The 1,153,433-nt window shown below is 38.9% G+C and overlaps 7 protein-coding genes across 11 annotated transcripts; 4 read left to right on the top strand and 3 right to left on the bottom strand.

Moving 5' to 3' along the window:
• Positions 1 to 17,165: 17,165 nt before the first annotated feature.
• Positions 17,166 to 68,356, top strand: VIPR2 (vasoactive intestinal peptide receptor 2). The gene is made up of 13 exons (XM_059839808.1): positions 17,166 to 17,372; positions 20,188 to 20,290; positions 31,711 to 31,818; positions 35,490 to 35,587; positions 45,156 to 45,253; positions 48,771 to 48,912; positions 51,653 to 51,803; positions 52,744 to 52,804; positions 55,122 to 55,191; positions 58,174 to 58,265; positions 60,926 to 61,055; positions 61,142 to 61,183; positions 62,772 to 68,356. Exons 1-13 carry the CDS (start codon positions 17,322 to 17,324, stop codon positions 62,940 to 62,942), a joined length of 1,317 nt encoding a protein of 438 aa, XP_059695791.1. The 5' UTR covers positions 17,166 to 17,321; the 3' UTR covers positions 62,943 to 68,356.
• Positions 68,357 to 111,609: 43,253 nt separating this feature from the next.
• Positions 111,610 to 137,141, bottom strand: DYNC2I1 (dynein 2 intermediate chain 1). Its single transcript, XM_059839796.1, has 24 exons — positions 137,044 to 137,141; positions 134,715 to 134,768; positions 133,695 to 134,115; positions 133,146 to 133,198; positions 132,162 to 132,488; positions 130,767 to 130,825; positions 128,931 to 128,988; positions 127,333 to 127,410; positions 125,970 to 126,165; positions 124,278 to 124,380; positions 122,016 to 122,145; positions 121,368 to 121,479; positions 120,904 to 120,998; positions 120,452 to 120,578; positions 119,412 to 119,584; positions 118,715 to 118,877; positions 117,387 to 117,500; positions 116,278 to 116,339; positions 115,216 to 115,267; positions 113,939 to 113,999; positions 113,552 to 113,648; positions 113,155 to 113,286; positions 112,625 to 112,848; positions 111,610 to 112,046 (listed from the first exon to the last, which is right to left on the bottom strand). Exons 1-24 carry the CDS (start codon positions 137,056 to 137,058, stop codon positions 111,875 to 111,877), a joined length of 3,078 nt encoding a protein of 1,025 aa, XP_059695779.1. The 5' UTR covers positions 137,059 to 137,141; the 3' UTR covers positions 111,610 to 111,874.
• Positions 137,142 to 144,998: 7,857 nt separating this feature from the next.
• ESYT2 (extended synaptotagmin 2) lies at positions 144,999 to 225,454 on the top strand. 2 transcript variants are annotated; one of them, XM_059839774.1, is made up of 23 exons: positions 144,999 to 145,506; positions 175,247 to 175,288; positions 175,875 to 176,009; positions 177,760 to 177,836; positions 183,582 to 183,654; positions 184,483 to 184,572; positions 195,685 to 195,740; positions 200,462 to 200,582; positions 201,202 to 201,378; positions 201,823 to 201,905; positions 203,142 to 203,190; positions 203,817 to 203,906; positions 204,476 to 204,571; positions 211,846 to 211,908; positions 213,830 to 213,904; positions 214,558 to 214,644; positions 215,399 to 215,548; positions 216,570 to 216,958; positions 219,021 to 219,119; positions 219,655 to 219,786; positions 221,125 to 221,230; positions 222,131 to 222,180; positions 222,302 to 225,454. In XM_059839774.1, exons 1-23 carry the CDS (start codon positions 145,153 to 145,155, stop codon positions 222,345 to 222,347), a joined length of 2,640 nt encoding a protein of 879 aa, XP_059695757.1. In that variant the 5' UTR covers positions 144,999 to 145,152; the 3' UTR covers positions 222,348 to 225,454. The 2 variants fall into 2 exon arrangements, with proteins under 2 accessions (XP_059695757.1, XP_059695766.1); XM_059839783.1 differs by lacking the exon at positions 211,846 to 211,908.
• A 9,067-nt stretch (positions 225,455 to 234,521) lies between these two features.
• Positions 234,522 to 275,651, top strand: NCAPG2 (non-SMC condensin II complex subunit G2). Of its 2 annotated transcripts, none has more exons than XM_059839766.1 (28): positions 234,522 to 234,778; positions 235,470 to 235,561; positions 238,670 to 238,861; positions 239,866 to 239,980; positions 240,453 to 240,610; positions 241,348 to 241,482; positions 245,617 to 245,711; positions 246,565 to 246,634; positions 247,316 to 247,402; positions 249,537 to 249,632; positions 253,889 to 254,014; positions 254,875 to 255,054; positions 256,036 to 256,188; positions 257,775 to 257,997; positions 259,255 to 259,379; positions 259,851 to 260,024; positions 262,259 to 262,329; positions 262,581 to 262,734; positions 262,898 to 263,071; positions 263,579 to 263,689; positions 263,803 to 263,946; positions 264,715 to 264,814; positions 265,110 to 265,294; positions 266,076 to 266,219; positions 268,092 to 268,195; positions 271,128 to 271,225; positions 271,454 to 271,556; positions 275,404 to 275,651. In XM_059839766.1, the coding sequence occupies exons 2-28, from the start codon at positions 235,487 to 235,489 to the stop codon at positions 275,453 to 275,455; spliced, it is 3,444 nt and encodes a 1,147-aa protein (XP_059695749.1). In that variant the 5' UTR covers positions 234,522 to 234,778; positions 235,470 to 235,486; the 3' UTR covers positions 275,456 to 275,651. The 2 variants fall into 2 exon arrangements, with proteins under 2 accessions (XP_059695749.1, XP_059695739.1); XM_059839756.1 differs by having other exon boundaries at positions 235,467 to 235,561.
• A 16,547-nt stretch (positions 275,652 to 292,198) lies between these two features.
• On the top strand, positions 292,199 to 926,814 carry PTPRN2 (protein tyrosine phosphatase receptor type N2). The gene is made up of 23 exons (XM_059839742.1): positions 292,199 to 292,417; positions 359,024 to 359,074; positions 452,593 to 452,706; positions 513,385 to 513,502; positions 518,311 to 518,473; positions 531,022 to 531,490; positions 538,153 to 538,407; positions 539,757 to 539,797; positions 541,734 to 542,107; positions 561,096 to 561,182; positions 576,787 to 576,866; positions 690,631 to 690,695; positions 820,647 to 820,859; positions 841,062 to 841,256; positions 864,292 to 864,439; positions 871,881 to 871,954; positions 880,097 to 880,174; positions 892,202 to 892,321; positions 893,468 to 893,634; positions 899,220 to 899,273; positions 901,290 to 901,354; positions 917,331 to 917,404; positions 922,115 to 926,814. The coding sequence occupies exons 1-23, from the start codon at positions 292,285 to 292,287 to the stop codon at positions 922,184 to 922,186; spliced, it is 3,210 nt and encodes a 1,069-aa protein (XP_059695725.1). The 5' UTR covers positions 292,199 to 292,284; the 3' UTR covers positions 922,187 to 926,814.
• An 88,314-nt stretch (positions 926,815 to 1,015,128) lies between these two features.
• On the bottom strand, positions 1,015,129 to 1,073,073 carry DNAJB6 (DnaJ heat shock protein family (Hsp40) member B6). Of its 2 annotated transcripts, none has more exons than XM_059839720.1 (10): positions 1,072,939 to 1,073,073; positions 1,064,146 to 1,064,254; positions 1,063,323 to 1,063,432; positions 1,060,576 to 1,060,635; positions 1,060,059 to 1,060,163; positions 1,048,752 to 1,048,886; positions 1,047,837 to 1,047,981; positions 1,046,316 to 1,046,386; positions 1,024,602 to 1,024,835; positions 1,015,129 to 1,016,670 (listed from the first exon to the last, which is right to left on the bottom strand). In XM_059839720.1, exons 2-10 carry the CDS (start codon positions 1,064,208 to 1,064,210, stop codon positions 1,016,588 to 1,016,590), a joined length of 1,008 nt encoding a protein of 335 aa, XP_059695703.1. In that variant the 5' UTR covers positions 1,064,211 to 1,064,254; positions 1,072,939 to 1,073,073; the 3' UTR covers positions 1,015,129 to 1,016,587. The 2 variants fall into 2 exon arrangements, with proteins under 2 accessions (XP_059695703.1, XP_059695712.1); XM_059839729.1 differs by having other exon boundaries at positions 1,024,629 to 1,024,835.
• Positions 1,073,074 to 1,082,348: 9,275 nt separating this feature from the next.
• UBE3C (ubiquitin protein ligase E3C) lies at positions 1,082,349 to 1,153,049 on the bottom strand. 2 transcript variants are annotated; one of them, XM_059839703.1, is made up of 23 exons: positions 1,152,875 to 1,153,047; positions 1,142,516 to 1,142,569; positions 1,139,760 to 1,139,834; positions 1,138,974 to 1,139,120; positions 1,138,194 to 1,138,309; positions 1,136,608 to 1,136,765; positions 1,134,450 to 1,134,603; positions 1,133,446 to 1,133,666; positions 1,133,015 to 1,133,169; positions 1,131,030 to 1,131,217; positions 1,123,909 to 1,123,995; positions 1,123,130 to 1,123,287; positions 1,122,342 to 1,122,574; positions 1,118,466 to 1,118,570; positions 1,117,345 to 1,117,432; positions 1,113,927 to 1,114,024; positions 1,110,556 to 1,110,688; positions 1,109,548 to 1,109,795; positions 1,097,044 to 1,097,256; positions 1,089,365 to 1,089,553; positions 1,089,202 to 1,089,268; positions 1,088,247 to 1,088,377; positions 1,082,349 to 1,085,135 (listed from the first exon to the last, which is right to left on the bottom strand). In XM_059839703.1, the coding sequence occupies exons 1-23, from the start codon at positions 1,152,938 to 1,152,940 to the stop codon at positions 1,084,965 to 1,084,967; spliced, it is 3,255 nt and encodes a 1,084-aa protein (XP_059695686.1). In that variant the 5' UTR covers positions 1,152,941 to 1,153,047; the 3' UTR covers positions 1,082,349 to 1,084,964. The 2 variants fall into 2 exon arrangements, with proteins under 2 accessions (XP_059695686.1, XP_059695691.1); XM_059839708.1 differs by lacking the exons at positions 1,113,927 to 1,114,024; positions 1,117,345 to 1,117,432 and having other exon boundaries at positions 1,152,875 to 1,153,049.
• Positions 1,153,050 to 1,153,433: the final 384 nt, after the last annotated feature.

Here is a 1,153,433-nt window from a genome sequence, read left to right as displayed (position 1 = left end):
AAACATCTCGCTTCAGTCAGTCCCCCTGTGTTAGAGTTATAGGGGTCTCAGTCTCAGTCCTTGGGAGGGGGCTTCAATCTCTCTCCATCATGGTGGTCGTGAGGCAGATGAGGGATTTTCCGTGGGAGACCACCAAAGTTACCCCAGAAAGTTCATTTGGCCAAGAGGTAGAGAAATTCATGGGCTGTTGTGATGAGCGGGCATCAAGCCGCTCCTTGCCAGCCGCTGCCCGAAGCAGTGTGCCATGGTGGCACTGCAAACACAGCCCAAACAATCACTTGGTGAGCATCCACCTCAGCCAGGCCAGAGCTCCAGCCAGGGTCTTCAGGGTCTTGGTCTCTGTCTTTGTGATGGTTGTGAGGCAAATGAGGGAAACTTCAGTCTGTCTCCTACAGAGATATCGTGGGATTAAGTGGTACCACAGAAGCTGGAGCTCAGCCTGGCTTCCCTCTCTCCCAGCCTCTCCCAGCTGATCAGGTCAGAGGCAGGAGAGCAGGTCCCAGGCTGAGCAGTGTGGGGATGAGGAGGTAAGCCCTGAAGTTTGCAGCATGCCAGTGAGATAGGTGCCCTTCTGGGAGCTTCTGCCTGATGTTCAGTGTTGATTTCATTGGGCAGGCTGAAGCACTCTCACCAAAGTATCTTAAAATTGCAGTCTGTATTTTGCTGGAAAAGTACCATAGGAAGGCCTAAACAATTAGGCTGCAGGCATTTTGGCTTGGAACACAAAATTAGGTAGTCGCCTTTTGATCCTCATCTTTAGGTCCCTACAAAGGGCTAATAATGCACCACCTCATCTGGGTGCTGTGAAAATTAATCCATTCCATTTGTGAAGTATCCAAACACTCTGACACTGAGCATAGCAGAACAGCCATTGAGAAAATTGACAAATCTCTGTTCTAAGGAGGGTTTGGATAGCACAAATTAAGCAAGATGTCTAAGGTCACATACTGAATAAAATAAAAGAAATTATGCTATGTACATGAACTGAATGAGGGATGATAACTGGGGGGGAAATACCATCATGTAATGAAAGTCTGAATTGTAATGCACACACCCAGAAGGTCAACAGAAAGTTAGAGGTAACCTTTAGTCTTCCCTTCTGAAACTTTTAAATCCTTGGGTTTGCAGTTTTAATGCTCGGGAAATGCATTTCAAACACATTTTGTTTTCATTCTTTTCCGTGAGCCAGGTTGAATTGCAACTTCCAAGTTGCAATGTGGTCTTTATTCCTCTCAAAAGAAGCATAGCAGGTCATTGGAGAAAAAAGGGAAGTAATCAATCTCAAAGTAACTCATGTCTGGTTGTCAATATAGTGATTCTACCAAACCCAAAATATTTCCTATGTGAGTATTTTTATTCAAAATCATATGAAAACCACAAATATAGTAAAATATAGAAAACTGGATACAATAGGTAATATTTTACTATTTTTTATTTTATTGGGTTTTTTTCTATTTTATTCTTTTGTGTGTGTCTCACCCTCCCTATGAAAGCAGAATTATCAGCTGAGCTCTGAAAGCAAAGGCTATGCAGATTTGAAGTCATTACCATTGCCAGTATACAGGATCATACAACTAAGGCTGATGCTTAAATAAAACTAGACCCAAGGATGTATTCTTAGAACAGTATAAACCAATTTTATCACTTAAAAAAGCTATATCTAGAATAATATTTTGTTAAATTCAATTTTTTCTTTGTTTACAGTGGATTTTTGTATGCAGTATCAAGGGGAGTTTTTTGCATTCAAGTACAACTCCCAAAAAGCCAGACTATCCTATTACTGCAGAAACAGGGATCCTAAGTTGCCAGAAAATTTATGAAAATGGCTGAATCAAAAGGGAAGAATTCCATCAGTTTATCCATCCCCAGAGAAGAACTCAGTAGTAGTTCTGGCCTTGCTATGAAAAAGAGAATTCAGGGAATACAGAAATGTTAGAAATATTCTAAACACGGGGAAAATGTCAGTGGGAACTTTACCCTATTAGGCACTGATGAATGCATTCCTCCCTCAAGATTTTTCTTCCATGTGAGTTCCCTTCACCAATGTTCTCATTTAAAGCTAAACACACATCCTTTAAAATGCTGTTCTCTTCCATTTGTCCAGCAATTAATTTTTTTCCTAGTTGATCCTATTTGTATTTTAAGATTCTAGGAGCTTATTGATGTTTAGAACAAAAGTTTTGTACTTTGGAAAATTTTGTGGCAAGTTTTGGTGGCAAGTTTTTAAGTAATTTAATCAAATGTGTTAAATGCTTCTGGAAAACCTCAGCTCTTCCTTTATTTTCTTTGCTAGATAGCACAAGCTACAATAAAATTTCCTCTCTCAATAGTACATGGTGTTTAATGAGGATGCAGCTAGGAGGTTGCAGCTATCCCTTTTATTTATATGAGAAGACAGTAAAGGCTGTCTGAAAATATTAGTACAATAGTGACATATTGTACATCAGAAGTGACATCCTGAGATCAAAGGCAGTGAAACTGAAGCTATTCAGAACAGAAAGAATTTTCTCTCATACTAACTCTGGGTGTTCATGGCTTTTTATGTTTTGTTACTTAACTTCAGGAGGCCTTTTGAAAAATATTTGGCATCACATCTGAAAAAAAGTGTTAACAGATGATATCCTTTTTTTCAAAATAATAATTAAAGAAAACAAAGTAAGAGTTGATATTTATTGAGGTTTTTTAAAGTTAACAGGAAAAAAAACCCACCAAAAATAAACAATACTCCCCCAACAGTCTTCTCCTCAAATCCCTTTTTTTTATAAATGGTAGACAGCACATACATGCCAGCAGTGTCATCACAAAGGGCTCACAGCCTTAGAAAACCAGATACCATTTTTGCAGACCACCTTTAAGACAGGTCTTCAAATTTTCAATGTCCAAGAAACCCCTTTATGTTACTATGAGTTCATAAGACATGAGAAGTTTTCCTTTTAACAGACTGAGACCCCAGCTGACATATACAGTCTATAAATAAACAGACATTTCTCTCCATGTCCAGCGAATGACAAATATTGTAAAGAAATGTTTATAAAAATATGTGTCTAAAATGAAAATTTCAGGGTAATACTACAGAAATTTGAGCCTTGAAAACAATTTTTATTATTATTTTGAGGTCAGCTGCTGTGAAACTGAAATAACCTTAATCAAAATTGTGTTGACAGCATTTCAAAAGTTTCTGCCATCTTTTTTATCCAGTAATTTTATACAGCAGGACTTAATATTTTTATGCATTCAGGGCAGGAATTGGCAGAAGATATTTTACTGGCTGGGGAGGAAAGTGAAGGGCATCTAATATATCAAGTTTATTAACACATGTACTCGTGCATATACAACGGAGGCACGAAGGCAGTTCATGAGAGATACTAAAACCTCATTTTGGAAAGTGCTGAAAGAAATCTTAGTTCTTGTTTAATTAACAATTAAACACCAAAAAAATCCCCAGAAGAATTGTGTATTTTCTTCAATCCTGGTATTTTTGGAAATGCAGTAACTTTATTGGTTCAAACTTCCCTCAGTATTTTGAGAAGATGCTGCAATTTAATCTCAAGGAAATTTTAAGAAGAGCATCTTTTCATTTTCCAAAAGACCAAATGTTGCCTTCAGGCTCAAGAAAGTAAAATTCAGCTCCCAGCCCACAGACTGAGATCAGGAAAGCCATCTCTGAGGAACATTTCAAATGTTTGCAATACCCATTCTGGCAGAACTTAATTTAAAGCTGGAGAGTGCAGATCAGGTAGAAGGACATGAAAGCCATCCAATGTCCAATATTTGGTCTCATAATCAAGCATGATTACCAAAGCCTTCAAACAGAAAATCTGGGATAATTCACTTCTGGAATGAGGAACTGGAAACAGAGACCTGTGCCTGCATTCAGGAATGTATTTAATTGTCTTTGGCCTGATACCCAATTATATGTTTTAAAATCTCCATATTCTGTTTGTGAATGAAACTAACTTATAACTGTTTTATCTGATTTGTTTACAATTCAGTAGGCAGGATTTGGAGATTAGATTTATCTCCCAGAGAAAGTTATTACAGAGAAATGAAGCAGTTTGAAACAGAAATAATAAACAAGAATATGTATTCATCTCAGCAATACTGACCTTGCAGAAAATTATTTTTCTCTTTATATTACTCTTTCTGGGCAATTCCACAGGAAATGTTACTAAACAATACACAACTTTTTTTTACTGATATACATTTTTAATTATAAATATTTGAAGATAATTAAACAGTTTGAGCATTTGTATTGTGACTCAATCCAGCCTTGTGGTGTTAAAGCTGGTTAGTCTTCACCAGGCAGCACATTTTTAGGATGGGGTCCTAAAATCATAGCCAAAGTCCTGCAACACATTGACTCACACTTTTGGACATTAGAATCTTCCAGAAATATGAGCAGGATTTGGCAACTCTTCTCATCATGGTAGTCTGCAAGTACCAAGGCTGAGCTGGGAATTTTCTGAAATCCATTTTTCTTTTGCCCATTAGCAATAGATTTTTTGGCTTTTGGGATTGTTTCCATTTAAAACTTTCCTTTTGGCAATTCTTTGGGCAACATTTTTTAAACTTATGTTCTGCCATATTTTCCTTGATTCCAAAAAAATAAAAATTAACTGTGAGAGAGATCTGGATAGTCTTTAGAAATAAGACAGCCAAGGCCAGCCATACTGTCACCATATCCATATATGTCTCATGAGACTCAAGGAAGTAAATAGTCCTTTCTCTGTGCACAGAGTGTTTGCCAAGACACCCCATATCTATTTTGCTGTAGCAGCCCTACCAGCTCAAACTCCTAAACAATGTTAAAGTCCATGAAAAAGTGTCCCAGGTTTCCACAGCAGCATGGAAGCAATTGATTCTTTCTACCCAGTTACTCACCCAGCACTGGAGAAAACTACGTGCTCCCAAATCACCAATTGGTGCTGCTTGAATCAGTTGCTTCATTGACAAAAGCATCAACAAGAAGCTCTTCCAGGATGCTGTTCACCAACTGTCCAAAATCACCAGACACTCATATGAGGACAGCTTCCTTCAGGAGGTTTTTCAGTCTTAGCAGTGTCTGCAAAAGTCATTCTCCCCCTCTGTATTTGAGTTATGAGGAAGCCTTTTTCTCCCAAGCATGGTTTTACCTGTAGCATTATACCTGAGAGCATCATCCCTTTCTTCCACATGGCCCTTTGGAAAACTGAATACTGATTTTCCTTTAGAGAGGTGTACTGTCTCTTTTTGTATATTCTGGCTCATTTTGTTCCATCACTTTTTAATGTTCAGCCTGTGCAAGGAGTTGTGTTAAATGGACATTCCTTGCATTAGTTTGGCCTAGAAAAACATGATATACCACAGGAATATCAGGTTTGTGCTGCCAAGAGCTAATGAAGACCATCCTGGAAGATCTTTCAGTTCAGCCTCTGAGACAGGCCAGCCACGCTGCAGTAATAGGTTGCTAATACAAATTTTTGGGGGAGAGTAGAGAAATTCTGTGGGTCATTCCAGATATGCTGCAATTATTTGGGGCTCCAGTTGTGAATATTATTTTAAACTTCTAGCATGAGGGGATCCATAGACTGTATGAGGTATGTTGTACCTGAATAATTTATGGAATAAGTGGTATAAGAGTAAATTTATGTGCCAAATAAAATATCAATCGAAATAGATCTTTCTGTGCTTGCTAGTTTGGGAACAGAGTGTACAACAGTCTTGGCTAACACATATTTCTAGATGCTGTTTCTGCCCTGTAATAAACTCTTTTGAGGTTGGTATGATTTCAGTTTTCCATTTCCTTACAATTAAGTGGACACAAAAAGTGCTTATGCAAACTTTGGATGATAAATATATTATAATAAAAATATTAATAATTTTGCCTGTCAGCAAGAAATAAACATGCTCTTTAAACTAGTATTCACTAATGTGTATACAGTTACTGAAAGTGTATGAAAATCAAAAAGGGAAACTAAATCTAAAACTAGTGTGGAAAAAAACAAAACAAAAAGGCAGAGTTTTGACACTGTTCCCTTTCCTATAATTTGTTTCTTTATCTTTCAGTGTCTTCTTTCATATTGTGGGTAGAGATGAAGAAGAGTTAAATAAACAGGAATTGTTGGCCTCATTTGTTCATCTTCCAGGGAGTAACTTCTAATCCCAAATCCCTACTGGTTATTGAGGATGATTCTGGAGAAGGAATCTGCCCTCTTCCTATTAATTACCTGCAAAACAGCTAGAAAAAATTAATTTGCTTCATAAAACCATTGGAACATAAAAGCTAACACCACCAGGACTCCATACTAATCCAACACCTTGTCTCTGACAGCAGCAAACAGCAAATATGTGCAGAAGAGGGTTAAAATGGGACAGTTGAAAGTGTTTCCTAAGCCAGTGGTAATATCTTCATGCTTAACCCTCTGTGAGATTTCCTTCCATTAATTTATTCAATTTCTCTCCTGTATAAATTTTTAGCAACCAGCATCCTCTGGAAAGGTCTAATAATCTGTGCATTGTGTGAAAAAGCCAACTTGGGAGTTTAATTTCGTGTCCTAACTAATCTTTGTATTGAGAGTATCAGAAAACTTTCATTATTCATCTTCATGACATCCATACTCATTCCCTGGAATACCATTTAGAAGTTTGTATCATATGATCTCACTGCCAGCTTTCTGCACCAAAGATTTAAGTGAAACATCACACACTATTAGCAGCTCAGTTAACAGCTCAGTTCTTTCACTTGGAAATTCATCTAAAATCTTTTGGGAATATTGCCATATCTGGTAGTTACTGTTCTGCCTGTCTCTTTATTCCATAAACTTCTACAAAAATCTTGACTACAGACAGATTTTCCTGAAACATCACTCATGATCAATGTTCTGCCATGGTGAGCTCTCTATACTCTCTCCTTCACTGTGTACACAGGTGGAATGAATCCATTTGTGGTTTTTTCTAAGGCTTATCTTTTTAAAAATGTTGATGCATCTTGATCCTCTGTTTGCTATAATGATGCTCCAGCAGGCTTCCTGCTTCTGATGTGTGTGGAAAAGACTTTATTAGTGCTGATGCCACTTGGAAGTTCATCTCCTTCCTGTTCTGCTTCTTCATGTGTATTATATGGAGTTTTATGATTTTTCTAATTATTCTCTTTTGAGCTTTTGAAGGTTCTTACATCTATTAACATTCCCTACCCTTTCTGTTCAGCCATGCTGGATTTCTTTTTCTCTTTCTAAAATGGGATGCAGTTGGCCTGAATTCCCATATGGTGTCTTTGAAGAGCCTCTGCTGCTTGCCAGGGCTTTACCCTTTGGCTATCCCTTTAACTGAGCTTCCTCCCCTATATGTAATTCTTGTTTTTGAAAATAAGAGGCGTGGCATTCTTGTTTATGTACTTTCTTCCAAATTTGAAAGTTACATAATATTTAGGCCTTACACAGAGATATCATTTATTCTTTAACCCAGAGGTTCAGGGGCATCACACTCCATAGAAAGTGACAGACTGTTGAGTATCAACCTATAGCCCTTTCCATACTTTATCATTCCATGAACATTTATTGGATTGGAACATTCCACAATCAACTGACTATTTCTTCAACTTTGTATTACCTCCCTGAATTTGATTTTTCCCTTATTCATCATTTCTGCAGTGTCACATCTGCATCTTTCTTCCCTTCTGCATTAACATAATCAATGCACTCAGTCCTTGGCAGAATGGCAAGTCCTTCATATTTCAGAGTATCTACAAGAGAATAAAAAAAATACCATTAATTTTCAGAAACACTTAATTCAGAAATAACTGAAAGGCTCTTAGTTTCAAATTCAGCTAGGTAAGTGACCTCTATGAACAATATATTCAAAATGAAGTTGTACTGAATTTGCTGTGGCTACTGCATTCAAAATCATAGCCACTGGCTATTCTAAAATCCATAAATTGACCAAACACTGCACTTCCAAGATAAGTTATCATCACAGCTTGATGAGGGAGAGGTGGAAAATGACCTTAAGTGTTGAGGAAAAAAAGAGTGAAATTGCTACCAATGTTATCTAGTGTCCAGCCAGTACAAGGCAGATAGACAGCAGTGGAGAAAGGCCCATGTCAATAAACGTTGAGATAATCAAACACAACAAAAATTGAGAACATGAGTAGATGACACTTTGAGTCTGAAACCTGTAAATCATCACCAGTCTACAGCCAAAACACAAACCAGCAGCACAGAGTGATGACTAGCAGTGAAGGGACAGAACTTACAAAGACACAGGGTGAGAGTTTGGGGCTGTTTCAGTAACAGAGAAGGAGTATCAAGAATCATTAACATGGAAGCTTAGCACTGCATGAAAGCTGGTATCAGCATTTGACCTAACAACCTTTCCTGTCTTCCTGTGCCACTGTGGACTGAGATACTCGCAGTGAGCAGATGCAGTTAGTTCAAGCATAATGTAATTTGAAGCTCATTTACCATAGAGCAGCCCATGCAATCAAAGCTCTGTGATGAAAGCTGTTTTTCAAATAAAAAGCATCAGCATTAAAGGTTTGTTACCAATTGGCACATGCAAAAGCATTAAGAAAAAGCAGGGGAAAGTGGAATGACTAGCAAGGGAAAGCGTGCACTTTGGGTGCTCTTGCTATGCTCTGTTTGGACAGAATGTCAACATTTCAATCCTGCCTAAAAAGAAAAAAGAGTAAACCTTAAAATCCCTGTAGACAATTGCTCATAATAGTCTTCTAGGACATTCTGAGCTTGTTCCTTTGTTTTGTGTTCCTGTCTTTTTTTAACTGCTTTGTGCCCTGTGTCATTGCTAACAAGTGTGGAAGGAATATATAAAATACTACCAAATTTGGAAAATTAGCACATTATATCCACTCCAGTCATTTTTCTCCAATGTAAATCACTGCACAAGGCCCAAAATAATCAAGACTGAGCGCCATTGTTATTTCCATAGCCTGACCTTAATATTAAATCCTATGACTGGTGAGTCAGTTTCTGTCTGGTGTTTTGACATTTGCCTCTCACTAATCATTCTGCACAATTCCATTAAAAACAGTATATATTAAAGCAGAGAAATTACTTCTAGAATAAGTTTCTAGGTTCTCAGTCCAAAACAGCATTGCAACTGGGGAAAAGTTCAACTGGCATTTCAGTTGTGGAGACTGAGTTAGGTAATTAATTACTGGCATATTTAGTGCATATCATTCCTTGGTACATGAGATGCCCCACACTATAGCTGATGTAGGATGCTTAAAAAAGGAAGGGTCTGTGCCATCATTCCTCTGGTGATCAGAAGCCCAGCCTTGTGCTCACCTTGAAATGAGCAGCATGATTTGTGTAAATTTTAGGTTTGAGTAGAATTTACATGGCTTCACAGCCAAATGCTTGATTTTGTTCCCGGCTGGAGCTAATGGGACTCTTGCCATTGATCTCAAGGTGAACAGGACTGGGCCAAAAGTGAAGGATTAAGGCAATACCCAAGTTTCTCTTGAGGGTTCCTTGATTCCAATCTGAGCTTTCTCAATATCTAGTGCAGCTGCACAAACACAAGGACTCTCAACACCTCCCTAGGACCAGAGATAAAGAGATTTCAGAATAACATTTTCAGGGTTTAGTTAGCATTTGTTAAAAGAATGGTTGTGGCAATATGGGGCCTCATCCATGGACACCCATTTTCCAGCAAAATGCAAGCATCTAGGGCCTACAAGCACTTTTTTTCATCTGTTCAGAGACAAAATTGTTAATACCTATATTCTGTGTAATACCACAGCAATAAATGCTCTTTTCCAGAAAGTGGGAAATGTAGGCAATCCAGAGTTATGAATGGGAGGTCTGAGCACACAACTCCTGGCTGTCCAATCCACCAGGATCTCTGCTCAATGACATCCCCCCTGTGTCCCCCTGAAGCTGGGCCACTCTGCCACCATGGGTCTGGCTCTCATTTTCTATCCAGCCCTTTCAAACCAGGCAGCCTATCTCAATCCAGGACACAGTACCAAAGATGTAACCTAGTGAAGGACAAAGCACACCTCTGCTCCTAATACTGCATTTTCCAGAGAGACACCTGCTCACCTGAATGCCCATCTGTCTACACCCATTAATGCAGGCATCCCAAAGCCCAACTGCCCTGCCTTGTCCTGCCTCTCTGGTGTTTTCTGTTTGACTTGGGACCTGAAGTGGGTGGTGGTACAGATTCTCCCTATGGAACATTCCTGTGGATTTCAAGGGCTTGTTTTGCCAATATCGATTTCTTTTACCCTCCTGCTGCATGGGAAAATTCTTCATACAAGCCTCAGTAATCCTTTCCTGATCAGAGTGTCGTTCAGATCACGTTTCAATGGACAATTAGGCTTCACTTACAGTGTTGTTACTTTGCTACATGATGACTTTTTCTCTTAATGGAGACAGTAATTTTAGAGTGTTTAAAAGTTCGATTACATCAATGATGACATTTTTCCTTTCCTATCTCCTGGGTAGGCTTGAGCTAAGCAACAGAAACCAAGCCTCATATTGATAACTACACTGAAATCACATCTCTCCTCTTTCTAAAATTGTTGCTTTATTTATATCCATTATGCTCATGGTTAGTCAAAGTTTTTGACAGAATGATGTTCTTAATTTCAAAGGCATATCAGTCTTGTTCTTGAAGTGTCAAAAAAACCCCACCACAGTGTAAACAATGTTCTATCCTAAAGATACAAAAACTTGACAATCAAGACAACTTCAAACTGCAACTTACTCTGACTGAAAATTCACTATACGTTTAATTGGCTCTACTCCAAGATTTAAAATAATGCAAAATTAGCACCTAATCTTTTGACTACATAAAAGCAATTCTCCCCCTCTCCCTTTACCAAGACTAGTGATTGCTGGGATTCTTCATCTCTTTTGTCAAACATCCTTTAGTACAAATCTAAATGTTCTCCATTTCTGGAGAAGTGGCCAGTACAGGTTTCCTGATACAAATACTCCCACATTACCAACAAGTGAGGATCCAGATGAAGTTTTTGTAAATTTGCCTAAAATCTGCTCTGCTCCCAGAAAAGATTCCACTGAACAAGAAAACTTCAGAAAGTAGAGCCTAGTAGTGACTTCTGTTTCCCCTCTAGCAAAATTCATGCTTGTTTTGAAAAGGCCCAAATAGAAATATTTATCCAAAAGCTAAATATTTGTATTTCTGGCAGAAAATAAATTTTTGATGAAAAATAGAATTTTCCACAAAGGTGTGCGCTCTGTCTAGAAAGCTACTTTTTCTGTGTAAAAAGAAAAAAATTCCATCAATTGATTTTCTGTAGGACAGTGATTTTGACAGAAAATTTGGAGAAGGACTATTTATGACAATGTAGGATAGGGGCTTGGAAAAGGCCTAGAGAAAATCAGTCTATTGTTTGTGCACAGAGCCACAGAAAAATCCTTGCAACTGGCTGATCATGTTCCATCTTGAAAAAAAAAATTCTTTGCCTTCACTGTTAAAATATTTATCCAGAACAGGCACCTGGTTATGAATCTGCACATTTACTCTCACCTAGATTAATCCACCCATTTCTCTGCCAAATTTCCTTTCCTGATGACATATTTAATCTCAGTTTACATTTTCACAGGCAATTGAACCAAACATTCTCTAAAATCCTTAGGTCTTCATTAATGTATTCTTTATCTGCTGAATTAATCTTTCTTGACTGCAGATTGCTAAATTTATATGCAGTGCTCCAGATAAGACCTGGCCAGACCTCCGTGTGTGACCTGACCTCCTTCATTGCTTTTTAACTCTATAACAAGTCTCTGTCCATGTGTCCTGAGATCACATCTATTTTTCACAGCCATGTCACATTAATACTCATATTTGCCACACACTGACATGCATACAAAGGACTTCCTGCTATTGCCTTTTAGCTTATGGTGGTAACATTAATTTGTTGTTTTTAGCACATGATGTTCCATCTTGCTTTATTAAATTCCCAACTACTTTTTAGGACTTCATTTTCAGGTGATCCAGTTCTTTTGGATTACCTGAATATCCCTTACTACTGACAGCACCTTGAATAAGCAGCAGATTTTGTTACGTCAAAGATGAAAAAAATTACTGAAAGGAATAAAGCAGGACCCTGGCCTGATCTCCCCGGAACTTTACTGCTATTTCTTTTTTTCCTCCTGTTTCTATATCAGCATTATTAGCCAGGCTTATTTAATCACATTTTAACCAAATAGATGTTTCAATAAGCTCTATCAATTCAACTAGCAATTTCTATGGTAGCATATCAAACACATTACTGACAGCTACCTAGAACAAATCTAATGACTTTTCTTTGTATAGAAAGACATTTTCGTACTTTTTCTCAGTAAAGTATCATCTCATGCTAGTACTAACTCCCTTTGATAAACACTATTTGTATTTTATTTTATTTTTCATTTCTTCTGCACTTACTCCTGTCTATTCTTCAAAAGCCTTTTATACCACTTTATCAGTTAATTTTTTCTCTAGGTTTTTTTTTTGTTTTGTCTTTAGAGATTTTGGAAGATCTACCCTTTACTTTAAATTGTAAAAAAAATAATAATAAAACCAAACATACTAACTAACAATTACAAAACCCCTAAAATTAAATGGAAGAATTTTCTTCTCATTGTATCAGAAGAAGAAGATTTGATATTTTCATGTCCAGTAGACTCTCAAAAAAAGCACAGACCAGATCTGGAGCTTTGGAACAAATAAGAGGTAAATTGGCATTAGCCAAGTACTTTCCATTATGCCAAATACCCGACTTCTTTATTTTAAATTTAACTCATAAATTTAAAAGATCAAATTCTACTTCACCTACACATGTGAATGTAACTGAATGCCTATTAGTTTAATGAGTATAATAAGGATCTGAGGATAATGGAAACCAGAAAAATTGGATACCCTGGCCAAGAAATTGAAAGACTTCATTATACTAAAGGGATCTCTCTCGCTCTTTTGAAATTATGTGGAAGTCTTCTAAATTTGAAAGAGAGAAAGAACAAAATTGCATACTTTACACAGAGTACTGTAGACTACATTCTGTGTCTTCAGTGAAAAGCGTCCCTGTGCCATTTTCTGACTGAGGAGTTCACAGTTACAGACATCACTTTCAACAAGCTATTTAGCAGTCCTGAACTTAACAAACCAGACAGGAAAGTGTCTTTGTTTTCACTGAATTTCTTTGTATTTGTGATCTGCAGAAACATCTTTTTGTAGCCAAGCTACTCGTGCACAACACAAAGACAGCTCTGGAGGGTTCTCCACGTCACTGTCATTGGTTGGGAGTCTCTGCATTGGGGTGGAGTGGGTGTGCTGATATTGGCAACTGCCACTGCACAGGCCACTGCTAAAAAGTGTTTTGTGGAGCAGTTTGAGCCTCACCACTAGAAGATGCACCCTTAGCTACATCATAAAGTCACTCTTCATGGCCAGACACAGCAGGACACTGTTGGAGATGCTCAGAGGGAGGAGAATGAAAAAGCTGAGGTGACACACTTGAGGACAGCCTTTCCTTAGAAAACCCTCTGGCCGCGTGGTGCTGCTTCTCTGCCTAGAAAACATCAGATGGCTCAAGCGATTATGGGGACATAATATGATCAGTAATGGTGACAAAAAATTTTAGAACTCCTGGACACCATCTGGATCTTCAGATAAAACACAGAGAACCTGAATTTCCTTTTCTCATCTTACTGCAGCTACAGTATTTGATGCTGGAGAGTTGGATAGTAGCATCACTGTGCTCCTTCTCAAAGAATGGTGCTGCAGCCACACGTCCCCTGGAACGTGCCGAAGGTCTGAAATCCCAAGTCATGAGCAGGACACATACTCTTTGCCTCACTCAGATCTGGAGCCTTCTTTGTCGTATTCTATCTGATCATTGAGAGAGGCTTAGTAAGATCAAGTGTGTTAATAAAATTTTACAGAACTTTCATTTTCTCCAGCATAAAAGATCCAAACTGCATGTACATTAGTCACATTCTTTCTTTCCTGGAAACCCTTTCTAAAATCTATTTCCAAGGGTTAATGGAATCTTTCCTTAAATATTTGGGCTGCAGGAAAAAAACCCAAACAAACAACTGAACAAAATGCAGGATGACAGTAGAGAGTGCCTTTGGGAGATTTAGGAATATCTGATGAAAACCTAGTGTCTTTGAAAAGTGTGAACACCTAGGAAGAGCACTCCTTTGGCAATGAGATTTAGTGCAGCATTCCACATAAAATCCCTGTGGTCTGGAACGCAGGGCTCAAAACACATGAAACAGCTTGAGCAGCTCGAGAGAGAGACAGGCTTGCAAGAGGCACGTTGTTCAGGATGGCTTGTACACATGCTTGGAGGGAAACCCTTCAAAACTTTTCATGCAGTTTAGGTATTTCTGGCAACTCTGTGTTATGGATTGTGCAAGTAATAATTGTTACATGATTAAACAAAACAAAACTCATTTTAAACAATGAAACAATGGATCTGGAGACTTTATATGCAGAACACAAGGATTTGGGGGTAAAATATAAATTTTCAAAGCATCTTGAACTCCATCAACAATTTAAATAAGAATTGAGCTCAAAGAGGATTTGTGTCATTACTTCAGTATGGAAACTCTAATCAGCCACTTACTGCCAGCACTGTATTAGAGGATTCCAAACAGACAGATGGCCAGGCAGCAAGTAATTGTTACTTATAGCTCTACTGGCATGTACCTTTCCCCAGCAGGCAGACTCTTCCAACAACTGGAACTGAGGAAAAGCTTCTGGGTCCTGACTGTGTTGTGAGAGCAGAGAACTTGCCGTACCTTGGCACTTCCTGCCACTGTGAACTTTCTGTTTCCACTTTTAATGCCCACTGAGGAACACCCAGGCTCAGCTGATCCAAAATACTATTTATTTCAGTCAAAATGCATTTACTTCTCTATCACCTCTATTGTGATGAATTTCTGTCCATGTTTGGACTCCATTCTCTCTTTGCAGTCCTATGCCTCACGGATATCTTCACAAATATTTTTCCCTTTAATTTGACAATTCCTTCTCAGAAATGTCATCAAATCAACTCTGTCTAAATTTATATGACTCTTTTGTTCTTTTATAAACCTATCTGTTCTTTGCTGATTAGGAATATCAGTCTCATTTATATTTACCTCTATATGTCAACAGCTGTTCTAATTTCATTCTTGTTCTTTATTTCCCTTCTACATCCACTGTAGCAGAGCACAGAACCATGATATGTTTAAGTGAAAAGAACTTGAACCATGATTTTTGGACTTCACCCATCAATAACTTGTTATATTCTTAGGGAAAAAAAAGCCCTTAGCTATATATAAACAAAAATATTAGTATTTGATGCATCTCCTTCATCTGCTGTCTCTTTCATGTCAAAGAGTCACTGGGAACAGCAACAGACGAAAAGGGTTGAGAAATAACTGATGATATTTCTTTTCACCTGAAAATGTTGATTCATTGAAAACAGAACATCACAAAAATCTGACTGTGTACAATCTTCTGATAGAACAGATTCAGTTTCAAAATTTCTTTGCTAGTTCCAGTATATGTGGACTATTAATATTTGAGATATTAGTTTCCATCATTCCACAGAAGGAATAATGATGACAGTTCCCAAGACTGTTTCTACACAGAACGTTAACAGTAATTTGTTAATTGGTTTCCCAGGCTACTCAGCTTCAACAGCCTAATGAATTATTTGCTCGAAGAATTAAACACTGGGGTTTGGTGTCTGGCAACTCCTGTGTCCTCAGCTGCTGGGGCAGCCCAGCTGGGGCACAGCCTGCCTGGTGGCTCCTCTGCACAGGGACTGCCCTGGGGTTTATTGCTGATGAACCTGATGAGCCTTGGCATGTATTAATTCCACTCATGAGAACCACTGCTCTCTTAGCGGGATGCCAGTCATCACGAAGAGCAAGAAAGAACTTCTAAAGAGACAAGACAGGAAGGATTTTCCAAAGCCTTTCAGCTTCTCGTGAATGGTAAAGGAAATGCTTTTGAGACTGTTATTTTGGAAAGACTGATAGCTCTTAAGAAATTGATCCAGAATGCCTGTGTCAGCCAAGAGCCTGAAGAGGAATCTCAGACACCAGTCTCGGGAATCAGAGTGGCTGCACTGTGCAATTCTCCGTGTCCAGGAGTTTTGATCTGAGAGCTTGCCCGGGAATCTCAGAGCTAATGGCATAACCAGCCTCCTCTGCAAACCAGCTGTGCCAGTAGATGCAATCTGGCCTTTCAGTCCACCTGTCACATACAGATCAAAGTCAATCCAAAGGGGTATTCTTTTCTGCTACAACGAGAATATTTACATTGCCTGAAAATTTGCATATGCATTAAAAATTTTAAATTCTCTTTAGCTTTTCTCATAGAAATGTTCTTGCTTTGCTTGTAGCTGTTTTTTTGGAGGGATATTTAGGAGAGTTTTATGCTGCCTCCTCAGTCCCTTTTAGTACATAATACTTACATTACAACACATATTAAGTAAATGGAAAGGCAACTGTAATATATTCCCATTCTAAAAGCCAATATATAAACGCTTCTTTTTCTGTAACACAAGGCATGTGCTAACATGTCACTTAACTGTGTACTTTCTATGCCTTGTGAGGCAAAACCCAGATCCATGCCTGGAGTAAACTGCCCAGGGAATATAATGGAGTTGCCTTAAACTCCTGGTTCTCTATTGAGAACTCAAAAAAAAAAAAAGAGTTGTGGGGAAGAAAGATTTAGTAATACAGCTGTTGCTCTACACAGTGGTAAAACGGACCCTGCCAGGGATCACTTCACTCACCCCTCAACGTTTTTCGTGCGTGCCTGGCTTGAGGGGTCTGTGTTCGATGATCTTACTGGTTTCACCGGCAAAAGCCACCCCGGTGCGGGCACGAATGCGCTGCCGGGACGGGCACCCAGGCTGCCCGGGCATCTATCACGGGAAGGGGGGTTCTTGGGAGCCTGAGAGAGGGCAGCGAGGGCTAAGAAGCATCCAGTGCCCGGCAGCAGCCCGGGGGTGGCCGTGGGCACCTGCGGGACGCAGCGATGGGCGGGGGGTGCGCGGCTCAGGGCAGCGACTGGCACCTCTTATGGGGGGAGCGCCGGCGGCAGCGAGAGGGAGGAGGAGAAAAGGAAGGCGAGGAGAGGGGCTGGGGAGACACGGGCGGGCGGGCAGGAGCCGGGGGCTAGAGGAGGAGCTCCGCGCAGAGCGGCGGCGGCACGGCCGCGGTCGGGCCGGGAGCTGAGGCGCCGGAGCGGGGCAGGTGCGGGGGAGCCGGCAGCGGCCCCGGGCCCTATGGTGCCGGGCGGGACCCGGACCCCGCTCCCCGCCTTCCAACGGGGCCCGCGGAGCGCCTTCGGACGGGCACCGGGCGGGCATGAGGACCCTGCCGATCGTGCTGCTCTCGCTCTGCTGGAGCCTGGGGCCGGTAAGTGTGGGGCGCGCAGCCGGCCCTAGGCAGCGCTCCGGGCCGCGGGCCGGGCTGAGCGCACGGCGCTCACCTGAGGAGCCTGTGCGGAGCCCGCCGGGCTGTCCCTCAGCTCCGCCGGGCGGGGGCTCGGCGCGGCAGGTGCGGGGACAGCGCTGCCTCTCGCCTCTGGCTCCGGCTGTCCCCGGGCGGAGAAGGCGAGGGGAGAGGGCGCAGCCCCCGCCCGGACCCCCGGGCGCTCCCCCGGCGCTGCTGCCGCATCCCCGGGCGCTCCGCAGCGCCGGGACCGCTCCGCTCAGCCGGGCACGGTCCCATCCCCGCCGAGCCGCCACTTGAGCCCCGCAGTTTTCTCCGTAGCCGGTGGACACCGCTGGTTTGCGAAGAGTTTTCAAGGAGCGCTGCCCGGGAGCGGTCCAGAGGCCACTGGCCGTCGCCGTGGGGGGAAAAGCCCCACATCCACAACTGCTCTGTAATATGTGCGATGGGATTGCGAGGTACAAAGCAGTCAGAATATTGAAGTCTTCTCTAGAGCGCCTGCTTTTATCATCGTTATATTTTTAAGTGTTTCTTAAGCAGTTTGTAAAAGTCAGTTACATTGATGGAAATATGATACACAAACCCCCCTTTTTTTAAGCCTTTCAAATCTTTTGTTACTGTATAACACCAAAAGTCGGGAAACCATACTGAAGGTGAGTGCAAGCTGCTTGTCAGAGGAAATGTTTATTCATCAAATTGCTGGTGTAGATGCTTTAGAAATTCCTAAGCTGCTTAATATACAGGGATACTTCTGAGCTGGATTTCCAGCTTGGTGTGCACCTTTACATGTGGTTCTGTATTCACTGGTGACTAAGGATAACCTACTGTTGGTTAAGCAGAGGGAAACATGCATGAGCACAAGTCCTAAAAAGTGGTGAGAGCCCTCAAAATCTTGATGTGTTTCAGGAGGTAGTCAGAGCCACATAGTCTGGAACCCTCTAAATCTCTTTAGCTTTGTGAAGTCCATCTGAATGAACTGGATGTATTAGAACATAGCACAGTACAGTTTAGCATGCAGCTCAGCTGTGAAAAGTAACATTGTACCTTTGGGTAATAACAAATTTTTAACAAAACTTTACTATTAATCACTGATATTACCGAGGTACCAGAAAGAGAAATTGTTTATTCAGCAGGCTTCTTAATTGCAGTAGCTGGTTTGACTTATCCTTCATTTATTTAACATTTCTATCTAGTGAACCCTCCTTTCCGAGACCCAGTAATTGTAAAACTTCTTGATGAGTAGGAAATCCGCTGTCAAGTTAAAGAATGTTAGCACTTGGAAATGAAAAATAGCCAAAAATAAGTTTTGTGAAAGGAAAGTGCTACTAAAAACATTATATATACATGGGACTTTTATTTTACGCGGCTGCTATCTGCAAAAAAGATTATACATACCAAAATGTAGGTATTTTCAGTATAATGCTGAACTTTCAATTATAAATTCTAGAAATCCTAATTTATGTTAAATATGTGTCTTTGAAAGGAAAAGAATTCTGCATTTGAAATGTATATTTTCAATGCTCAACGTAGAGAAGAGACATGGAAAAGGAAATCAAGTTCTGATGTTGCAGACAGTGAAATGAGACATTTGGGGAAGAGAAAGATTTTTGTGAGTTTTCGTAACAGCCCCTGCTGTTATGCTCATGGCTCTTGCACTGTATTTTTAAAAGCTGTGCAAGTGGTTTGTCCACAAAGAGACTGCAGCATCACCAGGTTCTCAGTCCTAACTCTGGATCCGAGGCCCTGAGCCCAGATTCACAACTTAATTAATGATTAACTTTTTTTTTTTAATTGCTGTGTCATGCATCAGAGATCATTACCAGATTCTGTTATTAAATGTCTCTTAAGAGATGTGAAAGAAAAGACAGAAACTTGGAGAGAGACCACCTTTTTCTTGGTAATTACGAGTGTGAGATGTGAGGATGACTGAAATACTGCATATTCCCATTTTATTTATTTAAGATGTGATTTCATTTGAGCTAATCAAACTGTCCCATCAGCTCCACTGACATTTCCAGCTTTTCCATTTGCCACCTCCTGCAGTAATTTCTCCCATGCACTCTCTTTCAGACTCCATGTGTTTCTCTGTGAGGCTCTGACTGCCTCTCTGAATTCAGCTGACCCCAGCACAACTTTCCAGAGTTTTGTTTCTCTCTCCACTACTGCTGCATTCCTGTCTCTTCCTGTGGACATACATAAACTTTTCTGAGAACCAAAGAACTGAGGGCAGAGCTTTGAACCAGTAAAGGCATGAGTGCTTTAATTTTTAAGTAGTGGGGTTTTCTTCCTGTGTAGCATTTGCTTAAATCAAATAATCATGGTCTGGGGCCTTCAGGAGATAAAATATATATGGTGAAAAAGGGAAGAAAAGCAGAATTTACCATGTCAAAGAGAATGAAGTTTGATCAATTTTCATGTTCTGTGATTTGTATTAAACTGTCAGCTCTCTAACTTACTACAAAAGGGGAAAAGAGCAAATGTATCTACTCTCCTTTTTCAGTTTCAACTTTTCTGGAGAAAAAGATCTGGTGGCACAGTATTGAGGAATGCACTAGAAAGCTAAATGAATGCTACAGGAAGAAGCCAGTAGAGTGTTTCAACATTTTCTTCTGAAATGTCAATGTGTGAGAAGCTAAGATGGGCACTGAGTGTGTCTAGGATGTGCTTGGGTGAAACCTGTGCCAGTTAAAGTTGTTGCTTTCATTATTGGTAGCTGCATTCTTCATGAAGCATTTTCATTCTAGTTTCAAGACATAACCCATTTGTTAATTTGACACAGGTGAATGGTGTCCATCCAGAATGCAGATTTCAGCTGGAGATTCACAAGGAGGAAACCAGGTGCATGGAACTTCTAAAGAATGCAAAGACAGTGGATTACAAGGGTAAGAAAACTGTAATGTAGAGATAGCTGGAGTATTGAAGATTTTCTCTCTTTTCCTTCTTTACTGTTGTGATTGCACTTTCTGTAGTTGTCTGAACTGTGCCTGGGATTTTACAGTTTTTAGAATTTATGGAATTTTGCATTAAACGCACTGCTGCAGCAAGCATGTGGTGAGAGCTGTGCAGGTGCTAAGAGTGCCCTGGCTGGGACACCAGCTGGGAGCAAACACGCTCTCATGTGCTGAGATGTTGGAATATTTTTTATGTCTGGCAGACCAGCTGTGATGACAGGACTGGCAGGAAGAGCAAATCTGAGGGAAAGCTGAAAACCTTGGGTCCAAGCATCTCTCCCTAGCTATGGCTGAGAGCAAAGTGCTAGTGGCAGAAAATATCTCTGGGTTTCCCAAGAGGACAATGTTTCAGACTGAAGATCAGAGTCACACTTAGAGGATCATGGAGTCGTGCAAAGGGAAAACCAGACAGTCGTGTTATGCCCAAAACCCCAACTCTCTCTGTTATTTATTGTTTTATTTTCTTTCTGCATAGAAAGATAAATATATAGCAAGCCATAGATCAAACTGTAATTTAGTGAAAGGAAGAAGAATAGTAGATGTAGGGGTTTTGTTAGGTGTTTGGACTTGGGGTTTGTTTGGTTTGGGTGTTTTGGTGGGGTGGTGTGTTGGGGGGTTTTTTCCTGTTTTTTTTTTTTTTTTTGATTCTATTAGATTTCCTCCTTAACTTTTCATGGAAGGAGAAAAAAAGTTTATGGAAGAATAACATTTTTCCTGTAAGTTGAAGCTGCTGATAAAGCCATTTGTTCAGCAATAAAAAGGTGACAGATAAATTCAGATTGTCACTACGTGGTTTATTTGGGCTTTTTGTGTTCATTTTGTTTTGAATACACTCTGATGATGACTATGGGACCTCAGAGACCTGCCATCTGCAGTGCTTTTTGAGCATAAACATGAGTCTCAACTTATGATGCTTTTTCCACCTCTCCTCAATTTAAATGTGTACCTCTCTCAGTGCATATTCTAATACTAATTTGTATAAAAAAATTCAAAGGATCATCAACAGTTTGTATTATATTATAATGTCTCCATTTTATTAATCAAGATCAGTAATTTTAAAAATGCAAAATCTTATTGGAATAATTAATCTAGATTTAAGGCTTTTATTTATATATGAGTAGTGAAGAGAGATGGCTGTTACATAAATAATACTAGTGCGAAGCCAGATGGAGAAATAATTAGTAGGCCAGCTTAATGAATTAAATCATGAACCAATAAATTCCCTGTTAGCTGTTACATGGCTTTGAAAGTCAAGCTTTCCTCAAGACACACTTTTGTGATCCAGATGCTGAACTGCTCCAAGGGTATCTTTGTGATGCTCACCAATTTTATTTTGGGTTCCCTAGGGGAAGAAAGAAGTTTGCTGTCAGTATTTTCTTCTCAGCCTCTTTTCACTGGGAGAGGGGTGCCTCCTCTCCCAGTGAAAAGTAAAATGCTGTGAAAGAAAACTCATGTCTTGGGAGGACACAGGATGTCTGATGGTGTTGATTCAGCCCTGCAGACAGTGGCAGAACAGCAGTGAAAGGATTTAGACATTTTATTGAATACCCATCTGAAACTAAGGGAATATTCCATTTTGTTGGAGACTGGAATAAAGCCCCCCCTGCTTTATGATAACTGCATGTTTAATAGTATAAGAGAATTTGTTCTATGCTTTCTGTTACAGATACCCTCACCAAGAACCTCCTAGCCTATGTTAAATGTATGCATTTACATTTCCAAAAATAGACATTCTCTGCGTGTCCTTATTTTCCTAGTAAGCTCTCTGTAATCATACAAAGAAGTAAAAATTCTTTTGAACAGTAATACTCTGTCTGCTGAAAAAGTAGAATTACTAAAGAAAATTGACAAGCTGGAACTAGTCCAAACTGTAGCTCCACGTGTAACTTGTAATACATTTGAAACATAATTCTTTACAATAAATTCCCAAATACTATTCCACTTTTTCCTGAATGGGAAAGATGGATATACAGGCCTTGTCATACTTCTCTAGCTTTAGTATGTGCTACCTGACTTACAAAATCTGTTAATAAACTCTTGTGAAGGAACTGTCTTGATCTGGGAAATAAGGGCTCCCTGAGATTTTCCACAGAAGGCTTGGACCCCCATTATCAAAATCAGTGGGAATCTTTTCATTAATTTATTGGGCACCTGGGAAACCTTTGCACCTCTATGTCACATGGTCCAGAATTTGGCTGGCATGCACAGCTTCTGAATTCTCGAGGATCCAAAATGTGTGGGGCAAGTCATTTCTTCTTTGAACTAGATGACAATTATGTAATACATATCTTACCTTCCCAGCTCCCAGTTAGGGAGGTACAAAGGAAACATTTAAGGGTTACTTGGGTTTCTTTGACATGATAAATTGATCTTACACCTGAGCTGACTCAAGATATGGGCTGAAGAATTTTGCTGAGTAATTTTTGCATTGCACCTAAAATCACTGACTGTGAAGTGTATGAAGCTCTTCATGGCTTCAGTAGTGTGTTTCACACTGTAGTGTGTTTTCCAAAGAAATATTGTATAAAGACAGTGTAAGCATCCTTTGAACTATGCTAAGGATATGCTAAAACCAAGGGACCCAGCTGGTCTAAATTCTGCTCATTGGCCAATGTCAAACTGTGAGACACCCAAACATCTTGGTTTGCACCCTTTGGGGGGTTTTCAGGCATTGGCACATACTTTTCCATTAGTGGACAGCATTACACTCCATTTAGGAGAGAAGTCACTCTCCAAAGACCTGTGGCAGTGCTTTCCTCTCTGTAGTGCTCTTTAGAACATCTGGTTGTTTATTTTATGAAGCCTGCATTAGCTTCTATCCCCATTGGTTGTCTTCTTTCCTCCTGTAATTTGGCCCCTGAGATATGGATGAACCTAGCTGGAAGCCTAGGAGAGGTTCTTCTGTCTTTGGGAACATTTCTTTATTATTTCTTTATTTTTGAAGGGCAGATGAATTGCATTCTAACTAGCTCATAATAGCTACAGATTTTGAGGTCTTTATGGAAAAAAACTGATTTGTTTTTTATTTGCTACCAATGGCTTGTCTTTTAATTAAAAAAAAAAAAAAAGTAAGTTCCCAAGAAAAGTGATTGAAAATACATAAAAATTGTCCTGCAAATTTCTGCCTTTATTGAGTTTTTAGAATTTTTCCTTATAAAGTAATTGGCTCAATTCTCTTCACCTTCAAGTGAAAAAATGAGATCTTGTGGTCAAAAATGTTAAAACTCAGGGGGTTTTAACATGGTTCTACAACTAAAAGTTCTAAAAAAGATTTCATTATGAAAAGAATGAAGTTTAGGGACTTTTGATCCATCTTGGACTGAGTGGCTATACAGTTAAATGTGTCTTTTCAGATTTTGATTTCCAAAATATGTTTTTGTGAGACCCATACATCAGACAACATTTTTAATTTTAGATATGGCTTTTTAACTTTGAGGAAGGGATGTAGACAAAAAGAAAAATGGTTTTGGAAAGAATTTCATAAACGTCTCAAAGAGAAGCTTCATAATGCAGCCTGAAATAGGAAATTAAAAAAGACATCAAAATTATGCTCTTCATTATTTGTAAGTTTAAAGCAAGAGGGACCGATATTGCTGTGTAATCCAGTCTCCTGAATTGCACCATCAATAGAATTTTCCTCAGTGATTCCAGCACTGAGCTCATGATCTTGTGGATGAAACAGAGCTGTTCAGAACAGTGGGATGAGCATTCAAATGTCAGACCCATGGCAAGTTGCCCAGAAGTTAAATTTACCTGATCAGGTTACCTGTTAAGGTTGTTTTTCCAGGTAGAAAGGTGCATATTTTGCATTTACACAGACCCCACTCCTTTGTGTATAATACACGCACCTCTCTCTACAGCCACACCAATGCGATCACTCCGTCCTCCACGTTAGTAAATAGGAAACTGACACAAAGCCAGATGAGGCCTTTCTTTTGTTACATGAACAGGAATCTCCTCAATGTTTCCCCTTTCTTATGCTCCCTGTCTCATCAGGGTTTCGTTTAGTTTTGAAGCTCTTTTCTCTGTAAAATGGGTCAGTACTTCAGACTGCAATGGTGCTGACAGTCCTCTAAAGCAACATTCAAAGTAGACATAAATGAGATGGTGGGGTCATGGAACTTCTTCCATGCAGCACCAGTAACTCTTGGAACCACAACTTCAGCTTTCTTAAATCTCTGTGCTGCTGCTTTTCCAGGTATAGTACAGATATGTTGCTACTTTTTAGTTCACACTTTTTTTTTTTTACATGAAGGAAGCTAAAGGGGCTGCTTTGGATATTTTTATGTTTTGGCTTTCACTGATTGAAGTGTCATCATTAGTGACACCACATAAAACTGACCCTTATGGTATTGACAGTGTCTGGGCTTTGTGGAAGCTGTACTTAAATATTTGAGGGCAGAAAAGAGGCAGAGCTCTGTTTTTTAAGGAGGCTGGGTGAGAAAGGTGAGAAAGCACCTAGAATGAAATGAGTTGCCTACTGGAAAGTAACAAACTGTAAATAAAATGGTGAAGACCAAGAAAACATCCTGATCGGCCTCATTCAAAAATCTCACATAGTAAAATTTACTAAGAGTGACAACAACAAATCTTTTTGGAAGGAAGAGAAGCACCAGGTGCCCGCAATGATTTTGAAGATCTGAAATTTCTGCTCTACCCAAATGTAAATAGAAATTTAGTAGACGTTAATATATGGCATTTGTAGCCCTGAAGACTGAAAATGCACATCGATAAGTGAATTTATTGTGTTTTCCAGAAGATTCTGAAGGAAATACTGCCCTGCACAGTCTTGTACTTCAGTCCTGATAAAGACAGCTGTGGCCATGACAGTCTATTCTCCATGACATCCAAAGCTGAAATACCACAAGGAAGGAATTTTGGGTACCAAAACACTGAAGAAGCTTCAGCTAATGCAACAAATGGCACTTGGGTTAGATATAACACATACTAGCAGAAATATATGGTCCATTTCTTAATAGAGACTTTTAATATTTTGTGTTGGGGTTTATATGAACAGGAGATTAATTTTTATTGTTAATTTTCAAGAATGTACAGCATGCCAGAATTGGGCAACATAAAGATGAGAGTACCTCTTACAGCTTTGACTATATATACATTAATATATTTGCATAGGAATAGAAAATAATGTTCTGATGGTAAGATTAGCATGATGTTCAGTCATACAAAAATAAATGCTCTTGTCTCCACAGGACATTTTGAGTAACTGGAAAGCAGGATTTACCTGGAAAATTAGGATGAGAGTTTGTTTTCTTTTTTGAAGATATTTTTTTCAAAGTTATAGCTGGCAACTTCCATATTTCCCCACAGAACCCTAAAAGTATGTAAATTGTTTTAAGTGTAAAACTGGCCAATAGATTTTTGATTCTCCAAAGGGAAGCTGTTCTTCAAAAGGGAAACTAGACATTTCTTCTGGTGTGCTTAATTTCGTGAAAATCCAGAAATCCCTTAGAAATCTTGGAAACCATATTTTTGCCATTCCTAGTAATAGAAATGGCTTTTGAAAAACCTATGAACTGCAAATATTTTAGGTTAATATGAGATAAACTCTATTGGTTTCATCATTCTACCTAAACTAGTTAAAACTGATGTATACTGTGGAATTTCAAATTTCTGTTTGCTGTCTCCAAGTAGCGTTTGTTGACTGGAAATTAAAAGTTTTTCCATTGGCATTTCCTCCGTGCTTCTGAGTAATTGGAGCTGCTTCTAGACCATATTGTAGCCAGTGTTTGTACTGCCACAGGACTGCAAGCAGGCAGCTCCACTCAGAGGGGCTTTGAGCAGGCAGGGTCTGGCAGGTCCTACCCCCCCAGGACAAGGCAGGTGTCCCCAGGCAGGTGTCACCTCCCTGGGACAGGGACATCAGCCTGCAGAGGGGGGTCAGGGCCCAGCACAGGGCACCAGGGTTGGGCAGAGCCCTGGGATGGCTGGGCAGGGCCACAGGGCAGGGCAGGGGAGAGGAAGGCACAGGCTCTGAGTAGGATGAAGGCACAAGGCCATCACAGCCTGTTCATGCTCTCAGAGCCCTGACAAAAGCAGTGGGAAAAACCCTCAGTGGGGCAGCCTTTTTTGGGACTGTCTCATTCCTGTTCCCGCTCTGAGCAGTTCTGCTTTGCTTCCAGCTTGTGCAGCACCTCTTTTTCGTTTGTTTTTTATCCCTAGTGTGAAAATGCAGAAGGAATGTCAGTCCATATATGTTCATAATTCCCATACGACCTAAGTTCCATGCTGTGGCACACAGACCTGCAGTCTAGAAATCATTGCCCATAAGAGTGAGATAGCTCCTGCTCTGCCAAGTTAACTACAAAAATCAAAACATTGAAAAATAAACCCTGGGCTAGCTGTCGACTTTCTGACTCATTTTCAAAGCACTCTGTTGTTTTTTCATATTTTATGCACGCCTAGACAGTTTTGAAAAATGCTAAACCTCTCTTGGAAGTGACAATTTTTAAATCCAAATACAAAGGGCCACCTAGTGGTTATATATTTATAAAATGTGTCTATAAACAAAATTTTCGAGCACAAGCTCCAGTGTTTTATGTTTTTATAGACAAAGAAGCACACGTAGGTAAGTGAACTTGTTGCTCAGACTGGATCTCAAAAAGCAAGATGATGGATGGGGTGGCAGCACTTATGTAAGCTGAAGAAAATGGGAAACAAAATGTAGTTTATAGTCTGTTATGTTTCCTTTAATTATGAACTATCTGCAAGTGCATGACAAGCATTAAAGACCAAACATTCAAATAAAGTAAGTGATCTCATTGAAACTAGCTAACAATAGCATCTGCAGTGTCCTCTGGAGGAACAGGAGAAGAGACTTTGGGCTAGTCACTGAGCAAAGGATTTCAGGGAAGCTTGGTTGTTTCCTCGGATATTCTGTGAATGACACATCAGAGAAATAAATGGTGCAAATGAAGAGACTGAAAATGGATTGTTCTATGCAGGCTGCAGGAGTGTTCTTCTAGACACCACAGAATCAGGGATGAAGAACCTTTTTTCTTTTTGCCTTTGCTAGTTTTGTTAAGAGCTGGTAATGCTTAAAACCCAGAGACTGATCCAGCCCTGCACAGTCACTCAACCCCCCACCAGCAGGGTTGGGGAGAGAATTGGGAAGGTAAAAGGTGCAAAACTCTTGTATTGAGAAAAGGACAGTTTAATAGGTAAAGCAAAAACCCACTGCTGAGCACAAATCCAAACCAGCCCTGTATTAGCAGCTGTGAAGAAAATTATCTCAGCCAGAATCAGCCCAATAGTTAAATAAAAAGGTAAAGAATATAGTAGTAGACATTCAGAAACAGTTGAGGAGCTAACACAGATCTAAGCTGGACTGACTTTTTATGTGTGCATCAAAGTGAAAGGACAAAAACACTCAATGCTTGAGAATTTATTGAAACACAATGCAAACATGGAGACTAAATCCAATCATGAGCACAAAAGAAAAAAAGAGGTACAATAAAGTACAGCTGGGTACTTAGAATACTTTAAAAATAGTATAAATAAAAATTATAGACATTATATGAAATAAACATTGGAGAAATTAAAGTGGCTACAATGTTTACAATTGTAGTTTTGCCTTAAAAGTGAGCTACAGAAAGAAATAAAAAGCTAGCTATAGAAAGTATCATTTTACTGGTAAAATTGTTACCAGAACTAACATGTAGACCTTATTTAAACCTAAAAATATGAATATTTTTTTATCTGACTTGATCAATATCCTTCAGAGACAGCAGGAAACAGGGCTACATATGTGAGAGATGGTAAAACTTCCAGAAATTGAGACTTTAGATAATGATTTTATGAGTGATGTACTGATGGATGACACTCCAGAAATCCTAACACTCAATAAATTAATGGCTGGGCAGAGAGTTGTAGAGGGGGAGTTGAGAGGAGAATATTAAATTTGATCAAGTTAGATATTCTATGTAGGGAAGCAGAAACATTTAACATAGCATTTACCACACCTTCACTTCCCAACTGTGTGGTATTTAAAGCACTCTAGACTGCTTTGTGGTCACTGGAAAGAAGCAGGCAATTGTTGGGAGCAATTAACTTGGCCTAATTTCACGTCTTTTAAGATAAAGTCAAGTTAATTTTATCCCACCTCTGCATAAGGGTATGTTTTCCTAAGAGAAAAAGATAATATATAAATACAACACTGTTAAAAATCCATAGTGATTGGAAGAAGGGGGCAATGAGGCAAGGTGTGATTTGAAAGCCCAGAAGATGCATTGTGTTTAGCAGCTGCAGTTCTAGCAATAATTACACCAGTAATTATTACCATTTCAGCTTTCAGACTAGATTCAGATGCCCACTGTAGTCATTCAGTGACTATAAATGCCTCCAGGACATTTCAGGAGTTTTCTCAGATGTCCTGTACCATTATCAATAAGCCTGTAGATAATCATAAATTGAGGCTTAATATTCTTGGAGTTCTGGTGACAGCCACGCCAGTTTCACTCACATGATTTGTGATGCATTTGAATGTAGTCTACATGTAGGAAATACATCTTTGGTGTTACTTCATCCATTTGATTTGAGGAATCTGAAACACTTCTATTCTCTCCTGGGCCATCAATGCCTGTAAAGTCCTAAAATACTGAGGAAAAATAAAGGAAAAAAGCATATTCCAGAAACCATAAGTGACTTGTGATGTTTTGGACATCAAAAACTTGTATACTGAGTTCCTTGCAGCAAGCTTTGAGATTTGATGCAAATTGTGTTGATTAATTTTGGTAGGAATAGGACTTGAACTTCAATTTTCCTATATAGTATTTCATCCAATTGAGGCTTGAATAAGATTTTAAAGTGTTTTCTGTGGAAAACACAGCAATGGAGCTCTGAAGTCCATGCTGTTCAGCTGCCTGTTTGGCAAAACCTTAGCCCAGTCAATGTACAGTAGCATAGAAAAAAATTTACAAAGTCCTCTGAGCTGTTTGCAGATTACTGTAATAAGCCCACCATTTTACAGAGAGTGGATTAAACAAAAGGGAAAATTTGAGAAAGTCATCAGCTTACATCGGTGTGCATGAACAGCTTCATGACTCATCTCAGCTCTCACTGTTTGTGGAAATGGGGTTGAAATAAAAACGTCTGAGGTCTTACAAGATGATAATTATTCTTGTGTATTCCAGGGCTTGTTTATGCTGGCTCAGGGAGTCCATCAATCAAAGCCAAAAGAGTTTCATTTTGTCACTGTAGTTCTGAGTGCTGGCAGATGAAGAAAATAGTTTCTTTGTCTTTCTGATTACTTGTATGTCGTGTTATTGATGTTGTTTTTGGCTTAAAATCAATTGGGGAGGAAGCATGACCTGAATTGGTTCAGGTAAACATTCTTTTAGTTTGAGTGAGATCTGGTGCTGCATCATAGAGATTTGGACTTGATTTTGACCCAGAACTGCAACTCAGGAAGGACTTAAGCATGTTGAAATTCCATTTCAAAGGCTCTGAAGGTGACCTGCTCAGTGTAAATCTCTGAAATTGTGTACAGATGGCCAAGCCACTATCAGAGATCTCTCAGAGATACTGTTGGTAATGCCAAGAGAGGCTGATGCAGCACACAGGGCAGTGGAGGGTAAGGCATTACGTTATCTATGCATAGAGACAAACTTTGTGAAGTGTTCCCTTTAGTAATCCCTTATTTTTGGCATAATCTTCCTGAATATAGAACAGATGCTGCATTTAGAACTGTGCAATCTTAAGAGGAGGGAAAAAAGGCCCAATCCCCATAAGCAAGTGAATCCTCTGGAGAATTGTACTTCCTTGGGAAAGTGCATAAAGAGGACTCTGTGGAATTGGTGATCAAATGCAGAATTTCTCCCATAATCCTCCTCTCATCTTCATTTATCATCTCCAGACCTTGTTCTTGTGCCACTCAGAGGCTCCCTCACAGCTATCACATTTGGATGGATGTTTCCAAAGGGAAGCAAGGCCCATGGGAACACTGTGCCACTGGTTTTCCTTCGTGCTGCAGCTAGGACACAGCCCTGGGACAAATCCAGCTGCTGGTCCTGTTACACATTCTTTGGTTCCCTAGTTTACGTGTGTTTTAAAAGTAACTTAAACTTTGAAAGCAGGATGCTGCATATTTTAAGTCAACACAAGCTGTCCAAGTTTAATTGCACTAAAAAGTTTTTATACAAATATAGAACTTCTAAATATTCCTTTTCAAGTTTCATTTAACTCATGTGGCTTGATTTTGGGCATGACCTCACTAGCACAGAATAAATTAATAATGAATTGCTAATACTATAAATATTCTGAAGAATAATATGGCTGTGAGCAGTTCCCAACCCAAGTTTTATGTTCTCTACTGAAAGGAACAAACTGTCCCTTATACTGCTAATAATCTTATGGAGATAACACCAGTGGAATAATAGTTTGATTTCTGTCTTTAACATTAATTACAAAATGAAATTTTTAATTGCCTTATCTGAAGACATAAATGCCCAGAATTTGGCACGATTTTTTTTAATTTTTTTTTTTAACTTCAACTGAGATAATATGAGTAACATTTCCTTACTTCTTTGTCCTTGCAAGGCTTGTGCTGAAAAACTTTCATAGCTCTTTGCTTAGCTTAGAAGATATACATTATAAACAGACACCTTTAAACAGGGCATGATTGAGCCAAATGCCTATAGCAGCCATAGGAAGATTTTCACTCATGCACAAGATACAGCCTTTGAGCCACATTGATATGGATATCAACATGGGCAAAGCTCTAGCAAGTTGCTTTCTAATTGTGACAAGCATTTACTGCCACTATAAAATGTATCTATGAAATTTGAAGGCCACCTGCCCTTCCTGAAACCAATATATAGAAGCATTCTTTGGTTAAATATCTGGTTTTTAGTTTGAGAGGTTATTCTGTGTTTTCATGCCTATTGTTCCAAACACTCTCCAATCATAATGCATGCCTGTCATATGTGGTTCTGAGTCCAATGACCTACTTACATATTTATCTGTGATATTCAATCTGCTTGATAGAAAACTCCATTTTAACTGTGATTAGGAAATTCTCAAAATTTTGCAACTCTTAATAATCCATATCAATGCTCAGGAGTTACTTTTTAATCTTTCTTATTTTTTCTTAGCATTCTCACATCACAATGACATTGTTTTAATGAGACATTCTGCAGCCAATGTATTAACTGACCTCAAAATTGGCTGGTTAATCAGCAGACTATTATGATGCTTTTAAAGTTTTCATGGAAAATATCATATTTTCAGCTTTCTTGAAGGAGCCTAATATTTTTTGAACCACTTGTCCAAAGCTTTCACCAGGTCTTTATAAGCAAACCCAGCTTTCAAGGCTGCTAATGCTGTTTTTTTTTCAGGATGTGTTGGAGTTTGGGATAACATCACCTGTTGGCGTCCTGCGAAGATTGGAGAGACTGTCACTGTCCCTTGTCCAAAAGTATTTAGCCTTTTTTCTGGCAAACCAGGTATTTTACTTTAAGGTGTATTTTCACTGGCTTCTCTCTGGTATTCTGTAACATTATGTGCTAAAAATGGTTTATCTGGGGGTTTAATTTTCTTTGTAGATTAAAAATTCTAGTCAGAGCTGTTCAGGATATGCCATGAAAAGACTAAATTATCATCTTTGTGTTCTGTTTGGTGTTCTTTCAGTTAGATACTAAGTATATTTCTGATACAGTGACACTCACCAAAGCTGCTGACATTGCTTGCTCTTTTTTGACCTATTTTGTTAATTATTAGGGCAGCTGAGCCTGACTGACATCTCTAACAGTTGCCAGCAGGCCACATGTAGGTTGTTCCCTCTGTGTCTCAGGAGGGGAGCTCTGCCTTGCCATCATGAGAATAAAGAGCCCACATTAACAGATAATACCTAAAAATTACTGCAATTGCAATTTAAGGTAGTTATTGTGAAACCTTTTATTCTCCTTTTTAATGGAACTTGAAAAGAGCTCATCAGTGTCTCAGACTGCTGAAACATTTAACTGGTTTAAGTCTCCCATCTTCTGCACCATCTTTTCAATACATCAGATTTTGCCCTGTGGCATTTAAGTGGGGTTTTGAAAATAGATGATGTACACGGAGTATTTCACATGTATCTCAAAATGCTGCTGGAAAAATCTTATCCCCATTGCTCAGGTGGGAAATCATTGTCATGAAGAGCTGGTCAAAGATAAAAAAACTTACCACAGTTATGTAATTCTTTTTTGGGGGGGGGGAGGAGGGATTGGTGTCTCCGTGGAGAGCTTTAACAATATTACATTTAACTTAGAGGCTAATTTCGGGTATAAAATACTTTTAGACTCAAAACTGCTGAATAAGTCTTGTTCCAGTAAAAAATAGATAAGAAAAACAATCTACAGATGAGCAAAGGTTTTCATTCCTGGAACTGGTGAATCTGGATTAGTTTACTATGGATAGTCTAAACAGTTTGTAAAGGGGAAAGTATGTGTAATCATCACCAAATGTTGTGAAATCTATAAAAGTTTTCAAATTACTCAAACAAAGATAATAAAGTGTTGTCATGAGACAAGGCAAACTAATAAATATCAAAAATTCAAAATCTGAATTAAATCACACTGCTTCTGCCTATTTGCCAAAAGCTAGAGCATGCACACTCTCTCTGGAGTTTATTTCACAAACTTTAGTTATATTACAACAACATTTTCATATTACTATAAAACAACTGCAATAAATATTTAAGTCTGAAACCTTCACAGTGCATTACAACCCTATCTCACTTCACCATGGAGTCAGCAAGACTGAAATATTTCTTCATTTTATAGTTTGCTGTAATTTTTCCTGATCCAGCTTTTTTTCATAGCTACCTGTTTAATTCCTGCTTGTGGAACTTAACAGGGTTGATTTTTAGAGGTTCCTGTTCAATTAAGAGTGTTTTTTAAACCTTGTCTTTCTAAAATTTCAGAGAAGGAAGACAACAAACATTTTGCATGGTTGATTCAATTAAGAGCTAACTGAGCATCTTGGTACTTTCATAAGTTGATTATGCTCAGGCATATGTAGTTTATTTAATTCATACACAGCACATTACAAATTAACTTCATTCTTACAGTGGAAAATGATGAAAATACCTTCAAACAAGAAATTTCCCTCTTTTCATTTACCCAGATTTGTGATATGTATGTTTTAGCTTTTAGTGTTTAGGAGCAGTTAAAATTCTACTATAAGATGATCTAGACTACCTTATTTTTATGCAGATATTCCAAACTTCAAGTAGGCTTTTAAATGCCATCAGTTTCTTAAAGGATTTCCCAATTTAAATGGTGAATTTGAAAAAAGTAGTTTTCTTCTCATCTTTAGAACTTTTGGAGAGCTGGGTCTAAATTTCTTCTGTGGTGCTCTGTTGTAGTTTAAGCATACCACATGATTAATTCTGTATTGACTATTAGTAACTTTTGATTAAAAGAATTTTTACTGTAAAAGCAATCATATTATCCTATAATATTTTTCCTGTATTTTACAAGTTTATTAGTCTCGGAAAGTTATTCTGTAAAGTTTGTATTCAAATGTATATGTCAATTTAGAGGTTTTAAATAAGGTTGTCATCTGAAATACTTAATTGCATGAAGAGATGGTTTAGAAATAAACATTGCCTTCCATAGAACATTGCCCAACTCTCTTTAGGTTAGAAGGTATTACAGTATTTGAAGAAGAAAATACTTCAGTGTCTTGAGTACATTGAGTTTTTTCTTGCAAAACTGGCTTTGACGCAATTGTGGTTCTGTTAACACATTCCTCTGCTCTGCCTGGTCAGAGAATCTTGATGTGCTCTTAAAGTAAAGGCTCTTCACAGCATATAAATAGGTGACATTTTCTTTTAAAAATGTCATTTCTATGCCAAACGGCAAAAGTGGTCCCATTGTTTGAGGAGACTGTGGGTTCAGGTCAAGGCCTTTTATTAGCTGGAAAGATTTGGTTGTTGGCTGGCGAACCACTTATGGGATATTTACAACTTTCCACTGAAGACTTTATACAAAGAAGAAATTCCAGTAACCAATCAACAAAATAAAGATCACAAAAGCTTTAGTTTGGAGGGTATACAAACAAGTTTGGTTTTTCTTGACCAACACTGACCTATGGCACAGAAATTTATATTTCTATGGCGAAAACCAGGAGTCTTTAAGTCAGTTATAGATCAGTGGTAAACTCCAAACCAAGACAGTATATTATTATAGATTTCAAGTATCACAGATATACAAATTGCTCTAAGCAATGTGAGGGGAAGTTGGCTATGAAATAACCTTGTAAGAGTAAGTTATAATAAATGTGATGACTATTCTTTAGTCTGACATCAGGCTTTTCTGTTTTGCCCTCCTGAAGTTGTTCCATATTGCATGAAAATTAATTCATTTTAATTAGATTGAGAAGTAGAATCATGGATTGCCCCCATGTCATCTGTATGACTTCGTCTCCAGAAAGAGTCAACTTTTTCTGTCAGCTCCAAACAGAAACTTTCTGAAATTAATAAATCTTCAAAATTCCTTTCCAGCCATACTTCCTGTACCTTCCCTGTCCCACATTGTTTCAATACTGGTTCAAAGGGTGAAATTCAGCATGCATCTTTACCTCATTCTTCAGTCTGTGACATAACTTGTCCTTTGAACTTCATTACCAAACTTACCAACATTTGATGTAGCAGTAAGTCATCACCTAAAGTCTAAGAGCTTTTGTAAGTCTTCAGTAGATTCCTTGGTACTGGCTTCTCAAAAGCCTTAAATAGGAAGTTAGAATAACTCTCACTGAAATTAATTTCCTTTCAAATTACCTACAAATAGCTCCTTTACAGAGTGAAGTGTATGTCTCCCTTCTGAGTATTTTAAATAAAACAGCAGAACAGTTTAGGCTTTTGCAGATGTGTAACAGAAATAGCTACTCTACCAAAGGAAAAGTCTTGGGTTTACTTCTGGTTTTCTGTAGTGCAAAGGCAACTCCAAGCAAGAGTAAAAGCCAAAGGAATATGAATGAAAAGCCCATGAGAGGAAATGGCTGGGTTGAGTCCTAGGAAACAAAGGAAGAAGAGCTAGGTTGTGACCAGCTAATGACACAGATTGTCTAAGGAGGCATTGATGAGGATAGTCTTGAATCTTTCTAATTTAAACTCTCTAATTTTGCTTTACAGGAAACATTAGCAAAAATTGTACAAGTAATGGATGGTCAGATATATTTCCTGACATCTTCAGCACTTGTGGATATAATGACTATGAAGATGATTATAAGGTAGGAAAAATACTTTTTCTATTCATTTAGATTATGGTGTTCAGTACAGCTAACAGATATATTCTGCTTCTAAATAAATCCCATTTTACTCAGACTGAATAAAAATGAGATTTAATGAAAATCTGTAGTAATTTTTCATAGCATTGGTTGCAATATGCTTGGATTGCAATTGTCTAAAAAGATAAAATCAGGAATGTAGAACTCAGTAACTGTTTCAAACTCAAGGCTATAAACAGTTGGTAACTGCAGTGAAGCATCTGTATATCTAATATTGCAGTGCTACTCAGCTGGTGCACCATATGTTTTGCATGGTGTTATTTCTAGAAGTTTATTATTTCAAAAGATTATATTGAAAAAGTTATCTCAAAACCTAATACTAATAATCTGCTATAGTCTGTTAATATTACATGCACCACTTGGTTGATTCTATGTGTTAAAGTTATAAGTAAAATAGAATTGATTTAGGTCAGTGGAGTTACTGGCAGATTTATATTGGACTTGAAATTGTGCAAGCAGTTGTAAGTTATTCAGAAAGCTATCAAGGTATCCTAAATGCACTATGCATGGAAAAGTGAATTTCTTCACTTTGCAGATCCTATCTCTTTTTGTTAGGGAAGGGTTTTTACCATCATGTTTTATGTATTTTCTGTCTGCTTTCCTAAACTCTTGATCTGAGGCTAACAGATCAAGAGTTTGTTTACAAGGATGAGCTCATAGTGTCAGTAAAACTCTTGTTACCCAAAATGGATTGAGCCTTCTCATGAGGGCCAGTCGGGTTTTTTCCCTGGATTTTAGTATATGTGGAATAGCTGTAGCATATCAGGTCTGTTTGGCTTGCAGAGATGCACTGGTATTCCAGCTAAGCCAGGAAGTTTTTTGCATTTTTTTCTGTATTTAAAAGCCCTACTATATACTGTAGTTGAAAATAGAGAAAAATTGAGAGAATATATTGTTTTCCCAACTTTTCTGAAGACAAATTCTAAAACATCTGTGTCATCTGATAGCTTGGGAACACACATGTATTACTGCTTAAACAGCCACTCTAAACATTGTCACTCAACCCAAAAATTGCCATGTGGTGTGAAAATGGGTCAAAACATAAAAATTCAAATTAACAAAATATAATATTTCAAGTAGTGAAAACAGTTAGAAGATGAACTAGTATAATAGAAAAGCAATTCTTTTTTGACATATTCATTAGTAAGTTGAAGGAGGTGAATGAAATGCAAATTAAATGTACTTGCAGGAATTAACCTAGACAACTTGAAATAGGATATAGCAGAAACATTTGCAAAATCCTTGGTAAAAAGCAAATAATAAAAGTGTGAGGATGAAAATCAGGAGAGGAATGTGGAAAGCAGGTACTGGAAAATTATTGGCAAACATGCAATCAATATCATATATACAATATAAATCATAGAGAAAATAGAAAAATGCAAGTATCACGCAGTAGTGAGATTTCAGGAGGCATTTGAGGTTCTGCACCAGCTACTTCTTTTCACAGATGTTTCCTTGAATTCAGATCTTGGTGCTCAATGGTAGCCCCTCAAACCAAAATCTTTACTCATCATAAATCAGTATAGTTTGTTGGGTTTTTTTAAATCTAATATTTCAACTATGAGAGCTAAAAATAAAGTCCTAATATTTGGATACTGAGTGTTCTTGGCATAAAAATATCATGCAACAACATGATCTGCAGTATGGGGTATGAAGTATATGAGAGTGCCCTCAAGGTTACATTAACTAATATTTTAGGGAAGGTGGCAAAATAGCTTTCCTAGAGTGAGTCCTAAGTGTTCTTTTTTATGTTTTGTTTTGAAGACAGTGTTAGAGGAGTAGGTAGAAACTGTCCTTGGTGTAAGTTTGGTGCCTGCATCTTCCCTGCTGAATGAATTTCCATTATAAATCCAACTAAGTAGTTATTCCTTTGGTTTTTTTTTTTTTTTTCTGTTAAGATACAGACTTTTACCTCTAATTTCTGTACATATTCTACATGTTGTATATATACATGCACACACACAGGCATATATCTCTCTACAAATATGCATTTATTTCGGACAGCTTTGAATATTCTAGAGAAGGTTTAAATGATAAAGATCCATCAGCAAATACTGAATAATTTGTTAACAGGTACCAAATTGCTATGCTTAAAATGCACTGAAATGAGGAAGCTTTTTTAAAAATAACATAAACATGTCACCTCTTATTTCCTTACTGAAAGATCTTGCATGCTTCCACAGTTTGTATTGATTTTATGTTCAAATTAAAATGTTCCATTTTCATTCCATGCTAATGATATATTAGCAGGCTCTATAAAAATAAACTATTTGCCTAACATTTTGAAATTAACTCTAAGTGTCTGATACAAAACCCTTGGTTTATTCTATATTAGATCTTACTGCTCTTTACTGCTCTTGCCACTGTTTTGGGAGGATCAGTTTGATAAATATGAATGTCCTGGTTTCAGCTGGGATAGAGGTAATTTTTTTCCTAGTAGCTGGTACAAGGATGTGTTTTGATTTTAGTGTGAGAATAATGTTGATTATTTGGTATAATTTTATTGTAGTGGTGTTTTGCTGTTGGTAAGTAGTGCTTAGCCTAAGTCAAGGACTTCTCAGCTTGCCAGGCTCTGCCAGCAAGCAGGTGCACAAGGAGCTGGGAGGGAGCATGGCCAGGACAGCTGACCCCAGCTGACCAGAGGGACATAGCCCACCACAGAATGTCATGTCCAGTATACAAACCAGGAGGAATGGGCTGGGAGCTCTCAGCTGTGGCTCAGGGATGGGCTGGGCATCAGGCAGGGGCTGATGAGCAATGGAGTTGGGCATCACTCGTCTTCTTATCCCAACTCAGGTTTTCCCTTCTTCCCAGTTGTCCTCCCCACCCCACGGCAGGGGAGGTGGGAGGGAGTGGTTGTGTGATGTTTTGTTGCCACTGGGGTTAAAGAGCAACCATGATAGTGTCTGAACAAAATATTTGTATGTTGTTATGGCATCAAAGCGTAGATCTAAACTTTTATTATATACTTCCAGACCTTTTTCTGTAAGTAAACTAGTTACTGCTAACCTTGAAGGTCAAGTTTTATCTCAGGTATTCAGATAAGTATCCTTTTTTTCCATTTTATATTTCTGTGGAGCTCATGGCAGTACAACATGCAAACAGCAAAAAAAGCAAGCTTGATTTGACCATGCTAGAAACACACATCAAGGTGTGTTAACCAAACTCAAGCCTCACTGCAGTCTTTCCTTAACATTCTTTGACATCTTCTACCTAGACTGAACACGTTGGAGACGTGTCTTTGCTGTTGTCAGAAGGTATTAAACTCTGTCAGCATTATTAATATACAGCAAGATGTCTGGTGAATGTAAAGCACTGAAATGTGTTCACTTTATTTAAAACAATGGCTGAATCAGTTAATATAGCTTTGTCTGATCTTAGGCCCAGGCTTTATTAGATCACACAAAAGCCTGGCTACATACAAGTTTCAGGCTGTGTGATTTGAATGTGTAGTGTCATAGGAAGAGAAATTCCCGGAGAGAAAGATCCTCACGGCTATAAAGTGTGCTGATACTGGTTCAGCTTGCACCTTTAGTAGAAGCATCTGCTGTGGAGGACTGATGGTAAGGGCGCTGTGACCTTCCTGAGGAAGCATCCTGAGAAGGGCTCAGGGGCACAGGCACGTCCTGAGAAGGGCTCAGGAGCACAGGCACGTCCTGAGAAGGGCTCAGGGGCACAGACATGTCCTGAGAAGGGCTCAGGGGCACAGGCATGTCCTGAGAAGGGCTCAGGGGCACAGACATGTCCTGAGAAGGGCTCAGGGGCACAGACATGTCCTGAGAAGGGCTCAGGGGCACAGACATGTCCTGAGAAGGGCTCAGGGGCACAGGCACGTCCTGAGAAGGGCTCAGGGGCACAGGCACGTCCTGAGAAGGGCTCAGGGACACAGGCACGTCCTGAGAAGGGCTCAGGGACACAGGCACGTCCTGAGAAGGGCTCAGGGGCACAGGCACGTCCTGAGAAGGGCTCAGGGGCACAGGCACGTCCTGAGAAGGGCTCAGGGGCACAGGCACGTCCTTCTCAGCCCAGGGAGCAAGGTTCTGCTTCAGCTTTTTCTGGGCAACACAGAGGAAGAGACAGGAGCCTTGCCCAGCCCTGCACAGACTAATAGCCTTTACTGAGAGCAGGGCCCTCGGGGGAGGGTGCCAGGGCCAAAAATGCCAGGGAAAACAAGGGTTTATATGGGAAAAGGGAGGGGTGGGACAAAACTGTAGAACCAATAGGGTATGGGTGCAGGGGCGGAGCAAAGGGGAAGGGCCAATGGGGTGGGAGAAATCAGCATACGAGCGCAAAGGCCTCTGGGGGCGGGTGAGATTTCTGCTCCACCTAAGCCAAGGTTGTGGCTCCGGGCTGGCTCCTCAAGGGAGCACGGGGAGCTTGTCCCTGGCCCCAGTCGTTCATGGAAGCAGCATCCTCCATTTGCCCAATTCCTGGAGTGTTCCCATCACCCTGGGTGAGCAGCAGGAACACCTCCCCAGACAAGGGGAGCTGGGGCAGTGCGGGCAGTGACCCGAGCAGGGCCTGCTGCAGCTGCCTTCAGACAACAGATGCATTGCTGCTCTCCGTGGAGTGGGTCATTGCTCTGGAATAATGCATTGTTTGCACTGAGTCTAAACTGAGCCCTTGCCTCTCACCAAAATCTGACACCGGGCAGACACCTACCAGTGTTTTTCCTCATGCCTGTAAGTCATGCTAAATTTCTTTACGTCATGATGATTTTTTCATTAATAATTTTCCATGAGGTGTGATTAAGAGATCAGAATTCCTTAAAATAAGTGCAAAAATCTTCCATTGACTTCAAGTGAGGACTAGGACTGAATATTAGCTGATATTCTCTCTTGTAGAGTACAGAGGGAATTTGCTTTAATTGCAGAATATTAATAAACTGCTAAATTCCAATCCATAAGTGTTCACATTCACAGATACATCTGCTGATACACATTCACAGGAAAATGTGGAAGTTTGTGCATTTTTAAAGTTGTCATCTCTCTCACTATGGTTAGGGAGCTTCGAATAAGAAGGCATTCTGACTGGCATAATTAAAATTAATGATGCCACTATTACTAAGAGATACTTATGGCACTGCTGATCTCATCTTTTTTCTGGGTGGTGTTTGGGCTCAAAGTGAATTGAAGGACAAATTTCAGAAAAAGCATATCCTTAATTAATTGTATAAAGATTATTAAATACCATGAGGAATACCAATTTTATTACATGTCTTTTAGTAAATTTTATTCTTCTTTACATACATAATTTTAAAATGTGTAGGTGTCCTTTAAGAGAAAATTAAATTTTCCACAACATGTAATCCATCTCTTTATCTCAGTTTATATTTATTCTTGTATAAGTACAAGATTTTAAAAATGGCTACTGCCTTGTTGAAGTTAATTTTGCAGAAGGGAATAACTAGGGTTCCTTACTCCATTTCTATGTTCATTTGCTCATTTCAGTGTTTCTAAGGCACTGAACTCATTTGCTAGGCCCATTTCAAATTTTACATGGTACAGTTTAAGATTTTGTGATATGTTCGAGTATGAATATTCAAATATTATGAAATATTCAAATATTGACACATGAATAATGAAAATTTAGGATCACAAATTTTAATGCAGTTGTACTTAATTATATCTGTAAAGAGGAAACTCTTACATGCAGTATTACAGGATTATATTAGCCCACAGAATAAATAAAATGAAGAGTCAGTTGGTATGATAATGGTCATATATTCCTTAGCGATGATAAATTATATTTCTGAATGAAATTAATAAAAATTTGAGGGCTTTTCTTTTGCATTAAGGGTGATTTCTGGTCAACAGCAAAACTCCTTTGGATAAAGAATCAAGCCCTTAACATTCTCCAGCGTTTTCTCCTCCAGCACTGAGGTCCCTTCTCACCCCTAGAGGTCCTTCCAAACCAAGGCTGAGGTTGGCAGATCTGCCGGGTCACAGCTTTGCCTAGGAAGTGTCTCTGCTCTTCTGTGCTATTTCATAAATAAACAGAAGAATTCTGTCTCCTGAACTTAGTAAAAATAACACAAAACTAAATTTAAAGGAAACATTAGCAGAAGCAGGTGTCTTCTAAGAAAACAAAACACAAGTGTGCCTAAAAATAGACTTTACAAAAAGTTTATTGAACTTAAGTCAGGCAAACCTGTACTAATCTCATTTCATTTTATGTGTAGGGGTTTATGCCCTTTTAAAACCTATTAACATTAAGTAGCCACAAAAAAGAGGAAACATTTTAGGATTAGCTCTTTAGAAAACATTTACACTTCCTGTAACCATTTCCACTATTTTTTTGTGAAAATCATGAGCCACTGATTTTTTTTCTGTGCCTAACCACCTAATGACTTTGGTTTAGTGGTTGTAATTTTAGTATTTTCCTCAGAAGTTTAAAAAGAAATAGTTATATTCCAGTTTTGGAGTCAGCATAGATAAATAATTGTGTGAATGTTTTGCAGCGGCCAGCTGTTACTACTATGTTCTGATTTTGTTAGACCTGCAGAAAAGTTCATGTCATTTCAATTGCATAATGGGATTTCAATTTCATGTCTAAGACTTGAATCAGTTTTTCCTTTGAAAAGACCTATAAAATCTGAGGGGTTATAATATTTATTCTGTGTTAAAATATATTGAAAATATAATTTCTGAAATTCTCTTTTGGTCAATCCATGCCCTTGTTGCAGTCTTTTTATTCCCGACAATTTTGCAAATTTATATTTTAAATTTAGAGGTTTAATGTTACTTGAGACATGGGTAAATGTTTCTTGAGACATGGGTAAATATTTCTTGAGACATGGGTAATTATGGTTCACACAGAGCAGTAAGAAATAAATGAGATATCCCATTTTGTATAAAACTCCCTGGTTTTTGTGATATCAGATTTGGCATTGCTTTTCCTGTTTCTTTTGCACCAATGAAATACAAAGAGTTTGTTTCTAAAGGGTACTAGCTAAAATACAGATGAGTGACAAATATTTAATAGCTGTGACTAAATCAATATTGGTCTAATGAATTTCCTGGTTTTCAATTGCCACAGCACAATGTGCAATTTAATTCTTTGTCTTTATGGAGTTTGTGTGTTTAACTGACATATGATTTGAGAACACCATTTACTAATGGTGTTTTATTTTTGTGGAGTCACTAGGAGTTATAGAGGTCTTACAGGCAAATTAAGGCAGATCTTTTATGTTCATACAGGAAATGTGAGGAGCAGTATGACTACATCATCTTTGGTGCTGAGTCTGATAAAGTGCTTCATGCTAATAATCTAAAGCATTCTAATCATCTAATTTTTTTGGAAAATCAAAGCACATGAATTTCAATAATTGTAATTTTTGATGTAATGGATTAAAAATGATTTAGTGGTTACTTACCTTTGCAACAGTTTGAGATGCAGGATTAATTCTTGACCAGTGGAAAAATTTGTAGCATCTAAGATTTCTGTCCCTTATAAAACTAAACCACTAAAATGCCTGAGAAAAAGGGAAAGGTGTTCTTTTCTACCATTTCAAGTGTAGAATAAGGATAATTATTATCATATGATAAAATAATTTCAACTGTGTAATTATTTCTTATTTTCTCATGCCTAGCCTGAGTAAAATGAAAATCGTCATTATTGAGGTTATGTCCAAGCACTCTTGGCTGGTTAACTTCAATCCTGACATAGTTCCATGCATTTATTTCCCATTCATCTGTTTGGCCAAGGAATGGCCAGCAGAGAGACTCAGTCCTGCTGATGCTGACAGCTGTATGCTGGGCTAAATCTACACGGGGTTCTTCTTTTGGTTTTAGCCAGACTATTTGTTGTAGGGGTCATGAGTGTGTACAGAATGCCAGAAACATTACATGAAATAGTGTGGTTTTTTCTGGCAGAAGACAATCTCTTCTGCTCTCCCTAGCATCACAAAGTGACAGAGTCTCTTCAGGTGCAGCAGCCTGGCAGTTCCCGTCAAGCTCAGAGGACATGGCCAGAAGATAAATTCAAGGCAGTGTTACAGCACTGGGGGCTGGACAACTGATGCTTTTTCAGTAACTTCATGCAGGGTTTCCACCTTTTCTTCCTTCATTTAGGAATTCTGAAACCAATTTTAATTTCTAGTTCCAAGAGTCTCAGTCAGTGGAGTTTTCCTGAAATCAAAGCTGGACAGAATTTTCAAAATGGTGTGGAATTATGAAAAAATTAAACCAGTGCAGCTTTCTTGTTCGGCATGTCTCAATCATCCAAATGCAGTTTGAACAGCTACTTTATACCAAAGTACAAAGGACTCTCTTATTCTACAGTCTCATGGTTGAAATATATAACAACAAAAGAGTTGCTATGAATGCACTTAAGATCCATGGCAGTTGCTTCCCATATTTTTCCACTTTAACCAAATCTACAACAGAGCAGTTGCAAGAGTCTTCATTCATTTCAAATTTCATTTTGCCTTTTCCATATCTGTGTAATGTTTACAAAGGTATTGTTCAGCTAATTTCATCATGAATTGTGATTACTAAAATAACCTTCTTACTTGGCCTTTTGAGCGCTATAAAAATAAACACACTAATGTAATTTGAGATTCCTTTGGCTATGTTAGTTTACTTTAAAGTGTTGCTTCCTTGCTACTTTTTACCAGCCTCATTTGGGAAGGCAAATGATAACCACATGCACTAAATATTGAAATTCTGTCTCTTAGATGTAGCATGTTCTGTGTTGCTTTTAAAATCTTTAATTTCATAATGTAATAAAAAAACTTCACTGTCTTAATATTTTATTTAGCATGAGTGGAAACTAACGTCAGTCTAATGACTTCCTTTTTGGCATAAATGGAGAAGAAGTTTAATTCTGAAAATATTTGGCCCTATTTTTCCCTGATGTTGTTATTCAGAATAGGACTTAATGTAGTGTGTAGCTGGTGAGTTTACAGATATATCCAGTTAATCAGCAGACTGTGCATTTCAGCCTGCTTTTCCTCTGTTGAAAAACTTCCTTTCCAAGTCTTAGCAAGTAACTTTACTAACGAAAGGGTTTGTGTCACCATTTAATAAAGTATTTGAAAATTTAGAATGAGAAAATAATGAGACTTAAACATGTCTTTAAAATTAAATTCATGTATAGCTGCATTACAAAGTACTCTAGAGCAGAAAGACTGAGGGAAATTATCTCTTTTAGAGATAATCCAGTCTTTCAAACTGACTTGCTCTTACCAGTTTGATTGTGTTCATGGAAATTGATGAATCTGATACTTTATTTGACCTCATTGACATGGTATAATCAACTGGAATGGTACCAGACTGTGTGTCTAAGTTTTGGGTTCCTGAGGCTGAGTTTTCTACTGAAGTCAATTGTCTTGAGATGTTGCCTTGCAAAATGTGTTGGAATAGAGATATAACATTCTAATCATGTACTGTAGAGCAAAGAATGAAAATCATGCTATAGCTTTCAGAGCTATTTAATGGACAATTACATCATTTCACAGACAATTTGATGGATCAGTTATGAGTTTCTGCATTTATATTTTTCTGTGCAGGTCAACTTCTATGTGAGGGTGAAAGCAATTTATACCCTTGGACACAGTGTATCTCTGATTGCTCTTACAACAGGAAGTATAATTCTTTGCCTTTTCAGGTATGTGTTTTTCATGAGTAAATATTAACAATGATAAGACATCTTTAACTGTTGACTGATTGCTCATCTATTTAGAAAATGCATTGAGTTTACACTTTTTGCAGTTAAACAGCTGACAGTAATGTAATGCTGACTAGATTTTTACTAGCAACGATCATCTTATATAACAATTTTTTATCATTTTAAATAACAACTTTCAAAGCGTTTTACAAATTTTCAGGCATTACAGCCCATGTAAGAAAGAACAATAATTTAGGAATGATTACATAAAGCATTTTCTATTTGATTATTAAAATCAACACCTTGAACTGCTCTTGAGAATTACTTGGATGCTGATCTCACCACTGGAGTGTGGCATTCACTTTCTCTGAAAAAAATCCCTTTGCCCAGGATTTTTCTCCTCGGAAGCTGAGAAGCCTCAGAGAACAGGAAAACAATTCTTATCTCATTTGCTTCTTCTGTGTTTTGCTCCTTTGGAATGTGTTTGGAGATTGTTTACCCACAGGTGATTGTTTCATTGGACTCTGGTGTGAGTTGTTTTGACTCTTTCGCCAATTGGGGCCAAGCTCTGTCAAGACTCTTTAAAGAGTCAAGAGTTTTCATTATTATCTTTTTAGCATTCAGTAAGTATCCTTTCTGTAGTCTTTAGTATAGTATAGTATTTTTAATATAATATAGCATTATAAAGTAATAAATTAGCCTTCTGAGAACATGGAGTGGGATTCATCATTCCTGCCTTCATCAGGACATTTCCCAGCAAATACAAAACAGGAGTGCAGCCACGTTTTGCAGAAGCTTCCAAGCTTTCCAGGGGTACTGTAATCAAAGGCAATCACTAATTTGTCCAGCTGTAAATCCCAGAATCACCAAATCACTGAATCAGCAGGGCTGAAAGATCATCTACTCACTGCCATAATCATCACCCTTAAACCATGTCCCCAAGTGCTGCATCCAAACACCTTTTGAATAATTTCAAAAACAGTTGACTCCACTACCTCCCTGGGCAGCTCATTCCAATGCGTAACCACTCTTTCAGTGAATTTTTTTGTCTAATACCTAATCTGAACCTCTCTGATGCAACTAAAGGCCATTTCCTCTCATCCTTTCACTTGAATCATGGCAGAAGGCGCCAGCCCCCCCCTGGCTGCACCCTCCTTTCAGGTGGTTGTAGAGAGCAATGAGGGCTCCCCCGAGCCTCCTCTTCTCCAGACAAAACAATGCCAGTTCCCTCAGCTGCTCTGCACAAGACATGTTGGCAAGACCCTTCACCAGCTTCATTGCCCTTGTCTGGACACCCTCCAGCACCCTAAAAATGTCCTTTCTGAAATGAAGGGCCCAGAACTGAGCATGGTGCTCGAGGTACAAACCTCACCAGTTCCAAGCACAGTAGTAAAGGTGTGGATAATTGTGCTGGGTCTGCAATGTTTTTGTTAGGCAGTGTTAGGAAAGGCAGTACTGCCTGCTGATTTTGCCTAATTTCTGTGACTTTTCTCAGACTGAAGGCAATCCAACTAGTAAAATAACATTTAAATCTTCAACTAGTAAAAGAACTTTTTACTGGTCTTACCTGTATCACAGTTTTTCTCAATCCCTCCACCTTCATGCCTTTATGTATCACTTCCACCTGTCTAACAGAATAGCTTTTATATTCTCCATTATGAACTTCACACAGCTTTTCTGCTCCACTTAGGACCAAGAAAGACAAGAAAGTGCCTCTCACAGTTTTGGTAGAAAGGAAGTACAAATAATACATAATAACAGCATGTTGTTTGTCAGAGCCTCATGCCTCTCATGAAATATTCCTGTGGTGAGTTCTGTAAGACTTTCAGTCTGCCATCAAATTTTCTCAATATCTAAAATCTTCAGAGACCCTTCAGAGCAGATACATAACCCATAATTATGTTTGGAATACCTTTTAAAAAAACTAATTGAGCCAGTCATGGTTATACTCCTTCTACCAGCAAATACTCCAGGCAGATCCCAATGCAGAATATTGCAGTATCAAAACTGCTAAAAGCTAAAACCACATTTAATACAGAGAATTACAAACATGTGAATGTCACCCACCACCAGAAGTCAGGTGTAACTAACAAATCAAGCATTTAAAAAGTGTACTCAAAAATTTCAACTTGAATTTAAATATCCAGCTGGAGATATTTTTTTCCCCAGGCTTTCAGCTGAGTCAGGGAAAACCAGAATTTTTTTTCACGAGGCAACATATGTTCTTCTAAGCCCCCCTTCAAGAAGAATCTTTTGCAGGGAGTGTTGGGGCCTCCCAACATAGTGAGTTGAATTAAGAATTAATTTCTGCCTACTAACTCCAGAATATTAGTTTGACAGCCTTGTATATATTCAACATTCATCATTTGAGTTACTGAATGGGATGAATAACTAATCATCTACATGAGTTATTCAAGAAAAATAGTCTCCTCATATTTGCAGCTTGCATGTATTTCTGAATTCCACAGGAACACGTGATGCAGTTCAGCTTAATAATGGTATTTCAGCAAAGGATGTGCATGGCCACAGCAATCACTGCATTTTTTGACAGCTGTTTAAAATTCAGCCTGGTATTATGTCCTTTGCCAAATTCAGGGCTAGCATGGCAGATCTGTTCTTTATTTCCTTGCACTCACTGTAACTATCCTTGCTTCAGTAATTTCAGAATGGATTGTGTATGTTTGATAAAAATCACAACTGGAAGAATACTTGTAAATTGTCACTGCACGCTGCCATGACTCCTATTGCATCTTCATGTTTTCACTGCTTATGCTTGCTAAAATGCCTTGGCTTCTGGTCTGTTTCCAGATGCAGCTCAAGGTGCTGGTTGTGACCACAAAAATCTCTTAGCAGTTTGCTTTCTAGAGATTTTCTATAAAAAGAATATTTTAAACAGGAAAATCTTGAAGGAACAGTATTTTAAGGGAAAAGCCCTCAACTTCTAACTTGCTTCCCCTGAACACTCATTCACTTACATGGAATCTTTTATCTGTCATTTGTTTGTAAGGCTTTCACATGACTAAAGAAGTTTTGAATTCATTGGATAGAAAGGATGGGTGATCAAATGTTCTGAATGCATTTTTAATTGTTCCTGCATGTACCATCATCAGAGGATCAAAAGTCACTATATAGCAAACTAAAGGAGTTAAATAAAAGAATGAAACCAGAAACAAATAGGTGAGAGCACATCTGAAATATATCCAGGATAATCAAAGTTGTATTTGTAAGAAAAACAGTGGAATGAGTGCACACACAGAAGAACACAATGGCCTATGTTTATTGTCAGCTTATTATGTCAGTTTATTATGTGATGTTAAAATGTGAGAGAAATAATCTGTGATGCTGAACAGAAGCAAGAGATGAAAGAAAACAGCAAGGCAGCACTGACAAAATGACGGAAAAGAGTGTGCTCTTACTCAAGGTTCATATTGCTAAGAAATGTCCACAGAGTGATAGAAGTCTGTTCAACAGTTTCTGCCTCATAAACTAAAATGCTTCTTTTAAAATCTCTTTTTAGAAAACTTCATTGTACCCGGAACTACATCCATCTGAACCTGTTCCTCTCTTTCATTCTAAGAGCAATCTCTGTTTTAGTCAAGGATGATATTCTCTATTCCAGCTCCAACACAGCTCACTGTCCAGAGGATCAAACTTCATGGGTAATAAACCTCATTTTGCTACCTGGTATAACGGTTTTGTCACTGAATTTTCCTCTCTAATCCTTTTAAATATTTAGGAGTACCAAGATTTCAGTGTAGACAGTTCTGAAGACAATATAATGACTGGGAGAGTGGAGGCTTAGACATATCCAGATAAAGAAGGTTGCAGCACAAGTAGGAGACCTTAACATTGTTTGCAAGTCCATGAAGGACAACTTGTCATCAGCCAAGACAGTTATAACCAGATACAGCTCAGAATAAATATGGCCACTGTATTAATCTACTGGGAGGGTTGAAGACAAACAGGAGTGCCATCAGCTGGGAGTGATTAAAGGCAGATGCTCTGGAAGTGTTCCAGCAGCTTTATCAAGGGTGCAGGAATTGAGCAGGTATCAGTGGAGGGAGGGAGTAACTCAGGAAATTAAATATTTGCAGGAGCTGTCTTCATTAACTCCTCAGTACTTCTGGGCTATGACAGAAGTGTTATCATCTGCATTCTTGGCAAACTGATTTGTTTACTCCATTTTCATGTACAGAGTTTTAAAAAATCTCAAGTCTTGCTGTTAAAAAACTGACCTCTATACGATATGCCCCATTTGCTACCTTGTTGTTTTAGTCAAAAATCCCTTCTAATTTTAATTAACTACAGTTTAAACTTGTAAGAAAAAAAAGTAAAATATTTGTTTTTTGTATTGGTGAAGCCATATTGTCCCAAAACATGAAGTTCTTAGCAGTGAATACCAAGCTGTATATAGGAATTAATAATCTGGGATATTTCTAATGGAGAAAAACAGGAACTGAGTTAGTAGACCCCAATTAGGCAAAGTAGATAGCAGACAAATTGGCAGGGGTAAACAGAAGTTCTTAGGTCCTTGAAAGACTCTTCAGTGGACTCTCAAAATTCTACTTCGTTTCTGCAATTTCATTTATTCTGCAGTTATTCTTGCCTACTTTCCTTTTTAAATATGTCAGTTTTTGTGGACTGCTGGCTAATTTCTGTTGCATTGTACGTGGGATGATCTGGCACCAGCCTGACAAGGCCAGTCTGTCTGTCCAGCACTGGCTTGGTGCTGCCTTTCACACATAACAGCACGTGGGGTTTTCCCCTTTTTTCACGTGTGTGTGATGTTCCACAGTTCTGGTGCACTCACAGAGGTCTAAAACACACAGTTCATAAGCTCTGTGAGTAGGTCCTGGCTCTGGGTTACACAGAGAATTAATTTTGCCTAACTTTACTGATAGATACCTTCACTGTTCAGCATCTGCAAATACAGCTAATACAGGAGTACCTGCAGGAGGAAGGCAAAATACTTTGATGCAGGGTTCTGGTATGTAAATTAAGAATGTAATACAAGGGAATATTGGAATTTATAAAGGATTACAAAATTTTCACTGCTGATCTGATTGTAAGGAGTCCTAAGCAGAAAAGCAAATTTCAACTTGCTTGAAAATTTCAACTTTTCACACATTTTGAAATGCTTAATTTCATTCATATTTTATTTTCCTGGCCCATTGCTGATCTGCAGTGGATATCCCAAACTCTAGAGGTAACATCAGTCTTACCAAAGTTAGCAAGCTTTCAAACTTTGGTTGTAGGCAGATAAAATCAGGTGAAATGAATTCAAGCCTTTGGACTCTTCCTTAGTTTTCTATATAAGCATGTACACAGGCATGGATGTTACTTGGGAGGTATCTGAGACATCCTGGGGGACTGATGGATACAAAGAAGTCTCCCTGAGGATGTCTGTGCCCTTCTGGCTTAGCAGTTGGTGACTGCATCTCACTTCTAATTAAACATCTATGTTTAGAGAGAGGAATTAATAATTGAAAATGAGTAGGTTACCTGCTTAGGTACCTGGTGTACTTGGAACTTTAACAGAAAAATGCAGGTATGAAGGGGATTTAAAATGGAGAAGTGAGTAAAGCTGGTAGAAACTAGAGATTTTTTTTGGTCCAGTTTGTGTAGTCTGTTACATTCACCATATCATCACATTTCTTGGCACATTCTCAGTCCATATGAACATTTTCATATTCAATTCTCACATCCCAGATTCCTATTGGGAAGTACCAAAGTAGCAACAGCCAGCACCATGGAACATCAGCAGCACAGACATCTGAAAATTAATTCTGAAGAGCAGCACACAGACTATAAGCAACAATTTTTGATATATGTCTACGTGTTTTGTTACCTAAGAAATTCAAAAACATTTTCTAAAGGGAAAACATTATTTTTAAAAGTCCAGCCAACTTTTTCTTCCAAGTCTACTGACTTAATAAAATAAAGTTATATTTTTCACTGAGTTTCACATTTAGCTTTGGAAAAATCATGAAGTAGTTTCTTTGTTAACTTTTACTGCTTTAGGATGCCATGTGAGGTTTTATTACATTTATTAGACTCCTAGTAGAGTATAATTTAATTTTATAGCTATTCATTAACAAACTGCTGCAAAAGTGTGCATTTATTGATAACCACCATATTTTTCTATATTTATCCTATGAAGTTTCCAAACTTTTTGAGTGAATTAGCAATGAGAGACATCTAAATAATTTTTAATAATTCACTTTCTTTTAATATATACAGTAACATTTACAATGTTGCAATTTGCTTGACTGAAGATAAGAATTTCTACTGGACCTGGTTTATTGATGCTACAAAGACAGCTAAGATTTTTGGCTGTAGTAATAAAAATAATATGGCATCTTTCCTGTGATAAATTTGATCCTTCTTCTCATTTTTCAGGTGGGCTGCAAGGCAATTCTGGTGTTTTTTCAGTATGGTGTTATGGCAAACTTTTACTGGCTCTTAGTAGAAGGACTTTACCTCCACATTCTCCTTGTGCTAATATTCTCCCCCAACAGACACTTCACTATCTACCTGCTGATAGGATGGGGTAAGAACTTACACATCTCCCAGTAATGCTCTTTTTTCTGTGTGTGTGCTGGTCAGGTTCAGTGTTTTATACCGAGGTAGCTGAGCTGTCTCTGGTGGTGACTCCTCAGACTCACAGATTGCTCAGCTCAGCTCCAGCACAGGTTACAGCTGCTGCAGCATGGGAAAGAGCAGGGACAAAGCTGCTGGAGCAGTTCTTCACTGCTGGCTTGAGCCCTGGCACAGCTTTCACCTGTGCCATCTGCACCACACCCAGGGGTTGCTCTGGTGCAAGGGCTGCCACTGCAAAACATATGATTCAGGTGTCCTAATTTGTGAGGAAAATTAAAGCTTAACTTTAATAGCATAGCCATGAGCTATGCTATGCAATTTTCCTTTTTGAAAAGCCCAATAATATTGTCCATCTGGTTTTAAATACATATATTCCTTTCATTTTCAGAGAGTGCCATGATATTTATATGGAACACTTTAATACTTCCAATAATAGGGGGTCATAAAACATTCGGGTGTTGCTGGGAAATGGGAATAAACCAGTGTGTGGACAAGGTTCCTTATGAAATGATTTATACTTCTATTTTATATTGCAGTCCTTGGAGGTGCATTGGGAATGCATAAATTGTATCTATTTCCCTGTAGGACCCTCTGACACCTTGCAAGAAACCTAAGAAGGCGCTTTTTTCTTGTGTATTAGTAATTGTGGCTGCATTTCTATGAGAAATAAACTCACTTCCCTGCAGTCTTTGTAATACATTACTGATGTATACATGTAATCATGTAGCTGTCCATCATCAGATGGACCTCTCCTTCCATTCACTGAGCTGTTTAATATATGCTGTGTATTTGGGGAATAACTGCTTACTAGCAGGCTGAACTTTCTTTTCTTTCTTCCTGTGGACTTGCATTTTTGTGATCATTCTCTAAACATCTTTGGCATTTTTCAGGAATTCCTACAATATTCATTATTACATGGACAGTGACACGGATCATTCTAGAAGACACTGGGTGAGTGTTTGTGGGAGAGAAAGTTTAAATTCCCCCCATGCCTGTGCAATCCTTGCCTTGGGTGTGGTGTTGCTCACACGAAGGTGGTTTGCTGCTCTGGAGGGGACAAGCACAGAACAGAAATTTCAGAGATGGCAATAAAAGGGCAGGTGTTTGGGAGCTCTTCAGCTGTGCTTTATGCTTGATGTTTATTTGAACAACTCAGAGAGCAGGAGAGAGCAGGGATGAGTTATGACTACTGTTACCCCTTGGCACAGCCACATCTGGAGCTATCTGCTTGGGAGGTCAAAGTAATGTTTGGAACAGCAGTGGGGTCCTTGGGCTCAGTGCTGCAAGGTGTGCAGGAAGGCCCTGGCCATTCTAATTTGCTAACTGGGAACTCAGAAAATTGAAGTTCAGATAACCTGGGGAACATATAAATTACATTCCCAAAAGTGAAGTGATGAAAGATTGTGTCAGATGCACAAAGCCAGGTAAAGCTAAAGCTAACTAGAGCTAAGCCTGGCTCCTGGCATGTGAAGGGGAACTGAGACAAGAATTTTGTAGAAAAATCAGACTTGATCCTGCTGCTCCCAAGGAATGGGAAAACATCCTAACTAGGGGAAAAACAGTTTGCACAGTCCTCTTTTAACCTGTTTTTTTGATTATTTTTCAATTTTTTTTCTGTAGTTTAACTGAAAAATCATATCCTACATAATTTCAAGGCTTTCTTTGCAAGACCTCTAATAAGTAAACCAAAGGCAAACTCCTTTTTCCTTTGTCATTATGATTACAGAGGAAGTCTGAAGGGTAATTAATCTGTAATCTGACTGACCTTTCAGAGCACTTAAAAGTATTTGGATCAAAAGTACTGAGCCCAGGGTGAAAATTAAATATTCAGTTTTTCAGACAAAATTTCAGGTTCAGTCTCACATTTTCACAAACAGGTTCCAGGCTTGGAACCCACATATCCCACAAGAAATTGTGTCATTCCAATTTCACCTGTCAGTTGCTTTAGATCTTCCTGCTACCCAGAGGTCAGCATTAAGTGCACACTGGAGAAGTGTCCTTACACAAAGTGAAACTGAGCTTGGTTCCCACAAAGGTCAACATCCTCCGTGATGTCTAATGGATGTCTAATGCCCAGTGTGCCTGATGTTTTAGCTGATTTCATAGAATCATTGAGTGCATTGGGTTGGGAGTTGGTTCCAACCCTTCCTGCCATGGGCAGTGATGCCACACTCAGGTTACTCAGAGCCCCATCTGGTCCAGCCTTGAGCACTTCCAGGGATGGGACATCCACAGCTTCTTTGAGGCCACACCCTGAGACCTGTGTCCAGTTCTGGGCCATTCACTGCAGGAAAGACATTGAGGTGCTGGAGAGTGTCCAGAGAAGGGCAATGGAGCTGGGGAAGGGTCTGGAGCACAAGTCTGGTGAGGAGCAGCTGAGGGAGCTGGGGATGTTTAGTCTGAAGAAAAGGAGGCTCAGGGGAGACCTTGTCACTCCCTACAACTGCCTGCACAGAGGTTGTAGCCAGGTAGGGGTCATTCTCTTCTCCCAGGCAACCAGTGACAGGGCAAGAGGAAATGGCCTCAAGCTGTGCCAGGGGAGGTTCACTGTGGACATTGGGAATAATTGCTCCACTGAAAGGGTTGTAAAGCATTGGAATGGGCTGCCCACAGAGGTGGTGGAGTCAGCTTTCTTGGAGGTGCTCAGGAAATGACTGGATGTGGCACTCAGTGCCATGGTCTAGTGGTGCTTAGTCAAAGGTTGGACTCAATGATCTCAGAGGTCTTTTCCAACCTAAATGATTCTGTGACTTTCTGAGTGAAGAATTCCTTCCTGACATCTGAATCTCTCCTCTTTCGTTTTTAAACCATTCTCCCTTGTCCTATCACTACATACCCTGGCAAAATGTCATTTTCTCTCTTTTTTATAACCCCCTTTAAGTGCTGAAAGGTCACAATGATTTCTCCATGGAGCCTTGTATTCTCCAGGCTGAACAACCCCAACTCTGAGCCAGCCTTTGCAGGAGAGGTGCTTCAGCCCTCTGATCACCTTTGGGTGATCACCTCTGGACCTGTTCTAACAGGGCCACATCTTTCTTATGCTGAGGAGTCCACACCTGGCCACAGTGCTCCTGGTGGGGAAATCAAGTATGCATATTAAAACAAAGGGAATAAAATTAATAGCAGGAAAAGATTGAATGCCAAATTCTAGGGTAGAGCAGGCATTATTTTAGTGTGCTTTGACTTGTTTGTAAGAAATACTTCTCATAGGTCTTGCTTGCCAGATGATATTAATGTCAACATGATTTTCTCTCCTTTTTTTTTATAGCTGCTGGGATACAAATGAGCATGGTGGTCCCTGGTGGGTTATACGAATACCAATTTTAATTTCTATTATAGTAAGTAAAATCTGAAGCATGAATTATAGATCTGTTCAGCATTGTGCAGTGCATGTTGCCATTATTCTTTACTGCTAGTTACAGATATGCAAGAATTCTGTTTTAATGAAAAGAAATTGTGCTGCAGGAGAAATGTTAAACAGATGCCAAGGCCATTAAAATTTGTTGCCTTCAAAATTTATCTGCCTCCTATTAAATTAGCAGTTGCTTTTATTTGTGTGTTGTTCTTTCTTTAACATCTCTCCTGTTTATAAGCCTGGAGGAAGGAAAAATCAAATTATACCTCTCAATGAATTGCAGATTTGATTTTGTGTGTAAATAGGTAGTCTTGCAATTGAGAATTTGATATTAGTCATAAGAATTATGGCTGTGTATATCTTTCTTTAATTGGTAGCCTACTGAAATATATATTGAACATGAAGTATTTGCAAAATAATACCATTTGAGAATGTTTCACAGGGCTTCTCTTGTTTGGAACTCATTAGAATTACTGGAGTAGTGTAATAATATTCCTGTTCACTGTAATGATTGTGTAATTAACTTTGGGCATAATATACTATGGTTATATGTCCATTTCTGAAAATAGTCAGAGGGCAAATTAGTGTATTTTAGATATACTTGCTTCATTTTTAAAATTATAGGCAGAAGATCTAGGGCATTATTAGATTACACAAGATGTCAGGAGTTTGCATTAAGCTTGGGCTTGCCTTTCAATCTGTGCCTGCTGAAAATCATTTTGGGAGAAATTCCTGTCATCGCTATCAGAGTGAATTCTGCAGTTTGAAGAGAAAGAAGAGTAGGCCATATGTGTGAAAAGACATAAGGTAAGGGCTCAAAGATGTTTTATGTGATGAAGAAATGAGCATGCAAGAGAACTACAGCAGGAAGGGAATACTTGGACCTCAAAGAAGCTGGAGAATGGGGAACAATCCAGAGTTAATAAAATATGTTGGAAGATAAAAGCAAAACAAACCACCTGGTGTTTACAGGAAACTGTGTTCTTTGGATGCTCGGTTTGAACAGCTATCTGAGACTTCATGTGCCAGAAGGCAGTGCTCCTCCAAAGCAGTCCTGGAGCTGGAAATTGAAATTATCCCAGGGCATGCTGGCAGACCTGAACAGCAGCTGGATCTTAGTGAAGAGAAGTCAAATGGAGTACTGGTCAGGCAGCAAAGTCTGATCTATCCAACAGTATTGTGAGAGCAAGGAGCAAGTTCTGATACCATTTTGCACAGTGGGAATGGCTTCAGTTAATTCAGTGTGTCAGAAGCCTCCCTGGCATTTCCTCCTGGGAATTCTGGCATGAGAGAAGTCATTTGGCAGACGTTCCCACCTCATGCTGTACACACTGGAGTTGGATGAGACTGTTCCAGATGAATGTGCTGTTACCCCTATTCTCTCTTTGCCCATCAATACTGGCTCCAGTGTGTATGGCAAATTAATATCCCCTGCTGTGGGCACTCAGCTGCATAAAGTCTGCAGATAAAATCTGCACTAACAGATTTCTGTCTGTTACCTTTATAGGTAAGCCTCTAAGTAATCATCTGCCTGCAAAAAAAAAAAGCATGTTAAGTTCAGCAAAAGCCCATATTTTATTACATTTCTTTTTTATTCTTTTAAAAAAATATATTAGATATAATTTTCCTGAATTTTTATTTCATCCTTGTCAGTTCCTTTCACTACCTTTCACCTGTCATTTCAAACAAAATGTTAAAAACAAAGGGACATGCAGTTGCTATGACTTTTATTTATGAGTATCCCAAATTCTATAGGTTGTATTATAGAAGACACAGAAAGTAATTGAACTTGAAAAGCTTGGAGCCAAATTTTTAGGAGAAGGAAGGGTTCCACCAATACATGGAGACAGAGATTTATAGCAGTGAGACAGGCACTGTCTGGTTAGGTACCCCACCTCCTGATTTTGTGCTTTGGGGTGGGGTTAGTTTAAAACAACAAAATTCTCATTTTCACCGTGATACAAATTTTTCTCTAGGTTAATTTATTCTAAGATGTGTGCATTTGATGCAGCTGTTTATGTAGCTGAAGCTGCAGTTTTTAGCACACATTGTAGGTCTGAACTGTTCCCTTAGTTCAGCATGGACATGCTGTATTTAGTGTGCAGTTTTCTAGACCACACCAAAGAATCCAACTCCAGAAGGGATGGTGACCAGAGGAAGATGAAAGTCAAGCCTGAAGAAATAATGGGAGTGAGACTTAGGATATACTGAGTTTATACTTCAATTTTCTAGACTGATTAGGTTCTGATCATAATGATTTTTTATGCAAGTGCCTTTCTGAAAAATAAAACATGAAATAAAATACAAAATGAAATGCTACTCTTCTGTCTTAGAGGGCTGTCATGAGAATTAGGCTGCAGGGATTCAGATGGACTGGGTGATCTCCACAGGTCCCTTCCAACCCCAGCTGTTCTGTGATTACTTTGTTTGTAATGTCAGCATCCATATCCAAAACAATCAGACACTTGTGAGGGGCCCTTTTTGTGCTTAGTTGGAGTAGACAGATCAGCTGTGCAACAATCTTTTCTAACCCTAATTCAGACAGAAAATACTGAAAGTTGAGGTGAGGAGCAAGGGAGGGTCAGAACTGCCTCTGGGGTTCTGGTGGTGAATCCATGTGACAATTTAGGATGGTGCTTGATTGCAGAAAACCACATCCAACATCCCATCCTGCTGGGAAACCTGTCCCCAGCTGAAGTAGTGGAAGGAGGACATGTCTGAAAATTGGGGCTTTCAAAGACTTTTGCCAGCCAGAGCAGCAGTGGTGGGCTTGCAGAGATTGCTGGGCATGGCAAAAGTGGTGCTGCAGAACACAAAAGGTTTGGTACTGCAGAGCTGAGGGGTTCTGGAGGGAGGTGCACAACTGCCATGCTGACTTGCTCCTGTCTGACTTGATAAGAATTTATTTTTAATGCAGATTGAGTGGAGAATTCAGAAAACACCATTGTATTTGTTTTCTTTGCAGGTGAATTTTATACTTTTCATTAGCATTATAAGAATCTTACTGCAGAAGTTAAGATCTCCAGATGTTGGAGGAAATGACCAGTCACAGTACAAGTGAGTCATATTTATAGATATTATAGACAGAACCAAAATAATCTCTGTAAGATTTCATCTGCTGAAAATCAAAAACTGCTGTGTTACTATAATTACATATAATTTAGAACTACTCTTAGATATTGTATAATAAATAGGACCATGCTGAAAGGGAGATGAATATATTTTTTATCAAACACTAAATTCAATAAAAAATACTTAATATTAGAAAGACCAACAAGTTATTTTGAATCTGAGGTTAATCCATGAATGAGTATGCTGATACAAAATATATGGAAAGTAATATTTTCCTTTTGACATATAAACATTTAATTTTGACATAAGAATTTTTTTAAATCCTTTTAAATTATTTTCCTTCAACCTCCTTAAAACCTTTTTTTTAAACTTCTGAAATACTTTCATATATTTTAAGAGATTAAATTTTTATTTTTAACTAAAATTTAAAAATTAAATACAGTATTTTATACTGATTTAAAATAGCATCTTTACTTTTTTAGAGGAGAACAGTTGTTTCTGGCTTAGAACAACTTGATTTCTGTTCTGACTTTCCTCTTTTGTATTTTGGTGTGAGCATCAAATCCTAAAATATCTCTTGTTTCCCCAGCTTTAAAATCAAGGCATACTGGGGGACAATTCAAATGCATTGCTAAAATTGGGTTTGTTCTTTATTAGCATATCTGTTGTTATTGTTGTTTATTACAAGAGCTGCTGGATAAGTAATAATCTGCAATCAAGTCTGTTGTAGAAGGTTTTATTTTAAAGCCCAGACCAGACTCTGACAGTTCAGGGTGTCAATATGATACTTCAGTGAAAAACTTCACATGAACACTGAAAATCCAAAGCCATATGGGTGGCCTTTGAAACTGTGCTCCTGGATAAACTGTGCTTCCCTTCATTTAAAAAATAGTGAATCCCTGTTCTAATAGCTGACAAAACATGCTATGCAGAAATAAAAAATATTCTTAAAGGCAAGAGAAGCAGGATCTTATGTGTTCTGTAGACAATGTGACATGTTTGATGCAAGAAGTGAAAAATTCTGATGTGCCACAGAAAAGTCAACACAACTGGACTGACAAGCACGTTAGTTTTGCAGAGCTAGAGGGGTCTTGTTTTGTGTTTGCTGATTCAATTATCTAAACATGTGGGAGAGCTTGTTGATTCTAGATGAAACTGTGCAGTTGCCACATTATTATGTAGCACAATGGCCAACCTATGGGCAGGAAATCACCTCAAGTTTACTTCTTATGACATAAAGTTTTCTTTGCTTCCATGTGGTATTTATTTAATTTTTGAAAATTAGGCAGTCCCTTACTTTCAGTCCCACCATTTTCCACAGTTTACTGTAGCAGTTTATAATATGAAATATTCACATTAATAGCAACCTTGTCCTTCATTATTCAGCCCTGTAAATTCTTTGCTTTTAGCATTTGATTGCCTGATTAAGTTTGCATTTCTGGTCTTTAGCTGATACCCTTGGGAAAGTAGATTAACCTCCTCAAGAAACTGCATCTGCAGAGCAAATTAAAAGATCTGGGAGGCTCATTTATAAAATTGCAAATCCATTTTTTTAAATGCAGAGAAGAATAAGGCTGCTTTGTTTGTCCCTTTCTTTTACTAAAATGTAAGTGCAGTATAGAGAAAGTAGCATCAACTAAACAAAAATTACAAAGGCAAGCATGGAGTGAAAGTGAAATATGTATCTAAAATGAATACTACTTATACAAGACACCATTTTTATTCCCTTCCTCTGAACCTGCTTGTAGCTGGTTCCATCCTTTTAGTTGTTTATTTTACTCTTGCAGTGAACAAGGCTAAGTTCAAATAAAATCAGTTTTCCATTTCATTTGGGAAACCAGGAAATTTGCTGCCAGTGTCATCCCCTCCAGTTGTAAATTAATTTCTTCTGCTAAGGAATCCCTATTTTTCTGCTGCTGGTATCATCTTTAGATGTGAGGGATTTGCTATTTTTGAGAAGCTTTGCTGTCAGAAATTATTTTCACATAAATAGATGCAGCCCCTGTGCCATTATAAACAAAGCAAGGCCATGAAGACTGACACAGAAAAAATAAAACTACTTGAAATACCTTAACTTTACTGTTAAAATAGGTGAATTCACAACAGCATCCTTTCATTGTTGAATCAAGTTAGATTCATCAATACAGTGATGAATTATGGAACTCAACATTATAACTTCTCACATTTTATCTGATGCCAGACATCCAAAATTGTCCATGACTGACCCTGTATAATATATAAAACTGATGTTATTAGAGTGAAATAAATGACAGAAAAGGTAAAAGTAGCAATTTATCATTCCAGTAGTTTCATGAGCTTTTTGTCAGAGCAGTTCTGCTTAGTAATTTAAAGTTCTGTTTCCCTAACTTCAGTAAGTAGTGTCTTCTGCTAAATTTTATAATGTAATTGACAACATTGAAAATTATTTAATGTCATGTGCTTAACACCATCAGTAAAGCTATGAAGTTTTAGTATTTGAAGCTCATGAAAATCTCTTAGTTGAGATGATTCTGGATTACATTTCCTAGGTACTGTTTGCATACTGTGCATGTGCAATGTACAGACTAACCCTACAGTTAGACATTCATCTCAGTAAAACAAGAGCTCGTCATTAAATTGCAGCTTTGTCTCTTTCCTTTGCCCAGGAGACTTGCAAAATCTACCTTGCTGCTGATTCCTTTATTTGGAGTTCATTACACAGTGTTTGCTCTGTTTCCTGACCGCAGTTCCAACAATTATAAAATAATCTTTGAGTTGTGTTTGGGATCTTTTCAGGTAAATTTTAAGGTTTTTATTCCAAAGAAGTTTTAGTGACCAAGGTGGGTGCTGCCTACTAACTAAGGAATATTGTCTCTTTCCAGGGGTTGATTGTTGCAGTCCTGTATTGTTTTTTGAACAGTGAAGTAAGTCTCATCTTTCCTACTGAGAATGTTAAATATTGGCTTTAGTAAATGTATGAGTGCCCCCACAATTCTGCTCTGATACACAAAACTTTTTTAGAAGATGTCAGCATTCCTATTAGTGGAATATATTTGTGATAGTTTTTATACAACAGGAGCTGGGGGAAGAGTTTTAAGAGCTGTTTAAAATAGAATTCCTTGCAAACTGAGGTGTTAGTGTCTTCTGCTGATGTGATCTAATCTTTAACGTGATCTAATGTAGCTCTGTTGGAAGCAATGGGCAAGTGAGGTGCAACGTGTCTGAAAATTCATCTGGAACTTGAAATATCATTTAGTAAGTATTTAGGGGTAATGTTCTGTCAGTATCTAAACCTCAGAACAGCAACAGATTTTCAGAAGTGCTCAGCATGTCATAGTTTTCATAGTCTCAAGCGAGAAAGATGCAAAGAATTCCTTTTGATTTCAGCCACTATGCAGTGTCTGACAGAAGGAATCTGTTTGAAGAAGACACCTGCACAGACAATTAACATTTAGCTCTCCTGAGTGCTGTCCTGGTCTTTGATATTCATGAGCTGCCTGATTTTGGGCTAATTATTTGATTCTATGCCTTAAGTACATGAGATAAATAGCTCAAAACCAAAAACCTAATGTTGCAGCACAAGTGATACAAAACTGATTTTTGAAAGTGACCTTGGGGCACCTTTTCACACACAGTGGAGGCAGTCTTTGCCTCAGTTACATAACCTTTGTAAAAGAATCCTCCAGAGGGAAGGGATGCCATCCAGAGGGACCATGACAGGCTTGTGGGGAGGGGGGAAAGAACCTCAGGAGGTTCAACAGGGCCGAGTTCAAGGTCCTGCACCTGGGTCTGTGCAGGGCTGACTGAGGGATGGGTGGGTTGAGAGCCATCCAACAGAGAAGGACTTGGGGATGAAGGATGGACCATGAGCTGGCAATGTGCTCTTGTAGCCCAAAAAGCCACCTCTGTTCAGCATTAAAAGAAGCATGGCCAGCAGGTCAAGAGAGGTGAATTGTCACCAGTACAAGAAAGACGTGGATGTGTTAGATAGGTCCAGAGGAGGCCACAAAAATTATCAGAAGGCTGGAACACCTCTCCTGTGAAAACAGGCTGAGGGAGTAGGGATTGCTCAGGCTGGAAAGGAGAAGGATCTGGGGGGACTTTGTAACACCTTGGAGTATGCAAAGGGGGGATTATAAAGAAGATGGCAAAAAACTTCTTAGCAGGGCCTGTAGTGTCAGGACACTTTTAAACTGATATGTGGTAGATTTAGGAAGGAAGAAATCTTTTCTGTAAGGATGGTGGAGATACTGTAACAGGTTGTCCAGAGAAGCTGTGGTAGCCCCATCCCAAGGCCAGGCTGGATGGTGCTCTTAGAAACCTGGTCTGGTGGAAGGTGTCCCTGCCCATGGAAGGGGGTAGAACTACATAATCTTTAAAAGTTTGTACCAATGCAAACCATTCTATGATTCTGTTCCTAGAGATCCCCATGTGACAGCCAACAGATGTGGAAAATTTCCTCACATAAAAGAAAATGTTCAGCTCATATTGTGCATTTTCTTTTGAGCACAGGTGCAGGGGGAGCTGAAAAGAAAGTGGAGAAGCTTGTGCTGGAAGCAGACAGCAGGCAGAGACTACAGACTGCACTCGTCCATCTCCCGAAATGGATCAGAAAGTGTTTCCCAGCTCCACAGGAATTCAAGAGCTCACTCATTTATGCAGACAGAGACCACCATGATATAAATGAGCTAGGTCCCCCAAAACATGAAAAACTGTGGGATATATCATTGATTATGCAGCTTGATGTGATATTTTATAACATGTAGAGTTTAGTGCTTTGCTTTTCTACATGTTGGTATTTGGGGAATTGGTTTGTGCAGCCTGCCCATTATTAATGGAGAAGCCTGCCCCATGGATTTGTTTCAAATGGTATTCATATTAATTCTGATGTTCTCTTGGAGTTTGCTAGCCATAGCAATTCAAAAATTCATTTTCCATAAAGGACCCTTTACCTTCCAAAATGGCTACAAGATCTATGCAGGGAATCCTGCTCAATGCAGATTTATTGGGGACATGTAAGGGTTAAGATGGGAAGCAAGAAAATTTCTTACACTTTATTTATACTTAAGGAAACATTGCCTTAAGGATTAGGAAATTCTTTTCTAATTATGGAAAATAAAATTAAAAAAAAAAAACTAAGACCATAATTAACCACACTGGGAGTTCAGTGTGCTAATCCAGGAAATCATTAACATGATTTACAAGAGAGGGGGAAAGGTAGCACTTCTAGGCTAATGGTACACATTTCAGAGACTACTTTCTACAGAGTTTGATTCCAATCCTGTTGTTACTTTCAAAAGTGCCTGGTTTGATGTTTGGGTGCAGAGTGTGGGGCTACCTTCACAGGCCATACAGAAAAAGCTACTATATTACTTCTGAATCTAGTAGTTCTCAGTTGTTCTCTTCTGTTTAAAGTCAGAGGTTTGTGTTGATCTTTCATGGAGGAGTTTTCTTAAGAGATATGTTTTATTGCTAAAGCAGCCTGGCATAGGATAAACAGCCTTGGATAGCTCATTACACATTGAAAATACCATTTTTTGCAGTATTATCATTGAACTCTGTCTCTAGGAGCTACATACTTGACTGCAAAACACAAGGAATATTACAGTGAAGTTACAACTCAGATTTAACAAAAAATGTAAATTCTTTTAGGTTTATTCAGTTCTATATCTATTGAAATTATTTAAAATTTAGTCCTGACCATGACTCTAGGAAAAAAAATTAGACAGAAACCCTAAAAATTACCATAAAAGGCATAAAGAAGGAATTTTCAACAATGCCAAGTCTCTTATGCAGCCACGTTTAAAAAAAAAAAAGGCAGAGAACTGACAGTCTTATAAAAACATACATAACATTTCCTCTCTTTAAAGGAAATAAACCAGTGATGTTCTCTTCCCATGCCAACGTTTAACCATGTCCACCCTACATTACAAGTGGGAATAATATGTATTTGCATCAGTACATCCTTACAAGCCATTGTCCTCATATTTCAAAAAACAGATTTTATGGAGCCAGCAGAATCCAAGGTCCCTACTCTTGTCAGATAAAGGGAAGAACAGCAGCAAGGGCATCCCTTGGCAGGCATATTTGTACATCCTTGAAAGTATTACCAGTACTGGGAATATTGTCAGCAGCTGTCTAAGTGTATTACAGTTCTTGGTCTGATTTAATCCAGCTATTTATCAGTCAAACACAATTTGTTTTAATGGGATTGCCATGGAGTCACACAAAGTTTTGTCAGACCAAAGATAAAAGAGCCCCATGGTTCTCGTGCCTGCTGCAGAACATGGTGAATGTTACATGACACCAGCAGGTATCATTTGAGTTAAACAACAATCTCTCAAAGAATTGTTACTTACAAAAGTCGAATTTTAAGGAGCTATTGATCACTTCCAGACCATTCATAATGTTTTCTGTTTGGTAAAGTAACTGTGAGATTCTGGGTGGAAGTAGGCTGCCCAGGAACATTCCCATGGGGTCTAAAGATGTGCCCCTACACATGCATTTAAACTCAATATATTCCCAAAGACTTTAGACTGAAGAAACTCTGCTAAAATTTAGTGTTTTTCCTGGATCTCTGGAGAAACTTATCACAAGCTCTTAACTGCAAATATCTGAAGACCCACTGGAGCTGTGGGAGCTGCTTTTACACCTAAATTAAACACATCTGTGCACATTAGGATTCTTTGTCTGCAGTGGCATTGGGACTGCTCAGTTCCCTGAGATGAGAAGTGCAGGATGTTCTTTTTTTCCCCTTAATTTCTGGGGTAGAAAGGCACATGTGACAAGCATTCAAGTGTGCTCATCTTTGTGCTCAAATGAGGTTACGTGAGCGAGTTGACACACAGAATGATAGCACAGAAATAGATGTTTCAGGCAATCATTTCCATCAGTCTGTTCTGCATGATGCATCACCAATTATATGTGTTTGTAACACATTGTATCTTAGAGAAAACTGTCTTTGTTCTAATTAGGTGAGCATGAAAAAAATCTGCATTTTAATTATTTCTGGGTTATAAAAAAGAAAAGCCTTAATAAGAAAATACATTTTATACTGCAACAAAACAGCATTGTTTCCTTTAACAGGGTGCAGAGGCATTTGGGCTTGATTCTATTTTTCATGAGAATTTTGCAGTGGGAGAACACAGAGGTACCACTAAGTGTGTAAAAGACAATGTGGATATGCAAAGAATGGCACACAAGAGAGAGAGGTGCTGTACATATTTTTTTTCAAACCAGTGAAAAGTACAGTACTTTGGAGAACCTCATCCCTCTATTAATAATATAAATGCAGATAATCTAAATATGGCTTTGTGAGACAGTTTAACTTCATACTGCTTTGTTCAAGCATTATCATGGCAGTAAAGACACAGAGGGCACTATGCTCACTTGCTTTTACTTCCAGAAAACTTCTGATTTCCAAATAATTTTATGCAAAGTTACAACATCAGCCCTATCATTACCAGTTTGACAGCTGCCTTTTCATGTACAGATATTAAAATGTCAGTAAAAGGTGCAGAACAGTTTGACAAATCTAGAACTTGATCAGTGCTTTTCATCTTTACAACACTCATAACAAGACACCTTCTCAAGGCTTTGTCTCTCATGGCATTTTGCTGAGAAGCATGGGATTAAATGCTCTTGCTCTGTGGTGACTCTAAAGAGTCAAAAGAACACTGCAATGAAACATCATTTGGCCTTCTGTCATCCCTAATCCTAGTTCTCACTCAGTCCTAGCAGCAGCACGGGAGGAAGTAGAGGCTGCTAGACAAGTGTAACCTTCCCCTGCACCTCCCTTTCTTTATTCCTTTACTGCCTTTCCCCCTTTGGTTGCATCAGGGTCCAAACTGAGTTGTAAAGTCTTCAAGGCAGGAAACCTGGTTTTTATTGTCCATCCCCACTGAAAAGCCAGTAGCACAGCTTGTACTTATTGAACAAGAATGGTAATGCAGTTCACTCCCAGGACCATGGTTAATTGTTGTGCTTTACCTCCCCTTGAGGCACCATTAATTCTGAATGATTTCTGTCAGCATTACCTGCTGCTCATGCCTGAGGAACACAGTGACAGCTTGCTCTCCACTTACCAACCACAATTGAAAAATATATATGGACATTGACTTAAATTTTCCTCTGCAGAGTCAATTTCAGCTGGGTGCTTGATAAACTCAGGTGAAATTCATCTGCCCTGGTTTTGGTGTCTAAAAGTTGCATGTTTGTCTCTGAGTTAGAGACACTTTTAAGGTGCCTTCCACAGTCATCACAGAGAAATAGGCACCAGTTGAAGATGGCTCCTTCCATGTTCAGCTGGGCATGTGAGGCAGGTAAGCTGGATCTAGTTTTCTCTGTACTTACTATAAAATGAGCCTAGTTCTTATATTTCTTACTCCAGAGATAGAATAAGTAAGATGTATCCCCCCAGAAGAGATCATTAAACTGTCTGGGTAATACTACACAGATACTCCTTTTTAAGCCAATTACCTTGGATTGGCCAAAGTTATCCTCCAAGAAATGTGCAGTGTAATTGAAAAGGTCAGGCAGTGGAGGATCCCACAGCTCATTGGGTCAGGTGTCCCTGCCTGCCATGATAAAGCTCACAGGCTTATGTCCCATTTTGATTTGCCTGGCCTCAGCCTCCAAAAAATTTTTTGTTGTTTTGGGTAAGGTGTTTGGGTTTTGCCTTTTGTAGAAGGGGGCATAAGCCAAAAGAAAGGGCTTTACAGCACCCACAATTCTTTATGTTGTACTGCAGGTAGCCAGCTGAAGAATACCCAATCTAAGTTTGTGATGGAGTGTACTATAGCTGCAATAGACAATTGGTGGCAAATAGCATTACAAAACACTTTCTACAGTCAAGTTGGAGCCATCCTACCCCACTCTAGCATCTGCTTCATGTCCTGATTCACTGTAGGCTTCCCTCTGCTTTTAACATGCCAGAGGGGAAAGCAAAAAGCACAGACCCTCAGCAAACCAGAGACTCTGTCTGGGGCAGACTGATGACATAAGGCATTGCCAGGTGCATGTGTCACACAGTCCATGTGCAAAGACTAAGATGAATCATCTGCATCATTTGTCCTGTATTTTTCTAAAAATCATCTTCTGTTAACTGTGAATTTGCCCAGTTCAGCAAAGTGATTTGTGATAAAGTCCAGATTCAGTCTATTCAGATTTTTTCAGACATCCTTAAGGAAAAATCAAGCCCTAAATGTGTCTGACAAAAAGAAAGAACTGGCAAGTAACCTGCAGACTATGTGTCTGCTGCTATGTGTGTAAGGGTCATCATCTGAACAATTACTGTCTGTGCATAGTGATTCAGGAAATACCTTCACCAACAAAAGTACCTTCATGTTACCACGAGTGCCTATATCAGCTGTGGGCTGTCAGTGCTACCCTGACATGACCAAATACAGAAGTTAGGATGCAGTGCTATTCTGTTACTGAAAAAATAATAAAATTAAAAAGTGTTTGAACATGTAGGTTACAAGAGTACATCAGGATAACATTTAAAAGGAGCATTCTGTGATATGGTTTTACCACTCTGTTGAATCTGGTTCTGCCCAGTGATAGCAGGTTGTAGTTAAATCTAATTCAGGAACATTTCTATTGTCAGATTTTAAAAAGTGACTGAAATGTCCCAAATCCTTCTATTTCCCAAAGCACTGTAATAAGTTTATGATTACCTGCAGCTTTTTTTGTCCTGGCACAAAATATGTATGTATGAGTATTACTTCAAATTTCTCTTTTGTCATCTTTGTTATAACTTTATATCTGTCAAGTATGGTAAAAATTTAAGATGATGTAAAAGAATGTGATTATTTTTTACAAAATGTACAGATTATGATGTTGTATAGATTATTGTGTGTAAATAGATTTCATACTGTAATTCACTATAGTTTTTTTCTGGTTTTGCTCTTTTGTTCTTTTCTGGTTTCAGTTTTTAATGTCACAAACCTAACAGCTTTCTCTGAGATGTTATATATAAAGCTGTGAACAAATAAGTGTTTACATCTTTATGCTGTTACAGGTAATAGTAGTCAATAACACCATAATAGACTGAAGAGGAATCAGAGAATAAAAATTTTAAAAGTTTTGCACAAAAATTCCATTATTTATGTTTTTTAAAAATTGTGTACAATGATGCAGTTTTCTTACTGATTCAGTGGGTCACGGCCATGCTGAAGGATGTGGCTAAGTTAATATTTCCCTTTTTAATTCAGCAGCTGTTAGACACACATGTTAAAGAAAACCAGCCCCTAGCTTCACTGAGGAACATGTAGCTTTCTGTAACCTAGATGTGCTTACAGGAGCATGCTCATGGCACACAGCCAGAGCAGAACCAAGTGATCCCATATGTTGTGTGCAGCACTATCTCCATGGCCAGCTGCTATTTTTGATTTATCACAGCTTGCTCAAAACTTGATTGCCCAGTTATCTGTCAGAGGTACAGGTGTCTGTCTGGGGTACAATCTAATGCAGCGAGAGCAAAGGAAAGCTGTGATATCTCTCCTATAGAGGCAACACCTTCTGCCATGGTTTTTTCCCTAAAAGATATGTATTTGTTTCTATACCTGGAATGGGAATGGGCACAGGGAGGAGACTGGCAGTGGTGTGTTGCTGATGGGGCCAGAGAGAGAGGGGAGTACATGTTGGGGAGGAGGTGGCACCTCATGGAGCAATCCCTGCCCTGGCAGTGACACCGAGCTGGGACAGAGGATGGAGCCTTGTTTGGTGTCTGTCATGGACCAGAGTCCATCCCCTGCTCTGTGTGTCTCTGTGAATCACAGAAGCCACACCAAGAGGGCTCTTCTGAGCCTCTGGGAGACCTGAGCTCTCATCCTCTCCCACCTTATGTGAGTTCTTGTAGGAGCTGTGTCAGTCTGGACCCTTGGGCAACCAACAGCCTGTCTGCAAAGCACTTCAGTGTCCTCACCCACAGGCATGCCCTCTGTCCCTCAGAGCTAAAGGGGCAGCCCCACAGCCAGATCACCCTGGTGTCTGCATGAGCTGCTTTGGAGCTGCTGAGCATGAAGGACAGCCAGGGTGCAGATGAACAGGGACACTGGACCTGTTCCCACCAGTTCTGGCAAGAGCACCTGCAGGTTTCCATGGCAAGTCTCAGCCCTCTCAAATACAGAAGTGGATCTCTTGCAAAAGTTCTGGATAATTAGAGGAATGGTTATCTCAGAATACAAGCAGTGTACTGTGGAGGGGAAGAATAAGGGAGCCTGCACTTGAGAAGCAGCTTAAAGAAGGAAACTCTTGTCTGACAACTCCTGCTTGGTCCCACTGGGCAGTATCAGCTGCAGGGGTCTGTGAGCTCTGTACTTGTAGCACTGGCCCACAGGCAGCTGAATGCAGCACAAACTGCATGTGAACACACACACTCCCCTTCCTCTGAGTGCACCAAGGAGCTTCAAACTGGGACACTTGAAAAAGCAAAGGACATCACTGGATGGGAGGGTGGAAGAGTCAGAAAGAGCATCTGTCTTCATCTCTGTAAGAGAGCTGAACCAAAGAACGATGGCAGACAGAGGAAAGGTATTGCAAACTCTGTGTGTGTGTGTGTGTGTGTGTGTGTGTGTGTGTGTGTGTGTGTGTGTGTGTTCCAGTTTGGTGTGGGTTGTAGAATGAGGTTACTTTTGGAGAACACCTTGTTTTCCCCTAGCAGTGCATAAGCTAAATCCCAGTTATCTCCCAGCTCCAGTGCTATTCCCATCAGTGTTCCCAGTTCAGCTTGTACCAAGGCTGAGGTCGGCCCTTAGGTGGCAGAGTGACAATCTAAAAGGGGGTGACACAGACCATGAGGAGGAACAGGGTGCTCATGAGAGCCCATGCTCAAGAAAAGCAGCATCTCCCCCACACCCTGCTCTGCAGAGGCCAAATCTGTGGCCCCCCTGCAACACTGCCCTGTCTGTGGAGTCTGGGGGTGACTTTTTTTAAGCAGTCACTCTGGCAAGGTACAGGTCATTCCAGTTTGCAAATGGGCTCCCTGCACAATGTTAAAAAAGTCCTAAATAACCAAACCATATGTGTCCAACTGAATAAAATAAAATGCTACCTGTTAGTTAAGTTCTATTATTTACAATCAACTATATTTTAATACCCTTAACTTAACATCGACTGGGATATATTATGAGCTGGCTGACATGCAATTTAGGTTGAATGATTGTATCAAACCATTTAATAAATAAGGATACATTGCATCAAACCATTAAAAAACTTTGTGTGGCAACAAAATAGTTATAGATTTTTCACGCAGAATAAATAAATATTTTTCATGTAATATCCTACAAATTACCCTAGGATATTCCATTAAATATGGATATTGGATTTGGAAGGCAACAGAAATCGAAGTGAAGAGCTGTGCTTTATGCTGAAATCCTTCTGGATTTCTCAGTTGGTGCCTTTGTAATTGAGACTGCTTCTCAACACAATCCCATTAAGCTGTGAAATTCTCTGTTCAGAAAGGCTTTATTTAGTAATAGCCCTTGGCCACTGCTTATCCCTGCTTTCCTGCTTATATTCTTCACCTGCTTTTAATTAGTGCCTTGGGCTTTGCCTGCCTGTCTCTGTAGGATATGAAAAAATACTGAGGGAAATAATGAGGGAATTAGTAAGCAAGTTTATAACAGTATAATTAATAATGGACTCTGACTACAAGGGGACATTTTGTTACACAGAACTGCATTCACGAGAAGCAATTTGAAAATTAAAACATAATCTGGGTAATACACAAAATTGTGCTATGGAGGATGTTTGTGCCTTAGCCAGGTGATGAATTGGACAATTTAATCATTCCTGCAGATTATAGCTTCTGTTATTCAGATAAGTACCATAATCATATGGCCTGTTTCAAAAAACCCTTAACTTGACCTTATTACTCAACAACAAAAACATGAAGAAAAACAGTGTTTACCTCAAATACACAACATCTTTTAAAAATCATTTTCATTTTGCTTTTGAAGGCCATAACATCCTGTTTCTTGGGTTAGCATAATTTATCAGTTTAGACACTCAAAAGTACCTTTTTGTCATGAAACACATGGAATTATTATTTTTAATAAGTAAGGTTTTTTTAAACAAACCTTTTAAAAGCCCAGTGTATTCCTTGATCAATGTACAGCTCTGGTTGCTTGTCCTGATGCCCCAAACGTGAGCTGAGAGCAGCTTGAAAGACACAGGCAATATTGGGGTTTTTTATCATTGAGGCTTAGTGCATTTCTGTCTGACTTGAAACATCACAATTAAGGTTTCTATTTATAATTCCCCTTTTTGACTGAAAGCAAGGCTAAAAACCCAGCCCAAGCACTGCTCCTGTCTCTTGGAAATTTCATGCCTGCCCCAGAGGAGCCTGGTGCCTCCAAGGGGCTACCATGAGGAGTCCCATGTACCCACAGAGGGTTCAGCCAGGCTGCTGCTGCCCCTCACACAGAATTCCCCTCTCATTGCTATTCTGACAGGGCTGTGTCACTGTTATGGTAAAGTTTTCCCAGTCTTTCAGCAGCTTACAAATTCTGAATCTTAATTTAAACCATGAGATCCCTGATTTTATTGATCCACTCTCATGACATCCAGTAGGAAAATACTTTACAACCCTTTCTTGGCTTCACTGCAGTGAAATATTGAATTTAGAGCAATGTTTTCAAGCATAATAATGGATTGAAAAGATTAAAATTGAGTTACAACTGTTCTTGAATGCACAAAAATCAGCAGCAGGTGTTTTTTATGGTTCTAGTTCCTATGCAAATTTACATATAAGAATAAGTCAAATATTGATTGGCATCACATAAACTGAGGCTGGAAGCTTGAAAGTTGTTTGCAAAAAACTGAGGTTTTGAAAAAGCTTCATGGCATATCAGGAAAATTCCACTTTTAGGTTCCTTTTTATATGGCTTAGGGGGAGTCACATGTTAGGAGTCTAAAGAAACAGGGAATTAGACCTCCTGACCCATACACTTATACTGCCTCCACTCCCATCAGGCTATGGGATCTTAACTGCATTAATATATCCAAAGTTTTGGAAAGAAACAGGAAAAGATAGCAAAAGCATCATAAACTTATACAAATCAGAGAGTTAAGACAGATGAACAAGACACAAAAATCATTATGTTTTGATCTGTTGTCAACAGCTATTACAAAACTGACTATCAATGCCATTTGAGCTGTAGATTCAGTCTGGTGCTGCTCCATTGTGCCTGGATGAATGGAAGCTGCTGTGACGTGGATACTTTGTGAGCACTACAAAGAGACTTTTGGTCTCAGTTCATCTTCTCCCTCCATTGTGCTCTGCATTCATCACAAGCCTAGAAAAGTTCTTCCAATTTCCTATTCATATAATGATCCATGAATAGTGCAACTGTACTGCTATATATGTTCTCCAAATGTCTGGGCTGAATAGTTTATTTCCTCTGAGTTGTAATTATTCCTCTCAGCATTTGGCAATGTTTTCAAGTGGTTTTAACTTTCCTCATGCAATGTGTCATCAGGTTTCAAAAATAGTAGTTTCTTTGGACAATCTGGATACTGAAGTATTTGGTTGGCTCATAAGGTAGAAAATGGCTTCTGACCTTCACAACTAACTTGTGGTTGACTGGATTTTCACTGCTTTAGCACATTTGAAAAATTCATATTCGTGAAAAATGGTAAATTAGAAAAAAAATCAAGAAAAATGATGTAGAGTTGGGGAATAAACTGAGGTAAAAGCGAGGATCTAACTTTGAGGAAATATGTTATGCTCTAGGACAATGGAAGTGGAAAGGGAGGGCTGTTTTTGGGAGGCTACATGTAGAACAAAGTGAGGAAAAAAGGTTGTGATAGGAAGTGAGAAGTGGTGCTGAAGATCCCATTTGAGTCAATCACTACTTGAGGACAATTTTCATGAGGAAATGTGAATGATCTTGCTAAATATTTTCCATTGTGTATATGTGCAGCTAAAGTAGAACCTAAATTTTCAGAAACATGCACTGTATATAAAATGTCTCCAGTTTGGCTCCAGTTTGCAGCTAAGATATACAGCCTGAAAACCTCAGCTGTCCAGGTACAATCCACCTGTCCACTGATGGTCTACATTCCTGTCCTTTTACATAGAAGTTTTACATATTTTAGGTTACATGAAGGCCATTTTTTGGCTCTCTACATATGAAAAAAATGAAAAATTTTCTGAGTAAATAAGAGAACGGAAAGCACTGATTCCTCTTCTAAGACAGAAAAGGCAAAAACCTTTTACACCACCAGACCAAGAAAACGTTTTTGCACCAATAAGCTAATAAGCTAGTACATTTTGGGGCATTAAACACAAATCATGAATCTTGATTTCATTACCAAACTTAAACACTGTAGCATTAACTGTGTCAGCTGATGGATTACATGTGCTGTGATTTCCACTGCCAAAGTCACTAATGAAAAGAGAATATTCTCTATACTTTCATACGTCTTGAATATTTATTTTATGATTGTCTCAAACCAAAACACAATAATTTTGGCTTTCTCTCTTCCACTAGTATCCAGTTTGTACCTGTTAATTGTAAATGCTTCACTAAAGGTACAATCCCAGCAGCCAGCAGGCTGCCAACCATCAAAGCATAACTCAACACCAGCTAAGTAGGAAGTGGATTTTTGAGCATAACTGATTAATTTGCCCTTCCATTTTCTACTTGAAAATGGTTAGCATTTGGTTTTGTTATTAATACAGATTAAAGCCTGCCATCTGCCTTTGTAAAACGATGAATTTTGGGCATGTTGAGTCAAATTCCTGCAAGATGACCTGTGACCTGTCCCATCCTTAGCTACGTCTCTGCTATTCCTGATATATTTATTCAATCTGTACTTCAGCAACAGGCTGAGGGACATGAGCAATTTAAAAGGGCAGAAATCCTCTCAGGGAAGACATTTGTCACAAGCTTTGGCTGGACAAACACCTGTGCTTCATGCACAATTCTTCCTCCAATGACATCCACAGATGTCACTGCATGTAGCAGTCGTTTGAAGGGAATTAATTGCTGCTCTAAAATAAGTCTTCTGCAATGTGTTTTAGTTCATCTTCTGCAATGAGCCAAACTCAAAAGCAGCTGGATATCTGCTTACCATAAATTGTTATTGTTTTTAAGTATTCAAATTTTCAGCTACTGTATTATTGTTCTGTTAGGGGTACACAGTTGGCACCAGCTAGGAATATGTGCCCATTTCCTACAAAAGAACCACATTCTCTCTGGCTCATTCAGGTATCCAGCTGCACACATCTCAAGCACTTAAGTCCTGAAACATCACCAGAATTTAGGATGCTGATCTGGTGTTTTGCTGATCATAAGCACAGTTTAGAGCAAGAGTGCTTTCTCATCCCTGCCTATGCTTTATGATTTCCATTGTGTAAATAATATATGATCTTGAGAATCCTTTATCAATACTTACCCATCTTACAGCATATTTGTAACTCATCTTCTGCACTTCACCAGGGAAACAATTTCTTCTTTTTTGCAATATTGTGAATACCTTATGGTGTTGTACATATTTCCCTTTAATTTATATGGACTTGTTTGCTGACATTGTTCTCTGGATACAATATTTATCGTCTCTTGATGTTTTTTTCAGAATTGCTATGGCAGGAGGAAAACAAAATCACAGCTACAGCTGAGACAAGGCAGTCATGGCACCCTTCAGGGAAGAAGAGAGATTGGAGCACCAAGCCAAGAGTGCCAGGGCAGGGAGCTGGAAGAGCCAAGCAGCCTGTTAGTGTGCAGCAGGAATGAGCCTTGAGCCCCCATCCTGCCAGGGGCAGAGCCAAGGAGGTGCCACAGTGCCTCCCACAGAGGGGTCTGACACCTCCCCTGAGTGATCCTGGTGTTGACATAAATTGACAGCCCACAAGAAGAGCATCAGGGGAGAGCTTGGATCAGCTGCTGCAGTGCTAGGGGAGCTCTTGGAAGGCTTTAGCTGATTTTTTCAGTGGGTGATTAAAACACCCTGATCTTGTCTGGGGCCATTGGACAGCAGTGCAGACAGCCCCAGACTTGCAGCATGACCTCCCAGCTGTGGCTTGCATCAGGATCTCTGGCTCACACATCAGAAGGCTTCACTGTTGTTGCTCAAATTTTCTGTTTATTCTTTCAGATATCTCCTTGCAAATGTTTGTTTTAATTTCATGGCAGTTACTTGAATCAAAATGGCTTTTATAATAGTTAATTACTAAGAACTTGTACTTAGGAGATACTTTGAATACTCCTACCAGGCCTATGACTTTATTACTGTAGAAGAAGAGATATTGAGTAAATTAAAGGCAGTCTCAGAGTTTGAGGATACAGGACCAGCAAAGATGCAGACAGCCATTAGGCCCAATGTTGTTTCTTCTTTTCTTGGTGAATAATAACTTGAAGCAAGCTTCTAGGTGAATTTCAATTGACAGTAAGCAAGTAAACACTTAGACAAGTCCATCTAGATCACAGTATCACTCAGCATTTTTAAAAATCAGACACTATATTGTAGATGAGGAGTGCAAACAAATGGAGAGAGAAGCCCATTAGATTTTTCTTGCAACCTCCAATGCAAATCTACTTTTAAAACATTTCCATGTTATAGATGGACAATAAGAGCAGTAGTCTATAGCACTATTTGTATAGAGTGGTAATCCTGAATGACATTTATATTAATTTCTGCTTTTTTCTAAGCTTTATTTCCCATGGATAATATTTCTTTTGTCTTTTCTTGTGTCACTTCACTACCCCAGCAATATTTTTTGTGATTTATGACATGATGTTTTAGTATCATATTAACAAACCCCAGAGATGATGCTTGGACACTGAAAAATAGGATTTAAATCACTGACACAAGACACTGTAAATTAGTGCAGAAGTTTTTGTGCAATTAATGAGTGCACTTGAGAATGGTTGAGTGCATTTAAAGTACTCAAGGGTCTCCACTAAGTCACACAATCCAAATGCAATAATTGTTACTAAAGACATGTCTTGGACAGGGAAAATTAAGAAAGGTTGGACTTCACTTTCTCGAGTCAGCAGTGATGGAAATACATAGATTTTCTTACAGATAAAATTAGTGTTTCAGAAACAGACAATTTTATGGGCTTAAAAGTGAGGCTTTCTATTTATCTGTACAGTGTTCAGATTCTCATCAATTTACTTCAAATACCATTTTACCCTGAGAATCATTCAGCTGGGTTCTAAGAGATGTCCCTACAAAGAGAAATAATTGGTGTAAAATTAAGACTGCAACTGCCTGTTATAAATTGAATATAAACAGTGTGTGTGTCTGCAAGTTTTCAAGTGGGTTTTTGTCACTGTCATATTTTCTGAAAAATTCCTTCACCAGGATTTCTTCTCCTGGGAAGCTGAGAAGACTCAGAGAAAAATGAAAATAATAATTATCTGATTGCTTCTCCTGTGTTTTGCTGCTTTGGGATGTGGTTGGAGATTGTTTATCCTACAGGTGGTTGTTTGATTGGTTTCATGTGAATTGTTTCTACTGAATGACCAATCACAGCCAGCTGTGTAGAGACTCTGGAAGGAGCCACAAGTTTTCATGGTCATTCTTTGTCACCTTCTGTCTGTATCCTTTCTCTATACTTTAGTATAGTTTTTAGTATAGCATTCTTTAATATAATATAAGTACACAAAATAATAAATTAGCCTTCTAAGAACATGGAATCAGATTCATCAATTCCTCCTGTGTCCTGGGGAGCCAGCAAATACCACAGGTTTTCCTGTTTATTTCTCTTTCTGGACACATTTCTGCATGCATTGCTATACCATAGCTAGTACAGCATGCTGTATTAGATCAAATCAATGACCACACAGAGCAAAAGCTTCAGGGAAAACCCATCAAGATTTTTACTGTGCAACCTCTGCTTGGTCTCTTTCTAACCCAGAGGAGTTCCTGACTCACACCCAGGCACATGAGACACCTTTCAGCTCTTCCCTAACGCTCTCCTGAGACTGATTCCCTGCTTGCCAGCCCTACCCACTGTAGATTGTCCTTTCTGAAGGGTGACTTTCTTTCCAGCTCTGTTTGCTGAGCTGATCAGTGCATTCTCTAAGTTCAGTAGTTCCTTGCTGTACAATACAGTAGTTGCATTGGTTTGAGGTCTCCAAATTAAGGTATTGCATTTCCTTATTGAGTTCTGGGCTGAGGCATTTCCCTCTGCAGCTCCATGCTGCTCTCTTGCACACCAAGACATTTCCTTGCTATTGCTGATGGCTGGAAGGTGCCCTTTGCCCCTCCCCATCCCTAAGGATAGCAGTTCCCAGGCTGCTTATATAGCTGAAATCTATCCCATGTACTGATGATTGTGTTCAGGATTTCTACTCCCAGAAGAATAAAAAGCTTCATCACAAATCAAAAACCATCTCAGAAACCGTACAGGTTTGCAAGAACAAATAAAATTGCAAAATATCAACTAAATGTATTTAATTATAAAAGATTTCTTGGACTCCTTCCTCCCAATGTTAATGAAGGTGGAATTAACTTTGGAAGTTAAGATGAAGTTTTCAGACTCCTGCCTTCTCTAGCTTTTTGTCCTCTATAAAAACAGCACCAAAAGCCAGAATTTTCTTTCATTCATGCAAGCCTTGTTGTACCCCTTTGTCTGCTACAAAACCTTGCTTGTTTGTTTCTGGCTGTTGTCTTATGATGCTCATTTTCCCAATAAGGAAAATTTTCTCTTTGAAACTGTGTAATAGATCCCATTTTATGCTTTTACTCACCTTTTTTTTTTTTGCTTTCATATATCATGTCCCTTTGAAAATGGTTAGTAAAACCTTTTGTAGTATCATATGAATAATTTTCAAAGCACATTTTTTGCCAGATTCAAAGCTGTTTTCTGCCTGTGAGGCTGTAAAAAGATCTAAAGATACCACAGGTGGTGAAATTGAAACAAAGCTACTTAATTTGACTAATATTCCTTTCCCTAATACATGGTGCATAGGATTGCATTCATATCCTGTTCCATTCATGAATAAATCATGGGCAGGTTGGCTGTGGTTGTGGGTTGCAGCTCTCAGCATTTATTTCTGAGGGTGACATGCAGAATTCAAATAACGTGGCATACCCCAGATATTGGCAGCTCTGAGTGATTCTGTGGAAGGACCAGCTTACTTCTGGGGGGAGCTGGAAGGGACAATTGAACTGCTCTTGTTGGAAAGGAGCAAGACTGATCAGGCAGTTAATTAAGCAATCAAACTCTTTGGCTAATGATCCTGCAGGGGCTGTCAATTCTCATTCTGTGTGAGATCAGTTCCACTGAAGTGGAGCTGAAAGCTGAGGCTGGTTTCTGCCTCTCTCTCCAAAAGCAGGAGCAGGGAGGTGGTGCAGAGAAATCTTCACCAGACCCTGGGCCAGCAGGGGAGGGAAGAGAATGGCAGTGGGTTTTAGCACAGACACAAGAGCTGCTGCTGGCCAATTCACCTTCCCTCTGGTACCTTGGCCAAGGCAGCATTCTGTCTCTGCATGTCTATCCCAAAAGGAAATCACCTTGCAAAATGTGGGTTTTTTATCTTAGAGCATCTCCTGGCTCTGTTTCATCATGTTCCCCTGCAAATGGGTAATTTGGCACACTGGGAGCTGTCCACCAAGGAAAGGGGATGGAAAAAGGGGGCCAGAAGCTGCTGAAGACAAAAAGAAGGACTTGTCCCTCTGTGCCCATGTGTGAGAACAATATAAAGTCCTACCTGTGGCCTTTCAGGGGAGCTGCAAGTTGGACCTCCATGGAATAGAGGCAATTGGTAAAGTATGAATATAGGGAAAATTTAGTAGCTTCAAGAGAAAGGGCTGGAAAATGGATGATGAAGAGACAAATCAAAGAAAAATAATTTTACCAAGTGAGAGATAAGAATATACTAACATTTAATGGTAAAAATGTGGAGTGCATGATAATTTAGACTCCTGCCAAGAAAGAGAATATGTTCCAGGAGTAGACACCCTGATATGCACAGTGATGAAATATAATTTATATCCATTTTTGTGGCTCTATACTGTCTCAAACAAATATGTCAGAGTACTTGAAAAATATCAGTTAATAAATTCTCCCAGTTTATTACCTTGATAGAACTAAGAACATTTTTCCTAGGAGAAAACTGAGTGTTTATCATATGCTTGGATCATACAGGAAATCTGTGGCAGTCCAGGACATAATCCAGGTCTTCTGAATATCAGCCCTGTATTTAGCTTTAAATTCATCTTTCCTTAGACTTGACTTGAGTCATATTTTGTAATCCAAAAGAGATTCCTTCTCCTGCCTCCTTCCTACCACTGCAACAAAAAAAAAACAAAAACAAAACCAAAAAAAACCACAAATTAATTCAAAATAAGATTAACAGTATGAATTTTTGAAGCTATTGGTGAAAATTTGCATGGACATGACCCCAAATCTACCAGCAGATCATCTGGCCTGACACTGAAAAGGAAGAGAGAACACAGAAATTTCAAGAATTTCACAGACATTTTTGGTAGTTTTAAATGGACACGTTGCAAGGTTGCATGCGAACTGCACATGATGAGACATCATCTATTCCCTTTCTGATTGGCAAGGTCAAATCAGCCATTTGTCTGCTGCTTTTCACCTGTTCATGGAATATGTGCTAGTTTACTTAAACTTTTGTAGACTGACTTGGACTATTCTCATGAAATCTTTCTGGAGAAGAGAGATAGTCTCTGTAACCTGCTTTTCTTGAAAGGTGAAAATTTTTACTCTATTCCTTCCTTACCTGCCATCAGTTTATCAGCATGCTGGAATCTCTCAAATCCAAAATTATTCAGATCTTGGAAGAAAAGTAAAAACATAACATTGCAACTTATCCTACAGTCCAGACTGGAGTCATCCCAGAATGCCTTCTAAATTTGGTTTCTTGATATTTCACTTCTATCTTACTTTTTAAAAATATTACTTGTAAAAATTATTTTCCATTGAATCTTGAAATTTTGTTGAAAAACCCCCAAAATAGTTTTTGTTTTATGAAACTTTCATCAATTCAAAGATCTAGGCAGGTACATCCCAAATCCTGGCTGACTCCTAGTCCTATCCTGCCCTTTTACCACATTTTTCAGTTAAATTTCCTGAGCACATCACTACAGCAGCATAAAATGTCTCACTTATTTTCTGAAATCTCAGCTCAAGTGTTTGGACAGTGCTCTTGGGCACATGGTGTGCCTCTTGGGGCTGGTCTGTGCAGGGCCAGGAGCTGGACTCAAAGATCCTTGTGGCTCCTGCCAGCTCAGCAGATTCTGTGACTCTGATCAGCTGCTGATCAGAGCTGATCAAGGTACCCACCAAGCATCACCAGAACCTTCTGTGCCTTTCTGCTCCCAGTGCCCTTCTCTGCTGGTCACAGCTGCCCTTCCCAGCTGTGCTGGACTGAAGTGCAGTGCAGAAGGCTTGGCAAGCTGTCTGGGAGAGGGGTGCCCTCCACCCTTAGGAAAGCAGGAGTTTATCATTAAAGACTTCATAAATAATGATTTGCTCATAAAGAGCAAAAATGGAAGCAGAAACTCATGAACATGTGAAATGGCAGAAGCCATGCTACCAGCATCTGAATTACATTTAAATTGCTGTAAATGTTGAGGATCAAGGATCACTAAATTACATACTGGAAGAAAGCTAGTGATAAAAAAAGTAATGAAAAGAGCCAGAACTGAACATTAGTAATTTTCTTCATAAAAAGCAAGTTTCCATGACTCATTCATATACTATCAATTACATGTGTTTAGAGGCTGAATTTTAGGATTAAAATAGTCTACTAAATTTAACTGAGCCATTATCTTTATATTTTTGCAGCAATGTTTTCCCCTGGCAATTGCAGAGAGTAGCAAGGTGGTTGTGAGCTTGGGTTATGATAACATCCACCCATAACCTGCATTTGCTGCTTACATAAATGTGTGGATAACACTGAGGATTTTTCCATTCTTCTTAATATTTGCTTGCCAAGGTGACACTGTTTAATTCCCATCTCCAAAGAGCTTTAGTTTTACAGATGCATTTTCAGTCTTTTCATGGAGTTGTTATTAATGTGCAGTGTGAACTGAGCTTCCTAATGTCCTGGAGTGGGATGTTTTGAAGTGGTTGCAGCCACACCAGCACATACAAGCCATGATGATTTTCCATCCCTCAGTCTTGGTTTGTGCCCACCTGTTAAAAACTTTGTGGAGAATAAGAACAAAAATGCCATATTGTACTGACCCAGAGATCAGCCCAGGTGATTAGTCTGCCTCTGGCAGGAACTTGTGGTGGATGCAGGAGGAAAAAGAATGGGAAGAAAACTATGTATGAATGTATTGCTTCCTGAGTCCCTTCTCCCAGTTTCCAGCTTATTATAAGTCTGGAAGCATCCTGAATTAAAGTTGCATCCAGTGTTAGTCCTCAGTGTTAGACTTGTCCTCCATTACCTGAACTGAGCACAGTTACATCTTTCTGACTGCCACAGCATCCTCACAATCTGAGTACTACAATTCTGCTGTGGGTTGTCAGAAAAAGTAATTACTTTTATTTTAACACTGGAACTTAATTATCCAATTGTGTGTCCCTTCATTTCTCTGTTATGGGAAGTCATGAATAACACTTCCCTTGTTGCCCCACGCACGAGCTGGCTCCGGGGTGATGAGTGCCTCTCTTCTAAACCAGGTAGTGTCTGCAAGCTCTCCTGGGCTTGGCTGAGACTGAAATAATTCTCTTCATGGCAGTCTGTAGGGTGCTGCTTTGGATTTGTGACCAGAGCAGTGTTGACAACACAGGAATGTTTCAGCTGATGCTGAGCAGCCCATACACAGCATCAGGGCCCTCTCCAGTTCTCACACTGCCTCACCAGTGAGGGCTGGGAGTGCACTACAGGCTGGGATGGGACACAGCCAGGACAGGTGACCCCAGGTGACCTAAGGGATGTCCCACAGCACATGGTATCTCAGGATTAAAAGCTGAGGGCAGAAGGAGGAAGGGGATACATCTGGAATGATTGTCTTGCCAAGCCACTGCTATGTGTGATGGAACTCTGCTTTCTTGGGTATGGCTGAACACCTGCTGCCTGTGGGAAGGGGGGAATCAATTCCTTGGTTTACTTTGCTTGTGTAGGCTTTTATTCTGCCTGTTAAACTGCCTTTATCTGAACCCATGACTTTCCTCCCTTTCTGTCCCTTTCCTGCTGAGGGAGGTTCAGTGCCTGGCTGTGTGGGGCTGAGCTGCCTCTTGGGACCAATCCACAACAACTCTTTACATTCCAGTGCAGGAGATGCTCTGTCCCTCTGACCCTGCCCTTCTGCCCTCTTTGTATCATCTCCAGTTTTGCTGCATCTCCTTCCCAAAGGGAACCAGAGCTGCACATAGTGATAAAGAAATGGCTCCACCATTGATTCCTATGACTTAGTTATGATTACTGTTTGTTAAGGGATACATACTAAGGGATCTTAATTGAAGATCCTTATCTAATATTCTCTTTGACTTTTGAGCATACTGAGCAGCAAGAGAGCATTTTCACACAATTACCTAAAGGCACCTTTCTGAGTGAACCCTTCTGAGTGAAGACATTTGCTATATTTGTGACTCATTTCATGCCATGTAGACTTACAGCTGGGGGTTTTACTGCTCATCTTTTGACAGGCATACCTTCCAGAACAAAACTGACTCAAAGCAAAATGAACCTCAGAAAAGAATGCATCAGGACTCTCTGAATCTCATTCATAATGTGTTCAATTTCTTCTTTTCAGAACATGCTACCTTGGAAGCTTTACAGCACAGAAGTCCTGTGAATTTGCATGAAATATCTGAGCAAAAAAGAATGACTGAACATGAATCTGAATCTCTCTGTCAGTAGAATATTCTTTTCTTTAACATTTGGCTTCTCTTTCCATTGCATATCATAACAGAAGTATTTTGAGTTGACTGAGAAGTAATTTATAAGTGGAAAACAGAATGTAAAAAGTTGTATATAATATACATTTCTTTTTACACCCATCTTCCTCTGAGCCTCTAATTTTTTTTCTTAGGTGGTTTTGCCCCTGTCTTAGGAAATACTGCAATTACAGTGAAGTAAAGTCAATGCACCCCTTAATTAAAGTAATCCAATTCCTAAGGAAATAATAAAAAAAAACCCTCACAACCCACAATCCAAGGCAAAACAAAACCAAAACCAACAAAACCAAAAAAAACCCAGCTGAACAAACAAAAAAAACAACCCAAACCAAACCCAGTTACTGAAAACTTACTTCAACTACAGAGTTTTCGTGTGGTTTTATTTGCAGAGATTGCAACAGAAAGTCTTTTCCCTTAATAGAAATGGTTTTATTTCAATAAATAAAACCATAAATTCTCATTCTCAAACACTAGCCATAACTCCTACTCATTAGGAGCTCATTCATTACGATCAGAAATATTTAAGAGACCATGAGAAGAGTTTCAGTGAAAAGCAATTCATGCTTATTAGTTTATCATGGATTATCAGAATAGTTTAGAAATGGAAAAATATGTGCAGGAGAATAATCTCATAGAGTTCTTTTTAGTTAAATCAAAGTAATAAAAATATCTAATGAAGGACTTTTCCAGAGAGACACGTGGTCAGTGGTTGCTACGTGTTTTAAACCTGACAGAAACCCCACCATCTTTCTCTTTGCAAATACAGAATTATTAATAATAAATAAAAGGTAACATCTTATCTTCAGGAACATCTGAGAGCCTAAAGCAAGGCTTCCCAAACTCAGTTTAAGCTCAGAGTGCCATTATCACTTTGAAAAACGCTGTGGCAAATGAGTGTCTGTGGTTGCTTCCCCTCTCTGCCCAGTCCCAATGGTCTCGAGGCCCAGCTGCCTTTGGAGGCACTGACCTGCCAGAGCCAGCACAAGGTGGTGAGGAGATTCCTCTTTAATCACTGTTATTTTGACAATAAGCCACTATCCATCTTGCCAAGTCCTCCCAAAGTCTGCCTTAATCATGAAAACTCTGGGTTTTTCCACTCTGTTTTTGTCTTCACTTTTAATTCCATATTACAGGTTCTTTCCCTGCTATTTGTTTTTTTTTCCTTATATCTAAGGCTGATGATCTTTCCAACACACACTTCTATAGCTGTTCTGATTTTGGCTTTCTCAGAAGTGCAGTTCAGGTACAGTTATGGCACTTCATAATTTCAGAACTTGCAAGAAACCAACCTTGCACTAACGGAAAGGTCATTTTCTGCAGGAACAATGAGAAGCAGGAATACAGACTTTAATATTCCCTCTTGCTATAATTGGCTTAAAAATTCACATTATTTTATTTGGGGGCACTTCAGTCATTTGTTGCTGATGTTTAACTGGTTGTTGTGTATTTTGCCATTGCACTTACAATGATTCAACTTTTAAGAGGTTTTAGTACCATACACTCAAGTGTATTTAAATTCTCTTACATAAAAAAATTTATTTCTCCTTCTGTTCTTTTGTGCTTTTGTGCTCTTGCAATAAATATTTCTTGCAAAACCTTCACTTATGGAAATAATGGGCTACTTTTCTCTAGAGTATTTCCTATTACAGGAAGCATGACATTCAGATAAGCATTTCTCAGAAGAAGCAATCCAAACTATTGCCATGGAAGTGTCTGGCATCAGGCTCATGTCAGTGATAAATGATTTGTTACTTTTGATAAAGCAGGGTTGTGATTTTTCCACCTTCAGCTTTGTAATGAAAATCCTCAAATCACCCTTAAATTTGCAGTTTTAATTCATATCTTTTAGCCACTTGACTATCTGAGGTATTTCTCTCATTTCTGCAGGGTTTAACAGCAGTTGAGTTATTTGCAAAACAAATCTTAATACTCTACTAATACCTAAAATAAAATGTGGTGATCTGGAATTCCTCTGGCACTCTTAGTCTTTTCCATGGAATCAGAGGATGATAGAATATTGTGAGTTGGAAAGGACCCAAGGATCATTGGGTCCAACTCCTGGCCCTGCACAGGAGGGCCAGAGTCACACCGAGGTGTGACACAAGAGTCACAGCCTGTGCCTGAGAGCTCTGTCCAAAGGCTCCTTGAGCTCTGCCAGGCTGGTGCTGTGACCACTGCCCTGGGGAGCCTGTTCCTGCTCCCAGCCACCCTCTGGGGGAAGAACCTTTTTCTAACATCCAACCTGAACCTCCCCCGACACAACTTCAGATCCCAAATTCCCTTGGGTTCTGTCACTGTCACCACAGAGCAGAGATCGGTGCCTGCTCCTCCTCCTCCCCTCACAAGAGGCTGTGACTGCAGGGAGGTCTGCCCTCAGTCCCCTCTTCTCCAGCTGAACAGAACAAGTGCCCTCAGCCACTCCTTGTTTCTCCCTCAAGGCCCTTCCCATCTTCATGTCCTTCCTTTGGACAATTTCCAATTGCTTTTCCATCTTTTATTGGGCTGCCCAAAACTGCCCACGATGCTCCAGCTTAGGCCACAGCAGGGCAGAGCAGAGCAGGACAGTCCCCTCCTTGGGCAGCCAGGGGTTTTGTGCCTGTACTCCCAAGGTCTGTTTGGTCCTTTTGGCCAATTTGAATCTAATTCTTAAACAAAGTCTTCAAATCTTCACTGACTGCTCCTGTCTGCCCACGCAGGCTCTGTTTGCAGGCAGAGGGTCAGTGCCCTGCAGTCTGGCTCTCAGAGCCATGACAGCCTGTTCTTTCTGGATTTAGTAAGGATTATTCTTGAACAATGCCAGATAATAAATTTCCATCTTAATATGAATTTTTGTAGCCTTTTTCATTAAGAGCCCCTCACAGAACAAGGCTCATCCTCAGTTGCCCATTAATCATGTGTTATGCCATAGCAACAGCTCCCATGAGTGGGTTTGCTTCATGAAGGTTTCCATCAAAATGCAACTTGAGCATGTTTTTAGCAGACATTTATCTATAAATATTAGCACATGCTTACTCCAAAAGTAATCCATGAAATGCCTCATCTGCTGAGTACATCAATGAAGTAAACCAAGGCATAAGTTTCAAAGTAAATATATCTGTTCAGATAAATCCAAGTCTGCCTGCTCTGACAGTTTTTAAACAAAACCTGTAATTGTGCAATGTCTTGTGGTCTGCAGTTGTGTTTGCTGTGTGCAACTTGTAGAACAGGTAAATAAATTGCTTCTTGGACAGTCTCAAAATTTGCTCAATGAGTTTAAAGCAAAGCTTGGTTTTATAATAATTTCATATCTCAGCATTAAGAAGATTATTGTGAGATCAAACACCAAGGGAAGAAAAAACATAATTGATTTATTGAAATAATTTCATCCACTGCCCAAAGAAAACAAGTGGAATATTTGGACTGTCAATCTCTCATTCAGTAGCTCCAGTAAAAGACATCAGTTGGTAGGGACACTATGGAAAATCAATGAAGGATGATAAAGATATTTGCAATACCAGCTGAATTGCTGCTGGGTTACCAGAAAGATATCTAAGTTAATTTCATGGCACAATATGCATGGTTTAGAGTATTCAGTGAGTTAGTATTGAATTAGTTCAAGTTATAAGGAAGTGCCTCAGAAGCCAAGCAGCACAAAATAATTATCATTATGTGCTGACAGGATAATCTCTTTTTTTCCACAGACCTTGACTAAGCAAGTCACTCGTGCTTGCTTTGCTGGGAAAACACATTTGATTAAGAATCCCATGAACATGAAGCATGTGCCCAATATACAGTATCAGCAGTCATCACCTGATTTTTCAAGAGATTTAAATAGACTTTGGATCAAGTCCCAGACTGCAGAGGTCTACTTCCTTACAACAAACACTATCTTAACTAGCAAGAGCTCAAAAAGGTCCTGACATTTTATTTTATAAAAGCTACATAACTCAACAGAGTGAAGAGAGGGCATAAAACCCTCTGTATGGTTCACTATTAGAGCTCCTGAAAATAACATTATATACTGTTAAAGTGTTACCTTCTGTTGGCTTTATCTTCTAATTATTAGAGCTTGTGGTTTGACACTAAAAGCAACACCCAAGCCAAGGCTGAGGTGTTCATTGTGTGCAAATGTTCAGTGTACACCTCCAAGCTGGATTTTTTTCAAGCAAACTGGAAAAATCTGATAGCTATAACTCATAATTTCATGGGTGTTAGAGCACAGTTCAATTATGCAAATATTAATTTTCATTATTTACATGACTCAGTGGTGAAGGCCCTTGGAATCATCAGCTACATAGAGCCTAAAATGAAAGAAGTGTCAGAGGGACTTACAAAATGACATCAGTAACTTTTCACTCACAGTAACTGTGTATTGTATTTCTACCACAGCCAAATAACAGATGCAAAAACTGTTTCCTTTGTTATCCTTCATGTGAGACTTTCTGTGAACACAACACTGAGTGGATACATTTAAAAAATCAAGTCATTTCACACAGAGCAGTCATTTAAATGTTCATTTATTTAATCTTATTAAGAAGTACAACCCATATCCTTCCAGTGGTGAATTAAATTGATCTCTTTTGCCTGTTTATCTTGCTGCTTTTATGTTTGAGCTTTCTGACATCAAAGGGATGGATGTCTTTAGGCAAGAGACACTGTTTGGTGTTCTGCAGCTAAATAGCTGTGACTTACAAATGTGTCAGCACTAGCATAAGGATCACTGTACAAACAATACCAGAAGTTAATTTCCTCCAAATTTTGTTTAAAGAGTTATTTTTAAATGTTTGATACATGGCTGGTAAAGGCTTATATGTATGGAAAATTCTTCTTTAGTCAATTCTGGTCTTTTTTATGCTCTCTGTGAAGCTGTCAGCTCTCATTAACATCAACACTAAAGCTTTGTATGTCTTAGTTTTGAAGTTTAACAGTTTACAGGAAAGACAAACCTTTGACATTTGTTTCTACAGAATAGACTATAACAAAATGAGATGGGCAGTGGACTTTAATATAATACAGCTATATTCAGCCTTGAATGCCTTTTGGCTAATATGCTAACAAGCACTCCATGCAGTCTCAGAACCCTGAGAGAGGGAAGATACTTGTATCCATAGCAGCAATTCACAGTAACCAGTCTCTGTTTCTCCTTTACTCTCTATTGTGAGGAAACTGCATAAAATGATCAGCTCAGCAGGGAGGAAGGAAACTAGCATCCCATTTGCTGCTTTGTTAATAGGAAAGTGGAGAGATTAATCATTAAAGAACAAAATGCAATATATTTTGTGGGAACAGTGATGCTGTCAGAAAGAGCAACACAAAGGGCAACACAACAGTAACAAATCCATGTTAAACAGTGTTGGGGATTATGGCATTTGGGATAAAAGTCAAGATTGAATTCCTAGTAGTTTCCAGAACTATTAGCATGTTTCAAATTTCTATTGAAGTGTCTTGAGATACAAAAACATCTTCTACAACCTCTGCAATCAAGCTTTTAAATATTTTTAGGACTATGTATTCCCTCATTAAAAGAGTGATTTAACCCTACTGCCTCAATGTTCAAATATCCCAGGCTCCATCAAAAGAAATGTGACCTTTTGGGGCACGAGGGATGAAGCAGCCCTCCCATGGATGTGTGTTGAGAGAGCTGGGGTTGTTCAGCCTGGAGAAAAGAAGCCTCTGGAGAGACCTTGAAACACCTTACACTGCCTGCAGGGACTACTTGAGAGAACTGGAGAGGGACTTTTGACAAGGGCATGGAAGGATAGGGCAAGAGGCAATAGTTTTAAACTGAAAGGGAGTAGATTCAGATTAAATACTAGTAATAAATTCTTCTCTGTGAGGGTGGTGAGGCCCTGGCCCAGGCTGGCCAGAGAAGCTGTGGCTGCCCCATCCCTGGAAGGTCAAGGCCAGGTTGGATGGGGCTTTGACAAGCCTGGTCTAGTGGAAGGTGTCCCTGGCAGGGGGGTTGAAATGAGAGGGTTTGTAAGGTCCCTTCCATCCCAAACCGTTCTATGTTCAATCCTAGAAGAGTGTTTCAACACCCCACTGTGAATGCATCTTTCAGGTTTCCTCTCATGAGTTGTTTCCATCAGATCAGATGCTCTGTGGTTACTGCTACAGTGGCAGACCAAACACACAAAGCCAACAGACACTCAGAGAAGAAGCAGATGACATGCAGTAACTCAGAGCAAGGACCCAGGTTGTTAGTTCAGTACCTCAGGGTGGAATCATGATGATAAGCTAATGCTCCCTTATCCTTTGAACTGAACTGGAGGCTAGGATGTGATTCACCTCCTGAAAAGCTGCTCTCAAAAAAACATATAGAGAGGGGGAGATGCTTCTTTTCTCATTCTCTGCAAGAGAATTTTCTCACTTTCTTTTGCAAGGCACAAACATAGAAATGAGGTAATAAGATGGACACCAATGTCAGAGTGACAGGAATACTGTGACTCTGGGACTGTGGCCTTTTTCTTCTCCTCATGAGTACAGGAATCCCTGGACCTCTTTTTTCTTCATGGAGCATTATACATCTTCAAAAAAATTCTGAGCTTATAATAGCCACAGATTTAATATTAGTGAGAAATTCTTCCCTGTGAGGGTGGTGGGGCCCTGGCCCAGGCTGGCAGAGAAACTTTGGCTGGCCCATCCCTGGAAGTGTTCAAGGCCAGGTTGGATGGAGCTTCTTTTCTCAAAAAAAAAAAAAAAAAAAGAAGCCAGAGGCTTCTTTTCTCCAGGCTGAACAACCCCAGCTCTGAGTTTATAATATCCAACTCCAACCTCCAATTTTACTCTCGGGAGCACCAGCACCATGTCCTTGAGTACCAACATCTGAAGGATAGGACAAGTCACAGGGTTTAGATCAGGTTCAAGCTTGGCAAGGATTCTTCCTTTCCTAGAAACCATTGGCTCTGGAGTCTCCACAGCATGAGAACATCAGGGATATCTATTCACTACACTGCTCTGGTGCATGCTTAAGAGATGAGTTTAAATTATAGGAGCCTGGGAACTGCTCGTGTTATCTATCTGAAAAGACAGAGTAGTGGCAGTGAGTTTACAAAGGAACAGACATAGTTGTGATATTCTCTGGAAAAGCACTTCAAAGAGAGAATTCCTGGAAGAAGATCATGAAGTCACAGGCGATAAATCCAACTAATGTTTTTAAAATATGTGGTTTTGAAACTACTGAATGAAATATGCTCACAGAAAATCAAACACAAAGAAGACCTTTTGTTCTTGGCCTTAGGGTTGTTTGGCAGTCCAAATGGAGTGTGGGGTGAGGGACATTCCCACTGTACCAAGGGCAGGAGGTAAACATGTTGGTATGGCTGGGCTATGAAGAAAGAAGAAGATGTGGCAGTGAACAATCTGGTTTCTTTGCTGAGGTCCATAGCATTTCTCACCAGTCCTGAGTAACTCATTATGCACCAGATCCCTTCTGAAGATGCAGATATTCCCAAGGGTTTTCTGTTAATCAAAGTTCAGAGCAAAATTTTCCACATTGGGTCTAGCTGAGAACTGGGACATCACCCTCTGTCCCTGTGCAATTGTAGACTGAGACATGGCAGGTCCAAAGGTGCTGCTCAGTGACCCAAGGCTTGCTACAGATGAGAGGAGTGCTAAAACAGTTTTTTCTCTATTTTGTCAAAAATAGTCCTGTATTGGATGTATGGGACATGGGGGATTGGGGACATAACTGTAAGATACTGGCCAGGGGAAATGCTTTTCTTTGCAACCTCTTGTGGGGACCTTCTTCCTGAAGATCTTTTTATCTGTTGTTGACTCTGGGGATGTTAGGAAGTGGTCAGCTTTCAAAATCACTGTTGTTTGTAGGGGGATACAATATAAGAAATTAAAGGCAGTATAGAAAAATAATCTTACCCCTAAGGAGCTGCAGATGAGCCAATTATTAGAGATTAGGAACAGGCCTGACTTTATCAGGCCTCAGCTGTAGCCAAGAAGAAGAAGAGTGTTATGAAAGAGTGGATTGGTTGGTTAAGGGCGAGCTGGATTCAGTTAGCTGCTGTGAGAAGAAGAAAGAGTCAGTGCCTAGAGGAGCTGCCTATGAGAAACACCAAGGAGGTATGAAACTCTGGCAATATGGAACCTCTGCCATATAATAACAACAGTTGTTTATTTGTTTGGTTGGGTTTTAACTGTAAACACTTTCTGCTTGTTCATGAAAATAAAAAGTGAGTTTGGGCCCTACCAGGCAAGTCACATCTCCTGGTGAGAAGCTGTGCCTTCTCAGCAAGTCTAAACTGCCCCACTCCAATCCCTGCCACCTTTTTCCCAGAACACTCACCAGGTAAATCACTTGCCCTGCCTGAATCAGGAATCTCACTCTTAGCAAGGATGTTGCAGTGTAATCTCATTAGTGATGGGGCAAAGTCTGTTTTCAATTAAGGGCATGCAGATTTCTGAACACTGAAACAAAGTATTAATATATCAAATATAATTTCCATCATCAGCTACAGAAATCTCAGCTTTTAAGCTGCTGATACAGCATGCTTTACTGCTTTCCTTTGTATTCTGGATGTTGTATATTCACAATACACACTATCCACTACATTAACAATGGAAAAACACTACCTACATGCAACAGATGGTTTCTTAATTCTATTTTGTTTTGTTAGCAAAATATCTATGTAAGCAAAGAGTAAAGCCATAATTTCTTCAAGATAAAAAAAATTGCATGATAGCATCTATAAAGTAATGGAAATATTAATAAAATAAGGCAGCCTCACTAATGGCAGAAAAAGAATTGAACATAATAATCAATTGTAATTGAATGAAGATGAGCACATTCCGAGATTTTTGTCTTGGAAATAACTTTTGCATGAAAAAGAGAGTAAGTCAAGAAATCAGAAGAAAAATAAACACTACTTGGCTCACAATTCAAGAATATTTTCTGCAGGAATCAGTGATAAATACTTCTTCAGAGCTATTTCTGCCTGTAGGAGGCAAAAAATATCTAATGAAATACAAGTTTCTGCATAGAAAATTAATGAGTGAGTTCATTGAGTAAAGAACATGGCATATATAAAAATGAATCAGATACAGACAGATCAGCACTATGATATTTGCAGTATTGTTTAAATACAAGAAAAGAAAGAGAACTTATCAGTGATATACACACAAAACCTAAAAAAAGAAAAAAACAAGCCACAGAAAGAATATAAGAAAATTATTAGAAAATATATTCTAGTTATACAGACTTCTACCCTGTAATTTTTTAATCTTAATTTGACAGGATTTTTTAAAAAAAATCAGAGAATCAAGGAATCCTCAATCCTCTATAAATGACCTCATAAAAATAACTGACTTGCAACTCCTGCCCTCAAGGATCAGCTGAATCTATGCCATTAGTTCACCATTTTTGTGGAGTGAAGACTGAAGGACCTCTCCTGATAAACCTTATTAAACAATTTCTGAAACATAAAGGTTCTATATTAAAAATTTTCCATTAACAGAATCACTAGACAACATTCTTAGCAGCCTATTTCTTTTTATTTTGAAATATTCAATAACTTTCCAGTGAGTAGTCCCCTGATAAACTATTTTCTGCTCTAATGGATATAGCAGTTTACACTCAGAAGTGAATGTATGCCATTAAATTACTTTAGGGATCTAGTGTGCAGTTCATTTTTACTTCATTCTGAATTTTTTACAGGAATACCAAGTACCAACTGCAATGGAGATGGAAAGCCCCCCTTTAATCATGTCATATTATTATCCCATAATATTTCCCAGGACATTTTAGTTCTGCTCATTTTTAAAATCTCCACAGAAGAGGGGAAAACGGAAAAAATTATACCTTCTTAAATTTCTCACTGCTTAATTACTTTCACTGACATTTGCATGACAATACTTTCCCTATGTTTCTGTTTCTTCAGTGCAGGACTCTGAGAAAATCACTTAAACAATCATAAGATCAGTATTCCCATTCAGAGAGAAAGCATTTAAAATGTCATCACACCACTTATCCCATAAATAAAGCACTCCAAAACTGAGTACAGTTTTATGAGGGCCAAGCAGTATTCTGCAGTTAGTAACTTTTGTGACAATGAAATATAGAGGGGCAGCTCTGTAAGGGTCAGAGATAGGTTTGTGTTTTATGGGAATGAGATCTGTATCACTGCCTTAGCTTGACTATTGTCTAATTTAAACTAAACTAGTGCCTTGTTCTCTGTTTCTTGCATTTACAGCTTGCTCTTGGCTGCAGCATACATGTCATGTATCTCCCAGGACACCTGAAGGTGTGCCACTCTTCCTGGGCACTTTTCCAGAGGATTCTGTAGCCAGGAACCAAGAACAAGCACATTCTGTCTTTTTGTTTGCTTCCCTTTTGGGGGTTTCTCTACAGAGACAGAGCTCATCTAGTCAGGACAACCAACTCATCCACTGGCTTCTCCTGTCCCTGAAGTCACTCCATGCCTCTCCCTTGCTCATTATAATGGCATTTCACAGTAATCATCAACTCAGCAGGTTATGCAGTGAAAAATTTCTCTCATGGGCAGCCTTTACTGTCATTTTAAGGAATATTAAACACTAATTTCTACATTGTGAATGTTAAAGGGGACTGGGCTTTAGACCAGGTCTGGATACACATTTAACATGGTGTATAGAGGAAGAGGAGCAGAAAGTCTGCTAAGAGGGAATTTGACCATAATGTCAATAAGATGGTGCAGTTTGAAATGAGAAAACATTAAATAATTTTTTTTCAGACACCAAGTTATCCTCAAATGTTTTGACTTTTGTTTCCCTTCCATGTACCCAGGTGATAATTACTTGGGATGGCTGTCAGAAGTGCAACAGTGATTGCCTTTAGATAGTGCTCCTTTCTCAGCAAAGTAGCAGCATCCATCCCCAGAGCACACTGCATGTCATTTAGGACAAGGCTCATTGAGAAATGACTGCTCTGCTGAGTAGAAAATCTTCCATTTCCTTTGTTGTGCAGGCACTGTGGCCAAGGACTGTGTGTTCAGCCATGGACACACACTGCAGGCCTGCAGGAAGGGAAGATGCATAATTTATGCTGTGAGCCAGGACAGTGTCTCGCACACTTTAAAACAAACACTTCCTATTTCATGACTTTGGCCAATTCCACAGCTGGAGATGGCTTCTGTCCTACTGCACATAAGCCTCTTGTGCTTTTCAAAGTCTCAGTACTAGAGCAGAATTTCTATACTTCAATGGAAAGAAAAATTTCCTCCATACTATAATCCATCTCAAGCTAAATGTTTGTTTCTCTTTCAGGCAGCTGCAGAGAGAATAAGTGCCAGCCCAGAAAGGGAAGGATGCACCTCTTGGTCCAGGTAAAAATTCAGATAATTGGACAGAGTCTATTCTCATCTTCAGCACCAAATAATCTCATCTTCAAAAGCAAAGAACTTGATTTTCCTGGTTGCCCTGTTAGACCAGGTGTCACTCCTGCCCCAGCTGTGGCATGTGCAACCCTCCCTTGCCACCCAGTGAAGTTAGTCAGGACAGGAGCCTAATCACTCAGTGGAAGACATGCAGACAAGTGGCATTTCAATTTGTCTTTGCAAAGCCACAAAACTTGAAAGGTGCTGTCAGGATTTAGGGTAAGAAATAAATCAGGATTAAATGGTAGCCAGCATAACAGAAAAACTTGTCCATTTTTTCCTCTGCAGGAACCAAATGGCAACACCCAAACTGATGCCATGAAAGTGTCTTGATGGATGGGAGCGGTAAGAAAGCAGAGAAAAAGGACAAATATTTTTGAATTGTCTTTTAAATAGTAATGTATAAAGTGCTGCTGTATTACTGGCAGCAGGTCAATCAAGGACAGATTTGCTTTGCTCAGTGAGAATTGTGATAGAAATAGTTAATGGCTATTTGAAATAATTTTATTTTTTAGTGCAAGTCATTCTATATTTACATTCCCTTTAAACAGCTTTATTTATTTCACAGTGTTGTTGCTGTAATACAGCAATTTGCCCTGAATATTTCACTTAATATTCTAGAAAAAAGAGAAGCACTAGAGGAAAAAAATAAAAAACCATAAACATTTAACTGCAAACTGTCTGCTACAATTCCATTATTTTCAGCTGTGGGAACACAACCTGGCTTTAAACTAAATGAATAATCTGACTCTCTGTAGTCTGTAAAAGCTCATCTGACCGGACATGACAGCTGGGAACTATTTTCACTGCTTGATATAAGACATACTGGGCTTGTGCACCATACCTTCAGGTCCTTGTTTGGAATATAACCAAGCTGCCAATCTTTATTGGCAGTGGCTGCATTTGGAAAAACTTCAGAAAGTCAGTGGGAGCTAAAAGTCCCTGGAGATTCTCCTTAGTTCCCTTACTGGTCCTTAATATGCTCATTAAAATGGCAAAGCAGCCCTGTGCAGGTTTATATGCTCCTGTCATCCCTTCTCATTTCCCAGCTCTCCACTGCAGAGTCAGCCCTGCCAAATGGCCCAGCCTGGATCTCATCCACCCCACACACAGCAAGCACTGAGGGAGTGACACCAGGTGCCACCCCTGCCACCACCACAGCCCTGGTACCAGCACACCCCTGCCTGCCCTACCTGTGTGAGCTGGGGACACAGCCCGAGACAAAGGCAGTTTCCACCACTGAATATACATTTGTTTGGTCAGCCTTCAATACAAAACCTGCTCCCTGGAGCTAATTATGCCACTGGCCTTTAATTCTCTCTCTGGCAGTCTTTTCAGGATTTCACCCACCATTTTCCTTTCTTACCAGTCCCAGATGTCTCAAAGTTTGAAAACGAGTGGGATTGCCAAAATGTGCAGCTTGATCAAACTGGTTTGGAGACTAAAAAAAACTGTGGTATTCACCTCACTGGCTTCCTCACTGTCTTAAATTCTCCTGAGGATCTGGCATCACAAGCCATGTGTTCCCTTCAGTTGCCCTCAGCCAGTCAGGAAGTACCTACAAACCTCTCTTCATCCTCCCCAGCATGGTATAAAAAGCAATATTGGAAAAGCCTATTCTCTTCTATAAGACTCCTCAAGATGCTGTGAGGTGCTCAGAAGACAAATGTTTTCTTTCAGCATTCTTGGGTATGTTTTACTGACTCCTTTTCACTTTTAAACTTTTTATTGTCCTTTATATTCTGAGCTCCTGACTTCTGCCTAAACTGGTATGTCTGCACACAGTGGTGTAAACCTCAATTATTCTAACTTTCCATTACTTACTCTTGTGTATTAATACATTCATAGCCGCTGCATTATTCTCTTGAATAACTTTTTTTCAAGTCTACCTCCACTATTATTACTACAGATAATCTCACTAGAGTTATATGAAAGGGTTTTCCACACCTTATTTATGAATTTCTGTTCTAATAATTTGAGGTACAGACTCTTAACAAGGTAGGAGGTGCTATAATATATATAGCATATCGATGCTATAATAAATATGCAAATGGAAGCTTGGCTAAATAGTGACTTGATGACAGAAATTACTAAATAGAAATACTTTCAATCCAACATAGCAAGTTAAGATAAAATTGTGAATAGCTGTTTGGCATATAAAAATAACCATCCAGGCCTGTAGAAGATATGTCAACAGAAGAACAAAATAAGGTGAGCAGAAACTGAGCCAAGTTAATAGGAAAGTGTTGTCTGCATTTTAAAAATAGCCAAACAAAAGAATAGTGGGAAAAGGATTTTTTTATTTTATAAGTGGTTACTGCACTTTTGAATTATAAAATACTGGGGGAAAAAAAAGTCCTAGAGAAAGATATTGCAGGACACATAGGAGTTATGAGGTCACCTGGTTCTTAATCAAAACCTGTGAATTCCAGAAAATATGCAAACACATACAACAAAATTGAACTAGCTTTCCCATCTCTTTGCTGTGACAACAATTGAGTCAGTAGGAGGAAAAGTTGTCAAATTTGCACACCCAGGTGTTTCATATTTCTCTGCTTGGCTTTCCTTCATTATCCTCTGGGATGTTTTGTAACCATCAGAAACTGAGCTACTGCTGCTTGGCTCTCCATCCATCCCCACAGAACTGCTGAGCCAGCACTTGCTTCTTACTTACCTTAACTGCAAAGTGAAATGAGCTAGCTTATACCACCTGACTTGTCACAGCACCTCTGGGACAGTCCCAGATTCAGTAAACAATCAACTCCAGAAGCCGAAATTTGCTGTGCTGTCTGTAATGTGGCTTGTTCTGATGCAAGGACTGTCCACATACTCACATTGGTATCTTCTCATACTCATTTGACAAGAAGCAGATGCTTAGATTAATTTTTTATCTGAGCTCCTTTGCTTTGAACTCTCTGGCCCATCTGTGACAGTATTGTTTCTCCTGGGAACAGTCCACACAAATTGCCACCATGGTTATGAACAGTGAGCTAAAGAGAGGAAGCTTATCAGCAGACTTTAGCATGTGCAAAATTAGACAGTGAAAACTGGTCTGTTCTGTCATGGTGAGGCACAGCCAGTTTTGCAGCAAGACTCTGCCCTCCTCACTGTGCATGCCAAGTATGAGCTGGTTCACTTTCAGGCTCCTCCCTGACAGAGGTCAGATAGCTCCAGGTCATTCAGAGCTTTCCATTCTACATTCTCCAGGTCATTCAGAGGTTTCCATTCTACAAGTAGGATGTGTGTGAGTGGTGTCCAGTGTACAAGAGCAGTTATTCCCTCTTGAGCAGAGAAAAGGCCTAAAGCCACCTAGAAGAGACTGAGAGATCTGGTCAAGTTTTGTTTTTTTAGTAGAGACAAGCAATGATTCAGCCAGGCACTGCAGCTCATACTTGCTTTCAAGGGAGTTCTGAAATTCACCCTTAACCAACAAAGCCTGAGTTCACCAAGGGTTTGTCAAAGGGAGCTAACTTGGCTCTGAGGACTCAGAAGGAGCTAGAGAAAAATGTGCTCTCTCTTGCTTTAACCCAAATCAATTTTTGTGTACACTAATGAACTGTACTTTCAAAAAACAATTGAAGGGTTGTACAGAGCAATCCCAGCCAGGCACTGACTGTGAAAACAAACACTGATGTACAGATATTCAGGATTCAGTTTATATTTCAACTTGCAACAATGATCAGTGATGTTACAGAGCACAAGAAAAAAAACCCACTTGAAATGATCTCTGTGCAAATTGCACATAGAGCAGCCACACAAAACAAAGGCAGCTTAACTTCCCTCCCTGGCTCTGCAGTGAGTTCATCCTTAGTAATTGGTGCTGAGCTTTTCTAGTTTTTCTTTCTCATACCATATGACCAGTCTCCAAAGGCAGCTGATGGGATCTGGAACTTTGCTGGTGTGTTTGGGGTATTCTGCTCTGCCACAGGCACACACAGGATCTGGGACAGTTCCCAGCTCCTGGGGCTCTGTGGGCCAGAGGAAGACCATTTACAGAAGTTCAAACACCAGAATAAGCAGAGGCACCATGCTGTGCTCTAAGTAGCAAGTGTCCAAAGACATTTAAATGATACTTCATTACAGCTTGGACTGCAGGGTGGTGAAAAGCTGTGAGCTGGAAACAAGTGGGCTGACCTGTGTGTTATTTTTGCAGAGGGAAGAATTTCAGCACTCAGCAGAGCATCATGCAGCAGCTCTGTGTGATAGGTGGGTGCAGCACTATCATGGCCAAGAGGGGTGGTGGTGACATGCAAAATAAGTGCATTGATGACTTCAGGCTATCAACAAGTGCTATTCTCAGAGACAAGCAAAGGCCACATTTGCTGGCAGCAAATTGTGTACGTGCAAGCAGAGGTTACTCATCCCACTTAACCCCACTTCCCCAAAGGAAAAAACATTCCCGAGTTTCAATGGACCTGAATTAGGAGCCGTGATTAGCCTAGCTGATGAGGATTTAGGTGTGAGAAGTCAGATTAGCTGACTTCAGCCACCACACTCTAAATGGGAGCTCCTTTCCTGTGCCCAGTTCCAGACCTGCTTCCCCTTGAGCAGGGTCAGGTCCTACCCCTCACCATCCTCCGTCCCTCGGGCAGAACTCTCAGAGAAACAAACCAAATCACAATCTCACAGCTGGCAATCTCCCATGATGCTGATGGAAATATCTGGAATTTATTTCAAATTACACGCATGCATTTCAGAGGTCTTTCCAGTACTACTTACCATCACCTGTTTTGCTGTGTTTGTATGAAAACTGAAAAAGTCCTTCCTGTGGTTTCTCCCTTTATGTTGATGTTCACTTAAAGAGACTCTTATCAGTCCCATTTTCCAGGCTCTCTGAAGATATTACATAGCATTTTGTCAATTTAGGAACACGTCCTCATTCTTCTTTGTATTATCTTGGCATTTTAGTTTCCAGGAGGGTATTGAAAAATGAAAAGAAATGTCATTTTTTATTAAAATGTTCCCCATACTTTCACAGATGCAACCTGGCCTCTGGAGGAGACATTCTGTTTTCACCCTTCACCTGAGACAGAAGGCACAGGAACTTTTGATAGTCATCATGGGGACATGAGGGAACAGTTTATCCTATCTTAAAAGAGATGTTGAAGGATACCTCCTTCCTTCCTTGCTTGACTTAATAGGATCAGCACTTATGTGCTCTAAAAGTCTTTTTGTTTTGTTCCACCTGACACAGGATCTGCTCCAGGTGTATATTTTAGAATATTAGAGTTTACTTAAGATTATCACTGCTTTTGCATGCATTTACCCCCCTTATTTATAGGGATATCTTCAGGCCCAGCCCATATAATAGGCACCATTCTCTGGGATTTGGTTCAGCCTGGCATGCAGAGTCTCCCCTCTGGTTATGATGCTCAGAGCAAAGTCCTGTACCCCTCAGTCTCTGACACGTGAGACAAAAGGCTGGTGCAGGGATGATGCGGGTAAAGGAGAGCAAATCTCAGAATTGTCCTAAGTGACACCAGAAATCAGTTACTGGGTTTTTGTGTCTGGGATTTTTTTTTCCTATTTTGGCACTTCCTGTCTTTGCTGAAGGCTGAGGGATGCATGATTTCTCCCACTGAGCTTTGGGGCAAGGTGACTGCAACCGCTGGTGCTTTGCTAATGTCAGTAAACACCACAATCCCTGTGATTCCTCTTAGCAAACTTCCAGCCCTAAACTTCTTGTTCCAAATGCCAGACAGCTTTCACCACAAGACAGGTGCAGCCAAGACATCCCACAGCAACATTTGGTGTGCAAAAGTAAGTTCAATTAAAATCTTTGAAAGTGAACTTGAAGAGAAACCAGAAAGAGTAAGTTGTACAGGTCCAGTAGAAAATGTCACTGTCAGGTTATTGTTGGCAGCTTGACACCTCTCGTGATCTTCTAAGTATTGATGGCACCTTTAAAATGGCACAAAATTCACTGAAATGCTTTTGAAATTCCCACCTGCTTTTACCTGCCCACATCTTCTGCTTATCCACACTTAAGGAAAATGGGTTTTTTTCTATCTTTCTCCAATATTTCACTTTTTTTCAGTCTCAAGGTCATTAAATGTAGGATAGTTGTTTTAAATATTGAATTGCAAACATGTTCTGCTGTCTCTGCTGTCAACAGCTGCTCCAGAGTTGCACTCCGTGCTCTTGCTCAAACAGAAAGAGATGGCAATAATCCAAGAAAAGTCACTGCAGGAGGCACCACGGGGAGCTGGCATCCACCCATTCCCAGGGAATGGCTCCTCTGCCAGCAGGCATCATGCTGGCCTCTCCACCCGCTCCAAACACCTCCATTCTTGAGCATTCGAAAAAGCTATAATAAACATTAATGAGTACTGTCAACCAGCTTCCTTCCTCCTCAAGATCAGCTTGCACAGTATTGAAAATATTTTGAGGTAATTTCATTATAACAACACGTTTAATTACTTCAGACATTTCGGAGTGTGGGTTTCAGCACAATTCATTGCTTTACATTATTCCACTTATTCATGACAATGGCAGAATTTTTTGTGATAAAAGGTTCTTAATCACAATTACTTGGTGGGTAAGTGCAAAGGGAGAGCAGCTGTCATCAGAAAGTAAAGCAGCACAAATCCTGCCTGTCTGGGATTGCAGATGAAGGAAGCCACAAGTATGAAACCAGACCATGAAGTAGCCCCTCTCCACCTGCACATGCTGCTTCTTCCCCTGTGCTCCACCTGCAGAGGCTGGGAGGAGGAAACCACCCATCCCAAGGGAGTTTTCCTGCATGCAGCTCCTTCCCTGTGTGTTGTCTGATGGTTGAAGCAGTGCTGGCCCCAGGAGCTAAAGACAGGATTGTTGTGAGAGCAGATAATGGATAAAAGCATTCTTTAGCAATGCTGAAGTTAAAAGCAGGTTATGAGAACCAGGCTAAGCCAGGCCTGGTGCATGGAATAGATGGTGTCTTTTCTCTTCAGAACTCTTCATCCTGACCCTGGGAACTGCTCCTCAGCTCCATCTGAGCTGCCTCTATGGTCCCTTCTTGTCTTCTCTCCTGGCCCTCACTGGGCACAGACTCTGTCTCACACAGCAGCAGCAGCAGAGCCTCAGATGCTGCCCTCCATCCAAAGTGTGCACTTTTCCCACAACTCCAGGTTTCCCCATACTGCATACCAAGTCATCTTTCCAGGAACCATATTAGCTGGGACATAGAAGCACAAACTATTTTAATTAAGGATTGATGATTAGGCTTTCTTGACTCTTGATATATCCAGTAATGAATCAGATCCAAGCACATAGCCATGTGCCAGTTTTGATTTTAGTTTAGTTAGTGCCTGTAAGGACTCAGGTTTTCCTTACAAGTTTCATGTTCTCCCCAGCTGAACTTATTCCTTATGTTTTTCACTAGAATATTTATTTCCATCAGTTCACATCAGTAGTCTTTGACTGCTTCAATTACCAGTAAGGGTCCATCTCCTGGCCAAGATTGTGCATTTGCTCTGTGCTTATGGATTTTGCTGTTTCTTACAGATAGAAGGCTGAAGTGATCACCTTAGCCCAAACAAAACTGAAAAAGGAATGTGAAGTTAAATCCCTGTGAATGTCTCTTGTCCCTGAAAATCCTGCAGGGATACACAAGAAAGGATGGCTTGGAATTGGGGTCAAGTTAGTACCACAGGTATTTCCATCCCCTCATGGAAAGGGCACTGCCCCCCAAAACCTCATATCCTTTGCAGCAGCCCAGATGTGCAGCCAAAGCTGGCATGGTCCGCCATCCAAAGATGTCTGCATGGATAATGGATTACCAGTGGGTTCTTCTGTGCAAGCTGAGTGGAAAAAGTTCCAGGAGAGCTGCACTACTGATAACCCATTAGTTACAGGTATTCCAATGCTTCTGACCCTTTATTAGCGTTTTATAAATGGAAATAATGCAAACACAGAAAAACTCAGAGGTGAGAGACAGGGCTTTTTTAGCTGTGCTCTTTTATGGAACCAGCCCTTACTCCTGAAGTTATCTGTGTGTTATCCATAATGTATTTACCTCCTGAGGCTGCAGCACTGAGCTGGCAACAGCCAGTGTTTTGCAGGAGGTATCTATCACTTACTCTTTCCTGCTGAGGCTGAAGTATCCCAGCAGGAGCTTTCCCCTAGCAGAGCAGCAGCCCATGCCAGCCTTCACTCAGGGCTCTCCCATTTTTTTGGGAGAGAATGAACAGGATATATTGTGAATGTCCAACAAAAGTCTTGCTCAAGCTTCACTCCATATCCCAGATACAAAAGGCTGCCAGCACTGCTAGCCCAGAGATAAAGCTTCAGGCTTGAGGCAAAGTTAAATCTGCAGATCTGAGGAAGGACATCTCTTTCATTCCACAGGTGGAGGCTTCTGAGCTTGGGTGGATGCCTGAAAGTTAAATATCTGTAACCTGAGGGCAAAGCAAAAAGGCATTTAAAACCCTAACAGAGTAATATTTGGAAAATTCTGGATTTGCTGATGATGGAAAAGCACTGAATACCCATTATGGAATTCAGCAGCAGGCTGAAACACCAGCTTTTCATTGAGGGGAAAAGACCATCAATTTTCCATGTGCCATTTGCAAATCAGAATGGCAAATTCTGATTTACCTCACGAATGTTGCATCATCCAAATTCTCAGGAACACTTCTTATCTCTTTGGACAACTTAATTTATTCATCTACTTATTTTCATTGATGTGAAAGCAATGAGAACTAAAATAAGCAAGATTCAAAATGCTGAGAGGATAGATTGTAGTCACTGTGGCTGTATGGAAGGAGAGGGCAGATTATATCTTAGAGGGTTGTTGGCCCCACTGAGACTGCCTGTGAGGATGGTTGGAGGATGCTGTGGAAAGACAACTGACAGGTTTGGGACCAGCCTGACAGGAAACATTGTGGTACACAATGTGCTGGTGCAGGAAGGTGGGCAAGGGAGTAAAAGCTGGAATGAAGACAAAACAAGGAGGAAAAACCATGAGTGTGAACAAAGAAAACTGCTGTCTGGACAAGAGAATAATAGATACCAGAATATGCTGAGAAAATAGACAAAGAGCTGAATCCTGCCAAGCCCATAGGCCCTGATCTGTCGGTGCCCACCTTGTCATGGCCCTCGCATTGCTGCAGAATTATAGGAAGAGAGACTGGTAGAATTCTATGCTTATTTTCTACTTATTTGCAGCTATTTTATACTTATTTTTCACAGGTGTGTGAAAAATACTGTTACAGCAACACATTCATATTCCTCAAACACCTGTGCTTAATTATTTTCACAGGCTCACAACTTGGTGCTTGGAAAGATAGATTTAATGAGCAGGGATGACTGTGCTGTTCTGGATGAGGCTTTTGAGGCAGCTGTTTCCATGGTGTTTAAGCATTAAATACAGTGAGTGACATTCCTGAAGCTCCTTGCAGGGTGGCTGGGCTGTCACTGAAGTTAGGAGTTGAAAACATAAGAACTTTTATTCAGATGATGGTCAGAAGATTATCAGGCAGGTAGAAGACAAAGAATAGCAATTCCATGATGTCTTAATGCGTGATCCAGCACTGAAGTATTTTAGTTTATGTATCTGTCAACACACATGTCACTGAACTCTAAAACTCTCTGTGGGCAACATTTTATATTTGGATATATCTGCCTATCCTTGAAGAAACCTGGATTAAATATTTCCCCTTCCTTTCCTTCCTGCTGTTAATGATCTTATTCTGTGTTAGAGGCATTTTTTTAACTAGCAATAGTAGCAATGCTATTGCTACTACTGCAAATTGATAGTTGTGCTCTAATGCAAACAGCTTGTGAGACAATCCCTGCGCTTTCAACAACATTTTGAAGGCATCACAGTAATTGTTAACTAGTCTATTAGGGATGCTCTAATTCTTAAAATGTATTGATTTAAATTATGTATGTTAATGTACCTATCAACATTACAAATGTAGTTTGCAGCAAACTGCTCATAATATATGAATGATAAACCATAAATAATAACTGCTGCTGTAAATTAAATTACTTGATTAAGCTGCAAAGATGCACTCTAATTTGGAACAGAAAATTACTTTGAAGTGATTTCAGCAGCTGATAATTCTTTTAGAGTAGCTGAGTTTTATGAGCCATAGTCGTCTTCATGTCAGGCATCAAACTTTCTGATGGATTTTGCCCACTGACATGGTTAGTTGGGTATTGATACGCCTTGAATGCAATGGATGCAACAGACTGACAAAATAATGAGTGACAACTATTTTAGCCAAAACATGAAAGTGCTTGAAATCAAATACATTAATTCATTTCTGATAGAATGTGAATAACCTTGGGTTGGGTGTCAGCAAGAACAAAGCCCCTAGAAGAGCCTTAATTTTGAAAGACAGCAGAGCCAGCATATAAAAGAGTTGCAGTTACTTTGGAATTTTTTAACAGGCACAAATAAATAATGGTATTGTAAAAACCCCCCAAACCTTCAGCAGAATTTAATATGAAATACAAGCTGAGCAGAAATGCAATGCTGAACCTCTTCTCACAACATGTCTTACATTGCTGGTACAGTAGATTAGATTCTGGATGAGTTTCAATAGATAGAATAACTAAAAATAACTTACCAAACATGGACTTCTGTACCCAAAAGCTGCTTTGATAGCTTGCATGTATCTAAGTGGAGAGGGATGAAGTTGTGGGAAAGTACTGGAGAGCTTGTGTTCCAGGAGCAGATAGCCTTTTCTGCATATCCCAAGAGAAGTCCTGCATCTCCCTAGAACCACAGAGTAAAGCCTGGCACTGTTAAGGCACATGTCACTGCTCAAGGCTTGCTTGGAGCTCAGGGCAGTGGCAGCACTGCTGTGTATCCATAAGGAGACTCCTTCTCAAACCTTCTTTGCCCAGGGACACCCTAGACACTTGCTGGGGCACCTAGATTCCTTGGGGATTGTTACACAGTGCAATAGTGGGGTTTGAATTTGTGGGCTTCTCCTCTAGGGTCACCTTTAGCACACCCAAGGCAAGGGCACACCAGCAATGGTTCATCTGGGCTGCATGAGCAATCAGATTTCTCATTACCAAGTGACAACAAAAAGACACTGATAAATGAAATATATTTCATTTATATAAAACCAATATAAAACCAATTCAACTTTAAGACTGGTGGGTACTTCCAGTTGTCTGGGTGCATTTTTTTATAATCCAGTATTTCTAAATGTCCCAGCTATCTGAGGCTTGGGGTCCACCTCCTTCTTCTGAGCTCTTCCACTAGATCTCAGCTCATACATTTGTTGCTCTGAAAGCCAATTTTTAGGCACTTCAAGAGTGGGGGGTTTTTTGCCTTTAATAAATGCAAATAATGGGAGATGGTGTGATCATGCACCACAGGATGATGAAGGATTCAAAGTGTTTTCAGGTAAATGGGACTTGTTTGATCTCTCAACCTGATATTACAAATCATTCAACAGCAAGATTTGTTTTTTTAATTATAGTTTGATTTCTCCTCTGCTAGGTCTGCTTGGGCAGACGTGTCTAAGATGTAGGTACAGAGAAATATGTATTTATATTTATATTTTCAAGTAGCATTAATATTTAAAACTTCCATTGATTGATATAATTAGCTCAAGGTGAATTTCAACACACATCTACTTTCCTTATCTAAACGAGTGTTTTTGGAGCAGGGTCTGATGCAATTTACTGGTATTCCCAGGCATGACTGTTACAGGAAATACCTTTGTAGCTGAAAGTAAGATATTTGAGCCTAAATCATGGTTTAAATGCAATTCACCTCAACATAGAGGTGAATTTGGAAAAGTTTCTCTGTGAGAAAATCAGAATAGACTTTTTAAAAGCACATAAATAGACAGAAATAATAGGAGAAATAACAATATTCCTACTTATTTCCTGGTTACAATTTTCCTTTTCAGATCATGCAAGATGTAAGATGTAGTTAGTGAACTGATCAGCCAGCAGGCTTGAAACAGAAGTAGTTATTTACACAGTCTAATTATTTGGAGGAATATATTGCCACAAAATATTCTGAGGACAAAATAAAAATCGTTTTTAAAAGCTACTGGATGAATCACTGAGAAAAAAACTCCTCCCTTAAGCACAGTGATCTGCTACCATCTGAGTCAGAAAATTCCTCTGCCACCAAGGATTTGATCTCCAGATTGCCAGAAGCTTGGAAGACACACCATACTTGGAAGAAAAGTGTCACTGCATGTTCCTCTTGCTTCCCCTGTTACTCTGCCTTTTTCCTTCAGCATTTGCTCTTGGCCCCTGTGGATGGGGTAAGATCAACCTGTTGTCTGAATACAGCTATTTTCATGTATGGATAGATTTTTCAGAAAGGCCTTAAACCTCAGGGATTAGTAATGACATTAAAGAAATTAGGTATTTTTGTTTTAAAGACATGGATGCAATGATATGAATAAATGCAGTATATTGTGAAATCCTTATCTTTGTAAAGTATGAAAAGAATGCAAATCAGAACTTAAACAAATGTAAACTACACTGAATGTCTTTGAAGATTGTGGAGAGGTAGTTTTCCATTGGACCCCATGCAACACCCACATAATCAGTAAAGAATTTGCTTAATGCATCAAACTTACAGAACTGCCAAAATGCCAAGTATGCAGCAAGTAAAGCAAAAGCCTCAGGGAATTTAGGGAATCTACAGTATTGCAGTGCCTAACCTAGGTCCTGCATTCCACAGCACCAATGGAGGAATTTCCTTCCACTCAATGTGAATTTCATTATTTTGGGTGACTTAATCTTTAAATGAGGCCCTTTGATACTGTCTCATAATGTGAAAAATAGCTGGATATCTAAAGTAACTTAAGTTATTGTTAATTTTCTAAGTTAAGGTTAGAAGGGCAGTTTCACGTCCATTTTTTCCTTTATCCTACTTTTTTGGTATTAATCAGCCTGTCCTTTGGCTCAACTGCATGGGCATTAAGAGAATTCTATCACCATTGCAAATAAATAAAACAATTAAAAAAAAAAATCTTTTCCACCTACCTCATATAAGCTCTGTGAGACAAAGACTTTTCTTGGTCACTTATTTCAATAGTGCAAGAGAACCTGACTCCCAAATGATTGATAAAAGTTATTCTAGATGAGGAAAGTTTATTAAATTTTTCTCTTAATTTTTTGCCCTTAAGATATGGCATTAGAAATCTGGAGTTCTGACTGCAGTCAGGATAATGCACAACTTCACTTAACTCACTGTAAGGGTTCACAGACTCTACTATTTAAAAATTACAGCAAATGTCTGATTGTGGACTTATGGATTGTTCTCTAAAACTCTTGAAGAATTCCCCTATCTCCCTAAACAACACTTTTTAATCCAGATCTCTCATTTTCTCTTCCCCAAGAAGTACCAAGCAGATTAAAAATGTGGCTTTTAAACTATGTGCCAAATGAATTATTGTTATGCCTCTCTTTTTTCTATAAAAGAGAGAAAACATTGCAGTTGGAGTTTGAGGAAAGTTATGAAATCCCTGATGTGAAACAATTGTGGGGTGGATGAGTTGAATGGTTTTTCCTGGTCACAAGACAGACAACATAAAAGAGGAACAGCAGTGAAATAATCAGCTGGTGGAGCAGAACTTTTGGCTAAGAAAGACCTCTTAAGAACACTGTAGCACTTCAAAGCCTGACTAAAAAGACTAATAATATAGTCTACCTGCTTTTTATTTACTGTATTGAACTTATTCAGCAAAACCAGATTGTCTGACCTGTGCATGGGATTAGTTTCCAGTGGAGCTGTTATATTTCAGACTCCTAAAAGTAAAACCCACTTGACATCCTGGAGAAAAGGGCAGCAAATATATCACAAAATTTAATGAATCCAAGGGAAGCAAGGGTTCAACTAAAGGTGAAAAATAATAATGTTTTAAATGTCAATGGTTAGTATAGGCTATTACTGTATTGCTTTACTCCTGCTTTTAATAGGGCATCATTGCAATTTTCAAATGGGTTGCACCAGGGTAAAACTGAGAAACAGAGCCCTTAGGCTGATTTAATTTATAATACGATATAAATTATTTGGAGCTGAAATTCCATCAGTTCTGTGGTGTTAAAAAGTTTAAGCTACATTCGTGAAAAATACAGATTTTTCTAACTATGGGCAAATGTTAGTATTTGTGAGGCTGTATTTGACACTATGTCAATAACCAATATGAAGAAAAAAACAGAGATTTCCTTGAGCTCAAAATTGAGCCCATCAATGCTATCAAACAATTTGACTCTCATCTGCCTCCCTTCTCACAGCTGAGAAGGCTCAAAAACACAGACAAACAAGCAATTGTCTGTAAATAGAACCTAATAGAAGCTAATAATGAAAATATGTCTCATCAGCCATTTCCTCGTCCTGGTATCTTCACAACTTTTCCTGGTTTGCATTTCATGACTGATGGCCACACTCTGGTTACATCCTTTGTGAACTCTACATGGGCCTATTCCAACAGCCTCTGCAATTTAATTACACTTCAGTATTTGCTTTAGTCCTGCCAATTTCTACACCTAACACAAACCTAGATGGACTTTCCAACTTCTCAGAAGAAAGCTTCTATTTTTACAATTTAAATGTGTTCTGGTAAAAATATTCCAGGTTGCAGAATATTCCCTTCCTTTGGAGGCTACAAAGCACCTGTATCCTTCAATATGACTTAATTAAATGACAGCTATACTTAATTAAGGCAAAATTGGATTGGGTAGGATGGTCACCTTAAGTACAAATAAAAATAAATGTTCTGGGACTAAAGAAGAGTTATTTTATTCCTGTTCTCCCAAGGTCTGCTGGAAATACAGGCTGACAGGTTAATAGCAGCATTTCCAAACATTTGTAAGAAATCAGCCATCTGATTCAAGAATTCTGTTCCTTGGTTAACTTACTATTCAGCTACTGAAAACTTGATTTTCCCATCTGTGAGTTGACAAAATGGAATGAAAACAGCATTAATATTTATGTTCCAAATAGAAAAGGCTTTCAAAGCATGTTCATAAAGTGGAAAATAAAAGCAGCAGTTTATCCAAAACTTTCTGGCCTTTTACAAATTTAAAATTTATCAGCCTTGCTGCCATGTTTTGTTGGTTTAAGAGCAAGTAATCATATTTTATAGAAGCTATTAATATAGGTGAACTTCTATATCATTTGAATGTTCTCCATTATGTGGATCAGTTAATTTCAACTACAGTTCATACTGTAATGAGTGTTTATTCCAAAATTGCCCACAGGTGGGAAAAAGTGTTTACTGGGTCTGGTTGAAATGTTTTGTGATAGCAATGTTTATATTCTACATAAAGATCATTCAACTGAATGTGTGAGCATGTGAACCAGACATACCAGAAAAATTATATCCATATGAAAATGCAGTGAACTTTTTTTTTCTTTCACAAGAGTCTCATTTCTAATTAATCATGTTGCCTTCTTATGAATAAAATCCAGTATCTTATATAACTTGACAATCATTAGAAGTAGCTGATGGAAAATTAAATGTTTTGTTTGAAACAATTTCTTAAATCCTTGTGCATGGAATTGCTTTCCTTGTGCTGTGGCATGCCAATACTTCCCACTTTGCTGATATGTGCTCCAAAATGGTTTTCTCCAAATGTCCAACTGCTAAGGCTGCATGGCCTGCACTCTCATGATCTGCATTTACCCATGAGAGCATGCAAAAAAGGACAAATTTTTTTCCTCACATTCTTGCAACATCAACTGTCAGCCCAGGATACTTTTATTATTACTGGTATTCTTACATTAGTTTCCAGTTCAAGAGAGGAAAATCCTTTCGGCAAGAAGCACAGGCCCACTGCAGGAACTGACTCTCCGAGAAGTACAAGCATAAGATAATAAAACATGTTTGGATGTTTGAATTCAAGCATACCTAACAGCTGCTCAAAAGCAGTGACAGGTACTTTCGTGCAAAACCTGACTCTATTTCTTCCTTTTTGCATATTTAAAAAACCCACCCCAAATGCACACAGCACAAGGCATAAAAATCCCAACCCTTTGCTTACAGAATTGGCTACAGCAGAGAAAATTCAGGATGGGAAGTCCTGAAAGTCCTGAAAGATGAAATTATATTGGATTTCTTTCAGAAGATTGATCTGGGAGAAAGGAGTGGTGGAGTGTGTGTGTCTCACTTTGGGATGGAAAGAGTGAGAGATTTGGGTTTGACTGTTTTTATGATGGGTGTCAGGAGACATGCTCTGATGATACCTTACTGGAAAAACTACCTGCCCTTTCTTCATCTGGATTACTAGTTATTCTTATCTGACTTGTAATGTATTGCCGGCAATGAAGATAAGAAGGGTCACTTGTGTTTATGGACATTAAAAAGAAAGTTCATGACTAATCAAGGACCTAGGATTTGCAAAAATGGTCTCTGAAATATTAATTTCTCCATCAGTTCTTTGGGCTCTCTGGATTTGTGCAATGGACAACAGACTCACTGCCCAAGTGGTGGATGTTATTTTCATAAAGAACTCATTTTTTACTGCTGTGACTTGGCACCATCATGTGGCCACTTTGAGTTTTCTCAACTTAAGTAAAAATTTACATAGAAAAACGTTTGCAATTAATTAATTTAAGCTTAGACATATTTCAATCTATTTCAGAAGGAGAAGGTACATACCTTAAATATATCTGTTCACTAAATACTGAATACATTGTCTGTGAATTGTCCTGTTTCACCAAATCTGAGCTTGTTTAATCAAGGTTTTACTCAAGTTCTTTAAGCCAGCTTTTCTTAAGTTACAAAAGACATTTTCAGTTCTTCATCTTGGTCCAACTCTTACCAATAATATACAAAACTTGGCATATTATAGACAGCTGTCCTCTTCCTGGCTACAAGAGCTTTGGAAATTATTTGCAGAATTAAACAGGTACTTTCTGTTTTATATTAGAAATCCCAACAGATTTAGAATTTCAGTAAACCTCCCAGGCATATTGTTCACATAGATCAATCCAAACAAGGAGTGTACATCTCAGAACCTGAGTTAGTCAGGTATTCCTTTTGCACAGTTTCAGGGAGATATGTGTGATAAAATTTGTGGTTTGGTATGTTTGCATATGGTCTTCAGGTAGACACAAGGAAGTTTTAGCAAGCATTAATGTTGAGGCCCAGAGGTGGAAATCTACTCACATTCAGGTTGTACAGAAACACAACTTTATGTTTGCCAAAGAAATGCTGTGATTTCTTTCAGAGTCAAATAAGGAGAAACAGCAGTGCAATTTATAGGAATGGATTTTTGCTATTTTTTTTTAAATATATGTACATCTAGAGTACTTTCAATAATGAAACACAGCCATCATATTTTTGAGTGCAATAATGGTAAATTTGACTCTGTCATTTTTATGATAAAATATATTGTTTCAGTTGAAATATTGTATTGATAGTCTTTAAAATATAGACAAGTTATATACAAATTATATTAAAATTTTTAATTGAAATAAAAAATAAACTACACATTTTGCAATAAATTGTACAACTCTGTTTCTAAAAGGACTGCAATAAAATAGAATACAGTTTGTCAGATTCCTCAGGCTGAGGTAATGCCCACTTCTTCTTTACATACTGAATGTCTATCTGTCCAAATTCCTTGGCCAGTACAATGCCTAACAATCCATTTGCTTTTTCTGGCTCTCCCAGAAGAGTCATAGTTACAACCCTGAAATCAAAAGAACAGGGGAGTGTTTTTTAATTGAGGCAAAATAAATAGAAATCGGTGCTTTCAAACATGTTTGTGCCAGGTTACTTACAGTCAACTTAGTGATTCTTATTTTCTGCTCAAGCCCCAGCATGTTCTTTAGCTTTTCACCAGTTGCAACCATTTAATGCAAATATAACATGCAATTCTTCCCCTGTGCATTTTATCATCAATTTCTAAACATGGCTGTAAATTATCTCAAGCTTATAAAAATGAACAATGTTTGATTGCATTTTACAGTACAGTGTAATAAATTTTAAATTTAAAAAATTTAACATTTAAACAATTTTAAAATTGTAGGAATTTCTCCAAAAACTAGCAATGTGTTGCTACAGTTAACAAGAATACAAGGAAAACTTTTAGTTAGAGGGATATTCAGCCTAGGGAAGACAGTCAAAATTTAGCTCACTGTAGTTTGTTTCCACACCATCAGCAGTTCACAAAATAGAATTAGAAATGCAAATTATGATGACCATTTAAAATCAAGGCAAAAAAACTGCACAACAATTTTAATATTTTGTTAAAAAGAGAGCACATACCTCTCTGATGGCATAGTCTGCTTGGCCACAGGCAACAAATCATTTTCCAGAAGATCCCAAATGTAAATATTGGATGATGCATCCAGGGCAAAGAACACAGCAGGTCTTGTCAAAGCCCACTGCAGGGCAATAATTGGCTGGCCCTTAGTGCTGCCATTCCACTGCATGAGGGGATACTCTGATGTCATCTGGTGCAGTCTAATACTTCCATCTGAACAGCCAACCTACACCACAGATAAAAAGAAAATGCCTTCTGGAACAAAACAAACTAAGCAAGATGAAAGAAGTGGTGTTTAGGTACATGGCTTACCAGTGGACTTGGCAGTGATAGGTCAAAGGTTGGACTTAATGATCTTGGGGGTCTTTTCCAACCTAAATTATCCTATTATTCTATTATTTTTTTTGTCATCCTTCATGGCAGATCTGAGTTACTGAAATCTACTAACACATCTAGTTAAATACATCAAATTAGAAATACTCCCTCAGCAAGTTAGAAAAAAAATGAAACTTCTATTAAAACGTTTTCATACCAAAAATAGTGGCTTTCCAAAAGGGAAGAAATCAATTGCAGTGATGCTTATTGATCTCAGTCTGCTCTCCTGGGGCCTGAATAGCTTTGGAACAACTTTTAAATCGTGTCTTGTACCATGGCCTACCAGACCCTATGAACAACATAAAGAAAATTAATTAAACAAAACAACAAAAAAGTTGCATTACTGGTATTACAGGAAAGAGTTAAATAATTCATGAGCTGATACTTTAAAAGATCTTTAATAGCTAATAAATTTTAATAGCTAACAGATTTTAAGAATATAGGCTCAAATTATAAATTTTGTACAGTCTACTGGTAAAATTCCAACTAAATAAGACAGCTTACAAAAAAAAAAAAAAAACTAACAATGACATGATTTCCAGGACGATACTCACAATGTTTGTTCCAACAATGAAGTGATTGGGATTAGAAGACAGAAATTTAATAGTCAGTGTCTGTGGCATTCTCTGGCTAATATCCTTTGGGAAAAGGCTGAGGAAAATGGGAAATGCAAAAGAGGACATTAACACAGCTTTTGTCTCCTAAAGCTGTGCAAGTACATACAGAAACTCTTGATCTAAAATGTCTATGATTAGATCTAGGAAGAAATGTGTATTATAAAAAACCACACACAGAAAATAATGTATAAAGTATAAGATATATAAATGTATAATGTATAAGATATATAAATATATCTTATGTAACAGAAAATTAGTAAAGTATAGGAAAAATTAGCTTTGTGAGATAACATATGTAAAATTGTAATGCCCCAGTTTTCCTACCTGTTACTCAATTCCATAGTTGAGCTATGTACTAACTTCACTTTCCCTCCAGGAACTAAACCTAAAATTATAAAAAAAAAGTTCTTTTAACTGATTTAAGCACTTTTCATTTTAAAAAAATTCCAATCAATAAATTAAATTGTAAGGTAATAAGTAAAAGGATATTTCATAATTAGTTTACTGCGGATGCAGCCTTTGACATGTAAGAATCTTACATCATTCAGAACTATTTGCTTCAGAATTCAAATCTGAAGAGTTACAATCTTTGACAGAAATAGAAACATAGTTACACTTTTCTTTTTCAGCACTCTGTAAGACTCAATTCTAGAAATGGTTAAAATGCACATTTATGTTACTTGGATCTTTGACAATGAATTATAGGTATGAGATAATGCAATAATGGATCCACAAAGTTGGTCTATGTTACTTGTTAGCTGAGAAAAACATAAATCATGCAAATCCTTCAAAGACAATAATTTTTGAAGAGGAAATTTTTACTGCTGGTTGCAGTAAAAATGTGTCAACACATGACCACAGCTTTAAAATGTACCTTGCAACAGACACAATACCCAGCTTTAGCAGCTTAATATAGTCTGACATTGCACATGAGCTTATAGAAACTGATCCAAAATTCTAGTTTGCTGGCATTACTTCATAGTTTATGTATTTTCAAATGTAAAAGGATTTTAGTCACAGCCTTTTCCAGTTAGGTAAGCACGGAAGTGTAAATTTGTTTAAAGAACAAAGAACGTAATTTTCTCCATTCACATAACTCAAAAAGGGCTGAATGGACTTGGTTTTTCAGTGTTTCCACAGAAAACTTCTCATGCTAAATTAACTATCTTACCTAAAAAAGAGCTTTCAGGACATTTCTCAAAATGGAGAACAGGCAACAACAAAAGCACTATAACAGGTTTGGTTAAAACTAAAGTACAAAGAGGAGGTCCAAAGATATAGAATTACACATCCTTTGGGAAAAAAAAACAACTATTGACAACACAGAAAACTACTCTGACATTGTAAGAAATGTGGCTGTCCAGTGGCAATTACCAATACAGAATTAGCAGAAGAGATTTAGATAGCAGTGAAAATTATTCTCCTACCTAACCAATAACCCCAAACATCAGCTATAATTATTCAGAATAAATCTTTTCCTCAGTAATTTTGCCTTCTTCTAAACTACTTCTTGGCATCACTGACTCTTCCTCTCTCTTTTAACTTCATAGTCTCAAAACTGGAGCATTTTATTCTACCTCTAACAGTAGTACAGTACTCACCTAAGTCAGTTTGTGAACCAGCTAGATCTGCTTTCTGCAATTCAACAACTACCTGAAAAGTCAATATTTAACATTAATAAACAATCAATATTTAGAAGAATTCAAATTTGTAATAGTAAGTAATAACTCTAAAGGGCTGTTTGGAGAGGCAGGTCTAACATTACAATAATTACAGGTAGATTCTCTACTCCCTGTCAATGCCTGCAATTCTAAAAATAGCTTCACATGCCTGCTGGAGGTTCCTGATGGAAAGCACAATATGGAAAGCTACATTCTACACTTAATTGCTAGTTGGCATCTTGTTGCTTTTGTCAGTTACAAAAAAAACACCTTAAACAAGGAATTGTAACACATTCCCTGCGCTTTGCTATACATGAATAAAATTAACTATACATGAAATAAAAAGGGTAGATCATTTGGCCTGAATCTGTTGCTACTTAAGTTACTAAAGCAAGTTAAGGTTTTAAGGAACTTGATTACTGACACAGAAGTGAAATACTTTTATCCCTTATTATTTACAGGTTCAGCAGCTGAACCAAAGCTGCATCAAGTAAAAAAAACACTTAAAACATGTGATAGAGGAGTTATAAGGACAGTAATTAAGAGCAGCAGACCTAGTGCTTTCCTAATCAGCATATTTTAGGCAAGGAAATCTTATCATCTGATTTTCACTTTTTATCTCTTTAACATTTGTTTTATATAAATTAGGAATTTAATTTCTCCCCTACATTATCATCTCTGACACCACTGTGATTTTACAATTAAAGTAGGTGGGTGAAAGATGACTGAGGACTATTAATGGAGTACTGGACATACTTGAACATATTTCTATTAAGTAATACAATTTATTGCCTTTTTTCATGAATTCATGTACCTGTTAATACTTTTGCCAAAAGAAAACATTACAGGGTCAGATCAAAACTTTTAAGGAGAATTCCAACAGAATGGTTAGTGTTGCTAGACTTTTTAGGGAAGCAATTCTCCTAAGAAATTCTGAATTTGGGATGTTGTATTTGAAGTATTTCATTACATATTATACTCTCTCTTTTCATACCTACTCACCCACATATTGAGGATTCCATTTTCATCCATTGAAGCTATCTGAAATGGAGGGCTTGACATTTCTATGGAAGGAATGGCAACAATTTATATTCATACACTGACCTTCCTCCTGAACAACAGCAAAGGATTTGAAACATTTCCTGCATTAATACCTCCTCTGAAACTTCTACAATCCTCTCATTTGCATAAAAAGGGAAAGTGTCCCAATTCTACCAAAGGGAAAAAAAGGCATGAAACTTTCTTTACTGACAGGGTGGTCAAGTATTGGAGCAGGTTTCTCAGAGAGGTGGTCAATGCCCCAGGCCTGTCAGTGTTGAGGAGGCATTGTGCACAATGGCCTTAACACATTTTAACTTGGTCAGCCCCGAACTGATCAGGTAGTTGGACTGGATGATCCTTGTAGGTCCCTTCCAACTCAAACAGTCTGTTCTATACCTCTGTCTATTCCAGAAAGGCAGATGATCTCAGTCTGCATCTTTTTTAAAATGTCTGGATTCTGTGTGGACTTTGGAAGGGAACATAAAGTGAAACAGATGGAATCTTGTAAAACCTGCAATAGGCAGCACATTTCTTCAAACCACTATGGATTTCAAAGTACAAATCTGCAATGGAAGTGATAATGTCTTCCCTAGCACACTGTCTGAGAATTTGAGGATGTGAGGATTAGAGTTTCTTTGCAAAGGTTGGTCATAAAAAGAACAGGCAAAAGGCACAGGAAAAGCCACCAATTACAGCCACACATTTTAAGTGCTTTCAGATATAAGCAAGTTTCTACACTGACTCAGACAGGGATTTTTTTGGACATTAGAGAAGCACTAAGACTCTTCCAAACACAATTTTTGAGTGATAACTGGTTTTATCATGGAAATATGGTCTAGAAAGCAGAATTTATAACAAGCACACAGCCACATCTGACGTGAAGCTGCACTGAATGAACATTACATAAAAATGAGAGCAGAAAACAAACATGAATATTGCATGCAATTGATACTACAAACAACTTAAGAGGCAGACTGGGATTACAAACTGGATTTTGGCTATGATATATTTGTTTCACTAGATACCTAAAGAAAGACTCAGATTGATGCTTAGAAGAGCAGTTTACATACCCTCCTGATAAGAGAGGCTTGAGAGCCCATAACTGTGGTCACTGTTGAGAGAAGTTGAGACAGGTTCCACTGCCAATATGGGGGAGGTGTGGTTTACTGAGTTTAGGATGCCATCTGTAAATGAGAATAATGACAGTTAAACATAGTACTTTCCACAAAAAAACCCCAAAATCCTAATCACTTTCCAGCTTATAGGAGAGTGATGATTACAAAGAAAGAATGGCAAATAATGAACTTAGCACAAGTCCCAAATACAATACTGCAAACTGCTAAATTAACACAATACAACTAGATAAATCAGTGTTAAAATATTTCTATTTAATTCTCATTTTCCAAATGACTGATGCACCATTTATGCCACCGTACCAGACATTTCATTAAAATCTGCCATTTCAGGGTTAGCATGGAAAGAATTATTTCAAGCTCCATAAACAATAGGGACAGAAATAAATCACTGCTTACTATAAAAGAGGACAAAATTGAAGAAAAATTACTCTTAGTAGAAAGTATCCTGAAAAATCCTGAAACAGTATTCACCACAAGAAAATATGTATTTGCCCTTTAATAACATTTTAATGTGTGTTTAGAGTAATTTCAATGTGTGTTCTTTGTCAGATACTCATGATTTCTGGACTTGGCCTGTGCACTGAACTTAATCTCATTTAAGACTGAGGGCATTAAAGCTTGCTAAGTACCCAGCATTAAACCTGCCTGCTTACATAAGCAACTGCATGAAACTGTACACATCCATCTGACTACCAGCTTGCAACCCAAGACCAAGTATCTTTGACCTACTAAAAAAATTAAAAGTCTATCTATAACCAACTGTTTACTTTTACATGGCTGCTGCAATTAGAGACACTTGTGAAGAAAAGAGGATTTTGTAAATGTGTGCAGTGGGGTGTTTTAGAAAACTAATAGTACAACAGACAAAGTTAAATCAGAAAATCATAGCATGGTTTGGACTGGAAGGGATATAAAAGATCATCTCATTCCAACCACCAGCCATGGGCAGGGACACCTCGTGCTGGACCAGGTTGCTCAGAGACCCATCCAGCCTGGCCTAGAACACTTCCAGAGATGGGACATCCACAGCTTCTGTGGGCAACCTGTGCCACTGCCTCACCAATCCCACTGGAAAAAATGTCTTCCTAATAACTAACCTAAACCTACACTCCTAATAAAATTATTTACAAAACTATTGCTGTATGTTATCCTCACAAGAGTAAGGATAACATACAGCAATAGTCAATGTTCTTGCATGAAGATTACAGAAACATCAAGACTTAGGTGCACAAAGTGACTGACCAGGTTGCACAGATGCTCACCTGTGGAAAATGTGGGAACTCTAAATGTCCACTCAGATTCAGTGATCATCATACAAGGGTGCATTCTTGAGTCTTCTCGAAGATCCCACACCAACAATGAACCATCTGCTGTGCCAGCAAAGACTAATGTTGCTTTACTGGGACTAAAGCAGCAACACATCACCTGTAAAACAGTAAAAACATGCAGGGCTGATATTATGATAAAGATCAATGGTTTGATGAGCCTGAAATAGGTTTGTGAGCATGGGAACCCAGAAAATACAGATCACATGTGTTTATGGCAGAAGGGAAATCTATTTTAAAGGGGAAGTAGGATATAAGACCTTTAGCAGGCCTTCCCTTTTCAAAACAATCTGCTGTCACAAAGCTGAAAGAGGTGACTCAACTGAATGGGAATGATGAGTAGAGAGAAGTCCTAACAACATCTGAACTAGATGTTTACTTCCATTCACTCTTCAACCATGAAATAGGGTCAAAATTAAACAATCAAAACAACCAACAAAACACCATGATCATCACTACAATCTGGTTCTGGAGCACAGAATAGAACAAGAGCAGTCTTTGTTCACTAGGCTCAGATGTGTTTCTCAGAAGATAGCACATTTTGAAGCAACACCAAAAATGACCCCATGTAAAAAAAAATCTTTAAATAAAGTCTTGTAATGGATGGACAATATACAATGTTATTAAAACATACCTCTGAATCACATATTAGAACTTTCTGAGGACTGGAGGGCTGCCAGATGTTCCAAACACATATAAGGCTCTTTCTGCTCAGCAAACCTACACCTGCCTTTTCAGGTAACCCATGAGCAGAAAGTAGTGTCTGCCTCTGAACTTGGGAGACATACAAGCAGGGGATTTTTCGGCCTAAACCATTAAAAAAAAAAGCCAAGAAAGAAAAGCAATAAATGAAAAAGCATATTCAGCTGCTATAGCAACAAACAAACTAAGATGCAATTATGAAGAATATTTCTATTAACGCTGTGTTGCTTTTGAAACTATACAATAAAAAAGTAGGGACTAGAAAAGGAATTCAAAATACTAAAAGAAGGAAGCAAAAAGGAAGAGAGTAATGAAATTAATAGAAAAATTATTCTGGGCATAAGCAAGCCAATCTGATCTGATGTCAGTATATATACTGAAAATTAATCTGAGTCTCAAACAGGAAACAGCACAGGCCAGGCTTTTTTGGTTTTATCTCCATCTAACACGTTCATGTTAGATGGCATAGGGTTCTGTGTTATAATAGGCCTCCCTAACATAATAACAGAGGCTCTATTTTTCACTTTTCAACTGAACAGCTACTGTTTATATGGAGAAGATATAATTGCTTTACAAATATATCAGACTACACTGTCCCTGTTGAATAACCTGCCTTTATTTGTAACTTTGGCCCTACTGCCAGCATAAAGAGCCCAAACAAAATTACACCCCTTGGGATGGCCCTTCAACAACAGGAACAAGAAATTACACCCATCATGTTAATTGCTGGCTTTAGTTCTGGTAGGAATAGATGGAATATATTTCTTGTAAGATGCTCTGATGTTCCTTGTGTGAAACCAATCCGCACAGAGCTCCAGCAAGATTGGCACAATAAAAAGGAAAGTGGGGTTTACATCATATGTATATCCTGATATGTGCTGTTTGCACAATACTGACAAAGAACATGGCACTTGGCATAAGAAAGAAGAGATCACTCTGTACACTAAAAGGTGTAGAATAAAGTTCCCTTACCATGGAGGAATGGCTGGTTAGTATTTAACTGGAAACAGCTATCACTAATAGACAGACTGGTTTGTCGAGATCTTAGTTTCCTGGGTTGTGTTGCAACTTGATCTTCCTCTAGCAAAACAGCAATCACCTTTCAAACATAATTACATTTATAGAAATAAAAGGGTCATCTTATCTTCCAGCTTTGCTATTTGTAGCTTTCTAAAGTTACGTGGATTAATTTCATAAAACTTTTATCAACTGTCTTGTTAATTTTGTAACTTTGTAAATACAGCTTTACAGACATAAAAGTTGCACAGCTCTGATTCCATTCTTTTGCATAGAGATCTTTCTCTTTGACAACAAGTATTATTTAAGTAATTCATTTAAATTAGTCAGAACAAGAACGGTAAGTGATTTATCACACTGTATACTTATGCAACCAGCTCAAAAGGATATTAAGGATGTAAGTGTACCTGGCATGCAGACCGGAGAAAATTTGCTAATCTTTGTGAATCAATTTTAGGTGTCGGAGCTTCATTCGCTGATGTATTCTGGCTGTTTATGGGACCTATGAAAAACAGAAAAACAAAAAAAACCTGAGGCTTCAAAAGAGAATCAGTTAAGAAAAGCGTAAGGACAATTTAATTTTTAAGCAAGAGGAGAGTGGCAGGAATTAACTTATCTTCAGAAATAAGAGTGTTGAAGGACAAGATCTGTTGGAGACTCATTTCTGCCAATAGAAACATCAAGCCAGAAGGAAAAATGATTTCTGACACTTATTTTTCATACTTTCTACATGAGGATTCAGAGTGCCTATGTCAGCTTGCTATCAATGCAGCCTGCCACTCTACAGATTCTCACAAGTAATGGATACCAAAGAGAAAGTTTATATGACAGGCACTCATCTATGAGTGAGCAAGATTAAAATGTTCTTCACCTCCAGATACAAGAGCACTTTCTCCTGGATGCTGTGTCCATTTCTCCAGTGTCTCAACTTCCTCAGTCTGAATGTCTCTATCAAGATTGTCCTCATTACACTGAACATATGCCTAAAGTAGAAAGATTAAATTATCAATATATGGGGTGACACAATTAAGACTGACAGCACATAACTGAAAAGAACTCAGTACTTTTAAAAGTGAAATTTAAAGCTCAGCCTCTTCTATTTGTGAATTCAGATCTGAGCATACTGACACACTGTCACTACTTCATGCATGCACATTTTACCACATTTCACACCAGAGTGCTAAATAAATAATATTGCAAAAATACAGAATGTCTTCCTAGGCATGTAAACACCAAACCCAGCATATCTGGGGACACTGAGCCACAGACAGGCAAAAAGCCCTTAAGAAAAGGAAGAAAAATGAGAGAGTCATCTTCTAATACAGAAAGGAAATTGCCTGTCTGGCCAAAAGTTTTGAGATCATTGCTGTATAGTAATTGAGGCTTAGAGATCAATATTATTAATTTATTACCTTATGTGCTGGTAGATTTAGCAACTTTAATTTTTAAGGAAAATTCTTTTCCAGAAGGAAAATCAGCCCTTTGAGGATTGAAACATTACTAGGTATTTGTTACCCACCTGCTTAGTGTTCATTTTACCAAAATATCTGATATACATGTCGTACTCATTGACAGGGGGCAAATCCAGTAATGAAAAACTAACTGAGAAATCCAGGTCAATTAGTGGGAGAAGTTCTGAAGTCCGTTTTCTTCAGGATGAATTACAAGAGAGAAACACAAAAATGGTTAAGAACAATTATTTGGTATTCCTAAAGACAACCTGATTTTGTATCTAACAATCCTTTAATCTATGGGAATTGAAGTCATGCTGAAATTAATTAGCAGATAAAAATGTAACAATAGAAATACACAGACTATTGTTTAGAGTTTTCATTTAATGTTACATTGAGATAATGATCATGTTTGAAAACCCAGTACTAATTGCAAGTGTCAAATGGTTTATTATGAAAGCCAAACTATCAAAAGCTCAGCAGATCATCTTGCCTAAGTATTCCAAAGCTGTTCTGTGAGGTAACAGATGAATGTCTCTTTCTTCTATAGTTAGGACAGTGGCTAATTCTCCTAAACTCATTTTATTAACTCACATCACTCATATGTGTCCATGCTTTATAAAGATCTTCTATGATATCCTAGCTTTGTTACACATCTGCAGTCCTTGTCACAATTCACATAACTATCTACTTTAATGCCATAAAGCTGTTAGGAAATTTCATTTCTAAACTGAACTGCTTGAATTACACAAAGATGTCTGCTTACAAGTCAATTCCAGGCTCTTGCTGTAGTACAGTTTTTGATAATAAGACAATTTTTGCAGTCTTTCTCTCTCTTGCACTTGCAGGTTTTTAGTGTACTTAAAAGTGATACATAAATACAAATCAGATGAAATTATGGATCTATAGCAATTCCATATCTAAACACTCTTGCAGATGCATTTTCTAGTTACAGCTTCTTGCTGAGGCAAGCTGGTATTTGAAAAGGGAAAAGACTAGAGCAACAAGAGCTAGAATTTCATCAGTATTTTAAAGTGAATTTTTCTTTACTCATAAGGACAATTTTCACATCTCCTTTCTGCTACTTGATGACATCTATTGCATATTCTTACCCACATTTTAGTTTAACTTGCGCTTCCTAATGTATCATCTCTTCACAAACATGGGCATAGATTGCTGAGATATAACTCAAACATATGAAACTTGCTTACTAGTTTCTAAACTTAATGATACATGCAGATAAATCCTTAAAATAAACTAATGAGTTTGTATTTATGATTTACAACTCCCAAGTGCCACAACTTATTCATGGGATGCTTACAGTCTATTAATGGTAGTAATGTATTATCACAACATTAAATTCCACAACTCCTTCCTCTTCCCATGAAAATGCTCATTATCTTCAGGCTGTGTATGCTGTCAGTATACACACAGAGTTATAAACATAGTCATAATCAGTCATGGTACTTAATCAGCAGAGGCTGACAAACATTCCAGAAGGCAGTTCTCCAGAGATGCCTTTGTGAGTTTCTTAATCTGTCTCTACAGTCTAGAGAGGAAGCCTAGACAATGAACTTGTGTAAAATTTGAGTATATAGTTTAGGCAATGTAAATTAAATAACTTAGACAATAAAATCTCCCTTATGTGAAAATTAGCCACTGATGTGAAGCTATGAAACAGTGGAGTCTGGTATTAACAATAACATTTAATAACATTGCTTTATGCATCCAAACATTGTAACAGAAAACTGGAGATATATACGGCGCTTCAGACAAATCTGGAGCTTCTGTCAAGTTCCACAAAAAGCAGGCATCAATTTGTTTCTTTAAAATACAGAGATGTCTTAGGTATCTCAAATCCAGATCAATTTTAGATCAGCAATAACATGTTTTTTACAGAAAGTGATGTTATCCCTGAAAGGGAATGTGCTATATTTGGCAACTATATGCACCATATATTCTTGATTATTTCAATAAGTTACAGTTCTGCAGAGACCTGATGGTAGTTAAAAGGCTTGCTCTTTAGTACTTTAAGTTAATATCTAATTAAATGACTGAAGAATTACACAAAGAAATTACAATCCTGGCAACACATTCTGTAATAAAATTATGCATATAAACTGATATATAGATACATTTCTCTTACAAAATGACTTGAAGAAATACCTGTAAATTATATATACTTAAAAACTAATTACTGCTAGTCAATAAAGTATTTGATTCCATAAGACTCAAGTTTATAAAATTCACAAACTTCAAATATAATGAAAAAAAACTGCATCTCACATAGTGAGCTGCCATTTTTTGTGGATTATTTAAAATACACTTACTTCTGCTTACTGGCCACACTTCGGCTGTTTTGTCTTTGGTTTGCCATTTGGAAATCCATGAATATTCCAGAAAAAGAGCTTCTGACAGAACAATCTTGCCTTTCTGTGATATTGTAAAACACAGTGTTACAGTTCACACTTAAAAGTGCATGAAAATGTTAAGCAGTAAGTCTAAAAAGTAACAGATTTGTTACAACACAGCTACTGAAAGTTCCTGGTTCACATGTTACACAAAGTGCTCTATCACCATTTTTAGTAAAAAGAGTTTAACATCAGTAATGGGCCAGCATATGGTCCTTACAATGGTTCTTTATCAATCAATTCAAAATGACTGAGCAGTGAAATTTTTACTTTAGAAGACTTATGCAGAAAGTCTCTTTCTTTCTCCTTCCATCAGCAGGTGCCTTGTTCCCCTGTGTACAGTGTGATCAGTTCTAAAGATTGCATTCAAGTCACACAGACTTCACCATGTGCACACTACACCTCTGAGTAAGAGCTCAGGGCTCAGGGAGAGGAGAACCTCATCAACACAGGCTTAACTAACATCCTTAGATGAATAAGGAAAACATTGAAAACTTCCTTGAAAAGCCACGGTTAACAGATCAACTACAACAACTGATGGCACATCTATCTTACTCCCTTTCCTGGCTAGGTTGTAGCTAATTGAACTTAAGATCAAACTTCCTGCCAATGGTACTTCACTTTCTCAAAGGATGACTGCCTTTTTAGGCAATACTTGTAAAATGCTTTTTATCTTATAAAAATAATTGCCAGACTGATCAACCACCATTTTAAGCAAACGAGATCAAAAGTTCATCAAAAAAAGAATGTGTTGTGTAATTAAGAATAAACCACCAAGTGTTACAATTCTGAAATTTAAAAATCTTTATCGATTCTGTATTGTTCACTAGATAAATAATAATTGCATAAATCTTCTACAAGAAGAAATTCACCTTACAGTATGCTGGTTCCTGCTGCAATGAGCATTAACTGAAAATCCACTGACAGAGTCAGAGACTCTTCCAGGCTAGAAAAGACCTTTAAGGCATACTGTAAAGACTTACAGAAACTTCATGTTATTCTTCCTTTCTGTAATACCTTTGAACCAGACTAAAAAGCTATTTAATATTCTTTTGCACAATGATTCTATGTGGTTGTTCACTTCAGTGCAGACTTCAAAGGACAACCACAACTGTACTTAAACAAGCACCTCTGGAACTCACATGTGTCAGATCAACTGAATACCAGGCATTTCAGAAAGAGCTTGCATTTAAAAGTGATAAAGTGCTATATACTTGAGTAGTATTGATATTTTTCTTGCCTTCCCTCCAGAACAGTTGCTTCAACTTTGCTTAAAAGAAAAAGGTGAATTTAATGCCAGCGGAAGCCCCAGACTGTTCCAGCACTCCTCAAGTTTTCAAAATCCAGACTCTCATATGCTCCTCTTACCCAAAATAAGAAGTATTAAATGTCAGTCTGTACTTTTTATATTTCACAATTTAAATGATTAGTAATGCCTATGAATCATTTAGTAATGTGGATGTTACAGTGCTTACCACAATCTACATGATTCATCCTGAGGACCAGATTTTGGTCTTTAGGCAGACTGTTAGAAAAAGTGGCCAGCTGATTTGTAAGTTGTATGTGTTACTCATACATTTAATATAAAAAGGCTGGTATCTAGTCACATACCCATGACTGGCTCTTTTGCTTCATTTTCCAGTTTCTTTGGCAATGGATTAAAAATTCTATCATTTTCTGCAGTAATTGCTCTTTGAATTTCTTCAATGTCTGATGTTCTGGAAAATTGAACCTCTCTTAGATTTTCTTCTGCATCTCCTACTTCACCACTTTTGTCTTCATCACCTTCAAAATCCTCTTCATAGACCTTTGAAATCAACAGAACTTTCAATACCTGGTAAACACAGACTACAGATGCATTTTTCAAGATCTTTTACAGACATTATAAAATGTCAAAATAAAAACCTCATACAGATATCTATAAATCCTCTGATTGAAAGGCATTCTAAAATAACTGGAAAGAAAACAGCATCTCTTGATTCTGCAGTAATTTTAATCAAGAGAAGATAATCTCAATGTTGTTCTACAGTGCCCAAAATAGTCTTTTTATTTAGTATCCTAAAGCAGACACTGTAAGTTTAGGTGAATTATGTGTTCTTTAAAGAAATAAAATAACAGTGTTCAGTGGCATAAATGCTTCAGGGATGTATGAAGTTGTTTATTTGACAGTTTTAATTCAAGCTGTTCTTTAATGGCAGGCTCACATTTACTAAACTGCCACATTCCCTGTCTATGCCTAAGGGTCATCCTTTAACAAATTCTCAAACTAAGACAGCTCATGACATGCTAAAATAATCACCTAACACGTATGAACAAGTCTTAAATGTGCTAATTTCTCTTCACTGAATGGTAAAGGGCTACTGCAGTGACCAGTTCAACAGTGGAAATCATCACTCCTGCCATGAGGGGAGATGAATTCTACCCTCACTGAACAAAGATGATTCTAGTTCAGCTCACAATGAAAGCACATCCCACACACTTTTGTATCTCAATAACTTTAAAGTAGACAAAAGAGAGCTAAAAAAGGGAATTAAATTAAACAAATTAGTGAAGTGAATGCTATGTGTCAATACCTTTTTCCTATGATATTTTTTTCAATGATAAATGAACAGGCACTTTTTATTTTTTATCTGAAATTACTAGCTCTGATTATTTAAATAATTCAGCATTCTTCACAGAAAGTAATTTAAATAATCGAAATCCACAATGGCAGAGAAAATATTTTGTGAAAACTTCAACTGAAAAAACAAAAGTTGGTTCCCAATCTCTGACGAAAACTAACTAAATATATAGCAGAGAGTTTCTACATAACATTTTAATTACTCACTATCTACTGTTAGCCACATTAAGGTCACAGTCACCAAAGAAATAACTAAAAGCCATGAAACATCCTGTTTATTTCTGTGAAAAAAGTTATTCTTTATTTTGATACTTAAGAATTACTTCAGACAGACAGCTGTATACTTTTACTTACTTCAAAGTCATCTTCATAATTCAGTGAAAAATCTTTAAGTCCTGTGTCTGGATTAGAGATGTGTGTATCTTTCATTTCCTAAATCAGAAAAATAAATGAAACAATTAAATAATCTTCCCCCCAAAAAATCTCTTATCTGCCAAATCTTAGCATACAATAGATTAATAGTTGCTATTCTCAGATATTTCTACATTTTTCAAGCAAACATATAGCATATGTAGTTTATACAGATAAAGAAAATTATATTATCAAGCACTAATTACTGAATTAAACTAATAGTACAGGAAGAAAAACAGACCTCAGCCTCATCTTGGGAAGACCAACTGTTTTTCTAACAGTATTTTTATTGGAAAAGACATAAAAACTGCTGTGTTGCCTACAACTTCATTGATGGTTCTAACAACAAAATAAGATTGCCCTACCCTTTAGAGGACTAGACAAAATTATCCCTACACCTAAGTTATACTGGAGGACTCACTCTGTTAATAAAATAGTGCAAATGTTGAAACCAGGAAAGCAGAGACATGGATGTAACAGGAAGACAAGATAATTTTTATATGTAAACAATTTTGCTAACATTGAATCCTCTACTTTATTTATATGGAAAAAGATTTATGGTATCCCTGCAATAACTTCAAACACATTTCCTTTCTCTAGACTATTAACTTGATTAAAATAATGCCATTTATTTATGGCAACTTTCCTGGTTTCAACATTTGCAGTGTTTTATTAACAGACTGAATCCCCCAGTATAACTTAGGTTGTGAGAAATTTCTCTGATTTCTTCTGCCTGCAGGGTTGCAGATACTCAGCAGTAATTAATATAGTTTAATTCATATGATTTTTAAATAAATCCTTATTCCATTCAGACCCCTTTAGTAACACACTCAACAAAGGTGAGTGTTTATTAGCTTTTAGGCTACTTTGTAGTTTTTATTACCTATGATCATCTCAAAAAATGCCTACAAGGCTGTCAGCTTTATTAATAATGCAGATGCATCTGGTACAAATACGGTTTTTACACACTAAAAATCTCCACCTGTAAGTATTGTCTGGGTTCCTACTTTCAAGAATTTATAGAGAAAATCTATATATTGTCAATACAAAGCAGGATTAGGAAATTATGCTGGAGTATCTTGAAGGCTGTGGCACTCAGAGCAACAAAAAAAATCAACAACATAGAATGCAAATCCCTAGAATTTCAGTGTTCTTGTTGAGTAAGGTCTTAAGTAGGAATTTCTCCCTCCTGTGTTGCCTCCTATTGTCAATGAAGACAGAGAAGATAATGGAAAAGGAGACCAAATATAAGAGAACTGAACAGCCTATTTCTCTCCACAAACTAGAAATGAACTTTAGGTCCTCACCACAGAAATTTACACTTAAAGATGAGCTGAATCAATGAGTTGAAAATATCACAAAAGTTCTTAAAAATTTTATGGTAGAGCTGGGCTGTATCTGCACAGACTCTTCCAAATAAACCCAAGTCTATACAGCTTCAGACTTGCTAAAAATTTGGTTCTATCTGAACAGGTCCATTTAGAAATATTAAAATAAATAATTTCAAAATATAAAAATAATTCCCTCTTCCTTAGTTTTACCTCTTGTCTTGTGTCCATGTCCTCTGTTCCAAAGAGTTTTCCTTTATCTTTTACAGTTCTATTCAAAAAGAGAAAAACAATTTTATTGGCAAACTCATAAGAAAGCAGTTCTACTTCAGTTTTGTTTTCTGTGGATTTTGTTTGTTTTAGTAAAAACAACCCAAGGCTTTTTTCCTGAAAAAGAAAAAACAGTTAGAAATGTCCACTAAACTGAAATATTTCTACAAGTATTTTTACATATATCTATGATACAAAAAGATAATGAAACAACCAAGTGATTAACCAGTAAAGAATTGAGAAACTTTGTCCAAATTTGACACCTATAATTGCATCAAAAGGCAAGAAAAGTAGTGAGGAAAAAAATTCATAACTCCACACATTTATCACTTGTATTAATATCTGCAGCAAACCAGAGATCAAGATCAGATTGGTGCAATATGCTCAAAAGCTAAAAATCAAAGACTGATTTCAAACCTGTTTTTTCATTCAGGGGTCTTATTTATGGGGACAATACAATGAGGGTTGTATCAGAGAGCAGGAGCAAATCAACAACAAGTTTTGCTCCTCAAAAATCTATTTGATTGTTTTATACATAGAGAGTAAGTAGAGAGTATCAAACTTCAAGAAGAGAATATTTTTACTTCTTATGTGAGTACTTGCATATACTGCTGTTGGGATTGACCAACATAGGAAAAGGCAACAATAAAAATTAAAATTTGTCTGGATCATGTCATAACAAATTGGAGTGATTCAACATTAACAGTGCTTGAAGCTGAACCAGGGTTTCATGACATCTCACCAAACCATACTGCCTTCCCTGCCATCCAGGAATGGCTAAACTCTATGCACAAACAATGACTCAGCCACAGCCCCAGCAGCAACAGCTTCAAAACACTGCCTGAATATTCAACACTGCTGGCACAGCTGAGCACTGCTGCCAGGCAGCATCTCAACACGTGTATTCTGAAATATTTAATTTTTCAGTTTTGCATAGGTTCACACTTTCACAAATTCACTTCAGCCAAAGTGGTTTGTCCCATGCTTAACATTAACAATACTCAGCCACTGGTAGTGACCTCCCTGCCTGTGTCCCCAGAAGCAAACAGCTCAGACCTGTATTGAGCCAGGAAGCTAAACTGGGGTCTAAGAGTGAGAATTGCAACCAACCATGTACCCAAAGAATTAGACCTCAGAAAGTTGTGTAAGAATTTTATAAGCCTCGAGAATTAAAGAACTAAATACTAATATATACAGGAAACTTCTCTAAGATTTCTATTTGCTAGTAATAAAACTTAGAAACATAATGCCAAACTTGAACTGATCCTACTGAGGGTATCTGGAACTCTTCCTTTCATATTCAACTGCAAACTTGCTATATATATATAAATATAATATTTTAGATACCATCTAGGAGAGGAGCTGAATATTGATACTCTAATTAAACTAAACAACAAAATAGAGTCCTGTGTAGTTCATCATGAAACCTACATGTGTCCACATGACTACACAGTGAATTTCCAGGTGGTAAAATACAGCATTTCTATCTCCAAAACTAAGTGTCCAGATTAATATATATGTAGTTTACAAGGACTGAAAAAGATCTCTTGCTACCCTTATGAAGAAAAATAGTTAAAGGAATATAAATACATGCATTTTTTATCTGAATCATCTTAGAGGCAACACACAAATTTTTTGGTAACTGCTGTATTATTGGGCCTATGAAAAAACATTATCCCCAGATATGTGAGATTAAGAATTTATGCTTATTGGTTTGGTGGTGACTGAATCTTTGTAGACACCATCTAGTATGTAATTATTTTAAATCTCTGAATTTACCTTACAAGCTGATGGCTCATTTCTTCTTGAATCCTCTCCTCCTTTTTGTATTCACTATTCTGTAAAAGAAGTCACAATATTCATGAGTCAGAAATACTGGGAGGGAATATGTATATGACCCTGTATTAGTAGTACTTTCATCAAACAACAAAAAAGGTTGCTAATGAATTGTTTCAATTACAGACTATTTTTTATTTCAGTCATTGCTTGGAAGATGCTCTCAAAGTCTGGTAGGGCCTAAGGGCTGACCTTGGAAGGCTGTGGCCAGCCTGTTCCAAAAAATGAGACTTTAACAGTATGTACTACAATTCACACAAACTGGATGGAGGAACAAAGAACAGTCTCAGGCACTTTTAATCCCCAGTAAAGGGACTTGAATCTTAAATTCTGTATTATGAAGGTTTGCTTAAGTTTAGAAATGTATTCAATAGGTTGTTTAAGACAAAGGTCTTTGTCTCTATCAGACCAGAAACAGAAAACAAAATATAACTCTGGGACAGAAGCATCAGTGTGTGTGCTCTCTAACAGCAGCCTGAGTACATTTCCAAGGAAGTCAAACATTGAGCAAGCCCCTGATAGACTTTTGTTGTCTGCTACAGTCAGTCAGTTACAGGAATCACTCATGGAGGGCCCCTACACTGAAAATTACTCATATTGCCACTAGAAAATATATTTCTGAACTTTTACTTCAGAAGCTTGTACATCTTCACTCTTTAGGCAGCAGAAGAAACTACCCAAGACCATCTCAACTGTTGTATGTCTATATGTCTACAGAAAATTCATTTGATTTTAAGAGTTACAAATTACTAGAGATTCTTTCTCTCAGTCTTGTTGAATAAATACTTAAAAAAATCAGTAAAAAAAGAAAAATTATTGATTAAGTCTCTAGGATATAAAATCATGCTCTGTATTAGAAACTTAAAAGATATCCTATGGCTTCAGAAGTAGAGGCAAACCCCACAAATATAAAGGGTCTATATTCACTTGCCTACTTATGAGTTGGATAGATGAGCTCCCTTCAGAGGGAGCTACATAAAAGTAGAATCTATTAAAATCTTTTTTGCTATAAAGGCAGCCAATAAACTTTAATGGACCTCAAGCCTTAAGACATCTCCACTTTGAAATGTTTGCAAAAATTTCAAAAGTCATAACAAGAAAGAATTTTATGAACAGAAGATGTTTCTAACATATAGGCTTTTTTTTTGGTTCAAATTTTATGGAAGGAATCAATTCTGAATTAGCATACTTAAATGCAGATGTAGGGTTTTCATCTACCACTTTAGCCTCAAATTTCAGAAAATGCTGACTTAAAATCCTAGCATTTTTATCATTCCCCTATTGACAATATACTAATAATTAAAATAAGTGATAAGGTAATGTTTTAGCAAAACCTACCCTTAGATCATATTTCTTTCTTTCCTTTTCTCTACTTTTTACTCTCTCATCAGCTTCTGCTGCTGGCCTTTCTCTGTCTCCATGGGAAGATTTTTCTTTAGATCTCTTTGATTTATGTTTTTCTTCCTCTTCCCTTCCATAATGTTTATAACTTTTCTCTTTAGAAAGCCTCTCTTTTTCTGTCCCAGCAGAATGTTCTTTTTTTTCTCTGTGTTTTCTTTCTCTCTCTTTATCCAACTCTTGATGTTTCTCAAACTTGTGTACACGTTCACCTTCTTCAACTTTGTAGGCCAAAAATTTTTCAATTTGCTTTCTTAAATCATTATCCTGCAAAGAGGAAAAAAATATTTAATGTTTAAAAACTTCTTCAAGACTGTTCTATCTTCACAAATCTATCCAAATTTGACCATTAAAATGGTCAATTGACAATTAAAATTTGACCATGATTGAATTTTAAGTACCTAATCTTTGTGTCATATGGATCTTCCAGCCATTTTTTTCATTTCCTATGATAACAAGTTTCAAATTATGGCTGCACTTGAGATCCTGGTGCTTCTTCTAGGACACTGCACACTTTGCTACAGAAAATTCTTTGAATTATATGCTCTTCACACAAAAAATTGTCTATGAGGTGATCTAAAGTAGGACGTACACTCATCAATTACCCTTGCAATAAGGGCATAAATAGCAGATGGAAACTTTTGATGTAGCTGTACCAAAAGTAAGCATTTTTTGCTATGAAAATTTTATTTCATGTTTACTTAAAAAAAAGAGAATAAAATAAAAAAAGAGAATAAAAGAGAAAAAAAGAGAATTAAAATCGGGTAGCTGAGATATACTTTGTTTTTGTTTTGTACACTAGTCATCACCTTACTATCTATGCATCTCTTAGATTTCTTGGGAAACACAGTCTGATCCAATTTCTTCATTATTCTACAATTTTATCTTATCCTGTTATTTAAACACTTCTCTAATTTCCTTTACCTTCTGTGCTTTGTGTCTTCTTTCTCGCTCTTCAGTTCTTGCTTTTTCCTCCTCTAGAAAACAGATGTATAAATTAGGGAACAGATTTTATAATATTCCAACTCTGTAAATAATTAACTCTAGCATGTAGAAAATAGGATTTTAGCAATGTGTTTTTTCTTACATAAGATCTTTATAAAAAGGAATTCTGTTGAAATTCTCTCTCCAAAGCTGGTTACTCCTTCTTCTCTCCTAATGAATCCCTCCAGTCTTGTGTCATGGTAAGAGTAATGACACGTGCTACTGATTTCAGCAATCACCCTGCAAGTGAAGGGATCACTCAGGACAGAGTGTCTAGGCACTGACCAGCCAAACCAGTGACATCCATCCTCTCCTCAGAGGAAGGGAAACAAACATCTGAATTGTTTTACAAGCATCAAAATAAAACATGCCAGCAGGTACTCACACCAGCTTGTTTTATCCTCTCTGCACAGATGGGGTATGGTTTCAGAGTATTCCTATCTAATTATCAAATATTTCCAAGTACAACAGCAACCCAAAGTTACTTACCCAAACGATGCCTGATTTCTCTTCTTCTGTGATGTTCTGTATCTCTTCCTTCAAATGATTTCAGATAATTTAGTGGATCTATTATCTCATACGTCTTGTGCTTTTTGTCTCGTTCTCTGTCAGTGTCCCGGTCTTTATGTTTTAGTACACTGTGTCTCTCCTCCAACCACGACTCTTGAACCTTATCTTTGTGTCTCTCTCGGTCTTCTCTCTGGTGTTCTTTTCCCCTTTCTCTCTCTCTCCTTTTATCTCTGTCCCTTTCACTGGATTTAAACCTCTCTCTCTCTCTGGTTCTCTCCTTGCTCTTCTCTCTGCCTCTGTGTTCATATCTGTAAGGGTCTATGTCATGAACGCTCCTCTCTCTCTGCAGTTTCTTTTCTCTGTGTTTTTGATCTTCATTTTGACTATCTGGTAGTGCTGCCTGAAATAAAATTAAAAATTTATTGTTATAATTCAGTAATATATTTTGATAGGAGTATATTCATGTGGAAAAAATTTGCTGGATTACTAAATATGTATTTAATTTCCCAAATGGTATTAAAATGCTGATATAGTTCTAGGTTTACTTTGTAAATACTAACACTATGTCTGTGCTTATTGAGAAAAACCTAACAAACTGAATAACAATAACACATATCGGAAAACAGCTTTTAAAAAATACAACACAAATTTAATGTAAATATCAATGATGTAGCTGACTGCAGCCTGAATGCCTATTTGACATGGGGATAATGTAATTCACCAGTTTAAAACCACAAAACAAACATGACAGATGATGATAATAAATACAATAGATAATATACATTCTAGGAAAGTGAATAATATATATAAAGCAGAGCTGTCACTTGGATTTGACCAGCAAATCAGACCCCATTGACTGCTGTGTGATAATATAACAATGCACTCTTTCCATTTATCTAAGTTAGAACAAAGAGTAACTCTTTATCTTTAGACCACCAATAAATTCTAGTGCTGTAAGGCAGCTTAACATCAAGGCTAGCAGAAATAAAATATACCCACCTTCAGATGTTTCCTAAGTTCTTCTGCTTTCCAAGTATCTTCTTTGGTTCTTTTCTAGAACAGAAAAGCATAATCAAGTAAATAACCAAGTGGTTAAGTAACCAATTTGCAGAGAGAAGTAAATCATTTAACAATGAATCACATTTCCAAGGAAAGGATCAAAGTACAAGTGGCAAGTCTCACTGAAAGGATCATGCAAACAATAATTTAATTTAGCTCTAACACCTATTTGCAGTAAATCTCACCTTCCTGGACCTGGAAGAAGCCTGAAGCTCAGACTGCATGTGTAAGTTGACTGCACATGAAATATTAGTATGTAGCATTGAAGGTAAAAAGCAAAAAGATAATGAAACTAATCAAAGTACACGATTGTTTCACTAGAGTGCTCCCTAATAAAATAAGTTATATTTCTTCTATCTGCATTTGCAGAACTCCTCCACTTTGCTGCTTGACCACTGTTATAAAGACTTAATAAAAATTCATATTGTTTGAGATCACTAAGGGAAATGAGGAATTTTAATCTATTGAATATTTGAACTAGTTCATTGGAGGATGATGACCATATCCAAAGTGACATGATCAGGCTATCCTTATTCTCAAATTTAGACTTGGCAAAAGCTACTGAAGATTAACAAAATAATCATTGATAAATATGGTAATGATGAGCTGCACTGGTGGAAGAAAATAAACATAAGAATTTTCTTAAGTCAAGATTTAACAAAGCCTAAGAAACTCAACAGAACTTGTATGAATGTTAAGCTGGAAGGGAGGACATGGATGAGAATAAAGCAGAATGCTGTATTATAGTCCCAAACAGTAACCTATTTAAAATCATGTTTTGGATTTAGACAATATTTAGGTATGTATCAGCAAACAAAGATTGCTAATGATGTAAATAGCATAAACTCAGCATGAAAAACAGAGAACATCAGATGAGGCTGCTACAGATTTATTTCAAAGCTGAGGCAAAAAGCACACAGCACACATTCACAGGTGGTTCTCTGGCACCCAATAATATGCATCTGTCACTTTTCTGGGGCCTGCAGTTTTCACCTGCCCACCACAACCAGAAACTGTTGCTTTTTTCTATGATTTTCTACTTAAATCTCTGCTTTTGCAGAAGTATAATAAACAAACAGGGAAAATGAGATATTTTATAAAGGGTTGAGTCCTTTGTCCCTCTGTAAGTATATGTCCACACAATAATGTTTCAAACAAACTTTCAAAGGATTTATTAAACTTCCTCACCTGTCTGCTAATTTAGAAGTACTTATATACTCATTTAAATCCAGATTAAGATTTGTTACTTAAATGGCACTGGGGTTTAGCTTAATTCATAGACCTGAGAGCATTCAGCTCACATGAAATGCCACACATTTACTGAACTCAAAAAGTTCTATGAACGTTTTTACCAGTTAAGAATCTGACCTTCAATCTAAAGATAAAGCAGTCAGTGGAAAAAGAAAACTTGTTGCTTTAGATAAACTTTAAAAGAGATCGACAGGGGTTTGTTTCTTCACTCATAACTAGAAAGATAAGAGGTTTTCAGAACATGTTTTTAACCAATTTAAGAACTCAGATAATTGTGATTCTAAAGAAACAGAAGAATAGTAAGAAAAAACTCAGTCTTTCATTTTTAAGGCAGAGAAAAGTACTTTATTTTTTGCATGTAAACATTTATCTTTCTTATTTCCAGCACGAGCTGCCAATCTGAGAGCCCTCAAACAGGTAAGAGCACGGCTGATAGAAGCGGCAAAAGGAGGGTTCCTCACTCCGTGTGGCTGCTCCTGCCTCTGGCTCTTTAGCACTCCCACAGCGACACACCTGAGATATTTCAGATCAAAGCTGAACTTTTCCATCACAGCTCACCGCTTTGGCACGTCTGCTTTAGCCAGTGAAAACCTCACCCAGTAATTGATGCTAGCACGCGCATGTGGTTTTGTTTCCTTTATTCCGGAGTTCTACAAACCTTCAATAATTGAACACCTTAATGCAGGAGTTACGTGTGTTCCCGAAGAACTAAAGCCCGGCAATTAGCGGTTACAGGAGCATCAATTATTAAACACCCTTTTTTCTAGAAGGTGAAACAAGGGGTATTTCCGTAACCAGCCATCCCCTTCTGCAGGAGGATGAGGGGCTGGTACAACTCCCCCTCAGCCTCGGGATATGGATTCCCTCGCTACGCCTCTTGCAGGGGGATTCACCGCGTGCCGACCAAACAAAGCGACCCGGCCGGCCCCAGCAGAGCCGCGGGGGTTCTCGGGGGCAGCAGTCGAGGCTGCAGCGCTGTCCCCCGGCCCTGCCGCGCTCTCCCGGCGCTGCCGCTCACCTTGTCCCCGTCCATGGGGCCGGGAGGCCGCGTCCGCCGCCGCGGGCCGGGATCGGGCGCTGCGGGCGGGCCCGCCCCGGCAACCAGGGCCGGCAGCCGAGCGCCGAGCGATGGATGCGCCGGCTCAGCCTGCGGGGCGGCATGGCCGCGGGAGGGGCGTCCCGCTCCGGGCTGCCCGAGTGGCCAAGGACTAGGGAGTCCGGCCGTGCAGCAAGTCAGAGAGGTGATCCTGCTCCTCTCGTCGGCCCTGCTGAGGGATACCTGGGGTCTGTGTTCAGTTTTGGGCTCCTCTCAGTGCAAGGGAGACAAGGAGCTCCTGGAATGGGTGCAGCGGAGGGCAGCGAAGGAGATGAAGGAGCATCTCTCCTTCGAGAAAAGGCTGAGGGAGCTGGCTCTGCTCGGCCTCAAGAGGAGACAAGTGACAGGGGACCTCGTTAATGTGTATAGATATCTTGGGAGAGTGCCAAAGTGACAGGGGACCTCGTCAATGTGTATAGATATCTTGGGAGGGTGCCAAAAGGATGGACCAGGCTCAGGTGATGAGGCAATGGGCAGCAACTGAGGCACAGAAGCCCCACCTGAACATGAGGAAGAACTTTACTGGGCAGGTGACCGTGCACTGGAACAGCCTGCCCAGAGAAGCTCTGGAGGCTCCTCACTGGAGATATTCCAGAACCATCTGAACACAATCCTGTGCCATGTGCTCTGGGGTGACCCTGACTGAGCAGGGAGGTTGGACCAGATGACCCACTGGTCATATTCTAATTTCAATTACTTTAGGACATCTGATTGATGTACTCTTTGCTGAAAAGAGGTGAGTTAATGACTTGTGATGGAAAGAGCAGGTGACCCACTGTGCTCCCTTTCAGGCTGACCCATTCTGTGATTCTGAGCTGGTGCCCAGCTGGGTTTCTGCAGGTGAGGGCTCAGACCCTGTGAGCTATTCTAGGTGGAGTATGTCATGAAACCATTCCTCATCGTGGCTGACTCAATAAAGTTGTGCACAATTACTGCAGGGCAAAAAAACTGTAAAAGGGAGTTATGCTTAATCTGCCACTTATCCAGATGCTGGGAAGAAGTAGTTATGAAGAACAGTTGTATAAATAAACTAAAATGCTAATAATATACCCCCAGTGACAAGTACTAGAGCTGATTTCTGCAACAAAGCACAAGTGGCAGCTCCCCAAACACACCTGGAATGAGCTCTATGGTAGCCTGCAGGAAAGGTGTGTGCCATTTCACAGCAAATATTTACAACCCATTAACATGTTCAATTTAAAAGACCAAGTGAAAATTTCTCTGGGTTGTTTTAACTTTGTTGCCTCTTTTCAGAGTGTAAAAAAAAAAAAAGTTAATGTGTAGCTGCTACTGCTAATATTGATGAGTGTAGGAAATTGACTACTGGGGGTGGGAAGCGGGGCAAGCAAAGGAAGAGGCATTTTTGTATTTGAGAAACATTCTTGCCATAGTTCAATGGGAGTTTGTGGCTGAATTCAGAGATAAAATTTAACCGCTTATACTTGACTTAAATAGTCAGTTGACAAGTAGGTACAAACCAGTGATACCTTGCCTCATATTCATATCTCCAGAATAAATTTAAAATTTTGTAAAAGTTTCCACTTGTCCAAACTGTGAAATATTTTCCTCTATTATGTAGCAGAAAAGTAAATCAAGTATGCAGTTATGAGCAAAAAAAAAAATCCCATCTTGATTTTTTTTTTGGAAAAAACAAAACAAAAACACTCAAAACCAACTAACAAACACAAAAGCCCAAATACACCATTAAATGTAAGTATGACTTTTAAGGGCTAAATTATATCCACTAAATATAAACATCTATGGATACTAAAATATTTGTAAGGTTTCTAATGGATTATTTATCTGGTTTTGTTAGAACAACAATAATCTATAAGCACCTGGTTTGGGGAAAGCCCCAGATTCAATCCAGGTTATGGGATGGGCAGACTGGGAGCAGCCCTGCCCAGTAGGATTTGGGGGTGCTGGTGGGTGAGAGGCTGGGCATGACCCAGCCATGGCACTCACAGCCCAGAAACACAGATCTGTCCGGGGCTGCATCCAAAGCCCCGTGGGCAGCAGGGCAGGGAGAGATTCTGTCCCTCTACTCTGCTCTGGTGAGACCCCAACTGGAATATTGCATCCAGCTCTGGGGTGTCCAGAAAAAAGGCATGGACCTCTTGTAGCAAGTCCAAAGGAGGCCACCAAGATGATCAGAGGGATAGAGCACCTTTCCTACAAGGGAGAGGGTGAGAGAATTGGAATTGTTCATCCTGGAGAAGAGAAGGCTTTGGGGTGTCCTTACTGGACACCTTCCAGTACCTGAGGGGAGCCTGTAAGGAAGCTGGAGAGGGACTTTTTACAAGATCATGTGGGGACAGGACAAGGGGGAGTCCATGCAAACTAAAAGTAAGTTTAGATTAGATATTGGGAAAAAATTCTTTACAATGAGGGTGGTGAGGCACTGGCACAGGTTGCCCAGAGAAGCTGTGGATGGCTCATCCATGGCAGTGTTCAAGGCCAGGTTGGATGGAGCTCTGAGCCACCTGGACTAGGGGAAGATGTTCCTGCCCATGGCAAGAGACTTGGAACTAGATGATCTTAAAGGTCCCTTCCAACTCAAACTTTCCTATAATTCTATGATTTTATATTTTCTCCCCAGAACAAATAAAAATGGGCATAAAAGCTATCTTGAATTAACTCAAAGCCATAGTGTATAAACACATGGAACTAGGCATCTGCTTATAAAGGGATCTCTGCAGAAGGGCTGTCCTATGTATAGAGACTGAAGGACAAAACAACCTTTTAACTGGTTTTTATTTTTAACAATATAGCAAATACATATAACTAAATAAGCAAATGTGACAGCAATGCCAAAAACTGAAAAGAATAAGCAGCTTTTTTCCAAGTCCTGTTTCTCTTGGTTACTCTTTAGAACATGCATATGTATTTACTGAAAAAAAAAAAAACAAACCAGTTTTGGCAGCTAATAGCATTTCTTCTTAGCCCTATGATAGAATACTAGTCAGGCATCTCTAAGATGAGAAAAAATACAGATGTGGGAAAGTGCCACTAGAGGGTTTGGAAAGAACTTTTCAAACCTTAAATCTAGGGATCAAACTGAAGTTTAACTGCTGCATGAGAATACAAGGTAGAATAGCACCTTTGGAATAACAATACTAAAATTTGTGCATACTTAAATGTATCCACCCTGTGTTAAAATAAACTACAGTGTGTCACCAATGTAGTGGAGAAAATGAATACACCAGTGGTTTGACTGCTTTTATAAAATGTGTGTTAGACTCAAGTGAGTACAGGCAATAAAATGTTGTGAAAAGCCATCATAAAAGGATGCCCTAGATTTTCCTTCCAAGAAAAGTGTTGTAAAAAAGGGGGTTGGTAGCCCTGAGAATTTTATTACAATTTTAGCATCTACAGGTTTTTCTCTTGTCTGGCTTGGTACATATATCTCCTTCTCCACATGCATTGATATCTGAAAAACAAGAAGATAAAATAGCACAGCTTTTTATATTCTGTAGTAATAAACTTTTTTTGTTTGTTTGTTTGTATCTGCTGATGTTCCTCTAAGTCAGTGAAGCATTATTGCATTTTTCTTCACCTCTGTGGAGGTGAAGAAAAATACAATACATCACAGTATTATATCAAAAAGTTACTGGAAATACTACCCCTCAGAGGGACAGATGGATAAATGGCAACTTTCCACCAGGCATAAAAATCAAGACTCTTCTATTATTAGGAAAAACACCACCTTTTAAAAATTTTTTTAAAATTATTTTTATGAAGGAATTGTTAGGATCTAGGCTTTGTAGGGTTCAACACCCCCATCCTTTTTTAGCCACTTTTTGCTGAAGCCTTTTGAAGATTAGAAGAAAATTTAAATATTTCTATCAGCAGACATGCATAAATGATCTGCAAAGTATCAAAATGCTTTTGTTTCAGGTTCATAAATAGAAACAGCAAAAATGTGGATTACTGCAGTAAAGTTTGTGTCCTTGGTTTTGAACTTGCAAGAATCCAATGAGGGGGAAAAAAAGGAGGCTATAATTATTGTGAAAACTTGTTAAGAAACACATCTTAATGGAAAGTATTTCTGTCTTCAGAAACAATAAATATTTGAGGATCTTGTCATGAGAGTACAATTTATGCATTCAGTGAAACTGAAGCCAGCCTGGGTGATAGCAGGGATCAGACATATACAGTTTTTCTCCAACCAGAAGCTCAGGTATGTTAGAGTCTTTTTGCTCTTCTTTGTTCTATATATTAGATAAATTAAAGCAGGCAAAAAATATTTGTGGTCTACGCTAGATAACCTGGAGCGGGTTGTGACAGCTGCATAAAATCAAACACAGAAGTAGAGAGAATTCCATCATGAGAATCTACTAGGATAAAATTTCATGTAAATTATATTTTCATTAATAATTCAAATTTTTTAAGGATAATGTTCCTCAGCAAAAATTCTCAGATTTCTATTCAATAAAGATTTCTCTTCAATAGCAAAAAAGTCTAGAGAGAACCATTAGACTGAAATAATGCTGTTGGGTAAAATTAGGTGTAATACCACATATTGTCCTTCAGGGAAATAAACTGTTACTGAAAATGGTCGTGAAGTAACAATTAAAATTGCTTCCAAAACATGTTTTCTTGTGTGAACTCTAAAGAAGTTGGGAAAATTAGGTTTTCTTTTTTACCACAGAAAATGAATTTTCCCAATTTTTCTCCTGGTCAAAAATTATGTACAAACAAGATCTTTCAGGAAGTTATTTGGGTGAGTAGTGATGGTATTTACTGGAAAGCAAATCATCATGGCAATCTGATGGTGATGCAATGTAGAGGTAAACATAGGATGACCCTACTATGCAATGAAAGCTGTAGCATTTGAAAGAGCAAAAAGGAGAAGCAAACACATATGGCTAAGAATGAGTATAAAGGGATGTTGCTAACAAAAAGTATTAATAAAAAGTCTAATAATGCAACAGGCCTAAAAAAGGCAGGATGTGGAAAGAATAAGTATCATTTAAATGAAATAAATAAAATCAGCTGGGCAGCTGATACAATTGGTTAGGGGATATTTAGGAAGTAGCCAAAGCAATCTCTGGGCCATAAATTATTATCTTCAGGAGTTCATGATGCACAAAAGACTATCTTTTTAAACTACATATTTTTAAATTTTACACTTTTTTTTAATAATAAAGTATAGGAGCAGGAAATATGTGAATTAGCATTTCCAAGATTCTTGAGGAAATTATTAAACTCTTCATCTGCACCAAAAGATTTGAATAAACAAATAACTAGTGTTTATCTACAACATTTTATTATACATTTTATAATGAAGTACCTAACCCTAATTTATCACCTAGCAGCAGACTTTATATGTTGATTTTAACAAAACTCTTTTGTCTCTATACAACAATGTCTATGCTAATTTCATGCCACCCAGTTTCTTCATCAAAATATTGTGTGGGCCCAAGTCAGTTATCTACAAAGGTTCTTAGAAGTCAGTGGCAAACTCTTTATCAGAACTTCCTCTTGATGTTACAGATAAATGTTATCAAATTCATGCTATAAGACCTTACTTCTGTTTTCCTCTTTGATTGGAACATAATCACCCACTTTTAGTTCTGATTAATCAAACTTCCACAACAATTAATGAATTACTCTGTGCAGGATCAGTGCTAGGCTGCCTGGTCTACAATTATATTATGTTTGTCATCCTAAATGCTACTGCAAGATTAATTTTTATTTCCTGTTGTGTTTCTCCATTGTATTAAATTTGACTATATGGGGAACTTCTCTAAATTCTATATCCAGCTCATTTTCAATATACATGCTGGACATATATGAGAGTAGAATAATATGTAGCTTGTGGTAAAGTGTTACTTGCCAAATATCAAATTAATTCAATCACCTTTTTTCCCTCTCATTTTGAATTTTCATTTTAATTTGCAGTACAGTTGTTTTCTGACTCAAACACTGTGAGGCCGGATAGGGAAATAAAATGGACAATGGACTCCAAGGCTGAGAACAAAAGAGACTTGAAAAAACAAGAGAGTATTAATAGTGTTGGTTATAATGGAGGGAGCCAACATACAATGTGGCCATTTGTACTAGGTGTTACTGAAACTCAGGAGTGAGTGACATTAAAGTCACATTATAAGCAGAGTAAGTAATTAGAAGAGGAATTCAATAAATGCAAAAAATCTCTCAGATTTACTTTTGTTAATTTCATTGGTGTCTAAAGGGTTCACAGCATCATACTTGATACCCTCAGTTTAAGGTCACAAGCTTTCCTAGAGTCTTATGGTGCTCTTCATTCAGTTCCTTCACAGTTACAGCCTGCAGGTGTTTTGAGTTCTCTAGAACACCCAAAGCAAATTATAATTTCAAAGTATGGATTACCACCTAGTTGTAAATCACTGATTTTGTTACATCTTTTTGTATCATTTGGTTGTTCTGAATATTCATTCTGAGTAATCTAAATACACAACAGATGGGGAACATACAGTGTCAGTGGTAAAGACAAAGTTAAGAACAGCAGGAGTCTATGGCCAGAAATTGTTTTAGCTTTGAGTGGTCCATTGAGTCTGGTGGCAGGCATGGTGGAATTTTGGAAAGAGGAGAAAACAGAACACCACATTCACTTGTCAAAACATGGATTCTTTTTCCAATTCTGCTGCGCCACACTAAGCAAAGAACTTTTCCTTTGATGCCATTGCCTTTTTGTTGACTTTTCCTCTCTCTAGATAATTTAGATGAGGTTACTTTCACTTCCTAAGAAAATGAAGCTTTTATATAGCTTTTCTATTTGTCCACTTGTGTGTGTTTTCATAACTTTTCAACCTATTGGCTAAAGTGATTCTCCCCTCTTCACTGCCTGCAAATATGAAGTCTCAAAGTCCTACACATTTTGTGAAAATTGGCATCTGAAGAGAGGAGAAAGGATCCTTATTCCCACTAAGTGAAAGGTTAGCTATTTAAAGCCAAAAAAAAAAACAACCAAAAAACCCAAAACAAATAAAACCCACAAACTCCTGGTAAATGCTGAGTTTAATCTGTGTGTGCCAGCAGACTGATTAGGACTTAATAGCTAAGGACAAGCAACAGCTGCCTCTTACGAAACTCATCGCTACATCAAAGTTATTTGAAAAGGTAAAGAAATGATAGGAGGAATACTGCAACGACCAGGTGTTAAAGGGATACAGGACAAAAGCCTGTTATAAAATCAGCTTTTTCGGCTTAACAAATCCCAAGACAGTGGTGCCACCCTCGGTATTCGTGTGTGTTAACAAGATGACAGAGGAGGCAGCTTTATGTGAGAAGGTGTCAGCCAAACTCCAAGGAACACCTGTTGTAACTCAGGCGCGGAGTGACCAGAGTCTGGTTCCTCCGAAGCATCGATCAGTCTCTCCTTTAATTACATCCATCAACAGCGAACAAAGCGAGACACGAAGGTTTATCGGAGGGCGTAACAGGTAGTAAACCATCCAGCCGCCTAAGTGACTGACGAGAACGGGAGACGGTGTGTTTTGCCTATGAGGAAGCACACACACGCCTTGGCACGCTTGTTCTGGTCCTGCCACCCACCGAGAGCTCCTTTTCTGGCGGTGGCCCCCAGAGCCGCGCTCCTCTTCCCGCATTCCCGGCGGCCGCGCAGCGATGGCCATGGCCCCGAGCGCAGCGGGGCAGGGGCCCCGAGCGGCCGCGGGTCCCGGCGGCAGCGCGAACCGCGCTTCCCGGGCAGGCCTGCGAGGGAGGGATGAGCGAGCGGCGGAGGGGAGGGGAAGAGGCTGCCCGGGGCGGGGGAGGCGGCGAGCAGAGGCGTTCGTGCGGCGGCCGGGCGCCAATAGCGGCGGTCGGGGCCGAGCCACCTCCTCCCGGCGGCAGCGGCGGTCGGAGCTGGGCCAGCTGGGCCCGGAAGCGGCGGCGGGTGGTGCCGGAGCGCGGTGAGCGGGGCCGGGCGCGGGATGCGAGGAGGCGCCGCCGCCGCCCTGCCCCCTGCCCGCTCGCAGCCAGCGCCCCAGGAGGAGGAGCAGCGGGAGGAGCGGCAGCAGCAGTAGGAGCCGCCGCTGCGGTAGCATGAGCGGGGCAGCCGCTAAGCAGTCCCCCGGCGCGGGGTCCGCCGCGGAGCCCGCCGCAGAGAACGCGGCGGCTGCGGACCCTGTGCCGGAGTCGTCTCCACCGCTGCTGAGCGTGGACGTGACGGGATTGGTGTCGCAGTTTGCGAGGAGCTTCGTGCTGATCTTCCCCGTGTATGTGCTGGGCTACCTGGGGCTGAGCTTCAGCTGGGTGCTTATCGCCCTGTGCGGGCTCTTCTGGATCCGCAGGCACCGCGGCGGCAAGAGCTCCCGCCTGGGCCGGGCGCTCGCCTTCCTGGAGGACGAGGAGGAGGCGGTGCGGCTCAGCGTCTCCTCCGCGGATCTGCCTGCGTGGGTGAGTGGCCAACACCCTTCGGCGCTGCCGCGAGCACCCGCGCCCGGCGGGCCGGGGCCTGTAACCTCCCCGGGACCTGCGTGACACCCAGCCCCGCCGCGCTGCCCCCCGCCCCGGCATGGGAGCTGCGCCGCAGGCTGGAGCCCCAGAGCTGGCCTGGCGGGAGGGGTGGGGGCGTTGCATCTCCCGCGCCCCATGGCTGCTTGTCCCGGTCCGCCAGCCCCTTCCGAGACGGTGCAGCGGAGGGAGCGGGCGGGCAGCGTGTCCCTTCCCTGCCGTTCTTCTTCCGCCGGGGTGGCCTGTCCGTGTCCCCGCCGCCCGCTCCGCTGCGCCCGCGGCGCTGACGGCGGTGACAGCCTGAGCCTGCCGTGGCCGGGGTTCCCCTCGCAGAAATAAACTTTACTGCAGGGTTTGGGTTTCCTTCCCCTCAGGTGCCAGTGACGCGCACGGCTTGGTTGTAGCGCGGTCTCTGCAGAACGCGGATGTCGCGGCTTGGGCCGTTCCTTACAAAGTTGAGATGAGAGGGAAATAGAATCGGGCTCTTAATGCTGTTAGGTCTCTCAGTAGAGTGTTGTCAAACCCGGGATGAACCAGAGGTGAGGAGGTGTTTCTGAGGGGTTTCAGGGCTGTGACATGAGGACTAAGGGACAGGGAGTGCGGTGGCTTTATTTGTGTGTTGATATGGTGGGGTTTTTTAAAGGCTGTCTCCGAATCTTCCTTTGAAAGTTTTAGGCTTTCTACAAGGTCTTCAGAACTAAAGCTACTTACTTTTTTTGTTTTAGCTTAAATCCAGCTTCAAAGTTGAATACCTTTTGTTTGTAATTTCTCCTTTGGAGTATTAGTGATGTTTTTGATGCAGCTGCCAGTGTGCATCCAGGCCTGCCTGTGCCCCACTCATCCCCCGTGATGTGCTGGGCAGAGCTTGCTGCTCTCTCAGTGCCCATACCCGAAATCTTGAGGGTTTCTGCTGATTGTTTCCTTGTGATTCCTTTATTGGCTGCTCTCTGCTCCTGACCTACGGTCACCCACCTCTCCCCTAGGGACTCTTTGCAGTGACTGTGCATCCAGCAGTGCTGAGATGATAAGAGTCCAAGTAGCTGTTTTCATGTGATCAGATTGCAATACCTGATGTGACCTGTTCTAGCTCTACTAAGGAAGCTATAGGAGAGAATAGAGTGGGTAGGTGTGAGACTGGAGGCTTTTACTCCTCTTCCATCATATCTATTGCCAAAGTTCTGGTGGAAGATCATCATAAAAATGAGTGCAGTGTACAGGTGAGGTTAAATGTTTTTACCTCTTGAAGCAGAGGTGTGAGTCTCAAATAATGTAGTTAATAGCTCTTACATTACCTGTGTGTTGTGTTCGCTTTTTCCTGTAATCACACAGCAATAGAATGGAAATGTTCTGATGCTGCATTTTAAATGAATTAATTGAAGCTAGATTTGTAGTGAAGGCTTGTATATAGTAACAATCTGCTGGTAACTAAGCAGTAGATATTCAAGCTTAGAGCTGTGTGTAAGTTTTATTTTAAGTTGCAATTTGTTACCTTTGATAAAATGGCAATTAATTTCAGTGTGGAGTTGTCCAAATAACTAAAGATTTAGAAAGGGGCCTTCTGTTTGAAGTCAGAGGCAAAAAAAGAATGGAGTGCTGGCTGCAAGCACCTGCATATATCCCATGGCATTGTGAGAAAGCAGGGTCAATAAGCAGGGTGTTCCAAATTGATCAATAAGCAGGGTGTTCCAAAAGTGTCACCCTCTCAGACACCAGTTGGCAAATGGATGTAGATTTTTTTTTTTTGGCTGTAGGTTTTTTTTAAATTTTTTCTTCCTTCTTTATCCATGTTCTTAAATTTTAAAGGTCTTGGTTCTTTTCTTTCTGTTGCTGTATATGCTATGTTGTGGAAGCATCCTTTCAAATAAAAGTAGCTTCCAGAATAAATGTAATCTGGAAAAACGACTTCTGAAAACGGAAGACCTGCTTAAATCAAAAGTGGTCTTCAATGTCCACTGTCATAGTCCTTAACATTTATATGAATCTTTTGCCTCTTCCATAATGTGCCTTGAAAAACTGCTGTTCTTACTTCTGCATTATGTGTCTTTTCCTGGAGATTTGTGAATTTCAGTCATATTTGAAATAGCAGCTACTGGATGGAAGCTGACATCTCTGACAGGGATGAGCTTTATCCATCTCAGTATGAACTCCAAACTGAAGTATTTTCTGTTGGTTTCTGTTATGGAAATAAATTTTAAATTGATTGAGTGCTGTGTTTTAAATATAGAAAACTTTGTATTCTTCTGGGACTGACACTGAGGTGTAATAAACCATTTTTCAGCTAAAATTATATGGTATCTCAAAGTTTTATTTGACATGTGGTATCTTTCTATGCTCTTGATTGGAGAAGAGCTTTAGCTTTGTGTGTTAGGTATAATTCCCTTTTCCCACACACCTTGGTACTGTCTGTTGCTTTAGTGGTTCATATTAAGTACTCAGTAATACTGCATTGAGTTATTTATTTTAAAGAAACTGATTATTTCAAGAGAATGTTTTTCTGCTGGCAATATGCTCAGTTGCAGTTTGAAAATGATACAGTTGTGCCACCACACTAGATAAGTTTGTAATATTAATTATTAGTTTCCTAAATTAGACTTAGTTCTTCCATGAGCAGGAGGTTATATATCAGGACTGTTCTGTACTGTGCATGTAAAATGAATTAATTCAAGATGAATACAAGTTATAGTCCTTAAAATGTCAACAGAGAATTAACTACAAATAAGTATGCATTGAAAAATGCCCCATTTACTGTCTTAAAAAAAATAAGAGCTGTACTCATAGACTTGCTAACATGTAGTTAGAGCTGTGCTGCGTGTTTGAAAGGTGTCATGGATTATATGGGGTAGGAGGGAGCAGAGGTGGGTGCTTTTTCAAATAATTTAGAACTAGGCAGCAGAGCTTACAATGAGAAAGAACTGGAGATCAAAGTTGTCTTTAAATAGAGACATTTTAAGACATGAAAAAGTCTTTAGAGAAAGACATTTTCCCTTTATTTGCAGCATTTTTATGCACCAGATGTATTTTATACTGGAATGAATGTAATTTAGTCACAAACATGTATATAAGGAAAGTGGCAGTTTAAGTATCACTATGTAGAGGAGCAAAGGTAGGAAACTTAAAGGCAGAACTCTTGTTTTTAAAGGTCAGGTATCATGTTGCCTTTTATTTTAAAAATGGTAATGGAATTTAGACGAAAGTAAATTTGTTATTATTAGATTGCTTTCTCAGATCAGCCGAAAAAGTTAATCTAATTTTTCCATTTTAGCAGTGGTTCTTGTTGCTTAGTGCCACTTTCATAACATGCCAACATATCATGTTCAACATGTTTTGGATTAGTGAAACTTTGGCTCCTGTTTTCTTCAATATACAGATAAAAAGCCATGCTGAATTTGTTTTCCCCAGATTAAATGTAAATTTGGCCTGGTACCAGGAGCTGTATCTATGTGCAGTCTGTCAACAGTCAGCAGGTGACCAAAATAGGAACAAATCTGGCATTTTTAAAGAATTTATTCTGAAAACAGATTTAGACAACTTTTTGTAATTCTGAGTATGTATTATACATAAACTGAAATACTGTATGTGATTGTAGTAAATGTAGTGGCATGCTAGAACATTAATGACAAGTCTGCTGTGCCATTTTGGGTCATACACACTTGCTTAAGTTTCTGGTCTTGTTTGGAATGACTTTTATGTTCTTGGATTTTTCCCTCTTGTTTTATTTTCTCATCTACTTAAGAAAAAGGAAAAAAACCTTACTAAATCTAAATAGGTGTCATCACCTTTTAAATTAAATGTACTTGGAATACTCTTGTAAGGAAATCTGGTTGGTCTTCTCTCTCATGAGAAGCTGTATGACGTTTTTGCAGGTTGTGAGTATTGTGGGTCACCACTGAACTGCTGGACCACTGCTACACCTAGAGAAAGGAGATAATGTCTAATTATATGGTTAGAAGAGCAAAGACTTTGGGTTTTACTGGTATTGGAAAGGCAGAGACAGTGTTTGTAGAGGAAAAGTGGTTTGGTAGCTCTAACTGCAGAATCGCACCTGTGCAGAGTCATGTTTGCAGAGAAGGTTAAGGTGGTTCTGCTCTTGTGTGTATTTGATATGAAGATTTTTTGATGATGCAGAATCAAACTTGCCATCTAGATCTTAGATGGTTGATTCAGGACACGAATTTCCAAAGAATCCCTGCTGATGGATATTATATACTCAGTAAACCTGATAAACAGGTGGACTTCTGCAATACAATGTGTGTTATTTGCTATTAAAAAAAAAAAAAATGTTCCTCTTCTCTTCATTTGGTCACTGCTGCAGCTGTAGGAACTGTAGGAGGTTTTTTCTGCAGCTTATGAAATTTAAAGACACTGAGATATTGTGACACATTCTTCTAATTTGTTCTCCAGCTTAGCTGAGTATATTAGATGGAATTTAAGGGCGATTTGTAAGGAAAATGACTCCCATGTACAGTAACTGAGTGTTAAGCAGGATCTCATCAGTTTGGGTGGTGAGTACTGCAGGTTGCCATTGCTCTGGGCTGCCAGCCTGCATCTGGAAAGGGTGAAGAGGTGTGAGTAAGAATAGAGTAGTAACTTGTGAGTACTTAACAACTGAACTCTGTGTCCTTCTTCTGCCTGATTATTTTTCATATTAAACTGCATTCTGTTCTAGCTGATTTGTAGTATATGAATATGCACACCTGTGTATTGTGGGTTGTGTGTGTTTTTGTGGTTGGGCTTTCTTCTTAAAAGAAGTTTAATTTGTTTCAGTGTTCTTGAAATTTAGGTAACCTGAGTGACATCCTAAGAGTACCCCATAGTTAGGAGAAATGTAAATGATGGGTTTGGGAATGGAGAACCAAAGGGAAAAAAAAAAGATATTAGACAATTGATCCTCTCTTCCTGTTTCTCAGAGTTTTCAAATTGAGTGTGTTAAAGCTATGCTGAGATCATGTGTGTGCCAAAACACCTTCTCTCACCTAGAAATGTGGTGAGCCTCGCTAGGTGACTCATTTATAAAGATCCCTTTCCAAAATATTTATGGTAGAAACCCTCATGTTGAGTTGATGTTTATGAACGCGATATCAAACTACTAAAGAAAAACATCAGCCTGAAAGTATTAGTACACCTCTTGAACTCTTTGTAGGTGACACAGGCTTTATAAATATGTACTTATAATACAATCTTTTTTCATCTAACTAATTGTTATTATGTAGAAATTACTACTGCGGTTTGGGACTACTGTAAGTGTCATTTCAATATGCAGTTTGTCTGAATAACTCAGGAAAATGTGTACAGGTCTCTTTAGCTTTTTGTTTTCTCTTTTTTTTTTTTTTTTAATTTATTTTGCATTTTAGTCTACTGGTGTTGTTTCCATGCCTGAGTGCCTTTGCATATAAGGACTGGCCCATCTTCAATCATATTTGAGAATGGAGGAGTCAGAAAGATCTTGTGTGTAGAGACTGAGGTTTTGTGGAAGAGAAAGAAGCCTAGGATAACAGTCAACCTTTTCTGCCTCTTCTACAAGATTCTTCTCATTTAAATTACAACTGCTTTTTGAGATTGGTAGCATATCATAGTGTGGTGGGGTATTGTTAGCATATCATAGTGTGATGGGGTATGTAATCTAATACTTATTTATTTATTTATTTTTTAACATGAGAACTTTCTGGGAAATAATGTTGAATCAGGATTATTGTCAAAACATTTTGGTTGCAGTTTATAGTAATGAAAGCCTGTTTTATACATTTGAAGTGTTCAACACTATTCTTTGGTCCTGTTCTTTTTCTTCAAAATGAAAGAAGAGGTGGCATGAGGTTTCTGACAATATAAATTTCTGACTTAAACTTTAATATAAACCAATTTATTTATCTCCCATTTATCAATTCATCACTAGTTCTCTAGTTGCTGAAATTGCCTTTGGCATAACTTCCTTTGAGCTTTGCTGGCCATAAACCCATACTGAATCTGTTTGTTTTTAAAAAAAATTTCTTTTGAATAATAGCAAGTTTTAAAAGAACACTTATTTAAAAATATCCTCTTTAGGGTCTGAAATGAGTTTGTCAGAGTCTCATAACTGTATTTAAGGTTCTGAAAGCAAAAGCTAATGATTGTGAATTAATCTATACCACTGATTTGGTATGTTCTGATATGTAGATAAAAGGAAAACAGTAAAAGAATATTATTCTTCTGGACATACTACAGAAATAATCAATTTGGTGTGAGATACTGCTAGTTTAGATACAGAGTTGTTTGACCTGTGGTATCTTATCTTTGTCTTTGCTTTTCTCTCCTCTTGGGAAGTATAAATTAAATCTGATACTCCCCTTTCCTAAGGAAGTGGAGAGTGGACACCCCTCCAGCACCTTTGGAGATTTTCTGTGGCCTAGCAGGGCCAGCTTCTAAGAGTTATCTACCAAGCTTAAAAAGGGCAGCAGAATTTCAAATGTAGAGTGTGTAGGGCTGCTTTTGCACATTCAGGGTAAATACTGTGCCACTTCAAAGAAGAAAATTAAATCCTTATCTTTCGCTGCTGTTTGTGAACACTTAATGAAAATAAAGGCTATACAGAGTAGGGGTGTTCAACATAGAATGAGATGTGAATAACACTGGGGAAACAGTGTTTTGATAAGAGTAGGGAGAGAGTGGTTTTATTTGAAACAATTGTTTGAATTCAGTAAATTCTGAAACGGAACTGTTTAAAGAAGTCTGGCACTTTATCATTTGTATAGCTTTAAGATCATATGGTACTTTGATTCTGGGTAAGACTTTATTCAGTTGAATGAGGAGAGAGTTCTGTGAAGTTGAGAAAGAAAATGTTTGATAAGAAACAAGAGGGAGGAATTAAATCAAGAATTTGCTAAAAGTGTGTGAAATGGTTTAGCCCAGTTGCCAGATTTGGTTTTTTTCTGGCATATGCCACGTTTTCCCTGTTTCTGAGCTGGAAATAATGGATCATCAGGAGTGGAAAGAGAGGTTGTACAGACTTCCCCCATCAGCTAGGGACTTATCTGATAGTAGGCTTCTACTCCATTGACTGGAATTAATTCAAGTTTTACTTGCTTTGTAAGGACCTCATTACAAAAGCAAGGTTCAAGAATTAGGAGTAATTTCCTGGCTTTAGGAGCCTGTGTTAAACCAGCACACTAGCCTTGGGAAGTGTGTTCTATTTACCTCAGCTTTGCAAGATACTTTTTGATCCCTTCTGCCTTTATAAAGGCCTTAAAATTTCCATCCTAAGGTCAGGGTTCAGGTAAGAAGCTGCGTCCCATCTCTTCTTGAATTCCATTAATAGGGTGCCTGGAAAAAGGTGTTCCTAAGCCTTCTTGCACATCATTTGATCCCCATCCCCAGCCTACTTCTAGTGTTTTATTCCCAACAGCTTTACCAACCTTCATGTACCAGACTTTTAGGCTTTGTTACATTGTGGAATTTTTATTTCCTTTCATTTTAAATGGCATGGAGGTTTTTTTGGTTGGTTGGTTTGGTTTTGTTCTCTCTATATGCTTCCTTGATACAGTTAAATGTTAGAGCAACAGCAAGAATATTAAAACTTTTTTCAACTTAGTCCCTATTTAGGATAATTTGAATTTTATTTGTAGGCTCATTCATGTCAGAGAGGATTGGGGGGTTGTTAGTAAAAGGACTGATTCTGCAGTTTCAAAATGAAGTAAATGTGCACTTCTGATAAAAAGGATGTTCTGCATCCAACTGCACTTTCCCAGTGCCACCTTGTGCCAACATTAGAATTCACTTGGCCAACTAATTGTGAGTTTTCTGCCAAGCAGGGTGTTCAGCTGGATGAGCTTCATGAGTTTACTATGAGACCACTAAAGTGCCAGTGCCTACAGAAGGGAAGTGGCGGAAGCCTGTGCTCAGGTTTAAAGTGAGATGGAGTAATGGCCTGCACAAAGAAGCTGTTCTTAGAAAAAGGGTGGAAAATAATGCTGCTGAGGTATATTTGTGGGGAAGTAAAGTTTGAATGGGAGCTGTTTATAATGTCAATTTGCATATGTAACTTCTTTTATAACATTTATAACATTTTTTAACATTTTATCTAATTATCAGGGGTATAAACTCTCAATATTTTAATTCAGATTATAAGTGTTTTTAGTGCGTCATTAGATTGGATCAACTCCAGAAGTCTCTTCTTACCTGAATTATTCTATCATTTTCCTTTTTGTTTTAAGCTGTCATTTAATTTAGCTTTCGGTCTCCAGCTATGGATTACAAATGGTAAGAAATCTTTTCTGCATAAAATACAAGTATTTGCTTAAATATTAAGTGTACTAGCAAGAAAAAAAAAATTAAAAGAGGCTGTCTTTAGAAAGGTGTATCATTGGATGTAGTGGCACCTTTTAAAGCTTTGGATGCCTGTCTGCTAAGTAGATAGTATTAAAAGTTCTGTGCAACAAATGTTAAAACACACTATTTTTCAAATGGAACTCTTGTTACATAAATAACCTTTGTAAGACTGGTGTTCCCATATAATGAGTCATTGCACAAAGTTTTGTCTGCTACACCCTGATGTGACTACAGAATTTTCCTTAAGACCTGAAAATCTGAAACAGGACTAATGGTTTTCAGCTGAAGCAGCCTGGATTTATGTGCCATGGAGTTGTTACTATACTAGAAACACGAAACTAGTTTTACTTGGCTGAAAATAACTGTCATATGACAGACAAGAATTGCATTGTCATTTGGCTGTCCTTATCATATAGCAGCATGGGTCGAGTTTACATTAGTTCAGTTGCAGCACTTCTACCTGAGAGATTTACATTTGCAGTGTAAATTGCATAATTTTTGGCATCTGTTTCTGTGAAAACTTCAGTTGGAGTCTAGTACAGACTACACTATTGTTTTCACAACCTTTGTTTGCATTCCTTTAGTTAGATACTGGCTCAGTGAATTATCCAAGCAGACTGAAATAGTTTCCTCTGAGAAAAATTTGAAAGATGCAACACAGAATGTAAAATTAAATGTATTGATAATCCATTGTATTGTATTCTGTCATTGGCAGTCCTTAGTGGGAAGATGGGAAGAAGGTGAATGTCTAAGAATGCAGTGCCTTCCTGTTTCATTTTTAAAAGTGAACAAAGGCTATGCTGAAGCATGAAGGTAGCTGTAAAACCTTGCTTGCTCAGATTTGAATTAATTATGCAGTGTAATGATCCACAATTCTGCTCTTAAAGTTTGCAGGTAATCTTTTTAAAAATAGCTTGCTAAAAACAAATTAATTGTGTGGAGGAAAACTTTGCAGGGAGAGCTGAAATGGAACTTCACAGCTCAGAGAACTCACAGCTTGCTTTATTTGTAAGCATTATTTCTGCTTCTTTGTACTACATGGTTCTTCAGGCCTTATTCCAGATCTGCATAGCTTGATTGAAAAAACCCTGTGTGTCTGTGCTTTCTCAAATGCCCTTCTTCACTCAGCATACTCTGTAGACCAATGAGTAAGTTTACAGCTTCATATCCAAAAGCTCCACAAGAACTCCTTTGGTTTGTTTTTATTCTGCAGGGAAGAGCATGAGAACACATGCTCTGAGCTGTGACTTTTTCTGCAGACTTACAGGGCAAACTCTCAAGACTTCTTAGTATTTAGGATGTTTGAGCTCTCTGCATGTTTCAGGCTGACTGTTAATGTAATGAATGTAATGATACAAGTGATTCAAATGAGGAAATGTCTTCACTTCATTTGTTAGTATTTCCTAATGCAGTAAGCTTGCTGGTCCAGAATTTTGAAACATTGTAATTTGTTTTGAGGCAAGTCTTCCCTCCTCCCCCAGGCTGTTGATTCATCTTGCTAATTGTTGAACTAGAATGCTAAATTCTCTCGTGTGTGGCTAGGAAGTTGCCTTAGTCTAGTAATAAATTTTATGATGCAGACTAAATTTGTATCCTAAAATGTGGTGTTCCTCACTCAATGACTTTCTCCTAAAATACTTGAACTAGAAAAAGAATGCTTTTCCACCCACCCTCCCTCTGCCAGTTAAATATCAAATGGCAGCCAGGAAATGATAAGAGAGTGTTTCATGGGGGGAGCAGAAAACCAGTCCTCAGTCATCTGACTTGTATGTGTTAAAAGAATATTTAGTAGAGATTGATATTAGATTAAATTGTGGTAATTTCTTGTTTTCTATTTGTTCATGATAATCTTTATCTTGGTTTATATTTTAGGGGAGATACTTGGGCTTTTGAACGTGTTTGGGGTTTTTTTTCTTTTAAGGGTGTGCTAGGTATGAGTACAGTGTTGATATGAATGTGCCTAAACTGTCCATGTGCACTTGATAAAATCACTTATTTTATTATTTATTTATTCATGTTCATGTAAGTGTTTATAAAGGGAATTAATTTTCTGGTACATTTGGCTATGTATAAAGCTTTATAAGAAGTTGCATATAATACATGCTTTTTCTCAGATGGCTAATAACAGAGAACATATTTGCCAACAATTATTTCTCAGGTCCTTTGTGTTTTGAAACTTTTGCAATTATAGTTGATGTTTCTTTCCCTTGTGTCCTATCTTTTGTGCATTCGAGTGAATAACCAAAATGTTACCAATATGTTCTTTTTGTTACTTTTGATTAACTAAAAGAAAAGCTCTAATGAAGCTTTTTCTTGTTAGTTCATTAAGATGAGCCATTACACACAGAACCATAGTGACAGCCTGACAGTAGATCTGATTTGGAGGTTGCTTAGTTTACAAATAAAGTTCATTTAAGATTGTGTACTTTAATTTTGCTATTTGAGAGCTGAGGAATTAATTATAAGAGTGTTCTGTGATTTGCTTCCAGTGCACACAAGTTGTTACTGTTCTGCCTGCTGCCTTTGTGCTGAACTCCTTGGTTTTCTGGCACAGCCAGTGAGGAAGTCTGACAGAGTAAATCTGACAAGGTGCTTGAACCTCTGTTGGGACTGGGGAGAGGGTCTGCCCAGTGATGTTCTGGATACAATGCAGGAGTGGCAGACAATTGTAGGTGGTAGTTTGTGTTTGGGAGTAAGTGTAGACAGGTCCACCAAGGACTAATGGGTAATTTTAGATGATGTTAAAACATTTACCAAGGGGAATGGGCAATAGGAAGACTAGAAGGGATACTGGAAGGCAGTCTGTATTGGCTCTGGTGGAAGGCACCTAAACTTCCATCTTCATTCACTTTGAGTGAGTTTGGTATTTGGGATGCAGAATATTTAAAAGATATTTTGTAGAAAGGTTTTTAGTGTAAGTGGAGGTATTTGTGCTTGAAGTGAACTCTGCTAAAGGGGTGGAAGTGATTGGAGCTTTAAAGCATTTATCCTTGACTGAAATAAGATTGATTCACATCTCTGTCCTCAGGGAGCAAGCTGATAAACTTGTAAGCTGGTAGGTTCAGTTTATTGGAGAGTAGTAGAATGTATTCACTTGCCAGAGAGAGAAGATTAGTTCATCAGTGTTCCTAAAATTAATGGGTTTTAAGCTCTGACAAACCACTCTGGAATTTCCTTTGCTGTAAAGTTCTGAGTCTTGATTCCCATGAACCCAAGATTCTAGTTTAGTTTTAACATGTAAGAACTTACAAGGTCATTTGCTTTCTTACTGGTGACTTGCAGTGCTAGGGGAAATGGTGGGGTTTTTTTTGTCAACTCCAGTTGTCTGGAGGGTTTTCATTTTTTCTAGTTTTCTTTTCCAGCAAAGTTAAGAACTCCAGTTTTGCTTTCTGCTACTGTGGTGTTTGCATTGTCAGCCACATGGAAATAACATTCCTGTCTGTCGTGTCCCAGTGGAGAAGCCAATGTATAAGTAAAGCTCTTACATTGTGATCTCCCACTGAGTAAGTAAAATAGAAAAAGCTCTTGACTTGAAGCAGTCCAGGTTAGTCAATGACAAGGGATTTGAGATGTCACTACTTTAAAAGAACTAACTATATGAGCTTGTGAAATTGATATAAGTACATTTCCCAACATAGTTTACTAGTAAATTTCAGTTGTTGTGGTTTGACCCTGGCTGGATTCCAAATGCCCACCAAAGTTGTTCTGTCACTCCCCTCCTCACCTGGACAGGGAGCAAAGTACAGTGGAAAAGTTGGAGGATTGAGATAAGGACAAGCAGATACATCATTCACCATTACCAATATGGGCAAAACAGACTTGAATTGGAGATTTTTAGCAGTCAAATCAGAGTAGGATAATGAAAATAAAACAAATATTAGAAACACCTTCCCCCTACCCCTCTTTGTGAGCTTCACTTTCTTCCTGATTCACGACCTCCTCCTCAATGGCCTGCAGGGGAATCTCAGCTCTGGCACCTGAAGCACCCCTTCCCCTCCTTCACTGACCTTGGTGTCTGCAGAGTTGTTTCTCTCATGTTGTTACTTTTCCCTGGACAGAACTACTTTAGTGAAATATTTTTTTTTTCTTCTGAAGTAATCCCACAGTTGCTGCTGGGCTCTTCCTTGTCCAGCAGCAGGTCCGTCTTGGAGCTGGTTGGCATTGGCTCAGTTGGGAGGGAAATAGGGAAATAACTCTGTAGGGAAAGCTTCTGGCAACTTCCCACAGAAGCCACCCCAGTGGCCCTGACCCTCCATCCTCCGAAAATCTTACCACATGCACCCAGTACAATCTTAAACTGTTCAGTTAAAAGAGACCTCTTTAATGTATTTTTAAAAAATGAGAAGTTTGGCAGCTGAGTAGTCATGTTGTAGTGATTTCTCAAATATGTTGAGCAGTCAGGACTGTATCAGATAAGGCAAATCATATATGGCAACAAGGGCAGTGGACTTGACTTCAGCATCCCTTGATGTTCTAAAGAAATAAAATACTTGTGGTGGTTGTTTTTTTTTTTTTCCTCTGAGCCTAGCTGTACGTGGAAAAGACTTTATCAAATTCTTGAAATTACTTTTTGAGTTGAGAAGATATAGTTGTAAATTAGCTGCTATTTATGCAGATCTCTGAAAATAACTGTGGCATTTTACTCAAGGGGGTTGATTTCATTTTAACTGTCATCACTGCATTCTTCTAACTCAAGTGATGTCTTTTGCAAGAAAGTTATTACATGTGATTAAAAGCTGAGTACAGATCTAAGACTGCTGAAAATATCTGGTAGCTGTACAGGGCTGGGATTCAGGCCTGGAACAGCACAATGAACCGTGAAACCTGTAAGAGAATCTCTTGCCAGTTAGCACACACATTCACATTTCCTGTAGCAAACTGAAATTTAGATACCATACTTGGGCACCTCATTCCAGAGATGAAGGTCTCTCCCTGGAGCCTGCCTTTGATGAATGGGAAGGGGAGAACAGAGCTCTCTGCAGGAGGTCCCTTTTCTCTGTATAATAAGAACCTACAGTAATGAGGTCCTAACTATGCTGCTGCTTTTTACATGCTTAAATTTATCAAGGAATAATTTGGGCCACAACTGTTAGATTTTAATTAATACATGTAGTAAATACTCTGTGGTAGAACTTGTAAAAAAATTACTAGCATCTGTTACAAAATCTGCTGAGAGTTTCAGAGCTGACAGTGACTTGGCTGCACATATTTTTCCCTGCATGGGCACAAGTATTAACCTGTCCAAGAGAAAGTTAAAGGAAGGCTCTGCTTATGAGCAGTCAAATAAATTGGCATTGCCATGGGCAATATTTCTTGGAGCTAGATTTTAAACAACTGACTTACTGGGTGGTTGGTGGCAGTTCAGGCAGTAATCTTAGAATCGACAGAAATTTATTTTTATTTACAGACTTATTACTAAGTTGGGTTTTAGGCACTAGGTGTTTGGTTTCCCCTTAGAGCTAGAATCTGCTGAACTTAAATTTAACATATAGGTGCAAATTATTTAGAGTTTATGGTCAGTATAGACATTTCCAAAGAACTGTATTGACTATAAGGAAATCTTCAACACATCAGATACATCTCTTTATTTATCTTTTATTGATGAGGCCTTTATTTCTCTTTTACTGATGATAAAGCAGATGTAGAGTAACTTGTTTATTCTTGAACATATAAAAGAATTTTGAGAATTAGAGAAAAGTAATTCATCAGTTGCAATTGCCTACTGATTAACAATATTTGAATCTTAAAAACTGGAAATCATTGAAATTGCTGTGAAACCATATGTAGGTAAAAGGGTTGCTGAGATGTAAAAAGTGTTTTTCATCTTTTCTTTGTCATAAACTACAACCAAGATCTAGTGGGTATGATCTGTTTATCACAGTTCCAGCTATGGATTGTACAAGTACACAAAGTGAAACAGTAAATGCAGATTAAAGTGCTCAGTCCTAAAAGATTCTTAGATGTGTAATGTTCTGATTAATTGGAGGCAGTATCTGTATAACGTGACACGGCCTACTGCTGTCATTAATTAAAATGGTATTGATTTATGATGGCTATTTTTGCTGCTAAATAGCACAGTTGAGCCAGGAGTAAAGAATATTCAAGAGATCCCCAAACGCTTGGCTTGTCTTCAGAATTGATGATAATCAGTAATAGGAGAGATGACAGTTCTGTGTTGCATTTATAAGAGGGATAATGTATCCAATTCCTCTTTTTTCACTCTTGCTGCTTCTCCACCGTGTCTGTCAAACACCCAACAATTCTAATGCTGGAACATTCCTCCTCCTAGGCCAAGGAGATGTTGAATGTAAATCACTCAGCTACTTGCTACCCATTGTTTGTTTGAAGAGCAGAGGGTGTCTTTATGTAAGGGCTGGTTTCAGGTGTGGGTAAAACATCTTCATGCAAATGGTGCTGGCCATAGGCAGTGGCTGTGTATGGAAGCAAGGTTCTGTCATTCAGGTCAGCACTGCACACTTGACTGACCAATCTAGAGGTGAACTGATGGCATTATTGAAAACCTTAGGTATAGACTCAAGATAGTTTATCCACAGTTTGTGCTTCCACTGAAGGGCTGCTTTTGTAACTGCTTCTGTGAAAATCAGAGCATATTCTCCCAAAAAACCTCAGGAACTCCTCTACAAACATATGCAAATAAAATGAATGAATTTACGTTAGAAGCAGAGAAATTTAAATGGAGCGTGATTTAAAGCATATATGGCCAAATGTTAAACTTCCCAAAACACTGGAGAAAGCAGATTCTTTGGTTTCCAGTATTGTTTTAAAATGAGCTTAATTTAGAAAGAGGATTTACATTTTTTAGAATTTATGATCACTTACTTTGCTTGCTTTTTTAAGATGGAAAAACTTTTTAACAGAGTCTGAAGAATGTTTTGATGCAGAGCATTGCAAGACAGCTACGTCAAAAGACTGTATCAGTGGTGGTTTGCAGTCCTGACATGAGAGAAAGTGGCTGTGTCTGCTGGAAGCTGGAATCTTAGGAGATGGTTCCTGGAAGCAGGGCCTGGAGGAATTTTGGTAGGGTGAATGGGCACATTGCAAACTGACTAGACTTTTCATTTCTGTTTAGTGTTGTGTATTTTTGTGTTTACTACTGATGTATTGAAAGATTACACCATCTTGAAACTTCATCACTGTTTTTTCCTTTTTTTTCCCAAAAAGATGAAATGTTGGTTTCAAACTCTAGATTTCCTATATATTTGCAGTATTTCTTTTCCCTTGGCTTTATTGATTTGTAAAGACTTGTGTGGTTGGGGTAAGTGACTGGACAAATGTTGCTGTGTACACAAGTCAAAGGATCAACAGGACTGTCAAATATCCAGGCGTGCTTTAACTAAAATACTGAAACATGTAATACTGTGTTGTTGAAAAAAGGTACAGGCCAGCCTTGGGTGCTCATTTACTCATTTGCTGCCATTCCACTTGGGGGGCTTTATCTTCCTTTTTGCTCAGCGTGGACTTCAATATGTTGCAGACTGTGATGTGTCTGCCAGGTAGTGTCCATCTGTTTGTGGATGAACAAAAATCCCCTAGTGCTGTGGATGGTGTACTTGGGTATTAAATTCGCTTTCTGATGAAAATTATTGGACAGTTCTAGAAAGACATTGCAGGCCCAGGAGATTTGCAAGTTGCTGGATGTTCCACTGTGCAGATTCTCTATGTGCCAGCCCAGTAACACAAGCACATGAATTTTCCTTAGAGGATGCAGTTTCAGTAGCAGCCTGTCCTTGTGCAGGTTTGATTTAAGTACACTTACTCTGCTTTTTCTAAAATAGCTTCTTGGATAAGAGGTGCTAAGCTCAGTCATGGGATAGATACTTCAGCTGGAAGATAGGCTGTCCAAACATGATTTGTGTGAGTACAAGAATTAAAGGCTGTGGGTGCAAACTTAAAAATCTTTCTAGGTCTTTGTAAAATCTTTTCAATAAATAATGAAAATACTTTTTCTGTTTCAAAACTAAGTGGTATCACTGGGTGGGGATTTTTGTTTATGTTGAACATTACTTTCTATCATTTTTGAAGACTTTTTTTCCTCCAGAGTACTTTTTATTAACATATTGAGTCAAGACAGTAAGGCTGATATTTAAGGGTAATAGTTAATTTAGCTGGGGAGGCAGTCTGGGTTTTGATTCCACCTTGTAGCTCAAACATATGATGAAGCATTCCTAAGTTTAGAAACTTGATTTAGCAGGGAGTGCTTTCAGTGTTTTTCCTTAGCAACCCAGCCTACCAAAACACACCAGAGCTGCCCTTCCTGCTCTGTACTGAGGAACAGTAGCAAACTCCTTCGTTTTAAGGTGGAGTTTATAAACAAAAATAGGATAATGAGTCCTGCAATTGTAGGGGATTGAAATTCAGTGGTCAGAGTATTTTCCAATTATGTATTTTGTTGGTCTTGCATTTTCAGTATGATCCTATATGAGGTTAAGGGCTGCACTAAAACTCTAGAGCATCATTTTTGTTTTAAGTAAACTTACCTGAAGACTATTCATTAAATGGAATTGCTTGTTGGTTTTTTGGGGTTTTTTTGCTTGTTTTCTTTGGTAGGGGCTAAGCATGCTTCAGGATAGAAGGGATGCTGGAGGATGTCAGCAGCTGCTAAGGGTTACAGCCAGACTTTGTGGAAGCTGAGAGGGCTTTCAGGGAAGGATAACTCCATAGTACTGTTTTAGTTTTGATTTTTCCTTAGACATCACTTCTGATGCTGTATTAGCTGGATGTTTGATCTTTCTTAGTGCAGAAGTTGCCATGTAATGTGTTGCCAGTGAAATGGCAACAGTTCTTTTACAGAACTGTGCTATACACAGTGTTGAGGGGTGCTGATACACAGCCCATTGAAGGGGACAGAATTGGTCTAGAGAGAAGGGAGAACAAATCTTATAAACCTTAAAATTTTTAGCATCTACCTAATATTAGAAATACTAAGCTTTGTATATAAAGCTGGTATAAGAATTTGGTTAAATGCTTGAATGAAAGAGCCAGAAGGAGTTACACATGTAAGCTTGTCATTGGTACCTGGTGCTGTCAGGTTAGCTGGGGCTTTCCTCCCCACGTTTGTCACTGCATTAACTGAGACCCGATTGAAACACTGCAGCTCTTTTTGCTTTTGCTCTATTGCAATGCTCTGCTTTCTGTTACTTTGTCAGCAGCATTTTATGGTTTCAGAGAGGGGGTAATCACTAATTATTTAAAAGTTCCGTGAAACTCCCAGACTTGTTCTGCATTCTTCATACTGTCTGGATTTTACATAGTGGGTTTCTAGTGTTTTGACTAGAAATGAAACTGGGATTTTAAAATGCCTGTTATATCTTCTTGCATGATTTCTGATTAAATTTCAAAATTGTTTGAGCATTAAGAATAAGCTCTGACTGGATAGTACTGGATGCAGTGCAGTATGCAAAAATTAAACATCTTTGCTGGTTGGTGTTGGGTCATAGTCAGTCAAAACAAGCATTAGGTTTTAACTACTGAGTGTATTCTACAGACTTGTTTGACTTCTTAGGATTAACTTCTTAGGACTTCTAGGTTAACCTAGCTTGAATTTTTATGTCATGATGCTGCTTTTTTTTTGGATACTGCCAAAAACCAAAAAATCCACGTTCTCAATTTTGCTCTTTTGTATTTTCAAATACAGATTTGCAGTTTGCTCATTCCCAACCAATACAAAGCAAATTATACTTGTCATGGTTCACATTGATTTGTTTCAAATGTGTTGTGAATTATAGTTTACATTAGAAAGAATAGAAGGTTGGGCTTCAGTATATGGAGATGTTTCAGGCTAAATGAAGAGAAGAAGGTTTAATCTGCCTGAGAAAGAGAAGTCTAACAGAAGGTGATCATTGCTTCTTAACACTTGCCTTTTCTGAAAGCTGATGCCCATTTTAGCTCTCCCAGAACACCTGCATGGTTCTCTTGAGAGATAACTGTGCAATCTAGTGAGTGCTAAAGGAATGAGCTCTCCCTGCTGCAGGAACCTCAGTCTCTGGATCAGAGCTGACTGCAGGGTGAGGGAATCGGGCAGCAGGTCAGTGGAGTAAAAGGTGAAGAAACCTTCAGTGTTTTATTGTAGATACCGGCAACAAGGGTGGCTGGCAATTTGGTGCAGAGCCCAGCACTTCTTTTCACAGCTGTAGACAATTCAAAGAATAGTAAGTTGTGCTGTGACACTGGTTGTATAAGCTGTTTAGAAAGCTAATGTTTAGTAGTCCAGAGAGAAATATTTGTCTTCTGTTGACTGTCAAGAGAATAAGACACTCTGGCATGCAGTGGGGTGGGAACATGCCTGGGTTCTCAAGGGAACTGAAAAGGAATTTGTTGTAGAGACTTGGAAGTACAAAAGAGGTCGTGTTTTTGAAATGTGACAAACTGAAAATATCGTGCTAATGCTTTAATAATTTTATTTTAGAAAGCAAAAGCTTGAATTTCAAGGTATTAAGACTTTATTTGTAGAGGAGAAGAAGAAATTAAATTACTTCTGAGAATACAAGGATAAAGTCAATAATGTCAAAAAAGTACTGTGCAAGATTTTTTTGAGTGGTATAATTTGGTGAGTCCTGAGAGCTGTGGTTCATCCTATGCCTTTTAGCAGTTTAAACATTTAAAATCTGGGTCTTTGCTGTCAGTAATTGCAATGCTTTTGGGAATTTGGAGATGTGCTAATGCAGGCTTATGAAACATTAAATGTTTCATTTTGTAAACCTTGGTTGCACTACTTCTCTGTAACATGGTGTGAGAGCAAGACTTTGGTCAGTATAAATCCAGTTTTTCATATTTTGCTTGTATAGAGTCTTATGCTACTAATTTTTTTTAAACTGTGCTTGTCCTGGCCCTCTATTGGACATCAGCATTTGTAAAATACAATTGTTCTGCTGTAAATGCCTGTAGAGGTGAGATTGGAGAAGGGCATCCTGTTGTCTAAGAGCTCATGCTGGCTTCTGGTCTTCTGAATGAGGAAGTGGTATAGACAAAAACTGTTGTAAATGTGGATTGTAAACAGTCAAAATGTTATACCTAAATTCTTATGTTTCCTCACTTTTAAGATGTGCTCAACAGTGTGGTACATGTGTAAAATGTCCCTTTCTGTGTTAGGTTATCAGTCTGCTGTCAGAGATTCTGGATGGGGTTTCTGCAACCTATTCCCCCCATATGCCTTCTACTTCTTTATTATTTTTTTACTGTCCTGTCTCACTCCAAAACTTGCCTTTGTCCTTTTTGAGATGGAAAGTGAAAAAGAAATGTGAACATGGCAATCCAGGAAAAATTACAAGATATTAAACTGCAGTGAAAAAAAAGCAGTTTGGCCACAGAGTTGATGTCATCTGTATGTTGAAGCCTGAGTTATGATATATATTACTAATATATGAGTACTTGAGGATAATTCTGAAGTTAGGCTGTGCTAGAAGGCTCCAAGCTTTCTGTTCAGAAAGAGGTAACAGCTGAGCAAAGCAAACCCATGTGGTTCTCTCTGGCAGACATCCTGTGCTGTGTTTAGGGTAGATTCTGCACCCAGATAGCAGAGAAAACCATGCCAATGTACTTCCACTTATTTGGAAGGAAACTCTAACCTTTACTGGTGGAGAAGGAGATTTTTGTTTCATGTTGTTTGTGAGGTGATTAAGCCTGGATGCTTTTGGAAGTTAATGATGATTGGTTTTTAATTTCTAGGCTGAAGCTTTTGCTTCCAGTTGGGGCTGCAGAGGCTGAGTGTCAGGCTAGAAGCAGGATTTTCCAGTTCCCTTACTAGCAGACTTCTGTTCTGTCATTCTTCCAGAGCAGCTGCTTATAATGCCTATCCCGGAGGATTTTGTTAGAGCAAGCTGCTGCTAAGTAGGAGGTCTCTGAGTAACTTTCTATTATGGCATGCTTGCTCCATCTCTGCAAAAATAGCAGCACTTAGGCAAATTGTATCTAGTTTTGGTATTGGTGAGTTAAATTGCTGAAAAGTAATGCAGCTTTTGACAAGTCACACTGCCACTGTGAGTGAAGCATTTTTAATAGATGTTGAAGCAAAAGATGTGCTTAAAAAAATGAAACTGCTGTGCTTTGAAATGGCTCAGCATCCTTCACTTCTGAATTGCAGGACTTAGTTCTGGGCTGCTTTCTCAGTCATATCAGAACTCTGGAGCCTCCTTGTAGGCAGGGTTCATATTTTTCAAATACAGCATTATTTTGCATTGCCAAAGACATTATTTGCCATAGAAATTGGGGAGAATATCCAGGTGAGAATATTCTGGTGGTGTTGCAGGGCTGCATAAGGATGGATTCTGAGTCCTCAGCTGCCAAAACTATAAGCTGATTAGGCTTTTGATGGGCTGCTAGGAAAAATTGCAGGATTGTTGATTTTCTAAATGCTGTTCCAATGAATTCTGCAATGAGAAGGAAAACAGAGGGACAAGTCTCTCAATTACAGTCCTGTATATGTATTTAATATATAATGTATTTTAAAAAATAAGCACAGTGGCATGTTTGTATTATTTAAATGAGAAATACAGATACATTTCTGGTTCTTGGTAAAATGTAAAAAAGTCTTTTTATAGATTGAATTAATGGCATACTTTAATTTTAGCACAGCAGGAAGGTTGGATATGGGATTCCTGTGTGGAGTTTGGGCTCTAGTGAGGTTCAAAGGGTGTGTGTATGGGCAGTGGTGGCTCTTGGCAGTGTTTTGGGAAGGTCTGGTTTTTGCTAGTTTAGCCTGACTTTTTACAAGACAGCTTATGTGCTCCTAGTTGTTTTCCTTGTCTCCCAGATATGGTACTTGAATGAATATATATTAAGAAATAATGTCCTTCAGGCCATACTAGGATGCTGAAATGTCCTGTGTATGTGAACTGCTGTTTATTTCAGGTTTGAACTACTCTGTATGTCAGGCTTTTCTTTAGACCTTTAAGAAAGAGAAGAGGAACAGAGATAACAAGGAAGGTTGTAAGGAAATGAAAATTTCTATACCTTATAAAGAATGTCAATTTTATTACTTGAGGTGTATGAATTCCATTGTAGTAGCTTTCCTGTGTTAGCATTGAACCCTGGAGGTGTTGAAAAGCTGTTTGTTTCAATCTCTCTGAGCACCAGCTTGTTTTGTCTTTAACTGCTATGTTGTTGAAGAAATTACTTTTCACCCTAATGCTCACGGTGACTGAAGCAGATAGCTCAGGGTAGGGGGGAGTGCAGAGATCACCCTGGAAAACTTGTGCTGAACAGCTGTCTGTAATTTGTTGTGGCACCTCACAGGACTTGAACTGATAGAAGCAGCTCACGTGGGATGACAGTGTTTGTGCTGGTAGAGTGTTTTGGGAACATTTGGTGGGGTACCAAGTATGTGTTTCTAAAGCCACTCTTGTCTTATACGTGCAAATCTGACTCAAAGGCCATGTAATTGCTTCTTTCATAAAGGTTTATTTTGCTTTCCAATGTGTTGTCCAAGCACTTAAGTGGCTTATGTTCTAGTTTATAAATAAATACAGTCCTTAACCTTGCTTGATTACAGCTGTTTCTTTCATTTAAGTAGGTTTCCACTTTTTCTACTATTTCCATTTTACTTTGAGGTTTTATCATGATCATAGAGGCATGGCAAAAATTTAAGGGTCCTTCCCCACCTCCTTTATATCTTACTCTATGTGTGTACTCCCTGTGTGGAGGGGGGTCATTTTATTTTTTCCTCTACCCTTAATTCTCTTATGTTTGATTTTTTTAAAAAACATTTTCTTTGTTTGTTTATGGGCCATTATTGTCAAAACCTGTACTGCTTATTTTGTAACACGTTTAGGTTACTTGATACTGACTTCTGTGGGTCTCTCTAACTGTTACTCTGTGAAATATCCTATGGATATAAATAGTGTATTTGACAAAACTGATTTTCTATATTCAGTCTGCTTCTGGACCTTGCAGATGTTTCTGTTGAAAGATGTGGCACATGCAGCTCATCTGTGATGGTTCTCAGGGAAACTGTCTTGAGAGTCCTGGCTTAGTTCTCAAACTGCAAACACACACATTTGTAGTCCTGAGCATGAATTTTATTGTGCAAAGGCTAATCATTTTAATGTATTTAAAACTGCAAACACAAAATCCATCCCAAGGCATGCTAAACAGAAGCTGAATCAGATTAGTAGAAGTAATGGAAATAGCAGCTGATTGTTGGTTTAGTAACAAGGGCCTGCAGGATTTCTAAGGAACCTTCACTATTAGCATTTAACCTTTTCTTTCAGAAGTACTGCATCCTGCAGTTCTGCAACAGTAAATATTTTGTGGGATTTTCTTAGAAGAGGAGAGAGTCAGGATATTTCTGGTATTGATGGAAGTAAGGAGAATTGCTCAGTTAACCACAGAGCTGAATTTCTGAAGTGACAGAGCCTGGCTGCTCTGCTTTCCCTCCCAGCCCCCTTCTTTAGCTCCTGTCAGAAAGGAGGGGTCCTCCCTTCAGCCTGGGTGTGAGGAGAAAGCTCCTCAGGCTGTGTCAGGTGGCAGAAGTGGAAAGGAACAAATCATTCACCTATTGCTGCTCCTTGTTGCTTCAGAGACTGAGAGGGGATTGCTGGCTGGAATACATGGGATTAAGCTATTAGCCCTGCTGAGCTCTGTTTTACCTAAAATGTCCCTAGGCCAGCCTGCTTTACCAACTGGAAAACACTGGAGTGAATAGCTGTTAAATTGAGCTTGAATATCACTATATGACACGATTTATTCTATCCATGCTGGGCTGCTTCTTTTAGTAACTTTCTCTGGCCTTTTTGAGTTACAAGTGCAGTGAGTTTAGACAAACTGTCAGCTATAATTCAAAGGAAAATTTAATTTTAGTGTGTTTTGGTTTTTTGCCACGCCACGGCTTTAGGCTTAATGGTTAAATAACTGCTTATGCTGTACATTCAGAAGGTTTTAGAGCACCTAATTTGGGCTTCTGTCCTGAATCTCCTTCTGTGGTAAAGTCTCTCCCTACCCACAGATTATGTATGTAGAGACTATGAAAACTTGCTGTGATACCCTTATGCATTTTTACATTTAAACCAGACAAATGTACTTTAGACAGAGAGGAGGATGGAGGATTTTTATATGTAATTTTAGCTTTCCAAAATAAGCAGAAGGGACCAGTATCTAATAGAAGAGATATTTGTGAAATAGCTGGAAAAGTGCTCAAGAATATTTTGCTGCTTTGTAACTATATAAAGAAACTTGATTATATTGTGTGACCTTAAAGTGACTGGTATAGTTTCTTTAAGATTTACATCTGGAGCAACAAATAATCAGTGCAAAGGGAAGGAACTGAGCTTAAGTTAAGTGATGCTGCCTCAGATAAATCTGTTAAACATAGCTATGATAGTACATTATTTTTAACGTAGAATTTTCTACAGTGTGTGGAAGTGACTCAGCATTGTTGAGTCCAACTCCTGGCCCTATGGAGGGCACCCTAAGAATCACACCATCTGCCTGAGAGCATTGGAATTCTTACCTTTAATCTTGGAATATAAAATGGAAGAAACCCAAAATTTTACGGGGTTTTGTTTGTGGGTTTTTATTTGTTGCTGTTGTTTTTTGTTTTGTTGGTTTTTTTTTTCTTTCTTTAAATCTTATCTGCTTTTATTGATTCTGTTTCTTCCATTGCTGTAATACACAATTAATGAAAAGTGGTTGGTTTGTAGCAAATTACATTTTCCGTTTTTGGAATGCTCTGGTCAATACCTGTGGTTTTCTACTTTTAGTGTAGGTGTTATGTAGATAATATTTAGGGTCTATGTGTTAATAATAAATGTTACATTTAACTAGGGTTGCTGAATACATACCTTTAAGGATGGAAAAAGCTTTCAAAGATATTTTTTAAAAGAAAAATGTTTTACAGGGGATCAGTGAATAGTAACAGCTATTATGCAATTTATGTTTTAAAGTAGATTATTAGTACCTGTGACTTGTGTTGAGAGCAATTCAACATTACTTAGAGAAGGGTGTTGTCATGTCTTTCCTTCTGAATTTCTTGTCAATGCTTGCTTTTAGGAACATTTATGTAGATAAGTGAAACTTCTTTATGCGAATGAAAAATTATATTTAAGGCATTTATGTTATTATTTGCATTTTGAACCTCATTTCATGTTATTTGCTGATTGCTACTTGACTCTTCAAAATTTCCCACCAATCCTTAGTCCATGGCATTTGAGTGTAATAGTTATTATTCTGAGTCTAGCCTTGTTCCCTTGGAAAGATGCAGATGATAGCCTGACCAGAAAACTGAGTTAATTTAACCAGTATGAAGAGAGTTAAAAAAATAAAATAATAAGAAATGTTTCTGCTGTTTTTGCTGTTATTGTAAGTGGTTTTCTTTTGTCCCTTTTTTCTTTTATTGTCTTCCAGTACAATAGAACTGCATTACTTGGGCTCTTTCTGGTATTTTATTGATCATTACAAAAATTACTGTGTTCTGAATTGAGTTTTCGAAGGTGCAGGATCAGAAATAGAAAGTAAATGTGAAAGTTGTTGAGAGCTAAGCACAAGCAGTTGTGTGAGAAAGCCAGATAATGTCTTTAATGTGCAGAAATGCATATTTTGAACACTTCCAAGTATTTTGCAAGGTAACCTTTAATAATAGAACTTTCCTGGAACATGAAATAATATGATGTTTTTGATGTTGAGTGGTTGTTGGGGCATTTCTTGCATCAGTTCTCTCTTGTTATACTTTGCTTTGAAATGAATTGCTACACCAAGTGGTTGAAATGACACTACTTGCCAAACCTGCATGAGTAATTTACTAACAGAAGCCAAGAGGAAAATGCTTTTAGTCATTAACTGTCTTAGCTGAAATCTTGACTTCTGTCTCTTTCTGTTGTGCTTGTTTTTATACAAGAAATAACAGATTTTGCACATCACTTAGTCTGATTCTTGCATCTGGCCATAAAAGTGTTTGTGCAGTTGCTTCAATGTTCTTGTCTCAGTCCTGACTGATCCAGTGTACCAACTTCTATCCCTCAGGCTTTCTCCTGTTGTCTATGCATAGGATTGTATTTGAAGTCAAAAACTCTGGAAGCAAAACATAATTTTGCCATTAGTGTTGCAGTCTCATATAGCAGGCTGAAAATATATGGGATTAGTAGATGGATAAATATTTTATTCTTTGTTTTCAGACAACCTGGGTTTGGAGCATTTAAAGATTAAGCAAAGCCCAGCTTTTGATTCAAAGTTGGCTTGAGTGAAAATTGTAGTCTTCAAAATATAAGATTCTCTACCCTCTGTTTTGAGTGTCAGAATGAACCAAACTGAACTATATTAAAATTGGAGTGAGCGAGCAGAAAAGCAAGAATGGAAAAGGATGAGGAACAGGAATGGAAGATATTGTATTATTTGTTGCTTATTATCACGTGCAACTGCAGGAGTAAACTAGGCTTACATAATTGAGGGGCAGGCTTAGTGCCAACTCATGTAACTGTAGGAGCATGATAGGTGTGGCACACCAAAGGACAAGTAATTATTACATCTATGGAAATATTAAGAGTCATGTCCTGTACAGTAGATAAAATAAAAAATGAATAAATTAGCATATATGGGTAGATTTGAGTATCTGTGGCCTCTTGTTTGTTTCCCAACCTATCTCAAGTGTTTCTGCATAATTTGAGACTGAATGTGAGGAGTGCTTGATAGGTGCAAGAGAGATGCTTCCTCTTTTCCTCATTCCACAGAGGTGTACTGGATGTCAGCTGTGTGCATGGTGCAGGGCATGTGGCCTGTGCCTTCAGAAGTTTATGCTCTGAATCTGGGAAGCTGGATCACCCTTTGGAGGAAGGTGAATTTCATTTGGCCTGAGGTTATATTTAGAGCAGGAAGCCTCTCTCAAGTCTAGTGTGTCTTTTCTGTTGAATGTCAACTGGATACTTGTACAGAAGACTAAAAATGAATTGTGAACATGACAACTGTTATATCTTGCATTACTCACAGCAGACAGGTTTGCTTTTGGTATTTTCATGAATTTTCTTTTCCTTTCCTCATCTGCGTGTTTAGTTTGTTGTTTCTATTTATTTTATTTTGTTGCTGTTCATTGCAATGCCTGTAGAATCATAGAATTTAGGAAAAGACCTCTAAGATCGTCAAGTCCAACTATTAATCTGACACTGGCAGATCTACCAGTAAACTATGACCCTAAATGCCACAGCTGCAGTACATCCAGCACTGCTGACTCTACCACTTCTTTAGGCAGTCTGTTCCAATGCTTAAAAACTCTTTCCGTGAAAAAAAAATTCTTATATGCATTCTAAACCTCCCTGGTGCAACTTGAGACTATTTCCTCTTATCCTCTCTTTTTTTCACATGGGAGAAGAGAGTGACTCTCATCTGGCTACAACCTCCTTTCAGGTAATTGTAGGGAACAATAAGGTCTCCTCTGAGTTTCCTTTTCTCCAGGCTAAGCAACCTCAGCTCCATCAAGTGCTCCAGCTAAGCCTTGTGCTCCAGACCCTTCACCAGCTCCACTGCCCTTCTCTGGACACACTCCAGTACCTCAATGTCCTTCTTGTATTGAGGGGCCCAAAACTGAACACAGGATTCCAGGTGCAGCCTTGCCAGTGCCCAGGACAGGGGGACAATCACTGCCCTGGTCCTGCTGGCCACACCATTTCTGATACAGGCCAGGATGCCTTTGGCTTTCTTGGCCACCTGGGCACACCTGGCTCATGTTCAGCTGCTGTCAACCAGCACCCCCAGGTCCTTTCCCCACAGGGCCACTTTCCAGCCACTCTGTCCCCAGCCTGTAGCACTGCCTGGGATTCTTGTGACCCAAATGCAGGACCCAGCATTTGGCCTTTTTGAACCTCATACCACCGGCCTTGGTCCATCAATCCAGCCTGTCCAGATCCCTCTGCAGAGCCTTCCTGCCATCCAACAAATCAACACACCCACCCAACTTGGTGTCACCTGCAAATTGACTGAGGGTGCCGTTGATCCCTTCATACAGATCATTGATAATGGCAGTAAACAGGAGTGTCCCCAACACAGCCCTGTGGAACACACTTGTGACTGGCCAGAGTGACAATCATGGATGTAGCTCCATTCACCCTACCCTCTCTGGGCCTGGCCAACCAGCCAGTTTTTTACCCAGCTGGTTGTACACTGGTCCAAGCCATGAGGAGCCACTTTCTGCAAGAGAGTGCTGTGGGAAAATGTGTCAGGCTTCAATGAAGTCCAGGTCAGCACATGGACAGCCTTGTCCACGAAGTCATGCTGTCATAACAGGAGATCAGCTCCATGGCCTTTGCTGGCACCAAGGTCAGAGTGACAGGCCTGTAGCTCCCCAGGCCCCTGTGGATGGGGTTACATTTGCTGACCTCCAGTCACCTGGGACCTCTCCAGTTAGTCAGGACTGCTGGTGAATGATGGGGAAGTGGCTCTGTGAGCTCTTCTGCCAGCTGCCCCAGTACCACTCGGTGGATCCCTTCCAGGCACAGAGACTTGTACTTGTCTAAGTGGTGTAGAAGGTTGCTGACCATTTCCTCCTGGATTATGTTGGTGTCCCCTATGTGGAACAGCTCTGCAGTTCTCATCCTGTGAAACTGAACATCACTGATCTCTCCTACCTAAATCAGAATGAAACATGTTGATCCAACATCATGCACAAGTCATTGTTGAGAATTGGCGTTTTTTCTGTTTGCAGATTCAGAAGGCAAATATTTTAAAGGAAAGATCAAGATGTTGTTTATTAGTGTTGGGGTTAACAGTCTTCATTCTTTCTGTTCCTTTAAATTTTTAACTATTGGGAGCAACATGAGAACCCTGCAAGACAATAACTGGGTGTAAACTCTGTTCAGCTGTAGGTTCATATACATACTTGTAACTGCTTGTGTTGCAATATTAAAAAACAAATTAAGTATCTTTTGTTTTCAAAAAGTGGACACCATCTCCAACCCTCTTAAGTACAGAGTTATGACATTCTACCCAGCATAATTTTCTAGGAAATTAATTCTAAGTAAATAAAATAACATGGCTCCCAAATTGTTCCATCTGCTATTAATAATTCTAGTTTTTTAACTTTAGTAAAATAAATGATGTTGAATGTTTTTTTCTCAGTCAAACAGATCATGACACTTTCACACCACTTGTAAAGCTTTTGAGAGATGTGATATACTTGAAAAAGATGCTGAGAGCCTTTCTTGACAGTGGAAGACAGCAGCATTTGTAGTTCTTCAAGTATCTGTCGGAACATGGGCCTTACCTTTGTTATTGACCTGGGATTGTTGAAAAATAAACAGACTGGAGAGATAACTCTGAGACTGTTGATTATGCTGCTGAGGGGCAGCATAGCAAAAACTGCATAGCAAAACTTTGGGGGTTTAGATGAAATTAAGGACTGCTCTGAGGGTAGGTTGAGTGTATGAAGAATATGTTAATGCAAGAAGTGAATAAAAACTTAAAAAAGTCATGAATGGGGCTTGCTTTCAAATTCATCTTGTTGAAAATATGGTTTAAAGAGTAGGTCTTTCACTGACTGTTCACATCTGGGATATGTATAATAAAAATAACTGCTGTTGAAGCCGTGGTGCAATCTGTTATGCTATGAAGAGGTTAAGTCTTGGCAATTCAGTTAAGCAGAGACACTGCTTCACAAAAGTCACCATATGTAGGTCATGGTTTTTTAGTGTGTTCAAAGGCTCTTTGTGTTTGGGAAGGGTGATCTGCATCTTGTTCTACAGCCTGTGAGTTTCTAAGGAAAGTCTTGTTAGCTCTGCTTCTTCAGGGCTTTATTTTTGTTTGGAGGGGATTTTTGGTTGGGGTTTTTTTTGGTGTGTGTTTGTAAAAGGTAAAGCTACTACCTGTACTCTCCTATGTCTGGAAAACTGTGTCTGTTCATCCAGTATTTAATTGATGTTTTCCTCTTGCCACGGGTACTTTCTACCCTGTATATAAACTGTCACTCTGTCTCTGACTGGTTTCTGCAGTTGTTTAAAGAAAGAAATCACTAGAAATGTCTTTCAAAGGGCTCTTGGTTGAACTTAAATCCATATTCCTGAGCTTCAGCTTCACTAATTAAATATTTATAGCCATGATTTATTGACATTGAAGAAGATTTGGCATCAATGAAAGGAAGTAGAAGTGCAGACAGGACTCTGGCAGTCATGTGTGTCATGTTCATATTGGTTAGGTTGGCTATGCTTGTTTTTTAGTTTGTCCATGGTGTTACAGCAATGCTTTATTCCAGGTGCTACTACCAGAAACAAGTCCAAGCATATGTTTATGTAGTTCAGAAATGAGTTTGTGTTTTAATTTGCTCGTATTTTAATTGTCAGGAGTGTTGATTGCTCAGTATGTCTAGGGAGATCCCTAAGCTTTCTGGCATTATAAATGACTGGACACAATTAGCTAAAAAATGTTTTGTATTAATTTTTGTTTTGGTTTTTTTTAGGTGCATTTTCCAGACACAGAGAGAGCAGAATGGCTCAACAAGGTAAGAAGAAACATTGCTCCCAAATGGGAAGGGGCAGGAGGGAAGGCTGAGATGAAAATAGAAGGTGAGGCAAGAATCTGAAAACAGAGTAGTTTTAACTTTATGCTTTATACACTTTAAATCTTTACTTGTTGATCCAGTTAGTCACAAGAAAGATTAAATTTAGTTTCATGGTCTTGAAAATGTGAGTTTTATGAATGATTTAAAGTGGCATACAGTAATGACAGCTATAATTGCGTAGAAGTCATAGCAGCTGTAAACACAATCTTTAATTTTCTACTTGTCTGGGATACTTTCCAGTTACTGTAAGTTCCTGACCTACAATCTAAAAATAAATGAAATTTGCAGTTTTGATTTGTGCGTGTGATAATCTAAGATATAAATCTATGTAGCTTACTTTTTAAAACATATCTTTCATTCAAAGAGCATAGAACATGAGTTAATTGGAAAATAGTAGGGAAAAAAATGCAATATAGAATTTTCAGATAGAAAATTCAGATGCAGTAAAGTTCTGATTTTTACATTTATAACTTATTAATGTATTTTAGAACTGTATTTCCATGTAGATTTTTTTTTTCCTCCTTAGACTGTAAAACAGATGTGGCCTTTTATTTGTCAATTCATTGAGAAACTCTTCCGAGAAACCATAGAACCAGCAGTAAGAGGAGCAAACAACCACCTCAGTACCTTCAGTTTTACAAAGATTGACATTGGTCATCAGGTCAGTGTCTGGTGAGGTTTTTTTAAGAGAGCCTCTTTTACACAACATTTTCATGTAGCCTGTTCAAATCTGCACAGAAATATTTGTCTGTGACACTTGGTCGTAAGCTTGATTCTGATTTCTGTTGTAACATTAAAATAAAAATATGTGGGTTTTTTTAGCAGAGGCTTTATTGCATTTCCTGGGATCTATGCTTCACAAACTTGACTGAGAATTTGGAGATGACTCAGTGTAATGCCTGGTCACATGAAGAGCTCACAGCAATGTGGTTTTAATATTGTTCATGCAATGCTTTACATTAAGTGAGCAGGGGCCATTATCCTTTTGCCAGATGGTCCAAGTGCAGTTTTCTTGTCACAGATGCACTTCTAATCATAATATGTGGGGAGTCAATGACAAGGCTGCTGGCTTGGCTTTGCAAGGACTGCACAAAACACAGTATAAATTGGCATACAGGTGTTTGTCTTCAGTTCCATCCCATGAAAGAAGGGGTCTCATGCCTGCAGGAAGCTTGCTTGACCAGTGCAAGCTGAGAATGGTCCCCTCTGCTTGCAGCAAGTTCAGCACTACTTAATCATCCCTGCATTAACCAGAACTTTACTGCTTTGAGATGCAGTTTAACAGCTTTTGTTTGAAGTTGTCTTTTGTGTTTTTGTTGCTTGTCATAAATTGAATTTCAAACAAGGATTTAAAAATCAACACCCCCACACACCCTCATTGTTAGGAAACCTGAAATTAATTTTCAGGTGTGATAGAGGGGAATTGTTTTTCCTCTCTTTGTGACTCTATTTCATGTAGGTTAAGGTTCATTATGCTTTACAGCACCTTTTGTGTGCTGGGTTTATTATTTTTTTAAATTGTAAAACTTTTTACATGGGGCCTCTGCCCTAGATATATTTGTATTATAGACTGAAGCATTCCTTTTATGTAGGTTTTAGATTAGCTCCCAGACCTCTGTATGGTTCTGCAGCTGAATTGAGTAACCTTGGACATGACAAAGAGCTATTCTTACTTTATATTGCAGCCTTGATTGAGTTGATTGAGCTGCACAGCCCCAGCACAGCAGTGAGATTTTGATTTTACAGAAATTAACAAAAAAGGTGTAAATAGAAATATGAAAATTATTCAAGATAGGAAAAACTCAAAAGTGAGGTTGTTAGTCATCCTTTCCTGGCTAGTGTTTGATGAATGTTTGAGGCTTGAGTGTGTGACTGATGTGTGTTAATTCTGTGTGAGGCAGAGAGAGAGGGGAGTGTGAACACAACGATTTAGAGAGCACAGAGTGGTTGACACAACTTTTTATGGGAATTATGGATTCTTTTCCATCTATTCTCACTAAATTCCACATATGGCCATTGTCTTTTTGTGAGCTAAATTTAGCTTGTTGTTGTAGTTACACAATAAAAAATGCTTTGGGAGTGTTAGACATACACCTCTACAGAGAAATCAGGTGTTTATGCAGGGGAGAGGGAAACCTTGATTATTAAATATTTTGTAAATCTTGAAGTTTAGTGGTCCATACCCAGGGTACTTCCAGAAGGATTGCGGTTAACTGGATCCCAGTGAGGTAATTTTTACCCTTGAAATAAGAATTTGAACTAAAGTGATAGCCTTACTTAACACCTTTTAAAGTTTATAGTAGGTTCTTAACTTCAGGCATGAATATGTCTATATTCACCTTTAATTCAGAGTTAAGAGTTTAATATACTTCTGTAGAAGAATCCAACTTTTACTTGCTTCATTGTTCCAGCCTCTGAGGATAAATGGTGTAAAAGTGTACACTGAAAATGTGGACAAAAGGCAGATCATTTTGGACCTTCAAATCAGGTAAATGTTATTACTGTATTACAATGGGATTCCTGCTTTATAATCTGCACAATGTTTGATTTGGCAGTTACATTGGCCTGAAAGGGGAATTGCTTCATTATGCAAATCTAGTTAGTTCTAATTGTGTATGAATAGAGGAGGAAGCTGCATGCTGTAAACAGCATTTATCTGAGGGAAATGGAATATCAACTGTGTGGTTTCATCATTAAAATCATGTCTGTTAATAAAAAAATACTTTCCAGAGACAAAGCACTAATTTTGACCTTTTTCCTTAATGTGTTAATACTTTGCCATTAAATGCAGTCTGAAATCTAAGATGTAAGATTTTTTTGTGTATTTTACTTTTCTCAGTTACTTATTTTATAAACATAGTGTTATATTTATAAATATAATAAAATATTGTATATATAATATATTATGCTTAAAAATAATAATAGCTACAGAAGAAATTGTGCTTACTTTACCAGAGTAAATCTGTGTATTATAAAATGCCAGAATGACTGAGCTCCATTGCTTCAGCTTTCTTTGCTATTTCATCATGACTCCTTTTATATAGGTTTCTCAGTAGGTCTACCCTGCATTTACCCCAGTCATTCTCAACACAATCTGCAGTTGCAGAGTTTTTTGAAAGTTCAGTCAGTCAACCCAGCAGTGTTTTTATAACTGACCATCTTTGGTCTGTGTTACCTTGGCTACTTTTGCCTGTTTGTGGGTTATGGAAAGGCCATATTTGTCAGTCATTAACAGTCCAGCCAGGAGCAGCCTTCTGTGCTCCTCACTGCTTCCCTGGCAGCAGCCAGGAGGGTCATCAGACATCTCAGCTTCAGAGGCACTTCCAAAATTTGAACGTTGTTATTCTTAAATTTGAATTATTTGTCTAAAGCTCAGCTATGTTGAAGCCTTTGCTGCTTTGGCAGAGCTGGGCAGGCCCCAGAGTGATAAGAGAAAAGGCTGCTGTCTCTTTCCCTGGGTTCCAGAGCAGCTGGGGGCTACATCTGTGAGCAGAGCCCAGTCTGTATTGAATTGAATCTTTTTATTTCTGTAGGAAAATGACAGCTGTTCAAATCAGGGATTGGTGTTGGTGGAAAAAATACAGCAGGATTGGCTCTTGAGAGCTTATTTCACTGGATGAATGTGTCAGCCCTAATGGAGCAACTTCCTTCAGTTTTCTCTTTATTGCCACTTCTGACAGCAGCTGGGAGAGCAGCCTCACCTCTTCAGAGATAAGCCCTCGGGAAAACAATCTTGTCTGACCAAACAGTCCATAGAAGTTGTTTTTAAGAAGCTGTTTCTGTTCCAAATCCACTTCTTCCCTTTAAGGCAGAACTATTCTCAGGAAGACAGAGTAAATCTAGTTTGGTTTTTATTTTTTTTATTTCTGCTCATCCTCATGAAGTAGATAAAAGTAAAAAGGCCAGTAGGTATGTACAAAAATTTCAGGAATAATGTCCTGGAAGGAAATCTGTCTGATTGCATTACCTTGCAACCTGCCTTGATAAGTGGTAGACAGCTGCAATAGAATCCAGTCTAAAAGGCTGAAATAAATTCCTTGACGTGGTTTAGATAACAATAATAGAGCTGGGTCAGTTGGATGCTTGTTGAGCCCAACATCCTGTCCCTAATGCAGGTGGCACAGGCTTCCACCTGTGGAAAATGGAAATGAGAGCTCTGGAGTGGCTATCCCAGCTTCTAGGAATTAAGGCTTAGACAAAATCATCATCAAAGGAAGTCCTGTTTCATATTTAAGACTTGTCCTTTGCACCTCATTCAGAAAGGGCTGTTTTTCAAAGGTTTTTAGTATGCAATTTTAAGACAGAGAGCCCCCCTGGCCCCCTGTACCAGTTGTTACTGTTTGATGTTGTTGTTTGCTATTTAATAGTTTGATTTATATGTCCTCTGAGAGTCATGTCACTGGGATTGTCTCAGTCATAACAGGAAGAATAAGTGCCTCTTGATACATTTAGATACAGAGTTAAATACAGATACCAACTCTAAATTATGTCTTATATTGCAGTTTTGCAAGATTAAAAAGAGCAGTCTCACTGCTGGAGAAGAGTCCATCCTTTGGAGTATTTATCCCTGTAGATTTTAATCTCCAGTTAAATTAGTTTGTTATAACTTTAATTTATTTCTAAGTTTAAAGTTAGGAGCTTTCTATAAACCCTGCATTCTCTAAATACAGTTGAGAAGGACCTCTCAAACAATCTCTCTAAACATTCATAAGAATAGTTGTAGGAAGCCAAGCCCTGTGGGGTGTGTGGTGAGGGAAGGAAGGAAAGATTTTATTTATATATTTTTTTCAGTTTAAAGCACATTAATTCTTTTAAGAATCCCCTTTTATCCTGCAGTTCCACTATTGTGGCTTCTTTTAGCCCTTTCTGCTGTCAGTTGTTTGTGGTGGGGTGTGTGCATTTGCTTTGGACCTTCTATAGTGCATTTAAGTATTTCAACATCTCCAAAACTCTAGAGTGTTTTTTTGCATTATCCTTGAGGGTTTTTTTTCCGTCTGCTTTTAATTTTAATTACAAAAGGAGTGTGTTTTGGTTTAGTTTCTATTGTTTCTGCAAGGATACTGAGTGCATTATGATCATTGCTTCAGAGTATTTTTCAGAACTCTTCGGAGCAGGTTTTGTACATCACTCAGGGTCCAATTAAGAGCTTCACTCTAAGTAGCCTGAATAGCTAATCCACAAAGCACTCACTGGAGAATGTATTTAAAACTTCAGTTTGAGGACCATATTTGTGAAGGGAATGCTTTGCCTTTCTCTTACTGAGGAGTTTATGTTAAAAAAAATTATCAAAATTCATTGCAGTTTAAAAGTCTTGTTCTCGATGACAAATATGGGCAAGGGAAAAATTTCAGCCACTTAAGCAAATGAAGATAAAATCTAGAGAAATTGTTAATAAGAAATCTTATATTTGGTAAAGTGTGTGAATGTAGTAAATACTTGGGTAAAGGTTATGGATCAACAGAAAACAAGCTAAAGACAGTCAACTCAAATGTGAACTGTAGCAAAGAAAGCAAAGAAGATTGAGAGATTGAAGAAGTAGTTGTTAATGACCTGAGTTTTTTCAGCTTCTCATGTCACAAAAAAAAATGATGCACTGAAAGAGTTTTAGGCTGCAGATTGAAACACATGGCAGATTTTTTCAAATGTGGAATACTTGAATGGGAAGACTCACTGCATTATACTGGCAGAGGACAGATGCAAAAATAGGGCCTAAAGACTTTGTAAAAACAGTTAAGATAGTCCAGTGTACAGAACCACATATCACTGTAATATAGGAAATAATTTTGCTATAGCCTTTTATTTTTTCTTCTTCTGGTTATCTTCCATGGGCTACAATGAGCACATGCAGTACATCACACTTGTCTTTTGATTCAGTACAGCTGCTGTTAATATTCTTACAGGAGTGTCCTCATTAAACTGTGATCTATCTCAGTGTTCTGTGCCTTAAAGGGATCATAAATATTTCTGGGATATTATGATCTGAATGTATGGAATTTGCTTATAAATGAGCTTCCAAGTTCTATGGTGTATTACAGTGGAATTGTGTAGGCATCAACTGTTAATGGACCCAGCCAAATATCTTGGGGGATAAAACCATATTTATCTTTATTTTAAAGTTAAATGTTGTTGACTTAGTCCCCTCAAATGCAGTTTGTTACTATTTGTACTTCAGTTTGTCTCATGTTGTTATGGATTTTCAAACAAGCATATTGCTTCCCAGTCTTCATAACACAAATAGTTCTGGTGCTGCAGAGTGCTGAGATTGAGGTTTCAGTTGCAGGTTTTAATTGACCTTGCTTCTCTGTGCCATGTTGTTATGCAATTATATATATATGTGGGAGTGTATTTATATATATCTCTACTATCTCTATATATAGTTAGATAGGTTAAAAATAGAAATTACATCATTTTAAATTGTGTATTAAAAGTTACATACCTATTTTTAAACTGTACAGTCACACTACATTCTTTCCAAGGAAAGCAACTGTCACCTTCCTTTGACATAGACCCCATCATGTTGTTGTCTTCCAGTTCCCCAAACTGGCCATTAAACAAAAAAGATTCTACATAGTATTATCTTTTGAATAGTTGAAAATAAATTCCAGTGATGGATGTTTACAGGAAAGTCTTGGTACTATTGTTTATTTCTGTTTAAGGGATTAATAAGATTTGCATCTGTTGAAATCCCAAAGACAGCACCACCACACACAGAGCAGAGGAGGATACAGATGATTTGGCTAATGGATTTGTGGAATGCAGCAGCTCTCACCTTGTTTTTTCTTTTGGTAGTACTTTGTGCCCCTCAGGGGAAGGGAACAGCAATCCTGCTGTTCTGCTCTTACTGTAAGAGTAATTTATTCTATATTGACTTGAGTCTAGAATAGCCAATGAAGAGAGCAATTCCATTTGTTCACAATTCCTTAAATATTTTTGTAATAAAATTACTTCATACTCCCAAACCCAGGTAACAGTGTTTCACAGGCCAGGTCTGAGGAACTAATGTGCAGAAAGCTGAGCTCTGCTGCAGAATCTGGAACAGGATGCCCTGCAGAGGAAAAAATTTCCCTCTCCTTTCAGCAGTGTCTGGCTTTAATCTGGCTCATCTCCATCCCACTTGGCTCCTTCTTCCATTTTCTTTATCTGGGCAGTCTCTTCAGAAAGCTTTTCAGATTTCATTTGTGCTTCTGTTACAGCCTCTATCTTCTTAGAGAGTGTCCTAGTCCAGCTCATGTCTCCCTACCTAGAGCATGGCATTCAATGTTGGGTTTTTGCTTTTAGCTTTCCTTCTGCAGAATCATTGACCAATTCCGGGCTAAATCAGAGTCTCAAGCTTTCTTCCTGAATTCCTTGTTAAATCTGAAAATTAGTTTGTTTTCAGAACCAATGTGTCTCAGAGCAGTACCAGCTCTTGGAAAAAAAGATTGCTCAGCTCTGCTGCTACATGGTTGAGGGAAAGCAGTTATAAATCCAAGCCCGAGTTGTGTGTGAATAATCTTGTAGCCTTGTAGCATGGCAAAATAGATAGGATTTCTTTTTACCAGCTTTAACAAATCTGAAATACAGGGCAGCATCTGGAAAATTTCAACCATTTGACCTTAAATCCCCAAAAATGGAATGCAAGAACTGTTCAGGGAAAAATACGTGTAATTTTTAATATCTTCTCTAATTTGCTTCCTGCTTTCTCTCCCTTCAGAAAGGGCTCAACTGTTTTTGGCTTAGAACTTGCTTAGAAGATCATTCAGCTCAGCATGCCCTGCTTATTGAAATTCTAAATACGACTGGCTTTGCAAGTCTATGAATATTTCAGACAAGTTTCATTTTTAGCATAACTACCATCTCTGTCTAGTGCTTCTCATGATTATGCTAGATGAGAGTGGATTTGGGCACATTTACAATCAATGAGATCTGTGGAGAGCTTTCCTGAAATGGAGTATGAGTTCTGTGTCCATTATTTCCCAAAAGCAGGGCCTCTTGCTTCTTTCATATTATGCATCCTTCTGGAGGTGCAAACCTAGGTAGCAAACCTAGGTATTAATTTGAGTGATTTTGATGACAATGATGTTTTCAAAGGGATGTTTGAGCAAACTGGCATTGTTTTATGTTCCAATATTTCAACATGCATTTTTTGTGCATATACTGGGAGACAAAATCCATTGTCATGACACTGCAAAACAGAACTAACAGTTTATTGCAATTTAGTTCATAAAAGTGAAATGTATACTTTCTTTTTTAGTTTTGTTGGAAACTGTGAAATTGATTTGGAGATCAAGAGATATTTCTGCAGAGCTGGTGTGAAAAGTATACAGGTGAAATTCAGGTTTTTTTCTTTTGATTTTCATATCACTAAATCACTATTTTCTGATTAAATCTATAAGAAAGCAACAGTAATTGTGAAGTTTTCTAGCTCTTTCTTCTCATTTGAATAGTATTGATACTGCATTAGATTTTCAATAACATGTCTTAACATAAGAAAAAAATTCCTTTAATATGTAGAACAATATGTAGGTAACATTTACTACAGGAAAAGCTGGAGATAATTTCATATCAAGCTGATGTGATGTGTTCAAGTGATGTGTCGGTTTATAAAGGCACCATGGAGCTTAAAACTTTATTTCATGTAATACCTAAGCATCACATGGAATTACTGTTTTTGTTGCAATTACTATTAGTAGCCTTGCCTTCTGATGTTGTTTCTGAGATTGCCTGAACTTTCTGATAACAGATCCCTACCTAAGGAGCAGAATTAGCTCTTTTGCATGTGTGTCTTGACACACCTGTAAGAATTTACCTGCTTTTGCTCTGGTACCTGTGGTGCCACTGTGCTTCTTGTGTCACGTTTGTTTACGTGGACCTGTAGAAATAATCTACTTCACAGTTTCAAAAAATTACCACCAACATGACACTGCATGATACTGATGAATGTAGTGAATTTTTAAGCACAACTGTTAAGTGCTTGTATGATTTTTTTGGGGGTTTGGATGACATATAAAGAAAGAAATATATATATATATAATTCTTCCATAAGCAAAAATTTTATAAATTAGAAGTGTGAGCATTGCCAGCAAATAAATTTTAAATAAAATTTTACTAAAGTAAATTTCATTCTCTTTTTTTTTTTTTTTTCCCTTTCACAGATCCACGGCACCATGAGGGTTATCCTGGAACCATTAATTGGAGACATGCCCCTAATTGGAGCACTATCCCTTTTTTTCCTTAGGAAACCTGTAAGCACTTTTATCTCCCTTTCCAGTTTTTTTAGAGTGGTGATGATGGTAGTTAAAAATGATGGAACAAGAATTAAGCAGCAAAAGGAAAGAGTTTGGGAAATCACTGCTGTTTGCTTGAACTTTGACAGATAAGCACTGGAAAAATTTATGAATGCTAGCAGGAACCAAGACGGATAATAATTACCTTGGAATTTGGAAGTGTGTTTTGTGAAAGCTGTCAAACTTTTCTTACAAGTCCTCTGGGTAAGGAAAGATAACAGATGCCATCTAGATTGGTTGTAAAAAAGCTTTTGTTGCTGTTCTCATGATATTCTGTAGATCTAACTTAAAATGTCACAAAATCTCTGCAAGGTTGTTAAGAAGACCAGTGCTGGTGTTAGCACAAATTAAAATGGGAAATTACCCACCTGCTGGGAAGTTTTTTCCTAGATAGCAAGTGGGCAATTTCCATTACATTTACCAGTGACCCAAGTGTCAGGGTGGATGAAGCACATAGTGAGATGGAATTGGAATTCAAAATGATGATGATAGCAACAAAAGTGGAAAGCAGAGAGAAGATCACAGAGTTCAGCTGGGAAATGCACTAGGCCAAAGTGCATATTTGGGCAGGAGTAACAGTGAAACAAAGGTGGGCCAACAAGGTCTTGCTGGTATGAAAATGATACAGCCAAACTGGCATGTGTAAACAAGAGGACAGCTCTCAAATGCTTTCAGTTTTAGGCACAGCACTTCACCAAATCTCTTTTATAAAAGTATAAAGGATAACATAATACACATTTCACTTGGCTGGTGGAAAATTTTTTGATGTTGTTTGTGTGTGTGTGTGAGGCACTTTCAGCAATTTGAAGTTTGGTGCTACTTTTAATAAGTCTCCATAAGAGCCTAACAAAAAATGTGAACGATGTGGAAGTTCTTATGCTCCATACACTTCTTTAAAGAAATTAATTGTTTCCATCTCTTACTTGAAAGTATATTTTCCATTGGAAGCTTTCCTTGAAGATGTTCTAATTAAACATTAAAACTTCCTATGTCAAGGTTTACCAGTTTCAGACTGGCAGGTCACAAATTACAAGTGCATGGGTTTAGACACTTGGAAGCATCACAAAGTGATCAACTTGGTTTCATCAGCAGTCTGAAACTCTGAAAACTTGATCTAGGCTTGGGGGGTGAGAGTGAATTCCTCAACAGCTTTAGGAGGTATGTTGTTACTTTCTTCAAAGAAATCACATTCTTGTGATACAGTTCTTTTGAAGAAATGTCCCATGATAAATTTTGGCTACCATGTTGAAAAATAGGTTTGGCTTTAGATGTTTATGTGTGGCCTAGAAAAAACTTATGTCACTTGTGTATTTGTGTGGCTTGTTTCAACTGTCTTGGGAAACCATGTGTGCTTGGGTAGAAGGAATGGAGACTTAAATCTTGGCAAAATGTGCAAGAATTTGGAAATATTTTGGCCCCGATTTAGTCAGTGTTTTTGTAAAAGTGAATTAGTTCATGCAAAACTGGTAAAAGATCATTGCTCTTATTTGGAAATAGTTGAGGAAGTACATTGGAATGAACCAAATTTGAATTTCCACAGATTTCTTTGAAGTGAGCCTAAACACTAGGAGATGTCTGCTTAAGTTTCACCTCATTTTTAATCTGTGGCTGAGCCGTGAGTGTAGGACAACTGTTAATCTTCATGTTTATTCTAACAAAGTAAGCATGGCCCTGAAAAGGATTCAATGCTGTCTTATGCTGGTTTGCACTATGAAATTGTTAGCATACTTTCTGATATCATTTTGCTATTTAATTCTCTCCTAAGTCCCCAGCTCATTCCAGGGACCATCCAATAAACAAGTTAAATGCAAAAATTCTGGTTTAGAGGAGCAGGGAGAAAAGTGTAGTTGTGTGGACAGAGGTGCTGTCTCTTTTTCCCCTACAGGAAGAGCATTTTTCCATTGTGTAGATGTGGTTTGTGTTGTCTCGCTCAGTTCTGTTTTGTACAATCCTTCTGCAAAGTCATTCTTACACACTCTGTGCTGGAGCCATGACCTGACCCAGTATGTCTGGACTGCCCTGGGGTACCTCCTGCAGATGCTTCTGTTTGGTGCCTTCTGGGGGAGAGGTAGGAAAGCTGGCAGTGGTAGGAGGGAGAGATCAGCCCCAGGAATCCTTAGAAGCAGTTCCTGGTTCAGCTCTGCTTCCCAGAGGTAGGAGGTATCCAAACCTTCCACTTCTGGTACTCCCAGAGCCTTCTCCAGTAGATTTTAACTCTGGTAGCTGTGCCCACTCTTCTAAGTGTGATGCATCTGCAAACTGCTTAACTAGGACAGCTTGCACCTGAGAAAAGAAACTGAAAACATGTCAAGTGAAACACCCCTCATTTGGGGTCAGTTTGTGAACTTTGGGAAATCGTCTGTCCAGAGTAATTTTGTCTTTTCTCCTACCCCTGACACTTTATTAGTGGGACAAAAAAAGGATGGTAGAGCAGAGTATCAGCTTGGACTAAAAAGACAGGCCCTCCCCAAAAGTATTCAGTTACAAATATGCTAAAAGTGTTTTTCACCCTCCTTTCCTTTAACAACTAAGGCAGTGGTCAATGTCTGAGCAAACCTAAGGGTGAATGGTTCAAAAATTATCTAAGGTAAGCCATAACTTTGACAGTTTTCCATGGCTGTTCAGCTTTTTCCAAACAGACTTCTCTCCCCAATGCAGTGTGTTTTCTCAGTATTTATTTTTCTAACTTCGGTAGAAAAATGTAAAATAAAGCTTATTATAGCAAGAACCAAATTCTGTTCTCTTACTAGAGAGCAAATAGCTGCAGCCAAAGAAAGCTTTTCTTAAATATTTTTGTTAGAAGAGAAGAGGAATTAGCTGGCAGCTGGCATTAGATTTTGTTCTCATATTTTCCAGTCCAAAGTAACTGGCAACAATTCCTCTTGCTCTGTATCATCTGTTTGCTGGACTTAATGACTATATAAGGCAACATGGCCTATGAGTTTACCAGTCTCATATTTCTGAGTAATACATAAAGTTTTTGATCTTTCAAGAACTCTTACATCTTATGAAACTTTCTATATACTGTATTTTGTTGTTATTGTGAGGAAGGTGCTAAAAGTTTCATCAGCTTATTTTATAAATCCAGATATGTAGGACATATCAAGGAAGGGAAATATGTGCAATTCTAATGTTTGAAGTGGTCTTTTAAATCTCTGAGTGTCAGTGCTAGAGAGAAGGTGGCACTGGATTAACAGTCAGGATTTGTGAGATTCTTTGCATTTTCTCACTATATTAACATTATGTATATTTACCAGATAGTTGGATCTCAAAGTTTTAGTTATTGTTTTACTTTTAGCATGAATCAGTGCATAGTTATTTTGATTTGTTGTTCAGTATTAGAAGTTTATATGGCTTATAGTTGTGCTGTAAATGGGTAATTTTCAAAAGCTTGTTCAGTGGCATGCTCAGAATTGAGGGTGTGTCCTAACCCAACCATTTTCTCTTAATAAAAGCCAAAATCCTCCCAATAAGGGAAACACATAAAAATACTAATGTTCTAAAAAGAACAATGGCTGGAAAACAGGATGTCTTCCAGGAAAAATGGGCAGCTCTTCCAGAGCTCTCATTTTCAGATTTATAATTTTGTCTTCCACTTGCTGACTTGAGTACTACTCCCCTTCTACTCACTTTACAGGTTGGTGCTGTTCTGTAGTTTTGATTAATTTTTTATAAGGCTTAATTTCACTTAATATTGTCTGCCTTTGGAAAACTGGCTGGATGGGACTTGCAAAATTATAAGTCCTGATGAAAATTAGACTCAAAAATTAGTGCTTACAGCCATAATGAGTCCAGTGAAATGGCTGGAAATAAAAAAAAAGTGGTTCTGTAGAATGTATAGAATGCCTCTAGAACATGTGGAACTGTCAGGTTTGTGGAACCCCTGGATAAATGCTGAGGCACTGTTAGAATAATATTTCTTAAGAGTTAGTCTTGTTGCTTATGAAGTGAATGATTTTCACTGCTACTCAGCATGCTTAAAATTTGCTACAGCTTATATTTTTTTCTCAGTGATTTTAGATTTTGGTAGCTAATGGGATGTTTTAAGGGCTATAACAGTTGGTGTTTCCACAGTACCTTATTCTTTTCCCCCTGTGCCCTCCCCCATTCAACGCTGTTGTCTCTCTTACACCAGTTTTGAAACTTCTGCTGCTGGAGGAAGCTGGCTAAGGGGCATGAGCTGGCAGGATATTAAACACAATAAGAAATGCCCAGTTTCTTGTCCTTCAGATGTATTTTAGTTGCCTGAGCAGCTCACTAAAGTCAGGAGACTGGTGTGAGGGTGTGAACATTTAAATGCAGACTGTAGAAGGGTAGGAAGGAGTAGAGAAGGTGGAGAGGATTGGCTTGAATAAAGCTGTGAGTAGCTGATACTATGGAGAACAGCAGGTGCACTGCTGTTTGGATTTGTGCAAAGTCAACTGTGATCCTGCTTCTGGTCACTTCAGCTCACTTGCCTGGTGGGTCTTCTACCCCCTCCAGTATACATCTTACCTCTCTAGCAGTTGTCTCATTGGAACCTTCAGAGAGTTACAACTGAAAAACTTTAAACACCATTTCTGTGCAGAGATATGCCATGTTTGCTACAGCAGCCAGTGGGAGCACTACAGCACCTACTCTCTGCAGTGTTGTTTGAGGTTGAGTTTATTGTGTATTTCCTGGGAGATACACTGGATAACATTACATATTAAGTTATTACAACAATGCCAGCACTTCAGTGTTGTAGGTGGTGATGGGCTTTGCTCTAACAAACAAATTGTACCATATCTGGGTATGGCCTTTCACAAGTAACAGTAGAGGGAGGGCATGTTAGTCCCCTCCTTCTAAGACATTTCTGGGAAAAATCACACCTTACCCATGGAATTGCATCCTCAGGGCCTGTAGTAGAGCTTAAGTTTTCCTACAAAGGCCTTACACTTCCATAAGTCATTTAGCAGGAAGTTGTTAATCAGCATTTTAAAATATTCTGTGGCTTCTCTTCTGAGAATTAGTATTGTTTATGGCAGCCAAATCAAGCCACGAGGTTGACAGTGTTTAGAGGCTGCCTTTTGTACTTCTGTGAACTTTATTAATGGTCCTGTGTATTCTACATTCTAGCAGGTATTTTTCCCTTTGTAAAGGTTTCTAGGGTCTTGAGAGCACCCAATGTGTATAGAGATGCTCATTAGTTTTTAGCCTGTCTTTTCTTGTTGGCTGAAGGGAGTTATTTTCTAATCTGATTTTTTAACCTCTTCCGAATCTTCCGAAGTATGCCTTGTGTTAGTTCTCAGTACAGAGCTTTGGTAAGATGTGAATTTCTTGGCTTTCAGGCAGATAAGGAAATTTGTTTTCACCTCTCTGAGCAAAGGAAGAATTGTAAGAAGTTTGAGTCACAAGACACACAGACTACTTCATTGGAAAGTGAAACCGGTGTCTGGAATCCTGCCTTTGTGCAGTGAGCTGGTTGGTAGAGTCTGCAAGGAACATCACCTCTGTAGTTGCAGTGTGTTGTGGAACAATACCATCATTTCTGGCTTCTGGCAGAATTTCATTCACTTACAAATTCTGCACGCAGTTTTTCCAGTGTTCTGGAAAATTTTTCTGTTAGTTCTGCTGCAGAGAACCAGCTGGCATTCTCTGAATTTAGCTAAACTAAGAGAATTATGCATTGCTTAAAATGGTGACAGAGGAGGAAATCATATTGTTAAGCTGTTTTTTAAATATGGAAGGTTTTTAGGTTTGGGTCTTCATAAAAGATTCATTAGCTGGGAGTCCTTTGCTTGCTCCCTTTTTCTCCAAAGGACTCTTAAGTTAGTTATGATGGCAACATTGCTCTAAGAACCACAATTCTGTCAGAAACACATGTTAGGGAGTCCTGTTCTTCTCCAGCAAGTCATGGCATGGCAGTGCCCAAAAAATAGAATGAAAACCTCCTGTTATTTTGCTGGACTGTGGCTGGGGGCTCTCTCCTGCTTATGAAGAAATTTTCTGTCTCCTTTCTTTTCACTCTGCTGCGAGTGTGTCTGCTGTCAGTGTTATTTCTATACTTTTGCAGATAGAAAGATTTTTTTTTTCCTGAGTTGCCTTTTGGAAAACACTTAAGTTGCAAACAGTGTATCTATTGCAGGTTTGATAATTTTTGGAAACCAAGAGCAGACTTGAACCAACTTCATTGAAAGGAAAGGTGGGGTGAAGACAGGGAGAGATAGAACACTAAAAAATCTAGAAGAGTAGAAAACAAAACAAACATTTCTCCCTAATACCTGTAGACCAAGATTAGAGTGTGTTTTACTGCTGGGTGCTTCTGGTAGAACTGGAAAGGAAGCTCTGTGGGGGGCAAATGCAACAAACTTTATCTGACTGAGGAATTTACCTTTAAAGCCCAAACAGTGAAACCTTGATTTTGGCAGGAGTTTGAAGGCTCCTATTCCTTCCAAAACATTTAATGGCTTAAGACTTATTTGCAAATCTTTTAAAATAACCCTGTAAAGTTCTTAGCTGTAATAAAGTTTTTTTTTAATTTCTGAGCTTCAGCTTCAAATGGAAGAGGATTTTTTTTAACATTTCTGAAATTGGTCTTTGTCTTTATTCCTGTACATTAAGTGGATGAAGAGAATTTCTGGCATTATATGTATTTCTTTTCTAAATGACCACTCTTAATGGCACACATCTCGGGTTTTTGTGTAATTGCTTTTCCATGTTTCATGCTGTAAGGACTGATGATGGAATGAATGTCTAGGCTTGTTTTTCAGCAGAGGTGTGTAATAATCAAAATATTGACAGTGAAATTGTACCGTAGGCCCTGTTTTGTTTCATAGACTGTTTTGCAACCTTTTGAAATGCTTTTTAGTCACATCAATGCAGAGTGTCACTTCTCAGTGGCATCTCTTTGGTTGTTCTTGGCTTTCTTTTGGGCTATGGCAGTTAATACAGAAACCACTGTGATAAATGTTTCAGTCCTGTGCAGAAGATGTTTCCCAATGTTGAATTTCAACACGCATTGCTCAATGCATTTATTCAGTGAAGTCTGTTAGGAGACAGCACAGGACTTACTGTGTTAATTGCTGTATGTAGTACACTGAACAAAATATGAAAACAAGAGGAAATGCAAATCTTTTCTCATTTGCTATTTAATCTGAAAACATGGTTATGTACAACTGGTAAATACAGGATGCAGGTATGAGCACCTCAGCATAGGGACCACTTTTGGAAGGTATTTATGGCGTCCATTTCCTTCTATTTTGCTTCTGAATAAAGAAAACATAAATCATATAATAAACTGGATTCTTTGTCTTAAAACGGTATAAAATTAATTCTTCTAGAACCTTGGTAGACTGCATAGCTCTTTAAAGTGTCTCATAATGTACAGTCAAAACTTGTGATTAGAACAAGAGAATTAGTCTGAATACTCAATTTGTGGTTAGTCTTATCAGCTACTACCAAGCTACTTGTTTGCTATATTACTTAAACATCTGTGGGTTTGCATGATTGAGGAAGTAGTATAAAACTGAAATTATTCACACTAAGTTGGACTTTTCCTTCTTGTTCAATTATTTATTTCTTAACTTTTTTTTTTCAGATTTAAGATAAGGAGGAGATTTGAGAACATATACCAATAATTTGCACAATTAATTTTTAAAGTGAAATCTTAGTTTTCCTAAATGAAAATGTTCTGTGTTCTAGCTCCCAGTTTGTTTTTGTAGAACTGTACAACTAAGGATTGCATACCAGTGTAAAAGAATCCATTTTGCAACAAATTATTTTCCACAAGGGTTTTTTTACATTTAGAAATTAAAAACCTTCTAGCTTTAAATTGATAATCATGTAGAAAAAAAAAATTACAGTACCTCAAAGAAAAAAAAGACTGTTCAGTATACAGTATGGGTTGTAGCTAAGACCTTATTCTCTTCTGAAAGGTATTACTTCCATTTAGCCTTGCTAGTATTCCATAATAGATGAGCATTAACCTTTTCTCACTAAAAACCTGTTAGTACTCTAATAGAAAGTGGGCAAAAGTGGTTGTAAATGAGCTACTTTTAAAAGATATTGAATACAAAGTGGTCCTGCAGCTAGTGATAGCTTTGTGCCTTCACCTAAAGAAGGAATCAGTCAAGAAAGTCAGCAATCTCTGTAGAACTTCTGAAGAACTTTTTCCCTTTAGATTCTTACAGTCTGGTTTCATCCATGACAAATGTATATGATCAGGTAGATGGCTTAGTCTGAGTTTAGTTTCCCTCACACAGGGTGACTCTCTGTAGAGAGGGGATGTCTGAAACAGAATTTCTGACTTTCTGGAGAAACTACTGGGTGGAATTATTCCATGATGGGGAAAGATGGAAATTTTCTTCCCCAAGGAAGATGACTCCTACCCCATCTGCAGATTTGCAGCTGTGGAACAGATTTGGGGCCAGTGTAGCAGAGGACAGCCTGGGAGCATCCAAGCCAGCAGAGCTTGAACTGTACTGAAGCACCAGGAGAAAGCAGGAGGTGGTCACTTCTGAGAGACTCCTGGCCCCATGTGCCATCCTGAGCTGTTTTCTCTCGAGGTTTGTGCTTGCCTGGACCTCAGGTTCAGCATGTTGTTACAGCTTGTCTGGCCTCAGACCATTACCCACTGCTGCTCTTCCACGTGGGCATCAACACCACTTCAGGGGAGATCTGGAAAGCATGAAAGGTGACTGCAGCATGGCTCTGGAGGCAGGTCAAGGGCACAGGGGCTCAGGTGGTCAGCTCCCTGCTGCTGGTAAGGTTGAGGAGACAAGAAAGTGATTGGGAGTAGCCAGGAGGGAGTCATGAGCAGGAAATCATGAAACCAAATCAGTAACCCTCTGTGATCAGAAGGCTGGCTGGGTGGGTGAGGGAAGAACTATGGACACAGCTTGCCTTGACTTCAGTAAGGCTTTTGACACAGCCTTCTGGAACATCCTCACAGCTAAACTCTGCTAAGTACAGAGTAGATAAATGGGCAGCTTGGTTGAAAAGTGGCTAAACTCTTCAGGCTCAGTGAGTTGTGGTCAGCAACATGAAGTTTAGCTGGAGAACCATCAGTAGTGATGTACCCTGAGGTAAAAGCTGGGGCCAGCACAAATTCATGGCTGTCCTGGATGCTGGGACAGAGTGTGCTCTCAGCTTGCTTAAAACTGGAAGGAGTGCTTGATACACCTGATAGTTGTACTGCTGTTTCGAGGGGCTTTGACAAGCTGGAGAAATGTGCCAACAGGAATCTCATAAAGTTCCACAAATGGGAATGTAAAGTCTTGTGCCTAGAGAGGAGTAACCCTGTCTCCCATGTCAAGCTGGGGGCTGACTGTCTGGAAAGCAGCTTTGCTGAAGAAGATATGGGCTGTTCAGTTGGACAGAAAGGGGAAGAGAAGTCAGAAATGTGCACTTATGGCAAAGAAGGCCAACAGCATCCTGAGCTGCAGTAGGGGAAGCGTTGCCAGCTGGTTGAGGGAGATTTTTCCGTTCTCCACAGCGCTGGTGAGGCACATCTGGAGTGCAGTATGGGGTTCCCCAGTACAGCAGAGACAGGAACATCCTGGAATAAGTCCAGTGGAGGGCCACAAAAATAATGAAAATACAGGGCATCTCTCATGACATCATGCTCCAGTCCCTTAATCATCTTCATGAGGCCCAGGATAGCCTGAGCTCTGTTTGTGGCAAGGGCATGGTGCTCCTCTGGATTCTTGCAGTAGGTCCCATGAATTGTGTTGCCTTTTGTTCTGGAATATCTGGTTATTACATCTTACTTTTTTCCTTGAAAAGATAATGATTTCCTTTTTACCTGCTTAATTGTTTGTTACAGGTAGGCCTGTAACAATTTGTAATATTCATGGGTAACATTGTTGAAATATTTGCCACCATTTCAAAAGTATATTAAGTAACAATGCTCCTATATGAGTAAATCTGTTATGTGTTATCTTTACTGGAAGTATTTGCAAAGGAAATCACTAATTAAACTATTAATAGATCCTTTGTAAAGAATGGTATGTGCTATTTTTAAAAAAGAAAGTGAAGGTAGGATGATGATTCTTGTCTGTGAAAATATACATTTGTTCTTGTAGAGGTTTGTTGTTTTGTTTGAGCAATTAGCTGAACTACCTCAATTAGTTTATTAACTGAAGAATATCAAAATCCTTTTCTCATGCAGTTATACTTAGATTAGGGGAGTTGGATTTGGAAGCATGCTGGTAACTGGGTGGGTTTGGGTTTGTGTTGCTTAAATATTGTGGTAACTTCTGTGACATCAACTGAAATAATTCAGTGAAGAGAGAACTAAGGGAACTCAGGTCTATTGGTTTTGTTATCTAGAATTACAATATTATAGGATCAAAAAGGATGTTTTAAATTGGTTTTTAAAGTCAGCAGTCTTGAAACAGAATAGGTACCTGTATACAGCATAATATTCTGCAAAGATTTTTAGTGAAGAAAGTATGCATGACCTAGCAATGAGTTATCCCTTTTAATTATTTCTGAAGATTTTTCTCTCTTTGATACTTAATCCTGTTGATACCTTTCTTCTTTATCAGTGATAGAATGAACTTGTTCCTTGAAAACAGCCTTTTATGTTTACAAGCTGTTATCACATCTTCCTGCCCCCTTCTTAATCCCAATTCTTCATTCTTTCTGTTGGCTATGTCTTCGAGATCTCTTTTTTTTTTCCTGGTCTCACGTGGGATTCTTTCAGTTTATTATAATTTGCAAATTCATGTTAATGACTGTTCATCTCTAACAGGTCTATGGTGACTCCAGAAATATTTCTTCAGAAAACAGGGCCACATTTCATTATTCTAAATGGGTTGTACAGAGTAGATCCTGTGTATTTGTGTATATTGGGGGGTGTGTATTTGTATGAATGGTAGAAGAAAGGATAAGAGAATGATGAAACTTTTTATAACTTTAAAAAAAGTGTCTAAAAATTCTTAAGAATGGAAGAGGGTTGTTTGTTTGTTTAAGAAAATCCTGGAAACTGTTTAATTCTCCACTGATCAGAATCTGTAACAATTGTGTTTATTTCTTCAGTGTTACCAATTCTAAGCTGCTTTTCTTTTTTCCTTTTTCCCCCCTCTCTCTTTTCTCTGCAATTCACAGCTTTTGGAGATTAACTGGACTGGACTGACCAATCTTCTGGATGTTCCAGGACTGAAGTGAGTATACCTAAAGCACTGTTTGATATATCTGCACCCCAGTAAAGCCCAGAAAATCTCAAGACCATCAATTGAATAATTTCTAGGTTAGATGACTCTGAGCAGTTCTCTCCTAATGTAGAATTATATGAAATTGCTCAATTTGCAGAAGGTAGTGATTTCACCACAAGTCAAATTATGCCAAAAGAATATCTTGTGGGTCTTGTTAAAAATAATTTGAAAATATAATTTGTAATGTACTTCTTTTAGTGTTCTTAGCCTTTCCAGAATCTTGTGAATTTCCTATCTGCCATCTCCTATGAAAGACACAGAACCTTGCTTTCATGCAAGTGGGTTCATGACATCTTGGTTCTTGGCTTTGTGTGCCAATCCATCTCTATTTGATTGTGTAAAGGTAGTTAGAAGTACCTTAAGATTATTCAAACTAAATAAAGTTTCTAAAATCTTCAAGTGTTTACTTTTAAAGCTTTCAGTTTGTTATGTGAAGATGGAGTACCAAAATATTGACTGTATATAGCTATAAATAGCTTAGCTTATTCAGAGTTTTTCCTAATAAATACCACATGATAAAATCCCAAATTAAAAAGCATCAATAGAGGTGCAAATCAGGCTGCTTTCAATCATTACAACCTGATAAAGTTAAATCCATGAATATATTCATATTTATCGGGTTTTAATAGTTACCCAGGGGCTTTTTAATGTGGAGACAATGGCAAAGGAGATAATGGTAGATCTGATACACGCTTGGATTTTGTGACTACCCCTTTTATTAGATCCCATACTCTCAAGAGTTGGCTGACTCCAGAATTATTTTTCATTGTTTTAAAACAGGAGTTTGAATTTAGGTATTAAATTAATCCCTTAGTAATCAACTGCATGACTGAAGTGAGTTTTTCTTTCCTTAGACATGTGAAGCCATTGCATAGAATCCCAGCTGAACAGTTTGAAATTAGAACTTGTATTAAGTAGGTTAATGGCTCCAAGAATTGCTCGTGTTTCAAGCCTGTCTCTGAGGAAAGAGGTTTTCTCCATGAGTGAGAGAAAATGGCTTCCAAAACACAGCTCCTGAGTAATAATTCCCCTTTTTGTTATAACATGACTAAATTTACATTTAGTACTTAACTTTACTAGGCTCCTGAGACTCACATCCTGCTACATACTTGCCTGACTGCAAACACAAAACCTCAGATGTAAACAAAGTCTCCCAAATGTCTCAAGTTTATGGTTTCCAGAGCAACCAAACTTGGCCACATATGCACAAACCAGTGCCATCTAGACATGGTATAGTTTCTATAGTAACTGTAACTGGGGTGACTCACAGTCTGCCTTGCCAAGAGGTTTCTTTAGTGCTGGATTTGTTTTTCTTATCTGTATAGATAAGTTGTGTATTTTGGTCTGACTACTTGACATATTGTAGTTGTTGTAAACAACGATGAACAAGAGATTGCTGCCACCACAGGTACCTTTATAGCCCTATGACTTTTGGCTGCACACTGAACTGCTTATTTGTACTCTGTTTGCAAATGTCTTCTGCTAATTGAATTTCACCTTTAGCTGCTGGAAGCTTCCCTGTCAGCTGTTAACAATTTTTTCATTGCTTCTCCTATATGACTCCACAAGGAGAAGGACACACAAGTAATTCATATTTCCATCATTAGTTTAGCTTGTGGGGAAGTGGAATTAAAATCTCTGTGAGGAGGAGCCAGGCTGTGAGAATACTCAGGTGCTTTCAGGAGGGGATGTGGATGATGGAAAGATGTTTGGGTTGCTTGAGATACAGTGAAAACACTCAGTGCAGTCAGAAATTTGCTGTCTCTGCAGTATGAATAAAGATAGCACAGGAAAAATACACAGCTGATAAAAATTGATAATGATTAAGTAGAACTAAGAGCAATACAAAAGAGTAGGCAACTAACAATTATTTTTCTGCAATGAAACTGAATTTTTGAAGGCAGTCTAATAAACTATATGAAACATTGCACACTTCTTTCATTTTTTTGAACTGAAAAAATAATTGTACGTAGAATCATTGACTAAATTTTAATGATCTTAGGAAGCTGTTTTTTAATGATCCATCCACATAAGGGTTTATATTAACACATCTTTCTCTATTGCTTGCAGTGTTTGGTCTCTGTTTTCTACAGATCAGACCACTTACTTTAGATAACAAAAAATGCAAAAGATTGTCATTTTTGCCTTGCCTTCATGAGGAATACTTTGTATCCAGGTGCACCCCAGCTGGCTAATACTAGATGAGATTTAAACAGCTTGAAAGCATCATGTTGTTTTAGATTTAATTTAATTCATTAGTTAGTTGTGTACAATCTTCAGTGTTCTTTTTCAGCTCCATATTTAAAGTTAGGGTATCTACTACTTTCTAGGAATCCAGTTTCTCTGTGTAAAACTTGGTGAAACTTCATTAATGCTGCCTCATTTTTCTCAGGTGTTTTAGTGAAATTCAAGTTGTAGTGTAGGGATAAAATTATGAGACTGACCTCTGGAATCAGCTGGGATTTGGTTCTGGCATAAAGGATTGTGAGTCCTCCCAGTGCTTGGGCTGTGTTTCTTTCTCTTATTTAAGGAGATTTGCTGTAGCTCTATTTGAACATTAGTCAGTCTCTGGACCTTATGCTAGTCCAGAGTAGGTTTATTTATGCCTGTGATCACGTAAAGTTTGTGATCTTAAGGAAGCACTAGAGAAGAGCAGGGCAAGCTCTGGTACCATTGCTTTCCTTGCACAGCTCCTATGCTTTCTGTCAGTTGGTTTTCTCCATTAGTCATCTGTTCTTAAGGGACTGAGCATAAAGGCAGAGCTTTCTCTTTTTGCCAGTAGGGACACTAACAAAAGCAGGGACAAAAAAGCTTATCTGACCTCTATACTAGAGTTTTGTCATTAGACTTGAATTTTGAAACTTGTGATTGTTGCTTGTGTAGTTACCATCACTTCAACTTGGGTTTGGTTTTTCTTTTCCTTTTAATGTTAAGACTGGTTGAGATGTTTATCTTCAATTTTTTGTCACCTCTTGACAAAATAATGAATTCTATTTTCCTGGCTCATTTCAGAGAGCATAAATTGAAAGCGAGATGTTTGGCAAAATGAAACTTTAAAGTTTGAAAAGCAGTGTGTTAAAATGATAGCTAAGTGAAGCTACTCTTCAGATAACATGATTATCTTGTAGTATTTGTCTTAACATTTGCTGAAACTGAATTTCTAGGGTTCACATAGAATGACAACCTCTGTGAATTTGATTGGATAAGCTCTGAATGCAAGGGAGGGGAAGGAAGACTCTTTAGGGCACGTGTGAATTAACTCAGAAGTTTTTTCCTCTGAGCAGTATCTTAACATTATCCACTGCTTCTTCTTTCTAACCAGCAGCCTGCACAGACCTGTCCATTGATTTTGATGCAGCCTTGAGCTCCTTCTGTTCCTGTTGTTCTGAGTACCATTGCACAGTCAGCCCTGTTCCATCATGTGTTGTAGTTATCTGGATTTCTAGTGGAAGTGGGCAGCCAAGGGCTTGCAGGCTGCTCAGGTTTCAAATCTCTGGCATGAAAATCAGTGTGCATTTCTAGTGGGCCAGATTGTATTTAATGGGTTTGTTCTGTTGCCCATCTCTAGCATAATGTTAATTGCTCCCCACTACATTTTCTTTCCAAATGAAACTGTAACACATATCATGTTTCACTGCAGCTTTTGTGTTTTTATATGCTAGCTCCTGAGTCAGAGCTATTCCCAGCTTCAGATTCAGTCTTAGAAAACTTCACAAGGTGCTCACACAGAAGTGCTTCATCCAAAAAATGTTCAAAGTAATCAAACATTATCTGCATCTTGATTTCACAAAGACTGTAAAAAGGCAATCATGGTGTGTATTTAGGAGGAGAAATCACAGCTCCACCAGCCTTAGTGAGAATGTTCCTCTGCAGTTGAGAGTATCTCAAGTATTGTTGCAATGACCTCTCTGAACCTTTGTACATCCTCCTGGGATGCCCTGGGTGCTTGTGCTCTGTGTTCTGCCTTCTGCCTGTGTAGACAATGTGTGCAACCAGTGCTGTTGGCTTGACAATGAGTTGTTGTCAGTTCAGACCTGAGCTGGGTGACCTTGTAGCTTAGGAAATTGTTCTCTTCTCTGTGTTTGTGGAGGGGTGTGGGGTTGGTTTTTATGTGATTCATTACCAGTGTGGTTGCACTGCCACTCCCTTTTCACTGAACAGAACCAGTTTTGCTTCCCTAGGCTACATTTTACTATGGTTTACACATTGTGTTCTGTGTGTCTGTGGTTTAAGTGATGTTTCTCCCAGCTCAAGAGGACAAGTGGTTTCATAACAATACAGGAAGGGGTAGCCAAACTTGCAAGGACAGATAAATCATTATTGAAGTACAAAAGTAATTAAACAGTTACCATCTGCTCGGTTGTATGCACTAGAGGCAAGAGCACTTATGCAACAGCCTTTTGCCCAGGCTGCTTTTAAAAGGCAAGGGTGAGGGGGAAATCTGACTGTGGCAGGGAAATGGGAACTTGATATTCATCCCTGCCGATTCTGCTGTTCAGTGTCAGCTGCTTCCACCTGGTGGCCGTTTGGGCAAGAATCCTTTAGTCTAAGTTTACCAACCAGATGTGTCTTCTGCTCTCCCAGGAAGGCAAATATTTTCTCCATTTAGGTTGTTAAGCAGCAAAAGGAATATTATTTTGAAATAACTGAGGATTCTTTTTCTCCAACAGTGGCTTATCAGATACAATAATATTGGATATCATATCCAACTACTTGGTCCTTCCAAATAGAATTACAGTCCCCCTGGTCAGTGAAGTGCAGATTGCTCAGCTGAGGTTTCCTATACCAAAGGTAAGCAGGTTTCTGTTAACAGCAATAATTGGGCATTTAATTTCTTCTGCAGTAACTGTTCAAGGCAATCTGGAGGAATTTTGAAGCACAGTTACTTCAGTGGTACAAGTTGCTGTGAATTCAATCACTGATAATAAGTGATTTAATTTATAAACAATTTCTGTGAAGTTAATGTTTCAAAAGAACACCAAGAAAGATTTATTTATTAATTTTTTTTTTTTTTAATCTTAAGCTTATTACTTTTACAATCTCTAGATTGCCACAATCTAGTTTAACTGTATAGACAAAAATGTAGCATGTGTTTTATGTTTCATGGAAAATTACTATTAGTGTGCTTCACTAAACAGTTGTTGCTTTTTTTTGCTACTCACTTCCAGAAACCTGATATTTCTTGATGTAACTGGCATGTTTCTGATGGCTGATGACAGTTTTTCTTTTCAGGAGTCTCTTGAGTGCTAGGTCTGTTGAGTGTGTGGATCATCACTGATATCTTCTATTTACAGTATGTCCAAAATAAGTTTCATGTTAAGGAAATGGAAATTATAAAACATCTTTGTGTAAATTGTGATGACATGGAAGCTTTCAGATTATTATACAAACTCATCTTTTCTTTTTTCAGGGTGTTCTAAGGATACACTTTATTGAAGCTCAGGACCTAGAGGGTAAAGATACTTATCTAAAAGGGATTGTCAAAGGAAAGTCAGATCCTTATGGAATCATCCGTGTGGGCAACCAAATTTTCCAAAGCAAGGTCATCAAAGAAAATCTCAATCCAAAATGGAATGAAGTTTATGAGGTATAACCAATAAAAATACCTTGTATGTTCTTCTTTATGCAAGAAACAAATGAAGAAATATCCTCTTTCTTTCGTTAAAGAGATTATTTTGGGGGTGTCCTTAAGAAGCTTCTTGATGCTTGATGTCTTCCTCTAGAAGCCCAAAGTTCTGTAAAAAAACAGAAGTTCTCCCTTTATTTATATGCTTTTTTTTTTTTTTTTTTGGTCTAGACTGAGCATTGATAATTCTGAAAAAGTAGTTTGGGCTTTTAGAGCTAACATTGACCAATTTTATCTGAAAAGCTCTCAAAATTGCTCTACTCATTAAATTGCAATTTTTTAAAGCATTTTCTTACTAATGTATTTTATTGTACAAAGGTATTGCAGCTCAGTGTTTTACTGTTATTATGCCATTTAACCAAGCTGGTCAGTTTTACTGATGATGCCCTCTCAATGAACTTCCAGGCCTTAGTGTATGAACATCCAGGACAGGAGCTAGAGATTGAGCTGTTTGATGAAGATCCAGATAAAGATGACTTCCTGGGCAGGTAAATGTTATGGAGAATATGTTTGTAGGTATTGAAAGAGATTAAATATTGTAATTTTTCTTATTAGTTATTATTTTTATTTGATTGCAGTTGTTCTGCTCTCTAATTGTATTTATAAATCAATTATTGTGGTAGTAAGTAATTCCCTAACTACTTCATGTATGTAAATACACTTATATGCAAATGTGCTTGGGTGTGTATATACACATCTATATGTTTACATCTTTTCTGAAAAAAACAGGTGAGTATTGTGGGTACCCAGAATTGTGCCCTAGCTTCTTTCATGTCTGTGAGCTAGCACTGTCTTAATTCTTTCTTCAGGCAAAGTTAATATAGTTTTATAACTCTGTATCTTCTTCATCTTCATAGCTTCTAAATTACTGTCTCGAGTTTGTTTTTCCTCTGAAGAGCTGATCTTAACTATTTGATTAAAGAAAAAAACTTTACTGTAATGCTTTTACAAACATGACTCACTCTTTGACTCCATAGGCCATAGGTGTTTACTCACAAACATTTCAGGAGTTTAACCAGCTTCTTTCTCCAGTATTTTGTCACCTTTATTTCTTGCAGAGTTTTGGAACTTCCCATTGTTGCTTTCCATACAGAGTAGAGCTCCTTTGCTTTTCCAGCTCCTTCTCTCTTAACAGGAGCAACAGTACCTACTTCTCATTAAAATTAAGAAGTAGGCAGTACAAAGGCTTCTTTTTCTTTGCACTTCCCTTATCTTGCACTGAAGTGATGGGAGGAGAAAGTGACATAATGTGTACATCAGTGCTAATAAAATAAAAAGCCAGACAAATGTTCATGCACTGGCATGCAGATGTCTGCTCTGTTTAGTTTTTAGCAGATTCATTACCTGCTACATTTTTAGCTTGTGTGAACCTGAATTCTCCCAGACACTGCCAAAGCATGAATTTGGTCACAGGTGCTATTTCCAGTGGGTAGTTTGGATGTGCTCTGTTTTGAGAGTTAGGTCATACATATGTGAGTTATATTTTGCCAGTTGCCCTCTTGGTTACAAAATAGGCTCTAGTGTAGGCATTTTTCTGTTATCCTCCACTCATCTTTGCTCAGCTGTTTCATTCCCTGCTCCTTCTTTTCTTAGGTGCTAAAAGAATAGTATTCTGCTCTTTTGATCTCGGTGGATACTCAGCAAGCACAGGGTGGTGCTTGAGTTCTGTGCTAGATCTTTTGTTTCTTGGCTAAAATACTCCTTCTTTTTCTCTATTTTTCTAGTTTGATGATTGATTTAATTGAAGTTGAAAAGGAGCGTCTTCTAGACGAGGTAATCAAGTTCAGTCAGTTTTGGTTTAACAAGGCCCATGTGTTGTACATGTTGTTGTTCTTGGATTATTTTTTCCTGGGCACAGTTCCTGTATGTGCAAGAATAACCTTAGTGCTGTAGAAATACATGACCTGATGATCAGTACTGTGGTTTAAGAGATATCTAAACTGGTGAAATCTGAAAATAATGATGTTCTTTTTAGGTCTTGGGGTTTTAAGCAAATGCAAAAAATAGTAACTTAGATATCTGGTGAGAAGTTTTTTGCAAGAGAGCAGTTATTTGCTAGGCAGACCAGTTTTGTCCTATATGTAAAAGAGATTTTGTAGGAACGTTGTGCAGGTTGTTTTCCCAGAACATCTTTACAGAATTTTAAGAATTTTCTTGCTATTTTAAAGATGCTTTTATCATATAATGTATAATGTTTGGCTGGGTGGTTTTATCATTCTGTGTTGTAATACTTTATGCAAAATATGACATTTTAATGGATCAGATCTTTTCAGGTTATGTGGACTTCAGCTCTGAGAGGTCCTTAGCAGACTTTAGTGCTTCCTAAATGTCCTGAAGAACTAATTGCAATCATGTATTTGTTTGCCAGATTATTTCACATTACTTTGCTTAATTTTCAGTGGTTTACTTTGGATGAAGTGTCCAAAGGAAAGTTGCATTTAAAACTGGAATGGCTCACATTGATGCCAACTGCTGACAATCTAGACAAGGTATTAAAGGAACACATTACTTTCCTTCTAATCTTAATTGTTTTGGGGTGATTTTGTTGTGACTTTTTTGTTTATTTGTTAAGTATGTAACCAGATCTCTAGCTGCTGTGAATTTGGAGAAACAGCTTTATTCCAAGCTGTCTGTCTTTAGAAATATCAAACCTGTCATAAGTGTCAATGGTTTAAGTGAGATTTTCAAATGCTTTTGTGGTTCTCTTCTTTTCTCTTAATGTTACTGTTTGAGAATGTCTGCTAACATTTCATTAGTTGGGAGATAAAGCTGGATATCTGTCTGCTACAATCTGTCCAATCTAAAAAAAGTAAGTAGGAAATGGGGTGCAAGTTTCCATGCAAATGGTTTTGAAATGTCTGTATGAGTCTTGAAAACTTACTTTTTATGCTTCAGGCTCTGAATTTGTGAATGTTTGCTTTTTGGGAGATGGTTTTTTGGTGTTTTTTTTGGTTTTTTTTTTTTTTTTTGTTGTTGTTGTTTTTTTTTTTCTTTCAGAAATGAGACAGAAATAGTAATACTTGGTTTCCAGGAAAGCTTACAGTGTTTTTTGTTTTAGGTGCTAACAAGCATTAGAGCTGATAAAGACCAAGCTAATGATGGGCTTTCATCTGCGTTGCTTATTCTGTATTTGGACTCAGCAAGAAATCTGCCTGTAAGTTGTGTTCTCATGGATACCCTTGTGTCACAGAGTCTCTTGGGTACTCTCAGCATGTCTTGCTTGGTAGTGTGACACTGCTTTACTAACACACATTGTGCCATCTTCTCTATAATTCCTCTCCTTTCAAGACGTGTAATGTAAGGTCCACTTCTGTAGTAGCATAGTCTTTAGCTATATATTGAATAAAACATTATTCTTTAATCAGTGCGGTTTTTCTTTAAAGAATGCTCCTTTCCTGGACTTGAAAGGCTGCATGTTTGTATTCCATGATGTTTTCCATACATGGTATGGGATTAGCATGAGGAATTTTAAGGAACTAACTGGGGAACAACCCACTTCCATAAGTTCAGGTGAACTTGCTTGCTTTGGCTTAGGGTGCTGCTGGGGATTTGGAGGTACTGAAGTCCTCACCATGAAATCAATCCTGTGCAGTTGATGTCACAGTGCCAGAATACTTGTATGAGAGTTCTATCAGATTATTTTTGGAGGGTGGTTTATTTGCTCTTGCAAAATAAATCATGTTCTCTCTCTCTCCCTATGGATTTATCCTATGGGACTGTGAAATAACTTGTTTTGGAGTTTATTTCAGGTCAGTAAAGTACTGTTGCTGGTTGTAATTGATAGCAGTAATAAAGTTAACCCTACCATAAACAGATACATGAAACTTAACTGAGTTTTGCTGATTTTCAGCAGTGCTATTAGATGAGAGGTTCTGGAAGTGATGACTAAAATATAATCAGAGAATACAGTTTTCAAGCTTTGGGGTTTTTTGCATGCATTTTGCAGATTTGTCTGCTGAAATTTAGGTTAAAATTAAGTCATAGTGGTAACAAATGAAACTTTAGTAGCCCAAACAATTTACATGACTGACTAGTGATGTCATGTCTGTTCCAGGGTGTATAGAGCAGAGTTTGGAAGTAGTATTTCTGGGTTATTTTAAAAGCTAAAAAGACTCATGTGGAATAGATCCTCATGTTTCCTTTTTAACCTCACTGTATAGTGAATTCAGGCAAAATCTGTAACTTAGCAGAAAAAAAAAATTACTACAATACAGAGTAAGCAGGAACAGAACAGAATAGAATTAAGTGCTTAGCATCAGTTTCAGAGTACTGCAACAGATAGAAAAAGTCTGTCTGCCATCTGTTTTGTGTACTAGATTCAGTTGAACCAATTTATGTATCTTCATGTTCAACTACTGGATTTTACTGAAACAGCAACAAATTTAATGTTTGGTAAAATACACTAAAGCCTCTTATTAAAAATAAGTCATGTAAAGTTCTCTCCTGCACCAGTTCCACTCTTTTCCACATAGCTCTGATTCTCTGTTACATGCTCCAGCAAATACTGAGGCTTTGTCATAAATTAATTGTCATAAATTAATTTTTTTTGTTTTAAACAAACGTTCTCTAACATTGTCTCCCTCCTTTGGAAGGATGAGGTTGCAAGTCTCAACTTCTGCCGATTTTTGCAGACAGTATTTTAATTTCTGTGCATTTAATCAGTAGATCTCTAAACTCTAGGGCACAGAAAGGGGGAGTTCTTTGCACAAAGCAGACCAGGTGGGAGATTTAAGGACAGCATCTTGAATTTCCTATTGCTGCATCCTGAATTTCCTATTGCTGCATCTGATATTCTGTCTACAGTACAAGAATTGCCTGGGTGGGTTGAGAATGATGGTCATAGTGTGGGACCTGTTTAATCCTCTTACTTTTTTTCTTCCTCTACCAGCCCAGAAAAGCAGTTGCAACAAATGACTCAATATTTAACTTCAAGTTATTTTCTTTCCAGTGTTGTAATGGATATAATAGAAAGTAAGATAGAACAATTGCAAATTCCATGTACAAGTTTACTACAAAAGAATAATATGATACTGTGTTAAATCAAATTTTCCAAAACCCGAGACTGAAAGGCTTCACAGTTGTGTCAAATAAGGGGAAATGCCAGGGGAATACTTTTTTTATGCAGGAGAACTGAAAAGGTTCCTGTACATTCTAGAAAGACAATGTCATGGAGCTTCTACATGAGCTGCAGTTAATTGTAGTAAATAGAGCTTTTTTAATGGCCATAGGATTCTACTATGGAGCAACATTTACAAGACTAAACATGAAACTTGGTTTTTTCATGTCTTGCTCAAGTTCAGTGGTAGGGGTTATGTAGAGAACTAGCAAATTAATCTCTTGGATTGCTTGTATTTATGGAGAAGAGAGAATTCAAAGAGAATGGTTAAAATTACACTGAACCCTTATTAATAGCTTGAAGATTTTTGTGCACCACTTTAACGTTACAGTGAAATGTTTTCTACATGAATAATTACTTTTATTACCTTGAAAATTGCCTTAAGTGAATGCTTATCACTGGTACATTTTAGGTCATTGCCTTCAGCCTTGTTTTGTTGGAGTTACAGTGTTGAGTTACCACAAACACAGGCCTTTCTTTTGCATCACAGTTGTGAGTTTCTGGCACACTGGGATGATTGATCTGGAAAAGAATTAGAAATGGTGTAGAAGGCTGGTCTCTATGTTAGTAAACATTAGTTGGATCTGCCATATAAATCTGAACTACAAGAGTGAGCCTGGAAAGTGGGTTAATATATTTGAATAATTAATTAAAAAAAATACAAAAAGCATTCCACCTTGCTGTGCTACAGAAAGTCATTTAATGGATGAAGCTCTTTGTAATGAGAAATATTTACTTTTTGTTACCTGCTGTTTTCTCTGGAATCCTTTGACTATTTTCCTTAACTTTTCTGTGTAGTAAAGCTGCTTATGCATTCATTCTGCCACAATCCCATCACTCTGCTTTCTCCTTCCATTTCCATCTTCCTAAGAGTATCTACGAGGGAAACTTTGGGTGTGGATACTTAAAAGAGAGGAGAGCATCTGGACTAGTCTTTTGTGAAAACACTACCTCACTCTATAGAGCACTATTTGTGAGTTCTCTGGTATTGTTTGTATTGTACCTTTTCTCTGCCAGAGTGTGGATTAGTGCTACTAAAGCCACTCACTCTAGTGGAATGAGAGCATGCAATTTGTTTTCCTGCATGGTTTCAACAAGTGTGCATTGTTTTTGTGCTATTTTTATTGCATTTTAAAGGCTACTTAAATTTCATTGATCAGCATATCATTGGGTAAGTAATTAATCTTTTTTGATGAAACCCAAGATAAGTTTGTTGCAAAAGCTCTTTACATTTAACTTAAATTGCTGATTCATTGAGAAATAAAATGAATACTGTACTAGCACACTGCGTGCTGGTTAATTGTTGGCTTTTATTGCAAAGAAATTAAAATAATAAATATTGCAACCAATAGTTTCTTCAAAAGGTGACACACTCAATGTTTGTAAGAACTTGCAACCTCTCCACACTGGTTCAAGTTGTTTTAAAAATGGGTGCAGTTCTTTGTGCTTCCCAGACTATAAATTCCCTTGTAAATTCTATCTCACTCCATGATGCTCCTTGTTTTGCAAATTCCCAAGCTCCTTTTCTTTTTTGGAAATTAGTCTGTAGTTGGGAGAATCCAGGCTAGGGTGAGCTAACAAGTAATATTTTTTGATTGAATTTAATGTTACAAAACTATTAAAAACTGATGAGCCTCTAAGTCTCACACTTAAATCTCGAAGTATAGCCTTTGTATCCTCAAAAAGACTGAGAATCTCTTCAGAATAAGTATCTTTTTGCCAGAGAGAGGTGGATTTGTCTTTGGAGATTGTGCAGATAAATTTTAACTGGCTGGCCACATCATAATCCTTGATTTTAAAACATGTTTCCAAAGCCCAGCAAAATCCTGTTAGTTTCTCTGTAGAGGTTAATTTTAAAGTATCTAAAAAGTTATAACCATTCTATAATCTTGTTAAAAATTAATGAATGAGAGGGACAATTTATAACCTACAGTTCCATCATCTTGGTTAAAAATGTTAAGGAGTTGCTGTTTCTTTTAGTTACACCAATACCAGATATATATTTTAGGTAATTATTCTTAAAAAAAAAAACAACATCAAAAGGCTGGATTAAGGATGTAGCCCTGATGGTTTTTGTGGATTTTAGGATCTTTATGTTAAGACAGGTGGCCTGTATAGAGTATTTATTTAGAAATCAGACAAAACTTACCAATCCCTGAATCAATTTGTGAGGCAGAGTGGAACAGCAGCTGTTCAAAGAAAGCTGGGTCTGGATTCCCTTCTGCAGCACTGGGAACTGCCTGGCTCTGCAGTGTCCTGGGTGCTGATCTGGCTGCAAAGGTGCAAAGGAGGAGGGGTGTGGCTGAAGGCCAGGGGACAGGAGAGGTCTGAAGTAGCCCAGGGATAAAACCAGCTCCAGCAGCCCTAGAACTGCCCTTGTTCCCAGGGCATCCTAAAACATGGGCTGTTACACAAACATTCACACTGCAAGCTCAGTCTCTAACATGGAACATGAGTTACTGGGGAAGTGTTGAAATGGGAGCTCACTTCCCTTTTCAACTGGGGAGAGGAAAATTCTGAGTGATCTCTTTCCTTTCTGGATAGTTTATTCTCTGCAAATCTAGGTTTGTGACACCAAGACATTCACCTGTGTACATCTGATTTAACTGAAGTTAATGTATAAGAATTGTGTTAATTTCCAAAAGTAACTCAAGTTTTATGATAATCAATAGTTTATAACAGCTTTGGTGTCTGTGTAATTTATAAATTATCCATATTTAAATGAGCTCTTAGAGGTAGTGACTGTCTTGTGGTCCAGTGAGGATGCACTCAGAGATACCCCAAGCAACACTTTGTGAGTCTAAAGAAGCAATGAGTCATTCTCCAAAGCATATTGAATCAGGAGCTGGCTGAATAACAAACCACTTTGTTACTTGTATAATTTATGGGTTTGTTATGAGGATTTAATGCAAATGTCACTGACTGTTAGAGAATTCCATTGTGTCATTATCAGTGGATTTCTTGGGTAACCCATCCTCTTTTCCTGTTACTGCAGAGACACTCAGAACCATACCAAGACTATTTCATCACCCAAAGCAAGACCTCCCCTTTTTATATTGAGTATCCCCTTTCCTCCTCGGAGTCTCCTTCCTCCCAGCCTTTCAGCCACCACCTTCATGGACCTGCAGCTTCTTCCCTTGAACCCTGAGGCCTGGCTTAAACATATTTGCCCCAGCTGATGTCCTTCTTGGCCTATCATTGCTATGATTCCAGAGGAATTGAGATATGCTCAATATCCAGGAGTCAATGGTTGCCTGCCCTTATCTATGATCACATAGGTTTGGTTTTGACTTCTAAAATTCCTTGAAATAATAATATAGGAAGGGAAAGATTTGTATTGAATATGCAATTACAAATGGGAGGGAAAAATAGTCCAGTAAGTTTTGTTGCAGTTTAAGATTCAAAATAATTTTGGTGTACTGTAGATGCCATCTGAAAAAATGAGGTACTTCTCTGTAGAGGACAGTCATTGCATCCTTATAAATGTAGGATGGAAATAGAAAGAGATTTGAAAAGAGATCTTTCTACAGAAAGAGATTTGTAGTCATGCTGTGTCATATTGTTATGAGAGAAGACACTGTGTTCTGTGTAGAAAAGAGGAATGCAGCCTGTGAGAAGCGTGGCCTAATCCTTTTGTTCTCTTTGCCATTACCAAGGCCCTGATCTTGGCTGTAGCAATTGAAGGTCTGGAGCACAGCACTGATGATGGGAGAGACAGTAACCATAGCAGAGAAAGGAACTTCTGCCCTAGGAAATAAATCATAGAACCACAGAAGGGTTGGGTTTGAAGGGACCTTAAAGATCATCCCCATTCCACCCCCTCTGCCATGGGCAGGGAGACCTTGCACTAGATCAGGTTCCTCAAAAGCCCCATTCAACCAGGCCTTGAACATTTCCAGGGATGGGGAATCCACAATTGCTGCAAACAAAGTGACACTTCTATCTTTGTCAGAAAACAGGGAACGTGCTTCAACTCCAGCAAAGAATGTACCACTTGGGCATTTAAAAGTTTCCTAATGAAAACCAGTTAAGCATAAGTTTCAATGAGGAATAATTAGTTTCAATTAGTTTCAATTGGGGATAGTGTGCAGTCTCCATCTTTGAAGTTCTGTAAGTACAATACTAAGTTCCTAATGTATCAGATAAATAACTGTGGAAAATTCCTTGATTTTATTTTCAGAAATATAATGTTCAAGAAAAACACCCCAAAAAATAGTCAAACCTTATTTCTGGTTCTCTCAAGTTTAAGAGTTGGACTTGGTGTTCCTTGCTGGTAGATTGCTTCCAACTCAAAATATTCTGTGATTTTGTCCTGGATATTGTATGTTCATTCTGAAATAGAAATTTTCAAGCAGGATGCCAGGAATCTTTGGAATATTTTGGCTAACTGGAGTATATGACATCCCAAAAGAAACTGCAAAATAGTATTTCTGCATAAAGGTTAAATTTCTTCAAATTTTAGACACTCAGATTTTCATTTCAGAAAGGCATTTCTTTTGGCAAAGCATTAATACCAAATATTTCCAAATCTTACTTTCTGAAACTATTTCTTATGATTGAATGTAAATTTTTCTGGACATTATTGTGTCACTTAAAGAACAGTATATTAATCTTAAAATAAAATTCTGAAATTTCCATATTTAATGGAAAGCAGTCAGAGGTTTCGTCCTGCTTAGCCAGTTTGAATTCCTATTTTTAGTGTATTTACATGTCTTCATTCAGCTGAGTAAAGGAGCAGAGCTTCATTCTAGTTAGCATGCAGTGTTTGCATCACTTTTCTGAAGAGGCTTAAAGAACTGACTTTTATAATGATATAAATCCCTCTCAATTAGATGTTGTAGTTTCTCCCATAAAAGGACTCCTTTGCATAATTACTTGACTTATCATCAGAGAAGCTTCTGGGTTGTGAAAATATGCTCAAACAAATTCTAAAAAGGATCATTAAGAAGGCAGTTCATAGGGCATCAGGCATTAAATAAAAATATTTTGTGAATTATCTCTATTAGGGTAAAAAAAATGAGCAGAGAAATAGAAGCACAGATGGAAATTGGGTATATTAGTTTTGAAGCAGAATAAAAATATCCAGAGGAGAAGAGGAAAAAAAATTTGTCAGACTTTTTTGTTGTTGTGGTGGTCCTTCATTGTTTTGTTTTGTTTGAAAGATGTTGTGTTTTTTTGGATTTTTTTTTTAGGTTGATTTTTTCCCCCTGCTTTGTCCTATGTTGTCGTGTCATAATTAATTAACCTAGTGAAATTGCTTCATTGCATGTCTTATTAACCCTTCCTATGTTCATTCTCTCCTGACTTAAAAGAATAATCCATTAGAATTTAACCCTGATGGCTTGAAGAAGGCTGCTGTTCAGAAAGCCCTGAAGGTAACATTAATATAGTTGTCCATTTAAGGTCACAAAAGTAATTGGAAATGCACGAATGCCTGCAACACTCTGCTTCCAACACTGGATGGGATTTCTATTGCCAGATACATATTTAGTGTAATTCTGTTTCACTTGAATTTGATTTCTAGAGACCAGTGTCAGGATGTTGTTAAAATTCTGTGGTCTGTGGTAATGTGAACTCTAGAACAGATTAGTGGAGTACAGGCTGTTTGAGAAGACTGGGGAAAAGGGCTGGGAACTGATTTGTAGTAGTAACTAAAGAATGACGCTGACATGAAAGCTAAGACATCTTCCACATACTGAGTGATGCCTTATCACTCAGCTCTGAAGGATTGCTTTGGAATAATCCTGTTCCTGCTAGATGTTTTTAGTAGGTTTTACATCTTGTATATGACTGCTAAAGAAATTTAGGCCAGCTTTTTGGCAGGCAAACTTGGAAAGGGCTAATGTTCAGCTGGAGGAACTTGAGCAAGAGACAGACTTTATTAGGCTGTCAACAAGTCTGTCAGTACCTGGTGTTAGAAGTGCATTATATGTGTGTGCACATTGCTACCTGCTTAATTTGAATTAAAATTATTCCTGTTAACATGTCAGCATAAGTGACAGGGTCTTTTTGTCAACTCCTGTAATTTCATCATTTTATGAAGTAAGTTTCAGGCACCATTTTGTGGAAAAAGAAAAAATGATGATAATGTCACCTACAATTTTAAAACACCATCAGTTGCAGTGCAATATGGCTTTCTTTCTGTCCTGTAAACCTTTGCATTCAGCTTTATTTGAGAGCTTAATATTTTTTCTATTAAAAATCATAAAAAAGGAAAGGCAGCATTCATCCAAGAAAGGAGTGCTTTAGCTTTATTTCTAAAGGAAAGTATGGTTTTAAGCAGTATGTCACATTAAAGTTGAGAATTGTTAGTGGAAGTATGTTGTCCAAAATGTAAATTCAGATCGAAAAAGATATCTAAATGATGCACTTTCTTAATTTAAAAATACAAAATGTTTGAATCACGTGGCTGTAATTGTGACCTTACATGCATTAAGAAGATTTTAACTAACTTTCTGTTGATATACCTGATTTTCCTGCAGGTAGAACTCAAAGTAACCATGTATCCTACATTTTCTAGGCTTTTTAAACTGCATTAACACCCGCTTGAGATGATTAACTTTCATGTCTAAATTTTCTTTCTGAATTGAATTTTTGTTAGATTAAATTGAAATTCATGAAAGAAACATATAGTTGGAATGTTCCTTTGCATATATAATTTGTTTCTAAACTGATGTTTGTTTTCACAGTTTGATGTAATGCTATACAGCTGGTGAGCAAGGCTCAGATATGGCAGATGGTTGATTCTCTAATAAAGAGTATTTGGTAAACTGTAGAAATATCCCTCACATACATTGTAGTGCCTATTCTTTCTCTCCCAAACTGAAAAGTAGGGAACATCCGTGTTGGATACCACATCCAATTTAATAGTTCTACAGCACTGTATATAAAGTTCCTGAGTTTGTGCTTTCTTCATATCTTCCATCTGCATGCAGTATTCATTTTGCAGTTTTAACTATGCTTCATTAGCTTTGGGGATTGTAATGCTCATTAAAAGATGAGAATTTGCATCTTACCAGTTTCATTTAAAGAAAATGGAAATGAGTCTAAAAACTCCTGATTATTAGTAGCATTTTGCTTCAGCATATTCAGGTAGTTGGATGCCTTCATGTTGATGTGTTCACCAGCTACTCGCCCGTCTGCCATTCCAGCTGGCTGAATAAAACACTGAGAATAATAGAGAAGCATGTCGTAGAATGCATATGATTTGTATTTTTAAGATGCAAACATTTAAGTTTCAGAGGGGAGAGGTTTTGCTTTATTCTGAAGGCAAAGTTTTTGCTTTTTCTTTACCAGTCAGGAAAGAAAATAAACAGCAATCCCAACCCACTTGTTTTGCTCTCAGTTGGACACAAGGCGCAGGAGAGTAAGGTAGGTTCCTACTCCAGACTTGGCTCTGTCTCCACATCTTTGGTAGGTCTGTGAGCTTGGCATTTGGCTACCAAACCTTGGAGCATATACATAACACTAAGTTGCCACCAGAACTGAAATTGGCAAGAAGCAGCCAAGGATTACAATCTATGACCTAAAACCACCTTATCAACTAAACCGTGGCACAAAGGGCCACATCCAGTCTCTTCTTAAACACTTCCAGAGATGGTGGCCCCACCACCTCCCTGAAGAGCACATTCCAGTGCCCAGTTACTGTTTCTGTGAAGAATTTTTTTCTAATGTCTGGCCTAAACTTGCCCTGGTGCAGTTGAAGACTGTGTCCTCTTGTCCTGTTGCTGGTTGCCTGGGAGAAGAGGCTGACCCCCACCTGGCAACAGCCTCCTTTCAGGCAGCTTCCTGTCAGGGAGTTATGGAGAGCAATAAGGTTCCCCCTGAGCCTCCTCCAGACTAAACAACCCCAGCTCCCTCAGCTGTTCCTCATCAGACTTGTTCTCTAGATCCTTCCCGAGCCTTGCTGCCCTTCTCTGCACACAAATAAAATGGCAAAATGAAAAATGTGCTCATCTCTTGACACCACCTCTATTAGGCAAACTGTTTGATAATTTGTGTACTTCCTTTTTTCTTAACTTCAGATTAGATACAAGACCAATGAACCAGTATGGGAGGAAAATTTTACTTTCTTTGTACACAATCCCAAAAGACAAGATCTTGAAGTTGAGGTATGTGTCTCACTCTCTTTAGATACCTTTCTTTTCTAGATATTACAGCAGTAAAAGTCACACATTAAAGGCTGTTATGAAATGAACAAGAATAATAAATAACAATAAATACAATGTGAATATGATTAAAATTATAATTAAAGGATTTTTTTTAGACCAGGCAATGAAATGTTTATTTCCATTTACTACTAAAAGGAAGAAAGGCTATAACCAGGCTCTCACATGAATAACATAGTTAATGGCTGTCTTTTCTAATTTAAAAAAAATCCTAAAGTAAATTTGGTATACCAGTTTGGAACTAGGGATCTTTCCTCTCTCATACCAAAGAAGTATTCACTTTATCCAAATACTGTATCCCTTTACAATGTTGACATGTCCTTTACATAATGATAAGAGACTGAAGTGTAAATGAGGACTGTCTTAGTCACTCTTCCTCTTATAGCTGTGGGAATTAATTTTCACACACTTTGGAAACCCTGTAGTTATTTTGTTTAAAGGTCTGGTAGATGTAGATGTGGTGGTTACTCTTCTGTCTTATTTTTGCTATAGAAGGTAATGTTGAAGAAATGAGGCATTGAGTATATTTGTTTTTTCCTCCTTCAATGTAAAGTAATCTTAAAATCAGGGAAGCTTGGTTTAAGAACAAACTACTTTCAATATTGTTTGTATTTTTTGTTTTTAAATAAAAATATATTTTCTTTGAATTCTTACAAAGCAGATGATACAAACTGACTTAATTTGTGTGTTACTTCAGGTGAGGGATGAACAACACCAATGTTCTTTGGGGAACTTCAAGCTGCCTCTAAGCCAGTTGCTAGAGAGTGAAGATTTAACTATGCATCAGCGGTTCCACCTGAGCAACTCTGGTCCCAACAGCACTATAAACATGAAGATTGCACTCAGGGTACTCTACAACCTTTCCCACTGTAAACCTCTGAAAGCATATTCAGGGCTGTGGTGACTCCTGGTCTGCCAGCTTTTGAAGAAGCCAGTGCATTTCCTTTGATGTCACCTGCCAAGTGTCCTTGGTTGTGCAGAGCTATCAGTACACAGAGATAGCCTCTAATTTGAACATATTCCATTTGAAAACTGTACAATGCTCAAAATGAAACAATAGTCACCTGCATTAATTAAAAACAAGGTCCCCTGTGGTTTTCAGCTTGGAAATCATGTTTGGAATCTGAATACCTTCAAATCTCTTGAATCCAGTGGGCTACACATCAGTGAAAAAGCCTCTATCTAGAAATGGAACTGAGGTTTTGATGGTTTTAAAAAGTAAAGTGTATAAGGAAAGGAAGTACCTGCCTAGTACTGGAAAAATTCAAACCAGCCTTCAGACATGTTGCAGTTATGAAAACAAAACTTGAACCTGAAAGTTGGTTTGTCTTTATTCTCCATCTAAATTACTTGGTTTAATAAGGTACTATATCTCTTTGCAAACACTGTCACACTTCTGTTATTTTTCTTTCTAAAGAACTTTGTTGCTTATGTGTCATTAATAAATTAAAGCAACTTATAAAAGAGAAAGTAAGAACAATTAATGAGAGAAAATTGTGATTTAAAATTAAATTTCAAAAGAGTAGAAGAAAAAATTACAGAATATCTCTCCAGATGGCTAGAACTGCAAAGTAAATAGCATTTACACCAGAAGTGGGTAGAATATGGGAAGGGAATAATGAGGAGAATATTTCTTAATGGTTTGAGAATTTCATATTGTTTTTTAGTTATTGCAGTTGCCATGAAGAAGGTGGAGATGTGTTTTGTCATGTAAAGCATTTCATAGTGTAGAGTTAGCAATTGTGAATGGTTTTGGTCCTGCTTTAGTGTCTTAATTTAACAACTTGTCACCAAACAGTATTCTTGTAATTTGTTCCTGTTTCTTTTACTGCAAAATAGTAACGTTATGTGTATTTTCCTGTATCCAGGTCCTTTCTCTTGAAAAGCAGGCGAGATCTCCAGATCATCAACACTCAGCCCAAGTAAAAAGGCCGTCTGTCTCCAAAGATGCAAGAAAATCATCTTTTAAGCCTCAGGTTCCTGTCTCGCCAACATCTGATCCAAACAAGCCGGCTCCAGCATCCCCAGTGACTGACGGTGATAAAAAGACTGACACAGCTGATAAAAGTCAGCCTCCCAATGCCAGCCCGCAGTGGCCAACAGATCTGAGCCGCAGCTCCTCCAGCCTCCACGCCTCCAACTTCTCCTGCTCCCCCAGCCACCTGTCGGTGAAGGAGCCCACGCCCAGCATCGCCTCGGACATCTCGCTGCCCATCGCCACGCAGGAGCTGCGCCAGAGGCTCCGGCAGCTCGAGAAGTACGGGGGGCTGAGGGCTTCTGCTGCACATCCCAGCTCATTCACAGAGTGTCACCAAAGCAGGAGAGCTTAGTTCACATTTCAGAAATGTTCTTTACTGTTCAGCCATTGGGATTTTCTGGTTCTTCCTGGTGTCTCAGACAGAAGCTGCAATTACAAGTTCCTTACCATTGTGATCGTCTGCTAGATAAAGCCCCACTTCTCATAGCTGTGCTTTGTAGTTTCATGGCAGTAGTTGCCTGTTTCACCACTGAATCCTATTAGCATTAATTAAGCTGGAAATGGTTGGTCTTTTTAAATAACTCAGAGGGATATTAGGCTATAAAGAATGTTAAATGGGTAGTCAGTTACTATGCAGTCACTGAAGATTGCTGCAGACATCCTTTCTTAAATTCTTGAATTTTTTTTTACTTGCCTCAGTGGGCAGCTATGCTTACCAAGTACAGCCATCCTGCTCTGAATAAGGGACTGGAAACTATTCATTCCCTATTCATCAAGCTTTTCTGTGAATCTAAGTAAAAGGATGATTTTTTTATAATTTGCAAGGAATTGAACCAATTCATCTTTTTCTCTGTCAGAGTTCATAGAATCAACTGAGTCATAGAGGTTGGACAGAATCTCTGGTTGATCATCCCTTTGCTCAAAGCAAATCCCTCTTCAAAGTTAGATCAGGTTTCTTGGGCCTTGTCCAAACAACTTTTGGTTATCTCCAAGGATTGAGATGCCATAACTTGTTCAGCAACTCTAGTGCTTAACCACTCCACTTTTAAAATGTTTTTCCTTATTTCTATTGAAATTTATCTTGCTGCAGCTTGACTATGGTCTCTTATTATTTCACTGTGTACAGCCATGAGGATTCTGACTTGGTCTTCTCTAAAATGTCTGCTTTAGGCAGTGGAAGGGCTGCAGTTGAGTTTGTTGTTGGCTCTCTCTTCAATTTGTACAAATACACCACCTGCTTATGTGCTCCAGACCCCCATTTATCTTCATAGTCCCATGCTAACTTGTCTTCACTTTGTCAGGCTCTCTCCTGGTCCAAAACTGAGTTAGAGTTTGTTAATTGTGATAAAGATTGAAATACTACTCCTAATGCAATGCACAAATGTCATACTTTGTCATTTGGTAAGAGTGGTAAAGCTGTAGGTAATGAGGTCCTTTATTGCAGACCACATGCTTTTAGGTGCTTTGAGTATTATTTTTTTAAATTTCAACTAAGAAAATACAGAAATTAAATCTTCATTCTATTTTTTTAAAGTGAATGACTTGGGAATTTTAATGGATCAGTCACTTTGTAGTAGATATTCACAAAAGAGGCACATCCTTCAGGTGGCTGAGAAATGGCAAATATGGCTCATACAGTCCTGTGTGATATGGAAAATACAGTCAGTTCACACAAACTAAAATGAGTACTTCATGGAGATGGGGGAACTGCATATGCTGGCCATTCTGTAAAACACAAGTTCTTAAATAGGGTGCTTGCTTTTTATTTAAACATGACCTGTAAGTGTAAATTTTTTCTAATCTTCTTTTCATGGTGATATAAATTATAGAAAAGTAAAATGGTGGTATTTATACTGAGCTTTTACAACAGGAAGTAGATTTAAATGATCACTATTTTAATCCCAAGAATATCTACATTTCTATGATAAGAGAATTTAGAAAAGAATGAGCTGGTCTTCTAATTGGCTTCTGGCCTTAGGTAAGAGTGGCCCATGCCTGAGATTTTCATTGCAGTTAGCACTATTATTCTTTCCAATTTCCTAGATGCTGCTTTGATGTTTATTTTAGGGCAAGCAAGTTCTTTACTTGTAATGAATAAAGTCCCATATTCCTAATGACAAGAATACCTGGCCTATTTTGGAGAGCAGAGTTGTTGGCCAGGGAACTGAAGCACAAGGATCTGATGAGGATATGCTCACATACTTAGACATGTTCTCTTCTTTCCCATTGGTCTGGAGAAGTTAAATGGAGAATACATGATTTCTGGGAAAACTTCTCAGTTAAGTCTTAGTTCTAATGTGCATTTTAAAAACTAAGCATATTGTTCTGCTTTTTCCTGCAGTGGAACAACTCTGGGGCAGTCTCCATTAGGACAGATTCAGCTAACAATTCGTCACAGTTCACAAAGAAACAAACTGATTGTGGTGGTGCATTCCTGCAGGTGAGCATACAGTACACAATTTCATATCTGGGCATATTTCTTTATAAAGTGTGTCATATCCTGACTTACTCTTAAGTGGATTGGTTAATCTTTGTTATTTTTAAAACAACATGTGCATAAATACAAAAATATACAGAGCTGTACTCAGAATCAGGAAAAACTTGTGGAAGATTTTGCTCTGATTTTATATTTGTCTATTTTGCCACTGTCAGATTTTAAATGAAAATGACATTTTGATTTTTACCAGCAGTATCCGAAAGCTGTTTCTAAGAGACTGATATTTTTACGGAATGACCAAAACATGTGATTTCTAAAAAGCCATATCCAAACTTGAAATTAGAATTTAGGAAAGGTTTCATTCCCACCTCTGCTCTCTGCTTACTGGTCATCTGGTCTTGTACAAGTCATTCCACATCATATTTTGTGCAGGGGAACTGCTTTATGCACTGAATTAAGTGGTGGTAGTGTAGACATTTATATTCAGCAATGTCTTGTTGATTTTCTAAGTGCTTTTCCCTGGTTTTCACTTTCCCAGAAATCTGATAGCATTTTCTGAAGAAGGATCCGATCCCTATGTGCGAATGTATTTATTGCCTGATAAGAGACGGTCAGGAAGAAGAAAAACACATGTATCAAAGAAGACATTAAACCCAGTGTTTGATCAAATGTAGGTTCTAAACTATGTGTAGTAGTTTTGTATCATGTAATTACAAAGTTATCAAATCAAGATTTCTGTGCTTACTGAAGGGTGAGCTGTCGCAGTTCCTGGTTGTCAGCATTAGACTTGATCACACCTTTCTCTTCTGCTGTAATAGCTCTTCTATCCTTCTATTCCCTGTTATCACTACAGCCCTTCTTGCTGTTAGCAGCCACTTCTGTCTTTCCTGCCTTCCTACACCAATTCCATGTCCCTGTGCTGGTAGCTCAGCTGCAGGATTTGCTCTCCTGGCAGGTGGTGAGAACACGAGTGCCTTTAGCTGGCCAGTGCTGCTGATCTCCCTTCCTGCCAGAAAGCTTGGCTGGCTGAGTGCCTGGCTGATGCTGCCAGCCAGTGCCTGTGCATGGTCACATTGCTCAGTCACTCTGTGGCACTTCTCAGCATCCAGGGAGTCAGGAAATTTCCTTGTAGATTATATCCTGGCCCATATGTTGGAAGTTGTAACAGCTTGTGCAATATTATATTGCATAAAAATCCTTATCCTTGCACTCATCTTTTTGAAAGTAGTTTCCCTCACATGTTTGCCCCTTACTCTCCCACCCATTGCTTTTCAATAAAGACCTTTCTCTACTGACAGCAAATAAATTCAGGGAAAACACCACTTCAGTCCCTTCTGTCAAATCTGTAAATCATCAGTTAGAGGCTCCAGCAGATTTTCTTGGTAGTGCAGCTCTCTCCTGTTCATTGCAGGTAATAGATTTATTTCACTGTGCCTTTCCAAGGAAAATGTATTGCAAAGCAATAAAGCTGTTTAAGAACTGTAGTGACAAACAAATGGAGGTTGTGGTATAACCTTGTCCTGACTTTGTCTAAGTTTCAGCTCTAGCAAAGAGCTGTCTTTGATAGTTTTCTTTAGGCAGCCAGGAAAGAAAAGGAGCTCTGATTATCAAGTACCAAGGATCAGTAAGACTGACCAATCTTTTCCTTTTGGAAAATGCAAATACCGAGCTGTCAGTACAGTAGGATTCCACACTCTCTTTTCTCTAGAGTCAGTGCTTGAGCTTTGCCTCCTTTTGTCTTGTTCATGTGTTTGTTTTGTTTTACCAGTGGCCTCTAGAGGCCAAAGGTAACAGAAGTCTTAAACATTTGATGTTGATATTGATCACAGTTTTTAAGAAAAAAATTAGGCAAAACATTGGGATTTTTTTTCTTCATTTGTCTCAGACCTCATTTTTTAATTTGGGGAGGGAGATAGTTTGGTTTTGATTTGAATGGCTGTTTAGCTGTAGTAACTGAACTTGGACCTCTGGTACAGAATTCTCTCTAAAGCATCTCTTTGCCTCTCAGGTTTGATTTCAGTGTTTCCCTGCCTGAAGTACAGAGAAGAACACTAGATGTAGCAGTGAAGAACAGTGGTGGATTCTTGTCCAAAGATAAAGGGCTGCTTGGCAAAGTAAGTTGACAATAAGCAAATTCTGTCAATACAGCTTGTTATTATATAAAACAAAAATCCTCTTAACATATGAGTTAGTGTTGATTGAAGCCTGATTCAGGTATGAAGCTTTCAAAAATTACAGGTGCCTGAGATGTCAGGCTTCAGTAAGGTAAGGAACAAACTGCAGAACTAGACTTAAAAAGATGAGGCAGTAATCTCTTCTAGAGTGGTTAAGTTCACAGTAACAAAAGAAATGTGCTTGTCAGAACTTATTCATCATGCTATCAGATTAAGGAAAGAACCAGTAAAAACCAGGCAATATTTCAGAAAATGTTCAGACAAAACTGGAAAGACAAATGAGTACTTAGGGAAACACACAAGTAATTAAATTCCCAGTTTGTAAAATCCATGAGGAAGAGCTGCTAGTGGAGACATTCCCAATGCCAACACCAGCTGCTGTGTTTGTAACTTCAGTGTTCTATAGGCGCACGTTAAATCACCCGATTTGCTACGCACGTGATTTGGAGCATGAAAAAGGAATAGTAAATTCCTACACCCTTTCAAATTGCCATATTTGAGCTCTGTGAAGAAGATGAGAGATACAGAATCATGGTCAGTTCATGGTGAGCAGTGTCCTCAGTTGTCCTGTTCATTTGGAAGGCTTTTAGTATCTGCTAATTGCCATGCTGTGACGTGCTCTAGGACTCTGCCACCAAAGGGTGTGGATTTTAAGGTCAAAAACAGCACCTTGAAACTTTAGGCAGGCAGCAGAGAGCTGTGATGACAAGGATATAAAATACATCATTTACCAATGGCATTGCTTACACTGTAGTTGACAGGATTGTCAGATTTGATCTTTAATAGAAATAGAATGAAAGGCACACACAGTGCATTGATTGGTAATTTAACTTTCCACAGTTATTGATACCTCTGGCATCTGAAGAACTTGCTAAAGGCTGGACCCAGTGGTAAGTATAACATTTCTTTTATTAATAATAATACTACATACTAACAACTACTGTGTTTATAATAGTTTTAATAATACATGCTAAATGTTCAAAACCAATCCTTTGGTTTTTTCTTTTTCAGGTATGATTTGACAGAGGATGGTACAAGGCCACAGGGTGCAAGTTAGGCCCATGGACACCAGGAATTCCTCACACATAATTTGCCAACCTTTATATATTTTTAACGCGTTGTTTTCAGAGATGTACCAATGTTATTTTTATAGCTTTACAGATTTAGTTCTTAGACACATCCCCAATAATTTTATAACACTTTGTCATTTTATGTAGACGTAGCCATCCTCATTGTTAAACTTTATATTTTATTTTGCTAAACAGTTCTATGTGTTACTGTAATGTGCAATAGTACAGTAAAGTAACCTTTTGTGTTTAAATTGATCTTTATGATGGCTGTACCTATTAGAAAGTGAAAAGAACATGTTCTGCTGTTTTCCTGCCTTGTTTTATATCTCACCAAGGTATACTGTACCATGTAAATATATACTATTTTTTTATAATTCTTTCATGCTGGTTTGAATTCAGAAGAAAATTAGATAAAGGATACAGCTATTTTCTTCTAAATGCATGTTAATTTCTTCAGATGAATCTCTTTTGTCTTTGCAGCACAATGGTCTTAATCATTTTGTGATACTCTGCAAAAAGAAACTGCAGAAAAACATTTTTACTTTATTGTGTTTCTGGCCCATTGGGGCTAGCTTAAAATGTATAAAACATTAACATTTTAATATTTATATATAAATGTATTATTGGGAAATCATGCTATAGAATATTATAAATAAAAATGAGAATTCTATAAATATTGTATAAATAGAGGATGAGGTCCACAAATAACAGTTTCTAAATCTGAGTTTTCATTAAATGGTGTAAACATAACAAACAGTACAGTTTTATTATACAGGTTCAGTTGGATTTCGTTATTTATTCCTGTACTCTGGAGTACTAGACATGTGATCTTTTGAAGGTATGAGGACATGGATTTTTCTGTATTATAAAGATGTGTAACCACTTTAAACTGTCCCTACCACCATGTTTCACTGATTTATAAGTAGACAAATCAGCTTGCAAGTTAAGTTCATACAGTAGGCATATGTACAAGACATATGTTATTTTTATTACACAGTACTGTGCTAAAATAGTATGTTATGTGATACCTTCTGTAATCCTCAAATGAACACCAGTAGGTAAGAAAGTGGGGAACTGAGGTGAAATTGACTGTCTTTGACAGTTGCTTCATTGCTGCTTAGTATGTTTGGTGCATGAACAAACTGCACATCAGTGGTCCAGGCAGGTTTCTGAGCAATGTTGTCCTTCTCCTGAAGCACTGCTGTGGGCTGGGCAGGAGGCAGCAGTCAGCACAGACTGATCCAGGCAGGCAGGATCTGAAGGGAGACTATCAGCCCCATCAGCTGAGCTCATAACTCTAATTTTATGAATTATGGGACCTTTTTTTTTTTTGTATTCAGAACTGATTTTTCTTTTTCTGGTAAGTTTTTTCAGACTGTTAGAAAAATGTGCATTAAGAATCTAAGAGAACAGCTTGGCTTTTGCACAGCCAGTGTCCTCATCCTTGGAGAAGTATGCAATTAGACAAAGTATATTATTTAGCTAAGATTCTAGAATGATGTCTCAGCCAAGAAAGAATTTTAATGTGGAATGATAAACTCCTGAAATTAGCTTTATTGTAAGAAAACTGACAGAACCTTAACTCTAGATGTAGAATTTGCCTACATTACTAGATGTACCAAAGTGCCTACCATAGATGTAGCTTTTTGTCTTTTTCAAGTCTAAAAATTTAAGTTTGTCTAAATTCAATTTGACATGAACATTTGTTATGGTTATGTGTGACCTGCACCATACACTTCTATACAGTGATGGCCTTCTCATTGCCACGTTTTATACACGACAATTTTATCAAACAATCTTACATTGTAAATTGTACTGTAACTGCTGTTACTGGGCTGGGCAATAGAGATTCTCTGTAAGAAAACATTTCCATTTGAAGGCTTCCCTGTATATTGGGATGTATGAGTAGCTATATATTCACTCATCCATTAATATAAAATATATTATGAAATACATATTTTCTTTGCTAGTTCTCCATTAAGATGTTAAGAATGGAAAGACAGAGAATTGTTCTTAATGCAATGAAAATGCAGAAACCAAATGCTAATCTGAATAAATGAGGTCTAAGAGTGGCAGTTCAACATAATTGTCTTTTGCCTTTGTTCAGTCTGAGATGGAAGGATTTTTGCTCTACATCTTGGCCAGTGACTGTACAGAGTTTGATCTGCAGCCAAAAAATAGGGTGTTAAACTGATTCAGTGTTCCAAGTCTTAAGTGAAGTCTGGGGACAGAAAACCGCACTTGAACAAAAAACATTTCTGTCTTCTAAAATTTCAAGGTGGAAAATAATGCTGTGTTCAGGCAAATGTGAAAGGATAGCACAAAGTGAGTAATTGAATAAAGAATATAGGGCAGGTTTTCAAAATAGCCCACTACCTAAAATTAGGGATTGGTTCTTAGAGATCCCATTTTCCATTTAGGAATCTGAAATGAAGAGATTGAACTGTCACTGCAATTCAGAAACTAGAATTCCCAGAGTATATAATCAGTTCTGGATGCCAGATCTTCAGAAACATTCTCCTGAGTGAATTTGGATCAGACTGTGAGTGCCTAGATGAGATTGATTCTTTGGATTGTGGATGCAACTTTTGTATTACCAAATTCCAGTTGTTCCATTTATATGGAAGCAGGAAGGACAATTTTGCCTTGGGCAAAAATTGCACCTCATTATCAAGTCATTTATTCAATGTCAACTGATAGCTTTTCATGTAGTTCTTGTTTATCCTGTGCCTTAAAATATGAACATATGAAGATTAAGAAATGGTTAAAAAATAAGCTTTGTTACCTGTATGTACCAACACATGTTCTGTACTATTGAAACTGTTTTTAGAATTACTCTGCTTCACTGACAAGAAAACCAGCTTTCTTAACTATAGCAGTGGTGTAATTCAAACTCAAATCAGCATGCATATCACTTCGAGGTGGACTAAAAGAGTTTTAATTTTTTTGTCTTGAATCCTTTATCAGAGCTGCAGCAAATGGTGAGAGTTAAAATGAGAACAAAGGGTAATCAATTTTGTACAGATTGCCTTTTTTGCTCATGTAATTCTACATTATGATGCATGTATTTATTCAATAAATGGTTCGTATGGAAGTCGGTGTGTTGCTTCCCTCTGCACACACACACAGCCCCCCTCTCCTCTCTTGCATATCCCTGTTCTAGTTGGTAACACAATGAACTGAATTTTTAAAATAGTTCTGTAGCCAGACTCCTGGAACCTAGGGAGCCTTGCTGTAAGGTCTGTAGGCAGATTTTTGGATGTTATCTGAGAGAAAGTGGAGTGAGAAGTGCAGGACACTTCATGGGGATTTCTGTGCTTGCTGTTCTGGAACAGATTCACACGAAAGAATTGGTAGGTCCTTTGTTCAACTTCAGTGTCTAAATTTTATTTTTATCTTAAATTGATCAATTGAACAAATTGTCATAATTCTGGCACTTATTAATTAATTGTCTTTAATTATGCTTTCAAAAGGACCTAGAACTGTATTTAATTGCCTTAGATTTAGAATCAGCAGATTTCTACCCATGGCATTCTTTCCTATTCTTTCATTAGCTTGGTAAGGCTAATTGATGAAAAATATGATGATGTACTGCATGAATAAGAAAAAGGCTGTTATATCCTCTATCCATTCCAGAAAAACTGCCATAGAAATCATGCTCTTTGCATGAAACATTAATTTATAATTAGTTATAATTCTATAATTAATTATGATACCTCTTCCCATAAACAGCTATACCTTGTCTGAATTCATAATATTCAGTCAGTTTTCATCAGCCATAAATAAAAGCTGCAAAACTTCATCAACCAGTCACTATCCCACTTAGAATGGGCCCCACTGGATAATCTTTCATGCTACTGACTATAAAATTATGTTCCAGTTTGGTTTGGGTTTTTTTTTTCCTTAGAAGGAGATACATCCCTTTTTTAGCAGAATCAAAAGCATCTGCTAATCAATGGGAAGGCAGCTAAAGCCTAGGAAAAGCATGGCTGTCTCCACATTTCCCTCATGGCCAAGTGGTTCTGGATTGCACACTCCCTGGCAATGCCAGTATGATCAGGTGTCAGCATTTTCCTGACTTGGGTCAAGATCAAACCTTCCATTCAGTCCTGCAAGGCAGGTGGTACCTGGATCAGCACTGCCTGTGTAGTCACAGATCTTATTAGAGAGCAGAAATAACTGTGCAAGACACTCCTGCAGATGGCTTTGGTATTAATTTGATGGGCTCACCCCAGCCCAGGATTCTTAGTATTTGCTGTACTGTTTAAACTGGTTTGGGCTTTTAGTTCATCCAGCCCCCACCTAGGAGCAGTGTTTGCCAATAAAGTTACCAATGTGACTATTTTCAGTATTTTCTCAACTAAGAGCTGAATACAAGACTTGTTTCCTATGAAGTACCTCTTTTAATCAATTTAATTATTTATATTCTTCCCCAAACAAGCTCTGAATGTTGGATGGCAGCTTTGGTAGAGAGAACCAAAACTGCAGATTGTCCTGGACCCATTTGTGGTTGTAGCTGGCGGCTGAAGCAGTCAGATTATTTAATCCCAAATGGTGGCTTTATATATTCTAAAGTGTCCAACTGTTGTATGATTTCCTACTGATTTCTAAGGCAATCAGGCTCTCAACAATTTTCTCAGGCACCTTCTGAAATATCTTTTATGAGAAATGCAAAAATCCACTTGTATTTCTTTCAGTGTTATGCAGTAAATTTAGCTGCCAGAGTAGATGGCAGCTCTGGAGGAAAGTTCTCTCATCTGTATTCATGTGATAGAGGTGATACTCTCTGTTCTCACTGTCTGCAGAGAATACTGCTGCATGCCAGCCATCTACAGTGGAATCCAATTTGAGCAGGCTCCTGCATCTCGGTTTCCTCAGACACCACCAAATGAAGCCAGCCTGTCTTTCATGATAATCTTTGAGTCCTCAGTAGTTTATTTCCAGCCTGTCTTTCATGATAATCTTTGAGTCCTCAGTAGTTTATTTACAGCAAGGGAATTAAGACCTAACAATGATCATTCTTCCCTTTAAAATCCATATAGGAACATGTTTAAGGGCAGCCCAAAGCTAGGCAAGATTCCAGCCTTTCACACCTGGCAGTGGAAGGGCTGGTTCCAGCCCAGGGTGGTTTGTGGCCTGGAGACACATGGGTCATTCCTGCAGGGCTTGCTAACCCAACCCTCAGAACTGGACACCAACCACCTCAGCCTCTGTGCAAGAAATGACAGAAGAAAGTTGTGATATCCCTGCACCCAGCTGTGTCCTGTGAATTCACTCATCAGCTGTGTGGTAAGGATCTAATTGATGATCAATTTTATTTATTAATTATTTAAGCAAAGTAGCTCCTTTCTCTAGGATGTTGCACTAGATGACCTGGTGAGGTCCCTTCCAACCTTAATTCTTTGGCTCTTAAGTATAACATTAAGGTAAGCTCAGTAAATTGGAGCTCTGTGTACTCCTGGCCTGTGCTGTAGGTCTTCCTGGGTATTCTTCTTCCTGAGCCCAGGCTCTCAGGGATGGGCATGAAGCTACTGCAGCTGGGCAGAAACAAGGAGTCACATAGCTGGGAGCTGCAAGCTCTGCTGAGTCAGGATGAAAAAAAATTGAAAATAATTAAAAATACATTAATCTGTGCATAGAACTTGAGTTGTAACTTAGATAATGCCAGCAAAATGGTAATTGTAGGTACTGCATGAAGGTCAGTAATTTTACTCAATAACTGGGACAAGATCTCCAAACCCAAAAAGGGTACATACATTTAACAGAGGTTGTTTCCAGCATGAAATTTCAAACAAGTTTTTTTGCTCTTTTATTCTAGTTGAATTTGCAGGCTAGTGTGTTATTCTACAGACTCTGAGAGCCTGACAACTAGAGCTTACTAAGCATTTCACAATGATTAATAATTTAACACAGAATATTTTGCAAGACAGTTTCATGCAGACTTCCCATGGGAGAAATACTTCAACTGATAGGCTGAAATCCCTGATGTATTTTGCATGATTGTTGTTGCTGTCTCTTGGGTTAAGTTGAAGTTACTGTGTTGCAATGTTTTCCACCTACAATTTATAGGAAAGTTTATCTAGTTTTGCATGAATCATGAAATTCTCTGAGCTCAGGTAGCTATGATAGCCACTGAATGGGTGCTCTGTTGTAACTTTCAGCTCAGAGTTCTACTGGATACATTAGATAAATTGTAAACAGCATCCAAACAACGGACTTGGATTGTTCCCAGACTTGTCATTTATCCAGGTGATGACAACGAAATAAAGGTAAAAATGGGTTAATAGTAATGGATGTTTATGACTCATGAATAGTACTGATAGCAATGCAGGTTCTTTGTTTTATTTGGTAAGTCAGTAATTAATTTGCATGTAAAATAAGTTGGAATCAAAAGTTTAAAATATTAAGATTAGCTTTCTGACAAGTTTCAATCTTAGTTTCAGGCAACTATGTTCTAGGCTATATTTTTTTATTCAATATGCTTTTTCAAGTTCAGATTATTTAAGACAAAAAAATTGCTTAATTTCTAATATTTTTATGAAAACATTTTAGTTTTGCTTATCTTGTTTTTTGCATTGAGACATTAAAGTTTTTCCATGTATAGTCATTAGTGCTGTGTTTATTTCTGAAGGTACTGTTATATTCCACTAGATGGTAGTGCAGACCCTATTCTCAGAAACTTTTTTGCTGCCCATGTACTTTCTTGTACAATAAGGAAGTGGTCTGGATGAGAGGAATGTTTGGGAGTGCAGCCCCAAGTCACCCTGGCTTAGAAGGAGTGAAAAACAGGCATGGTGCTCTCTGTGCTCTGCTCTCCCCCTTTCCTCTGAGGCACCAGAGATCTTAAAATAATTGAGTTTCATAATAGGGGATTCAATTTGCCAAAATGGTTTTGTAGAGGTATTTAGTCATGAGGCACAGGGAAATTTAAAAAAATGATGTGAGGAAACATGAAACTTCTGGAAGATTAAGGTTCTCAGTTCACCAGAAATTCTGCATGCTTCTATCAGCAATCCATTGAAGGTGTTTCATGCCTTAGACACCAAATTAGATTTGATTCTAGAACTCCCTTGAGTTGCTGACACAACTTAATGAGATTAGGTGCAAAAAGCTGAAATTAATCAGAAGCAGGCAGAAGTGAAATTACAGTTCAGGACATGGAAAACAGCCAGCACATTTGAAACATCCCTGTGCTTTAAGTATTTATTGTTGATTCAAGTACGTGGCTAGAAACTTGAGATAGCTAACAATGAAATCCATCAGGCAGCAGTACAATCAACATGGGGGTAAGGGAAGACAGATAAAATCCTACTAGAAAAACTAAGTTAAGAATAAGCTTCCCTTTGTCTAAGGACATGATAAGAAAGTTTGCTAAAACACCAGGTCTTGTGATGATAAAGCTGTTTGATGCCCAGAACAGGAATAAATGACAAGTATGTCTAAATTCAGCGGAAATGGAAGCCCTCATGGGTGCCTGGCTCCACATTTCCCCCCAGGCTGACACTACACTACTGTCAGTTCTGCAGGAAGGCAGCAGGACATGCAGCCTGTAAAAAACCCCAGTGGGCTTTGGTCAGGTGCCTGGTCTGGATCACGAATATGGGGAACACCCCTGCTGACAAAGCCAACACAGATGTGAGAGACAAGTGAATGCTGGTATAATGCCCAAGCAATGTAAAGCAGTTTGTTGTGTGTTTGTGTGTGTTTATATATGCATAAACTAATATGGAGGAGCAAATCATGTTCATTCTGATATTTCTACTGTATTTTTATGTTTTGTACTAGACAGATGGAACAGAGATGGTGTCATAGCTAAGTGATGCATGTCTATCACAATGAAACCTCTAAGAGCACTTGTAAAATTAATAATAACAGTGATTTTGTACCTTAGAAACAATTTTTCTCTTAAAGACTAAAATAGAATGAGAGCTGCAAGGAGACAGGACACTTACAGGAGCAGTAAATCTCTATCAGAATGTAATTTAATAGGGTTAAAGTAATACAGACATAGCATTTGTAACTGGAGTGTTTTATATCTGAAACAAATTAACTGGCAAACTCATATTATAAGGTTACTCAATGATACATAGTATTCTGAAAGATGACAATGACTTTATACTAGAAAATGTTTGCTGCAGTTGTAATGAAAAATTCCACTTCCTTTTTTTTTACAGTGGGATGGATTCAGCTATGCAGATACAATTATTGTATTTCTTTTTGTGAGTATCTTATAACATTTCAGAAATCTTTCCATTTTCATGGTACTGATAGTGAGCAGAGAAAAATCACAGTGACTTGTAACACTGTTTATAAGAAACAAGTGATAACAGTAAGGGCAAATAACAATTATAGGACCAATAGAATGGTTTGGGTTGGAAGAGGCCCTAAACATCATCTATTTCCAACACCCCTGCCATGGGCAGGGATGCCTTCCACTAGACCAGGTTGCTCACAGCTCCAGCCAACTTTGCCTTGAACACTGCCAGGGATGGGGCATCCAGAGTCTCTCCAGACAACCTGTGCCAGTGCCTCACCACCCTCACAATAAAGAATTTCTTCCCAGTATTTAATCTAAACCTGCCCTCTGTCAGTTCAAAGCCATTCCCCCTTGTCCTGTCTCTCCATGCTCATATAAAAATTCCCTCTCCTCGCCTGTAAACCCTTTAGGCACTGAAAGATGCTCTAAAGTTTCTCCAGAGGCTTCAGGTCTCTGGGCTGAACACCCCCAGCTCTCCAAGCCTGTCTCCATGCTCCATCCCTCTTCATGATATAATAGCTAAGTATTTTGTCATAAAGCATCATAACAAAGCCACGAAAATGAAGTTGCTGCGTTTTGCCAGCCTAAATTGAGCTGGGTGTGGCTGCCTGCAGACCCCGCAGTAGCGGGGAGCTCCCGCAGGGCGGCAGTTCAGGACTTCGGTACCGTCGGCAGCGGCTCCAGGGAGTGGCTCTCCCGAACAGCTTTTGCATTTCCTCCGCGCAATTTATTTCCTTATTTTGGTGTGAGTTAACAAGGATAATTTTTTTTCTTCTGCAGTGTTTTTTTTTTCTACTTAATCTCTTAAACTCTAAAATTGATTCATGTTAATATTAATAATTTAAGGGAAATAAGCCTTTTCACGGTCTAATCACACCAGCATTGAGAAGTGACAGTTGCCTCTGAATAAAGGATGGCATGATTGGCAGGATTACCTTCAGGCAAGGGGAGATCTGGAGAACTGGAATAGTGTGAAACTTCATCTCTCTCCCATGCTGTTCGGATTATTTATCAAAGTATGTGAAGATCAAAAAAAAAAAAAAAATCAAGGGAAATGCATGCATGTAAATTATTAACAGCCTGCCTCAGAGGATGAGCAGATTTTGTTCATACTGTATTAACTATAACAAATTTTATTACATATTCAAAGAAAAAGAAATAGAAGTTACAACTCCGCCAGCATGGTAGTAGATAACGTGTGAAATAATCTCATAAGAAACTATTATCTACAAAATAACATTGTAAATAGAAGGAAATATTGTCAAGAAAACATCTGATGTTCAGGGAACTACTTGTTTATTTTTTGTTTATATTGTTGACTCTTATAGGTTGAAATGGAATGCTTGCTCTAGTCCAAACAAAGATATTCTGGTGTGAGCCATCTGTAACTGAGATCTCTAATGCAGGCCACCAACAAGAATAAAGACTGGTTCATGAAGCAGTAGCACAAAAGCAAATCTTTATTTGCTGTTGCTCAGCAACCATGTGCAAAAGGCCCATTTTTCATTTTTGCCTTAACTTGACAGGAAAATGATAATAAATATGAGATTATTATCACAGAGTATAGATTATTTTGAACAGATGAACAGATATGTCAAAGAGAAGCATGTAATTTGGTACTCTTGAAAAAGAGAATATTAGAGAAATTGAAAATAGAGTTGTTGGTTTATTACTGGCTTGCAGTTCATGCACAGTTCTTGAAAAAACCTAGAAAACATTATTCTGTCTCTCTGGTTTCTCTACATGGTCCTTTAAAATGAATCACTTGGTGTTATTCAGCCTGTTGTTATCTGTGTCAACTTCTAGTTTCAATACTATGAAAAAAAACCATTCTGTGGTTGCCATGCAACAGAAATTAAAAACTAAAATATGTTTTAGTTTGTTTGCTAAAATGATACGTGCCCAACTAAATAAACAGTAACCAGGTGACTAATGTAGCATCTAATTAAAAGATTAATCAAGGTATTATTGAAATATTCAGTATACATGAGTCATGATGAATAAATCCATCAGTTTGGATCTAAAATGGCAAAGATTTTTAATTTATGCAGAAAATTTTTAATACAGGAAGACATTAGCGTAATGTAAAAATGTTAGGTGTTATACTTTTTTATTTGTTTTTACAATTTTACAGGTATGCTGATTGCTCATGTAACTTACTCCAAGCAAACTGTTCCACAGGCTCCTTGCACTTAGCTGAATACATGACTTGGGATATAAAATCAGGTCCACAGGATCTGACACAACCCAGCTACTCGTAACAAATAAATGTGACAGAAAATGCAAAAAATCTTAATTTTTAATTAAGGCAGGAAAGGCAGGATCATTAGGGAAGATTCTATGTTAAAAATTAAAACAGCAGAAGATGTAAATGCAACTTTTAAAGGAGTGAATTTTTACATTTATGCTAAATAAAATCAGAATTACATAATATTTTTTAAAACTACAATCCTGAAAATTCTAACCAGATGTGAGAACTTCTATAGAAATTATAGTTGGTTTTCTGCTTGTTTGCACAGTAAAGCAGCACATGCTGTACTGCTTTTACAGACTGAAAGTAAATTACTTCAGTTATGCACCTCTCTCTTCTGAACAGCCAACAATGAGAAATGTTACGGAAAATGCCAAATGGAAAGATACAAACTAAGCCCTTAACAAGAGACTTTGACTGGTTTTGGTTTGCAGAAGAGCTCAAACAAATGGAATGGGGAATATTATAGAATTCAAAATCTGACTCTATTTCCAAATACTGCAAAGAAGAAACAGAAGATATAATTTCCTGATATATTAAAAAAAATTCCTTAGTTATCAAACTCTAAATATCATCTGGCTTACATAGTCTCCTATATATTCTGCCATATAGGCTGTTTAACTCGGTTGCTTTGGATGAAGTGTGCAAAGTACTCATATGGTTCACCAGGACTGTGAGTAAAAGCATAGCTGTCAGCAATAGTAACAATAACATTATTAGAGAAAAAAGCCACCAGCGTAATCAAATGCGTGATATTTTGTAAAAGCAGTTACGTCCACGTTACGAGAGATCCGTGCAAGAAGGAATACCGTTTCTTAAGCACGAACATGAATTTAACTGAGCATGTCTTCCCCCCATTTGGAAGCACTGACACTTTGCAGTAGGTACAGAAAGGGAACAGTGAGGGGGGCGGTGGGTTTGAACCGTGGCAGCTGCCTCTGGATAAGTGATGGACGTTCCCCCGGAACCAGCCGGGTCAGAAAGCAGCGGAGGAAGGAGCCTTGCAGCGCGGCCGAAGCTGCCGGGGCCGGGCCGGGCGCTGCGGGCACACACACATGGAGCCGGGCAGGGCTGGGGCACAAACCCACCGGCAGCGGCGGGGGAAGCGGGGGTCAGCCTGAAGAGGCTCAGGAGGGACCTTATCGCTCTCCACAGCTTCCCGAAAGGAGTGTGTAGCCAGGTGGGGGTCGGGCTCTTCTCCCGAGTAGCCAGCGACAGGACAGGACACAGCCTGAAGCTGCGCCAGACGAGGTTCAGATGCAACATTCGGAAGAATTTCTTTACAGAAAGGGTGACTGGAATGGGCCACGCAGGGAGGTGGTGGAGACGCCCTCCCGGAAGATGTCTAGGAAAGACTGGACGCAGCACTTAGTGCCATGGTCTAGGTGACCGGGTGATGTTCGGTCACAGGCTGGACTCGATGACCTCGGAAGCCTTTTCCAGCCCAGCTGACCCTGTGGCTCTCTAAGTTTTGAACACGATCCCCTGTCCCGAGTGGGTTTCCTAGGCTGCCTTCCCTCACCCCGCCCTCAGCGGGGCCGCGCGCGGGAAAGGGCGGGGGCGGTGACCGAGCTCTCGCGAGACGAGACGGGAGTTCCGCGGTGCGCGCTCAACGTCGGCCGCGGGAGGATTCGAAAAGTGGCGGGTGAGGGAGGGACCGGACCGGAGCGGGCGGGGGTTGGCGCCGTCCCGGAGTGTCCCCGAGCGTCCTCAGGTACCCCGAGCTGTCCACCGGTGTCTCCTCCGAGCGCCTCCGGTGTCGGTGTCTCCTCCGGTGGTGCTGCCGTGTGCCGTGGGCTCTTCTACGCGCGTGTCCGCTGGCTTCGTTCCGCTCCGCTGAGGCGGCGCCGCTGCGTTGGAAGCGCGTCCCGCGGGTCCATGAGGCTTCGGCCGCTCTGAGGGAGCCCGAGGTAAGCGGCCCGTCCGGCTCCCCTCTGCCTGCTCTGCCGAGGCCTGGCGGAGCCCCCGGGTGGCTCGGGACGGGGCCCAGGAGCGGCCCCTGCCCCGTTCTGTGATGTGGCTTCGCACACACTAAATGCCGTGTAAGTCGCTTTCCCACCTGGAAAAGCACGTCAGGAGACACCTAGGATGGAGGGTATGTTTACGTAAGCAAATAAGGCTCTTGGCGGCCTTGCCCATTTCCCATGGTTTTCATTTGATAGCCGAGAAAACAGACCATTTTACTACCCCTTAGTGCTTCTGATACAAATAAATAGTCTTGTTGGGAATTATGACTAGCTTAAATAGTGGGAGTGTGCTGGAGAATGCATTGTGCTTTTTAAAAATCAAAGTATCCGTTAACAACTTATTCTGCTTTAGGACTTACTTACTAAAAAAAACCCAGAAAAACAAAACCGAAAAAGAAAGCAAGCTCTGCAGCCCAGTGATGTTGTGAATCTAAATGCTGATTCAGATAACTAAAATATATTGGAGGGGAAAACTGCTTCAACTATGTAGTACATGTATAACTACTGTAATATATAACATATATAAGTATATATAAGTGCTAAGTATGTAACTGATACATGATTGCAACAGACAAAATGTTCTTGTTTTGATATACAGTACCTTCTCTAATGTTATGTCTTGCTTATAAAGTAGGGAAGACCAATTCCAGGATGAAACGCGAAGCATTTTTGCAAGTGGTGTCTAAACAGTCAATTGAAGACTTCCTTCGTTACACTCAGAATCCTGTAAGTGAGCCAATGTATACATTTATCACTTCTGGAGTCATAAGTCTGTTACAGGTGCAGAAATCAGGTGACAAAGGGGCAGAAACTATTTGTGGGAATAATTGCTGTAGAAAAGAAGTTCAAATGGCACTTGAAGGAGTATAGGCTGAAAGAGTTGTGGAATCTGAAATATGAATGTTTATAAGCCAGTTAAATTTTTGATATTTGGTTGTTCCACATGCCATTTTTAAAAAATAAATTATTAGTATTTGTGTAATTATAAACAAATGCTAATTTCATATTGCTGAAGTATTACATTGTTAAATTTCAACCCATGAACGAGTTCATTACTATATAATGAATAAGAGTTAATGTACAAACATAGAATTGTGTTTCACTAGTATTTGTTCATTCATTTGATAGTTTGGGCTGTCCACTTGTTCTTTAGTCCATTGTTAATTTTACTTGATTGCTCTATCACTGAATGCTCTAGAGAAGGGATAGATTGCTCTCTCTAAATGAAGTGTGGAGAGAACAAGGAGGAACAACAAAACAAATCCCCTGAAATCTACTGTAAGAGCTCACTATGTGTATATATTGCTAATTAATGAGAAATAGTAATTTGCATTGAGGTGTTTTCCACTCACCTTCAATCTATCTGGTGTTAAGATATACCTGAGCTTTTCTAAGCATCTTTTGCTTGCTGCCATAAATGATATTGTGAAGTTCATTTCTTAAGCTTTCTTATGGGTATTTTCCTGGTAGTACCTGTGGCAGGATAAAGTGGATCAGTTGACTTCCATGTGCACAGAGGCATGAACTGATTTAATGTAGTAACTGTATTAAACCCACAATCATCTTCTGTATAATAAGCCTACAAAGTTTGTCTCCCAAACATCCTTGAATCTTTCCCCAAGGAATTTACTATTTCTTTCATTTGTGTGCCTGTATGTAGTTATGGATGATAAATTTATTACCAGATTGCCTTTGCCTAAAGTCTCCTTCCCATTTTTCTCTAAATCTAAACACTTTAGCAAAAAACTATTCACTTTCAGTGTTTCCTTTTCAATTGATTTGGTTGTGTTGATTCTGCCATCTGCATTCAGTAATTTATTTTAATGAGCCATGGGCTATTTGGATTTAAAATGGTTGGGTTTTTTTTCATCCTTTTATTTTTCATCACCAATTCACAGGAGTTCTCTTGCAGCAGTGTTCAGCTGTTGCCAATACCTCTGGAAACTTTGTCACTAGCTGCAATGAGTATATTGATTGAAATTGTCTTTATGCCTTTGCAGCATAAGGGAACATGAATATCCACATGCCTTTTTGACTGTCCAAAATACTCCAATTATTTTAATAATTTCCTTTTGAAACCTGCAGTAATGGAGGATGTGTGACCATGTCTTGTCTTAGTATGAGGATCCTCCTTTTTGGATCTCCCTTGAAAAATTCTTGATTGCTTTTCTGGAGGAGGCTGTGGTTAAATAAATTGTCACTAAAGCTTCACTGCTTTCCTTAGTTTTTGTATTATATTTGCTACGTAGTTGGTTCTCTAGCCTTAGAATTTGCCTTTTGAACCCTCTTCAAAGTTCAGTTTTTAGCATCACTTTTTCTTTCAGTGTCTGTTTTCTACACACACCCCAAACTCTCTTTTACTTCCCCCTTGAATTTTTATTTTCCATACTTTCAATGTTTAGACTCATCTTGTCTTCTAAAATTCCAGGGCTTTGCTAGTTTTCCTTCAAGGTTTTTTGTGGGCTTTTCATTTTTTCTTTGTAATATTTAAAAAATGTCATTTTGTTGGGCTGTTCATTGAGATCTTCAGCAGGTGCTGTTGGTTTTTTCCACTAAATCCTATTCCAATTCAAGAAAATACATAATTTCTTAGACAGAAAAATAGGAATTACAGATAGGGTGACAGTGAATGATAATCCTTTCTCCTCATAGATTTTGGAGTAATTCTGTGTCATATCATCCCAAAGAAAAATCTAAAAGCTCTGATCTTATTGTGAGTTCATTCTTTCTGTTCAAAACGGTACAATCTTAAAATCCTGTCTTTTGGGTTTGTTTGAAGCACAGGGCTGCAGAACTCCCTGTGAGGCCTTCAGTTTATTGTATTTGTTTTCAGTTGCAGAATAGAATAGAAATTCTCTTATAAATATGTAACAGGATCTTTCTTCTCATACCCTTCTGGGAACTTTGTAATACTTACTGCTGCTTCTTTCATTCTTTTCAGTTTTTACCTTCGACTTTCTCTTTTTGATGCCTTGCAGTGTATCTGCAAACTAAAAATAGATTTATTTCAAGATCATAGAAATTCTCCTTCTTTCCTCTGAAGCGTTTTTGATCCAGTAAACTTTCACTTCCGTATTGCCAATTACATCTCAGAAATGATCTGCTCTTTCTCTTGGCTGGGCCTGGTCTTCTTTCTTATCTTCTCTCTGCGTATTGCTTTTCCTAGCAGGTTGCCTACCCTTCTTTGATGCCACACTCCTTGTGTCTCTGAGGTAAATTCTTCTAGCAAATTTCTTTCTAGGAAACAGTTCAGATCAGCCTCGTGATGCAGTCTCTACTGGAGACTGATGGTGGCTTCCCTGTCAGCAGGGTTTCAGCAGGAGGTGTGGGCTCAATGGGCTCAGGAGCTGGGTTTGATGAGGGACTTTAAACAATGCAGTGTGCAGAGCTCTGATGTGTGCAGATCATATCCCAAATCAGTGCTGTCCCTATGGCTCTACTGACTGCTGCGTTTCCAGTCCTTGCCTAAGGATTTTCTTTAAACAGCCATCATCAATTGATATTTAAGAGAGCAAAGACATAATCAGGGTCTTAAATTCTGTGCAGTTTTGAGCTTCTTAGCCAAGGGTATGGAATTGTCTTCATTGCTATCAAGGGCTAAAGAGTTCTGTCTTAAAGGCAGCACTCTTGCTTCATGATAAAGAGTTAACTAGCAGGAGTTTCTTATGCTATTTTAAAAAAATATAACTTCTAGAAGGTATTTTATCTCTAACTGCAGAGGAATATAAGTTAATCATTAATGTAAAAACCCAAATTAAATGTCAAAAATATGACAATGAAGTATAAGCCACTTTGCTGATGTGGGATTGTGTGGTATCTTCTGACCATTTATAGAAAAATACATGTGATCATTTTGACTTGAATGAACTACTTCAAGAGTTGTCAAGAAAGCAAAAAGAAGTGCTATGGCAGAGACTGACACAGCTATTGACAGAGAGCTTGATGGAGAACCCTGTGGAAACATGGCACAGGACTGGAGATGATAGGAGTGATGATGACATGGAAGTTGAGATAGTTCCAGAAATGGTAAGAATTTGTAAAATGAAAACATGTTGAGTCTTTTGTGTTTTTTGGGAAATAAAATGGAATATTTCCATAACATCTGAAAACTTGCAAGGGTTATGAAATAACACCAGTTCCAAATATCACCTTTCTGCCCATTTTTTAAATTACTTAATTTATGCTTGGGTTAAGCTGAACTTATGATTGAACTTATGCTCTAAAAGACTAGCTCTGCTGAGAATTTTAGTTATGAAAGATGTGACTTAGTTTTCTCAGTAGAGTTGAATGGGCTTTTTCTGTGTTTTATATTAGTAAACAAATGTTAATGTTGCACACGTTAAGTCTAAGTAGCTGGCATATAAGAAATTCACTACCTGATTTTTTTTCACTACCTCATTTTATTTGATAAACATCATGAAATCTAGATTTGACTGTGCCTTCCACAAATTTAGAATGTATAGAATTTTTCTGACTCAGACCCTTATATACTGCCTTCTGTGCTGTAGTCTATGTAGCCTTGAGATTACTGGGGGAAAAGGTTACTTAATTTTGGGGGGAAGAAAAGAAATGCAGTGGGAAAATAATTAGAGAAACCTAGAGGCTTGTAGAAAAATCAGACATCTGTTCTGAGGCCTGTAGAATCACACACTTGGAGTGAAATTCACCAGATGTACACATCTCTGTGTTACACATGACCCTGCTAGTTAGGGGCTTCTCAGCTCTAAAATGGATGTGTGTTTGAGTAGGTGTGTTGCAGATGAGGAATGGGTACACATGCACAGTCACAAAGTTATCTACTAGCTGGAGCTGAAAACCCTTTTCAAACGTTTTGAAAAGATGTACTTTAAAATCTATTATTTTGCCTCTTATTTGAAAGGTTTTGGGTGTCAGTATACTCGTTCTTCAGAAAGGAAGCATAATAACAATTCAGCTTTGCTTTCTGTTGCTAAGGTTCATTTCTTGTTTGACTTATTTTCTGAGTCTAAAACAAACTGCAGAAGTGTTTCCTCAGCATTGCTTTCTTTCAGAAACAAACTGTAGCAGTGATCCAAGGAGTGGCAGCTGTCGTTATTGCTTCCATACCTGCAGTGGATGAAAATGTAAACTACAAAGCTCTTGTAGAATGCGTTTTTATCCTAAACGGTGAGTCCTTCTCTTTGCAGAATGCAGCATTTTACAGAGGCTGTTTGATCTGACTGAAATCCAGCTGGCCTATGAAACAGAATTCACAGGAGAAAAGTTGGTACTGGTTTGAGTTCATATTTATGAGACAAAATTAAGGGAATGTTTACCTAGAAATGAGCTGTACAATTTAGAAGTTGGAATGTAAATAGTTTTCTTTCTCCCAGCTGTTCACCCAGTGGAAGGTAACTTTGATTATCCTGTGATTTTTGTTACTTTTTAGGGAAACTCAATATTCCATTATTACTGATCCAAAAGCTTGGGCCAAACCTTAGAGTTGCCTAAATACTGCAGTGAGCATAAGCCATGAAAGTGTGTAAGTGTGGCAGGAGCTAGCTGACACTGTGAGGTGTAGTTAGTGTGCTAACAGACTACTGTTTTACAGGAATGACTTGGTTCATTGCAGTAAATAATTATGTCACTACTCTTGTAGGTATCCTTCCTGCATTATCTACATCTGAAAAAATCCTACAGGATGCTATCCAACGTGTGTGTGAAATGTGGTGGGAGAAGGGACTGGAGGGGAAGGAGCAGCTGGGGAAGACTCTGTTTGTCATTCTGCTGAGAAAAAGCCTGAATAAAGCTGCTATGGTAGGCTGAAGCTATGTTGACTTTCAGGTTATTATTGAATATTTCAAGGAAGATAATCCCTCCTGTAAAACACCGCCTTCTCTAGAACAAATTTTAAAGGTTTTTGGCATCAGTTTCACAAGTGAACTGGATTTTAATTTTTTTTTTTTGCATTTCTTTTGATCTTTTCACTCTTTTGTCCAGTCCAATGGCCAAGGCTTTTATTGTAATTAACTTTTTGTCAACTCAGATATTAAGTACTGTGTTCAGCTAAGCATAGAAACAGCTTTTGTGGGAAGCTTAATTTTCTCTTGCTTTTTATCTTTCTACAAATAATTTTTCTTTCATTTTTCAAAATGTTTGAGTTACTTGGAGTGTTGTGATACACATCTTTTGCACTAACCCAATGGATATAGCCTTATTTCTTTCTCCTGTTTTTCCCTGTTAACTGCATGTATTTTTTGAAGTTTAAAAAGTGCAATGTTGTGGTTTTAACATACATGCATGGAATGGCAACTTTTTTTTCTTGAGCATTTCTTGAGCATATCTTCATTTGTTGGAAGTCAGAATTTCTGCAGGTACATATATTTTTTTCCCAATAATGTGATGAAATGAATATTCATAATTTCAGGATCTGTAACAATGCATTTCAAGTTCATTATTTAAAATCCTTTCAATGCAGCTTTGCATTAAATCAAAGCTTTTTGCATTAAAGCAAAGCTTCTCCACTCTAATGTGGGCTTTTTCTTTCCTGTCAGGGTGCAGATATAGTTCGTTTATGGAATCTACATCAGACATTACTTTGTTTTGATTATGATTCAGATGAGAGTAATGAAGTCAAAGATTTGTTGCTTCAGTGTTTTATGAGTGTAAAACACATTAAGAAAGAAGAGGTAAGCCAACTTTTATCTTACTGTGGTTTTGTGCCAGTGAGCTTTGGTTGCTTTTAATAGTTTTGCAGTTTGTCTTTTTTAATAGCACAGTAGGTAGCAACATGAGAGAAATCAGCTCTGACTGCAAGCTATAAATAGTTGATACGGTTTCATTTGGAAAACTTGTTTCTATTCCAGACTAAAGTGTGAAAGTTTATGTTTAAATCTTCAGTCCAGTTCTGAGGCAATAAGAATCAAGTGCTTTGCTTCCAGTGCATTTCCCTCAATACTTAAAATCATTCCCTGGTGTAATTCTTTTCTTTTATAGCAGTTTTTCTTTTATTCAAGACAAGTAACTGTAGCAAAATAATTTTCCTTCTAAATGATTTAATCTAGAACATTGTGTTGTCATATTCTGATTTAAAAGTAGCATGAAAAGACCCAAACTTTACAGAAAAATAAGAATTACTTTATTTAACTACATACATTTCTCCCAGTGAACAGTTGCTGTTTTGTTTGGATTGTGCCTGTGCACCAGAATTGTGGCATCCAAGCCTTTTTTCTGGTTAGGTGACCAGACCACATGATTTTGTCTCTGAAGTTCATACTCTTTCCTGTATATGTAAAATTGATATATTCCCAGGGATTTCTGGTTCTGGATGTTTTGTCACCTTTGCATCTTCAAAGGCCTGTCTCTTTCTAGGTATAGAGAGCACCTTACTGCACTCTCTGCTCTGTCTGATCATTAGTGGTTTAAATCCTTAATTCTGGATTCTTTGCTTTCTGGCTGGAAGCATTGACTGAAAACAGCAACTCCCAGCTGTAGCCAAAGGGCTCAGCCTTGGCCAGCAGTGAGTCTGCCTTGGAGCCCGCTGGCAATGGCTCTATCAGCATGGGGAAAGCTTCTGGCAGCTTCTCACAGAAACCACCTCTGCAGGCCTCCACCACCAAAACCTTGCCATGCCAGCCCAATGTACAAGTCACTTTACATCCTGAAGGATAACAGTTCAAGATAAAAGGAGAACCATAACCCATTCTGGAAAGATCCCAGGACAGGGTTCAGTTAAATTAAGTATCTGAAATAAATTTAGACATCTGTGCAGGAGCATAATCAGTACAGGTCCTGGGAAGGATTTGATTGCTTAAGTGAATGACCCATGCTACATTAAATGACCTAAGTTGCCCAGACATCCATGTGGGGCTGGCATGTAAAACACTATGATAGATCTCTGCCTTCTGGAAAACCATCTGGGCATGTAAAATTGCTCTGTGTTTAGGGTGTGCCATATTAACCCTAGTCAGCAGAGTCAACAGAACAATTCAGCTCCGTAAAACAATAACTAAACAGCTGATCACATAAAACACTCTTAAGACAATTAACTTTTCAGGGACTTGAACATCCAAATTCACATGTCTCAGTTTTTGAGCAGAACTTCACTATATGAACTTCCAGAACTTACCCAGAATGGTAACCGACTTGGATTTTCCTACCTCTGCAGACAGGAGATTCAAAGCATTTTCCTGTTGCTATGAGGCCATTGTACGTCAGTTGCAAGTCCTTTTGTTTGGTATTTGTGTGCTGTGGGAGTTCGGTTGTAGTGGTAACACACCTCATGTATGTTCTCTATTTTCCTTTCCTGGTTCATTTCACTAATGTTAGATTTCTTGTAGCAACAAGAAACCAACCAACGCTCCCCTCAGTATCTCTGCTGGACCTTTTGTTTGTCTCCTATATTGCTTCTAAAATGCTTGTAGTAATACCAAGTATCAACATGATGTATGAATTGCTTTGAGTTGAACGTGAGCTTCTGTATATCAGGCCTAATACTCCCTTTAATGCCTGCAGACTTGTTCTACAGTTCCTAAGAAAAGTAATCCTAGATTTTCAGAGTACATATCCCAGACACAGCACCATAGTAGCTTAAGCTGCTATAACTCCAGGTTGCAATGATCCTGTGTTGCCATGGACTAGCATTCCTCTTTTTGTTTTCACAGTGTAATGTTCAAGCAGCAATATTGTGGGTTGATTGAAGGAGGTAGCTGTTTTCTCCTAGTAAGATCATTTTTCAGACAGATTAACTGTCTGGAATGGTTCATCATATGCAAGACTGAAGGAAGGGAAGGGTCAGGAATGCAGTGTATCTGTTCTAAATCAGATTAAACCAATAGAGAACTGCACATTTATTACACCTTATTGCAAGATCAGGGAGTTCAGTGTTTCTGCCCTCCCAGGCTGTGCTGTTCAACACACTGTAATATTTCTCAGAGGCTTATCATCAGGCTGCATTAGTGGAGTGATCCTCTGAATTTATCTCTGTGATTTATGAAAACGTTCTTGTTCAGATGGGTTTTCCAGTCAAACAGCTGCAGAGCATGTTCCTGTGTTTTAGAGGTGGGTCTGTTGTGCTTTTTTCTTGCTCACCTTCTCTATGTATAGAACAAAGTCATGTGCTGCTCTGTGTCCACAAGCATAGCAGTACCAGACACCCAACACTGATACTGCATTACTCCCAAAGATGACAAGTTCACAGTCTCATTCACCTGTCACCAGGTTATCTCTCACAATAATGAGAATGTTGTTACCAATAATTATTGCAGATCCATTAATCACAAGCAGCAGATTAAGCTAGAGGCACTTATCATTTTCAGGAGCAGGCTCAATCTTTTAAAACCTAAGGCTAAAAAGAATTGGTTGAAAGCTATTTTTAGGCTTTTTATCATCTGTCTTGCTGCTGGAGTTGTAGAAGATGAGTTTGAGTTAGTCCTCATCCTTGCCTTGTTAAGGAAAGAACTGTAGGTCAAAACTCCCTTGACCTTTTGTTTTGTCAGGGTTGTTGATGTGTGACATGCCAAGTGGGAGTCCTCTATGTTTATATTAGGCCACCAAAGTTGGAGATAGAGACAACTCTTGTTGACAACAGGAAGGATTCCATCAGACCTGAAGCCAAAAATCTTGACATTGTATTAGCATTTAGGTCTTGATTTTTATGAGCTTCTGAGTTGTTTCTTCACCCAAAGGCATTTCAGCTATCAATTCACTACAGTGCAGTTTCTGACTATGTGCTTCCATCTCCCTCTCCTACTCTGTGAGATTCCAACTCCAAGTGTGTTTGGCATTGAATTTTCTGTGTTTGGTGTTAGGTGTGAACACAACTCTTAGTCCAGCCCTCAATGGAAGTGCCTCTGAACCTTTGCTGTTTATTCAGTGACCCTTTTACACTTCTGTCAGTGTGCTCTTTACTATTGCACTTCCTTTATTGATATTCTTAATTTATTTTTGGCTAGAAAGCTGAGAGATACAAAGGACCCTTACAAGTGGCTGACTCACCCTTTTGTGTGATCAGACATTTTGAAGTCTTACCTTCACCTGTAAGCTAAGTTAGAGTGAAGCTGCCTGTACAGATACTGTATAAGGCTCCAATTCCTTGGACAGATCTTGCTGATTCTGGGAGAGCATTGGCTTATTTCCTAAGGCCTTCCAGTGCCTTCTGTTACAAAATGCTATTGCTCATCCCATTTGTCATCATTGTTTCTGACTTGTTAAAATGGAAGAAAACTAATTTGGGAAAAATAGTTTCTGTTTTCATGAATGAAAGCAGCTTCAGGAAGTTCACAACATTACCTTTCATGTGGCAAGAGGAAAGGAATTGTCCTTGCTGATCAGAACATTTAATTTCCTCAGTGGCCCAGCTATTCTCTGTGGCTTTGTTAAAAATGTTTCTGCATCCAGTGCTGGTAGAGTTGTGGTGTTTTGTTGATGCCTTCACCATCATTCCAGTGTCATACTGGGGTGATACTGCGCTTGGCAGAGCTCAGTGCTCCGGCCTCGGTGAGGGTGCTGATTGCACAGTGTGCTGGCATTCTGGGATGCTGCTTGAAGGCACACCAAAACAGAAAGGACATTGAAAGAGTGGAGGCAGATATGTGACCCACGTGTTCATTTGTTCTGTTTTTTCTACAGTATGAATAAAAGTAGTGCTTGAATTCTGTTTAATAATTAAGAATCTTAAATAGTTTTTTCCATTTTGCCTATGCATTTTAAAATTAAATATGCTATTTCCTTTGTATTTGCTGATTTTTGAGGTAGCTCTTAAATTGGATATTCATCTGACCTTTGAGTTCCCTTTGTTTTTTCCTCTTTTCCCCTCCCCACAGGGAAGAAGACTCTTGAGTTTTTTGTTCAGCTGGAATGTAAACTTCATTAAAATGATACATGGAACTGTTAAAAACCAATTACAGTTCTTTCCAAGGTATGCATCCCAGTAAGACCACTTAATTAGTAAGAGCTTGTCTAAAATCTTGTTTATCTCACTCTAAAAATACCTAGTGTATTGAAAAAATATATCAATATCCAGAAACCCACTGATCTTCTGAATATTACTGCTATATTGTTTCAGCAACTTCATTTAATAGTAGCTCTGACATGCCTGGGTGTACAGTTATAGGAGCAGTAAATGTTTATTTGCCATTAGCTAAAGCAAATGACTTTGGTTAGAAATTGGACTGCATTATTTGCAGTTCTTCTGTGAGGGTTGCAAGTCTGTTTCTCCTTTTGTAGAGCGTTCCTATTTCTTCCTACAAGCAATTCCTAATTTAATTTTCTAGGTTTCTGTATAAGGCATTCTAATAAGAAGTGACTTGCAGGATAAATCATAGCCTGAGAACTTGGCTGATGGATGAAAAATAAGGAGATTTTTTTTCTTTGATTATTCAGTGAAGTATTGCTGAAGTAATTGTGTGTATTAAAATCAGAGGCTTTCTAAAGCTTTCATGTAGAAAGATATATTCCTGTACATGTCTATAAAGAATTTCAGGCATTCTTCATGACATAACTGGTAAAGTATCTTGCTGAATGTTTTGACTCTCCCACCATAGGAGATATTTCAAGTATCATGTAATAGCGCTTGTGTTCATTAATTAAGAGTTAACTTGGTAGTTATGGGTGTAGACTTGAAAAAGAGAATTTCTTCTAAAAAACAATTTGATGCACAGAATTAAGAACAATATTGGTTATTATACAAAACTTGATGTTTCACCTTGATGAATTGTACATAGATATGGTTTGCATGCTTTCTTGACAGTGTTTCCTATATGTTAATATAGATCCTTGGTGGAAAGCATTTCAGAAATTTACTTCAGGGCCTGGAAGAAGGTGTCAGGAGAATTCATAGAGGTAACACTATGCTTGAAATTTCATCTGGATAGTTTTGAATTTCAAGGTGGCAAAGACTGATGACTTTCCACCACAGAGAGATTCCTTTAACAAGCCTTAAAGAATTATTTCCCTAAGGAAAGGGCCTCTTCAGCATTGTCAAGGAGTAACTATATGTCATGCTTTGAATATTTTCCCGCTGAGATCAGCTTGGCTGCAGTTTAACACCTTTAATTCTGCTGCTGAAGTATTGGTTCACACAAATATGCATATGCACAATGTTTTTCATAAACATACCCATTAGCTGAATTACTGAAGCTTTCCTTCAGTATGAGCAAATCTGTATAGTTGATAGCTTAGGTATTTATCTAGTTTTTGTGGATTTCCATGGAAATGATTACAGGCATAATTACAGATCACAAGAATGCAAGAGCAAAATTTCAGTTACCAAAATATTCTTATTTACCCTGCTTTTAGCTTCTGATAATTTGATTAATTGTAGATTCTGAAATTTTGAAAATCAGTTGAGGCAGACTGAGACCCCCAGCATGGAAAAATTTGGGCAAGGTAGATGCCAAGTAAGAAATAGTAGCAGGTACTATTTTCAGTTGCTTGTTTTAGGGAAAAATGTAGTTGCTGAACAGCTACAGTACTTTTATTGTTTTATTGTGTTAACAGGAGCATGTGTGTGTTTTACTGTAGGTACTTGAATATACCTGCATTCAGGATTTCATGCATCATGGAATTCATCTTCCCAGAAGTTCTTCTGTTCATTCTAAAGTTAGAGAGGTAAGTTCCAGGAAAGCATGATATGAACTAGTAGCTTCAAAATGAGATCATTTGGTATGAAGTAGAAAATTTCCATTTCATACTAAAATACCATACCAGGTGTGGCTGGGATGGAAATACTTTCATTCATAGCAGGCTGTGTTCAGGGTGTGCTGGTGGCACAGCAGTGTTCTGGCTGCTGCTGAGCAGTGCCTGTGTAGTGTCAAGGCTTTCTCCTCCCCATGTTTTCCCTTGGCAGTGGGTTGGGCATGAGCAAGAATTTGGGAGGTCACAGCTGATATAGCTGACCCAGATTGACCAGAAGGATATTGCAGCCATACAACCAACATTCCCTCAGCAAACCGAGGGAAAATGGGTTTTGGGGAGGCAGCCATTGCTGGGAGGCTGGCTTGAGTATTGGTCTGCTTGTGGCAGGTAATGAATGTTTGCATCACTCCTTTGGGGATCTTTTTGGTCCTCTTTGCTTCATTTATTAAACTGTCCTTATTTTGACCCATGAACTTGCTTTTCTCTTCCAATTCTTTTTCTTCCCCACTGAGCATGGAAGTGTGTGCATGGCAGTGGGTGCTTAGCTGGTGACTAGGGCCAACCCACCACAAAGATTTAAAAAATAGCATATTCTGAGAAATAATGTTAGAACAAATTTTAGGAGGAACCTGCTTATAGTTTTGCACCAGATTTGTCTTTGCTGCTCAAAAGTAGAAGGGGATTTTCCAGAGTGGAGGCAGTAGTTTTTGCTGTCTGTTGTCTAAGCTTTCTTTACCTGTAGAATTGACCTTCCCATAGATGATCACAGGGATGAAAAGTCATAACCTTCTTGAGGCAAACTTAGTACATGGGTCTGAAATGAAACTTGGCTTTTTTCTTTTTACAGTATGTAGGGGATTTATAAAGGTTTATAGGGACAAGCTTTGACTGTGGTTCTCTGTCTGTGGTGTTCAGTCACAAGCAGAGCATTTGAAGCAGAATAAGTGCACAAGGCTTTTTAAGACATTTGTATTTGATCAATGCCCCTTTCCCTCCCATGCTTCCTCCCAAATACCCAGACTCTAGAGTGTATGCTGTGTGAAATAGACTGCTCAACGTAACAGTGCACAATACTAGAGTGGGTTTTTTGTTTGTTTTGGTTTGGAGTTTTTGAGGTTGGTTTTTTAGGTTAGTTTTGTTTTCTCATAGCTATAGGATTTCCTTGTCCTGTGATTCCTGATCGATGGAGCAGGCTTTTGACAGGGCATTTCATATTTTTCCACCTCTGGGGCTTATGATCTTGAAAGAGGACAGTGAATAAATATGTCATTGGGCTCCGGAAGAGTAGGTCTTGCAATAAATTTGAACTGACCACAAGAGGGTCAGCTTCTTTTAAATTTTGTGTAATCTTGTATTCTGTTTTCCAAGATCTTCAGGGAATTATCAGTGCCGTATTGATCAAGGCCAGAAATGTTCAGAGGATGATCTCGTCTCACTTTCTGATTAATTACCAACCTTAGAACACAGCTCAAACTGCTCACTGTTTCAAAGTGGAGAAATTCTTCATATCAAGTTACATTATGTCCTTGCTTATATTCTGCTCTGGTCTTCCACTTTCTCCTTCTTTTCTGCATAATTCAGATACAGAAAATAACAGGATTTTTAACTAATTAAGCAGTTTTGAGTCCCAAAGTGTGCTTTTCATCAATGCATAAAAAATGTATTAGGTTTGTACATGTGTATTTGGGTAACTCCACTTACCAGATAAATTCCTTTGTTCTTAACAGAGAAAAAGCTTATTTATCTGTAGTTCATAATTTTATGGTTTCAAAGTATTTCTGTCAGTAACTTTAAAAATAATTTTTAATAGTAACAAAAATGAAGTGTTGCTGTGAAATTCTCTAGCCATGTTTTTTTCTTAGTTGTAGATCTTTACATAAACTTAATGACTCTATAAAGGTATAAAATATTATATTTATTAGATTGTTTTAATTTTACTATTTTTGAGACTTCCTAATTAGATATAGGGTCAATTAACATGTTTAGTTTTATCATTTTCATAGTATGAAAACTCTGGTCTTACATAATTATGAAATGCATCAACCCCTTACCACTTTCTGAATGTAGAATGTTAAAATGGCTTTGGGGCCTATTTATTTTTTCTTAGGTGCTGAGTTATTTTCATAAACAAAGTAAAGTCCGTCAAGGAGTTGAAGAAATGCTCTATAGATTGTATCAGCCCATCCTCTGGAGAGCCCTAAAGGTAATTATCCTTTTTAGAAAATGTAAATGTCTTTCTCCAGCTATTAAATTTTGGGTCCCTTCCACATCTTCTGTTTTTATTATTTGCTTTTAAAATGAATGGCTACAAAAACCAAAATTGAGTGTTTAGCATCACAGATGTAGCTGAGTAACTTTTTAAGTTGTAATTAGGCATAGCATGCACAATAATTTTCTAATTTGTTAATATAATTTACTTGTAAAATTCACTTTTATTTACAGGTACCTAGAGTGCTTTCCACTCTAGGTGGAAAGCACTCTAGGTACCTGCAGTTGGCATTCTTATCTTCTCAATCTGAAAATTCTGTGTAATCTGGTATTATCTTTTCTAAGATCTTTAGGGAATTATCAGTGTTTCATTGATCAAAGCCAGAAGTGTTCAGAGGATGGTTTAGTCTCACCTGTTGATGAATTAACAGCCTTAGAGTACATCTCAATGAATTTATTGGAGTATTAATTTAGGAAAACTTTTATTCCAGTTGGATTGTATGGACATACATTAATGGTATGGATGTGCACCCAGAATGAAATTTCTTATTTGTAGTTCTTTCATGGAGTGTCTATGTCCTCCTCTGGATTGTATGCATGGACTAAAGGGGATCCACTGCAGTTTGTCTACTCAGTTACACTCTGTGATCAAGAGGAGCCAAGCTTCCTTCTTTGTTGACAGCTTTTATTTTGTCTGAAGTTATGAAATCCCTGTTTGTGAGAGCGTACACATACAGCCAAGTTCATTTCTGGCAAACACTTACAATTTCATTTACTGGTTGATCATAAGCATCTTCTTGAGAAGTGAGAAAGGCATTTGAAGTTCTCAAAGTTGAAAGTATTTACTATTAACTTCAAAAGTTGTTTACAATGGGTTTTATGAGTTACAGGAAAGAGTTGAGAGCTATTTGGTTTCAACAGAACCCTATGGTAGAGGTAGAAATATGATGAGAGTCATTGCTAGCCTAGTATCTTGTTTGGTCTTGCATTAAATGTTTCATCCCATCCTTTTAGAATTTATATAAACAAGGAACCCTCTGGATGAAACATTTATGTCCTAATGCCAGAGAATGATAGCTACAAAGCATGGCTTCCTTTAATTTCTACATTTCTGTCTCTATAAAGAATAGGGGTTTTAACTGATTTTTGGTAAGTTAACAAAATACAGTGTGCCATTCTTAAGGGAGTTGCTGCCTGTCAGTGGAGGGTCATAGTCACTTGCCAAAGCCCAGGACTCAAATGTGAGACTAGACTACTTTTTGGAGGAAGATTGTGTCAAACCTTATGAAATCTGCATGCATTTATTTGTAGAAAGGTAACAGAAAGTGTGTGATCTGGAAAAATAAGGTTACTGATTGATTTGCAGCAAGACAATTGGAGAATTCCAGATTCCACAAGTAGTTGAAATTTTTAACAGCTACTATTTATAATTTTCACATCACTAATGGTTCCATGGCTAGAACAAATCATGTAGCACTGCATGAAGTGTTTGGTGTTTTGAACTGTTGCTGTGACTCAGAATCACCAGTAGTTTAAAATACAGAACTAAGAAGGGAAGCTTATAACTTTTCTTAGAACTGTTACAGGTTTACTCCAAAGCTTGAAATGTCAGTTTAATTTTAGATAACTAGCTTGATACTCCTATTTTAGCCAAATCCCTAATTTAATATAGTGAAGAACAAATTCTGTTCTAGAATACTGTTTATGAAACAGAAAGGACACACAAGGCCTGTTTACTCCTCCTTCTTGCAGAGAGCAAAAATACTTCAGTTGCAAGAACACGAGTTCCAGAACTGTTGATGCTGAAACTACTTGATTTCATCTCTGAAATCTTTAAACTGAGAATGCACATTTTATAATGCAGTACTCTGTTTTTTCTTCAATTCCTTGTTTTGAAAGTAATTAGATTGCACAAGCTTCTGTTGGGGCTTTTACCAGCACATCTTTTATAAGCCTTTATGCAACTCTTAGTTTTTATAATATAAGCCCATATGTAACTTCTTCATCTTTTTTCCATGTTCTTATTATGAAAAGCAAGTATTGTACAAACATTAAAGAGGTGTGCAGTGATTGGTTGTTAGTATGAGAAGATATATGGATATAAATACGATTATTTAGTGTAGTAGTGATTAAGCTGTTTCTTATCAAGCTGAAAAAGTCAAGAACCACTCCTCCAGGAATTCAAGCTGTTGAAGGAAGTGACTCCTTTAAAGTGTTTGGTTGTCTTTTTTTATATTTTTTTTAACATCCCACACATTTAAACTAACATGTCGTGGGGAAGCAGTATTTTAAATCATTTGAAATTAATTTCAGAACCTGTAAGACCAGTTAAAATTTAAAAGGAAGCTGTGAAAATTAACAGAAGAAGAAAGTAAATTATGGTTTTAAAAGGTTCTGAAAACTCCTCAGAATAGTACAAGCATAATGGTAAAAGAAATATTAGTTATTTAAATTACTGCAGGCTCTGGCATGGAAAAGTCAGCATGGATTAAAACAGGCCATGAATTTAAACTCTTAGGTTCTACCTCTGTGAAGACATTGTACAAGCCTGAATATGCAAATACATTTGGGATAAATTCCAGTTAATTAAAGGCAGGCATTTGAACTGTGGGTACTCAGTTCAGAGTTAAAAGTGAGCTTAATGGAATTCAGTGTAATGCACTTTAAAAGTTTATGGAAATTAACTTTCTGGAATGGCTATGGTAGACAAGGTCTAGCTTATTGCACAAAACCACATTTGAATTAATTTTCACATGCAATGTTAGTGCAGAAGAGCTATTTCGCCCTGAATTCACATATTATCTTATGTGTTAATTCTTAAATATAGACAAGTTCAGAGTTGAAGGATTTTCTACAACTTTATAGTATAGAATTAAGAATATGATCTTTTTACCTTTAAACTGCATTATACATCATAAATAAAGGAAAACACAATCCCTAACTAAAGAATGTATGTATGTGCTTTGTTTGCTTTTGTAGTATCCAATTTAAAATTCCTAATAATTTAGTTGACTTGAAGAATTTGGCATGTCCTACTCCACCATATCAGGATTGGTCAAGAAGAGAAACCTAAAACAGATTGTAAATGAAATAATTGTTACTGTTGTGCTTTTCTGGTTTTATTTGTCATTAGTTTATTTAAGTCTAAATATTACATGGTTATTGCCATGTTTCTTTTCCCTGCTTTGATCTCAATGTGCTTTATGACAAGTGGTGAAGAAAATTAGACTATTAGCATAGTCAAGAATTTCCCTGAACTGTCTCATCTTGCTGTTGAAATTAGGCCTACTTTGCTTGTTATATTGAGAGCTTTTATTTTTTTTATTGGACACAAAATCTGGACAAAATTCTTCCTTCCAAGTCTTCTTTCCAAGAGAAGCCGATAGAGGCTCTTAATCACTGCACTGCTATCTTTGATAAATAAAATGTAGTTTGGTAATTGGATTTCAACTTTCTCCTTGAGATGCCTTGAATTTCTTTATGGTTTCATTGCCTGCTCTCTTTTTCTGTCCTTTAAGAGTCCACAGGGTCAGTTATCTTTCACTGAATAAGTGTCTAAATATGCACCTTTTTCTTTTTCATTTTTTGTGTTTGTGGCTCTACAACAAGTAAAATACATGGTGGAGTACACTGAAAATTGTTAAATATGGTGAGATGTTGTGAGGCTTCCCATAGATTTTTGATGAGCTGCCTGGAGCTCAGAACTTGGTCCTAATACTTATGTGCAGAGATGCAGAACTGAATATGTTTTTGCTGGATAAGTTATGCTCCAAGCTTTCTGGTACTTAGTTACTAAATACTGTTTTCTTGAAGAAACAGGCTTGAGCTTTTCAATTAAATCACCTGTCTCTTGACAAGCAAGTTAATTAATCTAGTCTGATTGAATTCAAGAGTCTTCTGTCCTGAAGAGGAGCTTTAAGGCCACCAAGAGAAATCCCAGCTGCTTTTAATTTATTCAGCATTACAGAAAGCAGAAGGGCTCTGACTGTGATTCCTCAGGGTCATTTCAAAGCACTGATGTGCTCTGAAAGCTGATTGTAACAATAACTCAGGTTTTTCTGAATGGGCAGAAAGTCACATTAAAACTCATATGTGACTTTAAGTTCTTCCATCCATTTGTAAATTCATCTTCCATCTACTTAATTAAAAACACTTGTTTAAATGTTTGAAGAACAGTATTTGACAGGATACGCCTTTGGAAATTAACAGTTGGTCCTTATTGAAAAAATATTATTTCCTCCATTGTAACAGGCTAGAAACTCAGAAGTTCGAGCAAATGCAGCATTTTTGTTTGTTGATGCTTTTCCTGTTCGTGATCCCAGTTTTACTGCTGAAGAGATGGACAGTGAAATTCAGAAACAGTTTGAAGAACTTTTTGTAAGTTTTAATGAAACTAAAATGTTAAAAATGAAACTTTTGTCAGAACTAACTAAAAAAAAATTTGTTGATGCAATTAAAATGTATGGAATTTCTGAATATTTGTGGGGAAATAGAGGTCTGTGGTGCAGAAAATACAAAAATATTATAAATTTCTATAGTGTATTTTCTGCAGTTGCTATACACCACTCTAAACTCTAAAAAGGAAATATTTTGATTTGTTATTCGTTAATCTGTGAATGAGAGATGCCTTTTAAAGATTAAATACATGAGTAATGATCCTTACTTAACCCAGGATTGTGGGGGAGAACTTCACAGTTACTATGGAAGCACTCAATCAAAGTTCAGTACTGTATTACTAAATACTTCTGAAATTAAGTATAATGGAGAGAACCTAAAAGTCTCCTTACCAGTCCAGATGGGTGAGAATGAGCATAGTATTTTCATTAAGAAAATGTTGGGGGATTCCTGAGTTGATATCAGATAATTGAATGAATTTCAAAGTTATGTTGTTCCATAGGAACAGTGATCAGTGTAGACACCTATAAATAGAAGTCCAAATGTTCTTAATTAAGTCACAAATGCAAGACTTGGTTTATTTAAAAAATATAAATCAAAATTCTAATGAAAAAAGTTGGCCAATAGTTAGCTTAATTTTGCTTCTGATATAAATTTCCTTGTTTTCTTCATAGAAAAATGCCTTGAGGGAATATTAATATTGCAGTTCTTTTATTGTATGACAGTTTTCATAATGATTAAAAGGTAATGGAATGCATTTTGTTGATGGTAGGCTCAGATCAAACAGCAGTAGAGTCACAATAATCCATATGCTCACGGTGTTATTCTTCTGTTTGTTTTAGAGTCTCTTAGAAGATCCTCATCCAGTTGTCCGCTCTACAGGGGTACTTGGAGTCACTCAGATCATATCTAAATACTGGGAGATGATTCCTCCAACAATTCTTGCTGATCTTTTAAAAAAGCTAACTGGAGATCTGGCATGTGATATAACATCTGCTGATGTTCGTTGTTCTGTTTTTAAAGTAAATGTTTTTTATCGTCATTTTTCTATTTTACTTGATATACAGGTTTCTAGTATAGGCCACTTTAAATCAAGGGAATTTCTTGTTCTTCAAAATGTCTTAGGCAATAGAATTCCTCCTACATTGAGGTTTTGCACGTTTCATAAAAGCCATGTCTTTGGAAAACACAGATGTCTTTTGAAATAGTAACTGATTGGCTTTCTGACTCTAAGGTTTTTCAATTCCAGTTGTACACAAACTGTTTGGACCCAATAGCTAATTTTTTTTAGTATTAGAAATCATGCTTAGACCTGAAAATAGATGTAGGCAGCTCCAGAATTTCTTACATCACTGACTTTAGGGCATCTCAAGACATGCCCAATTGGGATTTTGTATCCCACTTTGTGTGTCTGAGGTTTGGATGGATATAATTCCACAGTTGGTCTGGTGATGCCACCTCCCACGCATTGCTCACTATGTTAGAAATAGTTCATCTACATCTTTCTGGCATGTGAGAAATAACTGATAGCTTGGACAGAAAAATGAACTCCCTAATCAACATTTTCACTTGAAGATTTTGTCTGTGTCAGTTCATCCCTAAATTGAAGCTGTCATCCTATTAATCCTTACTTGCTCCACTACTGCTTCATGGGGAAGCTATCCTGGATAAGCAGAAAGTGCTGATTTAAAAATGAATTGGAAAAAAAAAAGTATTTCTAATTTGAAATCAGCATATTTTAGAGAGCTGTTGTGTGCTCAGGCAGAGGGCAGACCATGGTCTTAGTGCAGGTCTGAAGCTGAAGTGAGTTCACTGAACAGAGTTCACTGCAAATTTGAAGTAATCAAAGCAGATTTTACCAAAAAATATGACAAGAAGCACAACACATATACAGTGTCTGCCCCTGCTTTATTTTACATGAGAAGTGTCACGGTCCTCTTCAAAAATTTTTAGCTACAGATTTTTCAGCTTCACTCTCTCTGGATTTAATTTTTTTATTTTAGTGCCTACCAATAATTTTGGACAACAAACTAAGTCACCCACTCCTGGAACAGCTCCTGCCTGCAACCAAACACAGTCTACATGATAATTCTGAGAAGGTGCGAGTGGCTTTTGTGGAAATGCTGCTCAAAGTGAAGGCTACCAAGGCTGCCAAGGTAGGAGAATGACACTTGATACGTTGCAAGGAGAAAAAATCATGGCATTTATTTAAAAAAAAAAAAGTACATTTTGAGACTGCTGCAGTGTTCTTAAAAAAGAAATAACTTGCTTTGCTCAGGTAATACTCTTAATATCTGTGGTATCCCAAGTGCTCTGTGGGCCCTTGTTCTCTCTGGCTGGGCAGGGGAGAGCAGTGGGTTACAGCCACTTCCCTCAGCTGCCCAGCTCTTCTAAATGCCTAACACTTTAACCCAGTAGCTTTTTTGCTTTGATTCTCCTATTTTTATAATGTCTGTTTCTATTTTGTGGGCACAGCCTTCAGGATTTTGGTGTCTTTTTACAGTGATTTTTAATGTATTTTGTGTTCTGCTGTGGACTCTTATTTAGGGCAATACTGTCCAGCCACAGGCATTAGAGCATCTTTGAGCTCTTATTCCACTCTCTAATGTTAATAGTTTCCTAATTTCAATTTTATATTTTAATTTAACAATGGTTTTGTCTCTTGCTAAGCCTAATAAAGATATAAAACTATAAGAAAGCATCCAGAGGAGGGCTCTGGAGGTGGTGAAGGGTGTAAGAAGGGAAGCCATACAAGGAGTGGCTGAGATCACTTTGTGAATTATTCTGAGTTTGCTGCAATTAAAGACAGAAAAAAAGATAATTCTCAATGTCAGGGATTTTTTAGGGGAAGGAAAGATCAGGTTTACATAAAGAAAAAAAATCCTAGTAAGTATTAGATGTTTTTCAGTAACTCCCTATTGATTTAAAAACTGCGATGTGAATCTCTGGTAAGTCTTGGGATCACTTTAAACTTACTTTTTATGACCATTTTAATAGGTATATCCATAGTTCAAATTCACAGGGTAATTATCTGATACAAATATTTCTACTCAAGAGTAAAATAGATTTCTTGGCATTGAAAAGTAATTTTTTGTTTGTTTCTTTTAATTTGAAATTGTCCAGCATAATTAATTCAGAATCTTCGTACAAAAACTACAAATGTAGTGTTACAGCTGGCAAACAGCTGTGTAGTCTTTTTGAATTTCATAGCATTTGATTTTTGTGTTACAAATAAACTAGAGCTCTGCTAAGAATGGGATGCATTCATTATTTAGTAATGTAGGGTTTGGGATGGTTTTGTGAAGGGTGTTGATCCATACAGGTTTTTAAGGTGTATACAGTTCTTGTATAGTAGTTTGGTCCTACTTTGTCCTGTGAGGAGAATATGAAGCATGGCACATAATGACAATAATTGTATTTTATGGGGATATCCTTGTAGAGTAAATAGTTCTTCCTTGTATCTATGAAATTGCATTAGTATTGCAGGTGTATTGAAGTGGAATTGCTTGAACCACAATTTTAGCAGTGAGTCAGAGATACCAGGAGATTTAAAACATCAGCACAGCAGAATTTGAATTCCACAACACGTTGGTGTAAAAAATTAAAAATGCTCGTGTTTTCCAGGTTGATGTTCTTTATATTTGATTAGACTATTGTCATGGAAATCACTTAATGAAGGTGATGATTTTTTTCCTCTATTTTTGTTTCACTCCTTTGAATATCTTTTTCTCACTTCACAAAGTTCTGGAATATCTGTCCCATGGAGCATCTCCTGTCTCGCCTCGAAGCGGACTCTCGGCCAGTGTCACGGCGCATCGTGAACCTCCTGCTGAACTCCTTCTTCCCCAGTGCCCAGCCCGAGGATGTGTGGTGCGAGCGCTGTGTCACTCTGATCCAGATGAATCCTGCAGCAGCCAGGAAGTTCTATCAATATGCCTATGAATTCACTGCCCCCACCAATATAGGTAAAGCACAAAACCTTGTGAGCTTTTGGAATTACTGATATCATGCTATATAAATGTCTTTTTTTCTTATTTCTGTAACAGTGGTACATTGTTGCTAGTTTTTTTGGGAGGGTTTAGTATAATATTAGTTGGTAGTTTTGGAAATTCTTGACACCAGCAATAAGCACAGCTGGCAAAGTCATCAGCTTTTTCAACAGTGAGGAGATCAAAGCTTTTCATCTTTGTTCTTATGATGCTGTACTGTACACTCCAGCCCATGATGGTACCTGGCCCTTCTGGTCCCCTTTCTTCCCACACGTACCTTAAAATTATCTCAGTTGATACCTATTTCTCATGTAGAAACAGGGTAGCAAATACCCTGATGCCTTTAAGTGATTTGAGATCTTCATGTGGAAGATTATATAGAAACTGAAAAAATGTTTGCATCTGATAATCTTGGTGTCTGGGATTTGTGGATCAGTGTTTTCAGATTGCTCAGAGAATCTAAAAAGTCCTCCTTCAGAAAGCTTCTGAAAGTTCCAGTGAAGAAGGCATGTACTGCCTAGCATGTCACTGCTTTTTAGAAAACTTCTATTGAAACAAGTAAAATCAGGAAAATTTTGTTTCAGAGGAGTTCTGTTAAAACTCAGGTAATCAGCATGGAGTGACTTGGGTGAAATGCCCAAACCATTGCCTCTCGTTGATCATCTTGATAAGGTTATGAAATCACAATTATGAAATCAACTTGTTGTACTTCCACCAGAGTGGCATAACCCTTTCACTTTTTCTAGAGCTGAGCTCCTCGTTCAGGAGTGCAATGGTTGGGCTACATCTTTCCAAAGAATGGAAATTGACATAGGAGGGAACGGGAATTGACATAGGAATGAGCATTGACATCGGAGGGAATGTGTTCTTGAACGTGGGTCGTTAAGTTAACAGCTATGCCAGATTAGATGTAGGAGTTGTGGAAGCTTCCTCTGGTTCTGATTTGATAAGTGGTGGTTATTTGGGGATTTTTTAGTATACTGTTATAACAATAAAATTACAGAGCCTGATGATAATTTTGTCATTTCTTCTTCATACTTGAGGGTATAAAACATGTTCGCATTTTTTCCATTTCCTTTACAAGGAATTTTGCTCCATTTTTCCTAGCTGTATCTGGTTCTGTTGCCTACTTTTTCATACTGGCTTTTCCGGCATTGTAATTGGAAGCACTTATTACCAACATTCTTAGCAAATATTAAATGTCTCATTTATTCTTACTCCATTTAAATGTAGCTAAATTGATGCTCACTATTCGGCGCTGCTTGAATGCCTGCATCCAGAAAGCAAAGAAAGCCGCTCTTCATGATAGTGGGGATGATGATGATGATGAAGATGGAAGTGAAAAGGAGAACACCAGTGTAAGAAAGTCCACTCTATTCTAACTTCTGATAACTTCTTTTCAGTGGTGCTTAATGTGAGACAGAATATGGCAGAAAGTCTAAAGGAATGCCGTTGGGCATCTCTGGAGTTCAAAGGGGAGAGCTGCCATTATTGGATTTTCATGTCCTGCAGTAGCAGAAATCTGGTCAAGTACCTAGAAAAAGATAGAAGGAATATGAAACATGTTTTAAATTAATGGTTGCCTAATTCCAGTATTGATTATAAAGTGGCTTGGTTTTGCAGTTAAATTCTTTTAAAAAGTACTATTGCAAGGTATGTGAAGTTAGAGAGATAAAGACTGAATTGTGGAGTGCCTGTTCTATAGCAACCAGATTGTCTTTGTAAAAGGTCTGGAAAGATTTTTTTCTAGTGTCTTTAAAGCCTTATTTTAATTTAAATTTCTATTTGAAAATATAATTGGTAATATCATCTAAATGTTTGTATTTCAGGTGTTGGATAATGTGTTGTCAGTAAATGATGTGGCCAGCATGGCAAGTTTGTTGGAGATCACTGTAATACTCTGGAGAAGCATCCACAAAGCGTTAGATCATAATGAAGATGCCAAAGTATATGCTGTCAGGAAGTTTGCTTCTGTACTTCCCGAATATTTTAAAGTATTTCAGGTAAAGAAAGCCTAGATTTTCCTGTATTTTCTCAGTATTTTCTTTGTATGCTTTAATGTTTTATGTCTTTTATCTATTTTTATGGCATTAAGTATTCTTTTTCATTGTTGCTATAAACTATAAACAGCAGCAATTTTCTTGGAATCCCTCAAATGGGCAGAAACTATTCTCCAACTGCAGTGTCTGACTGATGAACTGTTATCTAAATAGTCAGTTCAAAAATACTTATGCAGAAAATTGCTCTCCTTGTAAGGTTTTTCTAGGGTTTTATTCTTTTGAATGTTTTAGAACTTCTGGAAAACAGTAAATACAAAAGAGCCATTGCAGAATTAATTCTCAGCGTACATTGGAGTCCACATGTTTTTCTACCCACTGTCCCCCAGACTCTTCCACTATCACCACTTCTTATAATTCAGCTGCAGCTGAAGCAGTTGAGGCTCTTTTTGCACTGAATATGAGCTGGCAGAGTGCATTTGCAGCCCAGAAAGCCAAACATGTACTGCTGACCTGCTGGAGTGAGTCCAAAGGAGGCCACCAAGAGAGGGATGGAGCACCTCTCCTAAATGGAAAGGCTTAAAGAATTGGGATTGTTAAGTGTGAAAAAGAGAAGGCTTTGGGATGACCTAATTGCAGCCTTCCAGTGCCTGAAGGGAGCCTGCAAGAAAGACAGAGAGGGACTTTTTATAGGGGAGTGTAATGACAGGACAAGGGGAATGGATTCAAACTAAAAGAAAATAGGTTTAGATTAAATATTAGGAAGAAATTATTTTTTGTGAGGGTGGTGAGACATTGGCACAGGTTTTCCAGAGAAGCTGTGGATGCCCCATCCCTGGCACTGTTCAAGGCCAGGTTGGATAGGGCTTGGAACAAACTGGTCCTAGTGGAAGGGGTCCCTGCCCAAGGTAGGGTGGTTGGAACAAGGTGATCTCTAAGGTCCCTTCCAACCCAAACCACTCTGTGATTCTGAGGTTTCTGCTAATTTAAATCTACTCTCTAATGCATTTATTTATTGTTTGGATTTGGCAGTTAATTAAAATCAGTCATTTTCAAATTGTCAGTCTCCTTGCTCTCATTGTTTTAGTGTTATTCTTGAGGAGGATGCCATCCTGAGAGTGGCCAATAGTGGCTGCTGCACCCATAGTGAATTTGGAAGGATTACATACTGGATATTCTTTTCTTAGTTTATGGCTTTTATGCTGAAGTATCCTGAAATATGGTGGCCACTCCACTGCAATTCTGCTTTAGATAATCAGGGAGTGATAAGCAGCTCATTGCTACATATTATTCTGCAGCACAGAGACACAAGTGCTCTCTACCCTGAAAGCATTTGGAAGTTGTCAAAGACATTCCAAACTTTTTTTCTTTCTGAAAGGGTCTGGCGAGCAGACAAGATATCCAGCTTTAGCAAGCAACCTCTTTGACTTTGACTTTGATATTCTTACATAGTGAGTATGCAGCTTGGATCTAAAAGGACCTGTCGTCAGAGGCTTAGTTCCTAAAAGGCTACAAACCTACTGAAGCTGCCTGTCTCTTTCCTGAGAAAGCTACAAATATATTTTAAAAGTTTTTTTAAAAATATGAGCTTTATAAAAGGTTTTAGATCTTGGAATGGCTAAGTAGATGATAATTTCATTTGGCTGTTTCATTGAAGCTTGGACATAGAGATAAACCATTTTTGAAGAGTTCTTAACATAGATTGGTTTCTGTATAACCTGAGTGAGATGATGTTGTGGCCTAGACCATGTATTATGACATGTTGTAATGAATAATAATGCATTAAACATTGCCATCCTTATGTAAGAACCTTTTTCTTTAGAGTCTTTTTGATAAGTTTGTCTTGTGAATGAATTTAAGGCACTTAGGGTTGAGAGGAGTTAGATGGTGTTATGGTTGTGCAATTAGACCTTAGTCTCTAGTGGAAAAAAAAGTGATGTGAAGCTGCTGTTTCTTTTGCAATGAGTGTTAACCTAATGGAGCCATGACTATTTATGGTAGTTATTCTGGCAGTCTGTCAGAAAGTGGAGGATATGATAATTGGTAATTGACCTCCAAAAACAGGAATCAGACATTTCAGATTGCAAGCCATATTGTTTTGAGCTCCTTTCAGCTCCATTTGTAGTGGAAAAGGGAAATCCTTAATTTGAGGAAGTGTAATCACAGTTTTTCAGTACTGTCTTTAGTTTTGCTTGCATGTGTGTACCTTTATGTCATACAGTGTAATTCTTTTATCCTAGGATGAGCGGTGCATGGCTCCACTGATTATTCTGGCATCCTTTATGCCCCCTGCTGCTATTCCTACATTCAGGTACTGTTTGGAAATCCAAAATGCAAATGACAAGAAGTTTCTTGCTGGCTGTATTCGTTCATTTTTTGCAATCTGATATATTAAATGCCCATTTGGGTAAATTAAGACATTGAAACTGTGCTAAGTCAGTAAAATTTGTGATGTTCAAGTCTGTTGAAGTCATTGGTGAATCCTTTGTATTATACTAATTATTTTCTGCACTTACGGGTGTGAAAATAATGTATCTCTTTTTCTGTCTGTTTTCTTTTAAGCTGTGGTGTGGTTTCCAGACTCAGAAATATTGACAGTGGAGCTGACCAAAACAAATATTCTATCCTGATCGACTGCCTGTGCCGCTGGGGTCAAGTGGGGCACATTATGGAATTAGCCTGTGATTGGCTGTCTGACTCACTCACCCCAACAAAGGTGTGCATGTGCATATGACAGGGAGAATAGGAATTGCCAGACTGCTTTAAGGCATCATGCTTTTTAAAATAGAATAAGAGTTTTTAAGTATTCTGCTTTGAAATCAGTTCTAAAGTCAGAAACTAACAGAGTTGTACTGGTTTTGTGCTTTCTTCCAATTCAGAATACTAAAACATCTGGGCGTCGAGTACGTATCCATGTAACACATGAATCAAAGCCAGACTTAGCAGTTGATTACATTGAGTATTTATTGACTCATCCTGTCAATTGTGGTTGCCTACTTTCTCTTCCCAAAAATAAACTGAAGAAGCTTTTGAAAATCCTCGGTGCTGCAAAGGTAGTTTTCTCCTTCTCATAGTGCTTATAAAATCAGTGCTTAACACCGTGTATTGCCTGAGTCAAACTAAAATGCCTGCAAGAACAAATAAATGAGGTTCATGATGCTCTCTCCCTTTGTAAAAAGATTTTTTTGTAAAACGATTTTCCTTTTGATTCTTATTTCCAACAAATACTCTAAACTAGAAGTATAGTAGTTCCGAATTTTTTATAGATGGCAGATTTTAACCAGCCTCTCAGTTTTAGGTGTCTCAAAATTTTTGTAATCTGGTGTTGAGTGTTTTTAAGGGACCTAACTTTTAGAATATGTGAATAAGGAATAGTCTGAAAATCAGTTACGGCATTGAAAAATACAAGTAATTAAAGTATGCTTGTTGCTTATTTGGGGTTGGTGCTTTGCTGTTTTTATGGGTTTGGGGTTTCTTTAACTTTTTGTTTAAAGCTGTTGAGTAAAGAAACATTTGAAAGGTTTTTCTGAAAAATATATATGTAAACGTTGATATTTCAGAGGGCTCTCGGCTCAATTCTGGAAGGAACAGATTCTGGTGGCTGGAATCAAGCAACCAGCCTAAGAGCCTTCAGCCTCTTTTGCAGATTGACTGTTCATCTTCAGCACAAGGTATGGTTTTAGCTTTCCAAAATAAGCTGGAGTTACAGTTGACAGTATAAGGAAGTTCCAAAACAACTGGAGAGACAATTGGTAAACTTGCCTTTGGGTTGTTTTTTTTTCAGTTTTCTGAAGAAGGAGAAGATCACCTTTCACTTCTGAAGAAGACAGGTGCTTGGATAGAAAGTCAAGTTGTACCTTTTATACTACCAAGTGATCAAGAGGATGGTATTTCAAAGCACAGTGATGTTTCTGAATTAATTATCCAGGTTAGATGATTCTTAAAATATAAGTCAAGTTGCTTTCAATTTGAGAAGTTGTAGGTGTAGCAATTTGTATGCAGACGAACTGCACTGGCATTTGTGTCATCACTTACAGTGTCCCTTACCCCTGATCTTGATTTGCCCTTCCAAGAAAACATTTGATGATCTAATGTGGGTGAGGTTTTAGCTAGTTCTGAGTTGTTTTCTGTTGCATTCTTCTGACATTTCATTTAACCCAAGGTGGATTTTAGCACTGAGCTTTTACCAGATTTTGGTGAAAAGAAAGATTTGGCTAACTTTGGTCCCAGTCAGTGTCTTTGAACAACCCGGCTCATATATACACAGACTGATTGAATGTTCTCACTCTGTCTATACTTCCATCTCATAATCTGTTTAGTGTGTAACAACTGTTTAGTGTGTAACAACTGAGGGAAAAGCTCTTTTTGTCTGCTGGTTTTAATTTTGCTATTAAAGCATATTTTGCCTCAGTATATGATAAGTATCAATGCCTTTGATCTGAGCCTGAGTTAAAAAGAGAGGATTTACTACTGCCTTTTGAGAAACCATTTACTATTGGGAAAGGGCTGTGGAAGCGTTGAAGGACTGGTTGGAATTCATGCTTTTCAACAGGTGTGAACTGAGTAACTGCAGTTAGGTACACCAGCTCTCAGGGCACCTTGGCTAAAAGTTTGTGGCTTTATTATTTTTGAGTTTTACTGAATGATTACTTTACATAAAGTTTGGGTTTCCTATAATTTTGCACCTCTCTTTTAGGCCTACCTGACAGTGTGTAAGGATGTCATAATGGTGGGCCTGGGAAATGTCACGTTTCAAGCACACCTTTTAGAACTGGCTCTTCAGATTATGCAAACAGGTACCTTATTTTGCCCTATTTTGTACTAACAGCATCATCTGCATTTATACTTGGCTGACTTTTCTTGCATTAGCAAGTTAGTTAATCTCTAACTTTTAAGAGTTGGAGGCAGCACTGGATTCATACTTAAAATGTTAATTGGACTGTATGAAAATTTCAGCTAAGTGTGCTCAGAAACTAAATGTATTGTCTACACTTGTAAACTATCATTATTTGTTGTATCTGAGTTTCATTCTAAGTTTGTACCTGATTAATATTACAACTTTTACATTATGATATTTATCTCTTTCTCTAGAGAGAGGTGGCTTTTGTGCTCCAGTGTTGCTGTGTACTCTAAAAGAAATGATTGAAGTTTCTTTAAATCAGAATACTGAGACAGAGGAAGTGACAAATCTTTTCCACACTCTACAGAATGTCTTTCAGAAAATTTTAGAATGTGTGGCACATAGACTTAAGAAAGAACAGGAAAAAGGAATTCAGGTATGATATTACAGTTCAAATTGCTACATAATTGATAATGTGTAGATGAATCCATAATTTTTATGCAAAGGGATATACTTAGACACTTTGAGGTTGTTACCTTGCTATTACCAACTTTTTGGGTAGACACATGATTAAATTTTCAGGTAAATTTTCCAAGTTTTCTTGTTATCAATTTTTTTTTTGGTCCATTTTGGTCTCATCGTGACAGAAGAACCAGTAAATTGCAGAACAAATGCGTTCTGTTACCAATGATTCTGGAATGTGGTGGTACTTCTAGGCTGTTAATCTTATCTGCAATTAGATGAACTTCTTCAATCCAGAGCAAAAGATTTGTTTATATATATTATGATCTTGGAGGGAGGAGAAATTTTCTATATTATTTATTTCTTTTAGTCTGAATGATACCAACTTCAAAATATGTATGATGTTCTAACATTCTTGAAAAATTTCACATCTTCACAGAAAAGTAGACTTGTATTTTAAAGCAGATACTAAATAGTAGTGAAATGGGTGGATCACTCTGGGAAATTGGCTGATCTACTTTTTACGACTTCTGAAAAACATTCAGTTCTTTTTTGTAAGAACCACTGCTTTGTTTGTTTCTCAAATGTATGAGTAGGCTTCGCAGTTGTTGCTGATTCCCCCTCTGATCTCAAGTGACTAGAATACCTCAAACCTTTCAAGGTGTGGTCTGCACTTCACAGAGAGGCTTGCTGGTATATATCACTTATACTCAAGCAGTCTGAAAAATCAGATGTGATTTTCTTTCTGGTTTTAGTTGATTCACTCTATTCAGATGCCTCTTGGAGAATTCATCCATGCACTGCAGTGCTGGCGTTCCACATTCCCAGCAGTTCACCAGGGTGTACTCTCCACTCTCCTGGCTGCAATAGTAGCAGAGATAAATTGTGTGCTACAGAAGGTAAAGTTAATCCTGATTTTCTTTTTTCTATTTAACACCTTCTGCTTTTTAAATGTTATGTTGGAACGACAGAGCTTTATTCAGAAAATTGATCTTTGTACTGCAGATAAGGATTTTGTGTGTGTTGGCATGGAACAAACAGGAAATTTTATTTGCTATAATTTCATATTAGAGTTCATCTCTCAGGTTTCTCACTACAGCTGTGTAGGAACAGACTTGTCCTGATACCTATTTCAGTATCTGCCTCTGAGGAGAATTTAGCACTAAGACAGCGTTGGGGATTAATAACACGGGTTCTGGGATATTCCCTCTGTGCTTTCGTACTGGGTCTGGCTGGGAAGGAGTCAGCTTTCCTCCCTGCAGTCCCTGTGCTGCTGTGGTTGGCATTCGTGGCCAAGACATTGTTCAGGACACACCAGTTTGTTTTGGCTGTTGCTGAGCAGTGCTTTACAGAGTGTCAATATTTCCCCGGTTCCTTCACCTTCGCTCTAAAAAAAAAAGTGAGGCTGTTGGTGGGCAAGAGGCTGAGAGGGAACATAGCTGAGACCATGGACCCAAACTGATCAAAGGCTTATGCCACACCATGCCATGTTGTGTTCAGCAATTGGAGCTCAGGGAGAGGCGGAGGACAGGGGCTTGTTCTAAACCTTCCTCACTTCATCCCACGCAGCATTAGGGAGTTTGGGAAGTGAACCACTGATGTGTGACTGATTCCCATTCCCTACTCTTGGAATGGTCCCATAAGGTTCTGTAGTCCTGTTTCAAAGCAGGCTGATGCCCTGCTTGGTACTGATCACTTGTGCATTCTCTGCTTCCATACAGAGACATTTCATATGCCATATCTTTTTTTTGGTTCCTTTAGTTTTTGTGCAGAGAATTTCCAAATATCTGATCTGCGTTGCTTTGGAAAGTAAAGGAAGAGTCTCTAATACTGAAAAGAATGTGTTGACAGAGGTTATTTCATGTTCTCAAAGTCACAGGAACCACAACTGTCCTTGAAGAAGGGCAACATTCCCACCCCATTTTTCTGATGCAGGTAGTGTTAGGAGCAAATATGATTAGTAAGATTGGAAACTTTGAGAACTAAAAAGGAAGAGCAGAGGCTCTTTAGTAGAGGCTGTACTTTTGCTGTGGGTTCTGGACGTGTCAGAAACAGAGCAAGAAACAGTTGCCAGAAGGAACCACAGAGCAGCTGCCAAGGTTCTGTTACAGGAGGCACTGAGGCAGTACCAGCTGTTTGCCTGCAGATACTGATGTATCAGCTGAGAGGCTGTGGTGTGACAGGTGCTCTTTACAGATGATGCAGAGGAAACACTTCTGGGCTTGAATATACTGGAGATTCATACTCATAGATTGAGTGTTCATTCCAGTCACTCATCTGAGCTGGGCTTTTCCCTGCCCCCAGGTTGTTATAAATCAAAATTCAGTTCTAAGTATTTGTCATCTATTCAGAACTTTACACCAAAAAGAGCAGGTATCCAAAAAATCACTGTCACTGAAGTTACATTTAGAAATCATGGATGCACACTTTTTAACTTGGAGGCACAGAGGGGACTCATTTGTGTTTAATAGGCTGTGCCTTTGTAAAGAGTGACCACCAGTGTAGTTAAATGAAACTTCTGGTGACAGCGACGGCAGAGAATATCTGCCTTGGAACAAATACTGTTTATCTGGTTTAGTTTCAGTCTTTCTAATTTAAATTAGTTTTGTTTATTTGGACACAACACAGTTGAATTAAAGCCACTCAAAAAATACTTGTGAATGTTCCAATTGTTTGAGGATAGGTCCTGGTTAGTGTAATTATTGAAATACAATATTCTGCATACATGTCTTTCTTGAGCTACAATGGTTGTTGACTTATTTCTATTTTAGGCTTCCAGTGAAAAAGACTTGACTGTGCCAAAGACTATTTCAGACCTTCCCCCTCTTTCAAGCAGTTTAATGGCTGTAATTATGAAGTCAGCTAATGTTGTCAGGTAAATGTTTCTATATTAATTTTTCCAAGATTTTTGCTAATATAGAACAGTTTATGTGTTGTCAATAAAATTTTAATTCCTAAATTCAAATAAATTTTGAAGAACTAGTTGCTTTCTAAATTTATCTGGACTATTTAATAATCCCTTTTTCTTGACATATTGCCTGTAGGTATTGTTTACTAGAGTTGAGTCCATTTTTTTAACCAAGAGTGCTTCTTATTTACAAGACTTAATCATTATGAGTTTTTTAATCATACATCTTGGCTTGCTTCTTTCATAAAATACTTATAAAGCTGAGCCCCCTCAACACAGAGATATTAAGATGAGATAAAATATTTGCCAGAAATATAATTAATCCTTTGATTGAACATCTGCAATGAAATGACATGTACCTGTGACTGTATTAAAGTCACAACATTCAAAATAGAAAGTATCTGAGTGCTGAAAGCCTCCAAAAGTGAGCTTATGTTATTTATTTTTTAAGACTTAAACTGGGACGGTATTTTCTCTATTTAGTGGGGGCCTAAATATCTTCTAAAATTGTCACAACTGAATTTCATTTTGCATAGTTTGTTCATATTCAATTTTTCTCACCATGACTCTACACACTAGATTTGTTTTAAATTATATAGGGGCTTAGAAGTCCTATTGCTGTCCCTGACTTGCCCCAATTAATTCCTCTTCTTTCCTTATCTGACAGGCACTGAATAGCTCTGTCTCTGCTGGTTCTTTTTCTTCTCAATCTTTATCTAATTCTAGTTGAACTTGCAAAACAAAAGACTCCAGAGACTCCAGCAATAGTCCAACTAATGCAAATCTTGCCATGAGGCAGCAGCTCAAGGTGTTCTCTTCTAGTGAAACAATTGTTTTAAACATCTTTCCTAAAGGGATGCAGAAAATCAGTTAATTCTTCTGAAACTTTTTCTTGTAGTAATCAAGGTGAATCTTGTCCATTCTTGGTGGAGAAAAGTGCAAGTTTGGGCCAAATTGTTTCTGTGTACTTGGGAAAAAATGTTACTTCTAGTATTTATCTTTTAGGGGCAAAGATTTGGAGATAATTTCCATCTGGTTCTGGTGCCTCAGAATTGAGACTACTTTTAAGGCTCTTTTATCAATCTGTATCGATAGGCCACAGCTGGAGTCCAGTAGTGAATGGTTCAGTATTTCAGACATCTTTATGTCAACATGAAAACCTTTGCCATTACGAAATCTAATGTGAGTTTCTGCTTTGTGAGCTCAGAATTATCTTGCTCTGAGTTCTGCAGAATCTGTTTTTTTTCAGTACTAACCAGTCTCTAGCACTGAATTTCAGTCTCCCTAGCAGTGATAATACTGGGAGGCTTGGCAATATCTGTCCAATTGTGTGAGTATCCTTCATTTTAGTTGGGAGCTATCTGTGTAGGAACCAATGACTTACCTCTGAACCTTATATGTATTTTTAAATAGCTTATTGTTCTGTTCTATTTTATCTTTGCCTGCAGGCTCATGTGACCCTTTTTCAGAGGGAGGTGGGGAAAGGCAGCTTCAGTGAGTCTTGTTACTGGTTAATGTAATTCCAGTGTTCCTTCATGGAGGTTAAGAGTGTGCTTAGTGACCCAAACAATAATAACAACAAAGTCAGGACTCTGATCCCAGTTCTGTCCATCAGCAAATTAAGAGCAAGGTGAAATAGAATCAATGCTTGGTCACACTAGTCCACAATGATACAATGAAACTGAAGCAATGCATGAGCAACTTCATAATGCTTATTTCTGAAGCTAAAGATTTTTCATCTTTCTCAGCTCTTAGAAGCTATATTTGAATTTCTGCAAAACATTTTTACTGAATTGGTTCTTAACTGCATATTTCATTTTGATATCTTAGCACAATAAAAGCCTGCAGAACAATTGAAGTTAGGACTGGCAATGTATAATGTTCAGTTTTCATAACAGATAATAATATTGCAAAAGGTTTTTTGAAATATGTTAGGGAAAGTTTCTGTAACATTGCTGCTCTCTGTTTCCTCTTCAGTTCTTCACAGAGCAGTTTGCTTTGTGCTCTGAGGAGTATCAGAACTATGGATCTCTTCCATCTCCTGTTTTATCCCTCTTGTTCTTTTATTTTTCTCTGGTTTTGAGAATTGCTTCCTAGTTAAATTTGGGTTTTTTCCCCAAACACTAATGACCAGTTCATTTCCATTCTGTGGTATTGACTTATTCCCTGCTGCAGTTTAGTTTGGTTGCTGGACCCCATCTGCGACTCTCATTTCATTTTTCTTACCTTGACATATAGCCCAAAACACCACTAGAATTTGCTGGTAATACTTTCATCTCTTGCTAGAAATCTCTTAAGACACATCATGAGTTAGTATTTTACAAGGAGCTGCTGTCTTGATTCTGTTACTCGGTCCATAGTTTCAGTAACTAAAATGTTGTTTGGACATGTTTCAGAGGATTGTTTAGTTATAAATGATCTTCACTGGGTTGTAATTGGAAAAACATCTATTTTAATATTTATGAGAAACACATTTAAGATCAAAATGTTAATTAAGCCTAAGTAGGTACTAGCAAACCAATGGAGTCATAGAATATATTTTTTAAAACTTCTGTAGAAATTTGAGTTAGAAATTTCAGTAAATTCTGGGAATTAAATTCCAGTAGAACCAGTAGTTTTTTCATGGATTGACTTTCCTAAAATGTACCACAAGCTCTTCACTTCTCTTAACAGCCACTTTTTCTGTTTGCAGACTTTTTTCTTCCCAAGCAATTTATCATGCTTTGATATTCTCAGATCCAGAGGCAGCACGTAGTTTTCAGTTACCCAGTCACACTGCTTTGTCCTGCATGGTATCTTTGAAGCTGTGGTGGCAGACTAGCATAATTACAAACATGTTCTGTTCTATTTTGAAAGAAATGTGATTTATAACATATTTTTTTCTTTTTTTTTTCCTTAGGTCAATTTTAAATGAGTTAATGGAGTGCATTCTCTCTGAAGAAATTGAAGGGATTTTTAGTCTAACAGCTACTGTCTGCATTGTGATTGTAATTAAAGGTCAGTTAAAACATATTTGTCCTATTTCCATCTTTCTTTTTGCTACTGCATTGAAATACACAGTATTTAATCCAGGACAGTGAAAATCCAATTTAATATCTAATCTTCTATTAAGCCATCTTTTATGTTTAAAGTTATTCATTAAAAATATGGAAGGGTGGGGTTGTGGGTTTTTTTTTTTTGGATAAATTATTATTTTTGTCCAACATTTCAACTCATTTCAAATAGGTAAGCACAAAACTTCACTTCTAAAGGATATTGCACCTGCCATTCAAAGGAAGCTGATGATATGCAAGGATGCTGCCACAGGAGAATCCAGAGGCACTGAAAGGTGGGTGTGCTGTAGGAAAGGAGCACTGAGCTCTCCTATCCCCTCTCTGCAATAATTGGCTCTGTTCTGTACTTACATAACACTGTTAGAGTGTTCTGAGTGATTGATTGCAAGGTTTAAAATACTGGGGGGGGAGGTGGGAAGTATGGAGCCCAGCACAGTATTAAATTTCCTGCCCTTATATCTGCTGTGATTGCAATCTTTACGTATTTAGCTTCAGGCTAGTTTGATTTAATTTGAATGTGTTATCACTTGATCCTGTATATTGCAGGATTCACTTCTGAAATCCAGGTCTGTTTGCAGCAGGGGTGGAACAAAGCAAATAGTCCACTTAGTAATTCTTATTACTAGGAGATTTTTCTCCCACTTTAGCAGTAGGCATATGAATCCAAACCTATGCAGGCAGTAAAAATTTAACTGAATAGAACAATGACTTTGAGACCTTTCCACAGGTGATTTTATTTTGCTCTTTTGGGCGGGGTGGGGGGGGGTGGATTTCAAGTGTCATATCTTGTGTATCTTTTGTGAAAAGTTTTTTGAAAGTGATTGGCTGCATTGTATTTGCAATCAGTTACCTCAGGCCTGTTGAGAGAATCATGATGAATGCTTTAGCCTTTAGAGTCTCAAACTTGCTTAAGTCTTAAAATTTGTGAACATGTGATTTCTGCCTACTTATTGAACTGTCCATGGAATCAAAAGTGTGCAAAGGAGACATTATAAGCACATATACAGAATGTGAAGAAACCAGACTGGGGTTATGGACAGTAATCTAAAATTTCTGAGAAAGTTTGCAATGCACCACAGAGGTCTGAACATGCAGAGGCCCTTGTAGTCTTTCATTCTTCAACTAGTGATCCTTACTATTGAGTCAAACAATGGATGTAGAGTAGACAGACTTTAAAATGAAAGAAGCCAAACCGGAGACTCCCAAACAAACCAAAAAGCCCATTGTATAGGAGCCTCATTGAATAGGAGCTTCATTTACTCAACAGTTTCTTGCACAGCTCTTCCCCAGTGTGCTCTTCTTGTGGATCCTTGGCCTGAGGCACTTTGTTCTCTGGCATTTAGTGACTTGACATAGATATTGGTGGCTGAGCTGTGCCTCCATCCAGAGGATGGTGCTCTGGGTCCCTTCCAGTACCCAAAAGAGACCTGCAGGAATGCTGGAGAGTTGCTTGGCTGTGAACAAAATGTCCTTTGGTCAGGAGCTAGCTTAGAAACAAAATCAAACATAATAAACAAAACCCCATTCTTTTTCCCTTGAAATTATTTTACAATGGGTTGCCAAGTGCCCTACTAGAATATTTTTAACAATAATAATAATAATAATAATAATTATGTAGAAAAGAAGGAGAGCAGCAGGATATCGTGTTTCAGTTTGCACTTCTAATCAAGACAGTAAAAAAAGCTGTGAAATTAAAGTGAATCTTAACATGATTAAATAAATAGGCACATTAAAGTGAATAATTGCTGCCACTTGAGAGCACTAGTGACTATAAATTTCAGTGAGAACACTGATAATTGCTTTATGAATCTATATGATTGTCTCTGCCCAGTGAACTGGGACAAATCAACCTGCATGTTGGGGCAGATGAAGAGTATAGGATGCTACACAGTGTTTTAATTTTGTGATATATGAGTGGCTACCTTTGCATATTACCAACCCAGGAGGCAGTTGCAGACAAAATTCAAGTGTTAGGGATATGAATGTGATAATGGGAAGACTTTTTTCTATGAGATCGGAATTGCACACCATGATAAAATTCAGAAGCTATTACACAGCTTTCCAGAATTTGGGGGGGGGGGGGGGTGGTTTCATATTTGTGCAGTTATGTTGGGGAATTTTTCTGTCCAGAAGGGTAAAATAATTGATGCTGGAAAGAGGTTTGGAAGAAGTTCTGGAGTGATCAGGTTTTGCACGATGAATTGAAGTGTGTTTGCAGTCTCACAGCTAAGACAGAACGTCAGACTGGGCTGGGCCTCTGGTGGCTTCTGATGTGCCATTTGTAGTCTCTGCTGCTTGTGTGCTAATGTAGCTAAAATGTGATTATATATGATCTAAAGCATGCCCTATTGTTTGTAAACTATTTTGTCATCCTACTCTTCTTACCAAACACCAAATTTTGTTATGGTATGCTGCAAGCTAGATCTCTGGTCATTAATTTGAAGACAGTCCTCTAACACAGACATTACTGTGCTGCTGCTGGCTAAAATATGTTACTGGGTTTTAACTCATTCTTAATAATATTACTGTTTTTTCTTCTGAATGCATTATCTCCTAATAACTCCTTGAGGGATTATTTTATTCAATACCCAGGTATAACAGGAAATGGTGACATTCTTTAATTTCCCAAGAGAACTGGCATTCTGTGCCAGCATCTTAACTTCAGACTTAGGAGTAATCTCTTACATATTAGCAATGAAAGTAAAAAAAAAAGTAAAAAAGCTGTCTGGTGTGGTAATTAAGGTGCTGCCCTTATACAAGGAATTGGTGCACTAATTCAGAAGCAGAACTTTTCACTGCAATTTACTCTTCCCTCTTCAGCTGAGCTAGTGGTTTCAGATGGTCCTGTGGGTCCATATTTTAAAAATGCTGTTCAGTGCATTTAAAAATTCTGGACAACATACTGTGTATTGAGAGAATTTCCTCAAGAGTAATGGCACACACATTAGTTTATAAAATACAAATATTTATGCTTAACAAAAAAATGCAGATAAAGCTGTCAGTGCAGTTGTTTAGAGGCTAGAGAAAAATGTCTCACATTCTGTAAAACCTAATGTGCTATAGGATAATAACTTTTACTTAATACTGTATATTTACTTTATTTAGCATTTTGGTATATGAATATTAGAATTTAAGTTTAGCTAATGGCTCTGCTGAAATATTTTTTTTTTAGTATTATCATTTAGCTAGCTCTCAGATTCTTAATTGCACTCTCATTGCATCTGTAAATTATTGCTCTTGAATTGTTTTGGTGTATAACTCTGGGTATGATTTCTCTGCCTCCCATCTTTAAACTCCCTAGGAAGGTACTTGGTAAAACTGACTTCAGCTTGTCTGTTTGGGAGGAGCAGAGTTAGCCCAAGTGATGGCTTTTGGCCAACGTGCCAGTGGTGCCACATCATAAATCCATTGATTCTTTTAGCCTTAAAATGTAAGGAAAAAAAAATTTGTCCAAAGCAGCATTGTGCCTAAACTCACAGAACATAACTAATTCTCCTAATTCTGTAGAACCTTGTAACACTAGCTTTAGTTGACACTGGAGTTTCATCCTGGCTTAAGGGCTGTGGCACTGCAGAGAGGAGTCTGAGATCAGAGTCAGAGCGGGGCTGAGAGGAGTGTGAGGGCAGCTGCTAATAAGGATAAGATTGAAAGCTCAGGCTTGGAAAAAAGTTGCCACAGGTGAGAAGAAAAATTATAAAGATTGAAGAGTGAGGGAGAAATGAAGAAAGTAAATGAATGAAAAGTGGTCTTAGAATGAATTACTTGTAAAGGATTTCACTGTTTTGTTTGAACAAAAGAGTAACAAGGCTGTGCAGAAAATGAGTGACTTCTTTAACTAGATGATGAAATATTAGAAAATGTGCTTGAATTGACATAGTAATTTAAACTGGTTTGCTGTTGGTTATTCTACAGACAGAGATGATCAGGAGAAAAATGGAAAAGTTGAAAGAAAAAGAATCCAGCTATTTCAAAAGTAATTTGTAAAGACATTTTAATAAACTAATATGGACTAACTGGTCAAAGAAATCATGTGCTAACTGTACTCTGACAATCAAATAGTTGAGGATTGATTTGGCATTTAGCATTTCTAATTCTGTTTTGCATTGTTTTACGGCATTTCAGATTCCTCTGTGATTCATCTCTGAAAATTTTGGATGAGATTTTGAATCCTTGACCATGCAGAAGCTTTTGTCATGAATTTTTGTTATGAAAATTGAGGGAACGTGTATTGCTTTGTAAAAAAACTTGCCTTGTAAACTTGTGAATTGCTTAAAATTATTTTCTTTTATTCTGTACATTTAAAGCAAGCAAAATGTATAAAAGTATGTATAGAAATTATGTAATAGTAAAGATTTTTCAACAGTTGCAAAGGGGTTTTTCTGTATAACAATGTCTTCTTGCGGGGGGGGGGGGGGGGGAGTGTAAAATCAGTATTTTTGTATCTGTGTTTTTGTAAAACAAATAATAATTGTATCATAGATACTCTTGAGACTGAGGCTGCATGTAGCCTCAGTTCCTGGAAGGACTGCAGCATATTCCTAGGGGTTATGGAAATGAGTCTTACTTTGAGATGTGTGAGGGTCAAAATGGTGATTGGGAGTAGTCATCATGGCTTTATCAGGGCAAGCTCTGCCTAACCAGCCTGACTTCCCTCCCTTTTCTAGAAGAAGAGAGAGCACAGCATGTCCTGTTTCCTATCATTAGCAAAGATTTTACACAGTCTTACACAGTATCCTTACAGCCAAACTGGAGAGAGATGGGATGGATGGGTAGGCTTGGAAGATGAGTGGAAAACTGGCTGGACCATCAGAGTGGAGGAATAATCTTCTAAAGGGTGACATTGGCAGCTGTGGCTGTGGCACTGCTGAGGGCAGGCCCTGCTGCCAGGGCTGATTGCTGACAGGGTCAGCAGCAGCCTCAGACTGATGGCCGATGACAGCAGCTGGGGCATCTCCTGATGTTCAGCAAAGACCAGGAGCTGATGGACAAATGCTGCACCACCCACACAGGCACCTGCACGAGGGCAGCTTCTTGCTGCCTGCAGGAGGGTAAAGGAAACACTTTCCCCAGAGATGGCTGGAGGAGAATATGAGGCTACAGAAACAGCTTGAGCAAGAGAATTTCTTGTTGGACATGAAAAACAATCATTATGCGAGGGAAATGGAACTGGAAGAGGTTGCTCAGAAAGCCTGTGGAATACCCATCCTTGGAGATGTGCAGAACTTGGCTGACAAGGAGGGAGGGCTCTGACCTTCCATGGTGTCATAGCTTTGGAGTTAGCCCTGCTGAGCTGGGGATTGATTCTCCCCTGAGCTTCCTCATGACTTGAATATTCAGGTGATTCAGTACCCAGTACACTGGGGGGAAATGTCTTAACTATTAAACATAGGCTTGAGTAATATATAAATTGTTTTATATTTAACTATTTTTTAAAATCGTAGCTATTTTGATCAGTTAGTACTAAGGATGCAGATAATGCAGGCATCTAAGCCACTTACTTAATTTTCTTCTTGTAACCAGATGCTCTCCCAATGATGCCTTGTGAAGGCTGACCTAGAATAGAGGCTAGACAGTGTTAAAGGAATAAAGTAAGTATTTATTAAGAGGTGTACTACACCTTGGGTAGTACAAGAGTCCAGCTAGGGCTATACCCAAGGTGAACCCAAAATGGTCACAAAATGGATGACCCATCACGGGGTCTCACACTTTTATAAGTTCTGCTCCATTTGCACATTAGAATTAATTGTCCAATTATAGCTTTAGCCCATGCAGTCCCACCCTTCTTGTTTTTCCCTCTTCAGTCCACATTGTTTATCAGGCTCTTGGGCCTGAGATTTGGATTGATTGTCCTTGGTCCCCTGCTAGAGAAGAAATGCTTTCATCTCCCTAGTCTGTGAAGAGAGCTCACCATCTCCTAATATGAAGCTCAGAACTACAAACTAAAGCAGTACAAAATCTGAAAAATAGAAAAGCTAAAACCTGAGGCATCACCCAGATTAAAAGAATGCTCATTGCCTGACGTTATTTTGCCTTAATGGAGATACCTGTAAATTACCTGGCTGAGCTCATGGGGTGATTCAAGCCCAGGCAGCAGCCAGGCACCACCCAGCTGCTCCCTCACTGCCTCCACCCCTTTAGACATGGGGGCAGGACTGAAAGGACACAAGTCAAAAAGAAACAGTTGAATAATTAAGAGAAAATAATAATACTTCTTCAAATTGTGAGGAAAAGAGATGGAGAAATAAAACCACCCAGCCAGTCCTTGGACAGTGCCCTTCGTGCAACCTCCCCCCCAGTTTATTGCTGAGCATGGTGCCAGATGGTGTGGGACATGCCTTTGGTCACCTGGGGTCCCCTGTCCCAGCTGTGTCCCCTCCACACTCCTGGTGCACTCCCAGCCTCCCTAGGGGTGGGGTGAGAAGCAGAGAGGCCATGATGCTGTGTCAGGCCTGCTCAGCAATAGCTGAAACATCCCTGTGTTATCAGCACTGTCTCCAGCACAAATCTGAAATACAGCCCTATGCCAGCTGCTGTGAAGGAATTTATCTCAGCCAGAACCACAGCTCCTGATGCTTTAGTTTTGTCTGGTTTAGGAGATTTAATAGGAATCTCCAGAAAACAATTCAGCCATAGGACCAGCATCACATCCTCCAGCTTAGACCTGGAGACCTGGACACAAAGCTCATGGTTATGTAAGGTAAGTGAAGTGCTTCTCAGGGTGGGCCTGTGCAAATGGTTATTAAGTCTCCAGTGTTACTGAGGGGCACTGACACTGAAGTTGTCCAATCTGGCCAAATTAAGACAGTCTCTTCATTCTTGATTAAGATTTGTGCAAAGCTGTACCTCCCATCTGTCTAAACAAGCATCTACTCTGCTGGTTTACTTTCCATGGTAAGAGACTGTAAGGGTTTTTCAATATCTGCTGTCAGAGCAAACATCAGACCCATACTTGACCTTGGTACATAAAACTTCCCTACTGGATAAAAGCTGTTTTTAGCTGGAATGTTGATATTTAAAAGCAGTGCAGTTGTTAATAAACAACTGGCAAGCTTTGCAACAGGATAGTCAGCGTGTGCATGGATTCATGAGTTCCAGATGCACCTCATCCACAACAGTGGCCTGACCAAAGGAACTAATGCTGCCCCAGCAGGTAGCTGCAAATCTGCCAACTGTTTATCTATCAACATCTTTATAAAAACTGTGTTCTTTGGCCTTCATTCTTCTACATCTGTTAACAGGCAGGTGTTCTGGTAATGACCTTTTAAATCTTCTGATTATACAAATTACTCAATGAATATGTAAATAAGTTTCTTTTTTCTGCTTTTCAGTCTCTCAGTATTTACTCATATCATTAGATTAGAAAAGAATCCAAATTTACTGCCTTGTTTTTCCTCGGTGTATAATTTTGTTTTATTCATGGAATTCATGGTACAGTTGCAATAGCCCTATCAGCTAGGAAGGAAATAAAGGTCATTCCATCAACATCAGAAATATGTGGATTTCCTTTGAAGAACTCAGAGGTGATACTGCTAGGAAGGGTAAAATATTTAAAGATAAACTTTTTTTTTCCTGGTGGCTGGTACTCAAGTGGTTCTTAAGAGGGTTGAAATAATTTTCTGTTAGTCCTGCAGCTGGTGAACATATTTCAGCTCAATTTCTAGTCTGACTCTACTAAACTGCTCTGCCATGAAAAAACATTGGCTTTCTGCAAGACAAATAATGGTGCTGGCATTCCTTGAGTCAAGGTCTGTCAGGGCTTTCTCCCTAGGCCTTTGTGGCAAATTTCACAAGAATATCAGAGGAGTTCTGTGTTTCACTTGCTGTACTCATTGCTAACTTTATTTGTACAAAAATTTAAATCTGCATTTTCCTTCTGTTTGGAAGAGACAAATAAATACGACATTTCTTAAGCTGTTATCTTTTGTAAACCTGTAAAACAGATTTGTTTCATCTTATTAATCAAAAGTGTTGTTGGGGAAGAGGTGGTGTTCTTTGGGTATGTTTGAAAACTTCCCTTAATCTTGAGACAGACTCTTTGAGATCTGTTCAGCTGTTTGAAGAACTTGAACCTGACTTTGATTAATAAAATTTCTTGAAAAATGAGCAAGAAAACACCAGTCTATGACACTCCTTTGGGCAACTGGCACTGGCAGATGCTGGTGATGAAGAGCTGCCTGCAGAAGAAATGTTCTGGACACATTTGTACCTGTGAGTGCCATATCTGGAGCTCTTCCCTTTGTGCATATGCATTCAGGATCAATGAGCCTGAAGAAAGCAATAACTTTAAACTACTTTCAGTAATCAACATTGTTTATAAGGACTTGGGCCCTTTTTGTAATGACAATGTTCATTTGCTTTGTTGTCTGGATGGGAAACAAAGCCCTGCATCTGCCACCTATCACAGCTTCAACTTGTGATCTAGGAAAACCCAGGATAAATTCTCAAGCTTTTTCCTTAGCAAATAAATGTCTTCAGCTACAGATCCAAGCACACAAACCTTCAGAATAGCCAAGGAAGTTAAAAAAAAAATCCATCTTGCACCTGTTGTTTATTCCATGAGAGCTGAAACTCACTTTATATTTAAACTCCCATGGGCTGCTCTCAAGTGTTCTGAGCTTTTTTGACTTTCAGAAGGAAATCGGACTAATTTTGACAAAATCTTTCACCTTACCCGAAGGATGCTTAGTGCAGGACACTCCTGATGACTGTGATGTGAAACCATGACACACAACAGTGAACTTCCTATATTCCTTCCTGATCTGCTCCAGTGTCTTGCAAACCAAGACCATTGCAGAGTCCAGCTGTGCCTGTGCCAGCAACCCCAGTTGTGGCCGCTGCCCGTGTCTGAGAGAGCATGGCTTAGTGCTGGCACCTGGATGAGCAGCTGGCCAAGGGCAGCTTTCAGGAGCAGCTGCAGAGTTTTCCACAGGAGACCAGCAGTTCTTCAGGTTCATTAAACCCTTGCAAATAGGCACAGACCTTGCCTAATTTGCTCTGGATGGGAGTTCTCCGTCCTGGGCTCTGTATGGCTGCTTGCCTGAGCATGACCTGAGGCACAGCCCCAGGCTTCCAGCAGTGCTGTAACTTTGGCTTTCATTTACTCAGCAGGCACTGGGGCGTTTTCACTTGGTTAGGGTGTTGAGCATAGATGTGTTCTGGGTCTTTTCTAATTAGAGTCCTTTGTCTCTCCAGTTCCTCATCATGGTTCTAGCAAAGTTGCAAAAAAGATATGCTGTGGCACTGAGGAAATTTCATTCTCCGTTGTATCTGTCACCACTGTTTGAAAACAGTGTGGCAGTAGGAGTTCTGTTACTTTTATTTTGTTACTGCTCATGACTAGTAAGCAGAAGCTGTTACCAATCTTTTTCTCTTGTGTCATTCTTTTTTAGCCAGAGGACCTCCTTTTTCTTAGCAAAATAACTTGGTTCTCAAACATGTGGTGTGGTAATTGTTTATTTCATTGCTTAAGACATCACTTTGCTAGATTCTTCCTATGTAAAATTCTAGTATTTTGTTTTATACTCTGTCAGCTTGTCCCAGTTTCAAATATATGTTCAAACTTCATTAGTTTATGCTTATTTTTTGTGCTGTCATTAATGAAAATATTAAATAAGATGCTGTTCCAAAACATCATTAGTAATTACTTTTCAGCCTAATCTAGTTCCCTCTTCCGTTCAGTTGGTTCCTTACCCATCTTACTATACCTACAATAAATCCTTGTCTTGGGTTAATGCATTTTTATTATGCTGCAGTAGCAGATGCTCTGCTGTGAAGCTTTACATTTTAAGCAGGTACATTTTAGCAGTTCTTGCTGGAGAGGTACCTGAATCCTGTGTGACCCCATGCCCACATCAAAGGACACAGAGGATAGAGCCAGCCCAGCCTCCTTCACAGTTCTCTGCAATGTGCAATGATGTGTGCTTCCTGCCTTTTGGGGTAATTATTAAACATTTAGATAAACTGTGTTAACTCAGCTTCCCTCTGAATAAAGGATATTGATTTGGCTTTTTTTTTTTTTTGGTGTTGTTTCCTACTTGTTGGCATCCTTACTTACTCACTGCCTAAAATGGTACCTGAGCACAAGCTTCTTACCAAGAAATTCAGGCTTTGTGCACAGACCTTTCTGAAATCTTGCAGTGGTTATTAAAAATAGGTGTTTGCAACTTTATTTTCTTAGAACAGCCTCTGAAGGAAAAATACAGCATCTGTAAGAGCCTACGAATTCAATTAGACAGTAGGACAGTACTTAGAAACAAAACAAAACAAAAACCCGAAGTAACTCTGCTTCCTGCTCTAGTTCTGGCTATTTAAGGACAGTGTGACTGTCCTACATTGAAGGAAAAGCTCAGAGACTGGATAGGCTCATTTTGCTGATCACACTGCCAAAAACTGTGTCCTTTCTTGCACCATCCTCTATGGTGGACATACCAATACATTACCAATACTTTTACTCTCAGTATTTTCCCAGTTCTGCACAGAGAATTTCTAAGGCTTGTTCTATATTTAAAAGTCGTCCTTTATTAAAAGGGATTGTCCTTCCTGACAAAACTCATTAGCTTTCTCTTCTGTCCCCAGTTTCCCTCTCGTGGGCTGCTCTCTTGGTCTGCAGGACAGTGGTTTTCATGGGTCTGTCCCCACACAGTGTGTAAAACACTTGTTTGCCAGTGCCTGAGCTGGTCACTGGGCACAGCAGATGAGTTTGCCTTGTGTCCAAGAGCTGCTGGGAAATGTGTAATGATCACAACAACCTATATTCAAACTCAAGGACAGTAGCAACAATCTCTGAGATGGACACTGCATGGTGCTCTCTATGCCCCAAGAATCTGATTTTTAAATGAAAGAACTTAAAGTGGGTTTACCATCTTTCAGATCAGATTTTTTTCTCCTTTTGGAGGTGTCTCCTATTGACAGAATTTTAAAAGTCAATGCTATGCTAGGGCTCAAAAAGGATATAAAACCAGTCTACCTGCCATGAAATTGAGAAGTGTTTGATGCAAGAAAGAGCTCGAGGGATCTGATTACAGCCTCCTGGTTCCCTGATTTGATCTACACTGGAATTGACAGCAAACTTTGGTTCCTAAGCCATCCATCACAGGTCAACCAGCCTCTGGGGGATTCTTATCTTCCCAGTTGAGATCACAGAGCCTTAAACTGCCTGAGTAGCACATAGAGATCAGGGAACCTGGCCTGCAGTTTTTAATTTATCAGTGGATCATGATGCATTGATTGAATGCTTAAAAGCAGGCCTGTTTCAGTGTGATCTAATATTAGAAAGCACTCTATCTGTGCTATCTGATAAAATTCTCGTGGGCAATTAGCACATCTGAACAGGTGTGATGCTTTTGACTCTGGAAATAAAATGACTGTGGAAAAAAATACATAGAACCTTTTTTTGTTGTTGGTTGGGGGGCTTTTTTGCTGGTTTGGTTGTTTGTTTTAATTATAGTGAGAGGGAAGCAAAGGATGTTTTTTTCATAAACCTATTTGTTAAGACCATCTTCATCCTGTTGACTCTCAAGCTTCCTATTGCAGTTCCAGTTTAGGACAGCTCTTTTATCTCTAATTTTATTCATCTGCTAATGAAAGAAAATGCCAGTTACAAGTTTATTTTTGTCTTGGTATTTTTTTAATTGTGTTTAATGTAATTCCTGCCAGTAGAATTTTGTGTCTTTACCATTTCTTCACCATAATTTTCCTTTCTTCATTGGCAATCTAGGAGGTGAAATGATAGAATATTAAGTACCCATCTCACACCTCAGAGCAAGAACCTTGTTCGTCTGTTTGTGTACCTCTTCGTCATGCACAGTAGAAGCTCTGTTATAGGGAGCAGAAAACTTCATGAGAAATTCCCAGCCTAGGAGGGAGATTCACTTGAGAAGCAAAGTAGGTATTTTTGTTTGGTTTTTGGTGCTCAGTTGGAGCACTCTGAACTATAACAGGGAGCAACAGGAAGGTTTTTAAAGTGGTGATTCAGAACAGAAAAAGAGCATTGTCTTTTCTATAATTCAACTTTTAATACCTTCTCCAAAACCCATGATTGTTCTCAACATAATCTTGTACTTGCAGAGACACATTATGTAATTTTGGGGTAGCCTAAACAATGTTCCTCTCCCCAGCTATCATTGCCATGAACTTTCCCTATCTTATTTTTTTTCCTGATCACAGCATACCCTCAAAAAGTGACCTTCCTTTAATACAAATGCATCATAGGCCCAAATAGTCTTATACTCTGAGATATCAGAATGCTTTCAGCAAGACTTGCTAATATTTTAAACTGGAAATTATGTGCTTGCTTTTATTTTTTATTCCTTTTCAGCTATTCATAATAACCCATGTCAAGAATCATTGTTATAAAACTGCAATGAAAAGGATCTGAGCTCAGTTGCTCCTGCTCCATTCTGAGTTGCTATCAAACATATTGGTCAATTCTACATTTCCTTTACAGTGTACCAGGAAGAAAATATCCTCCAGGATACTCCAAGCTTATAGACACAAAGCAGCTATAGCAAATATTCTAACTTCTGGGCAACCACCAGGTTTGCTTCTGGGTTTTACAGTAAGTAGGACAATAGAACATTAGAACTGGATACAACATTGAGGATGAGCTTACCCCCAAGGCAGATTGTCTCGAGTAACAGGCAGCCAAAGCGAGAGAGAGATGCTGGAGAAAATAATGGAGGGGAGCACAGGTAACTTCTTGACAGTTTGCTGTCCCACACTTCCTCTCACCAGCACAGCAAGGGGCTGAAAAATGCAAGAATCTGCACTTTGTGCTTTGTGAAACCAGAGCTTTCCTCATATGTTTTCAGGATGAGAGAAACTGCCTCAAGCAGTGCCAGGTGAGGTTTAGACTGGATATTAGGATGAATTTCTTTACTGAAATGGTGGTTAAGCATTAGAATAGGCTGCCCAGGGAAGGGATGAAATCACCATCCCTGAAAGTGTTCAAAAGTTCTGTGGATGTGTCACTTAGGGATATGGTTTTGTGGCAAACACTGGGTTGCAGGGTTAACAGTTGGATTCAATGATCTTGGAGGTCTTCACCAACCTTAAAGATTCTATGATTCTTTGAAACACATAAAGACATGGTTTAAGAGGGTTATTACAGCTGAAAAGTCAGGCACTCAAAAGTCAAGTGATATCAAAATGAAGACAAAATGCACAGCTTAAATATCTCCTGTGATTATGTGTCAAGTGACACGTCTTCAATCACATTAAGAGAAGTTACTCATTCCACACTAACTGTTCCTGTACCTGCTCTATGGATCATGCAGACCCCTTGCTGTTGATGGCACAGCAAATGGTCAGTGCTTTTATCCCCTCATGGTTCAGCACACAGCTCCACAATGAGCCTGCTGCCTGCTGTGCATACCCAGCTCCTTCTGTGGCACTACTGCAGTCCCAGAATTTCACAGTGATTCATGTCTCTTTTCATCTCCCTGTAGGTTTACTTATCACCGTCTTAAAAATGCTCAGTGACACTAAGGTAAAAAATTTCCATGGATTTTTTCCATGTTTGTCAGATTATAACACTTGTTGCCTTGAGCACCCATCTCCAGCTGGAACCAGGCTGCGGGTTCTGTGTCAGGTACAGCAAGTGGGGGACACATAACCAGAGCCTCCCAGCAGCTTCAATCAACTACAGGCCAATTCTTTCAGAATGACAAAGTGCAGTAATCTCATTCATCCTTTAATTGAGTACAAGAGGAGTGGGTATCCCAGGAGATTAGTTACCTCTTGTAAAATCCATTCACCAAGTATCAAGTCTTACAGATTAACAAAGCCAGATGAAAACAGAATTTTTAAACTGTTTTTGAACTCCGTCCCATTAAAAGAACCTAATTAATTTAAAAAATTTGCTCCCTATTGACATTTCAAATCAATTTTGATCAATGGCAACCAAATCTAATTATTCATTGCACACCTAAGGGTTTCAAGATGGTTTTGAAGAACAAGAACCTATTATCAAAAACATTACAATTGTCTAATCCTTTCACTTGGATATCCCATCATGGTGTGCTCAGATAGCAATTTTTTAAGCTATGCTGAGGCCTCCAAATGCCCATGAAAATATGAAGAAATTAATGTGGTTTTGTTTTAAAATCTGTCTCCAGAGACTACAAAACAGGCAAGTCCCAGTTCAGCCTGTGCTGGACTGAGGTGACAGTGGGTATTAGCAGGAAATTCAGCCTTTCTCAGTCAAAAGGGACCAGCTCCAGAGTACCTCAGTCCCCTGTGCTTGTTCTCACAGAGGCCATCCCTCTCCCAGGGAAGCCCAAATTCCCTTTTATAGCTTGACACCAGATATAAAGATGTCAGAATGGCCTCAGAGTTGGATTCACCAGTTACTGTAGCACTGCCTTGAGACACCAGGGGTTTGTTCTTCACAGGTTCTGGACATCCACACGTTGTTACTTGCTTCACTCCACCTTTGCCTTCTCTTCCAACTTCACACCAAACACAGCTTCAGCAACCTGTTTCCTGTAGGTATCACCAGCAGTGGTATTTGAACAAGTCAGCTAGAATTTTAGATGAGTCTTAAATGAATTTGGGTTCAATCCAGACCTGCAAATGCCTACATTAACAGAAGCTGCTCTCCCCAGCATCCCTAGCAAACCAGCAGGAGAGATTATGGAAATTTTCCTCACACATGCACACTGAAGTGGCTGGTCTGTTACCAAGGCTTCTTACAGCCTTGGAAGTCAGCCCTGAGCACTCATATGCAAAGATGTTTAGGTCTTCAGTTATTGTAAGTCACATCTCCTGCTATTCTCACTGGTAATTTTCTCTAGCTGCATTTCATCTCTTAGGCCTTGAACATTCCACTTTAGGCTCCTTTCCAGAAACACATAAAAACCATTATCATTCAGTTAGAGCACAGGGAATAAAAGACAGGCTCACATCTTAGCAGTCATAACTAAAACCAACCTACTTTTTTTTTTTCCTTTTAAAACTTCATCAGTCATGCATTTGCACAGTTCTCTAGGATTTTTCCTTCTAGCTCTGTATTGAACTTCTGTTCCTCAGTGATGCTGAAATATCTAGAGTAAAACTTTTAGTGTGCACCAGAGCAAAGCCTTTTTCTAACAAAATTTTGGAAACAAGAAAAAAAGCTTTAAAATAGCTGAGAACAGCCAGACAATATCATTCTTAGATATAACAGAATTGCTATGATATTCATAAAGTTAATCATACCATTATCTTCCATCAAACAGTCTGATATCTTCTACACTCTGCAAATACTTATTTTCAGGCTAAACTGTATTCTGTATGAATTCATTAAAAAATTTCTAAGGCTCTGCTAGTTTTATAGACATTAAATAAAAAATATTGAAAATTGGTAATTTCTGTATCAAATGCTAAAATCCTCTCAAATAATTTTAATTACACTATGAATTATTCAACAATTGAAAAAGACCACAATCACTGCTGATATAGCCTTGGACTATACGTTTTCACACCAGTTAAAGACTTTTCCCTTTAGGAACTTTCTATTCCTTTGTCCTATAACTTTGTCCCCAAATTCAGAATACAACCACCAAACTGAAATTTAAGTGAGTATTTGTACTGCTATGGAGAGAGTGGTATGACTTTTGATCTCAGTAATCCAAGCTTCTGTAGAGCTTCTCATGCTATAAACACTTATCTTCTCAGGCACTGGGTGGCTTTTTAGACATATTGTTTGTAACTATTGCAGAATAAAGTCTCTCCTTCTTAATTCCTTTAAAATATTACTATTTAAATTCTATATTTTAAAAAATGTTTACATGGAGTAAGTTATAAATTTTCTCTTATTGAAAAGATGAAATACACAAAGCTACCACACCTGTACTTCTCAATATACATGAGGAAAAGAAGTTATGGTTAAGTGCATAGGTCAAAATTTCTATTAAACTTTCTTGATATTTTTCATACCAAGGGCTATTACAGCTTCTGCAATATAGTTTCAATATCCCCCCCCCCCCACATAATTGGAATAGAAGTCTTGTGACTTTAAACTTTTCATCAACAACAGTGAATAAATGTAACTAAAATATACCAGGATATGAATGTGTGAACAGTTCTGCAGTCACTGTTTGAGTGTCTGCACGATCACCCTGAAGAGTGCCCAGTGCATGTCAGCTGCCAGAGCAGAGTTTATGACTGCTCACACCAACAACCTGCATAGTGCCAATTGGTGCTGCTCCTCTTGAAACCATGACACCCCAAGATGTGGCTCTAGAGATGGGTTTTGTGGCCTCATTTTTCACAGTCTTGTGCAAGAAATCCTCAAATCACACACAAGGTGAAGGAGGATCACTGCTGCTCAAGCAGCTCTTTCTGCCCTCAGAAAGGTGTGGTGAATGTTACATGTGCATCAGAGCCTTCAAAACTCTCTCAGTGTCTGTGGATACATCTACAGGCTTTGAATATTTTACCTACATCCTCTCAAGCCAGAAATGGAAATAATAAAACAATATAAATTCTGTCTTTTCTGGGCACAGATACACCACAAGCCTCTCTATCTCTTTCTCTCTTCTTTTACCCTTAATCCCCCCAATACATCTTAAAGCTCTGCCAAGATATCTAGGTTACTGAATCTGAGATAAACTGCCTGATAGGTGTTGTTCCTTGTGGACTTTGGACCCATTAGCAGGACAAATGATCTGCAACTAATATGCTCAGAAGTTTTGATTTGGGGAGCGGGGAGTGGAGGGGACAAGAGGATGAGAGGAAGAAAGAAAATGAAGAAGGTAATTTTAATGCTTTTTTTTATTTTCTCTAAGGGCTTGTTTGTCTGTGCAGGTAGAGTGTATTTAGCATGGCTGGAACTGACCTTTTGTTCAGACTCTTCTTTATACTTGGATGAACTGACGAATAGCTCCATGATCCTTGGATGAAATATGCAATTCTATCCAGTAAAAATATACAATTTTTACAATCACACAGGTGTACCTATGCTTATAAATACCATTCCCATTTGAAATTAGAAAACAGACCTGCAAAGGCTTTCAAACACGACCTCAGTAGCTAAGTACACAGTAAACCTCAGATTTTAGCTTTGTGTTGTAAGTTCTAATACTTAGCCTCTAACTATCCTGTATTACTTAAATTCTGTTTATAACATTTTATTCATATCACAATTATTTACAAATTGATAAGTAGCAAGAGTATTTTCCCTTTGTGTATCTTTATGCCTTACTTATTTTTTGGCAATGTTCTACTTTGATTGAATCCTGTGTTTCTTGTTTACACCCGGTCAATGTCTGGTTTGTGTAATTTTGGCACTTTTTGTTCTAACATCTCTAAAAAGTTCTACTATTAACTCAATTCCCAACTGATTAATTCACTACTCCTAATATTTAATTCTAAACAGAAGTAAACAAAAAAAATAAATCCTATAATGATTTTCTTGCCTCTCCCATGCTAAACTACTACCTACCAGGTCTTTTCTAGCAGGCCATTTTAATATAATCTTGAATGGCGCAGTGAAATTGAGAGGCTGACCTAAATATCCAGTGGTTAGTTCATGTCTTTGAATCAACCAGAGCAAAAATTTGAACCTTTAAATTACCACCAGGCCACACAGGTGTCCTGGATACTGGACTAATTAGCCATCCTGGGATCATTTCTGGCCCCCTCTGGATCTTTTTTCCTAGCCCTTACTAGTGAATTTTTGATTAAAACATGTCTATTTCCCATGAAAAGCCTTAGTCAGACAACACAGCATTTTCAAATAGAAAAGTGTTCCCTTGAAAAACTCCTGTTCAGCTGTGGTTGCCATGGATAAGGATGTAAATCTTTCACATGCATAAAATCATATAGATTATCCAGCTCTCCTTTTACTTTGCCTAGCATGTTTTTCACATCTAAATGGGCATCATAAAAAGACTTAGCTCCAGCAATTAAGGACATGATAAACCTCAGTGTGCTGGGCTGGATTTTTACTGGGCTGAATTTTTTGGTCCTGTATTTCCCAATTATATTCTTTCATGAAGCCTCACCCTCACCTCCAGACACACTAGCAAGGAGAGCTGATATTCTGCCCTACCATTCAATATCTTTAGAATCCCTTACCAAAAAGATTTAAATATGCCCTTAGAGAAATAATTTGCTGATACTGTTTTTTCAAAACTATCAAGTCCCATAGTTCTGTTTGAGCCTCACAACATCCCTGACTTCAAGAATGGAGTAATTTCTCTAGTCTTTCTAGACATTTTCACAAATGACTTCCACACTTTAGGATTTCTTTTTCCACAGTTCAGAAACTTATTGAAAACATGATAAGAAAAACCACAATCAAAACAACCTCACAAGGTTGGAAGACCTAAACATGGATGCTTAATTTATTATATGAACTATTGAAAACCTTGCCACTGATAATTGTCTTGATAAAATGACTGTGAACCAGCAAGGAAGATGCATGTGACACATTATTTACTCTGTGATACTGTTTTTCATCTAATTTGCACACAGACTCAAGCCTTGCAGTTTTTACACTTCATTAACAAAATTCATTATACCTAATACACATTACTTCAATCTGTCTGCTCCTGGGGCTTTAAGACAGATCTGTGTATCTTTGTTAGGTGAAGCCTACTACAAAACTGTAAAATACAGCCAGGCAGGGAATGCCTTGCACTTCCCAGTCCTGAGAATTGCTACTTGAGTTATCTCCAAATGCCTAATTCACCTACTGATTGACTCTTTACTCTTTCCTTGACACCTGACTCCTGTTTTTACTGGATTTGGATATTCAAGGATTTCTTCCTGTCCTGGATGAATGCCCTTTCTTGTCCTGATTTTTCATATTGCTTCAAAGGCTTTTGAACAAATGTCGTTATTTTGCTAATCTTCTGCACGGAGTGGCTATGAGAATTTTAATTTCCTTTTAAAATCTGCATAGTATTTGATCATAAATTCACAGGAACTATGCAAATCATTCCTTGCAGAGCTGCACTGATTCCCAGTAATATCACTGCTATTTTGTATTTTGACGTACAACTTGTTCTCTCACTGTGCCTGCCATTTGCTGCTTTCTTACCTTCAGTTGTTTTGCAGTTCTCTGCTAATTCTGATGACCTTTTTCCTTGTTCCCACTACTAGCTTTTAAAGCCAGATGGTTTGCATAACCCATGAGAATATACTAATTTATGTTTCAGCACTTTCATTTCTCATCTTGTCCTTTCCACAGAATGCTTTTCCCTCCTTTTTCGTTTCTCCTCTTATAGTGCTCAGATTTCTCTCAGTGTTGTCAAAATTGATTTTTCTCAGGTAAAGGGACCTTTTGGCTTAGTGAAGCCACTCTCCTGCAAGACATAAACAGTCATGTAAGAGACCTCAAGATCAGAAATGTTTGAAAAGACCATCCAGTATCAATACTTTTTTAAAATTTCAGTTTTCTGACTCAAGTATTGCCCTTTTTTGCATCTGAGTCACTAACCTTATCCACAAAGGAAAGGAGGTGACTTTGCACCAGTTCTAGAAGCAGTGATTTTTTTGTTTTCCAGCACAGAGGTTCATGGTTTTCCCACAGAGCAAAACTGAGAGGACAAGAGTTGTCTGCAGTTGTCTGTAAGTACCCCTTGTTCTCCCAATGAGCTCCCATCCAGTCCCCCTGCCCCAAGTCTTGGAAGTGAGCAAGGAGGAAGGTCTCTGCTCTTCCAGGGTTAGTCTGTTCTGTGGACTTTTGTTATTTGCTTTTCTGCTCTATGGCAAAGTCCCTTCATGTACTAAAATTGTTACTCTTTTTAAATACCTCGAGCATGTCTCAGTCTGGTTAAAGGCAGAGATGAAGCATGTCAGGTGTAGTTAGAGCTGTTTACCTGAAGGTCATGGGAATCTGAAACTTCAGGGAGGAAAAAAGTAGATGTTTAGGCGACAGAGGGGGCTGGGACCAACATCATATGGTGTGGCATGGAGCTGGCTGTCCTGGCCAAAAACACATCCCCCTGTATGGAGACATGGCACCTTGGTGGCTGTGATTAAAGGATGAGTATTTCTACAGTGAATTTCTGAGAAAAGAAGAGCCTGTGAACCAAGAGGGATTCCATGAACTTGAGACTCCTGATCCCTCCTGGCAGCCTGGACTGATGCTCCCACTTGCAGAGAGTGATTTGGGGACAGGAGGGAGAGGATAACATGTCGCACATGTGGGTGTCTCTCAGGAAAACTCACTGAGGTGTTTACCTGAAGGCTCTTTAAATCCTTTGGAATAGCCAGTAATTTTCTGCAGAGAAAGCATTGGTACACAACCAGCTGCTGAGGAGACCACAGGGAAGATCCACTCAGCTGGCACATATTTCAGGACAAAACTTTGATAGGGTGGACTGGTTTCACAGAATCCCAGAATTTTTAGGGTTGGATGTCCCTTCCAACATCTGGAGGGACATCTGGAGATCACCTTGTCCAACCTCCCTGCCAAAGCAGGGTTACCTGGAGCAGGTGACACAGGAACGTGTCCTGGAGAGTTTGGAATGTCTCCAAAGAGGGAGAGTCCGTGACCTCCGTGAGCAGCCTTTTCCAGTGCTCTGACACCCTCAACGTAAAGAAGTTCTCCCTCTTGTTGAGATGAAACTTCTGTGTTTCAGTTTATGGCCATTGCCCCTGAACGGCTCCATTGTCTCCCCGTACAGGTGTGTGAAACAAGCACATTAACTCCCTCCCCATGCCCAGCCATCTTTACGGGGGCTGCCGGCGGAGGTGGGCAGGATCCCGGTCTCCACCAGGGCCGGGGAGGGCCGGGGGAGCTCCATCGCTCCCCTTGCCCGGGGGATCCGCTTCCCCGGGGTCCCGGCGGGGCGGGCAGGGCGGAGCGGGCGGCGGGGAGCGCTCCCCCCTCACGGCTGCCGGGCGGGCCGGGGCGGGGCTGGGGGCGGGCGGCGCTGGTCGCTGTCCTGGGTGTTGAATCTGCTGCGGCTGCCGGAGCCGGGGAGCGGCCGCGGGAGGCACAGGGCGGGCGGGCGGCATGGAGTGAGGGCTGGCGGCGGCGGGCAGGGGAGCGGGGCATGCGATGGGCCAGGCATGATGGACACGCTGGGCTCCGTCCTTCCGCTGCTGCTGCTGCTGCTGCCGCCGCCGCCGCTGCCGCAGGTGCTCGCCGCCGCCCCGCGCATCCAGCAGCCCTCCGCGGGGGCCGCCGCCGAGGCGCGGATCGGTGAGTGGGGCCGGGGGCGGGGGGCGCGGGGCTAGCGGGGAGCGCACCCCGCACTGCTGCCCGGGAGCTTCCCCGCTGGCAGCTCGGCAGGGCCCCGGCGGCCGCGCCCGCTCGGCGGACGCCGAGGGGCCCGTCCGCCCGTCCCTCACCGCCGGCTCCGGAGCTCCGTCCTCTGGTCCCTCACCGCCGGCTCCGGAGCTCCGTCCTCTGGTCCCTCACCGCCGGCTCCGGATAAGCGGCCCCGTCCGCCGGTGCCTCCGCACCGCCTCCCGCTGCCCGAACCTGTCCCCGGGTCTGTCACGACCTGCTCCCGGCCCCTCGCACCTCCTGCCCCCGCTCTCCGCCCCTGCCCCTGCCCCAGCGGCGTGTCCCGTCTCGGGGGACCCCTCTGCGGAGCGGCTCTCACCCGCTGTCCCCGCATGCTGAAAACTTCCTCCAGGGCTCACGAGGCCCCTAAAATCGAGGTGCGCCAGTGGCGAGTCCCCGAAAATGCTTCCAGCCTCCACATATTTAACCCTTCTCCCGGTTTGCTGGATTCAGCCCACCGAATTGCCCTTCTGTTTGAGTGAGACCGGAAATCTCCGGGCCACAATCCCCCAGATGCAGCCTCTGGTGGAGTTCCCCCTCCAACTCGTGCTCCTGGAGATGGAAGTCAGCCCTGGCTCCGGGTTAGGGCTCTTTCAGAGCTGTCAGAAAATCCCTAGTGCTGCCCAGTGCGGACCATTAAACAGCTGCTTTGTGTTGAGACATTCTTGACCGACCCCTTCTTCATTTAGAAGGTACCATCAGCATCCCCACCTGGGAAGTGACCCACACGGGCATGAAGGGATCCTTCATTGCATCGATTTGAAACAAACTCTGTCTGTTTCAAATCGATGCAATTCTCCTGTGACACTCTCCCTGGCAGTTCTTTCCTTGCATTGAGACATTCAGCACTGTATGCTCACCTGAATTGTCTATTAATATTAATATCTATTTATAGAGTCAGTCTCATTTCACTTATAGTATCTTCCCAAAGCTCGCTTTAAGTCAAGAAGGTCATGACTAGGAGAATTTTGTATTTTTTTGCATTTTAAAATCTACCTAGGGTGGTTATGGAGATCAGAGTGAAAGCTAAACAAACTATCCCTAAGGAATCTTTTTCTAAGACAAAAAAATTAAATTTCTTTAAGAAACAAAGAAAGCCTTCCAGAGGAATATTGCTGCAGTTTTCCTCATGTACATTCTGTTTTTTAAGAAGGAATTAAAACCAGCTGACCATGTTTATAATGAGGCTTCAGTCAAGTGGCAATAAAAATGAGCTATTATGCTTGCTGTAGTGAAGGTAGTGATGCAAGGTTTTAAGGAGAAATGGCTTGGACTGGATTTATCCATCCCTCTTCACTCCTGGTTGCTATAGATATAGACTGTTTCTCCTAATCTGCTGAGGAGAAAGCTTGCGTAAAAATATTGCAAGTAACAGCTGTAAATTTAACCTCTAATAATGCAATAGCCTGCTCTGTGCTTTTGAAGTAGTCAGATTTTGATTCTCTCTCCCTAAACACAAACTGCAAATCAGTTTGGGTCGCAGAGTATTTTTTCAGTTTGTTGTAGCTGAAACACAAAAACAATGTGTGTGTTTGTTACTTCCCTCCAGCTTCCCTGTGCTCCTGCCTCGGCAAGGATCCCTGCCTGCCAGTTAAGGCTGTCCTTGCATGGAAGGGATTGGGGGAAGAGCAGCCTTGCTTTTACACAGTGAACCCACTGCTTTGGAGGTACAATTTGGAGGCATTTTAAAGGCAGCAAAACAAGCTGAGCCTCACTACTTCTTGCTGGGTTAGGGACCTCACTGATATGTCAGGGATCTCTGTGAAAGATGGGAAGGGATTGATTGTGTTGGACATGATGCAGGAAAATGTTTGCATTGCTTAAAGTGAAACAGTTTTAGCTGTCTCTTCCATTAGAATTCCTTTACTTCTTTTATTGACCAGTGTTTCAGATCTCATTAATCTTGAGTTTGAACTATTTATTATTATAGATTCTGTTTAGTTTTGGAGTACAGTTTTTAGACACAATCAGGGGACATAACTGTAATTGTACAAGGTATCCAATTTCTGGGATTATTTCTGGTTATATGTGAAAGCTACTAATTTGGTTTCTTCTTGTGCACAGTCCCATCTTCTTTAATTGAAAATTGAAGACAGACAGATGCACAATGAGTCCTCTAGAATGTGTGCTGAAAACTGCCTTAAAAGCAAAGTAATTACAGAAACATATTTTTATTGGGTTTTTTTCCCCTTTATTTCAGGAACTCTTCCTAAAAGTTGTTTGAGAAGCAGAAGTTCATGACCTTTGTCATTTCATGGAATGGATTAATCCAATTTCATTCTTTTCCTCTTTTTTATGGTCAACTTTTGTCTGCACTTTTCAGTATAGTGAGCATCTTTAAATGTTGACCCTTATTTTGCAACATAATTACAAAATTTTTTAAGAAATTAGAAGATTTAAAGTTGGAGTTAACTAAGACTCCTGCTTCTTCTGCCTCTATAATTCATGAAGCTTTGTAGATTCTTCCTGTGGTGAGGTGTTTTGTTAAGGTGCAATTACCAAGAGAAGCACATATTCTTCCATTTCTTGACATTTACCTTCATCATTCATCATTCAGTGATGATTTATAGTAACATTTTAAATGTAAACAAATAAGGAAAAGTAAAGTCTTTTTCCTCTCTCTTTTTCTTGCCTAGGTCTAGGCCAGGAGAGAGATTCTTCTCTTTTTCACAGAAAAAAAAAATCAACTGAGTACATAGTAGTATTCATTAGTCTTTAATGAAACACTGGGGTTGGGAGTTGAATATTCTAAAGAAACCTTTATTAATTTATGAGATACAGTTCATTTAAGATTATGGAACTTCTGTGTTTTACAAAGTAATCATCTGTGGAAAAATACATCCTGATCATGTTTGCTCAATTCCAAAGGTTTGGGTTATTCCATTCTTGTATTGATGGTCATAACACTAAGCAGTACCTTCAATAAAAACTGCAGCTCCAGCTACTGAAATATTTTCATTGTACTGCCTTTTAAGTAGACTAATTGATTCAGAAAGTTGCAGTGGTACTTTATTTTCATTTTAGGTAGGCTTGGTGAGGTAGAGAACTCAATAACAAGGTAAGCTGTGAGTAATCTTAATCACATGCTTTCATTAGTACTAAAACACTGCTACTTTATAGCAGAAGTTGTCCTCCTATGTTTCAGAAAAGAGTAAATGTGCTTGCTGCAGTGCCTTCACATTGACCTCTAATGTGTAAAATGATGCTTATAACCTTCAGTGAATATGATTTTGCAATATAATTTGATCTTTTGTGTTGTGTGCAATCCCATTTTTCAGTATGCATTTTCCTATTAAATGAGTACATTGATATGCTGTGGAAATTTCCAGAAACATTTGTTCCACACTGTACGTGAATTTGTTCCTTGCACTGTGTAAAAGTTCCTTCAGAGTTGTATTGAAGTAATCACAGGCAAAATTTTTGTCTGTCAAATGAGTGTGAAGAGAGTTACTTTTTAACTTGCTAACAAAAAGACAAGTCACATTTCAGCTTTAAATGAAATATACTCCTAAACCTTTAGCTGTGAGTTCCTGACACATACAGTGAGCAAAGACAGTGTCCTACATTTCTCTAGGATTTAAATGTAATTGAGGATAGAAACTTTACTCAAGGACTTAAAAAATGTTGCATGTTAAGTTTAGTACTTTCACAAAGTACTGTGTGCATATTTAACCACTGAAAAAATATTTTAGAGGTGGGTTAGGAGTTGCAAGTGGCTGAAGTTGATCACAATTAAGAAACTGCAACAGCAGGGACTTAAGTTACTGTTGGTGAAAAGCATTTCTCCAGTGTTGATTCTTAAATTGCAAGAGTGAAATAAAGAGTAGGACAGGGGAAAAAATTATTTATTTAGATTTTCTGCATTTTATTCAGTGTTTTGAACACTATCCAAAGGAGGCAGCAACAGAGAGCTTTCATCTATGGATGCCACATGGGGAATGGCAAAGAAGTGTATCTTGGTTTAGTTCTTGGTGGATGGATGTTACCTTAACAAAACTACCAGAGCTGTTGTTCTCAGCCGTCATTGTTAACTGCTCTGAAGATCCATGAGGACTGAAGTTTTCCTTCTTGCAGCAATTGAGCTGAAGCTCACTGAAGTCAATGTCAACCTTCCCACTGACCTCAGTAGCATTTGGATCAAAGTTCTGATTTGGGGCTTGTAGCAGACTGGCTGAGAAAGCAGGAGAATTAGAGTTTTACCATCTGTTCAATACAAAAAAATTGCCTGACTTTCCAGTTGCATTAATTTGGAACTTCTCATAGGCACTCTGGTTTTTTAATAATGTCTTTTTTTGATGTAATTATTGATGGTGGAGTGTAATTTATGATATATTAGAAAATAAAAGTAACAGCAAAATAATTCAAGACAAGACTGTGTGCTCAGAATGTGAAAGATTCAGTGTAGGAAACTGGATTCTTCCCTTCATCAAAAATATTTGTGCATATCCTAGAAATGTTTCTTAAGTTATCAGTTACATTAAAAAGCAGCTTTAAGGTAGATTGATATCAAGGCATGCCTATCTGTCAGTACCACTGAATTACAGGTAAGAACATGCATTAATATTATTGGCATCATGCCATGACTGTTCTACAATAGCTTTTTTACTGTAACTTGTTTGTGTTCAAAGTTGCAAGTGGACAGGAAGTGACCACTTTTCTATCAGTCAAAGGAAGCAGTTGCAGGGTGTCCATAGGATGGGATTTCTTGGGAGTTTTTCTGTGTTCTTGTTTGTCTTACTGACTAAGAGAAAACAGAGAAGTTTTTGGCAAGATAATCTTGTCTCTGCTTCCTACCTGAGCGTTCCCCAGCCCTTCTAAACCTCCCCACAGCGCACCATCATGGTGCCATGACGTCAGCCAGCCTGCTGAGGGGGAATTGTGCTCCTCCTTAGATCCCAGAACATTTGGGCAGCTCTGCTGAAACAGCCCAGGGCAGGTCATGTTGACACACTGCTGATAGACAGGCAGTGGCCTGTGTACTTTGTGACTGTGAGCACTGTGGGTTGCAGACAGCTCTGTGCTGAGCTGCCACGGAGAGGAAAGTGCAGCTGCAGTCCCTGGGGGTGTTGAGCTCATTGAGAAGCAGGAGCTGAGGTCCCCTGTGTCAGTCAGATTTCCACTGCCTGGAAAGAGAGCATAAGAACATGAGCTCAGATGTAGGTGGTTGCCATCATTCGTATGTGTCCAAATCCATAAGAAGACTTGTGCAAGTCAAAAGGCAGTGTATATTCCAGCTGTCTGAGAATGATACATATTTTAGTCTCATCCCACTGACAATGTAGCCTAAAATTTAGCTAAAATCTCTGCAGTTATTCTTACAAAATCAGTGTCTTGCTAAAACCTGTGTTGGTGTTTAGGCAACACAGGCAGATTTGGGAGGAATTTCAGTAACTGGAGGAAAGATTGATTTGCTTTTGGTCATAAATTTGGCCGAGGATGGAAAGTCACCAAGAGGCAAAGTTCACTGCTAGCTTCCATCACTGGAGTGCTGAGCTGGATGTGTATTTGGTTGGGCTCAGCATGGTCACTATTAATAATCCAGGAAGGCGATGAGTAATACTGTTGTTGGTCAAACAGTTTTATATTTGCAAATGAGGAGTAAGCAGGTGAAGATGCTGATGAAAAAGGGAAGCAAGCAGAAGAGAAGCCAAGGAATAGAGAGAAGCATGTTGGAATGTGGATGTTTAAAGGACAGAATGAGAAAATAAATCCTTAGAATAGGAGATCAGAAATGGAGATTAGTGAGTTATATATGATCTGTAAAGATGTAAATTTAATATTAAATGGAGTTACCTTTTCTCTTGGAAGAAATAGTCAATTGCAGCAGCAAACCTGAAATGTTCAGTTGAGGCATGAGAAAATGAAGGAAGGTGACTAGAAGGATAAGGGATTTGCAAAATAAAACTATTAACTCATTCTTTCAGACCAAAGCTGTGGCAAAAAAAATGGAGTTGAGAAATGCACATACACTATGAGAAACTGCTCTGGGAATAGAAAGGATTTATTTCTCTTAATGTAAGGGCTGGGAATAATCTAACTAAATGTAATTAATTGAGCTAATCACTCTAGGCTCCTTTTAACCTATTTCTAGTTTATAAATTTCAATTAATTTTACCCAACTGTACATATCCAACACAGGTCAGATAAATGTCTCCCTGAGTGCAGCTACTGCTTTTCACTTAGTATTATCTTAATTCATTTCCCAGGCTAGGACAAGTACCTGTAAATATCTACAAGGTAGGTACTGCACTTCAGCACTTCAAAAATCAGATGCTCAGGTTAAACTTGGGGAGAGCTAAACACATTTGGAGAGTGATTCACCTGTCTTTCCCCACTAGGTGAGACTAATGAAGTAGTTTAAACTAAAGTTAGGTTGCTTGAGGCTCACCAGCTAGATTTCTTCAAAACCTTTCTGAGATCTATAGGTCTTGCCAGTGAGCTCTTTAGGGAGGTTCTGTGAGTAGGCAAGCAGGTTTGTCACATAAGGGACTGAGGTGAGGTGGCTAATGGATAATTGTAATACTTGGAAGAAATTTCTCTGATAAAATCAGCCTCTGGTAGTTGCAAACAAGTGAAGAGGACCTCCAAATGAGACAGAGGAGAAATGGGCATAACAGAATGAGCTAGCATAGGGGAAAAAAGCAGGTAAATGTGTAGGAGGTCTGCAGGCAAGACAGAGAAAAAGGCAGGGGAGTCTAGCATTAGGGAGCTGAAGGAAGGGGACTATGAAGACCTGAGTTATGGACAGTCAAGGGAATCCGTGTTAATGTGTGCATAAATTAATGATCTTATGTGAGCTTTAGGGCCTTTATTTGTGAGGTGGTGGAAGGGTTCTATGTCTACCTCAACCATTCCACAGTGTCAATACATTACTGCATTCCCACTAAGAGTTTGCCATTCAGAACAGCTGTACTCATCCAACAGTTAGGGAGTTTTATTTCTTAAAAGATTAGAGGAACTTTATAGATTTTATTCTTTTTGAGAAGGAATTTCTTGAGAAGTATCTTAGTAAATTACCACTTCTTACTGTGTTTTTTTCCCTTATAGTTTGTTTCAGTAATGGTACTTAAATGCCACACCTAGTTTTTTGATACACATTGTCTCTGGACAGAGAGTTAGTGCTTACAATGCCTACCTATTTTGCTTCCAAGTAACACATTGATCAAACAAGCTGTTTTTACATGTAAAATGAGTAACTAGAAGTTTTATGGGAAGTACAGCTGGTTGTAGTGGGTGTAAGGTCTCTTCTTTCAGTCATAGCTTAGCAGCATGCAAAGATGGTTACATAAGCTTGAAATCACAGCCAGCAAGAACAAGGTAATGTGCAGAGATAGTTGTGCCTCCAAAATGTCACATACTTCCAGATGTCCTCATAGAAAACAATGCAGTGGGGACCAAACACACACTATGTATTGCAATGAACTTAACAAGTTCAACAAAACTCAGGAAATAGCCAGATGCACGTAAGTCCCCCTTTTTTACTCCCTCTTTGCCAATTAGTCTTTGATCTCTCAAGTCTGAGCCTCAACATATTCTACAAGGTACCTTATGAAAATCAGTTGTGGATGCTGAATGAGGTGTTTTGAATTTCTGGTGCACAGAAATTTTCTGCTCACATTATTCTGCAGAAGATAATTACCTGTCTGTTGCTGCCCTAAAAGGGGTAAAGATATTATAACCTCTTCTCTTCTTACTATTCTGCTCTGCACCAAGAGCAGAAGTTGTCTTTTTTCTACAAGTTTTTGGTTGGTTGATGCAATTCAGTTAAACTCAGAGCAGTTGTTTCAGGAAACAACTTTACTTCACCTGGAAGGTCATGCCTCATCTTCAGGCCTGAGGAAGAGTTTGTGTGTTAAGCAATTGTCTGTGTTTTTTCAACTACTACCAGCCTGGAGCTTTGCAGTACAGAATGGCAGTAACAAAATGTTATGCTATTCCTGACAGTGACTGTTGATCTTGCTTTTGTAAAGGGTATTGGTTTGGATGAAACAAAAAAAAGAGACTTAAACCACAGCCTTGCTCTGAAGCAGTGAAACCAGTGCTGGTATTGGTGCTGGTGTCCATGACATGGCAACAGGGAGATGGGTTTTGGGGGTAGGATTAGTTTATGTCACTATTTCTCTTAAGGTCTCAAAGGCATGAAATCTTGACTTGTGTCTGTGTAAAAGATAGCCTCCTATTAATCTGTCCTCTCTTACAGACTAGATTTATAAGTCAGACATTACATTGTATTTGCACTTTAGTGCTGAATTAAAAAAAAAGCATCAAAGATTATAGGCCTTGATTAATGTGGATAAATCACCACCAAATAATGTGAATGTCTATTCTATTTCTTTTAAGAATGCACACATTATTGTTTATTTCTCTTGGAAAAAATGGTTTGTTATAATTTTAATTTGCAGTGTGGAATACTTTATATATAAAATACTTACAGTTCAGCTTTATTTGATCTCTGTTGTGGTAGATGTTAACTATCAAATACCTTCAGTGAGCTATTACTCATGAAATCTTCCTTCCTGATCTAGATTTCAGCAAAGCTCAGTTGTCTCAGTATGTAGTCAGTCAATGCTTTACTCAAACTAGCAAAATCTACCACCAAGCCTCTTCTGAGACCTGGCCACACCTCCCAGGCCAGCTCCTTGGCTAAACACTCCCTCTTATCTTCATGACATCAATCTGTGGATTATGCAACTCTTTCCATTTGTTGGAGACGGCTTTTCTCACTGGTGACTATCCCAGTTCTTACTTTAACATCCTAAAGGAAGAAAAAAATGAGGGGAAAAGGAAATTTGGGAATTAGTCATCTGTCATGACTGTTTGGAGATAGCTGAATATTAATGAAAACAAGATACCAAGCTAAATATCATCAAGCATTTAGGTAGGTCACCTTGGAGGTAGTGACACAGTTGACAGACATAACTCCACCCCAAATATTCTTCAGTGACGAGTATTCATTAAATTTTGATTTTTGCTTGGTCTGTATTTAAGAAGTGTTTGTTTGGCTGTGCTTCTTTTATTTTTTTTTGTCCTCTTGAAAACTGGGGTGAGGTTCTGCAAATTTCTTGCCTCAATTTTAAAGCTGGTAAAATATTCTTGTTAGTACTACCTACCTGGAAATTTATTTTACTTAACTAGGTCAGCTCATAATTACGGTTTACCAACATATGTTAGATGCAGGGGATAAATTCCAAGGACAAAAACCAGCTGTAAAAATTGTATATCCAGAATAAATGTGACAAGAATGAAAACTGAAACTTTGAAGGAAAACCCAAAGTTAACTGAAGCTATCCATTGTAAGAGCAGCAGAAAATAAAACAATCATGTTCTTTGGAAGCAATCACACTTTCAGACAATAGAACATTTATAATGCTATAATCAAGTGGCATTTGAAAAGCAGAATGGGAAGGTTGTTTTAGTACTATATGTGCTGGGTTTTATGCTGCCCAGCAAAGATCTAGGGATGAGGGTGGGTTATTTTCTGTCCATTTGCTTTTGTTTCTCTGAGTAACACCTGCTCTAATGAGCTTGTAATCTGAAAGTAAATAACTGAGCGGGGAGGAGGAAATGGACACAACACACAGGCTTGAGAATAAACAGCTGTCAAATGGCTGCTGTTTCAGAAAGTGGAACACACAGGTTTGATGGAGAATCTGATTCAGCTTGAATGAAGGAACTGATCACACCCAGTTGTCAAACTTTCCTAATTGAAGAATTACTTGAGAGAATTGTAGAACAATATGTTATTCTCTTCAGATTAGGGAACTGTTTCCACAGTTTAGCAGGTAGGGAAGAGCTCTGAAAGGATCAGCTGCTCACTGGTGGTTGTAAAAGAAGTGTGGTTCTTCCTCTTGCAGTTTACGGAGGCTTATGCCAGAGAGTTTAAATTAAATAGTAGTGCATTAACAGGGGATGAGCTTCACCTAAGTCTGCATGAGACTGCCAGAATCTGAACTTATCTTACATATGTTTGGCTACCTAACACTCTTGTCATTCAGTGTCTTTCTTTTTGTCCATCTGGAATTAGAATAACATCAAGTTGCTTTCAGATGAAAGTTCCTCCCTGCACAAGGAGACTCTGCTATCAAGATAGGCATATAAAATGCAGCCTTCAATGAATAGTGTCACCAGTGTTCCTGACTTTGTTTCTGTGTTTGGTGTAAATTAGAGGGATTGCAGGTTCAGTTCCTTTTGTTGCCACTGGTATTAATCCAGGGTTCCTGGATGTAACGGATTTAAGACACCAAATATTTAAACAGGGCTTGCCTGATTTTACAGAGTATGTTTAGCTCTATTTGAGACAAAGCACTACCAAATAAATATTTGAACATTTTCTTTCTAGTCAGTTTTCTATTGTCTCTGTTGTAGTCTGAAGATAGACATGGCTCAGGAGCTCCCGTGTTTTCCTTCTCTTTGACAAAGATACTCTGCTTAATTCTCAGTGTGGAGAATTCTTCTTGCCAGAATATGGGCTTTGGTGGTTTGATGGAGTTCCATTTTACACCCCTGATCCCACAGAATGGGGTGTGAGTGTTGCCTTGTGTTGTCACTCTGGGAAACAGAGGGCAATGTTCTGCTGGCCACAACTAAGTCACTCCCCAAGCCTAGACAACATTCATGTTCAAATGAAAAGCAAATATTCTACTCTATGCAGATACAAAAGAATAGGTGCAGAGAAAGATCACATAGCATTCCATAACCAGTAATCTTTACCAGACTGTCAGAGTAAAGTAATTATCAGAATGGTTAATTAAGTTTCCCAGGGACAGATTATTTTTGGTGAAGTCTCATCCCCTAAAATGCATACTGACTTTTCATGAAGGACCTGCTTTTCTATGTGGTTTCTTTTGGGAGAAGGCTCATTCATACCTAGGATTTCTACCCCCCTTCCAGCCCTTCAGCTCCTCTCAGCTGTGCTAACAGAACTCTGACCAGCTTCATCATTGCCGCAGAACTTTTGGAAAGTCATTCCCAGTTGTACAGGTGTCAAATAAACACCACTTTGAGAAAAAAAAACAAAACCAAAAACAACCCCAAACCAAAAAAAGAATCCCCCAAACCATTTACACACTCTTCCAATACAACTCTTCCTGAGCACACATTATTAAGCTGGGAGTCAGAGTACTCTAATATTATCTGTTGTGTTGGAGTCAGTATGCAACAGTCGCTCTTTTTCCTAGTTTTTGTAAATAAAAGTTGAACTGGCAGCTCTGTTGGAAATAGGATAATTTCAGTAATCCAGTTTCTTACCGCTTCTTCCCACCACATTTTACATTATATTTATTCATAATTTATTTTTAGTCACCTTTCATTTGTGGATAATGTGTGTCAGTTATTATGATGATATTTTTTTCACTTCATAAATCAAAGAAGAGCTATTTATGTAATAGTTTATTACCTGAAAGGTGTGATTAAGTCTGTCTGTTTAATTTTGGTACTGATTGCCAATGCAAAGAGTGAAGCATGTGCCCAACTATAAGTAAATGCTGTTGTCACTTAGGAAACGTGAGCGTTCACCCTTTATGCTTTCAGCAAGGAAAAATATAGGTCACAGCAGTTTTGTTCTTTGAATTTTTGTAGAATCTGGACCTTTATTTCACTTATTTAGCTGGTAATTGAGCGGTTTAATGACATAAAAATTTTACATACTAGAAAAACTTATAATTCCAACTTCATAGTGCTGTCACTTGCATACATGTTCAAGGTTACTCAGAGAATTCATTGCATTTCCAAGTAAGATAGTTATAACAAGGTTTCTAAAATGAGACTAGATAGAAATTCCTAAAATTGCCTTGAATCTGCTGTTTGTAGTGCCTTGTGCAATAAAAAGACTGTGAATTTAACTTACTTTTTAAAATTTGATATGGCACAAATCTAGATGAGCTAGAAGGTTTGGTTTGCATTCTTCTCCAATGAGTAGGATGTCTGCTGACATCCAGGAAGAACTGTAAAAAGATGCAAATGAATATTTCTCTGAAATCAGATTGGTGCCAAAAATCCACTAACTGATGCTTTACAACTGCATGAAAACTGAAAGAAGTTATTCCTCCTTTTCCAAAGATGATTCTCAGTATGCATATTGCCCATACTTCCCCAGAAAAAAGAATGACTTGAGCTCTGGACCTTGAGACCAGTGAGATAATTGCATAGTTACAGAAAAAATAAATATAAATTCCTTTCAGAATCCCCAGGTGCCTCATGAATGAATTTTGTATTCACTCTGCAATTTCTCAGTTCATATATTATCTGTGTGTAGTTATTCTCCATATGTGACGAATTAGAAATAGCTTTTTTTTTTTTTTGGTTTCATCTCAGGAGGTGAAAACTTATTTCTGCAAATATATCTTTTTGCAAATGTAAGCTTTTTTTTTTTTTTAATGAAGATGATAAGTTGCTCTAGGATAAAAAATTATTAGGGAATTTTCCTTAGAGACCATTGAGAATTCTCTCCTCACAAGAGAGACTACTGGGTGGCTAAGGGGAAAGAAAGTAGGACAGACCTCAGCAAGTGAGAAGTCATTGTGGAAATAGATAAAAACTTTAGTTCACCTTTTCTGTTCCATCCTTACCCATGCTGAATATGAACTGGATTCCTCTGAAGAGCTTGACTGTGCTTTTTAACTTGACCTAGAACTCTCTTAAGACAGTGTTTAAATTTAAAGGGCTTGTTAGGAAGATGTTACTGTAGCAACATGAAAGTGGTATTTTTCAGATTTGATGAAAAAACTTTAGTGTCCTTCTTGACTGTATCTTACAGATTTCACAGTATGAATTTTTTTCAAAGTCACATATGGTATTTGTTGGATGAAATACCAAAAAATATTCAAGTAGTGCAAAGGCAAAAAGGATGATTTTGGATAGTGATTTTTAAAAATAATCTTACCTCCAGTAATATGTTGCCATTCCATTATATGAGGCTTTAAAATACTAATAAAGTGATGATTCCTGTTTTTTCATGGATCTGTTGAGGGACCCTCTGTTAGTGGATCAGCTCTCCAGGTTGCTATTGAGCCTGGCAGATCTGAGGAGATTCCACAGTGATGGATGGCTGGCAACTGGGAAGGTCACACCACTGTGAGTGTTATGATCTATTGCCCCTTTCTTGCCTTCTTCCCCTCAGCAAATGCTACTGATTTCTGTCAGAGAATGATTTTGGTTTAATCTGATTTGATTCTTTGTATTGTTTGCCCCTTTTGACAAGAGCAAACTGAGTAAGCACAAATAGCAGCCCTGAATAACGCTTGGGTCCCCTTACAGACTGATGGGGCCAGGAGGCTGCAGTGCTGAGGGCACTCTGAAGAATGATAGAACAATTCTCATGTGGACAAAGATTCTAGGTGTAGGAATTCAGAAAATTTCCTTAGAAGAAAAAGAAATAGATATATTCACAGTAATAGTGAGTCAAAATTTATGCTAGGATTTGCTCATCAAGCCATGAATAAGAAATATTTCATGAGATGTGGAAGGATAGAATGTAAGAAAATAAATGTAGTGCAGAAGGGAGTCTCACACCTGAGGAGTTGCAGCTGTACTAATCACCAAAGATTAGGAACAGGCCTGCCCTTAACAGGCCACAGCTCTGCCCAGTAAGAAGAGTGCTACAAAAGAGTGGGTTAGCTGGTTGAGGAGAAACTTGGGGTTTTTTGGTTGTGCTGTGAAGAGAGTTGGAGTTTGCTGGCTGTACTGTGAAGAAGAAGGAGGAGGCAGTGCTGTGAGGAGCTGCACATGAGAAATCACTAAGAAGGTATGGGACTTTTGCAATAAGATGACAACAATGAGAAACAAAATTCAATGGATTTTTGCTACTGAGCTGCTAATGCAGTGCTAAGTGTGGGCAGAAAATACAGTAGTTAAATGAGTTTATATAACTGTGTTCTGGCCAGAAGTCTCTATATTAAAGTGCTCCCACTGGGTTCCTGTAGCCATGGAAAGTATGTAACTGACTTTGGTGAGAGGAAAAGCCATATGTTTGCACTGTAAGTTGGGTGTCAGTCCAGGTGAGAGGGTGTGACTCGAAAAATGTCACATCAAGGCAGAACACATAGACTATTATGGTCTGCTGAGCTGGATCATTCTACCCAGCTGAGCCAGGCCTCCCCTGCATCCTTCTGCCTCTGCTTTCAGACTGGGTAGCAGCTCTGTATTCACCAGTGTGTGAGAACTGGTGAAAAACATGGACTTCGGAGTGTGCAAGTAGGATTTCAGTGTGGCCTTCAGCTAATTTATGTGCTCTAGGTGATGGGAAGGAACAGAACTAGGATTTGTTTTACTTCTTGGGTGTGAAATAATAAAAGTGCATCTTTGTGTATGACATCTGTGTGAGAGGGAAGATTGAATAGCAAGTGTGCTGAATTTTAAGAGAAAATAGCTCAATAGGGCACTCAGAAAAATAAGTAATTGAATACAGTAGGAAGAGGTACAGTAAGTGTGCTGATTTATCATGATTTTATATCAAATTGGTGGATATTATAACCACAGCTGAACCAGTTTTTTTTCATAGCCCTGGTTTACTTTCACAAATGAACAAAGTCTTAAAAAATATGTGTGGGGACAAACAAACCAAGGGTGATAATATTAATGAGAAAGGCAGTTCAGATTCAAGATCTTGTATGATTTTGTAGCCTTCAAGTCACAGAGTTTAAAGAAGCATAACTTTTGAAGGCTTCTTTAAAGGAGGAATGTGAAAGATTTTTTTTTAAAAATAAGACTGCTTTGCTTCTTTTAATAACTTCTACTTAGTTGAATATGCAGTTTAAAAAAACCACTTCCTTGAATTTTCCAGCTATCAGAACAGGTTTGTTGTAAAACAATCTTATAGGAATGTGTTTATCAGTTTCTTTAAAATTAAAATAGTGAAGGAAACATTTGACTCTTCCTCAAAAATTACTACAGTGACATAAAATGGCAGTTCCTCTAAATCTCTGGCTGTTGTATATAGGTTTATTTGAACAATGATTGTGAGTTTTTGCTTGAAGAGCAGGGGATCTCAAATTGCTCCCATGTGCAGTGTGGCTGTGTAGAGCTGCTGTATTTAACTTCTTGAGCCAGTGGTTTTGTGTGATCATTAGATTAAAACTCTTCAGTGTAGTACAGATGCTAACGTTTTGTTTTACGTGACCCAACAGAACAAGGAAATATATTATGTTTTGGAAAGGTTTTGCCTGGATAGTTTTTGTGGTTTTTTGCTTTCACTTCTTAATTGCAGCAGAGAGTATTCCTTGAAGAGGTTTTAGTTTTATCTGCTCAACATGTGGAATTTTTTCTTTATAGGAGCCTCCCATGTTTGAACATTTGTTTTTGCTCCATCTTGGGGCAAAAATAAAATAAAAAATTTAAAGTGTATTAATGGAGTAAACCACTTTAAAATATTACTTTTGCAGAAGGTAAAATACTGAAATATTTTAAAATGTGGGGGTTTTATGTTAACACTGAACTTTTTCAGCCTGAACTGCAAGGTTTGTCAGCCCAAGGGCAGAGTGAAGGATTTGCCAGTCCTCATCCTGGAAGCTGGATCCTCAGATCTCATGTGTCCGTGATGGGCAGGAGAAGCCAATCTTGTCACTGGGCCAGGCTTCCCTGCTTACCTGATCCAGGAGGCCATGCTCTGGAAGGGGCATTTGAAATACCCAAAAGTCATAAAATCAGAATAGAATCACAGAATGGTTTGGGTTGAAAGAGACATTTTTAAAGGTCACTTGGTCCAATCCCCCTTGCAATGACAAGGGACATCTTTAACCATATCAGGTTGCTCAGAGTCCTGCCCAACTTCTTTCCTTTATCTAAAGTCCCACCATTCATATCTGGCTCTGATGCATTGTAGTCTTAAATTTACCTCAAATTAAATATTTTGATTCTATTTTTTTTTCTGTTAGAACTATCTTGTAGAACCTCAATTTTCTGAAAACTACCTTTTACTTTGAAAAATCTGCTGACAGTCTCCATCAGCTTTGGTTTATATAAGGATCAGAATGTTCAGAGAAGTCAATTGGTTTTGTTAAAAAACCCAAACAAGCCAAAATAAAGCAATCTTCTAATTTGTCTTACACAAGAACAGAATGTGACTGAAATTTTCATGAAAATTGTGGGGTTTTTTTACTTCTGCTTCTTGAGGTGTCTGCCACCTGGTCTAGTTCTTTTTAACACTAGGAAAAAAAATCCTGTTTCTCCACTGTCTTCAAAGAATATGTTGATTTCACTAAAAACATTGTGTGCTTTTTACATGCTTTCAAAAGTTCCAGCTTTTACAAAGTATCACAAAATGTGTAGATATCTCTCCTCTAGTGAGAATTACAGCAAAATAGGTTCTGCACAATTTTTCAATTATTTTCTAATCCCAGACAGACTGGAAGCTACACCTGTTGACAAACCTCATTAGAAATAGCAACGTGTACCAAATTCCTTTTCAACTCTAGCAATTTAGTATTCTCTCAGAAATAAGACTGTGTTATATTAGATATTTAAAAAATCTGAGTTCTTTTTCTTAAGTTGCTTTTGATAAGAAACATTTCAACTTTTTTCTTTTGAGAAAACTTGCAGGATTGTTAGTTGTGTGTTGTGGGATTCATCTCACATCAGATCTCTGCAGCTGAGTCAGTCACTCTGTCCCATTTATAGTCACTGAAGGGGAAGAGGTGCTCATGGGGCGTATTTGATCTGACCTATTTTACGTGTGCGAGTCAGGAGGAGATGAGTGGAACTCCAGGAACATTTGGCAAACTGGCTAAATTTCCTTCAACTGCAGAAGCAGCAAAGTGTGAGCAAAGGCTGTATTAGAGAAATGTAGAGGAGTATGAGCTCTCATCCCAGCTTTATGAAATATCTCCATGAATTTTTTAAACTTCAGATCTGCATCTTAACTTCAAATGGGATAGTTTCCAAATCCTCTGTCTTATGAGTACTTTGTAGTGCTAAGGTTTATAATATTTAGTGGTGCCTTTGTTGCACTTAAAAAGATATCACATTGGAGGTAAATACGTTCTCATGCAAAGTTTTTAAAACCAAAAGAACCACAGGAACTCTGTAGAAGGATGGCACTGTCTTCCTTCTCTTAAAGCACATTTTGACTCTACAGTAATGGAATATCTTATGACTTGGGATTAAATGATATTTTTGAACAGTCAATTATTGTGACTTTTAAAAAAAGTAATGTTTGTAAATAAATTCTTAGTTTGAAATAAGCAATGAAAATATAATAAGCTATAAGCAATCATGAACTTTAAACTGAAAAGATGCAGTTAAATTCCAGTTTGTTTCTAAGCTCAAAATTTTTAGGCCATGGTATATAATCATGCAAATGCACCAGCACAAATACACTTGGCTGCAAATACATTCCTTCCTTCTTCTACAGTATAACAAGTTTCATGATTTTTGATGGTTATTTACTTTATCATGCTTTGCTCATGTTCGCCATAGTTTGATTTGTTTTTTTTCCCCCCAGTACTAACTTGTCTTGGGTTACTGAAAAAAGTTGAGATAAGTTTTAGGAATTTTTCTTTCACCTGTTCTTATTAGAAAATAGTCCTTTCTTAAAAAGCAGTCTACATCACATTTATTTAGAAATACTGAAGTTTTTCCAAATATCTATAGTAAACTATATAGTACTTATTTTATGTTGCCTCCTAATGTGTTGAAAATTTTAAAGCTCTTTGAAAAGATGCACTTCCAGCCTGAAGGGGTTGAAAAATTAGGTAGTATGTATAATTAATTCAAGGATTTAGAGGTTGCATAAATTAATAGTAGTGTCAAGATGATTAACAATATGCAGGTTATATTAACTTAATTTGACAGTGAATACTTTTCTGTACTGTAGTAAGAAGAAAAATATTTAACTCATTGAAGAAAGAGCAATATTGTAGTCGCTGTGGGCTGAAAACTCACCTTCACCAGGCCTGAGGGGCTGAAAAGTCCAGGGATATGGGTAAGGAAGGATTGAGAACTGGTCACACACAGGAACATTTTCTGTGCTGGCCCATGACAGCCCTGAGGGACTGGGTTTTAAGATGAGCATTAATGAATAGAGGAGAAGCTGTAACTTGGTTCAGATAGGGAACTCCAAATGTATTATCAGGAAGGCAACAGCAAATGAGAGTAAAATGAGTTGGAGGACTCAAGCTGTTTAACTGGAGAGGTGGGGATGCTGGGAGAAGAGAGAAATATTAGGAAGCAGATTATGAAGGGCTTTGAATGTCAAGTGGCCATACAACAGGGTTTGATTCCTGTTTCCTGCTATGTGACATTAGGCAAATCATGACATTTCTCTGGTTTTTGAGTCAAGAAGGTGGGTAATGCTTGCATACCAAGTAGTGAACTATGGTGGTAGCTCTGATCTTGGTGCAATGTAAATGAGATATTTAATTTACTAATTTTAAAAATTCCTAAATGAACATGGTGATGTAAAAGCATTAGATTCACACTTTCCTTGAACTTACTTTTTGTAGTACTCATTAACATGTTTTTCTGTAATCAAGACTTTGGCAGAGCTTGATTTCTGTATACAAAGCTTTTTATTTATGGAAAGCAAGTTTCTACCAGGTGATTTTTCTTTCTAAATCTGTAGCCACATTGAATAGCTAAAGAGGAAGTGTCCTTATCTTTGTACTTCATGATCCTAAGAATTTTTTTAAAATACGTAGATAGCAGATTAAACTGTTAAATTTAGTGTCCCTTTTCATTACATAGGAGAAAAAAGTGCAATACCATTGCCAGCTGCAGAAGCAATCTGTGCATGTATTGATTTTATTTTCTAAATAAGAACTTACCACATAAGATATGCTCAGAGTGGTACAGTTTGTAAAAGCAAAATACAGTACTGCGGAGAAACTACAATGGTCTGGTGGGAATGCTTGGTTTTACACAGGTATTCCTTTTCTTGAAGGTTAAAAAAAATACTAAGAATTGAATCTGTTTGAAGTTCAAGAATTGTTGTTATATCCATGATGATCTCACACAATATTATCTCTAAGAATTCCTGTGTTCCATGTCCAGCTGGCTCTAATACCATGTCTCATGCTGGTAGATGATGACCAAGGCTGGATTTTACATCCTTTCACTGCCTCTCATCTGGATTTCAGTAGGATAATACACTGTGGTTTAAAGTTACCCTTCTTTAGTAAAGGGTTGCTAATCCAGAAAAGGGCACTGGGAGAGTTCAGCAGCACAGGCAGAAGTGAGTTGGATTCTGTTTTGAACACTGGTTTCCTACAGATCAGGGTCAAAGCCTACACCCTTGTGTGTAAGAATACCACTGGAACTGAATGGGCAAGACTAAGAGAAATTCACACAGAAAGAGAGCAATAGAGAGAAAACTTCATAAAGTTACATATTAGTCGTGTCAATTGCACGTGTCACTGCACTGGAAAACAGTTGGATATGACAGCAATCCAAAACCACATAATGACAAGAAATTCTTTACAAAAATACCATGGAGCTTACTTTTGAAGATGGTAATAATTTTATTGACATTGGAGAACTTATCTTTTCTGAAGTTAACATTTTATGCAGAATGATTGAGAGATCTGGAGAAAAAATGACTCATTCAGACATAGGTTGTGGGTTGTTGAGTCAGTTGGTGGCTTAGGTAAATGAAAACAGTTTTTCTTTCTGTTGGTATTTGGATATTTCCCTCATATGCAGTAAGTAAACAATTTGCTGCTAATATCACTTGTATTTTTATTGAAATTATACTTTTGATTATGACTGGGGGAGCAAAGTGCTTCCCACTGTAGGTTAAGACCACCTAGGGAATCCGAACATGCATAACTTGATGGGATCTGATGAGATGCATCCTTGAGTCCTGAGGGATTTGGGTGATGCATTTGCCAAGCCACCCCCCATGATATTTGAAGAATCATGGCAGTCAGGTGAAGTCCCAGGTGACTGGAAAAAGGGAAATGTTGCACTCAGGTTAAAAAAGGATAAAAAGGTGGACCCTGGGAACTCTCAACCTGTGCCTGGGGAGATCATGGAGCAGATCCTCCTGGCAGATATGCTAAGGCACATGGGGGACAGGGAGGTGATTTGACATAACCAGCATAGCTTTGCCAAGGGCAAGTCCTGCATGACCAGTCTAGTGGCCTTTAATGATGGGGTGACTCCATCAGTGGGCAAGGGAAGGGCTGCAGATGTCACTTATTTGGACTTCCTTAAAGCCTTTGACGAAGTCCCTCACAACACCCTTTCCCTCTAAATTGTAGAGAAAAGGATTTCTCTCTCCAATGATGTGTGGACTGTCCAGTGAATAGGGAGTTAGTTGGATGGTTGCATCCAGAAGGTAGTGGTCAGTGGTTGAGATCCTGATGGACATCAGCAACAAGTTGTGCCCTCAGGAGTCTCTACTGGGCCAGTGTTATTTGATGTCTTCACCAATGCCACAGACAGTGAGACTAAGTGCACCCTCAGCACGTTTACAGATGGCACCAAGCTGAGTGGTGTGCTTGATGTGCCTGAGGGATGGGATCCATCCAGAGGCATCAGAACAAGCTCAAGAAGTGGCCCATGGGAATCTCATGAGGTTTAATAAGATCAAGGGCAAGGTGCTGCACCTGGGATGAGCAGATTGAGAGCAGCCCTGCCCAGAAGGATTTGGGGGTGCTGGTGGGTGAGAGGCTGGGCATGACCCAGCCATGGCACTCACAGCCCAGAAACACAGATGTGTCCTGGGCTGCATCCAAAGCCCCATGGGCAGCAGGGCAGGGAGAGGTTCTGTCCCTCTACTCTGCTCTGATGAGACCCCACCTGCAGTGCTGCACCCAGCTTTGGGGTCCCCAGAATAAGAAGAAAGTGGAGCTGTTGGAGGGAGTCTAGAGAACCAGAAAGATCTTCAGAGGGCTGAACCAGCTCTCCTATGAGGAAAGGCTGAAAAAGTTGGACGTGTTCAGCTTTGGGGTGACTTTATAGTGGCCTTCCTGTACCTGAAGCAGGGCCTGTAAGGAAACCGGAGAGAGACTTTTTACAAGGTCATATAGTGAGAGCAGAAGGGGGAATGGCTTTAAGATGAAGGGTGGGTTGAGATTAGATAATAGGAAAAAATTCTTTGCTATCATGGTGGTGAGACAAGGATCAGGTTGTCCAGAGAAGTTGATGTCCCATCCCTGGAAGTGTTCAAAGCCAGGCTGGATAGTGCTTTGAGCAAAGCTGATTTAGGGAAAGGTGTCCCTGTCCACAGCAGGGAGGTTGAAACTGGGTGATCTTTAAGGTCCCTTCCCACCCAAACCATTCAATTATTCTCTTATTCTATGACCCAAAACATATTTATAATGTCCAGTGTAATAAAATCTCTACTTACACAAAAAGTTGATTTTGAAACACAGAGATTTGTACTGACAAGACTTTGGAGAGTTTACTTGACAGCTGTAGTTCTGGTAAAGGAAAAACTTCACTAAATTTGTCAAGAAAAAAGTTGTAATAAGCGGTGGCAAATTAACCTGAAACTGAAAAAATTATTGCTAAAAGATGAGGGTTTTTTAATCACTGGGATAAGCCATCAAAATTATTCAAATAAGGCATATAATACTTTAATTCAAACAGAAATTTTGGACTAATTGCAGTGACCACCTGATGATGGTGATGACATTCTCTGATGTTTTCAATGTAGAATGTGCTCACCATGGTGTTTTCTGACCTTGAAATCTATCAATCACCCTCATATGACAGAGTGCATTACTGTGAAATGTATGCTGTACAGATTTTTTTTCTGCCTCAGTGTTCCTCTACTGTTCACACAGTGTGAATGGTAGTACCTATTAATTCTGGAGTAAAATGGTTTTATGGTGATTTTATTATTAAAAGAAAGCCATTTTTAATTATGTTAAATTATAAGGTCTAAGAAAATCTTGCCCATCTTACCAGAATACAAAGACAAAAATGCTTATCTGTTTAACTTAAAAATCTCATTTGATTGCAAAGTGTTGTTTTATTGAATGCATTTTGTAATGGGTTGACTATAGAAGTTGATGTGGATGGTAATTTTGTGTTCATCTTTTTGTCATTTATGGCTTGTAGTCATATAAGAAAGCATAGCTAAATGTTTCTTATTATTTTTGTACCAACTGTAGAAGGAAAGGATGGAGGTTCTTATATATAATAACAAAAGTGAAGTGGAAAATATTTTTTTTACCTTTTGTACTATTTTAAAATTGATTTTGAAGACTTGCTTGTGAAACACTGAAGTATTCAAAGAACAAAATCAAATCCCTGAATAGTAAACCAGAGAAATGATTTCTTAAATAAACTGCCATAAGACATAAGACATTTTTCTAGCTCTTGCTCTTCATCTGGGCAAATCTTGGAAAAGAGTTCATTTTTCCAAGGACAACTTCGCCCTTGAGAACAGTGGTTTTCAGCGCCACCAGAACTTTGAGGTTACTAACTCTTTTATTGTTGTTCTGTCTTAGTAACGTGGTGGCATTTCTAGTGGAGTTTCAACAGAGTAAAATTAGTCTGAGTTATTTACTCTCAAGATAGTACTCAAGTGAGAGCATTGAGTTGTTTTATGTTGAAATTCAGAATGAATGAGCATCACCTTGTAGCCCCCTATCACATGTCACTTGTAGTGCTCAGTCTAAGCTGATATATTTTTGGCTAGTGCAATCCTCAACGTGTGGCAGTTTTCCATAGATACGTGTGCATGTACCTGTATACATTATTAATATCAAATCAAGCCCAGAGTTCTCATGCTTTCATGTTGTGGTTGAGCAGGGCTCACTGCTAATCACTGTCCTTAGATACTGCTTTACAGACACCTCCACACTGAATTCTTCTTCAGAGTTCTGGTTGCAAATCACCGCCAGCATTACAAAGCATCAGAGCTACCTCTGGATTCTTCTGCACTTTTCTGTTCCCTCTGCAGTGTTTGAGGTCAGACAGTCCAAATGAGCCCAGCTGATTTTATGGTCACTATGAAGGAGGTTACACAGAGAAAAATCTGACTAATCTGAATTTAAAATATAGCAATAATAGCTTTTGACCCCAAAGCACTATATGAATTTTTATTCTTTTGATGGAAAAGGGGTTGTTATTGGTTTTGGCCTGATATTTTGCTGCAGTGCAGCTTTCTATGCCTTCTTCAGCTTTTTCTGTGGTGTTTCTCACTGAAGAAAGAGAATGAGAGAATGAGTCCTGTGACTTCAGGTCAGTACAGGATTGTGCCCCAGTGGGTACTGTATCACTGGCTCATACAGAGCTTCAGTCTCCTTACTCACTGCCAAACTCTACATCAAAGAGAAGGAAGGCAGCAGTTGTTCCCCATATTGCACGGGGGGGAAAGTATCTGAGCTTCTGTCTGTTCACATTCTGCAACTGCTGCAGAGGTTTCTGGGGAGCAAGAAGAGGCTGAAATACAGTCATCTTTCAGAAATGAACAGAAAGTCTTTCAGATAGTACTTTGTCCTCTTTTTTTTTATGATTAGACAATAAAATTTTATTATTTTTAAAAATTACTCCTCATGACTCACCCCCTACTGCTGGCTTTAAGTTTCCTACAAATTACATAAATAACTGGTAGGCAATACAGTAACAGAAAAAAAAATGGCCATGACCACAGAAGCATGGAGGGATCACCTGCCTTAGCTTGTTTGAAGTAGAATCTTAGATGTAACAACAAAAGCATACTTGGAAAAAAATAAACTGTGTTATTAAAAACATTTTCCTTGAAAATACAGGTGTTGTAGAGACAAATGGAATGTGAGTCATTAGGAGTTGAGGTTTGATTGACACTCAGCTCATGTTGTGTTTTGCAAAAATAAATTATACACTTTTCACTAGCACTAAACTTAAAATTTTCTTGTTGAGAGCAGTAGCAATTGGCTTGGATAATAAAACTGAAGATATAAAATGATTTCATTGTACTTTGCTTCCATTTTGTGGTGTAGAAATTTGTGTAACTTAAAATGTCAATAAGGAGATAAATTGCTGGCTTTCATTGTGAAAAAGTAATAGTATTATTTTCTTATGCCAAAAGCTACAGCACTTATCTGTTCAAAAGTAAGGCAAGAACAATTATTTTGAAGCAGCGGAGGTTTCTTTGATTCCATATTCTTGCACATAATTTTTTAGCTATTGAAATTTTTATGTTATAGCTGTTGAAGTAATGAAGCTACTGATACATTTCTGTCCTTTTAAGATTCTTAGAGATAAGTGTCATAGTTAGGAGGTGCTTCCAAATAATGTGCTGTGCTAGCACAGTGTCCTAAAGAAAGGCATGTCCTTCAGAGCCAGTCTTAATGTATGGGCAGCTCCAGCTGGGGTGAGCTCATGGTGCAAACGGGTCACAGCTGCTTTGCCAAATGACAGGAAACAAAAGAGAGCCAGAGAATGTTTGGATGGTGAAGGCAGCAAAGAGAATATATTCAGTGATCACTAAGGAAGGCTGTTGCTGATAAGTGCATGACTGGAGCTGCAGAGAATGCTGTTGTGTGGCTGGTGACATGGAGGACAGCTCTTGGTGATGGCCCCATGTCACCCAAATACTGACCTGCCTCTGCTACTCTTGATCAGACAACTTGCTGGTTGTTTTATGGGGAAGATTTTTATTTCACCTAGTAAGACTGCTTCTTTAGTTTATTTTATAATACTTATTTTATAAAATTTTCCCAGCAACATTAGAAATGCCGATATTTAGGAATGATTGCATGCCTTTTAGAAGGTCTTATGTTTTAGAAACTATCACGTATCTCAGAGCACTTGGTGCAACACAGGCTCGTGAAGCCAGATTTACTGGCAGTGTGTGTTGATTCTGGGTCTGAGAGTTACTGAAAAGAGTCAGGGAATTGCCTTGGTGGGAGTGAGATGATTCAGGAGTTGGGAGATTTCCCCTCAGAATCATGGAGTAGTTTTACTGAAATCTTGGCTGTGATGCAGAGCTCACCAAATGAAGGCTAAAAACATTATGGAGGGCAGTTTGGTGTAGGAAAAGAGAGAAAAGGATTTTTTTTAAAAAAAATGAATTATGGAAAACCTAAATTATAAAGCACGTATGTGTGGTTCTATCTACATAATTATGGACATTTGAAAACTTTCCATGTCTATTGGTTTAGTAAACACTAGTGAATGAAATCCAAGTTCTTACAAGATTTGTTTACCTACTTCCAGAGTAGAATGACCCTTGTGGTGCAACCACCTGTGATGGAAAGCCTACGTTCTGACAGAGGTGCCACTTTTTTCCAGAGGAGACATTTCTGCTTCTGGTAGTCAAAATTTGAGTGACTTAATACCATTTAAAGTTATCACTTTGTTTAGAACATGAGATCACTGGAGATACAAAGTAAAATGTGAGGGTGGGACACTGATAGAGTAGAATCCATAAATTTGAGATATAAAATTGCTTTAGCTGAAGCATAGTAAAAGGCAGTGTGACTAGAACAACATAAATTGCCGGGGACTGAATTGTGACAAATTTATGTCACCCTGAAATCAAATGCTTTGATTTTTAAACCTGCTTTGTTAGATGCACTTTGAGGAAAAAATGCAAACATTTTACAAGTAAGAACAAAAAGAAATTAAGAGCTTGACTATCGAGAGGCTTTAGGCATAATTTCCAAAAGAGTAAAGATAGTAAAGGTGCTGCTTTCTGCTTCTCTCACCAGACTCTTCAGCTGATCTATTTCATTCTGAGGTCTAAAGATACTCAAAGCTGAGCTGGTCCTCCTGAGTCTGTTCCCATGAACCAACCAGGGGTTAACCAGTGGAACTGCTGTGGGTTTGGGTTCTCAGTGGAAACTGGGGTGCAGGTCTTTTGTCTCAGTGAGGCTGCAAGGACATTTTCTCAAAATCCTGACATTTTCTTTGTAGACCTCACTGGTAAGGTGCAGCATAGCAGAAAGCCCCAAGCACATTGTGATTTCTCTGTCAGGGCTCTTTGTAATGTTCTGAAATTACTGAACTGGAGCTGGTCTCATGGAGCTGAGATTGGCTTGAAATAATATCTTTGGTGAATCAATATTCAGTGAAGCAATTAGCTGGATCTAGTATTTAAAACAAGGTGGAGATTGTTAATTTGGTCTTGGTTTTTTAACATTTTTTAAATTTTAAATTGAGGAATAAATCCATGCTTTTCATTCAGGCAATAATTCTGCCATGCAGCACTATGATGAGATTCTAGGAGTGTGGCATAGGAGTACTACTCATGTAAGACAGGAGCAGCCCATTTTTTTTTTTTCCAGGAAAGAGAACTACAAGCAGCTATCATTACTAGAAGCAGATATTTCCATTTTTTTTTTCACAGTAGAAGCAGTACCTATTTTTAATTGCTGATAGTTACCAACTCCATGGGAAAAGGAAAAAAACCTATAGCTAGTAATTGCAGCCTCTTCTCACCCTTCAGTCCTGGAGGATCCTGTCCTCTGCTAGCAATTATGAAATCTGGCACTCCTGGATCAGGCTGCATATTAGGTTAAACCTAAGTAGCTGTCAAGGAGGGGAGCTATCATACCCAAGACAGGCTACCAAAGGAGGGCTGCATTTCCAAAAAGTTTAAGAATTGCTGCTTTATGCAGTCCTAGAGGCACAGATTGGAACGAGCTGTCAAATATAATTTTTCACAGACTATTGTTGAGTTTATATAATGAGGAGGAACCTACCTGCAGAACAGGATGAAGAAAGAGAAGATTAAAAGAGACATTGAGCTCTACTGGGTGATCTCTAGGACAGTAAGAAAAAAACGGAATGAGATTTTTATACTTAGATGAAAACCCTGTATCTATTTATTTTACAGGCTGGAATAGTAAATGTCTGAGGCTTTAGTTTGAGTTTCTTTTCTTTTTCCGAAGCTTTTTGTGATAAAGGGAGTAACTCAATAAAGGTTTATTTTAGGTGGCCTTACAGAACAAATTCCACCTTCTGTAGGTACATGCAATTCTTTGAGCTGTAATGTGGACATCTCAATTTGAGTGTGATGTCTAAGATTAAGTATAGTTGGTTTATAATAGATTTAATATGAAGCAAGAATTTAATTGTATGAGAGTAGTATATACATTTTTCTCCAAGGATTTGTAAGACAAGCAAGATTTTGCTAGTCTTACAAATCCACACTCATGCTTAGCTGCAATGTTAATAGTGATTTGCCATCCCTGGTTCCAACAGAAGTCAGTTTTCCGAGTGTAAGCAGCTCAGGAGACACATATGAAGGAGACAAATATATGTACAGAGCATGGCTGGAGCAGTTATATCAGGTTGACTGATTTGTGAACATATGCTGAAAAAATTTAATATGTGGCAGTCTGAATCAGTGATTTGTGAGAGATGACACGTGGCCAGAAACACCTTACTGGCTGAGGACTGAACATGGTGTTTCTGACCATCTGAAAGTGTTGTAACAGATGTCAATGACAGGCTATGTTTCATTTCTGCTGCACATCTTTGTTCAGGCAGTGTGTACTTGTCAATTGTTCTGATTTGTTTAAACTGTAAGTGGCCATGTACAGGTTGGTTTCCCCTGCCTTCCTCTTCCTACAGGAAACACTTGTAATTCAAGTATTTCCTTTCATCTTGGAGTGAAGGACACTGATAAAATGTGGAAAGCCAGAACTGGCAGTTTGGACTATCCATTCTCTCTTGCCTAAGGAAGGAAATCTTTAGATGGATTTTGATGCAGCTTTGTGTTGATTTTTTCTTTTAAAAATAGAAAAAAGGTGTGAAATACAGCTTGTTGAGGTGTGAGACCTAATACAAAAGCAATGTGAGACAGACTTCTTTGCATAGAATTTAGATTCCCACTTGAAAGGCTAAAATACCCAGAAAGTCTCCCATGATTTAGTTTTAAATAGCTGGCAGATGTTGAATGATCTCAGGAGCTGTCTTTGTTGCTATTCCATAGTAAATATGTAGCAGACTGAGTGTTTATAATCCCTGTAATACGGGATTTGTCAGTCTTCCTTTATTACCTGTAAAATGGATTAGGAGAACAGTAAGATTGGACTGGTTCTCTAAGGAATGTAAGAGAGTTAAATGTCCATCCTTATTGGGGATTTTAATGAAAAATATGTCGTTAGTGATTATATGAGAAACAGCAAGACTGTCTCTGCTTCATCCTGCTCTATTTCTCCTTGTCCAACTAGATCTTAGTACTCTCGCAATTCCCACCCTCTCTAAAATTACTGGGAAATTACTTTTATCTTTGGAGAAAGTGCTGAGCATCTTACTAGAGCCAGTTTATGAATTAATGTCTGTTCTCAGTGATGCAGTAGTAATGAAGATGCAGATCTGGCTGGGCAGATAGAAAAGGTTTATTTTTCCACAGATGTAGGTTTTTCCATCTCTTATCTTTACATGTTTTTTTGTTTCAGGCTTTATTTGCAGTGGGTTGAAAAGATCAACATTGACATACGTGATGTGTCTGTGATCCCAAGCTGGAAACCATTTCTAGCTTTTTTGCTGGGGAAGCACAGCACTATTCAGCTGAAAAAGCCCTTCAAATATGTCCACTCAAATATGAAGCAGCAGTTGCATGAGAAAAGTGTGCATTTTAATGAATTGATTTTCAAACATCACATAGCAACTGAGAAAAAACACACAATTTAAAGTGAGAAAGAAAAGCTAAACTACAAAGAGCCATTAGGCTTGTCTGATCCATTAAAATGTACATATTGTGTTGGACCTAAAGTGTATACAAGTGAAAAAAATGAATGCAGTAAAAACAGCCCAATAGACCAGTGTGGATAAATCACATAGTTAATTATAAAAGATATTCAAGATTCAGGGTTTAATTTAATCAGTGTGAATAAATCATCCTGCAGTTCTCCTTTGGAATCCAAAACAGTTTGTCTTTCTTACCCACTACTGCTAATTTGAAAAAATGCTGCTCATGAGTTAATTTATATTAACTCATGGAGTTAATATATGGCTTAGTAAGAGAACAGAAGATAAAATCATTTATTAGAATTAGTATAATCTATTTTATTCTGAAAATAGAGTTCACAGTGAAACACCAGAGTGAAACCAGTGTTAAGATGCCAAACAAGTGAGGACAGCCTGATGAACTGTTTTGCTGAAGATATTCACAGATCCATTTCTTCCAAGGCATCAGCTGAATCCTACTGCTGGCCCATTGCTGCAGCAGTGTCTGGGAACACAAGCAATGGCTGACAGCCATGGGAGGTGGAACATAAAACTCGTTTATTTACTGAGGTATTAAGCAAACTTCAGCAATCATTGTTAATACTTTGGATGACATCCAAGGCAGAAGACCAGAGTCCTGTTGGCTCAGGAGTATAAGGAAGCTTTCTGGAAAATTGGAGCATTAATGAAAAGCTTATCTTATATACCAGGACTTGAGCAAAAGGCTAGAGCATCTGATAGAAGCAGCCTTCTTCTGAGAGATTTTATTTTTTCTGAGAGGGTCTGACTTCTTTTGGAATAAAACAGCAGGGGATTGGTCCACATCTGTATCTTTATACTTTAAAATCAGATGGCAGCTCTTAAGTATGTTTGCATGGCTGTATAAAAATCAATTGCAAATATACCTAAAAGAGAAATATACCACAGACATATCCCCAGCTTGGTCAACATTTTTCTTATAGTTCAAAGCAAATAGGGTTTGAGGATAAGGCAGGTAAATGTTGTATCCATAGTCAAGTGTGAGTGGCTGGAGGTTTTGTCAGTGATTTTCCACTTGAATAAAAAAAACCCCAAAAAACAAACTGCAAAACTCATATGAAAATCTTAGGAATCCCATACCTTTTCCAGGCAGCCTGGAATGCATGGAGACTTGGAAGAAAAGATGAGATTCATAGCTTTATATGCTGTAAAGTTGCACAAGTCATGGTGATGTGCAACTCATTGTGCAAAATGGTTATGTATGAATGCTGGATGGAAGGCAGCTCATAAACACAATTTTGTTGCTGCTTGTGTTGATGAATATTTCTCTGAAGTGTTTGTGTAGCACAGGGAGATCATATACTGCTGATCTAACTTATATATGGTTCAACATGGGTAAAAGGAACCGCATCTCCCCAGTAAAACTGGACTGCTTTGGAGTTTCATTTGGTTTTACCCAGCTTTATTATTTTTAAGAAGATTTTTGCTTCTTTTCTTCATGCTTTTGTTCGGTTGTTTCAATTATATTACATATGTTTTTCTGTTCAGGATTTTGGCACAGCTATCAGGTACAGTTTCCTTGAAGGGATGAGGGAATCTATACCTGCTATTAAATCCAGACACTTCTATGTCACATCCATCCAGATGGGCAGCTTCCTCATTCAGATGGGCTGTATCTGTTCCTGAATCTGAAAATGATATGGTTCTCTTATGTTGCTCTATTTCCATTAAAAATTTAATTTAGAGTGAAGGAAAGAAGAATTTTTTACTTGCAGTTGTTGCTGTGGATATTGACTGTGATTTAATCTCCGTATTTTGAGATTTTAGAAGGTTAACTGGCAACTCTCTGCATGTCATCCAGTTGGACTAGATGATTTTTGTTGGTCCCTACAAACTGAAATATTCTATTATAAACTGCTGAATGTATTTTTTTGAGAATGTTATCACATAAACGTTAAGTAAAGCAAGTTTTGAAAAGATTGATGAGGAAATCATGAGAGAGGGCAAGCCCAGATCACCAATAGTAAGAAGAGGAGTGTGAGGATAGGGGAAAAATAGACTGATAATAATTTACTAAAAAATTAACATTATGACAATACTAGAAACATATAGGAAAATCTGAAAGTATTTAAGAAGAGAAATGTTGATGTATTTTGTCACATCTCATCGAAATGGATAAGGAATATTTTTGCCTATGTGTTGCCTATTTTAGCAGTAATGTATTACTGACACATTTCCTTCAGATAGATGAGATACCATCTATTCTTAGCTGGAAGGCACAGTAATTTTTCTTTGACCATATTACTCTGTAGGCAAGCTATCTCCTGAGCAAAATAGATTATTCCTAATCACTGAAAATTAGCAAAGTTTTTGTTATTAAAATAGTTGTGGAAGTGAAGTTGGTGTCAAATGAAGTGCCTTTCTATGACCCCAGTGAGAATAGGAGAGCAATACTGCAGAAAGTGCTAATGGTAATTATCTGCTAATGATGAAATCCTGTGCAAAACCTGCAAGCCTGTGGAGTTATAGAAAAGCCAACACTCAGGAAAGGTCTCTTCTCTATCTCATTAAGTGAAAAACTAGAAGTGAACTGAGAAACTCGTTCTTGATTATGTGGCAAAACACAGTGATCAGAGTCTGCACTAATAAACCAACTGTCTGACCCATTGTCTGACCCACAGTGACACACTATAGACAATAAAATAGGATTTATTAACTTCTGTATTTCACAGAAACTGCCATTCTCATTTCTGAAAGTAGCCCAGATTGATCACTGCATTGTGGAACAAATCCAATATAAAATCAAACTCTGAATAATTTATGACAGTGCTTGTAAGCCTATATTAAAAAAACTTCTCAAATGCATAAGTGCTCCAAAGGCCAGAAAAGAGTAATGAGTTTATATTTGTCTTATTTCTGCAGTGTAGACAGGTTCTTCAGTGTATAGTGAGAGACTATTCATGACCTCAAATGCTGGAAATTACTTTTTTAAATAAAAAAATGCCAAACCCCTTTCTTACAACATTATGGTTTTTTCCTGATTTTATCATAATCTTTGGCTAAGACCAATGGCATTCCAGGTGTTTTCTTATTGTTATTGGCATATGTGGATTGAGAAGAAGTGTTTCATTGAAAACTTCACCAAAGTGTCCAGAACACCCCAATACAGGCAGAAGAGCCTACCCTTCCCAACACATCTAGGATATTTTAATCTCATTCTAGAATGGAGAGTCTAGCATTATAATAAGTTTCTAGGTTTTTTTACTGCCTAAATACAAAAAGCACAATAAAACCAGGACATAATACTAATTATACTAGTCAGACTGGCAGTACTGTTCTGGTTCAGAATATATTTCACTACTTATGTTGCCAGAAACATGTATGTACACTTATGCTGATTAAAAAAAAAACTGCTGTGAAGTTGGCAGCCAGGGCCATGATTCTCTTCATTATTCTCACCATATTATTTTGCAGGTGAGGTCCATGGCTACTTATTTAAGGCTTATTAAAAAGATGAATATGTTGCCAATAGGTTTTATAGCTTTCTTCACCCTTGGGGGGAAAAAAAATTACTCATTGTTTTGTTTTTCCACTCTCTGTGCTTCCCCCCAGCCCCCACCACCCCTATGTCAGTACATATTAAAACATTTGAGAGGCTGAGTCATCATTGTGGTGAGGCCACTAATTCTCATGATGAACATTTCTCTGTGCTTGCTGTGAATTATTGACAGAATTAAGTAAACTCAGGAGTCCTGCCTACTAATGCCCAGCTTCATTCTGAATGCCAAAAGCAATAAGAACATTAAGAGTAACCCTGTTCCCCTCCCCCTGCACAGAAGACCTCCAACATTTTGCTGCTCATGTTAGAATTTCTCCCAGTTCCTTCTCCCCTTCTTGTACTCAGAAAATAATATATAATCCCTGTTTGGAGCTCAGAAAGGGGAGGAAACCTGTTTGGTTTTATTTAGGGTTGTCCTCCTTTGTGTTCCCTTGGCCTGTATTTAATAGGCAGAACATGGTAGAAGGTTGGAATATCAGAATAAGGAGGCAGAAGAAGGGTAGAAAATGGAAAGAAGGTACTGTGTTCTCTGTTAGTTTTGCTCATCAAGAAAACTTCAAATTTGTCACCAGGTTTATTCATTGCTCTGAAAAGTAGATCAAGACTTTCAAATAACATCCCCTTTGAATATAATAATCATTTTGTGATCATAAGACTAACAGTTTCTAAACTGGGTCCCAACTGACTTCTCAAACTTAAACCCTTAAATTTCTCATGTCATTTGTCACCCTATTGATGAGTTTTGGGAGCTTGCTGTACTGCACACATTTAATGTCTCTTTTATGGTAATACAGATTATGAGCCAAAATGTAATATAGGCTTCTTAAATCTATTATTCAAAACTTACATTTCTGTTACTGCAGTAGATTTGTGGTGAGTAATTTCAGCATTTTGGAAAGTAGCCATCAACTGAATGACTCAGAGCAAAGGGTTTTACACAAATGCAGATTATGACGATATAAATTCTTTCATAAAAAGATTGAATCATTGACAGTAAATGTTCTTAATAAAGATGTGCTCTGAGGGCCCAATTAACACAGTCTTTGTTTTGCAACACAAAGGTTGCATAAAAAAAGAACTTGTTTTAAGAAAACTAAAATCACATGTACTTTGTAATTTAGTCTCATGTTTTGCATAGGTATCCTGCATTCTACATAATAAACTTGTGGTGAGAAGGAGAATAATGTGTTCCTGGACATGAAAGAACAGGAGAGCCTTTAGAGAACCATTGAGGCTTTCATGTGGAGTAAACAGGGAGATATTGGTACCTGATTGCCAACCACCTCCTGGGCTGCATTACCAGCTCCACGGGCAGCAGGTGAGGGAGAGGATTCTGCCCCTCTGCTCTGGTGGGGCCCCACCTGGAATATTGCATCCAGCTCTAGGGCATAAGAGAGACATGGACCTGCTGGAATGAGTCCAGAGGAGGCCACAAAGATGTTCAGAGGGCTGGAGCACTTCTGCTGTGAGGACAAACTGAGAGGGTTGAGGCTGTTCAGCCTGGAGAAGGCTCTGGGGTGACTTTATAGCACCTTCCAGTACCTAAAGGAGCTGCTAGAAACCTGGAGAGGATCTTTTTCAAGGGTATGGAGTGGTAGGACAAGGGGGAATGGTCTTAAGATGAGGGGGGTCAGGCTTGCATTAGGTACTAGGAAGAAATTCCTTACTGTGAGTTCACAGTAAGGGTGGTGAGGCACTGGCAAAAGGTTCCCAGAGAAGCTGTGGGTGCTCCATCCCTGGAAGGCTTCAAAGTCAGATTGGATGAGTCTTTGAGCAACCTGGTCTAGTGCAAGGTATCCCTGCCCATGGCAGGGGGATTGGAATTAGATGATCTTTAAGGTCCCTTCCAACCCAAACCATTCTGTGATTCTATGATTCCCTAATCTGATGTTTCATTTTTCAAATTAAAAATTAGATAAGAACAATAGGAGGGTGTGACAATGAAATAGCTTTTTCAACAAAGTAAGTTGTTGAACATATAGTCTTTTGTATGGATATTAAAGGGAGTAGAGGTTTTTGAAGGAGAATCAAAATGGTAAAAATATGAAAAAAAAGTAAAAAACCAAGAGATAGAAAAGTATCTATAACAATATTAAATAACTGAAGTTTCCTTGCAAGACCAGGCCTTATAGTACATCTTCACATTTGAATTATATGAGTGTAGGTGTATACAAAGTACCTTTTAAGTAGTTGTAAATACAGGTGACAACTGAAGAAAACTAGACTTTCCTAGTTTATGTTTGTATTCAACTATTTCTCTCCAGGGAGTTGATACCAGTAAGCAAGGAAGTAGTAATAAAGATAGTATCAAAAAACTGGAAAGGCATGTTTTTTGATTTAAGAATAGAAGCTGTAACATTGAGGAGGAAAGCCACTTTAGGAAAGGCATGTGAAAGAAGGAAAGCACTAGAAGGTGCTAAAAAGGAAATTGTTAGACTCAGGGGAGATGTCTATTAAAAAGGGAATAATCTCCATATTTCCTGAAGGATTACTTAAAGAGAAAAAGCAAACCTTCTGTCACCAAAGTACACTATCTAAATAAAGTATTTAAATCAAGAATAATGAAAGAAGCAAGAGATTTTTGTACGTATTTATCTCTCACATGGTAGAAGCCAAGAGCTATTTCAGCAGAAGTAAATGTCTGAATGAAAAATGACCCAGAAGAATCTGCCAGGCACCAGCAGAGGCAGTCTGCTCCCTGGGCAGCTGAGGATGGGAACAGGGCTGGCACAGCACAGGGAGCCAGTCCCACCACAGCTGAGCAAGGCAAGCAAGACAGACTGCTGACCCCACCCAGGTTTAGCTGAGGCTCTGGGCCACAGCGAGCCTGTGGTGATGAGGAAGGCCTGAGATCAGGCTGAGATATTAAATCTGAAGGTCTGGATCAAGAGGGGCATGCCAAGGCACTGATGTGGTGGCAGAAGAACTCCAGTGAAGTTCAGACCAGGGGAAAAGGTCTCAGCTCAACAGCTGCTCCCAAGAGATGGAGTGGGGAGTCCCCAGTTCCAGCTTTTTTTTCCATAACAGCTGAAAGCAGTGAACTGGCCTTGAGCTGTTTCTAGGAGGGGAGGGAACTCAGCCCTGTAAAATGGTGGTTTGCATAAGGATGAACTCACATATAAAAGATATGATTTGGATTTCTAGAAGAAGATTGAGTGAAGGATAAAATCAGAATATAATAAGGCAACAGATAACTTTTTTTTTACTGTATGGCAGGAGAGACAGATAACAGACCTGAGATAAGGAACATCTTTCTCCCAGAAAAGTTGTAGAAGGAAGAGGGGAAAGGAAGGGTGTGGACTAACACTGTATGTTGTTTAAGGAATGATTGATGGTTTCAAAATGAGAGAACTAAAACCAGAGAAATAAGAAGAGGCTGAGAATGACAATAGCACAGGAAAAGTGGAAAGTGGTATCAGGATTAGGCAAGAAAAGGCAGCAAAAATGTTGAGGTCCAGATCCAAAGAATTTGGTCACCGTTAGGACCACCTGTTCCAAGACATGCATACAAATTGTTTGGCTAAGCAATTTCAGTTTAGGCAACAGAGTTTTCCAAGCAAGGAACAGGAGTTAAGTGATATAAATGGGGTTCTTAGGAATGGAAATACACATCAGTAATTGGGGGCTGAAATGAAGCAGCACTCTAAACTCTCTCATCTGGATTTGACACCTGTCTCAGTTGTGGTTCAACTTCCATGTTGAGACTGCAAGCCTTCACCTTTAACTTCGACACTTACACTGTGATGGTGAATGAAACAGACATCTCTCAAAATATTTTTGTTAAGGGGTTTGTTAAGGCTGTTTTGTGGAACTCACACTGCCAGCCCTTGGCAGAGAGAGCCCACCACACTGAAGAGACAGCTAAGTAATTTTTGAGTCATTTCTCCATTTTCAGAGAATGTCATTGTGTCTTCAGGCTAAGAAAGGACAGAGAAAGCTACTTCCCCAGGGAAGAATATAATTGCTTTATAAAAAAATCCCCAAACTTCAGTGAAATGCACCCATCAAGAAGTCTACTTCTCCTTACAGTTCCAGGCAAAAAAAAAAAAAAAAAATCTAACTAAACTGCACCATCCTCTAGGAGAATGAGGTTATGTCTTTGTTAATAAACTAATCCTGGAAACACTTTGGGCCTGAGCATGGATACAAGATCATCCAAACTCCTGAACTGCCAGCATGGTCATGTCCATGGTGCAGTTTGGAGTGTTAAATAAGCACATTGGCAGACAATGCCCAGGCAAAGTCTGGGAATATATTATAGTCCAAGGATCCAGGGAGGTAGGATGCAGCTCTTTTATTTTGGAGAAAAAGGAGATAGAGTGAGAGAAGTCAGCCAAATGCATGTGAGCCATGCTGTGCTGATAAATACCGGGGTCAGAGAATTGTTGCTGGCCCATTTCATTTATTTTTAGGAGCAGCCTGAAAGGACAGGTAACAGCATCCCAGAGTTATCTTGACATTTGAAGTTATGTATTGAGAAATCATAAGGCTTGATAGCAAGATTGCAATGGTACAGGCACCAGCTTTGGTTGTGGTCAGGTAAGTAGCTCCTTGATTTAAAACCTGTCCTTTAAACCTTGCTTCGTGTCAGTGAGTAACTTCTGTCTGTATTGACTCAGGGCTGCAGAATGTGAAAGCTTATAGGAGCAAGATAAGAAGTTTCAAAAAGTTAAAAGCCCAGTTCCCAGGGACTTTTAATAAGACCTGAGAATCCCTTAGGTCTCTTTGAAAATCCTACCTGAAAATAAAAATGGGATGAAGTGTAGGATTTATTGGTTCTGACAAAAAAAAAAAAAAAAAAAAGGCAGCAGCAAGTTTTCAGACAAGCTGCAAACTGGAATAACAGAAGAGAAGTGATATGAATTTTCTAACAAGTCTTGTCAGTTTTCTTGTCCTTCTTAAGGAGAACAGAACATCTGCAAATGGGGTGAACATGATATTGAAAATAAGTCCTGAATCAATCAATTCAGCAAAGAACAATCTGTACACATGATTTTGGTTTTGGCAAATCATCAAACAGCTATTAACTGGAAAGCTAAATGGGGTCAGCAATTCAAGTCTGGCTGGAAGATAATAAAATCATAAAAGCATCATAATATGCATTACTTAAATGTGAATAGTCAAGGCACATTTGAATTAAGTGTGGCTAGTTGCAGCTTCAGATTATGACACCCATGTTTAGATGTGTCTGTGTAGGTGCCTATAATAAATGAGTTACCTAAGCTCCCATTGTAGTCAATATGGTCTGTCAAGGCCAGAGGCCTTTTCAGCTGATCAGATGTGGGGAGCTCACTCAGAGTGAGCTGGATAGCTGTGGACTTTGGTGACTACTGTGTCTGCTGGTCACCCAGCACAGCTGCTCCATTCGTTGTCAGAATATGCCCTTTTTTGTCAAATTCATCACAAGAAACTTTTGCAACACTTGGATTTCAAGCAAAGGGTTTAGAATGATCTCCAGCATGCCTTGGTTCCTCTATTGACTATTTCTTCTAATTAAAATACAAATCCCTTCACTACAAGATCTGTAGCCAGCTGATCATCTATATCCATGTGCTCTGTAGAAGTAGGACTTGGAATTGAATATCCCATGGAACTCATATAGCTATTTTTGGTTTATATTTATTTGGTTTAACCTTGGTTCTATTTTTAACTGTGGAACATCAGTGCTTACCAGTGAACCTGATAAAAGCAGGACCCACACCAACCATACATTCTCTCTTGCATTTAGCATTTACCTGTGGCATTAGAGGCCTGTAGCATTTACCTAAAGGAGTACAAAAGAATAGGGCAAGCACATATTCACATTTCTCTAGTTTACTTTTCCAGCCTTCAGAAATTTTCAGCTCAGGAAGTGCTAAATCAAAAATGATATCACAGTCTTGTTTATTTATTTCTAGAATTTTTTGAGTTCCTTTTTTAAAAAACTGTTCTTGTGTGTTGACAGGATGGTGAACTTATCTCTTCATGTTTATGTTTTCCATGCTACTCAGGAATTTTTAATTCTTTTTTACACACTCCCTCTTCCAGCTGGAGAGCAAGCTGCATTCTTTCACTGTTTTTTCTGGATTTACTTATTTGTCCATAACATGTTTTTTTGGAACCTAGCAGCACAAATCTAAGATTTTGTTCCCTAGTAATAATTCTAAAAGGAGAGGTGAATTTTTGTTTGTCTAACCGCTGTTTTGGCAAATACCATTTACATCCTAAATTTTGTTATTCTAATCTAGGTTTGCCACTAATGGCAAATAAACTACATAAAAAGCATGTTAATAAAAGCAATTTTTCACAATAGTGATAATTCTACCTTTTGGACTTTAATGATGTTAAGAAATATTTTGTGATTCTACTTTTTCTGAGGGGAAGAAAATTAAGGGTAACAGAGGTTTTCTAAATCAATAGGAAACAGATGTGATTCCCATGAAAACTCCTGCATTTAAGCTTCTTTATTATCTTGTTTATAATGCTTAAGTAAATCAGCTCTAGAATAAGTAGTGCTGTGGGGCAGAGGGCATTGATTAACTTCCTGAGTTTGGAGGGCAGTTTTACCCAAATCCAATTTCATAGGCATCAAGAGAAGTGGAAAATTTAAACTCATTTCAACACTAGGAAGACTTTTTAAGACCATTTATACAAATTGTACAAATTGAGCATGTTAGTCTGTTTTTTTTTAATTACTGCATTATAGTAATAACAAGATCAGTTTTTCATGAGATTACACTTAGATATTAATGGTAACTAAAGAGCGATGAATAGAACATAGAAAAATTACATTTTAAATTAATGAGATGATGCTCTGCCCTGAACTAGTGTTGTTCTAAGTCTCCAAAATTACTGATAACTGCAAAAAGTAGGAAACAGTAAGTGTCTGTTATTTGAGTAGAATTATATTAATTGATGTAGGTTGGAAAGGTTGGAAAATCTTAGTACAGACAAAATTGTGGAGATAAAAAAAGGCTTATATAATCTGTGAGGCTTTTGAATGGAAGCGAGTTGGAGTATAACTCTGGCAAAAGTTTGAAATTAAAAAACCTGGGGTTTTAAGTGTAAGGAAACACTGTCATCTTGAAGGGAAATTTTCCTTTGAAAATGATAATTCTTTTGTTTTGTCATGCTTATGATAAGATTAATGAAAATTTATTATTAATATGAATAATTCTAAAGTGAAACTCAATTATAGTTTTATTTTTCTACTTAAAAATGTAAAAAAATCTAGAAAAGTTTTAGACCAAACATGTAAATTCTTTCTTTTTGATTGCTTTGCCAGGATATTTTACTTGTCTTTTCATGATGGGATGTTAGGTTTAATTCATGTTATTTTTTCTTTTTGGGATTTTTTTTTTTTCATTTTTGCATATAGCCTGGAGCAGAGCTGCCAGCTTTGAAAACAGAGGTTTTAACTAAGATGATATATACCAGTTGCTTCTGAAGTGAGGTCATCTGGGATTTCTCACCTCTCATTTTGAGCTCTGGATGAAGCTCAGGATACCAGATGCTTTCAGTCCTCCTTACCTGTTCCATCCCAAAGGATTCAGTTTTGTGGTTTGCACTGTTCCCTTTCATCATCACAGGTCCAGTGACTGCTTTGATTTGCATTCTGCATAAAGTGTGTTGGGATTGAACTTGGCCAATTATATTCTTTTCCACTGAGCTACAATAGTAACTCTGCATGAGAGCTTAAGGAATAAACTGCACTAATTACAAAAGATTATAAATTTTGTATTTAGTAACTTTTTTTCAAAGTGGAGATACATCACAGTGACAAGTAAGAGCAGCTGAGATGTAGTAGTGTGGAATAACTGATTAGTTCTTGGCAGAAAGAGCAGTGATTTACTGGTGAGAAAATTTCTTCCTCTGTTCCTCTGACAATCACCAATAAATTACTGTGTCTTTTCCCCAACTTTAAATATTTACAAGCATCCCAGGAGAAAAATGTATTCTTCATTCTCTGAACATACTTTCTGTGTCTTGTATCATCACTTACCGAAGGTATTATGACACAGTGCTATTTAGTATCTCTCAGAATCACAGCTTTAAGCCATCTCTGTCTTCTGTTTGGCTGTATCTCAAATCAGGTGACATGTTTCTCTTTCCTTTAAATCTGTCCCGTGGATGTGTGATATTTAGTTGTTGAATTTACTGGAAATACAGGGATGAGTTAAACCACTGACCTCCTGCAGGAAGCAGCTATCATTCATCTTGCAGTTTGGGACTGTCACATTTGGTTACTGAGCAGCTTTTAAAGCAAACTGCTCCAGACTCTGAGGTGAATCAGAGGGGACAAAAAGTAATTTTTCCTGTCTGCACCCTGGAATTTTTGAGGTTTATAAATGTGGTAGTACTGCTACTCTCATTTGTTTACTTAGGTTTCTAAAATTGGAGTAGTGTTAAATCAAATTTTAAAATCATCCCACTAATGTCAAAATTAAACATTTTAGTAAAAACTGAGGCCTAGGCTGTAATTAATTCTGTCATTCCATTTCATTCAATGCTTGTCACTCTAAACTTGAATTCTTTTTATGTTGCTGTAGTTAGTTCAGGTCCTGTTACTTTTCCCATTGTTCATACAACTTTTAGTTTTTACATTTTAGAATGCCATTCAAATACATTCTTTACATTATAACCTACTTTTTAGTGAAATAATTTTTAATCACAAATTTCAAACAGAAATGGGATAGACACATGCTCTAATATGTTAGGAATTTATAAATTTCATTCAAATAAAAATGGAAGTAAAATGAGGTAACATGTTAAAATATTTAAATAGGATTGCAAATATTATAGACTCAGTATTGCAAAAATTGGAAATATTATGAGATGCTTCCTAAGTCAGGATCAATCTTGTAATGTAATCTAAATCACATTTTACAGATTTCTTCCATAATTTTGAGCAGTGGAAGCTTATTGTTGGAAACTAATACTGTGTTATTTATGTTGTATTTCATTGCTGGCAATTAAGTTTGATGAGTTGGCTGCACTAGTTATTGTGCTAGAGTTGTGGAATGGTTTGTATTGGAGGGGACCTTGAGGATCAGGTAGTTCCTACCCCCCTGCCATGGGGAGAAACATCTTTAACTTGTCCAGCTTGCTCAAAGCCTCATCCAGCCTGACCTTGAACACTTCCAGGGATGGGGCATCCACAGCTCCTCTGGGCACTCTGATCCTGTGTCTCACCACCCTCACAGTACAGAATTTCTTTGTAATATCTAGTCTTAACCTGCCCTTCCAGTTTGAAGTCATTCCTTCTTGTCTTGTCACTATATGGTCTTGTAAGAAGTCTCTCTCCATCTTCTGGTTTGTCCCAAAGCCTCCTTTGATAACTGTGAATTTTTGCCTGTGTAGTGCAGCTTAAAAGATTTTTATTTCTCAAAAAGTTTTCAGTTGGGAAACTTTCGACTAGTTACTGTTTGAGGAGTTTGCAGGGAATGTTAGACAAACTTTTTAAAGAAACTGGAAGCCAGATTTGTGCTCAGTTATTCATACAACATTACAGAGTATATGTCTGTTTCCTTTAACATGAATGCCTATATTCTTTATATGCAGTAGCAAACTTGACAGAACCACAGAGAGTAATGAAATTGCAAAGCAGCAGGAAGGCACGGGGCTTTCAGTGGAGAGGGTAATTTGCAGGGAATACAGCTTCAGTTTTAGTTTGGCCACAACCTGCAGTCAGGTACTTGGAATAGTGCATCTGAGTACCCATCCTGTGAAATCCCAAGGTTTTATGGGAAATGGAATACAGAACAAAATAGTACTCTTCAGTTCTGGCAACACAAGTATTAACAGTGCAGTGTAATGCACACTTTAAGGTAGCACAAAGTTCCCCTGATGCCAAAATAGCTGCCTCATGGATCTGCCTTCTCCTGAGCTGGCAATTAGTTCTGCTCCTGTGCTGCCCTCATGCTGCCCTGTCCTCTGCAGGCTGGGAGAACTAAACCCACCTAAAACCAGCCAGAGGTGAAAGGGGAAGGAATGAACAGTCAGGGCTGTGACCATGCCATTCTATGCCAGTATTAAATGCTCATGAAGTTGTTATTTTCCAGTGGTTTTTTTTTCCTTGTCTCTATCTCTGTAGATAATGATATCCTCTTTTTCCCTGAGACAGAGCCACAGTATAAGCTCCTCAAGGCTGCTCATCTTCAAGGAGATATTATATTCTTGTGTCATAGAAAGATTTGATCCAGGACAGGTATTTTTGTCTTAGAAATTGAAAGTAGCTGGAGGTGGTAAAGGGGCACAAATGACTCTATTAACTTGTCAGGTGTCAGGAGTTCTGGAGATCGTCAGATCACAGTTTCCACTGAACATTTTCTGCCAACAGTGTGTTTTTAAAATCTTTAATTATGTATTATCATTGTCTCAAACGATAAGGATTATTTTATTTTGCCCTCTGTCCTTTTATTTTTTGTTACTGCATTGTCCTGGTTAAGTTGCTCTGGTTTCTCCCACCTAGAAGGCTGGTTTCAGTTATTTGGATAATGCTCTCAGGCACACAGTGTGATTCATGTGCAGGGTGAGGAACTGGACTTCTGTGATTCTTGTGTGTCCCTTCCAGCTCAGGGTATTTGAAGGCAGAATGAGGGGGACAATCCTGCATGCATTACTTCAGCCCACTGTCCACACCTCTTTAAGAACATAGTCCTTCACTGCAGAGCAGGGATGCAGGGAAAGTGGCCTGAGAAAGCCAAAGAAACAATTGTTAAAATGGTCTCCTAGTGAGAAACACGGAGTCAATGAGCTCGGGTACCTCCTAAAAACATTTTTGTGTTGCAAGTAGAGCCATGCACTCCTGATGAATCATGCTGCATCTGTAGTACATCCACGTCCCAATGTGTCACATCAATAGGGAATTCAAAGGGAATGACAAGTAAGAGCAAGGAGTAACAGTGTGATGGAATGTAAGTAACATTAGTGTCTCTCTTTTTTTTTTTTTTTCCCAATCATGCTACTTAAAAGGTTTGTGCTTTGATGTATAATACAAAAGGGCAGTAGAGGAGGGAAACGGGAAGGATGGGTGGGTGTTAGTGATGTGCAAAATAGCAAGCTTGCCTTTAAATGGCTTGGCAAGGACCTAGCTGTGAAAAAAGGCACTGCTGACAACTTGGAATCCCCCTAAGTGTGATGTCCCTTCTCCTTCAGCAGTCTTAAAATTGAAGTAGTGACAGGCTTTTAGCTATGTACATCTGCCTTCTCAGTATTGAAAGGAAGTTGGGAAAATTTATATTAATTGATATAAAGAAAAGCTGAAGAATTGCTTTCACTTGGAAAATTGTTTCCATTTATAAATAATGAAGGTCTTTTATTGACATGTATACCCATTTAAAATAAAATAGATTAGCAAATAAGGAGTATTTATTGTGATTTTGTTTTATTCTTGCAACATTTACCTGCTTAATGTCTTTGCTGATGATCTCTTGCACTAGCTGGCACATGGCTTTCATTTTGCTTTAGTTAATTTTTTGTAAGTTATAGCTTCAGCTAGAAACTCCTTTTAAGTAATGTATGCAATCATGTGTTATTTGGTATTTTTAAAATGAAAGTACAGAACTGCTCTGGTCCTCCAATTTGTGGAATAATTATTCTGATGCAGTTAGAAATCTAATTAAACTTACACAGATGTTTTGTTCAGGAAGTGTTCTTTGCACTTTTATCTCCAATATGGAATAACACAATGAACCACCAAGTGTAACTGCACACCAGCTTTGCAATAACAATCCTTGAAGAAGTAAAGCTTAAAATTTTTTAAAGAACAATGAGAGAAAAGAAGGGATTCTTAAAAATAATTCCCAGCTCAAAGTCACCTTGAAGCAGTGCCAGGCTCTCAATCTTCTACTTCTCCTAGCAAAGGGTATAGTCCTATAGATTAAGTGGTAAGGGTCTCTTCAGCTGCTGATGCACAGGATCTGCAGCAGTTGCAGATAATTTGATTTCTTTTCCTTAAAAAAAAAAGTAAAGAAAACACATTCCCCAAATATGAAAATATTGCTGCTTAGGGTTTTTCTGCATGTGCCTACATAAACAAGATAACCTGAATCAAAAGTGTGAATTTAAAAAGGATTTGTTGTGCCACATTTGTTAAACACCCACAGTCTGTGTGGGCACCCAGAAGTAAAGTGATGTTCTTTGAGTTCAGCTTAACTGCTGACTTAGCCTTTTCTTCACAGTATGCTTGAGGTTGGCAGGGAGCTCTGGATGTCCTCATGTCCAACCCAGAGGCTCAGGCAGGGCCTCCTCAAGCCCAGGATTGTGTCCAGTTGGCTTTTGAGTACTTCTGACAGAGGAGATGTCCCAGTCTCTCTGTGCCACCTGTGCTGGTGCTGCTGTCCTTATGGTGAAAGTGTTTCCTGATGTTCAGGGGGAACCTCCTGTGTTTCTGTTTGTCCCCTTTGCCTCTGGTCCATCACTGGGCACCACTGAGAAGAGCCTGGCTCCATCTTTGCACTCTCCCTTCAGATATTTCTGCATAAGATCTCCCCCAGGTCTTCTCCAGGCTCACCAGTCTCAGCTGCGTCAGTTTTCCTCACAGGAGAGATTCTCCAGTCCCTTCATCATCCTTGTGGCCCTTCCTTGGGCTCTGTCCATGTGCAGCAGTCTGGGTGTGGTCTCACCAGTGCTGAGCAGAGGGGAAGGATCACCCCTTGAATCACTGCCCTGAAACACTCCTCCAATGTAGCACAGGACAACATGAGCCTCCTTTGTCATATGGACCAAATCTTTCATGGCAGCCTTTGGCACTTAAGTATGGAAAACATCTCTTTTTAAATTGCTCCCTTTGACTCATACACTGGGATAGGTTTTTAATTATGTACTTTAAGCCCATTTTCCCACATCTCTCTCTCTCAATGTCTCTTCAGTGACAAAAGACTTTATTTATATATGGTCATTTAGGATCATATATGGTCACATCTATCACTCTAGCTTTTAAAAGTTTGATTTAATAAATACCTGGAAATTAAATTTACACATTTATACATTTATGCTAATGTAAAATTGATACATATATCCTCTGAGACATTCTAGGAAGGGGCTCACTGTTAGTGTGTCCTTCTCTGTACTGGAATTTCTACACATTAATGGAAATTATGCCATGTTTTTCACAATACTTCCTTCATCTTTTCTGGCTTTGGGATTAGTCATCTGGTCTTTGGTCCAGTGCTGACTTGAGCCAGGTTGTGAGAACAGGAGAACTGAAGCTATTGCAGTTACCTGCACTGCTGATAATTCAGTGCAATTTACCTCTCTGTCTTTCCCAGACTGGTGCTCAGTAATACAGTAGCCATGGACCCAGGAGGCCTCGCAGTCTTGGATATGCTGTTATCTCTCTCAGATAGCACATTGACTCTCCTTCTTATAGATAAAAACTGTTATCATCAAATGCAGATATTACTGCCCAGCTTGAGATTTTGGAACAGTACGACTACATGCTAACAAAGTGCACAAGCTGGGGTAATTTATCAGAATTCCAGTACACAAAGAACCTATAAAGACATTCCTAACAAAGTATGATGGTGCTGTTGAATGACACATGGCAAACATGCCCCTACATACTTTTTTTCTAGAGGAAAAGATGTGTGCAGCCAGAGGCATTGCCACCTGGTAATTTAAGAACTTGCTAGGGTGACTGGTGAAGTTTTACTTAGGGTGTAAATATTTTAAGTAGCCTTGGATTCATTAAGCATTTCTTTCTCTGGCAGAGCAGAGAACTTATCTCTTTACATATTTATAAAGTAATTTTTCCTCTTGGCATGAAAAAGTAGTTGAATCTCTGGTACCTGGTTTCTTGCACACTAGAAAATTATATGGATTAATTGAATCAAGATGAGCTTTAAACATGTTGTTTACAAAGAAATTTACATTGCAACTTTTTCTTTCAAAAGTCTCCTTTCATGTCAGGATGACGGAGAAATGTATAGTGGAAATCCAGTTTAAGATAGAAGCCTCTGGTAGGACTCTTCCTGACTTGTACTTATACTATGTGTATTATTTATCATCCTCAGTGTTCTGTTCCTGCTATTCTTAGCATGTGGCTTTGCTTCATTCAAGCAGTATATTGACTGTGAGGACTGGTTAGGAGCAAACTGTACAAGGCAATGAAAATTTCTTTTATTTTAGAAGTTCATGAGGCAAATTGTAAGGTGTGAGCAATACCAGTACAAAATTCTTTGCATTTTGGCTATATATTAATGAAGAAAATAATTACTAGAAATAAGAGTTCAGGTAAAAATCTTCTATTTTCCTGTTGTGTGTTTATTTCAGTTTGCACAGATGATGTGTGCCTTGAAATGCATGCATTGTTCAGGAAAGTCTGGAGGTAACAGAGGTGCAAGATGGAGACAAGATCTTCAATGAAGTTTTTCATCTGATATTAAAATGAGTTTTGAATTTTTTTTTTTCAGTCAGTAAGAAATAAAAGCAAAGTAACTTTTTAAGCATTTCTTAAAAATCATAAAGATCTGCTGTAGTACATAGGCTTCCTACAGATTGGCAATTTGATTCTTGGTTTCAAATTCCTGGGTGCTTATCCTTTCTCCCAAAGCAGTGAATAATACTCCTGCTTTGATTTAGCACTCTCCAGACTACTCTTTTTGGATTGGCTAATTTCTACTTTTGTACAAAGTTTTCTGCTTTGCTTCTGGTCACCTGTGCAGAGTTATTACAGGGAAGGTAAACGTGAAGGGTTTGAGTCCTGCTTGTTCTGTAGAGCAGGGCTCTCTCATGGTCTGTTTTCTTTCCTGTGTTATGGCTGTCACCTTCAGTTTGCTCATGCTGTGCTTTCTGTTCCATTTCTTGTTTGGCCAGTGTCAGGAGCTTGGGCTTGTTACCCTGGTGGGGATCCATGCTGCTGATTAATAGCACAAGGGGCTAAGAATAGATGGAGTTCAAGCAGGAGACGTTTGCCGATAATAAAATGTTCTGCCTTTTATCCAAGGCTCTCAAATGTGATTCTAATCAGGTGACAGAATAGCCACTACTGCTCACAAAATGAAGGAACTGATGTGTCATTTTTTTTAAGTCATCCTCTGCAGAATGGAAACTTCTTTCGAGCAAAACAGAAGGCACAAGCATGTTAATCAGCTTAAATGTTATCTACAGCTATTTTTTTTGCCATGGATGAGAGGCTTCTGCTGAGGGAGGCTGTTGAGAGTGTTGTGAAGAGCATGTGACAAATATCTTTTATCCCTTTTCAAAGTGGGAGTCTTGTGTCCTTGTTTAACTGAATATAAAAGGTTTTGCTTGAATTTGAAATTCTGAAATCTATATAGCAATCATGGGTGTAATGAAGATGCCAGTCATTATTTTATTGCTTAGCTGGAAATACACCTTCAGATACTTTGGTGTTTTTTTCCTCTCAATCTGTATGTAAGTTGTAATTATTCTGGCAATAAAGTTTAATTATGGTTGTTATTGTCACATGGAAAGCTGAATACAAGCAACTTCAGGTAACTCTCATGCCCCTTGACATTTTTCATCAGTATTGCTACAGTTGGGTGCTCTGTGCTCTTGTATCAAGGATAAATATCAAGGATAAATTTATCAAGAATAAATTGTCTTTCCACAAAGTGATAGACCTGTAGTGCACAATTATAAACACTAGAAGTTATGTTATGAACATTAGAAGTTATACTCCACTGGCAGTATTAATTAATCCTCAGGTGTATTCAAAAGATTCTACACACCTAAAACTTGAGAAAAGTGAGCACTTTTATGGGAGAGCTAATGACACAGGTTATTTGGGGAGTTTGAAAGTGAGTTCTTGATCTCTTTTGTCATGTGCTAAACATTTCCAAAGGTTTCATCTCTAGAACTTAAACTAAAAGTTTTGTTCTTTCAAGAAAATTCATCTTCTTGGAAAAAAATGAACTGGCAAGTTCTTTGATATGCTTAAATTGGAAGTATGATATGTTTGCCCACTGGAAAGGAAAAGCCAGAAATTTTACAGTCATTCAAAGAAAAGTAAAACTTTGTGGTTTTTTTTTTTACATACTCAACTTGAAAATATTGTTTGTGTGTAAAGTAAGAAAATATCAGAAGCATGAAAAATGCTGCTGGTTGGCTATAACCTATATGTGTTTGCATTACTTTCCTCATTTGAGCACAAAATACCCTACCCTACCTAAAGCTCCTTGGCATTTAAATCCCAGAAGTCTTCCTTTCAATTAACTGAAAGTAAAAATTGTTGTTCAAAGTTAGAAAGATAAATACACTGAAACCTGATTTCCAGCCTAGCCAAAATTCTAGTATTTGGCTCTTTTAGACCTTAGAACTTACTTATGACTGAAGAGTAAGAAAATAATAAATTCACTTTACTGATGAAGTAATTGGAGTGTAGTGAAGATGGGCATGCCTTCTGGTGTGTAAAATAGTTCATCTTCTGGTCATGGTTTGAAAAAACTTCTATTTTATGGTGGAAAGGGAATGTACTGAGAAAGTAAGAGAAAAACAGGGAAGCATTTTGATCTAATGGGGTTGTATCAGATATTGGGAACCAGAGGCCTAATGCATTAAAATAGAGTAAAAAAGCAGTCAGTACTCCTATATTAAAAAAAAAACAAACCAGCAAACAACCAAAACTAAAAACTTTTCCAAGTGTCACGCTACACAGTTTTCTGTTCTGTTGGAGTATTTTATGCCATCTGTCTAGACAGTAAGATCTTTAAGGCAAAATGAGATACACAAGTGGCACATGGACCACTGCTAGTACTGTTAATTGCTTCATTTTCACAACATCTGCCACACATTATATAACACATTTTCTTCTGCCTGTTAAAAGCAGATAATATTTATTTACCTGCCTGTCACTAGGGCTTTGAAGAGTCTTATGGAAACCAAAGGAATAAATGAGCCCTGGAGGTGAATTGAAACTTTTCAGACACTGCAGTCCAGACACAGCCTCTAACTCTAGGTTTTTAAGCAGTGTCTTGCCTCTCACTGGAACAATTTTCTGATGCTCTCTCCCTGAACATCTGTTGATGGCCACTTTGATAGCCAGAATCCAGGGCCAGACAGAACTCCCCTGTTGCAAATGGCCAGCCTGATGTTCTTAAAATTTGCACACTGCCGTGGGACCCGTTAAGTTTCATGGTGGTGGTTTTATTGTGCCATCAGTGCCACCTCAGTTGACTGAATGGCAACAGTCATAAAAGGGGAAGAAAAACATTTTATCTTCTGTTGCCTGTGTTTCCTTCTACTGAACTGGGGAGATATAAAAGAGCCCTTGGAGTATCAGAATTGAAAAGGTCTCAGCTGGAAATGGTTGACAGCATTGCCTCCAACAGAACAGGAGAACAGGAAATAAAATGGGACCTAAAAGTTCACTGTGCAGGAATAGCATATACAGAGTTAAGCTTGAACTGGGTCACATAACAGGAATTTATTCTTTTTTTCCCCCCCTTTCTCATTATTTCTTCTGGCTTTGAACCATTTCTTTTAAAAATGAGACCTCTTCAGTTAGTCATCATAAATTAGTCATCCACCAGTGTTTGAGGTATTGGCCCCAAGTGAACTAGGCTGGTCTAGTAAAGTATAATTCAGCTCCTGTGTAGCCTTTCTTTGTGAACATGGCAAATGAGTTTGGATGTGGTCTCTGTTTCTTTGTGCTTGGATTCCAGCTGCTGTGACTGGGTATGGAGGGCTCCTGTGTGGCTGTTCTCTATTAGGACCTCACTGCAGAAAGGAACCTGCTGGTGCTGTGCTTACATCTCTCTGACTGCAGGAAACATCCAGATCCTATCTAGCCATATTTATCTGCATGAAGCTGCAGAAGCTAAAAGTCATCCCACGGTGTTTTAGCATATGCTGAAAAATGAAACACTGTCAAACTCCTACAGTACTTGAAATAGACTTGAAATAGCCTTCCAGTTTTGCTCCTTTACACTTTTTCTGTAGGGATCATTCAGGGATTCAGATGCAGTGGGGCACAGAAATAGAGAATGAATCTCTCACTTGTTGAAATGAAAATTAACCTTCTGAACTAAGATGGCTTTAGATAACTAGAATCCCCAGTTTCATGCCTACTTTTTGTGTTACACAGTGCACAATGAATAATTCAATAAGTGATACCCAAGTTTATAATTTGAAAAGAGAAATGTCTGGACATTTTCTATGAATGAGATCTTTGTCATTTCTTAAGTCTGATTGCTACCAGCATAGATATTTATCATTTTTTAAGCCTGATTGCTACCAGCATAGATCTTTGTCATTTTTTAAGCTTGATTGCTACCACCATAGATTATGGTCTAAAAATATGCTAACTATTGTTCATACCTATTCAGTGTAGCCAACATGGAAATTTCATGTTTTGATCAGCAGTATATATCTGCAAAATAACATTCTTGGTTCCAGTTGCAACAAGTAGGAATTTGCCATTAATTTTAAGGTGGCTGAATTTCATTCTTCTGTGTACAGTTAAAACAACTTTATAGATGGGAGAAGTATTGAACATCAGTGCCTTATCATACACAATTATGAAGCCATCCATCCTGATTTGAGAGTGGTGGGTGCTGTCCTGCTTGAATTTTGCAGGTTAATTACTTTTCCTGTTGTGTGTGTGTATGTGTGCTTGATGAGAGTCTTCTCCACAGACTCACTTCTTAGTCATTGTAAAATCATGGGGTAAGTAGTGATTCAAGGAAGATTAAAATGTTAATTTTCTTTTGTTCTCCTATTCTTTAAGAGGCCAGCATAGGTAGAGTGAACACTACTAAAATAATTTTGGTTCTAATATTAACTGCATAAGTACAGAATGAGATTCTACCTTCTCATTGAGTTGAAAGAAGAAAAGCCCCCAAGCTAAGCTTTCAAAATCATCATCTTACTCCCACAGATGATCATTTTCAAGTGGCAGATGATTATTTCTGGAATCAAGAACCTTACTTCCTGATGTGTCATTTTTTAATTTTTCTAAATTGTCTTTAAATACTGTTTAGGTATAGATATCACACATAACAAAAAATATAATCTCAAATGCCTAGGCTAGAGGTAAACCTGTGAGGAATGTTCTGGATTTTTTCATGTGTTCAATAATTATTTGAAACCATTCTTTTCTGTATCCAGGATGATTTTTAGGCTGCAGCTGTCTTGCTGAATATTCATTATGAAATGCTTGTATTTAAAAATAAACCCATTAGTTTTGTTTGTATCACACAACTTGTCTTTCAATATGTGCCAGTGACCTGGCATGGTGACTGCATCTCTGAACCTTAAGTCTCCATGGAAAATCTTCATATGTTAGATTTTTTTTTTTTTAATATTCAACAATATGTAGATAATGTCAAGTATTTTGAGGAATGGATCCCAAAAATATAATACAAAGTTATTTAGCTGTTTTATACCTTCTCCTTTAAAAGCCCATGTGGGGCTACTTTCTCTTGTCCTAGGCCCCCATCCCTACCCTCATACTTCCAGGATAAACTGTCTGCTTTCCAGCTTGGAGTTATTTCTGATTCACAGAATTGCTCATTTAATAACAGAAGGCATTCTCTGTGACTAGACTAAAATACTGGGGGGGGGGGGGAAGCATATTTCTCCTTTTTCAAGTAGAAGGATAGGTTAATTCACTTTTATATTCCTAATTTAGCTGAGGAACAGCATCTCGTCTATAATGTAGCAGAAGCATTTTCCCAGACTGCTTTAAGTCCTGTTCCTGTCCTGAACATTTAGGAACCAAACTTCTTATTTCAAAAATCAGTGAAGTCCTGTCAGTGCCTATACCAGGAACAAGATACTCCCTTGGTGACTGTTCCCCTCTCTATTGTGGAAATATGACCAGCTGCAACACTGGAAAACGAGGCACAGAGGAGCAGGCAAGCCAAGGTTACAATGCCCACAGAACTGCTATCAGGCAGAGACATTCAGCAAACCTGGAAACCTCATGAAGCAGTTCAGTGCAATGTACAGGGCCTCCTTTTTTAGTTCTTCCTTCCTCTTGAATCATTGTATTGCCTGAATCTGTATTTTTCAAAAGTATTCAAATGATTGAGTCTTGACAAAATTACCAGTTTTGAAGAGGTAGACTTTTGGTTTTCTGACATGTTAAGGAACACAGTAGAGAGGCCTCGTCTCAGGTAACTGCAAGATCACTACGAGAAACCTGCAAGACAAGTTGAAAAAAATAGAAATTGTATGGCATGGCTCACTTAGATTATTTTAGAAAAGAAGTCTGGGTTCAGTTGTCTGACAAAGGGCACCTTGTTTCAGGTGCTGTGGGTATTCTGCCTAATGTCTCTGACACTCCAGAAAGGACTGAGTCTCCTACCAGATCTCTCAGTGCTGTGTGGATGTCTCAGTCTGTGGTATCTCAGATGGCGGTAGAAGAAAATGTTTTGACAACAAATTCCAGCAGTGATAGCAGTAATAACAATAAACATGAATATGTTTTAAATACATCTATCCTATAGACATGCTTAATGTATTTGTATCTATACAGATATAATACAGCTTTATATACCTGTAGTTTGCAAAGACAAGCCCTGATACTGAGTTTTGTGGAGTGCTTGGTGCTGACTGGAGGTGGGAGAACAGAGGTGCAGCAGTTAGTGAGATTAGCAATCCTCTTTGATGTCTAATTGCAGCTGTGTGCTTCGTGCTTTTGTGTGCCGTGCCTCCCGCTGGGGCAGGCACTGCACACTCAGGAGCTTTGCAAGGGAAAACATAATGTACTTTATTATTCTCCAGAAAGGGGAGGGAGAAACCAAGCAAAAAATAACAAGAAACAAAAGCAAAGTACTTTTAGCTTCCCTTCATCATAAAGGAAAAAAAGAACACAGCAGGAAAATAGCTTCCATATTTTTAGGCATTTGTGAGTCACCCTAAATCTCTTAGGATATTTTAGTAAAAATTATATTAAAAAAGCTTCTATGAAGTAATGAACTCGTAAGTTTTTTTGTGCGACATATTTCATATTTCAGTTTAATGTTTCTTTTTAACTTCCTCAGGATACAGAATCAGTTATCCACCTGGGAAGGCAAATGTTGTGAAGTGAGCCATGTGGATTGTGAGAGGAAAAAAGACTGGGTAATCTTTTCTGAGGTTGGCTGTGGCATTCTGTAGTTCTACACTAGACTATCAGTAGCAGCAATAAAGGTGTTCACACCTCTGGGAAAGTAGGGGCTGGTGGGATAATCCATGGCCTAAGGTCACTGTCCTGCCCTTAAGGACTTTTTTGGCAACTGTAGGGTCTGGGTTTAGGCAGGTGTGGTGGAGATAGAGAATGGGTTAGAATAAAGTCATAGTGTTGTCAAAAAGCGGCAACAAGGGAATTGCATCCTTAGAGAAGGTTTTACCAAAAGTGTAGGTAAAGGCTTGGAAGATCTGGAATTATAAAAGTCTCCAGTACCCAGCTGTGATTTGGAAGCTTGTGAACACTTTCATATCCATTATAGAATTAAAGTATTACAACTAAAAGCAGCACTAAACTGAGCAGTGATTATATTTTTTATCTGTTCTACCTTTAACCCAGAATGACATGAATTGTGTGTTATTACATCAACAGATGTCAATGGGCAGAGCTGCTGAGTGTTAGGAAAGTGAGGTTTTTCTGAGAGGTGGGGAGGATACAGGTATGTCCACATACTGTCAGCCATGAGCAGCTTTCTCCCCCTTCCTCACAGTTGCTCCCTGTCCTCATATCTTGTTTAAATTGGGAAGTTGAATAGCTGGGTTACTCTGATGTAAGACTCCAGCAGACTTGGGCCACTTGAGGGCTGTTTTTACATTGAGCCTACGTGTTAACTTAATATTTTTAATTATGTAAAATTGCTAAAAATTGCTAAAAATTGTGGCATACTCAAGAAATGGCACAAAAGGTTTTTTGATTTTGTTGTTCTGCCATCACATGAATAGCCAAAGGCAAGTTAAATTGATAGCCAGAAAGTCTTAGCTGTGAAAACCCAGTCTCTCCTGAACCAAATTTTAGCCAAGTGTCTGCCAATGCACATTTTTGAGCAGCAGAATAACAATGCAGCTCATATTGCATGAGCACGATTTCCTCCCCATGTACCCTCTGTAAAAATGTTCCAGGAAGTTGTACCAAAGGAAGAGAACTGTAGATACGGAGATTCTTGTTCTGGTCCTTGACCTGATACTCTCCAACTGCTTGCAGAAAACTGAAGCCACCTTCTCAAAACAGGCCAGTGCTTGATGTGAATCTGATAGTTAAGTTTTATTTTTAACAAAGCTCAATGAAGAGAAGTAGATGAGTACTGCTTCCTTGTACAAAGTAGTGTGTAATAGCACATCACATTTTGCTTTTTTTGACATACCATTAACAAAACAATTTCAGGTCTTTCAGGAATTCTTGTCACAGTCCCATGTTGGTTTGAAAGAATACATCAAATGAGGTTGCACATTAAAAAAAAATTCATTTACTCATCTGGGCATAATTTTAATATTCTTGTGCCTTTACTTCTGGTGCATGATATATAGGTTGTAGAATAGAGAATAAAGGTAACAAAGCTTTGGATTTTTAGGGTGATTTATTTGTTGCTTTTTTTGGTGTCTGGTTTTTTTTAAGGTCTTATAATTAGGATATTTTGTAAACACTTCATTGATGTAAAAAGGATTGTATACACATTGTTCCTTGCTTTCTGTAGAGTATTGGATTCAGAAACAACACAAAATTAGATTTGTAATATATTCATCAAATAGAAAGTCTCCAAGTATAGTTTTAAACATTGTTATAATGTTTTGGCTGAAATTCAAATCCTGAAGGAAGAAAAATATTTTTTTGAATAATACTGGTTCATTAGAATAATTTAAGAATTTTTAAGAGGGCTCCCATATGAGGTGCCAGACTGATTCTAAACCTTGCTGAATGTCATGTCTCAGAGAATTATGCAAATGCTGGTCAACTGCAGACTGAAGACTCATGTGTGGAACTTCATGAAATATTAACATCAAGAATTTTTTGGAGGAAAAAATAAAATCAAGTCTTTAATTAATGAATCTTTGGAATCAACTTGCAAAACTATCAATGGGATTATTGTAAAACATCTTTGGTTCTCAGAATGCCTCCAAGAAATGAGAGAGTCCCTTTCTTCTAAATTCTCAGAAATCCCAAGACAGAGTCCTGTAAAGTCAGTGTAAGATGCTAGCAGGGAAATGCAGGGCTGTTCTTATCTCTGCCACTGGCTTATCTCTGCACCTTGGACTTTTTATCACTTTTAACACATCGTGCATTACAGACATTTCTGTGGAGATTATTCTCCTGCACTTCCTTTCTCAGACCCTCTTATTTTCTCCCATTTCCTCTTTTCTTGTAGATTTTTCTTCTTCAGTTGTTGCACAGTGAAGTGTTCACTATTACTTCTGTTCTCCCTCCAGTATTTTCTTCTGAGTTTGTACCTTTTACTGTTTCCATTTTTCTAAGTTTCCTTGATTCTCTATATTTCCATACAGGGGAAAAAAACCCCCAAAAAACAAATTAAAAAAAAACCCCCAAAAAACCCAACAAAACCCTCTGAAGTAAATTTTGTTAATTCCTTTATGAATTAATCAGTCTCATTCTTTTTTTCATTGTGTATGCTCTCGGCTAATTATTGTTACTAGGGAGAGGCTGGATTCAGGAGACAGAACCAGCTCTGGAGTTCAGAGCAGCTTGGTGGAGCAGTGGAGGAAGCTGGGAGGAAGTTCCTGATTGGTGAACAGAGATGTGAAAATCCCCCTTCCTTTCTCTTTTCCATTATGTGCCTCCTACCTGGTAACTCTCAGAAGCAAAGAATATCCAGGAGAGGATAGAGAATGAGCACAGAGAAGTCTGTAATATGGAAATAAAGTTTACAAAATAAAAAAGAGCAAAGACAAAAAAAAAAAAACTTAGAGAAAAAATAGGCATTTGGGCCCTAATTCCCTACTCAGATACTTCAATTCCATCAAAATCAACGGGCATTGGAGGCTAAGGTAATGAGAGCTGGTGTCTCTATGGCTACAGTGTAGCAAAGGCTTTTGCCTACTCTTAATGGGGAAAAGCACCTATATAAACTCCTGACAGCATCCAGCCTTCAGATGTTTTTTCTTCATAAATGGATTTGCTTAAGTGCAGTTTCTCCTTGGTGGTTAAAGGAGTGCAACAGATGGACTTCTAGAATCTGAGAGGTTTAGTCTTCTAATGATATTTTTTTCTTTTTTTCCAGACAGAGAAAAACAGTCTTTTGTGTACTTTTTAGGAAGGAAACAAGATGAATTCTGGTGCTACTCAGCATGAACACTATTTGTCATATTTCAGAATCATCTCTAATTTTCTTGGCTTCCTCCCCAAATTGCTTTAATCATTAGGCTTTTTCTTAACTACATCTCTGATGTGTGTCATTATTGTGGCTGCCTCTCAACAACTAGCCTAGGGAAAAAAAACATCTCACTGGTCTCACAGAGTAGGCAGAGCTGCTTCACAGACACAACAGCAGGATGTATTCTAGGACAGCTGGCTCTACTGCCAGCCTCAGAAACATCAGGGTGAGTCAGGAGTAATTAGAGCTCAATTACTGGTCAAAATCAAGACCATTCACTCTCAGTTCTTTTAAATAGGTGTAATTTTACAAAAGTAAGTGGAAGCAGATCATTTTACTCTGTGATAAATTTAAACATCTGTCTGCAATGGGTTTTGAATCAATACAGAATAGATTTAATTCTTTATCAGCATAGTAAAGCATTGTCCTAATTCTGTCCCTTGTCAGTGTGATGCCCATGTTGCAAACACAACAGCCCAACACGACTTGAACAAAGCCACAAGGTGCTGCACATGGATTGTTTGTCAAGAGATAATTTGTATTGATAGGGACAGCTGAGTTCTTGGTAGCTTTTAAAAAATATCTAGTAGAGAAACACTTTTACAATTCTTTGGGATTTTTTTTTTCCCTGGTGGAAAGGGAGTTTTGGGCATCTTAGTAAGAAGTGTTAACTTTGATGTGCTACCAATATCCCTGTGTGACCTGTTTCTCATAACTCTGCTCCATCCTAGAGGAGGCTGCAGCTTCATTCACAGTTCAAATTCCCAGGACAAATTGTATAGATAAATCTTGATGTCACAGTCCATTGAATTATACCTAATATTATTATTTTTTGCTCAAGAACTCCAAGAGACTATGACTTTCTTCATTGACTTCCATTATGTTTCTCCAGTGCATGAATAATTAATGTGGATGACTCTGGACTGTTTAAACTCTTTATTAAAGAAATTATCAAGTGTATATAATAGTGTCTCTTCCATTAGATGAACACAGGTGACTTCAACACTCTAAATTAACATTATATTGGGATTCAGAAACACATGATAAAGGCATGAAGCTGTTTTTCCAAACAGCGATTTTTGCTGTTTTCTACATCTGTCAGACCTCCAGATGGATACAGAGAAATAGACAGATTTAGACCAGTGTTTGAGTCCTGCCTTCCTTTTTTGGAGCTCTTCTCTAAGGATAGCTCTCACATCCATGGGTGCAGATTAGAATTACTTCGCTGCATTAAATGATTCTGAACTAGCCCCTTGCACTTCAGACTTCTTGGAGTTACATGTTTCTTTTTTCCTTCCAAGCTGCTTTCATCATGTCTGCATTGCAATTTTAACCAAATATTGTAACCCAGCTCAAATTAACTGTGAAGTAGAGATGAAGCAAAAAGGAGAGGGATTTTTTAAAAAGTCTGAGGAAGGAAAATAGAGGGGATCCTATGTGACACACACTTGCTCTTACTGCAGCTCTTAGTACAGGCATCTTTGATTGAAAGATGCTGTGCCGTTTTCTAAGTAAAACAGAACATAAAAGCCAATAACAGCAGAGAGGTCCTCTGCAAAAAATGGTTTCTGCCTTTGAAGTCTGCTTAAGATATTGTTGGGAGAGGAATATTTCCCCTAAATGTTGGGTAATTGCTTGGTTTTAGAGGCAATATAAGTGGATGAGAATTGCTGTAAATTCTGGTTATGTTTTTTTAAGCACCAAGATGATACTAATTAAGAATGTCTGCCAAGTAATGAAAAGAAAATTTTGGCACTAGTTAGAGGGAAATGATAAACATGTCTCCTTTCCTTCCTTTGATTATGGAAATAATGGGAGCTTTCCCAAAACAGAAGACACGACTTTAAAGAACCATTTTAAAAAACCCCTTCTGTCACTGAATCGGCTCTTGAAGACTGAGTACTTTCAGAGAATAGGACATAAGTTCCTTAACCATGTAAGTGTTTTGGATATTTTTCCTGAGAGAGTTATCTTTCAAAGCACATAACCTCCAGACAGAGGTCCTGTTTCCTCTAGCTAATGGTTCATTACTTCTTTGACCCAGCTTGTCTTAACCCTCACTGTGGAAGACATCTAGAATTGTGTTATAATTAGGATTTAGAATTCACTCCTGTACTGCAATTTTGTAAAACAAGTATGCTGGAATAGACTGGCAGTTAGTGATGGGCAAAATGAGGTTGACAGATATAATGATGGCAGCAGTTCTTTCACAGAATAAATATCACAGAGTCCTCTGCAGTGCAATGCTTGCTGGCTTGTGTGCAATGATACTGAAGAAGGCAGTGCTGGTAATGTCACACTCTGCTGGATGTAAGCTTCAGTGTTATATCTTTTGGCTATGAATACCAGAAGGTTTTGCTGCCAGCAGATTTTGTGGGCCAAGGATATTGTACAGGCAATTGCAGGTAAAAAAAATCAGGCTGCTTGATGTATTTAAACAGTGAAGTGGAATTTAGACTCAATGGTGTTCAGCCTTCAGAATCTCTGCCAGGCACAAAAGAAAGTTTTGCTTAGCTGCTGTTGGGATTTCAGTGGGCATTAGATGATTTAAGTTCCTGCCCAGAAATGAATTCAGTTTTAACAACAGGTGAGCAGAAGGTGTTTAATTGCATTTACTGAAGGCCTGCTCTGACCTTTATGATATTATGTCTACAGTTTGTGAGTACTCCAATTAACAATTTTTAATTTTGAAGGAAAAGATCCTACATTTGATGTTGTAAAGATGCTATTTTTTTCCCAATATGGGACACCAAAGTGGCAAAAATCTTTTGTTTGGGGCTGGGTTGCTCAGGTAAATCACATTTGACCCCTTCTGCAACAATTAAAGGTAAAAGATTTCAGTCATGATTGCAAGCGGTAATATTTGCAATGTTTTTAAATGATCATCTATTTATTCTACAATAATGGATTCATCTCCTTTTTTAACAATATAAATAGAGAGCATGTTAGTGTTCAGTATACTTAAGTATTAGTGGAGCTACTTTTTTGGCAGATTATATCTGTGCTCCCCATTTTCCTTTGAGTGAATGGTGGTCTTGCTAAAGAAACAGACAATGTAGCAGTGGGAGAATTGGAATTTTTCAGAGGAGGTAATGCAAGTTCTTTTAATGTTTACTGTGAAAAAATGACAAAATGGCTCATCAGATGGTGAATGAGCCACTTTCTGAGTGCTGGGCAAATGCAAATGCTGTTCTAAAGCTTTCTTAGTGATGGACTTTTCAATGTCTCTTCTCTTCGTGACCTGGTATTACTGCTCACATCTTCAATTATTCCTGGTAGTGACCTTTTCTCAGTGCTCCCCAGAAGAAAAGCCCTACATCATTGCAATCATGGCATTAGTAATCAGCTAAGCTAATAGTAGTCTCTCTACAAAACAATTCCTTTCTTTAGTGGTGAACATGCTCAGGCTACTTCTGTGCAAAGGAAAAGATCTATTTTTTTCCTCTAAATGCGGAAAGGACAAAGTACTGATTTACACAGTGAGAAGTAATAATAATAATAATAAACACAGCATGTCTTTTACTATGTTGCCTATTTGATGCACCAATCCATACATGGTGAAGGGCAAGTGATATAAAGGAGGTAACTGAGTGCTGCTATGTAATGTCATTGAGGCTTCAGGGGCAAGTCTTGGCTGTAGGTTTAGTACTGAAATTTTTCCTAAATGAATGAAAACTCTATTCCGTGATGAATTATTCTGGCTAGAGTCATATTTCAATATAAAAATCAGTGTGTATGAAAAATGATTGAAAGAAGGGGTAAATCTGAGATGAGGAAGTGTTAGCACCATATGGTAACACTTATGGGAAATCTTTCCTTACTTTACTTTGGAAACTTTTCATGTAAAAGATTGCACAGTCCTGCAGTTAACCACTGCAGGGATTTCTTTTGTCATCTTTATGTCTGTTAATTTGGATTAGAGTAAAGCCTGGTGTCTTCACCAGGGATGAGTGCTCCTTTGTATGAAGCTTTGTACATGCACATAATTAAAAAAGAAAAGGAAAAACGGTTCTCTCAAGAGTTTGCAGTATTACAAAAACATCAGGCACATATTAAACTCATAAAAGGTGGAGTGAAGAAAGAAGATCAAAGATCAGTATATTTTATGCTGACAATATTTTTCTCACTTTCCCTCTTGGGAAAAAGAACCCCTTTAGTATTATGTGCCACTTTAATATTATTCTTGACCACATTGATTTACTGTTGTTTCATCACTTAACTATTATCCAGGCAGTTGTTGATGAACCACCACAGGCTCCGAGGGCTTGATAAAATATCTTTTTCAGTGTAGAACATTCTGGATATTCTGAGAACTTGAGGAGACACCAGAATGTAACTGAACCTACACCTGCTCTGAAGAGCTCTGAATTGAGGTAGCAAGACAGAGCAAATTCTGCCCTTCTTTTACCTCCTGTCCCTTAGCTCTCTCCCAGTCACACACTGGAAGGAAGATAGATGGGGAATGGCTGAATGTGCTGGAAGGGACGTGGATGACTGTGGCATTCGCATTCTCTGAAAAAATTCCTTCACCCAGGATTTTTCTCCTGGGAAGCTGAGAGGCCTCAGAGAAAAGGAAAACAATTCTTATCTCATTTGCTTCTCCTGTGTTGTGCTTGTCCGGAATGTGTTTGGAGATGGTTTACCCACAGGTGATTGTTTCATTGGACTCTGGTGTGAGTTGTTTGGACTCTTTGACCAACTGGGGCCAAGCTGTGTCGAGACTCTGGAAAGAGTCACAAGTTTTCATTATTATCTTTTTAGCATTTAGTAAGTATCCTTTCTGTATTCTTTAGTATAGTATAGTATTCTTTAATATAATATAGTATAATAAAGTAATAAATTAGCCCTTTGAGAACATGGAGTCGGATGTATCATTTTCCTTCCTTCATCAGGGCACCCTGACTTTAGAACTAACAGAGGGCCCCTGTGGGCATGGATGGACTGGACTGCCAGAAATTGCCAGCAATCAACACTGATCAGGAGACAGAGCTGCTCACCTGCAGGAGTGAAAGGAGAGGGCACAGTATAATGGAGGCAGTGCCTGGGAATGGCATGCACGTGTTTGGGAGGGGCCAGGGAGGGGCAGCTGCATCCTGGTGGTGGGACGATGTTTTCTTGGAGAGGAGGATTTAAAAAAGAAACACTTCTCAGGAAGAGAATGGAGGAGTTTGGAACAGAAAAACAAGCAAGGGAGAAAGGGGATAAGAATGAAAATTTAAAAGGTAGGGCCAAGGAATATCCTGGGGTTTTATCGTAGTGAATGCCAAAATGAAACTAAAGTAAGGAAGGCAGTTAATCAGTTGATTTTTCACAGGCAATTGGTAAGTTTTGAGTAATGAGTATAGACTTACATTGCATGTGCCCATACCTATGTAACCCTAGGGTTTAGGAAACTGGGATGAAATTTGCTTAAAGCCTGTGATCAGTTTAAAGTACATTTTCCCCAGACATTCTTGCAATTTTTGGTAATTCTAGACTTGTTAAACACACATGTATGGCACACAGATGAGAATGTGTTGAATAGATCACAGCTTTAGCAGACTGGGCAAATTTATCTCTCACCTCTATTAGTGAGCAGAATATTTCTCTCTCAAACAGATGACTTCTATCAGTTTTCTGCAAGAAACCGTGTTTCATTCTTATCATTCATTATTGCTGGGCATCATCTTGGTTTTTTCAGTTAAAGCTATCACAGTCGTGTGAGTTGAGCACTTCTAAAATGAAATTATTGGACCATATTTATTAATCCTACTATAGGAAAATAAGCATGTGACTCACAATTTAGACTCTTCCACTGCTGGGGCTAAAGACCCAAGGAGGCATTGTCCTGCCCAGATGTTTCTTGTTTCTTACCCTCACCAGCAGTGATGAGCTCACCCTGCAAGGTCTCCTGACCACATCTTGCAGCCAAATGTGAAATAAACAGCCAAATGTGGGTTGCACTTTTATTCTGGACTATTAAAATGTTGAAGACTTGGCATATTTTGATTAAGGGAACTTACACTGGCTGAAATGTTGTGATGGGCCAGGGGTTGTTAAGGTCTGTAGATGTAAAGAGACATTAAGTTCTTCCATGAAAGTTGCAGTAAGAGAGTGAAAGGAAAAGGTAGAGATCCTTCAATAATACAAAAGACTTAAAAGGTATGTATTTTCCCAGTTTCAGAAGAAATGTAGCTGGTTTTGTCTGTTATTTGGCTTTTTGTTTTGATCATTATAAGACAATTTTTGATAAACAGGGTCTATGACCTACTTTTAAATTTTAATTTAGAAAAATGCTTACAGGATTGATGGCATTCTTGGGAGAGAGGTTTAGTTTAGGATTATCATGAATTGGTTAACAGGGGGAAAGGACAGAGAAATAAACATAATATGATCTATTTGAATCATCAGTCAATGTCAGTTTTTAAAAAAATATTTTCCTTGTAAGAGAATTTTTACAGTTTCTCCTAGAAGAAGTTCAAGTGACTTCATCTGCTGCCTTGACTGTCCTAACCTTCAGAGGCTCCTTGTATAAGTCAAAACAAACAATATGTTCCAGTGCAATTTAAACTTTTCTGTTTTTTTCTTTAGGAAAGCAGAACTGCTGTATGATGAAGAGAAGGAGATAGTTTTATTAGTTTTATTGGTGTCTCATGAGAAGAATAAGTTGAAAAAGCGAAACATAAACTTTTAGGTCCTGTACTTGCAGCAGTATTTTGTGATTATGTTTTCCTGCCTTTCTGAGAAACAGCACTGGAGATATAGAGGGGGGAGGAAAGGGAGGCAGAAAAATTTTCAAGGCCCTATGGAATCTCTTTTTGTGGCTATTTAATAACGCACTATGAAAATGTACTGTAGTGTACATTATATACAGTATATAAACCTGATTTGTCACTACTGAGATGTGGAGACCATGCAAGTGTTAATAAAGGGTTGAATTTCAATGCAAGTTAGGTAAGAAAACTCTTTAAATTCTGCATTTAGCAAGGCAAGGTATGCTGGATAATTATGTGGAGACTTTGTCATTTCAGAGCTGCTATGTGAAGTGAGATTGGGGCTTTAGGTTTGGTGTTTGAAAGTAATGCATCAACTGTTTATCTGTACTGGGAGGTTTTTTGTGTTGGGAGATTTTTTTTTTTTTTTTGATAGAAAATGCAATGTGATTTTGCTCCCATAAGGCCTGAATTAAATATATTTTGGAGATGATACCACTTCACTCTTCAGAGTTGACTTATTACCACCATTACTAATGGTGGGTAGATGGTATTTAAAATGAAATATGATACTTAGTGTTCCAGCAAATAGCAGGAGATAAATTAGTAGCTAAATTAGCATATTGACTGGTTGGGTGAAATATGCATAACCATCAGCTCTAGCAATAAATAACTTGAAACAAAATATTTTTCAAGGCATTTTGGAGTTCCTTGTCTATTTTAGAGTAATCCTACACGGATATAGTTTGCTATGCATTGACTTTTTTAATTTGCTCTTCAAGACATGGGTTTACAAGTCTGATTGCATCACATTCCTTGCTGCAGTGAACATCACATAAACAACAGTTATAAAAAGAGAAGCTAAAACATGATAATGCCAGTTTTGTTTTGTGCTTTTCATGGAAAATTTATTAGTCAATAAAGCAAAATCAGAATTCTGTATAGAAGTAGTGTGACTGTTGATTTCTTTGTACCTAATCAGGCTTGTTTTGTTCATTTTGTATCTGTATTTTTCAGCTTCTGAGAATATCAGTATTATTATAGGATGGCCTGTCTCTGACAGGTGGCTAAAGACAGCAGGTGGTTGTAATCCCAGCTCCCAGGTGCTTCAAATCAGTAGAGTCAGGTGAACCTGTCACTGTTCTAACGTGCCACTCCACTAGAAATATTCCTGGCTGCAACTTCTCATCTGACACCTTTTGGCTCTACAGCACTGCAGGATGAGAAATAACTACAAAACTGCCTGTCTTCCTTCCATCACAGGAAAAATTCAGCAGCATTTTGCTGGACACAGATATTTCAGGTTTCTGGTTTTAATTCTTTTTTTAATCTGTGAGGAAAAAAAGGAATACTGATTTTTCCTAGCCATAAAACCTTTTTTTTTTAGAAGAGTTAAGTTCAGATTTCTGGAAACAGGAACACTGAAGTATACATTTCCAAGTCTTGTTTATATTGGTGCTTGAAGTCTTTTTTTTTTTTTTTTTTCTGCAAGAATGCCTTTCTAAAGTGAGTATTGTTATTCTTTTAATTAGACTCTTGTGCTGTGAGCTCTGTGTGGATGTGTTCTCATTGTTCTTGTCTGATGCCCTTTATGAGTCAATGTACAGCTCAGGCATCCTCCTGCTTGGCTGGGTCAGTAGCAGGGCTGCAGTCAGGTGTCTTCAGTGAGTTTCTGTTTCAGGTCAAATGGTTCTTAGAGCAGACTTGTCTGGAGCAAAATCATCCACATCTCGAGAATATGTTACAAACCACACTTTGTGTACTGTGTGGGCACATGCCACTCTGCCATACTCTGTTGTGAAGAAGCTTTCCTGCTCTGAAACTTCCCTTTCAAAAGGTACCAAATGTATATCCACAGTTTACTGGGGCATGGGTAAAAGATGAGAGAAGTCTTTTATTTGTGTGCGTATTGTAGATCTGTGTAAGGTTATGTGTATGTGGTCTTTGCAGGCAGCTGTGGGATGGATCTGAAGGTCTCTCTTGGTTCTCCAACATGTCTTGAATTCACATAGCTGTGCTTGTCTAGCTCAGACCTAGCATGTGCTGCTAAATCCTGCTGAGACACACAGCATATTAGTTCAGGCTTAATGATGTGCTAATACAGTTGTCTGCTGAAAGGCTTTTTAGAAATTCCTAAGTCACTCTATCTCACCAAAACTTTTCTTTTAGCAGGATGAGGAGCCAGGTAATTCATGGTCAGAGAGTTCTGAGCCTTTCAGTTCTTTTTCTAAGGACATCTTACATAATCCACTGGACTCCCTGGTGATTAGAGGTGCTGTACTTTGTGCTTTCATGGAGATAGGCATGGCTGGGGAGAGAGGATTTGCTCATTTGTTTGGATCTGGTGTAGCTCCTGGCTGGTTTCTTGATGCAAGGTGTGGAAAAGTTCAATATTTTTTAATATCATTACTCTGTGTGGCCAGTTATAAATAGGATATTTTCCAGGAAAATGAAAAGTGTTAATTGTGAAAATGTGTTCACAGTGTTTGTGTCCAACATAGAGCTTCATTCCTCAGATTTGCTCCAGTCCTAGCCCTTTAGCTTTGTCAGAAAATAAAGAAACTATTGGTTGGGTAAACAAAGTGAGCACCCTTAGCAGTAGCAGGGTATTTCACATGAGCCTTTGAACCTGTCCCTGTGCCCCAGTGTGGAGTGACCAGAGCAGAGACACATCTTGCCCACTTTCCTGCTGCTTTCACAATTATCAGCAGGGACTAATTTTGGTTGAGGATAAAAGCAGGACTCACTATTGTCTCAATAGCTGGTTGGGTGACACCAAGGGAGCAGAACAGTTTGGTGACAAGGGAACAGAATACTTTATCCATGAAGATGTGTACAAGTGAAAGAGCTGGGATTACCAGCCTGGGTGATTCTGGTGGAGCTTGTGCTGTAGGGGCTCATCAAGCAGCAACTTCAGGATCAAATTTCCCATTTTAAATCAAAAAAAATCCAAGGATATTTTTCATGGACCTATATTGATTTGTCAGCTGTCTGTGAGGTATTAGGGTGTTGGTAGGGATGGCTTAATTTGGAAGCCTTTCTCCAAGGATTTAGGACTCCTGAAGTCTTAGGCATGGTCAGTGGTTGCAGTTACTAAACCCAAGCTTAATCTGAGCAATTTATAGGCTGATTTATAGTCTTGTCTCATTGCTGTGGCAATACTGTCAGGATGCTCTTGGTTTCTTGGTGTATATTCTTGCAATGTATTGCAGCATTACTGCACTATGGTGTGATAGCGTGCTCAAAATTAAGAGAACATAAATTACTTAATGAGAGAGACATGCATGGAAGCCTTCAGTAGAGGAATGAGGGGAGGAGAAACATCAATGGTTATTCTGGATATGGCCAGTTTGTAAGATGTGCTGTCTAATCAGACCTGTTCTGGACTTCCTCTGCTGCCCAGTATGAACTCCCAAGGCCAACCAAATGTCTGACTTTTCAGAGGATTTAACAAGTCTTCAATATGTACTAATTGTCCACAGTTTGAAACCTGTATTAATTTTTACCTTTTTTTTTGTGTTTTTAGGCTGCCTGTTTGAGGATGACCTTTGCAAGTCTTTTGAAGTCTGTGTAAATGGTAAGTCTTCCAGGTTTTCTTTGCTGCTTGATCTGTGCTCTCCTCTGTAATTGCTGTATGTTTGATTCAGTAAACCAAAAATGTATGTGAGCGAAAAGGAGGGGAAAAGAAAAGTACCAGGTATGACTATTCTGGTCAGCAGTTAGGAAAAATTTAATAGATTAAAAAAAAATTCTCTCAACCCTGAGCAAAACCGTTTACTTTTATGTGAAATAGAATTAAATTTAATGAAGTGCACTGAAATATGCCAGCATTTAGTTTGTCTTAATATGGGTGAAAATAACTATTTTGTTGCCTTCAGTATATTCCTCTTTTAAGAGGATGATGTTGAGTAATTATCAGTGTCCTCTTCTTCAAAAGATTATTTTATACAATAAGAAAGAAAGTCTCAAATGAACACTGCAGTTGTTGATTATACTGCTTCCTTTTTCTATGATTTTTCTTGAATTATGCAGAAACAGCTTTCTTCTGCGGTCCAGGATAATTTATTTTCAGTAAGTCCAAACAGCCAACACAACATATGAATGAGGCTAATGGAATAGTACAAAAGATGTTTTCTAATAATAGTTGAAGATTGGAAATGTGCTATATGAAATGACTTAATTCCCAGTGAAGAACAGAGGATGTTTTGAGAGAGGTGTTGGAAACAATAACAGTTATAAAATGTGTATATGTGATTAAAGGAGGAAGGGAGTAGTTTTAATAGTGTGTTTTGGCATAGAAATATATGGCAATATGTATATCTGTAATATGGGGGTTAATATTTAAATTAAGTCTTGTATATGAAATTATTATTTGTGACATCATATTATAAAGGAGAAGTTTTGTTTTCCATCAAACACAGAAACAGTAGTATGGGTCTATTAATAAATTAAGATATTAATAAAGTTTAGCTAATGAACATTTACGGTGAAATAAGATTAAATTTCCAGTATTGTTTAACATTAGATAAATGTAAATTTGTAAGACTTTTGTATTGGTAATTCCCATGATTGACACCAGGAAGGGCAGTGTCAGATTTGTACAGGTTGAATTTTGCTCACTATCAATATTTTCCAGTGCCTAGGCTGGAGTTTTCCCCAGTGCAAGCAGATTTAATCAGGTTTAATCATAGGCAACTGTTATATCCAGCAGACAATGCATAGTGGGCAATTTATGCAACAGATGATAGAAATTTCTGTACTTTAAGGGATCTCTCTTTTGAAGACTTTGCTGTTTCTATAAATGTAGCTTCCTAACTTCTTGCTCTTCTTGTTTTCTTAAATGAAGGTGCAGTTTGTCAAATGTCCCTGTGACACTCTTTAGCATGCAGAATTAAATTATGGAATTTGTATCTTTGAATTTGAATGGACTTTTTCTGTAGAACTACTCATGTTTTGGCATAACTAACTTAAAGAAATGTCAGTATTGAGTAAGACAGATGATCAATAATATTTTCTAATGTCTGATCTTGTTTTAAAAAAATACTTGCAGGGGTTCTGTCAAAGTGTCTACAGTGTCAGTAACTGTAAAATATTTCGTTCTTTTTTGTCCCCCTGGGCAAATGTTTGTTATCTAGCATGTATTTTAAATGCTTTCCTTGATGCAAGTGAAGATAAACCATTCTTGAGAAAATCAACAGGATCTTTGGGAGATCGTACATTGAAGTACTAAAAAACTACCAGAATTTTTTTATATGTAGCAGAAAGGAAGTTGCTTCTGAGCAATCCTTCAAATTTTTTCCTGCCCAAAGTGCTGCTGATTCACTTGTAGCTCTGAATTTTTTCAGAAATTTTGATATATTAAAATTGGAGTGCTTTGCTGGGCTGAGATTTCAGGAACTGAAGTTTGTGGAGGTCACTGTGCTCAGAAGCAGAGCTTAATTTGAAAAGCTTTGCCTCCTTTCTTGTCACACAAGTGGGTATTTCTGAAGTACAGTGTGAAAGTGGGTAAGAAACAGCAGCTGCTTTTTGGTAGCATGTGATCTGCAGATCTGCTTCTGACTCCTGCAGGAAGGCTGATAATTCTGATTTTTGCTTCCAGCAGAGGCAGAGGAAACTGGCCACATTTGCAGAAATAAAGCTAGGATTGCCTACTGAAGACACAAGTCACAGTGTTTGCTGTCTCATATCTGTCATCATCTGTAGATTTCAAGTGTATTTCATACATCACTTGTGAAAGCATAGACAAAACGCGAATAACTGAGCTATTTCATAGCTTAAAAAATCCCCTACTCTTCTTCCCTTCTCGTTTCTTCTGAAGAGAGATTTTTACTGAAAGATCTTGATAAATTTTCCTTTCCCTGAAGAAAAAAAAAATGCTGTTAAAAGAATGGGTTTTGTATTGTTAAAAGCAATGTCATAGAATTGTAAGATCTGAGATAAGCAGCACAGCTGTTTATATCAGAGATAAGGGCTGCTTACATCTGTTTGGGTCACATGCCATTTTTGCGGGGCAAAGGACCTGCTGTAATAATGATTGTTGACTTTTCTGCCACTTTCTCTCATTGTATAAAGGTCTCTTTTGGCTTCAGTGATGGGTTCTTGCTTATGCTTGTTTAATAGCTCCAGCAGCATTCATGCAATATTAATTTATTTCCACAAACCTTTTATCAGTTTTCTGAGCTGCACTGACTCATCAAGTGGTTAAAACAGAACATATTGTTTCATGTTAATTTTAATGGCATAAGGATAAGCCAAGCAAAAAGACTGAGTTAGTTTTCCTGGACTCTTTCTTTGCAAAGCCAGAACTTCGAGAGCTACAGTGACTTAGATGTCATTTATTTATCTTGTACATCATCGCTTCTTTCTTAGAGGTGGAGGGACTGACATTTTCATCCATCTAAAATGCTTGAAGCTTGAAAGCCTGCAGCTAAAAAGGGTGGTGGGAAAGGTGAATATGCCTGTGAGCTGCAGTCTCTGATAGAAAGTAACCTGGCATCCTATAAGCTTGGAAATGCTTGCCTCCCCCCCCAGTGAATTGTGAAAAGCTGTTACAGATAAAAAAGGAAGCAAATAACATCTTAATTAAAGAAGATATATAGAAGGAAAATAATATGAGGATTAGTATTTGCAGTGATGGTATGTGTAGTGACACAGCTGAGGGTAAAGAAGGGATATGGCTTTCACACCTTCACATACACTTTGCTGCCTGGGTTAGAAGTTCAAGCAAAAGAGTTTGCCTGTGAGTGTATTTTTTTCCTTAACAGCTCTGCCTAGAATGTGTTTGTATGCAAAGGAAAGAAAAAAGCATCAAGAAGGAATTTTTAAAGGATCTCTGCGACAGAAATCCTTTGCTTACCCTTGAAGAGTCCTTGTATTTATATACTAAATTTAGTACAGTGGGATAAGCAGGAATATGTCATGTTTTGTTTTGCATTTTAAGTGACAGATAAAGCAGTTCATGTAAAACATCAGCTTGTTTATCTTCCTTGTTGGAAGGTTTAAACAAACTGGCTCCTGTGAACAGGAAAACAAAGACAAGTTCTTATTCTTTCTCATGAAATTGTGCTATTGAATTCTAGCAGTGCCACTGGGAAAGACACCATGTGGTACAGATAAAAGTGTTCATTTCAAAATAACCATCCCTTATGTCCTCTCTTTATTAAACTGTTTGAACTGCTCATTTAGAAGGGTGCCATTCTTTTCTTCAGCTTTAATCTCCAAGTATTTTGCTTCAGAAAGCAGTTTTGTGCTGTGCTTTATGCGGGCATGGCTACCATGATATCTTTGCTCCTATCAACAGATCCTTTATAAGTCAGGGCAGTTTTATTTACGAAGGAGGCTGTGGCTGCAATCCTCCTTCCTGCATGAAATCAGAACGGGGTTCATGCAGACAAGATCAGATAGTAGAAAACAACTCTGTGAGGCCAAGCAAGGGAAGTTAATTAAATGCAGTCGTTGGTGCAGAGTGTGTCGTTAAGCCAAGCCTGGCTGACAAACACCTCCCCTCTCCTCGGAAGACAGCTCTGATGTCTGCAGCAGTGTTTGGAGAAGCTGTGCTTCTGAAAGGCTGGGCAAACAGCACTGCACAGCTGAATCAATATTGCTTTATGTATGCAAGTTGCACTTGTTAGGAGGGACTTAGGTTAGCACGGTGTGGCAGAGGCACCCAGGCATTGCAGTACAAAATCATGAACCTTTCCAAGCCCGGATCTCTGCAGGTAGTTCAGAATATTAATGCATTTTCTTCCTCAGCTACAGAGCTCCTTGAACATTTGGAGTATAAGTGATTGCGTGTGCTGGTGATGAGCCATAAACGGTAAACATGTGCTACAGATGATAAGGGAGAGAAGTCAGGATCCCTGAAATGGTTTCTTGAACTTAATGTGTCATGCTTTGAGGTTTTCCAGACCATTGCCTGGTAGGGTGGGATTGCGGAGGGAGATGCACCTCGGCATTGTTGAGCTAACAGATGTCTGCGGCAACATCTGCGTTGGCAAGGCACTGCTCTCCAAAAGCTATTGAATTTTTGTCAAATGATGCTATAAATCTGGGCCTAAGCTTTCTGAGCCCTTTCAGTGAGCATCAGTGCTTGTTACAACTAAATTCAGACTTCTGAGGAGTAACACTAACTGGTACCTCTGCATGCACTTGCTGTATTGTCTGTAGAGAATTTATGTGCTTTTCAAGGATGGGGGGATTCTTCACAAATAACTGAAGTTCAAATGCCACCTGATGTCATTTCTTACCTGAATTCTGAACTAAATGAGTGTGTGTGGATGTTTGCACATGGATGTTTGTTGTCGCAAAAACCTGACCAATTATTTAAATATTAGGATTTACTTCTAGTGGTTCTTCTGTACCAGTTCAACAAAATAATGGGACTTTTTTAGTCTGACACTTAATTTTTTAAAATATGCTTTGAATAAGAAATGTCAGAAGAAGTCACAATCTTGTGTGGTACTCAAGAAGGAGTAAGCTTAAAATCTGTCATTGTATAATGGTATTCTGAAAATCCACATCTTCAGAAGTATTTACACACTTAATTCGACTGAAATCAAACAGTTTAACAAAATAACACCTGAATATTCCTGAGAATCCGTGGATGTGAAGATGGTGTCTCAGTTGTTAGGAGTATTTTATAATTTTTAAGGAAATGCACGCACCTTTTGAAACAAGTTTGTGGAACTAAACACCAGGATTGAAATTGGCTCAATTTTTTATATTCCCCACACTTGTTCTTTATCAGATTGTGTGACAGTTGTGTAATAGGAACAGCTACATGAAATGGAGATGGTTTGGGAGGAAGACTTCCAATTTCCCATTAGTCTGTGTTCTCTTGTGTGTTATCTCTTGCTTCCCCTGAGCTATTTGAGGTACTGGAGGTGAAGAATTAACATTTAAGTCTTAAGGTCAAAATGTCAATGCAGTGGTGACTTCATCTCCTTTACTTTGAAACAGTGTGGTGAGGGTTTTTTCCTCACTGAGAAAAGCCCCATCTATCTTTCAGACTGTGTATTTGTGTCTTGTGTTTGTCTCAGGCAGCTGTTTTAGCACCACATTGTGTGATGGTGGGACAGAAATGCCCAGCACAACTGGCTTTAGAATTGGAGTAGTGCTCAAAGGTGAAGTTACTCCTCTCAGGAAAAGATGTTTAGTGTGATAATGCAACTGTGATTATCCACTGCCCCAGCTGTCTGTAAAATCTTCTTTGTGGGGGGTTCTTTTTGTGGAGAATCTCAAGGTGCAGCTCCTGCAGGGCAGAAAAGCATTGCTGAGACTTCACTGGCAGTGTGCTGCGCAGCACCAGGTGTGAGAGGCAGCCATAAATCTCCCACCAGCCATAGATAATCCTTTATATTCCTGTGTTCTGTGCTAGTAAATAAGTTTTGGAGCTGCTGAGTGCTGCACAGTGCTATTTCATGTGGACGGACCTGCTTTTGCTCAGAGCTCAGGCAAGAATTCTGCTGTGTTGTCACAAGGAAGCTTTAGTTCTATCTTAGTGTTGTAACTTGTGGTAATGCATTTTCTTGGCTTTTGTAGAACCAGGGCAAGCACTGTAAGAAAATGGTTTTTGAGTGATTTTGGGGGCATTTTGGTGTTCAATTCCAGAATTTTGATGATACGATTCCACCTCCCCCCCTGCTGATGGGGGGAATGTGGGGTGTGTGTGGTGGAAGGTTTGACATCACTGGAGAATAGCCATAGTTATCTGGTATCTCTCTATGCAAAATTATGCATTTGTTGTGATAAGATGGATGACTCTCTAAAGTCTAATGTAATGGTGTGATATTAAGTAGGATTAAAATTCTGAAATTTGGAGTTGCCTTTTTTCTTTTTTTTAATATTCAGTATTTATCCCTGAAGTATTTGAGGTGATATGAAGTCTTCAGCCTTACAAGATGTGTTAATTAAAAAAATACAATCAAATCTTTTTTCCTGCTGCTTTTTTGGACATGTAGGCATTATATATACAATTTGGGGTAACTCTGAACATGTATGCTAAACTAGCATGCTAAATGTTCCATGAAAATATATTTGTGTATTAGAGATATTGTTTTTATCATGTAGATACCGGTGTGTGGTGGACCTTTTTGTTAGCACCTTTAGGGTAAGCTACATAGCAGCATGTTCTTTGGGCATGTTCAGAGATGCTCCCTATTTCACTATTGTATGACACTAAAAAAAATATTTTAACATTTGAGAGGTCATGGAAAAGTACAGCCTGTCTGATAAAGGCATTAGGGAGTCTCAGTAAGGTTTGAGTCTGATGAATGATGAAACACGAGAGCCTGAAAAGGACAGTGTGGTCTGGAGAGAAGACGAGAACACCAAGGGATAATGTTCTGGCAATGAGGTGGAAAGCAAATGAATCCTGGTTTGGAGGGACACTGCAGCAGTGTGCCTCTGCTCCAAATCCATCATAGTTTGTCCTCTTCTTGTGTCAAGGAACATTCACAAGCGTGGCTCACTTCATGATTAAGATGTTTGGTTATAGCTTATGAAAAAATAGAATAACAGTTTTTTCTTTAGTTCTTTAACTTCACTAAGAGAAAAACAAACCCAAACAAAGAAAAAGCATAAATTTTTTTATGAACAAAAGGTAGTGTTATAAACTGTCAAAAGAAAAGAGAAGTGAAATGAGTTGGCAGTGATGGCTACACCACCATAATGTGGTTTTTGGGCAGCCTCAGATTTGAGTGAGACAGGACCTTTTCTCCTGGTGTAAAAGGATACCTTCTACTTAGCATTCCAATGGATTAAAAATATGTCATTCCAAAAATGAAGTGCTTAAAAGCTACTTGCTTATTTTGGGCTTCATCTATTCTCTGTCAGAAGGTGTTTGCCTTTGTCCTCCAAAATATCAGTGACTACAGTAGCAGTGGTTAGTTGGGTCAATCAGATTAATTACTGAGGAACTTTGGTATATAACTGAGACATTGAGAGGAGTGTCTAAAAGAAGGCAGGCTAGAAAAGTTTGAACCCATCTGCTGCTTGGGAAAATTGTGCTTCTTAAAATATTCATACTGCTTCTCTCTTTCTTTTTGAAAACTTCAATAATCCTGTCTTATGGTACATAAGCTGAAGTCATGAGGTCACAAATCAAATAAATTTCCAAATTTACCAATTTTGCAAGGACATTAATGAATGACTATTCACTCTCTGCATTTTCTTGAGTGTGTAGGAGGCAAAGCTGTAGATTTCTTAAGTATATTCTGTATAACATTCTTTTGGATGATTCTTCACAGTAACAAGCTTTTCTGTTCAGAAGATCCCTTTTATTTTTTTTCATGTTTTTCTGTCATTTTTTCTTCAAATGTTCTTTTAAAATTCTTCCCCCTATTTGCTGCACAAACTCTGCATCACCTGACTGCTGTTGCATTGCAATAATCATTTAATAAAAATCATTTTGTTTCTGACTTCATAGCATTTGACAAGCAGTAATAGTTTTTGACTCTCAACCTGCCTTTACTCAGTAAACATAATAGGAAAAAAATTTTATGGTTTTCAGGGGGAGGATGTTGTGGTCCTGGCTAAGTAGCTTCTCAGAGACTATAGGAGAAATGAGTAGAAAACTTTGCTACATGGTTCACGTGAAAGTGTATCCACTGCAGCAGAGCAAAAGTGATGAGTCTGCATGAATTAGGGATTTGTTTTGTCTCAAGACTGCTTGTGTATGAAAAATATATGCAGTAATTATTGACATCCCATTTGTCAAGTTAGAAGCCAAGGAAGAAGGTATTACTTTAAAATATTCTAAAGGAGCTTCAAGTTTATGCACATAGAAACCATAAATGCATAATATACAAAAATGCCTTTTAATTACCATGATTGTTTTGAATAGATGTACTAAAGAGGTTCAACATTTTCTTTTAAAAAAAAATTTTTAAAATAAATAATGTAGAAGTTTTTTCCCAGGTTGTGTACCTACTGTTAGAGTTCCTGATTTAGATTGATTCTTCCAAAGGGAATGAAAAAATATATCCTCTCTTTATTCTAGTGTTTAGAACAAATGCTTTGTAATAAAGAACTGTGAGAGGCTTTTATTGTTATATGTCCTCATTCAATAAACAAGAACAATCTGAAAGTGAACTAATTATGGAGCTGTTGATTAACAGGTAAAGACCTGTTAATGAAAAGTCATCCTGCATTATATGACATTCCAAGCCTTTAATTTAACCAGAGTTTTCCTTCATTCCCTCCAACCCCATGGCAACAGCAACAAAAGTTGCTCTAGAGGTAGACAGAACAATAAATATATTTTATGGTCCCAAACTATTTATTGTAATTTGGTCTTTACTGAAATAGCTTTGGCTGCTGCTCTGCACAAGTTGAGAATATTTGGTAGCTTTTGCTGCTGTGTCAGCATGTTCCTCTAGTGCCCTGTGGTAGGATCAGTGTGATTTAAGGCTGGTAACTGCAGTGGATGTTGAGGCTGACTAAGGGAATACAACATTTCATGTTTGGACTCGTAACTCTTCAAGGTACAATGGAAAATGCTTTTAATGTAATGCACTAAACATTTGTGTTAGTAATGAATGTGCAGTACTATGAAAAGGTTTAAAATGTGTACCTAATTTATTCTATTTAATGATAACTCTCTTAAGATTGTATTTAGACTTTCGACTGTATAATCTCACTGAGTCTTCCAGAGATAAGGCTGTATCAGTTTTTTCCTGGAAGCAACAGGTTAGGTATGATTGTGTGCATCTGCACACTGTGCAATTTTTCAGTGGCAAAAATGTCTATTTTTGGTTCTGTTATTGAGCTGCAATTGATGTTTTCTCTATCATAAAATCTACAGTAGATGGGAAAGAGGTGTATTACCCAACCAGAAGCTATAATGTACTGGTAGGGAAAAATAGATTTAGGGGAATTGAAAACTACTGAGACTTTGCTTCAGATTTTTGTCTCTGTCCTGTAGTCCTCTCTCTTTACTCCACATTATGCTGCTGCATCTCTATTTCTGTGAGGTTAAGATAGGAAAGGTATTGGGGGACAATTTGATGAATGAATTTTTGGGTGGCAAGACTGCTAATAGTTTCATAGTTTATTGAACACTTAAAGAGAGCAATCTGCAATACCCGTTCACAGTGGAAGCAGTTTAAATGGCTTTTGTATTTCCAAAATTAAATCAATTTGTTTTCTTTGGATGAGGAGTGGCTTTCAAAATGGTAGTGTTTTTGTTTTTAAATTTTAAATTTTAATTAAGTTTCAAGCTTTAAGTAGAAACTTGACAACTTCGTGTTTATTGTGACTTAAAAAATCCTCAAAACTCTTGGGGATTATAAATCTCCTGTTAGTCTTCTGATCTCTCTTTCTAAGATGTTGTTTCACTTCCAAGTTAGAGATGTGTGGCTTTACTAGATTTTTACAATAATTAAGACCTCCTACTCTGCTGACAACTTGCATTCATATTAGGGGAATTTTGGTGATGACTTAAGCTGAGTAATTTAATGGAACAAACTGTTCTTTCACTGACAGTACCTGTTAGAAGAGTTTCCTTTCAATTTTGACCTGTAATTTTGATTGATGCATTTGGTGAATGATTGCTTTAGAAATATTTGACTTTTAAACTCTTTGACTTATTTTTTTTCTTACTTAAAATTTCTTAGAATACTAGTTGGGCAAAAATGGATCAATACACAGTTAAGAAATACCAGTCCTATTCCATGTCTCAAATTCTTTTTTATTAATTTCAGTTTTTTATGGTAAATCTAACTTTATATGTCAAACTTCCACACAGCGTTTTTGTTACAAATGTTTAAAGTTGTCTGAGATTTCTTTTCTCCATTGTCTTTCTGCTCCTGCAGTTAGAGCTCTCCACCCAAACACCTGAGGCAGAAATTGTTATAACTGAAGAAAATGGAGAGCTCTGAAAGAAGTTTGGGCAGAAAAGGATCCCTCTTTCACCACTGTTTTTCTCAGTGGCAAAGGATTGATGGATGTGCTTAATGTTGCAGTACAAATTATAAATGCATGTTCACTAAAATGGTAATCAGGCATTTAGTGCCCATTTCATGTCTCTGGATCCACTGTGTTCCCAATTAGAAGTCAGGCCTTCTCTCTCAGCTTTGTTTCAAATATCTCAAGAGATTTATACTAGCCCCAACATTTTGGTTATTCCCCTCCCAGAAATAAGATCATTGATTAAAATTATTTTGTTCTGTGAAATATTACCCTTCACATATGATGCAAAAAAAGATTTACTTGTCTCAATGTATTTTGTTGGCATAGTAATTGAAAATAAGTTATGACTGGCATAGAGGTTAATGGCATATTGTAGAAGGCAAGAAAGTTGGGGCTTAAAAAATGCTATTTCATCTCAAAAATCTGTGGGAAGAATCAGTCTGACAGAAAGATTTATTTTTCTATCCCCAAGTATCTCTTTGTCAACACAGTAACTAATTCTTGAATTCTGAGAGGCCATACTGTGATGGCTTGGGCTGGGCTGGAGTTAAATTTCATCCCAGTAGCTGGTACGGGGCTCTGCTGGAATCAGTGTTGGTAATTCAGGGATGTTCTCAGTGCTGGTGAGCAGGGCTTGCACAGTATCAATGCCTCTTCTGCTCCTCATGTGACCCCACAGGGAGGAGTCTGGGAGGGGACCCAGCTGGCCCCGGGCATGTCCCACATCCACAGTGTCATAACCTGAGAGCTGCTGCTCAGGGACTGGCTGGACATCAGGTGGTTGGTGGTGGGAGAGCGTTTCCATTTGCATCATTGGTCTTCCTTGGGTTAAATTCTCTTGTTTTGTTCTTTTTCTTTTCATTACAATTTATTATTATTATTTTATTTCAATTATTTAGATGTTCTTATCTCCACTCAGGAGTTTTCTTGCTTCTACCCTACTGATTCTCTTCCTCCCCATCTTGCTGGGGGGGCAGTGACAAGCAGCTGTTTGGTGCTTAAGTTCTGGCTGGGTTAGAACATGGCATGGTTTCACAGGGCTGCAATGGCTTGTGAAGTTAATGTTGTGGTTCCTTCCTGCTTTGCTTAGACAAGATTCCCACAAATGATGCAAATCAGCTGGCTCAAATAATACCTCATGATTTCTCCCCAGTTATGGGGAAAATGACTTCATTAGTTCATCACAGACCAAAGGAAATGATAGTTCAAAATTCTAGGGCTAAGGGGTTTTCATCACGCATTTCATTCGTGTACAGTAGTACAGGAATAAATATTTCCTTTTTTTAACTTGAATGTCTCCATAGTAGATGTAAATGGGAAATGGGCTTTTGCTAATTAAGCTGCACTAATTGCAAATTTCAGTGCCACTGCAAGCTGCCTTCTTAGGAGCCATGACAATGACATTAAGCATTTGCTAAACAAAAGCCACTCCTGTATGTCATGCAGTTCACATCCTGTTTGCTATTTAGAAGTTGTTGGCACAGGTAGAAGATTTATTAAAAAGAATGAATCAACAGAATTTTCTTCACCTGAAATTGGCTATTTTCAGAAGTATAGTTTTTAGATGGAAAAACAAGTGGAGGCATAAATAGTTTTATTCTCACCTTTTCTTGCCTATTTTTTTAATTTGAACCTGCTTCTTTAAGCAGGGAAATACTTTCTCATCACACAAAAAGAAAATATGGTCCTAGCCACACAGAAATCCTACAAGGAGCCGTTTATAGAAATCTCCTGCAGGATGTTGGGGACCATGGTTTTGTGTCTCTGCCTCACAGAGGTGGAAGTGTCAGTTCTTGCTCCTAGAACAGAGATCTAGAGTAATCTCTGCTCTCCCCATAGCAGCTGGTCATCTTGCAGGGCTATTGAGAGGAATTTATGCAGCCTGGAAAAGAGCAGGAGAGTCTTTAATCAAAGTGAGTATCCCAAAGTTTATGCAACAGTGTATCAATACACACATCACACAGAAAGCTTTTGGATTAAAAAAAAATAAATCTGTATGTAATATCAAATCCTCTGGGGTTGAAAGTTGCACTTCAGAATCAGCTATGAAATACCTCTTGTTTTCAAAGTTCTGCAAAACTTGGTCTCATCTCAATTCATGTCCCCTAGACTGTTCTTAATGTTGTTTGAGCTATGCAGGAATTGCTCTGCAGTCTGAGAGCCCCAAGCTGACTCTTGTGCTGGAAAAAATTGCATGTTACAGCTATATAATCAATGACATAGTCCAAAATCACCCCATTAAAGGAGAAAAAAAGTGCAAACAATGTGAGAAACTCATATATCTGTATAGGTAGACGATTATGATGATATGTGAGGTTTTCTTGGTGGAAAACACAAATTAATGCAGGTAATTTATTTTAAAAAGCATTATCCTTTGCTAGACAAGGAGATTTTGTAAGCAGTCTTACATACTTGCAGAGGAGCAGAGCCATATGTCACTGCAGAAGGTTTGTCCTTTGGCTTCAGTAAAATGAGAATGTGAAGGATTTTATTACTTTGGGTGTTAATACAGGTCATAATCAAAATGAAACCGAATTATCTACAGTATCAGTGTGTGAGATGCTGCAACTCAAGTGGCAGCAATTTTATGGGGGAACAGACTGATTTATTTCTGCTTGTTTACTGCCTGTGCCCGTGAGCCGTGCTGTCTGGCAGGGCTGGATCTGTGCTCTGCACAGGTCTGGGCTTTGTGTGCCCAGAGCTGACTCTCCCCCCATCTTACACTGCTGCACTTGAAGTAACTCTGAAAATATTGATTAGTGGTTGTTTTTATGGAAGGTGGAAAAGAATCTGGGTGAGACTTAACTTAAAATTACGTCTTTTGCTGTTGGCAATATCTGAATCAACTTTAGACTCAACTGAGGAATACAGCTCATTCTCTCAAGGTGAGAAGGGGGTGATGAGGTGTTCTGACTTCAGTTATCCTTGCAGCAGAACTGGCACTGGGGACAGGGACAGCAGAAGTTGTGGTTTGCTCTTCTTTCACCTGGGTCACAGTGAGCTCTGTCCCCCAGAGCTCCTCAGCCCTGTTGTTCTGCATCTGACCATGCTGTCCTTGCCTTATCAGAGCAGAGTCTGACTGTGACCTGACACCTTTTCTCCTTGCCAGAGCCTGGGATCCTCTCTGTGAGCAGCACTTGCTACTTGAGGAAAGAGAAGACAATTTATTTTGTCAAGACAAATCAAGTGTGGGGATGCTAAAAAGATCCTGAATGGGGGAGAAGAAATTCTTTAGGATTGTGGAGGGAGCCTGGAGGCATGCACAGGATGGAGGAAGAGATGAGGGAATCACAGAGGTCTTAAAAGACTGGAGAAACCTTGGCTTCCTCCAAGCCTCCTTCCCATGCTCATCTTCACCCTTCCTTCCAAGGGTGTCACCAACAGTGAAATTTAGTTTTGCCTCCATAGCTGAGGAACTCTGAAGCACTGAAAGGAGCTCAGAGTTGGGTGAGGAGATGTGAAAAGGACACCTGAGGAGAAAGCCTGATGGTGAAGCAGGCGGGGGGGGGGGGGGGGGTGTAACTTTTATTTTTGCTTCATCACGACTGATAAAGAAGCTGTTTCTGTTGGGTTCTCAGATAAATCCACCTGCTGTCTTCTGCAGCAGCCAGGTGGGTCAAAAGCACAGAAATCATTTAGCATACCAGATCTCTACAGGTAAACTTTGGACACTGTTTCCATTGACACTCCCCTATACTCTGCTTCCACTCTGAAATCTGTGGGCATGATTGCTAACCCAAACTAATATTAATTTCAGATATTTGTTCCTTAAGTTCAGAGAAGCCCTCCACACATCTTACTCTATTAGGTCTTGACTTCCGAGCCAGGTGTCAGGGTATAGGAGTAGCTTAGGCATTTCTAAAAGCTTATATGGACCTGAAAGATAAATAATGTTTGGTACAACTATAACTCACCAGCAATTCTCAAGAAAAAAACTGTAAAAAAATGACATCCCTCTTGTCCTGTGGGTGTTGTGGGAGGTCAGTTTGGTTTTTTTGCTTGTTTGTTTTCCTACTCAGTCAAAAAACCAAAAAATGATGTGATGAGCTGATGTGGTTGTTTGTTTTTTGATGACTTTTACCTGATTTGTGGGAGTTGAGAGTCTGTTTGTCACCGGCGCTGTGGAAAGGCAGTAGCAGGCACAGTGGGTTCATTTTCTGCCTGCCTCTGTCAATCACCACTCCTGTTCAGACAGGTTTAGTTCTCATTGCCTTGCTTTGGCAATGGTTCAACAGCAACTGGCAGAATAAGGTAACCTCTCCATCCCATCAGCATCTCTTGCCTTATGCCTGTGTTAGGTTGCCAGGTTAGGCTGAAGGGTACAGCTGGGAGCAGGAGAGGCTCCAGTGACAGCCCCACCATGATGGGGTCAGGACAGAAATTACTGCACAGAGAAGCAAAACCAGAGCAACATAACCTGTGAGTCTGCAGAAAAACCCCATTACTTAAGCAGCAATGTATTCTGTCAGGGGTTGGTGCCAATGTGGAGTGGTGGAGGGGTGCCATAAAGGCAGCTCCATTGATACTGTGGGAAATCCTGGATGAATGGATACAGCCAGATGCCAAGTTCTACTCCAAGTTCTACTTCTAATGGCCTTCTTGGCATGTCCATCATTATTTCAGTGGCAGACAATGTGGAACTGGTAAGAAAGAAAGTTGCAAAGGTGAATTCACTATTCCAAAAAGTTTTACTCCCTTAAAAATGCTTGCTTTAAGATCAGCTTGATCTTCAAAAGTATCTTTTAGTACTGAATTTCTAATCCTTGATGTGTGTTCTCTTTTTGTTCCTGTGACATAACTGTATTAGCAGATGTAGTGGCGTTATGTGTGATAGAAAGGAAATCCAAAGAAATTTTTATGCTTAAGATTACCCTGAGAGCTAGAAATACTGGTTAATCTGTCATATATTCAGCCATGTACCTTTCCCATTTAAATTAGTTGTCAGAGAATGGAAGTGAATGGGTGAAATTAGTGTTCAATAGTAAGGTGTAATGACATAATGGACTGTGGAAATCTGATGGATTCAGGTGTGGTTTTGGTAATAGGCAGTAAAGGTAGCAAAGAATTTAATAGCTGCAGAATATTAAGAGAATTTGATAGAGCTGGCAGATAAAAAAGAGAAGAAAGAACAAAATCACAAGTACTTAGAAAGGCAATTCAAGATGGCAAAGTTTTACAGTATTTGTGTGGACACCTACAACTCTGCAAATCTTTGCTGTTTAGGATGATTCAGCAACAGCTGCAAGGGAGAGCAGTGACTGATACTTTATTCAAAAGTGTTTGGGTTCTCTTTGCAGGGTGTAAGGTCATTGGTACATCAGGAAAAATTTCTAAGTTTTTTAATGTCTTAGAAATAACGTATTGAAGTGTGATTTTTATTATTTTTTGGTGTATGTCATCTTATCAGTATTACAAGAATGTTTATGTGTACTTGCAAGCAAAATAAACATGGAAAAATGTGATGTGCAAAAAGTCAAAGAAAGTCAGCATTGAGATGTTCTGACTACTCAAAAGAGAAGTTACTGTTAGGTTTGTGTTATCCCTGTCTGTGATATAATTACTACAGGTTTTGAAAATTCATATATTTAAAAGAAGTTGTTACCTGGGCAAGATATTGAGGTCTTGGGCATGGCCTCAGCAGATAGGATTCTTTCAAATCACCTTATTTGTGCTATTGTGGCCAGGATGCCCCTTCTAAATCCTAAGCTTTGTTTGGGACTCCTGGCTGCTCTCTCCAACCTCCTTCCTCATCCTCCCTGGCATCTTCATGAGCAAAAGCAGGCAGCCTGGCTGTTCTCATGAGTCTCTGCCTTTTGGTTTTCCCCCTCTCTGGTCAGAAATATTGCTAATGTGAGAGCAGCACTTGTTTCTTTCTGTTCCCTGACTGTTGTGGCTGGATTGTCCATCTCAGTGTCTGTGACTGATGCTGGCAGGCAGCATGGGGGGTCACCTTTTTACCTTGTACCCTGTAAGGGTCATGTCCTGTGTGGGCTGTGCAGTCCAGTGGGCATTAGGATGAAGAGGGTTGCCTGTTGGGTTTGACACACCTTGTGAAAACCTGTCTGGCCATTGCTGTGTGCCTCTTGCTTTCATCCCAGGAATAGCCCAAGCTTTCAGATTTTGCTTTTCATTGAAAAAAAGTGGACTGGGATTGATTATTGAGCTGGGTTGGGTCTTCTGCTTGACCAGAGGCAGGTTAATATGTCCATTTGTAGCTTGCCTGTGATCTTTGTGCCAATCTGAAGTGGTCAGCCAGAGGTCTGTTGTTATGGAGTCCTGTGTGCTGACCTCAGAAACCCCTGAGCACAGAGCTCAGGTGATACTGGGATTTAAACCCAGCTTAAAGAGAGTGTCCTGCCCTTCACACAGCTCCATACCCCAAGATGATCCAGATGATCAGAAAATCCATGAGCAGGAGCACAAATCCCATTTTTGCTGTGGGGAATGCCCTTTCCCTCTCCTGACCCAACAAAGTCCAGATTTGCAGCCAATCTCAGGCTACAGGAGTGTGATTGCCAGGTGAGCCAGAATTTGTGTTATGGAGGCCTGGAACTGGCTAATGAAGTTCCTCTGGGTTGTGCCTGGTGCTATGCTGCTGGTGCATCTCCTGGCTGCAGGTGATCCTGCCAGGCTGGTGATGGGGCTTTGAGAAATCCTCTTGTGGCTGGAGATGTGCCCACAGCATGAGGCTGCTGTAGCCATGTTAAGAACTGAGCAGAGGGGGTACTTTTCTTTTTTTTTTTTTTTTTTCCCATCACCAAACTGAAAACCATCAAATAGACTTTTGCTGAAGGTACTTTGGGAGCATAATTTGGACCATAACTTTACCTTGTTGATAGTCAGTCAATATTTCTGTTCCTTTTGGGGGACAGTTCTGACCCTTCTTTCCCTCTCCCATACAAACACAAGTTTGTTTTGCTGTAATAATCACAGATGCAGAATTAATGATCTGTTTTCAGAGCATCTAGGGAGATGCAGTGCTCACCTCCAAGAGTGTGGCTTTAACAAACTAATTGATTTCTAGAGGAGAAAATACATCAGCATTCAGCATCCAGAAAAGGTACATCTAAAATGACTTGTTTTCTCATAATTGTGTATATAGTATAATGGTTATCATGTGTGAGATGGGAGGATTGTCTGGGGAGCAGCAGCAGAGCTGCCCTGTTTGCTTTGCAGTTCTCTGACCTGCTTATTAGAGGACATTCTTATTAAACAGATGAATTTAGATGAGAGGTGTTTAGGGGGCCTGCTGTTGTTAAGGGTCTGTCAGCACTTTTCTTTTCAAGGTGTTACAAATATATGCAAACTGTATTTTAAGTAGTTAGTCATCCTTAGTCAGTACTAGGCAGAATAAAGCCTTGTATGATCAAAAGTGTATGTTTTATTTGGTATTTTATATGAGAAATAGTTGCAAATAAAAGTAGGGAGAACTGAAAACTGCTGAAATTCATCAATAATTTTACAGGTTTTAATATTTTTCTGGGTATTAGTAGAGGGGAAATGACATGTTTCAGCAAAATGTGATGTTTTGCATTATAATTATTTAGTGGGGTTCTTGTTCACAGTTTTTCATTATAAGAGGACTACTTTTACTGAAGAGGAATTTGTGCAGCAGTACTGTTGTTTTGAAAAAAAAACTCCAATAATTTATTTTAAGAGAAAATTCTTCACATGAAATTTAAAATAGCAAACAGTATGTTCTCCCCCAGAAGGAACTGTTCTCTCCTCCTGTTCCCTTTCATTAGTCCCTCCTTGAGCACTGACCTTTCACTTTCTGCATTAATGCAGCTCTGTCTCTTGGCTCCTCATCAGCCTCTCCCTCTTGTAGCCTGCTGAGGCAGGCATCCCTCTGCAGCAATGCAAGTCTGGAGAACACAGGAGCCACAGCTCAGGATCCAAATGTGCCCTGTGAATGTTATTGAAGGGTGGCAGGGGAGGGATGATCCAATGGCAGAATTGGTAGTCTGGGCCATTCTGGTAAATCCTGAAAATGCACAAAGAAAGGGAATTCTGAAACTCTAGTTTTAAAACCACAACAAAGCAGCCACGTTTCTCCACAACCCATCTTGGTTCTGTTTTTTAAGAAAGACTTGATGACTTCTGTTGTTTGGGGGAGAGGGGTAGGATTTGGTTTTTTTGTTTATTCATTTGGGTTTTGGTTTTGTTTTTAATAGAAAAGCAACTTACTAGAAGGCTGTGGAGCTGAGTTCTTAAGATTGTCACAGCATAAGAGCAGTGTAACTGCACTTTAAGTGTTCAAAGATAGCTGGAGCAAATGATACCTGGTAAATCTTTTTATTGTGTGCAGTAAGTGAAGTCTCTCAGAAAGGCTTATCCACCTTAGGAAGGCTGTAGACAGCTTCATCTTAGTACTGATGTGTTACTTATTGAGAATTCAGCACCAATAGGTGTAAATTACTTTGATGTAACATTTTGCTGACCCTGCTTATATCATAGATGAGCAGATGGTATGGAAAACATTTTGTACCTGTGCCAGAGAAAGGCAGCGAGACTGAAAAGTAAACCTTGGGCTGAGAGGCTTGGGCATGATGAGCTCACTGGGAACATCTCTGGATGAGCTGACTGGAGAGCAGCCCAGGCATCATGGCTCTGCAGCACCTTTCCTCAGGAGCAGCAAATCTTGCACAAGGCACCGGCTTGCAGGCAAGGAACTGCCTTTCCAAAAGGGTTGGAAAAGTGACAGTGAGCTCTGGCTGATTTGTACTGGTGTGAGAAGGCTGTAAATTAACACCCCATCAGCCACAAGTGACAACGGAATGGTGGATTCAGAAGGGTCATTTTGGGCTTGTCCTTTTTAACCTCTGCTTTCCTTTTGTCTTTATTTAATTGTGTTTGAGAAAGCCAGGGGTGAGAGTGGGGAAGCTTTGTTCTTCTTGGTGCCCTGATGTGGTAACTGGATTTTCAGGTTTTGAGGTGAGGATTCCAGTTGGTGTTTTTTGTTGGTGGTGTAAAATTCCAGAGATCAAAATGCCACTCTCTAACTAGCAGCCAGGTGGTAGGAGAGCACAAACAGAATATAGAAATGAGTAGTTTAATTCATATTAGCACAAGGGTGAAATGGGACAGGTTCTACAGCTGGGGTTGTGTTCTGCAGTTCCAGATGTGTTTATCAAAAACTTGTTCAGGTGTGTGTCAGCACAAAGTTATACCAAGTATGTGTCATATAAATCAGCAGAAATAGAGTGTGTAACAACCATTAGAGACCCAACTCAAACCACACAGGAGAATATTTACTGCTAAGGCTATTGGAATTGCATCCCCTGCTTATACATGTTCATTTATGGCTGTATCTTGTACTCTATCTTAGATCCTATAGTGGAAATCCACAAGGAAATACTACTTTGGAATTCACAAAAGTTTTATTCAGCAAGAAATCAGTTCCCACCCTCTACAGCTACACTGAGATGAATGGGGGGAAAATGAATGAGGAAATAGTTTTAGGGGATAAAATACTGTTTCATAACACATAGGTACAAAGCACTGGCTTAAGGAGTATAGCATACATAAATTTTACTTCTTTTTTAGTGTTTGACATAGAATCTCAAATATTTAGGTGCAATTTTGTGTTTGAGAGATACTTTGAAGAGCAACAGCAGTTATATTACCTTCTGAATAGTAAATGCTTTAATTTGCAATGTTTGCTCTGTTAGTAAGACACTTGAAGTAAATGTAAATGCCTCCTGGGGCATTTCCACCTTCCCAGTTCTCATGGATTATTGGGATTATTGTATTGCTTATGAAGAAGAAAACTGTAGAGCAGAAGTGAGGAGGTGGGTTGTACTTCTGACATGTATAATGTATCTTTATGAAGTCTGGTAAATACCTTAAACAAAGAAAAATATCTTGGATCAATCCACCTGAAACCATTCATCTTAATTTAAAATGAGAAAATCAGTTGTGCCAAACATTCAGCTATTTTTTTGACAAATTCAGGTGTTCATTTGTTTTGTTTTGTGATTTTTTTTCTCAGCTGGAAAGCTAGAGTAATGATTTCAACATAAGCATGTAAATTATTAATTCCCTGTCCATTTTACTTTGTAAATGGCACCAAAACTGAGCTGAGGAAACCATGCCCAGTGCAGTCTGAGGGGGAAGGTCTTCTGTGACAGAAATTTCACAAAATGAAGCACTTTGCCAGAATTCTGTGAATACTGTGCTACATTCACTAATTTCAGACTTTCCTTTACATTTACTATATACCTTTGCAAGGTAAGCACACCAAGTTATGTCAGCAGCCTACAAAAACTTTTGTTTTGATTTGTTTTCTAGCAAATGAAGGTGACCATACAGGGCTTGAAACTGGATCCTGTGCAGCTGCATGGTGCTGTTGTTGGACTTGCCATAAGCAGCTCTCCTTAGAGGGGAATTTTGGGGTGCAATTCCCATCTGGGGTCACTCCCTGTCTCCTGTCTCTTCCTCCCCACCCATGAGCACCTGTGGTCTTCTTGGGTCATAACTTTCTTCTCTGGTTTTAGGGTCCTTTGGGATTCAGTAAGTTTGCCTAGATAAGGACCATGCCTGCATAGTTCTGTGAGGGAACCTCAAAAGGCACCCTCAAAAGGCTCTTTGGGGAACAGGAGACAAACCCTGTGTGTGCTACCTGCCGTTTTGCCTTGCCTGTGAGGCTGAGCATCTTCCTTATTAGCTGAGCTCCAGACCTAGAATTATTTTTCCATGCTTTGTGGGCATTTCAGTTTGGCTCTCACTGCAGAGGTCTGAGCCATGGCCCCTGCTCCTTCTGTTCTGCAACCTCATTTGAAATAATGGAGTTTAATGAACTTGTTGTCTGCGTTGTGGTTCATGTGCTGCTACGGGAAGTGTGGGGTATGAAATGCTCAATTTTTCCACATTAAAAACTAAATAGTATAAATGAATAGAAGGCCAAAATCAAATTAATTCTGTTTTGTTGGGTTTTTTTTTTCCAGAGGAAGTAATTAGAAGAGACTTGAACAATAAATCAAGTCTTTACTATCTTTTATTTAATGTGTCTGAGTCAGCAACCTGAAACACAGTTGGGAACATGGAAAAGCTCACCATTGTCTGTAATAACAACAATTTGGTTGGACTGCATTCTTCACAGAGTAAATGACTCCTTTTAATGATATCATTAGGGAATAAATAGTTGTACTCTTAAAAAAATCAAGTAATTCCCCAAAAGAGGAGCCTTTTTCTAAAATGGAAACAGCCTGCATAAAAATAAACTGGAACTTCTATGCAAGAGTTAAGCTTTTTTTGTTTACAATCACGGTACTGTATTAAACATACTCTGCTTTGAGAATATATGGAGGCTTAATATTTGCTAGAAATAGATTTTTTTTGTTGTTTTTGTTTAAATTAAGTATGCAACATGGATGATAACTGAAATTCTTCACCTCACAGGTCAATTTGGTCTTAGCAGGAGACAGAACCAATGTGTGCTGTCTGTGCAATGAGTGTTGGACTCATGGCACTTCTCTGAAGGCTTGATGTGGCTTCCAATCTCTAAAAGTGCAACCTGCTTTTAAAGAGATTATCCAAGAGTGTAATTAAATTACATAACCATTTTGGTGTGCTTGACTCACTGTAAGGTGTGTGGTGTAGGAGGATGCAGCTACTTAGCTGGCCTCTTTTATCTTGCAGTGAATAAGGCTTATAAAGGTGTAAGTCTAGTGCATAATTGAAATTCCTGTGTATCAGAGCTTGGGCAATGAAATAGGCCTGAAACTTTGGCCAAGCTTCAATGAAATTTCCGTAGTATTGGGATAGGTAAATATATATTTTTACATTGGATTTTATGGTTTCATTTGAATTTTGAGGAAATTTTAGGGAGAGGTTTTCAGAGAGGATTCAGGCTACTTAGGGCTGGGTTCAGCTGGGGTGCCTCATTCTGGAAATGAAAAGATAAATCAGTCTCTGTCCAGGCATTTGCTGATCTCACTGCTACTCAGAACTCTAGCTGGGGTTGTCACATGTCATATATAGGGCAGATTGTTTTTGTCCCCTAAAGGCTGGACAGGACTCATCAGATCACTTTTCTATAAAGCAGTAGCCTTCCTGTTGAAGGTTGTTAAGCCCCAGAACAGTGATGTAATGAAAAACCCAAAATCCACTGTCCCAGGCTGGGAAGTGCCAACTGTGCCCTGCCTTTAACTCCTGATACATTTGGTAGGCTCTGGATTGCTTCATTATAGTGCCAAAAATTAAATCTTAAACCTTTACAAGTGTTGGCAAGCTGGTTATCATTAGTCTTCTTTGGAAGAAGATTGACTTTTTTACTTGATTTTTTCTGAAAATAAACCTGTAATAATTTAATAAATGAAAAAAATCTTGCTGGTAATGTAAGGGGTATCCAAAGCAAAAACCTTCTGGAGTGCAGGGTCAGCTTTTTCTCTCCTTTATTTTATTATTTTTGTTTTCAGGGAGGGATACCTTCTGGCAGCAGAAAGAAGTGCAGGTGTACAGTATCATAATTAAATTTAGCAAGGTTTGCATATTAAATGACCAGGTGCTGCAAGCAAAAAAAAAAAAAAAAAATCCGAACACCTTAAAATCCCCCAACAAATACATGTATAAACACATATGGTTTATATAAAAATGAATAATTTTTTATTAAGGTATAGAAGCTCAAATTTAAAAAAAAAAATCTTAACTTCTTAATTTTTTTCTTTCATATTCAATAAATTAAGCTCCCATAATGCAGCTGCTTTTCTTCCCAAACAGAGATAAAAGCTCAGGTTCATGCATAACTCAAGAAGGCAGGGATGACACTGAGCCAGAACTTAGTTCTGCTTTATTGATAGTAGAGCTGACAGCTAAGAACAAATCTACAGAATGTAACTGCAAATCCTTTAGCCAAGCAGCAAGCTGAACATCTGCAATGAAATTGACACCTAAATTCATGTTAAGCAGTAGTTTAAGTTCTCAGAAAGCAAATTAGGAGGTGACTGGATCTGTAATTGCAACAGAGATTGTAGTGAACACAGAGCTGGACTTGGGGATTTTTGTTTTTTTTGTCTGTTTTAAAAAAAAATCAAGAGTAAGCCATTGTAAACATGTGAATTTGAGGGTATGGTTTGTTTATATAAGTGAATAATCAACATATTCACATCTTGCACACTTCTGTGTTTTCACTGTTTGCCCAGCTCCAGTCATGCATTAAATACAACACAGGCAGAAGGGAAAGGAGCTTTCTTGCCTCCTTCCAATGGACATAGGAAACAAAAAGAGACAGGCAGGGATTCTGAGGATGTGGAAAGCATAAACAAGGCTGAGCAGTAATCATCCAGTGTACTTTGAGAATACAATTGTTTAAGCCAGAATGTGGGTTATGAAGCTTTTGTTGATTTTTCTTAAATTCTGCTTCTTTAATACTTTTTAATACTTTATATGTTAATTAAATTAAAATATCAATTATTTTATTTAAATCTGCTAATGAAGGTAAATATATTTTTTGAGTTATGCACAACGTAATTATCTTTTCATGTTCTGTGCTCTCCCTTGCCTTCCAAGATCTCTAGTGAACAAAACTCACCTGTAATGTCACTGTAATCTCACTGTTATAATTATTAAGGGAATAAAAATTCTCAAAGAGCTTGAGGAACATGACTCTAGTAGAAACATTGGGGGTAAAAAATCTAACCAAGGTTTAAGTTAATTTAACAGATAGATATCTGGTTTTTTAAACTACACCACAAAAATATTTTGAAGTAGTAGCTAGGAAAAAAAAATTCTAGGAATATGGCTTGGTTGATTTGGCCTTGTTCTGAGCTAGAGTTGGCCAATGTCAAAGTAGTCATGAACTAGATTTTAACATAAGATTCAGCTTTATTCTATTTAGAAAATGATTAGAAAAAATATATAATTATTTTCCTAAAATTTAATAATTGTGAATGACCTAGGTCATGGTCAGAATGGTTTTTGATGAGGGCATGGTTGGTTTTGTGAAGCACCCAAATGGAAAGAGGTGCTTCTCAAAGGGGAAGGGGCACACTGCAAAGCGGGTGAGGACAGCCTCCCAGGCAGGTCCTTGGTAATGGATAGAGATTACAAAGAGCTTGATACAGGTTTTTCTTTGGCATTATGGCAAAAAAACCTTTACCATAATTCAAGGTGTGAGAATAGAGAATACTTTGGGGACTTGGGGTTTAGCTTTGATTTAACTTTCATCAAGTCTAATGATAAGGCCACTATGAGAATGCTGCATAAAACTGTCATGCCAACATTTTAAATTGCTGTCAAAAATTGGAATGGAGACAGACAAGAGTAGCTGAAATTATTTTAAGCTAAAGAAAACAACAAAGTACATAAAATTCAGTTCATGTTTTTAAAGAATATTGTGGTAATGTGTGTAGGGTATATTGCATGACTATTGTGTGATAATATTTTAATGCTCAGCAGATACCACACATTAGTAGCTCTTCGAAGAAAGAGGAGTCTAAATATGAACTAGTGGGAAAAGACTGAGAATAGGTAAATAGATTATTTATAATTTGTCCTCAAATAAGTATCATTAATTTGTCTTTTTTTTTTTTTTTAATACATTTGAGTTGAATGTGTATTTTCTGCAATTTTGGGCAGTTGATAAGAAGAGAGGAGAAAAGCTGGAATCTGAAAGGCATGAGAAGTTTGGTTAAATGGCCAAATCATCCCTTCTGACCTGAACTCTGACAGTTCAATTTTTACAAAGCAAAGGAGCAGTTTGGGTCACTTGCTGTATCAGTGCATAGGAGCACACAGACGGCAATTCAGGAATAAAGGTTTCTGTAACTGCTCTAAAGGACATTTGGAATATAATTTTGGAACAAGACAAACCATGTTGTGCACTGTTTCTGGGCTGCTTCTGAGCTGCATACTACTGTGGGTGACATGGATTTGAGCCATCGCTGTCATTTTTAACATGGCCCTCATCAGGTCTGACCACCTCAGATCTAAATAACCCAATTCCTAGAGGAGTGCTGCTGCATTCATCATAGCCTTGCCATTAACAGCAGAGCTGCACTTTACAATAATGAGGATGGAGGAGGATTTTTATTAAAATATCCTGAGCAGAGAAGGTTTGGGAAAGACCAGGAGATTTCAGTCCTGGGTCACTTTCTAAATTAATCCTCTGTTCGCTCTTTGGAGCAAACTCTTTTTTTGCTGGTCAAGTCTGGTGCCTCACTTTTGAAGGCATTCTAGTCAGGTTTCCTAATCTTTTCTGCATGGATTTTGTCTCAGAATAATGTATGGGTTTATTTCAGCTTTCTTACCATGTTAAAAAGTCTGGGTTGTGTGTGATAGCCATTCCCAGCCTAGTCCATTCAATTATACTTTGTCAAAAACTGATGAGAATGTGATTCCAGAACATCAATGGTAGAGGCAAGTTGCAGTCTGACATTCCAGTTTGAAAAACATCTTTAACAGTTTAAAAAGTAGATATGTATGTTTAATTTCCTTTGCAAAACTAGTGATGGGCTTTTGAAGTTTTTCATTAGATCTAATGGGTGAACTGTGATCTCATTTTTCCCTTTGGGTACACCATGCAGATTTAAGTTTATGGCTGAACTGCAAATTTGTGACGAGTACTTGGACTTTCTGATGATGAGGGTTACTTCAGTTTGCTATTTAAATTAGTGAGAGCTGAGTAGTGAGTGAGATGCTGGAAGAGAACCTCTTAATAAGATTTGATCCAGTGCTTACTGAAGCTGAAATCTACCCAAAGGGCTACAAAATAACCAGTGTGTTTCAGGGACTGGTTTGTCTTCTGCTTTGGCCCAAAGAAGGACTGTGGTTAGTATGTTCATGTCAGCAGATAGGAGGAGAAAGGTTCATGTGGAGGAGGATTAATCAGCCTTAACCTTAGAGTTTTACAGTTTGCATATCAAGCTCTGAGCTGGTTGCCCAGATGTTGCCATATGGCTGAGAGTAAAACAGGCAGGTTTTAGGTGATAGCTGATATAACATGCTTTAGAGCGTTTCAGTGAGAGAAGATAAATTGTTCCCTTGACTGCAGCTCTGCAAACACAGTGGATAGGATGACTGGGTCTGCTGTTGAGACCTGTTTTTAACCTTGTGAATCCCATCCATGCTGTCTTGGACAAAGGCCAGTTCCTGGTACTGGCAGGCAAAACAAAAGATCTGGCAGGTACAAAGTGCCTAATGCAGTCAGCACTCCCCAGGATAACTCCTGTCTCCTTCCTTTGATTGTCTGAAGGGAAATGGAAAACCTACCCCCTGTGAAGGAAACTTGCTCTAATTAGGTAGAGCAAGTACCAGTCGTGTTGGGCAAGTGAGCAGCAAAACACAGCATAACCTTGGCCACAGTCTGGCACCACAAGCAAACAGGGAGGACAGACCTTTGCTGGCACTGGGAGCTGTTGCCTTGCACCCTTCCCCTCTCAAACCATGCTTGATTAGACATGCCAGCAGTCTAAAAAGTGTCAGCAGGAACACCCACAAGTACAGCCTAAGATCTTATTAACTCCTGGGGCAGCACAGTAATTGCTAAGCTCCAGACTGTACGGAGCAAAGCCAGACTTTGCCTTTTGCTAAAGCCATTGTATGGGAAAGACAAGATTTTCAGAGCTGGGGAAGAAGACAAGGGAATAGGATTGTACCCTTGTGGTTATGCTGTGATTGAGTCCCATTCCCAAAATTATGTCACATTTTCACTGAATAGCTACTCAATGTACAATACATTAGCAATCCTGGGGGAAGGAGCTGGAAATAATAATTGCATTCTCTCCAGCTGAATATCCTATTAGGGTGCAGAGTCATACTTTTTCTTTTGCTCCCTTTCTGGCTCTATGCAGCTTTTCTATTCATTGACATGGCTTCAGCATAAAAGGAAAGTTGTCCCAACCCCTCTTAAAATCTAATGGCCTGGGACTATCCTGTCACATGGCAAATCAGGGAGTGAACCACCTTCAGACTGAAGAACATAGATTTTCTGAGTACAAGTGCTAGTCAGTAGTCTCTCTCTATCTATGAAAATATATTTATTAAAAAAATATGTATTTATGCCTAAGTGTAACTTCCTCTCAGTTCCTACCAGCCAAGAGCTGCTTTTAAGAAAGATACTGAGAAGACCCTTCCTCTGTGCATGTGGGTCCAGCTGGTGCTCTCAGCACACTCAGTGAACTGGACTCCTGCCTTGCCCTTGCTCAGAGGCCTTTCCTGTTTGCCACCAAGAATGGTGGTAGTGGGGATCCTGTTTTTTCAAAGCAGAAAAATACGGAGCTTTGCTGATCTTTCTGGGCATGGAGTGGATTTTCAGTTGCACTCTGGCTCCCATTGACTTCATACTGGGGATTTGGACTGGCACACAGCACTTATAGTCTTCAGGTAAATGAGAGTGATACTTGTGCTGAATCTGTGTAAAAATGTGTGCTGTGGTTTTAATTGCCTGGTTATTCCCACTGGGGGATGCTGCAATTTCTGCCCTGACAAGATCCAGAAAAGGAATCTGATGCCTTTTTCTGAACATGCCCATGGGATGTGACTGGCTTGGGCATTGCTGGTACTCTGCAAGTCACTGTGGTAATTTTGGATGTTAAGCATTCTGTAGTCTTTCAAAAGGTTTGCTTTTATATCACAGATTTGGACTGGAGGGCATGATTCCAGATCTATGGTGAGAATATTGTAAATAAAGTAATTTATCTGACTTTTAATACTGCTTTTTGTACTGAATGTAGGTTGGAACAATTAAAAAAGTAAATAGCCTGTGTAGGAATGAATGGCTTGGACTGTGTGGTTCTGGGCTTTTACCCTGAGGTTATCAGTATCTTTTTGTGGTGCATTTTAAATTTTAACATAAATACAACTAGATTTTTTTCCTGCTATTTTTTGTTCTGCCTCACACACAGGTATACAGTGCAGCAGGTGATATTCTTTACATAACTATGGAAAGCTGGAAAAAGAAATATATTTTCCTTTTAGTGACAAAACACAGTGAGTTTTATGTTTGACTTGTTCCCAGCTGATTTTTAAAATGATTAAGTCTGAGGACATTTAAGGATGGTTCAAGGAGTGCTCCACATAGCATGTTGAAATTCCTGAGTAGAGTAGTACCTTATTTTGGGGTTGCACAGCAGACTGCTTTGGATGAATCAGATTTAAACATTTTGGTGAATGTTTATATCTGATTAAAAAGTCCTTTATTAGTTTCAGATAAAGGGCAGCAATTAAGATACCTAGTAATACATTTGTTTATGAATCATTGGGCTTTATACTAAATACATGGACATCAGTATTGTGGGAATTGCACCTACTTGTAAGTGGGCTTGTTGAAAATTTGTTGTGCAAATACTGAAGTGTTTTGTGGAAAGCTGTTTGATATTTCTGACTAGCTTGAATCATTTCTTGTTTTGAAGGTGGCTGGATTTAACCTTACATACTGCTGCAATTATCTGTAGAACTTGATGTCATAACTCTCCATTCGTGTTTACCACAACACTAACCAAAGTTTCTGTTTGTTTTCAATATTTTCCTTCCTTCAACCACCTTCTCACACTCTTTTTCAAAGCCTATAAAATACTATTTTTTTACATATAACAAGTACTGTTGCCATGGTTCAAACGATGCTACTTTATAAAACATTTCCCTTTGTTCTAGCACCACTAATTAATAGAATGTCAGACTTTGTGTAGTTCTTGGTTTATTGATTTAAGTGTATGAGGTCTACTTTTTATTTTAAGGTGTGATTTTAGTTTTAGTTTTGGTTTTTTTAAATCACAGTACTTTGTAAATTAGCAGTAGTCATTCACCAACTGTCAGAAAACACCTAAGAAACTGTGTTACATGAATCCCTGCAGCCCCTCCCCTAGAAGTCCTAAAAATTTAAGTCCAAGCAGAAGAAATGTGAGCTCTGCCACTTGTCTTCTAGAGAATCTGCTTCTCTGCCACATAAACACAACTATCTTGCTTCTGAAACAGAGAAGTAAATCAGAAATAGCCCTCACAATGAGAAAAACTTGAACATTTGCTGGAACTGTTCCATTAAAACTTGGTTGGCACTGCATCAGTATCTGCTCAGAAACCTCTGTCACCTCATGTTTTTAAAATATTACCTCCAGTCAATATTTAGGCATTGCATTTCTTCTTTCATTTGCTGTAGTTGATAAATGTTTGGCTTGTAAACCACCTGAGGATGTGGCTTCTTTGAAGCCACTGGACACAAACCCACAGTGTTACAGCTGGGACTTGTGAAACAGGTGAAGCCACCAAAGCTGGGATTGTGCCTGGAGACAGATAGAACCAGCTCTTGAATCTCAGGGCTTGCAGGTGATCAAATCCCTTTGCCCCTTTGGAAGCTGAGTGTAAGTAGTGCTGTGTGACATTCACCTGGTCATGGCAGATCAATGGACATTGACCTCCTGCAGTCTGGTGATGTCATCTCAGCCAGCACTGGAACTGGGAGCTGCTCGTGTGGCACCCCACAGCTGGCAGTGACAAGCCATGTGTGTGACTGGCTGTAATACTTTTGCATCCTTTTGCACATACCTTTCCCAAGAAATGAGGGAAATCTGTTACTTTACTAAATTATAGTAAGGAATTGAATATGTGCTCAATAGCAGCTGATGAACAAGGCTCTGTTTCTGCATGCCATGGGAATGTCTCCCAGATCTTGAACTATATTTATGTATTAATTCACTTTCTTGCTCTTTGAATTTTACATGAGCTTAATGTACTTACATGTTAATTGAAAATGTATTGCCAAGTTATATTAAGTTATGTGGGGGGCAGTTAAATTACAAATTGAGTTCCTCTTGTTAAAGGTGATCAGAACCTATTTTTTGGCACTCCCCCCATATTTTTAACTAGATAATTATATTCCAAAGAACATGTTTTCTAAGAAGGGTGCTCCATTAAAACAACCTACTGGCTTGGTTTTCAGACAGCAGGAAAAAAGAAGCCAGAAGTGGCTACTGCTGTTGATTGATATGCTTGTATTTTTTTATATGCTATATAGGAATATAATACTTCTGATGGAAAAAGAAGGTGTATTTTTAGAAGGTGTTTCAGTATGGCCTTTCTACATTCATGAAAAAAAGAACAAAAATCTTCATGACCAACTGATATGTTCTGTCAAATACGAGGCACTTCCAGAAAACATTTAATTTGGCATCATTTGAATTTTGCATCTCACAGTCAGACTTTGCTTAATCTGGTTGTCATCAGAACAGTAATGGATCACCTCAATTTGCAATTTTTTAATTATGTATTTCTTTTCTGGACTTAGCTGGTTTATCAATAAATGGACAAATGAGTTCTCACCTTACTTAAGAGCTTCCTTGAGCAAACATATATCTTGTGTGATATTATCAACTTGTCAAATGTGCAAAGACTGCCTGCTATGATCACTGTTATTAACAAAGACCATAACGTGATACATTATGGATAAACACAGTCAGTTTCCAAAGGGAAACTATTTTAATTGACATTCAACATCCAGTACTTCAATTACATGACACATTTGCCAATAGCCAGCTTTTACATATTGACATACATTTTTATTTAACTTTACCTGGAAATGTCAGGAGGAGAGTTCAGGGAAAACAGGAGAAAGATGTTAATTAATATTGCTCACGGTGGGATGCAAGCATTGTTTCAGTTTCAAATTGGAGCAGTGCTCACTCAGGCATACACTGCTAATATGCTGTAACTAAGGACTTGTAGAGCAGGGAAAAGTTAATGGACAGCATCTCTAATAAGGATGCTGTACTCACTCCTGACTTGCACTACAGCAGAGGGAATCCATGTGGCCTCACAGCTCATCCATCATTTGCCTTTGCTTCAGGTTGCTCTGTGTGTGTGCACTAATCTATCTGTGTGTGGGATTAAAACTTAGCAAAGACCAGGAATTAGAACAGGTTTAGGGATGTAGTGTGCATGTATGATCATTAAATAATCCAAAGGAGTTTTTAAAATTCTATATATAACCTTACATATGTTATTTTGATGTGTTAAAAAGCTGAGCACATTTATAAAGATTTTGTCATCTTTTATCCCCAGGACTAAATATTTTCTCTGCAAAAACCTTTCTCTCTTAAAGAATCCTGGGCATTATAATGTTAGGTACACTGGCTGTAGAAACTAAAGGTGTGAGGAGGACTAGTTTTGCCACTTTTGCCTTACCCCTTGGTCTAAGTAAAAACCAAACTGTTAATTCACAGGTATCTGAAAATTGTAAGAATTAAGTACTTTACAGAATAAAAATTCACTGCAGATAAAATAAATCAGGTAAGGGACATTTCATGGAAGCCATAGATATATATTTATAAGCATAATTCTAACAACAGGAGGGATCCACTTTGCTTCATTTGTTTTGAGGAAGGTTATTTAAATCTTTGATCTCTTGAGTTTTGCTCAAATTTTTAAAGCTACAGCTATCCAACTGGAAGCATTTCTTGTGATTAGCAAGTATGCTTGTGCTCTGTTGGTAATATGGATCTGAGGATGGCATTGCTGCTCCAAAGGTGGGAAAGTGAGTCTTGTACTTCATTTGAGTTATCAAGTGAGCATCTGAAATTGCTGCTTCCAGATGGCTACTAGCTGCTCATCCATCTACTTGTGAAAAGAGATTGTCAGACCTTGTTTTGGTGATGATTCATCCCTGACTGATAGTTTTACATAATTATATGAGTCTGCCTTGCATGAACCTGATATTTTTGTGTTGTGGAAGAAAAAAGTATTTCACGAAAAAATATACAGAATTATTATAAACTTGCATTTTATTTTCCATCCAAGGATTTCTAAATATTTTGAAAATTTAAATACATTAGGGCGCGTAGCAATGTCTCTTTTCTGAGAAGACAAGTACTATTTTACTAAACTTTATGCTTTATAAAGGTGTGATTATGATGTCTCATGTAAGTAGTCCATTAAAATTCCTAAATTTCTCATCAGAAGATTCAAGATGACCATTCTGTATCTTATACATCTGCTTATGACTACCTAGGTACAGGCATAGCATCTCAAATTTCTCCCTACTGAATCATGTCCTTTATATTATGCCATTTTTCCAATTTGAAAAGATTATTTTGATCCTAATCTTGTTTTCTAGGGGCTTGAAAGAAGCTGCAGGCCCTGTGTTGTGTGCAGAGAAATGTCACATTTGATAAGCATTCACTAGGTTCCATCATCTAAATGATTAATGAAATTACTCAATAAGTACTACTAGACCAGGGCAGACTCACTTCACAATCTGCCTTGATATTGCCTTTTCTGCCATCCTGTTTTGACATTTATCCATTGCTAGGGCTAAATATGTTTTTCAAAATAGTTTTACCCATTTTAGAGGGTTCATTTAGACTTGCTAATGAGAGTGTCGTGTGAGATGGTACCAGAAGCCCTGCTAAGGTGAAAATAAGACATCTACTGACTTGTTCCTTTGCACAAGGGCTCTTATCTGTCATGGAGAAAATCAGCTTGATTTAGCAATCTGTTATTTAAAAATTCAAATTACTTATGTAACTTCTCCTATCTTCTGGGTGCTTTTTATTTGCTGCAGTGTTTTTCTGAGACTTCAGCTTAAACTGAGTAGTTTATATTTCCCAAAACTTTCAATTTTCTCTTATTCTGAAGAGAAGTATTTTGATTTGCTTTTTCCAACCTCCTTGAGCTACATTTCTTTCCCACAAGTCCTCTTAAGTGCTCTAAATTTCCTTTAGTGTGCTTTCTAAAAATTAATTTCATCAGGCCTGGGATTTGAAAATGTAGAATATGGTTAAATGCTCACTTACTTCCTTCTTAGCTTTCATTTTCCTAGTGCATAGTAATTAATTGCCTGATTACAGGTTTCTTTCTAATGTAAAATGAAGCTGAAGCAGTTTGAGTGTTTTCTCATGGTCATCTATTTGTAATTTTCTTGAGTAAAGTGCAATTCTCATTCTCATATAAAAAAGGTCCCAGAGAAATCCATGCATTGCCTAATCTTTTTAAACCAATCAATACATTTTTCTTGTGGTATAACTATGATGGCTCTTATTTTTGAACCAACTACAGGATTTTTTTTCTTTTTCCATTTTTTTTTTAGCCAGAAAATCGTTCAAATATTTTCCAAGGCTACATGGGTAATTTTCATTGTGTAATGATTTGGGCTGGAAGGGACCTTTAAAACTTGTCTTGTCCAGCCCCCCTGCAATGAGCAGGGACATCTTCAACCAGATGAGATTCCTCAGAGCCCCATCCAACCTGACCTTGAGTTTTTCCAGGGATGGGGCATCCACCTCTGGGCAACCTGTGCTGGTGTTTCACCACCCTCATTGTAAAAAATTTCTATGTTACACCTAGTCTAAATCTACCCTCCTGTAGTTTAGAACCATTAACCCCTGTCACTTTTCACTGCTGTTGTGTGTGGACTGTTTTCTGAGGGAACTCTGGGTGATCTAGCAACCATAGAAGGAGAAACTGGGAAGGGTTGAACCATCTGTTTCATGACTGTTTTCATACCATTCCTGGGTCTTTATAGCATGTCCTTTTATCTGCTCCTTTATGTTTCATGCTACACTTTCATCTTTCTGATTTTTGTGCCATTTTATTCTTGCTACTTTTATATTCCTACTTATTACTTGGCTTCTAAAGTGGTTTATTTTGAAGACCTTGTGATTTATCAACCTGCCACATCTCTAGGCACAATGAAATGAGACTTTCCAGAATCCAGTCTTCACTGGATTTCTCTTAAGAAGAATTTAGGGCTTTGGCCATTTTGCCATCTTTAGACCCATAACTCCCATGACAGGTCTTGAAAAGCTCTTATTTTCTCTCAGAAGAAGCTCTATTTCTCTATTGCTGTCACATGCTTTTATATAAATAACCAGCCCAAAGTGTCCTGCTGCATTTTGCTTCCAGCAAGCATTTGTAGTTCTTTTTTACTTTGTACTTAGTGTTCTTGACTTTTTTCCTTTTTTTGGTGTAATTGATTATAAAGCATTAAAAATCTAAAAAATGCTGTTTGCTGGTGTAGGTATACATACAAAAATGTGCTGAGAGAATTGTGTATACCTACAAAGTGCAAACAAACTGCAAGAACAGCTTTGATTTAGCTTTGTTTTGCACTCAGAATTGGCAAAGGTTAGTACCTGTTTTGCAGTCTAATGGTGTTACTTGAAGACTGTAATTTCATTATATCTGGTCAAATTTTACCATTTGCAATAAACTTGAGTTAAACACTAAGGCAATTTTAATAAATATTATTTGCCTTTTAATAAAATTTTTTGTGGTAGAAAAGATGTATGCTGATGCTTTGCCTTCCTCTGAGCCTTTTCATTTTCCATACAATTTCTGAACAGCTGAATAAGGTATGAACTTATTTGACAGTAAAAACTGGGATTCTCATCTTGAAATGTCACAAGATTTGGGTTTGAGAGTAGCAAAATATTTTGGCATGTCTGGTAAAAACTGTAAATTTCAAACAGCTTCCTAATCTAGGTGAACTCACATAACAAATAGTATTTTTTTATTAAGACCAGTATCTAATCCAGATTAAATAATACAGATTTTGCCTTTATCTCCAGAATCAGCCTGTATTACTTCATAATTTCTGTCCCAACCAGGTATAGTAGCACCACTCTATTTCTGCCATTTTGACATCTTTTACTGTTTTTTGTGTGTGGCAAGAATCACAGAACTTTGGTTTCTGACAAGTGCAGATGGCAGCTGAAAAACATTCAAATTTAAAAATAATTAATTAAATTTATTTAAGAATCATTAATATAGGGAAATTGGATAATTATAGCTCCCTTGCAGCTATCAGGAAACTTATGGCTTCATAGCAAACACAGCTTGGTACATTTTTCTCCCATGCATTATTCAGGGAGCAAGAAAGAGAGAGCTTCAGAGAAGTTCAGGAGTTTGATGAAAGCTGTAAAGGACCTTCTCCAATCTGAGTTCTTTCTGTGTTTAAACCACCACCTTTCTCTGTAGATTAACCCATTTATCTGTACCTGACTTATGGTTTTGGTCCGAGTGGAATGAATGACTCCCTCTCTCTTCAGTACTGCAGCCATGTAGTCTGCTAAAGAGAATGTCACCACCTCTCTCTGTTTCTCCTGAGACATCCACCAAATGTGAGGACACTGAAGTTGTCAAACATGACTGCATTTCTTGTATTTTCTTCCTTAGGTGAAGACAGAAGCCACCTTAATGGCTCAGTTTTCTTGCCCCTCTTCCAGTGACACACAGAAGAGAAAATTGTGTTTGGGGGAAAATAATTTCAGTAGGGATGGCATGGACAAAAACTTCATTCTAATTTCCATTGCTACTGCCTACCTATGGCATTTCTATTCATACAGTCCCTGAGCATTAGCAACTGGATTTATGTATCCTCTGCATCAGCTGCCAATTGCTGTTTATATAAATAAATGCATTTTTGCTTCAGCAAAGCCTCTTTTGGCTCCCTCATTTTATTTTCTTGCTGTTTTGAAGTTGAACACGTTTCTGAGGTACCAGATGGTCAGGTACTGAATGCATAAAATGTATTATTTCCTTCTTCCCTCCTCTGCAGCAGTCTGTTTCTGTTTAGCTATGCAAATAGGAGTAGTTGAGATTAAAAGCAGGAGTTGCAGCTGATATAGACCCCAATAAAATCAGGTGGCATTGAATATGTCTGAAAAGTAAGCAACTTTTGGCATTCTTAAGCTGCTTAGAGTAGTGGTCAATAAAACTGTTGGCTGAAGAGATAATATTTATTTATTGTGTGTTTCATGCTGACTGCTGGGAGAGGGCAATTTGGAGGTAGAGCTCTTTTTTAGCTAGTTATAACATCTGTTACAAACAAGCTGGAGTGGTTCAGAGCTGATGGGACAGAAATCATTATTGGCTGTTCGTGAATTGAGGTGAATTTTAGCATGAGAGTGAAGAATGTGTAGGGAGTTCAAATAGTTAACCATGCTGTTGTGGACTTGCTAAAGCTATGGCATGAAATTGGTATTCCCTTCTGGGAACTTAACTTTGTGAAATGCAAATAAACGAAAAACTCCTCACTGCTCATCTCACCTAATATCCAGAGTTAAGTCTTGTGTAAATGGGTTTGTCTGAGTGGCAGGAAGGTACAAGTAACTTGTGGATTACTGGTGTTTTATAATTTACTTTTCAAATAAAAAGTAATGGAGAATTTTTGAAGACACATTTTAATTAAGCTTGTCTCAGTAGGCAAAGTAACATAATGATCCAGCTTAGCCAGGTAGTCCCTGTCCTCACACTTTTGCTTCATTAGTTTAAAGCTGAACATTTCATTTTAGCTCTTAAGATTGTGCAAGTAAGACAATGTACTGTAGAAAGAAAAATGAGTTTAATAACTGAGACTTTTCAGATTTCTTGATCTTTCATATGAAATATGATTTCTTATGACTTTATATAACCAAATATCTGAGGTAAATTCTACAGCTTTATAGATATTATTGGTTTCTGAAGTATTTTAGTAAATCTCAGGGAAAAGCTCCTGGAATGTATGGAACTTGCTTTATACAGAAGTTGAAGTATACAGGACTACTGAAATTACTTGTGACCTTGCCTGTCATTCATTAGTGAATGCAGCAGCAGCATTAATCAAAACATACTCATTGGAGAATTTTCATCTGTGGCATATTGCTCACATAACTCTTCTGTGCTTTTCCTAGTGTCAGCAAGATCTGACATTTTTAGAGCAGATATGTAATTTCTGAAAATATTTGTAATTCACTCTACAAGGCATATGTATGAGGCATAAGAGATGCTATGATATTCAGGTTTTAACATGTACAACATTTTATGGTTTGTAGGGGCCTGACCTCAATTTATTTGCAAAATAAGCTTTTGAATACTAGCACAGAAGCTTTACAATACAAAGTATTTAAGTCTCCCATACTAAGTTAAGTTGGTGATCTGTCATAAAAATAGCAAACAATACATTTTAGTCCATGAGATTTACTCCGTGGCAATGCTGAAACACAACAACTTCAATCAGATTGATGCATAAATCCTACTGATTTCAGCAATGTCAAAATATCACCTGCCATCTCTCTCACCCTGTCCTGCCTGCCTGTGACACCTCAAGCATAATTGTCTTTTTGAATCCTGGTTCTGATGATGATGTTACCAGGTTTATGCCTTATTGCTTCTCATCCTACGTGTTTGTTCCAGCACCTGATCTCTGTACAGTAAAGTATGTGACAGAATTCCATTCTTATTTTCTGACAAAAGTAGGTCAAGAGTAGTTCTATCCCTGTTGTCATGCACGGTTTGCCCTAATGGCAGGAAATCTCTTAGCATCTCTCTAATACCTTGTTATTCTCACTTTCACCTCTTGCTCTGTTTCTTTGCAAGAACAAAGCCTTACATTTGTGATGTAGGGCTGTGTTTAGCAGGAATATTAAAACATGCTTGTTTGTGAGTTTATTCAGGAAAAAAGGTGCATTTGTTACTGGGCAATAAATCCTTTTAAGAATAGCCATGTGATGGGAACAGCAGGAAATGTGAATGGAAAGCCATCTGGTCCGTGCCACAGCCCCTGAGGATATGTCTGTGCGGGCTGGAGTGACTCTTGTGCAAACAGTGTTTGTAACAGCCCTGCTGGGCTCTTCTATTTATCCTACCTGTGCCTTGACCTTAGCCTGGGGCCTGGTGTGGGACAGAGCTGTGTGTGGTACAGCTTGGTGCTACCCTGCTGATAGCTCTTGTGCTGAAATGTGAACAAACAGGATTGCTGCCCTCAAACCACACAGTGTGAAAAGGACCATTTGGTTCAGATATTGTCCTGCACTCTCCTGTGTAACTTCAGTCCTTCACCCACAAGAGGGAGACAGAAAGTGTGGTTGAATTTAAGGAAGAAAGTATTTGGTATGAGGAGATCCTAATTAGGAAGGAACTTCACTATTCTGGAGAGAACAAAACTCACAGAACGAGTAAATATCAATAGTGTGGGAACATTTGGTATGACAGAATGTTTTCTTGCAAAGGAAAGAGAAAGAGTCTGTGGAAATGTGGTTATAGATTTTGAAGGAAGACAAAATGTTTCTCGGCTAGATTCTGGCTGTGTTTATGTTTGCACATAATGTGGTGCAATTGGAGCAGACCTACCAAGCAAAACACTTGATTTGCAAACCTGACATCCAGGCTTACACATTTCAGGAGCTGCTTTCCCTTGGAAGACCTCTGATCCAATGCCAAGACTTGAAAGCCACTAGGTCTTATTTCCAAGAAAAACATGAGTGTGTGCACTCCTCTATGGAAACCAAAGTGTGTTCAGTGAGGGTGAACCAGAGATTTGCTGCAAAAACATATGTCTTGTGAAGTAAAGCAGTATTGCAACAGTACTGTGCACCTTCCTCCTTCCATTTTTCTAAGTCTTTGTGCCAAAGATTGTGTTTGAAATGTGAAGGTTCTTATGGAAACTCCATCCAAACTTACAATATGAAATTTCTTATGGAAACCCCATCCAAACTTAGGGTTTGTCTGAAACACGGTTCCTAGTATGAAATCAAAGAAATTTCCTGACAGAAAAGCAATGAAGGTGGCAGTGCTCTACTAACACCATCTTCTGTTACTGAAATGCTTAGCAAACCCTGAAATACATGCGACCATTTTGTAGAAAAGGAGGGCAGAAGAGGTGAAGGCTAGTTTGTTTGTTTGGATATTTTTTTAAATCATGCTGACATGTTGTCAGCGTTTTTTAATCAGTGCTGACAATATCCTCTAAAACAGAGCAAATGCAGAGGTGCTTTCAAAACCAAGTTATTGTTGACACTCACTGCTGCATCCTTGGTTCCTGAGGTGCTTTGTTGTTGTTGTTTTTACTCTTATATTTTTCAGCAGTATTCCTCCTTGTCAGAGTTATTGATTGTTTCCCACAATCATGGCTGAGCTACTTCCCACAACACTCTCTTCAGTTTCTGCCTGTTTTCTTTGTGCAGGTTTGTACCTCCATCTGATTTCACTTTAACCTTTATCTTCTGTTGTGGACAGCCTCTGCAGTTGCAGAGATCTGAGATTCTGGCAGATCATCCAGGGCTTTTCTATCTATTTTTTTCCAATCCATTTAAGGGTACTCTTTCTCATTAGGAATAAAAGCAAAGCTAAACAAACAAATAACACCTTTCAATGCAATAAAATTGTGAAGAGTTGAGAAAAAATGAGATCAAACTTCATACATATCTTACTTCATCCATTGCTGCATGGACTAATGCAAAGTTGTTTTGCTACCCAGTGTAGAAATAAAAATGGAAGTTTATTGTAAAGACAAAAATGGTTTGTTCTCCCACCTTCAATACTATGTCTGCAAAAAAGATTAGCTCTGCATAGTTGATGTATGCAGCAGAGGAGTGACAACACTGCTGGAGCTGGGTAGCAGCAAAAGCCAGAAACTATTTATGTGAGATAATTTGAGATTGCCTTGCTTTATTTCCAGGTGCTTTGCAGTGAAATTTATTCAATACAGTCTTAGAGCAGCAATTTTTGAGCAGTTATAGAAAGGCTCCAGAGAAAAATAACCTTAATTTCTGGGGAAAAGCTAAAGCATGTGTACTTCATCTGCCTGCTTATAAGTCTTTACCGGATTAAAAAAATAAAAGAAAAAAGATAAAAGGATAGCAACAAACAGATAAGATTCATTTGTCCAAAAAAAGACCCAAAAAGATTTCATATGAACTAATTTTATCCTTTGACTGGGCTAAGCACACACATTAAGCTTGATTAAATCACGAGTTTGTGGTTTTTGAGACTTGGATTCTCAAAAGGGAATTGTACAGATATTGTCTGTGTGGAAGTCCTTAACCTGGTGCATGCATCAAAACCACTCCAGGAGGGGAACTGCTACTTTTGGAGACCCCATGGGCAGCAGGATCCCCTGGTTTTGCTGGCAGTGAGTCCTTTCATGCTGTGACTTGAGCAAATCTCTTCCTGGGGGCAGTCACTGACTAGCAGCTTCTGCTTGGTTGGAGATGCTTACCTGGTGCTTTTCAGCATTTGGAAATGAGTTGCATGATGCACCTCAGAATGTGCTTATGGAATCTGCTGGTGAGGTACAGGTGGGCCTGGCAACATGGGAAAGGAGGCACTTGAAATCCAAAATGACTTAGAAAATATTTGAAGGAATAGCCCAAAGGAAGGGGCAAGACTAAGCAAGGAGGAGGAAACACTCTGGGATGTAAAATGCATTGCTGACTGTGCTGGAGTCAGTCTTGTCATCTTTTTGCACAATATTAAGCATCCCAAAGGTATGTTTAGCAGGGAATGTTATGGTGAATATATGGGAGCTAATACTTCCACTTCAGTCAGCACTTTAGGGAGGCTTTTTCTAGAGACTTTTTAGAGAGCCTTTTTCTTTTATTTCTAATGCTGTTTTGGTGCTGGAAGGGATCTGCTTGGGCAATGAAGAAATGATGTGAAGAAATACCAGTGAAAGAATCAGTGATATGAAAAAGAAATGCCTGATAGGGAAGAAAAAGGGTCTCCCTGTAGTGAGAATAAAATCTTGGAGTTTAGGCTACATCATGGGATATCAAGAGGAGGCACCAGGATAAATGTCCAAAGCTTAAGACAGTGAGTATGTAAATAGATTCCTGGTGAGACACAGCCTATAGGAATGATTAGGGATTTTTGCATCTGCCTGGAGGTGGGTGATGGGCTGTCTGCTCTCACCAGGTCTGAATGTACATCCTATTTTTCCTGAGCTGCCAGCTGGCCTGGGTGGAGACCTCAGAGAATTGAGAGCCAACTCGGAACCGTGTGGAAGAGACAAAAAATGGAAGCAAAATATGTTCAGCTTCCCAGGACTTTAATCTTTGAGTAGAGAAAGACACAGGTGCAACCAAATGATAGGCAGTGCCTGCAGTGTGCCAGAACACGGGTGTGTGCTGTGCTCTGCCATCTGTCACATTAGTGCCCAGCCTCCCTGCAGCAAGGCAGGGCTTGCTCTTGCAAAGGGTTTGCCTGCCCACACACTGCTCTTGTAGCCCAGCCTCGAGCTTTAAATTGTCTTTAAACTTCAGCAGGATGTTTCCAGTGTCTTTGGTCTTTTACATTGCAATTCATTTGAGGTGTCATGTGGCTTGTGGGGGAAGTATAGAAATCTTCCAGGTAAAGTGGTTCTTGTAGGGCTCCTGTTGTTCTGACTGCTTCCTTGTGTGTTCTAAACTGTTGTCTTAAAGACATACAGTAAATCTAATTTTCTAGTCACTGATATTTATATTCTGTATTGTTACCACAGGACCTATCCGGTTGGATGCTTCAGCTTTGAATATGGGACAATTTTAAATAGTTTTAGTAACTCAGAGGCTTAGGTATTTAGCCTAAACAGCTCTAGGTTTCTCCTTCAGGCAGTGGATGGCAATTGGTGCTTGGATGAGAAGTTTGGGGTTAATTTTGAAGGAAAGGGCTTTTCTTCTGGACAGAATCCTTTCTGAGAGTAAAAGCTTTGGTTATACACGAATGGGAAAGTGTCATTTGTATTTGATGTGGAAAGTGTCTATTCTTTATTAATTAGCCGTTAGGGTAATTAATTTTGTGCTGTATAGGTTTGTTAGTTTTAATATGCATTGTTTAAGAAGATGAAAAACAGCTAAGCAGCTTTTATAATATAATTATGCTATGACTTGGTCATATATGTATTTTAAAGATATTTTGACTTATTAGGACAGAATTAAGTCATTATTATTGCTGTGATATGAATTCAAATGGAACAGCATTGATAGTTAGTTGAACTTTGTTGTGGGATCACATATACAACCTATGACTGAGCAGAACTTTGCAAATAAGCAGGATGGAAGTTTAACAAAGCAAAAAAATGGCTGTTTAGCTTCCCTTCCCCCAGGTTGCCTTATAACACCAGTAATTTAATCTACTTCTCTGGTACATGAGGCTCTGAAAGAATTTGTCTGACTTTGGTAAGTAGAAGTTTCAGAAGATGAAGCCCATCCATGGAGTTTGCATACAAATAGTTTGCATATTGCTTAGGGAGGAAAGTAAACTGTGCTAGTTTACTTGGCATAGTCTCAGCTAATCAGCAGTGTCAATGAAGTTTACTGGGGATTAGTTTTATCCAGCTTTGTAACTGAAATCTGGCTTTTAGCTGCTTCCCTGTAAATCATTATATAGTCATACACATATAAAATTGGACTGTTTATGGGAAGAAGCATTTATTGAATTATTTTTTTACACGGCAAATCTGGGAATCATTCTTGGATGATCTTACACATATGTATTAATACATTTTACCTGCCAGTTTTGCTTGTGGAATACTGATAGGCATTTTTTGCCTTTGGAAGCAAAGCCTTTTGAGAAGTCATAGATGGGAATGTGCAAAATATTTACTATAAGGTACTTTTAATATGCATTTCTCCTAATGAATACATATCAGCTTCATATTTACTTCCTGGCTTTTAATGATTTCAGTGATGAGTGCATATGAAGGAGATGGTAAAGCTTGGACTCTTGCAGTCACTGTGGGCCATAATTATTGGAAGTGGTGTGGGATGGCTTCCTATTCCCTTTTGGAGGCTGCCATCTTGTGTTCTGAAATCAAAATTTCCATTTCCATGTCTTGCCTCTCTCAACCACTGTAGTTATGGAAATGGGTATTAGATTGTGAACACAGTGGGGATAAATGCAGTGGTATTTACTGTAATGAGTAGATGGTAGATAAACTCACATATAGTCAATGGTTTGCTTGAAACAATATGATTCCAATAATCTTTGAAGGATGTTTATTCTGAAACCCATTGCTGGTCATTGAAAAGACAACTGATATGAAGAACTTTGCAACAGACTGTGGGATTTAATGCTGAAAGATCATTTTCTTGTAGATTTATGTGAGATCACTACCAATATTTTTCTTGTAAAGTTCTTATTTTGAGATAATGGAAGTGTGAGGTAGGCACAATTTGATATTAAAAAATGTGGTTTTGGAGTGCCTCTTCCAACTTGCTCCATGAAATTTTCTTCAAAAAATTTAAAATGAAAAGTGAAAATTCAAATGAAGATTCATTTGTATGAAGAAGGGTCTAATTTATTCTATTTTATTGTTTTATTCATGCTTCTAGCTTTAGGCTTAGTTTGTCTTCTGGGATATTTTCTTGTGTGAAAAGTTGAACGAGCAAATGCAAAGGTTATCTCATGTTTACTGGTAGATTGTTAAATTAGTATATTTTAAAGATTTGAGGGTCAGGGGGGACCCATAATGAGGCCTCAAATGTAAGAATCCAGCAGATTTGGGTCTACTGCCTTTTGGTGGTAAAGGTACAGAGCATTATCTTTAATTTATAGCACGAAGTGAGTTACATTCTGAAAAGTGCTAACATCACAGAAAATGCTTAGGAAAGTTTTCAATGTCTCATACAGACAAAAAGCTAGAGCAAGATTTTTGAAAGTTAATGGGAACATGAAGGTTTTGGGTATTTTTCAGACATCAGAATTGATTTGCCTTGTGCTTTTTTACAACACTCCCAGTCTCTTGACAGAGCGAGTTAAACAGAACCTTGCTGAAATATCTACCACCAATCTTTCTGAAATGAAACTCAAAGTGATATTTGGAAATTCACTTCAAAGTGATATTTTTTCACTACCTGTCAAGATGTAAGGACTGAATTATTCTTGATTCATGTATGAGTGGAAAAAGAAAGTGTATGTGACACGTTCAGTGGAGAGGTGTTACAATTGTTCTTGATTCATCCATGCTCATGATACAGTTTTTGTTTTAAGAGAGCTCTTCCAGTGTATGATGTACTTTTGTGATGCTCTTTCTTTCATGTTTATTTTTAGCACAAATTTATGTTGGGCTGAACATGAAAACTTATTTAATGTTATGGGCTGTCTTCATAGTCAATAAATTAAACCCCCTTGAAGCAATCAATGGCAGGTAACAGAAAAGCAAGACATTTCGATTGTGAAACCACTAGGAAGCATGTGAGACTGCTCAAATGCAAATCTCAACCCTCACTGAATTATGAATAAAACATGGTTAAAAAGCAGTTACCAGGGATTCTGTTTCCAGAGCCAGTGTATAGACTCCACTGCTGCTTTTAGGGGAATCTGTGCAATTGCAAAGCTTTGCTGAAGGAAAGAAGGAAAAAGCAATTTGCAGTGCCCATTTGTGTACTTCCCTGACCTAGCAAATCAAAAAAGAATTTTTTGAAAATTTCAAGTGTAATGCACTCTCTTTTATTGGAGAAAAAAAAAAAAAAAACCAAAACGAAGAGGGAGAAATGAATGTCCCACATGGTTTGTGTTCTAGAAATGGCTGCACCCTCAGAGGTCTGCATGTCACTGTGTGGCTGCAGATCCCAAATGGGCCAGCTGGAATCCAGGAAGTGTTTAGGAAGTGTTTTTTTAACCAAATGTAGCAAGTTTCAAGCCTAGTTAGATAGCAAAACCAGGGCTTGCACTGATGAAAAAACCAGTAGCTTTGCCAGTGGTGCAGCCTAAAATGAGGACACAGTTCTACACAGAATTGCAGAATGGGTCAGAATTGGGTACTTTTCCACCACACTGTCTGATATTACCATAAGTGTTAAAGGTGTATATCTGTCATCATCAAAAGTATCAGCAAACCCAAGAAGCCCCCAGGCTTGCTGTTATGCTGGCAGTCCCAGAAAATGGAAGGAAATTGCAATCATGTATCACTCTTAGAAGACATTGCTAAAGGAGAACCTGCCACAAGGTGTCATCTTCAGATGCCAGGGGAGGGGATGGATGACACTGGAATTAATTTCAGACTGCTCTTGGGTTGCTTCACATTGGTTAAGTCAGTGCCTTATTAAAGTAGAAAGCAGAGTGCAGTACTTTCCAAGGAAGAAGCCAGAGGAAACAAGTAGAGTCTGGAAAAATAAAAGCTGCTCCAGAGGCTTTCATTAATTCCATTTGTTTAAATACTAAAATGGATTTTCTGCTGGGGAAAAAGACTTTTAGAACCAGCTGAAGATAATTAGCAAGTCTGTTGGAAAACAACTGGAAACATGTTGCACTCTAAATAGTGCAGGAAGGAGTGGACTGGGGCTATGGTTCACATTTTTCTCAAGTTCAGTAGTAGAAACAGCACTTTGGTTCCTTTGGATTAGCTAAAATGGAAGAATTGTTCATTTGACTGAAATTGCCGAGTCCTTGTCCAAAATGCAGGAAAAAAAGCTATTCTTTGTTCTTATCAGTATTCTGAAACTAATAAAATTTCTTTCTTTCAGCAAAGCAGTTTTCTTCTCAGCCAAAGCAGAGATCTTGTCTGCAATATCAGTTACTTCCTTGTCTTTTTCTTTCAGAAGGAAAGAGATACAGCAATTTAAATGTGAAAAGTCTTTGATTTTGTAGGTAGAGAACAAGGGGAAAAGATAGACATTAAATGAAATTCAGGCTATTACTTGATGCAGCAGGAAAGAAGTGAGTCTCAACTGTTGTTACAACAAACTTTATCCATCCATCCTAAAAAACAAATCCCTTCATAATTTCAGTGAGGATCAAAAGCACTGAGATGAAATCTTGTAATATTACTTTCCAAGGGGGAAAAACTCTCTAAAATCTCCCATGGGGTCTGTGATGAAAATTTTCTCTCCTTGGCTTGCTACACTGGAAAGATGAAAGTATGATCCAATAATCCCTGCTTAAAGAAACAAAGTTGTGGTTCTTTTTCCTGAACTTCAGAAGTTTCCCACAGTTTTTTGGTTTTTTTCCCCCAAACTTACCCCTGTAGAGCATCAGGTTGCTGTGGATGGAGACACATTGCAGCATCCTGGAGGCCCCCTGTCCCAGTGCTGTAAGTAAGGAGCAGGGTAAAGAGCCTCTTCTGCTCATCCTGAGGCTCTTGCTAATTTTGTGAGCACAGGCAGAACATACAAACTGTGGGAGCAATGATGTCCCATGCAAGCCAGCTCTTCTTTTAGGGCACATGTCCCCCTTGTTCAGGCTCCTATCAAGTGGCTGTCCCCAAGTTGCTCTACATCTCTTAAACACCCGTTAGTGATAATAAACTGCTTGAAAAGGAAAAGTAAAATACCTCCTGAGATGACTTTGTGCCTGAGGCCAAGAAGCACTCAGATGTGAGTGTGCTGGTGGTTTGTTCTCCACAGCATCCTGCTTTTCCTTTGTGTTGTGCTCACACAACACATCCCTTGAACAGGAGGCCTGAAGATTTACCTGACAAAGTTTTCCATCAGTGGGACTGTGTGCTCAGAGGGGCATCACAGGGCAATTTTGCTGCAAGAACGGCACAAAGGGGGTGTCCCACTTGACACCAACTGACTGATAATGTTTGAAAATTCAGCTGATTCCTCTTTCCTAACAAGGTCTGAACTGCCACAGGTTTTTTGTAGCTCTGAAGTGATTATAAGATGGAAATGAGTAGCCTTAAAACCACTGATAATTTTTACAGTGTTTCTGGCTTTTCACACTGCTGTGTGAGCTGCTGCTGTGAGACCCTGCATGGAAGGGCACTTGTTGTGCCGTGCAACAGAGGATTCAGCTGGTTACAGGTTTTCAGCAGCATCTTGGGAATTCACAAAAGCAGTGAATTATCAGATGTGCTTTCTGCCATCCCGTGGCAATCCTCATACACTGCAAAGGGCCTGTCCTGGCTTGCTTAAACATGGACAATAGAGTGATTCTGTAATCAATCACACCCTGGTCCTTCTTTTGCACGGAGTTGTTTTTCCTGGTGTGTATCCATGACACAAGTACTCAAACTTGTGGTATGGAGCATATAGATTTTTTCCCCTTGTATGTGCAATTTAGCACACACTGCAGCTAGCTGCAATTGTTTCTTATTTGTGAGAAAATGTTTATTGTGCTTCCTGGGAGGAAAATGTGAAGTGAATTTATTCTGACTACAGCTCTTTGGATAATTCTGTATACTTGATGCATTTCTGAAATAAAAAAGTTATATTAACTATTAATGTTGAATTTTAAAAACCTGATACAATTGAGTTCTACATAATACGCGTAAAAGTATTTTCTCTTTAGCTTTTACTTTAAAAAAATCCTCTTAATGGAATTTCTGGGAAGAAATTCTCTTTGGTTTTATATTCCTAGATAAGGCAGCATTCTTTTTATTGCAGATTTATTAATCTTTCTACTCTGGAATGGTTAATTTCTTTAAGTTGTCTTCATGACAGATAAAAATTTGAATTTTTAATGAAAATATGCCTTAACATAGACCTCAGAACTTAAATTTCTTACCACTTCTGTGGAATAAGCCTAAAACATACCTAATGAGAACAAGAGAATGCAGATGATTTTGTTCCCCAATTACTGTTTTCTTATATACCTTTCTAGGAGTTTAAATTGTATGAGTGGTAAAGTCTGGAGCAGAGAGAAAGTGTTTGTGTCAGGCACTACTATTATAAATGGGAAGAGATTAGTAGACTCTCTGAATGCAAAATCCCCCTTAAAAACTACTTTTAACTTGTTTAAAAGCTGAAGATTATACCTCTGTTTATGGATAATGATGTTCTATTCTGTGGCTATGTATGTACTGTGGTGCTCCCCTAGAAATGTTCAGCTCCTGAGGGAGAGGAGAGATTGTGTCTGCTGAATATTAAAACAGATTTGAGATACAATCTTGGAGGGGTCATTCCATGCTTTTTGGCACAGTGACTCCATGACATGGATGGCATGTTGATGCCACTCCAGGAGTTCTGTAGGCTGGGCTTTACATGACACAAGCAGGTTTTCATTGGGCTGCCCTTGACACAGCTGATTCAATTTGTTCCAGGTGAGGTGTCCTGAAAGCCTTGGGTTTTCCAAGTCATCATTTCCAAATGGGAAATTTATCTCAAAAGGTTTGTTCCAGCCCATAAGAATTGTTAAGCTTTCCAGTCTTGTTGGCCTTGTACTCTTTCATATAGAAGCACAATGAAACTGTAGACACAGAGCACTTGGAATCAAGGCAAATTCTGGATATATAATATAAGCAGTAAAATACAAGGAAAGAAAAAAAAAGTGGCTGAATTAATTCCCTCATTCTGCATTCCATATATTAAATACTTATATTTTGAGTTATGTATGTCTTAACAGGACATCTGACCTTTTATTTTCTGACATTCACTACAAAATTAAGTAACTTAGGGTTGTTATAGTCTTTATGGCCCAGGCACCCATATAGTTTATATTGGAGTAAATTCATCCTGTTTGTTTGCTAAGCCACAAATAAATTTCCATTTCTATGGATACAAATGTTGTTTCTATTTTCAGCAAGACACTTCTGGAAGAGTAAATTGTTTCTCTGGTTTATGAATCCTATCTATACCCATGACATGCTCATAGTTTAAATATGTATAGCTGTGCATTGGGCTTTATGTAACAGTGTGCATTGTACAGCAGAGGGAGTATTTTGTCAGGAATAGAGAAGGCAATTTGTCACTGTGTCACTGAGTATCTGGCACATCACCAGCTCTAGCAAGCTATAGGATATCTTTTTATCAGGAACAATCAGGCACTAGCAGGTTAAACAGGATAAAAGTGCAGAGGTTGGATGGGATAAGCTTTGAGTTACTAAACCCCCTCGCATTTTGTCACCTGATGCAGAACAGATATCAGCATTGCTGAAAATGTGGTGGAAAATGAATATGCATGTTAAAATTTAAATGTTCTGTTGTTATCAATATTAACCTTTCTAGAGGCTGGGGTTTTAAATTGTTCCTTATGCTATACTTATTTTTAAACAAGTTTTCTCCTCTTTCTCTTCCCTAAATCAGTGACTCTAATGTCTAAGGTTTTCTTCTCTTTATTTCATGCCTCTGTGTGTGTTAATTTGCAATAGTCCAATCCCTACTGGTCTTGAAGGCATTTGCCACTCTTCTGCTGCAGTTGAAATGCTGTGTTGGGCACTGGTAGGGGGCTAAACTGTGCCATGAGAGATGTGGGCAATGTGATGCATGGTCTTCCATTCATGGGTAAAACAAAAAAAAAGATAAAAAAGATTTGCAATGAACAGGTCGAATAGAAAGAGGGGGTGGTACCAAATTAATCCTGGTATTCTGTGACTTATTTTATTACAAATTGGCCAAGATTTCAAATTTCTGCCTACTATCTTTTATAAAAAGCAAGTATTAAGTAAAAAACCCAGATGAACTCTTTGTTTATGCTGTTAGAGGTGTTCATTTACAGCCCAATAACCACAAAAGTAAATTGACTTTAAATTGATGGTGCCTTTCTGCCTTGTCCCTGTGCTCCCCTCATCAAAACTGATTGTTTTATTCTATTGGAATGCTAGAGACCAAGCTGGATTTTCAGCTCTGTTTCTTTTTTTTTCCATTTTTTTTTTCCATTTTCATTAGGAGATATTACTTGTACTTTCAAATCTTGATACTGGCATCACATTTCTATTATTTCACATTTCCTGTTAGAGTTTTTTTTAAGCACTGGATTTGCTGCTACCTGGCATCACAACAAGAGCTGAACAAAACCCCTGTCTTTCCAGCAGGCTCATGGCAATTCTGTCTCATCACAGAAGTGTGTGTCATCAATGCAGGGCTCAAATCCTGGAGGAGTTTAAGTCTTCATTCTTGTTCCTGAGCCTGCTTCTTAGAAATCTGTGAGAACAACATGTGTGCAGTTCTATGGTGGTATGACAGACCTCACCTTGCCTTTTGATTTCAAAGATTATTTTTAATAAAGGAAGATAGCTGAATTAAGGTATAAAGAAAACTTATCCACTGGGCAAATACTGGACTTCCAACTTATGCCAAAAAGTGTGCTGATTCCTCTCGGTGTATTATGTAAAAGCCTGGAATTTCCTTTTATACAGCGTGTCAGATGGTACATCCTTCCCTGTTTGGTGCAGATCACTTTGTTCTTTGTTGAATCCACCTGATGCACAAAGTCCCATCTGCAGCTGCATCCAGACTTGGGACCTGGCATGTTTCCAGGGCAGCTGGCTCTGGTCCCAGCCCTCTTGTTGTTTTTTAGTTTGGGCTCTGTGAGGTCTCATGCTGACACAGATTTGCTCTCAGCTTTAGCATCTGAAGCAGCAAAGGTGAACTCTCCTTAGCCTTGAAATTTGGGTGAGATGTCCTGAGGTTGCCCAGGTTAACTGTGCTCAGTGCTTCACCACAGCACAGGAGCTCTGTTGGCACTGTTAGAGTGTGAGACCTGCCTTGCCAGCAGAGTAAGAAACCTTTTGTTTTGCACTAGCTTTTACTCAAAGCTGGTCTTCTAAGAAGAATGGAAGTTTGGAGCTTCTCTTTAGCCTTGCTTACCAATTTTTGTTTGTTTCTTAGGGCCTACTGAGTGTGGCATGTGCCTGATGAGATGACTGTGTCCACTCTGGACTCCAGTCCTGGATATTTGTTCCCAACTTTTCACTGTGCTACAGTTGTTGGTCTAGTGTTGGAATTTCCTACAAAGTGAAGATCTCAGTGCACAAACATGATAATCCTTCATTTTGATGTCCTTGATAGATTAATTGAGACAGTGCAGTGCATCATGCTGCTATCTCAGAAGGATACATCCATTTCTCATGATTTTGTTTATAATTTTGAATACAGTGTGGGGTGTTGATCCCTGAGCTACTGCTGAAAAATTGAGCTCCAGAACCCAGAAGCAGCAGAGCAGTATCACTATGGTGCTGTACAGGGAATAATTAGCTTTGCTTGAGAGGCAGGCCTAATTAGCCCATGCACAATGTTGCTCTAACGAGGTTATATTCTCTCTGAGACCTCAGCTAATATCCCTGCATGGTGCTGTATAAATGTACTGCTTTGGCTGAGCTTGGCTCTGACATGATATTGCATTGCACTGAGTAAATATGCATTTGAAGGGGAAAATAAGGGTCCAGGAAGAACATTTTACCTTTTTTTTTTTCTTAGTTTGTTTGGGGATTTTATTTGGTTTGTTTGGTTTTTGTTTGTTTTTTTATCATATGCAGGAATATTTATTTCTTTCTGTGGGGTACTATTTTGTCATCCCAGCTCACTAGGAATATCCTGGTAAAATAAATCTCTGGAGCCATTACTTATAATTCATTCAGGAAAGAGCTGTGTCATTCAAGGTCTTAGAGTTTTAGACTGATGAAAATGCTGCTTCTCATAGAAACATATATAAAAATGACTGTCTTATAATCAGGCAAGTTATCTGATCTCTATTAACATGCCACAGTGACAGCAACAGGCTTCCTTTTAATTCTGTCAAAATGTTAGACAGATGTGGTTTAGCCAATTAGGAAACTTCCACTAATTTTTCTTGTGCCCTGTTGAAAGGCATGGTTGATGACTTAGTCTGAGTGCAGCCTGTCTTTCATCATTGCTCCCACTTTTTAGACCTGTAGAGTCCTTCTGTTCTCCATAACTCTCTGGCAGAGACTTCTAGAAAAATGCCTGCTCCAGTGCCTATTGATTATTGGATTAATTTGTGCTTCTGTTTCAAAAGGCTGATTGTTGAGGATGATTTAGCTTCAACTTGGATTTTGTATTTTTTCCTGCTGTTGCTGGAATGTTTTTCTAAAATATTTAAAACTAGTCCCGAAGCATGTAAAATGAAGTGCCCTGAGAGATGGGATGACCCAAGTAATCCATAGTTGTTTGCTTTGTGAATTAATTTCTAAAGCTTTATTCAGACAAAGGGAAACATTTGGTGTTGGAATGCCACTCTGCCCTAAGGCCAAACTCTTCCTGAACAGGGAACAGCACAGGCAGGGCACCAGCTTAGGTGCTGGGCATTGTCCAGGCTGTGGGTTCACTTGGATAACTGACTCTGAGAGTAATGACAGCAAAATTATTTCAGAAGGGTAGGAAGGAAGGCAATACTTTCCCATACCTGTGCCAGGCTCTGAATCCAGTTCATGGACAAGATCATAGCACTTGTCATGTCCACTGAAGTGCTGATTTCACTGGGCCAGTCCAGTCCTTGTCTCTCATCAGTGTGGAAATGACATTGCTACTGGTCCCAGCCCTAAGAGAACTGAGGGACTTTTTTGACATCTGTAAAAAATATCACCTTTTGCATATGCACTGAGCAGAAGTTTGTCAGGTGTTGAACTTGGGTATTACATGGGGAGGGCTGTTAAGGTCACTAAGAAAAGATTATGGCAGTGCCTGAGATGTGGGGCTGATTTTTTGTTATGTATGCCTTTAAGTTTTGCATCCAAATTGTTTATGAAGATGTTGAAGAGCACTGGCCCTAAAATGGAGCCCTGCTGAACCCCACTAGTGACTGTGAAGAATTTTATAAACTAAATTTTTCGGCAGTAAAATGGAATCTCACTGTGAATGCATCTTCCATGGCTGAGATAAAAGTACTGAAGGGGTTTACACAGTGCTAAAGTTTTTTAAAGAATATATTAGTATAGTAGTGATCCAATATCACTAGTAGTATGAAAAATGAATGGTAGGATTTCTTTGGTGGTTTATGAAAATGTTTGCATATTTGTAAGAAAAATTGATTCAGTGTTCTCCACTGTAACTCTTGCTTTACTGTTGACAGAATTTTATAAAATACCAGTATAAATTACAGTCTTTAATGAACTAACTTATCACAGAGTGTTCTTGAAATCTTTGGGTTTCTCCTATTATGTTTATTGTGTACTTTGTTGTCACACTTCCAGTACATATTTGTATAAATTCTTACTGGTTTCACTGGGATCACTGAAAGGAAGAAGAGACTCTGAAGCACTAAAGTATTGCTCCTGTTTCGTATTTCTCTCAATTCTTATTCAAGTGGGCTTTTTTCCCCCTACATGAAAAGTTGCTTTACATGTCTTTTATCTCAAATACTCAAACCCTTCTGAGATTTTCTTTCATTCTTTTCTTGGTCTATTTGATTATGCTTTATGTCTGTTTTCAAGGATAATTTTCATCTAAAAAATAGCCATGATGTCTTTGTATGAAACATGATTTATTTATTTTATTGTTGATAACATAATTTGTGAATTCAGTCACACACTGAGTGCACCTAGCTAGAATATTAATTTCCTACAAACATGAGAGCAAATAGTGAGATGTACTATACATCTTGATCATCAGGTTAAGTGAATTCAGCTACTGTGGAATGGAATATAGCTGCACAATTCTAATTTTGTTTCTTCCTGTTGATTACCATATTTAGATCTAGAAGTAATGTTTTTACAGGAAAAAAAAACTAAAGCGAGAGGAAAGAGTGAAATAGCACAGTAATTTTCTTATGTGAGAGCTAAGCATGTTAAATATTTCAATATTCACTTTTAAAGCAAATTAGATCAAACAAATCACTGTACTTTTGATCTGTTTCAAAGACTTCAGACATTTTTGTCATGGCATTTTGGCTGTTTCGAGTGTTGTTGATGCCTTGACTTGTAACAGAAACAAAACAACTCTGCAAATAGTTCTAAGCAGAATACAGAACTGAAGACTATGGCTTTACTTTGCTATGGAACAAACACATTTGCTTTTTAAATAAAAGCAACCTAATTGATCCAAGGTATCTCTGCAACAGCATTGCAAGGTTAATATGGACCATGGACCTGCATTCACCAAGTGCCCCAGCATGTTCATTGTCCAAGTCTGAAAACATCTATATTGAGTTGGAAGGCTTTTTAAAATTTAACATTTAATGTTGTTGGGGTGATGCAGGTCAGTGTTCTCAGGGCTGGTAAATGGATTAGATTGCAGCACACAGCATGCAGTGAGTATGTAAGTAACTGTGTTCCCACTGTATCTTCCAGCACCTCATTAGAAATGTTGCAAATAATTTTGGTAACCTACCAGATGATGAAAAGTTTGGTGCTGGGTTTCCTTGAGAACTCAGTGAGGACAGTAACTGGGAGCGCTGTGAGTGTGCATCACTGAATTGGGAGAAGAAATTTATCCCAATGAAAGCCATGCAAAACATTGTCTGCTTAAACAAGGACCTACTGAGCTGTAGAAATCTGAGGTAAGCAAGTTGCAGATAAAAATATAAAAGCAAATTATTGTAAATAATGATGGAATGCACGATTGTGCTTATCTGTAATTCTGTCCTAAGAATTAGGGACAGGATCCTCATACAAATACTTATGGGTCCCTTTGATTGCACAAAACCTCTCCATCCACTGCAGACACTGGGCATTTGTGGTCATTCTCCAAAACTTTCAGGCTATTCTTTTACAAGTCCAATCCACCAAAGCCCCATGGTTTATCCTCAGCAAGACATGGGTTATCCTTAGCAATACACACTATTCCCTACCCAGAGAGGGAGGGGGTGTGTTACTGCCATGGTCTCCTTGTGTTCAGCCCTAGAGCAGCCCTGTCCCAAAGGGGATGCTTGTGCTAACATCCAGGTCTGGAAAAGGTCATAATTCTTGATGAAAACCTAAAATTCAGCTCTGAGAAACACAGTTTCTAGAATATTTTAAGGTGGAAGTAGTTAACTGAATTGAGGGGGAAAATTGGAATTGTAGTGAAGATGAAACAAGATTTGCAGTAGCTGACTGGGTTATGCAGCTGGTGCCAGCAGTCTTGGGATAATACATGAACTCCTTTGCATATTGGCCAGCTGGGGCAGAGCTGCAGTGGGTATGAGCTGGATGGGATGTGCATTATGGATACTTGGATCAAGCTAAGACTGAATTGGATGTAGCTCTGAGGTCAGCCCTAGAATGAAAGCTCTACTTAAAAGATCACATATGAATTTGGGAGTTGGAATTCATTGCCATCGTTCAATCTCCCCTTCTGTAGCCTTTGTCTTTTCCTGTTTCACTTGTGTCTTTTGCTATTAGAGCAGACTCAAAGGAAATGGGTCAAATTCCTGCAATGTTGGTATCCCAGCCAGCTGAAGGGAAGTAGTGGGAAGCAGGGATGCAATATTTGCATCTTGCTAAATGTTGTCAATGTGTTCTATTCTGGACATAGTAAAAAAACTTCAGAAGACTAGGAAAAAACCTACTAGCCATATCTTTTGACTCTTACCCTTTGGTTTTTGAACGGAGTTAATGATTAATCTTATTTTTAATCAGGAAATTTCTGTAAATAAGTAGTAAACCCAAAAGAATAATCATATGGAGAAAGCCTGTTCCTCATTTCAGTCAGTCCCAGTTGCAATATTTTTAGTAATGAAATTTCAAATGGTAATCCAAGTCAGTCTTTCAGATCCCCAGCATCTTTGGTATTTAGTCTTAAGCTTCAGCTAAAGAAATGGAAGAAAACTAGCACAGATTCTAGCAGGAACACTTCAGTTGTATATAGATTTGATCTACAGGAATAATTTCATAAATAATATATTTATTTCACATATATAGAAATAGATAATTTAATAAAATGTATAGCCAGAAGGGTGGTCTAATGGTGGGATGAAGGAATGTCTCATAAGTCAACTCAATTTTGTGACCTGTCGCATTACTTAATATCTTAAAAAATTTAAAAAGTTCCACAGTCTGGTGTTCTCAATTTTTCAGCCAAGGAATTAATTGAACTGACAAGGTATGAAGAAAGCATTATAAATCATTTTCTAATGAACTTACATGTCTGAAATTTAGACCAAAAGCTGTAGGCACTTTTAATTCAAGTTAGGTTTGACGTTATCTTGGCAGTGAATTCACTAATATTCTGCTGCAGCCAGTTCTTTTGAAGTCAGTATTTTTCCTATAGCTTCTTCTATATGTGTAGATCACAAGGATACCTTTGCCATGCCAAACTTTGCTCCTTGTACAGCACATAAAAAATTCAAGGCAGGAGAGAAAATCTTGAGCAGAATTGTTGGCTGGTAAAATTTCAACAAGAATCAATTTCCTTCTTTCTGCTAATGGTATTTAATATATATATTCACAACAAATATGCAAACTTTGGGGGTTTATTTAATCCTTTTTTTTTTTCTCTCTCAGGAAATTCTTTTTACCTGTAAAGCTTAGACATGTTTGTAAATAAAGCATCCCAGGCAGACATGATCAGTGGATTGTTGGTTTGGATTTTTCCTCTTCTGAGAATAGCAGGTGTTGCAAACTGCTAGCCATACTTGAGTCAGTTGTTGTCAGTTTGACTAACACTGTGTCGTTGTGTAGAAGTGTTTGCAGCTACTGAATGAAACCAGCTTGTTTTCTTACCATGAAGATTCTGAAGAAAATTTAGAGAGAACTGTATCACTAGTGAGCTGTTTGCTTTGTGTGGAATTAATTGCTGCATTTTGAATATAAAATATGGTGCTTTTGTGCCAAAGTCCTTCTAATGCCAGCAGTCAAAAAATTCCATTTATGATTCAAAAATTATGTTGTTCCACTGCTGATGTCTTTGTATCTGCCTGAAGATCTCTTCCTGCTTGAATTTAAGTTGTGGAAGGGCAAATTTAAATTCTGCAAGAAAGAAAGTAGATTTTGTGCTTGTGTCCTTCAGCTAGAGTGTTTTTATGACGTTATGTGAAATTAAGTTACACTGAGTATTTTATTTGGGATGGAGGGGAATGGAAGGAAAGTAATGGAAATATATTAAAAATTCAGCAAAAGTATTTAAGTGTATGCTGAATTCTTAGTGAAAACTTAATCATGGAATTCCATGGCTGTACGGCTGTATTTGTTTTCAAAAAACTAGGATTTTTCCTGAATATTTTGTTGTGTCTGCAGAGGAATGAGTTACAGCATCCTGAATTTCCTCCTGAATCTTAATACAGATTTAGAGTTTTAGGAACATATCCTGCCCAGTTCTTCTCACATTTCCTCTCTCTTCCCTCTGTGGAAACGCTCTGCCAGTAAAAGGCTGCATGGGGTTGCCTTCCCCATTTTGTCTGCCCTGAGTGGCTGAAGAAACACAAGATGAGCCATCCCAGCTGCTCCATGAAACCATTAATAGCTTAGAAGCCCCCAGTCTGAATACACTCTCCAAAAAACAATTTAAAGACTAGTCAGAGGGCATCAGGAGAATTAATTGAGGTGACCATTCATATCTATGACTGCAGAAAATACAGGGTTATTTTCAGGTGTGAGCAGGGGAATAAAATCTGAGTACTATGACATCAGTTTACTATCAGTAAAGTCAAAAGCATGATGTAACTTCATGGGCAAGAAAAGCCAAGGTCAAAGTACAAAACTTATGCTCAGAGCTTTTCTCTTACCACTTTAATTTTCTTTCCTACCTTAGAAAAGTTTTTAGATCACTGAAACCTGTATTTTTCACCCTTGCTGAGATTCCTGAGTTGTCCTTTTTCCAGCTAGTTATGCTGGTGTGATGAGAAGTGCTGCTTCTTGTTGGAAATATTTCATTTATTTTGTGCATAATAATCTTACAGTATCTGTGTATACCATTTCTTACTCGTTAACTTTTTGTTCTGTTAGTCTTACTATTCCTTTTTCTTGCCCTCTCTGCTCTGGGGAAAAAGCAATTACAAAACCCTGTGCACTTTTTTGTTTTCTAGTTATGAAATTATTTAATTATTGGAAATGAACAGTTGCCCAACATTGCCTAGTGGAAAGTGAAGCAGCTCATTCACTGACAATACAGTAAATCCTTCCTGAGTGAGATGAATATACAGGAAAAAAAAGAGTTCAGTAGTGTTTTAATTTGTTTCTGTTGAGTTACAATACTGACACTTTTTTTCCTGGCTACCATGCCTTTCATTAAGAGGGCTTTGAATTTAAGAGAATTATTATTCATCAGAGAAGTCTCCCAATTAGCAGAGCTTCATTCTGATAATTAAGGTCAAACTCATTAAAGAAACAAAATAAAATAGAGAAAAGGAAAAAAAAAGCAACTGAATATTCTATTGATAAAAGTACAAAATCTAGAATTACCAAAATTATTCTATGTCAAACCCATATACAATGTCATGAAAGTCAATCACCTGGCATGGTATAGTTTGGGATAAGCAGAACTGTTTCTTTATTAAACTCACTGAAAATCATTCTCTATCAAAGAGATTTCTGTCTGCTGTGCTGCTGTGACCACTGAGTGTCAAGAACAAAACCCAGAAGCATTTCAGGACTGAGCATTGTGAGGCTCAGTGGGATCCCTCAGTCACATTGAATGTGGACACTGCTCTTCTGTGAGGGGCTCTGGTTTGAGGACTGGGGCTGGGACTTCACTCGTCAAGCCTAAAGCTCTGAGGAGAGGAAATTGCAATAAACAATGTAAAGTCAAAGAGATGCCCTGGGTGCTTTGCTGTAATGAATATCGAGAAGAAATGTAGTTAAACAGTTCCCAAAACTACTTTAGGCACTGGTGACCTGCTTTTTTCCTCAGAGATGTTTACTGACCAGGCACGCGTCACGGTCCGAATCCGTTTCCCTGCCAACATGAATAAAGCTGAAAAGTCTATTTAAATAGGTAACAACAATGATATTTCTTTGTTTCAAAACCACAAAGAAATTTAGAAATTGAATTTTTATATTGCTGGCTTCCAAACCAGTTTAGTAGATCTATAATATTAAATTTATTTTTTTTCCTCTCAAGTATTTGTATATCGTTGATGAAACCAAGGCATTTGCCCTTTTGAGAGATGATCAGGTGTGTGAATCTAGTTACTCAACACAAATGTTAGCAGATGTGTATATTGATATTGGTTGGGATGCAAGAAGATATCTTTCAGAGAGACAACTTTTCTGTTAATATTAGAGTTCTGATTTTCACATGAAGACATTTAACATATTCCCATAGGTCATATTTGTCCTCCATGTCTACTCATATAAATATAAATCGCTTCTTACCCTTTAGGATGATGTCACAAGTGATATTTATTATCTAACATTCTGAATTGATTTATTTTGGGCATAAGTGGGAGAGAGAATTGCAGCTTTCTGACCTGTGGCTTCATACTTGGAAGGGGCTGAGAATCAGTGGACCAAGTCCCCAAAAGTACTCATGCATGGTACCAGACCTCTGCTTATGCAAGTCCACATTGAAGCAGCTATTTGAATTTAAGCATCTGAGGGTGCCTCTCTGTGCAGAATAAATAGTACCTATGCTGTATTTCATAGCTATATTTATTTTTTTTCCATCAGCCACTGTATGCTGCACAGCATATCCAAACCCTGTGCTAAGTCCCTAAATATTATTTAACTGTCACATGTTGCAATATCAATCACTACAGTACTATTTACATTTTTCAATATGATTAATTAGTTTACTGAATGGGAAAAAGTGATGTCACCAATAGGGAAATGGGGACTAGGGAGAATAAGGCTGAAACTGTCAATACTGAGTATGTACAGATATTTTTTTTTTATCCCCGCGGGTTGTGGGTACATTACATGAGAGGGGATTTCCACAAAAACATCACTTGGAATCACAAATTAATGAAATCATGTAATAGGATGGAAGAGTTCTTAAAGATCCTCTTCCAAGCCACATCCTTGAACACTGCCAGGGCTGGGGCATCCACAACTTCTTTGGGCAGCCTGTTCCAGTGCCTCAACACCCTCACAATAAAGAATTTCTTTCTAGCATCTAATCTAAACCTGCCTTCTGCCAGTTTGAAGCCATTTCCCTTGTTCTTTCAGTCTGTGCCCTTGCAAAATGTCCCTCTCCAGCTTTCCTCTAAGCCCATTTTACGTACTGGAAAGTGTTGCAAGGTTTCCCCAGAGCCTCCAGACACAACAATGCCAAGCTCCAACGCTCTGATCATCTTTGTGCCCTCTGGACGTGCTCCGACAGTTCCATGGTTTTCTTACCTTGGAGGCCCCTGAGCTGGACCCAGTCCTAGAGGTGGGGTCTCAGGAAACCAGAGCAGAGGGGCAGAATCCTTTTCCTGCCCTGCTGCCCACACTGCTGTTGATGAAGCCCAGCACACATTTGGCTTTCCGGGCTGTGAGTGCACATTGCCAGATGACGCTGAGCTCCTCATCCACCCACATCCTTCTTCCCAGGGCTGCTCTCATATTAATTCTTACTTATTTGTTTTTGAGGGCTAACAGGTCTAGCCATAAACATTGCTGCAGTTTGGCTGAATTCAACCATTAAACTCTGTCTCATTTATCACATCTCCTGTTCTATGCCCAGCAAAAATAGTTTTATTAATTATAATCACCTATTGGTAACATGGAATCAGTCAGCGTGGCTCCTTCTCTTAGTAACATGGCCTGCAGAAATGCAAAGAGGAATGTAAGAGTAAACAGCTTGTGTGAATGGAACACCCAAAACTGCTCAGAGGATGTTTGCCCAGAACCTTGTAGTGCTACAGCAGAAATTAAAAAGAAGAAAATTTGCTTAACGGGAATATTAGCTGCCTGAAATGGTAACTAGGGAGTTACCTAGAGACTTTTGGGAGCTTCAAAACAAACAAACAAGAAGGGTAGCTTGAAAAGAAGCATAAAAGAAGCATGAAAACCTGCTATAGGAGGGAGACAGAAGTGAGAAGAGAGCAGCATCAAAATGGTGTTTGCCCTGCTGGAGGCTGCCCCAGCCTGTCACAGCCTGTGCTGTCCTGGATGGTGCTTCCTCCCTGCTGAGGCTGTGGGTATCTGCCACTGCTGGGACATTCCCTGGGCATTCCCACCTGGCTCTGGGAGGTTCTGCTCCCTGCCTGCAAGTTATGCAGCTGAAGAAAGCAGGATGGGTTTGTGCTGAGCTGGAACCCCCACATCTCAAGGAGGTGCCTGTAAATAGGAATCTGTACCCCAAAAGAGGGAGATCCTTGTACACTGCCTGTGGGTGGGCTGTGTGTGTGCAGGGAACTGTGACTATGGCCATGGGCATTAGATATTTTGGGGGTCTAGCAGTAGAATACTGTTTAGAAAACTGTGAGCATTTGCTGTTTAAGTGCCTGGTATTGTGGTTTATCTGTTCTTTTGTTGATATTGATCCTGAATGTATAGCTCACTGATTGCCAGTTAATTACGTCCCATTAATAAATCAATAAACTGCTTCAACTCTGATTTCATTTAAACCATGCGACTTGGCCAATTTTTACTTGTGACAGCACTGGATGTAAAATTAAGGTAAAGGAAGATAATTTATCTAGAAAGTTTATGAGTGCCTGCTTTATTTAGCACAGCAGTTTAGATAATGGTTTTTGGCATGATAGCTTAGGCTAGCATGTTTTGACAGCAACATGGGCTTTGTTCCTCTACTGATCCTGTTGTTATGGGACGTGTGGCTGGCTCCAGTAACTCCTTCAGTGTGGCTATTTTCATAAACCCCATATAAAATAACTGTAGTCTTTATTTTTGTTTGTAATTTTTGATCTTTAATCAACAGTATAATCTTTTCTAGTATTTCAGCATTTTTTATCTTGGGCTTCAACCAAACTTCTATGAAAAGTTCAAGTGCCTCTTTGAGTTGGAAAGCACATCTGGGAACGTGCTATTCTGCTCACTCTGTGCTTATAGCCATAATCACTTTCTGCCACCTCAGTCTAAGCCTAGCTCTGGCAATCACTGTCTAGGCTTTGTCTGAATGTGGCTAATTAAAAAATAAATGAAATGATCCTATAGGTATTTTTAGAAACTGGTGATAGACTTTGCACTTTTATCAGATGAATTATTGTGCAGCACACCCATGGTATCTGTCTCTGTATCTAGTTTGCATATCATATGTTAATAAAATTTAGAAGGGTTTTGTCAGTCAGGGATATATATAAAGGCCAAAGAATGAGGAATTCATTCAAAAAGCATTCACTCTCTGGATATATATGCTATTTTCAGGTACCCAGACTTACAATTACAGAATTAATGGCTATTTTGAACTTTTACTGCTGTTAGTGGCATTGTGGTTTTATATTTCAGCTACGTAACACTAATTCATGCTGTGGACTTTGTTTCTGCAGTGAGGTGGTATTCAGAGATCCCTCTGAGACAGCATTGCAGAGAGAACTGCTTCATTATATTTGTCAGTCCTGGCTCTAAATGAGTGCCTTGAAAATGAATTCCATTCTTCAGTAAGAAAATGCTTTCAGAGATGTAGTTCATAAGGACTGCTCCTGCAGGTGAGCAAAGCTAAAGGCATTGACATGTGTGTGTTGCTATCTCTAGCTAATGACTTGTAAAGGCTGAGAATATGGAAATTCTAAATTCATTGCTAATGATAAATGATACCCATTAAATAATTTCAATAAGGTGTTTCAACTTTGTAAAACCTCTCTCAGAAAATACCAGAATAATATTTGGTTGATGAAAGACTCATGTTGGCTCATCTGCAGGCTGTGACTTCAAACTAAACTAATAAACTAGAAGGGCAAGGTTTAGAAGAAGAAGCAGAGTTCAATGCTTGTTAGAAGTATATGTGGAGAAAAAAAAAAGATATTCAGGCCTTGGGATGGTTGTTGAGACAGTTTTATAGAACAAAACATTTAGAGTTGAAATATTACTCAGAGCTAAGCTGGAATTTTACCAATGTAGATGCTGTCATTTTGCTTAATGTTTGCATTTTTGCTCATGGTAGCTATCTGCAGGTGATTTTGAAAATTGAGAACAATACATGCAGGTGAAATTCTTGTCAGCAGGATGCTTTTGTTACAACAAACCTTCAGACTTGATTTAATAGCGGTCTGCCCAGTAAATCATCTTCACTCTGTACAGTGTAACAGAGGCATGGACTATGTAAAAGTCTGCTGTGATGAATTTCATTACCTCAATCTATTGCTTGTGCATCAGCAGATTAATCTGTAATCAGGAATACTTAGAAGTTCTTTCTGGTTGAGGTGTTTTTTCACCACTGTGACTGTGGTTACTACTCTTTTCTCATACCACACACTACAAATTCAGCACAACCTTTTGTCCTAATAGGCAAAATGATTCAGAGCCTCACAGTTTATGGAAGCAGAACTGCCCTTCAGTGACACTGGGAATAGATTCAGGCTTGAGGCAGGCTGGTGGGTAGCTGTACAAAAAGGGCTTTCTTCAGCTGGGTAGAAAGCTGGAAGTTTGAAGTCAGGCCTGCCCCGTAAATTCTGAAACATTTCACAAAGTTGCAGTCTGTGAACACTTCCATGTGGACTTGGAAGACAGTTCCTGGGGACTGCACAGAGAAGTCTGTGTGTTGATAGATGCTGTATTCATCTTGGCAGGAGCCATTCAAACTTAGTTATTTGTATAAACGATGAGCATTTTCTATAAAGCGAATAAATGGTTGTTATAGCTCAATGCAGATGGCATCAGTACCTGGCTTTGGGCTTATGAAATGCATATATGTATTTCCACAGATAACGTTTCTCAGAGTTTAACAAACTATTAGAAAGAGCATTAGGGAAGATTTGTATGCTGTGTACATATTTCTGAGACCTGAATTCTGCCCTTGGGGAATTCACACTGCTACTGCTCAAAGGAGAATCTATCAAGGGAAAAAAATATTGAAAATCCAAACATGAGTGAATAAGAGATGTTTTATTTCCCCTTCCCCCTTCTCCATTTGCAGAAGATTGGAAAATAACTGATATTGCAACTGTAGTGGCATGAGCCACTGAGAAGAAAAAAAGGACCTGAGAAAAAGCAAATAATATTAGTGCTTTGCTTTGTATTATATCTTCATCCTAACCTGCTTGAATTACAGTTGTATCATGGCTCTGACAATGGCAGGGTTGGGGTTTTTTCCTAGATGAATGTTATTTTTCTTTCAGTTGTCATTACGAGCTATAAAGTGTGTATCTTTGCAAATTTTCTATAAGGTGCTTTCAGAACAACTGAAAATATATTTTTGTAGTGCATGTAAGTGCTGCTATTTCGGATTTCTTTACCCTATAACTTGAGTACATTCTGGATCCCATATATGACTATTATATTTAGAGATTTGATCTCATCATCTTCCTAGAAGATAGAAAAAGAACATGCAAGAAAAGAATAATTTACTCTGCATTTCATTTGGTGAGAACTTTGAATTTTCATGAAAGTATTTCTCTCCATTTCAAACATAATATCAAAACACCTCAGTCCTGCACCTTTGTCATTTGGACAATACAGATAATTTCTCATTCTACATCTTTGTGTGCTGAGAATCACACATTTGTGTAATGAAATGCACAGGTTGTTTTAATGGCAATTACTTGGTGGTTTGCAGTATGCAGTCAAAGTTAGTGTCTTCCTGAGGTGCAGCTCTTGCTGTGAGAGGTGTACAATAAATGGATTTTGTGGCAGGACCTTGGCATTTGCTGCCCCATGTAGCAATATTCCTTATTGTCATCCCTTAGTTATGGTTTGCTGCTCAGCAATTTGGAATTAGCCGGGGCCTCTATGAGAGCCTTGGTTCAGCCCCTGCAAGAAGGAATCTCTGTGATGCTTTGTTGGTTTTAAAGGGCTTTTGCAGAATAGCAGGATTTTATCAGCACATTCTGATTCAAAGATTTTGGATGTAAGAAGAAAAGTCAGATGTCTGGCATAGAATGAAAATACCCAAGAGAAGGAAGTGTGTTTGGGGTAATTTTAAGCACACTTCTTACTGATTTAGTTACTGAATAAGAAACTTTTTCTTTTTTTTCTGGAAGCCTTGTCAGCTCCCACATTAAATAACCCTCCAGTACTCTGCTCCTGCTGCACCTTGTAGATTGAAACCCAGTGTGAATAAATAAATGGCAAGTCAGACAGCAACTGCTTTGATCCAGGGCACTAGAAATAGAGACATGACTTTTAATGCAGGCACAGGCACAGCCCTGGCTGTAAATGCTATATCAACTCCTGCTGCTTTTTTTCTCCTCCTGCCCCTATTTCACATGAATAAAGTCATGATGGAAATTGCACCGCAGCTACATCTTCACTTGGGTGATTTGTCCTCTTTTGGCTGCTACTGAGTAATTCTGGGATGCAGACAGAAAGACCATCACAAATGGATGTCACTAACCTATGTGTAACGCCACAAACTCAGAAAAATGTGTGTTGTAAAATATTACTAAAGAATTCCCTTTCATGGGCATTAAAGTTATTAGAAGTTAATATAAATATTTAGTTACTATACTCTCTACATTCACAGACTCAGAACCTTTAAAATCTTTGAAAGGACCTCAAATCTATGTTTAAAAATAAACAGCATGAAGGTATGATGGCTTTCATCTATATATGTCAAAATCCCCTTTGGATGGTGGACATCTGCAGTGTCCAGCTTAGCAGACCCACCAAGAAGCTGATTTTTAAAAGCTTTTGACTTTTACATATAGCTAGTAGTTGTTGATGCTGAACTGATATTTCCAAAACTGATTTATTTGGGTGTTAGCCTGCATTATGCTAAAGGCACATAGTATCTCTAGCTATGCTATTATGCAATACATAATCTGTGTTTGTATAGACAATATCATATCACATTAATATCTACCTAAGGTATTACATGTGAATTTTACTGTGGCAGATGTGTTGGAAAAGTTAAGCCTGCTTATAAGGCTATAAGGCTTGCAGAGAAATATTTTTATTCTCAATATATCACAGAGTTATAGGGAGAGCATACAGGATCCAGTGAGTGTATGGAGCATGGCAGTATCTTTGCTAAGGTGTAGAAGATTTCTGGAATAGAAATAACCAGGCAATATTTCTGAATGCCAAACAACTACACAAGAAATATCCAGAAGGCCAGGCATTAGAAAATCCCTTTTATCTGAGAAAGCAACCTTCACTTCTTTTAAGTCTTAGCTCACTGATGTGAGCTAGTGGAAGCAGAGACAGAGCCAGACCACTGTTGAAAAACAGCTTTAAAGGGCTCTAACTGGAAGAAAATAAAATACTTATCCTCCAGAGGGCTGGGGGAGGTTTTTTTCTTTCTCTTGTTGCCCCTTGCCTTTTTGTTTTTGTAGATATGGAAATTGGGAATAGATGGTAGTTGGGGGGAGTGTGTGTGTTGCTTTCCAAGGCACCATATCCTTTGCTTGACTCGTGATTTGACCTTGAGTCATGACTGATTTTCCAAGATCTTTCCAAATGCAATGACATCAAAATTCTCCACAGTGCTGCCATTCCACTTTTGCTATTCCTGTGTCAGCAATACTGTGCACATAATGAATTTAGGGTCAAACTGGAAACTTCTTATTAAACTAGACTACACTGGTGACATTGCATTGTGAGTGGTTAGCTGCAAATAAAGTTTTTATGAGCTTCTGCATTAACATTTTTCTGTCTTGGTATGAGGTCCCAGTCCTCACCCTGACTGTCAGTTTTCAGGTCCTGGTCCTTTTCTGCATTTTGGGATCTAAATTTGAGGAGAACACAGGGAAGCACATAAAGTATATTCCATATCTCATGAAAATAGATTTTTAAATTAATTAGCAGATGGCTTTTCAATTCCTCTGGAGTGCCTGGTTTAGCAGCTTTGCATTCATGTGAGTGATCCCATTGACTTCAGTGGGAGACTGTATGAAAGGCTGTATGCTCTGGAGCCTTTTGCCAGCTGCTGGCAGGCCTTAGAAGGATATTTCCTTTTCTGCAGATATGAGAGTAAAAAGATGTCTTTATCCAAGAGGCAATGTGCTAGAAACCTGCCTAAGCTCAGTGTCAGCCTATTGTTCTGCTGTTAAGAATGGGGCTGCTGACATTAGAGAAGCATAAAAAAGCAGAACAACACTTGTGGGCTCTACCAGCAGTAGACCTGTGAATTAGGGCAGGATGTTGACTCTGATATCTTCTTTCTTTTCCTCCTTAGAAGCCTCAGTCACCCTTTGGAAGTGCTGTCTATATGCTATTAGGCATGTTAATAGCACTGATTGGTTTTTGATTCTCAGAAAAGTAAGGAGGGGGTCAGCAGAATTGCTGCCTGTTGGACTTCCAGAGGGCTGACTTTGTCCTCTTTGTGAGAGGAGCTGACAGTGTCCCTTGGAAGACTGTCCTCAAATGCAAAGGGGTCCAGGAAGGAAATCCTAAAGTTGCAGGAGCAGGCTATCCAGTGTGCCATAAGATGATCTTTGCTGGTGGTAAGGAACACCAGCCTGGCTGAACAGGGAGGTTTTACTGGAACTCAGCAAAAAAAAGGGAGAGTTTATGACCTTTTGGAGAAGGGGCAAGCAGCTCACATGAGTTCGTGAAAGGCAGGTCCTGCTTGACCAACCTGATCTCCTTCTCTGACAGTGTGACCCATTTAATGGATGAGGGAAAGGCTGTAGATGTGTCTGCCCAGACTTCAGTAAAGCCTTTGGCAGTTTCCCACAGCATTCTCCAGCAGAAGCTGACTGCTCTGGGGTGTAGTCTTTGTTGGGTAAAAAACTGGCTGGGTGATCAGGGCTAGAAAGTGGTGGGGAATGGAGTTGTATCCAGCTGGTGGCTCGTCACAAGTGTGTCCCAGGGCTCAGTGCTGTTTAATATTGGTATCAATGATCTGGATGAGGGGGTTGAGTACACACACCCTCATTCAGTTTGCAAATGATACCCTGTTGAGTGGATGTGTTATCTTCTGGAGGGTGGGAAGGTTCTGCAGAAGGGTCTGGACAGGCTGGATTGATAGACTGAAGACTATTGTATGAAGCTCAGCAAATCAAAATTCTGGGCCCTGCACTTGTATCACAACAACCCCAGGCAGTGCTACAAGCTGAGGACAGAGCTGAAAGTGACCCTGTGCAAAAGGACCTGGGGGTGCTGGTTGACAGCAGCTGAACACGAGCCAGGTGGTCAAGAAGGCCAATGACATGCTGGCTTGGATCAGAAATGGTTTGGCCAGCAGGATCAGGACAATGATTGTCCCCCTGTTCTCAGCACAGGTGAGGCCTTGGGCTTGGCAGTGCTGGGTTACTGGATGGGTTCAAGGATCTGAGAGGTTTTTTCTAACAAAACATGATTCCACCTTGCTTTATGATCCTTAGAGATTAGCGAGTCATACATAGAAGCGCTGTAGTGTGTGAAAAACTGTAAATAAAAAAGCAGACAGAAGGGAATGACTTCTTTAGAGTCACAATCCTTGTATCCCAACACCTGCCAAAGTGTCCATCTTTTTCTACCTGTGCTCCAGCAGAGAAGTAAGTGTCTGCCCAAACTTACAGAATTGCTCCTCTCTTTCAACATCACAGGCACAATGCTGTCTGTGTCAGAGCCACGGGCAAACTTAAATAGCTGTAGATATATAAAGGAACAAAGTGAAGGAGTCTTTTGAAGCCCAGAAACCACTTTGAATAATTTAGGGGTCTTTCTTATCATCCTACTGTTTACCTTGGCAGTTTAGATGTACAGTCAGTGGCTTAGTTTGTCAGAAAGATGTCAGAGGTTGGGTGACTGGAACAGCTCAAGTTTGGGTTTGTCTGCAGCTCATTATGCACAGCATTTTCCTCCCCTCATTAGAAAGCAGGGTTTTCTGAAGATTTGCAGTATTTATGGATTATGAAGCACACTTCATAGAAAAGTTTGGAGTTATTTTTCCTCTTTTTATTTAAATGGTGCTGAGCTCTCACCAAGTAAGTTTATGACAACAGATTTGCATTTTGCAGTTTCATGCAAATGTCTTTTTTCTTGCAAAATACCCTTATTTCCAGGGTGTATTTTTTACTTAAAGTTGATAATCTGTCTTTTACTGAACAAAGTGAGAAAGCTTTTGCAGAAGATGTGCACAGAGGTTTGAAATATTCATGGAAGTCTAAAAATGACTACTGACTTTTGTTTACTATAGATTGCCTTGGCTTTCACAGAGATGAGAATTGGCTTTTAAAGAGAAACCCAAATCCCTCTGAACGCTTCATTTTGGGAAGGAGGGGGAGAACCGACACTCTCTGATGATTTGTTTTCATGAGATGTCCGCATTAGCTCTCAAATTACAGAGCTGATTTGATGGAAAATTGCAAGAGGCTGCTCATTTGTGACTGACCCTGCCATCTAACAAGAAGATAGATCTTAGGCATAATTGGGTTGATGCTGATTTGATCGCACACAAAAAAAAAAAAGCTTAAAATAAGTCTTAGATCTGCAGAAGCAAGGCAATGCTCCATCCTTAAATTGCCCCTTTTGTTGGTTGTCACAGGATTTTGCTACACTGGATGACTGCTTATTGGAAATCATATGCCTCCTTCAGTGGATTGAGGATAAAGGGATTTTTATTGATGCTTTGTGCTTCTATATTTTGTATGTATGTTTGGAGAAAGAAGCATTTGCCCAACATGCACAAAGAAATGCCCCACACCTTACACTACATAACTTGAGTGGAAGCAAGAAACCTGGTGAGATTAGATTCCCCGAAAGCTTCTCACCCACACATTTCACATAACCTTGCATTAGGAACAGGTGAAATATTAGATTTGGCTAATGAAGGTAACGTGAGTCTTGAATAGTTTTTGGGGAATTGATGTTATGAATTTGTTTCGTTTTCACTGGAAATCCAAGAAATGAGACCACAGAGTTTGTCTGGGAAGGAAGCACAGTGCTTATTTCATGGTGTATCTGCACACACCATGGAAGATAGATCTGGCTATTCCGTGCTACCCCACGTACGTGGAGGCAGCCTGCATAATCTGGGGTGTCTGGGAGCCTTGTGGTGGCAGGGCTGGGTTTATAGAGCAGGGAATGAGGACTGGGAAATCTGTGAGATGTGTTAATTCGGCACCTCTCCAAGGCAGCCTCCACTGCTCCTGTGGAGCACGGCCAGCCAATTAAGCTGCCTCCTCTCAGCCACCCCGTCTTGCTCGGATGCCCATGTGGATGCAGAGGATTGCAATTTGCAACTGCCTATACAGGTGAAAATTTTATCCAAACATCCTGCTGCTTAAGGACATAGATTTTTTTGCATCCAGAGTAGTTGGGAAGCTCACTGCTTGTGCTTATAATGGGCTTGCAGAAATATTTTGCATAAGGCTGAGAGTGTTTTGCTCAGAGATTTGATTAGACATGTCTACAAACCAAACTTTCAACAAAAAACTGGTATTTTAAGCAGGTATTATTCTGAGGCCTTATAGATTTCAATGGAAAATATTTTTAAGGCTCACTCTCACAACATCCCAAATGATGCTGCAAATAAGTTTCAACTCTATTTTTAGCATAGTGGCAGCAAGCATTGCTGTGTTTGTGACAGACTCCTCCGTTTGATAAGGGAGTAAATTTGCATGGCTGAGTTAAGCCCTCTGAAAATAAGGGCTTACAATGAATAAAACACCAATGTACTGTACCCCTTTAATTACCGTAGTTCTAAGAGAGCATAGTTATAACATGTAATTAAATTTCATTGTATAAATGGAACATGGGCTGTAGTAGGCACATCTTTCATCTTTTGATGTATAATGACATTCAAAATATTCTCTAGTACTCAGTTGATAAACAACTTGAAGAGTCAGGGTCTACAGAGTAGCTTGTTTGATTTTAAATTTGTAAGATTGGCACGTGGTCTCTTTTGACGATACTGCATTCTGATGTGATCCATTTATCTAATGTCATTAACAGTACATGCTGAATGTACAATTAAGCTTGAAACTGTCAATGTCAGTGGCTGTTAAAAAAGGGTTGATAAAAATGAGAAGAGGAACTGCTGTTTTGTAATAAGCATCTGTGTTGCTTTTAAGTCAAGAAAAAAAATCAATGAATTTCAATATATTGCTGTCTTCATTGCCAATGTAATTCAATAAATATGTTAATTCACTTTTCTGAACAGTGAAGAGAGTGAGAGCTTTTTGTCATTTATTTTTGTCTGTTCTGTTTTTCTTTTTTTTTTGTTTTAGTTAGACTTTCAGCTTAAGTCTAGTAATAAAAATGCTATTACATTGAAGTAGAAAGTAAATATTCTATATCTCAGACTTTTAACAAACTGCAGGATTTTTTCTTTATTTGTTTGTTATCTTTGAACTTGCAAGCTAGCAAAAAATGGATGTATTCTTTTATCTTTTACAATTCTCCTCCTGATAGGATGAAATGGGAGCACTTTGAGGTTCAACAAATACAATTGTCAGTCCACATGCTAATTTCAGTGCAGAAATTTCTTCCTAACCACATTGCTGGTCTTTATCATGAAACATGATAGATTGACTTCATATACTTAATCCTATTTAGGAATTTGCATGTTCTGTAGTTTCATGAATCACAACTGAAGTGTTTGTTTAAGAACTCTTTGACATAATACCATTATCTGGTAGTGAATTACATAAACTGATATGAGAAATACCTGTATTTATATCTCTCTACAAGCATGCTCTTGTTTTGTAATAGTTACATCTGTTTTCTGAAGAAATTATTAACATATTGCTAAGTGCAGCCATATAGGAGAGGCTCAGAAATCATGTTCCCCCTTGTAGTATCCTTTGCTGTAGTGGTTTCCTGAAAAACCAATAGGTGTGCAAGTATTGGAAAGGAGATGTCAACTTGTGAGTGTGCAGAGCTGTGAGCTCCTCTTGCCATCAGCTCAGTTGTTGTATTTTGGAAAAGAATGAGAAATGTTTGCCGATTGAATGAGAAAGAGCCTGTGTTTGAAGCACAAAATCTCCTCAGGGCATCTATGTATTAAGCTTCTCTTCTAGCATTTGAAATCTGCTGAAAGAATCATTGGTAGCATATCAGACCTCTTCTGATTCTTCCCTCAGTGCTTTCCTGTTTAATCCTCTAAACACTAGTCAAGAAATGTACTATCAGAATAAAGATGTATGTACTATATATATATATATATATATATATATATATATATATTTGGTTGTGCAGTTAATGGCTGAGGTTGTGTGGACATGTCAATAAAATATCCATCTGGAAGTAGTTATTCCAAACAAGGCCTTATAAGTGCACAGGAGATGTACAAAGCTACAGTTCCTACAATTGCCTGTTAATATTCCAGGTGATAAGACAGCAACAGATTTGCCAGCTGAACTGCTTTCATGCCAGTGAAGGTGTTCAAGGGATAAAATCCCAAGTTTCTATTAATGCTTTTTTTTTTTTTTTTAAATGATTGACATTAACTGAGATGAATAAACACTGGCAAAACCAGAAATTACTCCAAGTAAAGGAAAACCCATGTAAGGAAGTTGATGCTGTGTAATCTCCATTCCACTTTCCAGACCGGTGGTTCTGGCAGCAGGTGTTGTAGAGTCAGCAGCACAGGTGGAACAGAGTTAGTCGTGCTTATGTTTGAGGGCAAACACAAGCTGGGGAATCAGATCTGAGCTAAAGGGGAAGACAATAGTATAAATCTACCCAAGATGAATCATGCCAATAATCTGAAAAACTTTGCTTCGCTTTGTCCTCTTATTTTTTGGAGGAGAACTAAGTTTCTAGACAGGAAATGGAGGCAATGGCATCAACTGGAAGTCAGCAGAGCATTGGCTGGTCTATGTAAGAAACTTTTATTTAAATTTCAGACTACAAAGTCTATTGAAGGAATTGTATAAAGTGAATACAATGTCTTAATAGAATATGTCAATGGGAAGTATTAATGAGAGAAGTACTTGGACTGAGCTTTATAAAAGAATTTCTGAAGAATTGATTTTCTAAAAGATCTCTTTATATTCTTACTATTGGCTTTAGGGCCAATATTAATATAGTATTATCTGGAAACAGTGCTTCTTTCTTGATAAAAAAGAAGAATATTACAATGAAAAGAATGTGCACCTGTGAGAAGGAGAACGATAAACTCATATGAATAGTACAGAATGAAAGTTGATACAGCCAGGGACTAAAAATTTGACTATTATTAGAACATTCCCAGTTGGAAATGGTGGGAGAGAGGGGCTTTTATGTAATTTTCATTTATTTACTACAATGTTATTATGAAAGACCATAAACATTTTTAGAATGCATCTATCTGGGACATGGAGGAAGAGAGAAACAAGTAACAATGTGCATAACATTGACAAAATGTCCCCTGTAATACCCATTTGGACATTTTCTTTTAAATGTATTGAAGAAAATTTGGTTGAAGCTGGAGGATGGGAAAACAAAGGCTGTTGATAAGGTTGGAGAGTGAAGTCTCTAATCAATGAGGAAACTGGAGGGGAGGGCATCCTAGTTGGCCTTTCACATTACACCTTGAGAGATGATGCCAGATAGGCAGGTGATACAGGGTGATGTAGCTGATATCTGTCAGTCTGTGGCTGATAAAGGACCAAAGAGATAAAAGGTTTATTTAAGGCCAGCATTAGCACGAGAGCTAATTACTCATGAGCAGGTTCAGAGCCAGACTTAGAGGATGCTTCCAAGACATATGGAGCCACCATCCAGATAGGAACTTTGAACAAAACAGGGAGAAGGTGAAGCTTGCTATATTTTTATATCAGAGGAAATGTGCTATATGCCTCAGAGAGGAAATTCCTTTCACTTTTTTCATCCTATGCTGTGCTTTAAACTTAGTTGCTAAGCTGCCTCTTACACAAAATTGCTCTTCTGTTCATGCTGTCAGGTACTTGTGAGAGGCTTACATGTTTCAAGGAAAACATTCTGGAGAGAATCAATATCCACTGCTGTTTATGCTGTCTTCTTAAAAATACCTGGCCATAGGGACTGCAGAAAAGCCTGGGACTCGCTGTGTGGCCCTGTATCTGAGCTGCATCAGATGTGATGGATCACAGCAGAGTGATCCATCTCCAGTCAAAGCCAACCAGAGGTGCACTGACTCCTACAGGTGTGCCTTGAAATGCTGCAGCCCATGAACTATCTAGTTATCTTTGGTGTAAAACAATAGGTAAAATATTAATCTACTGCGGAATGAAACAAGAAAAAATATATTTTTAAGAGAGTTTGGTAAGCTGCTGCTGAATATTCTTGTCCCAGAAATCATGGTTTTCTGAAAGGTTTTCACTGTTTGCACTTGATTCCACTTTAGTGAACAAATGAAAATTATACTGAATAGCAAGGTCTCATAAGAGGTTGCTAATTTGTTGTGGTTTTTTTAATTTAAGATTTGTTAAAATAATAACAATTTTAAGTTCTTTGTGTTTAGACATGTAATTTGAGAATTTTTTCTTATATTGAATACAGACTCTGAATGCATTAGGTTTCTTTTTTAAAATAAGTAATACAGGTTTTAATTCCTTTTTCTGATTTGCCAGTTACTTCAGGATTTATTTTCTTTGCATTCATTTTCAAATAAGCACCTTTGCCCTTCTCTCTCATACCCACCAAGTTTGACAGATGCTTTTTGTAACCATTCATGAGCTGACTTAAAGATGTCCTTCAGATTCCTTCTTGAAATGCTCCTCTGTGGAGCATACAAAGTATGCTCTGGGAACTGGACTGTGTTTAGTTTACTTGCCATTCTGCCCAGTTCTTACTTCATGGATCTGTGTCTGAATGCCACAAATACTCCTTGGGGGAGGGTATTTTAGATTGCTATTTTATTTCATTTGGGTATGTAATATGTAAATCACATATTTATGTTATAAATGTATGTTATATGTCTTTATATATATAGAGAGAGAGAGAGAGACATACACATACAGTTGTGTGTCATTATATACAGAGGGTGGTGTTTTTTTGTTTTATATTTGTATTTTAAACATATTCCCTGAACAATTTGTTGAGGATGCTAGGCAGCACAATGATACCAATAATTAAAACTAATGATGTAAAAGGCACATTTTAAGACTTGTGGATCTTACAACACGTGTTCCCCTCCTTTGTGATTCTTGGTGGTATTTGATAGGTGCCTGCTACCTTTCACAAACAGTCCTTTATGCAAATTTTGACTTTGCATATGGTATTATCCTCCCATAACTTCTGCTTTGTTTTGAATTATTTCAGCTCTGGCTTCAGCCACCATATTGAGACTGAACTTTCCCATTCCCTGAAATGGGTTGTCCAAAATTTAATGTCTCTTGTTAAACAAAGCTATCAAGCTCATATTTTCAGCTGTTGTTGTCTTCTCTAACAGATAATATTTTTTTACCATTATTTGAAAGCGATATAATTATTTGAAGGAATATCCTCATGTTCTGTATTTCATGTTCACTTCTAGTATCAAATGCTCAGACCAATGTGTTCTGTTAAGAATAAACACTTGATACTTTAGTGCACCCAACTGATTCAGCTGTAGCACACATTTCTCCCTGAAGAGATTTAAAAATTAACTGTTGGAAATTGACTATGGTAGAAATCAAAGAAAACCAGTTCAAGTTTTCTAAGAATAAGACTTGAAAATGTATTTCAAAACCCTTAAATATCTATATTTAAGAATATCCTGCTTAATGCTAGGAAATTAACAGTCATTTTATTCATTTGAAATAGAAATGCCTTCAACCTTTTAGGGAAAGCAAGAGCAAATTACAGCCAAATTTTCATTTCACAAGTCATCTTCATCCAGGATAAGCCAGGGCCCCAAGGTCAATTCTTCAATTTGGTATCCTATTTCCATAATGTTATTCTGCAGTGTACTTTCATTATTACTGGAGCACTGCTCGCTTTCCTATTAGTTTTATAAATGGCTATGTTAATGCCTTTTTGCAGACAAAACCATCTTTTGTTAATATCCCAGTGGATTTCCTAAGGATTAAAATATAGTTTTAAGCAGCCATTGGTTCTATTTATATTTTTTTCATTGATGATTAGCCCTTGTCACCTACCCAAAAGTGGCATTGTTCGAACAGAGATCGAAGCAGTTTTTAAGAAGATATGAGTGATTGGCTTGACTGACAGAAAAGAAATCATTAGAAGCTGAAAATTCTAGGAATCTTTTAAAAATTTTGTAATATCTAAGGCAATGCAATAGTAGAGAAAGAAGAAAAAAAGAGGTGTGGGGGAAAATCTATTCTGGCCAGGGAGTAGCCTTTTGTTAATACAAGGAGTTCTGCAGATAAAACTGTTTTCTTTGTCTTTTCCGTGCTGTTAGTGGAGAAGATACCAGTGCAGCTCAGCTGGGGTGCCACTCTTACCCCTAAAATCTTGCAAGTTTTGTTTTAGATAATTAAATATTTACTTCTGCAGTTATAACAAATACATACATTATGTAATATCCAGGACAAAAATGGATGGAATATGTCTGCAGTGTTCAATAGCCTACATCCTTGATAGGAGGATTTGTGTTTACTGTGCATAAGAAGTTCTCCTCATACCTTAGAGAGAATGAAAAATAGAATTTCTTGGGAGCCATATTGATGAAATTTGATTTTTTCTGGTGTATCTTTTGTTGGGGGAATAAATGATTTATATACATAAAATGAAATATTTTCAAGAAAGAGGATAATGAAAGAAGCTATTGACTGATTACCTTGATTTTCCTTACTCTACATATCTTGTAAATACTGTACAAGCATTTCATTAGATAGACAACAACATGCTGTTCATAGCAGCAGAGTATTCTGTTCTGCTGTGGAGCTTAGAATAGGGTATTTCAATTGGAAGAGACCTACAGGATCATCCAGTCCAGCTCTCTGACCACTTCAGGGCTGATCAGAAGTAAAACCAAAAAAGTTGTTAAGGGCATTGTCCAAATGCCTCTCAAACACTGACAGGCCTGGAGCATCAACCATCTCTTTAGGGAGCCTGTTCCAGTGCTTGGCCACCCTCTCAGCAAAGAAATTATTCCTAATGTCCACAGTTTTGAACCATTCCCATGCATCCCATCACTGGATCCCAGGGAAACAAACTCAGCACACCCGTTTCCAATTCCCCTTATCAGGAGGCTGTGGAGAACAACAAGGTTGCCCTTTGGGGTCACCCAAAGCCCTTCCCTGCTCCTCATAAGAAACACCTTCCAGCCCTTTCACCAGCTTTGTTGTCCTCCTTTGGATGCATTCAAGGACCTTCACATCCTTGTTAAGTTGTGGGGCCCAGAGCTGCACACAGCACTCCAGGTATAATTGTCTGTTTTGAGCAGCTGGTTGGGCTGTGTTAGGTCCAGGTTAATACATTTATGAAGTGAATTTTTGTAACAGGGTGTGTCTTAGCAGGAGCTTGATCTTCCTGAGAACAGCTGTCCAAACAGCTCTCTTAAATTTCTGAAATTGGACTGATAAATGTTCCATACCTGACCTGCTGCATCTGGAACAAAACCAGTGGGCTTAGAACCCTCAAGATGGAGCAGTCCTTTGTCTTTGCTCAGCAGAGCTCCAAATTTTTATAAAAGAGAAACCATTCTGTATGATTTTTTTCCATGCATCCTGATATATTTGTAGGTCTTGGAGACATACAGTCTAGTACTTGGTTGGTGAACTCAAGCCCATCTAACACATTATCTCTGAGGAAGTTATTTTATTTGAAATTTTCAAACTTGAATATTTAAGTATGAGTATAGGTGACAAGTTAATAGCAGTCTTCTGAGTGTGGTTTGCTGTTGTGTCAGTGTCAGCTTGTGGTAGGCACATACTTCAAAAAAGAAAAGAGTATTTTCACTTTAATATGGAATTCATGTGTTCAAGGTATTTTATGCTTGGATTTGGAGAAAAGTTCAGAGGTCCTTGAAGTGATGGACACTTGAACTAGCATTCCACAATGTGCAGGTGGAACCAAATTAGATCCTGAACATACATGCATAATCTCAGAAAGGCTTTTTAATGCGTGTGAGGGAGAAAATTATTGTGGCCAAATTGCTTCTGGACTTCCTCTGCATGCATTTAGCTAAGTCAGTGCACCTGGTTTTTGGGCTTACCCCTGTTCTGTTCCTGTTCATGTGAGCACCTGCTTTGGACATCTGCTCCAAGTTCACCTGACCTCACTTCAGGTGCTCTGCTGAGTGTGAGCTGAGAACTGACAGGCTGTCCACAGCCAATGTAGAGAGGCACTTATGCAGAGTGTAATTCATCCTTCCTAAAATCAGAAATTGCTTCCAAATGTATTCCACTCTCTCTCTTGGAGAGTCTCCTCTTGGAGATTTTCCCTGTGCTGTTCTTGATTCTAAAAATCTCCATAGGTCTTGTGGCTTCCAGGGTATATGTGCTGCCTATTAGTTAAGATACTTAATATTAAAAACTGTCAAAGAAATGAAAGCAATTTCGTATGGTTCCTGAATTAATGACAGTCTGCTTGCACATTGGTTGCTTTCTGTTGGCATCTGGGTCCTAGTACAGACTGCCATTCTTAATCATATTTTAATTTTCAAATAAATTGCTTTCATTATCCTTTCATTTACAATACCATGTGTGCATTACTGCTCATTAATGTTTGTCATCTACTTTGCTGAGACTGGGTTTTTAAATAGCCATGGTTGCAATACAGTAATTAAAGATGATCCATGTTGGTTTTGTAGAAATTATTCTGAAGCCTTCTTACACACAATAAAAAAAAAAAAAAAAAAAAAAAAAGGAAAAAAAAAAAGAAACACAAACCCAGAGTGCTGTTAAAATCAATTCCTTCAATGTAGGGAGGCAGCTTAGCACTAGGTGTTGCCTGTGGGTAAGAAGAGGGCACTTCTAATGCTTCTGCTTGAATGATGTCTAATGATGGATCTGTGTCAAAACTGTACATCTCTGTAATTACTGTTGGGTTTGAGTATAATATTTTACACTTGAGATGAAGTAAGTATTTTCCCAAGTTATTTTGCAAAATTTTTTATTCCACTCCCTTTTTAGTACTATTAGTTTCTATACAACCAATTCCTTCCCCCTTTTTTCTACTTCAGGTACCAAAAACCACAAAGGGACAGAAACAACATAACAGGAATTTTAAAATTACAGTTTTGGAACAGAATCTCTACCAGACAGAAGTCAAAAGAATAGCAGTAATCTCTGCCCTGGTTTTGGTGTACCCATCTTCCATGGGTAGAGTATGGAAATGCTTTCCATATCTGCATTTGCAGTTAGTATTTACTTCCCTTGACACAACCTGTGAGACTGATTTTATGCACACACAAAATTGTGAATCTCCATGTCTGTGCTTATCTGATAGTTTTATTCCTTTGCTCCTTAAGTGTCTGTGCTCAGCTTTTAAGACCTGGCCCTTAGGGATCCTAATGTGAATGTTCAAATGGAATGTCACTACTGATATAGCGCAGGAGTAAGGGAACAATTATACATTATTCAAAGAAATTTAAATGGATTTTTGAGATAGGATGCTCTTTATGAACTGCCAGAGAATTAGTTGGTTTTCTGGTAGTAATATTTTAAAAAGCAACATGAGAATGTATCCATCATTAGATTGCAGCACTTGGCCCCAAGATGGGACCCCTTCTTTGGCAGGACTTGAAACCAGAGTCTTGCAATCACCTGCAGAGCTTTTGTGTGGCTCTGTGTGGTCATGGCTGGAGAGGCCTCTCCTCTCTCAAGCTGCATTTGCTTCTGAGCTGAAGAGATGAAACACATCCTGCTTCTTTCAGTCAGTACCATCATTTGCTTCCAATGAAACTTGTCAGCTCTCCATGACCAAGGTCTTTACAGTCCCTTCCTGCCTCAGTGCAAAAAGCAAAAGTCTGAAGAACCAAAATTACAATATGACATTTTTTTCCCTATGGTTTATACATCTTTATGGAAGTATTGTGAAGCAAAACTATTTGAAAACATATTTTGGTGTTTTCACACCAAAAATTAAACATAAATAAACTTAAATTATTTAAACAGTAATAATTTAAACTGTATTCAATTAATAACAAAACAATAGATTCAAGTTTAGCTTTTTACTTGACTTATAGAGGAAAACCCAGTACCTCTCTACTCGAATCTTCTCTTTATAATTGTAGTCAAGCAAGTTGAAATAGATGTAACACCTCCTCTTAGTGTTCATTAGCTAAAAAGCCAAACTGGATGCAAAGTGATAGAAGCACCTCAGCTAAGGCTGAATCCATTAAGTTTTTTTTTTTTAATTTGTTCTTTTGTTATGGTTAATCCAGTCATCTCAGCCTCATGCTTTTATTCATATCAAGGCATTTATCTCTTCAATTTATTGACTTAGATTTTAATTTAGCCAAATCACCTACAGCATGTGCTTCTTTGGTATCTTTGGAGTAAATCTGTCACAAATACACTCCTAAATTACTTGTCCAATCCTGTATAGAAGGTTTGGTAAAATGTGTCAGACTCAAAAACATTTCTTTATTAAAATTAGGCCATTTACTATGAAAAGAAATGCTGCCTTTGTTTGTTCTTAGAAAGAATACTTTTACTTATTTGAAAATTGTGTTTTCTCATTAATAATAAAAAAATGGAAGGAAATGAAGCAAAGAAGTTGGAAAGCCTGCACCAGATAATCTAAGGACATTGTCTAGATAAAACTGCAGGTTTACTAGTATGAGTGTGGTGAGCTTTGGGAGGATATTTCAGAAGTTATTTGTCACTGAAAGGACCACAATTATGCCTTTGTGAAATGAATTAATCTCTCCTAGCCTGAATGTAAGAGCCCAGAGTCCCATCCCACTCTACCATGACCACACAAATCACCTCAGCCCAAACATGGGCAGTACTTTGAAATCACATCTGCAAAGGAAACTTCAGTGCCAAAATAATTGTGTTTCTACCTCAGTACATCTTCATCCCACAGGCTCTGTGTTACAGCAAACATTTCCTGAAGGGTGTGATATGATCCTAGAAGCATTTTGCAAATGCTTGTAATTTTTTACATTTTCTCCTAAAACTGTGAAAAAACAAGAGAGCTGTGCTAGTCTGAAGCTTCAGTAAAGACAACTGCTTAAGCAAGTGGTTATGTTTAAGCATGAAAATGTTCCCAGTAGCCCCTGGGATGCTTGCAATAAATGGAAATTTAGGCATATCTTGAATAGTAACTGGGTGCATTGAAGCTTGTATAGAGAGAGGCTGGGTAACTTGACATCCTTTAGAAGTGCTTGCAGCCTTCAATGCTTATGAATATTTGTCTTGAGTCTATACCTAAACTTTGTGTGAAAAGTAGAGAATTCCATGACTGTAAAACTTTTTCCAGGATATTCCTTTCAGTTTCTGGACATCTATAAATATGAGGGCTCATAGCCCACTGGATATGTAGCCTTGAGGATGGTTAGTAATTTATTAGGGTAGAAAAAAGGTAAACACATTTATTTTCTAATTTTGGATATACTTCATTAGGTGATTCATCCTGATGCAGTGAATGTGTCTAAACATCATCTTTTACTTATTTACTACTTTTTCCTTTGGTGGATAATGATATTCTATATATGCTGATTATAAGATGCAAATACAATGACAGTTACAATTCATCATGAATCTGGATGGCCCCAGATTTAAATTTGAGTAACTGGATACTCAGGAAGGTTATTATACTAAAAATTCATAATCAGAAAAGATGCAGTAAGGCCTTTTTATTCCTGTTCAAGTGCATGAAGAGTATCAATATTAAGCCTGGGAATCAAAATCTGTGCAGAAATGAAGAGAGAAGAGCAGTGATACTCTAAAAGAAATGTTGTTGGTTTTGCATGGATTTTCTCATTCTGGTCGGGGTTATCAAGGTTTGAGGAACATCCCTGCTCCGATGAGAAGTCCCTCAAAGCATTGAAGTTGCTGCAGTAGCTTTAGAATAAGCAGTCAGCACTTGCTTTTCAGTAATGTAATAGGGGATCTACACAACCCTTGTCTTACTGTATAAGAGGTATCAGTCATGTCAGTGAATTGCTGAGGACCTGCCAACAATGTTAAAAAAGTAATCTTATTTATGGAGGTATATTTTTCTGTTTGTTTTGTGATATTAAAATAAGCAGAGCAGAAAATGATAGATTTTTTTTTTGGTTGCTTGTTTTTGGTTTTTTTTTTGAGTAACAGTCACTGTCCAGATAAGGTGAGGGCTAAAAGACTTCTCTTCTTCATACCACATAATATGCCATTTTCATTTTGTGCTGCTTATAACCCTGAGTGTCACAGCTTTCTATTCTAGTCTGAATAGTCAATGAAACATTATGAAGCCGATAAGAAAAGCTGGTCCCCGTTCCTTGGCAACGGCTGTTCAGCAGAGCTGAGTGCTGTTGATTGAGGAGATTAGCTGCCACAGATAAACCTCCTCTCTTTGCTGCCCTGCTGCTTATCTCTCCACCCATAACAAGTTGCACCAAATATGACAGCAGCCAGTGGTTTGGGCAGAATGTGAACTTTGCAGCAAATGAAATTTGTGCAAAACACTTAGGGTGCTGACGTTAAAATCTTGAATTTATTAAAATTTTGCAGGTTGTTTTATGGACTGTAGTTCCTTGGCTTAGGGAGGAACATTTTTATTTGAAAGGGTGGTGCTCCAGATGTGAGAGAAATGGGTTATCCTATTGCTACACTGAACATTCATAAACACTGAAGGCAGTAGCAAATATTAGTAACAGTTTTGTCTTGCTGCTGTTCTCAGTGACATTCAAAGAATACATGAGCTATAAAGTAAAATTACTGCAGCTACTAGGCATGCAGAAGTTGGATTAAAAAATAAAAAATTGACAATTTTGGTTGATGTCTTTAGAGAAAATGCTATTGTATACTAAACAAAAACATTGGATACATCAAATCTGCTTCTGTCTGTACATTTCCAAATCTCTCTGGTTTCAATACATCCATATTACATTTAATGACAGAAGCATTGCTGCTGACTGGAAAATTAGTGCTGAAATATGACTAGGGAGGGAAGCTGGTGACTTTTTCCTTCCTCAAGACTTGCATTTCTGTCTTCTTTCCCATTTTAAGAATATTGGCTTATCCCTTTGCTTTCATAAGTGAGTCTGCAGTTCTGTTTGTGTTTCTGACCTTGGGGAGGTTTCTGGTGATGCCCACACCACCCCCCTGGCTCTGCTGGCCCTTTGCAAACCTCTCTGTTGGCCAGACCAGGAATAGGCTGGGCTGGTTGTTAGATAAGTGGGGAATGGCAAAGCACAGCCAAAAGAGTGAAACTCTTGAGTTGACATGCTGTCTTAGGTTGACACATGCTTAAGAAAAGTCATCTGTGTGCAGAGATCTTATCCATCTAATAAATGTGAATACTTATCCATCTAATAAATCTCCAAAGTTCAGCAGTATCATTTAAATGTGTGTGGTTGTTGTAAATAATGCAGCAGAAGCTTCAGAATAGTAGATTTTTGGGTAGAGGCTTTTTCCTTCAGGTAGGATTGCAACCCCTTTCTGTTAGATCTGTCAAAACATCCTAAAAAACAGTGATGGCTTCTGCTGGAAGAACATTCTGCTGGAATGGAGGAAGCAAAAACAGAGTTAATATTTTCTGTGTGGTTTTGAGCTCCAAGAATCTGGTACATCATAAGCAATATAGTATTAGGAAGATATTTAGAAAGATACAGTTGGATGCTCACTAGTAAAATATTATTTCAGTGGGTTATTTTGCTGATTCTAAAGTCCTGGCTTTCAAGTTTTTTATTTTGTATCTTTGATGAATGGGTTTTTTTCATCCTTTTGTAGCATGAATATTTTGTTCAAAAGAATTTTTATTTATTCTATCTACTTTTAAGTATATGTGCTGAGTGTACAACTTCTGTACTTGACTACTCCAGTTGCAGGATATTCTAAGGGTGTGAGCAGCTTAAATCCAGCCCCCAAAGTCCAGGTTAATAATGGGTTTTAATTGTATACAGTATTTTAAAAAGCCCATGACAACTTACAAGTATGCACAAATGTTAGTTATTTTGTGTGAGTTGTATGTATTCTGTGAGTAAAACAGGAAGCTTTTTGGGGTTGCACACATCACATATATTGAGGGGTCTTTGTACACATTGCAAAAGCAAAAGAAATCTTGCTTTTCAGATCCTTTCTTATCATAATTTCAGATATTTCCGGTCTTAAAAGTTATTTTGAATAGCAGCACACAAAACTGAGGAGAATTTCTGACACTGCTCCCAGCCTTGTTCCCAATCCCTGTATCCTTCCATCTGTCTGCAGGCTTACTTAGAGAGACTAAAGATCATCTGCTGTGCTGGGGACTTCTGTGCTGGAAAAGGCATTTCACCATAGGGCTTTTCCCAGGCCATAAATAATCTCCTTTGCCTCTCTCAATGCCCTTTTCAAAATTTATCATTCATCTTCAGATTTGGACTGCAGAACTCTGCATTCCCATGCTGACTTTACCAATGCTGCACACTGAATGATGTCACCTCCTTGTTCCCACTTATTGCTGTTATGTTCCATATATCTCCAAAGCTTCTTTGTGCTTTTGCCCTCACATTGTCTCAGGCTCAACGCTGGGGTTTGACCCAGGCAAGGAGGACTGTGACATGGGCTGCCCTTCACCTGTTGCCATCAGCAAAGCTGCAGGCAGTGCTCTGGTGACTCCCACAGCTGGGGAAAAGTTGTGTCAGGACCTCAAATTAGTTGTAACAGAAATAAGTTTTCTGGATGCAGCTTCTGATAGGTGGTCTGAGGTATGTAGCATCACATTTAGCTTTTTCAAAGCACAGTTTTCTTGAAAACTGTCAGATTTTTCATGTTCTTCAAACTGCTCAGTTGAAACTGTGGGCATCCTGATATCAAAGTTTGAGTGAGGTACTTGGCTATTCCAGTGCCCAAGCCTAAGCTGCCAGAGGCAGCTTGATGTGCTGTGGCTTCTGTAGGTGTAGTTCAGAGTTGAGCAAGGTGTAGAGATTTCTGAGATAGCTCCAAACAGTTTTAATCAGGCCCCAGGGTGCAGCACTCTGAAGTCATCCTTCTTTAAAAAGATTTGTCCTCCCCTCCCCAAAGGATCACATTTCATTTTCCTGCTGATGTTTTCAGGTTCACATAACACGATTTTCCATAATTTTAAAAAATATTTTGTAGCTAGGGAAAAAGATGGAGATCTTTATTACTATAATTCCTTGCCTGTCTGAAGTCAGTTCCATTTAGGAATAAATTCAGTAACTCAGCTTACAAAAGCAATCAGCTGTCTCAATAAATATTGTCCTTCAAAGATCTAGAAAGCTTCTAGTTTGGCAAAGGACAGAAATAAACCTAGTTTGCTCTATTAGACACTGCAGCTGGTGAATATGAATGGAATGGTCATTAGTCATGTTTTCACAAGAGCAGAGTCTCCTGCAAACACATAATAACAAACTCTTAAAATACAAGCTCTTGGCACTTAGGACAAGTTAAAACTTTCGCTTCTTTGTTTTTAATACAAAATTAAAATTAATGCAGAAGTGCATTTTGCTGAACATGTTTCCTTGCAGAGTTATTTTTGCCTTGGGAATACAGATGCAAGAGCAGCTACAGTCTGATCACACAGTGAAGACATTGCCAGAACCAAAGTGGTTCTTGGCATCAACCGAAAATGTAATGGGGATCCTTGAAGTGACTGAAGTACATCTCAGTGATACTTGGAAAATTAGTGTACATAAATAAGCATTAGTATATTTGCATCTCATTGATTCCATAAATAAATTCTTAGTCCCTCCAGTAACCTCTGTTCATAAGTGCATATTGGGTAAATTAAAAAAAAAAATAAATTGTTCACCATTCCTTGTTGCTCTGGCTTAATTTTAAACAGTGCAAGCAGTAGGAGCTCTATTCCTCTTCCAGGAGGGTGAGGAACAGCTCCAGAATAGTTTCTCCCTGCTTGAAACTTGTTCTGATTCAGAATGTTCAGTTTTGTCTTTTCACTCCATTTATCCCAATAATCTCATCAATAATTAATCAACCAGGTTGCATAAATGTTTAGTGCTTCTTGTAAAGAATCAGAGAGTTCAATGCTTAAGGCTCTATGTGACTACCTCCTTTCTTTCATTTTCCTCTGAACTTGTCTAGTTTATTCATGTCTTTCTGATAATGACATGGTCAGGATTTGATGCCGAATTCTGTCTTTTTTTTTGTAGTCAAAAAGGCTTTTTCTAAAAAGGAGAGGGCACATGATTTAGACTTCTCAGCATTGGATAGCAATGTATGGTAAACCTGCATGTTAATCTTGCAGTCCAGTGGCTAAACATGCTAAAGGAAAAGATAGCTTTATTAAAAGCCTACTAATTCTTGATTTATACTTGAATTTAAAGTATTTATCCTCTTGGAGGAGGATTTATATGTTTAAATAATTGCTTCCTTTTCTCTTTACTACCAGTATTGACCAGAAAGGGAGTTGCTGCACAGGGGGTTTTGATTGCAAGCTCTTTTTTCTTAGAAGCATCACAGCTAATACTGAAGGCATAGCTTAGCCCTCTCAACATATTATAATTAGAATTTCTTGGGCTTTTTTCCTCAAGATGTTCTGGATTTGCCTCTGATCAGAATTCGAGGCAGATGGTTCCATGACTTACAGACTGTAGTGGTTATCTGGATGTGGAAGATGTTGATTCAGTCACCATTTTCTGATCCTTTATTATCCTCATCACAGAGCCAAAACATAACTTTCATGCCATGTAGTTACCTAAGCTGTGGAAAGTTCAGGTTTGGTTCTCTAAGAAGTACCAAGTTACTGAAGCATTATTCAGCTTGAACATTTGCTCTAGCAGCAGAATGTTAAGACTTGCTTTCTTTTCCTCTCTACTTTTTCCCTTCCCTAAAGTCCCTCCTGCCCTCTCCTCCCAAGGCATGGCCATTATTTCAAAGTTTTCAAGGCCTAAGTATGACCTGTTAAGCTTCATTTCTGTGCTCTGAATCACATAAAGTAGGCATTGAAATCTGGACCGCTAATTCTCTTAGCTGAATAACTTAGGGGCTTTTTGGAAGCAGGCAGCACTTCCTTCATGGCAAGCCTGCTCTCCTCTTGCTTTGTTAGCTTGTAACTCAGTTTTTCACAGGCCTTTCCTTCCCTCCTTTTGCTGTACTGAGGATTTTTTAGTTACTTTATCTAAAATTTACATATTTCTGTTGTAACTTAAAAATTCTCTAAGTGTGTGTAATGCTTTAAGACTGTACAATCCAGCACTTAATGTCAGGTGTTTTATTTGCTAGCTTGCTTTGTTTTATACTCTCTGATGGAAAGTCTCTGGAGTCTTTGTTTATAAGCAAACTATCCAATACAGAGCACTATTCCTTCTCTAGCTAAAAGACAGAATCTGAATTAATAAAAGCTGAACATAGAAATCAAAATGACAGGTCAGTGATTTCATCTGTGATGACTATAAGAGGTCTACACGTATACATAAATACATATATTCATGCACACACATACATTTACTTAACTTTCAAAAATTTAGAATACCATTCTGACACCAAAGTCAGACCTCACATCCTCACATACATGCAGTAGCACCCCTCACCTGAAGAATCAGGATATATATATATCTCTATATCTATCTTTAGGAAAATTTTTTCCTATAAAGTATATCTTATCTATTTTCCATAAAAAATAAGGATTAGTTAAATCAAGAGCCTATCATAATTTCTTTTAGCAGGTTAACACAAATAGTTACTAAAATTATATTTCTTTCCTGTTGAAGATTATATATTTTTTCTCTTTTTTTTTTTTTTTTCTTTTTAAGGAAGGACTGAGTCCTCCAGAACTTTTAGTCAGAATTACTCCTTGAGAGAAGGGGACCATAATGCCCAGAGGAACTATTCATACTTCAGAATGATTTGGAGCTTTGCAAATCCCAGCCCTATCACAGTATTTGCACAACAGCTAACTAATGCTGCTGTTAATGTTAGCTTTTATCTTTCAATATGAGCACTTTCATAGTCACTAACATCCTTCCCAATTCTTTTAATCACCAGAAATATTCAGGGGTTTTAGGTTTGGGGAATTTTTCAAAGTAGACCAGCTATCCTCCTTTTTCCTTAAATATCTGGGTCCAGAGAGGTGAGAAGGGGCATTAAATCTTGTTACAGTTCTTTTGTGATCTAGATTGCAGCAGAATTTTTTTAAAGTTGCCTTTGCCTTCCAGGCAGCAGTTTATTTAGTTGCTGGGGAAGAGTGGATTTACTGGACTCTTAGTTATCCACTGCGTGGCAATTTTTTTGTTGGATTAAAAAAATCATGTTTAGACTGTCCTACTTCATTGTTTTCTGATTTTTATGGTGTTTCTATTATATTTGCAAAATGAATTGACAAAAATATGCTGTGTTTTCCTTGAAGTTGAGGATTTGCTTTTATTGCATAATTTTTGGTGCATCACACAGTAGCAAAAGCAGGATGCCACCACACACACTTGTTAAACAGTTTCAATGCACTTTCCTTACTTTTCTTTATTATGCTTTATTTCTAGAAACAAATATGGTAGTCTTTAATTTAAAAATCTGTTAATTTTAAATAGCTGCCTTAAAGGCTTCCACCTGCCTGTCAGCCATTAGGACAGGGAAGGACAGTGTTGGTGGAGAGGGGCTGGAAGTGCTTAGTTCTGTACTGGGATCTGGAAGCAGGGAATTCAGGGGGGGGAGCAGCCTGTGCTCCAGGACTGATCCCTGTCCACTAGATGCCACTATTACTGCTCCTAAACGGGAACGACCAAGGGCCACTGAGGAAAACAACCAGGGACTACGGAGATAAGCCAAATAAAATGACAAAAAGGTTTTAAATTGAGCAGGGGGAGGTTGTCCCTTGGAAGGCTGCTCTCCCCCTGATCACAACCAGCAGCTTTTCTGCTCAACCACTGCAGGATTTGCTGTTGGAAGCACTGGACTCACATTTCCAAAACATTGTATGAGAAATGACACTGTAGAAGCCACTACTGCTCTATCTGTATTATCTCTACCTTACTTGCAAAGTGAATATAAAAGTAGGGATATAAGTTATGAAAAAATCTTTTTTAATAGATGGAATATTAAAAGAAGTTGTTTGCTGAAGACTTTACTTGTAAATGTTGAATGTGGATTTGTGGACTGTATCTTTTGAAATAAGCTTCTTTGTTTCATAGGCATACAACTTAATGTCCTCTTCAAGGAACAGTAACGTTAAATTTTTTTTCTTTTTAATTTTTGAAAAGGGATTTTGAAAAGGAACTCCATACTATGGGAAACAGCAGGGAGAGAAGAATAAAATACTGTAACAATCTCCTTCATACTTCCTAAACATTTAACATCTGTGACCTTGAAGTTCAGTGTCTTGAGACTTTTGAGATGCAAATATTATGCTCCCCATTGGAAAAGGATTTAATCTCTCCAGTAGGCAATTCAGACTCTTACTGTGGGTTGTAACACTGACCTTTTTATTAGTCCTGGACCTTACAGCACCTTAAACTACTAGCTAGGGAAGGAGTGTGATGTCCATATTCAGTGAGAAGAAAGGATTCTTTTCTCACAGAAGGTTAAGTTGCTGGAGAATGATGCCCATTGAAAACGTCGTAGTAGGTTCTCTCGTTAACTGCAAGAGCACAAATGATGCAAGCCAGGGTGGCAGAAGTTACCATTTGACACACACCACTGGGTCTGTGGACTTTCTTTTTTACAGGAACAGAGCATAATGACTGCAGTATGGGGCAAAACTTGAATTTCATACAGAGCTTTGCTTTAATTAGTTAATAATTGTCAGGTAATTAGTGCGAGGAAGCTGAAGTGTGACTACTGACTCTGTCTGGAGAGCTGCTCCTTTCTGGCTGCTGCAGGAGTTGGAAGAGCAGAAGAACCAGGTGCTTCAAAGCATCTGCTTGAAGGCTCCTTTGCAAAGGTCACTTGTCAGTGCCGTGTGAAAGTTTCACTGCATGCAGATCTAAATAATTAATTACTGCACAGCATAGTCTTTTAATTTACATATATCAAGCTTTCAGCTTCCTGCAGACAAACTCCAGTATCTCTATCAGTCTTCACACCTTTGCTCAGTAGCAAAAGACACTCAACAAGAATTTTTTGCTGGTATTATTCAAAACTGAGCCATGTCTTGGATACAGCTTAGTTTCAGTCACCAGATTAGACACACATAGTGGTTCCAGGATGGGATATGTTTCTCTTGCCAAGGACAGCTTTTTTTTTTTTTTTTACATAAACTTTTTTGTTTTGCTTTGTTGTATTTTTTTTGTTTTTTTTTTTTTTGAGAAATGACTACCTATAAAGAACTTCATGAATCAGCTGCCCAATGAACAGTGTTGCCTTCAAGGTGAAGGTTGAAACTCAGCACAAGTATCCAAAGATTTTTTAGTACCTCTTAAGCACTTGATGCCCATATTCTTTACAAAGTGAACAAACTGGTGCAATGAACTCTTCAAAACTGTTTCAAAAAGGTTTTGTGGTCTCCTTTTATGTAATTCAGTACTTGGATTTCAGCAATGAATATAATGTGGTAGTTCCTCAGGAGGTAATGGAAGTCATATATAAGTACTAATTCATGACAAATGGGCAATAATAATGAACAATGATGGGTGTTTTCTATTTTCTTTTAAATCTCTCAATCATCAGCCTTCCAGAACCTGTGTCTTGACTTCCTCATGGTTTAACCTATCTGTTGTATTTTTTTCACTAGAAGTTGATAAATATTCAGTGTAAATATGTTTACAATGCTCCAGGAGGTTGTTTTTAATAAGACATCTGACACTATTTGAGATCTTATTGGGCACTTGAGTTACAATAAATTTCTGTCCTTTAATCTTAACATCTAACTCTTCAGTACATAAATATTTGTCAAAATTCAAAAGCTTGTAAAATTTTGTGTTTGTGTTTCTTCTCAAATATTCAGCCTATCAGCAAAAGAGCCAAATGGATAAAGAAGCATTTCACTGTTTCCTTGGGTGTATGGGTGTATTATTCTTCTGGTTTATTCTCTTTGAAAACAAATCTAGCAGCTCTCTAAGAGCCAACGTGAGCATGCTGTTAATGCAGATTTTTCCTGGTCTAAGTATAACTATTAAGATATTATTGTGGAAGTTTCTACTTTTTGCTGACAGCAAGTGATAACCCCTTAATGACAAACATGTGTCCCTATTGCTCAGTCTCACCCTTCCCTCCTTCTGGGCTTGTGTAAAGTACAGATGTCCCTTGCGTGGTACGTTCCCTCTCCCAACACAGCTTCAATGGAAGTTCAGTATGAGCACACTCTCAGCAGCTCTGGGCATACAGAGCATGGTGTTATTAAAACATCACTCACTCTTTGAGCTTCCTCTGCCCTGATAGAAGATCTTCTGTAAAATCTGGGAGCTTTTCCACCTTCTCTTTTGCTTTATGCCCAGCTTTGGACATTCCTCTCCCTATGTGAGGCCAGCTGGTTGCACAGCAGGGTCCAGAAAGATGCACCATGTACTGACTTTCTGTAAATCCCACAGTGACTGAGTTCATGGTAGACTAAGCTGGACATTTTAAACATTAGCTGTAATTTAATTTAATCTGTTTTTTAAGTAAAAATGAGCTTTGTACTGGATCTAAGCCACTTCTGATGCCACATCTACCATTTAGGTTTCTTGAAAGTAAAAGAGAGGCACTTTTGAAAATTTTTCTTGGTAAAATGGCTCTCCCTTGCCTTTTCTTCCCTTGCAATTTCTGTCATTGAAAGCAAGTTTATTTAAAAGATACCCTGAAAGTTGAATGCCCAACCTCAATTTAATTTTTTAGGTCTCATATCTTGCAACAGAAACCTTATTAATTTAGAAAAAAAAAATTTAAAAAGTCAAAACACACCCAAAACCGAACAAACCAACACCAACCAAGAAAAGAAAGCCCCAAGCAAACAGAAAAATCTGGGAAAATTCCTACTTTTTTAGAAAAAGCAGCTGAACTATGAAATGTATTATTTGTACGACTCCAGTCCAACTGTAATCCCCGGCACAAAGATCCTCTGTATTTTAGAGTTGGTATTTGCCAACCACTCCTTGGGGCATTCTGCTCTCACTCCTCTCTCCTTGTGCTGCATTTAGCAGAGCCCAATGCTATTTGTAGTTGCAGCCCCTCCAAAGCTTATTATGCCCATATTTCAAGTACAAAAGCCAAAGTAACTTGCAGTTTCTCCTTAAGCTGTCCCAGTGTTTTTGGATAGATTGTATAATGCAGCTCAGGCTCATGTGCTAATTGTTAATTTTAGAATTTAAATGGGTTTTGTTCTATTCAAAGGAAGTAGGCTGAAGGTTTCTGAAAACTCTGAGTTTAGGAAAACGGTTTGGTCTCTTAGAGTTTGTGAGTGAATTAGCTTTTGCATCCATGGAGATATCCTTAAATGATACTTAATGCAAAAGTCTTCCATTTTTACTGAATGCGTCTGCTTTTCTGGACTCTAAAATAAGATTAGAATTAATTTTAAGGTACATTATCTCTAAAAAATGCATAGAATATTAGTTGTTTTTACAAACATAGATTTTGTACTAATTGTTTGTAGCCAGTAATGGTGGTATTCCAAAATACATTTGGCAGTGTTAGGTTATGTTTCATTTTGAACAATCTTGTTCCTAAACACTGAGATGTTCTTCTGTTTCTTTCTGAATCAAAACCCTATTCCTGCTATCCATCAGTTTACAAATTGACTGATATTTATATACTTTCCTTATTTTCAACTGCAGCAGGTTTTTAAACAGAGATGAATATTTTAATCTGCTGTTAGGCTGCTTTTCACATTACATGTCAGAAAACCAAACCCTATCTGTCTATGTGGTTTCCAAATTAAACCTAGTTTCCAATAGCAAAATTAGATTCAGATGTAGGGTTTTAATTTGAATTAACTTAATTTGACAGTTGTAAGTGACAGGAGGATTGGAAAGGAGAAGAAAGAAAAAGTTGGCTAATTTCAATGAGGTATTTGTGTTTAACAGTGAGGGCTAATAATGCCCTTTTTCTGCATCCTGGTTTGGTTTATTTTCTTTTATGCCATTATTTGTGTTTAGTGAACAGCTGGGCCAGTAGTTCCCATTTGTAGTCTTTTAGCTCTGTAAAGTAGCACAGAAAGTAATGGACGTTTGCAAATTAATTCTTACCCTTATTTTCTGCTCATCTGATGCAGTTCTCCTTTTGGAGCGTAGATGTAGTATCAGAGCAGAAGTAATTACTGTGTTAAAACTAGGATTGCAGTAGAATATTTTGCTAATTAAACTTGTTGCATTTAAATTGCTTCCTTTGGATCACTATATAGAAGAGAACTATTTTGAACAATAAATGAAACCACTTTCTTTCTCAGAGACCCAGAATTGCAGATGGTCAGATTGTATGTGAAGCACCTAGACTCTGAATTAGGCTTTTGTATGAAAGGGAGAAAGGTAATTTGAATGTTTGAACTCCCTGTTCCTCCCACACATACACAGGAAGCTTGCCTCAAAATGAACAATTCTCTAAATAAAGACTAATAAGAAGCTAAATTAATTAGAAGGTGTGATTTGAAAAGACATTGATGAGAAGAGTCTGTCATTTCAGACAAATGGAATGGAGCTAAATAAATTAGGCCACATTAATATCTCATTGTTCTGTGAGGAGCTTTCTTTTATTGCATTCATTAGAGGGTACTTCTTGAAATGAGCCTTTACTAGCCATTATGGATTCAGTTCTCATTTACCAATGCCTAACACACAGCTCCCACATTAAAAATGTTTCAGCAAATCCACATAGTTTCTGCAAATTAATATTTATATTTCTGGATGCTGCACTTTTTATCCACATCATAGTAGGCATTGAACATTAAGATTTTCTCTCACTGAATTGTCAGTAAAGAAGTCTTACATCTAAAGACTTGGGAAGCAGAAGTCTGAAAATACTTCATAAAATAAACTGTGTGCCTATCTCATACAATAGGATATTCCTCCAACTAATATTCTTCCCAGCATTTATTTATTTTGATAGAAAATATTCTGTCTCATGACTTCAGTGGTCCTTTGATAGCTTTTTAAAGTGTCTTTTAAAAGGTTCCTTCAGTATATAATTAGGATACATTGGAAATGCGCATCTCATCACGCCCTTCTTCCTCTCAGAAAACCAAATGTGTCTTTTTCCTTTTCTTTTTTCTCTTTCCTGCAGATGGAATATTTGGGAGATGTCAGCAAGTGCCAGTAATAGACTTCTATAAATATGACATTTCAGCCCCTGTTCTGCAGCACCTGAGGCTCATCCTGGAGCAGCTCTCACACAGAGGTACAGTCAAAACTCTAGACTGGGGTTAGATGCACTGGGGGTTACAATTATTTGTGCTCCCTCTGAGGTGATGTCTCCAGAAGTTTTTGAACGCATTTGTGTTTTCAGCCCTGCTGGTGCAGACTTTCTAAAAGTAAAAAGCCTTTGGATTCACTGAATCTGCCAGGAGGACCTGGGGAGGCAATTCCAGGAGAGGTGTTTCCTCCCTGTGTAGCACATGTCTGTAACTGACACTGCACTGGAAAACGTTAGCATCCATGAATGCTGGTGTCACATAAATAAATCAGCAGGAAAGAAAAAAAGTTTGCCTTCTGCACCACAGCATATTTTATGGTGTATGGGCGAAAAACACAGAACTTCCAGTTAGCTGGGAACAGTTCTGAACTTTCTAATAAGTTCAGATAAAAAGCTGCTCTGATTTCATTGCCAGCTGCAGCTGGTCTGTTTCTTTTAATTTTTGTTCACCTTTCCAATGTTAATCTCTCTGCTCTTTCCAAAGCCAGAAAGGATTTTCTAGCTTTTGAATGGCATAACTTGAACTAACAAATCAAAACTTGAATAAAGTGAAAGCCAGTAAGGTGAACAAACCTTTCAGATACTAATGATAATATGAAATAAACATCTCTTGTAGACAGTCACTGGACCAAGATATTTTTGTAATCCAAATTGTTCCAAGAATATTTTTGGAATGTTTAACTTTGCCCTTGCATCATCTGTGTGGGGTTTTGTACCTAAATATTTTCCAGTTGCAATCTCAATGACAAAGTAGTAATATTACATTAGCATGATAATAGTTTAATTATGAGAAAAAATTGGTTTCGCAGAAGTCTGGGACCCTGCTTAGAGACTGGACTTCTAGTTGGGACACTCATTTAGAGCATTAAAAAATTTTCCAGGGATTTATTTGCTGTTCAGCAGCCCATCCAGATTAGACAAACTCAGCAAAACTTGATTGTAGTAGATCCTGCCTGATTAACAGTTACATGTGAATAGTACTTGTGGCTCTTTCACTTGTCATTTTCTAAAGGCCAAGTAATGCAACCAAAGTTATGAAAATACTCTGTTGTCAGGGCAACATTGTATGAGGGAAAAAACTTGTGTCTGGGCTCTGTTTGAATGTAGTGAGGAAGGAGGAGAGGACACATTCATCTCATTAGGTCACCTAAATAAATACCTGAAGTGATGATGCACACATGGACAGGCAGCAGTTTTTTTTCATCACCTGAATATAGGTCAGGTGCCCTATGTAAAGCTTCTTCTATGAGGATGGCAGAGGTCAGAGAGCTGCAGGAGACTGATGTCCTTGTGAAGGGAACATTCAGAGGGGGATGGGATAATCCCAGGCCATCTCAAAGGATGCTCAGCTGCCTCCATCTCCCTGCTGTCCATAAGATTTTGGTTGGTTAAATGGAATTGATGTGGCCTCCCCTTCCAAGTGGTCCTCTGTTCAATAAACTCACTCTTCCTAGGACTTTTTTTATCCACAACCCACCTTCCGGCATTTAACTTTTTGTTGCAGGAAAGCATTCAATGCTTCTTTTGGCACATTGAAATTTGGTCTTGTCTCACAGTTTCTTATAGCAAGAAAATGACAAGGAAAACACAGATTGAAATCATGTTGGAAATAAAGGACTTTTGCTTTTGTCTGCTTTACTAGTTACTTTCAGAGATGCATACACAAATGTGTGAATTCAAACTGATACAAAACTTTTGCAAGCTGTTTTTGTGGTCTCTAGGTATCCCAATGAAGGGAATCTTAAATATATCTATGAAACATAAGAGAATGCAGGAATGCTCTTGCTCAGAACATGGATGTCATAAAATAACTTTTTCTACTCTTAGTAGCTTGCAAATTTTGTTTAGTGGGGACAGAAATATAGAAGTAGATAGAAGGAGCAGAATCAATACTATCAAATTGATGGATTACTGACATAAGGTTGCTCAGAAAAGACTCTGCTGCTTACTGGTGCTGTCAGATGTAAAACATCCAGCCCTCAGGTCATGTTTTCTGGCTGTGATGGTGACTCTGATAGTTAATGCTGCTCTCCTGCACATGGTGTGCAAAATGGGATAAGCATTTCTGTAGCAAAGCTAGACAAAACATTGTTAGGACTACACTAATATTTCAGGCAACCACCTGAAAGGACCCAATTTTTTCAGAGGTCTTATTTCCTTTATTTGTGTGATCCCCCATTCTTGTCATCTCCAAAAAGACTTCTGTGTAGCTCAGCTTGGTGGTGCTCACCTTCCCCGGAATGGATAGGGGACAGCATCTGTTCTCTACTTTCTGTAAACAGCAGGACAATGTTCCCTTGAAATACATTACAGTTGGTCTTGTGATTAGTAAAAATTTTAGTAATGCCTATGTTGAACCCTTTCTATTTTTATTAGGTGTATATAAAGTTAAGGATGAAATATTCTGAGAGTAATTAACTTGAGTGGTATTCTAGGTTCTTATTTATTTAATTTTCTAATGTGACTTGGTTTGTCTATTTCATTTCCTTCCTGATGTTTTCTTGCAGAATTACTAAGACCTTTCTTTTTGTCCCCAACTCTGAAAATAGTGTGTTAACATCTATTTCCATAGGATTTTTTTTAAAAAAGCAATAGAAGCCCTTGTAAAATGTACATTCTTTTTCATTCCTCTTTGCTGATTGCTTGTATGTAAGTGGTGCCTATGTTTGAATCATGGTCCAAATGGAAGAGTGTGTGGTGAGATCTATAAAACAAAGGACAATGTGATGTGAATAGCAAATAGAATTTGTGACTCTGCCAAATCAAAATGTTTACTACAATGGGGAAGAATAAGACAGAGGCTTAGATGAGTGACACACCTGATGATAATCTATTTAATAAAGGACTTTGACTAAAATTGAATTCAGGTTTCATAATAATACAGATTTTATGTCTTCTTTACACATTGAGTCTATCTTTGTCTACACTATTGACTGGGTAGATTGATGATAGAAATGAATGCCTTGGAATATTAGACAGATCCCTACAAAGAAATGATCTGTTAGCATTCAAATACCCTTGCTCATGTCATTTTCACTCACACTGTCCTTGAGTCCTTCAAACCCTCGTGAAGATTTTCTGAAGGTTCAGTTTTTATAAATGGGTCTGTCTATATGGGTAAAAACCCTTCTCACTGTTGCTGAAACATGACAAATCACTTTCTGGAGCTGATGGTACTTTATAGTATAATCCACAATAATTTATGAGGAATTGAAACATATTTCATTGTCTGATAAACAAGACAGTCAAAAGGATGCCATGTAGATGGGTCTGAATCATTTGAAAAAGGAAGTGAAGGAAGTATCAGTGTAGAAGGGAGAATCAGTAGTGCCTGAAGGAAAGGGACATACTTATCCCTGTGATTGGTCTTCTGCATCCTCTGTCCAACTTGGAAGAAGATATTTTATGGAGTATACAAGAATGAGAAATCATGTGTGCATTTCCTTGTTTGAGCTAAGATGCAGAAAACACTTTTTCCTATTTTTTTTTACCTAAGTGCATTAAACTTATTAAATTTGTTTATGTTTTCTTCTTGTCCCTACAAGAGTGACATTTGTATTGTAAAGACAAAGTATTCACTAAACTAAAATTCTTAACAAGGTTGTGGAAACAGCTCCACTTTGATTACTGACCTGTACATCAGAGTCACGAAAAAATGAGACAGGAGAGCTAAGCATGGGACATCATAACTCAAACATGAAACATAAACAGTACTTGAAATACCACCATTAGCAATAATAAATGAGAACAGTAGTATTTTTCAACTTGCATGCTCCAAGAGGCATTTATGTGTGTTTCATGGGATTAGAACCAGAACCAGGGGTTAGAAACAGCACCATGGTAATGTGGTGCCAACTCTGTGAGTGTGCAGCTGCCACAGCAATGGGCATTCCCTGAGAGAGGAGCTCAGAGGTGGAGGCTGAAGGACGCACTTCCTTAAAACATCAGGACAAGAGGATTTGCTCAGGGCCAAAACAAATGCCCAGCTGACTTGGTATCTGCCTCTGAGAGAGGGCACTGCATGTTTAGGGGAAAAAAATGGAGTAAGATTCCAAGCCCAGAGAAGCATTTTGTGCATTTGTACCTTCTCAGCACTGTGTCCAAGGTGTCTCCTGAGCTGGAAATTGAGGTTCTGTGTTCACTCCCTGCTCTGTGGACACTGTTTCTAGCACAGCTTGACAGTTTGCTGTGTACTGGAAACAAAGTGTGTTAGACGAATAATCAGTATTTCAGCTTCTGTTTTCTTTTTTACTCAAAATGTAATTGAATTACATCCATTTTCACTTCTCTGCAGGAAATGTGTAGAGTGACTGAAAAACAGATCAGTAATGTATATTCTGCTTTTTTTTTTTATGTGAGCTGGAGTCATTCCTAAATAATTCCTCAGTATGCTTGCTGCCACCTAATTTATGCAATAACACCTTGTTCAAAACAATAGTTTAAAAGAAAGCAGTTTATTTCACTCTGGTAGGAAGAAAGTCCTGCTTAAGATACTCAGATATCAACAGCAATATTAAGAGAACCAAAAAGAGTAGGATGTGCTTTTAAATTCATGTAGCTTAGGTGAGCAAAAAATTCTGGAGAGATTCATGGACTGGAAATAGGCAACATCTTTACAGACTATTTGAAAAAAATAGTGTTTTTCCCTCTTGTTTGCTTTCTTAGCAATGCAGGAAGCTCTTGACAGGAAAAAAAAATTGTCTGTCTTAAATTAATTCTAACCAGTTAAGTGTAAGGTGATTAATACAACTTTGCTAGAAATAATTTTATGCTCTTACAGCAAATTTGTTTAAAAAATTGAAATGATTTACAATCGGTTAACTTGAAAATTGAAATGAATGTGACCTGTCACATGTAGCTTGTGAATTACAAAAGGGTTGCTAAATATTTTTTTTACTCAGGACTGTTTTTCAAGAAAAAGTATAATTTTTTACTCCAAGAAAGGTAAGAGTTGAAAGTAAGTCTTTATAAGCTCAGTTTTGAAATAAACTTAAAAGGAATGGTGCAGTTCTTGCACGTATTTGAGAGGTGATTATCACATCATTATGGAGGAATACAGAAACCTGAAACCCTGAGAGGTAGGACAAAGCAGGTTTTTCTTTAAATTGAAATATTGATATAAATGAGGGCAAACTCTTCTTTGGCAGAGAGCAGTGTGTTTACATCTAATTTTCTGGGCATCAGCCTGCTCCAGACATCTGTCTACGGAGCAAATTCTTCTCCTAGACGGCTGCTGAAGCCAGGAATTGAAGCATAACTCCCATGATGAGCTACACCAGAGGAACTCAGCTGGGACTGGACATATTTACCTTCTCCTGGTATCACTGTCACACTGCCTTCACTTTTTGGCTCAATGGACAAAAACCTGCTGAAAAGGTTTTAAAAAATTCCTGCCTTTGTTAAGTGCTGAAGCACCGCTGGTATTTTTCAGTCTTCAAAGACATAAATGGAAGTTCAGAAAAGAATGAGTTTCAGAAAAAGCAAAAAGATTTCTTTGCAGAGCAGCAGATCCTGTTTTGGACACCCATGTGTTACACAGTACAGAATCAAACAAAACAGATTTTATTTTTTTTTTCTGTTTGGTTCTTTGTATGGCTGCTGTGCTTACCAGACAGAATCTGACATGGCACTGACTTGTCAGATACCATATAATATAATTGTGAAAAATGATCTTTTCAGGAAATTGGTGTTTATGAAGAATGCATTAGAATTATGAAAATTATTATTGGAGTGAAACAGATTCTGTCTATCCTGAGAAAGATATTAAAAATTACAGAGGAAAGCTTTTTTGCAATGTATATAGTGTTTTGTCTGCATCCTCAACTCTAGTGTGTAAAGCTTTTTGATTTTGCATAATTTTATTTTTTTTGGAAGACATACATGTCATTGTGGTAGCACCACATTATCTTGTTTAAATAGAATGACCAATCAGAGCTTTTACTTGTGCTTTTGATAAACTAATGCATTAACAAATATGTTTGGTTAGAGGAGAAAAGGTCTGCATGCCTCCCTTGTGTCATATTTACACCAACTAGCAGTGATTATATTAAATTATATCAAATTCTTTGTGGCCAGGTAATTTCACAGATATTCATCCAAAGGAATCTTAGGAATTAGTGATAATATAATGCAGATATCTGAGGCTGCTGATCAATTCCTGCCTTGCTTACTTTGTTTAGAAGATCTGTGTGGCACCTCATGGATTTTAACCTTTGCATTAATGTTTTGTCTTTTCCATGTCTGTGCTGGCTCTTTTGCAATTTGTTCTTTTTGTGATCTTTGAAAACTGAGGACTGTCTTTGTTTCTTCCTCCTGTGGAAGAAGCTGCAGATGCCTCTTTTTCCTTTTGGACTTCCCTGAGCAAGCTCAAGGCATCCTCTGGATGGTTCTCAGCCTTGGATTGAGCAGCAGCTCAACTGCTGAAAGTCTTTGTATTTAGAATGTTCATGAATGTGTTCCCCTCTTAATAATGTCACAGGGAGCTCTGAACTTCATTCTTTCTCTCTTAGGTAATTGAAAAAATTAACCCCTTCCACAGGACCATTGGGCAAACACCAGGCTTGAAGTGATATAGGTGTATAATATGTTTTTAAAACACACTTGAAAATGCATCAATCAAATTGCATTTCATTATCAGTTGTTCCCACACTTGGAATGTCACCAAGTCTCAATTCAAGCATGAGATTACTTCTTTAGGTGCTATATTCTCTAATAACACCACTTTTGGAAACTGTGAATAACAATATAGCATATCCAGACTAATTATGCCATTTTCTACCATTAATCTGTAATTATAGCCTATTTACATATTCAAAATAAGACTATTTTTTTAACATTGCACTACCAATGCTTTTTTTTTAACTTGTTTATTACTAGGGAATATTTTCCTTTTCTATTTCTATATGCATTGCATATCTTTATCTGCAGTTCTAATCTCTATCTACATGGCCTCATGTTCTTTTAAGATGTCAGCTCTTAATGACAGTGTTTGACATATTTTTTTAGTTTTTGAATAGGTACTCTAAATTCTGAAACTTTTAGGCTTATTTATCGAAGTCATTATTTAATTTATTAATACATAACTTCAGTGGGTAGATTTTGTCCCTTGAACAATCATGAAAAGATTGAGTCTTTACTTTGTTTTAGTAACAGGTGAAAATTCCCACAAAAGTTCTTTTTTCCCCTTCTCTGTAGAAAAAGTAAATATATCTACTTATAAAATATATATACACATAAAATATATTAGTAGCTTTTTATTTTCCACTTAAGCTGTTTTCATTACTTACCTCATGGCTGTGTCAGAGTGCTTCTGACAAACATAGTAGTTTCCTGAAAAGGCTGAGTAATGTTAAATTTCTTTTTAAATTCTACATTTTCTTTTTTTCATGCTGATTCTTAGCATGTACTCACTACATTACAGGTTTCCCCTTCTCTTTTGTTTTGCCTATGCATGGATAGACAAAGCAATTCATGAGAATAAAATTGTAGTGTCCCTCCAGTATTCCATAGCTCAGTTTTTCTTTTACAGCTTCTCCCAGCCTTAAAATGGCAAAAAGGAGTTTCCCCCCATTTTTAGTCTTTTTCCTATTTTTGTCTGGTTTCTAATTAAACATTGCATGGACCTGCACTACATTTTTTGCTAAATGATTTCCAGTCTTTTAGGAAGGCATTGAATGTTCTTCCTGCTTGACTTAGCATATGTCATATATATAGCTATTAAACTACATTTTGTTCTTTGCCCCACTTTGAGATTTGGGAGGTTCTCCTCACGTGCTGTATTCTCACATTTCTTTAACATGGTAAGATGATTGATTTTCTTTTCCTTATTTTATCTGTGAGCTACTCAACGATGCAAAACCTCTGACTGGGAGAGAAGGTGTAAGGCTCCTGAGTCTGTGATGTTTCAGAAACTTAACTTTTTTGTTCCTTTTATTTTTATGTGGCTCTTTTGAAGAGCTAAAATTCCTGCCTGAGCATCCTCTAGTTCTTTGATACATTCCTAGAAAGCTGTGTTGAGTCTTCAGATGTCCCTTCATCCCTTCTTCAGTAGAGAGATTAATGAAAGGAAAAGACTTCAGCATTCCAGCTCAGCTGTTTCTAATTGCTGATGAGTTTCAAATCTTTCCAGGTAAATTCTAACTGAACTGTGTTCACTTCTGATAATGTTGTAGTTACTGACACTCATTATAGTGTTAAACATTGAGCTTTTCATTGTTTTTATACTTATTAGATTTCAGCAGGCATCCAGCTCATAGTCACATTCAAGGTGTTGGAAGGATTTAATACCAGCCAATACTGCAAAATATTGTAAAACCTAATTCAAAATTCTACATGGTCAAAAGGTCAGTTATTTTGTTCACTCACATGCCTTTTCTCTTTACAACTCTCCATCATAAAAGTCTCTTCTCTGTAAAATTCCATGGTGCCCATTTGATCTGCAGTGTAATAGGCAAGTTCTAAAGGTTTAGACAATTGCTCTTTAAATGATAATATTTAGAGTTTTCAAATGTATTTGCTACTCATCACCCATAAATTTCTAACCTGATAGACTGATTATATTTATCAGCATTTCAGAAAAAGCTCTCTATGTATCCTAACTGTAAAGAGTATCATCATGCACTGAAAGTATTTGGTAAGGTCAGTTCTATGTAAGTAAGGCCAGGCTGCTTTTTCCTAGAAAAAGAAATAGTGATAAAAAATTCATTAAGTTAAAAATCATTCACCTTAACACCCCATAAAATATTTGTGGGCAGTAAATACTTTTACAGAAGTTAATTTCAAATAATTTCTAAATAGAAGAGAGGTTAAACTCTCCACCTAATTAAACCATAATAAATAAGTCAATCAGCCCTACATGGGAAGGAAAATACATTCTTTTATGTTTTGGGTTATGATGGCTCTGACATCATCAACAATCTTCATTGAAAACTGCAAGACTGGGCATTAACATCTTTGCATATGTGTAGGAGAGACAATGATACAATATTCCTCCCTTTTCTTCCATCAAAGTGAACTTTGTTCTGACATTGCCTGCAGGCTTGAGCAGAGGGCAGTCAATGCTCAGAAATCAAGACACTAAATGTAAGTTTAAAATTAAAATGTTCATCAACACGGAAAGCTTCTAACTACCCATCTTATAAACCTGTGAGGTAATTGCACCAGTCAATAAATGAAAATGGAATGTAGTCCTCAGTGGTAGTTACTTAAACTGAGAGAATTTTCTTTTAGCTAAGAATAACCTTAGAAAGAGTGGATACCAAATTTGATTCAGAAATGAGAAAAATACTCTTGAACCCATCTTGTCGTAGCTCTGCTCTTTCTCCCTTGTGGGCAGTGCAAAACCTGTCTGCTTTTAAATTTTAATTAAAACTTAGATTAGTTATGATCATCTAATCTCTCCTTTGCTCTGCAGTGTCTGATCGCTGTGTCTAAGTATCCAAAGTTTAATCTGCTTCTGGTCCTCCCAGATTTGGCAGTCTAATTAAGTGTTCAACTTTAGCACTTAGTATATAAGCAATCCCACTTCATGTTTTGATAAGATTTTAGATGAAATTGGTCACTTACCTGTTCTGCTGAAATATTCCTGAATAATTTTATTGTTTCATCTTTACTATTGCATTCATCTCCTTTAGGAACTAAGAGATTTCCTTCCTGCATTATGCTAAAGATCTATTTGAAGGCTCAGCCTACCATTGGCAGTAAAGCATTACTGGCGTTGTTCTGGGGGGGCCTTAAAGACATTCCTTCAGTGTGAAAATTAATATATAAAAATCTAAGGCTCATAGTTCATTGTAAAATCCACTCTATTTTTCTCACCAGGGTATGGTGACTGATCGAGATGTGCAGATGTCTCTCTGTTATTTCTTGCACATGATTTTGCCCTTCTCTTTGTTGGTCTTGTCTTCACTTTTCTTCTGTAATCCTTCACCTCATCCCAGGTTCCTTGTGACTAATTGTTTTCCTTTGGGAAGACAGGACATTCATGTCTTGTTCTTAGGGCCAGCAGCGAAGTGTCCCAGAAAGCTGTAGCACAACTGTTAAGGAGATCTTGTTCCTTATGCCAGCTTGCTCAATGTGTGGACATTCTGGATCACATTCTCAATGTGATCCACATTCTGGTAATTGCAGCTGATGTTAAATGGATGGAGATGTTCTTTCAATTGCTCTTAGCAGCTCTGTTGAAAGCAGGCTTACATTTGCTCCATGGGGGGCAGCTTTACTCAATATAAATAGCGAAGGGGTTGTAAATTTATAAAACTGTTAATCTTCCACCTCTTCCCTTCCCATCACATCCCATTCCATTTTCCCTGGCACATCCCATCCCATTCTTAGTGACAGTGACTTTCAAGGTTGTTCTTGAAGCACTTGGCCACCCTGGCTTGACCCTGCAGCTGCTGAGCCCACACTGTGAGCTCTGGTGGGGTGGACAGCCCCAGCTCACACACAGAGGCCTCTGCAGCCTCTGTCTCCTGGGGCTCTTTATAAACAGTAGAGAAGCAGGCACTTTTAGGGTGCCTAAAAGGGAGTAAATTCAGAAAATTGTAGGATGAAGTGAATCATATCTTTGATTTCACTGATGATATTGTTTAGCTGTCCATTGACTGGGGAGTCCCTGGCTGATTACCTCTGTCTTTCATTTATTCACCTCAATTTGGTCCTTTGTGTCTCAGAGTGCAGTGTTTAAGTTCAGCCATATTCCAGGCCCTGAGGAGAGGTGTTTAGAGGAATTCCCTTGCACCCTAAGGATAAGTAGCTTCTGGGTACAGCTTCAGTAGTCCTTTTCAGACTGAACAGAACCCGAGAAACAATTCAAATTCCCAGTACCAGGGTCACTGAAAAAAGAAAAAAAAAAAACCAACTTTGCTGCAGTTTGCTTTGGCCCTTGCTCTTGCAACATTTTAATTATTTTTCTGGAATCCTCTGGGCACTCATCAGTTATCCATGTAGCAGCATAAACTAATCAGCCCTCAAATTCTGACCTTTGTTGAATAGCAGGGGCTCAGGCAATCTCTAATCCTGCTGTGTTATTTTGGCATGAACTTCTGTGTTCAACTTGTGATAGACTAGATCCTGTTTTTTGCTTGAACTTCAGCTGGACAGATCATGGTACAGGTCCTTGCCTGACAGCTGCTGGTATGAACTCATCTTCACTGGAAGAAGTTCTGCTTTTAGCCCTGAGAATATTCTTGTGATCCTATAATTTCTCTTACTTTTTTGTACTTCACCACTTTTTTTTTTTTTTTTAACTAGGGACAAGATACCTGTTTGCATGTCTTTCATATTTTAGTGACTAAGTTGTGTAATATTATTTTTTGTGGGGAGAAAAAGTTATTTTATCTTTATAATTTTCACATAATTGCTGTAAAAGCAGATCTGTTGAAATAGTCAAACTACAGTATTTTCCCTCTTAAAAAGAAAGTGGATCTGAAATGTCTTTATTTAGTAGTCTTTCATTAATTTAAAAATATAGCACCTATCTCTGTTTCTATGTTAGTCATTCTTTGCTAAGGCTATGGAAAGCATCAATTTTTATAATAAAGCCTGACATTTTAGATGCTTTCACCTCCCTGCTGTTTCACTGAGCAAGATGCAGCTGAGGGTGGGTGATGCTAAGAAGGAAACGACATTGATTTTCTACTTTTGTCATATGGGAGTATTTTGGGATGTTCCTCTTTATTTTAATTTTTCTTTTTTAAGGATTCGAGCAAAACAGAGAAAAATACTCAGAAGTTCAAGTTGAGAATGCTGGAATCAAAATATGCCTGAAAAAAATGTCCTTATTTTCTGGCTGATCTGTGGCAGGACATTGGAAAGATTGGGTGAACTGCCTGTTCCAAACTGAGTTTTGCAACACTATGACCACCTAGGCCTTGAGGGAATGAAGGGCCAGAATTGAGTCTCTTGGTTCCTTCCTGGATGGCTGAGCAATAGACCAACAAGCTCTTCATTTAATATTTAACTTCTTGAAGGAGTGTGACAATTGTTTCCTGAAAAGCAGAGTATTATTAAGTCAGTATGGCTTTTTGCTATTATACTTCCAATGAGTGGTGGTGTAGACACTGTTGGCATCAAGAACAAGGTGGAAATTTATTTTTCACAGGTATTATTTTATCAATTTTACAGGGTTTTCTTGGTTTTGTTTTTGGGTTTTTGTTTGTTTGGTTGGTTTTTGTTGGTTTGGGTTTTTTGTTTTTGGTTTTGGTTTCTTTATAATTTCCCTTTCAAAATTTTCTCCTGCATAAATAATTCCCCAAATGTATTTACTAAAATGCCTGGCTAGCTGTGTCTGGCTGTGTCCTATGAAAATGCACTTAGGTAAGTTGGTAAGATGTTTTTACAGGTAATTTCAGATATGAAAATTCACCAGAAACCTGGTGAAACTTTTTGAGTCAGAGCATTTATAACCTTTTGTAGGAGTTTCCAAAACATCCATCACTGCATAGATGCTACAACTTCAGTGGTGCAGTGGAGAGTGAGCAGCAGGTGGAGCATGCGTATTGATTTTGTCACTGCAGGCCTTTGAATCCCACAAAGCAGAATTTCAACAAAATGCAGGAACCCTGAGAGTAGTGTCACTAGTTCTGAGATGAAGAAAAAAATATCCTGAGGCTATTATACCTCTTATGAATTGTAGTGTGGACTTAGCATTTCCTTACTGGTGGTACTTGCTGTGTTACTCTATACTCTGAATGATGAATCTTATATTTTACATGTGCTCATTCAATTTGTCTAGGCTTCATCAGGTGTCTGTGTCTATTTTTGAGAGAAAATTACTCATCTGGAATTGAATCACAGATATAAACAGAATAATCAACAATCAGTCTCTTTACCTGCTTTGCGAGGGTGCTGATTAATGGATTTAAGTTCAGTACTTCTAGATTTATTCTCATATTAAACATGGTCTGTTGTTGCACAAGTGATATTTACATTCTTTACAACTTATGAAATGCCTACTGCAGCTCCTATAAATATGAGATTTAAAGAACTTTAGATCAAATTACAGTACATCCTTCATTCCCAGGCTGTGGAATTGCTCAGCTTTGTTTTATTGAGTTAGTTAGGCAATAAAAAGTCAATCATTGCAGAGTGTGTGTATGTTTGTAGGCTGCTGTATGTTGGGAGGAAGCTTCATTTGATCAGTGGGTTTGCTGTAGCTGGGCCATGCACAGTGAGAGAGCTACATGTGTTCATTCCATCAGGATTGGCCATACAACACCAGTTAAGGTTACATGGCCCTTTGTGCCAGGAATTAGCTTGCAAGTCATAGTGAAAATTACATTCTCAACCTCAGCAACCTTTTTCATTAACCTCTGAATCTATTTGCATTGTTTACAAGTTAAAGATGAAGGGTCTTTGAACCTTTGGCCATTTCCTTCAATTGTCCATCATTGCATCCAGCATTTCTAATATTGAGCATTGTGAACTTGACCTGCAATAGGGTTCTTCAAAGGGAGTCCTTGAGTTCCTTGAGTTACTCATTTCTGTTTGGCTTCCCTTCCGTTTGGGCTCAGAAAGAATCAAACTTTTTTATGTCTTGGCCAAGCTGGGAAAAGACTTTGTCAGATGATACCTGGAAGATGTAAAAAGCACAGTCCCATCATGTAGCTGGCTTCTTTTTGCTGCAGATGAGTCTGAAATAAGCTTTTATTGACATTACCCTATGGCAACAAAACACCATTAGGTTTTGTAAACAAATGTAAACATGTAAGCAAATATTTACATTTGTCCTGCCCTTCCCTGTTAAGCCATTGGATCTGCTAACACATTTCTGCAGACTGAAGTAAAAGGTCCAGAAGCAATTGTCTGGTTTAGCCAGCTAACAAGTCTGGATAAGTGTAAAAACCCCATTGCTCTGGGCTGGTAAATGATCAAGTGCAGTGTTATCTCGCTCAGGTGATTCATCCAGCTGAACATCCTCCTCTGACAGGGATTGGTAGCAGATGCTTTGTGATAGGTTTCAGAAGTGTAAGACACTGAGCAAGTATAGAATAAGCTTTTCCCTTGTATCACTTCTGAAACTCAGATTTTTAAGGGACTTCACAATTCTTGTATTTTACTAAGGAAAAACTACTTGCAATACATAGAAGCAACTAAAAGCTGCCATTAAAGCAAAGAAGACATGATGTGATGAAATAGGAGGAAAGATGAGAAATAATTACATCTTGTCAGCACAGGGTTCCCTTAAAAGTGCTTAATAGAGCAGTGATAGTCTCCAAAATTCAGTCTCTGAATATTAGTGACATTTTTTTGGAATACTGTCTTTCCTCAAGGAAAATACCTTTATTCATATAGATTATTGAGTGCTCTTGAAAAAATGATTCTGCACAATTTTGGGATAGCTTTTCTGTTTTCATTAAATAGTTAATAGTCTCCTCTTTTGGCCAGGGCTCCCAGAGTTCATTGTGAACAACCTCTTGGCACCTCTCAAAGAAGCCTAAATTATTCTAAAGTAGAGTGACAGCAGGAAAAAGTTCTGCATTTCCAAGGGCAAACTGCACTAGTGCCAGAGCCCAGGGAGAGCTATGCCTCTACCTTCTACTCCCGAGGACACTTTCTCCTTAATTGTGATTACTGCAGGATGACATAAATGAAACCTGGATCTATCATTTTTATCCTAATAGGGGTTTTTTATGCCTATCAGGAGTAAAGATTGGTTTTCTTAATAAAATAAACTAACTGGTTTCTGGAAGGTTTGTAAGTGGTGATACACACAGTAGGAGCATGTTTCATAGGAGACTTGCTTTAGGTTTTTGCAGGAATAGACCATTGGGCCACTGTCTCAGCATCACTTTTTGGGATATCACATAGCTATATCCACTGTATCTTCTGGGTCCTTCCTTTGGCTGTATCACCATTGATTCTCATTATGAATTTTTCATACATCCTATGTTTGTGCTTTTAATGGAAAAGGAAAACACCAGCACCCTCTGTGTTGGGCAGGGAAACAGATGAATTGATTTCACTGAAATGATGATGATGATAATGTGGAAAAGTACAGGAAAGTTAAGAGCAGAATGGAATCTGGCATGGACCCATTCCAAATCCTGTTTTGGCAGCTCAAGATTAACAGTGATCCAGCTGTGGAAAGGACCCAATTATTTGCCCCTTAATCTTTTGCAAACTAAGTTCCTGGAAGCTGTGTTCCATCTGCCTTGAAATCTGTGTCTTGGCTTATTTTTCACTAAGAAAAAGAAACTCTACAGCCTCTAAGGATGGACAGCTTTGGGATTCAGAGTGACTGTGCCATATGATATCATTTGAATGTTAGAAAAGCTGTTTCTTTATGAACAGTATACTTAGTAGATAATCTAATAGGTCCATTTACCCTTTAATTTCTTACATTGCTGTTAATTAGTATCAAATTCTGGCTGCATTGAAACACTGCTGTTGGCCCCATTTTCCATTGCTGTCTCTGGTTCTGAGCTTCATTTTTAATGTTCTGTAGCGAATTTTCATTACTCTAGGAAAAAAAAAAGTAGTTTTTACCACACCAAAAAAATGGAATTGTTTTTCATTTTCTATATTTTTTTTCTTTATGAAATCAATGACAAGGCTGGTGTTTAGGATTAATTTTTTGGAAGCATTTGGTAGAAGAAAGGCAGTGTTGTGAACTTGCCAGAAAAAGTGTGCCAGAGTACTCCAGATGCTGTCCCACAATGGTTTAGCAGGATCTGAGCTAACTGTGTCTCCCTTACCTAAATTTTCTCTGTGGTCATTTCTAAGGGGTGTTATTTTGGACAAGATGCCTTTTAAAGAAACATTTTTGGTCGCCCGCTAACTCTCTATAAAGCTGGCCACCTGTAGTAAACATAAATTGGTAACAGGTGCTCTTCTCAAAGTGTTTTCATCAGTTTTTTGCCCAATGAATTTTTGAAGAAGAGCTCATATAGGAGCAAGACTTGCTGGGGGTGTGCTGTGCCTCCCTTCTGCTTGGAGAAGTGATAGAGAAGGGGACATCAGTTCATTTGATGCTGTCCACAGCAGAGCAGGCACATCTGGATGGGAGACACTTTGTGCTGAGGGGTGTTAAGGGTCTCTCTCCCTTATTCACAGAGATGTCAAAAATGTTCCAGGATCTCATAAAAACATGTTGCCAGGCAAATAATGCAGAACTGAATTAGTTTGACTATTTTGCTTCTGTGTTCTTGTTGAAGAAGCAGGTTCATCTAAATGAGGCAGCATAAACATGAAGCAGAGTGTTTGGACTTAATGTTACAATTTATGAAAAAAAACCTTAACTGTCAAAAACTTAAAAGGTTCAGCATCTGCTGTATCATACACTGCCAGGCTCTGAGGAGGAATCAGGGCAGCATATCCAGAAAAACAGCAATAAGATAAAAGCACAAGTGAAGTTAGAATCTTTCCTTTGTATTTAGAAAGTTTGCACTGAAGGCTAACAGATCACTGAGCATATTTATCCCAATTTTAAGACTTTCCACCATTTAAATTTTTTTGTTGGTTGGTTGGTTTTTGGTTTTCTTTTTTTAATGTTACAGTAAAATCTGAGCACCTTTTAATTTTCAGTATTTGTGTTCTCTATCTCTGGTAGATAAAGGATTAATGTTATCCTCATTTCACAGATGGGACATGGAAGGACTGAAGGGTCAGGTTCACAGAGATATGTAAATATTTATATTTCCATTGATTTCAGTAGCAAGTCTCCTACCTACATAAGATGCTTAAATATGTTTTTGGTCACGGACCTTGGTGATTAGCTGACATTTTACAGGAAATCAGTAGTGACACAGGGATCTGAACCCTTTAGTGTTCTTTGAGTTCATCTTTTTTTGCTGTGTGCTTGCTGAGATTATGTGAAGTCTAAGCCTTCCATTCTCACCAAGCTGGTTTTAGCATAATGGGACAGAGGTAGAGAAAGCTGCTTTGATAGCTGTTTGCCTTGGGCATTATAAAACAGAATTGACTTTAAAAAGGCATTTACAAGTGACCTAGTGCTTTCTGGGAGATGGGCACTGCTGTTGGATCAAAAGCTAGAGGAGATACAGCTTCAGGACAGAACTAAAATCTCTCTGTACTGCTAAAAGAATCAGTATCAGAAGAACTGCAGGGAGGGGGAGGGGTGAGGGGAAAGCAGAGTAGGTAAAAATGACAATTTCTGAATATTTATAACCTCTTTTGTGCTGTCCCACAATTGAAAACAGAGGAGGTGGAGCCTGTGTTCATAATTAAACTCTAATTCTCCAGGTCAGAGGGTAAGGTGACCTGTCTGCACTATCTGCTTTTCAGGCCAGCATATGGTGTGATTGATATTGGCTCTAGAGGGGTCCTCATACAGCTGGAATGCTGGGGATGTGAATGTGATATCAGTTCCCTAGGGAGAGCTGTAAATTTAACATTGGGGGATAAAGTGAATATAGTATCAATAAAAAAGATATTGCTGCTATTTTTGTCACCTGTGCACTGACACTCACAGCATTGGCAATAACATGCAGGTCAAAACACCTTCCAAAATGTGATGAAGAACTTACTCTGTTCTTCAGTTTCACCACTGGGGACACACAGATCTGATTTGAAAATAAATAAGTAAGGTCTCTTTCTTCCACTTTTATGTAAGAGCTGTTGATAAGGCAACAAAAGTTACTTGAATTAATTCTGGGGAGTAATGTAAATACCAGAGTGTAGGATAACAGGATAATTGTATTGACTGTTACAGTAAGGGTATTTTCTTCTGCATGAAAAAAAAAAAATTGTCTTTTCTGTGTATAAAAAGGAAAAGTAAAGGAAAGACTGTTTAAAAAACAATGTAGAAAAAACAGTGGGAAAAATTATAGAAAAAAGCTGCCTGCCATCAAATGTTAAGAACTCTGAGTTCAAGAAGGTAGTACATGATGCAGGCTTACTGATTTAAATTGAGGTTGGATTGGTCCTAAGAACAGCTTTTTGTTGTCCTTTTCATCTTGAAGGATAAGGTTATAATTACTTATTTGGCATCTATATTTTTATAGGTCTTTGATTCCTGTGGTGAGCTCAGTTGTGAAAAGCAAAGCAGACTATTTTTGGTTTCAGTTAGGCAGATTGTTATTATTTTTTTAAATCAAAAGTGGTGAGTGAAAAATTAATACATTCCAAATAATATAATTTTAATTCTTTTAACCAAATTCTGCAGTATTTTCATAGCGTTAGAAGCTCCTCTGGCAGACTTTGTGTTGTTTGCTACAGAATAGGCTCAGTACAGGCAGGTTCTGGAGAACCTACAACTTCAGAGACAACAGCCAGACCCTTAAGAGCATCAGTGCAGCTCATGGAAACTCTGGAACAACGTGGGTCAGTACCTGGACAGTAATTTTGCTATGGCAGGAGTCCTACAGGGATGAGGAAAGGGTGGTATGTCTTTGCATGCACAATTCGTTCTGTCAGAACTTGAACAAACAGCTTTAGGCAAGGATTTTGGATACCTCAAGTCTGCTACGTACAAAGGCATTTTTCTCAGTTCAATCAGTTCTGTACTTTCCAAGTGATTGGTGATAGGAAATCAGTAGGTTATACCTGGGGTTTCTGGCTGATTTTTCCTTCCATCAAAAGTCCAGAAAACTGAGAACTTATCTGGGGATTTTAATGGTGGAAATTCAATACTGCAGCCTCATTACCATTCTGTTATGGATTCCTTTCATCCAATATCTTGATATTACCACTTAGAGCAGTAAAATGGTTTCAATTTATTAAACTAAGTGTTTAGTTGGAGAAAATCAAAAGTGCATGCTAATGTCACTGTATTGACAACCCTTCATCCTCGCTGTGGAGCTGCCTGTATTTATGTTACCATTCCACATGAGCTTCTGAAATGTTGGAGGCTGAAACCATAGTGAAGACATTTCTGTCAGATCTCTGCTGCTTAATTAGGCAATGTTGCTTTCAACAGTCCTGCTCAATGGTTGTACTCTGAAAATACCAGGCTTTTCCAGGGACCTGTGCACATTGTGACTTGTGTAACACGGTCTCCAGCCTGAGTATTTATGAAAATTCAGAGTATAGATATTTAGAATGATTTAAAAAGTCTTCTTTTCAGTTAGAAAACTGGCAGTATGGTGAGTTTTGATTTGCCTGGTTTTGAAACATGTTTGCACATGTTTTCTAGAAATAAAATATATATGTTGCTAACTAATTGGCTGAGGCTTGATTGACAGACCAAAATATTTTTAATTGCAAATCCTAAATCTAATTTAAATCTCATTTCATCTGTTCTAAAGAAGCTTGACTGATTAAAGACATTTAATTTCACTGCCATGCAATGGATATGATTTTAGTGCCACCTTTTTTTTAACTGCCTTTCAATGCCAGCAGTGCAAGTGACACCTGTAGACCAGAATGGAGACAGGATTATACAGCCTGAGTACAAAACTTCAGTGTATTAGCCACAAATAGAAAAGATAAAGAATAAAACAGACTGGTCTTTGTCTTCTTTAAAAATACTCTTCTTTAAAACTAATTCAAAAGAAGTTATTATCATAAAGCATGAGTGTCAACATCCATCAGGAGAACAAATGTGTTAGGGTCATGCTAGGTATGAATGCAAGTCTTTTATTCCTGGGTTAACAGGCTTAGATTTACTGCAGGGGATCTGGGTTTCCTTGTTGTCATATAATTTGGGCAGTATGAAGGAAGTTATGGTTAAGATCTCTTTAAGTGAGGTATGCTTTGGAGAAAGGGGTAATATAGTACTCCTTCCTAGCTGAGATACTTGATAAAAACCAGCCAGGTTTCTGACATGTCAGCCTTTCTTCTAAAATAAATAGGGAAGGGGAACAGGCACAGGAGTTGGTGTGATGTGCCCCTAGGTGGGGACATACTGTCAAGGCATTGAAGGAACTGTGCATTCCTATTTCCCCTGCACTGATTGTTTTGTGGGTGAGGTTTTAGCCACTAATGTTGACAGTCTGGCAGAAATCATATGAATCTTTCTGGGGAAGAAGGAATATTTCTGTTTAAGTGTTAAGGAAAAAAAAACCCACAACTTTCTTTACATGAAATTCTGTACCTGGAATAAAAATGCTAGTTGCAAAATGATCAGATAAATGCACTGGTTCACCTAAATTTGTGTACTTTGATCAGGGGGATGAGAAAACTCCTCTTCCTTCTTGTTTTATCTAAGCCTGTACCTCATTTCTGACAGTGTCAGGATAAGATATGTGAAGGAGACTTTGGAGGTTCTGTAGATTCTATAATTTGGGCATTTCTCCCTCCTGTGGCAGCTGGCTCTGAAAAAGTGCTGCAGGGCAGGTGCCTCCTACTTTGCAAAGGAAGTCTCTTGTCCTGTTTGATAAACCTTGAATACCTTTGTATTTACTCAAAAAAATGCCCTTTGTTAGTCCCCTACCAGAATCATTGAGTCAGGTATCAATGAATTCCCCTCAATCATTTATTTACCTGCTGTGACTTTGCTCTTTGTTTTTTTTAATGTAGCATTGCAAGGGTGACCATTGGCTGCCCATTGCATTCATTCAGCTCAGTGCTTCATTAAGTTTTGAATTCTGACAAAAAGCCAAGGTCTGAAATACCTTCAGTGTATACATTTGGTGGCTGGCTCAAGGACAGCTCCCAGGTGAATACCCCTGCAGAGGGTTTCCTTGATGTGTTTGGCTGGGTGATGCAGATATTTTGAAACCTTCCACAAGGTGCAGGGGAGCATCTGAAAGGCAACATTTTAGAAGAATGAGAAGGGTAAATAAAGGTGAGAAATACAGATTCTGGTGTAGCACCTGTAGTGTCTTAAGGAGAATGGGACAATTGCAGGAGAAAGCAGCAGAGAATACTTGGAGGAAGTTGGTATTTCCATGGAGGTGGGATATGAACCTTAAGGAATAAGGGCTCCAGCTTTTTTCTATTTCTTTAGCCATTCTCATTGTCTGATGTTGAATCTGTTCCTTGTTTGGTTTTGGATAAGCAGGCCAGCACTGCTCAGAGTTTTTTAGTGGGGGCATTCAGATGTTTCAGTATTTTAGGACCAGTAACAGCCTTCCTGTGCTCCTTTTTCTATAGTTGTGCATAGTGAAGCTTTCCATTTATTTTCCCCAAAAAGAAGATAATTAAATTTGTTCTCAGCAAAGTATAGCTATAGATTATTTTGTCCAATGTATACAAATTTCCATTTTTCAGTAGTTAACTTTGTTTTCTCAGATTCCCACATGTTATCAAGAAGCTGATTTTTCACAATGTTGTCAGATTTTCTTTAATTTCAGGGTATATACCAACCTGTGAAGATGGCCATACCACCTGTCATGGCTCCTATATAGACCAATATTAAGTAATCCAAAGACTCTTTTATATAAGCAAGAGAAATGAAATGGAATCAAAATGTATGTAATTGTACATGCAGGATGAAAATGGAATTCTTCTTGCTGCTGTTTTTAAGTTAAATATCAACATATTCCATAACACAAGTGTTGGTAGCAAGTAAAAAAATTATTGATGGAAATGTTTAAAATAAATAGCAAGGAGGAAATGTTGCATGTGACTAAACATGATAAGAATACATTTGGCCAATCATTTCTTTCAGTCCAAAGAAAAAGAGAGGCAACACGTGTGTGGCAGTCACAACTGAGGGGGGGCATCCCTCCCTCACCAGAGGTGCCCAGTTCATCATTCACTGCTCCTGCTAAAATGATCCTGCATGTGGAGATTCCTGGAAATGGATACTGGTAGGAGTTTCCCGACCTGTATCACTGCAGCAGAGATCCTGAGCAGCTGCAGGAGAGGTGAATTTAACCCCTATTCATACAGCTCCTTTCTCACTAAATGAAGATGTTCTTTGAGAAATAGAATGCATTTGACGCTATATTTACCATTCATGTCTACTATGAACAGAATTATTTTATAGACAGACACATTGTTCTCTCACATATTAATTTTTTTAAATGCATTTCACTTCTGCTGACAAGCTATTAAAATTCAGCATTTAAATGTCACACTATGGCATGTAATTTGCTGTCATGAAAACAACTATGGATTTATTTTCTGGTGAGATTCTCGTTAGGTATTGAGCAATATGTCAAAACCAAAAAGTGTCATCGTTTCATAAAGGGGTGGAAAGGAGAAATCCCCAAATGGTATGGAATATTAAAAATCACCTGTACTGATAGGAAGAGATTCAATGGCTCTGCTTGTTATTTTTTTCAATTTGGAAAAGAAAATATAATTATTCTGGTGGGTTGGAGTTTTGCTATAATTCTGAATAGGTCAGACCAATCAAAACGCAGGAGTTAATTATTGAAGTGAGTTCAGTCAACTCTTGAATGGAGACCACCAGTGATAAACTGAAGATGAAATACAAAGCAGTTGTCTTGCTGCTGTTCCATTTTATCCTTTTTCTTCTTTCTGAGTCTATTTAACATTAAATTCATAATCCAGCCTGACTCTAAAGAGGAATGTGCTGTTTCAGACACAGATGCCACTGCAGAACATAATGCCTTGATCCCCTCTGGATTTTGAAGATGATAGACACCTTTTGCAAGAAGCAGCACATAAATTTCAGTGACTGTCACAAACTTAATTTGGACAATTTTCTTTACCGAATTCTTCCCACACCCGTGTAAAATCCATTATATTTATTTAATCATTGCCCTTATCAGCTGTTCAGGTTTGTTTTATGCTATCAGACAAGCACTGTATTCCAGCCCTCAGAGGGCAACATATTAATCTCAGCTGAAGAAAAAAGCATGCTATAATTTTCCAGTGCTTTCATACTAAAAGTTGTTGGTAACAGTAATAAAAATTCTTTTATGCTTAATACTGCTTGATTTAGTAATATTTTGAAGGTCCAGCTAACAGCTTATTTTTCATTCCCACATAATCCATAGAAATTGCTTTATTCCTTTCATTTTTTTAACATTGAAATATATCTAAAGTGAAACAAAATAGCATATTTGTATTTCAAAATATTTTCACTGAAAACTATTTTACATTATGTACAATATCATATTCAATACCAAAGAATGTGATTGCTTTCTTAGATAAATGTTATATTATCCTCCAGGCTTCTGTAAGCTTCCCCCATAAGTGATTTTTCTTTTTTTTTCCCCTCTTCTGTTTTTCATTTTTACTGAAGCTCCAACAGTATGCATAGCTTCGATGTGACTACACAACAGATTTTCATGTGAAAAGGACTGTGAAAGATTTTTAGTAACTTTTTTTTTTTTTACTGTCAGGTTACCTGTCTTTCAAACAGCCCTTTTAGAAATTCTCTTAAAATGTGTGTGTCTGGTGTCAAGAGCATCAGATCCAGGCAGGGATGGGCAAGTGCTCAAAATGACCTGTCATTGCCAAAGGGAAGTGGTAAAGAGCATTGTGCTGCTCTGAAAGAAACCTATCTGTGCAAAAGCCTGTGTAAGTTGCTGTATGGAAAAATTGGGGGGGGAACCATGTCTATAAATGTTTAAACAAAACTGTGAATTTTTATATTGAATATAGAATAATTTTTAGAAATAAAATTAATACTATCACCATGGTTGTTACAGAACAGTCCCAACATGGATTTTGCTTTTAAAGTCCTTTAATATTCTGTTACAGTAACAAAATCTCAAACAAAGAATAAAACCTGTCTTTTCTAAGGAGAGGTGCTACATTATACCAGCTTCTGGTTTTAGGTGGGGCCCAGGGGTTTGGGACTGAGGGCACTGTCCTGGTTACTGCAGGCAAAGGGGCAATCGTGGAGCTCTACAAAGAAGTTAGAATTGTTGGTGGAGTTAATGAACAAAGCTTCTTCCCAAGGCCTCATTGGTGGCTTTTGTAAAAAAATCCTGTTGCAGTTCTAGCAAAGGTTTTGTTCTTTGAGAAGAAACAAATGCAAGTCTGGTACTGGCAGAACAGGGATATGTAAAGGGAAGAGATTGCCATACTCTGCTTTTAACTGGGAAAGGGAAATATGATAAAATGAGAGCTGCAAAGCACCTGATCCCCCTCACCTGATCTCAGTTTAGGTTTAATTGGCAGACTCACCTGCACAAGATTTAGAAGAACAAGGTGAGAAGCAGCAGGCAGCTGTAGGAAATCTCACTGTGATTACAATAAGGCTGCAAGGCTGATGGCATGAGCTCAGAGCTCTCTAAATGAAGTCTCTATTCTTCTCTTCCATCTCATACCTGATTTTTCTTCCTCTTACTGCTACAAAGAGGAGTACACCAATATTTTTATTAACAAGTCATGAGGTTCATCTTTTAATATGCTCAGCCACTTCAAGTGAGTGAATCTAGGTTGAAATTTTAATGTTAAAGTTATTAGTTAAAATGTCCAAGATGTTCTTGTCTTTGATAGAGAAGTAGACTATGCTTTTTTGTCTTTGCATCCTGGTTATCTACTGAACAATGTATGGGATTGGATGGGATTCAGTATAACTGTGTCAGCATAGTGCTGTTCCTGGGTTAATTAGCCCTGCTAAGTTCTGCAGTGCTTTGTTTTGTACACATTATAGCTTTGACAGTGCCAACTTAAGTATCTCTTTGTGGTAGTACATTTATTGAGTAGATATGCTATTTATGGTCAATTTTAAACTCTCTTGGTGTTACAAATGCTAAGTCCTTACCTTAAAATTCTATCTGATTTTTCAGGTTATCAGCTTTCTGCTTATCATGATTTTTTTTTTTTTTTTTAATTTCCTGGAGCTTTGCTTACTTCTAGTGATTTCATTGTATTGATCATTAGAAGTAGAGTGGGTTGAGTATTGCTTAAATAGATTTCTAAATCAGGCTTGCACCTATTGACTTCCTGTTCTAAACTACCTTACAATGTGAAAGCCTTATCCAGTTTGCTGGTTTTCTTCTCTTTTCACAGAGGAAATATTTTGAGTTTATTGCTAATTTACCATGGGAATCTAACCTCTTATGATAAATTTTAGTCTGCATACAATGAACCCAGACCAGTGTCTTCAAATGCACCATATGCTTATTTTGTCTGGTATTTCTCTAAGGAAATTTTTTTTTTTGGTTAGTGTGATAGTGAGATTACACACAAGAGAGGTTTTTGCCTTTTATTTACTAGCAGTTTTTTAGGCTTTAAAATTTGTCATCCAGTTCCAGATGGACTGTCTAAGTTATAAAAGCCTCTTTAGCTAAATATTTGCAGCTGGTTTTGGTAGAGAAGCTGGTGTATGAACAAGCCCAGGACTGAATGATGAACAGCTGAATTCACTGTTTTCAAAGTTAGTGAACCAGTGCTTTGGTTGAAGTACACAGTCGTCTTCTTCTATCTCTAGTGAGTAGATAATTCAAGGTTTAGATGCCCTCTGAAACAACTATTTTTGCCATTCCAGCTATAAATAATTGGGCTATCATTGGGTGCTTCCCCATGGATGGCCTTTAAATGAGAAATGAGGGGGAAATTTATCTTGTACCACCCTGTGCACAAGCAGGGATTTTTCCTAGTAGACTTAGGAGAAATTAAACTGAGAGGAAAAGATAAAGATGGGGTTTTGTTTGTTTTTATTTTTTAAAGAGTGATGAAAAAGAATTTTTGCCAGTGATAGATGTTCTTCTGTCTATGTCTCCAAGGATTATAATGTTATTGCTATCTAATTGATCCAAGCCTTTGCCCTGCCCGTGGTGGTTGGGAAGTGCTCACCAGGGAGAGGCTGTGGTTAGAGTCACAGCCCTTTTACTTTTCACAGTGTTCTGCATCCCAAAACACAACCTTTTTCCTCCCATTTACATGGCATAGACTGATAGTTAGTGCTGTCTAAATGCTGCAAATGAGCTCCTTGCTACACTAGCATTCTCTAGGAGTCATAAATTATATTCCCAGGCCTAAAGCTGTTTACTGCATCCATCATCAATACCACTAAATGGTAGTTCATCTAATCTGCCTTAAGGGACACAAGTGAATTTTGTGGAAGTAGTCTCAGATAAATGATTGTACAATATACATTATTTCTCCACAGTTATTTATAAATACATTTTAAAGAAAAAGAATGTATTATGGGAAAAATGATTGGCCTCACAAAAAGAGTAACAAATGAACATTGTCATGGATGCAGTGACACACTTCACTTGTAGGACAAGTAGCATAATGTTTATTGATATAAACCAGTGATTTAACAAAGTTTGATAGTAAATGCTACAGTGGTTTAACAAGATTCAATGGCAAAGCACACTTGATTACTTACTGCATAGAGGACAGGGTCAGACAAAACTCCCAGGAGAACCCTACCACTGAGTAAGGAGGCATATAAAGAACCCCCCTCTAAACTGCTTTCTGAGGGGACTTTAGGTGTGGCTAGTCCAAGATGTAGTCATAGGCTTGGTTAATGGTTTATTCTAAAGGATTCTATGTGCACATTAACCCTTTATATCACTTAGCTAAGGCTCCAAAGTCTCAGCCCTCTTATTTCCAATTCACTTACTGAGTGCCTGGTGTGATAAGCATTCTCTCAGTTTCAATGTGCTGCCTTGAGAGGTGTCCCCACTCAAGGGCAAATCCTGGCGTGGAGCCCACTGCTGTGCAGGGCTCAGTGGGCCCTGGGCTGTCCCTGTCGGTGGGATAAGATGATTGATTTACAGTCATATTCTCATTCTGGATGTGTTTCAGCTGGCATGAGCTCAACTAAGCTGTCAAATAAGATGTTTGGCCTTCAGCTGTTTTGGTTTTTTCTGTCTTCCCAGAGTCCAGCTCAAGCCAGATGCAGCCAGCATGGCTGCCACTGGTGGCTCTTGCATAAACAGGAAAGGAAGGGGAGGGGAAGGACCACACCACCACAACATTACATCAGCTGTAAAACATCACATTCATTCAGTCTTGCACTGCCAGTGTGGATGTCATGTTCATATGCTTGCATAGTAATGTTTTTAACTGCATGAACACATTTAAAATTTTACTATTTTACAGTCTTAATTCAGAACTAGACACTGATTTCCTCACCTGAAAGGTTATGGGCGAATAAGATGAGTGGGGCTGAGCAAGAGCATGTTTCTGAAAGGCACAGGATAACTCCAGCCTGAGCAGAGAGCATCAACTCCCAGCAGAAACTGCTTGTCATTTTGCAGGAGGGAGATGCTGTGCCTGAAACTGAATTATAGAAATCTGTGTCAGGGAAGAAAGCTCTCTTCTCTCATGGGCATGGCAATAAAGTAAATGTATCTAAACAAGTTCTTTGAAACATTCCACAGACTTTTCTGCAAGATGATGCATTGTTAGATGAAAGAATTGCTCAATGCCAGTTTTGGTTTTTTTGTTTTTTTCAAAGAATTACTATCAAGATCAAATCTAAAACCAAATTTCTTTCGGTACAAGATAGCATGATGGATCATTTTTTAGCTTATTTTCTATTTTCAGACCTCATTCTTTCATTTTTAGTGCCATTCCAATGAGCCAAGTGTACATATAAAAGTAATGGTGGGATTTTGGCTTTCTCTTGAAATGTCAATTAGGGTACTGAAATTCTTTTTAAGAAAGAAAAAGGAGTAGTCTTAGAACCCCAAGTCTAGAAAACTTTGTTCCAAAATGAATTGACATTCTGAGAAATGGGGATAGGGTAAAAGCTGAGAACAGAAATTATTCTCTAAGAAAAATGAGTGTATGTGGTTCTGTTTCCTGCTGACTTCTTAAAATCTGACAGATTTTTGAGGGCGATGGGAAGAAATCCAGAGAAATGTGAGAGTGTGATAGAGGTTTAAGCTTCACACTGGTCATTGTTTAAAATTGTCTTTGAAAGTATTTTCCCTCAAACATTTTGTGCAACTGTCATATTTAAGCAACCTGTGAATTTACAATGAGATGCACTGGAAAGGAAGTTATAATTCCATTATGTTGTCTGTTTTCTTAAATTTGGAGTAATGTGGAAAAATGTGCCACTTGTTTATCCTAACTTGGAATAAATGAAATCAGGAATGTCATTGTAGCAGTATTGAGCCAGAGCAAATTGCAGGACAATGGATTTAGAGTAGAACTAATCAAATATTGGAAATTTTAATCTCTGAGAAATCTTCACATCTCAAAGACATTGTCTTGGGGGATATGGATTGATGCTTGGGGGGAAACTTTGATAATTCTGAAATAAATTGCATAGAAGTCATTACTTTAGAACTCTCAGAGGCTTGAGAAGCACCATCTACTTGCAAGTCCTCGGAGTTTCAGCTCCTGGGAATTGAAGAATTGTCAGGATTTCCTGTCCTTCAGCTGACAGGCTGGAGCTCCCAGGACTTCTTACACAGCTTTTCTTCCTAGGTGAAAGGGTAGCAAAGCAGATTGCTGTGAGGTATTTTCCAGAACATTTTCTAAACAGAACCTCTGTCTCTGTAAACTTCTAAGCTAAATACAACATTCGAATCATGCTTCCTTTTGAGTAATCACTGTTACCTGTTCAAAACCAACAGCAATACAATAAAGCTTTGTGCTTTGCTTTTCCAACATTTTTTTCTCAGTACATGGAATTGTCTCATTAGGCATTTTAGAGACCTAAAGCTGAAATATCCTTCAGCAGAGCTGAGGAATCACCCCAGGTGTGTGTACCTCTCTGATAGAAAATCACTGCTTCAAATGAGATGGAAAGAAGAGATTGTTGATTGTTGGAGTGGAGAGAGAAAGCATTTGGGTGAAGGAGCATTAAACTCTAAATTGCATTAATATTGGTTAAACTATTTTGTCTGGCAATTGACCAAAACAGATAACATCCTGTATGGCTTGGGGATGTCATTAGAAAGAATGATCATGCTCTACTAATGGCCAGTGATCATCTGGTGATTGCCCTTGTGATTTTCTGGTAAATTTGATGCAGTGCAGTTAAATTTTCGGTGACCTGAGTGTGGGCCATGTCCCGGGGGCTATTTGCATAATCTGAGTTACTCTTAGATGGCAGTTTCTGACAGCAGTAATGTTGGTGCTGTGAACCACTGGGGTTCCACTCAGCTGTCTTTTAGCAGGAGGAATGTCTTCCTGTGACAATTTTCAGATTTCTCCCTGCAATTTTGCACTTTAGCCTCATCTCTGGCAATGTTCAAGGATTGGGCTTTGGGCAACCTGGTCTAGTGGAAGGTGTCCCTGCTTACAGCAGGGGATTGGAACTAGATGATGTTTAAGGTCCTTTCCAGACCAAACCATTCTATGATCTTATGGTGATGTGTTTCACCAGTAAAAAGATTTCACAATCCCCATTGAAGCAACAGTGATTCCAGAGTATTTTTCAGAATCTAAGACACTTAAGATACAAAGAATTGAAAAATCAGCTCTTGTTTTGTAGTGTTTCTTACCAATTTGATCAATTTTCCTACTGAGATGGAGCAGATAAGATAATCATAACCTTGCAAAAAAAAAAAAAAGTGTTTACTAGATGATGAAGGAAGCAATAGCCCCTTTTCTGTCAGTGGTTTACCTGCTGATGTAAATAGTGTTAACTTTAGCATGAAGATGGGACCCCCTTGTGTCAAAGGTGGTCCAGATACATCGTGAGAGATTGTTTCTCCCCCACTGAATCGAAGAAGACTCTGTAACAACTCATGGGAGGCATCATAATAGTGAGGTTCCAAAAGCCCAGATGCTCAGTGGTGCTGCCAGAGCAGGTCACCAACACTTATTCAGTAAACAGCAGTGTCCCTCCTGTTAGTGTCTCTTTGAATCTCAGTCAGACATTTCATAAAAAAAACCCCAACACTGATGACAGTGCTGGTTTTGTACTTCTAGGTTATGTTCCTAGCTAATGATAGGATCTTCTTTTGATTCCCCAAAGGGTGATAGTCATGGAGTTCAAGTTGTCAAAACATGTTGTTAGGATTGTTGGAAGAAGAATTTAAAGCTTTAAATAATCATTAGGTGGTGCTGGCCATGATACATACATAAAGACACCTGTTTTAGTGTAGAAGGGAGAGGTGATGAAGGCTAGAAGTGAGAGGACACTTGAGTAAAGGTGTTTGCTACTTTCTCCTTTCTAAGGATTCTGGGAATGCTCTTAGCACAGAGTGACCTCTGCTCTTGGAACTCTCAGCTGTTGCTGTGTGCTAATGGTGACTTCAGTGCAGTGGAGAGCCAGGCTGGATTGCTGAGAGAGAGGATGACTGGGTTTGGATCAATATTAACGAACACATAGGAGGATAAAACTTCTTACATTCACATGGGACTTGGAGAGAAACACTGCTTTTAAATTGTTCAGTGGAAAAAATTAGGGGTACGGTGGGTTGAATCACTGTGAGTTTATAATTTATGTGAATAATGTGGATTGCTTTGTCCTCTAAGTGTGCAGCAGAGGTTGGATAGTTTTAAAATCCACGTTGGTGTCAGTGGATTCTTCAAGTATTGCTGCATACTTGAGTCTCAGTTAAATGTTGGTAATTATTGCAGCTTCTCTCATGATTATCAGCAGTTTTCTTCGGTTGTCATTCAAAGTTTCATTTCTGAATGAACTTCTTTGTAGCCCTTTTACCAATCAATACTTCAGGGTCTGAAAAAAGGGAAGAGAAACTGAGCGCAGTGCCAGCACCCAGAAGGTTTTTTTGTGTACAGAGGGCATGACCACCAGGTCTTGCTCCATGATCCCTGTGATAGAATCTTCCTTAGTGCTCCTCAGCTCTCATCTTGCTATGAGCTGGAGAGTTGGAGGTGAGAAGTTAGTGACAGACATGCTGAGCTACCACATGCTGCCCAGCATCTCATTGAAGGAAAAGAAAGCCAGGAAGGCTTTGACCCCAAACTCCAAGATACCTTGTCAGGCCTAACACATTTTTCTGTTCTGTATTGTTGGGATCATTTCCTACTGAGGTTGATACAGCCAGAGAAAAGAAAGAATGTTTTCAAGTCGTTTACCCTGCCCGTATTGTTTCTCCTATGCACTGGGGTGACTGCTTAGAGGAAAATGTTGATAAGTTGAGAAACTTTCACTGGTCTCTTGCTGGGACATGAAAGTTTCAGTTCCCCTGATCTCTGGTTCAGGGCAGTCAGAAGAATAATGCAATAATACAGGACTGTTGAAAGGCACAGAGGGTAACAACTTCAGGAAAGTAACTGAAGTGAACAGGACTCTACAGTAAATTTCATAGTGATAAATCCTTACAGGATATGAAGTTTACTGTGTACATTCTCCACAATTACATAAAAGCCATATGATTTGCTCTGCAGGATAAACACTACTAATCAGGAGAAAATCTGAACTACTTAGCACAGAAATGTCCTTGAGAATCAGGAATATGAAGAAGTAAACCAGGATCTAACACCATGGTTTGGAGCCTGATGGCTCCTCTGAACAGAATCATGCCATGAGCAGAGGATTGGGCTCTGAGAACAGCACCCACTCCCTTGCACACCTGTGGGAAGGAACCTACAAGATGGGATGAGGAGAAGACAGTAAAATTTCCTTTGCCATGTGAAATGGAGTGGACATTTTGGGCTGAAGACTTTGGAAAGAAAGTGGAACAGAAGGTTATTTCTTGAGAAATGCTCATATAACTGGAATTTAAATGAGAGCTTCATACAGAACTGACATCCCAGGCAAGCAAATTAAAAGCAATCTGTGTGTTAAAGAAGTTGAGAATATAAACAGAGAGGAGGGAGAGATAAGATATTTCAAACATTTTAACAATTACCCTGAAAGTAGATTAGAGTGGAATCCAAAGAGAGATCTTTTATCCTCTGTGGAACAGTATGAGTAATTCTTGTTTTCATTAAAAGTTTTCATTTTTTTAAATGATGTTACATTTGCATTTTTTCTCCCTAAAAGATAAGAGTTGATTAACAGTGCAGTGAGTTTTCCTTCTGTGTTTCCAAAGTTTGTTTGAGAAGTTTTGTAGACTTGTCTCCTCTCTTCAGCCCCATTTGGCTGGTTCACAGACCAGATGCCATGGTCAGGTAAAACAACAGGGAGAAAGATAAAGTGCTGAAGGTAATTCTGTGTCCTTCTGTTTGTGCCAGCTGATTATATACATCTTCCCTTCTCTGTGGTGTAGCCTAGAAAAGCCTCTGAGCTGCCCCTGTTTGTGTTCAGGAGATAACATTTCCTGAAGAGTTGTAACACAGAAGAGAAATGGTCGGAGTCTCTTGGGTAGGTTTGAATCAGATTAAATGAACTGTCCTGTCTGTGCTTTTATGTTTTTAACCCAACATTAATTCACTAGGGTAGGAAATAAGAAGGAACCAAGCTTTTTTAATCTCCTCCTTGCTTTCTTTCCACCTTTTTGACCCAATAGAAACTATTTGGAGCTTGAGAAAAGACAGGATAACTTTGCATGCAGCATTATAAAATATATCAGCAAGTTGGTGTAACATTATGTACTTTACTGTCCCTTTAGAATTTAGGCTCAAGTGAAAAAAATTTTGGAAAAAGACATATGGCTTATAGGGACAGGTTTCCTCTCTAGTGAAAAGTAAAGTTATTAAATGAGCAGTGCCTGCCAATTGCAGAAAAGCTGATAGGGATGCCTTGGCACTGTAGTTTTTATTTATTATTTAAAAGGCCTCATGCAGGGCTTCTGAATATGGCCTTAAAATTCGAGGCATTGAGGGTCAATGCACAAATTATGTGCTGTGTTACAAACAGGAAGAGATTACAAATGGAACAGTAGTGATATTGTGAAAAATCCTCTCTGGAAAAATCAGTAGATACAGTAATGACAAGATCTCACATTAATAGATTAGAAAAAGATTTCCTAAAGATTAAAACTAGGTAAAAGGAAAGAATTCCTTGTCTGAAGTCAAAGCAGAGAAGATTCTGTAATATTCCCTGGTAGTTACTATACAAAGTTGGTCTATTAGCAGAAAAAAATAACCAAACAGGCAATGGATTTTTTTTTTTTTATTTTGTTAGGAACAGTTGTTGAAAATCCATAATTATAAATTTTGGCACAGTTTAAAAAATTGTAGACTGGTAAAGAAATTAATCACATTTTCAAAATAGAACCTAGCTGTTAGTGCAAAGGAATCCCAACACACAACAGCAGGTACTTGAGTTAAGAATCTGGCTTACTGTTAATGAGAGCAGGATGTAGGTATCCATCCCAGGGAGCTCTTCTTTCCTAAGATTGAAAAAAATTTCAGACTGATACAGCCATGTAATAATCGAATTTTTGCATCTCTGGATAAGCCAATGAAACAAAACCAAACATTCTTTCAAAAAAAGAGGTTATTTAATAGAGATAGACCCTCTGCAAAATGCATTGTATAAGATGTTTGATTTTCTTAATATAATGAATCACTGAAACTACCATGGGAACTTCCTGGAAAGCAGTTTCCAAGCAGGCAATAGGCACAAGTAAAACCATGTGGGGGCAACTTTGCACCAGAAGGTTGTAACTGGTGATGCATGCAGAGACTCTCAGGGGTTTGGATCTGCAGGACTGCACTGCACATTGAGTGCTGCTCATCCAAAGCCAGCCCTGGAGTCTACTGCAGCTGGAATCACTCTGAGACAGCAGGGCCCAGGAGCAGAGGTGATTAGGAACAGTGATCTGAATATGACCCTCAGACTGAAAATATTGCACTTCGTCTTTTTCTTCAATTTGGTGCCAATACTCAGGCCTGTATTTTTTCCCCTCATATTCATTTGACCTTTTTTTTTAACCTAAAAGGAACTATTTCCTGGTGGTTTTGCACCTTGTGAGATATTTATTTTATCATTTTTTCATGCTCAAAGTTTTCTAGGAAAGAAAAAAGATTTTTAGCCCTGAGCATCTGTGTAAAAATAATGATCATATGGTTTCTAATTTGCTTTTAAAACACTGGAAAGGATTGCCTTTGTACAGGGGAAGCTTCAGCTCTTTTGCAAATCCAGAGCCTTCACTTTCAGTGGAACGAAATATATCAACATTGGAAGAAGCCAAGTCCTATTTAAAGCTGAAAGCCTCCTAGATGGGACAAAACCCCTGCATTTTTAAAGGGAGAAAGAGGAGGGAGAAAACCATTCATGAGAAGTATAAAATGTAATTTTGTTTTAAAGCTCACTAAAAGCTATATAGGTCATGAAGACAATCAGTCTTTTATTCTTTGAAATAATTCACATTACAGCCCTATGTATTACCACCCTTATCACAGAAAAGCCTTTAGATATGTGTTGGCAGATAATTACAAATTGATTTCTGGACCCTCATTTTGACAATGGTTTTGAAAACCTTTTCTTTTTTTCTTTTCTTTTTTTTTTTTTTCCTTTTTCTTTCTTTTTAAAAGCCTTTTATGATTTCTCCTGCCTCATAGTGGAGAAGTACTGTCATGATGAGCTGGCCAAGTGTACGAACCATTTATAAAAAAGAGCCACAGACTACAAGACCCAAAATATTCTGGAAATGAACTGTGAAGTGCTGCAGGTAACTGCAGTGTACTTAATTTATGTCTATCTTCATCTTTTATCCCACTTGAACTTGAAATAATTTAAAAAATAGATGGTAATTTAACAAATGATTAACCTAAAATTTTACAACCTGCAGATTGCTCCTTTCACTGCATACCAAATCCAGTTTCCTTGTTTTTTCAGCACTTATGACTGTCAAGAAGTCTTCAGAAATGAAAGTGCTTAACTCTTTACTTCTCTATTTACCCTTAAGGGTCAATCTGTCTCTGAAGATGCCATGGAGTGATTACCAATGTCATAGGCTGAAAGTTTAGTTTACAATCTAAGACCCATCCTAGAGGCAGCAGCCAAGTTTAGCATGATAATCCCTGCCTTGAGGAGCCTACAGTTAACAACTCAGCCTGTTACAGCTGAAAAACACATTTAGGTAAAGTTGATGAGTAGGAAGGGAGAAGATGAGTAACAAAAATAACTGGATATCTTGGTCTAGATGTGCTGTATGCACAATCTGCAGTCGTCGGTGACAGCGAGCTCAGTAATCACTACTCACCACCTGCTTAGCTGTGCTATTTTTAAAGTATCACTGAATGACAGCAGTAGTGGGGCTTTTTTAATTGTTTATTATTCCAGAGATTTAAATAGAGTTATCTCAGCATTTGGGATACATCTAAAGGATTTACAGCACTAAGAATATCCTAGGCATGCAGGTACGTGAAGTAGCCTGTACGACATGCAGTAAACACTGACATAGAGTAACTGGAGGCTAAATTGAAATTTTTTAGTTTTGCAGACTTTATTGATTTGGTTTTGAGTTGTTTTTCTTTCTAACTCAGCCTTATGTATTATTAAAATGTTTGCAAAACATCAAGCATGATACCATTTTTCTTTGGTTTATTTTTCTTTCGGGGGGAAAAAAGAGTCTTTCAGATATGTGGGAATGGTGGCCATTAACTTTAGCTAATAACCCACTTGCATGCCTTTGAAGTATAATTTTTTTTTATACAACTCCCAGAAGGATGTGATTTGTAAACAGTATTAAGAAGAGCATATGAAGTGCCACTGTCTTCAGTAATCTGTAACTCTCAAGGGAGGATGCATTTTGATCAGACTTCTTGTTGAGCTTCAACCTGAATACTACAAAATTTAATTTTCTTTTTCTGTTGTTTACTTTTTCCTATGTATTTATAAGTCATTTATTCTATTAACCATTTCACCTTCCTTTTACCTTTCAACATTTTTGTTCTATTTGGGTGAAGAAAACTCTTCACTTTAAAACAAAATAGAAAACCAAAATTCTTTAAAATGACCACTGGAATACATTAAGCTATATGGAGTAAAAATAATAGCCCTCCTAAATTTCTTGTATAATTAAAATAACTCATGAAAGTAGGTTCTGATCAGGTTGAGAGGTGCTTTTTATTTCTCAGGGGTAGATCTTTAGCTGAAATTAATTACTGGAGTTCCTTTTATTTCAAAGGGCATTGAACAATTTGCACAGCTTGGCATTTATCTCCTGATTGCCTCTGTTTTTTAAGAATATCTCTCACTTCTGTCTGTGCTGTGAATATTTGTATTTGTATGAATGCTACTTGTCATAAGCTGTCTTTATTATTTCTAGACAAGACACCTTAGGATTCTTTTGGAGTATCACTGTTTTGTCTCCATGAGGATGCTGCTGTCCTGTTACAACATAAACTGCTGCTGTAGACATGCTTGCAAGAGGCAGGAATTTATGCATGCATTTAAAGTATTTAAAATCAGGGAGAAAATAGCATAAGAATTTAGGAGTGAGGGACAAGGAATAGAAATATTTTCATTCCTTAGCCTTCAAATGAGATCAGGAAAGAGATGTGACATGGCATTTGTGTGTAATTAAGGAATACCATTAGAAGTGAAAAGGATTCCTGTTTTCTGAATTCAGCTGTGTGTGTTCTGCTGTGGACAGGTGTCAGTAGGAGGGGTTGCATGTGCTGCCTAACCCTGCTCAAGCCTCCCCATCCCTGAGACAGAGGGAAGGGAGCAGCACAGCTCAGGCTGTGCACACTCCTGTTCCTTTGGAGCAGTTCCTACGCTCTGGTAATGCAAATGCAAAGACTCATTTCTTCCCCTGTAAAGCCAATGCTCAGACAATATTGCAGAACAAACCTTTCCTTACACAAAGGTTATTTTCTCTCTGGAGCATTCTCTTTTTTACTGAAAGGCATTGTAGACTAGAAATTCTCTGAGAGTTCATGACACCCTGAGAGCCTTCTTTTCAGAGACAAGCTGTATAATAATAATGTGGTGACAGAAAAATCGAGGAGAGGTGGCTTTCTCTGATAGAGAATTTGCCTTTAATTCTACCCTGAAGAGATTGCAATGGAGCACCAACCTTTGTTCTTACTGTAGTGCTTCACTGCTACACCAACCATTTGTTAAATGGGAAGTAATTGAGGTTGAAAAAGGATTGAATGAATAAAGCTTTTGGCAGGGAAGGGGAGGAGGCAAAGTATGGGTTAAAGGTTATTCCTTGCAGAAATTTCATAAAATGAGAGGTAATGCAGCTTTTGAGCTAAAATTGTTTGTGCCTCTGGTGGGGGAAGAGAGGGAAGAGAGCAGGCTGGGGGGAGGGAGACATAACCTGCAGAAGCACAATGGGAATAATAAACCAGCATCAAATATTCAGCTTTGTAGCATCTCACTGATTATACTACAAATTTCACCCAGAGATGTGCTGCCTTGGTCACCTCTCTAGGTTAGCAGAGAGCAAAGGAGGAGGAAGTGAGGAGTCAGGAGAGTAACATGAATACCCCTTAGAAGATTTTCTTTCCAAGATATATTTTAGTATTGCTGTAAATTGAATTTGCTGCATTGAGAGGAATGAATGGGCTTCATGTTTCAGTGCTTTCCTGAATCCTGCAGTTCTAGTAATCTGAAAAATAGTAAATATTTTGACTTCTTTTCCTGTTATGGACTCATATCTGTTTTCAGATTTCTTCTGTCACAGTGACACAGCATTTTTCTCTCTGGTTTTTTCCCCTCCTCAAAACAAAAAGTCTGGTATGAAAGTTAATCCTATGCTATTTTGGGCCTGGGGACCCTGGAGACAGGCAGAAAGGATTTATATCCTTGACAGAGCCCATGTTGAAAAAAATTTCACTATTATGGAGAACCAGTGTATTTCCATCTACTATGCCTACCGTACTGTATTGCAGTTACTTGAAATTCTTTGTTGATTCTTGTATTTGTGGTCCCAATGAGTATAAACATATACATTCTTTTTATTTTTTTTTTGTACAGATTTATTTTGTGTTCTTATGCCCATTGAATTGTGAAAAAGACAAGATTTTTTTTTCTGAAAACTGCCTGATTTTAAGGAGTTTTTGATTCACAAGTTGTGTTTTCATACACAGCCTTTACATTTTTACATAATTAAGCCTTTCATTTCCTATGCCTTAAAAAGATAAGCTTTGCATATTTTTCCAACATTTTTTAGGTTTTTTTACTCTTTATTTGGATACAACATTGCTTTCCATTCCCAATATAATAATGAGACCTAAATAGGATTATTGTAGTGAAATTCCCTAGGGATAGATACTGGCTCAATTTTCATCCACAATTTTGTCAATAAATTGGAGATATACATACTCTAGCTGCCAGTAAAGAAACTTCCAGATGATTAAAAACTATTGGAATGGTGAATAGTAATTGGGAATTCTACCAGAGAACTTAGAATTATTTGCAAAAATAATAAAAATGAGGAGAATGGAGGCTGGAGCTGCAGTGAGGATATCTGCTCTGTTGAGAAAGGTGTCAAACCAGGCCAGCAGCTCACTGGGGCAAAGAAGGCTAATGTGGGTCATGGATACACAGATTAAAAGAGTGGTTTAGGGAGAGGGATGTGATTTTTGTCTATATATGTTGTGATAGACAACTACTGGAATATACTTTTGGTTCTGTCCACATTTGTTTAAATTATGATGACAAACTGAAGAAGGTAGAAAAAAATGGGCAAGAAAAGTAGTTTTGAGAGAATGCTTTTAGTGAGGAATTTAGAGCTCCATCTGTTCTGCTCTTCTCAAGGAAAGAGAGACAATTTGTTTACAGCTCAGAAGGGCCTAAATGTGTTGAAAATATTGGTTACCTCTATAATCTAGTAGAGAAAAACAAGATTTGGCTGAAGTAGGCTGGAAGCTGAATCCAGATAAATTCAAATGGGAAAGTAGAAACAAATAAACAAAAAACAAAAGTAGCCTTAATCACAGAATAATACTTCATGAAAAATGAAAGTCAAGATGCCTTTTTTTTTTTTTTAATGAGGCAGTATTATTATTGCCAAACATGGGAAATAAATAGTGCAAGGGATTATTCTACATTGACAGAATATCAGAGATATTTTGAGACTATATGGGCTCTGATTTTGAATCTCACATTAATAAATCATAATACCAGACTAGCAGCCACCAGCATTGATAAATATGATACTTTATTGTTTTGTACAGGCAGTGTGGCAACAACCAGAGTGAACAGCTTACTCCTACACCTGGAGCTTTGCTGGTCTCTTAAGCATGATATGGCCTTTGAATAAGACCACTTGGGGGAGTTAGGAAAGGCTTTTATTGTCCTGCAGAGGTGCTGTGTCCTTACAACAAGGCCAGTGCTCCAGCATGTGTCCAACACTGCAGCTTCATCCAGCTGAGCTGGCCCGTGATGGGCACTGCAGCACCCACAGGATGCTGAGCTGGATTGCACTGGTGCCACTTCAGCTGCCACTTCAACAGACACATTTTCTTCCTGGTGTTCAGGAGTGCCTGCATCACCTCCCAGTGCAAGGTCTGAGCGTGAACCTTTGCATGCCAGTTTTGTGCCCACTTGAAAATGCTCTGTGCAGGGGCTCTGGCAGTCAGAGCCTCTCAGTGCTTCCTGCTGCTTCTGGAAGGCTGCACTCAGAGAAATGAGTATTATCATTCACAGCTGAAATAACTTTTCAAATTGGGGTTAACAGAGAGATACAAAAAGTGTTAATCCAGTAAATAATGTGTTACAATTAGAAATCATCATTAATTAAAGACATTCACTTACAGAATGAGGTATTTTCTCTGTAGCACATCCAGGCATTCTCTTTACTTACATTTTTATTACTTGCAATTACAATTTATTACTTTCCATAAAAATGATATTTTTCAGGCATACTAAGTTAAGTGAATGATTCAGTAATGTAAAACTGAGTATTTGTTATCTTTGAGGACCATGAAATAAATCACACATTGTTGAATTTAAAATGCCAGTCTTGTGGATAAATCAGTCCCCGGGGGAGCCATGAGCAGCACTGTCACAAAGAGAGAAGGGGAGAATTTGCAGGGTACAGATATTTACTTCTTTCATATTTATGGCCTGATAGTCAAAGAGGCTGAGCATTTGAAGATTCAGCTGAAGTGAATCGAGTTGAAGGTGCTTCCCAAAAATCTAATCTTCATATATATGTTCACAGTTGACTGGAGGGAAAGAAAAGTTAAAGCAGAGAAATATTGGCAGGAAAGAGACTTGGGCATGAGAGGAATCTGAGTCCTATGAAGTTAAATGTGGGCTGCTCTTTGATGTCTTGAGAGAGCAGAGAGATTCCCTTTTTGTCTGAGTGGAAAACTTCATGCAGGTTTTGTAGAGAAATGATCTGCTGTCCTGGACCAAAGTCAGTGCTAGGGACATGAGTGGGCAGCCCTTTTTAGGTCCTGATGCCAGGGATCAAGATATTCCAGCATCCTTGGGGGTGGCAGGCACTATATAAATGTAGGACACTGTGGTATTAGCAGCACTGTCACTTCAACTACTCATTTGCAAAGAGTGCCCTGCATTGCCAAGCACTTTGCTGGTGGTTCTGGGAGGTGGCTTAAATGGAGTGCATACAGCACGTGGAGTAGTTTTGCTGCATTCAGTGGAAACTGGATCGGTTCCTGTGTAATTCCTGCGAATGAATTTTGCCATCATGGCTTTTTTCCTCAAACTCTTGTATTAACCCAGAACATTACAAGTCAGATAGTTTGTTGTTTTGATTCATGTAAAATCCAACAGTCATGTATCATGAGGGCAAACATGAAGATGTTTTAGCATAATTGTGCACAAGCTATTAATTTCTGGTGATCTAAACACTTGTGCAAACACAGGTGTATTGTCACTCTCTGTGGTTTCTCAGTTCAGAATCACAGATTAAGGATTTTTACACTGACTTTCAAGGAAGAGGGGAAAGCTGAGGCTTTTGGCAAGAGCTGGGAATGTAGCAAAACTAATAACTGATGATTATGAAAACCAGCCTTGTGTCTCTACCTTTGTCTAGAAGAGGAGGAGATTTTTATCGTGTGTGGATACTGTCATCTCCTTTGTTGAAAAGAGAATAAATATCCTGGGTAAATTATTTTTAAAAAATTACTTCAGCTTTATCTAAAAAATGTACATTATTCCCTTTTCAAATTAGTCATTTCTGTTAGGCATGGCATCTCCTGCCATTCAATACCTTAATTGAAACTGTAATAATTGATGCCACCGTTACAGATTTATTTCCTGTAGAAATAGTTTACACAGAGTCACAGATTCAGAAGATAAGAAAAGCATTCTGGTCATGGGCTTCTCTCCTCGAGTCACTGTGATGATAAAAGTGATTTCCTGTTGAGCAGGCAGCCCAGGACCACAATTGCACGTGCACGAAGCTTCTGATTTACAGGGGTGCTTAGCCCCCTGAACTCCAGTTTAATTCACTGGGAGCTTTAGCACCAATAAATTAAAGTCAACTATGTGTTTGCACATATTTTATATACTGTGTGGCAGGTTCTGATTACTTTCATTGTCAGCTAAACTCAAGACTACATTTCCCCCCCACCCCTTACTAAATAGTTTGTGGTGTTTCTCGTGCTTGTATAAATTATTAGAAAAAACCCACAGCACCAATTCCCTCTCCCCCAAAGCTCCTGCTCTTCTTATTCTATAGATGTTTTAGCCTTTGCTTTAATGCAAACTGTATCATAGGGCACAGAACATTGCTGGCAGTGGTTCAGCAGTGTTTATCAAGGATGCATCTGGCTTAGCCAAGTGGCACAGGTTTATTGTGTTGTGACCAAGCTCAGAAATTGCTTAGAGAGTAATGCCTGTTTGCCACAGTGCAGATCTTGGAGGCACAGAAAATTCTTGAGACATCAGTGTTCATGATAATTAGGTTAAACAGTGTGTGTGAGGCAATCGAGTGGTCATATGCATGAGTGAGCTGATATACAGAAGATATTATATTATTAACCACTGCAATATCCATGTCTGAATAAGAAAAATGCTGGGGCAGTGAACAAGCAGGAGCTGCACACCAAAGGTGTCATTATTACCCAGTATTGTATCATATTTCCTGTGTGTTATACACAATAGTTGTGAATATTAAAAATAATGTTATAAAAACCTCCTGAGACTGCAAATCAAGCATCCAGAAGGTAGACAAATGTAATTCTGGCATTTCCTACACTGCCTTAATTCAGCATCTTTCTGCTTATGTGTTACAGTGTATTGTCTGATTACAGGATCACATACAATTTTTTTTTCCACATAATCCCTGCATCGTTTAGTGCAGGAGGAGACCTATTCTTTGGATCACCTGGGATCTGAAATAGCTCCATTTGCAAGCTGATAGTTTAAACTCCTAGCAACCCAGACATGCCTACATAACCAGCAAGCTTATCTAAGGTCTTCTGTCTCAGGGAATAAATTAACCCCTTCAATCCCAATAGCTGAGAAAAAAAGAAGAGAAATCAAGTAGGACATGATTTTTATTTAAAAGCACTGCAGTCTCTTATTATTTTTCTATAATTTTAAGTATCATTAATCTCTTAAATATTTAATAGCAGAAGGGTGTGAGCAAGAAGATGTCATAAATATATTGCTGCCTATTTGTTTCTTCCTTTGGAAATGGTAATTTATTTTTTTTTATGAAAAGAAATAATTCCACATTGAATGTGGACTGCTGCATGGAGTACAGGAGCACAGCTGCCTTTCTAGGAATGTGTTAAATCAAAGTGGGGTATATTTCTGAATTGAGATTTTTTAATAGGAAATTTAAGTGGTTTTGAAACCCTGCTTACTGTGAAGGCTGGAGGGAAGGAATGTGTTACTGTATCTACTTCTGAGCTGTATTTTGAGAGTCTGCATGAGTCGTCAAAGGTGCCTGTGTGAGATGTGACCTTTTCAGATCGTATTTATTATGTCTTCCCAAATACACACCGTAGCTGTACAGTGCCTGTCAACATTACATTTAGTGAAACTGGTTCTCTGAAGGGAAGAGTTCTTTTTTGATACTTAAATACTCCCCATCTGAAGCTGGTCCTGAAAAAGGTAAAACCACCATGAAGAAAATTGTAAGGAGAGAAAGAAACATTTTTAAACCTCTTTTCCCTCTTTCTATTTCAAAATCCTCCCTCCTGTTATCTCCCTCTTCTCATTGTGATCTATTCTTTATATTTTACTTTGTTCTTTTGAGGGCTTTTCAAGTAAATGAAGTGCAAGTATCTGATCTCCAATAAAACACAGTCCATTTATATTATGTTGTATATAGACCACGTTGGGCACCTTTCTCCTTCCCAGAAGTGTCTTAGCTACAGCACATGGCTGTTGCCACATTTGTTGGTCATGGAAGAAGGTATTAAGACATATTCAGCCTTTCCAACACTTTTTGTGCCTCCTTCTAACATGCAAAGCTCTGATTATAGCCCCTAAGCTCTCACTGGGGCTGACGTCTACAGCAGGGATCAGAGTCACAGACAGGAAATAATGAAATATCTATTAACCTATTGGAAACATGGAAAATATTGTTGTCTGACCCAAGCCACCTTGGATTAATATGCCACTGTCTCTGCATCATAGGAGGAGACCCTTGTGAGCTACATTGGTTTGGTGAAACTTGTGTCAGAGCTGAAGTGGCATTCTCCACTCTCTCTGCAATTTAAAAAAATAACCATTAAGTGTTGATACAGGATATGGTCTTCTGGGCAGTGAGTAGTTAGTATTGAATTGGTTTTGATTCTGAACAGGAACATTTTGGACACCAGCTTTTAACAAATGTTAGTCAGTAGTGTGAAAACTTAGTTTGTTTATCTGAACACCTGAAAGGGTCAGATAAACAGGTATCAGACAGTCTGATTTGTGTCACTGCACTTTCTCAAATCTTGCAGTTAGGTCAGGCTATCAAAATCTTCAACAACTGTGCAGTTGATCTTTATAGTAATGCGTCCTTCCTAAATCCCCACTGTGAGAAGAGTTGTCCTGGGTGGGCTGGATCTCGTCTTGTCTCGAGCAGCCTCATCTATCTTCCTGCTTTGCACTGCTGCAGACAGGCTGGAACAGCTCTGAGCACAACTGGACTCTGACCAAGGCCTTTGGGCAATCCTATAATGTTTCCAATAAATCAAAATAAACTGGCCAGCTGCTCTTTCATGTCCCCTCAGTGTGCTGTATGTCTTGTTTGAAATGGGAGAAAGTCTTTTATGGATTGAGTGTTTTGGCAGGGAAACAAAAACAGCCTCCAGAGCCCTCAGGTAGCAAGCCTGGGTGATGGGAAAGCAGCTGGCAGGGATAAAGCTTGTGGATGGCTGGGGGAAGAAGGAATGATAGAAGAGCACAGGGTCTTGTTCCTGTGATTGCAGAGCACATCCTCTTCAGTATGGGGCCAACAGGAGGACCAGAGCTAACTTTAATTTTGAGGAATCTTTTTTTTGCTCCCCACAAACAGTGCTGGTGAATGGAGAGACCAGTTTACTGGCTAAGATGTACCACTGGCTTGACTTGAGTATTTTTATTTCTTTTCTATTCTTCCATGTAAGAGTGATAATTGACCACCTGAAACATCCTTCACAGCCCTCATGGGTGTACTTCAAGTGGGATGTTGGTGTGGATGAGTAAACAGCAGCAGCTGTACCTTAAGTGCTCTGTGGGCCCCACTGTTGTTTGCTTTGCATGGGCTCCATGCTCTTGTGGCTCTATAGGATAGAAACTGGATTGCTCTTATATTCTCATGTGTGAATCAGCAGATAGCCCTATTCTTTGTCTCTCATCCAGCAACTGAAAAAAAATACATAAGGTTGAAGGTAAACATTCCCAAACTACTTTTTTACTACTTTTTTTTTTTTTTTTGTGTGTTCTGAATTTCTACAAAAATTTCTGCAGGTCTAACAGCTATATAATGTATAAATCATTATAAACAAGGCATGAAAGGAACTTCACTGTTTATACTATAACTTGCCTGCCCTTTAGCAGTGATGAAAACTGAAAATACCAGTGCATCTTGAATTCAAAGGAGGAAAAAAAATAGATGAGAGATCATAAAGGGGTAACGCAGTTCAGCTAGACTCAGCGTTTGGAATATTAAGCAGATTTGACCCATGCTGAGAAGAGTCTGAAGAGCAAATTCTTCTCAGCACCATCTCTTATGTCAGGACCCTGATTAACAAAGACATTTAAATAATGTCACTGCACTTCATACAATTTGAGCCTATTTTCTCTTTTGTATAGCTTGTGAATGTAATCTTTTTTTCCTTGCCATATTTGACCTCTGTGTCCTAATAGTGGCAGGCAATGATACTTTGAATTATTATGCTGAATATAAATGTAAGCTTCAAAACTAACAAAGCTTTTGTTCCTTCCCTGATGAAAGCACAATTTTGCAGTTGCTTTAAATATTATAGCTTTAAGTCTGCTGTTGCTACTTCTACTCAGGATTTCTCAGTGAATTCATTAGAGGTGTCTGTTTTCATAGCCTGGCTTGTACAAATAAGAAGGGATTTGCAAGTTCAGGGTGTACCTTGCTGTGCTTAAGCTGTAGCAGTGTTACATGTGCTGAATCTGGTTTTATGTTTCTACTGAGGAAAAATGCAAGCTAACCTCAGAATTCCATCATTAGGGGTTTTAGGTCTCTAAGGCTAAAATAAAGGCCAAGTTTTGGTATTTGTTAGTTCACCTGTGTGAATCAGTATTTTCTAGGGGACACACTAAATTTTGAAGGAACAATTCTAGAAACATAAAGGTAAGGAAAAGGCACATGTGTTTTCCAGGCATGTGAAAATAATTTCAAGGGTCAGTGGCTTTGCAGTTGGAATTAACAACATGGTAGCAGAAGTAGGAAGGGGAAAAGGAAACTGCATTTCCATTTTGTGTGTGTGTGTAATGCACAGAACGGTGATGTCCAAAGAATGATGCTAATGAAACAACGTTTCTAGAAATAAGGGCTTCTTCTCTTTATTTCACAGATTTCTTGGTTTCATTTTTCCAACTCTCCTAATAAAATCTGTTTCTAGATGAAGAAAGGGTAGAGAGGAAGGAATGGACAAAACCTGTCTATTTCAAATTGTATCTAGAGATTTAGGATACAACAAACTTCTGATGATTATTTCAGCTTTCAAGTGGTTTTCTAGATTTCTCTTTTAGAATAATGGAAATGAACCAGCTGTTCATTTGATTAAAATATCTGAAAATGGAAGTGATTTTAGGGAGAAAAATCTTCCCTCTGAGTATCTAACTCAGAGTTTGCCCAAAGCCTCTGTTCTGTGTTTGACGTAGCCTGAGCTGTAGGGAATGATTGCCAACTGCCCAGATGGAAACTCTAAATCAGGGAGCAGGCAAATGTGGGATTGCCTCTGTAAAAAACATCATTTTTCAGTTGTTTTGCAGATTAGGAACCTGTCACACTTTGTTGCTGTCGTAGAACCCTAAGCATTTTTTAGGGACATACAGGAAGCACTGTGAAGAATATGAGATGAGTAAACACATTCTTATGTAATAAGAAATTGTATCAGATTTAGATTTTATTGCAATCCATACCATGAACAGGTTGTGTTTCTTCCCTCCCATTTTATTCTAACCCTTTAATTCATTGTACTTAGGAAACATTAAATATTTCCCCAAATTATTCCAAATTAAGGCTTTCAGTTACAGTTGTATGGAGTCAACGCCACAGACTTGAAGGAACTTACAGAGGGCCATTTCCTTCTTCCAACAGGTTCTCACTTCACTGTCACATAGCCAAAGAGAGCTGATGAAAGGGCAGCTTTCCAGCATCTTTACACCTGACTTTCAGTAATTTTCAAAGAGGGAGCTGGAATATTTCTTTTTATCAGTTGAGATATCTTCAGGGTTGGTGGATGAAATGAAAGGGTCTTTGCATTACACATTTGAAAACTTTGTACAATGTGTGATGCTATTGCCAATATTTAGTGGCTGCCATGTAACCCATCTCTCCTGTAAAAATCCAAAATATCCTGCTGTTGCAATAAGACAACTATTTACCAAAGAGTACAGGAATTAGAGAAAAAGAAGTGGTGTGTGCTTAAGCAATTTTTATAAGCTTTACAAATCACTGTGTTCAGACATCAAACAAAAGTCAAAATTGTAAAAACAATGGGTTTTTCTTTTATTTAGAGTAAAACAATGCATTAATGTAATAATCACATTTTCTAAAGTCTCATGTAGCCCAAGAAACCTCTTCATACCTACTACAATATACCATCCCCAGGGATGTTACTGAACAGGGTAAAATTGCTGACAGGTTATTTATCCTTCTGTTTATTTTTTGGCAGGGGTGAGGTCTTGAGGGGGAATGTGCTTTAACTTGGAAATGAAAAGTAGCAAAGTATCTTGTAATCTTTTTTGTCCTTCATTTTCCTGGATGCATGCTTGAGAAGTCATTTTTGCTCATCATCACCATCTAGGCTGTGGGTTTTTTATTTCCTATTGAACTACTTCCATTTCCAATCTGAAGCCAGTTTTCCAATCTGAAGCAATTAGAAGCCTGACAGCCACCGAAAGATGGAGACTATTTTTTTTAAACTCTGATGGCTTCTACCAAAAGTCAGAAAGTCTTGATTTGAGCCAATCTTTTTTTTTCCATTTCACTTTGTATTTTATCAATTAATATTGCCCCAAGATCTCACGTGTCATTGCAGTGTCACTTCTATGACAAGCTCTGCCAATTATTTTCTGTTTAATTAACACATTCAGCACCATTTGGGGGTGAAACAAATGTAGGTTTACCTAAAAAGAAAAGAGATGCTGTTTCTGGCTAGTGAGGGAGGTGCACTGAAGATAGCTGTGGGTCAAGTCAGGAGAATCACATATCCAGTTTCTCCCCAGAAGAAAATATTCTTATGAAAGGAGGGAGACTCTGTGTGGCTGGAGGGTATGAGGTGCAGTGGGGATTATAACTCCGAAGGAGAGCGACTTTTCTCTGCTGGATCTCCATGGATTCTCTTTATCTGGTCTCTTTCCTTGCCCTGTGCTGACAGCATTTCTCCTCAGGGAAATTCCCCTAACTCTGAGAAATCCACCGTGGGCAAAAAAGACGATATAGGTGCAGCTCTGCCACAGAAACATGTCATTAGCCTAAGCCAGCTGACATGCTCTTGAAGAATACTATTTGCTGTATAATTCAGAGCCCTGACTAGACTGACTACCCCATACCCTTTGAAACCATTGCTGGTACAAAACCAGATGGAAAACGAGGACTCTGGAGTGCTTTCCTTGGAAAAGCATTTGGGCTGTGCCATGTCAGGCATGACAGCGAATCTGGACTGTGCTGCTAACAGAGCAGCTCCACTCTGGAGATGGGCATCCCACTGACACTGAGCAGACTGCTCCACAATTCTCTGGCAGCGTGCAAGGAGTTAGAGGACATAGAACATTTTCTTACTGTACTGCTCAGTTTTTGTATTCTGTTTCTCTTGGAAGTTGGATATATAGTTTTAAAAAAATCAGAATTATCATTCATAAAAAGAAGGTTGCATACTTAGGAAACACAGCTATGCAGCACATAGCATATGCCAGGATAGTTTCTACATTTTTTTGAGAATTAGATATTATAAGTCTATATTTGGATTTTTACTTTATATATAGTTATTTCAAGAGGTGTCTAATTAGGTACTAAAGCTACGTCAAAATGAGCTGGTTGCTTTTCAGTAGTGTATGGATGACCACTGCAAAATATTCCAATGCAAAATGGAAAGAAGGCAATGGGCTTTAAGTAATGCATTTCACAGAGCTTGCAATGAAAGTCTTAAAAAGCCATAGACAAACTTTCCTGTTTGTCTTGAACTTTTGCATTTAGAGTAACTTCTTCCTTTCATCTTGTGCAGTGCATGTGCATTTATGTTGCGTGTGTTTCTGAACAGGTTTTTGGAATTTGGACTCAGATCCAAACACATGAATTCTTCAGGGGCAAAGGCAGCATCACTTGTCATTGATTCTGCCAAGCATTTAAGAAGAAGTGACATTTACCAGCTTGTTTTGAAGATTTATAAATGCAATATAGATTTGGCAGGAATATCTGCTTCAATAAATGTTGTGCTGTAACATGTAAGCATGGGCTTTACCACCAGCAGATTCACAAGCACTGCGTCATCCAAGTAAAAATAAATATTCAATAAACAATTTATTAGGGATGTGAGCTCACTTCTGCTTCATTCCACTTGGAAAGGCTTGAAATCTGTTGCCTACATAGTGTTATTAAGGAAACAATGAAATGAAGGCAAATTAATTGTGGGATTGTAAAAACTATGTCAGGGAAACTTTCCCTGGCCAACAAAAATGATGTGAAGTATAGTAGGAGAAGGGATATATCCAGCTTATATATATGAGGGTGAATTGTTTAATAGCTAGGGATAACTGAATCCTAAACACCTGTCTAGAAGCTGACTTCTGTTTTATGAAAAATGCCTTGCATTCTTCAATGCCATTTGAAGAGCTTGCTGTAAAAGTAAACAGGATTTACAACCATTATGATTGTGATTTGGACTACCAGATCTGTGGATATGGCATTAATGTGAATGATAACAGGAATAATAAAAAAGTACTTTCTGCTTCCTGCTCCTGTTATCAATGTAAGACCATTATGTGGGGAGTGTGGGAGTCTACTTTAACTTTTTCAGTACAATATTTGCACAAGTTGCCATACAGGAGTATTTCCTTGCACCCATTCATCCAACCACTTCTGGCAAAGGCCCACACCATCCAAGGATACACCAAAACTGGGGCAGGACCTGTTCTGGGCAACACTTCCAGCTAAACTTCTGTACTGATGGAGATAAAGTGGTTTTGGAGTGTGTTTATCCACACAGCATAACCTGCTCAGTCTCTGGGAGAGCCTTGGGAAATAAATGGCCCTGCTCCTGTGCCAGGTGCTGCTGGGAGCATCCCAGGTGACATCTGAGTGTGCAGGAGAGGAGCTCTGGAACAGGGACACCTGGGGAGTGCATCGTGTCTTGCAGTGGTGGTGCCTGCACAGTTGTTATCTGGTATGGCTGCACAATTTTATTTAGCCTCGTTGTAATGGGGATCACAGAGAAAAAAAAACAACAACAAAAAAACCCCAACAACAAAAAAACCAACAACAACAACCAGAAAAACCCCACAAAAAACCAAAACAAAAACAAAAAACCAAACAAACCAAAGCATTACATCCACAAAGTATATTAACATCACAGTCAGCTAAACAGATTTTTTTTTTACTAAACACAGAATAGATGTGAAAAAGACCAAATTGTCTTTTTTTCTGACATATCAATGTGAATAAGACTATTTATGCTGTAATCTTGGAAATCTTGACCAATTCTAATGTACTTTCAAGTAAACAGGTTGATCAAAAATTATCTTTCTGAGTAACATTGGATATATTTAGCTTCTAAAAATATCATAGATTTAAGGGCATAATTTGGTACTGCATAGAGCAAAATGAATAGACCTGACTCACTGCTAAATATAATGTAAAGTACAAAAGCTCAGTCTTATCTGGCTGTCAAGACAGACATGCTCAGTTCATATCTTTGAACCTTTGGCATTTGGCTGAGAAGTAATTGAGAGAAGGAAATACTTTCTTTAATGTCATATAATGCATGTAAATTAATATCTACAAATACAGTTTATCTTTATATATAGACATAGAAATAAATGGTGAGTAGGGATAGCAAATTAGCAATAAATCATCGAATTTGCAATGCCCTGTGTTTCTCTTTTATTTGTCATAGTAAATAAAACAAGTTAATCCTAGTTTCTTCCTTTCAACAAATAGTCCTGGTGTGTAAAAATAAACTGATAGTTTCTCTAGATAAAGTATTTTTTTTTCTGTTTGAAACTGCTAACACTGTGTGAAATTCACTCATGGCTCTTTCTTTTTCAAGATGTGTGCCTTTTGGGGCCTGGATAGCAAACATTTTGAAGGGGGATTGCTTTACTGAACTACAGATTTGGACAACTGAACCACAAGCATTTTGGAGTTAGAAGAGGGCAGTTCTTTGTTATTTTATTCTGATGCTTGGAACAACCATAGAGGACTGTATGGAGCTCTTGGACACTTCAGCTCTTGATTACATTTACAGTGAGGGTTGCTTTTAATTTCTCTACTAAGAAACCTGGTCAGTGACACAGAGATCTTAATTTAAATAACAAAATACTTGTAAAAAGTGTGTGATATTCTGGCTTTTTAACTTTGTCTTTTGTGGTGAATTAGCTTAAACTGCTCTCAGAGCAATCAGATTGATTGCTGCAGGTTTCATCTCTCAAGACTGCTATAACATGGGGGGAGCACTGCTGTTAATTAAAGCTATGTTACATTTTCCAGTATTATTTATATGTCTTTTGGAGTAGTTTATAGATGAATAGAATAATCAATGTTCCTTTCTTATTGCATTTTGTGCCTCCCTTAAAAAGAATTAATATGCAGGTTTTGTTTCCTTAACATGGGAGAAAAATGCATGTGACATTTAACCAGGATACCCTGAGGATGTGGAAAATAAGGCCCATGACTGTTCCACCACATCAAAAGTATGGTAATAGGTAGCAGTTGATTATCTAGAAATATATCATTATTTCTTAAAGCTGGGAGCCACTGATCAGAAGACTTATCCTCTGTAAAAGTACTAACAGTGAGACATAAGAGCTACATCACCAATGTTTTTGTAATGCTCTAACATCATTGCTGCTTCACTTCAGTGTTGCTTTAAAGCAGGTTTGCTGCTTTTTACAGCATTCAGAGCTCTTGATGAAGAAATTTCTAGAATAAATGGTGTTTTTGAAAATATATTAAATTGTTTGGTATTAGTTACTAGTCCTTAAATAGTAAAATTACACTGAAGTTCAGAAAAACTTCAAGTACCTGCCACTTACTTTGTGCCACATTGCATTAGCTCGTGCTGAATTCTGGTTTTGCCACTGTTCCTTGTTTATGCCTGCCCTTAATATATGTTCCAATATCTAATATTCAAATGTCTCATGAAATGCAGCACCACTTTAACCCCTGAAATTGTGTTCTGATATATTTGTGATGCAGATTGAGAAATGAGCCATGGAGCTGGTGTTGCATTACAAGTGGGAGGGCAGATCCAAGAGAAGGGACAAGTGCTTCTGGTTCCCTCTCCTGGGGCTCCCCGCTCTGGGGCTCAGCCTGCAGGTCCAGCCTACACCTCCAACCATGGCTTGTGCCCAGAGAAAGGTGTCTGAGCTCACAGTGAGCACACTGGGAATAGCAGGTCTCTGTAATTAGTGTTAGACCTTAGGGGCAGGAAATAAGCGGAGCTTTCATTTTAGAATATTTGGATTTTAGCTGAACATAAAACTCACAAAGAAAAAAGTTCTCCCAGGACTGATAGGAATTTCATGTCCCTCTGTATGTTTTATTTCAGTGTTGTGTCACTTTTTCTCTTTTGGGGGAATTTTTTAATGTCAGAGTTTCCAGTAAATTGCATTTTAAACCTAGCTGCTCTTCAGAGTTATGAGCAAAAAAACTGATGAATTTTTTGAATGGAGAGATGTGTTATGAATAGATACCAACAAAAACTGTCCTCATAAAGACTTAGATTTTAGAGGTTTTAAGTTCATATCTGATGAGCTTGTGCCAGTTCTTCTAGTGCAAATATTTTAATTCATTGACAGTCTTTTTCAAAAATATTTTTTAGTAGCATTGTGGTATACTGTGGCAAAACTGAGTCACAGCTTTATCATGGCATATTTGAAATGTTCAGAGAGATCAAACCCAGAAAGCAGTAAAGAAACAATAGTGTGTGCAGCTGACAAAGCATCAGTGGGAATCCATGAATCAGCACTATATGAATTGTCTGAAAATGGTTTTAAAGCTTACTGAGGTATTTATTAACTTCATGAAAGAAGGGAGGGGAAATAAGCACCATGTTGGAAATCATGTCAGTCAGAGATTCCCCCATGAAATCCTTTTCATTGCTGGCTAAAATAATCAAATGATAGAATTTTTACCCATAGACACCAGCTTAATATATGGGCAGACACTTTTCCTTGGCTTACAAGTGGTACAGTATTTTTTTAATTGGAATTGAGTAGTAAATCAGAGCTCTGAGATGCAAAGACTAAAAGGGCTTTAATTAAAAACTTATCTGTCATTCAATGTACAGTAATTGCACCCTCCATTGCAGCTGGTTAGAGGATCAATACCCAAAAATTGTATGTGCACAAGAAAATAAAAAAGAAAATAATTCAAATACTCCTCTGGCTGAAAATGCCTTTCAGGGTTGCACAAATTCAGTGTGTGTATTTTCTCTACACGGGGTGAATTCAAAATGAAACCTGAGGAGTTCTAATCAGATTTTGGGGAACAGCATGACCTGCAGATTGTTCATCTTTGCTGCAGGCAAACTGACTTGGCTAGCTCAGTTCCCTGGAAAACTCTGAGTTTCAGCCACCAAGATCCTTACAGGGTTCCTAAGGGAACCCTCTCTTCTGCAACTGCTGGGCTTTTATTAATAATAATAGCAACAATAACAATTATTGTTATTGTTATTGCTGCAGAAAGAGACACTGCAAATGTATGCAATATATGGCCTCTCCCAGGAGGAATTTACAGTCTCAGAGATATGGCTTAAAAGTGGAAAATGGAAGATATTCCAATTCTGCACAAACTGTGTAGAGTTTCTTCCAGTCCTTTAGTATAAACAAGTTACCTTTTGCCTGCTTTAATTTGTATTTGTCATAATGCAGCTCAGAGTGTGATGAGTGGCCAGACCTAAGGCCCTTCCTAGGGCAAGGGTTTCAGGAATATTGAGTTTCCTGATGGGATAGACTGGGAGTGTCCTGGAGAAGCCTTTGCTGTGGCTCATTGTAACCCTCCCTCTGTGCTGCTGGTGCATTGACTGTACTTTGGTCTGAGGGAATTTTGTTCAGAACCAAAGGTGGAGGAGCCCTGGCAGCTGCAGCCCTCACTGTCCAGCCTGGGGTGGCACCCCTGGTATTGGCTTTGCACGTGCAGCTGAGAGCTCTGCTCTGACAGCCAAAAATTGATTTTTCACAAACATCAAAGAGAGTCCAACAGTTACATAAAATGGGGCTGAGAACCACTATGTGGAGCTGAAAGAACAGTTCTGCTCATAAGCATTTAAAAATACATGAAGAACTGTAGCTCTGAGATGAATTTGCCAGAGTAAGTGTAACCTGTATATCCACTTAATTTTCTGTGCTTATTTAAGTGCCAGCACATTTTCAACCAATTTTTCCTTGTTACAGGTGATGTTTTAATTCCCAGGCTGAAGACACTTCAAAAGTCCTTTCCCAGGAACTCTATTTTTTGTGACAATAAGGCTGTCATTCTACTGATAGCATGAAATAAATTGCATAAAATAAAATGAGAAGGAAAACCTGCTGATTTTAAATGCATTGATAACTACTATTTGGACAAAATCTCCATTCTTAGCATTGTACAGTGTAGCATTAAAACCAATTTATGCATATTTAAAGAGATCCTGAATTTGAGAAAAACTTTGAGTTTGAATGAATGTAAGACATCTTGGAAGGAAATAGTAAGATGGAAAGAGAAAGGAACAGAAAAATGAAAGTAATTTTGACAGAAAAAAAGATCATCACTTCTTACTCTAAAAGGAGATTGCATAGGATTAATGTATTAAAGAGTTGTTTTGCAGTGTCAAACTACCATCAGACCTTTTTGTGTTAAATTTGGAATAGTTACATGCATCTTGGTGTGAGTTCCAGCTACTGCATTTGGGTTCAAAGCTCGGTGAAACAAGCAAAGTAGTCTCATCTTTATTTTAGTGTCACTATTTTGAGTGCATGTGAATATTTCCTCATGTTCATGAAAACTCCTTGGGCTGGCAGCACAGAGGAAATGTCTATGCATAGTCCAGGGACAGAAGGAAATGCACATTTCTCACCATGTGTTAGAGTTGATTGTTTTTCAATAAATATGTCACAGCCTAGACAGGACAGAAAGATATTCAAGTCAAAGATAGGATTGGCCATGAGTTGAGTTAAAGTTGAACATTAATATAAAGTTGTGACAATGCAAGATAACCTCCCTTCTAGAAAGCATTTCTGTGCATGCTTTTGGGTTGAGGGTCAACGCTTTGTGGGAAGGTTTATATGACATGGTGAATAGCATGGGATTCATCTCAAGGATTTGGGAATCATGTATCCATTCTGTTGTAGTCTTTGGAAAGCAACCTGCTCTGTGTGTAAGTCTGGAAATATATTTTGCATTGTCATATTAGTCTTTTATTACTATCAGCTCCAGAGGCAGAAAAGTCTTATGTAACATTTAGAAACTTTCTCTTGTATAAACCCAATTATTTGTAGCTCTCTGCAAGAGCTGAAATAAAGGTAAGGAAACATTACATACTGAGTCCTGTGAGAGCATCTTATAATCTCCTTGGCAAATGAAGCACTCATTTGGCTTTTTCAAATAATAGAAAAATTTCAAAAACTGAAGAGAAAAGCCTTCCCTCTACCTTCTGGGAGAGTTGCTTAGAGTAAATTAAAATCAGGACTGTAAGCAGATCATGGTTGTAATTTAATTCTATGGAGATTATCACTTTTATGTATAATAAAACAATATATGAAAAATTGAAGCTGTAATCCTTAGGCAGCCCTTTCATCTGTTCATTCAAACAGAAGCTCTTTGCCTGTGAGTGAATTGCTGCTGAGTGCAGCAAATGAAATTCTTCCATATTAGAAAGGTCTCATTAGGAACTCCAAAGGCAAAAAAGGCAAAAAAGTCACCAACGCAAACTTGGTACCTGGCAGTGGAAAAGGGAATGAAACAAAAAAAGCTCAGGAGGACTTTCAGGAGAGGATGATCACAGCTCCAGCTGAGATGGATTGGACAGGAGTGCTGCTAACTGCTTATAACCCCCAGTCATTTTGTCAAATAAATTCTCAACCAGATTTGCTTGTCATCTAGAAGGCAAACACAAAGTTTGACCAGAGCAAAAAAATTCAATTAAAATTAGTCTTTCTGGAAGTGTAGTGCAAAGTGTTTTGGCAGACTTTCTTCCAGTTTTTTAGAAAATGTCCTAGTCAAAATTTTCACTAAAAATGAGTATTCCAATACAAAGAAATAGGGAAATTACAAGGTTGTGTTGTAAGAGCTGGGTTTAACTTCTCTATTTCTATTTTTGCCATTAACTTGTCATTTCAAGTTGTATTACAAAATTGCTTTTGGGTGAAGTTTTATTTTAAGAGCAAATACCAGGATTTTATCTTTTGTCTGGGATCTTAGGTAGGAAATACAGCAATAGCAATTGAAAGACTTAATTTTGTTGTACACAGCAACCTCAGCATTAAATCTGCAGTTTTGACTTAGGCAGAGCTGAAATAGGTGAACATTATTGGCTACGTCCTTGAGCTCTGAAAAGGGAGGTGTGGAATGAGAACAGAGCAGCTCCTCTGGAGAATGTGGGAAGGCAGCCTGCAGAAAGGCATGTCTATACCTTACCCTGACCTGTCTGTTGTGAAAATAGGGAAGAAAGCAAATCATTCCCTATTCTGCCGACATTCTGACAGCTAAAGTAGGCATTAACAATTTGCAACACATGGCATGGGGGATGAAAGTCTCTGAGCTCTGCAGCTGAGAGTTTGCAGGCTGAAATGAAGTAGCAGTTGAAGGTAGCTTAGAGAAAAAATATATTTTTAATCTACCATATAAGGACAAAATGCCTAACATTACCAAAAACTGGAGAAAAAATAATGTCACAACTCAGAAATAGTGCATATCCTGTCTTTAATTCTGAATAATTCTGAGGGTTTTGGGCCTTTATAAAGGGCATTTTCCTGACAAAGAAGGATGAGATTTTAGTAGAGAGGTTTCTGCAAATTTAGAATAATATCCTGTCATTTTCAATGAGTTTGGTATGGAAAAATAATTTTGTGGATAATATATTGATGCAGAACTAATAATTTTAGATTTTGATTGGTTCAAGAGCTGGAGGAGTCAGGCAAAGGTTCTGCTGGACTTTTCTGCAGAGCCCTATTCAGCATCAGCCATGCTGGTCAGGAGAAGGGTTGGGAGCAGCAGCAGGAAGATTTGGACAGCCAAATCTCAGGACAGTGAGAAGTGGTGTTTCTTTAAAGGACTTACAATGAGTTCTTCTGATTTAACTCCTCCAAATCATTAAAAAAAATTTTGGTTTTCTTGCTTAGGCCTTCAGAGAGAGGGAAATTCATTTGTGTAAGTCTGAGCTAGGATAAGTTTAAACTGAGAAGTAGCAGATAATTGTTTTCAAAAACTGCTGTTATAATTTACATGCATTAAAGATGTGGTCAGGTATATTTTGGGAGACATCAAGTTTCTCTAAGATGGAAAACAGAGTCAAAACCACACAAAAAATGCAATTGCTTAGAAAAATTTTCAGCTGGGAGAAGGAAATACATACTTGAATTTTGAGTATTTTTCAATAATTCTCTGTAACTGCTATAGCAGCAAAGTCAATGAAGCAGGTTAAGGGACATTTTATGTTTAATTTGAAAATAATTTTTATTTCAATTTTGTAGACAGAAGCTAACCTCTTCACCACTGTGAATTTCTGAAACTGCTTTCTTCACTATTTGAACTGCTTGCTTTTGATTTGATTTCAAATAATTATTAGAAGAGTATTCTGTTGACATAGCCATTGCTAAGTGTTGAATACAATGGGGACCTAAACAATTTTATTATTTTTTTAATTGTGGGTAATAATAATAATAATAATATTAATAATAATAAAATAGACCGTGATGTGGAAATAAAAGACCTGGGAAGATACCTGATGATATGAAGGACTCTTATATCCAGATGGCCTCCATTAGATTTGACCTTCCAGTTGGGTTTGATAAAGGTATTAATGCCTTGTCTTCACTCTCTTTATACTGGCATTCCCTTTTCACATACATTTAGATGATAGAGTTCCAATTAATTTTTTTTTAAAAATTAAACATTGGGCCAATGAAACCAGTGGAGGGAATGTAGGGAAAACTCATACCGATGGCTGTTTTCATGGGGTCTCACTACTGTCAATGACCTTCAACTGAGAGCAGTTTTGTGTCCGCTGCTGTTGTCACAGCGTTTGCGTCATTTCAGTGTCCACCAGGCTCCTTCTCTTCCTTTGACATTGTCCCTCTGTGGGAATTCGGGCTGGGAGAGCAGGGCCTGGGCCTTGCAGCCGCGGGGGGGATGGATAATCAGGGGCTGGGCGTCGCCCACGCCGCTCCCCGCCAGTGACATGGAAGTAATGCGCGCACAAGGGCTCCGCTGTGATCCTGCTCAGCCGCCGGACACAAATCGCAATAATTGGGTGGCCAGGCCGGGGCTGTGACGGCACGGACAAAGGGAACAGGAAATCGCCACACGGCGTCATATGCTCCTTCTCAACCCTAATTCTGATTGCAGCTGTCAGCCTGGCATTATGGCTCTTGAATGAGCTGTTTTATTCAGCGCAGTGTGTGGGAGATATTTTTTTGAAACTGAAACAATGCTGGAAAATGATTGGCATGAGGTTAACTTTAGGCAATCTGCAGTTCCTGAGATCGTTGCATAAGAGACAGAAATATTGAATTGCTTGCAAGGGGATTTTTGAATTAGTTAAAATTTGTTTTTTTCATCCTTGTCTTGTCCTACCACTGAAGTGAGTTAAAAGTGCTGGGGATACAGCTGAGAGGGCATTCTAGTTCTTTCTAGCCCTATAACAACTAGTCTGTTTTCTTTCATCTATTTTCTCTTTTTTAGTGCCATAGTTACATTTTTTACAGCATTAAGGATGATAGTGCATCTATACTGGTTTGAAATGCATTAGGAAAAGATGTTAAAATAGTGCAGCAGTAGGAAAAAAGTACATTGAAGATAACAACAGTCATATCATTCTCTTGACTAGTAAGAACAGGCATCACAGTGGTTTTGTATGCTCTTTTACTGAAAATATTGGGGTTTGTAGGCACAAAACTCTGTATTTCTCAGGATTCAAAGATTAATTTCTTATTTGTATGCAGGTACCATGGATGAACTCTTCTTGCTTTAATTTGAAAAAAGCTCTTCAGAATAATTAAATGTATTTTTCTTCAAAGTTTATGTTATTTATTGTGTATTCTTTAGCCTTTAATAGGGTTGGTATTGGCTTAGAGAGTAAAACTGTAGTAATTTTGGACTCATGGTTCATGAATTAGTAGTTTTAAGGCTATGCTAATGATTTTACTATATATATATTCTAGCTGAACTTTCCATGTTGCACATTCTCCTAAAATTGAAAGTTATCTTAGTTTTTTCTCCTTCATGAGATTATAAAGCAAACAGAAATGTGTAGTGCTAGACAACAGAGAAGTAAATTTGAACATATGTATATATATATACACACATATATAAATAGGTATGGAATATATCTCACCTTTGCTTTAAAAATCATTTTAATTACACTACATGAAAGTAATCATAGGTGCATGGTGACTCATTTATGTGTGTTCACATAAAAACGTGCTCTGAGCAGCCTTAGATTTAGATTTTTGAAACTATTTGAATCCATCTTCTTACATGGCATCTTTGAAAAGGTGATATTTGCATTTGACAAGGATGAATCAGAAATAAAACCAGATTAGATAGAGACAGATATTCCTTCCCCTCCCAAGTGTCTGGAGTCATTTACTGTAGCTGTTAACATCTAATATGGCTTCAGGTGAAGTGTTTCCTCAATAAACTTGAGTAACATTTTCATTTAAGGAAAGGTGAAAGAAGGATCACAAGTGAAATGTTGGAAAGCTTTTTTGGTTTGTTAAAGCCTTCATGCACACTTACATTGGTTCCACCTAAATCTTGCCCAAATGGGACCTTTCTTTTTTCCCCCTAAAATCATGTCTAAATCCAAGATCTAAACATACACTGAACTTATTTCAGTATCTCCTCTCTAGAATGAAAATTTGATAAATATTAAAGTAATTTTTACTTCTGCATTTTTATTTCAGAATTGTCTCCTTTGGCAGAATGGAGAAATGTCTTATTTAGGCTTCTTTTTTAATTCTAGAATTTAGTAAATAGATAAATAATTCTGCTTCAATGCAGTGGAAAAATCTGAATCTACCCATCCCAGGTTGTGAAGTGACCAAGTTCTGAGTTCTGCTGAGGCTGAGGATGCTTTATCTTCATCCCAAGGGTCTGCCTCCACCAAAAAACCTCATGTTGATTCCAGATGGTGGTGAAGTGGTGACGTTTGTAATTTGTACACAGAATAGGGTCTGAGCCAGAAATCCTCCTTCCAAATTCCAGGAACTTCCCTTCCAGCTACTGCCAACCAGATCTGACTGCCTGCATCTGGTGCTAGAGAGGATTTTTCTTTAGAGGGTTTCTTACAGGAAGATATTACCAGGATAACCACATCTGGAACTTCTATCAGTAGTCATTGAGAAATTTGTGGTGTTTGGCTGCACAGGGCATAACAGTGGAGATTCTCTTCAATTGTGTGGTATTTAGTTATTAGATATTTACAAAGAATTGCATGGGCAAATTCGATGCTCTAAAGCAACATGTAAAAAATCAGGTAACAAAGTAAAAAATTTGTAACATGTTTCAGATCAGGTAACAATTATGTTTGGGATTAAATCATTATTTCAGGTGTAATTAGTGAGAGATTGGAAGTGCATGTACTTAACAAGTCATCACTGTAATTTGCCTATATAGTTGCTTTTGCCCCTTGTTGAAAAGTTCTTTGTTACAACATTTAAATATAACTTAAATTGACCTTTATATGTGTTGTACTAAAACTTGCAGTACTTGCTCCTCAGTGTTCAAAACCTTAATGTTTCATGGGGAAAACAGAGGGGGCAGTGTGCTGTGAATGGGAAGGACATGAAGCAACCTTTCAACAGACACCAGCTGGTGGGATAATTTCCATAGCTGTACAATCTATTAAAACTGGTTTGCAACTAGCCAAGATTCTGCTAAGAACAAAGGCTTTCAAAATGGCCTTGCATGATTTACTGTCTTTCTTCCATTGCAAAGAAATTTCATTAGCAAAATTTCATAAGCAGAATTTTATACAGAAGAGAAGATTCTGTGGTTGACTCGTGGGTTCCAACTGAGTGAGGCTTCTTTTTTTCTTTTTTTTTTTTTAATGTTATTTATTTAGGACACATTTTTTCCAAACTTCCAAGTTGTTAAATAGTGATTATTTTTCACTCTGTTTTTGTTTGTTTGTTTCATTATTTATCAGGTTTTACCTGGCGAGATGATTACACCCAGCATGTTATTGGTCAGGAACTCTCAACCATTCACAAAATCCACAGCAGACGCCCTGATGTATTTGCATCTGAAGGATCTGACACAGGAAGGTGAGTCTTCTGTAGTGTTTTTGCTCGGGTTTTGGAAAGGTTTGCAAATTATAAGGAAGAGGTTGGCCCAGAAGCAGAATTTAAAAAATCACAAAAGCCACTATCTATATGGTAAAGGTGTCCACCAGTGTTCAGGGGACAGAATGCATTAAAACCCTGGACCTAGTTCTTCTGTTAATGATCAAGTTAAGGAAATACACTTTGAATTGTTAATTAAGATGCCAGAATTCAAGACATCAGGCCTTTCATTCAATTTATACACTGTCTAGTGTCAGTTTAGCCATCCCTACCTATGACTGGCTTAAAAAGGGAAACTTATAGTAGCTCAACTGCAGGAGGTATTTTATTCTGGACTAAGCATTGAATGACATTCTGAGTGACTAATTATATTTTCAAAGTCAAGTTCTTCCAAAACATACCTAGAATTGATTTGAAGTCCATAGATTCCTAGTAGTAGTTGCAAAATTTCTTCAGGAAGGAGATATTCCTGCAAGTTCCCATGACAGAAAATAATGTTGGGACATGGTTTGAAAGGTATTGAGGGGTGACTTTGCAGTAATTGGTTGCAAGACACATCAGTAATTCTGTAGAGTGATATGGTTATAGAACCTGCAATTATCTCATGAAATACAGTTACCCATATAAAGAGACTCTTTTTCCTGGTCTGTTCTGTCCTACAGGCTTCTAAGTGCAACCTGCCACACAAACCCCAGAATGAAGTTTTAAGAACAATTAAAAATGAGAAATTTTGCTTTCTCTTACGTGATTTTAAGAAATACATTCTCAAAAGTAGTGAAATTGAAAGAAAGGGCTTTTTGTTTATTAAACTTCCATATTGTGGGATAAATTTGAGCTTCTAGCCTTGATGGGGAAAATATTGAATGTTGGAATTCAGATCTTTATGTAATGCAGTATGTGGTTTGCATATACTGCAGAACCATTTCTTTTCTAGATTGCTTTTTTTCTGGAAATAAATTGTTGTGTAATTGATACTTCCCAGTGTCTTCAACTGCATTTGCCTCACTTTGTTTTGATTTAATTCAAAAACTTTGACCCTGTATTTCACGTTTGCTGATTCAAAAGTATTTCTTAAAACCACAGCACCATTCAGAAGTGCAGTAAGGTAGAAACTTAATGTCTAAAGAAGATAGTGATCTAAAGATTACCATAAAGGTGATAACAACATGTGGTTGAATCCATAAACATGTTTTCACTGCTTAGATACACAAAATGTCAGTATTGAATGGATTACTCTCGGTAGATGGTATCAGAAATGATCTTCAATATCTTCTGGGGATTTTTTTTTTTAAGAGAGTACCTAAAATTTTTATTCATGAGGGTAAGACAAAATAGGCCAGATTTTCATGATATCAAGGCCATATTCTGCAGTGTTCCAGATTTGTAGTTATATAAAAATAAAAAATATAGGAAGACATAAAAAATTATTTAAGGTTTAGATTGAAAGCAAATGCCCACTTTTAGGAATTCCTGGTTTTAACAAGTTTTAGATGTTTTACATTTTAAACTATAACTATGTGTTAGAAAAAACCTGCAACATTCTGTATATTGATACTTCAAGAACATCAGAATTTCAAATGTGTTCACGTAAAGCAGTTCCTATTGTGGATAGATTTTCTGCAGTCACCAAGCTGTGCTTCTGAAAGCATTATCTTATGTGCCAACAGTTTAAAGCACTAATTGATTTTTCTGGTTGTCCATTTGCAAAGTGTTTTGTAGGTCAGAGAACAGTAGGAAATCTGGTGTCTTGTAGATTCTGATCAAGTGTGTTATATGTTCAGTGTGCTCAGTGTGCTTGCTAAAATCTTATCAGATAATAATTAAATAATTTAAAAAGCAACTTAGAGTAGGTATCTAATTATCAAAGAAACATTATGTCAGGAAGACCTTTTATTAAGGGTAACGTGTGTAATAAGACAATATGAAGTCATACTAATGAGTCATTAATCCCCACAGAGCTGGTGAGAGCAGGAAAATAGACTCAGACACTTGAAAGGTAAATTGACTTAGGCTAAATTAGTGCATATAAAATCTGATGAAACAGAAGACATGGATTTCATCTTGAAAAAAAGTGCTGAAACTGGGAGTTTGATTTCAAGATGAAAGTTCTTTCTTTGTTGGCTAACTGGAGTGTACGTGGTATTTCCTGGGTCCTTATTAAATTTCAAAAAAGCCTCTCTTGAAAGAGGGCTCAAGATAAAGGAAAAAAGTCCATTCTGCACAGAGGGAATAAATGTCAGTTGTGTTCATTGGTGCAATTAGGCAAAACCACAAACGTTTCCAGCAAACTTCAATGTATGAAATGGGGTATAGTATTATTTCTGTAATAAAACCATCATTAAGTCAGTAATAAGATACTCTCAGCATTTAAAAGGGAGAAATTTATGCTAAGATGCGTGGTTTCTATTAATTGGGAACATTCCAGAAATAGCAGAGGTGCAGTGATTTAGATATTTCTACAAAAAAAGCTTCCAAAATGCTAGAGTTTGTAGGAAATACATATTTATTTCTGTAGATAAATAATTATATACGGTGTTGTCTTTATACTCTTAAGTTCATTGTATGCAAAGTCATCTTTCAGAGCAAATTAAAACTGAAAATACTTCCAAATAAGTGCACAAAAAGAACTCATCTGACAGTCATTTCTCCTACTCACCAAGGGCTTTTATATATTTGTCTTTCATCCCTTTTCCAGTATGACTTTGCCATATTTAAAATAAATATTTTAATTTAATAGCAATAAATGGTTAGTTAATGCATTTTCATTCCTGAGTTAACAAGGTGATATAGTGGTGAACTACAAAAATTTTTTAACATCTTTCAGATGTATTCATAGCATCTTAATAAAGTTGCCTTCAAATGAAACATAAAGCTTTGTAGTCTTTTACATTTTAATTATTTAAATGCTTATAGCATAAAATATTGCATCTAATATGGAATGTAAATATGAATGCAATTATTGCCTCCATATGAAAAATGAGAAATCTTAGATCCCAGATTTTACTTCTACTGCCAGTGAGAGTGACTATATATTGTAAATAATGGTTTGAAAGGCCAACCTAAATCCTGTCCTTTCTCTGTGCATTCAGTTCCCATTAGCTCCAGTGGAAGTCCTTGGGGCAGGATTCAGTCTGGTTTTTTAAGGTTGTTTTTTTTTATTTTCCCTTCCTTTTAAAATTATTGAAGAAAGCAGAAGATAGGTGCTGGAATTAATCAGTGAATGAAAGGTGAGTGTTGGCAACTGGGATCCTTCCTATGAAGAGAGCCTGTTGGCATTAGTTCATCTCTACTGAAGCAGAAAGCACAGTGCCCAGGTTCTTCTGAAACTGCAGAATAGTTTTGGTCTGCATTAAGCTGAAAAGGTGGATAATGTTATCTGCATGTCCACACTCCATCAGAAGGCAGAATTTAGAACTCTGGAATAAGAAAAAAAATGCAAACAGAATGAGAAGGAAGCAAGGCTGATGGTAAATTATATCAGGTTTGCTGTAGTGCTCTGTGCAGTTACCCTTCTTTTTCCTAGAGTTTGTATCCCTGATGGGAACCTGCTGTTAGACACTGGGGAGAAATGGAGGATTTTTCTGGTGTTTCAAAGTGAGCAAACCTGTCAGCACTGTTGGTTGCAGTGCCACCACAGTAAATTAGATTATTAATTACATTTATTAGTGTTAAATTAGTAGGGACACACATTTGGTACAACTGTGAGCATGGAAGGAAGTCTGTTAATTTTTGATTAAAGTAATATAATTAAACCCCAGCTTTGGAAAATGATATAATGGTGCTCTCTCAGGCTGTGCCTCTACATTAGTGCCAAGATGTGGGCTGGTAGAATAAAATTTTATTTACAGTGGCACAGAGATGTTGAAAGTCAAATTCATTCACTGAGCTGTAAAACTCTTCCACCTGGAATTCTTCACTGGAGATGTGTGTGGGCATGTGAGTAGGAAATGGTGACATCAAAAGGTGATTTCCCTCAAGCAGCTTCACTCACAGGGAAGGAAGAGGGCTGGGAGTTTTCTCTCTGCTTTCTTGCACAAGGAATGAAATAGTTACTGATGCTGACATTTAAATTATCATCACCATTTATGTGTTGTTGAGATAGATGAGGACAGCTGGTAATAATTCAAATTCATTGCACACAGCACTCTGAATCCCATATAAACACCTCCACACTGCCATCATTTAATCTCATTTCTAGCTTTTCTTTGCAAATGTCACCAAAATCTGTATAAACCACTCAGGAAACACCACTATTCTGTGAATCCCAGTCACGTGAGAAGATCAGAAGAGATATTTGTTCCATCTCATTATTCCCTTTTCAAGCTTTTCACTGGAGTTTACTTGCTCCATTATTTCTGCATATCCAGTAGTCTTTCTTCTATTCTTTACATTGGTGCAGGGCCAAATTGGCATTGAATCTCATCATCATTCAGCAAGTTTTTGAAATCTTAGAACCATCTCATATTTCTTTGGGGTGCAATCTAATCATGTCTATTTTCTTTTTACAGGCATTTTCTTTGCTTTTGAATATGTCTTTGCCTTGATGTGACATTTTATTTGATTTACTCTAGAATCATTAACTTTGCTGCATGAAATAAATTGTTAATAGTGCAAGATTTTTTGACTGTTTTTGCTGAACCATTGAATTTTCTATACTTTTCTGGTTGCTAAGCTCTTGAGTGACTTTCCTGTTATGTATTGAACTACAGTGGCTTGCAGTGCCTTTTTAGTTGGCCACTTTGTACATTGGATAGGCTGGTAACTTTCTTTTCCTTGCTTTTGCTGTGCAGGACTTTGGGAAAGAATGAAAATAATGAAAGAAATTATGATGTGGAAAATAATGTGAACTTGGCCAAGTCTCTTCAGCAATACCTTAAATATCTCAGAATTCTCTCACAATCTGCATCTAAAAATTTGTACCCAAGGAAGACAAGTGACAAAGCTTCTGTCAAGGTAGTATTTTACTATGGTTCTTACATTCTGTGATTTTGGATTCCTTTTTCTCTAAGTTCTCATTTTTTAAATTTCCCCTCTGTCTGAAGACCAGACATTGTTTTTTACTGCCTCCTCCAACTGATTATCATAAGTGCACTAAGTTTTCTCAAAATTAATCACCTTCAGCATTGTAAATGCTTCAGCTCATCAAATCTGGAGCATTTTACCCTAATTAGGGATGGATTGCATGTGATGAAGAAGGAAGAGTGGGATAAAGCTGGTAACATTTTGACTGGCTCATCTGAACTATGCTCCAAAAACCTGGCTGAACTACAGTGTGAGTTCTTGCTGGTGTTTATGCTGCTTAGGGTGCAATTCATATAATTTTTGAGCATGTTTTAATAATGGGTCTGATAAATTTTACCTCAACATTTCCTGCTTATTGGTGATAAGGAAAGCCTACTGTGACCAGTTAGGGTTCATGTGTATACTTTATAAATGTACAGTTAGCTGGGAAGATAAATCACAACCATTAAATTTTGAGTGTTGACTATGTCAAAAACTACAAACATACCTATTTGGGAAATAAAGCATTTTTCCCTTACCTAGAGAAAATCTGTCTCACTTTAAGATGCAACTTGATAAATTTATTAAAATTATTGCACAAAAGGTTTCCATACACCAGGCCCTTATGGCCCCATATCTTTTGCTCAAAAAGCAAAGAGTGCACTCTTTGACTTTAAAGAACTAGGCTGCTGTTACAGAAATCCTTCACAAGAAATTGTCTGTGCTATTTCAATGCATTCAGTATAAATGCAGAATTTGCCAAAAAATATACTGAAGTTTTAGAAAAAGTATCAGGTGACTAGACTATAGTGCAAAGCCAAACTGCTTTAGTTTGTTTCAGAGAATAACTCAGGGGCACCAAATCTGCAACAACTCCTGGCAACAGCACCAGTTGTAGCAACCATTTAGTCATGGTTGTTATTCTTGTCAGAAGCACAACTTCCCAGATTCTGACAGATTTATATACACCACTTGTGATTAATGGCACATAAATCTTATCTGGGGCAAGAGGAGCTTTCAGGCAGTGGCAAGGCAGCTCTGAGGAGGGATCAGGGACCACCTTGGTGCTGCTTTTCCTCCACTCTCTCCTCCTGGGTGCTGTCTGCAGTGAGGATACTCTGCTTTGAATCACTGGCTTTCAACAAAAACTTGCTCAAGAAGTATTTCAGTGGGTCTGGTGTTGTCATGCAAGTTCATAAATAATCCATATGGCTGAGACCTTCTGTGGGGAAGCCTGCTGTGATAACACCACCCACCAACCTTATCGAGTGTTGCCATGGAGATGGGTACTCTGAAGCCTGGGGGAGTGGGATAAAGAGGAGAAAATCTGGAAGTGAAGCACGTATAGGAGCAAACTGTACACTTCTATTTACTAAGGAGCATTTGGAAACAACAGACATTGAGTCAGATGTGTTACCTATAATTGAAAGTCAAAAAGAGAAGAAAATGAAAATTATTTTAAAAAGTAGTGATCAGCAATGAATTTTAACTGATCCTGGAGACGTTTCCCTATCCCAATAAAATGCAACTGCTCTTCTCGAAAAAGCAAGAGGGACATAGTATTTTTATCTTGGTTCATTGTTTTGTTAGTGAAATAGCATTTAAACAAGAGACAAAACCAGATTTTTTTTCTGCTCCAAGAAGCAGAAGAAAACTAATAAAATGTAAACATTTGAAAAGAGAAGGTGGAAAAGTAACTGAGCTACCTGTGATATGGTTGTACCACTTGAAATTGGAGATAACTACCTTGTGCACTTTAATTGCAAGCTTCCATAAAGATTGGTACCTTATTTTTGTACTTAATATATAGATTACAAACCCACATTAAATAATTGCAGCAAGATCTGATCTTTTAAACTTTCTTGTCCTTTTCTAATTAAAATAAGCACAAGACAGAGCTACTTTACCCTACCTAGAACTGCAGCTTTTGGGCTTTGCCCTTTTTAAAATAATTTTCTTTCAAGTATATATTTACCTCTGTCACTGCATTCCTGCTGTTGGGGAGCAGGAGATGTAACACTGCTTTGGTTGCTTTGATACCTTACGTGCTGTGAAGTGTAGCTGAATCTTGCAGAAATTTAGGGCTTGTTGTCAGACTTCCTGCATGGATTCAGGATCCAAGCCTGACATCAGAGGTCTCTGGCCAAATGTAAAACAAAGGAAGATAAAAGATAAAGAGGTTTTAAAATATTCCTTATACTCTGGAAGTGTTATTTTGTATATTGACATGATTATATTTTACAAACTTTCAGTCTTCGGTTGCCCACCTATCTTCCACTTGTATTATCAGAATAAAACTACAGAGCTTCAAAATCACTGAATAGACACCACACACACAATTATGCAGAAAGTTGTGAAATAAAACATCACAAAACTTAAAGCAGATAACTCTTTTCCTATTTCCCTTGCTCAAACAACTATCAGGTTGAGGCTTGATACAGCAGTGACAGAAACAACACCAGAAAACTTAAATCATGTGATTGACCAAAATTCCTATGGTGTCTGCCATTTACTGCAAGAGCTTCTTTGGGTGATTTTTGGAGCACTTGAAGTTCATCACTAACTTAGAATTATTTCTCACTATACAGGCAGTATCTCCTGCAGGCTGTAATCTAGCCAGCTGACAGTGACTCTGCCAGGAAATAAATAGTAGCAAATCAGAAGTTTGGTGTGTCTGTTTCCTGAGGGTTACAGTTGTAAAGAACATTTCACTTTAGTTCAGCTGAAAAAGAGTTGTTCAGGAAATGGGCACTTGGTGGCATTTGTTACTTAAGCATTAGCTAGTGGGATTTTGTGTTTGGTTTTCTTGGTCTTCCCTACACACACTTTATGAAAGTTTTGCCATTCACAAAATGCTGAGTTATCAGTCTTTGTGATTCCTTTCTACCAAACCTGGATGCTGTATGGAAAATAACAAATAGCCAGGCACATATTTTAATGAGAATCTTAGCTACAGAGGTAAGAAATGCAGAGGCTTCAAATCATGAGTGAATTGCCCTTCCCTTCTCCACTGCAGCTGGAACAAACCCCTCTCATATCAGAACACCCAAACCCCTGAAAAACCCTCTGCACTGTTGGCATTCCTACAGAAACTGAGGCTCAGGGTTTTGTTGGATTTGGAAGACAGCACGTGGCTGGTATTGCTAAAGCTCAGAGGTTGTAAAGGAGAACTTGCTGCCTTTGCTGCTGGTCTCTCTGCCTGTATTTGAATAGTTATGGGAGATTTTAATTGTGCTGCTTTCATCTGACTGAGAAAATTTTTTGCTCATTATAGAAAGAGAATTTATTTGAAACCTGACCCAAATGCTGGACAGGCTGTAAGAATTAGGAAGTTGCCATCACACTTGTGCTGTGGCTGTATTTCTGGTTGCAGAAATCTCATGAAGATTTCATGACTCTTCAGGCTTGAAGATTCATGGAGTTGCTTTTTCTCCTTCTCTCTGACTTGGCCTCTGAGGGCTTCAGATAGGGTTGGTCCTACCTGCTGCTGAGGTCTTTGTCAGGACAATGTGACATTGAGGTCCTTGTGGGTAGGATGGGAGAGAAAGAAAATTATGTCAGATATATTGGGGAATTTATTGAGTTTTCTGTTGTTACTGTTTCTTTGTGTTTTAGTTCTATTCATTTCATGGTAGACTTCCTGTGCAGATATTGTGGTTACAGAAATCTCCACAACTTAGGTATTTTTATACATTTTAAAGCAAAGATTTCTGGAAAAAAAACCTCAGAATCTTTTCATCAAAGAAGGGGCTAATAAAGGCATTTTTAGAGTCATGTGGGAGAAAAGAAACAGGTAAAGTGATGGGTTAGTGGCAGAGAGTTGTGGTTCAGCAGTGCAGTTGTGCTGAAAGGGGGAAGCTGCAGGTAAAAATATCATAGAAATTATATAAAATAAAAATTCATCTATTTCCTGGCCCAAAAAATCAATTGCTTGAATCTTTGTAATTGATAACCAAAAGAACTAAGAGGTGTGATAATTATTTAAAATAATTGTTATCAATTTTAGAAAATCTGAGTACGAGCACTCAAAGATGTACTTTGAGTGTATCTGCAAATAATGATCACTGTGATTAACGAGTAAGAAATTACTAATTCATTGCCCATTTTAAATTTAATTCAAAAAAGCAGCACCTTTATTTATCTAACACTGATTTAAATACAGGACTGAATGAAGTTCATCAGAATTTTGGCAAGAAAAAACTTCCTGAAGAGTATACATTTAAACTCTATTTGTATAAAGGTATATTTCATATATAAGAGACTATGTATAAAAATGTAATTCAGCTGTGCTTGAACACTTTGATAAAAATATTTCTGGAATAATTGATAAAGGAATGTCTCCTTGGAGCTACAGAATTGCCTCTCTGTTGGCATACTTATGTAATGATATCTGAACATTTCCCAAGCATTGGTGTATTCATTTACCTGCAGCCATTACAAAGTAGGGAAGAGCTAATGCCCCTGCTTCACAGACAGATTAGACTGACTTTCTGAGGTCATGCAATAATTTTTTGGTAAAGCATAAACTAAAAGCTAAGCCTCAAATCCCAAAAAAGTGTTTCATCTTTTTATTTCTCCTCTTGGTGGCTTTGTGGCTCTTCATGGCAAAATAGAAACTTTAAATCCTCTTAAAAAAGCCAAAAAACACTCATACACAAAAAAAAAAAAAAATCCAAACTAACCAACAAGAAACTCCACGAAATCCAAAACCAAACCAAAACAAGCCCAAAACCAACCAAACAAACACCCATAAGCACTGCAGCAGAAATCATTTGACCATATAAACACGTTTGTATTGGTGCACATCAGCCTAAACTCATTCCATGATCAATGGAGGGAAAAAAGAGAGTTTTCAAGTTGTGATTCATCTGTTTTAATTTAAGTATATAAAATGAGTTGCTGTCATTTCCATCCTCTTGGCCATTCTGCAGGAATCTGGTGCAGATTGCAATTTTTTTCTGGAAGGACACATTTAAAGCTCTAATAGAATCATGGCTACAAAGCCTAGTAAAATTACAATCATCTTGTGTGTGGCATAAATACACAGTCTGGTGATCTAATGTGACTTGTGATTTATATTTTGAACCAGCATTCTGGTGCTAGTATCATGCTTAAGTCTTAGATCCAGCACATACTTTTACCTGCAACCCATCAGTTTATGTAGAATATAATGACAGAGTTTCAACATCTAACAGAGAAACCACCATTTCCCTTATCACACAGGTATCTGGAAAGGATTAATTATTTTTTCAATTATTAGAAGATGCAAGTGCCATAGAAATATTTTTATAAATGATCTGTGTCAAGTCTGGAGTCTTATTTAAAAAGGCAGTTAATTAATTTCTAGTAATTTCCAGATGAAACATAGATTGATATTTTAAAAATCTCAAATACTGACTGGATAATAGGATTTAGTTCTTTTTCAGACCCTTCCCTTCAAAATCAAGCCTTTTTTTTCCAAATACCATGTGTTTGGAGTTCATTTCTGTAATTTTTCCTGCAAGTTTCCTGTTTATCTTGGAAATATTTACTCCCTGTACTTCAGTACATTGCAATTAGTAAATAGATGATGGAGCTGATATCAATTTTAAAGTGCATTCTCTTTTTATTTTTCCAATAAAATTATCAAATGGGAGGGTAGAGCTCACAGAAATTTGAACCTGCTTTATCTACCTCTGTGTGAGTATGTCAGTGTAGACATTTCAGAACAGTGGAACAACAATTTCTTTATTTTTGGTGTGGGAAAAGACTTCAGCTGACCTCAAGCAGTTGTCCACCAAATGGAAGGTTGCTTTCCATGGGGCTGTAAAGCAATGTTGTGGACATCAATCCTGCAGATCTCTATTCACTTGCATTTCTTAGGATAAAGTATTTTCTAGATTCATGTGTTGGAGTTATAAATATATTGAATTGGTGTTAATGTGCTCAACTTTTGGCAGATGAAGATCATCTTGTTTCTATGAAAATCATCTTTAGATAATGAGATAGTTCAATATACCAGCATATGCCTACAGAAAATGTGTTTAAACATCATTCACTGAAACCTTGAGTAACAGACTTGTTGGCATATGAGCAAAATGTTCTCAGGCAAGGGAAGCTGATACACCCTGGTAGATCTGTCAGCACTGATCACCAGGCTGCACAATTTCTACCATCATTGCAGCTTGGCTGTCACTCTTTGGTTCCTGCTGGTGGTGTCAGGGAGCCCCTGAATGCAGTGGCCTGGCAGAGGTAAAGGTGCCCCATGTCTTGTGTCCCCATGTCCAGGCGGTGGCCAAGTGGAGCAGGTACTGCCAGGAGGCACCACAGGACACAGGATACAGAACAGAGCTTCCCATCCAGGAGAATCACTAGAAATGGAGTTTGATGAGAAGACAGGACAGACATGAGACATGGTCAGACAGGTCTGTTGGTCAGCTGGTTACATGCTGCCATTCCAGACTATTCCTTTTTCCTAAACATCCCATAGTGTGCCTTGGACAGTGACAAGATGTCACCCAGAAGGAGTCTCACATCGCTTAAGGAGTCCCACACCCCTGCAGATGTTAACCCCTTTCTGTCTGCAGGGTGATCCAGAGAGCTTTTCCCATCAACCATCTGGTATTTGCCACTCCTGGACACGAAGGCTGATGGCTCACTGTGATGGCCCTGGATCAGTCAGGGGCCCCTTGTCATCAGTCAGGTTACTGGGGGTCATCCACCCTTCATTTTACCCAGGTATTTTGTCCTTTGTGTGTGGAGACAAGACATGTATCCTTATCTGGAAAACTGATGTTTTTTTGGTTATGATGAGCCAATTGTGAATGCTGAGGAAAGACCACCCAGAACTCCTTCTACACCAAAGGAAATGTTTGGACCCATAAGATGGAGATATGTCAGAAGGAAAGAGAAAAACCAGCAGATATTCTTGAAAACTGAAGGCAGTAAGTTACATCAATCGACGATAAAAATTATCCATGTAGGAGACTCCGTTGTAGATAGTTGAAGGGTAGACAAGTGGATATGATCATTCCAAAGGAGATCAACAATGGCTGGGAACATCTGAAACCAAAAAGTGATTTTATTAAGTAGTAAATTATACATAAAAGAAGCCAGTGTATTGTCCTTTCTTTTCTTCTTTTTTTTTTCTTTTTTCTTTTTTTAAGGTTTTTTGTTTAAGAGTGGGAGCCAAATCTCTAAAAACAACTGCAATTAAAGCAGTAGAGGTTATTGAATGGTATAGAGTCAGATTCTGGACAGTCCTGTTGCACTGTGGTTTCACAAGAAGGATTAGGAAATAAAGTCATGAATAGTTTGCATCAAAGCAGACTCTGAAGGCTCCTTTTGCTTGATCAAGTTTTTGACACTCCAAAGTACAGGATGTTAATTAAAGATCTCTGCCACCTTCTCTGATGTAGTTCTTAAAAGTTTCAAAGCTACTGTATTTTTCAGAAAGAAAATAGAAGATAGTTACAGAAAATTATCATTGTAATAGTAGATCAAGTGAGATGACTGTAGTGTTGCCTGTTGCCTTAAAGCTGTGAATCTGTGGAAAGGCCATGGCCTGATGCTGTCCCATCACTGCAGGAAGCACTGGTTTGGCCTCTTTTCCAGTTCCTGGGTTCTGAATTAGTTTTCCAAATTCTTGAATATTATAATATTCTAGTATTATAATATTATGGTTAGTGAAAAAGTCATCAGCAGCTGGTAGAAAAGGTCTTTGCTTCATTATTACTCAGACAACTAAAAATGTTCATTGGCTGTAGTTATTATTTTCAGATAAAGCTACCACTGGATTTGGTGCTGAGTATGTAAGGTCATGTCCACAGCATGCAGAGATTGTCAGGGGAGTTCCTCCCTTTCAGCTTGAACCTGGCTGGAAGCCTGCTGAGATATCCTGACAGGACAGCACTGTGTGGGCACAGCAGCTCACCAGCTGAAAGAATTAAGGCTTTGTTGTCATAAGACTTGCTGCTTTAGCTGTGATGCTCTGGGGACAGAGCTGTGCTGCTTGCTCAGCCCTACCCCAGGGACTTTCATGCTCCATCCACTCCATGACACCCGACTGGCCCTCAGGTTTCATTGTTGGGTGGATTTCTGTCAATTTAAAGGTGAATTGAGCAGTACAAATTCCCAGGCTACCCTTTGATTCAGCCATCAGACAGACCCTTGTGCTGGTGTTTATTTTGGGGGTTCACATGAGTACAGGTAGCTCCCATGTGAGTGAGTTTGCATGAGGCAAGTCTGTGTGAGTCACAGAGCATCTAGACTGTGTCTGGTACAAAAAGCTGAACTTCTTTCAATCCACACAGTGAGTTTAGCTCTGAGGTAATTTCATTTCTGGGAGTCTTTGAAAAATGTTATTTTATCCCACCATAAAGATGGGCCTCCCAGTATTTGTTGTGGTTTTATCTTCTGATTTCAGAGATCATAATGTCAATATCTCAAATAGGCACAGTAAATTAAGAGTTGTAGGTGGAATCATGCTTCAACCAAATTTAGGTGGTGGCAAGCATGGGTTAATATCTGCAAATGTATCAAACAGAAAAACATAAATTAAATTGAGGGCAGAAGATTTCTTCATGATGCATTTCAAAAGGATTTTTGTTAGCTCTATATGCCTTCTAGATTTAGCAAATGAATGTGCAAGAAAGGAAGTATTTTGTTATAAATTTGATTCCATTCTTTTTACATGTGGGCAAAACATTCAAGTCAATCTGCCCTTTAGTGGATAAATTGAAGAGCATTATGTTTTATATATCTAATCCTGCACCACTCTTTTAATTTGTATTTTTTTTAATAAAACATGTTGTTCATAGACTTTTGCATAGTGTGTCTGCAGAGTGTAATTTAATGTGCCCTTCTGTGAATTTTCATGCAGAAAATGTCAGTTAGTTACATACCTAAACCATACAAGACATTGCCCTAACAATTCCATCTTCAGAAAGGTTAGTGTGTGTGGATTTTTTGTAATGTGTGAATTATTGAGATAGCTTATTTCAAAGGTGGTGAAGGAGAGGGAAATCCTGCGCAGATAGAGAAATAAGATTTTTTTTTTTTAAACTGAGGGGTTTATCAATTCAGAATACTTTTCAAACGCTTTGTATCAGTGACATGAGATAATTGAACAGTATTTTACGTATTAAAAAATGAAATGTTCCTCATAGTGACCAGGGCTTGTATTTCAACCCTACTCAGTATAAAACCATTTATATGGTAACTTGTGCATTATTTAGTCTTGTACATTTCACTTAATGTTTGTTTGGGGGTGGGGTTTTTTGTTCTATTACTGGCAGTACTTCATAGGAGCCCTGTGTAATCAATCCAGAAACGTATTTTCTTTCAAAAAATTCCAGCTCTGTGTTTCCCTCTGCTTCTCCATAATGTCAGAAGATTCTCCAAAGGCACCAATATGGGAATTTACACTCTTGTCCACGGACTATGCCATTTAACTTTGACATTAATCAAACCAGCAATGTCCACGTTCAGGAGTGGGTTTTGCAAAACCCCCTTCAAATAAGATAATCACAGTGGTCTGCAATTGTTATTAATAACTTGAGATGTAAATTGTCTCTGGATTCTAAATAGCATATTACTGATATTTTTGTTATATATTTTTCTGTAAAAATTAGATGTTTTTTTCCCATACCACTTAGGCAAACCCATAGTCTAGGATTATATTTATCTGTGCTGCAATTTTACTTGGATCTCACCTTGCATGTCACATGTACTTCTGGTGTTTTGTTTGAGATGGAAGCAGCAAGGAAGGGGATTTTTTCCTCCTGCATGTGGGAGATTGCCATACAGCTGTGAGACCCCTTTAATTAAAGTCAGAGTAAACTACATCAGAAAGGCTGCTGGCTCAGTGAAGACAGCTGAGCTATCAGTGCTCTGCTTTAATTAGAACTTTTAATATTTCATCCCTTACTGCCCAAAGTGTGACCTGTCAAGCTGCTGAGAGGCTGCCCCTTCCTGACAGAGGTGCAGCTCTGAGCCCAGGACTGGCACATACTTATATCCAATTTTTGCATGATCACTTGGTGGGTTGGTGGTCTTTTCTTTGTTGATGTGCTCCTTGTCTGCAAGAACAGTAAATCACTGATCTGCTCATGCTAAAGGGTACTTGGACTTGTTAAATAGCTCATCAAAGCCAGCCCACATCTCCTAAGCCTAATCTTTCACATGGTTTGGGAGTGTCCAGCAGTTTCTTCCCCTCTAACACTTACTAGTAAAGCCTGAGAAGCAAAAGAGAGAGCTGGGTATAGGACGTAGATCCAAATTGGAGTGCAGTTACCAAGTTGGATTGAGTGATTTCTCATCTTTCCATGGCTGAATGGAAAGATAAGAAATCACTCAATCCAACTCTCTTACCCCTGTTGCATTTCTTTCTTTCCCAGCCCCCTGTTCTTCCTTCCCTTGAGCCCAGGAGGTCCTCTGGAAGGCCACAAGGCAGAGAGAACAGCAGTGGGGAAGGCAGATGGCAGCTTATGTGAATTCTCAGTCAACTGCTCAGGGTGTCCTGGGCTGCTTTGTGTCATCCTCTGCAGCTTTCCTCACTCTGGAGCGAGTACCATTAGAGAGTTAATTACCCCAGGCAAAAACCCGTTCAAATAGGGAGATAAATGCATCTGACTGGAAGTTTTTCACATTTAGGCTTTGCTATTAAGCATGTAAACAGTGTTCAACTTGCATTTTGACAACTGGCTCCCCCTTGGAACTGATCAGAGCAATGCCTAGCCTGCAGCTGGAGCACTGAACCAGAGCTGCACTGCTGCTGTTTGATACAGTTCCCAGGGGACAGTGAAATATTTCATACACAAAGCTGCTTGATCTCTAGCTCTGTATTTTTTGACACTGCTTCACTGCAGCCCAATTTCTTGGCTTTCAAAAAGCACATTTCTATGTTAAAGACCAAGTGCAGAAATCCAAAGCCTTGCCTTAGTAGGTCGCAAGCCAGAGTGGCCAAAGTGCCTTTTGTCTCTGTAATAAAATTGCCTATACCATAATTCTATTTAAATCATGATATGGAACCATGGAATGAACCTCTTCAATCATTTTGTAAGGGGAAGAAAATCCTCTTGGAAAGAAATGGGTATGAGCACGTATTGTAAAATCCACTGGCTGTCTTCAGAAGAAATAAAATTGTTCAGATGGAAAGCAAAATTACTGTCCAGAAATTAGGACCTAGATAAAATCTAAAAGTAATTCTTCATCTCTGGAGGAGTTTATCAATCTTATTTTGGTTTTACAAAGTACATTAGCAAATACATAAATAATGATTTTTCTGTCTGAATCCTTCTAATTTCTGTCCTCAGGAGTGTATAGTGTTTTCACTCCCTCTGTATTTTGCAGCTCCCTCTGTCCTAAATCATTGTGTCATCAGTGCACAGGGACACCAGTGATTCACAAGAATTTATAGCAGTGAGAGCTGAAATAGTCCCTGTCCTAAGGTTTCCACATTGTGCTGGAGTTTGTGTGACAGTTTAAGCAAGAAAGCACAGCTGAGAAGCAGGACCATCCTGCAGCACACATACAGGATGGGGTGTAACCTCAGCAGGTGTCCTCATGGAATCATAAACAAAAAATCTAACTGGAATTATTCTGGATATGAGTAAACCTCTCAGTTCAAAGTTGTATTTAGCAAGAACTGAAGAAAAATGATTTTTGAAATTATTTAGAAGGATGGAACTGGTTTGCTTAAAAATGAAAAACCTGCCTTCAGGTTGTGATCACAGCAAAAATGTCTCTAGGATTAAATGATAATAAAAAGAATGTCCATTTGGTGTTTCCATGAGAATAGAAACTGAAAATAAAAACTGTACTGCAAACCCACCTTTCCACTTTTCATTCCCCAGCACTTTTTCAGTAAAAATGTGGTTTGAGCTTGATTGACATGTTTTTAACATTGTTGTTTAATTTGCTCTGGTGTTTTTCCTGAAAATAATAATTTAATTAAAAAACAATTTAAACATTGTTTATACTTTTTTTTCCCCTAGTGTCAGATGATATATTTATTAGAGAATTAATTTAGTGGAAGAATATTTCATTTAAAATAGAACAAAGTACTTAATGTATGCAAAAAAATTGTTTTACTTACTTGCTGTTCCTTTAAAAATGACATTTTTAATTTGACATGGTAGTTTTTGGTAAGTAATCTGAAAAACAGTTATTCTCACAGGTTAGGTAAAAACCAAAGGGAAAGTGGATTTATTAAATTTCCTTTGTCTGTCTGAATACAAATAGTTCACACATAGTCAACAGTGAGTTATGTTATTCTCTCTCTAATCTCTGGTTCTTGCTTTCTAATAATTTGATAAATTGGATTTTTGCACATTAAGTAGTAGTGCCTCTTTGAGGCGCACTTCACAGTTTGAGGTTTGCAGTTTACATTTGCATGACAAGTTCCAATTATGGTTTTCCTGGCTGGTAAAGCACTGAGGGTTCTGCCTCAGATCCCGGCACAACAATAATTCCAAAGCAATTCTGACCCTTTCCTCTTGCCCGCCTTCTGCTCTCTCTAGAGCTACATCTACAATGACCCTGCGAGGTACTACACCAGGCAGAACCCCAAAGAGCCATCCCCTGCTCTGGCCCACGCACCCAGATCCCAGCAGGAGTTCCCCGAGGGTGCCCGTGGCAGGACACTCCGCCAGCGCCAGCCGGACCAGCGCCCGCCGGAGCCGCGAGCGGGCCAGAAGGGCCTGATGGCCGCGCTGCACTCCTACATCACCCAGAACCTGTCTGCCCAGAGCAGCGAGAACAGCCCTCCCAGCAGGACTAAAGGCTCTCAGGTTTATGCTGAGAGATTGTACTCCACGCAGGTCAGTCCTTTCGATGGAACTTTTGCCAAAGGGAAAGCGGAAGATTTCAAAATGAGGAAGCTGTTCCAGCCGAGGCCTGGGCCTGGAGTGCTGAGACCAACCCCTGAGATGCTGAGTCATAAATCTGCTTCCCAGGATGATCCAAAGGACCCTCTGAGCATCGTGGATGGTAAAGTTGACATTTACTTATTTTTTGTCACAGACATATTTTCAAAAAACCCTTTCATTAGGTCTTTTCTCCTGAGAAGTTGAGAAGCTTCAGCTTCCCCATGTTTTGCTGCTTTGGAATGTGTTTTGGAGAATTGTTTACCCAGCATCTGAAATTGTTTTTACTTGATGACCAATGACAGCCACCTGTGTCGAGGCTGTGAGCAGTCACAAGATTTTATTATCATTCCATTTCTTTCCTTGCTAGCCTTCTGATGAAATCCTTTCTTCTATTCTTTTAGTATAGTTTTAGTAAATAATTTTCTTTTAATATAATATAGATCATAAAATAATAAATCAGCCTTCTGAAACATGGAGTCAAGATTCTCATATCTTCCCTCATCCTGGGACCCCTGCGAACACCACCACAATTTTTTGCTTACTTGAAGTTTCCCTCACGTTTACTGAAAATTTTTTGAGAAAAAGAAAATAAAATTAGACATTTGATATATCTCCTAGTATTGGCATATATATATCTGCCATAAGACAGTAATAATGTTCACCATTCCAGCTATTCTTTCCCTGCAAACATCTACCCACATTCTTCAGCCCACCTTCCATATGTGTGCAGTAATATATGGCACTTAGTAAGACATAGCATTTATGTAATTTATTTTATTTTCAAAGCATTTTACAAACAACGCATAATTATGGGTATATCTTTGCTATCAAATCTGTTTTTATGCTTTCATCCCACACTATATATATAGATACAGAAATGCCTGGTTTTGTTCCACGTCTCTTTATTTAACTGAAATTCAAGGATCATGGGTAAAATTCAAGCACAGAAATTAACAGTGAGATGAATTCTGGTGCAGAAGACAGAGAAAGGAGGAGTCTGTCAGTTCCATGGATAGGTGAACAACAAGGTGGGGTTGCATCTAGTTTTGTCTGGACATTCTGTAACAGAGAACCCATTTCCTGGATTTTCATCTTTTTTTGATAATGCTGTTTAACAGTGATTGGATCACAGTTTTTTCTGTACGTGATAATTCAACAAATATTTTTATTAAAATGGAGGGTAACATCCCCATGCTGTGCTGCACTCAAAGCACTGCTTTATGAGATGAGTCTTGGGGATCATGTAGACTTTATAACTCTGATTAATTTTGTTGTTTCTTTAAACTTATCTAACTGTAGATGTTGTTCCAGTGGTCCAGGATGCCTGAAAAATGAAAGGGTTGATCCCCAGACATTGTCAAGCACTTGTATCTGCTACACTGCAGCCAGCACTACCCCAATGGATTTTGGTGATATGTAAGAGGGTTCCTTTGAATCCCTCTTTATCATCCATAAAGTGCACTGTTCTTTGATTTGCTTTTTTGTTTTTTAATAATATCCTCCAAAACTAGAACACACACAAACACACAGAAATGTCAGAGTTTCAGCAGAGGAAAGATAATGCTTGCAGTCTAAAGGATGCTCAGAAGTGAAAGCATTCTTGGTATGGTGCCCAGAGATAATAGGTTTCAAGGAAAGAACTATAATGTAAAATCAAATCCAGGTGGCACTGTAAGTCTCTTGCACAGGTTAGACAATTTTGTTGCTAGACTCAAAACAAACTAGGCACATGCTGGTTTCATTATCCTCCAGCTGTTCCACTTCACCTTTCTTGGTAGGAGCCAAGTGGGAAAAAAAAGCTTAACACTTAGAGGGAATAACATGTTTCACAATTCATTGGGTTGTACTACTTTGACTTCTCATACATAATATGCCCTATAGGAGCTTCTGCCATTGCATCTGCTTTTAAATGTTGCATAGACAAAACATTATGAATTGTTTGAGCTGGAAATACTGTGGCTTCCTTTGTATTTTTGAGCCACTTAATAATCTCACAAGAAAGTGGTGAGGACAGACCCTGGCACATTCATTGCTTAAAATGCTGTCCATTGGAATGAAGGTGGTTTAGATTCAGGTTTCCCAGGCTGACCACACAACCTCTTTCTGCTTTTAACCTTTCTCCAATCTCTCTTGTGTTTATGGATTATAGTAGGCTTGTAGGTTGTTTTTCTCTTGAATTCTGTGAACTACAGAACTGTAAAAAAGCTGGAAGGATGGGGTGCTCAGTTCTCTGATCCATCTGATAGAGGATTAGACAAAAGCACTGGACTGGGAGAACAATCCAGAAGGTACTGAGCAGATTAGTACTGAAATTGCTGCAGAACAGTGGCAGGTAAATTCTCTAACAAGGCACCCTGAGGGAGAAATACAAAAGAAGGAAATGTGGAGTTATTTTTCTATCAGATTTAGAAGTTGTTACCTCTAGGAGTAGCATGATGTGCGTGGGCACTGTCTTTGTAGTCACTGTGCAACACTGGAATTGTTAATCTCTCCTCTGCACCAGCCGTATTTAGAATTTGGCTCAGTTTTGTGTGGTTTGTTCTAGTCTACTGATTTTTTATGTGTTAAATATTACAGAATACATCTCTCTGTTCCTTTGAAAAGGTCACAGAATTAGTAATTCAGATGCCTTAAAAAATAGCAAACTTCCATGTTTATGGAAAAAAAAAAATTTAATACATCCTCTCTCTAGCAAAGCTGGGATCACCATTCCATATGGTGCTCAGCTGCTGAGGCAGCTAACATGTGGTCAGTAGGGTGATGGGGTTGAGGAAGACAGACCACACTGTGGAATTTCTAACACAGTCACTGCTCCCATACCATGTGGTTGTCAGGCAAGCTGACTTAGACTCTTGTGCCAGCAGAATATGAGGCATCATTTATATGCTGTACAATAAAAAGCTGTTTTCCCTGCATAAGGCGCTATTGTTACCTAGTAGGGAATTCTCCTGGTGGAGCTTATATTAAAAATGACATCTTCTAGGACATATATGCTTTTACTGCCATTATGGTTCCAGGGTAACTATAAAAGGCAGTTTGCATTCATCAGTTGGAAAGCTGGAGCTAAGGGAGAAATCTGGTTTGCAGTTTGCAAGCCCTGTGAAACATGACTGAGCATTGCTGGGTCTACTTAGGAGGGAGTCAGTGGGAGACTATAAAAGCTGTGCACAGGTAAATGCATGTTCAAGTACCTGTGCTGCTTAAATGCTGTGCAGTTGCAGTATCCATCTGCTTTTTGGTCTTTCTCCAACAATATTTTTTGATTTTAATACATACATCCTATTACTCAAAGGTGTTTGTAAACAGATGCAATGATATTTATCTGTTTATCAGTGTTATCCAGTAATTTACAAATTATTGCAAACATGGACAAGTGCCATAACAAGAAGTGTAAATATCCATATTTACCATGGACAAGGATTAATACCATATCAGTAGCCATGTGAATTTAGCAAGACTCTTTATGAAGACCTGCATTTCACAAGGCTGTTACAGACACTTTGGTGACTGTCCCTCCTGGGGTACTAAAAGCATGGTGTTCCTCATACTAACTGGCTTTGGGTATTGCCTTTGGTTCTTGATATTTTAAGTCACATTGTAGTTGTTCAGTAAAAGTTTATATAATGCCAAAGTTTTACTCATGTCAATGCAGTGTTTAGGAGTCTGTTTGATGAACTGTGCCCAGGTGGCAATGACCAGGGCAGGAATGCCTGTAACAGAGGAGCAGGAGGCTCCTCTATATAATATTGAGGTTTTAGTGAGCCAGAAGAACCTGCACTGAGCCTGTTAGTATTATCTGGAATAGGGCCTGGGGCCATTTTTTTTTTTTTTTGGGGTGTTATTCCTTGCCCTGTTCCCCCATTCCTATTTGTTTGACATTAAGAATGCTTTTTTTGTTGACAGTGGATATTAAAGATGAGTCTGAAGATGGACTGGAGGGATAAGACTGGGCTAAGCATATAGGTAAAGAGAAAAAGTTAGTTTGGAAAAAATGGAATGGAAATGATAAGGGTACATTGCCTGCATGTTGTTGAGTAGCTCAGTAATTGATCTTGACAGCTGGCTGTGAATCAAATGAAATAAACAAAAATCCAGTTGTGTTACATTAATATAACTCTTTTAATTATATATGTCCTGAAATATAATTCTCTTTTAAGTTTCATCTTCAAATGGTGTTTTATTTGTAAAATTTTAGTTTTGGTTAGGATCTGACATATATTCTGTCTTTTCATTGCTGACTTTATTAGCTCTGCTTCAATAATTTAGGCTTTTCTATCAAGATATTGTCCAATATTTCTATAAGAGATCAGAAACGATCCCTAAGCAGACACAAGACTCCTGTGGTAGTGCAACAGTACTGTTTTCTTCCTCCAGCTTAGTTTTCTGCATTGCTGCTCTGTGTAACATCCTCTCCACCTCTCTGCCAGGTAGCTCTTGTGCTTCTTGGAAAAGCATCTTGAACTCAGGTTGATCAAGTGTATTGAAATGTTTTTTTTACAGTTTGGATTCATTTGCTCTTGTAAATTGCCTGCCTAAACTAAAGCATTTGGTCACTATGCTTTTACTAAATTATTAAATTCGTAACAGAGATGGATACAATAAAATGGAAGGAAACTTTTCAAAGTTTTCTCTGAAGTATTGCTAAGCTTCTATCAAACTTCAGTATTAATTTTGCTGCCTCCACATATCTTGGCCCAGAGAGTTTGGCACAGATTGAGTTTACATCTTTGATTCACATTTCTGAGCACTTGCTTTACTGTACAAAGCTCTCTGCTATTTCAGTATGGTACCAAAATCTTTGTCAGCTGTCAGTTTGAAGTAACATCACAGACATAACCTGTACTATATTTTTTATTGATAGTCACAATTAAGTGTACTTATAACTATGCTTTCTAAAAAGGTAACATTTTACAAGATTAGTTTGTATTTTAGATTGCTGAATTTTATAGTTAAATTAGTAGAATTTTGTAATAAAATCATGGACTACTGGAAAGATGTTTCCTTTTTACCTGGAAAAGAAAGTACCTCAAAGAAACACCTTCTCTGTATGTCAACACACTCTCAGACTCACAGTAAATCTATTATTTAAGCTGTTTAAGCTCTTTTGCTTTTTATGGACTAATTAGTTAAGGGAAAATGGCAGTATTTTGTTTGGTGAATTTTGTGTTAGGTCAGGGGAAATTAGTCTTTGCTTTGAGATGGAATTGGGAATCTGATGCTGAGATGCTGATGGTGAGCTCTTCAGTTAAAACTGAGGGGTCCAAAAAATGACAGGTGTGTCCAAGGTCTTGGCCTCTTATTCCCAATGAAAAATAGTCCTTGATGCTTGTCTCCCTGCAAAATCACAGATGTTCCACTGCCTCTTCCCTGAAGCAGAAGTCTGTTAACTACTTTGACTTTTTTCTAGTCTCTATGTACTTCTTACTCCTTTGTTGCGAAGAAAAAGGAAAATTCTTATTTTTAGCCCTTCTTATGACATTGTTTTTCCCTGTTTCCCTACTTTTAAATTCACTTTTATGTGAGCCTGAAAGCTGACAGCATGATCCCAAAGCCTTGCTTACAGATGATGAAGATGTCCAACCACTGGGCTTGATATGGATGGTGTTACTATTGAGAAAAAAGGTTGGATGGCACCTTCAAACTGCTTATATGTAAATTCATACATTCAACAGAGATTTAAAAGCAGCCCTTATTTTCCTCTTCCTACACAATACTATGTGAAAGACTTTTCTTGCTTGCTTGCATATGAATAAATATGTTAAATTTCTTATCAACATGAATAAGTAGAACAGAGGCATGATTGGAAATTTTTTTGGTGTGCTACAGTAAGCTCTACATTTAGTGTCTCATACTCCAAGGGACATTAGGCTGAGTTTTGCAGAGCTCTACAGACTGATAGTGGAGATGCAATATATGAAGTCAGAAAAGTGCCTTCCCTGGGGTGATGTTATTCTCCATCTTCTGACTCACCTTTAATACCCATTGTCCTTGAATTTCCTTTTCTTCAAAACTTTTATCACATCAAAGGTGTTTTGCTGTTTGTGTTTTTTTTCTCAATGTCACTGGTAAAACATTCATAGCTGGCGAACCAAAACAAGTTCTATATACCTCTATATAATCTATTTCTATATCTATCTATATTATCCATTTATGTAAATATATATTTGAAAATATATATATATGTTCCAAGAGAAATTAATAAAATTTAGAAATTTTGTCCTTGACATATCCGTGTATATAATGGACATATATTTATATTCCCTTCTAATTGATGAGGAGCTTTTTGATGGAAAGACAAAATATCTGACTCATTTTTTCCCAGAACTCTGTATGGCTTATATAGATATACTTTTCTTGTGAAAACAAATCACCCAAGAAAACTGATCTCTAGGAAACAGTAATGTTGTTTGTACTGTTTTGCAGCTAAAAAAAAAGAAACTAGGCTACTTTAACACTTGCTCTTGGTATTTTGAGTCAATTTAGACTAGGGAAAAATGTTCTTCTTGTAAAGAAAAAAGTGGTAATTTCATGCCCTCTCTCTAGGAGGACTTGTTGGGTTATAATAGCACACATCTCCCTGTCCTGGCACAGATTCACCTCATCATAAACTTTAACATCCATTAAGAATCCTGTGTTTTCTGTAAGGAATGCAGCACCTTCCTTTAAAAAGCAGATACTAGCCATGAAGGGAAAGCTATCTAAATTTTTTAAGAAAAATTAAAGATATAAGCACATGTGTTTCATGTATGCAGCTAAATGTGCTTATGTTGTTTTCTGATCCAGAGGCACTGATTAAAAATGTACTGAAGGACCTAGAGAAACACCAAGTGAATGTGGAGAACCTCAGCTCAACAGAACTGGATGAAATCGCTGATACTATCGCCACTGCAATTCAAAGTGTTGGCATTCAGGAAGAAACAGAAAAAAATGCTGGAAAAGCTAAAGAAGACAAAACAGAAGGACAAATGAAGAAAGGAGATGCTCAAGGAAGGGTGGAGCTTCAGACTGGATTAATGGAAAACAGTGTTAATATACCAGGTATTTATTTTAAAAGTTAAGTACAGCAAAAGACAGCTTCCCTGACTTTCCTCTATTGCTTCACCTTAGTGCTAGACTTCTTAAAATCAGTTTGAAAGAAGGTGTGAGGGAAAGTTTCTGTATTTCCCAAAAGGCTGTGGAATTTCAGATTGCTGTTTTCTTTTTACAGCAGGTTCTTCATTTACCAAAAAAAAACCCTGTTTATGAACACTCAGTCTTCAAGCTTCACAAACAAGATAAACCTACACACCCAATTATATTGAAACAGGAATTGCTTTATGTTATGTGGTCTAATTTCCTATTCTTGAAAATGAGATGTTTAAGCAAAATGATAATGGAAATTATTATCCTACAAGATGTATTTCAAAATATGCAGAGAAAAAAAGATATGTTTTACAGATAATCATTTTTTAACATGCCACAGTTACTTGCAGAAGAAAATCTGTGACAAGTTACAGGTACAAACCTGCTTGTTCCCTTTCCTTCTTAGGGAATAAGAAGAGTTATTATGGTTTTTTGTTTCTGTCTGCACACATATTTTTCTGGTGATGCAGATTCAGGAGCTGCAGTAATTGCCATTAATGAGTGAATACCACAGTGGTACTTAAGTTACTGCTCATCCATTTTCTATTTTAGGAATGTTATAATATCTAGTATGCCAGAAATGTGTACTGTAAGTCATAAAAAATGATTTTCACTGTTTTCATGGTGATATACCGAAATCCTTACTAGTTAGGGATATTCTGGTTATTCTGATTGCCAGATTTTTTTTTTTGTAGATTAAAAGAAGCAAACTTGATGATTTATTTTGAATCATGCTGAGAAAGATGAATGACATTCAGTTCATAAAGCAAAAAGCCAGTGCTATTTGACTGAGGTTAAGGATGTGACTGAATATTATCACTGTAGTTAAACTGAAACATGATTTTGGTGAATGATAGCTTTTGAAATATGTCATATTCTTCCACCAAATTGGTGTGTGGGAAATATCTGTTTCCTTTTCCTTTACCATAAATATGCATTCAGCAAGCTGGAGCCATTTTATTCTGTTTTCTCAAATATTGGTAAACTGATATGATGATTTGACACTTAATTAGCAAAATAACACTATTACATTGGCTCTTGAAGTACTCTGTCAATTGATCTCCCATTAATTTGCTATCAAAGTGGGGTTAGTATAAGAATAACAAATTATACAGTGCTCCTTACTCTGCCCCTTCAGCTTTGATGTCTCAATGTTTAAATCACATAAAAAGACCACTACTAAAAAGCAGCCTATGAGAAGTCTTTGTTTTGTATATGATGTTTGCCCTTCCTAACTATATATTTGTGCTTTTCATATCCTACAGACAATGGAGTGCACGAAGCCAGTGTGAGAAGTGATAAAGAGGTAGAGTACCAGTACTTTAACAAAAAAAGCGTTCCATCTCAGAATATCAGGTTTCTGTGCAGTGAAACCTGCTATATTTCACACTTCTGAAATATAAGACTTGTTCTAAGTTTTGTGTGGCTATGATTCAATAACGCACGTGTTGTTTTGATGCACTGAAATATTAAATGAACATTTATTTAAACCTTAACCAAAATGGGTTTTGATGTTCAAAAATCAAAATCAAGTCCTTTTTTCCCCCTCTTTCTCTAATTTTTAAAGAGACAGAATTCATAATAGATTCACAAAGTTCAGAAAAATTCAGGCTTTTCCTCAAATCCATAGATTTTTAGCAGTGAGGTGTTCTTGAAAATGCTTTTCCCCCCTGTCCTTTGGCTCTTAGTTCTGGGTAATATCAGGTATTTCAAAAGCTCTAGGCATTACTTCTCATACCCTAGCTATTAACATCAAAATTAGCATTTTAATCCAGATTACTTTTACAATATTCCTCCTGAGTCATTCTTTCAGATAAATGACACACAATAATAGAGCACAGTATTTTCTCTTTGGTTTTGTTTTGATCTGAAAATGACACATATAGGAATCCTAACATCACATATGCAGCTTGTTTGGAAAGAAAGACCTAATGCTTTCAGGTCATGCCACTAATGAATTTGACATTTAATACTATACTTTCAAAAAGGCAACTTTAGCCCCTTAATGATGCACAGTTCATTACAGGATTTGGGATTTTAGAACCACGTTGGCACTTTCACATCCTTTTCCTTTCTGCAGAACAACGTTGTATTTTATTAGTGATCCTGATTCCTTTTCTGGGAGAAGTTTGGAATTTCTAGGATGAGCTTACAAATCACTGTCCAGCATCATAGAGAAACTGAGGCAGAAATATCTTTAGGATGTATTGATTTGTTTGACACCTGTGGACTGCTGTCCAATATTTAGCCATTTTTGAGGTATATTCATCTTTCTTTTTCTCAGTTTTATGGAGCAGAAAAATTTCGAAGAGATATTTTTTAAAATCTGTGTGAAACTTCCCCTACTATGTACTCTATCAAAAGCTAATACTGCAAGACTCATAAATGGGCAAATCCTCTTGTGTTCACAGTAAAATCCCTCTGGTCCTTCCACCAGGCAAGGGAAACACACATAGACAGAGTGGCAGGAGCTTTAAACATACACATGAAAATCATCAAGGAATGAAGTGCTGTAGTCACAACAGACTTACAGAGGATCCCCTGTATAAATTTCTTAGTGACAGTTTGACTAGGGAATGTTTGAATAGAATTCATTGTGACACAGAGCACAAAGTGCCCATTTAGCTTCATTTCCCCCAAATGCTTGGCTGCAATAGCAGTATATAATGAAACCAGCTAATGAATTTTTCTAGGCACCTGTTTTGACTTTGGCTCCTTTGCTTTTTGTTGATTTATTAGACAGATTCTGGTTTTCTGTGATCATACTTTTAGCTTGTTGGATCACTCACATACAATTTGTCACTATTTCTAGAGATGAAGAAGGAAAACAGAATTGGTCATATAATATCTGTTCCTTTTCTGGTGTTATAGCTTGTGAGACCCAAGAGTTATGAGTTTCCAGACCCAACCCAGGAATATTGATGGACATTTCTGTGTTTTCTCCTTTTCATTAACTTATCTGATAACAAAGTTTCATTTTTATCAATACTTGACACACAGACACATGGAAACTACTGGAAAAAAATATACTGGCATAATTTAATGCTCTTTTATTATTACTGAATAAATAGCATGTTCTTAACATAGTCTAGCAGCTTATAGAAATTTAAAAAGCGACCATGCAACAGTTGTATGAGTAGACTCTACTATAGCAATAAGAGTTTGAAAAAATTATATCCAGGTTTGGTGAGTATAACCTTCCTGTGTTTAGTTTTAAAAATATTATTATTCTTTTAATACAGGAGAACACTGCAAAACTGATTAGATTCTTGAATGAGAATGCATTAGCTGAAAAGATGCATAAAGACCTTATTCCTGAAGAACCTACAAAGACAGAAACTAAGAAATTTGAAGAAACTGACCCTTCTTCCTCAGAAGAAACAAATGCTGGTGTGGAAAATGTGAAAAGTGAGACTTTCTCAAGGGAGTTGACAACTGCAAAGAACAGCGAATCTGACTCCAAAGACCCAAGCCAGACCAGCTACTGGATTAAGAATGCTTTAGTTCAGGAAGAAAACTCCTATGAAAAACCTCAGAAAAACACAGGACAAGGCTTACAACTTGAAGTGAAATCTTCTCAGGAGGAAGAATATGGCTATATTGTGACAGTGAAAGAGTAAGTACAACAGCCAATTTGAATGGCATTTTTAACTGGGGAAAAGATAAAGTCATTCCACCTAGTGAAATATGAATGTACAAGAGGAAAATGCCACAGGCCTGATTTTTAATACATCTGAAACTGTTTGGAACCTGTTCAGTACTTTGATGAAAATACAAGCAAACAGTTCCATTTTCTTACTGTTGCCTTTTGTCCCTTGCAGAAGACATTAAATTTGTAGGTCTTTTGCTTAGACCTCTCTCTATCTTCTCATGTTCTAGTGACCTTCCAATATGTCAGTAAGTGTGCTTATGGTTAGGATGAGAGCTTTAAATATTTGACTTGAAAGTAGTCTAAATATCAATGCCTGAGTCATTCTTTCAGAAAAACGACACACAATAATAGAGCACAGTATTTTCTCTTTGGTTTTGTTTTGATCTGAAAATGACACATATAGGAATCCTAACATCACATATGCAGCTTGTTTGGAAAGAAAGACCTAATGCTTTCAGGTCATGCCACTAATGAATTTGACATTTAATACTATACTTTCAAAAAGGCAACTTTAGCCCCTTAATGATGCACAGTTCATTACAGGATTTGGGATTTTAGAACCACGTTGGATCTTTCACATCCTTTTCCCCTCTGTAGAACAATGTTGTATTTGATTAGTGATCCTGATTCCTTTTCTGGGAGAAGTTGGGAATTTCTAGGATGAGCTTACAAATCACTGTCCAGCATCAAAGAGAAACTGAGGCAGGAATTTCTTCAGCATGTACTGATTGTTTTGACTGTCTGAAACTTATTCATGGGATTGAAGGCAATAGGATTTTGGAGGATTCTTGTTTTTACTATACTGTGTTGCATTGAAATGCATATGGCTACACATGAGAAACAGACGAGAAACTGGTGGAATACCCTTTAACTGCACCTCTTCATTCCTGCCTAGGAATGTTATGTAAAGCAGTAGAAGACAGTTTTTCCCCAACTCAGCACTACTTCCCTACTTCCCTCAGCTCTTTTAACTCATATCAATCTGGAAGACTCCTTTATTCCAAAGAGTATCATGATGACACCATCTCCTTTGACTATCCAGACTTATTTGGCTCATAAATGCTGTACAGTTTAGAACTGTTAGAGCTCTGTGAAATAAAAGACATTCTGAATTTCAGTGTTCACAACCTGAAGATTCTTCACTGTATCATCTTACCTGTTTTTCTTCCTAGCTAGTCTCCCACTCATGGCTTTTCCCTGAATCGTGTCTGTTATTATTCAGTGAAACTTGCTGAAGAAGGTAATTTGTCCAAAGATTCTTGGTTCTTGAGGAGTCCATGTACACAAATATAATTTACCTTCTTTACCATTTTTAATGGTTTTTAACTGGCTGGATGGCTAGGACCAGGGGGTAGTGGGGAATGGCATTACATCCACAGTTATAACTCTGGGCTCAGAACTGAAGCCAGTTCTGTTTAATATCTTTGTTGATGATGTGGATGAAGGGATCAAGTGTGTCCTCAGGCAGTTTTCAGAAGGAAACCAAGTTAGGAGGGAGTGTTGATCTTCTGGAAGCCAGGAAGGCTCTGCAGAGAGAAAAGCCTCAACGTGCACTAGGGCATGTTCAAATTGTATATTAGGAAAAACTTCACAAAAGGGTTGTCAAGGTTTGAAACAGGCTGCCCTGGGAAGTCACCATGGCTGGAGGTATTTAAAAGGCATGTACACGTGTCATTTAGGGACATAATTTAGTGGTGGACTTGGCAGGGCTGGGTTAACAGTTGGACTCAATGGTCTTAGAAGTATTTTCCAACCTAAACAATTCTATGATCCTATGATTCTACTCAGTGCCATAGCTGACATTTGTGGGGAGATCCGTTCCCTGTTACCTTCTGATGTTTTGCAAGCATGATCCAAGGAAGTATAAGCACTGCTGCACTGAACTCCATGAAATGCTGAGCATTTAATTGTGCCACAAACCAAAGACAAACGTTTCCATCTAATGCTTGAAATAAAGATTTGTGATACTTTAAAGACCTGTCCAAATGGCAGTCTGATTGTCAATGGCAAGAACAGTGGGTCACTCCCGCTGTGTTTGTCAAGTGACCTTTCAGATGGCTGCAGCACTGCAATCCATACCAATCCATATTATCCATCAGTGCTAAGCTTTGGAATGAATTGACACTTTCAGTGTAGAAAATTGCCCAGCAAATCCTCCACTGTGCTGCTTCAGTACTTTGTTATTCTGAGAAACCAATCAAATTGGTGATTTACTTTGTTTACTCTCTTCTCTTTCAAAAAATGGCTATTCTACCAGTGGAGTATTTGTGTAAGATTTTTTTCTTTCTCAGTGTAATTGCTTTGAAATGTTTTATTAATTTTAACTCTCAAATTCCAAAGTAATATTCTTTTTTTAAAGTAATCTACGGGATGTTATTTTAATTTATATTCTACATTTGCCGTAATTATAAAGTATCTCTATTATAGTTTGGATACATCAGTGTGAGCTTCTAGTCAGAGAAATCTTGCCTTTGGACTTTTGCTATTTTCTGAAGTTCTAGTTCTTCACATTTGGGAAACTTTTTTTTTGCTAAAAACCATGCCAATTCTCCCATTTGTTTGGCAGTATGTGCTCTATAATGAGGGCCTAGATCCCACAATCAAAACATTTACACAGTGTTTAGTCTCCTGAGTGTCTCATGAGGAAACCCAAAGCCTGAATTTCCAGAAAACGTACCTGTAAATCTAAATGTAAGCTGCTGCATGCTCAGCAGTTTAAATAGTCAAGCTGGCACGCAATTTCTCAAATATGAGACTGGGTAGCTAGACTTAAATGCACTAAGAAAAATCCTAGTTTGAAAGTTCTTTTCTTTCCACTGCTTATCACAGAGTCTTTCAAGCTTCAAAATCAAGTCATGCTTGTCTGAAGCCATGCTTGGACACCTAATGCAGAGCAACCCATCCTGTTTTGTGATTTATCAGAAGGCTTGTGCTTGAAGTTTTTCATGCAAAGACTAGATCACAGACAGCTCATGGCAGCTCTCTCAGCTTGTGAGCCAACTTCTGGCATTGCTGTGTTATGCATTTCCAGGATAGTTCATGTTTTGTCATATTTTAGCTCTCAATTGCAGACTGTCTCTGTAAGATTGCACAGGTTGTAAATCTGTTCACACCACGCTAACTGAGCTGGATGCTGTGTGCATGGCCCTGCATTTCATTGGAGGTAGCTGCAATTCTGCTCAGGTGCTGGGAAGAAATGGGGCTTGTGTTCATAGTGTAAAGTTGCTCCTGGAGTATGATTAGTCTGACCCATTTAACGTGCTGAAGGGTTGGGTTAATTGCAAATGCTTGATATCATTTCTCCACCTTTACAAATGTGATAAATGATACTGCTTTGCATATAATGATTACTTTCTTCAGGATGGCATTTGGGTTAGGGCCCTGAAGCTGGGTTGTGCTGAAATCTTGGTTTATTCCTCAAGATTTCTGTTTTCCTAGGCATATCATTAAATAATTGTATTTTTATGATCTTCATTATTTTTTCCCCTACCAGGTGGAAACATTTTAATTGCATTTAAAAATTAAATTTAAAATAAATAGGAAAACTTAATCACAATATCTACAGCAATGAAACAGGGCTGATATAGTTTTCTGTTACTGGATCTTGATGTTTCTTAGAAGCTAAGCATTTATATTCCATGAGGCTTTGCAGCTCTTTTTAGAAAATAATAACATAATTTTCTTTCCTTTTCTTTTAATACATCTATTCAAAAAGAAACACTGTTTTGACCCTCTCTGTATATCTCACTGTCCTTTTTGAAATCATTATTCTACTTACAAGTGCACTTTGTTAAGAGAAAGAGATTTGTTCATATTCTTCACTTAATTTCTACAACTGGCTTTAAAAATGAGGAGAAATTATAAATACACATTAGCCAGAAAATCTGTGGGTACTGAAGTCTGTTAAAATCACCAAAGAACAGTATTGCTGATATTAGGAAAAAAAAAATTAAAATTTTTATCTCTGATTTTTTACTTCCCTTATATAACTCTTCCCTTGTATAAATAAGCTCTATAAATGTCCATAATTGATTTTAAAGCCAAAGGTTTTGCTTCTGACAACATAGTTTGACCCTGTATCTGAATAATACACATGGAAAATCCTTTTCTGTGAAATTATCCAGTAGGCACAATCTAGTCTTTGTGTCTCAGCACCAAAACCTGTAGAGAGATATAATTCTAGAATTTTCTGTTGCCAGCTCTTCCTGTATAATTATTCATGGTCCCAAGAGTTTTCTAGACATTAAATCTTTTTTCCATCTAAAATTCTTCAGTTTTCTTGGGATTCTTAGAAAGTGACAGAGATCATATCCCCTATATTACTGCTTCACTGCATCAATTGTGATATTATATATTCCCATAGGAAAATGATGCTTCATGCTTCCTATTCATCCACCAGAAAATAACAGAGAAGCAGTAGTTAATCTGGCTTTGTCACAGAGGGCAATAAATACTCCCTTTTTTTTTTAATGCTTGTGTTCAGCTTTGTATATTTTTAGTATCTGTTATATGCACAGAGATATGATAATCTGTTCTACTTCAGCTGCCCTTAGCTTTTGTGCTTTCACAATCTGTTGAAATATATTGTGGCAGGACATGATTCTCACCTGCTGCTGTAGATCATTTTGCAAGAGAAGAGTCCTTCCCAGTGTCCATCTTTCCCTCCTCGAAGGGCTTTGCTTTTGCACATGTTTTCCTCTCATTTTTTTGGGATCAGCTCTGCATTTTTACCTCTAGAGGAACATAGAGAGAAAATTTTCTAATTAATGTACCTGGGACCAGCCAATCTGCTGCACTAATGGCTAATGGCAAGCATTCACTCTGGTCCTGATGCAGTGGGCAATTTTGGGAGTGTGCCTGAAGTCCTCAGTAGCACCACAAGAACTCCCTCAGATCTGTATTACTCCACTTGGCTGAACAGGAATGGCTGCTGGCCTGGTTTCCCAGGCCAGACATTCCCAGATACTCTCATTCCTCTTTCCATGCCTCTGTGCTGCTCTAGCATCCTATCTTTGGGTCTTCCATGCCAGGTCTTTGGAAGAGCAGCTGGTTCAGGCACTCCACCACCTTTCAGGGAGCAGGTTCAGGTCACTGCTGACTCCAGGCTATAGAACTGCACATGAAATATGCCCAAACTCAGGATGGGGCTGGGGACTGTGCTTTGTTTTTGTAAACAGTGGGAGTCCTTAAAACCCTGAGATGCTGCAATATCTCACAATAACATATGGTCAGTTCTTCTAGGATATCACAGTGCTTTTTGGGTAATTACCATTCAGGTCATTATGAAAAAGTAATGAATTTTAAACTTTTGAAATGAGTGAGAACAAGAAAGCCAAAGATCAGGATTCCTGGGAATGCTGCATACTGAATCAAAGTGCAGTCTATTATCTGACAGTAGTTTTTCATCAGTGCTGTTCTGCCCAGTCCTGGGAAGCTCAGATGTAAAAATGCCATTATTAAATTTCCATGCCTTTTAATTTTTTTTAAAAATTTCTTAACTCACATTTTGTGTACAAAATGTAAATGCTTGACCACTAAAATTAGAATGAAATAATTTCATAAATAGAAAATCAGTGAATAAATTTAAGCTGAAGTTCTCTGGGCAGCCTGTGCCAGAGTCCCAGTAAAGAATCTCCTCCTAACATCTAACCTAAACCTATTCTCTTTTATTTTGAATCCATTCTCCCTTGTCCTGTCACTATACTTCCAGATGAAGAGCCCCCTGTAGGTCCCCTTCAGACTCTGGAAGGCTGCCTTGAGGTTCCCACACAATCTTCCATTCTCCAGGCTGAATAATCCCAACCTCCTCAGCCTGTCCTCATAGGGGAGGTGCTTTAGTCCCTTTATGAGCTAGTATTTGTGTTTCTTCAACTCCTTTTTTTGAACACTGTATTGTTGGATATTCTTTGTCATTTTGCATTATGAATTGGTCTGGGCTTTATGCTGCCTTGAAGGAAGATGGAAGATACGAAAAAAGGGAAAGGATTTAAAAGTCAAAAGTGCATTTAAATGTGTATCATCATTTGTCCTCAATCTCATTTACTAATTACTTGTATGAAGAAGTAATTTGATATGAAAGAACAGGTTTACATTTTCAAGGCTTTTTTGCATCAGAGATTCAGGGTGCATGACAAGTGAACCCTGTAGCTGTTTCCAGCATTCAGCTTAAAATGCATTAGGGAGTACTTTGGTGGGGTCCATTTCAGCCTCAGAAGGGAGGGCAGCACAATCATGGCACAGATTATTGCCATTATTTCTGTGCTTCTGCAGGCGACAAAGCATCTGTATGAATTTGTTACTATTAACACAGCTGGAGGTACTGAATGTTTGAAGTAATGCAAGCACAGGCTGGCACAGTGTCACACTTTGATTATAACTCCAGAGAGTTGGTCCTTCTCAACTTCTGTCTCACTCTGCTGTTTCCAGGATGCTGTTATCTCCTGTGACCTTCAGAGCCCAACCACTGCCATTGATTTTTAGCGAGTGTCATTTGTGTTACAAATTGGTCTGGACTTGAATCTGTCTGTATTAAGAGGTTTAGATTCACACTTACTGATGGTGGGAAAAGAGGGAAAAAAATTACAGAAAGTGGGAATTTGCTGAGCTGTCAAAACAGAAGTAAGCTTAAAAAGGTTTTATGGCTAATATAGCCTTTGAGGAAACAAGCATGAAAAAATGAAAGTGCAGCCCAGTGCAATAAAATTGCAGTGTCCTTAAAATGATTACAATAACAGTGCTGTGAAGTCAGGCAGCTCTCAAACAATCCAGTGAATAGCTCTGTGCTTGGAGTTATTTAGTTGTTCTCAGGAATTCTGGATAAATGTGAACCATTTACAAAATTAATCATTAGTTAACCTAATGTAAGACACAGACTGTGTTCAAACCAAAATAAATCCATGAAATGCATTCCCCTCCAAAATCTTTACTGGCAATGTGTGTTTCAAAATATATGAAGTTACACTGAAGCATGGACAAAAAACTCAGACAAGGCAGGCTGTTCTAACATCATGGGCTTAAAGCATCAGTGCCCAGGACTTTTATTATAGATTATCAGATGTGTTACTCTCAGAGCACTTCCATATAAGAGAAATAAATACAATTTCAGTGTCTAAAATTTTTTTTTAGGCTTGGTAGGATCAGAAAGAATTTATGTCAACACCAAAATGTCAGCACCAAAAAATTGGTATTAAAAATGTTCCCAGTTGTCCTTGCCATGGCACTTACCTCCTCTATGACCTGCAGCAAACCCCTCCAAGGTCTCCATTTCTTCTCCATTGTATGGATAATATGCATTGTTCTTGTGATGACTGAGACTTCCTTTGTGTCTAGAAAAAGAGGAGTAGATGCTGGAGAAGGCTGGATTTGATAGCTTTTTACTGGTGGTTGCCAGCCTGGTGAGAATGGCAGAGTCATGGCACTGTGTTGCCCTGTCTTTTCCTACAGGCTGTGTGCTACCTGAGGTGGCAGGAGCACTTGCTCCACCTTTGGGGCAGGAATAGATGACACTCTTCTCCATTTATTCCCTCTTCAGGGAAATGTGACATCTTTCCTTTGGATTGTGAGGTGTGTGGCTCAGAAGTTGGCTGTTGCCAGGCTTGGTAAATGACCTTTCACATCAGAGAACAGTGGTGTTGATGTACTAAAAAGTGCCATGAAGCTAATTCCCAGGAGACAGGAGTCAGAGGGAAGAGGGGAGTGAAAATCTCAAGTGGGACCTTGGTAAAGCTGTATCTGTTGCAGGACCATCAGCAGCCCTCCCATGCCTCAGTTACTACTGAAATTTGCACACAAGGAGTTTCATGTCAATCTATTTCATACATCAGTAGCTGAGTTTCCCATTACTTTGCTTGTTAAAATATTTACTAATCTTAGCAGAGGAAAAAAAAAAGGAGAAAAAAGAAAAAAAATAGTGAAAGCCAAAAGAATTAATCTGTGTCCATAAAATAAAAGCTTCCCTAGTGTTGTTTACAGCTTCTCTGAGATGGAGAAATGCTGTGATCACAGACTTGAGACCACATTGATGATAAGCTGCTATTCAAAGCTGCACAATTTAAGTCCTGCCTATTTGTATGTGAGGGCCACTGAGCCTGGGCCTCCAGGAGGCAGTGCCAGGGACCCTCTCTTCTCCTTGGTGGCAGCACCACACATGGAAGACCCTCAGGTCCTCAGCACCTTCTGCTGAGATACATCAGACTCTCCCGGGAGAAAAACTGCTCTCACAGCAAAACCACAAGTTGTACCTACCCTTCAAATCAACAGGACATAAATGGGATGCTCTTCACACTGACTTTAAGGAGAGTGAGTCACAGAGCAAGGGGCAGGGTGTCACTGAGGATTAAGAGCTGGTTATGACATAGAAGAGAAAGATTTGTCATGAACTGCTGCTCCTCAGCGTGTACAGAGATTAGTGGTACCCCATTGGCAAATTGTCTCTGTTAGGAAGAACTGTGGAGGATTTAGAAAAATTCCAGATGGATTTAAATACATTGAGGGATTAAGGAGTACAATGGTAGATGAGATTCAGCTGGAATAAGTGTGACAGAATAATAGATATTAACAAAAATAATACTTTGGGGGGAAAAAAAAAGAAAAAGCAAAGGTATTCTTTAAACTCCTCATAGTCTGTGCTCTGAGGGTGTGGAAAATCTGAAGAAAAGATTTGTTGTCTCTATATGCATGAATCCTGCTCTTCATATGGTGGCACATATTTTCAGACTTGAAAATTTAAAAGAAAGCATGCAAATCCTGAAGGCAGTGGCCGATTTCCCAACATTTCTAAAACACAAACTAGTGTAATACACAACACTGAGGTCAAGAGTTCAAGAGGAGATTCTTTTTTGAAAGAGAGATTTTTCTAATTGTTAAGCAGATACATCACATTATAATCACATTAACTAATTGTTTGTAGAATTATAAGCATAATCTTATTTTATTTCAGAAGGAATACTCTTGCTGCAGGGTGTAAGGCAAGAGGAATTAACTTCTGATATCTGTCTGTTCTTGGCCTGGGCTACAGTGCACATGTGACACATGGAAAGTGCTTGACTGATACTATTTTTAAACACAAGCTTTATGTGTTTCATGAGGATCATGTAGGGAAAACATAGCACCATTCCTGACCTCTGGAGTCAGAGAATTAATCAGTTAGAGTGATTTTTTCATGTATAATATTCTCATTTATTTGTCCAGGTGTTTCTAGTACTCCTGGGGTAGAATATCTGTGTTGTGCTACTTTTTGACTGGGTTTTGGGCAAGTACCTGTAAAATGGCAATTTCGTAGACACCCTTTCACCATTTAAGTTTTCCCTCAGGGAACTGAGGAAATACTATTTTTTGAATACTGTTACTGAATAACTCTCTTCCTGTCTTTCCTTCTTTCTTGATTGTTAGTGGTGTAAATACAACAGTCCCAAGCCAAAAAAAGAAAAAGAAAAAAAAAAAAAAAGAAAACGAAAGAACTAATGTTCATTAGAAACTAAAGTTTATTGTTTGTCAAGCCCTGTTTTTCCCAGGCTAGATGGGTTCTTAGGTTGTCCTTACAGAGGCAGATCCCAGCTGACTACTTCTCTTGCCCTCCCTCAGAATTTTTCCAGAATTATCTTGGACTTTATTTCTTAGCACTTACTTTTGGGCTATCCTGTATTTAGTGCTAGTTTTAGAAAATCAGGCAGTAGCATGTTCAAGGTGGTCTAAAAAAATCTCCAGTCTTGTGCTGGTGACTGCTGCTGAGAGCTGACTCAGGGTCTGGGGTTGGCATGAACTGCCAGGAATGTGTTTCCTTCATCATGGCTCTTCTCACTCCTTCTTGATTCCAGCAGCAGAAGCTGGAAACTGCTTTCCTGCTCTTTATCCTTTTCTCTTGACTGCTTTTAGCAGGCCAAGCAGTCCTGGCTGGTGTGCACCAGCCCTTGCCCATGGACAGGCAGTGCCCAGGTCCTAGCATTCCAGCTCCTCCACTTTTCCTTTCCAAGCAGTGCACTGAGAAGGGAGGTGGGATGGGAAAGAAATCAAGCCTGATGCTGGCCCATGAAAGTGGGTGGTTGAAAATGCAGAAGTCACCTGTTTCAACAGTCCCCCTCTTTAATATTTAATATTGTATATTCATTAGAGCAAGTAATAAGCAAATAGACAGTTCCTAGCACACCTGTAAGTCATTTTACAGAAGCTCTGAAATACCTCCACACATCACTCAGCCTCAGCCCTATGACAGACATTCCTACTCTTTTCCAGGCATGGAGGAAGGATGGCAGCTTGGCTGGAGCTGGCCAGGCTGCCCCTCCCAGCTTCCCACCAGCAGGGATTTTGCCTGCACCAGTCAAAGTCCATAGTGCTGCCAAATGGTGTTAGCAGCCAGAGAAAACTGGTCCTCAACATTATTCATCCTAAAGAAAGACTCCTTATTTGACTCTCTAATGCATTCCATATGGTATTCCAGACTCATATTTCTGAACTTTGATTTTTCTTTTTTTAGGTTTAGCTTTTTATCTTCAGTACTAAGGAGACTGTGCTGCATATTAAGAAAGTGATGCTGTTATAGACTGTTGCTCTGTCCGTGACAGGAAGCTGGTTTGATGTCAATCAAAACAAAGAAATTACCGAGAAATGGCCAGGTGGAACTTCCTGAAATTATTATTTTAAACTTTGAAGTTCATCTTTCTTAAAATTCAGTATTTAAAAAGACTAGAGGGAAAAAACTACTCTCGGTAATTTTACTGAGTAAAAATTACTCTCAGTTCTCAGATCACTACTAAAATAAATCTTCAGTGTAAAAAAAGTTCCTATTTGTGTCCACTAAGAGAACGACTGTTAAAAAATCTTAAATATAACCACTCAGGATAAATATAGTGGTAGGCAGGACCAACAAAATTATGTTTTTCAGATCAAAACTCTGATTAGCTCCTACAGTAAAGTACTACCACAAGAAGCCATGGATCTTTGGTGAACTCATCCAGGCAGGTCTTCTGGTAGACTTTTTTTTGCTAACAAGTGAATCTGGGGGTTAAAGAACCAAATGAGAAAGAATCTTACAATTCTAACCCAACCCTTTGGCCTGCAGGGCATAATCTGTGTATAGCTCCCATTGTTTAATAAAAGTTGGTTACTGAAATTAAATTCTTCAACAGATTTCATCCATTCAGTTTCTGTTTTCAAGAGCTTTGGATATGTGCCTTGTTACCCATGTGTTTAATATCTTTTCCCTTTAAGGCACAATTCTAGGTGTAAAGCTGAAATGTGGTTATTTCAGAATTTAGAGTGAAATCCAGACTGACTCATTTAGGTACCAGCCTGCTGGATGATGCTGCATATATTCCCCAAGGATGTCATCCACTTCATTTCACCTCACTGAGCTTCTTGAGAGACAGGTGAAGACATACCCACATGGGGAGGTTAGACACCTTCTTTCCTCCACTGATTAGAAGAGACCTTTAAAGATTTCAGAAGACAGCCCAGACTGCAAAATAAGCTCCCTGTTTCACTGAGACATGCCAAACAAGTAGGATGTTCAGGGGTCCAGCGTGCCTAGTGCTGCTCTGCTGACAGGCACTGGGTCTAGGATCTTCTCTCTGTCTTCTGCTTATTAATGTGGGGCTTGGAAAGTGAAGCAGGAGAGGGAAGAGACCTTACTGAAGTTGATTTGAGCAGTTTTAACTCCCACATGCTGGAAGAGGGCTCTGTGTACCAGAAATGAGAGATAGCAATGTCCATCATCCTCTTGATGTCCCAGTGGCTTGTCTTCAGGCCTAAAAGCAACAGAGAAAGATAAATAATGCACAGAAGAGGACCTGACTCTTGCAGCACTCAAGAGTAAGGAAGACTACTGGTCCAAACTTAGTTTTTTGAGTATGTGTGCATTGAAAGTGGTTTTAAAGACAGCAAAAGTCTGAATAAAATGTCTCCTTCCCATAAGTCCTAGATGCTGGTTTTAAGCTCTGCTTCATTCTCTGATTTAGATGTGTACTAAATACTATTCAAGCTGAGCTCAGGTGTAGCCAAACTTTTGAACATTCTCCATGGGAGATAAATGGAGTGTCCATGGCACTGTGCTCGAGTTTGGACAGCAAAAGAGGCTGGGTGTGAATGGCATTTACCCAGAAAATACACTTACTGCTGGGAGGATACTGTAGTTAAGCATTCAGGCAACTTTGAGTCTGCTGAGAAATGCCTTGCAATTTTATTGTAGTGCTCATCACTCTTGAAAATGGATAAACTGGCCATCATTGCCTTTGTTCTGATCTAAACAAATTTTAGGTGGATTGAACCCTACCTTACTTGAGATTTTACTGGGGATTAAACTGACATTTAAGTTTAAAGAGTGCAATTCCAATGTCAGGCCCATTTCTGTACTGTATATTATTCTTCATTTTTGCAGAAAATGATTCAATTGAATTAATCTGACAGGGCTGACTGGATGTCCATCACAGTGCTGCATTACAATTGCTAAACAGAGTATTGGAAGGGCACTAGGTACAGTCTGGTAAAGACAATACATAATTTGAATGATGGCACTAAGGGAGCATTTCAGAGTTCAGTAAGTGGGTTTCCAGTGGCACTTGGCAATTGGGAAGAGGAAAAGGAAGTGAGAGCAACTGCTTGTGAGACTGACATAACCTCAGCACAACACTGAACTACATGTTGTTCTCCTTGGGCTGAGAGCAGGCTTGGCAAACGCCAGCAATCAAGCCATCTGTATAACTGCATCAGATTTCTTGCTACTAAAATGGTTCAGTTTATGGGATTGTTTTGACAGGCATGTTGGGAAATACAGAACATATAGTTTTCATCATTGTTTACTTCTGTTTTTCCTCTTGTTCCCTTTGACATTGCTCACTGGCTCATATTAGAGTTTGAGCTCCATTTAGCTCAGCATGCAGAGCTGGCCATGCTGCCAGTGTCCCCACAGAGCTCCTCCTGTGCCTTCATTTACATGCTTCCTTTTTGTTTTTTAACCAGAAGGGGAAACTTTGAGCCTTGAATGCATAAATCATTAGGTCCAGGTCAAAAATAGGCCATTATTCAAAATGTTTGTTCTCACTCATCAGATTTGTACTTAATCTTGGGAATTTCTTGAAAACGTGGAATCCATTTGTAACATTGTTCAGAGAATTGGAGCATGAAGCTGAAGTGGTTGTGAGATCAGCATCCAATATTCAGCACTACTTTTCTGTTAAAGTGGTCTAACTGGCCATTCATGAAGCAAGTCTGGTCCATAAGACTGGTCTCCTACTCTAATTGCCCACAGCAGACCTTTAGCAAGACTTCCAACTCCCCAGTGAGGCAGAACTTAACTTCACTGGGATCAGGGTGCTCCAAATATGCTCTAAATCAGCAAGATGTGCTCTAAAATCAGTCAGAGGCCTTGTGCTAACACAGTTTGGAACAAAATTTTTGGTAGGGGAATAAGTGAAGTTTTAAAGTTAATTTTCAGGTAGCATAGTATTTGCTACTACATCTCATCCACATTTGGTAGAGAGCAGTATATAGAGCCAGTGTTGTTGGTGCTTCTGCTGTTGGATCCAGAATGGATGCAAGTCAAATAATATTATTGTCATTTAAATAACAATACCAGGCAGCTGACAAGGAAAGTTGGTGTAAATGCCTTCATTTTATGGACAGTGAAATTGCAGGTCAGGAAGATGTCTTGACCAGAGTAACTTGATAGACTTCTCCCAGAGGAAGACATATTCTGTTCCTCATTAGTTACTTGTTTAGCTACAGGCATTCTCTCATTTATGTATAAAACCACTGAAGACAGTGGGATTGTTTAGACAGAAAAAAAAAAAAAAAAAAAAAAAAAGAAAAAAGAAAAGAAAAGAAAAAATGCTAGCATTACTATACATTTATACATTTTGTATCTGGAACTGAGGAGAAACTCACTTAATGGGATTGTTCCAAGTTGTGCCAACTTCCTGAAAGCAGATTTTAAAAATTACTTCTCATCACTGCATTTTTCTTGTAAATTGAAAAGTTAAATCTTAATAGTCAATAGCAGAGGAAGATTATCATTCAGTGTTCTATTATTTAAATTACCTCTGTAAGTGGATTATTCCTTAAAATATTTCTGTTTTCAGCTTCCTCACTGGGAGGGACCTAGACACTGGAAGATACAAAATCTTATTCTCACCAGACAATCTAATTTTCTGGTATTCAATGTCCAGTACACTTTGTGGAAACACTTTGACAATTACATGAAGTTGGGCTTCCAAATCCACTCCTGAGCATTCAAATGGATTGCACTAATTTTCAGAAGTGCTCAGCAGCTCACATTAAAGTAAAGAGATATTTATTCCTGTGCTTTCATTTCAGATTCATCTCTAAATAAAACAGCTTTATAGGCTAGATCCTGCCTTTTTTTATTTGGTTGCTTGGTTTGGTTTGGTGGGGTTTTTTTTGGTTTGGTTTGGTTTGGTTTGGTTTGGTTTTTTTTCTGTGTGTTAGACAAAACTCCTGATGAACTTATAGGGAGCTGATTGGCTTAGGTTTATTTTAGGTCAGCCTAGTAGATCTGAATTGGATGATTTATTTTGATGTGATTAAACTGGATATAGCAGTTTTCATGACTATGGCATGACATTAAATCATGACATCAGAGTCTTGAACTGATCTGGGGAGTCATTTCATCTGAAGGGATAATGCAGTACTACCATATAATATTGGCTATTTTTAGCAGAGGTATAAGCCATATTCTCCAGGAGGTATAACAGTGCAAGAGCCCTGCCCTGAAAAGTGAGATCAAGCAAAAGCAATAGTGAAATATTTTGCAGATGACACTCTGAAAGACTTTGAAACTATATCTATCAATCTATGTATCTTTCTAAACCCCAAAGGAAATATTTACATTTCATTCCCCACTTATTTATTCATTGTTATTAGTGTGTCAAAGTTATTCTACCAATAATATGAGATAGAGATTGGCATCCAAGTGAGCCAGTGTTCTGGTACTAATGCAATAGGGTCTGAACCTAGCAACTTAAAAAAATAACAATTAGGGTAGCACTTATAGGTAGAGATGGTATTAGAAGATAAAGCAATGGAAGGAAGTACATTATACATGAATTTTATATACTTTCTGACTCTCTTTTCATCTTCTAAGAGAGCTGGAGATGGAAGCTTAAAAAGGACCTCAAAAGAATTATTTTAAACAGTGAGATGTATGACATTTTCTTTTAGCTGCTGTTATTACAGTTACCTTGAAAGAAGGTGCAAAAGAGAAATCTTCAGCAAATGGAATGAGAGCAAAGGTAGGAAACCCAAAGTAAGCACTGTCTCAAGATGTCAGCTGGCAACATCTATATCATCTGCAAAAAGGTGCTCTGCCATCCAGCAGCTTACTCTTCCTAAGACCAAAGTCTAGCCCAAAGGTGATCAGAAACTTTCAAGGCAATCAAAAAAAGTAGTGGTAAAATCAAATAATAGAATCATAGGATATCCTGAGTGGGAAGGGACCCGTGAGGATCACGGAAGTCCAATTCCTGCCCCTGCATAGGTCACCCCAAAAATCACACCATGTACCCAAGAATATTGTCCAAACACTTCTTGAACTCTGCTGAGAGTGCTGTGACCTGGGAGCCTGTTCCAGTGGCCTTCAAGCAGGGTGTTAGAGGCACTGCAGAAACCATTTATTTACCTGGACATAGAAAGGGTTAGCCAGCCTCGAGAGAACCTGTAAATAGCATCCATCAGAGGTCCTTTTTTCTGCTTTTGTTTTTTTACCGGCTCATGCTTTGTATCTCTGAGACCTATGTAAATTGTGATTTCTCTCTTAAGGATTCACTGTTACTGGTGCACTGAAATGCCTTATCACAGACTCTGGATAAAAAGGCATTGATTTGGACCTGTCTTGGCCCTGGAATGTGAGGGGCCACGGCCCAGGAACTCCCTCTGTACTGTACTGCTTGGAGTGCTGGCAAGGCCCAGCACCAAAGGAGTTCCCAGATCCCCCACTGGGAACTGCAATGACCATCTTCACAGATCAGAAAAAGCAGTGTGAACCCTACACATAATTTTTCTCCAAGTCTTTGGCCTTGATAAAATATTTCAGTAGTCAGGGTTGTCTAAAGAGCCTTTCTACTGTTACAACTTCCGTCTGGAGTGTCTCACTATTTGTTCCTTATCTCAACACTTATTTTTTTGTCCCTCTTTCTTGGTTTGTCTAACACTTCCTCTTGAATTAATTCCATAGTTGTTGAACCCTCACAGTCAATAGACATAACAAATTTCTAAGAAAAACCCTACTCTCTAATACAGAAACTGAATTGAGCAGGCTGAACACTAAGCACAGTATGTGAAAGATCTGTTCTACAAGTATTGAGTGCTTGCACTGAGGATGAGTGGGAGAGCAGGTGGTGTTTGAAAGATTGTCCTTGTGAAAGCCTGAAGTCAGATGGGTGATGTGGGTGAACAGTGCTGTTACAAGGTAAGTCAGTTTGATTAGCACTGTGCTGGTGGAAATGGTGTGATTCTCTCCATGTAAACAAAGTTAAAGGCAATCACCATACAAACCATGCAACAATGAGCAAAATGAAACACTAAACAAAAGCAAAGCTTTAATTGAGCATGGAAAATCATGGCTTGGCATTTTTAGAGAAAGGTTTTGGATATTCTACTGTCCTACAACACAGCTGTCACAGAACTGTAATAAACAGCACTAGATTGTATTTTCCAGTGTTGGGGAGTTGGAAAAATTGCATTGGAAAATATCATGATTGTAAAAATTCTTAATGGGAACCCTCAAATGTGACTGTGGGATCAGTAATAGTATTGGTACCATAGGATGCTCATCCTGCAGCTTTCCTGTGCTATTATGAATGATAATTTCTTAGCCTATCAAACTGCATCTGAGTTTGTGAACCTGTGTGTTTGAGTTTGATATTGCATGAGAGTTACTAAGACTGCTCTTGGATTGCTCAGGCTTGCAAAACAATGGCCTTCCTGCACCATTTTCTCACCCATTTCCCCTCCAGCATTATTGCTGGTTTGTAGCATTCAAATGCTCTGATTACATCCCCCATTTACTGCTGCTGCCTTGGCTTGTTGCAGCATACCTTGTTTTTGAAGCTGGGGAATGCTTTTTCAGGACAGTAGGGAGGGGTGAGCCAGGAGTAGTAGGTTGAGGCTCCCTTGGTTAAAAAGCAACACCAATGGACACACCAGCCTTTGCCTGCATCAGACTTGCTATTACAGTAAAAGCCCACTTGCTGACACCAATCATTTCTGTAAAATTTAAGCCAACCTCTTTGGGAGAAAAGATTTAATTAACACATAAACCCCAGAGTAACTATGACAATCTGCTTTCATAGTGATGAGAATAATCACATTTCTATCCACTGTCGGTCCTTGAAATATAACAGTTTTATGAATAATCTAAAGTACATTTTTTTCCCTTACACAATCAATCAGGTTCTTTTGTTACTTTCACACAAGAACATTTCTTTCTTAGAAATCTAGAAAATCTCTATATTTATCTGGTGCCTTGAGGGGCTACCTCTGGTTGTGTGACAGGAGGTCTCTTGAGCATTTTGGGCTAGTAGCATGAAGGGAGGCTGAGCAATTCCATGCTAACCAAGATCCACATGAGATATCCCATTATTTAAATAGAGGTGCCCTTAGGGCAGTGCATGCAGAAACCAGTGAAAAAAAATTCACAACCAAAAAAGAAAACCAAATAAGAACAAAACCCAAACCCCCAGTGTTCATTGCAGACAATAAATAAAATAGTGGCAATGAATTACCATGATGTAAAATTAGATTAAAAAGCTTCAACTCTGAGCTAGAAATACTGACCTTTGAAAAAGCTTTGAAAAAAATCTTTCTCCCTTAGTCCAGTTGAAAAGATTGTGTCTAATATCACATGATTTTTTTGACTCCTTCTTCTCCTACTTATTAAAAATCCTTGAAGGAACAAATACAGAACCTTTTTTCCTGTGGGTTAATCTCAGCAAAGTTGTCCCTGCTTTACTGTGGCATAAGTTAGATATGCTTGTAAGGTATAATTTTATGGTTTTTGGGGCTTTAACAATGTTGAGAGTAAATCTATGATCACAATTTAGACAGAGAACGTTATCTCTGTTGTTTTCACTGGACACTGTTATATAATTTCTGCATCTTTTTTCTTTCCTAATACTTTTTTATTTGGTTCCACACTACTGAACAACTAAGCAAGGTAGGATCTGTATATTAGGGATGGAATGCTCTTAATACATCTTTAGAGTTGTATCAACTCTAATAACCTGAAATTTTTGCAAATATAAATTTTGCATCTGGATAAGTGCTTCTTAAAATGATAGCAGTCATATTGTGTTAGGCTTGATTGCAACCTGTTTTCTAAATTAAAAAATGTAAATGTGGCATTGACAAAGGTTAAAAAGATTTAAAGGGGTCTCTGTCAGCAGTGTACGCACATGCTAAGCTAAATCCTATGTATCTAATCAGCATCCTCTGGACTGTGTGTCTTGCTCCATTGTTTACTTTCAAATCCATAATAATTTTGTATCCTTTCACTTGGCAAAGATTCATTTTAAAATCTAATGAGTTTAAAAATATGCTTTTCACTTGTCCATTTGATACCGAGCCTGCAATTTGACTTTCATTGTTTGTTTCCCTCCTTGTCTCGTCAATCCTTTTCTTTCTTTCTGTCCTTTTACTTTATTACATTTTTTATTGAGGACTGAGATGAACTGGTAGCTGCATCATGGGCCCATTACACTTCCTAACAATTCCATTTGCACCTTATTGTTTGTCTTATTGCTGGAAAATTCAGGTGATTCATCATGCCTGAAGAAGCACCTGATCCCAATTCCCTTGATATCACGATCACTATGTGACAGGAATACAGTTAGTGGTGGCTTTCAGACTCAAAGAGGCCAAGGTGATAACTCTTTTGGGACCTTTAGCCTCTCAAGTATTGATGAGTTCCATCTTTTTAATGCTCTGTTTTCTTGCTCCCTTTCAACAGCCCCCTGAGTGTGGAAAAGGGCTTGGAGTTAATAAAGGAAGTGGCAGATCTCCTGAAGCTGCAGATGAGTGTCTTCAATGATGTCAAGTATGTACATGGGATTTTCTCCTTTTTTATTTTATTGGATGTCTCATTATTTTTGAATAGTTTGTCTTACAAGGAAATATCTGCTCTTTACTGTCAAAATTAAGGAGATCGGGCAAGAGGGGAAAAAAAATATTGATGATTGTAACATTCCCTACACATGGGAACAAATTATTTTGAGAAAACTAAAAAGAATGAATTTTTTTTCATCTTTCATAGGGAAAAATAATCTGTTTCAAATGCTATACAAATATTAGCAACTTTATTTAACAGTTTCTAGTCAAGGAAAGTCTTCTGAAGGGTAATTTTACCCAGCATTGCCAGGGGGAAAAAAGACATCAGAGATGGATAAAAACTTGGGTGCCTGGCTTTGAGTCTGGAACATGGCACACTAGGTCATGCTTTTTGGTCAGCTATTACTTATCAAGTTACAGGGAGTTCAGCTATGCTGAGCACTGGTTTTCCTCCTATGATTCATACTGATGAATGCTCTGCATGTTAATCTCTTGAACTAGGAGGTTATGATCTGCCATGTCTAGTAAAGAGTTTTAGATTGAGGATTTTCTGAAGGCATTCTGGAAGAAACCCATACCACACAAAACTTCATCCTTCCTGTATAAAACAGAAGGAGTTTGAGTAAAGGTAATTGAAAAGAAGGGTCAGCTGTGGGAGGGTTTTGGGAAAAGAAGTCACATCTTGGGCACTCAGGAAATAGCTGATGTCTGGATAGCATCCAGCTCCTGCCTGTGTTTCAGAAGGTTTGGGAATACTTGCCTTGGCTCATGAGTTGGGTTGCTGAAGTGCAGCATCTTTCTCAGCCTCACCTGTGCTGCCATCAACTACTGTTTGATTTTCATTTACAGAATGGAATTAATTGTTTAATGCACTTTTTAAAACCATAGTCTGATAATGCTTCGTCTTTAGTGGAAGTATTTATACTTGATTGTAAAAAAAAAAATAAATTGTATCCCCCCTATAACTGTATTTGAATGGAGAAATGGACTAATGGTGAGAAAATCTTTTCAGAAACCTGGAAAATACCAGGCATTTTGGCTTTAGTTATTGAGAAGGAAAATATTCCCATATTTTGCTTGTTTTGATTAATGTCTTTTGGTTGTATTTCATGAAATACATTTTTTATAAATACTGAGTTTTTAAATTGAAAAAAAAATTATATTCTATTATCTTTCTTGTAAGAAGAATTTGTACCCTTGACTTTGGACACTAGCAGATAAGGTCTACTGCACATTTAAAGGAGAAATCCCATGGAACAATTTCTCTTCTGAATTAGTGGGTTCAGCTTCATTAACTTCATTTATTTACAGTACAAGAGCACTTTCACCTACCTTTCTAATTTTTAATACAAAGCCTTTTGGTTATTCTTTATCATTTGATAAATCACAGCACATTGCAGTTGATAGGCTTTAGACCTGTTGTCTAATGAAAAGTATCCTTCCAGTGGTATAGCCAGCTGTGATGGACCTTTTTTTTTTTTAATGTGCAGAATTAGCTGCATATTTTGCATCTATTAATATGCAGTCACATTCCTGTACTGAAAATATTTGTATGGTCAGTACCTTAAAAGTGTGGTATGAATTACAGGAAGTCCAAACAGGACTAAGCATTCTTTCTATCCATACAATGTTTTTATCAGTCTATGCCTTTTTTAAAATCTATAAATCTGTGAAGGGTTATCCTAAATCTCAAATCAGTGAAGAATTCATCCATAATTAATTTATTTCTTTGTTCAAGAGAATGAGATGCTTTGACTCAGATTAAACCCATAAAGTACTAAAGGAAGGTGGAGCTGACCAGTAGGTAAGCCAGTAGTAGCTTTAGACAAAGACCTTGCCAAGAAAAGAGTTAACACTTTTTGGATTTGTTATTTTCTTGCCATTGCACCACTATCAGTGGAAAACAGTAAAAATGTGAATACTCTGGTTAGCTTCTCTGTGGCCTCATGGAGAGGGGTTTCAGGAAAAACCTGATGTCATGTCAAAGTCACCACTGACACATCAGGAAATATTTATCAGGAAATATGCTTCTTACTTGGGCTAAGACATCATGGGTGATTCATTTTATTTCACTGGCAGCTAAAAGTATCCTTTTTCTTAAAGATTCTTTTTTTTTTTTTTGGTAAAAATGGGGAAGTTATGTAGAAAAAACTATCAGTCAGCCTGGAGAAAGAGGAGTTATAAAAGGGGTGAGAATTTGTCATACTAGCCTACTTTAACTCTAACTTGAGTATTTGCTTGGTCTGGAATTCTCAATTCTCTCTTTTCTATTCAAGAATTCCCAATGGTTAAAAGTGACAGTGAACACTTGGACTTTTTAGATCATTGCAAAGACTTCAGAGTAATGACATGTTAATGAGAATCACAGGACTAATTTGAGAGTATAGAGAAATTCATCACATCAAATAGGAATAGTGCAAGAACTGAGAAGAGAGGGTAAGTGGTGAGTTCTTTTGAAGTTCTTTAAATTCTCAGTTACCAGTTTATAGTCCTTTTCTCTGAAAAAAAAAAAAAAACAAAAAAACCTACACCCCCCCCAAACAAAACAAAACAAAACCAAAGAGAATTAAAGGAACTGCTTCACTAATAAATTACTGCTTTTAGTATTATAAAATATCTTTCCCTCTTGCCTATATTTTTAGTTTTTACCTGTGCTTTGAAGTTAGGTAAGTGAATTGCCATGGATAGGAATCCAACACCCTGTGTTAGCTCTTGATTAGCTGGTGCTTGGTAGTAATCAGCTTATTTTATGAAGATAAAATTGTCTTTCACAATCCTGCCAACTTTAAGGACAGACTTCAGTTCACAGGATGTCCCCAGGCTTGTCTTCCAGAGCATCCAGTCCATCTCTACAGCTGATTTGTTGTCAAGTTCACATTGACATAAAGTTTGCTAGCCCTGTGAAGCAGATGAGTGGGAATAGGTTTCGGGAATTCATAATTAGAAATATTTCAACATTGAAAATAAGATCCAACATGTTAGTTGTCATTTTTGGATGCAGCCTGAATCTTTATGGAAGTAATAGTTATGCTTAATATGTTTTGTTAATGGTTATGTAGCTGTCAAATAAGTTCCATTATTTCTTATTACATCATTAGAGACCATTAAAAGGATATTAGCATGCTGATGTAATTATGCAAGCAGACGTAAAATTACTATAGTTATGATTTTATAATCTAATTATGGGTGTCCAATGCCCCTGGTGATTGATTGTTGGACTGGTATCAGGGATTGAAGTCAGATGGGTACTTCTGTTTAGGAGGGTTTATATCTATTTTCTTTTAAAAAATATGACTTTGCAATCTGCAGCATTGACCTTCTTCATGTAATTGAGTTATTCACAACATGAGACTTTATCAAGAAACATCCAAATATAATAAAAATAACAAAATCTCCAAGCTCAACTTTGAAAGTAGTGGAAAGGACACAGAATTAACAGTCAAAGTCATTGATTAGAGCAGAAATGACTTAACTGATGAGAATACAAATAATTTTTGAATTTGTATTTAATGTTCTCACATTTGGGGTATTTACTGCCAACATTGTAAAGAGGAAGGATGAGCTCTGACCTTAGGAGAATACCTTTTTATGGAAAGGAAACAAATTATTCTGTTTTCATAGTATTTCAGGCCTTATATCCTACCCTTCTCAGCTTCCAGTCAAGAGTGAGATTTTCAGCTGAATATTACATTCTCTCTAGACTGATATGATTTTCCCAATTGCCTTGGAAGATCTTTTGCTCTAGGTGTCTCTTTTTTCCCCATTTTGTTCAGCTTTATCTTCCTCCACCCATTTATCTTAATGGCAGTTTCCTCATTTTTACCTTCTGATATACCAAAACTCAGTACTCAAAGAACTGAACTTTCAGGAGATGTGCTAACTTGACCAGCATTTTCATTTTCATTTATAATTTTTCAGTGGAAAACCTCTAGCAGAGCATTCTTCATTCATTCCATAAAACTACATTAATCTTAATCTACTGCTGTTGTTTTGAAGTGTAACAATTCACTATAAAACCATATAATCTATATGTAGAATGTTAAGAGTGAGCAGGACTCTTAGGCTAAATTTGAAATGTTAATATAAATAGATTTTTTCAGGTTGAAAAGGCTGATTCTGATTATCTTATATAACATCCTGGATTGCAAAGCCATTTCATTTAACCACTCTTCCCCTATCATGAATTGATGCATTTATATTGTGCATCCAAAACTAAGTTAAAAGACCAAATCCCTCATCTTTCAGAATCTAAATCTCCAACACCCAGGATTCAGGCTGGCTGTTCAGCGTTCCCCTCACAGTGCTCCCTACCCCCACTGGGTGTATTCAGTGTTTACCTAAACAGTTTATTATATGAAAAATGAAAAATTCAGGTTAACTGAAGTTATACAAGAAAACCGTATGAAGACTTCAGCTGATAAATATCTTTCAAATTTTGTAGCAGACACAGCAATGTGATTTCACATTTTGAAAAGAAAATACTATAAATTCGAAGTAATAGCTAGTTTCAAAATTTAACTAAGCTTGACTTATTTAGGTGATGAGAATAAACAAAAAATTGACTTTGGACTGAACTCAAGCCATTTTCTTGTTTTGTTTTGTTCAGGTGGCCAATCTTTTGAATAACACTAATTATGATAGACTTGAAATATTGAATCAGATCTATATATTTTTCTACAGCCAACTGTTTTATTTCATGAGCAGAAAAGAAATCCTCAGTTAATGAGTAGCTCTTCAATGTTTCATTTTATTTTCATTGTTCAATGTGTGACTTCAGGCTTTATTTATTGCACTTTATTCAAATTCTGCTTTGAGGTCAGAAACCCCATTTCCTTCTGTTTTGGTTTGGATTTCTTTTCCTATAGTGCTCTTCACTACACTATCAAAATGCTTGGCAAACATGAATTGATATATTTAACTCATATATGAGATATGGGGTTTTATTAGGACCATCCAGAGCTGGAGTTATGCATGAAAGATTAGGGTCAAAGCTTCTACCACTACAAGGTGTCCAGTGTGATGTCTCACTGCATGGCTTACTCAGCCTCTTCTGAAACAAACTTACCTGACTTGGACAGAGATCCCATTGGCTCCAATCTGCTGAGCATTCCATTACCTGAGCATTCAGCAGTCCCAGGAATCAGCTCTCCATCCAGACAATAGTGCTTGGCCTTTAACAGAAATAAATAAATAAATTCCTGAAATATTTATTCCTCAAATGAACTGAGACCGAGTCTAAGTCTGAAGTAAATTATTTCAGCAGAATTTAAAGTAACAGGAGGACCTTTAAATCTTTATTATTCCATACTTCATTTGCAACATACCTCCTGAAGTCTGATAAAATTGAAATTAAGGCCCCTGAAAAATTTGTCTTGTCTACTACTTGACCACCATTCATCTTTGGATTTCAAGGATCCTACTGAAAAAAACACTTTAAAAAGAAAGGCTGCATTTCTGTGTTTGAAGTAAGATAGATTTTTCCTGTTGTACAGTAGCATGTCCATAGTTTTTTAACAGTTTTGTGTAAACAGTGATTTTAACAAAAGCTTGAATTTGGAAGGCTTATGATGAGGACAGTTACAAGCACATTCTTTTCCTACTTCAAATCTCTTGTTTCCATGTACTGGGGTAGAGACATTTTGCACCTCGTTTTCAAAGAACAGGCCTTACACAACCAAACCCTGCCTACCATTATCCCTGCTCTTAGGAAGAGCTGGAATGGTTGGTCTGGAATAAATACAATTTGAAAAGCCAGCCAACCATCCCAGTGAAAAGAACCTGAACTGAGGAAGATAGCTGAAAATCAAACCAAGTGGTGAAAGTTTGGAGAAGCTTAAAACGCTTTCAAATTGGAAGTGTTGGGCAGGCAGAGGGGTGAGTGGATCTCCCAGCCTCACCTATTATAAACATGGGCATTGGCTGTAGTGTCCTAATCATGCACTGTAGGTTTTGTTCATTGTTTGTCATGGTACTTTTATAACACCTGAAAAATTCAATCAACCAGTTAATCATATTCAGTCATCCAGAACCTAAACACTGGAACAATACTTGGCATTTTCACTCCATTGTGCTGATGGGTTATGACATGTGGTGTGTGTATGCTCTAAATGTGAACAACTCAGGAAATTACTGAGAGGCAGAACAGTGTGAGGGCGGATTATTTAACCACTGAGCACTGGTAGGACAGGTAGCACAGGGTTTTGTTAGGTTTGCATTTGAAAAGTTCCCTCCATTGTGCAGATTCTCCATGATTCCATTCTCCTTGATTTGGTGTGATTAATCTTTTCTTGTGTTGTATGTTGAACATCTGTGGATTAATATTCTCGTAAAGTTTTTTTTTCCAGATTGGCAGATTCTGTTGTCTATGTCATTTAGATTTACTGAATGTTCTGTAACTCATCCTGCTCTCCTTAAGATGCTGTAAATTAACTAGAAATAGATTTTCTTTTTAATTTCAAGTCCATTTATTGTCCAGTTATTAAGCAAGATTTGTATTTCAGTTTGAACTATACCATGCTTAGTCTCAATAAAAAGGTAGACCTTTCAAGAAAGTTGAGCAGTATTTTTCATCTGCTCTCTGATCTTAAATAGCAAACAAATAACTGTGGTTATTTGACATAATCTTGTTTAAAGTGTTATAAAAGCATAGCTCAGGAATAATGGAACCCCTTTTTTTCAAACTTGACTTCTCCCACAGACTTAATGAGTCTGGGAAATAAATTATGTGAAAAATGTATTGCTGTAAATCATTGCATGCAGGCATTTATAAGAAATTACATTGTGTTTTCTGGTACCTATTGTCTTATTTGACAACTAATTTATAATATAAAGATTCATCACTTTTTAGAGGAATGATGATAAGGAAAAAAAAGGCAAAAATTTAAACTATGCATTTCTTTACTTAAAAATGAGTTATTCCACAACCTTAGCATTACATTAGTCTTGTGGCTTTCCCCCCTGAGGTACAATACATTTTGTGTTCTTTTCTTAAATGAATGTGCATATAACCAAGATAATTTTGCCTTCTCCACTGTAACTTTCCTCCTAGAAAAATATAAAAATCATTAAAGTAACAGGAAGGATTTTGGCCTGCAGCATTTTATGAATTCTAGGTTGCAAAAGAGAAAGACCATAAAAATCTAAGGAGATTCTTATAAATAACATGTATGATGCTTGGCTTTCCATTACAACATTTCATCTCACTAAAACAGAGGATTTGCATCTTCGTAATCAAAAGCAGAATGAACCCACTATTTTTGATATATTTCCATGAACTCCTAGGTCCCTGCTCAAAAGGGGTATGTGAATTTCTGAAGTCTAACCTTTTTTAACTTCATATTTCTCTGCTACTCATCTCTCTGTGTGACTGAGGATGCCATCATATCCCTTTTTTAATAAAATCAAAGTTCATAACATTATAGGGTAGGCAGGATATGCTCCTTTCTTTCAAGCAAGCCACTGAGTGTGTGCCAATGCATTTGATTTATATAACACTTCACATATTATTAACAGGTAATAATTTCCATTCTGCAGAGGGGTAGATTGAAACCCAGCCCATTTTCTCTAAAATGGCACAGGACTTGATGACAGATATGAGAATAGAAACAGAGAACTGTGATTCTCACTCTTGAACTAAAGCTTCATCCATAAATAGAATTACTAATATTAGAAATGAAAAAAGGTTTTCATGTAGGGATTTGTTTAAAAGAATGACCTCTTAGAAGAAATATAAATAATATTCTATGTCTCTGTCTGTCTTGATCCTCCTGCCCTTGGCTGCCTGATTCTCCTGGAAGTACCAACACACTTTTTTTTTCTCTCATTTTGTGATCTGGATGGTTGGATTGCATGAGCATCACAGACCTGCTGACCCAGCCAAAAAAGATAAAGGATTCTTTTGCATTTTTGTTACGGCCTAGCCAGTATTTACTGTTTATTGCATAAACAGGTCAATCAGTTGAATTACAACCTGCCTGTGGAGGGGTTTGTATGGCTAAAGAGCCATAAAGACAGTGCAAATAGGCATCTGTAGGTGCAACCAAAAAAGTCCAATAAATTTCTCTTGCAGTGCCTCATTTGCCAAGGAAATATATCTACCTCACAGCTGGAAGGGGAGCCTCAAGAAAAAAAAATCTTCTCATTGGTTGTCTCAGAGCTAAGGGAGAAGCCAACAGGTCCTTAGGAGGACAAGCAGGAAAGCTCTGGTTTTAGCACTCAGAATTTGGTGGCCTTTTGAACTAAGACTGTAGCAAAGTTTGGGGGTTTTTTTGTCTTTGGTTGTGCTGCCTAATACTGATGCAAGAAACTTGTGTCCTACACGGATCCTATCAAAGCTCTGAACATTCTGAACCTGTACCTCTGTAACAGCCCTAACAAGTGAGTCATGCTCCTCATTAAGGATTGAAAGTCACTTGTGCAAGCAGAGCAAAAGGTGACTGTCATCCCAGCAGAGAAATTTTACATGTGCTTTCAGCCAGTTCCATTAACAACACAGGTGTGTACAGGGTGAGTAGGGCTGAGGCCAGTAAAATGCACTGAAGGCTTACTGGGTGAATATGAAAAATGCCTGCTGTTTGTAGATACAAAGGTATAAAGAAGGAGAATGGAAATATAAACAGAATGCTTTTTTTTTCTTTTTTATGACATAAATCATTTTATCCTTTAGCTTAATCCTTGGGGAGTGGAAGAAAAATCACAGTACATTTAAGAAGCTTTTTGAGACCATTCTTCCACCCTCACAGGGTCCAAACAGGTTTTTTTTTTACCATAAGAAATTATAGCACTTGTATGGTTTGTTCTTTTAAATACTGTAATTAAGAACCTTATTTGCATGGCAGGCAAAGCTGGCAACTTTCATGTACTCAGTGTGGTGAAAATGTCAAGTTTCATGGCTTGTGACAGATTAATAGAAAAATTATTTTAAAACTCTGCAAATTATTCATAGATATTGAGTAATCATCAAAAGTTGCATTTTGTGAAGAATAAAAATAGGGCAAACTGAGTGTAGCATCAATCTCTAAATTAAGCGTTGTCTCTTTTTTAAATCATTTAAATTGTAGGCTTAGCAAAATAATCTTCACCTCAGCTGAAGCAAGTTGTAAAATCTTTAAAATACTCTTTCATCATCTTTTGCAATGTAAATTAGGATCAGTGTACTTAGCACAATTTTGATGCATATAGATTAAATTATTAATACAAAATTAATGATTAATGTAAAATAATTAAAGCTCCATCTTTTAGTATCGGTATCAGAGACCCACCAGACATGGATTGCATTATTGGAAAGTGTCCCTTTCTGGACCAGTCATCCCTTTCCTGTGACTTCAGTCTGGAAATTATTCTAATGACAGTAGTGTGTCAGGCATTTCATTATTTGAGCACCTTGTCGTGGCCTCTTCTCTGCCCCTGAAATTCTGCTCTGTGCAGTCACTCCTCAGTGCTTAGCATGTCAGGGAGAGAGAAGAGGGCACAACAAGGTGTCCAAGACTTGGACTCCTAATAACTCATACCTGACAATTCACCATAATTCACCTGATAATACACCATAATTCACCTGGTAATACACCATAATTCATACCTGATTTATGAAGAATGCAACTTCCAGAAGTAAATCTGGGCTGCAACCATCAAATCCAGACCTAAGTTTTGTTTCCATGTAGTTGCATTTGTGAGATGTGATTGCTCTGAAACTGTCAACTTTTCTAATCTTTGTGGTCTACCTGTTATGCCTCCCAGCTGCCTGTTGAAAACCCCTCTAATGAAATTCAGGTGGTGATAGGAAATCAGGCACTACCTGGTGAGCACTGCAATTAGTGTCTTCCCGTTAGCAGGGATTTTGGTTTTTCATCTTTAGTTCCTGGTCACTGTCAGACCAGGTGTAATGCCAGTACAAGTCTTTAACTTTCTCTCTCTCTGCTGTGTTTGGTGCAAGAACACTTCAGAGAATTGTGCAAACTGTTCCTGCTTAGTGTATATGAAGGATATAAATATTAATAGATAATATATTACTTGCTGTATTGCAGGGTGTTCTGGAACACTGTGTATCATTCTGCATTTTAGGGAGCATGTTGAGAGTTTCCTGAGAAGGGCTTGAAAAACTCATTTTGCTAAAACAGAAAAAGATTTTTTTAATTGATCAGTGGCTGTGCATACATACTTGTCAATAAAAATGTGAGAAGACATACAGCTCCACATTGATATTTCTGCAGTCCAGGTGCAAAGTGAAGCAAATCTTTGAACAGTACAGATATTAAAGAGTGAGAGATGTGTGTCTTTTTAGTATTAAGTGTGAGTGACGATCAATAATTCTCTACTCAACAGTTCAGGGATGTTATTTTGTAGCAGGTCAGCACAACACATCCTTTGCAAGCTTTCCTGAATCTTTGAAGCTCAGTCAGGTGCCTGCTTCTGTAATTTAAATACAGTATGATGCAATGCTTCCCAAAATGAACGCTGGTCAACAGTTCTGGTCAAAACTGTTGGTCAAACTTGAATCAAGTGGTCAACTGATTTACAGCTACTCTGAGTATCAGAAGGAGAAAAAAATAGCCAGTGTATATCTCTTAATCCATTCATGTATTATGTGTCAATGTCTAGCTGAAATTTTCTGCCTTTGCTTTGCTCTGTAATTCATGCTGTAGAAATATACTGTAGTACAAAAATGCCTCTGCTAAGTCTGTGCTTTTCCCCATTGATTTGATTTGACATAACTATGTTTATATACCTCTAAATATAATATATAAAACATTTACAGCAATATGAGCATCTTAATTTTTCCAAAATTGAGAAGGTGAAAAGGAGGCTTCAATGCAATATAAACAATGGGCATAAGCTTCAAATTCCTAAACACAGAAGGCACAGAAATGTGTACACATTGCAAGTCATTAGTTCAAGCCCACCAAACGTTTCCTGAGACAATTACCTTCACTGCTATAAAATTTGCTTTGCATAGTCCTCTGGAGCGTTACTAATTGCTTTTCTTAACCTCCAGAGATTAAAGGATTTTGAAATGAACATATAGACAAGTGGTGACTTTAATTTCAAATCTGGTCTTTATTAAGGCAAGCCCTGTTTTATTAAATAGGGTCATTAAGAGAATGTTTCATGTTGGAAATAGCCAATCCTAATCTCCTCATCTTCCTCCAGTCTTGAGAAATTGCACTATGCCTGTGTCTTAAAAATGAGATGCCACCTCAAATCATTTCCATCTGGCATCAGCTCTATGTCTCATCTTCAAGAGTACACAGAGCCACGTTGGCACTTGTTTCTCAGATCCTTTTCCACTAGGGGGTACGATAGACTGTGAGTGCCTCTCTCAGCGAACGTGCGGTGCGATCCTGCAGTGCTGGAGGACGCGCACACGAGGGAGAGGAACAGGCGTGCAAAGCCTGGCACATAATTTATGGAGATTTAAATCCTGTCATTCATAAATATAATTATAACCCACGGCTTGAAAGTGATATGGACCTTGCCATATTGATCACGCTCCAGCTCTGTTTATTCACATCATTCATTTGTTGACAGGGAAAATATAAGAAGAATGCTGTTAGTTGTAAAACAATTAACAAAAGGAAATACTTCTCTTTTACACAAAGAATATTCTTTGTTTCTGTGTGTGCTGTGCACCCTCCCACCTTCAGATGGGAAATATAGACCCAAGGGGAGGGGATTTTATTAAATCAGCAATCAACCTTCAAGTCATTTTGGTATAAACACTGTAATTATTTCATCTCTAGTAAACAGAATAAAAGACAACAGCACATAAGGGTGACAATTTGCAATATGCTTAGAATGTCTTTGTTAAAATAACCCTTATTATGACTGAAGGCAACATTATTGTAAGTTTAAAAAAAGGCAAAAGTTGTCACAGCCAACGGGGGGGGAGGGGGTAATTAGTTGGTAAAGTTCAAAAAATAAATTTAGCAAGGCATTACAACAGACATTACATTTTGTGTGGGGCAAAATCACTATTTTTTATCCTTGAAGCCAGAACTGCTTACCTTTACTAAAAAAAAATTGTAAGAAACTGCAAGAAAAAAGTGATAAGTGCAATTACATTGTATAGTCCAGATACCTTCTAAAATTCACAATCTTCACTTACTTGAGTATAAGCTCATTTGTGTCAGGAAAAAAATGACTACAGATTTACCTGGGGTATTTGTAGTAGCATGCAGCTCAGGGCAAGGATAGACAAAAAGTCCTGTCTGACATTTTTAACCTCAGTTGCAGCAGATGTCAGATGTGGGTGAGGTTTCAGCCTGGTCAGTGGTTCCTGTGTGACTTTTCTCCAGCCCAGCTGGGTGAGTGCTGGCTGGGGTAGGGTACCAGCAGGAGTGATGCCTCTGCTCCCTCAGCACCTCCCTCGTCTGTGGGAATGGTTTGCTTGCAATTCATCAGATTACAAACAAATGTGTGCACCTCAGTGAGCCCCTGTATTTAGAACAGTTTGAAGACAATTGCCATTAATGTTAGCCAGGTTTCAGAGGGTCTGACACAGTCTCATCTACCCAACTCAAATTTCCTATCAGAGTTGCATTTTATACATCTTGAAACCTTTTTTCAGGCTGGTTGACCTCTTGTTAAAAAGTCTTTTAAAAATATTTTGCAGTCATATAATTACTGGTTTTGTTTAAATGTTCTCATCCAACACATAATGAACAGTGAGGAATTCCCTAAAGGGCATCTTTTGTTATTGAAATGTTTATTTATTGAGTGCTTTTGCCAGAAGCCCCCATGAGAAAAATCTCATTTTATGAGCTCCTGAAGCAGTCAGTTCCCAAAACATCAAGCAGAAATGCAATTTTGACCAAGTAATCTCAAGGTCTTTTGTTTGCTTTTAAACAAACAGAATGCCAGTGTGCAAAAAGTTGTGACAAAAGCTGCTTTGTTTTCTGTATTCTGCAAATATTCCTAGTGAAGCCAGGCTGATGTGGTGCTCAGGTGATTTCTAACATACAAGAATTCAATTGCTACAGTAGACGAAAGCAATGTCCCACAGAGCAACATATGAGTGTCTGCTTCAAATGATTCTGAGATTTAGTCTTTCCTGCAAAGGAATGGTCTTAGCTCAGTAGCATCCCTCTTGCATAAGGAATTTTTTTCCTCACTCTGTTTTTTGTTCTTGTTTTCCCTGAGCAGTGAGGAGCAATGACAGTACTTGTGGCAACACTGGTGTGGGCATGACTCGGATCTTCCTGTGTTCCTGGATTATCCAGGTGGAGTCAGTAGAGAATAGTGGGATGGTTGCTTCACTCCTTGGAAATCCCTGTCTCTCACTGCCTGGGCTGGCTCACTGAAATGATCCAGTTTGAATCTATGATTTTACTGATGCCAGGAAGTACAAGGCTGCTGGGAGTGGGGCAGGGCAGGACAAGGGAGAGGAAGTGGGGAGTGGCTGAGAGGGAAAAGTAAAGCATTCAGGTAAGGGAAGGAAGGCAGGAAATTTTTTGTGTTTGCTGTTAGATCTGAAGTATAACTACATTGTGGTTGAAATTTTGTGTTGGTTCTGGGTTCTCAGCTATAATGGACTGTGCAGTGAAGATTTGGGGGCAATATCTGAAATTGGTTTTTCTCTCCCTCATATCTTGGTGATGCAAGAGCTGCATGCTGGGGTGATGCTGCTTTTATTTAAAGCAGACTGCTAATGGCACTGTAAATATCTGAGCACCTGAGAGGAATCAGCATTTCTCTTAGGCTGGCAGCACAGAGAAAAGGACAGTGCAAGATTACTTAGAGTCAGTGTTTGATATCCTAAAGCAGGTGCAGTTTATGGTTGGTTATCTCAGGATTAGTGACAGAACAGTCTGGATTTTTGTAAAGCAGTATCTCAAATAAAAAGTGCTTTTCAATTGTTGAGTATTTTAATCTATAATATTAACATGATGTTGACAAATGTTTTATACTTGCCTGGCATTATTAAAAGTGTTTCTTGACCATTAGTGACCAGACTTTTAGAGTGTCCTTTAACAATAAAATCTGTTTTCTTTTTCTCCCATCCCCCCCAAGAGTACTTCAAGAAAAAAGATTGATTAATGGCAGTCCCTGTTAACTCCAGAATAAAATGTGTGCAGTGCATGCTTTGCTAGTAAAAGATGAAAGGATATTTCTTATTCTTATTATTACTCTGATTCCCTTTGTAACCTCAAAGCAAAGTCTTATAGTTAAGAAAGAGTCTTTACTGTGTGAAATGGAAAAAGTTTAAAGATATTTCTGTCTAGGATATATGTGATCCAATTAAGCACACTTCATTAAGTGCTCTCCATTCTATGATTGTAAGAGATGAATATGTTACTAAAAGAATAACTCAATACTTCACTTCAAGCCCAGCAACAAAATATTTTTCAATTTATTTCTTTTATGCAAAAATTTTTCAGATTTCATTCTCTCCTAAGCCACTGCCATAGGAAGTCAAAAGCTGTTACAGGTACAGTTCCAGCCCATGCACTTCACCTTTTAAGCAGGGTTGCTCTTCCCAGTATAAATATAATTCTTTTCACTGATAATATGAGTTTAAAAAAACCTTAGGAACTTGCATAATACGTATTATGTAAGTAAAATTTTATAAAATAGTGCCAATTTTTGTTTTTCTTCAGACCCTATGCTCTTCTCCTGTGTAAATTCTTGCATTGTAATTGATCTCTTGTTCTGCAGAAATTTTTCTTCAATAATACATTCACTATATTTTTATGTGTATTTTTCTTTTATGTGTATTTTTATGTGTGTTTTGTAGATAAGTATTTAAGTATAGTTTTAAGGAGATCAACCTGAAATTTCTTCTTTCTTTTCATCGGATGTATATGTAGGATGTTTATTGGGATGGATGGAGAGTGAATGCAACGTTACAAATACAGATTTATTTTTCCTTAAAATTACACAATGATATTTTTTGGTGAAACCCTGAGTACATTGCCATTCTACATCTGGCTAATCAGTTCCTTCCTCTGTAAATATCTTATAGATTTTAGTGCTATAAAGGACCATCAGGCTACACACAGAAGGGTCTCCACAGAGTCAAATAATTTCTTCTCAAAAATTGTTATCCCCTCTGTTGTTAAATGATAAATACTTTGTGGTATTTTCCTGGTCAAAACCAGCTATTGGATCAGATATGTCCAGAATCTCTTCTCCACATATAGTCTTGCAGAATATGATTAAGATAAATATTCTGAGTTTCTGTATTGTCCCTCTGCCTTACAGTTGTGACAACAGGAACTGAAGTTTTGTTGGTATTAGGAATATAAAATGTGTAAGTACATGTAATCTTCTTTGAATGCTGAATTCCAGTGATGATCTATGCTGTACTTGACTGAATAGCAATTTCAGTTCCTCCATTTTGCCATCTTCATAATAAGAATAGTATTTACAGAAGTGTTCTGAAGTTTAGTTAATGTCATTGAAATTCTTTCAGACGGGCACAAAATACACACAGGAAACCACAAGAGGTATAAAAATGTATGCAAATGTAGCTAATGAAGCAAAAGAAAGAGGGCTAAATGGTGTCTTAATAGTTTCTCTTTAAAAACCTATTTTGATAAGGGATATTATGCCATGTCTCTTGATTATGAATCTTACATTCTTTTAATAATCTCTTTCAGCGTGCTGGGACCAGCTGTGACCTTCCGAGTGCGCTCAAACCTCCAAAATATTTCAACTGCAGATGTTGCCAAAGAAGCAGGTAAGTCCTTGTCCTCCTTTCCCAAACTGTGACCCACCACGTCTGTTTAGCGGTCAATACCACTGCAAAGAGCACAGACACATCCTGTTCTCCCAGAAGACTGACATTTATAGGGGGAGAGAGTTGAGAGGTGAGTGGCACATGAAAAACTGAAGTTTAACATCTTTAAACTTGTTTGAGACTTCCTTGTTTGTCAAGAAAATTAAATAGAGGCTTGTTGTCAAGTTCCAGTGTGGTGAAAGACTCTTCAGTGTTGTCAAAAGCTCATGAAAACCCATTAGTCATTTGTAAAAGATGATCACTTTTCTGATACTATTTTTCAGGGAAAAAAAATGTTATTACACCTTAGCCTTAATCTCTGGAACAAAAAAAGGTAGAAATGTGCCTTTTTTTGTTGTACTGTTTCATCTATTTCAATGACAAGTTAATCTAGGAAGTAAAGGTTGCATTTCTAGAATTAAGCTGCTGCTGAGTAACTACCACTGTTCTAAGGACTCCTATTGGCTTCTTTTCAGCTTGGGTGTCAACTGTATTATGGAGTTGTTGACTGCAAAAAACAATTTTTGCAAGGTATCAGAATTAAGGACTGATTTGTTTCCAAATTACTCAATTGATAGGCTTTAAAAATCAGAAGTAAATAAGTTGCAGTATTGCTTGACAACAGAAACCAGAAAAGTTCATGTAAATAAACACTGGGAGTTCCAATCTAGAGAGTAGAGTTTAGAGTTTATTAACTAGTAGAGTTTATTAACTTCTACTTTTGCTTCACCATGGATGAATGTAGTTACAGAAAGAACTGAGGTAGCTCCTATGCCAAAACTTTCCTTTGCAGAACCCTTTTCCCTGGAGAAGGGTCTTGTTAACTGGTGATTAAAGAGTAGCAAGGTCAAAAAACCCGAGATGTGTGCTGTCAGAACTACAAATTTACAATAAGCACTGAATTATGTGAGTCATGAATGGGTAGGATTTTTTTTTCCTGGAAAAAATATGGCTTTTTTATAACAATGATCTTCCCTGTCTTGTAAACTTGTTGAATCTCTCTGAAAGAATCAACAGATATGATGCTGTTGGTAGAGCCTGCCTGGATTGCCAGAAGCTTTTGGCAAGGTCTTCCAGAAGTTTCTAAGGAAACTAATATCTTCTTAGGATGTGGAATATGGAACAGAAAAATGGTGAATCACTAATTGGTTAGGAGGCAAGAAACAGAGATTAGGTAAAAAAGTATTAGTTTTCTAAAAGACTAAGATAGTGGAAAAAAAAAGTGGAAGGATCTCTGCTCTGAGTGTGACATTCAATATAGTTATAAGTGAATTAGAAAAGAGAGTGAGCAGGATGGTGAGAAGTCCTGCTAATACTGAATTATTCACAGTATTAAAGGTGAAAGTTGATCTTAGAAATGTATAATAAAGGTGAGTGAATGGACTCAAAATGGCAGATGAATTTCCTTGTAAATTACTGTAAAAATTTCATACGGAGAAAAATAGCTTTGCATACAAGGTCTACATAGTAATGTAGTTAGTGTAGTAATGGGTAATTTGATGAAAATGACAGTTCAGTCTCCATTATCAGTTGAATGAGGAAAAGTTTTTTTAAGAATTATTTGAAATGGAATAGAAAACAGAATAATAGCATTTGTTCTTTCATAAATATGTCCTTTGCCTTTATTTAAATACCACATATAGTACTGCTTCTCATACCTCAGATAGATTTGAAATTCTGGTTGAAATGGAAAGATTCAGGGAAAGGCAGAAGGCATGACTAGAAGTATGGAATGTCTTGCATATAACCAGTGGTGCAGTAAGAAAGGAAACTTTAGTTTGGAAAAAAAAAGAAGTATGGTATGAAAAAGGTCTGTCAGCTCTAGAGTTGCACAGTGAATATGGACAGGACTGTATAATTGCTTTTACACTGCAAGAACAGATGAAACTGACAGAAGGCAGGTTTAAAATAAATCAGAATGCAGTTTATAGTTTTTCCAGTTGTGGATAATAAGGCTTACATGTATTCAAAAATTTACACATAAGGAAATTAATGGAATTGACATCCACTGAAATTTAACAAGGCTGTGGAAACATTATCAAGTCCAGGAGATCCCTGATGTGCCTTGGCCAGGTCCTAACAAGCTACTCTGAAAAGTAAAAATACTGTGACTTGTTTATTTCAGGAAAACTCAAGATATAACATTCTGGTTTTGCTTACCACTGGAATCAAAGTAGTTGTTTTCAACTTCCTTAACTTAAAAGCTGCTGAAAAAGTGGGGAGGTTCTGGGGACAAAATAATGCCACCCCAGAGGAAGGGTAACAAAGTGGTGAAGGATCTGGAACATAAACCCTGAGAGGAGAGGATGAGAGAGCTGGAGGAGTTAACCTGGCGAAAAGGAGGCTCAGGAGAGACCTCATCACTCCCTACAACTGCCTGAAAGGAGGCTGTGGCCAGGTGGGGGTCGGTCTCTTCTCCCAGGCCACCAGTGACAGGACAAAGGGAAATGGCCTCAAGCTGTCCCAAAGGAGGTTCAGGTTGGATGTTAGGAACCATGTCACTGAAAGGATGGTTAAGCACTGGAACAGGCTGTCCGGGGAAGTGATGGAGTCACCATCCCTGGAAGTGTTCAAACCCAAGCAGACGTGGCCCTTTGGGATATGGTTCAGTGGGCATGGTGGTATTGGGTAAAGGTAGGAGTTGATGGTCTTGGAGGTCTTCTCCAACCATAAAGTTGTATGATTCTAAAAATTTCTGCAGATTCACCAGTTTAAATTAATATTTTATACAGTAATGTTATCTACTATTTATTACATTAACATCCCAAGCATTTTTTGACTTCCCAAGCATTTGCTCAGTGAATTAAAACTTTCAGGATTTGATGGCTGCAGAAAAAATTTTATAGGAGTTTTACATAAGCTCCTCTTGGTATTTCAGTGTGGCCATAGTATTGTCATAACTAAACCTTATGTTTGTCCTTTCCATAAAAAAAAATAAAAAGAGCTCACAAATCTATCCATCCCTCAAATATTTTAAATATAAAAAATATCTTTTTTTTCCTTTCTAACTGATGAAGTTGCAGTGCTTGTCAATGTACTCACTAATCAGTTCATTTATTTTAAGCAGACGTCTTCCAGATCTCTAAGCCAAAAATAAATTCTCTTAAAAAATCAACAGCAATATATACTTACATAAGAAGTTTTTTCAGGCTCTAGTTGTAATTATGAATTTTTAAAGTCAACAGTGTCTTGAATAAAGCATTCCAGGTACTTAATTTACCCAGGGAAGCCAGAGGAGAATAAATCAGTGCACAGGTAAATGCATAGTTCCATGCTGTACTGCTCTTAGGGAACTTGACATCCCTCCAGGAGCTTGGAAAGCAGATCTTGTTTACAGAAAATGAACAGACCAAATGGACAGAAGAATTTCACAGTCTGTCACATCCTTAGAAATGAAAAGATTTGGAAATTGAGGTAATCAGATGCCATAATAAATATAGGAATGTAAATTATTCAGATTTGCAAAAAGAAATCTATTTGTGCAGGTGTTATGTATATGCAAGTCTCACTGATAGCCACAAGAACAGTTTCTGTGCAGCAGTTTTGTCTCATTATTCATGTAGCATATATTTCTGTAACCAAAATGGATACACTTCATATTTTCCTTGCACTATTTAAAGCTTAAATATAGGGAACTATATTTAAAGTTTTCCATCCTCCTCTGTGGAGTTCGAAAAGTGTGCAGGTTAGAGAAGACATGGGACTATTTAACAACTGTGCAGGGAGGTGAAGGACTTAAAATATCCCCTAAAACCCAAAGATTTTTAAGTATGATAAAAAAAATGGTTGTCTCTGTTTTCTTGGAGTTTGAGATTTATTCTTCTTGGTGCACACATGACCTGTCTTAAGGCAAAATAAGCTCTCTAAAATCTTTTAGAGACATTCTTGTTAATAAAACTTTTTTTCCCAGTAATTCACGATTCCAATTCTGTGTAAATGTTTTGATTACTTTTTGTTGGGTTTTTTTTTCAGTTTCTAGGCTGTATAATTATATGGAGAAGCTGACAACAGAGTAATTTAAAATTGTGAATAGCTTGCTTTCTCACCTTAACAATACCTTTATTTGTTCTAGAGCAGGACACCCAACATTTTGCCAGCTTCACACACTTTGACATTCAAATGATAGAATACATCTTTCATCAAGTAGCTGTCCTCTGGCCTATTTCTGTTTAATAAGTCAGGTTCAGTGTGCAATGTAATTTAATCTCAATGTTTTGAAGAAATAAACTTCCTCAAGACATAAGTTACCTGCTCTCGGAGTAATTACAGTTGGCATGGCATCATTTAGCCAAACAAATGTATATTTCTTTTCTCCTCAGTTTAAAGGTCAAGAGAAACCTAGCAGAGAGCAATTATCAGTAAGATAACTCTCTATAAAATTGTAATATATTTGATATAGAAATGAGGAATGAAATTACTTTATATGTAGTCCGGAATCCTACCATTTAGGCAAGGACAGTGATAATTAGAAAAGTGGAAACTTCTGAAGTTTCCAAGCAAAGAATTTTGGCATCAGGTAATGGTCATTTATATTCTATATGGCCTGGAATGGTCATATATATTCTGAACACTTGGAAAAGCGATGTAGGAGAGTTTTGGGCACAGATGCTCAGCACTGTTGAAATGCCTTTTAGTGTTATTAGAGTCATGCTCACACTTCTTTTTGCATTGCATTGAAGTGCAACATTTTTGGTGTTTAGGGGAAGACTGGAAAGCAAAGGGTTGTGGGCATAGTGTAGGCATGGTAGTGATGGGGACAGTCAGCACAATGAAAGGCAGTGCATAACCAGATATTAGGGAATTAAAAGGTCTTGAGTGCAGGTTCCTGTGCCTAAGATAATTTGTGATACACACCAGTATGGAAGGTCAGAAATCTAGGTTTAAATAATGTATATATAGGAACAGAAAATTTTTCAATTTTAATTTCCATAACTTTTAACTAAACCATTGGTTTGGATGGTTTTGTGGTTAGCTTTCTTTTTCATTCTTTTTGGGTGGGGCCTTTTTTACTTTTCTGTTGCCCTGTTGGTGAAATTCAGATTTTCACACTGCATATGGTCTGAAGGGGACTATTATCCTGACTTAGAGAATAGGTTGTTGAATCATATGAACTTCTTGTCTAAAAATCATTTCTCTGTGAGTGATTTATTTCTGAAAATAAAGCATTACAAAATTAATTCTGATGAAACACAAAAATGCAAAACATAATGTATTGTTATTCAAATTTTACTGTATTATGCAATACAGCAAGCTGATTTGAATAAAAACACTGCCTCAAAGTTATTAGACTATATTAAAAAACATATAGAAATTCTCAGCAGTTTTAAATGACTGCAAATGACTAAATCTGTGATCTTACAGATTTTGAGATTTACCATCTACAAATTTTGGTCATGTCCCAGCTGAGCTGAAATTTCCATGACAAAAAATACGGAATAAAACTTTTTGACATTGAATGTGAATATTTTTGTTGAAGTTTAATATTTTTGTTGAAAAACGCCATCCTAAGCTTTTAGCATGAAATAGTCCTTTTGAGTTAAATGAATACTTCAAACCCCTCAGAGTTAACTTACCCTGTGTGTTGTTTCCAGCTGCTGCTGTCTGATTGGTTTGGAGTTGTCCAAGATAACGTAGTTCTGCTCTCAGTTAGGATGACTAAATGGCCGAGCTCTTTGTGAGCCTGCATCCAGTTGGTGAAGAAAGCATTTATGCCTTATTCTGCCTCCAATATACTGCTTCTCTTGGTAACATCATGAAATTTGACAGTATTTTTTTTGTGTGGGTTTACTAATAACATCTACCTTGTTTTTCATGGTGGCTGTCAGTGCAGGAGATATGAATTCTGTGTCATCAAAAGGAGGAAACTTCAATTTCAAAAAGCAAAATCACTACAGCCAGCCTTGGTGTTCTTGTTGACTCTTGGCATAAGCTTTGCAAGTCTTGTAAGAAGTCTGAGCAAAATGAACTCTTGCTTCAGGCACAAACATGTCCATGCTGGCAGACTGTCTTGATTCCTTTTTCTACCCCACAGCTGTGAGCAGTGATGGCTGTTTTGAAAGTATTCATTGGTCAGTCATGGTCAGATCACAATTCAGCTGTGATGAAGTAAACAGAAGAAGTTTAAAGTCTGCAGGTGAATTCCTTCCCTCTATCTAGATTTTTGTAGACTGTGCAATAGGATATCTTGCTCTCTGAGATGGTAACAAAAAATGTGTCTGTGAATAATTTGAAGTTCATCTTTGAAGAGAATTGACAGCTTCTGTGTCAGAAACTTTGAACAATGTAGCCAGGAGGCTGTGAGGTTCATCTGATTTCACTTGCCATGTCCCTGGTTTGAGTAGGATTACAATTCTTTGGTCTATAATGTGAAACATAAAGATTTGACAGGTCTTTTTCTGTTCCTACCTCTCTTAAGTCTTTGGTGTATATCCTGATTTCTTCTACTCAAGCCTCCTTAGTTCACATTGTCCTTTTTCACCTCCTGAGCCCTTGTAGTGGATCGATTTCCTTTCACCTACTGTATCATCAAATCTGTCTGAATTATTTTCCTCAAATTCATCCGTTGCTGAATAAAGGATGTCATTATGGTTTTGAAGATTATTCAGAAACTGAACTGTCTCCTGCAGTACCAAATGTCTGATACAATGATTAATGAGTTTTCAAGATGGCATTTCTTTCCCACCTTGTTCTTCTGTTGAAAAATAGAACAAGTGAGAAGCGCTACTGTTCAGAAAATGTGTCTCAGTCTTGAAGAATAACAAGTACCTTTGGTTATGACTCTTCTCCATGGGCTTCCTTCTAATTATGGTATTCATTTCTGTGATTAGTAGGGGTAGAATCCATTTGAACATACACCCCTCTCCTCTAAGAATAACTGTGAGGCATCTAATTTTAGAGAGGAATATTTCTTGTCTATAAAACCACTTTCTGTTTTAATAGAAAATTGCAGAACTTCCTTCTGTTCAACTTACAAAGTCATGTCATCTATTCCAGCATAAACCCTTAAATCCAGCTGCTTATTGGGAATTGTAAAGCTACTTAATAATTTTGTAGAACTGGGAAGGAAAACAAAAAGAGCTAATTAGCATTATATAGTTAATAGTCTTTAATTTAAAGCAATGATAGTTTATGCTGTTGCATTCTCATGCCTCTTATTTACACCCATTAATAGAAAACTGTCAATTAAGCTAAAATAAGGAGAAAGGAGAAACACACCATTGGTGTAGAGCAGATATTAGAATATTGTGGAATACAATAATTAATACCTGAACAACACAGGTTTAATGGAAATAGCAGAATGGAAGCTTAGATTGAAACCTGTGTATTTCTGTATGTTTTCTTTTTCTGAAATCTATAAGTAGGCCGATGGAGACTGGTAAAAATAAGCCTTGTATTTAAGTAATTTATGTCATGGTTTAGAGGTTAATAGAGATTTTTAAGCTGAATTTTTTAAAGAGCCTTCTAATACTGTATCTAAATGCATTTTAATAGTGAGAATAGAATACATCTAAATCTGTTGCAGCTGTCTAAATGTTAAGCATTTATTCAAAAATAGTTGCCTAGATTGCCTCTACATTCAAAGAGAAAAGATAGATTATGTGAAGAGATATTTATCATAGATGGCTAAAAGCTTGAGAGAGAAATCATCACTAATGTCCACAGAATCATTGAGACATTGCTGCTGATAGAGCTGCCATACAGAGATCCTGCACGTAAATCTGGGGAAATTGGTGGAAGTCAGGATGGTAGAATTTAGTACACTGGAAAGCTTCTTCCTGTAATTGCTGCTTGGTAACAAACTCAAAAATATATTTTTTTCTATTGATAGATCTCTTCTGGTGCAAATCCAGATTTCTTCTACATGTCTCCTTTATTCGCATTGTCCTTTGCTAAAATATTTAAAGCACTTTAAGAATTCAAAATTAATTTAAGATCAAGTAAAAATACAAAAAATTAAATTTTGATGAATATTACCATGTGTGATACTATTAAATAACCAAATTCCTGCAGCTGGCTTCCTCACACCTACAGAGCTGATAATCCAGGATGAAACTGCCCTGTAGTTGGAGTGCAAAGTGGTTTTCTTTCAAGACAAGGAAATCTTCCAATACGTTTTTGACTATGGTGGATGGTCTTTTTCCATTTAAACTTGCTGCAGATTTCCATGCACAGATGTTTGAAACTGACCCATTCCTTTTATGTGTAGGACAGTTTTCAGTTGGTGCAAATCAACAAATAGCTGCTCTAAAATTCATGGCACAGAGAATGTGTGACTGAAACAAAACACCTTTATTTTTTGTATAGCAGCAGTACTGGGGGTCCCACTGTGGACACAGCATCAAAAAGTCCCCACACTAAAATATTTGAGAACTAATTTTACTTCTGACTTAAAGCAAGCAGAAATCCCTAACCCCAAGACAATTGCTTAATGTTCTATTTTACCATATTATTTAGCCAAATTGCTTCTATTTCACATTTTTATGATGAAAAGCACATTTTCCAGGAAAATTGAAATATATGTGCATTATGACATATACAGCAACAATAAATACAATTCCAGACATCTCTAAATGTTATGGTCCTTTAATAAAGTTTTATGCATTTTTGTGCAGTACACTTAAGATGCTATCTCTGTTTACAGCAGATCCCAAGCATATTAAAACAAATTATTTAGGAATGCAATGGTTAGAAGAAATGTGGTAATGCAAGATCATGCATAGATTTTTGAATGCATTGAAAGGCAGCTTTTATATAAAGAATAGTTTGGCTATGTAATATTTTTTGATGATTATGTAACTTTTTAGGTAAGCATAAAAAAGGGAATTGTAGAAAATCTGATTTAGGTCAGATAGCATTGTAACCTCATCTTTACCTTGAAAAGAACAGTCAGTACCTTTTTTCCCCCCCATTAGACAGATTGATTATAACTTCTCAAAATGTGGAACAACAAGATTAACCTAACGATTTTAAACTGTGCATGCAAATAAACACTAGGCACCATGTGGAACAGGGATAATGTGGAACAGATAGTGTTCTATTTCAGTTGGTACAAACAGGAAAATAGACTTTATCTGATGTAACTAAATATCCAATTTTTAATATATGAAATTGGATGATTAGCAGTCTTGTGATTTTAGCAGATAGCTTTCATATCAGCCAAAGAATAAAAATTGTGAGTGAGAGCAGTGCTACTTCAGGAGTCTATGAAAAATAGTTGTTATTTAAAGCACAAGAGAAAAACCAGAAAATCAATATACTCATCTTAGAATCAGGTTGTTTTCCCTTTTACTTGGAGAAAAGTAATAACATGAAAAGGCCCTTCTCCAGAAGTGTGGTGTTTTGGTACTGTGTGTAAGGACAGCTGCCCTGAACCTGGGAGCAATTTGTTCTCTTGGTAAAACACAATTTACAGGTTGACATCTTGGGAAGGAGGCACAAATGTGACCCTGGATGAAGGGGCATGTGGGGGTTTCTGGCTGAAAAAGGCTGAGTTAGAAGGTCCAGGCGAGTCACATATCATCTGTCTTGAAAATGGGCACTTGCATGACCTTCTGCTGCTGATAGCTCATGGAGGGATGTATCTGAGAGGGAAAGTAATGAGCTCTTGATAGTGGAACTAGGAATTATTTGAGAGCTTTGGGAGAGTGTTTGAAGATAAGAGGAGTTTTTTGGCAGTGCTCACAAGGGCACACTTGTCAGCAGTGTTCAGACCTGTGTGTTACCGGTGCCTTCATTTTGAGCAGTCTTTCTCCTACAGACTGAAGGCTCCTTCAGCAGCTGCTGCTCCTGCCTGATACTGTGCACAATTGTTTGGGAATGTTGGGAGTACAAGGGAAGGGACTTGATTTGCATTAATTGTTTGTTTTCTGGACTATCTATGGCCAAAATTTTTTGTTTTCTGGGCTATCTATGATTTCTTCCCCTCCTTAAATTTTCCTGAGCTCCACGTATCCATTCTGACATGCAAGATAAGATTGAGTTGAATTTATCACATTTGATCTTATTCTTATCTGGGGATGCTGTTTTCCATTGTCTGACAAAAGTTGTTTTCAGGATTTAGAGATGATTGACCATTGTCATAATCTGCAAATAGGTACATCTTTCTAGAATTACCTAGTCCTCAGGAAAATGTTAAATCCCTTTGTTATGTTTAAAAGATATTTTCCATAATTTTGAACTTTCCAGATTAAGAGAAACTGTATGAATTTATGTTGGCTGAAGTCAGAGGACTTCTCTAGATTTAATCTAGCCTTAGATCTTTCAAGTAGTACCTGTAAATTCTCTGCAGCTCCGTTTTCTTAATTGCAAATCTGAAATATGATCAGTAAAAGGCTTTTTATGAAAAAAAAAAGCTATAATGTGTAAGTTAATTCAGAGGATAGGCAGTACCATCAACGTAGGATAATTATGATTATTTTTCTCTGTGCTGCTTCTGCTGCTTTTAAATATATTTTTTCCTGGTTGCATCAGTGCAACAAAATCAGGATGACAGCAGTCATAAAATGGTTTTGATTGAAAGATCCATCTAGTAGGTTATTTAGACTATCCCCCAGAATTGTGATGGGATTGGCTGGCAGGAGATCATATAGCAAGTATTTGATAGTCTGTTGGAAAAAAAAAAGACCAAAAAAAAGGCAGATGAGAAAAAAATGTATATGCCAAAATCCAGAGGGTGCCTCTTGGCAAAGTTTTATAGACATTTTAGATCAGTAACAAGAAAAGGTAGGTAGCTACACCCCATTACTCCTTCCTAAACAGCCAGGTAATTACTTTTGGCATTTTGACAAGTGTTTGCTGGAGTGAAGGTCAAAGCTGTCAGCAGAGAAGATCTATGCTAATCTGCTCAGCTGGAGAAGTCTCAGGTAGCTAATGTTTTGTAATTAGAAGTTGTGGAAACCAGTTTTCACTGTAGTTTTGCACTGAGCATAAGTGAACTAATAAAACAGAGTAATTTCATTTATCTGATTTCACAAAAATTATCTAAATGGGTGCTTAGGAGTAAACATCCAATATGAAATTGGAGAAATATGGCAAATCTATCTATCTATACATTTACAGAGTAAATGTATATTTGTATGCATTTATAGGTGGGATTATATATATATATATATTTATATATATGTGTGTGTGTGTGTATACACATGTATTTATCAGACATGTTTATTACACATGTGTGTATCTGGCTATACATGTACACAGAGATAAATAATAAAAAAGCTTTTAATTTACATTGAAAAATACTAATAAAAGGGGAAGGGAAAGAAAGGAAAGGAAAGGGGCAAGCTAAGGATGCACTTATTCTACTTTAAAAAGGTGCTGGAAATAAAAGATTTTTGCTGGAAATTTCAAATACATTAATGCAAAACTTCAGTTTAATGCATGCAAAATATTCCCATTTTTCTTGTGGTCATTTTCTCTTCATCCAGCACTACTCTGTGAGTGAATTCGTTTAATTGAGAGGGGTTTTAAACTGCTAAAGTACTTTAGCAAGGTATGAGAAAATATGAAAGAAAAAACCCCAAACAAATAATTGTATGAATACAATTATGAAAACAATGAATTTTTTTATAATATGTGTCTTCTATTTTATAATGTTGATTGTCTTTTCCTGGTGTTCCATTCATGTCTATCAGACTAAACTAAAAATTATTGTTCTTGCTTGTCATGGTGTTCTATGTGCTACTGAAAGTGTCTGTATTGTGTGTATATATAACTGTGTGTGTGTGTATATATATATATATATATATATATGTCTCTGTGTGTATATATATATACACACACGTGTGTGTGTGTGTATGTATGTATATATAAATATATAAGACAGAAACAGGGAAGGTTTCACTGGAGTTCAGGGTGTTCAGCTGTGCTCCTAAACTCCAGACAGCCCCTCAGGTCTGCAGTGATTTCACACACAATTAAGTGTTCCTTCTGATTTTGCTTCATGAACTAAAATACCCAATATAGGTATCTGGTGACCTTGAAATTCTGACTGTACATGGAGAAAGAATGCAGACCATCAAAAAGTAATGGTTTGGGACTGATTAGTGTGTACTGTGGAAATGGAGGTAAGGATTTGATTGGCAAATCTTCGACCTAAACCTAATGAGAGAAGGTTGCAGTATTTCAGTGGTTGCAGTCAGAGCTGGAGCAGAACTTCATTGGTAGCAGTCAAACATACTGGTGTTTTGCTGAGAAGTTTGTGACCTTGATCAGCTCTGCCACACAAACTGTTGAACTGTTACCAATCAGGAGCCATGGGGCTGCAGCACTGAGGGAAATATTCCTCGGACCATTTTTGCCTTTACATATAATCCAGAGCAAAAAGAGATAAAGCTTTAAGTCTAGGTCTAAAGAATGGTACGTTAATCTGAAATACAGACTTTAATTGAGAAAAAGATTATTTTTTTCTTCTGGATTTCATTACTGAGCTTTTATAGGAGCTGGTTAAACCTTTTTCAATTGTTACATCATTTCAGGCAATCCACAACACAACTGATTTTGTAAAGAGATCAGAAAATGCTTCCTTTTTTTCCCTTCCCATCCTTCCTTATCTGAATGGATTTTGTGTTTTATATTTTTCTTTCTGGTATTTCTTTCCTTGGCATTTTTCCTCTTCATGGGAATCACCAGGTATTCATTCTCTTCATTCATTTAACAACTTGAGGGTATATCCTGCACCCATGTGCAGTAATTGAACTGTGAATCTCACATTAACATTAATGGGAAATGTGCAGCTAAAATCAACCAAACTGGGTCTGGTTACTACCCTTGGCTGTAAAATGGGTTTGGACAGGAAATTATTTCCACTTAAGAACTGAGAAGTCAGAGAGGTTATTACATTATTTTATATTAAATTAAGAGTATTTTAACATTACTTTTAATGTGTTTAAGATTGAGAAATCCACCTGATACAGAACCTGTTATTTTATGTTGCAACTTTATGTTTTCCAAGTTAAATCACATTTTAGACAAAAGTTGTTTTCACTTGGCACCTCCAAATACTCTGCTTTCTTTAAGGTTTAATAAAATATGTTAATAACTATTATTTGTTGGTAATTTAATAAATTTTTAACTTTATGTTGAAGAGTCAGATGCTCCTCTCAGCTTTTCTGATGTAAACATGGATAGATCCAAACATTTACAATGGTTTTCTCAGTCCTCCTGCAATTCTGCTTTTTTGTCTGGTTCCTTTTCCTCTCATTCTATCCAAGGCTCTTTTTCCTGCTGGCAGCAAAGCTCTCATAGAATAACTAACTATCTGAAATCAGTACTGGGGACAATAAAGAACTGGAAGCTGGGAGATGTGGTAAGGCTAGAAAAGCAGGTTTGTGTAGATGTTTGCCTAGGTGACAGTATGGACAAGGAAGCTGATTCTCTTCTCTGATTATTAAAGTGGTCATGGGGCAGTGTTTGGATATTTATTACATGTTTTTCTACATATTGCTTCTGCTTCTGTGATACTCTTTGCCAGTCTGAATAAGTGCATCCATCTTTCACTTAATATTGGTTTCTCGCTGTGTTAGGTGTAGGTGAGGAACATCAGAGAGTTTAAGAGCTCTAATTTGGTTAAACTGTTAAACTGATATCCATTATTAACTGATATCTGTTATGCAGCTAACAACCATAAATGTTACAGTTGGCAGATATTTATGTGTAGAGGCACATGTACCATAATGAATTATAACTTGCCCTTAAGAGTTTTAAACAAACTTAGTGAAATATTGCCATACAGTTAAACAAATCTTTGCTTTAGACAGAAGGCAGTAAGCATCTAAGAATCCTCATTCCAAAATGCATTTACATCTCAGATTTCTTCACTGAGAAAAAAGCAGAACTGGAAACTATCACAACAGCATGGTCAGTAACACAGCAGGCAGCCACAGCCTGGTTTTACTACCCCATTAGGTAGCAGGTAGTCTTTACTGCCTTCAAGTTCTGACAGCCTTGGGAATAGGCTTCAATGTGGCTTTCAGTGTACATCCAGTAAAGGCTATTAGGTGATCACTGGTGCCACTGATGGGCATCTTTCATGCTCCTAGTGCCTGTCCTGGATAAAAACTTGCAAGTCACACTTGTTCATTAAGCCACTGTTGGTAAAACTGAGTTTGGGGTAGATCCCTGCAGGAATAGGAAATCTGTTGGTCAAGCCCTACCTTCTCCCAGGCACTCATGTGGGAGAGACTGTCTTTGTTGATGCTTACACGTGCTAAAGTTAGATAGCACTTTTATACCCTTTATATTTTATACTCTGCATTCTTTTGACATCTTTATCACATTAAAGAGAGAATTTCTAGAAGTCAGTGTACATATTTTTTTGAAAAAGGTGAAACCAGTTGTATTTGATTTCCATACTCTTCCTTCTGAGCACTGCTGGAGATATGATACATGGCTAAATGAACCAGATACAACCATTCATACAGAAACCAACTCCAGGGCAAAAATCACTTTTTACAGATCTTAAATGAACTCTGTCTTTCTCTGTGTTGAGACACAGAATTCTTTCTTGAACTCTTTTTTTCATGTCTGAAACTTCAGTTATAGGAGTGATTTGCACTCTTCACCATTCTGTTCAGGAACTGTTGTACCTGATGGAAATGCATTTGAGTGCATCTTCTGTTTGTGAAGATCTTCAGGAGTTCTTGAACGTGTTCCAAAATGTGCAGATGGGTTCTGCCCTTGTGCCAAGGGAGGTGGAAGTCACAAGTCTCCAGCAGTGTGCCAGGGAGCCCAAGCTACCACAGTGACTTTGTCAGAACCACTTTTGGAGGCTGGTATTTATCATGATCAATCAAAATGTTTATGATTTGTTGTGAAATAATAATTTTTAATTCTGAAAGATGTCCAGATTAATGAAATATAGCTCTACAGAACCTTTGAAACTAAATGTGGTAGGACACAGAGGAAGGTTGTGCCCCCTTAAAATATCTTCCATCTTTTATTTCCAAGAGTCCTTAAACTTCCAGAATGCTATGTATCTGTGGAGCTGACAGTTATCTTTTCTCCAGAAGATTTCTGGAAAGATTGTTGGAACTAAAATTCCCTTCAATGTTTTAGATTTCTGATGAATCCTGACTGATGATTACCACATTTAGACATGACATTTATTTTGATTGTTAGCTAAATTCTTCTGACAGGATTTTTGTATATAGAAATGAGAGAGTTCCTTTAAATTTATATTTTATAAACCTTTACAGATTTTCATAAGTATGCTTGGCTAGTTCATCTTTTATCCTAACCCTGGCATATTTCTTTTGAAAACACTGCATGTAAAAACATGGCATTCTAATTTCCTTTTTCATTAATATTATTATTTTAGTTTATGAACATTCTTTGCTGCTTTCCAAAATCTGCTCCATTTTTAATTTTTTTAGGGCATAATTTCCCACATTTTAATAGAAGATATTTCTTTTTATCTGTAATTAAATCCATAACTTGTTATTCTCAGAAGGTTATTATGGATTGTGACTTGACTGTTACAAAAAATGACTTAAAGAGGCTCCTAATATCAATTTAGTGTAAGGATTTAATTTATTATTCATTAATTTTGTATTCATTGTAATAGCAGTAATCATTATGAACTCATTGGGTAGGTATGAGAATGTCAGGCACGCTATATTTCCATAGAAATTCAGTTCATTAGTCATCTTTAGCAAAACATAAAATACCATTCATGCATTATTGCTGTCACTTGTTTCTCTTTATAATTATATGCCTGTTACTTTACATAAATATCTTCATATGTGTAAGTGGTACTGGAATTTAAAAGTTTCAATACATGCACAAACTCCCTTCTCTGTGCTTATGGCAACATAAATTTTGGTGGTTTAAATCAAGATAGCTTCACTCAACTTATGACAGTATACAGGCTAATTTCACATTTTATTTTAAAGAAAACACTTTCAAATATTGTCAGTTTACACTGGCAGAATGTGTTGAATTTTTCATTCATACACTTCTACTTTTAAAAAAAAGGTTTCAGTTGAGCAATGCAGAATTCTAATTTTTATTTCAAACTAATTCATAGGTTCATCAGAATGTAATTTCCTTTTTTAAAATAGGAATTAATATTTTCTCTTCATTGCCATTGTATATTTTGAAGTGCTAAGAATTAAATTGTAATTTTTTTTTTCCCCTAAATACCTCAGGTGGATCATTTGTAATTGTCCTATATTTCTGAGACTGCATCCTTTCACTGGTAAATGATTCTCTTCATGTTAAAAATGAGTTGACTGAATGCCTTGGAAAAAAACAAGTGTGTTTAGCATCGTGCTGACTAATTACAGTGGCTTCCTTGCAGCTCAGTGTTGAATTGGACTTGTCCTTCTGAGCACGGACCCAATCAGTCATGGTCAGTATTGTGTCAGCTAACTCAATTCTTTGTAATCAAATTTAAATGTAAGAGTGGATTGTGTCTCCTCTAACTCAGGTGTCTTTCGTTTGAGCTGCTTTAAGTATAAGCCAGTCAACCTTGGCTCCTGTTACAATCAGTGCAGTGTAATAAGTGCTTCCAGAGGCTAATACATTTCATCCCATGAGAGGTGTCTGTCTCATCTGGAACTCCTCTATCTCATCTATCTCATACATGTCTATCACACTTATGATTGGTGTCTAAGACAGGTCAAGTGTGTACCATCCCCCTGAGGATTCTGTTGTTCTCCATTAACTACAACAGGAGTCTTGCTTAGATTTTGGACTAAACAACATCTCCCAGTGAAAGCAAATCCCTCAGATCTCTTTCAAGCACCCTTAGAGCACATTTCTGAATTAATATGGCAATGAAAATCTTTTGCTAAGGGAAGGGCAGTGTTTTTTGGAGCAAGGAATTTCCACCTTCTGTTGTGCAAAGAGGATGGGTTGTACCTCACTAAACCCAGTATGGTCCAGTAGCATTCTGAGCACTGAGCAATACTTTGGCTGCCAGAGGCTCTCTCAGAAAAGTGGTGTTTTCTCATGGCCCTCAGTCACCTTTGGCCACCCCATACTGATATCTTAGGTGCTTGGGTCTCCTCAAAGGGCATGTACTGCTCTGTTTAGTCAACAGAATAAATAAGAGGGGGAAAAGGGCAAAGGGTAGTATTTTGTTGCTAGTGGCTTTTAAAAGTAATTTTCAAATGGTTTAGTCTACTTCAGTGCACATCTAGCTTCAGCTAAGAGCAAACTCCATTCCCTTTAAAAAAATTAACTAGGGCACTTAATAAGCCTCTTACAGAAATTACTGTAGCAGTTTCAGTTCTGCAAGAGTCGTTGCCTTTGACTCCTCTCCAAATAGGCTGCCATTTTTTGGCAAGTGAATTTTGTGATGGAAGTAATGGCACCAGTTTGCACATCCATGTGTGGGAACAGCAGGTCTTTTTGAAAAATGTTTTCTGGTAGGTTGCAACTGATATTTAAATTGATTTATTTAAAGGCTACCTTGGTTTTCATATAAACTGTCACTTATTTTTACCTTTCTCTCCCAACCTGTTTTCGTTTCACCTCTGCAGAAGTGCTTTGCATTATTGTGGCCTGGAGCATCTCTGAGTGTTCTTCCAGGAGCATCTGATTCTACAGAATTATCCAATATAGATAAATTATGCTGTTTGCTGCACAAACTGCATGTGTATAAGCAAATCTCCGAATTACTGACAAGAACAGCAGAACACAACAGTGAAACTTGAAATCCAAAATGCATGCATTCTAAAACTCTTAACTTACTCCTGATTCTTGGAAAAGGCTTTTGTGATTTTAAAAGATAAATAATCCTTACTTAGTTATTTGACTAAACTTAACTTGAGTCTCTGCTTGTCATCACACCGTAGAATTCCCATCGTGCTTGTTTGTCCTTTTAGGAGAAACTTTGGTGTGTCTATCCCCTTTCCAGGACATTGAAGAAAACTTGGGCACAAAGCAGCTGCCAAGGAAAACCATTCTTACATCATTACAAACCAGCTGGAGGAGTGTGTCTAGCTCAGCCTCTGTTAAGGAGATATTTGGGGGTTAGCAGACCTTCTGTGAGAACTTCTGGTGTATGCTTTGTTAAAAGAAAATCCAAAACACAGCCACATTAAATTTGGAGAGTGAGGGGAAGTGATGTTCTATTGGAAGAGAACAAATATTTCAGTGAATGTAGTTCTGTCAGTTGTTAAACTTAGACCATTAGCCTCATCGAGTATGCAAGATCTTTTTATTTGTGCCACTTCCTAATATAGCTACTGTGTTATTAAACAATATTTTTCATTATTTTAAGAATAATTTCAATTTTAGTTGTGTTGTGAATAAAAATTTCAAGGAATACCATTTTGGACATATCTTAATTAGCAGCTTTAAATGTCATTGCCTTTAAAAAATAAGGGAAAAGCCATATGCTACTAAATCACAGATGCGATATTTGTCACTTTTACTCAATTTGCTTTTCAATTTTTTGGTATTTTCTTGAGATTTTTCTCAGCTTTAATAGAGACAATATTACATGCATTGTTGGTTGAACTGTGACTGAATCATCTCCCTATTACAGGCAAATAGAGTCTAAAAGTCGCCAGCTGAAATTACATTCTCTGAAAAGTACACAGTATGACTCTTAAGGCACTGAGTTAAAACTTATACAACTTATACAGCTTTATTAACATGGGAAAGATTTTTTTCCTCCAATGAATCTGGTTTGTTGTTGTTTTTTTTTTTTTAATTTCTCTTTTTTATACAGTAAGGTAAATCATGATTGTAGATAAACTGAAATGACATATTTTTTATCCACATGATATGCAGTTGCACACTGCTGTGAGAGAACAAACCCCTCTAGAAAATTGTCTATGTATGCTTCTTTTTTGCAGCATATATGAGCAATAGTGGAATTTTTCTCTCAATAAACAAAAGAAAAATCTCATCTCGTTAAGGATATTTACTGATAATATTCCCCAATTAATCTGCCTATTATTAACTACATTGGGAGCTTATGCAACCAACTGATATGTCAGCATGTCTCTGCAGGCACTCAAGTTTACATGTCTCAATTTGAGAACTGAATTCCTCCCATACCTTCCTCTGAATTTGATACCCTTGTATTTTAATTTTTCTCAGTTATAAGCACCAAAAAAGGTGGCCATGTTTATTAAGTGTAGGTCTTCCTTGGCTTTTCTACAAAAACTATGAGAGACACATTTCAGATTGCAAGTTAGTCTTAAACAAGGCTTAGGGAATGAAAATAATTATCTAAATAAGAGCTCATTTAGGGCTTTCTGTCAGTAATTCAAACTTTGATAGTTGCTTGATGTTAAATAGTGATAAAGTTTCATAAAGGGATATCCTTAAATTTTAGGAAGGTAAAAGAAGCAAAAAGTTTTCTTCAGGTGATTTTTTTTTTCCTGTTGTTTTCCAGCAACAATTTTTACTTTTATTGAGCATCTGTACCACATTTCCAGCAAGGATAAAATAAATGGATGGGTAGTTGATTTTAATCTAGTAAAAGAACAGTTTTCTTCTTGCCATATTTGAAAGTTTTACATCACTTATTGCTATTAATGTTATAATGTTATCCTTTTGACAGCAGTTAGAGCTAATCAATCAATTACTGTTTTCAACATATTTTAGTACATTCACAATTCAGATTCCCATTAATGTAGACTAAAACTTGTGATGCAGATTTAAACTTGTTAAAACATTTTTCACATTTGGGTTTAAAAATAAACTGAATTTAATTCTGTCAATAGTAAATCTGTCAAAAAAGCATTCTTAATTGCTGATTTTAAATACTGGAAAAGGCAGAAATCTGTTCTAATTTTTTAATATATATTAAATGAAGTGGCAGAAACAGTTTATGGAATCAATAACAAGCCTATGCACATAGTTATTTTATACTATATGAGACCTGTGCTTTTTTTAATTTCAATATCAAGATGTTATTTCATTGTCCAGATATTTCTATTATTTCACTATTTCAACATCCCACATTTATTTTGAAGTGCCTCTCACTTACATTTCTTATTTCAGACTCTGAAGTGATTTATGTAGTTCATCTCTCTGTGCTACAATACACATAAGATGGAGTAATAAGCACATGGAATTGGATAGATTATCTCTCTGGCAGAGACACACCATTGCTGTACAGAAATATCTCTGTGCTTTGTTTTGTTCTTTCCTTCCCTCTTCTGGTTTGTGTGAAATCAGAAGGAGATTATATGGATCAAATTACCCACATTTTATTTACATGTGAGACCTCATTAAAGTCAGGGCTAAGGTGACTTTTTTCCCCTGCCATGCTCGGTGGTACCCTAATCTGATTTCCATAGAAAACACTGGACTTCCACTTGAATTGTTTGCTGAATATATCTAGTCATATACACAGATTTTTGCTCTACAACTAATTGATACTCTTCCTTGTGTGTTTATTCCCTCTGGCCTGTACTACAAACCATGATGCAAATCTATAGAATCAGTTCTTCCTGATTAATTTCTATGGATGAGGTCTCAGTCTGTTATCAGAAATTCACTTGAATGAATATATGAATTCACCATTTTCCTGTGCCTTAGCAAGTTTGAACCTTTAATGACAATGCTAGTAAAGTTCTGGGAGGAGATTCTCAGCCTTTCCTCTGGAAGCTGTTAGGCTTTGCATGGAATAATTGAACATTCACTGACCTGGAGTGCAGGAGAGCAAAGGGAGCACTGCACTGTAGCAGTTTGATGAGTCATCTCCAAGTCCTGCCTTTTATTGTATATTTAATGTAAATTAGTGAACTATTCATTGAAAAAACATTTGAAACTGAATTCTTCTCTTTGCTGGTTGGGGAGAGTAGCTACAACATCCACTTGTGAGCCCAGTACTTATTGATTGACCCCAAGAATTTTTCCTCTTTTGGGAGATCATCTTGATCTGTCTGACAACAGTGTTGTTTCTTCTACTGTTTCATAATCTGTGCTAGCATGAATGCATCTTTAGAGGTCTTGGCTCCATGCTTCAGAGGGGGTCCACTTACTTGTTTGTTTTTCAGTTGCAAGGAAGGTCAACAAGTAATGAATAAATGTCTAGAAAGATCACTTATGAGAAGTGGATGCTCTGCATAATAAACATTAGCACATGTTTAACAAAAAATTTCCTCCAGTAGAAGTCATTCCCATATTAATTTAATCCTGCTGTCTAAGATAATACAATCTCTTTGAAACAGTCTTGATTCTTAGTGCATAGGGACCTTTTCTGGATCAGAGGCCAAATTTCCATTACCTGATGAGCTAATCTGACGTGACAGCCTCATATGCAGATGGGGAATCTCTTGTCAATAGTTTTCTTCAGAGACAAAGAGAAACAAATGTCTATATTCATTCTCTCACTTCATGCATGAGTAACATTACCTTTCTATCTCCCTTTCACTCTATTCAGGTAGTCATTGAGAATTTAAATATAGGCTTTTGTGTTCCTGAGTTAGCTTATAAATGCAAAGCTGTTTACAGAAGACTGGCATCCTTGTCTGTTTGTTTAAGTACAGTATGTATTTTGACATGTAAATTTACATGAGGCATATTTAATCAGTCACAATGATATGCTAATTGGATTCCTGTATGAACTGCATAAAAACAGCATTGGAAAAAAAAAATTATGAAGGGAACTTATTACCAGCTGAGACACTTCCTAATCAGTAATATGCATCATCAAAATGCACAAGGATAAAAGTGGTAGATTTCCAGGACTTTTGTAACCAATTAAAAAAAAAAAAAAAAAAAAAGAAGAAAACTGTATTTTTCTAAGCAGCCTGCAAGTTAGAAAACAGCAACTGAAATCCATAAATTAGAATGCCAAAAATCTCTCAAATGCTTCTGCAGGTTTTGGATGTTGTTCACTGACATAATTTGTGTTCTGATAAGGTTATAGGTTGATCTTGTCTCCAAAAGAGCACTGACATTTAGACTTCAGCACTGTCTGCCCTAGGGATTTGCTCAAGCATTTTGAATATAGTTTTTTTAAATATATATTTTTATAAGTAGCTCTGACTTTTTCAGGTGCCAGTGGTTCACTTTCAAGAAAAAGCAAGCCATGCCAGTGTAAACTAGGCACTACATGTCTGCATGTATGAGCCTACAGTACCCTCCCATTCCTCTCCTCTCCTCTCCTCTCCTCTCCTCTCCTCTCCTCTCCTCTCCTCTCCTCTCCTCTCCTCTCCTCTCCTCTCCTCTCCTCTCCTCTCCTCTCCTCTCCTCTCCTCTCCTCTCCTCTCCTCTCCTCTCCTCTCCTCTCCTCTCCTCTCCTCTCCTCTCCTCTCCTCTCCTCTCCTCTCCTCTCCTCTCCTCTCCTCTCCTCTCCTCTCCTCTCCTCTCCTCTCCTCTCCTCTCCTCTCCTCTCCTCTCCTCTCCTCTCCTCTCCTCTCCTCTCCTCTCCTCTCCTCTCCTCTCCTCTCCTCTCCTCTCCTCTCCTCTCCTCTCCTCTCCTCTCCTCTCCTCTCCTCTCCTCCCTTCTCCTCTCCTCCCTTCTCCTCCCTTCTCCTCCCTTCTCCTCTCCTCTCCTCCCTTCTCCCTCTTCTCCCTTCTCCTCATTCTGTACCTGAATTTCCCTGGTAATTAAAGTTTTAAAGCTGATAGTCTTTATCAATTTTTTTCTAAAATGTACCCCTGGATCTATTCTGATCACATCAGACTCATTCAGATTTCTCTCTTGTGGTTCACTGTACCTGCATAATTTCTGGCATAACACAAGTATAAGTTTAACACACTTAGATTCCCAGACTGATTCAACTACTCATTTCTGGCCTTTACTGAAAATAATCTTAATTTCCAATATTCTACTTAGATTTGACTGCACAAATCCCAGACAATTACAGACATAGGTAAGGCCACAGGATCTCCAAATTAAGGGATTTACCTTGCAAGGAAAAGGAAGCATTTTACCTGAATTCAGTCCAAGAGAGGGGAAGCAGTGAAAATTATGCAAAGCTTTTAAATAATGGGCTGGAAAGCACCAGCACTAGTCAGTGGGGGAAAATGGATAAATAGGTTATCTCAGTTTTCTTACCTCAGTAGAGTTTAGCTACCTGGATAGAGCTGAAATAAGTTTTACTGAGAATCCTGAGAACAGAGGTCTTTCTGAAAAAAACAGAAGGAAAAAAAACATAATGATTCTTCCCCAAAAATTGGGTTCCTCAAGAGTCCACAGATCTCACACCTTGGGGAGACTGGGAACCTCAGTTTCCCAGCCTTGAAGTTGACTCTGGAGAGGAGACTACTGGGAATTTACAGGGGAAAAAGGGGAAGAGAAAACATCATTTCTGTCCTTGCTGTAAAACCTGCCCCACACATTTGGGAGCTGAGCAGTACTGGCTCCAGAAACACAGACACTGGCCTGGGGCTTGGGACTGTCAAAGTGGAATGGGAAAGAACTCAGAAATTTGATTATTGTATGTACTGGTTTTGTACCTCTCAGTGATGATGGAGCATAAGAATATATAGAGATTCTTGAAGAAAGGAATGCTTTTTAAAGGAATGCTTTTTCTTTACTGTTGGGTGTCCTAACTACCAAATATTTGAATGTACTTAGAGTTCCTCCCACATTCAGTCTTACATTCATATTGTGAGTAATTTATTTATGTATGTGCTGGATCAGACAGTTCAGGTGAATACATATGTAGCCTTTGTATTAATGACTCCAATTATAATTAAAGGACTGTTAAGAGCTTTTCCTTATATCCTACTAAGATAGAAGGCGGAAGAGAGTTGGTACAGTAGTGCTTTTTTGGTTTGGAGAACTCCAGTGCTGTCTGATAATAACACTAATATGCTGTGCTGTTCATATAGAATTTTAATGTTTTTGTTGTTGCCCTCATTTACTCTTTACCAATACAGGTGTCAGGAAAGTAAAAGATTATTTAAAATATAAAATAAGGAAGTAATTTACTTAAATCATTAGGATGAAGTATTTTGAGAGTTACCTAGTAAAGATGTGGATTTTGCTGTAGACATTATTATTTTGTTGACAGTAGCTTTCTTTGCTTTCTGGCTGAGGACAGAGAAGCTGGGAAGACAGTAAATGTTTGGTGGTTGTCAGTCATCCACATATTCAGTTTGTCACAAACACCTTTAATTTAACCACTGTCATTTGTGTGGCCTTAGGAAAGCCCCCTATATTTTCTTTTGAGTGAGAAAAATAACAGAAAGCCTAACACAGAAAGTTTTATGAGCCTTAATAAAGATTGCAAAGAGCTGTGCAACGCATAGAGGAGAGGAGTTCTTAAGCAGAAACTGTAGTATGGGGTGATAAAAAACACATCTTTGGTTGCCCAGATTCTTAATATCCACCAATAATTGGCTTTTATTTCCTATTCCTCACCATCTCTGAACAAAGTTAGTAAATAGTTACAGTGCTTTACTCACAGCAGTATGTGTGTCAGCCTGCTGAGGTGGCAGCAAAGTGAGCACCTCCTCTGCATGCTGCGAAGCGTGGGGAGGGTTTGTTGCACAATTTAATATTTTGAGGTGAATAGTCTGGATCTCTTTGAATGTAGGTAAAGCCAGAACATGTGTTCATTTTTTTCCCTTGAAAAGTGAGGATGCTCAAGTTATGGAAAATTGCACATTGTGTATGCATGTATAATAAATGGAAAATATATTTTACTCTTTGGATCTTACTGAGATTTCCATAGTGTGGTAATAGCACAAATTGCTCAGGCTTCTTTGTATTAAACACCCCTGCCTCAGTTTCTGCATATTTGTTGCCTGACTGCAATCTCATTAAAATCTCTATGTATCACCCTAGTTTTCTGAACTGTAAATAGTATTTTCAATGTTTCTGTTGGTGGATTGTGTCTAGATAAATGGCATTGATCACTGATCATTGATTGGTGTGATCAGAGGGCTGAAGCAACTCTCCCAGGGAGATGGGTTGGGGGAGTTAGGGTTGTTCACTGGAGAAAAGAAGGTTTGGGAACACCTCACTGCAGCCTTAAGGGAGCTAATAAAAATGAGGGAGAGGAAGTTTTTATGCAGGCAGATAGTGACAGAACAAGGGTTTTAAGCTGAGAGAGTGCAGTTTTGGATTAAATATCAGGAAGAAATTCTTCACTGTGTAGTTCATGAGACCCTGTCACATGCTGCTAAGTGAAGTTGTGGATGCCCCTTGTCTGGAAGTGTGCCAGGCAAAGCTGGATGGGGCCCTAAGCAGCCTGATCTGGTGAAAAGAACTCTATGATTCCAAAACTCTAGGATACCAAACATGCAAAGGACAGAACAACCCTTGTTGAGTCTTGTGGAGTTCTAGTTTCAAGTTTTTACATTAAAGGAAGCTCATAATCAAATCAGATTAGCACATCCTGAAAAACCATGTCAGTGAGTTATGACTGAAATGCCATTCTACATATTAAAATAAATACAGAAGACAGAATAAAAATAAAAATTAAAAATTCATAAACAAGCAAGAAAATAAGAAAGATAGTAGGGGGAATAGGATAGAATTGCAATGGATACAGTGATGTGCTGAGTGAGATTATAAATGTTCTGTCCTGTCTGGAGTAATTGCCACATCTGTGTTTTGTGACCCCGTTAATGACTGTTTGATGAAAGTAGGCAGCCAGGGAATCTGTGAGCAATTCAACTTGGTCCTGAGCACTGGTGAAAGACTTGACTAATAATGTTTCTCTCAATGAACTGCTCTGTAAGAGAAACCATGTTGTACTTAGATGCCAGCAAATGTGGAAAAAAAAAAACAAAAAACCAATCTGCTATTCCTGTGCTTAATTCCAGAAACAGAAAACCCTTTAAGTGTAAATAATATATATATAATAATATAGCTAAAAATATACAAAAGGAGCTGTAAAAATATTAGATAGGTTCCAGATTATTTCAAGAAATCATATTAGGAATTCCAGAAAAATTCATACTATGTAGTAAAAATACTTCAAGAAGACCAAAATCCAGACAAGATGGTAAAACAGAATGAAAATGGAAGTTACTTGAAGATATATCAAGAACACTGAGGTATGTTCAAGGGAAAAATTAGAAGGAATGGTAATGACAAATGAAGTATAAAAATGTAGTAAAGTAGGAAAAAAAGATCAATCAAGAAACTTGCAGATTCTTAGAAATCAATAGTAAATAATTTTTGAACTCACTGGGGACAGGAAGCCTTTCACATATTCCATAGGACCAAAGGTTTTGAAAAGTAGCCGTAAGAAAAGGACAGCATAAATAAAAAAAAAAAAAAAAAAGAAAAATTTAGTTTGATAAGGCTATGCTCACTATTTAAGTATTTATCAAGGTTTTTAGGAACTAATCTTTCTTTATGGGAAACTCCCCAGACAATGAAATTGAATCTATGAAAAAAATAGACAAAATTAAGAATACTAGGTCACCTTAGCCAGATTATAGTTGCTCAAAATAATTCAAACTCTCCAGAATGAGACATCTGAGTCAGTAGGTGACATGGGGAAGCCCATTGGTACAGACTGGAACATAGTAAATATAACAAAAGGTTGTAGAAAAGGTCACAAAGAAGATTGACAGAAATGACAAATCACTGAACCAAATATCTGTATTTTTATAAATTTGTATAAATGATTCCAAATACTTAATCAGTGGGCACGTGGGTGTGTATGGCACATTGGGAATGGCTCAACTTTCAAAAAGGAAAGTCCTGCCTCCCAGCTTCAGGCCTTTGAATTCAGTAACAATTGTGTGTTAGAGGCAGATCCTATTGATAATGGGTCCCGTGGAATTCCAAAGGCTTTCAGCAATATCTCTCAACAAAGCAGCTCAGTTGCTCAGGGATAATAGAGAGGTCTTCGCATGGATAAATAGTCTGTAAAAAGAGAGGCAGATGAGGGTAAGAATAAATGTTCCATTTTCACAATGCAGAGGTGTCGCTGGCTGAATTCCACAGAGGTTTGTGCTCTTCAACAGATTCAGAAGTGATCTGTGAAAAGGACAGACTAACTTGTGGAGGATGTTGAGATATTCAAGATATTCAAGACTGTTTAACATTGAAGAAGGACATGTGAGTGACTGGGCAATAAATTAGCCAATGAAATTCAATTTTTATAAATATTACAGGATACTTAGGGGTGAAAAAACCTCAGTGCTAACTTTGCATATACAGTGATGGACAGTGAGCTAGCTATGAGTACTTGGGACTGACATTTCTGCTTTTAATGTGTAGTTCTATGAAAATACCAGGTCAGTGCTCAATAGCAGCAACAGAAGCAAATTCGTTGTTAGGGAAGGAAAGAGAGGAAAAAAGAGAAGAGATCATACAAAACCATGCTGTGCCTGAGTTCCTAAATGCATGAAGCTCTGTTTCCCTCCCCTCCAAAAAGTATATTATTATGGGCAAAGATACAGAGAGGCGTGACAAGGAAGATCAAAGGTATGGAACATCTGGTGTGCAGGGAAAGATTTAATAGAAGAGGAGCCTGCTAAGAGTGATATGACTGATGGAAAGATATGCTAGAAGCCTGTGAAATCATGACTGCCATGGAGTCATTGTGTAGGGTTTGAATATTTCTTCTGTCCTCAGAAAAGGAACCAAGGACCATCAATTTTGTTATGTTTTATATAGTAAACAGTCCTAACATTGTGTATACAGAATCCTCATTGATAACTGTGTGAAACCAAGCTGTTACCAAGCAGAAAGAAGGGGCTTTGCAAACAGTGCACTATCAAGCAAATCAATGACCTTGCCAAATTTTTTTAAACACTAAAGTTTATGTTGATTTAAAAACCCTGATGGGCAAGTTAGTGAACAAAAAAGACATTCATTTACAAAAGGCAAAACACCACCTCTGGCTTAGAAATTTCCTGACTTGTTTTGCAGCAGAAATTATTCTAGAAAATATTTCTAGAAAATATTTCTAGAAATTATTTCTACTGGGCCTCGTTTCTGCATAGGCTTTCCTCAGCATTTAGCATTAGTCCCTGCTGGGGATGGGGTTTTAAGCAAATTATTTATGACGTCAAGTTTTTTATCAGGTGACAGACTTACTGTATTCTTCCTGCTTCTGGCTTTTTTAGCACTGTTTTATTGCATTTGGGTCTCTGTATTTAAGGGATGTGTGCATTTGCAGCTTGATATCATAATAATAATCTGGACTAATTAATACATTCTTAAGTGCTCCTAACAGAATAATGCTGTCTTGGATGCTCGGTCCAGATTTATTTCTGCTTGAATTTATCTGAAATCAATGAAGTAACAGTGGTAATAAAGTCTCCTTCAGGATATTTTTTCCTCCATTGATTTCAAAGACTAAGATGTTACAGAGATGTGAATGTCAAAGCTACTTCAAACAAAGTAGCCACAAGGCAGTTACATATTTCCAAATCATTGGACCAGCACAATTTGCAGAGAAAAAGTAGGTGCAGAGGACACATAGGAGGATAAACATCAGCGAGAAATGGGGAGGAAGGGACTTTGGAGCCTTTCAGTTTGTGCTGGCAGATGGGGCAGAACATTTGTCTTAGGAGACTAATACGAAAATAGACATTAAAATTATGCTGCATTTCCTACTTAAGACAAGTCATATGCTATCTTTTTTTTTTCCTTTTTTTTTTTTTCCCTCCAGGGAAAGTATCATATGTTGAAGTAAAAGTAGAATAAATTAGTATTTGGATATATGGGTTTTACATGTGTGTTTCCTGGGTGTGAAAAATTCATTAACTCTTCTTTAAAAGAATGATGAGGTTTCTTGAGTGCACCAGGCCCAGCCTCCATAAATCAGAATTTCTTTTGGGGCCCATGAAGTGCTTGGTTTAATCTGACTATCAACCAAGGCATTTACAGAGGAGAGAGAGATGACAACTGAAAGCAACTGGATACTAGTCGAAGGGTGTAATAAAAGCCTCAGGGTGTAGCTAGGTTTCTGTGATTTCACAGCCATAAATATTAATTGCTGCAATTTTATTTAAAAATAATAATGGTATTTGTAACAGATTTACGACTTTCTGAGCTATATATTATGTTATGTTAAAGATTTTAAGAATAGCACTTGATATAGGTTGTTTTAAAAATGTCAAAATTCTTGTTTGAGACATATATCTACCTGTGAATGAGAGCTTATGGGTGGAAAAGCATTTTTTCCTAGTATCTTTCCTAATTTTAATTCCTTATTTTAAAAGTATATAAAGACTGCTGGAGGCCTTCTTACACTGGAAGCAATTGGTTTGTCCTGAAATAATTGGTGGAATACTCACTTCTGGACTGTGCTCTGTGGTCTTAATGGTGAACAAAGAGATCACATTTCTCTAAAAATCACAAACTAAAACAAGAACAACAACAAACGTTCTCTGGCACTGACATGAGGGTTCCACAGGCAGTGGAAAGGTTACCTTAAAGCTACTGTAGGTAAACTACAGAGGATTCAAGGAAGTGTGAAGTTACATTCCATTTTAACTTACTGAAAGAAGTCACAAACACACAGGAAACTTCCATAAAATCTGGAATGCCAGAGTTTATTTATGTCTTGGGACTTCCCATCAGGAAAACTGACCACCTTTCTAGACTCTAGAGATGTGTGACTTGGGTTTGCATGAGTCAGTGTACTAGCCATAGCTATTAATAAGATCTAGTATTTAGGCTTGGAGTATACATGGATATAAAACAGAGTTTAATTAAGTACAATAAATATTCATTTTGGGGAGAGAAATAACAGTGAGCATTCTCGTGTAGCAAATATTTTAAATCTTAGTTTACTTGCTGTTTTTAGACATAGAACATTTGGGGTTTTTTGGCTTTCACCTGGCTGATATTATTTTTTCTTATCTTGGGTGAAATACAAGCAAACAACAACTCCTACACCTTAGGAGTTTGAGGCACACACCTGTAGAAAATATTGCTCTGGGACAGGCAGAATGAGCAAGGCATCATCCCTCCACATTCACATCCATGTGAGTAACAGCAGCTCCTCCATGCTCACTAATGCAGAGGATCAAGTCCAGGCTCCCTTTTTCTGAGAAGGGGACAATCTGAGCTCTCAGGTTTCATTCTTGAAGCTTACCACAAGCAGGATTGTCTTGTCTGACCTGGCCCTTCATATTTTATTTCTCTGTTGGCTGATTCTGTGTGTTGGTTCCTGTCCAGACAGGTATTAGTGAGCTTTTGGGAAGGTGTTTATGATCCCATAGTTCTGGCCAAATTGTTCATATGGCTAAATTAGCAGCACAATCACCTTATACAGATCTCAACTGAGGGAGGATTCCCCAGAGGGCAATTCAGAGCATCTAAGTTAAGATACAGCTCTGAGTCACCCTGTGTAGGACGTTCTTTCTCTCCATTCTCTTGCAAAGGTCTTTGGAAATTTAACCTTCTCATAAACACACCACAGGTTAGATTAATGAGTTAATCTAACTAATCAATAATGAGTTGTCCAGCAGTGAAATGCAGGTTGTTGAGGCATGAGACAGCACTTACTTTCTTCTTTTGAACCTATTTTTTGCTAATAGACACTCAAAACTTTTAGCAGCTCTTAGGTAATTTTATACAGGAAAATTTGAGGTCTTCACATTGTTTCCAACAGATGTGTTCACATCTCTCCAGCCATTTATACAGGGCTGGCACAAGTTAGAGCAGTGAACCTGAGAGTGCTGTTTCTGGCTCATACACGGGGGCTACAGGAGCACTTCAAGCAGGGTGACAGAATTTTGTGCTGCCTCTCTGTGGACTTCACCTCTTCTGTGGTATTTTATTCCTAAGCCTATGTAAAAGCAATCAACAAATAGACTTGTAAAACTTCTTTTTTAAATTTCCTTTTTAACATAAATCTGCTCTAACCACATTAGTGCAGTATTTTATGAGTGCTAAAACTGGAAGGCTGCAAATTCCCAGTGGTATTGTGCTGTGGCTGGGAACCTGACGTTCATTCCTTTCATTTAGTTTTAAATTAGAGGCAACGTGAGCCAGTTTATGTAAAAATGCTTTAATTACCAGGACCCAGATGCAGCATCAGAAGTTCTAGAGGAATTTTAAAAAATATACCTAGGATTTAGTCCTCTAAATAGTAGGTGGGTTAGAGCTATCTGAATTCCTCTGGTGTAATGCAGGATGGGCCTGTAGATGCTGCCTTGCTGCCTTTTTTTTTACAGTAAGTTATGCTGGGGCATGATAAAAGGATGCCAGGGTTTCAATTTAAAACCATGGCAACTAGAAGGGGTGATTTGCATGTTTGCATGACAATGTGATCCTGTTATCTCAGGAGATAATGCACGTAATATACATAGTGGAACTGCTGTACCTACATCTATAAAGTGTGATGGAGGAAGGGGAAGGGGAATCACCTCTGTTGCTGCAGGAATCATGAGCAAGAAATTAAGTTATTTTTTCCTCTTAGAAGGTCAAGAAACCTATAGATGTGTGTGAATTATCCTTTTGATTCAATATATTCAAATATTGGACTCAAGGACAGCTTCCAGGTACACCAAGTGAAAAACTCCTCAAACTTTACCTTTTCCCGTGATTTGTATAGCCTCATTCATGAGTAAGGTAGCAGTAGAAAATTCATCCTACTATTGATCTAACTTTCTGCTAAAATGACTGTCAGAGAAAACATTTTGGAGAGGAACAGAGAGAAAAGTAGTAGAACAAGAAACTAAAACTTTTAGATCCAATTTTAAGAACCAGGTTTGAAGCTGTTGCTCTGCTGCCTTTGCCTTTGCTGTGTAATGGAAGTTGTACTGAGTGACTGCTTTGATTAATTTGTGCTAAAGGCTGGCACAGGTTTGGCACTAATGATGGCAGTGTAACCTTCAGCAGAATAAATCAGCCTTCCCAAACAGGAACCAGAAACTCTCATGGCAGCAGTGGATCCTTCTGCCATGAATTCTAAAGATGAAGAGCAAGAGCAGGGTATGGTTCTTTTTTTTTTTTTTTTTTTTTCTCATTAATGGTGGAACAAACAGAAAAAGGTCCCTTGAAAGTTAAAGCTTAGCTACTGCAGAGTGTCCTCATGTATTATGAGTGAGAAACAAAGGAAACTGAGAAACTTCAAAGCTTTCTGTGGCATTCAGAGCTTTCCATCTTCAAAGCACCTCTCCCTTTTGTAGTTCTGCTCTGGGTTTAATTATTACATTTTAAATATTGTTACTGTAAACAGCGTCATCTTTGTTTTCTACCCAGTTCTTTTTCAGAGTAATTTAAATTATTTTATGAAGCTATCTGTCATCTTTATTTAGTGCCTCTTAACCTCTTTTCTTTTACAAATGAGTAGTCACCTCCAGTTGAGATTAAAACAACACTGGAAAGGGGTGTATGTGCATGTGAAGCAGTCCAGAAAAAAAAAAAAAGATGTTTTGCCTGCCTTTTATCTATGTTCTCTAAAGTAAAAATAGACATAACCCTCTCAGTTCATGTACAAGCAATATTTTAATATTTTAAGATGGAAAATAGAGATTTAGGAATTTTAATCCCTCTCCTTTTTTTTCTTTAGGAAGCTAATTCTAGAAAACGGCATGAGAAAAAAAAGTGTGAAAATTACACATCTGCATACTTGTAGTCATACTGTTTTGTTCATGCTGTCACTAATTTTTTTCACATGTATTCTGGGGATTTGGACATGGGGAGAAAGAGAAGAGAGGCAGACTAGAAAAAGTATAACATTTTGCATCTTATTAAGCCGTTCTTGTCTGTGGAGACTTGAGAAGTTTTATCTATTAAAATCATATATTTCTTCTGCCATACTGAGGGAAAAAGGAAGACTGCAATATTGAGGAAATGTCATTTTGCCAATTAGTCAAAATACTGCCTTGTAGTTAACATTACTTAACTGTAAGAGTCTACATTAAGTGATTGTTTTATAGAAATACCACAATACTAGGCATTTTGGTATTTTTTTTTCTCTGTGCTTAATCCCTAAAAATGAAAAGAATAGGGAAAATAAGTAGCAAGGTAACGTGAGGAAAAACATAATGTTTTTAAAATCTGCTAAGTGATGTGAATGTGATTGAGCTCCCATGAGCTGCCAATCTTATTTCAGCCCCCATCACACAGTTGTTACTGTGCCACACTTGAGGCAGAGAAGAGGCATTTTTAATGCCTGTGTATGATTTCAATCTCACATCCTTCCAAAACATAATCCTCCCTGCCCTCTAGAAGGTAAGAGAACTTGAGTCAGAGGGCACTGAAGCTAATGAAAGCATTCCTTTGACATCCCTGGCCCTCAGTTCAGGCTTAAAGCACACAATGATTGCTGCTACCTTTAATTCCTTTTTAAGTCCTCTTTTCAAATCATGACTCATCTCTTCCCTCTCCTATCTGAATAGCCACCATTATGGTCACTGCACATGTAAATGCCATAGTCCCCAGTGCCTGAAAAGGAAGAGAATCAAATTTTAAATGCACTCTCATTGGAGAAACAGGCTCCCGTGGGTATAATTTATATAATAAGAATATTTTTAGTTGTGAAAAAAAGCAAACACTTTTGCATCTTGACTTTCTGTGTTTGTATGTGCAAGTAGAGAGTGATTTTTAGCTTGATGTCAACATTATTGCAGAGAAGGGAAGAAACACATACCAAAAATACAACGTGTGAATACAGAAAAATCAATCATTGTTTACCAGACTTGTGTCAGACAAGTTCCTTTTAGTCCTACCTGCTCCTGCAAGGCTTTAGTGAAGTTATAAATAGATAGTAAGAACTCAACACATGTTTCTATTGATAATGGAAAATAAAATAACAAATGTACTCTAAGCTTTGTAAATGCCATTTACTCACAATTTGTCTAGTCTGTCTTCATAGTTGCACAGCATCTAGTTTCTATTCATCTCTTGCCTCTTACTGCAAGTTGCAGTCAGGCCTTATTCAAACCATCCATTTTAATTCTTCTATGTTAAGGTCCTTCCCTTCCCTTCCCTTCCCTTCCCTTCCCTTCCCTTCCCTTCCCTTCCCTTCCCTTCCCTTCCCTTCCCTTCCCTTCCCTTCCCTTCCCTTCCCTTCCCTTCCCTTCCCTTCCCTTCCCTTCCCTTCCCTTCCCTTCCCTTCCCTTCCCTTCCCTTCCCTTCCCTTCCCTTCCCTTCCCTTCCCTTCCCTTCCCTTCCCTTCCCTTCCCTTCCCTTCCCTTCCCTTCCCTTCCCTTCCCTTCCCTTCCCTTCCCTTCCCTTCCCTTCCCTTCCCTTCCCTTCCCTTCCCTTCCCTTCCCTTCCCTTCCCTTCCCTTCCCTTCCCTTCCCTTCCCTTCCCTTCCCTTCCCTTCCCTTCCCTTCCCTTCCCTTCCCTTCCCTTCCCTTCCCTTCCCTTCCCTTCCCTTCCCTTCCCTTCCCTTCCCTTCCCTTCCCTTCCCTTCCCTTCCCTTCCCTTCCCTTCCCTTCCCTTCCCTTCCCTTCCCTTCCCTTCCCTTCCCTTCCCTTCCCTTCCCTCTTTTCCTAAAAACTTCTTCACAGTAAACCTCTTCACTTAATTTCAATTTTTGTCTAGTTTTCTGGTTCCCCAGCTCCCTCTTTTTGCTGATATTTTATGATCCTTCCCTTTTCATAATCCATTTTTCCTTATCTTTCTTTATACTTCCCTGCCTCTTTACAATCCCAGTCCTCACTCCTTCCTCTCTTTGGATCTTGTTCTTGTTGTTTTTGCTGTCTGACTGTCATTCAAAGAACTGTGGTAACATAACAAGAAGATCTCCTGAGACTCCATGAGAAATCCTGTGAAAGCAGCTGTCCTTGTGATGTTTTCAGCAGGAAAAGTGTGCAGAAAAGACCAGCAGGACCTGGGCCCCAAATTAGGATGCTGCTGAATTGCAGCATCATAATTGTAGTTTTTTCTTCAAGGTCTAAAGATGGGAAGGAGTGTTCTTCCACTCCTGACTTGTCCATCTCCTTAGCTTTTGTTTAGAGCACCACATTCAGGACTTTGGCTTGCTATCAGAAATATTCTCCCAATAAATTTTTCCTGTGATCCAATGTGGGTTTATTTGTGTGTAGTACACAGGAGATTTGTTTGGTATCCTTTTAGACAAAATAGGATTTAACCCCCCTTTAAGTAATAAAATACTGGTTATTTCATATTTTAAATGCCATTTTGAAGTTTTGCTTAGTATCAATTAATGAATTGAAATTCATTAATTGATATCAAGCAATCCTTGAAATCTTCAAGGGATTTTTAAATTAAGCAATGGAAAATAGAAAAGAAGCCACTACAGCAACATTTTTGCCTGCAATTCCACAGCAAAATGTAATCTTTCTGTGTCAGAACCACCTCTAGTAAATATGGAATAATAACTTTAAAGATAAAACTTCAAATGTGCCCAGAACTGTATTGTCTTTCTGAGGTATCATCTACATTATAATGATCAGTATTAATTATAACTGGAAATTTTCTTTTTTGGTTAAATTAGGCTTATCCTTATACCATATGTAATTGGGGTTTTTTTAATTCAGAAAATTATAGTAATTCCTATTGTTATGATGTTTACAAATAAATCATTGTCAGTGAAAAAATCACCTGCCATTACATATATTTTTGATGGAATTAGTATGTTGGGGTTTTTTACCTCTGTATACTACATGTATATATATGTGCAATACAGTTGGTGATGATGCTTATTACAGGTGTAGTTGGGTTATTTTTCCTTAAAATATGAACTTACTTGTCAAGTGAAGCATAAGGTAATTTTTAATATTTTAATGTTTAATATTCAACTATTCAGTATTTTCGTGGAAAAATACAACAGGAAACATTTAATTTGTTTATTAGAAAATGACTCGTTGTTAGAAGGTTTCAGCTCTCAGAGGTTCCTGTGTAGGAATCCTCTGCTTGTGTGTGTTTGACTGGAAGTCAATGTTTCTGCACTGCTAAGTCAAATAAGTGTTTCCATGTGAATATATTCATTTGTCAGCTTGTTATCAGAGACTGTGCGTGTTTCAGTTTGGTCTGCAAGTGCTTATTCACACTATAATCCTTCTGATGCTAATACTGCTAATTAGGGATGTTCCTGTGCAAATGGCTGGTAGGTCAGGATCAGAATGAACAGATGAATATAAGGATGAAGTCCATCTTCTGAAACTTCAGAATTTGTCAGTCGTATCCACATGGCCTTATTATAGTACACAAATTTGGAAAGAATTGCAAAATATGAAACTCTAAACAGAAAACTCTATTCAAAATATTTCTTAGTGGCATATGTGAGTCTCAGCTTTTTCTCATGGTTATTTCTGCATGTGGAAAATGTTGCAAAAATTATTGTAATTTCATTTTCAAGTACAAGATATGGCCCCCCCAAAATTATGATTTATGGTGGTGATCTGAGTCTACTATTTTTCTGTCCCAGTCTAAGACATAGTAAGAGAGTATGGAAGTAAAAATAAAATATTGGGACTTTAATCCAAGCTACAAATGTAAATGTTATGATCTCTTGTGACCTCTCCATTCTTTTCTATATTTGTTAGTGGAATACTTCTTCCTTGCATTTTTCTTTTGCTTTTGTCTTCCTTGCTCTGTGAAAATTAGCATGTTTCAGTATTGGAGGATTTCCCAATTAGTTGTGTCAAGACAATCATTTGACATTCATAGGTATTAGAATCAATGGAATTTGAGTGGTAGATTTCTCTAGTGTGACTCTGGGAACCAAGCAGGTGAGATGCTATTTTTCTTTGTTTGTCACAACGTGGTACTTTTTCCAGGTATATTTTTCAAACTGAAAAAAAAAAAGGATCATCACTAAAAGCCATTTTTGTAGTAGCTCCAAGGAGAAATAAGCCATATCATTTGTATCTTTTTGGTTCAGAGGTAATTTGATGTACCTGTATTGAGCGCAGTGATACCGATTCTATAATTTTATCTAAATAGGCACTAACTTCAGATGAAACTATGAAAGCTAAATAATGCATACACATCAGAAAGCACACTGTGCCCTTTCTATCTTCTCCAGCTCTCTAGTCTCTATCTAAATCAATATCTGTGTACTGCTGTGATGGCTCACAGCACGACCTGCATTTGGCATACTGAAACTGTTACATGCTTTAAAGCAGCATAGGATCTTTTGGAAAGGCACTTTTTCCCTCAAAATGCTACTGCCAATGAAACCCCATACAAATGGTCAATAACAACCAATTGCCTCTGTTACTGAAGTCACTGAAATGGAAAAGTAACCTATAGAACAGAAAATAAACCAAAAGGAAATTTTTATTCTGGATCCATAGGGGGGTTTCTGTTTCACTAATCCATAAAGCTTGACTTTGGTAATATATGCTTCTCTATTTATTTACATTTCTTTCTGGTCTTTACCTTTTTGTTACTATATAAAGGTTTTTTTTCACATCATGTTGCATGCCTTCTAGAAATAAGTGTACTTGATCTCTGGAATTATTTTAGTCCCAGGCTTTGGTTTGCTTTTTTCCCTTACCCTCCCCTTTTTAGTAATATATTGAGAAAATATCCATGTCTACAGCAACAATTTGATTTTGAGCCAATCATTAAAAGTATAGTTACAGATCCATTCCTTTGTCTGATTGCATTCCTGGAAATATGAGGAAATTTGAATTATTGTATGCAGTACTAGAAATGAAAATAGGGAAATAAAATGTAATGACTAGTGGCATGTCTTCCAGGACGGTGCAATGAAAGTTTTAGCTCTGTCTGAAATTCAAGGATTGATGAGGATTTCCTAGCTGATATGTGGTCATGCTTATTTCAGCCAAGGCTAAAAATGTATGGGGGACAGAATGAGCCTGAAAATGTTCTCTCTAGCTAAATACAATAGTTTCATTGCTGGGGAATAAATGTTTCTGGGTAGAAGCTTTGTAAAAGGTGAACTAGGTCTGCTTCCTCCTCTCTAAGACATGTGGCTCAACAAGTAGGTATTAAACCTCAGAGCATTCCATAAAGAACCACTCAACTGTTATGAGTGGTGAGGCCCTGGCACAGTTTGCCCAGAGAAGTTGTGGATGCCCCGTCTCTGGAAGTGTTCAAAGCCAGGCTGGATGGGGTTCTGGGCAACCTGGACTACTGGGAGGTTGCCCTGCCCATGGCACTAGATGGTCTTTAAGGCCCCTTCCAACCCAACCATCCTATGATTCTCTGATCCTGAATTTCTCTACTTTTAGAGGATATGTTTTTTCCATATAATAAGCTACAAACTTGTGATTTAGAACAACCTGTTTTCTGTGATCCAGATTTCAAAAAACCTGCCCTGCCTATTCAGAAAGTATCCTCTTCTATGTCTTGAAGAGGGCAAATTTCATCTTTCAGCTTTGGCCCCTGTCAATGTCCGGCTCCAGTGCCCTGGATACAATTTTCTTCTGCTCTGATTTCCCTGAGGAGGGCTGTGATCCCCACTTCTACCTGGGCTGGGATATAGTGGAACATGTGGGAGGTGATAACACTTTTGTCAGTATGCATTTCTTCCCAAAATCTGGGAAGCTCTAGGAAATGTCAAACTTCAGCCAATTTGTGCTTACACTAGGGTAGTGGAACTGCAGGTTGGACTTTATTATAGTCTTGAAAAGAAAATTGAGGTCTGTGAGTACAAAGGTAGAAGTGCTGCCTTAAACTTTCTTCTTGTAATTTGTGCTCACAAAGTGAAGGTACTTTTCTGTCATATACAAAGGTCAATCAATACATGAAATGTACCGTACATCTCTTCTTGTTTTTACTTTCAAAATCTCATGACCGTTGCCGGAAAATACTTTTGCAGCTTTTGAGCAACCACTCTAGCAATCATGACTGTTCGCTCTGCTGTTATTTGAGAAGATATTTTTTTGAAAAGAAAAGGGAAAGAAAATGGTTAAAGGGAATTGTTTGCCCTTTTGACTTTCTTTTTAGTTTCTATATCTGTTATCAGTTTGCTGTTTAAACCTTATGCATTTCCATTCTTTCATTCTTTTCACTGGTTGCTTTGGAAAGACTAAAATGAAGAAGTATTGTTTATTTGTGTCATTAACATTACAGATTGCTAACTAGAGAAATCTCTAAAAATTCCTCATTTATATGTCATACATTTTACTAAGTCAGAAAGGTGCCACATGTTGTTATCTAAGTTCAATTGCTACAATTACATTTAACCAATGTATTTTAACTGAATCTATTATAAAATAGCTTAAATTATCTATAGATTCTAAAATTAGGTCAAAGCTTTTCAGTGCAAATTTAAATCTTCAGTACCAACACCTCAACAAACATATTTCCAACTTGATTACTGAGTTTACCTGTGTTCCCTATTGTAAAGCCTGGTTTATTTTATCTTTATCATCTCACCGTATGGTCTCAACTCAATGAATTCATTTGTTCACAGTAAGTCCACACACCCAAATCACCAGGCTTGTCACAAGTGCTGGCAGATCCCTGTAGTGAGCCTCAGGTTACTCACTTGGTTTGTCCTCTCCTGCTCAGAGTTTGTTTGCTCCTAAATCTACCCATTCACAGGCATGTCTGAGCTGGCTGCCCCTGTCGCCTCAATCATTCCAAAACTGCAAGTCACCACTGCATCATTTTGTGTAAAGTTTTGTATACCAAAAGTTTCTGCCTTTCAGACCCTTGATAAATGTCATGGTCCTCAGGTATTGTGCACACTGGCTTGCTTTTGACATGGCAACCATATCATTTGGAGGAATGAAAGGCATAGTGTTAACCCAGATCTGGGAACGCAGACTAAAGGATGCTCTTGCATCCCTTCTTTTCATTTAGTTTTAACCCAGAAGGGATTTTTATTTTCTATTTTGTGAGAGAAATAAAGGTATTCTATACATTGGGGTGAGTGTGGTAAACTCTACTTTTGAAAACCTTGCAAGGATATTCCAGGGCTTTATTTTCCTCTATTACCTTACATTGGTATAGACAATTATTTTGTAAATCTAAGAAATACTTTACTGCTTTATTTTGTAAATTATACTATTTAGCCTTATCCTGGACTTTGAGTTTACTCTCTCTGGAGTCTCAATGATCCACAGAGGAAGAAATGTTTCTTTTCACATTAGGATTATGCAGAATTTTTAAAGAAACAAGTAGTAAACACACAATACCATGGGTCAGATTAAAAATTCAAATACTTCCTGACTAAGAAGTTTTGTCAAGATATGCAGTCTTCAGTTTTTCTTTCCAGTTTGACATCCAGTAGTTGTTTGGAGTTATGTAATTCATCAGATTAATTATTCCAACACATATTGGACATAACATTGCAATTCAGAAAATGCAAATTTTTCTTCAGTCAGCATTCAGGAGAGGCAGATGTGTCACAGCAATGGGGTTCACCTTGGGCAGCAGTGTGTCTAAGTGTTTTACTTACCAGGTTTATCACGATTATATTGTGGTAAACCTTGTAACCTTAGGACAGTACAACCCCTAGGGCTACCACAGCATTTGGACTTTGAGCCAAGCACAATTATGTCAACTGTGTGTGAAAGTCTGTTGGAGCTGTCCCAGTTGGTTGAAGGACAGGAAGGATATTCCTGTCTCATGCTGCTGTGGCTCCAGCTCTGTGATACTTGCATATCAGATGCTTGTTGAAAAAATGACAGTGAGTGTTCTTTCCACACAATTTTAATCCAACTTTCAGTGGTTTTATTGGCTTTGGCTTGCAGGATGCCACGCTCAGATTTTCATTCATCTCTCTTTAGACAGTGCTTATTTTTAGTGCTGCAGTCACCATGGTGCCTGGGAGAGAGAAAACATTTCTTTATGATACCAACTTGGACAAGTTCCCTGTTGACATAGTAAAGATTGTTACCTGTGGTATTACATCTGAAAAGTAGCAATATTGAGAAGAAAATAATTAAAAAATCAGATTTCCTGTATACTCAGGATGCTTACCTGTTGTGTATATACCTACTTCATTGTGATGGGATTGCAAACCTGGAGCAACGTGAAGGAGCATGAGAGTTCCACCAATAGAAGATGTTACTGTTGTTTGATTTGTCCATGTCACAGATGTTATTGTAGCCACACCTTTCTTAGACTTCTTCAGGTGGATGAGCATTTCTTCCTAATTCAGGTCACTAATGTGAATGATTTTCTGGTTTTGAATCCTTTTTATTAAAAGCCCCATTAACTCATAGCAAGAACTAGGAGCAGCATATCCCCAAGAAGGTGGATAAGCCAAGTATGTTCAAGGGTAAGCAACAGTATGACAAAACCTTTTCCAGTTACCCATTTTAGTGACTTTCGTGTTTCATTCTCGCCCTTTCCCTCCTCTATTGTCTTTATAATATCAAACAGTCTTCAAGGAAGAGAATATTTTTTGAGCACATGTATTCTGAATGTGGTATCAACTGTTTATTTCTACATTATAGCTTTAAAAGGCAGGATTTTAAATGTGAAAAGCAGATTTTTCCTATTTGCAAAAATAAAAAAAAAAAAGAAAGCAAATTAACCAAACAAAAGTCATGCCTGAAGAAAAAAGATAATTTTGAAAGATTCCAGTTTTAGTCTCTGAGATCTTCCATCCTAAAATGTTTCCTTGAGTTTATTAACCTGAGCATATTAAGTATTCCCATCTGGTCAATTAAGCCTTGGGAATTGTCCTACATCTCACTTATTCTATCTCTGAAACCATAACTTGAAATACCTGCTCTTGCTCCTAACCCTCACAGTTGCCTTCTGTGGCCAGGAAGATTTATTCAAAAATTATGAGTTTCCTCATACTGTGATCCTGAATTGCTGTTCGTGCAGTAATTTCAAAGTAATGTTTCTTTCTCAGGAATCAGAGGATGTGTTGCTCATCTATCTATACTTCAGAGATACAAGGCAGATCCTAATTTTGTCATTCATTGCAAAGCTGTCTTTCTTTTCCTAATAGCCTCCATGCTTCCAACAATTTCCAGCAATCTGATAGCTTGTTTGCAGAGATAATCAGTCAGATTTTTCAGCACTTTATAATCTTCAGTAACAATTGTGTTTTGTTATCCTTTGATCATTATCTCAATTACTTTATTTTTTTCTCTTTCACTTTAATCCCAAGATCCAAGGTCTTTGAATTTATACGTTGCAACAATTGAAATCAAAATGATTTCTGGCCACATTTGAATAGCTGCTAAATTCTTGCAAAACAGATTTTACAAATCTGTGTCATTTAGCATTATGGACAGCGGAAGTGAACAAACCTGCAGTAAATTCTTGGTTAGAAGAAAGTTCTGAAGAGAATCCAAATGTTCAGCTATCAGATGTGTATATGCCAGTAGTATTGGATGTCTTTAGCATCCTGTGAATCAACCCATGAATATGAGAAGCTCAGGTAAATAAATACACGAAGGAATGGAGAGAAGCATGTCATTTAGATGCAGTTCGTTTCTGACATGACCCATCTGTCTTCTGGAGCTCATGAAAACATGTCCCTTCTAATAACCACTTTATCATGTCTGACAGAGTTTCTCTTGCTGTCTTAATGCTGGACTGATGTGGGCTAAGCACACCCTGGCAGCAGTTGCGATTCAAATTTCTATTTTGTCTTTTGCTGGAAAACAGATGATTGATTGCCAGTGCAGTTCAGAAACACATGGGCCATTCATTCCTGGCTAGTTTTCTTCATGCACTTTCTACAATTGTCACTGTTTCCCTCAGTTCTTATTACAGAGCAAATCATTCCCTTGCCCCTCATCCTGCTGTGCATTCAAGGTTCCCAGCTGTCCTCATTTTCTCTATTCTTTTAGGAAAATCTCTTCAAGAATCTGCTCTTCAATGCCTTTTTCCTAATTTTCTGTGGGTTTAGGATCTCTTGTGCAAACCCACATGGGATATGGTCATTTGCATTATTCAGCCCTATTATCTTACTTTAAGCCATGCCACTTTCAATTGAAGTTGTCTGGTGTATTACTCTAGTTGTGGTTATTCCTTGCAGTGTTTACTTTGATCCTCTTCTTCAAATGCAACATTTGAAAACCCTCTCTGCCTGATGCTTTCCTTTTCTATCTAAGTGTCATGTACACTTGATTGCTGACCACAAAATACATTAGTTTAGCAAATATTTATGCTCTCGAAATGTTTGCTATGCTGCATGCTATGTGTTCTAAGAGACAAAGGTACTGGCATAGAGATAATTTTATTACAAACTAATTGATAACAAGAGGTTTTGTGTCTCTTTCTGACTCTCTGTGACTGACAGAAATTATCTAAGTAATGAGAAAGATCATAATTTGTTTTTTTTCTCATAAGGATTTAGTGAAGAACTGATTAAATTTTCTAGAGCATTGAGGGAATATGGATCCCAAAATTATTATGGTTTTATCCTACCTGAAAACAACTGAACATATTTATTCAGATGTCATTAGGACCTAGTTTTATTTCTCATTGCTGTTTAAATTTAATTTGTCACAGGAAAAAATTAGCCAAGTATGCTCAAAGTACCTTGTACTTTCAATTGGATGAAGTAAAGGTAGTAGCAGTGTTTGTGGTTTAGTGTTATTGATGGCAAGATTTGCTGTCTAAATATTCACCAGGTGCATATCAGAAATGTAATCTCATAATTTTGTCTAATGATAATACTTCAGCATCTATTCTAGTAGAGAAAATGGTAGAAAATTTGTTGGGTTTATTTTTCCATACTGAAAAATCCCTGAGGATAAAATCAAATTTCATTGTTTCATCAAAAATTTTATTAAAGGATTTAATTTAACTACTTTTTCTAAGTATTTCACATTGAGGGCTCCCATAACTGGGGTGGGTTTTACCCTTGGAGAAATAAGGCTTAACTTATGGGGAAGTCTAGATGAAAAAATTCATTTGCCCTTTCCTATACTAAATTATTGTATTTAAACTTGAGCCAGTTGTTTAAATATGATGTCCTCTTCATAAGTCCCTATTCAGACTAGGGTATTTCCAAATCCTGTCAGCAGTCTGGGGTTTTATATATTGGACTCTCCTGCTGTTTTTAAAGTATCTAATAAACCTCTCCATAAATATACTCTATACATTTTTCTTCAGGACTTTTGATTCCAGCATTTTCTATCCTCATCCCAAATTTTCCATTGGACTCATTCCCTCAGAAAACTTCCTATTCATTGACATCTTTACCAGTCTCTTTTACCAGGAGGATTTTCATTTGAGCTGATTAGATGATACTTCTCTTTGTGTTGTAACACAACACAAAGAGAATAAAATAAAAATTTAAAAAGTGGCTATTTTTTTTTTTTGTTAGCAATAATTTGTTTGCTTTCCTTGTTACCTGTATCTTATTTCCCTGATTCCTTATGTCCCCAAAATTCAGGAGGGCCTGCTTTTTATTTTGCTGTAAAAATTTATGGGCTATTTTAATACAGATTAGTGCAAGTGCAATACCAAAGCACTGTAGGTGGTAAAACCCAGTTATCATTTGTATGATTAGTTTCACCTTGTAGCCGTGTCTCTGAAAAATGCAATTAACAGTTTCATATTCAGCATAGCTGGCTTTTATTCCTGCTGCATGGTGTGCAACATTTGCATCATAAAAAAAACCCTAATTGGTAAACACAGCCTTGCCAGATTCTCTGCAATTCACCCAATTCTCGTCCTGTTAATTGGCTCAGCTTCAACACCCGTTGGATGGGTTTTCAAAGGCAGCCGCAGATTAGAGAGCTTGCAAGCACTTGTGTTTCACAGGACTGACTCCAAGGAGACTGAGGGAGGAAAAAAAAATATTTTAAATGAATGCTGAATGCAGGCAAGCTCTCTGGTCCAAGGGTTGCCATGGAAACTGTTTTGTCTGCTAATCTGATAGCAGAGTGTATGTTTATTGGTACACATCTCTAATGACCTTCAGAGCCTAAACTCAGCTGGAAAGTAGTATTCTACCACTGTGGTCAGAGACAGCAGCTAAGTGATTACATCCTGAACTCTATTATTGTTGCTTCTACTGTTGTCAGGTGGGTTGGGGGTAGTTCCCCCTCGTTATTGTTGTTCCCTGCTATGCATTGCCCCAAAAATGACAATTTGCAGTGCTTAGATACACAGCTTTGGTAGCAGATTCCATGTGTCAGATACAGGATGTAAAGTTTTTAGGGTGAGGTCTTTAAGCTGGAAATTCTTGTATTGCTGAGCTGAGGGAATTTGTCACTTTTTTGTCTCTAAATAATGGGTTACTTCAAAATAGCAGTGATTCTAAAAAAAAAAAAAAAGTTAGAAAAAGATAAATTTAATAGGATGTGTTATCCTGGGAGAATAGGGAGAAATGTGATATTCATCTTCCTGATAAGCAAACAGATTTAAATTCAATATTTTAAACCTAAGCAATTTTTTTTTCTCTTACTATTAGAAAAGGTAATTCTCAAAATTCAAGAGTTATGCCTTTAAGTCAGAGACATTAATTATAGCAGCTTTACTGACAGTTTTTAATTTTGTGGTAATAGTACACAAACTTATTATTGGAGCAATTTCTAGAAGCATACAAAACCAAATTGTATCCTAATTAACCAAGCAATCTTTCTTTAAATCTGGGGGTGTTGACTCTGCCTTAATTACCAGCACTGCATGCATGGGTGCTGTACGATAGCCAATTAATAGAGGAGCTGTCATACAGAGAAGGATTGTGGGTTTGTTTTCAAATCTTGCAGCCCAAATGACACCTTGGCCTTGTGCACATTGTTCATCTCATCTCAACCTCCACCAGGTATAATTTTGACCTTTAGGAATTAAACATTAACCTAGTAGACAACCTCAGCTTTGTGGTGAATGAGCAGGTGCCAGGGGAGCTTTGCTGAGGTGTGCATGTCTTCCCTCCTGGATGGGGGGATGCATGACATGGAGCTTGTGGGAGAGCTGGAGATATAAGAGAGGGGCTGGTAGCTGCCCTGAGCTACTGCCAGCCCTTGAGGTTTTTGTTTTTTGCTGAGACAAGAAGAGATAAATCTATTGCCATTCTTCTCCTTCTCTGTGAGTGGTCTGCAAGCTGATCCCAGACTTCCCAAGGGGTAGATGGCAGCTCCAAAGGTAGAGAGATCCAACAGAGCAACATCTGAGGATTTAAGACACAAATAAAAAGGAAATTTAAGGGGCACAGTAGATGAAAATAGGCAAGAAATGTCAAAAATTAAGAAGTGATTAAGCTACCTACATCCACCTATGTTCAATGAGTGTTAATGGTGAAGACCACCAAAAAAAAGGAAAGTTCTTGAAGCAGAGGAAAATTTTTAGAAGAGGCTCAAAGATAACTGCTATTAAATGAGGGAACTATCTGAATTGTTTTGCCTACCAGGATGTTTGAAGTTTGATTTCCTCACTTTAAAATCTTTGATTCGAAAGTTTTGATCCCAGTCATCAGTGAAGACATAATCTCTGTTATTGTGATCTCATCTGTCCTTTTGTCAGAGCTTAGGACAGTGGAAACACCACAGACCTGCAAACCTTCCTAGTGGTGAGGTCTTGAAATCTGCAAATCTCACCAAGCAGCACCAGCCTGAACCTATGGTCCTGTAGACACCACCTCTCCCACAGGGCTACAACACCACCTTCTTGGAAAAAAGGGGTAAAACTGGTCTCCATGCTCCATACCAGGTGTTTCTTTAGCTGAGCTGCAGTCATGTTTATGTCAGATCTTCAGAGAGGTTTCACTGAGGTAGTGAACCTTTTTAAACATTTTCAGAAAGGAGCTTTCCATCCCTCCTGATTGTTCCCCTCCTACTTGTCTTTGCCAAAATTTCGTTGTTGAGTATGGCATCAAATCTCCTTGTCCTCAGAATGCTTCGTTTCTAGCCTTGACTCTCTCCCCATTCCAAGCTTTGATCTTTAAAAATTAAATAACTTGGAGATTAATATCAAGCCTTCTTTTATTTTCATCTATATTAGCTGTTATTTTCTTTTGAAAATATCAGTCCCTGCATTTTATGAATTTGATTTGAGCTGCTGGCTGCAGCTGCTCCAGTGGAGCAGAGCCGCGAGCTAACTTAGCCACGGAGGCAATTCCGAACTGTTTGTTTGTGCCAGGGCTTCGGGAGGGGAGCTGCTACCTGTTATTGGAACAAAAGAGGTATTTCTATGCAGGAGTTTGATTCTTCTCTTGATGAGATAGAAAAATGCATGAAGTCAAGGCTAGACTGGTTTGGGGTTTTTTCTCTCTTTGAAGTTTTGCTGAATTTCTTTACATGAACTTACTTATGTTCACAAAACCAAAAATCTTCAGATCACCATCATGTGCTTCTTTTTCACCAATTAAGGCATTTATCTTCATATATGTTTAGAAAAATAATGACAGTGCTTTCTGTTCTGCTGTGTAAAGAGTATCCAAGACCCTGGGCTTATCCAGAAATTGATTTTCTTTTTTTATTTTTTTTAAGTGGAAGAAAGATGGTTGCAATTTTATTCTTTCATTTCTGTCATTATTCTTTGAATGCAGTCCTCCAGTCTGCTTCTGAAAGGTGCTTGAGAACCCTGATTTATTCCCCTAAATTACCAAGTTATTAATGATGAGCTTTGTATTTCAGTAAGGAGTGCAGTTAGGGCTCCTTCCTTAGTAAGCTGTTCAAAGCTAATTTCTACATCTCCTTTAGAGCCCCAATCCCAATGCAAGTGAAGTCAATTGCAAATCTTCAGTGCAGAAGGACAAAGTTCTAAATTGTCCCATTTCTTTCAGTTAGGGTTCTCTCTGAAAAGCTCCTTTTTTAAAAAAAAAACAATCCATTGGCTGTTTTCTGCTTGAAAAGCATGGTTACAGGAAATGTATTTGCACTTTAAAAGCCATAAGGGAGCAGAAATGGAAAACTGAGTTTTGTCCCCTGAATGAGAAAAGGGTATTTGTGAGTACTACTGCTTTTCACAGTTTGCAAAAGTGTACGTTATGTTTCAGTAAAAAAATCTTTCCTACATATCTGATTCTAAAATATATGTGTTCCATGTCTCTATTGCTGTAAATATTTTTGCTGATTTTAATTGAACAGACCACAATTGAACCATTTTTCAAATATAAGGATACTTGCATCAAGATGCACTGAAAGTTCTAGCCTTGTATTTTAATAGAAAATTCATAAATTTGATCGGAATGAAAACATAATTAACTCTTTCATTTCATATAAAATATTTTATTATGGTCACTTTCACAAAGCATTCCAAGCATTTTCAGTTTTCAGGCTGATGAGGAAAAAAGTGCCATTTTTCAAATTTTTTTCCTTTTTTAATGTCTAATATAAGAAATAAAGAAACATTTCTGTGGAAGAATTTATGTCAAATTTGCCATGTACTCTTATTCTTGAGCATGTACTTTTTGATGCAACTGATTTCACTCTTCTAGTAGTTCAGGGTTTTTCATAGATCCTCTAATATCTGGGAAGGGAAAGAAAAAAATCTGTTGCTAGTCCACCTGAATAGTCTGTTCTGAAAATTGCCTCTCCTATTTAAAGTGTAGAAATAATTTGAGCAATTTTTTTGTTTTTTTTAGCTATCATTGAAATTGAGTTATCTGTTTGATTTGTTATTCACTTTGGGAATAATTATTTCTAGAAATCTTATTAGTTACTCTTTAGTTAAACCTTTCTATATAAGCTTTCAATCCAGTTTATCTATAGAGAAAAAAAAAGATAGTAAAAGAGGTTTAGGTGTTTATCTATATTTTATACACTGTGGGACTTCTTTTTTACAGAGAAGATCCAATTTTTTTTTTTCTCAATTTTATTTTACCGGTATTGAGTGAAAACACATGGTTACAATCAGGAGTACTGGAGTAGTTTGTTCATTCCTTGTTACCTTGAGGGCTGAGTCATCACAGCTGAGTCATTACCATCATCAGTTTTGCAGTGCTTTACTGATTTTGTCCAGCTAGTGCATGGCTGCTCTGCCTTTCTGTGCAAGGCTGAGATAGACAATCATTACAGCACCCTCAGAGTAACCACAGCTACAGGCATCAACCTTATGTTTGTTTTAGGGAAAAGTGGAATGACCTCTTGTAATTTCAGAGAGATGAAGAAGTTAAAATGAAGAGAATTGGTCTTCAGAATGTGGCTGACCTTCAGCTGTGTTCTTACACATTTGTCCTCTACTAACTTACCAAAAGTTTTTTAAGGTACCTTTTATTTTGCCAAAAACAATGCCTTTTGAATTATTCAATAAATAATTCCCATATTTTTGGATACTATTTAATGATATGCAGGGCTAACTTTCTCCACAATTTCATTCTTAATTGTGTGCTTAACTTTCTGAGAGTTAAACTGTCTTTTCAGGACATCAGTCCTGAATTAACTGCAGTAGCAAATTTCAAAAAGAATTAATTTCCAAATCATTCCACCCACATCTTCCTTGTTTTACAGAATCTCTTAGGATTAAAAGAAAATCTTTCTGTTTTCATGACCTTTCTTTAAAGAAGGCAAAGCATTTGACATATATACTGAAATGAAAATGCAGATGAAATCTGAAACCTTTCTTCTCTCTGCATTCCATTTGAACACAACATCATGTGTGGTTTCAATGTAAAACTGGCTTGTGAAGCAAATTCAGACTCAAACCTTTGCCTATATATGTGCCCACACAAAAGAATATGCTCAGCATGAGAAAATGGCCTTACAGTTTTAAAATTCTATTTAAATCTCCTTTTGTTAAATATGTCATTCTGTGTAACAGAAAACAGATAAATTAGTTGTGCTTATTTTCTCTGCACAATGCTTAATTATGTGCCTTAATTCTGTAATCTCTATTTTTATAAAAGTACAAACAAATGATCACATAAGTCCAGCAGCTCAATCCATTGTATGAGAAACATCCATTGCTTTGTGACTTCTGAATTTGTAAAATAGATTAACCTATCCCCTATCAGTGAAAGGGCTATTTCTTGAAAATACTTCTTACGTGTTCTTGTTCATTCAAAACTTACTCTACCAAACAGCTCAGTGTGACAGTGTCACTGTTTGCACAGTTACCTTCAAAGCTGATCCTCCTCTCAAACAAGAAGCCTATTTTGAATTTGAAGTATAAAATATTCCCATTAAAATTCATAGAATTTGGCTTATCTATATTGTTCTGAGCATTTGGCATTTTAAATAATATAGTAACCTCCACAAAAGGCAAGATAGATGGAGAGTAATGCCAAAATGTCAAGATTATGCTGCTTCTTCCACTCTGTCATCACACTGCACAAACACTGTAGACAAGTTACTGCCAAGCTAAAGGGCCACACAACATGTGAAAACCACAGAAATACAAATATGTGTAATAATTCAGAATCTATGATGTGTGTATCCTGTTTACAGATGTATTGGAATACCCATATAAAAACACCATTAATTTCTTACTAATTTTTCTTAGAAAACAATTGCCTTTTATTCATGCAGTTTCAGATGTACATCTCAGAGTTCACTTCTGGTATCTATCCCTAGCTCCATGTATTGAGATCAATTTACAAGTTTATCCCTCTCTCAGGTAATCTCCTTTCCTATAGCTCCTAGTCATCACCAGGGGTTTCCACACTGGATCTGCCTTGCAAACTCTCCACTTGGAGACACTGGTGGCACCCAAAAAATTACTTAAAACCTAGTTGTAATTTGTTTAGAACTGAAGCATGTCGGAGGACAGAGATATTGTTTTAAATTTACATCTAAGTTTCCCCAGCCTGGACCCAAGACTGAGGAGTTCCTTTGGACACATTTTGCAGTACTGGTTCCTTTATCCCTTTGCCAATCCAGACTGCCTTTGACAGGGCTTCTCCTCCAAGCTTCCCTAATTCAAACACTTCACTATCCAAGCTCAAAAATGCAGGTTTGTATCCCTGCTGGATATCTCACAATTTGGTAATTCAGTACACCATGCTGGGGTCTCTTCTCACCATTGCACTGTCACCCTGTTGGCTTTTTCAATCACTTCCAGTACAGGCTTGGCTGCAAAACTCAAGCACAGTAATTTCTGTCACTGGTCTGGACAAGCAGAGTTTTCATAGGACTGTTGCATCCAGCTCTCATTACAGTGAGAGATGTCAGCTCCACTGTCACAGATGTATTCCTCAATGACGTGTTACGGGGCTCCAGCCTTGTACTTTGAAAAGCTTTATTCAGTTTGTAAATATTTATTTAGTGATCAAAGTCTGAAAGTAGCTTTCCTTTCTGATTTTGGGGTTATTTTTTCTCTGTCTAAAGACGGTTTCACAGTTAAATGCCACTTCTAATCTGCTTTTCTGTGTCTAGAGTATATTTTATTAACCCCTTTTTTTTATTTTCTTCAGTGATAGATTAGTAAATTCCAAAGTAGCTTAGAAACATTGCTTAGTGACCTTTTTGTTCTTTGCATTTTTTGAGGAGAAATCAACAAAAGACAACAATAGTAACCTTTCCATATTCATTACCATAAGCTGCACTGACCTTAAGAAGCAGTCTTATGATTCCACACTTGTATACAGGGTACAGCTGCTGTGCAGATTTCAAGACCTTGACAATTTTTCTCTTCTTAGGGCTGTGAGGGATGAAGAAATTAGGTATACTTTAGTACCTGTGCATTTGCACAAAATGGAACCATGGCAATCTCACAAATTGTAAAAATAACTTTGTATGAATATTTCTTTACAAAATCAACTTCTGGGTGATATTAAGCATAAAAAAACTTTGTTTTTGTGTTTAATTTAATTAAAAATAGGATTGTTGATTTTTATTTTTTGAAAGAATAAAACTTAATTTTAAAATATATTATTTTCTTTCCTTTCCATTGAGAGAAGGGTATGCCAGATGAGGAGTATATAAAAAATAAGTCTAAGCTCAGCACTGATGAATTTACATTATTGGATTACACTTGATTTATGGTGTTTCTTGATATTTTACTAGTTTTACTGCTAAACTCCCCATTATTTTCTGGGAGAATTTCTAAAAGAAAAAACAAGAAAAGGAAATAAAAAATATGTGTAGCTTGTGGCCTTATCTGGTAAAATAAAAATAACATCTAAATCATAAAGAATAAAGTGATGATAAAACTGTTGTGTTCTCTATGGAGCAGGCCTGTGGTTTAATACTGTGTTAGTTGTTGATAACTGAAGACAAAATTGTCAAAAAAATGCAAGCATGTATTCTTGCAAAACTCTGAGCTCACTTCTCAGTCCTCTGTGTCATGATTACCTGAAAAATTACATTGTGCCTGTTTTTCTGCCTACATACTCACCATCCCTTCCTAGATTATTAATGAATCTATTAAATAGCCAGTGACCTAGAAAGTAACCACAGGATAGCCTGTCATTAGCCTTTCACCATGATAAAAATGCACCATTTAATCATATCTTTTGGCTTTTTCCTCCTCTGGTCATTTGTTCTCAGGGGCAGCGTTTTCCTCTTTACTTTCTAGTTTCTTACCTATACTCATCTATTACAACAGACCTTGAAAAATAATTTTGACAATCCAAATAAGGTTTGTCAAAAGGTTTTTCTCTCTTCGTTATTTTATCAACATATCACAAGGTTTCTAAAATTATAACTCTAAGACATATTTTCTTTGGCACTAAACTAAACTTGAAGATCTTGTTTTTTCTGTTGTGCCCCTGTTGCTGCCTCCTCCATAGTAAACATTATGGGAGCTGGGCTATACAGTCTTTGTTATGAAATATAAATATAATTTTTAAGGAAATTTATTGTACTTGTAATCTAATTGAGGTTCTCCAGCAATTACAGTGGCACAGCTGTTGGTAAGGACATTACAATACATCTGAGGAGAGTGGAAACGGTGGTTTGGGGGCATTTCAGATGGCTTTTCTAGAAAATAATACATAGAGATACAGTGTTGAGAAAAGATGTGGTGCTTCTTCAGAAAACCAGCACTGATTAGCCCCTTTATTATCATCATCATCTTCCAAGTGTTTTGTTTTTCTGATTTGGGCTGCCATTTACATTCACTGGTCAGTAATCCCCTGGAGTGATTCTGTATCTCTGCACTGATTTTAAATACAGCTGCACTGTGCTGCATACATCAGAGAATCACAGAGGGTGTATTTTACACAGTTCAGATGACTTTTAGGTGCTTATTCAGAAGCTTGATATTTGTTCCAGAATTCCTGGCACCTCTGTTTTGATAGAATTTATTCTCAATTAGTGGAAAGGAGAAAGGGTCTCCTGTTTCACTGAGGCAAAGGATCATTTGCCTTCTCAGATGGACCTTTCTCTTCCTTAACTGCTTCATTAACCTGTGATAGTCTTCAGCAAATTGTTCTCATTCTCCTCATTCCAGTGTCCTCTGAGTATTTCTTATTTGGTTTTCACTGAAATATAAGAGTTTTAGACTTTTAAATTTTCCTCTTTTAAGGTTGGCCATGGCTCTTGACTTCCATTGGGGCTCTACACTTTTTTTCCCAGAGTTTAATTAACTTTCATCTAACTTAACTGGCATCTTGAATCTTGCCATTACAAAATTTTCTTCCTGATTTCTTCAATGTATTTGGTTCCTTCCTGGAGATTTTATTTCATTTCTGTTTTTCCAGTTCTGATTAGCCTTTGGGCTATCATTTCTTCAAAATTTCTCATTTGAAAGTTCACTAACATGGCAATGTTTTGCTAAAAATACCCTACAGACTGTATCTGGAATGGGATTGACTGTGGTAGGACTGTAGGAGCAGCAAAACACTGTAATTAGCAGTGCTGCATCTTCAATTGCTCAGTCTTAATGAAAACAAGTCTTTGCTTATGTTGGTTTATTTTCATGTGAGAAAAAAAAAAAGTCTGTCAGAGAAGTAATTCCAGTTTTACAAGATAACTTTCCATTTAGAAGCAAAAGTCCAGCACAATAGTGTTAAGCCTTGGCTTCTGTTTGATAGAGGAAATCCCATATCCTGCACTAATTCCACTAAAATGTGATCTTTTCTGTGTGCTGGAGCCACAGAAGCAGTCCCTTGTCACCCCAGAGGGTGTATAAGTGTCATCCCTTGAGGTGCCATTCATCCAAGTGAGCTCTCATTAGTAATTAGCAGTCCCTTTGTAGTCAAAGCAATGGAAGTGTCCCCAAAGAAGAATTCATAAAGTATGTTTTAGAATTCCTGTGTTCTGCCTGAGACATTTATTTAAAACTCCACTTCTGGAGCTGCCTGCCTGCCCTCCAGCAACTGTAGGGAGAGCCAGAATAACAGGCACATAGGTGGCAAAGTTCAGTGTAATTAGTGCCACCATTACTGTCATCTCAGGCTCCAGTAAAACCTGCAGCTCCCAGTGCCACCGCTGGCCCCTGGGCAGCCCCTGCTGTGTCCACGGCTTCAGTGGCAGTAGGGAAGAGGGGCAGGACTTTCCCTTAGATGTTTTATGCTATGTATCTAAAAAGGTCATGATGTTATATCTGTTTCTTAAATGTTTTTTTGCTAGATATCTATAAAGGTCATGTTTTACCACAGCCTGAGGTGTCTGTCCAAACCAGGGAGCTGTGTTAGCCTGTTTCTATTCCCAATCTGTCATGAAAGACATCCTGCAGGATAAGTTGTGTACTTAGTTACTGCAATGTAAACACTGTTGTTCTGAAAACAAGTGCATCCAGTTGTTTCCAAGATGTTGATGTTCAATTCTGCATTCATGAAGTATGGATGGTGCCTTTTACTGGCTGGGTTTCTCTCAAAGTCTTGTTAATATGTGATAATTTTGCAGCATTTTTTTGTTTGGTTGGTTGAGTTTCTTTTGAATTGCACAGATTTTAGATGCTGACCCATCAGCTATTCCAGGGGCTTTTTCAAGTCTGTGTGTCTGAAAAGAAGAGAAAAAGAAATCTGAGCTGGGGACAGGGCCTAATTTAACTTCCCTTCATAGAAATATTTAATTGATCCATGTTAATAGCTCTTTTGAAAAGGCATCTGCAAGGCCTCATGTCTGCTCCCATTCTGGTTTTGGAGAAGTTGCCTCATGATAAATCTACAGGAGATGTGAGAAATCTGCTATTTTTTAGTTATTGTCATAGCAGGGGGTGTTAGCTTCTGCTACACTGGATTTCAAACATCCCTTGCTTTTGGGCTGTATGCATGGTAAGAATTTAACTGTAAGTTCCCAGTTATTCAACCTACCTTCAACCTGAGAGGAGAAAAAAATCAATATAATTACCCTCTGGTAATAATTCTATCATCTTTTGTGGCATTGAGAATATACTTATAAAGCCCAGTGAACTGTCACTGTAAAGGTCCAGTGCTGTAGTTCCACTACCTGAATTTTATCAAATGCAGGAAGGAGCAGCAGCAAGCTCTGAGGGAGTAATTGCAAACAAGAGATCTTTCCCTTGATTTGATAGTATGGATTGGATAATTTTCCAAATCACTAATTCCTCAGTACAGCTATGGCACAGGTGGCTGCTGATAACTCAAGCTTGCAAAGAGTCACAAAGCTGACTCGTTTGTGGCATTGCTGCTGCTACTGCATATGTCGGTGTAAAATACACAATGATGCTCTTAAGGAGGAGAAGGGATGAGAAATGATAACAATAAATCAATAATCTTTATTTGACTTCTTTTATCTTTGTTCAGCTCAGTAGCACAAGAAAATGAAAGCAATGTGTTTTTGTGAGAAATTTGGATAGCAGAGAGCACTCAGCCGCCGTGAAAGTAATTTCATATCTGGAGATGAGCTGTGAAAGCAGCTTTTCTGTTTATTTGAGGGATAGAGCAGAGAGGCCCAATGTGACCAGGAAAACAGCAGAAAGGAAAAGCTGCACATTTCTAAGTGTCTTAAATCTCGTTCAGATTAGGAGGGCAATTCATGAGAAAGCATTAAATATGGCACACTTCTTCAACCTCCTAAATGATGGCAGCACTGCCATCATTAGCTATGAGTTTATTTTGGTAGCATGCAGACATCAGATTGTATAATTACTGCATTGGCTCTTGCAATATGTTATTGGCTCAAACCTTGGCAGACACACAGGAGCTGAGCAGACTGACCAGGTTCAGCCCCAAACAGTCTGATTTTTCAGGATATGCAAGCCATCTGACACACAAAACCCAAGGGTTTTAAAACTTTTTACAAATATCAGGTGTGAAAGGAAAAAACTCTCTACTGCCGCAGCAGCCTCTTTTAATTTTTTATTGTACACCCAATACCTGAGTACAAGCACTCCCAGAACAAGCATATTTCTTTATAGAAATGGGAGTTCACAGTCCAGCCATATTATTACAGTCAACTGTATGGTCATCATTAAATGCATGGCAGCAGTTTATAGGCTGGATAGGGAAATATTTGCATGTGGATAAGGAAAGTCTCTTGCTCTTTTTGACCCCCACCTAAAATCTCCCTGTCGCAATATGATCACGCGTTAGTTTAAAGAGAGGTGGAGAAGGCCAAAGCAAAAATTCCTTCCAGCTGAGACTATTTAACCTGCCATCTGTTTCTGAGCTGCCAACTAGCCCCTAGTTACCAAAAAAGCTGCCATTAACCCCAGCAAGCAGCATGTTCTTGGACTTCGACTGATGGAGGCAAAGCAGGAAGAAATGCACAGATTTTAGCTTCTGTGCTTCTTTTCATTGAGGGCACCCTAATGAAAGCAAAATGGCAGCAGTAGCATTTCTGAGGTTTTCTTGTATTATGGATTCTGTGCAAGTATTAAATGAGCCATATTAGGATGTCAGACACGTGGGAAGGGTACATTCAAAGCAAGCTTCTTCTGAGCTGGCAGGATGGTTTCTTATAACTGCAGTATTAGAAATTTTTTCAAACATCTCTTTTGTTTAGCAGCTTTACTCTTATGTTGCTTCACTTTTTTTTTTAAGTTATTGTCTCTGAGAGCACTGCAGCTTGGATTTAATCTTACCAGACCTGCTAACTAAATGTCATCATAGATGGTCTGCAAATGGAAGGGGGACCTAACACATTGAAGTGACTGCTCCCAGCAGTTCTGTAGGTGGCACTCTTTGCTCTGCATCTGTCTGAGTCCAGGCCTTTACACAGTGCAAGTGGTTTTCTATACAGATACCAGGACTGTTATCTTTGTTTACAGTCAATTTCAGTAGGCAGCCTCTATGCAAACGATACTTTTAGACTCAACTGTTTAATCTCTACGTGCTGTCCTGGATTACTACACTAAAGTGCTGTGTTCTCCTGAACTCTTAATGGCTTGTAGTGGTGGTGATATTCATTGCTGCATTATTTCTTTTGTGATAATGGGTACACACACAGCTTTATGAACTTAAAAATTGGTGAGTTTATTACTACTGCTGTAATGATTACTAATGGGAGCTCTGGGTGAGTTCTGCTCTTTGCTCACACCGAGTGCAACCTGTAGCTGAAATCATCCCATTTGGCCTAGGTATGGTTCAGCTTGGTAGGAAATGAGAATGGCTGATTCCAGTCAGTGCTGGGAGGCTTTCAGCTCTGAGAAGCTGAATCCTGGGCTGAACAGGAATGGGATATCTCTGCTCACGGCTGAACTTTGTCAGACCATATGTGACAGAGTAACAGTTGCATCGTGCTTGGTGCTTCCAAGAAAGAATAATCTTTAAAGAAGCCTTATCTTTTCATTAATATCCTGCTCAGGTTATGGGTAGAAAGAGGGCTAAAGATGGCATTCTCTTTATTAAACAAAATAATAATAAATAGGTGAGTTGGAAATGAGAGAGTTTCTCCCCCTATTAAAAGCTCAATCCTCCTTGTAACACAAACTCCCTTGTTTGTGAAGTTCCTGAGGAGTGAATTCTGGCATTTCAGTCCACTTACCACATCTGAGATACAAAACCTTAACTGTGTAACCTTGGCAGAAGGGAATGACTGAAAGGAGAAACCACGGGTTCGTGCCTTCTTGAGCTAGTAACAATTTTATCAACTCACTGACATCAAGGGATGTGAGACACTGACACCACCTCAAAGGCTTCCAGCTTGTTAGCCTTTCACACACCTATTAGGATGTTCCTAGTCTGGCTCATTGGGTAAATTCAGTAATTGTCTTTACAAGACATATAGAAATCTGAAAGGTGGCTGTCAGCAGCCCATTAGAAGCTGCAGGCTGGTTAGTAAAAAGGGCAGTGGGAAGCTGAACAAAGCAAAATCTTTTCATGCAGCCACAAACCTTTTAAAACTCTTCCCTGTTTTGGGCAGCTTTTAAAATATTTACAGAAATAATTATGTGTAAATATTGTATAAAAGAACTTTCAGAACATTTACTTCAACCCAGATGCAATTGAAGTCTTTAGGTAAACATCATAACTAACATTACATTGTGTATTGCTAAAGAGACAGACAGGAAAACACATAAAGGTGTGATGGGCTGGCCCAGTTTATACTTAAAGACATTGCATTGTGGAATGAAATAGTCTTATCAAGAGCCTCTCATTCCTGAGGTGAATTAGATCAATAAAAAATAAGAGGAAAAAAAAAGTCTTTTTTTTGTTTTAAGTAAGCACCCAAATGATTAGCAAATCAAGAAGTTCAGAATGGAGATCTAGAAGACACTTGCACAGCTGTAATTGGGGGAAATCTCCTTTTTTGGATGATTTTAGAAGGTAGGAATTTCCTCTTTATTTTGACCTGAGTAGGCTTTTCCTTCTCATGTTGTCTGCAAAGATTTTTAGATCCACTTTTCTAATGTAAATTTGACTTAAATGAGCCTGAATAAGAGCTACTAAATGCAGACTCCTGAAGAACAAGGCTGAGACCTCTGTCTCCAACACTTCCTAAATGTGTGGCCACTTCTGTCATGGCGTGGTCTTGCTTTTAACAGACTATGAGATAGCTGGTGGTACCTGCAGTGCTGAGAAAATACCACAGGAGTTTAATGCTCACTGCCTCCACTGAGTGTAGAGATAATTTTAGCAAACTTCTCCTAAAGGCCCGGAGAGTCTAGCCTATCTTTTAATCACAAGATTAAAGAACAGCAAGATCATAGTGAGACCAAATAAGAACTAAAGCAAAAATTTTGGCATGATATTGCTGGGTGATGGTCTCGCTGCCTCTTCCTTCTGGAACCCTTCAGGAAGAGTTTGCAAGTGGAATGTTGATGGCCTTGTCCTCATCTGTCCTTGGTTTCCTTCAGGCCAGGATTTGGAAGGGAAGTGGTCAGGATGCTTTTTTTTCAGAGGCAGTTTTATCCCTTGGAGTGGCTCTCCTTTTCTCTCCCAAGTGTTCAGGACCACGGCTGTATGCCAGCCAAGACCCACATGCATGGGATTTTGGCTGCACTGCAACACAGCTAAACTAATTAAAATTAAAACTCAGCACAAACATTCATTCATTCCTTTTCATGTTGACTTCATGCCATAAAGGGATGAAGTCCCTATGACCAGGCCTAAAACTCCCTTGAGTCTGTAAACTGGTTTTGGCTATCACATCATCTTTCTGTCTTCCCAGTAAGTTCACAATGCAGTTACAGAAAGTATTTTGGGATGAGTTGAGAGGCACAATTTGCTGGACTGTTGTACCCTGGTTAAACAAGGAAAAGATGTAACAGATGAAATTTGTTATCAGGAGGAGTTTGATAAACACTTCTGCACCAAAAGAAGGACCTATTACAGTTGGGCTGTCAACAGTCCTATCCTTACAGCATTTGAATCAATTTGTTCATCTGGAGAAAGAAAAATGTTGGGACTTGTGCACTGAAAAAATCTGAGCCTATCAGGCGTGAAAAATAAGATACAATTGGATGGAGAACCAGATTTGTGAAGTTGATAGGTTTTGTTTACCAAACTACCATATGATGTACAAAGAATTTTTTTTAACTTAGTTCAGCATGCTGTGTAATATAACGTGACATTTCTGTATATGACAGCAGAAGATTCAGCACTCGAACTTCTCACAGCATGACTCAATACCTCCTGACAACTCAGCAAATAACAACAAAAAAACCTATCCTTAATCAATTCCTTTACCCAGTAATCTCAGTTGTGATCATAAAGAATTACCCATTAGTCTCAACTGGGATCACACAAAATCACTCCAAGTCTTTCATGACTTCATAATCAGCTTTTTCCACCAGAAAAAAAAAAAAAAAATATATATATATATATATATATATAGATGCAGCTAATGAAAAGGTAAACTCCCTGTGCACACATTGACATAAATGTCAAATTTTAATGATTGCCCTCTTTGAACTTCGGACTACTCATACATACTGTGGGATCCTGCATAGGAAACAGTAAATGTCATCAAGACAGTGCATGGGATGTAATATATTATAATAAAAGGCCAAATGACTTGAAAGTCAGGTTTTCTTGCATTTTTTATGAAAGAAAAATCGATCCATTTTTGTGAAAGATGTCACTAAGTCATAGTATAATTTTTGTAGCAAAATTGAAGTCAGTGACCGAGACTTGTGTTCCTAGAGACAACTAGACACTTCTGGAAATGCTTCTTCTAATTAAAAGATACCAACTGATTCAACCAAAAATGCTTTCATCTTTCATCCTGTAAAAATTGGTACACGGCCATGAAAACTGAATTTTTTCCCCCCTCTTTTCTCTGAGCTTTTGCAGACTTCATCTGCAGTATGGAAACAGACTATATTTTTGGCTGAGTAGAGACCCTTCTGTTGAAAATAGCTTTGATATCTAGGAAAGGATAGTGGATGCATCTCTGCATTTGACATTTTTCTTGAAACGAAATCAAAGACATTCTTTATTTCACTGCCTCTTTTTTTTATATACATATATATATGTAAAGGTATGTGAGCATTTGGCAAAGAATGAGGGATTTAAAGACAGAGAGATTCCTTTGAATTTTAACTTTTTCCTACCTTTAATGTTTATCATTAGTGCTTCTTTCAGAACACTTCGCTATAAGAAAATGCAAGACAATAAGCTTATCTAACACATCATTTATTTTACATTACCCAAATGACTGAAAAGTAAAAATAGGAATGTAACATAAATAATCTGAATTCTTCATTAGATCAACCCTTGGACATGACTAAATACATTAATTGGTGTTTCCATTGTAGTGCTGTCAGTTATATCCTCAATTTGTAATTTTTTTTTTCTTGAAGTCAGCATTTTCAAGAAGTCAGGGTTAATTGATGTAAAACTGAGTAAATAGGAAGATTTTGGTATTTGAAGATTCCCCCCCTTTGTTTCACATACTGTGAATAGACAAGTATCAGTGGGTACAAGGGAAAAAAGGAGGAAGGATCAAATGCAATATTAATAGTTTCTGAAATCCTTGTCATGAAATTCACAGCAGAATGCAGCAAATTGGCCATGAACGTTGGAAAATTGTGTGCAGGATGCTCGTTTCTGGAGTTTGCCCTCTGTTTTAGAATGTAATATATATGAAATTGCTGTGGAAAGAGAAGAAGAAAGAATGTGACACAGAACAGCAGGGAGCCTGTTTAAAAACACAGTTCAAGCCTCCCACGGTGGTACAGTTTAGCTGTGCGGGGAGAGGAAGCAGTTCCTCATGAATCCAAGCAACAAAAAGGGCATGACAGAACCACAGGCTTGATTTCAGTGCCAAGGGCTCAGCAGAAGCAGATCTCTTGGCTTGGCACCCCTTTCCTTGACAGCAGCAAATCGAGTTATCCTGACTTCCCTGCGGGGGAGACAAGCTCCAGAAGAGTACGGGCTGGTCTTGCAGCAGCAGCTGAGCACTTGGAGCAAATGAGGATGTCGAGTTACCAGTGATTTCCATGGTGTCTCCAGTGCTGCTGGGGCCAGTGCCCAAAGGCAGGATGCTGGAAGAGGGGAGGTGGGGATGGAGCTGTTGGGGACCAAGCAAGCATGAAAGCAAGGTTGGGAAGCCAATATCTCCTCAAGGGCATCTTGATGTGTTCTGATTTTCTTCAGTCTCTTGCCTTGTTCCTTGAACATAATTATTCTTCATCTCCACTCTTTGATTGTTGTTTGCTGCTGTTGGTAGCATATGTGGAAGCAGCAGCATATGTGGGACTGGACAGGAAGCTCACCAGAGATGCTGAGCAGCACACACAATTCTCACAGGCATGTACTGATACCCTGTATTGGAGGCTCTGCTCGTGTAGAAGCCAAATTTCACACTAAATAAAGGTAAATGGTTTTGACAGGAGTAGGAAAACAGATGCTGGTTTCAGAACCAGCCCCAGTGACTTGTTTCTTTATAATTTGGAACTGCTGAAAACTATGCCACAGAACAAACTCCTGTGGAAAGTAATGTGCAAAATTAAAATAATTCTTCTCCCTTTTTTTTTATTAAAGTTTTCTGGTAATAATTGCTGCCCATATTTTCTGGAAGTAAATTAGCTATCCTTGGGCTTAACAAAGTGCTGTGGATTATCTGTGGCTTCATTCTGTTCATGTTCCTGTTCAGGGTCAGTTCAGTTCAGATGGTCTATACAGATGGTACCATTTACTTTTTAAGAAACAGCCAACACAAAAGGAGAATGTTAAACAAATTTGAATTTAAAATCCTTGCACACATATTGTGTTATGAGTATTTTGTATTCTGTTTGTATTTAGTTTGATAGTCTCACAGTTCTTTACTTAAAATCTTACATTTTGAAAAACTGTTGTTTCAAAAGAACCCTTCCCCCCCTCCCCCCAAATATAGAAAATATACTTAATCAAACCCATAAATACAGACAGAGAATTTAAAAAATTTCTAGAGTGAAGGGTAACTGGAATTTGGAAAGGAAAAGGTAGCACTCTAGAATAGTTTAGAAGTTTGTAGAGGAATTAGGTGTTCAGACTGCAATTAAATCAAATTAGATTGGCACAAATTCAGGGGCCAAGGTCTCCAGCATTAGCAAAAAATACCCAGGGTCATTGATGTCTACACAATGATCAGAAGATTTTCTATCAATGAACTCTTCATTAGTACTTTGCTGAGGCACTGACTTCAGGGACAGTTATCTGTTATTTCTGGCAACATTTTATGGTTTTCTTTAAGTTATACCACTCAAGTCCCACTTCAGCACCTCCTTATCTGAAGACATCTTTTCAGTTTCTGCTTAGAAGGAAGTATATATATATACCAAGCTCACCTTGGTATTAATTTTGTAGTTCTAGAAGTTACTGCATGTTTAAGATAAATTGCAAATTAAATTATTCTGCAATTATATTAACGTTCCATAGTAGGAATTGCTAGTTTTTTCCTAATATTTTTCCTCTTTAACTATAGGTAAAAGACTTGTCCTAATACATCTCAGGGAACTATAGCCCTATTTGTAAACAGTTTGGTTAAATATTACTGATGAAAAGTACACAAAACTTATTGCAAAACAATGAATACAAAATTCTCCCTTCAATTCCACTTTGCAATAAAGAGCATTTAGAAATATTGCAATACATCCACACCATACACCACATTATGAATTGCTGCTAAACATTCCAATGTAAACTTCACATGAAAAATGAACACTGTTGTCATTTTGCACTGAGTATCAGCAATGTATTAAAAGCAGTGAAGAACTGAACTTCCTTATTGTCATGCAGGTTTAATTCATGCATGAAATAACTGTGCCTGTTTGTGTTGTAGGACTATATGCATATTGAGATCCTTGTGATGCTGTCTCCACTTCAATACAAAACACTGCTTTTTGTGTGCCAGCAGTCCAAGGCTGCAGCATGGTGGGGCTGAGAGCTGCAGGTGTATGGGATGATGGTAGTCCTTGAATTCAGGAGCTTTTGTGTCTTAACCAGAAAAGAAAAACAAGAAGTTGGCAGACAAACACAACAAAAAATTTCCCTGCTCTGCTTCTGGAAAGCAGAGTTATACAGAGGCTTGGTGTAGTCTTCAAAGTAGATAGTGCAGGCATAGGTTGCTCCTACCCCAGGGTTTTAGATCTGAGTTGTAGTCTGAATGTGTGATAGCTGTTCTCTGAAACAATTTTATGAGTTTTCCACCTAGACATGAAGGTATCCTTGTGAAGTGGTGAGCATCATGGCTCTGTCAAATGAAGTCAAATGTCCCCAGTGCAGTGTTTTCACATGGATCCAAAACAATGTGACAGTTTGTGTTAAGGAGCTTGGACACTTGCACATCAGGACTTTCTGTTTATCACTCCAGACATTTATCAGATGATAGCACTATACTGGGAAGCATATCTTAAGAAATTGCTTTGGTGAAAAAAAATTAATTGCTTTACTGAGATGGGGTGATGGTTTGCTGTGTCTGCAAGTACCTCTGCATCATTTCACAAGGTGCTACCCAAAGGAGTGGGTCACAGTATGTCTTCTTAAGACTGATGTGCATATGCTAGTATGTAACATTTAATTATTGCAAATACCACCTCCTACCTTGTTGACTGGAATGGAAGCTTCCCAAATATTCATTGTCCTGCTGTTGATACAATCAAAGTCAGAGGTAGGTGTGAGGTTCTTCTTCCTTCTCACCTATGGGGGAAGCATAATTTCTCCTCCTTACCCCCCAAGAGTAAGTAGTTCCTGTGGAACCAGCTTGTGTTGCAGTGGTGCACAGAGATCAGGGCTCTGCAGTGCTGTGCCACATTTATGTGCCACCTGTGCACCACTCCAGTGGTTCTCTTGAGTTGTATGGAAATGCTCTCTCCTTTTCAGATTAAATTCAGCCCAGGGATGTGAGTCTTTCCTGCATCACATCCTTCTCTGGGTTCCCAAAGGATTTTGTGGTAGAAGACAATGTTGTTGCTTTGATATGTTTGAATTGGATCCATACAAAAATTATTCCTTTGCATTAAAGCTGCTTTTGCTCTGCATTTACTGCTATATATAATAGTATAGTTTTCTCAGATTGCCCTCTGATTCTTTTAATTTTTCTCTTTTTTTTGTTGTGATCTTGTGTTGTGTAAAATGTTTGCCAAGTCATCAGCATCAGCATCATTCCTCTTCTACTGTATAAGGTGCATCAGGAAGAATCCTGACAGTATTGTACAGAGAAATCTTGAGGGTTTTATATTCCTACGACAAATACCAGAATTTAATCATAATGCTCATTGGAGACCATAGTCACAAACAGGTAATAGAAAATGACAAAGGTTTTAATAAAGAAAGGGGGTCTTTTTGGTCTATTGAAAGGAAAAAGAACCCAACCCAGATATAAGAAATTTCTATCTGAATATGTTTATACTCTTTCCAGGAGCTTGAAATTGGTTTGTTCAATCTTCAGACAATTTTTTTTTTTGAATGAAAGAACCTCAAGAGTCAAAGAAATCTATTTATCTGGATCTGACTCTCTCAGTTGAAAAATAGCTAGTTTGGAATAGCAGAGGAATTATACCTCTTGTTCATGGATCACTCATTGCTTGCAAGGTGATCAGCCAAGTAGCAAAAATAGCCCATGTTCTTTTGATTCCCTGATACTCAAAAGGCAATGAGACACAAGGCTCTTTTAAGTCTTTATATATCAAAATATTTTTAACTGTGTAGTTCCTTTAGAAAAGATCCTCTTGAATATCTAAAACTACTTGTTTCTGAAATATCTCACTAGGGCTCTAAGATAGGAGGTGCCTCGTTGCTGTTGCTCAGTTCCCTCACTGGGTTCTGCTGCATTCAGAGTTCTCATGTAGGTGTTTGTGCATTGGAAACACTCAGAGGGTGGCTGGGCATTGAACAGGGCAGTGGTCACAGCAGCCAGCCTGATAAGAGTTCAAGAAGCATTTGGACAGTGCTCTCAGGCACATGGTGTGATTTTTGGGGTGTCACTTACAGGACCACAAGTTGGACTCGATGATCCTTGTGGATCCCCACCAAAGGTTATTCTATGATTCTAAGATCTACTTTTAAAGTGGGAATTGTGTTTTCTTTATCATATCAATAAGATATCAGGGGAGAAACTTACATTGCATGTGGAGATACATGCTTGGGTGAAGGATTTCAGTGGAATGTTGCAGTGATCACCACAGTGAGTTGTCCTACAGCTCGGTATTAAAATGCTGTTCTGATTGAGGCATGGACACCAAAGGGCTTCATTGACTTGGATACAGGTGACCAGATACAGATCTGCTAAACCCTTTTTTTCCCCCTCAATATTGAATTGCTGTATGTAATGGCTTCCTGATAATCTATGAATATCATGGCTGTATTTACTCACTGCTTTTTAAACTTATATCTATTGGTTTGGTGAGATCCAAAATAAGCAACTCATAAACTACTGTATAGAGGTAAGTAATGCAGAGCTGAATATTAACACAGTGGAAACTACCAGAACTGGAATGACTTCAATGAGTCCATGAAAATTTATGCCATCCAGAGTTTGGAATGGGGAAATTTCACCCCTGCTTTGTCCTAAGGTCCAGGTCATAAACTTCTAGTCTGCTCTGATCAGGAAAGCTTAGAATGAAGATATGAAATATTAGGAATGTTTAATTTATTCAGAATGTGGATTTAGGGTTGATAATATTTATGAATACATTCTTAAATATTTTTTAGTCTTCTGGCTAATCTTCTCTAGGCCAAACAATGGAATTCATCAAGAGATGATACTTTTAATCTCTGTTTGCTTTTCTTTTCTTCTCATGCTCTAAGTGAAAGTTACTTTTATTTCCCTTAGTGATTGAAATCATTTTCTTTGCTGTACTAAATTGGTTTTGTATTTCATAATTTGCATGCAAATCTAGTGAAAATACTTTGACAAATTATAAACCTCATGAATGAAACTGCTTTAAGCTTTAAAAAGCAGGAATGTTGTCATGAAATTTTGAAGTTGCATATTTTTTTTCTAGCAGGCAATCAAATTTAAAATGTACCTTAAAGCCTATCTTCTCTCCCAGTGTAACACCTGAACATAATGCTGAAATGGGCTGGCTCAGCTCATTACAGGAAACTTGCATTTTAACTTGATTCCATTATTTGCTGATATAGGATCTTCCATGTGGCCTGTAATATATTTTGGCAAAGTGAGTGTCAGCTGTAGCAAGTATCAGAAAATAGGAGACTGCAAAAGAGAGTGAACAGTAAAACAAGGCATTTGGCAGTAATCTTTTCCACCACTTAATATGCAGGTTTTATAAGCAAAGTCATGACCCTGTCACAATATTCATTTCTTTCATGCCTTTCATATAATAGGGAAGGTGGTAACAAGATAGAACTTCCCTGCACTGTGATTTCCTTATCAAAACTCCAAGTTTTAGTGAATTGCCAAAGTATCTCCAGTTCTTTTCTTCCTCCAGCAGAATCTGGTTGTATTAACAGGAAAGAACATTTCTCCCCATGTTTTCAGTGTGTACAAGTACAGCCTCAGTGCATGTACAGAAGTGAGCCAGGTCACACCTCAGGGTCACCTGGCCACAGGTCCTGTCCCAGAGTGGGCAGACACAGTTGCCCAGCTCAGATGAGCAGTGAGGTAAAAGCCAAGCTCCAGGGCACACCTCAGCCTGCCGTGCCCATCTCCATCTCCCATGGACCAGCTAAGGTTTAACATTCCCTGGGTCATGAACTGAGCAGGGAATGTCCACTGGTGGCCTCGGGCATTGCTGCTCAGCCTGAGTGCTCTCCCTGAATGAAAGGGTTGAGACAGTGGGTCCTGTCCAGATAACAAGTGGTTGTTCTCTCCCTGCTGGAACATCTGGTTTTGCAGTCAGGCCTGTTTCTGAGGGCAAGCTTGGATGCAGCATTTTCAGTGGGGCCACATTCATCTGCATGCTCATTTCAAGCCATGTCAATCTGGAACTTCATTCCCAAATCTAAGACATTAATCCTCATCACATTTGTCACCTCTCCTACACCTCATTGAGATGTGGATTTAGATTCAAGCTGCCATTTGTCTGTGGCCTAGGTTAGAAATGGGAGAGGGGGCAGGTGCCTGGATTCTTCTCTTCTCACATAAAACCTATAATATATATTCAACAACACAATTCTATATCTACATGAAAAGAGCAAAATCAAGTCCATGAAGAAGCTGCGTGCTACCACGTCTAAGGCTGATCTTGTGAAACTGAACTTAGCCCCTTGGAGTGCAGGAACTCTGACATACTTTTAAAAATTAATACCTTTTGTTTCCACATGACCCTGCTTCATCAGCAGTTAGCTTGTGTTTCTTTCCATCCTCTTCATGTAGCATGTGGCCCCAGGGCTTTCTTCACCACCACATCATTCAAGACCTGCACTGAATATAAAATTATTGGTTGCTTCATTGTTCTCACAGCTATCATACCTGAATGCTTCACACACAGTAATGAAATTACCTGCATAATACCCTGGCCATTCATGGGTTTGTTATCCCTACAGGTGGCAGAGGAAAATAGTTAACAGTGTATCAGCTAATTTCTAAGAAGCATTTCTTTCATAGTCTGTGTAATTTTAATCAATCTTTATGTGTATGTGAATACAGTTTTAATCTACATCTATTGCAGCTTTAAGTGTTCCATATCTCAGCTCAGTTGCCTTGTATAAAGACCAGAAAACGAGGAACATCAAATTAATGGTCATCTCTGGGAAATGTGAAGTAATTTGTCCAACATCACATAGGAGCTCTGTGGCAGATCCAGAAATGGAATTCACTTCTTCGGTGGCAGCTGCCTTAACCATTAAATCTTATTTCCCCATTCTGTAGTCCCTTGTTGGTTCATTATATACCTTCCAGTTCCTGAAACAAATGAGGCAGAGAGAAATGAAAGCCTCATTCACTAGATAAACTTGATTCATTCCCCAAATACCATTTCTCAGAATACCATGCACAGTGCACACAAAAAGCACTGCAGTATGCTATGGAAAAGTAGTCTGTATGTTCAAGATGTCCAAACTGAGTTCCATAAGCAGTTTTAATCTGGCATTTCCCACCTCTTGAATATGTGAATTTGAATGGTGACTTCAGTTATTATTTCAAAGACTTTGAAAATAAATAGTAAAAGAGAATTTCTACTGTGATGAACAATATTGACCTTGAGCTTAGATTATCAGGATTTATATCTTCATCTTTTATAGTAGAGACAACTAGCACCTGAGGTCTTAAAGTAAACATTATTCATAGGTGGCTACTTAACTTTTATGAGAATCAATCACTAGAGTAAAAACAAAGTTCACCTTATTTTCACAAAAAAACCCATGAAGTACTAAATCTATACCATCAAATACATGTCTAGAGAGGACCTTGATGTATTTATATAGAGCAGACCCATCAATTCTTGTATGTCTAGGCTCTCTTTTTGTATACGTTTGTCCCTTTGTCCTGCACCTGTTCTGCCCCTTATTCACTGTTTTTTTGCCATCACACACTTCAGAACAGAATAATTTTCTGTGGCTGTGTGAATTTATTTGTGGGCAAATTAAAAGAGCTGACGAAGAGAGAGGGTACCAAGAGTGCCCTAACTAGGCATTACAAGTAATAACCATATTTGGACATTAGGAAAAGCATTAAATGGGGCTGAAGAGCTTTAAGATTGTTCAGGACCTTTAGGAGGCCAGAACACAGGGAAATGTAAATGGAATTGGGCAACCAGGTGGGTATTCCCACTATTATTCTTGCCAAAGGGAGCCAAAGTCTCTATTTCTTTACCAGCAAATCAGAGTTATTCCTTGGACACATGTCCCAAACTGTGTCAGGGTATTTTGTTCAACTCAAGGCAGCAGTTCCAGGTGCAATCTGCAGCAGCCCACTGCAAGCCTCTATTCCCCATGGCATGGGGTTTCCTTCCAGGCTTTGGCTCTTGGCTTTCTGGGCCACGTGACATATACATATACATTGACAATTTTTTGCCAGTGGGACAGAGAATACTGGTGGGTCAAATTTCCCTATGCATTTGCTGTTTTCAGTGAACCATGGCTGGATGATGAAGCATACCCTGTTAGGCCTGGATTTGTTTGCCATTTTCTTTAGACCTCTGTGAGCAGTTCTAATGATGCAGTGCAGAGGCTAAATGTCAATGAAGAGTCAGGGTTGGGCAGGGATAAATCTATTACTTTCCTGAAAGAATTTTTACTTAGTTTTCTCACTTCACTTGTTAGGACATTTTTCAGTTCCTGGCTTCTTGGTCAGGAGCCAAAATTTCCTCTCCTGTGTTATCCTGGAAGGGTAATCCCTGTGGCTTTGGCAGGTGCCGATAACTTCTGAAGGGAAGTAGCTTTTGCAAAGGCATATTGTGACAGGGAGCATTGCTCTTTAATTCATTCCTATCCCATTTGCCTATCATAATTCAGCCGTGCAGGACCAGCTCATTTGAAAGAGCCTCTCATTTGTTAGCTATTAGTGCATGTCAGATCGCAAAAGCAGCTATGGCTTGTTTGCATATTGCATATTTCCCCTCAAACTTAGCTGGGATTCTCCATTTGACTACTGCAGCTGTAGCTCACATGCAAAGAGGATTTCTTTTGTGTTTTCTAGTAACTCTTAATAACTTTACTGGCTTTTTTAAACAGTTTCTTCTGATTTATGCTCAGGGATTAAAGCCAAATGGATCTTGATTTCTGCTTTTGACATCTGTTTCTTTGTTTGTAATCCAGTTATATAATTTTCGGAAAATAAGCAAAAATTTATATTATCATTAAAAAAAAAAAACATAGCTTCAAACCTCTTTTATGGATTTATTCTGGTCCAATAATATTTTTTCTTTTTTTTCTTTTTCTTCATTTTCTTTAATTTTTTTTCTTCTTTTTTCCTTTTTTTTTTTTCTTTTTTTTTTTTAAATTTCACTTTAGGATATGTACTATAAAATTCTTGGTAAATCATGAGGAAAATGAATGGTTTGCATAGAAATTAATTCTGTCCCCCAGAGATGTGGTTTACACGGATATGAGAATAAGCCTCTGGCACAGCCTCCAGCACTTGTGTCCACTCAAGTCCTATTTTGAAGATTCTATGAAAAGAGGAAGATGATGTTCTGATTGATTTTGCAGGAATAAAATTAATCTTATCTAGGAGTAGAATTTATCTATTTGAAGTCCACAGACTGAAAAAAAGAAAAGAAAATAAATTTTTTTTTCTGACATGTAAATAGGAAGAAATTACAATAACTACAGATCCAGAGTTTTGCCTACTTTTTGTTTGTATTTAAATTAAAGCTATTGTTATGATTCTGCACAGGGTGATGCAAGCTACTTTGTTTAGAAATTATTTACATTTTTTCTAGAGATGTATAATTGTATTTTAATTTCAAAAGACTATAAAATACAAGACTAGGGACAGCAGCTGGCCAGACAGGTCATGGGGGCATGTTATCATTAGATCTCCAAGAGCCCATGCTGTTGATAACACTCAGCCTATTCCCTCAAGATCAGAATCTGGCCCTGAAAGGTCAATCACAGAAATCATATTCATCAGCTTCAAAATAATGAGCCTTCCCCTGTTTTAAATATTCTACTTTTGGCTGGCTGGTATCCATGGCAAAACCTTTCCAACTTTGCAGTAATGGTCACCTCAGAGCTTGATTCTTTCACAGACTTTGTGCTAGTTTACCATGTTATTATTTATCCAGCCTGTAACCCTTCCCATTGGATTATTGCAGGTTCCAGTCCTTGGCTCTCTGGTGGTTTGGTTACTTTAGTCTGTCAGCATGTTCAAAACTGTGGGGAGCACACTGTCGTGCATGAGGTATATTGCTCAAGGCCAAATGCAAATGCTCTGGTTTGCATACAGTCCCAGAGGTTTTAATTGCTGGAGCAAGGCCTCACACTTAATAAACAAGTATTGGGGATGCTCACATCTGGAGTAGCTAGTTGTGTTCCTCTTTGTGAGGGAAAAATAAACAAACAGGTCCAACTAAAACCCCCAAACCAAAATGAAAGCGGTATTTTATTTTCAAACCTTGGAAGAATTCCTTTGATTGGTTGGAGCTATATTCGTGTTTATTCAGTCCCAAAAGTAATCATGGCTTATTTCTGTTGTAGGTCACATCTTGAAAGATTGAAAAACTGTGGGAGACATTTCTCATGTACTAAGTTTTTGAATTAATTCACTATTCATAGTAAGGGTGAGAGTAAGGAATGGTTTAGTAAAATTAGTAGTATGTTGAGCTTTCCAGAGCTCTATGCAAATCCAGGCTTGATGCCACCACCACTTTTCTTGGGCTTGCAGTGTCTAGAGACTAAGGATGGAAATGCTTTTTGCAGGTAGAGATACTGAGCTGTTAGCTCAAGGTTATGTGGTTCAATCTGAGGCATAGCAGGAAAGGAGACTTCTGAGAGCTTCTGAATATAGGTCTTAACCATCACAGCTTCTGAATATAGATCTTAACCATCACAGCTCCTTGATATGATACCATGATTGTCTGATGCATTTTGTGCTGCAATCAAAATTAAAGATTAATTACTTATTTAGAGATTGTTTCCTACAATGACAAACTGAATAAAATCAAAGAGGAGACATGCAAAAATCCTTCATCTGTTTTGGGTTTGAGCAACTCTCTATTCAAGCCATGATGATTTATGAAAATTAATCCGAAAGATAATGATAATTATTATTTTTATTTGAGATGAAAAGCCAGAAGTAAATTTTGAGTGTTGCTTAGATGTCATGTTCTCTTTATTGCCCTGGAAATTTCTTACCAATTAAAGGCAAGCCCAGAAGTGCACAGAGAAGCAAGACCTTCATTCTCAGCATTCCATTAGATTGTTAATTAGCCATAATGTTTATGACTTTCTAAAGCAAGTTGCAGGAAGAGGCTTAGAGTAACATTCATGTTCTTTTGCATCCTGGCAATTTATAAACTGCAGAGCTCACTCTAAGGTATATCAAAGTGTAGGGCTTAACAGAAGAATGAATGAATATGGCTTTTTACATAAAAATTCAGATCATACCATATGTATTTCTTCCATTAAGTATGATGTGCCAAATGAATGTTTTTGCTTGCAAATTATTGGGAAAGTGCAAGTTTCTGGTTAAATCTAGTCATGGACAGCTTCAGCTTCTTGCTGGAATTTGTGAGATTATTTTCTTCTTTTTCCCTCTTCTAACTCTTCATTTTGGGGTGTGTAATTTTTTATTTCTTTTGCAACCTCTCCATAGTTCTTAAAATAGCCCCTCTTCTAGTTAAAGAAATATATGTAGGGAGGAGGGAGAGTGTGTGATATTTTTTATAACAAGCAAAGCAATTCTTAGTTCTGATGTGGCGTATTTTAATTTTGAAAAGTAAATTTATTTTTTAAAATATTTTAGTGGAATACATTTCTTATTTGGACAGATTACTCAAAAATACTTTTCATCATTGTTAAAAAATCTGGGTTCATTTTTTGCAATGTAAGTCCTGGGAAAAAACCTTATAGCTCAAATTTTATTTAATAAATAAAGTAAGAGCTGCTGGAACAGCTATGTAGCTATTTTTGGTGATGTTTAGTGAAAGGGTGACAGCACTGACCTTTAGAGTGTTTGTTGAGTACGAGCAAAGTGCTCAAACCATTCACTCTGGTGATGTAAAGCTGCCAAGAATATAACCTATGAGAATCAGTGCAAGTACAGTAATAATTCTTTATAGACCTAAGGTTTTCTCCTAGCATTTTTAATACTCTGTGTGTGTTTATCCTTTCTGTTCCTATCACATGTCCACTGATGGTAGAGTTCATGTGTGAGCTGCATTGTAGTGTTCCAAAATAAAAGCTGAACTGCATGACAGTACTGTAATCTACATCATGGAGTTGGGCTCATGTAATTTAAATTATGGCCAGAGGTAATAAAAATTCCTATTTCTGGTTTATAAGGGAACAACATGAACCCTAACAGCTGTAGAACAGTTCACAAGAGACAATTTACCCACAGATGTGCTGAGGCTGGTTTATAATGTATGATGAGCTGTCACAGGCTGGACTTCTCATTTTTAGATTGCCCTATTTCTTTTATCGGTAAAGTTAATAGTAGAATAGGACTGCCACTATTCCAGAAAGGACTAATAAATGTAGGAGGCAACAATCTGAAAGTATATGGGTAAAAAGTATACATCTTGAGAAAAAAATGAACCTACCAACATTGTGATTGAATGCAATTACATACTCTCACACTCTGCAGTAAGTACTGTTAGCACTGAAAGGAATTTTAGTGAAAGGGGAGTATGACAATATTGTATTATGTCATATTCTACAATATGGCAAGCTTGAGAGAGATTTTTAATATATTTTTATATTATATTTGACTAAAAATCTAGTTGTGGTCCTTGTGAAGACAGTGATTACAACTTCCATTTTAAGTGATTAAACTGTTGTGATTAAACAGTAATTAAAATGTTGGACCTCAGAGAGAAGGGGTTAACCATAAATCCATTGTTTTAAGAAAACGTGCACCTGCGGAAGATGTCTGAATGGCAAAATAAATATTTTCAAGAGAGAAGGAAGAAGCAAATATTTTAATTTCTGTAAGGAAATAGATGACTCAGGGTCAGCATTCTTCTTCACTATAGATTTAAGGAAGTGCAAAGTGCATTGGAAAGAAATTAAGAATTTAACAGGACATAAATGAGAAGCGTGATACAAAATAATTAAATATATATTTGGGTCATGGAAGATCAAACATTTAAAACTGAGTAACTTAGGTGAAAATTTTATTTTTTCTTCCTCTGATTCACTTTAGCATGTGGCACTAATCTCATCCAAATTGTTGTGCTTCAAGAGGTGTTTCCTGAAACTCCCAAGGGATGTTGTCCCTTTGGGCAGGAGGGCCCAAAACCCAGACTGACCAGGATCTTTGGTCATCAGCTGGGAAAGCTGGAAATCAGAGCTGTGTAGGAGCAGGAGGGTCTTTGGCAACCATACTTGGTTTCTGGCCAGGGAGATACCATCCTCTGAGTCACTGGCATCATTCCTTGTAGCTTATCAATTTACAGAGGATCATGGCAAAACTTGGCCTGATCTGACCGTAACTTGCAACAGTGAGGAAGAGGTCATGACTGCAGTTAGACAGGGACAAGAGTCTGCACAGATGAATTCAAAAAGGAGCTGTCCAAATTGTCCTGCTGCAACAGCAAATATCCTTACACGAGGGTGTCACTACCAAAAATTCATCAATGTTTTATGCAAGGTTGCCAGCCAGTGAACACTGGCCTTTGAAATATCCTTCAAAAAAAGGTGTTGTCCCTTGTGAAGGAGAACTAACAAGCAGAAAAAGAATAAAGCCATGAAGGTAGTAGTGACAGATCGGGGGGGTGAATGAATCTTAAACACTGTACATATTTCTTTTCCACCAAGGGATTCTTATGGCGTAACAGTATTTTTCATCTCTAATCACTGGTGTGCGTGTCAGTATCTCTTATTCCTTTCCTGATTTGAGTGACACAGTGTGATATGTCTAATGACAACTAGAACAAATTTCAGTAATGAGGTCACCTTGGGCCTGTATTACTGTCTGACTGCTGTTTTCCATAGAAATTATTTGTGAAAGCAGACCACATGCTCTGCATAACTTCCTCTGTTTTACTCAGAGTGACGAAAAGGAGATTTGCTAAAACTTGCAAGGTGCAGATGGTTTGCATTGATCTCTTCCTGATTTTGAGCTGTAAATTGATATGTAATGAGAAAGCTGCCACTTTGGTCTCTAGGAAAAAGAAAAAAAAAGTTTATGGGTTTGGTTGAATTGTTTAACTTTTCTTTATAAATGTAAAAAAATGGAGATTCTGACTGACAATAGGCAAACACATGCCAGCAAGGAAATAATAAGAGTCTGAAAGATAAGGCTGAATGAAAATCTTTGCCTCCAGCTCAAGTTGAGCTAAGATTTTGGAAAACAGAGCAGGAAGGTCAAAGTTCTCTAATTATAGTGAATTCCACTGTTTCTTACAATATATATGAAGTTTATTTAAAAAAAAAAAAAAAAGGATATGTCACAGAAAACTGGTTGTTTGTAAATTTCCCAAGAGAGGAAAGAACTAGTATCAGATCTGCAGTCACTGTTCTGTTCTCAGGACATTGGTTGTCCACCATGCAGAAATAAATCAGGAGCACTGATCAGGACAGCAGGACAGCAATATCATTTAATTTAAATCAGGACAGCAATATTATCTAATTTTAATTGGATTGATTCCAGAGACTGTGAGGGATTTGAATTACAGTGATGTAAAAGATGAGAATGCATCCATGGGGTATTCATTAGTTTTCATCATATCAGCTGAGTAACTTTATGGATTCTAAGAACAGGATTTCTGTGGCACATCTGACAAAGATATTGTCCGGTGCAGAAGACCAGGCTTTAAGATTCAGAACCAGATTCACAGGCATGTAGGCAATCATGAGTGGGACAAAATAAGGAATCAGTGCTTCAAAGCAACAGTTTTTTGGTGAAAGGTCCAGTGAAGAGAGAATATATATTTAGAAACAGAGTATTTTGGTGAGTGCTTAGAGTTCAGTACAAAAAAACAAATTCAGCTTTCCTTGTGGCTTTGAAAGGAATCCCCTGCTACTGTATTTTCTTCCAAAAGTAGTGACAAATATAAAATTCATGTCCTTTACAACACCATTCTCTCATTATTAAAGAAGACAATGCTTTTGCAACAGATTATGCAATGTTTGTGTAAAACTAGCCATTCATCTTAAAAATCTGCACCATTTCTCATGAATTGACTGATCACTGTTTTATTAGTTAATGGATTTCATTACGTGTTTGTGTCCATTTCAAATTCACAATACACTTACAGGGCTACATAAAGATGATCACGAGGCTAAGAATCAAATTATAACTAAATCGATACATTGATCAAAGAGAACATTTCTAAATTAGCTCAGTTAAGGTGTTTTTTTTCCCTAGTATGTGGTCTTATAAAAATCCATGCAAGGATTATACTGACTGCTTGGTGACTTCCACTGAGACACATGAAATATTCCCTAGATTGAAAGCTCTTTCCTTACAAGTAGTCCTGAGAGTTTTGCTGGCTCCTTGCAATGCTTGTGCTCATTGAGGATAATTGGTCCTGATTCTGGTCTCTGATTTATAGTTAGCCAGAAAGTTAAATTAATTGAAATCAATGGAGCAATAACAGTTTGAGATGTTCTGATCTCATATTAAATGCTATGAAGGTAAAATAAAATCCCATGTTTTCTCATCTGTAATTCCATTAATTCAGAAAATCAGTGGTCTTTGAAATTTATTATTGTTTTTACTAGTAATAAGACATTGAAGAGAAAATAGCTGCTTTTTTTTTACATGTCACGTATTGTCACTGGACTCTCATTTTCTGTTTCCCGATTTTTGTATTATAACACCAATTGCTGCTTTGTTTTGGAAAGAACTATCAGATTTGCTAACACAGAGCCTTGCCTAGTGTAATCAGACTGTGTCCTGCTGACAAATGCTCCAGTCTTGGATTTCACTTGAACTATTAAATATACTTTTCCCATGGAATGATTCTCAGTATTTGCTGGAAATCTTCTGGCTCAGTTACTGGTTTTAATTTATGCAGATTGTACCCCAGAGCTAAGTTAAAAACCAAACAGCAAAATTAAAATGTAGTGAACTTCTTCTCTTGGATGATGGCCTGTAATTTCCAGGAAATTGATATGTGTTGGTAGCTAAGGCATACTGCTGATGACAACATCCTCCCCATAGACGTGGGTGTCATTTTGCTCTATTTTCCCTTGTTCTTTTTTTTTTTTTTTTTTTTTGTCTATAGGCTGTGCAAAAGTTTTGCCAACTCTCAAACATTTTCTCTTTGCATCTTCTCTCAGACCTAACTCCATAACTCCAACGTTTACCAAGTGCATCTGTTAGGTTTATTTTTGTAGCTTGTGATTTGACCATTTCACTCTTCTCTTTAAGTAACTCTACAGACTTCCTTTGTTCCATTACACAATTATAATTCTTGGTCTTGTCTTTCCTGCTTACCTGATTGTATTTTTCTCTCTATGTCATATTATATCCCTTACAACTTTCCTGACAATGGTTCTTACTTTTTTTAACTTTTGTAATATTCCAAGAATTTTAGTCTCCCTACTGTAAAGCTAAATGTCTGAAATCAAGCTCCAAATCCATATTTAGGTCCCCATCTTAAAATATTCTTCTCTTTTGAGGAACTCTGTACTTAGAATGCCCGAAGAAATCAATACTACAGAAGACAGGTGAACAATTTTCTCTTGCTTCTTGTGAACTAGAAGTAAAATATTTCATTGTGGTAAATTTTACTTGCTTGAGAATTAATTTTGCAGTATATTGCTAGATTAAGACTAGTTGACAATATGTGTTGTAGCCAGTGACTAGACTGCAGCATTCTCAGAATCCCAAACGTTAGATGACATCTAATCTATGTCATGATGGTGAAATCATTCTTTCCAGGGTCTGGTTCATGTGAGAGAGAATTGGTGCCAACTAAGATATTTCAGCTAAAGCTCTGGTGAGCTACAACACAGTCCTTTTTCCAGATATCTCAAAACCTGTCCTACAAATATTAAATAGTTGCATCTTATGGTCACAGAGTAGTGCAATGGCCAAAAGGAGGCCCATGGCCAAGTGTGGAGGAGATTAGGTGGTGCCTCAAGGCTAATGTTCAGTCACTGGCCATGTTTTATTTAGTACTCTTGGAGTACCCATAGTGACAAGAAAAGAAGGATTAGAGTTCTTAGCATTTGCAAGAGTATTATCATTTGAAAAGAGGTTTGATCAAAAAGAGGTAGTAAATAGTCAGCTTGAGTCACAAACAGAACATAGATATTTAAATGCCAGGTGATACTGGGTGGGGATCTGGTAAAGTGATTCACTTAATGTAAAAATGTGATGAAGTATACACAGCAGAACAAAATAAAACAGGCAAGGGAGATTTTAACTGTAGAAAATTGGAATGGAAAGCTTTACTTTGTGAAGAAAAAGGTGGGAAGTTATCTGCTGTTTTCCTGGTACAGGGAGGGAGATTAGAACAGTGGCAATTGTCTGTTTTAACATTATAATCATGATGGAAGTGAAAGAGTTGGAGCCCCAGGAGGTTCACGTTCGTGCTGAATAGTCATGTTAAAAATGAGAAAGCTCAGGAACATTGCTGATTCACTAAATCCCCAAAGTTGTCTTCCATTAGTAAAGTTAGTGTTGCACAGATGAAGTACTGAGGAGTGATTCTTGTGTTTTCCTCTAATCAGTGAATGCATGCAACCAAGGAACATATGTGGGGTAATTATCTCTGGTTCTTCTTCTAAGGCTGTAAAAAAAAAACCTCTTTATCATGTATATATTAAGAAAGAAAGCATGCAAACATAGATCCCTATATTGGAACACAGTTCTTATTTTGAAACACTAATGAAAATTTAGCTTCATTAGGCTGTTCCTAGAAAGAAAATTATACATTTGTTGAAAAATTTTCACATAGATACCAAAGACATGAATGATTAAAAACTAGAGGGAACAAACAAGACAATCTCATTTTATGCCTTAGTAAGAAATAATGTTATGGACATTTTGAATGGCCAGGAATTGAATTTTTTTTTTTTTTTAATATCAAGAGGAATTACAAAAACTAACCTACAATACTATACTGTATTCTTAATAGTCTTAAAACAGATTTATTGCTCAGGCTGAACAGAAACAGGGGGTTTACTTGCTGCTGTGTTCACAGGGGCTTATGTTCTTAAATGATTGAATAATCTTTACTTGAAATTCAGGAATGGTTTGAACTCCTTTTATTTTTCAGTGTGGTTCAAAACATTTCTTTAGTGTCTGACTGTTCCTGAATGCAGGGAATAACTGAGGTTACAATATCTGAACCAACTGCACCCATGGTGTATTTTGTTGGTTGTTTTACAATTCACTAATCAACAGTGAAAGTCTAAGCTCCTTAGCACACTGATCAGGAGCAGGGTCTGCATGACATGTCCACACCTCATATCCTTCAAACCTAGAAAGGAATGGTCAGGGAGATCTAATTATAAATGTGTCATTCTGTATTTACTTTAAAAGAAAAGCTTATTGAAGGACTCTTAATGTAGATGACAAGTGAACAAACTGAAATGTACCCCAAGCTGATTGCTACCAGAGAGATTACAGGATTAAGGGAGCTGTGTTGCTTTTCTCATTGTCTCATGGAGAAATATTCTTTAAAAAAAATCTGCCATCTATTTCTTTAGCTTTTCACAATGTATTTCTAATCATAGAAGGTATTTAATATTTAAGAGAAGCATTATAGTTTAGGTTAATGAACACAGATAATGCAAATCTTCCTCCTTCCCTTATTTTGCTATGATATTGTTAGCATTATTCTTTTCAAGGGAAGCAAAACTAGACACAAATGCAGGGTACACATTCTCATATGTAGTGCATCTCCTCTGAATAGTTTAGTATGGTGGGAGAAAGTAATTTTTGTCCAGTTACTCTGCAATGCAGCTCTCTTTTTTCTCCATGCAGGTCCTGGCTTTCTCCCACTAGGAGGTCTGATTATTTTTTCCATCTGTGCAAAAAAGTCTAAAAAATTATTCCTGATTTTCCCCTCTAAGTTAACCCTTACACAAATACTGTGTTTCATCAGAGACACCATCTTCCTTTCAGCTCCAGGCACTGGCTGGGCTTCTCTCTGGAGCCAGCATACACAATTTCTGAACAGGCTGAAAGATGCCCTGTGCAGGAAGGTGTGCCAATTGCCCCTTGCTCCAGGGATTTGCAGCTGTTTGTGCATCACACCCCTTCTGGGGATTTAAACAGCCTGTGAAGACCCGAGTTCCTTTGCCATGGTTTCCTCCTTTCCACGCTGCCCCTCAGCTGCTCACCTTCCCTTGGGAATAGCAAGCCCTGTCTATTTGCATTTTCATGTCCTTGAATACAGGTCAGCAATGCCGGCTATCACGCATTGATTCCAGCTTTCATTTTTTCCAGTGTGGATATTATTTGTTATATTTCAGGTGCCAGAATGAGTGATTGTCATCCACAGACAGATGTGCTTTTGAAGTAGCAAAAAAAAAAAGATTGACATGACTTTTGACATGATTTTTGTCAAGACTTTAGCATGCCATTTGCTGGCATACCTAGTCTAATGAATACCTTTTACTCCTCTGAGATGTGCAATCCAATGTTATGCTATCTTTTTTCCTCTTTGATATCTAAATGTCAATCATCAGTGGGAAAATTATGTTAGTGAATAGGTAGCATGCAATTTATCCCACAGAAATTAAATATCTATCTGGGTTTGTGAAAAGTCTTTTCCATGCCCAAATGAAATTTCTGCTTATAATTTTGTGCTTGCCAAAATCTCATTTGCACATATGGAACATTGTTTTTATAAGTCATCTTGGAGTGAGTGTTTAATACATGTGGTGTTATTTTAAAAATAATTTTGTACATGTGCCACTAACAAAGGGAAAGTTACTGCCAGCAATAGAATTAAGGCTTTTTGTTTCTCCAGGGAGTGCTCTGACCATTGAGTTAAACTAGTAGCTATTGTAGCCTGAGGCAAGAAAGCCTTGCTGGTTTACCATAGGCTTTCTTACAACCATGAAACACCTTTTTCTTTTTTTTTTTTTTAAACCATGTATCTTAATGCAGATGAGAAATGTACTGTCTCTTGGCTGATACTAAAAATTCTGATACTTTACAGTCACTTAATGCTGAAATACTGTGGAAATGATGGAAATACCATTAAGGTATTCATAAGGAAATCCGTGTTTGCTGTAAAGGATTTCATCATGACTAATGCTATCATAAGAAATGCTAGATAGTAAAAACTATTTTCTTAATTTCAAATCACTTTTAAAAATATAAAAGAAAAGCTCATTATTCTTTAGTATATATGCTCAAAAACGCCAAGAAACATTTTCTCTGTGTTGTACAGTATTTTGTCTTTTATACAAAAGAAACAGTAAAGCTTTTCAAATCAAATTTCTACTCAATTTGGAGACTGTGAGTGCTCACCAGCTCTATCTAGATTGTGATAGAAAGATGACTTTTTAAATTCATGGCCAGGGACATATTTGGGCTGACCGACCCATCCTTTCTGGTTTTTTTTTTTCTTTTTTTTTTTTTTTTTCTTTTTTTTTTTTTGTTTTAGACCTTTTTCTTTTTCCTTTTTTTTTTTTTTTTTAATTTTCCTCTTCTTTTCTTCGTTTTTTTTTTTTTTTGTAATTTTTATTTCTAAGGATAAGGAACATAAATTTTGGCACGATAAAGACAGAAAAACAAATCTCTCTTCTGAAGGCTGGGAAGGTTTGGCTTCATATATGTAGAGCTTAATGTTTCAAAGGCAAAGTAAAGGAGGCAACAGAGCTGTCTCTGTTTACATTGCACCAACTGGGAGACTGGGCCACAGCACCATCAGTGGGTGTCTGAAACTTGGCAAAATCACGTCTTAAATGCGTTCCTTTTTCCAAATGCTATCACCATTTGCTACCTAGGATAAAACAGGAGTCTGCTGGGGGATTTAGTATTTCCAGGCACATGGTGAGGTCTGATCCCTTCATCATTTTGCCTACTCAACATCTTTTTCACCTCTTCTGACCAGGGAATCAATCACATTATGATTAGGCTATTTGACACTGTTATTGCAGTATAAGCAGTGTCTAAGACTACCATAAAATTGTGCATTAATGCAGAAATCACAAGAGACAAACTACCTACGTGATCCTGTAGGTGCAGCTGCTTTGGCTCCAGCAAATCAATAATACTGGAAGAAATTTGGCTTCAGCTTCTGAAATATCATTTTGAGTCAAACTGCAAGACTTTCTATATGGGATTTGCCTAATTTTTTCCTAAGTCACCACAGTTCACAAATCATTACATGATGTATAAAACTTTGAGGGAAATATTTGCTAAAGTAAATAAATGTATATTGAAAACTCCTAACCATAATGGTTTGGATGAGTATGAATACATCTACAGAGATGCATACACAAATGCAAATATATAGCTTTTAAACAATTTGCTACAACCAGTACAAATAGATTCACTTTGAAATTCTTCTTTAAGCAAGAAAACCAGTAATGTGTGTAGCCTTCAGGTAATTCATACCTGAACATGTGTATGTGAAAGTTTTCCATGTGTTGTATGTATTTCAGAAGACATTGAACTCTCTGTACCAAGAGAAAAAAAACCCACTATAAAACTGTCTGCATGCACTTACCTACTTACATAGTTATTAAACATTTTATCAAAAAATAAATTCCTTCATCAGTGAAATATCAATATTTTAATGCTGGATAAAACCACTGCAACTGAAGAACCAAGAAGAAACTTTGAAGTAAACGTATTTCTAGACATCTGTGTAACTGTTACTAGAACTTCCATTTCAGCAGTGTCAAAAGAGTTCAGCCTGGCAATCTCAGAACATTAGAATATAATATTGAATTATAGGAAACAATATTATTTAGAAGTTAAGTTCTAAAACAAGTGCAAATAGAAATAGGACAAGACTGTACCATCACAAAAAAAATCAAGTAAGAAAGCTCAATGTTTCAGTTTTATTTGAGGCATTAAAATTTTTTTGTCAAATGTTATAAAAATCAACATGTTCATGTAAAACTTTGATTTCAATGAAAAAGTATTTCCTGATGGAGGATGGTACTTGGGGAAAATGTTGTCAGCTCAATCAGATAAATGCTTTGTGATAGGCACTCTTCTCTGAAAAGGACCATTAATTTTGAAAGTGACAATTTCTGCAGTAAAGAAATAAGTTAGAGAAGGATTGACATTACTTCATCAAGAGGGAGCCCAGATAACTTGTTCCTTTTAAAAGAGAAAGAGACCATGCATTTGTTAGCTTCAATAAGTTGGCTGCAGCTTTGTTTTGGGCTGGAGAGAAGAGAAAATTGGATGGAGTGAATGCATGTGAAAGCTGGCGCAGGGGTGTGTGTCTCTTTGTGTCTCCCAGCAGCCGTAATATTGTTAGGGCAAGAGGGGGGTGATGTGTTTTTCCACTATGCTGCTATTGACTTAATATTGTAGCAAAACTGGAGAGAAGGTTCTGAATGACTCATGCTCCATGACAGAGCTGCCTGGCAAAGCCAGACACTCAGTGACTGCCAGCTCTGTCCCTCTCTGAATGAAACTCATTTCTTGCATATAAATTTCCCATTTTCTATTGATGCAAGTTCCATAACTTTTCCCTGAGTCTATAAAAGAAAAGATCCTCAACATCAGTTTTGTTTCCCTCAGTTGCAAAAGGCAAAAGCCCCACTGTTCCTTCATTCATAAAACCCCATACCCCTGTAGGTGGACAGAACTTCTCATTCATGCATGCATGGAAGAGGGGAAAGTACTTTGAAGAGAAAACTAATATGCATAAAAGTGGTCTCCAGAGTATATTTTCGACGTGCTCAAATTCACGCACAACTTTGGTTAATGGAATTTCTGCACCTATCCCCCTGGAGGGCTTTCGAAATGTATTCTGTTTATGAGCAGCTAATTAAATGTGCTTTCTGGTATGCAGGTAATTAGTTGTTTTTAACAATTATTCAGGTGCTGTAAGTAAAAGGTAACGATGAATTTTAATTTTAAAATGTTGATTATTTTCCCACACTGAAATACATTTGTTGAATGCTAAAAGGCAAGTGACACCGTCTCCAATCTGGCAATCAAATAACCATAAAAAAAGAAAAGGAAGCCCATTTTTATTTTTTGGAAGTGTCAGCCTTAAGGCTCTTATCCATAATCCAGTGGTTTAAGCAGACTTAGGTTTAGATTAGGACTTGAGTTGTTATAATTGCTGACACTCAATTAAAAAAATATGCATATATATGTATATGTGCGCACACACGCTCTTGAACTTAATCAAGAAAAATGTTCTTTGGTTTATTAGGTCAGATTAGATGCTCATAGTGGTCCCATCTGGCTTTACAATCCATGAGGTTAATTTCTTGATACAACTGAAAAATAATATATAACTGCAAAATTAAATTTGATATATGAAGACTGATAGCTGCTAAATAGAAAAGGTAAATGAAATTTCATTAATAGTGACAGGAAGTCAGAGTTATTTGTTCCTTTAAATTTTATTTTCCTTATCACCAGAAAGAGTATATTCTCATGCTGATAGTTTGAGACTATTTTTTACCTTCCATTTAGTTAATTTTCACAGTATTGTAGCTCTTGTTGCTTCAGCAAAGCTGCTCTTTACAGTTTTTAGTCTTTACAAGGTCAGCATGTGTTGCAATAACAGTGAGGAATTTTGACAAACATAGAATAAAAATTGTTTTTCTTAATTTGTGTTATCTTGTATATCTCTAAAAAAAAAATACCATCTACACTGGGTTAATTAACACTTATGTAAATTAAACCTTTGTGTTTCTGTCAGGGCTCCTGCACCATATTGTTCTGCAGGAGACAAAGGTGTTTAAATGGTGGGAGCTTTGCTTCACCCTCACAGTGCAAAATAATTAGCATTTCTTGGTGATTCCATTCTATTCCTTTGATTACTGGTTTTTTTATCCTGTAAATACTCTATATTTAAAATAATATTATTCAAGCTGATGTGTGGTGGAATACCTTTCTGATTCTCAGTGTCGTATGTTCACGCTCTGTTTCAGACCCAGGAAATCAAACCAGCCAGGCCAAGAGGTGACTAACTCAATAGGCTCAGATATATGACTAATGCCTTGTCTAGGATGAAATGACAATCCTTGGAGGCTATAAATGGTTGAATAATATGTTTCATACAATCCAAAATCACATTTTGGAGAGTGAAGAGGTAATACCTAAAGTTTTGCACAGCCCAGGGAAAAGGAGGGCCTTCCTTAAGTGGAGGGAAGAGCCACTCACATTCATAGAATCATGAATCATAGAATCACTCATTTTGAGAGAGACCTTCAGGATCATCCAGTCCAACCATCAGAGTTCCTTAATATTTGTGTTCATGAAAAGAAAAATATAAACAGGATTTTGTGTTTCAGAACAAAATGTATTTTTGTGCAATTGAATCATACTGGTGACATATATTAAAGTTTTGGATTGCTACAGGGGTGCCCTGAAGCAGAGCTTCTTGTTACAAAAACTCACAGATGCTGAAATCTGAAGGCAAATCATGCCCAACAATTTGAAGATACCTATTATTTCTAAGTGTATTCACTTTATTGGTGATGATGCACTTAAAAGTGAGAAACACATTTTTGCACATACACAAATCCATTTATTTTATTGTAGAAGGCAGTGAGGTTGGTGAGGCACGTTATAATTTTGGTGAATTCCTCTTGACTTATCTATGTCCTTCTAATTCATGTGCCTAAAAATATGGTTTTAGGTGTATGAATTAGAGGACTGATAAAGTTACAGAGTAAAATCTTTTATACAAAAAGTAAAGTAAATATAAATATAAAGTAAATATTTGAAGTAATTTTAAATTCTAGATTGTGTAAACATTTTTACCTTCTATTTATCTGTGAGAAATAATGTCATAAACTATAGAACATAACACTGTAATGTTGCTAATTCTGAACCTTTCTTTCCTATTCTATCCATCTTTCCCAAGCTCATTCTCTTAGATCACAAATATATATTTTTAATAGATCTGATTGCATAAAATTAAAAAAACAAAACAACAAAACAAAACAAACCCCCAAAACTGTGTTTCATCAGTTTATGTTTCCTTATTTTTTTCTCTTCTTTTGCATTGCTGGCAGTTGTTATAATGGTTTTGTGAAAGACTTTGCAGACCCCTGATGATCAAATATGCTACAGAGACACTGGCAAACAGAAGTTCCTAGTCACTCTTCAGTTAGCTAGCCCCAAGATTTATGGGGACAAGAGCATCCATGGGAAGGTTCTGCAAGTTATGACATATCATGTATAATCTGTGAGGTCAGATGAGCCTTGATGCCTCACACATTTTCAAATCGATCCTAAGCACCTGTAAGTAGATCTGTAAACCCATTCCTTTGAAGTATATTGCCATGAAAAAGAGCTGTAGTACTGTGACTTTGGGAGTGCCTTTACTCCCACTGCAGTGCAAAGGATATCCACATGAATACTAAAGTGGGAGGTTGAAATTGGAATTGTATGGTTCACAGCATTTCACTTTAGAGGGACTAAAAAGCGTCCTTCTCTCTGTACAGATTTTTTTTTTAATTTTCCTCTGCTGAGAATCACTTGGCCTTTAGTTAACTGAAAGCTTTTTAGGCTGCTGGAATTAAAATATCAAATTAGGTTCAAATAGCTGCCTTTTTATCCAGGCAGCCGCAGCTGGCTTCCTCTCACCTGGAACCTCTTTTAACTTGACACTAGTGGAAAAAACTCTTCTCCCAAACCTCATGCAGTAACTTTTTTTACATTTATCTGCTTTTGTGTTCTCGGGGATGTCATCCTTGGGATGTGAGGTAGGGGGATGAAGTATAAAATTGTATAACCCATTGAAGAGTGCAGAAAGTGCTGTTCCTCAGCACCTCTAGTGCAAGTCACTGAAAAACAGGTACATGGTAGCCAGGTTTTGGTGGTGGAGGTGTCCCATGGGCCACCAACAGCCAGCAGAGCACAGCCACCACTGCTGCTTCTGGTCACTGTAAGTGATTCCCACACCATCACTGGTCTGCTCTTCCAGTGCACTGACCAAAGCTGCTCCATCACTCCCTTCTGCAGCTGGACAGGGAAGAGATAATGCAACAAAGGGTTCATGGGTTGAAATAAGGACTGGGAGAGGTCACTCACCATGTACCATCACAGGCAAAACAGACTCAGCTTGGGGATATTAATTGAATTTATTTCTAACAAAATCAGAGTGCAATAAGGAGAAGTGAAATAAATCTTTCAAACACCTTCTCCCTACATCTTCCTCCTCCCTGGGCTTTCCATTCCCCTTGCCAACTTTTAGGAGATGGAGAATGGGGGTTACAGTCAGTTCACCACAAGTTGTTTCTGCTGCTGCTCCAGTGTGGGTGCCTTCCACAGGAGACAGCTCTCCATGAACTTCTCCAACGTGGGTCACACTTCCATGGGGAGCAGTTCCAACTCTTCCATGGGGTGCAGCTCTTCTGGCACAGCCTGCTCCAGTGTGGCTCCTCCTCAGGGTCACAAGTCCTACCATTAAACCAGCATGGGCTCCTTTCTCTATGGGTCTGCAGGTCCCTGCCATGACCCTCCAGCACAGGCCTCCCTCAGGGTCACAAGTCCTGCCATTAAACCAGCATGGGCTCCTTTCTCTATGGGTCTGCAGGTCCCTGCCATGACCCTCCAGCACAGGCCTCCCACAGGGTCACAGCCTCCTCTCCATGGTCTCCTCCATGGGCTGCAGGTGGATTTCTGCATCCCCAGGGACCTCCATGGGCTGCAGGGGCATAGCTGCCTTCCCATGGTCTGCACCATGGGAGGAACCTCAGCTCTGGTTCCTGGAGCACCTCCTGCCCCTGCTTCTCCAGTGACCTTGGTATCTGCAGAATAGTTCCTCTCACATGTTCTCACTCTGCTCTCCTCTGGCTGCAATTACATCTGTGCAGTAATTAATTTTTTTCCACTTAAACAAGTTAGCATAGAGGTATTACCACAATTTCTGATTGGTCCAGCCTTTGCCAGCGGTGCATCCATCCTGGAGCTGGCTTGGAGTGGAGGAAGCTTCCAGAAGGTTCTCAAGAGGCCACCCCTGTAGCCCCCCTCTACCAAAACCTGGCCATGCAAACCCAATAGACTCCTTCTCCAGGAAATGCTGCAGGACCTTTTTATCATCATCTCTGTTTTTCACAAATATCTTTCTGTTCTAAAGCAGATGAATTTATCTTCTTTTCAGTTTACACTGGGAGCCAGAAACCCCACAACCCAGTACCTTCCCCTTTAAAGCAGGTTCAGAGAGTTTTTTCTGAATGTCACTATTTTTGATTTTGTGCTCCAATTTTTCTCACATATTAGATTTCTTATCAAAGTCCCAGCTGTTTTATCTTATCCTTTCTCTATGTTTTACAATAAAGAAGCCAGTGATGAAGCATGATCCTATCAGACATGTGGCAATCAGCACACAAGGACTGAAGTGCTGGTTCTCCTGTGTGCTTTACTGGCAAAGCCATTTCTTTCACTTTAATCAGTATTTTTATTGGCTTTTTCGTCTGCACTGAAGCTTATTGGACTCTGCAGCTCTAACAAATGCAGGTTGTTACAAGGGCATGCAGAAGTGCATTTTTTTCAAATGTCCCATAGGAAGGAATACAGAAGGGATTGCTCTGTTGATTGCAGAGATAGGGAAGTGGTGCATGACTATTCAGAGTGGATGTTATGATTTGTCTGGTTAACTCTGATTCCAGCTGAGATTGCCATGATGACTGGAGGTGCAACTCCCAGAAGGTCAACCTTCGCTTGAGCCGTTTCAGTAATGGACTAACAATGTATTTTTGTGTCAAGACTTGGCTTGGTTTGAACTCTGCACTGATTGAATACTTGATGAGGACCAGCAAATGCAATGATTCCTCTTAGGAGTTTGTGTTTGATAGGGCCCCAGTCTCTAATTTACTGTGTGCATGTGCTGGAATGCAAATCATTCTCACAAGGTTGTATAATCAGTATTTATCCTGGCCGGTTATTTTGTTATGACTCTGATTTTATAATTTTCTTTTTTTTTATAAAAATAACTCCTTTCCTTAGCTAACTTGAGATGGGTCTCCTGGAACTGACCTGCTAGCTAGTATTTTCTTCTTCAAATGATTTTTCTTCTGTGTGGTAATATTCCTACAGTTCTGATCCTTAGGGATGTGAGAGGAGGGAGGATTCTAATGATGAAAATACTTTTTTTGGGCCCACTCTTGTAGCTGCAAAAACCCCAACTATATGATCTATTGAATTAAAGCTGTTGCCTTCTTTTACAAATCTTGTCTCATAATATGTGTCAACATAAATCACTTACCAGTGGGCAGGTTGGAGAGAGATGAATATAGATGGTGTTTACAATTCTTCTTATATAGTAATAAAAAATAATGATGCATATATTTGATTGTACTCTGCTCCATTCTTCTAAGTCACTTTTTTCTTTCACAGTATGGAGCGCATTTATCTGTCCTAATCTACACATCAAAAGTTAGACATGTAAGTTGGAGTTAGTCACTTTATATACCCTTGTAGTCTGTACAGAGAGGCAGAGAGGTACATACCTCTGTTTGTTTTCTTTTCTGAGAGGTATCCGGGATATTTCAGAGCCTTCTAGATCTACATATGTCTTTACACAGATGATAAAGTGTGGGCTTGAACATCCATCTTTTAAGCTCAGGTTTATTGTGAATCCATGATGCAGCTTTTAAAGTTAGAGGTTTGGGTTTTTTTGTCTTTGCATAACTTGGCACAGGAGGATGTTAGATCTGAGTCTAGTAGACATTGATGGTGGTGGCAGTGTTTTTTTCTAAGAAAGGAATGAAACAGTAGAAAACAACTAAATTTAAAATGTCAGATATAATTATTAATTAGGGCCAGTTTTCACATGTGGTCTCTTCATGTCCCACTCCTTGGCAGGAAACTTGCAATCAGGCCATAAATGTGCTTGCCTTGATCACTGTGAGGTTTCCCCTTCTGCCCCACCACTTCCTCTGCTCAGGGCCACGGTAGTGCCAAACATAACTCATGCAAAAGCTTGAGTCAAAGGTGATCCATGAAAAGCCCTAATCTCTGATGTGCCAAAGATTTCTTGGCATTTCCATCTTCTTCTGTGTTTGGAGAGCACAACACACTGGCACTTGTGAGTGTTCCTGCGTGCTAGTGCTAGAAAGGGAAGTGCTACTATGAGACTTTGTTGTTTGAGGTATAAAGCTTTGTTTTTTGGGGAATCCTTTAGAGAGCCATAGGATTTATCTTCTGATACAAGAACATTCTTTGAAGCAAAGAATTAAAGACTGTGAACAGATTAAATACTGTTCCAAGCAATTTGTTGCATTTTGAGTGGGAGTAGCAGCAGTAAAACCATGAAGGCATTTAGGAAGTGTTAGATGATCTCTCCAAGACAAGTTTCATCCATACAACTAAAAAACATGGAGAAATTACCAGAGTAGTTGTATTTTTAAAATAATGAAGAGATACCAAAATAACCAATAGAAATAATAATTTTTTTCATGTGGTAAGTCATCTCATTCTTACAAATTTCTAAGTGACCCAGCATTATAAGTTGATATTTTCTATGAATCAAACATCAAGTTAAACCAAAGAATCTTACAAGTTCCAGCATTTTTTGAAGGAATAAATAGTTATTATGGCAAATGCAGAAGGAAAGCAAAGAATTGCTGGGATAATTTAGCATGAGATTGGAGCAGGATGACTTTACCATTTACAGCCATCTCCAGTTCCATGCTTCTCTCCCAGCAGTATCACATAGGATGCTTGCATTTTATAAAACTAAGTTAATATCCTAGAAGTATGCTTTTAGTGCCTCTTCCCTTCTATGGTTTTAGTACTAGAGTTAGTATTTATGGTACTGTGTTTTTTAACTTAAAAGTGATGTCTTTTCTGTTCTGTGCTCATCATTGACTTCGCTGACTTCAAAATCATTTCTCTACAGCCTATTCTCTTATAGTAGAATTGAATTCCATTGGTGGAAAGTGAATTAGCTAAAAGAGATTTCTGATTTTTATTCAATCTCTGCAATATTTTTCTCCATTTTCTGGCCAGCTTTCTGTGTGAATTTGAAAAAATGCAGCATTACAATCAAAGAAAAGCTAGCAAGGGTGCTAAGGCATGCTTCATGTACATGAAAATAAATGACCTATGGATATTTTTGAAATAGCTCTAGTGATTTTATGGGATAAATAATTTACATGACCATGATATATATTTACAGAACTTTTTGCATGACTTTGCCTTCATATAACCCTAAGATTTGAAAATTGGATTATCCTGTCAGGAGAATCCACTTAAAGAGAGTGATATTTTTGAGACACTAAATGCAAGAAAAGAAAATAAGTTTCTTACTTCTTTTGTGCATTCCCATTAGCTCATTTCATTTGCCCCCTAATCTGTGGGCTGATGACTTTGGATATATCACTAAGTAATATCTCATGATTGCTGGACCCTGAACAGAAGCCTCAGGTAGCATTTCATAGCCAGCTCAGGTTCAAGGAGCAGGCTGGTTGCATTAAGGTGTTATGAACTGGTTTGCCCATCTTCCCTGCAGGACTAATTAGCCCAGGCAAAGTGCCAGGTTAAGTGGTTTGGCTACAAAATGTAGCCTGTTAAAAGATACCATATCTCTGCTGCCAGATTTGCTGTGAGAAATCATCTGAGCTACCAGGTACCACCAAAGTGCTGCCGTGGCCCTTGAGCAGCCACAGGGAGCCAGGCTGGCAGAGGGAGCTGAGCTACACTTGGTTTTCTGTTCTTGGTTTCTCTGGAACACTTCTGGTTCCCCAAAGGCCTCAGCTGTCCAGGAACTGTATACTGGGAATGACACATCCCTGCTCAAACAGATATGTACTTTGAAGGGCCTGTTAATTTTCAGTCCAATTTTATATTAAGGGTGGTTTTATATATACACATAGTCATTTTTCCCTTAGGAATTATGCTGCTAAAGTCAAGGCATTGGTATGCCACAATGTTAAATGTCTGTGTTTCCATATGTGTATATATATTTTTGGTGAGTAAAAATGGTGTTTATGAAATGCCCTGTGGTTAGTACAAGATAGGGAGTGTTTGAAATACCAGTGTAGCCAACTGGCCATGTCAGGGCAAGAACCATCATCAGTTTCCTATCGCAGATGTGTCATTTCTGTTGTCATTAGTGTCCTTCTACCTGTCATAAGAGGAGAATAGGTCCATGAGAAATGTATTCCTGGCACTGTAACAGTGCATATTCTGTGCCAAATTACACCTCAGCATTTCAGGTGTTCTTTCATTCAGGAAAAATAAAACATTCAAATTGCTGAAGACAATTTCATTCTGATCTTTACTCTCTGAAGGATGAAAAAAACCACCTGTGAAACTCCACATTATGAACACTCTGCATTTTCCAATTCTTCTGTTTGCTACCTGCATAAAAACAAAACAAATAAACATACAAAAAGCAATGCAAGTGTTCCCAATAGTAAGAAAATAATAACAAGAAACATAGAACAAGTGAATATTGTCTTTCGCTTTTCTAAGTGTAGAGGGCTTGACACACATATATAGCAGCATTTTTTTTTAATGGAAATGCTTTCTGTTGACAGTGTAAATATGATACCATGTGAAGCATTTGAATGATGTAACTCAAATCATTCTGCTCTCACTACTTTTAGCAGGAGACTGTTCCACAATCTGATAGATCTCACCTTTAGGAATAATTTTTTTTCTTGAACTTAATGCTTCTTATCTGATTTCCACCCCAAGACTGTATAGAAATCTCTATGGATTTATTTGGATAATTTCTCTTCAAACTTATTCATATTTTTCAGATCACTTGCAAAGGTTCTCCTTTCCCAAACCAACTTTATGGTCCTTCATTGGCAGCTTAAAATTGTGCCTTTTGCTTCTTCCCCTTCTGGCTTATCCAGTCAGGAACAGATCCATCAACCAGCAGCACTGTGGGATGGAAGCAAGCTCTGAAGGGGACTGGTATTTATAAAGTCAAAGCAGATCCACACAGGACAATTCCTGCTTGATCTATAGGGAGGGGTCCATATATTTCCCTTCTTCAATGTTTTACACTCAGTAAATTGGAATTTCTAACTGTTTATTTTACAGGTTTTAATTTTTTAATTCAAACAAAAACAAAAACAAACCACTGAGCTTGTCTTAAAGGTCATTTATCTGGCTTTTTTGAGCAGCTCCTTATGCAACAGTTCTCAAAGTATTTATTCCTATCTGATGAAAAGGCTACAGCAACTGCTAGAGCATCAAGGGTCACATGCTGATAACTGTAATGAGACATTTATTTATTTGAAATGCTTTAATGAACTCTTGGCAAGCTTCATGGAATGAAAGACCAAAGGAGTAACACTTCTGCATTTCATTGATGTCCTCAGAACCAAAAAACCCATAAGTAATTGTAATAAATAAATAAGCAGATAAAGTTATTCAAAATGAGAAAAAGTCGTCTTAGATTCTGACCCTGCATGTTCTACTAATAAGGTCCATCAAAAGAGAAGGAGTTTCCAAATCTAATGCCTTTAAGATTAAGGATTTAAAGAGTTGAGATGAAAAACCCTAGAGCTTTGGTTCCTGAAAACCAAGTGATTTTTCAGTTGGACTGAATACTTGTTTGAAGACTTTGAAATGCTGTGAGATGATACCATGCTTTAGGACCACAAGAGCTCTGAGACCCCAGACATTGTTGCCTTTGCTTTCTTTGGGTTATTTGCCTGGATTAATTTAGAGGATGATGAACTTAAAAATCTTAAAATCCTCACAAGGGGTAACTTTAAGTTAGGGAGAATAAAGTCCATAGTAACCCAACTATGGTGAACTACAGAAATTTATTTAAAGCTCTTTAGAAAGGCAAGAAGGAAAATCACTAAAGCAGTGAAACAGTGAGCAGTTCTGGATAGATTCAGCCTCACCAGGAAAAAACAGACTTTCTGAAATGTAGACACCACCAGTCATGATAGCATTGTGTTTCATTGATTTGATCCTCTCCTGCCTCACATCTAATTAATTTATAACTGTGCAGCTGGTACGATTTAAAGGCAAATACCTTGCAGAAACTGTAAATGACACCATGTGATGCTAAGGTGTGGACTGCTGCAATGAATGAGACCAAACACTGAATGTTGAACCAAAGAGGGAGTGCAGTCAGAGTTATGAAATATGTTCACAAGCAGGATGTTTTTAAGGAGGCTATCCCAGACCTGTACCCTTGTACAATGTAATTAAGTTACATGGGGAACCTCCTGCCTAAACCTCATGGTCCTTCCTAGGCACATGTGCCCTGAATCCAGTCCAAACACAATTTGAATTGAGAAGTAAAAGTGAAAATCCATACAGAATGTAATAAATCATGTTTCTGCACTCATCTCAACATATGTAATTTTATTATACTTATGCTAATAAGTGACCAAGAAAAAAGGGAGTTCAAGACTGAGGGGAATGAGGAAAACATGTACCAGGCCCTAGAATTCAGGAGGTCAGGCTTTGGCTTCTCAGGACACTGGTAAGCAGGATCCTGTGAGAGGGAACTCTGAAGAAAAGAACAGCTCAGGAGAGCTGGTGGGTATCTAAGACAGAAAGCTCGAGAATGATCTTTCCTGGTACCCTGGAGAATTGGATGTACCAGGAAAGTGGCTTGGGAGGTAAGGACTGAGTTCCAGAGCAAAAAGGGTGTATACAGGAAGGACATGCTGACAAGCAGAATTTCTACCACTGCATTAGAAATAACAGAAAAGGAAAAAAAAATTAAAAAAAAAAAATAAAACAAAGGCCTGCTTCTGAATGGGGCAGGTGGTAAAAATAAGCAAAAGCAGAATAGACAGAACTGCTCAGTATCATCATTGTGACCTGTGGCAAAAATAAGGTCTCCCAAGTCAATACACGCAGAATTTTTAAGGAGTGAAACTGCAATCTGCAATAAGGGAAGACAGTTGAGTCAAAGAGCTCTTACGAAATCTTGACACAGGAAAGTCCATGGGTCAAGACAGATGCATACAATGATGCTCAAAAAGGTGGCTGATGTCACTCCATATTCTTTGAAAATTGTGAAAATTGGGGTTTTAAGGCTGCAGAAAAGCCAGTGTTGCACACATCTTCAGAAAAGCAAGAAGGAACACTCCAGGAACCAGAGGCTGGTCAGCTTCACTTTGAACCCTGAGAAAATTATGGAGTGTGTTCTCTTGGAAGCTATTACTGGGCGCATGAAGGACAGGATGATGACTGGGACTAGATAGCAAGAATTAATTACGGGCTAACCATGTCTGACCAACCTCACTGCCTTTTGCAAGGAAATGACAAGCTCTGTGGATAACCAGAAAAGAGGGGCTGTTATCTACTTTGACCTAAACAATACTTTTGATGTGATCTCCTGTAGCTTCCATGAATTTAAGTTCAGACATTTCAGTCTCAATGAGTGTATTAGTACAAAGGTGAAAAGCTGCCTGAATTGTTGGAATCAAAGGGAAATAATTAATTGTTTGTAATCTGCCTGGAGGCCTGTGTTGAGTGGAATAACATTTGTGCAAGTGGCAATATTTGCTAGAAAAGCAGAAAATGTGTCAGCCAGGAGACAGCATTGGAATTAGTGGCTGAGATGTGTCAGTGCTCTGCCTGGCTGTCTAGAGGTTTGCTTATATTTGGGATAATAGATCTTCTTCCTCCAGGAAAGAAACAGAAAATTAACCTAAGAGTCTTACTGCAATATTGAGTTCTTTGCAGCATGCAGAGAGAGAAGTTAAGATTTCTTAAATATGCAGATGTACCTAGAGATTCTTGGCATGATGACTCCGTTGGGAGACTCTCAAGCCTGGCCTGTGAGTGTTCCTCATATTAGGAACCATATTAGGGATGAGGGTGACCATATTAGGATGAAGGTGATGAGACAGATGCATCAGGGATAGGAGCAAAGTATGATGTGGTGTGATGAGGGTATTCCTGGTGGAGACAGGACCATCCTGGAGGAGGCTCTGAGTCATAGGAAAACCCTCAGACCATGTCAGGATTTCCTAATATATCATGGTTCCTAGAGGAATTTAAGAGGAAAAGCCATTAAACTAATACACATCCTATTTCTCCTTACAGCAATGTACTAAGGCTCACTTCAGGATGCATTTTTAAATACGTATCCATTTTCTCTCCGAAATCTGAAAATCTTCTCTCCTGACCCTAAACTCTATTGTAACGACCTGTGGTGTTGTCCTGGTTCTGGCAAGGACAGCTTTAATTTTTGTACACACACACACCCACAGGTACATACCCTCCAACCCACCCCCACACACACCCACTCTCTCTTTCGACTTTTGTTATTAGTATCATTGCTGTTGCTGTTTGTTTTTTCTTATCCCATTGCTGTTTCCAGTAAATTCTCCTTACTCAACCCATGATCTTTACCTTTTGTGCCTCCAATTCTCCTCTCCATCCCACTGCAGGGGGCAGAGAGAAGGAAAGGGGGAAGCAAACAACTGACAGCACAGTTTCAGTGGGAGCACTAAACCAGGGAGTTCCAAAACCATTGCAGGTGTACAAATGATGCATTTAAAGCCATGCAGGCTTTAAATGCATCATTATCATCTTTCCTTGCTCAACAGGGCACAATTTGGAGTTAGTTGTAATAGGTGCTGTTTCAGGTGATGAGTAGTCCATAGCATTAATCCAAAAATTGCTGCTACTCATGGGAAAGATGTTTCTGAATACACTATTCCTACTGTCCAAGGGCCAGGAGTAGTTGTAAGTCACATGCTCAGTCCTTAGCATATCTTCCTCAACTGTAAAAAAAAAGAAAAAAAGAAAAAAGAAGAAAACCCTACACCATTAGGATTTCAGTGAAACCCATGGCAAAATTTCTGCTCTGCACAATGGTGTGAGGATTTTCCCTTCAGCTCTAGAAATAAAGGGTCCTGACAAAGTCAGTGTTTCAAAGGGTTTACACTGCTGTGGGGGGATGCTCACAGTTTAGCTGGGGCACCTTGGACCCGTGCCTCTCATTGGCCTCCCCTCACTGTTGTGGTGACATGGCAGAGCTGCCAAACTCCCTGGGTAGAAATCTCCATTTTTTTACACTGTCTCTGAAATAGCTGTGCCCATATAGGAATATAAAGTAATAATATTGCATTGTTAATAAAGTCTTGGTTTCTGAAAAAAGTATTAATGACAATCTGTAAAGAAAATAAGCAGAAATAAGAGACAGAAAAGAGACAGGTGAAGAATGATATGAAGCTATTACCCTACATGGAGACTCCTGCCTTGTGCTATGGCAGGGCAAGTTGAAAACCTGTAATTGTGCTTGCTGACAGGCTGTCTTGAGAAACAAGCATTTGATTGTGATCATCCTTGACAAAGATATAGGGCACAGGCACCCATGGACGCCTAATTTATGGATTTTTATCTTGTTTTATAAACTGTCTGTAGGGTTAAATTGCTGAATAGGAAATGCAAAGTGAGCTGGAGACAAGGTATTTGAAAAACAGAACTCAGGGAAGACTAATAATAACAGCAGACTGAGGAGATCAGAGAGCTAAAAGACTACTTCAGCTAAATAAACAAGGAAGCCTCTGACCTCTCTGAAAGCCAATAAGCTGGTTATCAGTCTAAGAAACAATGTTGCTTTATCAGCTCATTTTAAAATGGGCCAAAGTATCAAGTACAATGAATTTTTGGATGTATTTATAATAACGAATCTTTCACTTAATCTGTTATTTTATTGTGCACCGATTGCTGCTGTTTTCCCAATGGTGGTTTCTCTTTTTCCTACAGAAAATTTCCTTACTTTTCTTTGGGAAAAGGCAAAACATAAAAAAATAGAAAAATATTTAGCCCAGCTGATTTCTTTAGCTGTATACTTTCATTTTACTTTCACTTAATTATTTTTATCCTGCAGCCCTGCTAGTGTTTGATTCCAGACTCTGTGCTGGAGTGGAAATGTTAAACTATGAGTATTTTTAGAAATATCATATTTTTTTCGCAGCTGACAGGACACTGAGGGATTCTGGTTTTGGCAGCAGGCTGCTTGGTGACTTACACAAATCACTTTTATCTCACTCTTTCACAACATTCCTGTCTTATATGAATGACAAAGGCTTTTACTGATGCAGCTATTACTGTATAAAGGGAATGTGTCTATATTATGCAATCTCTTTCCAATCACAAAGCAGAAGCAGCACGATATGACTTTTATGTCTCGCTGAAATTGATGCACAGCAGTTATATTTTGAGGGAGTTGAACCAACTGCCCATGAAAGTGTGACCCTATAAAATCAACAGGATATGGTTCCCCCTTGACAGCACCTATGTGGAGCATGGCAGTGAAATCAGTGAGGTGGTTACGAGCTCACTCCAAGTTTCAGCCCTGGGTGAACTTCTGAGTTATGGCCTAAGAGTTATGCACAGAAAGCTGTTCTTCAGATTAAGTCTGACAAAGCCATAAGGTCAAGATGTTGAACACAACTTGCAAACACATATTAGAATACTGTATGAATTTGTATTTATATATTTTATGCTATGACTGTTTTATATTATGACTAGAGCCAAAAGATTGTTCAGACACCTTTGGTATCATCAGCCAAGTCACCAACGCTGTGCCTAGTTCATGAGTGCTCAAACAAAACTGCAAAACAGGAAAAAAATGCAAGCTCAGTAGGGAAAAGAGGCTTTTTTCAGATTTGAATTCTTAATAAATTGAGATTAATTGGGCTGTATTGAGATGCAGAGATGCACAGGGATGGCTTCAGCTACAGGACTGAGGCAGACATGCTCTGATAGCTTTGGCTGCAAAATGGGAAATGTTATATATGGCTCCTACTTGTTCATTTTGCCAAGGGCTATCATTGCCATGGCAGCTCAACAGGCTGGGGCATGTGTCCAGCTGTCCCTTGTCACTGCCAGGCCCGGGGAGGGCAGAGTGTGCCAAGATGCAGCATTCCACCTTGGCAGCCCAGACACAAACACAGATTCTGCTCTAAAGTAGTAATTTCTGTGTGAGGAGTACCAGCTGCAACTTTTATTAGCAACACCTTAGGTTCCCCCAAGTATGTGCTCTAAACTGTGCCAGGGAGCTTGACTGTGGGTCAGATGCTGATTACATGAGCAGTGGGAAGAATTGTTTTCATTAGAAACAGGTACTTTAAAATAAATCTGAAGCAAAATGTAATAATGGAAGTAAAAGACAGTTATCTACTTCTTTCATTTTTACTTTTCATAAAACCACTTTCCCTGGTTCTCCAGAAAATTTTGTTTAACATACATGTGAAGTTCCCTCCCTTACTGGGAGCATCTTCACATGTGGTATTATCTAGCACCCAGGTTTAAAATGGGATCAGCATCCTGAAAATGACAAGAATCTCTTGATTCTGCCACAAGTAAAAAAATAATAACCATGGTCCTTCTGAAAGTCAATATTAATTAATTAAACTAAACAGTATATGAAATTAAAAGCTGCAAGTGTGAAAAAGACTTAATGCCAAAGTCAAATCCAAAATTCATGTTATTTGCTTTGTGACTTGTTGAAGGCTGAAAAATTGTTGTATAGTATTAACTTGTAAGAAAAATAGGCTATTTAAGTATTTTAACTTAATTGTTGTTAAAAAGCAACCTCTGCCTACTTTATAAAAGATACTTCAAAGCAGCTTCTTCTTCACCATTGTAAATATAATAGTTGTAGTTTTTATAATCTCTTGGCTCCAAAAGCCCAGTGAGTCATATATTTGTCTCTGAATTACTACCATGCTTGCTGATAACAAGCCTAATAATAGAATAACTTGTATGTCCTTCTCAAATACTACATTTTAGTTAGAGCAGCATTTAAATTCATTGGGGTCTGTTCAGACTTTCATTGGATCTGCAAACTATTCAAGGTAAAGGAAGCCTTTCAAAATCCGAAATCAATACATGCATTCTGTGGCATCAGATGGTGGGGCCTCCTTTGATGCTGCTCTGCTCTCCTCTCCCAAGTGCTTCATGTTCCACACCAAAGGCAAGGCTTCACTTTGAACAACTGCAGTTCAAACTGTGCATAGAAAACATACTTAGATACTCTGAGTGCTTTCCCCTTCAGATGTATTAGACTTTATGAAATTGCTGTTTTTCTTTAGCACTACTGCTGTTGAAATAATTTTAAAGTGTGGCATAGTACATAGTAAAATTGCACAAGTAATAGTGTGGCAGTTTAAAAGAATGAGGTAGGTGCCATACTATGATCTATATAATAATGGAATTATATGTTACAGTTATCTAATAGATGGTATATTGTAATTCCTTTTAATGAATTGTCAGCAGTGCCTGTAATTTGATTTAGATAGGCTTATGTCCTTAAAGTATTCTAACTACTAATATAATTCCCACCAAGTAATACAGTGCTATATTTAAAAGTTAATTTTATATTAATTATTATCTAAGTATTAATATATTTGGATTTAATTTAAAGATTGTAATTGATTCAAGAGTATAATGCATTATTAATGTCTATTATTTAATGTAATTTATAATACCAAACATCTTGTTGATATTTTTAAATAAGAAAATAGATGGGTAGATCATTATACACTGTGAAATTAGGGAAATGAAGGAGATGCATCTTCTCCCTGTTATCTGTGTTTCTCTTTCTGCCTTTATTGCATTTTGTTTCACAAGATATTGAAGATCTAATGAATATTCAAATATATGCAGGTCCTATTGCAGCAGCATGCATCATACACACAAAACACATACACCTTGCATATAATTCTATCCTACATTTATCTGTATTTAGAGGACCTTGGTTTTTTATCCATTAAAGATGAGTTTTTGTAGGATTTGCATATCTAACTTGACCCAAGGAATTATCCAGATACAAAATTACAGAACATCTAATTAAGTTAGCCATCAAAAACAGATGGAGCAACCTGTAAATTACCTTGCCTTCATCTCCTCACCCATCCTACAGCTGAAAAAGAACCCTTCTTTCTCTTTCCTATGCCCACTTGTAAGGCAGCAGGACGTTCAGCTTCTCATTCAAACTTTGGTGCAACTAATTGCTTGAAATTGCTCATTTTTTGTATTTGGCACCTTGTTACCTGAAGGAGCATCAAGCCTTCCTGGGATGTGACAATGTAATACAGAGATTGTTCCTTTGCTGGGGCCCCCATTTATATGAATTCCCACAACAACCAAATCCTTTCAGCATAACCCTGCAGGTAGTTGTTCCTCCTGGTGATTTGTCAACTTTGTCTGTTCAGCATATTTTAGGGGGTAGGAAGTTTTTTGTACATCTTATCAATCAAAACTGATTCTTGTAGTACAGATAATTCTGCGGTTTTTTTCTTAACCCCAGTGGAAATACAAAAAACTTTAACATTCAATTAGTTTCAAAACAGGCTGTAAGTACTGAATGAAACAATTCATATATTAAAGTATTTTGTAGCATAATTGCAGTACAAAAAACCACTTTAATCATTCAGAAAACAAAAATAGGATGCTGTAGTCTGTACTTAGTAAAAACCATTCTCGATATTTTAAAATTAATGAAATATTTTACAACTGTTATTTTAAGTCTTCTATTCTCTCACTTTGATTTTTTCTAGGTCAATTTTATCACTCTCTGTTAGTATTACTCACTACTATGTTATATTCTAGACCGTATAAAATTTTTAAATTATATGAATGGAGAAGAAATACTGGGTTTTTTGGGGTTTTTTTTAGGATAAAATCCAAAATTACTTTTGCATTTGAAATTGCACTTTCAGACTCCTAGGAAATCACCACTCTAAAATAGTAGAGATTCTTGTTGTAGTCTGGGTGACTCAGCCTTTGGTTAGGAGAGATTTCTCCTTTTTTCTGTGTCGATTTTCTACCCATTAATTTGATATCCCTCTTCCTTGAAAGATCACCTACCTACTTCTGTATCATGAAAATCAGTTCCTGGAGTCTTTGCATCAGCCCCCAGCTGCTTTTGGGGTATCATGGCTGTTTGTATGTGAATTGTGTCTTCCTCAGAGAGGATGAAGCACTCTCTAGAAATGCCTCTCTCTATCAGCTATAAGGGAAGTAGCAAAGCAACTTTAACTAAATGCCTGATTTTCAGATATCTAAAACTACATTTGGAAACTGCCATTGAATTTCAGATTGGAAAGTGCAGGGAGTGGCCAAACCTAATCTGAAGTCCTGAGTAGTTTTTTCCTTACCCCCAACCCTCTGCATTTCCCATGGCTCCCTCTCTCTCCTCTCCCTTGGTGTCTGTTTGCCTCGTGCTTTGGCTGAGATAAAACTCACTCTGCCCTTTACCCACCTGCCATTTATGCAGTGACATCACCCTGCTTCAAGAAGAGACCTTTCTTTTCTCAAAATACTTCTCTTTTATTTTTTTCACTATTCACATAATGTTCCAATTTTTAATCCTTGCAGTATCTCCAGTTTTGCTGTCATAGCCTAGTTCAGCTCTGCTGTGATGACCATGAAGATTTGTATGCCCCAAATATTAGTTGGTTTTGAATTTTCCCAAATTTTTCACTTTCTCTTCTTCACTCCAGTGCTTTTGGGTTGTGATTCATCAGCTGAACATGCCCTAAAGTGCTTGGCTGCATAAGAACAAACTGATCCAGAAATAAAACTGCTGGATCTGACAGATGATGGTACTTTTGAGAACAGCAGCCTTTCTTTAGAAAAACATGTAGTACCTATTTCAAGGAAGGGTTAGTCAGTACTTCAGAAATGTTGGGATGAAATAATAGTTTCTTGTGAAGATCATTGTCTTTAATGGTTTTTTATATATATATTTTTTTATAATCACAGGAAAATTGAAGTCAGAAGGGACCTCTGGAGGTCATTGGGTCCAACAACCATTCTAAAGCAGTGCTAAATTTGAAATTTGTGTTCTTGGGGCCCTGCTCCACTTGAATTGTGAAAATATGAATGAATTCTACATCTTCTCGTGGCAGCCTGTCCCAGTGCTTAGTCATCACTTACTAAGAAAATATTTTTTTCCTTTTGTCCAATCAGAATTTCCTTTGTAGCAATTTGCCTCAAGTCCTTTTGGTGTGAATCTCTGCAAAATTCTGTCTCTGTCTCTTTTATAATCCTGCCCAAGCAGCCAGCAGCAGTCAAATTACCATTTAGATTTCTGTGAAGTCTTTGCTGGACAAACCCCAGGCTGAGCCTCTGCTTGAATTCATGTTTCAGTCCCTTTATTGGCCCTTCTCTGGACCACCTCTGGTTTGCTGATGTCTTTATTTTGTTGGAGACACAGAACTGGTCATAACAAACCTGAAACTGTTACATGAATCAGTCACCAGGTAAAAAGGCAGTAGCTGTAAAGCTCTGCATCTGGCTAAGAAAAGCAAAATGCTGGTAAAGTTCTGCAAAGATGAAGAAGAAAAAGACAGAAATGCCCTTCATTCCCAGTGTTCAGCAAAGCAACAGAAGGGCACCAAGGAAATTCAAATTATGAAACATTCTTGATGAAATATTAATAAAACCATACTACAGTCTTAATTGCTATAATTTAACACCCTGTATGATATAAATATTTTAGAAATGTGGTAAAATGGAACATTAAGAAGGGGTCAAGGGATAATAATATACATTAATCTTGATGGGTGGAGATGTATACCTCATACTTAATTTATGTTTATACTACAGTTCTGTATTCCTTTTGTAGAGTATGGACTAAGCTATATGTATGCATCTTACATTGAGATATGCTATGTGTGTGTGTGTGCAGATTATTGTAGGTATTTATCAAGTACAGGGCTCTGGTGTGTAATATAGATCTATAGGGATATAGATATAGATGATATGGATATATAAAAGAATTTTAAAATATCTTCAAAACTCCATGCTCTCCTTTAGAAATCAGACATGGATCCAGCAGTCTACAAAAGCAAGAGGGTGAGGAAACATGCAAACCACTTTCTCACAAAATTATTTCCCGAGGAAGTCGTTATCTATATGGCTCTTGCAATAGCCACCTCTCTTTTTCAGCAGCAAATATTTCTTTTAAGGCTAGTTTCCATATATTTCCATAAAGGGGAAACCCTAGAAACCAACCTGTGCTATGGTCACAGCACAGGGAGGAGAAAGCATGGCTTTATTCACAGTCTTAGGTTTACTTTAGAGCCTGTCTTGGTAGGACAGTGTCTGCCTGACAGACACAGAAGTCAGAAGTCAGAAAATGTTTCACTGAGCTTTTAACTCTCCTATAGATTTTCACCCCATAAGAATGCTATTGTGCTAATTTTTTTCTGAAAATAGTATGCAGAAATTGCTTGAAATTGCTGGCACTCAAATAGTGACCTGTGACCACGTATGCATAAAGCAGATAGGCATTTCATTTACATTTCTCAAAAATTGTATTCAGTAATGATTTCTATGTGTTAAATTGCATAATCCATACAAGTCTGACAGTCTTATAAGGGCTGTGGGCCAATGTCTCCTTCTGAATGTATCAGTGCCAATGAAAGGGGTTATCATACCCTTGAGAGAGGTTACTGCTGTCATGTGTTGGCTGGTGAACTGCTCCTGTGGTCACTCTCTAAAACATGTCAGTCTAAATTTACCAAGTAGTTTCAACTAGTTTAAATAACGGATTTTTTGCTAATGATGCACATTTTGAAAATACAAAGGATAAGGGGCTACTCATAAGAGGGTGTAGCTGGCATTTTGATGGACAGTGAACAGTTTTATCAGCAGGGCAGACTCCTGATTCACAGTATTAGTCCACAGCCTCTCACTGTCAATTCACCTGTCTTCTTTAGCTCGAATATTTCTGCAGTTGCATATGATTTCTTTTTTAAAATGACAACATGCTTTGCTTTTGGGATGCAGGATTCTCACACAAAGCACACAGGTCTGGGACAAAGAACAGCATTTTGCCCAATGAGAGGTTTATAATTGGATTTTTAACCTGCTCAGATGGAACTGGCACCATGGGGGGTGGCACAGCCCAGGTAGCTTTTTCTACCCTTTGAAGGGATGTCCTAAAAAATGTTTCCATAGAGGAGGAAAGAGGAGGGATGGTGCCAGCAGAAAGTCATTCCAATAAGCATTGGGTTAAACCTACCATAGAGGAGAGACCTCTCCATCACACCATTTACAGAATGGGAAAGCTTTGCCTTTGCTTCCAGCACTTCTGGGACAGCTGATCAGAGTGTCCTTTCCTGCCATTTCTTCTTTAAACCCTGTCAATAAGTCTCTTCTGCCCCTAACAGTGAAACGGTGAAAATGCTGCAGCTTTTAAAGGATTTATAAGGCTTAGCTGAACACATCACTTCCATGCCAAAAAATAAGAGAAAGAATGTTCTGTGGATGGAGGCAGCTTTGGCATTCTGCTGTTCTCTTGCCTAATATCCATTCCTTGTTATCTCTACCCCTCTGCCACCAATTACTGTCTCCACTTGTTTGGTAGATATAAGCTCTTTTGCACAGGAGCCACCTTTTAGTAGCATGTTTGCAAAGTGCCTTTGGCACAGTGATTCTGGCCAGGGAAAGCATTGTAGGGGAGGTTGCAATAATCATAATATTTTGAGTACTGCAAAGCAGCCATCCTTCACACGCTCAGGTCTTTCCTATTATATCCTTCTCATTCCCATCAAATGTGCATACCTGCAGACACAGGCACATTCAAATCTTGTAAATGCATTTAGGACACAGTTATCTCTGTAGGGAAGCATTTATCTTCCTTTTTTGCACTTCACCCACCCAAGGATAAAAATAATGGATTTTTATGACATGATTAAAGTTTATATTCTTAAAAAAATATTTGGCCTGTATTTCTGAAATATAAGGGGTTTTCCATTCTTGCTGATTTTCCTTTTAAAGGTAGTGAAGTAGCCTCCAGAATTTTCATGAAAGCAGAATTTTGAAAAACTGTTCTGAGAAACAATGGGCAAGTTAACACCATCCCTATTCACTCTCATCTGAAAGCTTTATTGTGACTCTTGTTACTAGTGGCATCCTTGGTAATAAATATTTTCATTTTATTCTGAGGCACAGCAAATAGATTTTGTTAGTGAATGACCTTGTGCATTAGCTGTGCTATTCATGATTTAGTGAGCCAGTCAGTTGAAATATTGCTAATGTTTTTATGACTCAGTCCTGTTACATTTGTGCCACGAGGATGACATTAAGTGTAGTCGTAGATGAATAACAAATAACATGTCTCGAAGTTGTGTTTTGGATCATTAAAGAAATGAACCTACAGGGTGCTGTTTTATTAACTGAGGAAATGACTGGGAAAAAAATGACAGTTCTTGAATGTGTATTTATTAAAAATAACATTTGGCATGCTGAGAATTAGTGGTAGTGTCCGTTAAATTTTTCATAAACCAGCGCAAATGCACCACAGATCCAAAGATTTTGACAAATTTTAAATAAGTGGAAGAATAATTCATACATTTCTTACTGTTTCAGGCTAAGACTCAAAATGGTGCAAGCAGGAGAATGATAAAAAAGTAGAGCATAACAAAGATGAAGATTAATAATTAGAGGCTGATATGAGTATTTTAAAATATTATGTATATGAAAGAGGGTCAGTGTACTTTCCAGGTACACCCCAGGGGAGGTGTGGATTGTTTCTTTAAAAGTGCAACAACTATTTTTGGATTTATTTTCCTGAGTCTGCCCATTCCTTTTGTGTTAAGAAGTAATGAAAACTCAAGAAAAAGTATCTTGTAGACTTCTGGAGAGATGGTTTAGTCCTTTCCTTTGCCCTTGTAACACATCATCTATTCTAAAGAAATCACAGAAGGTCAGTTAAGTTCCAGATAACAGAGTTTCCTGAATTTCTGCAGAGCTGCAGCCATAAGGATCAGCCTCTGGATGACTTCTGTGGTTCTTTCTGCTTATTTAAAAAAAGTTCATCACAAAGAGGAGATGCAATGGATATCCTGAGAGATCAAAATGAGTTATATGGAAAGAGAGGCTATTCAAATAGAAGGAAAAAGCAGATACAAAACCAGAATATTAGCTACTTTTGAAAAGCTGAGTTACTGCTATTATCTGCTTGATTTTCTTTTTTTTTGGTAGTATTTTCAGCCCAAGAAAATTAAAGCAATCTGTTGAATTTTTGACTATAAATAAAACAAGGCAGAAAACCTGTTCCTTTATATTGTTATTCCAAAAACTTTTCTATTTAAAAGGAAAAAAGCTGTAGCCTTAAGCTTGTCTTATGGACTGTTGCTTTTCACAGGGTGGTGAAGGTGAGGAGGCCAAGTATGCTCTGCATGGGAAGAGCTAAGAAAGGCCCAGGTGGTTTTTCTTGCCTGCCCATCCCCTGGGACCACAAATCTTGCTTTCTGGTTTTTAAATGTTAAGGTTGGACATGTGATGGTGAACTCTGACATGAAGCTAAGGGGAACTTTGAAATGACAATTAATAGTTGGTCCAGATATTAGCAATCACCCAGAAATGACTGCAGAGAAGCACTGCACTGGTAGTCACACCTTGTTCTACCTGAACCAGCTCCAGTTTCAGCTCAACACCCTGCAGGTTGTTTCATCTGAGTTTTCTGTTCAGAGCTGATACTTGTCAAGGAATATTTATGTGAACAAATTTTGATGTGAAAAGTGGAATGACACTTCTTTTTTTCATTTTCTGCTAACACTGGGTGAATTGGTACAACTTTTGCTATAAATAATGGATAAGTGTTTTAAGTATGCAAGCTAGTTGTTATACATCCATGCATTGCACTCTGTCAAGTAATGTGCAGCATTGAATTGTCACTGTTAAAATGGCCAGTGGTGTTAAAAATTGTCACTGTTAAGCATTCATTAAAATATATTTTGTGTTTCTAAAGCATATACAACATGTAACAATATATATATACATAAATCCACACATATATCCATTTATACAATATATAACAAGACATACATATCCAGAGCATGGTTATTTTTGTTATTACTCAAAACTCTTCTTTTGATGGAAACCAATCTGCTCATATTATTTAAGAGAATATTTTTTGATAATGGGTTCCTGAAGTTCTGCCAAAAAGAAGTATTTAGGGTAGATAAAGGTTTTTCATTTCTACAGTTCTAATTCATATAAACTGGGTTTGTTCATACTTCAGAAACAGAATCATCCTTACACCACACCTTAAAAATCTCTCTCTGTAGCCATGGCATTGTCTGTTGAAATGTTTTACTGCTGAAGTATTTTGGAGGTTGTGTACATGTGTTTTTTACAAGGAAATACCTGTGGAAACAAAAAAAAAAAAAAAAAGAAATAGGATTGGTTGATACAGCAAGCCTTTCTAGGCATATTATATCTATCTATATAGATATATAGATAAATAAAATAAATTATACCAATCTCAGGATGGGATAAGTAAATCTCTGGTGATATCTATTTACTATCTATTTACTTCTCTTGACAAGGCAGGGAATTTGACTGACTTCTTAGCTGAGACAGCAAAGTTTGTAGAGATGGATCTCATCACAAAGCAAAAAAAAAACTCCAGAGAAATAGAAAAATCTAATTTCATACATCCCAAACTCCTTTGCTAATATTTAAATATCAGATTTTAGAATAGCAGTGTGCTCATTTTAAAGGAAAGTCAAAGGAAGACATACAATTGAGCAGTTATTTATTGAACAAGTGGAAATAAGTCAATACAAGCAGTCATGCAGAAAGAATGTGTTTAAAATGCATCCCTAAACTATGCAAGGACATAGGTACCTGAGGTCCTGCTGTATAAAATCATTGCTGCTCTATCCTTGATTACCTGGCCATGGGTGTAAGAGGCAGATGGTTTAGAGTGGGAAAAACAACATTGTTTCAGTGCATAAGTTTAAAAAATATACAGCTCTTCAAGTATGGTCCAATTTCCCTCTTAGGGAAACTTGCAGTGTTGCTGTTTCCCTGACAAAGGGATTTTGTGTGTATTTTTTGTACAGAATTAAATACAAACAGAGATGGAAAATTCCTTGATTGTGAGCATGGAGATTTAGCTGCCTCATACCAAAATCTGTGAGAACGCAAAGGTGCACAGGGAGTGGTGAGCACGGTCTGAATTTCCATCTGCTGGTTTTATTGGCTAGAGCAGGTTGTAAAGGATGTGTGCTCTCAAAATTGCTGGAGATGCAAACAATATTTTAAATTACTCCAGGCAGCAAGGTACTGCATCTGAACAGATTGAAAGCTGAAATGTTGATATCAGAAATTAAATTAATGCACATGAGATTGAAACAATATCTAATTAAAATCACTTGAAAAATGACTTGAAAATTGAATATGACATAGTATTTAGCAGGCTGTTGCTAGCACAGCGACGTGGCTTTGACTTTTCTGCAACCATTTCCATTCCAGGCCTGGCTGCCAGTTAAATAGCTGTTACATGAAGCATCTATCTCATGCCCTCACCCTGTAAAGATTGGAGGACAAAATACCTTCTGCCTGCAGCTTGTGTACTTGTTCCTCATTAATGGCGTTGTAAAACTTAGTACAGACACCCTTCTTCTCACTTTATCTGCCCACTTGATTTGGTCATTCTTGTTCTGAGCTGATGTACTTTGAATATTCCATGTTGTGCTTTTGACTTACTGTGTATATGCATGGCACAGTGTGTGGCCCTGCCAAAGACCAAGGCACTCTCTCTGAACCATGCTATGAAGAAACTTTCCAAATATTCAAGGGTTCCTTGTAGGGGAGGAGAAAGCAAAATACAGCTTTATGTAAATAAATGTAACATTTCCTTGTCTTAGAGATACTTTTTAAAAAGCTAAAAACTGTAATAAGCAGCATCTCTCTGGAATTCCCTTCCTCCTTTCCTCGGAGAGGAAATTAAATTCTTCTAAATGTGGCTCTTTGAAAGGAGTTTTGCAACAAGCTGATAGGAAGAAAACAGTAGTTGTAGAATTCATCTGACAGCTACAGTAAATCTGAATTAGTTGCCTTCAATTTATTGACTGGAGGTCCAGTCCATATAGTTAGTGAGTCTAGAGCATGAATTGGCTCATTCTAAAATGAGCAGGTAATAGAGGTCAGGGGAATCATATGCCCATACATCCTTTTTTCCCTACATTCAATTAAATGCAATACACACTCCAAGTCAGATATGCCCCAAAAATCAAGTTTTCCTTGTGAGTGATGCCATCTTCCCAGAAACATTTTTCATATTTAAGGGTTGTTTCTTCTTTGGGGCAGGTAAATCCTGCAACAGCCTGGGAGACAAACTGGAGAGTCTTCCTGCTGAAACCCTGCTGAACGTGGTTCCCTTCCCCTCTCTCGTGCCAGTGTGTGCTCCCACGAGTCAGCTGGAGGGTGCAGCTGTGCTTGGCAGCCTGCTAGATAAAAAACCTCCTTCCAGAAGTGCAGTAATGAGACTGGAGCTCTGCTCAGAGCCCTCCATAACTTGTTCCTTCTAATAACTGATGGACTCTGAGGTTAAACCTGCCAAACCTACACACTCCAATTCCTGACTAAGCCACTGACAGATAACTTTGCTAAAGAAATAAACGTTTGCCCTCAGAAAACACATCAGACCTCCCTCAGGTTGGTGAAGACTGAGCAGTGACAATCCTTACCCTTAAACACTCAGTAACACCCTCATCATGCTCTCTAATAGAGCAAAGCCATTAAGTTGTCCCCATTGTAATTTAGATCACAGAAGAGACTTCCACAGATTCTTTCAGGTTAAAATAACTGGTATACAGAGAGTAGGCAAAATTATTCCACTGTAGCTACGTGCTTAATTATATGGAATACTGCATAAATTGTCAAGTGCAAAGAATTATTCTGATAAATTAAAATACTAATTAAATAGGCTATTGCAGAATTTTGAGAACATTATAGGGCTTCGCTTCTTCAGGTAATTTGCATATCCTTCATCTAGTGAATTTAATTTAAAGGCCTCTGTTTTTGTGTGTTTGGAAGCCGTTTTTGTTTCAGTGTAAGATTAAAAAATGGATTTTTTGTGTTGCTAACTGGTTTGAGAGGGATTTGGTTGGGGTATTTTTTCTTTTCCTTTTCTTTTTTTTTTTTAATTTTGAATAGCTGTTTTTATTGTGCCTCTTTGCTGATGAGTTTGTCAGTTCTCCATTAGTATTATAGGACTTTAAACTGTGACTGTAAAAAAATAACTTCGATGAAATGTGCAATATACCATGTTACCCAGAATTGTAATTTCTACTTTTATAAAATTTGCAACTGAAATATCAGCTGCTGTATACTGGTATTTGAATAAGAGCTAGCAGTTAGTACATTCAAATATTTTTTAAAAATTTGGGCCAGTTTTCAGAGAATTAGTAGCTTGTTAATATCCAAATACGTTTTCCCACCACTTCTTCCATCTATCTATATTGACTTTGTCTTCTTTTAAGTTCTCCCTTATAGCCCTGCATAGAAAAGGTTAAGTGCTTGTATTCACCATTCCACAGCTTGAAGCAGCTGCTTGATCCGTGGTTACTGTTTCAGCTTCAGCACCATTTTTGACAGAATTTCTTGACCTTCCTGGGCAGCTTGTGGAGTTCAAGGTTAGCTAAAATTCTCTGCTGCACACGCCTGGAGTGAGCTCGCCGGAGACTGTCGGCCGTGTCTGTCTCCGCAGCCTGACAGAGCCTGGGCTTGACCATTTTCCGCTTATGATTTAATCAATAACACCTCGTGCCTTCATGCCTCCTAATTTTGGCAGGGTTTGTGTTAGCATGGCTGTCAGACCTGTCCTTTGTGTTTCAGCCAATATCAAGGGGGAAAGCAGGGATATTAAATAAGCCTTTTTTTGTGGTTGTTTTTTAATATCAAAGCTTCAATAATTAATGTCTGCAGGAAACCTATGAAAAGGAGGTCAAATCTGTAATAGTAATTATAAAATTCAGCGATTCAGCAGACCCAATATTTTCTATTAACTGTTCATGTGGTAAGAAATTACACAGTGGGATTTAAGCTTTGTTGTTTACTTATAGCCATTTATTTTGCAGCCACTCTGCTGTGCAGTTTTCTTTATCCTAAGCTGCCAGGGAATCCTTTGTTGGACCATTCAGTTTCTTTGAAGGAGGCTATGGAACTTTCTCATTTTATAAATCTTCAATTTTTGCACTTGGTAGAAATCTGCCTTTAATGTGTTTTCTGGGTGCATGGTGGTCAGTGTGGTAGCATAGCATATCTTTTCAAAGACTTTCTGATTGTTTTGGAAATTCATACTGCACAAGATATACAACACTGCAAAACGTGGTCTCAAATTTCATGTTTCTGTCAACTTGCCTTCCCATGTTCCCTTTGGCTTTGTGTGGAATAAATTTGCTTGTGAATGTATAAACATGGCACAGGTGTTAAGTATGTGAGTATTGCATGCAGGTTTTAGGTCCTCATTCAGCAAAACATGCATTTAAGCTTTCTTAGCTTGGGACTCCAGGTTCCTCTCTGCTTAATCAGCATATTAAAAAGATGCAAAAATAAAAGTGTCTGGGTCTAAAATGTGTGCAGAGATTTCTTCTTTGCTTGAATTGAGGGCAATATTCACCCCTTGCATAAGGCAGTCAGAAAAGTTTTTCTGTGTTAGAATTGCTAGAGGTGTAACTTCTTGAGTCTTTGCATGTAAAAACTCTTACAAAAATCTTTCCATAAGTGGTGAGATGGAGCCTAATGATCCAACTTAACCTCTAGAATAAATGTGACTCATTTATGTTGCACTTTGGACAAACTCAATAACGTATCAGTTCAGAATAATCTTCAAGAAATGTCTTCTGAAACCTGAGCTCTTTTAAATGTTTCAAATGGCAACAATTAAAGGGAACTTTTCACAAATTAAGAAAAAAAAAAGTTAATTCCCTTAAGTATTTTCCTGTAAATTTACAGTGTGCAGTATGTCCCAGCACTTCTTGACCTTTCTGATTGGAAGGTTTGCTTCAGGCATCCAAAATTGAGAAGCTGCATCTATCAAATTTTGTTCATAATCAAAGAAGAGTTAGGTGCCTGCAGATATGTGTAAGATGTGTGGGATGACTCACCACATTAAATGTGCATCCCTTTCCAAAGACAGCAGAGAGAACCCAGATGACTCACTTGGATTACAGGCAGCTAAAGGAAGGAGAGGTTAACAAGGCTGCCAGGCTTCATTGCTACTCATAAATAAATCAAGCCAGGTGCCTGGGTTTTGGCCACAAGTCCAACTGACAAAGTTTGCATCGAGAAGGTGAAAATCCCCCCATCCAGAATGGGATGGCAGTACCCATACACTCAGCTAGGAATAATCTCATCCTTGTGCTGTTCCCAGAGCTGTGGTTGAGCACTGTTTTTTGAGGCTGCTGACAGTCACAGGCCAAAACATATCAGACCATAGGTTTGAGGGAATGGACAATTGTACAGCAGTGCTCAAGCCCATGCCCTGAGCGTGTTTGGGTTGCAAGTATGATTGTAGTCTTAATGATTATTACCTTTATTTAACTGCTTTATGCTGGCTTGCTTTATTTTAGTTTTTAATGCTTTTAGTGATATAGATGCTGATAAAGAGAAAAAACTAATTTAAAAAAAAATGTTCATTGCATCCTGGTGGTGTGAAATAAACTCTTTATTTTACCTGTGAGATAAGAGTCTGTATCTCCTGTCAAAAGTCCTACACAGTGACAGTGCTGTTCTCATGGTAAATTACTGCTCTGCTCTTCAATGCCAGCAAGTGGGAAGTATCCTCAGAAAAGAACTTTCCAAACAAATTGTGTATCTGTGTTAAGTGTGTGAATTATTGTGGAAAATAGAATTAGTTTGGCTTTCTTTTTCACATAATGATGAGCAATTAATAGCATAAATATGCATTCCAAAAAAGTGACTAGCAGAGTTGCTCTCAGGGAAAGGTATTCCATAGATGGAATAGGTAGGAAAGGTCATGAATATATTGATGAAGGAAATAAGGTTGGTGGGAAATGCTGTAAAATCATACATATTCCAGCTTTCCTTTAACTCTCTCAATCTTCATTTTTCCTTACAGCCATAAACAAAGAGAAGCTTGAAAAAACAACTGGACTGAAAATTCTGCAGACTGGTGTGGGGGAGGTAAGTTGCTTTCAGGCATTTTACATTCTCAAAAATATTTTCTTTATTGGGATTTTTTGAAGAAATTCTGGAGCTCATGAATGTTTGTGAGCTACCAGTCTCATGGTGCTAAGGGCCTTTTTATGATACAGTTGCATCTGTCAAAATACAATCTGCTGCACAAATAGCACTGTATCCCACAGAGAAAAAAAATACCATCCTTATGAGAAAAGTGCAGCCAGCTTTAAGAAATGCAGTTTTTGCTTTGTTGTATCACAGGAAAAAGATCCCCAAAGATGAGCACAGTGACTGAAGTCGTCATATGATTCCCCTTGGTTTTGATGGAGTGCTATCTCATCTAGAACAGTGGAAGTTTAAATTTGGGGTAAAGAATCTTTAGATATTAGAGAGAATCTGACATCTGAATGTCTCGCTTATTTTGGATGTAACTTGAAACATAAATAAAACATGTGTCTGTTATTATAGTGATATCACTAAGCAAAAACTCCACTAAGCAGTTCATCATTTATTAATAAACATGATGCTATCTGCTAAGAACCTTGTATGAACTACAGTTGATTGCTAATTCTCGTGCTAATTTTGTGTACACAGTTATCTCTTTTTTTTCATTTTCATTTAAGTAATTTTGCTAGTGGTGAATGCTCACAGGGCTAGGCAAATGTCTTTTTCTCATGATTGCATTATTCTCAGTATTAAAAATAATGAATTACTAACTTTTAATATACTCAAGGAATAGGTTGTTTTCTTTCTTTACCAATTTTTGGTGTTTATATTTCTGATTTTTGTCAGATCATGCCTGAGAACTTAACTTGACAAGATTTGTGAGGTTCACTGTGCAACTTCATTCACATTACTGAAAGACTTGATCTTGGGGGGGGTAATAACACTGAGACCTGCTGTGATGCTGAGGGCCAAAGCTGAAAGAATTGGAACTGGAAACAAAGATAGGTGAAGTCATCAGGTGAAATCATCAGAAGCTGAAAGCCATCATCTCAGTTTAACTGATTTATCTAGGAATGTTTCTTACGGGTGCATAACCGCAGAAACTGGGAAGAACATCCTGGGGCATGGCTGTGCACCTCAGGCTGTGTCCTGACTTCAGGCCAGGCTGATGTTTGTGGTTGTGCTGCCTGCAGCCCCTGGTTTCTGTTTAATAGCAGGAGAACCAGGATTGGGGTACAGGCTGTGGAAGCCACTCAGTATCATTTCACCCAATGGGACTCATCCATGCTAATAAAATACCTCCATGTATTTTGTCCAATTCCAGTCATTGAATGGATTCCAGTCTGCTGCAAAATCAGCTGGAGAATGAAAGGCCACTTCAGATGCTTACTCTTAAATCAGTTTTTGTATTATGTGTGGTGAATGGAGGAAAAATTCCATTTTGGATAGTTGGAATGCAGGAAGCTTTCACCTGCTAAGGTATCATTAATGCCCATTGTAGCAATAGGATTGCAGTAACCATGGTAGTCTATGGGTGTGCTGGAGCTATAACTTTAAGGACTTCCTAGATTCTAAGACCAGCTAACAGAGTGTGAAAAATTGAAGAATCTTAGGCCAGAGACCTCACCAGCCTGATTCTTATGTTTGGCTTAGAAAAAGTCACTGTAGAATTCACCTTCCATATATTTATGCTGTTGTAACTATTTTATAAAAAAACACTGATACAACTTGGATTAATGAAGACTTTGACAGAATTCTGTGCTTTTCACTCATCAAATGTGTATTATTAGAAGGCAAAAAGTGAAAACTGATTAACCCAAGCAAAACAGACATTTTGGCCTAAATATAATCCAGGTTATATCCAAAAAAGGGTGATCAGCAGAGAAAGAACCAAGTGGTTTGGACCAAGTAAGGTGATGGAAGAACATTTATTCAGCTGCTTATGTGTTTTGTTGGATGTGAATTCTCCCAGCTGTGTACATTCCCCTTTCTAAGTCTTAGCAGATATGATTGTGTGCATAATGAATACATTTCTGTGCTCTCACATAAATGAAAAATAGAGGAGTGCTGTGACCAAGCCTTTTTTTTCTGATGATACAGTATCAGATTCAGGCTATTTAAGGTCAAATTTAACTATGGTAATTCAGTTTTGCAGTTTGTCTTTTATTCCCCCTGGTGAATAATTATTATTGAAATAATAGAAAGTATGTATTTAAAGATAGTGAAAGAGCTTCATGTTGAATAAGGATTCCTTTTACTTCATACTGGAATTAGGAGTGGACTTATATATAATGGTGAATCAAAGTCAAGATGCTCTAATCAAAATTACTTTGGAAAACTTTAGTAGAGAATGAGAAATGGCCTTTTTGTTTGGACAGCAGGTGAGATGCATGGCAAACTTAATAGATATATAATATTCATATGCAGGCCTGTAAAATAAAAAGGATTGATTTTGCAAGGCAGTTTTCATATCTGAAATACCTCAAGAGAATGATGGTGGTGGCAAAGGGAGCCACTGTCCAAACAAATGCAGGAGCTCTCCTAAGCTCAGCAGTAATTCATGTGTGGCTCTGGACAGTGGAATCTGTTTTAGATGTCGATCCATGATAACAGGATTTGTGTCTCAGTAAGGAATGTGTGGACACTAGTGACTTCCCAGGCCTTGGCTGTGCTGGAAGGAAACTGTCTCTTCCTCTGTGGAGATGAGAAATGCTTTTCAGAGCTACTCAATCTATCACTTTCTTTCCCCTATCTCAAGAAAAAACATTTTAAAAGCAACAACAGACTATGAAATTCACACCAAGCTTACTGAGCCATTCAGTCAAGTCCAGGGAGAGCTGATGAATTGCTTTTATGTCACTGCATAAACATGTGCTATATAGTCATTAACAACATGGGTCTGGAGTCTACCACAGCTGCAATCCAGTTCATCATCTTTATGTCATGTAAAAGATTTCCACAGCTTGTGATTCTCTCAGCTAGGCCTGAGTTAGCTGTGTTGTGTCACTGGAGGGTGGGCTCTGCTTTAGCTGGATTAAAAATGAGTTCCTAAGCTGCGACTTCAGAAGCTGTTCATGTTTCAGGATGTTGACTTAAAAGTTTTGTGCATTCCAGGGGAAGATGTGGATGATGCAAAGCATTGTCTGGACTCTGGGCAAGCAGAGCTTCTTTCAGGCCATTATAGAACAGATTTTACCTGTATTTCCACCGTACATCCACCTCAACATAGAACATTTGTAACAGAATATTCAAACGTACAGGGATCCAGAGAGTTAGGTTAGAGTTTGACATGATGTGCATCACTCTTAAAATGAGAATTATTTTGACATTTATCTTGTTTGCAAGGTGATTATACCAGAAAACCAGAATAACTCGGCTGTAGAGAAAACCAGTGCTGAGGTTGTAATCTTGAGGATCTGTTCATTGCTGTAGTACTATCTCTGGAATTATATTTGCCAAGATGTTTCTTTTTTATTTGCATTTTTCCAGCACCTATAACAGGAGCTGGAAAAAACTAAAGCTAAAAAACCAGTAGAACTCCTCTACAGTATCCATGTGAGATTTGTTGGTCTCATTGTCATGCATGCTTGTGCCAGACAAATCCTTCATGAGCATTTCACACCTTCTTGTTTATTCAGATACAATGAAGCTTTGAGGTATTTTCTTTTGATCTCCTACATATGAAATAAATCTCTGAAGTCCTGAGGTCATCTTCAGCTGTTCTGCTGTGTCTATGAGGGTATGACTGCATGTGTTGTGTTATTGAAATGTCTATTTGCATAATACCATGAAAGACACAATACTGGTAAAAACTGAAGAGCTAAACAGCATGTAAGCAGGACCCATAACTGTTCTCTGCTTCAACTTGATGTGAACCACTACTTGAGTTGAACTTGTTGCTTTGAATGGCTGAGCACTCCTGCAAGATCTTGGGGATCTCTTTGTCTCACATGAAGGGAAAGCCTCTTTAGCAGCTGCACAGCTCCTCCTGGCTCCTCCTGAGTTCAGGAATCAGCAGCAGCAGAAGCCCCATTCCCACACCAACATTATTGCAACTGGATTTGTTCCCAGGAGGTTCTCTGCAGCCCAGGGGAGCTCAGGAGACACCATGAGCCTCAGCCCTGCACAGGGGTCACCATGTCAGGTATCCCTGCAGCATCCTTTAGGAACTACTTCTATCTCTTCACATAAGCACCATTGAATTATTACAGGAACACAATATTTTTAAGTTCAATTCCATGCTCAGGTTGGCTGTGACCAGAATTACTGTGGCACGAATAAATGTTTATTCAGCTTTTGGCTGCAATTTGTTTTCAACCAGTTTCAGAATAATGAGTCAGGCTCTCCAGTCAGGCTCTCCAGGCTAATCAGAACTTAGTCACACAGTAGCATTTAGAAGTAACACTTCAAGAAATTTTAGGAATAAAGCTAAACAGAACATTAAATTTCTCCAAAGACAATAATGAAGATCTATGGCTCATTTTTTAAGACCTTGTATACTTTTGAAAATGCATTCTAGCTAATATTTAGATATAATGGAGGGCAGACACCTCTGCACTGCAGGGGAAGTGTTCTTAGACACTTCTCAAGAAAGTGTAAGCTGGTTTTGGGGTATAAGGGTCTCTGATTTGAATAATCAATTAATGAGGCCTGAAACAAACCCAGGGAATGGCACTGTTCTTGTCTTGAGCTGACAAAACATCACCCACTTCAGAATAAGTTATATTAAATTACCTCTTTCAATTTCCCAGTAAGAATGCACAGAAGAAACTAATCATTAGAATCATAACTTCATTTGTAGGATTTGAATCATGGCTCTCATATGGCAGACATAAAAATTAGAACAGTTTTCTAAAGCAAATGGAAATAACCCAAAATGTATGCAAAATGAATGCTTCACCATACCTCTAGATGTCCTAAAATAGAGCAGTGATATTTTGACATGTTTCAGGATATTCTCATTTATAGATATTTTGATAGGTGTAGAATTATGTTGATGTTGCATAAAGTGATGTTACTACAATAAAGAAATCTGTGTTTAAAAATTCTAGTGAAGCTAGAGGACATGATAAGACAGACTTTCCACTGATGTACAGGCTTCTGAGGCAGGTTTCTAGCTTCTTACTTTCCTTAATATTGCCAGGTTTTGTCCCTATTGTCCCTATACATCCAGATTTTACCTAGAATGATATTGGATTGGAAATCCATAAAAAAAAATTGGAGTGCAGAACTTGACAAATCATTGTCAATTGTTGAAGAATAAGGTGTAAACCTTTTTTCTGATCTTTGACTACTAGATAAAATGCTGAGTGCTGGCTTTTGGGTTAGAAAGATCAAATCAGCCTGGGATCTACTCCAGCTGTCTCTGTTACAGCAACACCTTGGCAAGCCAAGTGCTCCTGACCTGGAGCAGGTACTGCCCAGGGGTGCCCAGGACTGGAAGGGATGCTGTACCCAAGATCACTTGGCTGAGGTGGGTCTGAGACTGACCATGGTGTATGAACAGCAGCTGTGCATGTACAAATGCTCAAGTTTTACCCCAAGACAGAGCTAACTTTTGCCACTTCACTGAAACCCACCCTTTTTTTACCAGAACTGACTAGGCTGAAGGCACATGTGAGGGCAAACAACTCTTAGACCAGAGGACACCAGGGAGGGCTTTTTCCCCATGCCTGCCTTCAGCATTTTTTCTTACAAACCCCATGGCTTAGAGATGAACAAGTTTTTTTTTTCCTGTTATGTGAGACTGGAGTTCCCACAGACAGCTCTTGCTGTTGGCTTTTGCTGATCACTGTGGCTGTGTTGATCAGCAGACAAACATTTCCAGGAGGGGCAGTGTTTGGAGCCACATGAATTGTTGTGGTTAAGGCATGGATCAGGTCACAGAGGGGTTCTTTGCCTTAAGGCATGCAAATTTATATGTAGAAATAAGAGCAATGATATTAAATGAAAAGCTTTTAGGAGTCCAATCCTTGAAATATTCTGGGTGAAGGCATAATGAGAAAGATTTACCTTATCCCACACACACAAATTACAGATTCAAAAGCTGTGTAACCTTTAAAAAATAGTAGATTATATTTTCCATAGAATTCTACTTGAAATATACTACTTATGTAAAATTTTACTAACAGTGAATAATATCTCACTATTACAGTTTGTAAGTACACATGAATAGTAAAGTTATGCTAATCAGAACTTAGTCACACAGTAGCATTTAGAAGTAACACTTCAAGGAATTTTAGGAATAAAGCTAAACAGAACATTAAATTTCTCCAAAGAGAATGATGAAGATCTATGGCTCATTTATTTAAGACCTTGTATGCTTTTGAAAAATGCATTCTAGCTAATATTTAGATTTAATGTTAATGCTATTTATTAACTATTCATTACAGTACATAGCCCACTAGAGGGCTGCTTTTCAAGTAAATTGCATCCAGAGTGTTAATAAAAGTGTTAAATGTTTAAAAACAAAAAATATGCAGCAGAAATATGTCTATCATTTTACCACATTATTTTGTCAACTGTTTTCTGCTACTGCATGTTATATACAGAGCATACTAAGACAATATAAGTCATGGCCTCAATTCTACAAACATTTAGAATATGCTTAGCTTTAAGTATATTGTTATTCCTTTTAAGCTGCTGCTAAGTTTAGAGTTAAAGAGATGCCTGGATGCTCCTGAGACTGTCTTCTGTCACATATCACACCGTCTCTGGTTGTGGAGGGGCAAAGTTCCAATGTTTATCCCCTGTATTTGATTTGAATATTGCATAGCAGAGGTATTTTGACATCTGAATGACAGGTCACAGCTTCAGTTTGGAAATCATGTGTCAGTAGTAATTTCTTTTCTTGTGCTCTGATTGTGACAACGCCCTCCATCTTCTTTACAAATTTTTAAAGAACACGACAAGGAAATGAGGAGATTATAATGTAAAGAAAAATACAGCAAACCTGATTTTCAGAGACAACTATCAGTCTATATTGATTAATGTTTTCCTCCTGAAACAGTATATAAAGCACAAGTATTCAAGTGTCACATTGGTTCATGAGTTCCTTTACAGTAGCACTGTGTGATTTAAAGGAGCAGAAGTGCCAAGTGATGTGGCAGTTGCCATGGTAACTACAGCAATTCAATTTTTATTCAGTATCATGTAAAATGAAACAAGATACAGTTTGCCTTGTGGCTTCAGGAACTTATGCATCCTACCAGTGTTGTTCCTTTTTGTCTTTTTTAACATTGTGCTGCTTAAAAAGTAGCATGTGTTTGTTTTAAGGATTTATCTTGAGTTTAGGCTGTGTCATGCCATTGTTTTTAAAGCAGAGTTTCCCTTACAAACCGTTATAAATCTGCAGAGAGAAGAGATTTAGATACTAGCTCTGGCTGCATAGAGCAAACTGTAGGTTAATTTTGTTTAAGAATCAATGTTATTATTCACCTTAGCTGTGATTTGGCAGCCTGCACTCAATATATTAATAGAGAATCTTTAAATAGGAGAACATGATTGTTTGTACTAGATATCTTACTGATTCATGAAATTCAGCAACCTCCTTCTACCAGCAGCCAGGTTATTATGACTCAAAGGAAAACAAAATCTTGGGTGCTGTAATGGGTCAGCTGGGGAGGCTGCAGATTAAATTCTTTTAAAGTGTCTGAAGTTTGAGGGATCTAGATGGTCAGAAATTGTAGAAAAGGGAGACTCTTCCATCTCCACATGTAGAAGCTTGATCCTGGCAGGAACACGTGGATTTCAAGCAATCTCAAACACAAATTTAACTATTTAAGAAGAGGAAGAAGTGGCAGATCCCAGTCTCTCAGCCCTCTCTCTAGCAGACACTGGGCTGGAAATGTTCCCACATAGGTCAGTGTGGAAAGACCTTTATCAGGACCTTTGCTCTGTGTCTGTAAGCACAGGAGAGTAAGAGCCTGTTTCTGAGATTCAAGTTCTTGAGACATCCAACTTTCCTGTAGGAATCCTTGACATCATGGGCCCAGAGCTGGTAAAATGAACAGGAACAGGACCCAGAGCCTGTCATGGTCCCATGTTTGTCTGTACTCCCATTGTGTCCTGTGCCAGTGAGGACTCTTGGGCTGTTTGCTTTTCCACCTAAGCAAGATCCTGGCCAGGGACCATTCACAGCAGGAAATTTCAGTGTGGTCATCTTTGGAGCACGAGTGTAAAGGCATGTTAAAATTAAAAAGTAATAAAATTAAAACTTCAGCTGTGGGTTCAAAGAATTGTGTCATTTATTATAGGTTTTTTAGTACTAAGCTTTAAGTACTTGAGTAAAACTTAAGGTCTTTGTTTTCTGGGAAGGCCTGATAGCACATTCTTATTCATCCTTCCCAGAACTGCTTTGCACTTGTACATCACTAAGTTTCCGCCCTCAAAGGCAACATGGCTGTAGTGTCCATCACTTCAGACTCATTCAGAATGCAAGGCCTAATCTGTTATATATATTGAAGAAAATTCTTGTCAGAAAACTTACAACAAGTTTCTAAATTTAAACCTGATGATTCCTATTAAATCAGTTTGTTAAAGCTTGGTTTTGGTTTTTTTTTTTGCATTAATCAGCAGATTTATCCTGATGAGATAGTTTTAAGATCTAGGTAAGAAAAATGTTGGAGTTGCTTTGACTAGCATAGTTTTAGTTTTGTGTGCGCTTTGACTGGTATCAAAGGGAACTGTTGGGGTTTTTTTTTTTTGTAATAAGAATGCAAACATACTTCACTGAAATACTAACGCAAAGTTTCTGTAGAAACAATGCAGTGGCTCCTGAACTGCATCAAGTCCCCAGCAGGTCTCAGTTTTCACTTTGGAACGTGTAGGTGTCTCTGATTTGCATTGCTGGGCATTAGGCACAAGCATCGAGGAGATAACAGATAGATAGGAGAGACCTGGAACAGTGCAGCTCCAGCAAAGCACCCATTTCAGCGAGGAATTCAATGTGTCTGTGTGCTGTGCAGGGAGACCTGGGGAGGGCAGGAGCACAGCACGTGCCTGGAACAGCTCCGGGGTCACTGTGGCTGCTTTTAGTGCTTGGAGAGATCTGCCAGGGAGGGACTTTACAATGTGAGCTGAGCATATCAAGGGTGTGAGTGTGAGCACCTGTGACAAGGAAAGGGACATCATCCTGTGCCACAGGAAAGTGACCCAGCCCAGGAATGCCCAGGGACCACAGCAGCTCACTGTGCACTCTTCTCTCACAAAGGGATGGCATTCTGCAGACTGTCTGTCTGTCTGGTTCTTTACCTTTGGCAGGTAGAGAAATGACTTCATTTTACAAATGTCAGTGCTGGTTTTATGATATGGATTTCACTTGATTGTTAAACTGTTAATTTACAGATCTTTACTAAGTGAATGCAAACAAATTCTGGTCCTCAAAGCTCTGCTAATGCACAATGTTTGAATTTTAATTTCCAGTCCATCTTAGATTATGGTGATGAAAAACAATATTTAATCCCTCGTTAACACATGAATAAGCGGAAACTGTCATTTCCCTCCAAACAATAATGGGATTATCTCAAGAACTGTCAGTTTATGTGAAAACATTATGTTGCCCAAATTTTCATAAAAATTAGCAGTGGGTAATATTCAAGATCAGAGCAATGGAAAGAGGGAAATCTGCATTCATGGTAATAAATATTCATATTTGTCTGCTCAGGAGATGAAAATCTAATCAAGGGGCTATTGATGCACTGGCTTTTTTTTTTTCTTTTTCTTTTGCTTTTTTTTTTTTTTTTTTAACCAAGATGTTTCATCTAAATTGGGTTTGATATGGAAATTAGTCTTACTCCAAGTCCTCCAGGCCATGAGCATGCTGGGATAACACTGGAGGTGTCCAGTACATCAGATGTTGCTGCTGGCATCTGCTTCTACAGACAACAAACACAATAAAATTAAATAAAAAATTGACAACATCTCAAGGGTCAAGCTCCCAGCGGTTTAGGGTGTTGCAGGGGGTTTTTTCCCCCCTAAACATTTTAATTTTATCCCAGTTAAATCCTCACTACTGCAGGGTTAAAATTGTCGGCATTTTTTGCTTTTGTTGACAATTACCATAAATCAGAAGACACTCTGCATGAAGCTTAATGAAATATGTATGATATAAAAATGGGAAGAAGATAAGTGCAGTTTGCTGCTTCAGGATTTTGCGTGTGGATCTCTGTATCTGTGTGTGCACATGCACAGCCTGAAGAGGTAACTTGTATTTTGTGTGCTGTGCACTGAGCAGAATAGTCAGGCAGTTACTGACTGGCCAACATATTAAAAAGCATATAATGTGAAAAAAGTATTATAATTTTTCCAAAAGTGCGAGTAGTATGTTTTCTATATCAGGTAATTTGTTCAACTAATATACTTGCATGTTAAAATACTCAGTTTAAAATATTTTGTCATACTTCTTTTTTATCTTTACTAGTATGAAAATCTGGTTTGTCCTATTTGCCTTGAAATACTTTAGTGTTTACTATTACTACTACTACTACTACTACTAGTAGTAGTAGTAGTAGTAGTAGTAGTAGTAGTATAGTCATTAGTTGCACACAGTATCTTGTTCTTCATTGTGCTTCTCAGGGGGTTTATGACCTTTTTAAAAAATAGACACATCATTAAGATCCTACAAATAACCCCACATAGATGCATATATACTCTTACACACATGTATACGTGTGTGTGTATGAAGAAGGACATCCTTTTGGGGAAAGCTCTTGTGTTCTCTGACATTTACCTGACAGACCTGTGGGTGCTGCTGGACACTGGGCAATTCACACACACAGAATCACACACACAGAATTCACAGAATCACTGGGTTGGGAGAGACCTTCAGGATCATGGAGTCCCATCCAGCTCTAATGCCTCAACTAAACCATGGCACCCAGTGCCACATCCAGGCTTTTTTAAACACATCCAGGGATGTTCCATTCAGCTCCTGACGGTTGTGCACACACCAGGAGTGTATGACTCAGTCCTCTTAAAACTCAAAATGCCTGCACTGAGTTTATTGAATTCCTGGATAAATTGCCATACAAAAAGCATTTTTTTTCCATTTGGAACTGAGCAAAAATATATCAGCAACATTCAGCTATATTGCCTGTAGCAGGAGAGAGCAGAAAGGTAGGCAGAGCCTGCTCTGAAAGAAAGGATATTCCTACTGACCAAAAAAGGAGAATAGTCAGAATAGAAATATTGCTTGTTCCAGGGATTGCACCCTTTCTTTATGAACTCTATACTAAATAGGAATATGGAGATGTGGCGTATTTCAGAATTCCAGTAATTTGTGCAATAAATTGTTGTGAAGCAAGTGTAAGCAGCCTGCAGAGTGTGGTGTGCATGTATTGGCAGACCTGATATCTTTAACTGTACAATCTGTGCTGGCATCTTTGTCCAAAATGTTTTTCAGAGACCTTATCTTCCTAATCAACTCCTTTGCCAAGCTAAAAAAAGAGAAAGGAAATGCATATAGCATATATAGCAGATGGGTGTTCAGCTGTACAGGTGTCTGGTGTGCAGATGCCAGATAATGCAAAGTAGTTAGATATTTTCTGGGAAATTCCATTGCCTGTTCCAAAAAGAGAGAGTCATCCATTCTTCTAGTGCTACCTGCTCCAGCAAGATGCACACCTGGGAGTTAATAACCCCTCTTAACTCTTTCCCATTTGATCAGAGTGGTTCTTAGAGAGCTGCCTTTTTTCTCTATGTCTTTTCCTAAGACACTGAATTGACTCTGAAGTTCATCAGTTTCTGCAACAGAACAGCTACAGCCTGAATTGAGGTTAGGCAGCATCATTTGAACCAAGCTCTTCTTTATTCACTTCACCTTCTTACATGGATTGGAGAAGCATCAGTCATAGAATCAGGGAATCATAGAATGGTTTGGGTTGGAAGGAACCTTAAAGATCATCCCATTCCAACCCTCTTGCCATGGACAGGGACACCTTCCACTAGACCAGGTGGCTGAAAGCCTCATCCAGCCTGGTCTTGTATATTTAAGCCACAGATATATATTAAGGCATAATACATCTCAAAGCAGTATCTGGAGATAAGCAAGGTAGTGCTGCCTGTAAGACACAGATCCAACACCATTTGAGTACCACACCACTATGCAGCCAATTCTAACTTTTTAAGGTGGCTGTGCATTAAGGTGCTTCATGAACCTCAGCTGGGGTCCTGGGTCCCATTTCCAGTCACCTTCATGCAGGGAGCTGCTACTGCACTCTACTGAAGTATTACAGGCAGCTTCTGGATGTGCACTCTGATCTTCCCCACAAAAGCACCACGTGCACACTTGGCAGTGCTCAGCAGGAGAGTTCTGTGTGCTGCACAGCTTGTTGATAGTGTGGAGCATTACTGCTTTCCCATTTGGATGAATTTTTTTCATGACAGAAACACAGCAGAGACCCAGATTTGGGTCTCAGATTTGAGGGGAGGTGTAGACCCTCATGCAGAAGGAGGGACACCCTGATTTTCTGCTTGGCTCTTCTCTTTGGGCTGCACCTCATTAGCTACACTGAGCATTAGCCTCCTGGAATTGTTTCTCTTTTTTTAGCTATTTTAATATTCCAGATAGCTTATGAGACCCTGGGACAGGTATTTGTTCAACATAGCTCCTGGTTTATATCAGGATTCTGGTTCTGACTTAGATGGGTGAAGGCTTGGGCTTTGGGTTCCCATAGGAGTGCTTTGACACTAAACTACAGATGGTGGTAAAGCTTTGTCAACTGAACATTAATTAAAAAAATCATGCTTTTGACACAAAAAGAAATTCCCTATTCAAAGTTTCCCTAAAACTTATGTGGACCTATTAAAAAAAAATAATTCTGCAGCAAATTGATATTTCTTTGCAGAAATCATTTAATTGAAAAAAGGCTGAGTAGTTTTGATTAACAGGAGCATTACAGTAATGCTTTCTAGACAGGACTGGGATCTCATTGGGTACCTGCCCACACATAAAGTGACAGGAAAGCTGTGTCTTTGAGTGATTAAGATAATCACTGAAAAATACAAGATTAGGAAAGAAAGGGAATAAAAATTATCACCTTTCTCATTTTTAAATAAAGTATATAAGCTATAAAGATACTAAATGAAATTACCCAGATTTAAAAACAAGCCCATGAGAAATTTTAGGACCCAAAGTCCTATCCAGTGTCAGAACCAGACACTCACCTTTCCTGCCCGTTAGTGTGCAACTCCAGAAGCATCAGGATGGAAGCTTATCTTCAGACTTGACTTAACAAAATGTTTTAATAATCCTAGCTATGAAATGCTTGGAGCTGATCTTGGATTTTACAATAAGAAGCAAAGTGGTTTTGATACTCTATGTTATGTAAATTATATGCAAAGTATATTGGCATGCAAATTTAAATGCTGAAAGAAAATCATTCTTTTCTAAACCAGAGAAGAGAGTTTTTCACTCAGATAAGCCAGAATCTGCAGATAATTTATTTAACATACTGATGGTGTTTCATTACATCTTTAAATATATAATAAATATATAAAATAAAAATAATTGTGTCTCCATTCTAAACAAGTTTCAATTTCTCTACTTTGCTGGTACCAAGTAGGCAAAAATGCTTAAAGTCTGTCAGATAAGATCATATCAGGATGCCATAATATTAAAAAAATATATTATTAATGTGTGAAATTTTAAATTGGCATTTTAATACTTTACTATTTTGGTTTCAACAGTCAAAGTTTGGAGTAGATCCAGGTGTTGTTTGTGACCCTGTTGGTCAGTAATGTCCACAGTGGCTAATACCATGTTGTTATTGCTGGGTTTTATCCATTAGACAATGAAATGTTCCTCTGTCTACTGACATGTTGAACTTTGGAAACGCTAATGGGCAGATACAGAATATTTCAGGAATAGGTAATGTTCACAGGGCATGACAAGACACACCTGCTTGTCCCTCTGGCTCACCAATAACACAACAGTGCTATTAACCATATTTTGTTAGGTCTGACAAGACAAAACAGAGCAATAGTGGCTGTGTCTGCTGTCTTGTCTCTGTTTTATCTTTTTCATTTTGAGCTTGAGTTTTGTGCCAGACTAATAGCCGGTGGCAATGGACTGGGGAAATGAAACTTTTGCTAAGATTAGGGACTGTGCAGAAAACAATGTGTGAAATTCTGATTTGACAAGGATGAACAGACTGGTGAGGGCACTGAGACATTTTGTGAAGTGAAACCATGTTTGTACTCAATGTGCCTTAGAAAAAACAGTAACAACAGAGGTACCACAAGATCCCACCCAGGAGACAATAGAATGGCATCCTCGTTATACCAGTCAGGGAATAAAGGAAGTGTGGAGTTTATTCTGCCCTTTCTAACTACTTTAGCTTCTATTAATTGATGGTAGTGGAGCAATGTGTGTGTTGTTGTGCTCTGGGGTGAATATCCTTGTGAGACTGTAAGTTCAACAGTTGTCATGCAATTTGGAGTTGCAGACTGGTAATTTTCGTAATTAAATCTCAGGAAATAAACAAAATATGGCAACTTGATACATTTTGAGCAATTAAATTTCTGCTGAAATTTCTGCTTCATCCTTGGGACTCCCAGATTCTCAGCCAAATTCTGTCTCTGATTAAGAATGCAAATAGCCAAAAGAAACAGAAGAAGGAAGCCATCTTTGATATAGCTGTATGTCACAACAATATATTGTATTGGCACCTGCCTTTTATTTAGAGCATAGTCTAAAACATCTGCCATCAGACCACAGGTCGGGAGAGCAGAATGAAAAATTGTGTCAACGGTGGATTTTCTGGCTCAGGAGAACAGGAACCACATAACTCCTCTGTAGTGAAATGGTTTTTTTGCAGGGTTTGAATGCAGTATTCCTGCTCAGCTGTAGACAGGAAGAGAGCTTTCAGAGGAAGATCCTTTCCTTGCTTCATGCCAGGTCTCTTTAAATGCTTATTATTAATTACCTTGATGTAGCAGGTACTGGGAACCACCAGGGTGCATTCCCTCATGCTAAATACCTGACAGATTAGCAGATGCTCAGGGGTTTGCTGGATCATTTCCTGAGAAGGTAAATGGTACATGCAAGGGTGCAGTCCTGCTCATTTACAGAAACTTAACCCCAACTCTTGTTGCATGAGACACTGGAGGAGTGGGCAGAGGCAGATCCATGGTTTCCAGATCTCAACCCATAAGACTGGCTCTGGCTTTTCCCAGGGCTTTGAAAGACTGGCTCACAGTTTCCTGCACCCTTATCCTCCAGTGAGATATGAGCCCACTGGTTAGAAAAGTGACATTATCCACCCAAACTTAGCTGTACAGACACTTAACTGAATCATCTATGACAGGAGTGTAGTCAGCTGAGCTCTATAATCAGCAGAGTCCAGCTATGATTGGAATTGCCTTTTATTTCCCATCACTGATTAAAGGGAAAGTGAAAAGCTGGGACTGCATAGTTAAATGGAATTCAGTTTAAAAGCTAAGACTGAATAGGTCTCTGTTACATCTAAGGTGTCAAAATGATTCTGTCATATAAATAACTAGGTAAACTAGGATATGACAGTCTTCAGTGTTGGCTGCAGGTGCAAATGATGGAAATAATGTTCACCAAACTCCATGTCAGTCTGATAAGCCTGTCCTGGGGCTTCCTGATTGATCTTCAACCATTTGTGGCTATCTTTGACAGAGCACTGAGGCTGTGCCCATGGAGTGTGAGCACACTCAGCTTGAGCAGTCAGATCTCAAAGTCCAGCAGGTCTCCCAGCCCTTGCACATTTAATTCTGTCCTACACTTCATGTAGCACATGCATTGATGTTCCAGTGGGTGATTTACCTGCCAGGGCAACCCTCTGACAGCTGCTGGCCTATGTAAGCAGTGAATAGTTTGTAGTCTGCATTAGTTTCATAGCTCATCAAGAGTCTTTTCTAGTAGCCTGAAACCCTCTCTTTACTGGCAAGTTCCCTAATATTAACTTTTGAACACAAAGAGAATAAAGAGTTCATTCTTTTTTGGCTGATATTGAGAAGTGGTATGGGGTCAGCCATGCTGACAGGGCACTTTGTAAGGGAAGAGGAAGGCATTTGCCATATCTAAAGGATATTTCCTTCTTTTCTTTTCCTTTTTACTTTGTGTTAAAGATGTATGACTTCCCAGTCAGCACAACTTGCAGTGCGCCTTTGTTTTCCAAATTAGAAAAACCAAACAAGCTGTTTCTCAATATAGTTGTTGGGCAGTTTATTGCATCAAGCTGTGAGCAGTGTATGCCATGGAAAGAGCCCTGGCTGATGCCAGCACAGGAGGTGTGTGATGGGGATACAAAAATAGTGATGCCACTCAAAGTGTATGCAAACAACTGTGGTTCTCTTCTGGTAGTGTAGAAACCCCTGGTGCATCCTTGAATCTCAAAGCTAACTCAGAAGGAAAAGATAATAATGTTGTCATCTCTTATTTTTGTTCTTTCTTTCCAGTACTTCCTTCCTCCCTCCAGAAGAGGGAGACAACTCTCCCACACTGTAAAATTCAGAAGTTTAGAAGGATGAAATACCTTTGAATTTATTGCTTTGAAATAATTTACTTGAGAGTGTATGACTTTCCAGGGCAGGGACGGCATTACAGGTCATTGTTAGAAGTCATCAAGTATTTTTGCCAAAATAGTTTGCAATTTATGGATTCTACATTGAATGCTAAGCAGTTGGATAAAAAAACTGAACCTATTCCTTTCTGCCAGTAGTTTCCACGTAGTTCTTGATATTGGGGATGTCTTCTTTGCTTTGATTTTAAAATTGTTTTCATTTCTGTTCTATTCAGAACAAGTCAGTATAATATTTCCTCAAAAGCTATTTACTGAATTGACTTAGCATTCATTTTCATTTAACATTAACTTGGTGAATGAAAATAAAGAAAAAAATGCTCAAACGGAATTGAATTTCAGGTTTCTATCAAACACATAAATGTGATAGTGTGAAATATAGTAAAAAGTGTTAAAAAATTGTAGAAGGGAAGCACTGCTCATATATGCCAGTAGGTATCTGTTCCTCATTGATTTTCAGAGTCAGCTTCCATTCATCTGACTCTTTACATCTTATGAAATATAATGCAATATATAAAAATAAATCATCTGGATTGCAGCATGCAGCATTATGATGTCAAGGGTAAATGAACCCATTGAAAAAGCAACAAATGCACTTCATTGATTGCATTTTTTTAGATTTTATCAACCAGCGTGCAGATTTCATCTGTCTAAACACAACGTAGTCACCATTTATCTCCTATAAAATCAGTCAAAACAGAAACTCCTTTGTAATCAGTTTGACTCAGTGATGGTTTGGGTGGTGGTGGTGCTGGCAGAGGGAATCACTTTCCTCTAGCAATCCTCAGCCAGCCAATGCACACATCTTATCAGGGGTTACCTAGCAACTGTATGCTGCTGTTAGTTGAAGTATAGTGATTAGTTAATAGCCCATGACTTCACAGGTTACTTTCTTTACAATTACATAGAAGTATTTAGCATTTGATTTCTTTTGAAAACCCTTTCTCATACAGAAATTAATATCAGGTCAGATTATGACTGGCATTTATCTCACCAGTATAGAGTTAGCAGTAAGTGCTTCCTTTCCTCCACCTTCCCCATCATTTTTTATGTCTTTCAGATGATTGTTACAACTTAAGTACATTACCAAGGGAAAATTATGAAGTGTCAAAAAGACATCTGTGGAATTTTCTGGAACTTTTTATAATTTAAATTTTAACTGAGAATTGCATAATGAACTGACTGTTTGCATCTCCCATGTCATACTAGGACTGGACAAGAGAAAAGATCTTTCAAATGCAGCAGTATCATAGGGCACATTCATTGCCCCCTATTTCAGATATTACAACATGGTGTAAGTGGGACTTGACTGCCACACATACTTTTCTCAAGCCTTCAGCAGCACTTGAGAGTTTTGGTACAACCCTTTACATGGTATTTTTCCTTGGGGTACTTTTTTTTCCCTTTTTTTTTTTTTTTTTTTTTGACCTTTTAACTTTCTACTAAAACCATGCCATTTTCTCTTTTTATTTTTTTCAGTAAGTTCTTTTCCTTTTTTTTTTTTTTTTTTGCAAAGATCACTCTAAAGTTCACTCTAAAAATCCTCTAAATCCTCCCTCTTTTCTGTCTGATCCATTTATGAAATTTGGAACAGTGCATTCTCTAGATTAGTAGGAAAAACACAGGTCTGTACTGCCCAGGTGAGCCAGCCATCCTTCAGGCATGCAGCATTCGGTTCTGTATGAAGTCCATAGCTCCAAGAGGGACAGAGGTGAACTGTCAGCTGCAACTTATTCTTCCTGTGGCCCAAATGACCATGACTGTCATGCCCATCCATGCTGACTGCAAGGTCGTTTGTCTTTTATTGTGATGTTTCCTCATATTGCTGTCATATTTCAAAGCCTGTCTGCTTCTACAAGCATCTGGAGAAACAAAAACAGAATCATGAAAACATTGTCTGAAAGGACCCTGGATCCATCTTGTCTCTTCTCCTGCTCAAAATGGGGTGGTTGCCAACCCTGTATCAGATTTCCTTTCTGTACTGCACTTTGAGTGCCATCATTAGAAAATGAGAACAAGTTTTTGAAGGTAGAAGGAAAAGGCAAGACTTTCCCCCTTAGCTGTAAGGAAGTATCACCCTTTGGATGCTACTAACTTGTTTGTGCAATCTGGTCTCATGCCTTTTCCAAGGATTTGTTTTCTATCCTTTCAGATTTTTGTTGACTAATGGTGATATTGGTGTGTCCCTAGGAGAACCATCCTGGTTCTGGCATTCCTGCCATCTGGCACATGATAAATAATGATGATTTCTCTTTGTCTTCCTTCACCTACTCAAAGCCATGCCTCAAACACTCTGCATGTAATAAATGTATCTGCCACAGATGTCTTTGGGGTGACAATCACCCATAATCACACTCCCTGTCCTGCCAGACCTGGGCAGGGTGAGGAATGCCATCATTTTCATGGCTTTATACCTTGTGGACTGGCTGGTTGAACTAGCTTGACAAACAAACTTAAAATTCCCTGCAGCTATTTTCCTTCTGTGTATAACCAGAGGCTTTGCATAAGTGTACAGTCTTGTTTGGTCCTAGAGAAACTTTCAGAATTGACTAGAAATGTTCTGGACACAGTGACAGAGCTTATTCCCCTGCTCCTGCTTCCAGCTCTGAAGGAGCTCAGGACCATCTGCCTACAACAGTTGTGATTGAAAATGCTGAGGGAGAAATGGAGGAAATGCTTTGGTTAGGTCTCAAACAAATACATTAGAATCATTAGGATGGAAGATAAAGCACAGATAGCAGAATGTCTACTAGACCCATTTGTTCCTGCATACAAAGAAAAGAAGGAAAATTAAGGATCTTTCCTATAGTCCTTGAGTTCACTTCCTTGGTCTAATTCCATGCCATAAACACCACTTGGCAGCTATCCCAAAAGGAAGAGGACAACCTTGCTTGCCAATGTCCTGCTAAGAAGAACTGTCCCCTTTGGAAGCAGTAGTGTAGCTGCCGTGAAATTGCCATGGTCTCTTCAGAGATTCCCCCCGGGATTTTGTTGGTGTGGACTCCTTGAGTACAACCTTAGTCTGAGTTCCAAACACCCACCAAATAGTTTTTGCTAGTCTTAAAAGCACAGACCAGGTTTCATATAACTTGCTTCAGGTTCAGGGCTTTCTTAAAACTTTAAAAAATTGCGGTTGGTATCTCACAGACCTGTGCAAGTTATTCTTACAAGCACAGGGAAGAGCAGGCAAAGCTTTGTTCTGTTTGTCTCTTTTAATGGGACTTAAATCTGCTACTAATGGTTATAAGGTCTATGAGAATTTACAAAGAGATAAATGTACAAAATGAATTTATTTCTACTGGGAACTGAAGACAAAAATATGTTACAAGTTTATTATAAATTTTATGCTCCTATTGTAAATCCTATTCCATGGACTACATATCTGCATCACGTAAGTCAAATTCATATTCACATGTTAGTGCAAGCTAAACCCCAATCCTTTTATAACTTAGTAAAATTTGAAGTGTTTTATGGGTGCAAGGGTTGAATTTTATTAATTGTAACAGAACAATCATTTCCATCATTTAGTATCTAGTAATTTTAAGCTTTGATCTCATTAATAGGGTCAGATTTTGTTATTGTTGGGAAGGACCCTTTTAAAGATAGCTGGTGCAGTTTCTAAATAGAGATCATAGAGGTTGGGTTAGAATATCACAATGATTTATGTGACTTTGGAGATATTTTATCATACAGCACTATATATAAACTGGAGGTACAACAGATGGCTTTTGCCCTACAATCCATTTATGCTTCATTCTCTAATGTGTGGTTATCGCTGCATGTATACAGGATGTTTTGTCTTGCAGAAGTTTTCCTAAAGGATTGCAGCAGGATTTGTGCTGTCATTTATTAAGCAGCAGCCCCAGACCACAAAGTGGTGCTACACCGTGGCAGCTGCCGTTCTCCACAAAAATAACATTTTTCATGTGTCTGGCTCTTTCTCTCAGTCAGCTCTACAGCTACTTTAAATCATTCATCTCTTGCTTTCTGTTTTGAGGGGTAAATATAGCTGGAGATTGACTGAAGGACCATTTCAGCATGTTTGGGTCTCTTAAAGAAGCACCGTGTTCATTTGTAAAGTGGTTGATCAGTCTAGTGAAAGGAGCTGTTGCTACATCCCTGCCTCATTAGCTTTTTAACTGACTGTGTTGTATGTGAGCCCTGCTTGAAAGTACAGGGAGGTGTTTTGCTTCTGGTTTCATCAAAAGCAGCTTTCAAGCAGCAGCATAAAGATATGGGAAATTATTTGTTAAATTGAGCTAATAAGACCAAAACTGGGACCAAAGACTCCTGTCTCTCATTCCCATGTTCAGATATCCTTGGTTATTCTTTTCAAATAACTGGTGTTCAGATCCTAGCAGGCAGATTTGGAGTTACTAATGACGTTCTGAATGGAGCCTCCCTGTCATCCTCAGGAGAGTGCACACAGCCCTGGGCTGGAGGAGCACTCTCTTGTTGCTTAAGTGATGTCACATGCACAGCTCGTCTGGCACTGGTCATATTGTTTCTCAGTTTGATGTGAGCATATTACTAACACTGATTGCACTAAGGGTTTTTTGGCTCCCAGAAGAGTATTTTATTGCATGTTTGATCCTCTTTTATTGCCACATTTCACACTCAACAAAAGCTTTGAATGGAGAGCCTCTGCATCCATTGGCATTGGGTAACAGCAGGTTTCATTCCCTTCTTTTACACACCTGTTTTACAGCACCTAAGTGAATTATTTTAAGAATAGAGCTTGTATATCCAAATCCCTCCAAAACCTGAACTGCTCTAGATACAAATGTCATCTAAATAGCAAGTGGTTTATCTGAAGTCTGTGTTGTGTGCTCTGACACAAATGCTTGTCTGGCAGGTGTGAGCAGCACCTGCCCCTGACACCTATGCTTCACATGCACTCATGAACTCTTTGTGGTCTCCTTTTGAAAATTGTATTCCCTGTGAAAGGATTTGTCACAAGTTAAATTATCTGTGAGATCACTAACTCTGCCTCCATCCTAGTGCTAAATTCATAACAATTTCTGTCAACGCTCTGTATCAACAAGGACGTTTAATGAAACTCTTACAGTAGTAAAACCACATCATTTTGGCACAGGTGATGATGAGCCAGAATACAGCCCTGGACCATACCATTAACTTATCAGCTAGAGAATTCATACTGGGCACATCCCTGCTTGTAGAGCTTTTTACTTTTTCTTTCTTCTTATTTTTAATCTAAAAGAGTAAACTTTGGCCTGACCTGGTATTTGTGTTGACATAAAGATGACTGAGTTTGCATTCAGGTCTGGAGTTTATTTCTTACAGGATCCTTGCAGATCTTACAGTAAGGCATTTTAAACTACACTTATCTAAATGAATAATCATGTTTTGCAGGCAACAGTGTAGAGATTTTTCCTCCCGTGGCATTTATTTTCCCTGGTATTTTCATTCTGTTGTTGTGCAACTAAATCCATCATTTAAATGTTCCCAATGTGAAAAAGAGATCAAGATGCCAGTATTTTAACAAAGGTTTTGTTTGACTAGGGGGAAGATGAATGACTATCCAAAGGTTCAAAATACAGGGGGTAATTAGGAAAATTCTATGAATAAGTGACCATTGTGACAAATTTACCATCATAATTTATAAAGATGTGACAGTGGATTCTATATACTACCATTTAGGCATCTGCTTTCAGCCTTACTCTGCAAGATGTATTTAAATGCTACATCTTCACCATCAAAGTGCAAAAAACCCACTGCAAAATTGGCACATAGTGCAGCAGGAGACAGCGTGTCCCTATTTTCAGCTCTTTGAATGTATCAGAGTGGAAGCTACTGGCTCTCAGGGTAGGATGTATGATGCTACTCTGCAGAAACTAGGGGTGAATTCTGGTCTGGGGAGCAGGCAGGACACTTCTCTGTTTCTGCCTGGAAGGGATCCTGAGCAGCTGTAAACTGTGCACAAGAGATTTCTGGTGAAGGTCTGTAAGCATTAAAAAAAATAATCAAAATATAGACTTTAAATGGCCATTGCAGAGCTGAACAAAACTGCCTGTAGTCTCATCAGTGACCTTTGCTGAACTTGTGATGCTGGGGCACTCAGTGTGCGCTGACTCCAGCTCAGCCTCTGTTTTCACCCAACCTGCTAATGGAAAGAGCATGTTTGATTGCTGATTATCAGGGAGATACCTGCCCTGCTTCCTGCAGTTTGTAGTTAATGTTTAAAAACATGCTATTTTAATAATAAAATAAAATAAATAGTATCCACCAGGAAAAAACTTTATCCCTTATTTCTAAAAATAATTACAATATGCATGTTAAAATTCAGAAGAGTGTGTCTCATGAATAGGAATCTAATTTCATGATTTAAATGCTGATGGTGCAGCTAGAAAGCAACTCAAGTACATAATACACCAACCTAAGATTCTCATATTTTTCTGTAATATCAATTCAGCATTAGCAACGCTAAGCCACCTGCTTTTTCCTTAATAGTGCATGAGTTATTAAGATCAATGTTTTAAATTATGTTTATGCTCTAATAGAAAGGATCTGGTTTCTTAATTTAAGAGGTGATTTAGTTTACCTGCTTTACTTGGCATATTAATTAGTAAGTCACTGTCTGTGTGTCATGTAAGATTAAATAATGCTGAATTGCTTTGTGAAAAAAAACCAATCAGGAAAGATGGGTTTAAGCAACAGATTGGGTGAAAGAAATTAGAATAAACTGAAGCAGATCATGACTTGGGGGGTAAGAGCAGTCTTGTGGACATGATTGAAAATTTCTAGTTAGAAAACTCAGAAATTTTTCTGCACTGTGTTGAAAACTTTATTTCACTTCTTATCAAGGCTCTTACTAGAGTTTCAAAAGTACTTTTTAATTTTGAATTACTTAGATTCAGGGCTCAGTGTTTAGCATGTGTCACTGTCATTTGATTTTCAAAGCTAGTCAGTGCTCAAAGCTACAGTTTGAATCAGATGAGATCCAAAATGCCAGGCAATTTTGAAAATGAGGTTTCATTTTTGGAACTTTGCAGCATAAATTTTTTATACAGTAAACTGTATATGGGTTTGGAGTAGAAATTCCAGTAATCTATTTTTCTAACTCATGCATTACCTAGTCATATTAATCAAAACATGTATTTTCATGTTGAACTTTTAAGAATAAGTTTACTTAATTGGTCTGGATTTTTTTTAAGTTACATCGAGATGAAGTGCTAACATTTGTGATTATAAAATATGCAGTTAGAAATTTTGAGACTTTAATAACTTTTATGGAAAGGAAAATTAATCATTCTGATTATTTCTGAGTGTTGCCAGTGGCTTTGATGCCTAGAAAAGACTTGTACTGAGAAATTTTCTTTTAGTGCTACAAGTGGAATTTTCCTGATGTTGGATATTTGTCAAGGGAAATTCATCAAGATGAGGGAGTTAATTTTTATTGACTTTATGGATTGTCAGAGCAAAGCAGAACTCTGTAAAATTTCTTGAATACCTCTGTGTCATATTGCAGGATAATACGGATAAGGAGACAGACTGCAGAACTGCAGGAGCCATTGATTTGTTGGTTCAGCCTTTCCTTGGCCTGCTTTCTCATCTCAAGGAAATGCACAATTATGCTTGGGTGTTAAATATTGAATTCAAGCTCCCCTTGATAAAGCATAGCAACCAAATTTCCATCAGAAAAAAACCAAGATCTTCCTGGACATTTTATTTGGCAAGATAAAGGCAAATGCATTAGAACTTGCTTTAAATCTCTTAACAGCTTAAGTTTGGAAAGAGTTGGGATGGTTCTGACTTGTCAAGAGATTCCAAAACTTCAGTACATGAGGACAATTTCAATGGGATGCCTCTAGAGTGTGAGATTCAGGAATACCCTTCCTCTTCTCTCTGCTTAGAGGCAGGAATAGAGGCTTTCACGTCACAGGATGTTGGACCATGTTTCAGATCAGGTGGTATCCACAGAAGAGCTCAAGATCCTGAAGCATCCAAATTAAATCCCACCATGTTTCAGAGTGGAGACTGGATGAGAATCATCACATGGCCAGGGCAAGTGCAAGTGCCCTGATTTACTTCTCGACCTGTTCTTACTCTTCTCCAAGCACCCACCTGTGGCTGCTGCCACAAGAAGAGTGTTCAAAATGTGCATTTTTGGTCTAACTTGGTTAGATCACTTCTATGTATTTAAAGACTCAGAAATCCACATCTCAGGTGTTCTATTAAGAAAATAGTTTCTCTTGTTGATCAGATCCTATTATTGTAGATCAGTGTTTATATTATTGGTGCAGAAGTAGAAAAGACAAGGCTTATCTTGCAGAATGCAGAAGAGAAAACTGATGATGATGTATATGATTTAGACTATGTCTTTTTTTTTTGTCTCCAGATATCTCCTCTGTCTGTGTCCAGCAGAAAGAGCAATAACAAAACTTATTTACATTACACAAACTGTGATTTCAAAGGGCAGCAGAAGTCCAGTCTATCCAAAATCTGACAAAGGCATATGTTTGCCCTAAATATTTAGGTTTAGTGAAGTCATTGCTCTGCCAAAACAAGATATGATCCTGTCCTGCCCTCCCAGCAGCCTTGTGCCACCAACTTCACTGGGATGACAGGGCAGCCAGTGTCTCACACAGACGGTCACAGAGCTTCAGCAATATAGAAAACTAGTGATCTAGAAATACCAAAACTACTGTAAGACTCTCTAGCTTGCACCAAAACCAGTCCTAAACTCACTAAAGGAAGAAAATGCACTGAAAATCACACTTGCTCTGAAAATTTTGGATCCTTTCTGGGGCTGCTGACCGCCCTGTGGCCTCAAGATCTAGAAGTGATGATCCTGTACCCTCTGATGCCTTCCTGCAGACACATGAGAAGGAGGCTGCATCAAGCAGTGGCTGGATCAGTCTGGATTTACAGATTTCAGAGATTATTCAATGTAGGTGACTGTTCACAGGAAGTGGCTATTGTTGCCCAGCTACACCTCAGTCCTTCAGCACACAGACACCACATGTGCAAACACAGTTTTCACCTGTGATATTTATTCTGTTTATCTCAAAGCCCCATCACAGCCACTGAGTGACTGCTCCAGCCATCAAAGGAGGGGTGATGGAGCCCTTGTGAGGTACAGCCAAGTATCATAACCACTGCTACAGCTGGGAGCTGTTACACAGAAATGAACTGTGAGTGTCCATAACCCATGTGGAAAGGCAGCAGCAGACTGGAGGATTGGCTTGATTGGCTCAGTCTCATTTCCGTATCTTCTTTGCTTTGTTCTGTCTTGTTCTTTTTCCTTCCTTTCCTTCTTTCCCCAACTGAGAGCATTATCTGGAGGTGAAGAGAGGAGCTGAGCTGAGACCTGAACTCCCCAAGAGCAGTTTAAGTCCTGGAGCACCACAGACATTGTGGGAACCCAGCCTCTGCCAAACTTCTCATAGAAAGGGCTCACATTTCTAATGGGCACATTTTACAAGGATTCACCCATTTTTTAGTTTAAAAATCTCTACCTTATTAGCCAGACAGCTTTTAAAGCTTCTATCTGTACTACTCACCTTTCTGCTTTTTTTTATAGCATCCATCTACCTGGCAGCCTTGAATGCATTTACTTTTATAAGAGTTGATGAAGGTAGGGCAGTAATACGGATCCTTCAATTACAAATGGGGAGCCAAGACAGGGATGGACTATTGGCCCTGGGGATGCATTTGTTATCCTGCATCTCCTCAGTCCTTAGCCAGCATCCTCTTCTTTGGGCCATCCTCTCAGCCCTTCCTTGAAGGTTTTTGAATTCTGGGACTCTGTTGTCCCAAAAAAAGGAATCCTTTCATCCATCCCTCCATCCGTCATGCATTGCTATCATGTCTAGCAGCAGATGCACACATTTGAACCATATGACAGGAAAAAAAAAAAGGAACAAAGACCAATGTTTACATACCATGGTTTGAAATCTTTGTAGTTGGCAACCAAATCAAAGGAATGCTTATGTTTTGATGTACAGCAGTCTTAAATCATTTGTAATTTTCTATCACCTCATTTTATCAACAAATTAACATCTTGATATATAAGATCATCAGTAAATTAGCAATCAGCACCAGAACACAAATTTATTTTTAATGTGTGTACAAAACAAAGGACAATTGATAATATGTGGCGTAGCACTTTACATTTTAAAGAGAAAATTAAAGTATTTATGTATGTCAAGATATTTTTTAATTTATTCTGGCACCTGCAATTGGTGAATTTCTTTAGGCTTTGTGTCATTTTGATGTATGTGCTGCCCAAACTCTTCTCCTTGCCAAGAGTCCTCAATTTTCATGAACAAGAGAGGAGGATGGGGGGGCTTTATCAAGGAAAAGGGAACGCATCTGCATCTTTCTCAAGGAAAACATTTCCAATGTAATATTGAAAAAATACTAATTTCAGAGATAAATTCTCTGTGTGTGTATGGTGAGGGTATTTCCTGTAAACAAAGTAAAGTAATAGTTTAAGCATGGATTTAAAGCTAACATCTAAAATTGCAGATCAAATCCTCCTCCCCCCAACAATCATTAATTCATTAATCCTTGAAACCATCACTGCATTGTTTTCTGGTAATTATACACACCTCATATGCCAGCTTTTTAAGACATTAATTGCATGATTAGTTTTATGATTTCTTCTGATTACCAATTAAGTTACCTTTTTCTCTCTTTTTTGTATTTCATACATACCATTAGACTTTATAGTGCTTCTTTTTTAATTTCTCACCTAGCAGGGGTTCTCACACATTCGAAGACAGCATTATCCACTCAATAAACAGAGAGAGAGTTTAATTTTCTGTGTAAAGTATTGCTATGGACTTGGAAGGATGATGTTTCAGATATTATGCTATCAAGAGTGACATTTAATTTTACAGGGAAAAAAATCTTGTTTTTCCCTGTCATAACAATGTTCACAGAGCATGATTTTAAAGATGTGCAGAGACCAAATCAAGTGATTCTGTCTGTTGGTTTAGCTGAAGTTGTCACATCTTCCTTTTTTGCCCAACATGTATTGCCAGCTGGTCTTCGATTATATTAGTCTAATTTCTTGTATAGAGTTCTCTGGGTCTGTGTAGCCTCCCATACACCATAAATCAGATACACAGGCATAAGGCTCCCTAAGACTCAGGGAAAAAAAATTGATCAGTGGGAGTACAAGTTTGAATAGAGCTGAATTTCCAAATCCCAGTTTAACTGCATCCCAATTATCTTGTAGCCTGTATCCATCCTTCAGATGCTGAGAAGTCTCAACTTTTTGACTTTCATTTCATTCAACACATTTGACTTTCAGCAAACAGGGCTCCTATCAGCTGCTGTGCCAATATGCTAATGCCTGTACACATTAGGTGAAGATCCTGGAGGTGCTTTGGGGGATTTAGATGAGAATATTGCACAAACCACAGAAATACAAAACCAGATGCTAAAAATGGGTTTTACTCTCCATATTGCACATACATGAATAAATGTTCATCTTGGTATGTGTTTCTTTCTGTGTATGTACTTGTGTGCTTGGTTTATCAAATATTCGTGTGGGATTCATATACATATTCTTCATCATCATTGCAGTGTAAAAGCAATTTCATTTAATAATCAACACCAGATAAGATGCCTAAATGGAATTTAATTGAGAAAGGAAACAGGGAACTGACTCATAGACCTTCTTGAAGAGAATAATACAGTCTAGAGCATATTGTGTGAGTGGTTTTAAGGCAATCTGGTATCGATTTAAATGAGTACACACTTCCAAATTCCTGACAGCTATGGCAGGTGAGAGAATAGAAAGATGCTGGGAGTTGCAGGGTAACTCTAATTGGACCAACACAGAAAATAAACTCCCAACTTTTCTGTTGATCCTTAAAATGCTTGCTTGCCAAAGCTGTACTGTGGTTCTCTGGTAGGGGGGAAAAATTGTCCAGAGTGCACCATATGCTTTTCTGCAAGTACCCTGTGGACAGCAAGTCAGCATTTAGAAATGTGCAAAGTCGAAGGTGTTCCTGCAATAGCAAGTAAGGGCACCTCCAGCTTTATGAAAAATGAATTTTTTAAATAAATTATTGGGGAAAAAATCTGATTTTCTGATTAACCTTTATTTTTCTGTCATGGCTTTTGTTTTTAAGATATGTTTTAAATCTATTTCATTTGTTCCCACTTTGTATTGTATAATACAGAAGATAGTGGCTGTCTCTGCCAGGCCAGAAAGCAGAGGACTCCAGGGCACTGATTGTTGCCTGACAAGGTCAGGAAGAAAGTTGAAATCTCCAGAGGTTGCAACCACCTTGGTTACATATAGTACCTTTAATACTTCACTAACCAGGTGCAGTTAGCTTTGGTGTCTTTAGAAGTTCTTTTAGCCATAAATCTCTCTATTGCACTCATGTTTTCTATTTAATAACCAGCATAAATTGTTTGAAATATTTTCCATTACCCAAAAAGAGGAATGTGTATTTATGCCACATGTCTGCTTTCCAGGCTGTGTCAAACTCAATAATCAAACTATAAATATTTCCTTCTAATTGCTGGTTTGTTTTATTGAATTGCACACTTCTGCTTTTAGCCATTCATGAAAAGTGGTACACACAGGAGGCAGTGAGATAGGACCAAATGTTGTACCTAACTTGAAAAACAGGAATTAGCAGCATAGAGATTTCTGGTTCTTTCTCTTTGACAAAATTTACTTGACTGCTGGTTTTGAAGCAAGAAAAATTTTGAGATTTGGAGTAAAGGCAGAGGGGGGGAAAAGTCATAATTTAGGCTTGTTCTTGTATAAAGTTTTTATTGATGACAAGGCAAGAAGGATTTGCTCAAAAACACACTCAACATTTTTCCCAAAAGACATTTAGAAATTCTCTTTTTTTTTTTTTTAATTCTGTTTCTTCTTTCCACAAGTGTCCAAATTGTCATTTGTCTTTCTGAAGGCCCAGTCCCTGACATATACATGCTTTCTCTGTAGGAAGACAGTGCCTACAGGCTAGCCTTCCTTCTCTCTGGGCACTCTGAGAAGAGCTTTTGCCTCCATTCCTAGAGTAAGGAGGTTAGAAGTCAATAGATCTACTTTATTTATAGCATGTCAAGATTCGAATCAAGTACTATAGGATCAAATGCTGATCCCTCTTAAAAATTTACAGCAGTGCATGGAGATATGTTCCTGGGTATCATGGACCATCTCCAAATAAAAGTTGTAAAAAACACCAAAACCCAATAAACAAATCAATCAATACAATAATATAATATATTTATTTAATATTGTATATTATATAGTCCCATACTATTTATGATTTTATATATCATTTTATTGTTATGTATATTTGCAGGTACAACTCCTTGTGAGGGGAAGAGCAGGCACTGGTCTCTGCTCTGTGGTGACAATGACAGGGCCTGAGGGGAATGGCCTGAAGTTGTGTGTGGGGGGTTTTAGGTTTGATATTAGGAAAAGGTTCTTCCCCCAGAGGGTGGCTGGGCACTGAACAGGCTCCCCAGGGCAGTGGTCACAGCACCAGCCTGGCAGAGCTCAAGGACCATTTGGACAATGCTCTCAGGGACATGGTGTGACTCTCGGGGTGTCCTGTGCTGGGCCAGGAGTTGGATTCGATGATCCCTGTGGATCCCTTCCAACTCAGAATATTTTATGATTCTGTTATAATAGTGCTGTTCTGAAAGTGTTTAGTGCTGAGAAAATTACTTATTGCCCTCAGAGAGTGCTATGAGTTTCAGAAGTTTTGTAGGTACATCTGAGAAGGTGCTTTCAGAGCAATATAGCACACCCTTGAAAGTACCTTCTAGCACACCTAGAAAGTACAGCCAAGCAGCCTGAAAATGCTGTCAGCACATTTTCAGGTAACCTCCAGCCTTCACATTTTAATAGAAGTATGAATAAATAAACCAGTAACAATTCCAGTTTGGGCAGACTGGTGTAGCCCAAAACTTTAACATAATAGTCATTTGAACTATATATTTTCATCCTGTTGCACTTCCTTCATCTGTGGGTTTTCACTGAATACATGAAGTGCTGAAAGTGTCACAAGAGGCTTTTCTCTTCCTGAGGTCATTTGCAGTTGTGTGTTGTGTAAAGCCAGGAAGTTTGGATAAACAAATATGTCAGTCCTTTTCAAACTGAACTGCAGCTCCGGAATTTCAGTTTGGCCATCACTAATGTTCATTCAAATCCATGTTTAAATTGGGAACAAAACTATCTCCAGTTTACAGAAATGTAGCCATCCATAGCAGCCCAAATGGATTAGGATTGCTGCATCAGAGAAGTCCATTAGTGTAGTGTAAAGTACAGATACAGTATAAGCCATTTCAAAAAGTACAGCTGCCTCTGATCAACCCAAAAAAATCCTCTTATTTCTGAAAACACAATGTAAAAATGCACAGCAGGCTACAGGCCAGATATGTCGAGTATGTATTTTTTAGAAGTTGAGTTTAATCCATATGAGTCATCATTCATTCACTCTAAAATTTCTATTATTCTGTTATTCTTGATATCATCCCAATTTTAATGGATGCTGAAGGCCACAATGGATGTCTCATCCATTTCTGTTCCTTGAAGCATCCAAGGAACTTGATGTACTTTTGCTGGCTGGCTCTGCCTATCACATCCTGACCTCCTGTCCATTACTTGCACACAAGCATGGCATGCAGGGTGCCAAGTCCAGCGACTGGAAAGAGGACTCAGAGAGCAGGCAATTCTGGAGTATATTGTACAGTTGTTATAAGGGGGATGTCAGAACTGGAATGCCAATATGACATTTCTCATTTCTTCAATCACGAGAAGGGGTGAACTAGGCACCTTCCTTGCTCTTGCAACATTCTCCCTTCTCTCTTTGCTGCAGTGTTCATTTGCTGCAAGGAATGGGCCACTGAGGAAGTCATTCCAGCCCAGGCTGCATGGATTTGCTGAAAAGGGCTGTTTTTCCTTGATGGATTTACTCAATTTTTCACACTCATCAGAAGATGAAATCCTAACCAGTGCTGAGGAGCAGGGGGGTGGATGGGCAGCATCTAAAGGCAGATGGATGTACAGCAACACCTGATTTCAGTCTGTGTTAACATCCCCACCTAAACCCCCTGATTGTTCAAGTGTCAGTAAAGAGAGTTTATTGATGTTATCAGTCAGAGTGGAAGGACATCATTGCACAGCATAAAACACTGTATTCTACATCCTCTGTGGAAGCTGTGAACAGGAGAAATACAGTTCTCATCAGGTACTCTGGAGAGGAAAGAGGATTCAGATGTGGAAAGCAGAGGGGCAGCTTTCAGAGGGGTAGGACTGAAATGCCACACTGAGCTGCTCTGGCTGGACATCTCATTTGAGATCCTCCGCCCCTACCTCCTTTTCCAGTAAAGTTATCCTTAAAACTTGTTTCTGAACATAGGATATCTATTTATAGGGAAAGTTGTTACTTTTTTACATTTTGCAGGAGCAATCTTTGATATCAAAATTTGTTTGATATGGAAATACTGTATACTTGCTATTTTTTAGCCCACCTACATGCACACCAAGTTTCTGAATTACCAGTAAAAATCTTTGTTTGAGCTTTTGTGCACAAACAAGCTCAGCTTTTTAGTATGCACCTCCTTAAGCAATTTCTTTGAAACCAGCATACTTGGCTTTCAGTTTTTTGCCTATAAATAGCCTTGCTTTGTAGAATGTAGTTTATTGCAGGCTCTTTTAAATACATTTCTAAGGGGAAATATGTGGGGAAATTTTAATAAGTTGTCCTTATTAAAAATGAATTATATACATCAAAATTATTGTTTGCAATAACACAACATTCTTCTTTATCCTGCGCTATCAGCACAATCAGTGGAAAACATAAAAGGAGATATCCCATACACATTTGAAATTACAATTACAATATCAGGGGAGGGGCTCTTTTAAGTCAGGACTTTTTTCCTGAGAACACGGCTAATTTTCTTAAGGAGTTGCATTTCTTGCAGACTCCTGGCTCCAGCACATAACTCTGAATCAGCTTTGGAGCAGAAGGCCACAGGAGGAGGAAGTCCTGCCTCGCACATTGAAAGATACCAAATGCTCAAATTTAAAGATATAGTAGAAATTAAAAACAAAACAAAACCTGTTAAATAATAATTGTATAATTATCTTTGCATCACTTTTGAGACACAAAACACATTTTCCTACTGTCATTAGCTTTTTCAGTTTTCTTTTAAAGTGCTGTGCAGACAAAACTGACTCCTGGGACCATTAAAATAATTCTTTGTGAGGATAGTTCATGTTTTGCTGCAGTCAATAAGGAATACATGTTCCAGGACATTTCAGTAGGTCCATTCAACTTCTTTAACTTTCTCACAGAAATCATTTAAAGTTATACACTGTTGCCTGGATAAGATCTGGAAATGTTAGTGATTGTAATAGTTGGGTTGTACCTTCGTAATCGACTAATTCTGTAGCGATCTGGTATTATTGTAGCAAAGATCAAATTTTGGACTATTAGTCATTGAATTAACTTTTTCTTTCATGATACCAATGATAGTCAATAACTGACAGATTCTGTAACACTAAAGTTTAAAGTTCATCTCTGTCTTTGGATGCATGTTTGAGTTGTACATGGACATCTCAGAAGTTGGCTTTAATGTAATGTTACCTTCTTGGAGCCTTAATAACTTTTTTTAATGTTTTTTTCATTTCTAGATTGTCATTAAAATATTTCAACTTCCCAGCAGTATTAGATGAGTAAGCCTATGATCTAGCATTGATAGACACATCAAAGTTAATCACAGACTTAATTTAAAACACATAACCCAGAAAGCATAACCAATAAATAAAAAAGTAAGGTGTGCACCCGTTTTAAATTGAAATCCTAAATTCATTATCATATTTGTTCTCAAGACCAGCCTGATATGAGGGCCCCAGAAAATTCATGAAGTTTTCTTTTTAGTTTTGGGACTGACAGAAGTACAGGTTGGTTTCTACACAAGCACATCTTCCTTTAGCTGACTGTCCCCACCACTCCTGAGAGCTTAACAGAAAATTATGACAACTGCACTTGCTAAATGAATTCACTTGAATCTGAAACAGTGCAGCACATGAGCTCAAAACTGTACAATTCTACTGAGTATTTGCTCCATTTTTTTTTTTTTTTAATCTGTTCTTTAAGTTTTTCTGCTTTTGGAAGCAGAACAGAGGATACATTTGTATGCTCTGTGTTTTCTCTGGAAGATAAAAGGCACTTTTGATGGAGGTACACGCTGTCTCCGTTCATGGTTACTTTCAGGATATGGTAAAAAGATGCCACACACAAGCATACTGAAATTTATTTCTTAGTTATTTTGTTTACAGCTTATACCTTGGACAAAATTACCAACCATTAAAGTTTCTTGGCACTTCTTGTTAGAAATTTCAGCAGAAAACTTTAATAATTTGAAAGTACCTAACGTAGTCTCTGCCTCTGGCTGAATTTTCATAGGAAAATTACAACAAAAACAACTCAGTCTTTTTTGAAATTGCACTGTTGAAAACTGAACCTAAACCAGTATGAAGAAGTTATGGTGCTTTTTTTCTTTTAACTATCCCACTGATTCATCCCTTTTACCTTTGATGGATGCTGATGCATGGGGGAAGCCATGTGACAAGGATTTATCTTTTGCCCTTTTTTTATGGAAATCCAGGAAATCCTTTCCAAAGTAATTATAAATCTGTGTATATCTGTGGTTTGCACATGCCCTGAAGAAGTTTGTGGCATTTTAGCACCTGAATTCACCAGGTAATACATCCCATCATTGGTAGGGTAGACAAAAAGCTTGTTGAGAGCTTGTGGACCATAATCCTGCATGATCAGCGTAAGAAATAGAAGAGATCTTTTCTAATTAAATAAAGAAAGTTTCTGTAGCATACACCTGGTTATTAAAGGGGACCTTAACCTCCCTGCTGCATCAGCAATTCCACAGGACACAGCAGTCAAGAAGGTTTTGGAAAGGTGTCAGAGATGACATCTTGTAACAAGAAATGTACCAAAGCCATCAGAGGTAATACACACCTTGGTCTGCAGGAGAATTGGCCAGGAAAGACACAACCAAGACAACCACAGAGAGAAACTTTCATACTGGGGAACTGGGTAGGCAAAGAAGCAAGGGTCTGGGAAAAAGATGGGTTCAAATTTGGAAGACATTATGTAGAGTACCTTCCTTCACAGTGAGTTCTGAAGTCACTGGTTTTTGTTTGAGAGACTCCCTGCATCAGCAGAGAGATGTGGAAACAATGGTAACACAGTGGCTCTCCTTCAGGGAACTGCTGAAGTCACCATTTCTGAAGGCATTTAAAAGATGTGTAGAAGGAGACATATTTTAGTATTGGATTTGGCAGTGCAGAACTCAATGATCTTAGAAGTATTTTCCAACCTAAAGGACTCCATGATTCTTTGATTCTGTATTTGATTCCAGTAGCCTAAATCCATAGTCTGGATGATGGATATTAAGTCAAGTGACAAGCTATATTGGTGTTGGTATGAAGACAAAGATTTAAACTACAAAGGGGAGACTACTTTTTTCTCAGAATCAAAATCTTGTGGATATAATTTTTTATTCCAAAATGAATACTTTCTTTGGAAAAAAATTCAAAGTTAAGCCCTCAAAATTTAATGCCTGACTTACATTTTTTTATACATCCTTAATTTGTCTCATTTTTCCATGTATATTAAGCTGGCATGTTTAATTACAGAATCATGCTTCATTCATATGCAGGAAGAGTCAGGTCTGGCAGGAACTAGGACCTTGCAGTAAAGCAAATGATTTAGAGTCCCCCACCTTGTTTGTAAAGTAAGTTAGAAAGTGTAGAGTGAATGAGAGAGGATAGTCTCTTGGTTAAAACAGCAAAATTCATTTTGTTTTCACCAGAGAAACTTTTATGACAGTAGGCAAATTTCTTTCAACAGTTTTGTCAATTCTTTCTCATTTTCTAGATGTACAAGACCTTCCATATAGGGCTCGACCCAAGGTTTTGGTGAGCACTGACGCAACAAATGTATGAACTGAAGAGTCTGTGTGAATATATGAAGTACTAAAAAATATAGAGACAGCTCAAACTGTACCCAAAATTAATGAGTACCTTTTGACATAAATCTCTCTGTGCTTCAAATCCACTTTGTACAGAGGGAATAATACCCACATGTACTAGTGGGATATGAAATTCATTAAAATTACGTAGTGTTTGTATACTGGGAAAATGAGTACCAAAGAATGAAATTAAAATATTGAAAATTATTAATCTATCCTTAGAGCTGAGATCTGTCATCACAGAGGGCATTGTGTAACGTGAGGTAAATAAGGCCAATGGCCAAATTCAAATATAGGTGCAAAAAATGCTGTGCCCTGAGCAAAGAGGAGTCTTAATAAACCACCGTTTCAAAATACGTGTAGAGGACAAGATAGATTTGATGAGTCAACCATAATCCTGGCTTTTCCTGGCACTGAGTGCTTTATTTTCCAAACTTAGTCCAGTAATTAAAGAAAAGCTTCCCAGGATTCTTTGGTCCAAGCGAGAGCAGCAGGTAAATCTATAAAAACCCTCATTCCTTGGGCATACAAATTGATTCACCCTGCAGCCCAGATCTAGGATGCAGAGCCCAGATTCTCATCCCCATCACAGCACTTGACCCACGTGCTTGGCCCCCCTGGGTGTGCATTGACCTGACCATGTCAGTTTGGGAAATCCATTAGAGAAAATCCTTCAACATCCATGTGAGCAGAGATGGGACTCTGTCCCCAGGGGCTGACAGAACTACTGACCTACAGTGGGATGCTCACTGCTCTCTGGCCCAATGAATATTTCATTGGGCCATACAAAGTGGAAGAGTATAGTATTTGCAAGGAATGCCCTGATGAGGGGAGAAGAATGATGAGGAGGACTCCATCTTATCAGAAGGCTAATTAATTACTTTATTACACTCTATTATTCTATATTATATTACACTACATTACATTACATCTAAGCTGAATCTGCCAAGCACTCAACTCTGCACACACTGCACAGAATCTCGTGACTGTCACCTGACAGTCCTGACACACACACACACACCTGGCCCTGATAGGCCAAGGAACAAAACACCGTCACTTTGGGTAAACAATCTCCATACTGCATTCTACTTTGGCACAACACAAGCACAGCAAATAAGATAAGAATTGTTTTGATCATTCTCTGAGGTTCAGAGAATGTGAGTCCCAGAAATATTTTTGGGAAGATTGCCTTGCTTTTCTCTCTGAGGAGAAATGTGGCTACAGAAGAGTTCTATCAGAATGAACCAAGAGGAGCTTCCGTGGGACACTCCAGCTCTGGAGGCTTCAGCTGTGTGGCTGGAGGGATCCCTAAGGTGGGGGGGAAATGTTTCATCAAGGCAGGGACCCACATCATGTGGTCAGATGCTTCAAACAGAGATACTGAATGAAAAGGGGCACTACCATCTTGCCCTTGGAGAATACCAGATCTCCTTTGCTCACCTGAACAATCAGTTTAGCTACCTGAGCCCTGAATGCAGCTAAGTGCCTCTGTGCAAGTGAGGCCCTGAATGAGGAAGGCTGAAGTCCTACCCATCTTCTACTGGACAGGCTGGGCAGATCCAGTGATGTGGTAGCTGTGAACCCTTTTTCTTACCCCAAAATGCCTAATCGAGAGCTTGGCAGGATGGCATTTAGGAGGCAGTTGTTACAGTGAATTTACCAAATGCCCTTGAGCTACTTTAGCCCAGGAGAAAAAGAAGGCTATTTAGGGATGGCAAGATGTAGTCCACACATTCTTAGGTAGCATCTGCAGGGAAATATGCATAATCTCAAAGGAAAGTTTTTCATTAATGTAAAATATGAGGTTGCTTCAGAGAAACCTTTTCTGAAGTGTGTTTAAACTATGCACTTCAAAGCGTGCTGGTGCTTCTGTGAGCCCTGGCTTCACAAGAAACTTTGCCATAGATACAAAGAAGGAGAAAATCTCCAAAGTAATGTATGGAAATAAGAGGAAAGGCTGTTTGCTCCTTTTGCATGAATGCACCAGATTTTGACACAAGAAAGGAAACAGCAGACAGAAGTTCAAAGCTCCCAATTGCAGCCCTTTTACAATAATAATAAAATATGGGGTTTAGCCAAAACTCAACTTTCTCCATTATTTCTGTCTGCTGCTTTCTTGCTCATGAGCTGCCCAGCTTGTATCCCAGAGCATCATTTGTGCTTGTGCTTTAAATGCCATAGTTACACCCCTCTCAAGCTGAGTACTAACAGTAGGTGGAGGTACAATCCAATTGTTCTGTAGTGTTTCCAAACAATCTAAAGCCAGTCTGACTTGCTATTAATTTTAATTAAGTCTTGCAATAAAAACCAACAGAACAGTGAAAGCCAGGAGCAAAAATAAATGTATAGGTCATGCCTTTAGTTCCTTTTATGCAGTAATCTGATAGCTTGTTTTGGCATCACAGGTGGAATACGCAGACCTAAGTTAGTCTCTGCTGTTTGTTTTTCTCTCAAAACCTGTGCTGTCTGCTATTCTTTTCCCTCAGTTAAAGAAAATTATAATAAAAGGGAGATGATTCTGAGACCAATTCAAGCATCAGAATACAAGCTGATTTAAAAAAAAATATATCTGTCGGGTTATTCAAGATTCCTAGTTGGTGCATCTTATTTTTAAAGGAAAGGCAATATGAAATACTGACATTATATTAATTAAACTTTTACCATAGCTGGGTTTGAAAGGCTGTCTCTGATCAGTGCTTCTACAAAGGTGAAACAAAATGGTGACTGTGTTTCTTTGCAGGTTTAAACTTTGGAAAATGAAGGTCACAACCAGTTTTCTGCCCATGCAGCTATACTCACTTTGCTCCCTGAGCAGCAGGCAGTGAATATTGACAGTTCTAGCAAGAACTCTTACTCATGTTTTTAAAGCACTCCCAGGCATGCAAATCAGTAGGAAAAGCAGCATTCCACCCCTGGGAATATACCCCTAAAGAGTTTTTGTCTGTCCATTTTGATGGTACCTGCTGCCCAGCTTTTCAGATCATTGCAGGCTGATTATTTAAAAATTCGACTTTAATTTATGCCCTTTTCACTCACAATCAGTTCAGTCCAGCTGGATATCAGGGAACAATAGTTTTGGGGTTTTTTAAAATCAGAATGGTGCCATAGTTGTGCTCTGGCACTGCATCTCCTTCAGAAGTCTCCAGAAATACACCACCATGAAAACCAGCCAGCACTAGGCTGCAGGATGGCAGAAAGACTGATGTTCATTAGGGTGCAGGAAAGTGCTTTTCTGGGAATAATTCTGTTTTCTGAAGGTACCTGCCATTTTGCTTTATGCTTTTAAGCCATTTGTCATACACAACCTTTATCCTATCCTCTTTTTCACTCATATCTGATGATATGCACAGCTTGGTTTACCCCTAGACCTTCAGCTTCAGAAGGAAGCTCTAAATAGAAGTAAAGGTATAAGGGAAACAAAGGGATGAAGTCTCTTGGCATACAGCAGACTGGGGAATATCTTATGGAGATGCCTGTAGGTTCTGAACTTATTTACTCCTCTCAGTAGCCTCTCCCAATTCACAATTTCTTATTCCCATGGCAGATTGGTCAGACATGTTACCAAAGATTATACTAGGATGACAAAATGATAATTAATGGAAAGCTATTAAATGAAAGGTTCTGTCTTTCCTATCGTTAGTTTGATGAAGTCAATTTTCAGAGGAAAGCACCAGAACACCAGGAATCACAGTGAACTTTAGAGAAGGTGCAATTACCTCTCATGTGAAAGTCAAGTCACATATGTTTCACCAGTGTTTTTTAAATCTCATGCAATATAATTGCTCCTGCTAGAAAATATCTGTCTTTCAGTGCTGTGTATCATATTCATCCAACCTATAGGACTTATTTCATTAATAGTTGCATCAAAATAACACCCCACTCGTACTAAAGCAGCACTCAAAACTTAGCAATTACTGAATTTTTAATTACATGATTTTCTAATTTCTTCACTGTCTTTAAGTTCTTTGCTTATGCTAATTAAAACTAGGAGAAAAAAAACTTTGAATGAAAGAGCACATGGATCTTGTGTGTAGATATTTTTGTGTCTGCCTTTCATTTAAAGAAACTGAATTTTAAATGAACAAAAATAAATTTCAAGATCCATCCACATCTCACCAACACCAGGCTTCTAGAAAGTTAGGGTATGATTCACCATTATCCAAAATCCTGATACTGAAATACATTTCTTCCACAAAAATGTTTTCTCTATTGCATCATTTGGTAGCACATAGCAGAACCCCACACTCCAGCCTACCAGATTTCTTTAGTGCCTCTGCAAACTAGAAAGAAACCTGGTTTTAAGTGAATTCACTTGATCATGGTTGTCTGATGGGGTTACCAATTTTCTAGCATTGAGTGTGTATATATACATACATATACACACACACACACACACACACACACACACACACACATATATATATATATACACACACTATTGATTATATGGATTTAGTATATATGTATTTCCTAGCAGTGAGTGACTCTATATATATATATATATATATATATATATATATATATATATGTATGTATAGCCCATAGCAAATAATGATAATTCATTGTGCTTCTCTCACATCAATGAAAATTTTGTTCACCTTATGTTTTGTCTCCATAGGAAAGTACCTTCATAATCACACCAAAATTTTATATCCTATTTATTTCATATGTTTGAAACAGCATGAGCCACTCAAGAATCCTTGAGTTCAGTTTTACATGGTCTCAAGTTGATTTCCACTTGCATTCAGGCAAATTCAGCTAAACCAGAAAACATTTAGGAGACCATTTTTTGTTCAACACAAAGATGTCATTAACTTGATTTCCTCAGCCTAGGTGTGTGCAATGAGCCACAGAGGTTCAACTTGACTTTCTAGGAGATATCTTACAAAGCAGAGGCTGTGATTTTGCCTGGGGTCTGGTCCCACACAGAGGGCATTGAGCATCAAAACTCTGTCACTTTGGCAAGGATTTTTTGTTTGCTGATGGTAATTTCAGTGTGTGCTGCCACTGTGTACTTACCTGTGCCCTGTGGATGTGTTTATAAATGGAAAGATTTCAGACATGATAAACTGCATTTTAACAGTAATTAGAGCATATGGTGATGTTGAGTCTTAATAGAAACAACTCTACTGCAAAGATTTCAGTCTACCAGTAATGGAAATATGACATTTGTGCAGGCTTTGTGTTGTTTGAAGCTACTGGCCATTGTAGCTGAACTGCTGTGTGGCTCCACTCAGCCATTCTCTTTCACAGAGGTTTTTCTTGAGCAGGCAGCCATTTTTCTTTTCTTTTTCTTTTGTTTGTTGGTTTGTAAAAGGCCTAGTGAGTTGTGTAGCTTTCCCTGGGAAGCAAAAAGGCTTGCAAAGACTTATTCCTCCCTGACATTTCAAATCTATGTGGTTGTGGTTAAACATTTAGTTACATGGCAACTTTTCTAACGAAGCACCTTACTTAAAAATGAACTCTAAAATGCCAGTCTGCTTTAGCAGCTATTTTATGATCAAATTCCCTGGTGAAGTATGGGTAACTTGCTGACTTCAGTGGAAGCAGCATACATCTGAGGGCAAAATTTGTCTCGTGGATTGACTGATTGTCAGCTGTTTGGTGCTACGTGCCAGCTATTCAGAGGCACTTAGCTCCCAGCAACTCTTGCAATGAGACCTCAGGCTGAATTTTCACAGGCTTTTTGTGAATCTCACATACAATGTGTAAATAAAAATGGGCCTGAGTCCTTATGTTCAATGGGAAGTAATTTATTCTCAGGAGCAGTCCCAATGTGTATCCAGATCCTGTTGAGATGATTAAGTACTTATTAACATGAGCAAGAGTTACAGATTACAGCATTCTGTTGACTATTTAAAAAATCACAAGGCATGATTCATATTGAAGTCAATGGGCAGAGGCTGGAGGAGCAGGAAGCAATCACTAGAGACATGGACTACACTGGGGTCTCTGGGAGCCTGTGTTTGTCAAGCTTGAGCTGTGATTTTTAAATTGCATCTTTGGTTTTGTGGGTGCCACTTTACACTTGGAGCTACTCATGCCCATCATTTTGAACTGAAAAGGTATCTCACTTTCACTCAGCTTTTTCTCGTGGGTGGTTAATCTCACACACAGAAGTAGAGTGAAATTTAAGAGTAAATCTAAGAAAGAATATTGTTTTCCAAGCAGACTGTCTTGTAAAAGCTGATTTTTTTTTCTCCATACTCCCCCACTATAAGCAAGATAATATCTTCTTTCCTCAGGTTTACAGTTTGGTAAATCATCCCAGGGGACTTTGAACTGGTTTTCAGCTGCATTTCAGGGTCACAGTTTCTGCCACATTTCATAAGGGGTCTGAGGAGTAAGAGAACCAATGACTGGGAAGCAAGGTTGTGTTCACCCTGACCAGGGACTGGTGATGCTGTTCAAGGCTCAGCCCAGATCCTGAGCTGCCTTGTTCACATTTAGACTAAGGACAGTACTCAGGCTCTGAGGTATGAGCTGCTTTATGAAGTGCATCTGCATAGATTGAACATGTTTAACAGTTTTTAGAATAGAACCTTTTAAATTACAGGCATCCATCTATCAGTCCCACCACCCAAACAGAATTACAGAGCATTTTTTGACATTCTGGGCTCATAAATTAATTGACTTGCCTGATGGTGAATTATTTTTATTTTGGGTTTGATAGAAAACCAGCACACATTGAGCGTTAGTTTCATTTTGAGTCTAATCATCATTCATTTATCAAATGAGGTGTCACTTTGTGTTGGTTGATGGAGTCACACAGATTGTGGGCCAGACAGTTTTACTCTTACAATTTTGCAGCAGCTCAGACCAGAGAGGTTTTTTTCCACAGCAGAAGTCATTCACATACTCTCATGAACAATATCATCAGCCATCTAAGAAAGAAACATATTGTTCCTTATCTTGAACTAACACTAATATAATCAAAGCTGTTGAACATGACATCTGGGAGCTTGAAAGTTTTGGAATTATCTGAAGAATGTGGTTGTTTATGTACACAGAATATAATGACAAAGGTGGATTATATCCCAGGCTAATATATTCAGGCTAAATACCTCAAACTGAGAAGCCATGTGACATTTGTATGTCTTTTCATCATGTCATATATATATATATATATATGTATGTATGTATGTATGTATGTATGTATGTATTCATTGTAAAGCAATCCAGAGATCTACAGAGCTCATGTTATGCAACCTCTGGCAATAAATATCATAGGAGTCTCTTGTGAATATAGCTCAGTCTGTACTGGAAATAAAAGCCAAAGATTTTGAAATTCAAAGGAGTATCATGTGATTGTTAGAAAACTTAAATCAGCCCATTCCACACATAAAATCAGGGAGAAAGGTGAATAGATCTGGGCAACAGCTGAGCATATTATTCCAGAGTTTAATCATAACAAAAGAGGCCATCGTGAAACCTTAGAGACCTAACTTCAAAACAAAATTAGTAATAGCCAAGGGGGTAAAAAGCCCTAGTCAAATTCGGAATCCAGTTCTAAATAGGATCTCCACTTCAAGAATGAATAATAGATGGAGTCCAACTGTTATGTGGTTGAGCACAAATTAGTGATTCATTGATTGTAATCAAAAGCAGCTGCTTGTAATCAAAGCATAGGTTTTGATAGGTCATTATCAAATGATATGCTAATTTTCTAGGTCTATAAAGAGCAGAGATGGAGCTTTTCAAGAAAGGTCTTGACTATGCAAAATGCAGAAGTTTATCTTGGTGTTTTCTTTCTTACCTGTCCTTTTTCTCAGTCAGCAATTTCTGTCTCCGTAGTTAGTCTGAGTTTTGCAGCAGCTTACTGGAAATGTCACCGACAGCTGGTTTGATGCAGCACAGCACAATAAAGCATTTATTGGAGAAAAGCAGGTCTTAGCCCTTCCTTTTATCATTATTAACTCACAATGAATACTCCTTCCTATGGACATAGGCTTGTGGGTCTGAATTTTGCTAAGTGCTTAGGCAAGTATTTTCAAATTCACCTGTTTTAATTTAGAAGACTTTAGTAAACTGGCCAGCAATAATTAGTGGATGAGTATTTCAGCTATCTAGAAATTGAAAATCAGATAACTATTTAAATTCTTTAATTTATAAACACATTTAGAAATACCTCTCCCTCAGCTCTCACAGTCCTGAAGTTAACTGGGACAAAGCTCCATGCAAAATTGGTTCCCCACATATTTAATCACAAAACATCTTTGAAGTCCAAAATCTCCTTGACTTCTCTTCTTTTTCAAAAGAGACATTATTTTGCCAGTTCATGGCTAGGAAGGATTGCTGGTGTCAGGTAGGTGTTTGGCTATCTCCCTTCTTGCTCTGCAGCACCCTTTTTTGAGCCAGGAGGTTGATCTCTGGGTTTGAGCTCCAGCTGTGGAACTGAAACAGAGGAGGTTTGAAGGCCAGAAAAGACAGTTGCAATTCCCTAGTCTGAATTCAAAACACAATAGCCAATTCAATGGAAATTAGGCAAAGCTCAGTGTTCCTCTAAAGGAGGCCATAACTGTCCCTTTTTACCATGTTTCATTTGTCATTGATCTTGGTGTTTGCAATCTGTAGTTATTGTTCCTCCCTAGCTGCTTTTAGGTGCTCAAGAGGAGTTTTCCATATCAATACAAAAAGATTTTTCCATTTCAATACAGGCAGAAAGTAACTTTTTTTAGACTCAAACCTTGATGCTACAAGCCATTCTTTATGCCATTTCCAGCCAGTCTTTTTGTGGTTGCTATTTAAATTGATTTGGAATCTGAAACTACTACACCCCTGTCAGAAAACTGTCAATCTCAGTTAATGACCACTAGATAAGTATTAGATTAATATGAAGATGATGGCAAACAGACAGCTCTCAGACATTCTCTGGCCTCTCAGACAGGTTTATAAGGTGTGCTACTTGTAGAAGCACTGACAACCTGGCACATTAGGTTGGGCTTTTGAACCACGATTTTTTGTAACTGGTGTGGTTTTGACCTTGGGACTTCTTTTATTGGAGTGTTTCTGACAGCAAGACATGGCTGCAAGAGGAGGAGTGAGGAGGGAATCCCGGCACTCCTGCCTTGGTGGGTGCATGTCTGACCTCTGAGACCAGATTTGCAGAATTAGGAGTTGAATCTTCCTAAAGAGGGAGGTTCTGCCCTTCTAACTGTGGGGCTTTGCATCCAGAATGTTGAAAGACCTGTCCTGTGATCATAAAGGGGATCAGTGACTCAGGCATTGGTACTGTCAGGTGAGGAGGACACCAGCATCCCACATCCCTACAGGAATCCACTGCCCCTTTCCAGCCCTTCTGTGGAGGAGTATCTGCATGTCTTGCTTGTGGGGAAACAGCTCTCTGGTTCTGTAACTAATCCCAATAATATAATGATTATTTCTAGCTTATCCTCAGATTTCCCTCTGAAACAGTCCCAGTCTTGGAACCATTTTCACTCATCAATATGTGCTTATAAAGCAAACACAGTCCAGATTATGCCATGGTTTCTGAATGGAAAATCATAGAAAAACAGAGGATTCTTTTCTCACTAATCATGGGTTTTGTGAGTAAGACAGAAAATGTGGGAAAAAACAGAGAAAAATTACCATAGGCTGGGTGGAGTGATGGCTTTTTTTCATTTTCCCTTTCAAAAATGAGAAATAGGTTTCTTCAGTGAGGCAATTTGAGGTATCTTGTAACTAAATTGTGAAGGTATTAAAATAATCCCCTCACTTATATTATGTCTGAATTTGGTCTAAAATAGATGTACAGAAAATATTGATGTCACAAAAATAAATAAAATCCCAATGAACTAATTGTCTTTTTTCTGACCATATTCTCAGTCTTCATCAGGAACATGGCATGATCTGAAGGACACTTATTTGTTTGCATTGTTTCTAAGACATTAGAAATATCTGTATGATTGATACAATTGATACTTTATTTTTGGAATGGCTGTTGTGGGAGTATTTCTGGTTTGGACAATATGAGTGGGGACAGTTCTGATTTAATTTAATATCTATTTTCAAAAATGAGCCAGTAAACACATGAAATATATTTTCATTATAGTTTTTCGAAGTAGAAAAATGTTCAGTGTAGTTGTTCTCTATTCTTAAACTCATCTTCCCAATATTTCTCACTTTTTACTCTCTCACAGCAAGTTAGGGGTCTGATTGTCTAACTGGGAAAATTAGATGGTATAGTTCCTTCCATCCTATCCTTGAGAGGTTAATACATCAAAAATGGAGCCACTATTTAGTCAAAAATTTTTAAAAATAAAAAAATTTATTTGGCTAATCCAGAGTCCAGGGGACAGTCCAAGTGTGGCAGAGAGATGGAGAGAGAGGATGAAGCCCTTGCTGCTGAGATATGAGGAACACATCTGGACACAGTGGAAATAGTGTCCTCCAACCTTCATTTCAGCAGGAGTCACATACTAAATTTTCCCCTTCTGGATGGTCACTGCTGTGCCATGGTCAAAGTGGGCAGAAGAACCAAACTCCTTTGATTATCTCTGGCAGTGGTTGACTTAGCTGGTTTTCCCTGTAGGACAAAAATGTACTCACAAGAAAGGATAAACCAGAAGCATAAATTCAGTTTTAAAATAACATTATCTTTCTTTCTTACAAAGGTTTTCTTTGGGAAAAAAAAAAAAAAGAAGACAAATGATACCATCTCTTATTTTTCCAGCCTCAGCCTCAAGCCGTTATAATTGCTGGAGCGAAAGTAAACAGCAAGCCAAACCAAGCCAGGCATTTGGCTCCCTGTTCTGCTGACTGATGTATTGTTATTTGAAGTGCTACATACCTCATTATCTGCAGTTAATAAAGTAGTATTGTGGGCAGATCTGCAGTGCTCTCAGATCTACTGAGCAGGTTAAAAAGTGGACTAGCACTTAAAGGTTGTGAAGCAGAGAAAATGATCTGCAAAATTCGCAGTGAATAACAATGCATGTCTTCCATCATTGTGTTGCCCCCTGTTTTCTGCTTTTAACCACAGCCAAAACAGCCCATTGTCCTTTTTTTTCTTTTACTCTATACATATTCACCTTGGCATATTTCTTCATCTAGTTGTGGGATTGTATTCAAATATTCACACTGGGACCACAAGGCTAAAGTGTCATTTTCATTCTCCAGGTGAAAATGTCTTTGCAATAAACAGGGAAGGTAATATTTGCACCTAACTTCAAAGAAGGAGTAAAACATTTTTTATCAATCTGGAATTTGATAAGATGTATGCTACAAGACATGGCCTTTCTTTAGTTGTTAGAGAAATCAAAACTTTAATGATTTTCACACAAGATTCCAAGTAAAGGGATTTCATTAAAAGGTTGCAATATGAATTTCAGAGCTTTCCACATCTTAAATGGTTTAAAAGAGTAGAACAAACAAATAAGCCCAAGATAACTGTAGTTCATAGGATAGTCTACTCCTGCTGTGGTCAACAGTAATTATCAGAAGACCAATAACAAGGTTGAGTGTGCTGGAAGATCTTGTATCTCCCTTCTTGGCCACTTCACTTATAAACTTTCCTCTCTGTTATATGTTGTCTGTTATATGCTTTTACACCTTCTGCACTCACAGAGGTCCACAGTGGGACTGGGACAGTCCTACAGCAGATGTCAGAAGTACTGAGATGCTCATAAGCTATGTCCCCAGGCAGCACAGTGACCCTCAGGCTTTGACATCCTCTCTACCAGGCTCATCAGTGCTCATTAGCACAGCAGATGAGGGGAGCTTTGCCTCCATTCTTACTCCAGCCTCTTTGAGGGGAGCATTTGCCCATCCCTGCATCCTGCACACTCACTGAGTTGTAAGCTACAGCAAGTCCAGACTTTTTCAGATTTTGGACCACCAAAATTTATCTAAAAGAAACAAGTTTATAGATGTTACAAGCCATCCAAGTAATGGTTTGTAGCTTGCCAAAAATGTTTTGGGCATCCAGGTCATAAAGTTTGAAGCCACCAGCTGGATACAGAAGCTTTAAAGGGACAAAAGGGATACTAGAAGAAAAGAGGAGGATTTGTGAAACAAATACATTAAAATGCTCTTAGCCATTTCTTTATTTACAGAATATGAGCTTTAGCTAGCTATCTTGCTTCTTGTTTGTCCTACAGGCCTCCTTTATGGAGAAAAAAATGGGTAAGGCAAAGGCAATCAATTAAACAGAACTAAATTAAAGTTGTTGACAAAAAATCATAATGTGCATTTGATTATTCAGCTTCGATGAAACAAATATTTCAGACAGCATTCAAGCTTCCATTGTTTTTATGGCCAGTATGTTTGCTGTCATGAACTCAATCACAGCACAATAGGAGGTGAGACTAAATGGTTTGACACATAACAAGTAATCATGATAAAAGAATTGACACTCTATGCAGTGCAGAGGCTGTTACATTTTTAAATGCAAAGTTAATTTCGAGATTGATTGAAGTCTTCTGCCTTTCTTCTAGCAATGGAATTAGCGTATTATTGTGGGCCTTCTGCAGCTCTTTGTCAAGTCTGTGGCATCTGCAGTGAGTTCAGCAGTGTTTAAAAATGCATTTAGATTTGGGCTTTAGAATAACCTTTGTGAGTACTTTTCCCCCTTGAAACTTCACAATGAATTTGATATGGGAGATGGAGGAGGAAAAGGAGGAGGAGTTGGCGTTAGAGCTTCACAGGATACTGAAGGATTCTGTTTACCCGAGCCCAGGTAAATTGCTGGAGATTTAGCACACAGCTCATGCCATTTGTCTGAGCATGACCTTGAGAGGACACCTTCTTTCTAGTTTGAGGGGGGTAATTTTGTTTCATGCACTTGTCAATCTTGAAGCTATTTCTCCAAAAGCAAACAAGCGTGCTGAAGGAAACGTGTGACAGCGCTGAGAGGTGGCCCTCCAAAGTGTAAGGGTTGATTATTAATTAAGCTGAGACTGCATCCACAGCTGCAATGCTACAGTACAGAGTTATTTCTGATGTTTTCTGGGGGGGTTGTGTGTGCTGGGCTAGTACAGTTCAGATCTTGCACACAGGATTATTTGCAAACAAAACCAATCATCTATATGTGACACTCTACACTGTGTTTGCAAGTCCTCTTGCTAAAGGCAAGATGATGAATCCATACTTGCTGGAGGTCTCTGGTGGAACAGATCTGTGCTAATCAAGATGATTTTTTTGTCTCTTGGGTAATTCCTACGGTCTTAACTAAATCAGACTTTAGGGCACTTCTAATTGCTTCCCTAGCACTGATTTACAGCTGCAAATGGAAATGGTCTGCTCTAATTCCTCTGTTGAATATCAACAGGTTGAGAAGGGTTTGTGTGTGAGAGGGAGGTGGCATTGTCTGGGTGGTTGGTGCAGGCAGGAGATTAGCTGGAGGCTGTGGGGGCACAGCACCAAGGGAAGTCCCCACCACTGTTCTTGGTATGCAAATGCTCTTGTTCATTACCTTAACTCTAGCCTTGCAATTAAAAATAAGAAAGAGACTGGCAATAAATAGTGCAATGTCTAAATTTGTGAGTTACAATACACCCTAAATCTGCTAACCTTTATTAATGAAAACTCAGCCAAAATCTGCTAACGTTTATTCATGCTGGAAGAACAATTTCTCTGCATTTCAGTAGTTTTCCCAGACTGGATATATTTCCTTGTGCTTCAGTTGGCCTACATGCAGAATGAAGATCTTACCATCTTCATTCTGATGTGACCAACAGAAGTTAATCTTTAAAATCTGTTCAACTTAATTTTACCACAAGTCCTGTGGAACAATCACTGGGAAGCTGAGAATTGAGCTGGGAAGGCTCAGGGCAGATGAGGAAACCACCAGATCTTATTGCAAGGAGTGCTTCTGCTAGTAACCAAGATTTTTGTTGGAGTGATGCACAGTCAGGTGCTCTTCACATGTCTTCCAGTTTGCCAGGAAGGCAGGACATGGATGTGGATATTTACATGGAGTGGTGGGAGCTGACCTGAGGTCCCAGCCAGGCACTTCTGGATTTTTTACCCAAACCAAATGATAATAAAAAATAAAATAAATGCAGTTATAAAACAGTCAGAATTTTACTTTCCAAGCTTAGTATAAAAAAAGTAGAATTAGTACTTAGGTTTATGCACCACGTGTGGTAAACTTCACGGGACTAGTCAAACAATTTGTTTTAATTGTTTTAGAGAATGGTTTTAAAAGTTTTCTAATAGAAGACAATTTCAAAGACTTATTTTAATTCAAGCTTTTTTAAAAAAATAAGGTTTGGAATTTTGGGATGCATACATGGGTATGTTTTCATAGCTGGATGAACTTTTTTTCTGAAATTTTATAATAATTCTAATCTAGAACTTTAAAATTGCCAGAAGAGCAGTGAATCGCTGTACCTTATTTGAATGAAGTACTCACTGTGATTCAAATAATTTATTAAAATTTGCTGTAGGGTGAAACACAGATTATTTGTGTTTGAGTTAATGAATACAATTTGGTTTTTGAAACCCCTTAATTTTTCACCAGGCAGAGAAAACTGTTTCCAGCTCAATTCTGCTGGTTTGTGTGCCATGTAGTGAAGAATCAAGTACTGAAAAGAGTTAAAGCAATTTAGGGCTCTATCTTCTTTCTCACTAATGGCATCTTCACTGCAAATCAAGCCTGAACACCATGTGAGTCACTCTACTTATAAATTTTCTTTAGAAATTCAGTAATGCTGAAGTGAAACCTGTAACTTTCTAGCAACTATAATGGGAGTAGTATTTCACCCCAACTAACCAGGCCAGTGAAGCATTGTTGTAATCACTATCTTATGCATGGTTCAGCAGTAATAATAATTACATATAGATGACACTTTTGTATTCATAAAGACAGCTCTAAGTCTTCAAAAACTGGCAATCTGTATTTGCTAGTTTGAAGCTGGTTTAGTTTTGGGTTTTTTGCTTTTGAATTACTTTTATACACTTATGTCTCCCCATAAAAACTCCTTTCTGTGTTCATTGAACAGCAATATGTTTTCATTTGAAAAGTCTTAGCATTTCAGATTAAAATAGATTAATTAATTACTCTTTTCCCCCAAATTAATTTAATTTTCTGCCTCTATATAGGCCTCTGTCTTTATTTTATCACTTGGATTTAATTCTAGGGAATAAATGAGACAAAAATATTCAAGACATTTAATAGGAAGAAATAGGGAGAAATGGCAGCACTGTCTACCATATCAATTACCTAAAATGCCCAGATTGAAAAGGACCTTGAAAGATCATCTGGTCTGTCTTTCCATGGGAAAGGGAACCAGATTATCTGTCCCCCTGTCCAAATACATATTGAAAACCTCCAGCAATGGAGACTCCACCACATCCCTGGGGAGGTTGTTGCAGTTTATGATTGTTCTTACTGTAAACAATTTCTTTCTTATATTGACATGAAACCTTGCCCCTGAAACTTGTACCCATTGCTATTTGTCTTGTCCATGTGGCCCCTTCTGAAGAAAAAGACTCCATCCTCTTTCTTTCTGCCCCGTAAGTGCTGGAATACTGTGACAGGGTGCTCCCTGAGCCTTCTCTTCTCAAAAGAAATATCTCCTTAAATCTTTCCACATAGGGCAGGCTCTCCAGGCCTTTGATCACCTTTGTGGCCCTCCTTTGGGCTGTCTCCAGTCTATCTGTGTCTTTCTTGAATTGTGGTGACCAGAACTGGGCTGTGCTCCGGGTACACTGAGCAGAGTTGGATGATCACAGCTCTCGTCTCTGTCCTGGGGATGCAGCTCACATCTGCTTTGCCTTTGTTGCTGCAGAGGTGCCCTGCTGACTCCTGGCTGGGTTGTGACCCACCAGGATCTCCAGCCCCCTTCAGCAAGGCTGCTCCTCAGCCCCAGAACCTGATGTGTGCTGGGTTCATAAGTTATGGCATCCCAAGTGCAAGACTTTGCACTTGCCTTTGTTAAACTTCATGGTGTTCTCCCTCACCCACTCTCCCAGCGCTGCCCAGGACTGTCTGTAAGGTGGGTCACCCTTCTGCCATCTTCATCTCACCACCTGGGCTGGTGTCACCAGAAAAATTGGTGCTTTTAATCCCATCAGCCAGTTTGCTTAGGAGGATGTTGAGCAGCATGGGGCCCAGTATCAGTCCCAGGCCCAGTATCAGTCCCAGGAAAACCCTTTGGGGACCATCTGATACTTTCCAAGAATGCAATTAATTGGGTAGGTTACAGAAGAGTTACCCCAACTGAGCAAACCAAAAGCATGCTCAGTTACTTCACAGCAGTAACTTCCTCAAGTATTTTGACTTCATGGGTAATGCAGGTTACCTTCTCTCACTTTATCCCCAAGGCTTAGTGCAGTAACTACATAGTGAAGGTAAAATACTCAGCAGTTGCTCATTCAGAGAGCACCAGCTGAGGACTTGGTGAAAAAGGGGTCTGTGATCATGTAATTAACGACAGGAGCAAAATACATATTTATGAGCTAGATGGATTTTGGTGTTTCCTAATTTTGAGCATTTGTCACTGTAATCTTAATATTTAAATCATTTCTTCTGCCTGTGTAGCATGTCAGTCAGTGTGGGCAGCAGAAAGCATGACTGGCTCCCAAACCTGCTGCTTCTAAGAGCCTACCTGGCTTTTGGGCACCAAGTAACAACCAAAACTGCCTTTTTGTCTCTCCAACAGAACAGTCAGTCCATGAGGACTATCCTTCCTGATAAAAGGCAGAGGGAAGAGTTTTATGGATTATTTACCACATGATCCAACTCAGAAAGAATTTTATTTCTTCTCACTCTCATGCAAGTTATCTTACAGATATAGGTGATGTTAGGAAATCAGAATTGAAAGGGACTACCTAAAGCATTTAAAAAGGAAATTTGGGGTGGCTGTCACCAGATTTATTTTAATTAATAAACTGAAAGGATTTAAATATCCCATAAGTATCACCTCTAGATCTTAATCCAGCTCCATTTATGCTTGCACATTCTCTGTACATTGGTTATTTTGGCTGTAGTAAAGGCAAAGTACTAGAAACAGAAAAAACATGCAAATAAAATTCCTGCACGTCCTTCAGAAACTGTCTGTGCAGCCTGTAATTTCTAGGGCAAAGGTTTGATGTCTGATGCTTCAAGTGAAGTTTGAAACTGAAACAAACCCTGGCTCCTGTGGAGAAGAAAATGTGTCGAGGAAGTTTGTCCTTTTTAATCAGAGCACCTAAGAAAAAGTGTTAGATCTAAAATATAAAGGTTTTGTCAGAACAGGCTTCTATAAAAAAAATCAAGACAGAGAATTTTTTCTGCATTTTTTAAAGAAGATTTACATTGAAAAATAAGATTTTCAAGGTCTCTCTCTCAATTCTACCATCCTGGACAGAGCAGTAAAGAGATTAGCTGTTTAACTGAAGATATGAGAAATGCAGAATCATAATACATAACCACATAATTTTTCATAGTATTTTTATAAAAAATATTTAGCTGATAAATAATTTTATTACATTTTTACTTAGAAACAGGGCCTGCCCCAGTTTCTGTGGTTGTTGTGGCACTTTCAGTATCACCATTCCTCTGTAAAACTGTAGAAAAGAAATGAATGAAAAACTGGCTAACAGCTAGAGGTGGGCCTCCAAACAGAGCAGCCAAAATCAACTTCCTATTACATAATTGGTTTATTGTGTTATAAAATAAACATCACAAGGGCTTTTTCAGAGGTTTAAATGTCTTTAAGCAACAACAATTTCAAGGAACAATCTTATAAAATATATCAGAACTTTCCCATGTACATGTGCTTGTGAGTGCATAGCATGAGTGTAAACACATATATAAAGCCTTCTGGGGAGATGCCATCTCATTAACTCTCTTAAATCCTAAAGAGATGAACACATGCCAGTGTTGCAAATTTATCTAAAGGAAATAATTTCTATTATTGTGACAACCTCCACCAAAAGAGGGATTAAAGTCAGAGGCAGTAGCCAGTTACTTGAAGTTACAGTGAACTTTTCCATCAGATTCACTAAGTGTCAGGTATGGCTGTGCCTAAGACAATATTATGCATTTGTAAATGTTTGGGTCACATATAACATTGCATAGAAACATGGAGGGGGGAGGAGGAAGAAAAAATAATTACCACCTGTGTGTGAATGTTTGGTTTCAATCTTTGACCTTCCTTGAACTTCTGGCTGCTGATAGTTAGTAATTTTGTCAGCCATTTCATTATTTTATGCCTAAAGGTCGGCAATTATATTTTGTATTTGAGTTTCAAATATCCTCTGAAAATCAAGTGATTTGTTTAAGTACTTTGCTGTGAACTTAGCCCAGTTCTGATTCTCAGGCTGGAATATATTGGATAGTGTTCTTCAAAAGTTTTTCTCAGAATTAATAGGCATATGCAAACAGGCATATTTTGATCTGTTCAGTTTTTGTGTTCCTGCTTCTTTTAATAGGTACTCAAACATCACATACAACCTTTTGTCCATCTCCTTCTCCACAGGACTATATTTATAAATGGTTTCACCTTTAATATGGCCCTGTTTTCCTATTTTAGAGGACAGAAATGACTTATCAGCCTGGTAGCAGATCCCTATTTTGTCTGCCTCCCATAATCCATCAGGAGAGGGTTAAGAAAAGGACCAGTTATCTCATAGCAGTCAAATTCTTTGTACATCATTGAGTTTTACATTGAACATCTCTGTGTGCTGTCAGCTGCAGAGAAAGAAGATTACACTGTGTGTCTGCTACATGAATACCCTGTAAATACTGCTTTGGTGCAAAAGGCAGATTTCTAATCAGCTATGAAATAAACAGAAACTGCTGGTCATTTTAGCATTCAAATAGCCAAATTTGGTTGCTTTAATGCACAGCAGCAATTTACTTCATGTGTTAACAGAAAGCTGATAGCACAACAGCCAAAATATTCAAAGCAGTAAAACAAACCCTACAAATGAGAGAGGTTATGAAAATCTTTAGGAGCAGTCCTTCATCCTGGGCTGCTCACCAGCATTTACAGTGCAAACAGTTCTTTTTTGAATCTATAAATGGTTTTGAATCACTGACCCCCAAGCTGGGGATGCAAACAGTAACCATTCTTAAATGGATGTTGTCACCCAAAGCATGTCTGTATACAGGAATATGTGAGGCTCTAGTACCTTCCAGAAGAGAAAAAAATCTGAATTAGAGTGGTGGAGGTTTCTTGTAGGATGCTCTTGTATCTTTTGAGAAATGACAGGCATCTTTATGAAGTGATACAACACTCACAGAGTCACAGCAAATGTGCAGATTGCTCATTCTGCTGCTGGTGGGGATTGTAATAGTATAGCCTGCATGGGGCTTTGTTTTCACAGCCAGACACAGAAACAAATTCAAACTTCATAATTAGGGCATAACCCAAATCCCAGGCTCTTAAAAACCTCTATTTAACTCTGCTGTTTATTATGTTTCCCCAAGGACTCAATACTGATCAATAGCTGAAATTTGAATGCTGGCCATGGGGGGCTTTTACAAATAATGGCCCTTGTAAAGTCCATGGTGCAGCAAACAACCTTAGTACCACAGATCATCACTTCAGAGATTCCTGCATTTAGAATGTGCCCCTTTCCTGTGGCACTTGGAAGTATTATGATTTAAAAATTGGTGTAGACCCTTAGTAAGAGGCTGAACTATTTTAAATGTCAGAGAGAAAATATCAACTTCTATATAGAGTGATCAGGTTTGGTAAGTGAAAATGATATAGCAGAGAGACAGCCATCATGATGGGTTTATGCCATCTCAGTTTAATAGAAAGAAAACTCTGCACATCACTAGTTATTCCTTGACAGTTTTGAGGTTTTTTTGTTATTTCTCCCATTTTCATTTCTATGCAGGGAGAGTCTTCACATTTTTAAGATATATTGGTTGCCCTCCATTTCCTATGCAACACTGGAAGCATCACAAGGGTCTGCTTACAAATAGGAATGCTGTCTTGCCTAGTGAGTGCAATGCTGGATTTTGGGGCACAGAATTTTGTTGAACTTCCCAGCTCTGTTACTGGCCTGCTTGTGACCACATGACAAGGATGCATCTGCATGTGGCTGCATCCTTGGTGAAATAAAAGGTCTAGTTCAGTGTCTTTACATTAAATGGGTGAAAAATGCTGCTTAGTTATTGTGGTTTCAATTCTGATCCACATTCTTTAAAAAATGAAAATTGCAAAGGCTAGTGACTCTGAAAGAAAATTATATTTTTCTTAGGTATACAGTCTCTCCTGCTGTTGCTAATTAGAATTCTACATGTACTTTCAAAATTGTACTTCAAATCTTGGGCATGGCATTTTATTCCAGCTTAGCCTATAAGGAAAAAAATGGCTTTGAACTCTTAACCAGGACATTTTAAGAGGGAAAGAAGGAAAAAAATCTTTCATTCTTGATATCTGGCATCCTTTCTTTTTTTGTCTGAGCTTTGAATTACTGTTGTTGGGTTGGGGTTTTTTATTTCTCTTTTAATGAAAGTGTTGTGGGGGAAAAAAGGGAGTCCTTTCTAGTACATGACATAAAAGAAATAATAAGTGAAACAGAATATAGCTGGAAGAAATGAAAACTCTTTTGGTCTTAGATTTCTCTGGCTTCAGCTTTCCATCAGGGCAAGTCTCTAGCTTAGCCTGGGCAATGGCAGTCACATTAGGATTTGCTTTTCCTAAATCCATTTGTGAAAACACTGGTTTCTGCAACTGGTATAAAATTTAACTACACATTTTGCTTCTATGCCAATTATTTTTGTTTTTCTTCTAGAGCTATTTCTTAGAGACTGAGGTCTTAGATTTGCCAGTAAAGCTTTCTCTCAGACAAAGATGTACACTGACAATAAACATCAGGGTTTTCATGTGAAAATAATTTACAATTTGCACACACTTAAAATTCTTTTTTCTTTTCAGGTTAATAAAAAACCATAGCTTTTAAATAACATGTAACCTCTGATTATGGGATTGGCTGCAATCTATGCTGGCTCCAGGCTTGGAGTCAGCTGCAGGTCTGGAGCCTTGTTTTGTATTTTCAAAACAGTAAGCATCCCATTTTCCACACTATATAGGAACACTGCCCCCTCAGCTTTGGTCTGTTCAACCACAGATAAGCAAGTCATTCCAAGTTTAACTAATAGGAACTTGAATTATTGCCAAAAGATGTGTTAAAAGTACAATAGCAAGTCTAAAAATCAAAATACATCATTCATTCCCTCTGGAATGGATTCCTGATGCTCAAAGGCTTCATTTCAATCCCAAAGCAAATACAAGCAACTTTGAATAGCTGTGTGCCATCTTTTGAAGTTATTTTTATTTTTAAAAAGGAAGGAAACTTTTCTTACTATGCTGTATCCTCAAATCTTATTAATCAATAAAGCCTTAAAGTGGCAAGTCAGTCACATCCTCCTGCTAGGGTAAATGATGGTTTAAACCTTTCCTAAAAATTGCTTCTTTTTTTCCTCTCTTCTCCATCATAACATTTGTTTTGTTACAGGCTGCAAATGTGCTTTTCTGACTGCACTTTGTCACCCACAGATTCCACTGCACAGTGGGTGGAGAGCTGGGGATTTGTGTTCTGTTTTCATGCAGAGCTGTGCATTAAAAAACGTGCTGCTGCTGTTGTATTGGGAGCAGAACATCTTACACAAACAGATAAATGAAAGTCTTTGCAATCTAAATAAAACTAAATCAACCAATTTGATTACTTTCTATTCAGAAAATTAGAATACAAAGGAAAAAAAAATAAAAGGCAAAAATCTTAAATCTCTGGTGGTACCTATGCATGTATATTTGGTTATGGTTCTATTTACCATAAACTAAAGTCTTGTGCTTTAATGAGGAGACAAGAGGCATCAATTGTGCCCCTTGTTATTAGTTCAACTTTTCATTATGAGTAATTCTGACCTGTATAATAAAATCAGATTATGTGTGAAAAATGAAGCAGTGCAGTACTGAAATGCAGTGTGAAGGTCAAATGTGGATTTGTAGCTGTGGGAGACAACTTTAGCTGTGAGAGACGACTCTTTTTCAAATAGACTGAGCAAAACATTTCTGATTCTGAAATACAATTCAAGAGGGAGATAAAAGGAACGAGGAAAGAGAGGTATGGCTTGAACACCCAAAAAGAGAGGGAACTGAAAAATGCCATTTCCTAATACAACCTATGACACAGAACTTGATTCCAGTCACTAACTCATCTTCTGTTTTGTTTTGTGTACACAGGGAATTACAATACTCATCAAGGGTCTGGGTCAGGCCCCTAGTGCTGTGAGTGAAAACACATCCACTGCCTGTAGTGGTGGCTCATCATTCAGGGCTTCCAGAGGTTCATGCTTATTTATAAGCAGATTGTTCCTGGATTCATTTGTATTATTTAGAGGTGAAAAATGTCACACTGATGCTTAGGAAATGAAATTATATGACAATATTTGCTCTGCATTTAAATGTTCTGTGTGGTGCACTTTAAGTGAAACACAGACATTCTGAGAATGATTATGGCATTAATCAAATGCCCTCCCTATGATTGGTATGAATTTAATACATTTAAAACAAAGTTTTAAGAGTTTTCTTTTTCTTTCTTTACCACAATTTTAATTTTGCAAAAGGGCAAGAAACATTGAAAAAAAAACCCTGATTTTAATATTTATGAATGTAATTGAAAAGAGAAAAGTCAATAGAGAACAAAATGTATTTATAAATAACTATTTAAGGATGAAAGTGTTTAAAATATGCAAGTGTTACCAAGAATTATCTAGCTTGCTGTAGCAAATAGTCACCCTCTGGGAAACTGATGCTTCTGTTAAAAAAAAAAAAAACAACCCACATTCTAAATGCACTCTCAACAAAGACTGCAGGTCTGTTCAGATTTAGAGAAAAGAATTACATCGTTCAGAAATTATTCCAAAAGGATGGAACAAGCAAGACTTGAACTGAAAACTCTGGGCCTGGGATGATGTATCCTGCAGACCATAGGGAAAAAGCTCCCAGATACAAATCTAGGTCCTGGATTGTTCTTTGTTTGTAAACCCAGGAAAGGACAATTCCCATTTTGATCAAAATAACTCCCATCCCTCTGCCAGCCAAGGCTCTGCTTCATTCACCTGCTCTGGCCCCAGCTGCCTCCCCTTTGGAAAGGTTCAAGGGGCTTCCTCCTTTTTCCAAGTGTCACTCATCACAGGCTTACATTGGGATCCCCCAGTATCACTGGGAGAACAAATCCCACAAAAGGTCAAAGCTTCATCTATTTTCCATCAAAGTTGGAAAAATATGACTCTTAGAAGGGGATGTTGATTCTGGTAAGTCATCAGTGACTGAAGTGTTTTATTTTTACTGGCGTTGATGTCTCAATTTATTTCATATTTTCAACAGACTATCTTAAATGCTTCCCTTGCACTCTAACAAACTCATCTTTTTCCATTCATTATGGGTTTATTATGTATTGCAGAAGCAGGTATGAGAGTACAAGATGATTTCTTATTTAGTGGTGTGTGTTGTTAAACCAATGCTGACTTTCAGTAAGGAATTAGTTTTTCCTCTCTCCAGCTGGAATATTAGTTTAATTTGTGAGGGACTTTGACATCTTTTAGATGATATGAAATGTATAAAATTGAGTTTTATTATGCAGATAAGCAGAATAGCCCCTAAAAATGCTTTCACACACTCCTACACAACTTCATGTGTTAATATGAGGAACTTGTAAATTGTCAGCACTAACAAAATCTTTTGCTGAACTCCTCTTTAGGCCAGTTATGCATTAGTGAGATAATAATTTTTGGTCTATAAATACAATTCAATGTAAGGAAATATCTGTGTCACTAGATATCACTGCAGCAGTGACATCTCTTTATTGAAATTCTTGGTTTAAAGAAGGTGTTTCTGATTTTAATCTGAAATAAGATCAAAATTTAAAAAATGCAATAGGGAAATGATTGCTACTCTTGATCGTGTTTCTGTCCCTACAGTAAATCAAAACACAGTTTACTGGGAAAAGATAAATAGCATGGATTTGAAGGTGTGGGGAGCTTTTGCAATTTTTTAATTAAAATATAGGGAGTCTCAGTTAAAGCTTTAGGAAACAGTGGGAGAAGAGGCTTGTGAGCTGCTCCATTCCACACAGCTTACACCTCTTCATGGAGGAATGCTGGTTTCCAGCAAAGACTTTGCTTATGCAAAACCTTGCCTTTCCCTGATCTGAGCTCGTCAGTTTGGTCTGAAATGGAAGACCCTTTATCAGGATGTCTGATGAGCTGTACATCATAATGGCTGAGGCAGCTGTAGACTTCAGTTAGCTGTCACTTATCCAAGTTTACCCAAAACTGAATAGCAACTCCTCTGGCAACTAATCCTTTATTATATTAGCTCAAAATGAAACACTGCTGAAGAAGGGATCTTAAATTTGTCTCACTCTGGCAAAGTTACAATTAGCTGGTTTATTTGTTTGCAGACTATCTGTGTTGTGTTGTATGCTTTAGTAAAAAGATGAATAAGTTGTAGGTTTTCATCTTGGCTCTGATCTCTCCAAAAAGGCTGTTTCCCTTTCCAGTGCCAGAAATGAGGACACCAGGTCAGGGACTACAGGTGAAGCTGGGGTCAAGGGCTGAAAATAGAAAACTACTGCAAGGGTATAGAAGGGAGAAGGGAAGAGGAGGAGACTGCCTGCTGCAAGGACACTGAGTTTAGAGATTTGCCCATGTATCCAGAGCTGTGTTTCAGGGCTGGGTTGACCCAGTAAGGCCCTGAAAGTGACCCTTTCCAAAAATCTTAGTCTCACCATTGCTGAGTGTTCGCTACATGAATAGTTACTGCATTGTGGTTAGTATTTAGCGCTGTCATAGAAATCAGTCCTGAGGAATTGGAACCTTTTCCTGTCTCTTCTATCTTGCTGAACAGGTGTTCCCTTTCCTCACAGGTCTCTGGCTGCCCAGCTATCCATCACATTCACCTCCAGGGTGAATTTTAAGTCTAAGCCACCTAGCTCAGAGGTGCAACCATCTGCCTTTTGCAGCAAGAAGAGATGAGCTACCTCTGGGCAGCTTCCTTCACATATTCCCTTGTGGATTTGATTCTGGTTCCATGTCCCAGGTCAGCTGGAGGGTGGCTCCTGCCCAGAAGGGCAGAGGGATGTCACAGAAGCCCAGGACTCTGTTTAACAGCAGCAGATACAGCAAGTTAGAGGCTGATGATGTGTTTGAGAACGAGGTGGTCCCTGCTGGAGCTGATCTAGACTTAACAACTCTCAAGGCTTTCTCAAGTGTAATGGAATGCATTTCTGTTAGTACTCAGATTATTTCTTTTACAGAACTGATTGAGAACCCCATGAAAATGGGTCCCTTTGCCCAGAAAGCAGCCCAGTTGTCTACATTGTATTGATTCATACTCAACAGGGCAAGGCCTGGAGTCACAGAGTCTTGGCAGCCCCAAAAAGTAAAGTTTGCAAGGTCCACCTAATCCATCCTTTTGGGGATTATGTAATTTCAGGTCTACAGCTCTGTGGAAGCTTCTGGAACTGAAAATTGCTAATCCTGCATAAAATGCTGGAGTATAATAGTTCTTTGTGAAGTCCCAATCCCATGCTTCTTGTACAGTGACCGTATCAGAGCAGTGTTGGGGAGGAAGAGGATTGTAGGGTGCAGGCTCTGTTTTACTGAATGCAGCGTCCTTATCTCACAGAATTCATCTATTTCCATAAGTCAGCAACCAGCAAAATGCTTCTCCAATTTTTTTATCAGGCATCAGTTGGTGTTTAAATGATTATAAGCATGTTATGAAAATTGATCTGTGCTCCACTTGCTTTATAGTTGGAACTAAATCAGTATTGATTTTATAGTTTTGTATTAAATTATATATCACGGCTTTAAAGTGCCAAATGTATGAATAAATAGAAACTAATTTTAAAGCAGTTTGTGGCACGTGTTCTTCCAGAAGGTGGCAGCTGGGGAGCTCATACTACTGCATGGTACATTCAGACTACTACAGTGTGAACCCTGTGTGTGGGGGAAATAAGATTATGACAGTTCAGAAAGGGGACACTACACCTCTACTCACCACCACTCAAATTTTTGATTTGGGAGTTGCACCAGAATCTTGTTCTGAACTCTTCTAATGGTATGAGTGGTTTTTTCCACAGGAAAAAAAAATTGGACTATTTAAGATATCTATGTATATTCTATGCATACACACACACACAAATCTAAATTTAAAAAGCAAAAAGTCTGCAGAGGGAAGAGATGGGAAACCAAGACAAAGCAGGGTGGGGTAGGTCTAAGTGGCTGAAATCCAAAGAGGAGGCTGATGTGGCAGTAAGGTTTGGATTGAAATATTCCAGTGTAAGGCTGTAGAACTTGTGCCACAGAGCAGAAATATTCCCAGTGATCAAAAATTATCAGAACAAACTGGGAAATAAAAAGGGGAAGAGAGGGAGATTTTGGTGGTGATAGAAGGAAATTCCTGCACAATTTTTAAGGCGAGAGGGTTTTATAGACTGATTTTTAGAAACTATAGGAGAGTTTGAAGTGATGACTTGGCATATTGAGAGGGTGGGTGGCAGCTCCCAAAAGCTGAAAAGCTGGAGCAGGCTGAGGTCAGAAAGAATTTTGCAGCTGTTGCAGGCAGCTTGGTGATAGTATATTGGTGTAGTCTGGCTTTTCATCCTCCTGGGCATTATTTTGAGTCAGCCATGAAACACTTGCAGCTTGACAAGTATGGCTGCTCTTTCCTGGAGCAACAGCTGATCCCGTTTTCTCAAGAATGCCATTCAAAAAATTGGAAAATTAAATTTTTCATTTTGCGGGCAGGGGGAGCAGGGGGGAAATTTGACTAAAGGGGGATGTTTAATTCTAAATAAAATCAAAAAATTATTTCCAAAAGAATGAACTGTATATTTAGAAATTCAGGTTCAACTTTGTCTCTTCTGGGTTAGTTTTCTTGAACACTTTAAACTACGAACAATTGAGAACATACCTGTTTCACAAGAAATTATGAAAAGTCCAGCAGAAAGTCTGTGCTTTGCATCAAAAAGAGAAAAATGCATTTCAGTGGGGATTTCCTGGTCCTAGTAGCTGGAAATATGAAATACCCAGCTTTGACATAAATTTCTAGTTAACTAAAAATGTTGTGCATTTATGTGCACTGGAAATCCGAAAATAGTCTTGCTTGTGATGAGCAGCTTTGATGTTGCTGGACTATTAAAGTCAGTTTTGAGACCAGACAAAACTTTGTTAGCAGACCTGCCAAATCAGCAGCACTAGTTTCAAATTCTGGTTGCATTTGTGCTCCCTCTTTATTAAGAACAATTATAATTAACAGTTTCTGTGGGAGACTCTTCATTTTAGCTTTAAACCTTCACAGGAATCTCCAGAAGAGAGCAACTGATCTCAGTTCTGTGAAATTTAATTGGCTTTAACACGGTTCCTGCTAATAAAATAGAAAAGTAATGTATCAGTAGGTGTCCTCCCTTGTTGCTTTCTCCTATTACAGCGATCCCACATTGGACTGTGAGAGCAATTTGACTCACAAGTAAATCAGGAACACTTTCTTAAAGGGTGGTTTGTGAGGCACGGCGCTGCTGCAGAAAGTAGCTTTGATTAGTGAGTAGTTGACATCCTTCCCTGAAAAACCTTGTGTTAGAGAGAGCATTTTACAGTATTTCAGGTGGAGAAATTAAAAGGCTATTGATCTCTGGTTCGTTAATGATCTTATTACACTGGCTGCCTAATGCCCTGTCAAAATTCACCCTCAGCTGCCTGTCTTACAGCTGCATACTTTCCAGCATCAGCCCTGTAGGATAATACAACATTTTTTTTACTTTGTCTTAAACTGTTATGAAATCTTGTCCTGTGATATTTACACTTATCTAGAAGCAGTTGCATATCAGCACTTAGTGAGAGATTCCCTAGACACACTTGAGTTGTACAAATGTTAAGGCCCCACAATTACAGTAAATATTCCAACACTCATGCAGTATTAATAATACAAACTCATAATATTTATAATATATCCCAGGGGAGAGGAAGGGAGGTTCGCTTGAGTGTATTGCACATCATATCAAAAAGATTTGGAAACAGCTGCTTTTTTTCCCTAACTTGTGGCTGCTGATGGATGCTGCTGCTCTTGGAGACAGTGCTGTCTGACATCACGTAATAGATGTGCTGCTGGAGAGCTACAGCATCCCTCAGGCCACAGGGAGCCTCGTGGCACAGCCATCCAGTGTGATACAACACAAGCACAGGTCATTAACAGTGCGGGAAGAGCAGCTGCAGGGAAGCCAGAACACCCAGTGCCAAACCTGAGGATGGTTTTGCCACTGGAAGTTCACTGGGAGAAAGCAGTGAGTGAGTCACACCTGCTGGAAAATACTGTGTCATTTTGATTTCCCCAAGATAAATTGCACATTGATCAATGACAAATCCATCACTTTTGAGAGCAAAATCTTGGTGACCGGATGCTGCATTTTTATTCTGAGTTCTATTACATGAGTCCAAACCTCAGCTCTGCTGCCTTTATATTTTAAAAATAGTAAAGATAGGGTATCCAGGGCAAAGCCCCATCAAGCAGTTAGGATTAGGGTTTATAGGAAAGATCCTAAATGGAGTTAGGGATTCAATCTTCTGAAAATCCTATCTTAAGACTACATGAGGTTTCAGCTTCCAAAGGACAATGTGTTCATAAACATTCAGAGCACCTGCTAGGTGACCCAGGAGAAGACATGGTCTGTACAAGCACAAGTACAGTGCAAATTCATGTGGTTTACCCTTTTAAAATACCTTCCCTTTTCAGCTGGGAAGAAGGGGTTTTGTTCAGGATAGCAACATTAATTCTGGCTTTCTCTAACTTTTGACTAAAAAATCTCATTCAAAATGTTTTATTCAAAAAATATTTTAAAATAAAAGTGTTCTGCTAACTCAAATCAGGTTGGCTGCATGCTAGTTCTTAGCCTTGATGTGGGTTAAAACTCAAGGATGTCTTATTAAGCCCACCTGCAGGCAGTTTTAGATATTTTTATCTTTTTTTTTCCTGTTGAGTACCTCAACTTCCTCCAAATCTTCCCATAATGCACTAGTATGTGCTTTCTAAGCAAATGGGGCCTAGGTTAAGATTTTATTTGATAAAGGCTAGGATGCAGGAGCTGAGGGGCTTTGTTTTGGTGGATTTTAACCTGAGATACGCCTTTGAATCACACAGTCTGTTATATTTAATTACTTGGAATAATTGTAAACAATAGGACACCTATGAGTAGCTGTAGGTCCTGGGACATCAGTGAAATGGTAATTTTATTAATATATCACTGTGTATAAGCAGCAGAGGTAAGTGCCTTCATAATGCCTTGTGACACATGAGTTGCCCCCTGAGGTGCCTCACAGAGATGCAATAGCTCACTCTTCTGTATTAAAATTAATTTTGCATTTTGGTAGAGATTTAATGTAACTAAAATATATTTCTATATAGCTTGATGATGTGTAACTATTTTTCAGCTAGCTCTGAAGCAGAGTAGATCAATTTAGGTGTTGCTGTTGAGAGGGTGTAGATTTCTTTGGGAGTCACAAAATACAGCAATTTTTCCAAAATATCAGTGAGTGTACAGCTGCCATCTGAATCAATTGAAGCTGACCAGAGGGGTTATGTTTGTTTGAGGTTGATCCTGCAAATTTCTGTTTGCCCACCCTCCTAAAAATGAATGTAAACATGTGTCGATGCTAATAAACTGTGTATAAATTTTTTAAAAGGGGATAAAGCATATAAACATGGTCTTTTTCCATTCTCTGAAGGGGTGAGGGCTGATTCACTGTTCCACCTCATTTTTTAGAGAGACTTTGGACAGGGGGAAGGAAAGGGAGAAAATAGTTTCCACTGGTGAAGACAAGGATGCTGATGCTGTTTTTACTGTATTGCAGGGTGGGTAAAACTCCATTCCTGCTGCGTTTGAAGGACAGGTTTCAGAGAAAAGGGATGAGCATTCTTTTTACCCAGACCATTATGACACAGTGGTCCATGAGTGTAGAGGCTGGGAACCTCCCCTGGAAGTCCACTGCCCAAATCTAAGCAGGAGTGCAGCAGATCCTACTCCTGTAAGCAGAAACTTGGCTGTTCTTTTTGACTGTGCTGGTGAGGGCTGGGAAATAAAGGTGATGAGAACATTAAAAATAAAAATTCTAACTGAACTGTAGAAAGGTGATGTTTGTAGCACCTACTATATGCATATGTATGTGTGCCATCACAGGTTACCAAATGATTATTTAAACAGAGAAAAAGGAAAGGAAAAACCTGTACCTGGATTTTATCATTGTGATGGTCCTGGAAATGCCTTTATATCTCTTCAGATTTATCACTGGAAAAGTCCCTTTGCTCTCATTTTGTGCTAGTCTTGGGGCTCAGCTCTTAATGCAGCCCTATAAAAACACAAACCTGTAATACATGCCTGATTTCAGCTGTAAAAAGGCTTTTGTTCCTACAGTGGCCTCCCTTTGCTGAAAGTCTGCTTTGCCTGAGCTTTCTCAGTGTGTAATTACTTGAGGATCTATAGGTAAGACTTTTCAGTGCTTAAATAACTACTAAATGAAAACTCCATGGTGAGGCCTTTCATAAATCAGAGGAGGCTTTGGTGCAATTGATTTGATGATGCAGTTCACTCTGGGGGCTGTGAGTGATGGAGTCTAATGAAGAATATTGAAAAAGTTGCAGAACTTTCTCTTGCTCTATGTGCTTTTTGTTTTGAAGCTGATGCTTGAATGGTAGAAACAGTTATTACACCCCACACCTTTCATTTTTATTTACAGTACATATTTCTTCATTTCAAAACACACATTTGTCACATTTTTTTCTTTTTTGGCAGTGCAAAACTTATGATTTCTGACCAACCATTATAGGTTTTTCTTCAACTAACATTTTTTCTCATGCACTTATTGCAAAAAAATAAGCAAAAATTCAGTGTAGATCTGTGCTATACTAAGGGTGTTTGTAAAAGAACATCCTGCTCAGAGATCGTTTGGCTGCTGTTACTTATTTGTTTTCCTTTCCTCTCCCCTCTCTTGCAAGGAGGTCTTGGGGCTTGCCTGAGTTTTGCATTGCACTGTGAGGATAACATTTAAGCCCTGTCATGGATGCATTGCAGCAGAATGACAAACAGCAAACACTTCTCTATTTGGCATTTTAGCATGAAATTCTCTGAAGGCCTCTGGATTTTCTCTGTTTAGAGAGAGAAAGCACAGTGTTATTCAAGACTGGGCCAGTTTTCCCACAATATATCAGTGAAGCCCTTCCTGTGAAGGACAGGGCTCAGCAAGCCTTCAAGCAGCAAAGCTTTCCTTTAGTGAACGTGGTTCTTTTTGATGTCTGTCAGTCTTTTTGGAACTATATGTCTGGATTTAAGTAAAATATATAGTAATGTTAACTTGTGTTTCTTCCTTTAGTCAAAAGGCTCATATTTCTTTCAATCCTTCCTTTGTTGTTTTTCTGAGGGTTTTTTTTTTTTTTTTTCAAGATAGAAGAAAAGACTAAGGCAGTCTTATTCTGATTTGGCTGAAGAAATCTTTAGATAGCAGTGTAAAGATTATGGCACAAAGGCAAATGCCATTGCACTCATACTGCTTTTATACAGCAATCACGTTGTACCAGAAATAATAATCTCTTGGTAAGCTAATTTCAAAATGATGATAATGACATTGATCTCCTTTCTAAAGTGCTTTGAGATTTACTGATGAATGTCTCGATGCAAGAAAGAGATATAAATTATCATCAAAAGCATTCATGTACAGAAATTCCAAGGAAAATTATCAGAAAATTTAGGTTCCAACGTTTAATACTGCTATGGAAATTCTGTCTTCTGCCATTACCATCAGTAAAGAGTGAAAATGAAGATGAAAATATGCAAGGCCAGCAAAATAACCCTATGTGTGAGCCCCCCCTGCTGCCTCTGGCTGCCATTACCTGGCAAGCCCCTTCCCATGATCACTCCAGAGCTCATTTAGGAGCTTCAAGGAGAAGCAAAGGGGACACAGTGGATGGAATGAGGTTCAAATTCATTCAAGAGAGAAGTCAAACAAGGAAAGGGTACTAGGTTACTTTTTTTTATTCCTTCAACTAAAACCCTAAAATATATTTCCAAGAAAGAAAATTCTTGAAAAACTTTATTAAAGCTAATAATATTGGGTTTTTTCAAAGGTGTAACTATTATTTTTAGAATTTCATCAAATGTAAAATAGTATCAAAATTATGCATGACCCTTTGAATTTTTGAAACCTTGACAGAAAATTTTAATTTCTTTTTCTTTAAAAATAACCTCTTCTCTGCTAGGACTTTTAAATGCTATGTTTCTGATAGAAACAATTTGGAAATGCAAGTGTAAGGATTTCTAGTGCTGCAGCCTTGCAGCTTCTTTGTTCATTTTCACCTGCTCAGCAGGAGAGGAGAGTGGAGTGAGTGCTACAGCAGGAAGTGTAGCACATTATACCTTTTGTGCAAAAGTATCGATATCGAGGCAAGGCAGCGAAGGATCAGGTCCCCTGAAAAGAGACTGCTCCAAAAGTTGTGCTCCTTTGAGTAGGAGATGGGTTGCCCACAGAAATTGTCTTTCAGACTAGATTTAAAATTTGGAATCTGTGGCTAGAAATAAGACCATGACACATGCTGCAGTTCTTGGATGTGCTGTTCTATAACTGATGCCAGTATAAACCATGGTACAAGTGTTAATGCTCTGTTCTGGTAATTCTGCAGAATTAATAGTTGTATTTTTGCTTTCCTGGTTTATTTCCCAATATATGCCGGGGAAATTAATTTCTCATAAAGGAAATTGAGGGGAATCCTACATATAAATATATCTGTGTGTCTGTCTGCTCTGGTAATCTAACATCTGTCCTCTGATTTGGCATGAACAAACTCCTGTAGAAGAGCTACAAATGAACAAAAATACTTGGATGGGCAGAGAATAATGGAAAGCCAGTGGAAGGAGAAATATACAGAGCTAGGTTGCCCACTACTGCAACTAATGAGCTGCAGTGTTAACAGTGTAGAGATAATGATGGCTGATTTGGGGAGGAAGATGAAACTGGGAAGAAGTTACAGGAACTGAAGCAAAGAGCAGTGCTTAATGCCAGCAGCCTGAAGGTTTCTTTTCTGGAAAACCTATTCTGAACTGCTGTGTCATTCCCTGAAAGCTGGAGACTTTACATGGATTTTAGAGACTTTGGAATTTACTGAGGGAGCTGTGGGAGAACAAGGTAAAGCTTTTTCAGGGATCATCTTTAAAATAATAATTTTAAAAAAAGAGTTATGTAAAGTTATGTTCTCAGAAGGACTATATAGAGATTGAAGGCAAAACATATGCTGTTAAACTGTGAAAGTGATTATATTGTACCCACCTAAAATAACCCTGGAAATGCTGTTTAAGAGTAGACTTTGCATTTGCTTTTAAAGAATTTTGTAGGTTCACTCTAAATTGTTAAATAGTTGCTGTATACTAGCCTGAAAGCTGCTGAACTTCACCACTGTATGAAGGTGTGGGATGCTTACGTGGCCTCCAAGATGAAAAGGACATTATGGGTTTTCTCTGAAAGTCATTGGTAATATTGTCAATAGTTTTGTGTGCTTTGGCTTAGACTAAGCAGTTGTTTATAAAAGAAAATGGTAGCCATTGCTTGGCAAAATTTAGCATTCCTGTTGTTGGGAACCCCTTCTTGGCTTCACTAACATGGCTACCAAGAATGAGGCCAAGGTTCTATAAACTTCAGATGGATGTGCTAAAAGCCTTGAAATTCTTATGCTGTGGAACATGTGGTAATATCTTGTCAAGCTGGTTTATGTAAAACTTTCAGCAATTTGGGAATCCATCACTACTGCTTAAGAAAACTCCTTGAAGGCTACAGTTGACCTTGGATTTATAACTGTCATGGTTTTGACATTCTCTTTCTTATTAAAGGTGTATATTCACTTTGCACTGTCTTCATCACAAATACAAGATGAGATTGATGAGACCCATCCGTTAATTCCAACTTTTTCATGACACGTCTCACACATGTCCTGTCCCATCTCTAGGCTGTGCTTTTCATATTAAGTAATAATGTGAACTTGCATAAAAGCAGTCAGCTTGCAGAGATACAAGGGGAACTTGGTCTTTCCAGATAATAGAGTTTAACCTTTTGATTTCTTGATATGATTCCTTTCAGGGATGCAAAGTGATGTTTCTATTTGACACAGAGAAAGTCATTGGAACTTGAATTCCTGAACAGGAAAGAATACAAACAAGGGACACAATCTAAAGGCCATAAAAAATAATACTGCAGTCAAAAAAAGGCAGGATATCATCCTTATTTTAGCCAAATCCTGAAATAAAAACCATAGTTTATTGACATTCTTGATCACACTGCAGAATGTGAAGGACACTTCTGGGGTATGTTCAGCAAAGGATTATGGTTACAGTTGCTCTGGTTTATTCAATCAGCCCTTTTTCCCTTCTGACCTGTCAATAAACACTTTATTGCAAAAGCTGATGGAAAGTGAACACTGCTGTTAGTGAGCTGGACGTTCTAATAGTGGCACAACCCAATAGACTCCTGGGCAAATAAAATGCTGGCTTTAGGAACGTGTTCTTTGCCTTTCTCTTGGGTGAAATAAGGAAATCTTGGCTGAACTGAGCACAAAGAATGTGAGTGTAGGGAAATTGCTTTTATGTCAGCTCAGTTCACCTATTGTCATTTTTCTGCAAAGAGTTAAACAAGGCCTTTAGAGGAGGGAAAGGGAAAATGGAAGAAGGGAAATCAAGTACAGCCTGGAAGGGGTCCCTGGTGATACCTGGGTGCTTTTAAGTAGGGAAGGCCTCTAGCCTGGCAAATCATAACCTTTCTGCCTGAATCTATATCCATGTAAAATCATGTAAATATGTCTGGTGTGGCATGAGAGTGGGGAGCTGCCAGCAGTGGCCAGTCCTTAGTGAAAGGGCCCCTGAGAGTCTGTTGCAGCTTTGCATCTCACAGATACAAAATTGTATGAAGGGGCAGGCAAGGCTGAACATGCACAGACACTTGTATTGATTTACCCACTTGGGGAGTAAATACTGTTCTCATAAATTTGGTCGGGTTTGGTTTATTTTTTTCATTCATCAAAGAAGTTTTTTAAATGTACAGAGCTGATAGCTGCTGCTCTGACACTCAGACTAGCCATGGGCTGTGAAAACCTGGGTGATTAAGTGAGGACACTTAAGTTGCTATGGCACTTATGTTATATTTAATTTTAGGAAATCTCACTCAAGGATTTGTAATTTTTTTCAAGAAAAAGGGATATTGTCCTCCCTCTGCCTCAACTACCACCTAAATAAAACAAGGAATGTTTTATTCTGCAAATTATTTTTATAAAATAAGGAGAAAAGAGAGAAAATAGATAAAGAAAATAAAGAAAATATTATCTAAAGAGAAAATATATATAAATCGAAAATTGTGTCCATTAAAGATGTAATACCATAGCACTAATCCTGCCATTGGACATTGGTGCAGAACCTGGAGCCTGTGTCTGTTCAGAACCACAGGATAAAACTTGAAAAGTATTGTGAGTTTTTTTATTTATAGCTTGCACATAAGAGATTTATTTTTTTTTTCTCCGCCCAGTTTGGACTCTTTATTTCAAGGGCTTTTGCCTTTGGTGAGCCAGCCAAGCTCTGCCTGAGCTGAATGCTGGGTGTTGCATGTGTGCATAAGCACGCAGCAAAAGCTTAGTTATTGTCTATATTATCTCTGTGCACTGGGCTGTGATTTTTCATTTCAGAGCTCTGTCACAAATTGGTGTGCTTGAACTGGTGACACAAAGGAAAGGATTTGGACATATATTGGCATGGGTTTCATTAGCCACTGCACTGCCCTGGTCTGAGCTGGTTTTGCAGATAAATCCTGTATTCTTGCCCCAGAAGTAAGCAACAGAATAATTCTTTAGGGGTGTATTTTGTGTAATCCCCATGTGGGAACAGTCACATCTTATTTCATTTTACAACAGCTGTTTTGTTCTGCTAAATGCTTTCTTTTCCAGAGAGGTGTGAAGGGTGAAAATAGCTTTTCTTTGGTTTTTAACCTATGCTACATGTCCATGTCAAGTTATAGAAACACTCAATACATTTGCAAGCCACAAACCATGCGCTGGTTTATCTGCAACTTCACTAGCCATTGTCTTGGTCCCTTTCAGTTTCCTTAATTTCAGTAAAAGAGAAGGGATCTTCATACCTTGTAGGATTTTTGGGGGTGGGCCAAGAGAAAGGTGGATGTCATGAAAGGAGGTTTGCCAACATGGGGCAGGTCAGGCTAGCTGAGCCTCCTGATAGGCGAAGAACAGAAAAGGCATCATGATATTGTTCTGCCTGCCCGAATCTGAAGTGTTTTGGATGTTCATCACATTTCAGCCCTCAGCTATTTTTATTCTCTGGCCATTACAATTCTTTTTTAGCACAAAGGCCATATTTACTGTGTTTATGCAGATATGCACACACTTCCAGAGACAGCACAAACTGGGAGCTCTGAGGCTGTGTTTCTGCGGACGTCGCTCTTGGCATCAAAGGCAGCGTGAGCTGTTCCCGCTTTTCTCCTCTTCAACTCCATCTGTTTATTCCATTTAGCTCCAACTGTTCACTCCAGGGGTGGCTCCTCAGTTGTGCCATTGCCACTTTTTGCAGGGCTATAGATGAACTGATTGACCTCAGCTATATTAAAACTATACTCAGCCCTTTCTTGTGGTTCTTTAACAGGATTGGTTGTAAGTTCAGTTTTTTGATGTAGTTCATCACAAGGTCACACAAACAACTGAGGGACAAAGGCAGAAAGCCACGTTAGCCTATTTTGCCTCCCAGAAATACGTCCTGAAACTGTGAAATAAAGCCCAGTTAAGTGTCAGAACCAAGTTTGTCATCATGATCCTTGTGCCCCAGACCTTTATTTCTCTTATTAGAGATGATTAGGAATAAATATGGGACAAAACTCTGCCTTCTTAACACCTCAGAACTGCAGAGAAGGTGAATGGGCATTTAAAGATGGTGCTTGTCTTATTGTTAGCTTTGGTTTTTAAACTGTCTTCTACCCTCCTGTGCAATATATTCTAATTCCTCTTTATTTATATCCAGTACTTTGTGAGATTGCCTTTATCATCTGATTGTTATCCCTTTCCCAGCCATGCAGGAACAAATTTTGGCTTTCTTTGCTGGCTCACCTTTTAACTTCTCTTGTTCCTGTGTTGTTTGCCTTTTTCACACTGAATGCTGATGAGGTACTATTTGGTCTGTCTTCAGCAGTCATTTTCTGGATAATTTCTTTAAGCAGCAAACACTAATTCCTCCCACTCTTTAAAGTGCCATATGGGATCAGATTACCAGATTAAACATGAATCCATTTTTGGATGGCATTTCTGTCCCATGCTAGTTCTATTAAAATTATTGACTATCTGGCCAAAAGTACTGCCTTCTCAAGACTTACATGCAGCTATTTTTGGGCCAGAAGAAGAAGGGCAAAGGGCCATTTTGAAATGTTGTTTCTAACATCTTTATCTCAAAGTTTGCACTTATGCAAACATTGCTAAGTGGTTTCCATTTGTTCATGTTAACAGGAACTGCTACGAACACAAAAATATATTTTTAGCAGTTATTCTCCTATGAAGCATTTTCAGTCCCAGCTGACACATGCAATAGTTTTGAAAGATCATGTGGGGGGCCTCAGCCAGAGGATGTGGCCCTAGAGATTATCATCATCACGGAGGTAGTAAAGCTGCACACATTTTAGGAGCAGTCGATAGTTTACAGGCTGTATTTGATAGCCTTAAGAGAACTAAATATTTGTTAAAAGAAGTGATATGAGGAAGGTGTTTAAAGAATAATACTCTTCTCCTGCATGACTGTTTCTGATGCATTACTGTATAGTTAGTGGACTGGGCTGGATAGTCAGGGAGGAGCAGCCTGGTAGTAAGGGGATACTTTGTGTTAAATCTCTCTTGAAAATTTTATGTTTATTTTCTGAGGCTGGATAATGCATGGCTCAATGCATGGGGTTTTGCTCCAGAAAAGAAGAACACACTATGATTAGTTGTGGCTGCAAGGTGGCTGTCTGATTTCCATACCCTACTGACTGGCTCTCCTCTCCCCTGCCCATAGGTGTTATGGTGCAGTGTGTGGGAATTCCTTCACACTGGATGCCTCTTGGGGACAGGAGACTAGTCCATCAGCCAAAAATGGCATAAACAAGATTTAAAATCATTAGCATGGCTTCTGCTATTATGCTCTCAGCAGATATTGTAAACTTACAGGATTTGATTCATCATTTGCATTGGTGCAAAATTGGCCGTGACTGCCAAAAAACAATTGACTGTTCCTTCCCAGCTGTTTTCTAATTACATTAGAATACTGTGGTGTCTAATGCAGCTGCTCAGCCATGGTGTGGACCTGCCTTCTCCCACAGGGACCTTTCCAGAGCAGCAACACTTGCTTTGTAGCAGAGGTGGCTGGTACACAGGTAGCAGTGACGCTTCAGTCATGGCCAATTCATTTCTTTCCCTGGAAGATATCCCACAGGACACATGACTGCTGAGAAGTCAGAGTTTAGAAGAGTAATACTAAAAACATCAAGTCATCTCACATCATGCTGGCACACAGCCCAGAAGCTTGTAAAAATGCAACTTCATCAGACAAAAAGGAGTTACCGGAAAAGGAACAGAACAGAAAAGAAAATACCTTCCAGCTCTAGCTTGTGATGTTCCTGTGCTTCATAAGCTATGTGCAGCTTTTGTTACCCTGTCTCCAGCTGGATGTGACAGAGCTGCAGAGAAGGTGCCAGCCTGAACAGGGGAATTGAGCAGTTTCTGTACAGGTAGAGACTGAATGCACCAAATCCCTTCATCCTGTGGAAAAAGGAGTCTCATAATGTGCATGACGGTGTGAACAGCAAAGATGTAAAGGCAGGTACAACATTATGCATGGTCTAGAGCATATAGGAAGGAGTTGGTCATCCCCTGCTACCACAGAATAAGAAGCAGGGGTGCCATGAAATTGCTAGGCAGCAGGAAAGCACTTTTATTCTTAATGCAAAATAAATTGAGGATTTCATTGATACATGATACTTTGGATACCACATGTTTAAAGAGCTTTAAGAAAAGATTGGACCAATTCAAGACATAAAGATGCAGCAAAGGTTGATAAATACAATGATCTGGTTACAACTTCCAGCTCAGGAAAACACAAAATCTTTCTAGATGGAAACTAGAAGTTTATGTTAGGGGAAAATCATCTGGCAGCTTTGGGCTAAATGAGGACAGTAAAAGAATCCTCTTTTCTGCTATCTTCAGTTGTCTGGATATTTTACATGCTTTCTTTGATGAGAATGGACCAGCCTGGCTCAAGCCAGGAAAATGGTATTACGATTATTTTAGTACCTTTCCCATCTTTCTGAAGGGAAGAAGTTCCCATCCCACTCTACTTTCAGTGTGTGCTCTGCTGGTACCTCAAGAAACACAAACTTGTTCTCCCTCTCCCAATCTTTCTGGCTTCCCAGATAGTTGTTTTGGGGGTTTTTTTTCTTTTTTTGGTCCATCACACTCCCTTGCTTTCTTTATGTTAAGCTGAGGGTTCTTGGAAGAGGACTGGAGGTAGGAACAGGCATATCCTCAGGCTAGAGCTAAAGAGCAGTTAAACTGGCTCAAGTAACATCCACGAAGGGGCACAACTCTAAAATTGGTCATCAGTGAGGGACAATTTACTTGTCCAGTAGCCCAGGTGCCTTTGGCCTAAGGCAAGGGAGAAATGAGAAATATCCTTACAATGTGGTCTGGATTTTGTGTGTGTGTGTGGTTTTCACAGGCAAAGACAGACTAAAAGCATCTTAACCAGGAGATTTTTTATTTTTTTTGGTCTGTGGGGAGTGTTTTGTTATGTCCAGAGTTTCTATTTATGTAGCAAAGAAGTTATCATCTTTTTATGCTTGAAAAGATAATGAGGCAAATTAAGTGTAAACCAACGAGATGAGATTGTCTGAGTCACAAGATGGTCTAAAACAAGAGAGAAGCAGACTGCCTTCATTGCACTAATGAGTTACTTGGTGTCCAGCTAGGATGATATTGCCTCTTTTACTGCTAAAGAAGATTTTAAAGGAGACAAGCAGACAATATTAATGCATAGTATTTTATACATAAAGTATAAAATGTTTATGACATTGCCTGTTACCATCCACTGGTGTTGTTTTGGCATAGCTGGGAAAGAGCAAATACAAAACAATACAAAAATAATTCCTTGGTAGCAATTAAGCTAGGTCTAAACATATGTGTTGCATCTCTTGCTATGTACTGAATCAAATGAAGATACCAAACAGGGAGCCTTAAGATTGCTCATGGGCATTTCTTTCTTTTTCATGCTTGCAAGTAACATATATAAAAAAAATCAGATCCCTTCTTATTTAAAGAGCATGGGTTCAAAGCTTAACATTTATAAAATTATAGGGCTTGACTTAAAGAATTCTAGATATGCTTAATGGTGTGATGGAAAGAGTAACCTGAGTTAGCTTTTCTGAAGGCGTTCATTATCCTCTAGATTATATTGACAAAATGACTCATACAACCTACTAAAAATAATTTGAAATGGAAGGTGTGTGTTTGGTTTTCTTTCTGTCCTACAGAGGTTATTGTAGAGGATGATGACACTGGCTGTCATGTGAGACAACTAAATAGTAGGGGCAGGTAGAATGGCCTGATTTAGCTCATCATTTCAACTGAAGTGATTAAACTGTTTAGAATTAAGAATTATTTTTAATTTTTTTTCTGCTTTATATATATAAATACCCTGGAGCCCCTTCTCAGAATTGTGCTTCAGTGCCTTCTTAATGGTGTAAGGAGAGATGGCTCCTGCTCTTTGTCATTCCTGTGGCTCACTGGCTAAACATGGCCATCTGCTAAATGTTGGGGCTGCAGGCTGACAGACTCACCAGGCCATATAAGTAGAAGTCTTATTCAAACCTTATTTTTGGGACCACACAAATAAGGACAGCTGCAGCTACTGACACCTCAAAACATGACTTTGTGAATACTAAATATTGCCACAAAAATGGCAGGGAGGCTGCTGGCATCCTTTTAAAGAGCTGCTGTTTGGTACAGAAGGGTTAAAAAGGAAAAATGCTGTGCCCAGGGGCTTTGGATGATGCAAAACAGTTTGCATCTGAGCTTCTTTGTGCCACGTTTCCAACTCTGCAAAAGTTTTGTACATCCATTTAGAGCTGTTGTCACTGGTAATGATGATGACCTTGTTTCTCTCTAGAAGTGGAAGGTCCTTTGATGTTCTTCCTTCTCGCTGATGAGAAGCAAAGTGAGGTTCTGACTCTGGAATTTCACCTGGTGAGGTAGAACTGGGTAAAGGACAGGTACACCCTATAGGATCCCAAGAGGACACACTGCACATATGGATTATATCTAAATTTTCCAGCTCAGACATTTTACCTACTTGAAATAAGACCTGAACCTGACCAATAAATTCACTCTATAATTTCTGTTTATTTTTCTGTGCAAAAGAGCTGTGAATTGTGGGTAGGGTTATCCTGCCTTCCAGACATAGTATTCAGTAGACATAGCAGATGTGCACCTAACATTTCACCTAACATTTTTCTAAAATTATTTGAACTATCAAACAAGAGAAAACTATAATTCAGATATGTTGGTGGTTTGGTGTTAGAAATATATTGTAGATTTGTTTCACTTGTAACTTCATCAGGATAAGGGAATAGCTGCAAGCAGTCTTTGGTATTTAATTGTGACTACAGTGCATTATTATTAGAGTTTCAAAGGTACATCTTGTGAGATGGGGAAATAGCTGATCTCTGTCCCAGGTAATTGCATGTGGTCCCACACAGAACTTAAAGATGACACTGAGCAGGAGACTGTGAGAAGGATCTATCTGGATGACATTTTAAAGCATCTTTACTTTCTACTGTGTCTTGCAGATGAGGTAGACAGCATCATCCTTTAGAGAAAATTGCTATAATAAGGAAAGTGTCTGGGACTAGAAGTAGGATCTTGTGCAGATACTTTGGAAGAGGTTTGGGAGAAAACACAATGAGTGCAAAGAAGCTGCTTTCAGCTTTCAGCAGCAGAGTAGGGAGGATGGGAGCAGCCACAAAGCAGGCAAAGGTCCACAATAGCATCAAGAACTGATGAATTTTTTCTCACTGTATTGTGATTCAGAATCATCTTTGAGCAGTAAAATTCTGGTATAACCTGGAATATTATTTGCTGGAAAACTGTGTTGATGAATTCTCCCTATTATCCTGCCTGTTCTTCATAATTTTACAGGCAGTGTTAAGACCTAGTAACAGCATGACCACTAAGGTATTCTAAACAGCAAGTAAAATTTGAGACAATATGCAACCATCTTGCAAAAAAAAACCAAAAAAGTCTTTGTGATTTTAAAATCCTAGAGTCAAAATGTAGCTGTTAAGTCAGAATAGCACATATTTACAAAACTCATAGTCTGAGTTTTTAAGAGAAAAATCTTAAATCTCTCCTTATATGTGTCCATGTGCATTTAAGTAACAGCTACAATTCTCATTGGTGCCCAGACCTGTTATGGATTTACCTTTCATTTCTCTGTGTTGTGTTTGGGTGGTTTTACAGTGTTTGTCAGTAGCACTGAATGTGTTTATCTTTCAGGGCTGTATCAATAGATATTAGATTCCTGTTCACTGCTAGGAATAAGGAAATGTGCAACCCCCCTAGATCACACATCATTGTTTAAAGAGAGCCCTGGTTTGGGGTACCTCTGGTTTTGCTCCTCAAATGGCACACCATCAAGGGAACTTGTTTTTAGAAGGTGCCTAGCCCAAATATATGAAAACCAGTACCTTTTGTAATATCTTTTAATTATTTTCTTTTATCATTTTGGGCACACAGGAGGAATTATTCCGAAGAACAATTTTGAAGACTAGGATGAAAGCCTAGCCTTTAGATATTAAAGAAATTAAAAGCCAAGAATGAGCTTGCTTTTGCTTGCTGAAGCAAGTGTTAAGTTTGCCAGTGGAACTGTATGAATACAGAACACTTCTCTTTATGCTCATGACTGCTATAAGTATGTATGGCTCTGCAGAGCAATGTTGGGTATCAATATTGTATGCCTTTTCACTTTTTGTTAGAGAATGGATAATTTAGGTCTAACTTGAAAGAGCACTTGGCGCCAATGATTCTGATAATTGAAATGTATGAGAATTCTGTTTAAATACAAATCTAATCAGGATATCACTGGTAGCCCAAGTGAAATTCAGAGCGCTCTAATACTTTGATCTATGAAGGTCTTTTCTAACAGGAAGGGGAATTAGTCTTGGTGGCTAAACAAACCAAGTTTGCTTTCTATTTTCCTTTGCCTCTGACGTTTGTTTCTGTTTGAAGATCACTCCAATTTTATTCATTTTCTCCCTTTGTGTTCACTTCAAATGCCCCCTCTCCTGACTCTTCTGTGTGATTACTCAGATCCCTTCTTTTCCACAACAATGACCTAATACTGCAGTCTCACTCCTGTCTTGCAATAAAAAACCCTCAGCAGTAACATTATTTTAGAATAATAGAAGGCAGTTGCTTTATTGTAACTTAAAAATCGAGCAGTTCTATCTGTGCAAGAAGTGCAGTCTCAGCAGCTCTGGGTCTGGCCTCTATGGTAGATTATTATCTGAGCAGTTCCCTTTTTGGGGGAGAGTACCAGGATGCCAGTCCACGGCTGACTGAAGTGGATGACCTCCTAATTCACCACATCCGGAAGGAAATCAGCTGAGATTTCTTGACAGTCTGTTCTTTGGTTTTCATTGCCTCCATGGGATTAATGTGTCCCTGCATCATTTTTTAGAAGTCTTTTCTCATCATTGTGTTTCCTTTGTCACGGGCTCCATCACACCACTCTTCACTAAAATACCCTACATTTGTTAATGACATCTCTGACTTGATGCTTCTATCGCTTTTGTAACAAAAAGGCTTTCCACTTCTGCTAGTAATTCCCATTTATGGGAAGAGAAGGATAATTCAATGGCTGTGGTACTTTCCATTATTCAGAATGACATAAAATTACTTCTTTTCAGTGCAGCTTGCTCTCTTTGACCCAAATTTACAAGGCCTCAATTTTGCCCAAGTCCCTGTGTTTGCTCCTTACTCTTGACTGACAACTCCTTATCAACCTAGACCTTCTGAAGGATATTCAATAAAAAAGGACAAACTACAAATAAGAATGCATATTTCCTTGTCTTCTGTGTCAGAGTGGGTATATATGGACAGTCCACTGCGTGCTAGACATAAACAGTTTAGTTCAGAATGAGGTAATAGGGATGTAAGTGGAAATCAGGTAATTTGATTATCATCTTAGAGTTGTAAATTATTATTATTATTATTATTATTATTATTATTATTATTATCATCATCATCATTATTGTGCTATCTTTCTTCTCTTCTGCCTGTTTTACTGATAGATCTGGGGAGTTTCTCAGTGAAACAAACCACAGAATTTAGCCTTGTATGGAAATGTTAGTTTTATTTACTGGGCTTCAGATCTTTCATGTAGCTGTACAACATCAGTTTGGTGGCGCCTGATTGAATTCTTGCCATATAGAAGCATTCTAAGGGAGAAAATAAGAGAATTGTAACTCCTTCATACACAGTTTAAATTTTGCTCCTAGCAGCTGTGCTAAGGGAGACAAGTGTTTTGGACCTAGAGTTCTTTCCTTTTTATTTTTTTGCCATTTGTTCTCCATAACTATGCTGTATTATTGTCATTCCAACAGACTTCTAGTTGTGTTTACCTGAGCTGTTGTTGACAGGTTGTTTTCTTTGTTTGTTTTCTTTTTTAGTGTGAGGTTTATGGCATAGTTTGACTACTGCCATTTTAATGTCTGTGTCTTTAGGGTCTTAATCACACTGAAATCTCTGGATCTCTTAGATTTACCAAGAGTTCTCTGAGGAAATCAGAATTGCAAAGGCTGACGAAAGCCCTGGAGGCTTTCCAACTTAATTAGGAGTGAACTCCTTCCCTGTAAATGAAGTGGTTCTTTAAAATGACTTAGAGTCTCCATTGGCATCTTCTGACAGTGCTATGATGAAGTACAAAATATTATTAGAATGATGTTCCCCTCTTGTGACACTCTCTTTCACTCATATATCTTATGGAAATAGCCATATTTTTGTGAGTACCCATAGCATTATTTTCCTTGTACTGAGACAGAGTAAAAAAAAAAAAAAAAAAAGGAAAAAAGAAATAATATATTTTTAGAAGAATGCAAAATAACAGATCTCTGTAGCATTACAATCCGGACTTTTGTATTTTTGAATACAACATTGTGAGCGTGAAACAATCATGGATGGAAGAGCTTTTTAATGAATGGATGAGATTAATAGACTTAACCTTACAAAGGGCCACTGTCTTGCTATATTGCACATTTAAATGATGCTGCTGTAAAAAGCAAATGCTACATCCTAATATTTACTGTTTTATTAAACATCTTTTTCTGCAAAGAAGATGTGATTTTGTGCATGGGTCAGGTAGTCCTAGGTGCCACAAAATTGTGAAAAAACTATTTTCCCTCAGGTTAACTGAGGAACACCAAATTTCAAGTAATGGCAGATAAGCTTGAGACAAGCACGAGATAAGCAGTTCATATTCTTCAAAATTTGCTCCAAAACCTTTTCTTTATGGAGGATTTCTCTAGACATTTTCTTACCATGTCATTTAACAAGCAAAATATTGCCTAACCTTCTATTTATATATCATATATCACATACAGTAGCACTGAAACAGAGCTTTTCTTCTTTATTCCAAAGTGTAAGAGTTCCATTCCAAACAAGCCACATAGGCTGACCAGAGTAAACATGGAATATCTGCGTGAAGGTGGCTGAAGTAGCCTGGATTTACACTGATGTTAGGGCTCTTGCTTCTAATAGGTGACTTTCTGTTTGGAGAGTCATTAAAGAGTGAAAGGTTTTGTATCTAATCGAATCATCACAGTGAAGTTTGGTAAATATTTTAAATTGAAGTTCTACTGAGGAAGAAAATAATCAAGGAAAATTTCAGAAGAAATTTCTAACACAGCTGCAGGATGTATGGAAAAGCAGATGCAAGGCCCACCCAGTTGTTTTCATTTTCCTATAGTTATTCCGGGTATTTGACTGGCACAATTGGCAAAAATCAGTTTTGAATATTTTTTTCCATGCTTTTCTTCATCTATTTCAGCAATGGGAGAGAAGATCAAGAAAAGGGAGAATGTGCAAGTTGCTGCTATCAGATGGTGCTAATCGAAGGCTCAGGTCATTTTGCAGGGTGGATTGTTATCAGTTTTGTAATTACAATAACTCCCTTTCTGGGTATTCTAGGTTCTCTTTTGCAGTGCCATTGGAGATATTTCTATTCACTGCATAATTCAGTGATGCCCAGCTGCAAAAACCAAGGAGACCTCCATCCAAAATTTGGGCCCAGTGTGCCAGCATGGATGTTCTGCAGTTGAGCTAGTGATCTGCTAATGAGTCTTTTCTAATTATTGATCCTTTTCTTGAGTCAAAGCTGTTTGGAAACTAACATTAAACAGAGGTTTAAGTGCAAAATATAAAGGAATCTTATGGTCTGCTTCTGAAATAACACCAAATTATACATGAAGCTCATCTGTTCTTTCACTGCAGTTGTGCAGAAAAGGAGAAATTACTTGCTTATTTTTGGACAAGGGTGTTTTAATAAAAAAAAAAAAAAAAAAAAAAAAAAAGAAGAATGAAGCAGGGTGAGTTTAGCCATTACTGCTTTGATTGCTGCTGGCTCATTAGCATTGGCCACGCTCCTTCAGATTAGCAGTAATTAAACTGTGAAATCAGACCGATTGCCTTAAGCTGAGACACCATACCAGGCTGTCAAGAGAAATCACAGGGGATAAATCAAGGGCCCTGTGCATCTCAGATCACCCTTGGCATGGGTGAGAGTGTGAGAAGTGGAATAATGAGGACATTCAGTTTTTTGTATCTGGTGAACTCTCGGCAGACAAGCTTTGGAAGCGTTGTCATGACAATGACAACAGCAAGGATAAACTCTTACTCCCACTAGCTGTGGTTAATGAAGATGATAATGAAAAATTATGCCAACATTACTGCAATTTTTTTATTCCGACTGGCACTTGTAACCTTACGCCTAATGACACAACACAATAGTGACAGTAATTGTGCATTGATAAATGGGGTAAAGATGCCGAAAAAATGTCTGACTTGAAGATATACAAGTTTAGTTAGCTGAGTAATTTCTTTCAATAAGCATTTGCTTTGTTCTTTGAACTCTCACTAGGTGGTTTCGGACTGTGCATGCCAAAAAACATCTCTAATCACTTTTCATTGTTTACTAAAGAAAAGACCCAGCAATTAAGGCAAAGAGCGCCTGTGTTTTATTTCTTCTAAGCAGAACAAACGCGATCAAGATAAATAACTGTAATAAAACAACAATACTTTTCACAAATTCTGAATGGGTTTACAAATTCAGTGTTTGTTTAACTGCTGGTTTCTGGGACACCCAGTTTGTCCCACTCCAAGTGTAAAGCTTTGGTGGATAAATCTCCAATTACATTATGTAATGGCTGTCTCACCCCCACATTGCCCCTGCCTAAATGCCACCATTTATTCAGATTGCATTAGCACTTACGTAAGTGTCTCTTTCAACTACAGCTCCTAAATCCTGCCACATGGGGGAGGATAGGTAAATAGATACATAGATAGACAGACAGACAGACTGACGGTATGTTTTAAGAATATAGTTTAACCATTGTAAAAACTTTCTTCTTCTGACCTATCCCAGCTATCTGCATCCTTTTTCCTTCTTACATTATACCTGTGATCAATCATGCTGACCCAGTCCAGGAAGCTAAATGCACAAAATCTCATACTCTTTGTAGTCTCTTGGTTCAGTTCCCTGATACAGATGAGGGCCCAAGATGGGGCAAGAGAAGCAGCAAGAGCATGTCGGCCAAAGTGGCAGTGGCAGCCAGCCTAACCAAAACCTTCCCATCCTACCTTGAAGCATGAGGGCTGTTCATGGTGTTGTGGAAGGATCTGCACTACAAACTCTCATTGCCTTCCAGCTAAGCACTATGAGACCATAATCCTGAAGAGGCTTATGGAAGCTATTCAAAAAGCACTCACAGCAAGAATAGAGACAGCCACCAGAGCTTTTGCAAGCACATCTCACAGGGATTCCCAAAGGGCCACATGGCACCTCAGAAATCCCTCCTGCTCCCCAGGCCACCCACTTCCCACTGCTGAAAGGTTGATGTTCTTTCAACAGCAAGCCTGATACAGACAATAAAGAATGGCCAACTCTTTCAATTTATGTAGTGGATTCCAACTCTGCTGCAATCCAGCATCCACACTCCCACTTTAGAAGCCACACCACTTGGCTTTAAAGAATAGCCCAATTGAATGTGTGAGTATGCTGCAGCACAATAACCTCTCTGGGATTAGACAAATAAATGCAAATGAATCATTTAATGCAAACAAATCACTTAAAGGAGTAAGTGTTGTTTTATTTACCCCAAAACTACCTAAAAGAATAGCTCTTTTGATCGCTTTAGTAAAGTGTTTGGGGTTTTTTTCTATGTAAAGTTCTACTGTTGCTCACCAGTGGCCTCATTCCATCAAAGCTTTAGAAATCTAGATTGTCGGATGTGGGATTTTTTGTTCAATCGTTGTTTGTTTTGTTTTGTTTGGTTTTAAGAAAAAAGATTAATCACAGAGTATTTGGAGGTGTATCAGATATATGAGGGTTTCTCCTTGACTAAGTGGTATTTGTCTTTTCAGTTCTTGAAAGGCAGTATTAAGACAGCACAGTAGTGTTTGTGATTCATGGTTGCAATTCTCTTTTTATTGCTGAACACCAGCAGTGAATAGGAGCTGCAGAAGGACACGTTTCCAATTACTCTATCTCAGAGTTCTCCATTGCTTCTTAACAGAGACGTCTCTATCTCTGCAAGTGAGCGTAATGCAAAAGTTTATACAAAAATAAATGTGTGTGTATATATATATACACATGTACACTGAAGAAAGATTTCTTTGCTCTTTCAGCTGTTCTGTCTTAAAGTTGATCAGTGTCTGCTGCTTTGTTGCCAGTCTTGTCACTAGAAGAAAAGAGAGGATTTAACTATTAGAGAAAGGTATTACACGAAGCAATGTCCAAAGAATATTGAATGGTTTTTTGGGAAGAGATGGCCTGACTCTTGAATCCAAAGTGGTGAAATCCTTGCACAGAATGACAGAAATGGCTTAGCCATGCAAGACCATATTTCCCTCAGCATGCTATAGGTTCAAGTAGGAAATTTAGAAACTGAGTACTGCTTCCTGAAAAGAAATTTTTTCCTGCACTATGATCTTTGGTCCTTTGTGACTTTGGGCCCTAATATTTGTAGTGGTATGAACCAAAGTTGATTATCTGTGCAGGTGCAGAGGTTGATGCATCTCAAATGGAATCTCTGGTCCTTCAACATTTACTTGATTATTTCTTCATAAAATGGGGTGCTGATGGAGGGGGAGAACAAAAGTCTCAATTCCATTTTCCTTGAGCATCTTTAACCTTTATCAGCACTAGTTTTAGGAGAGAATTTTTTAAAAAGTGAGACAGGAAAAACATCAAAATACTCTGCCTAAACATTAACACAGGGCACAGCTCCCAAATTGACAGAGAAATCAGTGCTAGGAAGAAGTCAGGAATAAAGGATCAAAAGCAGACACAGTCTCTGAAGAAAGGAGAATAACAGTACAGAGCACCATGCACTGAGTGAGTTTGATTTAAAGCATTTTAAAAGAAAACTCCATTTACTTTAGAGACTGACAAAAGTTTATACATTCATGAATGAGCTCTTTATGTATTTAAGAGGGATGACAGCAGACAAAGGGAATATTTGATGAATGTTAAGGCAAGATTCTGAAAGTCAGAGATCATTGAGAGAGGACAGAAGGTTTTGGCTTTTTCTTACAAATAGCTGCATCTGTTTGGCACTTTGTGTTTCCATTCTGTGTGCTAGAATTGTAAGAGAACTAGAAAAGGTATTTGGGAGTTGAGTAAGGAACTTAAAAATATAAAAGGTTTAGGAAAGCTATGCCTCACATCCTTTCATAACTTGCTTTTCATCTTGCCCTATAATGGAGTACCCTGGCTAAAATTAGCAGCTAGCAGAGACAGGACAGTTGCACAGATACAAGGCTGTGACTTGAATTCATTGAGAACAAGTGGGAAAGAAAACTGAGGTCATTTTTATATATTTTTGAGGTTATATATTTTGTTATTAAGGCTTTTGATTGTGATATCTATTTCAACTCTGCCCTGTGTCAAGGTCAACAGAAAGAGACTGGACATCTGTACTTCAAGGGCATCCCTTTGCAGACTGATATCTCAGCAGTTTGAAGGGGCTGTCTGAGATACAGGCCCAGGTTTTAGTTTGTCCTTCTGTCCAGGGGCAGTAACTTCAGCAAAAAGATGGGAAAAATAACTGAGAGCAGTAACATCTAAACCACCTCAGCAAAATTTGCTGAAGTTTATCTGATACAATATATCTTTTCTGTTAAATCAGCAAATCTTGAAGTTTCAAAGTTCTTAATTATTCATGATGGAGTTCAACTTGTGTAAGACTAGTAGACCATACAAAAAATACTGCAAGTAGATTTTTAATACGATGACCAGTATGATGATCTGAAAGGTATTCAGATCCTCTCTTGCCAGGTAAAGTATTTACTTCTTATTTTAAAACATTAATTATGACCTCAGGTATACAGAAGACTAGAGTTGCTGGTGAAGTGTGTTAATGAAGCATCATGGCATTGATGGGAGCAGCTTACCAGATTTCAGGTAGCAGGTGTAGAGATCTCTAGATCTGTAGAGTAACCTGAGACCCAAAGCTAAAAAGAAGCAACCAGATGATATAAATCAGTGATTACATGACACTGCACCAGTTCTGAATTACTAACAGTTAAATAGATAATATTCCTGGCTGGACTGCTGTCAGCAGACCTTGTGCCAGGTTAAGTAACATTTGCCCTGCCCAAGTTTTTCTGCCATTGTTTCCCCACAGGCCTTTTCTTCTGACCCACTTTCTGTTCTCACCATGTAATCATTGAGTCACTGCACAGGGATGTTCCTATCCCACTTGAAGTGCAAGGTCAATGCAAGTCACTCTACAGAGTCAGGCATCCCCTGGATGTTACACTTGCTTTTTTAGTAAACTGAGTTGGTGCTTTTTACACCCAATAAAGTGCCAGTCTTTCTTTGGTTTTTCCTGTCTTGAGCTGGGAGAAGGAATCAAAATACAGGATACCTCTGAAATGAGTAAGATATGATTATCACAATCTTCTGCTTTCTGTGGTGTGCACCCGTGGCTGTTACCAGGGCAGATAGTCCCATGTCTCTGTGAGCCCGTGCAGCAGAAGGCTGGCAGAAGTCACAGAGCAGGAAAGGCACTGAGGTTGTAAACAGCTGAACACAAGCTACATGTGGAGGAGGAGCCATATCAGCAATCTCCTAGCAGTCATCAAACTGGACATCGTGAATACAAAGAATCACAGAATAAACTGAGTTAGAAGGTCTCACAAGAATCATCGTGTTCAGCTCCTGGTCCTGCACAGGACCATCCCCAAGAGTCCCACCATGTGCCCAAGAGCACTGTCCAAAGGCTCCATGAGCTCTGTCAGCCTTGGTGCTGTGACCACTTCCCTGGGGAGCCTGTTCCACAGCCCAACCACTCTTTGGTTCTAGAGCTTTTTTCTAATATCCAACCTAAACCTCCCCTGCCACAACTTCAGGCTTGGGTCCTGTCACTGGCCACCACAAAGATCAATGTTTGTCCCTTCTCTTCCCCCCACAAGGAAGTTGGAACTGCAGTGAGGTCTCCCTTCAGTCTCCTCCAGGCCACCCTTCATATGGCTTCCCCTCCAGGCCCACACCAACTTAGACCTTAGCTGGGAGCATGAAATAACCCCGTGCTTGTTCATGGGATGTCAAAGGGAGGGATGGCAGCAGACAAGGATTGTCCTGTGCACACTGGGCTGGAAACAGCGCTCTGGGCCTCAGTGTCATTATCAGCCAGAGATCACAGGGCTGAGGGCTCGCTGCCATGGCTGCTGCGCCTCCCCAGCTGTACACAGCCCCTCGCTTGGGCAGACCAAGGCCGGTGCCCCCTGATGGAGGTGAGTCTCTCAGAACCGCCCTGGCGGTGCCGAGGCGCCGCTGCCAGCGTGGCAGCCCCTGAGGCCGGAGCCAGGGGGCAGGAGGAGCTCATGGCTGGCACCCGAGCGCCGCGGGGACGGCGAGCAGTGGCCAAGCTGGCAGCAGTGCAGGATGTCAGCGCCGTGCCCGAGGCTCGTGCCACCGTGTAAAAGCCTCCTGTAGGTTTGCACATTTGGCAGTGGCTGTGCAGAGCGTGGCTGTGGCAGCAGGGCACGAGCTGCCTTGGCCTTGTCCCGTGTTGGGCTCCTGCCCGCTGTCTGTGCTGACTTTGGACACTGGAGAGCAAACAAAGTGATTTTCAGTGAGCCATAGGCCTTGCTTAGGTTTCGAAGTGTTTAATCATAAAGTAAAGAGGCAGTGCTGCAGCACTTAGAGGCAGCTGTTTTGGTAGAAAGTTTTGGACAAGAATTGTGTACTTGTTCCCCTGTGGTTCCTGCTTACCCTCCATTTCTTTCATCCATATCGCTTACTCCTTATTATGTCTAGCATTTAGAAGCCTAACTCGATGTTTTATGATTATATAGTAATTCTTGCTATTTAAGGTGTATTTAGTGTTCAGATTTCTCTGTTAATTTAAATTCCCAACACTCTCCATCATGTAACTTGCATGACCCTTCTCAACTTTTACATCAAAACTTTTGTATTGGTGGATATAACACTCTGGAAACAAACAAGAAATCATGATGAAAATTATAGTTTATTATTTTCATATTCATTGACCCCAGTGATAATGACTTTACAAAAATAATTTATTGTTGTCCTTATCTCAAATTTCTTCCTCCTTCTTGCAGATATAGTTGCATAAAGATATTGTAATGACATATTGTTATTTCACATTCTGGAAAAAATCTTAGATTTTTTAATTGTTCTAAACACTGAAGGATTGAAGTTATGAATCAACTGAAGTCAGTGACAGCTTTTGCTGCTAACTTCACACATCAGGATGTTTTCTAGCTATATTCTGTACTATTTACTTTAACATATTTAAGGAATACCACAAAACAAAAAAATAAAAAAAAATAAAGGGAAACTTAGTTTATAGCTTAATCTTGAGAAAGAAATGTACCAATATAAAAAATGTGTTGACCTCTCGTTTTTTTCTCCTCTGCTGGAACTGCCCCTTCCTTCAAGTAGAACTCAGCTGGTCTATTGGTGGTTTCCAGCCAGTCCATTGTACAACAGAACACAGAACTCTGCCCACTGGTAGCCAACACTTCATTTAAAAAGTTGTCTTTATCTGCCCCATGGGACTATTTGTGTAGCTAGAATTAAGCAAGTGCTTGGAAGGTTAGATCCCTTGGGAATGTTTTGCTCAGTTTTAGCTGTTTTGGCTGCTGTAATGCCTTTCTGGAGTTCTGCCCCAAAGCTAAAGTCTCAGACTGGGAGTTTCTTTTGGCAAGGATTTCACTACTTTCTAAAGTGGGCAACATGATGCCTAAAACAGTCACTTTCTAACACTAATAATAGTTACCTATCAGATGTCAGGGGGAAAAAAAATTGTAATTGCAGAATTGGTCAGTTGATCATGTTGGCAGAAAATAATCAAAACTACACATTGCCTTGCAGCTTTCTACCTCTGAATTAATCACTGCTGGCTCCCTTTACAGTCAGTGAGAGAAACGGGCATTTTTCAGATGTGATTCTTCTGGCCTATTTTAGATATCTAGTTTAGGACAAGATGAACTACAGCCTAGAAGTGTCTATTTCTCATTGCTGATTATAAAAGGAGTCTAGACATCTCTGGGAGAAGTAGGCAGCCAGATTGCAGATGTTTTTATTTGTCATTGTGTGTCTTCATGTGGCATGGGTGACTAAAAAGGCTTCTAAGCTCTATTTTGTTAGAATTATTCCAGTACAGTAAATTTAAGCCTCACTACGGAAAATGAGAGATCTTTTTATAGGTTATTATTTTGTAGATAGCAATTAACCACTCAGAAGATCTGCTAGCTTTGACACGCACATGCTCAGCCACTTCATGCTTTAATGTTAAATTATATTTGACATTTAATTTAAGCTCATATTGCCTTCATTCAAAAATAAACCCTACTGCATTAGTAGTGAGAAGGTGGAGGGATAATTTTTCTCCCCAAATTCACACTCAGTGAAATCTAAACTGATTTTTCACGCTTAGTTTTTCAAGTATATTATGTGCATTCTTCTGAATAGGTCTGTGCAATTGCTTCTCAGATGTGAGGGAAAGAAATCGATGCATCTTTTTTAGTGAGCAATTACAACATAAAAGTGTATTTTTAATAGGTGCTTTGAAGGCTGCACATACTGTGTGGTTTGTTGCCCCCTTGAACCAATTGTAATCAGAAGTGACATATACCATTATTTGCTGGGCAGAGCAGCACTGATTTTGTGGTTGTACCAGTGCATAATGTGATCTCTTTAGCTTTATGTATTAAACAGGATGAAGACTTAGCTAACTGACACAAATGTAATGCCAGGGCACAGGAGGAGCTACTGCCTGGTGTCCTGCCAGTGATATTTATCCTCCCTGAGTGGCAATGGAGAGCTGTCCCACCAGGTCTCTGCTACAAGGACCTGAAAGGATGCCAGAGGGAAATGGATTCTTCCTCAGGCTAGTGTGAGCCATAACTTCGGACTTTCCTTTGTAGAGTCTATGTCAGTCCTTGGGTCCTTCCTCAGTCCTTCCTCTTGCCCTTTGAAGAGCCAAAACACGCTTAATTGATCTACCTCTTACTTCATAGCTATTGCATGTCACAAAACATGCTCCCATTCCTGGCAAAGAAGCAAAATCTCTCTCCTCTGGGGCACTGCAGCACCTCTGAAGTTTGAAGCTGGTATCCTGAATGCTGGTGTCAGTGAGAGACCCCATGAGTTGCTTAAGAGCACAGCTTATTGAGCCAAATTAGAAATAGGACTGCTACATTGTCTTCACCATTTAGCTCTTCAGCCCATCTTGGCTGCTTCAAGCTTTCTGTGCACACCATGACCAAGACCTGCTGGGAAGTCTTGGTAATGGTGAAACTCTTCCAGTGAGATTTGCAGTCATGGGATGCAAATGGTGATTGTTTGAGGTAGTTGATGATCTCTGGGAATGGCTTTATGCGTACCACAGAGTCACAGAATTTCCTGAGTTGGAAAGGACCAGCAAGGATCATCCAGTCCAGCTCCTGGCCCTACACAGGACAACCCCAGAGTCATACTGTGTGCCTGAGAGCATTGTCCAAATGCTCCTTGAGTTCTGTCAGCCTTGGTGCTGTGACCACTGCCCTGGGGAGCCTGTTCCAGTGCCCATCCACCCTCTGGGCACAAAACCTTTTTCTAGCATCTGACCTAAATCTCCCCTGACCCAACTTCAGGCCATTCCCTCAGGTTCTGTTACTGTTCATCACAGAGGAGAGATCAGTGCCTGCCCCTCTGCTTCTCCTCATGAGGAAGCTGAAGACTGCAGTGAGGTCTCCCCTCAATCCCTTCTTCTCCAGGCTGAGCAAGCCAAGGCATCTCAGCTACTCCTCACATGGCTTCCCCTATAGACCTTCAGCATCTTCATGGCTCTCCTTTGGGTGATCTCAAACACCTTTATAGCCATCTCATGATGAGGTGCCCAAAACTGCCCCCAGCACTCGAGGTGACACTGCCCCAGCCCAGAGCAGGACAATCCCCTCCCTTGCCTGGCTGGAGATGCTGGGCCTGGTGCACCTTATTGTTTTCAATGATCAGGAGTAACTGCTACACAAAAACAAAACAAACAAACAAAAACCAAAATTAGACCCTCCCAACATCAAATAACCCAGTGCAACTACAGCTCTTCTGCACATTTGTCTTTGCTGTTAAATTGAGTGATTTATCCACCTTGCAATAGACATTAGCATTAGGGGACATGGTCTTTCTCAGATGCAATTCATTATTAATCTTAATGGGATTATGCTTCAAACAACACTAAATGCACATCTTCAAAGTACTTAAATTACTCCCTATTATTACTTTTGACAATAAAATAAATAAAGCTTAGTTAAATTCTACATGCTAAACCCAAATTACTCTTTTTCACTCTGCCAACCAAAGTGAAACAGACCACTAAAAAAACCAAACAAAACACCAGGAAACAAAAACACCAAAACCCAAACCCTCCACTCAGAGCCTAAATGGTTTAATAGATTGTGATTGACAAACAATCATAAAACTAGGTTGAAGACATTTGAAATTGCATTTTTTTCATTTTAAATGTATGCAGCATCAAAAGTATGATTACAGGGAGATAAGAATAAATATTTAACATCAAACAAATTTCTATATTAATATAATTACATGGTGTAAAATGAATTTCCTAATATTGCTTTAAATAAATTTTAAAAATTCATATTGCAAAGCTAGCACTATCAACAACAGAATCTAGATAATAGGTAAATAGCTCTTTGGGTGGCACTTCCTTTAAAAACAGCAGTGAAAGCCAAAATTTCCATTTGTCTCTGTTTTCTAATGCAAATTCTTCATAAGCTTTGCACAGAATAAACATGTTCAAGCTGTGCCCTGGCTGTATGGAGTTGTGCAGCAGGGAGACGTTTTCTGATGTTCGTGCTAATTGCATTGGAGCTGGACTCTTCCTGGGGGTCCACCAGGTCACTGCACAGAGTGGCACAGGGGGAGAGAGGAGAATATCTTGGACAAATGGTGTAGAACATCACAGCAGATAGACTTGCCAGATGCTCAGGTTATCCCCAGGCAGCCCTGGGCTATGGAACGTGTCAGCCGCCCGCGCTGTGGTGTCTCCACACCTGCCTCAGGCACCTCCTGCCCACGTCTCTGGGCCTGGTGGCACACTCCTTTTCTCAGCCCTTGGGGTCTGAGATGAGGAGAAAGCACGTTCAGGGCATAAAAGAAACACATCTGCTTTCTGAAACAACAGTGTGAGGGCTCAGGGTTTGTGCTACCCCAGCTCAAATGCTGACTGATCCTGTCCTTCTTGTGAAAAGCTGAAACAGGCTCCACTGCTCTGTCAGTGCAAAGTCTGGCCCTGTATTTTGCAGGTTGTTCAGAAATGAAGTGATCTTCTTTAGCCTTTTAGCAAGTTTCCATATGTTATTTAACTCTGCACCCCCTGTAAGGGGGGATTCAAGGAGTGACATCTCCTGATAGTAGGGGTTTATACCCAGCATATAACTTTTATCAGGAAGCTCCTCTCTTTTGGGACATCTGTCATCCAAACTCATGTCCCTGCTCAGTTCTTTCAGGTCTTCTCTGCTAACAGAGGCCTTTAAAGTTCAGCTTTTCCTCTGTGCCTGGGACTTTGTTTGCTCTGTGGTGCCTCTAACAAAAGACATTTATTCTGTTGGAAGGGATGGGGGTGCTGTTCCAATTTGTCCCCTTTTCTCCAGACTTCAGTTAATTCAGTTGACTCTGTAGACCCCCTGTTGCCTTCCCTCTGACAGAGTGCTTGGTGTTACCTCCTCTTCCCAGCACCACCATCTTCTCTCTGTCTAGGAGGCAGTCATTTGGAAAGGCATTACCTTAAACTTCATGGGGAGACACCCCTACAGGGATAGTGCTGTTCTGGGAGGTGTCTGTCTGCTCGTGCCATCGATCAGTTCTTTGGCATTCAGGCCAGGTAACTCAAGCAGTTTTATGAAGCAGATGGTAGGAGTCCTGCCTTCAGCCCTCCCAATTTCTTCCCTCACACACACCCCAACACCATTCTAGCAAAAAATGCAGTTGATTATATTGATGATGATTTGCTCCCTGGCTACCTGGGCACATAAAAACATATTTTGTGGGCCATGGAAGTCCATGTCCAACTGCAGGCAACCGCAGGATGGAATAGGGCCAGTGACACTTTGCTGATGTATTTCCCCATCTTCTGGTGATTTGTGGTCCAGGGACTTCCTGCACCAGAGATGGTATCATTGTGTTTAATAACCTTTAATACATTTTTTTTCCTCCCTTCCACTCACCTGTAACATTCCCCTTGATATTGTGGAGGAGAGTAAATGTACCATTCCCAAAATTCATAATGTTACATTCAATTTTAAAAAAATGCTTCAGAGCGGAGTGTGGATCCTCCCAGTCTCCACAAGTTTCTTTTATTTTACATTTACAGCAGTCTGGACTCTCAAACTTGGTGGAAATCAAGCTGTTGTGTGATTCAGTTTGTGTTGACGGGGGCACAGGTGGTCCTGCCTGTTGGTTAAACTCAGCTGAATCAGAGTGAAAGATAAATTTTGACGAACAAGACCCAGAAATGGAGAACTCCTGACAGACAAGGGCAAGGCAGGAGTGTGGTATGAAGTGAGTAGTTCAGATATCAGCAAGATATCTGAATGGAGGGGGCCTGGGACCAAACGCTGGCTTTGCAGGAAAAACATGTTAGGGCCTGAAGCTGGTAGTCAAGGCCATTTCAGATTTCAGATTCTTAGGGTGGTTGTCCCATAGATCCTTGTTTTGTGTTTGTCTCAGGATTGTGCTTGGTTGACATGCTCCCTACCCACCTGGAAAGATGGGTCAGCCCCAGCTGGTCTGTATAACAACCCAGCTGGGTTGTTGCTCACCATCCCTGCACACAGTCTTTAGGCTTAAGTCAAGCCCCCATTGATCTGGAGTGCAATTTTGACATTAGGGCTGTGTCTTTTTTAGGCCTGGTCAGTGGGATTTACAGCTACAAGCCCACATTTGTAACTGTGGCAATCAGGTTGGGCAGCAAGGCTTGCATTTAAGTGTTCAAATGGGCATAATTCTTCAAGTGTTCATTACCCCATGTCTAAAGTTAGATGAGTTGTGTGGTCCCACCAGCTCTTTAAATCAGAAATCAGGTAAACTTGAGTGAGTTTTGGTGCTGAGATCAGACTGGTGAGATTGGGTAGTTTGAGTATGGCATAAGGCTTCTCTCAGTTTACACAGGTTTTATCTGAACCAAGTGACTTCAGATGTTTTAGTAAAGGTATTGAACCATCCAAGTGCATCTAGGAGCTCCTGTGCCAAGGCTGAATTAAGTATTTTAAATTTTCATAGAAGTCTGGTAGAAGACAGTTCAGTGTGGCTGAAGTCAATATAAAACAGAATATGTCCAAGTGTGCCTGGTATACAGGACATTTTGGGTTTTTTAAAAAAAAAGTCTTATGTTAGCACTTTGCAAAATTTTAAAAAATGTATTTTTGTTTTACATTTATTTTTTATTTTAAAATGGTTTAGCTGCAGTATATTTTAAAAAAAAATTGGTCTAATCTACCAGCTTTTGCTTTATACTATAAATGATTCCTGGGAGGGAAGCACATCACAATACAAACATCAAAACTGGACTATTTGTCAGAGCACCTAAGATTTTTCATTTTACAGTGTAGAGAGAATATAACTGAGGTGTCAAAAGCATAGAGGAAAAAATCATTGTAAAAGAGCTTCAGTGAAAGTTTTGCATTTATTTAGGCAAATGGAAATGTGCACAATGACTGCCTAGAGTTGAACAGCTCTTGGACACAGAGTTGTTAACAAGTTTGAAAAAAACTGCATCATTAGGAAGACAAGAAGTAGGGGAAAGCAGGATCTAGCTTTCTTATTTCTGGATATTCATGGCTTGTATAAATGTCAGAGGCCAAATAACTGACTTTTATTGGTAATAGCCTGGACTGTGTTACAATGTGTATACGTGGTTGCTACTGCAATATATCAGCAAGCTGCCACACTGGGTCAGAACTGGTTATATGGATTATAATGGGGTAATATGCAGGCTCAGGAGTTCTCTTTGGATGGGACCCTTTGTGCCCTTTACTTGTAAAACATATGGATATACGTAGTCAACTGCTATAATGAGGAACCAAAAAAGATCTAATTCAGCAGGAAACGTAGCATCTTCTATCATACAATCACTGTTCAACAAATAGAAATGGAAGAAGAGACTTTCCTCCTACTAAAATTTTCTTTTGTAATACGTGCCTCATCTAGAGCATGTACTGGTGAGTCAACAGTGAAAGAATTTTGTGCAGCTTATCTAAAATCATGCCATATTGTGCTCTGTGCTGTAGTTTTCTGCTATTTCAAAGATCAGGGCAATTAAGATTGCTCACCTGTGATTAAGGATTGTTCCTCTCCACTGTTAAAAGACAGCCTATTCCATTATGCTGAGGTTTGTCTGTTCTGTTTCTTCCACATTTATATTTTCAGTACACAGGTTTCTGATGGAGAAGTGCACATAGACTTCTTAGTGCTTCAAAACCTATGGTTCCTGTGCAGTTATTAGTATCCTAGCACCACATAACTTCTTTGAGTTGTTACTTCTAAGATCTTCCACTGTCTAATGCTAGGTAGCCTGACCTGCTGGAACTCACAGTCTTAGAAATGCTTGAAACCCAGGCTCTCTCTTTACCCCTTAGAGTTTCATTCTTTTGGAGTACAGGAGATGAAGGCTTTCATTTTAAAGATGCCTCATTCAAAATGAGGAAGCTTCCTGATGGAATCCATATAGAAAGCTACATGATCAGGAACAGAGTTTCTGCACTCTCCAGGGAAGTGAAAGTCCCCCCACAGCTGCACAGGAAGTGTGGGACTGTCAGTGCATTGGACCTGTGGGCACTGTCCCTTGGTGTAACCTTTGGGCTTAGAGCTCAATATCACTCCCTGTGCAGAAGAGAAGATGGAGAGAAAAGACTACACAGAGGCTATTAAAGGGTGAGAATTCCTCCATTTCTGTTAGTCTTGATATCTATAGAATTAGGGTTAGATCCAGCAGAAGATTACACCTGAAAGAATTTGAGAAGCAAGTCAGTTTATGATACAGAAATATTTCTTCCTCCAATGCTAAACCACACTCAGTGCCTCTGCCAGGCTTAAGGAAAATTTTACTGCTCCTGATCTAGAGCAATCTAGACTTCTCCTTTCTAATTATATATGTTCTAAGTACACTGTATCTATACAGTTTAAAATTAAGACAGATTTTAAATCTAAAAATAAAGATGAGGTTTTTGAATAGTCTCAGAAAAGAACAAGTTATTTTCAGAACTCATTCAAGTTTTATGATCACTTCCATGTAATAAATTAAAGTTCTCCTAAAAATACTGATGTACCATTACCTAATTAAGCTATTTCACGCAGTACAACCTCAGAAGCCTGGATGCTTCTAGATTCAATCTCTAGTAAATGTACCTTCCCACTGATAGAGCAGGGAGTTGGGAAAATACCTGATTTCAAAAAGGGCTGCAACTGAAATTATACTGTGTCTCATGCTAATACAGATCAGTCAGTATGGATGGAAATAGAAAAGGTCAACTCAAAAAGAGAAAATTTGTCGTCTTGCCACAGGCCTTTATTTGCATTCCAACTGAACCTATTTTGAAGATCTTTTTCTCTGAATCTAATGAACTCTTGTACAACCTGTATAGAAGTGTGGACTTCAGAAATGTCCAGGGGGCTCAATGGAATGATAACATCTTTCCTGGGGATAGGATTCAACCTTTCTCAAGGACTAGACAGAGGAGACCTGGTATCTGATTACATGCCACAAATCTCCATGTTTAACTAGGATCTCATGGGCTATTCTTCTGGGATCTCATGGGCTGTTCTCAGAAGGGATGGATATGGGGCAAAAATTCTCCCAGAAAATAAATCAGCTGCACCTTGATGTCTTATCTGTCTGATTTCTGCTAGCTTTGCCTTCTCTTGGTCACAGACTCTATAAAGAAGGTGTGAAGGCATTATAGAAAGGCCTCAGTGGCACCACCAGGCTGGCAAGCTCACTTGCAGGTGACACAGCACAGTTCTGTGCTCAGGTGGGCCATCACCCCAGGTGAGCTCCACAGCCAGGGACAAGATGTAGCCCCTCTGGCCTCTGCTGATCTGACCAGGAGAGATCAGGTCTGGCTCTTGGCACCTGCACACCTCAAAGAAAGGGAGTACCTCCTAACCACAACCTGCAAGGGTAGTGCTACTGCAGTTCTTTTAATTTTAATGTATTTTGTGTTTATAAGTAGTCAATGGCATGCAAAGATTAATGCTTAAAGCAGCATATGCTGGCTGATTGTTAGGAGTAGTGCTATTAAAAAGTGATAGTGCTCCAGCTATAAATGGATGCAATTTAATGGATAGTATTAGTAGCAGAGCTGTTCAGCTGAAGCCATGGCTAAAGGGACTCTGGTTTAATAACTTTCTAATTACATCTGTATAAGCTGGGTCACTTAGCAGCAAACTGACAGGTTTACATTTCTTTATATACTAGGTATTGCTCTGTGAATTAGCCCTACACTAGAATTGCAAATAGAAAATAATTGGGTTGCTTTTTTAGCCTCCCCAAATGGTTTAAATTAGTGGCAGTGCAGATCAACACAATGCCTTCATGTGTGTGACTTTAACCTTCATTGATTTTCACAGTTCCAGGGCAGCATGACATTGGCTGGAGAGCCATGCTGATGGGGTAGCTGCCGAGCTGAAAGGCAGCTTAGGCAGTATTAGATTAGTTCCTGGTATTCAAGAGCACACATTACAGAAAACCAAAGGCTCAGTTCTTCAAATTCTAAGTGTTTGGTGTTATTCCTCAGGGCACAGAAATTTAGTGTCATTCTGTTTATGAACGGCTGGCAGCAGCTTTGCACACAGGTTTGAAATCCCTGAAGGAAATCTGATTCCCGGCTGAGAGGCATCAGGAAAGTTTTCAGATAGGATAAGCAGGAAGGCTGCAGTAGCTATAAACAAACAGGTGGAGATTGTACCTACCATCTTCCACATATAGTGCACTTTAAATTGTATTAATTGCAGTCTTGCCTGTTACCATGACAGCTAGGTGCTGCGATTACCTCACACCTCGAGGAATTTCATGCTTAGTACAGCATTCAGAGTCTACGTCCTGCTATTTTGTTTTTATTTTGCTACTTTTCTTGTACTTTGGAGAAGTATTGTAGAAAGCATAGCAGAGATGTGCCTTGAAAGAAAACTGCATCTTTATACTCTCAAGGCACTATGAGCCCTGTTTAGCCATGTCCTGAGGAACCAGTAAAACATAATGATCTCTGTGGGGATCAAATGCAGTGACTGAGGCTGAGTTATCCCTTGTAACTGCCCAGGATGGCCAGGACTCATGTGAAGAGCTCCTCAGTGAGAGAGGGACATGCTGCACTGTAAAATGACTTTGACAAAAAGCTTTACAGGGTGAAAGCCACAACATCCCCTCATCCAGAGGGATTAGCCTGAGGTCTAGCTGTGAGTTTCTGCATAATCTAGGTATTTCAGCTTCAGGGTAAGGCCACAGCAAAAAAAAAAATATATATATATATATTTAGAAAGAATGTCCTTTTCAATTGGGATGCTTTTGAATTGGAAAGCTGGTTGCAGTAACCAGGTGTGCTGAGCACTGGGATATCAGAGCAGGGCAGGGACCGCAGTGCTGCAAACCCAGAAACAGAAGGATAGGAGAGGGAAGGAGGCTCACTCACAGTGTTTGAGAAAATACATCTGTTAATCCCTTCTTTAAGGTGTTAAGCAGGCTCAGCTGTCATGCGAGCCTTGTGCTGGTGATCCACTACAGCATATTTCCACAAGTAGCTGATTTGAAGCTCACTTACTGTACAGTATCAATTTGAAGAGTTGTAAACAAAGAGGTATAGGCTAGGCAACATCCTCTGGGCGAGCATGAACCCTTTAGACTGAAGCTGGAGATTCAGGCATTTACACCCAACCAGCCACAGTTCATGGACTAGGTTTCCAACCTGCCGTAGCAGCAGTGCTGTTTTATTTGAGTCTGTCAGCATTTTCACATCATAAACCTCAGTGTTGCAGCATATCTCAGCTGTTTCTAATCCCTGAGAACTGAGACTTGGCACATAAATTGCTAACCCATATATTAATTTGAGTAGAAGAGGATAAAGCTATGTCTAAGTTATACAACAAATTATATTGATTTTTATTTCAGTTACACACACGCTGTCTGCCAAAGTCCTATAAAATATGTTTTTCACTACAAGGAATTGCATGCTCATTATGTTTTACATGAATTGATGTATTTTATATTGTTTTAAATGCTTTTGAAATAGCTATTTTGTTTACATCAAATAATCTTTGGCTAATATTCTATTTTGTACATCCTTACTCACTAATATTAGAATGGCAGCCATGAACTAAATGTAGATCCTTTGGCTTTGGCCTTGTTCTTAATTTACGTATAGGTTTGCTAAAACTGTCTTTTGAATCTGAAAGCCATGTATCACAGTATTTGTTGATAAAAATGCACATGTCAGTGAGAGCCAAAAGATTATTATTGTTCAAATGTCACAGCATTCAAATATTGGAGAGATTTCTAACAGAAATAATAAAAATACATTTTTTTAATCTTGGGTGTTTAAAGAACATTGGTTATGTTTTTGACCTTAATCCAGTTGCTGGTACATGTTTATTTACCTGTGTGCTGGGAGGGGACTTGATTGATTATTTCTTTAAAAAGGTGGAGGAAAAATCCCTGGCAGACAGAAAAGAACCTCCAGCAAACAGAAATTACGTACTTAGGATATGCAAAACATTAGTGTGCTCCATTCTGTATGTAACACTGCGCTCACATGATAGCTTCACAAAATCAAATTTACTTCACCTGCCTTCTAATAAGTTTTTATGCATTCTAAAGAGATAGTGCTATTGTAGCCAGAGTGAGTAACATTTGGTATATTAGCATATACCAGTCCAGAAGCCACTGTGTTTTCTCATGACTAGGGAGCTTTTACAGAGATGTGAATTCTAACGTCACAATTGTGAGACAAGTCAGATTCTCTGCTTATCTAAATCAACTGAGGGCTTTCTCTTTCCCCCCTCAACCTGTACAGCCTAAACAGACTACCAAGAAATAGCAGTTTTCAGCCAAAAAATATCACATGTCAAGTCTTTGGGATGAGCTGTCAAGTAACCGGCGATCCTGAGCTCCAGGTACTGTTACTTAGCAACTTCTAAGAATGGATTAACCTTCTGTGGGCATCCCTTGCACTGCTTTTTGTACTTGTTCATATACCCAGGTGTAAGTCTCCTGCAGATCAATCAGAGATTTCCCTGAAAGAAATCCAAGTATTGCATTGCACAGCCTGTGCAGTGAGCTGGGTGCAGCTCAGACAAACTGAGCAGCAGTCCCAGCACAGCACAGTTGATCTGCCCATGAACAATAATGCAGATGTACCTCAAACACCTTTTCCATGTATAGATCATCTTACAGGGCATAATCCAGGGCTTCACTACTATAACCATTCTTAGTTAAATGTGTTTCAGTATAGGTGATAATGTATTTGTCATAGCACATAAACCAGAATAGCCTCATAGGTGTGCAGTTACTTTTTCTCTCAGATTTCCAAGCTATGCTTTGGTCAATCTTACCAACTGTTTAAAAATCCTCAGCAATAAGCCAGCTCTCCTTTTCTTCTGTTGCACCCCCAAAAGAGTGTACTTTGGAAAGCCATACGTGGCAAACTATGTTAGATAATAGAGTGTGGTGTGGAGACTGTTTGAAATGATACTCACCTGTAGGTGAGCATTGTCTATTATTTTATTATCTGCTCTTCTGATGTAAATATAAAATCCCCATGAATATTAATGGTAGTTTCTTGAGAATTGTCTAAACAGGAAAGAACAGGCATTACAAAAATCAATTCATTTGACATGACTGGTAAAATTCCTTATGCTGTAGTAATTTGTCAGAACCATTCTCTATCCCTTAGAACAAAATTACTGCTTTCACAATAGCTATACTTTTTATTATCTTTTGTGTAAATACTTATATTCACCATGTTAACTTCCACTTAACATTATTTGGGGTCACAGAAATGGTGATTGGAAGGGACATGAGCACTCCTTGGCCAAGCTCCAGTTCAAACTGCAGCTACTGCTAATGCATTGTCAGGTCAGTCCTGGTTTGGTCCTCCTAAGTCTGGAAAACACCAAAGGTGGAAATTTCACAGCCTCTTTTGGGCTGTCCTAATCTCCCAGGCTATAGCTGGTGACCACTGTCCCCATATGTCATCTACCCCTGCTGCAGAGTTTGGCTTTGCCACCTCTGTCATTAACCCTTAGGTAGCTGCAGGGTGCTATAGATTGCCCTTTTAATCCATCTTTACCAAGTGGTCAATTGATTTAGGAGTACAAGCATTCCTAATGTGCTTTTTGTTCATGTTGTTATTTCTGGCCTGACTGTTCAATCACTGTGTATGCTCTGCTCAAGCCACTAAGGGGAATTTTCTCTTGGTACAGCTTGTTCCCACAGTTTCCTGTGCTACATCTTTTGTGGTGCCTGTTGGGAACAGAAGGCTAAAAGCATCTGTGCAATCAAAAGGTTCCTCCACCCTCTGATAACTGATTTCAGTAGGTGGAGATAAAGATTTCAATGATAGCAATAGGAAAGGCCAGGCCCAGGTTGTAAATGCAAGTTAAGAAGAACACCACAGTAATATTTTGCTCATCTGTTTTGGCACAGAAACAGTCAAGAAAGATTAGGCTCAAAGGCTTCCTGACTTATTTTTCTCCCTGCCTTTCATTAACCTGGATGGCCAGCAGGTGATAGCAATTTATGCAAATCCTTTTCTCTATACAACATTTTACCTTTTGACAATAGGCAACCAAGCAGATGACACAGTTACAGACAAGAGGGTTTTGAAGACCCAGTTTAAAATCTGAGATACCATATATTTTTCAAAAGCTTTTCTAAGGATAAGATAAGGGTATAATCCCTTAGTTTGGTGCAAATATTTTAAGACTTTGTGTTTCTAAAATCCAATTTGAATTAGCCTTGAAATTTAAAGCTGTTTATGTCTACTGAACCAAAAGGCACTGTGTGATGCATACAATAGAAAGTATTGTACAGTTTCTCTATTTCTCCTCCCCTTCTGACACTGGTCTATATTATTTGCCAAGAAAATCACCCAAAGGCAAAATGTCATAACTTCAGAAAAAAAAAGTTTAAAAGCTAGTCCCTTTGCAACAAAGGACTTACAAAGCTTCCTTCTCCTTAGGCTTCTCTAGTCTTACAATTTATTAGGAACTCTTTGTCATCAAATATACTTAGAATAAACTTGACATTTTGGGTGAAGTTATTTCCAATATCATGTTATATAAAATGCATCTTGATGTTCAGAACAGCTTGGACAAGTCTGCTGCACCTTTGAGAATCAGCACTTTGGGAATCTGCGTGCAGATGTGACTTGTGAGAGGAGGGCCCAGCATATAATGAGATGTTGACTTGCTCTCACTTCAAACCACACATTATTTGAGAATTAAGAGGAAAAGGTTGGGCAAACTTTCATGGGTTTCTTCACTCCCAATCAGCCTGCCTGTAGTTTTGCCTGAAATGGGCTTCTCTGTCAAAGTTTGCCTACTTTCAGGATCTATCAATTGTTCACAAAACTCCTGATACTTTAGGCACTGGAGTAAATAACCTCTTTGTGACTTAGATTATTCCTTTAGATATAATGCAGCTTTAATTTCTCACCAATGTGGTCAGAATAATGGTGACACAATTCTTAAGCACCATTTCTGAAAGTAACTTTCTTCTATGTGTTATTAGTTGAAAAAACTCTCAGTAATGAGAACTAGTTATCAACCAAGCCTATATGTGAGAAGTTCACCATGCAGGTTACTCTTTCGGTGTGTAGGGTTTGCAGATCCCATAGATGAACCATAAAACTGACCAGGAACTGCCTAAGGAAGCCAAAGAGGATTAAGTCACATATTTTTAAGGAAACAAAAAATCAGGAGATCAAGATGGGAATTAAAACCTTGGGGCTTATTCTGCTTGTAGATTTTTATCCACCAGACAGATTTCAAGGAAAGGAAAACAATAGTAGTTGGAGACATTGTCCATGGACAATGCCTTATCTTCTGTAGATCACCAAGGACATGGGACAACCAGATTCAATTTCCATGCTTTGAGAAATATACTGACATGTCTGGTCTCCTGGAAGTTTGTAACTCACCAGCATGTTCTCAGATGCTTTCTTTCAAGCTGTCCTGTTGAAGTTTTTCCTTTATACATGGAGTAATTAAATGATTTTTGGGCTGGAAGGGGCCAACATAATAAAATCATATATTCATGGACTGATTTGGGTTGGAAGGCACCTTAAAGATTACCTAGTTCCAAACCTCCTGCCATGGGCAGGCACAGAGGGGCCACCTTCCACTAGATCAGGTTGCTCCAAGCCCCATCCAACCTGACCTTGAACATTTCCAGGCATGGGGCATCCACACCTTCTCTGGGCAACACATTCCAGTGTCTCATCAACCTCATCATAAAGAATTTCTCTCTTATAGCATATCTAAATCTATCCTTCTTTAATTTAAAACTGTTACCCCTTTTCCTTTTATTAGAACTTTTTTCATCTCTTTTAAATGCCCCCTTTAAGTACTGAAAGGCCACAGTAAAATCTTCCCAAAGCTTTCTATTCTCCAGGCTAAAAACCCTCAATTCTCTCAGGCTTTCCTCATAGGAGAGGAACTCAACCCCACAGATCCATATGTGCCCATTGCTAAACAAGTATACATGTTGCTAAAACAAGATAAGGTAGGAAACTGTGGCAGTGCCTTTGACAGCCTTTATAGTGGCATCTCCCTGAGTGTTTTTTTATTTCAAAATTCATTTTAGCATAGATGGCAATGTAGACCTTATTCTGGGTGTCACCAAATCCCTTTTAAAAGTTGTAAGGATCCTCCTGGCAGAGCACAATGAACACACCTGCTATCTGCTTCCTACATCTGTAGGTGATGGTTCTGTTCAATAGCCAGTACCTGGTACAGCTACTTTGGATTAAACAGCAGAGATGACCTACAAACTGGTGGCTTAACAAAAGAGACACTTAACGCAAATGGATAATCAACAAAGCTTTATTTACAGGGTACCAGGCCATTATATTAATGTTTTAAATATATGGCTTTTTGTCTGATTCATCTGTGCCCAAGTGGGAAAAAATCTGTAACAAGTGTAGCTGCCTAATGAAAATAATATGAATAAGAAAAAATCTTCTTAGCTTTAAAAGTAAATGTCATGATCTATGTAAAAGTTAGTCTTTTGATACTGTTTGTGAGACCAACATCTTATTGAATTACCTTTGTGCTACTTTTCCACTCTCTAAACCTCACTCTTCAAAGCTTTGTGGCTGCACATTGCTGTGTGAATAGGCTTATGGATGCTATGAACTCTTAACAAAAAATCCATTATAATGATACTTTGCTGTTTCAGGGATATTCACTGTATAACAATCCTAATGGTTCTGGTGAAGCAATAGGTATGGAAATGCTGGGTAGAAGATAGCTTCTCCCTACTTGAGTTGCTATATGAAAAGTTCTGGCTCTGGTTATTGATGATCTAACCACCTGCAGCACTTAAACTTGCTTTTTACTTTTGTCCCCAGCAGTAGTCCCATTGCATTCAGTAGGACTGCATACATGATTAGTCTGATCAAGGTCTAATTAGTGAAAGAAGTGCAGCCACTGGGGCTGCAGACAGAAGGCTGTGCCCTGAGCCTGTCTTCCAGACACATTTTTAACCCCTGTACCTTTATCCATGCACCCACACAGGCACAAGCTGCACGCAGGATGTTATTCTGAACAAGCATTTAAATCCAGATGTAAAATAGTTTCATAGTTTGCATCCTCCGGAGAACCAGACAAAAAAGTCAATTTTGATTCTAGAATATTTCAGCAGCCTAATCAGGACCATTTGGTGAATGCAGAGATCCCTTTCAAGGGGAAAGTAACAAGTGAATATTTATTTGTTCTGCTTTTGAAACAAGACCTTCTTGAGGCAGCAGTTAAGGGCTCAGTTTCTCCATGAAGTGATCAAAGAGCAAAGTTGCTCTGGCCCTGTGTGGAGTCGCTGGAGAAAGGACAAGATTTGTATCCTCAAAACACTTTAGCCCACAGCCAGGGCAGACTCATTATTTTCCATAGCCCCAGTAGCCTGCAGAAACTAGTTCCCCAGTTTAACAAATCAGGGAAGGTACCTCAGGTTGGATAATCTCAGTCTTTCAGGTCTTTTGCTGCTAAGCTCCATTGCAAATGCACACTGATGGTAATGATTATCTGCAGTATTTAGCACTGCATGTTTTGCAGTATAAATAAAAAATTTTTAAAAAATAATAAAAAGCAGTGATTGAGTTTTGGGGTCTGATGTGCCAAAGGTGCCTTTGTCCCATTTCCTAATGTGAAAGAATATAAAAGGCATTTAAGTTCTTGGGGAATTATTAAATGAATGTTTTGAAGGGTTTTTATTTCCCTGTAAAAACTGTTACCTTTTAAAAAAAATATTCCAAACTAAATTTCAATTCTCAAGCTCCAAATTAGCATGCAGATGTTAAATAGGGTGAGTAGGTAAGCACTGGGAGTAAACTGGAGAACTGGCTAATGGAACAACTGGGAAGTAGGAGAGTTGGCTGCTGAAGTCTCATAGTACAAGTGTACATTACATGGGTAACTGCACCAAGCTGACTCCATAAATCATTCTGTTCATGAAAATGCTGGTGAGTCCTCAAAGCATTGTGAGCTTTTGTGGGCACTGAAAAGTCATGCTAAGTGAATATTCATGACTCAGTGTTGACAGTGACTTTCTTTCCAACCCTTGAAAAATTTTACTCATTCAGGATAAGGGACATAATACTGTGTTAATTAAATGCCCAACTAAATGACACAATTTGTGAGTATGTGATAATTAAAAGGAAAAGTTTGTAAAATAGTTCAGATAAAAATTTCCAGACTGAATATTTGGAAAATATTTATGAATTATAAATGAACAGCTAGAAAATTAATTATTGACTTGTGAATTATTTACTAACCAGAACAGATGTTAAAGTTCTGCATTATTTATTATGATGCATTTATTTCAGTGCTGAGTATAACCTATGAAAATAATAGTGATATTAAAACTGTATTATTTAAACAGGTTGATCAGTTGTAATTATTATCCCTATTTAACAGGGGAGTCAACTAAAAAACACAGGGAGGGAGATTTTCAAAGTACCCAAGGGGTGAGGGTTCCACAAGTCTAATAAAAATTAATGAGAGTTGCACTTCTGAATCCCTCCGGTGCTTATGAAAAATCTTTCATTGGGAGGTTAAATTGCACTCCCAGGAGAAGTCAAGAGCTTTAAATAGAGCTGATCCCAACTTAAATTTGCTGCTCATTGTATCTGATGTCTCCTCTGTTTTGGGGCTGGGTTTTTTTCTCATGGTACTGGAATGTAAGAGTCTTTAGATACCAGGCTTTCCTAGCTAGAGCAAGCAGTTCATCCCTGTGACCCTCCTGCAGGTAACAAATCCATTGTTCAGATATTCATATGTTTGGGGTTTGTCAAGCCATTATTATCTCTTTATTATTTTCTTTCTTCCCAAACTGCATTGAAACAGAAGGTGCTTTTTGTCATTTTTTAATGAAACTAACTATCCTTTAGCAGCTACCTCATTGAACTTTAGATTTTTTTGTCTTATGGGTAAAGTTGACTTTGCCATATCCATGACATAAGATCTGAGGAAAATTATGAAGTTGCAGTGTTGGCACTGCAATGATGCAAGGAACCATTCAGCCATCCTGCATATCTGTTAGAATCCTCAGACACAAAACAAACACCCCACCAAAAAAAAAAAAAATCATTTTTGTCCCTTAGTGTTTTGGTTTTGGCGTATTTCACCAAGACACCTTTGTTTATTCCTGCTTTGTGGCATTTGTTTCAGGAGTCTGTCTGAACATCTGTCTGTCAGCTGTGATATTTAAATTAACTGCATTGTGTCCCTCTTGCTTATTGTTCATCCAGGGTAAAAATACTTGGAAAATACTTGCACATCTTGCTTAACTTTATTTTTTCTGTGCCTGGTCCTAATTTCAAATTTTTGTTGCAGTATCCTACCAAAATCTTGCAGTAAGCTTGGAGATCTGAGCTGACATTCAGTGAGTTCATGTTACTTCTGTTTGCTAGAAATCCACGCAGACCAGAGGCAGCTCTCTTTGGTGGTCCCAAAGGGGAGTTGCACTTTCTTCAAAAAGGATGTGCCAGTTTCCAGTACCCACCTATAACTTTTCTGCTTGGACCACAAAGAAAAATGTAGAAAATGGCTATGGTAGCACAAGAAAACCTGTATATGTGATTTTTTTTTTTTTTTCCTGCTGTTGCAATCTTCACCATTTATATGGTAACTTTTGGCTAAAAGCTTGACTGCATCTTATAAATTTTAATGACTTGAACTCTACAACAACCTTGTGAGGGATTGAAGTTCTGCCATGTCCATTTTACAAATAAGAAAACCGAGGAACTGATAAATGTAATAACAAGAAAGATTATACCAAGTGTCATGAGCAGACATGGGAAGAAAGCTAGAAACTCAATGCCCACTTATCACTTTAGCTTCCCAAGGTCCAAAACCATATGGAAATCTGTAGAAAAAACCCCAGTTTGCTGACATTGCTAGCTCTGGAGGGCTTTTTATGCTGCTCTGATGAGATCTGGCTTGAATCTGAAGATGGAAATCAGCCTGTCCTCTTCCCATTCATCCTTTCATCTCCATCTGACCCACTGTGTGCCAACAAAATACTTTAGTTTGAAAAGGAGAGGATAATGTATGAAATTAAATATTTTAATTTGGGGATGAGCACCTTGGAGGATTCAGAAAGGACTGATAGACCCTGTACTTAAGAAAGCTATTGATTTTCCCCCTCATCTGGAGTAGGTGTCCTGGTACCAACCCCAGATGTGGATTTATTGGTCCAGCTGTGTGATGGTTTTTTGCCAGTGTGATTTGCCTTGCTGGCCAGGCCACAGGAGGATGATCAGGGCTCTCCATGAAGGTGCCTTGTCCTGACCCCAGGCAGGCATCTTGATTTCTCCTTCTAGAGTCCCAATCAGCCCATAAAATCCACTATTCCCCTCCTGTCTGACTAAATACCGCCAGCTTTAGCCTATACTTACCAATAAAAGCCTATGATATCAACCTCTAGGCTTTAAAAGAAACCTGTTGTTGTTGGGCTGGCCATACATAGGCACATGTAAGGAAATAAATAAAATGTTTGCATCTTTTATTTTTCCAGAGGTCTCTGCAATCCTCTTTAATTTCAATTGTTAAAAAGAAGATCCCGTCTTTTCTTTAAAATCAAATGGAGGCCTATTCTTATTGAAATGAGGTGCATAAATCATTCTGGCAGGACAAGTTGTTCAGATCAGATCATCACAATAAAATAATAATAATCTGCTATAGAGAAATTAGTGTGAGCACACATTTTCTACTGTGAGGGGCAATAGTGATCTACAGCAAGAAAAAATTCTCTGCTGGGATCTTTTTTAATAAAGAGAAGCAGCAAGCCACTGGAGAGGTGTTAAAAACATAGCACATCTTAGTCACAGGGTTTAAAGCTGAATTCCAACAAAAGAGATATTAAGGAATGGTTTGGTGTTCCTCTAAGTAAAATCTGCTTGCACCACACATATTTCATAGCCATTTAGAGAGTTTTACTGACAAATAGATTGATATTAATATTTTAAATTAATGTATAACTAAGAGTCCTTGATTTTTCTCAATGATAAATAATCCGGCAGTTCAGTAGATGATGAATGTCCCTGCTCTGAGAAGCTTGAGAGCTGGCACTCTGAGGAAAATGCATAATGCAGCTGCTGCCCCAAAACCTGGGGCTGAATTCAGTGCAGGATTTAAGAGCCTGCATCCAAAACTGTAGTCCAGCTGCCCTCACTTCTCTCTCCTTCCGTTATATCCATTTCTGTGTGACCATGAAGGTCTTTGCAACATTTGTGTTTGGTTTCTTCAGTGGTCACACGCAGTCAGTGCCTGGTGAGGGCAGCCCAGTGCCTTTGGGAAAGTTTGTTTGCAGCAGTTGAGAGCACAGCATCCAGTCTGAATCTGTGCATGTATAGGAAAAGATCAACTTTTTTAACTGCATCTGCAATTATTTTTATTATCCACATGAGGTCTCTCTGGCAGTGAGCCTGGCTGGCCAGTTTGCCCCGTGGCGGCCATGCAGGGTTTCTGCTCAGAGGTGGTGATGGGCTCCAGCATTCTGAATGAGAGACCAAAGCTGTGCTCAAGCACAAGATCTCCCCACTCCACCCTTACACAGTTTTCCAATGCATGAGTCTCAGCATGTGCCAAAAAGTTACTTTGGGTCTGAGCAGCTGCGAGCAGCTTTTAGAGGCACAGAGGATGGTTCCGAGGTGATGCTTTGCTTCTCTGCTCCAAGTGCCTTGATGTGCTGGAGCAGAGTTGGGCTGGAGCTGCAGAGCTGCCTCCTGCCCTGCTGCTCAGCGCCGTGCTGATCTCGGCTGTGCGAGTTCCTGGGAAGTCGTGACTCCCCTCCCTCTGAGCAGCATCACGTCTGCTCCCAGCAACCTTCTCTCTCTCCTGAAAAAGGGCACAGCTCCAGTGCCTAAGGAGCCCTCCCCCAAGGAAACACCATGAGGGAGCGGGAAGGAAGGAATGCCCCCAGCTCTGAGCAGCAGGAGAGGAGCTGCAGCATCCCTGCAGCCCTGCAATTAGCTTTTACCTGCTGATGCAGCCACAGCAGCCGATGGACCAACGCTGGCAGTCCAGGTTTCCTCAGCATGTACCTGAGAGACACAGTAGCTCAGCCTGTATTCACCCTTCAGGGAGTACACCCTTGAAAATGATAGTTTGCAATTGTAGCTCTAAACCATACACCATAACTGTGAGATAGTACAATCGTCTGACTTCTCCTTTAAAAAGCTCTTTGGATTTATTCCCTTTCTTAGCCATTGGGAAGAAATTTATAACATTATTGTTTCCTAGCTCTATATTACAATGAGGTCCAGCTCTCTGGCCAAATGTAGAGTTTATTTTGTTTAACATCCATTTTGATAAATGTGTTAACAAAATTGCAATCAAAACTGTATTTTGTTAATATACTCTTTGGAAATTCCCTTCCTCTCCTTAGCACATCTTTAGTTAGACACAAAACCAGGACTAAAGCCTAACTTTTGGATCTCTTAATTCAGTGTTGTAATAGTGTATAAAGCAACAGAACCTTCATAGTCTTGGATCCATAGGCTTCTCTTTAAATTCTGTTCTGCACAACAGAAGGCAAAAGTCAGGGCTCTGCAGGAAGCCCACAGAAGGACAGCAGCTTAAAAATAAATAATGACCTTGTTGATCTGTTTGTTAGGTTTTCTGCTCATTTTCCTTCAGGCAGATGAATTGCCTTTTAAAATCTAAAGTGGTATGGAGAGGTTGTTTCAAAGATGTAAGTGGTGAGACAGAATGCCAAGAGAAATTAGAAACTGGTCTGATATTCTACTAGAATTAATCTGATAGGGCAGAGAGTCAGAGCTTGTTCCTAAGCATCTCCCCTCTACTGCTCCATCAGCTGAAGTAACCTGGGCTTCAGAGTAAAAGCTTTGACAGAACCAAAGTCCTACCAAGGAAACTGAATAATATGCTGTATTTTAGCCTAGCTCTGCATTTTTTGCAAATAACCAAGTGCAGTGGGGAAATTTCTTGTAAAAGAAGCCAATTGTAACAAGGAGTCCTAGTGAAAGAAGAGCCAGATGAAATGGTTGGGATGAGAAGCCATTTGTAAGCTTATCCAACCTCTTGTTTCCATGTGGATGAATGCTCAAACTCAGGAAGAGTATGCAGGATTCATAGTTTTCAGGGATAAGACAGGAGAGTTCTGGTCTTCTTCCTGAGACATTTCCCATTTTGAGACCGCTCAAATTGAGAATGGGGATCTCTACAAAGAAGCTTGATGTTCTTGTTTTAAGGCACTCATGTCAAATTCCTATCCTGAAGGAGTGGCTTTTCTAGAAAGGCTGGGAGGAATCAATACACAGCCACTCTTCTGCCTCTCTGATGCAAGGGGATCTTTGAGGACCTGCCTTCCCCAGCCCTGCCATTGGTTGAAAACTGCAGTGTCACAAAGCAACTGCAGTGGCCAAGATCCAACACTCACTCATGGATGAGATCAACAGATACAGAAAGATACCATTTTTCCCATTTTTCTTTGCCCTACATATGATAGTCATGTTTCCAAACCCTGCAATTTCAAAATTGTGTAATTTTCATATAATGGTAATCATGGTTGTTACACTGTTATGTCTAGGGGGGAAAAAGGGAAGGAAATTTGTTCTGTGTGAAACTACCAGATTAAGGTACACAGCAGACACATGAGCTTGTGTCTACATAAATTTACCCACTTGACTGCTTCCTAAATTTCATATCTGTCCTATCATCCTCTTAATTAAGCCCTAAGTAATTTAAAGCTTTGAGGTGGACTACTGTTTTATTTCTAGCTATGGTGCATGGAAGTGTGATTCATACGTGTGAATAAAAATAGATGAGGACAGACCTTCCCCAGTGTAAACTGTTACAGCTCCAGAGATTTGTCTGTCAGAGAGGAGACAGGAGAAGTGGCATAGAGATTTTTGTCATGTTTTAGGGCAAGGTTTGTTACTCATACGTGGCAGAGGTACAGGACCATGCAGAAGGGGCTTCAGGGCTGAAGCTTTGAGTTAATCCCATTTTGTATCTATCTAAAGGCAGATGAATGATGAGGTAAACACAGAGAAATTCTCACAATGGAGAAATTAAATACATCCTGCTGAAGAAACAAGGTGAGGAGGGCTACTCAAGAAATTAGCACCTCCCTTTAGCAAATTTCTCACTTCATGTAAAAATAGCCTATGCTCAGGTGTATGGTCAGTGGGAAGCTCTCTGCCAGGGCAGCTTCAGCATGTTACTCACCTCCCTTTGATATCCAGATACGAAGTCCAGCTCTCATGGGCACCCCAGAGTGTAATGGCACTGGGTCTATAAACCAAAAAATGTGTTTTGCTGTTCCAGACAATGCTGAGCAACTGCGTTTTGAAACAAACAGATCTATTGCTATGTGAAACTCCTTCTGTGGCACTGAATAGAAGCATAATTACCAAAGATTTGAAATCAACTTCCAGCTGAAAACCTGCCACAATATGCTTGTGTTTCATAACTAAACCTTTCCCTTCAGTCCATGCTGGCAGTGGCAAATTTGCCTCTTGCTAATGCCTAATGAGCAAAGTCTGTTATCAGCATGGCTGGGCTACAGTTTGGGGTAAAATTCAGAATATAACCCTTTATGAAATTGGTGCTGGTGAAAAATTATATCCAAGTATATAAATGACATCTAAATATTTCCAGAATCTGTTCTTTCATTTTAGAATAGTAATAAATTAAATCAGAAGCAAGATACCAAGGATACCTCAGTTACAGCTGAACTATCCACTGCCCTTCCTGGTTTTAGGATGAAAATACTAAATTTATCTTTCTGAGTGGCAGGAAATTTATAATCAAAATCTTTAAGTTAATTTAAAGAGTAGGATCTCTTCCAGAATATGTTTGGTGTCTTCTACATGCATCTGTCCTGATAAGATACTGCTCCTCACCTTCACATAATCTCAGTAATTCCTTGGGTTCATTCTCTTTTTCTATGTCATAGTTGAAGTGGGAACACAAAATCCAATTCTGATAGCAGAAAACCTAAAACTATATCTTAACAGAGTATGCTGATTATATAAATTACAAAGTGGGTAGTGGCAAGTTCCCCCTGAACATGAGGAAGAACTTTTGTGTGAGGGTGGCTGAGCAGTGAAAGAGGTTGCTCTGAGAGTTTGTAGAGTCTTCTTCTGTGGAGATATTCAAAAGCTGTCTGAACATAATCCTGAGTAATTGCTGCAGCACAACCGGCCTGAGCAGGAGGTTGGACTAAATGACCTCTATTGGTCCCTTCCAACCTCCCCCATGTTGTGATTCTGTGTAAAAAACAAACAAACAAGAACTAACAAACTAAACAATAAAATAATGTATTTGAAAGTTCTCTTTAATATGGAGAAGCTTTGCAGCATTTTTGGCAAATCTATGTGCTCGGTGGAAGCAAAATATTGAAAGAAAGAAAAATAGTTTTGTTTAGTGCTTTTTTTTTAACTGGGTTTATTGTTTTGCTTGTATCTGTCCTCTGATGGGTTTTTTTTTTTCTCTCTTTTATTAAGGGAGGAAAAAATAGAGAAAGCAGTAAAAAAGAAAGGAAGAAATAGGGCTAAGCAAAAATAGGAGGACTTTTACCACTAAAAATTCAGAAGCAAATTTCTCAGACTCCCTGCATTAAGAAAAAGAAATGGAACATTTTTATAAGAGCCTGAAGAACAAAAAAAATAGTTCAATTTTGTTGTTTTTCCTCATTTTCAGGTTGGCTCTACTACAAAGAAAATGAGAAAACTGTCATTATTATCATTAATCTGGTTCCATTCAGCCATGCTGTTTATCTACAGCAGACCCAGTAATGCAAAGGGAAGGCACAATGCCTTTATATTATTATCTCCTCTAAATATGCAAGAGTTTATGAATAAACTATTTATCAGCTTTCTTTGTGACCAGCTCTGAATTTTCTTTAAATTTACATTATTATTACTTGTGAAGCACCTTCCACTTTGACTACAGCTTATTTTCTTCTGCTTCCATATGATCAAAGTGTCTAATGCAGAAGGACCTTCTTCTGCTCTGCCAGAACACGTCAGAGTTTGCCAGCTATGCCATGGAAGGAGGATGGAGCAGCATTGTGTGTGAGATTCATGTTATGCTACAGATTGGTACAAAGAAATGAAAATTAAGTTATAAAGCCCAGTAGCATGGCCTGGATTACATTAAATTAGGACATTTTTCAATTTAAAATTTTCTTACTTTAAGATGCAACATTAAAATTCTTTCTGTCTGCACTGTGTCTCATTTCAGACAATTTTCTTTCCATTCATCTTGTCTACTACCATGTAAATATGTTCTCAAAGTTATTCTTCCTTTCCAAGTAGCTTTTGTTGGCATTGCTTACATTCGGTGTGTTTTGTCACTCTTCATTTTTGTTCTCTCCTTCCTCAATCAGGTGTTTGAACAAGAGACAACAGTGTTCAAGTTTTCCCTGGGGATGTGAGGTAGAAAAGATAAAATCAAAAGTTGGGTCATGACATGATATACATTTACTGAGACAAAAACATCTCTATCCTAAAAGAGTGTATGTTTGTAGATGTATTTTTAAACTAATGACTCACTGGATGTGTTGCAATTTTTAATGGGGCATGAGTAATGCCTGGGAGTCTGTATTTAAATGTGAGGGAAATCTTGACATTTTTAAAGGGAATTCTCTGGTGTTGTTTCTATGGTAACTTTTCTAAGGGGATGACATTTTTTCATTTGATTTTTAATTGTGATCAACAGTAGAGTAACTAAAAATATTGAACATAAAAGAAAAGAAATTATATTTGTTATAAGCCCTTTCAGACCAGCAGGAGACCAAGGCAGTGGTTGCACCTCACTTAAGCCCTCAGCTTCTGTGCTTCATGGACTTGACTTGGGGTTTTGGAGGCAAGGGGGCAGGGTGAAAGGCACAAACATGTTTTGGGGAACATAGATAGTGGGGTTACAGCAAAGAAATCCCCAGTAGTGCCAGTGAAGCTTAGTGAAGACAGGATAATCAATCCCAAAGCTTTATGTAGCTAGAGAAAGAAAACTATTGAAACGAGTGAATTGGAGATAAAGAGTATCTTCATACACCCTTTCATCAAAAGCACCTTCTCAATTTCCTTGAAGAGCTGAACAGTAGGGTTTTAAAAATAATTTTATTAAATTAATAATTAAGCTACAACTTTTAAAACTTTCTCTGTGTGTGTATGTTTTTAAACAGTGCAATACTTTCAGGCATAGTTTCCTTTTTCCGGTGAAGTCAGACCCTACAATGCTTTTTTCCTACCAGCAGGACTAGGTAGAAGGAAAAGGTGCAAGCTTTGGTTGTGGCACACATGTACTGGCCTCTGAGGTGCCTCTGGGAGAGTTACACTTCATGCACCAAACAACTGATCCAGGCACCAAGCCTGTAGCTCTTCCCTGGGAATATTTAAAATCTATCCTGAGATCTCCATGGTGCCTTTGGGAGCTCTGAGGTCCAAACCAGAGGGAGGCTGGAAGGACTTCCAGATGAAAATTTTCCAGGAGTGCTGTTCCCCATTAATTTCCTTGATTTTACAAGGAACTGTAACTCATAAAACTTAGGAGCAGCTGTGTTGGAGACTGTCTAATTCATTGTGGAAAACTAAACTCTAGATATAGTTATAGTTTGGATGGTAAACCCCTACATTTTCCTGAGCTCTGCATCTGAAAGGGCTGCATCCTATGTATTACTGGCAATTTAAACTTTGATATTGAATCAAGAGAAGTCTTTAAAATTTATTGAAAAACTTTTTGTACAAAGTTATCATACACAGAGTGATTAAAAGGAGGGAAGAGGCAAGAAGGTCTATTTTCAAAGGACTGAGCAAATCACCCGAAAAAAGTGATAAACAGAACATCTTCTCAGAAATTCTGGCTTTCCCTCTGCAATTAGCGTTGCATGAGAGGCTTGTCAGTGCATGTCTGCTCAAGCTTTGACATGACCCTTCCACTCTTAGCCCTTCTGAAACTCTGACAAAGTTATGGGAATACAGTGAGGCAGCTCTTGGTGTCACTTGTAAGACCACAGCTGAAGATGAAAGCTTCTGTTCGTATAAATTGCACCATTGTTCTTCTTCTTCCACTAAAAAAAGGAGACTTCATGATAATCAGTTCAAGCACCAAGTGTCTGAGTCCAGGTAAAAGCTCAGGGACCATATACATCTACTTGGGACATACCTGTGTCAGTAAAGCAGTGATTCTAAAGTTTTACTGTTTTAACTGGAATTTTGAATTTGCACTCTGTTTTGAAATCAACAAAAATCTCTGCTGGAAGTGTACGTGCATGCCTCATGAAGTGGACAACATAGGATAGGTGCTTTTCCAGCAACCTTTCTGATTTCATATGTAATCTGAAGCCACATATTTAAAGCACATATTTTTAAAATGACTATGTGACACATTCATGGTAGCACACTATCATTAGCATGCTGTCACACATGATTGTTTATCTAGGTTTTATAGCTTGTGGTTGCATAAACTGATGCTGTCACCTTCTTTTTTTCTGTAGCCAGAAAAGGCATAATTTTTCAATGTTCTCAAATGCTTGCATGACTCAGAGAAGAAAGGGACTTTCTGAAAGTTATGTAGTCTCTATCCTCCTTCCTATAAGTGTCAGGATCTTCCTTCTCCTTTTGGTAAGTGTTAATATTTTCAGGATTCTAGTTATATTACAAATGCCACAGACACAGTGCCCACTTGCTTTATTGGCTAAGGGCCTACTTCCAACGAAGAAGGGACATTTTGTCATTGCTTCAGTAGGAGGAGAAAAAGAGGAAAACCCTGGTAAATTGCTTTCTAAAATAGAGAAGTGGGGTGTGAGTGGAGGTGGTGTCTTTATTAGATACAGTGAAAGTACATTTAGGATTTTATTGGGTGTCTGCCATCTTTGCCAAATCATCCATTGAAGCCCAGCTCCAGGACCAGTATCCCTGGTGATATTTCTAATGCTGCTCAGATTTCTACTGTTTTTGTGTGTCACAACATAAAATCAAGGCTTTTATCAGGGACCCTAAATCAATGGCTGCAGCAACTAGAAATCAAAATAAAGTGGAGTTCTACCAGTACATGAACTTCAGTTGGCCAGACAGCACTCTGCAATTCTGACTTTTCTCAAAACGTTGTATACCAGTTTAAATGCTGTCTCCATCCATTTTCATAGAAGGCATTGCTGAGTATTCCACAGTGATGGTTGTTCTCAGCAGTCAGAAATGGAAGGTCAGTGCCAAAAGAAGCTCAGTGGGACTGTATGAAGCACATAAGAACTTTGTAAACTGTCTGCTTCAGAACTATAAACTATTTATGAAAGCATTTTATTAATTTATATTTATAATGCAAACAATTTAAAGCTAATAAAAATGTTCTAACGTGAGATTGAGGTAGGTTGAAAGTGAATTTGGATCAATATAATGAAGGACAATTTTCTAACGTAATCTATGTTTGTCCTGAGGCTACCAGTATTAGGAGATAAGATAGAAAGAGCAATATCTGTGTCAAAGACAGAAAAACCACATCTTGATTTCAGATCTCCTTCAGATTTGCAGCACTAGCTACTATTCTGAAAATACTTTTTCCTAGTTAAACTGTACTAGATTGTTTTCATCTCAGGAAAGAAGAAACAAACACCCTTTCCATTATGATATTAAAATAGCACTTTAACAAAGTAATCAGCTGATGTTACAGTAGAGAAAACTGATACCTCACAGTTCTCTGAATTCTTGGCACATACAGTACTGATGCATAAAAGGAGTCCAGCATTTCAGTGATAGCCACATTTTGTTATAACAAGATCACAGTGTAAAATCATGCATTTCTCATCATGTTTTGCCATTAAAAATGTTTTAAGTTGGCATTTTTATAGAAACTTCTTAACCAGGCTTTCATAAAATTAGTATTTAGTCTCATGTTAAAACAGTTTAATATTTTTATCTATATTCTGTGAATATAAACCTAATCACAATGGAATTAAAATTTCAAAAGTGCTTTTTTTTTTTTTTTTTTTTTTTTTGTGGAATACCAATTTACATAAAGCCTCACTCTGAAAACATTTGCTACTGTGTTCCAGGTGCTATTCTGATTGGTTCTGTTGATGAATATTTGATTTCTTAAAATGAAGGGTGCAGGATTGGGCCCTACAAAGACTGTCAAAATGTTCTGTATAAAGGACAGATTTCAAAACACCTGCTGTGACTCCTAAGGTATTTTGAAACTTTGTCTTCAATATTTAGTTTTCCTTCAGCTGATGCTGCTGCTCAAATATATGAAGGATAGACTTATTACTAAATTAGGTAGAATTACACTTGTTTTTTGATGTAGCTACTAATCAGACTCTTCTGCCTTGTCCTGTACTTTATCTCAAGAAAGAGGTGCACCTGTAAATCTAGAACACATCAGCTGTAATTAAATTGATTATTTAAAAATGCAATTTATCCACTGGTCTTGTAATATTTTGTTAGTGGATCAGTAAGCATCACAGGCAAGTGGATCAGAGTGATCTAACAGCTTTGGGGTTTTTTAGGTTACCTGGAAAAATGTAATACAGTAAAATCTTCATTTGTTTAAAAATGTCTATAAATTCATCCAGTTTTATCTTACTAATTACCTTTATAAGCAATACATTATCAGGATGCCACTTTTACAGGACTACATCAGCCCCGTGGAAGACTGAACTGACCTTTTCTGACTGTTGGACCTCACTTCACTCACTACTGGGAACCCCCAAACATTTCTGCATATCTTTCCTATTTAAAAATAAACAGTCAGGAGGGCCAATGTGAACAGAGAAGTAATCAACAAGAAAATTTGCATCTGAGTTTGTTTTGATGAAGTATAGAACTATTTTATTTATTGAAACTGTATTAATGTAATTAAAATAAATGGAAAATGCACTCTTTACTTAATTAATATTTTAAGCTGCCTCTGAAGAATAGTATGCAGCTTGAATTTAGTTATCATTTTTAAACTGCAAGACAGATTAATTAGATTCAAATCTTAGCCAGAATGAAATAATTTTCTTAATACAGCTAAGAGCTCTAGAATTTACTAGTAGAATGTGTCTGTTGCTGATCTTCACAGATGAGCATGAGAAGATAAGACATAAAACTCAGTGGAGTCTAGTGGTTAAAATTCTGCTAACTCTACTTTTAAATTATGGTCCTAGGTGTTGGTTTTATTTACAAGAAAGGTGTGATGTTTTCAAGACATGGGAGTTCTGCCTCTTTCTTAATACATGTATTCCTAAAGTTAAGGTAATTCAAATGCATGTGATCTAGGAAGGTAATATTTGGAAAAAATGTTGTGTTCATCAGAATGAAGGAAATTCAACTCTGATTTCAATATCCACATAAACAGAAAATCTATGGAAAATCCTCCACAGCATATTTGGATCTGTATTTAATGAGCAAGGCTCCAAAGGATAACTGATAAACAAAACAACAAATGAGATTAAATGGTGTTTTAGCTTTATCATACATGCTTTAAAAGAATGAAAATCTATTTCATGCTGTGCATTGTGCATGCTTTTGCAGAATGAAGTGGCTAAACTTAGAAGTGCAGACAGATCTGTAGTCAGAAATCAAGGCAAAATGGTCAGTGTGGTTTTCAGTGCCCAGTTATGAGGAACAGATTTTTAGGGAGTCCTGACAAACATTGGTGGTTCTCAGGCAAGAGTTTTGTTCTGTACAAAATGGGAATACGTTTCAGCATCATTTTCACTGAAATTGCAAGATTTAGAATATTTTGAGTTTAGGCATAGTTCAAACACAGCTCTTGAATTTGGATGAATGTTAATGTGAATCTTCAAAATACTGATATTTTTAGATGCGCTAAACCCAAAGAAACTGTCTCAAAGTCATTTATACTTTCAATGTCAACTTTTTTTTTCTGAGAAAAAGACATGAAACTTTCTAGAAATTTTATAATTAAATGCTTCTAATGACAGGGGTTTTTTTGTTTTCCCATTTTTTTAATTAATTAAATAATATGAGAAAATTTATCAGTAAGTCAATTCACAGATATATGACCAACAGTTCTATAGATACTTTTAAACAGATTTTAAATTTAAAATAAGTAAACAATTGAAAATTATTTCTTCTATCTCTCAACATCTTCTACATTTTTAATGAATAACACATTAAACAATCTATGTTTAAATAATTTCTCCCTGTGACATAACCCTCACAAGTATCTATCATTGCTTCAAAGGTCATATTTAGAATGGGATAAAAGTAATGAAAATTACATAAATGTGAAAAGTTCTTTTTTAATTTCACCACAAATTTCTCAAAATCTCACTGTTAAAAAAAAAAAAAAAAAAACCAACTAGTATTTAACTAGTATTTTGCTGTCTCTTGACACCTGGCCAGCCAAATTCATGTTCAACCCTGACAGTTCTGAAAAGATCCAAACATTTTCCAGGAAATGTTAATGAATATATTTTTAAACACTAAATACAAACTACAAAGCTAATGGAAGTATTTATCAGTTTCAGACAGTTCATTAGAAGGATCAATATGCAAACACACGTGTCCTTTTAATGAAATCACTTGGCGGGTTCATTTATCTTTCAACTTAAGCAATGCAGCAGGTTAGTGAGCAGATTATGTATGCTCTGGCTCTTCTGGGGGCAGGAGAATATCAGACTGAGAGGGTCCTCTCAGCATGACAGACTGACAAAGCAATGCTTTCAGACCCAGCAATACAAACGAGGCTGAGGAAGTGTTTGGGGAAGCCAAATTTGTGTTAATCTGTGGGAACGTGAAGGAATTTGCATGAGCAGCAGCCAGGTGAGGAGAACCTCTCCTGCCTGGAAACCTTCTTTTCAGAAACGGTGGCATCTTCCTCGCCCTGGAATGGGAAGGCTGGGTGTCGGTGAGGTGTTAGTGGGGGTGACCCCATGGCACAACCACTCTGCACTTTCTGGATCCTGCAGAACGACGCTGTACAGGGGATGGTGATGACATTTCGGTGCTGTCCTGCAAGTTTAAGTGAAGTGTCGTTCTGGGGCGGGGCGGGGATGCTTTGGGAATTCAGGTGGCGCTTGCCCTTCCTTGGCATCACGCACAGGTGCATGTCCCTTACCCGGATGCCGGCTGCCGAGGGGTGCTGGAAGGATGAATCCTGTCGAGAGGAAAAGGGGGCAAAGGAATTGCTACACGGCGCTAATGCGGTGTCCCCGGGACAGCCGCGAGGAGTCAGGGCCAGCCGGGAAGGCAAAGCCCGCGGGACCGGGCAGGCGGCAGTGGCCGAGCCCCGGACGGCTGCCGGGACGCTGCGGAGGGGGCAGTGTGAGGGACGGGACGGCATGGCATGGCATGGCATGGCATGGCCGGTACAGAACCAGTCAGAACCACTGTCTCCTCCGCACCGTCCCACCGCGGGAGTCGCTCCGCGGCTGGGGAAGGGTCGGGCGGGGCTGGGGGTCCCTGCCGAGGGGAGGTGTGTGCAGCTGCCCGCCTGGGGGTCCCTGCCGAGGCTCCCCTGCAGGGAGAACTGTCCCGAGCCGGGCGGCTGCACACACACTCCCGGGTGTGTGCAGCCGCCCGGCTCGGGACAGTTCTGCCCGGGCGCAGCCGCCGCCGCTCGGGCCGGGGCACAGCGGCCACGGCGGCGTGGGGGCGGGACGGGTGGGGAGGAGAAGGGGAAGGGAAAGGGGAAAGGGAAAGGACTGCCTCCTCCACGGACAGAGGAGAGCCGGCTCTGCCCTGTCTGCCATCCCCAGCCGCAGTGACAGCGGGAAACAATGGGGACAAGGAAGCAGGAGGGCTGTCCACCTGCGGGGAAAGGGAGATGGAAGGGACCTGCCGCCCGCCCCCGGCAGCCCCCCTGCCGCTCCCGCCTGCTCCTGTCCCGCTCCCGCAGCCGGGGCACTTCGTGGGCAGATGCTGGATGGGGGGGAGGGGAGGGTGGTGCAGCGTGTTTGCCGGCGGCATGCGGGAATTTGAGGAGATGGGGAAGACTGCAGGGTCCGTCTCGTTACAAGGGTCGGTGCTGCCCCGGGCCCCTGCGCGGGAGCGTGGCTCTGCCTGGGAGTTACGGGTGCGCAGCGCCGGGCACGGCACGGCCCCGCTCACCCGAGCAGTGCCTGTCGCTATTTATCGAACTGGACTTCGTTACTGTCCCGGGGCTGGTCGGAACACACTTCTCCTTCCTAATTTGGTGTGTCATTTGGAGAACCAGGATGAGAGGGGAGAAAGTTCGGATCTTCTTTGCTTGGCAATGTCTAGAATTTTTTTTTTTTTTTTTTTTGAGGAAAATCTTTTCAGGAAGAAGCGTTGTGGTCTCCTTTGCCGTATTGTGATGCAAATGATTTGTAGCTTTTCCTTGCTGTCCTTGTTTGATTTTATTTTTGGCTTTCTGTCATTGTTCTACCCTCTACTTCCATCTTGCAAGAGAGACACCAAAAAAAAAAAAAAAGGAAAATAAAAAGAAAAAGATGGGGGAGGGCGCGCGTAAAAAATCAACCAAAAGGAAAAAAAAAAAAAACCACCACACAAAAAGCCCCGCACATCCACAACAGAAACCCCAAACAGCTTTTCCAAATGAGTGACACAGCCCGTGTCCATTCATCGCCGCACTCCGGCGAAGGGTTTCTGCACAGCCCAGACCTTCTTAGCCAATTGCTGCCAGCAACATGTGGAGGGGAGGCATCGCTATAGCAACCGGTGGATGGGCCATGTGCGGCAGCCGGCAGGGGCTGCGAGCAGCCCGATATAAGGAGGGCAGCGCCGGGGCGCGCTGGCATCCTCCGCCCGCGCCCCGCGGGGACCACCGGGCCGCCCGGGGCCGCCGCCTGCCCCCGCCGCACCGCGCCGGGAGGCGGCTGCGGGCTGCGAGGGGCGATTGTGCTGGCTGCCGCCTTTGTCTGCGCTGAGGAGGGGCGGGGAGGGAAAGGGGGAAGTTTTGGCACCGGAGGAGGATTGCTAGAGCCTGCCGAGGTGCGCCGACACCTCGCAGAGAGGGGCCCGTCCCGACACGCCGGCAGCAGGTACATGCGGCGGAGGACGGGGTGGGGGGAGCGACCGCGTCTCTCGAGGCGGTCCGGCCGGGACTCGGGAGAGCCTTGTGAGCGGCGTGGGAGCGGGGCCGGCGGGGATGGGGCAGTCGCTGCCGCCGTCCGCCGCCGGTCGGGGCCGGGCCGGGTCTCGGCGGAGCAGCGCGGGCGGACGGAGGGCTCGTTTCGCCTCCGCGCGGCCGCCAGAGCCCAGCGCGCCCCCGGCCGAGCGCAGCCCCGCGGATGCCCGCGGCGCGGGGCCGTCGAACAGGCGCGGGCGGAGGGGGCAGCGGGCCCGGCGGGGCGAGGACGTGTTCCCGGCTCGGGGCCCGAGGACGGGACCCCGCGGTGGCTGCGGGCGTGCGGCCGTGGAGCCCCGTCCCCGGGCGGGGACGGCTGAGGGACCCGACCCAGCTCCCTGCGAGACGGGGCGGCTGCTCCGCCGACGGATCCGCCGGCGCTCGCCAGCATAACCGAGAGCCGGCTCGTTTGCTGGCACTCGGCTGTAAGGGCGCCTTATCTAATCCCTGAATTATGTGCCTTCAGCATCAGCATTAGATCAGCGCTGGCACTGCGGCTCGTGTTTCTCTTGCTAGCTGAAGATATTTGATTAAACTCGGCTATCGCTGACCGACCTCTTGGCTCGGGCTCTGACACTCTGTGACTTAGACCTGCCGAGTCCCTCTCTTTCGCGGTTTTACTCTGGCTAACAAAGCCTGGGCTGCGGAGGAAAACCTGCTCCCTGGTGCACCCATTCTGCTGCTTTGCCCTAACTGCCCCCGAGTCCTTAGAGACGGGGATCGAAGTTTCTTCACCGTGGTTTCTTCACCGTCTCCGCGCCCTCCTCTTCTTGCTGCCACCTCAGAGGTGCTCTGTGCGGCTTCGGACAGGATGGGCCGCGCTCCTCCGCCTCCGACTCACCTACCTCTTCCACAGGCATGGATGTGGCTGTCCGGTTTCCTGAGTTGTGTGTTAATCCCTACACTGTCTCAGTGATGCTGTAGGCTTTTGTGCTTTACTCTTTTACCTAACTGCTGACTTTAAAAAATACCCAGATGCTCACGAACATCTTGAAGCTCATTGAATTTCCTCTTTCACAACCTTACTCCATCCATGCCACAAACTTCTTCGGAGTGCTTGGACATTCTGTCATTTCAGTACCACCTTGTAGTGGGATTCAGAATAATAGCTCTAATTTCTTGTAACTCTAACCAGAAACTTCACTTCTGTTTGCCTTTAGGAAGCCAGAAGAAAATATCTACCATTGATCAAGGGATCTTTGAACTCAGTGAATTCTTGATTGTATTCAGTCATTGTTCATGGTATTAATCCTACTAAAAGGTATAGAGACGCTCCAGAGTGCTTTGTGGTGTTGAAGGTTGTGGAAAGATCATTGTACCCCTACAGATGAATAGATCTGTGGCTTTTGCAGTGACCTTTCTCAGTGATTTGAATAAGCTGCAGTTCCCAGAAATCCATCTGCCTTTTGTGTTTGTTGATTTGTCTAATCTTTCCGACCCCTAAAAGCAGCAAAAAGTACCTTCCCATCCGATTTCATCCTCCCGAGTAAAAGCATTAAATTGACCTCCTTTCAGGTGATGAACTGACATTTGCTGAAAGTGATCCTGGCATCAGGTGAGCTTTCTGGAGAGAGAAGGAGGGGGTGTGAGCAGGGAGTCAGAAGGCAACGGCCCTAGAAATCTCTCAGTAACTCCAAAGATAGTATTTAAAACACCAACAAGTAGCCTGGACCAAACAGCTTGGGAGTGCAGAGCTGAACTCAAGGGGTGTTACATGCACAAAAGGTGAACATCCCCAGGCCCTGCTGCCCCAGCCTAACCTGACTGAGAGCACAGTAGGGGAGGAGGCACAGCTACCAAAACTGGGAGAGATGCTGCTGTTCCTTCTGTTTTGTTTTCTTACTTTATGAAAGGTAAAAAAATCTTCTCTGTAGCTTTCCTGTGGACAGATTATGGTAGCCAGCCTCCTCCTGACGTAAAGTGTTTCTCTGGTTTTCTAGTAACCTATCAAAACTTAACCAGCAGAGTATATCAACCTATGTCTCAGATAACCTCTGGGAGAGGGAAATTACTAGAAGTGAATTTAAGTTTAGATTTATATAAATGAGCAGACATACAGGGATGTGTGTATACATACATATGAACACAGACACACACATTATATATATATACACACCCACACACATCCCTTTCTTCATGCTTTCTATATAAGGAAATAATAGGCATATCCTTTATAATTTCATGTAATGTCAGTAGCTGCAACTGTTAACACACGATATTCCTTAGAAAACAAACAAACAATGAACCAAAACTTATTTTAGAGAAGTTTATTTTTAAGACTAATGATTTTCTTGTAGAATTCTTTTTTTCTGCCTAGGTACTTTTTTCCCTCCTTGAATGGCATATTTGCAAGTACAATTTCATCTGCACAGAGGAACAATAGCTTTCAGTTGCACAAAGGATTTCTCCCACCCTGAATCCAAACCACAATGCCTCTTGCTCTGATAATAGCTTCTGAAAAGATTTTGTAATGCACAGAATTAATACATGATTATTTCCGCCTCACTTCTCTCATTTATTAGATTCTATAGTGAATTCCAAATTAAAAATAGCACCTCTTGAGTTTCTTAACATTCTAATATTTTGAAACAAATCATATTCTGAAGTTCCTTTTTTTGCCCATATTTACTAAGAAATCTTCAATTTTTTGTTATTGTTCAGAAACAAAGCTGTGTAATATAAATGTAAGAATCAAAGCGTGCAAAAATTGCGGAAAAATAATAATGTTGAGTTGTTTAAAAATTAATTGTAGTGATTTTTCCATTGCTAACTGGAAGAGTGGTCAGGTGCAGTAACTGGCAAACTGTGTTTGAAATCTTTTTAAATTTATGAAGCAAAACAAAACCTCAACTTCAGTTAGAATTTTGCAAGGACCAGAATCATGCCCTATGTCCTAAAGTAAATACTGAAGTGTAATTCTGCTGAGGCATCTGGATGGTGAGCTTCCACATCACTGCATGGGGAGCTCCTCTCTGCTCTTACAAAGACTTTCTCCAACACTTCCAGCATAGGTGTGAGAACTTATTTACATGAAAGCGTACATTAAATATTTACTGACATTTGCCTGGGATTCGTTTGAAATGTCGACTGTTCTGCTGCATCATGGGATGACACCGCGGAACGGGACGCTGCTCTTTGATTAGAACAGTGATTTGTGACTCCAGTGTTATGGCTGCTCTAGTTAATGACTCACTTTTGGGTGTATATAAAATGTGCTCTGTCGAGGGACCGGGAAAGCCTACATGAGATCAGACACTAAGAATTTTCTTTCCCCTTAAAAAACCCACAGACCCTCACAGAAACAGTGTACTTCAAGTAAATACTGTGTGTGTTAGGTGTGCTGTTGTTCTTTGCTTTCTAGCATTTAAGCTAGGTCGGGCTGTTTCAAAGCAAGGCTGGATGAACACCTCCAAAGCCTCTTCCTTCAGATTCCCTTTCTAAGCCATTCATTTAGGAATTAGTTGTTTTTCCTTCATTGGGACTTCATTGATACTCCACACTTTTCAAAGAAGAAAATCATTCAGAGGAATGTCAATATATTCTGTTACGTGAAGTTTAAAAAATGCATACTTACGTGTAGCTGAGTTTAATATTTATTTGAGTGTAATTAATGTGGTCTATTTATTTGTTAAGCCTTGGGTGGGGAGGTAATTTGTTTTTCTTGTTATGCAATAGCTATTGTTCCTCTTCCACCCCAGGCACACGCACCATGGCACACACGCACCACGGCAGCCCCAACCAGCACAGGGAGAGGTGTTCTGCTTTAAAAGACATCCGACTGTAAATGTCAAATTCATAAATATTTAAACACTTTTCTTTCAATTTCAAGTCAAGGCTGACAGGACGCCTCTAATTAACCCTGGGCTCCGTTTCAGGCTGGGGCCTTATTGCAGGGAAGAATCAGGGGGTTAGGCGAGGTAGGGAAATCTGTGCTCTTGGTTAGAGGCAGCGTGGGCGGCTGGGGGGAGAGGCGGGAGGAGGGAGGGAGCTGGTAACTAACACGTCGGATTAATTTTTACCCGTTTCATAATGTGATGTTTGGTCAGGCATCGAGCAGGATGAAAGGGCAGCGGTTTCCTCCAGCTGCCTTGGGGACAGTGCGGGCTGTGTCCTGATGGGACACACTTGGGGGACCGGGCAGCCCTCTCTGGTTTCGGGTGTCCCCAGCCCGGGGTCCAGGGACGCCGCCAATGCGCGGCCCGGAGTTGGAGCGGGAGCCGGGCGATGGCACTTTGCCGTCGGCCGCACCCGGCGCTTCCTGCGGGATGGCGCAGGGGACATCAGCCGCTAGTCCCTCCCGGGGGCGGCGTGGGGGCTGGCCGAGGTGGCCCGAAGCACCAGCCCCCCGCAGGCAGGGAGGGGAGAGCGGAGTCTTCCGGGCCCCGACGGCAGCGGCTTTGGAGCTGCTCCCCGTGAGGCGGGAGGGAGGAAAGGGATGGGAGAAGGGCCGGCGGCCCCGCGGCAGAGCCCCCTCCCTTCCCCTTCGGCGGATCCGACGTGGCGGGCGCCACCGGGCAGCGGGGAGCGGCCGTGCCCCTTGGCCCTTGGCCCCTGCCCTCCCGCCGCGGGGCCTCTATCTCCTCCCGGGGCACGGGGGTCGGGGCAGGCGTGGGCGCCGCTCCCCCTGGATGTGCAGGGGCTTTGCAAGCCCTCGCTTGCTAGAAGTGTATCACAGGGGACAGGGCTACACAGACTCCCCCAGGGCAGACGCTTGCCGAGATGTAAGCAACGCCGAACGCCCCACGGAAGGTTTCTAACTCTTCCCCGTGCTTCAGGCTCCCGAGGGCAGCTGAACGCTAAAACTTTGGGCGGGGGGGGCTCTTCGAGCAATTCTTTTGTCAAGGGCAGCTAGCTCTGGGGACGGCAGCCCCGGCTTTGCGGGGAAAACTGCCTGGCGAAGTTGGAAGGAACATCTAAAATAGCTTTAACTCCAGTGGGAGAAAGAGCCTGCCGCCCTTTCTCTTCTGCATGTTTACTCGGAGCTTTTGACAGCACTTCGTCAGCATCATTGTCATCGTTTCTCTCGCATAGCCCTTTCCCCGTGTGCTTGGTGCGGCTCTGTCACACGGCACGCGAAGTACAGAAATCGTTTAAAACCGTGGTAGAGATAGCAGAGAAGTAAGGCTCAGGAGCAGTGCCCGAAACTGCCCGCCAGCCTCTTTCCTCCCATCGGTGCCCCTGAGCCCACCCGGGGGTCGAGGCGGCCCGAGCCGCCCGATGAGCGGGGCCGGCCCGTGGGGTACTCCGGCGGAGCGGGGCTTGTCCCTGCCTGGCTGATGGGGGGCAAACACCGCGGCGACAAGGATTAACGTCTCAGGGCGCAGCGCTCGGCGAGGGGGCGCCGGCACTTCGGCGGGAGCCGCCTATTGAGATGCAGATTGCGACCCTTGGCCCCGGGGGGACGGGGCCTTTCAGGGAGATGCTAACGGCAGAGCGCAGCAGCCCTTTACCCCCCCGGGGCCGAGGCGGCGGGAGCAGCGAGACCGCGGCGGCCGCCGTCGGTGCTGCCCCTCCCGGTGCCCCCGGCCCGGGCGCGCTCCCCCCGGGGCAGGTGCCCGGCTGGGGCCGCGGGGGCGGTGGCGAGGGGGCGGCCCCGAATCCCCCCAGCGGCTGGGGCGGGGTGGGGTGGGGGTGCAGCCCCCTCCTCCTGGTGGCTGTTGGGATTTGGAGGAGGGGCCGGCTGCCGTGCAGGGGAGGGGAGGCGGCGGGCGCGGCGGTGGCTGCGCGGACGGCACATGGCCGGTGGCCGCGGCGAGCCCTGTGCCCGCCCCCCGGCGCCCCGCCGGGGCGCACGGACCGGCGATCCTCCTCCGCGCGGCGCATCCAGGCAAGAAAATCCGGGAGTCTGACTGAACCTGCATTTCCATTAACTCAGCCTCAGCCCCGGCTAATCCGCAGCACTGAAGGCAAGGAGGCTAATTAATGACAAGCTTTTACAGTCAAGACCAGCGATAATTGCTTTGGTGGCCTTTATGATTACAAGATAAAAATGGACCGGGCCTGACATAAGAGCCACTGTGTACACTGCAAGACAGGAGGAAATTAAGAGCTGGCTAGCTGAATACGGAGCAGAAAATTACTAATAGAGGAGAGATAATGAATAGGCCGGCTAGGCATTCATGGGGAAAAATCCATTTTGTTACCACGCGAAATTAGGTGGTGGAAAGGAGTTTGCTAATTGTTCTCGTCTTGTAGCAACCAGGACTGAGGCAGGGGCGTGCTTTTCAATTCATTTCCCTGGTAATTGTGAAAGGGGGAATGCAGGCCAAATGAGTCTTGCTGCAATTTGCGCGCCTGGTCTTTTCATTTTCATGTTGCGTTTTTAATTGTTGCTAATATAGGTTATAATGAAGCTAATGAGGGGAAATTATTGTACAACTTTTTAGCACATGGAGACAAGTGAAATGCACTAGAAGGATTCTCTCCTATTGCTGCAAAAATAATAGTAATCTGGAGGAGTTTGGAACTATCGGGGTTTTTTTAAGCCGCTTCCCTCTACAACAGACAAAAGGAAGGATCGCCACCTACTTTTTTTTTTTTTTTCCCCTGTGTTTTATTTTTCACTAAGAAAAAAACAGTACCGGATTTTCCCTTGCTGCGCCCCTCGCAGCCCCCGGCCCTCGATGCGGTGCGAGCGGGGCGCGGAGCCGCGGGGCGCTCCGCGGTGCTTGCGCGCATCCAGCGGGTCCGCCTCCGCCTCTCGGTAGTTAAGTGCGAGCCGCCGGAGGGGAGGGCACGGTAGCGGTCCTGTCCCTGCCCCTCCGTTTGCCTCCCTCCCCGGCCGAAAGTTAGGGCTGCCGGGTGGTCCCCCCGACGGGATCCCCCCTCCGCGCTGCTCCGTGACCGCGCAACTCAGGCGCTGCTTCTCTCTCCTTCCCTGCAGAAAAGCAACGTCCCGCCGCTCGCGCAGCGCGGGGAAGAGGCACAGTCCGCGAAATTCCTCCTCCTCACCCTCCTCTCCCTCGCCTGCATCGCCGGGGTCCTGGCGGCGTCGGGGGTCGCCTACTGCCTCCGCCACCGCGCCCACCACCGCCTGAAGGAGAAGCTCTCGGCCCTGGGGGCTGACGCCGGCTCCGATGCGCCCGCTGCTTACCAGGTAAGGACCAAGCTCTCCTCCTCCGGCCCTGCCCCGCTGCCCGGCAGACCCCCGGGAGGGCCCTTCTCGCGTTGGGAGTCGCGGGGGTGGGTTTGTTTCCGACGCTTCCCCCCCCGCCCCCGTTCCATTCATAGTCCCGCGGATTCGGTGTAGCAGCTTTTTACTACTGGGTATTAATCTTGGCTATTCTGGTAGCGGCTGTAAATTCGTGCCTAATTAGAAACATAAAAAAAAAAAAAATCCCAGCCCTTGCCATTGAAATTCTCAGAAAAATAACATTAATATCCATAATCTGTCACCCCTGCCACTATTAATAACGAAAAATCTTTAACATTTATGAGGAATGGATTGCACGGTTATCTGGAGATGTCTCTCTTTTTGAGTAATCGACTTCTTCAGGGTCTGATATGAAAAGAGCCTTTGACCCGATCTGTTGCCACCTTCTGCCATTATTCAGATAAAATGAAATCTAATGCTGATAGATGGGAAGTAAACCAGGAGGACTGGTTCTAGGAGAACAATGATAGCAGATGTGTACCCAGTAATGCTGGAGGACTGCACTCAGCTTCTCGGAAATAAATCAGAAACCTCTGAGCTTTCTCTTTCAGTTTCAAAAGTGTTGAGTGGAGAGAGACTGCATCTTCCTGAAGTTTGTTTTAGATCATAAGGCACTTATTTCTTGGTGTGTTATTGGTGTGGTAGTGCATGTGTTATGGTCATATACCAGACATCCTTGGTCTGCTACCCAAAAATATTTGGAGTGTGACCAGGAAAAAGAATCTGAGAATGTGTAAACATTGTCTCTGTAGTATCTCTGTCTATTGTGCACCCACAGGGCCTCGCTAACAGCACTTTTTTGTCAAGTTTTATTTTACTTTCTTGTTCTGCTTAGGATCAGACATTCTGGCCTTTCTGTATCCTGGAGCTGAGATAGATTTAAATTGGCAGCTGAGAGTATTATGGGAATAAACTCATATTTCCTCACAAAGTTTGGATCTGTCTGTACCTCTTAGGTATTAAAGATGTAATGCATTAAGTATATTTCCATAGGTTGGGTCTAGAGAGAATTAAGTACAGAATAGGAAATATGAATGTTTCTGTAACAATTAGTATCTTCAGGAATGGTTTTGGCTTTCACTTTTAAAGAAATGTTTACTTTTAAAAAAAAAATCATTGGATCACATCTTTGCATTTAATGACTTCCAAAGCAAGACTCTGTGAGAGCAAGAACATTTCCTGTAGACAAAAAAACCCGAGTGTTCTCTGGGATAAAGTGTGAACAAAACAGTAGTTTGTAATTTTTGTTGGCCAGTGAGACTGTGCCCATAAATATTTTTGTTTGATTTTAATAGGTGACTTGCTGTTGGCTTATTTAAGGCACAGAAGCAATAGGTAGGCTTTTTCTTCCATTAATTGTGAATACAGGAATTCTTAATTTTTTTGAAAAGCCCTCCAGGTTCCAAAACCACACTTGAAACTGAATTTCTGATAATTAACAGGACAATCTTCCTACTGACAACTCTAATTAATAGTATCTGTAATTAAAATCGTGCCCTTCCAGCAGGAAAATTGTTTGAATTTCTTGGAGTGACCTTTTTTGCCATTTCTCCTGGGAGTGTAGTGGTTGATATTGATTTTATAATGAGCTCGGTTTGTTTAATAAGAATCTGTAATCCAGACATTAAATGAAATATGTGCTTCCTTTTTTCTTCACAGATTTATATATATTCTAAAATCTTCACATTTAAATCTGGGAGTGACATTTTCTGTTTTGAAAACAACAACACTGCTTCGAGGTTGCTGCTCAGTTTTTCAATAGCAAGACTGTATTAATATTCTTTGTTCCTGACCTCTGGGCCTGGTCCTAACCACCTGACTTCTTAAACAGTTCCACTGGGTTTTCAGGAGAACTGTGCTCATGAGTGGGAGGAAAAATGTTTTTCCTTAAAAACAAAGGTTTCTAAGAGCTTGGCTCTGCACCCATGGAAGTAAATGGGAATTCTGCCATTTGTTTCAATAGCAGCAGTAGGAAGTCTTAGAATAGGCATACAAAATGCTCAGGCAGTTTTGATGCTGCTAAGTAGAATTTTATGAAAATGAATCACTGTCTCTGTATAATAAACTATTCCCATGGATTTGGAGAGAAATAGGATTGAGCCCTATTTGCATTGTCAGAATCACCTTCCGTTGAGCTGTGTTAAGTGTAATGGATATCTGGTGTGATGCATCTTTTGGATAACATCAGTTAGGTCTCAGAAGGGCATCTGCTATCTTTTTTCATCTTCTCATGTTACTTGTAGGGGAATGATGTAACTTGTGTAATATGGGGGTAGGAAAGAGGCAGGCAGCTTTCAAAACTGTAACTGCTTGGTTGTCCTCTGTTATATGTTTCCCAAGTAGCCACTCAGTTAACTCGATGTTTTTTAAAAATATGAAATATATCAGGGCTGCTGCCACTAGGCTTTGAAGCAGGGTACTCCAATGTGTTGCTGCTTACAAATGACATGACAATTCAAATTTTTATTTTTTTTATTTGAAGGGGGAGAAATTGGTTGGTATGAAAGGGCCTGGTGGCCCAGTGTGATTCAGAGAGAACACTGAAATATCACTTCGATTCACATGCTTCTCAAAATGTCAGTTGTTTATATCTTCACATAAACAAGACTGACCTAAATTTTCAGCATTTAGTAGAAACATTTTTCATCCTAACCTAGTTTAGCCAGGGGAGTTCATTCAGGGTTTTACTCCTTCCTTACTTATCCTGTGAACTTGGAAGAGTTTTTTCCCATGGCTGTTTATTGGTGGGGCTTGGAGTTTTTTCCTTCCCTTTCTGGTTTGTGCAGTGAAATGCCATCTTGAGAAGGGGAAAACAGACAAACCACATTATCAGGGAAATAGCAGGTTGGCTGCTAAGTCTCCCCCCATACTGGAGGCGTAGCACTTGTCATGTAACATCACCCTCCCTCAGGCACGAGCACCCTCACACTTAGCTACTAACACAAGTATTTCTTGTGTAACTGTGTGAAGAGGGCAGGACAACCAGTACTGGATAAAAGTTGAAGCAGGCAAATTAAATTGCTGCAGTGCTCCTGATAAGCTGCCGAACCTGGTTATTCAGGTGTTGGGATAAGGCAAGCAGCTGGCCCTCAAAGTGGTGAAGTAGAGAAAGCCCATTGAAAGACTAAGTAACAGGAGGAAGGATAGATGCACAATTGAAACTTCATTTATCTTTGAATCACTAAACAACAAAATTACAGGCTGGTTTAATTAGACAGTAGCTTAGGAGCTTTTCAAAATTAATGGAAATAGTGTGTCTTGTAAAATGTTACGTTTTATCCATAAAGGCGGGCAGGTTTTGTGTCTCTCACAAACACATCTCCTGTCCTTTCAAAGCACACGTGGAATGATTAGATAAGTCAGCGTTAGCATTCAGGGATGACTAAAAAGAAGCTCTTGGTGCCTCCGCGGAGCCCCCGCGCATGCGCGCACCTGCACCCCTGCTTTTAATTGTTGCTGGCATTGCTTTGATCTTCTTTGAAAAGCAAGTTTAGCATTCTGCAAGCCCACTCTCTGGTCCAGGAGATTAGGGCAGAAGCGTTTTAGGAATTTTCAGCAGACGCTCTTTGATTTATTTCACAACACTGAGCAGATTTTCTTCATGCACTTTGAAGACTTTAGAACATAACCCAGAGAAAAACGGGCATTCAGTCATCAGGAGCAGGCAGCACACAGGGCCACTAAGTGCACATCTTACTTGTCACTGCTCCCATTAGCGAGCAATTTATTAATGTAATGAGTGTGTGGTAGTGGCTGCTGCGATTTAGGGACGCTCTGTTTGATTCAGGGTGATGTATTTGTGAGTCCAGCTGAACCCTGGCTTTTGACCCCTGTGTGGGGAATGCTGGGGTGTGCACGTTAAATCATCAACATATTTTATACTTTGCACTGCAGAACTTTCCTATGAGCATGGTCTTCTGCATCACTGATAATGCTCAGCAAAACCTTGCCCATAATGGAATTAAAAGGCAAAAGTTAAAATGCTCTGAAGCTGGCTTCAGCAAGCTTGCCTTTTAATATTTTATGTCAATAACATTCTTTTTAATTTTCCTTCATCTCAGCTAAAAGAACTTCCTTTGAAAAGTGGGGAGGAAAAGACCAAACAGTTTACAATGAAGTTCTTTCTTAAACTGCCTGAGGTATTCGAGGTTACATGCAGATGGATTACATCGTCAGCTGTTTTAAAAACTTGTCCAATTAACTTGATTTGGCAGGCATATAATTGTAAATTATATGTTAAATTCTACATTATTACATGTATTGTATTATGTATAAATTATATATTCCTTTGTCAAATACAGTCTTATTAATTACATTATCCTGCTGGATTCAAAGCCCCTAAGAACTTCTCCATGCTCTTACCGATTTGATCCTGCTGGTATTTTTTATTAGGGATGTTAAGAACACACTATTTGCAACAATTACAATAAATATTTTGCTGCAAATATTTTAAAAGGCTCCAACTGAAAGAATCTGCTGGAAACAAACCCTCTACTTAACCATCATGCATGGTTTGTGTGTTTAAATACAGATAACTCATTACCTCTAATATGGCTTAATATTTTACACTCTAGACTGAATTTCAAAAGCAAACTTGTTATTATAATATTAGACCTTAATGTTATAGAAATACTGTATGTCAACTCCTTAGAAACTGGAATTTTGTAGACTAAGTGAAATGGGGGGGAGGGGGAAAGGAAAATTTTGCTGTTCTTATTTATCAAGTTCTCAGTAATACTCCAATTAACATCACCCTTAGTACCAAGGGAAGCTGGTAAATGGGATAATTTCTACCATAAAGTATTACCTTCTACCTTTATAAAACTTAATTTTCAAGGACCCTCCTATGCTTAAGCACAAAAGATATCACTGAGGATGAGGTTATTCAGTACATGAGTATTTAGTAAACATTTCAGAAGGAATACATTTTGTAGGGATTTTGGATAGATGAAAATTTTGCCTTAAGGCAGAATGCTGTGAAGGGCTTGCTTGTGTTCTCTACTGGGAAAACAAAGGGCATAATGCATTTTTAATCTTTTCTTTTCCTGTGTCCTTATTTAAAGAGGCAAAAAGAAATCATCTCATGACTATGTAAAGCTATAGGACAAGCTGTAATTGTTTGTGATAAAGCATATATGGCCTGGTATATGAGTTAGAAGAGTGTTCTTGTCCATTTAAGTCTGCTTATTATGTATTATGTGAACGAATTTGTATCTCTTTGATTGGCATTTTGTCTCAGAATAAATTCTCAGGAACCTGCAGATACTTTGTACATACAGTAGTTACATAAACCACTGTACTTTAAGGTGAGACAGTTTTCACAGTGTACAAAATATGTGTGACTACACAGAATTCACAGTAGTCACACATAGTGATTCTGGGAGAGGAGAAGAAGAGAGTGCTTCAAGGTGATTAGAAGAAGAGTTTGCCTTGTGTTTAAACACTTCCTTGAAGTCAGACAAGTCAAAGCAGAATGAAGCAAAACAGGATGTGTACAAATCTGGATTTAACTTTTTAATCAGTTTTTTATCTGATTAGCGTTCGGAGCTATCCTCCATTCCTGTGGTGCAGTGGACTCTGCTTTTCACCAACCTTGCTTCCTGTGGTAGCCATAAAATTGAGTTAAATGGTAGCAGTGTTCAAAATAGCATTCCAAAATACTGTATGAATTTATAAATCATCAGAAATTTATCAAACTTGCTTGCTAATAAATCACGATGCAAATAAATAGGGATGTCTTTGCTAATACAGCCTTTAAAATCAACTTCAAAATACTACTCAGTAAGAAAAGCCCATCTTAAGGGCTGGAGCTTGATGTCAGAGATTTCAGAGGGAACTCTTTTATTTGAGCCTGTGGTGTCTCAAGGAGCAGGGCTGTCCTGTCACCTCCTGTCCCTGCTCTGCCCCTCTGCTCCAGCACACCCAGCCTGGCCGAGGGGCAGCCCTGGGGGAACCAGGCAGGCCATAGCAAAGGGACCTGCTGGGCTTTTTACTGATGGCTCTCTACAGCCTTTTCCTGTCTACATGAATAACTGCTGTGAATTACTCAGTGTTGGAGAAATGGACTAGCCCTCAAGTGGACTAGCTGCAGCAGTGGCAATGCAGCAACACCACAGAGTAAAATACTCCTTACCTTAGAGTGAGCAGGTGAGAGAAAAGGCTTTTTGCAGTTGTGGAAAGAAAATGAGCATATATGCAAATCCTGGAGTGCTTGGATGAGAAGGTGCCATGCAGGTCTACATTTTCATTTAAAAACTGTCTTTTTAAAGTAATTGTCCATTTTCCTGCAAAATGTGGCAAAGAGAAGGTGATGCTGACCCTCTCCTCTTAGCCAACTTTGTTTATTTTTCAAAAGTACCATGCTTGAGCTTGGTGTTTAGTGAAACAAGGACAAACGTGCCCCAGGCATCCCACAAGATAATTTCTGTGTATCTAGGATGTAAGAAAATGCTAAGTAAAAATAGTAGGAGGCAAAATTTAGTTAGTGACTCATTTTAATTACTAATCCAGAGTCCTTACCCAAACAGGCATTTCTTAGAAAATGTGCTGGAGGTGCTCTGGACTTGCAGGCTGCATCTCGCCTGGTAAATTAAACCAGTAAATATTTTGAATGGTCCTGGCACCATTTCAGGTCATGCCACCCAGCTTTCCCCAGTTTCTTAGCAGAGTAAGCACAAACAAAGAAAAATTCACTCAATAGACAGTTTTATTAATAATTTGGCTGTAGCCACCTGGTTTTAGAGGGTGAGAATTCCTTCTGCTTTATCTGCCCTAACTTCCTGTCCTGGACCACCAAGGTCCAGGCTCTTGCTCCCAGGTTTCCAGCTCCTGAGCATTCTGCTCCTGCTTCTGAGCTCCTTTCACCCATCCCTGTGGTGCCACAGGCTGTTTGCCAGCTGAGCGTGGGCTGGTTCTGGATAAGTACAATGGATTGTCTCCCCCTGGTAAATTGATTATGTCCTAGAGCCTGTATGTTATAAAGAAGCCAAAGATAACCACAGCCTTGCCTAATGGGCTGGAGAGTATTTGATTTACAGTCCCAGGCCGTACATCATCTCAAGTGTCCCGATTTCTTTCTGGAATAACTATACTGTCTTCAATGGCTTTTTTTTTTTTCCCCCCATGTAATGTAGAGGATAATCAGGCCTGTCTTTCCTACACACTTCTAACCTTTTTTCTGTTTTAGGATTTTCCTTTTTCTTTTGCAGCATCTCTGTTATCACATTTCAGATTTGACACATTCTTCTATTGTATGTTCTCTGAATGCTCAGCAGCTAACACTGCAATCTGGCTTGCTGATCCTTTCATTTTCCTCCAGAGTGCTGCACTAGAAGGAAAAAAATACATCTTTAAAAGTTTTTAACTGGAATGTTTTGGGGTTTTTTTTCAGGATATATCTTATACCAGGGCTTCTGAAAGGGAATAGAAATAATTCTGTATAAATAAGGAACTGTGGTAGCTGATGTTCGTCAGTTCTTGTAGGACCATGTTGCCTGTGAGCAGGAACAGGTTGCAGTTTATTCTCTGAAGTCTGTAAGGTATATAAAAGCATTCTTCCTACTGCTTTCTTCTTGGTACATCTGTTCCTCCTGCACACCAGTCTCACAGGGTGGGGAAGGGAAGAGGGACAGGAATGCTGTGTTGCTTCCTTTCTCCTCCGCATGGGCAGGGAAGCTGTGCTGTGCTTGGCCCTGTGGGCAGAGCAGGGCTGTGTCCTGCCCAGACCTCCATCATCTCACCTCCAAGCTCTCTGTCCCTCCTGCACTGTTTGTGCTTCACCTTTGGGAAGGGTTTGAGGCTGACTGCAGCCACATGAGGTTTTACTTTGCAAGCCCACATGGACTTGGCTGCTTTGTGGGACAGATGGACAAAAGTGAGTCTCAAATCCTTCACTTTCCTCTGCCTGTAGTCCTGTAGGGATTGCCAAGTGGAATATTCAGAGTGGACTGATAGTTTTGCTTGATCTGTTATGATGTAAGCTATAGCACAAGTTTGGGTAGAGCAGGCTGGAGCTCTCCTAGGGCTGTGCTGCTCCAGTCTTCTTAAGGGCACAAGTGAGAGGTGACATCCCAAACAGCCTCATGAGTGTGTGTGACATGTGAGGGCAAGGAGATCCATGGAAGGTCTGTGTGCTGAGCTACAACAAGTCAGACACTGAGGATGTGATTTGTATTGGCTGAACAAAAGGCCCAATTTCATTTCCCTCAACAGAGAAAAGCTCTGGCTCCAGGGATGGCACCTTCTATGTAAGATATTTTCTTTCTCTTGTAATTTCATGCACAGCAAATCTAAATTTTTTCTAGTGGTTTAAAGAACTGTAAAAGATAATCTGAGTGATTTAATGCACACCAGCAAGGCATGATAAAGGACTGAGACAGCTCACCTGGCTTCTTTGTTCTGTGGTTTTTTTGCTGTGACATGTTCTAAGCTGTCAGTGTTGCCCCTGTACCTTAATCCAGTTGGGGCATTCCTGCAGCTCTTCTCCTTCCAGTTCAGGTTTGCAGCTTTCAGTTTTTATCACTTGTATTCTCAGTGAACAACCAAACCAAGACTGAAGAAGGGAGACTGTTAAAGGATTTTCCTAAAAGTTAAATCCCTCAAAGAAACAAAATTAATTTGGAGGATGAGAGACAATAGCTTTTGAGTGGGAGAAAATCAAATTTAGTGTAAGTGGCTTATCCAAAGGAGAAAATCCATGAGGTTTTCTCTAGCTTTGTTGACCAGTTTCTGTACTTCCTGCTAAAGACAAATGAGTGATGTTTTATTGATGGTTGTTTGGGATGACTGCATTCTGAACAAGCACAGATTTTGACCAGGGCAATTGTTTTTTAAAATTTTTAATCTTTCATATAGATAAAACCCTGTTGAATTTCAGTGCAGTTTTTGTTTTCCTGTCTAGCTGACAGTTGCAGGCTTGATGATTCCAGCATTTTCCTTTTATATAGGATGGCTGTTGTTTTGCAGAACCATGTTCTGGCAGCCACTCAAGAGATCTCAGAAAGGGCTGATCTTGCTCTCCAAAGTGAGAACAGCTCAACATTATCCTGATAAAACTCACTTTTGGTATTGGGATTACATGCTTAGCTTGGCTGATTACAATCACTCTTTTCCCCTCATCAAGAGTTGGGGAGCCATGCACTCCATGCAGGTTGGAGGCTTGTCCTTGGTCCTGCTGGCAGCAGCAGAGGTGCCTGGTTTGAGGTGGCTGCACTAGAGCCCTGAGGACCAACACCACCCATTTTCTGGTACTGCTGCTCTCAACACCCCCCTGGTCTTCAGAAGTGTATTGGGGAGAATATTCCCATGGTGGAGACATGCTGATCTTCCCCACTGCTTAGAAAAGAACAAGGGAAAGATGAAAAGGTAAAATTTGCTATGTTGGTGCCTTTCTGACAGCATGGGGAAAAGAAACTTGGATTTTACTTTTTTCAGCTTCTCAACTTTAGTTCATTCTAGCTTTCTGGGAAAGAAAAATGCCTCAAATGGAGTGATTTGCTGGAAGAGGTTTTGCTGCAGTGGCTCACAGCACAAGGTGCCAGTGGCTGGCTATTTACGTCAAATAGAAGGAGAAATGTAACAGAGCTCAATGTATTGTTGGAAGCAAAACAATGTACACATATAAATTTATATTATATAGAGAAATTATGTCATACATCTCCCTCTGTACTGTGTGGTAAAAACAAATAACATGGGAATTTGAGCATGTAAATTCTGTGTATTGTGACCCCCAAGAACAAAATAAAGAACTGCAGTTCCTGGATATCCTCATGGGAAAGCACTTGGGTGTGAAGTTAAAACATACATAAGGGTTGCCTAGCAAGCTGTACCAAATTTCAGCTTCTTTTTGGAGGTCTGAGTCAACCCAATTGCTCTGCAGGCATTGTTAGCTAAGAATTCTGTTTGCTTCTTTGAGGGCTTTAGAAGTTAATTAAGGATAAATCAGTGCTCGAGGCTTCTGTGAGTGCTGGTCACTCCATTGCCAAAGGGACAATGCAGAAATGGAGGGAGCAAGGAGAAGGTGACAAGAATGATTAAGGGCATGGAAAATTCATATGAAGAGAGATTGAAAAGACAGATTATTTCTTCTAAAACAATAAAAAGAAGTAGTGTAGAAAAGAAAAACAAAGTGTAAAATGAGAAACTGAAGAAAGAGAGAAACTTTTATTCTGTCTTTGGCCACCAGGACAAAGATTTTCAGTTATATTAAGTATGTAAAATAGAAGAGAAGCTGTCAGCAGAATATAACTGCAACAAGCAACACTTTCTGCAGAATGTCATTGATGCACACATTGATAGCAGGAATCTCAAAAACCAAAGGAGCCACATGAAATAAAAAAATTGTGTGATAAAAGAGCTAATAATGTTTTAGGAGATGCCTGTAGCTTCGTGCCCCAGGTCTTAAAATAATCCAGATATGAGTGTGACCATTTAAGAAATGGGCCTACTTAGAACTTGTCCTCCTGTGCTGTTCCTGTGGTGCATCTTGCAGACAAACTGGTGCTTGGTGGAGAGGTCCAAGGGAGAGTAGTGACCCCCTGTGCTTGTATGGGTTGGGAAAAGAAAATGCAGAACCTCAGGAATGGCCAGGCAAGTCCTTTTATTTGAATGAAGACACATATTAACCCCTTGCTGCTGCTGCTGCAGGGTGTTTAGTACAACTGGTGCCATGGGACAGGTCAGGGACAGTGGAGAGGACTGCAGGTCTCTTCTGGCCAGGCACTCTCAGGGCACAGCCCTGATCCAGCTGTACAGAGAGACACAGGAGAGCCCAAGAAAAATTGTGCATTTTTCCTGCTGTTGCTGTCTTCTCCAAAATATGAAGTCTCTCTGTATCTCTGACCATCAGTACCAACTATTAAATCCCTGTTAGTTTGTCCAGTATTTTCTATGGCACCAATACAGTGAAAGTGTAGAAATATTGACCATTTTTTAACCCTTGAAGACTTTAGTGATGTGTGATAGAAAAAAATGTCTGTTCTCAGAGACGGGAGGAAACTCATACATACTATTTGTTCCCATAGTTTAATAGGGTTTCTCTGTATTACCAAAGATTTGGCTCTTAATAACCTACTGTGACTTAGTAGCAATTTTGTTCTTTATAGATCCTTTTTAACACTTGTGCACTAAATTTGCATTTGGTCTTCCCAGCAGAGCTGATGAGGGATTTAATTTTTTTCAGTGGAGAGTGGGTGAAAAGCAGTGAGTTTAGTTTTCAAATCAGGAGAGGGTAATGACTGGCAATATTGACTGTCATGATAGATGATGTTATAAAAAAAAGTTTGTCACTGATGGCTATCTTTGGTAAATACTTCCTTTATCCTTGCATCACCTCTGGTATATGTCTGCCTTCTGTGGAGAAAAAAAACAAAGTATTTGGGGGTTTTAGAAGTTTTAGGATTTCTTTTCCCATTTCTCTGACTGCTTTTAGAAACTGTTACCATGAATGCAGTTGCACAGATTTAGGGAGAAGCAATACTAGTCTTTGCAGTGGGGTAGAGTAACATTTTTAGACATAAACCAGTGGCTATTTTGTTTCTCTCCAGGCTGGAAGTGCTCACTGAGTCCTACTGGCTGCTGGGAATTCTTATTTCTAGCAGAAATGATCTTCCATTTTCAGTCCTGCAGGGCAATAAAATAGTGGACTACACAACCTTAATGTATAGCTTTCCTGAGAAACTACAGCTGTCTTGGGACTGCATTTTTTGCCTACTTTGGGCCCCAGGCAACTATAAATGCTGGGAGTGAAAAAAGAAACATTTGTGGCAGTTATCTTTAAGAGCACTGGCATCTGCTGGAAGCTGGTCAGGCTTTGGGTGGGTTAGACAAAGTCAAAATCCACGATGGATTTACACGTGGTTCAGCGTGGCCTTTCAGGTTAATTCAATTGTTGCTATGGTTTATTTGTGACCCACACTGTGCTCCGTGGCTCTCACTGTGCTAGTGGGGAATTTTCTGTGCCAATTCATATTAAGGAGCAGCTGTGCCCTCATGAGCATGTATTAGAGTTAGTTAAGATGAACAAAACATGGCAAAGGTGAAGTTTGTTTTGCATGTTATTTTTTTATCTCTCTGGTTACTCCTTTAAGAAATCTTTCCTCTTCCAGATTCATACGTGCCATATACTCATATACTTGTAAAACATTACATGCAGGCACAGCTGAAATGTGGGAAATGCAATTTAGAAACCAGCACTGGTTAAAACCACTTTTTTTTGTGGCAGGTGGGTCAATGTGATATACCATCACTTCCAGAATTGCAATTGTCTGAACTGCAAGGCCAATAAAACTCTGACAACCTGAGAAAAAAACTGGGTGCTTTTACACCAGTAGATCTCAGGTGACTTCAGGTACACAGTTTGCAGACATATCCTGTTCGGAACAGACACTGGTTTCCTTGGAGTCATCCAGGAAATTTTAAATTCTTTAAATTCTTTGGGAAGCTACCATGACGTCATCATGCAGAGAAGATACTCTTCCAAATCAGTCTAAAGAATCACTGCCCTTCTTTGTGTATCTCCTGTTTGTGAAGACCAGGGGGCTGGAGTCCTGTTTAGTCAACATCTGTTTCATAAAACTTTTAGAAATAAAAGCTCTAAGCTGTCATACTCATGCAGTCCCAGTCAGTGGTCTTTTGTGTTTTTGATAGGAAAACATTCCCCAGCCGAGTAACCTAAACATGGTCTTCAAATTTTACTGACCCTCTGGAAAGCAGTATTATCCCCAAAGATACCTGTGCTTTCCTGGCATGGATTGCAGGGCAATATTATAATTATTTCAGAGAAAGAGCATCAGACCTATGCTGTCATGTCTTCCTTGGCAATGTGAGCCATGCAGGAGATAGCTGCTTCCTTCAGGAGCTTCTGGACTATTCAGATTGCTTCATCATTGATGAGAGGTTGCTGAAAGAATGAAAGTAAAGCTATTTTCTCAAGCTGTATTGCATAGGCAGGATCTTTGGTTCTGTGCAATTTTCATGTCTGCTGGACACCTGAAGATGTGGGCAAGACCATGATGGCTTTTCATTCAATTTGGTAGGATAATACTGTGCAAATGTTTGAATTTAAAGAGAGGGAATAAAACAAAGAAAGCAAAGAAATTTTTTTAAAAAAAGGAAAAGTCATTTTTCATTTAAAGTTAGCCATGTTTTCTTTGCCTTTCCCTTTCTTCATGGCCTCGACTTTTTTGGGGAAAGGGGAATCATGACATGAGTCATCACCAGGAAACACACACAATGCTAAAATAATTGAAATTTTAGGTTTCACAGGTCACAATCAAAATTGAGGTTTTGTTAGGAGAATGATTCTCAAGCCTGTATTTGGCTGTGATGCTCTCAAAAAGAAATAGCATCCCTGGGTTTTAGATCATTTAAAAATCAAGCAAAGTAATCCCCCCTGTCCCAAGGTTCAGAGTTGTATTCAGATATACAGAGTGTGGTTCCAGAGGGCAGATAGTGAACTGAACTGGACACATGAAGGCTGCACTGACAGTGAAAGAAATTTATTTTGCTTTCTTCTTTTTTCTTTCTTTTTTTTTTGTTTCTGTTCCTCCCAAGATCCATCACATACAAGTCTAGATAAAAACGAATTGTCCAGAGTATGGATGTGTAATGATATGTTTGATGCTGTGTCTTTCAAAATATTACTCTCAATCATTTTTTCAATATATCCCTTTATCCCTTTTCTGAAGGGACACAGATATCAGATATAGTTGCCTTTTCTAAGAAGGATAGAAAATATACATGCAGATATTCCATGTATGTAAACAGCTCTTTTATTCCTGGACAAAAAGTATGTTCAAATCAAGGTAAAGCTTGAAAGTATGTTTCAATAACTCAAAAATAAATGGTAATAAAGCTGTAATTATCCCCAAAGCTACAAATAGAGTAAATAAGTTAAAGTCAAATTTGTAACACCTGAGCAAAACAAAGGCAGCCAAATGACTTTAGCTCCACCCTGTAGTAACACTAAGCAAATTTAGTTAGAGAATAATGATGTTTATAGTCCTAGATACATTTGTTAAAAAAAAGAGCTTATCTTCTTTTTTCATTTTTTAAATCTTATTGTGTTATGACTGCATCCATTGCAGAGCAGTGAAATCCAGGCTGTATGTGCAGACCTCAGCTCATCCTGTGAATAATACCTCTTGAAAAGGAGAATGAGACTTCTGTTGAATTAAATGTATTAAAGGTGGGGGGGAGAAAAAAAAGGCATATTAAAGCTCTTATTCGTCCATACCTAGCATATAGATTACATATATTCTTAATCTGCATTATACATTTTATTAAAAGGTGTAGTCTTGAATAATTTAGAATTAAGTGTCAGCATTTTAATTTGAAATATCTGTGAAATATATTCGTTTCACATATAAAATGAACACAGTGTTCTTGTGATCATGCCTGCTTAAGCAGATTTGTTTCTTGATTGATAGAATATTAGGCAGGTCAGGTTGGAAGGGCTTGGTGTACACTCAGCTATCACTTTTAATAAACAGTAATTTCTTTGTTTAGTGTCTCTGCATTTTCTTAGTAATTATCCATGGAAAGCTTTATTCTCTCTTATATTTTGCTAATTCTAGAATAATTTTGTCACACTTGTTTCTGGACTAACTCAAGTGATTTCTATTTTAATTTGCTAAACAAAAAATTCTTTAAAGTGTGGAAATGTTAGTCCTATTTCCTGGGCCTAATTTTTGGTTTTGTGCAAATTTTAGGATCAGTTACAAAATCTATAATTTTCATTAATATATAGTAATGAAATTATGTTTCTTTTTCTAAATAAACTGAAAAGTTGACATTTCCCTCAGATCCTAGATCTCCTGTTAGTCAGATCTGAGGTGACGGTGGCTGGGAAAGAAGAGCAGTGTTTTAGATATGAAGCTATTTTCGTTTGCTTTGGAGTGAACATTTATCACACTCCTGGTACCAGCTAGAAGAGAATGATTCATGTGCCATCATCACTGGCTGGACTTGGAATACCTGAAGGTATTGCTTAGAGAATTTGCATTAAGTGTTTGCAGCATCCTCTCTGGAGGCAGCATTGAGGTAGAATGGCTCGTGTTTAATGACTGCAGGGCTGAGGTGAACGCTGGCCATGTCTTAACTGGGATGCTCCAGTCTGCTCTCTTGCCTGTACTGTCACCTGAGGTTCTCAAATTCCATTTTTGCAAATAAAGCAAGGGGAAAAAAAAATCAGTATTACCCATTAGACTCAGTTACATCTGGTTTTAGTTCTGTGGTTACCTATACTCATAATCCTTACCAGGGCATATACAGATATTTCTCTCTAAAACCAAATGTTTCAGTAAACTGTGTAGCTTCAATGGATTTTCCAATTTCCTTAAGTGGATTTTCCAGTAGATGATCGCTAAAAATTTCTCTGAGTTCTCTTTTGCTGCCTTGCCCTTCTGTGACACCAATGGCTGCTGTGCATCACAAAGCCACGTGGCAGAAGTCACAGCTCCTGTCACTGGCTGGTGACATGGCCTAACGCTTCTGCTGGTAAGCAAGCCACAACTCCAAACCAGCCTGGACAGATATCTGTGAGCTCCATTTCTGAACAGACTTGATGCTTCCTTGTTTGAGAGTTAGAGTTTCTTACCTCTTCAGGTTCAGAGACCCACCTAACAAGACATGGTGGCAAGACTGGCTCTCAATTTTGTCAATTAAGGAGGTGCAGCGAGTCTTGTAATGCCCTTCTTTATACGTGGATAAGCTACATTTATGCTGCAGAGTGGTTCATTCACAAGTGGAGTGTATGGATTCAAAATCTATTTGTACCTAAGGAAATAGTTGCTCTTCATGCTTCTCCCCGTCTCTTTGTGGACAGTCAAGTATTAGGAATATTTTAGAACCTCATTGTGAAGAGGACTGGGGGGTTTGCAAGAATACTGTTTATGGTTTGTTTAAGGTTATCAATTGTGTGTCAAATAAAAAGCTCACTGCAGATGATCATGGTGCAGTACTTTGAACTCATTTAACTCAACATTATTTACAGAATATTTATCTTGGTTATGGCAGTTTTTGTCATGCAGCAATATTACTTCTCCATTATATACTGCATGTGACCGCCATATAAGTTTGATAATAAATGTTGGGAAATAAAAAACAGAGTAAGTGCCTCAGTATGATAGCAATTCCCATGTGATGGGAAATAATGTCATAAACTTCAAATTACCTTTTAAATAAATGTTTATGTCCAAGCCATCCATTAGATCATAGCCTGAAGGTCAGGAGGATCGTTTCTTCATCTTTCACTGTATGCATTATGGTTGCTTTTTTAGGTGTAAATGATGTTTTTAAATGAAGAATGGCACTCAAACTATACACAAACAATGGCTAGACATTACTGAGTCTCAGCATGGCAGAAATAGCCTCAGCCACTCTGCTAAATATAGAAATGCAGCAGTAAATTGAATTCATTCTTAGAAAATATTTTTAATGGCCGAGACAATACAGAAATACAGTTTGTGTCATTCTCACAGTATGAAGCTTTGACATTTTAGTCAAGTTTGAATTCTAGTTGTGGTTTGGTAAATGGCTGATTTGCAAAATGCTTGTGAGAGTAAATATTTTGGAGTGGAAGGCAGAGCATACCTGAGCATGCAGAGAAGTGCACAGGTAACAGATATTGTACTTATGAGGGTCTGACCCATCCAGGGCTTTGTGCATTTGTGAAGAGATGCCAACTCAATAAGTGCCAGGGGCTGGTGTGGAACACCCAACACTGTGAGACCCTATTATGCCCAATGCCTTTTGTAGGAGGGGAACACATAAAGACATTCCCTGTTTTGAGCTGGATGTCCCTTGTCCGTATGTCCTGGAGGAATCCATATGGCTCCCCAAAACACGCCGTGCATCAAAGCTTTTACATGTGGTGGTCTTGAACCTGTCATCCCTGCCGTGCCAGGCTAGAAACCCAAGTGGGAGCTGGAATGGCTGGGCTAGCAGAGAGGTGGCTTTGGAGAAGCAGAAGCTGTGGCTGTGTTGAGGTGGCTGATGTGTGTGTGGGGATGGGGCAGGTTCCTCAGCCAGGGCTGGGCTGGCTGGGAGAGGGGGAAGGAAGAGCTGTAGAGGACTGTCAGACTGATCTGGAAATAAATTCAACCCAAAAACTTCTGTCTACAGGCAGAGGAAAACCCATTGTCAGGGAGATTTAAAACTCCAATCAAGAAATTCAGGGGTGTTTTTTGCTTCAGCTGTGATTTGACCTTCCTGTTTACATGAAACATTTTTTACAGCAGAGTGCAGTGACGTGGTTGCTTTGTTTGAGGTATTTGACAGTTACAGCAATTCTGGGAATTATTGTTTCGGTTCTATATATGTCAGGAAAGAAATATGTTAATATTTGAGATAAGGTACATTTTTTTTAACACATTTAAATTTGTTATGATTCTCAACTTCACCTTCTTCCACGAGGACCATGAACATGTTAAACTTCATTTTAAAACATTTCTTAGTAACATATTAAATACTTTATGTCCAAAAAGATCTTTTGGTTAGAGGTTAATCTCTTCCAGAACCAATTGTCTATAATATTGTTTCTTTTGTCATTGTAATTCATGTAAAAATGGTACATTAATTTCTTAGAGATCGCTTGATCTCAATTCTTTTTTGTTAACAGAGGTCTATAATCCTTTCCACAGCAACCACTTGTAAAAGCAGAGGATTATGACTTGAGGCAGGATATGAACAGCAGGAACAGATCAACTTAAAAACAAAGATCCTGTTTGAGTACAAATGCTATTGTTAGCCCAGAGTTGGGGTGAGTCAAGTGGCAGGATGTCTATTAGAATATAATAAATTCATATCAACGCCACATGGCATGCTAGCCAGAAGACAGATTCTTCTAGCAGTAATGTGATAGATTTCTTATTTTAATACCCTTACTTATTATACTTTTGCTTAGTCCAATAAACCATTCCCTCTAGGAATGGCTGATGTCTAAACATCTGAGCAGCTTTTTGGTTTTTTGTAGATTTATTTTTCTGTCTAAAAGGCTTCCACTCTGTTATACTTTTTCCCAAAATCTGCTAAAAGCAGGGATTTGAAATTACACTACTGCAGGGTCATTCTGAGGTTAGTAATAGACATTGAGGACTATTGCTATCCTTTCTTATGAAGTGTGTGATCCTCCAGAGGAAAGGAGAAAAAGAGGTTTTTTCTTTGTTCCTATATTTAAAAATAACAGATACAATGACATTTTTTCCTTTATTAAAAAGTCTTGGGTTTAATACTGATAGTTTAACTGACCTATCTAACAGCAATATATGTGACTCAATTCAACATATTTTTGAAGTTTAGTTTATTTTTCTAATATTTTTCATGTTAAGGTTAGTAGGAAGCTAAAAAGTACCAAGTGACAGAATAGATACTACTCAAGTGTTCAAAACCCCTGCTTTTGGTAAAAATTAGAAAAACTCTTTCATGGCCTAGACAAAATCAATAAATAGACAAAAATGCAGTGATGGAGTCAGGTAGCAGTTTCACTTGTGACAGTCTTCTGTACAGTTATTCCAACAACTGACACCACATAGAATTAGTAATCTCTGCTCCCCAAGCTTCTGTTGACTGTATTTTTGTAACAGACAGTGAAATATATTGTCTATAAATGATACAAATTTCATCTCATCTCAAAGTGTATCTTAATTTGTACATGCATACATACATCTCATTGTGTATACATGTATCTGTGTATATATATACTGTATTAAATACTGTCAAAGTCCACATAAGCATCTCTAATGGCAAATAAGACAGAAGTTTTGGTAGAAAAGAATATTTGAAGGAGTCTTTAATCATTGTCATGTGGTGGCAGGAGGAGACTCTCTACCATGGTTTCAGGGAGTTTGTTTGAATGCTTGCTGCTGCATGGATTAGGATACCCCTTCAGTGTCCTGGAGTTTGCAAGGTTAAAAAAAGCCCCATAGTCTTAAGTTATATTTCAAACTCCTGTCTGAAAAGAAGATTTTATTGCAGTTGATAAATAATGGTTTTCAGATCATCCTACTGATGGTACTTGGGCTGCAACTAAATTATCAATGAATAAGAAAACAGAAGCCATGGCATTCCGATGGTATGAATTTTTCAGCCTGTATTATTTTGTTAGCCTGAGGCAAAAGATTGTGCTCTTAGTACTCATCTGTGCAGAATGAGTAATCTGAGACAAATGTGTACCCACACTGTGTGTGCAATTTGGCCACATCCTATAGACTTGCCACACAGCCAAGGACCCCACCGTGGACAATAGTCATATGTTAAAAATGATCATTTTATTACAATATCTGTGATCTCACCACCACAGCTGATTTTAACAGCATTACAACATGATAGTGTGACTGTGGGTCTGCTCATTCTATAAGAATCAGAATTTTATACTGTCAGGATTTGGTTTTACCAGCAGGATTTTCTGTTACCTAACCAGAATTCTGTATATTTGCATGAATTCTATGCATGAGAGCAACTGAAATACATATTCCCAGTGCTATCTATTTTGGTGTTTCAACATGACTTGCATTAGTGTGTGTGATAGCTTGAATTTTCTTTCTTCGCCAAAGCTGCTTAAACAATACAATGACAGATTTCTGCTTTTATTCTTCGTTAATGTCATTCTTCATCCTCTCTGCCCCACATCAGGGAGGAAGTGTTGCGAGTTTGCTATTTTAATGAAGAGAAATGAGGCATCTATCAACGAGGATTTACATTGGAGAGCACATCAATTCAGTTGCCTTGAGCTTGCTGAGTTTGCATATCCAGGACCAAGCAGTGCTCTCAATTACTCCCGTGCAAGCCCATTAACTTCAGGAGGCTGTGTGGTTCAAAAGTGGCTTTGCAGAATTGGGGGAGAAAAAAATATATATCTGCTAGAGGAGTCAAGCTCCAAAATATGATTTTTGGTTATCTATATGGAGATGTGCATGCAGTCATAATTGCACTTTTGCAAAGTTAGTGTAGTCATCGTGTCGTAATTTCATTGAGCATCCCTTTGTAGCTGTGCTTCACAGAACAGACAGCCACCCAAAAATTACTGCAGTGAGGGAGAAAACACTTCCAGCCCTGGAAACATGTTGTAAATCATATGTCTTTAGTAGACTCTATCCTGTAATTACTCTTAACTGTGGGTTGTTTCCTCCTCTCTCTCTCTCTCTCTAGGAGCTATGCCGGCAGCGCATGGCAGTGAAGAGCTCTGACCGCCCGGAGCCCCTGCACTCCTCCCGAATCAACAGCGTCTCCTCCCAGTTCAGTGATGGGCCCATCCCCAGCCCCTCAGCCCGCAGCAGCACCTCGTCCTGGTGTGAGGAGCCAGTCCAGTCCAACATGGACATCTCCACCGGTCACATGATCCTGGTAAGGCACTTCTGCCCTCGTGGCACGAGAAATTGCGGCAGAATTTTAGGCACCTGCTCAGCTTTTGGAGCTTTAAATGACAGGGAAGATGTGTTTTCACAGGTGGAAAATATTCCTGAGCTTCATTGGAAATCTTAACTTTGTATATTTAAAACAGGCATTTTTATTTCCTTTTTTTTCCCGTATATCTTTGTTTTTCTTCTCTTGGGAACATTCTTTTAACGTGAACATATGAATTGTTTGCATGCTTGCTTTTAAGAAAAAAAAGCCCTGTGGTGTCCTCTTGTCCTATTCATGTTTAGCTCAGCTTGGACAACTGAAGAAAGCTGCCAAATTTCTGATCAGCTGACTGCTTTTTCTCATGTGTCTCCAGTGTGTGGAGGTATCTGAGCTGAGAAGGCAACAGAAGATTAGTGATATGGAGCAATTTATTTCTGTCACCTTAGAAAAGGGATCTGAATTTTGAGCCTTACCTGTTTTTTTTTTTGTTTTGTCCTTGGATGAATTTCTTCCAAGCTGGATTTCTCGTGTTTGAAGTGATCCAAATATATTCTATTGATGGAGTCTGTGTTGGAAATCTTGGGTTACTTCCAAGCACAGCTTGAGACCAGTATCAGTGTAGAAGATGGACACATGAAGAGTTTTTTGTGTGTAAGAGTCAGAGTCCAGTGGTTGGGACTGGTGGAGCTTGTTTCTGTCCTGCTGGGAGAGCTGTAGAGTAATCCTCTATTTTTTGTGCCATGTTTTCATCTTTCTTTAAATATTTACTGTCTCTCTAGAGCGCATTGGCATTAGCTGAGTAGAAGTTAGGTTGTGATGAAGAATTTGACCAAAGTTGTGTTCTTTTGCTTGGATATTTGACTTCAGTTTTTACCTAAAGTAAGCATCCTTTCCAGTTGATAGTTTGCCATGTTTTCGGAAACTTCTCTCCATCATGCCATACTTATGGGTCATAATTTTAAAACTTCTTTCTTTTTCTGGACTTACATTTGAAGGTTCTATCTTCTGAGGTATTTTTCAAGTTCTTGCAAGCCAGCCTCACGTGACGGTGAAAGGAATAAAGGCAGGCAAAACCCAAAACCCAAATTTGACCTCAGCCAAGTTACTGACCTTCTTCAGCCTTGATCAAGTCAGTTATAAAAGAGAGCAAAAGCAGGGTAGGATTTTAAACCAGATGCTTCCTCAGAGTTGATGATCCTGGGTAAATACATCGCTGCCGTCCCTCTCCAAAAGAATTTAATTAATTAATTATTATGTTAATATCCAGTAGACAAGTGCAGTTTGAAAAGGTTGTTTCCATGACAGAAAACCATTTGTTACAGTTTTTACTGTTCCACTATTGCCAAACCATAATTAAACTTCATTTGGTTTCCTTTTATAGTTAAGTAAAATACTTGGGGGCTGGGTGAGGGGGTGGGGAGGATTGGGAACACCAAACATTTCCAGTTGCCCAATCTCAAAATAAATACGAATTCTGAGGCAAAAAAAGGTTCAAAAAGATCTAGGCAATATATTTGTATGGAAATTAGAGCAAGATTTCCTATGTAGATGGAAAAATTCATTTAACATTTGCAAACAGTTTCAACTACTTCAAATTGAGCAAAATCGTTTTCAGTGATATTATTGGGAAACATAAAAAATCATCTCAAAATCATGCTTAAAGGAAAGTTGCTTAGGGGTACCACTTATTCTGGCTCTGCAAATTTCTGCAAAATTGCAAGAAGCAATTGTCTTCATATGGCAGTAAATATACTTTAAAAAATAGATTGGTCAAGATCACTGTTATGGTGCTCAGTGTCCACAATTCAGTCAATCCTGTTTAACCCTGGATGAACTCATACATGTGTTAACTATCTAACAGTAGATGTTATACCTTAGATGGTGAGGGTTCAAAGAAGGGTAAAGAGATGCTGTAGGGTTTTGAGAGTGCAAGCCACACAGAGAGAGGAAAACCAGTTAATTTGTTAAGTCTAACCTGAACAAACAAAAATCAGCGATTCAGGGGAGTCTGCCTATGTGCTGTGACATACAGGATGGGGAAAAATTGTTCTTAATGGACTCAGATGATACAATTAGGGAGAAAATATGTGTTAGCACCGAAATATGCATTTAGCTTTGCTATCAGGGCAAGCCTAATAGGAGGGTCAGGCAGGCAGTGGGATGTTTACTTAAGGAAGCAGTTAAACCATAAATACAAGATTTGCTGAAGGCGAAGCTGGGTTAGGTTTACATGGAAGGATCAGCATCTCTCAGCTGCAGCACAGAAGCAGATGATTGGGCTTGATCAGAAATGCTCATGTTTTGTGTCACTGGGGGTCACAACGAAACCAGAGAGCTGACCCAGTTTATGTTCTGCTCAAAAATAAATGCACATCTCTGTAATGCCTTATTTACCTGAATTTCTCTCCTTCTGGGGTTGCTGTGGCTTGTTGGACCTCAGCAACAGAAGCAGCTCACCAGAGATGAACTCTTCCTCCCTTTGCCTTGCAGATACAAGTGGAGGAGAGTGAGGAGACAGTTTGCAACTTTTATACCATTCAAAAAAAGACATTTTTCAGTTCTTCTAATTTCCCTCTGCCACAATCCTCTTCCTTTTAGATTTTTTAGATATTTTCTTTGAAAAATATCTCAGTGCCCAAAAAAGCCATGAGAAATATTAGCAAGGGGCCTAGTAAGAATGGCAAATACCCTCTGCTTTGCAGGGTAAATGCACTTATAAGTCTGTAAATGTGTTTTTGAGCTCCACAATGTGCAGTGGAGGGGTAGTTAGCTGAACTAAGGCTCCTCAGTCCTTATTGCTTATAGGTGCCAGGATCTCCCTAGAGAAAATAAAACAATGGATTACTGTGTAAAGTGGCAGCAGGAAATAATTTCTTTTGATTCATAAACAGAATAAAACTTTAATGAAAATAGCTTAGAAGTGTGTGACTGCTGAATGACTCCATGTAATCTTATTCAGAGGTAGCATTGGTCAGAAATGTTTCTGTAAAGCTGTTGAATTTGCTGGAAAATGCTATCAGTCATACCTGCAGTCGTATCTAAGTCATCTCAGCTTGAGGTTTCTTGGAGCTTGGGTTGGCAAGTACTGTTTTCTTGGAGGGCTTTCCACTTGTTAGCCCATTGTTTATAATGCTCAAGGTGTGCAGAAGCCAGGGGTCTTCCAAGCCCTGTGGCTGTGGGGCAGTCTCCTCACTTAGACTGAAACCAGCCTTCAGGGGGAAAAATCTGCATTTCTGCCACTTCCCTGAGCAGCCAGGCAATGCCTCTGCACTGCTGCCAGCAGCGTGAGGTGGTTTGAGCTGTTGGCAGGAGGAAGCAGGGAGGGCTCAGGAGGCCCAGAAGGACAGTGATAACAACATTCAGAGGTTTTTTTTTTTTCCTTTTCACTGTCTTTTTCATCACATTTCTAACAGGAGGGTGGCGCATATGGCACATTTTGATTCTGTCTTTCTAAAAAATCCAAGCACTCTGGGAAGTGTAATTAGAGGAGCATGTTTAATGCAGTCATGTTTGTGGCACTGACTGGCTGGTTTCAGCAGGAGCAACAACTCAGGATATGTGCCCTCCTTTTGGTCACCACTGGTTTTGCAAGAAAGCATCATTCAGAAGGTCACAACCAGGGAAAGAATAGGAACTTAAATTTCCACCCACTTTATTCTCACGTGTTTGTCTAAATTGCAGCTGACAAGAGAAGTTCTAATAAAGGGCAACAATTCCTTTTGCAGTCCAGCAAGAAAACCAGAGGGGGTTTAAAAGTGATCAGGAGAGATTTAGTCTCCCTAACTTGGGCTCCTGTGTTTTAGGCATTTAATGAAGTGTTGGTGTTGACTTGAGTCCATAAATTCCCTCTCCAGTTGATGGAGTGAGTAGGTGGCTCTGAAGGTCTCCAGAGAATTAGGAGACCTTGATGTTTGCAGCTTACATGAAAGTCTCTTTTGTTTGTGCCGTGGCACAAGCTCAGCACCAAGGTGGATTGGATCCTACAGCTGCTTCATGTATTACCATGCTTTTTCTGGTTAAAACAATTATTACCTTTTATGAGGTTTTAAATGAAGAAGAACTGCAAGTACTGCAAGAAGAGAATGTGTGCTTTTGGTGATAACATTATGAGGTTGTTATCTGAATGCCATATAAGAGAGGGTATTTGCAGAAGCAGAAGTGATTTTCTGTGTTTTGCAGGATTTTCTGTGTTGTGCAGGTTTTTTCCTTGTAAAGACAGATGTGCAAAATTTGGAGCATTATACATAAATTAGAATTTCAGAAAGTGTGAATTTACAAAAGGTCTTTTTCAGTATTTTTTGTAAGCTGAAGTCTTAGGTGTCTTCTCGCAGAGGGTATGAAACTGCTTTATGTATTGGAAATAATAATAATATGTAACTGTTTGTGATCATGTACTTTTCAGAAGGAGAAGAAAGTTTCATACTTGGGCTGAATGAGGTGATGGGAACAGATGAACTAGAGCCTGAAATCAATGGCCTTTTACCTAAGAGATACAAGTCTGCTTAATCCCCTTGTCTGAGGCAATATGCCTGTAAAACCAGGAGGACACTCACCACAGAGAAGTGAAGGATGGCCTCATGGGAGAACTTTCTGTCAAAGTCCTGGGACAGGTTGTGTCACAGAAGGTGACACAACCTTAGCTGGGGACATGGGGTGGGGGCCTGGTGCTGCTAAAATGGGCAAATCCCAGGTGCTGAATTTTACATTCACTTAATTTTGATGCTGAATCACTGACAGGATTGTTGTCAGTGAAGGGAAGGATAACAGGGAGAGAATAGTTTCCAAGATTGAACCTGGGGGATTTTGATGATATTGATATCCTGTACTCTCAAATAGTAACTTTTTGATGGTTTCTTAGTAATTTCCCCCTCACTCTCATTTTTTGAAGTGAATTCTTTTTTAGATAAACTCTATGGGGGTAGCAGCTATAGATTCTTTTTAATTGAATATGGAAGAGTGTAAAACTGGGTGACTGAAGACACATTGCAACAAGAAAAGGTATTTGCTAGATCCTCTACTACATCTTGCTGAAATTCCTTCATTTTATCCCTAAAGCTGCAATAAAATTGGGAGCAAAAGGCAAATAAACACACTTCTCTAAAGGAAGAGAGAAGCTCCAGCATGTAAGGACAAATAGCACTGAGCTAGAAGCAGGTGTCCTTTCCACCTTGACCTTAATCCATATACACACTGAGCATCTCCTGAGTGAAGCAGCATGCAGTGCACTGCCTGGGGACACAGATGCTGCAGAGGTGATTAATGCTGGCAGGGACAAAGGTGAGGAGTGCAGGTATGGAAAACATGGTCTTTGTCACAATCATTTGTTTGATTATTAAATGGATTCTAATCTTTTTTTTCTTTTTCCCACTGTCTCCTTCTACCAGCATTAATACCTCTTCATGCATCTCAAAAATATAAATATCCCGTTTAAAAAAAGCTTGCCACTGAGAAAATGAAGAAAAGAATCCTCCCTCACATAGGAAGGGAAAAAAGTCAGTGGCAAAGTTAAGCTAAAAGCATAAACTCCTTACAGATGTGCTAAGTGGATCTAAATCCCAACTTATCTTTCAGCTGTGCCAGTATAAATAGTTGTAGAAGTCTCACAGAATTAAGTCCCAAGAAAGCTTTGGCCCTAAAGGCCATTTCATCAAGAACAGTTGGACAGGAAGAGTCACAAGGGAAAGGGCTGTTATAAATTGTGTTACTCAGTGACAGGATAGCCAATATCCCAAAAAGACATAAACACTGTGGATGGGAAAATCTTTACCCATCTCTCCCTGAGTTGTCATACTTTTAGGGACAAGCAGAGCTGGCTGCCTCCTGAAAGATCTTCTGCTGATGTAGTGTTCATCCCTTCATTTTACATCCTTTTTTCCCCCTCCCTAAATGTTGAAGTTATTTTGAAACATTTGCCTGTGTTTGTTTAAAGCTGGGACTTGAGATACAGGAGCAAAGAAAAGCTGCAAAGTGAAAAAAATCTCGTGGCATATGGAAACAGCTCTACTAATAGAGCCATAAATCTAATAAATGGATGTATGTACTACATAGATTATATCAATAAAACTCAGAAAAAATATTCATGAACATGTTGCCCTTTGATTCTTCCATTTTATTTGTTTCATAATAAGTTGCTCCCCATTTTCTATATTAATTTTGTTGAATGGGCCTTAGGAAATAATGACAATTGCAGAGTCAGTATTAAATTGAGAAAAACATTCCTCTTGAACATGAAATTGTTGAAATTGATTTCAATACCTTTTTTTCCCTAAATTCTTCCATGCCAGTTGTTTTCCCCTAATGTATTCATGATTAGAAATAACTCACCAAATTTCTGTGACTACATCTTACTCTGTCATTTGACTGTAAAGTGTTTATTCCAGCTTTGTTTAAGCTGCTTTGGTTGAACACTTTTATCCAACTTACATCATTCCCTAGGGCTTTTAGTAGAAAGATGAAGAAAACATTTCCCTTAATATTCTAGATTACTGATTTTAAAAGTGTTACACTGGGAGAAATATGTGGCACAAAACTAGGTTATGCAAATGTGTGCACCAAGTAAAAAGTAAGGATCATTTTCTTGGCTGAAACAAATCTTGGTGGCTATCTGGACTGTCTTCTGTTTCACCCAGCTTTCTTGCATTTCTAGAGGACATCCAGGTAATGTCAAGGCAAGACAAGTATCAGCTGTAGCAAGTAGCAATAGATGGGGATTTAATGAAAATTATCTGAGTTTTGATACTTCAGGTTGAAGACAAGGAATATTACTGGATACTCAGCTGCTTCTGAGAGTCTCATGAACCGTGGAGTCTCCTGGAGATGAATATTTATCTGGCAGATCTTGTCTTTTGGCTCCAAATGCATCCTCAGTGTTGAAGTGCTCTTGCTGTATTTTTCCTATTGTGCATGCTCACATCATGCATTAAATCCTTGATAACTCATTGTAGCAGATACAGCAGTTAATCATATTTTGGATTTAGCAGGTGGAAATGCCTGTTCAGAAGGATACTAGAAAGAAGGCAATTCAGGAAGACTTCTCAGGCAGGAGACCCAAGATGATAATATATGTTACAGAATATTTCTAAGCTGGTGGCAGAGTTCAGATATGAGCAGGTGGTGAGTTTTGACTCACTGTGGGGTAAAGAAATTGCTCACATGGGTTGCTAGACATGGCACACTGCTAAGATCAAATGACATGTGGTAAATGGGACTACAGCCTCCGAGCTCCTCAAAATGTGTAAGAGTTCAGGGTGGAAGTGGGACTTGCTTCATAACTTCCAAAGAGACATAATATTGGCTCTATGTTTTTGCACTGCTGTGCCAGCTGCAGTTTAGGATACCCAGAAGAACTCCCATTGATATTTTGGAGAGCTCTTTCTCTTTGTATGGGCCAGGCCAGCAAAAGTTATTGAACATGGCCTGGTAATTTGTAATGAAGGCAGTTCAGTCCCTCCACTGATTCAACAAAGTCTGATTCAACAAAGTTCTTCAGGGCAAGATTAAAAAAAACTTGGACTTTGCTTTCTGCAACTACTTCTGGGATTAAACCACAATTTAGCAGTGTTTTCTGAGTAAGGTAACAGAATTTGGGTGGTATTTGGAAAATTTGATGTGTAGGACACAGACAAAATGCTCCTGTGATGATCAAATTTTGCATATGCACCCACGACGCAGCTGTGGAAACATTTTTAAATAAGGAGATAAACATTAAAATAATCTGTGAAGTTTGCTTGGAAGTGGATGACATAGTATTTGTTGTTCAATAAAAGAGGACTGGTTTACTTTGTGGTCAAAACCAGGTAAAGTATTCCACCCTCAAATCTTGCATCCTTACCCCAGTATGTCTTCATAAAAGACAGAATTTTACTGAGTTTGTCTCCTTTATGTAACTGTCCTTTTGTTTCAGACCAGAGTAATATCTTACTTTTTTTTTTTCAGTTGGCAGCTCTCCCTCAATGCTGTCATGTATCCCTTATCCTCTTCTCCTAAACTCATGAGCTAATGCTGCTTTAGGTTGCCAAGCTGGCCGAGAAAACCCTATTCATAGCAAGGGAGAATTATGAGCTGCCTCTTGTTGCTGGCTGTATGTTGGACCTTTGCATTGAACTGAGAATAGAAGGGAGGGGTGATAAACTGCCCACAAGCATCACCTCCTCCAAACACAACCTGCCATTGCTCTAGGAATTATTCTCTGGCCTTTTTCTTCCTGGAATGGTTATGAGGGTTGATGTCCAGGTCCTCCAGTGTTTTTGTCCTCTGTCTGGTCAGTAGTAAATCCATCGAGGTTTGTTGAAGATGGCTGATTTCTGGATTTGACCCATCTTTAAAAAATATTTCTCTGACTATGTATCACAACTGTGTTATTTTTAAGATGATTTATGTGAAGGTTTGCCACCTTCTGACTGGGCTGTTTGTAGCAACTAAAATATTCCCATGAACATCCAAAAACTCTACTGCACATAGCAACTAAGCTCTAGTAGCTGTCAGACTGCAGTGAATTGAAGCAAATTTCTGTACATCTTTTATTAAATATGTGCACATGCAGCACATTTCTTTTAGGAAAATAAAAGATGACAATGTCTCCTTTTTGGATGCATTATATTTGTACTTCAGCATTGAAGAGAGTCTGGTAATTATAAAGCTGTTTAAGGGATTTTATTTTAAAATTATAAAGGTACTGAACTTGAGAAAACAAATGCAGTCAGTTATTTACTACTGACTGCTTCTTTCATTCTTTCTGTATTTAATTTAAGTGGACTTTAGCTTGTTGCAAATAAAAATACTAAAGGACTAGCAATGCACACCATGATTTGTGTTCTTGCTGTCATGCAAATTCACAGAAAGAAGGAAACATATTAAAGAAATTTGATAAGACCAGGTGGTCTGAGTGAATAATTTCCCTTTCATTAACATATTCCCCTTATTAACTCTGTAATTAATTGTACATAGCTAAGGAAAGCTATGGAAATTGCATTTTGAGATGTATCAAAGCTGACTTTATGCTTCAGACTTCCATGCAATTTACTATTAATGAAGCAAGAGATGGAGGCCCCAAATCTATAATTATTACTTACTATTTGAATGACAAGCAAAGAATTTTATCAGCACAGTTTCAAATGAAAGGGGATTAGCAGCTAATGTTGAAATTGTTAATCTTTCTTATTAAAATAATTTTGACGAGAGTGTTTAGCCTGAAAGAGGTTTCTGGAACATCATTTACCATTAAAACAGCTATTTTCTGAGGCTCAGTATGAATTTGTCTAAGTTTGACAGCAGGGTGCAAATATTTTTTAAATGAATGAATATTTTATGGGAGCTAAGGCTGTTCATGTGTGAGCTGATGCCGAGCTGCTTGCTGTGTGCATATTCCTAGAATGTGTAGCAGGATGGTAGCTCAATATCCATCTCACCAAAGTGAAGATGTCTGCTGAGATAACAAGGGGGAAAAAGCTACAGCAGGAAAATCTGAGAGCTGAAATTGCACCCACGGCTGTGTCTGCAGACGAGTGATTAGCGGGTGGGAGCCCAGGCAGAATCAGGCCCTGGATCTTGGTGTTATATTTATGACACAGTGTTACTTCATGTTTATTTAGGCCTTCTTATGCCTTTAAATACTGGTATATTTTTAGGGTTTGTATATTGGTTTTAGTATCATGTGGCTTGAGATGACTCTTCAGTGGTGGGTGCTTCATACCCACATGCATGCTTGTGTACAAATACCATGAACAGCAATAGTATCCTCTATAGGTATAGAGAAATGTTTAGGAGCAGACATACAATATATACAACTTTTCTCTGTTAATGGAAAATTTTTTAGCATTTTAAATTTTAAAACTTTTCCTTGCAATATTTGCAATTTTTGTCTCTTACAGCAGTGTATAAGTGAAGCTGACAAGGCTGTTTGTGCTCCTTGGGATGAGGAAATTGTGAATATATAGTGACATAAATGGTGAAAAGCACAGCAGTGATAATTTATAAAATTTAATTTGCAGTGGTCTCAGCCACATCAGTACGGGAGGAGATGTATGTTAAAGAACCCTTTTAATCTGCCTGTGTCACATTACAGAGAAAAGCTAATGGAAAAGATGTCACATGTCTTTGCCAGTGACAAATTTTACCAGTAGAATAGATAGAGATCATTTAAATGCTTGAAGACACTATTTGCATGAGTAGATGGACTGTGTGTAGAAGTACCATCAATACAAAAACCCTCATGTACCTGCTCTACCATGAGATTACTCCAAGCTTTACTTCTGTGTGGAGCGTGTGGAACTTGACTGGGCTCACCCCAAAAACTGCAGGATGCAGAACTAACCTTTTATCTGTGGTCCTACAAGGTTCCTTGGAGCAGTCTTGCAGAGGGAGTACTGTTGCAGCAGGACATGTCCTGAAGTGTTCATTCACTTCATTCATCAGACAGTTCCAAAGGAGTTTTAGCTTAAAAGTAGCAGCTGGTAAATAGCATGCAGTAATGATACCCAGAGAAGCACTTTCATTTAAAATCATGTTTTGTATGTATTATAATTATGTGTCAGGCCAAAGGCATCAAGGGTGCTTCTTAACCTGTAAGAATCATAACAAGCCATGTAGACTGTGTCATTAAGAGACAGTCACCATGCCAGTGTGGTAGGCTGTGGGGAACTTAAAAGATGGAATTTTTCAAGGATGAAGCTAATGCAGAATCCAAACCCAAAGCTTTTCTAAATGAAGGAGTATTTCTGATGCAGCTATTTATCTACTGCTTTATCTGCTGCTGGGGAAGGCCCCTGGAAGGGTTGGGTTTATTAACCACTGCAAGCTAAGATGGCCAGGGCAGTGCTGGCTCACAGCAGAGGGGTGTCCTGCTACTTCTCAAGTGTGTATGTGTGTAATGCCTGCCTGAGAAAAGTGCTTTCTTCATTTTTCATTGCCTCCTTTCACCTTTTGGTGTCTTTGTTTGCATTGGACTAATTTGGTTGAAAACATCATGATAGTGTCTAGTTGCTGTAGTAAATGTACTGATGGTGCCTAATACACTACTTCTTCTGGAAGCCCATAAATGGCTTATGTTTCATGTGAAGTTCTGTTGTACCAAGAAATCTCTGTGGTATCTGAGGGTATCCACCAGCATTTGACTTAGCATATGTGCATCCTCATAACTGAATTTTAGTCCTTCAGGTAAGATTCTGGGGCCTGACAAAAGAAATTTTGGGTAAAGTCACCAGGACCCTTTCAACTCAATTTAGTAACCAAAATAATAACAAGCCAATGTTTATTTACTACTTTTGATCAGTAGAGTCAAAGCTCTTTTTAAAGGTTGCTATTATCCTGTCGTTTTAGTCCAGGAAAGTCAGGCACAGACAGGGAAGCCTCTTGACCAAGACAAACCCTAAGGTTGGAAACAGAGCCAGGAGTAGACCCCCATTCCCTGGTGTCCCTGTGCTGACCTCTCACAACTCATCCTTTTGGCTTTAACAGAAAAAGGATTGTACTGAAGGATAATATTTTTGCCCTTTTGTGTCACTCATTACTCTTTTTTAAGACATGAAAATATAAAGGAATTCTGGACTTGGGTTTGTCAGATTTCATTCTGCAAGTTTAGTTTTCACCTTATTATCTAAGAGCAAATTATCACATATTTGGAGAGCTGACTGAAAGATATTAAATACATACTGAAAAAGCTTGTGAAAACCAAACTGAGGATGTGCAGCCTATAGTAAATAACTCTGTGATGGAAAAGGATGCCTTCCACACATTTTTTGAGTCTCTTCTGAATTGATAACAGTTTTCTTCAAGCCCAATCTGCTAAATCCTAAGCAATCATGCACATGCACCAAATTTTAGGTTCTTTTTCTTTCTGTTTTACAGTCAGCTGTACTTTTACTGCCTACCCAAAACTACTGCTGTCATCCCCTCAATGTATTCTCCTGGTTCAGCAGTTGAAGGGAAAGGTTCCATTCCAAGGAAAAGAAACAGCACGCAGAGAAATATTGAGAGTTTTCAGTTATGACCAAAATTTGCTTCTTCCCATAGCATTTAGCTGTGTTCTGGGTTTTGTTTTTCTGACTTTCTTCCTTTTGCAGTATCGTGTCTTCTTTCATCATTTCACTTCTTTGTTGACCTCTAGAGTATGTTCTTGGCTTCTTCTTCTGTCCTCTTTCACATTGTTTTTCCCTTGTTCCTATTTTGCCCGCTGTCACTTCAAATGTTTTCATCTGTGGATTAGACCAGTGTTCCTCAAACTTCTTTAAAGTGTTTTTCTTTACTGGCTTCCATGGAAACCCAAGAGTCCCAGGAGTAGGCAGGATGTCTTCAGCTTATGCACTTCTAAAGCTTTTCTACCATCACTTCACAATCCCTTTTGAATGCTTTCATGAGAAAAATATTTGAGAATCACTGAGCTAGGCCAGCATCAGTTGGAAATCCCATGGTGCATAGATAAAAGGTTACCTGAAAAATGGGACACTTCCTCCAGATTTGGGAGCTGGGCAGATGCCAGCTGCATCTTGCTCACAGCCAGCATTGCTTATTCTCCTACTGCATGTTGTTTCATCATGGCTGTGAGTGTGACATGGCAGGGGTACAGCAGAAGTGTCTTCTCCCACAGTCCTCTCTTTAAGTCCTGCAAGGGCTTCTGTGAAAAAAGTTTCTTCATTTCCTACTGTCATAAAATCATTTAGGTTGGAAGAGACCTCCAATATCAAGTCCAACCATTAAAAAATCAGTTTTTCATTCAGCCTGCTTTCTGAGCTGTCTTCTCTAAGCAACCTCTTTGTTTTTACTCTTGCACTGAGTTTGCTCTGCATCCGTGGGGCTGGCAGTTCACCGATTGTGCTGCTTCTCTGTGTGCAAGCATGGAATTTCCACAGTTCCAAAATGGTCCTTAGTGCAAGGATGTGGTCATTGAAGGTGTTTGTGGAGTTTGAAGTGTCTTGTCTCTGTTACAGGAGATTTCTAAAGAAAAGGCTGATTATCCAGTCTGTTCTTTCCCTGCTTTTTTTCCCAGGTAACCTGATGGTCACTTGTGCTTAACTGCATAGCCTGCCTCTAGGCTGTGGGTATAGCATGAATTGCAAGACTTCTTGGATTTCATATTGCATGTTCTCAATTTTTCTACAACCTCTGTGCGTGTTTAGGTACAAACTCTATCAGTTCAGTATCTTACCTTGCCCCCCCCCCCAAAAAAAAAAAAACAGAAAAGCAGAGGGGCTTTCCTTTATGAGTTATTATTTTTTCCTGAAGAAGCACTCTTTGACTTTTATTCACAAGAGTAGCAGTAAGTACTTATCCCTTTGCTGTAGCAGGGGTATTATGTCTGTAAAAGAAATATTTTCCTGTCTGTCCTCAAGATGGCCAGTGTCTAACATAGTGATATTTTTCCAGACTATCTATAAATCACATCATGTTCTGTATCACTTGGATATACTTGGTCATGGTTGCCTGGGTTTTACTGGTCTCATTATCTCTGTAGAACTTGACCACGCTTGAAGAGAGGATTATTTTTAAACATGATGTTTTCAGAATTCTCTATTTATCTCTTGGTAATTTATATATATAGAGTAAAGGAAGATGACTATACAAGTGATGTGAAAAGAAACACAGACTGTAATTCATTAAAATTTAAATTTGAAAATACAGTATCCAACAGGGAACCCAAATTTAGATGCTTAATTGAGTTAGCAGGGCTATGAGACGAAGCCAGGGAATTTGGTTTTATGTTTTCAGCCAGGTAATTAGTGTGCAGTAATATATTTTTAAAGTTTTCATTTCAGACACACAACAGACGTATAAATGAATCACAAATATGTCTTGGATTGTGGTATGGTGTTAAAATATTAGTAAAAAACGAAGTGAGAAGGGATCATTAGAAAAATTGATTTAATGTGTAAGAAGAAAATAGCAGTTTTCTGTGAGAATGGTGTTGGGTATCAATATTGACAAAGAGTCAAAGGACTTGATTTGTATATTTTTGTTTAGTTTTCCAGCTAGTTTTTGCATGCTTGTGCTTTTACATTTTAACAAAGCTACCAGAAATGCTTCCCAAAATGTCTCAGTTGATGAATTCAGCTGACACTCTCCTTGGTGCCAGTTCCTGTACTGCAGAGCTGTCTTTAATGGGGAGGTTTGGGCTGAGTTTTTTCTTGTTTTGGATTTATTTTTGGTTTTACAAAATGTCACAACATATCCCATGCTGGGAAATAGCAGTAATTGGCTAAGAGGTTTATACCTTAATTTTTTTTTAAGTAATATTGTTCCTTTTTGTGAAGGCTATTTATTATTTGAGATTTTTGTAGTGAAATCTATTATAAGAAGTACAGAAATTTTAGAAACTGCTTTTGGATAATTCATCTTTTACATACATATTATTTACTTTGGCATGTCTTTGCATAAACAGCATGTGCATAAACTTATCTACTCACCAGACACTTAAACCATGTACTTCTAAACAAAATCCCCAACCCAAAATCTGTACTAATTCCATCACAGTCAGAATATTTGGTATACTTGTCATTACTAAAATATTCTCAGATATGGATTCATTAAGGTGTCCTGACTTTTAGCCATGTCTATAAACATGATCATGGGGTTAAAAAACAGCTGTCAAGAATATTCCTGCAAAAATTAGTGTTTCAGGAGCATATTCTGTGACCCTGGGAAATTCATTTCAATGATTGTGCCCTTCCATTTCCCATCTGTGAAGCAGCAGTGATAGTTGCCTCCCCTGCAGAAGTAATGTGAGCACTTTCAGACAGTTGGACAAGAAGGAGCTATAGAAACACAGGGATTGTAAGGGAGCAAATTATATTCCCTTTTATGGCAATCATCTTCTCTTTTTTGTTGAGGTTTATTTAAAGCAAAGTAATTGCAGAGGTGAAAATTCAGAGGCATAATTTAGATTTCAAGAAAGGGGGTAAGGAGGAGGAGGTGAGGGTGGTTGTATTTTAAGACCTAGAAGACACCATTAAGTAGCTGATATTCCTTAAGAAGGGATTCCTTGTGGAGTGAATTTCTTTATCTTCTGCTATATTTAGAGAGCCAGGTAGAGTAAATATTTCATAATTAAGCATTCCATTTTGTAAGTGTTTAACTTAGCATTTAACTTAGCTGCATTTCTTTTTAAAAGTATACCTGCCTCCACCATTCCACTTGAAGCAGTTCTTGGCAGCACATGTATTTTCCAAGATCTCCTCCAGAGATGACAACCTGTGTCAGTCCAGACCAGGCTGTATCCATCCATTTCACTGGGATTTCATTGAACACCTTTGGCAGCTGGGAGCTGTAAGAAAAGGGATTAGCAAGTGTTTGTGTGACACACACTGATCCCAGCACCTGCTGATTGGATTGAAGTAATCCTTTTACAAGTTACAAAACTCTATTATCAGGGCATTAGGAGAGGGAGAGATGGTGATGTACACTGCATCAAGGGTATATTAATTTAGGCAAACAGAACATAGGTTGCCATCTAATATGCTTGTGAATTACAGCCTTTCTTGCCCAAGTTGCACACTGGTCCAGTCTGGTAGATAATGTCATACACTGCTTACAGTGCAAAGGTGATACTTCTCTAGCAAACCAGGGACAAAACTTTAACATTATTTAAGATGGCATGCTGAAAGCACAACTGCTCTCTGTGTGCATGCTTGGGTATCTACAATGAGCTTTACATCTGAAAATATGAAACTGAAACTATGGAATGTCATTTTTATTGTTGCCTGGTATCACCATGGAAGTTAAATTATTTCTGAATAATACAACCTATTTGAAGCAATCTAGGGATATTATTCTCAACCACACTGAATAGTTGCTTTGTCAGTGAATTGCCTCCCTCTGGCTTTTTTTTTAAGTTTTCCTTCATCACCTACCACATTATGTATGATATTAGTAGTGTTTCATGCCAAATTACAAGTAGAGCTCCACAGTATTTTTCAGTACCTAACTGAAAAGCTTCAAAACTATTTTTTTCACTTGTGTAATCATGTCCTGAGAAATAGGAGAACTATTAGTTCAAAACACATCTTGGTAGTAATATGGCTGCAAATGGAGAAGGAAAAACAATTTCTCAGTGTCTTTTGCAAGAGCAAATACAAATTCCCAAGTTTTTATTTCCCATATTTTTTCATTTGTGGTTACTGTGAGCAGGAGATCTGGGATGGCACAGGACAAGTTACAAAAGAGACAGGAGCCCTCAGCCTGAAATGACTGATTAATCAGGTGATGAAATCCTGGTTCCAGTAAAGAAGGGATGCAGAGCACTCCCCGGGATTGAAAGCATGTGAGACTTTATAGCCAGATGGTAATTTACTGAGATTTCTTCCAGATACAGATTCTGTGAGGTACTGACAATGAGCTGCCACTACAGAATTTTTCATTTTATATGTCTATATAAACCAAATATAACTACCCCTATAAAGTCACACTTCTTTGCAGTTGATATTGAGAACTTGATGTTTAAGATTAAAGCTGGTATTCCTTACATTTATAGACTGAAGCGTCAGAGATGGAGCTGGTCTTGGTTCCAGTTACAGGTTCTGCATTATTGGGGGTTGGTTGGATTAGAGCACCAGAAACAGCTGTGGGACTTCCATGAAACAGCTAACTATTGGCAAAAAATTATTTTCTTAACCAGCTCGTTGATTGAAAGACTGAAATTGATTGAGACAGTGCATCCTCTATTTATTTAAGGTCTGCTTTGCTAGGAAGAAAAGTAGGAGAGCATGGGCATAGTTTCAGCACCACTGAAAGTTTTTTCATGGAAAGATGTGATGAGCTCCCAGCCTTTTGTCTGTGCAAGGACACCAGGGCAGCTCAGGGACAAAGACTGATCTTCTGCAAACAAGACCCCAAAGTAACTTCAGTGTTACTATGAAACTGTGCTGGGAAGTGAGAAATGCTTAAAAAGTGTAGAAAAAACGTTGTGGTGCTCTGCAGGACCTGAATATGGCTCAGAGTTGTAATAGTGACTCTGATCTGTTCTGGACAAGCTTGTGTGCACCAAAATAGGAGAATAAACTAATAATTTTGTAAAAGAAGAGTGGGGAGCAGGAACAGAGAAGAGAAATGAACTTTTCTGTTGCTATTCCCCGAGTCTAGACTCCAGCCCTAGAAAATAATGGAGCACATATTAATAAAGGAGTTGCTGATTATCTAGAGAGAGATTTTTTGAGGGCATAAAAGGAAATGCAAGGGTGTCATTTAAGAGGATGGGGAAGGCTGGAGTCTTTCCTTTGTGTGTTTGCTAATCTCCTTCACCCTTTCCATTGGGTAGTTGAACAATGAGTAAGAATATGCATAATTTTCTAAAGAGCAAATCTAGTCTGGACAAACCTGATTGCTTTTTATTTAAGTAAAACAACAAAACCCAGTAGATGAAGTGAAAACAATGGATGTTATACATACAAATTTTAATAAAGTCATGACACTGTCTCTTGAATAGTTAACTGAAAAAATAATGCCAGATTTTTAGAGGACAACTATGTGGATTGAAATGAGGCAAAAGGTTGATATACAAAAAGTAATGATCAAAAGCAATGTCTGGGAGTGTCTGGCAGAGTACAGGAATTGCTCTTAGATCCAGTTATATTTAACTTTTTAAATAATGGTGTTGAAATGAGTGGAAGTGACAGTGACTTTCATCACAGTCTAAAGTTCTGCACAGATGTGATACAGAGGAGTAATTCAAAAGTTTGAAAGTGTTAAACCTGAAAACACATACAACAAAGAAATTATCTTTGAAGAAAAGAGTCACAAGAAGACGTATCTATAATTTGCAAAGATCCATTAATTTATGATCTGTGAAGACACTGGAATATGTACAAGCAGAAATTGTGGAGAACAGCAATATTCTGAGCAAACAGACTAAAGCTGAAATACATGGCTTGCTGAAAATGAGTAGCAAACTAAGTTTGAAATAGAAAAGCAATGTTGTTGACATCCCTATTTTAAAAAAAAATCTCAAATAAGAATTATTGGTCCTTATTAAAAATATATGTGTATTTCCAGGTATACAGTGTATAGTTCAGAACAGTCAGAGTCCCAGAAGTAGTAAAGAACTATGCTTAAAGCTTCTGCTTTAGATACAGAGCAGCCAAATGTTAGAAATATTCTAGTGAAGTACAAGAAATGACATTATTTGAAGACCTGGAAGCAAGTAATCAGATAGGCTGCTTCTGTCTCTGAATTCTATAGCACTGTGAGTAATATGAGTGGGAACAGAGAAATTTACTGTGAAGCCACTAATGATAAGGTATTAAGCCAGAAAATGGAAGGACAAAACCATATGTGTGTTGAAAGCAAATTGGATTTATGCAGAAAAGTATCCCTCTGACATGTAGTCAATGCAATGTGTTCTAAAGAACACAAAGTTCAAACAGAGTAGCAAAATTCTGGGGCATCCTGGGCCAGAGCAATACAACCCATGAGTTAGCAAGGAACAAAGGCAAAAAAACCACATTATTTAAATTACCTGACAAGAATACAAAACAAATATTTTCAAGTGTAATCTTTTTCTGCACAATTTGCTATATAATAGCTAAGACAAATTCCTCTAGAATTTCTTCTTCTCCTTCTGAGGAAGCCTGGGAAGCATAACAGCACTGCCTGGCCCTCTGCACCTGTGGAAAAAGAAGCAGCAGTTTGAAAGCAGTTTCCCACACTGTTGGGTGGTTTGAGCAGTCACCACTCACAAGGATTAAGATAATTTCACATCCACATCTTCAGCTGACATTTGAAATTTGATTAGACCTGTCAAGGTCTGTCAATTTGAGAGCTGCACATATTTTCACTAAAAGATGGATCCGCAGTCATGGAAAGGGTTTCTACTCAAGTACCATATTGGAAGTATGTTGTCAAAAATAATTGTGGTAACTGAACATCAGCTAATAAAATAGGCATTTTTAAAACAAATATCTTGACAGATGCAAACCATACTGTCTCTGAAGAAAGTACTGTGTCTCTTCAACCAAGTAAAAAGTGATAGGAGAAGAGGAAGTGGCCTCAAGTTGTGCCAGGGAAGGTTTAGATTGGATATTAGGGAAAATTTCTTCACCAAAAGGGCTGTCAAGCACTGGAACAGGCTGCCCAGGGCAGTGGTGGGGTCACCACTATATCTGGAGATATTTAAGAGACATATAGATGTGGTACTGAGGAACATGGCTTAGTGGTGGACTTGGCAGTGCTGGATTACCAGTTGGGCTTGATGATCTGTGAGACTTTTCCAACCTAAATGATTCTGTGATTCTATGATTTAAAGACTGACCAGTCAATTAGAATTTAATAGTTATATTTTTGACCTTATTTAGTCACAGAGCATGTGTTGGACATCCTTCTTGATAAAAGAGTAAAGAAAAAAATAAAGAAAACCAAAGTAGTTTGACACCCTATTACAACATCAGCTGCACACAGGAAGCTCTAACAAGCCATGTTTTACCAAAGCCAAGCTGGGCCACTGTGCTCTGTCTTTGTGCCTGTGTTCAGGCACATAAAATCTGTCTTAATATGTGCCACTGGCAGTGTCTCTTCAGCCCATTCATTGTCCCTGGGACAGCTTTTCATCCTCTTGCTGAAAGCTCCCCTTTTGCCTTACAACTGGCAGGTCTCACACGGTAATAATGGATTTTATAACACATCCACTCTGTCCTCATTACATCAGCACATCCTCCTTGTCCCCACAGCATGTTTGGCAGCAAGAGTATCTCCTCTGTCTGAACAAGAGAAATTAGGGACTGGGCTACCAATTGTCCTCACAGGTCAGGCCCTGTGGAAGGAAAATTAAGGTTATTGGAACTTAAGGTGCATCAGAAGACCTGTGCAAGCAGATGGTGTTTGTTTAAGTAATAGCATATACTTGGGATTACAGGACTTGCCTTGTTGTGCCCATATTGGTGAGGCCAGACCTCTGCTTTTTTCAGCAGGCTTGAGGAGCATTGCAATAACAGTGGTGACAACCTCTATTTATTTTACCTGCTGCTCTGGGACAAGGACAATCATGTGCGTGTTTGACACGTTGGTAATGAATTTCTTTTGCACCAGGCAGACATTGCAGAATGTCTCATCAAAACATCCTAATTAAGGAGTGGATTTGAGTAGACATACAATCTCTAAAATATCAGAAGTTCCACTCAATTTAATGTACATCCAGCAGCTCCCAAGAGAGTGCTTCACAATCACTAAGCTTCTGTTTAGCAAAGTGGGGATGAGCATAGGGGCTCTGAAGGACTGTAAATGAAAGATTACTTAACTCTGAGGGAATTGTCTGGCTCCTGAATGTGTTAAAGCAAGCTTCTTCCTCAGTAGCTTTTAAAAATGTGTGTAAAGCAGATGTCCATATTGGGCAGAGCCTTCCATGGGTCCATTCAAATAGTCAAACACCTCCTCAAGGTCTGTCAGGAAGTGCCCTGTGAATCTGATGCATGTGATGCAGGAATTGAAACCACACAAGAAATGGTTGGTTAAAATAAGGATTTCAGTGTGTTTTCATTTGAAAATTCATGTATTTTTACACTCAAGATTACCTGAAAAGTGGAGGTAAAAGTAATAACTTTAAAAGAACATTGAGTTATTTGAAAGTTCATGTGGAATAAAAGCAGTCAATTTACCTTAACTGTAAACTTTACCTTAACTGTGACAGATTTGATGATTTAAAAAGGAAATTAAATTTATTTTTAAAATACAATCCTTGAAATCATCAGAGAGACAAGCTGGAGTCAACAGAAAGCTCCTTACTACATTCAGTCCTGCCTTAGGAATCAAGTGTTCATGGCCCTTTTCCTACAGCTTTGTTGGCCTACCAGGATTTTGGAGAGATTCAGTGTTGGCAGATCTGTATATCTGCATAAAATGTCCCTGAAGTCTGTGGGACATTGGTGATGGGCATGTCAAAATGAATCAGATTATAAAGCTGTGGTTTAAAATGGGAAGATGCTACGGGCTGGTCCTTGACTGCCTGATCTCTGCTGCATGCTAAACAGCTGCTCTGAAGCCTGCAGTCTTGGCTCTGTGGTATTGTAAGGTTTTGCTATTTTTTCCCTTTGCCTCATAAAAATTCTTATATACCAGCAAGACTCTGCTCTGGAGGGATTATCCTTTTTTTTTTTTTTTTCTTTTTCCCCTATGATTTCAGTATACCTAGCCAGGCACAGAATTGCTAGGAGAAAAGAGCAGGATCTTTAGCCTCCCTCCTTTCCCCAGTAGCAACAGCCTTTTGACAAGGACAAATAAACTATTAGAGGATGGTTTCCTCCTGTTAACTTGCAAGTTAATGCTGGGAACACGTTACCAGACCCACACCCTGACACACACCGGGGCCACGCCGCTCTCCCAGCTCCACGTCTGTCAGGTCACAGCTCTGTCCACTGCAATGCTTCTTCCTTCATTATAGAAAAGAAGCAATCACACAGTAGGTGTTTTGATTGTATCTAGGCCACCACTATTTTTTACCTCCTTTAGAAACCTTTCTAAATGCAATGTCTTTCTGTGTCTTTAAAGACATCCCTTCGGAAGCGTCGCTTCTTGAATTGGTTTTTCAGTACCAGGTTTGATTTACAAACCTTGTGTAAAGACAGCTCCCAACAAGCCCTGCACCAAACAAAGCTGTGTGTCAGGGGCTCTTTTGTCATCAAAAAACTGCAACAGAGAGCTGCATCCTGCCCTGCCAGCCAGGTGGGAAGCTCAGTGGCACAACAGATTTGCAGAGCTCCTGTTTGGCAGAGGACAAGCTGCAAGCTTTTTACACCTTCTGTTAAACCTGTAGAGAGGGCACAGGAGCCTTTCTTCTTTAAAGCACATTTAGGAAGAACAATTCAACATCAGAAAGATTGTCTATGGAAAGGGTTTTCTAAGCAATTAAAGTGCTTTTTGTGCTTTACAGTGAATCCTTTCTGGGAGCTTTTTCTAGACAAGGTTTGCTACAGATTGGGCTGTATTAGAGAAGGTTCCAGCAATAACCACTGTGACTGATGTTTGGGCCAGAAGCTCTGCTATTGACCCCAGCCCTGAGCTTGTCTCCTGAACAGTCTGTCCTTATCAAATCTCTTGAGGAACATTAATTTCAACCTACCTAGTACAGGCAATATGGAGTTTAATTTACAAATATGACCAGGTATAATGTGAGATGGTTCTCCTGCTTGTTGTAGAAGATGGCAGGCTCTGCAAGGCAATGAGTCTGTATAAGCAGGCTGAAAGTACCAGGTGATCGCTTTCTTAATTTTCATGTCAAAGGGAGGGGAAGATTTCTGGGTTCCCCCACTCCTCCTCCTCTCTGCTCTCCTCCCCTCACATACTTGGGTTATTTTCTGATCCATGGGGTGAAGGAAAAGGGTTTTGGTTCACTTTTCTCAAATCTTTGGAGCTGAATTCCTGTCTACTGCTGGAGCTCTAGCCTTGGGAGATCTGCAAAACCTTAAGACCAGCACCAAGACACTTTGAGGCCCATAATTCCTGCCACAGACATTTTCTTTGGTTTTCCCAAAAGAACCTGTTAACTGAATGCAAAGTACAATCTTTAACAACATATATTAATATTAATTAACACCTCCTCAGTTCAAGGCCCACTCTGTGCCTGTTCATGTGCAAGATGAGTTTCTGATGACCCAGTGCTTGAGCTACCACAGTTCAGCCTGGCGAATTTTTAATTCTTTTCTGTCACTGTTGTGACGTGCATATGTGCTTGAACTTTAGTTGTAGAATCCTTTGTTTTGACAGAAGTTGTTGTTTGTAATAATTTTTGTCAATGGAATTTTGTTTCTTTTCCATTGCCTGATGAAAGAGACATTTGGGCTTACATTTTCCAGGTACTGAAGAAGAAATAATTTTCTCCCAAAGCTCAGTGACTGGATGTTTCATACATTTCCTCTCTGTTAGCACTGGTACATTTTATCATTCTCATTTTTTATAGCACAAATAAGCTTGAACTCAACTCTCTATTAAGTAAATAAATGAACCTTAAAACTGAGCCTCTTTTTTTCCCCAAAGCTCAGGATTCCCATGCTTTGAGAAACATCCTTTAAGCTTAGCTCTCAGCCTAGCTAAGCCATTGCTTAATGCAGTGTTCTTTTCATTCCAGTCCTACATGGAGGATCACCTGAAGAACAAGAACCGTCTGGAGAAGGAGTGGGAAGCTCTGTGTGCTTACCAGGCTGAGCCCAACGACAGCAGCGTGGCACAGCAGGAGGAGAATGCGCCGAAGAACCGCTCGCGGGCCGTGGTACCATGTATGTACACTTCCCTTTGCATCATGGCATTTTGGCTCTTGATACATTCCCCAGGATTCTTTGCACAGTGGTGTGAAAGCTGCAGAAGGCAGGTGAACAATGGGGAGTGGTTTCTGTGTGTACTGGAAAGCTGTGGCTACGATTTTGGGCTGGGTGCATGTCCTGTTGTCTTATGAGATCCCGTTTGTCTCCATGTAAGTTGCAAATATGTTACAAAAATGCACAGCTGTGTCACATAACACTGCTGCTGCAGCTGTGCTGTCTCACCAAATTCCATAGCCAGAGGGATTGTCAGTGCTGGAATATGCTATCTGTACAAGAGTGGCATCTGTAGCTATTCAGTAGAAGTCTCTTCTTCTTCTGACCAAGACAAGTTGGTCTCTTGTCCATCCAGCAGTAACACCAGCAGTCTCTAGGCAGAGCTAGATAATCTGTTTATCAGATACTCAGCTGTACTGAAGGAGCCCCTTTAGGCTTCAGTGGATAAGTTTGCAAGCTGGCTTCTCTCTGCAAGGCTTCTCTAAACACACAAAAAGAAAAATATTGAAAAAAAAAAGAACTGAAGTTTATATTCCTAGAAACTGCTCTTTCCTGTAAGCAGCTGCCTTTTGAGCTTGAAATAAAAGTAACATATTTTTGCTATGCAAACATATATATATATCTCATAGATTACATTGGTAATGTATGGACACATATTTCATTAGGCAACCAATGAAACAAAAATGAAACTGAGAATATATGCACGGTCTTCAGCAACCAAAATGCTCTCAATCAGCGTGCCCACAATCCAGCTGGATAGCTTGGCAAACATATATAGCTGGTTTAATTTTTAAAGTGCCCTGAAAACATTAATTTTCCCTAAGAGAGTCTTGAGTAAGTAGTATTCCTCCTTTAGGAATGGAGAAATGACGGGTAACACGTTAAGTAAATGTCATAGCCAGATTTAGAGTGAAGATTCTTTGGAAGGACATGGTAATTTAACTGAGCCCATCAGTCCCTGCATATTTGCTCCAGCAGGGTTTGTCTCTTTTGTTTATGTAGTGGCTCTTTCTGCAATACTTTTCTACTCAGGAGAGGATTACAGCAACTTAGCAGTATTAATTCTTCTGAGTAAATATGGTGCTGGTCAAAAGCCTTTTGGGGCAGCGCAGCAGCAGTTTGCTGACTTCCATGTGTTTTGAGATCAGGTTTGTTGAGAAGTTCTAAAGAAGTCACCATGAAAGTTAAAGTAGTGCAAGCCTTCTGTGCTCTTTTAAATCCTGAAAAGAAAAAAAGCACTTAACTGACATGATAGGCAGAGAAAATTTTCCATGAAAATATGTATTGATCCAAGTTAATCTTCCTGCTTAAAGTGTTCCATCAATATGGAATTACAGTCAGACCATCTTAAGATATTTCAAGTTCTGCTTATAAATTAAGCTGGACTGGTTTTGGTTGCTGCCACAGAGATAGCACGGGAGCTACAGATGTTGCTGGAAACTGGTGCTGGTTATTTGACTGATGTAGAAACTGTGTCTTCAGGATTCAATGAGCTGTAAGATAGAAACCTTCAGAGTAGACTTTTCTACCTCTGAATCCAGAAGTATCATGGCTGTGACAGTGCTAAAGAGCAGAGGTTTTTAACTTGGGTGTCATAGAATCATTTGGGTGGGAAAGACATCTGAGATCATCACGTTCAGTCGTTAACCCAGCACGGCCAGGCCACCACCAAACCACATCTCTGAATGCCACATGTGCATGTCTTTTAAATGCTCTCAGGGATAGTGACAGGTAATCTGTCTCTTTTCATCACAGTGTACCTCATGGATGTATTAGCCAGCCCTGACCAGCCTTTGTTTCTCTGCCATTGCTTCTTCCATGGCATGCTGTTATGCCATTGAAGTGACTTGGTGAAGGTACTGGGACATGGATAGGGTGACTGCAATTTATCTGAAGTTTTAACTATAAGTGTTTTAGTACCTTTAAAAGGGTAAAATGATACATTTGCTTTGTTACTTCAGCGTGGAAACTTCTATTACAAATATTAGTGCACTGGGAATTTTCCTTTTTGACTGAATTGCACAAAATTACCTGCCTTCACTTTCTGAGGTTGCTGTGCACTTGTAAACAGCTGTCATGTTATATATGTTTAAACTACTTACTACTTTGTTGATGGGTGGAAAGTATGGCATGGAGTTTAAACAATATTAAATTTTGATAAGGTGGTGGCTATTTTAGACTCTAAGATTAGACTGAGATGAGAAGGCCCAGTTTGCCCACTTTTTTTTAACTGTGTTAGACATTAAAACTATAGCAAAAAAGCCATAGATTTGCTTCATAATGTATGAAGAAGCAAACCTGATATGCTTTTGATATTCTACAGAGCTGTTATGCTACATTCAGTGTATTCTCACAGAGTAATGCCTTGTTAGTGTTTCCTTACCCCTTTCATATTCATAATCACCTTGACAAGGTAGAACAAGATTGCCAATTCACATATAGGATTTCCTCATAGAAAGGCTTCAAAGAAGCTTTAATATGTTGTATTTGCTTTCTGTTTTTCTTTCTGAACCAGTCTTGAAGTAATACAATATTATTTTTACTGATTATATAACTGATCTCATTTCTATGACAATTTTATCACAGCTTACTCTTGTACATAACTTTTCTATTTTCTATACAAACAGCTTTTAAAAGACTTGATAGCAGAACACCTTGACACTACACTTAACTAATTACTAGTTTAAAAAATACTAACAATTCAAGTTACCTGGACTTTCTAGATTAACAAAACTGTATCCTTTTATCCAATCAAGAAGCAGATTGCTATAATTTAGGTGTTTATATTTAGTGCTATAATTTAGTGATGCCTATTTTGTTTATGAATACATGAGCAGCTCTAAAAAAGCTTTCCAATTTCTTTTTCTCTTTTTGCATCTCTGAAAAGTGACCCTATCTCAACAGAGTCAATACTGAATGTTTTTATTTATGTACACCATTAATATATACAGGTATTTTAAACATCTGGCAAACAACAACTTTTTGCAGTGAACATCTATCAAAAACTGTCCACCATAGCCATATCCATGGGCTGTGGTATATATTTAAGCAACCTGGTTATCTCTGTGCTTTGTCTTTCCTCTAAAGGAGAGCAAAGCATTTAGGGGCAGAACATGCACCCAGATCTGAGCCTTGTTTGCCTTAAGGGCACAGCCTGGGGCTGTGCACCAGAGATGGGAACACTTGAGCAGAGGGTTTGTGCATTATCCATGTTATGAATACATGTGCAAATAGGGCTCTGAAATGAAAGAACTCAAGCAGTTCAGAGCAAAGAAAAGTTCCATTTTCTGCAGATCATCTCTAGGCAAAATAATGATAATCAGCAGATTATGATTCTTCGAAGTCTGCAGTCTGCACCACTTTCATTTCTCAGTAGTTCTTCACTTTCTTAATTCAGTGGAGTCCTGTGTAGTGCTTTGTGTTTAAAAAAAATCCCAAAAATCTGTCCAAATCTAGAAGGAAGAAAATGATGATCCAGGCAGGATGTGCCGGGTTGATTGCTCTAAGATTTGCCTTATTCTGTGATGCCTGGATTCAGACAACCCAAATTTGCCCATATTCCTCTTTTTTTCAACCTTATGCTTGTTGATTCTGTTCCTTCAGAAGTATCTGATTAAAAGGAAATGAAAGGCACAGGGAAAATGTGAGTCTTACAAGTTTTCAGTCTCCATCTAACAACAAAAATAATCTTCATTAAGTTGCAGGGCCACTGTGAGAAGAAAAAGATTGAGAGAAGTAAAAGATTGAGGTGACATATTACTGTAGTATTGGTCAACAGCAATTATTAATAATTAAAAATAATTATTCAGATAATAATGACATTTTATGCTCGACTAAGTCATTTAAGCACAGGAATCCAGTGTTGTTTGAGAAGCCCAAAGTACTCAAGGTACCCAGGCAGAACGAGTAGGTGTAACACCAGCTCTGTGGGAGACTTGTGACCCTCCTGCCTGCTAGCCAAGTGTCTTTAGGACTCTCAAATATCAGTGGAAACCTACACTGAGGCATTGAAACCAAGTTCCTGGGCATGGGTCTGTGAGATTGTAGATCAGGGTGCCTGAATTTAAGTGTTTTCATGTGAGCCAGGTGTCAAAGCCCCTGAGGAGCCAGTGAGGAGCCAGTCACTGCAGTGACATCAGGAGTGCTGTGCAATGGCCACAGCTGGTATTTGGTTTATAGTGAAATTAATAGCTTTGGGATGCCACTGTGTATCCTGTGTGAGCTTCAGATGCTGGTCTCATTGGGTAAAAATCTTGGGGTCCTGTGTCCTGTCTGTTTTCCTTGTGCAATGTCTCATCTACCCTACAGTTTCTCAAACAGTCCATGTTCTAGTTTAACAACCTAAATTAAGCTCCATTAAACACTTCATATGAGTATATCTATGTGTAGACACCAAAACATAGCTTTTACAGTCTGTAAATTGAGATTTATTTACTGCAAACTCATATGTGTTTGCTTATATCATGTCCTTGATGCTCTGTCCTCTATATTTTATCATTTATATTTTACATGTATATAAAATCCAGCATTGTGCTGGGTTTCTCTGGAGCTACAGGTTAATATTAACCTTCTTATTTAGGAAGCCTCTCTCTGCCACATGTATCCATCTGTACATTTTGCTTTTCTTTCAGCTGTGGCTTGGCTGGAGCAATAGCAAATACAAAGCAGTTCAGCATTCAGCAGCAGCTACTGTAGATACTTAAAATGATGCTGAGTTGTAGCTTGGCCAGAATGAAGTAGCTACTAACAGCATTTGTCTTTTCTCTCACTTCCTTATTACCACACCTCTCCTCTCCTATTTCTTCATTCATCTTTCTTTCTCATTATTTAGATTGAGCTTGTGTATCTTCCTTTTCTGACATACCTTCCTTACTTGCATTTCCTGCTTTTCCTGCTTCTCACATAATCAATATGCAGTTTGCCCCCCCAAAAAAATGCTGTACATTCAGCATTTTCCCCATAGTTGCTCATTGTTAACATAACAATCTGGTGTCCACGGTATTCTGTGGGGTTTTTTTTTTTTCTTTTCTTCTTCCACTGCCTGTTTCAGAAGAGCTATTATGCCAGTTCCTAGAAGCTTTGAGGTGATAACAGGCATAGACAAGCACAATCTGTTCATTGTCAATATGAATGTTTGATGCTGCAACTGAAGCACACATGGGTGCAAACTCCTGATATATGCAGAAAAACGCTTCCAACCTTTTTTGTACACTTCCTTTTTCTAAGAGCAAATACAAACTCTCAACACCTTTTCACTAAGCCTTAACATGTTTTGCCCTCTAATAAACCCTCCAAGACTGCAAGATAATGACATAGCACACTAAATCAGAGAGTCTGGATTAAACTCTATGTTTTTAAAAAAAAAAAGATCTATAAGTTACCGATCTCACACCTGACTCTTATTGGAGAGTCACCCTGACATCTGTTTGCTAAGTACTGATGAATTACTGTCTGCTCTCTCTCCTTCATCCCTCTGAAAACATTTCACACGTTTCCTTTGGTGATTAGTTCAAACACTTTTGCTATTCAATGAACGGGGTTTATCCTGAGTGCTTGCTTAGCTTAAGGTATGTGAGACCACATTTACTGCATGTAACCTGGGTACCTCCTGCAAAGCCAGAAGGCTTCAGAGCTGCAATTCTTCAAGCACTCTGTGACATTGCTCATTGCAAAGCCTCATATAAAAAACATTGGGTAGCCCAAGATCTCAGGTGTCAAAAGTTCTCATTTATGTTTTGGATTTTTTTGTGCAGTGGTGCCAGAGTGGGGTGGAAATGAATAATGTTTATGAGCATGTTCCCTTTCTTGTCTTCTTCATCCTCAAACCTTAGCAGGGAAAGTAATTTTATGTGAATAGTAAAGAATATCTCTTCAGTTATTTGACATGACTTGTTCATCACTAGTCTTATTCCAGGAGAAGATTGCTGACACTGTTGGGTGAGATTGAGTGACTATAAACAACACTTTTACAAACATCCCTTTGTCTTGCTCATCTGCTGACCTGCCATGGCATTGCTGTTGAATAAACCTAAGCAGAGCCCAAACTCTCTGTCTCTGCCTTCCATTATGGTGCCTAGAATGTTTGATAATTGATTTAATATTCCTCATGATTCCAATAATGATTGGTATTTAACAGCCAGCTTGGAATCCTGGTGTTGAGTGGTGTCTCAGGCCACTAGACAATGTGCTCTTACTTTGTCTATTTGAAAAATCAGTGGAAAGATCCTCAATCTTCTCAAAACATCACTGTCTGTGTTCAGCTGTAGAGGGTTACAGAAAGGGCAGCTCCACAACCTCTTTCTACCATATACTGTGCAGAGTAGGTTTCCTGAGAAGTGTAAATTGTGCTGGTTATTCATATGTAGACTTAGACATCTCTAAAATTATCTGAGTGGGGTCTGGGCTTTCTTTCTTTCTTTAGTCAGTGGAAAGAAATGGCATTTCTTTAACACAATTTGGCCTGTTTGTGACAGCTAAATCAGGATGAAATGATTCATCACATAGAAACATTTCTTTTATCATAACAGAAAGTGAGATTGGAAGAGATGCAGATATCTGCATTGTCTCTGCCTGAGTACAGACAAATAAAACCCCTCCATTATACGTGTTCTGATGTAGAAATAATTTTTTTTTTAAAGGGGACTAGAGTTTGGGGTGTACCAGCTTTAAATATAATTGAGCTAGCACCAGTAAAATTACAAGTTAAAAAGTGATAAAATAATTGTGGTGATGGGCAAACAACAGGAGTGAGTCTCCTATGCCCAGAACTGCTGTTTTCTTCACTTCAGATGTCTGAAGTGTAAGGTGCCTCCAGTTGTACTTTAGGTGAAATTGTTTGCATTTCCTCTCTCCTGTGATCATCTCCAAGTCAGGTTGTCTCCCCACATCACTAGTGGAACACCACACAGCACTGGTCTTTGACCAGGACAGATTAATTTACTGTCCAGTTCTCAGCTGTACCTCCATGTCCCTGCTGTTCATATTTTAGAGAAGCCAGGTGGACAAAGTCCCATCAGCTTCCCTCTTCCCTGACCCTGCAAACACAGGAATGTTTGTTATAATACTGGGGGGGTTTTAGTGATTTTCCTGGTTTAAATCTTAACCTCCCTGAACAGAAGAGAGTCTCTTTTTATTTCTGAGAGGTTGTAGCACATCACAGTGCATCTCATGAAGGCAGGCTTTATGATACTGAGCCTCTGCAATATCCCATTGTTTCATGCCTGAGTCAGGCTGTGATGCTGTGGCTGTATCAACCCTATGGCTAGGTTGGGAGTCAGAAGGAAATATCCTTGCTGATATTTTCCTGTCTTGGAAAGCACATTAATCTGACTTTGAATTGTCTAACACAAATTGGGTAGAATACTGGTATAGAAACTTTCTTCTCTTGTTTTCTCCTTCGCAGATGACCATTCCAGGATATGTCTGAAAGGTGAAAGTAGCCATGACAATTCAGACTACATCAACGCCAGTCCCATTGTAAGTATGGTAACCCATGAGAAGTATTCCAAAGAGTTGATCCTTGCCATTCCTTGTTGTCAAAACAGGGTCACTCCAGGCACCTCACTGCTAATCTCAGATTGTGAGCACCCCACAACACTGGTGCTTCAGCCTGTCGTTCAAATTGAAGAGAAATATATATGCATGCAAACCCTTGAAGTTTATTTACTAAGAAAAAGTCACTAGATAACCCTCGTTCTACCTTGTAATACTGTCAGTTTTTCTGTACTTGATAGAAGATTTTATTAATTTACAGATTATAAAATTCAGTGCTTTACTTTACTTGGAGCTTTTCCTTCTCCTCAGAGGTAAAAATAGCTTGTTCTTTTTTGCATTGTCCAGCTGGCTACAGTAGGAGGAATGGCTTCTGTAGGCACGGAGAGCTGAGCCCCACAGACTTCTGAGCTTCTGCTGCATTAGGAAGTGACATTTCCTCTTACCTTTCTTACTCTGTTGACCTAGTGAAGCACAGTCTGGTGGTTCTGTAGCTCTCCTGGTTCTTCCATGAGCTTGCTGTTTGAAAAGCAAGAACAGGATCCCCTAGCCCCTGTACATTCATTCGAATGCAAAGTAGGTCAGTCCAATTTTTTTTGTGCATATACTCCAGGGTTGCCCAACTGATGTTTCCCATGACTGTGTCAGCTGAATGGGAACCCTTATCTCGTCCATGAAATGTGATAGGGAAAAAAGGTCTCTATTTGCAGACACTGAACTGGTACAGTAATTCCAGTGGCATTGCCCTGTCATAGCATCTCAATGGAAGGGTCAGGACATCCAAGTGAAGGGGGAGAAAAGGCACTGTCCTTGACCTTATGGGACTGCTGGTATTGCAGTTGCTTTTTCTCACAGTTCTTATTCACATTAATTAGCCACCAAAAAGTTATTATAGGGCAACTGTGAGAAAGAGCTTAGGATGGAGAATAAGATCTCACTGCAGTGGGCTGTATTTGCCATTACTGGCTCATTTTCCTGGGGAGTATCACTCCCCCAGTTAAATGACTTTGTGTGGGCAAGGCAGCTGACAATTTGCAACAGCATGAAATTACAGGCTGCTTCCTTCCAATGTTGTTGACAATACTTTTTTCTTTAAAAAAAACCCAACAGCTACATAAAAAGTGTTCCCTGATCTTTGTTTCAGCAGAGTTCAAAGCTTCATTTCCTTCAACACATAAAAGTGCTTTATTCAAAGAGTTAAAAAACACACAGAATCCAAAAAACACCTTTGGGATTTTTTTGTCTTTGGCTTAGGTTAGAGGGGAAACCAAAGCACCTGCATGTTGAGGGATTGCCAGTTTCCATTTCAGAGGACAAGGGTGGATAGGCACAGATGAGAGTTTTTGGACTGCTTTTAGGTGTCTCTGACTGGACCAAGTTCTGTCTGGCAGCAGGATCAGGGGATCACAGCAGGTCATGTTCCAAGGAATATCCATTCTGCTTGTAAAGTCACACAGAGAGGTCCAGCTCCAGGGCTTCAGTGCTCTGCCTGTGTCTTCAGGACCCAGCTGGTGAGTTATGTTTGGTCAAGCCTTCATCTGATAGTAGAAACTGAGAGGTTTTTTGGGAAGGACAGGAGTGGGAGGTGATAACTGGAAGTGAGATATTGCATTCTTGTAGGAGCTTGGTTGTAACTCACATGGCAACAGCGTGGTATCAAAGTGGAATTACAGCATCTGTAGACAGTGCTAAGTCGGGTTCAGTGTTGTCAGCAGTACAACTGCTGGGTTTGTACTGAAAACTGGGCTTCTGCAACCTGCCCAAAAGCCTGTGTAGACACAGCTCAACTAGTTTTAGTTCAGAATTTTGGTTGGAGAAGGGAGTAAATTCTTGCATGTGTGTATGTGTCTGTTGCACTTGTAGTTTTGGATTATAGTTTAACTGTTTCTTTAATTACACTGATGAGTAAAGTATTAGATTAAGTAGTGTTGTAAGTGAAGAAAGAGGGCTAAGATATCCCACTGACAAAACTGGGAAGAGGTTTGCTTTATCAGGATTCCCAAAGCTCATTCAAGCACAGGGTCCCTGCACCCACAGCTTTAGCTCTTGTGTATTTACAAAGGGTTGTAACCTTGCCTTTCCATCCAGCTCTCAATAAGGGTCCTTCTGCAGGGTTAGAACATATTTCTTTTTTTGTTGTTTTCCTAGACTCAAGAGTTCTGTTCAATTCAACAAGTCACACCGATGAACCAAAAATTCTTATGGCTGTCTTTGTATCTCTTACAGAAATACGTCTATGCCCAGAAATAAGTGGGTTCACAAGTGTTTCACAGATTGGGATTAGTGCCCAGTAACTTGCATAGCCAAGAAAAACTGCCAAGAAAAAAATGTCAAGTTTGTCTTCTTCTTGGTAGGATAGAGACCCTACTGTGAGGAGAGAGTGCCACAGCTGACATTTGTGTAGACCTTCTATTCCAAGGAAAGAGATGCTCCAGTTAGTTACATGAGTTTGCTCCACTAAGCCAGTAGTCATTTTACTATTTTGAAAGCAATAGATCCAAATGTGTTTCCTGGAGATGATACAGTGGGGGGCTGATAGGAGGAAATCCCTACTTTGCAAGCCCATGGTCTGGAATTATGCCATGCAAACTGCTGAATTTCAAGCCAAATTAAATGTCCTGAGATTAGTGTAAACATATTTGTTAATCTGGTGTAGTTTTTGTATAATGAGGTTGAATATAGAAATGGCAGAGATATTCAGTCTCTGTTCTCCCCACTTCCCTACTGCAATACTGAATTGGGCACTTGATTCTGCACTATTTACTGTGTTTATAGAGCTAGTGAAGCCTAAGTTGGACATATGTGCTGTTTCTACTGCTGTTTACTTGAGATCTTTCCTGGTAGCAGGCACACATTTAGTGAGTGTCCGTGACAGCACACAGTGGATGTGGAGTGTCAGTACAACTGCTTTCACTCACTCTTGCAAAAATCCTACCATTTCTTTCCTTCAGACTCTTTCAACTTAAATAACCTCAGTAATTATCCTGTCAATGCAGTGATGCTCCTGGTGCATTTGCTCCTTGCAGAGCCTGGGTGAGGAGTGAGCACTGTTGTGAAATGGGCATTGATAGCACAGGATCAGTACAGGATGAACTGACTGGAAGAGGCTTTTTCCTCCCTGTGTGTGGGAGCTGCCTGGTGCAGGAAGAGTGTAAAGTAAAGTAATTCTATTTGAGCTTCAGAGAGGGAGGCTGCCAGTCCCATACATGTTGCTGGGTATCTCCAGCTTCCGGGTCAGTGGTCCAGTCTCCAGCTGGGGCTCACTCAGCCTTCACTGAAGTCTAAATGAGTGCAGCAGCACACCGTAAAAAATCCCCGTGCTAGACAATGAGCTGGCCACCTGCCCACATGTTTCCTCCTTTGAAAAAGTGCTGCCCCTCCTCAATACCTCAATACTTCACAGTAGGATGTGAAAACTGGGGTTATATTGGTGGCTCCACTGCAGCTGGGTGAAGAGAATCAGGAAAGATTTAGTCCAAATTCTTCCCATATGTCTTTTATTTCGCTGTAGCATGAGGCCAGGCAAAATGAGTCCTTGGGATAAATTTGCAGGGTAAAAGTGAGGTAGAAATCTGTTTCCCTCCTCTCTGAAATAACATAAAGTGCTATGATAATAACTCTGGTGTCGGGAGCTGAATGAAAGGCTTGCAATTACAGCACAAGGAGACCCTGACTGTGCAGAATAAAACTGTGATAATTACTTCTGTCATATTTGTACTTAGTCCTCATTAAATTTCAGGAAAATCATCCAGTAGTAAATAATGTGCAATCTTTGCTTTTAAATCAGAGGTCATGAAAGTAAATGGGAATTCTGTTTTTCCTCATAGGGTGTCTGAGAGAGAAAAAAATCCCATCAACTACATTTAAAAACTCAGTTTGCTTATTATTGAAGACACCAGACTGAGGAATGTCATTAGCATGACAGTTTGTTCAAATACAGCATACAAATTTCATCAGCAAGAATAGACTCTGAAATTCATAATGGCATAGGCAACCAGATTTGCTTCTTTCATTCCATTAGGGGCTTAAAAGGAAGGATTTAAAAAATTGTTTTAAATTTTAATTCAAACATGAAGATGAGGACTAGTCTACCTTTTTAATTTTAATGCTGAGGTGAATGATTACAAAGTTCATCTGCATTTGGTGGATATGCTTTTTTGCAAAAACAAATACACTTCTGCTTTAAAGACTGTCTATACTTTGTGTAATAAATATACGCATGGAAGTAGATTTTCTTGGTGTTGTAAACACATTAAGTCTGGAAACCACATAGAACCTTGAATCCATACAAATTTTTAAGGTGTTAATCAGATTTCTACTTCCTTTCTGTTATATTCGGTCTACACTGGATTTCATTCTGTTCTCATGATTCAGGAATATTTCAGATGGACTCAGAGGCTTTAAATGAAGGTAAATATGGTGTGACTGAGACCACATCACACCCAGCATCCTTCTCTGTGGAAAGTAAAGATCTGACAAGCTAAAAGGGGAGGAATTCATCAGTATTATCATTTACATGAAATTTCAAAATGGCCATTGATGCCTATTGACACTTTTGCTTCAGTTTGCAGTTTTACAAGACTGCTTAACAAGAATCTACATGTGCCACTCTCAAGGATTTACTTCCACAATGTATTGATTTTTCTGTATTTCATCAGCATTATCAGTGAAATCGTGCAGCAGCACAATCTCTATCAAAAACTCAACAAAATTCAGCAGTCTCAAGGGAATTCTTGCAAAGTCTTCGAATAAGGCAGCTGGATAATAGAACTCTAGAGGGAAGATCCAGCTTTTATTCTGCAGTAAAGCAAAGGTAGAATCCTGGTCTGATGTTAACAAGATGCAACCAGTTGTGGTAATGTTCTTCATGTATTTTCCTACTTTAGGGTACTGTAAGTCAATTTATGCCACAAAGCCCTGTAGGAAAACACAAGTTGTGCCACTAAAGTTTTCTCTGGTTTTTCCTTTACCAAGAAGAAATCTCAGTGCTCCTCATTTTTCTTTTCCTTCACTTTTGATACTGGTAGTGATGGAAATCAGTACAATGAATTGCATGGCCCATTATAGTAATCCTTGACCCCTAATATAAAATCATGGAAAAATAGATTGAAACTTTATCACCAGACTTGCCTTTGCTGTGCTGCAGCAGAAAATGAGAATTCCACCATAGCAGAACAGTTGTAATAATTGTAGGTTTTTCTTTCCAACAATGGCCGTTCGATCCCATTCTGATGTAAGCCTTGTGAACTTGGTGCTTTGAGGGGGAAATAGAGGGAAAAATCGTGTTCTTTTTGAACAATTACTATTAGGGTGATTTCTGAAGGTTGTTCTGATGTAAAGTGTTAGCAAACAATCAATTTTTGTTTTTATACTTGATTGTATGGAGTCTGGAGTTCTCCATTCTTCTCTGGAGAATACATTTTCTATTTTATTTTCATGAAGTGAGAAATCAGAGGGATCCTTGAAAGAAGATAATGACTACTGACATTAAAAAAAAGCCTTTTACTGGATCCTTGATTAGTTAGTTTAAAACCCATTACCGACTTTATTTCTTTATTCAAACTTCTGTTAACTTTGATAGATTAAGATGCCCTCAGTGTTCTTGCTGACCTTGAGAGAATAAAAAAGAACAAAGCAAAAACATTCAAGAACTGTCCCTTGCCATCACCTACTCATATTAAATTGAATGTGACCAGACTAGGGATTTTTCACACTTTTCTTGAAATACATGGTCTTTTAAACAGTGCATGTAATACAAAATTGATGAAACCAGAAATTTCATTTAATTAGTTTAAACTTTGCTCTTATTTTTGTTCAGTTAAAGATCATTTAATAGTATGATAGCATTTTCTGCCATTTTCTATTTGCTCCAAGCAAGAAGAGTTTCTGCTCATAATTGTTTTTTGTGCAACACAATGTGCTTGGAATGTAATAATTGTAATTGTCTTTTGAATTATTGTTAAACTGCTGATATACTTCAGCACTCTGTGCTTATTGTAATGTTTGCCACGTTCCAACAGCACCTTTGTGACAGAGGTTGATTAATGCTGAAATGCCAAGATTGGCCTATTCCTGATTTATCAGCTGAATGTTGAAATGTATTTCCTCCATGGCAGCACTATTTGCATCATCCTTGATTTCTTCTGCCTTTGTTTTCTGGCATATCTACATTTGAAAAAAAAAAATCATTTAGGAAGAATTCAAAGTAAATTATATTTTTTCTAAAGTTTGATGTATTTACTGTTGGTTGCATTTCCAAGCCAAGCTCTAGCCTGTGGAGAAGTGACATCATTTTTGAGTGGATGCAGCCCACAACAATTTCCACTGGGAGTAGCACATCCTCCTTGGTGTAGGTCAATTTTTCTAAGTAAGATTTTTAGTTCCAGCATAGGAAATCATTTAACCATAAATTTAAATCTTGTAGATCTTTGGGATTCAAGACAAAACAGCAGCAAATCATTGCAACTGTAATGGAGAATAAATAAACCCCCTGCTTTTAAGCTTGACTTTCTTGATCACATTTGCTGTTGTTTTCAGATGTGTTTAGTTCAGTGTCTCAGTTCTTACAAAACAAACAAAACAAAGCAAAACAAAACAAAAAAACAGTTTCCCCTTTTGAAATGTTTCCTAAGGGCTTTTTTGTTAATACTGATTTCTGAAGAAAGCTAGTTTTCCTTGGTCTCAAAGTACCCACAACAGTAAATGTCCTGCTATATCAGAATTGCTTCTGTCAAAAGGCAAAGAAAGCAAGGTTGAAATTTCTTGTCATCAGTTGCTTGTTGGGAAGATTTTATTTGCTGATAAGAGATGCATCCCAATGAAATTTGGAATAAAATGATTCTATTATAGACATCCTGGTCGAGGTTTCTTTTTTGTAACTATGGTGGTGAATCAGAAGTAAACTTTTAGTCTAAATTGATTCAGTGACTTTTACCTGTGTTGTGTTGTCATGGAGAATTTTAATATTAAGTCCAGCTTAATTATACATCAGAAAATTAGAAACATAAAAGTTTTCTCTTCCCTTTTGCAACATTCATCATATTGTTGTTCTGTTAGAATAACTTACATCTGTTCTTTTATGGTTCTTCCCTCTTTTATGTTGCACATAATTATGAGGTGCCTTTTTTACACTGACATGTATCATCACTGAAGATTTTGATAGGCTATGAATAAATTCAGGAGATGCCTGTTAATGCAAATGTGACTCACATTCATTCTTATTCAGATCTTAACTTATAGGACAGAAGTGTGTGTTGAAACAAATTCTGTCTTCAGCTACATGGCTATAAGTTAACACTCACCGACTTCAGTGTCACTGAGTCACACCCACAAATCTCAGAGCTGAAATGGGTCTCTTTTCTTTATGTTCAAAGTTTTGTCCTGCCCCGTTCAGGGTTAGAATGAGTTTGTTTGTTTTTTAATCCTATCAGCAGATCTTCTTTTTCAGCAGAATGGGTCCTAAGATTTAGAACCAAGAAAACCACCTATCAGTTCAAAAACATTCATTGTAACACACTAATCCTATTTACTCCTGATGGCTTTGTTTCTTAGATTCTTTATTTTTTCTGCTCAGTGAATTTTCTGCTCCTTGAATTAAACATAATAATTAAGGTCTTTAAGCAGAACTTCCTCCATTGAGGCCAAATCCATGCATTTAGATAAATCAGCTAACCAGAAAAAGCCAGAAACTGAATTTGTTTCCCATTTTTGCTGGTTTTTAGTTACATGTGCCCTTGACTGGCATGGTGGAAATGGAGAACATATTTAGATGTGTGGAGCATTCTTAACATTCAGTGTAGAAAAATGTTTCAAAAGGCTCCTAGGTTGCTATGAAACCTCAAGTACTGATCTCAAATAAATGCCTTTGTCAGCCACCATAAATGATCTTTCTCTGCATATTGAGGACATGGGACATTGCTCATCACATGTGTCTGGTGTCATCAGTCTTTTGGGGGAAAACTTCTCCTCTGAGCTTACAAATAGAAATAAAACACTTTGCTTGCCAATAAAGGGTGGAGGGACATGACAGCCCTTCAGGAAGTCCCTTGTTCTGCCCTCTCATACTTTGTCTCCTACACTACAAGGGATTTCCTTTAAATAAATCCAGTCTGTTCTTCCTTATTCCAGATGGACCATGACCCCCGAAACCCTGCATATATTGCCACCCAGGGCCCCCTCCCTGCTACTGTTGCTGACTTCTGGCAGGTAAGTTAAACATCTTTTTGAAAACTGAATTTATGTCACAAGTTTTCCTGTGCTTCTTGAAATTTAATTTGTGTAAAGGTATGTTGTGCTTGAGTCACTGTAGGTGGAATAACCTTAAATCAAATGCCTTTGTAAAATCTAGTACAGGGATATTCAAGCCATTTATGTGTAATACAAACCCTGCTAAGGAATGGTTTATCTGAAAATTATACTGAGAACCTCTGGGCAGGTGATTCATATTTTAGTGCCTGGTCTCTGTAACTAAATTACTGCAAAGGATTCAGTGATTTTCAAAAGGCCTGAAGAGTGTAGCCAGATTTCATTGTCATTCTCCAGATCAGAAAGGACCTAACACCAAGTACCATGAATTTTCTGTTGAAATCTGTTCTACACATGTTCCAGTTCTCCAATATGCTTCAATGCTTATGCATTTCCCCTACCACAGGCAGTTAGGACCCAGCTGCATAAATTTAAATAGGGGCAGAATTCTTTGCAGGATTGGGGCTAAATGGAGTAGTTATTGATGCACAGTTAGGAGCTTACTTTGCATGCAGGTGTTTTAGTGCTGGTGCAGCTCTCAGGTTTGGACCAACACACATTGCCAAGGTAGATGTGTGTGATGGTGTGATGGATACGAGTGTTAGATATTCCTTTGGAAGTGCAGAACTGTGTCTGAAAGTTTACAGAAGCTGTCTGGGGAGGAGGCCAACTGGGGCTTATTATCAACATGAACATATGCTTTTATTTTTTGTTTTGCATTATGAATTTAGAAGTTTTTGTTCTGAAGATAAGAGACTGTCTGTGTGACAATTTCAGAAGTGTCATTGTATTTTAGGAGCTGGCATCTGTTGAAATCATCTCTTCATCTGCATCACTTGACCTATCCTTAGAAATTATTAACTGATCCCTATTGAAGACTCTTTTCATGTCACGATTTTTCTGATGAGTAATCAGGAGATTTTCAAAAAAGTTGTTGAATTTTGGGTGTGTGGATTTTGAAGTGCTCAGTCCAAGATATTTTGGGACTGTTTTCTAGAAGGGCAGAGCAAATGCTTTCTGCTTGAAGTCAGGTGAGCTTTTGGTCTGGCTTAAATTTTCAAGTAGCTTGTGATTTTTGTCTTCACTGTTTGCTAATTGGCTAGAATTGAGAAGACTGATCTTTTTTGCTTGGCACATGGGTTCATTCTAACAGGCATGATACTTGAAAATGTATTTGTTAAGTTACACATGCAAAATCAAATAGTATGTTAGCTATTCTTTAATGACATTTTATGATTTCTGTGGCCCAGGTTTTTAATTGTTTATTTTTTTCATATTTGTACATCTACACTGTGTGTTCTTTGACCTGTAAAAGCCCCTTTACATGTTGAAGAATATATGTTCTCATTTTCAAATATGTTCTCATTTTTAAGAAGCCCACTTTGCGTAAGCATTGCAGAAATCAGAATAAATCATACAAGCATAGTACTAAGGGTGTCTTTTGTTCTTCTCCCACATCACTTTGAAAAGTTAGGCTCCCTGTTTGCATGGTCACAGAGCCTACAACTTTGTTTCTTTGTTCTGTGGTGCAATCTTCTTCATTCTACTTCATTCTTAAAAGATGTCTTTCTTTACTTTCTTTCCTCATGCTATGTTGTGTAGTGGAGTCTTCACTTTCCTTCTGCTCTTTTTGCTGTTTCTCTTCCAGTGTTCCATCAGTGAAAGTTCACTCCAGCTCCCCACCAGATTTGCTGTAAACATCTCTCTCCTCAAAAGCTGTTTGGGAGCCCTGGTTCAGCTTTGGTTTGAGTGTGGTTGTGTGCATTTCTGATGTGATGCTCTTTTGCAATTTCTTCTGTTAGGTTCCATAGAAAAGGTGTTTTTTGACATTTATTTTGATGATGTCTGTCACTTCAACATAACAGTCTACCTATGCCTGTGTCCTGATTTGGTCCATGACCCACTTTTCTTAAACTTCCTGCAGATCACAATTCAATGTGCCAGTTCTTGTCCCAAACCTTTTACACAGCCCAGGTTATCAACCAGATATAATAAACAGGCCAAGAGAGATGAGCTCCTTGCAGAACACTGTACCCACAACCACTGAAATGAAGAAGATCCAGTGTACAAGCCAAAAGCCATGGCTTGAATGTTTTGCAGTTTATGCCCAGCTGCAGGAGAGAAGTTAATTTCTATTTTCACCTAATTGTGCCTATTTTAATGTAAAGCATAGGAAACCTGAACTTGCTATGGAAAATAGTCTTAACTGCTGTCAGGGCACAAACAGTTGATACTTACTTGAATACAGTTTTCTGTAGTTTATGGTGCTTCCATGATGCTGCCACCAGGGATTGTTAAATGATTCAATTATTCATTCCTGATACATCTTCTCAGTGGTTCTCCTCCCTCTCCCTCCTCCACTTAATGCCAGCTGTTGCAGAGTTGCGTTGCTGTTTTCCCCTTTTTGTGCTCAGTGAAGCAGTTTTCTGACTGATAGTGAGAAGAGCGACTGACTCCAGAGAGATCTGGGACTGTTCTGCTGTTCCTTGTCTAAATGCACAATGTCATGCTTTAGCAAGTCCATCAGAAACTCTTGGAGCTTGACATCACCTTCCATAGCAATATTTACTGGATGTATTGCTTCCTATTTTTGCAGAGATTTGGCTGCTGAGACTCCCAGCAGTCTGGGTGCACAGTGGGCATCAGCCACTTTGTTCTGTCTTGGCTGAAAGGTTGCCCCAGCAAGAACCTGTTGTAATTGTTTCCACTCCTGAAGGCTTTTCAAGCTGACTTCTAGAAAACTCTTGTCTACAGAGCATTTGCTTTACTTGAAAGTATAAGGCAACTTTCTTGGCATTCAGAACACAGCTGATAACCACAATGAAATCCAAACTGCTCTGTGCCAACTGTCTGTGTTTCACGCTCTTATTCCAGATACAGTTTCTAAACCAGCTTTCTCTTAGGCTTTCATTATATTCTCCCACCAGTCAGTGACTACCTCTACAGTAGCAAGCAGTCTGGCCTGCTATGAATGGATTTGTGGGATGTCACAATACTTTGTTGGTTTTACCAAACACATAATTTTAGTTTTGGGCAATCTTTTTTTCTAGTTTTACTGGCAGGCCCCTCTAAAACCTGTTATGTTGATCCAGTGCCCAGTATTTTAGTGCAAGTGCTGTTAGACACTTAGCAAGCAAATTCCTATTTACAGTATTCGAGTTGCCCAGATCCAAGCAAAGATCTCAGTTAGCTCAGTGCCTTTGCTTTCTCAAACTAGGCAGAGATTTTTCATACAGCATTGATGGTGCTTGGTCCAGGCTCATGTAGTTTAGCATTTTTAGTAGAGGTGAGGGCTTAAGCTGCACCAAGAGAAGTATAGGTTGGATATTAGGAAAAAGTTTTCTATAGAAAGAGTAATAAAGTTCTGGAATGGCTGCCCGGGGAGGTGATGGAGTCACCGTCCCTGGGTGTGTTTAAAAAAAGACTGGATGTGGCACTGGGTGCCAGGGTTTAGTTGAGGTGTTGGGGCTGAGTTGGACTCGATGATCTTTAAGGTCTCTTCCAACCCAGTGATTCTGTGAATTCTGTGTGATCCAAGCCTAGTACACTATGGGATTGAGAGGCACCAGTTCCATTGATCTCACTAGTGACCACTTCTTGGAAGATTGTGTCTTTTTGGTAGGGTGGAGAAGAACAGGTATCATTCTTCAGTACCATTTAACTTGGGCCACTAGAGTTGGCCATCAGTCTCAGAATTTTCTGTAAAACTTTCTATTCATTTGGGTTTCCAAGTTGACCTGAGAGATCAGCTTGACAGAAGTTTTTCTTTCAAAGGCACAATGTTTGAGTTGGAGATGGTCCAGATGCCTGGATGTTGGTTATTTTCAAATGGTGTTTAAATTTGTATGTGTTGTAAGAAAAATAATGATGAAAAGGCAATAGTCTTACACTGACTCTTCTAATGGCAAAAATTATCGGTTATCTGTGTCCCTCTGGTTTACTTCTCCAGCTCCTTAGATTCTTGGCAGAGCTTCTCTAATTCAGCAAATGCCAAGTTAGTTCCAACTTTCCTGGCTTACCTATTTCTTTGAAAACTTTCTAGCCTGCAGGAGTTGTGTTGTCAGTCATCTCATTGATCTGTTTTGCCACAGGGCTTCTTAATCTGTCTGGATGCTCTGTGTTTGCAGCTCAAGCAGAGATTTCATCTCTACCCGCTTGTCATCTCTTGGACCACTCTGGAAATTTTCCAGCCACTACTTTAATTAATTTTGAAAAGCCTCCAGCTGATTTAAGTCGTCTTTTAATTTTATCTGGTCTTGTTTTCATCTTTTACCAATTACTATTTCTGAGAAATACATCCTTCATTGATTCTATTCTTGTTCAGTGGGAATTCCACCTCACAATTCCCTTTCTCGAAAACTGGATGACTGTCCTCACATGGTATTAATCCATTTTTACCTGAGTGGTTAAACAATTTGTCAGATCTGTGGGTTGTTTTCTTCTCAGCTGGAAAGAAAATTCATCCTCAGGACAGGGTTTTGCTTTGATAGAGTTCCATTTTATTTACAAAGAAAGAACAGAGTTTTATTTCCTTGAACAAAGACAGAATCAAATAACAGTCAATAACTTCTGTTTTCCCAACCTCATTCACCCAGTGTTTTACCCCCAACCTCTCTTTCAGCTTTTCTTCTACCAGGATCACAATGCTAGTTTGTTGAGCTGTGCTGGTGGTTTCTTTATTCCTTTTACACATTTATGCTGCTTATCAGGATTAATCATCTTGCCTTGATTAATGCTCTCTCTCTGCATTAAGCATATCAGTTTCTAGAGAAACTCACGGGTCCATATGCTTCGTGTTTCTCTTGTTTTTGATGATAACTTCTGTAATTTCAGTTATCAGGCTTCATAAAAGAGTTTGCTTGTTTCTTACATTTATCTTGAATGAAAGGTGATGATTTTGTCCAGCAGCTTCAGTGAGATTTCACTCAGCTCTTTCACATAGCGCTATTAAAATTCAACATCTCTTTGAACATAATTCAAAAGAAAGAGGATGTAGAACATTTCTGATCTATAACAAGTTTTCGCAGCAGGAGTTCCATGTTGTGAATAATTCTGGAGGCATAAAATTTTATTATTTTCAGTATGTGCTGGGTTATAATTCCACAAAATATTTGACATGAAGTACATGTCTTAACTTGCAAAGTATTCTAAGAAGCAAGGGATGATAATATGCAAGAAACTATTTCTAAGAGTTAGGATACTTAGAACCAACTGTCCTTTCACAGAAAAATTGTTCTTAATTATTCTGGTTTTATAAATTGCATGTCTGCTAAGGTTCATCATCTCCTACATTTCTTAGGAAGCCATAAATTTTCTCTCTGAAAAATACCCCATATCATGTCTTTCTTTCATAAATCTACCCAAGGTTGCCCTTCTTTCAAACCTTCCTTCTTTTTGGAGGGAAGTGCATTTTCTCATTTTTTTATTTTACCACATGAAGTGAAATAGGGGGAGGGAGCAAGCACTTACTACCATGCTTCAGTTGCCTTGAAAAATCAAATATTATGTGACATATATTTTTCTGTAAGCATTTGTTGTGCTCCTGTGATGTCCTCCCTCCATGAAGAACATAATTAATTATTATCTGAATATTATAGAAGTTCTGTAGAGAAATATGATTTTCATCATTTTGCAAATGCTGGGTAAGGTACAGTGCACCTAAGTCACCTAGTGACCTGTCATGAGAGTAAGTTAAATACAGCCCACATTTGTAATGGACACACTCGAAGTTTAGACCAGAAAACCTCATGAATTTTGCCTAAACAGATCTGTAGCTCAGGCTAAATGGATCCCCCAATGCCTCAGTGTGGCAAGTATGACAGAGCAGACACCACTCATGAGCAGCACCAAGTCAGACAGGAGGTGGAAGGCAGACTTGAAGTGCTGCCCCTTTGTGGTTGGCATGCTCCTCTAGGAAGCCAGGAAAAGCTTCATCATCTTCCACATTCTGAGTCAAATCTGTGTTTTTCCTTACCCCATCTTGTCCTCCTTACCTCCACTACTTGTCAGTACATGAAATAGTCTTGAAACTGGAAATCCTCTTCAGCCTTCTTGTTAATGCTGCCTGTCTCTTGCTGACAAACAGAGACCTCACTGGAGTGAAGGTTTGCACTGTTGTGGCTATAGTGACTGGGGAAACCTCATCTCTGTTCCCTTGATTATTTCTTTACTTTTATTGCCAGACTGTTAAATGTAAAGTGGAGAAGGGGTCCCAAGAGTAAAGCCCTAATATGAGCCAGGCAGTTCAACTGCTGCCATTTGCTTTTTGTTGCCCCAGTCCTGCATTTCTGAATCTAAAACTTTTTACTTTTCTCTACCCTGTTCAGGAGTAAGTTATCAGCATCAGTCAGAAAAACTGACTGTTGGTTTTCTCCCAGATCACAATGGCATATTAAGAATTGATTCCTGAATCACAGTCTTGGGGACGTGATAATTCTTTGCATGTCTAATCAGCAACACTTGCTTCTCTCTTCCAGTTTTGGAATTCAGCAAAAGAAATACAGAATACTGTCAGTTGACTGTTTCCTCTGTAAAAAGGATTAGTCATCAGTAGTCTCCAAGGGGCAAATCCCAGTAGTAGGAGACCATGTCCCCATAGCTGAATGGCTCTTCCAGAAAAATCAGTGTTCTAAGCCCATGGGCTGAGTAGGAACAACTGTACCAAACCCTTGTCTGCTCTAAATGCTGGTTTCTGTGCTCCCAGTTCAGCACGTTTTGTGAGTGCTGAAATTAATTTACAGACTAAATTATTCTTCTGCATTTTGTTCTGTGCAGGCACAGTGCTCTCAAGCAGTTGTGATTCCCAAGTTTTATTTTCTTTGCCTGGAATGGGACTTCCTGCATGTCTAATCAGTTCCCACCTTCAGAAAGAAGAGCAGATGAAAACCAACAGAAAGCAATTCAATGTGTAAAATATGCATATTTTAATTTAATAAAGGAAAAACAGCAAGGGAGACATAGGCACAGAACAGTAGCCCCTGGAGCTCTAGTAACTTGTCAAGCCATGAGAAATAAATATAGCATTAGAAATTCCATAAGCGTTCAGTGAAGGAGTCTGCTTTTACCGCACTCCCTCTAATTATGGCTCTGGTTGGAGAATGTACTTAGAAATGGTCCCTTAAAATTTGTATCCCTTTATTGTTTAGTTTCCACATTTTCAGTACTGAAGGAAAAGCTAATTCCTGATGATTTTGGTGGACTTTTGCTCCTTAATGTGGTTTTGTAAGCAGTGCAACTCTAAACAGAGCTCATATTTAAATTATTTAACAATAAGGCTTGTTAGGACTCTTCTGAGAAAAATAAGAGCAGTTTATGTCTCTATGAGAAAGCAGAAAGAGAAATTATTGCAACACATACAGACATCTTGAATTTGCCTTTCCCTATGACTTCCAAACAAGTGTTGCTAAAACAGCAGGGGACACAATACAACTGTGTATTTATATATGATCCTCTCTGAAGACATTTTTCCAGCTGCAGTCAGATACTTTTTAAATGAAATACAGATTGTTGACCATTAAACTTCCAACCTACAGATTTGCTTAACTGGCAGGCGCAGTTATGATTTTGCAAATGGCCATTCTCACCTTGCCAGATTTGACCCATTTCATATTAAAACTATCTCATTTGCAAACAAAATATTTCACAAAAAAGTTTGTATGACTTTCTGACTGGCATGCATTGTAAAGCTCTAGTTGGTAACAACAATCTAAATTCAACCCAATTTTTTCCTTCAGTTAAAAGATCCTCATTTTTTTTTAAACTTGAAAGACATCACAGTTGAGTTAGTTACTTTCACAATATGTAATGGGATTAATGTTATCTGATGCAGCAAGGGTTAGCACCTTGCTTTGTTTTTTTAGGAGTCCTGTTTATTCACTTTGAGTTTTGATTATCCTCAGAAATTATTTTCGTTCTCTTTGCTTGTTCATCTGCTTTTCCAAGTCTTTGCATTCACCAGTTATACCAATTGTATGGGAAGCCTAAAAGACTGAAAAGGTAAATTCTGTATTTTGCTGGAGGTCTCTCCCAGAGAGCAGCTGGTGTGATTTGCAGGTTATATTTAGTGAACTGGCTGGATTTAACTGATTATCCCATCTATTTTCTGCTTTTAAATCATTGCATTTTAGAAACTTCTCCATTAAATGAAGAGTGTCTGGGCAGAGCTCCTATCTTGTCATTTCCCCATCACGAAAATGACAGAAATGGCTGAAAAAGGAGTTTGGGGAGAATCATTTATTATAAAGAGAAGCTTCAAAGTGATGAAGTGTCTGAAAAATAAAAGGGGGTTCATATTAACCATTTTATTTACAAGCTAGTAAACAAGGACATTTTAAAGTATAAGCTATCAAAAACTGATGTTTTATCAGATTTATGGCATTGTTGTAACACTGGTTCTGCTATTTGTGACTGTTATTCTCATTACATGAAAAACCAATTCTGTGCTCCTTTTCAAGTAATTCTTACTAAATATAATTCATCCCAAAGTGGAAGCCCTTTATATGGGGCTGGCAATGCTGGATAACCACAGCATGAGGTCTCTACACTTGGTGGATTTCATCAACAGGGAATTCTGAGGATCACAAATGCTCTGCTCATTTTGGCTTGCAGGATTCAGCCTTTGATTGCAGCAAATGGAACAGGATGGTGTTATTCTTGTCCAAGAAGTGTTCTGAGAATGATGCATACAGCAGAACCTCATTGAAGACCATTAACATGTTACTCTCTAGGCCTACAGGCTGAAGGTGGACATGTCACACAAAATCATGCAGTGTCCTCCTTTCCAGCAAAGAATGCACTGCAGGCTCTGCAGTGAGCTCCTGTACAGAACTCAGGCTTTATTGCACCCATCCACAGGACTCCCTTCAACATTTCTTCTTCTACTGGAAGTATTACCATGAATTACAGCCATGAGCATGCCTGTGCTAAGTGATTTAAATAAAATTAGTTTTATATATTGCAAATATATACGTTTGTATATTATACAATGTATATATATTAAAATATATTTGATTTTTGTAGAAACTTAGAATCTAAGGCTTAATTTTGCTGGGCTCTACATAAAAAGAAAAACCTCTGCCCTGAGGACCTGATGTCCTCTTTATTCTTCCAGCACATTGTGCAAGCATACGAAGTTCAGAAATGTGTGAATTACTGCATATTTGAACTTCTTCCTCCATTCTCCAAGGCCATTCTCAAATGTCCCTTTGGCACCCACGGGCTCTTCTTCAGAGGCTGTGCTGGGATTGTGCAGACTAGGTCTGGGCTACCTGTTCTTTCTTTCCCAAGACACATTCTTGGGGCCACTTTGTAGTTTATGGGTGTGCCTGGACACTGAGCACAGCCAAGTGTGAAGCCCTGGGAGATGCAGCATCTGAAAACCCCATCAATTGCTTAAAGATGGGGACGTAAACAGAAGACAGTGCAAAACTCTGTGAACTGCCTTTGACTCATCCTGCTTCCAAGATATTTGGAAATATATGGTAATAATTATCAGGCTGATGGTTTAATATTTAAATTAGCAAGAAAACAGTGGAAATGCTGTAGTCCTCCAATCACAGGTGATGAGCCTTAGTGAAAATCCCATCTTAATGGTAAGCACAGGAGATGCAGGGGCAGTTGCTTGTAACAGGAATGAAGCCACTGGATTGTATTGCCTTCTTGATTTAGTAGATTTGACATCTACTTTTCACACAATGACCTAAAAGAAATATTACACCCCAGAGTAACTTTGAAATTGTTTGTTTAAATTAACTTTCATTTGGATTTATGCTTAATGAAATCTTCCGAGATGCAGACAGCCCCTCTCTAATGAAATGCTCTGTCTTTGAACCAATGAACAGGGTTGCCAAACTGTAAGGATTCCTCTCTAAATGAGTGGGCTTTTATAATGTTACACTTGGGTGGCACAAGCAGAGTGCTCGATGATTAGTTTATGGTCTAGATCATTGTATTTTTATTACACTCATAAAAACTGTGTTTCTCCTCATTTTCGTAATGGCTTCAATGAGCTTCTATACCTTCTAGAGGCACATTAAATCGTTATGTGATGAAAGTACTGATTTAGTGGGGCTAGTTTTAAAGTAAGATGCATGTTTTGAATTCTTATCTTAGTCTGATTGCTGACTGAAAAAGGTGAAACTACTTTAGAATGAAAGAAATCTGTATCATCTTCCTTACATATAAAGAAGGTTTCCAGCTGCGGCCTGAAACAAACGTAGTACAAAAAAGATGCAAATGATAAATATACATCTGTCTGTAAAGTGTCTATAATTTTAAAGTATGTTTAAATGGTTTTGTGGCATTGTGAGATTTTAAAGTGAGGTGGACGAAATTACAGACATTTTTATTTAAAAAACCTTTTTTAAGGTGTTAAAAGAAAAAAAAATTAAATTCCACTGTGATTTTTTTACCCCACTTCTTTTCAAAATGATAAATAACCCTATTCTGTGTAAACCCTAGATTCATTTCTCTAAATAATTCTAAGCTGATTTTAAAAGTAGTTTTAATTATGTTGCAAAATGAAAAAAGGGAAGAAAAGCGTTATTTGTTTCTCTATATGCAAGCTATTCTTAAAAGAGAAGACAACATCATTATCCATGAATAGGAAACCTTTTTATTTGATATGTAATTTAAAAAATAATCCTTGAATTGAATGTATCATCTCATCTTTGCACAGTTTAGACAAAGGCCTTTTTTGTTGACAAAATTTACATGTCAATACAGTTGCTTATAAATATTTCTGTGAAATAAACATAACCCTTCACAAAAAGAGCAGTTTACTCTTCATTTAGTAATTTTATATGCTAGCAAAAAGACAATGAAAGTTGTATGCAAATATAACATCAATGTACAGCATAATAATAACAGTTTTTAGTGATTATACTGCTTGGTATTAATTCATAGGAGCCTTTTTGTTCAGTCATGGGCTGTGTTTGGAACAGAGATATGCCAGACCAGAGCATCTCTGCTTGTTTGCTGTTTGTGAGAGACATCCACAAATCCTTTGGTTGAGGATGTGCTTGATTCTTGTATCCTGCTCTGTGTCTGGTCTAAATTATTAAGTGATCATGCTGACAGTGAAAATACTCTGTTTTCCTCTCTTGCTGTACCTGTGTTCTGTGAGTGCACTGTCTGCAGCACAGGTTGGACTTTCGTTCTACCTCCAGGAAAAAAAAAAGGCGGGGACAAAAGGGGAAAGCAGAACTAGAAAAGAGAAAGGAGAAGGGGAGGGGGAAAAAAAAGAAAAATAAAATAGAAAAGAGGGAAAGAGAAAGGAAAATAAAAATAAATTTTTTTTAAAAAGGAAAAAGGAAGAAAGAAGACAAAGGAAAGCTGGAAGGAAAGAAAGAAGGAAAAAGAAAGTAATGCACATTAGCAACGAATCTTTTATAAATGTGTGTTTGGAGGCATGGCTTCTCCATCCAAAATGTTCCTGGAAAAAAAGATTTGCTTTGAATTTTCCCTGCCTTTTCTTCATTACTGTTGTTCAGATGCAACTTTTATGATTGTTTCAGCAATGCAGTACTTTAATGGCTTTAGCTACTTAGCAAAGTGAAGAAAGACGTGGGGTTGAGAACAAAAACAGGTTTCAGTACATGTGACTTTAGCAGGTCTGTGCTGCTCCAGTGTTAAATATCAAATCTTAAAAAGATGGATGTTCTGCAAGCACCATTCAGTGTTCCTTCAGTACATCTAAAAGTTTGCCAGAAAAGCAGTTGAACATGGTACCAGGAGCAAGGAGAGATTTTGGGGATGACCTGAATTGAAATCGCAGGAAATTCTTTAATATTTCATGGACGCCTGCAAAATATGGTGCCAGTTTATTCAGGGATTTGAAAGCAGCTGCAGAGTAAAAGTGTCTAATGAAAATGAAATAAATTTCCTGTGAATGGAATAAATTTTGATTGTGTGTCTGAGTGCAGTAATTATACATGTCACGCAGTAATTAGGCAGTCACAATGTGGCCACGGTGTCTTTCTTTGTCTGCAGATGGTCTGGGAGAACGGCTGTGTCGTTATTGTCATGCTGACACCCCTCGTGGAAAACGGAGTCAAGCAGTGCTACCACTATTGGCCGGACGAAGGGTCAAACCTCTACCACATCTACGAGGTACCTGCACAAAATTTCTGGTTGCAAACGTGACAGTAAGTGCTGATTCCACCCAGGGCAGAAGGATGCTGGAGATGCTCTAAGCCGGAGGTCGAGCTGCGGACTCTGAAATTCTCCTGGTGTGCCTTCGGGTAGTTCTGCGTTTGCAAAAAAATTGGAGTGCAGCTTTAACAGCAAGGTGGTTTCCACCGAGTAAAGTATAGTAAATAATGAGTGAAATATTGCAGTATTCAAAAGGACAATAATGTTTGCATTTTGAATGGTTTTGCAAGTGGTTGATATATGAAAGAGTGTATTTATGTTTTATAGGAAAATAGTATTTTTAGAACTAGTGGATTTTGCCTTAGGGTAGCCATATGTAAATCTTTTTAGAAAAACCTCTTATTGCTGTAGTAATTAATCCTATCTATTTTTATCTCTTGCCTCAGTCACAACAACAAATATATATTTTTATTTTCTGCTGTGCATTTCTAGCCCAAAATATCATATCACGAGTTACGTTGCAATGCAACATTGACAACGACTGTCAGATTTTTCCAGTGGTCCAGCTGTGTAGAGGAAGAAAATAATACCACAATGCCAAATACAAAGAAATGTGGAGAAACTGTGAAGAAATGCTGTTTTTTAAACTAAAATGGGAATAAAATCATTTTCTGAAAAGATGGGCTCTGCAAACAAGCTGCATTTTTTAATGCTTATTTTTCTTCATAGCAAAAGAAACTGAATTTTTTCTTCTCATGTGAATTCAACTCAGATTTTTAAGATCTCTCAGAGTGGGCTGGGCAATGCATTTGTGGACATTTCTGAAAAGAAAGGAACTGACAGTCTAACGCATTTTTAATACAAAATATCTTTTGTATTCACATAATGTTATAAAGATTTAATTCAGTGAATTTTTCTTTTGCATTAAAATTGCCAAGATTTTTCTTATGTTTTCAATGGCAAAGCAATGGCAGCTAACCCCTTTCTGACAGCTACAGTGATTGCTAAATGATTTTTTTTTTTCCCTCCATACTGGCCAATTTGCTAATAAAAATAACATTTTCATGCAATTCCTTCATCCCAGAAATCTTACACGTGCAATCCCGCAGACGTGACTTGCAACCAGAATTGCTGATCTCCGTTTGTTCCTTCCTGTGGGTGTAGGTAAATCTTGTCTCTGAGCACATCTGGTGCGAGGATTTCCTCGTGAGGAGCTTCTACCTGAAGAACCTGCAGACCAACGAGACCCGCACAGTGACCCAGTTCCACTTCCTCAGCTGGAACGACCAGAGGGCTCCTGCCTCCACCAGATCCCTTCTGGATTTCCGCAGGTAAAGCACAAAGTATGGCGCTTCCTCTAAGACGATACAGGTCTGAGGAAATAGTGCTTTTTTTCTTCCTTTAAAGATTTTTGGGTTGAAAGGGGGCTCCTCCTCCTCTTCTCCTAAGAGAAATATCTTCAGTAGGTTGATGTTTTTAGTGTTGCCTTACACAGAGATGTTGCCTGGGTTTAAGACATATTCATTTCACATTTAGAGATCAATACCTTTCCTCCCTTTGTATAATCTCAGTGGTTCTGTATTTCTTTGTTTTTCCAGTATTTATTCATTTCTGCAACTTCCAGGCTTTTTGTGTAGCTTCCCCAAGATCCTTATATCAGGACTCTCGCAAGTAATTTAGGAAGTGTGAGCTTTAAAAAAGAATCACAATGGAGTCATATGGTGACAGCGTCATTCCCATGGTACCATTTGCTCATAAGGATCCAACAGTGAGGTCTGCAGACCTTTGGCTGCAGGAAAGTGGAAGCTTGAGAAGGCAGATGAAAATGTTGACAAAGCGTACCCTTTGGAACTTTAAAGAAAGTCAGTGTGGCTTTAAAATACAAATATACAAAGGCAAAAGCTGTGAAAGTCCTTGCCACTTTCTCTAATGTTTGATGTGCCTATCTAAATTTTAATTTGAAAATTAAAGCCATGCATGATAAATACTGGAGCAAAATAATCTTCATTTGATTGCAAACCGTGCCCAGTGCATCACGTGTAGGTGTTAGCGTGTACCAGCTAATCCACAGCGACGCGCTTATGACTAATGAAAAGAATCTCCAGGAAGTTTGGGGAGTTGGTGCTCCATCCACCAGCGGCCTGTGGGATCACATATTGTTCTCTCTGCTCTACAATATTATCTACAATCCCCCAAAGTGATTATACGGGGCTCAGCGCTCAAAAGATCCAAACTTGTTTCTTACAAGGAGTGCTGGGAGCTCTGACTGATGCCAGTCGAAGTTGTGCATCTGCACCCAAGGGGAGGAGCTGGCACACAGCCAACAGGAGCTGGTTGCACAGTTGTCTGTTGGCAAAATTCTACCCTTAAAAATTTAGGGCTAAATGCCACCCTTCATCTACTCAGTATTCTTGTACATATTGCAAGGCTTTTCAAAGCAGAGAGACATCTCACACGGTGCAGGTCAGGTAATGGAGTGCAGCTGCTCTGAGTCACTTGGAGCTATGGCTAGGTGAGGATGTAAGGATATACTATAGAGTCACAGCACAGAAGCAGTAGTGGAGCAAGGAAGCACAGCCATGGGATGGAGTTGAAATTGTAATTGAATTTTCAAGGTTTTCTTCTCTGGGTTGAACTTTAATATGGTTTCTATAGGTTGATTTCCCTTTGCCTGTGGTACTGGGGAAGTTGCCTGTAGTGAATTTTTGTAGTGAGAATTGTGACTCGGTCCCATTAAGCTGTGTGAGGCTGCAGCACAGAGCCAGTGCAGCGTCCGGCTTTGCTCTTTTCAGAGTTAGTGGGAAATCTGCTCTCAATTCTAACTAGAGCATAAATGAGCCTGTACAGCCAGGACATCTGAAGCGCAGAGCACCTCGCCTCTGACTTGTTTCAGTGAGGATTGAGGTCCCTGCGTGAGCTGCAGGATTAGATCTACAGTAAGTCACAGTTCACACCGCCAGGAAAGCGCCTCTTAGAGTGACATTGTGTAAGGGTTAAATAGCCGTGTGGAAGAAGTGTTGTGCAATACTTTGAAAAAGAAAAATTATAACTAGATGAGAAAAGTAGCAGAGCTGCCATTCTTTGTATTTTAAGCCAGTATGGGAATGAACCTGTTAAGATTTAATTGAATTCTGAGTGTTCATTTCACATGTATTCACAGTCCAGTGTAGGGTACTGTAATCATTTGCTACGTGCAGATTTTGTACAATGAACTCATAGTACTGAATGCATAGTAAAATTCCGCCTGAAAAGGAATTTTGGCATGCACAATAGCCTGGTCTATGAATCTCAGTTTTCTTGGTCATCTGATCTTCGGGTTGTTTTTTTTTTTCGTTCTTTTTTAATGACAAAAAACTAATGCACTATTGCTAAAATAATTTATTTGGAATTCATTTATACAATACGTGTTTTGCACCTGAAGCTTTCTACTGAAAGTACAGACTCTGCTGGATTGCAACAGCTGAGTCATAAAGCCCCCAGAAAAATGTCTGACAGTGCTACCATACTCTTAGTAGGGTAGTGCTAGGAAGGGGCTGCTCTCATTTCTTTTAATCTTATCTATGTTTTTATGTGCATTCAGTGTGTTTGTATATATATATATGGATATGTGTGTATATTTATATATTCACATACATATATGAAATTAAGCATATACACAACCAACCCTCTATTTTTTTATAATTCATCACCAAGAAAAATTGGATTCCCAAAATTACCTTGCCCAGAGTCTGTGGAAATATGGACCTAAACATTTTTATTGAAGTAAATTTTGCAAGTCTCTTTGAAAACTGAAAGCTTACATTTCTCTTATTCTGTATCAGACAGTGATTTAGGCGATTTTGCATCTAGCAAATACATTAAACCTTGCTGAATAATCTATCATACTTCCATAATGTAGGAATAAATTGCCAAAAAGATATTATTCTATATACTTTACAAATCTGTACAAAAGACAGTCCCTGAGAGGTGAGGCTACTACGGAAACCACTGGTCAGTTTTAAATGCTTCTGGAGTCCGAATTTCATTTTGAACAATAGACCAATCATTATTGCTCTGGACTAGCTTGTTAGTCATGCACTGATATGTGTCATTAAATATTTCTTAAGCCCAGAGGGAGCGCATTTACACTTTAAAGAGGGACTGCTAAGCTAAAAGATAATTAGCATCACATGTGAGGGCTTTGCTTAAAATATATATCTATTATGCTATCACTTCTCGCTGTGTGCAATGGCATTTACTAACACTGCTCACTTTAAAAATGGACAAATTCTTATTTTGCCAGCTAATTAGCGGTTGCCAGTGTCATTTTTGTGATGTTGCAGCTAGTAATATGAGCCCAGTTGCATAGTCACAAAAGTGATCATTGGAAACTGTGACTCTGCTGCAGGGACAATGTGGGAAACCCCTTTTCTGAGCCTCTAACGACCTCTGACCTTTGCTTGCTGATGGTTTGCATGATGATTTCTTTTTCACTCAATGAGCCAAGGGTTGGTTTGTATTACTAATCATTCTTTCTAAGTTAATTCTTCCTGTATATGTATATATATATATATAATATATATTTTCTTCAACATTCAAGAACTTTGCTTACTGATGAATTTTCAACTCACTCTCATTAGCCAGAACTAAGAATGAAATGAGATGTTGCTGCACTTCTAAATATTTTCATGAGCTATATATAGACAAAGCTATGAACCAGCTGGATTGAAACCCTTTGTTTTAATGTGTTTTCTGAAATGTGTGATAATGAAAATGTTTGAAACGCCTTCAATAAAACTGACAAACATAAGGTGTCTTTCCCTAACATGTGTCTCTGGCTGTCTGATTTACTGAGAGGTCTGATAGATTTAGACCAAGTTTGCCATTGAAATTATATTAGGACTTTGGTAGATGGCTAGTCACAACATGCAAATATCATGTTAGTGGTGCCACACAAGGAACAAAGGAACCACACAAGCAGAAAGAGAAACGGTAAATACCCCTCTGGAGTGATCAGCTTTTATTTAATACTTGAAATGGAAAAACAACTCTTTACTAATGCACTTGATGGGGGTGGGGGGAGAGTGACCAGCTGCGAGTTGGGGAATGCAGGCTGACTGTATCAGTTGTTGGTACAGACATTTCAAATATAATTTACTGTACAATTTAAAAAAAAATCAAAACAAAACAAAAAAAGCCCCACCAAACCAGGAGCTGATCCTCAGGAGATGACCATCAGGAATTGAATAGTTCATTCATGTGAAAACTCTGCTGTAGCCCAATTTGTTAAAGTTTTGTTTGGTAGTGGCTGCATATAGGCATATTTATGGACATGTAAATGGTCCATTTAACTTCTGAGGTCATGTGCTTCTCAATGACTTACCACTCATTTAATAAGAACATTGTTCTACTGCATTAATTACTTACATCCAGGGAATATAAATAGCGACAGAATGTCTCTGCAAGTATGATTTACATAAGTAAGCAAGAGAGTAAGAATTGTGAAAAGTCCCTGAATTCAAATGTTTAAAGGGAATCCCAACAAGAACCTAATATTGTTCTCAAGTTTGGTTAGAATCTTAAGTAACAAAAATAAGAATGTGAAAACATGGTTTCGTGGGATATCACCAATACCTCCATAGCCCATTTGGGTTGAGTTCCAGGTATCCCAACACCCTGTCAGAAGTTTAGGCATCTTCAGGCTATACTGTAAGCAGTGTTTAAAGATATGTGCATGTTTTCACAGCACAGATGTTAGTGAATAGATGAACAGCCAAGAACTAAATGATTCAGTAGGTTAGTTATGCTTTAAAATTCATAATAACATCACAGCACTGTTGTTAAATTTCGGCAGCTCCCTTTAGTTTAGTTAGCAGGATCCTGTGTAGCCCTTGAGCTGGGGACTTTTGGAGCACCCCTTGGAAGCTGCCCTATGAAATTATTTTATAGGAAACCTAGCTCCAGTAAACTCAAACTACTCATCAAATAATTTGAATGAAAGGTTTTGATTTCTTGAAGCAATGCTTTCCCAATGCTTTTAGCCTTTATTTGTCTTGCCTTGTTAACATATGTGTGCATATTTTGTGGATTTTTGGCCTGTAACGTTCTTGACATGCAAAATATATCCTAGAGCAAAAGAGAGGGCTTGGGATTTTGGTGTTTGTAACGCAATTTAAATAGATTTAAACCAATTTTGTGGGCTCTATTCTTAGACTGAGTATCTTGGTTTGCTTCAGCACTAGTTAATTCCTTCATTGAATTTACTCATCAGCTGACCTGTTCTGTGGTAGTGCTTCTATTGATTGATTTCATGTATATTCTCTTGCCACTGAAAATGTTTAACCAGGAAGCTCTCAAAGACAACAATGTGTAAATATTAAACATATAACACCTTTGCAATAGAACTAAAGCAATAGAACCAAAGCTTATTGATGGGTTTAGTTATTTTTACTATGATAAGATTACATTTTAGAATTTTTAAGAAGCGTTTCAGGAGATTTGGCATTTGCCTTTCTGGGAAGAAGTGGTGTTACAGATCAGCACACATTGTACAAAGTGCAGTGGAATAGCCTTTTTTAATTTTGTATTCAGTTTGATGACCCTTGATATTTCCTTGAGCAAGCTAGTGTTTGCCTCAAAATCAAGGCATCTCAAGATAATCTTAGTTTTGGGGCTAAGAAATAAACCATTTGAGAAAATAGCTCATTTGTTTTGCCCAGACAACAGTAATAATGGAATGTTTTCTTGGGCAGCAAACCAGAATCAAACTTTAAAGAAGATTATCTACCTAATTGCTTGTTATATTAGGAAACTATCAACCTGAGTATTCCTTCAAAGAGAGTAATATTTGCATTTTCTTATTGCTTATTTTTGACAGTTGGCAAAAGAAACAGTACATAATTTGCTTAATTAATTTCTTGTGTCTGTTTTATTTCAGAAAAGTAAACAAGTGCTACAGGGGTCGCTCTTGTCCAGTAGTTGTTCATTGCAGGCAAGTACAATTTCTAAAATAGCTTTAGAGAGATCTGTATGTATAAGAATTTAATATAGATATAAACAAAGTGGGCAAATTAAAGCTTTTCATGAATCACTAAACAGTGAGGTAGGGTAAAAGTTTTAAGTATAATTCAATTTAATTTTAATGCTATTTAATACTTAGAATCTGTTTTCATCATAAAATTATCCTTCCATGTGATTTTTTAGATGTTGAGCCATGTCTTAACAATGTATGGCCACGCCTTCTAGTATAAGTAGCACTTCAATATCATACATCTCCTTCAAAATGACAGATGTTCTTTGCATGCCCTCCCAATTTAGTCTGCTTTATTTTATTAACACTCAATTATTTTTTATTTCTTCTTATATTTGTTTTTAGCAATCAAGGTAAGAAGAGGGCAATGTCAGGGAGTGGAAACCTGCCCAGAGATTGAGTAATTTTTTAAGCACAGAGTATTTTTAGGACTGACAATGTGATAGATGCACACAAAAGCTGTCAGGCAGTTCAGTGGAAGAGTTTACCATAATAACATTAATGTTGGGTTTTGCCATTGGGGGTTCTGACTTATTTATCAAAAATATCCTTGTAGATAATGAAGACAAAAAAAGAGCCCTGCTAAGAGGCAGGGTGTTTGCCATGTGTCACTTCATTTGGGATGGGAGTGAGGAGGGAGGGGACATGTTTCTCACGTGTTTCTCAGCCGAGTGAGGATGCAAGGAGCTGAATGCTCCAGAGGGGGCTGCTCTGCATTGCCTTCAGGAAATGTGAGAAAGGAACTATTTGATGCACAATGAAGAGCCTTCAAATTTCTTGCTATTTCCTTACTGTGATGGATGGAAATATCTACCATGAGCTCAGGAGTTTTTGTTTTTATTGGGCCTTATTGCTGTCTTGTCTCTCATTATTCAGCTTAACTAATAAGATTGTGTCTTTGTTCCCTTCATAGACAGAGAAAAAAAAATTATTACCACTAGCTCCTTTTCTCTAAACAGTGATCTAGTAACTGAAAGAAAAAAAATCTCTGTCTACAGAAATTAAGTTTCATAGCCTGACTGTAAACAGAATGCAATAACGTGCTTCATGCTGTTCTATTATTTTTTTCTTTCATTAATTCTTTTACACAAATTGAGCTATCAATAAAAATAATGGCTTAATTAATAAAACTACATACCAGCCTAATGGGTCACACATGCACCTTTGTAAAAATTTTGGGGAGGGAAAGGAAAAAAGCTTTTACTTAAAGTCTTAATTATGTTTGCTAACAGCAGCTCTAAAAGAGCATCACGCTGGCAATTACACGTTGCTCTCTGAAAGGGACACAAGCTGCATTCAGATTAGGGAGCTTTGCCCCTCCCGAGGCTTGGTCTCACATCTCTGAGGAAGGGCAGTGGATACACAAAAGCTAAAGGCATTTCTTAAAATTACAAGATAGTATTTCTTTCTGGTCATTGTTTCTAGGGAAGAATTAAAGGGAAAGGCACAGAGGAAAAACAAACCCCTCATATAGTGAAGAAAGATTGCAGTCCTCAGTAATTAAATATTTGTTCTTGAGCAGATCTCTGCATTCCCTCTGACCACTGTGCTCAAATGCAATCTGCAGCATTTTTGACTGTTCTGGATAATGTTCTAGTCAAACTTACTCTGAGTTCTTCATCTCATATATATACGTGACTGTAAGGTCACTATATGTACACTTTTTTAATAGAAATGGTATCCTGGTTTGGGGTTTTCCACTGTTGTTTAAAATGTTTCTCTTGCATAAAGACAACTTGGCTTAAAAAAATCAAAACAAAGCCCTGTTATCCATGCAGGGTAGTAGTTAATCTTCCACAACCAGCTTGTGTTTATTCAGTGCAAGCTTTCTCTCCTGTCTCAGTACCCTCCTTTAACCCCTCATTCTCTCCTCTCCCACCATGTGTAACACTGTAACATTAAGGGCAGGTACCTTTATGTTGAGTCTAGATGCACACTGATAGGCTTTATTTTTTCTGTTTCCTTTTCTGTTGGCAGCGATGGTGCGGGAAGAAGTGGAACCTACATTCTAATTGACATGGTTCTCAATAAAATGGCCAAAGGTGAGAATCGAAAGGCTTGTTACTTCCTCAGTACTGAAATATGTGCTTGTGTTGCCATGACAACAGTGGGAGAGCAATATTCACAGAAAATCTGAGAATAAATTAGAGGCAAATTGTACTCTTTCCTGAATGTTCTGTAGTTTTTCTTTTCATACCAAACGCAAATGCTTTATGAATGAGAGGTGTGTTTGTGCTGTTGAGAAGTATTTGAATTTTTAAATTTGTCATTTAAAATAGTTATTACAGTTCTTACAAGAGATGCCTTGGGGCTGTACAGCCCTAATTTAGTGGTTACAGGAGCTAGGTCCCGGGCTGTGTCGTGGCTGTTGCCCACATGGGTGTTACCTGCCCCACCATGACAGTCAGATGTGATTATTTTCCTTTTTGGAGCTGCCCATTGCCACCAACACGTGTAGAAGTGGTGGTGCCAGACAGGACCTCATGTCTGGCACAGATTTGTTTCTTACAATGAAAAAGACTGTAGTGAACAGTCCAGAGAACTGAAAATAAATCTCTATTGCCAGTTCTGGCACTATCTATTCAATATTGAACAATGTATTTAACTTTTCTATTTCTTAGAAGTATCATCTGTGATATCTCATTTTATGACATGGGAAATAATCTGTCAACTAAACATAAACGTGTTCTTTAAAATGAACAATCTGTAGATTCTCTTGAGATTGGGACCAATCCTTTTTTTTTCTTGATTGGTAAATTGTTCATGGTGGGAAGTACTTGAGATACTCGGAAATAATCTTTGTTAGAACTGAACAAAGTTTTAATGCTGATAATGTCTTCAGAAGGAAGGAGGGTGAGAGTGAGCATGTAGACCTGACCAAATAAACAATAAGAAATTTTCCTTTATTGATTCTTAACCTGAGTTTTTAAGCTGCATCTGGCATTATGCACACACCTGTATTTAATGAAAAAGCATTAGGTGTAAAAACATACTAATTTATAGAGAAAAACAATATTTAGTTCTTTGAATTCTAATCACTTTACAGCATTTGTTTAATATCTTCTTACATAGACATATTTTTATATGTAGTTTAAAAATACTCTCTCCATGCTTTGCAGTCATCTGCTGCTGCATCCTGAATATTCCAGTCCTCTGGGACATGGTGGTATCCAGTCCCTTCAGAAAGAAGATTTTAGCTTTTCTTTTTTTTCTCCTCAGATTCTGTTATCATGTCTCATCAAACATGGACTGAATTTTCTGCCCATAAGCATCATGTGGAACTTGCCACTGATGCTAAAAGAAGTTGTATGTTTGCTTTCTCCTTTGCGCTGTACTGAAAATAAATTTTTCAGTGGGATGAGATTAGTTTTTCATGCTTGTTGGAAAATAGGTTTTTGCTCTGTGAAGGAATATGGAGATATTTCCAATGCTTGTTACTTGCCACGTGACAACCTAGACTTTAAAAATAGAAGCAATGGTGCATCGTAAAATTAATGCGGACCTTTGTTAAGTGTTTGTTCACTCATTTTGGCTATCAGCAGTGAGGAGCCATAATGAAAACCAGATTTAAAGTATATGCAATTTATTGGCATATAGAAGTAAATGAGGAGTATTTTCTAGCTCGAGGCTTTCAGCCACTTAAGGGAGGGTTGACTTTGTTGTAAAAGCACTGAAGAATGCCATTTATTGACTCCATTGTACCATGTAATGTCAAATTCCATTTTAAGTGTGGGCTTAGCGCTGCACAATGCCAGACAAGTCATGTGAAACTGGCCAGAGAAAGGCGTCACAGGGCTTTTTGGAGATCGGTCACCCCCATTCTGTTCTTGACCTGCTCCCCTCTGCCCGTGGGGGTGTGCGACGCGAAATCCCCTGACCTGGTGCTTTGGCTGGAGTTTAAATGAAAGATCAAAGGGCAGAGCGGGCATCTCAGCCCTGCTGAGGTGGGCCTTTCCCAGGCTGTCACACTGTGCGGCCGCCAAAGGTTTTGTTCGGGCGGGAGCCGCGGCCCAGCCTGTGCGGCCGGGGCCCTCTTTGTCTGGCCTGAGAAGCTGGAGGCCCAGGTTGAGGATCCAATGTTCATCAAATGATCAAAGGCCTGAAGCCCTGGACATGAAATCTTTCTTTCCATTTCCTTTTCTTAGAGAATGAATTGCACGAGTGGCAAAGAATGCCCTTTCCAAAGCTTTTATGTGCAGTGCGAGGGCTAACTTCAGAGTCCTTCAGCGCTGAACATAAAAATGTAAGTGCACTTTCAATCTGGGCCCAGCTGCAGGGCCAGCATCGAGGAACCCTTCTTTCAAAAAGGCTTTTAAGGATTAAGGCCTTCAGTCTTTCAAAAAAAAAAAAGGCAAAAAAAAAAAAAAAAAACCCCAACCGAAAAAAAACCACGGACTTTTAAGAATAAACTTAGAATAATTTGAGTTTCTTGTTCCATGGTCTGGTTTATTAGAAAGTAGACAATAATGCATTTTTAAATCAAAGTAAATAGAGGAGTACTTAGTTTCAGCAGTGGGAAAGTAGAAAGCAATCAATAAATACCTTGGCTCTTTAGTGGGGTCTTTAATAGGTTAGGCAAAGGAGCTCCTTTTTCATGTAATGATTTACTTCCCTGCATTCTCTTAGACAGTTAACTGTAAATGCCTTTGTCATTTACAATTTCTTCTACTGCTCATTGAATTAGTGCTAACACTTAGTCTATTAAACGCGTTATAAATTCATATCTTCTACTACCCTGCTGTTGCCAACCCTCATATTATTTTAGATGCTGAAAACCACCAACAAGGGACCTGTTCCTAAAACCTGGAGCAGGGGAAAAGAAATCAAGTTGGGGAGGATTTTGTGTTTGACATCTGCCATATCAATTTGACGGCCCCAACCCCTCTGAGGAAGGGAATTTTGAGGAATGAAAATTTAAAGAAGCCAGGCATCTCAGCTCAGGGCACTTGCAGGACAGTAAAAGTTGGTAACGAGGGCACAAATGCTCCCATGGTGTACTCGGGGGGTGAATTGAGCTGGTGGAAGGATGTGCAGGAGCTCACAGGGGCACTGGGACAGATTTGCTACTGGGGGAGGTTCTTAGTGAATTTCACTGTCTTTGGTGCAGTAAATGCAATGACTGCATCTGTGCACTTATTCCCAACATCCACATGAAATAATCTGAGATACTGGAATAGGCAGAGAGCAGCAGTGTCTATCCTGTGCTAGCATTCCTTTGTCATATCAGCTGGAAGTTTCAATGCAAAGTAGCTCCTTTTGTTTCATTGTTCCAATAATTAATGTAGCTATTTATCATGTAGTTTATTGCTATAATTCATTTTTCTTCCTAGCTTCATATGCTCTTGCCTTGAAAGTTTGGACATGTTTATCCTTGAGGTCCCATTCCAACCTGGTGTTCTGTGATTCTGTGAAATGCAGAGACCATGATCCATCAAGGCAATAAGAAAAATGAAACAGTGTTGAATCTGACCTTACAGTAACATATTTTAATACCATTTAACAAGTTTCAGCTATGGTACCTATTTAACTATGGTAACTATTTGTACATGGGTGTTAAAGTTTTAATACAGTTAGCAAATCACCTCTCATTTCAATGACAGCCATCTTAGGACAAGCTTTAATTTTGAGTTAAAAGCTGAGAAGTGATTTCGTTCAGCCCATGAGCATTTCATGATTTAAATAAATACAGAAAATGATAATGGATTGTTTTTGTAGATAACAATGCTTCCTGGATTTTTCATAGGGACTGTTTCTCTGAGGCTGATTTCTGCTGAGAATTTCAACATTCCTGATGTATTTACAAGTTTTATCCTTTGTTACTAGGGAAGATCAGATGATTTAGATTTAGTCTACTTGATATTTCTTCCTCACCTCAAACTCGCAGTACTGCTGAGATTTTTTTTTTCTTTTTGTGTGATCTAGAGAGAAGTTGAGAATTTTCTCATTTCATGTCTTTCCCGCAGGCTTATTGTAGTGACTAAAAGTGTGATATATTGCAAGACATTTTTATTGAGTGTTTTTGGCACACAAACACACACACACACACACACACACACAAAAAAAAAAAAAAAAAAAAAAAAAGGAGAGATTATGAGTCTTCCCACTTTCATTTTTCTGAACTGTGAGGTTTGGATAGTGTAGATAATAGTTTGATTTTTAGATATTCATCCAGCCAGCAGCTGCTTAGGGTTTGCTGACCATCCATTTTCTTGTGTTTGAACTAGCTGAAACGAGATGAGTCAAAGGGAAGGCGAATATGAATTTTAAAATCCTTTTAAAGTATTGATTTCCAAATTCTAAAACCCGGCAAAAAAGATTCGATTTAGCAAAGCCGAACCAACGGTTTATTCTCTTGCATTCAAAAGCTTGGATTATAATTGATGAGCACACACACTCTGGCCAGGGCTGGCTGTTGAGGTTATCTCCCCAAGTCCTTTCCTTGCCCCTGCTACCCTATTGTCTGAGGGTCTTGTGAGTCAGCTCCTGAGCAGATGCAGTTTATACCGTGACATTTTAAGGCAAAACAAAAGATTCCTTAATTCGCCTTCTGACTCATCGTGATCAAATGATTTGGGCTAATCTGAACCCTTGCTGAGGTTTTGCTTATCTGCTGTTTGGATTTAACAATCATAATGAAGTTGTGGGGTTAGCTGCTCTCTGAAAGGATTTTATGAAAGGAAATGCTTGCCCATACTCGTGTTAAAATGGATTCAATCTGCTTATTTTTGAGTCCTTATGCAAAGTCTGAGAAAATTCTATTGTTCTGTTGTTCTGATACAAGTCTAGAGCTGACTATTTCTGACATGCTTTTGGTGAATGAGGGAATATTTCCTCAGCCCAGCATCAAGCTTCTCCCATGAAAACAAAATTTAACATACTGCTTTCCTTCAGAGATTGACAGAATATATAGTGTAAATGGGAGATTTCTTTTTTCCTTTTTTTTTAAGTAATAATTGTTAGAGGGTCAAAAAGTGGGATTAGAAATAGGTGGTATTCTGGAAAAAAATTTACAGCAGAAAAATCCAGGACTTAAAAATATAATTGTTTTCAGGGTCTAAGTTTGAATTAATTACATGGCTGGTCTTTGAGATTTGGGTGAGACAGATTATTATCTCTAGGAACACAGAAGAAAAAATACAGAGCCAAAAAATTGGGGTTTGTTTTGTTTACTGTTGTGCTGTCCACAAGACTGCCTCAGTTCTCAGCAGCAGTAAGGCCAGCATGGAAATGTGAAATGCTGCTGTTTCAATTTCCAAAGGAAGTTGCTCGTGTCCATGTAAACATATCGTATGTTATAAGGCTGGTTTTTCCAATGAGCTGCATTTATGTATTGTAACTTTTATGTAATGAGTTACCCTGGAAACACAATTAGGCAAATAGTGCTCGTTCTTGCAGCCTTTCCCAGCAGATAATTAATCACTATGAGAGCTGGGCCCCCAGCTACATGCACAAGTGTATAGGGAATGTATAGGATAGTTTTTCATGGTCCAGCCTTAGGTGCTCAGCAAACTCTTACTCTTTAGAAAAAGCTGTTTAAAATCGTGTTTATTTCCTTTGAGAAACACATTTGGACATCTGATGCTTTAAAGCTTTTTGCATGTTATTGCCTGTGTGGAGTCATTGATTAATAGTTCATAAAAGGAAGATTAAAAAGTAGCATGTTCTACAAAATCTTCTGTTCTGAAATGAATTAGTGACCACGGGGAAGGTGTTCTTGGTTGATGCTTCCCACTGTATGTTGTATGGTCTGCATTTTTAGGTGGTTTCCTTTACAGAATATAAGGATTTCAAGCAAAAAGCAAACATGATATTGATACAATATCATCAGTAACATATATTTCTTTAGCTTTTTTTTTTTTACTATATGTATATAATTTATTGGTCAGAGATTACCCTAAAAGAGCCATATTTCCTGAGTTACTTGCTATTCTGAGGATTTTATTGGAAACTACTTGGGAGTAGGAAAGTATGGTAGAAAGCAATCCTAATTATCCAGGGTTAGGGGCAAATGAATTGTGAAGAAAGACTGATCAGGCATGGGCTATTCCCTGGGAGAGGGAGCATGAAGGGGGGTCCCCATAGAGTGCTGGAAGACCCTGAAAGAAATGTATTGATGTCAGTAAGCAGCTTGAGATAGTGACTAATTTGAAAACAAGAGGTCATTGACTGAAACTAAGGAGGAGACAAGCAGATAAGGAATTTGTGCGGCGTTTTTCCCACCATGGGTAGGTTAGGATATGGAAAAGTGAAAAAGCTGGGTCATAGAAGTACTGTGCTGCTGCTTTGAAAGCAGCTGGGCACATGTTTGGGAAAGGAAGTTTATATACAGAGGGTAAAACCATTTCTTTTTCAGTAGCTAATCTCATGCAGTGGAGGAGTGTTCAATTGACCAGTGGTGGTCTTCTGGCTGTAAAGGGTACAATTTGGTGGCTGAAGTGTAGTTATTCCACAGTTTCTAGAGCTGGACCAGTTTAGTCACTTTTAAGGATAAACTCTGTTTAAAGAGTGAATCCATAACAGTTGCATCTTTTATTCAGGTCACTCCATGTACTGTCTTGTGAGAGCTTTACCACCTACGTGCAACGTAAAATGAAACAAATGTAAAATGTAGTTCTTACAATTTAATAGATTTATGTAGGCGAGCTACTTCTGTGTCTCCTGGAAAGAAAATGCATATTTTCCAAAGGGGACTTCAAGATTTTTTTAAGGCCAAGTGAGACATGTTTTCATAAATGTCATTTTTGCAATAAGCATCTTAACTTTGTTCATGTTTGATTCATCACGTGGAGATCAAATGCCTTTCAGGTAATGTAGAGAGTTATGGAAGAGATACTAAAAGCAGCAAATTGTGTAAAACTCCATGGGAGCTGATCCTGGAGAACCTCTATTAGCAGGAAGTAACAGCACATTCACAATACTTGCTCTGTATGTGCTTTGTGTATATGTGTGTGCCTGCACATGCACATGTAAGTTGAATTTAGATGCATGCACTGGTATTTTCTACAGTGACATTAGATGATTATGGGATATTTTACCCCATATGGAATAAAACTCATTAGCATCCATTTCTATAGCAGTTCTTATGTAGTAATTTAGGCATATTCATTTTACTTTTAACTTCTGGAGAGGGTGGAGGAAATCTAATTGTAAAAGAGAAACAATTCCTATCGCGTATAGAATGTGATGTGACAATTCTCACACACAGTGGAAGTGAGGAAGGATTGGTCCTCAAATTAGCATCCATTTGCATTCAGTTACAGTGAGTGGTTTCTGCATGTTTTTTTCTGCATTGACAAAGGATATTAACTTAAAAACTGACATGTCAGCAGTGCATTTCTATCCCTGCAAGGCTGTTAAAATCAGTGTAAAACTTAGAAGCATTATTTTTCTGTATCATTTTTTAAAATATTAGATTGTGCCTATGTCTTCCATCTGCAGTGTCACCTTCCTTTGGATTGTGTACTGACAAAGCCATATCACATTTGTACATGTATTACATGCAGTCTTAAAGTATTAATACAAAATGTGGAAACAGTAACACATTATGTAATGCATATATGTAATGTATACTCTGTGTGTGCATGACTATCACAATAATTTTAATTACTTCACTTTTATTACTTTAAGCACTCCCTTCTCCACTTACATGCTTGCTTTGCCCATTGGGTACTTCTCTTGAAGTTGTTTTTGTTTGGTTTTCTTTTTAATAAAGGTAATGAAATTTTAATTTGGGTTGTTAGATGCAAAGAAGCACAAATGTATTTTGTCTGAAATTACAGACGGTTCACTGACTCAGGCATAGGCTAGGTCCATCCCTAGCTACACACACATGCACACAGATTTTGTTCATCTCTGACCGTGAATAAGCTTATAATGAAAATGCCAACCCAAATACATTAATCTTTTTTGTTATCTTTAAAAGTGTACCCCTCACTAGGATTTTGCTGACGCTTTTCTCTTTCCATGAAAAGTGTCACATGATCCTCCTGGCCAAGAGCAGAGCTACAGCAGTACAGAGCTACAGCAGTACACACATCTGGATAGCTACAAATGAAAATTGCTTTTATTTTTTTAGTTTCTAGCTGATGGTCAGGCCTCTTTTTTATCTCTAATACTTACAAGCATTTTTTATTTAGTGGGCACTTAGACAATGCAAGTTGAAGGAAGAAAATACTGTTGTTTCTTTGCAGCAGAGCACTATACAAACAGCAGGTACTCATAGGACACCTTTTTCACTTCCATGGCCTTCACTATGCTGTACTGCTGGTTTGTCTTTTCATTGTGGTTCCATGTTGCCTTTCTTCTGTCATTTCCCTCAAAATCACCAATGTGGAGGTAAGGGAAATAGGGAAGGCTACAGACAGAAAGCACAGATCTCAAACACCGTAAGCTTCAGCAGATTCTAGCATTTGTGAGGCCAGAAGTGAAGAGCAGAAACTCAGCTCTTTCCAGCCCAGGTTCATTCCAGCTAACTTTAGGCACATAAAACATCCAGTGTTAAGCATCTCACCTAACCTAGTTGTCTGGGTCTCCTCTGTCATCAAGGAGAACGATACACACCTCTGGAGGATAATTCTCAGGCAAATGAATTGCCCATCAGAGCTTACCCTCTCTCTCTTAGCTGATGAGAGAGGAGATGACTAACTCCAATTCCAACTTCAGGGATGGCTGGAGTAGATGAGATGAGGTTGGGCCTTTGAGACTAAGCTAGTTAGTAAATATTACCGGTTTGCTATTAAAACTAATGGTCAGTGAAGAAGTGGTGTTACACTCCCCCTAGTTATGACCCTTTTCTCTTTAATCAGATTGAGTTTGCCCCTCATATGGTGTGATTAAATGTTTTGCTGCAACATTAAGTACTCAATGGGGCAAACACTTGCTGGGGCAGCTACATGAGCCTTCCTTTAGAAGCTCTCAGTGGGAAGCTGGAGGCATGTAGGGCTTTAGGAGATTTGCAAATCTACAGCATATCTGTGCTATGTCCAGCTACATTAGAGATTGGAAACAGCATGGCAGTGACAGTGTAATAGTCCATGAGTGCTGATTTACCCTCCTAACTCCCCAGAGAGCCCACTTCTGTCTCTGTGCACTATGGCAGACGGAAGTGTGGATGGCTGTGTTTGTGTATTAGGCTCCTGACAGAGCTGGATCTATTTACTGTCTGTCCTTTGGTCGCCATTGCTCACTATCCCCTTGCTGTGGCAAAGCTGAATGCAGAAGAGGGCCAGAAAATGCAGAGCCAAAGAAAGCCTCTTTGTCAGTCTTCAGATGGGGAGGGAAGAAAGGCAGCGTAAAGCCGCTGCGCGTCTGCTCCGACCGTGACGCGCCACTTTTAGACATGAGTCATGCAGCCATCACCCAAACATGACAAACACTTGTGTTCTTCCTAAACACAGGCACACTGTGATGAGACAGCTTAGTGTCCTCACTGGCGCTGTGTTGTTTCCCCTTATTTTCTTTCTCGAGTGTATTTCTGCTGTTTCACGTTATTACAAGTGTATCTCCCCCAGCACTCCCGGCTGCCTGGGAATACTGAGCCGTGCAGGATCCGAGGCTAAAGGCTGTGATCAGCAGCATCCTGCAACACTAATTGGCTCTTTTTCAGCTTCTAGCAGCAACAGCATAAAGAAGTGTAGTAGGGATTGTTCCTTCAAGATTTTAACAAGCTAGTTTTTAATCTTAGCTAACAAGTCCCTTTGCCCTTCAAGGCCTAATTCAAAATCTATACAATATAATAAATATAAAAAGATGCATTAGGCAGGTAATATCTGACTAGAATGAAGCTGAATACTTTCTGCTACAAAAAAAAAAAGAAAAGGTGTTTGACAGGTCATTTCTGACCTGTACTCTTAGTACTCCATTTTTTTCTGTTGGGATAAATGCTTATTCCCACACTGATCATCATAATTTCCTGAACGAGAAATAGTAAAGGTGCTAATAACCCCCCTTTACAGCTGCTCAGTACAACTCCTACCTCATATATTCAGTATTGTGATCATTTTATGGTCAAGGAGAACAGAAAGAGAGCTGAAAGGTGCAAAAGGTATTGGGGAAAAAAAAAGAGGATCTATCTAGGTCTTCACCTCTCTAGTGTCCAAGTACCTTATAATCATTAATGGATTTGCTTTCATAACAACTCATTAGGTAGGGAAAAAAAGGGTTCATTTTATAAATGATGGTGTGAAACATAGGGTGAATTTAATGATTTAGCCCAAGTGGCTAAATCATTTAGCAGGAAGTCAAAATCTCAGTCTGCAAGAGAACTGAAATCTATCTAAACATAGCCTCCTAATGACCAAGCCAGCCTTTAGGAATCACAGTAACAAATTTATAGCCATTCTGCAGAGTTATAATCATATCTTTTTGAGGTATATATGGAAGTTTTTCCCAACTAGAAAAATCCTTTTTAATTTAATATTTATGAGCAAAATGTATTTGTGAAACATTCACAAAGAAAATTCCTCAGTTTGGGCTATTTAAAAGGAAACCCCCCACAAATAAGTGCTTTGATGAAGTATTTAAACATCATTTTATTTTTATAAATACACAGGAAATTCAGAGCATCTAGAATCTAAAATATTCCTTTTAAGACAGAGCTTTAATATAAAATTCTGTCAGCCTCACAGAATCTACACTGAACTTTTCATTAGTACTGAATGAAATAGAACATTTGAATTTGCTTTCAGTGTATGTTGAAGCCTGTTACATAAAAATCTCAAAGATTACCTTAATTAAGCTAAAACTTCTCATGCATTTATGTAAAAATGGTGATTGTTCTTATAACTGAAAAAAAAAAACCAACCCAGCACATTTTCAGATGCACAAACTCTGTAGTTTGCTGAACCTGAAAAAAACTTTTTAATGACATGCCTTCATTTTTTTCTTCCCAGCTGATACATTTAAAGATGTTACTCCTCTTGACAAACATTGTCATATTCCTGTGCCATCATAGTGGCAGCAGTACTGCTACAATGTGGAAGGGACCATCCTCCACAGAGTGTTTCTCATGTGTCTTGTACATAGCAAAATAGGACCCCTGCCATGTCTAGGGGAATGAGAAGAGAGGGAAGCTTTCATTATTATAGTCATAAAACGAACATTAGGTAATTCAGGGTGATTTTAAATATTGTGAGCTGCTGGTCACCTCATGGAGCCTATTGCAGCAGAATTAGGCTGGGTGGTTATTTATTGCAGGAGAAAAGGGGAATTTACCCATGTTTTTATGACATGCTGGATACTCCACTTACACAACTGTCTAAGGGCAAACACTTTAACCCCTTGAGATCTGCTAATCAGGAGCACCAGCTGTTAAGTGCCAGCATGTATCCAGCATTCATGCCTGAGGGGAGAGAAAGGCTTGCAAAGGATATGACCCTAAACTTCAGAAACCTCTTCTCTCCTTGGGGGCAAAATATCATTCAGCTTGCATCTTCTCCTGTTTTCCTTTAGTTTATCCAGTTAATGTTCCTGATGTGGGTTGCTGTGCACTCACTGTGAATGCTTCAAGCCTTAAGGAAGATGATAGTTAATTACTGAAGTTAAAATCTGGCTTGCACTGGTATGGAAGTGCTTTCAGAGGTATTTACTCAGCCAGCTCACTGAGCTGCTAGGGGCAGGGGAAGGCTGGCAGTATCTGGCTCACAGTGAATTACTGCAAATGTATGTTCTGTTTAAAAAAAATAGCACATTGCACAGTCATTTTTCCCAATACTGTTGGTACAATATTACCTCAGTCTCACACGAAGTTACGTTTGTATGTTCATTTAAAACAAGCAACGAAATCCATCATAAAAAAAAACTACCACAAACATAACCCAGATTTATTCCCTGCAAAGTAAAATACAGTCAAAAGGTGAATAGGCAGCATTTATTGTTTAAATGCTTCTTCTTTTATCCCTCTCCTTAGCTTCTGAATCCAGTGGCAGACACATATATACTGGTGGGAAGAAAAGATAGAAAATACTGTATTTTTGACATATTTTGTTTTCTTTTCCAAATGTCACTTGCTCTCCACCTGAGTATTTTAACCGTTCCTGTGGATTATTTGTTGTATGACAATAAATTGACATCTGCATCTATTACTGGACTTAATAGCTTAGAAGCCTAAGCAAAACACTTTGAATAATTGGATATCATTGGAATCAGTGGATCAAGCTCTTTTGCTCTAAACCACTGCATCAAATTTAGCTTGTGTGGGCTTTCCAGATAAACAATGTTTCAAATACCTTAGCAGTGTGTGGATATTTTGCAGCCATCTCAGTAAGAGCATGATTTGACCCTAATGTCCTTAGGTGCAATATTCCTCTTTCCCAATGTCATGTAGCATATGCTGTATTTTTTGTCTCATGAACTGGCTCAAAAGCATAAATAAATTGTTATTGGGTACTGTAGAATATAATTCCATATTGTTATACTCCCAGATGAAAGAGGAAACCTCAGCATGGCAAAGAAAGTGTTGAATTTGTGTCAGACTTCAGCAAAATAATTCCAAAGAGAGTTAAAAGTTCATGCTGCACTTATACAGTGAGCTCTTCTCACCTGTGAAGGCAGATTGGGTTCAGACCTCCCTTTGTGCCTTGAAGATTTCTTTCTTTGTCTGTGTCTGTCACCAAAAAACTTTTTACAGACTGTTGCACACGCCAGTGGTAGTGAGCTGAATTTACATAACCCAGGAGCAGAGTATCCTAAGCTTGAATAGAAAAAAGCCCTCGTCACAAAACGAGATTTAGTGGAGGACTAGCAGTATATATTTAAACACATTTGTTTTAGCTACAATAAGGGAATAGATGCAGAACATGTAGATGCAGAGGAGAAAGAGAGGCTTACTCATGCAGAGAGAGAACAAGTCATGCTGGCTTTTTCCCATGCCATTGATTTCATCTCCTGTCCTGTGAATTTTCTTGTTCTAAGGTGTTTTTCTTCTGAAACAGTGTCCTGTCTTTGCAGCCCTAAGTTTCATTGATCAGTCTCCCCAGGCACTTCCATATTTCCCATCACCACAGTATCCAAGGCATTCAGAGGTGGGAAAAATGGTGTAGCAAACCAATCCCTGTCTCTGCTTTGGATTACCTCTAATCCAATGGCAGCTCAACAAGACACTTGATTTGCTCTGCTTTTCCTTAAAATTTCCTGTGGCTGAGGACATCTGAAATGCTTTTGGGTGACCTGCTGGTCACAACACATGGGCTGGGGACACTAGTGAGTAAAAACTGATGTTTTAGGGACTTTAATGACAAAACACTGCAGAACAAGCTTGCCATTAAGCACACCAGCCCACTAGAACTGTTCTTATGTTCCAATGCATGCATATGCTTTGGTGTTTTGCTAAATCAGGATTTTTTAATCAAGTGTTGTTCATACTATTAGTCATGTCATTCCCTTAATGATGATAAAAAAGCAAACATCAGTTCACTAGGAAATGCTAGGTCTGCATCACAGAAATGGAGGAATTAACTCTTTCAAAGGTAACCTCAGCAGCCTGTCTGGCCATTAAAGAGTGTAACAATGTCTCGCCATAAACCTTTTCTCTTTTTGTTCTGAGGTTATTTTCAAATAAAGATCATCCCTCAGTGGTGAGGGGACAGAGGTGTTACAGTCATGGGTACTTGAGCCTGCGAGCTGCAGTGGGAGGATCTCTGGGTTCATCCTTGCAGCATGCACCTGGGAAGCTCAGAACTGTGGATAGCCTTGTCCATGGATAGCAGTGTCTTAAATATTTCTCATATCTTAATTTCTGAAAGGAGAATTCCTCTTCCTTTGAACCAAGATGCTGCTGGAACTTTTTGTTTTCTGGTAATCAGATGAGGCTACAAGTGAGGCTGTAAAGCACATGCAGCACTCACATAGCTCTGCTTCCATCCACAGCTGTGGTGGAACAGGAAAATCCCATGAAATTGCACATGTGTGTGTGAGAGTAAACACTGAAGAGTGCTACTGTGTTTTACCAGTGTTAGGGTTTGTGAAGAGCGTTCCTTCAGTGATGCTTTCCAGATGAACTGACACTGCAAAACCTGCAGTAGATTTAAAGTATAATTACTGTCAGTATTATCAGACTTTACAGTGTATGTAAGTATTGCTTTGCTCTGTTATAAGGAGATTTGGGGTTTTCTAATTTTCAAATAAAACCTCCTATTTTTTTTCAAAGCTCATCCCTGTAAATCCTGGGGAGAGAAGCAAAAGGCATGCAATGCCCCAACCCATGGTAATTAGCAAAACTGTAAGATATCATTTCTAAGTTGTCACTATTATATTTACTGAAAGAATTCATTCAATTTCTGATGCAGCTGAACAACATATTTTCATTTATTTGAAGGACATATTCCAAATAAATTATTTTCATAGAGTTGATGCTATTTTTAAATATAATTTCATATTTTTTATCAAGGAAACCAATTGAAATCCTTCACTATTCATTGCTTTTCTGAATTTTTTAAAAGATGGTGCTGAGCTATAAAGCTGAGTTGGGTAAATGAGGATGTGCATGATGTTTGCATCGATATGAGCCCAACTAGAGGTAGACAAGCCCTTAAATTACAAGAGTTGTAGGAAGAGTGGTAAGTATTGGGTCCAACTCTCCAAATCCAGTTCTGGGAACTCAACAGGTGTGTTCTAGATGTGTACAGGTTACATTGCAGCAGCAGTGCTCCAGGTGCATGGCCCACAAGTTGGCCACCTCTGTGAATATTTGGGGATATTTAAATGCCTTCAGAGGGAAGTCCCAAATTGGCAGAGGGTGGCTCAGGGAATTTGTAGGACCAGGCAACTGGAAGCAGTTGACAAGTCTTCTTCAGAGCACACCACTGAGTATCCCTTAAAACAGAGCAGATTCCAGAATTGTGGCCAATCCCTGCCCTTGATAAACCATCCAGTGACAAAAGTGAATGTACAAAAAAGGAGACCTGAGGTCAACACGTTTCCAAGCTCCTGTAGCTATGGGCCCACATCAGCCTTAGGAGAATGAACAGCTGCATGGGGCAGCAGGGATGGGGTGGTTACACTTGCATTAGGGTGACCCTCTGCCCATCTGCCTGGTGCTTGGGTACCATGAGATGTTCTTGTAAGATGCAGAAGGGAGCAGATACAAGAAAGCCAAATTCTGCATGTGAACTTTTCACCTCAAAGGATTTCCAGCCAGGCTTCTATTCTTGAAGCTCAAACAGGAAGGACCAAAATCCTGATTCCCCCTCAATCCCTTCCTAAAACATCAGATTAGGCACTTAAGGAAAATCAGAAGGGCGGTCTTGAAATATCAGTCACTGGAGGAAATTGAGGAGGAAATCAGCATCTCCCTGTCCCCTTCAGTTCTCTAATCTTCGTGGATTATAAGAAAGGGAAGAGACTCAAGGACGTGCTTTGATCTCCATAGTTCATCTCTTGAAAGAAAGCTCCTCCATGTGTGTGGGGCAGGGGGCCAGTCCCAGCCAGGCTGTCTGAGCCTGTTTCACCTGCCTTGGTGCTACCCATGGCTCCAGGGCAGCTGTGTCCAGTCACACAGAGTGGAACCTAAAGAAAATGCCACGGACTGGCCAGGTGAGACAGTGGCCACACAGCAAGGTGGTCTGACAGGTCCTGAGCTAGGAAGCCACAGACAGGTTTTCTGGATGTCAGCTGCAGGTGACAAAAAGTCACCTAAATCTTGTTTTTACAGCATTAATCTTTGTGTGGTTCAGGCCCTTAATTCAGTGCATACTCTTAGAAGTGACAAAGGGGATGCTCAGTGGCATTGCCATGACAGACCCTCAGGTTCCACAAAATATATTCTGCCCTGGTGCAGAGACATTTTTAAGAATTTGTTTTTCTCTGGCTTCTCTTGAATTAATGTTAGTAAAAGGTGCCCCAACCTCTTATTTTTCTATATGAAGACAAAAATTGCAGCTGCCTGCCAAGTCTGCTGAGAGATGGATGTAATAATTTTCAATTGGACTGTTAGCCCAAAGGGAACCCGATAGCAAGAGATTGACAGATGCAGCATGGATTATCTTGTGCTCTGAACTCAGCCCAATTTGTGGTTTGTTGCAGGTGCTAAAGAGATTGATATTGCTGCTACCCTGGAGCACTTGAGGGACCAGAGACCAGGCATGGTCCAGACAAAGGTACTGTCAATAAATCCACTGGGATTTTAAATACATTAAAGGTCTTTCACAGTAGTTGTTTTCATGACAGAAGAGAAAGGGTATGACCTAATTTAACGCAGGTCGCTTGCTGATTACTCTCTTTGGCTCCCTTCCAACTGAGGTTTATTTATGCTGAAGATTTATCTAGGTTACTTTCTTTGGTGTTTACTGTTCTTTCTTGTACCATCTCCAGCATCTATCTTGATTACCATATATGAAGGGCAGTCAAGACAACAATCTATAGCCTGCTAAAGAAAATGTGCATTTGAAAGAATGTTCTTGCTTTCATCCTGAACTATGGATTATTTTCTTAGAGTATCTGTGCTTAACTGTGCATGTAATATTTTTTTTAAAGCTTCTACTCATTAAAGAGAATTTAACTGCTGCATTTGGTATTTTTTTCTGAAAAAAAAAAAACCTCAGAAGTTTTGAATTAAAGGAAATAAAGTTTTGCAGGGAATCAAGTAATTTTTAGTATCTTTGAATGGAGGAGCTTGCATCAGCCTTTATGGATGTAACATGGCAACTATATTTTTACACTTTGGTGAGATGAATGCCTTACTCTCAAATTCCTGTCAGTTGTAATAGTTTTGACGTTTTTCTACAATGTAAAACTTTTAAACATAGTAGCTGATGGTGCAATACTAGTCCCTTAAATTAGAAGTGAAACTTTCTGTTATTAACAATTCCAGTGATGTATGGAATGATATTGTGGGATATGTGCTGCAAGTTAAGAGCTGCAAATATGACAATAAAAAACCTCTTTCATGGTATGAAGGTGAAATAAATCTGTTTATGACCTTATAAAATATCAAATGATAGTTATAGTTCCAAACTGAGTAACAAGAGCAATGTGACAGCACTGTGTCTTGGCCAGGCTGGAACTGATAGGAAATTCTGCAGAGTTTAGGGAGTTGAAATTGCTGAGGAGCAAAGGTGAAATAAATGTGTGTTGCAGAAATCATTGGTTCATAATTTTTCCTGAATCTCTTCCCAATTATGTTATTTCCCACTAATACTAGGGGAAAATACTGCTGAAGAACAGCTTGGGGAATGTTAATTATTATTTACCAATTAACTAAATGCCTGAACAATAAAGATGAGCCAGTCAAAACTAGCTAATCTTTATCTGCAAGGAAGACATAAAAATGCACAAGTCTTTCTTCTGCTTTGATTGTTCCAACTGGAACAAAAGGCAAATAGCACACAGTATCCAATGTCATATATATTTACTCTGAGGTAAGATGCAAATCCTGGACTACTCTGCAAATGCATTCAAAATATGTAGCAGCTCTGTGGCAACATAGAGCTCAGATTCCAGTTTCCTTTTCAGGGCAGAGAAATTATGGCTTGTTGCCTTCAACAGAAGAAAAAACATCGTTCCAGAAGCAAAGAATGAGGTTATGTGAACAACTTCTCCTACTTAGCTCAGCAATACTTACCTGAGTTCCATGAAAATCTCCCTCAAGACATGGTTTTTCCCTCCAAACATTTGTCTGGAAGAGCTTCAGAAAACAAATGTAGCCTGTGTTTTCATCCAGGATGAAAAATTTTCTCAGGATATTGCTTATCTCTCTTCTTGCTCCTTCTTCCATCATTGTCATTTTCTCAAAACCACCCAAATCACTTATTCAAGCTAATGTCTTGCAAATTATAAATATCTGGTTACATGCTAGCAATGCATGATCCCCAGAGAATTTTTCTGATGGATTTAAACAAACCCCTCTGCTTTCCCAGCTGAATACAAATGAGGAATATTAGACTCTTGGAGTAATTTAAAACGATGGATTAAAAGTCAGGTTAGAAATGCCAATTACAGAATATCCCTAGGCAAAATAAACACCAACTTCCTTCAGCAATGTTATTTTGTTTCCAGCAGGCAGCGCTCCACCTTTCCAATAGGCATGGGAAAGATTTGTTTGCAGCATTTTGTCTTCTGGAAAGGATCTTTAATTCAGAAGCACTGTCTATAATAAATTGTAATGAAATTATCATAACAACATTCTGCATTTCTGAGAAGCATAATAGAGCGTTTGTGGGTTTGTTGATTTTTTTTTTTTTTTTTTTTTTTTTTGCAGGGGAATTTGTAAAATAGAATTGATATGTCATATATGAGAGAAAAAAGTAATGAAGGAGGAAGTGTATTCTCTGTGATGGGAAAAAGATATATTTCTCATTTTTCCTGTCTCCTATTACCTCTCACAATCTCTAATAGTAGATAGATTCCTTACTGTGTTATATATGCTACATGAACTCACTTTGTTTTCCTGGGATTTTTTTTATCTGTAGACTTAATGAAACACAGCCATAGTTACTTTTTATTAAGTATATTCTATTTTTAGAATAGAATTTTTAGAATATACTTTTTATTAAGTATATTCTATTTATTAAGTATATTCTTGTCACCTCTGCATTATAGGTGAACTGACATCACAGAATGTCTGTCCAGCTCTGTTTTCTAGGCAAAGCTAGATGTTAAAATTCATCTTCAGGCAGTCTTGTATATGCAAATAGAATATGTGAATGGCAGTGTAGCTGTACAAAGCAACAAACTGATCTCCTTTAAAAATTACTGACATTAATTTGCTCTAACTGCAGTTGTCCTCATGGAAAAGTGTGGAAGGCGTGGGAAGGCTTTTCCTGGGAGGGTGGTGATGCACATCAGTGGAAGCTGCACTCCCTGCCTTTCACCTGGGTGTGTTATGCAGAAGGATGGAGAGGGCAGAGCTCAGCTGGCCATCCCTGACAAGCCATATCCCCACACATCTCGTGTCTGCTCTCCTGCCCCTTTACTGCAGTCAGTTCTGAGCTCTGGCTGTGCAGATTACACTCTGTGAATTGTTTTGCCTCAGTCATTAAGGTGCCACTGCCTGGTGCTCTGGGTGAGGCAGACACTCTTCCTCAGGCTTTTTGAGCTGCTACAAGCACCCAGTTTGGTTCTGCCCATATGTGCCCTCTCTGACCCTGCTGCTCTCCAGCTTCTCTCTCACACTCTTTGTGCTCCAGTTAAAATACAACTGATGCTCCTGGATGGCCCCCAGCACTCCCAGTGTTTCCTTTAATTGCAGAGAGCTTAGACAGTGCAGGGAGCCTTAGGCAGTCATGCACACCGTTTTCAGTGCCTACTGAGGATGAGTCCTACTCTTTAGGGTGAATTGATGTCTGATTAAAAGCTGTTGGCTGCAGTCCAGCAAGTGTACATGGATGCCACTTTGACAGCACCAAGCAGACAGCAAAATTCTTGAATGGCAATGTCACTGAGAAATTATTCTGTGTTTTATTCTGCTTTTTCTGCTCTGGCACTGTGCCCATCTTTGCTTCTCTGAAGCATCTCCACATGGGAGCTGACTGCAGTTGGGTAAGACGAGGCAGAGAAGACTGGCACTGGATTGCAGGAATTAAAAGTCAGCTGCTTTTCTGAACTATGAGTTGAACATATGTAGTTTATTCTTTCACCTTTCCTGTACATTTCTGCAGTAAAATGAAACACTGTGGAAAATTAATGTCATTGGTTCAGTGATCACTTTTGGGGGTGGCTGTGTTCTGTAACCATCCCACACAGCCCCTGGCAGCACCAGCTGAGATGCCAGAGGTACACACCTCCAGTTTTGTAATGGGAGACAGAGACAGTATCCCAGCAGTGATCTTGGGATGCTTTGCAGAGTGCATCTCAAGACTGCATCCTCAGAGTCAATTCCTCAGCAGCTCTTGACCCCAGCTGGCTTAAACCTCTGGAGTACTTTCAGAAAATTCAGGAATTTCTCCACAGTCCTTATCTGGTGTCTTTGATTTGCCTATATTTTGAGAAAACTTTCCACTGGAAAGTTTCAAACTCCAAATCAGCCAGTCAGTTATTCAGTAAGCTAAATTATTGAGAAAAAAAATCACTTGCTTGGGAAATATAACACCTGTTAAACTTGAGGATTTAAAACTGCTTTGTCCTTCTGTAGGACTACACAGTTCAGGAGTGTGTTAGGCTTGCATTTAGAAGAAGTAGCCACTCATGGCTGTGTCCTTCACAGCTCTGCCAACCCAGCACAGAAGCTGGTAAATCATTTTGGTGTTGAGGTTACAGTAAATTAATAGCAGAGAAAAGCCTTCCCAAGTATTTCTTATGTAGGAGTGCTCTTAACAAAATTCAGTAATTTGTGAGTGTGGAAAGGACATTAAAAAGAGAGGTTTAAAAAGATCAATGACAGGTAAGCCAAAAACCAGATACTGTTCTATATAATAGATATCAGGGGAGGAGATATTTATTTTAGATTCTTTCAACTAGAAACAGTCCTGAGAAAAGCCAAAGTCTCTGCTTTACAGCATCTCACTTACTTCATATTTCAATAATGTATTGAGTTCCCATTTCTGTGTCAGAAGGAAATGGCTGGTGATCAGCTACTCCCCAACCCTTCTGACCATGCAATGGCAATATATCATCATGTCCCAATAGCTTGGCTTCTGCTCCTAACATTTTTCTCCATTAAAATGACTCCGGCTTCAAGATGCTGTCAAACATGTTATATGACATCAATAATCCAAGAACATTTTGTTCTTTCCCATTGCAGTGTACAGTTCATCCTGCATATTCATATTTTTAACAATGTCTTGAGGACGTTCAGCTGCAGAACGGAGCACCAGGCTTTCTGGAAAGTGTTTTGTTTTATTATTCAGGGTGTGCGTTTGTTCTCTCCGCAGGAGCAGTTTGAGTTTGCTCTGACAGCGGTGGCAGAGGAAGTGAATGCAATACTCAAGGCCCTTCCCCAGTGAGCAGCTCAGTCTCCTGAAGGTTCCTGCAGAATCCATCCCTCGTTTTCCTCATCCTCAGTCCCTGTGAATGTTCTTGGAAACCGTGACCTGACCTTAACTGTGTATCTTCTGTTGTAACCACATAGTGATAGGGTCCTTACAAACTGCTTTAGCTGGTAAAAGTTCAACAGTTAAAATGTGTATTCTGTTTTTGGGGGTTTAAACAAATTTTTAAAAGTACATCAAAGCCTCGGATTAAATGACAGAACAATCCATCTAATTCCTCCTACATCCTTGAAGCCCTGAATGTCACACTTTGAAAGCACACATTCATGTTCTTAATAGCAAATATACAATATTGTGGGTAATTAGTGCAGTCAATATAGTCTCAGAAAACAGTGTTCTGTTATATTTTGTAACTTCTCAAAGGCTGAATAAGAGTGGGGGCCTAAAGAGGATGGTGATTGTTCCCATACAGTGCCAAGCTGGAGCATGAAGCAGTGCTGTGGGTGTGAGCAAACACAGGTCCAGGCTCTGGCAAGGAGAGCTTGCACCTTCTCATGCCAGGCTTTGGCAAGCGAATGTTTTCTTAACTGTTGTTTACTTTTCAGCTTTGTGCCATGAGAGGAAGAAAGTCTGAACTATGAGTAAAAGAGGCTTGCATGGTTGTTGCAACTGGGGAGAAAACATGTTGGTCACATTTATGGAAAGCCAGGGGATAATGAGCACAACTCTGACCATGTACCTGGCACTGACAGCACAGAAAAGAAGAGCATAGGCTCCCCTCAAGTGATGAGAAAGGTCCTGTCAGCAGTCAGGTAATTGTCTGGAGCTGTTATGGAAAGAGATGGTTGGTTTTATGGGATTACTGAGGAAGAAAATGGGATTCTCCCCTTTATATCTTTGCATTTCCCTCTGTAAAGCTCTGCTGTGCCATTCTTTTTAGCCAGAAAAGTGTATTTCTGTAAAAGCCTGGCTGAAGAAGAAATCTCCAATCTGCATTTTATTACTCTCATCGAGTTTGTCTGATCCAGGCATTTGTTGCAGCTCTCTGCAGAGGCTTTGCTCACTCCTTATTCTGCAGGACACCTATTTGAACTGAGCATGAAGGGGTAAAGCAACACAAAGATTGAATTTCAGAGATTCATGTGTTCTCAAAAGCCTAATGCCTACTGTTGCAAAGTAATGCTAAAATATGTCTGTAAATGGTTTGGATATGCAATCTTGCTTCTGTGATTTCACAGGTTCAGTTGTGGCACTCTTCTAAAGGAATTTACGTTATTGATAGAAAGTACTCTGATATGTTTGGATGAAGGGCCTGAGAGTAAAATTACTGAAGGTACCTAAGTGATCTAGGCTATTAATTTCATTTTCAAAAGTGAATACTTGGATGCTTTTTCATCTGCTATCCTACATCTCCGTGACGTAAGAATCTGGGGTGCTTTTTTTCCCAAAATCTTATGAGTATTGTGTGCTTGAAACCTTGTTGGGCTAATTGTTTAACTTCAACACTGGAAAATACATCATTGAATTTAATTTGGGAAGGGGAGCTTTCATAGACTTCTAATCAGTGAAATGTTAAAAATACCAGTATCGTACAGTTTTGCTGGCACAGAGATGATGAGCATCAACCAAAATCAACCATGTTGCAATTCTGTGTTGTAGGTGTGGATATTGGTGATTTCTTCTTTTCAGCAATTAAAGAGTTCCTTAAAAAAAAAAAAAAAAAAAAAAAAAAGCAGAAGGCTTGTTACTTTTTGCCATACATTTTTGTATGCTTTACTTGATATATGCTGTTGCTTAATTTGTGCATCCCATTACTACAGCAGTGCAGAGCAGTTACTGCAGATGCCATCATCCTCTTAAGTACACATACTGTACATTAAGCCACATGTTTATTTTATGGCCTAAGCATTTTAGAGCTTTCCTAGCAATAACTAAAGAAACTAATGGAGTATAAATGAGAAAATTGCCTTTTTCATTTGATAATTTAGGTTTACCAGGATTCTTTTATTACTTTAGCTGACACAAAATTTCAGATCAGGGCAGATGAGATCAGTTTGAGCTGTATCAGCAAGTGTTTGAAGTAGATTTACTGTGAGCCACATACTGCAGCTTTCTGAAAATACAGGTGTATGCAAACAAACTGTCCAAAGAATCAAAACTGGGGTATCCTAAGCCAAGCCCTCTGATTACTGGGTGGAATTGTTTTCCAGTGTTAGATGTTGTGCCATCACCCACTGCCAATGGGCTAATGGGGTTTTACCACAGATTTCTGCCCTGGGATTCATTAATGTTTGCCTCCTGACTGTCCCTGTGCATACCACAAACATGACTGACGAGCCTTTCGTTGCACTTCAGGAATATTTTTTAATTGTTCTTTTGCAAATATTTGCATTTCATAATAGCAATTTCAGGGTGATCCCTATTAATTCACAAGCAGCTGAGTGTGGGACTTCATGCTTCAGAGTTTATTTAGAGTAGATTAGAGGGCATTAATCTTCCCCAAGGCTAATGGGGCAGGAATGTATTGTTTTACTCATCCTTGTAGAGCAGTTTACACAACAGAAAGATGCAGTTTTACTCAGAGGGTTAGAGTATCTCCCACTGACCGTCATCGACAATCCTGTTATTTCAGCCATGTTTTGTACAGTTCTTCCACAAAGAGGTGCAAGGCTTATTCTGTTGACTGTAAACAACCACACAGAATATTTCATCTGTGCATAGCACACTGTTCACACCTCTCAATAAATGCCCTGCTTCTGGGGTGATAATCTGCCGCAGGGTCAATTAGTGAAACGCAGGTTTCAGGTGCACCAGGGCAATCTAGAGGGATCTGACTGTCCATTTCCCAGGAAGATGCCAAAGCCATGGATGAAGCCACAGAGATGGATTTGCCCTGCAGGGCAGGTATTTATTTTAACTGCAGTTAACTTAATCCTTGTGATCTGGTGAAGGATGTTATTCAGGCCAACCCCCAAGTCACTTGCACTAGACGTGGGATACACCCCATGTTCACTGTCAGGTTGAGCTGAGCTTCTGCCTGAAGACCAGGATCACCTGAGAGCTCAAAGTCAAATGAGACCCACCATCCTTCTCTGTTCAATTTTCTGCTGATCTTTAGTAAGCTCATTGCCATTGAAGCTGGGGCTGGTGCCTGACTTGGCCACAAACAGCATGTGTTTAATATTGGACATGCTCCCATTCTTGACAAATGGAGTGTACAGGTTCTGTTTGTGTGCTTGAACCTTTAAATTACATTTTGGGGGGTGACCTGCAGGAGGGCAATTTAACCCCACTGCTCCTCGCTGGTCAGAGGCAGAAATCCCTGTTTTCCCACAGGCAGCACACAGAGCTGCTGTCCCTGAGCAGGGCAGGGACCTGACCAGACCCCTGCTGATGCAGTCAGTGTGTCCAGAAAGGAGGGACAGAAAGGTGGCTGTCACCAGAGTTGATATTTCACAGGAGTAAAAGCACAGTTGCTCCCTCCAGCCTTTGTCCTTGCCATGACACAGGCTGGGACTTGGAGGAATGGAAAGGCAGGACAGCACCATTCCCCAAATCCCAGATCCTTGAGGTTCAGCCTGAGACACAGGGCTGAACAACAGTGTAGGGTTTGCTGTTGGCTTCGGGTGTTCAGGTGTGACCTGTAACCATTGCTGTTGGCCGCTGCCGTGGGACCTGCTGCAGCCCAGGTAATTCCCATCCCAGTGGAAGTCCTTGGCCAGGGATGAATTTCAGCAGAAAATCACAAATCCAAATCTCAATCCAGTAGCAAAACAAGCCAGATTATTTTTATAGAAGCTACTAAATGTTTAACACATTTCAAAATATTTTTAGAATCTACACCCATGACTAAACCTTGTCCCTTGTCTCCAGCATGCATGCAGAACCAATCCCCATCCATTCCCAGGGGAATGACAGCTATAGTACCTGTAAGGAGTTCATGCTTTATTAGTCAAGTGGAACATTAATAAAACCTGGCCCACTTCATAATTTCCAGAATAGTCATTAATTAAAAAAACTGTTTATTGGAACAGAAAACAAGTATTTGATTAACTTTGTTACAGAACAATAGCTCTCCTCATTTTTATTCTGCATATTTTATTCTTTCTTTAGAAAATTCTCTTAAGAAGCATTTGAGATAATTCGCTTTTTAAAACTGTACAGTTTCTATGGTTTTGCTTTTTAAATGAGAATACACTTTGTAGATTTGATTATTATATTTTTCTGTTAATATTACATTGGGCATTACAAAAGCATTCCCCACCACAGTGAAAAGAAAGTGATCCTGTTGGTTTATTGTAAAAGAAAAAAAATAATTAAAACAAAATTGCAGAGCTGTGGCATACTCAATCCAATTAGAGCATGACTCTTTACTACTTTTCATTTACCACATGAGAAAAAAAATAGTTACACCAGCAAGATTTCATTTGAAGCTGTTCATGCATGCTGTTTGTACTGTATTTGATGGCATAATATTGTTTTGTTTACAACCTTTTCTTTCTCGTCATTCTATTATATTCTTTATATGTATATAGTTTAAAAAAAAAGATTATACAAAGTATTTTGTTCTACCTCTGTAAAGATCATATTTGTGAATAAAGTCACGTTGTCTGTGGAGTATGGTATTGTGAATACAGCATTAACAGCTGGTGCTTTGCTTTTATTTGGGGGATGGGAGCAGTGCCGATGTCTCCTGCTGGAGGGGGGGGTCTGACTATCCAAGGTGGGAACAGGAGACTCACAGGGAGGGGCACAAATGCCCTGCTGATGGCTTGGACATGCACATTTCATCTGCTCTGAAAAGAGATTGCAGCCGGCTCTGGCTCAGGTGTGTGGCCCTTAATACTGCACCTTAAGGGATCTTGATTGAGATGGATTCCTGTATTCAGGCCAAAAATGAAGCAGGCAAAAGAATCACAAAGTTACAGGGACCCTCCTTGTACTGCCAGGAAGTGGAAAAAGATCCCCTAGAGCCTGTCCCACAGAGTGTACAAGTTAACAAACAGATTAAATGGAACCTGCTTTCAGGAAAATTAAAGGCAGGAAATTTTCTTTGGGAAGGCTGGTGGATCAGACCATCACAAAATGGCCAAGGATTTATAGCTTTAAAATAGTAGAAGTTTATAGGAGTATTTGAACAGGTAATGGAAACTTCTCACTGTTACATTAAATAAGGTTAAGAGGAGTAAAGTATAAGGTTACCACATAAACACAGCAGTCAATAAAGGGTCTTTTTCCTGGGGCATAAGAAGTCATTTTCCCATAAGCACTGTCCATGATATGAAGGTTTTGGCTCTTCCCATTAAATACTCACTATTAGCTGTCAGAGCAGTCTTTGGGTTTAGACAGCCCTGGCGTGGCAGCTTCCATGGTCCTGTGTTATGTGTTGAAATTTCCCTTGTGTTTTGAAGAAGACTTAAAATATGTTTTCCACTTACCTGGAAATCACTAGAAAAATGTAAACAGAAGCATAAAGTGGTCCTGCTCCAGCTTCCTTCCTTCCCATCAGAATAATCACATTTTACATTCTTTAACCTTGTTTATGTAGTTGCATGTTTTAATATCTGTGCCTTTCTCAGTGTAAGAAGGTGACTTTCATCTTGGGAGCAAAATATATGCACCATTACAGCTATTTTCCTGTTGGTGTAATTTAGGAGGTCTTTCATCTCCAAGACAGCTTTCTGAAAACTCTGGTAACATCTGATGGAGGACAAAAAGAGAAATGTGTTTAACTGTATAAATACTGGAGCATTGTGAATCTTCTAGGTGAAACCAAAGCCACCAGTTGTGCATCATTCATTCATGCAGGCAGTGCTGCTCTGGCCTCACACTGCACAGGTGCGCACAGCTGTGAAAACAAGTGCTGATGGGACTGGTATTCCTGGTTTTGGATGCTGAGAAAAGAACTGCACAGCCACAGGGAGGGGTAGCAGGTAGGCTGGGATTTATGTGTGCTAGAAACAACTGAGTCCTTGGCAAATTCTTCTTAGGTCAAATATGAATTTCTCCCCTTGAGAGTGCACCAGTTAACCCCCCACATGCAGGTAAATCAGCAATACAGATAAAGGACTCAATGTGGCTGACCAGTCTGGGAATTCAGACTTTGGAAGGTTTGGGTTGTTTGGCTGATGTACTGCACTGTCCCAGAGTTTTCCTGCAGTAGCTTTGGTCTCGCTTCTCAAAGATACAGGAATGTGTTGCTCCCATTTTTTCCAGCATATAGTTCAGGTGGGATTCATCTTAACCAGCCTCCTAGCAGCTTTTCATGGACTTCCACAAACCACCAACTCATCATAAACTTCCTCTGTAGTCAATAAAGGAAAACAGAGCATTTTTAGAGTGGGAATCACCTGGTTTGGCTTCCACTTGACCATGAGGTCATTCATCCTATTCACCCCATACCCTGAAACAGGGAACATCAAAATTTTACTATGTGCTAACTACCAAAGCATTTCCTTTCTATATTGTAAGCCTATTCCTTCAAAACTGCATTGAATTACTTGTGAGAAAAAGTAAAGTGATTTCTGATTTTATAGACCTTGAATTTATGGACATCCTTATCCTATTCCTCCTTAGTGTCTCCTGATCCATACAGATGACTCATGTCCCCTTTTACAGAAGCTGTCCTGTGCCTTTGATCATCTTTGCTACCCTTCACCTTAACTTGTCCAATTCTGTTTGTACTACACTCCCATGTACACAGGCGCCAGGCTGTGGTCCAGTGTCACTGTGATGTTTTTAGACATTTCAGATATTTTCCTCTTCTTTGGAATGTCTAAAGTTTTGTTGCCCTTCTCCAGTGATGACCATTGAGGTCCTGCTCACAGACACTCATTCACAGCAATAGCAAATGCTTTTCATCAGGTAATCTTTATATCTTTATTGTTAAGGTGTATTTCGTGATATGAATTACTTTATCACCAGTAATTTCATCTGCCATCCTCACAGTCCTACAGTACCACAAGGTCTCTCCATGACACTTCACAGCTACTTTTGTTTTTATAATGGTAGGTAACAATGTGTCATTCACACTCTGCCACTTTAGTGTCACCTCTTCCTTTTCATATTGTTTAAAGTGGGGAATCACCATCACTACAAAAATTGTCCCTTTCTTCACAACGTGTTTCTTAACTTTTAATCCTTCATTAACCCACAAAAATCTTCCCCTTAATGCAATGGCAACTCAGTTTCTGTAAGAACACTTCATGAGACAGCTTTTGCCAAATGCTTTTAGGAAAGCCAAATACAAAATGATCACATGCATCATCAAACTCTGATTTTTTCAAAGTCTCTTGGGAGGCTTTTGCAACACAACTTGACCCTGCAAAAGCCTTGTTGCTTCTTCCTTCTCTTTACACCATCAGTTATGCAGGATCTAGACACAGGGGTATGGATGCTGCTGATAGAGTAGGACAGATTAAAATAGCTTTGGTATCCTTCTGGAGTCAGTGGAGAGCTACTGGGTGGACTAAAAATGGAGCTGTGGAGCTCAGCTAGTGCAACCCCCACTCAACACAGCCCTTGGAGCACATAGCTCAGGGTCATTCCCAGGCACATTTTGAGTATCTCCAGAGATGCAGGCTCCTCTGGGTCCTCTTCGTGAAAGCGTTTTTTGAAGATCTCATTGAAATTTCCCTTGATGCTGATTGATTGCCAACCAGCTCCCCAAAAGGAGATGCCTTGTGCAGACAAATCCCTCTCTAGGTTCCACCACCAAGGTTGTCATTGTAGAGCACACTGAGGCAAGTAGCACACATGGAAGGATTTATAAATAAATTCTTAATCTGTGAGCTGAATCCCACCCTCTGGGCAGGATTCAGTGCTTGCTGGTGAGTGGTTGATGTCACTGCAGATGCTGTGGGTCCCCTGCCCAGCCTGCAGCACTCCTGCCAAATGGCTGAATCTGAGGTATTGTCATTTGGTTGCCAGTCCTGTGCTGGTGGCTTGAATCTCCTGAAGTGCCTCAAATGATGTTGGATGCTTACATTCAGGGATCTGAGTCCCACATCAAGTGTTTAGCAGTTGGATTCTGTATCTTCTACCAAAATTGAAGGTATGGGAGGGAATTTGACAGGAGAGCATCTTCCCAGATAACTCATCACTCCAAAAGAGGCAGCAGCATCTGAAAACCCTAATTTTGCTGTCAGGACTGGATTCAAGGCAGGGCTGTGATTCCAGCAGCATTACCTGAGTGTGTGCCAAGCCTGGGCACAAGGTGCTGCAATGACCACAGCAGGGCACAGCTGGAAAGCTGCCCTTGTGCTGGGTAGCACTAAAAGGCTTTGTGTACCTCACAGCCAGGGACAGCGTTGTGTGGGATCACAGGCACTGTTGCTTTCCAACACAAGAGGGCAAGAAAGGGGAAACTAGCCAAAAGCATGAGTTCACATAAAATAAAACCTAGTGTACAGCAGTGTTCCATTAGCACTTGTTTCTAAATGTGGCATCCATTTCCTTCACACAGGAAGCCTGTTCTGCTTTCCAACAGGTTTCATTTGTATTGTCCAAGTTAGAAATGTTTGTTCCTGAAGGTGGATATTACACTAGAGAGCATCAGCAAGAGCAGCTCTTGAGGCATTCCTGATGCTACACCTGAGCTGTTGAGCAGAGGCCAAAGTGGACCCACAGCTTGTGATGCTGATAAAAGCATTGCCAAGGCTGAAAGGAAACCAGAGCTCTGGTAAATGGCTGAAGGGGAAAAACAAACTTCCACTTTTTCCAGAAAAATCTTTTGATTCTTTAAACATTATTTCCATAAGCAGGAATACACATTGCTTTTTGAAAAGGGAGATGGATTTAACATCTGGTGTGTCTAGTAGTGCATGGTTGAAGGAACTGGGTAAGTGACCTCACTCAGTGAGGTGTTCCTTGCAGAACAGAAGGTCTTTAGCATTGACTTTCTCATCTGTTCTACTCTTCATTCTAAGACATGGTATTTTCATTATATTTTATGTAAATATGGTAATATAGAAGCTGGAGTAACAAGCTGGGATCTGTTAGGGCTAATCTGAAATTAATTACCTTTCTGCCCATGCCATATATTTCCATTATAAAGACCCTCAAGACAGGCAACCAAGCCAAACTGTGTTCCTAAGCAGTTAGGTAGGATTTGGCTTTCCTTACAGTTATAGCACTAAATGCTGAGCTTTTTGAAGAAACACTTTGATTGTGTTTGTAAAGTTAAATTACCTTCTTTATTTTTTTTCTCTGCAGTTCAGAGAATAGACACTATAACAACATGATGAGCTAATGAGCTGACTTGGGAAATAAAACATTTCTTGATGGCTCGTAGACACCCAGGTATTTTGTTTTGGAAGATTTTGTTATGGCTCTGTTTGCTGAACCAGACCCTCATTGGATTCTCAGTTGTGCCAAATTCCTGCCCTGCTCAACTTCCACCTTCTTTATCCTCCATGGCCAAGAGGCCAGATGGAGATGGATGTACTTTGTAGGCTGGTCCCCCTCTGACATGAGGATGTGAGGAACAAGAATAGAATCTTGCAGGAAAGATGTGGGTGCTTGCTCTGCAGCAGAGAGCTTACAGCAGGGGTTTCTGTATCATCACGTTCACCAAGGGATGGAATGGATGGACATCTTTGTAGTGATCTGCCAGAGCTGTCATCTCATTGCTGGGCAAGTTCCAGTCTCTAATAATCTTGTTCTTTTCAGTAAAAAAAAAAAAAAAGAACACCTTTTTTGTCAGTCTTGTAGGTATTTATCCTGGGAGATCTTCACAGATCTTTTTCTACATCTAACTTTCTTTTCTGTAAGTTGCCAACACAACATCTAATGTGCACAGAACCACATAAATGTCCACAAAAGTTCTTTTTTAGCAGAATGCTGGCTTGGAAAAGCTTATTAAATTCTCTCTGGTGATTTCCAGTCCTGTAAAAGCAGGATTTATGTAAATGGCAGACACAAGCAGCCCTGCCATACATAACCAATGCTGGTCCCCCCTCCTAGAGCAGACTCCTGTAGCTATATATACAAGTCTGGCTGCATCTGACCAGTGTGAGTCACTGAGATCATCCCATTTTAAGTGTTTCTTCAGAATAGATGGCTGATGCTGCTTGAGTTACACTATTTCTAATGTATGTCAATTAATTAACAATTTAATGCTGGCTGAAAATGCCATTATAGCTTTTACTTTTGGCTTCTGTGAAAGCTCATTTAATATTATTAAGTATTTTAAGTCAGGGAAAAGTAATTTAATTACTTGTCTGAGTTTCCCTTTAATGCACAGTGAGATATAGAGGGTTGGGCAAGAAGGAAAGGAAGCATAAGTATTAACTTGATAAACTTCTCCTGCCCATATCCAGGGTCAGGGAATGCACTGGCAGATTAGACCTTCCAGGAGACAAGAGGTGAGAGCACAGCAGTGTACCACTAACAGATATTTTTCTAAACTCTCTAATAAGTATTTACTTACACACTTTCCTCTCCCCATACCATCTGCTCCCCTACCCTTCAGTAAGTAATGTAGGTGTAGAAGGTGGGATTTGCTTCCTCTAATCCAAACAGCTAAAAATTAAGTAGTAGTCCCAGATAATCCTTTCAGCTTCCTTCCAAATCAGCAGAGAGAAAGAAACAGTGGTAAATTACTTAGCCCAGAATTATCTGTGGACTAAGAACAGAAAAATACTATTCCCAGGGGGAAACACAGGCTGGGCATTAGGCAGGCAGGACATTACTGAATAGCCTCCCTTGCAGGAGGAAAGCATCATGAGATGTGGAAGGACTCCCACCTGGCCAGGGGCTTTAGGTCTCCCCTGAAAGCTGCCATTCCCCAGCGTGTTCAGGGCTCTGAGCAGGGACACTCATCTCTTATGGCAACGTGGCACTGCCAACAGGCAGCTGCTAGACCCAGCTCCCACAAATCCTCACTGGTGTGCCAGCAGGACTGCAGCACAAGGCTGAGAGGGAGGATTGCCCTGCACAGGCCAGATTTGTGTGAGGATTATGAATAACTGGCACTTTGGAGTTAGGGGGAAAATAGACATCTGTTTTTCTTTTTTAGCTAGAGACTATAAAACCAGATAGTGTTCCAGGACTTAGGTCTGCCCCTTGTACTGTGACACAGGTTTGCTCCTCAGCCATCTTCACCCTTAAATTCACCAGGTACCCACAGTGAGGGTGAAGGTGGTAGGCAGCAACTCTGGATCCTGAACCAGATGGAGAAGCTGCCCTGGCATGGTATAAAGTGGCTCAGGAATAGATGGGGATGGAAGGCAAACTGTCTTCAGCAAAGTTTGAAGCCATCTGGGGGGTTTTGTTGCCATATGGGTTAACACTGTGTCCATGCCAGAGATGCAGAATCACCTCCTGGCCCACAGTCCAGCCTTCTTTTCTCTGTGTTTTGGCCAAAATCTCACTCTTCTTCAACCTTTTGGTGAAGGATAGGGGAGTGTTTTCCACTCACACTGTGAGTAGAACAAGTTGAGCCAATGAAGGAGCTTTTGTGCAGTACCAGAATAAGCAGCTCCTGGTGTGAGAAGGGACAAAGGTGTGAGATTTTCCATTGCACACTGTGGTCTCTCCTGACCCCAAAGGCTCTGAGACCAGACAGCAGCCCTTGAGCAGAAGAGGGTTGGAGCTGAGCAATGGTTTGCCCTCTTACAGCACCAAACACAGGAGGAAGGAGAGACCAGCACCAAGGAAGCTGAGCAGGGATTTCTTTCCCTGCCCCATCTCAGCATGAGATATGCTGACAATGGCATCATTTTGTAAATGACAAGTTCTTCCCTTGGAGACAGGGGCATAAATTCATTAGCCAAGCAAAGGGCTCAGAGGTAAATCATGACAGGCCTGGTAATCTGATAAAAATAAATGTTTCCTTATTAAAATACAAATGGAAAGCTTTGCTATTGTTATTTAAAAATCTTGTCTGCCCCACTGAAAGGCCAGCAGGTAGAGAATATGGTACACATATTTTTTGTTGGCCCTGGGAAAAAGTGAGCTATGGACAGAGGGGACAGGGCAGGTTTGCACTTTTCACCTGGCTGGTCTGGAGACTTTATTGCTCCTATTCCTTAAGTTCCTTCATGTCTGCCAGGCTACAATAATCCAATCTACTTTCCTTTCATATTTGACTTATCATCAGAAGCTCTGCTGTCTCTGAACATCTTCTGGCACTTGAAGGGCAACCAAATGAGCTTGTAGTGCCTTGCTAACTTTCTCTCAGATATTTTTTTCCCTAAGCTTTGTTTATTTTTGGAAATGCATTCTGTTGACCAGTTGCAGCTAATAGGCCTGTGCCTATTTTGTGTTGGTTTCTCTGCTAACACAGTGTTTTCTCTCTATGGCCCATACCTTGCAACAGATGTTTATCTGTGCAACTATCTCTGGAGCTGTTTTAGGGAGCTATATATCTCTTACAGATCTAGACATAAATAAACAACAGCAGGAAAAAAAAAAGGAGAATAAATAAGAGCACAGCTATGTGGACAGCCAACAGATGGATAAATGTCCCTCCAGACATTTGGATAAAATAGCACAGAAAATAGCTGATAAATAGCATCACAGCACTCCTACCAGGCACATGTTCACTTACTCATGGTCAGACATCTGTAATTTTTGGTGTAGGAGACATCCAACCCTTCACTATCACATTGGCTCTGCTGGGATCTGGAAGTTATTCTGGATCTGCTGGCACCCCCACACCTGGTTGGCAGCAGTGCCTCTCCCAACAGTCCCCTCCAGTGATTCCATCAACACAAGGTGGTTCTAACTGGTAGGAAACTGAAAATCTGATAGGAGGGTAAAAGCTGGCAAAGTCATAGGTTGAGATAAAGACATTTCACTGGCAAAGCAAAAGCCACACCATGTGCAGAGCAAATCAAAGAATTCATTTACCACTTCCCATGGGCAGGCAGGTGTTCAGCCATTCCCAGGAAAGCAGGGCTCCAGCACACATAGCAATGACCTGGGAAGAAAAACACCATCACTCCAAATGTTCTCCACTCCCTCCTATTCCCCCCTCTTTATGTACTGAGCATGATGCCATATGGTGTGGGATAGCCCTTGGCCCAGCTGGGGTCAGCTGTCCTGGCTGTGTTTCCTTCAATATCTTCTGCAGCTCCAGCCACCTTTGCTGGCAGGGTGATATGAGAAGCAGAAAAGGCCTTGGCTCTTCATTTGGCCCTGCTCAGCAATGACAAAAACCATCTCTACATTATCAAAGCTGCTTTCAGCACAAATCCAAAACAGCCTCGTAGTAGAAACTGTGAAGAAAATTAACTCTATCCCAGACAAAACCAGCACAGTGATACACCTCATACCATCCTCCCTTTAACTCATTGTCTGACAGATGCATTTACTAGGCATTTATATGGATTTCCTTGTTTTTCTGAACATTTAAGAGAAGGTTTGGGTCTCACTACAGTACTCACTGCCTTTGGAGCAGGCAGGACAAAGGGCATTATTATTCCACATCCAATCCTGACACTGCCTAGTCCCACAAAAGGGTGGTTAAAGGTTCTATCCCTATACAGCCATTCCACATAAGAGGGCAGGTTTGGGACTCTGAACTCTTCTGTCCCACCAGCTTCTGCCTGGGCCAACATCCCACCTGCTTCAGTCACTAGGGCAGTCCTTTCCATGGACAGCCTGGGCTTGCACATGCTACTTCCTTTGCAGCCAACACTTGGAAAGTCACCCCTGCTGGCTCCAGGGAGCAAAGTCCTCCTCCTGCAGCATAGGGAAGGGAGCACTTTTAATAAGGCTGACAGGACACTGCCCTGACAGTGGATTACCCTATCTCCAAGGGCAATGTACTCTCCTTCACTGACAGTTCTGTGGGAGGTGTTCCCACCAACTTCTTCCCAAGTCTTAAGTAGCAGCCTGAAGTTATTCGCTCATCAGTAGTGAAATGCTGGACCCTGTGACAAAGCCCACCTGCTCCCATGGCAGCAGAGGGAGCTGAGATCTCACCTGCAGTATTTAACCCAGACATCAAATTTTGTGGGAACACTACTCCTCTCTCAGAGGGAGGTGAGCCCGGGCATGTCCCTGCCAAACCCCTGACCAGGTCATATTGGCTTGGCCAGCCTCAGTCCACCCCCAGGGAATGCAGGAGCGAGGCAAGCTACACTGCTGGTTATTAGAGTGGGAGAATGAATAATTTTCACAGGTTCAGTTAGGAGATTTCAGACAAATTGCTGAGACATATCAAGTGTACGTGATGGAAGACTAAAAGGTGAAACTCTGAAAACATGAAATTATTCTTGCTCTAAGCTCCCCTGGGCCTTATCCAGAAAATGCTTAACTCGGCTTTTCCATCTAGCACTATTCAGGAACGATGTTCACAGCGTGTTGTATAGAGCTGGGTCCTTATTTTATCCATCTGCATTTTCTCCTCTAATTTATTGACTTCTCCAGTTCTGATGATTAGGTCAGGCAGTGTCACATGCTTCAAGTACTGAGGCCAATTAACACTCTTTCTGGGTGACCAGGATTGCTGATCGATTAAGCTGCTCCATCCCACTGAGATTCCTTGCTGTTGCAAAGGCAGGCACACGGTCACATAAAATACATTGAAATAGAATTAATGAAAAGGCAGGCCTGAATGACAGCCAAGATGGGTTTTTTATTTTATTTCTGGAAGGAACCTAAGGAGGGGTTTATTGGACTCCTCTTCCCAGCTGTTGCAAAGAAAAAAACAACTGTTATTAAAAGAAAGCTTTCTGGGGAGGGGGGGAAGAAAATGGATAGAACCAGCTAAAATAATCTCTGAACAAAATAACCCTGTTCCTCCCAGAAAATAGTGAAAGTGGGAAATCATAGCAATAATAAAATTGAGGCTTTTACTAAAAGAGACACACATTTAGCATACTCCCATCTACCCAGGAAAGATGTATTTTTAAACAATATTCAGAAGCTGTATAGCTTATGTTCCTCAAATCATTTACATATCCAAACTAAAATTAAATTTACTGGGTACAGCAAGATACACGACCTTGAAATGCTGTGCTAACAATATTTGTTTTTTGGACAAAAAACATTCCAGCTTGCATGGTGTTAAAGGGGCAAGAGTCTGCTGGATATCCTTGCACTAGGTAATGAGGGTGGGGAAGAAATGGAGAGGGGGTTTTGCTGCTGGAGGTGACTCTCTGCCCACATGGCACTGTCTGGCAGTGGATCAGACCAGCCTGATCAACCACCAGAGACACCCCTTGGACATCAATTCCATTTTTTCTCGCTCCCAGACAGAATAGCTTAAAAAGCAATCCACATCATTGCATCAAAAGCAAACTCTTATCATTTTCTCTGACTGAATACATCAGAAGAGCACTGGGCATTTGCAGAACTAACTCTTCAATGCAAGTGAAACTTGAATGAATAGCAGCACTAACTACCAGCCTGCATCAGAATCACTGGCTTGTCAAACAGTCTGGGTTGGAAAGAGCCTTTAAAAGCCCATCCCCACTGCAGTAAGCAGGGATAACTTCAACTGGATAAGGTAGCTCTGAAAGCCTGTACAACCTGACCTTTAATGTTTCCAGACATGGGGTATCTACCACATCTCTGAGCAACCTGTGCCAGTGTTTCTCCACACTTACCATAAAAAAATTATTCCTTATATCAAATCTAAACCTACCCTTGTTTTTTAAAACCATTACCTCTTGTCCTGTCACTGCAAACCCTGATAAACCTCTGTCCTCATCTTTCTTACATGCCCCTTTGGATACTGAGAGGAGCTCTAAAGTTCTCCTGAAGCTTTCTCTTCTGCAGGCTGATCAACCCCAGCTCTCTCAGCCTGTCTTTGTAGGAGAGGTGCTCCAACCCTCTGATCATTTTTGTGGCCTCCTCTGGACTGACTCCAACAGGTCCATGCCTTTCCAAGGCTGGGAACCTCCGAACTGGACACAGCACTCCAGGGGCAATCTCACCAGAGCAGAGTAGAGGTGTTTACCCAAGGGCAGCCATGATGATGTCCCAGCTCAGGTTAGCACCCTCTGGACCAGGGACAAACCCACCACAAGCTTTCTCCAAAGATTAAAGCCTAACTGCACAAGAAGCATGAAAGTTAACAATGGAAGGAGGCAAATTATTGCTTTAGTTAAGGCAATATAGAAAACCCGAAAAGGTTCCTGGGCTGATAGACTGGCTTTGTGTGGCAGAACATCTTTCTGTGGGACAAGGTCCTGTTTCTAGTCTTGACCCCTCATCCTGGAATTTTCATGCATGGCAAATCCTGTCTCAGTCTGGCTGAAGATCTGACAGGCTGTGCATATGCAGAATATCCTGTTAGCATCACTAAAGGTTTGGATACAACAGACCCACACAGGACATTGTGAAAATGGGATTGCATTCTCTCCAAACCTTCTCTTGGGTATGTGCATGATTTCCCCTGTGATCTGTACCTTCTGGCTCCTTGGGCTGGATGGTCTCTAATGCCAGTCAATTCATCAGCTTTCTGCAAAAAGAGAGTAATTTTGGAAAGCTGAAACATGGTCTTAATTAACACGCTATTGTGGTTAATCTGTTTTACCAATCCCTTAATGCAGAGAATCAATAGTTACAGACATCAAAGTTGATGAGTTTCCTCACAGGAAAAGAAAAATCTATAAAACATAGATGGTTACACTTCTCAAAGCTGCAAATTAAAAACAATGAGTTTCACTAAACCTTACACCAAGGTGAAAGTTGCTGATATTTTAAATAAGCCTACAGCTGGCTCCTGGGCCAAAATTATTGCACAGCCCTTTGAGCAGCAGGAAGACTGGGACAACTGCCTTCATAACCTTCCTAGCCTGAATGGCACCTCAGCACATGACTTGGTGGATTTGCAAAAGTAATATTTTTCTTAGTACATGCCAACCAAATGGCTATGGTATTGATCTAAATACAACAAATCTTCCAGACTTGTTGAGAAAATTTACCAGGCACAGTATTAAATGGTTGTACAGAACTACAGTTATTGATGAAGGCTAACTGTGAATAATAAGATACTTAACTGCCAAAAAATTTCTATGTCATGGAGTATAATATTGTTTAGTTTCAAAGCAAGCAAGAAAGTTGTGTCTTTGCAACATTTTTCATCTTCTTTAATATTCTACAGACTGAAAAAACCACAGAGACCTGGCTAAATTCCACCTACCCTGGAGGAGTGGAAACCCAGCCATTGGAGGCAAGAGCTTAGTCCATCTTTGCAGTTGGTTGTTATGGTCTAGCTAAGATAAATGGCTCTCAAATTCATCATCTGTATAGGGTTTGCTCCTTTGCCTCTGGCAGATATGGCCACATCACTTGTGAAATGTTTTAAAATGTTTTCTCATAGGAGATTTTATGCAAAAAAAAAAAAACAAAACTTCTCTCAACCTTCACAAAATATGCAGGAATTGAGGTTTACTATCTGTGTGTAATCACATATAATTTTACACTTATAATTTATTTAAATATTTTACTCTTTAGCTTTTTTATTAAAAAAAAAAACAATAAAACAATTCCCATACTCCTCAGACAATCTGAATATTGGAGCATTTCCTGTAGGGAGGAGTTGTAGTTCTGGATCTGTGGAGGCAAACAGCCATTGAAAAGAAACTTGTAGTTTCAATACCAAAGTTTTGCTGGATTCCTTATAGCCTCCCTATGCTAAAAGGCATTTCCATTAGGTATTTACAGCTTAGAAAAGAAGACTTAATCTAGTAGGGGTTTTTTATGGGTATTCAGTGGGACACAAGGAGATTTATGGTGCCTTTCCTTGGACATTTGGCAGTGGCATGAATCCCTTTTGGTGTGAAATCACAAATTCAGAGCACATTTACCATAAATATCTGGGTTGTAGCAAGCAGATTTTTTTTTATGTTAGATACTTCTCACATAGAAATACTGAAATTTTCTAGCCTTTAAAGATTTTATATTTTCCTTGGAGAATAAATTTTACAGAGCTGCCTAAAAGCTAACCAAGAACTGAGCACAGAGCTCTGGGTAAGTGTAGTAGTCAATCCCTGCTCAGAAGAGCTTTTGCAATTTCAAATACCTTGTTTAAGCCTTTTTTTTTTCCCAGCTGTTGCTGTTTGAACATGGCTTTCAGTGAGGAAGCTAAGCAAACAAGTACCTTCTCTGCAAAGGAACAGCAGTTTTGGGGGTCTCAGAACCTCTGGGCAAATAGCAGAGTTCGTGGCTGGAATTCTTGCTGCTGCCCCTGGGGCATTCAAGTAACAAAGCTTTTGGTGCCTGGGAGGTGTTCAGGGTGAGTGAGGTGCAGCACCACAAATCCAGGTATCAAAGACCCCTCATTGCACATCTCCTGTTACGGCAGCTTCTGTGTCAGAAACATTCTCTCCCAATTTTCCAGTGAATCCTGACTGCTCTCAGCCTGAGTTGGTGATTTTTCAGTTTTTTCAGATTTCAGATTTTTTTACTGGGAGTAGGACCTTCCCAGTGTGGTTAGTTTTACTGGACTCATAGAAACACTCTGGTTTTGGTGAATCTCCAGCCTGGTGTGCCTTGATCCACAATGATATTTCCTGTGCTCCCACCAAGACTGATGTCATCATGACAGCATCTGAACAGGGAGTCCCAATGGTCTAGCTCAAGGGACTGTGTAGTCACTGGGGGAATTACAGATGTTCAAAGTGAAAAAAAAAAAAGACAAAAAAAATGTTAAGCACCATTCCTCCTGGTACTAAGCAACCAAAATCCCAAAGGATTTTTTTAAAGCATCCCTCCTAATATCCATCTCTTCATCTGATTAAAACCCCTTCTTTGTTTAAAAATAAGTCTTGAATGCTTTCAGTTTTCTAAAAATATTCACAATTTTAGCTGAGATGCTGCTAATTGGTGACAACTTTGTATTCTGAGTCTTACTCATTTCTCATCAAATGTAAGAGTCAGGCTTCACTGATTCTTTATGCTGGTGTTAAAAGCTTAACACTCTGGATGCACCTTCCCTGCTTTATGAAAAACAGAGCTTGTTAGAGTTTTTTTTCCCTTAATGTGCATGAAATTTTGAAGGTCATCTCCTCCTAAGGCTTCTAACCTGCCTTACTATTGCAGTTTTCATATGCTTCTGTTCTCTTTCTCTGGCATCCTCTTTATAACAGCTGAGAGAAGACGCTGGGTCTTTTTAAGGTCTGCTGGTGAAACAAAGTCACGTCCATGAATAATTGAGCCCAAATCCAGTGCTATAATCTATGTGGGCAGAATGCAGATCCATTAATTCCATTAGGAGTCTGTGTGTAGGACAATCCTGTGAACAAACCCAGGGAAATCGATGATTTCTGGTGAGTTAAATTCATTGACAGGAAGAGGACTTGCATATGGAATGGAAGTGACAGCAAATATAGGATGAGATCCTGGCACTGTCCATGGCAGGGATGGGAGTTTTGAGTCAGTAGTTTAGATTCCACACATGGCTTGCTGTTTTCCTCCCTCCAAGTTTTACAGATATGCAATTATTTGCACAAGTAGGACAGGGCTGGCAAATTCAATAAGGCAAGTTTTTGATAAAGGTCTTTGGCTAATTTAGTGCCAGACTTTGAAAAAAAAATATAGCCTTAGGTTGTTGAGATTAATGAAGTGCATTTTGGAGGTGTCCTGAACTGGATGCATTAGCAAATAAGCCAAGAAAGCACCAGCAGACAAATCAAGCAAAATGCTTGACTTAGGGACTCCAGCAACTAAAGAGCTCACTGAGGAGCCAGAAGTAAATAAAGCTACAGTACAATAGGGATGCAATGGGCTTCTAATTGCTCTGGGCTGAGCAGATACAGAGCACCCTACATGGAAAGAGAGAGAAAATGGGAAATCCCTCTAGAAGGTGCCAGGCTGACGTTGTCCCTGTACAGCAGAGCAAGCCATCTCTTATTATCACTTCCATCTCTCATGCTGTGTTTTTTAGTGTGATAAAGAATTAGGTTTAGCAAATTAGGTAAGGGAAAGGGAATTTGGAAATGACATCCCCAGTGATTGATGATACTAATAAGTGTTGTGTCAAGGAGATCCCCTTCCCCCCTCACACAGTGCACATCCACACACAGCCTTGCACACTGCCTGAACACAAACGTCACTGCATTCCACATATATCGAGCTATTTAGAGAGGGGGAAAAAAAATGTACACAACAATATTTATGCATGCAAAGTCTGTGCAATGCTGCTAAGTATACACACACCATTCATCCAAGTAGGAGAACGCAAAGAGGGACACAATTTATATGCACAGAAATATGTATGTTTTAAAAATCCCCCGGCGTACGTATCTCCCTTTACAAAAAGATAATGGAACCAAACCATGACAGATGATTGTTAATCTTGTGCTGCAGGAAACTCCAGCTCAGTTCCCTGGTTTTGCTTCATTTGAGGCAAAATTCGAACCATTCCCCTGAGGGAAAGGTGTTCTGCAGAGGAAATTTTTTTGCTTGAGCATGTTCATTCAAACAGGGAGAGCTGGCAGGAGGGTTATAGTAGGATGTGGGAGAGGAGTCATATTTCTCTGTATCAAATGATTCAGAGCAAAATTTGAACCCACCTGTCACACATAAATTCTTTAACCAGCAAGCTGGAGGGGGCTGCCAGGGTGGCAAGAGTGGCAGAGGTAAAAATTAATATAGGGCCATATTTGTCCCTAGGCTGTCCACTGGGTGAACCACAGCTCATTTAATCATCTTCCCAGGGTTTCAAAGGTACTGGATAGTGAAGTGAGGAAATTTTGCGTTTGGGGATCTTTAAGTCTTGTTTCAGCTTGAACTAGAACATTTAGCATATTCTCAGCTATGGGCAGCACCTGTATCCAGGAACTTTGTATAAACACAGGAGTGTGTGATAGCTTAATAATCTTTTTGTGACTGCAATAGCACCCAGCTGACAGATTTGGGTGCTGAAGGATACCTAAATTCCATTTGAAGAGCTGGACCTCTGTTGCTATGGTGATGGGAACTGTATAAAAAGCTACACAGAATGGAATAAAATATTGTATTTAAATAGACCCATGGAGATCTACAAGTTTATTTCTTTTTTAGGTTTCATACACATGCACACTACTGTGTGCCTGCCATAGCTGCAATTTCCTTCTTCAGTTTGAGATGTGGGATTAGGTGACATGGAGTGCACTCTGTGCTCCCCATGTAGCTGCCTGCCCAGACAGTCAAAGACTTGGAGTACAGCAAAAACTGGAAATGCTACTTTTGCCCACTCAACAGGAATGTGTTCATCACATAGGAAGTATGTGGTGAGTGTTGCTAGAGGGTATTTGAAAGATGTGTTTCTGTGTGTGTGTCTATGTGTGTGTGTGTGTGTGTGTGTGTACAGTAGACTTCTTTGTTGCAGACTAAATTGGGGGCTATCACCACACCTGCAAGCCTAAGACTTCAGTATTGCTTGCTCCAAAACACAGTAACAGTAAAATTAATGCTGCCTTCTCTCCTCAAGTTATTTCCTTCTCTCTCCTCAACATTTTATTCCAGAGCACAACCACTGTCAAGAGATAGAAGGGGCCCCACACACACTCGCTCCTTGGTCTCTGTGAGAATCATTTTAGAGCATAGAAAGACTTTGTTCTGCTGTCAGCTGAGAGGCAGATTTCACCACTCCAGCAAGCAGAGTTTCCTTCCAGCAGGCTCCTTCTGAAGTTATCCCTAACTCTTCACATCATGATGAGAAACTCACAGCCCATTCAATGTAATGGCAAACACACCTCTCCTCAGATTACAATAGCATATGGATACAATGCCTTCAATTTTCTGCTGCATTGGTTTTTAGAGCAAAACTTGTGCTCTCCTTTCTTTGTGTTCCAGTCTCCTGCTCTGACTTAGTCTCACTTGAAAAGTCTGGAACTGCATTTCAGCTACAAAATGTGCTAAAAAATCTTCTAGATCACAGAATCACAGAAATGCTGGTTGCAATGGACATCAGGAGATCTCTAGTCTCCATCATTCTACTCATCACCCAAAAGGGACCAGCCTGTGGCTTTTTGTAGCTGAGATGTGCAAACTTCAAAATATGGAGGTTGAACAACCTTTCCGATGAGCTCTTCCACTGCTGTGCCTCCTGCTGAAATCTTTTCTTAATGTTCAGACTAAAACCCCAAATCTCATTTTGTGGTCTTAGTGCTTCTTATAGTGCCTGGAACTACTAAGAAGGGTTTGAGTCTTCTGTCTTTGCAGCTGCCCATCAAGTCCTTTTAGTTACACATTTGTCCCTTAGCCTTGTCTCCACAAAGGCAGGACAGACTCAACTCTCTTGGCCTCTTCTTGTGAGCCATGAGCTCCCAACCTTGTGCCATTTTGGTAGTCCCCCATTACACCTGATGCAGTTTCCTCCTATCCTTCTTCAGCTGGAGCTCAAACCAGACACAAAATCATAGATGGGATTTCATGAGAGCCCAGTGCTCTGTGCACTGCCAGCTATCAGCCAGCCATCAAACCACAGATTTCTCCCCATCTCTTCATGAAATCAAGGGCAGCCTAAAAATCTGCAGGCACCACAGCTTCAAACACCAGTGTTCCTGAGGCAATTCATGTTGTATTTTCAGCTGTGCCCAGAAGTTTCTCAGTTTTAACAGATCTGAGCAGTTCAACATTCATCTTAGACATGACTCCTGTTGGTACCCACAAATGAGGCATCTGCCTTGCATGCAGGGGAGCCTAAGCCTGTGATCAAGGAGCAAAAGACCAGATGATTCACAGAAAGACAGCAAATAACCAGCAAAGTCTACTGTGACAACCCACTGCCAGTCTGCTGTCAGTGACCCTACAGATCTTCTCTTTTCCAGCATACTGGCTGCCTGTGACATTTTTTCTTCATCCAACACTCAAATTAGAATGATCACAGGCTGACCCACAAAGTCTAGCTCATCATGATTTTTTTCTTACTGATTGCATAAATAATCACAGGCAGGAAAGTGTCTTTTACATCAGTACACAATTGTATAAGCTTTTGTAAGAACATAAGAAGGAGTATGTTGAGTGGTAAAGGCATGCTTGAATTGTCTTATTTATCTTGTAAGTCTAAAGGCCTGTCATCTGCAAAGTGACAAAGCTGTCTGTTTAACCTAGACTCATCTCCATTTTCTAACCTATTAATGCATTTGGAGTGCATGGGTAAACAACAGTATTTAACTCTGATGTTCTTTGGGATACTCTTTTCTCTGGGTTCCGAGAGATTTTGTATATTTCACACTTTTTTTTTTTCTTTGTGGGATTAACGGCAGAATCACGGGCAAATTCAAGGGATTAGGATGGGATTCTTTCTTAAACAAAAGAAATGTGCAAAAGCAAAGGAATAGGCAACCTGCTATGCAAATCAAAACTATGAGGTTAAGTACAAAATAGACACGGAATTGCCTGGAGGAATATGATGAAAAGAGGCACAGATCTGTGAGAACATGACAAGGATAAGGTTATCAGCTTCCTGCATTCAACAAAATATGGAGACTGTACTGTGAGGTCAGAATGATGGAAAAATCTGCCTTTTGTGTGACCCACCTCATCTTTGGTCTTCAAGGAGAGATGGACAAATGCAGCACAGAGGCTGCTTCATCTCGGTTAGTGAAATTTCTGAATAAATTCTCTCCATTTTATCCGAGTGATGTGTCTTTCCAACAGATGATTGAAGGTCATAGGAAGGAAGATTGGAGACTCTGTTTGGTTATGCAGTTGGAGTAGCAAATAGAGAAAATGAGTCACAAGCTCTAATATTAAACATAGATGTCTTTCCATTTCCCAGAAAGTGGTCTTTATAAGCAGGCTCTGCAGCCACTCAGCCAGCTGGCACAGGAGCCCGAGACACCTTCTGAGCATTCTTTCATGTCACTGTGGCAGAATTTTCCTCTGTTCCCTTCTTTTCTGGCACAGCTATGGAGCCTGCTTGTGGCTGGCCAGTCCCTTCAAGCTTCAGATCTGTGCTCAGCATCACAGCTGGGCCCTGCTGCTACCAGAGCTAATTAGAGTCCTGCAGGTCACTGCCTTCATGAAGATGTTTTTGTTGTTTTTTACCTAGTACCCCATTCCCTGGCTACTGGCACTTATCCTGCTTTCAGCATTGAGCCCTAAAGCTCTAAAACACCGGAGAAGCCAGATTCTCACTACAATAATTAGGCTGAAATACAGAAGAAAAGCAATCCATTTTCTCCTGTCACAGTTAGCATCACGTCTTAGGTCCTCTCTCCCACTCCCTCCCAGATTGCTGTGTGCTGTGTGTAATGGTAGCGTGCTCTAATTAATGCATGCTAGATAGGGAGCTGTGCTGGAAGGCTTGTGAGGTGGATCTTACAGAGGAATGACACTTGTTCACCTCTAAGGGGGAAGTTTCATAGACAGGGAGGGCAAGTTCACAGCTCACTTCTCTGGGGTACAGCCCCTATCCCTGCATATCCCCTGCTGCTGGCAGTGCTGGCCCACCATGTCCCTCACATAGGCTCAGCTAGGACAGTAAACATCCATTTCTGCTTTTCTTCCAGTATGTTAATGTTTTTTTCTCTGTAGTGATACAGACTGGTTGCTAAAATGTCCAAAGATCAGACTAAATGCAAGGGAAGCAGTTAAATCGCAGGATCTGTATGGAGGGAAATAAAATTTTTGCAGACTGTGAACTGAAGGCTGAGCTGCTTCACAAAATCTTATTCTAAGTACCTGGGCTGTGATCAATTGGTGGAAAACAAACAAAAACTGACTCTGGTCTTAACCTTTTCTTGAGAATGTTTAGCATAAAAAAGGTGCATGTACTAAGCAAAGATCAGCCCAAGAGAGAGATGCTATACCTCTCCATAAAGTATTTGTGGCATTCTCTTAAGGGTGCTACACTTATATGCCATATCTTATGCCAAGAAAATCACAGACTCATCACAGAAACAAAGGATAGTCTGGGTTGGGAAGGACCTTAAAGACCATTTAGTTCCAAATCTCTGCTCTAGGCTGGGATACCTTTCACTAGACCTGGTTGCCCAGAGCTTCATCCAACATGGCCTGAAAAACCTCCAGGGATGGGAAATGATCATCCTGAGCACAGGTAACATCAGTAAAAGACTAGCAAGGAAAGAGTAGCTCTTAATTTTTTTGTGTAAACTGTGGAGCCTTCAGATATGAAGGGAATGTCTAAAGAGGAAATGCTGTGGCAATGGTAAAAGAAGAGACACTTTCTTATGCAGGTGTATGGATCAGTCTGATGACAACTATTTGGTTAGGTATGGAACAAATCCCATTCTCAAAGAGGCAAAAGTGAAACACTGTTTTCCTGATCACCTTCAGTGATAGTTGCCAAGGGTTATATCCATGCAACATCCAGAATTAGGCCCTTTGTGCTTAATTTCCAGGCAAGGTAAAAACCTTTTTGAATAATGAAAATATGTGAATATGGATTGCATACTGTGCTGAAGCCTCTGGGGCTTGATTCACTGGGGTGCTGGAGGTGTCTAACTGCTGGTCTATGTGCTAACTTCCAAACCAGCCATCTTCCAGACCTCCTTGGTACCTAAATTATACAGATACCATGGCTCTCCTCCTGTACAGAAATCCCTGTGGCACCTGAATTTCAACTACAGCTGCTCCCTATCTCAGGCTCACAAATCAAACATTTCCCTGCTTGCTGTGCTCATGGGACCTGAGCTATTCCATGCTGCAATAAAAACATACATATTCATTAAGGCACAGGAACAAGAAGCTGTAAAGAGTTGATTCTGCAGCCTTGAGGGTTGGATCCTTACCTGCACTGGAGGAGAGGCAGGGCTGGCTGCCTTAGTCTCTACATACTGAGTTGCAAATGCAAAGGGAAAGGCTTCTATTACATTGAGAATAATTTATGGAATTGACTGAGATAGCCACATCCTATCTCAGTCAGGACCCCACTGGCAGAAAGTTTCCATAAAGAGGGGAGATCTAGCTGTGGGTTTCTGTCCCAAAACACACAAAGCAGGGATTTTGTCTCAGGGATACTCAGAAGAGCTGGGGTTTGCATGTGTAGCAGGGAGGCTGTGTTTTGTGAGAAGATGCAGAGATATGGAGGAAAAGAATGGCTTAATGGCTTCAGGACTTGGTACTCTGAGAAACAGAGAAAATTTGTCAGTGAAACAGATGTCAAGCACCTCAGAGTCATCAAACTGCAGGTGAAGGTCTATCTGTGCAAGCACAACGCCACAGCACCTGGAAAACTGTCCAGTGGAAACATTTATATTTAGGGAATTAAACATTTCCTAATTAAAGGGAAGAGAAGAGAGTTTAAAAATTTACATTTAGACTTAGAGCATAAAATGACTGGCAGTATCCTGATCTTGTAAATCCGGCCCCAAAGCTTTTACTCACTTTTTTATTTTAAGTTAGTATTTATAACAACTTGTTCCTTCTCTACAGAATTTTCCAAAAATAGCAAGGATAATAATATAGGTGGAAAAACCACAAAATCCAAAGACCCTAAGGGGCAGAGCCAACAGCACACAAATGATCACCCTCTCCCCTGAGTGCAAGGCAGGCAGTTATCAGTGCCAGCCTAATTCCCTGTCTCCACTCTTGTGATATCAGCAAAACAAAAGGGGCCAAGCAAATCCCTGGTGTCACTCCAGGAAGTTGCTGAGCTCCCTCAGGCCTGGGTTTGCCCAGCACATTTAGCAGAGTGATGTATGCTAATGTGCAGGCATCTCCCCTGTGCATCTGCACCTGGCCTCGGGTCCACACCAACTATCTGTCCCTCACTGCATTTCTCTACTTGTGTTTTGGATTCCTGCGAAAAATATATTCTTGCCTCTTTTGTTTAACCTTTGTCTTCCAGTTTTTGTCTGCCTTGAGAGTTTTGCCTAATTAGGAACCTTTCAAATTCCCTTGTGGCCTTGAGTTTTCTCATGCAGAATTTGGAATTAGTGTACTATTTTGTGGCTAGTTTTCAGGGCCAGGTTCAAGCTTTTAAAGTGCTAAAATAACAATTAACAATACTTTGCACTTCCATACAATTTTTTTTTTTTTCCTCTGGGAATCTGAATGCACTTTATAAGCAGCAATTAATTAAGATTCGACATTATGAGGGGAGGAATGTATAGGAACACATTTCTACTGTAGGAATGCAGCCATTTCTGGGCTAGCTAGTAATAACTAGCTTAAGAGAGTTACTACAACATATTCAATACCAGACAGCAGTTTTTAGACTGTAAAGTAAAAAACCAATGAAATATCCATCTGAATTTTAAAAAGACATTTGTAGAATCAGAATGAAACTACAGAAGTTAATTTTGGCTACGATGTCAAAGTCAAGAGCCCTGTCACCTATGGCTAGAAGTGCTGCTTCATGTCCTGCACAGAAGCAACCAGCCCTGATAACTGACTCAAACTGGGCCTTAAGGCTCCTACACATGGCGCTCAGATTTGGTCCTAAATCCAGAGGAAATAGTGCCACCTACTGAGCCAGCACCCCACCAAGGACCAGTGCTCAGCGTGAATTCCTGTAATGAGTGATACCCACACCCAATATGTAAAATCCAGCATATTTTCTAGGTGCTGTATATACAATACATATACAGATAGACAGGCAGACAGCAGAACAGTCAATATGCCAGAAATGATGCAAACTTGGGCTTGTGTGATTATATCACTTTTTTAAGACAGCAAGGAGAAAAGACCTGAGCATGGACTGAAGCACCAGCTGGGAGCTGAGTATTTTGAGGCCCCACAGTAACTAGCAGTCATGTCTTGCTTTTGCTTCCACAGCCTTCAGCATGTTAATGAAGGAAAGAGTGTTTATTATTTTCAACACTCCTCCTCCCGACAAGGATAGTATTAATGATGTAAGGAAGTAAACAACTCACTGAGCCACAAAGCTCTAACAGTTATTAATTTCCAAGGAACTATCCTCACACCAATCTAGGAACTGGAGCATTGAAGAATGGTGTGAATAAATATGAACACAGACACATGCTGGTTTACAAATATCAGACACTGGTCCAGTTTGTCAAAACTGCTCCTTTTCAACAGTTTCATATTCGGATGATGACAGCTAAATCCACAGAGGTTTAGCCTCAGTCTTGCCCACACTCTTTGCTGCAGTGGCTGGTGCAGGCAGCATGGTTGAGGCTACTGATCCTAAAGCAACCCAAGCATAGACCAACAGGCACCTGCACCCTCTCCCAGCTTCCATATGAGCCAGGACTTCCCATACCACCAGGGTGGGTGGTGCAACCATTTCCCTGTTGCTGTTGTGGTTGCACCATGCTGGGGCAGATCTGCTGGTGGAGTTCAGAGTGACTGGATAAAAACTAGGAGAAAGCCATGGTAAAACTCATGCATTCCTGATGACTGACCATGCACAGTTCCCCCCTGCTTGCTGTCTCTTATATGTAACTCTTCCCAGCTTGGCTGTACCCTGGTGTGGCTTGGAAAGAAGAGTTGGTGATTGCTCTCATCCAGGATACAGTAAATCAGGGATGGAGATCTGGGAAATGGGAGAACATTTTTTCCTGCATCAGGGGAAAGCTGAGAGGTAGATAATCCCCATCTGAAATCAGTGCTCTAACTGCTGCCAGATAGTTCATAACATAACAAACGGCACCATCTAGTACTAGAATCCTGCCTTTCTATAAAGAGGTGATGGAGCAGATTTCAAAGGCATGAAGACAGCTAACATTTCCAGTGAGTTCCCTCTTCCTTCCTCACACATCACCAATATGGGAGACAGGAGTAACCTCTGGAGTTCATCTAATCCAACCCCCTTGGAATAAGAAAGGATATCTTCCCCTAAATCAGGTTGCTCAGAGCCCTGTCAGCATTCCTGTTTCCAGGGATGGGGCCCCTACCACCTTTCCAGGCAGTAGTGCTCATTACCCCTTTGTGGTACCACTTCAGGGCTTTTTGTGCAGTGTCAGGAGGTCTAGACTTCAGAGAACTCTGCAAAATCCAGGCCAAATCTGCAATTCAGGATCAGCTCTCAGCAGAGCTTAAGGGTGCAAAGTCAGCTAAAGGCAGATCCTTACTACAGGTAAAATTCAATTCTGCAAAACAACAACAAAAAAAAATATAGAGAGGAAGACTATAGGAAAAGCTGGGAGACACCAGTTTGGGGGAAGATTGCATTTCTAAGTTTTCTCTTAGTTATCTACCTGAACACTTTGTGAGTGGGAACAGGAGATCAGGTGAGAAGAGGAAGGGACAAGACTGGGAAGGAGAACCAGACTCACTTCTTTAGTTATTGCTGAGGAGGAAGAAATAGATTAATAATCATTGTCTCTGACAGTATCTGCCAGCATCTGTGCAATAGAGACTGGCCAGACAGGGACTGGGGAACAGGGACTGGGGAGGCTTTGCCACGTGCCTTGTCCAAGCAAGGCAGTCTGCCAGCCACTGCTGCCACAGGAACCACCAACTCTGCCTGTCCACAAAGGCAGTGCTGGAGGAATGAAGACAGAGCAGTAAGCTTCTATCTTGGAGCACATTTTTCCCCCAAAGCTCTGTGTTACTGCAGGGAGTCTTTTAGAGATATAGGATCCTCATCAGGAAGCTCTGCTGCACACTATGGCACCTGTCTCTTCTTTTCAACCACCTCTGTCTGAGGTCACTTATTGACCTGTTGGGAAAGGAATTCAATTTCTCTGAAAGGGAGTAGTTTCATTTTCTTATATATGAATCCACATTTGATTGCAAGCTTTTTGTAACATGGTTCTGAGCACAGAGACCCTAATCCTCACCAAAGCCCTTGGGTATGTGTTCACTACAGGAACAAACAAAAATAGTGATTGCATTAGTTACCCACTCAGCAAACCTGGCTGCCATTTAAGGATGCTGCTTCTTGCTGTCCTTCTGCAGAGCACTATCCTCAAAAATGAATATAATTTCAGATAATCATTTCAGTTTCAGGTTGCTCAAAGCCAGGCACTTGTAAGGGCAGGCTGTCAACTTTCCTGCACCAATTAATGTATTGATAAAGCTTCTGGAGTAGTGACATTAACAGCATTATCTTACAAAGATACCTGCAGGTAATATCAACACAATTACTATTGAATCTGAAGTGGGGAAACTGGTGAGCCTGCCTTAACAGAATTATCAAGATACATTGAATTATTTCTACCAATATGGAAACTTATATAAGAACAAAGCACTGAGTGAGACGTATTTGTCTTTGTTGAGCAAAGCTGAAGCACAGATGTTCCCCAGGCCATTCTGGCCCATGCTGGTGATATATTCAGAGCTCTGGATGTTTCAAGTAAATACATCTTTAGCTACACTCCCTCCACTGTTCCTACTGCTTTTGCTTAAAGGAACAGACCCTTAAAGCAAAGGGTTAGCCAGCTACAAAAGGTGATTTATATTTGTAGCACCAGAGCCAGGGGAGCAGGCTTAGCCCCAAGGTGGGATGTCAGAAGAAGGAGCTCTTAGCAAGGTATGGATGGGCACAAGGCATTCATCCACTTTCACTCCCGCAGCAAAACCCAGCGGCCAGACCAGTGTTTAACAACCTTTGGACTTACTCCAGCCAGTGCAGAGATGTTAGCTTCAGGGTGAGGAGAGTGGGGAATGTGATCAGACAGGAACAGTCACAGGGCATCTCTGTGAAAACAAAGGAAAGGATGCCAGATGAGAGAGAGCTGGGATATGCCTATCTTAGCCCTACGTAGCAAATGCCTCTACTCTCAAAATTTGAGCATGCCTTTATAAAATCTTAATGTGCCCTAGGCATGATCTGTCCCTTTTTCATTTAACCCATGTATGTATGCATGTACATATACAAATATATAATTTTAATATATAAGAAGTGACCCATTGGAGAAACAAAGGAGCAAACACCACACAGGGTAAGCAATCCTACTCAGAGACATTGCTTTCCCTGTTTCACTTGCTTTGGTAGATTGCTATATTGTGCAAAGATATCTCCTCACTGTTTCCTCTTAATTATCCTTAATTCTATTAAACAGACAAACATCAATTGCAAATAATGCATGCTTAATTATGCAGTGTTGGTGGTTGATACTGTATTATCACCAGCTTTTCTTTTAATATTTTGGCAACACTCAAATGAAACTGCTACAATATGCTTGAATAGCCTCTATCAGAGCAATGGTCATGAATCCACTGCATGCACAGCAACCTCACCTCTGCCCACAGAAGGCCATCAAGGATGGTGAAAGGGACCAGTTTCCATCCCAAACAAGCTTCCAGATGCCCTTGCTCGATACGGAGCTGATGGCAGGAGGCTAGCAAATGGTTGCCAGGCGACCCCAGAGAGAGGCAGGAAGCACCACCATGCAACACAAAACAATCATTTTCAAAATAAAGCAAAAATTCTCTGGGTTTTGTCATCATTATTATTTGTAATCGCTTCTGAGGATGGAGAAGGCTTGTCACACCAGATGGGACCAGAATATATAATGAAGGACACAGTACATTGCACAGGAGCCAGAGGTAGCTGAGAGCAATAGGGCCCCAGGACTGTCACTATTGCATTGGGGACAAACAAAACCCCAGGGACACCAGTAAAAGATGCATCTATTTGCACAATAACATTGCAAAGATGCCATATGACAGACAGCATTTTTAATCACTAAATAATCATCTCATATAAGACACTCTTTACTTGTCATGGTAGACTTGGTCTGGGCCTTCAAGGGTCTAGATCTTCCTGGGTTTGGCTCTGTGTGTCATATTTGCCACAGAATCTGTAATTCAAACCAAAATAATTTGTTTTCTATGTTGAATATCTCTAGGAACAAGGTGTAAAAAACTTGGTGAAGTGGGATTTCTTTTGCTAGGTGCTTTACTTTGCTTTCTTGTCTCTTCCACCTATGTTCTGCCCAAGCAGAAGGGGTACATTTTCCTGCTGTTACACAACAGCTCAAAAAGATCCATGAGCCACCTCCCCATTTCAGAGGACACAAAACATCTGAGGCATGGCCCTGTGCCAGCATCCAGGTAATGAGAAGAGCTGAAGGCCCAAAGGAGGGTTTGGAAGAATTTAGATAGAACAGTCATTTTACAGTGAATTGTTGAAACTGTTTCAAGTACATTTATCCTCATGATAATTTATAGGAGTCCTGCTCAAAGACACTGCATTTGCCCAGAATGAGGCTATAAAGAGGATCTGGCCCTTGATAAGTATACATCATTCCAAACACAACAAGCCAGGTCCAGCTCTCCTTCCAGACCTCTTTTAAATACTTGAAATGGGTTGAGTGAAATAGGTCTCAAGCCAGTGCTTGAAATGGGAGTTTGGACTGAGTAGTGTCTCAAGGCACTTCTGGTGTGAGTGCTGGTGTGGTGCAGTGATGAGGAGGAAACCTGGGCACTGGGAAGCCCCTTCAGAGCCCTTGAAGCATCCTAAATTCATACTGGCAGAAGTGCAAGGAGTTGAGATTCCTTTCTCTGCTGAATCAGTCAAGTGCCTGAAACACCTTCAGGGTGCAGAACAGCTCCTGCATTCACATGGCTGAGTCACACAGACCAGAGACAGCCTTGTGCCAACGTGGGATTGGCACAAAAGCTGAATAATGAAGAGATGTTTACGCTGCTGCTGCTGCTGCTAGTGCTGCTGCCTTTACTCAGGGACTGGTTTTATTCTTGCAGGCTCTCAGGCAGTCACCATTCATGCACAGGTGCAACCATAAAGGGGCCAAATGTGGAAGGCAGGGTGTGACTAAGCCCAAAAATGAGCGACACAAATGCATTATTCATGCAGAAAGCTTACAATGCTCCACAATTCCTTTCTTCAGAGCAGATCACTCCACTATCAACGTCAGCTACACGATTCTTCATTTCTGACACCTGCCTTTGTTCCTTTTCTACCTCAGAAGTGAGGTGACCTGGGTGTTTGCCTGAAATGGTTGCTCAGGACAAATTTTCCAGCAATGGTGGGTAACAGCCTGAGACATTTAGGGGATGGAAGCAGCACAAGAGATGACAGGGTCCTGCCCTCTTATGCTGTCTGCCCCTCTGAGCACAGGAGTCTGTGTGATGTCAGGAACTTTGCTAGAGAAATGCATTAGAGGAAAAGAAGGGTTTAAAAAAGCGAGAGGAAGAGGAGACCAGAGAAAGCAAAAGGGAAGTTGAGGATGGGAAGAGAGAGAAACTTCCAATCAGCATTAAAAAAAAGATGGAAACTTGACTATGTTGTTGAAAACAATAGGGGTTTTAACAGTTAAAAGGTTTTAAAAGGTCATTATGCATTTAGCAGCAAAAGAGCAATATGAATTTCTAAGCAGCAACATCTGGAAGATCAAAAGAAATCATACTTCAATCAACATGAAAATCTCTGCTCATTACACACAATCATATTTAGTTATTAATAGACACAGGCTAGACACTGACATTTTACACATTTCATCCTATGATGCGCCAGGGACACTTCTGGCATTTAGTTTATCATTTTCATCAGTGTCATGGAAAGAGTGACCGATATGACCCCAAAAAATCTCGCACTGTCAGTCATCGTAAGTGAATTTATCAACACATACAAAATCAGAATCCACATGAGAGTTTTAACTGTTTGCATACTAAATTACTTCATTCTTCACGCTTCAAAAAAAAAAAAAATCAGTTTTGCATAATAAATAATGATAAGGGCCAGTGGACAATTATATAGGTGGAAACAGTATGCAAAATACTTGGAATTCAAATTTGACATATGAATATACCCAGAAGTTGCTTAAGTAATCAGCTCAGCAGCTGTATTAGCCATTGTTAGAGCTTAATACAAAAGCTCTTCAGCTTATATTAAAAGCAGCCCAACTTAAACTGCAGTTGGCACATGTCCTATTAGTATTTTTGTTTTGTTAGACAGCTTCCAATGGATTCAGATGTGCAATTAGGTCAATATCAAAATTAAATGGTCTGTTGTTTTAAGTCAGAATACAAAGAGGTCTTTGGGAGGAAGGAGTCAGTCCAAAAATAATGTTGACTCCAACATGAGCACAAAAACAAAGTGCTGTAAGCCAGCAGTGCCAGCCTAAATCTGTACCTTGTGGTGTGAGAGGGAAGGCTCTTAGCTGAGAATCGTTTGCTAAACTGGCATATTCGATTTCATGACTGATTTTTGTGTGTAATAATTGCATTAAAAAAATAATGAGAGTGGGTTTCTTTCTAGTTTTAGCAATCACTATGGCAAACATGCTGAGATGCTTCAGACAGAAATGTGATTTTACTTCTAATGACAATTATTTTTGGACTGAATTGTAATTTAGTTCGTTAATTAGATCTGTCACTGCATTTTCTAACTCGGTTATTGCATCCTTTGATGATTTTACGAGAATTATACTTCTATTTCTGCCACTTTGCATTCTATGCTTTAATAATTCTTCAGACAAGTATGCTAGGCAGTTGATTACATTTTGTGGCAGCAGTAATGTAAACCCTCTCCTGTGTTACATTGATTCAAAAATCACGCTGGTCACTGAACCAAGCCAATGCTGCTCTGAACGAGTGAACTATTCAGAGGAATTCAGCCAGGGACAGATTGTGGACATGCTTTTTAGTCATTAAATGGACATAAACAGTTACGAGGAATTGTAAATGTAACTAAGATTTTTTTTAAAAAACACTGAATGTTCTGAAACTCATTTAGTTATCAGCAAAATGAGATCTTATCTACTAAATAATTTCAGGCCAAGCTGGCGTAGGTTTATTATATATTAATGAACTGACAGATTTTACAGATCTTGCCATTTCAACAACTTTTGAAAATTGATTGTTTTTATGCAAGGTCTGGCTTTTTATTCACCCAGAACTGTGGGTGTAGTTAGAAATTCTCTTTTGGAATAAAGACAATATGATCAAAATAGTCACATCCAAAAAAACTCCAGCACTCCCAAACTACTGATTCCCCCCAGCCTCCCTGTGTACCCAGACATCTGCCAGTCAGGTGCTGTGTGACGTGGATTACAAGACAAAATCCTGCTGCCGAAAATACCCACCACTAAACATAGCTGGTAGGGCAGTGAGTAGCCCACTGGACTCTGCTGGCTGTAATTCCGCTGTCTGCCCTGCACAGGAGACAGCTTGGAGCTGCCCTGCAGCCCAGGCAGAGCAGGGGATGATCACAGTTTCCCTCTTCTCTTTGCTTGCTCAAAGGAGAAACATTTGCTCTGCTTCCTTTCCTGGAATTAAACTGCTTCTGTCGTCTCTCTTTCAAGAGAGGGATCACAGAGTCAGAATTCCAGAAATTACCTAGTTCTGCCTGACATGTCCTTACTCAGTTCTGTCCCATTCCTAAGAGAATGCATTTGATAGAAGATTTTCATTTAACACATTCAGTGATATTTTTAATGCCAGTTTAAGAGCATTTTCATGCTTACTGTACAGCTGGATTTTTTTCAAAGTAGCTGTGCAGGCTCTAGGAAGACATCCTGTGAATCCAGTACTTGGTTACTTGGCTTTAGGGGTGCTATGAATTTCCTAGCAGTGACTAACCAGACTTCCAGGACACAGGGATCAGCTAATCACTTCCCAACAGTCTTCTTCCCACATTTCATTTAATTCGTCCAAGTGGGCTCAGTTTTCAATCCACTAAGCAACAGCACAGGGTAAAAATATTTGTAATTCTAATAGTTGATTTGTAATTATTTCTTAACCTCCGTGTATTTCTTTTCACTTCTTGAAATGTTGGGCTGCAGAACAGAAATGGATATTGCTTTAAAAGGTTCTATAAGCCTGGAAAATGGAGCAATGCTCCCGTACCAGGCTGGTGGTCAGAAAGGCCTTGCTAGGCTATGAAGGAAACACTGAATCAACAGTGTTCAGCCCCATGAAGAGGTTGTCCATTACTCCACAGACCAGCCCAGAAACTGAGCACTAATTTTCTTTCTTTAAATGCTCTCCCATATGGTTTTTGATCATAAAAGTGCACCTTAAAATAACTAGGCTTAATAATGAACCATTTGAATCTCAATTGTTAAAATTTCCAAGGATTTTACTAAAACTAATCAATAATTCCTCATGAAGGTGTTTTCCAGACTCAGAAATACATCCCAAGCTGGTGGGAATGAGTTCATGGTTTGGAAGTGGAGTTGCAAGAGAGGATGTCTAGGAATTTCTGCCTTATCATCTCCACGGGCTTTTGTCATGTTATCATGGTTTAATTTTGGCAATTTACCTCCTCTACTATGTAAATACAGTTTAAAAACCTAAGAGGCAGTTCACCCGTGGCTTTTCTGAACCAGTTTTTGTTTTGTTTTTTTTTTTAATCTGTTAAGCAAAAATACTTGAATGTCTACAATGCTTTCTGAAGAGGCAAGACAAAGATAAAGCACATGGGCATGAGGAAGAGGTGGGATATTTGGCCAATTGCTGCAAAATTAGATACTTTGAACAAAACAAAGCTGTTTAAAGTATAAAGCTGTAGGAGCACCATATGAGCAGGGCAGGAGGAGGGTGGGTTTGAAGGGCAAGAGCAAAAAAAATAATCACTTATCTTTTAACAACCACTACTTATAACTAAGACTTGGAAAAATCATGTGCACAACTTTGGGTGGAGGGAGTAACAAGAGAGCATCTTTGTATTGCAGTAAAGCCACACGTGTTCCTTGGATGCAGTAGGGTGCCGGCCCTTGTCCCCACAAGTGCTTTCCTCCCGCATGCTCTGCCCCAGACACTGAGAGGTCACAGCAAAGAACAGATCCAGTGAGGACTGGACATGCTCTTTTTCTGGGAGAGAAAAAAGCCCTGAGAAATCTTGAGGCATGACATCCACACTGGGTCAGTATTTGAATGGAAGAGGGGAGGAGGGGGAAAAGAAGCAAGAGGGTTGTCAGGCAAGCAGAAAAGCAAAGGAGCAAAAGCAAAAAAGGTTTTCTCTTGGCATGAAAAGTGCCCTGTGACATCTGGTCAGGATGCTTGTGGAGTAGTAGGATTCATGCAGGTAAAAAAACCTATCCTGATGCAGGCCTGAAGCAAGGCAAGGTGGGGTAGCTGTGGGAGGACTGTCAGAAGGGATGTAGTCACTCTGAAACAAAGATGCCTCTGCACAAAACTTGTACCAGTGCAACTCATTCCAAAGCAGAGTCATGCTGCTTCCAAAGTGGTTTAATTAAGGCAGAATCAAAATGTCAGCTTAAAATAAAGGAAAAAAGAAAAAGAAAAGAACTTTTGTATGAAGACACAAGGCATCTGATGCCAAAAGAGGCATAAAATTACAGGGGAGGAGAAAATACATCTCAACATTTCCATCTTGCCAAAGACCTTTCTCAGTGGAGGGAATTTCAGTTGAATTGTTGCCACTGCCAGCAGCTGGAGTTGCAAACTGAGCAGGGGAGCAGCAGGGTTCTCATTCTCTTGCCTTGCTGACCAAGGACTCTGACAATCCAGCTCATTATTTTCAAAAGCTCAGCTCAAAGCAGCAGTCCCAGCACTTACTGGGCCCACATAAGTCCATTTACAGCATTTGTACCATCCAGTGACAAGGATTCTGGCAAGAACCGAGATAAAAACCATCTTGGAAAAGAGGTTTGGTGAATGGCAGCACTAAAAAGCACTTCTGGTTTTTCTATGCAAGAGGAAATTCAGTGAGAAATCCAGCACAATGCTGTAGCCAGATGCAGTTTTGGGGGAGCAGTATAAAGAATGGGAAGCAAGAGCTTCATTCCAAGTGCAGAAGCCTTAGGTGCCCTTCTTCCATTGAATGTTTGCTGGAGGTTTATGAACCTCCACATGCACTTCGGAAGGGGAACTGAAGAAACTGAAACTGTGATTGCTGCTTTTGTTCCAGACTGGCTTGGGCATCTGGGTAGTTCCCCAGCTGCAAAGCAGCACCTGCCATGCCCTCATGCAAACCATAGGCAAAGGTCCAGGCAGCAGCTCCAGAGATGGTTTTGGAAATGGTACCCCAATGCCATATTGGACCAAACCAGTTCACAACAAAGAGAGACTCAGAACACCTGCAACAAGGGTGGTTATTGTTGTTGGATGTTGTTTCAGCTTTCCTAATCTAAAAACAATAGTTAATAAAACTTAGCAAAATCTTCTCTGAGAAATTTCACCATTGTGCAAATTTTTATGCCTGAGTTGTAAGCCCAAGTAATTAACAGCACTCCAATGAAAATGATAGCAAAGACCACACTACAGTAATTCTATGGGGAATGCTTTCCCTCTGTCTTGTTACAGTTCTTTTTTCACAAGATGGAAATAAATGTATAAGTTAAACAAAATTAAAATGCCCAGCTAATTGTGCAGATGCATAGTTAATTAGTCACTTAATTTAACCCACTTAGTTTCAACGGGAAAGAAATGCAATCTGACAGTCAAGGCAATATTTTTCTATTCATTCTAGTGTTTGAAAACATGTACTTTATTTTAATAGCACCTGAATTCAATGGATTGATGCTAATGTTTTTGCTTAATTTTGTTTTAGAAAGGTTGTGTAACATTAAATAGGTAAAGAATATACCATGGGTAAAAATAACTCTCATTATGTTTCTGGCAAATATTAAAAAACGTATTAAAAATAAATATATATACATTTGTGAATAGATTGATTAAAGAGGTACTTAGCTGGGAAAATTTGCTTTGGGATGAAAGTTGATTAAAAAAGAAATCATGTGCTTACGGCTCCAAAGAAGACACTGCTAGAAAACATTGAAGTGTGTGGTTTGTTATATTTGCAATCCGAGATTCCCGTGTTAATGGCTCCCCGGTATTCATTACCATAATGCAGCATTAAACAAGCTATGCTACACTGCCTCCGTAACACACTGCTGTCCATCAGCAAGGAGCGGGGCACTGGGGACCTGATCTGCAGCTCTGTGCAGCCAAAGGCTGCTCTGCTTGCTCTCCCTGCCTTTCCTTTCACCTACAGCACGAGGTGGCACCTGCGCCCCAGGAGCGCTCACGCTGGGCATCGCCGAGCAGGCTGTGCTGCTCCTGCTGCACCTCTCACTCAATACACTCTGTCCATAGATAAAGGCAAAGGCAGCCCAACCTGACACAGGAGGCAGGCAAAACTGAGATATAGCCCCAGGGTGAAGGATCAGGGCCAGGTTGCTGGATCCATGCCTACCACAGAAGGCTTGGAACTGAATTTACCAATCCTGATATTGCCAGGGATGGCAGCAAGAACACCTTCTCCAAGAGCTGTGTAACTACTGCCCTCAGCATCCTATGTACCACTGCCAGCACACACGTGTATTACATCACCATGGCTGCCAAAGCAAAAGAAAACTTGAGGATTGGGAGACTATTAAAAGTGTTAGTAAAAAAATCCCACACTGTATTCATGGGAGATTTTTGGGAAAGACTTAAGGAAAACTTTCCCGCAAAGCTCAGTGCAAGATATACTCAAATATAACTGTGTGCTTAAGTCTTGGCCTGAGTCCAAAGCTGTAAAGAAATAATATCCACAATAAGGCTGACTGCATGCCTCTCCATGAGCTATATGGAGCAACTACATCTGAGGGCAAACCCCTGTGGCACAATGCCCTTGTTTATAAATATATGCTCATGCTTTCATATGGGAGCATATATAAACACACATACACATATATATATTATATATATGTGCCAGCATCTACCATCTAAAGGTCACAAGATGCTTTCAACATAACTCTCACGACTTAGATTCTCTAGACTGAGCTTTACAGATAATGAGTTTTTTATCTCACTAGTGACTCTGGAAAAATTATGTTGAAATGACTGTCTCATTTCAAACTACTTTGTTACTTATCTGCATACAGAAAAATATTTTAAAATCATTATATCAGGTAAAACAAAATGTTCATGTATGAAAATATTTTATTTTTCATCTGATGTTAAGAATTTAAAACTTTTTTGGAATAAATTTTCATGCCATTTTTTAGCTGAAACGTACTTTCCAATTTAAAAAAAATCAAATATACCACCCTGACAGTATTACAAAGAAGCATACTTCCTATGAAACTAGAAAGCAACATTCACAGTGAGATAACATTTTTTTTTACAAGTAAATATTTAGTATCATGGAAACTTCTTGGTTCACCAGAAGTTTTGCATAAAATAGTTCATCCAGTTATGTATTAGGGCCCTGCATATGGTTCTTGGTTTTGAAGTTGTAGACAGACTGGAAGCAGTTTAAGGTATGTCCTTAGTCCTCCAGCCTTTTTTGTGAAATTATATATTATATGCTGTTAGGGTAAGAGACATTAGGGAAGGGAATATACATGTTCTTGGTTCTTGAGTTGCATTAGTACTGGGAAATGAAATATTTACTTTGGCAAAGAATATATTAACAGTAAAAAGGGAAAGGAGAGTCATTACTTGCCTACAGCGTAGCAAACTCTTTTGCTGAACCTGCTTCTAGTATGCACCATGGAAAACAAGTTCCTGCACTTTGTCTCCCTCCAGCTTTGCCTTTGTCCAGAAGGAAACAATGCAGGAAACCCAGTGGGTGAGTGCATCCTCCTGCCTCTGTCCCAGGGCATGGCAAAGAGGCTGCTACCTGCACACTGCCACATGAGTGCTTGCAAGGGGAGGATAAACAGATGTGGCCCAGCCCTCCCTGGGACGCTGCCCCTGCATCCAGCTCTTCTCCTCTCACCTTCATTGAACAGCCAGGGAAAAGGGAAGGGAAGAAAAGGAAGAGGCTCAAAACCAAAACTCACTGCTGTGACTACAGCAACAAAAAAAAAAAAAGCTGTTTATGCCCTGCCTCACACACACTGATGTCATATTTGTCAGGCATCCTTCTAGGACAAAACACAGGACCATGGTTACTCCTGGCACTCTTGAGGTCTCCAGCTGCATACAGCAATGGAGTCTGACAGTCCCATGTCCAGGGAGCTGAGAAGGAAACCAGTCTTGAGGAGCTGGAGACAGGTAAAGGAAATCAAAAACCTAAAAATTGTTATTTTCATAATGCATAGCAATAGATTTTAATGACTATTCAGCTGAAAAGATAAGTATCAGCATGAGGAAGAAACCCTGAGCAGGAAATAACAAAAAAAAAGAAAGGCCAGATTATGCTATCATTTGTTTAATCATTAATAAAATGGATGATGGGGAAGGAAAAGGTCTTGCCAGCAATGCAGTTTAGTTGGATCCTTAGTGAGGCAGAAAGTCTTTGCTCTCAGAAAGTCTTTCTTGAAAAATAAATTCATATTGGCTTGAATACAGGTGCTGTCACACAGAGTGACAACTGGCTGAGTGGCTGTAAACAAAAGGTAAAGATAAATGACACTACATCAGGCTGGTGTGTCTGCATAGAAAGGATGGCCAACGAGATACCATCGAGGAGAGGCTGGAGCTGTCAGAGAGCTACCCTGGCTTTATTTCACATCTTTGCTAATTATCTGCAAAAGGAAGGAGAAATGCACTGCATTTACTTCATTTGATTTTCAAGAAAAGAGGCAAGACTCTCACCTGCTCCTGGGAGACCCCTAATACCAAAGCAGTGTCGGCAGGGAGATGGATTGCTCCGAGGCTGCTCAGGCAATTGTTTGGGAAAACGCCCGATGGTGGAGGTGGTGGCAGCAGTACAAAAGAATATGTAGCAATTATCTGCCTGACGAGGGGGCTGTACAGGAGCAATCCAGCTCTTGACGTAAGCAAAATGCAGTAAAGCAGATAAATAAATCTCTGTGTGTCGAGGGGGGTGTTTTCAATAAACCTGCAGGGATTTTTGCTCCAAATTATTTTAAGTATCTGTGCTATTTCCATGGGGAATTTCTTATCTCCTCCTTCCATTGTGGGGGCATTCATTCACCTTGCCGGCAGATGAGTGAGGAGAAAGAGGTGAGACAGCATTCATTACTTGGATGTCGAGGTTTTACATCACAAGGAGGGGGAAGAGTAGCAAGAGGAGTTTTGGAGTGGGCAGCCCAAAGGAGGAGCAGAAGCAGAGAAAGAGAATGGTGAGGATTAGGCAGCGATCTCACAAAGTATGTTAAAGCCAGAAGGAAAAGGACTCTTTTCTTTTTGCCTTTAAGATGAAGGCAGGCCTGGCTCTGTTGTGTCCTGCACTCCTTACTGCCAAAACCAGAGCAACACAGTTTAAATAAGAGAGGGAAAAACTAAATAAGACAGGGAAAATAGAGTAAATAGTAGATGAAAAGAAGACAAAAATAACCCTTCATGCTGGAGGAAGGGATAATCCTTCCATAGGACAACAGGCCCAGGGGATAGAGATTGCTTTGGTTTCCTGTGGCTAGAGGAAAAAGGAGGAAAAAAGCAAGCAAGTGCTGATGGATTTCTCCTACACTGCATCTACATTTTCTCATTCAGAAGATTGTTCTTAGCAGGCTGCTCAAGAGGTAGATCACCTAACCACTCCCCTGATTTCTTGATAATTTCTGCTGTATTGCATAGGTGGTTCTATTGCCAGATGCTGAAAAGAAGAGAGACAGAGCAAGGCTAGGAAAAAAAAACCAAATTATTAGTAATCTCTTCAAAAATTCAGCAAGTGACTCTAGAAAATAGGTCTGCACTTACATCCTGGTTTTAGCAAATTAAGTGTACTATTGCCTTTTCTCAATTTTGTCTTATTTTCCTATAGGTATTTTTAACAGTTATTTCTCCTATAAAACAGGGAATAATATCCCTCTACAGAGGGGAGTTCTGCCATTTCATTACAATGTGCAGAGGGAAGTCTGCTGTTGCTCAAGGTCAATCTACTTGCAAAGCCTTGAATGTTGAAGCTGAGAGGCAGGGGATGTTCCCAATAGCCTGAGTCTCATCCTCAGGTTGCAAACGAAGAGCAACAGCTGAATTGAGCTGATGCTGCTTCATGGAAGTCAGCCTGATTGTTCCCACACCTGCCCTGAAAGCTGGAAATTATGGGCTTTCAAGCAATGTCACTCTGTATGTTTGCACCAGACATGTGCATTAGTAGGTGCCATTGGAGAACAAATAATTAATAAATATGACCATGAGTGTGTCCAGTAACTGCTTCATCAAAGAACCTCAAGCATCAGTATCCAACAGCCTTTCAAACAAATCTTTCTACATTGCCATTATAAAGTGAAAGTGGCCCTTTACTCTTTAAAAGGTTTTTTCCCTCAGCTCTGAGTGGTATAAATGCAATATGATTTCATATGACTTTAGATATGTGATATTGTCCAGGGCAGGCTGCTCTGTATCACTGAGATGCCAACATTTGGCTAGCAGAAGTGGAAACACAGCAGGTAACAATCCAGCAGAGGCAGGCTGATGGAACTATTTTATTCTGTGCTGTGACCCATGTTACAACAGGAAAATATATTGGATTGCTGGTGTCTCCTTGTGATCCTAAAGAAAGTTGTCAAGACACAGTCACAACCCCAGGTCAAGAATTACTGACATGATGGTCTAGTAAAACTTTCCTCTTTCCCTATGGCAATCAGGTCATGCTGGGAAACTTCCACCTCTCTTGTCATAAGAGATTCAACAGTCAGAATTCAATCCTATTCCTATTCAAGGGCAGAGATGCCACTGGCATCATTAGGAGCAGCACTGGTATGAAATAGTTGAAATGTCAAGTGTGTATTTGCAGAAACTGATTCTGCTGAAGACTATGCAGATATAATTATGCTGCTCTTTTCCTCATTGCTCTCCTTTTATATTATCTAAGGCAAAGTGCCCACAGAGGACACAGATGCACTCTATTAGATGTAGAGTGAGTATTGTCAAAAATATCCTCTCTAAAACCAACTAGATATTTACTCCTTTGTAACCTCATCAACTGTGACACAATGTAATTACAGATTGTTCAAGAGTCTTGTCTGCCCACTCAGAGCCAGACTGAAAAACAACTAAAGAAAACATAAAAAGCAAACCAGACAACTGAGCATGTGCCCTCCACCATGTTCCCAGGAGGCTCAGTAACCAAGTATACACTACACATCTCAGGGAGGAGAGGGCCCATCTACAACATTCTTCTCCTCCACGAGGCACTTTTACAACACTAAAGTTGCTAACAGAAGAAACCAGCAACGTGTGGGAAAGTAAAGTTTAGACAGAATCAGTGTGGATGAGTCACTTTTGGTTTATTCCTGCTGCACTAGCTTTCAGAAAAAGTCTATGGTTATTTTCTGGGTAATGATTTCCTCTCTCTTGCTGTGCTGGTGTACCCAGTGCTGTGCCAAGGCTCTGCCTAAAGGCCCAAGGTCTGTCCCTGTAGCACAAAACTCAGTCCTTGTCCTGTAATCAGCCCCACCTGGGCAGAGCCTCAGTACATGCAGAGAGCTCTGCTGAGTTTTGGGAGCTCTGCATGGATGAGACAATCTTCCCACGCAGATCAAGGATTGAGAGTGGGGCTTAAGAGAGAAAATAATAAACAAGAGGATAAAACCCACTGTGAAATACTGGGTAATTTTTTAAAATGTAATTTAGCAGGTGTTTAGTGATTACCCTGAAAATAAGGCACAAACACTTTCATGACTCATATTTGTGCTTCAGTTGAATTCTCTCTTCCATGCTACAGCTGTAATTTAAAACATTTGCTTCATCCTGAGAGGAAAAATGAAGATGTTTGAAACAAAGCACTGTTGCAGAACTTACCGGTAGGGTACACACAAAAACTACACCATCAGCAAAGGCTGAATTCTAATCATGGCTCCTCCTTGGGGAAGAGCTGCATTCACCTTCTTATTCTGAACTCCTCTCTTTTTTTACACTAAATTCTTAGACCTGGTCAGCGATAAATAGTGAATATTACAGTATAAGTGGCTAATATTACAGATCAACATTTTGGTGTTCTGGGGACTGCATCACACAAAAATGTGATGCAGTCCCCATAACACCAAAATGTGATGTTCTACAATGGCAGGTCTGTCCTAATGTTCTCATATGTGAAAGGTAAATGCTGATTATATAAATTAATAACTGGAGGGGTAGAGTGACAAACAACTTTTTGACAGCAAATTGGTAGTGAAATTGTAACTGTTCCTTTGTGTTTAACATGACTTGCTAAATCAAGTGGTTGGGGTTTACTGTGATTTCACTGAGACTGCAGAGCACCACCCATGTTATCCCTGCTTTAGCCAGTGCTCCCGAACCTAATGTACTTCTTTGTAAAGCACTTTGTACATCCTCAAGTGCTATAAAGAGCAACAGCTCCCCAGAGAGGAGCTGACCTCATCACTGGATGTTGGCTGGTTTGTGCCAGGTGTGGTCTAGGACATGGCACTGCTTATCAGTATTGCAGAAATGAGTTGAAATCAAGAGAAAATGCCTCTTCCAAGCAATTCTTTTTGAACCTCTCCTCTTCCTTTCTTATATAATTTCTTCATCTTTCCTCATCTCTTATTAGAAGACAGCATTGGTTTCTCACCATCCAGCATATAGTATGAAGAAATCTCTGGCAGGAAAATGTGGGGAAAGCAAGAGTTAGGAAGTGATTTTTAGAGGCAGATCGTCAGGTAAGTTATACAATGAGTCTATCAGTTTATATAGGTATTCCCTGGTGGAAGAGATACCTAATAAAGGGCTTTCAATCTTTGTTGACAAAAGCTTGAACAAGATTGAATGGCTGGAAGTTAGACAAATTCAACCTTGAAACAAGATGTAACTTTCTGGCTGACAGGATAATTAAACACTAAAAGATTACCAGTAAAGGTGAGGGTCTCACTACTGGCTGGAGGTTGCACGGCAATACCACACACCTTCCTAAAAGATGTGGTTTCAATACACCTTGAGAGCAAGCCTGGGCTCAAAGGATCCCCTCCTCCTCTCCCTCTCATGCTCAACTGGTCAGATGGAGATGACTGGGCATTTGGAGATTGGAATTTTTTTTTATTTATTTGACTGTTTGAGGGTTGGGGTTTGCTTTCAAAATTACAAACGTGCTGTACCTGACATGAAGGCACCAAAGATCTGGCTTCTAACCAGACAGAGAAAAATGTTCCTAGATACTATGTATGTATTTCTGGCTTAAATGCACAGAACAATATCGATTAAAAGTTGGAAATAATTTCTCAGGTCAAATTGGAAACAAAAATTAGTTAAAAGATGGGAGAAAGCACTACTTTTACAAATTGTGATCAATTAGGTATATCCCATTTAATAAACTTCCATCATCACTGAGGCTTCACACACACTTGGCACTACAGCTTGTTCTTTCTGTGTTATGCCTGTGGCATGCAACTGCTAGCCCTGAAGACTTAAATTCTTTACTCTAACTAAAACCATCATTTAAACTATGGAAATATTTGTGTATCAACTAAAACTGAACAGACCACATTATACAGGAGATCAAACTAGAGGATCTTATGGTGTTTTCCTATTTTAGAAGAATTACTCTCAAGAAGTTAAGGATTGATATTGTTTTTCTTCATCACAATATGAGTTTTGATACCAATGCCAACAAAATTCCTATATATGCACAGGGATATTCAAACCTGCCACCTTTGCCAGTAGCTATAAGTTCAAGACCTGAGGGAAAAGCTCAAACAATGCACAATGCAGCAGCCCACTGCATCACACAGGGATTGCTGAAGGTAAATTGGAGCTTTTGCTTGCAAATAAGCTGAGTAATGTTTTAACTATTACACTCCAATTATCTATGCTGCTTTTATTCACACAACCTGTTACCATATCAACATCTCTGCAACACAGGCACTTATTCTCTATGAAACATCCATAATTCTGGTACCATAGTCCTTTCTCCAGAAGGAACTTATCCATCATGGTACCTTTTCTTCCCAGGCCATACATAACAGTAGCTGTTTGTAATCTAGTAGAATTATGGCATGTGGGATCCACATCCAAAGTGCTGTTATTCCTCTTATCTCACTGTTTTATTTCAGTTTTGGATAAATGGCAACATCTTGACTGATTCTATTTGATCACAGAGCATGGACAAAACAGTGAGACATGTCACTATGGTAATCATGGCAAACACACAGTGATTTCTGGAGATATATTAGACATCTCACTGCTGGCTGGCTGCAGCTTCACAACTCAGCTGCCAGTTGTCTTGGAAAGCTGAAGCAGCTACCAAGCTGCTGTTAAAGCAGATTCTATGGCTCCACTTGCCATGATCCTACCAACAGCTGCTGCCCAAATAGTGGGGAGGCCAGTAACCAGTAGCTTTGGAGTAACTGCTCCTGGCTCATTCAGAAAAAAGCTCTTTCCAGGCGTGTGAACAGGTTTTGTGTGAAAGAGGATTGTGTGGCAGACAGCAAAGAGTAGCAGGGATGAGATGTTTCACAGAATCTTTTAGGCTGGAAAAGATCTTTGTGATCATTGAGTCCAACCCTTAACCCAGCACTGCCAAGACCACCACTAAATCAGTCATTAAGTGCCACATCTACACATCTTTTAAATACCTCTAGGGATGGTGATTCCACCATTTCCCTGGGCAGCCTGTTCCAGTGCTTGACGACCCTTGAAGAGAAAACATTTTTCTTAATATCTGGTCAAATCCTCCCCTGGTGCAAGTTGAGGCTGTGCCCTCTTGTCCTGTTGCATATTCCTTAGGAGGATAGACTGACCCCACCTGGCTACACCCTTCCTTCAGGCAGGTGTAGAGTGATAAGGTCTCCCCTGAGCTTCCATTTATCCAGGCTAAACAACCTCGGTTCCCTTAGCTGCTACTCACAATATTTGTGCTTCTGACCCTTCCAGCTTTGTTGCCCCTTCTCTGGACGTCTATCTTGTAGTGAGGAGCCCAAAACAGAATCCAGGATTAGAAGTGCAGCCTCACCAGTGCCCAGGACAGGGGGACAATCGCTGCCCTGGTCCTGCTGGCCACACCATTTCTGATACAGGCCAGGATGCCTTTGGCTTTCTTGGCCACCTGGGCACACCTGGCTCATGTTCAGCTGCTGTCAACCAGCACCCCCAGGTCCTTTCCCCACAGGGCCACTTTCCAGCCACTCTGTCCCCAGCCTGTAGCACTGCCTGGTGTTATGACCCAAATGCAGGACCCAGCACCTGGCCTTGTTGAACCTCATACCACTGGCCTTGGTCCATCAGTCCAGCCTGTCCAGATCCCTCTGCAGAGCCTTCCTGCCCTCCAGCAGATCAACACTCTCACCCAACTTGGTGTTACCTGCAAATTGACTGAGGGTACACTCAATGCACTCACCTAGATCACTGATAAGGATATTAAGCAGAATCGACCCCACTACTGAGCCCTGGGGAGCACACTTGTGACCAGCCACCAGTTGGATGTAATTTCATTCCCCCCCGCTCTCTGTGCCTGGCCATCCAGCCAGTTTTTATCCAGTAAACAAAGCACCTGTTCAAGAGATGAGCAGCCAGTTTCTGGAGGAGAATGCTATGGGAAATGGTGTCAAAGGCTTTACTACAGCTCAGGTAAACATCTACAGCCTCTCCCTCACCCACTTAGGTCACCTTGTCATAGGAGGAGGTGAGCTTGGTCAAGGAAGGCCTGCATTTCTCAAACCCTTACCAGCTGGGCCTGATGCCCTGGCTGCTCTGTACAGAGATCTTTTGAAGCAGATATAAAGTGAGTTTCCTGAAGAGCCTGGATCACCATAACACACTGCCAAAATACTCATTTTGGCCCTGTGATCCCAACACACCTACTTCCAGGACATGGGCTTGTCTCAGTCCAAGGAAGACAGAATGTAATAGATCAAGCAAATTATGTGCCAAATAATGTTTATCTCCATAAACATGGGCTCACTAGATCTGCTGTAAATTTCTCCTCTCTAAATATCTAGCATATGATGAAATAAATGCTGTCACTGTGGAGAGAAAGGTTTGGATCCATGGTAGATTGCATCATATTGGCTGTTCTTTCTCACAGGACAATTACTCTGCAAACGGAACCAAATCTGAAAGACTGTCTGGCTCTAATAACCGTAAAGGATTATGGCACCAGCAGCCTCTGAGTCACTCATCTGTTTCTTCCCAATCTATATCTCCCAAAATCCACTATTCAAACAACAAAATGTGAGAACATATTTGCATATTATGACAATTTCTAAATGAGTAGGCCTCATCAGATTGACTAATGCTCTGGCTGAGCTTACATGCTTTGTACTGAAGTTTTTCACCTAGTGCTGTATCATAAAGATGCACAAGTCATATCCCACAGAACATTTACAGTTTGCATGTTACAAAATACATTGCAGAGTCTTGTACTGGGATTTTTCCTCTGGTCCAAAACACAGCCTTCAAGAACTAAAATGCATTTTAAAGGATCCCTGAAAATTTGAAGAGATTAAAGAACATCAGCAAGAAAAGAGTCATACTGTGCTGTTAACCTGCACAATTCTGAACAATCATTGCAAAACTCCTTGTATTTTTGGTGCACATCCATGGGACATCTAGAGCAAAGTGCCTCTTATGGCTCTGAATTCACAGAGCCAAGCTGCTTTGCTGTTCATTCCAGAGCGATTGTCAACAGTGTTCTCATTTTGCTGGGGACATTTTGTCAAGCAGTATCAGCACATACCATGTTTTCTCCCACACCAGCTACTCTGCTTCCCAGTCACATGAAAGAGTGCCCCATTCTTCATGAAATGGTTACCAATAGAGAGGTTCATCCAGTTATTACCCTGCCCACACTTAGGTCCTATTTCCTCAGATGCTCCACCTGTCAGCTTAGTATTGTATCAAGAGGTAAAACTCCCTTAAGTGGTGATAAACAAGGTACACACACAGGTACATGGCATAAAAAAACAGGGGTGAAGAAAATCCTTGCTGTCAAGACAAGTGAACAAAAAGAGCAGTTGCCCACAATTTTTTTCACTTTCAAGGTCTGGCAGTGAGCCCACAGATCTCCTAGGAGCAGGATTTTCACTGAAATCCTGGCCTTTAGCAAACCTGATGGGGAACATTAGAGAGAGCAAAGAGGGTATGTTTTAAAAAACTCCCAGCAGTCCCACAGAGGTGAGCCCAAATGGGACAAACTCATGTTTGGGAAGCCAGAAGGAGGCCCAGGGGTAGATTAAAAAGAACTCACCATATCCTTGTTCATACTAATAACAAGAGCTGCCTGTCTTAGGGTTTGCTAACAGACTGTTCCCAGTGCCCTTGACCTGAAACTCACTTTACTTTTGACATTTCCTGAGCAGCTGGCATTAAACAGAGGGTTTCTTTATCTGGGCTGCAATACTCTACTTTATCCTTTGTTGATTCTCATCAACTTCATCACACTATACAATGTTTGTGGATTAATGTAAACTCTATGAAGATTACTGAGAGCATAAACTGGTTGAAATTACTTCAGCAAAAAAATGTTTTAAATTACAGAAGGATCTTTGTGAAGAATATGTTTGTACTAAAGCACTATTTTAAAGCTACTATTGATAAAAACGCAAAGCTTTTTTGTTTATACAGTCCTAATAGAAAAAGAGCATTAGAAAGTTTGCATTTTTTAAAGCAAATTGAAAGAAGCCCTTTGTTTCTAAAAGAAAGAAACTTCCACTGAAACAATAACAACAATAACATTTAAAATTTGGGGGAAAACATAGCTTTGTTATTTTCCAATGAAATAGATTTGATTTTTTTTTTTCAATCAGATGCCACAGAAATGAGGAAAAAAATATTGTTTAATATTTTTCCTTTGTTTCTCCTAGCTGCTCCTGCTTTCTGAGGATTCCCTCCTGCTCCACCCCGGCCACACACCAACCTCCTGCTCATCATGCACCAAAATGTTCCCTTTCCTCATTCAGCTCTTTCTTTAAGAGCTACTTCTTTTGTGAAAGCTTCCTGCATCATTTTTCTCCCTGTTGGTGACTCCAGACCTTCTCACACTTGAACCATTGTCCAGCATGTATTGTATTCATTTGAGTCAGGTTGTTAGGTCCATACCCCAAAGGCCTCCAGCCCTTCCTTCGCCCCTCAGTGCACAAACACAGCAAAGGGAATTATAAAATCTTAATCAGGAGAACTCAGCAAGGTTCCTCTTGAGGAGTTCTCTGCAAAATGTCCTGGGGATGATGCAAAGCTTGCTGGAGTTGAGGTGTGTCTGCACTGTTTTGGTGAAGTTTGGACCGATGCAGGAAGGCAAAAGCTGTGCTGCAGACATCATTACAAGAGCTTTCCACAACCTGACAGGAGACTTACAGAAAAAGCTTGGCTGCTGCTCGTTGTGATTTCTTGTGATTCCTCAATAGAAAGCATGGGAGAGATGCTAAGGCCATTTAAAGCACTGGAAATATGGATTTGTTTAAATTGCTTATGTGCTTAAGAAGTCGTTTGCAGCCTCTCTGCTGAACATTTAAGCTATCCCAAATCTCATGGTATGTGCAGCATGTATTTGTATGGGTGTGGGAATAATCATCTTCCAACGTCTTAAAGTATTGTATACAAAAATGAAGATAAATAAATGAAAAGTGTAAGCCACAATTATTTGGTTCACAAAAACCATAACCCACATTTCCTGCAAGTGCAAACTGTTAACATATCTTTTGTTTTAGTGCATATTGCAGGGAACCATTGCCACAAAAAAAAAAAATTTAAAAATCAACAAAATTAATACATTCATATATACAAATTTTAATACTGTGTTTTCAGCTAAACATATCTCACACATTTCTCAACTTTAAGCACCATGGGTTCTCTAATTCTGTAGTCTGGATTTTTTTTTTTTAATGGAATTTGATGAAAGCTCTTTCAAAAGTGGGTGGGGTAGACAATACAGCTTTGCCTTAATCATTTTCTTCAATAGAAAACATTTTAATAATAGAAAATAATAAAACATAAGGATCCTTACAGCTGAAGCTCTTAGGGACTGCCTGATGGCCAGAGCTCACCATAAGTGTTATCTTCTTCTACTAAACACTGTATGCAGTGTTTAACAGACTTTCTCATTTTTTAAGTGGTCATTGATTTTTACACAACAGAACATTTTGTTTAACAGTCCTAGAAACAAGGCATCACTCTACTCTGAATCACAGGAGGGTAGGATACATTTTGTCTTCATCTCAGAGCTCTTACTGGAGTATTTACTTTGCCCAGAGGAAGAACCATGAACCAATCAGGATCTGAGGTGCAAAAGGCATAAAATTCCGCAATACAAAATATGTAGAAATTCATCTAATTGCTCTATAATTTCTTTGCTGAGTAAACTGTTTAGTGTGGAATTCTCTGAAAAACGGGGCTCTGAGGAGGAGCAGGGGTATCTCATCTCTCACATCCATGAAGAACATTCAGGGTACAAAGAGACCTCTGCTGAGGTCACTATTTGGACAGCTAAGGGTGCCCACTCTCAGCTGAGTCTGGCCAAAACTACACCATCTGATTCAAAACAAGGATCAGGTTCGTTATTTTTGCTAGAATTAAGAATTTTTCAAGTCACATTTGTCCATGGAGGCTTGACACAGAAAGGATTAAAACAATTTGTCACTAGTTTGGAAAAAAACCCCAAGACTAAACTCTGCATGAGCACAGGAGAGGTGTCTCTTCTGACATCAGTATTCATTAGGTATAGTAAAATATTATCATTTCTGTAGCATAACACCCACCTTACTTCTTATTCAAAGAAGCTTAGAAGAAATAAATGAATGGTAGCAACCTGTGTATTCAGGTATGAAGCACCAGAGGCTTTGTTCAAGCGGGGCTGGGGGTTTCCAGCTGGGGAGCAAGGTCCAGTTTTGCTGGGAGTGAAGCAGACATGTTACAGCTGTGGCACTCGCTGGGAATCTCCACAGCCAAGGGATTCTGGCACCATTTCCAGAGGCCTGAGCCACTCAGCCACACCAATGGAAGGGCTTGGGTCACGTCTGGGCAAAGGTATCTTTCAGGAGGCCAGAAAAGCCAGCCTGGCTGCTGCGTTCCTCACACACCGAGGGGACAATTTCCTCTCCAGCTGTCAGAAAATACCACTTCTGGTGTTTGTATCCTATTTTGTCTCCAAACCAAAGAGGGGGAAAAAAATAATACCCCAGCAGGTCATGGAGTTCAGTGAAAAATCCTACAAGCTTTTCCTGAACAAATAACAGATAGTGACCTCTGGCCCTGCCTTTGCATGAGAATTGCCATCGGCTTCGGGAGCCACTGCTGCGGCGGGGGACGCGCAAACGGCAGATTCTGATTTAAAACCGATCCCCCATCCCCCGGTTTTTTTTCGTTTTTTTTACTATTTTTTTAAGAACCTAGAAGAAAAGGGGGGTGGGGGACCGGGTAGGGGGGAGGCCTGGCAGCTCATCTGCATTACAGATCAGGCCCTCTTTGAGCAAACCAAGCATCCATAATTCATTACATGTTTCCTGCAGGGCCTGGAGACGGCAGAGCCTCCCTAGCAACAGAGCCATGGCAACTGCGCGCGCCGCCCGGCCAATCCGCGCGCCCCTTACAGCCGCGGCCAGACCAATCAGGAGGCGCGGCACAAGGAGAGGGCGGGTTGTGAGGGGATTGCGTGGTTTGGGAAGTGTGTCCGTGCAATCCTGGACTGTTGTGAGGGATTGTGTGGTTTGGGAAGTGTGTCCGTTCAATCCTGAACTGTTGTGAGGGGATTGCGTGGTTTTGGAAGTGTGTCCGTGCAATCCTTGACTGTTGTGAGGAGATTGCGTGGTTTGGGAAGTGTGTCCGTGCAATCCTTGACTGTTGTGAGGGGATTGCGTGGTTTGGGAAGTGTGTCCGTGCAATCCTTGACTGTTGTGAGGGGATTGCGTGGTCTGGGAAGTGTGTCCGTGCAATCCTGAACTGTGAGTGCTGCATGACCCTGAGGGAAACTTGAGGCGTTCGGGCACTAGGAAGCGGATTATTTATCTGCTTGTTTGTTTATTTTTAAGAATTTCAGGATTTTTTAATTTGGTCTTCACGAAGCAGAAATGCTCCTCGAGAGCGTGCTGTACTGCTCCGTGAATGACGCATCACTTTTAGAGAATCAGCTTAAAAATCAGATTATTTCTCCCTCCACTGCACCCTCCAGCAATAATCATTGCATTGCGGCTTTGCCCTTCCAAGCCCATGGCTTGTCTTATCACACGACACAGTCATTGCTCTCGGGTAATATATACGAGAACAAAGCAGAAATGCAAGTGACAGAACAGTGGCGGAAACAACCCAAAAATTTGCTGTTGTAGAAGTTGTACCTGGAAACAAAAAGTGCTGAAAGCATTGAGCCTCACCGCATGCAATTCGTTTGTGGAGTTCTGTGAACTCTTGTTGTAGTACTACCACTAACACGCAAAAATGTGTAATTTCCCTCCTTTGAGGGGGAGGAAAGGGATTGAGCTTTTTTTCAATTCATTAAGAGCAGTGAAGGCAGAAGAGCTCGTTGATCACTGAAGGCACACGGTGGTACCTTACTGCAGCCATCCTATTCTGTAAAGTATAGTTTTTCTCAGAATGGCATAAGGAAGTCGTTGCCTTTGAATATTTGTATTTAACATACATTTTAAAAGAAACGCTGGATGTCCATGTGAGTAGAGAGGTTTGTAAATCCTAGTATAAAACTGTATCTTTTATCTTCAGGGAAAATGAAAAGCAATCATTTATCCAAACCTGAACACTGCACTTGAAGCTGAGATACTGTGGGTTATCTAAGTAAGCGCTTCACCTCTCAACCTAAAAGCTGATCTCAAATTCCACTCTAATGCATATGTTGCTCAGATAGTGAGAGCAGAGATCAGAAGATTTGCTATGGATGCTTCAAAGTACATTTTGGAACCCAGTGCCCCATATTGAACTTCAAGAGATGATGCATAAATTGAATAAAGCCATGAAGGCTGCCAGGGGAAGATTGAAAAATACATTCCAATCTCCCCTCATATATTTTATAAAATGTTGCAAACTACCTGCCTTTTCAAGGCCATGCCTTCTGAGATGCCAGAGATGAAAAAATACTGTATCACTGACTTTTTTGATCTAATAAATGGCTGAGAACTCTTCTTTATCTTTCTTTCAACAAATTAGTATGACTAATTACTATGTTTTCTGTTCAGAAGTGGCAGCTTCCCCCTTGTTTGAAGAGAAGCTGTGTTAGGATTTTCACAGCAGCATTTTGCAGCAGACAAACCTGAGATCAAAATTTTTATTTTAGCTTAAAAAAACCCCAACAACAAATAGTCTGAACACATAATTAATGACCGTAATTTTTTTCTCATGTCAGGAACGATCAATTTACCAATTTTATATTTTGCTTGTAATTAGACACAAATGAAGATTTGAACATCAGGCCTGTGACTGTTCATTAAAATCATTTAATGAACCTTGTGGTCTGCATAGTTAAAAATCAGAAATTGCCTTCCAAGATGGTGAAGTTGTCCCATACCTTTATCCTTAACTTTGACAGGTTCCATGTAGGACTGGAGGCATGCTCTCTGTGAAAAGCACAGTGCTCTCTAATGAGCTGTTACAATCACACAACTTAAGCTAATGAATTTCTTATCCTCTTATGTGGATAAAAGTTCCTGTTAGAAGTCAAAAGATCTCTGCATTTTAAGTGGATTTGTATTTGCATTGGAGGAGGGAGAGGAGGAAAGGATACTGCAATGAGTGAAATTCATTGTATTCTTCTTAACAAACAGCACTGTGTGGCAATAACAAAGCCATCATAATTCATAAAGAATCTTCACATGCTCCATTTGAAGTGTGGAATGCTCCAGGGCAAAGACATGGATCCACAGGCACAGGTGGAAATAGGAGCTCACGCTTGAATGAGTCAAGTGAGTCTGTGCAGGAGAGAGGACCCTGTGCCCCCTCACATCCTTGAATGACTCCGTGTGTGGGGAGGAAGGCTCAGTGCTGGCAGAGGACCCCCACCTGTGTCACTGCAACACAGTGTGTGAAATAATCTCTCACTTCATGTGCAAAGGCTAAAGTCTTCATTCGTAAGGGGGTTTTCTGATGCACTGATGAAAATCGTTAGTCCTAAGCTTCACAGTGGTGAGATGCTGTATGGTAACAATACTGCACACTTAGACAGGGATCTGGAAGCACTTTGTAACCATTTACTGCTCAAACCTCACAGCATCACAGAGTTATATTTCACCTAGGTCATAAAAACTGTGTTGTTCCACGTTTAAAGGCTACTGCTCCTATAGAAAGTGTGTAATGTCAAGAGCTGGAAGGGAAAGTCCTGAATTATTTCAGTGCAGACTCTGATGTGCAGAATGCAGTCTGAAGGCCAGGGGTGCCTTAAAAAAGGAAGGCAAGCAAGGCAGGGAGGGAGGAAATGAAGGGGAAAGGGAAGGGGAAGGAGAGGGGGAAGGGGAAGGGGAAGGGGAAGGGGAAGGGGAAGGGGAAGGGGAAGGGGAAGGGGAAGGGGAAGGGGAAGGGGAAGGGAGGGGAAGGAGAAGGGGAAGGGGAAAGGGAAGGGGAAGGGGAAAGGGAAGGGGAATGGGAAGGGGAAGGGGAAAGGGAAGGGGAATGGGAAGGGGAAGGGGAAAGGGAAGGGAAGAGGAAAGGAGGGGAAAGGAAGGAGAGGAAAGAGGAAAAGAAAGAAAGCCTGTATTTTATCTCCTGTACATGGTCTTGGAGTGTTTCAAAAGGAATTTTCAGTCTTGCCAATGAGTTCACATGGAGGTTCAGGGCATATGTTAACTCATGCTGCTGAATTAGTTTCTCTACTCAGCAAGTGGAGAATTATTTTCTCTACTCTTGTCTTAGGAGTACATAGAAAGTCTGCACATCTCTTTTGAGCAGTTTGCTGTTTGTGTCATTTAAAATAGTGAAGGCTGAAATTGTAGGATACCTTAACAAGGTAAAAGTATTTACTAGTTACATCTTAGGTCCAAATTCTTGTTCCAAAGTAAGCACCTAAACCATGCTTATTTCCCTGGGGTCTGCTTTGGAGGCAACAAAATATTGCTCATTGAGTTCAGTGGGACCTGCAACCCCTATCTGAAAAAAATTCAACCCAAAGACTTGAAAGAGCAGAAGATACCAATGAAAAGATAGCTCTTGACTCTGATTTCCACATTAGCTCCTTAAAGATCTGCCCAGAGACTAATGTAAGGACCGAAGCCCAGTTATGGCCTGACCCAAAGCCCATAAAACTCAGCCAGAACATCTGAGTTATTTCAAAAGATTGAGATCAGGCTCTAAAGGAGTCACCTACAACAATTCAAACCCCAAAAAAGTAGGATAGGTGGTTTTATTTACTGTTTCCTATCTGACAACACAGGACCTAAATTTTCCAGTATATTTCACGTGATCCTTGCTTTCTTAAAGTACTTCATGGAAGCTGTGTTTTCCCCAAATTTTGGGCTGATGTATAGGGAGAGGTCAGTGGATTTGCTGTGGATTTGCAGCTGCACTGAGAGTGTGACCAAAACCTCCAAGTGGCTCGAAACCTGTACTTCAGCACTTCACTTTTATTTGGATTTTATAGCTTTGCTCAGCTAATCCTACTGTGTCCCAGCAGCCTGGAAAATCCCCAGAAAAAAAACCCCTAGGGACTCCCCTTTTGCTATTGTCTCTTTCCGAAAGGGGCCCAGGTAGTGACTTGTGAGTTCCCTGTATACAAAGCAGAGAGAGGAAAAAAGAACTAATCTCCCCTGCCCCCCGTGTGCGAGAGAAAGCCAGGGCTCAGCAGCGTGTGTGCGTCCCAGCGAGAGCGGGGCTGGGGCACAGGATGACCTCCGGCTGCCTACCCGCCACAAAGGGACCATGGCATTGACACAGCCTGACTGCTCTCCTTCGGAGGGGACAGATTGAGAGGAAGTGACCCTTGGTGCCCCCCTTCTGCAGGGGATCTTGTGAAATAAGTGTTGCTCTTCTCTTCCTTCCTTCCTCAGGCAGCTCAAAGAATTTAACGATGAGAAATGCTCGCTTTTTCTTCATCATTCAAAGAGCAAGCAATGAAGAGACTTTTCCCTTGAAAGGGATGAGGAGGAAGTGTAGAGAAGCTAGCCTTAACTATTTACTTCTGTCTTGGGAAATCCAAAACTGGTCCACAGGGTTCACAGATGACAGGGCAGCAGGCAGCAACAGCAGGAGCTCTGGGTGAGACTGTGGGAGTCTATTGGGGGTTGTTTTCTAAGGGGACTCATAAAATGATCCCTGCGGCCCCATTCCCAAGAACCAGGAACATCAGGATGTTCAGAGCTGTTTAACACAACTCCCTGATGGCATCTAGTTAATTCCAAGTGAAAGCCAGATGTGGGAGAACAAGAAGGATTCTGGGGACTGTGAAAAGGAAAAGGCTGTTTTGGGGGGAAAGGAGGCAGAAATGGTTAGGCCCATGTCACAGCTGTGTGATCAATCTCTGCCCATCCGTGCTGAAGTTCACAGTGCCAAACTTAGAAACCAAGGCCAGTCCTGGGTAGATTTGAGCATCAAGGTCCTCTGAGGGGCAGCTGGGGGTGTTCAGTTTGAAGAAGAGGGGAGCCTTATAGCCTTCTACAACAGGAGAGGTTGTAGCCAGATGGGGGTTGGTCTCTCCTCCCAAGCAGAAAGTGGTAGGACAAGAGGAAATGGCCTTAAGTTGTGCCATGGGAGTTTTAGATTGAATATTAGGAAAAATTTTCTTCAATGAAAGGGTTCTCAAGCACTGGCACAGGCTGCCCAGGGATATGTTGGAGTCATCATCCCTTTAGGTATTTTTGAGACATGTAGATGGGGCACTTAAGGACATGGTTTAGTGGTGGACTTGGCAGTGCTGGGCAAATGGTTGGACTTGATGGTGTGAAGGTCTTTTCCAACCTAAACAGTTCTGGGATTCTATGATAAACATTTCATGTGCACTGGTTTACATCTCCTGGCTGTTGAGGGACAGTACGTAAAGCACATGGACTCGGTCTCTTCCCTCCCTCTTCAAAAGAGTTTTAAATGTCTCTCAGATGCACTTGGGGTAAGTTGGGGAGGGAGGGAATGACCTTTGGATTCTCCCTCCAGAGGGAACCTGAGAAAATGACCTTTTGGCCCTTAGCTCTGCAGGGGCTCGGGAGAGGTCGGGAGGAATGACTCTTGGTCCAATCTTGCTCACCACAGGGGCTAGGGGAAGGCAAAAGAGAAAGAACTCCAGGAATATGTGATCACGAGAATTTCTGTCATCTTCTGAAAAAGAGGCATGTTTACTTCACAGCCCCTGTAAGAAAAATTACCTGCCGGTGAGAAACAAGCCAGTCCATTTAAAGCAAGAAAAAGCCTCAACTTGGTGACCTAGAAATCAATGCTGAAAGTAAAAGCTGATAAATAAATAAATAAGTAAATAAAATAATCAGGGATGTCGCGCAAAAATCAAGGGGTGCCCTCTGAAGAGGTGTAATCAAGGCTCTGAGCCTTCAGTTATAATGGTTTTGATTAAAGAAAGCTGTGCAGAAGTAATCTATTTTATTTTTAAATGGCCTGATTTTCCCTCACTACTCTCTTGGAGGCCGAACCTAGAACAATTTGGAGGAGGACATGAAGTATTCAGTGAAAAACAAGAAAAAAGGTATGCATTTAATAAAAAATAAAACCGACATCTGCTTAAGTTACTTTTGGGGTTTGATGGCACACATTAAAATTCACTGAAAATGGCAGTGCTCTGATAAAATAAAAACATGAAATCATGGCTGATCAAGCCACACAGTTCTGCACTTCTTCCCCAAAACCTGCAAGATAATTACAAGCACAGTTGTCACCCAGAGCTGGGCATGGGGCTCATCATGTGCTATGCGCCTGGGGGTTTATTTACTTTTTTTACTCTTCCCAGTATAAAAAACTTTAAAACTTCCTTCCCACAAACTTTATATTTATTCACAATTTTGAACTCTTTGCTTGTTTTCATTATAGCTGAAAACTGCTTCAAGTTTGGAAATCTTCAGTTCTTATATAGGGTCAAACATATTTTCTTTGCTTGATAGATAAAGACAAATAGTAGAAAAGAACGTCAAAAGAATCCCAGCTTGGGAGGGAGGGGAGGGAAGTTTACAATTTCTTCCTCGAGAAGGTCAGATATTTATTCAAGCCTATCTGAACCTTTTGAACAGAGCCTGGGCTGTACTGGAAATCTCCTGAGAGCTGCATTCCTTAGAGAATGGAAGGGAGGGCTGCCTTCAGAAGGGCTGGCCACAGAGTGCTCTGCTGGCTTCAGAGTCTGGCAGTGCCAAAGGTGCACTGAAACACAAGGTGCAGAAACAAAATTTTGAAATACTGTCAACGCTGAGCTCTTTCACACTTTATTTCTTTTATTGTTAAAATATGCTGCATTAACTATTAAAGCCTGAAAAAGCAAAGGGAATCCAAAACTTCTACCCAGTGTGCAACTTTGGTTTGGTAAGTTTGGTATGTTTTAGTGGAAACCTGGGCAACATCTTCATTTGCCTGTGGTCAAATTTTTGGGAAGATAAAGCGACTTTGATTACCATTGGGTTTTTTTGACACCTCTTAATGCTTCAGGCTTACAACAATGTTATTTTCACATTGGAAGTTTGACATACAGACTAATGTACACAGAAAGAAAGACATCATTGTGTAACTTGGCCTATAAAAGCTTCAACAGCACATTTACAGCACAGCAGAGCTGTGCTGTTTAGAGCTGAAAATCTTAACACTCCTTCATGGGAGGATGGCTGTGAACACGAGAACAGACAAGATGCTGATGTCCTCTTTGCAAAGGTAGGCAAGAGCATTAGACAGTGCCTGCAGCCTCAGCTTCCTCTGCCAGGATTAGGGGCTGGAAGTAATTCTCTCCTAATAAAATACAAGAGTCCAAACAGACCTGCAAAATACAATTTTTGTAGAGGCTTGGAAATTATCTTTGGCCACAATGAATGGGCAAAAGCTTATTGTGTCCTTCAATCCCCAGTCATAATTAACATTTGATTTCTAAAAGCAATCTTGTATGTTCTTTGCAGGAACAGCATGTGTTCTCTATTCAGAGGAAATCAAAGTTGTATGATGTTTACATTTCAGCAGCATGCTTCAGAGAACAAATTTAGTCATTCAAAGCCGAGCTACTTTTAAATAATATTAAGATAACAAGGAAGTAGTGGGACAGAGGACCAAATGAAATTACATTTCTCACCTGTTAAAATTACTTTTATAATATGCTGTCAGCTGCCTTAGCTTCTGAGGTCTGCAAGTAAAATAAGGATCTAAACCAAAAGTTACTTAACCCATTTTTGAGGAATAATGTCATGGCACTCAGGGCCTTGCCTGTATCTAGACCATCCCTTTCCCAAAGTGAGACTCATCCTCTGCAGCAGTCTGGGAGCATCCCAGCACAGCAGCCATGTAGCACTTTTTCTGCTGGGAGATCATTTTACATCTCTTAAAAAAACCTTTTACCAAGTACTACTTATGCATTGGTGTGCTGCCGAGTCTGGGAAACAGTTATGGGAAGGCACACCAGATATCATTTATAAGGTTGCCTTGGTTATCTCTGCCTAATGCTGAACCATGCTTTGCAGGCACATCTTTATGTTGCTCTTCAGGAGAAAATTTACTCCATAATGATGAGGAAAAGCTGAACAAAATGTGATTTATCCAGAAATAATGTCCTTTTTTGTCCTCTTGAAGTCACAGTTTTTTGTGTGGTAGCAAGAGACCTCTTTCAGAAGGTGTAACCAGAAGGAGAAGAACAGTCAGCTCTAAGAAACACAGTCACTTGAAATAAACTAGAATTCACCACATAATTTTCCACATCAGTGTGGTGTACAAATGCACTGGAAAAATCCCCATGTTATTAAGGAGGGAGAAGTTTCTTGGGGTGTCACCTAAAAAGTTCAGACTTGGCTTCAGAAAATGGTTTTTCTCTTGGTTTGTGTCCCAGGCTTGTTTAGTTCATGTGAACACTTCACAGGTTATGCAGGGATCCCTGGAGGTCACATTCCAAGTGAGGAAATGTAAATCCACTGAGTTTTTGCCACTGATGATGAAAAATGTGTTCGGTACATTATTATTAAGTGAGAAAAAGCAATGTGTGATGGAAATCCATGTCTTTGACATCATTAAGTTTCTTTCTGTTAATATTGGTGAGCAGTGGTTGTAAGTCTGTATGCATTTGTGTGAACAGGATGAGAAATAATAAAAATATGACTGTAATCACAGAAGTGCAGGGATCTAGTACAACCACCATTCTTATACAGGAATTGGCTGCCATGCCCCTGGCATGTGTTTTTTGCCAAAATACCACTGAGCAGGGCATGTTTGCTGGGTAGGTATTGTAACACATCCTAACACAAAACAGGGAGGGGGCATTCCGTGACACATTCTGATTAATTGGTTAACAGGAGCCTCCTCGTACTCATTACAGCTATTCAGCCATATCACTTTTGAAATCTGAAGGCACAATTTTATCTGAGAGTCCATATGGCTTATTAGGAAACTGTGCATATAGAAAACTACCACTATCCTGAACCAAGATAATATTTATCTAATAGACCATAACAACTCAGAGACAGTCAATATGGTCTCTCATTTGAGCATGCATTTTGATATGCATTCTACCTATGCAAACACAAATCATTTACATTGCAAGCTATCTGTCTGGTAAATCCATGTTTAGGTAATTCTTATAGCGGTGGGCCTTTTTTACAAGAGAGATTATGAAGATGACTTGAATGTACTGTAGTCCATGGACTAATTTGGAAATTACTGAGTATTTGTCTGATAGATTGTAATGGACTCTGATGGAGCTGTTGGCTTTTATCAGCTAAACCCATATTTTGGTATGCAAACAAATTTGAAAAAGCAAAATATTTGCAGAATAATCAGCCAGGCTGCTCTGTTTGACTTGCAGCATCCTGCCTGCTTTGAGCCGCACGGTTGATGGAGAGAGGGACTATCTGCTATCAGGGCACAGACCTGGCAGAAATGAGTCATTACTGTAAATTCTCTTGTGTCCCTTCAACTCTGAGCAGCCTGAGAGCATGGAGAGCAGATTGCTGCAGGCTAATGGCTGAGGAGAAAAAGTGAAGAGGTAACCCTGCTTACTTAATCCCATACAGCTCTGCAGAGACTGTCCTATGGTGAAGCCATACTTGCCCTGAGAGTCCCAAGCAGATCCCTGGCTGAATGCTTAGAAAGCCTTTAACAGGTTAATTAAATAGCTTTAATCATCCTCACTCTCTCTGTGTTTTCTGTTCGGCTTTCCTTCCATTGGAAAAGCAAAGGAAATTAAGAGAAAAATGGAGAGAAGGCAGAGAGTATTGGAATATGCAAAATATTGTTTAGGTATTGTTTAGGTTTTATTTCAGTTTGGATACTGTTCAAAGTGAAGGATCAGAAATTTTTCAAAGAACATGGGGTTTTGTGAAAAATACACTCAAAGAGATTTTTTCTTTTAAGACAGCATTTTTGGCAAATCCCAGCCAGGAAAATTAAGTCTTCCTGAGGAAAGATTGCCAAAATCACAGTGGCCCCTCAGCATAAGCTCTGAGAGACCACAATAAGAGGGATGAAGGTGTCTCTCCTCTTCACTGAATGTAGAGGGACCCCACGTGGCTGGTGTAGACTATGTGCCTGCTTCCTAAATGACTCCAGTTAGGGGAGTTGCAGCAGGCTCAAATTCTGCTTTTTCACCACACTGTCTCATTGAAGAATAAAGGAAAAGCACTCAGGCAGCACCAGCCTTTTCCACAATTTTCTATAAGTTACCACAGTGGCTCTCCTCATATATCAATGTACACAATCCCTTTGATTAAATTGATTTCAGTCATGTTTATACCATCTCCAAATCATTTGGTGGCATTTCCAGTAGAGGCAGGAGGAGCTGCCACTGGATGGAGTAGAGAGGGCTTTTCTGTGCTGGAACCACACAGAGAATGTGTGCTACACTACAGTGATGCTGTGTGCCACAGTTTTGGTAAGTCTTCATGCAACTGTGCAGAGAGTTGCAGTTATTATAATTATGAGACATTTATTAAGTCTAAACTAAAATTCTGATAAATAATGTAAACTGAAATGTGAATTTTTATCAGATCTCATTTTCTGGAGGAGTATCAGTAAAATAGCCGTAGACATGGTGCCAATAAGATAATATAATGGGAGGTAGTATTTAATTTCCTTGAAAATGAAGTTAAATTTGATTATTGAGGGTCTTTTGTCAGCTGTTAAGCTGCTAGAACAGGCTTCAAGACCTACAAGGTTGACTAAAAAACCCAAACCCTTCCTATTAGCTAAATAAATAATCTGCATTCCTCTGTTGTTAAAGAAACAAGTTGCTGTGTGGCAGAAGTGAAGGTGTCATGAAGAAATGAAGATTCTGAGCACAGAGATTGTACAAATCACTGCAGAGGTTTGTCTTAGTTTTTAAGAACAGGATTAAAAGGAAATATACTGAAAAGGAATGTGCTGATTTCTGCCCTGCCAAGTCTTGCCCATCTTCCAAAGTGAATGAGGGAGATGAGTCTTTCCACAGTATCCGTCACTTCTGCTGATGCAACACAAGGCTATCTAGGAAGCTCCAGGCTGGTTCCTGTGTACTCTGCGTGGTAAGTAAGCATGCTACATTTCATTTCCATTGACACAGCAACACAGATTCAACAGTGCATCTTCCTGAGGCTTCCTACATACTTTTGTATTTCATCTGTCACCTCCAGTCTCTGTTCGTGCTCTTCCTCAATTCCTACTGCCATCAAACCCCAGTGATGGTTGTGCCTGATGTTCTCAACAATATTTCTGTCTCAAGCCCATCTCTGACCCTATCTTGGCCTTCAGCAATATGTGTAGCTTTTTACTCACCAGTCTAAATTGATGCATACTTCTGGCCATAAAATAATTCTAAGCACAGCCATCACATCATCCCTCTTTTAAGGAGAAAGGATTTGAGACAAACAGTTACTGAGTTCAGGAAAGCAGTATTTGATGTCAGTGCAGATGGCCTATGTTTGAAGGATATATTTAAGTGCTTTGCAGAATCAGAGTTCCAGGCAGTCACCTATGTGCCTCAGTTTCCCCTCAGTTTCCTCAGAGGAGTTGCCATTTTCTCACATTACTGATATGGGGTGAGCTCCCAGTGACTGTGTGTTCATGATGTGCTTGGGAAAATGCCACTCACTTTTCCAAAGGTCTGAATTGCCTCTCTTTAATTTTAACTGGTTTCATTCGTAGCCTCCAATGTTCTTTCCCTGTAGATTGCGTCTGTGTGATTTCTTTATGGGTAAAATTAAAATGCATCAGGAAAGTTCTGAATAACAAAATGCAGCACTCCAGCCACCTGGAGTTTTACCCTATTTGTATGCCCACTCCTGCTTCAGTGACTCTTTCAGAGGTTCCCACTCACAGCTGCGGCTAAGTGGGCACATCTAAAGGTGATAGATTGAGAATGTATGTTCAAGTACATGTATAAGTGTATATATATAGATTTCTATTCCTCCTTTGTTTCTTCCTCCCGTTCACTGATATTAAAGTCACACACTTGCAATTTAAACTTCACCATACATTGTTATTTTGTAAAATAATAAAAATATTGCTCACCTTCGTCCCTTCCCTTTCACAGAATTTCACAACATCATTTCCCTCACTCCTGGTTGACAAGGGGCTCTCATAAAGCCAGTGATCCTCTTCTTTGACCATATCCTTGTCATCCCAGCAGAAGTATTTCCTGCACCACAGCTTTCCCATTTAGGTCTAAGCTGACAGTTGGCTAGGAAGACTTCAGATCCAAATCAGACTTTCTGACACAACTGATATGTTCCTCACAAGACTCTGTGGAGTGTCATGGCTTGTACTGCATTATATTTACCTGAAAAATTCAGAATCTGATCAATACTGTAAAGCTCTCAAAGTTGAAGGCACTCACACTGGCAAGGGGGGGGAACCATGATTCTGGGCTTACGTTTTTACATCTGTTCGCTTCAACCACCCTAGTGCTGCTTTTGTGTTCACTTTCTTTGAATATTCATGTGATTGAATTCTGTGTCCATTAACATTCACAGAAAGTGAACCTCAGAGCTGCACATATATTTGCAGAAGCAGCGGTTTACATTTGCACACTTAGGTATTCATAGCAAAAAGCACTCACTCGAGGAACAAAATCACTACCATTTACCCAGCCAGTCCCATGCAAAACTGTTTATTACTCACAAAGAACTGATTTTTGATCCTGCTATAGAATTTTTTTGCTTGCTTTTAGAAAAAATTGTGAATGTAAATCACTCCTTTCCATACATTTGTGCAAGTAGAAGAAAAGCTTAGACAGATTATGTATTAGGAAGTATTTGTTTAGAATTTGGATACTCCTGTCACAAAAGCGTGACCTCTAGTAGATCTTGGTGGTATAGAAACTATGACACACAGCTGAGCAGATACAGGCTTTTCAGCAGAGATGTTACACATCCACCTGACACAGTTAATTAAAATGTCACTTGTATAGGAGTAAAGGGAGATGAATGTGAGCCAAACAGCTGAGCAGAGAATTTTGTTTTGCCTTTGAGCAATTCACTGTAATTTTGTTTAAACACTGGGTGGGGGGGCGGGGGGGGGAGAGTTCCATTGTATTGATCAATAAAAAGCTACAAAATTTACCCTAAAAAACACTGGCATATTCAAACTATTTTCTTCACAACTTAGACTTATTGCTCCCAAACTTTCCAGCTTGTTCTGCACAGTGGCCTGACACTCTCATCCCTCCCAAGATCCCTTGTGATTTCAGTGGAAGTTATAACAATCTTGCCAATCTTGTTTAACATCCAAGGCTTCACTAAGTGACAGCATGCGGTTAAGCTATACTCCGTCAGGGTGTGTGAAGTACAATGTGGTTTGTTGAAAATGTACCCTAAATGCAAACACTGAGTTGGCACAAATGCCAGGAGTATTTGACGTTCTGTGTTGATGGCACAAAGCTGGGAGCTGTTCCCAACAGAGGAGAACTGATATGGGGTACAAGGAGGGTTTGCATGGTGCTTTGGACTGAAATAATGGAAACAGGGTAAAATTCATTCAAGGTGCAAAATATTAACTGATACATTTGAACTAATACCCAAAAAATAGCTCCCCATTAGATGGGAGCTCATCAGTGGAAATGACTGACAGATCATGAGCTGATTGTGTGCAGCTGTGAGCCACCAGTCCTAGGGCAGCTCTGAGAAGCAGTTCTGCCTTCAGCTGTACCAGGAGTGAAATTCTTAGGAGAGCTAAGGACATATCAGGCTAAGAGTCATGATCTTCTGGGCTGGTCTAATGGCTCACTCCTGCCCTAAAAACAGACATGAGTCTTGTGCCCTTTTCCTACACTCAGACATGGCTCCCTCTGTCTCCTGTGCACCATCTCTATCCCCTCAATCCCCTCTTATGGTCTTCTGCTGCCTGTCAATCCAGTCTCCTGCAATTTTTTGGTAACCAAGAAACAAAAAATTGGGTTTTTCTGAGTAAATGAGCTGCATCCATTTGCAGAGGGATTCACAGAGCCACGTGCCTCCCACATGGTTAATGGCAAGAGCGTGTAGCAGACAGCAGAGATGGGGGAAAGAGAAGGGAGTAGGCACTGATTCTACTGGGAAGGGGCTGTCAGGTAAGTTGATCCCATTTTGGGAAAACTGCTGCCGTAGTGGCTTTGAGTGAGGCTTTGTCTGAGAGGAGCTCAGCTGAAGCATTGCACACATGATGGTCACACCAGGAGGGGTCTTTTGGTGGTGTCTTTGCAGAACAGCCAGAGAAAGGAGGTTCAGACTGCCTCACTGCCCTCCAGAAATGTTCCTGGGACAGTCAGGTTTGGGACTTGACTGCCCAAGTTGGAAAACATATTGTGCCAGTTGGCAGCCTCTGTGAGAGGCTTGTTCCCAGATCTCCAGTTTGTGATAGCAACTTGTCAATGAAAAGCAGACTCCAGAGTGTGCCATGCCAGCACATGAGTGCTGCAAACACCATTATATGGTCCTTTTTGTAAGCCTGTTAGAATTTTTTTGCCCTTAGCTGAAAATCTGGTCCAGAACCTGCCTCATCTACTCAGTAGAAATGTAGTGATTTTCAGCTGAGTGTATTTAAGACCAGGGTATGCAGGGGATCAAGTAAACTCAATGGCAAAACAAGAGAAGGCAATTAGCAGGATATATGGCCAAGCTCTTAATTACCGTATTGAAAGCAAATGGTCACAAGGATACAAATACAAAAGACAAATCTGCTCGGGGATAGCAATGGGTCTTCAGCTCCTAGACACCCCAAGAGCCTTTTCAGCTACCAGATCTGGGAATTAGGAGCTCCTGGAGACACCCTACCTTCCAAATTTCTCCCCCATTTCCATGTATCCTTCTATTCCTGGTGTTGTGCCAGCTTCAGGAGTGGGTGAGCTGTTTTTATCCAATAATCCTTTCCTGGGCATTCCTCAGGACCAGGTGCTTTCTCCATACAGCAGCTTACCCCTCTTTGTCACAGAGGCTTTGACACATGTTGCACAAATGATATCTGTCTCAGGATCCAGATCTGGAGTAGTGAGAGGGATCCTTTCATCCTTTCCCATGCCATCACTTTACAGGAGCTGTGCTATGCAGTGCTCTCTCCCCCTAAAGATATTCCTTTGCTGCTGTGCCCAAGACTGCAGGTCTCAGCATCCTGAAAGCAGTGTCTGAAAGGATCCAGCACAGTGATGAGGAGTGCCAGGGAACACATCCAACCAGTCCAGGAGCATGAGGAGGCTGGGGAAAACATGAAGGATGAGGTGTTTTCTGCTTTTCAGAAAGAGAGCTGGGAAATAGGTCTGGGAAATAGAGCAGGAGGTGTGAGAACTGGATGATTTATGCGTATGTACACATGAGAAAATGAGAAGCAAAGTTTCAAACTGACAATTCATTTGGGTTTTTTATTGATTATAAATTGAATCTGCAAGCTATAATTAATAACCTGAGCCTGAACCATACCTGTTATAGAGAGTTGCTAACACATCTCTATAAAATGTCTAGCAAGGCAGTAGCTAAACATAAATTCTGTGAAGCTTATGATTCCCAGCATGTTACCAACTTCCTATAAAGACAGTCTGTTGTTATAAAAAATGGCAGCAGGCATGGCCATGAAATGCTGCTTGAAAACATCTCTTCTAGCAACTATTTTCAGTGTTGCTACACTTTTTGTGTAGCCTTTAAGGTTTCTGTGGCCCATTTTCACCTCTTTACTTTTTGTTCTTGAATAAAATAAATGCAATAGTCATATGAGAAAGTATGTTCAAAGACCATTGATGTTGTTTTAATGCCTGTGTTTATGTCATAATTTATAGTTTTTCCTTTGGACACAGCTATTTATACCCACAGCTGTAAATTCAGCTTTGGACTTGGGGCTGTGTGATTTGGGCTGAAGTGGCATTGCAAATTTTGACTTTGTGGATGAGGTATTTTTGTATATACATATATAGACAAAATTCTTTTGCCTTGACAGGCCTAAGAAGGGGGCAAAAGCACCCAAATTCTTTTATCTCTTCTCTTACACATGACTCCAACAATAATATAATAATTTTCATTTTAAAGTGCACTAATGCCATTTTAATCATTTTTTGAGCAACTAATGTAATACAAAGGAAAGGATGAAATGGAATATTTGTGGCTGCAGAGACAGATATCATTATTCAAGGGTAGAAGCATGTGAAAGGGTAAAGGGGGTTTAAAGAGATACTCTTTTGTTGTACTTAACACTGATAAATGACATACAAGTCAGGATAACAGGGCAGAGCTCCTGTCAGGGAGACAGTGATAAATGTGGAGGCTGGGACAGAAAGGTCCACTAAACAGAAATCTGTATATGACACGTTGTACATTTGATAGACTTGTTTGCATGGTCTGAGCCACAGAGTGTTCCTCTTGGCTCAAATTATGGCCCTTGAGCACATCTTATACAAGCACTGAGCTCATGTTTGTTTTCCCATTTCCGTGTGGCAGCAAAGATCAATTCCCCTTCATCAGTGCAACACACGGGGCTAAAACCAGTGAGGGAAAAATGTTCTTATACAAATATAATTGATATCTCTTTCAGGCAAATTATTGTATAATATGAAACAAAAAGCAAACAGACCTTTTTTATTATTACTGCTGTCTACTTTTAAAAGAGTCCATCATCCTTTTAATCCAATTATTTATTTAAGAGAAAACAAAATCTCCTATTATTTCTTTATGAATGAAACATAAGGTCTGTGATTTGTGCTTTAAGCTTCCTACATCCCATGCAACATGACCTGTACTTCTTGAATGTCCTCAGCATCAAAAATGAAGACAGAGGAGTGGAAACATCAGAAAAGGCATTTATGTCCTCCTGAAGCAACTTCAACAGTTCACAAAGAAAAAAAAAATCCAAGAATTCACTCATGTAACATTCACTGTGCCCTCCTAACAGATGACCAAGGCTTGTACTTTAAATAGAAGGAGCATGCATGAAGGAATCCATGTGGTACCAGGTAAAAACACAAGGAAGATTGAATGAAAGCAATTCTGCAAGACTGGTGGAGGATTAGAGACGGATGGTCAGTCACTTTTGGGTCCCTTTAGGGGCATTTTGACTGCCATGTTCTGCCAGTCTCGTAGAGCGCTGTGAGTCTGGTGGTGCAGTGGAGAATTGCCAAGTTCTTGGTGGGAACACTTTTTCTGTTACAGCAGGTTGTGGATGTATCATAGCTTGGGTGGAATTGCCAAACATGTCCGTGGGGACCGATATGATAGGAGCATAGAATGGTTTGAGTTGGAGGGGACCCTAAAGACCACCTAGTTCTGAAGCCCTTGCCATGGGCTGGGCCACCTTTCATTCAGATCAGGGTGTTCAGAGGCCCATACAACCCAGCCTCAAAAACTTCCAGAGATGGGGAATCCACAATTTCCCTGGGCAAGTTGTGCCAGTGCCTCACCACCATCACAGTAAAGAATTTCTTCCTATTATCTCTTATTAACCTACTCTCTCAGTTTGAAGCTGCTCCCCCATGTTCTGTCACTTCACGTCCTTGTTAGAAGTCCCTCTCCAGCTCTCTTGCAGCCCCTTTAAGGAACTGGAAGGTGCTCTGAGGACTCCCTGGAGCCTTCTTTTCTCCAGACGGGTCAACCCCAGCTGTCTCAGCCTGTCTCCACAGGAGAGGTGCTCCAACTCTCTGATCATCTTCATCACCCTCCTCTGCGATTGCTCCATCAGGTCCACGTGCTGACACAATTCACCAAAGATGAGTCACAAGGGCAACATTGAAACCTGAATTTCAAAGTTATCCAGCTCCATATCTGCAAGTGTCCCCACTGGCTGCTTTTGTCCATTGCCATCTCCAGCACAGTCTCAGGGAGTGGAGAGGCACATCTGTGCTCCAGGCCATGCTCATGTGTTCCTTACTGAATTTAGGGCTGGGAAAAGAGATGGGAAAAAGCTCCCCTCTCCAGCACTGTGCAGAGGAGACAGGGACAGCAACACAGGTATCTATGTTCTCTTTTCTGCTGAGAACTCCCTTGTTCCAAAGTCTTCTGGGACTGTAGGAGGGATCAGCAACGCTGCTGTCAAAAATGTTTTATAGGGAAAAAATATTGGAGGCCTTTCACTGAAGTGGCTTCACTTTCCAAGCACTCACTAAGTTCAGGAACAGGTTGCCCAAACTGTTCTGCAGAGGAGAGAGGGTAGAAACCATCTCTGCAGCCATACAACTGAGTTGAAATTCCAGGGAAGGGTTCCCATGAAGGTGGCCAATCTCAAGACCCTCTTATCAGTTATCAGTGCGGGAGGTGTAAGAGCCACAGATTTTGACACAGTGAGGCCAGGCAGATGGGTGCCCACACAGAAACTGTGGATATGGGGGTAACCTTAAGAAACAAGACCCTTTAATAAATCCTGCCATGTTTCAGACCCCTGCTTTACAGGAGCTGTGTTTAAATTTAATAAGCTGCCCCTTCAAAGCATCCCTTTTCATAACACACTGATTTGACACCACAGCTGACACAGTCCAAACAGATTGACTTGGGGAGGGAAGAGGGAGAAGGGAGGAAAATAATGTGTTGTCCCCCACATGCTGTTTTCTGTCTTAATTTGCTACCTCTTGCAGTGTGGGTGAGAATTGGCATCCTGATACAGAAATCTCCTGTTAGTCCTCGGAATCAAAGAGAGCACTGAATAACAGACCTCACCTCCACGTTTTTAAAACTATATTCCAAGAGTTTCTCTGTTTAAAATGTATTTCTACTACCAAGTCTAAATATTGATTTCAGGCTAGAAAATTTTGCATGTTAGGATAGAAAGAGAAATATGCTGCATTTTCCCATTTTTTGATTATTCCATTACCTTTTTGTTATTAAAATAGTAAAAAATGAAGAACTTGTCAACTGTTAGCTGTTGTATGTCTTGTCTTTTTCCATTTTAATCCTGTAAATTTTTGACAGGAACTGAAATAAGCTCTACAGGGATTTTTTGAAGAAGCAAAGTCTATTCAATAGTAATGTAAAATGCAAATTAAATATTTGTTCAGTGTTTAGTCATTCCTCAGAGACTAAAAGAAATTCTTCATCACGACCTCTATACTGACCTTCACATCAAATTAGAAAGTTATAGTGTTTATGGGGAACCATATACACTATCCCTGTTTTAAAGAATTGAATATTTTACAGCAATTGCAATTTGTTTCAAGGATCATTTTCTGAGATCTCTGCTTGTTGAAGACTACAATTTACCTTTTTACAATTTCATTTAATGATCTGACATTTGAGACACTTCCTAATTAATTCTGTCGCTGCCTAAGCCAGCTGTGATAAATATAACCTGTGCATACAGGATTACATCGTGGCTTTCAGAAAATACATCCAGTGAGAAAAAGTGACGCTTCCATCATAGGACATTTGTGTCACCCATACTGGAAACAGTGAAACTCTGGAGTAGCCACTGTGAAAGGCTGCACAAAGGATGAGAGCAGAGACTGCTTTGTGCTTTCATGGTTTAAGTTGTTTTTTAACACACAGAACCAGCTGTTTCAGAGTTTGGCATTTGTAGGATGCTTCTTTATCAGTAGTTCTGGAATGGAGCTCATTGGCTAGGCTGTGGTCAGCCTGAGGCAATCCAGCAGGAACATGGGGTGTGTAATCCCCTTGGAAAACCAGAGGGAATGTCCTGAGCTGGCCAGAGCGTGGGCTGCAGCTCATGGCTGGGTCAGCTTAGGGATGATGTGGTTAAAGTCAAGCTACAAAAATGGTCTTTGCAAGCCAGCAATAGGGTCATTTTTTAAATGGCTTTGCAAGCAGCAGCTGTGCCAGCTGATGACACAATTTAGAGTGACCACTGGGCCACCAGGCTGAGCAGATTCTTTGTTCTATGTACCTTTGTTCTGTGTACCAAGTCATGGACCTTGCTTATCAATCAGAAAATAAAACAGCATTTTTAAATCTGACAACCATTCCTGGACACTGCCCAAAAATTATGCACAGCATGTGCAAACTTCTTCTTTATATCTTTACTTTCAAGTAAATATTTCAAGCGTTTTTTTCTCTTTTTGATCAGTGAATTAAAGCAGGGGTGTGAAAGGGAAGTTTTTCATGCCACAAAAGTTGGGGGTTTTTCATTAAAGAGCAAAAATATCTAGAATAAGATTATGAAAGATCTTGAACTGTTCATTATTTGTAATATAACAGATCCTGCTGTGGAGGAAATAGTAATTGCAACAACTGGAATAAGTCTAATACTTCCAAATTTCTGTTTCTATGGTGACTTCAATAAATATTCTTTTCAAGATAAATTTAGGTACTCAGGAACATAAATGCTTCCTGCCTTCTGTTTCAGACAAAAATAGAATCATGTTTGCACAAAGATACGTTTTACATACATTTGGCATATTTTCACCAGATTGTCACTTTCTTGGTGATTATGATTTTTTTCTGGAAAAGTAGCAGATAGCCATAAATACTACTTCATTTAGATTGGAGAAACTGTGGTTGCAATAGCAGGAGTAGACCTGGTGTGGAAAAGGGAAAATCTGCAGCTTCCAGGGACCCGGAATGAGATCATTTCACTTTTGCTGTGGCTATCACTCACAAAACCCTCAGCAGTAGGAGGAGCAGCCTGGCCATCAGAGATTATTTGGCTGCCTGAATGTGTCTGGTGGCTTCAGACTCGAGCTGTGGCTGTTCCCCACTCAGTCTTGGGTTCTTTTCTTGTGCCAGCACAGGTGCCTTGCAAGCAGGGCTTTGCCAGAGCAGGAATTCCAACATTATTTTTTCCCCATTGTTAAAGTTGAGAGCTTTAACTCTGGTCCAAAGTGACACAAACATTTTTCCTTTCTTTCTTTTCCTCCTGTACCTATAGGACCCATAACTTTATGTCACGTTAGTTCTTTGATTTTAAACCAGAAGTAATCTGCAACCAGAAAAATAACAACCGTGTTTGGAGTGTTCCATCCGAGAGGGAGCAGGAGAGACGAGGCTGGAAGCGCCGGAGCAGGTTGCAGCTGGGTTTGGTTTTATAGTGGAGGTTTCCCTCCAGTGGCTTCTCCAAAAAGTGCAGCGTTGAAGAAGCAGCTGGGGTTTTATGCTGAAATAAGGCTGGCTGAAATAAGGTGCTCTCACATCTCCCTAAGCTAACCCCCTCCTCTGTTACCCTAGGAAAAAAGCCAATGAATGAGGCAAAGTGATGTCTACATTCACGGGTGCTAAGGGAGCTCACAATAACCAGCCAACAGGAAATTTAGGCCTGTCTTTCTGTTGAATGAAAAAGTTATTACCCTCCTTAATTTATCCTAATGATGTACTTTGGTTTTCTCTTATAACAAACTCCTGGATGCAGTTCACACTCCAAGGAGCTTACAATCAAAAATAAAAAATATACAGGAAATAAAAAAATCATGAACAATTATTCTATATAATAAAATATTTGTATAATGTACTATGTCTAAAGTGAATGTTTTTTTTCTTAAGCCTTATGGCAAAGTATAATTAAAATAAGAGCTCTAAAGGCAGATAGTGATGTCATGTTGTGGCTGTTTGCAAGATGTCTCTCCCAAGCCCTAGGGCCTATGGAAGAAAGTATACAGGTTGTTGTTGGATAAGTGAACCAGGAGTGATGGCACCCTGGCAGGGAGAAGGGCCTTGACAGGCAGTGGAAGCTGAGGCAGAAGGCTGGGAGCTGGCCAGGCTGTGCCCAGACAGCCAAGGCAAGAGGCTGATGTTCAGTGTCTGAGAAAGAGGTGTCAGTGTGGAAAAAGAAAGGTGAGAGGCAATCCAGGCTGGAGAACGACCTTTTGTAGCCCATGGGTAGGAGCAGGGTAGGATTGAATTTCTCAAGGGTAACAGAAAGAAACCTGCAAGGATCTGTGTGAAAATGGGGTGCCTGGAGGAGAGGTTTACCTGTGGGCAGTGCTGGGAAGGCTTGGCTGATAGAGGAGTCAGAAATGAAGAAACATTGAGATTTCAGTAATCACAGCTCAGCCAAATCCCAGCTCATGCAATGTCTGGGCTGGGAGCCTGAGTGGCAGGCAGAACAGCCTTATCACCTGCCATGATTAGGAAAGGATGTGGAAAGGAGGAAACATTGTGAGAAAAGATTAAAAACTGAACAAACAACTGACCAATCACAACGATGTGCCAGGGTTTTTCTGGACAGCAAAGGTAGGGTCCAAATCCTGCTTAGGTCACAGAATCCGAGGGATCTGTCAGGGTGGCTGCATGTAGGGCCCTGTTACATTCACTGTCAGGGTGAGCTCTGGAGCCCAGAGGGGGAATCATGTGGCCAAAGGCAGGTCAGAACTTCAGGATGATCTCCAATATTCCACTGGGTCAGTGGATTGCCCTGACCAGAGCTCCACAGTCTGCTGTAGGTGCTCCAAGGACACAGCTACCTATGGGTGCTTTCCACCCTAGGAACCCAGTAATTCAGATTTTGTCAGCATTGAGAGGACGCTGGGATCAAAATCAGTGACACCCCAGAGAAGACTGGAAAGAGAGAAAATGGAGGTAAAACAGGAGAATCAGTAAGGGGCAATGTTTAGCTCTAAAATTTTATGTAGCCTAAGTGAGAAGGTTTTGAGTCCTAGGTGGAGTTCTTTGAAAGGCAGCATTTGTTTGTTTACTTGCTTTGTTTATCTATTTATTAGATTTAAAACAGACACTTTAATCTAGAGACACTGTTTTCACATCACAGCATGACCCATCACTGGCCAGGTGAGAGAAATTTTGACCACAGTTTAGCAAAGCACACTGCGTGCAACTTAAATACTGGTCCCTCTGAAAGGCAGGAAACAATTCACACATTTGAATGCATCTAAAGACTTAACTTGTTTTTAATCATAATCACAGAAAATTACTCATTTAAATACTGCCAGGGATTAGAAGTCTCTTCCCTACGCTCACTGATTTTTACAGCACTTGATTTTTTATCATTTAACATTAAAATATAAGTGTTGTGATTTTTATTTTTGGATGTGCTTTTACTTTGCTCTAGAGCTGCTTAATTCTCTGCCATATCTGGAATGACATTTGCCATGGATGTCAGCCAGTAAGTTTGTGAAAGTTTTTCTGGTTCCCTGGAAACCTTCCCTAACATCCCACCCTGCCCAGAGTTTAGACAATGACACATCTCAGTGTTACATACTTCCCATGCCTCAGTTCTGAAGGGATTTTTCCCCTTTGCATATGAAGAAGAGCTGACATAGCCTAGATTGGCTTTTGAGACATTCTTGGAATAGTCAAGATGCTCAGTGTTTAAGAGAAATATTTATTTTACAGTTCACAGCCAAGGGCAGCTGGCCTGGCTCAGAACCTGTTGACTCCATTGGGAATTGGCTCTGGCTGAAAGAAGCTGCTCCCTGCCTGCCAACAGATACATGGCCAACCAAAAGTGTAAACCTGAGAACTGGAGGATTTGTGCTACCACTTAATAAAAAAAATTATTACTTTATACACAGATACAGATACAGATACAGATAGATACAGATAAGAGAACAGTGCTTAGCCTGCAATTTTAGAATGATTGACTTTCCCCAAGATTTAGAGTTTAAAGAGCCCTGAAAGGCAGATCTGAGCCCCAGTCTAGTGCACCCTGGGGACAGAAGAAGAGACACATATCAGTAACATGGAGTAGCAGACTCCAACCTGAGAGACCCAAGCAAGGCATAAGCATCCCCTGTGGCAACATTTCCAGAGGACAAGCACTCAGAATGAAAGGAATTAAAATCAGAATACAAGTTGGTGTACTTCAAGAAAAAAAAGCAAACTTATAATAATATCTATAATAATATTCCTCAGGTTTTCTCCACATAGTCAAGTCCTTCTGCACTTCCTCTGACTATCAGAGAGATTTCCAGCAGCTTTCCTGATTCCCAGAAGATTTCCCAATTTCTAAGCTTTTTGCTCTGTCTCCTGTTTGCAGAGCATCTGTTTCTTCTTCTGCTGGTGCTGTCCCTTTTACACATGAAATAACCTGGGTAGAACAATAACAACCAGATGTGATATATGATGTATCATAATCTGTAACAGCAACGTCTCTCTCCAGCCCAGGAGGGTTATTTCATTCATCAGGTGTAACGAGTGTTCAAGCAGTTTATGACACATACTGCTTCACACAATCTAAATGCAGCTATGTCATTATATCAGATAAATCTTCCTAAGCAAGAAGCTGTGCTATCACACACACACACACAAATGTATCTAGCTACTCCAAGGGCTCCAGCTTTGCCAAATGAATTCAATTGGAATTTAGGTTAATGACTTTAAATACAATTATTCTACACTAACAGTGAGTTTAGGGCTATCTAATATTAGTTCTGCTCCTGTGCTGGGTCAGTAGGAAGGTTCCAAGGCCATGCAAAGAGTAAGTAGCTCTCATGAGACCCCTGGCAAACAGACTTTGGGGGTGTCCTGCTAAGAGCATGATTTTATTCCAAGTCTGTGAAGTCTGTAAACTGTATTTAGTAATAAAACCTACACAGATTAGAAGTAAAGAGAAGAGACAACATGAGACTTTTCAATATTGTGGTTTCCAGGCAGGGGTCAAGGTCAAAGAGCATTTCCATAGTGAAATCAGCAGCCATCGTTTCCATGTGCCCATTTCTTGTCCCCAGCCATACGTAGTGCTGAAAGAGCCACATATACATCATGAGCAGACTGGTGAGGGCTTCTGGCAATGCTCCAAAAGTAGGCTGTAATGAGCAAATGACAGCTGGGAACTGGCAAATTTCTGGTTTCCTTCTAAGATTTTAAAATATGAATGGGCTTTCCAGGGAGGGAGGGAGTTACCAGAAGAAGATTTCCCTGGCATCAAAATTATTAATCTGAAATGTAGTGGTCTGCAAAATCCCAGTTAGAAAAATTTTTAAAACAGGAAAACTTGGAGGAGTAGGGATTAGAATCACTTTACTAACAATATGGAACAATACACATATGTTTATTTTGAAAGGTTATCATTAGTGCCAGTCATAATAAAATGCCTGGAGCTAAACATGTAAACTTGTAAAGAGATGGAATCCATTGTAATCACATATTGAGCAATGAGCAATGGATTCTTTGATACAGTTTGCCTCAATACAGCCCCATCTATACCAATGGCATCCTTGAAAATTATTTGATAACATAATATTCATATCCTGAGGCAATTGTTTTTGTAGAAGTCTTGAGGTTAAAAAGAAGTGATGTAAATTCAAACTGGATTGATAGCTTCAGAATAAATTCTTATTTTAACTTGGGTGAGTTACTTAGAATTATAAGTAGATCTTGAGCACTCCAATGCCTAAATAGCACTGTTGCAAGTCAAACACCTTAAGAAACGGCGTCAAGATAAGGTAAACTGACCTCACAAAGTGTTGTAGGGGAAGGGGCTAACAACACAACTTCCATATGAAGCTCTCCTATGGAAAGGACTCCACTGATGCCAGATGTTAAGGTCAAGCTTTCCCACATTTATGAAATCCTGGAACTGCTCTTTGAGATATGCCCAGTTACTCTTCTCCCTACAGCTGCGGAGCCTTGGGGGCAGCAGATAATGCTGCTGAAGCCTTCAGGCAGCTGAGGGAGCTGAACTTGCAGCTACTTCATCCCAGCAGGAGGTTTCATCCCCTGAGCATAAATCCAGACCACCTTCAGGCACGTGGCCTTTTCAGGGCTGGCTCTGAAGGTGAGATTGGGCAGGGAGCACCTTGGTGGTGACCCCCAGCAGGAGCTCAAGCTGCTGCTCAGACTTGGTGGCTGTGTGTCTCTGAATGCAGAACACGTCGGGGTGTTAAAGGAAATCTCCAAGGAGAACCTGGTGAGGCCCCAGGCTTTGGACACTGTCAGATTTAGCTAAGGAGGGTTGGTGGCTGAAGGCTAGGCAGATAGACTTTGAGCTTTGGCTTTGGAATTACTTTTTTATCTCTTTCATGCCCTGCCCGTAGGAAGGAGATAACAGGTTTTTCTCCAGCTGTTGATAAAGTGGCAAAGAAAATTAAAAAAAAAAAAGGAAAAAAGAAAGAGAAAGGGAGGCAGTTATATAAAGCTAGACAGACAGAGACACATTACCTCAACAGCACCAGAATCTGGGCTGAAAAAGAGAGAGAAAATTGTGTTTGTCCTGGAATTAATAACTTTCAGAAGAGCAAGTTGAAAGCCCAGTAGACTACAAATTAAAACCCTATCTGTTCTCTCTTTGGGGGAAAACTGATTAAAGGACTGAATCACAGAAAGAGAGTGAAGGACCAGTCACTGAACACACAGGTCTGAAGATGGGCAGGTGAAGATGCTCAGTTATGCAGCCCTGGCACAGTTTACTGTCCAATGACAGCAGAAGCCAGAAACACAAGAGAGACAAGGGATGCACCAACTTCTCTGTGTCCCTGGAAGGTGCCACCAGCCCAGACTGAGAAGATGTAGAATTGAAGAAGAGAGGGCTGGAGCTGGGCTGAGCCTAGAGGAGATGGTGCCTGGAAGCTCTCCTTGTGAAGAGGGAGAGGACCAGATCAATGAGGGGACTTGTGCCAGAGCAAGCAGGACTGCAGAGCAGTAATGTAACCAATGTCCTCCCCTCAAGGCTTGGACCCAAGGACACATGTGAGCACAGGCAGTCTCAAACTTGAGGGCTTAGTGAAAAACTGCTGAGTTTTAATAAGGAATAATTTCTTTACACTGCAGTGGTAATTTGCCTAATTTCTGCTACTTGTAAGAGCAGTGGTGCTGTCTGTGGGACAGGGAGGTGCCCGGGGTTGAGCGTGGGGCTCTGCACGGAGCCAGCGAGCTCGGTGCGCGTTGTCCCCGCAGAGCTGTGCCAGAGGGGTCTGCTCGGGCCATGCCTGCTGAGCAGATTCAAATAGCTGAACACTGATGTGTCTGGGATCAGGAGGCCAGGTCAGAGAGGATTAGGAGGAAGGATTTGTGGCTGCCTCCAGCTCTCCTGCAGCAGGCAGCATCTGGGAGCATTTGTCACCAACTGTGTCCTGTCCTTCTCACAGCCAGGCCAGCTCACTCTCCTGTTCAGCAGCGTGGGATGTGGGTCCTCAGAGATTTACCCAAAGGTGTTAAATGTTTCACACTGCCTTTGGTCACTGTGCAAAGCACTTTTAAAATGGTTGAAGTGGATCTGGAAGGAGAACACAGGCACTGGTCCTGCTGGAAAGATATCACTTTAGGGGTAATATTGTGCATTTTTTCTTCCAGTCTTTGCCACAGCTGGAAATGATAAAAAAAAAAAATCCAAACCCAAAACTCCACCACTTTCTGTTTAAGTTGCTGTAAAAATCCAGTCCCTGTGTGCTTTGATAGGAGATAGCCTAATCCTCTTCTTGCTTGAGTAGTCTCTCCAATTTCTGCTGTAGAGCTGACAAGTCCCTTTGGGGTTTATGGTGAGGGATTTTTTTTTAGTCCATTTTTTTTCCCTTCTTTTGCTCTACTGATTTTACCTCAAGGGAAATCACTGAGGTTTTGGGGTTTTTTACAAGCAATAGCTTCTTATTTATTTAGCTAAGATATCTAATTCCATTAAAGATAGCTGCTTTAAGGGTCTTCTTAAACATTCCTCCTTTTGCTCTGGATTCTTGAGATTTTACAGCATTTTACCACGCTAGTTGGCTTGGATAGTTAGAGTTCCATTACATTTGTCTAATAAGCAGGAAAATGTATTTAAGCCCTTCAGAGAGGAGAGTCCCAGGGGCTGTTCCCCTCCAGTGGGACTCATCCCCTGTGCTGGGGCAGAGCTGAGGGAGAGCCAGAAGACAGCTGGGTACTTTGCCACAACGGGGTACTTTGCCTCTGCACTAACCCTTGCCCCCAAAATGCATGTGCCTACAAAAGGGCAGGTCACAAATGCAGAAGATAAAAAACTGAAGGAGTTTAATAACTTAATTGGTAATGGATGTGCTGAAATTTTCCTATAAATCAAGATGGTGTTTTCCTGAGCACTGTTCTGTGTCACATCCCAGAGTGGTAGACATCATGGCACAGGAACAGCTGGACAAAGCCACAGGCTGAATTATGCCAAAGGGCAGGAATGTGCTGCTCCTCCAAATACCATTTCAGCTGCTCAGTTTTGTTTTCTCTTGACAAACAAGGGATAAATTAATTACATTTTATTGCAGATAGCTGGGGGTGGAAGTGAAATAGAGCCCCTTATCTCTGGGAAAGCCCTCGGATGTGACTGTGGCTGTACAAATACTTGCACTGCAAATACAATTACTCAGAATGAGAGGGGATGCAAGGAGAGCCACAGGCAGAGGGTGGAGCAGGGCACTTAGCAGACCTCACCCATCTCCCTCTGTAGTGTGTCTAGATTTCAGGGACAGGGAGAAATGTGCTGTCTCAGTGTTGGCTCTAAGGAGGAATACCCTACAGGGTTTAATTTCATCTTTATGAGCTGAAACAAGGCCATTTATTGTGTATTATTCCACATTGTTTCTCTGTCTGTTTGCCTTGTGAAGCAGCATATTTGGTTTCCTGGTCTGAAAAATTAATGAGCTAAATGCACTGAATGAAGTGCAAGAAATATACAGGGGGAACAGAGAGGCTGACTGGAAACCACTCTAAAACTGGCTCAAGAAATCAGGAGCAGAGTCAGGAACTGCATGAAAATCCTCCGAGTCCCAGTCTCTTAACCCTGAACCCCACCTTGTAAAGGAAGAGTTCTGTTTGTAGTGGCCATATATCACACATCAAGCCACTTTCTACCTCAGCTTTGATTTTCATATCTATAAGGGCAAATTCCTCCCAAAAAACAAACAAAAAAAAATGGTTCTTCCAAAATAATATGTTCAACAACCCCAAATACTCAGGAATTGCAGAAAATCAGAAAGACTCAAAGAAAGAGACACTTTTTTTTAACAAAGCTGATAAATGAGGCTAATATGCTGGGAAATTCAGCTGTATCAAAAAGGAGGTGAGGTAGTAGCTTACAAAGCAGAAAGCACTTGGCTGATGCCAAAAAGCTGTTTCAGTATCAGTTTCCTTTTGACAAGAGTCAGGAACAGGCAACCTCTTCCCAGGGGGAAGGCAGACCTGTGCTTTATTTATGAAGTCAGGAACCTGACTGGAGTATGTTAAGCTCCTTATAGGCTCATAAATGGTGCCAGGATTTGGGGGTTCCTGTGGGTGTTGGAGTTCACTCATCACAGCAAAGTGCTCCATGTTTGGAGCCATACAAATCAGCTGGTGAAGGCTGCTTTAGGGTAAAGTGCCTTGATGGGATTTCTTCCCCACTGCACTTGGAAGGATGCATCAAGATTTAATTCACTGAATATCAGCATATATTAGTGCAAATAGCACAGCAGCTGGCAGGATTAAATTAAGGAATGGTTAGCTCCATTCAGAAAATCATTGTGCACTCCACAAGGTTTAATTCAAATAGGAAGACCTTTTGGAGATCTTTTATAGAGGACACATCCTGATAATGTCATCAAATTATGACTGGATTCTGAGGTTGCAACATGGTACTTCTGTTACTTGGCTTCTCTGTTTTCTGATCAAAATAAAATATCCCTTAAGAGTGAGATTCAGGGTAATGATGCACATAACAATACTTTATGTTATGTGCTTGAAGCCTCAAATAATTCCAGAATCTGTGTTGGTATAATTAATGTTTAATACCTCTTTAAGTTCACATGTCATTATTCCAGTAAAGGTCTTTATCACTAGAAATGCAGTGCTAAAACACACAGTGCTGAGTCCTGCACCAGGTGAGCCCACAAGTACACACACAAATACATCCCCTCCAAAAAGGGGCAGCAAAGTGGGAAAAGCTGCACCTGCAGGAAATGCATCCATGTGACAGAAATCCCAGACAGAAGGCAAGGGTCTGATATAAAAAGCATGGTATTTATTTTAAATTAATCTTCAAAGTCTAAGAATACAGCTGTGTCCTGGGGCTCTAATTTCAGATAAGGAAACAAAACTGTGCACTCTCTTTTACAGCTCTCTATCTCTTATCCAGCTCTTGCAAGTGGAAGAAATAAAATACACCAAAATCCCCTTAACAACAGTGTAATTATGTTTATCAAAGTCTGTGTAATTATAGCTACCCTGGAAGCTGTATTTATGCCATTTCCCCCACTAAAGCCCATTCCTTGTAGCTAACTCAGGACAAACCCTGTGTTTAGCCCTGGCCAGAGATGCTCCTACCTGTGCAAAGACCCTGCAGCCAGACAGGCAGTTGTGTAGAATAAGCTGCTGTTTGAGGCACTGAGTAAACTGAAGTACCTTCTGTATGGGGTGATGCTTAAAAGAGATAAGTATTCCAGTTGTGGATGGGTGTTTCTCTATGACATACACTCTGGGCTTGCCATGAAATCATAACTTAAATGCAGGCATCATTAAGTGAAATTATATGTCCCCACATAATGTAGCAGCTCAGATTTTCATCATGTTCCCCTCTTGACCATAAAACAAAGGAGTTCCACTGAGGAATCCCAGATCAGGCTTAGATCCCTCCAGTGTTTGGCACTGCCTGAACATAAACTCAGAGGCCTGAAAAATAAAGGCTCTGCCCAAAGATATGCAGAAAACTGCTGATTCCATTGCTTTGAGATTAATAAAGGCAGTTCCAGTTTGCTTCAGCTTTCTAGCTGCTAGGACAGTATCCATCTTCTTGGCCTAATAAAAGTAGGTAAAAACATCCCAAAAGATGCTTAAGGTCCATATACATGTGGATGTCTCTGCTTGAATATTTATTTCTGTGAAGACAGAAACAACTTTGAGGTATTCACTTCAGCTTGAGGAGAAATTAGCCCCAAAGCAGAGCAAGCAGACTGGAAGGAAGGAGTAATAAAACCAATCCAAAATACAACTTTATCTGACAGAAAATTGGCTTCTTAAAATTAATGGTCCAACTCTTCCTGTCTGATGTACCTGCTTCCTTCAGGAACATTCATCTTTGTCAAAATACCTTAATGAAAATATCTTGATTAACTGTTTTTCTTAGCAGCTCAGTTCTGTATAGAAAAATAATTTGGTCCCTGTGTCATTGGTCCTTTGTGCAGCAGTAATAGGTGCATGTTCAGTGTTGAGCCTCTCCTGTACAAATGTGCAGGTGAACCTCTTTGGATGTGGAGCTTTTTTCACCAATAATTTTGCAAAAATAATGTGGCCCCTTATGCATTGTAGAACAGAAGTTGTTGACTGATTTATTGATTCCTATAAGGTGAAAATTCCCACCCTATAGGGAGGGCTTCTGTAAGAAGATTCTGGAAGCTTCCCCTGTGTCCAGCAGAGCCAGTGCCAGATGGTTCAAGGGTGGACATGCCACTGGCCAAGGCTGGAATTCCAGTTCGGGATCATAGTAATGCCTCTGGGATAGCATATTCTAGAAGAGAAAAAAAGCTATTGGGCAGATGTAGATGTGGCCAGAGAAGAGTGGGATGAGAATATGTAAGAACAACAACTCTGCAGACACCAAGGTCACTGGAAAGGGGGGGCAGGAGGTGCTCCAGGCACTGCTGAGGTTCCTCTGAAGCCATGGTGAGGCACAGCCCCTGCAGCCTGTGAGGATTCAGGGGATGCAGAGGTCTAGGAGGAGACCCATGCCTGGAAAGAAGGCTGGGAACCATGGAAAGCCCCTGCTGGAGCAGGCTCCTGGCAGGACTTGTGACCTTGTGGTCACTGGTGCAGGCTGTGCCTGAAGGACTGACTCCATGGAAAAGTGACCCCAAAGCTGGAGCAGTTTGTGGAAAACTGTCTCCCTTGGGAGAGACCCCACACTGGAGCAGGGGAAGGACCTCTCTCCCTGAGCAGCAGCAGAAACCATGTGGATGAAGTGACTGTAAGCCCATTCCCCAGCCCCTGAGAGCTGGCAGGGGGAAGAGAGAGCCCAGGAAGAAGGAGTGGAGGAGGGGAGCACGTTAAGGGAGGGAGGAGGCCAGGTGTTTTAAGATTCATTTTACTTCTCATTATCCTGCTCTGATTCTGATGGGTAAATTCAATTAACATCCTCAAGTCAAGCCTGTTCTGCCTGGCTGTTAATCTGTGTGAGATCTCTCCCTGTCCTTATCTCAACTCATGAACCCTTCCTTGTATTTTCTCTCTCCTGTCCAGTGGAGGGATTGGACAGTGGCTTTAAGGCATGCTGGGCATCCAGCCAGGGTCAACCCACCACACCATGGCTATTTTTAATTAAAAAAAAAAAAAATCCAAAGTGATGCAGGGGATTTCTTAGTTCATTTGCTCTATAAAAGGTAAAGAAGTGTTTGCAAATAGGTGAGACCTTTATTTATTTGTCCTTTAAGAAGCACAAGACATTTTCAACATTGGCATTAGCAAGGAGAGGGCTTACTTCTGTTCTGGCTTGGGGAGAGCTGGCCCAGGACAGCCAAGGCCAACCAGTTGGCAGCAAAGATTGCTGAAAAGAGCAAGAGTGAAACAAAAGCCAGAAAACAGCCTCACAGATCTCTGCAGACATTTCTGGGTAATGTCTTGCACAGCTCTTGGGAAAGAGGTTCTCCCTCCCTGCAGTTACATTGGTCCATTTTGTTATCAGTATTGTGGGATTTTAGTAATAAATCCTCAGTGCTGACCATCATCTCTACCATGAGTGAAGTGACAGCAGGTCCCAGGTCAGCTTTCCCCTTTCCCCTCCTCCTTCCACCATCTCCAGCATCCACAACATGCTGGTCCTTCCCTGCTAGCCTGCTTGACTCCACACCTACACAACTGCTTCCTGCACAGGCACCAAACCCTTAAAACTATAACAGATGTTTTCCTTATCATATTTTTAAACATATTTAATGAAAGCTGAGGTTTAAAACATATATATATATATAATTGCTCTGCAGCACTAGACAAACAGCCTTCACACTCCAAAGGTAAAAGCTTTACTTCAGGAAAACAAGCATGCTGATGGCAAAACACAGACCACTATCAATTGCTGCTCCCATAAATCACATTTATTTTCCAAATAATAGGAAGATTCATTGTTTTCTGCCAAGAAGTATCACCTGGTAATAGGAGCCAGTCAAAGCAACAGTAATTTTCATGCCATAAAAACAGTATCAAGACCATTCACTGAGAAGGATGAATGCTATTGATCAGGGGGAAAAAAAACCTCTAAAAACAGGAGACAAAAGCAAAGAAATTCAGTAATGATGTATCGGGTGTGTAATGAAAGGTCTGTTAACATTTCCAATATTCAGCTTCCTTCCCTGGATGCCTCCTCCAAAGCATTTTTGACCCCACTAGGAAACCTTCTCCTCAAACCAGGGCTGTAAGGGGTTAATGGTGTGAGACCAGCACTTAAAGAAGAGCAGTCCAAACCATTGTACAAAAATGAAGGGAAAGGTCCTGCCCTGGCCTCTGTTTATTGACACGGCAAAAGCCCCAGAGCATTTCACTGAATTGGCTTTTTCTGCTGCAAAAAGACACAGGGCTGAAGGGAGGGGACTGAAGAAGTGCTGGTCAGGACAAGGCACAGGGCCCTGGGAGAGAAAACACCTATGCTAACCCCAAATCTGTCCCCTGTATGGGGGGCTGGAAACTACAGGGCCCCTCCACTGAGTCCACTAGTAGTCAAAACAAAGAGCACAACAAGAAAAGATGAGCATGCACATCCTTATCCTCGATATTTACCTAAACTTCTACCAACAAAATGCTTTTCCACTATGACCAGATACTTCCAGACTGCCTGGCTGAGAGGCTGTTTGCTTGTGCAGCCTTGGCAAATCCATGGCCATTTCAGCTGGAAGCAAAGCACTTGGCTGAAGGTCTCACCAGACCAGTGGTGGAGAGGGACTAAGACCCATTGTTTTGCACCACTGCCATCATCCACATCCCACAGGCATGATTTCAGACTCAGACTTCTGCAATGTCCTGAAGGAATGTCCTTTGTCCTTGTGAATGACCACCAAGCACACAGCCAGCAGGGACAGAAATGCAAAGCCTACCTTGAGCACCTCTGCCTGTGTGCAGGTGTCTGTCCCTCTCTGGATTAAACTGAGATCAGGGGCCTGTTCTGTGACCTCCTGTCTTCCCAAATGATACCTCCATAGTCTCACTTCTCAGCAGCAACAGGTGATGGCAGCATCACCCCTTCTAGTCAGTGCCAGCAGAAGGTACTCCTAAAATAAAGGCCATCTCAGAATCTTTCCCCTCTGCCAAGAGAGACAGTCCTATCCTGATGATTGGAGTTTCTGAGCACATATAATCCTTCCTAGCAAGAGACCAATGACTTTTCTGGATGGAAAATAGATTCTGAGGCAGCTCATTGTTAGGAACTTAAAAAACCACATTGTTAAATGACAGACCAAAACCTATCTGCTAAACTAACCTAGGAAAAACTTACTAATTCCTGCATGAACCAGTGGTTGTTTCATAATTGGGCTGGTGGAAACACCTATAGCTCTCTGCCTTTCTCAGCTGACACATCACAATAAAACATGATATGAGGTGACTCATTACCATCGTGTTCTATCACATCCATCTCATAATGCAACCTCAGACTTGAATTACATTAGCTGAATAATATTTTCCTAAGAAATCATGATAGAAAAATCTGTGGTTCCAAGGGAAGTCATTTTACTGATTAAAGAAAATGCCACCACCAAACCTGAATCCTGCTGAGAAAAATAGGGGCTCAGGTGCACCCAAACACATCCTCCCTGTACATCCCAGCAGGGCTGTCTGCTGGAGCAGAGGCACAGCAGGCAGGGGTCACCCATCACCTGAGTCTGTGTCTGCACTCAGGGCAAAAATGTATTGAGCAAAATCGCATTTACAGTGGAGCTGGATCTGACCCAGAACTGCAGAGCCAGACACGCTCTGGGCTTTGACAGGTCCTGACACAACCTTTTGGGGGCTCAGCTCAATGAGCTGGTTTTGCCTTTGCACTTTATCTGTCACTGTTTGCTGTCCTGTGCCCTCCCATCTCTCTGGATGTTCCTATCACTGACGTTTCCTCATAACTATTTCCCCAGATGTAAGATTTCCCAGATGACGTGGATGACCCAAAAACCCAGTAAGTGAACGCTTGCATGCCGCTGTCCTTGCACAAAATATGCTGATGGGAACAGGGAAACTCACAGCCCAGATTGCTACAGATGGGAAATACCTTCTGCATGTTGAACAAGAAGGGGTTGGCAGTGGAAAAGCCGTTGCACTGCCACGGGCAGTGCTGCAGAAATCGGGGACACGTGGAGTGACACCGCCCAGGACTCCCGGCAGTGCCTGCAGGAATGTGTCACTCCAGGAGCACGGTGCCTTCCCGAGGTTACTGGACCCATCTCCCTGGCTGGCAGGGATCCTTCAGCCAGTGCCAGCTTTCTGTGGGAGCGGGCAGCCTGGCAGTGGCCACAGACCCCAGCCCGGGTGCTGCCAGCCGGGCAGAGGCACAGACAGCGAACGCTTGGAGGAGCAATGAGTGAGGCAGGAGCTGAGGCTGAGCCAGGAGGAGCACATCCCAAATGCTGCCAAGGAATGTCCCATGACGTGATTGCAGCTGAGGGGGAGGGAAGGTGTGTGGGACCACACTCTGGAGATACCATCACTGCCATGAGCTCATGCGTTCGCACCCCAGAGCCTGTGAGAGCCTGGTGAGACTGAGGGCAGCAGAGCCTGTCCCCAGGTCTGCCCTTCCTGCATCCCAGGCTGTGCATGGCCCACTTCTCTTCCTGTCAGTGGAGTATTAGCAAGCTGATAGCATGCTACTCATGCTTGTCCAGATGGTCAGCACAATTTATGGAGCTGAGCCACTGTTTAACCATCTTTCCCCATTCTGAGAGGGTGATCAAAGGTAGGAAAGGCTTTCTGCAAGGAATGGCTCAATGTGCTGAACCTCTTGAGCCATAAAAGAGTTAACCAAAGGCTGGCATGAGTGTAAAATCACGAGTGCCATGGAAAAGGTGAGTGAGGACAGGTGGTAGGCAGTCTCTCTTTCCATGCTGGGATGGAGGAGGGGAAGAAGCCAAAGGAAGATGTAGGAGAGAGTTTTAAAACACAGCACCTATCTCATTACTAAGTGGAGTCACATGAGGAATGCCTTGTCACAGGACAATGAGTATTGAGCAGCTTTCTAGGTTAACAAGTCAATGGGAAAAAAATACTGGGTAACAAAAAGGCCATTTCTGGATCCAGGAGCCTCTGACCCACAAAGTGCCACGGCTGGGAAAACACTTTGGTGAGGTATAACATGCTTAGCCTGTTCGTGTGCTTTCCCCTAGGCAGCCACCATTAGTCACTATCAAAGACAGGACAGTGGGCCAGGCAGCTGACAGATCCTTTTCATGGGTACAAAGGGTGACTCACAGCCCAGGGAAGGCTCCAGTGCGGGCACCTCCTCCCCTCGCGTCCCGTGAAACCTGTGCTGTCACAGCTCCACCAGCATGGCAGGTTGGAGCTTGTGTCTGCTGCCAGGATCAAGTCAACCACCTGTGGTGAATGTCCCTTCCAGGTAGTGTGGGAACTGGTTTTTTAGTGCTTCAAAACCTCTCCTCAGTGCTCCTTCCCTTCCTTGGCTCTGAGTGTGCAGTCTGTTACAGAGGCTGCAAACCTCTGGTCTGATCTAGCTATATGCAGCAGCACTGCTCATCTAAACATATCAAACTGTCCAAAAAGCCACACATCTGAACTCAAAAAATCAGGCAGAAACACACATTTTACAGGTTTAACTCCATTACATTTAAGGGGTGTATGTGCATAAAAGCTTTGGTGTGATCCATGATTTTGCCATCTCAGTTTTCATCTCAAAAGCCTGGAAGTAAGTTTTGGTTTTTAAGTTAAAGGAAATTTTTCCAGCTGCAATCTCTAACATTAAAATAATGAAAAAAAAAAAAAAAACAAAACACGTGCCACAGAAGACTTCATTAAATTTCAACCACCAGGAGCCTAAAGAACAAGCAAATTGCTCAGCATTGACCAAAGGATGAGCACTTCCCAAACAAGGGATGGAAAAAATGACATCTGCTGTTTCAGTAGAAAGGTGCATGTGTGTGCCAATGGAAACAGACACTGAAGAGTTGCAATTAGACATCCAGCCAGCACAGTGAGGTTCCCTTCCCTCCTTGAACACATCCTAGAAAATCCATGATTGCTTCCAGGCAGATATTGAGGCGTTTCCCTGAAATCAAAGCATTCAGACTCATTATCAGCACAAGTGCTTTCATCTCCCTCTCACACTCACTTCTTACTTTTTGGGCTGGTTTTGCAGTGACAACATGAGGCCTTCAGGAAGAGGCAGGTTCCTGCCTATCTCAAGTCTGGGATACTTGAATCTGTAGTTCAAGATATGCCAAATGACATGGTCAGTCTCTTCTTGATGAGAGCAGAACCATTTCCATGCTTGGAAATGTCATCTCATGTCAGCTCACCCACTTTGTAAGTGCTTCAGGGCTTAACAGCCCCTGCTGTCAGGGGTTAACAGCTGGTGGCTAAGAGGGCACCAACAAGGTACATAACACACCAGACACTTCCTAACACTCCACCTAATCCTTTTGGGCTAGAAGTGCTTGTGAAGAGACAAAGTGTGCTGACACAGGGCAGGTCAGTCAATCATAGCTCCAAATATGAACATGTACTGAGATCTGTATGTGGCTCTAAGTGCCCTCTTAATTCTCATCAATGGGGAGGAAAGTTCCCTTGCCTTGAGTTTTTAGTGCAACAGGTAGCAATGAGAAAAAATTTTCAGAGAATGATAAAAAGTGTCTTAAGACCAGCTTCCCCCTTGGAAAAAACAGAATTAAATATAGCTAATCATGGGCAAATATGCCATCCCCACCCTCCCATCAATGTGTGAGTTACAGGGCAGCAAGGTGTTCTGTGGGCAAGGAAATGTGAGAGAGCCCTAAAATGTGAGCTCAGTTTGGACATAAATGAGAACTGCACAAGATAACCAGGATCTGAAATGCAGGAAGGACTAACCTGTGCATCCAGGGAATCCTGTGCAACTAGTACACAAAACAAAAGGGAAAAAATGGAAATTAATAGAATAAAACAATGGCATTTGATATAGTAACAAGCTAATCCCACCACTTGATAGGCACCAGTTTGGTGGCACATGGGGGGGAACATTCCTGAAGAACAAGTGGGTACAGGTCACACATTGCAAATGTGTTGGGAAAACAGGCAGGTTAATGCTTACCTGATGATTACTGCACATTTTCTAGATATTTGACTCATCATCTTTTCAGTTTGTTATTTCAAGAAATATATACAAAGGCTCATGAGATAGTTTGAAATTTGGGGAAAAGGAAAGTCTGTAAATGCAGCCAAGCTGACAGAAGGAAACAGAGCTCTGTGTTACCTCTAGGAGCAGGATGTACAGATCTGCAAGCTGCTCATGAAGGTGGCACCAGCACGGAGGAGCTGAAAACTTGAAAAATACTTTTTTATCATTCTGACACCTACGCACTCTGAGATCATTTATTTCAGGTCAAAGTCTTGCCAAATCTTGGTTCAAAGAATAGACAGTGCACATCTCTGAAAGGTGTGGAAAAACAGCTGAATTTAAACCATTTTCATAGTGGCAGCTTCCAAGTGAGGAGCAGGAACATTTATCTGTCAGCCTTGTGTTTGTTTGCAATTGTGTCCCCTCTATTGCAAAACTGGGGTTTTTCCAGTGTTATCTTTTTAAGGGATACCTTTCAGTGTATCCTTCCTGTTACTCAACTGTTATTTACCCTAGTAAATGTATTTTCTTATAGGATATATTTCAGGTCTTGGAGCCCAGGTATCTGCTCCATAAAAAGAAACATTTTGCAGTACATTTTATACATCACATCAGGCACCATATTTAAGGTAGCTCTGTTTCTGTTCTCAGCTCTTCCACAGAAGTACTGTGGGATGGGCAGGATTCATTTCCCAACTTTCACAATACATTTATTCACAGCCACTCTTGGGCCAGCATCATCTGTTATCAGTTGTGGTCTCTCACACCCACCTGCATTTTTTCCTACCCTGTAGTTCAAGACACATATTTAAGTGCCCACATCATCAGGCAGCCTTCACCTGTGGCAGATGGATGCACTGGGACACAGATCCATGTGCCTGCTCCTACAGACACAGCACAGCTCCAGGCTGTCCTGGAAGCACCACAGACATGAACACAGTGCTACAGCCACTCTACATTTGAGCAGCTCCCCTTCAGCTGAAATCCAGAAATAATTGGGCTGAGAAAGAAGGAATAAGGCTCAATGGCCACGGGCCCTCATCTCTTAATTTCCAGGCAAGCTCGGACAGATTCTGGGTAGTTATGGGAGAGATGACGCCCGTGGTTCCCTCCTCTGGGGACTCTGTTTCCCAGGAGTTTCTCCCAGGGGTGTAGGAGGCCACCTGCAAGCAGGGCAGCTTCCAGAGGAGTAAGGATGCCTTTGTTGAGACAGGCTTTTCCTCACTAATTTAGAGCCTGCCTGCAGGTCTCCTAATTAATGCTCTACCCACCTCCATCAAGCCTAACACAGGGATTGAGTCAAGGAAATATTTATGCACCAAATCCCTGTCTGCTCTAGCTCTTCAAGGCACATTCCTGATCTGGAGCCACTCTGTCCCATTACGTGAGGCTGCTCACAGCACAGGGACAGCCCTGTGCTGGCGTCACCTCGCCCTTTCTCCACCTCTGCTGCTTTTCCAAAGCATGCACCATGTCCCCAACAAATAATGAGCAGTAACAGTTTTAAACCAACATATGTATGGGGGGCATTTCTCCTAGAATATGGAAAGCAACCTAACCAGGATGCAGTTCAGTGTTGTTCATTATCCAGGATGAATATTCCTTGCATGGCAAATGTGCAAGCTCTGCTTGAAGTATACTCTCCTCATAGTGATGTTTCCAGCCAGAATGAACCCTCATTTTCCAGTATCAGCCATTTGACACAGGGACTGCATTGACTTGCTCATGGATTTAACAAAAGGAATTACCTGGAATGCTTGTGGGCGTTGTGTGAATGAGGACTGTCCCCCTATGCTTACAGCCTGAACTTTAATGGAAATGAACCAGACAACTGATGCCAGTCTACAGTACAGTGCAAGAGGACAAAGTATAAAGGCAGATTTTCTTTATTTTTAAATATTAGTAACACTGCACAAAAAAAAAAAAAAAAAAAGTGGTACTTAAGTGACAGAAAACTGGTACTCAGTCCTTATTTAATTTAACCATAATTTACAGACCCTAAGAGAGTTCACAAATGGTTATTGTGTGTTATATGGTGCCTGCAGAGGGTTACATTGGGTAATTGAAGCTAAACCATTCAGATAGCAGAGACACCAGAATCTGTTATATCAAACCATGCTAGAATGCAGACTTTGGCTTTTCTGTTTAGCTCCTCTCTTAGACCATTGTGTGCATTCCTGCATCTTTGAAACGTTAGGATGAGTGAGTTTCTCCAGTAACTGTGGACTTTCAATATTGCCAGGTTTAAGGCTGTTACATCAACAACATATTGGCAAGAGGAAGACAAAAGAAACAAAACAAAACCATAAGCTGCTAACTCCTACCTGGAGGTTAAAAAAAGGAGACAACACACTGACAAGAAACATGCAGGTAAATGCTTAAGGCAACAACAGAGGGGCTCTGTACACACTAAAAGGTTAAGAGAAGCAATGTGTCATGCACATGAGACAAGTATGGGAAGCAAGGAAGTCATCTTGCCAGGAAATATGTATTTCTTTTAAATCTAAGATATCTTTTCAAGCTAAAAAAAAAAAATAGTCCTGCAATAAAACTGATACAAAATGCTTTCATACAGAAAGGTATAAGTTCTTTGCAGAAACAAGTTGATAAAATCTAAAACGGATGCTGAAAAAATGTTTGTTATCTAAAACCTACTCAGGAGAAACAAAAAGCAGTTTTAAAGTAGCACTTAGATCATTTGTCTCTAGGTTCTGAAAATGAACTTTTAAAATAAGGAATGATTTCACTCAGGAGTCAACTAAGCCTAAAGAAATCAGTAGGAGTGCTTACAGGAGACCATTCTTAAAATCAGAAGATATAACTTCAAGATACAATTTAATCTGAGGGAACATTTTAATAGGGACAGAACTGCCCAGCCTGGGGAAAAAAAAAAAAAACAAAACCAAAAACCCAACCATAAAAGTCACTTATTAATCTTGCATAAATTACCCTATAAGAGCTCATGTCTCAGTCCCACTCCCAACAACATGGGTGAACAGGACTCTTCTTTCAGCGGGCCTGATTGGATGCCAGTGACCAACAAGCAGGCATTTGCCTTTTATATCCTACAAGACAAGTAACAAACACTAGACTAGAGTTGCCTTAGTCCCAGGGAAGGAAGAGGTAAGAAATTCTGTAACTCTTTCCAATCTCCAAACATAACACACATCTAACCACGACCTGCCTCGTCTGAATTCCCCAACCTGAACGGGCAAGAAAGCCACTCCGTGAAACTAAAAGGAATAACGTAGTGCAATTTTAGTACAGTTTTAAACATGAGTCACTTCCTTGGTAGCAGTGTGAACAATCAAAAAATATACACAAAAAAGAGTTGTGCTCGAGGGTACATGAAGTTGTTGTCATTATTTTAAAGGTATTGGCATAGCAGAGAAGTCCATTTTAGTAACTCGCTTTGGTTGACTTCTTCTTCTTCAGTTCCTCTCTCTGCTTCTGCTTCCTCCTCTTGCTGCCTTCTTTGTATCCTGAGGAAACATGGCTTGTAAAACACTTTTCACAGCATTCACAGACTTTTCTCTCTAGCAAAAGCACATGTTCTCTGAATGGTTTAAATACTATTAAAGAAAAGGTCTGGCTTCCTAATGTGTTGTTTTTTTTTTTTAATTGCCATTTCTACTATATCCCCCATTCTACTATATCCCTTACATAGGATAGAAAGAAAATACTACCAATCTTTGAAGTTTTAAAAGATCTGGAGAACTTTCAAAATACTTCAAAGCCATTCAGGAAAAGCTTCAAAATTAGAGCACATGCAAAACCAGAATAATTTTCAAAAAGGAAGCAATAAATAAGACTTAGGCAGGAGGAGCAATTTAAGTACTGGCATTTCCTGCTCACGGTAGTCAGAGTTACCACGATATTTGCATTTCCATTTTAAGACTAGGGAATGCCAAGAATCCTGAGTAAATAAGAAGGTGCTCAGTGTTTACCAATATATATTTTATATGCTGGTCATCAGCCTGCTCATGCTTAACTATGCACCACAGGTTATATTTGACTGCAGCCCCAATGGTGCATGAAAGCATTGAGTTCAAGCAACAATTATTTGCTACAGTTTCAGTAGGCACAAGCTTCCAGCCATGTGATCATCATTCCAATGGTTTATTACCCCCACAGAGATGTGTGTAAAACAGGTCTTGCTCAGCATCACACCTTTTCCTCCAAACTTGCAGTAAAATCCACCTTGCTGGCAAACTTGCACGGGCAGTGAACTGTGTGAACCACCACATCTACCCAGGTGCACTCATAAATCTAAACTGAGAGCCACTAAACATTTCCCTCAGACAGTCATTCTGTGGTGTTTTGAGACAGCTGGAGGGATCTTTCAGCTCAGTGGTGCTCTGTCACTGGAAATCAGCACAGTCCAGTGACCTGGGCCAGCACAGAGCAGAGCAGCCCCTGCAATCCAGCCGAGGGGCAGGGCTGGGAGTCAGAGGAATGGCTCTGTGGAAAGGCACAGCTCTGCCTGTATGGAAATCTCTTTTCTTCCTCTGTCCTGTCAGCAGGCAGGCAGAGATGGCCCCAAGGGAGCAGTTTCACCAGAGCACCTGGTTCTCCACCAATTTATCAATAGCAAAACTAAGATGGGAAGAGGAAGTGGTGGGAGGCCAGGGGAGTACAAAGCCACACTGTGGCTGCAGTTTGCTCCTCACCAGAGCTCCTCCCAAGCACAGTTAGAGATGTGCCCACAGCAGAGCTGAAGTTCTTCAGTTTAAGTTTAAGACTTGGGGAGAAGCACGAGGTAAGTCTTTTGGCCAAAACCATTTGAGACATTACCAAAAGCTTAGAGGAAATACACTCACTTGTAGCAATGGGAAACTGTTCCAGGTTATCACTCTAGCTCCTGTGCTGTACCCACAGCATGACTTCATCTTTTGCAATTATCTGAGTCAAGAGTCAGGATATTTACTTAGAAATTCTGCCATGAGCAATCAGCCTGCACAAAGTTAGAGTGGAAACCAGTTTTCTTGTTTAAGGAAGAGAGAACTGGTGGTGCTTAGCAGAATTGCAGATGATACTGGGTTTTCCCTGCACTCTGTCACCCCCTGAGCTAAACTCCTGTCCCTGTTCACTGTGTGAACATCTCCTCACTAAGAACTCCATCCAGGAAGTTTCCTGCCACGTCAGCCCCTTGGTCACCTGTACATCACCAAAAATTGGATCCTTTTGCACTCAATTCACTGAGGAAGGCACCCATCCCTGAAGGGCTCCAGAATCTCCCTGCTTTCCCACAGAGGTCAAGGGAGGCACAAGAGCTGTGCTGACTCCTGAGAATCAGTCATCTGGGGGGGTGTTAGTCAAAGGATTCCTCCCTTTACTGGAAGGAAAAGCAGCATCATATCAGCTCATCAGAGCTAGCTCATGTAATAACTATGAAACGATAACACAGATATTTGGGAAAGGATCATTAAACCCTAGCAGGTACTAGCTTCAGAATGTTTTTCATTTTTTATTCTCAAAATAGTGTCAGTATTTCTAAAAGGTTTCCACAATCAAGCATGATAGCATTTGATGCTGCTATTTTATATTATAATACTTTTTTTTTTTTTGCAATGGTCCATTTTCTTCAAATGCTTGAGATTTTGAAAGCAATTCTAGCAACTGTTTCTTAAAAATACTGAGTCAATGTAAATTATGACTTGAAGTGAATGCCCCATAATTTATTGTCTTATAATTGAAACAACTCAAATGTTAAAATATTGTGGTATGAAGATATTTAGGCATTTGACAACAGGGTCTCCTACCAGCCTCTGGTTTGATAAGGCTGAAAAGTGGAAATCTTTCAAGCGTTATCACTGACACACAGAAAGAGATTGCCCAAAGTAGGAGATAACACACAAACACAGAGTATTCCTCAAGAGAAAACTGCCAGGTCTTTTCTGTTTTGAGCCTGCTGTGATAAATAATTTCACTGCCTGCCATTTCCTTTTCTACCCCCACCTAAGAAGAAAGGATAGGTCAAACTTTGCCAGTCTGTTGCTCCAGCGATGCTGGGTGATAACAGCCAAAAAGCTGATCCAAACAAGTGAAGCAGCTCCTAACATAAATAAGAATTGCACACTAAAGATGTAACCCTTCGGTGTCTATTCCACTCCAATACTTCAACCAACACTAATTGAAAGTATATTTAGCTGCCTTGGTTACAAGACTAGCCCCAAAGTCATGAGACAATAAAATCTGAATTAGAAAGCAGCAGCCCCATGACTGATCACTCTGCAGTGAGCCTGGCGAGTCTCCAGCACCCCAAAGTGTCCATAGAAACTTCCCATAGTAAGTGCCAGCCTGAACTAGCTTCAGCCAAGCAGTGCTGGCCTTGGAGAAGGCTGCTCAGATTTCCACCCTTAGCAGCAATCTTTAGCCACCCAAACTCTAGAAATGCCTCACGGGGCAGAGGGAGAACAGGTTGCCAAGAGCTTCACCGAGCTGTGACGTTTGGAAAACAGAGTCACTCACGTGCAGATAGAAATCTCCCTAAGTTGGTATTTCTTGCCTTTGTCAGCTGCCAGGGGCAGAGATGGGGTAAGCAAGAATCCACACCATTTGGAATTACACCTGCTTTACTGCTTGGATAATTCTTGTCTAAAACAAACAGCATCAGCTAACTCACTCCTTCCATGTCATCCCCTTCTTTTCTACTTCAGGAAGAGCCATAAGGAGCACATTCAGGAGCTATTCCAGCTTTCATAAAGCTGCTGAAGGCTGAAAACAACTTCCAGAAACACTTAGGTGCAACTCCTTCCAACCATCACTCAGCAAGGACCCAAACAAACTGGGAAGCTTCTCTGCTGTGTCCCAGCCTGACTTTCCTTCTGGCTTTCTACTTCCCTGCCACCTGCACCTCCCAAAGTCACGAGTTTGTTCAGTCACTGGCTGTGAAACTCATCACACTCTTGGGTGGCAGCTGCAAGGGAGGCGCGCACGTCGGGCGGCCGATCCAAAGGCACAAGTGTCCTGGGGAAGACACTCCTACCCAATGCATTCCTGGTGTCCTGCTTTTTCCTGCCCTGCCTGACATCTGCCTGCTCTACCAGGATGCAGAGAGGAGCCACAGGTCTGCTCCACCTTCCTTCTGCCAGCACAGAGCAGCGTAGGAGTGAGCAGAAGGAAACAAGGGGTTCAGTCACAGCTGACAATTAACACTCAGCATCGCTGCTGCTTGACCCACACCAGTGAGCAATAAAGGCCACAGCACAATTTTTATAGAAGATCTGCCAAGGTGAAGACTTTGGAGGAGCCTCCTTCCAATTTCAGAGTGAAACACTGAGGTTGGCAGTGGGAGGGATTCAAATTTTCTGCTCAAGTTTTGGAGAAAATGTTCTCCAAGATCTACCAACTTTTTGCTAAGACTGTGGCCTTCTTTCAAAGCATGGAAGCAGCCATGGCCCCAGCACCCACAGAGCTCTAAAAGGGCAGTGAGGCACTTTCAAGCTGGGGTTCTTGTAGTGCTCTTTCTAATTTTCTGGTCTTAGAAATATCTCTCTAGTCAAAACAATAAACTGCTGTTTCAAAGGCAGCTGGCTTACTTCTGAATTTCAGCCTCCCTCTGTTATTTTAGACTGACCACACTCACATATGCCATTGTAAAAATTCACCCCAGATCACAGCTTGAGTATAATTTCATGTGTGACTCAATTTGCAATTACAACTTTGCACTTTCACATCCCCTCCCCTCAGCCTGAGCCACTACCCAGCACAACCTGACCTACTAATTCCCTCTCCTCATCCACAGCTCCTGCCCGTGCCATGGAGCATCGTGGAGAGGGAGCCTTCAGTCAAGACCTGGGGTGACAAAACCTCCCACCCTGTCTAGGTATGCTGTTCCACTATTCAATTATCCACTCTGTTAAATCCAAGGTCTGAATTCTCCAGTTTCACTGGCCAACCTGGTGATGTAATCCCAACTTTGATGTTTTAGAGGACTGAAAAGCTTTAGCAGCTTGCAGGAGCCTTCTTCCTGCTTGCTCACCATGCCAGTTTCTTTACCAGTTCTGCCTAGAATTGCCACAAGAACAAACCAAACCAGATACCACTGTATGCCTCCTGTTAATTAGGGTAACACAAGCACTGAATGAATTTCCAAGGTTTTACTCCCAAATGGCAAGCAAAAGCTTGCAAGGCTGTGCAGCCGTGGAAGCCCTTCCACACACAGCCCAGCTGTCTTTGATGGGTAACAAGATGATTTTGTACCAGCAGCCAAAACACCACGAGTGAAGGCAGCTCTGGGCTAAGCCTGGGGGCAACCAGCCAGTCTCCAAACCCACCAGCCAGTCTCCAAACCCACCAGCCAGTCTCCAAACCCACTAGCCAGTCTCCAAACCCACCAGCCAGCCTTCCCAGCCCTGCCCCACACGGGTACAGCTGTTATCCCACTTGCACAGTTACAGGGGATGTGGAGCAAAGGGAGGGAAAACTCCATCTCTGCACCTCCAGCATTCCTCATGTATTAGACTTCCACAAAAATCAGTGGCTTTGCTTTCCTTTCTCTTTCCATTACATGCCCAAAATGAAGTTTGTGATGGAATTATAAAGTAATTAGTTTGGATACCAAAGCACATCACTGTTACTAGTTAGTAAAGTGTAATTCAGGAAACTGCACATTGGTAAAAAGAACAAAGACTGAATTAAAGATGAAATGAACTACAAACAGTTCAACTTTCCAGCAGAGGAAACCATGCCAGGAAAGGATCAAGATTAGTTAAGCTAGTTCTTTTAGAGTGGTTTCCTCTTCACAGATGCCAGCAAATGAAAATGCAGCAAAAAATGAATTATTAATGTTGTAAGTTGTAGGTTAATGCAAGCTGTTTCTTTGAAAAGGAAGAGCAAACCTTGCAATATTATCTTCCAAATAATGAAATTCGTATCTTTTTTTTTTTTTTTTTACTATTTTAACAATTAAACATTTCAATCATTCTTGCTGGATAAAGGTCAAAACTCTCAAATCCAAAGCAGTAGTTTTTAAGGGGTAGTTACCACTACCTCTGGCATTAACAGCTGCCATCCCCAGGTCTCTGCTGGCATTAGCACCACTTTGACACAGCTCAGATCCCCCCAGTCAGCTCTGTATCACACTAAAAGGGAGCACATAAATTGCAGTATCTGAATTCTTATTTCAAAAATTCCTTTTTGGAGCTAGAGAACTGTTTGATATATTCAGCAACTTCAGAGCACAAGAGGTGAAGTTTTATTCTAAAAGGCCATTATGAAACCGAGAACAGTTTCCAGAGCAATTTCTACTTAAACACAAAGTGTCCATGGTAGATGGAGAATTAAATTAAACTCTCAATTTTTTGTTAAATACCCACTGTGATAACTGGTAATCCAGACTAAGGAGAGGATTCATCTCACCTCTGGATATTGCCAGTCTACAGGAGTTGGCCAGCCTTTCCTCTTGGGCACTAGAGAGATGCCACTTCCAGAGGGATTCCCACCACATAGCCAAGATAAACCTATCCCCTTCTCCTTCATTTAAATTTCCTACAGACTTACAAATCAAAACCCAAACAGTCCCATCCTTAAAGCTGGGAAAAGAGAACCACTTCACTGCAGGTGAATCATCAATGGCTGAGGGTTCGCTTGAGATGATCCAACTGGGACAACATCTAAAACTCTGCGTGGTCCCACTGCCAAGAATCCCACACTGGTGGTGGCAAAACCATCTGATTCAAGGTGGAACTGCACCTGCTTTGAGGCCATTGAACTCAACTGTTTCCCAGTGAACTGAGAGGGCTTTGGAGCAAGGCAGAAATGGTGCCATTCTCTCCCAACGCCGGCCCGTGTAAGCACGGCAGTGATCGATGAGAAGCCAAGCGAGTCGAGTGGTCTCTGTAATTACAGAGCTGTGCTGGTGAAGCTGCTTGCTGGGCAAGGCACTCAGCAGAGGTGAACACCCATGAAGGGAAATGGCATTACTGGCCAGGGCTCGTGCACACACTCCCCAGGGAGGGATTAAGACACTCACGTAGGTTTTTATGACTGACTCGACCAGTCCTTCAGCAGCCCTGTCCATCAGAGGAACAGCAGGCAAAATATTTAAATCAAGAGTAAAATCTTAGTCTTACTGCAATCAAGTTTTCACCCTGAGTCTGTTTTGGCAACTCACAATCTACTGGTAGAAGACAGCATTTTGTGATTGCACTAATACTTCTGGAAATTAATTTTAATTGCAAACTTGTGCGTCTTGGAGCATAAATAATTTCACAGCAAAAAGTCCTAAGCAATCTTAAAAATTGCTCCAAAAATTGCACGGTGCATGTAAAACTCAGCTGCTTCTTGGAATCCATTGCAAAATACTGTGATTGCAAAGACCCTTGTGTGTCCAAAGGCAGAGCCAAGGTTTTCTTTTGTCAGCCACAGACAGATGAGACCAAACCTGTAGCCCTTCCTTGTGTGGGAGGCCTCAGCCCAGAGGTTACATTCAGGCCTCTGTAACTTTTTGCTTTTTGCTTTTTTTAAAAAAAAGATTTAACTTGGTCATCTTTAAAGACACAAACAGCAACTTATCAGGAAGACATTAATCTAAATTATTCTGTTTTTTCAATATGTCATCTATCATAATATCTTTACGTCTTCCATACAGAAGACCTTGTTAGGTTTAAAGGCTCACAAACACCTTGGAAGTTGGTATAGCACTGGGAGTACATGAGCACCTCTTGTGGGATACAATGCATGTTTTTCATGGGCTGTGTGTACCCTGAGAAGTCTCATAGGCTCACACTTCCCAGCACTTCACCTGATCTCACACTACTGAGAAGGGTCCTTGCTTTGGACGTCCAAGTAGAAAGGCATCTTTCATGTTTCAGAAAAACCTGTCCTCACAGTCCTGGATGATCTCTGACCACAGGTTCCAATTAAATCAAGTAATTACGAGGACTTCATTGTCCAAGATAGCCTCTGGACTACATTGCCAAAAAAATTACAGACTAGAAATATATCAAAGGACTAATTACTTCCAAAAATAACCCGGACAATTGCCACGTTGCCACGTTTGCCTGAACATTCTCAGCCTCCTCTATTAGGATCTACTTGCCTAAAACTGCAGCTTCCAGAAATAGCATCAACTTTCTGAACTTCTCCTTGGACAAGGAAGCCAAGCACAATTTAAGTAAATGAATGTGCAAAGTATTGTGATGAGTTAACCTCTAAAAGGCCTTCACTTTTAACAACAAAGAGCACAGGCACTTCAGCAGCACAACAGTATTTGCCCTGGATCCTTAAATATCTCAGGGCGTTAGTGAATCTAGGCTAAATGGAAGATCAGAGCTAAAGCAGGATGAAGGCAAATAAGCTGCTGTTTATTATCTACCAGGGGACTAACATTAGGTCAACACACAGCACCAACTTCTTGCTTGGCTTTTTGCTTTTGGCTTTTGACTGTGTGATGGGTCCTTCTCTGTACCTTTCTCACCAACATGCTTGTGCACACCTGATAAATAAATAGGGGTCTCGAAGCTGCTCATAACCCGGCTCTTGTCTTGTTCTTCCACCTCATCACTACTGTAATGGCAGGCAAAGCGGGGGGAGCTGCCAGACTTGTGGGGCTTCAGCAGGCGGAGGTTGGTGGGCTGGGAGGGCAGCGCGTGTTGTCCTCTCCGTCTGCACTCCTCGGCAAAGGCTTCTTCATCTGCCTCCCCTGCAAAAAGCAAAAAGGCAAGAAAGGTGAGCTGCACCCAGAATGCATCCATTTAGCCTGGGATAAAAGCCCTCAGAAATGGGCTGGGCGTTAGGGGTCACAAAGCTCATGTCTTGGCCGTGGTTGGTCACATACAATCCTGGGTGTCTGCAGACTGGGGAGTGTCTGGAGCAGAAAGCTCCATCAGTGGCACCCAAAAAAGTCCACTAGATATGATGACTTGGGGGCCACTGTTCCCTTTTTCCCAAAGGGCAGGGTGAGGGAGCTGAGCACATGGCCCTGGACAGGATTTCTGTCCTGTGCAGAGCATGTCATCCCATCCCACCTCACTTGGACTGTCCTGCTCAAGGAAAAGATAAAAGGAGTGATAAATACCCAAGCTGGCTGCAGGAGTGGTGAGACAAAAATTAAGCCAGCATGGGTTCAGAGGGGCCAGATGTTGGACATCACAGCTGGAAGGATGGTGGAGATGTGTGGTGGAACACATGAAGACAAGAAATCATGTTGAAGCTGTGAGAGGCAAACACAGCCCAGAGGCAAGGCAGGCACACACAGCACAGGCCAACGCACACAATGGAAATAAAACCCAATGTTTGCAAAAACTGGTATGAAAGATGAGATACTCCTGTCATACTCATGCTGCTTTGCAGATGATACTTTCCTTTGCCACAGAAACTGTAACAGTACCACTGCTGCAAAGCAGAGAAATCAACTACCATAACACACACAAAACTCAGCAAAACCACACACTGGAAAACAAACAGATCCCCAAAAGTCAACAAAAGATGTTCAACTGGGAAAATAAGGGGGGAAAGACTTGGAACAAAGGTGTGTACCACATTGGTCTCTTAAAGGCTTTTTAAAGTTTCATTAGTTCAATTACTTAAGTACTTCTAATAGAGCTGATGAAATATGGCATCATTTTATTTTCATCAAAAGTGGTGTGTCATGTTCTGGAAGTTTTTCCTGGGATGTGCCCGGCATCAGCTGCTCAGGGAGGGGTGTGTGCTCCCAGCTAATGTGTGTGCTCTTAGTTCATGGCTGGAAAATGCTTTGAAGATGAAGAAGGCCCCAGGTACACAAGACGGGACAGAGCAGGAATCCCTGCTCTGTGTGTGCCCCACATCACCACTCCCAAACACAACGGGCTGCATTGTCTTTACCTTGTAATCCTACACGGGGAGATGCTTCTGAGGGCATGAGGAAAAGGAGGCAAGGTGTGTTTAAAAAGTCATTTCACAGTCAGTGAGGCCCTGCAGCAGAGGAGGACCCCTGAGCACACAATGGGCTGTGCTTGGGTGTCAGCAGAGGATGCTCCTTCCCGAGTGGTCAAATGCCCATCCCCACCTCAACACTCCTGCTTTTGTACCCTGGAGTGCCCCACACTCCAAAGGCACAAGCAAACACCACAGAAACACGAGTGATGACAAGACAAGGATTTCTGCATTTAGTCTCTGCCTGCCTGCATCACACCAGTGTAAAACCCTGGGAGTGTGGTTCTCCTTGCAGTAGGAGAGGGCTGCCAGGGTGGAACCAGGACTTCAGCTACAAGAGGCAGGGGGCGAGGAAAAGCTCAGGAAAAGCCAGATGCAGAATTGCCATCATCACCCATAAGAGGCTACAGGATTTTACACACTATACAAACAGCACTGAAGAAGGTATCAGGCTGATAATACCTATGAAGATAAGCCTATAAAATGCCAAGACCAAGGAAAAAAAGCACATGGAACCTGTTTACATCACCTGACATACAAAAAGCAGTCAAGAGAGTTCACTTCCTAACAAATTGCAGTGCACCAGAAATAGGGGACCCTCCTCTCCCATGGAAACACAAAGTGCATGGATTTCTTTTTCATGTGCTAAGTCCTGCTTAATGTATGTTTAAAATTTATACTCACAAATAGATGCAGAAATGGGAAACATGCTGAGGCCATCCTTGAGGCTCTGGGTGTGTTTGTGCACCACAGAGACATCCCAACCTGGCACACTCACACAGCTGCTCAGCACTGGGCTCAGGGAACCAGCACACCTTTGCAATCACAGAACACTTCAGCTGGAAGGAGCCTTTAAAGCTCATCTGGTCCAACCCTCCTATAATAAACAGGGACATCTTCCACTAGATCAGGGTGTCTCAGGGCCCCATCAAACCTGACCTTGAATGTTTCCAGGGATGAGACACCTACCCACTCCCTGGACAACCTGTGCTAGTGTTTTACCACCCTCACTGCCAGCATTTCATCGTTGTATCTAACAGCCCTCCTACAGTTTAAAACCATTACCCCTTGTCCTGTCACTACAGGCCCCACTAAAAGGTCTGTTTCCATCTTTCTTATTAGCTCTCTTAAGAATTTGAAAGGATTAAATCCATCTTCATCACCTAACAGAGTCCTTTGGTCTTCCATATCCCCAAAGCAAAAGGAAATTTTATTTCAACAAGTAGACTCCAAAAAATTGCCCAAACTTTTCACCCCTTATGAGTTGTGGGAGAGCAGGATGGCACCAGAAATTAGTTACACGGTGCAACATCACATCAGTTGTGATTTAAATACTGAATTGACTGCAGTGCTATGCATGGCATGAGCTGTCAGATCTTCCTCTGATCACCCACCTTTAGCACACCTGGCACAGCAACACTAAAGTGTGATTTGCATCAACCATTCTCTCCTGTTCTACATACTTGAAACATTTGAGCCAGACTGTGCCACTGTAAATAGAAAACTTGAACAGAATTTACTGTGGAAGAAGTCAGCCACTAAGGACATCACCACCAAAAAGTGCTTAAATTCTGCTGGAGCTTTGTCAGCTGAGATGTTTGTCCTAGAAATGGCTTTTAGGAAGACAGCAGGTATTGGGGATGGGGGCTGGGTGTGGAATTCCTGAGTTCTGAGCAGGACTATCCACCCAAGGAGCACCTTCCAGGAGTGCTCAGGCTTCAAACAGCCCTCAGTTCCCCCAACACCTCCTTCTTGCCACCCCCTGCTCCTCCACACCCACGTGAGAGCCTGGGCAGCCGTGCTGTGACCCCAAGCAGGGACTGAGCCAGGTTAAAAATAACCCTTTTTGCCAGCTTATTTTTAACCCAGCTCAGGGCCTGTAGCCAGCTCATCGTGCAGCTGCCCCAGCTGGGGCAGGGAAGGGGGAAATTGTTGAAGGCAGCTGGAATCAGCATCCAGGTGACGGTGTTAAGCAAAAGATCTTATTCTACTAATGCAAATAATAATTAAAAACCTAGCAGTTATTGCACTTGCAAAACCAGTTTGGAGAAGTTACATTTCTAAAGGTTAGTTCTGAAAATTACTGATTTGGCATTACCAGTAACATTTAAAACAATAATTAAGGTTTGGGTTTGTGCTGCGGCAGGTTCTCTGAAATGAACAGCAGCTTCTAGGGAAGAAAACAACCAAACAGGAGCTGTAGCATCCTAAAAAGCTGTGCTAGGGCTAACAGCTAGCAAGAAGGGCTGGGAGATAACTTCTCATCGCCAAGAGGGGCTGCATAGCAGAGGAAAGCAGAGCTCCTCGGAGCTGAATAAACCAGCAGAGGGCAATATTGGCTGTCGCCAGGTGTCCCAGCGGAGCAGCCGCTGCCAGCCCGCACTTGGGCGGTCACACGGGCATCGTACCCGGCTGTCGCTAACCTGGACCAGGTGGGGGCTTGGGGGAGCCACCAGCTACGCCAAAGGCTCTGTGCGTGATCCTGGAAATTTGTCTTAGCATAGTCTGGTGACATATCTCAATAGAGCAGTGTCCTAGGGTGACTTTATGATGCTTGTATCCCCAGTCTTCTGTTCTGTTTATGCTGATATTATATTCTGAGGATGACACACAGGAATGAGAACACCGGCAGAGAGATGCAGGTGAGCTGGGACAGGTGAGTCTCGGAGCACTTCACACCAGAGCAGTCCTGCACAGGCTACCACCATTATTTGTGTTGCATTTAAGTAATATCCCGGTATGTCCAGGAATTGAGCTGAAATCCTAGCAGGAATCAGCAGTAATTAATGGCAGGACAGTAATGACAGAAATACGCTGAACAAACCAGGGTAAACATCCTGAGGAGATGGAGCTGCTGATTTGCATTTACCAGCTCACTTCCCGCACGGCAGCCCTGCTGCTGCCTGCCGTGCTCTTACACAGCACACCAAAGAAATAAACCCAGAATCGGGGGTTTTCCCCTCTATTACGAAATAAAAAGCAGGTGCACCAGTTCGCTCAGTGCAAAGGAACACTTCCCTGAGGCCACAAGCACCAGAGAGCCCCTGGTGCCCAAGGCAGCACCAGGAGATGCAGCTGGTGAGGGACACCCGGCTGTGTCTAATGACACCGCAGCTCCCAGCCAAGCTCCTGCTGCCCCCGGGAATTCCAAGGCGGCTCGCAGGAAGCTTCCCCCATTGGAATCTTCTCTGAAGGATGGCCTGCGAAGTGTCTTTCTAATACTTCAAGACTCTAAAGTTAAGGGGCGGTGTAAACTCAGAGCAAGGCATCGTATTGCTGCTTCAGCCAGTCTGAGGTTCCCCTGAGCTGTTCCTGATGCGAGCTGACATCACAAAGAGTGCAGAAAGCTGGGGGTGGGAGGGGAGCTTTTCTTGAATTTCTTCCCCCCTCCTGTTACAAGGGTTTGGAATTTACCCCGTGCTTACAGAGGACCTGGAGTTTCTGATGACTCAGCTACACCCGCTGCTGCCACGGAGAGCTGAACTGCACTGGAAGGAGCAATCAGAAGTGAAAGAAAAAGGTCCCCATTCAAACACACTTATCAGAAGTCGATTGCACTGTGATCTTTGTAATTGTTGATCAGATTTTTCTACCAATGTACTTTTCCATGCTTGCAGCAGCTCTGGTATTAATATTTACCTTGGCAGAAGTTACCAGGGTTCTTCCTAAAGTCCACCAGTTGCTGGGAAATCTTGGGCTTTACAGGAACCAGTTTAATGTGAGGAGCCATCTAACTGATCTGTCCACAGGCCTGGATTACCCTGGGCTGAAAAAATCCTGGAGATAACTGGATCTTTTGTTTCTTCTCATGAAAGCTTCACATCTAATGTATGATAGCACAGAGAGAAGACAACAGGAGACCAAGTGACTCTACTAAAACACAGAAATGGTCTAATTTAGGGGACCACACCTTGAAAGTTGTTTCCAGAAAGTTGCCAAATCATCAGGTTTTTTTAATTCCTGTTGGAAACTAGGGATGCTCATTATAAAACACCCAGCCCAGGGTATTTTCCAAAACCACGTGAACACACACACCCCTCACCTCTCCTGAAACTGTAGACAACATGCTCAGCCAAGGAAATACTCCCTCACCATTACTAGAGGCTATGTTGAGCAAGTTCTTCTGATTAATTGTTCTTAAACTTGTTTCTAAATGCCAGGAAACACTAACACTGTGACACTCAGCAGGAGTTATAAAACCCTCTTTCAGCCTGGGCTCTCTTGGGTTTGTCAGACTCTATAGAAACCAAAATTTGCATTGAGCCCTCTTTGGAAAACGTCTCTGAGTTTGACAGTGACAGCCCTTAAAAATCTCTCTCTTGCTATTTGATGTGATGCGTACAAGAAAAAGCAGCCATTTTAAAATCCTCTGATTAAAAAGATGCACATAGTTTTGAAAGCTGAAAGAGCCTGAAGTCACTCAGAAACTATCCAGGGAATGCTGGAGCAGCTGCCCCATCTGCACCGTCACTTTTGTAAACTGTAAAAGGAGTTTATTTCAACAGTGACGTTTACCAGCCAAAGCACAGGACAAACAACGAGGTTTTGAGTCAGCTCACAACAGATCAGTGTCTTTCACCAATTATTGGCAATCATTTTCCTCCCAGAGCAAGTGCACTGGGTGTTACAGAGAACACAAGGTGATTCAGGGTTTCCTGGTGTCTGTCTGAGACTCCTATCCTGCAGAATTCAAGGAAATATTTATCCAAAGCGGTGCCTGGAGTGCTCAGCTGGGTAGAAACTGAAGATGCCAGCAGCTCCCAATCCAGAAACCTGCTCCCAGTGTCCCACCCCCTCCTCTCCCTGTCTCACATCCTGCACTGGCTCTGACAGCTCAGCTCTCTCAGCACTGCACTCTGATGTGGGTTATGTCTCCCTGCTTCAACCCAGAAACTCACATTAAGTTTATAATTAGGGGATTTGGGCTGGCCTTTCCCAGGACCAGCATTACTATCTTGCCTGCCATGCAAGCCAGGCATTTCCTGCCAGGGGGGAAGAAAAGCTCAGAAAGTGGCAGGAGACGGCAGGGGAGGTGGTGGCAAAGTCCTGGGAAGTGATGGAAAAAACAAGGGTGTGGGATTTGGGAAAAGGGACAGGCTGGTGGAGTGCTATTTCTGTTCTGGAGAGGCCTGGCTGCAGCACCTCCAGGGTCCAGGAAAGGGCAGGGCTCAATGCTTTCTGCTCCATGCTCAGAGCAACCCTCTGCCCTCCTGGCTTTAACAGCTGGCAATGGATTTGCTCCTTTCATTTCTGCCCTCGTATTCATCTGCTCCAGTGCCAGCTCACACTGTTCCTGCCCAGCTGTACCCCTGCAGCACAGACCAGAGCAGGGAAAACCCCACGCTGGCTTCTCTCACCTTCCCTGCCCTGCAGCAGCTCCCTTAGAAAGCTCCAACTTTAGATTTTCTTTTTTTTTTAGGTGGATTTTACCTATCACCTCCATCCACGCCCAAGAACCCCATGATATCCAGCATTCAGCTCAGCGTGTACCAACACGAATCCTGCACTCCCAGCACATCACAAGCTACTCAAGGCACATTTCACCACAAAGATTCCCCAATCTGCAACAAACTGGTAAAATAAAGTGAGTTTTCAGCACACACCAACCACAACAGTGCTGCTTTGACAGGAGAAGTGATCATGCTGTTCCCCATGGTGGCTATCAGGGATCAATGGCTACAGCCACTCCTGTTGGACCAGGTCGAGCTCTGGAACCTGGCCCAAAGAGAGGGAGCTGCTGGGAGAGCCTGGAGTTACTTCCTCCCTGCCAAAAGTTCCTCATCAGAACCTTTTAAAGCTCAATGAATTGGCCCTACATTATTTCTGAAGCAAGAGAGAAGGCACAGGCTGAGCACACCCAGGTTTCTGCAGCCATTTTCCTTCTGTGAAAGCACACCAGGGCATCCATATGGATAATGCCAGTTGCTCTCATCTTAAAGATCTGGGATGCTGGAAATGCAAATGGCAGGAGGTAACAACATGAATCCTCACGTTTCCAGCAAGCAGAGAGATGACCCAATTTGCATGCTCAAAGTGAATTTTATTAATTTTAAAATACTTTATCAAGCAGGGGCCTTTTATTCATTTCTGCATGAATTTTGAAAGGAAGCAAAGAATGAGGAATGAGCTTCACAGCTTGACACATATAAATACAAATTAGCAAGATTTCAAGCTCAGAGCTTGACCAAATGAACCTGATTTTTAAACAGCAATCAAGATTACTTAAAAGATTATATTTTCCACACTGTTCAGGGTCATGTCAGAGGTCTACCCCAGTTTCCTGCAAATCTCATGGCACAGCACTGCATTGAAGTGACCAGACCCCTTTAACCTGTACCAGGGGCTCCTGTTCTTGGGGCTTCTCTCTCCAACACACCTCACACAGCTCATGGCTGAGATGGAGCTCAGAACACTGCACATCTGCCTCTTACATGGCTCTTCTTCCTCTAGAAATTGTATCATTGACATCAAGTTCCTTGATTTGGTTTGATACTTACAGGGGCAGACAGTGATAGGACAAGGGGGAATGGCTTTAAACCATTGAAGGGGGCAGGTTTAGATTAGATATTTGGAAGAAATCTTTTCTCTGGGGGTGGTAAGGCCTGGCACAGTTTGCCCAGAGAAGCTGTGCATGCCCCATCCCTGGAAGTGTTCAAGGCCAGGTTGGACAGGGCTCTGAGCAACCTGGTCTAGTGGAAGGTGTCCCTGCCCATGGCAGGGGATCAGAACTGGCTGAACTTTAAGATCCCTTCCAACTCAAACTGTCCTGAAACAAAGAGGGTTTTTTCATCTCAGCTCTATTTCAACCTCAGACAGAAATCCCCGTGGGTTTCATCTCTGCCATGAGGAAGCCTCGCAGCCCAAGTTTCACTTTGAAATTGTATTTGAAGTGCAAACCAAAATCCTACAGAGGGGAAAAAAAAAAAAAACCAGAAATGGAAAAAACCAGCCCTTATAATGAAACTTAATACTCATTACTAGAGGAAAACAAAGAAGTAAAAATTCCACAGTGCAACTGCATGCAGCCCTGCCAGGTCCTCCATGGTGTACCCAGACTTGAGGTGCCTCCACAAGTGTTTTCACTGCCCCTGTGCCCAAGCAGAGCCCCATGGACCTTCACATCTCTCCCACTTGTTCTCCAGAATCTCCCAGTTCCACATGAAACAGCTCCTTCTCTGCCCCCAAAGACAAAACTTTGCTTCTTGTCTTCAGCCCTTCTAGGAGTTTCCACCACCAGGTCAAGCAAAATTGGCTTCTAATTAAAAAGCTCTTCAAACAGCAAAAGCAGAGGAAAAGTGCTCTTCTACTTTTGCAACAGATCTTTATAACTCTTAAGAACTAATGAGTTGAAGTATCAAGACGTCATCTTATATTCCCATTAGTGGCCCTCACTAAAGGAGCAACTTCAGAACAGTTCTGAGCAAGCCCTAATTTGCAAATTGTGCAGCTGTGTTACATATTTTTCCATTGATTATCAGCTTTAAACCAGTCTTCTTAATGCACAGCAAACCCAGATTACCGTAAAAGAAAAAAAAGATACATCAAGAAAAAGCCATGCAGTTAAATTTAAAAATAAAAGAATCTCATGAGTGACTGCAGAAAAATGTGATGAATGACTTCCCCAGCTGTTTTGTCAACACTTCCATAGTAATTTGGCAAAAGCACAAAATCACTAAGTTTATACTTTCATCAAATGGCTATTAGTGCTGTTGAAATATCACAGACACAAGACAGTGAGTGCAAGCCCCACGTTTCATATTGCACTGTCCACACTCTGTTTGCAAGGGCTCATCTTTTCAGGTTAATCATTTGAAAAGTATTCTCCCTTCTACCCTGAGGCTTAAATATGACACTGTGGCTCTGACACTAAGGGTTCCACATATTAATTTAAAAAAAAAGAAGAGATACCTGCTCTCTCCAATTATACCCCCCAACATGCAATTTATTCCTCATCCATCTATCCTGTAGGACTACAGCAAGCAAATCCCATCTTCCAGTGTGAGCACACGTCCCTGATTTACACAGCTCCAGAGACCATCATCTTTTAAATGACCCTGAAAGCATCACATGATCACAGTACCAGGACATCTCTTCTGAGGCTCAGTAGGTTTCAAAGTATTTAATGAACTTTCACCACAAAACCCAGTTCCCAATGACAGGAACACTAAGTTGTTAGCTGCTGTTCCATTTTTGACACAAAAATGACAAGCCTGAATTTTTAAAAAACAGTGTTTCAAGTTGACATTCAGTGGTAGTTTTGACTAAATGCTATATTTAATTATGAAACCTGTACACTTGGCCTTAGAGGAGACATGACTCGCAGGCTGCATCAACTTTTGTAGTTTGGCATCTCCAATCCATCTCAAAGTTTCCAAACATTCTTCCTTTCCCACCCATAGTCAAGATCTTAAAACCCACCACAGTTTAGAAATACAATTTTTCAAATCCTGTCAATAACAATGTTTATAAATGTAATGTATGCACACATAAACATGCAGGTATTTAAACAGATAAAAATAAATTGTTCCAGGTATGCTTCTCAAAATGAACTTCTGACCAAACAACCAATAAAGAGAGCACAGAAATGAAGATTTTCTCTACTGAAAAAACCCCAAACACCAAATGAGGAACATGACTACCACCCAACAGCTACCAATACTTACAATTCTCTTTTGTGCCTGGAAACAGTATCATCAGTTTACACACTCCTTCTGCAGAGATCCAGTGGGAGCAGGCAAGATTTTACCAAGAGGGCTTTGTGAGTTTTGGAAAGAGAAGGAGAGTTTGAAGAGTGACATTAGTACCTCTGGGTGCACCCAGGAAGGGCAGGTACCTCCCAGGAAGGCCACCCCAGGGCTGCCCCCATCCTGTGTGGCTGCAGTGGCACCATGCCACCTTCTCCTCTTCTCACACACCTTGAGATCTGTGGGATGAAGCACCAAGGACAGGAACAACCATAATCTCTGGGGCCAAAGCAGAAAAGGGGGCACCAGTATTTAAGAACTTTCCATAATGGCAGAGAACCTGGAGAGCTCCACGTTCCAGAAGGGTGGAATGCACACTGGAGAGCCCACTGGCTCTTGGTGGAGAAGTGGATGTGACCTTGGGAGGGCTGCCCCCACCAAAACTGCACAACTGAACAGCACCTGAAGTTGCCATAACCAGCTTCTGCTCAAAATCACCCAGCATACAGATGTACCCTCATCTCCTGTAATTCTGTGATGGCAGTGAAAGATGACAGTGAAAGTGAAAGCTTTATGAAAGAATGTTTAAGTGACTATTTGTCAGTGGGATCAATATATCATGGTATAAATATTTGAAAAATTATAAAAACAAGTATCAAAACTGCTGTGGTTTGAGCTGTGTAACTACAATTTTGTAGCAGCCCACAGTGCAGCATCCAGCAGAGCTACTCCACCTCCTTGAACATCTCAGAATCTTCTCAGAAACACTGGCCAAGAGCTTTACTGAGTGTGAAGGTGTCAAACTCCATTTACACAGAAGCATTTCTCCTCAGCCTTGTGAACCAGTGTGGCTCCCTTTGCAGGTTTGGAAATGTCCTGCAGACATCCCTGTGACAGAGAGAGCAAACCTGGAACAGATCCACAACAGGTAAGGCTGATGTTCACCTACATTTGTTATCATGCAGGTCAGGGCTGACAGAAATAGTCCCAGATTTTGAACATTTGAGAACACTTTGTCACTTTCCAATTAAAATTCTGACCTTGCTTGAACTGCTGGTATTGGATACAGCCTGGTATCTCTACAGAAACAATCTCCATTTACAGTAATATTTAAAAATACTAAATAAAAGAATCATGAACTGTTTTTCTAAGGAGAAAGTTGCTTAGACAAGACTGAATAGTGGACTGGAAACAGAATTGGAGCCAAAAGGGCAGCAAAATTGCCTTCCAGGAGATGGAATCTGTTTGCAAAAGCCTTCAAAGCACTGAATTTAACTGAGAAGATAAATCAACAAATAAAACCACACTGTTGTAAGAGCAATAAATAGACACTGATGACAGTTCAGTTAGGACCTGAGTGCCCACCTCTACTCCAGTTTTAACTGAAAATCTAGAGGACCTAGATTTAAAAAGATTAGCCAAAATAGTCACAAAAATAGAAAACCCAAGAGGCTTTGACCTCTGTTAACAATCTATCATCTAACCTACGTGAAAGCTGCACTCTAAGTTGCCAGCTTGGCTCTGTGCCCCTTACAGGCCCAAACCCAACAGCAGAGACACTGACAATTTGGGTAATTTTGCCACCACACCCAGAAAACACAACAGCAATCTGAATCCAGAGCCAGCATGAACCAAGGGCTGGCTTCTGGTTTCAGGAGGAGCTGGGAGGTGCAAGGCAAAATTCCCCCCCACAAACAGTTCTCATAAAAGAACTTTCCACTACTGGAAACTATTCTGTGCAGGGCAACAAGCACCTCCCCTGCAACAGAGCGGCACGAGCATGCACTTGGCTTTGTGATTTATTCCACAAAAAGGGTTACCAGGGATGGAGTCATCACCTTCTATAAACATTTCGAGGGCAAAAACACACATGTGATCTCAGAGCAAGTGCTAGAGGAGAGGGAAGAGTGGAAACCACGCAAGAGTAATCAATTATTCTTATCTTCTCAATTTGGTTGATCAAGAAGAGCAGGGAGGTTCGAACACCTGTGTCTTCTCAGAAAAATGTTTTATTTCCCTGAGCTGAGTTTCTTGTTTTCAGGAGTGATTACAAGAAGCATCTTCTCAATTACTCACTGCATTAGAAGCCACTTTCTGTTCTATGACACTTTTCAAGACAGAGTTATAGCTATTAATAAATAAATTATTAATGGCTACAAAACTGCTATGAGAAAGCTTCAGGACAAATTACTCTACTTTCTTTTAACCTTTAACCAAATGGACTTTCTTCCAATTCTTTCAGGCTAATACTTTCAATATAGATCAAAAGTAGGTCAATAGCAATATTTCAAAAGTACTTTTGAAATTTAGACACCCCTTCTTGCAATAGATCCTGCAATTTAGATACTATATAGGAGTAGCTGACATTGATATGTAGCACCTCTAATATGAATATGCATAGTAAAGTACACATCATTTTCTTTTTACTTAACAGAGGTAAAAGCCAATCATCTACTTGTCATTTTCTACCTGCTTCTCAAAAGGACAGGGTGTTTAGTCTATGAACACTGGGCAGTGACTGTAACAGGGGACTCGATTCGTACAGCAAACAAAACTGCATCCTCCACCTCTGGAATAGGTTCCACACAGAATGCAATGCAAATCTTTGAAGATCCTTGGAAAATACAGATAAAATTGATGGAATTGTTTTGCTTTGACAAGTTCCAGTTCCTGTACTTTTAAAAACATTTGGTTTTAAAAATTTTTAAGTTTTGAAGCCTTTACTGCTAACGTAAAGCCTTTACTGCTTACTTCAAGGTGTGCACTGGCTACACACTTTGCAGACTACAGAAATGTTTCTGTCCAAGCCTCCTTTTAGGCCAGAAAAGAGCAGAGCAGTACAACACGTACACTTGTTTGCTTTTCCATTAACAAGATTCCTTGTGTCACTACAGCTGGCTCTGGCCATGCTGGTGACTGGAAAAAGCCTTACACTTTTTATTACTTGCTCAGAAAGGAGACTGCACAAGGGCTATTTTCAGGGCTGAAAATTTACATCTCAAAATATGGTTCCTCTGACTATTGAAGAATAACATTCTGGAGTTCTAGTGCTCTTCAAACAGGATACCTTTCCCAGAAAATTTGGGAGGACCTAAAGAGATATCAGGATTTTACCACACAATAGCTTACCTTTTAGTTTTGTTACAAACTGTGTCTGTTCCTTATATGACCCAAATGCTGATGAATTACAATTCTAGGAAGTTGCCTTTCCTCAAGTTCTCCTTAGAAATAAAACTAACAAATGCAGCTCTGGGTATATACAAATCCCAAAATATCATCCACAGAGAGGTTTTTCACACACAGCCCTGTAGACTTGCCTGGCTACTCTGTAGAACCATTTTTCTGACACAATGCAGTCTTAGGCATTTAGCACACTACCAAAGGTGATTCCATGAACAAAGAGCCAGCTCTTTTCATCACAGTCACTTAAAATTCAAAACACATGTATTGCTAACCACTTGAGATATAACACACAATAAAAATAAAAAACTTTAGATCATTAAAACACTGCCAGCATTCGAGCAAATGAATAGTTTACTCTGAAATGTGGATCTTTGCTGTATCATTACACTGATTAACAAGAGACATCCTAATCCTCAGCTGAGGAGTTGGAATTAGGCTGTCTCAAGGTGTGCAGTCAGTAGCTGGTGAGAAGACAGGACATACACAAGGGCTCATTGTATTGCAAATTCCAAATCTAACTCCCTGGCACAGTCATCACCGACCTCGCCCTGGTTCCTCCTCCTCCTCACTTAACATCCAATTCATCCATTACAATAAAGCCACTTACCTGAACAGATCCAGAACGTCTTCTCCCACATGAAGTCCACTCTTGGCACCTACACATCACAAACTGGATGCTTTAGGGCAATAGTCATCAGGCTGCCCCAGATGCACGTGGTGTTGGCTCCTCTCTTCCCAGCTCCCCTGCTTCCTCAGCACCTCCCGAGAGACAAAGCAGCCCCCACATCACAAAAGCATCCCCCAGTCTGAAAACCACAGTAAGGGAACATGACCTGTGCATCAATGTCAACACATCAGGAGGGAGGAAGCCCAGGTACAGCCCATGGAGGAGGGCTGGAAGGAGCACTGTGCTCCATGGTGCATCTCGCCCTGTGCCCCAGGCTCCCAGAGCTTCCACTACTTCTCTGTAAAGCCCAAGCAATCCCTTCTCACTAGGAGATATTTTTCAGAAAGTTGGTTTTTAAGATGTGAAAGCCAGAGAAACTACTGCTCTTGGCAGCTTCTTCCAACAGTTAATCATCCATGTGTTAAAAATGTGTTTATCTTCTCATTTGAATTTGTCTAGCCTGATACAAATATTTATACTCTTCTTCCAAACAAGGCGACCTTTGATATGCACAGTTTTTTCTAACTGGTGTACACATTTTTTAGAATCAAAGTGGAATTTGGCACACCATCCTCAGGCTGCAGAAGCACCTCCCTTGCTTGTGCTGGCAGGGGAACAGCCTCCAGAGCAGGGCTGAGCCTGGGCAGCCAGAGAACAGGCAGGGTTCACTGGAGGAGGCGACACAGACAAACAGCCACCACTTCTGCATTCACTGTGATAACTCGTGATCATGTTTTCCTGATGAGAAAGGCAAAAGCCAAATGAGGAGAAAAGTCCTTGAAATTTATGCCAACAGCACAAAACAAGCTGCATTGTTTTCCTGATTCTCCCTTACTGGTTTCAAGGACCTTAAGATTTGCTGTTCTTCTCAGGAGTACACCATCCAATCCCAGAAAAGACAGAAGTAGCACTAGAGGTGTTTAATAAAAGAAACATTTTGGTGGTTGTCCTAACTCTCAAGATAAATGTCCCCAAAACAACAATCTTCCACCTCTTTGCAATTACTCAGGAGCTCAATCAAAAACCAAGGGCAGGAGGCTTGTGAATGCTACTCCTGCTTGCAGGCAGTGCCAGATACAGCCAAAATAGCTCCAAGTGAATTTCTAGCTCTCTACCACTCTCCTGGACAGCCAGTTCCCACTTGGTGTAGAAGAGATGAATAATGCCCTTTCATTATCCAAGTGCAGTGCATTTGGTGATAAGGACCTGACTCTATTTCCATAGGCACCCAGCAGTAAGAAATGAGATTAGCAGAGTAATTCTCAGGGGTGTCTGAGTGACTACTCAACAGGAGATGCCCAAGTAACTCAAAGCACCAAAGTGCCTTCTGACAAGAGGCAGTGATATTACAGAAAGCTTGGCCTCTGAAGACAGAAGGCCTTGTCCTCTAGCTAAGAAATGCTGCAGGAAAGGCTGAGCCTTGGCCATGTGAGTTTTCTCCATTTTCCTTCAGAAATACTTTCACAGAGAAGTTCAAAACAATTTTAAAACATCCACAGTCTAGCTCCCCCTGGAAGGAGAATGACAGTGGCTGATACTGCAGAATGCTCTTACACAAAAGCAAAGCACAGTATTTCCATTGCTGAGTATGACAAATATCAGAACAGGACGAAAAATGCAGATTTATTTTCTGTGAAGAGTAAAAGGCAGCCTCCAACTACATGTCTAGGAGAAAACTTTGCCAGAGGTGGCTATGGTGACAGTTATGCAAATATGTGATAAATTAGCAAGTTAATCTTACTCTGTGTATCAGTTACAAAGATTAACATAGGCTTGACATGTATTTCTGGAGGGAAACCTAAAGATGGATGAGGCTGCCCAGCTTTTCTACCAGATGTCTCAAAGCCTCTGCAGCCTTATGACTTTTTTTATTATTGGGAGGTAAGCTCCTCTTCTTCACCACAATTTAATCAAGCTTGTGACTGGAACCAAGACAGAAGATTCCAGAGCTACTGCTTTGCATTTTCAGCTGGTTTAGCAGCACCTTCGAGCAACTCCATTACAGACACAGCCAAGTAATTCTCTTTTCTGGCCATCACAAATGCGTGTTCCTCAACATGAATACTATGACCAGTCACCCAGGCTGGATTCCTCTCTCATTCCAGTAACTCAAATAAATTCACAAATAAGAAACAATGCAGAAAATGTCAAATTTGACTTTCAACTTCAAAAAGAAGGAGGAACTGAAGCGTTCTCAATGTACCATGTTATCTGTTTTATCAGGTAACAGACCAGCAAGCTCACATGAGCTTTTCCAAACTAGGTGTTACTATTTCATCTCTGTCTAACATTCAGGTGAAAGAAAGGATTCAGCTTTATTTTCACTGCTGGTAAACTAGCAGCTACATGGTTTTGTTTTTTTCTATTTTCATGAAATTCACTTGAAGTTGGTCACATTGAAAAGAGCTAGAAAAGCCCTCATTTGAGAGTCAGAGGTAAATATAAGCTATAGGCTAAAGCCAAATTTTAAGAGTTATTACCAGAAGCCTCTAAAAATATTTTTTCTTGACTGTCAATTTTAAGTCAGGTTCAAAAATTACCTCTTTTTAGTGAGTTTAAAATGAACTCAATATGCTGCAAAGTCAACTTTATTGTAAAAGCCAGAGAAACTAAAGAGAATTCTATTTAATCGTGTCCTTCTGATAAAATGTTTTACTTATCTTCTCAATTAAACACACTTTAATCCCCACCACAACATTTTGAACCTGACAACATCTGAGAGTCTTCCACTTCCTTTATTCTTTTAGAAGGTAATTAGCAGTAAGGCCATCAGTGCAATCTACCTCACACCAGGACAGCCCAGCTTTCAGGCCTGGGCACTATCACCTCCAAACTCCTGCCTATCTTTTGGCCACAGCAGCATGACAGAGCATAAAGTACTCATGTGGGGTTTTGATTAACTTTCTACCAGCTGTTTTAAGTGAGATAACACCTAATGCAGCACTGAGTCTGCCACCATAGAGTTTTCAGAGAAGTTTCAGTGAGTTTAAATCAGCACAGCTTACAGAGGCTCAGGGTTATGGCTCTGATCATCACGGGATTTTAATTACTTAATTTTTTTTTTAATCTGACAGCAGCATCTCAAACATAAGGTTTACTATTTTGTGAATGTATGGCCTATATAACAGAGTATAAACCAACCATCTTCAGCTTTAACCTTTCAGGAGTGCACTTCACTCAACAACCAGCTCTAGCCAAGGTATATTTTTCAAAACCAAGTAGAAAATCCACTAGAATTATAAATTCAAAGATACAGTTTGTAACACTAACAAAGCCAATATTCTTCATTCCAGTCCTAGTGCAATGTAAGGACCATTTCAGCATTTCAGGTGGAAGGTAAGAAGTTCTGTACCTATGACAACCACTTTAAGACAATAGCAAGAAAACTCAAACTATGTTGAGGCAAATCAAGTCTGTGGTCATAACTCCATCATAAAGTAAACAAGCCCTGAGGGAGCAGACAGTGCAAACAGGCTTTCTTATGTTAAAAAAGAGCAAGTTTCAAAGTTTGGTTACTGCTGACTGGCAGATTACTGATGTCCATATTGCCATTAGCCCATGAGAATACCATGACTTAAGAATAAGCCTAAACACCAGAACATCCAAAAATCACAACCAAAGAGGCAGATTTTCCAAAAATACTAGGAAACACTTCCACAAAAAGGTTTACAAGTATTTTAAGTACCAAGCCCCTTTAGAAGGTTCTCTGACCACAAGCATCAAACAGCTGTAGCATTCATTCTGCAATAAAACCATCTTCAGAAGCACTATCCTGTTACAACTACAGATTAAACTCAGGCAAAGGAGCTCACTGCTCAAACAGAACAGAAGCAGATTCAGGAACTCACATTTCCAAAAATAAAAAATAAAATCTAACTTTATCACTGGACTATCCCACAGATGGTCTGAAACACAGCACAGCTAAATACAAAAGACAAACCTCCAGTTACACCTAATGCCAAAACACTGAAGGAGTCAAGGAAACAGGATAACCAAACACAAACACTGAGAAGAGATACAAACCCTCTGGGCTTAGAGATGATGGGTTTTTAAATCTTTTACAATCTTGTTTTCAGCATTCTAACTCAGCTCATCAATTAATCACAAGTTGATACAGGATCCACCTGACAAATGCTACACACACACTCTCTGCACAGCAGCTTTGTCACCTACACCACAGACCAAGCCCTCTGATTCTCAGCAGAGAAGGTATTGTGACAACTGAGCACTGCAGGAGTGCAGCCATTTTACAGTGTGAAGCATTCCAACACAAAATCCCAAACTCCTTCAGTAAAGCCAAGTGGAAGGGGCAGATGCCATGCAATCTACAGAGAAACTGGGGTTAGTGTGCTGCACTGGGATTACTGCCATGCACAAGGGACTGCAAAGAGGTTGCACCAGGAGAAAGCATTACAAAGTTCTTGTATCCACCAATGAACTTTGAAGCAGAGCATGAAGGACTAATTGACCTGGCAGGTTCAAAAACTCCATCTTGGTTTTTCCAAACCACTGTTTTTCCAGGATACTTAATTTAAATGGGATGGTGTCCCTAAACATTCAAAATTATTCCCTCATGTATGAAAAGATGGCACTTTAAATCCAATAGCACCTGGTTTTGAGAGCTGCCTCATCCCACTGTACATCTGTACCTAGCATTTGCTATCAAGAACTTTTTCTGTTGTTAATTATTTTGTACTATTTTGGCCAAAATTGAAGTTTAAGGAAATGTGCTGCCCTTGATGATCTATCACTTCCAATAAACAGATCTTGTACATCCATGCAAATTATGTATTAGAAAGGAACAACATAAAATTTTTTTCAAAGCAACCTAACAAGTGGGTTTTCAGGAGAAAACAACTAAATTCAGCAAAGAAATTCTGAATTTAATATGGAATGTGAGTTTATTCTGTGTTTTAAAAAAAGGAGCTGGATGCAAGAAGTTGCATCCAAAAATATGTTGGATGTGATGTCATTTCAAAAAACACTGAAAGAGATGGAGACTGTCAGGTTTAGGTCAAGTGAACAATGACAGATTTTTCAACCTGGAACTGGAATTGCTGGTCCAATGACATATTTGGACCAAGACCACATATCCAGTTCAACTACCAGCCTATGGAAATGCTGGTGTGTGGGTATCTCACTCCTGCAGAAATCTACTGCCAAATTCTGCCTTCTGCTGACTCATTCTCTGTGTTTTGCCAGTTTCTACCAAAGAAATGCAGCACTGCCATTTCAATGCTGCATTTTGGCCAGCTCTGACAAGCAGCTTTAGGGATCTGAAGGCAGAACAGAGACTATCCAAAAAACTGGACCTTGAGCAAATTTAGTGTTAAAAAATATCACTATAGAACCCTGGTGGGACCTGTTTGTGTGTAATACTGTGAGAAGGATCATACTTTCCTAGGTAAGAAGATAAGCAAGTGGATACAGATCTGCCACCCTAATTGTGTTCTTAACCTGAGCAAGGTAATTGAAATGTTAAAGAAGATGACTTGGAATAAAACTAGAAGGCAAAGTTTGGCACTTTAATATAAAATCTATGGGTATCCAGAGGAAGGCATTCAAACTCAACTCCAGATTGTCCTAATTTTATTTGACTTGGTAATCAATTTTAAAGCATTTTTTACAATTTACATAATTTAAAGGAGCACACTGCATCCTATAAATATAAATTAACATTTTTAATAACTCAAGACATCACAACAAAGCCAAATTTTGAAATAAATTTCATGTTTAGTTATCTGGATCAAGAAGCAACATACATGGGGAGGGGAAAAAAACAGCATTAACAAGAAAACACTGTTTAGTTCTAAACTAAGTTTGTGCTTCTACATCAAAAACACAACACTGAAGTGACAGGAACTCTGCAAAGAACTTGAAAAGGTATATAACTGCTTTAGTCCCAAAACCAAAGTATATATTTCTTTTTTCTTCTACATGTTTGGTTTTTTTATTTTTCAGTTCTATCAAATTAGCATTAATGGTAGAGGGACAAAAGTACAATACACTAACTTTACTGCAAATACAAATTCTGTTGTAGCAGTCTGTTAGCTCGGTTTGGCTTAAGTTGAAATGGTTTTCCTGCATGAAAAACAAGAGCAAATCTTTTCAATGTATTTAATAATCAACACATTTGTTAGTACAAAGCAGATGGTGTTCAGCAAGAAGGCATTAGGTGATCATTTGAAAACACCATGCTTTTTTTTTTTTTCCTTTAACCACTAAGCCACCCTGAAGAGTTTTGTTCAGGCCAGATGTTCAAAGCTGGTGCACAGGTGAAAGCTGCACATCCATGACCTATGCATGGAACTATCCAGAACATGGCAGGTGTTAACATACACCATTAGTTACCTGCATGCTTTCTCTGTGACACACCAAAACCAAATCATCTTTCACTAAACTTTGAAAATCTGGTCTTCGTTACAAATGAACACTTTACTTCACTCCATTAATTTAACAAAGGGCATTAATCCATCTTTTGATTTTTGGTTGAGGACTAAAAATAAGAGTGAGATATCACAATCCTAATAATTTTGTCCAAATCTTCAAAGCAATTATTTGTTCTCAAAATAGGAAAAAAAAAAAAAAAAAAAAATCTCAATTCTCAGTCTTTTTGAAATTATTAAATGTTAAATAAATAAACATTTGATAAATGTATATTTATATTTACTACAGATTATTTTTAAGCAAATCTCAGAATAACTTCAGAAAACTTTTTAAAACAGAATTGCTTTAGGCCTAGACTTAAAATAATTACATATTAGGGAAAAAGATGGAGTTAGAGAGTCAGCCTCTGAATGCTTCTTAAAAATAGGTGCTTCAAATACAGGTTTAGAAATGAAATTAAAAAGAATGTTTTCAGTCACATTGAAGAAAACATCTGAGAAGAAAAAAGGCCCTCATCCTTAAGATTGAAGAAAAAGATGGTAAGGGGGAAGGAAAAAAAAAAAAAAAAAAAGCACCGTTTTCCCAAGTTGCCCAAATCACACACAGACACAGGAAGGTTACAAATGCCATTCATGAAAGAATGCACCACAAACATCAGCATTTATTCATTTTGAATTTTTTTTTTTAGCAAATGACAAAAGACTCAGCTCACTGGCTTCACTTTTGTTTACCTTTTGCTTACATTACACATTTAAACATTTGTCAAAACTTACTAAAGTTGTCTGCATTCATGCACAACTAGAAAACATCCTTAATTTATTTAAACCAGAAATGCATTACCAGAAATGTATTAACATTGTTCACTACTAAACATTAAAAAAAAAAAAAAAAAAAAGTTGAAATTATTAAAAAGGTTATCCTGGAACTGTTAACTTCACAGCAGACTTGAACTACTAATTGGCTCACATTTCAAATTGGAAAAAGCAAGATTCATGCTAGTGTTAGTGTACATCTCGCCCTAGGACTAACTGAAGGATCATGGTTCACCTTGATCACAGATAAGAAAAGAAAAGTGCATACAGAAGTTTACAACAATTTAAAGGACAAAAAATGGTCCAATTTATGTGGTCCCAACGATTAACTCAAAAGTCTATGACAAATACGAGCTTCTGTGAGCTACTTATACTACTTAAGATTGAGTACGGATATACAGAAAGTTGGATTCATTTGAAATCTTCAAAAAATGTTCCTGTCAATCCTCAAATGGTGGCTGTTAGAGCTTAAAATTTCTGTTAAATGCGTGCGTTGAATTACTTGTTATCCAAGCGTAGCAGCTGCTCCTTACCATTTATTGTTAGCGACCTTAACTGGCCATCTTCTTCAACTTCTACTCTCTCTTGTCCATTCTCAACAATCCTGCAGGACAAAAACACCATGAGCCATTTTAGAGCACTGCAGGTAGTTTCAAACACACACCAGACCTCGGGTTTAGATAACAAACTGTAAGGGAGCAGCACCTGCTTAATGCAACTGTACTTGGCAAGCTTTGGTATTTACCAGCGCCAGAGCTGGCACCAGCACCCATCTGCATTTCCCCACTGCTTAGTCAGGAAAATTGCCTTCTGGAAGCTGGAATCCTCCAGGATGTGGAGTTCACAGTTACAGCTGCCACCTCACACATTGTCACAGTTGTGCTCACACTACACACTGTTATCTAGGCCTAAATGCCTTGACAGATCAACTGCACAATCTTGACATTGCATTTAGTCCCTATCCATTTGTTAAATGTGTATTCTAGATCCAATCACAATTCTGCATACAAGACAGTCTTAAATCAATTTTTAATTTGATCAGAGCAAGTAATTTGTAGACCTACTATACACCAAGTTTATGACCAGCATGCATGTTACAAAATTCAAGTATCCCTGATTGAAAAGGGAAATTATTAAAGAGCTTTTGAGTTTTCAGATTTTTCTGGAATACACTCACAGAAAAATATGATGACCACACCAGCATGTGATCCAGAGGCCGTTTGTTATCAAGTGGTCAAGATGATAGGAGCTCTCCAGTACAACAGTTCACAGAAGAACCTCGCACTTACAAGTATAGGACCAAGTTAACAAACCAAAACCAATTCATACTCCCTCACTTTTCTGTAATTTTCTATTAAGTAATGAAATTGCATTTAACTACTTGTTCAGTACTCCTATATTGATTATAATATTCCATGTAGGTTTGTCTAGAGCTAACTAAGACGGGTTTCCCAAACACAATGATTTCCCCATTACAAGCGTGAAATTGAGAGAAAGTACACCGTGTACAGGACTTGAAAATTCCCTGTCCAACAAACAGGCATATTTTTCTCCAAAGCAGGCTTCAGTTCCTTATTTCATTTAACAGACAGACTTCACTCAAACACTGCCTAGGAAAGCACATTAAGCAGATGCTAGAGAAAATTCTTTCATAACATCTGCAAAACTAAAATTCTTCCCAATTCCCAGTTATAAGCCTCACAATCAGTAGACACCAAGCACACTTTTGTTCCAGAAGTTCAAGCTGACTGGGCAGACCACAGTCAAGGACTATAATAAAAGATGCAGGACTACATAGGAAGTTCTAAAGTCTAAAAGAGCTCCAGCATTAAGTAACTCAACATTGCCAAGAAGAGACAGAGAACCCAATAAAGTATTTCAAGATGTTTTTAAGCATTCAGACTAATCCAAGTAATATGATGAACATAACAACAAAAGTAAAACATAAAAATGTATCATTACACGTGTGTGTGCAAAGATACAATGTTTTTATATGCATGTAACTATAGGTATGTAAGTCTCTACATATAGTTTCATATATTTATATCACTTACCTCTTTGTAGTAATTTTTCTGCCATTAACTATTTTAGTTGAGGTTGATACTGATTTGAAGTTTCCCATTCCACTGCCACCAAATGACGTAGAGGAGAATGATGAAGTAAGGCCTCCATGTCCCAGGGAGCCAAACGAAGTAAAACCTATTGAAAAAGAAGGCATTTGAATAAACTGTAATTCTGCATGGCTGTGGGATCCAAATTTATCAACCACTCAGACTACACCCTACTTTCAGGAAGCCCTCAGCTGGTTTCATCATACAGCATCAGTGACTAGATGGCATTAACACCAGCCTGAGAATAAAACCACAGCTCCAGCCTCATCCATTTCTCATATATGGACCTACAGTTCAAGTTCCAAATGCACAGCATTGTCCAAAAAGCATTTGTCAACTCCTCCCCTGAAAAAGCATTCAACCTTTATCCACACTTTGCACTCTGGGGAAAGCCAGCAACTCCAATGAATCTGATCATCAGCTTTAGTTGGGATGCCCTGAGCTGGCATACAGAACAAATCCTGTATCAGTAAGACCCCAAACATGCCCAGATTCCCAGCACTCTATGTAGTACCATAGGGTTTAGGCACATGTTTTTCAGGACCTGTAATAAAAGCCATCACACTCCTAAAAGCAAACAGAACAAAAGAATTCTAAACCATGAAGAAACTGTAGAACCAAAACAAAGAAAACAGAAAGTTCTACTTCTTAGAGATCTGTTCACTCTATATGAACTTTGAGGCAGCTCAAATACTCTAACTATGGCTAAATTTTCATTTACACCTTACAGACAGCAGCTTAATTAAAAAAAAAAAAAAAAAACAGTCACAGAATTGCCTGAATGGAGAAGCCAGCTTGTTGTACTGCAATCCTTTATGAGCCAAAATTGCATTCTTTCTTAAATGTAATGATACTTACCTGGGTCAAATGGAGAGAAACCACTCCCAAAAGCAGGGAATCCACCAAAGGCAGAGAAAAAAGATCCTCCACCACCTCTGCTTCTGCTTCCCCTTGGACCCCGCCTGCCACCGAAGAAGTCCTCAAAAGGGTCTTCTACAAAACAGAAGGCAACATTTAAGAGTCAGTATTACTGAGTGATTCTGTATTTAATCATTAGGAATTATTTATTTAAAATTAAAAAAAAAAAATTGTTAACAGGTAAGATTCTTCCTTTGAAACATTTACTAAGACTCCCCCAAAGGTGATTGCTACGGTCCTTCTGGTCTAAATACTGCTTGCTTCTGGACCTAAAAATAATTTTATATATATAAGTAGCTGATTTCCTTATTTTACCTGTTTAGCATTAAAAACTAGTAAACCTAATGGAAAATATTGCATACCTGAACTTTCTAGCTTATTTCTATTCAAGATTCATTGTAGATCACCATGATCAGAAAAGTAACTTCCAGATAGGTTGTATTAATTATTGAAATCTAAAAACAGCAGCCAGGGATTGATGACTCATAATCCTAAAGTGTTCCAAGTGTTTAATTTAGCACTTGCCACATTAGATACTCCAAACACGTATTCTGATGCACATTTAGCAGCAAAGCGTGGAGGTTTACACACAGTGTCCCAAGGAGGCATTCACTCTGTACCAAGCAGGAGGGAGAGGGCAAAAACAGAGAAAAGAGGTCATGGAGAAAATGTTATTTCAGATTCTAGTTCCACTGTTCTGTCATTCAGAACAGCTATTGTTCCATCCCCACCAGGAAGACAATAGTCTCTTTCCAAAAAGGAAAAAAAAAAAAAAAGATGGGGGAGGTGTCAGGCCGTGGGGTACAACACCAGCACCTATACAAGCAGTCTTTATTTACTAGAATTATCAGAAAACTGCTTTTCTCTAATTCTCTTGAGACAAAGAACAAGCGAAAAAAAATTGCAATCATAAACCAGGAAGTCAGTCAACATAATACTTGCATTAAAACCAGAAAAGTTTAGGAACTACTCTCTTCATCAATCACAACTCTTCCAGAATGAGTGTTATTGAGAACACCAATGATTCTACCAAGTTTTTCAGTATTGAAAGTTCAGAATAAGCTTTTAATGAAAACTGCAGAACCTGGTGATAGCAGCAATAGAGGTATGAAAGCAAGGAAAGACTTGAGACTGCCTGACTGTTCAGAACTACAGCTGACAAAGTGAAGGTCAGAAATGCAGAGTTTGTTCCACTTCTGGTACCTCCACAAAAATCCAAGCTGATTTATGATAAATCACCAAGCTAAGACACTATGCATTATGCATCATTAAGTAATCAATATGATAATAAAACTATGTAAGTTACCATCTGGTTTTGTGCAATTGCTTAAATATGAAATGTCCCAATGTATTTATGTTGAACAAGGGCAGCTGCTAAAAAATACCCCTGCCCCCTCCTAACCTCCATAGTTATTGAGTAAAACAACACAAGACCAAACTTTTATCTTACATACACTGGCAAGCAAGTGGTAAGATTTTTTTTTTCTACCTTTGTCACTTTTTGTTTTGTAGCTTCTTTTCTTTTCCATGTAAAGCAATTTTTCCTCAATATAAACATGACCTATTAGTACCTTTATAGAAGTTAACCAACACTTAAGCATGGAAAATGGGAAGTATTATAATTTCCAAAACAAGCACTATGTCCATTTTTAAAATAGGCTAGTTTTGTCAGTCTAGCATATCAACCAGCAAGTACAACCACGTCAGTTAATTGTTTTGTAGTCCAATTTATTCTCACAGGAATGACTCATAGGTTAGTTATGAAGGTCATTCACTCACGTGTACAAATGATCTATATACTATATTACTCCCACTGTTAAGCTTTCTATTTATAATCCAAATTTTCTTGTTACCTGGAGTTTGAATAAAAACAAAACAACCTATCATGAAAGCTCTGAGTTTTTAACCTCCCACAGTGTATCAGCCTATTCCGCAAGTGAATCTCTCCTCCCCAGCACAACAGCTGCAGAAACAAAGTTATTTAAGGGAAGATCATGGACTCTCCTAGAGATCCCTAATATCAACCCAGCTCCTCAGTGGATTACTGCCACACCAAAGCCTAACCAAGACTTGGCCATGCCTTATCAGCCTGCACAGCAAAGGAAGAGGTCAGCACTTGGGATCAGCACGTGTTCAAACGTCAGGTGACTGCTGTCAGCAGCCTGGGAACAATTCTCCAGTGCTCTTCCTGTAATTCTCTCAAGTGAGACACAGCAACCACTCTACCGCAGTGCACTGCAGAATGCTCAGCACGATGGATTATGCTGAGACAGAAAAAGGGGCAGGACTTGTCAGAGAAACTACTCCTTTATGATTCTGACAGCCAAGTACAGCAGGCAGAAAAAAAATATCAAAAACATTGAGAGAAGGCAGCAGGAGGCTGCTGCACTCTCATTTGTTATACCTACCACCAAATACACATTAATATGGCAACCTCACAGCTAGGCAGACCCTGTTTATGCTTTTACTCCCTAAATCAGGATGATTAATAGAACCACTCAGCAAAATAATAACATTTCAGCCCTCTAAGTCTATTTTAGCAGAGCCTTTCCATCCCTGATAACCTTTTCATAAAAAAAGGCCTTTTCCAAACAGTTCAAAGGCAGGGTGTTGGGGTTTTTTAAATTATTCCTCTTACTATAGTCATTTTGGTACTTCCAGTCCATTTTTTTACTGAATGTGAGCAGTGTGTCAGATTAAGAAAACTAAGCAGCAAAAAGAGAAGAAAAAAAAAAAAAAAAAAAAAAAAAGTCAAGGCCTTTCTAAAAAGGGGAAAATACTATATAAATACAACTTCCAAGCTTCAGAAAATCAAAATGTTAAACCAGTGATACTTAAGAGTATTACCAACCACTGTCTGGAGATAAATTCAGTATATTATAATCTAGGTATTACCAGAAGCTTATGGGAGGACAGAGTATTACATTCAGTTTCCATTAAAATGATGGAGTATACTTCTAATGCAGAATTTGTGGGGCTGTAAGAACAGCAAAGATCAACAGAGAAACCTCAAGGAAGCCCATGGAAAGACTTCTTTTCTACCAACAACAGCAGATGACATGAAACCTTTTGGAAAAAGGCAAATGCTTAAGCAAAGAACTTATGGTAGCCCATTACCAAAACACCAGGCAAAATGAAGGACTTCAGGACTCTTGCTGTTACTAGATAGCAAAACTGAAGTTACAGAAGCCAAATAGTTAATGTGGAGATTGGAACACAAAACCCACAGCAACACAGAAAATTGCACACTAACAAACACGTCTGAAAATAATTGCATTGGAGGTAATGTTCTCAGGAAAATTTAATTTCTTTAGAAAAATTGCCAGTTCAAATGCAACAACTGTCTTGATCCTCTGCGTAAAACATTAAACCTGCTCCCTGCAAACCATGGAATATTACCTTGCTTTTCTGTAGTCACAGGAAAAGCATTTCACCTCTAAACAGGTCAAATAACAACAACTACTGTAATAAATATCACACTGCAGCTCAAAATAAAGCAGGTCCTGATCTCTCCACTCTGAGGAGTCCCCAGCTGTAACACAGAAACAGGATTTTTTCCCTTTTAGCTCATGGCAGAATAATACTTAAAAGATGTGATTGTTTTCACTTCCTGCCTTGTGATCACAGAACCAAATAAGTTGCACTAATTCACTGATCCAAAAAGAAAACACTTTGTTGTTACTTTCTGTTGCACCCACGAGCTAATAATCTCTTTCAGCACTGGAAAGACTCGCATATCCGAAAAAAAATAGAAAGGAAAGCACCATACAACAGGGGAAGGGAGGAAAGGAGTCAAACCCCACAATTTGAAGCAGTCCACAATGCAGCTGAAACTTGAAATTCATTATAGCAATCTAAGGCTGAAATTACAATACATGATAGCTGAAATTACAATACATGACAAACTACAAGTGTCACATTTCCTATGACAGTCACTTCTACCACTTCTCTGTATGCTGGCTGTTGGTTGGGGAACTAGACCAGGAACTGATATGCTGAAAAGAGCATCTCCAGAAGAAATTAAGTTCAGCCACATCAATTCTTTGCTAGAGTTCGCATCATGGCTGTAAAAGCAACTGTACTGGTTACAAGACAGGCAGCAGCTCAAGTGCCCAAGGGTCACAGGCAGCACAGGAAGATTCTTTCAGCCACAAAATGATGGGCTGAGTGCTGAGCACATTCCACTGCAATGCCATCATTCACCTCCAAAAATCAAAGGTGTTGAGATAAATGGTGAGCTGTCAGCAAATGCTCTCCCATGCATGTACTGTCACAATCAGAGAGGTTGATAATCTTTTAAGGACAGTGTGCAGAGGAAATTAGCCTGTCCAAGCAGGGCCACTGCTCAGGACCCACTCACTGCACCACCTCCCCAGCCAGTGAACCTTCTTTCCTTTATTCTCCACCACCAGAGCCTCACCACTGCCTCTGCCAAAACACAGCACCTGAGCTGAGTGCTCCTGATGCAGGAGAGTGGCACTGGCACAACAGAGGATAACGGAGAAAGGATAAAGGATGCTGTGCAGCCCCTATGGAAGGGCACAGCCAAACCCAATGGCATTGAGCACGGCTGCAGTGTTGCAGTAAGCAAAGGCTGCCTGCCCCATCCCTTCCTTGTATCAAAAGCATCCTGTAATGGCTGTATACATTCTGCCAGAAGAGAGTCTCAAATGCAGGTCTGAACAATGTGTTTACAGACACAATACCCAGAATACAACAGAATTCTTGGAGTAGGTGTTTTCTACCTTGTATCCTATCTGAAAAAGTTTCAAATATGCAAATTTGCAGTAAACACACACAGAACCTCATGCTACACCTCTGGAGAGCACTCAGAACTGGAGGGGCCACCTGTAAGCACTTCATGGAAATATTTTCTTCTTTACAAAGTAAGTACACTGTTGATGCCCCTTACTAAGGAGAGACGCCAAGATGCTGTTGCAAGCACGGTTGCTTCATGTGCCTAATGTTTCAGCACCATCTTTGTAAATTGGCCTTTGGTCTTTTCATAAATTAGATGTGAAACAGATGTTTGTTCCACTCATATAATAAATTACAGGAGAAGCATTTGAAAGTCCTTCTAGTGATTTATAGCAGAAATCTTGGGATTCATTCATTTTTAGAAATTAAGACCTATCACCTTTGAATGCCATCTACATGGTAAGTACAGAGATGCTGGACTACACTAATCAGCATTTCATACTTATCATATGAATGCTCATATGTTCAGGCACACCTTAAAAATGGAGGCAATTTCCATTACCTTCCATTCCTTATGACCTGCTCTCCTTAGATGTTCAGCATTTGTGCTCTGACCAATTTAACCAGCTACCTGTCCAAGAAAACCGATCAAAACATTTTCTTGGGGACTAACAACCTCAACTGGACTGGGATTCCCAAGACAAACTTTGGCTAGTATGCTGTCAAACAGTTTCTCAATCTATCTAATGGGACATTAGACAAAGATTAAAGTTTTAAGATAAACATAAAAATTTGGAGTAAGGCCTTCTCCTTTCAGCAGGGCTAACTATGCATTATGGGTCATGGAGCCCCAGCACTACCTACTCCTGTCTGATAATGCTGTCTGGGTGAGACAATTCCTGTGTTTCAAAACCTTCTTCGAACCTATCAAGTAATTTTTGAAAAATTCATAGTGAGATTTGGACCATGCAGTGGATAATTATGATCTAAGACTGGTGGTTATGAAATAAAACTGCATATTCATACCAAAGCAATGAATGCACATGAAAATCTGTGAACACTTCATAAATTGCACCAAAAGCAGCAAATTTATGTCAACAAAAAGATTAATTACCAAAAAGACACTGCTGTTCAAGACAGCTTTAAATGAAAGCCACCTCCATTTTCAGTTTTAATAACCCATTTTACTAACAAATACATTTTGCATTAGAACATTTTAACAATCAATTATCAGAAAAGGGATAGTATGTGAATTAAAACCATGATCCCATTCTTATGTGAATATTTTGCCACAGCAGGACAACTTTCTGTCCTTGAGACAAGTAGTTTGATGAACAAGCTGTTCCATTTAGGAAAAACATCCTGAAACACCTATCACGTAGAGTTTGCAATGATTACTGCACATAAAATTTCCTCTCTCTTGTCAGGTTAAGACTCTTTTGCCTGGATACTAAAAGTAACTCACAGTACTTTTCCAGAACAGTCCTGCTTCTTTTTATGTAATCAGTAGTACAGTAGTCAATATGAAGTAATTCTGACCTTTGATGGAACCAAACTACATACCAGATAATCAGCTAGCTGACATTCTCTGTGACAAATATTTGTATCTAACTAGTTGCATGAAGGTTTTAAGCTTTATTTTACCTTTCATTTCCAAAAGTAATTTTAAAATATCACATAAACCAGAATTCTCAAGGGAAAACTCCACAGAATCCCTAAGGGCATATATGCATTAAAGTACAGCGTGAATTCTACTTCATAATCTAAAAAAACATTTAAGACATTTATATATTACCATCTCCACATGTACATTTAGAAACCACAGGAAAACTGTCAAGAACTACAGTCAATGTTTAAAGAGATCCCACAAACAGACTTCTCTTGGGACATCAAAGTCGAGAGTGGGCATCCACCAGGAGCAATTTATCATGTTATCTGCCAGGGAGAGAAGCCTTGTTCCTTGTGGGATTTATTTAACTACACACCCAGGCACAGGAAGCAGTTTGAAATGCCCTAAACCATCCTGTCAAGCTTGTAGACACTGCTGCTGGAGGATACTGGTCTGCTGTAGGCCCTGAGTTGTATTTCCTAGCCCATACACAAATTACTGAGGCATCATTGATACATCTGGAGTCAGCTGAGATGGTTTGTACGTGTGTATGCAGCTTCCAGTCTAGAAAAAAAAGAATTAACTCCTTAAGGAGTTTCTGTTGGGTAATGTTCTGATCTTGTTATACCAACTCCCAACTTCCACAGTAACTCCTCACTGATAACACCTTCCAACAAAGAACTCAGTCTTGAAGTGAGAATCTGGAAAGCCTCTAAAGCAAAACCAAATCAATTCTTTAACAGCCCAGAAACACAGCCCAGCCTACACCAAAGCACATCAATTTCTGTTTCTCAGCCTGAAGCATCAATACACTTCCATTACCAGTGGTAACACTGGGATCCTTCCCTCCTGTGAACTGTTAAATTACAGAAGAAAAAAAGTCCTTGAAAAGTTAACAAGTAAAATACAAATAAAACACAACAAGGAACACAAACCAAATCAAGGCAAGCATCACATGGAGTAGGATATAGCTATAAATAAAGTGGGATATAGCTATACTCTATAAATGGAGTAGGATATAGCTGAAGTATAAAAGTTTCAGTATACTGACATGAGAAACCAACCCCTACATTAAGAGTAAACAGTCAGAGAGCCAGAGGTGTATGGGACAGGCTGAACAGCAGATCACCAAACACTGCTATACCAAGGCAGTACTCTGCAGTGCAAAGAGTAGTGCTGCATCAGAAGCACCAGCTTTTCTTCCTGTCACAAGGATCAGCATCCATCCATATGTCAGAGGCTAAAAACTATCCCTAGGAGAGCTCACCAGGAACACACACTGCTGTAACCACATGCCACAAAAAGCAAGCCCTCAAATTTCACAGTAAGAGCTCAGCATCTGTCATAGGACCAGATCAAGTTTTAAAAAGTACTTGCCTGCATGCACCCCTAGATTTACAAAGAATTTGCCTGGAAAAAAAAACAGTGAAAATAATCTGTGACTGTCTCCAGTGTGACACACAGCACATAACACTAACTTTGCTCCATTTGGAAGTGTTCAGAGCTGTCTCCAACAGTATCACAGATTTTCATTTGAAAAGTCCGAAGGGACTCATCATTTAAAAATCTACATTCTCCTCTTTCCTACAGATGAATAAAGATGCCTGTTTATAAAGAAAACTTTCTGTAACTGCAAGAGCAGTGCAGTATAGTTCAGCACAGTTTAACTGACTCAATTCATAGCACCATTTCAGAAATTCTTCACATCCATAAATTTACAGGAATTATGCATATGAATGCTGCTCTTTACATACTCAATGACAATCAGGATATGGAGAGTCCCACCTGCATTCTGTGGGCTTCACTACATGCCACTTCAAACTGCATAAAAAGTACAAATGTTTTAAAGTATTTTTTTCAATTCCATCTTTGATTCCACCAGTACACATTTTTAGAAAACATGACCTCAGTACTTATTTAGTGGCTTAGAAGATCAATTATAAGCTGAGTAGCTCCTTAAGAAGTTACTAATTCCACAGAAAACTCATCAACAAGTTCAAAACTCCTCATTTTTAGAAGATAAATTATCTTATTATTCAGGACAGAACTGTTCCATTAGTGTTTCAACACAGCAGAACCTATAAGGGTTGCAGTTCACCAATACAAATATTCCTGCTATACATGCAATTCTACTGCTTGCTTTTGGAATTACAAAATGCACTACATTCAGATGAAAGCACAGATATTTTTATGTTGTACTACCTTGAAATATTCATGTATGTGCAAAGACCAACTCAAATACTTTTCACAGAAATTTGGGAAAAAAAATTGTTTGGAGTCACAAATACCCATGTTAGAGAATGTCTTAAACATCTTAAAGAAAAAAAAAAAATAAAGTGCTCACTTTGAAACCTTCCAACTAGAAAAATTTCAAGAGCTTATGCTCAAAATCCAAAGCTTAACTGAGGGTTTTAGGCTTCTGGTCACTGACACTGCAACTATCCACATAAAGAGGAGAGGCAGCTTAGGAACGATTAGTTTTCATTAACTGGAGTGCACACAGCACTGCTGCCACTGTCAGAACCTTAGCAAGAAGCACAGCCTGTGCTCAGTGCTCTTATCTTTCAGCTGACAAAGACAGTGATCAATACATGAAGTAGATAACCTGCTTCTGAATAATAAATAAATAAATAAATCTGTGTGGTAAGCGGGGGGAGAATGTCTCTCTAGGTCACTAGTATGTTGTTAAGTCCACTGATGCCCCAAGGCAAGATGGAGCACAGCTTCTACAGGAGGGGCTACTGCAGCTGCAGTATCCCATGGAACACTGGCAGCAGTGGTACCTCCATTTGATAAGATGGATAGCTCTGTGCACTGTGCTCTACAGCCTTCCTTCTAAAAAAACCCAAAAGGCAGGGCCTCAGCTTTCTTTAAGCCTATCATTTCTTTAACAGCAGAACTAAACTTCATGGCTTTAAGGCTAATCACAAATAGTGACATTTTCAGAGACAGCAAGTTAACTCTTCTGCTAGTGTTGATGAAGTAAATACAATGAAAATCAGAGCCTATGTCAGTCTCCCACCAGTAGCATCTCACCTGTACAATTTACTATAAAGATATTTGATTGAGAACCAACTGTTTTCTTTAAGAGACCTTCAATCAAAAAATAAACAAAAGAACCGAACACACTCTCCCAGCTCCTCCACAGTAGCTTCCTACTCAACACCTTGCTCAGATTTTTCCAGTTTTTCTACCACATAATCACAAAACAACAGAGTTTGACAAGGACCTCTAGACCTCATCCAGTCCAATCCCCTGTTCAAACAGGATCAGCTGGAGTGGGATTTCCAGGACTACCCCATATGCCTTCTGGCCAACTCCAAACATGGAGATTCCGCAACCTCTTTGGACAACTGGCTCCAACACTGTACAGTTGTGCTACCTTCAGTTCAATGCTTCCATTTGTGGTCATTGCTTCTGATCTCTCCACTCCCGTCCCAATGCACTCTTACCCTGAGCTTTCTCTATACTGAACAATTCCAGCAATTCTCCCAACCTGTTCTTCATGTGAGAGAAGCTCCTGTAATGATCTTAGTGGCCTTTCACTGGAGTCTATCCAGTAGCTCTGTTTCTTTTACTGTGGAGCCCAGAAGTGGACCCAATACTCCAGATGTATCCTAACCAGAGCTGAGATCACTCATCTAAATTGAAATACTTGTCCAGCACTTTCTAAAATTCTTATTTTACTGCAAACAGTGAAAAAGTTGCATTTACCCAGTTCAGAGCCCATTCCACTCATCAGTATTTTGCTAGAAGTTTCCTCCAATCTTCCCTTTCCTACTTCCAGCTGGTTTCACACTGGATCCAACTGCCCAATTTAGCTGCCTATCTTCTACCAGATTCTTCCTCTAGCTACTCATCTAATTCATCAACTACCATTCTACTGCATTCAACCTCTAGTCCTTCAACCCCCATTCTAATCCTTCATTAGTCATCTAACAGCTGATGATCCTGAAATAGCAAACCAGAGAAAGATTTAATTAAAATCTGAGCTGAACTACCCCCTTAATGCTGCCAAAGAAAATAAATTACTTTTAAAAATACTAAAACATTTACAAACATTATTACCGAGCTAAATCAATATCTACATACTGAACAGGAAAAAAACCTGGTTTTTCAAGTATGCTTCTTGCAGTTTTCAGTATGGAACCTTCTCACAGTAAATACTGAACACAGGATCTGTTCTGCTTTATAGGTCAGCATTTTGCTGATTTGAACATGCACAGAGAGATTGCATAAGAATCCCAGCACCTCTGAAAAGACTTTCACTAGAGCAAGCAAGAAGACCTTTAGCATGAGGGCAAAAAGATTACTTTGACAACTTTTACCACATATTGCTTCCTTTAATGAATGCTTCCTAAATGAAGAATTCGGGTCTCAAGAGCTATTTTCTGAGTCTCTAAATGCTCTATACCCCAAGCAAACAGGTGACATGAATTTCGGAGAGTGTCCAGATTACGTATACAACTGTTCCTATTCTGATAGAAGAAAATCAGTTCACACTGAGAGTTATGGTGTAACAGTTATAATTAAGCTGTCCCATTCAGAAGCTCTCAAAGTTTTATTTTTTAATTTATTTACAGAGCAAAGGAGAGAAATCAACAGACTAAGTCAGCCTGCTCAAATTCTCAAGAGAAAATTCCAGTATGCACATCTTCTGTTGAATATGATTTCCCTTCAACTTAAGAGACATTGCAGACATCATTTTATGGTTTGGCAAACCAGGCCTTCCAACAAAACATTAACTGGCAAGCCCTACTTGTTCTGTACTATAGAATTAACCAAGAAATGGGTCTGAAACACAAATTTCAAATATACCAGTTGTTTGCCTCATTTTCAGAACTATTTCTATTAAAACCACATTAGCTCTCTTTGTTTTGTAAGAGTAAAGCTTTAGTCACACTTTATACACATGTAACTAAAACCAGGGGATCACTTACCAAAGAAGTCAAAGGGGTCCCTTCCACCAAAAAACTCCCTGAAGACATCATCTGGGTTGCGGAATGTAAATCCAAAATCAAATGGATTATCATGATGATTTCCACCTGCAAACAAAAAAAAAAAAAAAAAAAAAAAAAAAAAAAAAAAAAAAAAAAAAAAAAAAAAAAAAAGAAGGAAAAAGTTAAATTTCAGTTACCTTCATATATTCTTACTAATAAGAAAGTTCAGGCCTATAGGGTACCTGAATCATCTAAAAATATAAACAATTTCCAAAATTTTTCTTTCAGATATCATTTAACTTAAGTACATATATTACTTCATTAATTTTTAAAATAGTTTCTCTGTTTTCACATAACAGCAATACCTTATATAATAACTAGAAAAACTAAAACAATTGCAATCTCAATTTTTAAAAGACTGAATTTTAGGCCCAAGTACAAGCATTTCCAGATTCCTGTCTTGAAAAGAAAGCTACAGAAAACAGAGAAAGCAAAAAACTGCTGCTTGTCCACATACCTCCACCTCCATTTATTAGGCCTTCTTTTCCATATCTGTCATAGATGTCGCGTTTTTTAGCTACAGGGAGAAGTTGTACATCATGTCAGTAAACAGGTTTGTTGGTTTTGTGAAAAAATAAAAACACTTAACCAGCATTCTCAGTTAAGCATCTTCTCAAAGCTAGTTTATTTAAGGAAGTTCTGGCATATAACTGCTGATCATCTTCAACAAGAACTGCCAAAAGCAATTTAGTTCAGAAAGAACAGCTACTGAACATCAAACTTAAGACCAGTAAGTTGAAGAAGGTCCAGTCCTGAGAAAAAATTTGGTTTAAGGACAAAGTTCAAATGGAAATTTGCCTTTAAGAAGAATATGGCAGATTTCTTCTTTGGACAGCTACCATGAAAAGCTTTAAGGCTGTGAAGGACCTCTGGACTTCAACCTGCTCCTCCACACAAGTCTAATTGTGAAGTTGGTCACATCTTGCCTGAACAAAGTTGTGATCAGATCACTTTCTGAGATTAGATTCTACAGTCTCTCTGGAGAGTAGTTCCAGTGCTCAAGCATTCCCTTCCTCCTCTCCCACTTGCCAACCTTGAACATTGCCTCTTTTCCTTTTCTTGCACAAGACCAAGTCCATTGTGGGGGAGTTAAGAGAACGAAGACCAGTGTTAATAAGAGTGACTGCAAAATCCCTAAAATTATTTATAACCACTTCTGCTGGCTTAATTGTGGGATATGGAATGGAGAATGAAGTGATGTTCCAAAATGCCAAGGAAGGATGTGACTCAAACTGCTTGCTCTCTATTATTTTAGAAGGCATGGAATGACTATTAACTTCACTGCAGACCAGCCAATATGAGAAAGGAGAGAAAAATGAACTCTACATTATTGCACAAGATCAGATGGCACTTTGGAACTGTAAGGGAACCTGAAGACCTTAAAGAGGCAGACAAACAGCTCACTTTGCCTGCACTGTTGTGGAAATATCAGTCAAAAACCAATCAGGGCATTTAATTTTATTCTCTTAATATTATTATGCTTTTCCCAGTGGAATTTCTTCAGTGAAAGATGTTTTTCAAATTTAAACAGCATCACCAAAAGAACATGCAGTTACCTCAAATAGATGCTGGAAAGTAAAATACTCCTGACTAATAGGAATTAAAATTTTATAAAATGGTTATCATCTCAAATAATAGGAGCTTGCAATAGGTTCACATGCAGACAAATCCCCAAAGCTTGATACATTATCTGTACTGCCTTTCTAGACAGCAGTTTTTAAAGAAAGGAGGTTAACCTACCCATCAAATTATGAAGAAGAAAGCAGCACGGTAGAAAAACTGTCATAGGCAGGAAACAGTAAGGGGGCCATGAGGGCTCACAAACACCAAAATTCATCTTGAAAAATGTTCCATTTTTGAAACCACAAGGTTTCCCACAAGGGAAGTGTGTTCAATGATCACTCAATTTCAGTATTTTTTTGCTTATGTAATCCCTTACAAAACTATTCTTCTGCCAAAAATCTGTCATCATTCAAGCCTGTAATGGTGTCAGAAAATTTCATTAAGTTTGCAGAACATTTGACTGCCTCACAACCACTGGGCTCAGGATTCTGGTATCCCCGCTGCACAAATGATTGTTAAGACACCAGTAACTTAGGATTTGGCATAGATCCAAAAACTGGCAGCACTTTTAGAAGCTATTCTAAAATTCTAGCACTGTACTGTTTCCAAAGAACTTAGAGATCTGTTTAACAACCAAATCAGTATCCTATTTTTATCCTGCTCAAAAAAAAAAAAAGCTTAAGAAGGATAAAGTACCCTAAATGACATGCATACAATAAACTAATGATAAATTAAGTTCTTTTTCTCCCTTGTTAATTAAGTATCAAAACCAAACAAAGAAACACAGTGTACAAGACTGCAGCTCACTAAATCAGGCTGAACTCTGAGAGGTAATCTAGATGCTGCTAGAACTTTAAATATAGCTTTCCCATGCTCACTGTCTCAGGTGAAATCAAGGACACTTCAGAAATAGCATATAGACAGCTGCAGTCAATTACACAGGAAAATAATCAAGGTAGCTTAAATCACTTTGTTATGATTCAGGCTGCTTTTGTCAGAACATTGTCAAAAGTTAATGATACTCTTCAAGCAAAAAGACATGGGTGAACTGTAAACTGCATTCCTGCACTACATGGGTCAGCCTAAACATCTCTTTCAGAACAATTCAAAATAAACACTATCTTTAGTATCACAGTTGACTGAATTTACAGAACTCACTCAAGTGAAATCCAAACTTTTTGCAAGGTTTACAGTAGGCTTGGATTTGTCAAGACCAGTTTACTATTACAAAAACTAGAATCTGTAGGCCCAAGAGTGGACATTTCAGATTTGGTCTTGCCTGATTTTAGAGGATAAACACAATGCCCCTATACTGACTGCAACACTGGCCTCACCTGCTAAGATTAATTTTATCTTGGGATTCACAGAAGTGTCTACAGAAATTTCTGGCAGACACTGAATTTCAGTTTCTAGCAGTTTGGTTACCTATCTAGGGAGATCCTGAATTTTTTGTTTTAAAATTTATGCTTATTCTGTCTTATCTGCAAGCAATTTTCTCTTTCCTTGCCTTTGAAAAGGAAGCAGACAAGTTGGATGGTGAACCAAAATTACAATATCCCTTCAAAGCACCATAGATCAACATTTTCAGTCTGATCCCCAGGACAGAGACAGAGAGTTCAAGAGCCCTTTTGAAATACCTACCATCTGACAAGACTTCGTAGGCCTCAGCTACTTGCTTAAACTGCCGTTCTGCCTCGTCTTTATTGTCTGGATTTTTATCAGGGTGCCATTTTAGTGCCAATTTACGGTACCTGAGTGGAAGGAAAACATAGGATATTTTACTCTGAAATAACAGAATATGCTATACAAATAAACACAATGTTGTCAGGTTAAACAGGTTGTTACGGATCGAAATAAGAAATTCTTGATGCTTTGTCTCTTGCATCTAGATATTGGGACCAACCTGCAGGTACACAAAGAACCACCTACTCAGATATGTTTGAAATTATAAAGTAGGTTTGGGGTTCCTTACTTATTCTGAAATTATTCTTGTGCATTTCTGATGATCAACATCTGTGAGACCTAAGCAAAACATTCCAAAATATCTCTGCTGTGGGCTTCTCCTTGGAGCTCTGTAATTATTCAGTACTACAACCAACCAAGGGAAGCATCAAGAGGGATCTGGTACATTAAAAGTTGATAAAGCTCCAAGAACACACTGAGTGTAACATCCTAACATCAATGCCTTCTTTGACAGCTACACCTGCACACAATGCCTATCCTCAAATGAAACATTTCAGGCAAAGTGTTCATAACTTCTTACTTAGAGGGGCAAAGCTAAGCTTGCACTTAGATTGATATGCTTTGCAATCATCCAAGATCACAGTTCAAACATTTCAGTTGATAAAGTAGCATGTGCAGGAATTTGCAAAGGAACATGGGAGGACAACGAAGTGTGACTCCAAAAACCATGTAAATATATCTGTCCCTCAAAATCCAGAACATCTACACCAGTGACACTCACGCTTTTTTGATATCCTCTGCTGAAGCATGCTTCTGCACTCCCAGAACTTCATAATAATCCACCATGTTTCAGGAGTTCTTGCGGTAACAACAGCCGAATCTTTCCAGTCCTGTAACAACAACAACTTGTAAATGAAGCTTGTCCAGTACTGCTACTTCATAAAAGTCAGGTAGGAACCTGGTACTGCCTTGTATCAAACCTGACCGAAGAAAGACAAAGTTCAAATTTTCCAAACCCCAAAAATAAAACCACTTTACTTTAGGTCAAGTGATCAAACAATTACTTTAATTCGGATTTTTATGTTCTTTAATCCCACTGAAACACAGTACACAAACACACAGAGATGTAGCAGTTCCTGAAACAGATTAGACTGACAAGCTAAGTATTTTAAAAAGGGTATCTGGATTACAGTTTTGATGTAGATATTAATAACTCTGAATGCAAAAGTTCACCTGTTATCTGTGACACCTGTCATGTCTAAAGCACATATGGGCATAAACAAAGGGACCCATCTTTCCCATCTGTTCTTCAGAACATTACTTCCACTAAGATGCTCCCTTCAGAAAAGCAATGGATGTACAGGTCTTGGAAATTTAAAACTCAATGAGTCCATTTGCCTCCTTTACATTTACCAAGAGAAGTACACACCAGGCAAGATGGCTCCAACTGCAAGGTAACCAACCAACTCAAGCGCAGAGGCACCTAGTGCTTGTTAGTATAAAAAAACTGTTATCTCAAGAGTCCTGAGAAACCTAGAAGTTAAAAAAGCAATTTACAGACAGTTTCTTGTCAACAAGGAACAGTTACATTGACCATCACTCCAATTAAATGACCTCTAAGATGAAAGAAGCTTTCTAAAAAGTTTCAAGAATGTTCCATGTCTTCATGCAATGCTACCTTTCTCTCCAACACTAAAAATCTGCATTCTGGCAAAACTTCCAATCCCCTTTCCATCCTACCACTGCTGATTTGTTTCAATTTAAAGAACAAGGAAACAGTGACCTTTTCCAGTAGTTATCAACTTGTTGCAGGGAAAGTCACCCAAATATACTCAAAACATAATACAGCAATGTATTAGTCACATTTTCTTATCTTGTGCATCATGAACAAAAAATCATTGAAATAACCTTTCCCCCCTCAAGTCATTCAGTGTTTTTCATTTTAGCCCAGGCAGTCTCAGCTTTCTTTTCTTTCCCAAGAAAACCAAGTATGATGTTGCCTGGTGAAATATTCTCAAATTAATTTATTGTACTACTTTTACATGTATCTTTCAACATCCTGGGATATAAACACTGAAAAAATACTTCCTTTTAAAATAAATTGGTACGTCTTCAAAATATGTTCCTGCTGTAGGTTAAAGCTTAATTACCTTTAATTATGGATTATGGTTACACACACATTTCCTCAAATGGCAAAACCAGTTTAAGAGATACCCTGCCATGCTTCCTCCCCTCTCCAAACCACTTACAGAAACAAATGTATTGGAAGACCCACGTGTTCAAAACTTGGTTGGTTTTAGCAATCCACTTAACCATTCAGTCCCACAAACACAAAATTAGAGTGTAGCAAGTAAACAGCCCTTGAAGAAATCTCCGCATCAAAAAAAACATAAGGGTATAGTTAATACTGTGACCAACACCAAAGGAAGTTGGGGGACGTGCATTAAAATTAAGAATGCCAATAATAATATACTAATGGCAGGGTTCAATATGTAAACATACAGATTACCAAAAATATCCCAGGATATTTGCTATCAACTGGCCTCTCTAGTTTTGCTGTTTCCCACACAACAATTAGAAGAGGTCTGTGAACACAGAGGCGAAGAGCAAAGTCAGTATGGTTAAGTATGTTATCAAATCCCACAGCCAACCTTATGAGGAAGAGCATATATGGAACGTATAGTTTGCAAAGAAATCAGGAGGAGGGAATCCAGTATGAGTCAAGCTTAAGGCCAGAAGTCAGAGTCCCTCCTAACAAGAGATACCAGCCTAAAACTAGTAAGCAACCAGCAAGAAGCCTCAAGACAGGAGCATATACGATAACACTAATTGTTCTTTCCATATTCTCTTTTTCTTACATACAAGACTTTCATTAGCTCTCCTCTCAATTCTGGTACCTGTCTTAGAGGGAAAACTTAAAACTCAAGCTTCTAACTAGAAAAAGCATGTAGGAAAAGCAACTTAGATGCAAAAAATAAATCACATCTTTCTCTGTACACAGAGGGAGTCATATTGATTTCAACACAGTTTTTTTTTTTTAACTTTTCTGCTTATTTAAAAGCAATGCTGCAGATCTGTGAAGTTCAGACTCAATATAAACACCATGTATCCTAGATAACAGAAGCTTGAAGTTGGGACAAAAAAAACAAAGCTGAAGCATGATCACCTCTTAACAGATAACTCTGACCCTAAAAAGCTACTTCTTCAAGACAGAGAAATTTTTTGTTTCAAAGAAATGTATGGGGATTGTATATTCCTGGGGATTGTATGTCTTTAGTGAGTGTTATTGCTCAGTTTTAACTTGTCACTAGTACAAAGTCTGGAATTAAAATAAGCCAGAAACCTTCTAAAGAAAATAAATTCTCAGTATTCTCCTTCTCCCAATCAAAGTATCACCAAAGTCAGGTGACAGGAAGCATTCATTTCTGATACCCTGTTATTTCGATGTGCTAGTTATCATAAAGCATAAACTGTACTGCTGAAACTTCAGTTATCATAGGAACTTTTTGTTTGTAAAAAGGTTTTAAAAATATTTACAAGAAAAAACTCATCTGGATCTTCTTTTGTCCACCTAAAGAAAAAAATGGTCAGCTAGTATTTAGCCCCTCAACAGCCACTAAGACTGACCAAAAAACACCACGCACACCCACAAAACCCCCCTCCCCCAAAATATACAACAATATTCACGAACTAGAGAAGACCTCTATCTGCAGTCTTTTCAGGACAGAATTATTTAAAATAGTCCCTCAAGAAAACAGCCACCATCAGCTTATAACAGAGCAAAATATGGATGACCATTGACTTAGAAAACAGAAGATGGCCAATTTAAAAACAAAATTAATCAGTACTTTTAAGGCTAGTAGGAATGTGCATGGTGAAAATGCCTAAATGTTTCAAAGATGCAAACCATATACCACCTCCCTGCAAGAAACCACCCAACTGTCCTAATCAAAATGACATGACAAAAATCTTCTCCAAACACTCAATCTGTCAAATAATTTGTCTCCAAATATACAAGCAAGGCTCATTAATTAGGCACTTGAGAGTTTTTTCTAAAGCCAGGAGGAAGCCAGCCCACATTCGCTGATTTTCTGCCTCCATCCACAGAAAATCTTTAAAATTTCAGAAGACAAGCCAAAAAAAAAATAAACCAGCTGAAAGAAGATGTTTCATGGCCTTCATGTTTGCTCACAAAAATCTGCAGTGCCTTGAGCTGGGAACTGCCCTATGTTTACAGTGTGCTATCAGCTACTCCAACTCCTTCTTTCAGGCATGAAAATCAAACAAGCAAATGTTTATGTGAACCAAAGGTTTCCCTAGTTTATAGATTTCTCAGGCATCACAGGAGAAAGCAGCTTTGTTCTGTTTATGGAGAAGTGGCCCTGAACTACTGGCTCAAGGCAAGTGACAGGGCCACATAACCAGGCTCAGGCCCTCCCCACACAGCTCAGACCAGGGCTCAGCCAGAGTTTCCCAAAACCTGGCTCATAAACTCTCTTTACAGCACAGTCCCCAGCAACATAAAAAGCATGAGAAGTATCACAGAAGACAGCTATGTAGAGAGCTCCAAACTTTCATAAGATAAGATGCCAGAGAAAAGCAAGTAATCAGACAAACAACCAGCAGGGATGACAAAGCAGCACCCCTAACTAAATACGGGAATGGGGGAAAGCATCCAAACAAGAAATTCTTTAGAGCAGCCAGGAGGGAATTCAGACAGCAAGGGGCATGCGACCTTTGCAGTCAGCTTAGTAAGAAAAAGTTATCTATTTCTGGCCATGAAGCAATGGGCAGCACAGAGAGTCCTCAAAGATGCCAGAATAGCTCGAGCTTAGCGACTCCAGCAGTCACCTGGAGAGCAGGATGGAGTTCCAAACTCCTGATTCACAAAGTTCACAGAGCAGGCACTCATCAACATCCTCTGCAAGCCCCACAGCCACCCAGGTGCCAGCACCTGCCTGCTTTCCATGGAATTAACTAAAGGATTGCATCCTGCTGTCAACTCTAAAGGAACAAACACCCTGCTCTGAATCCCAGTTCACTCTGGCTGAACTTACAAAAATTCACTGAGCTAACACAAAAATTCCCACAGTTTACCAGAAAAATTTTTAAGAACGCCAAGGAACAAATAAAGTTACCTATAAGTGCAAGAACACAGAGCAAGAAAACCTGTGTAAGTTTTGTGATTAATAAACCTGACAAATACATTTAAACAAGGCACCAGCATTTTTTCCTCCCACTTATACATACACAGTGCAGTGCAGACTAAAGCATATTAACAACTTCAATACTTTTAGCTTTTACTTACCTAAGCTTAGAAAAACTGCCACAGTTTGACTTCACAGGCTCCTGAAATTTATTGTTTCATGGAAAAATGCCAATTTACTATATAATTTAAATTAATACGATGTACTTAAATAGCCATGTTTGTGTTCATTATTTTAATACTCCTTCAGTATCCTCAGGAGATGAATTTAATAAAATGCACATTCCAAAAAGCTTAGTTTAATCTCATGTTTACAGCAAACATCCTGCTTGTATGTCAGACAGCAGAGTGGATTTGGATACAGTTATTATTATACCAGTTCACATAGAGAGAAGGCAGCTGGGCTGACTGCTTTACCTTGCAGCTCATGTTCCACTGTAGAAAAGCCAGCAACAATAAAACTCCACCACAGCAGACAAGAAGCACCTGTACAGAACACCCTCACCCCTTAAGGCAGGAAGCTACAAAGAATCCTGTCCACTCCTCTCCTCCCCAAGGGCAGCAAGACACAACCCTGGCACGAATTACAGGATTTGGTCTGTACTGCTGCCTGGCACATGGAAAGTCTGTAGAGGGCAACAAATAAGAAACCATTAAAAAAGAGTGAACCAACCAAAAATGGAAACAGAAGAGATCCAAAATCTTCATCTGTGAAAGAAATGTAAACTGGCTAACAAAAAACAGGAAAGGATGTTGATCAGTCAACAGGCCACCCTCATTCCCTTGGCTGAGACTCTCCTGCTTATCCATCTCATCTCTGATAAAAGGGGACTTACTCATGATCTTTCCTTAAAGCAAAGGAGCACTTTTCCAAAACAACTCAGGTGTCCAAATTTGGAATTGTGTCACAAATATCTGGAACACTGTCACTCTCCTAAAACTAACCATAAAAGGCTATTTTATATGAAGTAAAATTTATATCTTATTTTACAAAATATATGATCTGCGTATGATTAAGCAATTAAAAACAGTGAAAGCCTCAACTGAAAGACAAGGCCCAGAACGTTTTGGGCAAATAATCACATGCAAACAGATGATCCTTCAGGGAAAAGAAAACAGTTCAAAGTTTCCACACATTTCCCCTGAAGTGTTTTTGAGTCACGATAACTTTATTTAAGCCAACGAAAAAGAAAAAGGAAAAAGAAGCTTCATTAAGCAAAGAGCAAGTTCTTTTTCTGAGTGTTGATAGGCTGTCACGGATTCAGATTACATTTTAAGAGAGAAGAAAAATTTCTAATCAGAAAAATTAAAGTTTTTATTAAAACTGACCACAATGTAGCTATGAAAGGCTTCAGACTTACTATATGGCCTTTAAGATGCTTGAGTCCTCACTAATATCAGTGGGATTTCAGTATTCATTACAAATAGAAAACATAAAACCTACAACTAGTAACTGTAGGAGTGAAATGCATATGCATGAATTATTTCTTCCCTAGCAGTTAAATAAATAAAGCAGAATGATTTCATTAAGTCTAAAGTAAGGGAAATCTACCATCCATTCAAATATATTTCATTCAAAAGAAAATAGAACTTAAACTACTAATACCCTCAACTACAGTTTTATTTTAAATCTATCTTGAAAGAAACAATCATCATATGCAAGATTCAACAAGTTTTGACAAAGCAAAGTAATTTCTCATGAATCCTTCCACTGCTTGAATAAGACAAAGGAAAAGCTTTGTCAGTTAATGTTTCCAGGACACAACAGACGAGCTTCTTTACAAATGCTATTAGAGAAAAGGAGCACTTCCTACTTAAGGAGCACAATGCTTAAACATAAACCTCACACAGCTAAGTCGAAAATTACAGCAACGAATTCCCTTCAAAGCAAGCATGACTCCACGGCTCAGAAGCAGTGGACGTGCTCCTGGAAGCCTGGAGAGCCTCCTGCCCAGGCAGCGGCCCCGAGCGGCCTCGGCTGCCACGGGCGGCTGCGCCCGGCGCCCAACCCGCGCTGACATTTCCGTCCATTCCAGGCCACGACTGCGACGCCTCCGGACTGGGGACAACGCAGTCACCGCCCTCGGCCCACGCAAGCTCAGCTCACAGAGCTCACTGCGCCAACGAGCTCAGCACAGATGCAGAACAAACCAAAAACCTGGTATTTATTTCTCGTGTACTGTTAGGAACTCCTATATCCTACATATGGTGATTTAACATAAGTTATTCCCTCTCCCCGCATACATTCCAAAACTTCTAATGGATAAAAGAAAGAATACAGTCGGTAAAGAAATCTATCTATTAAAAAAAAAAAAAAAATCAGTAGCAAAACACATGAGCCCCCTAACTAAAACTTCAGTGTTACACAAAAGTAAAGCCCTTACCTCCTTCTTCCCAAGCCCAGCCAAGATAAATTAGCAAACTGCATCGATCTGGGAAGGACAGAAATTATACCAGAGAGAGAAGCTGTCTGGGTAAGAATCTGCTGTAGTTTGAAAGCACAAGTACTTAAAAGAAAAGCCCGATGGAGAACAAGGGGAACTCTGCAGTTTACAGATATAGTTTACATTATTAGTAGCACTGCAGTCTAAACAGTGCTGCCAATAAAAGCAGCAATTTAAACTTCTACTCCAACAGAGATTATTTAAGAAAATTTAATACTAATTTAACTTCTATTTTCAACACACTCTTATTTTTCACTGAGAAGTCAGCACAGGCGCCAAGGGGAATACACAAAGTTAGACCCGTCTTGTGCAATAGTTAAAATTCTGGTTGTTTGCAATAAAAAAAGTAATCACAGAGACAAGATCTGTAAATACATTTACTCATTGGTCCAAACAAATCTTCTTTGACAACATAATCCATCAAACTAAATGGTATTTTCACTACTAGGCTCTTGATCACCAGCTGAACATAAAATCCCTAACTAGAGTACAAGGATCTCCAAAGAGTAAACAAAAATTAAGGTCAGCAGACAACAGTGAGTGCAACCTCTGCTGCAGGACCGGAGAGGCAGAGCCTTGCTTCATCCCCGTTGTTCTCTTTGTGTCAGCACCTTGTTCTTATCGCTTTTTGACACTTTATACCCTAAAAACTCTTGGGTTTGATCACTGGAATGACACAAGCCTAACCATTTGCTCATTATAAACACAGCTTTCACGTTACCGTGTCTAAATAAGGAGCACTTTATTATTATCACAATTTAGAACAGATTTGTTCAGTATTTTGAATGATTTCTAACCCTTATTAGCACGGCTGAAGCACGTTTTCAGCAGCCAAGGAGAGCTCAGACAACAACAACACGAAGGGTTGGTGCAAACAGGAACGGGAGTCGAGTCGTAAACCCAGCCTACAGCCCCCTCCGAAGTGCAACAAATACTGACGACAAACAGCGTTCCTTACCTGGCAGTGTCAGTTTTCAACTCGGCTCGGAACCTGGCAACAGCGAGTTCATAACACCCGACCTCTGCCGACCTCACCCACAACAAACCTTCCTCCTGCCCCTACCTCGAGCAATAAACACTGAGCGGAACGTATCGAAATTGCTTCAATCGGGGGAGAAACACAGCGCGTTTGGCTTAGGATCAACGGGGGTGGAAAATGCCTCTGAGACCATCCAACCCAAACGTGCCCCCAACACCGCCACTGTCCCTCAACCACTAACCCACCCAGCGCCACATCCAGGCGCTCCCAAACACCTCCAAGGATGCTGACTCCACCATCGCCCTAGGCAACCTATTCCAATGCTTGACCACCCTAAATGCGAAATATCTAATACATTAACTAATCTGAATCTCCCCCGTCTCATCTTAAGGCATTTCCTCTGGTCCTCTCACTGCACGCACGGCCCGCAGCTCACCCCCATCTCCTTTCAGGGATTGTAGAGAAAGGAGAACGCAATACCACTCGCAAGCCGCCAAGGCAGTACCCTGCGACAAAAAGCTCTTTAAGGACAAGGTCTGTTTAACGAAACGAGGCTCGCCCTCATGCCCTGGAAACTGACACCACTGTGAGCAAGGAATGGAAATCCGGACCTTTTTTTTCTGCCTTGCGGCGAACCGGCGGCACCGCGGGCTGGGACCGAACGTCCCGGGATTCGTCCCGCTCCGAGCGCCGGGGAAGCTCAGGGCAGCCGCCCCCTCCCCGAGCTCCCTGCGATGCCCGAGTCCCGCCAAGGCCAGGCAGAGCCCCCACGCCACCCGGGGCCGATCCAGCACTGCGTGGCCTGCGCCGACCGCGCCGCGAGGCCCCGGTACCAGGGACGCCGCTGCCGAGCACCGCGGCCCGGCCAAGCACCCGCTCTCCGCTACCCCTGCCTCCCACACGGCCGCGGCCGGGCAGCCCCGGGCCCGTCTGCCCCGCACTCACCCGCCGGTGACTCCTCAGCGCGGCCGTCGCTCCCGCCGGTTCCCTCCCGCCGCTCCCGCCGGGACAAACGGCAGCGGCCGCAAACAGGAAGCGCCACCAGCGCGCGCCGTCACTTCCGCCCCGCCGCTTCCGGAAGTTTCTCGAACGGCCCCCCGGGTGTCCCGTGTGAGCGGAGAGCGCCCCCTGCCGGCTGCCGGCGGCCCTGCGCCGGGCTGGGGGCGGGGCCGAGGGAAGGGCAGGGCTTCTAGTGAGGGCGGGGCGTGGGGCGGGGGCGGGGCTTCCTGAGGGCAGGGCTCCGGGCGGGGCGGAGTCATGGTGCGATTGTTCGTGCACCGCGCGTTTCAAACAGCCAGGCTGCTGCCGGCTCCACAGAACCACAGCGTGTCTGCTGGGGCACAGCGGTGTTCAGTCATGGGCTGCAAACATCCATGGCTGCTGCCGGCTCCACAGAACCACAGCGTGTCTGCTGGGGCACAGCGGTGTTCAGTCATGGGCTGCAAACATCCATGGCTGCTCCCGGCTCCACAGAACCACGGCGTGTCTGCTGGGGCACAGCGGTGTTCAGTCATGGGCTGCGAACATCCATGGCTGCTGCCGGCTCCCCAGAACCACAGCGTGTCTGCTGGGGCACAGCGGTGTTCAGTCATGGGCTGCAAACATCCATGGCTGCTGCCGGCTCCACAGAACCACAGCGTGTCTGCTGGGGCACAGCGGTGTTCAGTCATGGGCTGCAAACATCCATGGCTGCTGCCGGCTCCCCAGAACCACAGCGTGTCTGCTGGGGCACAGCGGTGTTCAGTCATGGGCTGCGAACATCCATGGCTGCTCCCGGCTCCATAGAACCACAGCGTGTCTGCTGGGGCACAGCGGTGTTCAGTCATGGGCTGCACTCTCAGAGGTTTTTCCAACCTATCTGACGATGAGATTTTGTGAAGCAATGCCCGGGTGTGCAGCCGAGGGAAAAGGAGAAGGAAGAAGAATGATGTTAAGAAACATTCTTTGAATTGGTGAGTTCGGCTGCTAATAGTGAGATGACAAAATTTCTTGCCCTTTTGTGTCTTTACTCTCAAAAACTGGGGGCGCCAAGAGGATGGACCAGGCTCTGCTCCGTGGTGCCCAGCAACAGGAAATGAGGCAATGGGCAGAAAATGAGGCACAGTAGTTCCACCTAAACATGAGGAAGAACTTCTTTACTGCTTACTTCTTCTGCTTTAATTCTTTACTTTTTTACTGCACTGTTCCAGTGCCCTGGAACAGCCTGCCCAGAGAAGCTGTGGAGTCTCCTCACTGGATATTCCAGAACCATCTGAACACAATCCTGGGCCGTGTGCTTTGGGTGACTCTGGCTGAGCAGGGAGGCTGGACCAATTGACCCTTCCAGCCTGACCCATTCTGGGATTCTGTGAGGGGAAATGCAAAAAGTGATGCCTGGGTGTGATGCTGTAGGAAATGCTGAAAAAACAATAATTTTAAGAAACATTCTTTGAATAGGTGAGTTTGAGTGCTCAAGGTGGGATGACAAAATATTTTCCCCCTTGTGTGTATAAGCTGTAGTCTCAAATGTTGTAACTCTGGCACACAATTCCTTTGAGGTCAGATTCCTCTCCATTCATCTAGCACCTGGATACAGCCCTTCACTGGGTGAATGTATTGGAGCATCCTTTGTGTTATATTCAAGTATGTGGTCTTCTGAGTGCCATGGCTGAAAGCAAAGTATAGGGCAGCAAAGTTATTTTTCTGTTTTTAAAATGTGGACTTCATCCATGCTTTAAACTGCTGTAAAATTATATTCCTTGCTCATTATTTAAAAAGTGGAGGCATTAATTTATAGATCACCAAAGTGAAGTTAGAGAGTTTCCACGCCTAAAATGTATGCTTCCCAAATAAAGTCAATTAAAAGGCTACTCATTATTCAGGAAGTGTTTGTGTGGGAGTGGAGTCAGCTCAAAAAGACAAAAGCCAGCTTGGAATAAGGCAGAGGAAAACCTAAAACAAATCAGCAGGACAAGTAGTAGGACAGCCATAAGTATAGGCTTGGTGCTTTGGGGAAATGCAAGCTTCAAAAGAAATATTGTTGATTGTTGATGCTAAGTTGTGGTCGTGGACACAATTCTTCAAAATTAGAGCAGAGAGACAGCTCACTCCATTATTAGTTTCTCATCAGCCAGGAGCTGTGAAGTCCAAGTCGTTGATCCACTTGGAAAGACAAAACCCAAAGGATTAGTAGGTTAGACTGGCTCTTTCTAATGGGTGAGGTTCAGACCTCAGGATTCACAGCCTGCAAGTGCAAAGGCAGGTCAGTACTGTGAGGTGTGAGGGGAGACCATATAAAATTTTGATTTAGTCCTTTAAACATTTCTTGATGTAGAAATAATGTTTTTTCCCCAACCTTTCATAACTGATTACAGGGGAGAAAAAAATTGAAGGGTCCTAAAACCTGAGCTGCAGTAAACAAGACAGAAGTTGCATGAAGCAGTTTCTTTCCTTTAATAATTTAAAGAGCAGATTTTATATTTACAGTTAAGGTGTGATGGATGCCAACCATAAAACTTTCTGTTTATCCAAGCAAACAGAAGATGGCAAAGAAGCATGATTCCACATGGAACTAGAGGGTTGGAATCAAAACACTGCCTGCATCAATGCAACCAGGACCATGGCTTCTTTGACACAATTGTTATCATTACATTAATCTGCCCAGAGATTTTCTAACACTGTTCTGACTCTAGACAGCATAGCCCTGCTTTAGCATCCTTCAGATATAGGAATAATATTTGGGAAGGCTTAGAGATCAATTTTGCATTTGGAGAAAGGAAAGTGCCTGCTCATAGCTGAGGGCAGGGAAGTTTGGCATCTTCTACAGCAAAACACTGAGAGTGTAGATAAATGTTTCCTAACAAAGTCATAGAAGAAAACAAAATAATTAATTTTTAAAAAATCAAAAATGTTTTTAATTGGTTTATGCTTGTCTCTGAAGAAGATATGAAGACATTTCCCCAAACTTCTCAGAATGGGCATTTTACAGAGCCACCAATTACAAATGTCATTTATTAGGGCACCACTTTTTTTTAACTTACAATCTTTGATAGCTCAGATTATCTCTAATACTGAACAATAACAAGAATTATTTACTTTTTTAAAGTTTGCTCCAATTGTGTACATGGTATTTAATTTTCTGTTCTCTGTTACAGGGAAAGGCAGGTGATTTCAATTAAAATAGCACATGGCAAGACCCACCAGAAGAGGTACTGCAGGGGATACTGAACCACATACATCCAAGATTGTCCTGGTTGAACTTCATATGGTTGGTGATTGCCCAGCTCTGATTTGTCTGGGTCTCTGCAGGGCCTCTCTTCCCTCAAGGGACTCAGCAACTCCTCCCAGTTTAGTATCCTTGGCAAACTCAGTATCCCTTCCAGCCCTGCATCCAAGTCATTTATGAGGCTGTTGAAGAGCACAGGGCTGAGGCTGGGGCCCTGTGGAAGGCCACTAGGGACAGGACACCAGCCTGGTGTAACCCCATCCACTGGAACCCTTTGTGCTGACCCTTGAGCCCATTGCTCACCCATCCCATGGTGTGTTTATCCAGCTGTGTGCTGGATGTTTTGTCCAGAAGAATCCTGGGAGAGACAGTATTGAAAGCTTTACTGAAATCCAAAAGGATTACCTAACTCATTAACATTTTTAATTAGTTCTATTTATAGGACTAATAAAACTGGAAAGCTTTTAGATTCAGAAAACTTTCAGAGGTATTTGCTAAAGGATGAAGTCAAAGTGTCCTGTGTTTCTATGGCTTGCTGCTTGCAGCAGAAGCCTGGAGTACTGTGTTAAGGGGCATTAAATCTGATGTTGCTGGCAGGGCATCAACACTCCAATAACAAAAGAAGGTCTGGTGGGTCTGTTAAAGCTGGTATCAGAGATCCAGGCTGATGTCCAAGTGCTGAGTCATTGAGTCAGAATAAACACTGCTATCAAAGAATCTTAATTGTTTAAGAACTTTCAACTCTCTGGTCACTTCACCCAACTTCATCTCTCTCAGACATCCAGTTTGAGGCCATTGTCTGAAGAGAGAGGAGGAGAGAGCACCTCCAGGGCACAGTTCATCCCATTCTCTTTGGAGAGGGTGGAATTTTTGGTTTTGTGTTTCAGTTCAGAAGGAACCTCCTGCCAGAGCTCTGTCCTGGGGCTGCCTTTTCTCCCCAAGTGCCTCCACAGCCACCTTAGAGATGCCTGAAGTTAAGTGAGATGAATTCAGGCCTAACTGGTAGCTATAACCTAATGATGGAAATCATGTGGCAGCATTCCAGGAGGTATTGGCAGTTCACATGGTTCCCAGATTCTTTTTTTAAAACATCTTTTATGATTTGTGGAGGTCAATTATATAAAGCCCATCAGAACACAAGAAATGCTTAAAAATGTTGCATTAGAGAGACATTAATATTAATCCTCCTGAGGTGGTAATGGCTGTAGCCTTCCCAGCCTGCTACTCTACCCTGCTGCTTTAATGCATCTCGTTTTTCTATTTACAGATTCTATTTTTGGTGTTAACAAAGAATATGAGCATATGTATCAAAGACTGTTCTCACGTCATCTAATTATAGCACTGCTGGCAAAGTAATTCTGGAAAGTGGCACTTAATTAAATATAAGCATTAACTTTTTGCTGATAGTTTATCAGAAACAATTAGACTTGAAATATGGGGAATACACCTAGAGTTTAAAACTTTCATTAGAAGCATTAAAAACACAAATTAACCCATTTCCCCTTGCATTCTCCAGTGTTTTCCTGGTGAGCACAACCTCAGTTTTCATCAGTACAGTGTGTCTAAGGTAATCTAGAGGCTGCTAGTCTCCTCTGGACTCCTCTTTGTGTGCAGAAGCCTGAGCTAAGTGGATGCTTTTGAAAGTGGTTAAACCACTTGAGCATAGTTGATGTTTTTGCCAATTCCTCCCGAAATATCAGATGTATTCTGCTGATTATTTGGGGTCTGCACACAACAATCTAGCAACTATTGGGGGCAGTCAGATGATATCACAGCTTATGCCAAGTGCTAATTCTTTGCAAGGACAGCTTGATCAGCATTTATTTTCATTAACTTGATCAGGGATATGCTTTTTTGTCCATATGACAATGTGAAATATTAGTTAATTCTATGTCATTTTTCATCAATAGCCAGATAGATCTACCAGGTAATTATACCTGAAGTATCTCAGCAGTACTTTGAGCTCTGCTGCTTTTTGCCTGAAAAGTGAAGAGGGGAAAAAAGAAAAACAGAGCTGCAATGAAAATAATTCTTAAGTAAAGACACAAGGGCTAAAAGAAACAATTCCTTCAGAAGGTTTGTTTGACAACATACAGCAAAACTACATAGCAACTGAGGAGAGATGCTTTTCCCAGGTCTAACATTTGGGCAAGCAGCAGTAGCAGGAGGATCTGAAATAACACCATCTGGTGAATGCCTGTTTCTTTCTTCAGCAATCAAGAACTATGTGTAACTATAAACAAGGAATAAAATAGAAATAATGCAAAACTACTTTTCAGTTAAATGTTACACAGAATGAACAAACAGCTGCTCTGGGAATGCAGAAAAGAATGATGTTAAATATAGTAGGAAATTTGAGCACGCTGCTCCTATAAATACATGAACCAACTTTGCAAACAGAATGTGATCTTGCAGAGCTGTGGACAGGGAAGCTTAGTCCCAGACTGGAGAGCAACTATTCTGGCAATAAATGTAGCAGCAATTTAACCATCACACAAGAAGAGCTCATCCCTTGACAGTGTGAAATCAAGGTGCAGGACATCTGTGCCTGCCTTTATGTCCCATTTTTTGCCAGTCAGAATTCCCATATTTCTCCTGTTTGACTGTCTGATGTGCTTTGCTGAATTCTGGGCTAGACCTTCCGAAAACAGTCAAAATACAGAAGTTTGCACAAGAGGTTGCTCTTGGGGGTTTGATACTGCTGTTGGCATAAGCAAATAAACATTTAGGTGATTTAACATTAGTCCTATGGTTTTTACATCAATGTTTAGCATCCTATCTATAAAAATTTGTGAAAATAATTCAGAAGTCAGTTTTTACCAAGTCTGCTATTTTACATTGACAAGAGATTTACAAAATCTCAAAAAAAGCAGCAGAGGAGGTTGAAAAAGCAAAGCCACACAATCTTAAATCCAACTTTGTCTGGTAAGTGCCACTGATTAACAACCACAGGAATCTGACAAGGAATAGATTTACTGTCACTTAACTCAATCCCCAGTCACATCAAAGTCCACAGAAGGTATTTTGAAGATGCTGCTGGGGTCACTAACAAGCAAGCCAGAGAGAAAGATGATTAAGGTTTTGGAGGCTGTGTCATATGAGAGGCTGAGAGAGCTGATGTTGTTCAGCCTGGAGAAGGCTCAGATTCCTTAGTACTGCCCCACAGGACAAGAGGCAATGGGCACAAACTGGAATACAAGAAATGTGTTTAAACCTGATTAAATAGGTTTCATTGAAGTTAATTGAACACTTAAAACAGGTTGCCCAGAGAAATTGTGGATTCTCCATCCAAGATGACATTCAGAACTCCACAGTGAAGGTCTTGCCCAACCTGCTGTAGGTGACCCTGCTTTGAGCTGGGGGTTGGAATAGGTGATCTCCAGACATTCTTCCTGACTTGGGCTATTCTGTGTTTTCTCTAATGGATTCAACTTGTAACTTCATGATCATTTCTTGCGTTGTATTGTCTCTCTACACACATGAGAAATTTAATGCCCTTTCCAGACTACCAGGTACATACTGAAAAACAGGCCAGATACATCGGCATTCGTGTTTTTATTAATGTTACAAATTAGGAAACGCCCTACAAGAGGAGTTTTATGTTTACCACATTTTTAGTAGTAGTAAGCTGAAGCCTATATGCTGCTATTTCTAAACATTCAAAGATAAATATGCACAATACTAACTTTATAAATGTTAAAGTAGAACTAAAAGTGTATTTAGCAATGAAAATAATAAATAAGCAAAGGGAAGCAGGTAAGTGTAATTATCAAAGGGGATAAAAACTAAATTGCACCTTCAAAGGAGCCCACATGTGCTAGAATTCCAGAAGTAGCTGAAAGAGAAATTTCTGTGTTTGCTGAGAGAGTAGCATTCTTCACTATCAATTACAGCTTCTCAGACTTCTATCCATGGAGTTTTATTCTTTCCAAACTCTGAAGAAGTTTTTACAAAGCAGAGCAAGTGCATTGTTTGAAAGACACCCTGAAACAAAGGTAACCCTCAGAGCTGCAGCTTCCTTGGCAGAGTGGGAAAAAACATCTCGAAAGCTGAAGGTAGGAACCATCCCAAAGCAGAATAGGAATGTTTGGAAAACAGTGATGACTGAGTCCAGCCCTGCCAATCCCACCACTGAACCAAGTCCCTCAGTGACACATCTCCATGAATTTTAAATTCCTCCATGAATGTGACTCCATCACTGCCATGGGTGGCCAGTTCCAACAGTAGTACCTTGGAGACCAACAAGCAGTTAATATTTGATTCTTTTAGAACCTATTCAGTACCATCAGTTTTTAACAAAAGAATGCTCAATTTACTGCAAAAAATGAAAGAGTGTTTCTGCAGAGTTTCAAGAAAACTCAAATTATTTTATTCACAAAAGCAGAAGTCAATAAAAATATAGATATCCTGATCAGTTTTACAGACCATGGTAATTTCTTCTCTCCTTCACTGACAGGCAAAAGCATAATGAAAAAAAAAGTAACAAGCATTTACATCACAAATCATTATTAACACAGATTAATGTATATGAGCAAATATTACAGGTCCAACAAATATTCCTCTTTTTCTTTTTTTTCTGTGCTGTAGTGTTTTTCAGTGGTGGTAAGAATATGTGCTGTCTCACTGGTCTTTAACAAACAGTTTTTGGTAGAAACCGAAATGTATGAACTCACTGCACTCAGTTTTTTCTCTGAATTCCAAACCCCTTTATATTTATTGAGGATGTTTGTGCTATATTATTCAAGTGATGCAAAAAAAAAAAAAAAAAAAAAAAGAAAAAGAAGTCAACATTGCTGCTAATAGCATCAGGAAGCTCATTTTTTATTATTTTTATGGAGCACCTCCCAAAAAAAACCCTGAAGATATCCTCCTCATTCAAATCAAGCTTCTGTCAGCTCAGGGTTTATGCATGGAACTGGAGGAAAATCCTTCCTTTTTTGAAGATATATAAACATTCCTTAGAAGTCAGCTTTGTAACATTTATACAAGTCTAGCTTTCAGGACCATGATGGAAGACAACAGAGATTAAGGACAAGGCCAGTTATTCCTGGTTTGGTTTGCTGTGCTTTATTTTATTTTAATCCACCTAACAGGACTGAACCTCCATCTGGAAAAACTCCCATTGGAAGAAAGAGACCAAGTGCTAATTTTATTTCTTTATTCCACTTTTAACGCCTTTGAACTTTGTAGAGATGAAAAATCTGTGAACTCTTCTATCATACAGACCTTGACAAAAATGTTTGTAGAACAAGTTACAAAATTACAAACCCGAACCTACTTGAAAACAAAAACCAATCAGAAAATGCTTGTTTTTTTCAAAAAGCAAGGACTGAACTAGGAGGAAGAAACACTGTCGTACAGAAACTTACTTTAAGGAAGGTTGTCTTTTGTCTTGTACAGAAACCAACCCCAAACTCATAATTATTACTGCTTTAATTCTGATGATTAAATCTGCAATAAAATTTCAGGTTGCTCTGCCTATCTAAACGCTGGGAGCATCAGCACTGGGGGAGAGTTTGCTCTTCTTTTAAAATCCAGAAAATCCAGTTCCACATAGAAACAATTCTTGCTATGTAAGTGCTACAAGAGATCATTTCGACCCCCATGCTCCTCGGGACATGACTGTTACCTCTCCCACCTTTACCTGCTGTTCCTTAAAATACCCAGCAATAAATCACTGAAAAGCAGAACTCGTGCTTCATCCTGCCTGTCTGAGAGCAGCTGGCAGAGCTGGAAGCACTGGTTGCCAAGGAAAGCCCCACTCTCCTCTCACTGCAGCCTGGATCCTGAAGGTGGTGAAGCTGCACAGACCTGCAGCCTGTGCCCAGTGAAATACAAGTGCTCTGATGGCCTGCCTGTGCCAGTGTCACACTTCATGTGCAGGACACACAAACATCACCAAGTGCTGCAGAACAAAGAAATAAAACATCAGAGTACTGCCAGCAAACTCAAGTTCTCTCCTGAAGGCTTCTGCAGCTCTGAGATTGCTGCAATAACAGCCCTGTGCAAGTCACACTTCCCCCAGCCTACCCTCCCTGTGGCACCCGTTGCTCTCCTGGCCACAGACAGCAATAGTGGGCACTGGCTCCTTTTCAAAAGCACAAAGTGGACAGTACCAGTCACCAGTACTTGGCATGACTCCAACACAATCTTCAAAATACAAATATTTAATAGAAAAATTTAATTTAATTTTACAAAATACAGATACAACACTACTCGATGTAGCAAAATAATGGAATTGAAAAATAATTTCAAAATATTTAAAGCATTAGGTTCTAAAATAAATAATGCTATCTAAAAGAAGTGTTCAGGTTTTGCAATTAGGAGGAGGCAGTTTCACTATTACTGATCTCTTCAACTTCTTTACAAGTTTCATAATTTATGTAGAAAAATATACAAGAAAAGAATTTGGGATAAAGAATAGGTTGAGCATGTAACATTTAACATAAATAAAAAGCCTAAAGCAAAACCAAAAAGAAAACCAATCATTTTATTTCTGTACATCAAGACTACAAATAGTATTTGAACACTTCATTTATTACCCAAATTAAGAAATTATACATTTTTATATGGTTACTAGTAAACATCTTAAAACCACTCAGTTTCCCCCCATTTAAAAGGATATTGCTGGTTACTGCTTATTAAATAGGAAATCCAGCAGAGTTTCCAGTAACAGCAAAATATTTTTTTGCATAAGAGATGAATACAAATTTGATTGCAATTTTTGATGATTTAAAATATAAAAGTAAAGTTCAGAGGGATGGACTGATGAATCTTACAGTCTGAACTATAATTCCTTTTCTAAACTCCCTGGAGTTTGCATACGAAACCCTACGATGTGCCTACTGTTAGAGGATCAGCTCCTTCCATATGAGAGCAATTTTCTCCCCAGATATCAAATTACATTAAGCAGCATATTCCCACTTACTTTTCTCAGCAGAAATACTGCAGGGAAATGGATATAAAAGCTGTTTAATCACAAAAAAAAGTTAATTTGTTTAGTGTCTACAGCACAGAGATGGCATTTAAAATGGAAAGAAATGATAGGGAAAAGGAATGTGAACACCACAGGCTTCAAATATAAAAGATAAAGCCTGATAACTTTGGTTCAAATAACTTTAATAATTATTACATGTATATTTTTCCAAAGTGGTGATTTCTATATGTACTGTATGCAATAGGAGACTGATTCATTTAAAACCAACCAACCAACCAACAAACCTGTACAGGCACAAAGACAGAAACAGGACAGAGAAAACCTGTAAAGTCACATCCATTCAGAACAGTGTCCAAGTGATAATGATGCAGCAAAGGCTGAACTTAAAATAATGCAGATCTGTTCTCTTCAAAGTGTTTCAGAAAGCACAAATGGAGTATTACACCCATTTCATCTCAGTGTCTACCATCTTGAGGGAAGGTAGTATCAATCAAAATCAGTGCTGCAACAACTGTCATAGAATCATGGACTATGCTGAGTTGGAAGGGGTTGATCAGGATCATCCAGTCCAACTCCTGGTCCTGCACAGGACACCCCAACAGTCACAAGTGTCTGAGAGCACTGTCCAAATGCTTCTTGAACTCTGGCAGACCTGGGGCTGTGACCACTGCCCCGGGGAGCCTGTTCCAGAGCCCAACCACCCTCTGGGTGAGAAACCATTTCATGATACCAAACCTGAACCTTCCCCAGTCCAGTTCCATGCTGTTTCCTCAGGTCTCATCACTGTCACCACAGAGCGGAGATCAGTGCCTGCCTCTCCTCTTCCCCTCATGAGGAGTTGTAACTGCAGTGAGGGGTCCCTTCAGTCTTCTCTAGACTGAACAGACCAAGTGACCTCAGCCACTCCTCACATGGCTTCCCCTCCAGGCCCTTCACCAACCTCATGGCCTCCTCTGGATGCTCTCTAATGGCTCAATGTCTTTATATTGTGGCACCAAAAACTGCCCCCAGCACTCGAGGTGAGGCGGCCCCAATGCACAGCAGAGGGGACAATCCCCTCCCTTTCCTGGCTGGCAGTGCTGTGCCTGATGCCCCCGGGACAGGGCTGACCCTCCTGGCTGCCAGGGCACTGCTGGCTCATGTTCAGCTTGCCATCAACCAGGAGCCCCAGGTCCCTTTCTACAGTGCTCTCCAGCCTGTCCACACCGCCAGGGCTGCCCCGTCCCAGGTGCAGAACCCAGCACTCGCCCTGGTTGAATTTCATATGGTTGGTGATCGCCCATCTCTCCATGATTTGTAAACAACTCTACAATATAAGTTACAATGTTAGGTTGTCAGAAATGAGCATTTTCATCCTCTCAGTTCTGGGATATCTGCAAACATCTGCTCGCCTTCCTTCTAAAAGATTAATTACAGGATGTTAGCCCTGTCTCATCCCAATGCACCGCACAGTACACAACTTTATTGCCAGTTTGCAAAATTATTTATGTTTGAACAGCACAAAGCCAAAGCTTCATCTTTGGTTAATTTCACTGAGATGTCACTGTTCTTTAAATGTGCTCTTTCTTCACATAAACACAGAAATCAGCCACGCTGCACACAGCATTCATTGTTTTGAGTCAAAAAGCAGTGTCAACGCAATATTCAGTAATGGAAGCTAACTAAGAAATCGTGTTTAGAAATGAAACCTATTTGAGGGCATTTGGTAAGACACAAGAGCTGCAGAAATGTAGACAGAATTCCCTTAAAACTGCTCGGGTATGGGTGCTGCTTATAGAGTAGGCACTGGTTCGTTCTTCTGCAGATCATCCACATAAGCATGGGTTGGACTCAGCTGAGTTCAAATCCAGCAGCACATTCAATGGCATAGAGGAGCTTGCTTCTCATCAGGTTCTCGTCATAAAACTCAGGAAGCTTCAGCAAGTTCATGCAGGTACTGGCAGTAGGCAGCCTGTCTAAATCTGATCCTCCGTTGTGAATGCAAAATGCAGGATATAACTCCTGGAAGACGCAACCAAAACAAAAAATGACCACAGATCAAAAAAAGGTATACAAGCCAAAACTACTCTGTAGTAGCTAGCACACACTTCTACAAAATCACTGGATGAAAACCTGTCACAATGACACTCAAGTGGCATTTCTTTCATTCCTCATACCACCAAAACCATTCTTGAATTGTTGTAGTGTCTCCCTCTGCCTTGTCCCAACAAGATCCACTCATTTGGAACACACAAAGCAATTTTTGTGATTCTAAGGAAAATACAATGACTTGTTATTGTTCATACACTCTATGGTACAAATTTACAGTGCTACACAAACATAATATCAATGTGCATAGTGAGTCTGTAATGATAAAAATTTGTCAAACCCTGATTATTCTTTGATGTGTTAACTACTGATCTAAAGAACACATTTTAAAGAGGTTTTGTATGTAGTATTTAATTGGTTTAATAATATCCCATTTATCATCATCCAAAAAGTAATGTAGTGAAAAATATACTTATTTATTACCTCCAAATCATTGCTTTTGCTAGCAACATGGTATTCATTTTATCAAAAGCTTGCCTGAGGTAAAAAAGTTCTGATTTCAGAAACTGGAAAAAAAAAATCCAGCTTCAAAGGCAAAAGGTCAATGAGATTCTAAGCTAAATTATTGTTCAAATGGAGGCCTTAAAAGTATTTCATGGCTAAAATGTTGCAGTTTTAGTGTTCCTTTCAAAATGCTAATTGAATTCCCCTACTCTAGCTTTAAAAATGGAAAAATGGAGTTCTAAATTGAAATGTCATGCCAAGGGCACCATTTGTTGCATAATTAAATACTGTACAGCGGGAAAGTGCAATAGTTTGGAAGGGAAAAGTATCATCAATTTATTATGTGACCTGATTGGAACTTAACAATTTTCAACCACACTTTAATGATTTTTTTTTTTTGGTCTTTAACAATCACATTTATTAAACTTATTAAACTTTAATTAGCTTTAGTAAATGTTATTCTGAACCTTACTCTGGCAATGGAAGTTGAACATTTTTAAATGATGCAAAGCTAGACTATGTTATCTATAAGCTATGACCATCATGATATTTCCTAATCTTAAATCAACATGCACTGACTTAATGAAAACATGCTGGTCTCACAATATAATACATACACAGAAAACTTCAGAGTGAGAACCAGAAATACACAGAAAACTTTAGAGCAAGAACCAGAAATTGTGTTTCTCTCAGAAAAATACAGCACACACACTTGAAGTGCAAACAGATTTTGAAGATGGTTTGTGTTCATGTCTCCCATCAACATAAACACATTCTCATGCTTACTTGGCTGGCAATACTCAGCACTCCTGTGGCTCCACACTCTGCACCTTCCAAGCTCTGACAATGCACTGTCAGGGGCTACCAAGACATTCCTGCCTTTTCTGGCAGACACTTTCTGGCAAGCCCCTGGCTTGGAGGAAAATCCCTGCTCACAGGTCCCGCTGAGCCACGACAGCTGAGGTTCCACTCAGAGCTGCCCAGCAGAGCAGCTCTAACGCCCTTTCAGCTGCTTTCCTCTGCCAACACTGCTCCATGTGGCTGAGCATGCAAGCCCCTTGTACAGTCAGTTCATCTCTTAACTTACTGCTTTCATGCTGAAAATCTGGAGACTCATTTGTTCCCATTTTTTCCTAGCCATGTCTGCTACAGGCAGTTTGTGGCCCATCTCCCAAGTGAACACACAAACTGCAGCTTTCCCCATTTAGCTTTTCTTTTGAGTGTGTCACTGTCAGCCTTATTATTTTTAGACTTTTGATTCACTTCCTCCATCTCTTCAAATGTCACACCGGATACTTCAAAGCTGGGTACCTACATCTGCATTTCCTCCTCTCTCTTTGTAATTAAAGAGGATGACAACGAATGGCAACTTCTGCTTACTTGGTTTGCCCAGTTGTTTCCCAATTCTCCCTCCTAATGTGACTGATGTGCACTGTTCTATCTTGGTCTCATCTTAAAGTTTTCCAATTGCTCTTCCTGCTGTCCTGTAAAATCCTATTCATTGCTAGAGTACTGTACAGTGAGATCTGCATGGACCTGGGGGGTTTAGGAGAAAAGCCTGAAGACTTTCAAATGACAAATCACATAAATCAATAGACAAATAGCAAAGACAGGATTCATGTGATTCAACAGTCATGTCCATTGTCTCCATATCTATATCTATGGACACTCTTTACTGTTAAAGGGCACCTGGTTAGCATGTTTTGGGGAGTCTGAGATGAATCATTTCATCCTGAAGCTGACACATGGAACAGTCAGATCAATTACCAACTGAAAGTGCCACCTCCAATCCTAGATGTCTATAAAAGGAGTGTAGCTGAGCTATAGATTACAGATACTGAAGATGGAGGATGTTGCCCATCCATCCACATGGTAACATCACCACACAGTACTGAATGTTCCCATATTTTAGAGGAAATGATGTGATGGCTGGTACTTAGCCAAAATTTTGTAGTCCACTGAAATTCATGGGTAGAACAACCCCAGAATTTAGTTTCAAAAAGACTTCACCTTGCCTTGGCGTCTCTTTAGTTTTACCAGCAATATAGCAGATTTTGACACTTAAGCTTCCCTGTAAATAGCTATCTGGAGACTGCAGCTAAATATTCTGCTGCTAAGGGTAATGAGATGAGAGCTATAAGCAGATAAATGGCAATTAGAAGAGAAGAAAATACATGTCCTGCTTCAAATGGTTAATTTAAGAGGATCAAACTTAATAATTGCTTTTATATCCTAACTTCTCTTTTGCCTGACTTTTGCCTCAACTCAACCTGTTGCTTGAAACTGGTAGCAACTCTCCTTCTGCACAACATGAAATGGCAGCAAGGACCTTCCATCACATGCAGCAAGTGCTCTAATCAGTGATTTGCAGGCTTATCTAATTTTGCAGTTAAAATAGAAAGCAACAGAACACTTCATTACATATTTTAAAACTGTACTTATTATACATGCAAATGCAAACAGTGAAGCTGTTTCTGTAGTCATGGACAAGTATTCTCAAACTGCAGATTCCTTGACAAGAAAAACTTGGACCAATATCTGCAGCATTTCTAAAAGCTTGCCAGAAGTCAGAGGACATACCTTAAAGCCCAGAAGAGGTGGTCGAGAACAGCTCGTTACAAATTTGAGTAGTTTGCGTTTCTCTTCATCAGTGAAGCTTTCAACAACCCTCCAAAATATTTTAATTACAGGATGGTCTGCTGTGTAGCCACCTACAATGAGATTTAAATGATTTACAGCTAGAATAGTTCTATGTAAGAAATAAATTCTTCAGAAAACCTAGCATCAACCTTGAAGGTTTGGGGAAGATATTATAGCCAGCAGGCTTGTATTGCTAACTTCTGGTACCTACAGATCTGTCATCACTGCAATTTCAGTTTCATTGCTTACCTATGGCTAGTTTATCCCTCAGCTTCTTAAATGCAGTTTTCTTCACTGAAGCCTATTTTAATTTAGTCTTCTTTAGTTTAGTATTTAGCTACTAACTTCAGATTATTGTCTTTCATTCCAAGAGTGTGCAAAATCTGCAAGACCCAGGATGTTACTGAATGAATCCGCTCACCCTGAGATAAGCCCAGATGTGAACTGATGATCTGGTAACTACTTTTTGATTACATTAATGATAAATGCAGGGGATATTAAGTAAGATACCTTGCACTTTTCATAAGGAAAATATATGATCTTTTATCAGAGTGTCTGAGAAATGGCAAGTATCTAAATGAGGTAGCAGAAACTACTATCCCAAAGTAATTTGCAGACTTATTTTCAGATCAGTCTAATTTTAATTTAGAAAACAAATGCCCTCAAATTATCTGGCTATAAACTTGCATTTAAGCATGTGAAAAAAATAAACTGTGTATCTCAAGTTCCCACCATTTATAAAACTGGGTTGTAATTTCAGCCAATTTTCTGAATTTGGCCAAAGGTAACAAGAATGACCCTGCAACTTTTTCTTAAGAGGTAGAATGAAAAGCAAGTTCAGTTATTCCCAAGTCAGTCATAACAGATTTTTTTTACCTAAGTAAAATATGCTTACCTGAATAGTTTGTGAAAGATTTAAGGTCATCCAAACTAATAGGAACTTGTGCACCTGAAGTCAGAACCTAACGGCAAAGGAAATGAGACCGTTACGTTAGAGACAGAAATCAGCAATTATTTCTGTTAGGAGCAGCTGCTTTGTGCAGCTTTAAGCACAGTACCTGTATTTCCTGCTGATCAAACATGCGAAGCCACTCGAGGTTGACCACGTTGGCCAGCCCCTGGCGGAAGGCCAGGCAGTGCTGGCGGATCTGTTTGTTCAGCCTGTAGTCCGCCACCAGGTGGATGTACGCGATCCGGTTGGCGCTGGAGACGGGAATGTCCTTCCCACCTGGCTTCAGCTCAACCACCTACAAACACAGCCATTCTCATCACCTGGGAAACTGCACTTCTGCGCCCTAACTGTGAAATGGGGCTGCAAAACATTCTAGTCAGTGATGTATCCCTTTGAAGTTGGCTAGGATACACTCAGGAATATTCACCTCAAAGGAAGATAGAAGATCAGGAGGAGTTACAAAGGTTTTCTCTGTTTATGTGTGAGAGCACACTCTGTGCACCCAGACATCCAGCTGCCAATGCAGCTCATCACTCAGCCCCATGGTTTGTCATCAGAAAGCTGGATTAGGCAAACTGTGCTTGACTGGCTGGGCTCCTCCCTAACTGCTGCTAGTGAATTCTGCAGGGTCACATTATGGTAAAGCAATGTCCACTGTGTAGCAGGCCCCAGAGCCTGCAAGGGCTCCCTGGCGTTCAGCAGCCTAAGATAGGAAATGCTAAAGTCACGATGACTGGACTTTGGAAGCCCCTCTCTTCCACCTTCAGACCCTTGCTTATCTCTCTGTAAGACTATAGGCCACTTTCCTTTGACCCTTACTATTGCACAATTTCTAAAACCCCTGTATCCTATACAAACCCCTACTTTTGCCCAGCTCAGGAGAAGAGCTGTCATTGAGAATCTCCATATAAGACTTCAATAAAGCATCACTGTGGAACCTTATACAGCCTTCTCCTCTCCCTCCCTGCGTCTGCCTACTGGCACCTAGCAAGCAAAGAGCTGAAATCCCAATGAGCTGATAATCACTAAAAGAGCTGGTATCACTTAAGCTTGCTGAGGTTGCCTGCGGCTAAGAACTGCTTGGGAACTCGGACAGGACAGCCTGTGCCGAGCAGGACTGCGCAATCCAGATCCACTGCAGCATGCTGGGGACACCCCAAAACCCGGCTGGAGGCTGCATTACCACTGAGTCAAAACTCCAAGCTCAGCATTCACAATTCATCCTGTAGAAAATGTACTGTTGTACATACTCAGTATATTCAATGAAAGTAAAAAAAACAACCAAACAAATCAAGCCTAAGTATTGTTTTTCTACTGGGAAGCTCAACTTTCGTCCTTCAAGCACACCAAGGTATCTCAGTATAGGAGAATTTTTAAAGAAACGCCCCAGAACTAAAGATACTGTACTTGCATTAAGATATAAACCAGGTTCAAAGATAGCTGTACACTATAGGCCTTCACATATCCTACTCTTTACTACATGAGGGTAATTTAGTTAAGCAGCAGCCCAATTGGAAGGTATTATTAGAGTACTTAAGAGAAGAATAAAAAAAGCCTAAAAAAACCAAATACTGTCACCTTTTGAACTCTTCCAAAAACTGTTGTTTTTTTCCTGCACTCTGGAGTCAGCAATGTCTTCATTTAAACCAACAGTGTGCTTCAGTATGTGATATTAATGGCCTCTTTAGAGCACAGAGAATTAAACACATGAATAGCTTCTTTTCTAACATGCTACCTAGTAATGCAAGCTGTTCATGTCCTAAGCAAAATGTGCAAAATGTGTAAAATGGTATGATTAAAAATTCACAGTGCTTTTGAGCATTCAGGTTTTTTCTTGATTCATAGCTCTTTAAGACAAAAGAAACCATTAAGATCTGTGAATTCTGACCTCCCAGATGACACAGGCCAGAGGATTCTGTCTAGAGATTCCTGTATTCAACTCCATAAATTCACAGATGAGTTAGAGCACATTTTTAGAGATGTGCAATCCTGTGATGGTGTATCTACCACTTTCTTTGATAAGCTACACAACCTGAATTACAATAGGTGTTAAAAATATGTCTTACTTCCCACTTTAATCCTTCAGCTGCAAGCTTCTGGCTTTTGTTAGTTCTTACAGTAAAAAAACTCATCAGTACTCCACCATGTCTGCGTGCAGGTACTGATAATGCTTAAACCCTACTCCTGCAAGAATTAAGCAAGAGGAAGGTGTCAGTGTAGGTGGCACCATTTCACACCCTGTACACATTCTCTTGTTCCTTCTACAAGAGCCAGGGACACAAGAGCCAGGAGGGCTCTCTCTGGGATCCACCCATTGCAGTGTCCTGCCTGGGACACAGCCGGGGACCATTCCCAAAGGGTACAGTGCCTGGGGTCACTGGCTGGCCTGAGGGTGAGGGTATTTTTACTGGTAAAGTCCACATGAAGTATTAATAGAAGTGTGGGACATGTTCCATACCACAGTGGAAACAGCTGATGAGAAGGGGCCCCTGCACTGCTGAGCTATCTGTGTTTCACCCACTGTAGTAATTTTACTTCTGCTGCTGAACAGTTAATCATCAGATTAATCCAATTATTGACAAGAAGCATTCTGATTTTCACTTCAAATCCAATGGGTAAACTTTGTTCATACCTACTGTCATCCTTATTTCAGTGTTAAAGAGTTTAATCAGCTCATTCCCTCCTCCTCAAATATATCCATGATGTATTTCTTAAGGGCAGCAACTTCATTAATCTTCTCAGAAACTTTTACATGGAACTAAAGACAGTTCTTTTAATTTCCTCCTATAAAATACCTTTTACAAAGCCTAGCAAGACCAGAAAGCTTTCTCTTACTTCTTAAATTCTTGTCCTCTTTAGCTTTACAAGATCAGAGCAACCACCAATGTTCCACATGAACAGATCAGTGCTGTGACCTCAATATTACTAATACCTCACTATCTGCCCACTTACAAACCTTCTCTACTTGTTTTGCAGAACTGCAGAATCCCTTGGGTTTTTGACACCATTTAATACAATCCCTCTCTCTGAGGTATGGACACACTGACTTAAGCCATATTAAAATGCATTAGAGCATATTTCCATCACCTAACTCATCAAGCATCCCTTAATAATATGGACACCAACACTACACTAACAGATATCACTCCATGTGCATACAACAATTTCTGTGAGCTCGGTTTCTACAATAAAAGATGCCTGAACTGACCTCCTTCCTAAAATAGCCCAAGGGAACTACTGGCATGGTGCTCTAGAAAACTTCTGTACTTTAGGATTCATCCCAGCACTAGGTGAAGTAAAATGTCTGACCTTCCCTGCAGGCCAGTAAACAGAAATCAGGACACAGATTAATTTACATTTGCATTGTAATAGCACTGGCTCCACAGTGCTCTAAGGATGTCAGGAAAGCTGTATTCATTATATAATAAAAAGCTATTCTCTCCCCATAAAGTTCTTCCTTAGAAACAAAGACAAGAAAAGGTGTTGCACTCTTTCTGACCACTGTTTTTAAAAAACAGGACAAAGCTGTTTTGTTGTGGTTTTTAAATCTCATTATTCCTTTCATTTTTATATTTTTAAGTAGCAAATCTTGATTTCTGACCCAGCAACGTTTCTGCAGCTGCTCTTCCTCCCCAGAGCCCTGCACTGCCACAAGTACGGGCACAGCACTCAGTTAAGGGCATTTCCTGGGGTTTTCCAGAGACTCAATTATCCATTTTCAGGGTTTGTCAGTGTGAGGTTAATTTTATCGCTGTGTGTCAAAGTATCATCTAAGACCAAAAGAAAAGGGATAACAGAACACAAATAATAAATATATTATGCCAAAAAGATTAAGAAGGATGTAAAGAGAAACCAGTAACACTTGGTAAACATAACACTGAAGTAAAGGTAGATGCACTCAGTGTTTTCATGGCATTAAAGGAACTATTGTAGAATTCCCACTTAATTCTAAAAGTCAGGACTGTTGAAGAGTTCCTTTTCAAAAAGGCCACAGCACAGCTTAATAGATCTTAAACACTTAATCAGCTTCATTTTTATTTTATCCAAGCAGTCTTGGCCACTAGATGGGGCAAGCCAATAACCCAGGTTACCCGGGATGGCCACACGAGGAAAGCACAGCCCTGTGTCATCTGTTTCCATTCTGCAGAGCTAAGTTTAAACAAACAAACAAAAAGTATTTTAACTTGGCTTGTAATCAAAATCGCATGTACTAAAGGCAATCAAACCATAGATATAATTTAGGTAAGTATTCAGATCATTCAGACAAATTTGATTCCCTACTCACTAAGTGAATCTTCAAAATGAAGGGGAAATACCAAAAGAGGACAGAAAAGTCTGTATGAAGACATAAGACACATTATCTCTTCAGAGAATCACAGAACCTCCAGCGCAATTTCATACAGCTCTTACAGATATTCAAGAATTCCTACAAGATGAGAATCTTCTGGGCTCTGATCACTTTTGTTCACATCACCCCTACAGTTTTTCCCCATTTTGAAAAGATGTCAATAAAGTTTTTTTTCCCCTTTCCCTGTCATCTGCCTACCACATGTTCATGCAGGAGTTCCAGGTAAGAGATTGCATATGAATGCCTAAGAATGCATTTTCTGTAAGTGTTACGAGTCTGCCTGAGAAAGCTCAGCCTCAGCCTAACTTCTTTGCTGCTGAAAAACCTCTAAAATCATCCATCTAAGCCACTACATCCTAGTAAAGAGGTTGTCAAGATAGAAACTTTCAAAACTATTTTTAAGGCTTGAAAATTTTCCCCCTAAGAAATTCAAAAGCAAAGAACTCCCCTTTGGTGACACCATATTTTCAGTGACAGCAATGGCATTCACACCTGTTTAAAAAGTCCAAGGTGTCCCAAAACCAAGTTCAGTATGATATGGATTTCATAGAAACTGCTACCATATATATCATAGTGCTTCTCTGTGGATTTGTGCTTTTACACTTTATTTATGGAATCTTCTGATCACATTCAACTTGTGATCCATGTACTCTCAAGTATCAGAGTGAGACTGATATTCTCAAGCAGAGTTTCTGAGTACAGCACCCAACATTTCTGAAGGAAGAGGAGTGAGTATTTATATCTCCCTCTTGCCCTGGACAGCCACAAAACTTGCCTTCCTCACTGAAAGAAGGGGAAGGAGAAAGGTCTGAGAAGAGAAGGTATTTTCTTGAATTTGCTAACCTTATTCTTACAGACCTTTCATAACCATCTCATCTACAAGATAAAAGGAAAAACTAAATCAATATACAGACCTGTAACCACAGGCTGACCTCCTCTGAGACTTTGCTACTGGCCACCATTTTCTGCAGGAGACCCAACAGCTGAAATGTGGGCTGGTATCACTGCATTAGATAGATCTTTATCAAAAGCTATTTGGGGTTGGAAGATAAGGTTGATGGCATAGCTCCCCTAATTAGCAGGTCTAATGTGCAAATTATTAAGTACCTTTTTCAACTTCTGGTGAATGCACTTTGACAATAGTTTAATGGGGTCTAAAAGCACATTACAGGATTGGAATCAATACACTGATAATAGAATTTCTACCTTCTACTACTGAGAGAGGCACTAGAGTCCCTTTTGAATGTGTCTTTCATTGCAGATAATGCTTTTGTGTCACAATTGGTGGATGGACACTGTCATGAGCAGAGCTATTTACAATGATAGATTTATGATGCATTTATTGGGCACTAATTTATTAAACACTAAAGTGGTTGTTTAGCTGAAAACTACATATAATGTACATTCAACACAAGGAGTGCAAATTAAGCTCTTTTTCCAAAGTGAATTAGCCTTACCTTGGCACAATCAATTAGTATGCAATGGTTACGAGTCAAACAGCAGATAAAATGTATTTATCCATATGAGGTTTATTAAGGTAATGAAATGAAGAATAAAAAGAGACTTGTTGCATTGAAAGGCAGAAGACAGTGACAATAACCAATGGGTTCTGTTGGACTACATTAACAGGCAGTGAGCCTCATAAAACGATGGGTGAAAATTTGTGGGTAAAATGTTCAAGTACAAAAACAGCAAAACAGCATCAGAATATTTATTTTAACCTAAATTTCACCTTGTTACTCAGTAACTCATTAATACAATAAATCTTCCTTTTAAAGTTATGCCAAACAACTACAAATCATAAGTCTTGAAAGTAGTAGCCACAGCCCTAATTTTAGTTAGATACTAAACTGGATTTGTGTTAGCTGTGACCAACAAAGGTATTACTTTAAGCAGAATTAAATAAATAGTTTTAGAATGCAGACTTTTCCCTCAGTATTAAAAATCCCAGCTAATACTGGAAACTGCCATTTGGTGTGCTCTGCTCCCTAGAAACCAAGAATGTGCTCCAAGAATGTGCTTTTGGGTACATCTGTACCACATCTTTATCTCAAGTTTTTGAGTACTTTTCTAAAGACAGTGCAGGTCAGATGTTTTCACATAGGGAGTGTAATCCAGGGAGGAAAATGACATATGGCACTTGTTTAATATTAAATGTTACTTATATCAGGTAACTGTTGCCTCTCCCCTTTAGTGTGCTTTAGGAATCCCAAATCTGAGGGTATTATTTTAAAATTTATTCCAATCCAGATTTTAGGATCTTCCACAATGACAGGAAACGGATGACAGAAGTGTAAGGTAAAACCCAAGCCTGATACCATTCAAGCAGAAGTCTTGGCCAGCAAACTTGCCATGACTTCAGCAGCCTCAGAGAATTCCAGCTCCCAGCTTCCAGGACAGGTTACTGCACCTCACTGGGGCTGCTGCACTGGAGATGTGCACAGTCCTGGCCCCCCTGAGCAGCAAACCCAGAGCAATGCTCACCCCCTCCTGGAGTCTCTGTTCACTCCTCACAACAGAAGGCTGAATTCAGATGCTGCTGCTCGTCACAGTGTGGTCAAGTCTACTTTTTTCATCCAATTACATGCCATAATCAAGTGTAAGTTTGAAATCTTCAATTTTAAATCCTCAAAATTGAAAGAGGAATCATGACAAAAGACTTTACCTACGAGGTTACCTGCATTAGCACACTAAGGCAGGCTTTTAGAGCTCTAGTGACATTTATTTTCCACTATGAGTGATCTTTAGTAGCCACAACAGAGCAAATAAAAGCTGTAATCAAATTATATGGTGCAACTGTGTTAAAAACTCAGACTTGAGGACCTAAGTAACTGCTTTTCAGAAGCACTAACACCATTTATCCCCTCTGACTAATCTGGTATCTCAACCATTAAAAAAAAAAAGGCTGGGGGAGGGGTGATAATAAAAAAAAAAAAATTGAGGTTGATCAAACTTCAGGCTCTCTTACTTTGAAAATTACATATAAAGGAGACAATGCTTATCTCACAATAAAGGGTCTTTACTATCAGTATTATTTTAAACCTCTCTGACTGCTATCTGCAACTCTAAAACTAGGCAGTACTTCTGTAGTTGACACATCATCTAAATGTTGCTAATATTACAAGTGCAATTGAAGAAATAACTTTTTTTTTGAAGAAACATTCCCAAGCAATAGAACTTTATATGTATGACTGTTAGAAAATAAATCACTGCAGTTTACTCCTTAAAAGATCAGACCTTTAAGTAATCATCAAAAGTTTTTTTTTTAAGTACACAGTTACTCTCTACTCCAAATATTGAGTCAGAATCCAAACTGATGACTTTCAGCACCTGTAACAGTTGTTACCCATCACATTTAAATTTTAAAAATAGTTAGTAGAGATAGTAAAGATTCATCAGTCATAGATAAAAGGAAAAAAATTCAAAGCCATTCTTACCTGTGCTTCCCCAAGGTCATTATTTACCACGGTGAAGTTGAGCCCAAGTTCTTCCACATCCCCTTCATAGCTCTTCAGAAAAAGCAAATTTTTGTACATTTCTGGGTCTAGTGAAGCTAAATGATGAATGTCAACATCAGCACTTGTCCCTAATAATTTTGAGAGGAAAAAACTAGCAAATGGTAGCTCCACCAGCATATTTTCATAAAGAGCCTGAAAAATAAAGGAATTAAAAGTACATTAGATATTACTGTTTGTACATGCAGGAATTCAGAAGGTTTCTCAACTTTTGAGTAATTCTGTCTTAATTTGGTGCCTGAGTAGGTTCTTCTAGCATGGAAATAGCTCAAATATTGCACAAATTTAAGAATATTCATCCAAAATTTGAAATGTGAATATTCTTGAGAAATACCAAGGTCCCAAATCTCACAATTTAATTATGTTCTGATTTAAAATGCAAGGTCATTGCTTATCTGTCATTACTCTTTATCCAAATTGCATTAATTTTCAGGAAAAGCAAGGTTTGCTAAAGGACAATGCAACTGCATCAAGAATGTCTTACAAAATAAGTTTACACCTCTACTTCCATCAGCACCATCAAAGCAGTATTATTCCATTCATATCAATCACTACATGTAGAACTGTCATCCTCCTCATCCCCTTGGAGTAACTCTGTAAACCCAGTACATTTTAAACTAATAAAATCTATCTGGTGCATGCTACAGAGATTCATGGCTGCACCTTTGGTGAATTTCACTGCTCTAATGCCACAGTCAAAACATCCTCGCTCCAAGCCAAGAGCTGACCAGTTCTGACTCTGTCACAGGTCCAATCCTGTCTGTGCCTGACACTACTACAGATATCAAAAAATTCATGAACCAAACAGGTACTGACCCAAATCTTTTGACTGCAACCTCAAATTAGCCCCAAGAATTTTCAAACATCATTCTAGGTTCATCTACTGTATAAGCACATTTCCATGTAATGCAAAGTATCTTTGCATTATTTTTTATTAAGTCAGTAACAATTACTTGCTTGGAAGAAAAAAGTACTTCTGGTAGCTCTCAGAAGGAGAGGTGCACCCTTCAGAGCTATTCTGAATAAAGGACCACTGCTTTAAAAAGACCTATTCCTGGCACATGCTGCCTCTCTCATTGTCCACTCTGTTTGCCACATCAGCATCTCTACCAGTGACAATCAAATCTTTACAGAACATGAATATCACTGCCAGGTTGATCAGACAAGGCATCACCAACATAACATCACTGTAACATCATTGTTTGCTCCCTTTTAAGTCTCCAAGAGCAGAGTTTTGGTGTTACTGAATTCCTCCATAATCTGCTGCAAACTTAGAAAAGGAATCCCACTGAGGGGGGAAAAAAAAACAAAACTGAAAAAAGATGAATAGATGTAGCTCTAATCACTCAATGATATTCCAACAAAGACTTTAAGAAAAATATACACAATTCCTTAAACTTCTGAAAGAACATTTTTCTATGAGGTGAGTTAGACCTTGCAAAAAAACCTGAGAATAACGAGTTCAAAGCCAAAGGGTGCATTATATTTAGAGCCATATGATTTATTCAAGGTGTAGAAGTCAAAATCCTCATTTGTATAGCTGACTTTAAAAGCAAACTAGAGGGATAAATCATTAGTTTGCAATGTGTAAGGTCAGTGTTTGCTGTTCCTGCATTAGTAACAATAAAGCTATTGTAATTCCTTAAATATATCAAAGCTACCCGAATTTAAAATGGAATTCCATCTGTGACTCATAAAATGTAAATGCAGAGGTGTAATTTTTTACACAAGGCAGGTTTAAGCCTTTAGAGCATTCAATATACAAGGACTAATAAATGATAGCACTAAAAACTATGATCACATCAGCTAAATGGATTATAAATTAAATTTCCATAATGTATGCAACTGAAATACAAATGTAGACATAAATCAAGGTATTTTCTAAACACAGGTTAATTACACAAATTCAAAACCTGTCTATTTTTTATGCAAAATAATCCACTTAGCATTTTTCAAACTGGTCTTAAGTCTTCACCACTTGCAACACTTGATCCTAGAAGCCTATCAATAATTCCTTGTCAGGAAAAAAACAGCAATAGGTATATTGAAGAAACTTGTATGTTATTTTTCAAGTGTCTGTCTTTTATGAGTGTTTATTGCTAGAAATTGTGCCAAAATGATTTGAAATAAAAAGGATTAATTATGGTAGAAGCTTTTTAATATAAGTGAGTGCAGCTGCAATGCAATTAATGCAAATTGTGATGCTATCAGGAAAATAAATGTGAACAACATCACTGGCTATTTCTGTTTGCTGCCAAGTAACTTCAGTAATTTACTACATTAAGAATCAATAAAAAAATAATGCATTTCAAATGCATCACTATTAATCTTCAGGTAGTTCCAAAGTGAACATTTATAACTTCATCTAAAAACTATATAAAGCATTTTTAAATAAACTAAATTGTGCAACTTGAGAATAACTTTAATTACTCCCTCTCTTAGCTAAGTGATTGCAATATTCAAAATAAAGTATTTTTGGAAAGAAGACAAACAGTAGTGTTTTAATTAGTTTGAAAGTCAAGCTATCCTAATAAAGTTTAATAAAAAATGCACTAAACCTCTGGTGAATAAAGTCATTATGAACTTTGGTTTTGTTTCAAAGAGGTGAAGGTCACCATTACAGCCCCAGCATGTGCAGGGATACTGAGAAGTGCTGCGTACAAGATGAGTAAATAAACTGAAACTTTATTTTCTGAATTCCATCTAACTTTTCTGTTACTCAGCCAGCATCAACTGATCAAATTACCTATTCTTGCTAAAATATGTGATTCCACACATTCCTGCCAGGGCAATAAAACCATCAGCTGCTGATTCCCCTGGGTTTGTCTGCAAGCAGAGCAGTCACTACAACCTGAAAAAGGTTCAGAACTTGCAGATTTATTGGTGCTGTGCTTTTTTGGGGCTGTTGGATTTGGGGTTTGCAGGGTGGGTTGAGTGTTGGTGGTCACAGCAGGGACACTGAAGTTTCTTTTAAATTAGAGTAAGATTAAGCTCACAGCCGTGGTTGAAAGAGGGTGGGACTTACAGGACAATTTGTTTTCACCAGGAGCACAACCTTCAGCTGCCAGGTGCCCAGAGAAATCCACCCTGATGGGGATTTTTCTTACTAAAGCTAATCTAATGGCCTAGAGGGAGACTTCCCTCCTTCCTTGTTTTTCCACACTGAACTGCCTTGGGAAGCTGTAAGTTACCCTGTTTTAAGCTTAGCTTTTTGCCTCTCTGAACTCTCTGAACTGGCTTTCTGCAAACATCAACATCAAGGAGGAAGGAGCCCAGCATCAGCAACAGGCAAGGGAATGGTGACCACTTCTACCAGAGGAAAGCAGCTGCCAAATTAATCAGCTGCAGTGTGAAGCTGCATCATTAGAGTATACTTACACAGTCCTTTAATACAACATATGGCCATGCTCTCCACACAGAACTTGTCCTCTTTCTTCCTTTCACAGACAACGAGCAACAACACTGATGGCAGAAACTGGCCTGCTCTTGGACAGAGATGTCTACTTCTGTTTGGCTAAATCAGAGCTTCCTTTCAGACACTGCTTCAGGAGCTCCAAGTCAGCAAGCCTAACCAATGTCTATTTTAAAACTGATCTCAAACTTCACGTACTCTCACCCTTTCAGAAGTTTCCTTTTATTGTGCAGCAATCACCGATGGGATTGATGCCTTTCTATGATGAGCTCTGACAGCTCCCATTCCCAGCTTTCCCATCTGAGCCCCTGACCCCACTGTCTCTACCCTGCAACCCATGAACTGCAGCAGGCCCATGGAAGGCAAAGAGTCCAGATGGGAAGTCATGAAAGGAGCAAGTGGTGGCCATGTACATCCAGCTTCTTACGTTCAGACATGGGGGGTCAACGCCAACAACCTCAACCCATCCTATAGAGCTCTGCCCCCCTGAAAGGCTGGGATATTAACATTCCAACTGGACAGAAGGGCAATTTGAGGTACAAACTTGGGATAAGAGGCTGGTCTGAAGTAGAGGCAGTGATGTTCACATCAAGGGCAGTCCCACAAGCACGGTAATGCTCACAGGGTGACACATTCCCAAGCAGCTAAAAGGTAATGCTGCTGAAAAGGCCAACATCAATTTCCCAGCACTCTTTCAAACTCATGTAGATTAGGGATGCTCTTTAGCTAGTGACATCTCTAGATATCAAAAAGAAATGAATTTAAAAGCTTCTGAAATGACTAAACAAAAGAAAAATTATAATTCAGTAACAAATCAGTTTTAGTACTCTCCAACCCAGTGTTCTAATTATGTCAAGCCTTTTCTATTTTCTGAAGAGATGGTTAAAATAAAAGGGATTTTTTCCTGATTAAAAGACCAAGAGCAATTATTTCACTATGGAAAAGTAGTATTCAGTGACAGGATCTTCACTCACCTGTCTCCCCTTTAGTGGGAATGCCTGCAGAACACACCAGAATATTAAAAACCACCCAAGTAACAGAAGGCCTACTGCACTTCACATGCAGTCTGAAGTCCATTGTTCCTCTTTTAAATAACCTCAGCTACCTGTGATTACAGTGTAGTTCCACAGTAATTGATTGCTACAGGGACTGGCCTTTACTCAGTTTGGTGACACAGATCAAAATGTGGGCATTTGAAGTGATGAAAAATATGATCTTCAGACACAAAGATACTGAATGCACTCACTACACACCTGTGATGTGGAGGAAGAAGAAACAGTTCCTTAAAGCAAGCACCCTTCAGAACACAGGCATGCAATTTGTATCTGTAATATATTATGGAAGAAGGATCTGGGCTGAAGGACAGCTGTACATAGTGGCAAAAAGGGAAGGATGATGGTTCTCTGAACAAGGAGGACTTTTTTTCTTCCAACAAAATAATAATAGTGCCTGACAGGGATTACAGATGGTAGCTATCACTATACCATTCAAGTACTCCATAGTCACACAAGGTATTGTTCAGGTGTGACCCCAAGATTGGGGAGCTGCTCTTCAGAAAGAGAAGATTCCACACCATGTTTTAAATTTCGACAAAATGTAAGCTAGTGGAGTCATTTCAGCCAGATTAGCTGTACATAGTAGAGGTGACATGAGCACCACAAAGTGCTGAATAAAGTTCAACAAACTGCATAAACAAAATCATAGATTAATTAATTAAACCTCCCTCCCTGTAAGGCAGCTTTAGTGCCTTTACTTACACTTTCAGGTCTACAACTAAATCTCATTTATTATTTCAACTAAAATCTTTCTTAAGAAAAATAATCAGTCACTGCTGCTACTTTCCATTAATCCTTCACAAGCCAGAACTGTATTTTAAAGCATAAACAATGCTAAAGTCATATCCCTAGAAAGATGCACAGCTTTTGGGGTAAAGCAGTAAATGACTGGACTTAAATTCAGTTATTTCCATAATCAGTCCCCAAGACCATAACCCTTTCTATTTCAGTAATTTTAAGCAGTTACTATTAAATAATACTTAGCACTTACAGAGTGCAATAGATCTTCAAAGTTGTACAGAACCATTAATAAAAATGATAGAAAAATAGCAAAACCATTAGAACTTCCTTCTACCTTATTATTTATATCCTAGAAATATTTCATCACACTCACAAAGCTTTTGGGGAAAGCAGAGACTTTTCAACCCTAATGAAAAAGATTAAACTAAAAATGTCAGTTAAATTAAAATCAACATGCACTCATATTTTGAAGCATTTTTAGAGCTAACATTTAGTAATCTCTAGATAAAATAATTTCTTAAAGATGTGCTTAATAACGTGTTTAAAAGTGAGCAAACCCCCAAAGATACTGTTTCTAATGCCAATACAATAAAATAGAATTATTTCTCCCAGGTGTGTCCCAATGCAATGTGTCCTGTTACCCTGGAGCTCTAAGCCACTGTTTCCAAGCCTCTGAGCAGTAGCAGATGTTTAGATGCATTTGTATCACCCTAGTAATGGAAAATCTGGTGCATTATCTTCCCTGTATTACTGTGAAAATTCATGGCTTGCCTTTGTTCTGTCTTTTAAAAGGAGTCCAAAATTCCACAGCTTGATGCCTGTAATGAGGCTTCTGCAAGCTTTAACAGCCCTCGCAGCAGTGTGAAGAGCATTAGATTTTAAAATTATTGTTACAGTTTTTTGAGAAAAAGCCTTATGAAAATTGGTTTTACTTCAGATTTTGCACTCAGTGTGAATTTGAAGGTCACTAAGTACAAGTTTATAGAAGCTTCAGAGATCTGAGGTGGCAAGACTCAGGTGTAAAGGATCTGCCTGTCACAGGTGCTGCAGTCAGTGCAAATCCCTGAAATGGATGGCAGGGGTGTGGCAGCACAGACCAAACTCCTAACTCCTGAACACAGGACCAGGAAAATGTAAGGATCCATTCCCAAAGACTTCACTGGATCATATCAACTGTAATGACCTTGAGTTATTTTTTAATTTAAAAATGGAAAGTCATGCTGGTATTTTTATTCTAGGAATTTAGGATGTCTTTAATTACATTAATGTTTATTACTAAAACATAGTGCTTCAGAAATGCCAGCACGTGCAGAAAACTACCATTTCACCAGCTTGATACTTTCTTTCTCATTTAATAGGAACAGTTATCTCTGCAACTTATGCCATAAATATGATATAAATTGCTATCAATGTCATTTGGGGGGTTTTGAGGGATGAGAGAGAAAAGCAGTAGGGATAGCTGTGGATGCACTGGATAACTGATAGTTATCACTCATTACTGAAGTTCCAGTAAAGGCTTAATAGATTTTTCTTGTCTCAAATTTAAACATAATTTAGGAAGAACTTGAAGATAAAAGGAAAACTTCTCCTCCTTATTTAAGCTTAATCTTCTGACATACTGAAACACTTAATACTATATAACTAACCTCTGGATATGCTTATGAGATAAATCTGTATTTTAATAGCAGTGAAACTAGTAATTTTTAAAGTTCAAACCAATTTAAGAATTTCAGTAAGTATTCCAAACCTAATTGACTGAAATGGATGTAGGTGTTCCCAACTGTGAAAAAAGATCAGGATACCATTACCACACACTCTGTTTATTTATTCCCTGTCTAGGAACCTGATTTAGAGGCAATAAAATGCAATCAGTACACAAACCAGAAGCAGGAATCATCTGCTAATGGAACTTTTAATTGAGGAGTGACCACTGACATGAGGTAATTCTTTCCATGCAGAACTCCTTGCAGAGACCTCTATGCACTCTATCACGGTAAACAATCACTAACATATGCATTAAAGAAAATTTAAATACATTATGACCCAATAAATATCACAATCCATCAATAAACACTTTTCCTCCCTAAAGATTTAGAGTTAAAATACCACATTTCAGTAGTCTTTTAGCACTAGACATATATTTACAGGGTTACTACTAACATAGCTATTTGTAATCAAAAGATAATTGGTTTTGTTAAATGCACCAGTACACAAAGGAATTGTCAAGCTGAAGAACTGTGTCAGAAAATAGATTCAAATTAGTTTACATCTGCATTCATAAATCATGAAATAACTTCCATAAGGTACTAATTCTGCACTCTAAGAATTGTGCTTCTGCACTGTAAGTTTATCATTAAAGGACCTTGCTACCTTCCGTGGTAAATTCCTGTTTTGATTCCATATCAGATGATTCAGGATTTTCTGAGACAAATGATCATCAGTTAACTTGCTCTTAAGCAAAATGCTGAATCTCTAAAATCATGTGAGAGGTAATTGAAATTAATAAAACCAAGAGTTTATACCAATTACCTCCTCTTTGCATCAGTATCACCAATCCCATACCTACCATTCCAGGTACTAGCAGTACCAACTGGGGCTGTAGCACAAACTAATTAAGGGTGTACTGACTTAAATCAAGCCAAAGAGAGTCTAATTAAGTGAACAATGAGAAAATGGAAAGGGCAGCCTAAAAATCAGAAGTAAAAAATCACCACCCTCCAAGTCAGAGTGGCAGAGCAATGCCTGACACCAAACAATCAACTACATGAAAGCCAGTTCTCATTGTAGTTGTCTTGCTCTGTTTTCTTTCCACAAGCTTTTGGTGCATGAATGGCACTCAAATATGTTATCAGAAACATCTCCTTGCATGTTTTAACTCCATACATAATTTAAGTGTTTAGGATCTGATGCAGATCTTGCTGTGGAAAGAGTATCCTGAATCAATATTTCATAGATAAGGCCTGAGACTGATCAAGAACTACTTTAGTTTTTCTGCAGAATGGATTCTACAGACACTGCTCATCTCAGAATTGTACCTTCCACAGAGGCACAATATTCAAAGTTACAAACAGTAACCACAAGGCATACTCTCTAATACACAGAAAAATAATTGAATCAAAAACTTAGGTCCCATTAATTTACTTGTAGTGTAATAAAATCTGTATTTGATCTACTATTACTCTTCTAATGCTTCATTTTACTCAAGGACTTAGTTTGCAACTATTTTTTTCAATTACATATATTTAATAACATTCAGATGTGTGCAAAGAAAGTCTGTTAGATCTTAAATCAGTAAACTACAAAAACTCTTAGGAAAATAAACAACTTTGGCTTTCAACAATATAATATCCACAAGTCCATGCAAATTGCTGACCTCCTATCTACCATTAAATATTAATGATGAAAGAGCAAAACCTAGATTGACCATCAACATAATGCTAAAATTTAAAATGAACACATTAGTTTTTCTCAATCCTTGCTGCTGCTACTATGAAACTTCTTTACATGGTTCCACAAAAGAAGGACTCAGTTCAAAACAATTTAAAAGACATTTGTTCTCCATATTGCCTTCCCAATCACTGAAGGCAGAAGCTGGGTCTTGGCAAAACAAATCTCAATCTTTTCTGAAAACCTTAGTGTCTTCCAAGGACTGCAGGTTCTATTGTTTAGAAAAGGGGACTCGATATTATATTGCAAAAATAGATGTTCTTCAGCAACATGAATGTGTGACTCACAAGAGCTATTTAATATTCTGGAATAAGAGAGGAGGTAGAATTCAGTACATACAAAGACACTGAGTGTATTATACAAAAATCTCTACTGTCAGAGTCACTCTGCTTAACATGCAAAGACAGTCACTGTAAAACAAAATAATGCAAGAACTAGCAGGTTTATGTCAAAAGGGAAGAAGAGGAAACCATAAAAATTATCATACTAATCCATCTATGGATTTCCTGCCATATTCTAAAACTAATGCAGATACTTCATGAAATTTAAGTAAATTATCCTAAGAATTAGCAGCTTGATGTCAAAGAATTCCAAATGCAAATAATGTCCTTTCCCACAACATCTGTCACAGTAACATCACTGAATAAATGCAAATGTAAACTGGAACTGGCGAAGTATGTTGTATACTAGACTGAGTTTAGGTCAGAACATGGTGAAGTTCAGATTTTAATTCTCTGTCACTGTTCTTCTACCTGTACACTGTTTCTGCTTGAATGGTTAACCAGCGTTTCCTTCTTCAAAGGTTTGCAGCAGACAACTCAAGAATCAGCATTGAGAAAACCCTCATTTAATATTCTCAGGTGTTGCTTCCAAATTTTCTTGGAAATTTCCATTTGTTGCTTCTTGGCAGCCTGTCAAAAAAGCACCTTTTGCGTTCTCCTGTGCCAATTCCACTGCACCCCAAACCTGCAGCAGCAGGGTTTGCACGTGGGGCGACTTTTAGTGCAGCCAGAACAACTACTGCATGTGGAAAGGAAGTGGAACCAAACCAGGCCTGCCCAGAGCCCAAAAGAGAGCAAAAGGATCACATCCATCCTTCTGGGACACCACCTGGGACAAGGAGACTTTACTTTGCAGAGAGGACAACAAAGAGGATTTGGGGATAGAACTCCTCTGCCTGAACGCTCCTGACAGCCCAGGACACCCTTGGCTCTCAAGCAAATCCTGGGGCTCAGACAGTCCCAGCTGTGCTTCCAGTGAGCAACACTGAGAGGTTCAAGTCTCTAACCCCTCTGGCTGTAGGAGACTCTCACTGTGCACAGCAAGCTGAGCTTTAACTTTTACGGAAGAGAAAGGAAAACGCTTAAAAGGCACCACTGCTAAGGTAATATTTACATTTCAGAGTAAAGTCACTGACAGTTGAGAAATGTAAACTTGGGAAGTGTTTGAGTAGCTGCTGTTTAAGCAAACTCATTTCTGTGTTTTTAAAGGATGATTTCAGACAACACATGCAATTACATGATCACAAAGTAATATTTCCACAAGACCTTTTGCTCATCCAGTGCTTACAAAAGCTGCATGAACATGCTATGCATTTTGTACACAGATTTTAATTTCTTCATTAACTAGAAAGATATCCAAAAGTCAGTAATTTATTCAGGATTAAAATTATTTCTATTTTCAGATATTCCATTTTTCAAGATATGTTTTATATTTTAAGATGTTTCTGCCTCTGAACTGACCAATTAACAAAGATGCCAAGCTGTTAGAAACTTCCTGATGAGAAGAAAAACTGAATTAGGTGTAACTTTATGGTGCTGAAAGTTAAATGCATTTGGGTATTAGTATGAAGTGGTTACCAAGAGACAGAGAATTTCTATAAATTATTATATTTTAATGTATTTGTTTTCTGATAACACTGAAGCTTCTTACGTGAGAGTTTTTGGTGGCAGCACTCTTTGCACACTGATTTCCACAAATAAGAAATTGCTGTGGATGCCTCATTGCTTCCAATTGCTGTTGCATTATATGTACTTTGTTTGCAAAGGGGCTTTTAATAATTCACTATTGCTCACAAATAACCCTGTGCAAAGCACAAAATGGACACATTTTTGAAAATGGATGAGTGGGTATTCAAAAACCTAACCAAGATCACAATACCAGCAGGTTTGGAATAGCATGGTCGTGCCTTATCTTTCTGTTTAATTCATCAGGTCTCTAAATACACTTCTAAAAGGTGTCCATGCACCTGGGCAAGGGTAATTATTAAGTAGCACTGTCAATTCTTAGCTTATCTACACATACTGCAAATACAAAAACAATTTATGCTTTCAAAATGTTAAATAATAGATTTTCTGATTTAAAAAAAACCAAAAAACTCTACTAGTAGCACTCTGTGAGATAAAACACATTTTGCAACTTCTGTCTCTATGCTAATATCTGAACTTTCAATTACACAAGGTAATGTGTTGTTTTGACAGAGGAAACTGAAGACTCAGAATTACAATCTTTTTTTCAAATACTATTTCAAACTTTCCATGACAGTTGAGCCTTTCCTAGATATACACAAAACATTTTTGTGGTGAAGTAAGCCCCTTAACAATACCACAAGTGTTTGCTTTCCCACTCCAAAAATCTACACATGCAGAAAGAAAATTAAGCTTGAATATCTAGTATCAGACATAATTACCAACTTTTGTATTAGTACTGAATCCATTCCCCAACAGGAGTGGGAACATCACTCCAAGATTATTTATTGAAATGGCTGATTTGTAATTTCATTCTTTAGGACATTTGGATATGGCAGTGGCTGGGATGCATTAGCAGGGTATTTGCTTACAAAGAGGCAGTTTGATCTAAATCAGTTGACTGCAACTCCCAAGCACAGCACTGGTTCAACAATTCACTGTTTGCCAACAACATCCCTTGAAACCTCTTCCAGCTACACTACAAAGACATCCACTTGCACATCAAACCTCACTGCAAGGCAGCAGCAAGATTTCAGCCTCCAAAATACTGCAGGCAATTAAATGGGACTTTTACATCTTAAATACCTTCAGTATTAGACAGCTAAGCCGCAGTTAATATTTTTTTTTTCTGAAATTGAATTTGTATTCCAAATTTTGTTTCACAATTATTAGCTTTATAAAAATTATTTCGAGTGCTTAGAATGAAATAGCCTCAGTATTAAACCTGACCATAAAAGAAAATTGAATGTAATTAATGTTTGTAATGGCTTCTGTCTTTGTTCCTCTCTCTCCATTTTTCATCTAGCTCAACAAGCATCTATTAGCCTTTGAACATTCATATCACCAAATTATCAAGCATTAAAACTCAAGAAATATGCAAAATGTACAAAACCCCAAACAGAATATGTGAAAAGTAATTTGCATGCGCCTCTTTAAGTATGGTAAGTGCTGATGGCAAATTTTAAATGCCACCAACAATTGTACACCTCATACAACTAGTAACTGTTTAAAGCATTCATTTCATATATTCCAAAAGATGGAAATGTAAACTGCAGTCATATTCCTAGAAGCTCTCAGGTGAAAATCAAGGATAACACAAATTTCCTGTACCTCCCAAGTACATAATTTACTAAAATCAACCAGAAATTTAGCAGTAATGTTCATATCCAATATCTGAGAATTACTGTCTCTCAAGTCTGGGAAAATCTTTGGTTTTTCCCATCCACTCTTCCTAATTAGAAAAAACCATTACTGCATAACTTCAGTACTGCTATAGCTTTGTATTCCAGAACACTGGTTTTACCTTTCCAAGCATTCTCCCAAGGAAGTAGTAATGTCGGGCGTATGAGTCTCCAACCAGCATCTGTGCAGCAGGGTTAGGGTAAAGCAGCCCCTCATTGGTGGTCTTAAAAAAACCCTGGTTAGGATTAAATCCTGATTTGAGGAGTTCATTCAGAAATTCTCTGAAAATTCCACCACCATCAATGCCAGCTTCATCAAGACCGTGGGCATTAAGCAAGTGAACACGAATGCGCTTTTTTAGGTCAGGTTCTGCAGGGAAAGGAGAGTCAAACTCAAATGCAATTGTCTGCTTCAGTTTTGTATGGATAAAAACACATGTAGCTACACATACTGTAAGTGCTAAAATAAAAATTGAGCCAGTAAACAATAGTAAAACTCTTACTACTGGCTTGAATTTTGGAATATTCAGTTTGTGAAACACTCACTTTGTAAAAAAGATATTGTTTTAAGGGTCTTAAAAAAAAGAAGTGGATAACACCATAGGTAGGGGAAGAAAAAAAATCCTACGAAATATTACAAGAGATCAAGGAATAACTTGAAAATTGTATTTATATAAAATATTGTGAGTGCAAGATCACACAGATTCACACAAACATGTGATTTAATTCAATGTAGTAAAATTTATAGTACTACATCCCATCATTAAAAAGAGCCCTGCACTATTTTCAGACACATTGTACCAAGCAAATCCTGCTCACTCCATATGTATTTATTGGCCAAGACTACCAAAGCAGATAATATCTAATGAATTATACAAAAAAATATTTAAATTACAGTTATTTGGACAAGCAAATGGGAAGAAAAGCACCATAAAAAGAGGGTGTAAAGAGATCATTTAGACTGCAATAATCAGAAAGAATTACTTCTGTAAAAATAGGGAAATTTAACTTTTAAGAACTTTCACATCTCAGAGCTGATACACCTACAGCATACCAGTCAAATAAGCAAACATAGAACTACATGGTATGAACAATAAAGTGTTGTAACAAGCTGATAACTGCAAACCTACCATTCTCAGGAGAAAGTTTATCATAAGCATCCTCATAAATATAATTTCTTCTGATAGTGACATTAATTCCATCCAAAAATGGCCCATCTCCTTGAACTTCTTGTTTATCAGCATAGATCAGTCTTTGAAAAATCTGTTTAAATGAGTGAAAAGAGCAATTATGTCATTGTGCAGATCTAAATATTCAATGAGAGACGGTTATTCACTACTGTTACTGTCCTTTGAGCTGCCTGCGGCACTCACTTTCAAGTTATTTGTCTTCTCTCTCACAGAGCTGCAGAAACTTAATACAGAGCCATGACCCATGGAAGGGGAGGAGGGGGACAGAAATGCAAAGAACTTTTCTGTGCTAAAATAACCTTCTCAGTTTTTTCTACATAAAGAAGCACATCTACAGACACTCAGCCAGTGCTTTCAGTTTCCTCTCCCTAACTTTCAGAGTTCTGAAACGCAAAGTATTCAAAAACAAATGAAAAAAGTCCCACAAGTATTTCACACACACACACAGGTTATTCTCAATGCTGGTAAATAATTTTTTGCTGCTGTTTGCAATGGTCAAGAACAATCTCAGTAATAAGAAAACAGGTACCAGTTCCCCTTGTATAAGCAGTGAACAAATAATTCAGATTAAAAGAATGGATATTACCACCATATTTAAAAAAAGAGCCAGAGCATCATAAAAATTCAAAATAATTATGCCAGGTGAAGCACAAATTGAACTTCACACTGTCCATTTTCAAGTCTTCACAAGAGGAACCTGTTCCACCGAGGAGTAACTGCAGCTCACTGTGTTTCTATGCCAAGATGTAGCATGGGAGGGGGGTTGTCTTATGTATAATAATATTCCCTCTATCCATGGAGTGTAGGTTTACTATATTCTCTCTTGCCATCTTTCCCATATTCAATAAATACTATAGCACATTTTCCAAGGGATATAATCTCCCAGTAATATGTCAGACCATTTTTTATTTAAGAACATTAAGTAAGAGTCTGCAGGGATTTTTAAAAACAACAAATTTACCATGAAAGAGGAAGTCTGACCACAGCAAACAAAGGTAGAATAAGGTCTCAAATCTACTGGTTTTATGTGCAGCTGTTGCTAGTGGAGAAGATGCTTTCCAACCAGGAAGACTACAGTACAGACAAAGAAGGAATCTTTTCTAAGGTACACAGCAGGAAAACAAGAGAAAATAGTCCTAAGATGCAGAAAAAGAAACAAGGGATGGCCATAAAGAAAAAAGTTCATAATGGGAGTGATTGGAAAAGGTTACAAGAGAGTTTGTGAAATCTCCATTTCTGGAGAGAGTCAAAACTCATCTGGACAAGTCCTTGTGCATGCTGACACAAGTTTGAAGTTATTCTTTTGTGAGGAAGGATGTGGAACAGAGTACCTCCAGAGGTCCCTTCTGATTATAAAACTGAAGGGACCTCTGGAGGTCCCTTCAGTTTTATAGCATCCAGACATGTAGTCACAAGCACTTTTTTTTATGTACAGAGTATGAGAATATGCTCACCAACACTCTCCTTCCTGAAGCAGCCCTAGATACAGTTTATTAATTACTGTTACCCAACTCTAGATGGAAAAAAATCACCTGGTATTACATCTCATAGAAAAACTCATTTTGTTACTGACTCTGACTCCCTAGACAACCCAATGTTCATGGATATGTTAGTCCTGAAAATGAGAACTCTAATGCACAACTGAAGCATTTGCAATGACTTCAGACAAACAAGCAAGGCTGACTGAAGCACACACCATGGAAGCAGCATCACCATAGGCAAGCTGACCAAAGTATGGCCTAAGGAGGTGAGAACCAAGGCACTGCTACAAATTGGATTAATTACCTCCCACTGACTGAAAGGTGCACCCCAACGTGCCTTAAGGCTGAAGGGGAAAACACTCCCTAAGGCCAGAAAGCTCAAGAGCCTACCACGGAACTGGACTCTGCAACTGCTTGTTAGAGTATCTGTTATCTGGTAAGTCAAGGTAAAAATGGCATGAGGAAGTCAGAAAATGAAAGGGCATATGGAACAACCCACACACACAAGGAGCATTGAGCTTACCATACTAAATTACAGAGCAATAGGCAGCAACTGACCACAAGGGAAAAAAAACCACCCTTATTATGGTCGTGGTATTTTCTTCCCTTATTGCAACTTGCTCTGTAGAGGCAGTGGGAGACTCCAAGGAATGCTGACTCCCACTATTATACAAAAAGGACTGTACACTCGTGTTCCAAAACACAGTGTAACAGGATCTCCTCTTTGAACTACAGAAGGTCAGTTGTAGCTTTATCCTTATCTCCAAGCTCTCATGCCATTGTTACTTCAGTTTTTGTGATAAAAGCACACAAGGTTCTATGAATTCCAATTCCAAAAAAAGCTTTATGAATTCCAAAAACATAACATGATGCATCCCAACACAGCTTTAAGAATTCCAGAGGTTGGAAGGCAGTGACTAAGTCATGATATAGAGATCCCTTCTTGAGATCAGTTCCTATCATTTCCCTGTAATCCTGGTGTGGCATTGCCATACAGTAATAAGATGTTTTGTTGGAACAGCTGTTTCATAGAAGCCTGAGAAAAACCCACGCATTTTCTACCAAAGCTGCCTGTCTGTTTTGACAAATAAAGACTGACTTTCCCTATGGAATTACTCCTCATTCCCTTGATGGTGTCTTGAAACGTAATATTTCCGGAGCAGTTTTGAAATAACTGATACTGTTGAAAAGTAACCCAGTTTTTAAAAAATGTGCTTAACAGAAAAAAAAAAAAGTTTTAAGCATATTAATGATTCAAGGTGAAATAGGTAATAGAACTAACAATTACATCTATAAAATCTCAAAAACATTCAAAAGCAAATCCAATCATTAAGTACAAGAAGTTTAAAGCTATACACTCTAGTAAAGTTCAGCTACTCAACTATGAATGCAGGAATTTAATCTGTAGGTGTTAATTTCCCAAAATGGAGATCCATAATCTCATATGGAGCAAACCCACCCAGTGCCCCTGAGTCCCCAGCTGTGACCCTGCACTCTGGTACAACACACACGGCCGGTGCTGTGCCACCACAAGAGGGTGCAATCATGTAGAGCCATCTCTGAGCCGGGACTGCAAACTGCTCTCAGCTGTCCTGGAATAAATGTTCCTAACTTCAATGCAAATATTATTCAGGGCAACATAAGCAGGAAAGGAAGAGAGAAGTCAATAACTTCAAATGTTCAGCTGCTGCATGAGCACTGCAGAAAAACAGTGCAGAATGCCATATCCTTCTGTAAGGAATCCATCCAGTTTCTACTCAACTGAGTGCTCTTTTTACACTTACTCAAAACAAAAACCACCAATTTCATATTAAATTAGAAATCAGGTACCTTTACTCTTTCTTCAAAAGGAACTACAAAAGGTAGCTCTGTCAGAATTGCAAGTTGTCGTTCTTCAGATACAGAAAGAGGTGCTGGTTCCAAACCCACTTAAAACAGAAATAATAATTTTAAAAATTTTGAAAATAACATCTTTTTAAACAATTTATTTTGTATCAAGTGACTCAACCTACTTTGTATAAAAATGCATACATTAAAATAGTTTATTTACTACATACTCACTCAAAGCCTTACCTTTACTTAAACATTAGTTGCTACAGGTAAACTGGAATATAAGTAGTGAAAACACACAAAAACAAAATGCATATAAAAATATGTACTTCTGTACCTCTATTTTATTCAGAAAAAAAATCTCCTTATTGACATTTCAGCTTAGGAGTTAGGAAAACATGCACGATAGAAGACTATTAGTAACTGTGATTATTTAGAATTTTCATTGCAGGAATATACAATATTCCTGTTCTCACACTCAGAATAGTTTACAGTTATTGTGCTTTCAACTACATAATCTACTTTCAATCAAGTTGTTTTAGGTTAAAACCTTAAGAATTAAACCAAATCTAAGGAAATCAACAGAAAGGTAACATTTATTTCAGTGAGTTTGCTCCTCTAACAGCAAAGTCACAGAGACCACATTAAATCCCAGTGACTGCAGAAAACAATGAAAACATCATCAAGAACCTGTAAAATGTATTTAAGACAAAAATCAGAGAGGAATTGAAGCCACAGCAGAGAGGTTCACTCAGGCAGCTCCCAAACTACTGTGCAGCTCTGTTGAACTCACTCACAGGGTATTTTTAGGAAACAACTCAACTTTTGGTGATGCAGAGCAGAAATTACAATCCTGCTCTAACTTTATGGGAGGAAACTCAGCTGGTGAGCACATATCTGACTGTAAATTAATTAAGTGCAGCCAGTATTGCTCACTGATGAGCCACTGTGGCCAAAGGTCCACCTGACTTCAGCCTACAGAGGTCACAACACCCACAGCTCCTTGATTGTTTCATTTTCATGTTTAATAGCCACCTCTCTGAAGAAAGACTCCAGAGCCTGGACAATCCATAGAGTGTATTACAAAATAAGTAAATGCTTCATGTCATTACTCTGTCTGCAAGTTTTTGATTACAGTTTCAAGGTTTCTTCCTCGGCTTCTACCCATGGTGACAAGCATCTTCTGCAATCTTATGGACTGAACACTTCAATGTTCTTTTTTGTTTTTTATATCCTCAAAGCACTTTAAGTAGGGTTATTTTAAGCACCAATTTAAGAGGATATGACCCTAAACATCACTAATCTTGATATATATTCATTGGGAGCAGGTTTCAACATTGTAAGCCTTTGGAATTTCTGACAAAATGCTGATTTGTGATTATCTTTAGTTTACTGAGTAAACATTTTTAATTAAAGTCAGTGTATGAAGCCAATTAAGCTAACAGTTAAAATCATTTTAAATGAAAAGTGCATGTACAGCAAAGGTAAACCACTACATGACTTCGACAGTTCAATTATTTCAGTCAATTAGTCAATTTTATCTGCATTTCTCCATCACAGCTTCTTTCTTTAGAGAGAAATATGGGATGGAGTCATCAATACAGAGGGCATTTAGAACTCACAAGTCTGCCATTTAAGTAAATGAAAAAGCACAAATAAACATGGCCATATGTGATTCAGCAGTACTTTCATGCTAATTGGCTTTAATCCATATGGAGTCAAGAGGGATTAAACAAGTCATGTGCACAAGGTTACCTGCTTGTTTTCACACATTCATGTTGACTGCATTTTCTTTTTAGCCTGACTTCGTATGAAAATGAGGTTTACATGAACACACTGTACCATCTTTCCTCCAACACGCCTTTTGAGTTCATCAGCTAAACTTCAACTTTGACAGAGAATAGATTCAAAAATACCAAGTACTGTGAAAATTTTCAACAGACCAGAAAGGAGAAATTCCTTCAGCAACCTGAATGCAGGCACAGCCAGGAGAGCAGTGCTCAGTGTGCCAGCTCACCTGGAGCCAGCCAGGAAAAGGAGGGCACACAGCTGCTCACACCAGCACAGTACAGGCATTTCTCATCCCCCAGCTGCCCACAGCAGGAGAGGCAAGAAATAGAGGGAACTGGGGGCATCTGGGGAAGGAAGACCTGGAAGAGAGCTCAAGGTAGTGTAGGTGTGAGGGCAAGGAGAGCAAGAAAATGTGGAAGTGATAAATGTGGAATAGGTTTGGCAGTGGAGAACATCCAGACAGTATAAACAGCTGTGGAGAGTCATGTAGGTCAGTGAAAGAAACAAGGATTGCTGATGTGGAGAAGTGGTGACTTCCAAAGAAAGAAATTAACTGGAAAAATATCTAATCAATAATCCTCAGCAGTACTTGAACTGAGCCAACTAGTTATCATCTGGCAACTACACTAATAAGGTAATCAAAATAAACTTTTACCATCATAGCTACTCAAATAAAAATTATCACTAGAAGTCTTTAGGTTTCAACCCTGGCCAAAGCTTTTAATTCTGTATAACCCTACAGCAGCATTCAAAGGCTACAGTCTCTCCATGATCTACTAGATCTGGCTAAACTAACACAAGCAGATTGCATCATCTTGAAAGAGAGCAAGGACTCCTGTAGATTAATCATTTTGCTGCTGAAAGGCCCCATTTTAAATTCATTATTAATTCTGCACAAGTGCCAGTAATTTAATGATTATTTTACCTGATCACAGGGAGGTAAAATTCTAGAATAGTGAAGCTGAAAAGGTATGAAAAGCTGGAAGAAACAGCCTGTCTACATGAGAAAGCATATTGCAATAATCTAGTGTAAATTTACACTGGCTGCTAAGTTTGTCCCATTCTCTAATCTTTCTCTGCAAGTTCCATAAAATCCTGATATTTTGAGTACTTCAGAGGTTTACATTTCTGCCTTATCTAATTAGACACAATATTTATAAACAGGAATTCGTATTTACCATACAAAGGCTGTTTGTTACAGTTTAACACATAACAAAAATGTTTCTTTATAGTATACAGTAAAAGCAAAATCTCAAGGCTTTACATCTCCTGCAACTGTATTAATTTTCTGTTCTATGCAACTGCCTTTTATATATATTAATACATTATTTTAAAAACACATCATTTCTCCACCTCATCATTTCCCCTCATCAATGCCAGGGGAAGCTTGAGCAGGGAAATTATTAAATTAAATAACATTACTTATTATAAAGATTTACACACATGCATACAAGTACACAATTTTTTAAATTATCTCAACCAAAATTATGAAATATTGTCTTGCTTTTGGTTAGCAAGATTTTACTACAAAATACTCAACTGCATTCTAGAAAAGACAGATTTCTTTGCATAAGGCAATCTCTTATTTTGACTTAGCACAGCTGGAATTGCATGGACAGTGTCTTACCATCCAGAGTGGACTGCAGTGGTCCTATTCTCCCCATCCTCCTGACTCTCCAGACGTGTCTGGCTGATGGCACATACAGCTGTGTGACCTCACAAATTAACAGGATTTCACAGTTAAACAGGACTAATTACACATTATAATTTACCGCTGCATACTAAATACACAGAGCTGTCACATGCAGGAGTGTGTCTGAACGCCTTAATTCACAGAATGACCAGGTTGGAAAGACCTTAAAGATCACTGAGTCCAATCCAGCCCCAACACCTCAACTAAGCCCTGACACCCAGCGCCACATCCAGGCTTTGTTAAACACATCCAGGGATGGTGACTCCATCACCTACCCAGGCAGGCCTTTACCCTTTCTGTAAAAAACTTTTTCCTAATATCCAACCTATATTTCCCTTGATGCAGCTTGAGACATCTTCATTTCTGCTGATCCCTCCTTACACTTGTGCCTTACGGGAGAGCTGCACAATTAACAACAGTACAATATAAATTCCCTGTATTCAAAAATACCACACGACGTTACATTCAGTTTTGGTATTTAGGACACTAGACAAGCCGACTTTGAATTTTGAGATATCAAATATTCTGTTTGTTTTGTACTGAGCATGTGTCATGATTCAAAATAATCTAGTCCACAGCAGGTATTAGCTTTTCTTTTTGCACACACATACATGCTTTTTGAGATCAATGTCATTTTTTTCAAAAGCTCTTAGGAAAAAAAAAGTCATTTCTAGGTGAGGTAAGTACAGAAAATGCTCCTGAATTCTGGAAGAAAATCTTCCCCATTATAGAGCAATTCTTTCATTTAGCATTCTTACTATGAGAAGATACAAATAAGTGCTACCAGATTTCCCTTTCTCCTCTGCTATAAATGCCAATTATTTACACTCTTGCATTGTAGGCCAAATTCACCTTTATGGATTGGAAATGTGCTTTAACATCCAAGTTTCTTAACAGATGCAAGACTCTTACATTAGAGAAAAGCAACATTATTCTGCAGTTTAAACCATACAATCTGTGCAACATCAACATCACCAATACTGTCAGGAATCAAAGACTTTACCACTGAAATTTTGGCACCTGTGGGGCATTGTGGAAAAGGATATGACTCTTACCTTATCTGCTTTAATGTTTTCTTGTTCTGAAAGCCAGTGATTTGGTGGACAGAAATTTCTCCTTGTATCCCTAGATTTCAACATTTTCACTAAGTTTGTGATTACCTAGGGGTCAGAAACACATACATTCAGTATACATTAAGCATTGTGAATGGAATTACATAATTCACAAAGCAAAAGCTTTTTTAAAAAAATCAGTAACATATAAAATTGCCACTTATTTTTAACTCACAAAAACTTGCTGTTACACTTAAATACCTTGGAATGAAATTAAGTAATCATGGCTCACTTGCAAGACATCAAAAAGCTTGGCTAATTAATGTCTCATTCCAAAATCTAGGAACCAGGACTACACAGGATTTAGCAGTACTGCACACCTGGAGTGCTGCACTCCAGTTCAAGGAAGCCCAAACAAATCATTATCAACATTAAACTACTTATTTAAAGAAAATAACACCAAATCAAGTATACACACAATGTATATTAATATTAGGTATGTATATATTGTTCTTTTCTCTTCCTAGCAAAACTGAAATGGCTGAGAAAAAATTGTTCTCATGGTGTCTTTGCAATCTTAGTGTTTTTCCAGGAAGTTTCCTCCAATCCAGAGAAAAAAAAAAAAAAAGAAAAAAAAAAAAGGTAAAGAAACCAAGCTAACAAATTCTCCACCTCAAGCAGAACTGCCATACACAGCTGCATGCCTTCTGTCCAAAGCTGAATCAAGTTCACCCACCACTACATAAAACATAATTAAGTGGAATCAATACAATAGTAAATTACTAGGCTAAAAAGACATTAGCACTGCAACAATGAACAGCCATCTGTTTGGCAACTTCAAAGTACAGCAGCAGAAAAATGAGTACGAAAAAAAGTGTACACTGAGTTTTTCACAGAAATAATCTTGCTAAAACACAGTCTTAATAGACAGGTGTCAACAGTAACAAAGTTCAATGGGCCTTCTAAAGGATTCTGGGTCTAGATGCTACACAAAAGAGCTTTTAACATCCAGTTTTTAAGGTAATGTCTTTATTCAAGACAGAATAAAGAATGCTATTAAGTGAACTGTCTGATTACATGGGAATTTTCATCACCTTGCCCTTATAAAATTCAGTGCAGGTTACATGAATCACTGAAGCTCTCTGGTCCCATTATCACTGTAAGTGAGGCAAATGTTTTTAAAAACAAAAATAAAATCAGAAGAGACTATCCACATGAAGGCCATGAAAATACAGTATTTTACGACCAGCTAAAGAAACCTTAAAGGAGGCTGAATCAGATTAGGTGAAATTGGAGTTTCTCCTGCAGAATGCATTGGTATTGAGAACACTAACCCAGCTGCCACCCCAACTCAGCATTCCTTTGTAAAAAATTTCATAAGTATGTATTCCATGGAAAGGGAAGATGTACTACTATAAAAAATTATTAAAATGGGGATTTCTTTCCAATAAAGTGTCCAATGAAAGTGGCATTTAAAACTAAAATTCAGCAAAATTAGAAACTTGACTACACAGGATTAATTCAAGATAGTGAAATAATTCTTTTGTTTAACAAAATCCATTTTCTTATACTCATAACTTAAGATTTTCTGTGGAATCTGTAACAGTTGACTATACTACTCATCATTCTACAAACCAGAAATGGGGGATTCTGTTAAATGAAGACATTTGCACATGTAAATCTTAGCAAAGACCTCCAATCTGTTAGCAAACATGCACATCATTGCCAGCAGCCTCCCTGTTACCAGATTTACCATTACCTTGCAGAAGTAAAGCCTGTATTTGCATGTATGTGTTTTTACATACATAATTTCATTCACTTCATATATACACATATGTATTTCACTAGACACCAGAGACATGGGAAATATGCAAAAGAAGTGAGGAGTTAAAAGAAGAAAGAGAAATTAAAAGTACAGATGATAAGGAAGGAATGTGCTTCCTTCCACCAGCAGCTTGCAAAAGCTTTAGCAAAGATAAATCCCATAGATTATATAGATATATTTGACATAGTGCAAAAGAAAGAAAAGGCAGTTTCGACTTGAATTTACAATGAACTACTTTAGCTTTGTTTTAATGATTTGGAAGAAGGTACTGCTGCCTGCTTCAAAAGGAAGCAACTTTTTGAAGTGGCTGTCAGGAAAGACTCAGAGCGATACAAAGGATTCTTCCTGATGACATTAACTTTAGCCACATTCAAATTTTATCTGTAACAACAAACATGCTTCTACAGAAGTAAACAAGGGAAGCTTTGCTATTATCTTCTTTTTGGGGTAGAACTGGAGCCTTCCAGATACCCTCAAGATCTATATTTACAATTCAGCTGATGGAAGACAACCCTGGCTCCTTAACATAGTAAGCGTACACCCAGTTTTGACAGTTCCACTGCAAGTTTAATTTCAGACTGACAAAGTGGGACAAAGTAACTCAGAACTTTACAACTCTCTGAACTGCAAAATATGATCAAATTCGCGTGAAATCCACCAACTTACACAAAGACTGATTAAGCATAACAAACTAAAGCAAACGAAAAGGAGGCATGATACAAGCTGTATGTATAAAAATACCCCTGGTCTGACATCTTTCTCAGAAAAAAACACATATTGGGGGTTTCATTAGTGACCTTTAAATCAAAAGTTTATTTGGCAATTTAAAGACAAGTAATTAAATTATATTGTGCAAACATATATTAGATCAATCTGTGCAAATTACAGATTCAGTGGTGCATTAGGACTGTATTCAATGCAATCAAAACATTATCAGTTACTCTCACTGCTATTAATGCTTATGCTCATAAGTGAAATGTGTTGTAAAATCAGGCAGAATAGGCTGGATAGAGGCTACCTAAGACTTGTAGAATGAATAAGCAGTCCTTAATTAGCCCATCAGGTTAAGTGCAAGCCTTAATGGGCCTTTCCTAAAGTCTAGCATGACATCTTTCTCCAAACATGGCCAAGAAGAAAGTTCCATTAGCAATATTAATACAAGCTTAGTTGATCATTTTCATTCAATTAACTTCTTTCAATTAAATAGATAGCTTGACAAAAGCAGTGATAAAAGACCTGAAGGGACAGCTGATGACTCGAACTGAACATTAGTGTGCGAGAGGTCGCCAGTATTAAACAGACTGTAAATCTAGCATTCAATTTGGAAAATGCATTTCTTCTGCTCCCACTTCTTTAATGAGCAATTTTAGCTGACTAGATGTGTTTGCTGCAGAATTTTCATGACAAGTCAAGCACTCCTTTTTTTCAGCAACAGTTATATCAGGGTTTTTTTCTGCCAACGTTTTCAGCTTCTCTTAACTCATGTCTTAGCTAGGATGCCACGGATAAAACCAGCAGAAAAACACTGGTAGATATCCAGAAAGAACATATATTAAATTCATATTTGCTAAGCCAGATTCACCTTCCCTTTAGTATTCCAGCAAACCCAAACTGAGGAACACCAACAGTTTTTAGGAGAATACAAAAAAAACCAATACAGCATGGTACTGGTATGGTGAAGTCTCTAATACAGAAGCACCTGATAATCATTAGATTTTGTTAGAATTTCACACCTATACAAAGTTATGACAACATGCTTAAGCACCTTGGTTAATGGGAGTCCAAGTTAAACCCCATATTTTACACAGTAACTGTTTTATAAACAAGACAAGCAAGAAGAAAATTAAGAGTTGACAGAAAGAAAAAAAAATTTTTATAGTTATCAGTATTAAACTACTTGAAGTTTAGCATATATGCCAAACAGCAATCTTCCCAAATCCATATTCCTTGCTGCAACAGCAATAAAATTACAGGAAAAAAAAATCTAATTTCATATCTTCAGCAGAATCATTAAAATTTTATTCAGCTATGTTCTGAAAATTGACACAATTTACCTTGAATAACTGAATCCACCTTTTCTGTTCTGTCTGTATACATTGTTGCATTTCTGTGTTTTTAGTTACTCCAACACTTCGGAAGGCTGCAATATATTCCTCACGAACCTCTGGCTTGGTTTCTGGGTAAGCCAACTTGATGATTCCTAGACACGCATCTCGAAGGCAGCGGGAGAGTATTACAAGCTCTTCTAGTGTAAAAGGCATCATTGATGATTGTCTTTGACCTACAACTACATGAAACACAAGCTTAAGTTTCCTTAAATGACTTTTAAAAACCCTAATTATTTCATTCAACCTTAACATTCACACACATAATCTAAATGTAGAGAAAAGAAACATCACCCAAAAAAAGAATGAATAAACATTTAGAAAGGAGATCAAATCCTGGGATTGTGTACGGTCACAATTATTTTAATTACAATATCCCCTTGATCTCTTTTGTCATTCTTGCTATGTTAAATTTACACATTAAACTACAGGTTCAGTCCAGAATAAGTTCACTCTCTTCACTAAATCATTAAAAGTTATCATGATTAAGAACTTCCATATCAGGCCCTGTGTAAAGCTAGGGTTCCCAAGGTGCAGACCATTAATTTTTCTCTCTTTTTTCTAAGTGCAATCACCATAAAAGAGCCAGCTGACAGCTGAGTGCTCAGGGGACCATCAGCAAGCCAGGCCAGAAGATCCTTCCTCCCAGATGTCAGCAAATCATTGCCCAGGGAGCCCCCAAGCCTCACACAAAAACACTTTACAAAGTACTGCTATTTAGCATGTTTGAAACTCACCTTCTATTGGGTCACCAAAGAATTCATTATCATGAATAGAAATAAGTGAGTGACTAAACAAAGAACTGAAAAGGTAGAAGAGAGGGATAATTCGGCTGGAGTCCTCTAAAGACATTGGAGAGCCTCTTGAAATCACTTGAAGGAGGGGCACCATAGACCTTAAAATACAAAATGCAGTGTAAAAGAGAAGGTTAATAAAATACTCTATGATAGCACTGCCTTCAGCATTCTAGTAAAAGAAAGTGGTAGTAGCTCCAACAGCAATATAACAATGGTGTTTTCAGTTAAATAATTATTGTTTCCAATTCCTGGAAAATAAGGAAAATAACCTCATAAGTTCTTGTCCCTGGTACCTCAGTGTCTGCATGACAAATTAACTAATACAGACTGCAGATACTTTGGAGACTCAAAGCAAAAAGAATAATCCTCTGCATGTCAGCACTGAACACATCTGTAGGTCCAGTGCCTCAGCTCCCAGGAAAGTGCTTCTGCCACCATCTATTTCTGGACTAGTCAGAGCATGTGAGATAAAACCCACAACACTGGGGATGAACCACCTGGAGCTTCAGTGTTTGTTACACTGATGCTTGTAAGCACTGCAAGAACTACAAACAACTCATTTTAAATAAGTATTTTTTTTATTCTGTCTGATTTCCAGGATTTGGCTCAGTTTTATGAAATCACAGGAGTTAACCATACCTCTAACTGTCCCATTCCCTTTCTACTAGGTATGTTCTATTTTAACAAACAATCAGTTCCAGAAATGGTACAATACATACCCTGTAATCATCCGTGTAGTCATTGAAGATATCAAATACCAAAGATGCCTCAGGAATCTGGCATTAAATGCTAAACTATAAAGAAGCCTGCAAGAAGAAGTTAAATTAATTGGGTTTTCCAAAATACTCACAATTCACAAAACGTTTCTATAAGAACTTTCCAGTCAAGCATTTCTCAGAAATAAGCAATTTAAATTTACTTTTTCCACATGAAAAATCTTATTCTGATCAAATATGGTAAAAGCCCCAAAAACTGACAACTGAGTATATAAAACCTTATACCAAAAAAACCGTTTTCATTATCTCAGCAACAAACCCTACAATATAAACCCACATTTCCAGTCTTTTGCTGAATTAAACATATATTAATAAAAATAACATAACACTCAATTAATGATCTGGGACCTTTTAAATTCTAATATAGAAAGCTACACCAAAGTAATTAATAGGCCAATTCTGTGGTTCTTCTGACAGTAACAAACATAGCAATTTTTTGGAGAAGGTAGATTAAAATACCTTCATTTGTGTCAGAACTACAGCAATTTTACTGATATACTCAGCTTGACAGAGAGAAATAGAACATCAATGGAACAATGTCAGGACTGCTACATGTACACTAACCCATCTGCAGACTGAAAATTGTTTATGGTTGGAAAATTTCTTACTAGTTTGTAAAAGTAAATGTGTAATTTTACAAGCCAGTTATACACAGGACTGACTTTAACCACATTACTTCACACATGATTACACTATCAAAAACTTTTTATAGAAATGAGAAATAAAAAGCTTCCTGAAACTAAAAAGTCATCCTTAGCATAATTTCTTCCCTTTGCAGGAAACAACAAATGAGACGTAACCATTTGAAACAATGTCCTCTAGGAACCAAACTGGATTTCACTGACCAAACAGTCATTTTTGCAGGTATCAAAGAATAGCATTCAGTTAATTTTTCTAGATGCTACTTTCCTAGGTCTCCTGATTCCTATTAGGGAGTAAGTAAAATAAATACTGGGATCGACAGCTCTCAGTGACCAATAGTATTGCAACATCAAAATTCTCTGTGACCAGGCATACAAGGGATAGGAGGCTGGGAAATGGGAACAGGGAGGGGAGACTACCTGCTGCCAGAAAACAAAGTATTTAGCATGGACCACATGGAAATTAAAATTTGCCAGGTGGCAAAAAGGAAAAGAAGCACACAAATCATTAGAGAAAAATAGTAAAATACCAATAAGGGCTTAAAAACATTGGAGAATGGTTTAACTCCCACACAAGAACACCTACACACCCTCTGCAAAGACCCCTGAGTCCTGGCTGGCTGCTCCTCCTGCTGCCTTCCCAAAAGCAGAGCCTCAATCCTGAGCCCACAGCTGGTCCCTTCCTCGGGCTCCCAGCTCACCTGCATCCCCCAGACCCAGCTGCACAGACAGCATCTGGGCTGGGATACAGCAGCAGGAAGCAGGCAGAACTCCTCACTGAGCACAAAGGATGGTTTCACAGGTACAGGGAGTTCTGGAAATAGACTGGGGCCATGCAGAAAAATGGGAAATGAAACAAGCAGCCTTAAGTTTGCAGTGTGCCTCTTTGAATTTTAAATGCAGAGATCATTACATTTAAAAAGAGTTGGGAGCTTTACTTATTTCAAAGAAATTGCACATTGGGAACATTACCAAGTCCAAGTCAAATTTGAAGAAACTGCAGTAATGCCAGCTTAAGATATGCTTTGCTGTTATATTAAATTCTACTTTAACTATGTGGTTTTTGAAAAAATTCAACCTGAATTTGATACATGAGAATTCTATTCCCTTCTAAAGTCACATTATTTTGACATTTGGCAAAAATTACGCATTAACATGTAAGGACAGCCTTACCATACCTAGCTAATTTAGAATAAGGATTTGTATTTTAATGTTTAAAATATATGAAAGATAGCACAGATGTCTTGGTTTCTGAAACAAGAAATTTCCTTGGTGACCTTCAGTTTTCAGCCTCATATTTAAAATGAAAAGTAATTTGGCACCTTGCCTTCAGGTCTCATGCAGCTTCCACGTAAAAACTTGTTAATTTCTCAGTCATCCCTGGAAATTATGTAACAGTTTGAGCAGAAATGAACAAACATTATGGACAATGAACCTATCATAATGTAATTCACTTTTTCATATTAGCAATATTCAGCAGTAATGAAGGAGAAAAAAGGACAAACCTTAAGAGCTTATAATAATAACCTTTGCCTAAGTTTTAGCCATTTTTATTCCATATCCGTGATTCAGGCAGTCAATTGTAGCAACTGCTGTTTCATGGCTCAGATCCAGAAATGCTGAATTAATTCAACTTTCACATTTCCCTTTCCTGAAAATCTGCCTAAGTACAAAAATGCACATTAGGTAGAAAATGGCACCAATGGCCTGTTTCATTAATATGAAATAACTGTACCTATGAAGCAAATGAACTCATCTGCTCTAAAGCTTCCATTCTAAAGTTTCTGTGCTGTGACCAGAAAACAAACACAGAACTGGAAACTGAACAGAGAATGCTGAACTAGGCCATGTATTAAAACAGATCTGCATTGCTAGATTCACCTGAAATTTAATCCATTGCAAAAGTAAAGATGGCAGAAAAAAACAGCTACTTTCCCACTCCAAGTACAGAAACTGGCTTTCAAAGTTGAAAATGACAACTGTAACCAAAAAATACAAAAAAAGAAACACATCACAAAATGCAAGGATGACTTTGGAAAGCTACACAAAATTGGCTGTAATAAAGTTTCAATTTTTTGTTTCACACTGACAAAAAAAAAAAAAACACACTGTGAAAAGCAAAAATCAACTAAGTAAAAAAAAAAACCTTTGAGAATCAAAATAGGTCAAAATCTACTTTATTTGATCTTTTTCCTTGGCAGATAAAAGACGTTCATCTGTTTAAAAACAGCCTTTCCAGGTAGAGCTACATTAAAATGACACAGTGCAAAAATTCCTGATAAACTGCAAAAGAGTACAGGGATGGCTCATACATCCTGAGGAAAGAGCCTTATGAATCCACAAAGTTTAGAGATTAGCTAATATATATATATATACACATCAGGTTTTGAGTGTCAAAATAAAATAGTCTTGACCACTTTTTCCTTTAAAGAAAAAAAAAAAGCAAAAAAAAAAATCAGAAAAAGAACTAGAAAATAAAAAAAATTACAGACATTTTGATTTCTATGTAAACTTATAAAATCTAACTCAGGGGTTTCATTTTCAATATTTGCACTATTCTAAAAACAACCTAAGCAGTTGAAGTCTAAATTCCTCATATCTGGAGGTTTTGCATTTTCCTGAAAATCTCACTGAATGCCACCAACTTCTTTATTATGAGATCATTATACATGTTTTCTGTAATGGATTCATTAATAGATTTTCTGTAAAGTCTAATATTAAGATTTAGCATAGTTGTTTGGAAGAAACAAACAATTCTCTGCTACCAGAAAGGATAAACTTTTTTCAAGTGCAAAAACACACACTGCCTCAAACCTCAGGCTGTGATAGAGTTAAATTCACTTCAGTGATTCCTGTTAAGTATCAATTTTAATCATACCAAATTAAATTATCTGTTCCCAAAAGTAAGTACATAACGATCATTTATTTAGAACCTTGTTTCTCTCTCTAGGTATCTAATTGTCCACAAAGGCCACATGATTTATGTCTACTTGCCAGATTAGCATTTTGGGCACCTCTGGTTTAAAAAAAGTGTCAAATTCCTCCCGTGCAATGGGACAGATTAAATGACCCATTAAGCTTAATTTAGCTGAGGCACCACTACAAGTTAATTAGTTAAAGGCAAGATTTTCAGTCTAGGTCATAAATTGGGCTCAGTTTCCCACTGAGACCATTTAAGTTAATGAAGAGAACACAGCAGAATGAGAGGAGCTCATACAGCCTGCGACAGGTCACTGCTGCTGGGGCAGCAGATTCTGTCCCTGCTGAACTGTGAGGTGTCACAGGTATGAGACAGCAGCACAGCCATAGCTAAATGAACTGTCCTGATCTTTAGGCTGCTTTACGCTTCTACCTCTGCTTATACTCGACCATGAACATAAAGCAAAGCTTAAAAAAAGAAGATTAAAACTGCATTTGCAATGATGTTGGCTTTAAGAAAAACACAGCAGTGTCAGAATGCTGCCTAAAGAACCACCCCAGCAGCCCCAGGTAAAGCCTGGGTATCTCAGCACACATATGAACACAGCTGCTCCCATCACAGCAGAGTGGCATTTGCCGAGCAATGCTGAAGCACAGGCTAGGATGAGCAGTTTCAGTGACTAAGCAGCAGTGAGGAACAGGGACTGTGCAGCTGTTAACCCAAGGGGAGTGAACTCGGGGGCACCGGCCAGGCACTGACAGCGACTGACATCCCAGCACCAGCACAGCTAGCACCACCATTTAACACCCAGCTGAAATAAAAATGAAGTCTAAGGTACTAAATTACACCCCAAAATATCTTACAGAAATAGAATTTACTTATTTAAAGGATCAGTTTGATGAAAAAGTCCTGCAAGTCTCTCCAGAAGAACTACAGTCCAAGACACAAGTTCTCTTTCTTTTTTTTAACTGTTTTCAATAATATGTATCAACTTCATCATGAAAAGATTTAAGCAGAACTCTTAATAGCTCCTTTACAATCAGGTTTTTATTTTACACCTCTAATCCGGGTTACTGAACACAAGCTACAGGTTTTTTGTATTTGTATTTTCTACAGGTTTTTCTTATATTGTGACGTTCTTTTTTAATTTGGCTTGATTGCATATTTCCAGAATTATTTCAGAGTTCATCAAAATTCCTGATAACTAACCCAAAGCAATGTGGTTTTTTCAGTTATCTACCTGTGGATCCCACCACACTGTCTACAGCATCAGAAAATAACTTTACAGGCTTGCTCCTTTCAAAACTACATTATACTTGTGGGCATCTTGTTTTGGTCTTAGTGTCTGTTACAAAACCAAGAAAAATACTAAGTTGATTCAGCAACACCAGTGCTCCTAACATCACACAATATCACCATCATCAGTCGAATTAGAAAAGTACCAAGAAGCCTCAAGAAAAAAAAGCATTCAGCTTTAACAGAGTGACACAAGTCTATATTCTGAAATTCTCACCTTTGTCCAAGAAGGAAAAAAACCTCAGAACTATTAAAACAATACTGAGATATTTGTCATTTGCTCCCTTTAAAATCCTGCGTTGATCTTGGCTCAATTTTCTTGCTATTGAAAAAACTTTTTCAATTATTACTGTTTTACAATTATTTATCATCCCATTTTTCAGATTTAAAGCTTCTGTTTTTATCATTATTTTATATCACAGATGCATATGCTATTAAATAAAGTCTTTTTAACAACTCCTATTTTAAACCATTTGACCCAGTATGATTTCAAGCACAAAATAAAAGAGCACTATTAAGCTCTCAGAATGTATTAAAAATAATTTGAGATAAATTATTTTTGCTTAACTATTTCTACATGGTTTTATTAAGTAGATACACTTTACTCTGGATATTAAGTAAAAGTTTCAAAGCAAGTACAGCATCTTTCAAATGACTATCATTAAATTTGATAAAATTATTTGGGCATTAAAAAAAATCACCAGACAAAAAAACCTGAAACTTAATGACAAAATGTCTTTTAATTATCTTTTTAAATTCCACAAATAAGCATCATCTGTCCTGCAAAAATTATGTTTAGAATAGCTACGTAGCAACCTAGGCCACATCTAAAATGGAGAATAGGACAAAAGACTGACAGCTGCTGAAATGATGATCCCTGACAAACTCAGCACCTACAGCTGACTTCTAAGTCAGAACTAGTACTTAAATGTCTACTTTAATTTACCAAATATCTGTGTAAATTAAGTTCATTTTGACCACTAAAGTAATTGCACTGGTATCACTGACAGAAATCTTAGTATCTACTACTCATTTCTAAAATTCAGCTATTCAAAATTCACAATTTGTAAATTATTTTCTACTAGAAGATGCCAAGTAGAACTTTCATAACTCCTGAATGTATCCAATGTGTAAACAGCTTGTTATCACAAATAATTGCAAAGACCCAACAGAGCTTCTCAGAGGAAATAGATGCCATACTCCTACAATTAAAGTCGGGTGACTTCTTTATTCATTAAACACCCTTTTCCACATAGTTCACCAGCAAGCCTCCAGTCAAAGCAGTGATGCATTTAAGCTCAGTAATTACTATCCAAGGCAATGTACTACTTGCAACAATAAAGCTGGCAGACTAATTCAACTCTGCTATGATCTTCAGGTCTCACATCCTGCTCTAATGCAATTAGTCTACAAAGAACTAATTACCCTAATCGAGCAATCACAGTTTCACTGACATCTTACTTCCTCTAGCAGCTATAAACACCATTGGGCTAAGATAGCACCTAATTAGTTTTCTGTATCACTGTTTACAATGCAGTTTGAATTATGTTTACAACATTCCCTGAATACTTACTTTACTACCAGCAACTACATAGGTACTCCAAACTACTTGAACAAGAACAGTGTTCATACTTATGGGTCTCAGTCTGATAATAAAAAGGTCAAAAATCTTCTCCCCTTGTTCTGACATTTGTGGTTTGCAATCTTTGTAACAGAATACTGTACAAATGAACATGTCCTTTATTTTCATCTCAGGCGCCAAACCTTCCCCAAAACCCAACAATTTTCAATAGTTAGGAATTATTTTGATTTGTAGCAAGAGATTTTGGCATATACTAAAGAAGGGTGTGTACAAGCCGGTTTCAGTGCTCAGCTAGCCAGAGAGACTGGGGAATTCAGAGCACTGAATGTTTTAGAAACAAGGTAGTCCCATTTCTGCTAGAATGACACTCAACACTGCCTCTGAGCAAGGGAAGAGATAAAATGCTTACAAGAATCTTGAGAGGGCATAGTGAACAGCAAGAAAAGTAAGAAACAATAGACTCTTTGGTTTGCCTGGAATTACTGTTTAAATTCTGAAATTCTAATATATTTCAGCTAGTTGTAAAAGAAAACACAGAAAAAAACTCCACAAGGAATTTAAAACAAGTCTATCTAGGAAAATTTGAGATGCACTACAGCTCAAGATGACTCTTATTTCTACTTGCCTGACTTTTGGCACCATCATTCGGTGTTGTACCATTAGTGTGTGGCAAATTGATGCCATCAGGGTAAAGACCTCTTCACTGGCTGAATCTCTCCAAACCATGTTCAGCAGAGTGTTTGTCTGCTGCTTTGTGTCCAACTTCTTGAGGCACTCCTCAGTTATGTACTGGACTGATATTCTCCCATCACCCTACAAACAGATCAAAGAAAGTTTACTTTTAATTCTTTTTAATGAGATCCCCATTTCTATAAAAAAATACTTCCAAATCTAACTAGAATGAAGTTTTATTGTACAATAAATAAAACAGAAGCACATATGTATATCCAAGTTTTGAAAATATCAGATCCAAGAGCCAACTTAAAGCTCCAGGCTGGTTAAGTGCTGAGCTTTGGTATCCACCCTTCACTGAGGCTAGTGGAAATACTGTCTTTACCATAAGTACGCTCTGCAACACTTGCATACAATTAGGCAAAATCTCTAACTGGCATGAAACATGTGAATAATTATCTCTTCTCCACTGACATCAGTCAGCACTGGACATGAAACCCAGAAATGGATGTGGACTCTAAATTCCTTTATAAGGAGTATTTTCACATTCACAGTTGTTGGGTTAACAAATGACAACAAAGTTCAGGGTGGTCAATACATGTCTGGGTAGTACCAGCAGTGTGTGAAGAGAAATGCTTTCTCTTGGCATGCAACTCAGTCCACCATAACCTCTTAGTTTCCTATCTTTATCTTGCCCCCAACTGAGCAAAGCTGTCAGGTTCATTGAAGGACACAAGTGAACCAGTTATAAATTTTTAAGAAAGAGGGGTTCCTCACCCATTCACCCTTTTTTAATGGTAAGACAGGCATGCATGAAAATATAGAATACATACAAAAAAATCACAGGAGAAGCACATAAAAAACCATATTACAATAAAGAGTATTATCTGTGTAAAGCCTTCTCAGAGCAGTTTTTTTTTCTAATTTATGAATTAGTGTAAGTTATCTGTGAACAGAAATTGCTGCTTTATTTTTACCGACTCACCTCTTCAGCATCACTGATCTCTCAGGCACAAGTAGAATCTGCCAATATTTACACTGCACACAGTGTGTGTGCCTGGCAAAGAAAGTATTTTATTCACACTACACTGGTAAAGATTTTGGTGTGACAGTAACATGCAGCATCTAATAACACTAACCTAAAGTGCTGCAAGTACTCCCTGGCAGCATGGCTCTTCCTAAGGTGTTTTTTTTTTTTTAATGGACTTTAAATATGGTGAAATTGCTCAAATTCTAGAAGGAAAGCATGTACACTATGTCCTTTGAATGGTTGTGGCTTCTGAAAGATTACATAAAGGCCAGTAAGAAACTGCTGAATTTACATCTGTCCAACTCTGACTAACCAAAGTCTTGATACGAGTAGTAGGAGGCTAAAGTCAGCACAGACTTATTCTATTTATAAGTTTAAACTATAGTGAAGAAGTTCTATGTATAACAGTGTCTCTATGTATTATTACAGAAAGCAGGTGCTGGTTTCCCTTTGAGGGCTTTTGAGTTAGTGGGAATATAATGACCTATTCTACAGCATAAAAACTGTAGTTATTGCCATGAGAAAAAAGAATAAAAACACTAAGTTGGAGTATCAGTGTATTTCATGATACCTCAGTTTCACTGTGGACGTAAAGAATAGAGAGAGTAAGAAAATCTCTGTAAAATACAAATGTAAAAAAGCAATTTTAGGCCTTTTTTTAAATAAAAGCTTTTTACTTCCATAGACATGCTATCTGTAGTTTTGGATCTATCATTATAATGAGGAGTCTGCTTTAATATAAACAATCCATTCCATTTGCTTGCAGGGAACAGTCATCAATTTTTAAGAAGCAAACAGGCTCCCTTCTATACCTATAGTAAAATACTGGACTTAGTGTGATCATGTTTTTGCCTATCTCTACTGCTGCTGCAGCACAAACCCATTCACAGGAATTCTGCACTGCTTACTGGTGTAGTAGTCATTTTACTGATCTCTTCATCCTCATCTTCAGAATCACTGTTTGCATCTTGACAATTTGTACCAGCAGCAGACACAGGCAGTTGAGAGAGAAAAGTCTGGAGTACCCTCAAATACACAAGAAGTCCCTCCTCTGAAAGGGATCCTGGAGCACATACAGAGAAACAAATGATCATCAGCAAGATCACAATGTGCTATAAAAAATATTTTACCAGAAATACCTGACAAAAATAAGTTTTGCCAAATCTTATCAAATTATTCCATTTTTATAATGAAAAGGGTAAGAACAGGTAACAGAATCGATCTCTCCAACACTTTTATCCACAAACTGTCCTTTTTACTTGGCAATGAACCATGCTGAGGAAATACATATTAACTCCAACATGAAAAAACCAATGAACTGTCCACTCAGCTTGCTCACCCAAATATGTTTCTCCAACTGTTAACACAAAGTAGAAAAGCCATGGGGCTTGATCACTTCTTCTTGAACATCCACTTTCTGCTAATAATAGTGCATTCAGAAAGAGCTCATAAGGGAAAATGGTCTGCACATCAGCAAGCGCTGGAATGATGAAATGGAATATCTGATCTGTAAAAGGTGCTGCCAGAAACTCCTCTGTGAAGGCTGCAAAAATCAGCTGCCTGAAAGGAAGAAAAATTGTTGCTATAGAAAACATAGGCAAAATTTCCCACAATTATACCAACAGAATAAAGATCATTTTGCAAGTATGAACACAACCATCAAGAGGACTGTAAAGATGTGATCCATTAATTCCATCCTAGTACGTAAGAGTTCTCAGATTTCTCAAAAATTAACTTCTTACATTAAATCCTCTTCCTAATGATCTTACATGCAATTTTATCCTTTACACTTTTCATGAACTGGAAGAAAACTACTCTGAAATTATGTACATTTTTTCTAATATTGAAGAAAAAAATACATCTAAAAAACCCTTTTTACACAAAATCCTATTGTAACAAAAAACACTACTGCATGTGATACAACCTGAATTCATGTTCCCTCTGTCTACATACCTGACTCTTTCTGCTTGTAAGCTGCCTTAGTAATTTCTCTCCATAAACCTCAGCTCATCTGTCACAAAGTCCTTTTGAACTCTGAAATTCTTTTCATCTACCCTTAGCTGCATCTCTGCTCTCATCTAAATTTTCCACACCCTAATTCCTGTGTACTGATACCTGCTATTCTCTGTGCTCTGTTTATTGCAGCATTCAGCATTTTATTGCCTTTTTCTTAAAAACACCTGAAACACTGTTTCAGTGATGTACAGTGTTACCAAAAAATCATTACTGTACAAATAAATCAACAAACTGCACTGAAAACATGGCTGGACACTAGACAACAACAAACTGTACCTCTGACTATAACAAATGAGTTCACAAATGTTTCATATTATCTTTATTTACCTTGCACCTTCTGGACAGGAGCTATATGTAAAGTGCAATGGCTTCAGAACATTCTCCAGAAGTATTTTTGCAATAGGAACACGAGAAACATCAGAATACTCAATACTCGAGGGAAGCTTATTGTTAATTAACAAATAAAGCGACTTGTAGTAGCCTGCAAATAAAAAAAAAAAATCACTTTTAAACACAGCATTATTTTTCTTCTTTTCCATATACAACAATACAAATGAAGTTGAAAAATACTTTCTAATTCATTACATGAAGCTTGACTTAGGAAGACATTTTACAATAGTCCAAGTCACATTCCCATAATTAACAGGCTATATCAGCAATCTCTTTGGAAACATCACATTATAACATCATTCATAGATAACCATATTCAGAGTCAGTTTGATTTTGAAAGATCAATTAGCTCTTACTGATGAAGTGAATACTTTGATTTTTAAAATAATGATTTATGACAAAGATGTTCTCTTCTCCTTTGAGTCACTCTAGTCATGTTGTCCTTTCACTCTTCCAGAAATTAAGAATTTTCTACTCTATTCCAAAACATGACTGCACCATACAGTCAAGAGGCCTCCTGGTAGAATGTCCCAATTCTGTGACCATCTTGTCTTAGTAGGCTGAAGAGCACAATCACTATTTCCAGAGCAGGGCTCTCTTAGACAGTAATAAAATGCATTATCACCCATGCCATAAAGACATGTATAGAGAGTAATTTATTTTTGTCTCACTGAAGTACAAATGGAACCACGTGATTTCTTTCTTCTTAAATCAACTTCCTTCATGCTCAATGAACTCCCAAACTAAGACACAAGTTCCACAATTACAGGAACACTGTAAATGCATAAACGGTGTCACATCACTCAGAGTCCAGTCTAAGAACCCCTCTCAGGGACCACCTAACTTGTCACAGTGGAAGTCCCCATAAAGGAATGACTTAGCAATGCTGACCAGACACACATGGAAGGCAAATTCTATCCAAAAACACACATGAATGAGAACTGGTAACAGATTCTTTACAAGTTCAGCATCAAAACTTATTAGGAGACAGAACATTTGCAGTTGCACAAAACCACTTTTTTTGTTTTCATTATAAATAATCAGAAAGCTAAATTTTAGTAAAAAAATTATGATTCTAAAATCTCAAATGTTCATGTATCAGTTGTGAGGACAGAATATTATACTGAAAATAAATACATGTATATTTATTATATAATTATACAATGTGACAAAGTTTCTGTTAAGCCAAGGCAAGCAAAATAAATGTGCTACGTTAAGAGTAATTTTTTTCCTCATAGTGACTTCAACATACAGTCCTTAGTAAAAGTATTAGGCAGTCAAGTCCACTGAATGTACTGTAAATATTATATAGAAATATTCCAATAACCAATGATTCGAAGATGGTCTTTCTGCATTTAACACCAAAGAGGCTGGATCCAAGAATTTATTTCAAAAATGTTTTTGTCTTTCCTCATGATCCACAAGTTTTGCAAACTCAAGCCACCATATCAAAAAGGCAAAATAATTTATTTTGGACATTCCCAGAGCAATAAAGTTTCTTTGCAACTAAACATCATTTTGGTGTTAACTATCCAATTCATTAACTTCTGGTATGTTTGCACAGGTGTCACTGACTGCAGTTTAGCAAACAGGTTTGCTGATGATGGTAGGAGAGAAATAAAAGCCAGGCCACCATCTCTGCTAAGGTGTCTGAGTGCTGGCAGGATGAAAAGCTTTTATTATTATAAAAGAATAATCAATATTAACATTTACAGAGAACAGTACTGCAACACAATCATCAACTTTTACACAACTGAAGCCGCAGTGTGTGTGTCCATGAGAAAGTGTTAAACATCTACTGGAATAAAATTTTTGTTAGGCAATATCCACCTACTCTCAAAAGCTGTGCTACAAATCTGTATAAATAACTCAGTAGAATATTCAATTTCTAAAGAGAATTTCCAAAGAAATCAAGCAGCAATTTCTCAAGCCATGACCTCATTACAAGTACAACATCCACCTAATGCATAGGTTAGTCTATGCAGCACTTTATTCATTTGTCTTTACCACAGACACAAAATTTTATTAAACAATATGAGCTTCAGGTATTCAATTTTTGATTACTTCCCACAACTTCTGGTTCCTAGCTACTCACCTTTTTGAACCATGTAGTGCAAAATTTGTTCAATTAGTGATGTCACATAGCTGACATCTTGTAAAACAGGCAAATACGTATTCTCAGATGAAAATACCTCAAGCATTCTCATAGGAAGTGCAACATTCAGACTGTCATCATTGCAATTTTGCAGTAGCCTATAAATGAAATTAAAATTATTTAACAAGATATTTCTCATATTTCACCACACATTTACCTTAAAGTAATTTACTTCTATCTACTTTCCAGGTGCTTTCAGAGGTTTAGCTACATCTTTCTGATGGCATCTTTATAATAATACCTCCTGATTTTCAGGTAGCTATGAATATGGCATTTTACCTTTAAATCCTATCAAATTCTTGCTCTGAATGATTTGAAAATTTGGAGGTCTACTGCATAAACTAGAAGAGAAGCAAAGAATAATACATGTTTTACCAACATGTACGACTAACCACATTACAAATGAAGCCATGAAAGCCCCAGAGCAACACAAGCTGGGAACTGGTGTTAGGGAACATCATGTGCATAACTAACACAATATGTCTTTGATAACAGACTGAAATATTAAAAATACAACCATTCCCACCCTCTTAACAAGCTGCTTATGTAACAGCTACCAGTAGCCACAGAAATTATGATGATTAAGAGCCTATTTAGAATTCAAAGTATTTTTTAGTGTGAGATGTATATGGACTGACTTGTCCCAACAATGTGCTTTCTCCCCTATCCATATTAAGAGCTACATTGAAAACACAATTTCCACTGTAGTGAAAATGTACAATTCCACGCAGTTGCATCACATCTGTGTCCCACTGCACAAGGACTTTAAAGCCCACCACCCAAGTCTTTTTTAGAATCTGGTGTCACTGTTTCTCATACATACAGTTAACACACTTGTAAGAACACAAGCTTCAGTGACTTAAATGAAACAATTTTCATAAAAACAAGTATTTTAAAGCTCAGCAGAGTGTAACTAGTCCCTACTATTGATAAGAACAAATGTATTGTTTTCTAATAATAGAATAACAATAGCTGTCAGATATTCAAGTCACCTTAAAAGATTTACCCTTCTGTGATCCTCCCACTACAAAAAATAAATTTAACGCTGAAGCCAATAACCTAACTGCTCAATATGCCTTCAGTTCAAAATAAAGTGTGAGGAAAGCCATATTAAATTATATTACTTTTGAAACAACATCAATCCAAAGCATATCCTTGGAACATTTGTCTACTTCACATAATAACATCTAAACACTATCAGTTCCCAAGAAAACCTGGTTTCCACAAATATTGTCAATGATATCACTACACAAAAACAGTTAAGAACATACTCAGGCCTATCCTAGGAGAGCATCCCTTAAGCACATGTTGAACTTTAAAGTCAACAGAGCTTCCGAACACTTGATTGCTCTACACAGGAACAGGTATCCTATACTATGGATGACATATATATACAATATAAACAGTCCTCCACATAAAATTATTGTACATTTAATATTTCACTGCTACAAAAAGAAACAAACAAATACCCAGCATAATTTCTGAACACTTTTTACATAGTAGCACATAGGAAAAAAAGAAATTACCTGCAACACAGCCCCAACAGTCTTTTTATTTGGAATAAGCAAGTAAGTCTGTCTGGACCATCCAATTGCTTAACAAACTGAGAACTCTGTTTAATTAAATTCTGACACATCCATACCTGCAACAAGATATGCACAAGTTTACAGTTTATAATGACAAGTTCTACTGTCTATATACAACTCAGACAGTAACATTTCAATGCTGTTATGGGTACCGTTGGAGGACTTAGGAAAAAAAACTCAGACTGAATCATGTTCAGTTGGGAAAAAAAAATTGTTACTATTATAAAGTCCACAACCACTAAGTACTAAACTTTCAAATTTAAGACTGAGTTCCACCATCTGGTACTTTTTTGTTTTTAAACAGCCATAATTCTTTAATGTCCATTATTAACAGCCACTACAAATCACACTTACTCATATATTTGGGAAGATGGCAGTGACTTTGCAATTGATATGCCAGCAATACTTAACAGTGAGAAAAAAAAACACCACCTAAACACCTTGGGAATGACCATGGGGCTAAGTAGAAATATGTCTAAAAGTTAAAATCATAATAGAAGTATAGTATTTTTTAAAACTTACTGTGAATAATACACATAGGATTTTTCAAGGCTACTATGTATGTGTGTAAGCACATGCACTTGTAAAATCTAATTTTAAGTTATTGTGACTAAATGAAAAACAGCAGAGTGCAGTGAAAAGTGCACTTGGAAGTGAAAGACTACTCTAAAAGTGCATGAAGTGCAAGTACTACAGATCAAAGTATGTGACAGTACTCACCAAACGCTTTGAGTCCTCATTCTGTCTGTAGAAAAAGAGTAACTGGCGAACTAAGAGAGTCAAATTCGCTCCATTAGCAGTGGAAAAAGTTCCTCCAGACTGAGCCAAATTAGCACAGCGATCAAATTCACTTCTTTGGATAGAGTACTTAAAAACAAAATATGCATCAATACATCAGTAATGGTTATGATTTACAACAGAGCAAAACCTCAGCTTCCCACCCAGTGAGGCTGCAAAGTAGTAAAACAGATACAACACATATTTGTTAAGAGACCAAAACATGCACATGATATCACAGCTGAAGCCGTAACTCCATTCTGTAACTCAGAAAGTACAGTTGCAACAAATCTGTTGCTTATCAAGCATCATCACATCAAACATTTTAGTCCAGTTTATTCAAATTAACAAACTTAAACAAAACTCCTTAGGAGAATCTATCCAACAGCAACTTAGAAAAACTGACTCAAACTACCACCTTAACCATACTGTAAAAAAAATTTAAAAGCTCCACTGGTGTGTGAAAGTTCTTAAAACCTAATGCTTTTTATCGAATTTATCAGCTAAAAAAACATTGCAGGATCCCACTCAGGTCCATTCACATCATTGCTTTGCAGAATACACATCTGTTTACTAAAATATTGAGTTTGAAAAAAAAATGCCAAGAGGGAAAAACGGCTGCTTTCTCAAATACTCAAAACGATTTTTCAATGAAATTATTTATTACAACAAGTCTCATTTTCAGCAAAACTATTCAACATCTTTCTAATTAAATAATCAGGTACTGACTTGATGTTTTCTGTCTCTGTACCCTCTTACAAATGACTGGATTATTATTGCATTTTTCAGCCTCCGCCTTTCTTCCTGTAAAACAAAGCAAGAAAACTGAAATCAACACCATAGGACTGACTCTAATTTCTACCATTTTATCAAATAGATTTGTATTCAATATAGCTTTTTACTGAAAATTCAGCACTAATCATTAGTCAAATAAATTTTAATGTTCATACCCAATACACATAAATCAGTGAGAATGCGTTTTTAAATGCAAATTTACCATTAAATATTGCAAAAGAGTATTTAATACTCAGTAAGTATGCAATAACACAGAAATCAACATAAATATTTTATTATTTTGCATCACTTTATTGTTAATGCAATTTATTAGACAAAGTCTTAAGACTATGCTGAAAAATGTTGAAGGATTCACCAAATTCAATTATGTCATTCCTCCTTCTGCACAGAGCAGCAAACATTGACAAGCCACTTATTTGTTTTCACTCAAATAATATAAAAGCATTATGATGCTGGCACAATTTAGATGTGGGGAAAACAATAAAAAAAAAAAATCAGTTATTTGGAGACAGAACCGCTGTCAAAAGGAAAATGAGGCTCAAAGCTCACTCTGGCCCAGAAGCAAAATATATAAATTAATAAAAATTCTTAGTCTCTTTTCCAAACCAGACATATCTAGTGAATCCTTTCATGACATCTTCCTCAGAAAGTGGAAAGAGTAGCAAAAATCACCCTTTTACAATGGCTCTGAGGAACTGAAAGCCAGCTTGCTTGAGATGCTATGGAAAGAGCTCTTGGAGCTCTGACAACACCCGGGGCATATCCCATTACAATAAATATCTATGGGAAGTGGCTACTGTAATTATATTTCTAACAATGTCCATATGGTTTCTTAGGGAATAAAAGAGGGGAAATAAAGAGCTGCTCATGAACCTAGAGCTACAAAGCAGTGGTTGAAGGAAAAGTACAAGGATCAAGAAGCATGCTTTAAAAAGAAAAATTTTAACCTAATCAATCCTTAAACTATATTGAACCTATAATTCTGAGAGTCATCATGCAAAACAGAACACCAAAATGTTTTCATAAATTTCATTAAAATACTTTTGGAAAGCTCACATAAACTTTTAAGTCCAAACCCTTGATTTCCAATTTATTGTCCTGTAATGACACATCCAAGTTAAAAGCACGACCTGAACTGACCAGAGAGAACACAAAACAAAATCACTATTCAAGGCTTATTTTACTTTTCCTGGAAGACCCTGGTTCTTAAAGCAACTTATCTGAATAAGCAGATTTTTGAAGACTAACTGCCTCTAAATCATGGACCAAAATCACAACTTTGATAAGCCAAAGGGTATTTCTCTCTCCAAAATATTGACAGTAAAAGTGCAATTAGGAGAGAGTTTCAGAGAGGCGGTGTCTCTTCATAACCATAATGTAAGGCTCAACTAAAACACAGATAACTTCTCCTCCTCTCTAGGCACTGGTTTTATCCCAGAACACAATTGTCAATTAGAGACTCCTAACTGCACAGGTTTTAAGTCTGAGGTCACTGCTAAGATTCTGCTACAGGCAGCTTATTAAAGCCATAGCTGATTTTATTCTCAGAGGAGTCATTCATTTAGTGAAAATGTGCTCCATGCCACAACAAATCACTGTGTGCACATGTATACCTGCACTGGGATGAGTGTGTGGCTCTGCATCAGCTTTGCACAGGACAGAGACAAGCAACTGAATGGGTTTATGGACCACAAAGGACAATTTTTACATATGCTGCTAAAGACTCATTGATCATAAAGCTGATTCATAATATTAAATTCTGAACTAACGGGTGAAATCCGGGTACTTTCATACTTGAACTTAGTCTGTAACTACAGACCCATGTTGGAGAGGAAAAAAAGCACTGTCCACAGAAACTGAGATTAATCTAGCATGGGTCAAACACACCTTTAAGGGCCAAAGAGCTGTTTTCTTCATGAGCATGAAACCTGCATAGTTAAATGTTTTAACCAGTATTTAACACCAATTTTTTTTCGACTTCCATAGGAGGGGTGAGGGGAAAATGACAAAATTAACATACTGATTCAAATTCCATACTACTAAATTTTGGGTTCTTCATTTCAGTGCCTATTCCTCCTTTGCACTATTCCAGCCTGAATTTTCCAAAGCAGTAAGCTTCCATCATAAACCAGTATTAAGGTTGCTTAAAGTCTCACACATCAGCTTCTCACTGGTCCTTCATTATCAGGTGATTTCAAAGCACTTGAGTTTTCTTGAATTCTTTTCAAAGAATTCAAGAATCACTGTTCTGATTTTACCTTCACAGAAGTGAGGTACACACTGGGGAAGTGAAGTACTAAAGGTCAGCCAAGAAACCATAGCAGAACCAGGAGCAGAAGAAAGTTTGCTGAGACTAACCCATAGGAATAGGTTATGACTAAGGTAAAATTTGCAATTTACTAGCCAAATCCTTATCTTTTCAAATACTAGATCCAATAATCACCAAAATAAAAGGGAAATTTCCCTTTACACCCAGTGCATGCTTATCTTCTTTTGAGATGAAAAGCACTTCTAAGGAACAGTTTAAAGCACTCACATTCTTTTGCCAATTAAAGCATACTATACAGAACCTGCAAACTGAAAGAAAACATTGCTGAACTAAGTATGACAGCAGCAGAAGTGCTTTGCACTGTAAATGTAACACCAAAGGGAAATCCAGCAGGCACACAAACGCTTACAGGCTACTTTACCTCTCGTTTTCTCCTTTCTTCCTGAGTTCTATGAAGGAGAGAAGCCTTTTCTTCCTATAAGACACAAAGATAGATACTACTGCATTTTCATTCAAACACACTTCAGCTGTGTACAGGATATTTAATGCAGACTTCAGGGATTGCTCAAAATGTGTAACACAAAAAACAGAGAAAAGTAGGCGTTAATCATTTTCTGAACCCACAAATACATGGCAGGCAGCCCTCCCAGAAGAACAGTGATGATAGAAGTTATGTCCCTATGAAAAGGGAGCAGCAAACTGTAGTGATCCCAGTCCATGTTTGTGCTCTCAGCATCTCAATTACCCAGGCAATCATCAGCCATTTACAAACAGCAGAACGGGAGCACAATAAGGTCCCAGTCCCACCAGATCATACCAGAAGTCTGAGTGTTTTCCTTGCCTGGAGGGTACATAAATCCCTGGCCCAGGTGCACACAGCAAGCTGTAGCACGTTCAGAGCAATCACATCCTGCTCCAAAGCCCCTTGCTTTTGTCTCACTTACAAAAAAGCATGAAGCTCTGGTATTTACTTATTCCTCTTCTCAAAGCTTGTCCAGAAAAGATGTCAAGAGAGACACAGCATAAATGTCAGGAATTTTTTCTTTTAAAATTTTGAACTCTTCACCCAAATTAAGGCTACACATCAAAACCTTCAGGACAGTGATCTCACCAACAGAGAAAAAGACAGGAATACTAAAGTGCTCATGAGGCCCCAAAACCCAGTATTACTACAACAAAATAACCATGCATTAGCTTTTAAACCACACTCTTATACAAGTACTCACAGATTACAATATATAAACAAAACTTTATTTGCAAGAGTCTCTTACTGGATGGTTCTGGGTAATTTCCAAGGAAATATACAAAATAACTCAATTTTGATGCACAGTATTAAGTTTCCACTGCAGGCACCAGGAGATGAAAGCACCCTAGCACCTTCCCAAATCCAGGCTAAAACACACAGCAGAATTAAGAAAACTATTTTCATTTTTGACACTATGACACAAATGACAACTTTGTTTTCCTCTGTATGCCCATATTAGCCTAGAGAAGTTATGAAATTAAAAAACACTCAAGCAGAAAATGTACTGTATTTTAATACAGAAAAATCAATTTGAAGTTGGCAAACAAATGTTTATAAAATATTTAAGTGTAGCTAAAACAACTGGGCTGGAATACTTTCAGTGTCTATCAGCAGACATAAAAAATGAGAGAAAAAACTCTTCAGCACCTCTTTTTTGAAGATATAGATGAAGCAAAGCCACGATTCTCTCGGTTTCTTTAGGATAGAAAATACTCTAACAGACCACCAAGAAGGTGAAAAACAAAAAAAACCCACAAGAAGGTTAACCATCTTTCCTCTAAAGACAGTATTTATGGCCAAACACACCACTAACTACAGCTATTGCCCTCTAAAGACAGGGTTTGCTCCCTGTGTTAAACACAGGACAAAGAAACTCAAGGAAATCCATACATAGGGATGATGTATCTCCACTCAAGCAGTACAGAAAGGCACACACAAAGACAAAACAAGGTACTAAATTAATAACCAACAAATGGCTTAAAGTTTCAGGACTTTTTCAACCTGATGCATTAAAGAAGTTGGTGAAATGTCTCAGTTTAGAAATGACTGTGCTGCAGAAAGCACCATGTAAAATGCATTCCTGCTTAGAAAAAACATTTTGTAATTTGGCCTTACACTTCAGAGAGAAAGCAGAAAGAAAAAGCAGAACGAAATACAGAAAAGGGAAAACAATTTGCTACATGTGAATAGAGAAGAGAATGGTATGAAAAAACAAAAGCAAAGACATATAATACAAATTATTAGTAGATAAAGGAAAACAAGTGGTCAGAGAGTTTATCAGAAACAAACTATTTCAAATCATTTGAAGAGGGAGGGAGATGTAAAAGGGCAGTGAATCATTAGTGTATCACCAGCTTTTCACTGATGAAGAACTGGGTCTCTTTGTAGCAATCAGTCTTAAATCCAATTCACTCTGAAACTAACAAAAATTAAGTTTTTAGTCAGCCACATACTTGAATACTTGTAAAGAAAAACGCCAACTTGTTAGATAGATGTTGTTAGATATTAGATGCTAAGATGTCATCTTACATTAAATAAAATGGAAGAACCTTCCTAAGACAATAAAATACTCAGGTATAAGTACATCCCACCTTTAACACATTACTATGGGTAAAATAATACTGTTATTCATGTTTCCAAGATATACACAGATCTTAACTATAACTAAAGAACACATTTAAATTAAATTCAAGAAAAATATATCCCCTTAATGAGTTATTAAACCAAGCTGGAATACACTGCCTCTTCAGAAATTAAAAAGTAACCATGAATGTGCAAAAGAAAACAAACCTGCAGTAGGAAAAAGATGAAAAGAAACATGAAATAATCTTCTTCCAATACAAAGGGCATTCTATCAAATTCATTTCTTAAAGAGAGGTAACTGCAGTCACCTCTGAAATCCCCTCTGAATTGGCCCTTGACAACCAGCACTGTGAGAAGAAGCTGAACTCAGCAGCTGTTGTTCTGTGGCTGGCTGTGAACTACAACAGGGTTACTGCAGTGACACCCGTTTGACAGCTCCCACCCAGAGCCTCCCAACTGCTGCCAGCGACAGGCGACAGCCGCAGCTCCAGCACCTCTCCTCTGCACAGCAGAGATGGCCCGACAGGAATTCCCAAAGATCACACCTGGCTCACTCCTGCTCCCCACCCTGCCCTGATCCTGGACTGCTCATGTCACCGTCTTTCTTCTCCTGCCAGACAGGCACATGTCCACTGCTGAGTCTGTCTTTCAAGGTAGGCAGGCAGAAAAGGTAGGGGGAACGAAGCCTGAGCTTGTCCTGACTCTGTCACACCCTTAACTCAAAAGGAGTGAAAAGCCATTCCCTGAATCACAGTCCTGACTTTTTATCATGTGGTCTCCTTCCTTCAGGGCTTGCCCTCCCAAGTGCAGAACAGGGAATACACTGTCCATGAGCTTTCACGCAATGCAGGACACTTCTAGCTGTCCCTTTTCTGCCTGATGCTTTCTCAAAACGAGAAAAGTCAACTAACCTCCTGCTCTAGCATGTGAGCTGCAGCACCACAAAAAACCCCATTTGAGAAGTTTTCTGTGGAGCATGGCACAAAGAAACAAGAAAGCAGAGACGTACGTGACAGCAAAACACAGAGTGACACTACAGAAATGACTCCAAGGGTAAGACAGAAAGAGGAAAGAGGTGAAAACAGAGAAGCAGACAGAGGACAGTACACAGAAAGGAAAACGTGTGACTGCCACCAAAGAAATGCTGAGTAACATCTGAAATGTTAATCTGTACATGGGGATAACATACACTTCCATGTACTGTGCTGTTCATCACAGCCAAGCTCCTGGTGGCAGAAGTGCTCTAAGGCAGCAGTTGGGAACAGCCACATCTGACAGTGGGACAATGTCAATGTCAGTGCTTCAAAACCAGAAGTTCAATCCATCATGAAAAAAGAAAGCTAAATTAAAGGTGTTTTCTTATCCTTGTTTTGCTGAAATACACTTTTTGGTTGCAGAAGTACAATTGCAGAACTCCTAGCTTTCACATATCCTAGCCGAAGACTGAATAAGCTACACGAATATAGAAACTATTACTCTTTTCCTTCTGCATTTGAACACTTTGTCTTGAGAGAAATAAACTTTCAGGCCTCTTGGCTCAAAATCCAGATTCAGAAAAACAAAATGTATACATAACTAAATTCTCTTCAACACTTCTAATATTTGTTGACTCCTAAAATCTGAAATTGAACAATCTTTGACAGCTATTTACTGGCTATCCTATAACAAATAAATTTAAAACCTAAATATGCCCAGATGCAAAGATGAAACTGAATAATTATTTTCAGGTACTAGCTAAACACAGGTTTTTTGTTTTTTTTTTTAATTAATAACAACACACTGCAGCAAAACTTTAATATTATTAATAAATGTTTGATGCTTCCTTATACGTGAAGAGGGTTTATTTTGGTTAGTAGCTGAGAATGCTTTGTATTTCACATTACAAGAGGTCATGCAAAGTATAGGGCATGACTTTTTATGAAATTTTCTTTAAAAAACAAATAAACACTTGACCTTTTTTGATTTTTGTAGACAATTATAAAAACTTGTATGGTTCTCATCTACAAAATCCAGGAACATGAATCTTTTTTTCTTTCCTTAAAATGAGGAACACGACTTTACAGCTGAATTCAACTTGAACCACATAAAAATCAGTAACAACTCCCAAACAAATGAAGTGACCTAAGGAATTTATAAAATAAAATTCCTTTCAACACAAGTATTCAGTAACTCCAGCCAATAAATGGAAAAATTTTTAACATTTATTTTTACAGAATAAATGTGGCCACTGGGAAATATCCCTCACTTTCTCAACAATGTTTCAATCTCCTGACATTATTTTAGACAAGATGAACTCCAAGTGGGTTTTTTAATCCAAATAGTAAAAGAAATTTGCATTTTAAAAGGCTTACAATGCCTTGAACTGAACCTCAACAATTTAAATTCCATTGAATATGTCTGAGTATGTTCAGCAGCCTGAAATCTTCTGCTTTTAACCAATTTATGATTCTTCTTAATAATGACGTAAATAATCAGATAAGTTTCTATGCAGAGCAGACAATCCTGCAGAAGAAAGGAATTTGAACTATGCCCAGGAGAGGCATTTGGCCCTGCAAAGCCTGGCCTCACCGAAGTCAATGCCACAGTGCTAGCCAGAAAACACCTCAGCTGAATTTCAGCTGAAATCTACTGTGGGATGTAGGGGTGATCTGGAACCTCTTCTATCATGGTACCCACAAAACCACACAAGGGGGAACCAGGATTTGATTGGAGGCTCTAGAGGCCAACTGAAATGCAAGAAAGCTGCTTTTGCATTTATGCTCAGTTTGTCCCTATTATGATTTCTAAGATGTATCTTGTACACAGAGCTGTAGGTGAGCTATTTCTAGTGGAAGGTGTACCTGCCCAAGGCAAGGGGATTGGAAATGGGTAAATTTCAAGGTCCCTTCCAACCCAAACCATTCTATGACTCAACATTTTCTCAGGAAAAAGGGAGGAAAATGTATTTATAAAAGCAAAGTTTTTGATTTGAATCTGAAAAAAATAGCATGTAACTGAAAATAACAGTGTAACTACAACTCCATCTTTTGTAGCTTGCTTTCAAATGAGAATTTAATTTGTTACAGAGAGAGATAAAAAAAATGCCTAAGAATCAAGGATGCATTAACTGTGCAGTTTCCTACTGACAGGCAGCCATTATTTTACAACATGACAGTCTCCTCATACTTCCACGCCACAGATCTGAAATTCCAAGAGTATTTCAAGACTTAGGCTGTGACACTGCAAGATTCCAGCTGACTCAGGGTGAGGTGTGTACCTGCCCACAGAGCTACACCATGTGCCTGACAGGACAAAGGTCTTGGGGAGCAAAGCACTGCAATTCTTTCCCACCATTCAAAAATAAACACTCAATTTGTAATTCTAATCTACAATTCCCATTCTATAAATACCCATTCTATAAATCCTTACCATCATTTCACTTCCATTGCAGCATGGTGTAGAGTCAAATAAATGATAACAAAATAGAAATTATTCCTTCCTGAAATTTTTAACTATTTTCCTCAATCCACCAGTAAGAGAGAAAGAAAACTGGTTTTTAACTGTCCCATCAATGCTTATATGCTACAGGCATCTACCACAACAGCCAATCCCAGCATGGGCAGATCTCTCCATGCACTGGCAATTTTACAGCCTACTGTTTCTAAAATTTTAATTCCACAAGAAGTTATTTCATGTGTAGACGACAGACAACAAAGTGCAAAAAAGGTGCTTCTGGAGTTCTATCTCTGCACTGCAGCTGAAAGCAGGGGGGAATATAAACAATAACCTAATGTTTAATGTCATGCTACTAATTTAAGAAAGCAAATCAGAAACTATTAAATTAAAATATAAACAAACTTTGCAAATTTAAAATCTCTGATTAGTAAAATGTCCATATGAAAAGAAATCACTAAGACTTCTTAAAATATAGATGGGGTCATCAATATTTGCTCATTAATAAGCTTCTATATCTTCCACAAAAAAACCCAAAGATCAAAAAGAACCCCAAACTCAATGAGGTTGTTTTCACTTTCACTTTTGTCACCCTGCTAACTCATCTGTATCACAAATTCTAAAAAAGGAGGTGGTTTTTAAAATCATCTCAAAATGCATGATAATTTAAAAATACTCTATTATAAACAGTCTTGAGATATGTAAAAGCATGGTTTAGGTAGCTCAAGTGATACTGTACATTTGACTTAATATTCTTTTACCCATTTTTCCTGTTACACTTCCAAGGTGTCATTCATACATTTCACAATTAAATCAAACAATGTGGAACTACAGAGCCCCTTGTACATCTCAGCATTGGCCTGGGCATCCCCTGCATGGATGCACTAAAGCATTGCTACCTCAAATTTTTCTTAATACTACTGAAATTAATGAAGTTACACTAGGCCTGACTGTCCCAGGGCTAAAACCAATTCTGTGCTGTGTTCAACCTCGTGCTAAAATCAGTGACAGCTGTCAGCTGTCCCCAAAAGGCCAGGTGACACTCCACCTAGCAGAAACATGTTCACTGCACAGGACACAGGGGATGGGCTGGGAAGCAGCCAGGTGAAGGCACCATCTGCTCCAGTCCGCTCACAGTTGGGTTGGGTGAGGCCAATCTGAGCTGCACCCTAAGTCAACCCTTCATGCACAGCTCTACATTTCCTGCCTAACACACCACAGACTGCAGCCACAGCCTTCCAGGCAGCAATTACTGTCCTGCACAAAATGTCCATGAGCGATTCAAGACAGTCCCGTATTGAACTCCAATAAGAGCACTCAGTTTTGGAGGCTACTTTACCTAAGAAGCACAAAGATATGGTTTGCCAGTTACAACTGAACTAAATTTGAAAATTTCTTATGAAGAGCCTAATAAAGCAAAGAGCCATGTTTTAAAGGTGATGATAAACTACCCCAAAAATAAAAATAAATAAATAAAACCCTCTAAAATTAGATTATCACATTGTAAATAAAATCCTGTATCTACACACTCAAACACAACAGGGCCAACAGTCCAGATGAATCAGCAGATTCTTGAGAGTAGGTACAAAAGGAAAAGTTCAAGCACTGGCAATACCGCCAACATTTCTGCACTTTTGTACAATGCATTATTGTAATGCTACAACAATATTCTGAAAGGATCAGTCACTGAGGTAGTAATTTTGAGAACATTAATTTGCAGCCTGTGACTAGAGCAAAAATATGGGTGGATTGAAGTGCCTCCCAAGAGCATGCACAATTCAGACTATAATACACACAAATATAAGATACAAACAGCTCAAAACCAGACCCAAAGCTCTCTGGTTTTGTAATTCAGAAATTCCATACAAGCTAGTGATGAGCAGGCACATTAGATTCAGTACCTAACTGCCACAATTATGCAAATCCCCAGTTTTACTTCTATCATTGTGCTCCTACTGATAGAACATATTGAAGTCTGGCCCTGTGAGGCCTAAGGGAACACTACAGACACACATGGCAGTGCCAGACAGGTGTCAGCACATGTGAGCTGTGACCAACACAGTCATTGTTTGAGCTGCAGTTTCATCACCAAAACCACACTCCTAAAGTGTTGCTGATCACTATTAGCCGTATTCACATCAGGCCCCACTGGCACCTTCAGCACTGACGGGCTCCTCCAACAGGAGGTTTTGTCATTGTTCTGCAGTGGTGTAACCACATTTGGGAAACTTCCCCAAACTGGGTACAGAGTTACTCTTGGCATTAAGCAGCCTGCATGGCCCTGGTGTTTCTGAATGATGCCTTCTTCCACCAGAGGAATCACAGAGCAAGGCAGCACTAAGTACGCAGCTAGCTGCCAAAAGCATGGCAGAGGTACAGTGTTGATCCTTCTAAAGTTATACACCATTTGGGAGGGCAAGGGCATTTGTCAAAAAAAAAAGAGGTTTTTTAGCATGTGTACCAAAAGCTGGAAGGATATAATTTAAAATTCAGCTTTCTGTAAAAATGAAGCCAGTAAGTTTGAGAAACATGATCCCAAGGAGCCTATGATGTGAAATAACGAGAAACTCACATGACACCTAGTTCAGGCTTACCTAGAAACAGAGACCAGACAAAGTTAAAAGATAAAAGCAGATATATTTAATGAAGGCCGTTCAGGTACATTCAGAGCAGACAAAGCCTCCCCAAGGGGCTACACCCAAAATGGACAACGGTCCTGAGTTTTTCAGACAGATATAAAGTCTGGTCTATTTATATATCAGGGGTTAATCCTCCAATTACAGCTTCAGGTAATGAAGTCCTATTCCCCCAGTTTGTTCAGTCCCAAATCACTTTTGTTTATACTTTTCAGGGCCTGAGGCTGTAGGGTGTCTTTGGATAGCAGGCCCAGATGGATTGTTTTGTCTAACCAAAATGTGAAGACAGTTGACTACAGTTTTTATGGAGTTTACAGCTATGCACTAAGGCAGTATAGGATTTGAAAAATACAAAAGCTGAAATCTTAAGGCATCACACGGAACCCACAAACACTTCGCACAGCAATCTCTGTTGTAGTACGTTCTCCCAGAAGTTCAGCTAAACTGCATTTAGAAGTAATTTTTATTACTGTTTAAATAAATTCTCTCTTTAGTACTGTACACAGTTTCTGCAAATCAGCAGCTCTCTCAAGGACACTCCACGATGTCTGTGTAACCATGAAGCCCAAAGCTGCGTGTAACTGATGCAGCACAAGCACTCTGGTGAACTGATGTAGAATCATGAAATCTGTGCACCAGTCAGTATCAATCTCATCATGAACCACAACCTCTGCTGCACACAGTGAAGGTTATGCATCAATTTCAGTTTCCAGTCCTTCACATGCTAATATTTGCCCTTGGAAATTAATGCCTGCATAACATTAATAAATTTATCCCATATAATCAAAATAGACATAGTTCTGATACATTTTCATTAATTGCTAAGTGTAAAAGAAGATGTTATGGCAGTTGCTTACTTCTGTAGGCAGCAACATGTTCAGCAAGATACACTGAGCAAGTCAGGGTCAAAAGCTGCACAGTACCTGAAGTGTACAGCTGAGGACCAGAGCATGTTCTGCCAACTCCTACTTAAGCTGGGGAGTATTTATGGCATTTTGACTCATGTAATGCCAGTTTATGTGACCTAATGAACAGACATGTCCTAAGATAAACAGAAGATGAATCAGAGGAAAAGGTGCATAATCTAAATACAGTTCTGTATACAATCTCTTCACATTAAGTCAATATGCCAAAATGCAAACTTCACTGTGATTTTAATATCACAGATTGCAATATTTTTGTTCATTTCCTCACGGTACTGCCAAACCTTAAAAGTTTCCAAGAATAAAACTTGCTTTTAGTACACAGTAATAAAAACTTATTTTTTACTCAATTAAAATTCAAAAATACTAATGGAAACATTCACTGGCTTCCCACACAGTCATCTCCAATGACAACGGGGAGACTAAGTATTTTCAGAGTGAATTAAAGTGACCCCTACAGATCACGCCACTTCTAAAAACATGTCCTTTCCATCGTTCTTCCGAAGTCCTGTGCCCTTCACTGCTCGACTAAACATTTGCTTACCCTGTCTAATCAGCAAGATCTGAATAAATCATTCTGCTTCTTTCCCATCAATAAACACGAGGAAATCAAACAGTCTGGCAGAGCCGACAATTAACTGCTACTAACCCTGCGCACGCCAAATTGACTGAACCTAAACTTGACAGAGACCAGCCCGGCGGCCCCGGCTCACGTGGACGAACCTCCCCCGGCAATTGGGGTTGTGTGAGGCTGTGTGTCCCACATCCCCCGGCGAGATACACGCCAGACATTCCCTCTGCAGGGAAATGACAGGAGGGCTCCGAGTCCTTTCCCCCTGGAAGACCTGGAGAGCGACTGCTGGGGAGGTGACACCGGCCACGACACCCGGGATCGATCGATCGCCTGCGGGGGGGACGAGCCAAGGAGACATTTCCTCGCTTCCCACAATTCTTACTACACTACAAGCCTGGGATGGTGTGGCCTGATTATACAAAAAATAATAATAACAGTGAGGCAGGGAGATCAGAGATAAACACATCATCAGGAGGGGAGGGTTTTTCCCCTCTATTAAACCTTAGTCATCGCTGCTCCCATTTCTGAAGGCCCGACAGTAAAAGCACCGAGAACAGGGCGGGGGGCGACAGAATCGACACGGGCACGGCCGGGCGCCGCTCCTTACCTTCCTGCTCGCTCCTCCGAGGGACACCTTGGGCCTTGTTTTGAAATCCCCTTCAAAGCTGAACATGTTTACAGCTTATCCCATGGGGAGCGGGGCCCGGCCGGCCGGCAGGGCGAGCGGAGGGGCCGCACGAACCCCCCGGACTGGCGCCCCGCGGCCCGCCCGCCCCCGCGGGGCTGCTCCCCCGTCCCCCGCCTTCCCTGCGGCCTTCGCTATCCCGGTCGCCCCGTTCCTGACCGACGGCGACGGCGGAGCGTAGTGGGAGGAGGGAGAAGGAGGAGGAGGGAGCGGAGGAGGGGGCAGAGGCAGCGCTCCCGCCGGCCGCGCAGAGAAGATGGCGGCCGCCCGCCGCCCGCCGGGCGCGCTCCCGACTCACGGCCGCGCCCGCCGCCCCGCCCCCGGCCCGCGCCGGCTGTCCCGCCTGTCCCGGCTGCGGGTGCTCCACGGGAAACTTCCCTGCTCCGCGGGAAACTTCCGCGCCCCGGCCTCCACTGGAGCTGCCTGAGGGTGTGCAGGGCCGGCTGGGGCTGCACTGCCGCACCCTGCCCAGACGGGCTGC

This window comes from Haemorhous mexicanus, chromosome 1 (assembly GCF_027477595.1).
Source record: "Haemorhous mexicanus isolate bHaeMex1 chromosome 1, bHaeMex1.pri, whole genome shotgun sequence".
Taxonomy (NCBI): Eukaryota; Metazoa; Chordata; class Aves; order Passeriformes; family Fringillidae; genus Haemorhous; species Haemorhous mexicanus.
The sequence above is the reverse complement of the archived record's forward strand: the minus strand, read 5'-3'. Positions and strand labels throughout refer to the sequence as shown.

What these genes read in the sequence shown, in the direction of transcription:
- VIPR2 (XM_059839808.1), top strand. Translation starts at nt 17,322, where the DNA reads ATGAGGACCCTGCCGATCGTGCTGCTCTCGCTCTGCTGGAGCCTGGGG. An exon ending in AAAGACAGTGGATTACAAGG is followed by an intron (nt 20,291 to 31,710) that starts GTAAGAAAACTG and finishes TTTTTTTTTCAG; the next exon opens with GATGTGTTGGAGTTTGGGAT. An exon ending in CAATTTTAATTTCTATTATA is followed by an intron (nt 55,192 to 58,173) that starts GTAAGTAAAATC and finishes TTTTCTTTGCAG; the next exon opens with GTGAATTTTATACTTTTCAT.
- DYNC2I1 (XM_059839796.1), bottom strand. An exon ending in AGAAATCAGGCATCGTTTGG is followed by an intron (nt 133,199 to 133,694) that starts GTAAGTAACTTT and finishes TCTGTTTTCTAG; the next exon opens with AGGAGGAAAAAGCAAGAACT. An exon ending in GAAAGAAATATGATCTAAGG is followed by an intron (nt 130,826 to 132,161) that starts GTAGGTTTTGCT and finishes CTTCTTTTACAG; the next exon opens with AATAGTGAATACAAAAAGGA.
- ESYT2 (XM_059839774.1), top strand. Translation starts at nt 145,153, where the DNA reads ATGAGCGGGGCAGCCGCTAAGCAGTCCCCCGGCGCGGGGTCCGCCGCG. An exon ending in CCGCGGATCTGCCTGCGTGG is followed by an intron (nt 145,507 to 175,246) that starts GTGAGTGGCCAA and finishes GGTTTTTTTTAG; the next exon opens with GTGCATTTTCCAGACACAGA. An exon ending in AAAGATGACTTCCTGGGCAG is followed by an intron (nt 201,906 to 203,141) that starts GTAAATGTTATG and finishes CTATTTTTCTAG; the next exon opens with TTTGATGATTGATTTAATTG.
- NCAPG2 (XM_059839766.1), top strand. Translation starts at nt 235,487, where the DNA reads ATGAAACGCGAAGCATTTTTGCAAGTGGTGTCTAAACAGTCAATTGAA. An exon ending in AGGCTACCAAGGCTGCCAAG is followed by an intron (nt 256,189 to 257,774) that starts GTAGGAGAATGA and finishes CACTTCACAAAG; the next exon opens with TTCTGGAATATCTGTCCCAT. An exon ending in CACTGCCCCCACCAATATAG is followed by an intron (nt 257,998 to 259,254) that starts GTAAAGCACAAA and finishes ATTTAAATGTAG; the next exon opens with CTAAATTGATGCTCACTATT.
- PTPRN2 (XM_059839742.1), top strand. Translation starts at nt 292,285, where the DNA reads ATGATGGACACGCTGGGCTCCGTCCTTCCGCTGCTGCTGCTGCTGCTG. An exon ending in AGATGTTGCCAAAGAAGCAG is followed by an intron (nt 576,867 to 690,630) that starts GTAAGTCCTTGT and finishes TTTTCCTTACAG; the next exon opens with CCATAAACAAAGAGAAGCTT. An exon ending in TCCCTTCTGGATTTCCGCAG is followed by an intron (nt 893,635 to 899,219) that starts GTAAAGCACAAA and finishes GTTTTATTTCAG; the next exon opens with AAAAGTAAACAAGTGCTACA.
- DNAJB6 (XM_059839720.1), bottom strand. Translation starts at nt 1,064,210, where the DNA reads ATGGTGGATTATTATGAAGTTCTGGGAGTGCAGAAGCATGCTTCAGCA. An exon ending in AGAAAAATTACTACAAAGAG is followed by an intron (nt 1,046,387 to 1,047,836) that starts GTAAGTGATATA and finishes TTTGTCCTGCAG; the next exon opens with GATTGTTGAGAATGGACAAG. An exon ending in AAGGTCGCTAACAATAAATG is followed by an intron (nt 1,024,836 to 1,046,315) that starts GTAAGGAGCAGC and finishes TGCTTTTTGCAG; the next exon opens with GGGAGGCAGATGAAGAAGCC.
- UBE3C (XM_059839703.1), bottom strand. Translation starts at nt 1,152,940, where the DNA reads ATGTTCAGCTTTGAAGGGGATTTCAAAACAAGGCCCAAGGTGTCCCTC. An exon ending in AAGAAAGGAGAAAACGAGAG is followed by an intron (nt 1,139,835 to 1,142,515) that starts GTAAAGTAGCCT and finishes TTTGTTTTACAG; the next exon opens with GAAGAAAGGCGGAGGCTGAA. An exon ending in TAAACTTTCTCCTGAGAATG is followed by an intron (nt 1,109,796 to 1,110,555) that starts GTAGGTTTGCAG and finishes CTTTCCCTGCAG; the next exon opens with AACCTGACCTAAAAAAGCGC.